The 1,061,487-nt window shown below is 38.8% G+C and overlaps 3 protein-coding genes, 8 non-coding genes and 5 pseudogenes across 17 annotated transcripts; 9 read left to right on the top strand and 7 right to left on the bottom strand.

The window, feature by feature from the left end:
* Positions 1–175,895: 175,895 nt before the first annotated feature.
* On the bottom strand, positions 175,896–175,971 carry TRNAA-AGC (transfer RNA alanine (anticodon AGC)). Its single transcript has one exon. It is a non-coding gene; the product is annotated as a tRNA-Ala (tRNA).
* Positions 175,972–244,418: 68,447 nt separating this feature from the next.
* GPR158 (G protein-coupled receptor 158) lies at positions 244,419–753,756 on the bottom strand. Its single transcript, XM_066385278.1, has 11 exons — positions 752,747–753,756; positions 663,720–663,825; positions 478,665–478,767; positions 445,931–446,154; positions 399,514–399,582; positions 310,960–311,069; positions 282,103–282,341; positions 264,131–264,269; positions 253,132–253,237; positions 249,564–249,710; positions 244,419–248,744 (listed from the first exon to the last, which is right to left on the bottom strand). Exons 1-11 carry the CDS (start codon positions 753,646–753,648, stop codon positions 247,296–247,298), a joined length of 3,594 nt encoding a protein of 1,197 aa, XP_066241375.1. The 5' UTR covers positions 753,649–753,756; the 3' UTR covers positions 244,419–247,295.
* On the top strand, positions 255,114–255,189 carry TRNAA-AGC (transfer RNA alanine (anticodon AGC)). Its single transcript has one exon. It is a non-coding gene; the product is annotated as a tRNA-Ala (tRNA).
* Positions 257,562–257,667, top strand: LOC136407297 (U6 spliceosomal RNA). The gene has a single exon (XR_010751852.1). It is a non-coding gene; the product is annotated as a U6 spliceosomal RNA (small nuclear RNA).
* Positions 303,364–304,272, top strand: LOC136405989 (armadillo repeat-containing protein 10 pseudogene; annotated as a pseudogene).
* LOC136407262 (U6 spliceosomal RNA) lies at positions 518,095–518,201 on the bottom strand. The gene has a single exon (XR_010751819.1). It is a non-coding gene; the product is annotated as a U6 spliceosomal RNA (small nuclear RNA).
* LOC136405614 (G2/mitotic-specific cyclin-B1 pseudogene) lies at positions 553,077–554,103 on the top strand (annotated as a pseudogene).
* Positions 585,902–586,032, bottom strand: LOC136407399 (small nucleolar RNA SNORA51). Its single transcript, XR_010751939.1, has one exon. It is a non-coding gene; the product is annotated as a small nucleolar RNA SNORA51 (small nucleolar RNA).
* LOC136407258 (U6 spliceosomal RNA) lies at positions 593,472–593,578 on the top strand. Its single transcript, XR_010751815.1, has one exon. It is a non-coding gene; the product is annotated as a U6 spliceosomal RNA (small nuclear RNA).
* Positions 753,757–787,631: 33,875 nt separating the features above from the next.
* On the bottom strand, positions 787,632–789,832 carry LOC136406248 (17S U2 SnRNP complex component HTATSF1 pseudogene; annotated as a pseudogene).
* A 77,156-nt stretch (positions 789,833–866,988) lies between these two features.
* On the top strand, positions 866,989–884,575 carry LOC136406554 (tubulin alpha chain-like; annotated as a pseudogene).
* Positions 884,576–898,770: 14,195 nt separating this feature from the next.
* Positions 898,771–898,886, top strand: LOC136407367 (small nucleolar RNA SNORA24). The gene has a single exon (XR_010751910.1). It is a non-coding gene; the product is annotated as a small nucleolar RNA SNORA24 (small nucleolar RNA).
* Positions 898,887–926,967: 28,081 nt separating this feature from the next.
* Positions 926,968–927,289, top strand: LOC136406663 (cyclin-dependent kinase 2-associated protein 1 pseudogene; annotated as a pseudogene).
* Positions 927,290–956,434: 29,145 nt separating this feature from the next.
* On the bottom strand, positions 956,435–956,510 carry TRNAP-GGG (transfer RNA proline (anticodon GGG)). Its single transcript has one exon. It is a non-coding gene; the product is annotated as a tRNA-Pro (tRNA).
* A 24,663-nt stretch (positions 956,511–981,173) lies between these two features.
* Positions 981,174–990,451, bottom strand: THNSL1 (threonine synthase like 1). Of its 7 annotated transcripts, none has more exons than XM_066384931.1 (4): positions 990,105–990,304; positions 988,017–988,093; positions 985,493–985,554; positions 981,174–984,146 (listed from the first exon to the last, which is right to left on the bottom strand). In XM_066384931.1, the coding sequence occupies exon 4, from the start codon at positions 984,096–984,098 to the stop codon at positions 981,867–981,869; it is 2,232 nt and encodes a 743-aa protein (XP_066241028.1). In that variant the 5' UTR covers positions 984,099–984,146; positions 985,493–985,554; positions 988,017–988,093; positions 990,105–990,304; the 3' UTR covers positions 981,174–981,866. The 7 variants fall into 7 exon arrangements, with proteins under 7 accessions (XP_066241028.1, XP_066241026.1, XP_066241027.1 ...); XM_066384929.1 differs by having other exon boundaries at positions 989,436–990,304; XM_066384930.1 differs by having other exon boundaries at positions 985,385–985,554; positions 989,436–990,304.
* A 313-nt stretch (positions 990,452–990,764) lies between these two features.
* ENKUR (enkurin, TRPC channel interacting protein) lies at positions 990,765–1,046,382 on the top strand. Its single transcript, XM_066384837.1, has 6 exons — positions 990,765–991,041; positions 1,004,073–1,004,218; positions 1,005,479–1,005,702; positions 1,009,776–1,009,922; positions 1,018,116–1,018,285; positions 1,046,155–1,046,382. The coding sequence occupies exons 1-6, from the start codon at positions 990,965–990,967 to the stop codon at positions 1,046,288–1,046,290; spliced, it is 900 nt and encodes a 299-aa protein (XP_066240934.1). The 5' UTR covers positions 990,765–990,964; the 3' UTR covers positions 1,046,291–1,046,382.
* Positions 1,046,383–1,061,487: the final 15,105 nt, after the last annotated feature.

Consider the following 1,061,487-nt stretch of genomic DNA (forward strand, 5'->3'; position numbering starts at 1 on the left):
GTTTCAATTGTAAGCAGGTATCTAACTTTTATGGTGAAACTGTTTAGAGTAAGAGCTGCTTAGTCAAAGTTTTATGTTTCCAAGAACTGTCTATTTATTCTTTATTTACTTTTTTTCTTTGAATATATATATGTATGTATACAATTACATTTCATCAAGCTAAAACCACATAAGAAATACCTTGAGACCCAAGGTATCTCAATTTCAGTCCCTTCTCCACTTCCCACTTCAAACCTGGATAACTACTACCTTGAATTTGGAATTTATCAAGGCTTTATTACTTTATTGGATTTGTATGAAGCCCAATTTTCCAAATTTTAAAAAACTGTTCTTTAAGTTGGTAAAGAATCATATAGAATTCATTTTGAGGTTGTTTCACAGCATTATATTTATGAAATTGATTGGTGTTGATGTATGCAGCTGATGTTGTTTTCACTGCAGTGCAGTATTTTATTGATCATTATGCCAAATTGCAAATAATACTCGACAAACATTATTTTACATACTTCTTAGTGTGTCCAGGCCAGGAAAAATACTTCTGGGTCTTTAGTCTTAAGTTTCTTCATAAGAATATGCTAAATTGTTTTCCAAAATGGTTGTGCCAATGTACAATCTACCAGCCGGGTAGAAGTATGAAGAATTCTCTTGTGTTCTCTCTCTCTCTCCCTCTTTCTTTCTCTCCCTTCTCCTACCTCCATTCTTAATCATCACAAATACCTCATATCATCAGATTAAAATTTTTTTGCCAAATTAATGATATAAAATATCTCATTGCAGTCTTAACATGCACTGCTGTTATTACTAGTAAGGTTGAATGGATTTTTATAAATCATGATATAATTCTGTCAAATGTCTATTTGTTTCTTTTGTACATTTTCCCATAGGATTGTTTGTCATTTTTCTTCTGAATTTTCAGCAAATTTTTATATGTTTTGGATAATACACATTGTGACACAATTCTGTCAAAAGTCTGTTTGTGTCCTTTCCCACTTTTCTGTGTTTCCTTGTTAACTTATTGTCTTATAACAATTCTTTGTTTTTTAGATATAATTTTTGTGTTACTTACATGTGTTGAAATATCTTCTTTCACATTGTGTATTTTTCCTACTTCCCTTATAAAGCCATTATATAAATTGGAAATTAAAATTAAAATTTTGCCAATAATGGGTCACTATTTTTGAATCTTTTTAAGAAGTCCTTGCCCAGATCATAGTCATAAAGATAATCTTTCACATGTTCTAAAAATTATATTAATTTTACAATTCACATTTAGAATTGATTATTATATGTGATTTGGAAAGAGTCCAATTTCATCTTTTTTTTATAGTGATGGAATATTTGCCCCAACCTTATATAATGGTCCATTCTTTTCCTATTGATTTAAAATGTCATAAATAACGTTTTTATATATATGAATTGTGGTTAGTTATTATGTTCCATTGGTTTATTTTTTACTCATGTATCAATGCCCTTATATAACTGTGAGGGAGCCAAATGAATATAAATCTTGGTTCCCCTATTTACTGTTTGTATAACCGTGGTTACTTAACCTCAGTTTATACTTTAGTTTGTTGATCTATAAAATTGTGATGATACTCCATTCACCTGAAAATCATTGCCTAGTTGTTCCTTATTTCTACCTTTAAGGTTTCAGGTCTTTCTTGTCTTTGACTAACTCCTGGGCCCCTCTTGGGTTCTGTTTTATTTTGCTGCCTCTCCAGACCCTGGGGCATAGGGAAATTCTGAGCAGCTGTCAAGTAGCCATTGCTACTCTGAGAACTCACTGCTTTCTCTGACCCTATCCAAAATAGGGCTATAAGCCTGCTTGACCAGTCAAGTCTATGTGGGATTCCTGTTACTCTCCTTTGTCTGAACAGCCTCCTCATTTTTTCTTGTTTGTTAATGAGCATTAAACACCTATAATCAATGCCTTAGTTAGGTAAAAAAAAATTCTAGGAATAAGTATATTTTCAAATATAATTTCAAATAAATAATACTGCTGATTAATTAATAACATGTTCAGAAAGATCCTATTAAAATTCAAAGCTATTCTTCTACTATGTCAGTTAACATTTATATATAAACAGCCAAGATGACTGATTTTCCAAGTATTCTGAACAAACAGGAATCTGTACTTCTCAATTTGGCTATTAATAAAAACAGTTTCCAAATATCCTATAAAAGTTCTTTCCAGCCTGACCTGTGGTGGCACAGTGGATAAAGCATCGACCTGGAAATGCTGAGGTCGCCAGTTCGAAACCCTGGGCTTGCCTGGTCAAGGCGCATATGGGAGTTGATGCTTCCAGCTCCTCCCCCTTCTCTCTCTCTGTCTCTCCTCTCTCTCTCTCTCTCTCTCTCTTTCTCTCTGTGTGTCTCTCCCTCTCCTCTCTAAAATGAATAAATAAAAAAATTAAAAAAAAAGTTCTTTCCACATATAATCTTCCCAAATATTAACTTAAACCTTTAAATGAGGAGAGCACTGTTATTATTAGTCAAAAGTCTTCCATCTTATAAGTCCTGATTAATTATTCTATCTAAATTATTTATTGTTATAGCTACTTGATGAGCTGGTAGAGCACTTAGATCTTAGGTATAAATTGTAACTGAATTTGATATTCACTAATTCCTGAGGAGAGGTCCTTATTCATTAAGACTTATGGAATTATACATAACAAAGACATACCCCAAGAAGAGATGAGTCTGTGTCTCTTGCATAACTATGAGAAAAAACTTTCCCCTGCTGGTTCCTTAGTGACCTTTTAGTTCTGAGGTATAATAGACACTTAGTTATACCGTCTACTGAGGATTTTTTAAAATTGTTGCTAGTTTCAAGTTGATTTTACATAGCAGACCCTTCTTTTGTTAACTGTAAAGTAGTTGTACAATACCTTTTAATGCTTAAAAACTTGACGAATTATTTCTTTCCAAGATTCTCAGCTATTTGGGTAGGACCCATTTAGCTATTGGCCAGTCTTCACTGTAGTCAGAACATACTACTGATGGCAATAGATCTTTCTAGGTAGTTTGAATCCCTGTAATACTGAAGTTGTTGACCACGACAATAATTTAAGTTTACATGTTCATGAGTATTGCTTAGTTGGGTCAGATCCTAGTTCTGCACTCATTTTCTGGAGAGTGGTTTTAACATCAGTTCCATTTTCACCTTTGCTTTGCTGATTAGATCTGCCTGGTGCATGTGACACGTGAGAGTTAGTATAGGATTTGGCCAGTGGTTTATATCACAGTTGAGTTCTTGAAGCCTTTGCTCATTAATTTGTTCAGCACATGCTCAGCTCGAGAGTAAGTCTAGGACTTACTGAGTTCGTACAATGAGTAGATCACCTCCCCTAGAGCTGTTTTCTCCAGGGGTACCCACACCACTCTAGCTCCTAGGAGCTCTTTTCCCTTCTTCTTCTGGACAGAGTGAAGTTTTCTCTCTTCTTTCTGGGTTTTAAACGTCAGAGTTGCTGCTATAGCAAAGCAGTTTCCACTGGGGTTGGCTGTAGGACAGGGCTGGGAAGGAAAGGAGAAAAACAAATCTGGGATTGCTGCCACACTGACTGGCTCTCAGGGGTCCCTTCTCCCAGCCCTCTGGCTAGAATGAGGGGTTTCTCTGGGAGATTTTGTGGCCCAGTTCTCACATTAGGCCCACCTGCAGCTTGAAGCGGGAATATAAAAGAGGGAAAACAAACGGGGAATTCAGCGTAGTTACCTGTTCAAGTTTTACCTGCAGTCCTCCAAAAGTTGGCTACACCGTTTAGTCTACCACCAGAAGTTTAGGATCTTCAACAAGACATATGGGGATTAACCAGATGGAATAGGAGGCTAGACTAGGACTCAGCTGGGTGCTCCCCACGCAGGCGCTCTGGTTATGGCACGTCTTCTCAATGCTAATTATATTAAAATGGAAAAAAACATGTGAAAGGAAATAAGTCACTGTGAGCAGAGCTGTGTGTAGTCTATTTCCATCTTAAGGGGAAACTGAGGAGGAATTGGGGACACATTTGTGACATAGACAAAGACTGAGGTCACGCGGGGAAGAATTTGAGGGAGCTTCTAGGAATCAATTTTTGAGTGTTGCTTGTCCCAGTGGTCCGTGGATCATGCCATTGTAAGCAACGAATCAGGGGCATGCGTTCCTATGCTACTCTATTGTCCGCAGTGCTGCTAGAGGGAGCGCTGGAATGGGAAAGTTGGACGCCCCTCTGCAGCCTGGGCGAGTTTGTCTTGGATACAAGTCCCAGGAGATGTGCTGCTTATAGCCCCTTCCCGCCCCAGGTGTGGGGCCATGCACGGAGGGAATGGGAACAGGAACTTGCTAGCAATTACAGTCTAAGTCTGATTATAAAATAAGAGTACTTGAAAATTTTTATTTTTATATTCAAGATAGACTTCCAAGTACAGTTCTATTTGTTTATTGTTTAATACCTTGTTTTTATTGTGTACCATGAATTGGTTCTAATTTTAAGTGAATTAAACAAGAAAGATTTTTTTTTCCTGAATACCAGTTATCATCAATAGGGTCTTCAGTAATTACCATATACCAAGCTCTATCCTAGGTATTTTACATTAATTATCTCCACATCTCAAACAGTATTTAAAGCTCAGAGAGATTTTGCAATTTGCAAACAGCTGAGCTGAGATTCAAACCCAGACAATATGTTTAACCATTGTTCCAGGTCTCCTCTCAATGTCATACGTAACAGACCATTGTTCTCTTGTACTTATGTGTCTTTTACAATCTCTGGTGTTTAAACACATTTACATCTTATTATAATGTTAGTTTTTGTCCTAAAAAGAAAATTGAGCAATTAAGTTTGGAAAACATTCTGCCATTGTTTGAAATGTCTGGACCACAAGCCAGACTTAAATTCCTTTGGTATGAGGACTTGCTGTTGAAAGCTGCCACCACCAAACCCTGTCATTTATCAAAGGTCACCATGACCTTTGACAACTAGCTAGTAACCTGAATATCTAGCTCATAACTGGGCTGATGGTCTAGCTCAGCCTGGCCTTGCAGCCTTCCCAGGAAAGGAGAGAGGGTCCCCTCTCCCATTGTAACTAGCTCCTCTGCTGGGAAAAATCTCACGGGTGCTACCACAACATTGACCCTTTTCTGAACCTGCGTAGCTGCCTGGGATGGAAAGACATGGTAGTTGAAATGATGTAACTTTGTCGGATAAATGAGAGGGTAGATTATGTGGACAAAGATATAGGACATAGTAAATCTAAATAAAGCAGTAATTGACACAGGCTACTGAAATTCCAATATATTTGTGTAATTTAGTTTTAAAGTGCCCTGGCAATAAGCATTATGAGCATGTAAAGGAGAATTAAAAGCAAATTATGCATGTTTAGAAGAATAGCAGATTTTGGATGTTCACAATTTACTTGAATTATTTGGGATTTTTCCCTGTTGATTTTATTGTTATCAGCTACCAGTGTGTTTATTTGCACTTATGAGTGAAGACATAGTTGTGGTATTTCTTGAGTGTAGATTTTAAAACCATTAAGTGGGGTTTTGCAGGATGCTTTCTCAGGATGGCATTTCCCCACATCCTCTGGCTCTGTTTTTGGCTCTGGTGTTTAACTTTGATCCCACACAGCTATGAATACTCATGGGTGTTAGTACATGGTAGAGAAAATAGCTCTCAAAGAAACCCAGACCATTGCATGCCTTGGGCAGCTGCCCCAACTTGGTCCCCTGAGCAATTTCCTGCACCAGGTCACGTGCTCCTCTCTGTGGGATAAAGGCACAATGGAGATGTCAAGGGTCATTGCACCTATATCAGTAAAAGAATTAACTCTTTTCTACCTATCCTCTTGCTTTCCATTTTTCCCAAGTCTTAATGGAAACTAATCCACATATCTTTCCCATATGGAAAAAATAGCCAACCAGCAAGCAAAAAGCCCTACCACACCTAGTTTTAACCTCTTATCTTAATAACAGTAACACTTCAGATTTATATACAAGTAAAAAGAGAAAATGTTTTTTATTTTAAGGAAAATTTTATTTCTGGCCAGCAGATGACCCAAGTAACATATTTGAAGGACTCTGTGATAACAAATCCTTAACCCCTTACAAGGTCATTCTGTCTCCAGTCTAAAATACGTAGAATGTCATCTTACACATCATATTTTTATTCAGTTAACTTTTGTGACAAAGCAATGTGAAGTTTTTAAGCTAACACATTCAAGAGTGCTCACTTTTCATTTGAGAGCTAAGCCGGAGAGACTGTTGTCACTGAGAAATCTCTACCTCCTCCTTCCATGGTCAGATGCACCGAGGGGATTCAGGAACAGAACAGAACCACACTGGTTTCTTCAAGGAAGGCTCGGCTCACAGGCAGTTTAAGGCATGGGCACTTAGGTGACAGAACTGGGAAGTATCATGGACATTCTCTCTAAACAAGAAGAGGCAATAGACTCATCTATTTAATAATAATAATGTGAAAGTCAGGTGTCCTGTCTTCGATCAGACAACAGGCACAAGAGCATCAAACACTATGCAGAGAGCACACAGCCATAGTTTCAGCTTCTTCCCAGAGTAGCAATGGAATTGTCCATCCTGTGCATCACTCTACGTGGGCATACGGGAGGGGGCTGTGGGTAAATGTGCTAGAGACAGGGAGCCCACGCGTGTCCTGAAGCAGATGTCTTCTGTCAGGCATGCTCCGAGAGCCAGCAGGATGGCTGATGAGAAGTCTCTGTGTGAGGGACTGAGAAGGGAACTAAGAGAGAGCTACGCCCGAAGGGAAAAAGGAGTCGTGACAAACTTGACCCAGAAAAAAAGCCTTAGTCATCAGAGGAGAGCACAGAGCAGAAGCTGCCACTCAACTACATCCCTGGACCTTGACTAAATCAAGGGCAAGGATGGAAGCTGTAGAGGAAGCAACTAACAGCTGTTACAGCAGAGCTGAGGTTTCCATGTGGGCAGCACAGATCTGATGCTCAGTAAGTATGATTCCTGCGGGGTGACTGAAGGGTCCCTTCAGCCATAGACCATCACCCCATCCAGGCCCCTCAGGGCTCCTGATCATCTGTGGTGGTCCGATGTGAGACAATAAGAGATGATAGTGCCAGGAAGCTATCATCTGAGATGATTTGGTTATCAGAACGCTCAGGAAGACTGGGTGGAGGCTCTCAACTGTCACGTGAAGGGCTCGCTGGGACACCAGAAATTGTCGCTTACAATGATGTTCTCTGAAATATATTTTCATTAATTATTTTCTTCCTTAATTAAATATTTTTGATAGATTACAGTTAAATACCTTACATCTAGTAAGCACCCGGCTGCCCACAGATTGTTTTCTAAATTTCTAGGCAGGGAGTTAGGATAAAATCAATGTGGTTAACCCTCCGCTGGTAACTTGGGCCCTCGGAGCGATGGGCGGCTCTTTCAGAAAAGGCCACACAATGAGATACCACCTCACACCTGTTCGATTAGCTGTTATTAGCAAGTCAGGTAACAGCAAATGTTGGAGAGGCTGTGGAGAAAAAGGAACCCTCATACACTGTTGGTGGGAATGTAAAGTAGTACAACCATTATGGAAGAAAGTATGGTGGTTCCTCAAAAAACTGAAAATAGAACTACCTTATGACCCAGCAATCCCTCTACTGGGTATATATCCCAAAAACTCAGAAACATTGATACGTAAAGACACATGCAGCCCCATGTTTATTGCAGCATTGTTCACAGTGGCCAGGACATGGAAACAACCAAAAAGCCCATCAATAGATGACTGGATAAAGAAGATGTGGCACATATACACTATGGAATACTACTCAGCCATAAGAAATGATGACATCGGATCATTTACAGCAAAATGGTGGGATCTTGATAACATGATACGAAGCGAAATAAGTAAATCAGAAAAAACCAGGAACTGTATTATTCCATACGTAGGTGGGACATAATAGTGAAACTAAGAGACATTTATAAGAGTGTGGTGGTTACGGGGGGGAGGGGGGAATGGGAGAGGGATAGGGGGTGGGGAGGGGCACAAAGAAAACAAGATAGAAGGTGACAGAGGACAATCTGACTTTGGGTGGTGGGTATGCAACATAATTGAACGACAAGATAACCTGGACTTGTTATCTTTGAATATATGTATCCTGATTTATTGATGTCACCCCATTAAAAAAATAAAATTATATATTAAAAAAAAAAAAAAAAGAAAAAAAAGAAAAGGCCACAGTAGTGGAAAGCTGGCCAAGACAGCTTCCTGGGGCCAGGGGTTCAGGGTACAGGATAGGGGACCAGCCAAACAGCCTCAAAACAAAAGAACATGTATACTGAAGTGCAAGACCCAGGCTGGGGAAATATTCGAAAACCACGTGGTTATTATCATGTACCCACATCAAGCAGAAATAGAGACGTGGAAACAGACAGGGGGCTGAGAAACAGAACCAGGGCAGGTAGAGCACGGACACGGAGAGTGCACAGTCCAGAGACACCGGGCAGCCCTCCTGCGGGCGTGCCGCTGCCTTCTTAGGGGTGCCCAGTGCATTTCAGGGGCATAGGACAACATCCGCAGGCTTTCTGATTGCATGTTGTGCTAATTTGCTAGGGCTACAGTAACGTAAAAATCACCACACAACAGCAATTTATTTTCTCACAGTTCTGGAAGTTAGAAGTTTGAGCTCAAGGTGTCAGCGGGTTGGTCTGCTCTGGGACCTCTGTCCTTGGCTGTCCTCTCCCTGTGTGTCTGCATGGTGTTTCTGCTGTGCACGCCTGCACTTCATCTCTCCTCATACAGGCACCAGTCACAGCGGGTCAGGGCACACCTGAGTGGCCTCATTTAACCATGGTGGTCTCTTTAAAGATTCTATTTCCAGATAAAGTCACATCTTGAGATACTAGGGGGTTAGAAATTTAACATGATTTGGGGGGGCACAATTCAGTCCATAACATATGTTTTTAGAAAATAATATCAGAGCATGTACTCATGGTAAATTTCTTACTAATTAATTAGTGAGGAAGTGGTCTCTATTACATTTTTCTCTGCACTGAAAAGACACTGTGGAGTCAGGAAAGGAGACAGGTGGTGGTTTAGGTTTGGGGATGGACACCAACAGTTTGTGTCATCACTTCCGAGCCTGCCATCTGACCCTGCCATCAAGTACTTCTGTTCCTGCCATCAGTGGTAGCTGGGCCACAGACCCTGCCTGCTCACCTTCGCTGGGGAGGAGTTCTTTCAGGCCAAGGGAAAGGGGACTGGTGAGAAATAGTGGCAGAAAATCTGCTTGGTCAGTGTCTTGAGATGGAGACGCGATCTCCATGTGGAGTTGGAGATTTGGGTGCAGGAAGCTTCCTGGAGCGTACTCTCAGGATCAGCACCTGTGCAGAAGTAAAGACAGTAGTACTGGGCGTAAGGAAAGCCTGACTCACCACAGTCGGTGCGATCGCAGCAAAGGTTTCAGTTGGTCCCACAGGGCTTTGCAACGCAAACGGGCCCTCTGAGCTGTGTTCCTGTTAGGCAGGAGGGATGACTCTGAATCTCCCCTTAAACACACACATACACACACACACACACGCACACGCACGCACGCACACACACACACACGTACAGACATACTGACACAGCCAGGGCCAGTTACTACATGAGGACTATCCTTGGGATGGGGTGTGACCCTACACAAGGCAGTTTCTTCAACAACATTCCTAACAGCTAGAGGATGAGGGCCTGAGTCCCAAAGGGAGAATCCAGGTGACATGCCAGAGCACCCACTAAAGTCTTTCTAAATATTGGCTAAATTACAGAAACCAATCAGCTGGGGGCCCATGAGAAGATGACAAGCCCCCAAATGATAACTATCCACTTAAAAAAATAATCTTTGATTTCTGACCAAAAAGGGTAAATCCTATGAAACGTGCTTGGACTGTTGATTTCAAACCAAGGTATCCTCTGAAATTAGAGATTTTAGAAAATGGGCTTATGCAATCAGTGGCCCTGAAAATGTCAATTAAGTAAATGCAGTGAGCAAGCTTCCTGAATTTACATATGCCTCTTCAACATGACCTCTTTCCAGGCAGCAGAGAATTCTGAAGTAATTGTTCTCTACAGAGTGAGATATTTCTAACCTGTTTAGGATACATGTAAACATATATAAAACACATGTAAACACATAAACATACAAACATGTAAACATATAAAGACTGAAAATAAACTACTATACATTTAAGACATTTTAATCGTGGACATTTTCAAGATTGAATTATTCATCATGTTTTTCAACAAACATTTACTGAACCATTACTGACCTGAGCACTGATAGTGCTTTTAAAATGAAACAGACAAGTATGACCCCAGCCTTCAAGATATTTATAGTCTTTGGGAGACACAGACAAGAAAAAAGTAAAAAAGGAAATAATTACAAATACAGGCTACTAAGAAGACAGCATGGCAATGGAGAGAAATCTGAGGTGAAGAGGTCAGCTCCTTTAGCTGGGGTATTAGGAAGTCCCTCCCAGAAAGATGACCTTGGATCTCTGGCTTGAAGGTGAGGAAGAGACCAGGCAGATAGTCCTGCAAAAAAGAAAGTGTTCCAGGCAGACAGAACAATGCGTGAAAGAGCTGTGAAGTGGGAAGGAGGAAGGAGCTTGGCTTGTCACTTGACTGAATGGAGTGTTGAGAGTGAGGGGAGGTAGCAGTAGGGGATTTTTAGGGTGCCAATCATCCAGGGTCAGGGAGGTGTTTTGATGTTATTTGAAGTACAGTGGGAAGTTGTTGGAAGGATTTTCAGCTGGGAAGAGAGATCTAGTTTATATTTTAAAAAGATAGCTGGTTTCTATGTGGAGAATAAAGTAGAGGGCTCTGTAGGTAAAAGTAAGAAGAGTTAGGAAGCTAACTCTTTCTAAAAAGTAGGAAGAGATGATGGGATGAGAATCCTGGGATTGTGTGGAGGGTGAGTGGGACCAAGCAACAAGGGAAAGGGGCACACTAAGGCTGATTCCCAAATACTTGGTTTGAGTAGCTTTGGACAGATGATAATTCAATTAACTGTGATGGGAAGGATTAGGAACACCAAAAGAATAAAACAAACAAACAAACAAACAAAAATAAACAAAAAAACTCCACACTTGAGTGTTAGGGATTGGAGAGTAAATTAGCCCTTATTTTCTGATTTTTTTCTCTTCTTTTTTTCACCTTCTCCATCTGCATGCCTACAGATACCATCACAGCATGTAGATGTTAATTACATGTAATACAGTAAATGTATTAATAATATAAAGACAATAATGAGGGTAATAATAACTTCTATCATGCTTTCCATATAGACCTGAGACTATGCTAGGTACTATATATACATTTTATTTAATCCTCACTACAATCACAAGAGGCTGTCTCTGTTCATTACATGAGGAAACCAAAGCTCATAGAGTGTAAGTCACTTACTCAAAGTCACATTATGTGTTATCTGGCTATTACCCACCTACTAGGACTCAAGTCTAAGCTCCATGACTCCAAAGCTTATACAGTTTATCTACAGACTGAATTTAAGCTTTCTGAGATGTTGATTTTTTTGACTGTTTTAATGAAATATTCAAATATTTCTTTGCACAGAACCTTATTTTCTTCATATTGTCATGTGGTAGTTTCAGTTAGTACTTTGTCACCATCTGTTCTATGACCAGTTTAGCATCAGGAGTCTGCAAATATCTTGTATCAACAGAAGCCTCCTAGCTAAATTCAAATATGCTAAGCTGACCCTAGAATAGAGAGCATGATGAATTGTCAAATTCGTAATATCTGTTGTTTCTCTAGAGGCTTTCTGCCCATTCTTTTTATTAATGTTAAAGGCAGTGAGATGTATTCATTTTCTCTGATAGTTAACAGACCCTTTTGATTTGAGAATAAGAATGAATCTATGTCTGATGGGAAACTGGATATTTGGAGTTTCTAGATTACTGACATCTATTGTTCCTTCTTTACCATTGTAGGCTAAGCCCTGCCATACACTCTGAGCCATCAGGGTATGCATAATTAAGGGGATCTTTTGTGTGCATGAATGCAGATAATGGTGACAAGCTCTGGTAGAGCTGCTTGGTGTACCTGGGATGCCTGGGGTCCTTCACTGAGATGGGGGGAGCCCCAGCAGAGCCTGAGTCAGGAAGTGCCGAGACCAGTTGTTGCCAGATAATGTGCTGCAGGCTTTGCATACAGTGTCTTCAACCTTCATACCACATCAACGAGGAGGAAACCCATGCTCACAGCCAGTCTCCATCCTTATTGACCGCATCAGTCTTCTGGTCGTCACCTTTACGTTACATAAGTATTAAAGCTGTTTTTTTAGCAAAGACACAGAGATCAGTTGCGGAATCACAACGGAAGGTCCCTTTTTTGGGCAGAATGGTTCGTCTCTGGTCTTACCCTAATTCCTTCCTTACCACTGTAACTTCTATAAGATACCCAAAGGGTTTCCCTTCCTCAGACTTCCTCCTTAATCAACTACTCTTGTTCTTCTCCACATCACTTTATATTAATCACTATTATGCCTTCACTTTTTATTATTAAAAATGAATGGTCAGTGTAGAAAATTGAGACACTATATCAGAATAAAAATAAGTTGCTCATATTCACACTATCCAGAAAGAACCACAGTTGCAATGTTTTAATTCCTCAAAGTCATAAACGTATACACAGAATCAGATAAATTTGTTATGCACTACTTTGATCTTATTTTAAAATAGTATATCATGACAATTTTCCCATGTTGTTATCTACTTGTCAAAACAAAAGCATTTAAAAATATCTATAATGTTTTACATCACTAATCATTAGAGAAATGCAAATTAAAACCACAATGGGATTTCACCTCACACCAGTCAGAATGGCGCTCATCAACAAAACAACACAGAATAAATGCTGGCGAGGATGTGGAGAAAAGGGAACCCTCCTGCACTGCTGGTGGGAATGCAGACTAGTGTAGCCACTGTGGAAAACAGTATGGAGATTCCTGAAAAAATTAAAAATCAAACTGCCTTTTGAGCCAGCCATCCCACTTTTAGGAATATACCCCAAGAATACCATAGCACAGTTTGAAAAGGAGAAATGCACCCCCATGTTTATGGCAGCATTATTCACAATAGCAAAGATCTGGAAGCAGCCCAAGTGTCCATCAGTGGACAAGTGGATTAAAAAGCTTTGGTACTTATATATTATGGAATACTACTCAGCCATAAGAAATGATGACATCGGATCATTTACAATAACATGGATGGAACTTGATAACATTATACTGAGTGAAAGAAATAAATCAGAAAAAACTAAGAACTATATAATTCCATACATAGATGGAACATAAAAATGAGACTCAGAGACATGGACAAGAGTATGATGGTTACGGGGTGGGGAGGGGGTGGAAGGAAGGAGAGGGAAGGGGTGGGGGAGGGGAGGGGCACAAAGAAAACCAGATAGAAGGTGATGGAAGACAATTTGACTTTGGGTGATGGGACTGCAACATAATCAAATGTCAAAATAACCTGGAGATGTTTTCTCTGAACATATGTACCCTGATTTATCAATGTCACCCCATTAAAACTAATAAAAAAATAAGATAGGTTTACTCTAAAAAATAAAATAAAAATATCTATAATGTTTTAGAATATAGCTATATCTTAATAATTCCATGTTGGATTTTTAAAGTTGTGCAAGACAAAATTAAAGTGCTATACTGATCCATCAACAATAAATAATAATACTAACACAACACAATATGTAGATGTAGCCAACTAGCAGACAGCAAAGATAATTTGGAAGAGGTACACTTGGGGATTTTTTGTTGTTATTAAATTTGTTTTTGTTTTTTGAAACAATCTTAAAGCCATAAAAAAAGTTGCAAGATTTTTGTTTGTTTATTTATAAGCCATTTGAGACTGAGTTACTTACATGATTCCTCATGAACCTAGTATGCTTTAGTGTGTATTTCCTACAAGCAAACATACTTTGCTACATCTGTATAACATGACCATTGAAATCAGGAAATTAAAACTGAAACACGACTACCACCTTATCTGCGGCCCCAGTTTCAACGATTGTCGCAATGATGTCCTTTCCATAAAAGGCTCTAAGCCAGAATCACCTTGTATTGGGTTGCCATTACTGCAGTCTCCTTCGATCTAGAACAGTACTTCCGTGATTTTCACAGCTCTGGCATTTTTTAAGGCTGCAGGTCAGTTATGTTGTAGGATATCCTCCATGAGTTTGATGGTTCCTAGTGATTAGATTCGGGTTAATGCAGCTTTGTCAGGACTATCACACAGGTTATGCTTTGTACTTATTACCTTCTATCAGGTGAAACACTACTTGGATTTGTCCCATTATTAGTGATGTTCACTTATACAATTAGATGATGTCTATCATCATCCTTTATTGTAAAGTTACTCTTTCCTCCTTGGTCATTAATAAGCATTTTGAGAGGAACAATTTTTTTTCATTAAAATTTAGTTTGATTCATTATTAAGTTACTGTAGACTTGTGGATTCCTTTTTATTCAATGGGTTATAATCAGTTACTATCAGTTATTTTGATGCTCAAATCACCCCATCTTTGGCCAATGGGAGCTCCTTTGTCCTTCTGATTTATATTCAATAACATTTGGGTACTTTCTTATTTTCTGACACAATAAAATCTTCTAGGCCCTTCTTAGACCCAGGCAACTCAGTCCTGGAATCAGCTATTTCTCCAAAAAGTCCTAGTTTCTTTCAGTGGAAGCTGGTATTTAGAAATAGGTCTGGGTATGAGGCATGCTCATTGCTTTTGATTGATATCATTGCTTCCCGGCCTTCTCAGTAAACAGAACTAGAGAGGGAATTATACATATACATACAGGCACATCCAAATTTATTTGTATAACTATTTATAGTGAAACTGTCAGTTTTTATATACTTATACAGCCTATCACTGTTTTAAAATGTATAGTGTTTACTATTATTTTTATATCATAAAGTCCTTGCCCATCAAACTATTTATACATTTACCTCTTCCTCTAGCCTTCTAATGGGCTTCTTTATTATGTTTAGTTCCTCATCTGGAATTTGAGTATATTGTAAACTGAAACTCTTTGCTTATTTATTATTTCAAATAGTTTGTCAAACTTTAGTATAATTTATGGACTAATACATCCCTCCTTTGTTTATAATATTCTGTTTCTAAATATGTTCTCACATATATGTATTAGATTTTAAAGGATGTCCATTCTGTTGGTTTGTTTGCATCAAATGTTCAGTTTTCACTATTGTAGCCTTATATATGTACTATATTTTAATATCTGTTAGGATAATTTTCCCTACACTAGAGATCTTGCATGCCAACGAACTACTAATAATTTGTTACTCTCAGAACATTTGGAACACTATCAAATGACAGAGGAAACTTCTTGTAGTTCAGGGACTTGGTGGCACTTCTTGAACTTTGTTACATGTGCAAGCTATTCCTTTGCCTGCACTGGATCATTGAGAGGGGAGAACAGGTGCCATCTACAAGGTGCTGGCAGAATACAGGCTTAGTGGTGGCTCCTTCCAAACTGATGGTTCGCCACAACATCTGCAGAAATATGAATAACTATTGGGAGAGGTGGATTTTGATCCTTCCATACAAAAAGGAAAACTAAGTTTGCTCAGTTGTAATATTATTCCACAACATTCTATCCCCACGCCCTTTTGTTCCCTAATCCTTTGGTATCAGTTGGGCAGACAATATGCACTTCAAAGCAAACCCAGGGAACAACCACAGATAGCCTGGAAGTTAAAATCTAAATTCACCTAAGATTAAAAAAAATACACACATGAAAATCAAGCGTTCAAAACAGGTCTGTACTTTCGTATTATGAAATCTAGAAAATGTATTTCATCATATCCTGATCTAATTATGACTATGCCTCATTTATTCCTCTTGGTGATTAAGATAATTAGGCTTATTTGGAAGAGCAGTATTTTAGTTGGATGTACAGTAGGCAGCAGGAAGGCAGCAAGGCAACTATAACTTCATTGTTATTGGCACTCCCCAGGCAGGGCTGCCAGTGTGTCTTTAATTTCTTGCTCCACTGATTTACACATGGTAACTGTATAGCTGGGAATCAACACAGTGGTAGACCAAGAGAAAAAAGCCCCTAATCTCTTAAATGGCCAACAGGCAAGTGTCCAGAAAGCATTGTTATCTGAAACAGCAGAGTGACAATGGAAACATTGATGTTGGAAGATAACACGTCACAAAGCTAGATGAGAATACTAGGTCGTTGGTGCTTAAATGTTTCATATTGTTTTCAAAGGTGCAATTACTCAGTTATTACTCAGTTCCATAAAGGTACCTCTGCCCAGAAAATACCAAATGGTTTTTAGATAATATTATGGTAAACATGACAAACAAGAAGACCCTTAAAGAGAAAGAGTAATATCAATATTTCAGCTTGAAATGGATCTAAGTAGATGGCTACATACTGAGTCCATTTTCCTTTCTCTGTATCTAAAAAAGAGTCACCTTTATATGTACATTGGGCTTATAAAAGTTTTTTTTATATGTATTACCTCTTTTTTTTTTTTTAAGGAAACCTTTATTAAGGCCTCGTTCAGTTTCATGCTGTGCTGTGTGGCTAAAATATCAGCATTGCCTCATTAAATCCCAAGGGCAGACAGGGCAACTTTCAGATGAACCCTATGAAATAGATGAGGTAACAGGTTAAAGAGGTCAGAGAGTTTTCCCATGGTTATACTCCATTTCCAGCATGTGCTAAGAAAAGAAACCATTCTTCCTTCTGTCTTTCCTCCTGGCCCCACTTCCCATAGACTTCAGAGTCTACTTTGGCAGTTCCTTGGTAAGTCCATTTTCCAGTGTTAGATACCCTCTGATGTCTCTTTTGGTCTCCTAACCTCTTTTCGCCCCATCCTCAAAGCTTTTCTGGAAGCAGCCTCAAAGGGGAGTTTAGGATGAACCCACAGATGGAGCACCAGTAGCCTTGATCAGTTGGAAGGATCAGGTATTGCAGATGAGACAAGTTCAGAATTATTGGTCTGACAAAATGTATCTAAAATACTTGGGACTCAGAGGTGCAGACTAATATCAGTTCCCCTCCAAGAGCATTGGGGTATAAAGTTATTTATATCTTTTGTCTTTGCGAGATAAACAAAGGAACTTCATTCTTTCCCTTTACACCAGATGTGAAGGAAGAAACTGTCCTTCTGTTCATTTTCTCCTTGATCTGTCATTGTGGTTACAGCTTGGCCATTCCCATGTCCAATGCCACTTTCCCTCATGAAACTATTAATTCTTTTCACTTGGACATTTGAATGACCCTTCTGTGAGGATGTCTGGAACATCAGGCATAGAGGAGTTTAAATCCAGGTTCCTGAGCTTTTTAATCCCGGGGGAACTTTCTGAGCCTCTGTCTTTTTATTTCTTAATGGTAAATGATAAAACATACCCATACAGTTGGAAGATTAAATGAAATAATATATTTAAAGGACCTTGGAAGTACCTGACATATAGTGATTCTCAATGCCTAGGGGAAGTGCAAATGAGGGGCATAAAAAACAAATTTCCCCCTAATTTACAATATGTGTAAGATTATCCACCCTGAAACATTATTTCCCTCAATTGTCCTTTAAATCTAATATCTAAATTTTATTCCCTCAGGACAATACTCCCCATGTTTGAAAGTAACAGTTACTCTGGTAAATTAATATATGCTAATATCTAGTGTCTCAGGGGCTTAAAGTGTTTCATTTTTAGTATTTTTTTTTATCTTAACAGATCTTTTAAAAGATCTCCAGAAAGTCAATCTGAAGATGAGACACGTAAGCACATGCTGGTGGTTCCGGCCCTGCCCAGGGTCCCCCCCCCCCCCCGTGTTGCCCCCTATGGCTTTCCCCTTCACTCCCTCCAGCTCAGCTTCATAAAAAGTTGTGAAGATCAACCTATCCACAGGACCAAATGGATTGGCGTCAGGTAGGACATTTGGCCCCGCCCAAAATGTCTATGCTTAAGAAAATATTCCTGGGTTCAAACATCGCATCATATTTATTTATACTTTTGGTTTACAGGATTAATTCATAAAAAGTCTTTATTTTAAGTCCAATAATTAAGTTGTGGCTGTATTGACAATAATAACCCTTCTTGCTTTGGTAGCCTAGCTAGTAACTGCACATAGGGTTGGATAGATGGGTTGGTGTGGACTAAACGTCTTCATGGACATTTTGTATAGGGTCGAATATCAAGGACGTTTTGGTATGGACCAGATGTCTCTGTGGATGTTTTGGTCAGGACCAAATGTCTGCTAATTGACTGGAAGGTTCTTGCCTGACACTTCGAAACACTGAATGGGTTCTTTGTGGTCAGTTCAACTCATACATTAGGTTTTCTGTCTTGCCCCTGTCCTAATACCATTGTCTTTCTAGAAATAAGGCCTACAATTCTCTTTCTAGTCCTGCTCCAAGAGACTAGCACCATTGTCCCATATTCTGCTAGGTTCCTACTGTGCTCTGATAGATTTTTTTGTCAGTGCTAATTCTCTCTGCTTGCCTGATTCTAAATGCCATTCACTCGGATACATCTGTCCCTTTTTTTCTTCTTGCTTTTCTTCTTCTTGTCAGGGAGAATCCCTCTCCCCTGACACCATAGCAACTGCACAGAGTACCTACATTCTGGTCCCATAGGCTCTGGACACTGAACTCTTTCTGTTTGACTAACCTCCTTTCTAGAATCTGTTTTTATAGTGCTTGGCCAATCTAAGAAATCATGTCTAGAAACTACACCTTCCAGTCTTCCTTCACCCAATGGAGTTAATTGGACTTTCTTAGCTGTGCTCCCATGAGAAGACAAATGGAGGAGTGATGTTGTGCAGGCCTGCCTTTATTGCTACCCATCTAATCATACTATGCAGAGAGTTATTTCCTCTACACAGGACTAACACCTTCAATTCCTTGAGTTAGGCATAACTAGAGAGATGTTTAAAAGCACTTGGAATAATAAACAAAACACAAATAAAACCAGAAACATAACAGCTAAATGTCCACTTGATTTATAATTCATCCTAAATTTCCATATTTATGTTATTATATTAATACATTATATTATACTTTTAATATAATTATAAAAGTTTATCTGGCATGAAATAGCTTTGATAAAGATGGAATTGGTGAATCTTAGTCACATGGTATCTATCTCAAGGCCTATTATAAAATCATTTATAAATTTCCCAAAAATGGCCTGAGCAGGTAGGTGGTGGTGCAGTGGATAGAGCAGGGGTCGGGAAACTATGGCTCGCGAGCTCAATGTGGCTCTTTTGATGGCTGCATCTGGCTCGCAGACAAATCTTTAATAAAAAAAATTAATAATGTTAAAAATATAAAACATTCTCATGTATTACAATCCATTCATTTCTTACCGCTCATGTTCATGGTTGCGGGTGGCTGGAGTCAATCACAGCTGATCTCCGGGACAACACCAAATTTTTATTGGATAATGCATAATGTACACGGATCGTTGTATGGCTCTCATGGAATTACATTTTAAAATATGTGGCATTCATAGCTCTCTCAGCCAAAAAGTTTCCTGACCCCTGGGACAGACCATCAGACTGGGACACAGAAGACCCAGGTTTGAAACCCCAAGGTCGCTGGCTTGAGTGCAGGCTCATCTAGTTTGAGCGAGGCTCACCAGCTTGAACTCAAGGTCTCTGGCTTAAGCAAGGGGTCACTCGGTCTGCTGTAGCCCCTCCCCCCTCCCCGTCAGGGCACATATGAGAAAGCAATCAATGAACAACTAAGGTGCCACAACAAAGAATTGATGCTTCTTATCTCTCTCCCTTCCTGTCTGTCCCTATCTGTCCCTCTTTCTGTCTCTTTATCTATCTCTGTCACACATACAAAAAAAATTTCCCAAAAATGGCAACCTAAATTTTCCTTAATGTTGAAAACAAATACGCAATAGCATATTTAGCCTGAGATGTGACAGATATATGCAATCATAATTTCTGAAAGATTTGGAATAATAGAGGTCTAATTTGGAAGCAAGGCCTCTGTTGTACCAGAGCATTAATGGCATATCGATCACTAGTCACATTTTGGAGTTATTTATAATTCTTCCAGCATTTTCCTACCAATTCAGTATCATAAACTGTGGTTAAAATTGTAGGCTGTGGAACCCGCATCTCTGGTAAATTTGCAAATGTTTAATGAGCTTCTATAAAAAAATACATTTTATTTTCTAAGCAGCTGATTAATAAAGGAAGAGTTATATACAACTCACAAGAGAAATATTTCTTCTTCTTCTTTTTTTTTAGTGTCACTTGGCATTACATAAACAGGACAATCTGAGAGCACTCCTGCTTTTTTTTTTTTTGGTGCAACTGGCACTAGACCTGTCCTCTTTTGAAAAAATTTGGAAAACTGAGCCAAATGTTTCTAGATATTGGTTGACAGATAGCACAGGGCTGGGATATCTGAGAGGAGGAAGGTATATGAAAAAATTTCTCTTTAGGGTGAAACCCCGTGAGGCAGAGCAAAGAACTACCAGGAAGTTGTAAAATGACCATCTCCAAACAGCTGTCTCCTGAGTGAGAAAGCTCATTGTACATCCAGGGTCTACCAAGGGCACCCTAAACTATGCCTCAGCATGAGGCTAACCTGGCTCTGGAGTGAAGGCTCTTCTAGATCTGCCCCAATATCACTTTCTTATGATTAAAATCCTGATTTTGACCATGGTGGCAATGTATCTAGTCTAACTTACTTTTTAAAACATTTTAAATCAGCCTTCCTTATAGTTAGATTTGATCATGTGATAGATCTAGCTAATTATAATATAAGTGAAAAATCACTATTAGAGGTTTCTGAAAAAGTTCTTTAAAGGAGACCAACTCTTCCAGCTTATGTCTTTTTGTCTCATGTTCATCCCCTTCTTGTTCACTGTATTCCAAAAGTCATGTGGAGTAGAGAGAAGCCATCTTGTAGCCATGAAGGAATGAGCTTGAGGTGAAGGCACTCACTGAGCATGACTAAGAAGAGACTTACATGCAGTTTGTTTACTCTTGAATGAAACACTACAGGGTCCCCAGGGTTTCTGGTTAAAAAAAAAATGGTTGAGCTCTGGTCAGGTTGCTCAGTTGGTTAGAGTATCATCCCAACACTCTAGGGTTGTGGTTTCAATCCCCAGTCAGGGCACATACAAGAGTCAACCAATGAATACATAGATAAGTGGAACAACAAATCAATGTTTCTCTCTCTAAAATCAATAAATAAAAAATTTGAAAACTGAAAAAAATAAAACCTGTAATTTTTAAAACTACTTTTTAAACTAGTTTCTGGTTGTTTTTTTATACTTTAAATATCTGTTAAATTTCTCTTTTTGGAAATTTTCATAGCTACTCTCAGGTACTATTTTCTTCAGATAAAATTGACACTAAAAATTTTCTGAAGAAGTCATCTTATTTGGGTTTTGATTGTAATATCTTTAATTTAGAGAGCTGCAGGCAGTCTAACTTAAATTGTGAAACCAGACTTCCTGAGTTTGAATCCTGACCACGCCACTTAGTAGTTGTATAACCTTGCCCAAATTAGTCATCTCTCTGGGTATCAGTTTCTCATTGGTAAAATGAGGGATGTTATAGCATTGACTTCTTAAGGTTGTTATACGGATTAAATGAGTCAATAAGTCTAAAATATTTAGAACAGAATTAGGCATAGAAGAAGTGCTTAGTGAGCATTAATTATTATTATTTTAAATAAGTATATTTACAAAGTATTGATTCTGTGATATTGAATCTTATTATCCAGAACAAGTATGATCTTTATTGTATCCAAATATCCTTTTACAAAACTCTTGAGTTTTCAATATTTTATTAAAAACATAAGCTTTTCTATTTTAGACAATCTCCAATTTAGATGCAAATGACCCTATTTTAATAAAAACACATTTGTTTTTTTCATCCTCTAATCAAATATTCTCTGGATATCAAAACAGTAGAAATGTATGATAACAAATTGAATAATTCTATTATCCTTTGTCAATAAAAACTCTAAATGTAATTATATTTTGAGGAAAATAGAATATTATAAAATAATCAATAATTGGGTTTTCTGTTCTGTTAGTTGAAGATATTTTTAGCAGTGTCAGTGACTTGTATTTTACAATGATTTTCTTACACTCTTATAAAGGAAAGTATTATTTTCTGGAAAGAGATGTAATGAAGAAACAAAAATGAATTTCATAAAATTGATTACAATGGCTGCTTTTATTTCCAATAAACAAATATAATTCCAAATTGAAAAATATATGTACACCAAGGAAAAATACTATTAATAAAGAGTGTTTTCAAATGTCAAAACCATGCGGAATGTGTAGTATTGGAAATAAACTCTAAAATCCAAATGTCATAAACACTCAAGTGACCTTTGTGTTCCAAACAGAGACCAAATGGCCAATCTGGCTTGTGTTACCATGGAGACATACTTTGATGGAAGGACCTCCAATGAGATTGAGCAGCATGAATGATTAGGGGCAATGTTGTAATAAATAATATTATGTGTCAGTGTGGCACCCTCTGCAAGAGATTAAGAGTATGGGCTGAGTAGATAGCATTGTTTAGGAAACTATCATATCAGCTAGTATCTGTAAGTAATGAGAAAATCAGAAAAAAATTTAATATCTCTTTACAGTTCTTAACATACAAACACGGCAGGTGAGAAAGACAATTCAATTTTAAGGACAAAAGTTAATCACAAGCATACTTATTTTTGTGCTTCTCAAAAATATCATTTGATGTCTAGCCCAAGCACAGTAGAAAGATAAATTTTCTCATATTGATGGGAACTAGCCACAATTTTAAATTCATTCTTCTATAGTCAGAGATGTTTGTTCCTACTAAGTGAAAAGCACTGTTATGTTCAATGGGAATACTAAGATAAGAAAGGCACCCTGCTTGCTGTGAATGAACAATAAGTTCACAGATAATAAATTCTGCTTTTATACAACTTAGTCATAACAGAGATTCAATTAAGGACCATAAGGATTCACTGGAGGAGAATATTAACCCTTTAATTTGGAAATCAGAGAGGTTTTCAAGGAACAGAAAGTCCTTGAAATAGGCAAAGAGATGTGTACAGTGAGTCTTACTAGAACATTCAAGGCTTGAAAGAAGGGAAGCACAAGACAGGTACCTAGAAGGATCATTAAATGAATGTGCCTGGTATACAGGGTGTGAAAGGGGCATAGTTAGAGTGAAATGGCATTGGGTCAAAATGGCAGACTGAGCACATACACTTCCCCTCACTCCCCATACTTGTCCTACGAAAACATGTTAAAAAGAAGAAAAAAAATCCATAGTAGCATGGGAAAACAAGAACTATCTCATAAACACACCAGAAAATTTGAAGAATCTTTGATATAAATTGGTCAGGATCAGTTCTATGGAGAAATGTAGGTAGGAAAAATCTCAGCTTATCACATATACTGTCCAGGTGGGATAGGTGCAGAGGGGCTACAAGCCTAGATGCAAAAAGCTGAGAAACCGGAAGGGGCTCAGGGAAGTCTTCAGGTAATTATTGGAGAAATGCATCTTGGGCTATAAGAAAAATGGATCCTCTCTCCTTCTATAACACCATGGACAGCAGAGCCATCTGCCCACAACTGAAAGCATCAGGGTGGGTGCTGACTGAGCTCATGGTACAGGCAAGACCTCAGAAAGATACCAACATTTGGTAGTGACATGAAACCTGAACTCTCAGAAACACAGGCTGTACTTGCTGGAGGGACTTAAAAGTGCACAAATGCTCTTGCCATGTTCGTGGAGATGACAAGAATGTTCTCAATTGAGAAAATAAAATACATTTAGAAAAACATGTCAGTAAAAAATGAAAATATTTAGGATGAACAACTATCCAACAAAAGGGGGGGAAGTGGAACAAATAATGACCCATAAATCTTACAAAAAACAAAAAGAAACAGAAAGTATAGAAAAAGAAAACAATAAAATGTTATTAGTAAGTCTGAGCATATCACTAATAACAACATTTTCTAATAAAAGACAGAGGGTTTCAGGTATGTAATCAGAGATTAAGTAAAAGTTGTTTTAAAGAAATATACCTGAAAATATGATCAAAAAGTTATAAAACAAAGGGATAGATAATATATATCAGATAAATATTTATAAAAGTAAAAGGCAAGAGAAGCAAGAATAAAAACAAGATAAAGTATAATAGAAAATATATGGAATAAAAATTGGGCCCTGGCTGGTTGGCTCAGTGGTAGTACGTCGGCCCAGCATGTGAACTTCTTAGTTTTGATAACCAGTCAGGGTACGCATGAGAAGGGCAACCATCTGATTCTCTTCCCTTCCCTCTCCCTCTTCTTTTTCTTCTCCTCTGGCAGCCAGTGGCTCAATTGGTTTGAGCATTAACCCTGGGTGCAAAGGATAGCTCAGTTGGTCTGAGCATCAGCCTCAGGTGCTAAATATAGTTTGGTTGATTTGAAACAGGGGTTTTTGGGTGGATCCCAGTCAGGGTACATGCACAGGTCTGTCTCTCTATCTCCCCTCCTCTCACTTAAAAAAAAAAAACACCACAAAAAAATACAAAGAATAAATAATATTATGGAAAACCTAATAAGTGAATTGTGTCTGACATATTTGATTTTAAAAAAGAGGTAGTTTTGATAGACAACCCATAGAGTTCTCACCATACAAAAATATGGAAGCTTTCTCAACTAGAGAACATAGATATTAAAATTGATAAATAACATCAAAATTCATTAAAAAGAAGGAACAGAAAAATATAGTTGATTTAAACTATCACATCACATATAAAATAATCATAGATAAACCAGCAATATATTAAAAGAATCATGCCAAGTAGGATATATATCAGAAGTGAATATAGGTTATAGATTCAATGCAACCCCTATGAAAATTTCTGCAGCCTATTTTTTTTTTACAGAAATTGACAGTCTTAAATTAACATTAATGTGAAAGAACTCCTAGAGCTGCTATAACAACTTTGAAAATAAAGAATAAAATTGGAAAACTTTCTCTTTTCTGATTTTAAAACTTACTTCAAAGCTGTAGTTACCAAGAACTTATGGCCCAGTGGTCCCATCTATCACGGGGCTAGGTTCCAGAACCCCCCAATAGGTGAAAATCCGCCAAGGAGCTACCTTATATTTAATTTATTATTTATATATATTTAAAGTTTTATATATTTTTATATTGTTTTCAGCTTTTTAGGCTAGAAAATGCTTATTTTACCACAAAAATAATTAAAATAATAAATATATAAAAATACCCATATACTGCAAAATTCCGCAATATAGTGAAAAATCTGCGATACAAAATTAGATGTATACAACTTTAAAATCTGCGATACAGTGAGACTGCAAAAAATGAACCGCAATATGGCGAGGGATGTCTGCTGACATAAGGACTCATATAGACCTGTAGAGCAATGGAATTAACCCTTATATTTTAGTCAACTGACATTTAGAAAGCTTCCAAGGCAATTTACTAAAGAGTACATATAGTCTGTTCAACAAATGGTGCTAGGACAATTGCATAGCCACATGCAAAAAGATAAATTAGATACTCATCTCACAACCACACAAAAGGCTGTGTCACCCTGGGGGCTTCAGTACAGAAATAAATTCTGAGCCCTCAAGGCTTGTCATCCTGATCAGAAGTCAAAGGAGTCCCACTGGCATTCCAACAGCAAGTGGGACCTGGCCACCATGAAATGGAAGATTTGGGAGTGGGACCAGACCCAGAATAACCTTCAGCTTTGTGAGGGTTTCAGTGAGGTGCTGAAGCAGGGCAAGTTTGCAGATGGATTAACCCAGGGGTCCCCAAACTTTTTACACAGGGGGCCAGTTCACTGACCCTCAGACCATTGGAGGACCAGACTATAAAAAAAAACTATGGGCCCTGGCTGGTTGGCTCAGTGGTAGAGAGTTGGCCTGGCGTGCAGGAGTCCCGGGTTCAATTCCCAGCCAGGGCACACAGGAGAAGCGCCCATCTGCTTCTCCACCCATCCCCCTCTCCTTCCTCTCTGTCTCTCTCTTCCCCTCCCGCAGCCGAGGCTCCATTGGAGCAAAGATGGCCGGGGCGCTGAGGATGGTTCTGTGGCCTCTGCCTCAGGCGCTAGAATGGCTCTGGATGCAGCAGAGCGACGCCCCAGAGGGGCAGAGCATCGCTCCCTGGTGGGCATGCCGGGTGGATCCCGGTCGGGCGCATGCGGGAGTCTGTCTGACTGCCTCCCCGTTTCCAGCTTCGGAAAAATGCAATAAATAAATAAATAAAATAAAACTATGAACAAATCCCTATGCACACTGCACATATCTTATTTTAAAGTAAAAAAAACAAAAAGGGAACAAATAAAATATTTAAAATAAAGAACAAGTAAATTTAAATCAACAAACTGACCAGTATTTCAATGGGAACTATGTTCCTCTCACTGACCACCAATGACAGAGGTGCCCCTTCCGGAATTGCAGCGGGGCTGGATAAATGGCCTCAGGGGGCCACATGCAGCCCACGGGGACATAGTTTGGGGACACCTGGATTAACCTAATAAAGCAGTTTAAATCAAAGAAATGGAAAATGGGCTTTTAGCATAAAGCTATAATTGATAGTGAAAAGGTAGATTGTAAAACGAATTAAACCTGTCCTCCATCTTAATAACTTCTTTATTCAGATTCACATGGTCAAGGATGTTCTTACTGTGGAGGAGTTCATTGAGATGGTGTGGAGTTTGGGGCTGGACAAATGTTTGTGTGGTCTCCTTACGTGAGCTGCTATGATATAAATTATGAATTAATTAGAATAAAGTAAGTTTCTTTGGAACTTATTAAACAAAGTAAGTTGTGCGATTGACTAGAATAGAATCTCCTATCCAACATGAAGGACCAGATATTTTGCTACTTGAAGTAAAAAGAGAAGTAGAAACTCCCATAGAAACAGCTAGACCACATAGGAAACTACAATTTATTTAATATTACTTACCCCCCAAACTTTTGGCTTCTCTTTCACAGCCTTCTTGATATTGTTCTTGATTACAGTTGTCTTGGTTGTTCTTCTTAATATGGTTCTTTGGTTTGGTTCACCCCAAACCCTAACCTGTACACTGTGTCTGTGTTTTCAGTTCAGCGCCTGGGAATATGAGCAGCCTGCTCAGCCCTCTCTTCCTTCGGTCTTCATTTGAGGTTCGCTTTCCTTCTCCATTGTCCCAATGCACTTGTTTCCACCTGGTTGCTAAACTGACCCTTCTCCTGGCGTGTTCAAGACTTAATCCCCTTCTCCCTCCCTCACAGCTGTGTCTCCTTTCTCTAGGGCTCTTCCTCTTGTACCTTGCATTGTACAGTTTATCTATTTCCTTTGCTCAGAATAACTAAGGTTTTTATGCAATTTCTGCTAATCTTGAAGTTTAAAAGGAAAAGGAACAAAATATGCAGGAGGTGAGGCGTAGAGAAGATGGAGAGGGACAGAGTGCAGTGATAACTCAGAACAAGGTCCAAGGAGTTTGCCTGAAGAAGAGACTGGATAGCCCTCTGAAGCAGCTCCTTTTAACCTTATTTAATGTACATACATCATGCAAAATTATACAAGTCCACAAAAAAATAAAAGCTCAGGAAATTTAGCTATAAAACTTAACTAACTAAATCTGAAATGCACGAAATTGTATTTTACAGTGAAACCCAAGAGAGTTCACATTAATTGTTGTATTTTAATCAGTTTTGAGTACTGTCTCTGGTTTAAACAATGTCATAATAGGATGGAAATTAATACTTTGACCAGAGCTGTTTGTTTCTCTATGAATGAAGACAGTAATTCTTCTTCCCTCAGAATGATTTAGAAATTCAGGACAAAACCTCCAAAGAGAATATGTCACCCATTGCCCAATATAATCAGTACAGGCTCCAGGAAATTAATGAAAATATAAAAGATTTGTAGCTAAGAGCATCCAGGGTCAAGCCATGACCTGTAAAAATTAGATGTAGATAATCAAGGGTTTTCTAAAACTTCACATTTCCCTCTGTACTCACTCTGCAGAAAAGAGTGGGCTAGATTGTTATTAGAGTTGCTGACATTTCAGTAATCATTTTCTAGAATAATAATTTTTTAAAAGGTATATATAACTTACAGCAGACACTTACAATAGAAACTCTTTATCCTATATACATAAGTGCTTTTTATTGGTTCTGGCTACATAGTCTAATTGGTTAAAAAAATAACATCTTGAACTTAACTAATTATTTTGAAAATGACAGTTTATAATAATTGAATTTATTCAGGAATATAGATTTTTTGGCAGAAACTAAAACAATGTATGACATTTAAGAAAATTTCCCTAAACCTGAACAAGTCTTGAGTTAGTTATTCTGTTGAAAAGACTAATTTATGAAATAAAAATAACCTTTAGATCATATCCAAGCAAAACAAGTATATTAACTATATTGTCTATTCTAGTCTAAATTCTTATTTTTGTTTTTTATGTTGTGGACCCTAAGAAAGAAGATACCTACTAAGAAGGGCTTCTAGTGGCTAGCTGGACTCCAAAACAAAAGAATATAACAACAACAACAGAACCTAGAGCCATTTGTACACATGGCTCTAACTCATACTGCACTTCACAGAGGAGCTTCCACATTGAACTGCCTGTGTTTCTGCCACCTGAATTGGCCCATATAAAGTTGCTCCTGGATTCTTATTTCAATCAATAAGATTGAGACTTTCCTCATCCAATCAGAGCTGCACAGTTTCTACTAACCAGGACAGCACCTTTTGGACCAAACTGTGATGATTTGGAGTCTTTATTTGTACGAGGACAGATCAATCAGGGACCAGGGGTGATGACTTCTGTCTGTATAAGCCAGCTCCCTCTGGTTCTGGGAGTGCAGTTTCCCCTTCCACCACAGAATGGCAACTGCTTTTCCCTGGTTCATCTGAAAGCCCAAAGATGTCTCATGGGAGCAGAACAACCCAGACCAACACAGTGCAAAGCAGACCAGCAGGAGCAGAGCAGAGCTGTTTATCTGGAGGACATAGCCCTGGGAGCTGCCTCACAGCCATGCCATATCACAAGTGAGCTGTTCCACAACTGTGCTGTTTTGACAGTTGTGCTGTATCCCAATTGAGCTATTTTTCACCGAATAAACTTTCCTTCTTCACTTCACCCTAACCTGGGGATTCCTTTTGGTGTTGAATTGGCGCCAAGGACCAAACTATCAGTTAATAGTGTGGAATCATGTGGGTAATAACATGAAATTGAGGTAGAAATGAAGTCTTATGTAAGATCCAGCCAAAGTTTGTCTACTAACCCACTGCAACTGGGGGAGCAGAATACCAGGACTGTGCATAGTGGACAGCGGTGAGTGTTCGTTGGGTGGCTAGCACCAGACCCAGATCTGTCTACCAACCGTAGGCATCTCACCATTATTACTCTCCATCAGGAACTTCACTTCACAATATTAACTAGAAATTTTGTTTCAATTCTCTTATTAGCAATGTAATTTAAATAAATTAATCTTACATTCAAAAAAGACTTGATGGAAAAGATAAAGTTAACATTTTCTTCAGATATTCCAGGTACATTTAATAAAACTTCCCCTAAATCCTTGAGATATGTATTGATATCCCCATTTGAAGTTGAGAAACATAAAATTCAGGATAATGTAGCTTCGGTTTAAATTTGTATTTATTTGACTCTAAAATCTGTGTTTTTTCAGTTGTCCTATACTTTTCCTTGAAAGGAAGAAGGTTGAAGTTATTAACTGAAAAATGTTTGATCATAACATGCACTTTGACCCTGTATCCATTTCTGTAACTATTATCAAAGATTTAAACAACCAGAGAAACAGCTCAAAACATACCAAAACCCCAGACATATTATCCTCACAGTGGAGATCGGAATAACAATTTATCTATGACATATTTAATGGTACTCATCTTGCTATATGAGTATAAATTCTACTGGGAGCAGAACTGTTATCTTGGGTGATAGACAAACCTCTACAAATTTAGGCTCAACTTATGGGAAGTTGGTTATGATATTCACGCCTGGAAGCTCCTCTACCCTAAAGCAACTCCCACACTTGTTCTATAGTACCCTTTTGATTTTGGACTTAAAGCCAATTAAAAACATAATTCTATCTGGACAGGGAGATGTGGTTAGTTTTAACACACTTGCCATTTACCAGGCCTCTCTCAGGAAGTGAAAGCCCAGACTTGTTGGGCTTGAGGGAAGAGGTGACGAGAACTAAAGAACGTTGAGCAAGTTTGGGAAAGGAAATTCCTGTGACAACAGTCTCCATAAAACTCCAAGTAAGATGCCCTTCAATTCTGAATTTTATAGTAAAATGTTACAGATAGGCAAGCTTCAATTTTTTAATCATTTTGCCAAGGACTGACTTTGCATAAAAGAAAATTTAAGCAATACAGATTCTTTAAATTTCAAAGATGGAAAAACAGACAAGGACTCTCACCAAAATCTTTGGACAATATCCTTTATCAGGGCTCCCTACTGGCTATGCCATTACTGTACCTGAACTCCACCTGCCCTCTAGTGCGTCCCTCTAGAAACACAGCTGCGGGCTCTGCTTCTGTAAGTATGTTCTCTTATAAGAAGAGAATTTCCAGAGCAGCTGGTGAGCTGGTGCTTCAAGATCTCTTTATGCTGCATATCTAACTCATACCATTGTCTTTCTCCAGAACTCATACAAATCCATTAGTTTACCTTATTAATTTATTCCCCACCTGGTCTCACCTAGTCTCAAAAATGGCTCACAAGGCTTCAGAAAATATAACAAGATATATGTTAAACTGTATCGATTTTAAAAAGGGAGTGAGGAAAAATGATCAAAATATTAGACTAAAATACATAAAATAGCCATTGACCATCCCTTCATTGATGGGCTGTCAGTTAGGTTATTCTCTGTAAAAACCGTCCCAAAATCTCAGGAGCTGATAATCACTAAGTTTTAATTTCTCTTTCAGGTTGCAGACCCACTGCAGGTAAGCTGGAGGTCTGCTTCCCACTCTTCTAATTTCTATGCTAATGGAGCAGCTGCTGTCACTCATGCTGTCAGTCACTATGGCAGAGAGATAGATTGCTTTGAAGGATTCTGCACTAGCAATTAAATGCTTTGGTCACGTTGCTGCTACTCCCTCTCTCTCATTGGCCAGAACTAGTCTCATGACTCCATCCACAAGAGAACTGAGACTTGTAGTCTCCACGTGGAGGGGCAGAGCGGAATATAGGCTGGCCCTGCAAAGCCCACTACATTGTTCTAGAAGTCAGGGTAAAAATGGAAAGATCAGATTTATAAAGCTCAGGAGATAAAAATGAATATAACAGCTCAGGAAAATTACAACTCTTTTTGATTCTAAAACCTGACAGGGATTTCTGCAGGATTCTTCGTAAAAGGGACAGTGTATAACATAAATTATATCATCTTTACAATAAAATCAGGGCTGCCTTTGTATGGGTTTATGACATCACAACATTCTACAATTTATTTAAAGAGACTTGAGGGGTCAAATTATTATGGTTTAGGTATCTTCTTTTCTGCCAGACTCTCGATTCAGGGACATTCCAACTGTTGTGAGTGCTAGGTTGGGTTCTCTTAGGATGCTTCTGGGAGATAAAAGCTATTTTTTGTGATCAGGGAAGAACCAGTCCACCTTCCTAAACACCTGTCATCAATGAGTCAGTCAAAATCCAAATATGGAGACTAAGGATGCAACAAGGGCTCTTGCCTAGCAAGAGGTTCATGCTACTCTTCTGAGGTGTGCTGAGAAGGACCTGCTCTTTGGGCCAACACCCTCCTCAGACAGTTCTGAATTCTCCCCGTGCTGCAGATAAATGGTCAATCTGTAGATTCCCCAAATGTCATTGCCAGAGGAAAAATAATTTGAGCCTGAAGTTTTTTTTTTTCCTATTACTGAATTAAATGGACATGTAACATTATTTTCAGTGTACAACATAATGATTAGATGTTTGTATATATTGCAAAATGATCACCACAAGTCTCAATATTTCTTTTATTATGACAAGAACTACTCTCTTAGTAACTTTCAAATATGCAATACTGTATTATTAACTACAGTCTTCATGCTGTATGTTACATTCTCATGGCTTACTTATTTAATAACTGGAAGTTTATACCTTTTGACCACCTTCCCCCATTTTTTTCACCCCCAATCCTCACCTCTGACAACCACCTATCCATTTTCTGTATCGATGAGCACAGGTTTTTCCTTTTTCTTTAGATTCTACATGTAAGTAAGATCATTTGGTATTGGTCTTTCTCTGTCTGACCTATTTCACTTAACATAATGCCCTCAAGGTCCATCTAGTGTTGCAATGGCAAGATTTCCTTCATTTTTACAGCTGAATAATAATATCCCATATGTATACATACCATGCTAGATAGACTGGGAAATCAACTGACCATTTATCTGCATCATAGGGAAATCAGAACTGTCTGAGGAGGGTGTTAGCTCAGGTACTCCTTCAGCACATTCTCAGTCAAAGGCAGGAGGGAATAAACTTGCAACAGCAGGTAAAAGTTTTCTGAAAAGGAAAACATGGTTGTGCTGCACCCGCTCCATTTGTAAAATTCATTTTCTAGCCATCAGCCACTTACTGACTTTGGATGTGCTTGATATACCAAGAGCAGAAAGGCAAATTTCCTTGCATGTGTGACACCTCTCTCATTTTCACCATCATAAAGGCTGCTCAAAAGTCCTGTTGTCTGTAACTTGCTGGTTCTCTTTAAAGAGGTAATTTCTAATGCTGTGGGGTATAAGCTTCCTTTTGAAAGAGAAAACAATTCTGATAATCTTTTATAATAGTCATTTTGATTAACACTAATTCAGAAAATACATAATGGCAAGAAAAAAGCTACTACACATTTAGTCACACACTTACATTCATTTATATTATTCAACTAGTAATCATAACCTTACCTACATCAATTTGATGTATGATATATTGGTACATATGTATGCAGTATTATTTTTTCAGTCTATGAACAACTGTGTCCTATGTCATCCTTGCTATTATTTCTGAACTCTTCCATTTTTCTTTCTTTTCCAGTGTTGCAGCATTTCTAAATGCTTACTGAAACTTTCTCCTTGGTTATCAAAGCTAAATTCACCATCACCTTCCACCCACCAATCCACCCACTCAGAGTTCCCACTCACTCTTCCACCATCATTTTCTGGATTACTAAAGCTTAATTTTTTGAGTCATCAGTGACTCATTCTTTTCATCTTCTGATCTTATTTAGTCACCATGAAATTATATATAATTGCTTCACAAAATATCTTTTGGTTCCATTCATTTTCTCCTATTTTCATAACTTCACTGCTTTGTCCTTGTGTAGCTCAAATATTCCTTGTGTACTTGAGTCTATGAGCCCTCTCATTTTGGAGGAACAGCAGTCTGACCAAAAACTAAAATTGATGACAATTCAAGTCCTTATTTAGTCTCTCAAGAAATGTACAGTGTAATAGTTAAGAGTGAGGATCCAAAACCAGATAGCCTGAGTTCAGTTTCTTTGTCTCAAGTCCTACCAATTACTTCATCTCCTTCTGTTTCTTCATATGATAAATAATAAAGGGGTATAATGATAAGAAATTAAATGAGAATAACAATAGTACCTATATCAGAGGACTATTGTGAGAACAAATGACTCAACACTTGTAAAGCATTTACAACAATGTCTGGTACACCGTAAGTTATTATGTTTTATTGATTTTACTGTTACTAAAAATCCTTATTAGTCTTTGCTACTATCAAAGAGGATAGCAATTATTTTCCCTAAATTATCTCCAATTATCTCTTACTCTACTCTCAACTTTTGGCCCAAATCCTTTCCCAGAAGTAAGTCTACCTTGTTCATAATATCTCTGACCAGTTTTTGAACTTGCTGGACACTTTTCTCATCTTGTTTCAAAGTAAAATTCCCTAGTCAATCACTGATCCATTCAGATGTTTTAAACTTTCTCTCAAGGGAAGGATGGTTAAAGCAGTCTACTAGGTGCAGGTAATAAGAGGTCTTTTCACTGTAGAGAACTTAAAATCAATAACCAAACTAATGAAAAGTCAGTTTGATTTTTATTTTTCCCATATTCTGGCAATTTGTACAATATCAGTGATAAACTACTTCCCCCATGTCCCTCCTCTATTAATCTAGTTGTTATGGCTACTGTTGAGTTTTAATAACATATACATGTATAAATAAATATATATAATACATATATACATATAGGCATGTATTGTAAACTTAAGGTTACTGCCACCAATCAAATGCCAACAGGAGTTCCCAATCTAAGGTGCAGTGAAAGGAAAGCTTTATTTAAGTGAAGAGTTTGCAAACGGGGAAACATAGTCTCTGGAGAAAGGGAAGCCAGCTTACATAAAGAAAGTGCCTGTCTAGGGCCTTGACTGATCCATTTTTATACAAAGGAGGAATCCAACTTTGCACTATTTGATTCATCCAAATAGCACAGTCCTGATTGGTCAGAGTCCGAATTGGTTGTTATGAAGCCACTCTAGTGAATAAACATGCAAATGAAGATATAGCTGCAGCGCTCTGATGGGAGGGATAAGTCTCAACCCATTGGTCAAAATATAATTCCAAGACTTCCTGCAAAATGGATGATTCAGACAGCAGGAGGCTTGGCAGCCGAGTGTGTGGCTTTTTCCTGCATGTATTCTAAGCATTCATGAGAGGACCCCTGTAAACAATGGCTGTTAGATTCTGGTTATGAATTTGGGCCCAGGTAACCACAAGGAGTCCTTTTTGACAGATATATTCTTTCAGTATATTATTGTGTTTTTATTACATAGTCTTTACTCAACATTGGATTCTACCTCTTAAATAAATTCTGAAAATTCCTAGTCAAGCAGTTGACCCCTCTCTCAGCACATGTAGACTAAAACATATGTGTACTTTTGTACAATAACTTCATGAGAATTCTATCATTTCAGCCACTTTGGGAACAATTTCCATCTCCAACTGCATAGCATTGCATATTTCTGCATTCAACAATAGAATTAAAATAAACAATGATAGCACAGTAACTGTAAAGACAAAAACTGAATTTGAGTTACTTCAAATATAGCCTTCTACTATTATTACCTGAAATTTTGTGTTTAAAATTTAAAATAGTGAAACAGTATGAACTGCAATGTATATTTTACTGTATTTGAGTAACATCTTTAAAATAGAAATTTATTCATTTTAATTGATAATGAAAATATATTAAGAAAATAATAATTAATACTAATTATAATTACATGATTAGTACTGAAAACAATTTTGTCTTTTGGAGCAGGAGCTGTTAAAACTGATTTTGCTTTGGTATCAAATATTCTTCTTACAAGAGCTTTCTCTCTATATCCCTGATTTAATACATCCTAAACAGTGAAGGAAATTATCAACAAAATGGAAAGATTGCCCACTGAATAGGAAGAGATATTTGCTGACATGTCTGATAAGGGCTTAATATCTAAAATTTATAAGGAACCTATAAAACTCAACACCAAAAAAACCCCCCAAACCCCCAAACAATCCAATGAAGAAATGGACAAAGGAACTGAATAGACACTTCTCCAAAGAGAATATACACATGGCCAACAGACATATGAAAAGATGTTTAATATCACTAAGTATAAGAGAAATGTAAATTAAAACCACAATAAGATATCACCTCACACCTGTCAGAATGGCACTCATCAATAAATCAACAAACAAGTACTGGCAAGGGTGTGGAGAATAAGGAACCCTCCTGCACTGTTGGTGGGAATGCAGACTGGTGCAGCCACTGTGGAAAACAGTATGGAGTGATCTCAGAAAAATTGAAAATAGAATTGCCTTATGATCCAGCAATTCTACTTCTGAGAATATCCAATGAAACTTGAAACACTAATTCTAAAGAATATATGTACCCCTATGTTCATTGCAGCATTATTTATAATAAATAGCCAAGATTTGGAAGCAGCCTGAGTGTGCCCATCAGTAAATAAATGGATAAAAAGCTGTGGTACATTTACACAATGGAATGCTACTCAGATGTAAATAAAACAAAAACAAAACAAACTACAAAAAGAAATCTTATCTTTTGAGACAGCATGAATGGACATGGAGATTATTATGCTAAGTGAAATAAGCCAGTCAGAGAAAAACAAGTACCATATGATTTCACTTATATGTGCAATCTAATGAGCAAAATAAATTAACAAACAAAATAGAAACAGATACATAGATACAAAGAACAGTCTGACATCTGTCAGAGATGTACTATCACAACTCACTCCTTCATCTCTCCCCTCCCTGCCAAGTAAAATCCCCTTGCAGGGGTCCATCCTGCTTTAATCGAACCCACATCTTGAGTCTCCTGCCTGCTCTCCTAGGCTGGACTCACTGTTCATGTTCTAATGTCCTTCTGGCTGGTAGGATCATGGTTGAAAGATCTGGTGTATCTCACTGTTTCTTTTTTTCTCCTACCCCCTCTCCATCCTCTGTATCCATTTCCCTCATTCCCTTTCTTAAAAGCTGTTTAACACCTTTCCTTTAGTCCTAGCATGGAGAAACCTTGTAATTGCATTTCTAGGGCTGGGCATTCTCTCATTACTATGCTGAACACTCTGAATACTCTTTCAATCTAGATGCTCATGTCTTTCAACTTTGATGATGTAATCTTAATTTTTTTCTTCTCTCGTTGGAACACTTTATTAGAGACATGCTATGCTTCCTAGATTGAGCCTCTTTTATTTTCATCTTATATTATCCACTTGCCTTTTCTGTCATCTTTCTTTTATTAGAAAATTTGTATAACAATCTGATCTTGTATGATTACAATATCATCTCAAAAATTTATGAGCATCACCAAATAGAGATTTTTTAAAGTTCTAATCCTTTTTGCGTTCTCCCTGTCATTCTTTTCTTCCTCCTACTTCTTTAATTTCATTTTCCCTATGTTGAAAAATCTTTTAAAATATCTGGTGATTTCAAAGAACAAGGCTTGAAAAGCTGAATGAGAATTCTGCATGTTACTGATGGTGCAGCATTCGCTGCCTGATGAGGATCATTTCAGGTGGAGAGTCCCCTGAGCTCAAGAACCGCAGGAGCCTCTGATCTGCCTGGAGCAGGCATCCCCAAACTACGGCCTGCAGCCGCATGCAGCCCCCTGAGGCCATTTATCTGGCCCCCTGGGCCGCACTTCCAGAAGGGGCACCTCTTTCATTGGTGGCCAGTGAGAGGAGCACTGTATGTGGCGGCCCTCCAATGGTCTGAGGGACAGTGAACTGGCCCCCTTTGTAAAAAGTTTGGGGATCCCTGGAAGGCAGATGCTTCCTTTCCTGATTTCTGTTTACAGTGGTTGGGCAAACTCTTTCACACATAGGTTTTCAGTTGTTTCCCTGTTTCCTGACCTTTGTTTCATTTGCCTCCTTCACCACTCTGGGAGCCTTTAATGCCTTAACCCCCTCAGAGAGGGCAGAGAGCTTTGGTGTTTTCTATGTGGCCCAAGCGCACTCGCATGTAATAGTATCTATAAACAGGTCAAGGAGTTCATCGAGGAAGGTTGTTAATTCTCCTTTACATTTTTGGTAGAGCTCACCAGTGAAACCATCTGATCCTGGACTTTTCTTTGTTGGGAGATCTTTGATTATTAAATTAATCTCCTTGTTATATATCTCTTTGGATTTTCTATCTCTTCACGATTTAATTTTGTGAATCTCTGTGTTTCTAGAAACTTATCCATTTTATCTATGTTATCCTTATGCAAGAATTTTAAATCTTAAAATTTAAGAACAAAAAATAAATTAGTCATGAAAAAAGCAATTTTCTTTAGAGAGATGAAGTAAAAATTTTATAATATACTCTGTTGTTTGCAGTGTTAGTACACCTGAGAGAATATTGCCTATGAAATATAAAATGCTCTTAATCACTGATCCACCCATTAGAAGACATTCTATAAAATATACTAAGAGAAGTACACATTGTTACATGTACAGTAATGTAAATTGCACCTTGCTTTGTAAAAGCTAAAAAAAAATATTACATGCCATTGTCAGGAAAATAAGCTGAGATTCTGCATTTTTTTCCATTAAAGTATAGTTGATACACAATATTATATTAGTTTGAGTGACTCCACATTTACATTCCTTATGATGTGATCACTACAAAAAGCCTGGTAGCCATCTGTAACTATATACATTGATTACAATACTATTGACTATTTTCCCTTTGCTGTACATTATATCTCTGTACCTTATTTTTTTTATAACTAGAGGTTTGTACCTCTTATTCCCCTTCACCTTTTCACCCATCCCCTCTTTTTCTCTGGCAATCATCAGTTTAGTCTCTAAATCTATGAGTCTGTCTCTGTTTTGTTTTATTTGCTTATTTTTTTAAAAAATATTCCACATATAAATCATACAGTATTTGTCCCTCTCTTTTCTTACTTATTTCACTGAGAATAATACTCTCTAGGTCTATCTGTGTAGTCACAAATGGCAAAGTTTTTGATTGTTTTAAAATTATTTATTCTTCAATCACCATTTATTTTAATTGTATTATAGTTGATTGCTTTAAATTTTTTAAATCATATTTGGTGTAAGAATTCTCCCTAAATTTATATCTTTACCATATTTTTTCCTCACATTTATTAGTTTATTCAAGCATATATTCACCCTTTTATTTCAAAAATAAAGGTGCCCTCAACACCTTCTCTGGGGAAGTTACCTTGTATTGACTAGATAGAGAGTATCTCTCAGGAGATAAGCCATAAACACCATTTCTCAACCCTTTGATTAAGTCTTCCTTAAAGTCTTTTAATAAAGTTTTATCATTCCTCTTATTTATTTGCTTGTTAGTTTTTCAGTTTTTTTTCTTTTGCACTGGATTGAGAGAGGTATGTTCTCAAGTTATGACCCCTGGAATTTCATTCTTCATATTTACCAAAGACAGAAGTTATCTAGTATCTCTTCTCAAACTGTGCTGTTGTTTGAAAATATCATCTCCCATTTAGTTGGCTGTCTGTTTGTTTTGTTGTCAGTTACTTTTGCTGTGCAAAACTTCTTAGTCTGATGTAGTCTCATTCATTTATCCTTGCCTTCACTTCCCTTGCCTTTGGAGTCAAATTCATAAAGTGCTCTTTATAACCAAGGTCCATGAGTTAGTACCTATGTTTTCCTCTATGTAATTTATTGTTCCAGGTCTTATATTTAGGTCTTTGATCCATTTTAAATTAATATTAGTACAAGAGGGCAAACTGTAGTTGAGTTTCATTCTTTTGCATGTGGCTTTCCAGTTTTCCCAGCACCATTTGTTGAAGAAGCTTTCTTTACTCCATTGTGTGTTGTTGGCCCCTTTATCAAAAATTATTTGACCATATACATGTGGTTTCATTTCTGGGCTTTCTATTCTGTTCCATTGGTCTGAGTGTCTATTTTTCTGCCAACACCATGCTGTTTTGATTATCATGGCTCTATGATATAATTTGAAGTCAGGTATTGTAATGCCCCAAGCTTCACTCTTTTTCCTTAGTATTGCTTTGGCTATTCGGGGTTTTTTATAGTTCCATATAAACCTGATGATATTTTGTTCGATTTCCTTAAAAAATGATATTGGAATTTTGATGAGAATTGCATTAAATTTGTATATCGCTTTGGGTAATATAGTCATCTTGACTATATTTATTCTTCCTATCCACGAACAAGGAATATATTTTTATTTTATTATATCTTTTTCGATTTCCTTTAACAATACTTTGTAGTTTTCATTATATAGGTCCTTTACATTCTTTGTTATGTTTATTCCTAGGTATTTTTGTTGTTGTTGCAATCATGAAGGGGATTATTTTTTAGCTCATTTTCTGATATTTCATTGTGGCATATAGGAAGGCAATGGACTTTGATATATTAATTTTGTATCCTATAACCTTAATGTATTGGTTTATAGTTTCTAGTAGTCTTTTTGTGGAGTCTTTAGGGTTTTTGATGTACAGGATCATATCACCTGCAAAAAGTGAAACCTTTACTTCTTCTCTCCCAATATGAGTGTTTTTGATTTCTTTCTCTTCTCTGATTGCTCTGGCTAAAACTTCCAGCACTATGTTGAAGAAGAGTGAAGAGAGTGGACAACCTTGTCTTGTACCTGATTTTAGGGGAAAAGTCCTCAGTTTTATGCCATTTAATATAATGTTAGCTGATGGTTAATCATAAATGGCCTTTATTATGTTGAGAAATTATCCTTCTATACCCATTTTGTTAAGTGTTTTAAACATAAAATGATGTTGTATTTTATTGAATGACTTTTCTGCATCTATTGATAAGATCATATGGTTTTTGTTCTTTGTTTTGTTGATTTGGTGTATTACGTTAACCGTTTTACGTATGTTGAACCATCCTTGTGATTTGGCGGTGAATCCCACTTGATCATAATGAATTATTTTTTTAATGTGTTGTTGTATTCGATTTGCTAGAATTTTGTTTACTATTTTAACATCTGTATTCATTAGAGATATTGGTCTGTAGTTTTCTTTTATTGTGTTGTCCTTGCCAGGTTTTGGTATAAGGGTTATGTTGGCCTCATAAAATGTATTTGGCAGTATTGCTTCTTCTTCAATTTTTTGGAAGACTTTTAGTAGAATAGGAACCAAGTCTTCTTTGAATGTTTGATGGAATTTACTAGTATAACCGTCTGAGCTTGGACTTTTATTTTTAGGGAGATTTTTAATAGTTTTCTATATTTCTTCCCTACTAATTGGTCTGTTTAGGCTTTCTGCTTCTTCATGACTCAGTCTAGGAAGATTGTATTGTCCTAAGAATTTATCTAATTCTTCTGTATTGTTAATTTTGGTGGCATATAGTTTTTCATAGTATTCTACAATAATTCTTTGTATAGCTATGATATCTGTAGTGATTTCTCCTCTTTCATTTTTGGATTTTTCTTTTTTGTCTTAAGCAATAGAAATTTATTTTATTTTTTTTATTAATTTTACTAGGGTGACATCAGTAAATCAGGGTACATATGTTCAAAGAAAACATGTCCTGGTTATCTTGTTGATCAATTAGGTTGCATACCCATCACCCAAAGTCAGATTGCCCTCCGTCACCTTCTATCTAGTTTTATTTGTGCCCCTCCCCCTCTCCTTTTCCCTGTCTCTCCCCCCCCCCCCCGCATAACCACCACACTCTTGTCCGTGTCTCTTAGTCTCGTTTTTATGTCCCACCTACTTATGGAATAATGCAGTTCTTGGATTTTTCTGATTTACCTCTTTCACTTCATATAATGTTATCAAAATCCCACCATTTTGTTGTAAATGATCTGATGTCATCATTTTTTATGGCTGAGTAGTATTTCATAGTGTATATGTGCCACATCTTCTTTATCCAGTCTTCTATTGAAGGGCTTTTTGGTTGTTTCCATGTCTTGGACATTGTGAACAATGCTGCAATGAACATGGGGCTGCATGTATCTTTACATATCAATGTTTCTGAGTTTTTGGAGTATATACACAATAGAGGGATAGCTGGGTCATAAGGTAGTTCTATTTTCAGTTATTTTAATTTTTGCCACCATACCTTCTTCCATAATGGTTGCACTACTTTACATTCGCACCAACAGTGAATGAGAGTTCCTTTTTCTCACCAGCCTCTCCAACATTTGCTATTACCTGTCTTGTTGATAATAGCTAATCTAACAGTTGTGAGGTGGTATCTCATTGTAGTTTTGATTTGCATTTCTCTAATAACTAATGAAGATGAGCATCTTTTCATATATCTGTTGGCCATTTGCATTTCTTCCTGGGAGAAGTGTCTGTTCATGTCCTCTTCCCATTTTTTATTGGATTCTTTGTTTGTTTGTTGTTGAGTTTTATGAGTTCTTTGTATATTTTGGATATTAGGCCCTTATCTGAGCTGTTATTTGAAAATATCATTTCCCAGTTAGTTGGCAGTCTGTTTATTTTGTTGTCAGTTTCTCTTGCTGAGCAAAAACTTTTTAGTCTGATGTAGTCCCATTCATTAATTTTTGCCTTCACTTCCCTTGCCTTTGGAGTCAAATTCATTAAATGCTCTTTAAAACAAAGGTCAATGAGTTTAGAACTTATGTCTTCTTCTATGTACCTTATTGTTTCAGGTCATATATGTAGGTCTTTGATCCATTTTGAATTAATTTTAGTACAAGGGTACAAACTGTAGTCAAGTTTCATTCTTTTGCATGTAGCTTTCCAGTTTTCTCCTGACCATTTGTTGAAGAAGCTTTCTTTTCTCCATTGTGTGTTGTTGGCCCCTTTATCAAAAATTACTTGACCATATATATGTGGTTTTATTTCTGGATTTTCTATTCTGTTCCATTGGTCTGAGTGTCTATTTTTCTGCCAATACCATGCTGTTTGATTGTTGTGGCTCTATAATATAGTTTGAAGTCAGGTATGTAATGCCCCCAGCTTCATTCTTTTTCTTTAGGATTGCTTTGGCTATTTAGGGTTTTTTATAGTTCCATATAAATATGATGATTTTTTGTTCCATTTCTTTAAAAAAATGTCATTGGAATTTTGATGGGAATTGTATTAAACTCATATTTGATAAAACTGACTACAAGACAGCAAAAGTACTCAGAGACAAAAATGGTCATTTCATAATGATTAAGGGGACGCTGAATCAAGAAGACATAGCAATTCTTAATATATATGCACCAAACCAAGGAGCACCAAAATATATAAGACAGCTACTTATTGACCTTAAAACAAAAACTAGCCCTGGCCGGTTGGCTCAGCGGTAGAGCGTCGGCCTAGCGTGCGGAGGACCCGGGTTCGATTCCCAGCCAGGGCACACAGGAGAAGTGCTCATTTGCTTCTCCACCCCTCTGCTGCGCTTTCCTCCCTGTCTCTCTCTTCCCCTCCCACAGCCAAGGCTCCACTGGAGCAAAGATGGCCCGGGCGCTGGGGATGGCTCTGTGGCCTCTGCTTCAGGCACTAGAGTGGCTCTGGTTGCAACATGGCGACGCACCGGAGGGGCAGAGCATCGCCCCCTGGTGGGCAGAGCGTCGCCCCTGGTGGGCGTGCCGGGTGGATCCCGGTCGGGTGCATGCGGGAGTCTGTCTGACTGTCTCTCCCTGTTTTCAGCTTCAGAAAAATGCAAAAAAAAAATTAAAAAACAAACAAACAAACAAACAAAAAAACTAACAAGAATACAATCATAGGCCCTGGCTGGTGGGCTCAGTGGTAAAGCGTCGGCCTGGCGTGCAGAAGTCCTGGATTCGATTCCCAGCCAGGGCACACAGGAGAAGCGCCCATCTGCTTCTCCACCCCTCCCCCTCTCCTTCCTCTCTGTCTCTCTCTTACCCTCCTGCAGTGAGGCTCCATTGGAGCAAAGATGGCCCGGGCGCTGGGGATGGCTCCTTGGCTTCTGTCCCAGGCACTAGAGTGGCTCTGGTCACAACAGAGCAATGCCCCGGAGGGGCAGAGCATCGCCCCCTGGTGGGCAGAGCGTCGCCCCCTGGTGGGCGTGCTGGGTGGATCACGGTCGGGCGCATGCGGGAGTCTGTCTGACTGTCTCTCCCCGTTCCAAGCTTCAGAAAAATACAAAAAAAAAAAATACAATCATACTTGGAGACCTCAATACACCACTGACGGCTTTAGATCGGTCATCCAAACAGAGAATCAATGAAGATATATTGGCCTTAAATGAAACACTAGAGCACCTGGATATGATAGACACCTATAGGACATTTCATCACAAAGTGACAGAGTATACATTTTTCTCCAGTGTACATGGATCATTCTCAAGAATTGACCATTTGTTGGGCCACAAAAATAACATCAGCAAATTCAGAAAAATTGAAGTTGTACCGAGCATATTTCCTGAACATAAAGCCTTGAAACTAGAATTCAACTGCAAAAAAGAGGAAAAAAACACCACAAATATGTGGAAACTAAACAATATACTTTTAAAAAATGAATGGATCAAAGAAGAAATAAGCGCAGAGTTTAAAAGATATATACAGACAAATGAAAATGGCAATACAACATATCAGAATCTATGGGATGCAGCAAAAGCAGTGATAAGAGGGAAGTTCATATCACTTCAGGCCTATATGAACAAACAAGAGAGAGCCCAAGTGAACCACTTAACTTCACACCTTAAGGAACTGGAAAAAGAAGAACAATGACAACCCAAAACCAGCTGAAGAAAGGAGATAATAAAAATCAGAGCAGAAATAAATGAAATAGAGAACCGAAAAACTATAGAAAAAATTAATAAAACAAGGAGCTGGTTCTTTGAAAAGATCAACAAAATTGACAAACCCTTGGCAAGACTTACCAAAGAAAAAAGAGAAAGGACTCATATGAACAAAATCCAAAATGAAAGAGGAGAAATCACCATGGATATCATAGACATACAAAGAATTATTGTAGAATACTATGAAAAAATTTATGCCACTAAATTCAACAATCTAGAATAAGTGGATAAATTCCTAGAACAATACAACCTTCCTAGACTGAGTCAAGAAGAAGCAGAAAGCCTAAACAGACCCATTAGTAGGGAAGAAATAGAGAAAACTATTAAAAACCTCCCCAAAAATAAAAGTCCAGGCCCAGATGGTTATACTAGTGAATTCTATCAAACATTCAAAGAAGACTTGGTTCCTATTCTACTGAAAGTCTTCCAAAAAATTGAAGAAGAAGCAATACTTCCAAACACATTTTATGAGGCCAACATAACCCTCTTACTGAAACCGGGCAAGGACAGCACAAAAAAAAGAAAACTACATGGCCTGACCTGTGGTGGCGCATTGGATAAAGCGTCGACCTGGAAATGCTGAGGTCACCGGTTTGAAACCCTGGGCTTGCCTGGTCAAGGCACATATGGGAGTTGATGCTTCCAGATCCTCCCCCTTCTCTCTCTGTCCTCTCTCTCCCTCTCTCTCTTCTCTAAAAATGAATAAATAAAAAAAAAATTAAAAAAAAAAAGAAAACTACAGACCAATATCTCTAATGAATACAGATGCTAAAATACTAAACAAAATACTAGTAAATCGAATACAACAACATATTAAAAAAATAATACATCATGATTAAGTGGGATTCATCCCAGAATCTCAAGGATCGTTCAATATACATAAAATGGTTAACATAATACACCGTATCAACAAAACAAAGAACAAAAACCACATGATCTTATCAATAGATGCAGAAAAGGCATTTGATAAAATACAACACAATTTTATGTTTAAGACTCTCAACAAAATTGCTATAGAAGGAAAATATCTCAACATGACAAAGGCCATATATGATAAACCATCAGCTAACATCATATTAAATGGCACTAAACTGAAGGCTTTCCCCCTTAAATCAGGAACAAGACAGGGTTGTCCACTCTCTCCACTCTTATTTAATGTGGTGCTAGAGGTTCTAGCCAGAGCAATCAGACAAGACAAAGAAATAAAAAACCATTCATATCAGAAAAGAAGAAGTAAAGGTATCACTTTTTTTAGACAATATAATCCTGTACATTGAAAACCCCAAAGAATCTACAAAAAGACTATTAGAAACAATAAGCCAATGCGGTAAGGTCGCAGGATACAAAATTAACATACAAAAGTCCATAGCCTTTTTATATGCCAACTATGAAACATTTGAGAATGAACTAAAAAAAAATAATCCCCTTCACGATTGCAACAACAACAACAAAAATACCTAGGGATGATCATAACAAAGAATGTAAAGGACCTATATAATAAAAACTACAAAGCATTGTTAAGGGAAATCGAAAAAGATAAAATGAGATGGAAGAATATTCCTTGTTCTTGGATAGGATAAATAAATATAATAAAGATGGTCATATTACCCAAAGCAATATACAAATTAAATGCAATTCCAATCAAAATCCCAATGACATTTTTTAAAGAAATGGATTTTGTTTATTTGAATTTTTTCTCTTTTTTTCTTGGTGAATCTTGCCAAGGGTTTGTCAATTTTGTTGATCTTTTCAAAGAACCAGCTCCTTGTTTTATTAATTTTTTACATAATTTTTCTGTTCTCTATATTGTTTATTTCTGCTCTGATTTTTTTTTTTTTTGTATTTTTCTGAAGTTGGAAACGGGGAGGCAGTCTGACAGACTCCCGCATGCGCCTGACCAGGATCAACCTGGCATGCTTACCAGGGGGCGATGCTCTGCCCATCTGGGGCATCACTCTGTTGCAACCAGAGCCATTCTAGCTCCTGAGGCAGAGGCCACAGAACCATCCTCAGTGCCTGGGCCAAGTTTTGCTCTAATGGAGCCTTGGCTGCGGGAGGGGAAGAGAGAGACAGAGAGGAAGGAGAGGAGGAGGGGTGGAGAAGCAGATGGGCGCTTCTCCTGTGTGCCCTGGCCGGGAATCGAACCCAGGACTCCTGCATGCCAGGCCGACGCTCTACCACTGAACAAACCGGCCAGGGCTGTGCTCTGATTTTTATTATTTCCTTTCTTCTGCTGGCTTTGGGTTGTCTTTGTTCTTCTTTTTTTATTTCCTTAGGATGTGAAATTAAGTGGTTTACTTGGGCTCTCTCTTGTTTGTTCATATAGGCCTGAAGTGATATGAACTTCCCTCTTATTACTGCTTTTGCTGCATCCCAGAGATTCTGATATGTTATATTGTTATTTTTGTTTGTCTGTATCTTTTGATCTCTGTGCTTATTTTTTAAAAGTATGTTGTTTACTTTTCACATTTTTGTGGGTTTGTTTACCGCTTTTTTGCAGTTGAATTCTAGTTTTAAGGCTTTATGATCAGAAAATATGCTTGGTACAATTTCAATCTTTCTGAATTTGTTGATGTTATTTTTGTGGCTCAACATATGGTCAATTCTTAAGAATGTTCCATGTACACTAGAGAAAAATGTATACTCTGACACTTTGGGATGAAATGTTCTGTAGATGTTTATCATATCTAATTGTTCTAGTGTTTCATTTAAGGCCAATATTTCTTTATTGATTTTCTGTTTGGATGAACAATCTAGAGCCATCAGCGGTGTATTGAGGTCTCCAAGTATGATTTTATTTTTGTTGGTTTTTATTTTTAGGTCAGTCAGTAGCTGTCTTATATATTTTGGTGCTCCTTGGTTTGGTGCATATATATTAATAAGTGTTTTGTCTTCTGGATTCAATATCCCCTTTATCATTATAAAATGACCATTTTTGTCTCTGATTACGTTTGTTGTCTTGTAGTCAGCATTGTTAGATATGAGTATTGCTACACCTGCTTTTTTTTTGGGGGGGGGAGGATGTTATTTACTTGGAGTATTGTTTTCCAACCTTTCACTTTGAATTTGTTTTTATCCTTGTTGCTTAGATGTGTTTCTTGTAGGCAGCATACAGTTGTGTTTTCTTTTTTAATTCATTCTGCTTCTCTGTGTCTTTTTATTGGTGAGTTCAACCCATTTACATTTAGTGTAATTAATGACATTTGAGGGTTTCCTATTTCCATTTTATATATTGCTTTCTGATAGTTTTGTATCTTGTTTGGTTCTTCTCTTTTATTTTTCTATCATTTGTTTTTGTTTGGTTGTAATCCATACTTCTTTTCTCTGTTATTTCTTTTTTCATATACTTCTGTGTTGGTTTTTTCAGGGGTGGTTACCATTAAGTAATGAAAAGCATACATATTCTGTTCATTGTAGTACATTATCTCATGAGTGCTTCTGCACTCCATCCTCCTTTGCTACTGTTAATCTTTGTCCTTTCCCCTTTTTTGTTTCTTTGTCACCGATTAATCTTGTTTTTATTGCAATCTTGATGGAGCTGTTACTTGTAGTTTTGCTTTGTTTTGTTCTTTGTGTCTGGTCAGAAAACCCCCTTTAGTATTTCCTGAAGTGGGGGTTTTCTGGTGATAAATTTTCTCATCTTTTCTGTATCTGTGAATGTTTTTATTTCTCCTTTGTATTTGAAGGATAGCTTTGATGGGTATAGTATTCTTGGTTAGAAGTTCCTCTCTTTCAGAACTTTAAATATTGGAGTCCACTCTCTTCTAGCTTGTAGAGTTTCTGCTGAGAAATCTGATGATAATCTAATGGGCCTTCCTTTATATGTTGTATTCTTCTTTTCCCTGGCTGCCTTGAGAATTTTTTCTTTGTTATTGGTTTGTGCCAATTTCATTATGATGTACCTTGGAGTAGGTTTGTTAGGGTTAAGATAACTCAGTTTTCTGTTTGCTTCTTGAATTCGAGGCTTTAGTTCTTTCCACAGGCTTGGGAAGTTCTCTTCTATTATTTGTTTGAATATGTTCTCCATTTCATTTTCTCTCTCTTCTCCTTCTGATATACCCATTATTCTTATGTTCCTCTTTCTGATGGAGTCAGACAATTCCTGTTGGGCTATCTTATTTTTTTTTAATTTATGAGTCTCTCTCCTCTTCTCTCTGTAGTACCTCTAGGTGCCTGTCTTCTACATCACTAATTCTCTCCTCTATCTGGCCTGTTCTATTGGTTAAGCTTGTTACCTCGTTTTTCAGTTCATGAATTGAAATTTTCACCTCTGTTTGATTTGTTTTCATAGCTTCAATTTCTTTGGTGAAATATTCTTTATGTTCATTGAATTGTTTTTTGAGCTACCTAAGTTGCCTTTTTGTGTTTTCTTGTATATCCCTGTATATTTTTAGGACTTCAATTTTAAATTCTCTGTCATTTAACTCCAAGGTTTCTAAGCTATTGAAAATTTTATCTATAGATTTTTCCTCATCTATTTGAGCTACATCACTGTCTTTTGTATCCATGATATTTGATTTCTTTTTCTTTAATGGCATTTGAGAGTAGTATTTTTAATAACACTAATAAGAGTTGGTAAAAAAATTTTTTTGAGAAAATGCAGTGAAAAACTGAAAATTCTATTGTGCTATGTGGAAAAAAAATATGTAGAATGGAGGGCCTGGGTTGCAGGGGAATGACAATAAGGCAAAAAACGAGGCAAGAACCCACAAAATGCCACAAGGAAAAAATTTATATCATAAATAAAATAATTTGTTTGTAAATGATTGTCAAATGAGAGAAATTATGTAAGAGAAAAATAAAGAAGAAGAGAAAAAGGAAAAGGAAGCAGTGAATAATAAAAATTTTATTGTATTAAGTGGCACAAAAACCAGAGTTGAAGAACCAGAGTTGGGGGAAATGCTAAAGAGATAAAAAGCAAAGTAAAAAACACACAAAATGCCACAAAAAAATTGAATCCAAAATAAAAGAATTTGTTTGTGAGTGAGATTCAAGTGAGAGAAAAAGTGAAAGAGAAAAGAAGAAACAAAAAGAGAGAGAGAAAAAAATTGAGTTAAGTTTTTTAGAATGTAACATTCATAGAAAAAAAAGAATGGAAAATGTAACACCTATGGGTAATAACGTTCAAAATGAAAAGAAAAGAATAAAATGGAAAGAGGATAAAATAACCAAGGTGGAAGGAAAAAAAAGATAAAAAATACAAGGAAAAAATGGAAAAAGTTATAAAGACTGTGGATTTTTCCTGGTTTTGAGAAGTTATCTTCTTCCTTTTTCTTTCTTCTCTCTCTTTTTGGCCGGTGGTGCTGTACCCCAGGTTCTGCCCCTGTGACATTCTTAGGCAGAGATTTGCTGTTGTGTCATTATGGTGATGACATAAACTAGGCCTCAGTCCCAGTGGTAGGTGGGGCTTGTTAGTGTTTGCAGGCTCCGACAATGGGAGAGTTCGTTTTCCTGGAGCCTCTCCCCAAATCTCTCCTTCCTGAACCAGCAGCCTGGGATCCAGCTGTAAAGTTGCCCCAGCCACTGCTTGGAGAGCAAGAGGCTCTAAGAGCTGCCAAATCCCGCCTCTATCCCCCCTCAATGCAGGGTTCTGGGTAAGGCTTTGCCAGCCAGAGCCACCAGTGTAATCAGGCAGGGTTCGGAGCCGATTGCCTTTCAGGTGTCTTTCTATGAGCCTCCGGGCATGTCTAGTATGCCTCACCACTCCGCAGGTCTGTTCTCCAGAGGTTGTCTGCAAGCTGCCTGTGCTCCCTTCCCCCCACCACTTCTGCAGTTCTCTTTCCCAGAAGTGTGCTTTGTTAGCCTGTATGGCTGGCAGAGGTGTGGCGCCCAGACAGGTCTGGGTGTAGGGAAGCCAGCTTTCATGTACTTCCCATGCTCTGTTGTTTGGGAAGCTGGGATTATTCAGAAACTCTGGTCACAGCCCACAAAGAGGGTCACTACTGACAGTCTCTGACCCAGCCCCTCCATCCGGGAATGCAAGCACCCCCACCTGAAGCACCAGGTGGATCCACTCGCACACTGCCCGCACTCACCAACCGGGATACCAGGAGTAAACAAGGCAACTGCTCGCCCACCTCTGCTGGAGTCTGCTTCTGGCATTAGTTCTGCGTGGGCTGAGCTGTGGGCACACTCTCTCCTTGGCTTGAATGTCTCTGCCCTAGCCCAGCTTTTTCCGCGCCCCCAGCCCTTGCTTTCTCTCAGTTCCAAGTGAAAGCAGCCCTTGCTCAGGTCAGTGAGGAAAGTGGAATATTCCGTTATCCATCTTATTTCCTTCAGAGTGGATTATATTAATATATTCAGCCACCTTTTCACCCAATCGTACCTTTGTTTTATATATGTGTATTTCAGATGCTCTTGAGATTGTTTTTCTGTCTCTAGTTGTTGAATTTGTTGAAGTTTCAGGGAGACGTATCAGAAGAACTCCTCACAGCGCCATTTCTCTGACGTCACTCATATTTCATTTCTTAATAAGCTTCACTGAGTTAGAAGATATTGCTTTGCCCATTATAGTCTATGACTATACCAGAGTAAGATGCAGTCTATATGTTTTCTTTTTTTCTTTTTTTTTTCTTTCTGAAGCTAGAAACGGGGAGAGACAGTCAGACAGACTCCCGCATGCGCCCGACCGGGATACACCCGGCATGCCCACAAGGGGGCAACACTCTGCCCACCAGGGGGCAATGCTTTGCCCCTCTGGGGCCTTGCTCTGCCGCGACCAGAGCCACTCTAGCGCCCGGGGCAGAGGCCAAGGAGTCATCCCCAGCGCCCGGGCCATCTTTGCTCCAATGGAGCCTCGGCAGTGGGAGGGGAAGAGAGAGACAGAGAGGAAGGAGAGGGGGAGGGGTGGAGAAGCAGATGGGTGTCTCTCCTGTGTGCCCTGGCCGGGAATCAAACCCGGGACCCCTGCACGCCAGGCCCATGCTCTACCGCTGTGCCAACCGGCCACGGCTGCTATATGTTTTCTTGATTTCGATGTGTGCAAGGAGAGACTTTCCTCCTAAGTGACCCCACTGTCATGGCTGCTTCTATATCTGTGCTCCCCAACAATGTTTCCTTGTAAGTGACCATGCATTTCAGAGTAACCTGCTCTCCACAGAGAAGTTTCCAAAATGAATTGATGGGGTGACATTGAAGGAAGAAAGTAGAACTCAGAAAATACCCAGTTAACAAGGAAAAGACCAGTTTATAAAACGATCTTGTACAGTTGAGGATTGCTACTTCCACTGTGCCTCCTTCCATCCCTGTGTTAAGCTTAGCAAAGAGTAGGCGCCTTATCCTTTTTAATGCTTTTTGTTATGTTCTGCTTCTGAAGACAGAGTGCATGATGGTGAGGGGTGCATTTTGCTTTTATCCTCCAAAATTGCATTTAATGGGACTTTCTCCATGGCAGCTCCTTCTTATGTTTCAAATGGTGTGGTTGGTTTTTGTGGTTATATTCATGTGCTCCTTTTCATGTGAAATTAGAGGAAGTCTGTGCTAATATTTTGCACTGATAACCTGGAATTCTTTATTTGCATATTTCCCTGCATTGGCTTCCTCTATGATATTAAGGACTTTTTAAAAATGTATGTAACATTGACTATATCTCCTTAAGATTGCTGATTTTTTATTTCATAAAATTGATCTATCCATAAAAAAATATTTTCTTGATTTCCATTTCTATTCTTCCCTAGAAGACCTGTCATTTCATGAAATTGAATCAGCTAGACTAGAAGAGTCATCTAATTGGTTAAATAGCAGGCTGATGAGTAGATCGCCTACATCTCTCTTTCATGGGATTAGAAGGTTAAATATTTTACATCTACAGCAGCTAAATTGCTCACACTATGACTTCCTCAGTCACTCAGCTATTTTTCATCTGGATTTCTGAGTTCATGTAGATATTAAAGCTGCATATTTCCTTCCCAACTTTTTATTTTGAAAATTTAAAAACCTACAGAAAAGTTGAAAGACTATTGCAATGAACAGCAATTCATCCTTAACCTAGATTCACCAATTATTAATGCTTTACCAATATTTGGCCCCCTCTTTGTGCATGCGTGTACTTATTTTATATTTGCTGGACCATTTGAAAGAAGAAGAACCAATATAAATTGCAGACCTCCTGACACTTAACTTCTAAGCATTTTACTATATGTCTCCCAAAATAAGCTCATTCTCTATATAACAATCCCACTAGTATACTAAAATATTTAGTCACATTGATACAGTAATATCATCTGATATACAGTCCTTATTCAGTTTATCTAATTGTCCCCATAACAAATTTTATAGCTATTATTAAGTCCAAGACATAATCAAGAATCAAGTATTGCATTTAGTTCATTTTCTTAGTCCCTTTTAATCTAGAACATCTTGTTTTTCTATTTCAAAACCAGAAACTGTTGCAGCCGTTGATAGGATTATGTTTTAATCTTATCTAAAATTTAAATTTCTCTGATTTATAAAAATAATAAAATAATTTATGTTTGACTCTATTATGTTTATAAAAAGAAGTCTCTTTTGTGAATCTGAGAAGAATCTGTTAATGACTAACACTACGTCTTACTTTATTCTGTTAACGTAAATTGAACAAATTGCACTCGTTATAAACAGTGTAGCTTGTAAATTGTCCAAATTAGAAATACTCTAATGCATAAGCTTCATTTCACCCATCAGTACATGCATACATATAATGTTTTTAAATCACAACCATCTCCTCCTCCTGTCCATATTATTTCTTCTAATTGAATATTCACCATTTTTGGTATAGCTTATGTTTTCCCATTAGTTTCTCTATTCTTTATCCTTTCCCATTCTCCCACCTCCCCTAACTATTTTCTACAGCAGTAATCCCCCTTAGGAGCATGTTTATGGTATAAAATAAGCACCCAAACAATGAGTGAAAAGAACTGGGATTACTTCTTGGTTCTAGTATATTCTGGACATCTAGTATATTCTGGACATCTATATTCAGAATATACTAGATGATTTTTTAAGTCAATCTCATTTAGTCTCAGTCAAAGATAAATTAATAAAATGGGGGAAAGCAACCTAAGAATGTGGACACCATCTGAGGCACAGACAAGTCCAATATCTTGCGCACATTATACAACGGAGAAGCGGTAAAACTGCAATGCATACCCAAGTGGCTGAATTTAGAGCCTCTGATCCTAATGACTCTATTGCCTCCTTAAGGCCAGAAACCTAGAAGCATTTAAGTCTGAGATCCCAACTTTTGTGTCTCAGGACGCACCCTGTAGCCATTTCTCTCCCATTTGGTAGAAAGCTTGCCAATAGCTTTCCCTGGACCCACTCTCTGAGGTCTTTTTGTTTCCCTGCACTTCCTGGTTGGCCCCAGATTCTTATGTCCTTGGCAACATGGGTTGTGCCATTTAGTTCTGTTCAGTCTAGCCTCTATTTGGGGCTGAGGAAAGAAGGTATATCATGGGGATTGAAGATGGCAAAGAAAAGTAAGCCTTTTCTCTTCACGAATATCCATCTGCCTTCTACTATGAGCCTGCTTCTCTGGTTTCAGTTCCCTTTCTGAAAGGCCCCCACAATTCTCCCCAATTTAGCACCTGTCAGACTAATGGGTGAAATGGGAGAGAAAACATTATGATACACTGGTGCTCACTGTAATTGGGAGAGTTCCTATACTGCCCTAGGCCTGAGGCATCTCAAAAAAAAAAGGCTAACCTTTTTTTTAGATAGCAACGCCTATCTTACATTAGATAAAAATAAATCACATCAAATACTGAAGAGAGAAACTAATAAAAAACAAGCACTTAGAAAGTGGTAGCTCCTCTTACTTTTTCTAAAAAGTAATCTTATGTGTATCGAAGCAATGTGTTCTGAAACTCGGCCAGTATTTCTGTGTAGTTATTAGTATACCTGGGATCCTGGAATATACTTATCTCAACAAGATCTCAGGTATATCCATAATTATCAGAAATCATCCTGAATATACAGATATTAACTTTGAATTTTTTTTTGCTGGGTTGTTTTGTTATGTTGCTTTACAGAGGGAGTGGAATCCACTACACATCATGATTTTATAAGTAGAATAACATATTTTCTCATAAAATTACATGAGACAAGCAGCAATAAAAGTGTTGTGTGATTCCTGTTTAGGGAGCGATAATATTTTTCATACATTTGCAGGAAATAGCTATCACAGGTGTAGATGTAGTTACATGTGGCAGATTCTGTTCTTGTCTTGGGAGTCATTACAAATATGACTCACCTGGACACTTGAAAAATCATAAAAGAATTGACCTTAAACCAGGGTAGTTTTCAACCTCAGCACTATTGTCATTGGGGGCCACATAATTCTTTGTTGCAGGGACAGTCCTGTGTGTGGTTGGATGTTCAGCAGTATCTTGGCCTCTACCCCCCTACATGCTTGTAGCACCTCCTCAGTTGTGACAACCAAAAATGTCCCCAAACATTGCTAGGCATCCCCTGGGAGAGTGGTGATGATGCTATAAAATCACACCACACTATATTTTATTGGCCTGAAACAGGTCATCAAAGAATTGAGAAAAAGAAGATAAAAAGAAAAAGAGGCTTAGAACAATCCTATTGATTGTTCAAAATTCCTGTGGATTTTGTATTTGGGACTTTTTTGGTCAAGATATTTTTCTAAAAGTAAAAAGAATCCACCCACATTTTCACAAATACACTTAGAACACCTTTCTGCTTGACAGACCATTGCCAGGCAGAGCACAGTGCTCCAGAGGCTGCAGTTTCCTCCAAGGTCCAGCACACCAGTTTCTTCCTCACATCTTGAGCTATTGTTTTCATCTCAGTGTTCACATGGCAGCATTAACCCCCTACCACTTCACAGAGACTACCTTCTTCCAGACATTGTAAAGTTAAGGACTCAGCATTACACAATTTAATGGTCCATTTTAAGACTTCGCAAAGATCCACAGATTCAATTAAACAGTGACTCATCACATTATCCTTCTCAGAAGCAAAACCTACTTTCCATTCCCTCATTTATTGCTTTTCTACGTAGTGTGTTTTAGGTCTAACGTCTTAGGGGCCTGATAAAGCTCAATATAACTTTAAACTAGGATAGTGTGACATTTAAGGAATCACGAAGATGCCAGAACTTGTCAGATCTTTAGTGATGGCAAATTGACTTACTTTGTTTTACAAAGCAATTTCTTGCATTTCCTTTCTATATTATTCTAATAACCTTTAGCAGGATGCATCAAATAGTGACCCTACTTTGTGAAAGTCCCTGTCAATCTGATGGATAACTAAAACATGGAATTTTTCAGGTCATTAGGAAGCAATAGACTTAATCTCACAAGACAGTGGGGGGGAGGGGATAGAGGGATGATGGATGACTGGATTTCTTTCTCTTTTGTGTCTCTTTCCATCCCAACCTTTGATGTCTGTTCTCAAGACCAAGAGGATGGTGAGATTTGGGGTTTATTTGTTCCAAGGTGGTACCATGCCGAAGAGAATTCTAGAATGTGATGACCATTTATGGCTCTGCTGGGAACATAAAGACATTCAGGCAGCAGGAGTTTTGATGCAGTTTCTTTCCCATCCCCTGACTCCTGGTGTTCACCTGGGTGGGAGAAGGATAAGGTCAGCCTGGCAATCTACCTCTGCAGAGGCCAAGGTGCAGCATCTGAATTCTATACACTCTCATCTTTCCTGGCTCAAATGTTTCCTTTTTGGACAACTTCCCATGTTCCCCTGCTTAATAGTTATCAGTAACAGTCTATAGCCCTGTCTGTGGACACCCGGATATTTACCCTTTTACAAACCGAAGTTGCAGTAACTTACATGCAAGCCTTAGATCTCTTACTGTTCTGTGAGATCCCTCTGAGAAGGCTGTATGGTGGTCTCACTTCAAGGACCCAGCTCTGAGCTATGGCCTTCGGTCCCCAGAGCAAAGAGCATAGAGGAGACCTATGCCTGATGTCTGTTCCACTTGGCTTTTGCTTCAGACCAACCCTAAACTTGAGCCCCTAAACACAGAGACAGCAGTGGTAAAGACTCTCTTAGCTTCCCTTCACATACATTTCATCAACAAATGTTATTCAAGCAATAGTAGTGATTATACTTGTTGACACAAGAAATCTAAATCTGCTGATAGAATCTCCTTTCCCCCTCCCTCTAATATTAAGTATTTGAGTGTCTACTTTCTGTCAGGCACTCTTCAAGGCACTAGAATTCAGTAGTGAATATGGCAAAGTTCTTATCTTTGTTGATCTTACATCTTAGTGTACATCCCAGACTTATCCTGAGGATATCACAAATCATTTGGCCACCATCTTCCCCCCAGGCACTGTTTGCTGGGACCCTGACAACTGGAGATGGAGCTGGCCATCATATTCCCTGTGAATGTCCATCACACTGAGACGCCTTCCAACACTCCACCTGTGCCTTCTGTACAGGGTGGTACCCTGTTCCACATGACCTCAGGGAACTGGGGACAAGCAAATAGCCCCTCAGAAAGATGGAGTCACCTGGAATAGCTTGTTTTACAGAACAATTATTTGCATTTCCTCTTTTCATTATCCTAGTAACCATTAGGCTATGGGTTCAATTGCCACCGCTATTTGGAAAAAGCCCTTGTCCAACTGATGAGTGACTAAAACACAGAATTTTTCAGATAATAAGGAAACATTAGACTTGGCCCCACAAGACACTGTCTGATTTGTCATCTAATAAACTTTATTATTACCATTATTATTATTATTATTATTATTATTATTATTGAAAACATTCCTTTTAAGAAAAGATGCCCAGGAAGGTTAGTTATATCCAATGTAGAAATAAGGGCCTGTAGAACCCGTAAATGACAGGGAGGGTTTCTTTTTTAAGTATGTCCTAATATAAATTTTCTAGTCTATCAATAGAAATGTAAATTATTACATACGTAATGTCTTATAACTGGGACTCTGCACTAAGAGTGAAATTATTTCTATTTTTGCAAGTTGCAAAAATAGTAAACATTTTAAAACTAGCATCATGGTAGACGGTGGAAGAGAAACTTGGAAGGCAGACTGATTACATGTCAGGAAAGAAAGGCACATTTGACTTTCTGTTTGAGAAGCAAATTCTCACAAATAAGAAGGCGTTTTTTGAGATATTCAAAAGTGTATTCCAATGGGACACATCTTTATTTCCTGATGACAGCATGTGCTTTATAGTGATGGTATATGATAAGGCTCTGGTGACAGAATTGGTTTTCTGTGTCCCATTTGAACGTAGGTTTTCTTACCTTACACAGGAACCAGTACCACAAATCAAGGTGCTAAATACAGTCATGTCACCTGCCATATTTTCTTCATGTTTTTTTCCATTCGATTGTACATACTTTCTTTCTGGGGAAATTACTTAGTTTCAGATAGTGTATGTTTCTAAGGTTATCAAATTTGGAGAAACTGCCTCCAAAGAACCAAACAAAATCACTGTTTATATCTGTTATGTTTGTGCTGTCAAAACAAAGTACTTGGCCCTGGCCAGGTAGCCCAGATGGTTACACTACCTGAAATTAAATCATTTCCCCTGATAAAGCCATCCTGGCAGTACAGGTCACTTAGCATTCTCCTGCTAGGAAGTCTTTGTGGACCATTGGCTTCATTTTTCCCATTCACTAGACAAGCTCCTGGCACCAAGAGTAGGACCCACCATGCATGTGTATTCTGCAGGTGCACCCCTGCAGGACATTCTTCCGGGGAGCCAGCCCTGATCATTGCTCTTGTCTAGCTCACCTGGCACAGACCCTAGAGCTTTGCTGGTTGAGGGAACTTCAGTGAGGCAGCATGGTGTGAGGAAAAGGAAGGGCGTCAGAGCAAGCCAGCCTGGGCCAATGCTCAGAGGTATTTTCCAGCAGTTCTAGGTCCTCAGTCTAACCATTCATCTTCTAGAACTTTTGGAGAGTTGTGAGAACTGGAGGAAGTATCTATAACATTCCAATTGTATCTCACTGTCATCTCCTGACACTCTATCTCTTTTCTCTAGCAACACAGCCTCCTTTAGCTTGAACGCATGGCTCCTTTTCCTCACAGTGGCTCTGTACCTGCTGTAACCTCTTCGAGTCTTTCAGTCTTTAGAACATTGTTGGTTCTTATTCTTTAGGTCTCAGCTTAAATGTCACCTCCTCAGTGAGACTCTCCCTGGCCAATCTCCATGGGTAGCTCTATGCCCTACCCCTCTCTACTTGCTCCCCCTCCTCCTGGTTAGTTATTCTCTCTGATAGCAGCTTGCTCACTTCCTCCATAGCACTTACCACACATGTAATCATTATTGTTGGGTTCCTTATTCATTACTATTACACTAGACTAAGAGGTGCCGGCTATGTCTGTTTGTTCATGAGTGACGACTCTGACTGATGCACCTGAAATCAGACTACTAGTCTGATCCTTTGGAGAGATCCTCCACGTTGCTGGGTAGCAGCGAGAACTGCTCCATTGTATCATTTCTGAAACAGTACTCAAGCTTTCCTGCCACCAGTATTTCTGACAGAAAGAGTTCCAAAGAAGGACTCTTTCCCTGCATATGCCTTAGTTATATACTGCAGTAGCAATGATTCTCTGACCAAGAAGTTTTTTTTTTTAATTATTACTCATGTGTTGTGTTAGGTCCTGAATACATCTGCAGGAAAGCTAGATGTAACAAATGCTCAGCCGGGATTTGATCAGTAAAACCAAAGGCTGGAGTGGAGGTGAAAGGGTGAGGAGTATTTGTTAGGAAGAGAGCAGAAAGCACTGTGAGGGTAAGCCGACCGGCAGCTGGGCAGATGAAGACGGTTGTGGATGGCCAGGCGATGAACGACCAGTGATTTTTCCTCGGATAAGCCTGTCCTGGTGAAGGCCACGTGCATATAAAATATAAGGAATCAAAAAATAAGAAAAGCCAAAGGCAAGCTCATGTGGATCATTAATCACCGATAAAAAAGAAAGACAAGACCTCTTGAAGGCTCAAAGTAATGACTTTGAAGATTTTTTTTTTATCACAAAAGCCTGGGTGAATTGTAAATATAAGACAGAAAAAGAGCATGAGAGTCACCAGTGTCTGATTGAGAAAATCTGAGCACTGTCCCCACAGTCCTGCTTCCCGGGAACACAGACTGAGTTCCTGATGGAAAAGTCAAGAGACTTTCTTGGCATAGTTCGTGCCTACACCAAGTTCAGAATGAGTTGAATAAATTCAGATCAGTGTGCTGACGATTCTGCAAACCATAATTGCAGATGCCCAAGCTTTTCCAGTGACTTGTCATAGAGTGAGAATATACTTTAAACCTGCACTTAAAAATACTGCAATAGTTCAATGAGCGAGAAAGGGCGCAAGCCTTGCTCTCAGGAGACCCTGCTGCAGACTCAAGGCCTTTAGGACCTTCAACGTCCCCTTGAACAATCCACAAATCTTTTCTTGTCTCAATCTTGTTATCTGAAATGTGGGAACAAAAGTCATTCTTGTGGTACTGATTCACCAAGTTTTTGTGAGGATGAAATCAGATCACATGTGAGGCACAGCAAAGAGTAAAATGACTAAGATGTGTAAAATCTGAGAAATATATACAAGGATACACTTAACTACAATGTAACTTGGCCTTGATTCATTAAAGATGAAGGAGTAAATGAATTTAAAGCATTTATTTTCCAGATAGTTTTTAAGGGGCCTCTAAGGGCTCTGTTAATTTAGTTCATGTTAATGGCTTATGAGGTAGAATTTTCCTTCTCATAAGGTAAAACTGGAAGAACTTAAAAACCAAAAATTGGTGGCTTTTCATTGTATTGCTGTTGATGCTATTTTATTATTCCTATCCTCCTCTTCATCAAACATTTCTTACTAGAAGTAGACTAGAATAAACCACCCATCTGGATGTTACTCTATCTCTATCACATATCGTATGGTGTTCTCAAATCAGTCCCCTGTGGCTCAGGGCAGAGACCCACCCCAATGCCAGCATGGCTCTACTGCTTTGGGTTTATCTGGAGCGTATGATAGGGTTAAAGGGGGGCTGACTTCAGACTGTGGGATCCAGAACTCTGGTTTCATTCCTTGCAGCCCTCTTCCAACTCGGCAGACACTCAAGGGAGCTGTAAGAATAAGCCCAGCCACTGGGGATCCATGTCTCTGGCCCAGTATGCTGCCTAGCAGACGGTCTACTTTGTCCAAGCCTGCCTTATATGTAAATATCTGCAGCCAACCGCCGAGGAGCAGCTGCAAACTCTAAGTTCCTTGAATTGTTAGAGCCCTATTTCCATTAATGTGCTTTCCTTTGTCCCTGTCTCTCCATTAAGGCACATAAATTAGCCCAGTTAATTACATGAGAAACCCTGTAATGGTGTCCAGTGCATTTTAGCACTAAGGATTTCCACAATACCTTTGTTCACATTCTAGAAAGAGGCAATAGTCTCTGGGGAGCATTTCTCATTTCCCAGAGAAACAGCTGATCTAACTTTAAATAGATTGATACTGTTTTTCAATATTTAAAAGGAGGTGAGGGGGAATAAAAATTAAGTTGCTGAATTCCAAGCATTTTCAGATGAAAAGGCTAAATTCTAAACTTTGCTACTTAATCTCCACATTACTGTTGTAGGAGGTCAGCAGCCTCAAAAGTACTCATTGAGCTCAATGTCTGGACTCCGAGGACACACTGCCAAGTAGGCTGCAGCGTTCTGATATTCCTGTGTGGAAGCCTATCACCTTGATATGCTGGAGGGGCGGGAGGGTCCTGAAGTGTCCAAAGGAAATAAAAACTAAGTGTATTGCACAAGTGGGTTTTTAACTGCAATAGTGCCTAGAGCAGAAGAGGCATGGATATCTAATCACCCAGTTAAAATTTTGGAAAAGCAGAGATAATGTTTACAGCTTATAGTTTTTGTTTTATGGTTTTTCCATCACAATTGCATTCACTGTTAGATACAGACTCAGTACAAAAGTAAATGCTTAGCTAGAAAGAATATAATAACAGACAATTTCAGAAATATGACTATTGGCAGAGATTTGCCTATAGCATATAGCATTAAACAATATGTAATATAAACAATATATAATAATTCAATGATATGCAGGGTGTTATGATTACAGAGAAATTGATTTGTAACATTAAGAGCAAATAGCATAGGATGGGAGTGAGGGAGTTATATTGAGTGAAACACCTGAATCCATGTTTACACAATAAATTAAAATTAATAAAAAATTAAAAAAAAAGAGAAAATAGCTCTTCATTCTGAGAAATGCTATAAAGAGTCTCATATTTTCTAATAAGAGGCAGGCCCCTGAGGAAGACTATAGATATTTTTTAAATCCTAGTATACATTTCATAGATCTTTGGCAGAATTAATAAGATGAAAACAGCATAATCATGAATAAATTTAAAATTGAATAAATTCACTTGTCATTCCAGATCATGATTTGCACAAATTATGGTAAGCTCTTTGATTTCAGAACATGTACATACATAAAAATCCTCAAAATAAAATATGAATTTAGTATTCCTGGTGATGGTAGAAGTATACCATATCAGTTTTAAATGCCTTTTCCTATACCTGGCAGTGAGGAAGCACTGGGCCAAATGCATCTCTTCACCTTGGGGCAGAACAATGATCCACAGAGCCATTCTGCTGTAGCCCCGAGCTAGAGAGGGTTCACATTTTGGCCATTCTTCTGTTGTCTGGTTGTGGGAAGGGGAGCGAGAGAAACCTTATTGTGATTTGTTATTGCAATTGACATCTGTCAGTCCCTGGCACCAACTAAGTCTAGGAATGGGGGATGAACTCATTTGTGGAAGGTTTTGAGACACCTGATCCCCTCTGTACACCACAAAGTTTAGCTCATATGTAAAATGATGAAACATGCAAGTCCAGAGGGTAAAATCATGAATGTGAATAGTAACTTAGTAGGCAAGGCATTACCTCTGCCAAATTTACCATGCTGTATTTTACACTGCCAATGATTACATAGGAGTAGACAAGATTCTGAATTAGTAAGAACCACTAAATAGAAACGCTTGTCTTAATAACTTACTGTACTTGTTCAGATCTTAATTTGAAATGGAAAGGTTTAATGATATTGATATCTATTTCTTATTTATGAGTCAATGCTTTGAAGTCCTCCTGTCCTCAGTGCTGGACTGCGCTCTGTGGAGATGCACTTAGGTAAAATCTTTGTTCTTTCTGTGGTCATGTAGAACAAAGCCAAGTAGTTTTTCATGTGAAGACAGAAGAAGGCCTTTATGATCATATGTGTCCATGTATCCACAGAACAGTCAGGATTTGTTCATTTGAACCATTTCCTTCTTCACTGATTTGAAATGTCCCCTTCAACCATCTCCATACTTGTTATACACTCAGTTAAAATATTTTTTTTTTGCCAATACAAAGCTCAGAAAATGATTAAGGTGAAGACTTTCATCCTCAAATTTGTTGATCAAATATTTAGTTTGATATGTGCCAAACTAATCAGAGATTATAAAGATTAATGTTCAAAATTCAGTCCAAATGACTTTCTCCTTGGAGCTCTGGTCCCTGGTGCCTCCTCCACTCATGCACTGTCTGCTCTGGGTGAGAGGACTGAGGAGTGGGGGAGCAGCATCTTTCTTTTTTGCACCAGTGGGGTGATCAGAGTTAAACGGTTATCCTTCTCAATCTCTGCTATTATCACCCATCGTTAAAAGTCCTCCTTTCCCTTACAACTGCAGATATTTTACTTGGGGTGGGGAAAATCAAACCAATGAGAGGTCAAAGCAAAAACCTCACACTTTTCACCATGACTTGATCCCTTGCCATTGTTACATAATCTAGTTATTACATTTACCTTTTTCTACAGGAAGTGAATCCCTAAGTCCTTCTGCCTGCTCTATTGTATCCACTGTCTTCTCCTCATTCCTGCTGATTTTACCCTGGTGCAAACCTTTGTTGTCTAGATAATTTCCTTTTCTGAATTGTATGGTCTTTGGAAGAACAGATAATATGTTGTCCCTTTTTGTATCCCCTAGCTTGTACGATGGTATCTGATCATGGAATACCTGAAAAATGTTTGTTAGATGGTTTTTCTTTTGCATCACCATGGCACAAAAATAGCTTGACTCTCTCTCAAATTCAGATGTCTTCAAATGCCTTTAAAACTATCCATTTAAAATCTAGAATTAATTTTTCTCAGTTTGCTGAAAGATACATACATATTATAAATAACTTGTTTGAGTTATTTTGCTGTACATTTACTGATGTTGAAATGCACATACTAGAATACTAAGATGACACTTTAGAAAAACAGGAGCTCTTATTTTAAGCCAGGGAAAGAGAGTGGCTTGTTTCTGGTCTTGGTTAATGATGTCCCTAGGTTTATTCCTCAGCTGTTCATACGCCACAAGCTAGCACCAGTCAAGCATAACAGTGCCAGACGTATGTCTTTTCAGTCTGAAATGAGGGCATAAATGACTTGTGCAAGCCCTTTGGCTAGTTGACGTAGCATATCTGTGGGAATGTCAGCGACCCAGATTTATGCATGAGCAAACTACTTTTGTGCATTAGGGGGAAGTCACATCTGACCAGCTACCATGAAGGACCACTCTTCCTTTGGGGGTATTCTCTTTGGTTTCATATGATATTTGAACATTTCAAACTGCATGTTGTTAGCCAGGAGAGCTTAGAAACAGGGAAATGGATTTCAAATAATAGAATTTGCTAAAATTAAAAAATTAGAGGAAATAAAATAACAAAATGATCTTTAAGCCCTCTTCTATGAATCTTGACATTAGTTAATAGACACTAATGAAATTCTTTTCATATATGTATAAAATTTTCATTTTTAATAGACATTACAGGCACACACGCACACACACACAATATGTGGACATGCACACACATGTGCTCCACAAGCCTTCAGGCCCAGCTTTTAATGAGATAACCAGATTCTATTGAAAGGGATCCAAAACTAAATGGTTGATTTCATAATGAGTTTTGCTGCATGGTGAATGGTATTATATAAAAGGACAGGAGAGGAGCCGTTTGGGAATGTTCACAGACGGTAATATCTGAATGTTTTCTGAAGCATTGACCTGCTTTTAAATATCCAGTGTAAAGTAAATCAGGAGGAAAAAAATTCCTCTCTGATTTTTTTATTGATTTCTCTTCAAGCAAGAGTAATTGAGTTTACAAAGTTTTTTATTAAATACTTTCTAAATTACAAAGTTTTATTAAATGCTTTCTAATAAAATTAAAATAGTTTTAGTCACATGATTTATGATCAGCTTATATTTCATGTTTTACATAAGTCTGAAGAACTTATTTTTATCATGCCTGTACCTTTTCTTTAAAAAAAAAAAAAATGTTTGGCTTTTTCTTTTTTAAAAAACAGAGCGAGGCCCTGGCCGTTTGGCTCAGTGGTAGAGCGTCGGCCTGGCGTGCAGGAGTCCTGGGTTCGATTCCTGGCCAGGGCACACAGGAGAAGCGCCCATCTGCTTCTCCACCCCTCCCCCTCGCCTTCCTCTCTCTCTCTCTCTCTTCCCCTCCCGCAGCCAAGGCTCCATTGGAGCAAAGTTGGCCTGGGCGCTGAAGATGGCTCTATGGCCTCTGCCTCAGGCACTAGAATGGCTCTGGATGCAACAGAGCAACGCCCCAGATGGGCAGAGCATCGCCCCCTGGTGGGCATGTCAGGTGGATCCCGGTCGGGCACATGCAGGAGTCTGTCTGATTGCCTCCCCATTTCCAACTTCAGAAAAATACAAAAAAAAACCCCCAAAAACCCCCACAAAAAAAACAGAACAAAACAAAACAAAAAAACAAACAAAAAACCCCCCAGAGCGATAGAGAATGGGAGAGATGAGAAACTTTGATTTGCTATTACCTTATTTATGAATTCATTAGTTGATTGCTTGTGCCTTGACCAGAGATTGAACCCTCAACCTTATCATATTGGGACATTATAACTGAGCTACCCAATCAGAGCCTGTATATTTTTCTTTAAAGCTGGTGATTCCTACCTCTGTGGGTACGTGTCGCTGTAATCTGATAACCAGCAATTTAATAGCCCATTTTTTGCATGTTTTTCTCCCTACTTTGTATATTATAATTTTTTCTTGAGCTCATGCACAGAAATGCTAAGGTGTTTGTGAAAGTTAAGTGCTCTTGCTAGAATTGTATTCAATTAATAGATGTTGGTACTGTTAGGATCTGCCACATTCTGAGATGGACCTGCTAAAATTAAAGATAGCTCTTAGTGCACTTGTTAAGCAGTGAGATGTGGTATTTGTGATTCTTTAAGACTGGAGAATACTAATTTGAATCTTAATGCCAGAGTGGTACAAAAAAGTCAAGCTGAGTGCCTTGCTGTGATTGACTATGTTATCGTTCACCAGACTATTTTCATGATGAAACTGTTGGTGAGCTATAGTGACATGGATGGCACTGAATGTCTCCAGGTAGCCATAATTGCGCAGTATTTGCTAAAGGACAAATTTGTTGTGATGGAAAACATCCTTTTCTTTAAAAACTGAAAATATGCAATAATTCATTAATACAGAAAATGATATTGAACTTTCATTTAAGTTACAAAGATTAAAAATAAATGAACAATCATATATAGCCTCCACCCAGCTGGAGAAATAGAACATTACTACTCTCTTTGTATCCCCCATCTGCCTTTCCCCTACAGGTATTTCTTTTTCCTCTGCCTTCCAGAATTGTTCCAAATTTCGTCTTCATGACTCCCTTTCAATTCACTATGGTTTTATCATATATATGTATAAATCCTGAGGATTATATTGTTTTGCTTTGAATATTTTGAATGTAAAATATTGAATACATTCTCCTGCCATTTTCTGGCTCAAAAATTTTATGTTTCTGGGCTCATACATTTTGGTATACATGGCTGCACATTGTATTCATTTCCACAGATGTTTGCTTACTAGTCATGTACTATTGTTTTTATTTTCCTATCAGTGGGCTTTCAGTTGTTTCTAGTTGTATGCGATTACAAATGAAAATCTTCCAGATAGCATACATGAGAGTTTCTCTGTGCTGTGGACTAAATAATGCCAGGCACCTTAGCTAAACAGTCATTCTCATCTACTTTCTCCCCAGAAGTGTATTAACATTTCTTGTTCTAAACCCTCTCTGGTATTTTTATTGTCTGATTTTTATTCTCATCAATGACTATTTCACTGTGGTTTTAATTTGCACTGTTCTGAATTGATAAGGTTGGTAATCTTTTCATTTATTGATTGGCCAGCCTTATTTCCCCTTTTGGAAATTGTTTTTTATCTATTTTTTTCCCCTGTTTTTGTTGTTATTGAGGCATAGGAGTTCTCTAACATTCTGAATACGAGTCCCTTCTTGGATATATGTGTTTAACCTTCACTCAGTTTGTGGCTCATCTTTTCACATTCTTAATTTGTCATTTAATGAGCAGAAGTTTTAAATATTAAAATAGTTATATTTATTTTTTATTCTGTGTGCTTTTGTATCATTTAAGAAATTGTTTCCTACCCCAAATCTTGTATGTATAAGTGTGTGAGTGTGCATGTGCGTAAATTCTTAGTTTTAAATGTTTTGTGTTTCACATTTAAGTCTTAACATGAAATTATGTTTAGAGTATGGTGTGAGGAAAGGGCCCAATTTATTTATTTTTTTTCATGGATAACCAACTGTCCTCACATATTTTAAATTGTTTTTCTTTCTCCATTGATCAATAATCAAGGCCACTTCTATCATATATGAAGTGTTCATATATTTCTAGTTGTAGTCATGGGTGTATAACTGCTCGTTGTTCTTTAGACTTGTTTATTAGTCTTTCTAAAGAATTAATATTTGGCTTTGTGATAGTATTGTATCTCTGTCTGCTCTGTTATTAATCTCTGCCCCTATAGCTCTCACTTCCATCCTTTTATTTTGTTTATTCTGTTGTTTTTCTAATGTTTAAAATTGGTTACCAAGCTACATAATTTTCAATCATTTTGCTTTTCTATATATGCATTTTAAGATACATTTCTCTGTAATTATCATGTAGATACCACCTACAAATTAAATTAATTATTACTTTATTAGCATTTAATTAAGAATGTTTCTCCATATTTGTTATGATTTTTTTATTAACTTATTATTTAGAAATGCATAGGTTTTAAAATTTTCAAATATGTGGATGTTCTTTAGTTATCTTTAGTTACTAAATTCTAACTCAATTCCCTTGGGTCCATAAAACAAGACTGTATAGCATTAATTCTTAAAATTTATTGAAAATTGCTTAATGGCTTACCCATGAGAAATTTTAGCAGGTGGGCACTCCAAATATCTCATGCAAGGCTTTATTTATGTTCATTGCTTCAAGGTTGTTAATTATATGATCAAATATTCTATATATTTACTAAATTTTAGCTTAATCTATCAGTTACTGAAAAACGTATTAATAATCTCTTGTTATGTGAATTTTTATGCTTTACAAATGTTGCAGCTATTTTTATAAGCATATAAATCTAGAACTGTTAGTTTTCCTGGTGAATTTATCATTATAAGTGATCTTCCTTATTTGTTATAAAACTTTTAAGCCAAAGTCTATTTTATGTGATAAAAAGTGACAACCCCAGATCAGATTTTTTATAGTTTATTTGTTTTAGAGGTGTCTCCTATAAATAGCCTAGAGTTTGATTATTTTTATCCAGCATGGCAATTCTTTTAAATAGCAGAATTAATTATATTTATTGATTATATTTAATTAATTTGCATTAATTATATTTATTGATATATTTTGATGTATTTACCCATTTTTCTTTGTGTGTTTTATTTCTTCTGATTTTGTTTACTTTCTTTTCTTTTGTTCTTATCCCTCCCACTCTGCTTTTTCAATTATCTCTATTTTATTTTAAAATAAGAGAAATTAAGGAAAAAAATAATAGTCACATAACATCCATATTGTCTCTTGCAACTGTAAGTCCATTATTTCTCTTCTATATCTGATGGTGCACATTAAGGCTCTGAATTTCTCTTCACAAAAGCAGGAACACAGACTTTCTATAGAGAACTGTGTCTATCTGAATTAAAATGGGCCTCTTTCCAAATATGAAATAAAAACATATAGATTGAATTAAATATATCCTTTCAAATAACAACAGTCGAGAGTGATATGGCTCTGGCTGGTTGGCTCAGTGGTAGAGCATCAGCCTGACATGTGGCTGTCCCAGGTTCAATTCCTGGTCAGGACACACAGGAGAAGTGACCATCTGCTTCTTCACACCTCCCCCCCTCTCTCTTCTCTCTTTCTCTCTCTTTCCCTCTCATAGCCATGCCTTGATTGGTTTGAGCATACTGCCCCAGGTGCTGAGGTTGGATGGCTCCGTGGAGCCTCAGCCTCAGATGCTAAAAAAATAGCTCAGTTCTGAGAACGGCCCCTTGTGGGCAAAGCATTGGTCCCAGCTGGGGGTGGCCAAGTGGATCTTGGTCTGAGTGCATACGGGAGCCTGTCTCTCTCTCTCTCCTACTCTCACTGGAGAAAAAAGAAAAAAAAAAAGAAACAGTTGGGAGTGATGTGACTTGTTTATATGAGACCACAGAACCCTGGCTTTGATGCTTTTTGCAAAATTTAAAAAGGAAGTTGAACTTCACAATTCTACATTTTTCAATTAGAAAGATTTTCTCATCAGCGGTTCATATTTTCTACACGCAAAATCTAAGTTCTTTAAAGTATGAACCTTGCCTTCTTTCTTTGTACTTTCCGCTACTCGTGCCCTTTGCTGTTATTACAGCGCAGAATTTCTGGGCTGTGCGTGGACCCTGCGGTGACTTCCACGTGCTGTTCCCCCTCTCTGAGGTGAGAGCCAATGAAATGGACTCTGTATGAAGAAGGCCAAAGTGTATATCCTGTTGGTCCTCTTCCCAATGTCTTCTCCCCCAAATTTAAATTTATTAAACACACCAGCAAGCTCATGAGTGTGGCAACTTAGATTATACCCATTGGGACTAGTATGAAACGTAAATGCCAGTTCTGAAGCATTCAGCTTTCTGAAGGATTCCTAAGCCACTTGGGTGGTTTTGCTTGTGATGATTCTCTATTTCTCTGCTTCTTTTTTTTTTTTTTTTTTTTTTTTGTATTTTTCTGAAGCTGGAAACGGGGAGAGACAGTCAGACAGACTCCCGCATGTGCCCGACCGGGATCCACCCGGCACGCCCACCAGGGGCGACGCTCTGCCCACCAGGAAGCGATGCTCTGCCCCTCCGGGGCGTCGCTCTGCCGCGACCAGAGCCACTCTAGCGCCTGGGGCAGAGGCCAAGGAGCCATCCCCAGCGCCCAGGCCATCTTTGCTCCGATGGAGCCTTGGCTGCGAGAGAGAGACAGAGAGGAAGGAGCGGGGGGGGGGGGGGGGGGGGGGGGGGGGGTGTTGGAGACGCAAATGGGCGCTTCTCCTATGTGCCCTGGCCGGGAATCGAACCCGGGTCCCCCGCACGCCAGGCCGACGCTCTACCGCTGAGCCAACCGGCCAGGGCCTCTCTGCTTCTTTTCATAGGGTTCTTTCCCATATTTTGTTTGACACTGTCTGGAGTAGTGGCTTTTCCTTTTAATAATATTCAGTGAGCAAACTGTAAAAACCTGCAGCAGTAGAGCAGTATGAAGCCTTTAGGTAGAGCAATATGAAGCCCTCACTATGGCTGCTCGATGCCCAGACATCCTGCAGACGTAGTAAAAAAGTTCTCAGAATCTATGTGGGCAGGTGCTATTTTTTTCTCACATCCTACTGGGCGAGCATCCTAATAAAACAATATTCTAAGATCACACGTGGGAGAATAGCTTTTCTGGTGCTTCTCAAAAAGCTAGCATGGATTTAGAAATAACATCAATTTTCTCTCAACTTTCTTTTTCTGCTGTTCATTTAGAATAAAAACATGTCTTTTTTTTTAGCCAAAAAAAAAAAGGAAAAGAAAAGAAAAAAGAAAAATAACTGTCAGCAGTGACATTGTGCAAGACACTCCAGGCTTGTTCTTTTTTCTTGTGTTCTCTGAAGAGAAAATGATTACACTGTGGCTTGCCATTGATTAACTAAATCATCCAACTATAGAGAAAGGAAAAACTGTAGCACGGAAACCATGGCAACCTCCATGATAATGATTCCTGTAATGACACGCATTCAGAATGTCCAGGCTTCCAGGTGGCAACTGTTTATAATTTTCGCCTGTGGTACTGGATCATCCATGGTAGACTTGGCCAGAGTCCCCTTGTGAAAGGCCACTCTGATTATGGAAGGGGAAGCTCAGAGTGGATGCTATGAGACATAACAACAGAAAAATTAGCTTTTATGTATTGTATGATCAAGGAGGGATTGTCTATACTCACCCCACCACTTTAGGAACTGACATGTATCTCATCTTGGTTTGTTCAGGCTGCTTTAACAAAATAGCATGGATTGGGTGGATTAAACCATAAATATTTATTTCTTACAGTTCCCGAGACAGAGAAGTCCAAGGTCAAGGTGCCAGTTGATTCAGCAGAGGGACCAGGGAGCAATCTGGGGTCTCTGATCCCATTCGGGAGGGCTTCATCCTCATAACTTAATCACCTCCCAAATGCCCGTCCTCCAAATACTGTCACATTAGCAATTACATATGATTTGGGGGTGGGGGGAGACACACATTCAGCTTTTGGTGTATCTGTAGCCATTAATTGATCTTTTAATCTCATTTGATCACCTAAATTTTAGTCTCATGTCAGACTCAGAAGAGTCCCTTCCATTTGCGGGCACAGATAGCTCTCTAAGGAAGGACTACTCTTGTTATTCAAGAGTGAAACTATTAAGTTTACTAGTGGTATATCAACAATATATATATGTTATGAGGTCATCTACTTCATTGCCAACCATATATTCAAAAGACGAAAGCCTGCAACTCTGGCAATGAAAACTTTCATGCAGTGATATCACCTGGAAAACAGGGAGAAAGGCCAAAAGTAATAATCTTTCCTTCCTTCAATCAGAAGATTTTTTTTGACCAATTTTAATAATATTCCTCACTTTATTAGCAAAAAATTTTAATCTGCTTATTTATACATACAAAGTCAGAAGAATACTGAAGTCTTTCAACTTTATTGCTCTGGTATTTAACAATTTGTTAACGTATGGTGCAGCCAGCTATCGGAGGCAAACATTGAAAATATTTTATAAATTGCTTTCAATGTAGTCTTTTGCTTATTTAGAAGAATCATAAGATACTTTATCCAAATTTACATTGTGCTAACTAATCCTGTATTTTAATACTGCTCTAAAAAAAGACACATATTCGTTCATCTGTTTTTATAAATCAAGCAAGCAAAAAATATTTAATGACTGGGACGACCAAGATAAAAAATATCTTCCATTAAAGAGTCAACAGACTAGAGATCTTCAAGTTCCTTTGGTTAAGAAATCATCGGATACCTAAAGATTTTAGGTTGTTTATAGACAGAGATTTGCTATCAATTAAATGACTGTAGATACTTGTTTTCTCTGAAGCTCTTCTTTTTAATAGACTGCTTAAGGCTATGTGCTATGCGCTAATCTTTTATTAAAAGGAACCAAAGATAATGGTAGGTAAGCTCCCATTTGGTAAAGAAAACATGCCTCAATCTAAGGTTTCTATAGCCTGCAGTTAGATGGTAAAGAGCTAAGCTTTGGGCTGTGATCACAGGAGAGAACAAATAACTCAGCTATTGTAAGGTCATATCATAACTTTTGGAAACTATGAATTTTGAGTCATTTCCATATACTTTTTATTTATCTGTGATTGTTTCCATGTGTCTGAGTCTTTCTTCCTCAGAAAGATTTTACTTCCTGAGTAGACAAACTATAGCTTACCTTTTTTATATTCATAGTTTATTCAGGTTTTTAACAAGTATTTACAGACTTGAATCAAGACCACTCCCATTTATAATATAACCGTATAAAACAGTCAGAAACTATGCAACCTATATGTTGGTCAAAATAAGTTTTTAAATATGATATATGTTTGCTGGCTTATAGTTTGTATTGGGTGTGGGGGACAGGCTGTAAGCAGGCTGGGTCCTTATAGCCTAAGGCTTAGTTTTAAGACTAAGCTTTTGCCCACACCTTTGACTGATTGCATGATGTGGGGTGGTGCACTTTCATGAGGAATCCCATTATGCCTCAGATAAGTGACTTTATATCAGAGACTTCCTTGTTTGTATACTGGATTAAAGGTTTTGATTTCTGCACTCTAAAGTGGGGCAGACCGGGAGCTTGCTCACTGGTTCCTGAGACTACCATTAGAGCTGAGAGCAGAGAAGGCCACATGGAGGAGGCCAGGAGAGCAGCCAAGATGGCGGAGTGTTGAGTGAGAGGCCAGTTTGTGCAGAGTTTGTGCAGGGAGAAGGAAGGAGATGGGGAACAGAGGTGAATAAGTCTGGTGAGCTAGAAACCTTTGATCCTAGGAAAACTCGGATAAGTCAGCAGCTTTGTGAGCACTGAATGAGTGGGTTTTGGAGCCTAGTGTGTGTTTTTACTTGCCCACCAGGTTCAAGCTAGCATTAAAGCTAATGGCCCACCAGTTCTTAGCTCCGTTGTTTCATTACCAACTGTCCGAATCCAATGCGAAACTGCAGGGCCAGGCGGCTGTGATGGTGGCCCTGGCTACTGGCTTTACGCTATATGACACTGAAAATTATGACAGCATATTATTTTAAGAAATTTTATATCAGCTTCAAACCTGAAGTTGGGTTTTAGTTATCATTTAAATCTACTTTGGGGTTATGCAAGGCTGTTTCCTGAAAGCTAAATATAATGATGAATACATAAGTTTGCATTGCACATTCTCCTTTTAAAGAACCGATTTAGCTTATCTCCCAAGAACAGGTTTGATTAATTTAAAATATGCCCTTGGATATTGACTTTTCAGAATGAAAATCTACAGTCTGTTTGGTGCACCCGTACACTGTGTACCAATCAGGGAAAATAAAAAACAAATGAATTGTGGAGTCAGCAGAGTTGGTGCTTCTTTCCAAGGACTTGACCTCTAAGGTCATGGAGTGAATGTCTAACTCTTTACCATCACATTGCTTCCTGAGGAAGAAAGACTTAGACACATGGAAACAATCACAGATAAATGAAAAGTATATGGAAATGACTCATATTTGGTGATATGTGCAGGATGTTTATCAAGATGCATACCATTTATAATTTGTTATGTTATGTTATATAAAACAAACGTATCATGAAGCAAGAACTCATGTAACAAGTCCTGTGGCTAATCTTTTCCTTTGAAGTAAGTAGGACTGTGGGGGCAGAGAGAAATAAGATGTTTAGTTAACATTCACTGGGCTGGCAGATTATTACAGTTCAAGTCACAATAGAGATAATTCTGCTTATCTAAGTAAAATGTGTATTATCTGCTCTATTCAAAGCAGAAAAGCATTGAAAATATAAAAATGACTCACCTTATACTGAAATGCAACTGGATACGTAGACAGGATTTTGAAAGAGATGATGAGTCAGAAATGTTTTTATAAAGTCTGTTGCCTACATCCATTTTCGTGATGATGGAAAGTACCTTCTTTCCCTCTCCTACCCTGTGCACAATGTGCGAATAGCTGACTGGTAGTTGCTTTGCTCTAGACCTCATGGGTGTTGCAGAAGTCTGAATAACAGTTCCAAACTGTTTACAACAGAACCTTGAGTAATGTCATTTTGTTCAATGTCATTCTGTTATAACATTCTGTTATAACAATGTCATATCTGTTATAGTTTATAAAAATAAACTCCTGGCTGGGGTCACTGTCTGGGTGGAGTTGGAAAGTTCTCTCATGTCTGTGTGGATTTTCTCTGGGTTCTCTAGATCCTTCCACTTCCCAGAGATGGGGAAGTTAGGTTAATCAATGTGTTTCGATTTTCCCAGTGTGAGTGAGTGCGAGGGGTGTAAGTGGCGCTGTGATGGAAGGGTTTCCTGTCTAGGCTGGGTCCTACCCTGAACCCTGAGCCACAGGAAGCGAATCCAGCCACCTGTGACCCTATATTGCAATGAGTGCGGTGGGGAAGAATTATATTACTGTTTTCAGTCATCTTTCTTAAATTAAATGTATGTATAGTTCATATTTGTCTCATGTTTAATATTAGAAGTGTTTGGGATCTTTATTTAGAAATTTGGTGGTGGGGGGTGGTGGTGGTGTGTGTGTGTGTATCTGTGTGTGACCAGAAATATGTCATAGGAACTTAACTCTGTCTCTCTCAATTAGTCTATAGTAAAACTGGTTTCCATGTACGTTGTTTAGCTTAGTCGCAGTTTCCAAAAGCCTATCAAGGATGTTAAGTGAGAATTTTCTGTAGTCCACTGTATGAAGCATTTATGTTTATGTAACTAAACATTTCATCTTCAACTAGACATGCTATCCGGGGAGCCAGCTCTGGAGTGTGAATACAAGTCTGAGAAAGGCGTCCAAATATACTGGATTAAAGTGCTGATTAGAGTCAACCCCACTGGGGTTTGTCATCCTGACTCCATCATCTACTTCTTTGTGTCATTATTCAAGTTACTTAATCTTTATAAAGTCAAGAACAAGTGCTTAACAAATGGTAGTCATTGTATGATTTTATTAACTTGGTCAAAGCTGTTATTTCACAGGAATAATATAACAGTCAATAGACTATTATTTAATAAATTGTGTTGGAACAAATGATCATTTCATTTGGAAAAAAAGTTTGAGCCCTGTCTCATATTGTGTATTCCTGGAAAAACAGAAATAAAAACAAAGGTTAACTTGTAGGTGCCAGGTTCTATCCTAAGCATTTCATATATAGTAATAACTAATTTAATCCATGCAACAATTGACCAGGTAGGTACTGTAATTATCCCCATTCTACAGAGAAGGAAATAGAGACAGAGAAAGGTTTAGTAACTTGCCCAAGATCCCACAGCTATTAAATGGAAGAGTCAGCTTCACATGCAGATAGTCTGGTGCTAGAGTCAGGACTCGATCTCTGTGTTGAAATCCCTCTGTCCTATAGCACTATTCTTTTAGTTTATTGATAAATTTGATTTAGTATTATTTTATTTAACTTTTTCTCATTGATATTTATTCATAAGTGAGAACTATTTTTCTTCTTTGCACTACCTTTGTGTGATTTTGATATTATTGTTATTCTGGCTTCATGAAAAAGAATTTGAAAGTCACATAATCCATTGTTTTGTTCTAGAGCATTTTAAGTGGCAGAAAAGTATCTTGCTGAATATATTAAAGAACTCGCATAGTTTTCTTCTCTCATCTTTATATCCTAAGAGACATTTCTATGAGCATAATTCATGTCCCAAGGGGGATGGCATGTCTATGGGAATGGCCATGCAACATTCCCTTTCTGGTAGCTATGCTGTTGAAACACAATGTTGAACATGTCATCTGACTAGAGGGCAGAGAACTGAAAATCTGAGAAGTATGTCCACTGTGCAGCTTATGATCAAGCACACAGCTCCCTGGTGCCCCTTTCCTGCAGGAAGTGACTTCTCTGAAGTCCTGGGAGGGTTCTGTCAGGGTGCAGGCATGACCATACTTATATTTAGAAGGAGGTGTGGCTGACTAAACCCCTGCTCGTGACTCTTGGGCACTAATCAGAGGTCTATTGTGAGATACTCTGGCTGAGCCATCACTCTGAAACTCTGGCGTATGTGAAGAATGATGCCTGTCCTAGGAGGGTTCTTTATGAGAAATGATTCAGAGATTGTGCAAAAGAGTTCTCAAATGGGCACAGCTATTTTGTACCAGATGATGACAAAAAGCGTTGAAAGGGTAAACTAGTCCTACAATTTTAACCCTGGAGAATTTATTACTATTCCATCCATTTTACAAATGAGGAAAATTGAAGTCCAGAAAGTTGAAATAACTTTCTTAAGATTTCTCAGTTATGGATCACTAAATGAAGTTTTTGAGCCTTTCTTCTCTGTCATGTCTCCTGGTCTCCAGTAAGCAGAATTAACGTTCTAGACAAGGGCCTCTGTATCTGGCTGCACAGGCTGTGCACAGCACAGCGCCTGGCAGGGAGATTCACAAAGACTAAGATACAAAGAATGGGTCATGCTGCCCCTACCCAGGGCCTGGACTTGTTTCATGCAGGTGGCACCCTAGGTTAAGGTGGGAAGACATCTGTTCCTTGATTTTTGCTCTTAAGTACTTTTTTAAAGAATACAGCCCCCTCCTTAGAGCTCAGGTATTTATCAACAGGGATTGAGTTAAAGATGTTCACTGAGTGACAGAAAAATCACATTTTTCCTTAGATGAAAAGACAGTCTTCCTTGTTCTATTATGGGGTCTAACTCACCTCTCCTTAGGATGAGTTGGTTTGCAAATTCCGTATTTTTTTGTGCAAAGAGATCTTTGGCTGAATCACACTAGGCCTTTGGACATGGCCAATACAGAGTGGGAAAAAGTAGGTTTACAGTAGCTCATCTGTGAAACAGTTTATTCTTGTATTATTATTTATTATTGTATTATTTTCCATACAACAACTGTAAACCTACTTTTGCCAAGCTTGTAAGTCTGTATCTCGGCAGTGAGCATGGCTCAGGCTCAAGCTGAGAGCACCATCATGCATAATGATAAAGTTGAGTCTCTCCGAATAAGAGAACACACTAAAAGAAGCTGCCCAGAGAGTCAATGGGGAGAAATAGAACCAAGCGTTCAGGGAATCAGGTTATTACCTGACTCAGTACAGAGCCTGGCTAACTAGGAAAGTTATTTCATTTCAATCCTGAATTAATAAAACCAGATTCCCAGTTCATTATTTCCTTCTCACAGAAAATATTATATGACTTGTGTGTGTGTGTTTTTTCTTTTGTGGTATTTCATTCTCCGAAGAAATTTGAATCAACCAGAAGTGAGATCCCCCAAACACATAATTTTTGTGTCTCTTTGAATTAACAACTTTTGGAATGGTTGGATCTGCTGTTGTCCCTTAAATTTGTCATTTGTAGAGTGTCGGTACCTGGAGTCAATTTTATTGGGTCAGATTCCTGGGTAGTAAATGGAAGCAGAGGTCACTGGCATAGCTTTGAAGAACAAAGGGAAAACTTGTCTGGTGACAGACTACTTTGAAGCTCTGTTTATGGCTCTCGTTGTAGGACAAAGGGGTGCTAGCTTATCTGCAGTGACTTGAGAGGCACTGTTATAAAAGCCTCTTCATCTATAACATTCCTCCTCTTCCCTGTAGTGATACCAGGGGAGTTTAGGTCTACAAAAGTGATTCAGTCATTGAGAATGCCCTGAGGAGGGCCAGGGTGAGGGAGGCACATGAAACCCTTAGGACTATATTCTAAGTAGGGCTCAGTTCCAACAGAATAAGGAACTGCCCCTGCTATAAGTAGAGCAGCCATTGGATGGATGCAGGGCTCCTCAAAGGAGAAGAGAGAAAACTCCAAACCCCAGTTACTTAAATGTCACAACCTCACCCCCAGCCCACCCTGGACTGGGAAGACTTTCAGATGCCACAGGCTGAACGAGAAGAGCTGGCCCTGTTACCTCTTCTCACAGAGAAGCTCCCATACTATCTGCACGTGTTAAATTACAAATTTCAGGTTCACTTGTAATCTGAGGAGTCAGTTCCACCCCCACTCCCCCCAAGCCAAAGCAACAGCTGGAGGCACTCATTGCTTACTTGTGTGCCAGAGCCTAAGAGACGCATGTGGCATGACTTCTGTTTCTGTTATTATTTCTGCACACTCAGCTGTTCTGAGCTCATCAGGAACCAGAACTTTTCAGGGTCCATTGTACAGATCATGCTAGCTCAACTTCATTTTTCAGTTTCAATTTTCAGCCTTAATAATAAGAGTGTTTTCTCCCTTTTCTCCCTTCCCCACCATGACCTGAATGGCCACTTCTAACAAATTAGGTGAAGGATGAAAGATACAAAAGATAGGAGCAAATAGGGTTTTGTGAAAGGAAAAAAACCCAAAAATTAGACACCCCACAGATGAAAAAGCCAATGCTTGCTGGCTGCACATAATCTTTTTCCCCCGTCAGCTGTCCAAGTAAGAGAGGGCAGCGTAAAAGCCTTGTGATTTCACTAAGAGGCTATTCTGTAATGTGTCAAACCTGGGGGAGCAAAAAGAATATGTGACTCAAAGCCATTTGCTTCTGACTGCAATTTCCTCTCTATTAATCATATTGCTAAAGATGAGTTTATTTGACAGCTTTTTCCTCCTAAAACCATTTGCTAAAATTGGAAAACCCTAATAAGATCCCATTAGACTTCCTGACATCATTGTCTTCTTTTAAGATAAGCCCTGATGTGGTATGTTATATTGAGTTGTACACTTGAAACCTGTATGGTTTGACAAACTATATCAACCTAATAAATTTTAAAAATAAAATAAATAAGTTGAAGAAGGAAGAGGAAAGAGAAGAGAAGAAAGGCCCTGGTGCTAATTATGAAAAAAGGGGAAAAATAAACTAAATAAAACCCTCAAATCAGACTTTGCTTTGACCCAGGAGTTATGTCAGGGGCAGTCAACCTTTTTACACCTACCACCCACTTTTGTATCTGTTAGTAGTAAACTTTTCTAACCTCCCACCGGTTCCACAGTAATGGTGATTTATAAAGTAGGGAAGTAACTTTACTTTATAAAATTTATAAAGCAGAGTTATAGCAAGTTAAAGCATATAATAATAATTACTTACCAAGTACTTTATGTCGGATTTTCATTGTTTGGCAGAATAAATTTTTATAAAACAACTTACTATAGTTAAATCTATCTTTTTATTTATACTTTGGTTGCTCCATTACCACCCACTATGAAAGCTGGTACACCCACTAGTGGGCGGTAGGGACCAGGTTGACTATCACTGGGTTATGTGGAGTAAATTTTTCAGATAAATGTGAGACAGAAGCAGGAGGCAAGGCAAAATAGCTATTACTTCAAAGTAATTGGATATTAGGATTAATGCTTAGATTTGTACATCTCCCTAACATTTTCATGTGTTAAACATTAGGCTATGTAATAAATCTTTTGATGGCATTTCCCGTTGAATAATGTTGAATTAAGAGCTATAAATAATAAGCATAAACAATATCTAGCCATTACTCCTACTCACCTCACTAATAGTTCAAAGCTCTCTGTTTAAAGAAAGTTTCTCTCTTTTCAAAGAGGAATATCCAAGATATAAAACAGTCTATAATCAAATCAGAGGGATGTCGTGGGATATCTTTAAAAATGTGGAATTAATACTTTCCTTCTGTGGGAAGTAGTGGATTTAGTTTTCATCTCCCCATTGACGACAGAATGCCAGAACAGAATGAGAGTGGCTGTGGGCTAGACTTAGCCTTCATTGTTACCTAGCAGGCTTAGATGGTAGGCAGGTGCCAGCTAGAAGTCAGAAGACTGGAAGACTAAAATGATTACAGGGCTGGCTATGGGTCCTGTTCAGGGAACTGAACAAGACTTGAAGTCAGAAACCTAGGCATCATTTCTTTCATTTAACAATGATGTACTAAGTGGATGCTATGTACTGGGAGCTTATCCAGACAGTTGAGACATTTCAGTGGAATAACAACCCTAGTCTCTGTGGAGTATATATTCTAGTGGTAGGAGATCAGAAGTGCACAACCAACATGATAACCAAGTAATGCTGTAGTGTTGTAGTAATATGATGTTATAGTAATTAAATATATAGAAATATAAAAAATAGGGAAGATATCATATATAAAAGTAATTAAGATATAATATTAAAATTAATTAAGGAAATTGAAGTTATGCCATCTGGATACAAATTAATATAGTGGGTGCAGATGTGATAAACAGACTCTGACTTTCAAGCAGGGCCCAGCTAGTGTGTGTGTGAAGTTAAACATAGATAAGAAGTGGCTTGATGTCATAACTTTGCAAATTAACATAAATAAGCTTCCCTAGGAACATCTTAAAAAGTGGTTTGATGTAACAATTCAGTATATTAACATAAAAGGGGTTCCCTGCGAGGAACTCTCAGAAAGGTAGTTTGAGGTGATAATCCTGTAGATCAGGGGTCAGGAAGCTTTTTGGCTGAGAGAGCCATGAACGCCACATATTTTAAAATGTAATTTCATGAGAGCCATACAATGACCCATGTACATTTTGCATTATCCAATAAAAATTTGGTGTTGTCCCGGAGGACAGCTATGATTGGCTCCAGCCAACCACAACCATGAACATGAGTGGTAGGAAATGAATAGATTGTAACACATGAGAATGTTTTATATTTTTAACGTTATTATTTTTTTTATTAAAGATTTGTCTGTGAGCCAGATGCAGCCATCAAAAGAGCCACATCTGGCTCGCAAGCCATAGGTTCCTGACCCCTGCTGTAGATTGACACCTGTTGGAAGGCATTGGCCAGAAAAGTACTAAAGCTGAGGGGCCCCCTGCTGAGGTAGTTACCCAGATTCCAACGTGAACGTGAACATGGACTATCTCCACGCCACTCTGAGCACTGACCAAAGACAGCCAAGAGGAGCATGCAGATGGGGCCCCCTTAAACTGTACTCAAGCACGCCAAAAGGATTTGTGAGTAATAAACTGCCTGTGTGATTCTTGCAACTAACTTGTTTGTCAGTTGTGTTTTTCCTCCGGTGGCAGTTAGTGTTGGCACTGATCAGTAGCATCCTCATAGCCACCTCAAACGTAGTCTCAAAAAGGCTGCCAGGCCTGCTGACAAGCAGGAGTGTCTCACTACATGGGGAAGTTGAATCAGGGATGCCTGGTCGATGTAGAGCTTGTCTCTACTGGGACATATAGTATGTTGGAAGCTTGGAAATGCTATGGGAAAATATAGAGTGGGGCAGTAGGGACCAGAAGTACCATGGACTTGTGTGGGGTGTGGGCTTTGTGCCTTAAATAAAGGAGTCAGAGGAGTTCTCATCAGAAAGGTGTCACTTGAATGAAAGACTAGAAAGATATGAAGACTGTAGCCATGTGGATATTTCAGCAGAGCATTCCAAGAAGAGGGAAGAGTGAATTCAAAGGCCACAAAGTAGATAGAGTAAGGAGGTGAGTTGGCTAGAATAGAAACAGCAAGGCAGAGAGTAGGAGAGATGACATCAGAGACCTAAAGTAGAGCAGATGTATCCCCTATAGACCACTATGGTACCTTGGCTTTTACTCTGGGTGAGACAGGGCCTATGGAGGATTTGGAGTCCTTTATATATTTAATTAAGATTTATTATTTTGACTTCATCTTTTTTTCGTAAAAATTAGGTTCTGGCCCTAACACAATTGAGACAAAGCTGGAAATTAGATCTGTCACTCCCAACCTTTGTAGTGATTTTGAACACCCTGGAGAACTTTTGCAGCCTGCTAAAGTCAGAGATTCTGATTTAAGTAAAAGAGCCCAGGAATTAGTTTTACACACACACACACACACACACACACACACACACACACACACACGAACAAAAAAAAACAAACTTTCCAGGCGATTCTAACTTGCTACCAGGAATGAACAATTTTACATCAGATGTTTCAGAGGCAAAGATCTTTTGCTCATTGATCTTAAATCATAGCTTTAATTAAACCATGTTTTATTTATGATTGAAAGAATTAAATTTCAAGAATATGTGCAAAATCTTCAAATGATATCATCAGACATATGTCTAAAAAGAAATATGCATTTAGAGATTTTATGATATTTTTCCTCTATCTAAAAACCTCCATATTTAAAGCTTCATTTAAGGCTGTGGGAATTCTCTGAATTTTTTTATTTATAGTTTCTAAGAGTAATTTTTTTTGTATTTTTCCAAAGTTAGAAGCGAGGAGGCAGACTCCCACATGCACTCGACCAGGATCCACCCGGCATGCCCACCAGGGGGCGATGCTTTGCCCATTTAGGGCATTGCTTCCTTGTGACCAAAGCCATTCTAGTTCCTGAGGCAGAGGCCATGGAGCCATCCTCAGTGCCTGGGCCAACTTTGCTCCAATGGAGCCTTGGCTGCAGGAGGGGAAGAGAGAGATAGAGAGGAAGGAGAGGGGGAAGGGTGGAGAAGCAGATGGGTGCTTCTCTTGTGTGCCCTGGCTGGGAATCGAACCCCGGACTTCCACGTGCTGGGCCCACACTCTACTGCTGAGCCAACCGGCCATGGCCTCTAATTGTAATTTTTAAGAGTAGGGATCTGAAAATGCCTTCTTTTTGATAGTTATTGCTATGGACAAAATTGTGTCTTCCCTTCTCTCCTCAAATCCATATGTTGAAGCCCTGCGGTTAGGGCCTAACTGCACTGTGATGGCATTTTGAGATATATGGGCTCTTTGGAAGATAATCAAGGTGGTACAAGGTCATGAAGGGTGGACCCTAATCTGATAGGCCTGATGGCCATATAAGAAAAGAAAGAGAAAGAGAGCTCTGTGTTCATGCACCAAGGAAGGCTGTGTGAATATCGAGTGAGAGGGCAGTCATCTACAAGCCAGGAAAAGAACTCTCACCAGAAACTGAATTAGCTAGAATCTTTACTTTGGGCTTCCAGTCTCTAGAATGATAAGAAAATAGGTTTCTGTCATTTAATCTACCAAGTCTATGGTATTTTGCTATGGCAGCCCTAGCAGACTAATCTACAGTGACTGAGCCTGCAGACTGGTGGACTAGACAGGACCAATGAGCCCTTGTTTTCACTCTCCCCCTCTCAGAAGCGGATCCCTGCCCAGCTTTCAGCAGTGAGGCAGCACTCACCTTAGGAAGCATTTCAGTTAGCCACATTAAAAAACAAAACATTCGCCTGACCAGGCGGTGGCTCAGAGTATAGAGCATCAGCTTGGGACACTGAGGACTCAGGTTCAAAACCTGAGGTCGCTGGCTTGAGCATGGGGTCTCTGGCTTGAGCATAAAATCATAGACATGATCCCATGGTCGCTGGCTTGAGCCCAAGGTCACTGGCTTGATCAAGGGGTCACTGGCTCAGCTGGAGCCCCTTATCCCCTGGTCAAGGCACATGTGAGAAAGCAATCGATAAACAACTAAGGTGTCGCCACTATGAGTTGATACTTCGTATCTTTCTCCCTTCCTGCCTGTCTGTCCCTGTCTGTCTGTCTCTTGCTAAAAAAAATTTCCATATAGCTCTTTGCCTTCCTGTCTGCTAGGACAGGCAGGTAAGGGAGAACCATCCTTTTATCCCCAGAGGCGTTGCATCATAGTTAGTAAAGCCACTTTGGGTTATTTCAAGGTGGGTCTGGTGATTTAAAAATCATCGCTGTCATTATTCGTATCACCATTTTCATTATTATTGTCATAGCTATATATTATCACATGTTATCCTGACAACAATTCTGAAAACAAGATGCTATTTTCACCCCCTTTCCACAGATAAGGAAACCAAATTTGAGAAGATCTGAGAAACTCTCCTGCTTGCACACTGCAGTAGCTGGCTTTGACCCCGCCCTCAGCTCCCCTCTCCTGCCTACTCCACTACAAATAAACCCTGGATTCCACGCCTGAGGCAGTTCCGGTTAACTGCTTGAGCAGTAGAATATACGCTGTAGCCATTTTCATGCAATATTTTCTTAAAGTAAAATATTCTCAGAGTTTACAAGTCTATTAATACTGCTGAAAATGGGCATAGCCACTCTTTTTCCTCTTGGCCCTAAATGATATCCAAGTGCCCTATAACATCAAAAATAAAATATTTTACAAACAACACTGGGTAAACTTCATCTTCTCCCTAGCAAACTGCTGTCTGCTCACCTGCTTTAAATTGATTTAATCATTGCGCTCCAAATGTAGCAGTCAAAATTCTACTAACGTTGGGGTGAGGGGAAAGTTCATTGTGGGAAAACAGGGTTACCCAGACGGAACAGAGAAATCGGTCATTGGACTCCAAATAGCAATGGTGCATAATTAGCAGCTGCTAAAATAATAGAAGTCAATTGAACAAAAATATGGTAGGCTTGGCATTCATTTATTAAATATCTTATGTTTTCAAACTGTTTTCCTCAGTGGCTGAAAACCCTTGGAGAGGCGTTTCAGCATGCATCCCTGGGCACCAAATATAGAAAATTGACAGACTTTTTTTTGACAAACTTCTAAAAGAAGTTATTCTACAGACAACAAGAAGGCTCGGCCATGACTATTTTACATCAGCCTGATAAAAGAATTCATTTGTCAAAAGCAACCTGTAAGTGGGTTGCCATTATCAAAGCCGTCAACAGCCTGTCTCCCTGGGAGACAGCAAAAAACCCCATTTATCTAAATTATTTCTGTAAGATGACAGAGTGATTGCTCACTAATGGTCAGTAACAGTTTTCTTTGTCATTTTCCTAGTCATTACCTACACAGAATGAACTCCGGAATAAACTGCTTGCAGTCGTGACTAGACTGTTAATCGCCTCCTTCATGTTGGTGGCTGGTTCACTGAAACAGGAGGACTTGGCTGTTGCATTTCTGACATTTGCATTTTGTGATAAAGAATAGCTGCCTTAAAGCAGTGATCCCCAACCTTTTTTGGGCCACGGACTTTTTTAATGTCAGGAAATATTTTCACGGACCAGCCTTTAGGGTGGGACTGATAAATGTATCACATGACCGAGACAAGCATCAAGAGTGAGTCTTAGACGAATGTAACAGAGGGAATCTGGTCATCTTTTAAAAATAAAACATTGTTCGGACTTAAATATAAATACAACGGAAATAATGTAAGTTATTTATACTTTCTCTACGGACCAGTACCAAATGGCCCATGGACCGGTACCGGTCCGCAGCCGGGGCGTTGGGGACGACTGCCTTAGAGAGTGCAGTCTTAGACAAATGCAGAGATGCTGTACATGGCAAACAAAAAAACTGCTGTTTGCGTTTTTCCGGGTTGTGAATTCTGCCTTGCATGGGACAGGGCGTGTGGTGACTGCCGCTGAGACAGGGCTGGTGTGGGGGTCTGCTGGTGTGTGAGCTCATGCCTGTGGCTTTACCAAAAGCAGTGTCGCACATTTTCATGTTTCAGGCCATCTCCCTTTGAACATACCAATGATGCAGTAAAAACGACTGCTTTTGAGAGTGGATTCTGTGACTATTTTGCTGCCACAGCGTGAGTACCCCAAAGGCCTGGTCCTTTCTAAGGAGGACGGCGACTATTGTACATATTTTCCAATCCAATAAAAACTAGATCAGGCTTCCAAAAATTAAAAAGCCCAAGCCATAAGGAGAATAGAAAGAACACAAAACATTTTTTCTTCCAATAATTATAGCTGAATTCTTTAAAAAAAAATTTTTTTTATTTTAAAAATATAGAACTAACTGGCTGTATCAGAGAAAGTAGGTCATGGTAGTTTCAATGGCCAACTCACTGGGAAATTCAGTAGCAGAGGCCTAAACAATCAGCCAGGGCTGAAAACAGGAGCTGCAGGCGCCCCAGGCAGGCAAGGCGCCTTGTGAAAGATGACAGGAAGTGAGTGAAGATGCTGTGGAAACAAATGTGTAGGAAACTTGTCACCATGCATTTATGAGCAAAATCCTCTGTACGATGTTTGTTCTGCAGCTAGCCACTCCCCTCTCCCGGCAGTGAGCCAGGCCCCGCAAGGCTCCTTCCCAGGGACGATGCTAGGGGAGCTGTAAGGGTGTTAGCTTAGCATGAAACTGGACTAATTAAATGTTTTGATGGTGGTGAATGCAATAAACACATTGTGTGTGCGCTACAGTTTTGGTCTGGGAATGATCAAACTTTTTTTCATATAAATTAATGGCAATTGCTTCTTCCCATCGTTGGGGCATAGGAAAGGGTTCACAGGAACACTCACCTTCTGGAAGCAGGCTGTGAGGACGTGGTGGAGGAGTTGGAGAGGGGGTCACCTGTAGTCTCCTTCCCAGCCCAGGAGAGTCTCAGCCTCACTGCTTTCTGGTTGTTTTGACCATTTGTTTGTTCACTTAGAAACTACCATATGACCATAATTTGAAGTGGTTTCCTCCATCACACTTTCAAGAACACATATGCTTGTCCAAATAATTATCTTAATTCAGGCCTGGGAAACTATGGTCACTAAACTTACACTGGACCTACCTGTCATTCAAACGCAGGATCACAGCCTGTCATCCTGCTGTCGTCTTTCCCTATCCTACCTGGTCCATGCCGCCCATACTTACCCTCACTCCCCGGAGTTCGCAGATTTCCAACTGCCAATTAAAGCTGGCAGCCTGTGTGCTCCATGGCCATCCCAAAGGTAATTTACCCAGAACATCAAACTCGCCGTTTTCCCTCTCAGAAAACTAGCATTTATCCTAAAATTCACCTTCTCCTTCACCTCCACCCCAAACCCAGCCCGCCCTGTGTTTCCGCCTCTGTGGCCTGACACTCTGCACAGCGAACTCTCCAGGTCCCTTTTGGAAACTATTCCAAAAGATTTAATCAGTCTTTCCACCTCCAGTTTCTTCAACTCCAGACCATTTCCCACACTTCTTTCAATATTTTTTTAAAATTAAAAACCTAAAAATTACTTTGTTATTTTCCTAACATAAAATAAATACACTCACCCTGCAATTCTCCAAATTTCATAGCATGGTGTTTGATTTAACCCAAACTCAGTCTCTACACCCCACTGAGTGGTGAGATTCAGCAAGTTTGCAACAGTTGGGTACAAGTCATACCTAATTTTTTATTGAGTTTGGCGAACCAGTTGTTAAAATGGCACCTGTAATCAGGGTTCTCTCTAAGGTGGGTGCCTGGGCAGCTGCCCAATGTGGAAATCACAAATTTACATTCCTTACTCTTTTTTAATGTTCATCAGTGCAACAGCATATTCTAAGCTCCTGTAGTGATGTTTATTCCATCCATAGGTGAAAAAAAATTGACAGAACTATGCTTGTAATATTTATGTATTCATTTCATAAACTCATACCTTTGATAAAATACTACATTTTAATTCCCTCATGTTTGTTACTTCAGTAAACAAACATATAACGTAAAGAGAAAAAGTGTCAAACAACCAGGAGATGATAAACTGTCATTGGAAATATCTTAAATAACAGTTTTATTGGTTTTGTCAGGTATCATTTAATATTTTTTCATTAATATTTTAAAACTCTTATAATCTAGTTTTGTGTACCTCTTTTATTGTTCTTACTTAGGTATTAAATGCCTGAAATAATAAACTACCTTTTGGTATATCATTTTTCAATACTTAAAATGCTCATTAGGGCAGAGAACTGGTTGTTAAGTTATTTGAGTTCCACCACTGACCCCACTCAATACACCTTGTCACAGTTGTAGTGCAGAGACTCCAGGGGGCTTAGTTTCTGTTGTTGCTTTTGTCAAAATTGTTCTTTCTTCTCTTGTCCATTTTCACATATCATTTAAAAACAACCTTAGATCCCATCTCCCTTGTTTCAGCTCTACTCCATCCCTTTAGTAAGTTAACCTTACTTCATACTTTCCCCGTTTGGTATTTTTTGTTCTCCATGCTTTTCTAGCTGAATTTCCATGCCTATTACAGCCTGAGCACACTGACTTGTAGCTCTGAGCTCACGTGCTTGTTTCCCTCCCTTGTCTGCCAGCCCCTCAAGGACAGAGACTATCCTGGACTCCTCTGTGTCTCCGTCCCTGGCATACCACAGACCCTTAATGAATACATGTTGGACTGAGTGACTATAGATAGTACATTTGATATTATAATTTGATCTTATATTTTTCTTTTAAAAACAAGGCATAATTAATTTTTTTTAAATCACTACTTTTTCAACTCTGAAGACACTTCCTGTCTTAATGATAATAATGCATCTTTTGTCTAGTAGCCAGATGTTAGCTAGTTCAATCATTGAGACATCAGGAAACTTGAGCAGAGAATATCTTTTCAGTCGCAGAATCATGATGAAATACAGGGCACTAACCATGTGGTTTGTGGGGGCCAGCAAACCTGTGGTCTAGGACTAGTGTGAGGTGGGGAAGAAGCCTAGGGGCAGCAAGCCACCCACAGGCACTGCTCAGATTTCATGATGCCCTTTCAAACCATTTCCCTTAGCTACTATTTCCCCATGAAGCTAGAGCCCCTTGCAGTTAGTCTGAATGTGATATAAAATTTGTGGTGATTTGTGAAGGGCTTTTCATACAATCCCTCTCCCGCATTAAGGGAGTTCTCGGCATGCCAGCAGCCTTGCTCTGAGAAGGCACATGAAGCGACCTGACCTCAGAGAAGGGGGCTGAGATTATTGTACATTAAACTGCACTGAATCAATAAACTCAAGGGCATGAGAAAAAGCCAAAAGCTGAAACTATGAGGAGCATAGTCCCCAATATAACACAAACAGTTTTGCCTTCTCAGTGGATCCTGACAGCATGGCCACATAGTATGAGGACTGAAGTTTGAAATGTTGACAATGAGTCACCAACGAAAAGTTAAAATACTTCTTCAAAAAGTCAAGTGAGTATGGGATGTTTCTGGAAAAATTTTCCCCAAATGGTATAATTTTGAGAATCTTGTGCTTAAAGGAGTAAAGTGTTATTGCCTGGTGACTGACTTTTTCCTCAATCAGCTTGTTTCTTACCATGCAAAATCAACTGAGGTATTTATTGCATCATTAGACTAGCTTTAAGTGGGTAATATAACTGAAATTCATTTTTATATGTAAATAATTTTGAAGAACAGTTTGCTCATCCTTGTGAGGATAAATGGTAGACTTGGACTATTTATTATATATGCTCAAAAACAAAATGAAAAAATGCATAACATTAGAGATAATCACATACTGCAACTTTTGATTTTGCCTTATTATAAATGTGTGTTCTGTTGACTTCTTTGCCTTCCTCCAAGACTAGATGGTAAGTTATTTGAAGCCAGACTGTGTCTAACTCATCTTGTGTCTTGTGCAGCACCTAAAGACAATGGCTAACACTGTCAATGTTCTCGACATCAGTAGTAATAAGAAACCATGAGTAGGGAACTCTAGCCTGGCCATCTATATACAAATTCTAAATTCAAAACCATATAAGGTCTATCTCTGGAGCACCTAGTGCCACAAATATGTGAGCTCTTAATGCTTCATGAAATACAGGAATAGGAGGTGAACTATGCTTAAAACATGACTAAATATATGCAAATTATAATTTGTACTTAATAGAATATTCATAATTAATAGCCACTTTTGGATATAAATTTTATTGTAAACTTTTAAATATCTTGAAATAGCATCAACTAAAGAACTTGGAAACTGCAGCATTTGTAACAATTTTATCTGATGCATCAAATCAAATTGAAATTAAATTATATCCAATAATAGTAAGATATTTTAATGTTACCAAGGGCATTCAAGTAAAAATTTTAAATTTAGAATCCATTGAGGATGAAACTTCTGAAATTTTGTCAAGCCATCTATACAGAGTAATAAATGAAAACAATTGGAAATCCAAAGCTGTTGCACTAACAGCTGATAATACAAACACAAATTTTGGTGGGTGAAGACGCAAAGGGGTGAATAATGTGTATATAAAATTACAAGAGTTACTCATAAAGAAAATACTAGGAATAGATTGCAATGCACATATTTTGTCAAATGCAATCAACACAGCATCATGTGCCATGCCAATTGATGTAGAAGTATTATAGTAACAACTACAATTTATTTGCATTTTAGTCATTTTACTGTTCGTGTTGCTACTTTAAAACAATTTTGTGAAGAAGAAAATGTTGAATACAAAATACTTTTAGCATATTCAAAAGTTAGATGGCTTGCTCTAACATCTGCTATAGAGCATGTTTTACAATTAGTTGAGCCTCTCTGTTCATATTTTTTAAGTTTAGACAAATGTCCTAAAATCCTGGAATTGTATTACAATAATAAAATAGCTGAGATATTGATGTCTTTTGTACATAATCAAGCACCTATTTTTCACAAAATGATTCAAAAGATTGGAATTTAGTCTTATTTTGAATGACTTTGTCCTTCAATATAAATCTCATTTTGAAGAAAATTTTCTTCCTTTAATTATAAAAACAAAATTGTTAGACTTAGAGGAATCAAATCTCGGCATAACAGAAAAGTTTATCAAAGAAGTGCAGAATTTGTATTAGACATGTTTTTAATATATTGAAGAATAGTCTGAAACAAATATCACAGGAAATAACAGTTTTCAATGATGTTGTTTGATTTCATCACAAGTATATTGGACAGATATTGAATCTTGTCTTGAGTTTTTATCTAAAGAAATGCCAGACTTCAAAATAGATGACAATTGTCTCTTTGAAGAAATTAGAAGACTGAATGTATATTTAAATTCTGAAAAATTAATACAATGTGAAAATGAGCATGTTGGAATTGATAAAAGATGGGTGGAAATATCAGCCATTTCAAAAGTGAACACATTCCATGTAAAAATTTATTTATTCTTGTTCAATTTACATTGTGCTACCCTGGAACTAATGCAGCAGTTGAAAGAGTTTTTTCAATTGTTAATGATTTTTGGACAAGTGAGAAATCAAGATTGAATGTTGATACTCTAGCTGCAGCACTTGCCATAAAATTCAATATGGAGAATATTTCTTGTTCAGATATTTCCAATATATTGTTACAAGATGATACATTGACAAAAAATATTCATTCAATAGAAAAGTACTCATTTAGATAATATTATCTTACAATTATTAAAAAGTAATAGGCATGTAAGCATAATTATAATATAAAATATTACAAATGTTTTTATTATGCATTTATTATATTATAGTTTATTATTGTTGCAATGAATAAAATGTTTCCTTTATTTACAATATTGTTTTCTTCAATTTATTTTTGTCCTCCTTTTCATTGTAAAAAATTTGGTCACATTATTTACTGTTTGTCTTTTAAACTTTCTTTAGGTGTCACTCGTCTAACAGAAGTTGTAAATTGTAACATATCTTTTTACTTTGTGATTTTGTTTTTTTAAAAGCTAATAAATCTTATTTTAGTATAAAAGTAAAGTTATGTTTTTCTACATTTCTCCCATAAGTTCTAGAGATTTTCTTTTGATACTGTGCTTCATCACTAACCAGCTATGTGACCCTAGGCAAGTCACTTTGACTTCTTCACCTCAGTTTCTTTTTTTTTTTTTTTTTTAAATAAATTTTTATTAATGGTAATGGGATGACATTAATAAATCAGGGTACATATATTCAAAGAAAACATGTCTAGGTTATTTTGTCATTAAATTATGTTGCATACCCCTCGCCCAAAGTCAGATTGTCCTTCGCCACCCTCTATCTAGTTCTCTGTGCCCCTCCCCCTCCCCCTAACTCTCCCCCTGTCCACCCTCCCCCCACCCCTGGTAACCACCACACTCTTGTCCATGTCTCTTAGTCTCATTTTTATGTTCCACCAATGTATGGAATCATGTAGTTCTTGTTTTTTTCTGATTTACTTATTTCACTCCTTATAATGTTATCAAGATCCCACCATTTTGCTGTAAATGATCTGATGTCATCGTTTCTTATGGCTGAGTAGTATTCCATAGTGTATATGTGCCACATCTTCTTTATCCAGTCTTCTATTGAAGGGCTTTTTGGTTGTTTCCATGTCTTGGCCACTGTGAACAGTGCTGCAATAAACATGGGGCTACATGTGTCTTCACGTATCAATGTTTCTGAGGTTTTGGGGTATATACCCAGTAGAGGGATTGCTGGGTCATAAGGTAGTTCTATTTGCAGTTTTTTGAGGAACCACCATACTTTCCTCCATAATGGTTGTACTACTTTACAGTCCCACCAACAGTGAATGAGGGTTCCTTTTTCTCCACAGCCTCTCCAACATTTGCTATTACCCGTCTTGTTGATCATAGCTAATGTAACAGGGGTGAGGTGGTATCTCATTGTAGTTTTGATTTGCATTTCCCTAATAACTAATGAAGCTGAGCATCTTTTCATATATCTGTTGGCCATTTGTATCTCTTCCTGGGAGAAGTGTCTATTCATGTCCTCTTCCCATTTTTTTATTGGATTGTTTGTTTGTTTGTTGTTGAGTTTTATGAGTTCTTTGTAAATTTTGGAAATTAGGCCCTTATCTGAGCTGTTGTTTGAAAATATCATTTCCCATTTAGTTGGCTGTCTGTTTATTTTTATATCAGTTTCTCTTGCTGAGCAAAAACTTTTTATTCTGATGTAGTCCCATTCATTTATCTTTGCCTTCACTTCTCTTGCCTTTGGAGTCAAGTTCATAAAATGTTCTTTAAAACCCAGGTCCATGAGTTGAGTACCTATGTCTTCTTCTATGTACTTTATTGTTTCAGGTCTTATATTTAGGTCTTTGATCCATTTTGAATTAATTTTAGTACACGGGGACAGGCTGTAGTCGAGTTTCATTCTTTTGCATGTGGCTTTCCAGTTTTCCCAACACCATTTGTTGAAGAGGCTTTCTTTTCTCCATTGTGTGTTCTTGGGCCCTTTATCAAAGATTATTTGACCATATATATGTGGTTTTATTTCTGGGCTTTCTATTCTGTTCCATTGGTCTGAGTGTCTATTTTTCTGCCAATACCATGCTGTTTTGATTATTGTGGCCCTATAATATAGTTTAAAGTCAGGTATTGTAATGCCCCCAGCTTCATTCTTTTTCCTTAGGATTGTTTTGGCTATTCGGGGTTTTTTATAGTTCCATATAAATCTGATGATTTTTTGTTCCATTTCTTTAAAAAATCTCATAGGGATTTTGATGGGAATTGCATTAAATTTGTATATTGCTTTGGGTAATATGGCCATTTTGATTATATTTATTCTTCCTATCCAAGAACAAGGAATATTTTTCCATCTCATTGTATCTTTTTCGATTTCCCTTAACAATGCTTTGTAATTTTCATTATATAGGTCCTTTACATTCTTTGTTATGTTTATTCCAAGGTATTTTATTTTTTTTGTTGCAATCGTGAAGGGGATTATTTTTTTGAGTTCGTTTTCTAATATTTCATTGTTGGCATAGAGAAAGGCTATGGACTTCTGTATGTTAATTTTGTATCCTGCGACCTTACTGTATTGGTTTATTGTTTCTAATAATCTTTTTGTGGAGTCCTTCGGGTTTTCGATGTATAGGATCATATCATCAGCAAAAAGTGATACCTTTACTTCTTCTTTTCCAATATGGATGCCTTTTATTTCTTTGTCTTGTCTGATTGCTCTGGCCAGAACTTCTAGCACCACGTTAAATAAGAGTGGAGAGAGTGGAAAACCCTGTCTTGTTCCTGATTTAAGGTAGAAAGTCCTCAGTTTTATGCCATTTAAAATGATGTTGGCTGATGGTTTATCATATATGGCCTTTATCATGTTGAGATATTTTCCTTCTATACCCATTTTGTTGAGAGTCTTAAACATAAAATTGTGTTGTATTTTATCAAAAGCCTTTTCTGCATCTATTGATAAGATCATGTGGTTTTTGTTCTTTGTTTTGTTGATATGGTGTATTACGTTAACCGTTTTGCGTATGTTGAACCATCCTTGAGATTCTGGGATGAATCCCACTTAATCATGATGTATTATTTTTTTAATATGTTGTTGTATTCGGTTTGCCAGTATTTTGTTTAGAATTTTAGCATCTGTATTCATTAGAGATATTGGTCTGTAGTTTTCTTTCTTTGTGCCATCCTTGCCAGGTTTTGGTATGAGGGTTATGTTGGCCTCATAAAATGTGTTTGGAAGTATTGCTTCTTCTTCAATTTTTTGGAAGACTTTGAGTAGAATAGGAACCAAGTCTTCTTTGAATGTTTGATAGAATTCACTAGTATAACCGTCTGGGCCTGGACTTTTATTTTTGGGGAGGTTTTTAATAGTTTTTTCTATTTCCTCCCTGCTGATTGGTCTGTTTAGGCTTTCTGCTTCTTCATGACTCAGTCTAGGAAGGTTGTATTGTTCTAGGAATTTATCCATTTCTTCTAGATTGTTGTATTTGGTGGCATATAATTTTTCATAGTATTCTACAATAATTCTTTGTATATCTATGATGTCTGTGGTGATCTCTCCTCTTTCATTTTGGATTTTATTTATTTGAGTCCTGTGCCTTTTTTCCTTGGTGAGTCTTGCCAAGGGTTTGTCAATTTTGTTGATCTTTTCAAAGAACCAGCTTCTTGTTTTATTGATTTTTTCTATAGTTTTTCTGTTCTCTATTTCATTTATTTCTGCTCTGATTTTTATTATCTCCTTTCTTCGGCTGGTTTTGGGTTGTCTTTGTTCTTCTTTTTCTAGTTCCTTAAGGTGTGAAGTTAAGTGGTTTACTTCGGCTCTCTCTTGTTTGTTCATATAGGCCTGAAGTGATATGAACTTTCCTCTTATTACTGCTTTTGCTGCATCCCAGAGATTCTGATATGTCGTATTTTCATTTTCATTTGTCTGTATGTATCTTTTGATCTCTGCGCTTATTTCTTCTTTGACCCATTCATTTTTTAGAAGTATGTTGTTTAGTTTCCACATTTTTGTGGGTTTTTCCCCCTCTTTTTTGCAGTTGAATTCTAGTTTCAAGGCTTTATGATCAGAAAATATGCTTGGTACAATTTCAATTTTTCTAAATTTGCTGATATTGTCTTTGTGGCCCAACATATGGTCAATTCTTGAGAATGATCCATGTACACTAGAGAAAAATGTATACTCTGTCGCTTTGGGATGAAGTGTCCTGTAGATGTCTATCATATCCAGGTGTTCTAGTATTTCGTTCAAGGCCACTATATCTTTATTGATTCTCTGTTTGGATGACCGATCTAGAGCCTTCAGCGGAGTATTGAGGTCTCCAAGTATGATTGTATTTTTGTTAGTTTTTGTTTTAAGGTCAATAAGTAGCTGTCTTATATATTTTGGTGCTCCTTGGTTTGGTGCATATATATTAAGGATTGTTATGTCTTCTTGATTCAGTGTCCCCTTAATCATTATGAAATGACCATTTTTGTCTCTGAGTACTTTTTCTGTCTTGTAGTCAGCATTATTAGATATGAGTATTGCTACACCTGCTTTTTTTTGGGTGTTGTTTGCTTGGAGTATTGTTTTCCAGCCTTTCACTTTGAATTTGTTTTTATCCTTGTTGCTTAGATGTGTTTCTTGTAGGCAGCATATAGTTGGATTTTCTTTTTTAATCCATTCTGCTACTCTGTGTCTTTTTATTGGTAAGTTTAATCCATTTACATTTAGTGTAATTATTGACACTTGTGGGTTCCCTACTGCCATTTTATAAATTGCTTTCTGTTAGTTTTGTATCTAGTTTGATTCTTCTCTTTTGTTTTTCTATCATTTGTTTCTGTTTGTTTGTGTTCCATACTTCTTTCCTCTGTTGCTACCTTTTTTAAGTCATGTGTTTTTGTGGTGGTTTTTTCTAGGGTGGTTACCATTAAGTAATGAAAAGGGTACCTACCATGTTCATTGTAGTACACTATCTTATAAGTACTTCTGCACTTCATCGTCCTTTGCTACTGTTAATCTCCATTCTCTCCCCCCCTTTTTTTTTTTCCTTTGTTGTCACAGTTTAAGTTTGGTTTTATTGTGTTCTTGGTGGAGCTGTTACTTGTGGTGTTGTTTTCTTTTGTTCTTTGAATCTGGTTGGAAAACCCCCTTTAGTATTTCCTGGAGTGGGGGCTTTCTCGTGATAAATTCTCTCATCTTTTCTGTATTTGTGAATGTTTTTATATCTCCTTCATACTTGAAGGATAGCTTTGATGGGTATAGTATTCTTGGCTGAAAGTTCCTCTCTTTCAGGGCTTTAAATATTGGGGTCCACTCTCTTCTAGCTTGTAGAGTTTCTGCTGAGAAATCTGATGATAATCTAATAGGCCTTCCTTTATATGTTGTACTCTTCTTTTCCCTGGCTGCCTTGAGAATTTTTTCTTTGTCATTGGTTTGTGTCATCTTTATTATGATGTGCCTTGGAGTGGGTTTGTTGGGGTTAAGAAAACTCGGTGTTCTGTTTGCTTCTTGAATTTGAGGCTTTAGTTCTTTCCACAGGCTTGGGAAGTTCTCGTCTATTATTTGTTTGAGTATATTCTCCATTCCATTTTCTTTCTCTTCTCCCTCTGATATACCTATTATTCTTATGTTATTCTTTCTGATGGAGTCAGATAATTCCTGTAGGGCTTTCTCGTTTTTTATTATTTTTGAGTCTCTTTCTTCTTCTCTCTGTTGTGCCTCAAGTTGTTTGTCTTCTATTTCACTAATCCTATCTTCAATCTGGGTTGTTCTGCTGGCTAAGCTTGTTACCTCGTTTTTCAGCTCGTGAATTGAGTTTTTCATTTCTGTTTGATTTGTTTTTATAGTTTCAATTTCCTTGGTAATATATTCTTTGTGTTCATTGAGTTGTTTTCTGATCTCCCTATATTGCCTTTCCGTGTTTTCTTGTATATCTCTGAGTATTTTTAAGATTTCTATTTTAAATTCTCTGTCATTTAGCTCCAAGGCTTCCAATATGTTAAGTCTTTTCTCCATAGATTTTTCCACATCTATTTGTGTTACCTCTCTTTCTTTTGTATCCATAATATTCGATTTCCTCTTTCTTATTGGCATCTGAGGGTGGTCTTGTTGATAGCACACAGGCGCACTTCCTCGCGGCTTGAATGAACGTCCCTGCGGTAGCTTCCTCCACACCCTCGTCTCTCAGATTCGAGTGATAACAGTCCTTTTGCTTTCAGTTTGCTCCGAAGATAAATTTTCCTGTTTCTAGTTGATAAATTTGTTGTGATTTTGGGGAGATCTGTCGGACGCGCTGCTCACGGCGCCATTTCCGTGACGTCACTCCCACCTCAGTTTCTTTATCTGCGAAAGAGAATAATAATAGTACCTACCTCATAGTGTCATTGTAAGGATAAACTGAGTTAATATATACAAACAATTGAAACAGTACCTGGAACATAATAACAGCTACATAAGAGTTGGCTATTATTAATATTAGAAATAGTAGTATTTTAACAATAGTGAAAGTAGTTAAAGTATGCTAAGGTCTGTGTCATGCTCAAAATAAATACAGAAATATTGGGTGATTATAGACTATTAGAAATATTTATAGTATGACACATCGAAAAACAAGATAAAATAGTTGCAAATTTTTAAAGAAAATAGAACAAATTAGTCTTTGGAAAAAGGGTATAAAATTAGATATAAATGAATAAGGTAGATACAGACAAATGATGCAAAGATTAAAGCAAATTGATGGAGAAAGTAAACTATAAAAATGTTAACCTAAAGAAAAATACTAACCTGAAGAAACTTGCCCACCACTAGTTAAATCAAGCAAAATTCAATTAAATCAAGATGTATTAATAAGGATAAAAAAAGATAATATATACAGCTGTCCCTCACCATATCACGGTTCACTTTTCAGGGTCTCACTGTATCGTGGATTTTTAAATTGTTATCTAATTTTGTATCGCAGGTTTTTTGCTATATTGTGGGATTTTGCATATATTTTTATATATTATTTTAATTATTTTTGCGGTAAAATAAGCATTTTCTAGCTTAAAAAATTGAAAACAATATAAAAAACATTAATTAAAACATATTAAAAGAATATTAAATTGAAATAAATTAAGTAGCATACAACAGATGAGTAGACAAAGACTCACACGTATGAAAAATGCAGCTACGAAAAATAGGTCAGAGAAATGGCGCCGTGAGGAGCAATACCAATAAATCTCCCCAAAATTTCAACAAGTGCTTTAACCAGAGACAGAAAAATCTATCCTTGGAGTGTCTAGAAGTCCCACACACTGTACATGAAGGTATGATTGAGCAAAAAATTGACTAAATATATAATCAACCCCGAAGGAAATAAGACGGAAAAAGGAACACTCCGCCTTCCTCACTAACCTAAGCAAGGGCTGCTTTCACTTGGAACTGAGATAGAGGGCTAAGGGTGTGAAGGGATCAAGCCAGGCTGCGGCACAGACGTCTAAGCTGAGGAAAGAGTGTGCCTGCGGCGACTCAGCCAACGCGAGCTAACACACGTGCCAGACCCTGGCAAAGACGAGCAAGTGGCGGCCATCATTAGACCTGATATCCTGGTCTGCAAGTGCGGATAGTGTACGAGAGGTTCCTCCTAGTGCCCTGGGAGTGGGTGCCTGTTTTCCCGGACAGAGGGGCAGAGTCAGAGGCCTTTGTGTGGCCTGTGACCAGAGTCTTGGTGTGGTCCCTGCACCCTGAACAGCAGCATGTGGGGATGCGTGAAAGCAAACTTCCCTACCGCCAAACTTCTCCGGGTGGGCAGGGCACCTCACCCAGTCATTCAAGCTAACAGACCCAGGGGGCATGCAAGCAGCTTGCAGTCTGACTCAGGAGCAGATCTGCGGATCCAATCAATAAAGTTAGCTTAACCCAGAGTCTGCTCACCTCCCAACTGACCAATGCGGCTCTGACAAGATCTCTCTCAGTTCAGCAATCTAAGACAAGAGGTATAACATTTTTTAGTGTCTCTTGCTATGGATGTAGGGGTAGGGGCAACTTCTGATTGGCAGAGCTTTCATACTTAGGGTTATACGTTAAAAAGAGGGATTTGGCAGCTTTTAAGACCTCCTGTTTTGCAAATAGCGACTAGGCCAGCTTCTACCCAGCCAAAACAGGTTACAAAGTGCAAAAAGCCTGGGGAGAGTAGTCCCACAGAGTGCTGAGGCATATAGGACATGGCTGGAGGCATATAAAAAGGCACTTTGAGAGCAATTGGCTCCCAGCCCCACCTGATTATGCTGGTGGCTTTGACTGACAGAGCCTTACCCAGAGCCCTGAGCTGAGTGGGGATAGAGGGGGGATTTGCCAGCTCTTTGAGCCTCTTACTCTCCAGGAAGAGGCAGCAGCAACCCCATAGCTGGATCATCAGGCTGCTAATTCAGGAAGGAGAGGCTAGGAGAGAAGCTCTGGGAAAATGGACTCTCTCATTGTCGGAGTCTACAAATGCTAACAAGCCTTGACTGCCAACAAGACTGAAGCCTAATACAGGGGTCCCCGCCCAAACTTTTTACACAGGGGGCCAGTTCACTGTCCCTCAGACCATTGGAGGGCCGGACTATAAAAAAAAACTATGAACAAATCCCTATGCACACTGCACATATCTTATTTTAAAGTAAAAAAACAAAATGGGAACAAATACAATATTTAAAATAAAGAACAAGTAAATTTAAATCAACAAACTGACCAGTATTTCAATGGGAACTATGCTCCTCTCACTGACCACCAATGAAAGAGGTGCCCCTTCTGGAAGTGTGGTGGGGGCCGGATAAATGGCCTCAGGGGGCCGCATGTGGCCCACGGGCCATAGTTTGGGGACCCCTGGCCTAATATATAACATCGCCATAGAGACTTATCAACTGCAAATCTCTACCTAAGTGTGCCACAGGGGCAGAGCCTGGGGTACAGAGTCACTGACTAGGAAGAAGGAGAGGAAAGAAAAAGGAAAAAGGTAGCCTCTAAAAATCAAGAAAAATCCACAGACTATATAACCTTTTGCATTTTTTTTTGTGTTTCTTTCATCTCTTGCCTTGATTATTTTCTTTTTCTTTCCACCCTGGTCATTTTATTCTCTGCCTGCCTTATTCTTTCTGCTTCTTGAACTACACTACCCATAAGTGTTACATTTCCCATTTTCTTTCTTTTCTTCTTCCTTTCTCTCTATGAGGGTTGCACTCCAAAACCCTTAACTCTCTCTCTTTTTGTTATTTTTCTTTTTTCTTCTTTTTGTTTTTTCCTCTTTCTTTTTTTCTCCCTCTATATTAGTTTCTTCTTTTCTCCTTTAATTTTTCTCTCGTTCAATCCTCAATCATGAAAAAATTATTTTATTTGGGACTCACATTTATTCTTTGTGGCACTTTTGGTGCTTTTTATTTCTCTTTTTAATTCATAAGCATTCCTCACAACCCTGGCTCTCCATTGTATTTAGTTTTTGCTCCACTTAATACAATAGTAATTTTTAATTTTTTTTCCTTTTTCCTGTTTCCCTCTTATCTCTCTCATTATATCTCTTAGTTGACCATCACTTATAAGCAAATCATTTTGTTCTTGACCCAATTTTTTTTCTTTTTTGCATTTTGTGGGTCCCTACCTCCTTTTTCGCCCCTTTATCACTTTTCCCCAACTCAGGCCCTCTGTTATACATAGTTTTTGTTCCATTTAGCGCAATATAACTCACAGTTCATCACAATTTCTTCTCAAGGAGGAGGAGAGGAGAAAAGAAAAGGGGGAAATAATAAACTTTCTTTTTATTCCATTTTTTTCTTTTCTATTTTTTACTTTATATTCTTTATTAATTCTTATTAGTACTATCAACAAAACCACCCTCAGATGCCATTAAGGAAAAGGAAATTGAATATCATGGATACAAAAGACAGAGAGATAGCACAGATAGATGAGAAAAAATATATAGAGAAAAAAATTAATATATTAGAAACCTTGGAGCTAAATAACAGAGAATTTAAAATAGAAATCCTAAAAATAATCAGAAATATACAAGAAAACACAGAAAGGCAATATAGGGAGCTCAGAAAACAACTCAACAAACACAAAAAAACATAATACCAAGGAAATTGAAACTATAAAAACAAATCAAACAGAGATGAAAAACTCAATTCATGAACTAAAAAACGAGGTAACAAGCTTAGCTTATAGAACAGGCCAGATAGAAGAGAGGATTAGTAACATAGAAGACAAGCAACTTGAGGCACAACAGAGAGAAGAAGAAAGAGATTCAAAAATTAAAAAAAAAATGAGAAAGCCCTACAGGAATTGTTTGATTCCATCAAAAAGACTAACATAAGAATAACAGGTATATAAGAGGGAGAAGAGAGAGAAAATGAAATGGAGAACATTTAAACAAATAATAGATGAGACCTTCCCAAGCCTGTGGAAAGAACTAAAGCCTCAAATTCAAGAAGCAAACAGAACACTGAGTTTCCTTAACCCCAATAAACCTACTCCAAGGAACATCATAATAAAAGTGGCACAAACCAACAACAAAGAAAAAATTCTCAAGGAAGCCAGGGAAAAGAATACAACATATAAAGGAAGGCCTATTAAATTATCATCGGATTTCTCAGCAGAAATTCTACAAGCTAGAAGAGAGTGGACCCCAATATTTAAAATCCTGAAAGAGAGGAACTTTCAGCCAAAAATATTATACAAATCAAAGCTATCCTTCAAATACTACGGAGAAATAAAAACATTCACAGATACAGAAAAGATGAGGGAATTTATCATCAGATAATTCCCACTCTGGCAAATACTAAAGGGGATTTTCCAACCAGATACAAAGAACAAAACAAAACAAAACCACAAGTAAAAGTTCCACCAAGAACAAAAAAAACAAATTTAAAATGTGACAACAAAAACAAAAAAAAAGGGGGGGAGAGGATGGAGATTAACAGTAGCAAAGGATGATGAAGTGCAGAAGCACTCATAAGATAGTGTACTACAATGAACATGGTAGGTACCCTTTTCATTACTTAATGGTAACCACCCTTGAACAAACCACCACAGAAGCACATGACTTAAAAACGGTAGCAACAGAGGACAAAAGTATGAAATACAACCAAACAAAAACAAATAATAGAAAAACAAAAGAGAAGAATCAAACAAGATACAAAACTAAAAGAAAGCAATTTGTAAAATGGCAATAGGGAACCCAAAAGTGTCAATAATTACACTAAATGTAAATGGATTAAACTCACCAATAAAAAGACACAGAGTAGCAGAATGAATTTAAAAAAATCCAACTGTATGCTGCCTACAAGAAACACATCTAAGCAACAAGGATAAAAACAAATTCAAAGTGAAAGGCTGGAAAACAATACTCCAAGCAAATATCCAAAAAAAAGCAGGTGTAGCAATACTCATATCTAATAATGCTGACTACAAGACAGCAAAAGTACTCAGAGACAAAAATGGTCATTTTATAATGATTAAGGGGACACTGAATCAAGAAGACATAACAGTCCTTAATATATATGCACCAAACCAAGGAGCACCAAAATCTATAAGACAGCTACTTATTGACCTTAAAACAAAAACTGACAAAAATACAATCATACTTGAAAACCTCAATACATCGCTGACGGCTCTAAATTGTTCATCCAAACAGAAAATCAATAGATATATTGGCCTTAAACGAAACACTAGAGCATCTGGATATGATAGACATCTACAGGACATTTCATCCCAAAGTGACAAAGTATACATTTTTCTCTAGTGTACATGGAACATTCTTAAGAACTGACCATATGTTGGGCAACAAAAATAACATCAGCAAATTCAGAAAAATTGAAATTGTACCAAGCATATTTTCTGATCATAAAGCCTTGAAACTAGAATTCAACTGCAAAAAAGAGAAAAAATGTGGAAACTAAACAACATACTTTTAAAAAATGAATGGGTCAAAGAAGAAATAAGCACAGAGATCAAAAGATATATACAGACAAATGAAAATGACAATATGACATATCAGAATCTATGGGATGCAGCAAAAGCAGTAATAAGAGGGAAGTTTATATCACTTCAGGCCTATATAAACAAACAAGAGAGAACCCAAGTGAACCACTTAACTTCATACCTTAAGGAACTAGAAAAAGTAGAACAAAGACAACACAAAACCAGCCGAAGAAAGGAGATAATAAAAATCAGAGCAGAAGTAAATGAAATAGAGAATAGAAAAACTATAGAAAAATAATAAAACAAGGAGCTGGTTCTTTGAAAAGATCAACAAAATTGACAAACACTTGGCAACACTCATCAAGGAAAAAAGAGAAAGGATTCATATAAACAAAATCAAAAATGGAAGAAGAGAAATCACCACAGATATCATAGATATACAAAGAACTATTGTAGGATACTATGAAAAACTATATGCCTCTAAATTCAACAATCTAGAAGAAATCGATAAATTCCTAGAACAATACAACCTTCCTAGACAGAGTCAAGTAGAAGCAGAAAGCCTAAACACACCAATCAGCAGGGAAGAAATAGAAAAAACTATTAAAAACCTCCCCAAAAATAAAAGTCCAGGCCCAGACGGTTATACTAGTGAATTCTATCAAACATTCAAAGAAGACTTGGTTCCTATTCTACTGAAAGTCTTCCAAAAAATTGAAGAAGAAGCGATACTTCCAAACACATTTTATGAGGCCAACATAACTCTTATACCGAAACCTGGCAAGGAAAGCATACACACACACAAAAACTACCAGCCAATATTCTAATGAATACAGATGCTAAAATACTAAACAAAATACTAGCAAATCAAATACAACAACATATTAAAAAAATAATACATCATGATCAAGTGGGATTCATCCCAGAATCTCAAGGATGGTTCAACATACGTAAAACGATTAATGTAATACACCATATCAACAAAACAAGGAATAAAAACCACACAATCTTATCAATAGATGCAGAAAAGGCATTCAATAAAATACAACACAACTTTATGTTTAAAACACTCAACAAAATGGGTATAGAAGGAAAATATCTCAACATGATAAAGGCCATATATGATAAACCATCAGCCAACATCTTATTAAATGACATAAAACTGAGGAGTTTCCCACTTAAATCTGGAACAAGACAGGGTTGTCCACTCTCTCCACTCTTATTTAATGTGCTGCTAGAAATTCTGGCCAGAGCAATCAGACAAGAGAAAAAAAATAAGAGGCATCCATATCGGAAAAGAAGAAGTAAAGGTATCACTTTTTGCAGATGATATAATCCTATATATCGAAAACCCCAAAGACTCCACAAAAAGATTACTAGAAACAATTAACCAATACAGTAAGGTCACAGGATACAAAATTAACATACAAAAATCCATAGCCTTTCTATATGCCAACAATGAAATATTAGAAAACAAACTCAAAAAAATAATCCCCTTCACAATTGCAGCAACAACAACAAAAAATACCTAGGAATAAATATAACAAAGAATGTAAAGGACCTATATAGCAAATCTACAAAGCATTGTTAAAGGATATTAAAAAAGATACAATGAGATGGAAAAGTATTTCTTGTTCTTGGATAGGAAGAATAAATATAATCAAAATGGCCATATTACCCAAAGCAATATACACATTTAATAAAATTCCCATAAAAATTCCAATGACATTTTTTAAAGAAATGGAACAAAAAATCATCAGATTTATATGGAAATATAAAAAACCCTGAATAGCCAAAGCAATCCTAAAGAAAAAGAATGAAGCTGGGGGCATTACAATACCTGAATTCAAAATATATTATAGAGGCACAATAATCAAAACAGCATGGTATTGGCAGAAAAATAGACACTCAGACCAATAGAACAGAATAAAAAGTCCAGAAATAAAACCACATATATGTGGTCAAATAATTTTTGATAAAGGGGCCAACAACACACAATGGAGAAAAGAATGCCTCTTCAACAAATGGTGCTGGGAAAACTGGAAAACCACATGCAAAAGAATAAAACTCGACTACAGTTTGTCCCCTTGTACTAAAATTAATTCAAAATGGATCAAAGACCTAAATATATGACCTGAAACAATAAAGTACATAGAAGAAGACATAGGTACTAAACTCATGGACCTTTGTTTTAAAGAGCATTTTATGAATTTGACTCCAAAGGCAAGGGAAGTGAAGGCAAAGATAAATGAATGGGACTACATCAGACTAAAAGGTTTTTGCTCAGCAAGAGAAACTGACAACAAAATAAACAGACAGCCAACTAAGTGGGAAATGATATTTTCAAACAACAGCTCAGATAAGGGCCTAATAGCCAAAATATACAAAAATCTCATAAAACTCAACAACAAACAAACAATCCAATAAAAAATGGGAAGAGGACATGAACAGACAATTCTCCCAGGAAGAAATACAGATGGCCAACAGATACATGAAGAGATGCTCATCTTCATTAGTTATGAGAGAAATGCAAATCAAAACTACAATGAGATACTACTTCACACCTGTTAGATTAGCTATTATTAACAAGACAGGTAATAGCAAATGTTGGAGAGGCTGGTGAGAAAAAGGAACCCTCATCCACTATTGGTGGGAATGTAAAGTAGTACAACCATTATGGAAGAAAGTATGGTGGTTCCTCAAAAAACTGAAAACAGAACTACCTTATTACCCACCTATCCCTCTACTGCAGGGGTCTCAAACTCAACTCAGCAAGTGGGCCGCAGAGCAAGATCACAGCCATTCAGCTGGCCGCACTAGGTCTACAAAAGGCAACTGTTACGCAACACTTTTCAGTGTCACAAAACAACCAGAAACTGTAGTTAGTGGATTAGTCTGTGGGCCGCACAAAATTGTTTGGCGGGCCGCATGCGGCCCGCGGGCCGCAAGTTTGAGACCCCTGCTCTACTGGGTATATACTCCCAAAACTGAGAAACATTGATACATAAAGATACATGTAGCCCCATGTTTATTGCAGCGTTGTTCACAGTGGCCAAGACATGGAAACAACCAAAAAGCCCTTCAATAGAAGACTGGATAAAGAAGATGTGGCACATATACACTATGGAATACTACTCAGCTATAAGAAATGATGACATCGGATCATTTACAAAAATTGGTGGGATCTTGATAACATTATATGAAGTGAAATAAGTAAATCAGGAAAAAGTAAGAACTGCATTATTCCATAAGTAGGTGGGACATAAAAAGGAGACTAAGAGACATTGACAAGAGTGTGGTGGTTATGGGGGGGGGGGAGGGAGAGGGAATGGGGGAGGGGGAGGGGAAGGGACACAAAGAAAACTAGATAGAAGGTGATGGAGGACAATCTGACTTTGGGTGATGGGTATGGAACATAATTGAATGACAAGATAACCTGGACATGTTTTCTTTTCTTTGAACATATGTACCCTGATTTATTGATGTCACCCCATTAAAATTAATAAAAATTAAAAAAAAGAATTTAGAATAAAAAAAATTAAAAAAGAAAAATGCAGCTATGGTTGCTTCTGCTAAGCTAGTTTGCCCACGTGAGATCGTACACAGCACACTATTGGCTGATGGATGGGAGGCGACCCACCAGAGCACTGTGCTCTGTGTATATAAATAATCAAATAAATATAAGTTCACTACTTCACAGATTTTTGCCTATCCCAGGGGTTTCTGGAACCTAACTTCCATGATAGACGAAGGACCACTGTAAAAATAGAGGAAAATCCACCAATAAGATACATAATCATGAATTTAACTACCCTAACTACTTAGCTTTAAAATAAACAAAATAGGCCTGACCTGTGGTGGCGCAGTGGATATAGTGTCAACCTGGAAATGCTGAGGTCGCCGGTTCGAAACCCTGGGCTTGCCTGGTCAAGGCACATATGGGAGTTGATGCTTCCAGCTCCTCCCCCTGTCTCTGTCTCCTCTCTCTATCTCTCTCTCTCCCTCTCTCTTCTCTCTAAAATGAATAAATTAAAATATATATATATACAAAATAAACCCTGACAATATTATTAGGGGAGAATGACAAAACTATAATAACAGTGTAAAATATTAACATATTGTTACCAAAAACTGAGACAAAGCACAAAACCTCTAATAAGGCTTATAAAGCTTTTAGAAGGGTTAGACAACAAGTTAACCAGCCTATTTAATCCTATAGTTCTAGATAAACTAGATCAATAACTTTTAAATAGAGAATATTTTGGAGATGATGTTTTATTCAGTTGTACACTTGAAACCTGTCTGGTTTTGCACACCCATGTCACCCCAATAAATTCAATGAAAATAAATAAATAAATAAATAAATAAATAAATAAATAAAGGCTATTTATAGGTTTTGCATGTACAATGAATGTTTATAAAATTGGACCATGTATATATGTCACAGTTTCAATAAATTTCAGAAAATTGATATTACATAATTATATTCTCTGATCACAATTTGACACACTTTTTAAAAACACATATAGATATAGAAACCCAAAAAATATACTTCTAAGTAACTCATGCTTAAGAAGAAACCATATATATATATGAAGCACCACTAAAGTATTTTATTACCAAAAAAAAAAAAAAAATGAAGTGAGGTGCATTTATGTGAAGGTAAATTTATAGTCTTAAATGCTTTTGCTTAAAAAAAAAAAAAACAATTTAGCTAAACTGTCAATGCATAATATAGGGTTAGAACATTGTATACCTGAATAAACTACAAGGAAGAGAACAGTGAAGAAAGCAGAACTCCATTAATAAAAACAAAAGCACAGAGAAGAAACAAGCCAATCTAATTTCCCAGATCTTGTTTTAAATTAACTGGAAGATTTCATATGAGGTGAATCTATTCCCTTAATTCATCGTAATATTTGATTTTTGTAATTTTTCACTTTTCTGACTCTAGAAGCCTTTGCTTGCCCCAACCTTGCTCTCTCATACTGTCTGAAAAAATTCCCAGTCACTTCTGTACAAATCAAAGTTGCGTTCAGTGCATGATGGCTCTTTATCTGGTTGCAATAGTTACTACTAATCAAAATCAAAATCTGTCCTTACCACTTTAACTAGTGTCCAGAAGCAATTTTTTCACTTCTTGGTGCCAAAACCATACCAGATAAGCCCCAACACTTGCATCCTCCTGTTTCTATTGTTTCAGTGGACTGTGTTATCAACTCACCAGATGTACCCACATGGTACATCTCCCTTTGCGGGAGAGACACAGCAGCAGGCACTCTCTCCTGAGGTCCCCCACACTCAAAGTTGACGTCACTTCATAAAGACGATCCTATAAACCATGGATTAGAGTTACAGCTGTCTCCTAGGTTTGCCAAAGATTAAATTTATGTTTTTCACATTTCTCTGTGACCATGAATGCTTTAAAAAAGAGGGTGGTAACACCACTTTTAGTGTGCCATTTTAAAAGTAAAATTTAGGATTTATTTTTAAGTTAAAATTCACTAATGATACAGCATCAATATCAAATCTAAAAACTTAATAACCTTGGATTGATTGAAGTCAAAATATTGGCCAGTAATACCAAATCTTATAAGCATCAAATTGAACCAACTCACCTCCTTCAATGACCACAATGATCAGGTGGCACCACATATAAACAGCCTGATTGTTTGAATTTGTTTCACAGAAAATATCATTAAGGTGTGTAATGGGAGCTCCTTTTTCAGCTGGGATTACTTGCAGGACATTACTCTTCCAGCTGTTAACAGATTTTACCTGATTAGTGGAAAATGGATGAAACTAGAGAAGAATCAGCTTGTGCTTCTCTCCCTGTTGATAAGAAGTTTTCAAAACATGCTGGAAGAAAGCTAGGCTTGCTTATTAACTTCTCTTCTGGGATTGGTCAAGAGCAGTAAGAACAGTGATCCCAACTGGGTATATTTTACTAGAAAGGCTATGGGGCACACAGGTCAGGAGCAAGACTGAGAAAAACCAAGTAGACTCCAAATTTTCATGCTCCAGGTAAGTCCTGGGGGAGCAAACTATTATTTTGTCACACCAAGACTAGTTGCTGCACTTAGAGTACCGTGTTTCCCGTGTGAATTTTGTCTGTTTATAATCTTACTGGTTCACTTTTTCATCTATTTACTCACTTACTTAGCATATAGTATTTTTGCTAAGTGTGTATATTAATTATCATAGAATAGAGCACAGGAGGATTTTCGTTCAAATCAATTTCCCCTAGCAGAGTATGAATTTCTAGACTTAAAAGCAAACCAGCTTGTCATTCTCTGAGGAATGACATAATAGACCTCTGTTTTAGAAGAACATTTTATAAACTCAGTAACACTGGGGAACAAAATTTTTGTTGCATCCACAAAAACACTTGTTCTTACCTAATTCAAATGTGCTGATATCAAATCTGACATTAGTTTCTCTGTAAGCTATAGTTTTTTTTGAAATTCAAGATTTTATGTTTTCATCTTATTGTAAAATTTTCAACATTTAGTTTAACATAATTAAGTAGAATTTCTTCTTGGGCATCATCTTTGTGAAAATATAATAATTTATATAATGCAATAAATACACTAATACACTAAAAATATGATTGCATCAGAATTTGTCTACAATTTCAAAATAGAACATATTAAAACACTTATTTTCATCATAAAATTTGCACAAATCTTATTTAAATTCTATTCAGGCAAAAATTTGCGTTTGTAGCTCTTGCGTTTGTGTACTTGTTGAGGACAATCTCATTTGATGCTCTAACAGTAGTCTGCTCATCACTAACAGCTCCAAGATTTTTGGGAAACTTATCAAGGTGACTGTTCAGGAAGTGAATCTTAATGCTCATGTTCCATCCAATGTCGTGGAAAGCCAACAGCATCCTTTGAACCAGAAGTTCATAGTTTTCTGCTTTTTTGTTGGCAAGGAAGTTCTTTGTAACTGCCACAAAAGACTGCCTTGCTGCTTTCTCCTCCTTATTCATCTTCTGGGCAAATTCTTCATCATGTATGAGGGTTCGAATTTGAAGTCTATCAAATATACCTGCTTTTATCTTCTTGAAAGACAAGGCAGGAAAACCAGAAATGATATGTTGAAAGCATTCACTTTCTCTATTCAAAGCCTGAACAAACTGCTTCATTAAGCCAAGTTTGATGGGAAGTGGGGGAAAAATGATCCTGTCTCAATTAACTACAGGTTCATTCACAATATTTTGCATCCCTACTTCCAGAGCTTCACATTTTGGCCACTCCTTCTGTGTCCAGTGTTTCTCCCGAGCTCGGCTGTCCCACAAACACAGAAAGCAAGGATACTTCGTGAAACCTCTCTGTTATTCTAGCAGGAAATTTACCATTTTAAGATCCACACAGATGATCCAGTTATGCTCCTCATACTTCAGAAAGTTGAGGACAGTTTTTATGTCATTATAATCTTCTCACAGATGAGTTGAAAAACCAATTGGAACCGCTGCATAAACATTACCGTTGTGTAGGAGAACACATTTCAGACTCTGTTTAGAGCTGTCTAGAAATAGCCACCATTCTGTTGGACTGTAAGTGGTAACACCTAGCTGGCTAAGAAGACTACTGATATCATGATAGTAAACCAAGTGTTTGTCTTAGGAAAAAAAGTTCACAAAAATTTGTTCATGCTTCCTGAAATGGAATACTTTAGCTCAGGGGTCCCCAAACTTTTTACACAGGGGGCCAGTTTACTGTCCCCCAGACCATTGGAGGGCCACCACATACAGTGCTCCTCTCACTGACCACCAATGAAAGAGGTGCCCCTTCCGAAAGTGCCACATGGGGCCATAAATGGCCTCAGAGGGCCGCATGTGGCCCGTGGCCATAGTTTGGGGAGGTCTGCTTAGCTAACTGGTGAAGTACATTCTTTTCTTGAAGCCTAGAGGCTAATAACTGAGCTACTTTCTTTGATAGGCCTAAATCTCTTACTAAGTCATTCAATTCCAGTTGGCTAAACTGCTGAGGGGTTAATGACTGCTTGGCATCAGAAGACTCTTCAGATTCTACAACCATTTCCTCATGCATCTTAACAAAATACACTTGATCACCATGTCTACTTTCTTTGTTTTTAGAAGAAATAAAACCATTGAAAACTGGAACCAGGAGTGTCTCAGAGTGTGGGATAGGTCGTATCGCTGAAGGAATATTAGAATATGTGATCATATGCCATTTTTTCTTGCCGATACCCTTTGTATGGATCAGACAGAAATAACAGTCACTGCTGTGGTCCTAAGTTCACATCAAACCATGGGAATACCAAAAGGCATTCCTTTGCGTTTTTCTCTTGTCCAGTCACAAAGCATTTACTCACAATTATGACACACAATATGAGGAGCTCAATTCTTGTCTTGATTGCCAAGGGGAACTTGAAAATAGGCAATATATGCACGTGTCACAAATGATGAAATATTGCGCCTTTGACGCTGAAGTGTGTAACATCCACATATATAACAGAAGGTGTCAGGACTATTCTTACATTTACACCTACTTGAAGAAGCCATGATTCAATCTTAAAAAAAATAAGAGGGTGTTTTTTATCAGATAATTTTTTACATTTAAAAACAACTATAATTATGTAAAAGTGATGTTTGTAAAACATTAATTGCCTTGTGTTTATGTTCAATCCAAGAGTCATTGCCCTTTAACTCCAATTTAAAAACCAATGCATGCCACTAAGTGTAACAAAAAGAAATTAAAATTGCATAAAAACTGGAGCATGCACCCAAAAACAGATTTTAGATTTGGAATCAGTGATGCAGAAATATATAGAAACAGTTCTAAAACCTCATGCAACAGAAAGTGAAAATTGTTCCCCAGCCTGAATCAGCCTGTTATTAAATATAACATTAAGAGTAGGAAAGAATCAGCCTGTTATTAAATATAACATTAAGAGTAGGAAAGATGTCCTTGTGTCCCCTTTCCCCAACCAACACCTAGTGTCATCAGATACTTAGTACATCCATAATGAATATCTATTAAAAGAAAAAGGTGTATATATATATATATATATATATATATATATATATATATATATATACACTTTTTATTTATAGGTAAACTATAATGTTGCATATCAACTATATTGAAAAAGGAATTACTATGTAAGAAGTATTTCTATGATAAATCATAGTTGTAGTAGCATAAAAAACAAATAGTATATGCCTAGAAGGCTAAGGGAGGTACTTACTCATCCATATAGGTCAGAGTGATAATAAGGAAATTAGTTATTTGTTACATTCAAGGAAACCAAATATTTTCTTATTTTCCCAGAGATCAGATAGTAAACTTCCTTCCATAAATGCTTTGGCTGTAAAATTATTCATTACTTCAAGGTGCCAGAATTCTCTGGAAACCAATTTGAGTAGCTTGCCTATCGGCAATGTGATAGAATATGTTGACTTGCTCAGATGTTCTAGTTCCCAAAATCAGCTAGCACTGGCTCTGTGAAAGCCCCTGGCACAAAATTTCTAATTAAAAGAGTCCACCTAAAAATTAATGCATATCTTATTTTTCATACTGAACTTAATTCAGAATTTTGGGCTTTTAACTTTGGAATATGGTTTTCTAATAAAAAGTTTTCAGTTGGAAAACTAAACAAACAAAACTAAAACAACTAAAAAGGAGAGAAAAAACACAATAAGAAGGATTGTTGAAGTGATATAAGGAAGTCTGAAAGGAATGAAATAAATTTGGGTTTCAATAAAACCATACTCAAAATCTGGGAAGTCAGAAACCTATTCTCCCTCTCTGTCTCTCTCTCTACCCCGTACCCCACCAACCTTCGGGCAGTCAGGGCACAGCATCAGCCAGAACACAGCTGGGAACACAGAGTAGCTAGTGGACGAGGATAAAACCAATGGCACAGAATTTATGAACACTGGCCTTTCTCCTGGGTTTGATGAGAAAACTAGGCTGAATCTTTTTCACAGTGGGATGGACAAAGATGAGGCATTGGAAACCTGGTACAGCCTTCCACTTCAACCCCAATACATCTTACAACAAAGCCGCAATGACCCATCCATCATTATCCCAAAATGCTTTTCTCCGTTTTCACTGGCAACAAAAGTCAATAGTACAAAATATGGGCCTGTTTGCCTGGGTTGGGGCTGGCATGTCATAACAAGGAAGATGATATCAGGGGTAAAATAGACATGGTCAGCTCAACTTACCACATACAACAATGATCCAGACTCTTAGAAGTCAAACTCCCTTCCACCACAACAGTCTGTTACAGTAATATAATGTTATAGTAATTAAATATAATTTTATATATAGAAATAAAAAAATATAGAAGATATATAGAAATAAGTTAGGATATAATATTAAAAGCCATAAAAGCAAGTGAATAAGGCTATGGCCTCTGGGTGGGAACTAATCTCGTGTGTACAGGTATGATAGGTAGACTATGCCTTTCGTGCAGGGCCCAGTTAGTGTGTGTGTGAAGTTATATATAGATAAAAGGTGGAATGATGTGACAATTCTGTAGATTAACATAAGAAAGGGCTCCCTGCTAGAAACTCCCAAATAGGTGTTTTGATATGATAATCTTGTAGATTAACACCTGTTAGAAGGCATAGGCCAGAAAAGGTACTAAAGTTGAGGGGCACCCCTGCTGGAGTTAGTTGTCCAGATTCCAATGTTGAATGTGGACTGTCTCTATGCCACTCTAACCAAGGACAACTGAGAGGAGCATGCAGCGGGGCTCCATTAAGCTGTGCCCAGGAACGCCAAAAGGATTTGTGAGTAATAAACAGCCTGTGATCCTTGCAACTAATGTGTATCCATTGTGTCTTCCTCTGATGGCAATTGGTCTTGGTACTGATAAATAGAATCCTCATAGTTGCCTCAAGAGTAGTCTCAAAGAGGCCACCAGCCCTGCTGATAAGCAAGAGTGTCCCACTGCACAGGGAAGTCAAATCGGGTAAGCCTGATCGAAGTAGAGCTTGGGTTCTACTAGTACACAGTCCACATGTCTCAGAAAACAGAAACTGTATTCTGCCTTCCTGGCTCCTTCCCTGTGCCATGTTCTGCCCTGTGTATGATTCCCAAGCAATCATTTATTCCATAGTATGTATAGCATGCCAACTGGGACCACTCACTGTTGGACATTTATCAGTGCCAGCAGGTGAAGGGCAGTTTTAGGCCTGGTTTGAATTATATCAATGCATTGAGTCATGGCCTATGTCAAATACATGCTCTTATGAAGAGAAAAACAAAAGTCAAAAAGAAAGTTATAGCCCTGGCTGGTTGGCTCAGTGGTAGAGCGTTGGCCTGGCATGCAGGAGTCCTGGGTTTGATTCCTGGCCAGAGCACACAGGAGAAGAGCCCATCTGCTTCTCCACCCTTCCCCCTCTCCTTCCTCTCTGTCTCTCTCTTCCCCTCCCACAGCCAAGGCTCCATTGGAGCAAAGTTGGCCCAGGCGCTGAGGATGGCTCTATGGCCTCTGCCTCAGGTGCTAGAATGGCTCTGGTTGCAACAGAGCAATGCCCCAGAGGGGCAGAGTATCGCCCCCTGGTGGGCATGCTGGGTGGATCCCGGTCGGGTGCATGCGGAAGTCTGTCTGACTGCCTCCCCATTTCCAACTTCAGAAAAATACAAAAAGAAAAAGAAAGTTACAGTAGGTCACCTGAGAAAGAGTGCTATGAGGACAAACAAAGCAGGTAAGGGAAGAGAGAGAGGCTCCCAGGAGGCATTTTCTCTTTTATATTGGGTGGTCAGTGAAACCTCCTAATAAGATTAAATTTGAGCAAAGACTTGAAGCAGACAAGACAGGGGTGGGGCGGTCTTGCAAAGGGAAGAGCTAAGAAGAATGAAGGCAGCAGGATGTCTGCTGGGCTTGAGGAGGAGAAACGGGCAGAAGTGGGTGGGGCCTTGGGAAACAAATGGAAGAACAGGGTAGATAAGGTCAGTGAGGCAAGAAAGGCCAGGTAACACAGGACCTTGACCATTAGGAGGACTTTGCATTTTTGTTTTGAATGAGATGCAAAACCATAAGGCTTTGAGTGGGGAGTGTCATTGTCTGATTTGGGCTTTGTAAGGCCTGTAGCCACGCTGTCATGGCCATGCAGGTGCAGGTTCCCATTGGATTCGGACAGATGGTTAAGAAACAGTGGAGCCAAAAACTGGTGGGCCATTCCTTTATTCAAATCTCCTACCGCCGATGAGAAACAGGAAAAACACTTCCCTTTCACTCATTCAGAGCTCACAAAGCTAATGACACATTCTCTGGTTCCACAACCAGGAGAATTGTCTCCGGTTCCTCCTAGAATCAAAGGCTCTCAGTAGAGCTCACAAAAGCCCCTTGCCTCTGGCCATTGTGGCTTCTCACTCTGCAGCACTCTGCCTTCTCTCTGCTCTCACTCTGCAAAAATGGCTTCTTCTTCAGCAAGCATTAGTAAAGCAATGGCCCCCCTCCCAAGCAAGAATGCAATCCACAATTTGCAATCAACCACCCTTCTCTGAGGGCAAGCACACATGTGGCTGCCCACGCCATTTTCTAACAATAAAAGTGAGCAAACTCAAAAAATACAAATTTTACAAATTCATTTGCCCAACAGGCTTCAACTGGTTTATGTTGCTACCGTGTTGAGAATAGCCTTGCAGGCAGAATGTGGAGACCAGTTAGAGATGACAAACCTGAGATGTTCTGTCATGCCCAGGGGCTCTCCATTTCTCAGAGCAGCTTCCCTGTCTCTTTTGTACATGTTTTTCTCCAGCTCCTAGCACACAGCCCAGCACGGCATAGATATCCAGTTACTAGTTGTTAAATAAATGGATGTTTCTATGACACTGCAAATGAGTTTGTTCTACCTAGAATGCCCCTTCTGCCTGGTGGGCAGTTCAACCTTTTAAAGTAGCTCAGACATCACTCCTTTAGCAACCTAGTTAAGAATCTCCAGGTGGACACAGGGAACTAGTTGTTGGGCAGATAAAATATATTATGCTCACTTTGTTAAAGATGGTGCTGCCCATGTGGAAGCCCATTGCCTAGGTGATATTAGTTGCCCTTCCTGCTTGGAATGGGTGTGATTATATTAATGTGTGTTGGGGCGGATTGTGGGAAGGCAGGATCCTTGTAGCCTGGGGCTTGGTTTTAGGACTAAGCCTTTCCCACCCTTTTTGATGTGGGATGGTGCACTCTCATGAGGAAACCCATTATGCCTCAGATAAGTGACTTTGCATTAGAGACTTCCCTATTTTGTATATTGGATTAAAGGTTTTGGTTTCTACACTAAAAAGTGGGGCAGACCAAGAGCTTACTCTCTCTGGGTTCCTGAGATTAGCATTAGAGGAAACAGCAGAGTGCAGAGAAAGGCCACGTGGAGGAGGCCAGGAGAAGCAGCCAAGACGGTGGAGTGCTGAGGGAGAAGCCAGTTTGTGCAGAGTTTGTGCAGGGAGAAGAAAGGAGGTGGGGAACAGAGGTGAATAAGTCTGGTGAGCTAGAAAGAAACCTTTGATTCTAGGAAACTTGGATAAGTCAGTAGCTTTTTGAGCACTGAATGAGTGGGTTTTGGAGCCCAGTGTGTGTTTTTACTTGCCAGCTGGGTGCAAGCTAGGATTAAAGATAATGGCCCACCAGTTCTTCACTCCATTGTTTCATTGCCATCTGTCCAAATCTAATGCAAACCTGCATGGGCTAGGCAGCTGTGATGGTGGCCGTGGATACTGGCTTTACATTTGGCGTAGTCTGTGGCAGGATTCGGAGATTGGTATGAAGCCACCACCCTTGATGTGCATCAGGGGTTCCCAAACTTTTTACACAGGGGGCCAGTTAACTGTCCCTCAGACCATTGAAGGGCAGGACTATAAAAAAAAAAAAAAAAAAACTATGACCAAATCCCTATGAACACTGCACATACCTTATTTTAAAGTAAAAAAAAACAAAACAGGAACAAATACAATATTTAAAATAAAGAACAAGTAAATTTAAATCAACAAACTGACCAGTATTTCAATGGGAACTATGCTCCTCTCACTGATCACCAATGAAAGAGGTGCCCCTTCCAGAAGTGCAGCGGGGGCTGGATAAATGGCCTCAGGGGGCCGCATGCGGCCCGCGGGCCGTAGTTTAGGGACCCCTGATGTGCATGGTAGAGGACTGGTTGCTGTTATGGTTCCCCATGGCTGTCCTTTTGGGGACTGTAGGCTGGCTGACTTTTACAGCCATGTGTGAGGAAACCAAGAACTCTGTGGAAGAGGCTACCCAAGACCTGCAAACTGAGCAATGGAAGGAGCTGGAGCAAATGAGGGAGAAAGAGATGCTGACCCTGGAGCTGGAGGAAGCACTGGAGGAGGAGCCCAACAAGGTTTGTGAGATTCACCTGGAAATAGAGCAGCTATTGGAGGAGGAATCACAGGTTTGTGAGTTAGAGATTGCCCTGGATGTTGTGGAGAGCCAGCAGCTGCAGGAGGCTGGGGCTGAGACCAGAGCTGGGGCTGAGACCGGAGCTGGGGCTGAAAGACCTGCTGAACAGAAGGCGGCAGTGGTCTGGGGCTCAAGATCAGCAGCAGAAGCTGATGTTTTCAGTTCCTCTTTGGAGGATGAAGAGAATCGGGCTGCAGTTGTGATCTGCAGTCTCCAGAAGGTGAGAGCCCAGCAGCAAGGAGTATCTATTATACCCCTGGTGGGTCTGCGATCTTGGGACATAGGGTAGATGCCATCATGCTCTCTGGAGCAGAGATGGAAATGCTGACTTCCATTGCCACATGCTCCTCTTTGGGACAGTGTAAGACCTGCCAGGATGGCAGGGACGAGGGGGGTGGCTGAAGCCCCATGTGCATGGACTGACTCCTGGACTATGACCCGAGTGAGCACTGGCTCCTTTGTTGGATGGACTTACGGATTTTGGACAATGTGAAATACGCTGATGGGGGTGGGAGGCGGCTTTGCTGGAGGCCCTTTCCCTGACCCGGGAAGCTTTTCCCATGGCTAGAAAGAAGGCCGAGGACATTTTGTGCTTTTGGCAAAGTGCTCAGAGATTGGTAAAATGTACCTTTGTAATTGTTGACATTGTATGATTTGTCATATATTTGTAATTTGTGTAATGTGCCTAATTTCCTTGCACGGGGATGCCGATGATATAGATTGTGGGTAGTAAAGTGAGCATAGGGGTGGATTGTTGGGCAGATAAAATATATTATGCTCACTTTGTTAAAGATGGCACTGGCCATGTGGAAGCTGTCACCCAGGTGATATTAATGTGTGTTGGGACAGGCTGTGGGCAGGCAGGATCCTTGTAGCCTGGGGCTTGGTTTTAGGACTAAGCCTTTCCCACCCTTTTTGATGTGAAGTGGTGCAATCCCTTCATGCCCCAGATAAGTGACTTTGTATTAGAGATTTCCCTATTTTTTATATTGAATTAAAGGTTTGGGTTTCTACACTAAAAAGTGGGGCAGACCAGGAGCTTACTCTCAGTTCCTGGGATTAGCATTAGAGGAGACAGCAGAGAGCAGAGAGCAGAGTAAGGCCATGTGGGGGAGGCCAGGAGAAGCAGCCAAGATGGTGGAGTGCTGAATGAGAAGCCAGTTTGTACAGAGTTTGTGCAGGGAGAAGGAAGGAGATGGGGAACAGAGGTGAATAATTCTGGTGAGCTAGAAAGAAACCTTTGATTCTAGGAAACTCGGATAAAGTCAGTAGCTGTGTGAGCACTGAATGAGTGGGTTTTGGAGCCCAGTGTGTGTTTTTACTTGCCCGCCGGGTGCAAGGTAGGATTAAAGATGATGTCCTCCCCCCAAAAAAAAGATGATGGCTCACCAGTTCTTGGCTCTTGTTTCATTACCATCTGTCTGAATCTAATGCGAGCCTGCTTGGGCCAGGTGGCTGTGATGGTGGCCGTGGATACTGGCTTTACACTAGTCTTTTCTGAAAGCTCGCTAGGTGATTCTATTATGTAGCCAGGGATGCACAAGGAGCAACAAAGAGAAAATAGGAATAACAATTCTCAGAATGTATTTGTCTTGGAGCCCAGAGAAAGGCAGAATGGGAGCTATTCAGGTCAAGTTCAGAAATTTTTCCCCAGAGAGGGGCAGGGTAACATTATGTCAGGTTATTTCCGTTAACTTTGCAAATAGCCACTGCTTCTTTGCCAGAATAAGAATCTGTTAATGTCAGATGACTGGTGAGAGGGCCAAGTCCATTACCTCAAATCTCCCAGGGATAAGGTGGTAATTAATTTGGAGTAAAAAAGTGGGCTGGTGTAAGGCTGGTGGCCGAGGCCAGGCAGGTCCACATTGGATTCTGGCAGATGGTAGAGAAACTGCGGAGCTGGAAAGTGTCAAACCATACCCGTTTATTGGAGGCTCACAAAGACAGGTGAGCAAATAAACAACAAAAGAGAAAGAGCTGATAAACAAAGGAAAATCTGCTATTTGAAGTAAGGACAAGGGAGCAAGGAGAACCGCACCTCACAGTGGTGGGAGAATAATCTGGGAAAATCACTGCCCAGGAGAAGCACCTATAGCCTTATATAAACTATGCACGGCGCCTCTGCCATGTGCTCACGCACTAATCAAGCAGACTGCTTGCAGCTGGTAAACCTGAGACCAAGCCTAACACAGCTGCCGCACAGCTGAAAAAATATTTTTGTGAAGCAATGGAATTGAAGCAGGCGAATATATTTCTCCCTTATTTATGTTACTCGAATCTGCGATGTCTCTGCCTTGGTACAATTTAAGTAAATATTTCTCTCTTCTTAAAATGTAAGAGATGTTTCTGGAATGCCACAAATAAAAATTTAAGTTTTATTGTGTTTCTCAAAGAAAGGCTCAAAGACTGCCACCAGGCAGTTCATCAAATGCAGATACCTGAGCCTCATTGCGGGGTGGGGGGGGTGGGGTGGGGGGGTAGTGAATGAGAATCTCTGCGGGGGAGCCCGACAATCTCTATTTAACTCTTACTTATGCAGGTGGGCTCCCGGAGTGTTTTAAGAAGCTGTCCTCTTTCAATAAGTTGCCCTTTATCTGTTTATGTTTTTACAGCACTGGAGGTATCAGTGGTTCCTGAGGAGCGTGCTGGTCTTGTGCACCCAGTGGCCCAGTGTGGGCAGCAGCCCAGACAGTAGACTCAGCAATCAATATCTGAAATGAGGCACCTCCTGCCTTCACAAATTGCCGTTTTAACAGTTCACAGCCTTTTGTTCCAGAGAATGTTGCTATTTCACAGAGGAGCAAAAATCTGTGCTTTATGACTTAATGTCATGTAGAATCAAATGATTTTTGTATGATGTCTGGAGACAGGCAGGTGTTCCTTAGGAGTCTTCAAACATCAATAAAGCCAAAAGGCAGGAGCGTGTAATGTCACTTTAAGGGCAACTTGATAGAGAGGGGTATAGACAACAGCCTGGTGAAGTGATTCAAGGCCACAAAGCAAGTTCTCTCCTAACCAGGCCGAGGCCAGCCTTTAACTGCAAAGATTCTCCTTTTACTAAAATACCCCCGACTGGCCCATGTACATGCCCTGCTGTCCAGGAGCAAGGAGAAGCAGCAGAAGCCATGAGAAGGGGGGGACACTCCCCATCACTCCCTAGCAGAGACCCATTGGGGGGGGGGAGAGAGACAAAACCAGCCGTGTCTTTAAAACTACGAAAACAGGCATTTCTTGTCATATAAATCACACATGAATTTACATGGATCAGGTTTATAAGATTTTAGAATATCACCCATTTATAAAAGAATAAAGACCATTAATAATGACAAGCAATGAGTGTGAGGACTGGAAAAAGAACAGCTCATGCCCTGACAGAGGTCAGCTAAGGTCACCTCTTGAGTCTGGAATGACGGTGTAGGGCCAGCGGTCACCACCGTGGCAATGCAGTTTCTCATTGGATTCAGGCAGATGGTAAAGGAACTGTGGAGCCAAAAAATGGTAGGCTGTTTCGTTTATTAAAGTTTTGTAAAGGCGGAAGAGCAAACAGGCAGGGAAGATGGCTTATATTTCTTTCAGGGTTCCCAAACCCCTCAGCACTGCAGACTCAGCTGGGCTCTCCCACCAAACAGGCCAGGCCAAAATCTCAGAGGACACACTCTCTCTCTCTCTCTCTCTCTCTCTCTCTCTCTCTCTCTCTCCAGACTCTCCAGCAAAATGGCTGGGGGAAAACCTCCCTTCTCCAGAAAATAATAGCAAACAATCGCCCCTCCCCAAGGCAGAGGCAGTGGTCCGCAATTTGCAATCTGCTGCCCTGAGAGCAAGCACCTGCAGCCTTCCGTAGACTATACATACAGTGCTGCCCCAATACAAGCAGCAAATCTAAAAACAAACACTTGTTTACCCAATAGATGGGCAACTCCGCTATCCATAAAAACGGCAATGGTTGTGGACAAGGCTCACCGGGGGGTGAGGACTATGAAGACGCAGAGACCTGACTCCGGGGTCCAGGTTCAGTGATGCAGATCCACTTTATTCAGGAAGTAAACTAGCTTATATACATGGGTTCAGCCAATAGGATGTTATACTAAGGCAAATGGCCAAAAAAGGTCAGGAGGCTGCCTGGCTAGCGCTGAGTCATTTCCGTATAGTGGGCGAGCTCCCTCCTGGGTGTGCCGGGGAGGGTTTATCCTTGCTGGAGTGTTCTCACAGCATAGCATCAGCCACAGCTGCCAGGTAAATGCTCTGCACTCTACCTACATCTCCCCCTTCTCTTTTAATTAAGGCTAGTTGAACTTGCTTGATGGCTGCTTGTTGCTGTTGTAGCTTCTGAATGCTACACATTATGCAACAGAACCCTAGTAGAACTAAAACAACTATAATACCTATTATACTATATGCTAATAGATTAGCTGAATTAAACAATGAGGCAAGCTTCTGTAATGTTTGACTAGTTAGGAAATAGAGCGGGGGTCTTAAACAGGGGGTTCCTCCTAGGGGTCGGGATGTCATTTCCCTCCCATTGTGTTACAGAGACCTTCTAGGTGCCCTTAAACACATCCCATCCCCAAAGTGTATGTGGCAATTCAGTCATAAATAAAGGACTGAAAACTCCAGTCACCCCGTCAGGATCTGTCCAATGGAGTGGCCGGATGGCTTGTTGGGCCAATTGTATCCACTAACTCCTTGTACTAAAGGTCTGGGCCATGTGGCACAGCCTTTCTTTTAATCTTCCTCTCGCAGTGTTTCCCAACCTTTTTTGTGCCATGCCCCACCTTAACCTTTCTAAAATTTTTATGTCCCCCCCTATGGAACATACATAATTTTTAACATTAAAAAATTGATTTGTTCACTTAATAAACATAAATGATAGGTTCTAGGAAGAAATCACTATGAAATTGTTAACAAAACACAGTAAGTAAAATTTCAAAACATATAATGAAAAACAGAAATTTAAATTCCAAATAATTTTAATTCAGATTTTTCTATATTAATTTATTATTTTAATTTAGTGTGATCCTTGCACTTGATGCTTGCTGCACAGAGATTTTATCTTAGGTTCCAATTTGGTTAGCTTTAGTCTCAAGTCTCCACGTTGTGTTATATCCAGCCAATTTCTTTTTTTTACCAGTAAATCATTTACAGCACTAAATCCACATTCAGCTAAAAATGAAGATGGAAATGGTAGCAATAGTTTTCTTGCACATTTGGTTGAATTTGGGTATTTGATTTCTGTTTCCTCACAAAGCCATGCCATCGCTCCTTTGATATTAAATAAAGCTTTAACTGACTCATCATTTTGCAATTCTGCGAGTTCTTCTTGATACTGCATATTTGATATATCAGACAAATCCACTAACATTGGCTGCATCATCCATGTTGGGAAATCAATTTGTTTTAAATCAGAAAATCTTTCTTTTAAATCAGCCGATAGAATATTCAAATGATTGACAATAACAAGTAAAGCGGTATCAGTTACTTCACATTTTTGGAGCCAATGAAACTGTTTAAAGTTTTTGTTGTTAATGTGTTTCTGACATAACTCAATATTGGTAATGAAACCAAATATCTTTGCTTCTGCATCGACAAGAGTTTTATTTGTTCCTTAAAGTTGCTTATTTAATATATTTAGTTTTTCAAAGATATCGGCTAAATAACTCACAAATGCTTTACCATCTATTGTTAACAGATACTTCATTTCAGGTTTGTCGCTTAAAAAATCACTAAGAATATCAAACAGTTTCATAAATCTTATCAAACAGTTTCCTTTAGATAGCCATCTTATTTCAGTATGAAGTAAAAGTCTCACATGGTCTTCATTTTGTAATAGCATTAACACACTTTATTACTGTATGTAATACTTCATTCAGAACAGGCGAGATGTTTTTAGCTACCAAGTTTTTCCTATGAATAACACAATGCACAAGAATCATTTCTGGATTCGCATCTTTCATCAATTTTAAGCAGCCATTTTTCTTGCCCGTCATATTGGGAGCACCATCTGCAGCACAAGATGTTATATTTTTCATTGGTATATCATTGACATCTAAGTAGTTTTTTAGCTTATTATATATATCTTTGGAGGTAGTGGTGCTTTCTAATCTTTTACAGAACAACATTTCTTCAGCAAAATGTCCTTTATCAATATATCTTACGTAAGTTACCAATACTGCCTCACTGTCTCTCAAAGTTGATTCATCCATTTGCAAGGAGAATTTTCTTGTTTCCAGCTTTTCAATAAGTTGTTTTTCAATATCCTCACTCATTTCGTCTATTCTTCTGCTAACAGTATTGTCACTGAGTGGCATAGCTTTTACATCTTTGTTATCTTTTTCAAGAACCGTTTTAAGAAATGCTGATATTGATGGTTTTATTAAATTCTCTCCTATAGTGAGATTTTCTCCAGTTTTAGCGGTGAATAAAGAAATTTGATAACTAGCCTCAAGAACACGATTATTAGTTGAAGTATGAGCAGTAAATAGAGACTTTAATGTTGTTCTTTTTTCAAAATTTTTCTTTAAAGTTTTAAAGTAACTCAAATCTGAATTAATATGAGCACTATGTTTCGCCTTCAAATGCGCCTCAAGACAACCTCGTTTCATTGATTCGTTGGTCAAGCATTGCTGGCATAAAAGACAAAAAGGAATCCGCTCATCGTCAACAGCGGGTATGAACCCAAATTTTAAATATTCCTCCGAATATTGACGAGTTTTTTTCTTGCTTGCACCACTCATTTTACTATGGGCTATAAGAAATAAAAATAAGATCAATTAAAAACTAATATTAATATATGTGTTAAAATATATTCAGTGTGACATAGAGTAAACGTATACTAAAAATTCATATTTATTTAAATGTATATAACACATTTACTACACTACCACCATAAATCAAAAGGTATCTATATTTTTTCCACTTGACAAAATTTTCTGGAAAGTTATGCTTCTAAAATTAAAATTGTTGTGCATGCACTATTATAGCCCCAATAATATTTATAAAATATTAGTGCTTTCTAGCCCCGATGCAAGAAGTACTTAATAAAGAGTTTAATATTCATAAAAATAAAATCAAATACTTACCAATTATATCTATACAATATATATGTATATTTATTAAATCAACGAGCTTTTACAACAGTTTTGACTGACACTTATTTCAAATTAACACCAACTGAATGATGTGAAACACTACAGAAGTTGCGATGGGCCAATTAGGTGAGAATAACTGCATTGTTTAGTGAGTTTTTAAAATGTCTGGGGTTCCCCGCGGCAGACGGCACGCTCCGCGGTGAACCCAGGACGAAGTTTACTTGACGACACCAATCACCCAGTTGATATTTTGGTCTCATCAAATGAAATTATACTTAATAATTATTTACCGCAATTATTTAAGAATTGCATTTTTTGTTAAATTTGGCACCTATATCTAGCATTGCATTTAAATGGCCTGGGGCGAAAGAGTTAAAGTCGTGTCGAGTCCATTTTCAAATTGCCCCCCTTAACTATCGAATTGCCCCCCTGTGGGGCGTGGGCCCCACGTTGGGAAACACTGGATTATAGAAACATCAGCACCAGAATTTATGAACCCAAGGATGGGATGACCCTTGCAGGGTTAGAAAGGCCTTATTCTGGGTTAAGGGTGAGGTCCAATACTCCTGTGTGGAGTTGCTCTCTTATGGGAGGGGCTGAGAGCTGCCCCGCTTCCCGTTTAAAGGCTCTAGAGCAGGGGTCCCCAAACTACGGCCTGCGGGCCGCATGCGGTCCCCCGAGGCCATTTATCTGACCCCCGCTGCACTTCCGGAAGGGGCACCTCTTTCATTGGTGGTCAGTGAGAGGAGCATAGTTCCCACTGAAATACTAGTCAGTTTGTTGATTTAAATTTATTTGTTCTTTATTTTAAATATTGTATTTGTTCCCGTTTTGTTTTTTCACTTTAAAATAAGATATGTGCAGTGTGCATAGGGATTTGTTCATAGTATTTTTATAGTCCGGCCCTCCAATGGTCTGAGGGACAGTGAACTGGCCCCCTGTGTAAAAAGTTTGGGGACCCCTGCTCTAGAGGCTTTCTATCCACAGTGGTGGTTGAGCGACAATCTCACTTCCAGTGAAATCCCTTTCTACGACGGGGGCACACAGAAGGTGGTTTTTTTATCGTTCTTTCCTTTCCTGTTAGGGCACTGGTGTGCACAATGTCCTGTGCCCTTGCATTCAAAGCAGGCCCCTTGTGTCTGTTGCCCCCCCCCCCATGAAAAATGCTTAACTGGGCTGCAAGAGCGGTCGTGAGGGCTGCCACTGAGTTGCTGCCCACATCTCGGAAGGCAAGGACCCAATCATCTAGGGGCACAAATCTAGTTGATTTTATTGCCTGTCTACACTCTCCAATGGCACCTTCCCACACCAATTCTTTAGTTAGAGCATCTGCCGCATCAGCGTGCATAACTTTACGCTTTACAGCTTCTTGGACCCTTCCTAGAAAAGCTGAAAAAGGTTCATTGGGACCCTGAAGCAATTTGGAAAGCTTTAAGGACCTTCCATGAGCATTAGTTTGGGTAAAGGCTCTAGTGGCACATAGGTGCACTTGATCAAAATACTTGAGGGCAGGCGTCCCCAAACTACGGTCCGTGGGCTGCATGCCGCCCCCTGAGGTCATTTATCCGGCCCCTCGCCGCACTTCTGGAAGGGGCACCTCTTTCATCGGTGGTCAGTGAGAGGGGCACTGTATGTGGCGGCCCTCCAAACGGTCTGAGGGACAGTGAACTGGCCCCCTGTGTAAAAAGTTTGGGGACCCCTGCTTGAGGGGGTCCTGTACCTATACGGCGGGGGAGGCACATTGCCCTTCTCCTTTGAGGGCTTCCGGGGGGGGGGGGAGGTTAATACCAGCCCTTTGATTCCTTTCACCTATTATCTCACATTGCTCATTGTACAAAACTTTCCATTGAATTAAGTCTCCCATGGTGAGGACTGCTCGGGCTAATGTTTTCCAATCATGGGGACAATTTAAATCAATACTGATATTTTCAAGTAATTGCTGAACAAAGGGAGAATGAAGGCCATCTTCCTGGATAGCTTTTCTGAGAGTAATGACTATTTTTTTGGTCATGTGGATACCAAGCTTGCAGTCATGCAGTGGTAGGGTTAACATTGACTGGAAAAAGGTGAGGGGGCTCTAGTCCTAATGCTGCATGGGAAATATCTCTTTACTGACACATGGGGGCGTACAGGCTGGCCCCTGAGTCTGCAGCTGGAACACATGTTGGAGTTAAAGCTGGGGTAGAAAATGGTATCATAGAGGCTGGGGTGGAGCACTGAGCCCCGGCAGGGAATGCAGAAGTAGCGACTTCCACTCCTTCGGGCGGCGGAGCTGATGGCGCAGTTTCTAATGTATCTAGTTTTGTTTACACACACTTGGCTGCAAGTTCATCAAACTCGATGGCCCAACCCTTTTCTTCCTCTACAGCAGTGGTTCTCAACCTTTCTAATGCTGTGACCCTGCAATACAGTTTCTCATGTTGCGGTGACCCCAAACCAAAAAATAATTTTGGTGGCTACTTCATAACTGTAATTTTGCTACAGTTATGATTTGGAATGTAAATACCTGATATGCATTATGTATTCTCATTGCTACAAATCAAACATAATTTAAACATAGTGATTAATCACAAAAACAATATTTAATTATATATTGAGAAATATTTATTACTAATGGACCTCCTTACCTAGTGTATTGGGGCTACCATTCCGTAAATAGCTGCTTAACTAATGGATCTGTTTTTTCCAGATTAGTGGCAAGTTTTCTATATAGAGCAGTGTGAACTATGTCATAGGATACACTGCAGTTTCTGCACAGCATGGTATCTTTTAGGGCTCTTTCACACTATAAACCACTGCTTTATAGACTTCTATAGGAGGCAGATCTTTTACACTGCAGAATCCGCACAGCAGATTCCTCAGTGTGAGGCCTCTTTCAGTCTATTGGGGGTGGCGGATTCCACCTTTGGAATTTTTCTGCTCTAGGAAAAGTTCTAGTGTGGAAAAAATTAAGCAACATGCTCTATATTTGAGCGGAATCTGCTGCGGCCTCCCAATGACTTGAATAGGAGAGGAAGAAATGTGTTGGAAACTGTCATTTCTCCGCCTCTTATTGAAATCAAAAGGAGGCTGCGGCGGATTTTGTGGTAACCCGAGATTCTCAGGAGCTCTCTTCCACAAAATCTGCCGCACTCCCAATGAAATCAATAGGAGGTGGATTCAATGCCGGAAACCGCTGATTTTAGCAGTTTCCTCATTCAGAATATGGGAAAATAGTGGGAGATATGGGAGATAATTATACATTGGGGAACAGTGTGAACTACATCTTATAGTGGTCTCTTATAGTATAAGACCGATGCAGTTCACACTGTGTAAATGTATGGTGCTTTGTGTAAGTGTAAGCTGCTTTGTGTACTGTGTAATGATTACACACAAAGCACCTTACACTTACACAGTATTGTGTGTATGGTGTGTGTACTGTTTTACCTTATTAACCTTTTTTACACCAGCAGGCTGTCTCGCAGGCTTTCTTGGCTCTCCGCCTCTTGCCTCTCCGCCTCCTAGGCTTCTGTCCTCCGTCGCTTGCTGCACCCACCCACTGATGACGTCAGCAAGCGCCGTAATGCGCTGCTATGGACTGTGGAGCGTTCCCCCCATTTCCCCCACCCCTTAGGCCCCGGCCGGTGATGCAATCACGTCTGCGCATGACTGCAGGCATTCAGTTTGGAACGCACGTCCATAATGGCGTGCATTCAAGCTGAATAGCGCTGCTGCAGATGGTAGCACGGCTTCTCAGCGGCTAAAGCCATCAGAAATATGTGTATTTTCCAATGGCTTTAGGCGACCCCTGTGCTTTGGTCGTTCGACCCCCGCCGGGGTTGCGACCCACAGGTTGAGTACCGCTGCTCTACAGGGGGAGGCAAATATGGAGGTAAGGGCTCCTCTGAAAGAGGATAGTCTGTAGGACCTTAGGGACAGGCAGAGGGTCCCCAGCAGGAGTACCAGTCAAGCAGGTGTGTATTGCTAATAAGGCAGGAGTGAGGCTGAGAGGGAAGGTTTGTCCTTCATGTACCTCAGCCGAACGAACGCATCAGAGAGCTCGGGCCCAAGTCCAGGTCCCAGAGCGGCGCATCCTCAATCCAGGGATTGAGACCAGAGAGAATCTCCCAGTAAGTACAGAAATCCTTTTCAACTCGCCTACTCTGCAATAGGGCGTGCAGGGCTCGGGAGTGGGGGAGAAGGTTTTCCATTGCAGAGGGTCACTCACCTGTCCCTTGGGTGCCAGTTAGGTCCCTGTTCGAGGTGCCAGTTGTGGACAAGGCTCACCAGGGGTGAGGACGATGGAGACACAGAGACCTGACTCTGGGGACCAGGTTCAGAGACGCAGATCCACTTTATTCAGGAAGTAAACTAGCTTATATACATGGGTTCAGCCAATGGGATGTTATAGTAGGGAAAATGGCCAAAAAAGGTCAGGAGGATGCCTGGCTAGCACTGAGTCACTTCCTTACAGCAGGCTCCCTCCCTCCTGGGTGTGCTGGGGAGGGTTTATGCTTGCTGGAGTGTTCTCACAGCATTGCATCAGCCACAGCTGCCAGGTAAATGCTCTACACTCTACCTACAAATAGTAAGCGCAAGTATCACATTATACATGTTTCGAATTCCAAGCATCGAATAGGCACTTACTGAATACTTACTGATCTGACTGGTGTAGCAGTTGGCAGTGAGACAAAGCTCTCTTCTCAGTTGGTCAGCTGCTGTCTATTTTTCACAGATGGCTTGTCATGATCTGTTCTGTAATAGATACAACCTAACAATATCTGGTGCCAAGACTTGATTTGAAACCAAATGAGAAAGAATCAAACAGGTAGTAAATATCCAGGTGTTTCTGAGGTTACATTGATATTGCCCTTGTAATCATCAGAGAGAAGAAACTTGAGGTCAAACAGTAAGTGGCTCATAAAAAGGTCATATGCCAGACCAAAAAGCAGGAGGAAATAAAATTAATCCATTTTGGGTCATTTAAAAAGAATTTTAAAAATTACACGCAGAAGGTTTAAAGAGCTTGTGGGGATGTACCAGTGTAACTTTTACTGGTAGTTTAAATTGTTTAATTGGTACAAATCTTCTTTTAAGATGAAATGCATCAAAGGGTAAAGAGATGGCTGTCCAGTAAGTACATTCACTAAATTGGCATATGACTCTTTTAATGTTAGCCACACAAGCAACTTGCTTGCTTGTTTAATTAATGCAATTGTTTTTATTCACCACATAATAAATGGCAGTGATAACTGATTAAGAGTTGGTTCTGGAAATCATCAATTCACACAGTGCTACTGGCTTGTGATGACAAGGGTTATTGCTAACTCATGTTCTCTTACAGGCAAATATAATCATCTTTTATTACACAGATATTAAGTGTCTGGACCCACAAAATCAGCAATAGCTTCACTAAAAACACAGTATTCAAAATGCATATGCATAAGCTCAAATTGAAAATTTAAAACCAACAATTTCATCAAGGGTCAAAGCATTTAGGTTAGCAGTTATCTAAAATGAAATTGCAAAAGCATAAGAAGCTCTGAACTTTGTGGCAACTCTTTTCTCAGGCCAGTCACCTGATCTGTGGTACATTCCTCCCTCTCTTGTTCAGGAGCTGCCGGGACAGTGGCCAGTCTCAGCACATTGGGAAGAAGAAAGCACCCCGAGAGAGCAAGGCATCTGTGTGGTGGCGACAGAGAACGGGGGTGTCTAAAACAGGAGAGGTGAGGACTTCCAACCACAGTAACAACCACGATGGATCGTGGAACGTGGAACTGATGACTCACAGCATCACCAAAATGTACAGAGTACAGAGAAGATACTTTCCTAGAAATGAACTATCCAACTATAGAGAGTGTGAATGACTCTCCACAAAAGAGTTTTAAATATAAAACAAAATTTAGGGAAGACTAACAGGATTTTTCTTCTCCTGGAAGAGATGTGTAGACTAGAGGAGAATGTCTTTTCCAGTTCTGATTGTAGTGGAGTGAAAACAAATAATTATAAAATAAGGCATGAAAGTGAAAGAAATGGAATATCTTGACAAGCATAATAAAAAATTAGACAGAAAATAGAAGCAGGGGAAATGGCAACACTTACTTCATATAAATGGGGATTGTGTGTAGGGGAATTAATATTTACACAAAGAAAAAACTGCCAATAGAAAATATGTGATAAGTAAGCGGAGGTAAAAATGACAGAAAACATTTGGAAACTGTAAGTTAAACAAAGAAAGCAAGGGGGCCTCGGGGACCCCAGCTGACAGGGCTGTGGTGCCGGCCCAGGGACCGAGGTCGCCCTGCCGCACGCTGACCGGACTTCTGCGCACAGCTCTGGCTGCCTCGAGCACAGGGCGCACCGGGCAGAGGACTCCTCAGCCGCAGATGGCGCCAGCGGGCCTCAAGGCCCACGTGTACCGGGTTTGCAGGGCTGCCGAGGGGTTTGTCAGCCCGCCGCACCACATAGGTTAGCCACATCACCGTGGTAGGCTCCCAGGCTGGGGTAAAGCCACGCCAGCCGGACCGGTCGGTCCTCCTTGCGGTCCGTGGAACAGTGATGTTTGAAGGCAACAAACAAGACTTCAACCAGAGCTTCCTCCTGACGCCCAGGCCTCGCCCAGAGACACGGTGGGTAAGTTCCAGGGCTGGGACAGCGGGGCAGGCCACCAGCTGCAGGCCCCACTCTGGAAGAGACCTGGGTCTCAAAGGCAGGGTGGCAGGCTCCTGTCCGGCGTCAGGCTGCGCCGCCAGGGGCGCTCTGCACCTGCTGAGTCCAAGGAGCCCCTTTCTGAGTAAAACCTTGTTTGTCAGGGTTCCCTTTTCAAAATAGTAAAAATTTCCTAATTTTCTATTTTCCCAGTTGTAAAGCCAGCAGGCAGGGCCGGGGCCACTATCACAGCAGCCCGGCCCATGCAGGTTCGCATTGGATTCGGACAGTCGGTAAAGAAACAACGGAGCCACAAACTGGTGGGCCATAGTCTTTAATCCTAGCTTGCACCCGGCGGGCAAGTAAAAATACACACTGGGCTCCAAAACCCAGTCACATTCAGTGCTCACAAAGCTACTGATTTATCCGAGTTTCCTAGAATCAAAGGTTTCTAGCTCACCAGCCTTATTCTCCTCAGTTCCCCATCTCCTTCCTTATCCCAGATACAAACTCTACACAGACTGGCATCTCACTCAGCACTCCGCCATCTTGGCTGCTTCTCCTGGCCTCCTCCACGTGGCCTCCTCCTGCTGCTGGCTCTACTCTCTCTGCTCTCTCATGCTAATCTCAGGAACCAAGCGGCAAGTTCCCATTCTACCCCTATTTTATAGTGTAGCTTCACAACCTTTAATCCAATATACAAAATAGGGTAGTCTCTAATACAAAGTCACTTCTCTGAGGCATGATTGGATTGTACCGCCCTACAGCAAAAAGGGTGGGAAAGGCTTAATCCCAAAACCAAGCCCCAGGTTACAACGATCTCCAACACACATTAATATCACCTGGGCGATGGCCTCTTTAACAAAGTGAGCATAATACATTTTATCTGCCCAACACCAGTAGAGGCTATGTTTCTGGGAATGCTGACAAATAAAATAGGAATAGCAATGTCAGGAAGAAAGGAGGGGAAAGGGAGGGAGGGAGGGAGGGAAGGAAGGGAGAGAGGGAGGGAGGAAGGAAGAAAGAAAACAAGAAAAAAGAAAGAAAGAAAGAGAAAAAGAGAAAGAGCAAAAATGATACTGAAAACTACTTGATAATTTGAAATAAAAAATAAATACAAGGAATTACCTTGGTCTGCTTCCTTTCTTTGTTAAGTATACTTAAAAAAAAATATTGATTGATTTTAGAGAGACAAAGAGAAGAAAGGAGAGAGAGAGAAGCATTCATTTGTTGTTCCCCTTTGTTGCGCATTCATTGGTTGCTTCCTGTATGTGCCCTGACCAGGGATCGAACCCACAACCTTGGCAAGTCCATGCCCTAACCAACTGAGCTAACTGACCAGGGTAAGTAATTATACTTTTAAAAATTGAGTTCATTGTTACCATGGATTTATGGAATTTTGTGGCATAAATGAAATGAAAATAAATTGAAATGTTGACCTACCTCTTGTTCATAATAGATGGTGGCTTTTTTTCTATAACCTCACATGGTGAAAGGGGCAAGGGAGTTGGGGGGTCTCTTTTATAAGAGCACTGACACCAACTAGGAAGGAGTCCCCAAACCTAATCACTTCCCAAAGGCTCCACCTCTAAGTACCATCACATAGGATATTAGATGTCAACATTTGTATTTAGGGAGCACACAGGCATTCAGTTTAAAGCAATGTCCATCAGCTTCTTATGTCTGGCATATGTTTGTTGTGTTAGTGTCCTCTCTTTACAAGGCTGGTAATATAGTTTGCCGTGGGAATTTCTCAAAATTGGAATTTTTCATGGAGCCAGAAATTACCACTCATCTAGTGGCTACAAAGGTGGCAATCCACTGATTCTTTGAGATTCTTTTAGCAGATTTGCTGGGAATACAAAAAGGACCCACTAGATGATTCACTTATTTAAAAAAAAGAAAAGAAAAAAGAAGGTCCAAACGCACATGATAAAAATTATTGTTAGTCTCCACAGAAATACAAATTATAATTTTTTCTTATAAAGTTGATAGATGTTTTAAAAAATGATTTGAAGTCTTGTGAGCATTCAGTAAAGTAAATCCCTCCAATGACTTCTGGAGAGAAGGAAAATTATCCTTTGATCTAGTAATTCTATTGATGGTAAATTGTTCCAAGGAAGTAATCATAGGTGTGTGCCATAATTTATGTACAATGATGTATAGCATTGTTTTATTTATGAGAAAAAAATAGAAATAATCTAAATATTTAATAATAGAATGTTAGTTAAATTATGGTAAATTCATAGAATGGAACACTATGACACCATTCAAAAATATGCCTTTGTAATATTTAAGGAAATGCTATCTGTATATTTTATATGAAAAGAGGAAACGGTATGTCTGGTACAATTCCTATTTTGTTTTTAAAAAATACAATCATGTTTGCGCACACACATAGAAGAAACTAGCAAGCTGGGAGGAAAAATAGCACAGTATTAATGTTAGTTACCCCTGACTGATGAGATTACAGGTCTTTTAATACTTCTGATTACTTGTAAATAATTTTTCAAAGTTTCTACAAAGATTAGATATTACTTTTACATTTGAAAAGAAGAATATGATTTAAAATATCTATCTTAACAAAAATGACAGTCAACATTATTTCTTAAAGGAACTGAAGTAAGGAGCTGTCCCTTCAGTGTCTAAGTGAGCCTTGGATCCCACAGCAATGTCAGAGGAGTTCTTCCCCCTGGGGCTCACTGAATGTAGTTATCTACACCAGATAGGGCACTGTGCGAGCAAGGAGAGCCAGGCTTTGCAATTTGCATTGAATTGGTTGAGAAGTTTGCTTTTTGGTCCTTGAAACTTTTATCAAAGGTCAATGCCATTTAGGGATGTAAATAGGTAACGAATAAATAACTGAATAAATCTTTATCTCAGAATGCTAATGCAACATCACATCTGAAAAAATTGAAGCCTGTGGGACCAGGAAGCTAAACAGAATTCTCTTTTTTATATGATCTGCTAGGATGCAGAACCAGGAGATGAGCTTTGAAATAATCAATTTGAATTAAATAATGGAAAAAAATCACTTATTTTATGCTTGTTTACTCTAATTCATTCAATCTTGAATTCATAAAACTGTCTGCAGAAGGTTTTTGCTCATATCGATAAGTCGATTAGAGAAAGACGGAGTGATAAAAATAAACCCTGAGCGCATTGTCAACTAATCAAAGACCAGGTTGTCCTGCCTTCCCAGTTTCATTAAAGTGAGGTATCCCTGAGGCTGATGGTGCCAAACAGGCATAAACTGTAGAATCGCGGAACTAGAAAGGCTTTACAGACTGTCTCACTCAATCATCATCTTTTGTAGATGAAGGAACACCCCCAACAGAGGTGAAGAGCCTTGCACAGAGCACAGAATAATTTCACAGCAATCAATATCAGAATTCTGATCTTCTGCTTTCCTTCTCCTACAATGTATTGTTTTGCCGTGAGAAACGTCTCATTTGATCTGTTTCAGTTATGTATCTAGTCGTTGAATGTCTCCACTGACCATAGCAAATGAGCCTGGATGACAGAGTAAATATATTCTCTAAAGAAAACATCTTCTGTGCAAAGTATTTTTATGTACTCTGATAGGTCATTTTCACTTTGAGGATTACAAAACACCTTTTGAAGTTAACTCCAAAGGACTTCAAGATCATTTTCTAGCATGACTTGTGCCACCAAAATCCTGATATATTTTAAATCATATTTTACAGAAAGGAAGCGACATTTTCCGGCTAAAAGCCAAAGACTTTTCAGGTGGCAAATGTCAGTTAAATGGGATTTTTATAAGCTGCTTTGAGAGATAATAAATATATGCAAAGCTAAGATACATCCAGGTAGTAAACCAATAATATCTCAAACAATCGGCCTGACCTGTGGTGGCGCAGTGGGATAAAGCGTCGACCTGGAACACTGAGGTCGCCGGTTCCAAACCTTGGGCTTGCCTGGTCAAGGCACATATGGGAGTTGATGCTTCCTGCTCCTCCCCCTTCTCTCTCTCTGTCTCTCTCTCCCTCACACTCCTCTCTCTCTAAAAAAAAAAAAAAAAAAAAAAATCAAACAACCTAAAAATATTTTTACGGTGGGAGGGCAGATATGATAATGCAATGTGTCTAAGAATAGCTGATGTTTCTTGAGCACACTCACTGTGCTAGCACTTGATAACACACTGCTACATTAATCACCATAATAGCCAGATGAAGTAGATACAAGTACTTCACAAACTTCATAGACAAGGAAACTGAGACCCAGAAAGGTTAAGCTGAAAAGGGCAGAACCAGCATTTTAATCCGAGGCTACTCTTGGATTCTAAATAATCCGAGACAGCCTGGCTCTGTAGTCCATGCTTTTAACATTTGAAGAAATTAGGATTTATGAAGTGAGAGAGAAAAGCTGTAGCAGAGAATTTTAAGAATAAAGTCATGAATATAAATAGCTTCAAGTAGGATACTTTTTTTTTACCTATAAGTCAAAGTTAAATACACTTATAATAGATTCCTACATTTTAGTTTTGTTAAATTTTTCCTGAACAGTGTGAGACCATCTGCTTTGATGAAATCGTTAGTATAGTCGACTCACCATGGGTAGATCTATTTAATATAAGGGCTTATTGAGGGAACCACATGGGAAAGAATTAGGAGAAAAAAAACAGAAGAATCCTCACTTTTCTTCCAGGGTCTCATAACCCAATGAAGGCAATGGGCACGTATGTGTCTGATAATAGCAAGGACAATACAATCACTGCTGTTAATCAATAGTGTACAATGCTCAGAATGCTGTTTTAAGTGCCTTATTGTTTCTAATCTACATTTTGAAGATGAGAGAACGTCGTCAAGTCTCTACAAAGACACTAGCTCAGTTTTTTTGGAACTGTACTGGCTGAGCCTATGAAATTGAAGAGTGGTGAATCTAAATATTCATCACGATGATGACTAAGCCTTAATACACATAGTACATTCATTGTTTTTGTTTGTTTGTTTGTTTGTTTTGCTGAAGAACATAAATTGTAGCTATGTTTTCCCCACCCCCTCCTGTGCATATTGCCTGAAAGTTTCATCACGCTGGTGTGTTTCAGCAACATCTGTGTAAATGTGGTTGTGATGACGTGGTTGTAACCCCCTGAGTTCCTTCACAACTTCCCCGTGCAGATGGTGAGCACAGGGCAGATGAGAATTGTGATCTCCTGACCAAAGACAAAGACACAAGAGAAATACGAACTTCTTGAAACTTCAACTTGGAAGAAATCCTCATTTACTCAACAGAAAAGCTGAGTGCCTACTAAGCGCCGGCACTGGGGTATGGTGACACGCCGCACAGTTCCTGCCCGTGTTGTGTTGCAGCTGGTATGCTAAATTCCTGAGAATTTTACAAGCCAATAGCCAGTGTATTGGTAGCTTGGGAGTATTTAACCACAGAAATGGGTGGACTTGGAAAGCTGGTGGTTTCACATTTACTAGCACATTAGTGGTTCCTGTCTTTATAAGACTTACACTATGGTAGGGAAGAAACTTATAGCACAACTATTTCATAATATTACATAATAACATGTAATATTATGCTATAATTATAGAATAATTAAAAATGTGATGAGAAGTAGGAAAGTAGGGGAAGTACAGGACACTGTGGGAGTAGTGATGACAAGACTTAATCTGAGGGGTGCTCAGAAGTAAAAATCAGTATACCTTCTTCCTTAAAATCAGCTACATCCTATCCTAATATGTTTTAGCACTGATCTTTATCCCACCACTAAGCCCATTTTATCTCTTTTATGTGAAAATGATAATCCACTACCTGTGTTATAGGCAAGGTGCAATATGCAAGACATCAAATCCAGGGCAGCTCCCAGACTTGCCAGGTGGCTTAGCTTTGGAAATTCTCCTAACTTCGCTGAACTCAGTGTTTTATTTGTGAAAACAAAATACTGATTAATAATACTGGGGAATCATTTTTTTTTCATTTTCTGTTACATGAGGTTTTAGAACTGTTTTTATATATTTCTGCATCACTGATTCCAAATATGAAATCCATTTTTTGGTGCATACTCTAGTTTTTATGCAATTTTAATTTCTTTTTGTTCCAGATAATGGTATATAGTGGCTTTTAAATTGGAGTTAAAGGGCAACAACTCTTGAATTGAACATAACCACAAGGCAATTAATGTCTTACAAACATCACTTTAACGTAATTGTAGTTGTATCTAAATGTAAAAAATTATTATCTGACAAAAACACCTTCTTATTTTGTTTTAAGATTGAATCATGGCTTCTTCGAGTAGGCGTAAATGGAAGAATAGTCCTGACACCTTCTGTTATATATGTGGCTGTTACACACTTCAATGTCAAAGGTGCAATATTTCATCATTTGTGACACATGCATATATTGCCTATTTTCAAGTTCTCCTTGGTGACCAAGACAAGAATTGGACTCCTCATACTGTGTGTCATAATTGTGAGGAAGTGCTTCATGACTGGACAAGAGGAAAACACAAAGGAATGCCTTTTGGTATTCTCATGGTTTGGTGTGAACCTAAGGACCACAGCAGTGACTGTTATTTCTGTCTGATCCATACAAAGGGCATCAGCAAGCAAAAACGGCATATGATCGCATATCCTAATATTCCTTCAGCAATACGACCTATCCCACACTCTGAGACACTCCCGGTTCCAGTTTTCAATGGTTTTATTTCTTCTAAGGATGAAGAAAGTGAACATTGTGATCAAGTGTATTTTAATAAGATGCATGAGGAAATGGTTGTAGAATCTGAAGGGTCTTCTTCTGATACCAAGCAGTCATTAACCCCTCAGCAGTTTAGCCAACCGAATTGAATGACAGTAAGAATGGCATAAAAATTGTCCTCAACTTTCTGAAGTATGAGGAGCATAACTGGATCATCTGTGTGGATCTTAAAATGGTAAATTTCCTGCTAGAACAACAGAGAGGTTTCACAAAGTGTCCTTGCTTTCTGTGTTTGTGGGACAGCTGAGCTCGGGAGAAACACTGGACACAGAAGGAGTGGCCAAAATGTGAAGCTCTGGAAGTAGGGATGCAAAATATTGTGAATGAACCTGTAGTTAATTGAGACAGGATCATTTTTCCCCCACTTCCCATCAAACTTGGCTTAATGAAGCATTTTGTTCAGGCTTTGAATAGAGAAAGTGAATGCTTTCAACATATCATTTCTGGTTTTCCTGCCCTGTCTTTTGAGAAGATAAAAGCAGGTGTATTCGATGGACTTCAAATTCAAACCCTCATATGTGACGAAGAATTTGCCCGAAAGATGAATAAGGAGGAGAAAGCAGCATGGCAGTCTTTTGTGGCAGGTACAAAGAACTTCCTTGGCAACAAAAAAGCAGAAAACTATGAATTTCTGGTTCAAAGGATGCTGCTGGCTTTCTGTGACATTGGATGTAACATGAGCATTAAGATTCACTTCCTGAACAGTCACCTGGATAAGTTTCCCGAAAATCTTGGAGCTGTTAGTGATGAGCAGACTACTGCTGGAGCATAAAACGAATTGTCCTCAACAAGTACACAAATGCAAGAGCTACAAATGCAAATTTTTGCCTGAATAGAATTTAAATAAGTTTGGCACAAATTTTATGATTAAAATAAGTGTTTTAATATGTTCTATTTTGAAATTGTAGACAAATTCTGATGCAATCATATTTTTAGTGTATTAGTGTATTTATTGCATTATATAAATTATTATATTTTCACAAAGATGATGCCCAAGAAGACATTCTACTTCATTATGTTAAACTAAATGTTGAAAATTTTACAGTAAGATAAAAACCTAAAATCTTGAATTTCAAAATAACTGTAGTGTACAGAGAAAAACTAATGTCAGATTTGAGATCAGCACACTTGAATTAGGTAAGAACTAGTGTTTTTGTGGATGCAATAAAAATTTTGTTCCCCAGTGTAATATCAAAAATGAAAGATGGGACATCACTCAGATTCTGTGGATATAAAAGAATATTGAACAACTCTATGCCCACAAATTTGATAACTTAGATGAAATGGACAAATTCCTTGAGAGACACAATTTTCCAAAACTCACTCACACAAGAAGAAATAGACAAGTAAGGGCTACATCTGTTAAAGGAATGAGTGAATAACTAAACCTTCCAAAATAGAAAGCACTGAGCCTAGATGGGTTTGCTGATGAATTCTACCAACATTTAGGAAAGAAATTATGCCACCTTCTTACAATGTCTTTCAGAGGATAGAAGAGAAGCAGAGTCAATACTTCCTAACTTATTGTTCAAGCCAGCATTACCCTAATAACAAAAGCAAAGAAAGACATTACAAGAAAAAAAACTACAGAATGGTATCTCTCATGAACATACATGCAAAAATCTTCAATAAAATATTAGTATATCAAATCAAACAGTGTATAAAAAGAATTGTACATCATGACTGAGTGGGATTTATACCAGGGATATGAACCTGGTTCAACACTATAAAAAACAAAGTTGGAGGACTCACACTACCAAACTTCAAGATTTACTATAAAACTACAGGAAGGGGTTGGCGGGGGCTGAGCAAAGTATGACAAAAAAGAGAGAGAGAGAGTGGAAACTCATGGACACAGACAACGATGTGGTGATTGCTGGGGTAGGTGGAAGTGGAGGAAGGAACAGAGAAAATATTAATACATGGTGACAGACAAACACTTGACTTGGGAAGGGGTGAACACACAATACAGTGTACAGAAGATGTGTTATAGAATTGTGTACTTGAAATCTGTATAATTTTGTTAACCAGTATCACCCCAATAAATTCAATTAAAAACAAATAAAATAAAGGGGGATAAAGAAACAGTGCTGTAAACCAATGAACAAAATAGAGTACCCAGAAATAAGCTCACATAAATAGAGTCAACTGATCTTTGACAAAGAAAGAAAGGCAATGCAATAGAACAAAGTCTCTTCAACAAATGGTGCTGGAACAACTGGATTTCCTCATGTGAAAAAATGAATATATAAAGACTGTACACCCATCATAAAAGTTAACTCAAAATGGATCACACTCTTAAATGTAAAATACATAACTATAAAATTCATAGAAAATAACATAGAAGAAAACATTTATGACCTTGGGTATGGCGATGACTTTTTAGATATAAAAACAAAGGCATGATTTGTGAAAGACATAATTGATAAGCTGGACTTCATTAAAATTAAAAACTTCCAATCTGTGAAAGACAATGTCAAGATAATGAAAAGACAAGGCAGACTGGGAGAAAATATTTGCAAAAAACACAGCTGACAAAGAACTGTAATCCAAAATATACAAAGAACTTTTAAAACTCAATAATAAGAAAACAGCTTGATTAAAAAATATACTGAAGACTTTAACAGATACCTCACTAAAAAAGATACACAGATGGAGAATAAGTACATTGAAAGATGTTCCACATCATATGTCATCTCAGAAATGCTAATTAAAACAACAATGATATACCACTATACTTCTTTTAGAATGGCAAAAATCCACAACACTGACAACACCAAATGCTGGTGGGGATGTGGAACAACAGGAAGTCTCATTCCTTTCTGGGAGGAATGCAAACTAGTACAGCTACTTTGAAGACAGTCTGGCCATTACTTACAAAATTAAATATACTCTTCCCATATGATCCAGCATTTGCTCTCCTTGGTACAAGAGTTGAAAACTTACATCTACAGAAACACTTATACATGGATATTTGTAGAAACCTTATTCATAATTGCCAAAACTTTGAAGCACTCAAGAAGATGTCCTTTAGTAGGTGAATGGATTAATAATTTGTAGACAATAGGATCCAGAAAATGGAGTATTACTCAGTGCTAAAAAAGAATGAGCTATCAAGCCATGAACTGACATGGAGGAAACTTAGGTACATACTACTAAGTGAAAGAAGCTAATCTGAAAAGACTACATACTGTATGATTCCAATTAAATGACATTCTTGAAAAGGCAATCTGTAGTGACAGTAAAATTATCAGTGGTTATAGGGAGATGAATAGGCAGAGTACAGAGGATTTTTAGGATAGTGAAACTATCAATAGTCTACATGATGCTATTATGATGGACACAGGCCATAATATATTTGTCCAAACTTGTAGAAGGTACAACACTAAGAGCAAAACGCATTGCAAACTATTGGCTTTGGGTGATTATGATAAATCAATGTAGGCTGACCAATTGTAACCAACGTACCACTCTGATGGGGGATGATGATAAGGGTGAAGCTATGCATGTGTAGGGGCAGGTGGGGGCAGAAATGCAAAATCTCTGTACCTTCTGTTAGTTTTTCTGTGAACCTAAAACTATTCTAAAAAAATAAAGTCTTAAGAAAACTGCAAAAACTGGATAATAAGAATACTTTGCAACACTGTTTTGAAGATTGAATATATTAGATGTGTATCATGTGGCTAAGTGCATGTAAGTGCCCAGTAAGGGGTGTCTAGTATTATTTTACCATTATTTTTAATTGCTAAATTGTTTTTATTCAAATTACTAGATTTTAAATTCCTTGAGTAAAGGCATATTTATTTCCAGCATATGCTGAAAGTTGACACATAATTAATAAGTTTTTTTAAATAGTTTATTCTTAATTGAATTAAATTGCTCCTACTGCTTCTTTGCTGAGAAAAACTGGTACTTGAACTCATATAGAATATTGCTGCTTTCTTGTGCCAGGGACAAAGATACATTTGTTTTAAAACTAAAATAAAACAAAATATTGACAAATAAAAACTGTATTTAATTTTCCAATTAAGCAAACAGATCCTGAACTACTGCATCATAATTACTGAGACTATTGATGCTTTCTCACTGTGGCCCTAATTAATAATGATCTGTTGTTTCATTGGAGAAATGTCCAAAGAAAGAGGGCTGTGCTGGGCAATATCATACATAATCACCTCAGGTATTGGCAGTGGCACCAGGATGTCACCAGCAATTGGACCTCAGTTCAGCAACCTCAGTACTTGAGTCTGGCTAAGTAAGAATTCAGAGCTGTAAAGCCAGTAGCCATGGCTACTATCACAGCTGCCTGGCCCATGCAGGTTCACATTTGATTCGGACAGACAGTAATGAAACAACGGAGCCAAGAACTGGTGTGCTGTTACCTTTAATCCTAGCTTATACCTGGCGGGCAAGAAATACAGACAGTGAGAAAACACTTCCCTTTCCATTCAGGGCTCCCAAAGCCACTGACTTATTCAAGTTTCTTAGAATCAAAGGTTTGTACCTCACCAGCCTTATTCACCTCTGTTCCCCATCTCCTTCTCTTTGCACAAACTCTGCACAAACTGGCTTCTCCTTCAGCACTCCACCATCTTGGCTGCTTCTCCTCTCCTCCACATGGCCTTTCTCTGCTCTCCTACAGCATGGGCTCCTCTGCCCCATTTTATAGTGTAGAAATCTAAACCTTTAATCCAATATAGAAATAAGGAAGTCTCTGATACAAAGTCACTTATCTGAGGCATAAATGGGATTCCTCATAAGAGAGCACCACCCTACATCATGCAACAGTCAAGGGTGTGGAGAAAAGCCTTGTGTTGAGAAGATTTTAGGATTAAAAGGATAGGAAAGGCCTAGTCTTAAAACTAAGCCTTAGGACTCACCTGCTTACAACCTGTCCCCCACACCCAATGCAAACTGTAAGTGAGCAAACATATATATCATATTTACAAACCTATTTGACCAACAAGAGCCAAGACTCAAACTATAAGAGAAAGTTTATTTAGAAAATCAGAGATAGAAGAAGTGAGTTGTAGAAGAAATGGGCTCAGGAAACAAGTTACAGAGGCAGAAGAAGTGGGTACAAGGGCGGGCAATGCACCTGGAGTGGGGTGGAGGTGGGGTCAGGAAAGGGGGGTGTTGTTGGTGAGGGAGAGCATGCTGGGTTCTCCATCCTAAGGGCTTTGAAAGGTGGAAATCCTAGGGGAGGTCTCAGGGGAGGATCTCAGTAGAATATCCATCAGCTCTCTGGGTGTGTCCTTTTAGGGTTGTGGTCTCCACTGATTGGTTGGCATCAGGGCAGGGGGGGTCATTTTTCAGTGCAGCGGTCCTGGTGTCAGCTATGGCATCACTTGTCTGGTTTTGCTATTTTTCTGGGCCAAGAGCTGAAACACAGGTGAGGCCCAGATGTCACCCCAGGGGCAAATGCTGAAGAGAGTGGTCCTGCAGGGCCATGAGAGCCACCCTTTATCCTCTTGTTTCTTTTCCAGAGGGTTTATCCCCTGGTCATTATGAAAAACAAAACAAAAATACCAAACTACCCCTGCTAGTACTGAAATCTTAGAAGCACTAAAATATAAAAAACTGAAAAATATGACAAAAAACAGGGGGAGTGGATGAACCAACAAAAAAATGTGAAGACAATAACAAACTATAGAAAGAGGAGAGGAAAATTTTTTGTTTTTGTTTTTTTCCAGAACGCATGCAGACAACCCAATTTTGAAGCGATGGGTTTATGGCTTCTTTTACGTGGCCGTTTCTTCTTCCAGAACAATTCTAGTCAATCCTGCTGTCTTCCTTGTTTTCGAAAACCGAGTCAGACGTTGAACACCTTAGATAAGCCCATGTTGATCAGCTTCCCTCACAGAGCGCCAGCTTCCTCTTTCTCTCACTTAACATTTTTTCCTCTTAATCCTTCCCAATCTCAGCCTATCGATTGTATATTTCTAAGCAATTATTTTTTTGGCTGGGACAGCGAAGTCCACAGGTGTGGATGACTGACATCGCGCTGATAAATTCCATCTGTCCGCAGCTGATAGTGGCCTCCTGGGGCTCCCAGCTGCTGTCTTCTCATGCTCCAGAGCTAGCAGTCTAATCTATTCGCTGGCAGGCGGAAAAGGGCCCGCAGCTCACATTGCTATTCAACAGCAACAATTGGTTACAGACAGCACGTTTAGGGGCACAGTGGGGAGCCTTGGGGAGGGCGGCTGTTCCCACAGTGAGTCATAGCTCCTCCAACACCCACGGTAATTGTTCCTTTGGGTGGGGGGAGGATGGGAAGATGGAATTTTGTCACAGTTCCAGGGGGGGAAACTTGTAATTCCTGACTACCCTTGGCATCACACTTTATAAAAGAAAGATGAGGAAATGAGGTGGTTTCAAGAATAATAATTCAGCTGTGATGTAAAGAAATGAATACCAAAAGGGCAGGGCTGGAGGCAGAGCCCCTGGAAAGGCTTGGTTGAACTGGGTTCTTGAAATGTAAATACCAGATTTGGTGCGTGTAAAGCCAGTAGCCAGGGCCACCATCACAGCAGCCTGGCCCATGCAGGTTCGCATTGAATTCGGACAGTCGGTAAAGAAACAATGGAGCCAAAAACTGATAGGCCATTTTCTTTAATTCTAGCTTGCACCTGGCGGGCAAGTAAAAACACACACTGGGCTCCAAAACCCACTCACATTCAGTGCTCACAAAGCCACTGACTTATCCGAGTTTCCTAGAATCAAAGGTTTCTAGCTCACCAGCCTTATTCTCCTCAGTTCCCCATCTCCTTCCTTATCCCAGATACAAACTCTGCACAAACTGGCATCTCACTCAGCACTCCGCCATCTTGGCTGCTTCTCCTGGCCACATGGCCTCTTTCTGCTCTCTGCTCTGCTCCCTCTGCTCTCTCATGCTAATCATCCCAGGAACCAAGAGAGTAAGCTCTTGTTCTGCCCTCATTTTATAGTGTAGCCTCACAAACTTTAATCCAATATACAAAATAGGGAAGTCTCTAATACAAAGTCACTTCTCTGAGGCATGATTGGATTGTACCGCCCCACATCAAAAAGGGTGGGAAAGGCTTAATCCCAAAACCAAGCCCCATGCCCACAGAGACACACATTAATATCACCTGGGCAACGGCCTCCACATGGGCAGCGCCACTTTAACAAAGTGAGCATAATACATTTTATCTGCCCAACAGTGCGCTATCCAGTAAGAGAACCTAAGGGCAGGTGGCTCTCCCCTGTAACAGGAAGATGAGTGTGGCATGCATGTAGGGTAGGTGGGGTGGGGATAAAATTAAAAATCAATTTATTTGTAAAATAGACATTCCTAGCCTACAGAGGAGTGGGGCAAAGGTTTTCAATTCAAAAACAGTTTTTAAATTTTTTCTTAAATGATATGTAATGAGTAAATATTTAAGATTTAGGCCAATGGCTGAAGTGGCAATATCTGGGTGAAATATCTCAAGCATTAAAAGGCAGGAATTTCATGCCTTTCTTGTCGTTATTTTGTTCCTGCAGATATCATTTAGGGACCATTTACCGTCATCTGAAGGCACCACCCCGCCATCGCCAAAAGAAGCAATGGTATTAAAGGGTTTGATGTATAGACTTTGATGTATGAAGTTAGGTTTTTTTATAAAAGAATTCTTCAATGTATCAAAATACATTTACACCCTTTCCTTCCATTCCCTCCCACCTTCCTCCACCCCTTCTTTTTGAACCTCAGTAAATGTAAGTCCTCTCGCAATATACAGCAACGTCCTGAACCTTTTTCTTTTTAATTTATTGTGATAACATGGATTCAAGTGTCCCATTCAATATAATATCCTTGCCTCCCACCACTCTGTTCACCAATACACCCCCTTTGCTTCCCTCCCCCTAATTTCTTCCCCTCTACCCTTTGGGATTTGCTGTCCTGTTATCTGTATCTCTGTGTTATGTATATATAATTTCACTAATCCCTTCACCTTCTCTGATTCCATCCCCTCATCCCCCTTCCCTGTGACAGCTGTCCCTCTGCTCCCTGTGACCCTGCCTCTGCCTCTATTCTGTTCTTCAGTTCACTTTGTTCATTAGATTCCTCATATAAGTGAGATCATATGATATTTGTCTTTCTCTGCCTGGCTTATTTCACTTAGAATAATAGTCTCCATTGTGACAGCTCCTAACAGACTGAACTGGGGTTGGGTTGCATTTTTCAGGGATTTGGCATGGTGTTGGGGCCAACTGGACTTGGTGAACATGTTAAGGACACTACTCTTTATGGATTCTTGCTGTATTGGCCAAGAGTTTGCTTAAAGGCTTTAATCACTGTAAAAAAAATAATAGAAGACTGGATAAAGAAGATGTGGCACATATACATCATGGTATACTATTCAGCCATAAGAAATGATGACATCAGATCACTTACAACAAAATGGTGGGATCTTGATAACATTATACGGAGTGAAATAAGTAAATCAGAAAAAAACAAGAACTGCAGGATTCCATACATTGGTGGGACATAAAAACGAGACTAAGAGACATGGACAAGAGTGTGGTGGTTACGGGGGGCATGGGGAGGGAGACGGGGAGAGGGTGGGGGAGGGGCACAAAGAAAACTAGATAGAAGGTGATGGAGGACAATCTGACTTTGGGTGATGGGTATGCAACAGAATTGAATGACAAGATAACCTGGGCATGTTTTCTTTGAAAATATGTACCTGATTTATTGATGTCACCCCATTAAAATAAAAATTTATTTATATAAAAAAAGGAATAATAGTCTTCATGTGCATTCATGCAGTTGCAAAAGGTAAGATTTCCTTCTTTTTCACAGCTGCATAGTATTCCATTGTGTATATGTACCACTGCTTTTTAATCCACTCGTCCACTGATGGACACTTGGGCTGTTTCCAGATCTTGGCTATTGTAAACAATGCTGAAATAAACATGGAGTGCCTAATTTCTTTTGAATGAGTGACTTTGTATTCTTAGGATATATTTCTAAAAGTGGGATAGCTGGGTCAAAAGGCAGTTCCATTTTTAATTTTTTGAGGAAACGCCATACTGTTCTTCACAGTGGCTGCACAAGTCTGCATTCCTACCAGCAGTACAGGAGGGTTCCCTTTTCTCCACACCCTTGCCAGCACTTATTTTGTGTTGTTTTGTTGATGAGTGCCATTCTGACTGGTGTGAGGTGATATCTCATTGTGGTTTTAATTTGCATTTCTCTGATAATTAGTGACATTGAACATTTTTCCATATGCCTATTGGCCATCTGTATGTCCTCTTTGGAGAAGTGTCTATTCAGTTTTTTTGCCCATTTTTTATTTGGATTGTTTACCTTCCTGGTGTTGAGTTTTAGAAGTTCTTTATAAATTCTTGTTATTAACCCCCTATCAGACATATTCGTGAATATGTTCTCTCATTGTTTGGATTGTCTTTTTATTTTGTTCATGGTGTCATTTGCTGTGCAAAAGCTTTTTAGTTTGATATAGTCTCATTTGTTTATTTTGTCCTTTATTTCACTTGCCCGTAGAGATAAATCAGCAAAAATATTGCTACAAGAGATATTGGAGAGTTAACTGCCTAAGTTTTCTTTCAAGATGTTTATGGTTTTGTGACTTACATTTAAGTCTTTTATCAATTTGAATTTATTTTAGTGAATGGTGTAAGCTGGTGGTCTAGTTTCTTTTCTTTGCATGTACCTGTCCAATTTTCCCAATATCATTTGTTAAAGAAACTGTCTTTACTCCACTGTATGCTCTTACTTCCTTTGTCAAATATCAATTGATCATAAAGGCATGGGTTTATTTCTGGGTTCTCTGTTCTGTTCCATTGATCTATATGCCTGTCCTTATGCCAGTACCAAGCTGTTTTGAGTACAATGGCCTTGTAGTATAACTTGATATCAGGAAGTGTGATAACTCCCACTTTATTCTTCTTTTTCAGGATTGCTGAGGCTATTTGTGTTCTTTTTTGGTTCCATATAAATTTTTGGAATATTTGTTCTATATCTTTGAAGAATGTCATTGGTATTTTAATAAGAATTGCATTGAATTTATAGATTGTTTTGCATAATATACACATTTTAGTGATGTTTATCTTTCCTATCCATGAACACAGTATATGCTTCCACTTGTTTGTATCTTTTTTTATTTCTTTTTTCAATGTCTTATACTTTTCTGAGTACACATTTTTTACCTCCTTGGTTAAATTTACTCCTAGATACTTTGTTTGTTGTGTTGCAATAGTGAAAGGAATTGTTTCCTTAATTTCTGAATCAGATAGTTTATTGTTGGTGTATAAAAATGCCACTGATTTCTGAATATTGATTTTATATCCTGCCACCTTGCCTAATTCATTTATCAGGTCTAATAGTTTTTTGACTGAGAATTTAGGGTTTTCTATGTACAGTATAATGTCATCAGTGTATAATAATAGTTTTACTTTTCCAATTTGGGTGCATTTTATTTCTTCTTCTAGTCTGATTGCTGTGGCTAGGACTTCCAGAACTATGTTGAATAAGAGTGGTGAAAGGGGGTACCTCTGCCTTGTTCTTGATCTCAAGGTGTTTGCTTTTAATTTTTGCCCATTGATTATGATGTTGGCTGTGGGTTTGTCATAGATGGCCTTTATTATGTTGAGGTATACTCACTATATTTCCACTTTGCTGAGAGTTTCGATCATAAATGGGTGCTGGATTTTATCAAATGCTTTTTCTGCATCTGTTGATATAATCATGTGATTTTCATCATCCTTTTTGTTTATATGATTAAGCACCTTAATTGATTTGTGAATGTTCGTACCAGTTTTGCCTCCCCAGAATAAATCCCACTTCATCATGATGTATGATTTTTTTCATGTGTTGGATTCGGTTTGCTAATATTTCATTGAGAATTTTAGCATCTATGTCCATCAGGGATATTGGCCTAGTTTTCTTTTTTTGTAGTGTCTTAACCTGGTTTTGGAATAAAGATTATGCTTGCCTCATAAAAGGAACTTGGAAGTCTTCTCTCTTCTTGAATTTGTTGAAATAGCTTGAGAGGGATAGGTGTTAGTTCTTCTTGAATGTTTGGTAAAATTCGCCTGTGAAGCCATCTGATTCAGGACTTTTATTTTGGGGGAGTTTTTTGATAACTTTCAATATCATTTGTTATAATCAGTCTGTTTAGGTTTTCTGATTCTCCCAGATTGAGTTTTGGGAGATTTTATGTTTCTAGAAATTTATCCATTTTACCTAGGTTGGCCGATTTTTTGGCATATAGATCTTCATAATATTTTCTTACACTCCTTTGTATTTCTGTGGTGTCAGTTGTTACTTCTCCTTTTTCATTTCTAATTTTATTTATTTGAGTCCTCTCTTTTTTTCTTGATGAGTCTGATTAAAAGTTTGTCAACCTTGTTTACCTTTTCAAAGAACCAGCTGTCGGTTTCATTGTCTTTTGTATTTTTTTTAAGCCTATATGATATTTATTTCTGCTCTGATGTTTATTATTTTCTTCCTTCTACTTCCTCTGGACTTTATTTGTTGTTCTTTTTCTAGTTCTTCTAGATGCAAGGATAATTTGTTTATTTGAGCTTTTTCTTGCTTCTTAAGCCTATAGTCTATAAATTTCCCTCTCAGGACTGCTTTTGTTGAGTTGTTCTATGTTCATTTTCATTTGTTTCAAGGAAGTTTTTTTCTTCTTTGATCTTGTTGTTAACCTATTTGTTATTTAATAACATGCTATTTAGCCTCCAAGTGTTTGAATTCTTTTCAGTTTTTCTATTGTAGTTGATTTCTAGTTTCATGCCACTGTGATCAGAGAAGATGCTTGATATGATTTCAATCTTCTTAAATGTACTGAGACTTGTTTTGTGTCCTAAATGTGGTCTATCCTAAAGAATGTAACATGAGTACTTGAAAAGAATGTATATTCTGCTGCTTTGGGGTGAAAGGTTCTAAAGATATCTATTTAAATCCAGTTGATCTAGTGTGTCATTTAAGGCTGCTGTTTCTTTGTTAATTTTCTGTCTGGAGGATCTATTCACTGATGTTAGTGGGGTATTAAAATCTTGTACTATTATAGTATTGCTGTGATCTTTCCCTTTATGTCTATCAAAATCTGCTTTATATATTTAGGTGCTCCCATATTAGGTGTATAAATATTTACAATGGTTATATCCTGTAGGATTGCTTCATCATTATGTAGTGACCTTCTTTATCCCTTAGCGTAGCCTTTGTTTTAAAGTCTATTTTGTCAGATATAAGTATTAGTACCCCAGCTTTTTTTATTTCCATTTGCATGAAATACTTTTTTTCATCTCTTCACTTTCAGTCTATGTGTATATTTTGTTCTGAGGTGGGTCTCTTGTAGACAACATATGTATGGGTTCTGTTTTCTTATCCATGCAGCTACCATATGGCTTTTGATTGGAGCATTTAATCCATTTATATTTAAGACATGTACTTATTTATTGTCATTTTATTTTTTAAATCTACAATTCTCTTTTTCTAGATTTTTTCCCTTTTGTTCTTTTTATAGTAGGCCCTTTAACATTTCTTGCAGCATTGGTTTGGTTGTAATGAATTCCTTGAGGTTATTTTTGTCTGGGAAGCTTTTTATTTCTCCTATTTTAAACAATAGCCTTGCTGGATAAAGAAGTCTTGGTTGTAGATTCTTGTTTTGCATCACTTTGAATACTTCTTGCCTATCCCTTCTGGCCCCAAGTGTTTCTGCTGAGAAGTCAGATGCCATGCTTATGGGGGCTCCTCTGTAGGAATTAACTGCTTTTCTCTTGTGGCTTTTAGTATTCTTACTTTGGTACTTTAATTATGTGTCTTGGTGTAGGCCTCCTTGGGTTCCTCTTTAATGGAACTTTCTGTGCTTCTTGAACTTGTGTGACTTTTTCCTTCATCAATTTAGGAAAATTTTCAGTTGTGATTTCTTCAAACAGATTCTTTATCCCTTGATCATACTCTTCTCCTTTGGGTACTCTTATGATGCTGATGTTGTTTCTCTTCATGTTGTCACAGAGTTCTCTTAGAGTTTCCTCAGACTTTTTGAGCCTCTTTTCTTTTAGCTGTTCTGCTTCTGTGCTTTCGCTTATTGTGTCCTCTAAATTGCTCTAAATCTTCTGCTACATTCAGCCTGTTGATTATTTCTAATGCAGTCTTCATTTCTGATATCATATTTGTCATTTCTGACTGCTTCCTTTTTATGATTTCAATTTCCTTTTTGATGCTTGCTATCTATTTATTTAGGTGTTCATTATGTCCATCCATTGTTGCTCTAAGATCCTCGAGCATCCTAAAAATCATTATTTTAAACTGCATCTGGTAGTTTGGTTATTTTCATTTCATTTAGTTTTTTCTGGGGATTTCTCTTGTTGATTCATTTGGGTTGGATTTCTTTGCTCATTTTTTCTGTGTATTAGGTAGTACAGTCTTACTTTAAAATTTTTGTGGATCTTTAGGAGGAAGATGATGGTACTGACTTATAGACAACCGTTTTTCTTGTTCTGGGAATGCTTCTTGAGGGTATTATTTTCCCTCCTGTTGTATGTGAGTATTGAATGCAGTTGGTCAGTTATTCCTTCAGGCTGGCTGGCTCTAAAGATCCATCTTGATCATGTGTATTACACACTGTGCAATGTCTGTCCTGTTGGGCATATTTATTCTCCACAGTGTCTGGTGCCTGTTAGACTCCTCCTTTGGGCATGCTGCTTGTATAGGTATCTGAGTCTAGGGTTGGTGCTGTCTTCCACCCACTACCAATTATGTTGGTTCTAGATCTTCTTGGGTTGGCATCAGCTGTTGTTTGTAACTCATTGTGGGCAACCTGTCTGCAGCTACTGCTCTTTTCGTTGTTTGTGTCTGCATTTTCTGTTCTTGGATAGTGTGGGAGGAGCTAACTTGTGTATAAGGATCAGCTTCCTTCTGCTTAGAGATGACAGCAGCTTCGTAAAAGCCCCAAGCTCCATAAGATTTGCCTCCACTTTTCAGTTGCTCCACCTCCTCTGGCAACAACCTGGTCTTCCCACAGATTCTTCTGTAGAAAGACTGTAGTGTGGGCTCAGACTGGCCTCACTCAACCCACCCCCCTCTACAGGTTGCAAGCTTGTTGGGTTAGGGCAGCTGAGGTTGGTAATACAATGTTAGTGGGACCCCCTATTTCAGGGGTCTCTTGGTCAAGAGCTCAGTATGGGTAATGTGGACCCTACTCCAGAGCCTAATCCCTCAGTCACTGCTGGATACTCAAATTTTATTTCTCTCCAACAAGGTGAGCAGCAGGTTCAGATCAAGTGTGGCCGACAGTCCCCTCTGCAGAAGTTCTTGCAACTGGTGAGACCTGGTCTCAGGGAGGAAGACTGAGAGAGTCCTCTCCTGGGGCTGATTATGCCCCCCAGAAAGTGGCTAAGCCCCTTGACCAGATCCAACAATGGACTCACAGGGACCCACACTTTAAATGTCCATGCTCCAAGTCTCCCTTCCTTCCCCCTGTGGAATCTAGCCTAGCGGGGTATGATATCCAGCACCCATGCCAGCTGACTATGAAGCTTCACCTGAGCCACTGTACCAGTGCTGATCATAGAGAGTGGAACTTGCCTCAGCTGGGCCAGGTGTGAGGAGCCCTTCCTTTGGGAGGCTCTAGCAAGGGTTGTTAGGTCCTGAACTGATGCTGTCCCCAGCTCCCCCAGCTAGCCACTGGATGTGCCAGCCCTAAGCCTCCCTGTCAGGAACCCGGTGCTGACCAGTGAGAGACATTGCCTATGACTGTCCCTCAGCAACCTTCTTGGAGCTACAAGCAATCTAGAGTTTGTGGCTGCCTCTGCTAGGCCCAGGTGCTCATGGAAATACCAAGTTGCATACCTAGGCTGAATTTTACCCACACTAGGGCCTGGGTGAAGGTCCGCTTAAAAGGTCAAGGTTCCTGCTTGACCGGGCAGTGGCGCAGTGGATAGAGTGTTGGACTGGGATGTGGAAGACCCAGGTTTGAGACCTTAAGGTCACCAGCTTGAGCGAGCGCTCATCTGGTGTGAGCAAAAGCTCACCAGCTTGAGCCCAAGGTCGCTAGCTTGAGCCCAAGGTTGCTGGCTCAAGCAAGCAGTTACTTGGTCTGCTGAAGGCCCGCGGTCAAGGCACATATGAGAAATCAATCAATGAACAATTAAGGTGTTGCAATATGCAACAAAAAACTAATGATTGATGCTTCTCATCTCTTCGTTTCTGTCTGTCTGTCCCTGTCTATCCCTCTCTCTGACTCTCTCTCTGTCTCTGAAAAAAAAAAAAGGTCAAGGTTCCCTGAGTCTCACCTCCTGCAGCCTCTGTCTGTTGGCTTCTTGTTGGGCTTGGCCACTGAATAAACCTCTGCTAGGGTCTAGAGCAGTGGTTCTCAACCTGTGGGTCGCAACCCCAGTGGGAAAATACATATTTATTATACAATACATTTTTAAGTAAAATATGTATTTCTGATGGCTTTAGGTGACCCCTGTGTTTTGGTCGTTCGACCCCCGCCAGGGTCGCGACCCACAGGTTGAGAATCGCTGGTCTAGAGCCTGTGGCAATTTAGAGATTAGGAAGGGTGGTGGGTGTGGCTCTGCCCCTTGGCCCCAAGTTTTAGTCTGTTCAGACTTTTTTCACAGACCTCAGTAGGGTGTGGCGCCAGGATTCCAGTGGGTGTGGCCTCTGAGACCCAGAAGTGTGGTCTTCCCACAGTCTAGTCTGTTTCTACTGAGTCTCCCATGAGGCAGAATTACCAGTCTTAGACTCTGGAGCATGTAGGGGAAAGCTCTGGCCTCAACACCAGAAAACGGAGTCACTGTTGTGCCCCCTGCTTCCTGGCTTCTTGGAACAACCCCATCTCCATGATTGGGGCAGGAGAGACTCCTGAGAGTGAAGTAGTTGCTTTTCCCAGGCTGATGTCACTCAGAGGGGACTGTTCCATCCAAGAAAGATGGCGACTGCAGTATTGGAGAATGACTTAGCACAGGGGTTCCAGTGGCCATCTCCCACAGTGTCTTTCCCTGGGCATCCAACTTTATAACCCCCTCATGCAACTCTAGTACTCTCAGCCCTCCCTCCACCAGAGCTCTGGGTAAGCAGCTGTGAACAAGATTTTCTGTGTGGGCCCTTTAATTCAGAGCCTGCATTGCCTATAGCTCCATGTCTTTCTTGCAGATGGAAACCCAGCTCTTTTCACCTCCAAATGCTATGTGAGCACCTTTTCTAGGCTCTGGGGCTCTAGGCTGGAGCTCCAGGCCTGAGTCTGAGGACCCATATCTTTCAAGGTGAACCTCCCCTCAGTGAGAAAACCTTCAGACCTTTATCTTCTACTCATTCCTGGGAGCTGGGCAGCCCTTTTCGAGTCTCTGACCTTCCTACCAGTTTTGGTGTGGCTTATTTTGTGATCCTTGATTGTAGACTTCTCTTTCTTTAGTCCAAAGTTGATTTTTCAAGATGATTGTTTTTAAATTAAGTTGTAATCAATTTGGTCCTGGGTGGTGGCAGTTGGAACGTTGCCTACTTCATTGCCATCTTGGAATCTATGCTGTCTTGGACCTTTTTGAAGCTATGCTTGTTGTGAGTTACACCTCAGACCCCCTGTGTGGCACTCCAGACCCACTGACATGCATCCAACCTTCTCCCTGGGTGCTTTCATCTACTTCAGAAGACAATCTATATGGAGATTTGACAATCCCTAATGGCTAAGGAATTTAAATGCATATCTACTAATCGTATAAAATGAGCCGTTAAACCATTTCACAGCTGATGGTTAGAAGATTACTATATTTTGATGAGCCTTTTCTACTTTTAGACTTAGAACTAACATCCTCTACTGGAAAGAATCAGAAGTGATATAAACAGAAAAGAACTAAGCCTGTATTGGAACAGCACCAACACCTCTAGACTTGAAGTGATCAAGATTCAGTGACATTCACACTAGATATGTGTTATAGTGGGTGTAGGATGGTGGGGGGTAGGTATTTTGGGTGATATGGCACGAAATAACTAATTTACATTTACAATGGATTATTTGCATGATAGACATACATTTTCAAGGTCATGATAATTGATGACTCAGGTGTCTAGACATACTGCTTTTAAAAATCTTTATGACTAAATTTGATTTTTGATTCCCAGTGTCCAATTCTGTTCTTGGTAGAATATAATTTAGCTACTTCTGAGATGTTTCTTCTCTCAGATTCCCCAATTTTTCTGTCAGTCCATATCAATACATCTTATTTTGTTCTTTATTTTATATTCTAATTCAAACACAGTCAGGTGAAAGTTCTGCCTCTCCCCCACCTTTTCCCAGATGGAGAGAGGGAGAAATATATGCACCAGTGCTTAGGCACTGACCATAGCTCATGTCTTTCACTTGACCTTGACCTCGACCTCAGCTCTGAGGTTCTTGAGGAATCCCAAGGTTGTCAAGAGTCATAACACAGCCCCATAATCCCTTCACCAATATCTCTGTGAGATGACCACTACCAGAGAAGGAACTGAAGAGATAATAGAGTTTCCTTAACTTAAACAGTTGCCCTCTTGTTTCCTGTCCCCACAACAATTTGAGAGGGTTGGATGGCCGACAAAAATTTTTTTTTCTTCCACAAAATCTTGTTCTGTTGTTTCAGGTTTTATTGTCTCATGCCCAAAGTGTCTTCTTGTAAAGCTAAAGAGTATGAACAGTCTCTACAATCATGGGTGTTCTTTGGTTTAGCTTCTAGTTTGGGGAGGGTCTACACACACTAGGCCAGCCAAAAAAAACACACTTTCCCATGTCAATCAAAATATGTAGTGTTAATATATACTGGTAAGGATTAAAAACATGAAGCCCCATATTATAATAAAATGTATTAATATGTATTTCACACAATATATGAGCTTTACAATCTAAACTCAAAAAGTGGAATAAAAAATACAAAGACACTGAGAAATCAGGCAGATCTGTGTACAGATAATTTAAATGTGGGTTTTTAAATATAGTTATGATAGAAACTAAGCATATGAGTTGTTTCATAGCTTTAAACACTGCTGTTATTTTTTTTCATATTTGGAGGAAAATCAGCCTGCTTAGGACTACTACCACACTTTTTACCTGGGACACTCAAAAACTCCCCACATTAAAGCAACACTGTGGGAAAGTTACTGAAAGAACAGGTCTGATGTGGTCCCCAGATAGATAATACCGTAAACAACAACAACAACAAAAAAAAACAACCAAAAAATAAAACAATTACCCTGAAGCAGGCAAGAACCTGGGAGGAGTCAGGAAAGGAAATACATGAAGGATTTTTTTCCTGGTCTTCAATAAATTTCTAAGTCCAAGCATGATGTTTGAGAACTTCTGGGAACTACAGTATGTCTTCCCCACTGACTCTAGTTGAGATGGTGACGACTATCAAGTGTGTCACCAAAGAATTTCTCCTGGGAAAAGTCAATGGCTACTTCTCATGGGTGCCAAGTACCCCAGCTTTGGGTTGGAATCACAAACCAGACTGAGGCTCAGATGTCTCCTGTGCTTCTGCTACAGTGCCAGAGTTGGAGTCTGAGAATAGATAGAATAGGGCATTAATATTTCTACAATTTTTTGATGAATAATTATATTAAACTATTTCTCTTTTCTACATTATTTGAGACCCTCTTCTAAATACCTAAGTTTGTGGACTCACAGAAAAGGCTTCTCAATATATATTCATTGTCTTAGCTTAGGCTGCTGTAACAAATTACCATAGACTTGGTGGCTTAAATAACAAACATTTATTTCTCACTGTTCTGGAGGTTGGGATTCAAGATGAGGGCAGATTTGGATCTGGTGAGAATTTAACATCTCTGGACTTCACTTTTTTTTCAAATGAGATCTATGCTCTCTGAGATTACACTCTGAGTTATACTTTTGTTTAGCTATAAAAAGAATCATAGATTCCAAGTCTAACAAAGATTGCAATTATTTATAGGTGTGAGTGTATGTGTTTATTTCTCCTGTGAACCCTAAGAAAAGATCCTGGTGGCTAACTGAGCTCAAATTTTAAAAAACAGAACCTAGCAGCCATTTCTACACAGGGTCCTCTCAGGCCAACTGCACTTCAGGGAGAAGCCTGCTCTGAATGCCCACCTCTGCACTGAACTCCCTGCCTACACTGCATTTTTGTCATTTGAGCAGCCCTGATAAAGGAGTTCCTAGAATCCGATTTCGACCAGCAGGACTGAGGTTTTCTCCATCCAGTCAGAGCTGTACTACTCCAACCAACCAGAGTGGCTCTATTCTGACCAATCAAGACAGTGCCTTTGGGACAAACCAAACTGTGAAGATTTAGAGTCCTCATTTGCATGAGAACAGGCCAATCAGGGATCCAGGGTGGGGACTTCTGTCCCTATAAGCCAGCTCCCCTTTGCCTCTTGGAGTTAAGGTGACCAACTTTTTTAAAATGAAAAGGAGGACAAAAATAAATTGAAGAAAACAATATCATAAGTAAAAGAAACATTTTATTCATTGCAACAATAATATACTATAATATGATAAATGCATAATAAAAACATTTGTAATATTTTATATTTTAATTATGCTTACATGTCTATTAATTTTTAATAATAATTATAAGAAAAAAGTATTCTTTTAGATACAAATATGTCATATCACCTGCAATGGATCAACTCTGCATCGATCGAATATGAACATTTATAGATTAGTCTTCCAATATCAAAAAGGAGGACATGTAGGAGAACACTTTTCAAGGGAGGATGGAACTTACAAAAGAAGGACTGTCCTCCTTAAAGGAGGATGATTGGTCACCTTACTGGGAGTGCACTTTCCTTTTATACAGAGGATTGAAGACTGTTTCCTTGGTTGAGCTGAAACATTGACGATGTCTTGAGGAAGCAGAGTAGACTGGAGCAGGCCAGAGCAGGCTGGCATGGAGTAGAGCCCACAGAGCTCAGTGGAGCACACCAGCACTCCACTCCACTCCAGCACAAAGTTAAAAAACAGTTGAGCAGACCGACAGAGCTGCCAGAGAGAGGCCTGGCCCCAGGGCTGCCTCACAGCCGTGCTGTGTCACAACTGAGCTGTTCCACATCCATGCTGTTTCATGCTGAGTCACAACTGAGCTGTTTGCACTAAATAAAGTTTACTTCTCCATGGCACCTCAAATTGGGGATTCCCGTTGGCGCTCAGTGGGTGCCAAGGACTATAGGTTGACACTCCTAGACTATGAACTTCTTAAAACAGTAAGTGTATCTTCCCATTACTAAACACAAACTGGATGTTCAGTGAATGTTTGTTGACTAAGTGAAAAATAAATTCCTCTATATTAATCAGGGAATAGGTATAACAAATTAGTTTGTGGGTTTATGAAAAAACTGGCGTGTCCTATTGCAATTTTACTTTTGGTTTTCATGAAACTATTGGTATAAAAATGTATGCTATTTCCTCAGATTCTAGTGAAGAATAGGAACAGGGCCAAGTTACTTAGCAAAAGTGTTCCTCTGTGAGCTTCCTTTACCCTTCTATCAATATATATTTACATATATATATATATATATATATATATATATATATATATATAATGCCTGAATCTACTTTGTTTTATCAAAGAATTAGCAAACTGGTTTTGACTGGTAATAATCTTGCAATACCCAGGGGCAAAAATCTTGAGCATGAACAAAGCATCTACGATCTTTGCAGTGATGTGACTAGAGCTGACAAAGTCTGTACTGGCTGAGACATTTTAAGAAGCTGCTTGGCTAAATAAACCTGCTGTAAATTTCTTGTAAGGTATCTCCACTTTCTTCCTCTTCAGTGTTTGGTTGCAGAGCAAAAACTTAGCTAATGGAGCATTTTGTCTCAATGTTTCATTGAAATGATTCATTTGATCCCAATTCCTAAGGTAGTATTTAATTAGAGAGGGATATGTGCCTTCCCACATCATAAATGTATGCTAAATTTGTTGTCCTTTATGATGTAGTATGCATATTTGCTCAATTTTGCTGTGAGAATAAATGGTTAAATGTCTTCTAGTTTGCTTTGCCACCCAGGGTTAGAAAGAAAACAAGTCATTTATCCTTAAAAACTCCCATGAGGCCTGATGGAGGCTGTGCTGCTTTTAAATAGATTTCTGTAGCAAGTGAACAGTAGTTTTAAAAGCCAGTGATGTATTTTGAGAATTAGTTATTTCCTATTTGTCAGCTCCTACCTTTAGATTTTGTATTTCCTAGTTCACAACACTGATAGACAAGCTGACTCAATGCTGCCCCCAAGTGTTATGTCAAAATATGGGCACAAAAGGGAAAAAGCAAAACAAAGCCACTCAGCCTAAAAAAGAAACACGTTATTAAAATCCAAGGTATCTCTTAAATTGTTTTTCTTGTTGCTATTTAAAAAGAATACCTTATGAAATGAAGTCAACTCAACAAATCTCTTTGGCAAACCTGCTCTATGCTTTGTGTAGCAGATACAAAGAAATAGAATATGATCCAAACCTTTAGAGGCTTTTAAATAAGTTAAAGAGACAAGAATGGGTTAAAGGTTAAATAAAAGACTAACAGAGGTCACCAGAATGTATGAGATGAACTGTTAAAATAAAGATAAAAGAAATCTATGTGATTTAAACAAAGTACAATTGACAATACCATTTCCCCCCAGGGATTGTGCTACATAAATTTGTTGCATTCATTATCTCATCCAATGTGCACAAGACCCTGTGAAGAAGGTAATAGTTTAGCTTTTCATTTCTTTTCCTGAATGAAGCTGAAGCTTCTTGTTGAGAGCAAGGTCACTCAGCAATGACAAAACAGAGCAGGGATTTGCCTCAGGTCTCCCTGACCAGAAAGCCTTTGTTCTTACCTGAGATGCTTTAAGGCCACAGGATTCTAGGGAAGGGAGCCATCACTCTAAGAGAGGGAGTGAGAGAAGAACTGGCTTTTCAATGAAGCCAGAGCACTGCTTGGTTTGGTTGAGGAAGCAAGAGGTTTTCAGTCAGTCAGACCTGTTAGCCTGGATTTAAATCCAAGCTCAGCCACTTACTCAATTTGTGACTTTGACAAACTTCTTAAGGCCAGTTTACTTCCTTCAAGTGAAGATGTAATACTGTAAATCCAGTAGCCGTGGCCATAACAGCAGCCTAGCCCATGCGGGTTCGCATCAGATTCGGACAGACAGTAATGAAACAATGGAGCCAAGAACTGGTGGGCCATCATCTTTAATCCTAGCTTGCACCCGGTGGGCAAGTAAAACACACCACTGGGCTCCAAAACCCACTCATTCAGTGCTCACAAAGCCACTGACTTATCCAAGAATCAAAGTTTTCTTTCTAGCTCACCAGCTTTATTCACCTCTGTTTCCCATCTCCTTCTCTCTGCACCAACTCTGCACAAACTGGCTTCTCTCTTAGCAATCCACCATCTTAGCTGCTTCTCCTGGCCTCCACGTGGCCTTTCTCTGCTCTCCTACAGCATGGGCTCCTCTTAGAACGCAATCACTCTTCCCCCGGAACAACCTGATCTCTCTTCCTTTTAAAACCTTTTGGTGCGAAAGCCCTCCCCCAACACATATTAACATAATCACGCCCATTCCAAGCAAGAAGGGCAACTAATATTATCACCTGGGTGACAGGCTTCACGTGGGCAGCACCATCTTTAACAAAGTGAGCATAATATATTTTATCTGCCCAACAAATACCCATCTCTATTACACAGCAGACATGCATGGAAAGGGTCTGGTCCATGGTGGCTAGCTTATCAACTCAGTTCCCTTCAGCATGGAAGACAAGTAGGAGTTGTGAACCCAGTGGGTCAAGGCTGTGAAGGTCAAAGAAGAATGTGATTTCAGAACATGGAATTTCTCTGGGGAATTTTTATAATACATTCAGGCTACTGGGGTGCCACAATTTTCTAGATTGTGTAATATTCACTCTCAAACACCAGCCTAGAATGTATGTTTCCTTCCACAAATGTCTGCCCTAATCTCTACACTCTTGGGGATGTAGCTGAGAAAAACACAGATAAAAAAAAAAAATGTAAATAAAAAATACAAAAGAAACATTACCAGGGCCTTTCTAGATCAGATTTATAGTTTCCATCTCTAAGCCATTTATTACCATATGTAAAATCAGGTCGTATCTGGGGAAACTCAAATTATTACTTTGTTAAAGAGAAAAAGATAGGCCCCAAGTGGCGACACTTATGCTAAAGCCCATAATACCAAACCTAGATTTAATACCTGACCTAATTGCTGTTTCAACCTCTCCCAGAAACATAATCTTAATCAACTAGTTGGAATTTTCTGGTCAACACCATGTGGGAGCCTTCTCCATCCCCCATAGAAAGAAGATATAGTCTGTATGGTAAAAAAATCTCTGCTGTTTCATTGCCCCCAAAAGAAGTCCTGGTCTAAAAATAATACTTTCTTATCTTTTGTTAATAGCTGCCTTGCCCCACCCTTCTTCTTATAAAACCTTTCCTTCTGTACAACCCCCTCTGAGCAGCCTTCTAGTTGCTAGATGGGATGTTGCCTGACTCATGAGCTGCTTAATGAAGCCAATTATATCTTCAAACCTACTTGGTTAATTTTTTTCTTTAATTTTGTTTTGCTTTGCTCAAATAAAGTCTAAGATGCTGTTGACTTAGCAGGATGCTGCAGGCCACTGGGTCCTCTTCTACGTCATGGCAAAGTCTTTTTTTTTTTTTTTTTTAGAAAGCCTATTGTCAGTTCTATCCAATTTAGCACTTTTAAAATTACTGTTGTTATATGTGCAATTTCCCTGCTGACTTGAAACAGTTAATTTGCTTCTCTAAGACTTCAAGTTAGGACTGAACTGTGACTCAGGCTGTGCCTGCGTTGGGAGATGGAGACGGACCTGAGCAGCTTGGTCATCTGCTTGTGACTACATGGGCTCTTTCTGCCCCAGTGAAACTTCCCTTTGGCTGAAAATTTCAGAAACCAATAGGCCCAATATCATCCTGGTGTAATGTGTTTGAACTTTTACTTCCCATTTTAAAATAATTAAAAAAAACTATTTTGAAGATAACCCAATTAACACTTTTCCACATTCTGGGAGAGTAGATATTTGTGTCCTTATCAGAGATGTTGGATTGATAGGGTTCCTGCTTCTTTGTCAGTCAATAGGTTATTCACAGAATACTTTTTAATTATATAAAATTCCTAAAGAAGAAGAAGATGGAGGAAGAGGAAATAAAAGAAATTTCTCTGCTATGATACGCTGAGCCCAGAGTAAGATGCAGCTTTGACACACCCTCCGGCATTTAGAGTTCTCTTTGTAACTGGGAAATTCCAATAGGAGATTTCTTTTTTTTTTTTTTTTTTTTTGTATTTTTCTGAAGTTGGAAATGGGGAGGCAGTCAGACAGACTCCTGCATGCACCCAACCGAGATCCACCCGGCATGCCCACCAGGGGGCAATGCTCTGCCCATCTGGGGCATTGCTCTGTTGCAACCAGAGCCATTCTAGTGCCTGAGGCAGAGGCCACAGAGCCATCCTCAGCGCCCGGGCCATCTTTGCTCCAATGGAGCCTCGGCTGTGGGAGGGGAAGAGAGAGACAGAGAGGAAGGAGAGGGGAGGGGTGGAGAAGCAGATGGGCACTTCTTCTGTGTGCCCTGGCTGGGAATTGAACCCGGGACTCCTGCACGCCAGGCCAACGCTCTACCACTGAGCCAACCGGCCAAGGCCTCCAATAGGAGATTTCTAATGCACTTGCCCTGCCCTTCCACAGCTTTGATCTTCCTCCAGTGTTCATTTCTTTGTTGGGAGCCTATCCAGCCTTGCTGTCTGACACAGTCGCAGCAGAAAAGAAGCATTTGCACAGCATATATTTTTTGGATTGTATCTGCACATTTCCTCTGACAATTCTTCCTTATTAGGGTTATGCGCATTCACTATTGGGGCAAGTGCACGGTATCTTCCAACAATACTGTACTTTCCCAGGCTACTTGAGATCCTGAGGTCAACCTGTCTGAGAATGTCTCTCCAGAATTACTCCAAAAGGAATCACACAAATCCCTTTGACCACTCAAGCCCCCTGTGTTCCTTTTAAGAAAATTTACCAGCAACTCCAAAAACAAGAGCTAGAGGCAATTATCAAGGCAACTGTACTTCCCACTGTCAAAGCTGTTCTCCTCAGCAGTTCCCTGAAGAAACCCCAACTAAAGAATATAACCCCCTTGCCTAAACCCATAGACATAGGAGCTAGCTATGGTATCCCCCGAAAAGGGCTAGCTAGGTCTGTAGGGAAACTCCCTCCTAAAAATAGTATTATGAGAAAATAGGTTGTGACTTACACATTACTGATGACGAATAGGTGGGAAACAGAGGCTAAACACAAAAGCACCTTTCAGCCTTTACCTAACCCATTGCTTAAGTCCCCTAGCCTTTTTATACTATAGAAAAACTTTCTGTTCCTCTTACATACCTGACCTTCAGGTAGTGGAACGCTCTGAGAAAAATTAAGTTAGAACTTAACTAGTAGATGAAAATAGTAGACAAACAATTTTACTAGACAATAGACCATTAGGTAAAGCAGAGTTATTAATCAATAGTGACCTTTCAGAAGCGTGCGAATTGCTGATGCCAATATTGTTGTTGCTGCTCAAGGTATTGTGTAACTGTACTTAGAATGGCTTACCACCTGATTTATAGCTTAAAGAAATGTACTAACCTCTTCCTAGATAATTCATCCATATTAGAGCAAAAATAACTATTAATCAATGTATTCTGCATAACAATTGATTATAACTTGGTGTATAAAAATAAAGCTATACTAGCAATTGGCAGAGATGCCTGGCAGATGAACTGGAGTTTGGTTCTCTCACTCATTTCTCGCCAATGCTGTCCATTTCTTTGGGGATCTCTGGACCAGCTGGAGCTGGACTCCAGCACTTCTCCTCTTACTCGGAACCGGGTTCATAGCCCATCAATCAATACAACTCCCCTGTGTGTGTTACAAAACCTCCCACCCCTCTTCCCCTTTACTATTCTCACCTGGCCAACATTCTATGTGGAATCAACCCACTTCTCTGCCTATGTCACTCTTGTATCTAAGGTGTTGAATCCAGTTGGAGAGGAGCAAAGACACACTGGCTACATTGTTGTGAATGTATGGACCCAAACCTCAGGGGCCCTCTGTGTTGCCTGCTGGCCCTGGGTCCTGGCCACTTAACTCCTCTCCACTCTTGGAGGACTGTTCGTGCGGGCTCTCTTCAAAACCTCTTTATTCTCACTCTCAGCTGATTCCTTCTTACTATTTACCTGACATGATGGAAATAATCAGAAAAGAACTTTTACTTCTTCCGATCTTAAAATTACTAATCTAACTGCATCTACATCCATAATTCTGCCCCTTATGACAATGGATAACTGCCCACAGCTTTATCTAAAGTCAGCACCCTCAGGCACCGAGTCCCATCTCCTCTCACCTCTTCACCAGGCTGTTCTCACAAAGAAACAGACGACTCTCCCTTCCCTCCTTTCCTTCGAGCTACTGTCCCATTTCTTTGTGGCTTTTTCTAGAAGAGTTACCTAAAAGGTTTGTCTTTGCTTGCTCTCAACTTCATGTCCCACGCTGTCTTGAATACAGCCTAGCATTTCCTCCCCCATCTTGACAAGAAACCATTCCCATCCAGTTCTCACAGGCCTGCTATGAAAAGCCACCTGTTGGTCCTCGGTCCTGCCTTTTCCTCAGTTCCCCAACCCATTTGACAGAGTGACCTCCCTCTCCTGCTGGAATCATGTCTTCCCTTGGCTTCTGAAACACAGGACTGTCTTGTTCACCTGCTATTTCACTGCTTGTTTTGTCACAGACTTTTCTATTGAATCCTCCCTCTTTTCCTTAATTATAAATTTTGGAATGCTCCAGGGCTCAGATCTAAGGCTTCTCCTACACTCAACCCACAGATATTCCAGTCCCATTACTATAAATATCATCTATACATAGATGATTTGCAAATTTCAATCCCAGCTCAGACCTCTCTAGCATTCCTTTATCACACATATTGTACTGTCTGCTTAGCACCTGCTCATACAGAAATTGTGACGTTCCTCACTCCAAATTCGCTCTATTCCCTTGAGTGTCACCTGTCTCAAACAGGAAACCCACACTTAATCAGTCTCATTGGGGAGTCATTTTAGAATTGTCTTAAATCCCACATCCAATGCATCAACAAACCCTAGTGGCTCCAACCTCAAAATATGTGGGGAAAAAACACCACTCCTCACCTTCTCTCCTGCTCCCTTCTCAGTCCAGGGCTCTCTCTCATGAAGACTGTTCACAACAGCCTCCTCACTGGCTGCTCTGCCTCCTGACTTGCCACCTACAGTACAGTGTCAGTGCTGCAGGGAGGGTGATCCTTCAAAGCATCAATGGGGTAATGTCATGCCCTGCTCTCAATGCCCCAGAGCTAATGGTATCTGGTTCATTCAGGGGGAAGCCCAAGTCCTTCCCATTGTCTAGGTCTCACCCTTCACACCACTGGCTACTTCCCCCTCATGCATTCTGCTTCACCACACTAACTCTCCCAGTTGTCTCCTGTGGTGGTGACTAAAACATTGCTATCTCAGGGCACCCACACCTGTTCTTCCTGCTCAAGACACAATCTCCCTCTCAAACATTCACATGGCTTGCACACTCACTTCATTCAGATGTCAGTTCACATGAAGTCTTCTTTAACTCCCTTGTCTGAAGTAGCACCTCTGTCCCCTTAGCCCTTAGCCTACTTTACTTTCTTCACCACACTTCTCATCACCTGATGGCCCTTGTCTTTGGGTCATTCATGAAGTACCGGCTCAGAAAGTGGAAGTAATACAGAAGTGCTGACCTGCTTCAGCACTATTAGTCGTGGAGAGGAAAATCAACACAAGAATGGGAGAAAATGATTCATGAAAAAGTTTCCTGGTACGAGATTTGGCCAGCTAGCCCGCCCTCGCCTGACCCAGGAATTGTGTGCCTAAGTTCACATATGAATTAATGCCTAGAATTCAAACACCTTTTCCACAAAAGTACTGTTATTTATGGTCCCAGGTGAGAGAACAACTATTTACTCCATAACAATGTTGGTGAGTCAATGTCAAAACTCAAAGGTTGACATGAAAAGACAAGGTATGAGAAAGGGAAGAAAAGAGAGAGGAGAATTTCTTGTTTTCCTGAGTACAGGACCAGTCTAAATAAAATTTGGCGTGTGGGACTAGTCTTCCCATCTGCATTGCTGACCCCTTGTTCGTGCTCCCTTGAGCACCTTGTTGTTGCTTCTATCCTTTCTCTCAAAGGGACTCAGACTCCAACATTATTTCCTACCCTCCCCCTTGTCAGTGATCGTTTCCTTGGCACATTTGGCCTCCATTAAGCATTAGGAGGCTTTCAAATTGAATCAACTTATTAACTTTACTGTAATAGCTCCTCAACATCCCGGAAGGAGCCCATTTTCCCCCTAGATGTGTTTTCAAATTGTTGGAATATCAGTTTCTCAAGGTAGAATGAGAAAAATGTTTTGCAGATTTATTTTGCTCATGTTATTTCTGCGTGTTTTAATTTTGGATTTAAATTTAGAAATCTATCAAATAATCAGTCATCTTCACAACTTGGCCACAGTATTAGGGAGTGAGACAGGGACGGGGGAGGGGAGACATAGCAGCACTTTCTCTGAAGGAATGTTCAACTAGATGCTGCCTAAACCCTTCAGGCTCTGTCTGCCTACCTGTACTGACACAACTTTCCTAAGTGAAATGATGTGTTCACGTTACTCTTCAAATCCTTGCTGCAGCTTCCCTAGATAACTACTGTCAGAAGGAGTGAAGGGAACACGGGAAAACTGGTTTACTTAGGGATTTATGGGGACTGGTCCATATTTAATCACAGCTCCTCAACTCAGACTTGAAAACTTCACTAATAGTCTTCTTGACTTGTCAGCCACTCTCCAGGCTCTCTGTGAATTCAGAGCCCAGCTTATCTTTGGCATTAAGCAGGCAGTATTAGCCTCAGGTCTTCAGTTTTCTGTGAGTCACTCAGTGGCTAAATCAAAGATGCGTCAGGAGCGAAATTGGTTTTCCTGGACCTAGTCACTGATAATCATGAGTCAGACAACTCCACTTTAAGTTCTTTGGGATAATTCCCAGTACCTTGACATGCTAATTTCCATAAGTACATTGGGAGCCAAAGTACACAAATCACTTGGGGTATTACAACAGATGTTGTGCATGATATGTAAAACTTTTTTTAAAAGAATAAATATGTAACCAAAAGGTAATAATAATTCAGATGGCCTTCCTTCTGTCAAGTGTTCATGCCATACTTATCCATGTTTGTTAGCATAGTCAGAATGGCAATTTTATATCAAAATTACAATGTCCCCAATTACATTTTCATCTTGAAGATCTGCCTTTAGCTCTTCATCTGAGAATGAGGTTACCCATTTAAAAAGAAGTTATATTGTTTAATATTAACAGGGAGGCAAGTCACCAAATTCTGACAGATTTCTTAAGAAAATATAAATAGCATTTACCTATTCAGACAGTTCAAATCAAATTTAGATGTAAAGCATGGACTAGAGGTCCTGAAATAGGGCTTTAGAGCCTAACACATTTTCTGAGAAATCCTAATTCTAATGTTCATAAAGTATAAAGCCAATATTATCTGTAGTAACAAGAATGACTTGAAATTAAATTACTTTTCATAACTCAATATCAGGCTCATCCATAAAAATAAGAACACTTGGATTTTTATTACTTCTTTTACAACCTGACTTTAACATCATTCTCTCAATTCTATGTTGGGATTAACTAAAAAACAGAACTCCAGACTGAATATTATTTTATAAACTACTAAAATATCAATTCACTACTTGAGCATGAGGGGTGGGGAGGGAGGAAATTAGACAATTCCGCCTATCATGGTGCCTTGCATTATGAACCAGCGTTGAATAATTATTAATCATAATAATGAAAATAATTAAATCAGTTATCAACCATTCTCAACAGTGCCACTGTTATTAAAATATAAACAGAGAGGTGAAAGAATTTAAGTGATCCTAAGAAGAAATGTCAGGAGGAAAGTAGCTTCCAGGTTTAGCTTGAGTTTAAACACTGGCAAGTAGTGCATCGGACTTGGTGGAACTCCCAGGGACTCACACTGAACAAACCAGTGGCTTCGTATACTTACTTATATATGCTTACTTACAACGTCTCGCCTCGGAACTTTTTTCTCCTATCTTTCCTGTTCCGCTAGCAGAACAATGAAATTCCCACTGTCTGTACTTACAAACCAGATTGCACAGCAGTTTCCAGTCCAGAAATGTAGAAAGTCGTCGTGGGGAAGAATAATGAGAGCATTGCGTGTGATCTCATTCTCACAGATTTGTCCTTGCTCAAAATAAGGTCCAGGATCCAGCACCAGTTGTCCCAATATTTTTCTAGAGGGAAACTTTTGAGATGATTCCCACTTATAACTCTCCAACCTGCAATTTCTACATGTCATGTTTGTTTTCACCTCTTGATAACAATTGCATCTCAACTGCTGTGAAGTGTTAGCTCCAAATTTTAAATCCACCATTTACAAACTCCAGCAAAGCCATGGCATCTTCCGAGGGGTTCCCCACCATCTCACATTTCAATCAAATCAGCTGTATGGAAAATCAGCCAGTCTGGCAACCTGGCCACAGTGCATGGTCTCTGCTCCATATGCTTTATTTTAAAATTAAAATTTTTATTTTAAAATAATTTTAGATTTATAGTAAAACTATGAAGGTTGTATAGAGTTCCCATGTGCCCCAGACTCAGTTTCTCCTATTATTAACATTTTATATTCCTATGGTACATTTTTCTGAATTAATGAGCCAATATTGGTACATTATTATTATTATCTAAATGCCATCCTTTATTCAGATTCCCACAGTGTTTACCTAATGTCCTTTCTCTGTTCTAGGGATCCCATCCAAAATGTCATGTTACACTTAGTCATAATGTTTCCTTAGACTCTTTTGACTGTGATAGTTTTTCAGACATTCCTAGCTTTTGTTGGCTCTGACAAAAGATGTTAAGCCCCTTTTCATGTGCTTAATCTGACATCTGTATATCTCCTTTGGAGAGGTATCTATTCAAACCTTTTGGTCATTTTTTTAAAGTAAAAGCTTTATTGAGAGAGAATAAGTGTGTCATAAACTCACCCTTTTAAAGCATACAACTCAGTAGTTTTTAAGTGTATTCGGAGTTATGCAAACACGGTCTCATTATCCCCCAGAGACCCCACACCTGTTAGCAGTCACTCCCCATTCTTCCCCAACCCCAGGACCTGGCAGCCACCAATCTACTTTGCATTGTTAGATTTGCTTATTCTGAACTTTCCAGATAAATGCAATTTTACAATGTGTGGTCCTTTTAAGTTTATTTTCTTTTACTTAGAATGATGTTTCCAACGTTTATAGATGCAGCATGTATCAGTATTTCATTCCTTTCTATGGCCAAGTCATACTTTATTTTATGGGTATATCATATTTTGTTTATCCAGTCCTCAATCTTTGGACTTCTTTCCTACTTTTGGCTATTATGAATAATGGTAGTATAAACATTCGTTTGGATGTTTCTGTATAGATACAGAGTTACAATTCTCTTAGTAGAGACCTAGGAATAAAATTGCTGGGTCATGTGATAACTCTATGTTTAAATCTTTCAGAAATTGCCAAACTGTTTCTCACTGTGGCTGTACCATTTTATATACCCATCAGTAGTCTATAAGACTTTCAATTTCTCCCCATTCTTGCCAATACTTGTCATTTTCTTCTTCTTTTTAAAATTATAGCTGTAAAGTGTTATTTAATGTGGTTTTTATCTGAATTTTCCAAATGACTAACGGTGTTGAGCATCTTTTCATGTGCTTATGAGCAATAGGTTTATCTTCTTTGGAGAAATGTCTATTCAAATTCTTTGCCCATTTGAACATGTGTTACGTGGCTTCTCATTGTTGAGTTGGAAGAGTTCTTCATACAGCCTGCATGAGAGTTCTGTATCAGGCACATGACTACAATACAGTCCCTCATTCTGTGGGTTGTCTTTACATCCTTTTTCATAATGTCTTTTGAAGCACAAAACTTTTTCATTTTGATGAAGCCCAATTTAGCTCTTTTTTGTTTTATTACTTGTGCTTTTTGTGTTATACCTAAGAAACCATTGTCTAACTCAAAGTTATGATGAGTAATCTTTATATTTCATATTTCTTTCTTAGAGTTTTATGGTTTTGATGCTTTTGTGTAGATCTATGATTCATTTTAGGATAATTTTTACAGATGGTGTTGACTAGGGGTCAGACTGCACTTTCGCATGTGGACATCCCAGTATCGTTTGTTGAAAAGGCTGTCATTTTCCTCTTAAACTTTCTTGACACCATAAAATGCTCAATTGAGGGAACACTAGAAGATGTGGCTTCATAACAGTTAAAACGAGAAGTTGTAAAGCAGGCGTCTCATCCTGTCGAAATCTTCAGACAGGTTGTGTGAGTTCAGGCATGAGCATTCTGCATTGGATTTAAAAATAAGAAAGTGGTTGCAAATCTTGTGAGAACAGTTAAATGTCCCCGGGCTTCAGAAATAAAGCAGGATATTTTATGCAAATTTAAGCCTGTGATTTCTGAAAATCTGACAAGAAAGCCTTAAAGCAAGGAAACTAATTATCAGAAATAATATGGTGTGACTGCCTAGAATATTAGTTTTGATTTCTGACCGTGGTTTCTCATGTAGTGACAACAGCCCAAGCTCATCCCCTTCTTTGTTTGGGTATTTCCACATTTTACGAGAAATTTCTCATAAGAAATGTTATTTAAGAAGCCTTATGTATGTATAATCACAGTTTATGACAAGGTATGGTGCCATGTCCTTAAAATGTTTTAAGTGTACCTTTTTCTTTTTTTCTTCTGAAAATGTAAACATAAGGCCAATTCCAAGACATGGCTGTGATTTTTTCACTTGCTAGAACTCCCCTGCCAGGAGAGAATAGTCATCTCTCCCTGACGTGTAGGATGTTATTCCAGGACAAAATGTTCTTGAGTTCTAAGACAATTACATACCATCTGGAGGCAGGGCAGCAGGGTCCTGACTGTTCTGGATTGTGACATCTTGAAGTAAAGAGAGGGTGAATGCTGCTCCGCTCTCCCTGCTGAACCTCTGCTAAAGTCAGAACTTTTTCTCCAGAGCAGAGTTTAATTTGGGGGAAGACTCTGTTATTGTTATAAGACCACAAAGCCCTCAACACGGAAATATTAGGGTGCATGTTGCCCTCTCCCCCTCATCCCTTACCCCCACACACAGCGTAAGGAAGCTTCCTGAAAGGATTTAAAGTGCCTGGTACCTGCTTCTACTCCCTCCTTTACCCTGGGAAGCAGGCCTTTTGACTGAGGGAAAGACTCTTTTCCTCAGTTCACAGAGACTCCATGACAAAGCCTCAAGATAAAGAACAACAAACAGTAAATCATCTCATCTGCTCCTTGATAATCTTGACTCTCTTCTACCTTTCTGTGTGGTTGTGTTAATAAAAGGAATCATTAGTATTAACAGTGCTAACATTTATTGACCATATGCTATGTCTAAGGTATGGTTCTAAGTGCTTTACAAAAAGCAGATGAAGTAGGTAAAGTGATCTTCTTTGTATAGGTAAAGAAACCAGGACACGCAGAGCCAGTGGGAGATCCCAGGAAAGAGGCGATGGGAGCACGCAGTTTAGATGCCCCCTGGCCAAACCACACCTCACCCCTGACTTTTTTAAGCATAAGTAAAAAGGGAGCAATCATTTCACCTCTTAGACAATATCAAAGAACATGAGGTCAGGAAGCAGCGAAGGATCAGCTGTTGTTTCTGCAGGCACTGTAAAACCAAGCCACATGAAGAAGACTGCTAGAGCTCCCAGAACAGAAACTGCATGGCAGAGTCATGTCCCCATCAGAGGGCAGGCCTTGAACAGCTTTACCTGTCTGCACCCTGGAGCAGAAACTCACAGTGCCAGGGAGACAGAAAACTAAAAATATTAAGTTTGGGCAGAAGAAAAGAAAGGGAAGGGGAGGGAAGGGGAGGGGAGGGGAGGGGAGGGGAGGGGAAGGAAGGAAGGAAGGAAGGAAGGAAGGAAGGAAGGAAGGAAGGAAGGAAGGAAGGAAGGAAGGAAGGAAGGGAAGGAAGGGAAGGAAGGGAAGGAAGGAAGGGAAGGAAGGAAAAGGAAAGGAAAAGAAGGAAGGAAAAGAAGGAAAGGAAAAAGAAGGAAGGCAAGAAGAGAGGGAGGGAGGGAAGAAGGGAGGGAGGGAGGATTGCACCTCTCCCTGAATCCATGGCTAGCTGTGCCCCATCTTTGCCTGCCCCAGTACAGTGTTCCTGTAGTAACATTTGTTCCCTTTGTTTTAATATAAATGTTTTGTTCAAGAATTTAGGCACTCAGGATTACTTTTGTTTTTAGCAAACACATAAAGAGGAAAACTCAAAACATGTATTTTGGAAGGGAGAGGAAAGGTCAGATACAAATGTGATAATTGACCATTGTGGAAGGAAAAAGGAACAAAGCCTGTACGTATTTTTGAGTAGAGACCCATCTAGTGGCCATGAATAAATATATGTAAAAGCAATTGCCTAGGAATTACAAGTAAAAACAAATGAGATGAAGAAGCAATGATTCGAGAGGCTTGGCAACTTCCATTTCAGTTTTCTCTCAGTACATTTTCTGGGACCTATTTTACAATATAGCTGTACAGTTTAATCAGTCAAAATGCAAAATATTTTTTAAATGCCAAATTTAGAAATTATTTGTTTTCTTTTGGTAAGGGTTTTCATAGAACATTTTTTTCCATGCTTTATACTTATAAAATTTATAGGTACTTAAAAAAACCTCTTGTAAGAAACATATATTTTTTGTTTTTTAGATTACTTTATCAGCTTTATTGAGGAATGATTGATGTGCAATAAGCTGCCTCCACTTCAAGCACACAGTTAGTGAGTTTTGACAGATGTGCACACACATGAAAATACAACCTCAACCAAGATAAACATTTTCGCGGCTTCACACGGTCTGCGTGCTACCTCGCCGCCCGAGGCTCTTCCATCCTGGCCCCACGTGGCCACTGCTCTGCTTTCTGGCACCCCAGATTAACTTGCATTGAACAGAACTTTGTGTAAAGTTCTATCATGATGTGATGAGCCATTTCAGTAGAATAATAATTTTGAAACTCATTTTTGTTTTGTATAAACCAGTATTTCTCTCCTTTTTGTTGGTGAGTAGTATTCCATTGTATGGGTATACCACAAATTATCAATCCATGTGGATGTCTAGGTTGTTTCTAGTATGAGTTGTAATAAAAAAAAAACTTGCTATGAACTCTCGTGAATAAATACTTGTGTAAAAATGTTTGTGTGTGTTTTTTAATCGATTTAGTTAGTCCTGGGAGCGGGGTGGCTGGATCCTATGATGAGAGTATGTGTAACTGTCTAAGAAACTGTCAGTGCATTAAAGTGGTAATGCCATGCTATAGTACCACCAACCAGCTAGAGGGGTTCCAGTGGCTCCATATCCTCACCAACGCTTGATAATGGTCTTTTTAATTTTACTCCTTCTAATAAGTCATCTCATTGTGGTTCACATTTTCCCCTAATTGTCAGTAATATTGAGCACCTTATCATGCATTTATTTATAAGCATGTAGACAGAAAGGAAAATAGACAAATAGTACCTTTCACCCAGTCTCCCATCTCTGGCACCAGATATTCATGGATTTGGGTATTTTTCCTATCAGAATGAAAATTGAATCCTGAGGCAAACAATCTCCCTGCTTTAATCTTAAACATGAGTCAGGCTCTGGCATTTAGATTTTCCAGGAGAAATAAAACCATCTGAATATACCCAATTTATCTTTATATTATCTTAAATACAATTAGATAATTGCAGACTAAACTTTAAAAAAATCCTCTGTGATTTTAAGGCAATATTCTGACAGTTGTTAAAGAAAGTGTGAAAAATTGCCGCATTGTTCATAGCCACAAAGATCGCAAACGTGAAATATTCAGTGTTCAATAAATGACAATTGAGTGTATAAATTATGCCCTTATAACATGGGAACTGTGTAACATTTATTTATATGGAAAGATTTTATAATGTATTCAACCAGACAAGCTAAGTTTTAGAATTATATTTAAATATATTGTTATATATTTGTGTATATGTTAATGTATTTATATATAAATATACAGATATATCTGTAAAGTTTTAAAGAGTTTTCCATTAGTTTGTTGTTATTCATTCTCTCTTGCTCTTTTCTTATCTTTTGAATTAATTCAGTCACTTCTGTTGCAGGATTAACACTTTTTCCTGAACACTCCGCAGTAGGCCAGGTGCTCCAGTCATGTGGTCAGACCTCAACGCTCTTCACTTCCTGCTCTGCTTTCCTTGGGGCTCCTTCATTTCCAGGTGTGCTCTCCCCACATTATGATAGCTGTTAGCCGCAGCTTTAGGCTGACAAGCAAATGGCCGAAAGAGATTGTCTTTCCCCCATAGATCAGAGAAAAGTTCACTCCTGGAGGTGAAGTCCCTTGACCTTGTTTGGATCCTGCGCTCCTAATAGCACAGTAAGACTAGAGAGGCCCAGACCCAGAGGGGTTGACCAGCAGTCCCATGGATGATGATGATGATGATGATGATGATGAGTGAGCATGGGGGGGCCTCCAAAGTAAAACTGAGCTGAGGTGCTGAGAAATGTGGGATGTCTGGAGGATAGGCAAAAACACAGATGGTCATTACATCTGTACTTTTAGATGTTTTTTAAAAAAATGCTTGGATTTCTTGTGTCTAAATAAGGAAAGGCCAAGCCATTTTAAAATGCTCAGTTTCTTTCCATTCTTAACAGCTTTTTCCAAACACAGCTTATGTTAAGGTGATCAACATTTTTACATGAAAAAGAGGACAAATATAAATTAAAAAAACAAAATCGTAAATAAAAGAAACATTTTATTCATTGCAACAATAATACACTGTAATATGATAAATGCATAATAAAACCATTTGTAATATTTTATATTGTAATTATGCTTACATGCCTATTACTTTTTAATAATAACTGTAAGATAATATTATCTAAATGAGTACTTATTCATTGAATGAATATTTTTGTCAATGTATCATCTTGTAACAATATATTGGAAATATCTAAACAAGAAATATCCTTCATATTGAATTTTACGGCAAGTGCTGCAGCTAAAGTATCAACATTCAATCTCGATTTCTCACTTGTCCAAAAATCATTAGCAATTGAAAACCCTCTTTCAATTGCTGCATTAGTTCCAGGACAGCATAACGTAAATTGAACAAGAATAAATAAATTTTTACATGGAATGTGTTCACTTTTGAAATGGCTGAATATTTCCACCCATCTTATATCAATTCCGATGTGTTCATTTTCCCATTGTATTAATTATTCAGAATTCAAATATATATTCAGTCTTCTAATTTTTTCAAAGAAACAATTGTCATCTATTTTGATGTCTGGCATTTCTTTAGATAAAAACTCAAGACAAGATTCAATATCTGTCCAAAATATTTGTGATGAAATAAAAAAAAATCATTGAAAACTGTTATTTCCTGTGATGTTTGTTTCAGAACATTCTTTGATATATTGAAAACATGTCTGGTAAAAATTCTGCACTTCTTTGATAAACTTTTCTGTTATGCAGAGATTTGATTCCTCTAAGTCTGACAATTTTGTTTTTATGATTAAAGGAAGAAATTTTTCTTCAAAATGAGATTTATATTGAAGAATAAAGTCATTCAAAATAAGACTTCCAATCTTTTGAATCACTTTGTGAAAAACAGATGCTTGATTATGTACAAAAGACATCAATATCTCAGCTATTTTATTATTGTAATACAATTCCAGGATTTTAGGACACTTGTCAAAACTTAAAAAATATGAACAGAGAGGCTCAACTAATTGTAGAACACGCTCTATAGCAGGTGTTAGAGCAAGCCATCTAACTTTTCAATATGCTGAAAGTATTCTGTATTCAACATTTGATTCTTCACAGAATTGTTTTAAAGTAGCAACACGAACAGTAAAATGACTAAAATGCAAATAAATGGTAGTTATTATTACTTCTACATCAATTGGCATGGCACATGATGCTGTGTTGATTGCATTTGACAAAATATGTGCATTGAAGCCTATTCCTAGGATTTTCTTTTGGAGTAACTCTTGTAATTTTACATACACATTATTCACCCCTTTGCGTCTTCACCCACCAAAATTTGTATTTGTATTATCAGCCATTAGTGCAACAGCTTTGGATTTCAAATTGTTTTCATTTATTACTCTGTATAAATGGTTTGACAAAATTTCAGAAGTTTCATCCTCAATGGATTCTTTTTTTTTTTTTTTTTTCTTTCATTTTTCTGAAGCTGGAAACAGGGAGAGACAGTCAGACAGACTCCTGCATGCGCCCGACCGGGATCCACCCGGCACGCCCACCAGGGGCGACGCTCTACCCACCAGGGGGCGATGCTCTGCCCATCCTGGGCTACGCCATGTTGCGACCAGAGCCACTCTAGCGCCCGAGGCAGAGGCCACAGAGCCATCCCCAGCGCCCGGGCCATCTTTGAGCCTTGGCTGCGGGAGGGGAAGAGAGAGACAGAGAGGAAAGCGCGGCGGAGGGGTGGAGAAGCAAATGGGCGCTTTTCCTGTGTGCCCTGGCCGGGAATCGAACCCGGGTCTTCCGCACGCTAGGCCGACGCTCTACCGCTGAGCCAACCGGCCAGGGCCCTCAATGGATTCTAAATTTAAAATTTTTACTTGAATGCCCTTGGTAACATTAAAATATTTTACTATTATTGAGTATAATTTAATTTTGTTATAATTTGATACATGAGATAAAATTGTTATAAATGCTTACAGTTTCCAAGTCCTCTATAAGTATTTTGTCACAGTAATTTTTATTTTTTATTTATTTTTATTTTTTATAAATTTTTATTAATGTTAATAGGGTGACATCAATAAATCAGGTACATATATTCAAAGAAAACATGTCCAGATTATCTTGTCATTCACTTACGTTGCATACCCATCACCCAAAGTCAGATTGCCCTCCGTCACCTTTTATCTAGTTTTCTTTGTGCCCCTCCCTCTCCCCCTCCCCCTTTCCTCCTTCTCTCCCACACCCTCCCACCCCCCCCTAACCACCACACTCTTGTCCATGTCTCTTAGTCTCATTTTTATGTCCCACCAATGTACGGAATCATGTAGTTCTTGGTTTTTTCTGATTTACTAATTTCACTCCGTATAATGTTATCAAGACCCCACCATTTTGTTGTAAATGATCCGATGTCATCATTTCTTATGGCTGAGTAGTATTCCATAGTGTATATGTGCCACATCTTCTTTATCCAGTCTTCTATTGAAGGGCTTTTTGGTTGTTTCCATGTTTTGGCCACTGTGAAAAATGCTGCAATGAACATGGGGCTACATGTGTCTTTACGTATCAATGTTTCTGAGTTTTTGGGGTATATACCCAGTAGAGGGATTGCTGGGTCATAAGGTAGTTCTATTTTCAGTTTTTTGAGGAACCACCATACTTTCTTCCATAATGGTTGCACTACTTTACAGTCCCACCAACAGTGAATGAGGGTTCCTTTTTCTCCACAGCCTCTTCAGCATTTGCTATTACCTGTCTTGTTGATAATAGCTAATCTAACAGGTGTGAGGTGGTATCACATTGTAGTTTTGATTTGCATTTCTCTAATAACTAATGAAGATGAGCATCTCTTCATATATCTGTTGGCCATCTGTATTTCTTCCTGGGAGAAGTGTCTGTTCATGTCCTCTTGCCATTTTTTTATTGGATTGTTTGTTTGTTTATTGTTGAGTTTTATAAGTTCTTTGTAAATTTTGGATATTAGGCCCTTATCTGAGCTGTTGTTTGAAAATATCATTTCCCATTTAGTTGGCTGTCTGTTTATTTTGTTGTCAGTTTCTCTTGCTGAGCAAAACTTTTTAGTCTGATGTAGTCCCATTCATTTCTCTTTGCCTTCACTTCTCTTGACTTTGGAGTCAAATTCATAAAATGCTCTTTAAAACCCAGGTCCATGAGTTTAGTACCTATGTCTTCTTCTATGTACTTTATTGTTTCAGGTCTTATATTTAGGTCTTTGATCCATTTTGAATTAATTTTCGTACAAGGGGACAAGCTGTAGTCAAGTTTCATTCTTTTGCATGTGGCTTTCCAGTTTTCCCAGCACCATTTGTTGAAGAGGCTTTCTTTTATCCATTGTGTGTTGTTGGCCCCTTTATCAAAAATTATTTGACCATATATATGTGGTTTTATTTCTGGACTTTCTATTCTGTTCCATTGGTCTGCATGTCTATTTTTCTGCCAATACCATGCTGTTTTGATTATCGTGGCCCTATAATAGAGTTTGAAGTCAGGTATTGTAATGCCCCCAGCTTCGTTATTTTTCCTTAGGATTGCTTTGACTAATCGGGGTTTTTTATAGTTCCATATAAATATGATGATTTTTTGTTCCATTTCTTTAAAGAATGTCATAGGAATTTTGATGGGAATTGCATTAAATTTATATATTGCTTTGGGTAATATGGCCATTTTAATTATATTTATTCTTCCTACCCACGAACAAGGAATATTTTTCCATCTCATTTTTTTTTTTTGATTTCCCTTAACAATGCTTTGTAGTTTTTGTTATATAGGTCCTTTACATTCTTTGTTATGTTTATTCCTAGGTATTTTATTTTTTTTATTGCAATCGTGAAGGGGATTATTTTTTTGAGTTTGTTTTGTAATATTTCATTGTTGGCATAGAGAAAGGCTATGGACTTTTGTATGTTAATTTTGTATCCTGCGACCTTATTGTATTGGTTTATTGTTTCTAGTAATCTTTTTGTGGAGTCTTTGGGGTTTTTGATGTATAGGATCATATCATCTGCAAAAAGTGATACCTTTACTTCTTCTTTTCTGATATGGATGCCTTTTATTTCTTTCTCTTGTCTGATTACTCTGGCCAGAACTTCTAGTACAACGTTAAATAAGAGTGGAGAGAGTGGACAACTGTCGGGAGCCGACCCACAACTGCTGGCTGACAAGGTCACAGCAGAAGAAGACCCACAACTGCTGGCTGACAAGGTCACAGCAGAAGAAGACCAAAAACTGCTGATTGACAAAGTCACAGCAGAGAAGACCAATGGCTGCGGGGTGACAAAGTCACTGCAGTGAAGACCAATGGCTGTGGGGTGACAAAGTCACCACAAAGGATAGGCACAACGATACTCTCCCCTTTGACTTTTTAAATTAATCTGGCCTTATATCCCCCCTTTTCTGGGTGTGTGCTATTATTTGTGGCACAGGGATAATAGTACCGTGCTTTCCCTGTAGATTCGTAGTGATTTCTTTGGAAATGAGACAGAGGGTGTGAGTTCCACAGAAAAGCCTGTAAGCCCCTTGAACTGGGCTCATAGACATAAGAGGCTGGCTATGATATCCCTCGTAAAGGGTTAAGTTTTTAGGAGAATTCCTTCTTAATCATGTTAAAAAGAATAAATTGTGACTTAGAAGACAGTGGCTGTGCACAGAGCACCCTTTGGCCTTCACTTAACATTTTTTCCTCCCTAGCCTTTTCATGTGATAAGTAGAGAAACATTCCTTTCTTCCTGCTTATTTAATCTGCAAATAGTGGTATATTCTGAGAAGAATAGAGTCAGAACTTAACTAGTGTTTAAATAAAATGTAGGAAGTAATAACAGTTAATGTCTTGTGTTGCTGCTGGGCTATCTTGCAAGTGCACTCTGCATATCTTTGGGTGAAAGCTATCCTTAATGTTATGTTAATTTCTTTAAAGGCAAGCCTTTCAGAATCTTGAAGGACACTGCATAAACTCAAGGCCATTTACCTGAGCAAGCGGTGGTCCATTGTTAGTCGTCTGATAAATCTCTCTCTGCCCCTTAACTCACAACAGACTAATACTTTAAAAGCTTTTACTGATGTTGTTATTCAAGTTATTTTGAATGATTTGCTACCTGATTTGTGACTCATAGGTGTAAATTAACTGTTATCCGGAAACATGAAAACATAGTGAAACAAAAGCAATAATTAACACCATGTGATTGTAACTCAGTGTGCATGTATAAAAAGGGAGATATACTAGCATTGAGCAGAGATGCCTGGCAGTAAATGCTAACCAGAGAATAAAGAGAAAGAAAAGAATTCGGCTCTCTCACTCCATTTTCACCGACGCTGTCTCCTCCTGTGGGACCCCTGGATTCCCCGCCGGGGCTGGACCCCGGCAGACAACCCTGTCTGGTTCCTGATTTAAGGTGGAAAGTCCTCAGTTTTATGCCATTTAATATGATGTTGGCTGATGGTTTATCATATATGGCCTTTATCATGTTGAGATATTTTCCTTCTATACCCACTTTGTTGAGTGTCTTAAACATAAAGTTGTGTTGTATTTTATCGAATGCCTTTCTGCATCTATTGATAAGATCATGTAGTTTTTGTTTTTTGTTTTGTTGATGTGGTGTATTACGTTAACCATTTTACGTATGTTGAACCATCCTTGAGATTCTGGGATGAATCCCACTTGATCATGATGTATTATTTTTTCAATATGTTGTTGTATTCGATTTGCCAGTATTTTGTTTAGTATTTTAGCATCTGTATTCATTAAAGATATTGGTCTGTAGTTTTCTTTTTTTGTGCCATCCTTGGCAGGTTTTGGTATGAGGGTTATGTTGGCCTCATAAAATGTGTTTGGAAGTATTGCTTCTTCTTCAATTTTTTGGAAGAAAGACCTTCTGTAGAATAGGGACCAAGTCTTTTTTGAATATTTGTTAGAATTCACTGGTATAGCCGTCTGGGCCTGGACTTTTATTTTTGGGGAGGTTCTTAGTGGTTTTTTTCTATTTCTTCTCTACTAATAGGTCTGTTTAGGCTTTCTGCTTCTTCATGACTCAGTCTAGGAAGGTTGTATTGTTCTAGGAATTTATCCATTTCTTCTAGGTTGTTGAATTTAGTGGCATAAAGGTTTTCATAGTAATGTACAATAATTCTTTGTATATCTACGATGTCCATGGTGATTTCTCCTCTTTCATTTTGGATTTTGTTTATATGAGTTCTTTCTCTTTTTTCCTTGGTAAGTCTTGCCAGGGGTTTGTCAATTTTGTTGATCTTTTCAAAGAACCAGCTCCTTGTTTTATTAATTTTTTCTATAGTTTTTCTGTTCTCTATTTCATTTATTTGTGCTCTGATTTTTATTATCTCCTTTCTTCAGCTGGTTTTGGTTTTTTTTTTGTTCTTCTTTTTCCAGTTCCTTAAGGTATGAAGTTAAGTGGTTCACTTGGGCTCTCTCTTGTTTGTTCATATAGGCCTGAAGTGATATGAACTTCCCTCTTATCACTGCTTTTGCTGCATCCCATAGATTCTGATATGTCATATTGTCATTTTCATTTGTCTGTATATATCTTTTGATCTCTGCGCTTATTTTTTCTTCGACCCATTCATTTTTTAAAAGTATGTTGCTTAGTTTCCACATTTTTGTGGGGTTTTTTTCCTCTTTTTTGCAGTTGAATTCTAGTTTTAAGGCTTTATGATCAGAAAATATGCATGGTACAATTTCAATTTTTCTGAATTTGCTGATATTATTTTTATGGCCCAACATATGGTCAATTCTTGAAAAAGTTCCATGTACACTAGAGAAAAATGTATACTCTGTCGCTTTGGGATGAAGTGTCCTATAGATGTCTATCATATCCAGGTTCTCTAGTGTTTCATTTAAGGCCACTATATCTTTATTGATTCTCTGTTTGGATGACCGATCTAGAGTCGTCAGCGATGTATTGAGGTCTCCAAGTATGATTGTATTTTTGTCAGTTTTTGTTTTTGTTCAATAAGTAGCTGTCGTATATATTTTGATGCTCCTTGGTTTGGTGCATATATATTAAGAATTGTTATGTCTTCTTGATTCAGCATCCCCTCAATCATTATGAAATGACCATTTTTGTCTCAGTACTTTTGCTGTCTTGTAGTCAACATTATTAGATACGAGTATTGCTACGCCTGCTTTTTTTTGGATGTTATTTGCTTGGAGTATTATTTTCCAGCCTTTCACTTTGAATTTGTTTTTATCCTTGTTGCTTAGATGTGTTTCTTGTAGGCAGCATACAGTTGGATTTTCTTTTTTAATTCATTCTGCTACTCTGTCTCTTTTTATTTGTGAGTTTAATCCATTTACATTTAGTGTAATTATTGACACTTGTGGATTCCCTATTGCCATTTTATAAATTGCTTTCTGTTAGTTTTGTATCCTGTTTGATTCTTCTCTTTTGTTTTTCTATCATTTGTTTTTGTTTCTTTGTATTCCATACTTCTTTCCTCTGTTGCTACCTTTTTTAAGTAATGTGTTTTTGTGGTGTTTTCTTCAAGGGTGGTTACCATTAAGTAATGAAAAGGATACCTATCATATTCATTGTAGAACCCTATCTTCTGAGTGATTCTGCACTTTATCATCTTTTGCTACTGTTAATCTCTGTCCTCTCCCCCTTTTTTTTTGCTTTTGTTGTCACAGTTTAAATTTGGTTTTATTGTGTTCTTGGTAGAGTTTCTACTTGTGGTTTTGTTTTGTTTTGTTCTTTGGATCTGGTTGGAAAACCCCATTTAGTATTTCCTGGAGTGGGGGTTTTCTGATGATAAATTCCCTCATCTTTTCTGTATTTGTGAATGTTTTTATTTCTCCTTCGTACTTGAAGGATAACTTTGATGGGTATAGTATTCTTGTCTGAAAGTTTCTCTCTTTCAGGACTTTAAATATTGGGGTCCACTCTCTTATAGCTTGTAGAGTTTCTACTGAAAAATCTGATAATAATCTAATAGGCCTTCCTTTATATGTTGTATTCTTCTTTTCCCTGTCTGCCTTGAGAATTTTTTCTTTGTCGTTGGTTTGTGTACCATTTTCATTACGATGTGCCTTGGAGTGGGTTTGCAGTGGTTAAGAAAACTCGGTGTTCTGTTTGCTTCTTGAATTTGAGGTTTTAGTTCTTTCCACAGGCTTGGGAAGTTCTTGTCTATTATTTGTTTGAATAAATTCTTTATTCCATTTTCTCTCTCTTCTCCCTCTGATATACCTATTATTCTTATGTTATTCTTTTTGATGGAGTCAGGCAATTTTTGTAGGGCTTTCTCATTTTTTTTAATTTTTGAGTCTCTCTCTTCTTCTCTCTGTTGTGCCTCAAGTTGCTTGTCCTCTATGTCAGTAATCCTATCTTCTATCTGTACTGTTCTATTAGCTAAGCTTGTTACCTCATTTTTCAGTTCATGAATTGAGTTTTTCATTTCTGTTTGATTTGTTTTTATAGTTTTAATTTCCTTGCTAATATATTCTTTGTGTTCATTGTGTTGTTTTCTGAGCTCCCTAAATTGCCTTTCGGTGTTTTTTTGTATATCTCTGAATCTGTTTAGGATTTCTATTTTAAATTCTCTGTCATTTAGCTCCAAGGTTTCCAATATATTAAATTTTTTCTCCATAGATTTTTCCACATCTATCTGTGTTACTTCTCTTTCTTTTGTATCCATGATATTTGATTTCCTTTTTCTTAATGGCATCTAAGGGTGGTCTTGTTGATAGCACTTCGCCTTCAGGGTGTGAAACTCTTGGATGCCCCAAGAATAGGTTCTTCTGTCTCTGGTTGTTGAACTTGTTGAAATTTTGGGGAGATTTTTCGGTTCGTGTCCTCACAGAGTTATTTCTATAATGTCACTCGTCACAGTAATTTTTAAATAGTGATTTCAAAATAGCCTCATGTTTTGTCCTAGCACATGAAAATTTTGAATTGTGAAACTTTTTCAATAATTTAGTTGCTCAATCTATACTATGAAAACTTTGTGAATTATGGTATGAAATGCAAATGTTCCCTCCATTGTAGCCAACTGTTTTTCATCTTCAGAATAATTTGAAATTTTAAAAAACTAGTTACTTTACAACTGGAAACTGATGCATCTAATGATTGCTTATGTTTGTTGGTGAAGTGTTTCATTATCGCTACTGTGCCCCCAACTGCAATACAAAATTCTCTGCTGCAAATATTGCAGAAAACAATGATATCTTTCTTGGATATAAGGAATGAAAATTCCTTTTTCAATTTATTGTTGAAATGGCATTTTCTCTTTTTTGATTTTTCCATTCCTTAAGTGAAATTTAAAATTAAAAATAAAATATAGAGCTACACAAATGATGCAAGCATATTAAGAACTGAAAACATAACATCATGGTAGGCAAATTTTCTAGAAGTTAAATTAACAAAACTAAATATCAAACAAAACCACTACTTTGAAGTGATAGTCAGGTATATTTATCATTTTCTAATTAAAAAACATCTGTTTTATGCAACTAATCAAAATGCATTATTAGATATGGTTTGAGGTTAGATTTCTACTTTAAAACTCAAATTTTGGAAAAATACTTGTAAATAAAATTACACGTATTTGAAAATTATTAAAAAGATAATGAATTAATAAAATGTGAATTGTGCGTACCTGTCTATAATTGAATAATCACTGAGAAAGAAATAATCGTGAGTCTACAATGTTTATGTGCATGTCATGTTTTAGTAAGAAGTACACAAAGCCATTTGCACAAGGTATATCCCGCGCTCTCTCAAGGTCTCCCGTGCGGAGAGTGCATACGTCTCATAATCGTGTCTTGCCACACTGTACTGATCATTGATTTATCATCATGTCAAATACAAATACGTCATATCACACCAATGGATCGACTCTGCATCATTTGAATACAGACATTTATAGATGAGTCTTTCAATATCGAAAAGGAGGACATGTAGGAGTGCCGCAGACCAGCGCGGCTCCAAATAACTGTGCGGAATTAAGGAAACACACTTTGTCAGAACAAAACCGATGGGACCGGGAGGACTCCTCAAACTGCCTGGCAGTATCTGAGTGCCTCACAGCCCCAGTTCCCTTTATTATATAGACCTATGCAAATCAAGGACCCTGATACAAAGTTGCACATCAAAGGCTAAGACAGGAATTCTCCCAAGGCAAAAACAGGATACATTAGTGAAATTTACAAACATCTGAAACAAACAAAGAGTCAGAGGAAGGGCATGTATATTGCTTCCTGCAACCCAAGGAAGGAAGTGGAGTGGGTGCAGATACTCAGCATCAAAGCCAAATATGGAGATGGAGGGGGTAGAACTTAGCCCCCTGCCAAGCCTCGAATCTATAATGGCTTTTTTGCCATTAACGGTCCACAACATATCCCCCTTTTCTTTTTAATTTGTGCTGAGATTTGCACTCATCTGATTTTCTAATTTGGAGGCAGACGGAGAAAATACAGAACAAACACAAAATTAGTATAGCCAATGCTAACAGATACCCAAAACAAGTATACTAATACATCACAGTGATTAAAGCCTTTAAGCAAACTCTTTAAGCTAATACAATAAGAATCTATAAAAGAGTAATATCCTTAAAAGTGTTCACCAAGTCCAAGTTGGCACCAACACCATTCCAAATCTCTGCAAATGCAACCCAACCCCAGTTCAGTCCATCAAAAATTGTCACAGGAGCAGGAGTCCAGGAAAAGTCCACTTTCAGGAGAAGTCCTCATGGCACTGGAATTGCCGTCACACTTCCACACTCTGCAGTTAGCGTCAAAGTCCCAATGACCGCTGCTCCCAGCTGCCAATGACTCAGGTAGACTGGAAAAGCCATCTGCAGCATGCATGAAGATGGAGCTTCCGTTTTCTTTAAACTGGAAAGATGAACCCAGGGGTCCTATACTGGAGCTTTACAGCCATGGGGTGGTGAGGAGAACCTTGGGATACACTAAGCTGGGTGGCAGAGGTAAATTTGTAAGTTGGCAAAAAAAGAAAAAAGGAGCTCTGAATTAGGAGTATGTCCTAGCCTAAACTATGAGTGGGGCATTGAGGCAGGAGGAATAAAGGAAAGACTATATATTAATCAAAGCAGCAGAAAACAGGACTATCAATACCCACAACAGAGATCTTTGAGGGAAGAATAAAAAAACCTGAATATTTAGGCAAGACATAGTTAAGTGGCCCTTGTGTAAATGAGACCAGTCTACCTGCTACTTGGAAGAAATACCACAGGCTCGTCCACAGTGTCATAGATGGGGCCGACGGCCCTGGGCACCTTTTAGCCTTCAGTGGCAAATCCCAGTATTCTGGGCAAGGTTAGGTCACAGGTGGCTGGAGCAGGGCTGGAAGAGACTGAACCCTCCCTTAGAGGAGTGAGGGGGAAGCCTACCTTCCAGTGTGTCCCTTCTTCCTCACAGCAAAAGCATGTAAGCCTGGCAGGCTTTGGCTCAAATGACCATCCTTTCCACTATTGAAGCAGGGCCCTGATGAAGTTCCAGTTGGAGCGTTGGAGCCTCTGAGGGCATATGCCAAGAGCTAGTATTTTACCTGATCTCCTTTGGGCTTTTTCTGCCTCTTGGTACCTTAAAAGCCATGCTCAAAAGATCTCACTGAGGGGCTTGAGGGTCCCTATCTGCCTATATATCTGGAGCTATTTGGAAAAAGACAAAACTGTTATTAGCTGGAATAAAATAAAAATAAAAAAAAGGGTAGTAGTTTGCAGGACAAAAAATTTGGCATCTCTTGTACATCAGCATTCAAAAGAAACTTTGAAGTAAAAAGCGTAACAGGGTAGACCTGAAGGAGCTCCAGGACATGACTCCCCCCCCTTTCTTATTATTTACAATTGAATCTTCAAGCAAATGTTAAGCATACTTTACAATATTTTGACTTCAAAGATTGCAAGAAATTCTTGACTTTGTTAACTTTTAACAAAAATAGAGTAAATGCATCTTCAAGCAACATTCCCACACTTATCAAAACACCCCTTAATATTAATTAACAGGTACCTTAAAGAGTACATATCAAAACTAAAAAATCCCAGTGTGATCTTCATTATTCTTTTATAGTAAAAAAAATCTTTACACTTTTATTATGTAAATTTGTGCTGCCCCAAGCCTTCCACTTGCGGCCTGGAGCAGCCTGGCCAAACCAGCAAGTCTTTTGGATCCAAAATGAGCGCGCTTTACTTGTTCCAAACCAAATTATATTTATATAGGGAAATGAAATTATCCCCATTTTGTTTTTTCAATACTAGAGCCGGCACTTCCAAAACTATTATCATCATTACTTTTCATGTAAGGACTTAATTCAGGCCTTATAAACAAAAACACTTAGACATTATACAAAGACTTCACATACAATCACACAAATCAAGAGTAAAACCCGGGGTTTTAGAGATTAAACTATGGCCTGCTTGATCTTAAGTAGGCCTACCTTAATAGGAATGTAATAAGGATATATATTAAACAGAGATCTCTCTCAAAAAATCTCAAGACGGCCGTATGAGATTTCTGTTCAGCAATACCCAAATCAGACCCCCCTTCTGCCCTCTTTTCAAGCAATGGAGCAGAAAAGAAATAAATTGATTTAAAACATTAAAAAAATTAGATAATAATTGAGAAAGGGAAGAGAGTATAGTAAAATAAGTCTTATGAAATTGCTCTTGTGAAGTGAGTCTCTCATCTAGAATCATGGTGTCTCACCAGTCGTTCAGGGATCCACCGAGGAGCTTCAGCAGACCTAGGAAAAACACACACATATCCTCGGCCCCATAAGAGAACAGGGTCTGGCCCTTGCCAGATTCCTGTGACCGGGTCCCTCCATCGCACTTCAGGGAAGGCTTTCCTTGCAGGGTTCCAGAGTCTCTCTGCTGCTGAATGACCCTGTACGTCAGTATTCAAAAAACTTAAAGTAAAAAAAGCATGACAAAGAAGATTTGCGGGAGTTTCCTAATACTTAAGTTGCTATTTGACTCCTAACTCTGAACACACCTCACAATGCACTATCCAAATCAGTAAGTCTTAAGGATCTACATTCTATTATTTTTAAATTTAAATGAGTGCTCCTTAGAAGTTCTAAAAACACCCCATTTTTTCTAAATATTAGAGCCAGCATTTCCAATTTTTGCATGCAAAAAAATCTTAATTCAGGCCTTAAAAACAGACACATTTTAGACAACATTAAACAAAGACTAAACAGAAACAAGAATTAGATGAACCAGACAAACCAGAGAGAAACCCGGGATTTCAGAGCACATCCAGATTAGAAAGATGCCTGCCTGATATTAGTCAGGGCATTTTCTGACAGAGACTGAAGGATGTGACTAAATAAAATCTCCCCGAGAAAATTTGCTCTCGGCAGCTGCTGGGATATTTCCTATAGTCAAATCCAACACAGGTCCCCCACCTCAACCTCCAGGCAAAGAATAAGAAAGAAATGAAATGATAGTTCAGAAGATTGTAGCCAAAACATTAAAGAAAATCAGACCATGACAGGAAAAACTGTAACTTTCCTAGTACCTGAATCTCCTATCCATTCTCAAATTCTATAGTTGCTGTAACCGGTGGCTCAGGTTGACTATGCTGAGATTTTTCTCCTACCTCAACAGCCCCTTCATGAAAGTCCAACTTCCACAGCAAATAATTACCACCGGAGAGACAAGCACAAGCAATCACCTTCCAGTCATTTGGGGGAAGAGTCTTTGCCCTAATAGAATCTAATAAACCAAGTGAAAAAGGGGCAGTAGGCCCATACTGAACACAAGCAAGTTTAAGCTCTTTCAGAGTTCTAAAAGGTACAGGTTCATGTTCTCGCACTAGTCTCCCTGTATCATCCTGTATTTCTACAACAGGAAAATGGGTAAAGCCATCATTTATTGTTTCCCCTACATTTCGAGCCTGGTAACCAGCCTGATAAGGGTACGAAGGAGCAGAGGGTTGAATGTAGGAAGGAGCTGAGGGCAGCGGAGGCCCCGCAGCTAAGGCAGCCATAGCCATGGATTTTTCATCCCCCCTGTCATCCTCAGACTCCAAGTTATCCTCGTTTTCACATCCCTCTGTTTCCAGCTCACCCTGATACTCTTCAGACAACGATTTGTCTTCATACGGAAACATTTCTACATAAAGGTCCCTTATTTTTTACCCTATCTGTCCCATAATCTTTTACTCCTAACTACATTTTCCCCAAAAACTTTCTTTACTCACTGTGCGCACTTCACTTTGGGGAGTTCCGTCACCTTCCTTCAGTTTTAGTTTCCTCGTACTCATACTCAAGTCTTCTGTTCAGGCGCCACTTGCCGCGGACCAGCGCAGCTCCAAATAACGGTGCGGAATTAAGGAAACACACTTTGTCAGAACAAAACCGATGGGACCGGGAGGACTCCTCAAACTGCCTGGCAGCATCTGAGTGCCTCACAGCCCCAGTTCCCTTTATTATATAGACCTATGCAAATCAAGGACCCTGATACAAAGTTGCACATCAAAGGCTAAGACAGGAATTCTCCCAAGGCAAAAACAGGATACGTTAGTGAAATTTACAAACATCTGAAACAAACAAAGAGTCAGAGGAAGGGCATGTATATTGCTTCCTGCAACCCAAGGAAGGAAGTGGAGTGGGTGCAGATACTCAGCATCAAAGCCAAATATGGAGATGGAGGGGGTAGAACTTAGCCCCCTGCCAAGCCTCGAATCTATAATGGCTTTTTTGCCATTAACGGTCCACAACATAGGAGGACACTTTTTGAGGGAGGATGGTACTCACAAAAGAAGGACTGTCCTCCTTAAAGGAGGATGATTGGTCACCTTACTTATGTTTTATTTATCTTTTTAATCCCTGTGTAGAGTCCAGTCATTAACACATTGGAACTGCTTAGTTTATTTGTTGAGCCCAAGGATATTTTAAAAAGTCTTGTCTATAATTGGCCACAAGATGTCCCCAAAGCTCTTGAAGATGCTTTTTATGTCCCTAGACAGGATTTTTTCATTTCAATTGACTTACTTGGAGGCTGCTAGCCAGGTGATGTTTAATAAAATTTTTGTTCTAAATCTGGTTTTGTAATGTTATGCCCCTAAGAAATCAAATATTAAACGTTTAGAAGAATAGACATCTTCAAAGCAGAGTTAAAGGGACATTTCCAAGTGCCAACTGTACATTTGTCTTTTAAAGGTCCATATTAAACTATGGTTTTCTTAAATGGTTTTCTTAAAAGACTCCTTGTGGCTACCTTCGATTCTTAAGTTACCAGAAAATATAACCACTGTGATATGACCTTTATAGCAATATTCTTCTCTGTAAAAGCTAACCAGAAGAATTAAAGTATGTACTATCAACATTAACTATGAGACAGAAGGAATGCGAATGTGTATTTGTTTATTTATAAACATGTGCTCTGGGAAAGTGATGAATGAGTGTAGACTAAAATTAGGGAGCTTCTTAGTTTTATCAAACGCATCTAAATCATCATTGTTTTAAGCTGTAGTGAGAAGAAATTCGCTTCCTTACAGGTGCCTCATGGACAACTGGTCTAAAATAGACCTTTGCTGCCTCAAGGATTCCTTAAGAGGAGTATGTTCTGAAAATAACTTCTAAACCTAAAGCTCACACAAACGGGAGAGGAAAAACAGATATGCTACAAGGACCAGGACAGTCCTAGAGGTAAACAGATTTTATGCACACATGAAACAGTGTCCATTTTATAATCAGGATTTGTTTTTTAACAGAATTAGATGTTTTATTTGTTTTCATTGCTTTTGATTTCATTATGGATTTAATAAGGTCACTACAGAAAATATAGGTACATATTGAGTAAGCCTGAACCTCTTTGAAATAGAAGACGTGGGGGAACAAAATGTTCTCACTATTTTTAAAATCTATTGATGGGCAGTGTTACAGGTTAAATTGTGTCTTCCCAAATCATATGTTCAAGTCCTGATCTCCAAAATCTCAGTAGAAGACCTTATTTGGAAATAGAGTGGTTGCAGATATACTTAGTTAAGACAAGATCACATTGGAGTAGGAACCCACCCCTACAGTAGGGGGTCCCTGTAGAAAGGAGCCATATGGACAGAGACGAACACACAAGGAGAATGCCAAGAGCAGATGAGTTATCCAGCCACAAGTGAAGAAACTCCAGAAGGAGAGTTTCTGGGATATATGCCTTCCTGGTGTCCTCAGAAGGAGTGAGCCCCGCTGACACTGACTGCAGGTGTCTGTCCATCAGAATTGCGGAACATAGATTTCCGTTTTTAAAGCCCAGTAATAGCCTAAAGGAAGTGATTAATGTTAATTAAAAATATAAACAGGGCCCTGGCCGGTTGGCTCAGTGGTAGAGTGTTAGCCTGGCGTGCAGGAGTTCCGGGTTTGATTCCTGGCCAGGGCACACAGGAGAAGCACCCATCTGCTTCTCCACCCCTCCCCCTCTCCTTCCTCTCTGTCTCTCTCTTTCCCTCCCGCAGCTGAGGCTCCATTGGAGCAAAGTTGGCCTGGGAGTTGAGGATGGCTCTGTGGCCTCTGCCTCAGGAGCTAGAATGGCTCTGGTTGCAACAGAGCAATGCCCTAGATGGGCAGAGCATTGCCCCTGGTGGGCATGCCAGGTGGATCCCGGTCGGGTGCATGCAGGAGTCTATCTGACTGCCTCCCCGTTTCCAACTTCAGAAAAATGCAAAAAAAAAAATTATATATATATACATACATACATATATATATGTATATGTATATATAAACAGTATACCAATTGATTATTTTGCTAATTGTTTTTTCTTTTTCTTGATACTAATTCTCATTTGGTATTTAGCTATTATGCAGCCATGATTTTAATTTAATATTTCCCTGGGAAACAAAAATTAAGTAGTTTTCTCTAGATTCATAAGTAAATTTGAGACCAACCCTACTAAATAATAAAATTTTAGAACCATTTGAAATATCTTCTGTTATTATAGATGAGGAAATTAAAGTACAGAGGTTTAGGGACTGAGCTAATGGACAGTATGGCTGTCTCCAAGGAGGCAAGGTAGGAAACTCTGCATATCTCTCACACTGGGGAACAACATTGTTGTTGCAGCCACAGAAACACTTGTTCTTACCTAATTCAAGTGCGCTGATCTCAGATCTGACATTAGTTTTTCTCTGTAAGCTACAGTTTTTTTGAAATTCAAGATTTTAAGTTTTCATCTTACTGTAAAATTTTCAACATTTAGTTTAACATAACAAAGTAGAATGTCTTCTTGGGCATCATGTTTTTGAAAATATAATAATTTATATAATGCAGTAAATACACTAATACACTAAAAGACATGATTGCATCAGAATTGTCTACAATTTTGAAATAGAACATATTAAAACACTTACTTTATTCATAAAATTTGATCAAATCTTATTTAAATTCTATTCAGGCAAAAATTTGTGTTTGTAGCTCTTGTGTTTGTGTACTTGTTCAGGACAATCTCATTTGATTCTCCAGCAGTAGTCTGTTCATCACTAACAGCTCCAAGAGTTTCGGGAAACTTATCAAGGTGACTGTTCAGGAAGTAAATCTTAATGCTCATGTTACATCCAATGTCGCAGAAAGCCAACAGCATCCTTTGAACCAGAAGTTCATAGTTTTCTGCTTTTTTGTTGCCAAGGAAGTTCTTTGTAACTGCCACAAGACTGCCTTGCTGCTTTCTCCTCCTTATTCATCTTCCTGGAAAATTCTTTGTCAGGTATGAGGGTTCAAATTTGAGGTCCATCGAATACAGCTGCTTCTATCTTCTCGAAAGACAAGGCAGGAAAAGCAGAAATACTATGTTGAAAGCATTCACTGTCTCTATTCAAAGCCTGAACAAACTGCTTCATTAAGCCAAGTTTGATGTAAAGTGGGGGTAATATGATCTTGAATAACTACAGATTCATTCACAATATTTTGCATCCCTACTTCCAGAGCTTCACATTTCGGCCACTCCTCTGTGTCCAGTGTTTCTCCTGAGCTCGGCTGTCCCACAAACACAGAAAGCAAGGATACTTCATGAAACTTCTCTATTGTCCTAGCAGGAAATTTACCATTTTAAGATCCACACAAATGATGCAGTTATGCTCCTCATACTTCAGAAAGCTGAGGACTATTTTTATGTCATTATAATCTTCTCGCAGATGAGTTGAGTAACCAATTGGTACCGCTGCATAAACATTACCGTTGTGTAGGAGAACACATTTCAGACTCTGTTTAGAGCTGTCAAGAAATAGCTGTCATTCTGTTGACTATAAGTGGTAACACCTAGCTGGCTGAGAAGACTACTGATATCATGACAGTAAACAAAGTATTTGTCTTAGGAAAAAAAGTCCACAAAAATTTGTTCATGCTTCCTGAAATGGGATACTTTAGCTGACTGGTGAAGTACATTCTTTTCTTGGAGCCTGGAGGCTAATAACTCAGCTGCTTTCTTTGATAGGCCCAAATCTCTTATTAAGTCATTCAATTCAGGTTGGTTAAACTGCTGAGGGGTTAATGACTGCTTGGCATCAGAAGAAGACCCTTCAGATTCTACAACCATTTCCTCATGCATCTTATCAAAATACACTTGATCACCATGTTCACTGTCTTCATCCTTAGAAGAAATAAAACCATTGAAAACTGGAACCGGGAGTGTCTCAGAGTGTGGGATAGGTTGTATTGCTGAAGGAATATTGGGATATGCAATCATATGCCTTTTTTTCTTGCCAGTGCCCTTTGTATGAATCAGACAGAAATAACAGTCACTGCTATGGTCCTTAGGTTCCCACCAAACCATGAGAATACCAAAAGGCATTCCTTTGCGTTTTCCTCTAGTCCAGTCAGAAAGCACTTCCTCACAATTATGACACACAACATGAGGAGCCCAATTCTTGTCTTGATCGCCAAGGGGGACTTGAAAATAGGCAATATATGCACGTGTCACAAATGATGATATATTGTGCCTTTGACGCTGAAGTGTGTAACAGCCACATATATAACAGAAAGTGTCAGGACTATTCTTCCATTTACGCCTACTCGAAAAAGCCATGATTCAATCTTGAAACAAAATAAGAGGGTGTTTCTATCAGATAGTAATTTTTTACATTTAGATACAACTACAATTATGTAAAAGTGATGTTTGTAAAACATTAATTGCCTGTGTTTATGTTCAATCCAAGAGTCGTTGCCCTTTAACTCCAATTTTTAAACCAATGCATGCCATTAACTGTAACAAAAAGAAATTAAAATTGCATAAAAACTAGAGCATGCACCATAAAATGGGTTTCATATTTGGAATCAGTGAGGCAGAAATATATAGAAACAGTTCTAAAACCTCATGCTACAGAAAATTAAAAAAAAATTTGTTCCCCAGTGTAATAGAAGGTTAAAGAGAGTACTCTAGCCATAGAGGGAAACAGGCGCACTGTGGGTGGGCTTGAAGTGCGGTGTACTGTAACGACTCTGACAAGCAGAACATGGATGAAAGAGGAATTAAAAACCTTGAAACTAAGCTTTTATTAATGAATCATCCAGGGACATATGGGAGCTCCTTCCTATCTAGCTTCCTTATATGGTTTCTTTGCTTATAGTTAAGGGAAAATTAAACCCTATTTCATCTCAAGAGAGTTCGTCTCCTGAGCTTTGCCTTCCACAGATATATATGTGTCTGCCCCATCCACTTCCTCCTCTTTGCTTTGCTGAGCCCCACATTTCTGTCATGGGCTGAATGGTGTCCGTCCAAAATTCACACATTGAAGTCCTAACCCCAGCACCTCAGAATGTGACCGTATTTGGAGATAGGAGTTTTTAAAAAGTTAAAGTTAAAAAGAGGTCACCAGGGTGGGCCCTGACCCAGTAGGACAAGAGGAGATAAGGACACAGACTCACATAAAAGATCATGTGAAGACAAGGGTTGGCCACCTGTGAGCCCAGGAGGGGGCCTCCAAAGGCACAACTCTGCTAGTACCTTGATCTCTCCTAGGTCTCTCACCTATGGAACTGTGAGGAAATACATTTATGTTGTTCAAGCCTTCCGGTCTCTGGCACTTAGTGATGGTGGTCCCAGCAAACCAATACAACTTCCTGGAAAACTCAGTCAACTTCTCACTTGGAAAATGGCATATTTGTAATTTTTTATTTTTACCTTCATGGACTTTATCTCAAGTTCCAAGCATAAGGCCTACTAAGTGCACTGTTGTTGGCAGAGATAAAATCATGAGAAAGATACAAGATTATGTATAAGTATACAACATACAAGTAGTCAGTCTAGCAGACTGTTATTGTACCCTATCTGCAAATAACATATTTTGTGGCAGAAGTGACTGTTACAAACTCAATTTGTTGTTGTTATTGTTTTGTCTTTTCTGAAGTTGGATTGGGACTGGAGTCCCAAGTACTGAGTATTATCAGCTGATCTCCTAACATGTAACTAATTATAGCACCTCTTAATCATAAGGTGCTTGAAAAACCAGCTCCTCATCTTTTAATAAGTGATGGGAGCTAACAGAAACATGCTATTTAACCTCCCAGATTATATGTATCTATGGTAGCAGGAGTTTTCTGGAAGCCAAGCCTCAATGCAGAGGGTTTACTTTAATTGTAAGAGCTTCAGCTGGTGTGGCCTTTCAGTGACCCTAAGCATAAAAGTTTCTGTAATAGTCATGACTTCTGATAATCTGGCAATCTTGTGGGAAGCACAATGAGGGCCCTCCAAAGATGTCCATGTCCCAATCCTGGAACCTGTACATATTACCTTACACGGCAAAAGGGACTTTGCAGAGGTGATTAAGTTGAAGATCTCCAGGTGAAAGACTATCTTGGATTATCTGGGTGGGCCCAATGTGATCACAAGGGTTCTTATAAGTGAAAGAGGTAGGTAGGAAGGTCAATTTGATCTCTGATCTCCAAAATGGCAAGATAGTAAATTTGTGTTGTTTTCAATCACTACAATAGTGACACTTTGTTACAGCAGGAATAAGAAACTGATATAGCTCTCCAGTAACATGGTTATTGAGCTTTGTGTATGAAACTGCAGACATCTAAGACCTGAGCAGGGATTGCGGCCGTCCCTCGCCACCAGCCCAGTGCTCCAGTGTATTCTGGGCTTCAGACATGGGGCCCTGGGAAGGCCCTGCACTCTGTCTGTGAGTGCTTCTGAAAAGCATTTGAGTAATCTGATGTAATCATCAGATATTTTCCATTTAATTGGCCAAATTGAGTGGCCTGCTATCGGCTTTACCTGATTATTCAACTGAATCAACTGATTAATCTGGTAAATTAATTCATAATGACACCTTAATGTCCGTCAATGTCTAAATGAATTACTTCATTTAGAAAATTTTTTTTCACATTTTTTAAAAACTTTTGGATAAAGGCTCAGGCACATGACCAGTAGGGGACTTGTGGGTGTTTGGTTCTTGGTTGCTGGGGAGGGGAAGGGTTTGTTTAGTGATCCCCACATCACACCAGCCGGTGGCAGAGACAGCATCAAATGGCAGGGGGTTGGGGGAAAGTAGAGGTTAAGGAAACAGCAAGCCCCCAACTCACCCATAAGACCACCACAGAAGAGACAACGAGGAGAGGGAACGATGTAGTCTCCAGATGACGATCCCTACGATCCCACTGCTTCAGTCAAGTTTTCAAATTCTTGTTAAGAGTCCGTCCACTCTTGGGCAGAGATGCACGTGAACTATGTATATATGATAGATGTTCTGTAGACATCAAGTGAGATCAGTACCCTGGCCTGCCCAACATGAGAGCAGAAGTGTGTGTGTGTGTGTGTGTGTGTGTGTTGTGTGTGTGTGTGCGCGTGCACGTGCATGTGATGGGAGGAAAGGAAAGCCAGCTCCAACTGCCGCTGGTGCCCGATACCAGCAGGACAGATGGGGCCTTGCGGAGCCCGTGGGGCTTGGTAGGCACCTGCATGATGGCACCGAGCTAAGAGGGTGACTGTGAGCTGGGCACCGACAGCCTCGGGAAGCTATGCAGCCCTCAGCTACCAGTATGTGACCTCCAAGCATGTTCAAATCACCTAACACAGTGCCTGGCACAGAGGTGGCATTCAGTAAATGGCAATGATGAAGGTGATGGTGACAATGTGGGTCGCAATACTGGTTATGAGGTAAAGTGCAAGCTTACCTTTCCTTTAGTTTGTCTTTTCTGCTCCCTCTTCTTTTGCCCGTACTTTCTTGTCTCTCTTCAAGCAAACCATTGCCTTTCAAAGTATTTCAGAATGATAGATCTCCACCACACCCACGGCCCTCAGGGAAAAATCCAAACTGAAAAGTCTTCCAGGTAAAGTCTCTGAACCAGTCAGGAGCCTGGATGGTCTAAAATAAACCCTGGGGCCTTGGCTCCATGTGTTAATGGTGAGTAAGTGAAAGTTCAAGAAAGGGCAGGCCCCTTTCGGCACATCTGCGGTGGGAGCTGAGGGACAGCAGTGATAAAAACACGCAGGCCCTAAGATCCTGGCTACAACATGTGTGCCCCTTGATCCCACCGATCCCTTGAAATCCACTCTAGTCAGACAATAAGATCAGTCTTGGACGTCTTGTTTCCCCGTGGCCCACTTCTGGTGGAGGTGGCAGATCAGATATGTTACAAAGCCTGAGCAATGCCTGTGTAGGAACAAAGCAGCCACAACTTGTGCAGTTTGCAGGCCAAGGACCAGACTCCTCACCTCTACCTGGATCCCAAAGTACTGTTTAACTTTCTCAACCAACCAAGACATAAACCCGGAAAAATGGTGACACCCTAGTTTTTGACTGAGATCAAGTTTTTGTAGTTGGGCAGAATATAGGCACCATATCAAAAGGAGGTGGAATTTTAGAAAAGTACGCCAGAGAGCCTGTATCCCCTAGTAGGGAAGGCTGTTGTCGAATTTGGTGTCCCAGCTCCACCTCCTACCACCTGTTTAGGGCTGGGCAAGCAACTTGACCTGCTTGTGCCTTAGTATTTTTCATCTGGAAAATGGGTCTGATAGTACAGTACTTGCCTTATAGCAGTGGTAGTCAACCTGCTCCCTACCGCCCACTAGTGGGCATTCCAGCTTTCATGGTGGGTGGTAGCAGAGCAACCAAAGTATAAATGAAAAGATAGATTTAACTATAGTAAATTGTTTTATAAAAATTTATTCTGCCAAACTTAACGAAAATCCGACATAACGTACTTGGTAAGTATTATTATTATATGCTTTAACTTGCTGTAACTCTGCTTTATAAATTTTATAAAGTAAAGTTACTTCCCTACTTTATAAATCACCATTACTGTGGAACTGGTGGGAGGTTAGAAAATTTTACTACTAACAGAGATACAAAAGTGGGCGGTAGGTATAAAAAGGTTGACTCCCTACCATAGACACAAGAGAACAAGCGTAGTTATGTTTGGTAGCAAAATTCCCCGAAAGCTAGCAGCTTGAAACAACAGATATTCATTATCTCACAAGTTTCTGTGCGCAGGACTTGGTGCGCAGCTAGTGGGGTTGCCTGGCTCAGGGCCCCGCAGGCGGCAGTGAGGCTGTGGACGGGGCCACCGTCTTCTCCAGGCTCACTGGGCCTAGCAGGCATCCCCAAACTACGGCCTGCGGGCCGCAATGCGGCCCCCTGAGGCCATTTATCCAGGCCCCACTGCACTTCTGGAAGGGGCACCTCTTTCATTGGTGGTCAGTGAGAGGACCACTGTATTTGGCAGCCCTCCAATGGTCTGAGAGACAGTGAACTGGCCCCCTGTGTAAAAAGTTTGGAGACCCCTGTCAGGCCTCAGTTCCTTGCCCTATGGGCCCTCCACAGGCTGTCTGTGTGTCCTCATGCTATGGCCGATAGTGGTCCCAGTGACAGAGAGCACCAAGGCAGACCCAGTCTCTTCACCCTCATTGTGGAAGTGATTTGTCATCATTTCTGTTGCTTTCTAATCAATAGAAGCTAATCATTAAGTCCAGACCACACGGAAGGGCACAGGATGACAGAGGCAGGAGCACCAGAGGTGGGGAGTGGGGAGTGGGGGGGGGGGGGTTCGCTGGGGGCACCTGCAGAGGCCGCAGCCACCGCAGGAGCCTTATGAAGCTGGGCACATCACTGGAGCTGCGCAGGTAAACAAGGTCATGGTCAGGGGCTTTCCCCACAGCTTTCAATGGGTCATGCAGTTTTTGTTTTGTTTTCCTTTTTCAGAAGTGCAGTCATCTTAAATTTATTATTTTTCTTAAAACAAAAACGTAGGGGAAGAATTCTATATTTCTGCATTTTCTGAAATGTCCCCAGCATTGGGGAGAATTTCTCCCGATTTGTGGTTGAGCTGCTCATGCCAGAAGATGAGGAGGTCACCCAGGATGCAACCTTCCCATCTCCCAGGAAGCAGCCGTCCCTTTCAATTCGGTCACAGCTCACGTCCCTGCCATTTCATTGTGTAGCATTAAAACTAGGTCAACCTGCTCTTTCATTAAAATTCCCCCAAATATAGCACTGTAGATTCCAGAATGGCTTTCAGGGCTTGGTCAGTCAGTGAGAGCGCGTGAGGAGCCTGGGGGGTTGCCATGGCAACCGCCAGAGAGGCCCGGAGACTAGGACATACAGATAAATGAGCTGTCTGCCTGGGGGGGCAGCCCCGGTCCTGGAGCCAGGAGCCAGACTGGGACGACAGCCGTATACAGAGCAGCGGGGAGGGGAGGAAGGGCGCGGCGGCCCCAGGTGAGAGCAGGTCGGGGTGGGACGTCCGCTGGCGCTGGCTCCCGCGCCTGGTCCTCCCAGGGCGCTGAGAGTGAGAGCAACGTTCTGCTCTCAGAGCCAGCCTCATCTCAGTCTGGCTTTCTCTGAGTCTCCCGATCTGTGAGTGCCATTAGTTCAACATCTCATGCGAAAAGACAGTATTCTGCAGCAGTCTGTTTCTCCACTTCTGGCTTTCTTTCTCCATCTCTTTCTCTTTTATTTTAACTCGGCCTAAATCATTTTATTTTCTTGTAAGATGTTCATTGCTGTCTGCTGACTAGATTCACTCACTGCAAAGACAATTGCAAACCTGATAGCCTGGCTCAGAGATACCTGTGTGTCCCTGTGTCTTAATGCTTCCGAATTAATTAAAACTACACTAGACGTCTCTACTTACATGTTATCGTTGTGGTCTTGGAATCAGAAAACAACCTAGGACAGCTGGGCTTGACGGGAGTTAGGAAAAATAGATGAGGAGGACACAAATGCCAAATCATGGAGTTAATAACAACGACATCCATCATCCTGCATTTTCAGATATGTTACAAAGCATGACTATAACAAACCCCAATATTTATTTATTAAGAATTAGTTGAGAATATCACCATTTCATGCTTTAAGAAGGAAATGACAAATTCCTGTCATTTATTTCAGATCAAATGACATCATGATCTGAAATAAAGGGAAAATAAATAAACACGGGAAATGAATAAACATGGGAGCTGTCAGACCTGATCCTAAGCAGGGTCGGCACTGGGTTAGTGACTGAGAGGGCCCAGATGACAGCAGCCTGCCCCTGACATGTACAAGTGGAGGACCACCTACCATCTAATATTTGAAATGGTAAGTCAATTACAACTGTTATAGAAAATATATCCCACCCTCCTACCTACCTTGACATGGAAAGTCGGGGCTAAGTTCAGAACTCAGATTCTCGAGGTTAAGTGCTAGAACGCCAGCCAGAGCCAGCCTTCGTGCCCGGTTCTCCACTTAGCCCGCCCCTTCCCTGCTCAGCCTCCACTCCCTCCCAGCTTCACATCCCAGGTCTATCCAACGGCCCACCCTACGGCCTCAGGGTGTGCTCACTGGGAGCCTGCTGGCCTCTAGGATGGAACTTGGAAAGAGGTGGCCAAGATGCTGGAACAGACTTCAGATGTTGTAGATAATTCCAGGGTCCCAGGCACCCAAACCGTGTGGTCTAGAAAGGGGTGCATGGCTTCCTGAGGACATAGCCTCTTGGGCTCCTGGTGTGGCGTTGAGCAGAGTGGCTAGGGAGGCACAGAGCAGCTCTTCTAAAGAAGGGTGCGGTGCGGCTGTGACCAGGTAAGAGGCAGGGAGGTCTGGCTGGGAGCCAGCCTGGGAACCCCTGGCTGCTCACTCTACACACACCCCTCCCCTGTTACTCATTGTTAATGGTGTTGTTTCTGTGTAGTAGACTCTTTTTAAAAAACTTTCTTTTTTCTGTATTTTTAGGCATTACTTAAAATTGTATGCGCAATTTTTTTCAAAACAATAATGGAGTCTATGAGAAGGAGGAGAAAGAGAAAAATAAGAAAAAGAGAAGGTGAGGCAGAGAAAGAGGGAAAGGAAATCAGAAGATGCTGGGACACACTTCTGTTCATATTTCATGGCCCACTTAGCACCGATTGGCACAACAAATCCAGCCTCGTCAGAAAAGGCTGCACATGGGCACAGCGGCTGCCTGGCCGTTCACCAGCTTGTGTCTGGCCCCTCGATTAACCGGGGTCCACACCGCTCAAAGTGAAGCAGACCATGGGGGAGGGGAGTGTCGATGGTATCTTTTGGTTTAAAAAACTCCACCCTGAATTAAAACAAAAACAAACAAACAAGCAAAAAATTAAATAAATTAAAACATTGTTTGCCCTGGCCTGACAGCTCAGTTGGTTAAAGCGTCCTCCTTAAGCACAGAGGTTGCCGGTTCGATTCCTCATCAGGGCACATACAGGAGCAGACCGATGTTCCTGTCTCTTTCTCCCTTCCTCTCTCACTGAAATCAACCAATAAATTAAAAAATAAAATAAAACATTGCTTTCGATGCTGCAAGTCCCCACTCAGTAGTCACGGATGTGTGTTCTGTACCTCTTACTTCCTTTATATTACGTTTTCCTTCCTTGACTGATTTCTGATCAGGAAACCAGAACATCTGTGGCTTTTGTGTGGCTTTTCTTAAGCAGATGGATCTTGCCACTGGCTCCCTGGCATTGATCTGCAGTCTCCTCACACAGATTCTCAATCCTTCTCAACATACCTTGTCACCTCTCTCTTCTGCTCCAATCCTCTTGGGGCTTCCTAGCTTGCTCAGAGTAAACCCCAAAGGCCTCCCTGCTGTCCACAGGCCTGTCATGAGCTGGTCCCTAAGACTGCTCTGATACGAGCTCCATCGCTGTCCTCCTGCCTCTGCCCCTCCAGCCACACTGGCTTCCTCATGTTCCGTCATTCCTTGAGTGACGCCCGGGGCCACGACACCTGCTTGTACCACTGGCTGCAGCCATCACCCTCCATGTGGCTCTCGGGCTTACTCCCTCATCCTGTCAGCTCTCTCACCAAAATGCCCATTTTCAGAAGGATCTTCCAATCACTTTACATCAACCTCCCAACAGTCAGGCTTTAGCTCCTGTAACTTATTTTATTTTTCTTTAAATAACTTACCCTCAACTATCATAATGTTTGTATCTTTATTCAGCTAGCTACTTATCTATCTGTGTTTACTTTATTTTTTATTAATTGTCTCTGTTCACAAGAAGGTAAGCTCTATGAGCTCAGGGACTTGTTTGTTTTGTTTTTCAACTGCTGTATCTTTTACTGCACAGACTAATTGCTCAATAAATATTTGGTGGATGAATTAATGTGTGAATAACTATAAAAATAATATCCTAGTTAAATAGCATCTATATATTTCTATGTGCTGATGGAAAACAGTTCTCCTAAACACAAGGACAAGAAGACATATATTTTGTCCCCCAGTGGGCTCTGACATCTGCATTTATTGTGAAGTTCTCAAGTGATCCCCTCACCAAAGCTCAAAATCTATTGGTCTGTCACTTCCTATGGAAGAATGGGTACAATGTGACTGAGTTCCTCCTAAGAATTGACTATCTCTTGAAGGACAAAAAACACATAACAGAGAATAATGTAAAAAAACCTCTAGAACCAAATAATATCATTCAAACATAATGTATCAGTGGTGACTGATACTACAATTAATGAAAGCCCTTTAATAAAATTTAAGAGGTTCCAAGTCTCTTGGGTTTATACCACCAATGTTATAACTAAGTAATAAGGTTCCTTGTCATCTCCCAGACTCACATTTAGATGATTTACGGAGCATCCACACACACATCCCGCAGCAAAAACCGCTGTTCTTCTACAAAGAGATGGATAAAACTAATGACATCTTTCTTCTGGAGGAGAATTTAGTATCTTTAGGTCTCACCTATTTCGCTGTATCTGGGGTTCTTTCAAACAGGCACAGAAAACTCTGAGGATCTTTACACAGACCTGAGGGGACACAGTCAGTTGGGCCTGGTGATGGCGGAATGGTCCTCAGAGCAGTCTAGGATATGGGACTCACCCGCTTTTCAAATCATTTAATGCTTCTGGGTAATTCATAATTTTTTCCTATTCATTCATTCATTCCAATATCTTTACCAAGACTATATAAGGTTATTATAATTACAATAAGCATTATCATCATAATTACTAGCTTTTGAAAACATTTCCTATGGGTCTGGTTCGATTCTCACCACCACATATATATCAACTCATTTCATCATCTGGGCCACCCACTGAGGCAGGAACTGTCATTATTATCCTCAATTTCTACCTGAATAAAATGGAGCACAAATACGTACTACACAGGTGCTGAGGTAATGAAACTAAGTCCAGGTGCTTACATAATAGAAAAAAAAGATTCCATAGTAGGTCATTTCAAGTTATTACACTTCCAAGGATGAAAATGTTTGAGACAGGAATTATGGAGAGATGAGAATGAGTTGGATATTAAATGTTTTTTAAAAATTACAGACTCAGAGATGGTATATGGAGAAAAATGAGCAAGGAGAAGGAGAGTGAAGGCATTCCAGGCAGAAAAATCCTCAACACTTTAGCCATGTAAAGGTTGGCATCTGGCCCCTTGTGTCAGAAGCGCCCGTGCCCATCAAGGTGGAGAGTTTCCAGGGTGTCACCCTTTGCTGGACTTGAAGCTTCATATTGAACTCTGAATTGCTCTCTTCACCAGTAGGCCCACCTGGTGGCACCAGTTCCCAAATTGCCAAGGCACTGACTGCAAAGTATGGGAATGAGATCTTAGCAAAGATTTTAGAAAACATACAACAAATATGGAAACCAAGCCCTAGGATGAGACCCAGCATTACTTATAAATCTTGAGTGAAAAGCACTTTCACTTGCTGGTCGTTGCCTTCTCTCAAGGTACCCTGGATGTCAGCAGGGGGGCTCAAATATACTTCCTTTGGGTCCAATGCCATAGCAATAAAGTGCACAAATGGGGAGGTTCATCCACATCTGTGCAGTGTCTCCGCACAGGCACCTGCCCTCCCTCTGCTTACCGCAGGAGCTATGGTCTCCCTGCACCTGCTCCTGGCTTCCCAGCCCAGCTCCTGCAAGTACACGCTGTGGACGATGGCTCCAGGTCTCCTCCATTACTCAGCGGAGGAGAGCGGAGTTCAGAAACCACTCTACAGCTGTGGAAATGCCACACTCTCCTGGCTAGAGTTTCATCCAACCTCAAGATGAAGAGGATTGAGAAGTACAAACCGATGGTTGTAAAAATAGTCACAGGGATGTAAACTATAGCATAGGGAACATAATAATATTGTAAAAACTATGTATAATATTAGATGGGTATTAGCTTTATCAAGGTGATCACTTTGTAAGGTATACAAACGTCTTATCACTACGTTGTACATCTGAAACTAACAAAACATTGTCTGTCAAGTGTAATGGAAACATACAATTTTTTAAAAAGAACCCCTTTATTGCTAATTGCATTGTTTTCTCTTCTCTCTTCATTTCATTTTCCACTTGAAGAAAAGCAACATCAGTTCCTTCCTATGCTAACCATCTCAAGCTGCTGCTCTGTCCCCTTATGTCCAGGAAGTGACAGAGAAATTCACTGACGACTGATTTAAATAATTTTCCATTTTTGACTCTTCCAAAAGACTATTAGAAATATTTGGGTTGAGAAAGATTTTGGTCCTTTTATCATAAAGAGCAGCTTCTTCACTTTAAACTTACTGGGAACAATTTTTCCCTGTAACTGAAATGATAACATTTTACACTGAAGAGGGGTAGGGAGTGAGGCAGAGGTGGGGGGAAGGGTGTTACAAGGTATAAAATATATGTGTTGGAAAGGGCACGTTTTGGATGAAATATTAAACATAAAGTTGGGATCCTAAGTCTCAGGGGAGAAGAAATTTGGCAAGTCTGAGTCCATCTGTGTTGGATTCCAAAACCTTGGACACACAGGCAAAGGGTCTTTGTTGGGTCTTCTCCACCCAGTTTGTCAATCTTGTTTACATGTGGGCTTTCTCCTGGTGATAATTTTCTCTTGCAGACTATTAAAGTCAAAACTGAAACATTTAGAATCTGTTGCTGTCTTTTTAGAGAGGTGTTGCATAGAGTAAACATATTAGCTTCTTCATTTAAATGACTTTCACCCTCTAGTACCATATAATTCAGGTCCCACAGGGAGGTTTGGCCAAATACACAGTGTAGTTCCCCATTGTCTTTCCCCCTCAATGCAGTGTAGACTGTTTATACCTAGAATCATTATAAGGTTTTTCTCTAGAACAAAGTAAGGGTAGGTGGACATGCCAAAATCAAGCTCAATCATATGTAAAAAAGTCACCCTATTATATTTGATGAAAGGGTGGATACAGGTTATGAACATCCAAGTTCAGAGACTTGATTATGGCTAAAGATGGGACTGGCCTGTAGAGGACGCTCAAAACTGAAGGCTGAGGGAGTAAGCCTGCAACATAACACAGGAAGTCCTGGGGAGGCCGCACCGATCTTTGGCAGAGATGTGGGGGACCATGCCAGTGCCCCACACCCATCCCTGCAAATCCCTTTCCATTTTTGTGCACCTGGCCTTCTGGTGCGCTTTCACTTCTTACAGCTGGTGCCTCATCTCTTTTTCTAAGTGCTGACCTTGAGCTTGGGGTGCCAGAGCCTGCTTTGCCTGCACACATGGGCTACTCTTACCCAATGAGGATGGGTGCAGCAGTACAAGTACTCCAACAACTTTAACCCTCATGGGAAAGATTTGATGTGGGAACTACATTATCTCCAGAGCTGTCCTGTGGGATTGAACCATATTTATCTTCCCGGGGACTTTGCTGGATAACACCCCTTGCTTAGCTCTCTGCCCATTCCTGTTTCACGTCCCTGCTCACCTACCAGTTTTAACTGGAAGCACAGTCTAAAAAATCACTTTTGTAAGAATTCTTGTCTTAGAACCTGTCTATCTCTGGGGAGTACCATCTAAGACAACAGGCCTCCCAGAGCACTTGGCAGGCATTCTCCAGTCAAGATGGGTGAGCCAGGTTATTGCTGCTCAGCAATATCAGCCAGTCAGGTCACTCCATTTCCTCCGGGTTATTGCTGCTCAGCGATATCAGCCAGTCAGGTCACTCCATTTCCTCCAGGTTATTGCTGCTCAGTGATATCAGCCAGTCAGGTCACTCCATTTCCTCCAGGTTATTGCTGCTCAGTGATATCAGCCAGTCAGGTCACTCCATTTCCTCCAGGTTATTGCTGCTCAGCGATATCAGCCAGTCAGGCCACTCCATTTCCTCCCCACCCCCATGGTTGGATTCCAAGATACCAAACCACTTTCCAATTATAGTTCATCTTCCCATGTGGTTTTTCTCTAAGAAGAGAGATGTTTATCAGCTAGAAAGAACATTTCAAGTTCATTTTGGCAGTTTTATCTCTCACTGTATATTTGGAGTTCTGCATTACAGATCAGTCTCTCAAGTGCCATTCATCCAACTGTGTCACCAAGAGTCAGACCACCCATGGGAAATTGACAAATTATATTTTGAAATCATGTCATATATATATGGAACCATGTCAGGTGCCACCTTAACAGCCCTTGGCCACTTGGTCTCTTAGTACCTTCTTTGTTGGGCTCTTTCTCCACCAGAAGATTCAACACTTCAATCTCCTGACTGGACACATGGTTATAAATGTTCCCTTCATCTCCTTGAAAGAAGAATCCTTTTCCTTATTCCTCTGAGAGGCAGACAGATTCTTTAGTTAGAATGTTTAGAAATAAAACCAGCTTTGGGGTCAAATCCCATGAGTTGCCCAACTTGTAAAATCCCTTCCATTCCCATCATTTGAATATTAGAGGAGAACTACAGTATAATTCTGTGGATGCATCAAAGGTATGAACTATAATATAAACATAGCTCATCTGGAACACTGTGACCTGTTGCTGCCACAACATGCGGAGTCACGATCACAATCCACTCTTTTGTTTCTGTTTGTTCGGGTTCTACACAGAAAGATTTGTTATTGTTTAAAGAAGAAGAAAGTCTGAATTTTGGTTAATGAGTTTACTCTAAGACCTTTAGAGGTGTTGATCATAATGATTAATAAGTATTTGCAGGTAGGGTCACACACTATGAGCACAAATTAATCACAGTATACCTTCCCAAATAAGCTTTGCTTTGCAAAACTCTTACCGGAGAAGAGGGTGGTATGATTTTAATTTAGCTTTTCTGTTTCTGGGCATAAGTTCCAAACTCATGCGCAGCGTTTAATTCCCTCACCTTCCTCCTTTCCATCTGTCACAAACCTGAGCTCAGGTGGGGCCACGCCCACGGGATGATGATCTGTGGACATGTACTCGTAGGGAGATGCGCAGCAGGAGGAAGCCGCGCTCAGCTCCCGGGTGCGGGTGCGGGCGCGAAAGGGCCGAACTGGCCAAATTGTGCACGCGCGTCAGCAGGAGTCCCTCTGACCTGGCCCTCGGCGCAAAGCTCCTGGCTGGCCGCCCCTGCAGTGCCGGCCGAGACCACCAGAGGACGATGCTGCACCGGCTTCCACCCCGACAACCCAAACTGAAAGTTGAGGAAATCAATGACGATGAGATCACTTCCTCCGTGTGTCTCTCCATTTCTGAGAATGTTTTTCAAGTGTCACTCCAGACGCAGGCAGCCATCGCTCAGGACCGCCCCTCCCCCCCCCCCCCCCCTGCATCCCGCCCCCTGCACCCCGCCCCGAGTTCGGGCGGAGGCCCGGCCGGCGGGAACGCGGATCTTTGTTCGGGGGAGCGCCTGCGCAGTAGAAAGAGAAGCCAGAAATAGACCTGAGAAAGAGAATGGGGATTTAGCAGATGCTCAGAGCTGTTTTTCTTTATAAATATATCTGTCCACTTCCCACTTTCTTCCGTGTCACTGCAGGCCATTAGCACTCTATTTCTGTCTGCACAGAGGCACGGCCTGGCCCACCCTGCCACCCCTCCTGGCAGATTATCCCCTAAGGGCTACACTCCTAGGCCCAGGGTTTGACATCGTGAGTTATTTTTATCCCAGTAGATTGCAATATCTTAACAGTATGCAGCTTGTGCCAAAGAATGGCCCCAAAGCTGACAAAGAGGAGAAATTACCTCAGAGGTAAGCTCCTTGATCTCAAAATGCCTCTCAAGTTGCACTATTTTAAGCGCAGCAAAATGAGTGACAAAAATATACACATTGGGAGTGTGGCCTGGAAAACAATGTTATAGCCTCCGGTTTCATAATCACTAAGAGAAGGCCTCGTGAAAAGGCTGTGGCATGTCTAGATAAGGGAGGCAGCCCCCTGGCTATGGTTAGAATTGGGGTCCACGAAAGATAGCCCCATCATTCTAGATCTATCCAGAGTTAGCCCCTCTGCCTCCCTGCTCTAACTAAAATTCTCCTTCACTGAATCCCTTTAGGTTGGGTTGTGATCTGGGGGATGGAAGCTAAAAATGCCTGAAGCTGCCACCTAAGTAGAGTACAGAGGATTTGGATGTGGGAAAAGTAAACATTCAGAGACAATGCAAAGTAGAGGATCCAGAGAGAATCCTTTCTTCCCACAAATGGGCCAGTAGAGAGGGTGTGTGTGGGGGGAGGGGGGGGTACCTGCAGCGTGCAGGGGACACCAAGACAAACTCGAGGCTGCAGAGTTTGGCATCGCAGTAAGCCATGTGAATGGCCTTTTCATTTGTCCTGAATCAAAAACCCACTCTGGAGACAAGCAAGCCTGAGTCCCAGTGGGTCTGCCCGTGCTAGAAAGCAGCCCTAGTCCAGCCCAGGACGCCAGCCCCTGACTCTTAGAGTGTCGTGCCTGCATTTGTCACTCCTCCCAGGTATCCTTGAACGGTTATAGTTCCTTGGAACTTGGTGGGTTTTAGTGTCAATTATCTTTAGTCTTTTTTCTCTTTAGCACCCAACAGATAACATCTCCATGGAGGACACCCACTTCAGTAACTGAGGATATGGGGCAGTTAGACAATTAAAAGCTGTGAGAGTTTAGGTACATTTGTTGGCACTCTTTGTTTTTTTTTTTTTTCTGCCTTTCTTGTTTCCCATAGTCCGGTGACTCTGTGGTGTGGACAGAGGCCACTGAACTGCTGGTCTATGAGGTCAAGAATGCAAGAGAATCTATAGGAACAGTTTTATCAGGAACCTTTACCAGCTTCCCTAGATCAATGAAAACTGCCATATAAAGTCTAATTGCATTGGGTTTAATTTGAGGGTCTCCAGAAGATGAAACCATAATATAGTCATTTGTGTGGAGATGGGTTAAAATAGGTCATCTGGATAAGGAACACGCAAAGAAGAGCCAACTCCTTTATCTGACACACACCCCTGGGTCAAATCCAAGACACCATGACAAGAGCTGCTGGTGAGGGGAGGCTATGAATTGTGCTCTCAGTGACGCAAAAGAGTAGAATGCTGCCATGTGGACTGAACTGAGGGATGTAAGATCCTGGAGGGAAAGGAGAGGGAGATGGGTCCCCCTTTTGTTTCTCAACTCTAGCTCCTATTAGCATGAGGGCTGGATAGAGCAGGCAGATGTGCTGCTGGCCCTATGCTGGGGTGCCACTTGGGCACTCCAGGCAGGAGAAACACCTTCACTCACAGAAGGCCCACCTGGGGCTGATAGGACAGGTTCATATGCACTTTTATTCTTTCCTATTCAAAATTTAGAGTGTTTTCAGAAAATGATATAGTAGAATGAAAGAATTTTCTTAGAAAACAGTATGGACTAGACACCAAATATTAAAATCCAATCACATTCATAATGATACTTATCATGCATTTTTATTTCAATCTTCTTTCTACTTAGTAGTAAATATTTACAACCACAATGTGCTTAATGAATGTGTAAACAACTAGGGGATTCAGCCTAAAGGTGTTTAGCTTCCTCTAAACTACGACAAAGTTGTTATAACTCTTGATATTTTCATCACTATTAAGATATATGGGACATACAGTGAATATAGTGCTGGCCTTTCATTCAACTACCTCAAGATAAACAGATTCATGAGTTATGAATACAAGACAATAAGGATTATTTTATAAACTCTTTCTCAGGGTAATGCCAACAGGGTTCCCACTACATGTTACCGACATTTTTCTCATCTTGGGAGTGAGGGTATAGGCTCCCGCAGAGATTATCTTGAAAAAAAAAATACATTTGTCTGGTTAAGCGATGGTCTTTGCATTCATATACCAATTTCATTTCTTTAAATTCACAAATTTCTGGACCTTAATAGGCATAGATCATTTTTGGAAAGCGAATAGATTTCATTTAAAAGACATTAAAAGGCCCTGGCCAGTGGCTCAGTGGATAGAACGTCGCCTGGCATGTGGACGTCCTGGGTTTGACTCCCAGTCAGGGCACACAGGAGAAGTGAGCATCTGCTTCTCCCCCTCCTCCCTCTCCCCCTTCCCCTTCCGCAGCCAGTGGCTCGACTGGCTCGAGTGTCGGCCCTGAGCTCTGAGGATAGCTCTGTTGGTCTGAGTGTTGGCCTCAGGTGCTGAGGGTAGCTTGGTACTCGAGCATTGTCCCCAGATGGGGTTGCCGGGTGGATCCCGGTCGGGGCGCATGCAGGAGTCTGCCTTACTATCTCCCCTCCTCTCACCTAAAAAAAAAAAAAAGAAAGAAAAAGACATTAAAAACTAGCATTTAGTTTCTTATTTATTTATTTTGAAATTAAATTTAATGGGGTGACATTGATCAATAAGAGTACATAAATTTCAGGTAAACATTTCTATAACATTTGAATTGCTGATTTTGTTTTGTGCCCATCACCCAAAGTCAAATCATTTTCTGTTACCATATATTGTCCCTCTCTACGCCTCTCCCCCACCCTTTCCCCCAGGTAACCACTGCACTTATCTGTTTCCATGAGTCTCAGTTTTATATCCCACCTATGTGTGTGAAACCGTATAGTTCTTAGTTTTTTCTGATTTGCTTATTTCACTTAGTGTAATGTCCTCTTAGCTTCTTTTTGCAGAGGTTTCTCACACAAATAAGTTCAACACATGAACATTTTAGCCCAATGTTTTGGAGGAAATACATTTATGAGGGTAATAAATGCAGGCATAACATTCAAAGAGCTTAGGAACTGGCTTTGGAGTGAGCAGCCCTGGCTTGGAGGAGCGCCGCCCAGCCGCGCTGGCAGGCCCCATCCGATGTCAGGGTGAGTTGACTCCAGAGCTGATTTTTACCACTTCTGGTTTCCAAAAACGACCATTCAATACAGTTCAACTCAATTTTAAGCTTTGTTGCCTTAGGCTTGAGCCTGTAATTATAACCAAGGACCGATGTTTAATTTTTACAGGCAGGTTACGATAGCATAGCGCACCAGAGAAGAAGATACAGAACATCTGTATAGTTCAGGAAGATGGCACATGTTTTTGCACTCTTAGTAAACATTATAAAATACAAACACCAAGGCTCAGATCCCGGGTAGACTATGTGCTCTCTGGGGCGCTGAGCAATGTAGTGCATGATACTTTCTCTACCATCAAAAACCTACACAGTTATTCTCTCTGATTCCTTTCCCAACACAGTGTTAAACTAGAGGATGAAGTTCCTTTGACAATGAGTGTTAAATTATGTTAAAAGATGACTCTGATGTAATTATACAGAGTAAACACAGCACAGGAAAGACTTCCAACAGTTCCACTTGGCCTGCAGTGAGGCATCATTCACAGCAGCATTTACCTATTTAGCTCCTCTGTACCTGACGTATTGTCTCCTGTAGAGCAGTGGTCCCCAAACTTTTTTGGGCCACGGACCGGTTTAATGTCAGAAAATATTTTCATGAACCGGCCTTTAGGGTGGGACAGATAAATGCCCAAAATAAAATTATGCGGCCGGCGTAAAAACTGTGATATTTTTAAATATAATTGTCAAACTTATGAGACAAGCGTCAAGAGTGAGTCTTAGATGGATGTAACAGAGGGAATCTAGTTATTATTTAAAAATAAAGCATTGTTCAGACAAATATAAATAAAACAGAAATAATGTAAGTTATTTATTCTTTCTCTGCGGACCGGTACCAAATGGCCCACGGACCGGTACCGGCCTGCAGCCCAGGGGTTGGGGACCACTGCTCTAGATGATTCTTGTGTACACATTAGGTTTAAAATCACTGATTTGCATGATTTTTCTGAACATCTTGAAATTGAATAAATATGAAGACAATTCTTAGATTGTTGTTCCTAGATCAAATTATTTGTAAGACCAACAAGGAATTTTCATGAATAATTTTTAAGCTCTGAATATAGATCAGTAAATTTTATGTACCATAATAATAAAAAAACAAGTATGCCAAAATATATGCAGTATTTGGTATTTTTGATAATTACCTTATATAGCCTGACCTGCAGTGGTGCAGTAGATAAAGCGTTGACCTGGAATGCTGAGGTCATCAGTTCAAAACCCTGGGCTGCTGGATCAAGGCACATACAGGAAGCAACTACTATGAGTTGATGCTTCCCGCTTAATTTTATTTTAGCTTCTTCCTCTGTCACAGCGACAATGAACTACCCGGAGACCAGATTACCTGCTCCAAGGGGCCCGAGGGGAGGCAACAGCCCTGGTCAGCAGACCAAAGTTCTAAAGCCCCGTCCCCAGCCTTACTCAGATATTTATTAGCCAGTACAAATAACTCAAGGAAGCAGATAGCAGAAGATTTCAGGGGGTGAAGTGAAGGACAAGGAACATGCTGACTCGTAATCGCTGTTTGAGAGCCTATCATGTTCTGTGTTGCTGAATCTTACCCGGCTGTTTTGCAGTTTCCAGCACGCACTGTTTCCAGTACAGGGTCAGAGAGGCCCCCCCCCCACTCTCGTCCCCTCAGGGCCTTCACCCTGGGGCCCCTCTCTGTCTCTTACTGTCATCTTAACTCCACATGTTTTCAGAGCATATTCCTACATACATACCTTCCCTTTTCTTTCTAAAAATCAATAAATAAAGTCTAAAAAAATGATAATTACCTTATATATAATGTCAATAAGTGTGAAAAAAAATTGCAGTTTATTTTTTCCCCTTTCAGGATTTTTAACAAAAAAGAGGTGACACTGCCATCTGAACCCACACGTCACTTCCCAGAAAAATAATTGAGAACAAATGATTTCGGAGCAGTGTCCCCAGATCAAACAAGCATCAGAAAGAAAAGCACAGCTCCATTAGGGGATGCTCTGCGCGGGTGCGGTCTAGTTTTAAATCTCTCCAACTACACATGGAAGGGGGACTCTACAAGGCAGCAGAACCTCTTGCCAGCACACAAAGACAAAGCAACTGGTTAAACACGGCTTGCAATCAGAGCACATAGCGCTTGTCCTTTGAGGTTCCCAAAGCACCCAGGCTTTCTGGTTGGCTCTCACCTTACGGGATGTATACTTGAGCTGGGTGTATGCGTCACATGCAGCCACTGATGTAGCTGCTCTCACATAACCTAATGCCTAGGCCAGCAGCCCTAAGGTGCCACAGCCTCACTGAAGGAGTGCTAAAACGCATATCTTTAGAACTCACTGCCAGGGATTCTGCTCAGTGGGATCCAAGAATTAGCAATTTATTAACAATTCAAGGGGGTTCTGATGCAGGTGAACTGATCACCATCCTTTTATGACAGCAGAGAATCAAGAAGACAGAGCCATTGGATTTCAGCCTGGTTTGGATGCCTTTGATAGCCAAAGAAGGAGACCAGCAATTTCAATGTACTTGAGAGTACAACTCTGGGTTCACATTTTATAATGTCACTCAGAGGTTGTACTCGGGAGTCAGAGTGAGCGACTAGGGGCCACAGGAGGTTGCTTCTGTAGAATCATGAGGGTTGTACCTTCTGGCTCCTGAAGACAGATGCGGTTAAACTCTGAATAATTTCATGGACTGGCAAAGAACTGGAACCGCCACTCAGGGATGAGCAGAAACTCCCCTCCATGGGGGTGTTGTTTGGTTAGAGGACCTTTATCCATGGGAGCAGGGCATGGAACGTGCCATTAGGCCACTCAAGGCCCTGCCCGTGTCAGATGTCAAAGCAGCCCATAATATTAATCTTCAGCTTTTCACCACAGGCCCATTGTTTCTTTGTTCAAGTTCTAAGAGCAAGGTTTGTTGAGAGAGGGAATGCCTGTCTATTCAGTTGAGAGTCTTGATGCGAAGCCTCCGTTTTCACAGAATGGCCATTATCAGAGGGCGTCACCTTTTAAGGCTGGCTGTCATACATGCCCGCATGCCAGGGGATGGCGACCTCACCCTGTCAGCACCGCGGCTCTTCAGCATAGGGTTTCAACCGGGATCTGATAACTATGCAAAATGAAGAAAATCTAATTCATCTAGAAAAACTAGAATTTTCCCTTCGATAAAGCTGGAACTAAGAGACTTACAGATTGAAACGACATTGTTTTAACATCCTGCGGACTTCTCATCTGGCAGCGGCCTCTAGCTGACTTTCGGGGACCCTGGAGAAAGCACCCTCCACATGTTGCCACTGCATTAACGGGAGGAAATGATTTAGATCATCCTCCATGTTTTCACTGTGTTCTGTATCTTAAGTTGCATGTAAGAAGTTTACTTCAAATGTAAGTATGGACAAAATGTTTTCCTTTGCTGATCAATTGGCATAACTTTTCTATATGCTCTAGATAGATATCTGTTCCTATCTCAAACCTGACTCTTTCTCTTTTATCCTTTTACTCTGATTAGCTTATCTTTTTCTATTTAACTGTGAATATTGTTTATATTACTCTCTGTTGCTTCAACACTTTTGTAAAATGAGATAGGTAAGTATGTAGCTAAATATATAGATAAGGAAAGAGATGAATAGAAGAACAGTTTTCAAATTTAAGAAAGATGGGTTCCTTTTTCTTACCATTTGCTCTATTTCTGAAAACTTCAGGCTGTGAAGTAAACTTCTGGCTTTGTGGATTTAGTTATCTATAGTGCTACCCTGTTATTATTTTGCAGTTTCTCTATGCCTGTTGATGTAACTCACATACATATTTTTACTGCTTACATGCATGCTCCATTATTTAAATTTTGGTTCAGTGGTGACCGTGAACAAAAGCTCCCATTCTTAGGTAAAAAAAGTGAAAACATTTCAAAAATAAGAAAGTATTATGTAAGTTTCTTTCCCATGGAAATTTGCAGTAGTAATCAACAGTTGTGCCTAAGTTCAAAATTCAAGCCTTGCAATACTGGACACATACTTCAGACAGTGAACTGCTTCTCCAGAAAGGAAATGTGTACTTTTTATTGGTTCCATAACATAGGTAAATGACAAACACACAGGGTTTCCATGTGGAGGGAGAGAGTAAACTGCAGATCAGTATCTCATAAGTAAACATTTCTTAACTGCTGAACATCCCATAGAAAGGAGAACAGTGAGAGAGGAAGAGAGAGGGAGAGCAAGGTATATACATTATGTACACACACACACAAGTCATCTCTTGTTCTCTCATTCTTTCACTACTCTCCTTTATATACACAGATGTAGCTAGCTATCAGTCTATCTATCTATCTGTCTATCTCTCCAGCTCTCTAATTTATTGGGCTCCAACTCTGAGTTCAGTCACTCTAGGATGTCTTTATTAATGTTACTTCATTTGATCATCTTCATAATTTGAAAGATATATATTGTTACTTTTATTTTAAAAAACTGAGGTTCAAAGAAGTTAGGTAACTTATTCAAAGTCACAAAGCTTGAAAGTGAAAAAAGAAAAAAGATTTGAAACTGGTCTGTTTGTCCCCCAAATCTATAGTAATGATGAGTGATAACACTACATATCTCTATTGGTATGAAATGTGCACTATATACAAACTGGACTGGAGAAGGTCTCATTAGTAGACCCAATGAACATGTGACTTTACATAAAAGAGTAACAAAAATCACCAAGCAAGAGTCAGCTTCACCAGCTTTTATTCAGACAGAAAGTTTATAAATGGACCCTTCCACTTTGAGCATATCCTCTTACTCATCTGATTAATAGAGCTGACTGCTCTGTTAGATCTGAACTTGCGGTTGAGTTCTGAGAGGGAACAATGAAATGAGACTGCTAACTACCCACCAGAATACACGCTCCCTTTCATATATGTTCACATAGCTACACCATGGCTACTTAGCTGGGATACATGTTCTAGTCTCCCTTGCGAGTAGAGATGGCCATGTGACTGAGTTCTTAGCAATGAAAAGTCTGAGTTTTGGACCTAAGTCATATGGATGTGCTCTCCCCACCATGTTTTCTCCCTTACAACTGGCTGTTTTGAACAGAAAGTGGCAGAAACCCAGCTGTGACCATGTGAGAGGTGCACTTGAAAGGTGAAAGCACAACGAGGAGAGGAACCGTAGGAGGCACTGCCCCGTTGAACCTGAACTTCTAACCTTAACACTGTCAGTGGAGAGAGCAGTTTCTATAGACCCTGATGCTCTGTACTATATGATTCTTTTCTGGCAGTTGTGTAGCTTTATCATAACTTAAACAGGAATGAAATAATTCAGTAAGACTCTTTGGAGCAATGGACATGAGTTTGACCTCAAAATACTCATTAAAGATTGGTTAAATAAAAATGAAAAAGACAAAGACAGAAATCTATTTTAAAACTGTATTTTAGTGATTAGACACTCCCCTATTATAAAATAGAATAATATAATCATGCCTTAGTGAGAGTATCACTTTATGACAGAATAGAATTGCTTAATACAGTAAAAATAAACTCTAAATGCAAATTTCCAATAAAAGTAAGCATCTTTAATTTTCATTAAGGTGTGTAGACCTGGTTCTACAATACACATTTTGGAGAATTTTTAATGGAAGAAGAGGCATTGCTATGGTTCTATTAGTGGTTACATAAAATTGTAAGACAAAAACCAACTTTAGTTCTATGGTGCACAAGCAATTATAATTAGACTATGTCGGTACTATCCTCAGTTATGTAACTCCATACAGTTTTACATTTTTATAAAAGGATGTTTTAACTGAAGCCATGATGGAGTAAGTGGCACTAGACTGGTTATCTTGCCGTAAACAACTAGAAAACTGTTTTGAGACATTAGTCAAAAAGCAGTGTAGGACTTGTCAGAAGAGAAACAAAGGAAGTGAGCCCAACCATCAGCCTGGCTTTGGCCTGGAATCACTTTCTGAGCAGCCATTCAGGCAGAGAAACTTGAGATCATGGTATCACTGAGTTGAGGAAGCAGAGATTAGAGTCTGGCACCGTTGAGAAGAACGAAATTTGCAGTGGGAGTTAGCAGAGAGGAGAAGACTTTGCAGAAAACAAGTTGCACAGATAGGCAGGAGATCACCTTAGTATTGTAGAATACTAAATTGTACACTCAAAGCATAAAAGAGAGATACAGGAAAAAAAATGGCAAGGAATTTGTATGCTAAACAACCCCATGGTTCCCAAAAAGCTGAGAGATATGCAACTTTCAATCTGTAAGAGTGGAGTTACTGAGTAGGGCATTCAGTAACCCTAATCCTAATCCTAACACTAACCCCAACCCTAACCCTAAACCCAACCCCAACCCTAACACTAACCCTAACCCTAAACCCAACCCCAACCCTAACACTAACCCTAACCCTAAACCCAACCCCAACCCTAACACTAACCCTAACCCTAAACCCAACCCCAACCCTAACACTAACCCTAACCCTAAACCCAACCCCAACCCTAACACTAACCCTAACCCTAAACTCAACCCCAACCCTAACACTAACCCTAACCCTAAACCCAACCCCAACCCTAACACTAACCCTAACCTTAACCTTAACCTTAACCCTAAGCTTGACCCTGGAGGTCATATTTAGTAGTAGTTGAAACTATCTCCAAAGTAAGATCAACACTATATTTGTCCTAATATAGTTTTAAATTAAGCTTCAAAAACATTAAGCTGATCCTCAAGTAAATGTAGTACCTTTGAGAACAAAGCCTAACACTCAATATCATACTAATCACAAAGCCTTGCTTCAAATAAAATATTACTAGACACAGTAAGAGCTAGTAAAATGTCATTTGTAATTTGGAGAAAAATATGTCAATGATCAAACAGCCCCATATCTATTAAAAAATTAAATTTGAAAGGAAAATGTTTGGTCTAGATGGTGAGTTCTATCATATACATATTTAAAGAAGCAATAATGATAATTGTTCTCACACTCTTAGAAAATAGAAGAGAGAAACACACCAAGTAGTGTCATAAGGTCAGCCTTTCCAAAAAAAAAGATTAAAATTATATAAGAAAAGTAAGTTATAGACTAATATCTCTCATTACATAGATACAAAATTTCTTACCAAAATATTAGCAAATTGAGTCTAGGAATATATAAAAAGGATAATAAAGAACTCTTACAAATCAATAATAATAAAAAAGACCTTAATTTTAAAAAATGAGCAATATATTTTATTTAAAACTGTACAAAAGAATTTAATGAATGGCCAATAAGTACATAAGAAATATTCAACATTACTAGTCATTAAGAAGGTGTAATTAAAGCTGTAATGAAATATATAAATTTATCCCCATTTCACTGACTCAGATTTGGAGCAATTATTACTGATGGGAATGTGACATGGTATAGCAAGCTTGGAAAACAGTTGGCAGCTTCTTAAAAAGCTAAGAATATACTTACTATATGACACAGTAATTCCATCTCTAGGTACTAACCCAAGAGAAATGTGAATATATGTCCACAAAAATACTTGGATGTTATTATTTATAGTAGCTCTATTTACAATAACCTAAAACAGAAAATAACTCAGAAGTTCCTGGATAAACTCCTGGGGATGTATTCATATAATAGAATACTATGTAGCAATGATAAGGAATAAAGTCTCACTATTCATACAACATGGACTGAATTCAAAACAATTAAGCTGAGTTTTTTTTTTATGTCATGATATAACTTCATTTATATGAAATGCTAGAAAAGGCAACAGTAACTCCATGCTGACAGAAGACAAGTCAATGGTTTTCTAAGACTGGGATTCTGGGGAAGGGCTACTGAAAATGCAAACAATGAAACTCTCTGGAGGAGTAATTGCTCCACATCTTACTGTGGTGGGGCTTATATGGGTGTAAACATCTGTCCAATTAATTAAACTGTAAAATAAAGAAAGTTGATTTTTTAAAAAGGGGAATGTTTCTTCTCTCTTCTCCCCACCCTACCCCAGCTTGCTTTTCAGAATAATATGCACCTAGAAGAGTTGCCTGGTTATTTAAAATCAGGAACTCCTTGAAGAGCATGTTGAGCGAGAAAGAATTACAATCAGATGATCTGAGAAGCTTGATTTGACATTTAAATGTAGAGGTTTCTAGGGGGGAAATCTCTGTTTGAACTGTTGCCATGTAAAGAACGTCTGGAGAAGATGTCGCCATGGCATCGTGGCTGTCTTGCTTCTTTCTAGGGAAGTGAGAGGGCACATGGCACTAAGAGCTGTCATTAACAAAGACTCTGGAATTTCATTATATTTTTATTAATAAATCGCCACTTGTGTGGTAGAAGAATCGCTGGTCTGGTTGGAAATTTTCCTGCACTGAGGAAACCGCACCAATTAACAATATTCATCTGCCAGTTCAGCTCTGCAGGTTAAGGCTCATTTAACCTGACAAAAATAGCTCCCTTTTCCTGAGTAGGGCAAATTTTTCTTTGCCTCCAGGCCTGAGGCTGGCAGCGATGCTGGAGAAATCTAATTGAGACAGAGTTGTAGGAAGTTAGGAAAATTCCTTGGCAAGTGGGATGGGGAAGCTGAGACAAATAGCTGAGTCCCACTTGCCCCATCCAGCTCCAGACTCACCTGCCTCCTCCTCCCTTACGTGGCCCTCCATTAAGCATTAATCCCTCAGGACAATGAGGTTCTGATTAGCAGCCTATCATCTTGGGGACAAAGCCTCAGGTCTGTTGACCACAGAGACAGAGTTTTGGTTAAATTAGAGATAATATAAAGGCCTCAGTTGTGTTTCAGCTCCAGGCCCAGAAAAGCAGCAAAACCAGATGAAGAGACGCCATGGCTGTTATCAGGACCAAGTGCAATGTGCAATGACCTCCTAACCTAGCACCACCAATCAGTAGCGGCCATGACACTGACCCTATATGGTCAGAGTAAAGAACACACCTAGAAACCTGATGACTATTCTATTGAGACTCTCCTCTGAGACTTCCCCTCAAATCCCTGCCTTTAGAACACAGATACAAAAATCTTAAGACAAAGCACCCAGTGCACACTAGAGCATGCTGGGGGCTTCTTTCTTCTGGTGTGTATCTTTGCTTTCTTTCTCCTATGCTAGGGTCTCCACAAGACTTGTAATCAGGGGAGCAGGGGCAGCACAGTTTCTCCTGGGCTAAGCCCCTGAACCTGTCTCCAAGGGTCTTTCTTCTGCCTTTGTAACTTGTTTCCTGGGTCCTCACAGCCCAGCCATCTCACGGCTCCTGCCTCTATGAGGTTCTTTCTAAAAGGCCAAGGTGGCTTTTTGAGTAGCCCACTCGAGTCTTCTCTTCCAGTGCACCTCACTTTGCATAATAAATAAGCTTTTTCTGCTGCTAGAGAGCTCTTGGCTCCTAATGCAGGGGTCCCCAAACTTTTTACACAGGGGGCCAGTTCACTGTCCCTCAGACTGTTGGAGGGCCAGACTATAAAAAAAAACTATGAACAAATCCCTATGCACACTGCACATATCTTATTTTAAAGTAAAAAAAAAACCAAAACAGAGAAAAATACAATATTTAAAATAAAGAACAAGTAAATTTAAATCAACAAACTGACCAGTATTTCAATGGGAACTATGCTCCTCCTCTCACTGACAACCAATGAAAGAGGTGCCCCTTCCGGAAGTGCGGAGGGGCCCGATAAATGGCCTCAGGGGTCTGCATGCAGCCCGCGGGCCGTAGTTTGGGGACCCCTGTCCTAATGCTTTCTTTGCCAAACTCAAGTACTGAAAGCCGACATTGTTAGAAACATTATTATAGCCAGAGTCACTTTCTGGTCTCTCATGCTCCTTTCTCAGCCAGAGCAATGCTCACTGTCCATCTATGATACTCTTTTCATGATCTTCTTTGGTTTCTTTACCACAGAAGTCACTTATCTTTGAGCCAAAAGGCCCACTGCAGTGTTCTCTATTTGTCTTTTTCCTCTCTGCTACTTTTAGTAGCTTCTTTCTCTCCTTTTCATTCTTTTCCTGTCTTCCTTCCTTTCTCTTCCTCTCCCTCCCCCACTTCATTCTTCATTTTCCCCCCTTTGGTTTAGGCCTTCACCAGTGCCTAGCATATTTTAAACCATTTGCCTCCGTATGGTATGCCAATGGACTGGCTCCTGCAATAGCATATCAGCTTTTTTTTTCTTTTTTCTATGCAGTTTCCTTACACACAAGTGGTACCGTCCCCTACACTGCACTGCTTCTCTCCATTTTGAAAGTTTTACTCCTGTACCAAGTGACTGGCTAAGTTGTCTTGTCATCCGAACCCAGCTGAAGTACATAAAGAGACTAATTCTTGTGTGGATCTCAAATTGTCTGCATAAAAGGAAGTCCCTTTTGTGACACCTATAAGAGTGATAGAAGCATCAAGCTCAATTTAAAAGCATAAATGATGTCTATCCACTGTGTCACAATGAACTTGATTCTTAAAAGTGAACTATTTGTTATGTAACGAAAACAGGCAGATTAAAAAAAGCCATGGTAATGAGTGATAGTGTGTGAGGAGGTAAGTGAGACTTGTAATGGTGATGAAAAGGTTCATTAACTTGACTGATAGCTTCACAGGAGTTTATTATGTCAAAACTCATCATATAGTATACTTTAAATATGGGCAGTTTATTTAAATCCATTATGCCTCAATAAAGTTATAAAGCAAAGCAAATATAGTAAGAAAAAAACATCTGTGACTTAGGTGTAACCAGCCAGGCCATTCTCACAAGCAGACTAATGTACATAGAATTGTAGCCTTATTGAGCCTTGTTAACCAGTCGCAACCTTATTAAAATTTTATTGGAGCTTAAAAAAATTAGGATGTGAGGACATAGATTGGTTCATGCTTCTCCTGCTGCTTGTTTCACTGTGAGCTGATAGATCGGCATGAAGGCAGCACAATTTCTTCTGTGATCAGAAGTAACCACATTCACTTCTGCAGATTAGGCCATTTTCACTCCCTGTCTCCATATCCTGAAGGGCACTGACTTCTGTGGAGATATATGAAGCAGAGCTGCTTTCTACCCTGAACCCCAGGAACTTTATTTATAGTCCTATGATGTCATATGCATTACCGGAACTAACATCCTGAAGATACTGGCTGTTGCTAGTGAGGGTGGATCTGTTGATGGAGGCTGTTGACCATATTGGGTTGCAAGAAACAAATTTCCTTACCCCATCGTCAAATAGAAAAACCTACAAGTAATTAAATCTAAGTGATGGATGGAAACTTATTGCCCTAAAGTTTCATTTATTTATGCATGCATGTATGTATTTATCTATTTATTTTCTCTTTTCAACAATTCATTGTGCTCAAAATCAGAAAATTTTCACAGGGATTCACACAGACTGTGTTAGTCATCTGCGTTCTATATGCTAACCTCTTTTAATGGTCTATAATTATGTTTTCTTCCAATTGTGGCATGTGAATTTCTGTTCAGCAAACTCATTGTTTGATAATACTAAAAAATGGCTAGAATATGAATATGTTTACTTGTCTTTTTTAAACACCTTTCTTGAGGCATAATTTATGTACAAAGAACTGCACATATTTAATATGTACAATTTGATAAATTTCTACATATGCAAACACCTGTGACACCTTCACTACAATCAAGGTAACAGACAAATGCAACACCTCTCAAAGTTCCCTTGTGTCCCCTTTCTGTTTGCTTCTTTGTGGTGCATGTGCATGCATGTATGTGTTAAGAACAGCTAACATGAGACCTACTCCCTAAACAAATTTTTAAGTGCACAATCTCATATTGTTAACTATTGGTTAACTCTATTGTTGTACAGCATGTTTCTAGCATTTACTCATCTAGCATAACTGAAACTTTAAACCCATTAAAAACGACTCCCTGTTTCCTCCTCCCCGGCCTTTGGCAACCAATATTTTACTCTCGACTCTGAGTTTGACTATTTCAGATTCCTCGCGTAAGTGAGATCATGCTATATTTAACCTTCTGTCACCAGCTTATTTCACTCAGCATAATGCCCTCCAGGTTTGTCCATGTTGTTGTACACAGTTTCTTCTCTCAAAAGGCTGAATAATATTACAATTTTTAATTTGGAAATTAAATTTAATGGGCGACATTGGTCTGTAAGAACACACAAGTTTCAGGTCAACGTCTGACGCACTGGGACTGTTGACTGTGCTGTGCATCCATCACTCAGTCAAAAATATTCTATTTTTTTATGCATTTATCTATCGACAGACACTTTTTAAAAACTTCCCCTGAGCAACTATAAAGAATAAACATTAGTGATAATAATCATTTGTCCATTTTTTGCCATGGAAATGGGGGAACTATGAATCAAATGTGCAGCTCAGGGTTTTAGGGTATTAAGCATATCGCGTGGGTGTTAGTCTTACCTTAACTATCACTTTGTTTTTATTCTGATTCTTTTGTTTTCCCTTTAACTTTGTTGTATTATAGCAGGCTTTCACCAATCCTTTTTCTAGTAAGTTAGGGTGGAAAAGGAATAATAAACTTCCTTTAGATGTGAGAAATGTGACTCTTAATTTCAAGGTGTTATTTTCAAAAGCCTCAAGGCAACACCCAGACAACAAAATAACATGAAAACTGTAGAAATAAATTGTGAATCTCTGCGAGCTCCCAGGGTGGCTTTCCTTATACATTGTGCTTAGTTCTCAGAGGACTAGACAGATATAAGCCAGAAACTCAGTGGCAGAGAGCTCTGAGGCCAAACTTCCCTTTTCCCACAAGCAGCATATTCACAGCAGCACTTAAGTTTAATACACTTAAGTTTATCTTTTAACAACTCCATTTAGCTGACTCCCAAGTTCCTTGATAGACAGGAAGAGTCTTCTTCCTAGACCCTCAAGGTAACATGCTATTTCTCCTTTTCTCCCCCAGGACCTCCAGTCTCTTTCAGTCTTGGTTCTCCCAGATGTACTCCGTACTCCACTCATTGGGTCTGAGTGGGTTGTCAGTTCCATGGGTTTTGTTGCTAGAAAGGTTAGGGTTGATTATCTGCAGGACAACCAAACTCACCCCAGTGCCAAGATTGATCTACTTTTAACAGTTACAACTCTTGAGATTGTAAGTGACAGAAAACCCAGTCGAAGGGACTTGGGTACACTTTGTCTTCAGGTGTTTGTGTATCCTTTATGGTGATAATTTGTCCTTGCTCTTCTCCAATCAGCAATTCCCCTCAATTGCTGACATGGTTACTTGATAGCGACTTCTTGTTCAACATCTGATATAGACATAGGGTGCCTTGCATAGACTCCTCCACCATCAGCCATGACTCTATAAAATCAAATCCCTGTAATAAATCCCTTATTCTCTCACTCCTAGTGGTTCTGTTTCCTTATCAAAACCTGACTGATAATGCCTTTAAGGCACCATGATCTTGGAGAAGTCAAAATCCATGCAGATCTAACCTGCCACTATCTCTTTGATTAAAAACCTTAATCCATTTCAGAGAGTTGGCCTTATGGATATGAGTATTTCTTTTTTATATTTTACTGTCATTATAAAGCTTGACTCATTATTTAATACTATATCACATGCATTATTCATGCTATTATGTAGTCTTTATAACCATTATTTTAAAAAGATTTTCTATTAGGTTGAGTAGGTGCTCCATGATTTAATCACTTCCCTATTGTTATATATACAAGTTTTTTTCCCATTTTTTTGTTATTATAAATAATGATCTAAAATACTTTGCACATACAATTTTTTTTACATTTTAAAATATTTTTAAATTTTACAAATTCACAAGCTGAAGATAAGGTTATAGGAAGGGTCAAATCTTTTTGTTGCTTTGATTCAATGTTGCTTAATTGCTTTCAAAAGGACTAGAACAAACACTAATGCAATTGATAATATCTTTCTAACTTTGAGTAGTATCATTTTTAATAGTCTTGCTTTATTTTACCGAGAAACAAGTACCTGTGCAATTTCAAAGGGATGCCATGTTCCTCACTTTGTACTGGAATCTATTTGCAATATCTAGATCCCAAGTGAATCGGAAATATTTTAAATACATCTTCCTTAGGCCACAGCTATTAATTTCTGACTTTTTTTTTCTTTTTTTTTTTTTTTTGTATTTTTCTGAAGCTGGAAACGGGGAGAGACAGTCAGACAGACTCCCGCATGCGCCCGACCGGGATCCACCCGGCACGCCCACCAGGGGCAATGCTCTGCCCACCAGGGGGCGATGCTCTGCCCCTCCAGGGCGTCGCTCTGCACTCTAGCGCCTGGGGCAGAGGCCAAGGAGCCATCCCCAGCGCCCGGGCCATCTTTGCTCCAATGGAGCCTTGGCTGCGGGAGGGGAAGAGAGAGACAGAGAGGAAGGAGGGGGGGGGGTGGAGAAGCAAATGGGCGCTTCTCCTATGTGCCCTGGTCGGGAATCGAACCCGGGTCCCCCGCACGCCAGGCCGATGCTCTACCGCTGAGCCAACCGGCCAGGGCCAATTTCTGACTTTTGAATGCAGCCTGCCCAAAATATAAGGGTTTGATCATACACTTTCTAACTAAACTAAGATCCTTATTTGGATCACTTTGTGACTGCAAAGGGTAAGAGAATCAACAGTGGAGATAGAGCAGAGGCATCGGCATCACTGCAATTAATGTTATCTTTTTTATTTTAGGTAATAGCACCTCCATTTTTCAGAATAACATCTTCAGGGCAAGCATATTGAATTCAATCTGTTGTGTGATATTTTCAGTTAGAGAAGGTACAGTATGTGTGTATAAATGAATGTGCAGACTGCTGATGGTTTATTTTGGTTCTATAGCAGCCTTGGAAATAGAACTTTTATATAGCTTCGTCAAGAATCAGGGTAGCCCTAAGCTCTTTCTGGAGCAGTAATTTTGGCTATGTCTAAATAAGGCTCATCATCCTTATAGTCAAAGAAGAAAAATTCAGATAATAATCCATTTCATTTTTCTATACAATACCACATCAATGGTTTGATTTGGGGCTTCCAAACCTGCATAGATGTTTTGGCTTTATAGATGTACATTTGGCAAGCCCAATGCCTTGTAAAAGTATTATGACTGTCTAGGACAGGGGTTCCCAAACTTTTTACACAGGGGGCCAGTTCACTGTGTCTCAGACCGTTGGAGGGCCAGACTATAAAAAACTATGAACAAATCCTTATGCACACTGCACATATCTTATTTTAAAGTAAAAAAACAAAACGGGAACAAATACAATATTTAAAATCAAGAACAAGTAAATTTAAATCAACAAACTGACCAGTATTTCAATGGGAACTATGAGCTTGCTTTTGGCTGATGAGATGGTCAATGTCCGGTTCCATATTTGTCATTGCTAGCCATAACAAGTGATATGACGCGCTTCTGGAGCCGTGACGTGTGCGTCCCATGTCACCGGAAGTAGTACTGTACGTGAGCGATGCCACACTTTGTGGCACCGCCACATCTCACTGACCACCAATGAAAGAGGTGCCCCTTCCGGAAGTGCGGTGGGGGCCGGATAAATGGCCTCAGGGGGCCACATGTGGCCTGTGGGCCGTAGTTTGGGGACCCCTGGTCTAGGATGTCCTAGATGACTCCTGGATAGGGGTTGGAAATGCTCCTCTTGGAAACCAGTTATGGGGTCAGTATAAAACTGACTTCAAGATGTTGCTGGTATTCAAGGACAGCTCTCTGTCTCAAAAGGGGCCACTGTTATCTATTCATGGTGGGGAAATTACAGCAGAAGTAATTGGAACAGTAATTATTGGTGGTGATTCTTTGGCCTGCCTACTGAACGGACCCACCAGAGTCCTTCAATTGCCTGGTGGGTAAATGTATATATGTAATTTTTCCTCCTTGTGTTCAAGAATAAATGTAGCAAGCATGTTTACCAGGTATAGCTTTTTATTATCTGAACCACACATTTTAGTCCTTGTTATGTTAATAACAATGCTTTGCATTTGTATACATATTCAGACTTTCTTAAACTGACTTATACTTCACTGGACTATCCATACAATAAGATCTCAGCCATTATTAGCTGCAAGTTTTGTCAGTTCCTACCTCTTACCTACATTTCAATCTGCCTTCCTAGTTGAAACTTTTATTATTCTCCCTTGTACGACTTTAGTTGCCACCAGTTGGTCTTCCTACTTATTGCAACCTATTCTCCATAGAACAGCTGGAGAAAGTTTTAAACATAATGATTCATGGCATGGCTCTGCCCCACTTATAATCCTTCCTTGTTTTTCAGAGTGCATGTAAAAAACCTAGCCGCCTTACAATGGCACTAAGGCTCTGCATGATCTGGCTCCTGGCCACCTTTCCAGCCACAGCATTGTCCCTCTTTCTCACAGACATACCAGCTTCCTATATGTCCCTCAGCACAAACCCAAACAGCTTTCCTTGAGAACCTTTGCACCTGCTGATGCGTATGCTTAAAACCTCTTTATCAGGGATGAATTTTCCTCATCCTCTAGGATGTAACTCAAATAGTCCATCACAAACTCCTTCCCTGCCAAATGTGGATTCCTGGAGAAAGTGATTCCCAGATGAGGAGGCAGAGCTAAGGAAGCACGGAGCCGTGGGAGAGGGGAGCCTTGTTCTTCTGAGTCCCTGTCCGCTCCTGCCTTAACTTAGGTCAACCTGTGATCGACACACATTTCTCTGTCCTTTATCTTAAGGAGATAGATCTGAAGTTACAGGGACACTGTCTTGAATTTTTGTTTGTTTGTATTAGGTTAACTGTGATGTTTTGGTAAATGGGGAGGATATTGCTGATGTGAATTAGTTTCCTAGTAGTGAAGACTGATCTGGTAGGAAGGACCCCGATTATTTGAGAACTGACCAAGGTGCATGCTTGGAGCCTTGCCTCCAGTGGCTCCTGTTCTACAGGGACAGAGGTTCCTTTTATTGGGAGAGAGCTCCCCTTGTTACATATTTGTTCGGAAGCACCCTAAAGACTTCCATTAAAAAATACTCAGAAATTATCTCATCTTGAGTTCTCTGATTTCAAATAAAAGTATATTTTAGGCCCAGTTTCTATCCTTATGTAAAATTTCCTCTAAACTAGGGTATCAGAATAAACCGGTCATTTTTTTCGTCTGGGATATTTTTTTCCTCCAGACATTGTCTGGCAAATACAGTATTTACATTCATTTGTGACTGACTCATTCTCACCTTTTTAACCCAGAGACCCCCACTGCCTGCTGTTCCCTGAGTTAGTCATCCAGGACTTTAGCATACTGAACACATGGTGTGTGTCACCTTGAACAGGCAAAACCAAGAGGAAGTAATAAGAAAAGAAATAGACTTCTCCTGACCATTAATAAGTTGTACACATTTGCATTTTGAATATTTTTATGGAGCTTTGGTTTAGAATAATTAACTCGTGAAATTCAAATAATTTTTAAAAGACTGTTTAGCCCTATATTCTTACAGAGGCATTAATCCCGTTGGCTGAGTCTCCCCCAGGCCTCACCTGCCTCTCTTTTATCTTCTCCAGCAGTGGGAAGTGACTTTCTCCTGGGGCTGCACTATCTTTGCTCAGAATTCATTGTTATAAAATTAGGTTAAGCCTAAATTTTTGGATGTTAACTTGATCAACAAGTAACATATGCTTTTATCCAGGTCATCAATTAAACTCTAAAGGGCCAAGACAGAGCACAGTGAACTTCTAGTGGACACTAGCTAGAACGATTAATCAAGACACACTGTGTCCTAAACATCTGGCCACAGGGCTTGCTGAAGAGATCATGAAAGTCTTGGCAATCGAGGTGTCTTCTATTAGCCACCTGGATTAACCACCACACATTCTATTAGCATTCCTGGATTACCTCCCCTCAGCTAGGAAGCTTTGGTGACTTCATGTTGTCTTCTGACAGCCTGGTAGTGGTCAATGTTATTTCAGCTTGGCCCAAGCTAGGAATCTGACAAAGGTTTTTATAGATGAAAACACCTTCTATTATTGCAAATTAAAAAAAAAACTCTCCAAATTCATCTACCTCTTACTTCCATAATAATAATTGTCATGGTATGCATATACCATGATAATTTGTGGGAGAGCCTGATATTTTGTTTTTATCACAAATGGAGAAGTATTTATTTCTGCATGGATCACCTGGTGATGATATCTTCCTTCCTTCTTGGGGCTTTTAGCATTTGGGGACACGTAGCATTTGACCAATAGCACTAGAAAAATCACCAGGTGGATCAAAGCACCCAATGTCTTTCCTCACTACTTTGGTGACATTGGAGATATTCTTTATTATATATGTCTTCTCCCCAATATTTTGTAGTCACAGACAAAACAAAGTCTACAATTATATAAATCTTACATCTTTAATTTATAGAAGGTAGAGGATCCCAGTTGTTCAAAGCTTTTACGAGAAGGATGGAAGATTCTCACTGTTGGGCTCCAGTTTTAAGTGGAGGTGGAGGATAGATTTCTGAAAAAAAAAAAGCATAGGCCAGGGATGCAAGGAGAGGAAAAAAATAAAGGCAAGGTAGGTTGGCCATGATCTTATGCTGGGTTGATGTAGGTCACCTTCATTCCATTGGCACATCCCCCCATTTCTGCATACAATAATTTGTTTATAACTATATCAGAAAGGAGTTGAAGCAAGCCTGGCATGACTGATTTGTTCTAACGAACCCATGCTGGCTGCTAATGATTATTTTTTAAATGCTTCCAAGCCATCTGTTTAATAATCTATTCTAGAATTTTTCCCAAAGAGAATCTCAATGCTAGAGCAGTGGAAAGATCGCCAGGCAAAGATCGGGAGAGTCAGGCTCCAGCCCCTCCCCTGCTTCGCACTCACTGCCTGAGCGCTGCCAGGCCAGCACCTGGCTCTGTCTCCTTTGGTTTCCTCTTTAAAATGAGGCGTCAGAATAGATGATCTCTGTGACTCCTAGCAGCTATGAATCCACAATTCCTCTACTACATTAGTCTGCAGTTCTTGGAATCTATGCTTGCCCCTTTTGAAAATCAGGACCTTAACCATTGATAGTCTTTGAATTATTTCTGCTATGTGGTCTAGATCCTTCTCTGTCACTGACTTGTTCATAGACTGGGACAAGCTCTTAAAATTCTGAGTCTTAGTTATTTCACTTTTAAAATGAAGAGTTTTGCCCTGGCCAGTTGGCTCAGTGGTAGAGCGTCGGCCTGGCGTGCAAAGTCCCGGGTTAGATTCCTGGCCAGGGCACACAGGAGAAGCGCCCATCTGCTTCTCCACCCCTCCCCCTCTCCGTCCTCTCTGTCTCTCTCTTCCCCTCCCACAGCCGAGGCTCCATTGGAGCAAAGATGGCCCGGGCGCTGGGGATGGCTCCTTGGCCACTGCTCCAGGCGCTAGAGTGGCTCTGGTCACAACAGAGCGACGCCCCAGAGGGGCAGAGCATCGCCCCCTGGTGGGCGTGCTGGGTGGATCCCGGTTGGGCGCATGCGGGAGTCTGTCTGACTGTCTCTCCTGGTTTCCAGCTTCAGAAAAATACAAAAAAATAAAAATAAAAATAAAAATGAAGAGTTTTAAATCGGGTGACATCCAGATTTCCTAGTATGCATCCATAATGCCAAGACAACATCAAACATTGCCCAGGTGGTTGCATTCTGTGCATTCTTGGAGTAACCAAGTAGTGTGTTTGATCCTGGATGGAGGTGGGCAGAAAGCTTAGACCTGATCACTCAAAGAACTTATGATGTAATATTTACAGTGGTCATTTGCTCTTCTCCTTGTTTTGCTTTTGGAGCACTGTTAATCTCTAACTCACACTGACTTTTTAAAGGCTCCTTCCTTCCTTCTCCAGTCAATCAGTAAGGTCCACTTGCACTGAGTTCGGGCAACATGGTCATCTCAGAGAACACCACAAAAACTCTAAAGAGAAGAATAGTTAAAGCTGCCTCTGTTACTTGATTTCACGAGTAATGAATGCTTTGGGTTATAGAGCTATTTTATTCTGGCCTGGTGGTGTTGAATGACTCAGACTAAATGATTTTCACAGTAAGGTCTGATTTTTATCCTTTGACTAAAAACTAAAAATAGAGCCTTCAACTCATTCTGGACTCTGAGCTGTCATATACCATAGAAACCTGAACACTCGGTGTGGCTGCTTGTAGCTTTAAAAGCATCACTGCATTCTTTCAGTTAAAATAAAGAACAACCAAATATAAGTATATGAATCTGGAATGTTTCTTCATTTCCTATTGTTTTTTTTTTTTTTCCTTCTGGGGGAATTATGCAGCTGAAGGCGGTTTTCTTTTCAAATTTATTTAAATACAATTCTTTTCAAAGGTGACTATAAATAGGCCTGGCCAAGAAAAGAGGGATTCTGACTAATAATGGAGTCTCATTAGTAAACCTTCCTTATAACAATAGTGCTAAAAGAACTTTGGGGTGCACATGGTTTCAATTTGGGTAAAATGTGTCTTATTTGTTATCACCTTACTTCAGGAATATGTAGACTGAAGCCTAGTGAGTGGTGGCCCCAAGTCACAGAACTAGTGAGTAGGTAACCTGGAATGGAAGCTAGGATTTACATGATTACCCATGGCTGTGGGTTCTGCTACTGCTACCCTATTCCCCTTTCCACCACAAAAGCAAATACAACAAGGGCAGGCAAACTCAGTGCTATCTTACTCATGAGTCTCATCCAAGTCATTCAAGCACATGCAAGCCATTCTCATATCCGAACATCTTTTGTAACTAATGTTTGTGCCATAAAGTTGAGGCCCTTCCTTAGTGCTTTACACTAGTTGAGTCCAGGACAAAGAGGCTTCCAGGCCAGAAAAGAAGGCCATCCTAGACCTGACATTAACACCAGCCTCCTCTAAAGGGCTGTTCTGGTCATGTGATTGCATTGCTGTGTACAACTACAATTAGGCACAGACTCACCACATTTGGGTTGTAGAAAGGGAAAGATGAGTTGTTATATCTAAATTAAGTCCTTCTGAGATTCTGGTTGGTAAAATTCTAATCTTAAATTATTTCTCTGGAACATATTTCCTAGTTTCTTCCCATGATTGTATGGTTAGAAAGTTAAATCAAATTGCAGTGGCAACTGATTTGACTATTTTGATTGCATTAGTTGGCGAATTCGGTCATATAATTTAGTGGTCCTCAACCTTTTTTTGGGCCATGGACTGGTTTAATGTTAGAAAATATTTTCACGGACCGGCCTTTAGGGTGGGACGGATAAATGTATCACATGACTGAGACAAGCATCAAGAGTGAGTCTTGGACGAATGTAACAGAGGGAATCTGGTCATTTTTTAAAAATAAAACATCGTTCAGACTTAAATATAAATAAAATGGAAATAATGTAAGTTATTTATTCTTTCTCTGTGGACCGGTACAAAATGGCCCACGGACCGGTACTGGTCCGCGGCCTGGGGGTTGGGGATCACTGATATAATTCATAGTAACAGTTAATTAAAATTTAAAATATTCAAATTGGATTTATACACTCCTATAGCTAATGTTTAACTGAACTGCCCTTGCTGAGCTTGGGTCGGTCTCTGGCTGTGTCCCCGCTAACCTCCCTCTGCCTCTATTTGACCAACTGCACTGTGGAAACTGGGTTTCTCCTGGGGCTGCAGCATTTTTTGCAAGAAAGCTAAGTTAATCCTAAAAATTTGGCATGGGACACTGCTCTTTGCTCCTGACACAGAGACCTCATCCTACATTGTGCCTTAAAATTCCTCCAGGTGCCATGAAATGTGTTAGGCAGGTCTCCTAGTTACCTGCAATACTGCCATGTCCATCTTCCCTGTCTCTTACCTCTACTTGATGAGGAAGAGTGAGGGGTCATGTCCCAAAGGCTCAATGATATGTTCTGCCTGCAAAGCTCTGTGACCTGCAGGAGCAGAAAGGATTGATTGACTCATCACTGCTGTCTGGAGCAAAGATATTGAAATGGCTCTTGGAATCACTCTGTTGCTGCTTTGGCAGATAGATGCCGTGAAGCTAACACACTCCTGGAAGAGGTCTGAGAGATAATGTTACAATAATCACCACCCCTGCTATCGTTTATTGAAGGCTTATTGTGTGGCAGGGACACAGTAAGTTATTAACACATGTATTTATTTCACTGAATTCTTACAGCAACCAATAATGTCAGAGCTATGAATACCCTCATTTTTATCAGTCATGGCTCTCTAGATAAACAGAACCAATAGGATATATGTGTATCTATCAAGAGAGAGACATGAGAGACATGTATTTTAAGGTATTGGCTCACGCAATCTTAGGGGCCGCAAGTTTGCCTCTAGGCAGACCAGCATGCTGGAAATGGATGCAGAACTGATATAGCCTGTAGTCTGAAATCCTCAGGGCAGGCTGCCAGGCTGGGATCTCTGGCTGGATCTATGCTACAGTTTCTACTTTGAAGGCCTTCAACTCACTGGATACATCTAATTAGTATTCATGAGAATAATCTCCTTTACTTAAAGTCAACTGATTGTAGATGTTCATCACATCCACAAAATACCTTCCTGTTGCCTGACCAGGCAGTGGAGCAGTGGATAGAGTGTCGGACTGGGATGCCACGGACCTGAGGTTGCCAGCTTGAGTGCAGGCTCATCTGGCTTGAGCAAAAAAAGAAAAAAGCTCACCAGCTTGGACCCAAGGTCGCTGGCTTGAGCAAGGGGTTACACTCTGTCTGCTGTAGACCCTGGTCAAAGCACATATGAGAAAGCAATCAATGAACAACTAAGGTGTCACAACAACAAAAAAAATACCTTCCTGGCAACACCTAGATTAGTGTTTGACCAAACAACTGGTCCCCAGAGTCTATCCAAGTTGACACATAAGCTGGCCTGATAGCTTGTTTGTTGGAGCATCATCCCGAAGTGCAGAGATCGCAGGTTCAATTCCTGGTTAGGGCATCAGTGTTCCTGTCTTTGTCTCTCTCTCCCTGCCTCTCTCTTAAAAATAAACAAACAAAAAACCAAGTAGACACGTAAGATTTAACTATAACTTTCCACCCTTTGTCAATTTGACAGCCATATATGTCACTCAAACCTCACTTAATCTCCAAATAAAGACAATGAGAAAGTCTTTCTTCTTCCTAACATAATACAATCACCCTGCATACAATCAAACACTCACTAAGCATTTCTTCAGAAGAGGAAGCAGAGTGCTTTGGTGATCTCTCTTCTCTTTCATACCTATAACTTAAATTTTACACTCCTGTAAAGTTAATAAAACTTGAATGTAGTGATATATTTTATGTTATGTATTATAAGGAGATATGAGTGGGAAGAAAGCAAACATATTTGCTTTATGCACACAAACACAAAGATATTTGTAACAAAAGAAGGAAGAAGTACTAGTAACAATTACAACCCTCATTTCTGCAACAGGTCACATGATTGTAGCTGACATTTACAACCTTTTTCAACTACCCATTCCATATTTCTTTTGCCCTCAGCAAACCTTTTATTCAGCAGTTGTGGATCTTTGCCTGGTGAGGTGACCCAAATCTTCATTCTTACATCTTGTGACATTAGTAGTCCTGCCTGAATTGGATTTTTGCAGTATTCTATTGACCTTAATCACAGGGCAGAGCTGTGCCAAGAAATGCCCTAAGGGAACTCCTGTGTTCCAGATACTCTTCCATACTTTCTTGTGTAATAGCAGTCCAGTCTCTCCTTGACATTCAAGATTAATCACTCCAGCCAGGACTGCAACTCCCTTGGTGCCTGTTAATTCAGAAAAACGAGATGCTCTAAGTGGCTCAGTGGCAGTGTTCACTTCTAGTTCAATGGAATCATTATGTCTCTTGGTGAAGGCATTTTCCTTTGGGAACTAAGACCTTTAGATCAGCAGTGCATAAGGTTATGGGTACAGGAAACACAATTTTGCTACTGGACCATTATGGGTAATAACAAGTGTGTCACCCTTTTCTACCCCCTGACTCCTGGCCCATGAGCCCTGGCACTGGCAGAAGCAGCACCATGTATTAGATGCTGATTCGGAACCTACTCAGCTGCCTGTAGACCCTTGCTGCAGCCCTGCAAGGTATTGCCACCTAGCTGGTGCTGTACCGAGTTTCTATTGATAGAAGGCCATTTCCCTGTTCTGTAAAGCCAACTGCTTCAAGATGGGGAATGTAGCAAGGTCTGTGATTCCAGGGCCTGCTGCTGCACTTCATTCACCGAGAAGGGGATTCTTTGATCAGAAGCAGTGTTGTGTGGAATGCCACACTGGTGAATAAGGTGTCATCACGAAGTCCACGAATGGCAGCTTGGCAGATTTCAGTCCAAGGAAGGCAAACTTGTACCAGATTCAAGGTCTACAGCAGGGAGAACAAATCATTGCACTTTCCATGAGGAAGGCAGCCTCGTATAATCAGCCTGCAACCAGGTAGCTGACTGATCACTCTAGGAAGCGATGCCCAGTTGAGGACTTGGCATTGGTCTCACATTGGCCACTCTGCAGTGGTTGGAGCCACACTGGCCTTGGTAAGAGGAAGTCCATGCTTTGAGCCCAGGCCTAGCCTCCATCCCTGCCCACTGGGCAAAGACAGGGGTTACTGGAAAAGAGACTGATTGGTACCCGCAGAGAAGGTCATCTATCCACTTGACCACTACAATCCTTCTCTGCTGAGTTCTCTCTTCAGTAAGAATTCCCATAGAACATGAATACTTTGACTTTCTTTGCTCATACAGAGAGGTTTCTCCATACCTCTTCCTTAGACCTTCTTGTCAGCATTTTTCCAATCATTCCTTTTAAGTCCTTGACCATCTCTTCAAGTCACTGGCCACAGCTGTGTTTTGGAATACAGTTGCAGCTCTGGCCATTTTTCCTTCCAAGCTAAAGGAAGCAACAGGTGCACTGCTTTAGGCCCGGTTCACTGGGAGGAGTGCCCGTCACCACTCCGCTCAGGTGTGGCCCAGAGAGGGGCTGCAGTGCTGCTGCTATCCACTTTGCTGGTGTCCTTGTCATACTACATGAAGTCATCTGTGAACCAGGCCTGAGTTTTCTCTTCTTCAGTCAGCTGATCGTAGAGAACCTCCATGTAGACATAGGTGTGGGCCAGGTAATGTACCAGCTGTGGACCACTGGGTGGTGCTTCCTTATGTAACTTGTGCCTTAAGGGCACAAGTCTGATCTTGTATATATCACTTCTATGTGATGATGGAGGCCTAGTGACCACACCTAACTTTGTGGCTAGGTGGTGGGTCAGACAGCACTCAATTCATGGGGGCTGCATCATAGTAAATCAGTGGCCTATGGTTTTGTGTTTAGTTTCTACTAAGATCCAGCAGCGTTAGTAGAGAAAAGCTGTTTTTTTGGAAGGATAGTAGTTATCTGCTGATGGCAGGGTTTTGTTCCAAAATCCCAATGTTTTGAGCTGTGATTCATTTACTGAGCCTGCCAAAGCCTCCAAATATTATCTGCCTATCACTGATGATCAGTCGCCATGGGATCTGATGGATATGCTGACCCAGCGGCACAGCAGCTTGCAAGCAGCCAGGACCTGTTGCAGGACCTTCTCTTGTTCTGAGCACCACTCAAAACTCGCAGCTTTTCTAGTGTGAAAGGAAAGCAGCAAAGTGCAGTTAATATTGTCAAGAGAGCAATCCAAAATGGAACTCAAGACCTCTGGGAAGGTGAGCTAACTCATCTCCTCTATGTGAAACTGAACATTTCAACTGGGTTAAACCTCAATGGCTACACATCCTGATACAGTTTCTGGAACTGACTCAACATTACTGAAGTCTTCTATTAAAAAATAAATGTTTAATCTAGCAACGGACATAAGCAATTAACCATGCATAGCATAGTGTAAATCCACTCGCCAACACCAATCACAACTTTTTCAAAGTGACTTATGCAATCCTTTTGAAAGCTCTTTATCTGTCTTTATAAACTGTCTTTCTTTACCCCTCAGAACACAGTTGTGTTTCTATCTAAATCTGAATCCAGAATTGCAATTCCTAAGACCCCCGAATAAATGTTTTGTTTGCCTTACATGTCAAAGTGACCTAGTCACTAAGAACATGGACTGAGTATTGCATCCAAATGAAGCATATGTTGCCTCCAAACTCCAGAGACTCCTGGCATTGTGCTTCATTTCTAGTTAGAGCAGGAACAAGGTCTAACAACTTATCCTTCACCTTAGAAAATATATCTTGACATACCCCACACCCAGAAACTTCACTGAGGTGGAAGGTTTCTGAATTCTTGTCAGACATGCAAATATGTTGCCAATAAGTCTGGAATTGTTGTTACTTCTTGCTTGTAGTTCCAATCAGCATAATGTCATCAAGGTAAAGGACCAGTGTGATGTCCAATGGAAAAGGGAGGCAATCAAGGCCCTCGCAGACTAAATTATGACATAGGGCTTGATAATTGATATACCCCTGAAGTCAGACAGTGAAGGTGTATTTCTGGCTTTGCCTGCTACAAGCAAATTGCTTCCAACGGTCTTTACTAACAGGTTTGGAGAAAAAAAAAACCCACAACTTTTTCCACCCATGCAATAGCTGCACACCAGATACTGGGAGATGTGTTAATTTGTTCAAACAAGGTGACCACATTTAAAACAGCAGCTGCAATTGAAATCAGCACCTGATTGTTTGTGATAGTCCATTGCTATTCTCTAAGATCTATCTGCTTTCATCACAGGCCAAATAAGTGAGTTGAATGAGGATGTGGTGGAAATCATTGTCTCTGCACCCTTCAAATCCTTGATGATGCCACTAATCTCTGCAACACTTACAGGAATGCAGCATTGATTTTGGTCCCTTTATAGAGGTAGTTCTAGTGGCTTCTGCTTGACCTTTCCTACCATGCCCCACAGATCTGAGAAACAATGTGAGATTCTGCTGGTTGCTGAATATTTCTATTCTAGTTATGCATTTCAGAACCAGGGAAATAATCATAGGATGAATGCAGGAACCCACTGAAAGACAAACTTGAGCTAAGGCTCAATTGATCATCTTACCTCCATAAGCTCTTCCTCTGCTGGGTCATAGTGACATTATGCGTCTCTTGGAATTAGTGTCAGTTCAAAACTAGTGTCCTGTCAGTGGAGCAATGGATAGAGCATAGGCCTGGGATGATGAGGACCCAGGTTCGAAATCCCCAGGATCATCCGCTTGAGCGTGGGCTCACTAGCTTGAGCACAGGGTTGCTGGCTTAAGTGTGGGATCATAGACATGACCCTATGGTCACCGGCTTGAAGCCCAAGGTCGCTGGCTTAATTCCGAGGTTGCTGGCTTGAGCAAGGGGTCACTGGCTTGGCTGCAGCCCCCAGGTCAAGGTACATATGAGAAAGCAATCAATGAGCAACTAAGGTGCCACAACTATGAGTTAATGCTTCTCATCTCTCTCCCTTCTTTTCTGTCTGTCTCTGTCTCTCTCTCAAAAAAACAAAACAAAACAAAAACCCAAACACAAACAAAAAGCTACTGTCCTGTCATCCCTGAAAAGTCTAAATGTTTCCTTTTCTCTAATGCACGACTGTCACCCTTGTAAAGGGCTGTAGGTCTCTTTGGGGTGTTGGAGACCGAAAAGCCAATAGAGTTTTTGCAGTTTAGATTTTGGGGGGACAGAGGTGTGGGGAACTGGCCGTAAGCTGGCAATCTGCCCAACCCCTCACCTCACTTGTTCTGTAAAGTCACAAAAGGCTGTGCAGCTGTGGTGCTGGATTGTTTACACTACCCCCCATGTTCCCCAGAAAGACTGGAGGCAAGTTTCTTCTATCCTTTGTTTTGTGTAAAGTTAAGATGATATGTATGGTGGGGGTTTTCTGCAGTTGGTAAAATTCTTGGCTTACCTTGGAAACATGATGAGAGATCTCATTGATTTGCTAATGGCCCACTTTGCTTTATAAACAAAACAAGAAGTGGTCATGGAGCATGCTCTGTTCTTGCCATCAGCAATTTCAAAGCCCTCTTGAGCCCATCCTTTTACTTTAAGCCTATTTTCTTAATTCCATGCTGTTCCCACTCAGGACCTGGAATTACTAGCTGCTCTGGTTTGTGCCATTGGGGAAGGCCAGGAGAAAAATTAACAGGATAGATTTTTTGATAATGTAGGGGGGTCCTTTTCCAGGGAACCCTGTCTCCTCTTCATTTAAGGGGTTCAGGGTCTGTACACAGCTCAAGAAAGGATCAAGTTAATAGAGAATATATAAAAATCCCTTCTCTCTATATAAAAGGGCATGCATAAGGTATAATTTTCTCAAGAAAGACTCCACAAAAGGATTAAGGTAACAGAGAATATATAATATAAAAGCTATGGGTATTGTGAATCTAGAAACAAACAATTCGAATAAAGGTCTCTTCAGTGAAGAACAGGTGCAAATTGTCTTGTGCAATAGATACATTTCTGGGAAATCAGGAAATTAGGGGAGCTGCCTATTTTCAAGAATCACTGTTTGAATTCTTTAGCAAAATGAGTAAGCAATTCCTGAATTATATTGCACAAATCTAGATTTCCATGAATTAAGTTTGCTTAAAGTAAGATCTCCCTGTGGTACCCTAATTTGTCCGATCTGGATCCTAAAGACAAGCATTTCCCTCCAGCCTCTGTGCTATCAGCAACCTTCATAACTCCTTTATAACTTGCACACTCTGAAAATGGTCTCTTTTTCATTTTATGATTTTGCTGGTATTTATATAAAATGTCAAACTAGTATTTCAGTTGGGAGAGAGCAGCATTTTTTCCCAACTGTTTAATACAGAGAGGTTAATTCCTGCAGTACATGGAAACTTGGGGTTGGAGACAAAGGAGAGAAATGGAAACATACCAAGAAACCACAGAACAAACTTTTAATTGTGACCCTCTTGTTATTACTTTTCACAGCATGAGCCCTCTAGACTACATTTTTATTTGCTTTGAAGTTTAATTTTAACTGATACCACTCTCCAGATGACTTGAGTTACCCAGAAACTTCTCTGTTTTTTCTTCTCTCTCTCTTTTTTCTGGAAGAGATATTGAAAGCCCTGTGTACTGAAGTGCACAAGAGAAAGTGAGTAGCGGGTGAACAAACTCCCGGAGAGTGCAAATCATCTCTTTTAACTGCCCTCCCTCAAGTTGGCTTGTGTTTCTACTTCAACACTCAGTTCCACAGCACATAAATACTGTCAGAACATCTCTTGGCATAATGTTCTTAAGTAATTTGGAATCAGCCAAGTTCCATACATGTCTGAGGTTGTTGGGGTGGCAAAGAAAGGGAAGGGAGAGAAAGCTTCTTGAGGGCCAGCCATGTGCTACACTCATTATTCTTATAGGTTCCCTAAATCTTCTATTGGCACGACACTATAAATAAAGCTTGTAAGCAAGGAATATATATAAATGCATTGGGGGGGGGGACCAACTGGCTTGTTAAGTCAATTAGGGTAGAGATTGAATCCAAATAGAGTTAGGGTTGGGATTAGGATTCAGTTTAGGACTAGGGTTTAGGGTCAGGATTATCTACATTTTCCAATAAGAAAACTGAATTTTAAAGGGATTAAATAATGTTTCCTTTGTCACTCAGTGTATTTTTTTTCCTGTAGCTGTTGTGACAAATAATTAAAATCTTAGTGGTTTAAAGCAATTTTAAGTGGCTTAAAACAAATTCACACAAATTTAGTGGCTTAAAACAATTTTACTCTGTTACAGTTCTGTAGGTTAGAAGTCCAACATGTGTCTCACTAGTTTAAAGTCAAGGTGTTTGTAGGGCTGAGTTCCTTTCTGGAGGCTCTAGGAGAAAATCTGTCTCCCTGTCTTTTCCAGATTTTGGAGGCTGCCGGTGTTCCCTGGCTCCTGCCAATGTCCAGAGCAAGCAATGACAGCTGGAGGCCTCGTACTGCACCTCCGAAGTTCTCTTCCACTTCCCTCCTCCACATTGAAGTGATTGCACTGGGCCTACCCCAATAATCCAAGAGGATCTGTCTATTTAACACCAGCTGATTAGCAACTTTAATTAACTACAATCTTAATTCTCCTTTGCTTTGCAAACTAACATGTTCACAGATTTTGAGGATTAGGATGTGGGCATCCTTGGTGGTCATTATTTTGTCTACCCCACACAACTTAGGAAAGGTTTAGAAGCCTAACGTTTGAGATATCACCTTTTCAGATAGATTTCAGACTGAGATTTCATTTTCCAGAGAAGAACACTAAAATTTGGCAAGGTTAGGACACTCTCTTTGTACCATCCAGTTGTGTGTGTGTGTGTGTGGGGGGGGGGGGGCGGGGGAGGAGTGTGTGGCAATTTGGTGGTTTTTTCTATTCTCTAGAAGGGTGAAAAGAGGAACAGAAATAACATTTAGCTGAAGACTAAAGCCAACTTAAGCTCTCTGGGCTTCAGGTTTCTCATGCGGGAAATGAAGAATATAAGTTTACCTAACCAAAGTCATTGTACATTTAAATGGGTTAATACATGTAAGGTGTTTGGCACAGTGGTCAGTATCATATAAATGTTTTCCAGTTCCATTACAATAATGAGGATCATGAAGAAGTCACATTAAATATGACATAGCAATTTTGTTGAACTGATTCCATCTCTGGTCTAGATTTGAATATCAAAGTTCATTAAGCAGGTGGGGAGGAAAAAGGACCCTTGGCAACATTTAAAATAGGATCCTGATTAAACTTTCTGACATCTGTCCCTGACCAAAGCTGTTGGTTTGAACATTTATGACACATTCCTTTGCATTTTCTTAATCAAAATACAATCTCAAAAGAAATAAAATGGCTAAGTACCCAACCTAGCCTTAGGGAAGAAAAGAAAAAACTGCTTTTTAATATTAAATGAGAAACTATTGAAAACTGAATTATTTTATACATAAATTATGATTGGTGAAATAGAGTGAAATTTATGGAGCATTGTCGGGAATTGACAAGTAAGTGTGTGTGTGAGCTAAGAAATGACTAAACTATGTCAAGGCAACACAAAAATTTATTGGGGGGGGATTATCACACCAAAGTATAAGGAGTAACTATAAATATGTAAAAGAAGAAAGCCATACAACAGAGAAGCATCAAGAAATAGCAATGTCATCTCTGAGAGAAATATTTATGGAAAATTTTGAAAAAGCCTGAATGTGTCAGTCAGAGTCCTCCCCCCAAGTAAACAGTATAGGGCTCTGTGTCAGGTAAAGGAGAGGCAGGCAGAGGACCCAGAACATGACACTGCGAAGAGCCTGGAATAAGGTGAATCAGACTGAACTGCCGGGAAATTTTCAAGCATTCCAGCTCAAGAACCTTTTCCCCTTCAGTGTTTCCCAAATGGTATTGTTCATTCCTAGTTCTGAATAGTGAACTGAAAACTTGTTAAGTTTTTTTAAACTTTTATTTTGGTAGTATGCTTTCAATATTTACATAACTGTTTTTCTTTCTTTTTTAGAGAGAGAGAGAAAGAGAGAGGGAAAGGCAGGGACAGACAGACAGGAAGGAAGAGACATGAGAAGCATCAACTCATAGTTGTGGCACTTTAATTGTTCACTGATTGCTCTCTCATATGTGCCTTGACTGGGTGGCTCCAGCCGAGCCAGTGATCCCCTGCTCAAGCCTGCGACCTTGGGCTTCAAGCCAGTGACCATGGGGTCATGTTTATGATCCCACGCTCAAGACAGTGATCCTGCCAAATGAGCTCCCATTCAAGCTGGTGACTTCAGCATTCCAGGTCGACTCTATCCACTGCACCACCACCTGGTCAGGCTCCAAAGCTTTTCCCAATAAGCAGGTAATATGAGGCCTTTTGATTCCCACTGAAGGCTTTTAAAACTTTGAAATTATCCATAATGTCCTCAAACTTAGGAGGAACATTTATATTCGACATAGTTATCTAACTGCTCTGATTGTTGTGGCTGCATATAACATAACAATAAACCTACTTGTAAGTGTTTTTTGATGAAATAATAATCTTTTCCTTTCCTTCTTAAGTCCTCACTTCCCCTTACCTTCACTCTTATACTAGTTTTCTAACTGATCTAGCTGCCCCTCGTCTCTTCCCACTTCAATCCAATTCTGGGCTGCTCTCAAAACAATCCTTCTAATATATGACTTGATTATACCCTGTTTAAAGCTTTCCATAGCCCCAGTACACCAAGATGAGGCTGTAGTTAATGTGAGGCATGGTATGCGAGGCTCACATACCAGGCTTACATTCTCTTCCCTTCACACCTGATGTCTCTGCAGAATTTCCGCCTGGTGGACTTGCCCTCTCCATCAAGCCTTCTGACTCACTCTATGACTCCACCAGAATCTCCTACATATTACCACGGCAGTGGCTGGATATCCTGATGGACCTGAATATTGCTTGATCTCTTGTTCATCTGAAGGTCATCATCATTGCTTAGCTGATTGCCTGATGTTGATAGGGGAGCTCAAAAGTGAGCAATTTGGCTTCAGTAATAGTAACTTTTTAGTGTAATGAATAGTAGATATGTAAGAGTTAGGAAATACCGCATTTCCCCATGTATAAGATGCACCCTAATTTGGGGGTCCGGAATTTGAAAAAAAAAAGTATTACATAAAGTTATTGAACGCCAGTTTTATTCATTATAAAATTTATACAACTCCTCATCACTGTCAAAATTGCCATCCATGAGCTTGTCCTCGTGTATGTCTGATGATGAATCATTGTGTTTAACAATGAGTGCAAAAACAAGCGCACAAAAGTGGGAAATGCAAGTAAAAATATCTATAACCACTGTATAAGATGCACCCAGTTTTTAGACCCCAAATTTTTCAAAGAAGTGTGCATCTTATCCAAGGGGAAATATGGAAGTTAATCTGCTTACTATTCTCTCTTAATGGCTCCCTGGCCTTTACTTTGAAATGAAGGCAAGTTTACCTTTGCAGGAATGTGGTGGTGGTAGGAAGGGGTAGAAGCTTACAGTGGGGAGGGACCTGACAATTAGGAGAGTTTAAATCACAATAGTTGTTTGTAACAGCCTAGTCACAGGATTTACTGGGAAAAGTTAAGGCCTATAAACAGCAGTTCTCAACCTGTGGGTCGTGACCCCCGCGGGGGTCGAACGACCAAAACACAGGGGTCGATTAAAGCCATCCGAAATACATATTTTATTTAAAAATGTATTGTATAATAAATATGTATTTCCAATGGCTTTAGGTGACCCATGTGTTTTGGTCATTCGACCCCTGCTGGGGTCGCGACCCACAGGTTGAGAACCACTGCCTATAAATCAAGTAAAAACTTAGTTCACTAATTTTAAACTTTTACTTTGTATCCTAAGAAAACAGGCAGTCTTTTCATAGATAATTCCCAGAGGCAGATGGTCCCAGAGGCACCAGGTCCTGACTGTTCCTGGGAGACACCTGACCCTGGCTGTCTTAAAGATTTACCAAGAACACCAGAAAGGACCATGCTGATTGGTCCTGTGTTACATCAGAAGACCTTGCAGAGAAGACATTACTGCAACTGAACCACCACCTCTTGCATATTGTTACATGAGTTACTGCCCTTTACACCATTACTAACAGCCCCTGAACCCTATAAAAACTTCTAGCACCAAGAGAGTTATTAAGGCATTTTGTGGACAACTGTCCCCTGCTTTCTCAGGCTGCCGGCTTCTCTGAGTAAAGATGCTGGTATATCTAATAGATTGCTTTCTCTCACAAAATTGGCAAAAAAAAAAAAAAAAAAAAAGGTGACAGACAACATAAATCTTGGCCTCTTCCCATCACAATGTGTGGGCTGAGTAAATTAAAAAAGGTAGCTGAATTAGTTCCTATTTGGTCAGAGCTTTCTTAAATCAAAACCATTGGTCCTAACAGGTTTATTGGCTATAAATGATTACCTGTCTGTTTGGGGCCACATTTGGCCAATGATATATTTCTATAGATAGGCAACATGAGGATCATGGGCACAGGTGTGCCCAAGCCAAAAGACACACAGGATTTCTTCTTAAGCTGGTTAGGGAAAATAAATTCAACTTTTGACAGATGAACACACAAATCACTTTCATATAAATACATTTTATTGCAGAGATGTTATAATTATTTACATGCTGCAACTTGTCACAACATAAATTTACCAAATATTTCATGGTAGGATGCTGTAGGTTTCAGATAATAGTTTCAGAAGAACCACAGATTAAGTGAAGAGACATTAGAGCTTTATTGACTCTACAACACTTGGTTGCAAAATGCAAGAAGTCAAAAGGCAGTGTTTTTGTTTTTTTTTTCAGTCCTACCTGTCTTCACTTGCATGCAGAAACCTAGGAAGCAAATACAAGGGAACTGTAGAGTTTCAAATCCATATCGCCACCAGCATTTACAGTGGGTCAAGTTATAGTTCATGTTGTAAAGCATTGAATTCTGGCACAAAATATACAGTTCTGTTAAACTGATATAAATCTAGTTATTTATAAACCCTGGCTTAACAACAAGGACAGCTGGCACATGCATGGAAAAAGACAACCTAGCACATATTTGTGACCTTATTCGTGTTTATTCACTTTCTTACTACCAATCTGGGAAGATAACCTCAAGAACTGTAGATTTCCAACTTGTCTTGGTGATACATGATGGCAATGGAACTCTAGGATGGGCCCTAGGCATTCGCTGACGGATGCTGGTGGAGAAGTCTGTGGACTATGGTGTAATTTGGCAAGTCTTCTTCAAGCCACCCCTCTAGCAGGAGTATCCTGAAGTGCAGTACAAAGTCATCAATGCTTGACTGTTGGTTTCTCAAAAAGTGAATAAAGTGCGAATGGATCTCAGACATAAAAGAAACAAGTAGGTGGGTCTGGGAACTACTACACAAATATACCTTAAAGTCATATTTCTAAGTTACCAAGTAGACAGGCCTTGGTTGAAAAGGAAGGGAAAAAGAAATAAATGAAGGGAACACACACAAAAATAGAATTTTTCTCTCTTCAGGCCCTACCCCACCAACCTGAGTAATGCACAGAGTGAGGAAATAGATATGGACAATGCGCGCACAGCTTTGAAAAACAGTGATGTGCTCACTTACTCCTGAATAAAAATCGTTGAGAAAATTCTGAGGATGAATAAGGAGAAGTCCTAGTGTTTACCATCTGCTGAGAATGGTATTCTCTGCGACAGCCCTGCATCCACTGTCTAATTCTCTCTCTCGTCTTTATCCTCCTGGCATGTCCTCCTTGCTGCTCATGAAATAAAAAAGTTACTGATGCTAGAAATGTTCTGGCTAAATAAGCTGTTGAGACCTCCGTGTTTAGCATGGGAGAAAGGGAAATGTGGGTTCTGTGTTTAAGTGAGTCATCTTTAAACACAACGAGACGAGCTTTGGCTGGATTCTCCTTGCCTGGTTGCCTGGTCGTATCAGTAGGGCTAAGTCAGCAGCTTAGGATTTTCACGCCAGTTGATCGGTGTGGAATGCAATAAATTTTACAAGACATGCTTTGGGGGCTGTTGAGCCTCAGAAACAAATCTCTGCTTTTAAATATTGAGCTAAGTGGCTCACAATGGCAATTTGCAGGACTTGGGAGTCACAATATTTCTAGTACTTGGGAGAAGGATGAGCCCATACCACCTTTATAGGCTTGGAATAAATCAGGTTATAAATCTCTTTGGGATTTGAGTCCAGCAAGTTCTACCCCTAGCTGAAGCAATGAATAAAAGTTTATGAGAATAAATAATTTAAGGTCATCTAAAATATTATATATTGAGTATGCACAATAAAAATACATTCATACAATGATCTTGATGCTATCATAATTTTTCTCTTTAAAAAAATAACCCCTTGAAAGTGCTATCAGGAGCTCCCTTTCTGTCTGTTTTAAAGGCAAATTTCTTGGCTCTACAGTACTGCTGTAATTTTCATGTGGTTCCTAGAGTCTTCCCTTTCCAATGGTAATAATAATGCACAAGTATATTTTTCTAACTCATCCTTGTGAAATGCTGCTGAGTATGAAATACTCAAAGAGTTAAAAGGGACAATTAACTGGAATGAAGGCATTATCTATCTCTGACTTTAAACAAGAGGTAAGTTGTCCTTAACTTATTGAGATATAAGACTAAATAGAACCACTTGATCTCCAATGTTAACAAAGCTTCTGAGTCCTAACAAGTAGTGTGGAACAAGTAACTCAACCTGTATTAAAAACCCTGATTAAGACAGTATGACACACCATGAGGTGAAGTAGTAGAGTTAATTCAAATTTTCAATATATAAATCACAGCCAAAACGAAAAGATTTTTATCATAACAATTATGACTTCCCAAGCCAGAGAAAGCTTACTGTACTTCAGGAATCAACTAAAGTTGATAGATAGCAGGTATTCTGTAAGTTGCAAGAACAATTGAGTAGCTGCAGATTGCATAAACATGTGTCACAAAATATCAAAGTTATTTGCAAAAATTATACAATCTGGAATGCTTGAATTTGAGACACAACAATGTACTGAAACATACATTTATAAGAAAATGAGAGCAACCATCAATATAAAAGGTATTTGGGATGCATTAAGTTAGCAGTGCTATCAGGTTATATAGGTAAGGTAAGTTCTTTTCAGTCAGCTACTTAGAATTTCAGTCATGTTTGTTTATATGTTCCTCTTTGCAAATCTTGCACCTCTTCTGTGTCTTCTGGTTTGCCTTGCTTAGGATCTTCAAAGTCCCAAGGGTAAATATTGATCAGGGGCACACAGTGAGGGCTACTTCCTCTAGACATGCTGAGATGCACGACTCTCCTAGTGTTGCCGGGGCAGAGGCTTTCTGGCCAGTCTCATTTCTCCACAACGACACTTCTCTACCCTTGGTCTTTTCCAGCCATGCCTGCCGCGCTTCTCCTGATTGACAAATACTCCTTGGGAATTTTTGATCCTATCTCTTCTGTCTTATGTTGTTAAATTTAGGGTTTTTTCCTTTTCTTTCTGGAGATGCTACACTTTGAAGGTATCCCAGCCCTCTTATTTCTGAGGACCTGCTATCTTATTTGCATTTAAAGCCAAAGAGGCAGGTAAAGCTAGACTACTTTCAGCATTTGGTTGGTCTGGGATCTCACACTCCCAAGGACACACCTCAGCTCGAGATGCTAAAGGCTGCTGAAAATTATTACTTGAATGATAGGAAGGTGTCTTTTTCTCCTGGTCTTCTGTTTGGTTGAGATTTGCATTCTCTCCTTTCAATGCTACCGCATGGGAAGGCAGTTCTTCATACTGCCCAGCACACACACTAGTCGCTTTCTGCTGACAGCCGTTCCCATCTTTTGCTCTTCCTGAGGACACCTGAGTCTTGAAAATCAAATGCTTCTCCTCTTCAAAAAGGGGCTGACCTTGGCTCTCCCGGGGGCAGACCTCAGCCTTGTCTATGCTCTTCTGATTGGAGTGCTGATGTAGTTCAGCTGCCTTAGGCTTGAGATGAGATTTCTCCTTTAAGGAAGAGGTTGGGTTTCTCTCCATTGAAGCTGCAATAGATACGTGCCTTTGAACTTTTGGTTCTGAAGGCACAGGACCAGGGGGCAGGTCATAAACCTCCCAAGGGCACACTTCCCCTATGTCAAAGCTGTCCTTCAGCTGGCTGGTGCTTAGGCTCATGTCAGAATTGGCAGTGGGGGGGTTGGACCTCTGTTGCTTCATAATCCCAGGTTTCTGAGGTTTTTTTGGCTCCTCCAAATGACTGGAGTTTTGGGGGACAGAATCTTTAGTCTCTGCGCTATCTGAATTTGAGTATTTTCTATTTGTCTCTTTATCTTTTGGCAGAGGTTTCTGGGACTTAGCACGCTCTTCCACAACCAATGTTTGGGTTTTTCCGGCTAATCCAAGAGTCTTCTCCTTGGCGCTGGCTATGACACTGAGAGACTTCTGTAGCATGGACGTTCGTGGGTGGCCTGGCTTCTTCTCGGAGCTGAGATTGTGAGCGCTGGCTGACTTACAAACCAAGGGCACAGACTCCGTGGATTCGGCCTCGCTGTTTTCCTTCAGCATCTGTGTCAGCTTCTTCCCTGACAGGGACTCCAGGGTGGAATTCTCCGTGGCCTCGTCGCCTGGGCTCTCAATGGGTAAGCTGCTGGACTCCTCTGACTGCTCTCTCACATGGTCGTAGGTGCTGTGAGACTTCTTCAGCGAGAAGACTCGGCTTTTCAGGGACTCCTCTTTGGGTTTCCCTGAGTTACCTGAAGGCTCTGGTGGGTTCCTCCTGGCGAGGGCAGCGCTCCTGGCTGCGCCATGTTCTGAAGCGTCCTTGTCCTCTTTGGAGCACTGTCTGCTGACCGTCTCCGGGATCTCGGTGATGCGCCTCATGATGGAGCGGCCCAGGCCCTTCTTGGAGCACCGCTTCTTCTGGAGGTGGGGGTTATTTGTGATCATCTTCTTCCTTTTATATATTTCCAGCTGGGCATAGAGTTTCTTCAGCTCATCCTGTTAGAACAAGAGGAAATTCACAGAGGTGCGGAACTTAGTGTGTCAGCCAGGGACCAGCACTGGCTGAAGGTCATTGGGTTCAATAAGCATGAGCTCTTTAAGGAAGTTGTTCTACAGCTCTTCCTCACATTTCTACTCATCAACTTTCTCCTCATTCTCACCTTCTGATTGCTTGCTGTTTTGTTTCACACAGAGTTGAAACTTTAAGACATGAGCCCATGCATTCTAGCCTTGGTTCATGGAGCAAGCACTTTGAGCTTGCAAGTTGTGTGGGCCAGACTGAGCCTGGGCCGTAATAAAACGCAGCATATTGTCTATTGATAAACCATATCCCTGGAGCAATACTGGAAGCGTCATGTAGCCACTGATAAAGTTATACCTAGTATTAGATTAGATTTAGGGCACAACAGACCATCACATACTAAAAGCATCCTCTTCCTCCAAGTGCTGACATATCATCACAGGTTAAATAATATAGGCTTTCTGTTCACAGACTGAGCCTATCTTTCCATCAGCAAAATGTCCTAATAAACCATATTATGGAACAGTTATAACAAGTTCATCGTCATGACTGCCAATAAGTCAGTCAAGACAATCAAGATTGGCCCGTGCATTCTAATTTACACCATGATCATGTTTTAGGACAGGATCAACTGCATTTGGTATCTTCAGTTCTCACATAGACACACATTCTCTTGTTTTCCTTCTTTCTAACGCATAGATGCACACATGTGAGCACACTTATACACCAAGTCATACATGCTTGCCTGTATAAATGGGACTAATTTGAAATAGAAAAGAAGTAACGGGCGTTACCCGGATGTCCTCTGGGTCCAAGCTGTGCTCACTCCACGCGGAGTTGATGCTGCTGTTCAGGTAGGACCCAGACCGGCCCATGTCCAGCTCATCCTCGTACGCTTCTGTGGCGATGTCGTCTCGTGGGTTATTGCTTGAATGTGAAAACTGCAACAAATATTCCATATGAGCTCTAGACATCACCCACTGTAAGATGCAGAATTGTAATAATCATTTTCTAAAGGTTCTACGGTTAATGTAATTTCTTCAGCGTTGACACACTCGTTCACTGAACTCTTTACAAAAGTTTGCTGCTACATTAGTGATTTGCTTTCCTTGTTACACCCCAATGGGGTACTTGGCTCCCTCTCTGACTATTCTCTAGGCCCCCAGTGGCAATTTACACTATTCATCTGCCACAATAGTTGCTCTTTGAAAATGAAAATAAGTATAAGACTCCAAAGAAAAGTTCTTTAAGAAAAGCAATTTAGACCCACTGGCAGATGGATGGGGATTTTTTTTCTGAACAGTGGGGTTCTTCACATGTTTATCATTTTGCTTCGCACAGGGGAGTCTGTATTCCATCTCTGGCACAGTTGGCTCTGATCACAGGAATGTGACTTTCAGTCTGCTACACAGAGCGTTAAAAAACTCTACTTGCAGAAGGTGAAGGAATTAAGGAGTACAAATTGGCAGTTATAAAAATAGTCACAGGGATGTAAAGTACAGCACAGGGAATATAGTCAGTAATATTATGATAACTATGCATGATGCCAAGTGGGTAGTAGACTTAACAGGGGGCATTGCTCCATAAGTTATATAAATGTCTAATCACACTGTTGTGCAACTAAAACTAATATCATATTGTATGTCATCTGTAATTGAAAAAATTATTAAAGTATTTTTAAAAAGTCTACTTTTAAGAGTGGGGGAACAGGAGATCCAAATCCCAGCCTGCACACTGTTGACAGTGAGATCTTGAATAACTCTCGGAACCTCTAAGCCTAAAAAGCTCTGGGCCAACCGTATTTAAGTTTAAAATGCAAAGATTCACTAAAAGGGCATCGTTTCTTTCCCAAGCTCATTATTCTCAAGTTTCTCCTTCATTACATTTTGACATATCTTTATTTTTTTCTGTGGTGTTTTGATAGTTTTCAGTTTCATGTCTTCTTACTATCTCTGTTCTTCAAAGGAAGTGAGGAAGAGTGGATTGGGTGAGTGAGGAAAAGCAGGGAGAAGCAACACAAACCAGCCACTCTTCACACAATAATAAACCAGGTAATTGTCCTATGAGGACTGAGAGAGCTGTTCTCTTCTCCGAGCTTGGCATCAGGCCAGATATTCCTTTACAAAATTAACAGATCACCCTTAGATGATAAAGTTATTTTAATGTCAACATTTATTAAAATATTCATGTGGGCAGGCGAACATAAATGTGGTATAGCATGTGAAATGGTAATTCTCTATTTAAGCAACAATGACTGCTTTGTAATTGGGATGGGCTGAGAGACCACAGAAACTGGCATATCTTTTTCCGCTGTTCTACTTATGTTCGTGACTCCAACATGTGACATTCACTTAAGGCCATAAAGATGAATAGAGTCCCTGTCCTCCAAAATCTCACACACTTTTAGCTAAACCACCTGGAGCTTATTTACAAGAATGGAGTTGTTTGTTTTTTTCTTGAGCAACGTCTTAGAGGCTGTAATGAGTTGAAGAAACAGTTATTTGTCAGACCTTGTCCATTTCCTGCTTTCTTATCTTCCTTTGTGCTCATCTCTGTCTAAAATACTATGTCAAATATCTCTTACTTATCTTTTGTTTCCCCATCCTATCTTCCGGGATATAAGTACCACAACAGCACAGACTTTTATCTGTTCATTACTCTTCCTCCAGGATCCAGAACAGTGCATAACAAAGCCCCTGGATAATTTTTAAAATTATGCTATTCAGATATAAATCACATACCATAAAATTTTCAATTTAAATTATACAGTTGCATGTTTTATGGCTTATTCCCAAGGCTAGATTACAGAATATTTTCATCACCCAAAAGACACACTTTGAACTTACTAAGCAGCCACTTCCATTTCCCCCCACCACCCCCCTCCCATGACAATCACTGAGCTGCTTTCTGTCTCTATAGAGCCACATATTCTGGACTTTTTAAATAAATGGAATCATTCAATCTGCCACCTTTTGTGTCTGGCTTCTTTTACTCAGTATAATGTTTTCAAGTTTTGTACAAGTTTGTAGCATGTATCAGTGCTTCCTTCCTTTTTATTGGTTAATAATATTCTACCTTATGGATATACCACATTTATTTATATAATTACCAGTTGGTGGAAATTTGTCTTATGTCCACTTTTTGGCCATTATAAATAGTGCTGCTATGGACATTCATGTACAGATTTTAGTATGAACCTGTTTTCAATTTTCCTTAGACTTCAATAACAATTTATTGAATTAAAGAATGAATAGTCTGAACATATATCCATCTGAAGTATGAAAATGATTAAGATAAGTTGCAGTAACAAACTCATCCATGAAAATGGTGGCTATCTGGTATAATTCAAATGAGGAAGAAAACTGGTATTTGCGTTATTTGTAATCATCTGGCCTTTTCAATCAGGCCATGTTTAAGGCAGGGCTAAGAGCTGGCATAAACCCTTGGGTGAAGGACAAGAAACCACAGCGCTTGGGTCCACCGTGCTCACATACTGCATGGCAGTGATAGGTCCCTTCACAGGTATGCAAATACATAATTACTGCACTGTACCCCTGAAACTAATATAAGACTTATAAGACTATATGTCAACCATTGCTGAAAAGTAAATTTAGAAAAGAAAAAAAGGATATAGTGTTCCAATATTCTGGTTTTCTATGTGTAAAAGAAGAAAATAGTGATAATGATATAATTTGTCTTATCTGGTTTTTCTCTGATATCATTTTCCTTTATCCCAGGGCAACCTTATTGCTATCGTGTCATAGATAAGGAAACTGGGACTCAGAGAGATGATAAGCCTTGACTAATGTCATATTATACAGCTGGTTTGGGGTGGTTCCTGGCCATTTCCCCTACTTCATTGTACTGTCTATGGAAGTCGTTGTCATAATCTATCATTATTAAGCAAGACTCTTCTATATCCAATATTATAATTATTTATTTCTATTTAAATAAAAATTAATTTTTAAAATATTTCTCTGAATATGAATACAGAACAAGAGAATTCTTACAACAGTATAATTCCTTTAAATATGATTTTAATATTATAGCTACAATAAAAGTTACCATGAACCCATGATAATTAAAGCATAACTGGATATTGAAATACTTGGAAAGAGTCTGAGACAGATGGTGAGTTTTGTACAAATTAAGTCATTTAACAATTATGTAAGATGCTTAATACATTTCAAAAGAAAACAGACACCTACTTTCTTGGGGAGGGAGCTTGAAAACATTTCAGATGTCAAACAAATCTTCACACCCCCTCCTTTGCCTACACTGCCAGATATTTTTAAAGGAGAAACAACCTGAGGCTTGTGTAAAGAATTGTCTTGCAAGAGAAAAGGGATGCTAGAGAAATACCTTTGGAATCAAAAGCAACCCGATGGTGACGGTCACAGTCAAATGAGTATGTGCAAAGTACAGCATCAGCGTCCAATCAGACTGGAGCTTCGACGCAAGAACAAACCTGCAACAACAGGTCACCAAGTCAGCAAGGGAACAAGAGCTCTACTTAAAACACTAGAAACTTGGAAACTCTTTACAGAAGAGTGAGGACCTTGGTACCCCTCATTGGATCTATAATATATGCATTCTTTATTACTTATTATTTTAAATTATCCATAGTCAGAAAGATAGCGTACACATATAGTGTACTAAACATTTCCTCAAATTATCATTTTGTATGTCAGTTGAATCTGCAAAGCAAAAGCAGCAAACATATGTTAAATTGATAAAAGAGTTGTTACAAACTGGTTGTTTCTGGCAAATTTGGGTTATAAGACATGTCCAAATAACTCTTGAGTTTAATATTCTTCATTTAAAAACATTAATTAGAATTAAGGGGAAAAAAAGAGTGGGTAATTATCTGTCTTTGTGAATCATCCCAGAGGTTTAAGTGGTAAACAATGTACTGAATAAAATAAATATACTGTACTAATGGTTTATAAATACATCTTCTAAAATCCCAATTTTAGTCACTATATAGCATTGAAATGTTTTAATATAATTTATCACATAATATTTAAGATATTATTTTATTGAGTAATTTATAAAGTTGTATTCCAAAATAGTCTTGCAGGGAAAATTTGTAGAAAAAATTTAGTATTGGTATCTATTCTGGTAATTTTTGAATATTTTCATAAATCAATAGGTACAGCACAGACTAAAACTTATGTTTAAGGATTCATCTTTATGCAAAAACCACTTTTTGCTTTTATTAAAGTCATTTTGCAATTCCATCCTATTTTTTGCATCAATTGTTATCCATGTAAGTTCAGTGAGATTTTGCTGCTTTTGAAGTTAGACAATTAGCGTTTTCTTTCAATGATATACATTATCAAATTTGAAAAGCTAACATCCTACAAAAAAGCTGATGATATGATCATAAAACAAACATATATGAATCTAAATGTAGTAGGAAATAATTTTTGTATTTGCATTATACATATTTGTGACAACTTCACTAAGTAAATCAATATTATAAATAAACAAAATTTTCCTTAAGGAATTTCTCCCTCACTTTTACCTCCATTTGGTCCCCAGTTATATGCCTCACTTAAAAAAACCCATCAAGTTAAAATGGAATGTAGAGATATTTTCCTTTGTGTTTGGAGACATAAAACAAAATAGACTCACAACATATGTAGAATTACAGAATACTCATGTTGTTCACACATAACCAAAATGGCATTTCTGAATTACCATATTCTTCAATTCCTATCTGAGAATAGTGGCCTTACACCTGCCTTGAACATGACTTGCATTCATTTTGTTCAGGGATAAGAGAGGCTGTGCTGGGTCAGGTGAGACCGCCCCCCCCATCCCGAAGTGAGAAGCTGGGAGGCAGTCAGACACCTGCATGCGCCCCACCGGGATCCACCCAGCATGCCCACCAGGGGGCGATGCTCTGCCCACCTGGGGCGTTGCTCTGGGGCAATCAGAGCCATTCTAACGCGTAAGGCAGAGGCCATGAAGCCATCCTCAGCGCTAGGGGCCAACTCTGCTCCCATGGAGCCTTGGCTGTAGGAGGGGAAGAGAGAGACAGAGAGGAAGGAGAGGGGGAGGGGTGGAGAAGCAGATGGGTGCTTCTCCTGTATGCTCTGACCTGGGATTGAACCCAGGACTCCGCACGCTGGGCCAACGCTCTACCGCTGAGCTAACCCACCAGGACTTAGGTGATAATTTGAGATTCCTCAAATTTTGTATGTCAGTTGAATCTGCAACTGACAGATTTTAAGCACTGAAATAGAATCATCACACTCCGTAGCAAGTTACATGTTTAAAGCATAGTACTGAGGCATAGAAGCTACGTCAACTGTGCCCCAGAAAAAGAATATAATCCTGCCCTGGCCGGTTGGCTCAGCGGTAGAGCGTCCGCCTAGCGTGCGGAGGACCCGGGTTCGATTCCCGGCCAGGGCACACAGGAGAAGCGCGCATTTGCTTCTCCACCCCTCCGCCGCGCTCTCCTCTCTGTCTCTCTCTTCCCCTCCCGCAGCCAAGGCTCCATTGGAGCAAAGATGGCCCGGGCGCTGGGGATGGCTCTGTGGCCTCTGCCTCAGGCGCTAGAGTGGCTCTGGTCGCAACATGGCAACCCCCAGGATGGGCAGAACATCGCCCCCTGGTGGGCAGAGCGTCGCCCCTGGTGGGCGTGCCCGGTGGATCCCGGTTGGGCGCATGCGGGAGTCTGTCTGACTGTCTCTCCCTGTTTCCAGCTTCAGAAAAATGAAAAAAAAAAAAAAAAAAAATATAATCCTGATCTGTTGGGACCATTGCCAGTACTGGAGCAGACAGTCACATCAAAGGAGATAGATTTGCAGCCCCAAAACCTCCTCATGTCCTAGAAGTTTCTACCTCAAATGTGAATATAAGTGAACTTGAACTAGCCTGACAATATCCAAAAGAAAGGATGAATGCATATGCTTTAAATTATAATGGTGAATCTCCCCCCCCAAATTTTTGACATATACTAACATCAATTATCTTTAAATTAATCAAATTTTAATCACTACCAGGGTTTTTGGGTTGCAGTTCTGACTAGAAATATATTTTAAAAAATTGGGGTTTGCAGTAGTTTTAATGCTTAATTAAAAAAAAGTATTTCAATTAAAAAATAGGTTTAAAAGTCAAAAGCATAGAAATATTTAAAAATCGAGCTGAATAATAAAAGCAAAAAAATATTTTTTAACTCTTGTACTTTCTCAAAGGTTTGCTTTATGCTTAGTACTAAAATAATTAAAGGATCAGAACAAACTGGACAAAATGCCCTCTTCCTTACTTACCCTCCTAGACTTAATCCTTGCTTATAACTTACTTTTGTCCAATCTGACAATTTGGCAAGAATGAGAGTACATGTGTATATAATAAAGAGTCATAATTTTTATTTATTTATATATGTATATATGTATACATATACATATACATATGTGCATATATAATTTTATATCTTAAGTAGGCAAGAAAGAGTATATATGCCCTTTTGATAAAGAATACCTTTGCTGAAGTCAGAAGTCCTGTTTAATATTTTATTCCAGGAGAAAATTACCAAAATGGATCTACATGATTTAAATTTTTATGTTAGTTTTTCTTATACTTGGACTCTATGGATATTGGAACCAAGCATATATGAATTCAGTTCATGTGTAAATAAGAAATTGTGCATACTTGATTTAATTATTAATGCCTATTTCTTATTCCTTATTCATTCCCCTACATTCAGGGTTCTATAGAGTTACTGTTTTAAACTATAATTAGATCCTTGTTTCTTTATGGCCATATAAATTAAATTTCCAAAAGAGAGTAGCTAATATATATGGTGGGGCAAAAGTAAATTTATAGTGTGAGTATGCAAAACACAGTTTTTTTTCTATTAATATTTATTAATTATTGTATTATTTTCCATATGAACAACTATAAACCTATATTTGCTTTCCTTGTAAATGATTCTTTGAAGCCAATAAGCAACAATGTAATCAAGTCTGGTTTTTATGGAAAAGTAAGGCAAATATGGAACTCTAAATGTTGGGCTCTCCATCAGGGTTGCTCAGGTTTGCCTAAGAAAATACCAAACCCTACTGAGCCTGGTCACTTTGCTATCATCGGATGTCCTCCCTGTTCAAAACTGATAGGGGATCACATAGTTGTTTGGAAGGAAATTGATCTTGTGAGAATGTTCCATCTAGTCAACACCAAATCTACTAGGTGCAGCAACATAAAGAATTCAATAAGAGTTTTGTATCCATAAACCCAGCTCATAGTTTATATGGTTCTTCTTCCTAAGCCATGGGTTGTTTGGGAATCTATAGGAAAGATTTAAGTCAAGCAAGGAAGTTATTTTCAATGAGTATTTAACATATGTTTCCTATCACCTTGGCTCAATATTAAAACAGTATTTTCTGATGTGTGGATAACAATCTGATAGCAATTGAGGGGTAGGGGATTCCATGGTAAACTAAGTTTGGAACTTGCTGGTTAAACAAAGTTAAATAAATATCCTATGTCAGAACGTCTCAGTATGCTTGTTTATATGTGACATTCCTAAAAGGGAGCTACCAAATGCAATGTATCATAAACATATACATGCACATAAGAACATCAGGAAGTGATATACTAGTATGTTAACAGTGTGTATCTTTGGGTGGGTGGATTATAAAGTTTCTTTTTTGTTAATCACTTTATAATGTTTATGTAATGACTATTGCCTTATTAAGAGATCTTAAAGTTTGTTAAAAAATAATTTATCTCACCTACTTCTGAAAGGATGTAGGCTACATGAGAGATTAAAATCCACTGATGTGCTTGTTTCAGCAGCACATATACTAAAATTGGAATAATACAGAGAATACTAGCATGACTCTATGAAAGGATGATATACAAATTCATGAATCATTCCATATTTTAACAGAGAGATGCTGACTTCAGGGATCCTTGGACTTTTATTGATCTGCCCTTAGTTCAGAGCTTCAAGAAGCTGATTCTGATACACAGCTTGGCCCCTCACACACACAACCAGAGCCAGTAGACAGAGCCACAGATTGTGAATAGTACGTTAGCTTCAGACAGGTAGCCCAAAGCTGGTTACACCCAACATCTGACTCTGACCTACAGGAGAGCCCTGGCTGAGGGGCCCAAAACCAACACAACCAGTGCTGGGCTTCAAACTATACCAGAACTTGACCCAACTAGCCACACAAACAGCACAGACTAAGGGGAACTCTGGCAGACATGAGACCCTGCTGGGAAAAACACTGCCTCAGGGGGCAGCCCCTTGAACAGCAACTCACACATGGTAAATAAGGTCTATCCTTATAGTCAGCCATCCTGACAGTTACCTCTACCCATGAATAGGCCAATAGCATTCAAAACTGAACTACAACAGGAGAGGGCACTTAACCAACACAAGAATTATTACTGGAGAACCTAGCTCAGGTGATATGGAAGACTGCATCACTGAAACCCACAGGGCAACTATATCAGAAAGCCTTCATAAAAAGCTTGGGAGTCACAGCAGATCTACCTAATATACAGAGACAATCACAAAATGGCAGACAAAATGGGGAAACCAAAAATATGCCCCTAATGGAAGAACAAAAGAAATACCCAGAAAAAGAATTAAATGAAAAAGAAGCAACCAAAATACCAGATGCAGAGTTTAAAACAATGGTTACCAGGATGCTCAAGGACCTTAGGGGAAGAACAGATGATTTCACTGAGAACTTAAACAACAGATAGTAAGCACTAAAAGGTATATAGAAACCATAAAAAAGAATCAGTCAGATATGAGGAATACAACATCTGAAATGAAGGATTACAAGGGGTAAACACATACATCTTGTAAACATATATGAACCAAACATAAAAGCACCTAAATATATAAATAAAATCTTGGTGGACATTAAGGGAGAGATTAACAGCAATATAGTTATAGTAGGGGATTTTAACACTCCACTGACATCAATGGGTAGATCTTCCAGACAGAAAATCAACAAGAAAACAGTGGCCTTATATGTCACACTAGATCGGATGCATTTAATTGATACTTCAGAACATTTTACCTCTAAGCACCAGAATGTACATTTTTTTCAAGTGCACATGGAACATTTTCTAGGATAGACCACATGATAGGACACAATACAAGTCTTAGTAAACTTAAGAAGATTGAAATCTTATAAGGTATCTTCTCTGACCACAATGCTGTGAAACTAAAAATCAATCACAAGAAAATACTGAAAAACACTAAACACATAGTAGCTAAATTGCATGTTATTAAACAATGAATGGATTAACAGTAAGATCAAGAAAGAAACCAAAAGGTACCTGGAATCAAATGAAAACAAACACACAACAACCAAACATCTATGGAACTCAGGGAAAGCAGTCCTGAGAGGGAAATTCATAGCATTACAGGCCTACTTCAAGAAGCAAAAAAAAAAAAAAAAAAAAATCTCAAATACACAATCTAACCCTACACCTAAAAGATTTAGAAAAAGAACAACAAACAAAGCCCAGAGTAAGTAGAAGAAAGAAAATAATAAAAATCAAAGCAGAAATAAATAAAATCAATTCTAAAAAAATATAAAAGATTAATAAAACCAAGAGCTGGTTCTTCAAAAAAATAAACAAGATTGATGAACCTTTAACTAGACTCATCAAGAAAGAGAGAGTGAGAGAGAGGGAGGGAGAGAGAGAGAGAGAGAGAGGACCCAAATAAAGAAAATCAGCAATGAAACAGAATTAACAACTGATACTATAGAAATACAAAGGATTGTAAGAAAACATTAAGAGCAACTACATGCCAAAAAATTATCCAACCTAGGTGAAATGAATAAATTTCTAAAAATATACACTCTTCCAAAACTGAATCAGGAGGAATAAAAAACCTGAATAGACCTGTTAACCAATAAAATCGAAGCAGTAATAAAAAAACTCCCAGCAAACAAAAGCCTGGAGTGCATGGATTGACAGGTAATTTTTACCAAACATTCAAAGAAGAACTAACACCTATATTTCTCAAACTATTTCAAAAACTTCTAGAGAGAAGACTTCCAAGCTCAATTTATGAGGCCAATATTATCCTAATTTCAAAACCAGATAGAGGCACTACAAAGAAAGAAAATTAAAGGCCAATATTTCTAATGAATATAGATGCTAAAATCCTCAACAAAATATTAGCAACCAGATCCAGCAAAACATTAAAAAGGTCATACACCATGATCCAATGGGATATATTCTAGGGAGGCAAGGTTAGTACAACATCCGCAAATCAATAAATGTGATATGTCCCATAAACAAACTGAAGGATAAAAATCACATGTACATATCAGTAGATGCAGAGAAAGCATTTAATAAAATCCAGCACCCATTTATGATAAAAACTCTCAGCAAAGTGGGAAGAGAGGGGTCAGACCTCAACATGATAAAGGTTATGTACTACTCATAGACAACATCATATTCAATGGGAAAAAACAAAGCATTTTTCTTAAGACAGGAATTTCTGTTTTCCCCACACTCATTTAACATAGTACTCGAAGTCCTAGCCAGCAGACAATCAGAAAAAGTAAAAAAGTATTCAAATTGGAAAGGAGGAAGTAAAACTGTCATCATTATTCACAAATGACATGATATTGTACATAGAAAATCCTAAAGATTTCATCAAAAACATACTAGATCTTATAAATGAATTCAGCAAAGTAGCAGGATACAAAATTAATACTCAGAAATCAGTGGCATTTTTATACAACAATAATGAACTATCAAAGAAATTAAGAAAACAATCCCATATACTATTGTAATACAACAAAAGATAAGGTACCAAGAAATAAGTTTAACTAAGGAGGTATAAGACCTATACTTGAAATATGATAGGATACTGAAGAAGGAAATTGAAGAAGATATAAATAAGTGGAGGCAATACTGTGTTAATGGATAGGAAAAATCAACATCATCAAAATGTCCATACCACCCAAAGCAATCTATAGACTCAACACAATTTCTATTAAAATACCAATGGCACACTTTACAGACCTAGAACACATATTCCAAAAATTTATATGAAACCAAAGAAGATCCCAAACAGCCTCAGCAATCTTGAGAAAGAAGAACAAAGTTGGAGTCATCATACTATCTGATATCAAACTACACTACAAGGCCATTGTAATCAAAACAGCCTGGTACTGGCATAAGAATAAGTATATAGATCAGTGGAACAGAACAGAAAGCCCAGAAATAAACCCATGCCTTTATGGTCAGTTAATATTTGACAAAGGAGGCAAAAACATACAATGGGGTAAAGACAGTCTATTCAAAAAGTGGTATTGAGAATGTTGGACAGGAACATGCAAAGAAAAATGAAACTAGGCCACCAACTTGCACCACACACAAGAATAAACTCAAAATGGATAAAAGACTTAAATGTAATTTGCAAAATCATAAAAATCCTAGAAGGATGCATAGGCAATAAAATTTTAGACATCTCTCATACCAATATTTTTGCCAATATATCTTCTCGGGCAAGGGAAACACAGGAAAATATAAACAAATGAGACTATATCAAACTAAAAAGTTTTTGCACAATAAAAGAAACCATCAACAAAATGAAAAAGGAACCCACTGAGTGGGGGAATATATTTGACAGTGATACATCTAATAAGGGGTTAATTTCAAAAATATATAAAGAAATACAACTCAACATCAGGAAGACAAATAATACAATTTGAAAATGGGCAAAGGACCTTAATAGACACTTCTCCAAAGAAGACATATTAGATGGCCAATAGGCATATAAAAGAATGCTCAATGTCACTAATCATCAGAGAAATGCAAATTAAAACCACAGTGAGATGTTATGTCACACCTTTCAGAATCCATAAATCATCAATAAATAAACAAACAATTGGCGAGAATGTGGAGAAATGGAAATCCTCATGCACTGTTGGTGGGAATGCAGACTGGTGCAGCCATGGTGGAAAACAGTATGGAGTTTCCTCACAATATTAAAAATGTATCTGTCTTTAGAGTTAGTGATCCCACTCTTGGGACTATATCCTAAGAAATTTGAAACATTGATTCTTTGCAGCATTACTTACAATAGCCAAGATCTGGAAACAGCCCATCAGTGGATGAGTATATAAAAAAGCTGTGGTATATTTACACAATAGGATACCACTTGGCTTTAAAAAAGAAAGAAATCTTACCTTTTGCGATGGCATGAATGGACTTGGAGATTATTATGCTAAGTGAAATAACCCAGTGAGAGAAAGACAAATACCATATGATCTACCATATATTCTCATGTGGAATCTAATGAACACAATAAACTGAAGAACAAAATAGAAACAGAGGCAGAGTCACAGGGAACAGAGGGACAGCTGTCAGAGGGGAGGGTGGTTGGGGACTAGATAAAAGAAGGTGAAGGGATTAAGCAAAAAATCTCATATATATATATATATAACACAGATACAAACAATAGTGTGTTGACAGCCAGAGTGAAAGGGGGTGGGGCAAGTGGAGGAGGGCAAAGGGGCTGGAAAGAGACTCTGCTTGGGGCAATGAGTGCAGGATGTGGTGTGCAGATGGTATTTTATTAAGTTGTACATTTGAAACCTGTATGGTTTTGCAAACCAGTATCACCCCAATATATTCAATTTAAAAAACATTAATAAAATAAAATAAATAAATAAAATCCATTGAAAGAAACATTTAACAATGAAAACCGAACAGGGTAAATCAAGGTAGAAAAGAATATAGTTCAATTAAGGTAACACATTAAACAGATTTAATTTTTTGGGCAATCAAGTTGGTAATTGTGGGAAACCCTTTGCATGGCAGTTACATTCTTACAGTAGAAAATATTTAAACTCATATGTATAAGCCTTCTTGAATCATTATAACTCTTTATTTGGTTTGTGAACATTACAGTTAGAGAAGTATGGTTCTTAGATCTTGAAACATATGTGCTGTGCATTCTGGAAACAAACCACCAAAATGCAGCTTTTCCTGGAAGACGGTCTGAGGGGAAAGCAAGATTACGGAGCTCAGGCATGCAGACCAGCATCCTCTGGTGCTCACTGCATTTTGGACTAAGGGCACCCACTCTTAGAGCTCCTTAGAGCCTTGACTCTAGTCTATGCAGAGTTGAGAGAGCATTCTTCTCCTTGTCTACTTATAATTTCATATTTTGCTTCTCATCTCTCCTCCCACTTCTATTCTTTCTTTCCATTCTCTCTTTTAGAGGGGAAAAGACGAAGCAAGGAGGCAAATTCCCTATTTCCTGGCCCTTTGATGGAATTTCCAGGGCTGTCTTCATGGACACCTCTTTTTCTTACTAAAGGTTTAGAAAGTATAGGTTATGTCTGTGGCCCAACTGCTCTCTGGCATCATCTATTCTTAGCAGTGTAAGATATCATGTTATGATTATTTACTAAGTGAAAATGATAGTTATCCTGCAAAACTGCCACAGATCCACAATCTGCCTCCCAACTCCCACTATTACTGTTTCCATTTTCCATTGAGGACAAAATCAAATATTCAAAGTTTCTAATTACATTGTTCAGCATTTCCTAATTTTAGTAATGTTGAGCAATTGATTTACATCTTTTTGTTTCTTTTCAAATTGTAGTGTTTCTTTCTTTTCTTTTCATTTTTCTTTTGTTCTCACTGAGGTTTTTATTTAATTTTCAAATATGAATCAGGGAAAAATTTCCAGAAGTCATACATATTTCATTTTATTCACTTTTCATAAGCCACCTTCTTCTTCCTTTGTACTCATTGGCTAGAGAAATACATATGACATCAGAAAACGGCAGGCCAGGTCACACAGTCTTACTACCAAATGTTCTTGCTAAAGTGTGACAATAGCAAAATCCCACCACACACAGAAATACAGCCATCAGTCCTTTTGGTTTTGAGTTCAGAGGAATTCAGACACATATGTTGTCTGACTATTACAATTTTGAAAGCATAAATCATCCCATTAAACATGAATAAAAACATAGACAATTTATATCTACTTTATAATGTGTGACATTATATCTCCAGAGCAAAGAGGATTACATATCATAAATGATATCCAATGACATCCCCATAAGTGTCTGAAGATAACACAGTAACAGTGAGTTAACCTTCAAAATAAACAAAGGCAATGAACAACCCATCAAATGGAACTAAGAACAGTAGAGTTAAGAAAAAACAAAAACAAAAAACTATATACTTATTTGATATTTCTGAGACAAAGATATTAATCACTTATAAAATGCCATTCTTCCTAAATCTTTTCATTATGCATCTTATCTAGTTTTGCTATTTAAATTAAACTGCAACACATCAATAAAATGAAAGAGTATGCACTACTCTACAGAGCACTTGCCTAATTGTATGGAATATGGCAGAGATGATCAGCTCATTGTGAACGGCAACAGCCATATAGCGTGGCTCGTGAAATGCTGATGGGACTGTCCTCACCGCATAGCAGAGGTAAACACCCCACAGGAGGAATAAAAATTCAGCTGTGAGAACAAAAACAAACAAACAAATTCTCATTAGTTTTGTAGGTAAAGAAAAGAAAAGAGTAAAATTTAAGTTCTTCAGCATGCAATCTGTTTCTATGATAGAAATATAAATTTAGAAATAGATGCATATAAAATATCACTCACATATACATTCCTCATGTCTACTTTAAAATTTTATTCAGGATATTGAAGATTTTTTTCAAAAGTATACTTTTATTATTATTTTTTAAAACAGCATTCAGTGTCTTAGAATTCTTTTTTATTTTGTTAATCCCTGGCTTTTTCCCTAAAAGAATTATAAAATAATTTTCCACGTTGCCAGCTGAAGTTTAAGATGTTCATAAAGCATCACAGTCAAAATAAAGTCATCAAGGCAACAAGTGACTTGTAATGTGTATATATGTAGCTTCTAGAAATTTAAGTTCTTACTGCATTGAATCTACTCTAGTCCAATACATAAAGATATCCATTGCCAGAAATGTGAAAAAAACCCCAGCTTTTTAAAAGTCAGTGGCATGCTTTATACAGGAATCATTATTTCTTCACAGATGACAGCTATCATATCTTCTGTGGGTGGAGTGTTGGTGGCTTTGTAAAATTCACAGCCACCTGTTTGCTGCCTCATGCCAGCAGAGACAAGCACATTGTAGCAACCAAGGAGAAGGGCTTTGGAATCTCACTAGACCTGAGTGGGAAGCCTAGCTCAATCCCTAATTAATTCTGCACAGTCTGAGGCAACTTAACCTCTATGGCCACAGTTTTCTTGTCTGGAAAATGAGGATAATAAAGGTACATGTTTCACGGAATTATATGCTAATGAGATCAAATAATTATATAAAGTACTTAACATAGTTTCTGACATAGTATGTTAGATAAGTAAGTGAATTAAAAACCATAAATGTTAAATAAATGGTTCTTATTGTTTCACATCTCATTTAACATTTTTTTTAAACCGAACATTGCTATTTTAACTCATTCTGACCATTAAGTGTTATAACCCATTTTATCTGTCTTACTGACATTACCTCATTAAAAGATATCTCTAATTAATAAGAAGAAAGCTCTAATTTGGAGAAAACATCTTATCAAATGCATTGTCTAGAGGTAACCTACTTATACACTGAAACACTGATTTCCATTCTCATGTGTATTACCTGCCCAAGTAAATAGGTTTTCTAAAAAAATCCCTTAAGACACAACTCTCAAGAGTTATTCTAAAATCTTGATGTGGTCAGAAGCCAAAGGGGAAAGACAAATCTCACTCAAAGATTTTCATGGAGGGTTTTTTTCTCATTTTGGGGGGTTTTTTGGGCAATGGTTTGGCCTCCAGAACACAGGTGTTGTAAAAACCACTGTTAAATCTAAGCCAAACTGGAACAGGAAAAAACTCCTATCAACAGCATCATCACTGGACACATAGATTCTGGCAAATGTACCACCACTGGCCATCTGATCTAAAATGTGGTGGGATAGACAAAGGAACCATAAAAAAATATGAGTAGCCTGTTGAGATTGGGGAGGGCTTCTTCAAGCATGCCTGAATCTTGGTTCACTGAGAGCTAAACATGAGTGTGGTATATCACCCCTGATGTCTCTGTGCAAACTTGAGACCAGTAAGTATTATGTGACCATTATTGATGCCCCGGGACACAGAAACTTTATCAAAATCATGATTACGGGCACATCTCAGGCTGACGGTGCTGTTCTGAGTGTTCCTGCTGGTGTTGGTGAGTTTGAGGCTGGCGTTTCCAAGAATGGGCAGACCCGCAAGCATGCCCTTCTCTCTCACACACTATTGGGTGTGTGATACAACTAATCATTGGCATTAACAAAATGGACTCCCCTGAGCCACCCAAGAGCCAGACGAGATATGAAGAAATCATTAAGGAAGTCAGAATCTACATTAAGAAAATTGGCTACAACCCTGACACAGTAGCATATATGCCAATTTTTGGTTGGAATAGTGACAACATGCTGGAGCCAATGGCTAACATGCTTTGGTTCAAGGGATAAAAGTCACCCGTAAAGAGGGCAATGCCACTGGAACCATGCTGCTTGAATCTCTGGATTACATCCTGCCACTAACTTGTCCACCTGACAAGCCCCTGCATCTGCCCCTATAGGCTGTCTACAAAATTGGTGGTATTGGTACTGTCCCTGTGGGCCAAGGGGAGACTGGTGGTCTCAAACTTAAAATGATGGTCACCTTTCTCCAGTCAATGTTACAAGTGAAATAGTTTGTTGAAATGCACCATTAAGCTTTGAATGAAGCTCTTTCTGAGGATAACATGGGTTTCAATGTCAAGAATACATCTGTCAAAGGTGTTCATCATGGCAATATGGCTGGTGATAGTCAAAATGACCAAACAATGGAAGCAGCTGGCTTCACAGCCCAGGTGATTATCCTGAACCATCCAGGCTAAATCAGTGCCAGATATACACCTGCATGGGACAGTATACAGCTCTCAGCATTGGCAAGTTTGCTGAGCTGAAGGAGAAGCTTAATCAGCATTCTGGAAAAAAGCTGGAAGATGGTCTGAAGTTTTTGAAGTCTCGTGAAGCTGCCATGAGTTGATATGAGTTCTGGCAAGCCCATGTGTGCTGAGACTTTCTCTGACAATATGCCTCTAGAACATTTTGCTGTTTGTGACATGAGACAGCTTCTGTGGGTGTCATCAAAACACCCTGGAGCTGGCAAAGTCACCAAGTCTGCCCAGGGAGCTCAGCAGGCTAAGTGAATATTAACCCCAACACCTGCCTCCCCAGTCTTAGTCAGGGGTGGACGACCACTCACAGAACTCTTTGTCTCAGTTGGCCATTTAAGTTTAATAGAAAAAGGCTTGGCTAATGATTACAATGCATCATAAAATCTTCAGAAGGTAAGGAGAATGTTTTGTGCCCCATTTGGTTGTGTGTGTGTGTGTGTGTGTGTGTGTGTGTAAGTTCTTAAGTTATTAGTTTTTCTAAACAGCTCGACTAAAAATCTGTCACAGAATTTTGAGACCCATTAAAACAAAGCTTAATGAGGAAAAAAAAAAGATCTCCATGGGACTTAGCGGAGGTCCCAATTATTCAGTATGTTAGCAACTGGCCAGCTGACCTCCACTGGGTCGGGAGATGCAAACCAAGAGGTGCCGAGCATTCATGTGCGTGTCCACTCCTATCTCTCACACTTCTGTCCATCTATGGTACTACACCTATACCTTTACCAGGGGTGGAACCTCAGAGCCACGTCTCCTGAGCACATTTCTACTTTGAGTTGGTTTTCATCTATATCATTCCTTTCACGACCATAATTACAATCCTTACCTAAGTCCCCATCGGTTCACTCATTTGTTACAACTATTTTTCAGTGGCTCTATCGAAACCTGGCTTCACCCTGTGTCAGTCCTTTCTTCCTAACAGTGATAGGTTTGTTTTTTCAAAACTCCTCTTTGATCATATCAGAATTTGTTCAAAGTCTGCAACTCCATTATGGAAAACTGATTCACATTTCTATTAGAATATTCACTCACACCCACTTAGGACCCTAGAAATAATTTCTGACCCCAAAGTAGGACTACAAGGGGGGTCTTTCCAGGGCAGGCACAGCCTCGCTGTCGAGACTTTCTCAATGCTCAGGCTTCACATTATTTGCCCACATTGCTTGGCCTTTTTCTTTTGTGCTTTATATTTCTTAGACTCTGACTTCTGGTCTAGTTTCTAACATTGGGGTCAGCCTTTTGTGAGCTATTGCAGGCATCTTCATTCAGAAATCTTTAGTGACTCACTATTATTTTGCAAATGCTTGGTTCTGCCCTTATAGGCCTCTCTGAATTTATGTTATGTAACCAGTATGCTCTCCCAGCGCCCCCAACACGAGCTCTGAGCTGCCGTGGAAAACTCATTGTTCACTGAAGACTCCAAAGGTCCTTCTTGCTTCTGAGTCTTTGTTCAAGCTATTACCCACAGTTTCAAATCTTAATTTTTCAATGTCCAGTTAAGGTGCCACTTTCATTATAAGGCCACCTGAAATGATTCTGACTTACATCAAATTTTCCTTACTCTAATCTCTTACAGTTTTTAACTATCTATACTACACAACACAGAGAAAAAGCCACACAGTATACAGTGTGTCCGTAAAGTCATGGTGCACTTTTGACCGGTCACAGGAAAGCAAAAAAAGACAATAGAAATGTGAAATCTGCACCAAATAAAAGGAAAACTCTCCCAGTTTCATACCTATTCAGTGCAGTTCAATGTGGGCTCCATTTGTTGCCGCAATTTGTACCCCATAAAACAGACATTTCTTTAACACCTTATGAACTGTAGTCTTGCTTAGGTGTAATTGTCAAGCACACGCACGCACAGATTTTTTAGAGCTCCTTAGGTAGCTATCCCGTATAGCCTCTACAGATTCATCACTGACTGATGGCCTACCAGAATGGGGTTTCTCCACCAAACTGCCGGCTTCCTTCAACTGCTTATCCCACCGAGTAATGTTATTCCTATGTGGTGGTGCTTCGTTATAAACACGCTGATATTCACATTGCACTTTGGTCACAGATTCAAATTTAGTGAGCCACAGAGCACATTGAACTTTCCTCTGTACTGTCCACATCTCGACTGCCATGGCCGTGGGCTGCTCCACTGTATACACGGTGTTACATCATCATCTGTGCATATGCACATGCTGCCACATCATCCTACAAAAACTGGGAAGGTTTTCTTTTTATTTGGTGCAGATTTCACATTTCTATCATTTTTTGTTGCTTTCCTGTGACCAGTCAAAAGTCCACCATGACTTTACGGACACACTGTATAATTGGGAGAATATTGTACATGGAGACAAAATCTCTTCCACTCCTCAGCTCCAAAGATTGATGACCTCCTGCAGGGCAAAAATTGAGTCTCTCAATTATTTTTCCTACCTTTACCCACACAGAAGAGAGCACCAGTACTGAGAACACATACATAAGATTTAACAAATATTTGTTGAATTGAATAACTAAAAATGTTATTGGTTTCACGATGTTGGAGATGTAGACTTTGTTATCTTGCTACTCTATCTCACATTGCAGGACTCATTCATAATCTGAAGATCATATTGGCATTATTATTAATAATGGCAACCCCTACTTATGGATGGACCACTAAGTGTGTGTATGAGGCCACGCTTGGCACTCAAGAATGGTGAACGCAAAAAGACTATGAAACAGCACTAGCACAAAAGTATGCTGTAATTGAAGGATTCGTATGTAGCTAAATTACTGCAGTGCTTTTATATAATGTTATGCTGAAGATTTAAGAAAAAGGAAGGTAGTTATCAGGTTAATTAGAGTGCTACAAAGGAGACTTATATTGAAAAGTATAAAACAAAATAAGATTCTTCATAATAGCTAAGCCAAACATTAAAATCATTTCATTAGCAATATTAAACAATACATTCTAGCTAAAAGGCAATTTATATTTCAAAGTACCAATTAAACTAAATGTGATATATAAAAGTTGTGTTTGGAGAAAAAAATCAGTTTCATATAATTAACCTCAGACTAGCATCGCAATTAGTAAAGAAAATATGCAGATGTTACCAAATTTTGCAGTGTTGTTATGTGGGAGGTGAAATATGTGTTGTGCTTCTGCTTTAGAAAATGATTTTTGGTGTTAAATTATTTTGATGGAAGGCATGAATATAGTTAGAAAAGGAATTGAGTTTATATTGAAAGAGCCAAATAGGACTCAGAACTCTGAGACATTTTATTTTTAATTTATAAGGGATAACACTCAGTTTAAAAGTTACCATAGCCTTTTAAAAATTAACATTCCATAATGAAAGTAATCTCAAGTTATCTTTCCAAAGGGCTGGGTCAAGCAGAGAAATGAGAATAAATATTAGACACTGAAGATGTCCCAGCTCTGCGATCATAAGACCACCCACGAGGGCTGAGAGGAAAACAACTTCGAGTGCAAATGTTTCTCAAGCTGTGCTACCCTGCTTTGCCATGTTGCAAAATCATCTTTTGTTAATAGCATTTTATCCTTGAAAATCACCTTTACATGGCATAAATCAATGCATAAAGAAGCTTTCAGTTGTCATTTTCTGTTTCTTCTATGTGCTTTTCTATTTTTCTCTAAATCCCATCAACTTAAAATTTTCAGTGTCAAAGTAAACTTAATATTGTGATAATATGGTGGGCAGTGCAAAGTTATCACTGAGTATTAAATCAAATAACTTTAATAATGCTTGCAAACAGCTCAAACTCCAGTGTTCTAGTATTCAACCTACATACAGAAGCCTTGGTATTCTGGAAGCTTTTTTGCCTTCTCTTTGGTTAAAATAAGGACAATTATGAGAGTTACAGTGATTAAAATGGTGAGACTGATACTTCTGAAAGGATTTTAACCTTGAAAGTGACTTTATTAGACCATGCAGTCTGGGGATATATTTCTGAGTGTGTATATGGCCACGAGTGGGGCGGAGGGTGGTGCTTGGTGAGTTACTCTTCCTCTGCTTGTTATAAAGTTGGTTTATTCAGCATGGGAGAGAGGAGCATGGAGGATAAGGGTTGCAGCATATTTCACCACCAGGACAATGGTGGCTGGAGTGTCTTGTTTCCTTCTTGGTGGCGGGAGTGTCTGTTTCCTTCTCAGTGGCGGGAGTGTCTGTTTCCTTCTCGGCTCTCTGGGAGCAGTGAGCCCAGGGATGGGCAGAGCTGGGCTCCAGGACATACGTGAAGAGAACCTCATCCCAACCCAGCTGGGCACACTGCACTGGCAGCAGAGCAGGGCTGGGACTCAGGGCTCCTTGGTTCCTGATTGCTGTTCTCTAAGTCACTTCCTTGGGCTCTGTTAAGGTGTGAACAAAACCCTACCAAGTATTTTTATCCTATTGAAAAAACAAATATTTTTCCAAGCAACAAGAGTTTGCATTTTAAATAATATGCAAATCACAGTCAGTGGTTCTTAAAGAAGTTCTATTTAGAAGTAGTTTCTGTCCTCTTAATCTGACTTGATAGATGGCATCTGTTAAACATGCCAGGCACTGTGCTAAATGCATTTTGCATATTATCTGCATTTATGAAGGATTTATTGTAGAATCTATGACTCCTTTAAAATATCTGGGAAAAATTCTGATTGCTGAAATTTCAAGCTTGTGTCAAAGATACTGTGTGGTAATATTAAGAAATAATACTGTTAATCACTAGAACTCTACTGGTCATCTAGCACCTTGGTGACTCTCTTCCCCGCTCCTGGCTGGGGCGTGTGTGGGGGAGAGTGACCACGCCCCCAGTGCTCACACACCTGCCAGCTGTCTTCTTTTTTATTGCTTCCTCTAAACTTGGGTTAAGTTCCTCATAATCCCCTCTGCATCTTAAGTGGGAAAGGTAGAGAAAGTATACTTTTTTCTCCATCTATGATATATATACTTAAGATTTTTAAAGTTTGATATGGGGTTAACAGAAATTTAGGGAAACCCAGACACTTCAGAGCTATGAACCCACCCAACTTAAAGATTATGAATGTGAGAAGGGTACACAAACAATAAGATGAGAGACCTCAGGGCATCTTGAGGTCAATGTCAGGGGAGCAGGCCGGTGTCTCCTAGTAACTTCCGTCCATTTCCTTCTTTCTGTTATTTGTATGTGTATTGTTTGGGGAAGGGGTTGGAATTGGGCTTATTAGTTAACATTTTAAAAATGTATTTTAAACTCCAACATTTTATGCAAGGCTGTCAGCATTGGCATGATGCACCTCAGCTTGGGCTACGTGACTAGAAACTCATTCTTTCTGAAAGGCTTTAGAAAAGATTGTAGTAGGGGTTATATTTTTGTTTAATTATATTTTACCTCCGTGGAAAAATAATTTCCTTCCTTGTGGCATAGTTATTTGTTTGATGGTAAAGGGCAAAGAGAAAGAATAAATTAATTTAGACCTTAAATGTATACTTATAGTACCATTTTCTCTTTTGGAAGGTTAAGAAATTCTAACTTCTTTGTTAAATTTCTAGCTTGTGAAATCTTTGAGACACTGTTGCTGAGTTAGGCTTGGCTTGGGACATTGCTTGACCCCTGAGTAAGGATTCATGTGGTCATGACAACTCTTCTGCTGCTCTGTTAGCCAAATGGTCTCTGTGAGAGTCCTTTTAATTTAAGAAAAAGATCTGCCCAGATCTTCTTGACAATTAAGTTGTTCAAGTAACCAAAGAGATCTTTGTTTCTTCTTAATGTTTTCCCCCTTTAAAATCCCAGGGTTCCATAGGGGACCTGAAACTCCATAGAAGAAAACAGTAGTCATCACAGGTACTTAATGTCTCTTGTAAGGACCAAGAGAAGATCAGAAAATAGGCAGGGCACTAATGGAACAGGGAACTTAAGGGTTACAGGCAGGTCCTGCTCCTGTTCTGTTAGGAACAACATGCCCAAGGTCATTCAAGAAGCAGAGACAGATAGGGACCATGTGAGGCTGAGGAAAAAAAAAAAAAAGACAAACGTTTGCATTCTATTGGTTAAAAGACCCTTATCAGAAGTTTATGTTTGGAATTCGCCAATGAGCTAGACCCCAGCCCCTGTTGCTATGCTATGTGCAGCCCCCTAGCAAATAGGTTACCGCTACATCTGCTTCTGTATTATACGTGCTTGCTTAGCGTATAAAAAGATTTAGCTGTAAGCACTAGGTGCGATTCCCATCTGCAGCTCCTTGTGAGCACACTGTCTCCGGACACCCCGGGAATTTGCCCCTGCGCAGGTAAAACTGGCCAATAAAGTTACATCTATACTCCTGAAAGTCTCTGACGTTTGTTCTTGTACCCGGTGGATGTTACATCTCTTACCCCATGTTCCTCACATACTGTCCCAAGCCAATCGCCATGTGTTTGGGGGTTTTTTTGTGGGTTTTTTTTTTTTTTTGACAATTTCACATTTATTGCCGAATTTCTTGAACGTCCAAAGGGGAAAAACTGCACTACAGTATAAAATTAAGATATACCATAATTTATCCTCTGCCTTTTAGCATCAAATAGATACTTTTTCAAATAAGCAAGCTGTTTTTCAGAAGTGGCAGGTTTATAAATAAACAGGAAAACAACCCCCACTTCAATCTTTCTGAAAACTGAAGCAAGACCTTCAAAAAGTGTGTGTGAGTTTCTAGCATTCCAGCCCAAGCCAAGGCAACTGAACTGTCAACAGGGTCAGTCTTTTACCCTTTGATTACAAATTAAAAATGCATGTATAAACTGTAACAAGTGATGCAGCATGGATGAAGGCACAGGACATATTAGCACAAAAGGAGATTGATGTAATGACCCTAAATAATGAACGTTAATCTAAGTCAGATGGAGCAGAAGTCTAACTCTATTCTATCCGATAGTCATTAAGTGGGGCTTCTGTCACATTTCAACTGTCATAACACAGCCTAATCTTCTGGGGTCATTAAGTATTTAAATCCTTAGAAACAATTGCTATTTTAGAATCTCCCTGCATAACTCACTGAGTTGCATTTTCTTCTCAGTTCCTTCTAAACATTGATATACTACTAATTAAGACACTGGCCCTGGCAGGTTGGCTCAGTGGTAGAGCGTCGGCCTGACATGCAGAAGTCCCAGGTTCGAATCCCGGCCAGGGCACACAGGAGAAGCGCCCATCTGCTTCTCCACCCCTCCCCCTCTCCTTCCTCTCTGTCTCTCTCTTCCCCTCCCGCAGCCGAGGCTCCATTGGAGCAAAGATGGCCCAGGCGCTGGGGATGCTCCTTGGCCTCTGCCCCAGAGTGGCTCTGGTCGCAACAGAGCCACGCCCTGGAGGGGCAGAGCATCGCCCCCTGGTGGGCAGAGCGTCGCCCCCTGGTGGGCGTGCCGGGTGGATCCGGTTGGGCGCATGCGGGAGTCTGTCTGACTGTCTCTCCCCGTTTCCGGCTTCAGAAAAATACAGGAAAAAAAAAAAAAAGACACTAAACACATTTTCTGTTTTGCATTTTTAAAATATTTTACCAGGAAGCAGAAGAACAAAGGAGGAGAGCATGTCAATGATATGAGAAATGTAAAGAGTTTACTTTCTGTAGTAAAAATATTTCATGTAAAATCCATGAAAATAAATGAGTACTTTTGAATAGTGGGGTGATCAATTTTGTCATATACTGAAAGGGATGAAATATTTTAAAATTCGAACCTAAGCCTACCATACCTGTGTAATCATTGCTTAGATTTTCTCTCTGTCTTTATTTCAAACTTGGTAAACACAATATATAGCAAGGGGTGTTGAGCCTTGAGGAGTTTCTAAAACCACAAAAACCTCATGTATTACTCAACTTCTCAACCATGAAGAGTTGAGGGGAGGTCTTAATTTATAAAAGAGCCCTTGTCGGGGAACAGTCATTCGATGATATACATGTCGTTGAGAAGAGCTAGGTAAAATCAGGGTTATAGGGAGATCTAGTGAATAAAGGAGATAAAGGAAATAACTGGAAACCTGGATAGAACTTTTTGTATAAATCCTTGTGCTAGTTTAGAGAAGGCAGCAAAATAGCTTTATTCTCAATTATATTCCTTTTCATTCATATTAGAATATCATCACCTATCTTCTGGAAACTGAGGAAACATTTCAGTGCTTGCCTACATCTTTACTGAAGTTTAATATGAAGATTTAGCCATGGAAGATTTAGAATGGAAGTCCTAAATGTCTTTGACATTACCACCTACCTATCACTTACTTTCTGCAGCCTTGATGTTGTTTCTTTTAAGCAAGTTAAGAATCTGTCCACTTATTCTAACTTATCTTGCTCACTGGTCAGTATATTCAGTTTATGTTCTGAATATGTATTCAGAAACTGGCTGCAACCAACTCCATTGTATTGCCTCATCTACTACTAAATTCCTGTATCACAAATGTGGAATCCTATACTCAAGGATCCTGCAGGCATCTCTAAATCTGGCTGTCAAGATCTGGTCTTCCTGAATCTAGGGGTAAAATTATAAAGGGTCTGACTGGTGACTGTACAATGGATAGAGCACCAACCTGGGACAATGAGTCCCAGGTTCAAAAGCCCAAAGATCACCAGCTTGAGCATGGGGTTGCCAATTTGAGTACAAGGTCACCAGCTTGAACACAAGACAATTGATTTTTTAAAAATTATTTATTTATTTATTCATTTTAGAGAGGAGAGACAGTTAGAATGAGAGAGAGAGAAAGGGGGGAAGAGCAGGAAGCATCAACTCCCATATATGCCTTGACCAGGCAAGCCCAGGGTTTTGAACCGGTGACCTCAGTGTTCCAGGTCAACGCTTTATCCACTGCGCCACCACAGGTCAGGCAAGACAATTAATTTGATTCTAAGGTCACTGGCTTGAGCCCAACGGTCACTGGCTTGAAGCCCAAGGTTGCTGGCTTGAGCAAGGGGTCACTAACTTGGCTGGAGCTCCCCGGTCAAGACACATATGAGAAAGCAATCAATGAACACCTAAAGTGATGCAACTGCAGGTAGATGGTTCTTATCTGTCTCTCTTTCTCTCTCTCAAAAAAAAAAAAAAAATTAGCAAGGTTAATTCAGACGTGAAAGCTTAATTCTACTCATTTATCCATTTGTATCAACCAATTGTTTTAACATTTTTAATATGATAAATTTTAATACTATTGTAAAATATCCTGAACTTGGACAACTGATTACCAACTTACCAACTAGGGTAACTCAGTTATAAAAAAACAACACAAAACCTGGCAATTCTAAAACTAATAATTTTCAAACTGAGTATGATTTGGGTTATTTGTTTTCTCTATTAGCATGTTTCCCTGCCCCAACCCCTTTATTCTTTATAAAGCTCGAATGGTGAAATAATAAACATATTTTATAAAAAGCAAATATGTTTTATTTTACTTCAATATTTATCAATGCACTACACAATATTTAAAAATTGATAATTCTGATCTGTCATGCCAAATTTGTACCAATCTCTTATTTTGACTATTGGATAAGTCAGAGACAAAATTTTATAAAAGGTATGGGGTTTGCCAATTCAGTTTATATAATTTTCTCAAAAACACTTCCCCAAATATGAACATACACTTTTCCCATTAAAATGAAACTGGGAATGGCTTGGTTGCTGAGCAATGGAGCACCAGCCCCAGATGGGCAGAACATCGCCCCATAGAGGGCTTGCCCAGTTGATCCCAGCTGGGGTGTATGTGGGAGTCTGTTTCTCTGTCTCTTCTCCTCTCATTTAATAAAAATAAAATTAAAAAATTAAATAAAATGAAACTGGGCACAAATGTGCAACTCCTGGATTTTTAGAGTTAAACATGTTTCCTTACACTGGTCTAATCCCAACCACAGAAAATATCACAACATAAAGGGAATTGAACTCATTCTTTACTCTCAACAAATACTTACCAAGAGCCTCTGACTGACAGACACTTAATTAGGTATCAGGAGCACAGTGTGAGCATATAGGCAATGTTGCTGAGGAGCACATAGCTACCAGACTGGGAGAAGAAAGAGGATTGAGCAGATATAAAAATACTTTCTTTTGTCTTCAGTGAGTGACAAATACTATACTAACTAAATATACTCAGAAAAATTCAAAGTGCTGAGTTACATGATGATGAATAGTATAAGGACAACAATTAAGTCTCTATAGGGATTGTAGTCTGATCTAGAAATCTGATCTAGAAATACTCTGATACACCCAAATTTTGAAATTCTCTTTTCATCAGATAAAAGAAAACCATTAAAACAAACAAAAAAACAAACAGAACTCCCAGAAAAATAGGCTATAAAACACTTCTCACATTGTCCAATATCCATCTGTCTTCCATGGTTGCAATGTTCATATGCGTATTTGTTTTCTATTAAAGCTTACCTCACATTTTTTAATACAGGACAAACAATGAATATTAAAAATTATAGATAGACACAAAAAACAATGGAATTCAGACAGATTTTTTATTTATTTTTTTTATGTTTTAAAATATTTCCTTAAAGAATAAACTGAGGTTCATAGAGGCTCAGAGATTTTTTTCCAAGCTGTTTTTTGTTTCTTCCATCTGTAAGAATTGTGGTAGAAAAAAAAGCACTGTTTGAGCAGTTTTGGAGCAGTAAGCAAAAATAGAATTAACCTATTCTTTAAAACTATTACCTGAAACTTATATACTCTAACTGATCAGTCATCTCATTTATTTTAACTCCTAAATTAAAAAAATTAATTATTACTCATATTTCTAAATAGAGTTCTACTTCAGTAGAAAAATCAGTACTGCATTCTTTCAAATGGCTCTTCATTTTGTATTTGAAAAAAGGAGCTGATCTAGAATGCACGATCTAGAATGCATGTTTATCGATAAGTTATTATTAACAATAGCTTTCTCTTTCATTCTAGACTGGCATCTGCCACCAATATAAGCATATGCAGCTTCCTGACAAAAATTCCCCACAATCTCACGGTACAACCCACTGCCTGCCTCTCTACAGCATCTCCCACAGGGAAATACTGCTGCTTAGGAAATGGAATAACTCAGCTTTCAGTGCAGATTGCTTTTTGAATGACTAAAGATGCATGAATTCACTATTGAATAAGAGCTAGAATATTAAAAAATCTAGTGGTAAACATGCTACTTAAAGAAATATATATAAAGCAAACTGCAAAGAGGCATATGCTGCACATTAGAAAACATTAAATTAAGCACAACTAAATACAGAATATCAAATAGTAACATGCTGAAAGATTAAGTAAATAAAATCTCTAGGGCTGTGTGAAAAAAATTACAGCAACCACATGTCTTTGATTTTTCAAGACAGTCCTCATTTCAAAAAGCTGTTACCACAGTTAAATCATGTGTCTTTTGATTTTTCTTTAGAAAATTTTGTCACTGTAGAAAAAGCATATTATTGAAACTAAGGCGTCCCTGTAGTTAGGACACAGACAATGACTGGGAGATAACAAAAAAACGCCACCCTCAACATTTAACTTCCTCTTATCCTTTGGTCTCTATCTTATCACTAGCCTTTTATTTTCTAGGAGACTCTAATGTTATCATTTAACGCCTTTAACTAATTCCTGTCTCTCAAGTCTGGCTACTTCTATCTTACTCCTAAAGCCATGACCTAGATCTTCTCCGCATACTCCGTCTCTGGCTTCTCTCTGCCTCCTTACTTTAATGGACCTTGGTATTGTCCAAGGAACTGTGTTCGCAGTGGCCCTCTTGGCCTACGGATCTCCGTCCTCTCTCGTCTAACCCATCTCAGGGTCTCTAGAAAAGTGGGCTCAGGGTCCTCCTTTCCCTTTATGTCCCCTTTCCTGGCATTATCCAGAAATATTAAAAAGTGCCTATTTTTTTTCCACATTTTTCTCCTGGCAGGTAGGAAAAAAACATTGCTACTTGGTAAGCTTTCTCTCTGGAGAAAGGCAGAATTTAGTGGCAGCAAAATACAATAAAAATAGCCCATGACACGAAAGATCTATTGTAGAAGGAGTAGTTAGATAAGGTAGGAGAGAAAGTTGTGGTCAGATGGAATTCTTCAATGACTAATTTGGGAGGTAGGGGAGTCTCAATTGACAGAAAAGTCATGAAAAATGAGAAAGGTTACTGTTATTGGATGAAATATTGGATGAAAATGGCACAGGAGTTAGCTCAGATAGTAAGAGGGAGAAAAAATAAGACTCAGTAAGAATATAGGAAGATTTTTAGATATGTAGTCAAGAATTGGGAGACACTCCCATCTGATGTCTCCTACTTGATTTTTCAAGGAGGGATCCTCTTGGAGAAAAGAGAAACATGGGTCATTTGGAGATATGAAGACAGGATACAAGACAACACTTGAAATAATCATTCTGAAGACTGTTCTAGTGGTTGATCAGCGATATGGAAAGTGTGTTCTGAAATACACAAAGCACAGCTGAAATAAGTGATCATTACATTCTATGAAGTTCACCTGATTACTTTTCTGAGTCAGTATTCTATACTTTAGTAACATCAGAATCACTGGGTGGGCTTGTCACACAGATTGCCAGGAGCCACTACCTCAGAATGAGGAAGTCTGGACACTGGCCCAAGGATTTGCATGTCCAGCCCATTTCCAGTGCTGCTGCTGCTCCTGGTTCTGAGACCATACTTTGAGAAACATTGCTCTAAGTCCTTTTCCATTCTAATAATTCCAACTCCAAAATCCCTAAATGTGGTATATTTCACTTAAAAATATATGTTTTAAAAGCAATCTGGACTGAACTCTCCTGGTTCTCTGAATTCTCATAGCAGGTTTTCTAAAACGCACAATAAACCTAACCGTTCATCATTATTCACAATGGATTCCAACATAATCCTCTTTTCTCACTAGGCATTTCCTTCATGTTTCACACAATTCTTACACACCTCCACCACTATTCCTATCAAAGGGAACGTTCTCTATACCTCTTTACAGGAATCTAAATCAGCGATTTTTAACTGGTTAAAATTTTTTTCAAACACGTAGTACCTGACTATTTATTCAGAGTCACTGACCTCTGTTCCCTTAGATTGTAAAAAAAAAAAAAAAAATGACAACAGTAGCTGTAATACCAGTACTGAAGCCAGGCAGGTTCACTTTGGATTCGGGCAGAGGGTAGAAAAACTGTGGAGCTGGAAAGGGTTGGGCGGACAAACACACGGCCAAGAAACCACCTCTCAGGCAAAAAAGAGCAAGCAAAATGGCCCCTCACAGTGCTGGGCATACAATCCACCATCGCAGTCCCCTTGAGCACGAGCCCCCCAGAGCCTTATATAGGCTACACACACGTGGCGCTGCCATGTGCTCATGCACTAATTAGGCAAAGGGCTTTGAGCCTGTAAACCAGCAAGCAAGCCTAGCACAGCTGCCCCACAATAGCCATCTGGTATAAATGAAAAAAAATTATACTGAATTTTTTGTGTCAAATCAGCAAAATATATATATATATAGTTTTGGTGTGCTGCAGAATTTTAGTAATTAGTTTATGTGTGTTATCAGATGAAAAGGGTTGAAATCTGCTGATCTAAATATCACCCATGGCTCAAAGAACTTCTCTTTTATGAAGATTCCTGGGTTCTGGTCCAAAGTGCTATTTTCCTTATTGAAATACTATTGAGCCTAGAGTCTTTACCACCTAATTTTGCTTTTTACTATTTTTTAACAATTCTCATTTATCTACATAAACCAATAAGCTAATTGATGAACACTAAGGCATTTATACATTTTACACTTCCTGCAAAGCAAAATAGTACAAAATAGTACTACAGACTCTACAGGCACTCAGTGGATCTTGTTCATTGTATAAGATTCTCACTTATATATATACAAGAGATTTTATATAAAATGAATTTCAGATTATCGTAAATTATATATCTTTATTTATTTCTACATATAAATCACAAATGTGATCTTCTACAGAGTACAAAATAAATTTTTAAAGGCCTTGCACACATCTCCAAACCAGTATGTACAAAAGTACAAGAATGCTAGGTAAACAGACAATGCTTCCTACTTATTTATCCTCTACCCAATGACGCCTCACCATGTATTGTGATTATTATATTCTTTGTTAAACAGAAAAGAATATAGTGAGTTTTCTTCATAGAAATACAGGCAAATGATTTTTCTTAGTTTGGCTAACTTGGATTGAAGAATGTAAAATACCATTAGAGGTTTCCATTGAGTGAAAATTTTATGTCTATATAATTTGTTTAATTTCAATATTCAAACTAAAGTCAGAATCAGAGTTGTTTCTTACCTTAGTTCTATGCTTTTCCTTCTGCTATAGATATCGATATCTAATGATATGGATCTTTTAACGTCTTCTTTGATATTGCTCAAAATAATGATTGGCTTTATATATTATCATTATAACTATTTCCTACCTTGCTTTATTATTATAAATATCAGGCCTACAAGATTCCTAAAACATCTAGCCCATAAAAATATTGTTCTGGTTAAATTGTAAACTAAATATATGTTATTAGGTTCTAGCAAAATACTAAATAGTCAACCAACAATTGCCAAATATAGGGAAGAGAGAAAATGGAAATTAAACCCGTGTTTATTCTTGATATATGCCAACTAATATAAGATTTGTCCCATGACTTATTGTGGGGAATGGAAACAACAAAATTATAAAGGTATGGTTTCTTTTATTTTGTATCTTTGGAGGCTTAGCTTAAAACAGCCTAATAGTAACAAAAGACCAGATTCCTATGGGATTTTCTTCTTTGTTTTTCAAAAAACTAAGGTGTCAGAAAAATAATGTATGGCTTTGGTCCAAGCTATTATGTGGTTCTTCCAAGTTCTCCAGTTTCTCAGTCACACAACTCTTACTATTCCCAACTAGCTTGGCTTTGCTATTGGGTCATACTAAGTCCTAATAAATAATCTTCATAGGAAAGACAGATTAATTAGAGATCTTGCAGAGAAAATCTCTACAAAAAGAATGCCCTTGATATCAAGTTTGATATATCATAGAACCAAACCTATGTAAAAAAATACCAGCATGTTTCCATTTTTCTCCCAAATAAAGAAATAACTCAAGAGAATAGCTACTGTTAATAAATGGAAACACATTGATAGGATGAAAAGAGAAAGTCTTTCTATACAAAGAAGTTGCCTTCATTAATTGCAAATCTTCTTCCTCATTTACTTGACATTTTTACAACAAAGCTCCATACCTTTGAAAAATAATGGAAACTTTCAGGAATAGTTTTCATTCCACATATAATTACTATCCTTTTCATAATAGTGTTTTACCAAAACCATATGAGGTGAAATTCCTTTAGGTTTCGTGAAAGGGTTGGACAAGTTTCTAAAGAAGTCTATTTTAATGTTACTGGAAAAGGGGCACAAACACACAAAACAAGTGACCACGTACCAACTGCTGTCATGTAATCCCAGCGCTCAATGAGGCACATGTTGAAGGTGAGGTGATCAGATGTTTTCCCTTGGCCAATGAGAGAAATCTTCCTCTCCAAATTCTGGCAAACAGATGAAGTCCAGCCAGCAAGAAACCAAAATACTACTAGGAGTATGACGGCCAGCATCCTCATAACCCGTCCACCAGTCATATACGGAATCCGTTGGGCTGTTCGTGAAAGGAACACTTTCAAAACCCTGGAAAAGCAAGACATCATTATGTTAAGGGAAACCTAAAAGTCAGTCAAATTGTGAAATATCATATTTTTCTAGGTGAAGTTTAAACCTACCAAAATCTATGTATGCAGAGTTTTAAAAGGAAGAAAAAACAGAAAGAGTAGGGCTTTTATTTTTACTTAGTCTCATTGTTTTATCTTCCAATGGCAGAAAAAAATACCCTACATTAGAGATTAAATAAATTTGCATAGAATAGAATTCTTTTGAAAATGTAGGAGGACGTCATAGAAATGGCGCAGTGAGGACATGGACTGACAAATCTCCCCAAAATTTCAACAAGTTCAACAACCAGAGACAGAAAAACCTATCCTTGGGAGCATCCGAGAGTTTCACACCCTGAAGGCAAAGGTACGATCGAGCAAAAAATTGGCTAAATATATGATCAACCCTGAGGGAAATAAGTCGGACAAAGAAACTCTCTGCCTTCCTCAAACCTGAGCAAAGGCTGCTTTCACTTGGAACTGAGAGTCGGGAGGACCTAGGGGTGTGAAGGTAGCTAGGCTGTGGCCCCGACATTAGTTCAAGCTGAGGAAAGAGTGTGCCTATGCGAGCAAACGCGAGCAAACGCCAGTGCGCCACACACCGAGTATCCCAGCCTCCGGCCTGTGCCGAAAGCGACCACCCAAGCCCCGGGCTGCGGGCAGCCCAGCCTCCCGCGCCCAGCTGCCATCAGCCCAGCAACCACCTGCGTGTGAGTAATCCCCGGCGCCACAAGCAGCAGCTGCCAGTTGCGCACGGGGAGTGCGCCAAAGAAAACTTCCCTACACCCGAACTTCTCTAGGTGGGAGGGGCACCTCACCCAGCCATTCAAGCTAACAATCAAGTGTTGGGGGAGGGGCGTGCGCAGCTTGCAGTTTGTTCTTGAGAAATTCCACGGATCTAATCCCTGAAATTAGCCTAACCCACAGGCTGCTCACCTCCCAACTGACCTACGTGGCTATAATTGACAAGATCTCTCTCAGTTCAGCTACCCAAGACAAGAGGAGTGATATTTTTTAGTGCCTCTTGCTAAAGGGGTGGGGGCAACTTCTTCTTCTTTTTTTTTTTTTTTGTATTTTTCTGAAGCTGGAAACGGGGAGAGACAGTCAGACAGACTCCCGCATGCGCCCGACCAGGATCCACCTGGCATGCCCACCAGGGGGCGACGCTCTGCCCACAAGGGGGCGATGCTCTTCCCCTCCGGGGCATCACTCTGTTGCGACCAGAGCGACTCTAGCGCCTGGGGCAGAGGCCAAGGAGCCATCCCCAGTGCCCGGGCCATCTTTGCTCCAATGGAGCCTCGGCTGCGGAAGGGGAAGAGAGAGACAGAGAGGAAGGAGAGGGGGAGGGGTGGAGAAGCAGATGGGCACTTCTCCTGTGTGCCCTGGCCGGGAATCGAACCCGGGACTTCTGCACACCAGACCAATGTTCTACCACTGAGCCAACCGGCCAGGGTGGGGGCAACTTCTGATTGGCAGAGCTTTCATACTCTGGGACATATGCTAAAAAGAGGGACTTGGCAGATGTTAAGACCTCCTGTACTGCAGGCAGCGACTAGGGCATCTTCCCAGTCAAAACAGCCTACAAAATGCGGAAAGCCTGGGGACAGTGGTCCCACAGAGTGCTGGGTGTGCTAAACAGGCCTAGAAGCTCAGAGAACGTCACCTTGAGAGCAATTGGCTCCCATCCCTGCCTGATTACGCTGGCTGCTCTGACTGCCAGAGCCTTACCCAGAGCCCTGCATTGAGTGGGGATAGAGTGGGGATTTGCCAGCTCTCTAAACCTCTTACTCCCCAGGCAGAGGCAGCGGCAGCCTCATAGCTGGATCATCAGGCTGCTAATTCAGGAAGGAGAGACTAGGAGAGAGGCTTCGGGAAAGCGGACTCTTTCATTGTTGGAGCCTGCAAACGCTAACAAGCCTTGACTACCAACGAGACTGAAGCCAAATATATGACATTGCCGTAGAGTCTCATCAACTGCAAATCCGTACCTAAGCGTGCCACAGGGGCAGAGCCTGGGGTACAGAGTCACTGACTAGGAAGAGGGAGAGGAAAGGAAAGGGAAGAAAAAGTTAACCTCTCAAATTCAAAAAAAATCCACAGACTTTATAATTTGTTCCACTACTTCTTTTGTTTGTTTGTTTCTTTCATCCTCTTGCCTTTATTAGTATTATTTCTATTTCCTCCACCTAGGTCCTTTTATTCTCTGCCCATCTTACTCTTTCCTTTTCTTGAACTACACTACCCATAAGTGTTTCATTTTATTTCTTTTCTTCTTCCTTACTCTCCATGAGGGTTACACTCCAAAACCCTTAACTCTTTCTCTCTCTCTCTTTTTTTATCTTCCTTTCCTTTTCCACTTATTATTGTTTCTCCCTTTCTATTAGTTTCTTCTTTTCTCCTTTTAATTTTCCTTTCATTCAATCCTCAATCACAAACAAATTATTTAATTTGGGACTCAAGTTTTTTTGTGGAATTTTGGGTGCATTTCACTTCGCTTTTTAACTCATTAGCATTCCTCCCAACCCAGGATCTCCATTCTATTCAGTCATTGCTCCACTTAATACAATAGTTTGTTTTTCCCCCCCTTTTTCTATTTTCTCTCTTATCCTTCTCATTATATCTCTTAGTCAACTATTACTTACAAGCAAATCATTTTATACTTGACCCAAATTTTTTCCTTTTTTGCATTTTCTGGGACCCTACTTCCTTTTTTTCCCCTTGAAGAGTTCCCCCCAACTCAGGTCCTTTGTTATACGCAGTTTTTATTTCATTTAGCATAATATAATTCACAGTTTATCACGATATTTTCCTAAGGAGGAGGAAAGAGGAGGGGAAGAGAAGAAAGAAAAGGGGAGGGAAATAATAAATTATTATTGGGTTTTTTCCACATTTTTTTTATTTTTTATTTTTTATTTTTTTTCTACTTTTTATTCTTTATTAATTTCATTAATGCTATCAACAAGACTACCCTCAGATGCCATTAGGAAAAAGGAAATCAAATATCATGGAAACAAAAGAAAGAGAATTAACACAGATAGATGTGGAAAAATCTATGGAGAAAAAATTTAATTTATTGGAAATCTTGGAGCTAAATGACAGAGAATTTAAAATAGAAATCCTAAAAATACTCAAAGATATACAAGAAAACACAGAAAGGCAATTTAGGGAGCTCAGAAAACAACTCAATGAATACAAAGAATATATTAGCAAGGAAATTGAAACTATAAAAACAAATCAAACAGAGATGAAAAACTCAATTCATGAACTGAAAAACGAGGTAACAAGCTTAGCTAATAGAACAGGCCAGACAGAAGGTAGGATTAGTGACATAGAAGACAAGCAACTTGAGGAACAACAGAGAGAAGAAGAGAGAGACTCAAAAATTAAAAAAAATGAGAAAGCCCTACAGGAATTGTCTGACTCCATCAAAAAGAATAACATAAGAATAATAGGTATATCAGAGGGAGAAGAGAGAGAAAATTGAATGGAGAATTTATTCAAACAAATAATAGACGAGAACTTCACAAGCCTGTGGAAAGAACTAAAGCCTCAAATTCAAGAAGCAAACAGAACACCGAGTTTTCTTAACCACAACAAACCTACTCCAAGGCACATCATAATGAAAATGGCACAAACCAACGAAAAAGAAAACATTCTCAAGGCAGCCAGGGAAAAGAAGAATACAACATGTAAAGGAAGGCCTATTAGATTAACATCAGGTTTTTCAGCAGAAACTCTACAAGCTAGAAGAGAGTGGACCCCAATATTTAAAGTCCTGAAAAAGAGAAACTTTCAGCCAAGAATACTATACCCATCAATGTTATCCTTCAAGTGCGAAGGAGAAATAAAAACATTCACAAATACAGAAAAGATGAGGGAATTTATCATCAGAAAACCCCCACTCCAGGAAATACTAAACGGGGTTTTCCAACCAGATCCAAAGAACAAAACAAAACAAAACCACAAGTAAAAGCTCCACCAAGAACACAATAAAACCGAATTTAAACTGTGACAACAAAAGCAAAAAAAAAGGGGAGAGGACAGAGATTAACAGTAGCAAAAGACGATGAAGTGCAGAAACACTCACAAGATAGGGTACTACAATGAATATGGTAGGTACTCTTTTTATTACTTAATGGTAACCACCCTTGAAAAATCCACCACAAAAGCACATGACTTAAAAAAGGTAGCAACAGAGGAAAGAAGTATGGAATACAAACAAACAAAAACAAATGATAGAAAAAAAAAAGAGAAGAATAAAACAAGATACAAAACTAACAGAAAGCAATTTATAAAATGGCAATAGGGAATCCACAAGTGTCAATAATTACACTAAATGTAAATGGATTAAACTCACCAATAAAAAGACACAGAGTAGCAAAATGGATTAAAAAAGAAAATCCAACTGTATGCTGCCTACAAGAAACACATCTAAGCAACAAGGATAAAAACAAATTCAAAGTGAAAGGCTGGAAAACAATACTGCAAGCAAATAACATCCAAAAAAAAATCAGGCGTAGCAATACTCATATATAATAATGCTGACAGCAAGACAGCAAAAGTACTCAGAGACAAAAATGGTCATTTCGTAATGATTAAGGGGATGCTGAATCAAAAAGACATAACAATCCTTAATATATATGCACCAAACCAAGGAGCACCAAAATATATAAGACAGCTACTGACTGGCCTAAAAATAAAAACCGACAAAAATACACTCATACTTGGAGACCTCAATACACCGCTGACGGCTCTAGATTGGTCATCCGAACAGAAAATCAATAAAGATATAGTGGCCTTAAACAAAACACTAGAGAACCTGGGTATGATAGACATCTACAGGACACTTCATTCCAAAGAAACAGAGTATACATTTTTCTCTAGTGTACATGGAACATTCTCAAGAATTGACCATATGTTGGGCCATAAAATAACATTAGCAAATTCAGAAAAATTGAAATTGTACCAAGCATATTTTCTGATCAGAAAGCCTTGAAACTAGAATTCAACTGCAAAAAAGAAAAAAAAAACCCACAAAAATGTGGAAACTAAACAACATACTTTTAAAAAATGAATGGGTCAAAGAAGAAATAAGTGCAGAGATCAAAAAATATATACAGGCAAATGAAAATGACAATACGACAGATCAGAATCCATGGGATGCAGCAAAAGCAGTGATAAGAGGGAAGTTCATATCACTTCAGGCCTATATGAACAAACAAGAGAGAGCCCAAGTGAACCACTTAACTTCACACCTTAAGGAACTAGAAAAAGAAGAACAAAGACAACCCAAAACCAGCCGAAGAAAGGAGATAATAAAAATCAGAGCAGAAATAAATGAAATAGAGAACAGTAAAACTATAGAAAAAATTAATAGAACAAAGAGCTGGTTCTTTGAAAAGATCAACAAAATTGACAAACCCCTGGCAAGACTTACCAAGGAAAAAAGAGAAAGAACTCATATAAACAAAATCCAAAATGAAAGAGGAGAAATCACCACAGACATTGTAGATATACAAAGAATTATTGTAGATTAATATGAAAAACTTTATGCCACTAAATTGAACAACCTAAAAGAAATGGATAAATTCCTAGAACAATACAACCTTCCTAGACTAAGTCATGAAGAAGCAGAAAGCCTAAACAGACCTATTAGTAGAGAAGAAATAGAAAAAACCATTAAAAACCTCCCCAAAAATAAAAGTCCAGGCCCAGACGGCTATACTAGTGAATTCTATCAAACATTCAAAGAAGACTTGGTCCCTATTCTACTGAAAGTCTTCCAAAAAATTGAAGAAGAAACAATACTTCCAAACACATTTTATGAAACCAGTATAACCCTCATACCGAAACCTGGCAAGGATGGCACAAAAAAAGCAAACTACAGACCAATATCTCTAATAAATGCAGACGATAAAATACTAAACAAAATACTGGCAAATCAAATACAACATATTAAAAAAATAATACATCATGATCAAGTGGGATTCATCCCAGAATCTCAAGGATGGTTCAACATACGTAATACTGTTAACATAATACAGCACATCAACAAAACAAAGAACAAAAACCACATGATCTTATCAATAGATGCAGAAAAGGCATTCAATAAAATACAACACAACTTTATGTTTAAGACTGTCAACAAAATGGGTATAGAAGGAAAATATGTCAACATGATAAAGGCCATATATGATAAACCATCAGCCAATATCATATTAAATGGCATAAAACTGAGGACTTTCCACCTTAAGTCAGGAACAAGACAGGGTTGTCCACTCTCTCCACTCTTATTTAACGTGGTGCTAGAAGTTCTGGCCAGAGCAATCAGACAAGACAAAGAAATAAAAGGCATCCATATCGGAAAAGAAGAAATAAAGGTATCACTTTTTGCAGATGATATGATCCTATACATCAAAAACCCGAAAGACTTCACAAAAAGATTATTAGAAACAATAAACCAATACAGTAAGGTCGCAGGATACAAAATTAACATACAAAAGTCCATAGCCTTTCTCTATGCCAACAATAAAATATTAGAAAAGGAACTCAAAAAAATAATCCCCTTCACAATTGCAACAAAAAAAATAAAATACCTAGGAATAAACATAACAAACAATGTAAAGGACCTATATAACGAAAACTACAAAGCATTGTTAAGGGAAATCGAAAAAGATAGAACGAGATGGAAAAATATTCCTTGTTTGTGGGTAGGAAAAATAAATATAATTAAAATGGCCATATTACCCAAAGGCATTTATAAATTTAATGCAATTCCCATCAAAATTCCTATGACATTCTTTAAAGAAATGGAACAAAAAATCATCAGATTTTTATGGAAGTATAAAAAACCCCGATTAGCCAAAGCAATCCTAAGGAAAAAAAATGAAGCTGGGGGCATTACAATACCTGACTTCAAACTATATTATAGGGCCACGACAATCAAAACAGCATGGTATTGGCAGAAAAATAGACACTCAGACCAATGGAATAGAATAGAAAGTCCAGAAATAAAACCACATATATATGGTCAAATAATTTTTTATAAAGGGGCCAACAACACACAATGGAGAAAAGAAAGCCTCTTCAACAAATGGTGCTGGGAAAACTGGAAAGCCACATGCAAAAGAATGAAACTCGACTACATCTTGTCCCCTTGTACGAAAATTAATTCAAAATGGATCAAAGACCTAAATATAAGACCTGAAACAATAAAGTACATAGAAGAAGACATAGGTACTAAACTCATGGACCTTTGTTTTAAAGAGCATTTTATGAAATTGACTCCAAAGGCAAGAGAAGTGAAGGCAAAAAGAAATGAATGGGACTACATCAGAATAAAATGTTTTGCTCAGCAAGAGAAACTGACAACAAAATAAACAAACAGCCAACTAAATGGGAAATGATATTTTCAAACAACAGCTCAGATAAGGGCCTAATATCCAAAATTTACAAAGAACTCATAAAACTCAACAACAAACAAACAAACAATCCAATAAAAAAATGGGAAGAGGACATGAACAGACACTTCTCCCAGGAAGAAATACAAATGGCAGCAGATATTTGAAGAGATGCTCATCTTCATTCGTTATTAGAGAAATGCAAATCAAAACTACAATGAGATACCACCTCACACCTGTTAGATTAGCTATTATCAACAAGACAGGTAATAGCAAATGCTGGAGAGGCTGTGGAGAAAAAGGAACCCTCATTCACTGTTGGTGGGACTGTAAAGTAGTGCAACCATTATGGAAGAAAGTATGGTGGTTCCTCAAAAAACTGAAAATAGAACTACCTTATGATCCAGCAATCCCTCTACTGGGTATATACCCCCAAAACTCAGAAACATTGATACATAAAGACACATGTAGCCCCATGTTCATTGCAGCATTGTTCACAGTGGCCAAGACATGGAAACAACCAAAAAGCCCTTCAATAGAAGACTGGATAAAGAAGATGTGGCACATATACACTATGGAATATTACTCAGCCATAAGAAATGATGACATCGGATCATTTACAACAAAATGGTGGGATCTTGATAACATTATACGGTGTGAAATTAGTAAATCAGAAAAAACCAAGAACTATATGATTCTATACATTGGTGGGACATAAAAACGAGACAAAGAGACATGGACAAGAGTCTGGTGGTTACCGGGGGTGGGAGGGAGGGGGGCACGGGAGGGAAGGAGGAGAGGGGGAGGGGGAGGGGCACAAAGAAAACTAGACAAAAGGTGACAGAGGACAATCTGACTTTGGGTGATGGGTATGCAACATAATTGAATGACAAGATAACCTGGACATGTTTTCTTTGAATATATGTACCCTGATTTATTAATATCACCCCAGTAACATTAATAAAAATTTATTAAAAAAATGTATTAATATTTTAAGAAAAATCCCCAGGACCATAGAAAGATCCATAGGCAATGGTGCTCAAACAGGGTTCATGAAGGATCAAAATATAGTCTTAAAAGTAGTAGTCAGATTTTATAACATTATACTAAGTATTTTGTTTTCACAGTAAAATGTTATAAAAGATTTTCTGAAAATAATTTTATCTGACTCCTTTAATAGACATTTGATCACATCACAAAAAATAAAAATGAAAGAAGTTTGAAAACAATTATGAGGTATTTAAAGATGAGGGTAATTGAATATGATCACTACATTAAGGAAGAAGATTGGCATGGCCTATTTTCATGTAAATATGATTCAAATGAATAGCTGGGGTTGAGATGAATTAGATAATATCTAAGAACTTTCCATATCTAAATATTACATGATGATGAAATCTAGCCTTATCATAGTGATCCATCCACCCACCCTCTCTTTAATTTCACCTCCAGAATATTCTTAGCTAATTTTAACTCCCACTCTCATTCTGATATTTTGTTTTACAAAATCGTCACTTAAATAAAGCACCATGAGTGACTTATAATACTATGAGGGCATCTATAATCAATTCACAAAAGACAAAAATAAATTCATTTCTCCAACTTTTCTATCTCCTACTGTATCTCATTCTTTTAACCTTATTAATGAAGTATTCATATGAATTCTTTATAAAAATTGTTATAAATCTAGGAATGAAAAAATACACCTGAAATAATCTGCAGGAATTATACTATATATTTTTCTCTCCCTGTAGATCTTGGGTAGCTCTTTCTATTGATTTTTTATTTTTTTTTATTTTTATTTTTTAGAGAGAGAGAGGAGTGAGAGAGAAAGAGGGGGGGGGGGGATGAGCAGGAAGCATCAACTCCCATATGTGCCTTGACCAGGCAAGCCCAAGGTTTTGAACCAGCAACCCCAGTGTTCCAGGTCGATGCTTTATCCCACTGCGCCACCACAGGTCAGGCGCTCTTTCTAAATTAACTCAAAAGATATAGTAAAATAAGTTATTTCCTGTCAGATTCTTATTTATCCCCCGCCCACTCCCATACCTTTAACTTCATTTTCCTTCAGCTAATACACAGGATTAAGTTATTTAATTCTAAATGAAACACATCCTTGATTGTTCTGTGGAATGATGTCAGAAAGATATTAGTATGAAATCAAACTTTACAAGAAGATCTCTTTATGCTCCATTTAATGAGTTCACTAGATGAGCAATTATCCTCCATTCTGCGGGCGGCCACAATGAATGCGCCAGGCCAGTCCTGCTGGCGTGAGTGCCACCTCTCTCTAGTGAGCTTCAAACACCTCTGCTCCGACCAGTGCAATTGCTAGTTCCTAAGAATCAGTTTTATTTGCCCCCATTTTGTGCTCATTGTTACCATCTTCTATAATTTAATTGAATCATAAATAAAATAATTACACAAGGCTGTGAAACAAAAGGAGACTTATTTGTATAAAATCTATCTTGATTACTTCAATAAGACTCCATGAAAGTAAGTCATTAGTATGAGCTGTTAACTCAGGAAAAAGTAAAGAAATTTTAATATATTGGGGTGGTCAATAAACATAAAAACTAGAAAGAGGCTACACTTCAAATGACTTAAAAAAAAACTCTTTAGAGTCTCACTACTATTTAAAGAACTAATGGCGTGAACAGTAAACAATGCACCGTGGTGATATATGCTAGAAAGAGAAGAGTGAGCTCCAAACATCAGACCCTCAGTCTAACAAAAGGCCTTATTTTGAAAATATTGGGGAATAATTATTTGTGTTTTCTAAATTACAGTATCTGCATACTTCTTTAATGTCTTTCTGCTTTAAATGTTATCAGTTAATTGATAACTGATCAATTATTAACTCCATAAAAAGGCTTCTGCTATCAGCAAATCAAAAGCTTCAAAGAACTCTGTCTTAGAAATGAGAAATTTCTTGGGAAATTAACATTTTGCCAGTGTCAATCTTATTTCATGTAGAAGAAACTTGCAGTCACTATACACACTATACACACATAATTGTTTCTGGTTGCACTTGGATGAATTCTAAATGTTGAGTGATTAGGATCTCAAAAGAGGGATTCTGAGCTGTTTTTCTTTGGTCTTCCATATTTTGGAGAGGGAGAAAAAGAGAGCATTGTTTCACATTCTAGCTTGACTCAACTTTGAATACATGAAGTGTAATTTTAACAAAAATGTAGTGAGAACCATATGCTAGTATCATGCTAGGCAACATGGGAGATATAAGTTGTGGTTCTTGTCTTCTAGAAGTTTACAATTTAAATAGAAATAAGTGTACAAATACATACTTAATAAAACAGCATAAGTTAGATGTTATATGTAGCTTGCAAGTCTAGTAAACTAACAGAATAGATGGTGTTTCTCTGGGTCTATGGGTATCAGTAGATGAAAATGGAAGAAAGTGAAGAAGACAAAAGGAGATATTCTAGTTGAAGGGAAGTGACATGAAGTAAAAAGCAGGGAAGTTTTAAGTTGTCATTGAAGGATAGTGGGTGACGCTGTTTGGCAAGAAAGGAAGCTGTTTTTCTCAGCTGCAGGAACTCCGAGCACCTTCTCAAGCTGCTGCGAGGGGTTTCTAGCAGGTTGAGAACCACCACTTCAGAGAAAATGATTTTTTTCCCATGGCCAAGGTGTGGAAAATCATTTGTTTTGTGATACTTGAAGATTTTTACTATCCACATTGGAACTCTAAACCTGAAACACTTACTAAGGCATTTTAAAAATAACTTAAAAGTATTTCTTAACTGGATGAGTTTGTCCTTTGCAGAGGAAATCTATATGATCCCACTTGGTGATCTTTTAATCAAGAAATTCCACTTCTAGTATCAGAAGTTTTTATGTCTTCAGATGACCCTTTGGATATTTATTGGAAAGTCTGAGAATTTAAGATTGTCGTAGATTCCACAATCTCAGTTTTAGAGAGGAAAAATCAAGGCAAAAGTCCTCATGAGTCTCCTGTTTTATACTATATTACTGGTGTTCAGATACTGGAATACACAATAACACAACTCTGCACTTTGATCTAAGTATCTCAGGATATTGGCTTTTGTGAAATGGAATAAGATGCATTTGCTCGTATTGCCTTAAAATATAATGAGAAAACTTTGCTATATCTTTTTTTAAAAAATGAGCTCTTGTTAGTTTATATTGGCTAATTCTTGAAAATGAAGTTCTAAAAATGAAATCTTTAGGCATGCATTTATATGAAATACAGCTATATAAAAGATATAATCATTAAACTTCTTATATAGGTTACTTTTTCTACTACTTTTTCATAGCTTTTTTAGGCTACCATCTGTTGATAAGGTTTCACTATTTCTGAAGGATAGCAGTAATGTATACAAGAAGACTGCAAGAAATTTCCATAATTTATTATAAAAAGACATATTTAAAACATATATTCAATTCTTATTATTAATAGTAGACAAATTCATAGAAATTATACTGAAATGGTGAAAAAAAAGGGCAGCCCAGGAATTGGCTGTCACTGTATGTCTGCCTCTATGTTTTCACTTCCTAAACACATCTGCTTTGAGTTTATAATACTCCCTGGCAAGAACTTTACTTAGTTATCGATTACTGTCTTCAAATACAGTTCCCAACTGATATTGATCCTTCTTATTTTACTTGATCCTCCTCTAGCTTTTGGCATGGTTTCTGCCATGTTCTTGATGTTATCACATTCTCATGATTTTCTTTCTACTGCTCTGACAGTTTTTGTCTCTGTCTGCAGACTCCTCTTTCTCAGTCTTCCCTTGAATGGCAGCACTCCTCCATGATCTCCTGAATGCAGCCATGTTCTACTCTTGCCCTACATACACACTGTTCCCAGGACACCTCACCTACTCTCCTCTCAGTCATCTACATGCTGGAGAGGCTCTTCAGGTTAGACCACTGTCCTACTGGAAACCAGAAGGTCCCCAGATAAAATCACCTTCCTCCCCTCCTACCTCCTTTAACCCATGTTGCTCTTGTGTTATCTGTCTCAATGACTAGGACCCCTTAATTGCACAAAGCAGAAAGCTGAGAATGAACTTTCATATTTCTCCCTCATCCATATTTTAGACATTGAAAGAATGAAGGAGAATTTAATTTCTCTCTCTTAAATATCTTTCAAATCCTCCTATTTTTCTTTATCTTCACTGCCAAGACCACAGATCCTAGCATCGACCTGCTCCTCCAGTGCTTCCTGCATAATCAGTCTCCTTATTGGTCTCCCCTACCTTCAATTCACACTCTACAGTGAAGCCACAATGATCTTTCTAAATTGTGATTCTGATTATGTTGCTCCCATTTACTGTCCTTCAGTGGCTCTCCACTCAAATCCTCAGTCCTTGGTAGGATAAAAGACCCTTACAGATTGGCTCCCCCTTGCGTTAACAGCCTCATCTCTAACCACTCTCCTCTTCCTAACGATCTGCTAGTCTCTTTGGATGATATGCAGGTGCCCTCTATTCAATCCTTTGCCCTCAGCTTTCCTCACCACCCTTCCCCCTACACACAACATCCAATTTAGATAATTCCTGCCTATTCCTTTATGGCTCAGTTTAGATCAGGGGTCCCCAAACATTTTACACAGGGGGCCAGTTCACTGTCCCTCAGACTGTTGGACGGCCAGACTATAAAAAAAAACTATGAACAAATCCCTATGCACACTGCACATATCTTATTTTAAAGTAAAAAAACAAAACGGGAACAAATACAATATTTAAAGAACAAGTAAACTTAAATCAACAAACTGACCAGTATTTCAATGGGAACTATGGGCCTGCTTTTGGCTAATGAGATGGTCAATGTCCGGTTCCATATTTGTCACTGCTAGCCATAACAAGTGATATGACACGCTTCCGGAGACATGACACATGCGTCTCGTGTCACCAGAAGTAGTACTGTACATGAGAGACACCGCGCTTTGCATCACTGACCACCAATGAAAGAGGTGCCCCTTCCGGAAGTGCGGTGGGGGCCAGATAAATGGCCTCAGGGGGCCGCATGCAGCCTGCGGGCCATAGTTTGGGGACCCCTGGTTTAGATGTTGCTTGCTCTAGGCCAGCAGTTCCCAAACCATTAGTATCAATATCACCCAGAAACTTGTTAGAAATGCAAATTCTTGGGTTTCATCCAAACCCACTGAGTCAGAAACTTGGGGGGAGGTTAGGGCCCAGAAATCTGTATTTTAACAAACCTGTTAGCTAAATTCAGATGAAGGCTACAGTTTGAGAACTGCTACTCTAAACAGTTTTTCACAACAGGACTAAGACTGGTGCAGGTGCCTTTCCCAAGGGCTGACTACTCTAGACTATCAGATAAATGTTTGAGTTTTTATTATGCTGACTTTAAAATTTAAAGCCTCTGGTCATAGAAAGTCTTGATATTCAGAATATTTGCATTTGTGATATCGCATCTCACAAAGCTGTTCAATTCTCCACAAAAGAGTCCTGAGGGTGAACTGCACACAAAACGCTGAGTCATTGTCTATCAATCTGCTTTCACAGCTCACAAGTCCTCCTGTTGATTAGCTTTTCATCAATTTCTCAGAATTTTATTTTCAGAAGTAAACTAAAGCTATTTCTTGGTTTACCTAGATATAAATAGATTCTAACATGTATCAGATATGAAGTTCAGCAAGATTATTGGGTATATGTGTATATTTGAGAGGAAGATTGATTTAAATGATAATACATCCATCAGATCAAATACTTGTATAACTTCTTAAAGAGTGATATAATAAATTGTGCACTAAGAGGCAAAAATGTTGAAGACAGTTTAAAAAGCAAAATTATTGTGAGTATATTAAGTTATTGCTATTATAAGAAAACTCACAAGAATTTTTGTCAATTTTAGTGGCTTGAGCTCTCATCTTTCACATTGATCTTCCTTTCTTTTCACCTGATTTTAGGTAGATAAAGAAGAATGACGAAAAAAGGAAGGAAGGAAGGAAGGAAGGAAGGAAGGAAGGAAGGAAGGAAGGAAGGAAGGAAGGAAGGAAGGAAGGAAGGAAAGAAGGAAAGAAGGAAGGAGTTGCAAGACTGATGTAAGTCAAGTATTCTATGGTCAGAGCTAGAAGAAACCCCCAGTGAGGGGAGTCATTTGTCCAATGTCACACAGTCAGTGAGTAGGAGAACCACTACAAAACTCATCTCTTTCTCTCACTTGAGTGCTTTTTCAGTTATATCTGACCAAAATAGAACATTCTATTAGCTAGTTCTTGGGGAGTGCCGTCAGCAAAAATGTTGGAGTAGAATCCTCTAAAAGTCCACTCGTCCATAAAAGCATGAATAAACTGGCAGAACCGATGAGAATCAACATTTTTTGGACCCTGAAAACTAAAAATAAAATGTTTATAGCTTTTATGCTTAACCCAGGGAGATGTTTAACCAAGAAAAAACAGCTGAACTTGAGTAACAGCTCAAGGGGGGCCTTGAAGACACCATCCCATATTCTCAGCACGGGTACCTAGTACTAGAAAACATAATGAACCTTATTCGCAAAGAACTGTGTTCATTCCTGTTGACCTCTCTGGTGGTTTCCTACAGGACTAATTCAAAGAGCCTGACTTTATTTTACCGAAGTGGAAATTCTCCCAGGGCTGAAGTAGCTACCAGGGGTGGGGGTTGGGGTGGGAGTGGGGGTCATTTGTCTAAAACACTTAAAGGAAATGAATTAGTTGATGCCACCTGGATCAGGGAGTAATGGTTGGGACAAATAGTAGACTGCACAAAAAACAGAAAGAATGGCTGGGGAATGAGATGCATTGGGGAATAAGGGCTTTGAAAAGCTACTATATATCCTAAATAATTAGACGTTTGAAAAATGTTCAGAAATGACCTGAGAAGGCACTCAGCTCCCATCTGTTCTTGACCTGAGACTCTGCACAAACAGGAAGTAGGGTGTAAACCAAAGTTGTAAAGTGTTTGGCTGAGTGTTGTAGGCATGTCCCAATACACACAGATACACACACACACACACACACACACACACACACACACACACACACAATCCTTATGCAAAAAATGTGACAAATTTAAGTAACTTTTTGTTCTAGGCTTTAAAGAAATCTCTATTAAATCACTAGCTAAGCAAAGCCAACAAAACTGAGACTTCAGTGACACAAAAATTGTATTTCCAAGTTATGTATCATAAAACAAGTAAAGTAGGACATCTAAAATAAGACAAAGTAAGTATATCTCTTTAGTTTCCTTAGTGAGCTACACTTCTGTTTTTATTTATGTCTAATAGGTAATAAAATACAATTAAAAATTAATTTTGCTTTTATTTTCATTCTATAAAAAGGTACTTGGTCATGTTAAAGGTTTTATCTGAAGACCTCTAGCTAATAACTCCTTCTTAAGAGTTAAATGATTTTGGATCTTTTCTGTCTCATTAAAAAAATTTTTTTAATAGTAAAATATCTCTAGGGAAATTGTTTAATTCTTAATCTCACAAAGCCCAGGTTGATACTTAATGAGATATTAAAAAAAAGAGAGAAAGTAAAGTTACTTACAAATCTATCTTTTTAAAATATCTTCAAGTGCCATCATTAGAGATAGATAATTCTGAAACACAAATTTTTTGTAGTGACAGAGCTGTTCTGAATCTTTTTTAAAATTTTTTATTAATTTTAATTTATTGTGTTAACATGGATTCAAGTGTTCCACTCAATATAACACCCTCACCCCCCACCCCCGTGTCCCTATTTACACCCCTTTTGCCCCCTCCCCCTAACTCCCTCCTCCTTTCCTCTGGGATTTGCTGTCCTGTTATCTGTATCTCTGTGTTATGTATATATAATTTCACTCATCCCTTCAGCTTCTCTGATCCCATCTCCTAATCCCCCTTCCCTCTGACAGCTGTCCCTCTGCTCCCTGTGACCCAGCCTCTGCCTCTATTCCATCCCTCAGTTCACTTTGTTCATTAGATTCCACATACAAGTGAGATCATATGATATTTGTCTTTCTCTTCCTGCCTTATTTCACTTAGCATAACAATCTCCAGGTCCATCCGTGCCATCGCAAAAGGTAAGATTTCCTTCTTTTTCACGGTCATGTAGTATTCCATTGTGTATATATACCACAGCTTTTTAATCCACTCGTCCACTGATGGATGCTTGGGCTGTTTCCAGATCTCAGCTATTGTAAACAATGCTGCAATAAACATGGAGGTGCATTTCTTCTTTTGAATCAATGATTTGGTATTCTTAGGATATATTCCTAAAAGTGGGATGGCTGGGTCAAAAGGCAGATCCATTTTTAATTTTTTGAGGAAACTCCATACTGTTCTTCACAGTGGCTGCACACGTCTGCATCCCCACCAGCAGTACAGGAAGATTCCTTTTTCTCCACATCCTTGCCAGCACTTATTGTGTGTTGTTTTGTTGATGAGCGCCATTCTGACTGGTGTGAGGTGATAATTCATTGTGGTTTTAATTTGCATTTCTCTGATGATTAGTGACGTTGAACATTTTTTCATATGCCTATTGGTCATTGTATGTCCTCTTTGGAGAAAGTGTCTATTCAGTTTTTTTGCCCATTTTTTGGTTGGATTGTTTACCTTCACGGTGTTGAGTTTTAGAAATTCTTTATAGAGTTTGGTTATTAACCCCTTATCAATCATGTTGGCGAATATGTTCTCCCATTGTGTGCTTTGTCTTTTTATTTTGTTAATGGTGTCTTTTGCTGTGCAAAAGCTTTTTAGTTGGTATAGTCCCATTTGTTTATTTTGTCCTTCATTTCACTTGCCTGTGAAGATAAATTGGCAAAAATATTGCTACGAGAGATATTGAAGAGTTTACTGCTTATGTTTTCTTCCAAGATGTTTATGGTTTTGTAACTTACATTTAAGTCTTTTATTCATTTTGAGTTTATTTTTGTGAACAGTGTAAGCTGGTGGTCTGGTTTCATTTTTTTGCATGTACCTGTCCAATTTTCCCAATACCACTTATTAAAGAGACTGTCTTTACTCCATTGTATGCTCTTATCTCCTTTGTCAAATATCAATTGATCATAAAGGCGTGGGTTTATTTCTGGGTTCTCTCTTCTGTTCCATTGATCTGTATACCTGTTCTTATGCCAGTACTAAGCTGTTTTGAATACAATGGCCTTGTAGTATAACTTTATATCAGGAAGTGTGATACCTCCCACTTTATTCTTCATTTTCAAGATTGCTGAGGCTATTCGTGTTCTTTTTTGGTTCCATATAAATTTTTGGAACATTTGTTCTATATCTTTGAAGTATGTCATTGGTATTTTAATAGTAATTGCATTGAATTTATAAATTGCTTTGGATAATATAGACATTTTAATGATGTTTATTCTTTCCATCCATGAACACGGTATATGCTTCACCTTGTTTGTATCTTCCTTGACTTCTTTTTTCAATGTCTTATCATTTTCTGAGTACAAGTCTTTAACCTCCTTAGTTAAATTTACTCCTAGGTACTTTATTTTTTTGTTGTTGTTACAATAGTGAAGAAGCTTGTTTCCTTAATTTCTCTTCCAGGCAGTTTATTGTTGGTGTATAAAAATGCCACTGATTTCTGAATATTAATTTTATATCCTGCCACCTCGCCATATTCATTTATCAGGTCTAGTAGTTTTTTTACTTAGACTTTAGGGTTTTATATGTATAGTATCATGTCATCAGCAAATAATGATAGTTTTACTTCTTCTTTTCCAAAATGGATGCCTTTTATTTCTTCTTCTTGTCTGACTGCTGTGACTAGGACTTCCAGGACTATGTTGAATAAGAGTGGTGAAAGGGGGCACCCCTGTCTTGTTCCTGATCTTAAGGGGATTGCTTTTAATTTTTGCCCATTGAGTATGATGTTGGCTGTCTGAAACATGAATTTGAAATCTTTATTCTCTACAATTTCATCTTAAGCATGTCATTTTTCTCTGGGGTACCTCATTATTTTCTAGTATACACAAGGCATGGGTGTATGACGTTAAGCTGAGATGCTGTCTAATTTACTCTGAAGCTAAGTAATATTCTTTGGCTTTCGAATGTACTTAGCTTCTTATTGACAAAGATTCTCTCCTTGAGCAGATTTGAGTCAGGCTTCTCTGAGCTTTCTTCTCAACTGGGCCCAACCTTTGTACTTCCCTGTCTTTGTAGTGCCCAAGTTTAACAATAATCTTGGAAAATAAGTCAGTTTAGTGAGCATCTCCCACCCCTGATATCTGAGATCACCCTGGCATGTCTTCAGCAAGAACTTGGTCAAGTTGGTTTAGCCCCAAATTTTCTTTTATACCAGATGTTTTCACTCAGTAATTTTCCATCCATGGAACTGCTCCTTGCTCCTTGACTAGAAATCCCCAGTTTTCCTTGTTGCATTCAGAGTTGAGCCCAATATTGCTCCCCTACTAGAAAACCCCATTATTTTTGTCCTTCTGAATTCCTTAAGAATTCTATAAGAAGTGTCTGAATGAATTTTCCTTTAATACTGTCCCAACAGTACACTTGTTGGCACACACAAAAAAGACCTTCCTCAGAAGATGAAGAATAAGACCCTTTTCTCTGGAACAATGTTATTCTTAAGAAATGTCATGATTAGTATTTCTCTACTTGCAAGTGAATATGAGAAATCCCAGAGAGTTCAACAGAGTACACCTGAAATGCACAACACTACCTGCATCCATATGGCAAGGACTTCTTATTTCTTGGTCAAAATGCAATGTACATTCTTAACGTATTATTTTGACAAAGGTGGGTAACTGACAGAAACAGTTTTAAAATTGTTCCATGTTAAAACCCTTTGGGTCATGATATGAGGCCTTAAACACTCTTCATCTGTGTGCTGGGATGAACGCAGAAGTCTTTCAGAAGAATCTTGTGTGTGCCCATACGCATGTGCTTAGCCACTAAAAGCAACAGTAATTCTTTTCTTGGCTATCATAAATAAGGGCTGACCAACGCCTTGATCAGTGGTTGGTCAGGGCAGATGGGTCTATATTTAATAGACAAAGCCTAATAACTATACTCCAGGCATTTTCCCCAGGCCCCATCTCAAATCCCCTGCCACCCAGAAGTCCTCACAAGTTAAGGTAAAGATAACAGTCTTCATTTTGTTAAGGGATTTTAGCTTTTCTATATAGTGGCATACTTGCTTTTCTTTATTCTGTTCCTTTAAAAATTTAGGATATCTTACTGCATTTTCTGTATTGTTAAAGAATACATTCAGTACATAATATAAATATCTTTCAGTCACTTTTCAATATTTATTAGAAAACACACACACACACATACACACACACACAAGCTTCCCACAAAGTGTGAAATATTTGGTGTTAAAAATAGTAGAGAAAGCTGCTACATATTGTGCTGTATGCAGAGTGCAATGCATAAAATAAAAATCCCTAGTTCAGCGCCAGAAGAAGGCTTGCTTGCAGCTTGCTTAAATATTTGTTTTAAATATAGTACAAAAAAGTCTTCTGTTTTTTTCCTTGATTAGCTTTAGAAAAGGAAAAGAGAATCTGTTTTCAAAAACCATATTAAAAAAATAGAAAAATGTATTTTAGCACTAAGTTTCTTAATCTCTTCCTTCACCCCCTTTCATTTAAAACATTTCCTCATTTTGCCTCCTGAAAATATATATGGCTTTTCTGAGCCTAGTGATATTGCCTTACCAAGTTTCTTAAAATAACTGACAACCAACCAACCAACCAATTAACCAGCCAGCTATCCAACCTACCCACCCACCAATCAACCAATGAACTGACCTAGCTGAGCACGTATTTTGTGATCCCATATATCCATGCAGGTGCTAAATATTCTTTCAGATCTGTCCTACATCATTTAGGTACTATCTCAGACATAACTATGGCAACTGAATGAAATTCCCTTTTATAATGAAACTTCTTCGTTTTTGCCTAATTTAGCTCTATTTTTCTTTATTATCCACATTGAGCTGCTAAAACCTATATCATTCTTCCTTCTTTTTTTTTTTCCATAGAAGAACAAACAGTTTAAGATTTGAAAATTGTTTTGCATTAATGGCCTGATAATTAGGTAGGCTAGTGGGGCTGATATGCCCTGAGTATAAGTAACAAAGTGGCCCATTTACCTGTAAAAAATTTAATGTAATAGGAAAGACAATTAAAAGTTGGTTTGTCAGCCATAAGAAATGATGACATAGACCAGGGGTAGTCAAACATTTTATACCTACCGCCCACTTTTGTATCTCTGTTAGTAGTAAAATTTTCTAACTGCCCACCGGTTCCATAGTAATGGTGATTTATAAAGTAGCGAAGTAACTTTACTTTATAAAATTTATAAAGCAGAGTTACAGCAAGTTAAAGCATATAATAATAATTACTTACCAAGTACTTTATGTCAGATTTTCACTAAGTTTGGCAGAATAAATCTTTATAAAACAATTTACTATAGTTAAATCTATCTTTTTGTTTATTCTTTGGTTGCTCCACTACCGCCTACCATGAAAGCTGGAACGCCCACTAGTGGGTGGTAGGGACCAGGTTGACCACCACTGACATAGACCCACTTGCTCTGCAACCCCTGCACCGGGCGCCCTAGATCCCAGATCCTCCCGCGCCAGGGTCTGCACTGCGTGTGGGCCCCAGCAATAGCATGAGCGGCGCACGTGGTGCAGGCTGGGTGGCGGCGTGCCTGGTCCTCCGCCAGCATCTGCTGTTGCGTTTAAAGGCTGACGTGGGGCCAGCGGCAAGCTGGCCGGGGGCTTTGGCTGCATCCCTCCTAGTCTGCAGAAGATTCAACCAATGGTTCATATGATGATGTGCTGGATGCTGAACAGCTTCAGAAACTCCTTTAGCTGCTGAAGTCAACTGAGGATCCTATCATTTTTGAAAAAGTTTTGGTCACTCTGGGTAACAATGCAGCCTTTTCCGTTAATCAAGTCATTATTTGTGAATTGGGTCATATTCCATTTGTTGGAAACAGTCCCAACTACAGTATTAAAGAGAAAGCTTTAAATGTTCTGATTAACCTGAGTGTGAATGTTGAAAATCAAATCAAGATAAAAGTATACATTGATCAGGTCTGTGAGGATGTCATCTCTGGTCCCCTGACTCCCGGAGCAGCCGGCAGGACTGAGATTGTTAATAAACATGACAGTTACCAATAACACCACTAGCACCTGCTTACCAATTACATTACAGACCTGTTCCAGGTGTTGCTTATGGGAAATAGAGGCACCAAGGTCCAAGTTTTGAAACTGATGTTGAATTTGTCTGAAAATCCAGCCATGACCGAAGGACTGTTTGATGCCCAAGTGGATTCATTGTTCCTTTCCTTTTAAGACAGCCATGTGGCAAAGGAGATTCTCCTTCAAGCTCTTATATTATTTCAGAATATAAATAATTGCCTCAAAAAGGAAGGCCATTCAGCTGTTCAGCCTACTTTCCCTAAGGCTCACTGTTTTTACTGTTATACAGGGAATAGTGTGCCCAGAAAATAAGAGCGTCAGTTAATCACCATGATGCAGACATTAGGGAAAAGGTAACAATACCCAAATTCTAACTGGCAGGTCATATTTTCCCAGAATAATACAGTCAGAAGTAATGCATGTAAACTTTCAAAGGGATTCAGCTGCTGAATTCAAACAGTTAACCCCAGGTTTCATCATTGATATAGCTATCACTTGCCATGGTCTTCTGGTTTACTATGGACCACTTTATTGGTACCAAATGAATGCAGTATAACAGGTTATTCTGAAATATTTATTTTTATGTTGCTATTTGCTGAACTACTTCAATTACGCCCTCGACATAGAATGACAGTGACCTTTTTGTGTAAGCTACTCTTCTACTCTTTGCTGAGATTTGTAGCTACTCATGGAGAGAGCATTAGCATGTCACTGTTACAGAACCTCCACAAGAATTACCTTGTTCTAATCATAGCAATGAGATCCTAGGCGATTGAGTCCACCTGCCAGCATAGTCATACTGCTTTCAAAAGTCTGTTCCAATCATTAAACTCTGTTCCAGTCAAAGCAAATTGTAAACTTTCAGAAGTGTTTCCTGTACTCACCCACCCCCATTCAGTGTGCCAGTATGAAGATGGTGTGTATAACATACTGGGATCAGTCCAAATGTCCAACTACAGACATTGGTTACATTATTAATCTACTCTTAAAAGAACTAACCAGGTCTGATTGTGCCAATGTGAAAAGACACCCATAAAGTATGGATGCATTTTTTAAATGAAAAATATTGATGCTTACATATGGTCAGCATGCTTCTAAAGCAACACCCAAACTCCAGGGAGTGGGCCTCTGGAGTGAGGAAATGACTTTTCTATGTACACCTTCTAATGTTTGAATATTTTACTATAGCATAAATTTTATAACAATTTTCTTTTTTTTTTTTTTTTTTTGTCTTTTTCTGAAGCTGGAAATGGGGAGAGACAGTCAGACAGACTCCCGCATGCACTCCACCGGGATCCACCCGGCACGCCCACCAGGGGCGACGCTCTGCCCACCAGGGAGCGATGCTCTGCCCCTCCGGGGCGTCACTCTGTTGCGACCAGAGCCACTCTAGCGCCTGGGGCAGAGGCCAAGGAGCCATCCCCAGCGCCTGGGCCATCTTTGCTCCAGTGGAGCCTCGGCTGCAGGAGGGGAAGAGAGAGACAGAGAGGAAGGAGAGGGGGAGGGGTGGAGAAGCAAATGGGCGCTTCTCCTGTGTGCCCTGGCCGGGAATCGAACCCGGGACTTCTGCACACCAGGCCGATGCTCTACCACTGAGCCAACCAGCCAGGGCCCAATTTTCTAAATAAAAAGGACAAATAACTCACACACAAAAAAGAAATGATGACATAGTGTCATTTATGACAACATGGATAGACCTTGAGAACATTATACTGAGTAAAATAAGTAAATCAGAAAAAGTTAAGAACTGTATAATTTCACACATAGGTTGGATATAAAATTGAGACTCATGGACAGAGATAAAAGTGCAGTGGTTACCAAGGGGAGGAGGACTTTGGGGAGGGGGTCATGGGAAGGGCGTGAAGAGGGACAGATATAAGGTGACGGAAAATTATTTAACCTTGGGTGATGGGTACACAACATAATCAACTGTTCAAATGCTATAGTAATGTTTACCTGGAACCTATATACTCTTATTGATAAATGTCACCCTGTTAAATTTAATTTAAAAAAAAAAAGTTGGTTTGTTTTTTATCATCACCATGCGATGGTGATTCTAAACATCAGTAATAAAATACCCCACCCTGAAGGGGAGGGCCACTCTCACCCCTCCCCCAACTTGTCATACTCCTGTACTGCACTAGCAATAAACAAGGGCCCCACTCGTCATACTCCTGTACTGCACTATCAATAAACAAGGGCCCACTCGTCATACTCCTGTACTGCACTATCAATAAACAAGGGCCCCACTCGTCATACTCCTGTACTGTACTATCAATAAACAAGGGGCCCTTTTGCATTTTTTCTTTAGCTATATAATTCTCAAATGTGAAAGATTTGGTAAAAGTGAATGAAACTTTTAAGTTCAGATGTCTAAAAGTATTATTTGTGTGGCAGAGAGAGGTTCTGTTCTTTTTTCATATTTGTTTGAAGGTTTTAGAACTACTGGAATTCTGTAAACACCACAGTCAGTCAGTGAGAGACCGGGCAATGAAGAAAGAAATGTTCCATAATTTTACCAAGGCTCAGTGAAGTGGCTAAAATGAAACAAAAATTCAAGTCTTTCTTGCCTATCCTATTCTCAAGGGAGTTTAACAGTCACTCATATATCAGTACTGATAATTTCCTTAGAATTTTATGCCCAGAGAGGTAGAATTCCCTTTTTAAAAAAATTTTGAAATGAAAAATGAAGTTTCTATGAAAACAAGTCTATGGAATTTAAGGAACATTATCCCTTAGTCCAGGCTACCTTGATCCCTCAATCTACCTTGGGTCAGGTCCTCTACAACCTGGCTCTTTAGCTTTCCTTTTAATTCTGTGACTTCCCCATATCCTTCCAATGAATTTGTTTTTTACTTGATTTAGCCACAGTCAGTACTTGTGGTTTGCAATAAAAAACCCCTACTTGATATAATTACATATATCCCAACCAGGTTTAACCTTTACAACAACTTTAGAGGTGAGGTGAAAAAAACACATTTCCAGATGTTAAAGTTATTGATTTTGGGTTGTATAAATAGTTAATGGCAGAATTAGAATACACATTTGAAAGTGTTAGAATTTTTGTCTTCCTATCATGTAGACAAAATCATAGAAGACCATTCTTCAGGGCCACAAGTTGTTTGACTCTAAGAGATAGCCCAACCAAGAACCTTCCTTGTAGTCCCACTCACTACAACCATCCACCCCTTCATTCACTTCACAAATACCCGAATACAACTGACGCTTGAACAACATGGGTTTGTACAGCACGGGTCTACTTATAGGTAGTTTTTTTTCAGTAAATACTATAAATGTATTTTCCTCTTATGATTTTCTAAATAACATTTTCTTTTCTCTAGCTTATTTTACTGTAAGAATATAGTACATAATAAATCTAATATACAAAGTATGCATTAATTGACTGTTTATGTTATTGGCAAGACTCCAGTCAACAGTAGCTTATCAGTAGTTAAGTTTCTTTGGAGTCAAAAATTATATATGAATATTTGACCTTCTGGGGAGTCAGCGGCCCTACCCCCAGCAATGTTCCAGGGTCACCTGTATGTAACAGGTGCGAGGTAAGCACTAAGAGAATAAAAGCTGGTTCAGCCAGTCACATCCCTCAAACTGCTCACATTGCTCTGAAAGCTGATCGTTCAGTTAATAGACTTAAACAATGCTGGAATCAGTTAAATTTAAGCAATATGGGGGAAAACCCCCCAGAATATAATATAAAGCCATATAGTTCAGACAGAATAAGAATAATTCAGCTCATTAAATTAGAAACAGTTTCTACTCAATTGAAACCTTCAGTAAGGTAATTCTTCACTGTAATGAGTTCTAGAAACACACAAAGAGAAAATAGTTATATTTCCAGTCTTTAAAATGAACAAAATAAGGATGAAATAATCTGGTTTTTTTTGTTGTTTTTTTTTTTGTTTTTTTTTTTGTTTTTTTTTGTATTTTTCTGAACTTGGAAACGGGGAGGCAGTCAGACTCCTGCATGCGCCTGACCAGGATCCACCTGGCACGCCCACCAGGGGGCAATGCTCTGCCCATCTAGGGCATCGCTCTGTTGCAACCAGAGCCATTCTAGTGCCTGAGGCAGAGGCCACAGAGCCATCCTCACTGCCCAGGTCAACTTTGCTCCAGTGGAGCCTTGGCTGTGGGAGGGGAAGAGAGAGAAAAAGAGGAAGGAGAGGGGGAGGGGTGGAGAAGCAAATGGGCGCTTCTCCTGTGTGCCCTGACTGGGGATCAAACCCAGGACTCCCGCACGCCAGGCTGACGCTCTACCACTGAGCAAACTGGCCAGGGCCTAATCTGGTTTCTTAATTCCAATCCTTGGCTCACCTCCCTCAAGAGTTCCTTCTATATCTGCATACCAAACAAATATATTCTTTAAATTAACTTTTATTTATTACTTTTAAATATTTTAAATATATTGCTACTTTCAGTGAAAAACTGGTTACCTATAAATAGAAAGTGCTATGAAAATAAACACAGTGATACAAAGTTTAATCAGAAAGTTGTGAGCCTGACTTGATCTGCTCCTTGTCACAAAGGAAGATAAGAACTACTCAGTAGGTGTTAAAGACCTACTAGTTCTGTGCTAGTTTTTTTCCTGGAAATAATCCAAAGGATGGAAGGAGAACCTGAATAGAAGTAGTTTTCTCATGACATGATTCAGTGCTATTTAACAATGTGTTGGTGTCCCACCAAACAGCCTCTTGCCAACCACAGTGTTTCAGAGACTGGAAGACACACAGTGAGCAGGGAAATATGAGTGTATTATACGTGGAAGCAGCTTCTAGGTCTGTATCTGCCATTTTTATTCATTCACTCATCAACTAATATGCACTAAGTACTTCCCATGTGTCAGTTACTGTGCAAAACTGGGGGATCCACTGGTAAGACCCTCACTTCAAAAAGATAGTAAACTAGGTAAAAATGAAGACGATCATTAAATAAGCAAACCTAATAAATGCTAAGTGTTAGACTCACAGGGAGAGAAGCCATTTTCTGGTCTGAAGAGGCCTTCCATTCATTCAGAATTTCTAGAAGTCTAATTGTCTACTTTGAGTTGCCAATGATTTTTCATTTCTCTTGCTGAGTGAGCATCAGTTGAAACATAGCTATCATGTAAGGAATGGCAATCAGTAGGGACTTGAAGAGCAGAGGACAGCAGAGCGAAGTGTGCTGGGACTTGGAAAGAACACAGGTGTCAGGAAGAATGCTGGGACCACTCCACTGCCTGGCTCTTTCAGAAAACCGAGGCCCAGGGTTCTTCAGAGTTAGAAGCTAACAGATTTAAACTGCACCCCCTGAAAGCCAGTCCAAGATTCTTTGTACTACTTGATATATTAAGAGTTAATGATATTTAGTTTTTCCAAAAAGATAATCTGAAGTATTCCAAAGTAAATAACTACCACTGCTCCCAAAAGAAAATGAAATGGAGATTATGGAGTAGACAGTACAATGATCACATTTTAATTTTTTTTAATTTATTCATTTTAGAGAGGAGAGGGAGAGACAGAGAGAGAGGAGAGACAGAGAGAGAGAAGGGGGGAGAAGCAGGAAGCATCAACTCCCATATGTGCCTTGACCAGGCAAGCTCAGGGTTTCGAACCAGTGACCTCAGCATTTCCAGGTCGACGCTTTATCCACTGCACCATCACAGGTCAGGCCAATGATCACATTTTAAGAAAGGTTGAAAGGGGATACATTTAAAGACCAATATAGCACATATGATGGCAATGGAGATAAATTGTTGGAAGAGCCATATTCAAATACTTTTAATAAGAAAAACTTATGGTCAGATTAGCATGAAAATATGAATGGCTTATTGTGATTCTCAAATCAGCTTTAAAGCTGATCAGCGTAGAGGGCTTCCACTATAGAACTATATTATGTGGCAGGAGAGACTTATATTTCTCTCTTAGGCTCTCTGGGACTACTACATTGAGAATTCTTGGTAAAGCCCTGAGAAAAGGGAAAGCCCTGGAATCATTTCCAGCCATTTCTAATCTTTATGGATAGTAATGTATTAAAGTGGCTCTTTTGTTCTAATATTGATCATATACATTTTAAAAAGTCAATGATGGCCCTGGCCGGTTGGCTCAGTGGTAGAGTGTCGGCCCGGCGTGTAGAAAGCCTGGCGTGTAGAAGTCCTGGGTTCGATTCCCAGCCAGGGCATACAGGAGAAGCGCCCATCTGCTTCTCCACCCCTCCCCCTCTGCTCCCTCTCTGTCTCTCTCTTCCCCTCCTGCAGCAGCCAAGGCTCCATTGGAGCAAAGTTGGCCCCGGGCACTGAGGATGGCTCCATGGCCTCCGCCTCAGGCGCTAGAATGCAACGGAGCAATGCCCCAGATGGGCAGAGCATTGTCTCCTGGTGGGCATGCCAGGTGGGTCACCGTTGGGCACATACGGGAGTTTGTTTGACTGCCTCCTCTCTTTTAACTTTGGAAAAATAAAAAATAAAATGTCAGTGGCTTTGAAACATTGTATAAAAGGTAATTTACAACATTCTCCAATTTGTAAAGTTGATAACTACTGGAGCACATTGGTTAAAGAGGAAATCCAGAAACATTGTTTGTTTGTTTGTTTATTTGTTTTCTTGTTTTAATTTCTCCCACAGAATATCATCAGGATTACCCTGGGTATGAAATTTGGGAATGGAGGACAGTGATTTTAGTCAAATAAGCATATGACTAAATTCTACTGTATAGGATTTTTTGGTAGCTCTGGACCTGGATTATTATTTAATTATACTGTCTTTGTATTTATTCCTGTTCTTGGCTGGTCAGTACTGTTTTGCATTCATTCTAAACTTACTGTTATTTAGAATTCACTTTTCAATAACAATGACACATTTTATTAAAGTATGACATTCAACTCAGTTGTATTAAAGATTTTCCTAGAGAATCCTAAAGATATTGTGTTGAAAGTAAAAATATAGGTCATCTTGCTATCTAGATTCTTGAAATGAAACCATTTAATTGGCTGACCCAGCTTGCAATGACATGCTAAACTAACCACGTTGATCCTTCCATGAGAATGAAAACTAATAAAATGTAACATACCTGTGAAGCTTGAGAGTGATAGTTCCATACACAGTAGCAAAACCAAGCAGACGGACCCATCGTAGGAGAACACAGCGGAATGTGCTCGGCTCAAAGTAAAGAATAACAACCTGTGGGACAAGAAGAGAGAGAACCCTTGAGCATCAACTGATGACTCACAGACTAAAATCAGTATTGCAGAATCTGATGTTCAATACACAAAAATTCTAACACAAGCACACATCCATTTGATTAAAACTTTAAAATATTATTTTGATCATTCATTGTTTGAATCAGAGAGCTATAGTGCCTCCCTATGGTTTTCAAATCAATTCTAAATTCTCAAATTCTAATTTTCAGGAATTTGTATCAACTGTCTCTAAATCTTGGGTATGCCCAAACTTAGTTCTCTTTATTCCCCAAGATGGGCCCACCAGGGAAGCTTTTGTGCCTTTCCATCTTCCTTGTTCCCACCTCCACACTTCTAGCAACACCTATGCCCTGCCCAAAGTAGCCCAGAGAGGATATCTTGTAATGCACACTCCCCAAACAATCTAACACTCTGTATTTATTCCTTTACTTAATACTGGTTCAATTACCTCACTAACTTCTTGCCTCTTACTCCAGAGCTTTCATCCAACAAACAATAATTAAGCATTTACCATGCGGCAGGCACTATCCCAGATGCTTTGGGCTCAAAAGCCAGTAAGAAGGGGAAGAAAGACACGTACACAGAAGCTGCGATAAAGTAGCACAGGTGCCGTGAGAAACTCCTGTGCAGGTTCAGTGGGACACAAAGGAGCAGCGGCCAGCTCCGGGGGAATGGTCAAAAAGGCATACGCGGGGTGGGGCAAAAGGAGGTTTATATTCCTATGGACAAATAATAAAATAGTAATGCAATTATCAATAAATGATAATCCAGGAATAGACTTGGTTTTATGTACTCACAACTGTAACCCTCCTCTGCCCCGCCCTGTGCATGCAGGGCACTGGATGTAGGACTTTTCAGAGCACGCTGTGTGGTTTGGAGCGAGCCCCCATGGACTAGGAATGGGCGGCCCTGCGCCAGGAACCTGAGACACTGCCAAAGGATGAACGCTCTGGAAAATGTACACTTAAGACTGTTCTGCTTGGAGCAGCTGGTCTGAACTGATTCTGCTGAAAGCAAGGGCATCATGACAGAAAAATACACCCACTCCCCAAACCCAGAGTGTTTGTTTGGTTTCACATCCCAACGTATTTGAATTTAAAAAATCTTTTTTTTCATTTTGAGAGAGAGAGAGAGAGAGAGAGAGAGAGAGAGAGATAAGGAGAGATAAAGAGAGAGAGAGAGAGAGAGAGAGAGAGAAAGTAAAAGGTGGGAGAAGTGGGAAACATCAACTCACAGTAGTTGCCTCCCGTACGTGCCTTGACCAGGCAAGCCCAGGGTTTCAAACCTGTGATCTGCGCATGCCAGGTCGATGCTTTATCCACTGCGTCATCACAGGTCAGGCCCAAAGATTTGAATATTGAGAAATATAAAGCACAAGTGGGGGACACGGGGTGGGTGCTGTAATTTCCCGCTGACACCTTACAAACAGTGCCCCGTCTCCAGCAGAAACAGGAATGGTATTACCTGAAACTCTGTGCTGGTGTGTCTCATATATATATGAAACTAAGTACTGTCAATATCATGAGCATTGAAGCCTCAAGGAGTGGGGACACTACTGGACAAAAGTGTCAAGAGAAATAAAAGAAAGGTAAAATATAAGAATGGATAGAAGATCATGTTGCTTTGTGTACATGTAGTATTTGTCCTTAATTTTCTAATTCGCTAGCTCTGTGCTTAACATACATATAAATATAAAAATTTAATCTACCAGAAAATTGTTTGGGTTTATCCCAAAATTGATATAAACTCCCGCTTTTTTTTTACTATTTTCACAAAACAAGTTTAAATTCTGCACCTCTGTGTTGTCTTAGCTCATATGTTTCTGACAGAGTTCCTTTTTACAAGAGCCCACTAGTAATGATGGGCTCTGCAAAGTAAGCTGTATTAATCACTAAGGAGTCTGGGCTGAAGGAAGAAGAGAAAACTTTGGGGGAAAGCAAACAGAAAAGCTGAAAGAATTGTAGGGGCTGAGGGAGCACAGGCACTCCTCAGCACAGCAGAGAGAAATGACAGAGTGTAACTAGGGAGACAGGGACCCACAGCCGAGAACGAGAAATGGCATTAGCACCATGGCTGCCCGGGGACTGTAATATCCTGGGACTTACTGTGAAGTTTTCTACTGCACACCAACCAGTGAATATGGGAAGGTGAGAACTACAATACAGAAATTGGCATATATATGTGTTTTATTTTGAAAGAAAGAATTGCTCTTAAACTGTTAGAACCACAATACAGCTTCCAAGTTTTATTTCACAGATGCTAGAATTAGAGGACTTCTTACTGTAGATGAAAGAGTGAGTTGGTCAGAAGTGAAATAATTGTTTTTTAGCATCCATGGATGAGATATACATTTAAAAAGTAAAAAATAAAAAAATAAAATTCTAGTGAGCTTAATAAAACAGCGTGAGAAACAGTTCAGCAAACAGTAGAGCAGAAACTCTGATTTTGCATTGTGGGGGTCAATGCCAGTTCTGGATGCAGTCTCCCTGGCTTCCAGTCCTGGCTCTCTTCTGTATTAGCTGCGTGACTTTGACAAATTGCCTGACCCCGCCTTGCTATGCCTCAGTTTTCCCACTTATAAAATGAACATAACAATACATGGAACAGTTTTAAAACTTAAATGCGGTAAACACAGTGTTTGGTGCAATGAGTATTCAATAAGTGTTGGCCAATATTATCAGGAGAGCTGATTTATGTATGCTTTGCTCTAAAAGCCCCATTCTCACTACAGTATAATTACATAGCAGCTCAATAAATTCTTTTCTGATCACTGAGGTCACTCCTTTTGTATTTCTATAATAATTTTTTGACTGCCTACTTTTTCAACCTTACCTTATAGTTGTTTGTATGAGTGTCTCCTTAAATCAAATGTAAAACCAAAGTAGGCATATTTCATATATTCTATGTGCTTTACACACAAAATTTAGATACATTAAATTTTGGGTCAATGATTTATTTTAACTGATTTAATAAAGTAAATGTTATCTTCAATATGAACTATTTCAAAAGTCCAGTCAGGGTTCACTAAGCACTGTGATTCTAACTCATACATTCACTATTCATTTACTCTATGAGAGCAGTTTCTAGACTTAGAAGCCATAAAAATAAAAAAGAAGTTATAATTTAAAAGAATCAATACTACATGTAAATGATAAAAAATAATGGCATGATCAGACCAAATATTTATACAGCACTGCTGCTTAGACACTAATCATTTTTTTAGCAATAATATTCACTTAACCCTCATAATCCCTTATGAGGTAGGGATTTTTATTTTACAGAAAAGCAAGAAAGCATGAAGAATTTAAGTGACGTGCTCAGGTCACACAGCTAAGTGTCACAGCTAAGATTTGAATCCAGGCAGTTTGGCCAGGACTTAATGCTCATGAAGAGCTCCACCGTTGTCCCTCTATGAAGAGTTCTACAAGGTAGGGGAGATGACAAAGGCTCTCATACTGTGAATCTGATCATATTGAGGATTCAGAAAGGAAACTACTCTCAGTGGGAAAAAAAGTTAACCTGGAAGGTTGGGGTATTTGGGCAAGAGCATGAAGGAAAGACAGATTTAAGTTTATAAGAAGGGGAAGGGAGCCCAAGACAAAAGTCTAGTTGTGAGAGAGCTTTAGCATGTGGAGTATGTATTTGTATAGAAAATAATACAATAATAAATAATAATATAAAAATAAACTGTGTTTCAGGTACTCACAACTGTAAACCTACTTTTCCCCACCTTGTCTTTAGGATCTAAATACTTTACTACACACATTTTAAATATTAAGAAACTAATGAGATTAACTAATTTGCCCATGGTTATGAAGATAGCAAATGTTTAAACCAGAACTCATAATATATTCGTATTTGCTGAAAGGGCTGCTTGAGGTTTATTTTCAAAATACATATTTCAAAGGGAATCTTCCCCCATTCTCTCCAATACTAGAGGTTAATAACAAATATAAAAATATTTTACCTAATGTATGAGAAGCAGGATATAAGGGTAGCACATCTGTCAGTAAGAAACCTAAGGACCTAAAGCATGCAGCATTGCAGAAATAATGAGCACAAGGTACACATTGTAGGTAGGTGGAGGGCGTAGGGAGTGAGAGAAAAAGAGACTGATTCAGGATCATCTGGAGAAAGTGTGTCATACCCAAACCACCAGGTTTCTTTTGTCTTTCACATCCCTGTTGGGAAGTCACCATACTTGGCCTGAAGGTTTGCTTCCCTTTCTCCTTGAGAGGAAGGCTCCAGTGTGGAGGTCCATGGTGGATGAACCCCTACATATGTTTTAAGGATTTGGTTCTTCAATTCTGGAAATCTTTTCAGATGCTTACAAAATACAATCAGCTGATCTTAGCAGTGGAGTTTGTCTTCTTAGTCTTTGCCTCACTGCAAACAAATTTGTACAGATTATCCATCTATTTCATCATGTGAAATTTTTAAAGCTAATTCTGAAGACAGCTTGATTGCCTGTGTTCTCTGGATACTGAATATAGCTCATGGGGCAGAAGAGAGAACCACAAGAGAAAAGAATATTAGGTTTTTAAATATACACAAAATGGAACATTATTTTTAATAGAAAAACTTTCTTTTGCAAATATATACACAACATCAACAGATAGAAAATTAACCTCTACTGTGGCTTCTCATTATACAAGGTCCAGTGATTTTAGAAGAGGAACGCTTTGAAAGTAAAATGGTTGAAAGCCAGCATAATCTGAAGCTGCTCCCAACCCTCGGAGGGTAAAAGGTCTGAGGCTCTTGTTTCTGGCCTGATACTGCTAGGATCTCAGCCACAGTTTGCAGTGGTTTTGAATACTGCTGTGCCACCTTCCTAACTGACTTGCCAAGAGTTATTTGTCTCAGGTCAGTGAAATTGGTTGTGAATTACACCACTTTTATAGGTGGATGAGGTAATGTCTGCTTTGGGGTTTCTATTAGTATGTGTGTGTGAACAGTTTTATTGACTAAAAAAAAGATTACTGGATAATGGGAGCACAGTGATGAGACTTTTAGTGATGAAGTGGTCCTTCTATAAGGATCTGAAGGACTTCTGGGACTTTACAAACTCTCTCTGCTACATCTACAATATTCTTCGGCCTTGTACAAGGAAAAGTCTCACTATTAAAGTATTATCCATACCACACATTCCTCTAAAGTTCATTGTGCTCCCATCAATTCTTAATTCAAAAATTATTTTTATATTTGTCACATTTAAATCAACAATTTGTTTAGTCCTCTTATACATGTGTCTTCAAATAACGACAGAAAACCAGTGTCTGAATATTGTTAAGTTGAAAACGGGGAATATAGAGAAAGGAAAAGAAAGAGACAAGGTGAACTGAGTGTCCTTAAAGCAGTAGAAGAGCTACTGTTACGATGGGTAACAGCAGGGGGAGCCTGCTAGATTAGGTGTCTATTGCTAGATAACAAATCACCAGATAACAACACACATCTATTGTCTCATGGGGTCAGCAACCTAGGTATTGCTGGTCTCATGGCCTCTCACAAGGCTCTAACCAAAGTATTGATCAGGGCCGGGGTCTCATCTGAAGGTTCAACTGGAAAAGAATAGTACATTTCCAAGCTCATGTGGTTGTTGATGGGATTTGGTTCCTTGAGGGCTGAGGACATTGAAGCCACTAGTCCTTCTTGGCTCTTGGTTGGAGGCCACTGAATAATGTTGTTCAGAGGGTAAAAATAATTTGAGTAAAAAGAAATGAAAAATATACCTAAAAATAAAGAATGCAGTTAATAAGTGGAAAAATGAATGCTAAAAAACAAAACTGTAATGATTCATGAAAATAGTAAAAGTAAAGTATGACATACAGGTACCAGAGATTGAAAAACTATGTCAGACAGAAGACACAGCCATAATTGTGGGGAAAATTAGAAGCCAGGACCCAGACCAGTGGTCTTCAACTCTGACTTAGCATCAGAATCACCTGGTGGGGAATTAAAACCTATGAAAGCTCAGGGGTTCCTATTGAAAACTGGTTCAGTAGTTTCAGGGCTCAGCCTGAATAATCTTCCTTTGCAAATGTTCTACTGGTGATTTTGATTTAACAAGATTTAAGAGCGGCGGATACTATACAGTTTACAGCCCAGAAGCAAGCCACCCACAGAGCTGTTACAGCCACAGCTCAGACCAAGGCAAGGTGAGGAGAGTATCTGAGAACTAGTTCAAATGCAGTAAGAATTCTATTTCCAGAAAAATGTTCTATATATCCATGCATACAAAATATGCAGATATATGTCCAAGAATATTTGCTATAGCATTCTTTGTCATAGCAAAACACTGGAGACACTCTCAGCCTGGAGGGGATGGCTTCAATAGCAATTCATGCTATATTTGTACAAAATGGAAAACCATGACATTTAAAATAATTAAGTGGATCTTATTCTGTTGCTGTAAAAAATGTCTTTAAGAGAAATTGTTAAATAAAAAGAAAGTTTTAAAACAGTAATAAAATGTCATTCTATTTGTATATGTGGAATAAAGGAATTGCTGGCTGAACACTCAATGGACCTTTAAGATATTTACCTCTGGGGTGGGTGGACTGGAGATAGAGGAGGCAGGGAGGGAGAGGGGCACTGTTACTGTTAACATGCATACTTTGGTGCTGTTGATTTTATTTTATTTTTTACAATAAAAATATATTTCTTTTATAATAAAGGAATGATAAACACATGAAAAGATTCTAACTCACTTATTATAATCAATATAAATGCCTTGCTCTTAAAAGGGTGTGTGGAGGGTTGTTGCTGATAAGTATTAGGGATAAGAGAGCAAAAATGTAGAAAGTGGCCTGACCTGTGGTGGCGCAGTGGATAAAGTGTCGACCTGGAAATGCTGAGGTCGCCAGTTCGAAACCCTGGGCTTGCCTGGTCAAGGCACATATGGGAGTTGATGCTTCTAGCTCCTCCCCCCTTCTCTCTCTCTGTCTCTTTCTCCTCTCTCTCTCTCCTCTCTAAAAATGAATTAAAAAAATGGAGAAAGTACTATAGCTAATATCTACAAAGTGACATTATATGGAGGTGACAAGATATAAAAGAAAAAAATGACAAGAAAGAAACTGGAGGATCTAAAAACCCAAGACCTCAATAAAGAAATAAAGGTGTGGTCCTGGCTGGTGGCTCAGTGGATAGAGCTTTGGTGTGGCATAAAGATGTCCTGGGCTCAATTCCTGGTGAGGGCACACAGGAGAAGGGAACCATCTGCTTCTCTTCCCCATTCTCTTCCCCCTTCTCTCCCTCTTCCCTTCCCACAGCCAGCGGCTCAATTGGTTGGAGGATGGTCTGGGTGCCAAGGACAGCTCAGGTGGTCTGAACATAGGCCTCAGGTGCTAAAAATAGCTTGGTACTTGAGCATCAGCCCAAGACAGGAGTTGCTGGGTGGGTCCTGGTCAGGGCACATGCAGGAGTCTATCTCACTATCTCCCCTCCTCTCACTTAAAAAGAAAGAAAGAAAAAATGAAACAAAGGTGCAACAGAGGTCACAAAGAGAGATTTGAAGTATAGCATTTTGAGAAGAAAGGAGAAAAAATGAAGAGGAGACATAATACACAGTATAAGATGATTGCAAGCAAGAGATTTTTTTTTAAAAAAGCCAAGAACAGAATACACAAAACACTTGATCAGTGTGCCATTTTCTGGTCCTGAGGTGTTCCTTGTCCCTTGGTAACAGCCCATCTGTTTATCTTAGCTTTTTGGACCATCCTTTTCACTAAAAGTCTTGCATAGACTATTCTTTGAAAAAAAAAATTGTCTTTCTATTTAGAACTCAAAGATTCTTCCCAAATTGTTGGGAGTTGGGAAGGACGTGTACAGAACATACAAAACAATAGGTTCTATAAACCATAACTTAAACTTCAAGTTTTAAAAAGTAGGCCCTGGCCGGTTGGCTCAGTGGTAGAGCGTTGGCCTGGCGTGCGGGAGTCCCGGGTTCGATTTCCGGCCAGGGCACACAGGAGAAGCGCCCATCTGCTTCTCCACCCCTCCCCCTCTCCTTCCTCTTTGTCTCTCTCTTCCCCTCCCACAGCCGAGGCTCCATTGGAGCAAGAATGGCCCGGGTGCTGGGGATGGCTCCTTGGCCTCTGACCCAGGCGCTAGAGTGGCTCTGGTCGCGACACAGCGACGCCCCGGAGGGGCAGAGCATCGCCCCCTAGTGGGTGTGCCGGGTGGATCCCAGTAGGGCGCATGCGGGAGTCTGTCTGACTGTCTCTCCCTGTTTCCAGCTTCAGAAAAATACAAAAAGAAAAAAAAAAAAAAAGTAGTTATTCCAGCTATAGTCATAACCCAGTTTCAGAATTGGCCTGTCAATCTTAAGCCTCCCTCTATAGAGTGACTACTCCAGGATCAGCCTTCAACACCCTGGTCAGACATGAGCATATTCTTCCTGAGAAGCAGAGGTGAATGGTGAAAGATTACAGAATTGGGAGACACGGTGACTGCTGCGCCCCTTCATAACTGCAGGGCCTTGAGAAGAGCATCCTGCCATCTCCTTCCATCCACAAAGCTAAGTTAGTGATTCCTACTCTCCCTCTCCCAGCAGCATGGAAAATGGGTTGAAAGAACGAAGTCAATTAAAATAGTCTAATCGTTTCTCTATAGTTATGTCTTATAGAGTGATGCAAAATCCTTTTTACTTGTTTTAGGTAAGCATTCTGTGATTCTCCCCAGCCTCTTTAAATGCCCTTTCAATGGCAAATGAACATAAATCACATCACACTCCTGAGGGAGTGCTTTGCCAGCCTGATTCAGTGTGAGTCAGTTGTCGTCTTGCCCCTTTGGAGAGGATGGCGTTCTCATTATTCAGTTTCCAATGATAGGGCTGAGAATATCTTAAAAACCCCTGGGATGTGTCAGTGAGCAATAACAGAGGGATTTTCTCACCATATTTTTAATCCTATTTCTACTCAATTTCTGCAATACTGTGTTGACCATATAATCATTACCAATAATACAATCAATCTGTCCATGGGAGTTTTACTGCTTATCACATGCTTAATTCTTTTCCTGAAGTGAAAAACTTAGGCAGTTAAGTCATTTCGCCAAGATGACACAGTTTAAATATGATAAAGGTGAAATTACTCTAAATTGTCAACATTTTCAAAGAATGTTTCCTCTTCTCTTTAATGAAAAATTGTATGGTCTTCAAAAGTTGCATTTCTTCTTAATTTTTCTTTTTAAAGATTTTATTTACTGATTTGAGAGAGAGGAGATAGAGAAGGAGAGTGGAGGAGTGGGAAGCATCAACTTGTAGTGATGTGAGAGCAAGCCCCCTCCTCCCTTGAGAGGGGAGACACCAGCAGAATACAAGGGAAAGGAGCCAGCAGGATAACTGAGTTGCCAGTTATAAATTTACTACATCCCATAGTTTCCTAAACGATTACTTGGAGCCACTTGCAACACCAAGCAAGAAAAGTAGGATCTGTATGTAGCTATGATCAGTGATCTGGAAACCCCTTACTCCTTGCTGACTCCACTGAAACTCCCCCTCCCTTCTCCTTTAGTCCTGGGAAACCTTAAACAAAGGAATCATGTGCCCATTGCTTGGATACTGTAAAGGTATATAACCTGTAAGAAAATCTAATTTGGGGAGCTTGTGCTTTGGTGCTGCTATTAGTCTCACATGCTCTCCGAATACTAATAAATTCTCCTTCCTCTATTAAGTTGGTTGAGCATCTACTGATATCCTCTGTCAGGTGTCGCTTCCTGCAACAGCAGTAGTTGCTTCTTGTATGTGCCTTGATCAGGCAAGCCTGGGGTTTCAAACTGGCGACCTCAGCATTCCAGGTTGATGCTTTATCCACTGTGCCACCACAGATCTGGCAAAAGTTTTTTTTTAATTTTTTTAAAAAAAATTTTTATTTAAAGAGGTGACATTGATCAATAAGAGCACATAGGTTTTAGGTAAACATTTCTATAGCATATGAACTGTTGTTTATGTTGTATACCCATCATCTAGTCATATCATTTTCCGTCACTATATGTTTGTTTCTCTTTACAGCTAGTGCTCGACTTACGACCACGATTGGTTCCGACAGACTGGTCATAACACGATTTGGTCGTAAGTTGAGTAGGCTATATGTACAGTACTGTGAAATGATGTTATAAAAATCTTTAAGTTATATTTTATCATAATTTTCTTTCATTATTGTTATATATCATAATTTTCTTTGTTCATTTTATGCCATTTGTATCATCTCTACACCATTTTGTTTCTTATTTTTACATTCGTCAGGTTTAAGTAAAACACTGCATTACCAGTACAACTGGTTTAATATTTGCAAAGACAATTTCCTCTTGGTAGACATTTTGGGAGGGGTTTGATGAAGAGTATCCAAGACACAAAACACAAATTGCTGTACCGAGTCTGGGATAACAGTTGAAATGGTGCACGTGGAGGTGGTGGTGCTGCTGGAAGCTGGTGTGCACTGTCGTTCGCCTAGCTGAGCAATGCTTGCACTGCCAGACGCGGAGCAGTCATGGCTAGTGATTAAGGTCGTAAAGTTGAATGGTTATAAGTTGCATAGGTCGTAAGTCGATCAATATTTGTCTTTCCTTTTCCCGACCCCTCTCCTATCCTTCCCCTCCCCCTAGTAACCACTTCACTTTTATCTATGTCTATAAGTCTCAGTTTTATATCCCACCTATCTGTGAGATCATATAGTTCTTAGCTTCTTCTGATTTACTTATTTCACTCAGTATAATGTTCTCAAGGTACATCCATGTTGTCATAAATGGCAATATACTACTCAATCATAAGAAAAGTTGCCTTTCTTTATTAGTAAAAGTCAAGTTACTAATTACCCCAAAATCTAAATATTTCAAGTTCAGTGTTTTTCATACAATTATTCTTCTATATGTAGAGACAGACCTTTTCCCTTTGAAATTCTTGCAATATACCCCCCACCTACCTATCTCTACAAGAACTGAGTTCTAAGGTATTTCACATGCACAGAACCTTCTTCTGTCAACTCTCGCTATCAACCTCTGCATTTCCATGCACTCTACTCTCACAATTCCTCCCCCTCCTATACTCCATTGTCTTACACCTCTAGTTTTGCTCAGACTAGAGCAAAGATATAGAACACATATTCCAAAAATTTATATGGAACCAAAAGAGAACATGAATAGCCTCAGCAATCTTGAAAAGGAAGAATAAAGCGGGAGGTATCACACTTCCGGATATCAAGTTATATTATAAGGCCATTGTACTCAAAACAGCCTGGTACTGGCATAGAGCAAATTTACATGGCATGTCTGAATCACCTGGAAAGTTGGTATCACCCAGAAAAGTCATCTTTTGGACTGTAATCCACAGGTTCAAGGCCATGGAAACTAAAAGGTTTTTTTTTATCTTAAGTGAGAAGTGGGGAGGCAGAGAGATAGACTCCCACATGTGCCCCACCGGGATCCACCCGGCAAGCCCCCTATGGGTGATGCTGCCCATCTGGGGCTATTGCTTCATTGCTTGGCAACCAAGCTATTTTGGCACCTGAGGTGAAGCCATGGAACCATCTTCAGCAGGGGCCAACTTACTTCAACCGAGCCATGGCTATGGGAGAGGAACAGAGAGACAGAGAGAGAGGGGAGAGGGGAAGGGTAAAGAAGCAGGTGGTCACTTTTCCTGTGTGCCCTGACTGGGAATAGAACCCAGGACATCCACACACCAGGCCAACACTCTACTACTGAGCCAACAGGCTAGGGCACAAAGAAGTTTCTAAGATTGCTATTTGCTTGCTACTTTAAGAACACCTTCATATCAGTGAATGCATGTTAGACTACATATTTTGCTAATGGTTTTCTATCAGAATACAAATATAGTATCTCATCTTGCTTAGACACCACTTTTGGCTTTCTGTTTTTTTATTAGACACTATTTACATTGCTCACAATGGCATACAAATTCCCCTTCTTATATGCCCTCACCATCCTTTAACCCTCTCTTCCAATACATTCTAATATGTATCCATGTTCTAGCCATGTGGAATTTAGTAGTCTTAAACAAGCACAAACTTCCCTAACTCCATGCTGGTGTTTGTGCCATTATCCTGGAATATTCTTCTCCTTTTTCGCCCAACCTCCCTACTAGTTATTCCTGAGAGCAAATATTTACTTCTTTCTGTAACCTTCTCTGAATTACAGGGTAGTAGTCCCTGTGCTTACAGAGCTTTTTGCTTATACTGTACCTTCACTATGGATTATGATAACATTTTTAGATACCTCTCTCCTCCTTTGGGCAGGATACTTGATTTATGCTTGTTGAATAAATGGAGTAAAAGTGTTTTCCATTTAGGAATCATCAACTCCAAATATAGATGCCTACTTAGGTTTAGAGAACCAAATGAACTAAGATAGACTCAAAATTCTAAGAATATGTCCAAGTCACAAAGGAAAGGAAGAGCTGTTGGAATAACCTTTGGTAAAAGTTGCTGCATAAGATTTGCCACTACATATTCATAAGGCAGATGAAACTAGGATGTTTTGCAAATACTACAGTTTAGTTTTAAAGGTGTCCTTAAAAAATACATTATTAAAAAATATTTTTCTTACTAATTGTCAAAATGCCTAAAATATCTACCATTAAAATAACTTTTTACAGCTTCTAAAGATTCCTACTAAAATTTCTATGAAAGGGTTAGAGTGATGACAAGGGACTGAAAGCCACTTAGGACAGGATAAGTTCTTGCAGGAACAGGGTGGGGTGGGGGTGCTTTGTTGGAAAGCAGAAGGGAAGAAAGAAATCACTCAGGCACAGTCTAGTGCTCACATGGGGAGAACACAGTGAGACAGGCTTCCTGATGCCGTGAAGAACTGGCACTGAGTGTGGAGAAGGTTTGGTACTGATGCAGGAAGAGGTGCTGGAATGAGCCTCGGAGAGAGACTGAGGAAGGGGAGGGGCAGAGCCTTGTCTGTTTCCTATAACGATGTCTCACCTTTTTAGGAGTGTTGTCACATCAACATTGCTTAATTTGATCAAGACCTCACACAGGCTTTAAATATGCATTTACTTCCTCTGAATATGTGCGTATTTATATGAATAACTCAGACACATAGTTTCTTCTATGTATGTTTTTACCTTTCCTGCATGTTGCTGTCTCCCTAACAATAAACAGAGTGTACTTGCTGCAGGGTCTGTCTGCGGGGAAGTGGGGCCAAAAGCTTCAAAGGCCTGTTAGATGGGCCTCCTACTTTCCACAGTGTCTAGTCACCTGCTAAATTCTGTGGATTCTACATTTGTAATAACATTTCATGACTGTATATTAATTTGTGCTGTTCTTGAACTTCATAGAAATGGCATCATTAAGTGTGCTGAGACGTGTGACTAAATGAACATCAACCCTTTGGTGTAGTAACCAGCTTCACATTGCATGATAATAATCCAAGGACTCGGGAAAGCCTTTCCAACTTTTCAAAAAATTTCCACATGTGTTATCTCATTTTAGAAGCTACACAGTTACCGTTCCACCATGGTTCAGAGAGGGAGATGGCCCAGAGGTGAGGAGAGAAGGCGTCACAGATCCACAGTTGCCACCCAGCCTCCTGACTCTCACCCTACAACCTAAAATGGAACTATGGAGATGCTAGAGCTGTCTCTAGGATAGCATCCTACGTGTGCTATCGCAGTAAGTGACTAAAGGCTTGATTGTTACTTACACTTCGGCTTGTTGCCTTAATCAGCTGTCCTGACAGCCAAAGGCTCTACTCTTTCCAGCTCAGCTCAATGTTTGGCAGGACTCTTTAGTACTATGTATCTCTTTATCTTGTGAATGGTATTTAAAACTACAGACATTGACTGAAAATAATAAAAACTTTGCCATTTGCACACCACACAAATTAATAAATGTGATAGCTTTAGCTTTCTTATCAACTTCCCTGGGTTTTAAATAAAACTTAAAACTTTACCCATATCAATAGAAGCTTCCTAACTCCCCTCCAGAGTCCCAGTGTCTCCGGCCTTCTCCAGAGGCAAGAGCTAAAATGAATCTGCTGTGTGCACATCCAGGACATGTTTTCCTACTTTGGTTCCACCTGTGTGTATTCATAAAGAATATAGAACCTTGTTGTGTATTTTATGTATTTGTAAAAACTCCATGTAAGTGCTAAATTGTATGCTAGCTTTTGCATTTCACAGGTATGCCTTTATAGTGAATTAAATTAAACTAGGCTAATTCCACCAAGGCAAAGTTAAACTCAGATCTCTTTTCTAATCATTCATTTTCCCTCAGCTGCTTTATCTCATTACTAAAGCCAAGGAGAACCTGAAAAAAGTTGGCATTATCCTCAACATGGCTACAAGAAATAAGGAGGCCTTATCTCTTTTGGACACTCTCTTTTAGTGAAAAAGTAAGTATATAATTTTCTTGAAAACAGTACCCATGTGGTACCCATGTGATTTTCAGAGCTCTTTAAAAGCCGGTAACCTGTTAGATACCTGGACCCTGCCAATTCTGGCCTCCAAGTTACAGAATAACAGGATTAACAAGAAATAGTTGTAAATGCTCATTTAAATATTTCAGGCATTTTCTTAAAACTGAAAAAGAGTTACAGAAGTGAGATACCCTTATACCAAATGTCTCAATTCACAAAGTATAAAACTGAGACTCAAAAAGATTAAGTGACTTGTATAAAGTCAAGCCGTTAGCCAAACCAGGACTATATTCAGGTCTTCTGGTTCCTAGTTCATGCTCTTTACACACTAGTTACTGGTTACTAAACTGGGCTCAGTGGAGGCATCCCAGGGGATACTGGAGAAGAGTGAATATGTTAGTCTCTGGGCCCCTTATCTCCTTTCACCCAGAGTGCCTCAACTTTCAGGAGTTGTTGCCATCTTCTCACAGCTGTTACTAGTCTATATATGTGGGAGACTACAAGTAGCAAAGCTCTTAGCAAGAGGCTAAGTTCTTTCCCCCACTCCTCCATATTGGCATTAAGCTGAGTATTTGCACTCATCCCATTCCCCCACTTCACTTGCTTGCTTAAGTTGCTAGAAGCAATTAACATGCTCTTCCTCTCACCCTTTGTTTGTTCTGATGTTGGTTGATTTCAGTTATGCAGGGTGGAGGGTTTCTGCACTTGGGAGAATTCTTGGGTTGCCTTGGAGATGTGTGACTTTGTATCTGAGACTTTCTTATTTGGATATGGCTATATAATAAAGCAAACTGGGGGCTGTTTTGCTCTGTTCTTGCCATCAGCTTGCAGAGGCCTCCTGATCTGATCCTATTTCTCTTTAAGTTTATTTTCTTCATTCTGAGTTGTTCTCTTTCAGGACCTGGAATTACTAGTTGAACTGGTTTGTGGCACATATAGGATACAATCACTCTTTAAATGCATGTTGGGAACAGTTTTCACATGAGCTATAATTAGTCTGATGGTTGCTGCCATTGCTTTCACATCATCAGCAAGACATCATTATTTTTGCTAAGCTCATTTGGTGGAGTCTCAAATATACATCTGAACACCTGAATTATACTGGGCCAAGTTACCAAGTAATGTTGTTATCACCTTTGTATTCATTTATGTATCATGCTACAACAAGTAAGGAGGAATTTATAACATGACTATTTTGGTCTAGTTAAAAATGTAAAGCCCTGGCTAGAGCACTGAGGTCATCAGTACGAGGCCAAGGTTGCCAGTTTGATCCCAGGGCACCAGTTCCTCCAGGAGGGCACCAGTTTGAGCCCTGTTCAAGGTTCAACCCTGGATATTCCCTGGTTCCAGCCCCGGTTAGGGCACATATAAGAAGCAATCAATAGCACAACCAGGTGGAGAAGCTGGTTGATGCTTCTCTCTTGCTCTCTCTCACTCACTTTCCCCCCTCCCTCTCTCCCATCTCAAAAAAAAAAAAAGTAAAGCTTCTATATAACATTATCTTTGGAAATAATTTACCTTTATTGAGCCCTGGCTGGTTGGCTTAGTGGTAGAGCATTGATCCAGCCTGTGGGTGTTCCGGGTTTGATTCCTGGTCAGGGAACTCAGGGGAAGCATCTATCTGCTTTTCCACTCTTCTCCCTCTTTCTTCTCTCTCTCTCCTTCCCTCCTGCAGCCATGGCTCAATTAGAATGAGTTAACCCTGGATGCTAAGGATGGCTCTGGTTGCAATGGGGCAAGGGACCCAGATGGGCAGAGAATTGTCCCCTGGTAGGCTTGCTGGAATTAGGGACACATGTGGGAGTCTGTCTCTGCCTGCCTCCTCTCACTAAAAAAAAATTTAAAATTTACCTTTATAGGATATACATTTTTTAAATTCTCCTTTGGACTATTTTATCAAATAATGGTACATTAGCGAACACTCTTCGTTGTCCTTCCAAACAAAACTCCATTCTCCATTACCAAAAGAACTCAGATGCTATTTAAGGGCCTGTGGCAAACTTCATTTTCCAAAGATGAGTACATTGATCTGTGTCCCATTCCACATACTCTTCTTACAATGTGATGTTTATATGTCTCCTCAAACTTTGTAACTACTTTGACCAATAGAATATGCTGGAAGTGATGTTATGGGACTTTAGAGATTAGGTCATAAAAAGCAATTCAGCGTACACTTGCCTCTCTCTTCCTTTGGATGTTTGCCTTTGGAACACCATCACCATTTTGTAAGGAAGCCAAGCATCCACTTGGAAAGTCCAAGTGTAAATGTTTCAACCACACCTCCAGCTATTATAGTCACCTAACCAATACTGAACATCAGTGCCAGACATACAAGTAAGAAACCTTCAAAAAATTTTCTCCAAAGCCTTTAGGTTTTCAGCAGAGGTTGCAGGCATTGTGGAATAGAAAGAAACCTTCCTGCTGAACCCTGTCAGAATTCTTGACCTATGGGTTCCATAAGCATAATACATGGTTGTTTTATGCCACTAAGTTTTGAGGTAATTTGTTATGCAGCCAAGCAACTGGAACAACACTACACAGTAAAGTCCATGATATTCAGGGGCACTGACTCTGTATTTACCACCAGTGATGGGCTGTAATTAAACCAAGCAAGGGGTTCTCAATCAGGGGCAATTATGCCCACATGTGATATTCAGAAATGTCTGGAGACATTTTTGTTGTCACAACTTGGGTGGCAGTGCTAATGGCATCCAGTGAGTAAAGGCCAAGAATGCTGCTAAAATGCATAGGACAGCCCCTCCCTTTCTCCAGCAAATAATTATCTACCCAAAATGTCAACATTGCCACAGCTAAATTAAGTCAACCAATAGCTTTGGGTATGTAGACCTTATCAATTGATAGTTACATGTAAAAAAATTCTTAAAAGACTTGTCAAAAGAAAAAAAAGATGCTAGTGTTTTATTAAAGGGGGTTAAATTATTAATATTGAATTCTAAACATTAAGATAAATTTGGAGACCAAAATTTTCAAAAAAATACCAATTCTACTCCCTTGTCTGACATGGGAATTTGGGTGAAAATTTGTAGCTGTGATAATACTGTTTTCTATTTCTTTAAAAAAAATTCTTAAAAATTTCTGTAATAAAGAAGATTAAAGAAACCTATACATCAGAAATTATGGCCACATTCTATGGATATACAAGTGGTACCTTGAGATAAGAGCAGATCAACATAAGAATTGTTTTTAAGATATGAACTGCGACTCGGTCCGTATTTTTGTTCGAGATACGAGCAAAATTCCGAGATACGAGTCATGATTTGCGAAGCTGCCGCTAGTTGGCGTGTTGGTGCACAGGTCCAGTATCAGCAGCACAACACCAGCATCTTGTTCTTTCTCACGTTACCTGCAGAATCAAGTCGAATCTCACGCACTGTACTCATTCTTCCATCATTTTTACATTTTTTACTAACTTTTTTTGTGTGCTATCATAGACCAAAGAAAGTAGGTATAAAGGGCAATGGTGAGAAGAAGAATAGAATGATGTCGATAGAAGTAAAGCAAGAAATAATAGAAAAACATGAGCATGGTGTATGAGTGATTGAACTGGCAAGGCTGTACAACCGCAATACATCTACAATTTGTACCATCCTTAAACAAAAGGATGCCATCAATAGCACAAATCCAGCGAAAGGAACTACAATTCTGTCCCAATTAAGGACAAATATTCATGAAGAAATGGAGAAGCATCTGCTGGTGTGGGTGAAAGAGAAAGAGCTGGCAGGAGATACAGTGACAGAGACTGTAATATGCGAAAAGGCACGTATTATTTACAGCGACTTGAAGAAGAAAGAACCATCAACCTCAAAAGAGGCAGCAGAAGATACATTTAAGGCAAGTCACTGCTGGTTTGAAGATTTCAAGAAGAGATCTGGCATCCACTCGGTTGTGAGGCATGGTGAAGCTGCGAGTGCTGATGTTAAGGCAGCTGAGGAGTACATCACACATTTTGCTGTGCTTATTGCAAAGGAAGGCTACATCTCCCAACAAGTGTTCAACTGTGATGAAATAGGATTGTTTCAGGGAAAAATGCCTCGGAGGACTTTCATCACCGCAGAGGAGAAGAAGCTGCCAGGCCATAAACCCATGAAGGACCATCTGTCGCTTGCATTGTGTGCAAATGCTAGTGGTGACTGTAAAGTAAAGCCACTGCAAGTGTATCATTCCGAAAATCCTCGAGCCTTTAAGACTCACAAGATTCTTAAAGAAAAACTGCAGATTATGGGGTGTGCCAATGCTAGGGCATGGGTTACGTGGCAGTTTTTTATTGATGAGTAAATCTCGTCTTTGGTCCTGCAGTGAAGAAATATCTTCAAGTAAATAAACTCACGAGGAAAGCATTACTAATCCTTGATAATGCTCCAGCCCACCCACCTGGTCTTGAAGATGACATTCTCGATGAGTTCAAATTTGTGAAAGGCCTCTACCTCCCACCCAACACAACTTCAATCTTGTAATGTATGAATCAGCAGGTCATTTTCAACTTTACACAAGGCACTTGTTCCGCCGCTGCTTTGAGTTGACCGAGAATACAATTCTAACCCTTCGAGAGTTTTGGAAAGATCACTACAACATTGTGATATGTTTATGCATTATTGACTTGGCATGGCAAGAGGTTACAAGAAGAACCTTGAACTTAGCATGGAAAAAGTTATGGCCTGATGTTGTTGCAGACAGGGACTTCGAAGGATTCTAACCAGAGACCGAGACCGAGGTAGAAACGTTGGAGGAGATTGTGTCTCTCGGAAAGTCGTTGGGTCTGGAGGTAGATGAGGGTGACGTAAATGAGCTCGTCGAGGAACATGAGGAGGAACTCTCAACTGAGGAGTTTAAGGAGCTACAGATGATGCAACATATGGAGCTTCTGCAAGAGATTAGTAGTGAGGAGGAGGTAGAGTCGGAGGAAGTGATTTCTACAAGTGAAATTAAAGACATGCTGGCAATGTGGGAGAAGCTTTCAAGTTTCATTAAAAAAAAACACCTAGAAAAAGTTTCAACTGGTCATGCTTGAGCACTTTTTAATGATACTTGTTTGTCACATTTCTGTAACATTTTAAAAGGCAGGCAAAAGCAAACCTCTTTGGATAGCTTTTTATTCAAAAGTCCTGCAAGTGAAAGTGCTGAAAGTGCAGCCAAAAAGGCAAAAACAGGTGATGATTAAATGAAAAGTACGTAATGTTAAGCTTAGGTTAAGTTTAAAGTTAAGAAAGTGCATTTTTTTACAATTAAGTTTCTGTGGTTTCATTTTAAGTAAATAAAGTGCAGTTTTAGTTTTGTTTAAAGAAAATGCAGTTTTAGTTTACATTTAGTGTTAAGAAAGTGCAGTTTTAGTTTACGTGTCTACAGTGCCTGCATCCCTTCCTCCCTCCCTCCTCCTCCACCATTCACCTTCGTTAGCTGCACTCGGCTGTCTCCAAGATAAACTAAATAACACGTTTTTCTTTTATTTCATATATTTTGTTATGCATTGGTAAAGTATACATGTGTGTTTCTTAATTAAAAACATGTCTTTTTTCATAATTTAGGATGGTTTGGGGATGTTTCACAGGGCTGGAATGGATTGAATATATTTCAGTTATTTTAAATGGGAGAAATTTGTTTGACATACAAGTTGACTGACTTACAAGCTCAGTTACAGAACGAATTAAACTCGTATCTCAAGGTACACTGTAATTTTAGTATTTTAGGTTCTTTTTCTCTGTGTATTTAAATCAACTGACCTAGGTAATAATGTTTAGATTGGAATTTGAGATTTCTGAAAGTAATATTTGAATAATTTTGTTAGACGAAAAGCTTTAAAATTTCCCTTTACCTTTTTGACATAACGAAATGACTCTAGTAGTTTTACCTTAAAAAATGTGTTTGGGTAATAACTATCATGTCAAAAATTGTTGCAATGTAGCATTTAAAAAGATTTCCCTTGATAGAGTATATCCTTTCCTCATTTGTGATATATATAACTTGCCTTAAAGAATGCTATAAACATTTTTAGTCAGATTTATGTTTCTATTTTTTTTGTTAGAATCTGTAAAGCATGTAATTGGTTTTCTTGAATTGAACAAAAACAGAACATGAAAATTATTGCTTTGTAGCATATGCATTTGGCCTCTCAATGACTCATATCTATAGAAGGTGTTAGACTCCACACAATTTTATAGAGAAATATTAGCTCTGAGTGTGTGTATTTCCTGGCTTCATCTTCACTCTGAAGGGAGGTGACTTTTTAACCAGGCTCCTCAGCTTAGTGCAGTAATCTTTAGCTCTGATCACACATTAGGCCTTTTTGTCCTTCATGCAATGGTCAGGTTACCCCTGCACTCTCTCATGATATTAGGAATGTCATGTGACATTTGGTCAGGAACTCTAAGAGCCAGGATGTGTGCTTTGCCACATTCTTGTCTCCATCTGTCCTTATGGCCAACAATGTTTCCTGTAGTTACCTGGGTCTCAGAATGGGGACATAAAACAAGCATGTGGGCCAGAGTCCCTGGCTGATGCACAACAGATGTAAAGCATTAAAATCAAAAGAGATCTTTTTGTTTTAAAGTATGGAGAGTTTGGGGTTGTTCATCACCACAGCATAGTCTAGTCTATCTCATGTGATACACTTTGATAAAATGGACATTAGCCAAACATCTTTGTGATAATCACATCTTCAAATGATAAAACATAGCATCTGTACTTTGAGGGTTAGAGTACAAATTCTTAAATTCTGTGGTAACCAATATGCAGAAAAAGCTAAATTGTAAGAAATAATAACAATGAGTAATAATAATAATAACTCTCCATGGCATTCTTAAGCATATGAATCAAATGATACTATCAGAATACTGCATACTCATGCTACACTGGTCGGGCCCTTACAGATTTTGCTGAGCTGCATTTTATGAGCATGGTATCTTCCCTGTCAGGCAAATATGAGCTGTATTTTAGTGTCATACTATCAGTCTCACTAATGACCTCTTAGGAAATACCTGTAACGAACTTGTTATTGCATTTGTCAGAGGAACATCAAAATACAACACGCTTTCTCTTTATGAGAATCTCTGAAACTCAGGATGCTAAAAGTGTGGTTTTATTTATTTATTTTTTAATCTCAGGGATGATATGTTTCCCGCTTTGTGTTACCTGTTAGCAAGTTTTCTTTTTCTTTTTTTGTTTGTTTGTTTGTTTTTTTAACAGAGACAGAGAGAGAGTCAGATAGAGGGATAGACAGGGACAGACAGGAATGGAGAGAGATGAGAAGCATCAATCATCAGTTTTTCATTGAGACACCTTAGTTGTTCACTGATTGCTTTCTCATATGTGCCTTGACTGCAGGCCTTCAGCAGACCGAGTGACCCCTTGCTCGAGCCAGTGACCTTGGGTCCAAGCCGGTGAGGCTTGCTCAAACCAGATGAGCCCGCACTCAAGCTGGTGAACTCTGGGTCTTGAACCTGGGTCCTCCACATCCCAGTCTGATGCTCTATCAACTGAGCCACCACCTGGTCAGGCTGTTAGCAAGTTTTAAGTCAGATTTGTGGTCCATTTCCAGTCAACCTATAAAACCACAAAACCTAATGAGTCTTAAGAGACAGGTGGGAATTATCCAGCTGGAGAAAAGAAAAGGAATATCTGCATGAGGCAAGTGCAAAGGCATGAAGGCATGGGATAGTATTAGGATTGCAGAACAGTGTAAGCACTCTCTTATTTGCTGAAGCACAAAGTGTGAAGTAGAGAAGCTAGATCTGGAGACAGGGCCAGGTCACTGAGAGTCTCACATACCACATCAAGGAACTGAACTTTCATCCTAAAATCGATCAAAAACCACTGATGAGTTTTACAGAGTAGAGTAATAGTTGGATTTAGGATTTTGAAAATTCTTCCTGGCTATTGTGTGGAAGATAGATGGAACTGAAGCAAGAGAAGCAAAATAAATCCAGAGATGAGAGAAACCAAAGGAACTTGGAGATGAAGACACTGAGGTAGACTATGAGACTTAGAACTTTGGTAGGCAGAGAGCAGAATACCTCTCTTAAGAGGAAACTGTCTTATTCAAAGCAAGAGGAAAGTGTAAAAATAGCTTGTTTACCAGAAAAATACTGTTTTGAATTTATCTTTAGTTCATGTTAAGAAGCTATCCTACAATTTAGAATTCTATGCTTAGAAAAAGAGCAGCATAGACTCTTGAATCTGGTTGGACCTCAAAAGACTTCAGAGCTTCTCATACAACTCCTTTACTTTAGAAATAAAAAAAAAAAACAGACTAGAAAATACATAGCAAGGCTGTATTTGTTACCATCACCATCAAAATGAAAGCTAGTGTTTATATAACGTCACTTACGTGTTAGACAATGCTTTAAGGTTTACACATATCATCTCATTTAATCTGCATTACAACCTTGTGAGGCCAATACTATTATTCCCATTTTACAGATGAGGAAACAGTCATATGAAGATTAAGTATTTTCCTAAATTTGCACAAGTAGTAAGTGGTAGAGGTAGAATTTCATTCCAGATAGTACTAATTTAGAGATTGTGTTCTCAATTCTATATTTAATTACATCTAAGCAACATAGCTAATGGTTTATCCAGAATATTCAGGTTGCTAATCCAGAGAAGATTACATGTAATAGAATAAAAACTATCTTATTAAAAGATAAAAACATTTTTATATGAATAGAGACATATCAACTCTTACTTGTAGGAATATGGCCTTTCTGTACTAAGCCAACCCTTTCTTATCACTTTGTATGTTATATAAATGTCTAGTCACTGGGTTGTACATATAAAACTAATATAATATTGTATATCAACTGTAAATAAAAAAGTAAATATTAAAAATAAATATAATAAAATAAATAAACAAATAAAGTTCATTAAAAAAGAGGCAGGTCCTCAATAACATCAATCACTCTGGGAAGAAGACCTTGCCACAAAAGGTCTTTTGAGAGCAAAACTCAGTAGGACGCCCTAGATAGACACAGAGTGACATCTGCCTTTGCTGGTCTTGACTCTGAAGGTATTAAGGCATTATAAGAATTTAAAAGCATCCTAAGATGGTGTTCACCATGTGGAAGCTGACCAGGGCTCAAGAGTAGGGAACTTGGCAAGGCTGAAATCTGGGTCCACTCTGGGGCCACAGGACTAAAGCAACAGATTTCTTGGAACTAATGAGGATCAAAGCAAGTTAAGTTGGGGATTCAACATATTTAGAAGGAGAAAGTACTTTGTCACATTAGCTCATTTATTCTGTCATTCATTCACTCATTTATTTAACAAATATGAGTTCATGTGACAGGCACTGTGTGAGGCAAAGGGTAACATATTAGTAAATAAGAATGTAGTCCCTGAACTCATGAAGTTGAAACCAAATGAAGGAGAGACCCGTAAATAAGTAAACAAAACAATGTCAATTATAAAAATATTGTAAATGTGACTGAGAAACAAACAGTATGCAAAGATCAGTGGTGGGATTTGGCCAGTTTGCACCTGTTCAGCAGAACCAATACCTAACTTTTTTATTGAGTTTAGTGAAATGATTGTTAAAATGACATTTTTAAACAGGGTTCTCTCTAAGGTGGGTGCGTGGGCAGCCACCTGACGTGGGAATCACAAATTTATGTTCCTTACTCTTTTTTAATGTTCATGTGCACAACAGCATATTCTAAGCGCCTGTAGTAATGTTCATTCCGTCCATAGGTGAAAAAAATTGCAAGTGAGGATGCCAATCAAGAAGCAATATGGAGGCCCTGGCCGGTTGGCTCAGTGGTAGAGCGTCGGCCTGGCGTGCAGAAGTCCCGGGTTCGATTCCTGGCCAGGGCACACAGGAGAAGCGCCCATCTGCTTCTCCACCCCTCCCCCTCTCCTTCCTCTCTGTCTCTCTCTTCCCCTCCCGCAGGGAGGCTCCATTGGAGCAAAGATGGCCCGGGCGCTGGGGATGGCCCCTTGGCCTCTGCCCCAGGCGCTGGAGTGGCTCTGGTCGCAACAGAGCGACGCCCCTGGTGAGCAGAGCATCGCCCCCTGGTGGGCGTGCTAGGTGGATCCCGGTCGGGCGCATGCGGGAGTCTGTCTATTTCTCCCCGTTTCCAGCTTCAGAAAAATACAAAAAAAACAAAAACAAAAACAAAACAAAACAAAAAAAAAGAAGCAATATGGAAATATTTTAAATAACAGTTTTATTGGTTTTTGTCATGTATTATTTAATATTTTTTCATTAATATTTTAAAACTCCTATAATCTTGTTTTGTGTACCTCTTTTATTGTTCTTATTTAAATATCAAATAGTTGAAATAATAAACTATCTTTCAGTATACTGTTTTTTAATACTTAAAATGGTCATTAGGGCAAGGAAGCGGTTGTTAAATTATTTGAATCCCACCACTGGCAAAGATAGATAACAACAGTGAAAGAGGTTCTTGGGAGAAAGTCGACCAGAAGGCTCTGCTGAAGTGACCTTAAGGCAGGTCAGGAAGTTGGTCCTCAGTCTTGTGATGAATAGTAAACAATGATTCCAGGCAGAGAACATAGTATGTCCATTTTTGCAGAGTTTAGTGTGTACTGAAACAATAAAAATGCCCACGTAGTTTCTTCCTACCACTAACATATTGGGGATTTTGCTCTAGTAAGGGAGCTAGATTCTTTTGCCCATGCTGACTACATGGATACGAACTCTACTTATAGATTTCTTCACTTTAATAATGTAGGAGTCATTATAAGGACAAAGTACCACATGTCCATAGATATTTAAATATCTGTGGTAAAGATTGGATTTCTGCGCTTTTGCAAATCAATGGACAACTTTATTCTGAAACAGTCAACTTAAAATCAGCTCAAAGACTAGAATTATATGCCATTATCATGGCTTTTCAGCATTTGCCATATTCCTCCTTTAATCTATATACAGATTAAAGATTCCTCCTTTAATCTTCGAAGACTTGTATGTCAACATAGAGCTCCATGTTTTATAGGACATACTCGAGCTCACTCCATGCTCCCTGGAGCTTTAGCACAAGGGAATGCCCTTGTTGATCAAGCTATCCAAAAGAAAATTACTTGGAGCAACCATGACAGATCGAGCAATTCAGTCTCATACTATTCATCACCAGAACGCTGCAGCCCTGTGTAAACAGTTTCAACTTTCTCGGGAAGCAGCACTGCAGATTGGTAAATCCTGTCCAAGGGGTCCTATACTACAATCTTTCCCTTCATTTGGAGTTAACCCTCAAGGACTCCTACCAGGACAACTTTGGCAAATGGATGTTACTCATATACCTTCATTTGGCAAACAGTCCTATGTTCACGTTACAGTGGATACCTATTCTGGATTTATAGTAACCTCTGTCAGAACAGGAGAGGCTGCTAAGCAGGTTATAGCTTATTGTCTGTATGCATTTTTCTATCATTGGATTTCCTAAACTGGTTAAACTGACAATGCTCCTGCATATGTAGCAAAAGCATTTACTGTATTTTGTCAAACCTTCGAATTATGGGTATTTCTTACAATTGTTAAAGTCAAGGTATTATTAAAGTGTACCCAGCAAATATTTTAAGATCAATTTAAAAAAAATTAAAAAGGGGGAGTCATATCCTGGAACTCCTATGGGTCTACCATATCATACTTTTTACTTAAAAAATTTTAAATTTCTTTTGAATGCTGATGAACAGGAGACGCCAAATCTTTTTCTCTGGCAAACTTCTACCTTCTTTTATTTGATCCAGCTAATAACACTGTTTTGTCTTTTTCCAAATAGCTCCAGATATATGGAAAAGGTTTATATAGGCAGATGGGGATCCTCAAACCCCTCAGCGAGATCTTCTGAGCATGGCTTTTAAGGTACCAAGAGGCAGAAAAAGCCCAGTAGAGATCAGGTGAACTACCAGCTTTTAGGATACACCCTTAAAGGCTCCAACACCCCAAAGGGGTCTCATAGAAATTCATCTGGGTCCTGCTTCAATAGTGGATAGGAAGGTCATTGAGCTAAAGCCTGCCAGGCTTACATGCCTTTGCTGAGAGGAAAAAGGGACACTGGAAGGTAGGCTTCCCCCTCGCTCCTCTAAGGGAGGGTTCAGTCTCTTCCAGCCCTGCTCCAGCCACCTATGACCTAACCTTGCCCAGAATGCTGGGGTTTGCCACTGAAAGCTGAAGGTGCCCAGGGTCGTTGGCCCCATCTACGACACGGTGGACGAGCCTAGGGTATTTCTTCCAAGAAGCAGGTAAACTGATCTCATTTGCACAAGGGCCACTTAAAGATGTCTTGCCTCAATAGTCAGGTTTTTTTATTCTTCCCTCAAAGATCTCTGTTGTGGGTGGTGACAGTCCTATTTTCTGCTGCTTTGTTTAATATATAGTGTTTCCTTTATTCCTCCTACCTCAATGCCCCACTCATATTTCAGGCTGAGACCTACTCCTAATTTAGAGCTCTCTTTCCCCTTTTTGCCAACTTCTATTATGAATCTTCCTTTGCCACCCAGCTTAGTGTATCCCAAGGTTCTCGTTACCATGCCACAGTTGCAGAGCTCCAGGGAAAGCAACCTGGTCTTATCTCTCCAGGCAGAGTAGAATAAAAGCTCCATCTCCACACATGCTGCAGATGGCTTTTCCAGTCTACCTGAATCATTACCAGCTAGAAGCAGCGGGTATTGGGACTTGGACGTGAGCTGCAAAGTATAGAATTGTGACAACAATTCCAGTACCATGCAGAGTTTTCCTGGATGTGGACTTTTCCTGGACTCCTGCTCCTTGTGACAGCTCCTAACGAACTGAACTGGGGTTGGGTTGCATTTGCAGGGATTTGGAATGGTGTTGGTGCCAACTTGGACTTAGTGAACATGTTAAGGACACTACTCTTTTATGGATTCTTGTTGTATTGGCCAAAAGTTTGCTTAAAGGCCTTAATCACTGTAAAAAAAAAATAGAAGACTGGATAAAGAAGATGTGGCACATATACACTATGGTATACTACTCAGCCATAAGAAATGATGACATTGGATCATTTACAACAAAATGGTGGGATCTTGATAACATTATACAGAGTGAACTGAGTAAATCAGAAAAAAAAAAAAAGAACTGCATGATTCCATACATTGATGGGACATAAAAACGAGACCAAGAGACATGGACAAGAGTGTGATGGTTACGGGGGGAGGGGGCAAAGGAGGGAGAGGAGCAGGGGGAGGGGGAGGGGCACAAAGAAAACTAGATAGAGGGTGATGGAGGACAATCTGACTTTGAGTGCTGGGTATGCAACATAATTGAATGACAAGATAACCTGGACATGTTTTCTTTGAATATATGTACCCTGATTTATTAAGGTCACCCCATTAAAATTAATAAAAATTTATTTATAAAAAAAATAGATTGGATTTCTGATTAATGTTAAAATAGGACTGAATTAAATTTGAACATCATATATACCTGCCTATAGACCATGTGCTTGGATGTTACCATCTCTTGGCCTTAGTTTGCACAGTATACTTTTTGCAGGCAAGACTCCTATACTGAAAACCTATGAACTAATAAGGCATCATGCTCAGCAGGTGCAGGGAAAACAAGCCAGGTTCTTTTCAGTGTCTGGAGGACTACCAGACTGCAGTGTGGTCCCCTCTATCCTCAGGCATGAAGCCAGTACAGAGCACTCTATAAATATGCTTCTAAATTAGAGCATCACTCAGAGTTTTGGTTGGATCCCACACGTACCTTGGTTCACCTTCTATGGGATTATCTATGTAAAGTGCCTTTCATGGGGCAGGTGCTCAGTACATGGTAGTGTTCTCCCCTGTGGAGAGTTCTAGGGAGGAGAGTTTACTGTGGAAACACCCTAGTTATATCGACTTTAATTTACTCTGCAGTTAGCTTTGAACATCATGACTGCTCTGCAGTTATATAAGCTATCTCTGTCTTAGGAGAAGCTTAAAATAGTCTTAGACTCAGGCATTCCTTCTTTGGGACTAGTCCTGGGCTCCACATCTCTTTGCAAGCAGCAGTAATCAGTGTTGGTCATCTTCCAGGGCAAAGGCTGTGGGAAACAGCAGTGCCTGGGGTGAGTCAGGAGATTGGCTTTAGAGCTGGAAGCTTTACAAAACTCAGGGACAAGTCCCTGGCACTCGGTGCAGAGAAAGATAGTAGTCTGCAGCTCTTCTGAGTGCCAAGAGTATGAAGAGCAGTGTCAGCAGATGAGGTGGAAGGGAATACAGGGCCCGGTCTTGGAGTTCAAGTTCTGATTCTGCTATTTATTAGCTATGCAAGTTGGGCAGCTTCTTTTACATTTGGTCTTGTTTTCTCAACGCTAAATCGGGAACTATGATATTTCCCTAGTTTATTTCACAGCATATTAGGAGGTCTTATGAGGTAGCCTCAGGCAATCTCACCGAGGGAACATTTGCAGGTTTAAGTCTGATCATCTCAGGCTATTGAATGTGGCGTTTCCATGCTCCTGCAGGTACCCTAACCAGAGCTGCCTTCCCGAGGCTGCTGCACAAGCGATGCAACCCAGCCCCAATGTTATCAGACTGTTTCCCTCCAGGCTCTGTACAGTCACCCAACAACCATGTCTTACCTGCCTACTGTCCACCAGGCTGAGTTAAGTGCTGAATTAATTGCTGGAAATACACAGACAGAGATAACATGACCCTGCCCTGGGGCAAATTATGGTTGATTTAGTCAGAGGGAGAGACAATAAATATATAAGCACATAAATAAACATATAATTTCTAATTATTATGAGGGAAATAAAAGCTAGTTTCGATAGTAGGAAATCATGAGAGGGTTTTTTGTTTGTTTTGTTTTAAGAAGTTTTTGGTGAGATGGTCCTTCTGAAGAAGTACCAGTTCTTCTGAAGAAGTGGGATTTAAGCTGAAACCTGGATGCTGTGCCCCTCAAGCAGGACAGTGCAGGGTCGTCTCCCTGTGAGGAACCTGTGTGTTGTCTGGTGTGAATCTCCCTTCTTCCCCATAGAGCGATTCGCTTCCCAAAGCTGCCCTTGACTTTCTCTGTTCTGAGCCATGGCCTGGAGGATTTCTCAAGCCCAGTTTTCTCAAGGCAGGTCTGTGTCCCTGCTCTTCCCTCTGACCCCTTCTGGCTCCTGCCTTCAACCAGAAATAATTTCCATAAAGTATCCATCAATTTACGCAAGTGACAGACTGTAACTGCTGTGTGCTGTGTAAGTTCAGGTCTTGGAGCTCATTCTCTTTCAGCGTGTATGTGGCATGATGCCAAACACAGCTGGAGACCTTCAAGCAAACTATTTTGGCGGAATAAAGTGTCCAAATGATTCCTGAATTAATTTGCTCTCACCCAGCAAGCTAATGTTTCTCCCATTTTTCTACCATGCAGCAGTTTAACTTATATGCCAGTAAGCTGCAATGTGCCATAACAGTAATTGTGAGCCCTGCTCAATGATCAGTCATTTCACTCTGTATACATTCACCCTCTCCCAGATTTTAGTGCCTGCATCTGCCTCAGTGTAAACCCAAATAGTTCTGTGTCCGCAAAGGAAACATCCAGAGAAAGTGTTTCATCAGCATGGATGCTTCCATTCCAAACAAATAAAAACTTGATTAGTCAATTAAGATGGATCATCTCAAATAAATCACTGTGTAAAGGTCATATATGTTGCATTGTAAAGTAACTTAATAAGGGTCCTATCTGACTTTCTTTTAGGATTTAAAAGTGATAGGAATCCAATCTGTGCTTTTAATTTTTTACTTTTTTTCTGCCAAAAGGTATGGAGTGATTCCTGGGTGTTTTGAAAAAGTCAAAGAGGACCATCAAATTAGAAGCAAATATAATTCTAAAATCTAATGAATGTCTCACACTAGCCCTTCCATATTTAATCAGCAGTATATAGAGAATGTAATTCTATAAAATACATGTTTTCAAGAAAACTTCAGGTTTCAGCAGACCCAGTTTGATTAAAGTCATAACTCTCACAGACCACAAGCTCAGTGGTTTCCAGGGTAAAGGAAAAGAATAGAAACACACGTCTCTCTCATGTCTTCCTTTGAGGTCATGGTACTAAGCCTCCTGAGGTTACCATGGGGCAGAAAAGAAAATTCATAAATATCTGATCTTCTGAAAAAAATGGTTATATGCTACATAAAAAAATAACAACTTGGTTAATTGTATGCTGAAATCACAGCCAGTGGAGGCAATCCACTTGGAGGTGCTGGCAGAGGCCATTGTTTCTTTGCCGAGGTCTCCCTTCACAAAGCCTGCAGGCGGGTGCCAGATATCAGTCTCCATTGACCTAGCTCACACTGTTAGTCCTACCCTGGTGATTCCCTGAGACCCCACCACATCCAACTTTCAGGCCGACCTAAGCAATGGCTTTTCCATACAAATGGCCTGTCTTGGCTCATGCTTTGGACTTTCCTAAAATCTCTCAAACAAGCAGCATCTGACCTTGGGGTGCCACATACCTCTTACTAAGTGGCCCTAGACCTTGCAATAGCAGAAGCCAGCTTTGGTTCACAGTTTGGCCTCTCCTGGGTACCTCTAAGCCCAGCACAAGTAGCAGCTTTATAGCTCATGCCAGGTGACCCCAAGATAGGGCACAGGTGGCAGCTGACCTTGGCCTGCTCTTCCCAGGAGACCACAGAGCCAGTGCACAGCTTCAGACGACATCTAAGTGCCACCCAATCTCCTCCACAAGGGACACTCTTAAGGGGTGGACTCAGTGGGCACCAGAGCCCTGCTGAAGTAAGCCCTGCTCCTGGGAGTGGGCCCTGCACAGCTGATCCTCCATGATGATTGCAGCTGGTTCATTCAGTCAATTACCATCGGGGTAAATTCCTCCCATTGATGTGCCAACACAATTAAGGCTCAACTACAACAGGTGGGTGTATATGGCCCTTACAGGTGTGGTGCACTTGGAATGACCAGTTTGGGTGATCAGGCAGTCTGTGCCACACGACCTTAAAGGATACTTACTACATAAGGCCACTACCAAGCCTAGGAGACGTAGTAGCTCTACCTAATACATAGAAATGAACACAGGGTGGCAGCCAAAATGACGAAACAAAGAAATGTATCCCAATGAAAGAACAGAACAAAATACTAGCAGACAGAATTCAACAATACATTAAAAAAATAATACATCACAATCAAGTGGGATTCATTCTAGGAGCACAAGAATGGCTCAACATATGTAAATCAATCAATGTAATACAGTACATCAACAAAATAAAGGACAAAAATCACATGATCCTATCAACAGATGCAGAAAAGGCATTTGATAAGATACATCCATTGATGTTTAAAACACTCAATAAAATGAGTATCAAAGGAAGTACCTCAACATAATAAAGGCCATATATGACAAACCATCAGCTAATATCTTATTAAAAGGTGAAAATATGGAGCCTTTTCCTGTAAAATCAGGAACAAGACAAGGATTCTCACCCTCCCCACTATTATTCAACCTAGTACTAGAAGTCTTAGCCAGAGCAATCAGGCAAGATAAAGAAATAAAGGGCATCCATATCAGGAAAGAAGATGTAAAGGTATCACTTTTTGCAGATGACATGATCCTGTAATATAGAAAACCCCAAAGACTCCACTGAAAACTATTAGAAACAATCAACTAATACAGTAAAGTCTCAGGCTACAAAATCAATATACAAAAATCTATAGCTTTTCTATATGCCAATGATGAGACTTCAGAAAACGAAAGCAAAAAAGCAATTCCTTTTATAATTGCTACAAAAATAACAAATACCTAGGAAAAAACTTAAAGTATGTGAAGGTCCTATGTACTGAAAACTATGAAGTGTTAATGAAAGGAATAGAAAAAGATGCAATGAAATAAAAAAAATAATCCATGTTCATGGATTGGAAGAATCAACATAGTAAAAATTGGCCAAAATACCCAAAGAAATATACAAATTTAATGCAATCCCCATTAAAATTTCAATGTCATTTTTTAAAGAAATAGAACAAAAAATCACCCGGTTTGTCTGGAACCATAAAAAAACCCAAATAGCCAAAACAATTCTATGAAAAAAAAAGTGAAGCTGGAGGTATCATACTACTTCACTTCAAACCATACTACAGAGCCATTATATCAAATTATACTACAGAGCCACTATAATCAAAACAGCATGGTACTGGCAGGAGAAAAGACACATAGACTAATGGAACAGAATCAAGAATCCATAAATAAAACCACATATATATGGATGAATAATCTTTGACAAAGGAGCCAAAAACACACAATGGGGAGAAAAGAATGCCCTTTGAATAAATGGTCCTGGAAAAATTGGAGAGCCACATGCAAAAGAATGAAATGACTACAGGTTGTTCTCATGCACCAACATTAATTTAAAATGGATCTAAGACCTAAATATAAGATCTGAAAGAATAAATTACATAGAAGAAAACGTAGGTACTAAACTTATGGACTTTGGCCTTAGAGAACATTTTATGAATCTGACTCCAAAGGCAAGGGAAGTAAAGGCAAAGATAAATGGATGGGACTATATCAGACTAAAAAGCTTCTGCACAGCAAAAGAAATCAACAACAAAACAAAAAGACAGCCAACCAAATGGTGATATTTGAAAACAATAGCTCTGATAAGGGTTAATATCCAAAATATATAAAGAAGACACAAAGCTCAGCAAGAAACAAGGAAACAATACAATTTAAAAATGGGAAGAGGACATGAACAGACACTTCTCCCAAGAGGACATACAAATGGACAACAGATATATGAAAAAAATGCTCATCTTCACTAGCTATTCAAGAAATGCAAATCAAAACTACAATGAGATACCACCTCACACCTGTTAGATTGGGTATTATCAACAAGAAGGTAATAACAAGCATTGGAGAGGCTGTGGAGAAAAAGGAACCTTCATCCACTGTTGGTGGGAATGTAAACTGGTACAGCCATAGAAGAAAGTATGGTGGTTTCTCACAAAATTAAGAATAGAACTACCATATGACCCAGCAAGCCTTTTACTGGGTATCTACCCCCCCAAAAAACTAAAAAAAACCACTGGTATGCAAAGACACATGCACCCCCATGTTCACTGCAGCATTATTTACAATGGCTAAGACATGGAAATAAACAAAGTGTCCTTTGATAGAGGATTGGATAAAGAAGATGTGGTACATATATACAATGGAATGCTACTTGGCCATAAGAAATGATAACATATTGCCATTTATGACAACATGGATGGACCTTGAGAACATTATATTGAATGAAATAAGTAAATCAGAAAAGCTAAGAACTGTATGATTTCACATAGGTGGGATATAAAAATGACTCATGGACACAGATAAAAGTGAAGTGGTTACCAGGTATAGATGGTTGTGGGGGAAGGGAGTAAAGAGGGACAAATATATGATAATGGAAAATGATTTGACTTTGAGTGATGGGCACATAACACAATCAGTCAGATCAAAAGTTATAGAAATATTTACCTGAAACCTATATACTCTTATTGACCAATATTACTCCATTAAACTAAACTATATATATATAAAAGAAAGCACACACACACACACACACAAAAAAAAAACTCCAGAGAAAGAACTAAACAAAATGGAGACACGTAATCTACTAGACACAGAGTTCAAAATGCTGGTTATAAGGATGGTCAATGAACTTAGGGAAAGAGTAGATGAACTGGGAGAGAACTTCAACAAAGAGGTAGGAAACATAAAAGCAGAGATAGAAAACATGAAAAAGAACCAGTCAGAAATGAAGAATATACTAACTAATAGGAAGAATACATTACAGGAAATCAACAGTGATATAAATTAAGTAGAGAGTCAAATCAAAGATTTGAATGATAAGGAAGCAGAAAACAACCAATCAGACCAGCAAAAAGAAAAAAAGAATAAAAAAATGAGGATAGCATAAAGAGCCTCTGGGACAACTTCAAGTGTACCAATATTCACATTATAGGAGTGCCAGAAGGAGAAGAGATAGAGCAAGATACTGAAAACTATGTAAAAAATGATAGAAAACTTCCCTAACCTGGTGGAAGAAATAGACATACAAGTCCAGGAAGCACATAGAATCTCAAACATCTTCAACCCAAAGAGAACCACAGTAAGACACATCATAATTAAAATGCCAAACATTAAAAACAAAGAGAGAATCTTAAAAAGAGGCAAGAGAAAAGCAGTTAGTTACCTAGAAAGAAGCTCCCATAAGACTGTCAGCTGATTTCTCAACAGAAAATTTGCAGGTCTGAAAGGACTGGCACAAAATTTCCAAAGTTATGGCAAGCAAGGACCTACAACCAAGATTACTCTACACAGCAAAGCTATCACTTAGATTCAAAGGATAAAGAGCTTCCCAGACAAGAAAAGTCTAAAGAAGCTCATTACCATCAAACCAGTATTACAAGAAATAATAAACACAGACACAGACAACAATGTAGTGATAGCCAGAGGGAAAGGGGGTGGGTGGAGGTGGGCAAAGGGGGAAAATAAGACAGAAAGACTTCACTTGGAGTGATAGGTACACAACACAGTGTGCAGGTGATGTTTTCTTAAACTGTACACTCAAAACTTGTATGACTTTTGTGAACCAAGGTCACCCAATAAAGTCAATAAAAATAAATAAAAATTTAAAATATAAATAAAATGGCAATAGACACATATCTATCAACAATTCCTTCAAATGCAAATGGATTAAATGCTCTAATTGAAAGACATATGGTGGCTGAATGGATAAGAAACCAAGACCTTTACATGTCCTGTGTATAAGAAACTCACTCTAGTTTGCAATACACAGAGACTGGAAGGACAATTTATCTTCCCTGAAAAACACTGGGATCTGCAGCTCCATAGACAGAGGCTCTGATTCATTTTAACAGTCTCCTAATGAATGCTTAGGGTTACATTTCTGTCAATGCACCGGGCCCTATATTGGTCTCTGGTAACCTCTTTTCATCCATATCCTGGGTGACGGCAAGAACTCAGAAAAGTCTTCTAATGCTGTTTCTTCTGTTTTGTATTTTCCAAAGCATCCATCAGTATCTCAAATCCTGAAGTGTCACTAGTTTACTCTATTTTCAGTCTCCTCAATTAGACCATAAGCTCCTTGAGCGCAGAGGTCTTATCTCTAATTAACTACTATATCCTCAAAAAGCAGAGATGACCAACTCAGACCAAAGGAAATACAGCAAGGCAAGGAACAAACAATGCATGATATTCAGAGAACAGGAAGGAACATCCTAGGCTCATGAGTGGCTGAGATTTGACATACCACTGCAGTCTAAAGACAGTCCAGGCTGGCACAGCACCAGCTCTGCTGAATGGTGAGGAAGCGCTCATTAGCTGACAGTGCATAATAAATTGGATCCTCTGGCTCTGGAACTGCAGGTCCCAATATATTTCAGGGAAGGTAAATTGTCCTTCCATGGAATCTTAATGAACCTCTTCCGGACTCCTGAAATTGCAACTTATCAATGTAAAATAAAACTCTTTTAAAATTTCACTAACATCAGAAAACGTTTGGGTAAAGATGAAGAAAAAGAAATAAAATAGAACCATTTTTATCAGCTTGCTGCTGAGTCAGTCTTTAGGCCAAAATAAAAATGTCCTAGAATTCAGATGCCTCTGCATTTCTGGTTTATGCAGATTCCTATGGACTCAATTCTGTATTCTTCCAAGTATGAAATATCTAAGTCACCCCTAAAAGCTTTCTTAGACCCCCCAATATTTCCAGTCCCCAGGGCCATCCCCAGGCCCTGTAGGCTTCCAGGGGCCCTTAAGCTCCCAAGCAAATAATTCACTGCTCTCTGGCCTCAATGCCTTTAGACAGAAATACAACAGTTCTACAATCTACTACGTAATGACATGCCGACATCTTAAAAGCAGAGGCTGTTCTAAAACAAGGCAACCCTATTTACCTCCCACACTGTCCCCAGATTAAAAAATGGTTTGCTGCCCAGGTGATAGTTTGTGGGAGGGTTATTAGTCACATTATCTACTTCTTCTGCCAAACTACAACCTAAAATCTAGACACAGAAAGCCCAGGTTTACAAATATTAGTCAAACAGTTGAGCATAAAACTAGCTCCAATATTATGTAAACATCTAAGGCTTTACTCTCAACAAATTACAGTCATGATTCTCAACCTTAGGTGCACATTAGAATTCTCTGGAGAGCTTTTAAAAAATGCTGTTGCCCAGACTCATACCAATTACATTTAAATATCTCTTTGGGTGGGACTTAGATGTGAGTAATTTTTTAAGCGCCTAGGTATTTCCAATGTGTGACCAAGTTTGAGAACCACTGAATTACAGAAAGATCTATATTTAGAAACAAATGTGCCTTCTTGGCTTCTTTTAAAACTCTCCATATAATGAATGATTGTGTTTCTACACCAACACACACATACACATACACCACAGGCACACTGAATCTGCTCTGAGACTGCTGGGACAGTGGTTACTCTGGTGGGCAGTGAGGTCATAACCGGAAGGGAACTGAGGGGTGCGTGAGGGGCTGGTAATACTGCTTTTGTTTTCGTTACATAGGTCTGCTCAGTTTGCAGAAATTAATCAAGCTGCAAATTTATCTAGCTGCATATATAATACATCAAACAAAAGTAAAAACAGAAAAAACTCCTCCTCTTTTTCTCCTTTCTATATCTCTCTCTCTCTCTCTTCCTGATCAATATTTTAAAATCATATTTCCAAAATTCTAAACTGGCTCAAAATTAAATAAAGCTACACGTAAATATCAAATATTTACAATGTTAAAAATTACTTTAACAAGGTTTAGTGATATTACTAATATTAAAATAGATATTTCTTGATGACATATTTAAGAGGAAATGAAAAGGCCCCTTCCAGCATTATTGTTCAATAAAACAGTAGGGCACTCTTTCCTTTTTCTTTCTTTCTTTTTTTGTAAACAGTGCTTCATTCATAAAAATTTAAATCTACATCTGTTCTCTTCTTTCAGATTTGAAACTCCATGACGGCAGGAACTACTTTTCTCTTCATCACTATTTTATTCACATTGCTTAGCATTCAGCATATAGTATTTACTTAATAAATGTTTGTATAGGAATGAAAGAATGAGAAAACCAATTAATGCATATCTGGAACAGAGCTCTCTCACATCCTGTTTCACAAACATGGTTAAAGCTTTCCTATTATCAAATTATAAACTCTAAGTTGTTCCACGGACTATTAATAGACACGTTTTTTCTTTTTCCTCATAACCTTCCCCCACACCTACCTTACTAGCAAATGCATTTGCAGATGCTGGCTTAAACAAAGCCAATCATGGCCTTTAAACACCAACGTGCATTTGAAGTCACCAAGTGCATCACACTTAGCATGTAGCACTTCATCATTTATTTAACCACAGACATATTAATCAAAGGGCATCTCCTTTGGGATTATTGTTCCACGGAACCCAGTTTGGGAAACATTAACTCCCACCATCTAATTAAAATACCTTAACCTGATATTCAAGAACCTTAAAGGTCTGGCTGAAGCCCCACCCTGGCTGAAGCCCCACCCTGGCTGGTTGGTTCAGTGGTAGAGTGTCGGCCTGGCGTGCAGGAGTCCCAGGTTCAATTCCCGGCCAGGGCACACAGGAGAGCACCCATCTGCTTCTCCACCCCTCCCCCTCTCCTTCCTCTCTGTCTCTCTCTTCCCCTCCCGCAGCTGAGGCTCTATTGGAACAAAGTTGGCCCGGACACTGAGGATGGCTCCATGGCCTCTGCCTCAGGCTCTAGAATGGCTCTGGTGCGACGGAGCAATGCCCCAGATGGGCAGAGCATGGCCCCCTGGTGGGCATGCCGAGTGGATCCTGGTCGGGCGCATGCGGGAGTCTGTCTGACTGCCTCCCTGTTTCCAACTTCAGAAAAACACACACACACACACAAAAAAAAAAAATTTTTTTTTAAATCTTAAAAAAAAAAAAATTTGTAAAAAAAAAAAAAAAAGGTCTGGCTGAATTTATCCTGTCATGGCTTTATTTTTCAGTTCTACACACCAAATAAGCTTTGCGCTCTCTTATCTCAGTCTCTCAACACCCGTCATTTTCCTTAACTGGGATTCTTTTCCTTACCTCCTTCGCCCATCTCTACTCCAAGCTCAGACCTATGCTTTTCCAATCCCACATTTTTTACCTCTCTCATCTTCAGAGTTCCTAACCTCCTGCTGTTACTGTCTGTATGACTCCTACTGTTACTGTCTGTACAACTCACTTGGCTACTGATGAAATACTGCCAATTGGTGAGATACTGTTTCTCATTGGTAGTAATGTTACCCAACTGTAAAAATGTTTGTGCACAATTTCCCCAGAGACTGAGCTCCATGAGAACCACTCTGCTCTCTTCTTCCTCTCCCCCCAAGTGGTTTGGCACAGTGTGTTTTGCACAGTGACTGTTGGACAAGGGTTAGTAATTGTTTCTAAGGTATGTATTCTCACTAGCTTCCCTTGGAAGAAAATCCTTATCTAACCCAGAATGATAATGAGGACATTAGTTCAGCTGTTCAAGTTCTTCCTCTCAGATGCCTCCTAATTATTTCAAGCATTCTTTCTCAGGGTGTTGGAAAAGCACCAATGATTTCTACTAACTTGAAAATTCCTCAGAGTCCTTTACCTTTAACCTCATTAAACATTTATAGATGTAGAAATAAGTCTGCTTCATTTGTTATGAATAAGATCTAGCAGAGAGCCATGTACAGTTAAATGCCTGCTATAAAGTTGTGAGGAGAACTGTGATTGTACCTGCAAAGCATCTCTATTTCCCATGGACCAAGAGAGTGGCATTCTAAAAGGTGCCCAAGCTCAGTCGATCTTCAGAAGTGATTGCGGTACCTATGGATAGAGGACAGCCAAGTCCTCTCAGAGTCTCCCTCACTAATTGAAAATCACAACAGGACAGAAAGGCCAGAGCCTAATAATCAAAAGAACACTCAAGTGACTGAGGGGGAGAAATGTGTATAAAGGAAGTACAGATAATGCAATGAACTCCTGGACTATCTTTAAGTCAGTAGTTCTCAACTAGAAGTAATTTTGCTGCCCAAAGTACATTTGGTACTATTGGGATAAATTTTTGATTGTCAGAACTGGGGCTGCGATGTTACTGGCATCTAGTGGGTTGAGGTCAGGATGCTGTTAAACATCCTACAGGGCACAGGACAGCTCCCCACAATGTGCCAGTGGTGTGGAAACAGAGAAGCCCTCTTCTCAGATAAATAATGGAAGCCAGCGAAACATGGAAATTCTTCAGCTGAAGAACAGAAACAAAAGTTATTGCTTAGTTTAAAACCATATAAGTAGTTTATAATGCAGGTTACTAATAATTTGAGGGAATCACCACTGTTTTCTCCACTGTGCCAGCACAGGCCAGAATCACCACTGTTTTCTGTAATAGAGATCAGAGCTGCAGAAACACTAAGAAATGGACTCACTTAACATCATCATTTGGCAATTCCTCCTTACTGTTAAATAACATAGCAGCACACAATATTTAAAACAAGTATTTTTTAAACATCAGGAAAAAAAATGATAGCTTAAAATAGGGGTCCCCAAACTTTTTACACAGGGGGCCAGTTCACTGTCCCTCAGACCATTGGAGGGCCGGACTATAAAAAAAAACTATGAACAAATCCCTATACACACTGCACATATCATATTTTAAAGTAAAAAAACAAAACGGGAACAAATACAATATTTAAAATAAAGAACAAGCACATTTAAATCAACAAACTGACCAGTACTTCAATGGGAACTATGGGCCTGCTTTTGGCTAATGAGATGGTCAGTGTGCTCTTCTCACTGACCACCAATGAAAGAGGTGCCCCTTCCGGAAGTGCGGTGGGGGCCGGATAAATAGCCTCAAGGGGCTGCATGCGGGGCCGGCCGTAGTTTAGGGACCCCTGGCTTAAAATAATCTCAAAAATAGCAAAAGCGGTAGTTACTCATAAAATCTTGCTGGCTAAGTCAACAAACCCAACTAAACTGAATCCGTTTCTCATATGTGATGTATCTAAAAATAGTATGTTATACAAATATCAAAATGGTAAGATAATTTCCTTCTCTTTGTTTATCTATACTCTCTATAAATTTTCTACAGTGAATCATCTCTAATCATCCGCCTCTGGCTCCAGGTAATCCCCACTTCCCGGGACGGCCTGTGAGAGCCCTCTCCCGGAGGGGTCCAGGTAATGGAATGTTATAGTGTACACTCTTCCTGGGACGGCCTGTGAGAGCTGTCTCGCTGAGGGTCCAGGTAAAGGAATGTTACAGTGTACACTCTTCCGGGGACGGCCTGTGAGAGCTGTCTCGCTGAGGGTCCAGGTAAAGGAATGTTACAGTGTACACTCTTCCTGGGACGGCCTGTGAGAGCCGTCTCGCGGAGGGGTCCAGGTAAAGGAATGTTACAGTGTACACTCTTTCGGGGACGGCCTGTGAGAGCTGTCTCGCTGAGGGTCCAGGTAAAGGAATGTTACAGTGTACACTCTTCCTGGGACGGCCTGTGAGAGCCGTCTCGCGGAGGGGTCCAGGTAAAGGAATGTTACAGTGTACACTCTTTCGGGGACAGCCTGTGAGAGCTGTCTCGCTGAGGGTCCAGGTAAAGGAATGTTACAGTGTACACTCTTTCGGGGACGGCCTGTGAGAGCCCTCTCCCGGAGGGGTCCAGGTAATGGAATGTTATAGTGTACACTCTTTCGGGGACGGCCTGTGAGAGCCGCCTCGCGGAGGGGTCCAGGTAAAGGAATGTTTCAGTGTACACTCTTTCGGGGACAGCCTGTGAGAGCCGCCTCGCTGAGGGTCCAGGTAATGGAATGTTACAGTGTACACTCTTTCGGGGACGGCCTGTGAGAGCCCTCTCCCGGAGGGGTCCAGGTAATGGAATGTTACAGTGTACACTTTCGGGTGGCAGTGTGCTCATACTGGTGAACACTTCAGTTTCCCATTTTCAGCTACTAGGAATGAATAAAAAAATAAACTTATTTTTATAATAAATAAATAAAACTTATTTGGAAATAGTAAATTAGTTTAAAAATATTTACTCTTTTTAATGTAAAAGAGTGCATATTCTTTAACCCACTCATACAGTAACATACTTTGCAGAAACAATTAGCAATACAGATAAGTAGTCACATACAAAGTACCTCACTGTGGAATGGTTTAAAATAGCCTCAAACATTAAAAATAAAAGAAAACAAAAGAAAAAGAAAGAAAGGAAAACTAAAGGTCTAGAAATACCTAAATAAGTTTGGTACAAGAGCTCATCCATTTGGTGTACTACTGTGCCACTGCTAAAATTATAATGTTGCAAGCACCTACCGATACAGGCAGATGAAAAACATAAGATAAAAGCATGGTCTAAAGCAGGATTCTAATTTTTCCACTTAGAGAAAAACACTCTTGACCAAAATGCACGATTATGCTAACAGTTACCTCTGAGTGAGGGGGTAAGGGGTGATCACTTTTTTCTTCATACAGCTTTACACTTAATAGATTTCTTAGCAAAGCATAAGAATTTATGATTAGAACAATTGAAACATTGACATTTTAGTGAACACATAATTGAATTCAAATAAATTCATGAGATTAGTGAGTTATTTTTTGTATATTGGTTTATACTACGTGACACAAATATTTAGCAATGCCATTACACACACAAAGATTTAAAATGATTTAAATATTATTTAAATTATTAACCCTAAAACAGTCACTTAGAGTTGATTTAAATATAATAAGCAGCCATGTAAAAATGTAACACAAAAGCAAATGTTATTTAAGTTACAGACTGTTTTAGGGTTCAAATTCATTCATAATAAAGACACAAAGTGTTGCACACTATAGAGGATGCTGGCTTCTGCATGGGGGGAGGGTCCTCAGCAGGCAGGGTGCTAATTTGAGGGATTGGGAAGCCAAGGATAAAAGCCATCAAGATATCCTAAGGTAGAGGGAGGAATTTTTGTACGTGTAATGGTATTGCTAAATACAATTGTCAATATAGCATAAATCAATATACAAAGATGACTCACCGATCCTATTACAAATTACTTAGAATAAATAAATAAAAATCATCTTGTTTTTTGTTCCTAAAAACAAAAGCCCTAAAAGATAGTTTCTTTTCTTTTTTTTTCAATTTTGGCTAAACAATCTAAATCTGACCATACTGTCACAAAATAGTTATTTTCACAGCTTTGAGATTCAAATTATGTCATATTATCAACATCTAATTCACTAGTCTAAATGGTTAACATTATTTGAGTGATTTCCCAATACAGATACTGATTAGCTGTGACAGAAAAGGGAACCCTCCTTCACCGCTGGTGGGAATGCAGACTGGTGCAGCCTCCTCAAAAAATTGAAAATCAAACTTCCTTTTGACCCAGTTATCCCACTTTTAGGAATATACCCCAAGGACACCATAGAACTGTTCCAAAAGGAGAAATGCACCCTCATGTTTATGGCAGCATTGTTCACAATAGCGAAGATCTGGAAACAGCCAAAGTGTCTGTCAGAGGACGAGTGGATTAAAAAGCTTTGGTACATATATACTATGGAATACTGCTCAGCCATAAGAAATGATGACATCGGATCATTTACAATAACATGGATGGACCTTGATAACATTATATGGAGTGAAATAAATCAGAAAAAACTAAGAACTATATAAACCCATACATAGATGGGACATAAAAATGAGACTCAGAGACATGGACAAGAATGTGATGGTAATGGAGGTGGGGTAGGGGGGTGGGGAGGGGGCAAGGAAGGAGAGAGAGGGGGTGGGGGAGGGGAAGGGCACAAAGAAAACCAGATAGAAGGTGACAGAAGACAATTTGACTTTGGGTGAGGGGTATGCAGCATAATCAAATGTCAAAATAATCTGGAGATGTTTTCTCGGAACATATGTACCCTGATTTATCAATGTCACTGCATTAAAATTAATAAAAATAAGATTAAAATGTGAAAAAAAAGAAAAACAAAAAACCCAAGTCTGCATCAGACGCTGCAGCTGCATCTCCTCATCTATTCTTTCACTGTTAGCCACCAAACAAGGTTAGAGGGCTGCCCGCTCTGTTCCAGATGCTGACCTGAAAGGTAAAATAAAACAACGCAAAAACAGCAACAAACCCTCCCCCACAAAGAACAAAAAAGCCCCCTACCTAAACTAGCCTTCAGAATGAATTCAGTCCGTATACCCTTTATAAAAAAAAGAATTCTTAAAGAAAACACCTTAAGACTATCTTCTTCTACGTGTGACATTTACCAAGAGCAGCATGGGGCTTATCTGAGTGGTGCAGAGTTAAACTTGGCTACAACAGAATGGCGCTGGGTTATATAAAAGGGAGAGCGGGATTGAGTGAGTAATGTTGAAGTCAGACCAGAGGAGACAAAGGCAGGACACAGGGCTTTGGCTGTAGTTGTGTTTTAGGTTACCCCATACTAGGGGACCTCTCAAAGTCCAGCTCTTCGACGATGCTTGAACAAAGGCAACTATGATTCAATAATAAACACACCTAGACCTCTCTTTTTGTGAAAAGGGCTCTATGTCAATATATATTTTTTTATCTATCAGGAAATATGATTTTCTCTTAAGTTGTAATTCTGTAAATGAAGGTTTTTATAGTCATTGTGACTTCACTCTTTGTAAATGATGATTTTTACTCAAATCCAATAAAGAATTTTAAATATAAAAACCAGAAAAAGAAATTTAGAAAGTCTTTTTATGTACAAATTTACTGTATTGAATAATATCATTAGTATCAAAATAGAAAAAAGTTCATGTTTCATGGATTGGATAGCTTGAATTGACTATCTTTTGTTGCAAGGCCAATAAAATGAGCTTATTATGATGTTTTCACTTTTATACTTTCATGTGAAATGTCTTTGTTTATTGCTCTAGCCTTTTCTTAAGTGTGGGCAGTCTTACCACTGAATGTGGAAAGAGCCTATGCCATAGGCAGATAAAGCAAAATCAAAAAGTTTATAATGTTTTGGTTTATACTATAAGGAAAGAGCTTAGAGTCCAAATATAAAAAACATTTTTCTTTCAAGCTAGTGTTTAATCTGAGATTAAAGGATGAAAAATGAGTGAACTAGGAACAAGTCTTCCGTTACTTACAATGCATTCACAGTAGGCATGTGGCACATTTAACAGTGATATCTTCTAAACAGCATGTGACAGAATTAAAAAAAAAATAGTGGTGAAGAAAAGTTGGTAAGCAAGGAGTAGTTTTTATAGAAGAAATCCACCATCCTCTTTTCTGTTTGAATAGTGGTTTTGACTGCCTGACCAGGCAGTGGCACAGTAGATAGAGCATCGGAATGGGACGCGGTCACCAGCTTGAGCATAGGGTTACTGGCTTGAGCATGGAAGCATAGACATGACCGCATGGTCGCTGACTCAAGCCCAAAGGTTGTGGCTTGAAGCCCAAGGTCACTGGCTTGAGCAAGGGGTCACTCACTCTGCTGTACCCCCCGTCCTCCCCATCAAGGCACATATGAGAAAGCAATCAATGAATAACTAAGGTGCTGCAATGAAGAATTGATGCTTCTCATCTCTCTCCCTTCCTGTCTGTCTATCTGTCCCTCTCTCTGACTCTCTCTCTCTGTCACAAAAAAAAAAAAAAAAAAAAAAAAAAAAAGGAAGGAATAGTGGTTTTGGTTCAAAGCTCTTTTTATAGCAGTAATTGCAATGAGAAATATATGAAACCACATAAAGTCCAACAATTGGAGATGTGTTAAACGCATTTTTGGTAAATCCATATAATGGATTTAAATAGTTATTAAATAGAATGTTTTTCAGTGACATGAAGAACATATATATATAGTATTTAGGAAGACAAAATAATAATGAGATTGTCAATAAGTTATCTCTATAGCAAAAGTATGGGTAATTTTATTATATTTACATGGATCTCAAATTCCTAACTTTTCTAAGGGTAAACATTTTTATTTAAAAAGCATTAAAATTGCATTAAAAATTAGAGAATAAAATGAAATACTTTTTGGGACATAGAAAAAACTCTCATGGATTACAGTGAGTGAGAAATGGTCATTTATCTCAAGAAATGTGTATTAATTTGGAGAGAGTTATTAGTCAATGTTTAATAAGGCAAGGCTACAGTAGTAAATAAACTCTGAAATCCCAGTGACTTAAAGCCTGTATTTCACTCTTAAAAGTCCAATGAGAAAGAGAGGAAAGGCACTGGCTCTGAATCAATTTTACAAACCATTGTGCACATTTCATTGTAACATCTACTCATGTGGCTCTTGCACCTACTGCAAGGCAGACTGGGAAATTTAAGGAAATACACAAGTGTTGGGTTAACAGTAAAGTTTCTGCTACAAGGGTTTATAGGAAACTAAGTAAAATCATTGAGTCATGGTAATTTTTGGTGAACACATTGTGCACATATTATACATACCTATTTTGAAACTCTATCTTGAATTCCACAAAGCTCAAATCTTTACATGTTTGCCTTTTTTTTTTTTTTGGTTTACAAATTTTCTAAAATGAACATATAGTTGTTTTCCAAATTGGTGGATATTTAGGACCTCCCCCACAAATTTTCATAGGAATATCTTTTTTTTGATAGAGACAGAGGGAGGGGCAGATAGGGAGAGACAGACAGGAAGGGAGAGAGATGAGAAGCATCAATTCTTCATTACAGCATCTTAGTTGTTCATTGACTGCTTTCTCATATGTGCCTTGACTGGGGGGCCACAGCAGACCAAGTGTCCCCTTGCTCAAGCCAGCGACCTTGGGCTCAAGCTGGTGAGCCTTGCTCAAACAAGATGAGCCAGCACTCAAGCTGGTGACCTCGGGGTTTCAAACCTGGGTCCTCCCCATCTCAGTCCGATGCTCTATCCACTGTATTAGGCTCACATAAATATCCTTAAACATGTCTACTGATAAACAAGTATGACTCTGTCTCTAAAGTATACATTTAGAAAAAGTATTCTGATGTTGTATGTTATATGTATAGTATTTTTACATATGTGAAAATATATTTATATGTATTTTTAATTTGTATAAACGCTGCCAATGTGCATTTCCAAGTGGCTGTTTATACACATACTAGAATTTTGTGTTTTGTTTTACACATATCCCCATAGTTTATGGATATGAACTATCTCCATTTTAATTTGCATTTCTGTAATTGCACTGAAGATTGAGCAGCTCTATATATAAGTATATTGCTCAATTGGGTTTATTTTTCCATACATTTCCCTTAGATATACTTTTCTTTGTCTATATGTTTCTTTACATAGAAGTTCTGAATTTTGATGACAAAAATCTGCCTTTGTGATTTTTGTGTTTTGTGTTCTAGTCAAGAAATCTTTCAATGCCACAAAGGTAGTCTTCCCTATTTTCTCCTAATAGTTTAATTTCTTAATTTTCATATTTGTATCTCTAATTTATCTAAAACTTCTCTGTGTGTGAATGTGGTGTGAGGCCACAATCTGATTTTATTTTCTCTATTAGCAGTCCTTATCTCAACAGCATTCACCGAAGACTCTCCTTTTCCCACTGTTTTTAAATGTCACCTTGTATATATTAAGTTCTCATTAGGTGTGTGTGTGTGGGGGGGAAGTGAAGAAAGAGGAGGTGCCTGAAGGGAAGGCAGCAGTTGAAGAGGGTCTTCCTCGGGAGCTGGAAGCTGAAGTTGAGAAAGTGAAGGAGGTGAAGAGGGTGGAGTGCAGAGAGGTGGGAGGTAGTGGGGAGGGGGAGGGAGGTACAAAGATGGCTTCAGAGAGCTACTGCAGTGCGGAGTCCTCGTATTCTCTGAAACCTTAGTGCTGTGGTGGGCAGTTAGACAGACGTGAGCAGAGCAAGGACTACAGGCCAGGCACAGAAGGTCACCGGGACAGAAAGCCCTGGTGCCCAGCAACTGGGAAGACAAGGATTTTGCCACGAGGGTGACTTTTCTTCCATTAACATATTGCTGGTTTAGACCTTCCGATGACCTTCCCTCCCCTGGCATGTTGCTAGTCATGCTGGTTAGACCTCCTTAGAGGGAAGTGAAAAAGGGGACCAGAGAGTAGCCCAGAAGCCCCCAGGACAATGAGGTTCTGACCCACATCAAATACATCTAGGCCTCAGTTGTGCTTCTGCTCCAGGCCCAGAAGAACAGCAAAACCAGACAAAGGACGCCATGCTGGCCTCGGGACCAGCTGCAGTGACTAATGACCCTGCCGTGGCACCGACTAGTCAGTGGAGCACATCTGGAGAGCTGATGAATATTCTATTGAAATCCTCTAAGATTTCCACACTTAAAAGACCTTAGTACAGAGGACTCAGTGTGTTCTCCCTCCTGGGAACACTCCCTGCTCCCTTTCCTTCTCCCTTCCCATCTTCTTCCCCCACATGCGTGCATCTCCACAACCCTGAGGGTCCCCAAGAGACCTGCAACCAGGGGAGCAGTGGGCGGTGCCAGTTCAGACTAACCCCCTGAACTTGTCTCTGTGGCCCCCTCTTCTCTGACTCCCCAGTGAGCCAAAGCAGCCCCACCCAGGCTCTCTGTTGCTTCTTCTATTCTAGGCCCTTCCTTGTTTCACTGACCTCACCTTTATTAAACCTACTTTCAAAATCACCTGACTCATGTTGTGACATTTTTCTAGCATGAATTTAAGAACCCACATATTACCTGCTGGCCCTAGGCAGACCCAAAAGGCCAGGTCCCCATATGATAATTGTTTCTAATTTGGTATTCCACAATATCTGAATTCAATTTGTCAATGGCTTCTCAGAATATGTCCTTTTCATACTTTTAAAATTTCTTTCTTTTTTTAAATTTTTTTAAAAATTTTTTATTTATTTATTCATCTTACAGAGGACAGGGAGAGAGAGAGAGACAGAGAGAGAGAGAGAGAGAGAGAGAGAAGAGAGACAGAGAGAGAGAAGGGAGAAGGAGCTGGAAGCATCAACTCCCATATGTGCCTTGACCAGGCAAGCCCAGGGTTTCGAACTGGCGACCTCAGCATTTCCAGGTCGACGCTTTATCCACTGCGCCACCACAGGTCAGGCTCATACTTTTAAAATTTCTATCATCACTTTATAAAGTATGAAACTTTTCTACTGCAAACTATTAGTGAATACAAAATAGAAGTCTGGGAGGTAAGTAGAAATAGAGGCAACGGCTAACTACATATGATAATAACCACCGCTTGTCTAAAGTTAGTTTTAGCCCTAGCTCATACCTAATTTCCAGTCAAATAAGAAACTTCCTTAAAAAACTTCTTTAGCAACTTTTTCCATTTCAGAGAGCACTTAATTTCTATATATGCAGAAATTTCAGTAGGTATTTATCTTGTTTTATTTTAGAAAAAGCACTTGGAAGAAATATTGGGTTCATCATTTCCTTTACACCTAGGATCTCAGGGACAACAAAAGTTTCGGTCTCCTTTTCTTTTCTGACTTCGAAGATATTCTAAACATTTTAGCAATTTGTATCAATATTGTTGTTGTTTTAAAAAGTACTCATAACAAAGGAATTAAGCTTAAAGTAAAACTATAGGGGTTTTTTTGCCCCAATTTTAACACACTATAATTAGTGTGCCTACACTATAGCTTAAAATAACTTCCAAATGTTTTTAAGCCACTGAAATTAGTACAACCGACAAAGAATTGAGCTGTCAGTAGAAAAACCCAGATAAGAAAATCCATCTTAGTTGAGTCCCTCTTTAATAGTTATCTAATAGCCCCTTCGATTAAGTCAGGACTTCTTTCCTGTTTGAATCACATCTATTACATAATTATTTTCCAAGCAAGTGAAAGGAATGAGAAGAGCTATATAACGATTCCAGTTAATAACTACAGGCAGTTTTCCATCAGATGGAGTCTGTAATGGGAGTCCCATAAGCAGTGCCCCAGCAACCTCTCTCTCTCCAAAAGCCCCAGCTAAGCAGAGACAGGGCTTCCTCCCTTTCTCCCTTCCTCTCTACCTTCTTTCTTTCCTTCCTTCCTTCTTTCCTTCCTCCTTTCCTTTCATCCTTTCATCCTTTCTCTCTCTCTCTCTCTCTCTCTCTTTCTTTCTTAAAATAAAGATAATAAACACACACTGAAGAAATGCAGAAAATATAAATCATCAACTAGATGAAAATATAAATCACATGCATGGCAGAGTTAAGATCTCACAATAAGCATAATTTCTGTCTCCCAGTTTTTTAGTTGGGCTCAGGGCCACCCAGACAAAATACTATTTCCCAGGCTCCTTTGAAGCTAGGAGTGATCATGGAATTAAATTCTGACTGATAAGGGTACATGGATAAAGAAGGAATGGTTAGAAAGGATGCAGGTACTGAATCATCCAGGATCCCTGTAACTGAGAAATACAATTTAGCTTTGAACTATTTACTTCCATACAACTTTTTATGGAAGAAAGAAAGTTTGGCACTTTAAAAAATATTTTTAATTGATTGATTTTAGCGAGAGGGGAAGGGTCAGAGAGAGAGAGAGAGAGAGAGAGAGAGAGGAACATAGATCTGTTCCTGTATGTGCCCTGACCAGGGATGAACTAGCAACCTCTGTGCTTCAGGACAACTCTCTAACCAACTGAGCTATCAAGTGAGGGCAGTTCAGCTTTTTTAAAGCTTCTATTTTTATGTTCTTCAGTTCTTACAGCTAACCCTGCTCCTGACACCTATCTACCCTAGCACCACCATGGTTTGGTTGCTACCTTTTGAGCTTTTAAACATTCAGACTTATGCATTATCTCTTTAAAATTTTTATTTTTAGTTTATTGATTTATTTTAGATTGGGAACTAACAGAGCATATGGGAGAGTTCCTTAATTTAAATATAGTTTTATTCTTTTGAATGGGGATTTTAAGTAGGTGTCAAAAGAAAAATGCTTTTTTCTCTTCTTGTCAAAATTTCCAATTTCAGGGCCATCAAACTCAACGCTCTACTGAAATAAAAGCCAGGCAGATGTTACTCCACATGGACAAAGCAGGCAGGACTGTGAGAAACACGGCACATCCTTAACTGAGATAGCTACTGTGGTTAGGAAATGAAGGCTCAGTTCTTTTTATGTGAGTATTGTCAATTTTTAAATGGTGTTAGCAAGTAATCATGGGCAAATATATTAATCTCTAGGCAGAAGAGCAAACTTCTCTGAGGGACCAATTCACAGTGCAAGCTCTGTTTTCTGTCCTGCAGGCTAATCTCATTTAAAAATCAAGCTTTGGATATTCGAGTGTCTCAAAGATTTGTGGTAGCTCTGGTTGGACTGGGGTTGCCTGAATGATACATTAAATTCAAATACACAGTGATGGAAAATGATTTGACTTTGGGTGATGGGCACACAACATAATCAACAGTTCAAATGCTATAGAGATGTTCATCTGAAACCTATGTCCTCTTAGTGATCAGTGCTACTCCATTAAATTTAATTTCTAAATAATTGTTAAAAAATTTTTTTAAATTCAAATTTTTAATAATTGGTGTGGTAGGCAGAATAACAAAGATACCCATGTCTTAATTCCAGGAACTTGTGAATCTGTTATGTCTTGGTCTCTGTTTAAAGAGTGTCAAAGAAAGGATTGCTAAAATGCCAGAAGGGACGAGCCTAACATGGAATATAAGGGTGTATATTCACTTTATTTGCTATATGAATTCTCTCCCTTATTGAAGGTATAAAGAGACAATTTCAACTTACCTAGAAACAAAATCAACTGAAAAACTAAAAGAATACCTTTTTTTTGTTTTCATTTCACGTTCTTGGTAATTCACATTTATTATATTTTACTAAAGAATTTGTCTATGACAGATTGGAATAAACAAAACAAACAAAGAAGAAAACAACCATTCCTTCACCACATGTAGTTTGAAAAGATCTGCTGTAGGCAGATGGCTTTCAAAGTGTAGTCCAAGGACCATGGATTGGCAGTATCAGCATCTCTATGGAACTTATTCAGAATGCAAATTCTCTGACCCTATCCAAGACTGACCCAATCAGAAGGGCAGGAATGAGGCTCAGCAATCTGGAACTTAACAAGTCATAGGCACTTCTGATGCTTGTAGTGTTAGAGAGCCACTGCTTTAGAACATGCTACTTTGTTAGCTAGCATACATCTCATAACATGTGTCAGGCTCTATTGTAAGTATTTTGCAGGTATACAATAATTCAATGATTCTTTATTACCCTCATTTTACAGATGAGGCTGTGGGGGCCCAGAGAGGTTAAATGATTAACCTTAGAACACACAACAAGTAAGTGTCAGTTACAGGAGCTCCACAGTCCATATTCTTAACCACCACACTGTGACAGATTGGTCAGACTAGTAAATAAGAGACTAAATGTTCACTAGCTAGTATATTAAGCTTTTCAGGGAACAACTGCCTTCACACAATTAAATCCTATATCTCTAGAGAGTTAAGAACAATTCTAATTTTGATAGCTTGTAAACCACAGAGATGCTTTCAGCAATATGGTTCTGATAGACCTTTTTATATTATATCATCATGTGGCAACTTTTTATCATGTTAAAGCTCTACATTGCTGATGTATTTAATTCCTTGTCTACAAATAACTAGAAAAATATTTATTAAATTCTTACTATATGCCAAGCACTATGCTACACTTTGGGCAAAGATGTATAAGACATAATAAAACACCCATAAAACACTTAGAGGATATAAATGTGGTATGGCAGTGGTCCCCAATCATTTTTGGGCCACGGACCGGTTTAATGCCAGAAAATATTTTCACGGACCAGCCTTGAGGGTGGGACAGATAAATGTATCATGTGACCAAGACAAGCGTCAAGAGTGAGTCTTAGATGGATGTAACAGAGGGAATCTGGTCATTTAAAAAAAATAAAACATCATTCAGACTTAAATATAAATAAAACGGAAATAATGTAAGTTATTTATTCTTTCTCTGTGGACCGGTACCAAATGGCCCACGGACTGGTACCGGTCTGTGGCCCCGGGGTTGGGGACCACTGTGGTATGGGATGAAAATCACACAATGAATCTCAGCTCTTGTTATCATTAATCTGATCCTTCTGGTTATGCTTATAATGGTGAAAGAAAGCAGTAATTCAACTATAATGCTCATAAAAATTAGGGTATATTTTATAGCTTCATATTCATTTTGAAACATCCCCTAATTTTTGTGAGCAGTATATAAAGCCAAAGAGAACACTGTAATACTATCGTAGAGGAGTGAGAGTTATAACACTAGTTATTCTGTAATAATAGCATCTTGCCTTAATTTTGTTAACAGTTTTAATAAGAGAAATAATCTTTTCACTCTCTTTCTCTTTTTCTCTTTCTTTCTTTTCTTCCCTAAGGTTCAGGATTCTGAATGCAGACTGTATCTCTTAATATTTTTAGGATGTCAACAGAAGATTTTTTTCTAGAACTGAATCATGGGCTCATTCCTCTCAAATACAAAGGTGCAGAAATAAAATATACCTTCCTAGAGAAGAACTGAGAAGGCACCCAGAGATAAATGAGCCACTTCGTCAAAGCCGAGATTTCCAAGGTGGAAATAATGTCATTTAAACATTGCCTAAAAATCATACTGTTTGCCAAATTTTAGCATTCAACTTTTACTTTAAATATTCTGTTTAAACAGAGAAGGACAAGACGGAGAAAAAAAATGGCAAAGGTTGACCAGGTGAAGGAAAATATTCCAGCACTATCAGTGTTGGCAAGAGCTTCCCCAAAGCCTAAGCTATTAAATGTTCAATCCATTTTTTAGCTTAAATTTTTTTTATTTAGACAATTAAGTTTAACAGGATGACATTGGTCAAGCAGAGTATATAGATTTAGAGAAAACATTTCCACATCATTTGGACAGTCGATTATGCTGTATACCCATCACCAAAAGTCAAATCATCTTCTGTCACCCTATATTTTGTTTCTCTTTATAACACCCTTCTCCCACCCCCTTTATCTCCCCCTCCCTTCCCCCTGGTAACCACTGCACTCTTATCTATGTCCATGAGTCTCAATTTTGTGTCCCACCTATGTATGGAATCCTACAGTTCTTAGCTTTTTCTGCTTTACTTATTTCTCTCAGTATAATGTTATCAAGGCCCATCCATGTTGTCGTAAATGACACTATGTCATCATTTCTTATGGCTGAGTAGTATTTTATTGTATATATGTACCACATCTTCTTTATCCAATCCTCTATGGAGGGACACTTTGATTGTTGTGACAACGCTGTGATGAACATGGGGGTGCGTGTGTCTTTAAGTACCAATGTTTCTGAGTTTTGGGGGTATATACCCAGTAGAGGGATTGCTGGGTCATATGGTAGTTCTATTCTTAAATTTTTGAGGAACACTATACTTTCTTCTATAATGGTTATACTAATTTACATTCTCACCAACAGTGAATGAGGGTTCATTTTTCTCTACAGCCTCTCCAACACTTGTTATTACCTGTCTTACTGATAATTTGTTTAAATTTTTTAATTAAAACTTTATCTGAACTGATATCACAGATCAATTCATTTTTAGTCTTGAAGATCTATAGTGTCTGTCCACATAGATCAGAATAACTAAGCAACTGTCAAATTTTCAATTTGCTTTATAAAAGCAGAAATAGCCTAACTAATAGAATGGCTGGTACAGCGACAGCCTGTGAAGACTGTGTCGATCCAGGCAGGTCTAAATCTAGACTGAATGGACTTGACAGACAGTTCCATCATCTGGAGTCACTATTCCATCAGACAGTCATTTTGCCATCGAATGCACAATTGTTTGGAGGACAGACACAAAGTCAAACCACTGTACACTATGGAATAGTTGTCACAAAGACTGAGAAGTAGTTTACTCATAAGAGCTCCCAATCTCAGCTGCACTGAGATACTGCCTGCTTCTAGTATGAAGTCCTAACAACAGGAAAATGAGAAAAACTGCCCAAATCACACTTTTTCAAAGATGTCCCAAGCTCTAATGTTTGCCCTGACCCCAGGTTTTCATCTGATGTGTGCGGAGGAGAAGTCCTGGTGCCTCCTTTCCTATCACAACAAATGAGCTGGGTGTGCTCCGGGCTCCGTCCAACCTCTCCACTTACTCACTGACCCTGTGCTTTTGTCTGTGTGAGGGCTTCCCTCCTGACAACATTCACTTGTCTCCTGCTCCATCATTTTCCATTTCTATGCGGCCCTTCCCCATGTAAACATGTAGTACTTCCCATTGAAACAGAAATCTCACTCGATCTATAACTTCCTCCAGTATTCCCAAGCTCTACTTCCCTTTACTGCAAAATTTGGGGAAAGAGTGATTTGTATTTGCTCTATTTCATCTCCTCCCATCTCTCTTTGGAAACACAGTGAGGCTTTTATCACCCACCACTGCCCCAAAACAGGGCGCAGCAATGTGTCCATTCAATGATCCTTCTCCCACGTTCCTGCTAGGTCATTGCCAGTCTCCTCTGCTGGATCTGCTTCACCTTCAGGACCTCTACCTGTTAGAGCATCTATGTGTGTGTGTGGTGTGCGTGTGTGTGTTCATGACAATTTTATACATAGAGGCAATAACTAGCCATACCCATTTACCCACCACTCAGTTTAAGTAAAAGAATATTACTATTACTAAAAAGTTCCCTTTATGCCCTTCTCCTCTTTGAGCCCATCCTCTTTCCTTCCATCTCAGAGGCAATCATGATCCTAAATTTTGTATTTGTTATTCTCCTGTTTTCTTACAGTCTACCTCATAGGCTGACATCACTCACACACACAAACATACACACACACACACACACACACACACACACAATTTCACTCCCTATAAAAGGAATAATGTTTCTGTGGTCTTATTGAATTTTTAGCATGTATTTTTTAAGGCAAACATTATGGGAATTGCATTATTAATTATAAATATTTCAATAGGTGTTATGTGCAAAGGATATAATAAAATCAAGGAGGTGGGGAAATGCTTGGTTTTAGATGCATCCCTTTGCTGCATATCTCAGAGCCATTAATAGGTAATGTTCACTATGACTCCCTGAGTCAAAGTATTTGCCAAGTATACTTGACCACTTGCTTTTTTAGAGTGCCTTATTTTAGAGCATCTAATGAGATGCTGTGTTTCATATCAAAAGGCAACATGTACAACTGTGCTGAGAAAAACCCATATGCGCAGGGAAGCCTCTCAGCTCCTCCTCCCTAAGAACAGAACTTGCATGGGGGCTGCGGTTTGGGTCACAGCCACACTCTCACGATAGGCTGTGGCAAGATAACAAGACCTCCAAGCATGACATGTATTATTTCCACATTCCTGTAAGCACGATGAAAGCAGAGAGTTGTTACAGAAATAAAATTATGAAGACTGAAAAAAGCCAAAGTTGAATTGAAAGTAAGGTTTAGATGAGAATGTCATCTGAACATGTCTATATTTGAATTAATCATATATATATATCCTTTATCATCTCCAAAGGATAGAGATTACATTCAAAATAAATCTTAATTTGGAATACTGGAGGATAGACAAATCAGAGAGATCATACACATCTAATCATACATAATATTTACTTTAGATAATTTATACTAAGTATTTCCAAAGTTCTATCACTAGTGATTATATTTCACAAAATACATCTATTTCCTTCACATCACAGAAATTATACAGTAATATTAGCTTTCAGGTAAACAAATGACTAAAATAGACATATTAACTGACATACTTCTCTGACATATTCTAGGAAAGCAATCTGTTCTTTCTCCTAAAAGTTCACATTGACCTATCTAATTTCAGCTACAGATTCAAATGCTTCCTTTAGTCACACTTTTATCAGGGTCTGGATATTCTTAAGTTGGGTTTTTATTAATATGATTACAGTAAGTATTATGCCTTTATAGTTTTCCTCTTTTGTTATTTTCTCTCTTTTTCCTTCCTTCCTTCCTTCCTTCCTTCCTTCCTTCCTTCCTTCCTTCCTTCCTTCCTTCCTTCCTTCCTTCCTTCCTTCCTTCCTTCTCTTCCTCCCTCCCTCCTTCCCTTCCTTTCTTTTGTTATTTTTCTCTCTCTCTCTTTGTTTTTAAAGTGAGAGGAGGGGAGATAGAGACACAGACTCCTGCATGTGCCCTGACTAGGATCCACCCAGCAACCCCTGTCTGGGGCCAACACTCAAATCACCTGAGCTATCCTCAGCACCTAAGGCTGATGCTCAGACCAACCAAACTATACTCAGCACTTGGGGCCATGTTTAAACTAATTGAGCCACTGGCTGCGGTAGGGGAAGAGGGAGAGAAGGGGGATAGAGAGAGGGAGAGAGGAAGATGGCTACTTCTCATGTGTGCCCTGACCAGAGATTGAACCTGAGATGTCCACATGCTAGGCCTATGCTCTAGCTACTGAGCCAACTGGCCAGGGTCTGCTATTTCTTTAAGTAATACATCTACTTTATTGAATTGTGGTTCTTTAGCAACATTGTGTAGCCTCTGACTTTTCAGGTATAATTGGATGAATCAAACCGTCATCTTTTTGTCATTTTAATAGAAATACTTGTTACCATTTTAAATAGTAAAAAGGTTGTTTCTGTGTTTTCCACAATGTTTTTCTTTTTCCAATAGATTTGCAGAGGAAACTATTTTTTAGGAGACATAGCTACTTCCTACTCTAAAAACTATTTTTCCATTTGTAACTATGTTCTTATTTATCTCTTTAACATCTCTAAGTGTCTTTGTATCTTAGGTGAAATTGTTCATGTACAAGGTCCCCGAGCCTACTGAAACTCTCTAAAATCACACATTTACATAAAATACATATAACCTAAAGCATATATTTGTTGGTCTTTTTTATTAACTATAACTAACTTACCAAACTTCAGTAATAGCAAATACTATGTGTGCTGGGCCTGGGCAGAATAAGTCAAGATATGTTTTTATAACTGGGGAGAAACAGAGCCATTGAAAAGGAGCTAGAGCTCCTGCCATGTTTTTCCCCTCAGCAGAGAATTAGCCCACGAACTCTAACAAGGGAACTAGGAATGAAATGATACTTGACCCGTTTCATATTTTTTCACTAGAGAGCTAAAACATGTTAGCTACAACATCGCCACACAAAAGTACAATTTCTTATCTTTCAATTCAAAGCACCTGTCCAATTCTCTGTCCCTGCCAGAGCCAGCATCTCCTTATTTGTTCCTGCAAAGGCCTTCTCAGGATAATTTATTATGTCCTTAGGCTACTGCCAAATTGTGACATTTCTGCCTCCCTGTCATCACTGAATCTGTCTCCATTTGGTCCCATTAGTAATTCTCTGCAACTGTAGTGGCTTCTTCTTACTTTAATGTCTTAATTTTTAAATTAACCTCTCTCTGTTTACTCCAAAATAATATGTTCTTTAGCTTTCTTTCATGGAAAAGTTGATATTGGAGCAAAGATTTAAAGGAAATGAGGGAGTTAGCATGGGTTAAGAGTGCTCCAGGAAGAACAACCAATGCCAGGTGTAGGGTGGGCATGCTCCAGGCTTGCTCAAGGGAGAGCAACAAAGCCAGCATTGTTGTGGTAGACAGAGGGGCAGAGGTCAATGGAGTCTGAGGTTAAAGAGGTAGATAGTAGCCAGGTCATGTAAGACTATGTAGGCTATTACTCAAGTCTCTTTATTTTTGGTCTAGATTCCTATCTCCCTACAGAAAAATTAGAGGTAAAACAGATCTAGAAACAGAGAGACAGGTATACAGCTATATGTTTATATAGCTGTATGAGCATGAGAGCAATTGCTTTAGTCAGAGTTATATTAAAATACAACACATTTTTAATATGCTGTGATGAGAATAGATACAACAGACACAGTCCAGTTCTTGAAAGAATTACAGTAAAAGTATGATTATAGCTAAAAACATAAAGAATTTTTTCTTTTTAAAAAGTTTTCCATTGATTTGAGAGAGAAAGAGGGAGAGAAAGGATGGGGAGGGGGGAAAGAGGGAGGGAGGGAAGGAAGGAAAGAGAGGGAAAGAGAGGGAGAGAGAGAAAGAGACAAGCACCAATTTGGTGTTCCACTTAGTTGTTCCATTTAGTTGTGCACTTATTTGTTGCTTCTTGTATGTGCCCTGACTGGGGATCAAACTCGTGACTTCAGCATGCAGGGATGACACTCTATTTTTTAAGCCACCAGGCCAGAGCCAGAAAAAAATTATTAAAAGGTATGACAATTCATCATTCATAATACAAGGGAAGAATCACTCTCTATATTAATGTAGGAAGAATGTCTAGATAGTATTCATTTATGCAAAAAAAAAATTTGTTTTATACGCACTAAGTGCCAGGCGCTGTTCCAGGTGCTGAAACACATATATGACCTTAAAATCTAGTTGGGAAGATAAAAAATAAAAATAATAAATTTGTATAAGAAATAAAAATAACAAAAGTCATATGGTATATGTCAAATAATAAATTCTATGCCCCCCAAAAAGTTACCAGGGTGAGAGCAATAACTACTAGGAAGAGGAGAGTAGGCAGTAATTTAAACAGGGGGAATTTCACTGAGAACATGATAAGCACAGACGTGAAGGAAGTGGGGAAGTTGTTACATAGATAATGGGAAGGGTGAGGTTCAGGCAAAGAAAACAGCCACTGTAAGCTTTTTAGGATGGGAGTGTGCCTGGCCTGTTTAAGAACAATAAAGAACCCTGTGTTATGTGTTACTGAAAAAGGAGTGAGCAAGGAGAAGAGATTAAGTGAGCAGTTTACATAGATCTTTTAATTATAAGTATTACTCTGAATGAAAGGAGGAGCCATTGTAGGTTTTGAGCAGGAGTAATATTGGCTAATTTAGGTTTAAAAAGAGTTTTCTGGCCCTGGCTGGTTGGCTCAGTGGTAGAGCGTCGGCCTGGCGTGCAGAAGTCCCGGGTTCGATTCCCGGCCAGGGCACACAGGAGAAGCGCCCATCTGCTTCTCCACCCCTCCCCCTTTCCTTCCTCTCTGTCTCTCTCTTCCCCTCCTGCAGCCGAGGCTCCATTGGAGCAAAGATGGCCCGGGCGCTGGGGATGGCTCTGCCCCAGGCGCTAGAGTGGCCCTGGTTGTGGCAGAGCGACGCCCCAGAGGGGCAGAGCATCGCCCCCTGGTGGGCAGAGCGTCGCTCCCTGGTGGGCGTGTGGGTGGATCCCGGTAGGGCGCATGCAGGAGTCTGTCTGACTGTCTCTCCCCATTTCTAGCTTCAGAAAAATACAAAAAAAAAAAATAAATAATAATAATAATAATAAAAAAAGAGTTTTCTGACTGCTGCATTGAGAATAGACTAGGAGGCCAAGAGTGAAAAACAGGGAGACTAGTTAGAAGTTTACTACAATAATTTTATGCTTAATGATGGTGACTCAGGCCAGGGTAGTAACAGTGGAAGTGCTATGAAATGGGTGAACCTGGAAACATTTTTAAGATAGACACTACAGAATTCCATGATGAGTTGAATATGAGATGTGAGAGACAGAGGGAAGTAAAGGATGACTCTAAGGTTTTTGTCTTGAGTAAATGGAAGAATAGAATTGCTACTAATTGGAAAGGGGCATTATTCTGGTGGTGCTGGTCTGGTGGTGGTGATTTTATTAAAAAGTTAAGTTTTGGTTTTATTAAGTTTGTGATGTCTATCACACATTCAAGTAGAGATGTTGAATAGAAAGATATAGAAGTCTGGCATTCATAAGTGCCAAAGTTTATGAGATAGAGACATAAACTTAGAGGTAGAGAGTAGTATATTAAAGTATGGGAATAATTTAGAATTACTAGTGAATAAAAGAGAAAAGAGAAGAATCAAGAACTGCAGTATAGTTGTACCAAATGAAGACACTGAGAGTGGTCACATTCCTATCTCAGAGCTCAGGCAGGAAGTCTTATTCCAGTTCTAAGGTAGCAATCTGTTAAATAGAAAATAAATTTTTGGACATAGGAAGGCCAAATGAGAACTAGAGAATTTTCTATAGAAAATTAGTGTCATCCATGTTGAAGAGAGATTAGGAAGCATGCCATCTTTCTTGATGTAACTACACATAACCCTAGCATAGAGAAAGAGCCAGAACTAAAGTATGGTGAAAGAGAAAGGCAGAGCCCAGATTATAAGAGCTTAAACATAGGGCTTTATGTAATCTTAAAACAAGGAGGTGGCTTGCCTTAAACTATTCCTCTTGCCCTGCACATGATTCTTCATAAAACAGCTACTTGAAAAATTACTTTATTTCTTCCTGCTGTATTGCCCCCTTTATTATGTCCATTGCAGCATTACTCACAATAGCCAAGTCATAGAAACAACCGAAGTGTCCTTCAGTGGATGACTGGATAAAGAAGATTTGATACATATATACAATGAAATGCTACTCAGCTAGAAGAAAAGATGCAATACTTCCATTTGTGACAACATGGGTGGGTCTTGAGAGTATCATGCTAAGTGCAATAAGTCAGAGGACAAAGGACAAGGCCCATATGATTTCACTTATATGTGGCAAATAAAACAGAAGGCAACAACTGAACAAACAAACTCATAGACACAGATAACAGTATAGTGGTTACCAGAGGGGAAGAGGGTGGGGAAGGTTGAAGAGAACAAAAGAATCAAATATATGGTTATGGGAGGAAACTAGAATTTGGTTGATGAACACACAGTGTAATATACAGAGTATGTATTATAGAATTGCATACTTGAAACATATAACCTTATTAATGAATATCATCCCAAAAAATTTAAATAAAAAATGAGAAGTAGCAAATTAAAATCACAAAGGAATACCACTTCACACCTATTAGGATGACTGTAAAATAAAATTAAAATAAAACAATAAGTGTTAGAAAGGAAGTAAAGACACTGAAACTATTTTACATTGTTAATGGGAGTATTGAAGTGTAGAAAAGAAACGCTTGTAATATAAATATGTATAATTTTTGGCAAACTTACTTTCTCTAAAACAAAGAGTCTTTCAGCAGAACTTACTTTTTTCTGAAAGTAAGTTACTCCCTATTGGCCTTGAAGCTGGTTTCACAGACTGTGGCCTTGGACTAGCTTTGCGAAGTAGCAGGTGTTCTCAGAATGTTTCTCCCTGAACTAACCCTATAGAAAAACATTGAAGAAAACCTGTTTCACTGCTCTGTTTTATCTATGCTTTCTCCTCTCCCCATTCCTTAATCAGTGTGTAATTCTCCCTATAAAAATCTAACTCCAAACTGTATTCACCACCATATTGATTTGAACAGCTTAGGTTTCCATGTGATCTGTGTAGCCGGCTAATTAAAGACTCCTAATTTCTTAATTTGGCTACAGACATCCATTATCTTGTTATCTCACTGTTCCATCATAACATATGGAGGCCCAGGTGAGATACAAGTGAGATGAGAGTCCTTTGGACTCATTTGTCTTTTTGTCTTTGGAAACCAAGCGGGGCGGCTGACTCCTTGGCTTGACTACCAGGAGCGAAAACCCAGCAGGGGAGGTGGCACCTGAGACGTTCCAGGGCCCCACTGGTCTTTCTGTCTGGCCAACAGTCAGCCGTGGACAATCAGCATGCCTTTCCATCCATTTGGAGTCATCAAAAAAGCCTCTGGAGGTAAGCAGAGCAGAATTGAAATCTGCTCAATCTGTGATCTGTCTGTCTGTGGCTAGCCATCTGTACTATTATGATCGAGGGTTGGACACAACCGAACTCACACAATAGGCTCTCCAGGGCCGAGACATTTGTAGAGGGTTATCTAGAAGGGGGATCTGTGTGTCCTTGGGAGGACAGTTGCTGGGACTGAGTCCCACCTCAAGCTTCCCAGGACACGTTTGGAGTCACTTCCATATGTCTGCCCTCTGTCTGTTTTGCCGCTTTTGTTTGTTTTTACAGGATATCCTAAGAGACATCTCCTGGTTTGATCCCTCTTTGAGATGTCCTTTCTGCATTCTTCTCTGGATAGAGGACCTTTATCTTAAAGGGTCTCTCTCTGATTTTACTCCTGCCGAGATCTCGTTCTTCACTTTTGTTTTGCTATTCTGTCTCTGTGTTGAAAACCTCTGAGTGAGTGTGTGAATAAGGAGCTCGGGCACCTGAGCCTGAGTTTCCAGTGTGTGGCTCTCCACGGCACCCCCCTTCCCTTTTGTCTGAGAGTTCTTTGTCCTTTGGTTCTCCAGGATATGATCCAATGGGGGACATTTAGAGAACTGGCACAAACCTCAGTTCATGATCCCTTTTGTGATCTTGGGAAGCTCATTTGTACTCATATTGTTTGTAACAATGGGGGAAGGAAGGGCAAAGTAAGAGTCAACTCCTCTTGAGTGTATGCTTAGGAATTTCAAAAGTAGGTTTTCTGATGATTATGGTGTAAAACTAAGTAAAGGGAGACTTTGAACTCTGTGAACTGGAATGGCCATCCTTTGGGGTAAAGTGACCAAAACAGGGCTCATTAGATCCTAGAGATGTCAGAGCTGTATGGAATGTAATAGCTAAGCCTCCGGGCCACCCAGACCAGTTCCCATCTATAGATAAATCAATGGAGGGCTCTAATAGAGAGCCGCACTCCCTGGCTGACAGGCTGTGCTGTCAGAGACAGTCATCATGTTTTGTTAGCCACAGCCCCAAAATCAGACAAGAAGGTCCCTGATTTACAAGCTGTTCAGGAAGGTCATGATTTCCCCCTCCATATCTTTCTCCACCATCAGCTCCATCCACCTCAGAGAAACCTCAGGCTCTAACACGACTATTGGAATCTGTGCTGTACACACATTGCCCCAATTGGTATGAGTGCCAGCAACTTTAAGTTACTTTGTTTACTACAGAAGAAAGAGAAAGAATAAAATCAGAGGCTAGAAAAGCTGTCTTGCTGGGGAGAAATGGCTCTAAGGAGAACAATCGGGACCACCTTGATAAGGTGATTCTCATTGTCCGGCCTAAATGGGACCCTAACACCACTGTGGGATGGGAAGCTTTGAACACTTTTCACCAGTTTCTGTTAGCGGGGATCAGGGGAGCTGCTAAGAAACCCATGAATTTGTCTAAGGTGTCAAAGGTTACCCAGGGCCCCCAGGAAACTCCCTCAGCTTTCTTAGAGAGACTGCAAGAAGCTTACAGGGTCTGCACACCTCTAGACCCTGAGGCACCAGAGAAAGCTAGGGCAGCTAATTTGGCTTTCGTGTCACACTCTGCTCCAGATATCAGGAGGCAGCTACAAAAATTAGAAGGCTTCCTGGGGATAGTAATTTACCAATTGTTAAAAATAGCTCAGAAAGTTTATAGTAACAGAGACACCTTTGAGGAGAAACAGACTAAGAAAATAACAAAAGTAGTTGTAGTTGTTTTATAACACCAGAATAAGAAGAAAAGGAAGCCTAAGTTAAGCAGAAATCAGTGTGCTTATTGTAAAGAAGAAGGACATTGGGAGAAAGGCTTTCAAAGCTGAAAGGAAAGTCACAGCAGACCCCAAGAATCCTTAATCTAAAGGAGGACTGATGGGGCCAGGGCTCCACACCTGTTAGCCTTTACAAGCAGGAGGCTACTCGGTAGACTTCCTCACTAGCACTAGAGCTTCTCACTCTGTTCTCACTGCCCTCCTCAGACTGCTCTCAGGGAAGCAAGTACTCATATTAAAATACTGTTAGAAGCTGGTATTCTTGTTCCTTGCCAATCCCAATAGAATGCTCCTTTACTGCCTGTCCAGAAGCCAGGCACCAAAGACTATCATCCAGTCCAGGACTTACGGGAGGTAAATAAATGGGTTGAGACAATATCCCGAACTGTGCTTAACCGCTATACACTTTTAAGTCTGTTGTCACCGGACTTGAAATTTTACCCAGTCTTAGATTTGAAAAATGCTTTCTTCAGTATTCCCCTGGCCCCTGTAAGTCAGACCATTTTGCCTTTGAGTGGAATGACCCAGAGGCAGGCATTTCAGGACAACTAACCTAGACCAGATTCCCACAGGTCTTCAAGAATTCACCGATCCTCTTCAATGAGGCATTATATCAGGACCTGCTCGCCTTCCGCCAGGAACATCTGGAATGCACGCTGCTACAGTATGCAGATGATTTGCTTCTAGCTGCGGAAACGGAGGTAAGCTGCTGCACAGCCACTGAGGGACTTCTACAAACACTGCAGACCCTGGGGGTCCGGGTGTCAGCTAAGAAGGCACAACTCGGCACCTCCAAGGTGACCTATCTAGGCTACCACATTGAGGTGGGAAAGCACACTCTCCTCCAGTTGTATAGAGGCAATCCTTCGAATCCCAACCCCCACTAGCAAGAGACAAGTTTGAGAATTTCTCAGGGCAGTTGGATACTGCAGGTTGTGGATCCCTAGGTTTGCAGAGATAGCCAAGCCTTTATATTCCTGTACAGCAGGAGCCCAAGAGTTAATTTGGACAGATAAAGAACAAGAAACTTTTGAAACCCTCAAGAAGGCCCTCACTGAGGCCCCTGCCCTGGCTTTGCCCAACATTACAAAGCCTTTTCAGCTCTTTGTTCATAAAAGCAAGGGAATAGCAAAAGGGGTTTTGACCCAAACTTTAGGGCCATGGCCATAGCACAGGCCTATTGCTTATCTCTCTAAGCGGCTAGATGGCCAAAATGTCTCTGAGCCATAGCAGCCACTACCATACTAGTAAAGGGGGCAGATAAACTATCCATGGGGCAAGAACTGCTCCTGACAGCGCCACATACAGTAAAGACTTTGCTTAAGTAGATGTCTAATGCTAGGATCACACAGTATCAAGCCCTGCTCATAGATCAGATCAGCCTTGCATTAAGTTTGTCCAGATGCAGGCTATCAATCCAGCAAGCCTGATGCCTACCAAAGAACTGAGCATCCCCTTGCATGACTGCTCTGAAGTGTTAGACTTTGTTCAGATTGCAAGACCAGACCGTACTGATGTACCTCTATTTAATGCAGAAGTTCAGCTATTCACTGATGGCAGCAGTTTTGTCCTAGATGGGGCTCAATATGCTGGAGCAGCTGTAGTAACTCCTGATGAGACCATATGGGCCCAAGCCTTGCCCCATGGGACCTCAGCTCAACAGGCAGAACCTATTGCTCTCACCCAGGCATTGAGGTGGGCCAAAAGAAAGAAGCTCAACATTTACACTGACAGTAGGTATGCTTTTGCTACTGCCCATGTTCACGCAGCAATCTATAAGGAGAGAGGATTCCTGACATCTACTGGTAAGGATATTAAAACAAAGAAGGGATTTTAGCTTTACTAGAAGCTATTTGGTTGCTGGAAACTGTAGCCCTTATTCATCACCCAGGACACCAGCAAGGGAACTCAATAGAGGAAAATGAAAGTCAGGCAGCAATAGGCAGCCAAAGAAGTTGCTTTAAAACCAGTAGGGTCTTTAGAAATTTTAGTGACTTTATCAGAACACTTACTGCCAGAGATGCCTCTTTATAACCAACTAGAGGAGCTTTCCCAGGAGAATGTTGGAAGATAGATTTCACTGAGATAAAGCCGCTAGCACAGGGATATAAGTACAGTATCTATTAGTTTTTACTGACACCTTTTTAGGAAGGTAGACACTTTTCCTGCTAGAAATAAGACTGCAATAACAGATGTTAAGAAATTGCTATATAAAATTATTCCCAGATTGATTTGCCCATTAATATTAGGTTTAATAATGGGCCTGCATTTGTATCTAAGGTCTCACAGCTAGTAGGAACGGTAAATTAACTAGAAATTACATTGTGCTTACAGGCCTCAGGGTTCGGCTCATTCTTTCAACCTGTCCCAAGCTCTGAAGTCCTAACTAAATTCATTTTAGAAACTAGTGAAAACTGGACTGACTTATCCCCCCTAGTTTGCTAGAAGCTAAATACACCCCCTATTGGGAAAAATTCACCCACATAGAATTGTGTTAGGCAGGGTGATCCCCCTTCCCCCTAGCTCCCTTGAAAACCCCCTCAGAGATGGAGACTGTGCAAATGGATCCCACCAACCCCTGTAAATTGGCCCTGAGAAGGATGACATGACCTGCTCCAGCCACAAACTGGAAGCTGGCCAGTCTATGCACGGCAAAAGCTTGAGGACCCTCGCCGAATGGGACTCCTTTATAATTAAACTCTGAGAAGGGGGAAGTTTGGGTCAGGGGAAGCCCAGAGCAAGTCATCTTAAGATTTGCTGTATGTGCTGCTGTGAGTCATAGAGAAGGAGGGTGTAGGTCCCTTCACTAAGAAAAAAAGCTACAAGGTAAATGAAAAATATATGTACTCATAGCTACCCCTGTAAAGTAACCTATAAATATTAATCATGTGTCCGACAAGCTACTAAGAGGGAGGATGCCACCAAAAAAAAAAAAAAAAGGCATATTTTAAAAGAAAATTGCTTATTGCTAACTTAAGTTGTCACTGAAGGTTAATATCTTTAAAATTAAGAGTTCTGATTAAAAAGGGATTGTATAGTTTTGATAATAGAAAGTATAAGGTATAAAGTACTTTTAAGAAAAGAGAAAAAGCAAGTTGTTATGAAAGCTAGTTATTTCTGAATAGATAAGAAAGTTCATGAAAGCTAAGGGTTTATGTAAGTTGCAGAAGATTTGTGCAGGTTGTAAGCAGTTTGTGCGAAGGAAAAAAAGGTTTAAGGAACAGAATAAGCCTCTATTATATATTCTAGCAAATGTTATGCCTCAAATTTATTTGTATAAAGAAAATAGTTTTACAAAATAGAAAAGGATTTACTTTTCCTTCAACAAGGTAGCTTATGATGAACCCAGCATTAAGGGAAACTTGTTGTTTCTGAATGCTAATAATTCTAGTATAATTACAGAAAGCCTATCTTTAGTTAGGGCAAACATAGAAAAGAAAAGAAAAGAAAAGAATTTGAGCAGTCAGAGAATTAGTTCCAAAGAATGTTTAATTAGTCACCATAGCTTTTGTCTAGAGCAGCGGTTCTCAACCTGTGGGTCGCAACCCCGGTGGGGGTTGAACAACCAAAACACAGGGGTCACCTAAAGCCATCGGAAATACATATTTTATTTAAAAATGTATTGTATAATAAATATGTATTTTCCAATGGCTTTAGGTGACCCCTGTGTTTTGGTCATTCGACCCCCGCCGGGGTCACGGCCCACAGGTTAAGAACCGCTGGTCTAGAGCAATTGGTCGTCTTACTTTGATTTTAACTTGTCTGATAGTAGGACCATGTTTAATCATTTCTATAACAAGGTTTGTTTGAGAAGGAATAAACTCTATCAAATTAATAGTAATCAGAAATCAATACACAACAATTCAAGAGGATAGCAATGAAAATGACAATTTATCAATGATATGATTAAAATTTAATTAAAACCAGTAGGGAATGAAGTGTAGAAAAGAAAGACTTGTAATATAAATAATTTTTGGCAAATTTACCTTCTCTAAAACAAAGAGACTTGTAGCAGAACTTACTTTTTCTGAAAGTAAGTTACTCTCTATTGGCCTTGAGGCTGGGTTCCCAGACTGTGGCCTTGGACTAGCTTTGCAAGGTTGCAGGTGTTCTCAGAATGTTTCTCCCTGAACTAACCCTATAGATAAACATTGTAAGAAAGCTTGTTTCACTGCTTTGTTTTACTGCTATGCTTTCTCCCCTCCCCATTCCTCAATCAGTGTGTAATTCTCTCTATAAAACCTAACTCCAAACTGCAGTCAGCACTGCTTTGATTTGAACCGCTAAGGTTCCCATGCAGTCTCCATAACCGGCTAATTAAAGACTCCTAATTTCTTAATTTGGCTAATTGATTGATTGTGTGGCAAGACATTTATTTCTTGCTGTTCCAATATAACTATAAATTGCTGAAGACACTGTGGAAAACAGTCTGGCAGTTTCTTAAAAGTTAAACACAAAATTACCATATGATCTATCCATTTCACTCCTATCTATATAGCCAAAAAACTGAAAGCAGGAACTCAAACAGATACTTGTACACTTCCATTCAAAGCAGCATTGTTTACAACAGCTAAAAGGTAAAACAACTCAAATGTCCATCCACAGATGAATGGTGACCAAAATGTGATATATACATAGAATAGAGTATTTTCAGCCATAAAAAAATAAAATTCTAACACATATCATAACCTGGATGAACCCTAGAAACATTATGCTAAGTGAAATAAACCAGGCACAAAAACACAAACACTGTATGATTTCACTCACTCTAAGCACCAGGAACAGGTAAATCCATAGAGACAGAAAGTAGAACAGAGGCCACCAAGGGCTGGTAGTGAGGAAGGAATGGGAAATTATTTTTTTAATAGACAGAGTTTTAGTTTGGGATGAGAAAGTTTTTGAAATGGACAATGGTCATGGTTGCACAACATTATGAATGTATTTAATGCCACTGACATGGACGTTTAATAATTATGTAAATTATAAGCTTATTTTACCACAATAAAAAAAATTATCACAAAAATAAATAAAAAAATAAGAAAAGTACCAACACATATTCTTTTTTTAAATACTAAAGTGAAAAGGAAGATGAGAACAGGACAAAAAAGTGATATTAACCAAGAAAACTGATAAAAGTTCAAATAAGTAATTTTCACAGCCTCAAAGAAATTACAGAAAATATGTTCCCACTGATAATGAAGGTTAAAGAAAAAGATAGTAGAGATAAATGAAAAGATAAGAAAAACAGAGAGGCCCTGGCTGGGTTGCTCAGTGGATAAAGATTTGTCCCATGCACCAGAGGTCATAGGTTCGACTCCCGGTCAGGGCATTCAGGAGAAGCAACCAATGAGTACACAACTAAATCGAACAACTAAGTGAAATTCTTTCTCTTTTTTTCTTCTCCTTGTCTTTCAAATCAATGAAAAAATAGAAAAAAAAATTTTAATTGCCCCAAGAAAGCTAGGGAAAGGGAAAGAAAAATAAAAAGAAAGGAAAAGCATTAGAGAGGTTAAAGGAATATTAGAATCAACTCAAGCAGAATAAACACAACTAAGAATAGTGTAAAACTCATGGAATAAAGACTTAGAATACACACACAAAACAAAATAGAAAAGGACCAATATACACAAATGACTAGAAATATAGAGGTACAAAAAGAAAAATCCAATGTATACATAATTCATGTTCCTGAAAAAAAAGACAAAAAATTAAATATACAGTACATATATAAAAAACATTCCAGGGATAAAAGAAGTATTACATCAATAGATTGATAAAAATACAATAATCTAAGAAAAAAATGATATCATATGACAAACTCAAAGGTAATCTGAGTTTAATTATTTACTTGCAAGACTAAAGAATGACACTATCATCTAGGCAGAAATATCAAGTCACCCATAGGAGAGAGAAATCAGGCTATTTCAAGAGCTGGAAATATTCAGACAATGAATAGGAAGCATGGAGCAATAGAAAGTGTGTTTTGAAATATTTATAGCCAGGGAAGTTGTTCTTCATACATTAGGACAATGGATAGAGATTCTCAAGCATATAAGAGCTCAAGAGCAATATTAAGACACCATGGTACAAACATTTGTGAAAACAATAAATCTATTAAATATAAAAAACTATGGTTGAATAACCATGTGAATTACAGTTTCAAAATTGCATGTTATATACATACTATAAACTTGAACAATTCCAAAATTCTTAACTAACAAAAATAAAAAAAATGGGAAGAGAAGGCAAAAGAAACTATATTTAGAGTTCGAGTTCTTAGCTAACATAGCTGAAGTCAAGTGTACTGTCTTAAGTTAAAAGGTATAGCTAAGTAAAAAAAAAAAAAACAACTTTGCAAACATTTTATAATCTTTTTTAATTTTAGAAAGATCTTTTAGAACTAATACAGCTTGTGAAAATTCATTTATCTAAAAAATAAGTGGTATCTTCATTTTCACTTCAGATTTTTGGTGAAAATAATATTTACAATTAATATTTATTACTAAAAATCTTACAGAATAATGCTATCTGTATTACATTTAAACCATCTATCTATTTTCTCTTTCAATAGATGGAGTGTAAATGATCAAACATATACAATGATTGTTTCTGGATGATAAAGATCAACCTTTGGTTGATCATCTGCCTTTTTCTTTGTGTTTTTCAATTTTGTTTTAGTTTATAAACATGTTATATTTCCCAAACATAACAAAGTATTTTTCAAGAGGCATATAGTCTAATTGATGTTTATTTTAGCAAACATAAAAACTCTGTTTCTTTTCAATGATGAACATTTCTCAAGTCTTCAATGTTCTTTCAATTTATCAAAACTATTCCAGCCATTAAATGTCCTCTTTGACAAAGTGTTTATCCAGGTCCTTTGCCCATTTTTTAATTAAATTTTTTTTGGTGTTGAGTTTTATAAGTTCTTTATAAATTTTGGATGTTAATTCCTTATCAGGTGTATCATTGGTGAATATGTTCTTCCATCCAGTGGGTTGTTTTTTCATTTGTTAATGGTTTTCTTTGTTACACAAAACTTCTTAGTTTAATGTAGTCTTATTTTTTCATTATTTTTCCCTTGTCTGAGCAATATGTCAGAAAAAATACTACCATGAGAAATGTCTGAGACTTTCTTGCCTATGCTTTCTTGTAGAATTTTTGTTTTTGAGTCTATTATTTAAGTCTTTAATCCATTTTAAATTTATTCTTGTGTATGGTGTAAGAAGGTGGTCTACTTTCATTTTTTGCATGTATCTGTCCAACTTTCCCAACACCATTTAATGAATAGACTATCTTTACCCAAATATATGTGCTTCTGCCTTTGTCAAATATATATATTTTGCAAGAGAGAGAGAGACGAGACAGAGAAAGAGAAAGAGACAGACAAGAAGGGAAAGAGATGAGAAGCATCACCTTGTAGTTGCGGCACTCTTATTCATTGATTGCTTTTCACATGTGCCTTGACCAGGGGGGCTCCAGCCAAGCCAGTGATCCCTTACTCAAGCCAGAGACCTTTGGACTAAAGCCAGTGACCTTGGGCTTCAAGCTAGTAACCTTTGAGCTCAAGCCAGCTACCATGGGGTCACGTCTATGATCCCATGCTCAAGCCAGCAACCTCGGGGTTTTGAACCTAGATCCTCAGCATCCCAAGTCAATGTTCTATCCACTGCACCACCGCCAGGTCAGGCCCTCTGTCAAATATTAATTGATCATAAAGGTGTTGGTTTATTTCTGGGCTCTCTATTCTGTTCCATTGATCTATATGTCTGTTTTTATGCCAGTACTATGCTGTTTTGATCACCATGGCCTTGTAGTATAATTGTACACTGAAACCTATATAATTTTATTAACCTATATCACCCAAATAAATTCAATAAAAATTTAGGAAAAAAACACTCAAACTTTTTAGCTAAAGGAAGATTAACAGTTAATTCCTCACATATCACTGATCCAAAACCCTTAACCAAATACCCTAGAATATGCACACTAGCTAGCCTCCATGCCGACTCCCACTCACAATCAGACTTTCTCTGGTTGGCTGACAGGAAAGGGAAGCATAGTAACAAGCGGATAAATGGAATTGCACAGACCTCTAGCATATTCACAACCATTTCTCTACTTCTCACACTCTTCAAACTTTCTTGAAGAAGTGGGTCTAGTTCTCTGACACCTTTTGATCTTAATATTTTAGCCAAAATTCCTGAAATCCTCTAGGAGTTTGGGGACTAAGTGTCTTTTATTCCTATACTCTCTGAGCTACCTTGGCATGAAATAACTACTATTATCTCGAGAGTACTGTGATGCACATGAGTATTAAAATGTCCTTCCAATTTTTTTTCTCTCTCTTTTGCTCTGATATCAATCCAAATTAACCTAATGACACCAAGAAAATCTTACTTTCACTTGAGGAAAAATCTCCTTACAAAGACTCTTAGATAACTGAGGTCTGAGAAACATTGGTCTAGTTGTAAATTGGGGACCTTTCTTTGTCACAATGGAAGTGACTCTGTCTCAGAACTGAATTGCTTTTATTTAACCCCTGAAAAAGAAACAGGGCTCTTTGGAGAAAAGGTTGTTCTAAGGTGGGAACAGAGAAAGTATACAGTACTCTATTGTACTAGAAGGTAGGGAAGTACTCAAAGAATAAATCATATAAAAAATGCAGGTGCTAGCTTGAAGGGGCTTCCTCTGGGTTAACTTGAGCATCAAAATCATTAACAGCAATGGATTAAAAACTTGGCTGCTTTAGTGATACTCTCACAGTTCCCCCCCATCCTGTCTGACTTTAAACTGTCTTTATTACTTCCCCTATATACCCTACACTTGGGAGCAATGTGCTTGTTTTTCCTTTGCTTCTGGATGATGCATGTATTCTACATTGAAGTAAAAAAAATCTTTTTTGGTTGAAAAAAATTTATTTGGTTGAAACATAAACTTTCCACTGTTGTAGGTAAAATCGTTCAACAACACGGTCCAGCCAAGCTCATAGCAGTTTCATGTTGGGTCTTAGAGCCAAACCTTGAGATATTTTACATTGTTTTCCTGTGTTATCCTCTGCATCTTTTATTTTCCTGGAGACTTGAAGAGTGACTGACCAAGGCACGGAACATGAGCCACCCTAACTACCCTGTATAATGCCATTTGAATCTCACATCCAAACCATCTGTTAGAAGTATTGTCAAAGAGTGAAGAGAGTGCTAGACCGGGAGCCAAGAGACTAGGTTTTATTCTCCATGCTTATTACCTAGTGGAGAAGGACTGACTGAGCTGAAACTTCCCTCAGTCTCTCCTCTTTCATTTGCAAAATAAAGGTTGAATAAAGACTAAGTTGTGGCTGGTGTTACTGCAAGCTCTAATATTTTACAGTTCTTTTTTGTAGGAGTGAAGAGCTAGGGGTTGGGACAAGCACTATAAGTACTTAAGTACTTAACTATATTTACACACGTACTGGTGTCCCTTATAGAAGGGACACATTAGCCAACAAACAGATAACTAACGTCTGAGGGAAAAATCTACCTTATTAGCCAAAACTCTTGGTTTAGTCAAGTCAAAAATAAAATTCTATACTTCATATTACTTAATATGTTTTACAAATCTATAAAATGGCATTTTTGTGTAATTTAATATGAAAAATATACTATAGTTGATTTTAAAGTTCTTTCTTTTTTTTATAAATCACTTGAAAGTTTTAAGTGATTATAAAGACTAATCATCTGTTCACAAATGTAGGAACTTCATTCAAATCATAAGTCTTTTGAGACTGTAAGAAAATGCTTTCAAAGCTTCAGCTCTGTGCTATTCAATTATGACAATGCAAATTTAGTCAGATTTTGGTTTGTCCTCATCTGCACAATGGTGATAATCTCTAAATTGGACTTTCCAATATAAGCATTGCTATAAAATTGTCTATAGCTTAAAATTGCTTAAAATGGAAAAAATAACCTTAATTCTTGCAAATCTGAGCAACAATATGCAGCCTAAATGATAGATATATGAATTTACCAGAACTCCAACTGCCCTTTTGTTGTCCCACCTGGCTGCCTGACCTCACCCTTACTTACTGGAAAATCACCCCTGGGGCAGAAAAGTTCCAGGAAGCTGGTCAACCTACCCCAAGAAGGAGCATTCCAGAAAGCTGAAATCGTAAAGCCATAAAAGGGAACATACCAGAACTTTTGACTCAGTACCCCCTCAGGCTCTGCCAAACCATATAAAATTTGCCTCATAATCTGTAACCAGTGCCCTTCTCCCTGGAGAAGTGCCCAGCAGGGTTCCTTTCTTCCTTTCAATAAAACCTGTTACTCTGGTCTTTTTGTACTCCCATGGATTCCAACATTTGGTGCTGAAACCCAGGACAGGGTACTAACTGCCTGGACGATCCCTCTTTGCCATCCAAACTTACAACCAGGGAAGCAATGGGCAGCAGCAGCTCGTCCCGGGCTTACTCCCTGATTCTGTTTGGACGTGTAATTGTCGGTTAATTGGCCAGCGATCTATCCCTGTCCCGAACCCCTGCCGGACCAGAGAAAGGTAAGGAGTTTCTCCCTCCCCTTCCCTGGTTGGCCTCCAAATTTCTCTCTAAAAATACCCTTTTCTGGTCAGACGGTTTTGACTTCAGACCCCATATCTACAAGTGCTCTGCCTCTACTCCTTTATGGACTTCTACGAAAGTCTAGGTGCGCCTAGCCAGGCCCCTCTCCTACATCCTGGGATCTCAGCCTTGGGGTGATGACCTCTTGTCTGAGACTCTCTTTCTATGGAGATTTTCTCCTCCTGGGACTGTGACTGAAGGCGGGGACGCCCCCTTCTCTCACCAGTCTCCTCTACTGTGGGCTCCTCCCAGTCCAAACCATCCAGCCAGACTCCCCTCGGAACATGGGCACCTCCCAATCTCAGGCCTCAAGAGACTACTCATTTAATCTTTCGAGACTTCTCCTTCGGGACTCACTCTACTCTCTGGGGTTCACAGTTTGGGAGGTTTCTACTCCAAGCAGCTAGCTTCTACAGACTTCCTTGAAAGTCTAGGTGCCTAGTCAGGTTGCGTTCTACTACCATTACAATATCCTAAGAGATCTTGACAATTTCTGCCACCAGACAGGGAGGGCATCAGAAATTTCTTACATGTAGGCTTTCTTCTCCCTTCACTCCTGTCCTTAATTTCTGTGCCACTTGTTCTACACACAGGCCGTTTTTGGCCAAAGAAACCTCACCTAAAACCTCCGCTCCTAATCTTTCCTTCACCTGACTCCCAACTCTCTCCACTTCCTACCTGACCCCTGGGGGCACCCCTCTCTCGGGACCCCTCTCTGGTCCCTCTGCAAATCTCTTCCACTTGATTCTCTTCCCTCCAGAAAGCCCCCTCCTTTCTCTTTGCTGAATCCTCTTTTTCATTCACCTGCAAATAACAGTCTCTCTTCCTCCTCCCCTGCTGGCCAGGGGCACCTCCCTTCTCCACTGTGTTCTTAAACCCCTCCTCCCTCCTTACAGATGGGCGGCTCTGTCTCTTTTTGTTCTTTGACCCATCCTTCCCCCTCTTCAGAGACTGACTGTGCTTTAAATCTTTTTGACTCCTCTAACCATGTGGCACCACCACCAGCACTTTAATCTCCTCCTACTTTTCCTGCAGATTCTGACCCTCCTTCTTTCCATCCAGCTGTTCACACTGTCCATCTGTCTGCTTTCTCTCTTCCTCCCCTCTATGCTGACAACTCCCTGCCATCTCAAAAAATTTTGAAAAGCATAATTGTCTATTAAGCTGTGTGAGTGAATAATCTGTTTGGTCTCTTTGTCAGAAAATATCTCTAGTATAATTTTAATCGAAACAAGTAAAGCATGCTCATTTAAATTCCTTAATTCATAATCTGTATGTGAAGTCTTTGTTTAATGTGCAACTATGTCTGTTTCTAAGGCCTTAAACCAATAATTACCCACCTCTTAAATCAAGGATTACTCATCCCCACGGACTCTCCCTGCAATGCACCCATCCTTCCTCTTCAAAAACCTTCAGGGACTTATTGCCTTGTACAAGACTTATGCCTAATTAATGAGGCAATAATTTCCCTCCATCCAGTAGTCCCTAATCTCTACAAGTTACTGTCACACATTCCCCCAAACACCACTCACTTCATGGTCCTAGACCCTAAGAATGCCTTCTTTACCATTCCTCTACATTCTGACTTACTTTCTGTTTACCTTTATTTAAACTGACCTGAAACTAATGCAGCCCAGCAACTTACATGGACTGTCTTACCCCAGGGGATCAAAAACAGGCCACACCTGCTTAGGCAGGCACTAAGTCAGGATTTAGCAACATGCAATCTCAAAACTAGTACTCTCTTACAATATGTAAATAACCTACTCCTCTGCAGCCCCTGCCTGCCTGCCTCAAAGAGACACACCTCCACACTTCTTAACTTCCTCACTATGAAGTGATATTGTGTCTTCTCTGCTAAGGGTCAATTTCACTCTCAATTTGTAGCCTATCTGGCATCACCTTAACCCCCACCACCTGAGGTCTCATCCTAGATCAAACTCAGACCCTCCGCAGTCTCCAACCACCTACCACCGCAAATCAAATCCTTTCTTTCCTTAGTCTAATAGGCTTCTTTAGACACTAGATTTCCAGTTTTGCTCTCTTAGTCAAGCCCCTCAGTGAGATCTTCTGAGCATGGCTTTTAAGGTCTATAATGGCCAAAGAAGTAACAGAAAAGGCAAATAAGGCCCAAAAGAAGTCAGGAAATACCAGCTTTTGGCATACACTCTTAAAGGCCCCAGCACCCTAAAGGGTTTCATAGGATTCCATCAGGGTCCTGCTTCAGAGTGGAAAGAAAGGTCATTGAACTGAAGCCTGCCAAGCTTCCTGGCCCCACCGGTTGACACATTTGTGCCATGGAAGAGGGACACAAGAAGGTAAGTTGTCCCCTTGCTCCACAGAGGGAGGGTTCAGTCTCTTCTAGCTCTGCTCCAGCTACCTGTGACCTGACCTGGGAATTGCCACTGAAGGCCCAAGGACATCATTCATGAACCTAAGGTATTTCTTCCAAGTAGCAGATAAACTGATCTCACTTCTTGTAAACACAAGGGTCATCAACTATGCCTTGCCTGAATATTTGAGTTTTATTTATCTCTCGAAGATCTCTACTGTGGGTATTGACAGTCTGATTTTGTTACTTTATTTAATGTATAGCATCTCCTTTATTCCTCTTGTCTCAATGCCCTATGCCTATTGTAGACTGGGACCTGCTGCTAATTCCAGCTAGAAGCAGTGGTCACTAGGATTTAAACTCTAGCTGCAAAGTGTAGAAATGTAACCACCCTTTCCATAAGTACTTGCAGGATTTACAGGTTACTCAGTAAACTGTTCAAAGACTGTCCAAAAGGCACTTCCAGCAGTACATCACCCAAGGACTGACTTTCATGTGTCCACACACCGTGATCCTGACAACTCCCACTGCTGCTAAAGTAGAAAAACGGCATAACACCTATGTGTCTCCCTACTAATTGGACAGAAACCTGTATTCTAAACTTTCTTACCCCAAATATCAACCTGGCATATTTAATAAATTTCTTCCTTTAAGAAAACTTTTCAAAAACTTATTTGGACTACGTGCCTCTACAAAACCTGCGGAATTATGGATTGGGTACTTTACAACAATATACACACCCTATTCCGCCGGACTTTCCTATCAATTTCCAAGATGTCATCTCCCATTCTCTCACCTAACATAAAATTACTTTGCTTTCCAGACTCAACCAATAGTGTATCTTAGCCTTCCTTCCCCCACTGTATCTTATGCTACATCTAATACTTCATTAAATAATTTGGCCCTTTTTGTCTTTAGATCATGAACATTAACTTATTTGAAACCACAATACATGGTAAGAACTTGATAGCCACACATTAATATTTCAAGCAGTTACAGAGAGAATTTGTATTGTGAAAATGAAATAGAAAGCTAGTTAAGCATAAGTCAACATGATGAGGTATCCTAATGTTTCTATTGGACAAAATTTATTTGTTGTCTCCTTTTCTGTTTTATTTATTTTTTCTCCAGGCATCTTACAATTATCAAGCAAAAGTGCTGTCTTTATATTACTTTTGTTTCCATTTTTCTCTGTATCTGACAGTATCTTAGGAACAGGTATATCCAATATATTTCAATACTGGATTCCAGTCACTAGAAGGGTGTCTAATAATTACTTTGAACATTTGTCAGTCTAATATTTACTATTTTTGTTAATGTGTTTCTTTCCTAGAGTACTTCTTCCATTTAAGAGGCTATAAAATTCATACACATATTTTAGGCACACACTCATTAATATGACCACTTGATTTGAATAATATAGATCAAAAATAAAAATAAACCAAACTTTAATTAACATCTCAAAATAACATTAAAAAGTGTTTCTATTGCCTACTTGTAAGCACTACATAAGTAATATAAATACGGGCCCTTATTCTTAGTCTTTCACAATCAAGCAGATTCTTTGGAGGCTAGTTTCACAAGGCAAAAGACACTAGCGGAGGCTGGAGTTCTAAGTTTGTGCGGTAGAGCCGCACTCACCAGCCTACCACATGTCTGATGTGCCTAGGCGATGGGACAGGCACTGGGCTGAGTACTCCAGATGCAGCTATGAGTGAAGTGGAAACTGGCCTTTCCTGTCACAGAGCTAGGGTTTGTGCGGGAGAATGACGTTAATCAAATTTTTTCACTTTTGAATATATATTTACAAACTGAGATAAGCATTGTCAAGAGAGAGAGTGACATTCCATGAGAAGTTATTATAAGAAATATGACCCAGATTGGGGGATCAACAGAAGCTTTTTTGAGAAAGTGATACTTAAGTAAAATCCTAAAGGATGACTAGATGTTAATTATGCAAAATAATTAGTGAGATGGGGCAGGAAAAAGTAAGAGAAAGACTTCAAAACTGAAGAGAAAGTATGTGAAAAGTTCCTATGACAAGAAGCATATTAGTTTCCTAATGGTGTTGTTGAATATTACTGCAAATTGAGTGTCTTACAACAACACAGATTTATTCTCACACAGTTCTGGAGATCACAAGTCTAAAATGGATCATGGAGCTAAAATCAAAGTGTTGCTTTTAAAGGCTTTGGGAAGAGTCCGTTTCAGCTTCTATAGCAAGGGTTGGGAACCTATGGCTCGCGAGCCAGATGTGGCTCTTTTGATGGCTGCATCTGGCTCGCAGACAAATCTTTAATAAAAAAAAAATAATAACATTAAAAATATAAAACATTATTATGTACTACAATCCATTCATTTCCTCCCGCTCATGTTCATGGTTGCAGGTGGCTGGAGCCAAACACAGCTGTCCTCCAGGACAACACCAAATTATTTTTTTTTAATAAATTTTTATTAATGATAATGGGATGACATTAATAAATCAGGGTACATATATTCAAAGAAAACATGTCTAGGTTATTTTGTCATTAAATTATGTTGCATACCCCTTGCCCAAAGTCAGATTGTCCTCCGCCTCCCTCTATCTAGTTCTCTGTGCCCCTCCCCCTCCCCCTAACTCTTTCCCTCCCTCCCTCCCATGTCTTCCCTCCCCCCATCCCTGGTAACCACCACACTCTTGTCCATGTCTCTTAGTCTCGTTTTTATATTCCACCAATGTATGGAATCATGTAGTTCTTGTTTTTTTCTGATTTACTTATTTCACTCCGTATAATGTTATCAAGATCCCACCATTTTGCTGTAAATGATCTGATGTCATCATTTCTTATGGCTGAGTAGTATTCCATAGTGTATATGTGCCACATCTTCTTTATCCAGTCTTCTATTGAAGGGCTTTTTGGTTGTTTCCATGTCTTGGCCACTGTGAACAGTGCTGCAATGAACATGGGGCTACATGTGTCTTTACGTATCAATGTTTCTGAGGTTTTGGGGTATATACCCAGTAGAGGGATTGCTGGGTCATAAGGTAGTTCTATTTGCAGTTTTTTGAGGAACCACCATACTTTCCTCCATAATGGTTGTACTACTTTACAGTCCCACCAACAGTGGATGAGAGTTCCCTTTTCTCCGCAGCCTCTCCAACATTTGCTATTACCCGTCTTGTTGATAATACCTAATCTAACAGGGGTGAGGTGGTATCTCATTTTAGTTTTGATTTGCATTTCTCTAATAACTGAAGAAGATGAGCATCTTTTCATATATCTGTTGGCCATTTGTATTTCTTCCTGGGAGAAGTGTCTGTTCATGTCCTCTTCCCATTTTTTTATTGGATTGTTTGTTTGTTTGTTGTTGAGTTTTATGAGTTCTTTGTAAATTTTGGATATTAGGCCCTTATCTGAGCTGTTGTTTGAAAATATCATTTCCCATTTAGTTGGCTGTCTGTTTATTTTGATATCAGTTTCTCTTGCTGAGCAAAAACCTTTTATTCTGATGTAGTCCCATTCATTTATCTTTGCCTTCACTTCTCTTGCAATTGGAGTCAAGTTCATAAAATGTTCTTTAAAACCCAGGTCCATGATTTTAGTACCTATGTCTTCTTCTATGTATTTTATTGTTTCAGGTCTTATATTTAGGTCTTTGATCCATTTTAAATTAATTTTAGTACACGAGGACAGGCTGTAGTCGATTTTCATTCTTTTGCATGTGGCTTTCCAGTTTTCCCAACACCATTTGTTGAAGAGGCTTTCTTTTCTCCATTGTGTGTTGTTGGCCCCTTTATCAAAGATTATTTGACCATATATATGTGGTTTTATTTCTGGGCTTTCTATTCTGTTCCATTGGTCTGAGTGTCTATTTTTCTGCCAATACCATGCTGTTTTGATTATAGTGGCCCTATAATATAGTTTAAAGTCAGGTATTGTAATGCCCCCAGCTTCATTCTTTTTCCTTAGGATTGTTTTGGCTATTCGGGGTTTTTTATAGTTCCATATAAATCTGATGATTTTTTGTTCCATTTCTTTAAAAAATCTCATAGGAATTTTGATGGGAATTGCATTAAATTTATATATTGCTTTGGGTAATATGGCCATTTTAATTATATTTATTCTTCCTATCCAAGAACAAGGAATATTTTTCCATCTCATTGTGTCTTTTTCTATTTCTCTTAGCAATGCCTTGTAGTTTTCGTTATATAGGTCCTTTACATTCTTTGTTATGTTTATTCCTAGGTATTTTATTTTTTTTGTTGCAATCGTGAAGGGGATTATTTTTTTGAGTTCGTTTTCTAATATTTCATTGTTGGCATATAGAAAGGCTATGGACTTTTGTAGGTTAATTTTGTATCCTGCGACCTTACTGTATTGGTTTATTGTTTCTAATAATCTTTTTGTGGAGTCCTTCGGGTTTTTGATATAGGATCATATCATCAGCAAAAAGTGATACCTTTACTTCTTCTTTTCCGATATGGATGCCTTTAATTTCTTTGTCTTGTCTGATTGCTCTGGCCAGAACTTCTAGCACCACGTTAAATAAGAGTGGAGAGAGTGGACAACCCTGTCTTGTTCCTGATTTAAGGTAGAAAGTCCTCAGTTTTATGCCGTTTAATATGATGTTGGCTGATGGTTTATCATATATGGCCTTTATCATGTTGAGATATTTTCCTCTATACCCATTTTGTTGAGAGTCTTAAACATAAAATTGTGTTGTATTTTATCCAAAGCCTTTTCTGCATCTATTGATAAGATCATGTGGTTTTTGTTCTTTGTTTTGTTGATATGGTGTATTACGTTAACCGTTTTGCGTATGTTGAACCATCCTTGAGATTCTGGGATGAATCCCACTTGATCATGATGTATTATTTTTTTAATATGTTGTTGTATTCGATTTGCCAGTATTTTGTTTAGTATTTTAGCATCTGTATTCATTAGAGATATTGGTCTGTAGTTTTCTTTCTTTGTGCCATCCTTGCCAGGTTTTGGCATGAGGGTTATGTTGGCCTCATAAAATGTGTTTGGAAGTATTGCTTCTTCTTCAATTTTTTGGAAGACTTTGAGTAGAATAGGAACCAAGTCTTCTTTGAATGTTTGATAGAATTCACTAGTATAACCGTCTGGGCCTGGACTTTTATTTTTGGGGAGGTTTTTAATAGTTTTTTCTATTTCCTCCCTGCTGATTGGTCTGTTTAGGCTTTCTGCTTCTTCATGACTCAGTCTAGGAAGGTTGTATTGTTCTAGGAATTTATCCATTTCTTCTAGATTGTTGTATTTGGTGGCACATAATTTTTCATAGTATTCTACAATAACTCTTTGTATATCTATGATGTCTGTGGTGATCTCTCCTCTTTCATTTTGGATTTTATTTATTTGAGTCCTGTGCCTTTTTTCCTTGGTGAGTCTTGCCAAGGGTTTGTCAATTTTGTTGATCTTTTCAAAGAACCAGCTCCTTGTTTTATTGATTTTTTCTATAGTTTTTCTGTTCTCTATTTCATTTATTTCTGCTCTGATTTTTATTATCTCCTTTCTTCGGCTGGTTTTGGGTTGTCTTTGTTCTTCTTTTTCTAGTTCCTTAAGGTGTGAAGTTAAGTGGTTTACTTCAGCTCTCTCTTGTTTGTTCATATAGGCCTGAAGTGATATGAACTTTCCTCTTATTACTGCTTTTGCTGCATCCCAGAGATTCTGATATGTCGTATTTTCATTTTCATTTGTCTGTATATATCTTTTGATCTCTGCGCTTATTTCTTCTTTGACCCATTCATTTTTTAGAAGTATGTTGTTTAGTTTCCATATTTTTGTAGGTTTTTCCCCCTTTTTTGCAGTTGAATTCTAGTTTCAAGGCTTTATGGTCAGAAAATATGCTTGGTACAATTTCAATTTTTCTAAATTTGCTGATATTGTCTTTGTGGCCCAACATATGGTCAATTCTTGAGAATGTTCCATGTACACTAGAGAAAAATGTATACTCTGTCACTTTGGGATGAAGTGTCCTGTAGATGTCTATCATATCCAGCTGTTCTAGTATTTCTTTTAAGGCCACTATATCTTTATTGATTCTCTGTTTGGATGACCGATCTAGAGCCGTCAGCGGTGTATTGAGGTCTCCAAGTATGATTGTATTTTTGTTAGTTTTTGTTTTAAGGTCAATAAGTAGCTGTCTTATATATTTAGGTGCTCCTTGGTTTGGTGCATATATATTAAGGATTGTTATGTCTTCTTGATTCAACTTCCCCTTAATCATTATGAAATGACCATTTTTGTCTCTGAGTACTTTTTCTGTCTTGTAGTCAGCATTATTAGATATGAGTATTGCTACACCTGCTTTTTTTTTGGGTGTTGTTTGCTTGGAGTATTGTTTTCCAGCCTTTCACTTTGAATTTGTTTTTAGCCTTGTTGCTTAGATGTGTTTCTTGTAGGCAGCATATAGTTGGATTTTCTTTTTTAATCCATTCTGCTACTCTGTGTCTTTTTATTGGTAAATTTAATCCATTTACATTTAGTGTAATTATTGACACTTGTGGGTTCCCTACTGCCATTTTATAAATTGCTTTCTGTTAGTTTTGTATCTTGTTTGATTCTTCTCTTTTGTTTTTCTATCATTTGTTTTTGTTTGTGTTCCATACTTCTTTCCTCTGTTGCTACCTTTTTTAAGTCAAGTGTTTTTGTGGTGGTTTTTTCAAGGGTGGTTACCATTAAGTAATGAAAAAGGTACCTACCATATTCATTGTAGTACCCTATCTTATGAGTATTTCTGCACTTCATCGTCCTTTGCTACTGTTAATCTCCATCCTCTCCCCCCTTTTTTTCCTTTGTTGTCACAGTTTAAGTTTGGTTTTATTGTGTTCTTGGTGGAGCTGTTACTTGTGGTGTTGTTTTCTTTTGTTCTTTGAATCTGGTTGGAAAACCCCCTTTAGTATTTCCTGGAGTGGGGGCTTTCTGCTGATAAATTCTCTCATCTTTTCTGTATTTGTGAATGTTTTTATATCTCCTTCGTACTTGAAGGATAGCTTTGATGGGTATAGTATTCTTGGCTGAAAGTTCCTCTCTTTCCGGGCTTTAAATATTGGGGTGCACTCTCTTCTAGCTTGTAGAGTTTCTGCTGAGAAATCTGATGATAATCTAATAGGCATTCCTTTATATGTTGTACTCTTCTTTTCCCTGGCTGCCTTGAGAATTTTTTCTTTGTCATTGGTTTTTGTCATCTTTATTATGCTGTGCCTTGGAGTGGGTTTGTTGGGGTTAAGAAAACTGGGTATTCTGTTTGCTTCTTGAATTTGAGGTTTTAGTTCTTTCCACAGGCTTGGGAAGTTCTCATCTATTATTTGTTTGAGTATATTCTCCATTCCATTTTCTTTCTCTTCTCCCTCTGATATACCTATTATTCTTATGTTATTCTTTCTGATGGAGTCAGACAATTCCTGTAGGGCTTTCTCGTTTTTTATTATTTTTGAGTCTCTTTCTTCTTCTCTCTGTTGTGCCTCAAGTTGTTTGTCTTCTATTTCACTAATCCTATTTTCTATCTGGGCTGTTCTGTTAGCTAAGCTTGTTACCTCGTTTTTCAGCTCGTGAATTGAGCTTTTCATTTCTGTTTGATTTGTTTTTATAGTTTCAATTTCCTTGGTAATATATTCTTTGTGTTCATTGAGTTGTTTTCTGATCTCCCTGAATTGCCTTTCTGTGTTTTCTTGTATATCTCTGAGTATTTTTAAGATTTCTATTTTAAATTCTCTGTCATTTAGCTCCAAGGCTTCCAATATGTTAAGTCTTTTCTCCATAGATTTTTCCACATCTATTTGTGTTACCTCTCTTTCTTTTGTATCCATAATATTCGATTTCCTCTTTCTTATTGGCATCTGAGGGTGGTCTTGTTGATAGCACTAATTAGAATTAATAAAGAGTAAAAAGGAAAACAAAAAAAGGTAAAACACCCCACAAAAAAAAAGTAATATTTATTATTTCCCCCTTTTTTCTTTCTTCTCTTTCCCTCCTCTCCCCTCCTCAGTGAAATAGCGTGATGACCTGTGAATTATATTATGCTAAATGGAACAAAAACTCCTTATAATGGAGGGCCTGATTTGGGGTGAAGAGTTCAAGGGGCAAAAAAAGGGAGTAGGGACCTACTAAATGCCAAAAAAAAAAAAAAAAAAAAAAAAGGAAGAAAATCTTAGACAAGCATAAGATGATTTGCTTGTAAGTGATGGTCCACTAAGAGATATAATGAGAGGGATAAGAGGGAACCAGAAAAAAGGAGAAAAAAAAGAATAATAAAGAAAAAAATAAAAATAATAAGTAAAAATCTGTTGTATTAAGTGGAGCGAAGACTAAATACGATGGAGACCTTGGGTTGGGAGGAATGCTAGTGAGTTAAAAAGCAACGTAAAAGGTACCCAAAATGCCACAAAAATAAACAAACAAACAAACAAAAAAACAAAAACAAAAGCAAAAAAGAAAAATAAAACCAAAAAAAACTTTGAGTCCCAAATTAACTAATTTGTTCGTGATTGAGGATTAAATGGGAGGAAAAGTAAAATGAGAAAAGAAAAAACGAATAGAAAGGAAAAAATAAGAAAAAGAGAAAAACGAAGGAAGAAAAAAAGAGGAAGAGAAAAAAACAAAATAAAGCAAAACGAAAAAAAACAAAAGAGGAGAGAGTGAGAGTTAAGTATTTTGGAGTATAACCTTAAAGGAGGGTGAGGATGAAGATAAGAAATAAAATGTAACACTCATGGGTAGTGTAGTTCAAGAAAAGGGAAGCATAAGATGGGCAGAGAATAGAAGGACCGAGGTGGAGGAAATAGAAATAATAATAATAAAGGCAATAAGATAGAAGAAACAAACAACAGCAAAAAAAAAAAAAAAATTAGTGGAACAAGTTGTAAAGTCTGTGGATTTTTCTTGATTTTGAGAGGTTAACTTCTTCCTTTTTCTTTTCTCTCCCTCTTCCTGGTCGGTGACTCTGTACCCCAGGCTCTGCCGCTGTGTCACACTTAGGTAGGGATTTGCAGTTGATGGGGTTCTATGGCAATGTCATATAATTGGCTTTAGTCTTGCTGGTAGTCAAGGCTTGTTGGCGTTTGCAGGGTCCAACTATGAGAGAGTTTGCTTTCCTGGAGTCTCTCTCCTAGTCCCCCCTTCCTGAATTAGCAGCCTGGTGATCCAGCTATAAGGCTGCTACTGCTTCTGCCTGGGGAGTAAGAGGCTCAAAGAGCTAGGAAATCCCCACTCTATCCCCACTCAGCGCAAGGCTTTGGGAAAGGCTCTGGCAGTCAGGGCCTCCAGTGTAATCAGGCGGGGGTGGGAGTCGATTGTTGTCAAGGTGTCTGTTCAGCGCCTAGCATTCAGTTGGACCACTCAACCCAGGCTTTCCACACTTTGTAGCCTGTTTTGGCTGGGAAGAAGAGGCACTAGTCTCTGCTTGCAACTAGTGTAGTAAAGATCTTATTATCTGCCAAGTCCCTCTTGTTAGCGTTTATCCCTGAATATGGAGGCTCTATCAGTCAGAAGTTGCCCCTGCCCCTTTAGCGAGAGGCACTAAGAAATATCACGCCTCTTATCTTGGATCGCTGAACTGAGAGAGATCTTATCAATTAGAGCCCGTGGGTGCGCAGATTTCATGGGTTAAGCTAATTTCAGTGATTGGGTCCGCAGCTGTGCTCCCGAAGGTATTTCAGGCTGCCTGCGCGCCCCTCCCCCAATGCTTTATTGTTAGCTTGAATGGCTGGGTGAGGTGCCCCGCCCATGGAGAGAATCTCCCAAGTAGGGAAGACCGCCCTGGCGCCTCTCCCGCTCGCCCCGCCGCTGGCGGCTGGAGCGCACCGGGCGCAGGATAATGGGGCACCCTGGGTGTGCGGGCCAGTAGGGAGCACCGGGCGCAGGATAATGGGGCACCCTGGGTGTGCGGGCCAGTAGGGCACGCGTGCGAATGGGGTGCTCCAGGCACCGGTGGCTGGGGACTCTCACTCGCAGTGCGCGGGCCGCTGGGAACGTTAGCGGACAACACCAAATTTTTATTGAATAATGTCTAACATACACGGGTCATTGTATGGCTCCCATGGAATTACATTTTAAAATATGTGGCATTCATGGCTCTCTCAGCCAAAAACTTTCCCGACTCCTGTTCTATAGGCTACCACATTCCTTGGCTTGTGGACCCTTCATCCATTTTCAAAGCCATCATTAGCCAGCCCAATCTTTTTCATGTAGCTATATCTTTAGTTTTCTTTCTTCCACTTTTCTTTTTCCACTGAGGACCATTGGGGCCATCCATATAATCCAGGATAATATCCATACCAAGAAATCCTTAATTAATCACATTTGTAAAGTCCTTCACAGCATGTAAATTACCATATTTACAGGATTAGAATTGTGGAGATCTTTAAGGAGCCATTACTATGCACACAATAAGGGAGATCATGTTTTATTTAATAACTGAAAGAAGATCAGGGTGCTGAATGCAGAAAAGTGGTATTGGATGAGGCAGAGAAGGTGGGCAAAGACCACTATATTTATAACTCATAAACTACATCAAGAGTTTTGATCTTTATTCAAAGAACACTGGGATGCTACAGAAAGGGTGACAGAACAGATGTGGTATTTTAAAATATCCCTCTGGCTACTAGGTAGAAAATGTATTTTAAAATAGCAGAGGTTCAGGGCAAAGATGATGGTGGCAGGCAACACCAGATATTCAGATCTTAATTAAGATTATTATTCAAATTACTGAAGTCATTTCAGATCTTTCACTCTTAACTGGGTGATTCTCTCTATGACTTGGTGAGATGCCCACCTGGGAGTGTATGGAGAAGACAAAATATTACCGTGCACCACGTGCCATTTATATAGAGACAGTACCAGGAATGCACGGTAAGCTGATTATACCTAAATAAACGTCTAGTTTAAGGAGAAATACAAAATGAAATCCAAAAAGAAGAAAACTCAAATAGATTAAGAATGCTTGTAAAGATTGAGAAAGGGAAGAGAATTTGAAAATGAGGTGACAGAGGGGGCAGGATCCAAACATGTTGGGCTTTTGAGACCATTTTAAACATTTTGGCTTTTACTGAAAATAAAACAAAAGATATGTTTTGATAGTTCTGAGAAGAGGAGCACCACAGTTTAACTTTGGTGTTAAAACTGGCAGGTTATTTTGGAAATGGACAGAGTGTAGGGGTGAGCATGGAAGAAGAGAATATTTAATCCCCAGATGTCCAAAGTGCCTCCACAGGGCCCTGCCCTGACTGCACTCTTAGCTTCTGCCACAGCTGATTATCATCGCCTGTCCTTATTTATCTTTTCCTCTGAATTATGAGTTTCTTGAGAGGAGACACCAACTTTATCTTCTTGCACTGCACTTTCCAGAAATTAGCATAGTGCTTGACACACAATAACTGCTGAATACAAACAAATTAAATTAGTAAAATTAGCACTTATCTTGTGGTTACAGACATGCCATTGGTGTGATAGGGAGAGTCTACTGTGGTTATTTATGCTACTAATACCACTCATACATTTATTTTATTGTGTTTATTTTTCTACGTAACCATTTGTTATTTTCTGACATTAACTGGTTGGTGTGTCTCATGGTTCTGATTCAAGGAGAGGGGGAAGAAGGACATGATATTCATATGTATATAGCCAAGCATACATCCCAGGCATGACTTCAAAATGGTAGTTCATTCTCCTCACAAATTTGAGAGAAAAGTACAATTACCTCCATTTTACAAGAGGAAACCAAAGTTTAGACATGTTAAGTAACTTATCTAAGGTTACCCACTAAGTAAGAGCCAGAGTTTAAATTAAATATCTGCAAAGTCCTTGTTTATCTCTCTACATTATATAGATAGATATAGATATACAAGCAAAACAAAATAGATGGGAACTTTTAAAAGACAAATATGTTACTTACCGGAAAGTATAGAAGCAGAGACCCAAAAAGGATCGTTTCCAACAGGATGAGGCCTGATGCCCTGATGCTCTAAAACACAAAATGAAAATGTCATCGTTAAACTTACATTTCTAGCTATGAAAGAATTGGTGCTATTGTGACAATGCATTGTGATCAGTGGGACAGCATTCTTTGCAAAAAAATAATTGAAAACTGGCTAATACATCAGACAGGGGAGAACTGAAACATGCAAAAAGATTGACTACAAAACTGATGATAGACTTTAATGATGCTGCCAGTGCCTTTGTGGAATTTAATTCCCTAAAATTTGGATCATTGAACAGTCTAAGCAACCAAGAACACTAGCTAGAAAATTCTTTCAACCCAACTAATTCACAGACACAGAAGGTCTTGTCTATATTTATGAAACATCAGCTACAAGAACATATTAAATTCTATCCCTAATCCATTTCACAAATACCTGCATGATGGTTTCCGCATATACACAAGGTCTTGGCTTCTCAGTAGTCAAATACAGTCCCCAAACTCAATAACAGAGTTCCACTATGTGAGTAATAGAAATCATATTAAATAACAGAGGAATCTCACCTGGTAAACATGCTTATTCTCAACTCAAAATTCACAATCATAAGTTGATATTCAAGTAAATTTTCTAAATATTTAAAGTTTGCTAAGATATTTGAGTCCATTACTTAAAAAGAAGTATCAGAAAATTCTAATTCTTCTTCTAAAACCATGGTAGGACATTTCAGACAAATAAGAAAAACTGTATGTAATCCCTAAGAAGAACTTAGAGCTTTCATTGATTTAAGAATTTGGGAACAGAGGCATGGAGACACGGGACAGATGGACAGCTTTCAGAGGGCTGGGGATGAGGGGAATGAATGAAAGACTGGTGAAAGGATTAGCCAAAAAAAACATATACACATAACACACAGATACGAACAGGGTGGAAATAGCCAGGGGGCAAAAGGGATGTAGGTAGGAGGAGAAGGGAAAAGGGGGGTGGTGAATGGGGATGGAAAGAAACTTTTTTGGGGTGGAGAGTGCATGATGTGGTGTGCAGATAGTGTTATATTGACTTATACACTTGAAACTTGTATAGTTTGGAGAACCATATTATCCCAATAAATTAAAAAAAATTTTTTTTAAAGAAAGCACATTAACATAAAAAAATAATTTGGGAATAAAGAAATAACTTTAGTCAGAGCACAGAGTCGATTATTCAAGTGGCTTCTCACTATTAGTCATTATTTTAGCTAGTAGATGCTTTTACTAAAAAGATCATTTCTATTAGCAAGCTTGAAATAAATTTTGTGTTGGCAGAATTTCCAAGATAGCAAATTATATTCCTACCTAATTATGAATAATTTATGTGTAAACTGAACTAGAAAATTCTACATTAGGTATGCAAGAAGTCTAAGCAAAGCCCTTCTTAATTAATATCTATTTAACACTTTTTATTCAATATTAACTGTATGTATAAAATTATTAAATGGTATATTTATTCTTATAGATGAATAGAAAACTGAGTTATCTTTCAGCCTCACTCTCTAGCTTAGAATCCATAAAGCCTAAAAAATATAATTCCAGAATTTACAATAGAGGTGAATAAATTCCACCTTCATCCCACATTCCCCATTCCTTAACATTTACAATAAAACAAACTTTTGAAGGTTTATAATAGTCAGATATTAAACCTGTGGACTAAAGAAAAGGCCTAAATTTATTACACAAATTTTATCAAATCATGTCCAAGTCCATTTCTATATTCTATACTCTTTGGCTGCAAAGTATAGACATAGGACGAAGCACATTTTGTCACGAGAAGATTTGATAGGATGGAAGCACCTGAGGAAGCTGTCGCCACAAGCAATAAAATGGTAACAATGCTGAAATCTGAATTTTTAAAAATAATTAAAATGGCCTGTCATTGTTTCCTTGATTCTACATGGACTAACGACTTCATTTATTTTTTAACGTGTTTAACCACTGGAGAAATGAATATATATCTTGCAGAGACAGTGTAGCTATTTTGGATCACAGTCAATTTCTTCAGCCTTGTAACAATTAAAATTCCTTTCTATTACAAAAGGAACCTCTAAGCATGGAGATATTTTACACAGTGGAACATCAGAACGTATGATGAAAATACAAGAAAGCAACAGAGTAAGATTCTGAAAGGAATGAACTGGCATGGGTTTGGATGATTAACCAAAACTCTATAAATCTTAATCATTTACAAAAAGAATTAGCTGCACTAGCAGGAGAACAGACTCATGAGCATTACTTTTTCTTTTAATCCTTCTATTTCTGCAGAGAAATCCATGGACAGGAAAATTACAAATGAAAGCTGACAAACACCTAATTAAACACTTATGCAATGATAAATTGGAAGCACGGTGTAGAAGTCAGTCCTGAGGAGAATCTTAACATTGAGCAGTAGGAGGACGTTATTTTTCAGTAATTTTACTTCTAGTTATATAAACAGATGAGTGCAGACTACATCCAATTTGACAGACTACATGCAATTAGTTTCTCTCAAATCTGTGGTGGAATATCAAAACACCAATTGGACTTAGAAAAATTTGTCAAGGAACAATTTCTCAAAATGTGTTTAGTTAAAACAAATATCAGTTTTGCAGAAGAATTCTCAGCAATAACAAAAGGTCCAAAAAAGCAGAGGATTATGGTCAGGACAGAGATTCCCCAACTTAAATATAAATCATCCAGAGAATATAAATTCATGGAATAAAACACAGGGGCTTTACACCCAGAGGGTTCAAAATCTCAATATTGGCTGCTTATTAGCTGTGTGACCTTGAGCAAACTGCTTGACTTTCTGCACTTCAGTCTTCATTTATAAAATGGATATAACAATGCACACCTTGCAGTACTGCTGCGGGGTGGCAATAACGCTGCCTGGCAAAGGCAGCTACTCAGTCAATGGTGATTCAGCATCAGCCCCTCATGGGTAGACAGAGGATGTGAGGTCAACAAGCTGTCTAAGCCACTCAGCCAGTGGATGACAGAACAAGGACCTGGCCTGCGTGCAGCTGATTCCCAAGTCAGTTTGATTTTTTTGTACATCCAACCTGATCCTCAGTTGTGTCCTCACCCAAACTAAAGGGGAAAGAACTGTAAGTTATAGTACAATAACAAAAACAATTAGTATTACTAGAGTATTTAAAAACAAACCACAAGTAGGGAGTTTGGTTCAGATGTTATAAAAATTTTACTAGTCAACTTAAAATTAACATTAAAAGATATTGTCACATTGCCTTAACTAGGAATTCTTTCTAATTTCTAAAACTTTACAAGAAAGCCCATTTTTCCCATGATATGGTCATTGGTAGCAGAGTTGTTTTTGACCTTTTGGAAAAATAAATTCATTCAAAAAGTAGTCCAGAGTAACTTATACATAGTTTCATATTCTTTAAAACAGTGCAGCACACTAAATTAAGGGAAAAATAGATAATATTTTATACATGTGAAATTAGAAATAACAAGTCACTCACTATTAATATCATTTACCACTTATTACTGGACAGAAATTTCTCCTGTTTGCTTTTGCAGGATTTCCATGACGTGCATGCCAGTTCACTCTGCTGTGTCTCGGATCATGAGAACACAAAGAGATGTTCCTCCTAGTGCCTCATCTTTCAAAAGTTCAGTGCCTGATTTTATGGTTCAAAGTTGATGACTATCACCACAGCTGCAGAGATGCAGAATAACTTAGATACGTAAGAGGGAAATCTCTGAACAACCTTTACTTAACCAAGCTTATCCCTTGTGCTTATGTCCAAAATAATTTAATACAGAAGCATTTCCTACCAGGCTTCTCCCCTTCTCTCAGCCCACTTCTGCTAAAAGGCAGCTAGAATGCGTTCCTGAAATGTGGACAATCATGTCCTTATTTGTCCTCATTTTCCCCCTGGCTTCTTTGCAAAAATACACAAAAATAGCGCTACTTTTCTGTAATCTATTTAAAACTTTCAGCTCCCTTTCTTTTTCAATACTTCTAAATATAGTAACTTTATTTCACTTAATGGAGTTAATTCTCTAAGAGTCAAAAAGTGTATAGAAGTAAATGGCACACACTAAGATATTACAAAAGAATCTTGCCTTGGGAAGAGTTACTGTACATCCTTAAATAAAGTGGCATGAAATTCCTGAAACAACGTATGTCATTTGCTTAGACTTCTATTATTGACTCAAAGCTATTGAGAGTAGTTGATATATTTTTCTTTTCTTTTTTTTCTTTTCTTTTTTTTTTTCATTTTTCTGAAACTGGAAACGGAGAGGCAGTCAGACAGACTCCCACACGCGCCCGACCGGGATCCACCCGGCAGCCCACCAGGGGGCGATGCTCTGCCCATCTGGGGCGTCGCTCTGTTGCATCCACAGCTATTCTAGCTCCTGAGGCAGAGGCCACAGAGCCATCCTCAGCGCCAGGGCCATCTTTGCTCCAATGGAACCTTGGCTGCGGGAGGGGAAGAGAGAGACAGAGAGGAAGGAGAGGGGGAGGGGTGGAGAAGCAGATGGGCGCTTCTCCTGTGTGCCCTGGCAGGGAATCGAGCCCAGGACTCCTGCATGCCAGGCCAACGCTCTACCGCTGAGCCAACCGGCCAGGGCCAGTTGATATATTTTTCAAACAAAAAGATCACTGAAATCACAATAAATTTCTCCTCATGAAAAAAATCCTCATAGAATGATGATTAAAATATAAAATATTAAGTATTATATTTTAAAATTTGATTTTAAAAAGGTAAAACACTGCATACATTTTCGAATATCACTCTTTATATTTGAGATAAATTCAAATATTATTTAGTCTTACATTAATAATTTTTTTAACATAAATATACTTTAGACTTGGAGAAATTCAAGAAACTTCATGAATCATTGCTTGGTTTTATCTGATTGCGGATCTTAGCAAACTTTATACACTGCTTACAAAAATTAGGGGATATTTCAAAATGAATATGAAGTGATAAAAAAAAGAAGCATATGATTTGTTTTATTAAACAAGAACATCAGAAAAGCAAACAACAAGTCAAAGAAAGTTGTTTGATTATGCAAATGAGATGTAAAATCAACTTTTACTTCATTGGTGAAAATGCACTATACTAAGGGCTGAAAGTACTGGAGTATCTGCATGTTCCCTGATCCTCTAATTTTTGTGAGCAGTATAGTTTGAACATTGTCTACTCTCAGATTTTTTTTCTTCTTAAATTTGGTATGTTAAAAACCCATCTGCAAAGTAACTGCTCTAAAATGCTACTGCTTGCTCATAGGCATAAACCCATCAACATCAGCTAGACATCATCATCTCCTCAGTCTTCTTAAACAGGAAAAAAAAGAACAGGAACAGAATTGCTCAGAATTGTAAAGCTTTTTTCACACATTTTCTGCATTCTGTAGAATGTTTGGAGGGGTACGAAATGGCTAGACAGTGTGGAAAACAGACATTTCATATTTCGATATGTGGAGATACTTGTCTATCTGCCTTATTTTATATTCCGTATTTTAACACAAAAGCTCCAACTCTGAAATATGATGATCATTTCAGTAAATAAACTATAGGTGATTCAATGAGGTATATGAGATACCCCTTATTTGAAAAGAGGAGCAAGCAGTGCAGACATGGAAAATAGCGGTGTCACACTTGACAAGTGGAAAAACAATGGTGGACTGTGAAGGGCTGGGGACACAACTGCCACTTAGTGCGAAGATGGTGATGACAGGGACTCAGACTTCTCTCTAAAATGGCATAAATGTTTCTAGATTTTCTGGAGTAGACAAAATTCTCATTTCCCTCAAACTTGGGAGCATCAGAAGAACCTATAAATGGGTTTCATATGGTTTTTATCATGGAATTTAGTCCACACAAAGTGGATTATTCTTAACATTATTTGCCAAAGACAAAGTGGGAAAAAGGAAGGGGCATATTAGCCTCCTGCTTACATTTTAATTGTTCATTTTAACCATTTCTTTCACTAATCTCTGTTATTTCAGTTAGTCTTAATGTTTATTAGCAAATCATAACATGTTAGCAATGAAATCACCTTGATATTTTACTTTTATACATTATTATTAACATTGTTCAGCAAAGGTTTTTCAAATAATAAATTTATTTTTTAATTGGATAATAAATGTTAACCCTTCCAAAATTCAAAAAGGTCAAATTAAGGGAGGTGTATATTAATGTATTTTTTTCTCTATGTTATAGGATCCTACTTTAGTTACTCTCTGTCTTAAATATATTATACAAATGCATTAGGATTAGATTATCAACTCAAAAAAATAAGAAAAATAAAGTACATACAGAATTTGACAGTACAGAATTACTGAAAAGTTGAAACAGTGTTATAAAAATTCTTTAAATAGAAATATTTTACAATGTAATGGGTTTTAAAAACCAATTGTATTTAACTCATCAAAACTAAACTATGGCTAAAGCAGTTTTCTAGAAGTAATCAATTTTTGAAACTTTTTTCAGTTAATAACCCCAAATCTACACAATCAGTCTAAACCTCTTTCTGAGCTCTAGACCCTGTTTCCACATTTGCTTATCAGAATTACCAACAGGCACTTGAAAAACTAAATTTTCCCAGTCTGCTTTTCTCTTTATATTTCCTGTCCTGGGTAATGGTAATCATTTGCCTATTTGTAGTCAAACTATCACTAAAATAAACATTTATAGGCTAGGGAAAAAAAGAAGTGGATTTTGTGACATATTTAGGGTTTTACTGTTAGTATTTTACAGAACTTCCTCCCCCCCAATTTTGTTGAATGACTAAATGAATGAGTAAATAACTGAATAAATGATTAAACTGTAAGGTAACATGCATGCTGACCCATGTTTATTCAAGTAGAGGAGATTTCTCTTTAATCCATGGGCTCCCCTATGATTTAGAAGAGGATAATTTAATAAGAAAAGGAGAAAAAAGAAGAGAAGGAAGAGTGGAATGAAGTGGAAGAAACCATCTGTTTCTTCTATTTGGTTTAACATACTACTAATTCTTTGTTTCACAGGAGTGAGAGGGCAGAGGCAGACCCAGACTCAAACATCAGGAGGTCACTGTCATCTCTGCTTTCTCATTCATGCCTTCCCTTCCATCACTGTACTCCCCTGGCCCCTCTTCCACTTAAGACAGCCGTGCCTTTATGCCACCTCTTCTGTCATCTCACCCAGGCCTGCCCTCATCAAGGATGGCAAATATTTCAAAGTGATTCCCTATTCTTCCTAATCCCCAACTTCTAATTTCTTCCATGCCTTAATTGTACCTACCAGTTATCAATATAAACAAAAGGGACAGAATAAATACCAATTAGAGTATTAGTTATTAATACTAATTTAATGGTGCTCCTCCAGGCAGGACTTTGAAGACAAAATAGATAACCAACATTAAAGTCTAAAGGCAAAGTTCTTGAACTCTGAAAGTTGAGAGAGCGAGGTTGTTAGCACAGTGAGCCTTCTGGTGTGCCCCCACCACACACACCAACACCACTGTTTATGACTGCCTCTTCTGTGACTGTTCCTGTAATAAACAGAAACCAAGGTATCTACACTCAATCCGAAACTGGGAGACCCACCATCCTCATCTCTTTTGAGGATTGTTTTAAGAAGCAAGTCATATTTCAAAAGACTCTTCTATTTCCAGTTTTTCACGTAGATGGTGAATACACAATACAATTTACAGATGATGTATTATAGAATTACACACCAGAAACATATATAATTTTATTAACCAATGTCACCTTAATAAATTCAATAAACAAATATTCTTAAAAAAAGAATAAGTCTATCTAACTACAACTACCACCCATGTGTGCCTCAGTAATCCCTATAAGCCTTTGCTGAGGGCAGGCTAACTGGGTAGGTTTGCTTCCTTTATTCATTTCTTTCTTTAAAGCCAATGTTTGTGTAATAAGGAAGTTGCCTTTGAAATCCAGCTTTCATTATGTGTTAGGTTTCATGATGTGCTGTGTAGGTGTGACTTCAATGTCCAGAACAGCAGCTGTTTTTCACTCCCATGAATAAAGTCCATTTACTGTGGTTTTCTCTTTGTTTCTTTCTTGGCTACATTTTTAATACTGTAAAAGAGATATAAATGAATAAATTCTGGGAATAAAAATGCCAACTTGCAGGAAAAGAGGGTATAAATCTAGAACCACTGTGTGGGTAAAATAAGGACTTAGAAGTGTATTTAGCATTGCCGGTCTGCTCATTCACCGCCATGTTTCCCGGTCAAAGATACTTCCTGACTCTAACAAACTGTTGACAATAAAAGTGGTAGTAAGTAAAAATGACAATAATAATAATAATAATAATAATAATACTGACAGTTGAATTTTTGTATCAGCCATTATTATAGGCATTTTATATTAATTAATCCTCACAAAACATTTAACTCTCACAACAAATATAGCTATTATTATTATTGCCACTTTATGAATGATGAAAGTGAGGTTAAGAGATGTTTAAAAAGTTGCCCAAGGAAATGGACAGAATTGCAATCACATGCTGAATGTAGCACCTATCACTTTCAAAATCCAACTCTGTAAACTATCATCTAAAATGGCATCTGGCTAATGGTTCCCAAAGCCTTTCCCGACCTTCCTCTGAAACAGAAGGACACCTGTGAGATGGAGAATCACAACGCTGCTGGGAACAGGGATTCAAAGCAGATGTACAAAGAGGAATAAAAATGCGAAAAAGTACTCATCCTCACAACTAACTGGGAACAGTAAATTGAAATTACATTCTTTCAGTTTTAACCCATTAGACTGAAAAAGTTAAAAAGACTGATCACATCAATCACCTATTTGAATGCTGGCCAATGGGTGCTTTCATAGTAATAGAAACACAAATTGATGAAGCCATTGTGTGAGCAGTTTTGATGTGTTTATCAAAGTGTCAATACTTGATTATACCAGAGACTTCACTTCTAGGGGGTTTATCCTTAAGGGTTACTTGTATGTCTGCACAAAATATATGCACAAGACTGTTTACCAAAGAACAATACCTGGTGAAAAAATTAAAACAATTGGAATATCCATTCATAGCAGAGAATAGAAATTATGGTTCATCCATACAATGTGATATTATGCAGCTATCGAAAAAAAATGAGAAAGACACATGCACAGGCAGGGAAAGAGCTCTGAGGATGTTTTAGAAAAAAATGTAATAAAAAAACCCTTTCTTAGCAACTGCACAGTGTGCCTATCAAACCCCGATGGTACAGATTCTCTGGGAAGGAAGCAGAAGCAAGAGGAAACAGGGGCTTTTATTTAGTACTTTATATTTTTCTTTACCTGTTAATTTTGCACAACTAAAAATTCTGAGTGTCAACAAAGGGAAAGAAGAAGAAAAATAAGGCAAAGAGACAGGCAGATACTTATAGTAGGTAAAAAATACAACAAAATAAAATCAAATTAGAGTCTATTGACAAGAGAGTTAATTGGCTCTGGCCAGTTTGCTCAGTGGATAGAGTGTTGGCCTGGCATGCAGAAGTCCCAAGTTTGGTTCCTGGTCAGGGCACACAGGAGAAGTGACCATCTGCTTCTCTTCCCGTCCCCCTCTCCCCCTTCCCTCCCTCTTCTCCTCCGGCAGCCAGTGGCTTGGTTGGCCTCAGGCACTAAGGATGGCTCAGTTGATTCAAGCATCAGTCCTAGATGAGGGTTGCCAGGTGGATCCTAGTCTGGCCCATGCGGGAGTCTGTCTCACTATCTCCCCTCCTCTCATTACAAAGAAAAGAGAGAGTGTGTTAATTATAAGCTACAAGAGGAGAGGTATTCAAAAATCATCTCTGGGGTCTGGCATGTAGTAAACACTTATACTTATGAGGGAAAAGATAAATAAAGGCTAAAAGGAAGGGAAGATGAAAAAAGTAAAGTCGAGAGAAAAAGGGATAAACACAAATTTATCATGTAAAGGAAAAATAAAACTCAAATTGCCAATATCTGTCAAAGTGAAATTTAAGGTAAAAAAAAGCATGAAAAGAAAAAAAAAAACCATTTCATATCTATCAAAGTTATCTTCATGGAACCGGTGACAGTCAGAAAGCCTGCACCTCACCCACCACTGCTCCTCTAGGCCCGCCTGGTGCTCTGACCCCTTAGCTCACTGCGCAGGAGCCTCAGCTGACCTGGCAACTCTCCCGTTCTACAGAGGCAGCTGTTCTGCACCTTGCAGCTGTCAGAGCTCATCTGATTCCCTCACCCTGGCCCATTTCCACCTCCCTCCCTCACCCTCCTCTGGCTCACTCCAACTCATTCCTCAAGTCTTAGTTTCCCTGACATTTTTAAATTGGATTTATTGGGGTGACACTGGTTAACAAAATTACAAAGGTTTCAGATGCCCAATTCTATAACACATCTTCTGGACAACATACTATGTGTGCACCCACCAAGTTCATTCTTTGTTCATCACTATTTATTCCCCCTAGAGCCTCTTCTACCCTCCCCCACAACTTCTAGCAATCACCACACTGTTGTCCGTGTGCATGAGTGTTTTCTTTTTCTTTTTGTCCTTCCTTGCTCAGTCCCTTTGCTTCCCTCACCCAGTTCCCCAACCCCAACAACAGCTGTCAACCTGCTCTCTATCTATGAGTATATTTCTGTTTTGCTTGTTAGTTCATTTTGCTCATTAGATTCCACATATGAGTGAAATCATATGGTACTTGCCTTTCTCTGACTGGCTTATTTCACTTAGCATAATGCTCACCTTCAAATAATAAAGATTTTTTTTTAGTACTTTCTGTATGAGGCAAGGTGGTAGACACAGGAGTTTCAAAAGATTTTTCTGAACCACCAAACTGAGTAAGTTTCTCTATGTTTTATGCTCCTTGCACACAGTACTCGCATGAGTGGCATACTTAACACACCTGAAATTAACACTGAAAGCAAAGTTCAAAAGCAGGGGTCCCCAAACTACGGCCCTCAGGCTGCATGTGGCCCCCTGAGGCCACTTATCTGGCCCCCGCTGCACTTCCAGATGGGGCACCTCTTTCACTAGTGGTCAGTGAGAGGAGCACATTGACCATCTCATTAGCTAAAAGCAGGCCCATAGTTCTCATTGAAATACAGGTCAATTTGTTGATTTAAATTTACTTGTTCTTTATTTTAAATATTGTATTTGTTCCCGTTTTGTTTTTTACTTTAAAATAAAATATGTGCAGTGTGCATAGGGATTTGTTCATAGTTTTTTTTATAGTCCGGCCCTCCAACGGTCTGAGGGACAGTGAACTGGCCCCATGACAAAAGTTTGGGGACTCCTGTTCAAAAGGATCACTTCCTAACAGAAAAACATCTACCACAAACAAACTGCCAAATCTTAGTGATGAGATAGGCATTCTTGTTTAAAACCAGGCATAAGATAAGAACATCTGATATTAATATAGGGATTTTACATTATTCTGCAATTTCTCTTAAATACAATAAGAAAAAGAAATAAGAGCTATAAAGACTGGAAGTGAGACCACATTATGATCTGACAGGAATTTCTGAGTCACTTATAAGATTTAATTGTAGGAATTTTTTAGGCACAGTATTATTCACATCTGGAGAAAATCAGTAACAATTCATATTTTGAAAAGTAGACAAACAGTAAAATGAATTATACAGTGTAATAATATGATATCATAAAATTCAAGATTTGGGGGTATATTTAATGACAAAAGAGTATATGATTATAATTATATATAAATATATTTATATTCATTATTTTAATACCAGATTGTTGACTTAAACAAGTGATTTTTACATTATTACTTAAAACATTTGATATTTTTCAAACTCTGTAAAAATTATTTGTATTGCTTTTACAATAGATCACCTTAAAACTTTAATCTCACAAAAGGTTTTAAAAGATTAAAGTGATAGCTACCTTCTAGAACTGTTAAAATTAAAGAGACTGACAGTAGCAAACACAGAGAGAATTTAGAGCAAGTAGAATTTCCATACATTGCTCATGGGAATATAAAATGGAATTTAAAACTGTACAAACACTTTGGCAAATAGTTTGGCAGGCTTTTATAAAGTCAATAATGCATGGCCCTGTGACCATGCATTTCTACTTTTAGGTATTTATCTAAAAGAATATCTGATCATAAAAGACTTGTAAAAGAATGTTCAAAGCAACTTAACTTATAATTTACCTAAAAGGGGAACAACCCAAATATCCTTTCAACAAGAAAACAGATAAACAAATCTTTATTATATGCGACTTAAGTGTCTGTTTGTCACTGATAGCTTATTGGTTGCTTGCGTAACTGTACTAGCCAATGGGGTGAAGTTGCCATGGCTGAACGGAAATTGAGTGGGTCAGGGAGAAGGTGAACATTTGTTTGCATTGGCAATCATCTGCTTTTGAAACAATTTAAGGCTGAACGCAAATTGAGCGTGTCAGTGGGAAGGTGAACATTTGTTTGTATTGTCAATCATCTGTTTTACATAAAAACTACGTCTTAACATAATTTCTTTTAAGAATGCCTCCTAGAAAATACAGCACTGAAGAGGAGAGAAAAGGAGCTAAAGCTGCACAAAAACGGCTTTCTCGACAAAAAGAAACCACTGAACAGAGAAAGACAAGGCTTGCTTCCATCGCAGAGCAAATGCGTCTTTCTCGGCAAAATGAGACTGATGAGCATAGAGAAACAAGGCTTGCCTCAGATGCAAGACAAAAAAGGCTGTCTCGACAAAATGAGTCCCTTGAACAGAGGCAGGAGAGAAATGCAAAAAAACGACAGAGTAATGCTGACCGAAACACAAAAAGGATTAAAAGAGTAGAGGTTCTCCAATTGAAAAATAATGTCATAATAGCTAAGTCTTTGACTGGCTCCTCTAAAGGTGAAATACATGTCATTCCAAGAATTGATTTGGCTCCATCTCAAACAGGGTTGCCGTTTCAATTGAGATGTAGACAATTTCCTGTAAAACTTGCCTTTGCTATGACCATCAATAAGTCTCAGGGCCAAACGCTTAAGTGTGTTGGCATTTTTTTACCTGAGCCTGCATTTGGACACGGTCAACTTTATGTTGCCTGTTCAAGAGTTCATGAAAGAATGGACGTAAAATTAAAAATAATTGATGGTCCTCTGCAAGGCGACCTTAAAAATGATGGAAAGATCTACACAAGAAATGTTGTGTACAAAGAGATCTTTGACATGTGAATTAACATTTTATTATTTAAATCATCTTTATTTATTGAGCTAGCAGTGGCTCTTGAGAAATGTTCCGCCAATGGTTTCCTTCATTGCACTCTACTTTAAGCAATTAAGCAAGTAGAAGGGGGAAACCCTGTAGGCCACTAAGCAAAGGGGCATCCTCACCGCCTGCCCTGGGTAATTCAGTTTGAATTAGAAGACACCTTTGCACAAATCATTTTAATTACAATTTATAATATCTAGAACAGCGGTCATTTCGTATGACCGCCGGGCTTTCTAGTTATGTAATATTCATACAATGAAATGCAACTCAGAAACAGGAGGAGGAAAAAGCTGATCTCCATGACCAAGATGAATTTCATAACTATATATACTGAGGAAGCCAGACACAATAGCAAATATATTGCATGATACCATTTATATGAAGTTCTAGAACAGGCAAAGCTAATTTATGGTTATAGGAATCTGAGCAGTGGTCATCTCTGTTTGGTGGTGGAGAGAGACGTGGGAATTGACTAGAAATGAACATTAGAGAAATTTCTGAGGCTAAGGGAAATTTCTACATCTTGATAGGGGTGTGGATTAAATGGGTGTCTGCATTGTTAAACTCATTGCACTATACAATTAAGGTCAATGTACATCACTATGTAAATTATACCTTCATAAAAAAATAAATAACAAAGAATTTGAAAATCACACTAAGGTGGTTAAAAACAAAAATCAATAGACCTTTAATTACTCCTCAAGTATTGTGAAGTTGGTGTCACCAGTTTGTAAGACTCACCACCACACAAGTGGTAAACTTGCAAAGGAACCTGTATTACTTAATTTTATGGTAGTTCTACCATTTGTATTCAATTTGCATATTCTCTTAACTTACATTTAAGCCAAAGACATTTCCATATTTCTGATTCATTTACATTTATCTGATCACTTTGCAGAGATAGAAGAAAGCCTACAAGAAAGGGGGTGAAGAATTGGCAGAAAAAAACTTAGAGTCTACCCACACTCAACAAAAGACTGGAAGCACCACACATAGGGTAATAATTAAATATATAAGCTCTGTGGTCTTTATGACTGAGTTTTGAATGCTGGTCTGCCTGCCACTTACTGACTCTGTGTCTTCAGGCAAACTTTATTATATTAGTATTAATTTTCATTTATTTTAAAAAGCTATCAAAAATTCAAGTTAAATTCAATTCTATAAGAATACACTATTTATAAAAATGTACCTTATTTATATAAAACATATCTGCCTGCTCATTTCTCAGAGAACATAAAAATTATTTTGAAAATAGTATCCAGAAATTTATTGCTAAATACTGGTTTTGTTCTTCTTTAGGTATAAACAATTCTGCCATTTAATGAGTTCTTAAATTCAATTCTGATATGAATGAGTTTCTGCTAATATAATTCAATTGGGTTTAAATTTGAAATAATATTTTTTATGACTTTTCAGCTGGTAAGTCACTCTTCTTTCAGACTTCAGATAATGCTGTTTCTAAAAGGGCACTTAAAGTACAATTAAAGAAACAAAAACCTCATTTGTCATTATTAAAACTGACAGAATATTTTGTTTGATTATCCTCTCTATCTTATCTATCAATTTAAAATATCACTATAATTAGAAAAAAGTTTCTGATTTGTTTTATGGCTAATATAGAAAAAAAGTATATCTATTTGCTTGTGAACATTCAAATTAATACATATCAGAGTGTTCTGATATTACTTAGTTGTTATAACTGGTTTTTGGCAGACAAAATTTTAAAATAGCCAAATATAGAGAAAACAGACGACAATACTGTATTATATACATCAAACTAGCTAAGAGACTAGAACTTAATTATACCAACCACTAAAAAGAAATAATACAATGTAATAGAGGTGCTAATTATCACACCAGTGGTGGTATATCACTACACATTATAATATGTAAATGTATCAAATTAAAATATTGTACACCTTTATTTACTTTTTTAAAGAGTTTATTCAATTTTTAGAGAGGAGAGAGAAGGGGGCAGGAGCAGAAAGCATCAATTCCCATATGTGCCTTGACCAGGCAAGCCCAGGGTTTCAAACTGGTGACTTCAGGGTTCCAGGTCGACGCTTTATCCCATGGCGCCACCACAGGTCAGGCAATATTGTATACCTTTAATATACACAATGTTATACATCAAATATATTTCAATAAAAATAGACTTGAACTTGATTTGAAAATGTCAATTTTGAAATAACTTAATAGATTGTTTTTGGTTTATGTGATTAAAATGACCATAATCACATGTCCAGCCATTCACACAAAAATATTAAAAGTTCTAGAATAACATCTATGAAAATGATAGACATTTTCTGTAATTTTCCTGTGGACAAAGTATGCTGTCGAGAGAATAAAGATAGACATTAAAACAAAATGGGTCCAGGCCCTGGCCGGTTGGCTCAGTGGTAGAGCATCGGCCTGGTGTGTGGAGGTCCCGGGTTCGATTCCCGGCCAGGGCACACAGGAGAGGCTCCCATCTGCCTCTCTACCCCTCCCCCTCTCCTTCCTCTCTGTCTCTCTCTTCCCCTCCCGCAGCTAGGCTCCATTGGAGCGGGGATGGCCGGGGCGCTGGGGATGGCTCCTTGGCCTCTGCCCCAGGCGCTGGAGTGGCTCTGGTCAAGGCAGAGCGGCGCCCCGGAGGGGCAGAATCTCGCCCCCTGGTGGGCAGAGCGTCGCCCCCTGGTGGGCGTGCCAGGTGGATCCCGGTCAGGCGCATGCGGGAGTCTGTCTGACTGTCTCTCCCCGTTTCCAGCTTCAGAAAAATGCAAAAAAAAACCCCAAAACAAAAAAACAAAATGGGTCCATTAATGCAAAATCAGTTAAAAATCTGTCTAAACTATATTCCAACTCTCCTATTTTTCAATCATTCCTTTTGAAAAGCAAGAGTCTCACCATATGCCTGTAGTCTGAAAACACATGTAGTGAAAGCTATTCTCAAAGACTTGCAAAATTTACAGATTATGTTACTTCCTGACTCATAGAGAGCTGTAGAAAAAGAGAAAACGTATTTTAAGGCATTTCAACACTAGTTCTCCTAATATGAGCAAAATAAATAAATCAATCCAAATGGACAGGAAGGTAATATGATTACTTTCTCTTCCTGAATCTAAAAATACAAAGCCTTAAGGTGATTTAAATTTTGGATTGAGATTAAGAACAGGATTTTCTTATCTAAACCATCCTTTGGTGATATATAACTGGAGTCTGCCCCTCTTCTTTATGCACTTTCTTGGGGGCACCCCTTCCATTCCCATAGCACCAGTTAGCACCCCATTGTGGTAAATCAAATCTATTTCTAGTTCTGACCTCTCTTCTTAGCACCAGTCCTGGCTATTCCAACTAGACGTTCGTGGATAACGATCTGGGCATGTCCATAACCAACCTCATCTTTGTCCATTTCAATCTGTCCTTTGAAAACCCCTTTCTTTGATGATGGCTCACAAAGTGAGGAAAAAATCAAATTAGAAACTTGAGAGTCATGCTGGACTCTTCCTCCCTCTCTCATCACCACTGCCAATATCATGTAATTTTTATTTCCTAATTGTCTTTGGAAATAATTCCCTTTCTCCCATCTCTAGTGTCACTGTCTTAAATCATATTTGTCTTGATTTCTCCTGCACACTATTATAACAGATCCTTAAATGGTCTCCATATTTCCAGTCTCACCATTTTAGGTTACCTTCCACATTCAGCCAGAGAGGTTTCTGTAAAATACAAATGTAACTATGTCATTTCCTTTCTTAAATCCTTGTGATGATCTGCTACATATAAATCCAAATTTCTTATCTCAGGATGTCAAGCTCTTCATGTTCAAGCCCCAGCCAGCCTTTCCAGCCTCATCTCAAATACCCCATAACCATATGCTCATTCTATCTTGCTCTTTTTAATCCCAAGACTTTGTAGAATTTGTTCATATGGAAAATTCCTATTCCTTTCAAAGCTCTTCAAACACTGCTCTTCTCTGAATGATGTCCTGATGTTTCCATTTAGAACGTGTCACACCCTCTATATATTGATGCTCATTGACTTATTCTCTTATTATTCATGTGTTGGTGTTTACCTTCTTCACCACCCACCTGGAGCTGCTAGAAAACACCTCACAGGAGGCAGAGCACACTCCTGTGGCATCTAAGAAAGGCTTTGTGCTCCGTCTCCATTTCAAGTTTAAATATGAACTATGTTGTAGGTATCATTTTCCCCCAGTTTGTAATAACCACAGAGCTACATGAAGAATGTGTATGATTTTTAAGATGCTTGTTTAGACATCAGGAAGTTGAGTCTCCTCTTCATGGAGCTGAGTGAGCTGGAGTTTCCAAGAGTGGGCCAGAAGCATAGATACTGTGACTAATGTTCTCTAGTGACACTACCTCAAGATCATGCTGATTTGAAATTTAATAATATTATGGATGGAGTTTTCTAATTTTCTTCTGGAAAAATAATAAAGAATGAATTTTGAAAATTAGAATCAAATAGAATCAATTTGAATCAAATTCCCCATAACATTTGGTGTTTCGATTTGTTTTGTTTTATCTTTTTGTTTTTCCCCAATAGTGACACTGTTCCCAATAATGTTTGGTATTTGGGTTTTTTTCCTAATAGTCACATTTCCCATAATATTTACTATTTTGTCTTTATTCCCCATTCTTCCATTCAATGCCCCCCCACACACACACACACACGAGTTTTTACTCTCATGGATTATTTGGTTTTTTAGGAAAGTCATTATCACAGATTGAGGTGGAAGGAGTTATTCCAAAGCAGTGATTCTCAAGAGATTAACTTTGCCCCCAGAAGATATATGACATTTTCTGGACACATTTTAAATTGTTATGACAAGTCATAACAATCTAGTGAGCAAAGTTTAGAGATGTTACTTAACAATGCATAGGACAGCTCCTCACAACAAAAATTATCTAGTCCAGAATGTCAATAGTGCCAAGGTTGAGGACCCTGTTCTTCAGAAAAACTACTCCAAACTGCAATAGGACAGAGAAAAGAAGTTTGATCAGAAATGAGAGTTTAGAAGAAGCTTTATTGGGAGTGAGGGATGAGTTGAAATCGGAAAGACTAGAGGGAGAAAAAATGTTGAGTAGGTGGGGTGTTAATGAAGGTATTCTTCCAAATAGGGGAGATCTTTAGGGTAAATGTTTTATCAAGTGACAGAAGAGTCTGACTGAAGTGCCAAAAAGAAGAGGAGAGAAGTTGATGTTTAAGCTGTAGAGAGACAAGTCAATCATGTTGGTACTTCTAAGGGTGGTTCAGGACTTTGGTCTCCATCCTAAAGCAGTGAAAAGTTATCACAGAGAAGAGTAAAGGGATGGGTTTTTAAATGATAAAACTGAATTTAGGAAAGATCTCGGCTGCAGGATAGAGAAGGTGAAGGAAAACTCAAATGTAGGAGGATACCATAAACATTTGGGGAAAAGATAATGGTATCTTAGACGAGGACGGTGGCAGTCCAGATGGAGAAAAGTGAAGCCATTTAGGGGAGGCAAACCTGACAGGAGTGTGTGACGGACTGGCTCAGAGAGAGGGACAGAGAAGGGTATGGAGGCAAACCTGACAGGAGTGTGTGATGGACTGGCTCAGAGAGAGGACAGAGAAGGGTCAGAGGAGGCTGCGGGCCCTGGTTACTCCCCACGAGGCTGGCGGCACTCCCCGAGACAGGAAGGAGTGAAAGAGGGGTAGGCTTGGGAGAGGAGTTGGTTTTAAACATGCCAATGTATTGAGACAGACAGAAATATCAATTAGGCAGTTGGGACTATGGGTCCGAGAGCAGAGGAAATGTCTGCGATTGTTTAGGCAGAAGTAAATAGGAAAAGAGAGGTCTGGGGTTCAACTGAACTCCAGTTGCCTCTGTTATTTACATGTGAAACCCATCTGCCGTCTATTCTGGTTACACCTGTTCCATGTAGTCATGTCTTTTTGCTATTTCCCATATTTATCTCACTGGTGAGCCACTGGTGTCTGCCTTCTGCATTGTAGCTTCATTTGTTGTTGTGCCTAACTGCACATTTACTTTCAGGCAAGCTTAAACTGTTTGCTTATTTGTGACAAAAAAAAGCACAAAAACCAAACCCAAAGCCTCCTTTCCACCAAGTGCAGCTTTTACTGTCTTCGTCAGTCATGTCATGCTGCTAACACCCAAAGTCCATTAATCCATGAAGGACTGCTTTCCTCCGTATTTGATTTTTTTCCCCTTTTTTAAGAATCAGCTTTTACATCTGTGCCCTCTCTATAATTCACAGACATTTTAAATTAAAATTTTCTTTTAGCTATTTCAGTATCTGGGGTAAAGAGCTGAGGCATGTAATTTCAATAAGTGAATCCTGGGCAGTTCACCTCCCATTGCACTCCGCGGCCTCTGAAATTCATGGCCCTCAGGGAATACACCAGCCTTTGGTTTTATTTCTCTGACTGAGGAAAGCTAAAACGAGTAACTATGATTTCTAAATGGTTGAGTGCCTCTTGGACAGTGAAAAGCACAAGATTAATAAACAAAAGTCTCATTTCTGCCTTCCTGAATGAGAAGAACTGTTTTTAGGTTTTATTAGAAGAGGACATAGGGATCATTTTTACTTTGTAAGTCAATGGTTTCCATCTTGAGAGGTTTATGAGAAACACCTGTGACAGTTTAAAAAATTATATATTCCTGGAGAACCCACTCCAAGAAACTCATTCATAAGATCTGAGAAGGGGTCTGCTCACTCAAATTTTACAAACTTGTGGAGGGGACTCTGAAATAGATTGCTTAATAGACGTAAGTGACACCCACCCAACCCAGCACATGAGGCTTCATGGAAAATAAGTCACCCACCAGCAATGAGTGTCTAATGATGGTGTCTAAATAGGCCAGACAGGGCCTAGCAGTCAGGAGGGTGAGAATCATGAAATGAATTCCAAAGCAGAGAAGGTAAACCCCCAAACCACAGAGCCAGCTGCAGGCAGAGTGGTTCCTGGCCCTCCTGGCCATGCTGTTCTCATTCCCAGTGGAATCAGGTGCAGAGGCACCTGTTCCCCAGAGAGGGGAGCAGGACAGGGCAGACCGGGGCCCCAGTGAAGCACTGTGACGCTGAGTTAAGGGGCTGGCGTTGAGGTGGAAGAAAATATTTGAGGGGTGAAAGAGTGTTGAAGCTTACAGACAGAAAGTAGGTAAGCAGCAAATATGCATAAAAATGGTTCCCATAATAATTATGTATTAAATTTGGACTGCTTTGGGCTGATAAATGCTATGATCTTTTTATTTATTTTAAGCTGCTCTATTATTATTCGCCTCGCTTCCCTAAACTTTTTTTTATTATAAGGAAAATGAGGGCAGATGTTTTAAAAATGAGACTGTGGGTGCTACCTCTAATCTATTTTAAATTTGGGTCCTGGAGCTAAAAATTACTGACTACATTACTGAAACGTCAAAAATGAACCTATCTGAATATTATATTCTGAAATAGAAAATAACATACACTCTTAAGAGTCCTCAGCAGTATTATAAAATGCATTAAACTTAAATTTAGTAATAGTTTATAGAGAAATGATGAAATAAACAGAGAAGTCATGAGCATGAGTAAACAAGCTTTACTCATTTTTGAGAAATTTGAATTTCTCAAAAATGCTGCACATTTCTAGGACTGTGAAAAATAAATTGCACCTTGCTAATTAGCATTATGAAGAAAATTCAAACCTCACAGACTTTGCAAAGCCAAAAAAGGGAGAGAAAAGGGGTCAATGAGAATCTATACTTCTCTTGAACTTGACTTTTTCTCAAGTCTACTCAGCTTGCTTCCAAGTGAAATAAATGTCTCCCTGTCAAGCGTATTTCTTAGGCAGTATTGGTAGGGTGCTATTACGGATAATTAAAAGGAAAAATGGAAACCCATGCTTTGCTTGATAAACACTAACTGGCAAGCAATTAAAATGGAGGTGTTGTTTGAGAGGCCTTGTTTTCTCTCTTACTGGCTATTACAATACAAAGGAACTCCCATTAGGGCATGGTCAATAGCACTTTTTTTTTCTTTCTTTTTTTTTTGGCAGAGACAGAGAATCAGAGAGAGGGACAGAAAGAGACAGACAGACAGGAAGGGAGGGAGAAAGATGAGAAACATCAATTCTTTGTTGCAGCTCCTTAGTTGTTCATTGATTGATTTCTCAAAATGCCTTGACTGGGGGCTACAGCAGACTGAGTGACCACTTGCTAGAGCCAGCGACCTTGGGCTCAAACTGGTGAGCCTTGCTCAAACCCGATGAGCCTGCTCTCAAGCTGGTGACCTCGGGGTCTCAAACCTGGGTCTTCCACATCCCAATCCGACGCTCTGTACACTGAGCCACTGCCTGGTCAGGCAATAGCGCTTTTTCTTAAAAGAGCCTAATGCCCCCTCTCTGGGTTAGCAGAAGTGGGTTCACAGCCTGAAAGTGCTAGCCATGGCTCACATGCTCACGCAGGACTCAGTCCGTTTCTCTTCTGTGACCTGAGGCACCAAGACAAGACAGGCACCTGGAGGGCTGAAGTGAAACCCCAGAGGAATTCGTCATTTTGAAACACTGCAGACAGGAAAACCTAACAAAAGCAGGTTTAGCCTGACCAGGCAGTGGCGCAGTGGCTAGAGCGTCGGACTGGGATGCGGAAGGAACCAGATTCGAGATCCCGGGTTTGCCAGCTTGAGCGCGGGCTCATCTGGCTTGAGCAAAAAGCTCACTAGCATGGACCCAAGGTCACTGGCTCAAGCAAGGGGTTACTCCGTCTGCTGAAGGCCCACAGTCAAGGCACACATGAGAAAGCAATCAATGAACAACTACGGTGTCCCAACGAAAAACTGATGATTGATGCTTCTCATCTCTCTCCGTTCCTGTCTGTCTGTCCCTGTCTATCCCTCAATCTGACTCTCTCTCTATCCCTGTAAAAAAAAAAAAAAAATTAAAAAAAAAAAAAGAGCAGGTTTACCTTTTGCCCTCAGGAAGCCTGGTTATATATTTGCAGGTGTGTGGAAGAGAGCATGATTTTTGTAGGTATGGAAGAGGAAGACGAGACAGAGCTTTGGCTTCATGAAAGCTGATCTAAAAAAATCTCCACCAGAAAGAAAAAATGCATAGCTCCTCGTCATGGTGCCCTTCCTGTGGCCGCAGAGCACTGTGATTCTGTGTGGGCGCAGAGAGCCACAGGACTGGGAGCAGAGAGCCTCAGGACTGGAAGTCCTGCGGACACAATGACAAGGGAGGGAGCTCCACAGCCCCTCCAGGGGTGCTGACTGACTTCCAGTAGCAGAAACGCTGATACAGGAAGTTATGAGGCTTTGAAATATTTAGGAGATACACTGCACTCAGCTGAGCAAGATCCACCCACTAAAGTCCTACAGAGCTAAACTGAATACAAATTAGGACCAACGGCTCATACCCAAATGAAATCTTGTTCTAGCAAAGTAAAAACTTGAATAAAATTTAAAATTCTGATCAAGGCAGCCAAACCAGGCTTCTCTAGGCCAGCAGAACTTCAAACCAGGCAATGGACTTCGGCTCCCAGGCTCTCTGTTTGAAATACAGATCAAGGGCTCGCTGCTATCCTGCCTCCTCGCTCACACCATTCTGCCTGTGAAAAAAAATTTTTTTTTGAAATTTTAAGCTCAGGATCTGACAGGCCTGGTATGGCACAAAGAGAACAGCAGGTCAAGAAACCAGCAAATGCTCCAAATTAGAATCTTTGTAGCTGAGAGAAGTGACTGCATGAGGGAGTACAGGATGCCAAGATGGCCTTTTAGCCAAAGTGTATCCAGGCATTCTGACTTGAATCTGAAATCACAATAATGTACATTCATTCATTCGAGTGTAGGCTTTTTAGTGTTTGAGAGTTCCTTATGAAAAGACAAATACCCCCAAAATATATAGGACCAATGAGCAAGGCACTGAGAGATGAGAGATGAGGACGGAAACTGGACCACACAATCTCTGCCCCAACTACTAAGTCCCACCACTATAGTGGGAAGTCAGCCAGAGATGTGTAGACAAGTGAGTGTGGCTAGTTTCCAATAAAACTTTATGAACTCTGGGATTGGAATTCCATATATTCCCAATGTCATAAAATATTCTTCATTTTGATTTATTTTTCTAAACAAGCAGCAGATTATATCAATAGTTTGCCAACTTCTGATGTATTAGGAAATAAAAGTCACAAAATGCATCCCCTTGATTTTAGTTTTAACAGGGATCGGCCTAACTGTAACTATCTGCTGAACTCCTATGAAAAATGGCACAAAATGCCTTGTGACTATAATATACCCACTAAAGTCTTAAAAAATATGTTCTTTTCATTGGATTTGAAGAATATTTAATTATGAGTAAGCAGTGGTTTGCATTATGATCTCAGGAGAATCATTAGGCATCATTTTCTCTCTATTTGTAAACTGAAGATGCTAATTACTGTTATTTCTCTCCCTCCTGGGATTTCTTTAAAATTAATTGTCACACATTAATACTGTAAATGAACTAAGAAACTTGGAGAGTGAAACTTTTGTACATCTATTTTAAGAAAAAACAAATGATCATAAACAAAACTGCCGCTTGCAAAATATTTGTAGTTCCTTGAATGATAACCACTCAGTAAACATAACTGCCTGTGCTAATACTTATCTTCAACTTTCTGCTTCTCTTCTTTTCAACAGAACTTCAGGGAAACATCTGTGCTTTCGAAGTCAAACTGTGCTCTCAGCAGTCCTTTTATGTGCACTTGGACTTGCCTCTTCCTTCCTCTGCAGTGGCTGTAACCAACTTCCAACAGTCTTCTCAAGTCTCTACCTCACCCTGCTCAAGAACACCAGAGGGAAAGGAGATTGGGGGCTGGGTGAAGAAGTACAAATTGGTAGTTACAGAATAGTCATGGGGATGTACAGTACAGCATAGGGGATATAGTCAATAATATTGTAATAACTACGCATGGGGCCCGGTGGATACTTAAAAGATAGGGAAATCACTTTTTTTTTTTTTTAGGTAAGAGACGGGGAGATAGTGAGGCAGACTACGGCATGCACCCAAACTGGGATCCACCTAGCAACCCCTTGAATGCTAGAATGCCAATGCTAGAATACTGAGCTATTTTTAGCACCTAAGGCTGATCTGCTCAGACCAATCGGGTTATCCTCTGTGCTTGGGGCCATGTTTGAACCTATCAAGCCACTGGCTGTGAGAGGGAAAGAGGCAGAGGAGGAGGAGAGGGAGAGTGAGAGAAGCAGATGGTTGCTTCCCCTGTGTGCCCCGACTGGGGATCAAACCCAGGACATCTACACGCTGGGTCCACAGTGTATCCACTGAGCCACTGGCCAGGGCCTGGATAACCACTTTGTAAAGTATGTGATTGTTTAACCACTATGCTATACATCTGACACTAGTACAGAATAATATTGAATGTAAATTGTAATTAAAATTTTTAAAAAGAACACTGAATAAATGACTTAATTCCAAATCTCAGGCAGAAAATCCAAGGTAGAATTTCCTCAACTTTGTTGCCTCAACCCAAAATGATTGATCTCTGCCTCATCAACATTGCCATTCATCTCGCTTCAGACACGTTTCAGACAGTGTCCTGGTCAAAGAGAAAACCTGCACTGCGCTCAGGACCCTACTCTCTTCTGTTGTTCCTGGGCCCCTCCCCCATCGATGATGTCATGCTGTCCTGTATTTGCAACCTGCTCTTCTCTCCTTTCTGGAACACTTTACAAACATGTTCCTATCTCTCAAGATAAGATTTCCTGCACCTCGAGGCAGCTCTCTGGCCTGTGGTCAGAGCCACTTTCTGCTTCCCATACACCAAGCTTCTTGACAGAGCTGTGTATTTGCTTCTTTATCTCTCACCCACTGCTAGCAAACTGCCATGCCTATCACTGCTCAGAAACTGTTTAGGCAGAAGTGCTCAACAACTTCTGAATCATAAAATCCATGGAGTCATTTTCATCTGGGATTTGTTGCAAATGGTTAGGGCATGATCTAATACTGAGTTTTCCATATGATTAGACAACTGTTCTTACACTACTAAATGAGATCCCAATCAAAATCCCAATAGAGTTTTGCATTGAATTTGACAAGCTTTTCCTAAATGCTAAAAATGGAAGAGTATAAACTAAAACTATCCAAAAGATTTTGAAAGTTAAGACTACCAGTTATAACCACTTAAGTCCTAATAAAACTATAATAATCAAAACAGTGTGATAAGGGAATAGCAATAAGCTATTTTAGGCCTCACTGTTTCTTCACTCTCTGCATTACCTGGAGTTGTACTTTTATCAGCTCTCTCTCTCTTGAATTCCTTTCCCTTTGTTGCTGTAAAATTCCTCTATTGGGGTTGGCTCATACCGCTTACTCTTCTGTCCCTTTTCCTCCTTTTTTTCTTTCTATTCCAAAGGTTTTGCTTCAAATTTCTCCTTCTTCTTCTTCCTCCTCTCCTTCTTCCTCTTCTTCCCCTTCCTCCTCCTCCTCCTCCTCCTCCTCCTTCTTCTCCTTCTTCTTCTTACTCTAAACACTCCCCTGGGAAAACTCAGAATTTGTCATGATTTTAATCTAGTCAACACCACTTCTCTACTCCCTTCCCAAATAAGATGCTTAGAGTTAGGGTACACATGCTTTCTCTACGTCTTCATCATTATATTAGAGCACACATCAGGCTGCCAGTGATCTCTGTGTTGTCAAACCTGCTGCATCATTTTCTCCCCTCTTTTATGCTGTTACTCTATAGTCTTCCCCACAGGTTACCCTGTCCTCTTTTCGATTCTGTACTGTGACACTGATCTGGCTTCCCTTTATTTTCTTTGGCTACCCCTCAATGATTCAAAAAGAGTTCTTGCAGTCTATCTTCAAAATGTTGAAGCATCAGTCCTAAGCATTCTTTATTTTTTTCTCTTTCTCCATTTCCTATGTGGGACCCTCATTCATTCTCACAGCATTAAATTTCTATGCCTTAATGCCCATACCCCCTCATTTATAGCTCTAGCCTAACTTATTGCACTCAGCTTCCAGCTCATATAACTAACTACTCTTCTGAGAGCTTCACTTCTATTTCTCACAGGTAGGTTAAACATTAGGATTGCCAGATAAAATAATGCACATAAACCACACACAGTTGTTTCAGTATTAATGTGCAACATTTATCACAGACTTATACTAAAACATTACTCATTGTTTATCTGAAATTCAAATTTAATTGGGCATCCTGTTTTTTTATGTGCTAAATTTGGCAACCTTATTTAAACTTACATCAGAATAAAACATGATTTTTCCTTCGCCCACCATTAAAATTGTTCTCTCTCTGGTGTTTCACACTTTCTTAATCTTAGTAAATAGCTCAACTTTTCCTTCATTAAGTTCCTCATGCTATAACCCTGCAGGAATCAAACTTCATTTTTCTCTTTTCCTCATTTCTCACATCAAATTCATCATCAAGTCCGATCAGGTCTATCTACAACTGTATCTTAGCCATGCCTCTCCATCCCCATGGCAACCACTATCTCTAACTTAACAATAGACTTCCTATCATTTTTCTCCACTTTTACACTTGCCCCTTACTAATCTATTCTTCACAGAACAGCTAAAGAAATTAGTTTAATACCTAAATGAGACCATTTATGATCTTGCTTCAAAACCTTCAATGGATTCTGATTTCATGTCAAATAAAATGAAACTTTTGCTATGGTCTATAGATGTCTGAATGATGGGGAACTGACTATTTCTCTAAATTTTTCTTTCTCCTCTCCCACCCTGCTGCTCCTTGCTCTCCATGCTGGCTTCCTCCTGTCCCTAACACACTCCAAGCTTCTGCACATGGTGACACATACAGGTGTTGTCTTCTTTCCTGGGAATTCTCTCCTGTCCCTATTCTCCACCCACCCGACCCCTGGTTATCCTTGAGACCTCAGATTAAATGACACTACCTCAGAGAAGTCTTCCTAAACACCCCCATCTCTCTTCCACTCTCACTTCACTTGTCTGCTTCCCTTCACAGAACTTACTAGTATTGGCATGCATTACTTTATTTACTTACTTATCTTTACTCCAAGATTATTAACTCCATTTGTAGGATCACAGACCATACCTGTTTCATTCATCATGCAAAACAATACCTGGAAACTTAGTGCAACCTCAAAAACCACTGAATGAATGAGTGAAAGGCTGACAAACCTATTTCTCAGGTGCCAGACCCATATATTTAACATCTTTAGTCTACTCAAAAAATGTCCTTGCCTGGCCTGTGCTGCTAAAGTGGATAAAGCGTTGATCTGGAATGCTGAGGTCCCCTGGTTTGAAACCCTGCACTTGCCCTGTCAAGGCACATACCAGAAGCAATGAGTTGATGCATACTGCTCCTACCCCTGCCTTTCTCTCTCTCTCTCCCTCTCTCTCTCCTTTTTCTAAAATAAATCAATAATTTTTTTTTAATTTTACCTCATCTCCCTATAGAATAAAGTCCAAATGCTCAGCCAGGTTTTTCAGGATCCAAATTGAAATAACAAATTCCCCTCTATGTGGAATGTGCATTCTAAAATCTTTGTATATATGCGTCTCAGAATAGCCAACCTTCTCACCTCCTTCTAGTCTGACCAATGAAGTTTATTTTTTTTAATTCTTCTCAAGTGTCACTTTTTTTTGAAGTGTTCCCAGACCACCCCTTAACCACTCTTAGTTTTGTGCTTTCATAGTCTGTACAGAGCCCTATTAATAGTTAACATTTACAGAGCACTTTCCTCAGATCATTCATTGTTATGTTTTAAAGATTCCACACATTGCTATCTTCACCATAGCCCCATGAGATTAGATTTTTCTCCCATATTACAGAAGAGGAAACTGAGATAAAGAGAGGTTGGCAACTTACCTAAAGTTTAAGAGCTCTTATGTGAAAAGCCAGGAGAAGCACCAAGATAAACATTAAGTTTGCAACTTGAATCACTATTCCCTGCTTCCTCACCAAGTACTCAACACGTAACATGTTTTTATATATCTTTTATTTCCTTTTATCCATTTCCCCATTAGACTGCAAGCCTCTCCTGGGCAAGCCAGTAATAAAATCATCTTTGTTAACCTAGCTAAATATTCATGAGTAAATTGTTTATGAAGGCATTAATTTATAACTGTGCAAAGTCTTTTGCTTACATAATATTGGAATGGGCTTTAAAGTGAAGATCTGAGAAATTTGGGGAAAACCATTTGGTCTCATAATATTTTTCAAATAGCAAGCAATACAGTATATGAGCACATTAATTTTTAAAAGTTATTTTTAGCATACTTAATACATAAATGGCTTTACCACTCAAATAAGCGTAAGTAAATGTGTGTGCCTCCAAAGAGGAACGGTGCTTTGGCATCATTAAGCATTTTATATCTCTTAAGGCGCATACAAATATAATCACTTTCGTTGGTCTTCATTAACTCATAATTAGTACCACCGCCACCAGCTGGAGCTGGAGGTTATTTAAATGATATTTTTCAAGAAACACAGAAAGAAAGAGACCCTTTAGTTAAACTATTTCTCTGTACTCTCCTGCTCCCCCCATAGTTACTCTTACTACCATCCTGACATTCATATACATTCACAAGCACACACACATGTACCCCTAAACCATTGTATTATATATGAGTTCCTTAGTGGGTTCAATCATTAAAGGATGCCATTTAAAAGCCAAAAAGTGTAGTAACACCAATGAGCAGAGCCAAGGACCATAAAAACCAATTCAAATGGTGCTACTATATACCTGTAACTTATATAATTTTTGTAACCATTCTCATCCAAAAGTTCAATACAAATTAATTTTTTTGAAAAATTGTGCCATGTATGCACTTAATTAATTCAGTTAACTAGCAGACACCTAGAAGGAATAAAGAAAGCACAGGACATGTATGTTTCGATGAGGCATAAGGGAATGAAGAAGTTAGAAGAATGCATGAAGACCTAGAACTTAGATTATTGGAAGTGACGTCACTGAAATGGCGCCGTGAGCAGCGCGTCCGACAGATCTCCCCAAAATCTCAACAAATTTATCAACTAGAAACAGAAAAATATATCCTCGGAGCATCCCTGAGTTCCACACACACACACAGAAAGCGAAAGGACTGTTGCCGAGAAGGGAATACGCCTGTGGTGAGTCAACCCACACGTGCAGCTACCCATGCCGCGGTCCGGAGTCCCGGCTACCGGCGTGCACTAAGAAGCCGCGCGTGCCCGTGCCGCGGTCCGGGAGTCCCGGCTACCGGCGTGCGCTGAGAAGCCGCATGCCCCTGTGCCGCAGTCCGGGAGGGGCGCCAAACCTGTCTTTCCTAGTCAGGAGATTCTCTCCGTGGGCTGGGCACCTCATCCAGCCATTCAAGCTAACAATCAAGCATTGGGGGAGGGGCGCGCAGGCAGTCTGAAATACTCTCTGGAGCACAGCTGCGGATCCAATCACTGAAATTAGCTTAACCCACGAAATCTGCGCACCCACGGGGTTCTAATTGATAAGATCTCTCCCAGTTCAGCGATCCAAGACAAGAGGCATAATATTTTTCAGTGCCGTACGCTAAAGGGGCGGGGGCAACTTCTGATTGACAGAGCCTCCATATTCAGGGATATACCTAACAAGAGGGACTTGGCAGATATTAAGATCTATACAGCAAGCAGCGAATAGTGCATCTTCTTCCCAGCCAAAACAGGCTACAAAGTGTGGAAAGCCTGGGTTGAGTGGTCCAACTGAATGGAAGGCACTGAACAGTCACCTTGACAACAATTGACTCCCAGCCCCACCTGATTACGCTGGAGGCTCTGACTGCCAGAGCCTTACCCAGAGCCTTGCGCTGAGTGAGGATAGAGTGGGGATTTCCCAGCTCTTTGAGCCTCTTACTCCCCAGACAGAAGCAGTGGCAGCCTCATAGCTGGATCACCAGGCTGCTAATTCAGGAAGGGGAGACTAGGGGAGAGACTCCAGGAAAGTAAACTCTCTCATTGTTGGACTCTGCAAACGCCAACAAGCCTTGACTACCAGCGAGACTAAAGTCAATTATATGACATTACCATAGAATCCCATCAACTGCAAATCCCTACCTAAGCGTGACACAGGGGCAGAACCTGGGGTACAGAGTCACCGACCAGGAAGAGGGAGAGAAAAGAAAAAGGAAGAAGTTAACCTTTCAAAATCAAGAAAAATCCACAGACTTTATAACTTGTTCCACTAATTCTTTGTTGTTGTTGTTTCTTTCTTCTTACTTATTGCCTTTAATATTTGTATTTCCTCCACCTTGGTCCTTTTATTCTCTGCCCATCTTATGCTACCCTTTTCTTGAACTACACTACCCATGAGTGTTACATTTTATTTCTTTTCTTCATCCTTACTATCCTTTAGGGTTTCCAAAACCCTTAACTTTCACTCTCTCCCCTTTTGTTTTCTTTATGTTTTTTTTTTTGTTTTTTTTTCCCTTTCCTTTTTTTCTTCCTTCGTTTCTCTCTTTTTCTTATTTTTTCCTTTCTATTCATTTCTTCTTTTCTCCTTTTACTTTTCCTCCTAGTTAATCCTCAATCACGAACAAATTATTTAATTTGGGACTCAAGGATTTTTTTTGTTTGTTTGTTTTTGTTGATGTTTGTTCTTTTTTTTTTTTCTTTTCTGCTTTTGTTCTTGGTTTTCCTTTATTTGTTTGTTTTTGTGGCATTTTGGGTACTTTTTACATTGCTTTTTAACTCACTAGCATTCCTCCCAACCCAAAGTCTCCATTGTATTTAGTCTTCGCTCCACTTAATACAACAGATTTTTACATATTATTTTTATTTTTTCTTCTTTAAATATTATTATTTTTTCTCTCCTTTTTTCTGTTTCCCTCTTATCCCTCTCATTATATCTCTTAGTCAACCATCACTTACAAGCAAATCATTTTATGCTTGTCTAAGATATTCTCCCTTTTTTTTTTTTTTTTTTTTTTTTTTTGCATTTAGTAGGTCCCTACTCCCTTTTTTGCTCCTTGAACTCTTCACCCCAAATCAGGCCCTCCGTTATAGGCAGTTTTTGTTCCATTTAGCATAATATAATTCACAGGTCATCACGATATTTCCCTAAAGAGGTGAGAGGAGGGGAGGAGAAGAAAGAAAGAAGGGGGAAATAATAAATTATTACTTTTTTTGTGTGTGGAGTGTTTTCCCTTTTTTTTTTCTTTTTTTTTCCCTTTTTATTATTTTTTAATTCTAATTAACACTATCAACGAGACCACCTTCAGATGCCAATAAGAAAAAGGAAATCGAATATTATGGATACAAAAGATAGAGAGGTAACACAAATAGATGTGGAAAAATCTATGGAGAAAAGATTTAACATATTGGAAGCCTTGGAGCCAAATGACAGAGAATTTAAAATAGAAATCTTAAAAATACTCAGAGATATACAAGAAAACACAGAAAGGCAATTTAGGGAGATCAGAAAACAACTGAATGATCACAAAGAATATATTACCAAGGAAATTGAAACTATAAAAACAAATCAAACAGAGATGAAAAACTCAATTCACGAACTGAAAAACGAAATAACAAGCTTAGCTAATAGAACAGCCCAGATAGAAGATATGATTAGTGAAATAGAAGAAAAGCAACTTGAGGCACAACAGAGAGAAGAAGAAAGAGACTCAAAAATAATAAAGAACGAGAAAGCCCTACAGGAATTGTCTGACTCCATCAGAAAGAATAACATAAGAATAATAGGTATATCAGAGGGAGAAGAGAAAGAAAATGGAATGGAGAATATACTCAAACAAATAATAGATGAGAACTTCCCAAGCCTGTGGAAAGAACTAAAGCCTCAAATTCAAGAAGCAAACAGAACACCGAGTTTTCTTAACCCCAACAAACCCACTCCAAGGCACATCATAATGAAGATGACACAAACCAATGACAAAGAAAAAATTCTCAAGGCAGCCATGGAAAAGAAGAATACAACATATAAAGGAAGACCTATTAGATTATCACCAGATTTCTCAGCAGAAACTCTACAAGCTAGAAGAGAGTGGACCCCAATATTCAAAGCCCTGAAAGAGAGAAACTTTCAGCCAAGAATACTATACCCATCAAAGCTATCCTTCAAGTATGAAGGAGATATAAAAACATTCACAAATACAGAAAAGATGAGAGAATTTATCATCAGAAAGCCCCCACTCCAGGAAATACTAAAGGGGGTTTTCCAACCAGATTCAAAGAACAAAAGAAAACAAAACCACAAGTAACAGCTCCACCAAGAAAACAATAAAACCAAACTTAAACTGTGACAACAAACGAAAAAAAAAAGGGGGGAGAAAAGATGAAGATTAACAGTAGCAAAGGATGATGAAGCATAGAAATACTCATAAGAAAGGGTATTACAATGAATATGGTACATACCCTTTTCATTACTTAATGGTAACCACCCTTGAAAAAACCACCACAAAAACACTTGACTTAAAAAAGGTAGCAACAGAAGAAAGAAGCATGGAATACAAACAAACAAAAACAAACAATAGAAAAACAAAAGAGAAGAATCAAACAAGATACAAAACTAACAGAAAGCAATTTATAAAATGGCAATAGGGAACCCACAAGTGTCAATAATTACACTAAATGTAAATGGATTAAACTTACCAATAAAAAGACACAGAGTAGCAGAATGGATTAAAAAAGAAAATCCAACTATATGCTGCCTACAAGAAACTTATCTAAGCATCAAGGATAAAAACAAATTCAAAGTGAAAGGCTGGAAAACAATACTCCAAGCAAACAACACGCAAAAAAAGCAGGTGTAGCAATACTCATATCTGATAATGCTGACTAGAAGACAGAAAAAGTACTCAGAGACAAAAATGGTCATTTCATAATGATTAAGGGGACACTGAATCAAGAAGACATAACAATCCTTAATATATATGCACCAAACCAAGGAGCACCAAAATATATAAGACAGCTACTTATTGACCTTAAAACAAAAACTGATAAAAATACAATCATACTTGGAGACCTCAATACACCGCTGATGGCTCTAGATCGGTCATCCAAACAGAGAATCAATAAAGATATAATGGCCTTAAACGAAATACTGGAACACCTGGATATGATAGACATCTACAGGACACTTCATCCCAAAGCGACAGAGTATACATTTTTCTCTAGTGTGCATGGAACATTCTCAAGAATTGACCATATGTTGAGCCACAAAGACAATATCAGCAAATTTAGAAAAATTGAAATTGTACCAAGTATATTCTCTGATCATAAAGCCTTGAAACTAGAATTCAACTGTAAAAAAGAGGGGGAAAAACCCACAAAATTGTGGAAACTAAACAACATAATTCTAAAAAATGAATGGGTCAAAGAAGAAATAAGCGCAGAGATCAAAAGATATATACAGACAAATGAAAATGAAAATACGACATATCAGAATCTCTGGGATGCAGCAAAAGCAGTAATAAGAGGATAGTTCATATCACTTCAGGCCTATATGAACAAACAAGAGAGAGCCGAAGTAAACCACTTAACTTCACACCTTAAGGAGCTAGAAAAAGAAGAACAAAGACAACCCAAAACCAGCCGAAGAAAGGAGATAATAAAAATCAGAGCAGAAATAAATGAAATAGAGAACAGAAAAACTATAGAAAAAATCAATAAAACAAGGAGCTGGTTCTTTGAAAAGATCAACAAAATCGACAAACCCTTGGCAAGACTCACCAAGGAAAAAAGACACAGGACTCAAATAAATAAAATCCAAAATGAAAGAGGAGAAATCACCACAGACATCATAGATATACAAAGAATTATTGTAGAATACTATGAAAAACTATATGCCACCAAATACAACAATCTAGAAGAAATGGATAAATTCCTAGAACAATACAACCTTCCTAAACTGAGTCATGAAGAAGCAGAAAGACTAAACAGACCAATCAGCAGGGAAGAAATAGAAAAAACTATTAAAAACCTCCCCAAAAATAAAAGTCCAGGCCCAGACGTTATACTAGTGAATTCTATCAAACATTCAAAGAAGACTTGGTTCCTATTCTACTCAAAGTCTTCCAAAAAATTGAAGAAGAAGCAATACTTCCAAACACAATTTATGAGGCCAACATAACCCTCATACCAAAACCAAGCAAGGATGGCACAAAGAAAGAAAACCACAGACCAATATCTCTAATGAATACAGATGCTAAAATACTAAACAAAATACTGGCAAACCGAATAGAACAACATATTAAAAAAATAATACATCATGATTAAGTGGGATTCATCCCAGAATCTCAAGGATGGTTCAACATACGTAAAACGGTTAACGTAATACACCATATCAACAAAACAAAGAACAAAAACCACATGATCTTATCAATAGACGCAGAAAAGTCTTTCGATAAAATACAACACAATTTTATGTTTAAGACTCTCAACAAAATGGGTATAGAAGGAAAATATCTCAACATGATAAAGGCCATATATGATAAACCATCAGCCAACATCATATTAAATGGCGTAAAACTGAGGACTTTCCACCTTAAATCAGGAACACGACAGGGTTGTCCACTCTCTCCACTCTTATTTAACGTGGTACTAGAAGTTCTGGCCAGAGCAATCAGACAAGACAAAGAAATAAAAGGCATCCATATTGGAAAAGAAGAAGTAAAGGTATCACTTTTTGCTGATGATATGATCCTATACATCAAAAACCCGAAGGACTCCACAAAAAGATTACTAGAAACAATAAACCAATACAGTAAGGTCGCAGGATACAAAATTAACATACAAAAGTCCATAGCCTTTCTATATGCCAACAATGAAATATTAGAAAACGAACTCACAAAAATAATCCCCTTCACGATTGCAACAAAAAAAATAAAATACCTAGGAATAAACATAACAAAGAATGTAAAGGACCTATATAACGAAAACTACAAGGCATTGCTAAGAGAAATAGAAAAAGACACAATGAGATGGAAAAATATTCCTTGTTCTTGGATAGGAAGAATAAATATAATTAAAATGGCCATATTACCCAAAGTAATATATAAACTTAATGCAATTCCCATCAAAATTCCTATGACATTTTTTAAAGAAATGGAACAAAAAATCATCAGATTTATATGGAACTATAAAAAACCCCGAATAGCCAAAGCAATTCTAAGGAAAAAGAATGAAGCTGGGGGCATTACAATACCTGACTTTAAACTATATTATAGGGCCACAATAATCAAAACTGTATGGTATTGGCAGAAAAATAGACACTCAGACCAATGGAACAGAATAGAAAGCCCAGAAATAAAACCACATATATATGGTCAAATAATCTTTGATAAAGGGGCCAGCAACACAAAATGGAGAAAAGAAAGCCTCTTCAACAAATAGTGTTGGGAAAACTGGAAAGCCACATGCAAAAGAATGAAACTCGACTACAGCCTGTCCCTGTGTACTAAAATTAATTCAAAATGGATCAAAGACCTAAATATAAGATCTGAAACAATAAAGACATAGGCACTAAACTCATGGACCTGGGTTTTAAAGAACATTTTATGAACTTGACCCCAATGGCAAGAGAAGTGAAGGCAAAGATAAATGAATGGGACTACATCAGAATAAAAAGTTTTTGCTCAGCAAGAGAAACTGATATCAAAATAAACAGACAGCCAACTAAATGGGAAATGATATTTTCAAACAACAGCTCAGATAAGGGCCTAATATCCAAAATTACAAAGAACTCATAAAACTCAACAACAAACAAACAAACAATCCAATAAAAAAATGGGAAGAGGACATGAACAGACACTTCTCCCAGGAAGAAATACAAATGGCCAACAGATATATGAAAAGATGCTCATCTTCTTCAGTTATTAGAGAAATGCAAATCAAAACTAAAATGAGATACCACCTCACCCCTGTTAGATTAGGTATTATCAACAAGACGGGTAATAGCAAATGTTGGAGAGGCTGCGGAGAAAAGGGAACTCTCATCCACTGTTGGTGGGACTGTAAAGTAGTACAACCATTATGGAGGAAAGTATGGTGGTTCCTCAAAAAACTGCAAATAGAACTACCTTATGACCCAGCAATCCCTCTACTGGGTATATACCCCAAAACCTCAGAATCATTGATACGTAAAGACACATGTAGCCCCATGTTCATTGCAGCACTGTTCACAGTGGCCAAGACATGGAAACAACCAAAAAACCCTTCCATAGAAGACTGGATAAAGAAGATGTGGTACATATACACTATGGAATACTACTCAGACATAAGAAATGATGACATCAGATCATTTACAGCAAAATGGTGGGATCTTGATAACATTATACGGAGTGAAATAAGTAAATCAGAAAAAAACAAGAACTACATGATTCCATACATTGGTGGAACATAAAAACGAGACTAAGAGACATGGACAAAAGAGTAGTGGTTACCAGGGGTGGGGGGAGGGAGGACGCAGGAGGGAGGGAGGGAGAGAGTTAGGGCGAGGGGGAGGGGCACAGAGAAAACTAGACAGAGGGTGACGGAGGACAATCTGACTCTGGGTGAGGGGTATGCAACATAATTTAATGACAAGATAACCTAGACATGTTTTCTTTGAATATATGTACCCTGAATTATTAATGTCATCCGATCAACATTAATAAAAATTTATAAAAAAAAAAAAAAAAAGAACTTAGATTATTAAAATGAGGCTGTCTTGGCCTGGTCTACTTTTTAGAATTTAAGATAAATTTTTGCCTTTAACCATGACAGATATTACAGCAAAGTCATTTAGAGCAACAATGAAATATAAAGTCAAAAAGATCTGAATGTTATTTCTAGCTTCCTCGAGTAACATTGGATTGGCTCCTTAAATTCTCTACACTTTGGCTTATTCAAGTATAAAATGAGGATAACACGAATTTACATGGTGGCTGGAACACTTCTGTAAGCCCATACCCTATTATATTACACTATTTTATTTTAATCATTGCATTTCCTACCACCTGATACATTCTTCTTTATTTTTTATTGCTTGCCTCCACCAGCCCCACAGCAGAATATTACCATATCTTGTTTGTACTGTCCATCATGGTATTACCAATATAGGAAATAGCTAAGAGCACTCAGTAGATGCTCAGTAGATGGATGATGGAAGAAAGGAAGCAATGGTTGAAGGTAAGCAGAGAGGGATGCACAAGAAGAAAAGGTGAGAGGATAGTATAAAAAATGAGAAAAGCTACATTAAATGTAAATGAATGGTGTAAATGTGGGAGTGAAGGTTATGATTTGTTACATTAAAACCATTTCTGAGCCCTGGCCAGTTGGCTCAGCAGTAGAGTGTCAGCCCCGTGTGTGGAAGTCCCGGGTTTGATTCCCGGTCAGGGCACACAGGAGAAGCGCTCATCTGCTTCTCCCCCTTCCCCCCTCTCCCTTCACTCTAACTCTCTCGTCCCCTCCCACAGCCAAGGATCCATTGGAGCAAAGTTGGCCAGAGCGCTGAGGGTGGCTTCATGGCCTTCGCCTCAGGCACTAGAATGGCTCTGATTACAGCAGAGCAACAAACAGCCCAGAGGGGCCAAGCATCGCCTCCTGGTGGGCATGCCAGGTGAATCCCAGTTGGGCGCATGAGGGAGTCTGTCTGTCTGCCTCCCCCTCAACTCTGCTTCTTACTTTGGAAAAATACAAAAAAAAAAAACTCCACAAAAAAACATTTCTCCCATTATTTAGTATTCTACAAGATCAATTTTGGGGCAACATATTTAAATGCATGGATGATAAACCCAATTTTGAATACTTAATTGCTTCCAGTCTGCACTATAACTAGTGCTATTATAAACACACATGAACATATCTGTAAGTCCTTGTGTACATATATGATTTTTTTCAGTACAGACTTTTAGAAGTAAAACTGCTGTGTATTTTTAAGTTTATTACACATAATTCCAAATTTCACCCAAAAGTTTCTACCAATTAACACAACCACCAGCAATAAAAGTGCCTAAGTCCTAGCATCTTCACCAACACAGAGAATTATTGTTATAAAAGTATATCTCATTGTTTTAATTTACATTTTGTAACTATTCTTGGATTATCGAGAATACTTTTTTATGTTTTTAAAATATATTTCTGGTGAATATTCTTTGCCTATTTTTAAAACTATTGGGTACTTTTCCATTTCTTATCGATTTTGAAGAGGGTCTGTTTGTTTTTAGGTTAAGAAAGTTAATCCTTCACTATCATATCATAACACCTTTTTCAACTTGCCTTTTAGTTTTATCTTAATTATTTAAATGTAATATTAGTTCTAAAGCTCACTCTTAATAATTTGGAAAGCCTTGTGACCAGAAAGATTAGATATTCCTAATTGCTAATAAAAATAGTTTTAAGAAAAAGTAACCTACAAATGAGTGAAATAATTTCCACAGTAACAACAGAAAGAAAAGACCTGGAACTCTAAATTTGAACTAGGGACTGAGCTCTACTCAGAGCTCATAAAATATTTTCTTATTGACAAAATACATTGGTGGGAGGTGCGTGTTGTATGCTAAAAAAGGAGGCCATAATTTTTAAGCTCAAATTTCTTCTGGCACTTTTATTAATATACATCACACATATTGTCAGAAGAAAAGCAAAGATTTGAAAAAGGTAAAAAATTCAAAGCATTACATTTTATTCAAAATACACTTACCTTCAACTATTTAGGGAAAAGCACTTGTCAAAATACATTTCCAATTGTGTCAAGTTCCAAATACTTGAGAACTGGCTAGTAAAATATGGAATGGGATAGTTCCTACTAAATCTATTATATCTTGGCTAGATACAGCTGTTTATCCTCCATAAAAACCTTGGCTTTGATATAATCCTTCAAGAAGAAGGCTATCTCTAGACTAACCAGTTTCATGGTCATGCTTAGCACCAAAGCCCTCTCACATCCTGTATTGGTTGTGTTTCTTCCCCCACTATTTCCCCTGAGACCAAAACTCCTAGAAAAAAAGAACAAGTCTCTGAGTCTCTTTTTTATGTCCCACCTATGTATAGAATCATATAGTTCTTAGTTTTTTCTGATTTACTTATTTCACTGAGTATAATGTTACCAAGGTCCATCCATGTTGTTGTAAATGATCCAATGTCATCATTTCTTATGGCTGAGTAGTATTCCATAGTATATATGTACCATATCTTCTTTATCCAATCATTTATTAAAGAGCTTTTTGGTTGTTTCCATGTCTTGGCCACTGTGAACAATGCTGCAATGCATATGGAGCTGCAAGTGTCTTTACATAGCAAAGTTTATGAGTTATGGGGGTATATACCCAGTAGAGGGATTGCTGGATCATATGGTAGCTCTATTTTTAATTTTTTGAGGAACCACCATACTTTCTTCCATAATGGTTGAACTACTTACATTCTCACCAACAGTGGATGAGTGTGGTGGTTACGGGGCGGGGGAGAAAAGAGAGGGCATAGGGGGAAGGGGAGGGGCACAAAGAAAACCAGATAGAAGGTGACAGAAAACAATTTGACTTTGGGTGATGGGAATGCAACATAATCAAATGTCAAAATAACCTGGAGATGTTTTCTCTGAACATATGTACCTTGACTTATCAATGTCACCCCATTAAAATTAATTTTAAAAAAAGAAAAAAAAAGCAAGTATGTATTAGGTATGTCCTTGGTTTCCCAGTTACTATATATGGCTGCTAAAGTTAGCCAATAGCAATTATTTTTCAGAATAAATCCACTCACTGCCTCAGAAACTTTCATTACACCGTGCTCCAATAACCGGACAGAAGGGAGCAATCACGTTTTAGCTAAAGTTCTACTTATCATTAGAATGACAACTGATTCTAAGCAAGAGGACTTGTGTTTTATATAGGAAGCCCTTAAAGGCTGGAAAGCTTTCAAGCCCCAAATATGTGAAGCCCTAACACTTCAGGGATGAGGGTATTGATGCTTGGAACAGGACAGCTTAGCTCACACTTCTTTGATCACACTGCCTTACACCAAATTGTAATACTGGAGCTGGCCCTATTTAGACTTCTTCCAGCCTTAGGAAGATCAGCTGAAAGTTAATTCAGAAAGCATGATTTTACTTCTACAACTGTCAAGCTTAGCATTTCATATTTTTTCCCATGCATATGTTTAAATATAGTTCATAGAAAGAAAAAAATTATACAGATATCAGGCATCATGATCAAAATCAAACATTATAGTTGATATAACTTTTACTTAGTTCTTATTTCCTTATCCCCTATAAGGACAAAAGTGTAGAATTAAAGTTGTGATAATTTCTCCTTTGTTAACGCTTGGAATAGTCCTGATGTCCCTTCAATGAATGAGTCTTTACATATAGGCAAGATATAAAAAACTCATCTCACATTAGCTAGTATGATATGATTCTTACTACATTAATCAGGCTTGAATTTAGAGTATAAATATGGTTATTATTATTGATGTTATTATCTTCCAAACTCTTTAACCCCTCTAAAATATTTCTCTGGATCCAATGATACTTAAGTCTACAATTCATTAGTCAGTGGAAAGAGTCTCAGCAGTGATAGCTATTCTTTCTATACAATTAATATATCAGATTAGGAATCTGAATCTCCCAGATTCAAAGAATTATAGGATCCTAGTGCTTGAAAGTTCTTAAGAAGTTACCTCATCACTGGACCAGGCGGTGGCACAGTGGATAGAGTATCGGACTGGGGTGCAGAGGACCCACGTTTGAAACCCTGAGGTCGCCAGCTTGAACGTGGGCTCACCAGCTGAAGTGCGGGGTCACTGGGTTGAGCGTGGGATCATAGACATTACCCCATGGTTGCTGGCTTGAGCCCAAGGTCTCTGGCTTGAAGCCAATGTCACTGGCTTGAGCAAGAGGTCACTTGCTCTGCTGTAGCCTCCCCAGTCAAGGCACATATGAGAAAGCAATCAATGAACAACTAAAGAAGACTAAGTAGCCACAACAAAAAATTGATGCTTCTCATCTCTCTTCCCTCCTGCCTGTCTGTCCCTATCTGTCCCTCTCTGTCTCTGTCACACACAAAAAAGAAGTTACCTCATCAAATCCATCATTTTAAAGAGAAAGGATAGTTAGAATACTTAGTCTCTTAGCTCATGGTCACTAACATAAGACATTGAGTAAGAAGATTTTGACTATAATAATAGGATGTGAAGAAACTGAAACCCTTATGAATTGTTGGTGAAGGTATCAAATGGTCTGACCTCTGTGGAAAACAGTTTGGAGGTTCCTCAAATAGTTAAACACAGAATGACCCTATGGATCAGCAATACCACACATCTAGGTTATATTCAAAGAATTGAAATCAGAGACTCAGACACTAACATTCAGATGCCCGTGGTAGTGTTATTTGCAATAGCAAAAAGGTGGAAATAACCCAAATATTTATGAGTAGATGAATTGATAAACAAAATGTGCTAAACACATACAATGGAATATTATTCAGCAATTGAAATAAATCAGATTGTTACATACTAAAACATGGACAAACTTTTAAAACATTATACTGAGTAAATAAGACAAACACAAAAGGACAAATAGTGTATAATTTTACTGATATGAGGTGCTCTGAAAAGACAAATTTGTAGAGACAGAAAGTAGAAGAGACGTTACCAGGGGCTGGAGGAATGGGGAGTTATTCAATAGGTACAGAGTTAGGTTTGGGAGATAAACAAGTTCAGAAATGAATAGTGGTGATGGTTGTACAATGATGTGAAAATACTAAATGCTCCTACCAAGGAATCTTTTCTCTTTGAAATTTTTATTTGAAAATAAATTGTACTAACACTTGAATATTACTGTATTAAGCTCTAAGAAACTACACTCACTCTTCAGAATAGTGAACCAAAAAATATGTTACTTGTCATAATATTTGGTAAAGAATGTAAAATAATTTCAAAATATTTAATGTTTAGGATCTTTAAGATACTATTTTAAAATTGTTGTTGTTTGAGAAGAACTCACTGGGTTCAAAATCTTTCACAGTTTATTGACAGATTTAATCTTTAACCAAGGGCACAAGGACAAATATATATAACTATATAGTTCCCTAAATGTCTACACAGCATAAAATTTAATCTTCTTTTTGGGGTATCATTCCACAAGTCTCACCTAAAAATATAACGGAATCTAGTTTGTGTTGTTTAAAATGGTAAACTATTAAAATAACCTTTAACCAATGATTGTTGGTACTTAACAACTACAAGTTGATGTTTTAGGCATTATTAATCCTCAAATAAAGGTACTCATAATTAGACTACCCTGGAAGATTAATAGTACAACTGAAAGACATAAATTTCTGTATCATCTATGTCTCTTGATATGATCACCTAATGTTCCATTTTAGAACAGACTCACCTATTACCATTACAGCATGTTTGCATGCAGTCTCAAATGCACAGGATCACTGGCTTTTCCTATTTTTGATTTGTCAACATGTTTACTTCCATTAATTCACAGAAAAAAAGTCTAATGTAAGTAAATAAAAGAGGCCTGTGTTTCCAAGTGGTCCATTTCTGATGGGCCCTAAATGAAATATAGTCCAACACTAAAAGTATTTAAGATGCCACAGACCATAAATTCTGGGGAAATTGGATTAAAGAGTATGGTTCACATGCTGGCTAAGAGAAAAGAGGGAACCAGTCACAGATTATAGCTCAAGCTCCTTCTCTAACCATGTGTTCTGGGGCCCTCCCTCAAGATACCTCCGTGTAGATGGGAAAGTGAGCAACTCTTCAAGCATGTATCTGAATAGATGCCTCAGCCTTATTAGCACGTCAGTTCTAGCCCCAGCTTGGTTCGCTATACACTGTGTTATATTTATCATATCACACAGCTAACACTTAACAGAAATATGGAAAAGCTGCCATCCAACTTTGACAGGGATTATAATCACAAATTTGGTATCACTCAGTGAATAGCTTTGGATAACTCAGTAAAGAGCAACTAGTTTATGTGAAACTTTTGCAGTCATCCCATTTTTCAGGTATAGGATAGTGTTGAGCAAATAAGTTTGTAAAATCTGTATTTTCTGGGTTTGCTCACTTTTGTTAAAAATGGCTGCTGCCCAGGTAAATTGTGCTGCCAGGTAAAACTGCTAATTACCTTCGTACTTGGGAAAGGGCTTTGTTATGCTAATGTTGCTGGAGGAGGGGTTTTCGTGCCAAGAAAAGTTTGTGCAGAAAGAGAAGAAGGAAGAAACCAAGATGGAGGGGAAGGAGAGAGAAGGCAGTTTGTGCAGAGAGTAAGAAGCCATGTTGGCAGATTGAGAACCAGAGGTGACTTAGACTGGTGGGGGCTTTTGATTCTAGGAAAACCCGGATGTGTCAGTAGCTTTGTGAGTGCTGAATGAGTGGGTTTTTGAGCTCTGTGTTTTTACTTGCCCGCCAGGTGCGAGGCTAGAATAATGGAATGGAACACCAGGTTTTGGCTTCGCTGTTTCATTACCATCTGTCCAAATTCATTGGGAACCTGCACCTATCTCCATGGCCGTGATGATGGCAGTGACTGATAGCCCTAAAGACAGCAAACAGAGCTCATATACAACCCATTCAGAGTTTTACTTGACAGACAGGTTGACTCTGGATGAAATGAGAAAGAGGACCATATGTGTCTATTGTAGTCTTTGTGGTAGCATGTGTGAACATACTGGCCAACTCTAATCCAGATAGCCTAAAAGTATCCCTGCATTAATACTAAGCAACAAAGACTGTGTATCAGGACCATCTTTGTGATACCCCACAGAAGTGATTTGCTTGAGTTATATTGAAGCATTACAACTTGAGCACACATTCAGGAAAATTAACAGAAACAAAGCTATGAAAATTATTATTCTATTTTTTATAAGAATGTTTATCATTTGCTACATTTAATAATATTGTCTGTATAAGAATCACAGGAGAAATTTCTTCAAGAATCAGTGCTAGGAATATTCAAGTTTCTCCTAAGGAATTAACCAATTTATCTCATGGACAATGACTCACTTTTTTCTCCTCTTTGCATTACTTCTAAAAAACACACAAACAAAAAGAAATCTCTTCTTTCCAGCACTGGCTAGAACAGTGCCTGCCCTCATGGAACCCATTTCACAGCTTAAGCCCACCCTTGATTTCAGTTACGTTCCCTGTCTTATTTTCACTTGACTTCAATCTCGTCACTTATACTTTCAGTATTCTAGCAGTGTTTATTTTGTGTGCTAGAATAGACTAAATATAACTATCCCAACCCTGCTGAGTTACACGGGCAACTTACAACCTCAGAGACTGGGCTTTCTTTCCTAAAAGACAAGAGATTGCTCCATTCTAGCTGAAATTTTGTCATATTTATTGGTAAAAATCAGAAAAATTGGGCATAAATTTATTTATATGTCCACTGACTTAAGAGTTACACGGGCAACTTACAACCTCAGAGACTGGGCTTTCTTTCCTAAAAGACAAGAGATTGCTCCATTCTAGCTGAAATTTTGTCATATTTCTTGGTAAAAATCAGAAAAATTGGGCATAAATTTATTTATATGTCCACTGACTTTATTAACTTATTTCTTAAAAATATCTCCCTTTATATTTTGTCACCATCAATGAAAACTCACTGATTTGTCAAAAGGTGACCATCTTAAACTAGATGTCTAATTTAGGTATTCCAACTAGTTTGTATTCATAGAAATTTCACCAAATGGCATGTAAAGATATCTATTCTCATGATAGCATTAAAAAGTAGCATTTCATGTGAAGGTCCAGAGAAATTCACAAGGTTGATAACTTGGGAAATGTTAAGTAACATTAACATAAATTAAGACATTCATCTGTTTAGAACAGTCTTTCTTTTCTTATTATGCAATGTAATATTCTACCCATCATCTATCACTAACTCCACTTAGGACAGCACTCATTAATGAGTAAAATCAATTAAAATGCACAAAGAATTACATGCTATATATTGTGTACATGAATTACACTACATAGGGAGATTGCAGAGCAGTTTATTAAATAGACCTTTCAATTCTACCTGCTCTGCCACTGGCGAGAGGCCTTTATAAAACCAATTAATTTTACTAGGTAACAGTGGTCAGCTATTTCCAACTCCACTTGCCAGCTACTTTATTATATGTACAATTTAGCACATATTTTACTGCAAAAGAAAGATGTGTATTTGGTAATGAAGAGCAATTTGCCTGTTTTCACTTTCTTGCTGACTAGAGTATGATTTTAACTTGTGTTGTATGTTTATGCTAAAACTATTTAAAATAATTAAGTCTATAACATTAATATAATGGGTATATCTTCCCTGAATCTCAACAGAGGTTTACTGGGATTCTTTTTAACATTAACTTGAAGTTTTATAATAGATATCATTCACAGAAAGTTGTTTTCTTTCTTTTATATTTCTAATTAGAATAATTTATACTTTTAATGAGCTGTGTAATGAGCTCTAAACCATCTGTACAACTCTGCTAACACAGGGGGTCATTTGAATTCAGTAAAGGTGAAACTTTAGGTTTTTGCTTTCCTTTCCAATGGCACAAATAAATTTCTGAAAGCAAAGACACCACAAATTCTGACATGACGCTGGCTACATATAATTAATTGGGTGACAACTCCCCAGAAAGCTTTGCCCTGAACATTGGGGCATTTGTTCACCTCTGACTGAGACACATACAAATGCTAATACTCCTCTTTGATTTCTCAGAACAGAACCAGGGGACAAGCTCTCTCAAAAGCCACATAAGCTTTTTGCAGTATCACTATTATTCTGGGATATTAATGCAAAATCAAATACAAGGTTATGAAAAAATTCATTCTTCGAAGTATAATGTGCTAAAAAATAGTTGAGTCTATTTACCATTTTTAAATATGTCTGAAAGAAATAAAAATGAAATTGATAAATGTCACAAAGCTTTCTAGATATGAAGAAATTAACCATATATTGGGTACTGGAAGAATAAGTCCTTTAAGAGGCCAAAGGGATGACTTAAAAGAGAGACCTTTAGAGTCTAAAGTTTAGACAATAAAGAACTGGAGCTCCAGGCCTAATAGAGGGAAACATTCTATAGAAGAAAATGTTACAATGACATTTCATATTTTTAATTCTTATTTCTCCTGGAGAGAAAACAATATAATTTTTATACTCTAATCCTGTTTTATAAATATCTCTTCTTAATAGAGAAGCTACTGGGATTTGGAACACTTCATTTGCTTAAAAAAAGAAAGAGGTTCCTTCATAACAAAAAGAAAAATCATAACCAAGGTACTTGGGTTTACCTTTGCTTTGCGAAAGTGGTAGACCACCAGCATGCTAACGAAGTCGAGCAGCATACATAAGGCTTGGAAGGAGATGATAGCAAGTCGCAAATACTCATCTTCCTGGACAAAGCAGGGCCTGTCATCAGCACAGAAGGGGCAGCCCTCCCTGCAGGGTTGGCAGACAAAAGGTTCTTCTGATCCATCATTTGCACTTTCCGCAAAATGGTGATCCGGACCTCTTCCTGAAAGTGTCAAATAAAACCACAGTGTCATTGCACCTCTGCAGTAGGTGAGATTGAGTACACAGTCGAAATACATCTTCACCTCTTCATTCCTTTTCCCTTTTATTAAAAATCTTTGTCAACCTTCTTGCTAGAGAAGAGAGTTATTTTATCTCTAGACTCAAACAAAATTCTTTATGTTCCTTTGATTTTTTAAAAAAATGTCACTCAGTGTAACTGAGGAAAATTAGCAAACATGGAAACAAAACTCCTCAAAGGCAGGAAATAGCTTTCTAAGGCTTTAATATCATTATTGACTACTCACTGACAGACTTTCCTTATTGCACAAGTCATATGCCATAAATATGTTTCCATAAATACTTGTTAAAGACTTAACCAGAAGACAGGATAAAAAAAGTTGTGTCTTTCTTGCACCAAATAAATATACAGAACACTTTTAGAACATCTTGACCTAGATGGTACAAAATCCAAAATGAGGCTTTGATTGCCCCTTAATTCAGCAGGAATCTCATCTACCAACTTCATTAGGTCTAAAGTAGATAAAATGGTACTTAACAGACAGTTATTCATGTGCAATTTGCATAATGATGGTGCATCCTTTGCCCAAAGTACAATCCATACTTACAGGCTGCCATGTAATTTCCCACTTTGCATACCCTTTGGACATTTTTGCACTGTTAATTAACTGCTGCTATTAATGTTAAAGTCTTCTATCTCAATTATCAAACTTACTGAGTTCTAAAGCCCACATTTAAAGATTCTCTTTAATTTCTGAGTATAGCATTGACAATTATCAAATTAACACCATAGACTAAAAACAAACAAACAAATAAAACCCATTTCCAACTCTGAACTCAACATAAAAGACATTAGTGAATATACTCCCAGTTTGCTATATAACACAACCACATAGTTCAGTATAGAACACAACTTTGATTGATTGAGGTATTTGGAAAAAAGGTTATTCTGATTAACAGCATTTTAATAACACACAATTTAACAGAAAGTCTTTATTACTTTCAACTTTGGTTAAAGGTTCATAATTCTTTTAAAATATATTTGTCTGTTTTACTTCAATAACTATAATAGCAAATACATAACTGAGCCCTTGCCAGATGTCTTGGTTGTTAGGGTGTTGTCCCAGTGCACCGAGTTGCTGGTTAGACCCCCAGTCAGGGCACATAAAGGAACAAATCGATGTTTCTCTCTTTCTGTCTCTCTCTCTTTCTCTCTTACCTTCTCTTTAAAATCAACAAATAAATTTAAAAAATAATTAACTATTTCTTTGATGATTCAGGATATATATATATATATATATATATATATATATATATATATATATATATTTTAAGAGCCATCATTCTGTTACACAGGGAAAAGTATATGAATCTGACTGTCCAGTGGACACGGTTCCCATCCTTAGAGAGCTGGCAACTCACTTGAATGCTTTGGGTCTTAGTTTACTAATGTATGAAATGTGAATTGCTGTGGGGTTTAAATGAGATAATGTATCTACAGGGTGGGGTAAAAGTAGGTTTATGGTTGTTTATATGTAAAATAAAATAATTGATAATACAAGAATAAACTCTGTGTTTCATGTACTCACAACTGTAAACCTACTTTTGCCCTGCCTTGTAAATCATAGCTTTCCCTTCCTCTCCAAATATGGGAGATGCAAAGAGGAACTAGGAATCCACCTATGCCTTGACCCTTTGAAGTAGTATGAACGTTCATGTACGTTCTCGTGTCTCCTGACCATCCAGAGTACAATCGATTTATTTTAAAAATGTGTAAGGCAACATTTAAAAAAGGCAAATGTATGTTCTTCTTTTTTCCATAAATTAGTTATCAAACAAACATGACTTTAAGTTAATAAAACTGGAACTGGAACTAATTTTATTTTTTGAAAAAAAGCTCACTCCTGAGGGTTAGCAAGCATGAAAAAACCTCACTACTCAAAGGGTTAAAGAAAAGCATTACTTGTTCAAAAACAAAGAAATTATCCACTTGTCTACTGATGATCACTTTGGCTGTTTTCCAGATTTTGGCTATTGCAAACAACACTGCAATGAACGTGAGGGTGCATTTCTTCTTTTGAATTAGTGTTTTGGAATTCTAGAAGTGGAACAGGTGGGTCATAAGGCAGTTTCATTTTTAATTTCTTGAGGATCTCCATACTGTTTTCCACAGTGTCTGCACCAGTCTGCATTCCCACCAGCAGTGCAGGAGGGTTCCCTTTTCTCCACACCATCACCAGCACTTAATGAGTGTTGATTTGTTAATGAGAGACATTGTGACAGGTGTGAGGTAGTATCTCATTGTGGTTTTAATTTGTATTTCTTTAATGATTAGTGAAGTTGAGCATTTTTTCATATATCTATTGGCCATCTGTATGTCCTCTTTGGAGACATGTCTATTCAGGTCAACACTTGAAACTATATCAACACAATAATTAAAAATAAAAATTTTTTTAAAAAAGAAAGACTGGCCACGGTAGCCTTTTTTAGCTTTCTTCCTACCCAGACCCACCCTCCTTACCATTTGGCTATCCCTCTGACTAGGCAAAAGCACTAGTCAAACATCTTGGATCATTTTGCTATATGAAACACTTCATTCCTGGGAACAAGACAACCTTCCCATGTCTAAGCTTTCTCCTACCAAGAGGAAGACTTGTTATTTAGCTCAAGGGCCTGTGGGCATAATGTAAGGATGTCTTAAATATGAGTCACTTAAGTTTATCATATCAGTCTGATGAGATTAAACATAGTTTAAGTCACACACAAACTAAAAAGTTAGACAAGCTGAAGTAGGGAGTGAGAAGGATAAACTTCATTTCAGACAAATTAAACTTGAGGCCCAACTCATTGTCTAAGAGAAATACATAATAAGAAGTGAGAAATAATATAAGACTGGAGTATGGGAGAAGGATCAGTGTCAGAGTAAGAATCTACAGAGAGTCCTGTCTGTGGGTGAGGAATTGATAAGGGGAGACAAAGAGGAAGAAGCCAGGCAGGCAGAGGTTTTTATGTCACAAAAGAAAATGTGGATTTACCGAACATGCAGGACTGTGGTCAAAGATGATAAGTAAGTAAAGGCTATGAGGTTTAATGATGATCTTATCTTTCATTGATCTTTTAAGACAGTAATTTCCAGAAAATGGTAGAATGAAATTAAGTTATCAGGGCTGAAGGAATAAATAGGTAAAAAAATATTTCAATTAATATTTCATTGAATGAGAAAAGCTAGAAAAGTTTGCAATTGACAGGAATAATGAGGGGTCAGCGAAAGGGTTTGAGGGTTTTTTTTTCTTGAACTATGGGTGATATTTGAATATAGCTTCAGTCAGCAAAAAGAGGCATTGGAAATTAAGGAAAGATATGGAGAGATTATTTAACAGAGGACTTGAGAGGTTAGGATTGGATGTAATCAAGAGCCTGGTTGAAGAAATTAACTCTAAGAATAACTGATAACTTTTCTTCTAACACTGGAGAGAAGTAGAAATGAATTTAAGATTGTTTTAAAGTAGGTTTTTTATAGTGAAGAGGAACCAGTTGAAAACCATTTTGAAGTAGAGGAGAAAGAAAACGTGGAAGCCAAACTTGTTCCATAAAATCTTCTCAACAATTCAGGTAAGAATACAGATTGAGAATGAAGAAGGCCATTTTTGGAATAAAGACATGAAAGAGTAAGGCAGAAATATAATACCTGACTAGTTGAATCACTTGGCAGAAAAATAATCCAGTTAATATAAAATAGTATGATTTACTAGAAGAACTAGTCAAGACAGTTTTCCTTTTATACAATTATTGGTAGCCTGGAAACAAATGGTGTAAAGCCAGTAGCCACGGCCACCATCACAGCCTCCTGGCCCATGCAGATTTGCATTTGATTTGGACGGATGGTAATGAAACAACGAAGCCAAAAACTGGTGGGCCATTAGCTTTAATCATAGCTTGCACCTGGCGGGCAAGAAATACACACAGTGGGAAAATACTTCCCTTTCCATTCAGGGCTCCCAAAGCCACTGACTCATCTGAGTTTCCTAGAATCAAAGGTTTGTACCTCACCAGCCTTATTCACCTCTGTTCCCCATCTCCTTCTCTCTGCACAAACTGGCTTCTCCTTCAGCACTCTGCCATTTTGGCTGCTTCTCCTCTCCTCCACGTGGCCTTTCTCTGCTCTCCCCTCTAATACTCATCTCAGGAACTGAGAGAGAGCAAGCTCCCAGTCTGTCTCATTTTATAGAGTAGAAATCAAAACCTTTAATCCAATATACAAACAAGGAAGTCTCTGATACAAAGTCACTTATATGAGGCATAATGGGATTCCTCATGAGAGTGCACCACCCCCTATCATGCAACAGTCAAGGGTGAAGGGAAATGCTTAGTCTTAAAACTAAGCCTTAGGCTATACGGACCCTGCCTGCTTACAGCCTGTCCCCCACACCCAATGCAAACTATAAGCGAGCAAACATATATTATATTTACAAACTTATTTGACCAACAAATGGGGAGGATGAATGTATGGCCAGGGGCTGCCATCTTGGCCATTCACATGCAGGTTCTCATTGGATTCAGGCAGATGGTAAAGAAATGGCAGAGTTGGAGGATGGTGGGCCATTCTGTTTATTGGTGTCTCAGCAAGACAGGCAAGCCACAAGAGAAGCCAAGAGAAAAGCAGAAAACCTGCTTTTCCCATAGAGGGTGAGGGATCAGGGAGGCCTCTGCAATGCTGATAACAGGAACTGAGAGAGAGAGAGAAAGAGAGAGAGAGAGAGAGGCCCTGGTCTGCCTCATTTTATAGTATAGAAAATTAAAGCCTTTAAGCCAGTGGTTCTCAAAGTGTGTGCCAGGGCACTCTGATGTGCCCTAGAAGATTTCCAGGTGCGCCCTATGGTATTCCAGAGAAATATGTGCCTGTTGGGGACCAAAAAACCAACAGGGTTTTTGGAGTTTAGATTTTTGAGGGACAGAGGTGTAGGGAATTGGCTGTAAGCTGACAGTCTGCCCAACCCCCCACCTCACTTGCCTGATTAGGTTGCAAAAGGCTGTTAACTGTGGTGCTGGATTGTTTACACTACCCCCATGTTCCTTGGAAAGATTGTAGGCAAGTTTCTTCTATCCTTTGTTTGGTGTAAAGTTAAGATGTTATATATAGTGGAGGTTTTCTGCACTTGGTAAAATTCTTGGGTTGCCTTGGAAACATGTTCAAGATCTCATTGATTTGCTAATGACCCACTCTGCCCTATAAATAAAGCAAGATGAGGTTTTTGGGTGTGCTTTGTTCTTGCCAGCAGCAATTACAGGGTCCTCCCAACTTGTATTTTCTTAATTCTGCGTATTTTCTTAATTCTTCACCATTCCCACTTGGGACCTGGAATTACTACCTGTGCTGGTTTGTGGCATGTGCCCAGATATAAAAATAAATATAGTTACTCTATTACGCCATTTCATTACGGAAATACCACTCTTTTGTTAACACATCATTATTATATTTATTATTAACATATTATATTATTTTTAGATAAATACACCCAAATAAAATGGACAGATTTCTCAAAATGAAGCATGATATTGAAGAATCTGATTCTGGAAGTGAGCAAAAGTTAAGTGTAAATAAAACAGGACTTGAAGGCTGACGGGCAGAATTTAATTTATAGCATTTTCCATCACTTAACACTGAACAATACAATTGGATTAGAAACCCATTCATGGAAGTTTCAAGTGATTTTGGTTTAACTTAACAGAAGAAGAAGAACTGGCAGCTATATCCACTGATCATGGATTGATGATTAAACCTAAGGAATTGTCTCTTGAAGCCTTTTGGATTTCTATAAAAGAAGAATATGTGGCAATATCTAGAAAAACTTTGAATATTTTACTACGATTTTCAACATTCTATTTATGTGAATTAGGATTTTCTATCCTCAATGCAATTAAGAGTAAAAAGAGAGAAATTCTTCAATGTATTGACAAGGAAATGAGAGTTTGCCTTTCAAATATATGCCCAAACATGGAAGAAATCACTAGGACACATCAGGCTCATGTTTCTCATAAACACAAGAATGAAAAAACTTAACACCTCTGCGCTAGGACCTGCTGAGTTTTATTTTTTAATACCACTTTTTTATGAAGTCTAAAAAACATAACTCAAAAAATGTAACATAAGAAAGTGTTTTAATGTCAGAATACATTTAATTTTGTTATATTTATTTCATTTAATTATCATAAAAACATGCTTGAACTTTTTTTTTCTTTAATATTTGACTTAATTATTATAACATATTTCTCAGAAATTTGTATATAATGCGCCTACAATTATTTGTAGAATTTTAAATGTGCCCCAACTTCAAAAAGTTTAAGAACCACTGCTTTAAGCCAGTATACAAATAAGGAAGTCTCTGATACAAAGCCACTTATCTGAGGCATAAATGAGATTCTGCACAAGAATGCACCATCCTCTATCACACAAAGGTGTGGGGAAAAACCTTAGTTTTGAGAAGACCTTAGTATTAGAAGGGAGGGAAAGGCTTAGTCTTAAAACTAAGCCTTAGGCTATAATGATTTTGCCAGCTTACAGCCTGTCTTCCACACCCAAAACAAGTAAACATATGCATCATATTTACAAACTTATTTGACCAATAATGAGCAGTTGAGAGAATCCACAAGTCACATATGAGAAGTAATCAATGAACAACTAAATAAAGCAACTATGAGTTGATGCTTCTATCTCTCTCCTTCCTTTCTCTCCCTTCCTCTCTCTTTCTCTCTCTGTCTCTGCTCTATCATCAACTAACTAACTAAATAAATAAATAAATAAGATTTTTCTTTTTTTAAAAAAAGGATCAATTATTTGTTCCTCTCCATAAAACATATCCATGGATGAAAAAAACCAAAAAATATTTTGCAATTAAAAACAAAGTACATTTTTGCCGAGACTGTGGTGGCCCAGTGGATAAAGTATTGATCTGGAATGCTCAGGTCACTGGTTTGAAACCCTGGGTTTGCCAGGTCAAGGGCACTACAACAAGCAATCAATAAAGAACTAAAGTGAAGCAGCACACCTGTCTCTCTCTCTCTCTTTTCTCTGTAAAGTCAATAAATGAAATCTTAAAAACAATTTCTATATACAAAATGGAGTACATTCTTTTTGAAATTTCTTTTGTGTATTAAATTTATATAATTAACAAAAATAGGCTATCTTTTTTCCTTTTTTCTCTTAATAGAAAAATCATTTTCCTAAAACAGACTTCTCCGTTACGATAGAAAGATGTACATTTCTTTCACTAATTCAATTTCGTTGCTCATCTGTATTTCTTAATTATGGCCCCCTCTACCTAGATATGTTTTGTTATTCATGTAAATCAAGGTTCTTTTGTATTGATTGTAATGCCCCCAAATTTTGACTTACTGCAGAACTAAATTACTTGTCCAGATTCAACCTGTTGACGCAGATATTGGGAGGTAGAATTCAGAAATACAAGAATTTCAGACAGTATAATTAAATAGTCTGTTGGGCAGATAAAATATATTATGCTCACTTTGTTAAAGATGGCGCTGCCCATGTGGAGGCCATCGCCCAGGTGATATTAATGTGTGTTGGGGGCAGGCTGTGGGCAGGCAGAATCCTTGTAGCCTGGGGCTTGGTTTTGGGATTAAGCCTTTCCCACCCTTTTTGATGTGGGGTGGTACAATCCAATCATGCCTCAGAGAAATCACTTTGTATTAGAGACTTCCCTATTTTGTATATTGGATTAAAGGTTTGGATTTCTACACTATAAAATAGGGGCAGAATAGGAGCTTCTTCTCTTGGTTCCTAAGATTATCATTAGAGGAGAGAGCAGAAAGAGGCCATGTGGCCAGGAGAAGCAGCCAAGATGGCAGAGTGCTGAGAGAGAAGCCAGTCTGGGCAGAGTTTGTGCAGGGAGAAGGAAGGAGATGGGGAACAGAGGTGAATAAGTCTGGTGAGCTAGAAACCTTTGATTCTAGGAAACTCGGATAAATCAGTAGCTTTGTGAGCACTGAATGTGAGTGGGTTTTGGAGCCCAGTGTGTGTTTTTTGCTTGCCTGCCGGGTGCAAGCTAGGATTAAAGACTATGGCCCACCAGTTTTTGGCTCTGTTGTTTCTTTACCGACTGTTCGAATCCAATGAGAACCTGCATGGGCCAGGCGGCTGTGATAGTGGCCGTCGCTACTGGCTTTACATAGTCCATTCCTTCTATGCAAAGCTGGACTTAAAGGTGCCTACCCTGGCCTATTTATTCTCTTCACCAACTTGTTATCCAGAGATTTACACCAATACCGAGATCTCATGATTGATCCCCACTGTCTGTTCACTTCTTTTCTTGATGCTCCAAGCCCTTATGACCATCTTTATTTGCCTGTGTTCTTCTACTCTGCTTACTGCTATAGTTCCACAAATCTATGTGCTATACACAAGTAAACTGTGTGCTCCCTATGAATAAAACAATGGTTTTAAATCTTTATTTTGCAACCTATATTAAAATTACAAAAGACCCAAAATACCAGGCCATAAAATAAAATCATGACTGCAGGACATAAAGTGAAAAAATAAAGTCCATACACTTCATTATCCTTCTCAGGTAGGACAGAAGTAATAGTTCATAGGCATTATGTCTACTGAAATAGCAGCAACTAGATATAATGTTGGAAACTGACATAATTCTAAACCATTCTGTATTTCCTGATATGGGTAATATCAAATTGTGTTGCTTAGATAAATGTTTTAATATTCATGGATAAAAGGCAATTTATTAGAAAATAAATTATGACCCCATTTTATTCTTTGTGCTTAAAATTATCATCATATCAACTCACAAATATAAAATAGTATCATGTTATAATGAGAAGCATCCTCTTTAATATTGCCGTAATGTTATCTGTGAGAAATCATGAAATTCTGTAAGGGACACAAAGAGGTAAAAAGGATTTGAGAAAACAAAACCAAGGTCAGAGACCTGATTTATAAAGCTCAAAAAAGCTAAATTTAAAGACAGAGCTTCTACACTCATTATTTCCTGTAGGACTCAAAGCATGAGTACATAATCTTCTAGTTACAAAAATATTTTATCAATGTATGCTGATAAAATATATCTCTATCTAGGACAAGAAATTACACTCAGCTAGTAAAAATCATACTATTATTAAATAATAATAATGGACTTTTTATTAATCTACTGAATTGTATGGCCAGGAGCCACTATTGTGGCCTTTCACATGCAGGTTCTCATTAGATTTGGGCAGACAATAAAGAAATGGCAGAGTGGAGGATGGTGGACCATTCTGTTTATTGGTGTCTCACCAAGACAGGCAAGCCATAAGAGAAGACAAGGGAAGAGCAGAAAACCTGCTTTTCCCATGAAGAGCAGGGGATCAGGGAGGCTCCTGCAATGGTGATAGCAGGAACAGAGAGAGCAAGCTCCAGGTCTGCCCCACTTTATAGTATTTAAATCAAAACCTTTATACAAACATAATCTTATACAAAAATCTAATATACAAACAAGGAAGTCTCTGATACAAAGTCACTTATCTGAGGCATGAGATTTCTCATAAGAGTGCACCACCCACATCATGCAATAGTCAAGGGTCTGGGGAAAAGCAGTCTTAAAACTAAGCCTCACGCTATAATGACCCAGCCTGCTTACAGCCTGTCCCCCACACCCAATGCAAACTATAAGCAAGCAAACATATATACAATTTACAAACTTATTTGACCAACATGAATGTTACCTTAAGTTTATTATGGTTTCAAATTTTAAGACCCTAGAGGACCAGGTCAATAATTTATATACCTGTGAAGCCAGTAGCCACGGCCACCATCACAGCCGCCTGGCCCATGCAGGTTTGCATTAGATTCGGACAGATGGTAATGAAACAACAGAGCCAAGAACTGGTGGGCCATTACCTTTAATCCTAGCTTGTACCTGGCAGGCGAGTAAAAACACACACTGGGCTCCAAAACCCACTCATTCAGTGCTCACAAAGCTACTGACTTTCCGAGTTTCCTAGAATCAAAGGTTTCTACCTCACCAGACTCATTGACCTCTGTTCCCCATCTCCTTCTCTCCTCACAAACTCTGCACTAACTGGCTTCTCCCTCAGCACTCCACCATCTTGGCTGCTTCTTCTGGCCTCCTCCAGGTGGCCTTTCTCTGCTCTCCTCTCTAATGCTAATCTCAGGAACCGAGAGAGCAAGCTCCCAGACTGCGCCACTTCATAGTGTAGAAATTAAAACTTTTAATCCAATATACAAACAAGGAAGTCCCTGATACAAAGTCACTTATCTGAGGCATAATGGGATTCCTCATGAGAGTGCACCACCCCACATCATGCAATCAGTCAAGGGTGTGGGGAAAAGCTTACTCTTAAAACTAAGCCTTAGGCTATAAGGACCCAGCCTGCTTACAGCCTGTCCTCCACACCCAATGCAAACTATAAGCAAGCAAACATATATCATATTTACAAACTTATTTGACCAACATACCCTCAACACCAAACACGGTATTTTATCCATATTAAATTCTCAGCAAATAATTGCTAATCATGAAAGTACTCTCCTAAAGGAATATATTAACTGATCTGTAATACAAATGTATAGGAGAACATAGCATTCAATTCAATAAATCTTTCTTCATGCTCTTAAACCACTTATGTTTAAAATGTATTCAAAATAATATTTTTTCAAGATCCTAGACCCAAACTGGAAAAATATGTTAAGAATATAAAATATGTTAAAAAAATGTTAAGAATATACATTACTAATATAAGTTATTACTTGTGTCTTGGTACCTATAAAAAAATCTGTTTAGAAATCATCTTGAAAGATATTAGGGGAGTGACGTCAGAGAAATGGCGCCATGAGGAGCATGACTGACAAATCTCCCAAAAATTTCAACAAGTTCATCAACCAGAGACAGAAAAATCTATCCTTGGAGTGTCTGGGAGTTCCACACACTGAAGGCGAAAGTAGAGTCGAGCGAAAAATTGACTAAATATATAATCAACCCTGAAGGAAATAAGTCGGACAAAGGAATACTCTGTCTTCCTCACTAACCTGAGCAAAGGCTGCTTTCACTTGAAACTGAGAGTCAGGGAGGGGGGGCTAAGGGTGTGGAGGAAGCTAGGCTGCGGCACAGATGTTCGTTCAAGCTGAGGAAGGTGTGTGCCTGTGGTGAATCAGCCCATGGGAGCGAACGCCCACGCCACGAGCAGCAGCTGCCAGCAGCGTGTGGCAAGTGTGCCAAAGCAAACTTCCCTATGCCTGAAGCTTCTCTGGGCGGGCAGGGTGCCTCACCCACCCATTCAAGCCAACAATCAAGTGTCGGGGGAGGGCGCGCGGGCAGCTTGCAGTCCTTTCTGGAGCAGATCAGCAGATCCAATCACTGAAATTAGCTTAACCCATAGTCTGTTCACCTCCCAACTGACCTACGCAGCTCTAATTGACAAGATCTCTCTCAGTTCAGCAATCTAAGACAAGAGGTGTGGTATTTTTTAGTGCCTCTTGCTAAAGGGGTGGGGGAAACTTCTGACTGGCAGAGCTTTCATACTCAGAGATATACGCTAAAAAGAGGGACTTGGCAGATGGTAAGATCTCCTGTACTGCAGGCAGTGACTAGGGCATCTTCTTCCCAGCCAAAATAGGTTACAAAGTGCGGAAAGCCTGGAGAGAGTGGTCCCACAGAGTGCTAAGCGTGCTGAACAGGCCTGGAGGCTCATAGAAAGTCGCCTTTAGAGCAACTGTCTACCAGCCCCTCCTGATTATGTTGGCGGCTCTGACTGCCAGAGCCTTACCCAGAGCCCTGCATTGAGTGGGGATAGAGTGGGGATTTGCCAGTTCTTTGAGCCTCTTATTCCCCAGGCAGAGGCAGCGGCAACCTCATAGCTGGATCATCAGGCTGCTAATTCAGGAAGGAGAGACTAGGAGAGAGGCTCTGGGAAAACAGACTCTCTCATTGTTGGAGCCTGCAAATGCTAACAAACCTTGACTACCAACGAGACTGAAGCCTAATATATGACATCACAGTAGAGTCTCATCAACTGAAAATCTCTAACTAAGCGTGCCACAGGGGCAGAACCTGGGGTACAGAGTCTCCGACCAGGAAGAGGGAGAGAAAGAAAAAGGAAGAAGAAGTTAACCTCTCAAAATCAAGAAAAATCCACAGACTTTATAACTTGTTCCACTATTTTTTTGTTTCTTTCATCTTGTTGCATTTATTATTATTATTTCTATTTCCTCCACCTTGGTCCTTTTATTCTCTGCCTGTCTTATTCTTTCCTCTTCTTGAAATACACGACCCATAAGTGTTACATTTTATTTCTTTTCTTCTTCCTTACTCTCCATGAGGATTACACTCCAAAACCCTTAATTCTCTCTCTCTTTTTGTTTTTTTTTCTTTTTTCTTTTTTTCCTTTTCCCCTTTTTCTTATTTCTCCCTCTCTATTAGTTTCTTCTTTTCTCCTTTTACTTTTCCTCTCATTCAATTCTCAATCATGAACAAATTATTTTATTTGGTACTCAAGGGGTTTTTTTCAGGCATTTTGGGTGCTTTTTACTTTGCTTTTTAACTAATTAGCATTCCTCCCAACACAGGATCTCCATTCTATTTAGTTTTTGTTCCACTTAATACAATAGTTATTCTTTTTCCTTATTCCTGTTTCCCTCTTATCCCTCTCATTATATCTCTTAGTCAACCATCACTTGCAAGCAAATCATTTTATACTTGACCCAAATTTTTTCCTTTTTTGCATTTTGTGGGTCCCTACTTCCTTTTTTGCCCTTTGAACACTTTCCCCCAACTCAGGCCCTCCGTTATACACAGTTTTTGTTCCATTTAGCATAAGATAATTCACAATTCATCATGATATTTTCCTAAGGAGGAAGGGAGAGGAACAGAATAGAAGAAAGAAAGGGGGGGGGGGAATAATAAATTATTATTGTTTTTTTGTGTGTTTTTGTTTTTCTAAATTTTTTTTCATTTTCTTACTTTTCTTAACTTTTTATTATTTATTAATTCTCATTAGTGCTATCAACAAGACCACTCTCAGATGCCATTAAGAAAAAGGAAATCAAATATCATGGATACAAAAGATAGAGAAGTAGCACAGATAGATGTGGAAAAATCTATGGAGAAAAAATTTAATATATTGAAAACCTTGGTGCTAAATGACAGAGAATTTAAAATAGAAATCCTAAAAATGGATGACGTCAGAGTAATGGCGGGGTAGGAAGCGATACCGATAAATCTCCCCCCAAAACTCAACAATATCTTCAACCAGAAATAGAAAAACCTATCCTTGGAGCTTCCAGATGTTTCGCAATACACCCAAAGGAATGATCGAGCGAAAAATTGGCTAAATATATAACCAAACCCCGAAGGAAATAGGGAGTAAGAAATGCTCTGCCTTCCTCACTAACCTAAACAGGGCAGCTTTCACTGGAAACTGAGAATATAGAAACTAAGGGGGCAAAGGGGGTGAATAGATCTAGGCCGCGGCACAAACAGCCAAACCAAGCTGTGGCACGGAGATCCAAGCCGAGGAAAAACTGTTCCTGTGACAACCCGGGCAATACAGCTAACACTCGTGCCAAACCCAGACAAAGAAAGACAAGCGGGGCAGCCATTTTACCCTATCTCCTGGTCGGCACACGCAGATAGTGGGCGAGAGATTCCTTCCAAAGCCCCGGGAGGGTGCGCCCGTGTTACCCCACAGAGAGGCAGAGTCAGAGGCCTTTGTGTGGGCCGAAAGCCTCCGGGCCGCCCCAGCGACCTGGGAGAGCCACACACGGGGAGGGAGTGAGAACTAATTCCAATGCTGGAACTTTTCTGTACGGGCGGGGGTTTCACTCAGAGGGTGAGGCCGCTGGTCTGAAATCCTGGTCTGCGCGTGCAGATAGTGAGCAAGAGATTCCTCTGAGTGCTCGGCAGTGCCAGCCCGTGTTATCCCACAGAGGGGCAGAGTCAGGGGCCTTTGTGTGGGCCAAAAAGCGGAATCTTGGGCCACCCCAGCGCCCTGAGGGAGCCGCGCACGGGAAGGGAGTGACAGCTAATTCCAATGCTGGAACTTTTCAGTGCGGGCGGGAGGTTTCACTCAGAGGGCGAGACTTCCGGCCTGACATCCTGGTCTGCGCGCACGGAGAGTGGGCAAGAAACTCCTCCCAGCACCTCAGGAGTGGGAGCCCGTGTTATCCCACAGAGGGGCAGAGTCAGGGGCCTTTGTGTGGGCTGAAAGTGGAATCTCAGGCCGCCCCAGCACCTTGAAAAAGCTGCACACGGGGACAGAGCGAGAGCCAATTCCAACGCTAGAACTTTTCAGTGCGGGCAGGGGGTTTCACTCAGAGGGCAAGACTTCCGGCCTGACATCCTGGTCTGCGCACAGATAGTGATCGAGAGTTTACTCCAAGCGCCCCGGGAGTGGGTGCCCGCCCGTGTTACCGGACAGAGTGGCAGAGCCAGAGGTCTTTGAGTGGGCGGAAGCCCCAGCTGATCATGCTAGCAGCTCTGACTGACTGAGCCTTACCCAGAGCCCTGCGCTGAGTGGGAATAGAGTGGGGAGTTGCCAGCTCTTTGAGCCTCTTACTATCCAGGCAGAGGCAGCAGCAACCCCATAGCTGGATTATCAGGCTACTAATTGAGGAAGGAAAGACTAGGAGAGAGGCTCCAGGAACACGGACTCTCTCACTGTCGGAGCCTATAAATGCTAATGAGCCTCGACTGCCAAAGAGACTGAAGCGCAATACATGACATCGCCATAGAGACTTATCAATTGCAAACCTCTACCTGAGCGTGCCAAAGGGGCAGAACCCGGGGTACAGAGTCACCGACCAGGAAGAGGGAGAGAAAAGAAAAAGCAAGAAGATAACCTCTCAAAATCAAGAATAATTCGCAGACTTTATAACCTATCCCATTTTATTATATTTGTTCGTTTGTTTCTCTTATCTTCATTCTTGATTTTTTTTTTTCCTCGTCCAATTTGGTCATTTAACTCTCTACCGGTCTTACTCTCTCCTCTCCTTGAACTACACTACCCATAAGTGTTACATCTCCCATTATCTTTTCTTTCCTCTTCCTTTCTCTCTATGAGGGTTGCACTCCAAAACCCTTAACTCTCTCTCTCTCCCCTCTTTTTTCTTTTTTCTTCTTTTAGTGGTTCCCTCTTTTTTTTTTCTCTCTCTCTCTTTCTTTTCTCCCTTTATATTAGTTTCTTCCTTTCTCCTTTCCGTCTCCTCTCATTCAAACCTCAATAACAAACAAATTATCTTATCTGGGACTCAAACTTATGTTTGTGGCATTTTGGGGGGTTCACCTTTTTAACTCACTAGCAGTGCTCCCATCCCTGGCTCGCCATTTTATCAAGCTCTTGTTCCACTAAATACAATAGTAATTTTTTAATTTGTCCCCCCATTTTCCTGTTTCCCTCTTATTCCTCTCATCATAACTCTTAGTGAACCAACACCTAAACGCAAATCATTTTATTCTTGATCCAAATTTTTTCATTATTTGCTTTTTGTGGGTCCATACCCCCCCTTTTTTTTATTTTTATTTTTTTTTAATTTTTTTTTCTTGCCCCTTTATTATTTTTCCCCAATTCAGGCCCTCCATTACATGCATTGTTTGTTCTATTACATACAATATAATTCACAGTTGACCACAAGATTTTCACAAGAAAGAGGGGAGAGGAGAGGAGAGGAAAAAAGGAGGGGGGAAAAATTTTCTTTTTTTTTTAATTTTTATTTTATTTTATTTTTCTTTATTTCATTATTAATTTTAAAAAAACACAACTTTTTTCAATTTTTTATTTTTTTAACTTTTTATTATTTATTAAATCTCATTAGTACTATCAACAAAACCACCCTCAGATGCCATTAAGGAAGAGAAAATCGAATATCATGGATACAAAAGAAAGAGAGGTAACACAGATAGATGAGGAAAAATCTATGGAGAAGACATTTAATATATTGGAAACCTTGGAGTTAAATGGCAGACAATTCAAGATAGAAATCCTAAAAATACTCAGAGATATACAAGAAAACACAGAAAGGCAATTTAGGGAGCTCAGAAAACAACTCAATGAACACAAAGAATATATGTCCAAGGAAATTGAAACTATAAAAACAAATCAAACAGAGATGAAAAACTCAATTCACGAGCTGAAAAATGAGGTAACAAGCTTAGCTAATAGAACAGGCCAGAGAGAAGAGAGGATTAGTGAAATAGAAGACAAGCAACTTGAGGCACAACAGAGAGAAGAAGAAAGAGACTCAAAAATTAAAAAAAATGAGATAGCCCTACAAGAATTATCTGACTCCATCAGAAAGAATAACATAAGAATAATAGGTATATCAGAGGGAGAAGAGAGAGAAAATGGAATGGAGAACATACTCAAACAAATAATAGATGAGAACTTCCCAAGCCTATGGAAAGAACTAAAGCCTCAAATTCATGAAGCAAACAGAACTCCGAGTTTTCTCAACCCAACCAAACCTACTCCAAGGCACATCATAATGAAATTGGCACAAACTAATGGCAAAGAAAAAATTCTCAAGGCAGCCAGGGAAAACAAGAATACAACATATAAAGGAAGGCCCATTAGATTATCATCAGATTTCTCAGCAGAAACTCTACAAGCTAGAAGAGAGTGCACCCCAATATTTAAAGTCCTGAAAGAGAGGAATTTTCAGCCACGAATACTATACCCATCAAAGCTATCCTTCAAATATGAAGGAGAAATAAAAACATTCACAGATACAGAAAAGATGAGGGAATTTATCAGAAAACCCCCACTCCAGGAATTACTAAAGGGGTTCTCCAATCAGATACAAAGAACAAAAAATAAATAAATAAATAAAGCCACAAGTAAAAGCTCCAAGAAGAACACAATAAAACCAAATTTAAACTGTGACAACAAAAAAAAGAAAGGGAGGAGAGGATGGAGATTAACAGTAGCAAAGGACGATGGAATGCAAAAGTACTCACAAAATAGTGCGCTACAATGAACAGGGTAGGAACCCTTATCATTACTTAAAGGTAACCACCATTGAAAAAACCACCACAGAAGCACATGACTTTAAAAAGATAGCAACAGAGGAAAGATGTATGGAATACAACCAAATAAAAACAAAAGATAGAAAAGCGAAAGAGAAAGATGAAACAAGACACAACACTAAAAGAAAGCAATCTATAAAATGGCAATAGGGAACTCACAAGTGTCAATAATTACACTAAATGTAAATGGATTAAACTCAACAATAAAAAGACACAGAGTAGCAGAATGGATTAAAAAAGAAAATCCAAGTGTATGCTGCCTACAGGAAAATCATCTAAGTAACAAGGATAAAAACAAATTCAAAGTGAAAGGCAGGAAAACAATACTCCACCAAATAACATCCAAAAAAAAGCAGGCGTAGCAATACTCATATCTGATAATGCTGACTACAAGACAACAAAAGTACTCAGAGACAAAAATGGCCATTTCATAATGACTAAGGGGACACTGAATCAAGAAGACATAACAATTCTTAATATATATGCACCAAACCAAGGAGCAACAAAATATATAAGACAGCTACTTATTGACCTTAAAACAAAAACTGACAAAAAATACAATCATACTTGGAGACCTCAATACACCGCTGACGGCTCTAGATCAGTCATCCAAACAGAGAATCAACAAAGACATAGTGGCCTTAAACAAAACACTAGAGCACCTGGATAAGATAGACATCTAAGGACATTTCATCCCAAACTGACTGAGTATACATTTTTCTCCAGTGTACATGGATCATTCTCAAGAATTGAGCATATGTTGGGCCACAAAAACAACATCAGCAAATTCAGAAAAATCGAAGTTGTACCAAGTATATTTTCTGATCAGAAAGCCTTGAAACTAGAATTCAACTGCAAAAAGGAGGAAAAAAAACGGACAAAAATGTGGAAACTAAACAACATACTTTTAAAAAATGAATGGGTCAAAGAAGAAATAAGTGCAGAGATCAAAAGATATATACAGACTAATGAAAATGACAATACGACATCTCAGAATCTACGGGATGCAGCAAAAGCAGTGATAAGAGGGAAGTTCATATCACTTCTGGCATATATGAACAAACAAGAGAGAGCCCAAGTGAACCACTTAACTTTACACCTTAAGGAACTAGAAAAAGAAGAACAAAGACAACCCAAAACCAGCCGAAGAAAGGAGATAATAAAAATCAGAGCAGAAATAAATGAAATAGAGAACAGTAAAACTATAGAAAAAATTAATAGAACAAGGAGCTGGTTCTTTGAAAAGATCAACAAAATTGACAAACCCTTGGCAAGACTCACCAAGAAAAAAAGAGAAAGAACTCATATAAACAAAATCCAAAATGAAAGAGGAAAAATCACCACGGACACCATAGATATACAAAGAATTATTGTAGAATACTATGAGAAACTTTATGCCACTAAATTCAACAACCTAGAAGAAATGGACAAATTCCTAGAAAAATACAACCTTCCTAGACTGAGTCAAGAAGAAGCAGAAAGCCTAAACAGACCTATCAGTAGAGAAGAAATAGAAAAAACCATTAAAAACCTCCCCAAAAATAAAAGTCCAGGACCTGACGGCTATATCAGCGAATTATATCAAACATTCAAAGAAGACTTGGTTCCTATTCTACTCAAAGTCTTCCAAAAAATTGAAGAAGAAGCAATACTTCCAAACACATTTTATGAGGCCAACAAAACCCTCATACCAAAACCAAGCAAGGATGGCACAAAAAAATAAAACTACAGACCAATATCTCTAATGAATACAGATGCTAAAATACTAAACAAAATACTAGCAAATCGAATACAACAACATATTAAAAAAATAATACATCATGATCAAGTGGGATTCATCCCAGAATCTCAAGGATAGTTCAACATACGTAAAACGGTTAACGTAATACACCATATCAACAAAACAAAGAACGAAAACCACATAATCTTATCAATAGACACAGAAAAGGCTTTTAATAATATACAACACAATTTTATGTTTAAGACTCTCAACAAAGTGGGTATAGAAGGAAAATATCTCAACATGATAAAGGCCATATATGATAAACCATCAGCTAACATCATATTAAATGGCACTAAACTGAAGGCTTTCCCCCTTAAATCAGGAACAAGACAGGGTTGTCCACTCTCTCCACTCTTATTTAATGTGGTACTAGAGGTTCTAGCCAGAGCAATCAGACAAGACAAAGAAATAAAAGGCATTCATATTGGAAAAGAAGAAGTAAAGGTATCACTTTTTGCAGATGATATGATCCTATACATCGAAAACCCCAAAGAATCCACAAAAAGACTACTAGAAACAATAAGCCAATACAGTAAGGTCGCAGGATACAAAATTAACATACAGAAGTCAATAGCCTTTCTATATGCCAACAATGAAACAACTGAGAGCGAACTCAAAAGAATAATCCCCTTCACAATTGCAACAAAAAAAATAAAATACTTAGGAATAAACATAACAAAGAATGTTAATGAATTATATAATGAAAACTATAAACCACTGTTAAGAGAAATCGAAAAAGATATAATGAGATGGAAGAATATACCTTGTTCTTGGCTAGGAAGAATAAATATAATTAAGATGGCTATATTACCCAAAGAAATATATAAATTTAATGCAATTCCCATCAAAATTCCAATGACATTTTTTAAAGACATAGAGCAAAAAATCATCAGATTTATATGGAACTATAAAAAACCCCAAATAGCCAAAGCAATCCTAAAGAAAAAGAATGAAGCTGGAGGCATTACAATACCTGACTTCAAACTATATTATAGGGCCATGACAATCAAAACAGCATGGTATTGGCAGAAAAGTAGACACTCAGACCAATGGAACAGAATAGAAAGTCCAGAAATAAAACCACATATATATGGTCAAATAATTTTCGATAAAGGGGCCAACAACACACAATGGAGAAAAGAAAGCCTCTTCAATAAGTGGTGTTGGGAAAACTGGAAAGCAACATGGAAAAGAATGAAACTGGACTACAGTTTGTCCCTCTGTACTAAAATTAACTCAAAATGGATCAAAGATCTAAACATAACACCTGAAACAATAAATTACATAGAAGAAGACATAAGTCCTAAACACATGGACCTGGGTTTTAAAGAGCATTTTATGAATTAGCAGGGAAGAAATAGAAAAAACTATTAAAAACCTCCCCAAAAGTCCAGGCCCAGACGGTTATACTAGTGAATTCTATCAAAAATTCAAAGAAGACTTGGTTCCTATTCTACTCCAAGTCTTCCAAAAAATTGAAGAAGAAGCAATACTTCCAAATATATTTTATGATGCCAACATAACCCTTATACCGAAACCAGGCAAGGACAGCATAAAAAAAGAAAACTACAGACCAATATCTCTAATGAATACAGATACTAAAATACTAAACAAAATACTAGCAAATTGAATACAAAATATTAAAAAAATAATACATCATGATCAAGTGGGATTCATCTCAGAATTTCAAGGATGGTGCAACATACGTAAAACAGTTAACGTAATACACCATATAAACAAAACAAAGAACAAAAACCACATAATCTTATCAATAGATGCAGAAAAGGCATTCGATAAAATACAACACAACTTTATGTTTAAGACTCTCAACAAAATGGGTATAGAAGGAAAATATCTCAACATGATAAAAGCCATATATGATAAACCATCAGCCAACATCATATTAAATGGCATAAAACTAAGGACTTTCCACCTTAAATCAGGAACCAGACAGGGTTGTCCACTCTCTCCACTCTTATTTAACATGGTGCTAGAAGTTCTGGCCAGAGCAATCAGACAAAAGAAAGAAATAAAAGACATCCATATCGGAAAAGAAGTAAAGGTATCACTTTTTGCAGATGATATGATCCTATACATCGAAAACCCCAAAGACTCCACAAAAAGATTACTAGAAACAATAAACAAATACAGTAAGGTCGCAGGATACAAAATTAACATACAAATCCATAGCCTTTCTATATGCCAACAATGAAATATTAGAAAACAAACAAAAAAATAATCCCCTTCATGATTGCAACAACAACAAAAATATCTAGGAATAAACATAACAAAGAATGTAAAGGACCTATATAACAAAAACTATAAAGCATTGGTAAAGGAAATAAAAAGAAGTACAATGAGATGGAAAAATTTTCCTTGTTCTTGGATAGGAAGAATAAATATAATCAAAATGACCATATTACCCAAAGCAATTTATAAATTTAATGCAATTCCCATCAAAATTCCTGTGACATTTTTTAAAGACATGGAACAAAAAGTCATCAGATTTATATGGAACTATAAAAAACCCTGAATAGCCAAAGCAATCCTAAGGAAAAAGAATGAAGCTGGGAGCATTACAATACCTGACTTCAAACTATATTATAGGGCCATGACAATCTAAACAGCATGGTATTGGCAGAAAAATAGACACTCAGACCAGTGGAACAGAATAGAAAATCCAGAAATAAAACCACATATATATGGTCAAATAATTTTGATAAAGGGGCCAACAACACACAATGGAGAAAAAAAAGCCTCTTTAACAAATGGTGCTGAGAAAACTTGGAAGCCACATGGAAAAGAATGAAACTCGACTACAGCTTGTCCCCTTGTACTAAAATTAATGCAAAATGGATCAAAGACCTAAATATAAGACCTGAAACAATAAAGTACATAGAAGAAGACATAGGTTCTAAACTCATGGACTTGGGTTTTAAAGAGCATTTTATGAATTTGATTCCAAAGGCAAGAGAAGTGAAGGAAAAGATAATGAATAAGAATACATCAGACTAAAAAGTTTTTGCTCAGCAAGAGAAACTGACAACAAAATAAACAGACAGCCAACTAAATGGGAAATGATATTTTCAAACGACAGCTCAGATAAGGGCCTAATATCCAAAATATATAAAGAACTCATAAAACTCAACAACAAACAAACAAACAATCCAATAAAAATATGGGAAGAGGACATGACAGACACTTCTCCCAGGAAGAAATACAAATGGCCAACAGATATATGAAAAGATGCTCATCTTCATTAGGTATTAGAGAAATGCAAATCAAAACCACAATAGGATACCACCTCACAGCTGTTAGATTGGCTATTGTCAACAAGACAGGTAATAGCAAATGTTGGAGAGGCTGTGGAGAAAAAGGAACCCTCATTCACTGTTGGTGGCAATGTAAAGTAGTACAACCATTATGGAAGAAAGTATGGTGGTTCCTCAAAAAACTGAAAATAGAACTACCTTATCACCGAGCAATCCCTCTACTGGGTATATACCCCCAAAACTCAGAAACATTGATACGTAAAGACACATGCAACCCCATGTTCATTGCAGCATTGTTCACAGTGGCCAAGACATGGAAACAACCAAAAAGCCCTTCAATAGAAGACTGGATAAAGAAGATGTGGCACATATACACTATGGAATACTACTCAGCCATAAGAAATGATGACATCGGATTATTTACAACAAAATGGTGGGATCTTGATAACATACGGATTGAAATAAGTAAATCAGAAAAAACTACATGATTGCATACATTGGTGGGACATAAAAACGAGACTAAGAGACATGGACAAGAGTGTGATGGTTAAAGGGGATGGAGGGGAGGTGAGGCCGCAGAAGGGTGGAGGGAGAGTGGAAAAGGGGGGGGAGGGGCACAAAGAAACTAGATAAAAGGTGACAGAGGACAATCTGACTTTGGGTGATGGGTATGCAACATAATTGAATGACAAGATAACCTGGACATGTTTTCTTTGAATATATATGTCCTGATTTATTGATGTCACCCCATTAACATTAATAAAAATTTATTAAAAAAAAAAGAACAATATTAGGTTTGGAAATTTTACTTCTGAGCCACTTGAAATATCCACCAGCCACAGAATCCCAATCTTCTTTTTTAAAGCTTGATAATGAAGGCGGTGTGTGGAACTTTCAGACTATAGAAATGCTTCCTCAAGATAAAGGGTAAGGCCCTGGCCGGTTGACTCAATGGTAGAGCGTCGGCCTGGCGTGCGGGGGACCCGGGTTCGATTCCCGGCCAGGGCACATAGGAGAGGCATCCATTTGCTTCTCCACCCCCCCTTTCCTCTCTGTCTCTCTCTTCCCCTCCTGCAGCCAAGGCTCCATTGGAGCAAAGATGGCCCGGGCGCTGGGGATGGCTCCTTGGCCTCTGCCCCAGGTGCTAGAGTGGCTCTCGTCGCGGCAGAGCGACGCCCCAGAGGGGCAGAGCATCGCCCTCTGGTGGGCAGAGCGTCGCCCCTGGTGGGTGTGCCGGGTGGGTCCCGGTCGGGCGCATGCGGGAGTCTGTCTGACTGTCTCTCCCCATTTCCAGCTTCAGAAAAATTCAAAAAAAAAAAAAAAAGATAAAGGGTAAATTTGAAGAGCTATTAGCTTTGGCTACAACAGCTTTTCAGTTCATTATATGGGCGATCAAGTATGCTGCCTGGAGCACAGATCGAAGAACGACTTTGGGAGAAGGGTGCAGTAGCAGCACAGGACATTTGACAAATTGAAAATAGTCACCTAGAGTCATGAGCCTGTTGAGATAAATCGTGACAATTTGTGTATGTTAACCTATCTGCTTACCTTAATTTTACTACATTGACATTAGAAAAACATAAAGTCTCTGAACATCTTTTACATAAGTATATAGGGTGTGGTAAAAGTAGGTTTACAGTTTTTTGCATGTAAAATAATGCAATAATAAATACTAATACAAGAACAAGTCCTGTTTTGTGTACTCACAACTGTAAACCTACTTTTGCCATATGCTGTAGCTTTATATTTATATAAATTAGTAAAATGGTAAACTTTAAAATGAATAAGTAAACTATACTATATTTACTCAATGGACTTCTATGTAACTATTAAAATTATGTTTAAAAAAACTAGGTATAGCCCTGGCTGGATAGCTTGGTTAGTTAGAGCATCATCTCGAAGCACAGAGGTTGCCGGTTTGATCCTCAATCAGGGCACATACAGGAGCAGACTGATGTTGCTATCTCTCTCTTTCTCCCTCTCTCTCTCCCTTTCCCTCTTCCTAAAATCAATAAATAAAAAATTTTTAAAAATGCAACTAGGTATAATATTTATAATAAATATAATATCAAGTTGTTATAAAGATCATATATACTGATATTTGTTAAAAAAAAAAACAAACAGAAGTGACCAATAAATTTTCAAATGACTCTTTAAATTCTACTGTTCTATACATTCCAAAGTTTCTTTAATAAGTGTGTAATATTTCTATAATAAAAACATAAACATTTTAAAACCATGACCCTATAGATGGCAATGAATAACAAAGTATATTTTTCTCCAAATCCCAAAGACCTAATTAACTCATCAATGCTACAGTTATTTAAAAAATTTCAGATCTCTAAATTTAGATAATACTTCAATATTATTCACAGATAAAATTAGGTGTCTGTAGCATTTAATTTTGATATAATTTGAAATGTACAGAAAAACTGCCAAACATTGCAAAATTTCCAAATAAATGAATAAAAAGATATAGATAGATAGATTGATAGAGATAGATAGATATAGATAGATATAGCTATAGACATAGATATATCACATATATATGGAATGTTATTCAGCTATGAAAAAAGATGTCCTGTCATCCTGATATCTGATGGCTTTAGGCGACCCCTGTGTTTTGGTCGTTCGACCCCCGCCGGGGTCGCGACCCACAGGTTGAGAACGGCTGATCTAGACATTTGAGTATCTGAATAGAAGTCAACCCTGTAAGACCAGTTATATTGTAAAGTTCTTACATTTGACCTAATTTACGAATATTGGACAGTGAGTTGTATTTTACTCAACACTGCCCTCATTTGTTGTTTGTGGGTATTGCAATGTATTTTGGGAAGATTCAGGTCTGTCCTGGAAGCTTAGAAATCTCACTTTTTTCAATAATTTCTTTTTTTCCAGTGGCTAAAAAAATATATATCTGGCATATAGTCAGTAATATTTTAAACAGATAAAATTTCAGACATAAATTAATGAACTAACCAGTAGCTCAGAGAGGTCCCTTCTTGGACCCTCAGTGATAAGAAATGGCTCTGACAGAGGAAGATATAGCCAAGACCCTTGCAGGACCAGCCCATGTGCTTATTATATCATGACTTCCACCTGTTTCCATTCCACAGGCATGCAGAAAAAAGATGAGTCACATACAATTAAAATAGCTCAGCTAGTAGTAATAAAGAATCGAGTCAGACATTGAGAATCCAGCATTAGCTCTAGGTACAAATAATACTCATCTCAAGTCATTATAAGGGTAAACATCTCTTTCCTTTCCTTAAGCATATTTTCTTTTTCATTAGAACTGGAGGGAACATATTCATCAATCAAAATTTGGAGTTAAAATGCTGCAATGAACTGACCATGGGAAGATTAATTGTTATTTGTTATTTCATCTGTTTAGGATGATGAAGTAATCTGCCTCCAGTCTTCAGACAGATAAAATCACCTTCAAAAATTAAGTAGAAAAAGGTACATGCACGTGAGTAGCTCGAACATATTCAGGAGATTTCTGTGCTTATTTGTTTCAATATTTATAATATCCACAAGGAGAGAACAGGTAGCAGACGGTGAATATACTTAGACTGCTATACAAAAAGATACTGTTGGGACATGAATATGTACTTGCATATATTAAAATCAAGATTAGTTAATATACTTTCATATACTTACATCATAAATGGCTAGCTGTGAAAACAGATTCAAAATGAAGATCAGTGAAAAATATTAGAATTTATACCTCTCACTATGAATATAGTTAAGAGCTCAATCTTCCCTGCACTTCTATATGCTTACCTATCTTACATTCATTTTTCTATTGACTCCTAGATTTTTATGTCTTACAAGTGAACTTCCAGGTATTTTTTAAACAAAAATGCCACTTAAGATAAATCTTGGAATGATTTTGTTATGAATTCTAAGTTATTAAATACATACAGATTTTTGCCTATAGACAATTTATTCATTCAATCACCACAACACCCAATACATAAACAAAAGGGCTAAATTCTCCATATTCACATTAAGATAATAATCATCATAATCTTAGGAATATCATGTCATCTCATTTACTACTCACAGCTACCAAGGGGATAGGTTTTACTATTTTTGCTTTATGAATAAGGGAAGAGAGTCTCAGAAGTTACAAAACACTTGCCCAAGTCTCCCACTAGTAACTAGAGACAAGATGCAAATCTATCCGTCTGACGCAAAGGCCAGCCTAACACACAAAACCCACCAGGGTATAATTTCTTCTAAGTCAATTATTTGGAGTTGTGAAGAATTTTCTCTAGAAGAAAACACTATGGCCTACTATAAACACTGGGATGAACATCGAATGGAAAACAAACTCACTGAGTTGTACCAGCATCCTGTTATTGCTGGAACAAATAACCAAAAACTTGGTGTCTTAAAACAATGCAAATTTATATCACCTTCTTACCTAAAATGTAATACATAATATATAATTGTATTTACTCTATCTTTCTGTAGCTCAGAAGTCTGAATTGGTCTTTGCTGGGCTAAAACCAAGATGTCAGCAGGGCTATATATTTTTTTCTGGAGGATCTAGGGGTGACTTCATTTCCATGCCTTTTTCAGCTTCTTGACACTACCTACATCCTTTGGTTCATGGACCCATTCCTTCATTTTTAAACAAGACATGCAGAATTCTCTGACCTTCCTTGTGTCCTCATTTCTGTCTCTGACCACAGTCGACAAAGTGCCCTTGCTTTTCAGGACTCTCATTATTAGACTGGGCCCACCTGGATAACCCAGGAAATCTCCCCAGTTCAAGGACCATAATAAAATCATATCTGCAAAGCCTCTTTTGACATGTGGGGTAACGTATTCACAGGTTGTGAAAATTTGGACATGCACATCTTTGGGGGGCCCACTATTAGGCCTACCACAATAAACTAATGCATCAGTGACTAATAGTCAGTTTCCCTGCTGGAAGTTTTTGAATATCTGGAGGAAGATGATTATTAGCATATGTGAATCTCTAATTAGCCGTCTAATAATGTAGCAAAATCATGTAAACAAATAAAAATAATTAAATAAGGAAAAATCTTAAAAAGTAAAATTTAATCTTGTAGGAAAAAAGAAAGATTTTTGGAGGATTGAATATTGTATCTCAGAGCAGGGCCTATTTTAAGGACAAACTGAACTGAAAAAAATTGGGACTTGGGCCCTGGCCAGTTGGTTCAACAGATAGAGTGTTGGCCCAGTGTGCAGACGTCCTGGGTTCAATCTCTGGTCAGGGCACACATGAGAAGCAACCATCTGCTTCTTTCCCCCTCCCTCTCCCTCTCCTCTCTCTCTCCCTCTTATAGTCAATGGCTTGATTGGTTAGAGTGTCAGCTCTGGGAACTGAGAATAGCTCAAGTGATTAGAGCATCAGCCCCAGATGGGAGTTGTTGGGTGGATCTTGGTTGGGGACCATATGGGAGTCTCCTCTCAAAAAGAAAAATGGGACTTGGAGATATGTTCCTCTGCTGGGAAGTTGATGAGACACTAGATGAAAATGATGAAAATGGGCAGCATATTTGAAAAAAGGGGTAAATAGAATAAATAGGTTCTAAATAATAATCACAAAAATAATATTATTTTTGAGCATATGATATGTAATAACTACCATGATTAGAACTTTACATTTAATACTTTATTTAATTTTTATAACAATTGTATAAAGTAAGTATTATATGCCAATTTTATATATGACATCAAGTTTAGGGAAAATAAATAATTTAGCACAGTGCAAGTAAAGAATAAAGTCAGGATTCGAACCTAAGTTAGACTTATTCCAAAGACCATGCTTTCAATTATTTTTTTAAGATATGACAGAAATTTAGCTCTGAGATTAGCAACTAGGGAAGTTCAATGTGGTATGGAGTATGTTTCAATAATTGAAAATAACATAGTCAAAGACAGAAGGCAAAAACAATAGTCAAAAATTGAAGAAGATTGGCAGCACTGGGCACTCTTCCACTGGCAATTAACCCCATCTGCAGTCACATTTACTAGCTAAACCCATATCCCTACAAATAGGACAAATCAAAGGAGTCATGAAAACTGACAAATAAGGAAATGACTGAGACAAAAACACAAGCCTGGTAGTTAGAAGAAGAATTTTGCTACTGCAACTAGAGTAAAACTGGTTAGGACTAGGTTTCTTCAGTATAGCAAAAGTGAATCAGATCATAAGGCTGAAGATGATTAGTAAAGTGATTACACCAATTATGAGAATGTTATGTTCAAGCTCTCTTCATATGAAGATAAAATATCTCAAGCTTTCCAGCCATGAAACAGGAGAGAGGGAGTATAAGACCCAAGCACAACAAAAAAGACACTCATTGCAGCTCTGCTGAACAGTGTGTTTAGAGCTCAGCATCGAGCTCAGCATCCTTGTATTGTACTTGCTTTCAAAGAGCTTTCCTTCTTTTTATTGAAAGACTGTACATTTTAAAAATCTCTACTTTTTGGTCTTTTTCCCCCACCAGAGTTGGTAAAGCAGGGATCATCATTTTTAGGTATGGGTCATTTACATGGAAATGTACCTGAGCTGAAGTCAATGTGGAAGACAAGAGGTAAGACCAAGAGGGTGGTAATGTGTTCACATAAAAGAAGTTTCACTGAAGATACAGTTCATACTTAGATGGATTTAAGAAAGATGAGCTTAGCATAAGCTTGTATTTCATCAACCAGGAAGTGAACAACCTGGATTTGGAGAGGCAGTTATACGTCAGCACTTGGTTATTCTGAAATCCCTCTACTATCCAGATGTCAGATCCTATTAGCTCTCAGACGACCATCAATTTCAAGAGAGATGCCAGGAAAACAGTCTCTGGACTGTCAGCACAGTTTTAAATCACATCATTTCAACACATCCCTATTGGTCTTTGCAAACCTTTGTTTACTGTGGGGCCTAGATCTAAATAAAGAATTTAAATCACTTCATATTTTAACAGAATTTTTGACAATCACATTTACATTTTCTCTAGCAGATCAGCACCACATCTTAGCTCTCTGTCTCAAAGTGATACAGGACTATAATAGATGTGGGAATTTCAGGTCTTTTTCTAGATTTACAACTACAAATTAGATAAATTTTATCTTTGAGGTGCATCTTTTTCTGTTTTCTATATCCCATTTTCCCTATCCGGCAACTAATTTCCCCCTTGTTGCTTCTCATCCCTAAGTGATCTTATCGTGATTCTCAATGCAGTGCTGGTTGTTACAGACCTTTGTTGCCCATTTTCCTTCTGATCCACATAGAAATCTCTCCAAAGGCTCGAGTTCTAAAATTGGTTATCCTGATGTGATAAACTATGTTTGACAAAGTGCTATTGACCAATGGTGCTTAAGGATGATCTCTTCACATATATTGCTGATGTTTATTTATACATGTGTACATATGTTTTTTGTTGTTGTTGTTACTTACTACTTATCTGTATCTATGGAAACTTATTATGTGCCATGTACTGTGCTAGCAGTGTTACATGTGTTATTTCATTTTGGGGGTCTTCAATGCTTCCTTTACCTTTGGCCATTCCTTTCTTCATGGATACCTCCTCAAACAATAAAAACAACTGCTCATATGAACTGCCTGGATACTATAATGAAAAGACTTAATATATTAAAACACAAAGTAAATATTCTAACAATAAACTGAAAATATAAATAATGTTAAAGTAGTCTTTGATAGATGACCCCGGTGAGCTATAGCTCATAATTCTAGTCAGATTTTTTATTTTCTCTCTAAGACAAGGAATGAATAATGTAGGACTTTCATGAACCCTCACAAGACCATCAGGAAAGATTTTTGGTCAAAGAGAGCTTCACTAATTTCAGATTATAATCTGTAGCTATCTTTCTGCTCTGTCATTGAGGAAGGTCAATTCTGGTTAAGGATGTGCTGAGGTTAAAGATGAATCACATCTATGCCCAAATATAGATCCTCCTTCTGAAAACTGTGGTCTCTTTTCCGCGGGTAACAGTGTGTATGACATGAGAGTTAGACTTATGCACACAAGCAGCCTTTTCTTAAAGAGGTCCAGTGAAAAACACTGGCTTTTAAAATAAGGAAGACAGTAGGAGTGTGCAAATTAAATAAAGATAAATTGTTAAAGGTTAACTAGTTACTTCTGGTGGTGTTATAAGCAAATGGTATAGTCATTCTCTGGTTCTGCAATATTTAGATTTTTTATTTCAGTCACATAGTGGGAACTGAGAACAAATGTGGGTAAACCAGATACAAAATACCTTCACAACACATAAGTTAAAACCTATTTCCTTAATCATTCAGTGTTGAATCATATGTTATGTCTGGACCATAAATGTGAAAAATGTCAAAGTAGCTCTGGCATTGCCATGGTTTGCTACACACACACACACACACACACACACACACACACACACACGCGCCAGGAAAAACATATTCATCCTAAAAGGGTGCTCTCATCATTGCTATTGTAGTAGTTTTCCATTGCTGTATATGATAAATCACTGGAGAGTTAAAGGCGTAAAATGCCTAGTTATTATTTCCCAGTTTCTGCTGATCAGAGGTCCAGGTCCAGTGAAACTGGGTTGTCTGCTCAGAGTCTCCCTAAACTGAATTCCACATTCTCATCTGGAGAGAGGGGTTCTTTTCCAAGTGTTCAGGCTACTGGAAGAATATCTTTGCTCGTAGTTGTAGAACTGAGATCCCTGTTTTCTTGGTGGCTGCCCTTAGCTCTTAATGGCCACCTTTAGGGTCCTAGCTGTGTCACCCTCTCATGACAAGATAGTTTACTTATTCAAAGCCAGCACTAGAATCTTTCTACACTCTGCTGCTTTGGAAAGGAGTCTTATTTAATGCAATGTAATCACCAGAGTGCCTATATCATTACCTTTGCTACCCAACATAGCCTAAATAAGGGAGTGAAACTGCCCACTGCATTCACAGACCCCACCCACACTTAAGGGGAGGGGATCGTACAGTGCACCATGGGAGCAGAACCTTGAAGCCATGTGAGAATCATGCCTGCAACAGCTATCACTCAGAGCATTGGCTGAACTCTATGAATAAGGTAGAACAAAATGTTACTCACCTCCAGAACCTAAAAATTAAATGTAAACAGTCTCAGTACCATGAATAGTGTTTTACAAACAAAACAAAACAAAAAAACAGCTATAAATGTCCACTAAAATAAGACATTCAGGTCTCAATCTCAATAGACCCTGTACTAAATCTAGTAGAGATGTAAATTCCTATACAGACCAATAAGAAGGCTGGCAAAGACTCATGGATGACTATCTAAAAAATACCTATGAAATGAAGTATATTTTCAGCAACCATAAGCCTTAACTTCCCATGAAACCATCCCCTTAACCATTATCTCCTTCTACTTAGTTATAGCTGGCTAGAAGCCCATATGGCAACATTATGTGCTCTAAAGATAGAGTAAAAAAAAAAAGCAATATTCACATTCTAACACTGATATTTTCTGGAGTAGAAATAAAATAACCAGAGGACCACATTTTGATTCTGGGGTATGCACCCTGTATAAGTACCTCCTCTTGAATGTAAATATTATAGGGCAGTCTCTCCTTTCATTAGGTTACACCATATGGCAAAATGATGGGATAATAACTCCCATGATTCCATGCTTATACAAGACTCCATCTGAATAGACTGAGGAGACTCTCTGGCTAACCTTGAAGAAGTAGGCTGTAGTGTTGTGAGGGGATCACATGGCTAGGACTTGAGACTTTCAGGAGCTGAGAGTAAGTCCAAGCTGACATCTAGGAAGAAAACAGAGACCTCAGGCATACAATTGCAATAAATTGGGTTCTGCCAATGACCTGAATGAGCCTAGAAGATCCTGAGCTTCACACCATATCATATCCCATTAATTAAGGCCAGGTGAGACCCCAAGCACAGGACCCAGCTAACAACATCTCACTGGAAGGCTGGCCAATGAAAACTGTGTGATAATATATTTGTGTTGCCTTAAGCTGTTAATTTTGTGGTAATTCTTTTTGCAGCACAGAACACTAATATAAACAAATTTATAAATAAAATAAACTAGCAAAATTAGTTTTAGAAACGTTGCATCAACAGCTCCCAATACAGAATTCCAGTTGGTCTTAGCAAATAGCTACAGAATTTGCAGACCCTTAGAATGTATTGAATGACATAATCACTGTGTGTTTATAAAATACCAAAAATAAACAGTATTTTTGTGGTACTCAGAGTATTGTAAATGACAAATCAAAGTAACAACTCCTTAAGTGATGAAAGAATGCCAAACCAGTGGGGTTTAACCATGTAACTTCAACAAGGTTAAAAAAATATCTGAATAATTAATAATGGAGATATTGTGTGTATTCAGATATATGCACAAAAGCAAAAAGCACTTACTCTGAAAATTGCTCACTGAGAAGACTTGAGGATGATAGAATCCTGCTTTGCAAATGCATCGAAAGGCTCCAAGCACAAATCCAAGGCCTTTAACTGGCAAACACTATAAAGAGGAAAAGACAGCAACAGAGTTGATCAGAGTTTCTTTCACAGTATAAGGGCCCACAGATATCCATCACTGTAAATGGTAACAAGAGCTAACACATATTCCAGAAATAAAATATCTCTTTTTTGAGTTTCCATTTTAGGTTTGTTAGGCAACATACATTTTTTTTAAGTAGCAAGTTAAATTTTCTTTCTAAATATATGTCATACAGCTGCAGTCACCACACATCTTAAACTCATGCAATCATCTTAAGGAGCAATTACTAGACATAGTTTTGTTTCTCAATGCTTCACATACCATCTTATTACTTTAAGAGATGTTTCCAAAGCCTATAAAAATATTTTTAAAGTGATTCTATGCTAATTTTATCAAAGCAAAGGTAGGTAGGTAAGTAGCCAAAGGGATATACAGAATTTGAAACATGAAATTGCTTTTATGTATTAAATACTCATCAAATCTCATCCTTGAAACAGACTTTCTTGAATATTTTATTTCATTAATATCCTCCCTTTTTCACCCAATACACACTTATATTCAATTATATCCTGCAATTGGTAACACAGTCTTTGACCCAGAGCAAACTATGAGGGCAGATAACTACTAGTCAATTCAAATGTGTTAGCTAGAACTTATGACATAATCACTGTGTGTTTATAAAATTCCTATAGAGCCAGGGGAAAGAACACCATGTGAAGATGGAAGCACAGATTGGAGTGATGTGTCTGTAAACCAAAGAGTGAAAGAATTGCCAGCAACACCAGAAACTGGAGAGAGGCATGGAGCACATCATGCCCTAGAGTCTTCAGAGAGAACACAGCCCTGCCAACACCTTAGTTTTGGAGTTCTAGCCTCTAGAACTGTAAGAGAATAAATTTCTTTTGTTTTAAGAAAAAAAAAGAAAGAAAGAAAAAGGAAAAAAGTAAAAGAAAATTCCTACAAAACCTAATTAAAATAACATGTACTATTCATAAATACCCAGTTATATAATAGGTTACATTGTATTTCTGAATGATATAAACAAAAATGCAAAGGCAATGATAACATTTACTTTGGAGATGCACCAGGACTATTCATAGAGCATATTATTTATGGTAAGCCAGAAAATATAGATTTGAATTCTGACTTCATCACTTACTAGCTATGTGAATTTGAGCTGTTCCCTTAACTTCTCTGAGCCTTTCAGTCAGATTCAGATACAGTTTGAAGAAGAGAGAACCACCAAGATGTCCTACAAAGTGGAATACGGGGCATAGGAGTAGGAGAAGAATAAAGGCTGAGTCCTCAGAGTTTTGGCCTGGGCAACCTTAAGCATGGAGTGGCCATCACTGAGCTGGGAAAGGCTGCAGGTAGAGGAGACTGAGGGAAAGAGCAGTTCAGCTTTTCAAATATTAACTGTGAATTGTCTATTTGAAATTTAAATTCTAGACCTAAAATAGGCAGTCCACTAAAAGTAGTATGTAGTTTAGGAGAAGTGTCCTCTCTGTATGATTTGGGATTTATTTACATAAATATGATAGACAAAGCCATGAGATCAGATAAGACTAGATCATTGAGGGAATGCCTGTAAGCACTGAAGGAAATAGGTTCGAAGTGGTAAGACTCAGGTTGCCAAGAGGAAGAAGCAAAGTTTACCAAGAGCAGCCATTCAGTGCCACAGCATTACATCATTAACTCGAATATGTTACTATGAGCATAACATATGGAATTTATCAGGAGTTGTGTTTATTAAACAGTAATCTAGCAAAGACTAATGCAGGTTAACTAAGTCTTAGATACTAAAAATACGGTGTGTGGAAGTCCCAGGTTCAATTCCTGGTCAGGGCACACAGGAGAAGCACCCATCTGCTTCTCCACCCCTCCCCTCTCCTTCCTCTCTGTCTCTCTCTTCCCCTCCCGCAGCCAAGGCTCCATTGGAGTAAACTTGGCCCGGGCGCTGAGGATGGCTCCATGGCCTCTGCCTCAGGCACTGAGGATGGCTCCAGTCGCAGGGGAACAACACCCCAGATAGGCAATGCATCGCCCCCTGGTGGGCATGCCAGGTGGATCCCATTGGGGTGCATGCAGGAGTCTGTCTGTCTGCCTCCCCGCTTCTAACTTTGGAATAATACAACAAAAAATTGTTTGTTAGAATTATACATTGAGGTTCTCTGGCCCTGGGCTTTTCTCTGTTGGTAGATTTTTGATTACTGATTTAGTCTCTTACTAATTATAGTTCTTTTATTTATTTTAGATTTTTAAATTTCTTCATGACTCAGACTTGGTGGGTTATATATTTATAAGGATCTATCCAATTTGTTCTAAATTCTTTGCTACTATCTCTTCCCATCTGAACCTGGATTACTCCTTAGGTCTGACTTTGTGGTTTCTCAAGAGCCCTCCTTAGTAAATCTTTGCTGATAGCTTGATAAGATTCATCAAAGAGGTCATCCAATCTTGTGAGCACTTGCTTTACTAAAATAAATAAATATGTCAAATATTTAAATATATACCTTAAATTTTTGTTAAATTTAAAAGTAAATTTTTGAAGAAATTTCTCCTGTATTAAGTGAGAATCTATATTCTAAATCCCTAAGGAAGAAAAATTATTTAAAAATTGGTTGGAAAGTGGCAGAATTAGAGTAGCTATGGAATGATGGCAGTCTGGGCCAAAGCAAGTGTATGTAGCAATAGCGTGTTTGGTGCCATGCGGGCCCCACAGTTTTGGAGTAAGGAAAGCAGGATGATATTCTTTTACTGAAGTTAACTGACTAACATTTTTTTCCTTTAATAATATAAAATAATTTAAGAGTAGAATAAAGAGTTTGAGGTATCTAATATTTTGTATCACTGTGTTTTCCATTATAAAATTAGGATGTACTCTTTTTTTTTAAGTTCAAGGGGCTTTATATTTGTCAATATTTGTCTAATCAACTCAATTTTTAAAAAACCTTTAAACTGTAGAGTTAGCTTATAGCAAAGAAATGTTATTCCAATAAACTTTCAGATGTGCCTTAAACATTTTAAATTCTCAACCGTCACTGATGCAGAGCAGAATTCTATTATCTCAGAATTAATGCTGTGTTAATAAACAGCATGAACCTCCAAATTATAGTGAGGCAAAATATTTAAAGTTAACTATTGTATTTTTGTCTGGCTTTGTTATCAGGGTAATGCTGGCTTCATAAAATGAGTTAGAAAGTGTTCTCCAATTTTTTGGAAGGGTTTGAGGAATAATAAGAATAATAGTATTAATTCTTTTTTAAATGTTTGATATTTTGGCCCTGGCCAGTTAGTTCAGTAGTTGAGCATCCTAACAAAGCCAGACAAAAATACAACAAAAAAAAAATAAACTATAGACAAATAATCTTGAATAATATTGATATGAAAATCTTCAACAAAGTACTCACAAACTAAATTTAACAGCATATTAAAGGAAATGTATACATCATGACTAAGTAGGACTTGTTTTTGGAATTCAAGGATGGTTCAACATATAAAGGCCAATCAATGTAGCACACCACATTGACAGAATGAAGGGCAAAACTGGGTGACCATTACAATTAATGCATAAAAGACATTTGACAAAATTCAACATACCTGTCATGCTAAAAAAAACCTTTAAAGAAAAAACTAGGAAGAAGGAAACTACTTCAACATAATGGCCAAATACAAAAAGCCTGTGGCTAACATCAGACTCAAAGGTGAAAGACTGAAAGTTTTCCTCTAAGACCAGACAAAGGCATGGGTTCCCACTGTCATCACTTCTATTCAACATAGCACTGGGATCCTAGCCATGGCAATTAGGTAAGAAAAAGATATAAAAGGTATCCACAAAAGAAAGGAAAAAGCACAATTATCTTTTGCCAATGACATAATTTTATATGTAGAAAAATACTAAACATTTCACACACACACACACACACCATATTTACCTAAGTTCTAAGATACTAATCTTGTTGAGTTGCTCTATACACTAGCAATAAGCAATCCAGCTGCTCTCTCTTGAGCATGCCCTCACTTTTCCCCACCCCCTCCTTTACCCAGCACATGCTTTCGCTAAAGTATGCCCAAGCCTTCCCCACTGCTTCCCCCCAGGCATGCATACCCCTGCTTTCCTTCTCCTAAGTTCCAAGAGCCTTTCTTTTGGCTCTGTAACTCATTTCCTGAGCACATGCAACCCAGCTAGTTCATTTTTTCTACCTCTGTGACTTTCTAAATAAATTACTGCTTGTAAAAATAAATAAATAAATAAATAAATAAATAAGCAATCCAGAAAATTAAGTTTTTAAATTTTATTTACAATAATTTCAAAAAGAAAAAAGTACTTATGAATAAACTTAGCCAAGGAGGTAAAAGACTTGTAAACTGACAATGAAACATTCCTGAAAGAAGTTACATAAAACATAAACAAATGAAATGACATCTGTGTTTATGAACTGAAATTTTATGAACTGGAATTAATATTGTTATATATCCATATTACCTAATGTAGTCCTTATCAAAATCTCTAAAAATTCCCAAAGGGCAATTCTTCCAAAAACAGAAAAATGCCATCTTATTATTCATATAGAATCTCAAGCACCCCAAATAGTCAAAATCATCTTAAAAAGAACAAAATTGGAGGTCTCACAGTTCCTAATTTCAAACATATTACAAAGCCATGGTAATCCAAACCCTGTGGTACTAGCATAAAGGCAGCCATGTGGCACAGACCAGTGGTACAGAATAGAGAGGCCGAAGATCAACTCTCATGTATAACGGTCAAATGATACCTGCAAGGACACCAGGACCATGCAATAGAGGCAGGAACGGCCTCTTCAACAAACGGTGCTGAGAAAACAGGGGATCCACATGCAAAAGAATGAAGTTTGACTGACTTTACACCATATACAAATTCAACTCAAAATGGGATAATAAAAACCTAAGCATAATGCCAAAAACCATAAAACTTAGAAGAAAACACAGGGGAAAGTGATCATACATTGGATCTGGGATTAAGTTCTCAGATATGGCACCAAAAGCACAGGCAACAAAAACAAAAAACGAGCAAATGATCGGGGTCAGGGGATGCAATCAGGGCAACACTAGAATCTGTGTAAACACAATAAATTAAATAAAATAAAAAAAACAGGCAAATGAGACTATATCAAACATGAAAAACTTTCAATTTAATGTTATGTATTTTTTTACCACGATTAAAAATATTTTTAAAAAGTTTAGAGCAAAATGGTTTTTATTCCCCAACGATGTGTATATATAAACACTATAGGTTATATCACAACACATAATTGACATGACATATATAATTCATCTCAACTCCTGGCAAACGTAATTGCAGAGCACAATCTGGCCAGCCTGACATTCATAAATATTTTGTATGGATACTACTAATGAGCAGTGGGATGGCTAAAATTAGATATGTAGAGGGGGAATCTTGTTTGGCATTTAATGGAAACAATGTGGCTAAGAATCACATTTTCATAAAGTTCTAAAAACAAAAATAAAAAAATACAAACAAAAAAGCTAATTTGGACTGAAAGAAGAAGGCAGGAAGAATGTAAATACAATAAAATTTATATAATTCAAAATAATACTCTAGAAATTGACATTTAAATACCTATTTTCTCCCCCCCCCCCCCCACACTTTAAATTCTGTTTTGACATTTTTCTAAAATGTAAAACACTTTCTGGCTTCTTTAATCTGAATACCATGAACAAAATTTAACATTCTCTTCATGAGTCAGAATTATTATTTTGAACAACAGGTACCTAACTGTGCTGAAATAAATATACTTGTGCCCTCTGGAGCTATCAAAAGTTTGTGGCTCTTTTCTCACACATTACATAGCACAGAGCACTGTACTTTTTGAGTTCTTATGCTTACTTTTTATGTTCTATTTTCTGTTTTCTTCTTTATTTTGAGCTACCAGTTGTCATATTTTAATTATAAAATAATGGACTTTTGTCTAGAAATGTCTTTTCCCATCTAAGTTATGGTTATAATTGCCTATATACATGGAAACTAGATCACCAAAAAGCAAGTCAAGAGTATATGAAGATTAGAATTAATAAAGAAAGAATAAGAAGGATAAAAACAGTTCATGTTTCCTGAGTCTTTACTCTATGCCCGGCACTGTTCTAAGAACTATACAAGTATTAACACATTTAGTCCTATATATAATCTATTATTAGTTCCACCTTAAGGATGATGAGAAAATTTAGGTACAGACTGCTAAAGTAATTTTCCCAAAGTCACACAGCTAGTAATTGGCAGAGCTAGGATTCAACTCTGGTGGTCTGGCTCCAGAGAGCGTAATGAGTGCTCTGTACAGAGTCTAGCCGTGGAGTAGAATTCCATATACAGGAGCAGATGCTACATTGGTCACTTTGGAGTCTATTTTTATTGTTCAAAGATCTTTATTTTTCCATTCTTGGTTTCAGTCAATATTTCAAATGGATCAGTTTGCTGGGTCATTAAGCTTTAAGTAAGTGAAAGTTATTAATTTTAAAATGTATATATAAAATATATTTTAAGAAACACAGTTGACTCTGACACCTGTTACAAATAAGCCTCTTCCTTCCCAACATAGAGATCTCAGCTCAAATTTTAAAAAAAGAAACATTCATTTCAGAACATACAAGTGGAGTATGTCTTCCATACCTGAATTCCTGAAAACAGAAATGCCTTTGTGTCTAAGGAGAATCATGAGGCCAGTCAACAGATGCTCAGTCCCAATTTAAACTCAGCAAGCATAACAATATAAACCAGGGGTCTTCATGACAGTCCAGGTTGTCACCTCTTACTCTTTGCAAAAACACAGTTCTGCTCTTCTTTGACAGAAGACATACCAAATTCCAGAAAGGATTTTTTGCTATGTTGAATTTGCTGAGCTTTATTCAAAAAGCAGATGGCAACACCACGCAGGCATATAGAAAAACGAAAAGCTTGTTTCTGACAAGATGAAAGAGTGACTGGGTCTACTAGAATATTTTAAAAATACGTCACCTTTTATCTTTCTTTACCCTTTCTATGTAAGTTGTGAAGAAATGCTGTGAAACTTTGAATCTGTTCATTTGGGAGTGGGTTTTGGTGGACTTGGTACTAAAATAGGGTAATTACACTAATATCCAATGGATTTTCTCCACATGTATTTGTGAGTTTATGAAAACAAGAGAAAAACACTCAAACAGAAGAAATCTAAAAGGCCTCCAGGCAATGAGGGTACACACCACCCACATATGTCATCAAACAATGTTCCAGAAAAACAAGAACTCATGAATAACAAATAATGCAGTATTTCACCAAGGAATAAAGAACTACACTGTGTCTCTATTATTCATTAGCTTCCAGAGCCTGGTTTAAAAAGCATGATAGACTAAAGAAAGGTGGGAGGTGAGGAGGTAGAGAAAGGGAATGAGGAGATTTTTTTATGATATAGTTAAGATTTAAAAAGAAACTGTTTTCTATTATTTTTGATATGTTTGTGTTATATTCGGTAGAACCAGTTGTCACAAAGCAGGGCTAAAAGATGACAACACAGCACATTACAATTCTATCAACTAAAGGGTGACAACACAGCACATTACAAGTCTATCAACTAAAGGGCGACAACACAGCACATTACAAGTCTATCAACTAAAGGGTGACAACACAGCACATTACAAGTCTATCAACTAAAGGGTGACAACACAGCACATTACAAGTCTATCAACTCCACACTGCTACAGAGCAAGATGCTTTGTGGGGGTTTGAAACTGACTAAGGAAATGTCTAGAGTATATCCCCTCAACTGAGCAGGACACCTTTCCTAGACCCTTCTACAGAAACAGTCCCAAAAGCTTGATAAACCTAAGTGCATACTATGCTAATACTTTTTAAAAATGAAACACTGTCTTTCACTATACCACAAACTCACTACAATGCATCTATGCTCTACTTTTGACACCCTGGGTTTTTTGCGGTCATAGTTCATGAACACTGGGGACTTCCCTTTCATTCTCTTCCTAATTAAGCTCCTGCTAACTGAACCCCATCTTATGCTATTTGCTGCAGCGACAAAGAGGAACAAAGCCTTGGTCTAGTTCTCAGAAAATTTAAACAAATAATAAAAAAAACAAAATCAGAGCTCTACCCTGATCATAGCTAAAGGGTTTCATCAATGTATGTTTGGTTTTGAGAAGTCCATCTTTTGACATTTTTCTAGAATCAATTGTTTGTTAAAACACAAACTGCTGTACTAAGAACAGACATTCATAGGATACATATAATATGACTTCAATTTTAAAATATTTAAAAACATAAAACTTTTATAAAGTACTGATTAAGGATATATACATATGTAAAACTATAATGAATAAAAGTGATAAACATAAAAGTCAGGATAAGGATCACCTGTTGGTAGGTCAGATGGGTATAGGGTGAAGGAAGAACATATAGGGGATTTTTTATGATACTGGTAACAATCTTTTTCAAGTTGGATAGTGGTACAATCTTCTTCACTGCAATATCCACAATACCTAGCACAGTGCCTGGCATATAGTAGGTACTCAATAAATATTACTGAAATGAGGAAAGAAAAGAGGGAAGGAAAATGTCTTTAGTTTCTGGCTATGATACATTACCTAATGCAGGTGAAGTTCCCACCTCAAACAATTAGAACATGTGAATAAAATGAATTAATGAAGGAAGGAAGGAAGGAAGGAAGGAAGGAAGGGAGGGAGGGAGGGAGGGAGGGAGGAAGGAAGGAAGCTTAACTGCTGAATTGAGTTTAGGACCTTCCAAGGATAAAGGGTCCCAATAAACATCTAAGATTCTCGGTGACCACCTAGAATACTATACCCTAAAAGTAAGAGTGAATAAGAAGTAGTTTGAGCCTTTCATAGACTACTGTCCATCTTTGGGACAGCTCAAGTACTGATTGGATGAATGTGATCTGTTTCTATCAGGTTACTCATCAGAGATAGGGTAAAACCTGTATGGAAGAAGGTAATGCATCCAGAATCACTATAACAACACCATGTCTGGCACACAATTATAAATTACCAAACACACGAAGAAAATAAAAAAACCTGACAGTATAAACTATCAACAAATGAGCAGGAATTCAAGTTACTGACACAGATTTTCTAACTATAACCAATATGTCATTCCTTGTGCTATACTTATGAATCTATACTTTTAGGTACTGTTTTTTATTTCAATAAAAATACAAAATTAAGATACCACATTTCTGCCTCCTTCCCCTCCCCCCCAAAAAATCTTTTAGCTCCCTTTTCTTTTACCTATCATAGAAATGTTATAATTTTTCTGATTTATTTGAAAGAATGATTCCATTTTTGCTGGTATAGAAGAGCTCCAGTACTAATTTTGAAGAAAAAGGGTCTAGACATCGAAAATAATTATATAAAAAATTATGTAAAACTCAGAATGTGTTTGCATGCACTCAGTACTTGGCTGCCTCTCAAGTATTTAGAATTGGAATGCACATTTGCATTTCCCCAGTGAAATTTTAGAGGGATTTTCAATTGTAATTAACAAATCAGCTAAAGAATAAAGGGCATAGGTCTAAACCAAAAGCCAAGGACTACCCTGCCTATTAAATGCTAACTCAGAACTAAGTGCTATATTCTCAAGTGGCACTGGGCTTTACTTTTATCATGAGGAAAAAAATAATTATCACAAAGAAAATTATTTTAATTGGTATAATTGTTATCATTTTAGGTTGAAGACTTTAAAAACAGTTTATCTTATTCTAAAAAGTTTCAAGATGCATAAATATCTTTAGTTCATTACTGTACCATAAAAAATATTTTTTCTTTTAGAATTAGGAAAAATTCTGAGTAAACAATAACATAAACATGTTTTAAATTACTTTAAGAATATATATATATTTTAATTTATTAAATTTAATGCAGTGACATTGAAAAATCAGGGTACATATGTTGAGAGAAAATATCTCTAGATTATTTTGACATTTGATTGTGCTGTATACCCCTCCCCCAAAGTTAAATTGTCTTCTGTCACCTTCTATCTGGTTTTCTTTGTGCCCCTCCCCTCCCCCAACCCCTCTCTCCTTCACCCCATCCCCCCTCCCCCCACCCTCCACCCCTGTTGCCATCACATTCTTGTTCATGTCTCTGAGTCTCATTTTTATGTCCCTTCTATGTATGGATTCATCTTAGTTTTTTTTCTGATTTACTTATTTCACTCCGTATAATGTTGTCAAGGTCCATCCATGTTATTGTAAATGATCCGATGTCATCATTTCTTATGGCTGAGTAGTATTCCATAGTATATATGTACCAAAGCTTTTTAATCCACTCGTCCTCTGACTGACACTTGGGCTGTTTCCAGAAGTTCGCTATTGTGAACAATGCTGCCACAAACATGGGGGTGCATTTCTCCTTTTGGAGCCGTTCTATGATGTCCTTGGGGTATATTCCTAAAAGTGGGATAGCTGGGTCAAAAGGCAGTTCGATTTTCAGTTTTTTGAGGAATCTCCATACTGTTTTCCACAGTGGCTGCACCAGTCTGCATTCCCACCAGCAGAGCAGGAGGGTTCCTTTTTCTCCACATCCTCGCCAGCACTTATTCTGTGTTGTTTTGTTGATAAGCGCCATTCTGAATGGTGTGAGGTGATATCTCATTGTGGTTTTAATTTGCATTTCTCTAATGATTAGTGATGTTGAGCATTTTTTCATATGCCTATTGGCCATCTGTATGTCCTCTTTGGAGAAGTGTCTATTCATCTCTTTTGCCCATTTTTGGATTGGGTTATTTGTCTTCCTGGTGTTGAGTTTTACAAGTTCTTTATAAATTTTGGTTATTAACCCCTTATCAGACGTATTGTCAAACATGTTCTCCCATTGTGTAGTTTGTCTTTTTATTCTGTTCTTGTTGTCTTTAGCTGTGCAAAAGCTTTTTAGTTTGATATAGTCCCATTTGTTTATCCTGTCTTTTATTTCACTTCCCTGTGGAGAAAAATCAGCAAATATATTGCTCCGAGAGATGTCCGAGAGCTTACGGCCTATGTTTTCTTCTAAGATGCTTATGGTTTCACGGCTTACATTTAAGTCTTTTATCCATTTTGAGTTTATTTTTGTGAATGGTGTAAGCTGGTGATCTAGTTTCATTTTTTTGCAGGTAGCTGTCCAATTTTCCCAACACCATTTGTTAAAGAGGCTGTCTTTACTCCATTGTATTTCCTTACCTCCTTTGTCAAATATCAGTTGTCCATAGAACTGTGGGTTTATTTCTGGGTTCTCTGTTCTGTTCCATTGATCTATATGCCTGTTCTTATGCCAGTACCAGGCTGTTTTGAGTACAATGGCCTTGTAGTATAACTTGATATTAGGAAGTGTGATACCTCCCACTTTATTCTTCTTTTTTAAGATTGCTGAGGCTATTCGTGTTACCTTTTGGTTTCATATAAATTTTTGGAATATGTGTTCTATATCTTTGAAGTATGTCATTGGTATTTTAATTGGTATTGCATTGAATTTATAGATTGCTTTGGGTAATATAGACATTTTAATGATGTTTATTCTTCCTAACCATGAGCATGGTATATGCTTCCACTTGTTTGTATCTTCCTTGATTTCTTTTATCAATGCTTTGTAATTTTCCAAGTACAAGTCTTTAGTCTCCTTGGTTAAGTTTATTCCTAGGTACTTTATTTTTTTGGTTGTAATTGTGAAGGGGATTGTTTCCTTAATTTCTCTTTCTGACTGTTCATTGTTGGTGTATAAAAATGCCTCTGATTTCTGAGTATTAATTTTATATCCTGCCACTTTGCTGAATTCATTTATCAGGTCCAGTAGCTTTTTGACTGAGACTTTAGGGTTTTCTATATACAATATCATATCATCTGCATATAATGATAGTTTTACTTCTTCTTTTCCAACTTGAATGCCTTTTATTTCTTCTTCTTGTCTGATTGCTGTGGCTAGGACTTCCAAGACCATGTTAAATAAGAGTGGTGAAAGGGGGCACCCCTGCCTTGTTCCTGATCTTAAGGGTATTGCTTTTAATTTTTGCCCATTGAGTATGATGTTGGCTGTGGGTTTCTCATAGATGGCTTTTATCATGTTGAGGTATGTTCCCTATATTCCTACTTTGCTGAGAGTTTTGTTCATGAATGGGTGCTGGATTTTATCAAATGCTTTTTCTGCATCTATTGAAATTATCATATAATTTTTTTCCTTCTTTTTGTTTATGTGATGAATCACATTGATTGATTTACGAATATTGTACCAGCCTTGCCTCCCTAGAATAAATCCCACTTGATCATGGTGTATGATTTTTTCCATATATTGTTGGATCCGGTTTGCTAATATTTTGTTGAGGATTTTAGCATCTATATTCATCAGAGATATTGGCCTATAATTTTCTTTCTTTGTGTTGTCTTTGCCTGGTTTTGGAATCAGAATTATGCTCACCTCATAAAAGGAGCTTGGAAGTCTTCCTTCCTCTTGAATTTTTTGAAATAGTTTGAGAAGGATAGGAGTTAGTTCTTCTTTGAATATTTGGTAGAATTCCGTTGTGAAGCCATTGGGCCCCGGACTTTTCTTTGTTGGGAGTTTTTTGATAACTGTTTCGATCTCATTTGTTGTAATCGGTCTGTTTAGGTTTTCTGATTCTTTCAGATTGATTTTTGGAAGATTGTATGTTTCAAGGAATTTGTCCATTTCATCTAGGTTGTCTAGTTTTTTGGCATACAGTTCTTCATAGCATTTTCTTACAATATTTTGTATTTCTGTTGTGTCAGTTGTTATTTCTCCTCTCTCATTTCTAATTTTATTTATTTGAGTCCTTCTCTCTTTTTCTTGGTGAGTCTACTTAAAGGTTCATCAATCTTGTTTACCTTTTCAAAGAACCAGCTCCTAGTTTCATTGATCCTCTGTATTGTTTCTTTAGCCTCTATGTCATTTATTTCTGCTCTGACCTTTATTATTTCCTTCCTTCTACTACATTTGGGCTTTACTTGCTGTTCTTTTTCTAATTCTTTTAGATGCAGGGTTAAGTTGTTTATTTGAGCTTTTTCTAGCTTCTGAAAGTGTGCCTGTAGTGCTATGAACTTCCCTCTCAGCACTGCTTTCTCTGTGTCCCATAAATTTTGAGTTGTTGTATGCTCATTGTCATTCGTTTCTAGGAATTTTTTTATTTCTTCTTTGATCTCATTCTTAATCCATTCATTATTTAACACCCTGCTATTTAGTTTCCATGTGTTTGTGAATTTTTGAGCTTTTCTGTTGTGGTTGATTTCTAGTTTCATGCCGTTGTGATCAGAGAAAGTGCTTGATATGATTTCAGTCTTCTTAAATTTGTTGAGAGCACTTTTGTGCCCTAACATGTGGTCTATCCTAGAGAATGTACCATGAGCACTTGAAAAGAATGTATATTCTGCTGCTTTAGGGTGAAAGGTTCTGAAGATATCTATTAAATCGAGTTGATCTAGTGTTTTCAATAAGTCTGCTGTTTCTTTGTTAATTTTCTTTCTTGAGGATCTATCTAGTGATGTTAGTGGGGTATTGAAATCCCCTACTATTATAGTATTGCTGTTGATCTCACCCTTTAAATCCATCAAAGTCTGTTTTATATATTTGGGTGCTCCTATATTGGGTGCATAGATATTTATAATAGTTATATCTTCCTGTTGGATTACTCCCTTTATCATTATGTAGTGGCCTTCTTTATCTCTTACTATATCCTTTGTTTTAAAGTCCAATTTGTCTGATATAAGTATTGCTACCCCTGCTTTTTTTTCATTTCCGTTTGCGTGAAATGTTTTTTTCCATCCTTTTACCTTCAATCTATGTGTGTCTTTTGTTCTAAGGTGTGTCTCTTGTAGACAACATATGTATGGGTCCTGTTTTCTTATCCATGCAGCTACCTTATGTCTTTTGATTGGATCATTTAATCCATTTACATTTAAGGTTATTATTGATATGTAGTTGTTTATTGCCATTTTCTTCTTTAAAGGTGTATTCCTTTTTTTGCTATATTCTTTTCCCACTTTGATCTGTTTACAACAGGCCCCTTTACATTTCCTGCAGCATTAGTTTGGTTGTAATGAATTCCTTGAGTTGTTTTTTTGTCTGGGAAGCTTTTTATTTCTCCTTCAATTTTAAATGATAGCCTTGTTGGATAAAGTAGTCTTGGTTGTAGGTTTTTGTTCTGCATTACTTTGAATATTTCTTGCCATTCCCTTCTGGCCTCAAGTGTTTCTGTTGAGAAGTCAGATGTCATCCTTATGGCGGCTCCTTTGTAGGTGATAACTTTTTTTTTCTCTTGCAGTTTTTAATATTTTCTCTTTATCACTTAGCTTTGGTATTTTAATTATGATGTGTCTTGGTGTAGGTTTCTTTGGGTTTCTCTTTAATGGAGTCCTCTGTGCTTCTTGGACTTGTGAGAGTTTCTCTTGCATTCATTTAGGGAAATTTTCAGCTATGATATGATTTAACAACATCTCTATTCCTTTTTCCTTTTCTTCTTCTTCAGGAACCCCTATGATGCGGATGTTATTTCTCTTCATGTTGTCACAGAGCTCTCTAAGAGTTTCCTCTGACTTTTTGAGTCTCTTTTCTCTTTTCTTCTCTGCTTTCATGCCTTCATTCCAGTTGTCCTCTAACTCGCTGATTCGATCCTCTGTTCTATCTATCCTGTTTTTAATTCCTTCCATTGTGGTCTTTATTTCTGATATTGTATTTGTCATCTCGGACTGATTCATTTTTATACTTGCTATTTCTTTATTTAGGTTTTCAAACTGCCCCTCCATTGTTGTTCTAAGATCCCTAAGCATCCTTACAATCATTATTTTGAACTCCGCATCTGGAAGTTTGATTATTTCCATATCAGTCAGTTCATCTCCTGAAGGTTTCATTTGGATTGCACTTTTTTGTCTTCTCTTTTTTGTTGTTTTGTCTGTAGAGTTGGTTGAGTCTAGGCTTGGTGTTGTCTGACTCCAGTTTTCAGTTGTGTTATTTCTAGGTCTTCTTGGGTTGGTATCAGCTATTATTTGTAATCCACTTTCGGATTTGGGCAGCTTTGAAGTCTTGATTTGTTTGTTTTCTTAACAGGTGATAGTCTTGTTAACTGATCTCAGCAGGGGGCTTCCTTGAAACTGTATCCAGGAATGTGATGGGTGTAACCTGAGACTCTGAAGGTCTCTTCCACCAACTAATCTCACTGGGGGCAGGGTTTTTTTCTCAGCTTCAGTAGGGGGAGGTGTATCTCAGATCTCCATGGAGACCTGAGTTACTGCCCCTCCTCCCCACTTCTTGTTTTCAGCTGTGTCTTGTTGCGCTGATTGGAGCTGGATAGATGTCCGAAGATCTCTGATCCGGAAGCACTTCAGCTCTGTTTTGTGAAAGGTTCAGTCCCTCCCCCAGCTATGGCCACCTCCAGCATGAATGAGTCAGCTTTTTTATTTCGTTTCCTACATTCCTTATCCCCTCACAGTCTGTCCCTCTCCCTGTCCTTTCCACTTGGGAGATAAGCTGGTCTTTTCAACCTACCTCGCTCCCTGGTCACCAGGTAAGTGGCTGTGAGCAGTGGTTTCTGTTCTTTTTCCTATGTGAGATCCCCTTTGGGCTCTCAGCCTCACCCCCCACCCCTCCGTTCCTGTAAGCAGAGGAGATTCAGGCACTCCTTACCAGGATTATTGTGTCTTCCTCTTTGCTCCTTGGTTTTTGAGAGCTGTTCTTGCAGTTCAGAGTTGGTTTTTCATGCTGATTTTTTCTAAATTGATTTGTATTCCAGTTTGGTGGTTAGAGCTGGGCATCTGTGCGTCCGCCTACTTGCTGCCATCTTGGACCTCCTCCAAGAATATATATTTTTATGCACAGTAAAATATTGGTTTTAAGCCTTCTTTACTTTATCATTAGAAGAGACTCTTCTAAATAATCTCTGTAGTATAACATTTGAAGTCCTATACATATTTTTTAAAGTCATAGACTTTTAACATACTTTCTCTTACCTGCTACAGTTCATCTATTTCTGATTGACAAAAATATTTGGATGAAAATATAAAGTAACTATGTCATATTAGCATTCTTGATATCTGTGAGTGGGAATGTCAACTACACTGCTCACAAAAATTAGGGGATATTTTATTGCTTCATATTCATTTTTAAATATCCCCTAAATTTTGTGAGCATTATATAATTAATATGCACCTTACACCTTAATCTACTTTAAAATGTAGATTTTTTAAAACAGAAAAAAGAAATGATTCAACAAAACACACACAGTTCAGAAAAGAAAGGTCTCCAGGAACACTGATGAGCTCTTTAGAGTACCATTTTGACTACAGATTCAGAAAAAAAAAATCCATTTGAGAGCACAAGGGGTGATGATTAGCACTAGGAGTTTAAAAAATTTAAAGTACCCTCATTTCCTTTTTGAGTCTCCTGCAGTGGCTAATCAAGGAATATATAGAAGCCATGAGTATGGACTTCACAATATAATTTTTTATGATTTTCATTAAAACTGAATTGATTATTTTATTTTATAAATCTTTATATAATGTATTATATGCTAGGCATTATTTTAAAATACTTTACTAATATTAATTCATTTAATCCTCAGCAAACCAGTGAGCTAAATATGATTGATTATCATTATCCTCATTTTATAGATGAGGAGACTGAGGTAGAGAGGTTAAATAATTTGTGTCAGATCAGATATCTAACAAGTGGAAGATGGAATTTTATTTGTTTTTTTAAAGACTTTATTCATTTTAGAGAAAAGAGAGAGAGTGAGGGACAAGGCGGGAGGAGCAGGAAGCATCAACTCCTATATTTGCCTTGAACTCTCAAAGCCACAGTTTTAAACTGGTGACCTCAGCATTCCAGGTTGATAGTTTGTCCACTGTGCCACCACAGGTTAGGCTGGAAGAGTAGAATTTTAGATTAGATAAACAGAATGCCCAGTCATACTCATTAAATGTTAGCACACATACTGGCCCTCGTCAGTTAGTTCAGTTGGTTGGAGTATTGTCCTGATATGCCAATGTTGTGGGTTTCATCCCCGGTCAGGGCACATGCAAGAACTAACCCATAAATGCATGAATAAGTGGAACAACAAAAGGATGTTTTGCTCTCCCCACCCTTCTTCCTTTTTAAAAATCATTAAAAAATAATTTAATGTTAGCACACATTGCAATCATCATCATTGAAGTGATAGTAAATATACCAGAAGATAAAAGCTGACATTGAAAAGATGATTGGTTAATTAAAAATAAAATAAAATATAGGGTACTAAATTCAATCACAAAAAATAGCCACATATGTTGCCTAATTAAAATAAAGCTGACCCCAAAATAATAAAACAACCTTTGACTGCATTAATCCTAATTAATTAATCTAGAATGAATAATCATACAGAAATTGATTATAAATTTCATATTTATAATCTCAGTTGCAAGATACTACCATCAAATTAAAGAGATATAAAAGGGAACAATGCTCCACCCCGTAAAAAGATCCCATGTTTCAGCTATATGTTGTATATATGAGGCACACTTTAGATTCAAACACAAACAGGTTGGATGCAGCAAGACAGAAAAAAATATACCATGAAAACAGTAAGCAAAAGAGAACTGGTGTTGCTAAACATTATCAGATATTGTATAATTTAAAACAAAGGTTGGTGTAGAGACAAATATGGACAATTTATAAGGATAAAAAGGTCAATCCATAGAGAAGATACAACAATTATCAACATGCATGCACCTAAAAACAGCTCCAGAATATATTAAGCGAAAACTGACAAAATTGAAGAAAGAAATAAAAAATTCAACAATAAGAGGCTGACTAGTGGTAGTGCAGTGGATAGAGCATCAACCCCAGAATCTGAGGTCCCCAGTTTGAAAACCTGAGATCACCCACAACAGTGCAGGCTCACTGGCTTGAGTCCAGGTTTGCCAGCTTGAGCATGGGGTCACCAGCTTGAGTGCAGGATCAATGACATGATCCCAAGGTTGCTGGCTTGAACAAAGGGTTACTGGCTTGCTTGAGCCCCTTGGGTCAAGGCACCTAGGAGAAACAATAAATAAACAAAGTGAAACAACTACGAGTTGATGCTTCTCATCTCTGTCCTCCCTGTCTCTCTTTCTCTTAAAAAAAATCAACAATAGAAGACTTCACCATTCCCCTTTCAATAATGATAAAAAAAATGAGATGGAAAATAAGACTTGAACAACATTATAAACCAAATAGATCTATCATCTAGAAAACATTCTATCCAACAACAGCAGAATACATATTCTTTTCAGGTGCACACAGGGAACATTGTTCAAGATAAAACATATGTTAGGCCATAAAACGAGTCACAATAAATTTAAAAGAATTAAAACTATAAAAATATCTTCTATGACCAAAATGGAATGAAATAAAAAAAATCAGTAAAGCAAAAATGTGAAAATTCAAAAATAAGTAGAAATTAAACAACACACTCAAAGAAAATATGAAGTAGGTATGTTGAGACGAATAAAAGTGAAAACACAACATACCCAAACTTAGAGGATATACTGAGCACAGCGTATTGTGGAACATTTATAGTTGTAAAATGGCTACATTAAAAATAAAGATTTCAATTTAATAACCTAAACTTGTAACTTAAGAAACTAGAAAAGCAGAGGAAATTAAACACAGAAAAAGCAAAAAGAAGGAAATAATAAATATTAGAGTAAAAATAAATCAAACAGAATTTTTTAAAAATAGAAAAAAATCAATGAAACTAAAAGTTGGTTCTTTGAAAAGATCAACAAAATGAACAAAACATTAGCTAGATTGAATCAAACCAAATAGAAGCAGACTCATAGATACAGAGAATAAACTGATGGTTGCCAGAAAGGAGGATAATTGAGGGGCTGAATAAAAAAGTGAAGGGATTAAGAAATACAAATTGGTAGTCACAAAAACAGTCATAGATGTGTAAAGTACATAGGGAATAGAGTCAATGATATTGTAATAACTATGCATAGTGCCAGGTGGGTGCTTGAAATAGTGGGGGGATGACTTTGTAAAATATATGAGTGTCTAACCACTATGCTGTATAATATTGAATGCAAACTGTAATTGAAAAATTAAAATCAAAGAGAAGACTGAAACTAGCAAAATAAAAAAATGAAAGAGGAAACATTACTACCAACTTTACAGAAATAAAAAAAATTATAAGGAAAACTATGAACAAGTGTACACTAACATAGAAAGCCTAAATAAAGTGGAAAAATTCCTAGGAAAAAGAAACTACCAAAACTGACACACACAAAAAAGAAAATCTAAGTAGACCTATAACAAGTAAAGAGATTAGATTAATAATCAAAAAAACTATACACAATGAAAAGCATAAACTGAGATGGCTTTAATCATAAATTATACCAAACCTTTAGAGAAAAATGAACACCAATCCTTGACAATCACCTTTAACTATTAGAAGATGAGAAAAATACTTCAAAACTTATTTTTCTAAAACTAGTATTAGCCTGAAACCAAAATCAGACAACACAAGAAAATAAAAACATATAACAATATCTCAGTATACAGATACCACAATCTCTCAGAATAGTACCAAATTAAATTCAGCAACATATAAAGAGGAGTTTATAATATGTGATTTCTTCCAGGAATGCAAAGTTGGCTTAAGTTACGAAAATCAATGTAATGCACTATATTAATAAAATAAAGATACAGATCATCTATTCTCATCAATAAATATAGAAAAACATTTGGCAAAATTAAATATCATGAAAAAAGCAAAAAAAAGAAAACAACCAAAAACTAGAAATATAAAGAAACTCTATCAATATGATAAAAGATATCTATTAAAAATCCACATCATTCTTAATGGTGAAAGACTGAAAGCTTTCTGCTTAGATCAGAAACACAGCACTTCCACTCATCATTTATTAGAAGTTCTAGCCAGGCTGATTAGGTGAGAATAAAATCAAATGAAATAAAATAAAATAGGCCCTGGCCGGTTGGCTCAGTGGTAGAGCTTTGGCCTGGCGTGCGGAGGACCCGGGTTCGATTCCCAGCCAGGGCACATAGGAGAAGCGCCCATTTGCTTCTCCACCCCCCCTCCTTCCTCTCTGTCTCTCTCTTCCCCTCCCGCAGCAAGGCTCCATTGGAGCAAAGATGGCCCGGGCGCTGGGGATGGCTCCTTGGCCTCTGCCCCAGGCGCTAGAGTGGCTCTGGTCACGGCAGAGCAATGCCCCGGAGGGGCAGAGCATCGCCCCCTAGTGGGCAGAGCGTCGCCCCTGGTGGGCATTCCGGGTGGATCCCGGTCGGGCACATGTGAGAGTCTGTCTGACTGTCTCTCCCCGTTTCCAGCTTCAGAAAAATACAAAATAAAATAATAATAAAAAAAATAAAATAAAATAAAATAAAAGGCATCCAGATTGAAAAGGAAAAAGTCAAACTATCTCTATTTGCAGTAGACATCATCTGTATTTAAAAAATCCTAAAGAAACAAACAAAAAATGCCTAGTAGAACTAATAAACAAATTCAGCAAAGATACAAATTTATTTTAAAAATCATTTATAATAGTTTCTAAAAGAATAAAATACTTAAAAATAAATATAATAAAAAAGTATAAAATTTGTATTCTGAAAACCAAAAAACATTGTTGAAAAAATATTAAAGACATTAATAAAAGGAACATTCCATATTTATGGTTTAGAATATTTAATACTGTTAAAATGGCAATACCACACAAACTGATCTACAATGCAAATCCTACCAAAATCAGGGCTATCTTTTTTTTTTTTTTTTAAGAATTGACAAGCTGATTGCTTAAAATTCATAGGAAAATTTGAGGGTCCCAAAATAGTCAAAACAATCTTGAAAAATAACAAAGTAAGAAGACCCATATTTCTTGACTTCAAACTTACTAGAAAGCTACTGTAATCAAGATAGTAGGGTAGTAAAAAAGAAAGAGAACATAAAAAAAGAAAACATAACAAAAAGGAAATAAAGAAAAAGATAGTGTGGTAGTGTATATTGATAAACATATAGTATCAATGAAATAAAACTGAAGAGTCAAAAATAAAGCATTACATTCATAGTCAACTGATTTTTTTTTAATAGGCTGCCAATATAATTCAAAGGGGAAAATAAAGTTTTTTCAATACATGGTGCTCTGGTAACTCAATATTCATGTGCAAAAGAATAAAGTTACATTTCTACCTCATACCATGCACAAAAAATTAACTCAAAAATGAATCTAAATGTAAGCTTAAAACTATAAAAATCTTAAAAGAAAATGTAGGAGTAAATCTTCAGGTCCTTGGATTTTGAAATGTATTATACCAAATCTTGGTATGATACCAAAAGGATAAAAAATAGAAGAAAATTAAATTGAATTTCATCAAAATTAAAATTTTTCATGCTTCAGAAAATATCAAGAAAGTAAAAATGGCCCTGGCTGGTTAGCTCAGTTGGTTACGAGTGTCATTCTGAAATGACAAGGTTGGGCAGGTTTGATCTCCAGTCAAGGCACACATGGGAAGCAACCAAAAAAAAAAAAAAAAAGAAGAAGAGGAAGAAAAGAAAAGTGTAAAAAGGAAAAGAAAGGAAGGAAGGAAAATGCATTATTCAGTGCAACAATGAATGCTTCCCTTCTTCCCCCTCTTCTCTCTCCCTGCCTCTCTCAAAAAAAAAAAAAAAAAAAAAAAGTAGAAACACAACTCGCAGAATAGGATAAAGCAATTGCAAATCATATACATATCTGATGAGGAAATTGTATCTAGAAGATATGAGAATTCTAGCAACTCAACAATAAAAGAAAATAACCCAATTAAAATATGGGAAATGAATATGAATCGACATTTCTCCAAAGAACATATACAAAAGGTCATTAAGCCCCAAAAAGATGCTCAACATTATTAGTCATGAAGAAAATGCAAACTGAAACCACAATGTGGTACCACTTCACACCTACTAGGATAACTATAATCTAAAAGACAGTAGCAAATGTTGGCAAAAGTGTGCAGAAATTGGAACCCTCATACCTTGCTGGTGAAAATGTAAAATGTGATCACTGTGGAGAAAACTTCGGGGTCCCTCAAAAAGTTAAAAATAGAGTTACTATCTGATCCAGCAATTCCACTCCTAGGTATATACCCAAGAGAAGTGATAAATCCACAGAGATGGAAAGTAGATTTCAAAGTCTGGGGAGAGAAGGGAATGAGGTATAACTGCTAACAGCTATAAGATTTCTTTTTGGAGTCACAAAAATGCTCCAGAATTAGATAGTAGTGATTGTTTTAAACTCTGTAAATATACCAAAAACCACTGATTACACATTTTTAGGAAAAAAAATAATTAAAAAAAAAGGAAATAAAAGAATGACCAGGATGACATTACAGAAGTTATATTTGGAGAAACCAGAAATATTTAGTCCAGAGAGAAGAAATGACTCACTGAAGATATAAATACTGTATAAAACATTTTAAAATCACATAAAATTATTAATATCTGCATTGTGCAGATATAGTGACATATTTTTCTAATTATCTCTAAATCAGCCAAAGATAGCTCCTGTATATTGGTTTTATGGTGCACTTCTTTACATCAGGCTCACTAATAGCTCAAAACCCACCATCACCAAACTCAAATTTTTATACAGCTAGTGCTCGACTTACGACCACGATTGGTACTGACAGACCAGTCATAACACAATTTGGTTGTAAGTTGAGTAGGCTATATGTACAGTACTGTGAAATGATGTTATAAAAATCTTTAAGTCATATTTTATCATAATTTTTTATTGTTATATATCATAATTTTCTTTGTTCATTTTATGCCATTTGTATCATCTCTACACCATTTTGTTTCTTATTTTTACATTTGTCAGATTTAAGTAAAACACTGCATTACCAGTACAACTGCTTTAATATTTGCAAAACATACAAAATTACAAAATACAGGTGCATACAAAAATACAAAATACAGGTGTAAAAAATACCATAGGAAACATTTTCCCAATTGCAAAACATATCAAAATATATAAACATGTACGAAACATTTTATTGGCCACTAGTGCTTGGCTGCAGATCGTTGATGTCATCATCTGAGGCAGCAGTTGGGGTTACTGGAGTTGTTTTTTTCATAAACATGGTGAGCTTTGTCTGAATTGTATGTTTCTTTTTTTCTTCATAAATTTCACGATACGGACAAAACACATTGTGTGCCATCCGTTCAATCCTTGCAAATCGTTCGATGTTTGGGTCCATTGCTTCAAAATGTGTAAGAAGTTTATTCAGTAAAGATAAACCTTCTGATAATCCCTTGGTGGTGAACTTTCTTTCTGGCTTCTCCTCTTCTTTCTCTGCTTCTCTTCTTTCTTTTCCATCACTCTTTCTTCTTCCAGTTCAATTAGCTCTTCATTTGTAAGTTCCCCAGATTCTTTGTCTAGCAACTCTTTGACATCTTCCATTTCACACTCCAAAGAAAGGTCTTTAGGGGTTTGATGAAAAATATCCAAGACACAAAACACAGATTGCTGTCCTGAGTCTGGGATAACAGTTGAAATCGTGCAGGCGGAGATGGTAGTGCTGTTGGAAGCTGGTCCGCACTGTTGTACGCCCAGCTGGGCAACGCTTGTGCTGCCAGACGTGGCACAGTTGTAGCTAGCGATTATGATCGTAAAGTCGAATGGTCATAAGTTGCATAGGTCATAAGTTGATCAACACCTGTACATCCAACCACTTTAAATATTGATCAAGTAAGCCATTTAGAACCTGCTTGCTTTGCATACCCTGCAACAATTGCTAGCCATAATGAAAGCAAATCCTGGGGCTATTAAAAAAAATCCCAAGCCTCTACTGCCCTTCAGCCACTGACCCAGAAACCCCTCATTTTGTACTGAGTGATATCACCTACACACATAAACCCCGTCTCCAATTCCCCTTTTCCAGGGGTTCTCTTGATTTCTTACCCTTGTGAGTGAGGATCCTGCCCCCATCAGACTCTAGAAGGTCAGTTGTGGGGGACTTCCCTTCTCATGCAACCTGCCCAAGAGCCACTCAAATAAAACACATTTGTGTTTTTTTTCTTTGATCTGTCCCCAAGTCCTCCAACTCACCACAAAGAGGTTACACCTTTTGATTGAAACCATGTTTTGGCTCAGTATAAGAGAATGTCCAATAGTAAAAGGTGCCTAAATACAAATATGCAGTGAGTTGTCTGTCCTAATAAGTATTCATGCTTTGGTGGACAACCTCTCATCAAAGATGATCTGAAAAAGAAACAGCAGCTAGATGAATGGTTTAGACTAGACGCATGTTTGTATAACTCCCAACCTGATTTTTCTAATTCTAGAAAATAATTCATGACCAAAATATTTTCCATTTTGGATTGGTATTTCACTAGTATATCCAAATAATTCAATTTAACTATAATCAACAGCTTGTTTTCAACTAGAAAATGAGGAAGATCCAATATTTGAAAAATGACAGAGTATAATTCACCAATTATTATTACGGGTTCCTATAAATAATGCTAAACTTCATAAGGAGAACATTCTGGTGATTTCTAACAATCTGTTAGCACAAAACGGTATTATAATTCCAACAATAATAGATAAAAACTACATTTGTTAAGTGTAAATAAATACTATGAGCCTATTAAAGAAATAATAATTAGTCATCAATATTAGTTAATTATACCATTTTCTTCTTATATAAATGAATTTATATTTGAGATTAAAAACATAAAATGAAGATGATTATAACTTTTAAATAAAATAATTGTTAAATGCTCACTATGTATTTTAACATGAGAATAACAAGGTAAGAAAATATTCAATTACTTACAATAAAATATATACTAATTTCCCAGATAGAGCCTAGGTCAATGTAGGAATCTGAAGCAAGATATTCAGGGGTTTTCAAAAACGTAAGCATTTTTGTATTGAAGTAAAATTTGCTATTTTGTAAGCCTGCAAAGATAAACTAGACATTGGAAAATCACCACTTTACCTGGACGTTGGTGAACCACCACTTCAACATATTTGAGCCTTCCTGTAGAGGAAAATTTCATCATTTAATAGTGAGGGAAGATCCTCACTATAAGATATGTAGAGGCAGATGTTCAAAGCTCTGAATGTTATATATTTAGTTTTAGCTATGGTACCAACTTCAATTATTAAAAATCAGTAATGAAAATCTTTAGTGATTTAAAACTGAAAACTTGGCCTCTGTTTTATGCGAGAGTTAACAGTTCTAATTAGGCTAAATCCAATATACAAAAGTGAGAAGTAGGGCAGAATTAATCACTGCAAAGCACCACTTTTTAAATACCAAGTGCTACAGAAATGTTAAATAACAGGCTTGAGTGCTACTTAACTAACTATTAGATAAGAACTGAATTTTCCTGGAGAACAAAGTACTCAACAGCAGAAATCTATTTCCTCTAAGTTGTAGATAGTTGTCGTCATTACTGCTTTTGCAGAATTTTAACAAGGTTGTTTACTTGTAGAAGTAATAGATATTATTACAACAACACTGTAATACTAAGAACAAAAAAATAGAAGCAAAACTGCAAAATATTAGCTTAGAAACAACCATTTCAGATGACCTCTTATCTTCTTTCTAGTCCTGTATATATAATATTGCATATCTTTATCTATTTCTTTGAGCCATGTTCAATAGTAAGAACACTTCAGGAAGAATCAGGAAAGTAATATAAAGTAGCTGTTCAATTGTTTCCTTAAATAACAAAAACATGGATCAGAGACATCAGATACCAATAACCAAATTCAGTGGCTTCTAACACAGTGTAAAATTACACTATTAGTCAGATTTATCCTCTTAGAAAAGAAAGAGATCTCTTGAACTTGTGCCCTTATGCTGCGACAAGCATCAGTAATGGCCAGGTAGGCTTATTAGGATGTATATAATTCAAGCTTTTGATATTCAGGTAGACTCTGATGATTGAAAAACAGAAGCAACTGATCAGCAAAGCCATAGTTGCCTCTTATTTTAATACTATAAGTGTATTAAAATAATAGCATAAACATATGAAAAAAAGTCTCCTTTACAAAAAAAGGTTCTAGAAATTGAGATGCCATTTTAAAACAAGAATGAGTGCCAAAAATATCCTAGGATTTTGTTCAGATTTCTTTGTCTGCTTATTTTGAATTGTTACCTCAAAGATTCACTTTGTCTGAAAGAAGGCAAAGATCACCTGGCTGAGGGTAGCACACTGCTGAGCGGGCTGAGAAGCTGGCACTGTTAGCTTTTCACTAACTAAACCAACAGCCTCAACTGTATCACTACGGGTTTCACTGGAGTAAGATTCAAAATATGTAATGACCACTATGTTGTCATTAAACAACACCAGACAATCAGAATAAACACTGCCCACAGGACCAGAGCCGTGGTCCTAGAGGCCCCCTACAGTTCCAGGAGTTCTTTTTTTATCTTGGGGAAAATTTCTTGACTCTGATGGAATGACCAGGACTGTAAGTGGGGTGAAGTAGGTATTGGAGAGGTTCTGGGCAGTGGTTAGCTATTTACCCACGATTAAAACACAAACAAGCAAGCCTGACCTGTCACGACTGACCCTGAGGCGGTGCAGTAGTAAGCGATGACCTGGAATGCTGAGGTCGCCGGTTCAGAACCCTGGGCTTGCCTGGTAGAGGCAAACAGAGGAAGCAACTCCTATGAATTGCTACTTCCGGCTCCTCCCCTCCTTTCTAAAATCAATAAATAAAATCTTTAAAAAACAAAGTCACCTCAGTGAGGTGGCTCCCTTTTTGAAAAACAAACAAACAAACAAAATAAACAAGCAAACAAAAAACACAAAGAAAAACCAATCAAATAAACAAAAAATATTGATATGTCATCTTTGATGTATATCAAGGTTGGGTGTCACCCTAAACAGAAGTCCCCACCTGATTCAAATGAAAAATAAAAATTCAAATACAAGGAGATAGTAGTTACCTTTACACCTTGACCCTTTGACCCATTTTTATATGACACCATTTGGTCCAACTCAGGGAGCCTGAAACCCCCTCACATCTTCATGATATCTTGCATTGTCTGATTTTGGTGCTTTATCGTTGTCCCAGGACAGACATCACCACCCTCAACCCCAGCTCCCCAGGACAGTTTAACATGAAAATAAAGTTGGTTACTTGCAACCCACTGCTGTAGGTTGCTGTCACACAGATTGGTTTAACCCTCTCTCTCTCAGTTTGTCTTGGTTGGAGACTTCTTAAAGGAGTCGTAATGTGGGAGACATAATCTTACAGCCTAGGGCTTAGTTTAAGACTAAACTCTTCTCCAGCCTCCTAATATTAAGAACTTCCACACACCCTTTTTAGACTAAGATCTTCTCAACACCCTTCTCAAAACTAAACTTTTCCCCAAACCCATGATGTGGGGTAGTACACTCTTATGAGAAATTCCCTTTATGCCTCAGATTAGTGGCTTTGTATCGGAGACTTCCTGATTTGTATATTGGCTTAAAGGCCTTAATTGTCTACAATATATGATAAAGCAAGACCAAGGTCTCTCGCTCTCTGATCCTGCTATCAGCATTGCAGAGGCCTCCCGATCCCATCCTCTTTTCCCGGTGAGTCTATTCCCTTAAATCCGTGCCATTCTCCCTCAGGACCTGGAATTACTAACTGCACTGGTTTGCAGCAGTCGCATTTTTATTCCAAATGTTAGATACTCTTCTTGAAAAAAAAAGACAAGGTTTTAAACAGAATTCCAAGAGTACCTTCTCGTCACAAGCACACCTTGTACTTAGGAAAGATTTAGAGTGAGAGCACATGTAGGAGGCCAGCCTATCCCTGTAAGACACCTGTTCAGTCTCATAGTCTCTGCACAGGTGGCACCTCTCCCATGAGATTCTCATCTCACCTGGCGAGAGGTAACTATTTTCTTTCAGTATTTTGGTAGCATTTCTACTATACATCTTATAATACTCATTTTAACTCATCTACAATCAATTGGACCAGGAGTACCTGGCAACCACATATTTGTTGAGTGAATTAGTAAATAAATAAATGCACATATTAATGAATGAAAGAAATTGAAATAAAAACATTATCATGAGCCTGTCACAGATAGGAAAATACAGAGCCTTGTTTTATACAGGAGGACAAGAAAGGCAGGCGAATGCTAGCCAAGGTGGAGGAGAGGTCACCAACGGACATTCCCTCTCCAACATTTGGGTCTAATACTGAAACAACTGTTCTGTCTCCATGGTAACAAATTCTCAGTAAATATTTAGAAAATAAATTTTCAATTCCCTGTCAACACACCCTTCCCTAAATTGTGAACATGGAGAAGCTTCCATTCTCTCACCTTCCCCACGATCGTCACTTCTAACCCTGGCCCTAATCCTTTCAAAATTAGTATATAAAATTGGCCAATTGGATAAGTCAAAAAATGTTGTAGCTCTACAAATAGCATCTTTAATGTTATGCTTACACATAAAGAGCAGATTAGAGAGAAGTGAAAAAAAAAAGAAAGAAAGCAATTCAAAGGAATCTCGAGTAAGATTTAGAGAAGGAACACTGTCAAGTATGTCAGCAAGGGAGAAGAGGCACTAGGGCCATTGTAACTCATTTATCCAATAACCCTCTTCTGACTGCAATCCTGCCTGCCAACAAAGTTTAATGACCATTTCTCCATTTTTTAAAAAATATTAAATTATATTAATAAGCATGAATTTCTGGATATTCATAATACATAGTCACTAATAGAAGAGATCACCCTTCCATGTCCCATTGATTTTTGCAAGTTAGGGTAAACCCAATTAAGATAAAGCCTATTCTAATTCATCCTTTTTATTTTTTTTTAACTTTTTAAAAACTTTTTATTTTTAAGACTTTATTCATTTTAGAGAGACAGAGAGAGAGAGAGAAGGTGGGGAGGAGCAGGAAGCATCAACTCCCTTATGTGCCTTGACCAGGCAAGCCCAGGGTTTTAAACTGGTGACCTCAGCATTCCAGGTTGATCCTTTATCCACTGAGACACCACAGGCCAGGCCAAAAATAAGTATTCTTAAAGTTATGAATTCTTTCAGACATACAAAAGAGAAAAGTTTGTTTATCAGAGATACTTGTAAACATATGTTTTATTTAAGCAAACCTTGTTAAATACATTTAGGCGTTTCCTAGGTCAGTAGCTCAGCTCCAGGCCTAAGACTTAGATGTGCTATATTTAAACTCCAGTTTCCTCATTCTGCTACTGCCCAGGATGCTGTAGAAGCAGCGCTGATTGCTCACAGGGATTGTAATCCAACAATTTTCTAGGTACCATATCACTAGCACCTTCCCTCAGGCTTCCCCCATTCAAATGTCTTGCTGCCCAAAGCCCTGGCATTGTTATAATGGATTATGACACCCTATACCTCCTTTGGGAGCTTTCTGGAATAGGATTTGAACTATCTCAGCCTTAGTTTCCCTGTCTGTAAAATAAGAAAAGCACTTATTAAGACATCTTATGTAGCTGAAGTACAACTATGGTGAAAATTATATAAGCCAGCAGATTTCAATTTTTACCAAAGTAATTTAGCTAATATTAATAACCTTATAAAACCAAACAGATTATCATTTGCAAATTTGCATTATTAACTCCATAATTATAAGGATTATATGAATAGAATTGATATCTCTCTATGTTTAATCAACAAATCTTTTACTTCTTTCCTTTGCAATATTTTAATCTGCCTTATGTTTAAATATTTGAGTCATAAAAATACAAATGGCAGCTTTATAGAATTACTAGAATTATGGACATTTTCTAGACTTAGGTTTAGAATTTATATGGGGGGGGGGCTCTTGTTGCCTGATTTCCTGAGAGATCAAAGTACTACAAAGATGCCTTTATCTTTTGTTCTATGTTAGAAGTCAGAAATATTGTCAAGAGCCTTGCCACACAGTAAGATGGGCAAGAGAAAGGCTTCCATCAGCAGAATTCCCACTGGTCAGCCGGCAGGAGGGTCCTTTTTGTCTCTGTTTGCAGAATATTGCCTGAGGGACCACTAAAGAGCAGGTTAGATGTTCTTCTGTGGCACAGAAGACAGAGAGAGTTTGTTCTTAGTTACATGGCAAATGGACACTGGCTTCTATTTCAAAACAGGGTGAAGTAGAGCAAACAACATGCATTCTGGAGAAAGAAATTGCATTATTTGAATATAATAACTATGAATGAAACTAGCATTTCTATGCTTAATGATGGTACAAATGCTTTATGTTTAGATATTTAATTTTTTATTACAAAGCATTTGGAATATTTTATCCAGGAATGAGTCAAACCAGAAAGCTGGAAGAATCTAAAAGTCTGCAAACTTTAAAAAACAAAAAACAAAAAAAAAAAACCACTTAATTTTAATTTGTCTCCAGCCCCAACCAAAATAATACAAAAAATGCCAGAGAATTCTCCACATCTTTAAATTTTGAGACATATTTCAGTTTAATACTGCAAAATTCGAAGAGTGTTTCCAGCCGCTAATCCTTTAAAGTGCTGAATCCTGATGAATGCTGCTCCTGAGGAGAATGCCAAGCACAGAGCACCAATGGAAAAACAGACCCAACTAAAGCAAATATGACCCAGTAGCTCCAGATTAATGTAGCAGGTCTGAGTTAGCCTCTAGTTATATCACTGATTTTCTTTAATATGTGCAATGATCTTAAGTAAAATACCTACTTTAAAATAAGGATATATTTTTTTTCTATTTCCTGAGAATATGCTGACAACTTTTAATGATTCAAAGTCCACAGTGTCTGTGTATCTTCTAACAAGGCAAATAATCACCTGCTAGGTGTTATATAAGTTAAACAATGGTTTTCACAAAAATGGCCTAGGAAACACCTGCCTCAGACTTGACAAGGGTACTTGTTAAGCTTTCTGGGACCCATTTAGATTTATTAATTAAAAATATTTTCAGAATTAAGTCCAGGAATCTTAATTCTTCAAAAGCACCTTAGATGATTTTTATTTTGTATTCTGAAGTTTAAAAACTACTAAACAAGATTTTGATAAATCAAGGAGGAGTTGTAAAATCACCAATTATAGGTTTTTATGGCCTAAATAGAAATAGAGCCATACATTAAATAAGTCATGTGATATTAATTAGTATTATTATCTTTGTAAGCAGAATAATTAAAATATGCTCATAGATTTAGGCAATTTAACACCCTCCTAATGACATACAGATAATAACAGATGAAGTCAAAACAGGTCTTTTACTCATGGACATCAATAAAAGTGAAGTGGTTACCAGGGGGAGGGGGCTGTGGGGGAACAGGATGAGAGAGGGGGAGGATGGGTGAATAAAGGGACAAATATAAGGTGACAGAAAATGATTTGACTGTGGGTGATGGGTACACAACATAATCAACAGTTCAAATGCCAAAGAAATGTTCACCTGAAACCTGTGTACTCTTATTTATCAATGTCACCCTGTTAAAGTTAATTTTCTAAAAAAAAAGAGGTCTTTCATATTCAGGGCTTTTTTGCAATTTAAAACTTATGAATTATCCCAGGTTCGATTCCCAGTCAGGGCACAAAGGAGAAGCCACCATCTGCTTCTCTACCCCTCCCCTCCTTCTCTTTCTCTCTCTCTCTTCTTCTCCCACAGCTATGGCTCGATTGGTTCAAGCACCGGCCTGGGCATTGAGGATGGCTCCGTGGAGCCTCTGCCTCAAGCACTAAAAATGTCTCATTTGTAAGCACGGCCCCAGGTGGGCAGAGCATCGGCCTCAGACAGGGGTTGCTGGGTGGACTTCAGTCGGGGTGCATGCGGGAGTCTATCTCCCCTCCTCTCACTTTGAAGAAAGAAAGAAAAAAAAAACTTATGAACTTGTTTATTCTTATATTCAGTTTTAAGCAGGTTGAGCAAAATAAAATGAATCTGGAAACTTATCAGGTTTTACTCATCAGCCTACTCTCTTCCTCTTCCAATTAAGACAAAATTTAGAAGCAAGGTCATGGTTTCCTTATCTCTAAAAAATGACTGAACATCAAAATTTAGAAATTCTGGATACCTAGTGATTGTTTATAGAGGCCAACAATATCCACTTCTAATACCTGGGATTAACAAGAGGCTACTGAGGCATCTTAAACTCAACTCCATTATTGGCAAGATACAAATTGCACTGTCCCAGAAAACAGGAGGCTTGCTATACATCTGAACAAAGTCTCATTCTGCTCAAAACAAAGACTTTCATTAACAGTTGATTGAATTTGATGAGTAGTTTGTGTATTGGAAGACCTGAGAAGAGCAAGCCCTTCCTTAGGTGCAGAAAACTGGAGACCGGCTCATGAGTCTGACACTGGGACTTCTCTTCACCAGAGGCCCTGGGCTTCTGTAAGTGTAGTACAACCAAGAAATATACAAAACCATGATCCCAGTGACAGGTAATATAAGGAATTTGAAAAATAAAAGAACTTAGTTCTCATTTCTAAACTGTAACTTACATACAACACACACCATGTCACTTTCCTAGGCACCTTCTTCTCCGCCAGGCTAAGAGTAAAAGGATACTAATCTCAGTTACTGTATCATATTTAGCAAAAAAGGAGAGATGTTGAAGGAAATACGGGGGAGGGGAGATGTATTTGGGGCAACACTAGAATCTATATAAATATAATACATTAAAATCAATAATAAGAAAAAAAAGGGAGCGATTCCAAAGACAGAATGATTCTCTGAAACAACAGAAAGAATTGTTTTTTTAAATCTCCAAGAATACACACTAAAATTTTAAGTTATTATCTTAGGATGGTAAGATAGAGACGCTTTTAATTTTCTTTATTGCATTTTTCTTTGCCATCTCAAATTTTATAAAAAAGCTAAATTACCTTTCTTATTTAAAAAAAAGAACCATATAAGAGTCATGGACATAGATCAAAGTGAAGTGATTACCAAGGGGAGGGGGTTGGGGAGTAGTGTAGTGAAGAGGGACAAATATATGGCGACGGAAAATGATTTGACTTTGGGTAATGAACACACAACACGATCAACAGTTCAAATGCTATAGAAATGTTTACCTGAAACCTATGTGCTCTTACTGACCAATGTTACCCCACTAGGTGACATTGAATATTAGGTATGTATCAGGATCCAAAAAAGACAGAGGACTACAGAGATGAAGAAACAATAAGGAACAGGAGAGGAAATGATGTAAGGATATGGGACTAATATAAAAGATGGAGGGTCATTGCTGGCATATAGGCTTTCTGATGCTCCTTTCAGCATTGCCAGGGACAAAGAATGGGCACACACTCCTCAGGGCTTACTGGTAAAAGTGAAGTGGAAGAAATAAAAACATTATGAGTAATTTAGCACACTATTCTTAAGGAACTATTATCTGAGGAATACAATAAATTATACTTGGACAGGTGTATATGCTAGAGTTTAGCATATTTCAAGATCTGTAAGTATGGTATGTTTGTGTCACAAAAGATGCTAGAAGAGAAGATAATTCAAGAGCACCAAGTACTAGGAAATCTTTCAATTACATCATAGCTGGGTATGGAGAGAAAACTGGAGGCATTTAACAGGACAGGGGTCAGAAAGTAAGTTCTTCATAGGCATAGATTTTCATTTGTTTGCAGGTTTGTTTGCTTTTTATCCCTAGAATACATTTTAAGGATGAACTGAACTTTGGATAAATGCTGCAAAATACTGACACATCTGTAAGATGGTGTCAGGATGAAATCTAGAATAAATAAGACCTGGGGAAAAAAGACTTAAAATAATGGTTTATGAAGGAGAGGGGGAAATTACTAGTTTGCTCATGCCAAAAACAGAGAACAAAGGAAGTTCCACTAACAATAATATGATGGTACAGATATTTTGATGACTACTATAGTACAAATAAATTCTTACTAAAATATACCCTTCTTCTTTCTCCTTTCCTTAATCCTCTTTTTTGGATTCATTTTTTAATTATTTAATTTTTTTTATATGTAGCTTCAGAGTTATTTATCCCTTTACTATTACTTTAGATGTTGCCCCAGACTTTATAATATCTTTCTTTGACTTATCCAAATCTAACATAAATTGTCCAGACAATTTACAGACATTAAAATACACAATTAACTTCCCTACCAATTTATATTCTATCACATTTTAACAGAACATCATTATTGTTTAGTAAATCAATATTCATTTACCCATGTTTAATGTTTCTACTTCTTGCATTTTTCCTGTATCTCCACACTTCCGCTTGTTACCATTATCCTTCTGCCTAAAGAAACTTGTTAATATTTTTTTTAGTGCTGCTCTGATACTGATGAATTTTCTGTCTTTCCTGATCTTCAAATGTGTTTATTTCATTTATGAAAGATACAACATTCAAAATCAGCACTTACTGTCTTTTGGCATATTGAAGATGTTATTATATGGTCTTTTGGCTTCTAGCCTATATGATAAAAAGTTAATTGTCAAGTCTTCCATAATTTCTTCAAATATTACTTTTGGTTCATCCTCTTCCCCCTGTTCCTCTAGAACTTCAGTTGCACCTGTGGTGCACATGCTCATGTGTTCTCTATGTTTCTAAGCTTCTCTACACAGTTCATCCTTTGTTCTACACACTTCATGCTGGGCAGCTTCTTTTACCTCTTTTAATTCATTAACTTTTTGTTTCAGTACTTAATCTGATGTTAGATCTAAATATGGGGCACTCAATAGTTAATTCAGTCATTGTACTTTTCTGTTCTAGATTTATCAACTTGATTCCTTTTTTCTAGTTTCCAGTTTTCTTCTGGAATTGTTAATCTTATTATTTAATTACTTGAACATACTAGGTAGACATAGTTATTTAAAGTCTTTCTCTGATTGTAATTTCCCTGTTTAACATATACATTTAACAGTCCAAATAATTTTTATAAGCCTTTTAAGCTTGTTGTGGAAATCCCACTTCTAGCCAACACATTACAGCTTATTTCAAACTAATCTTCTTGCTGAGACTAAAACATTTAGAAAACAAGAAAACAAACAAAAACTCTAATTGTTTCAAGGCTTTGGAGAGCCACCAAAGCAACCAGGACTTGAGAGGCTAAGATCCTGAGAAAAAGAATTTCATTGAGTGATTGTACTAATCACCACATTTTCCCCCTTCAAGACCTTTGCAAGTTTGTATCAGGGGAGATAGAGTTCAAACAAAATATATGTAACCTAGAGGCCAGATTGGACCTGTGGAGACAAACACAGTGCTTCTAAGGAAGGCAGACATGAGGGACTAAGGCAAAAAATCAGAACTAAAAAGAAGTAAACTAATATTCTGTAAGCATTTTCCCAAAAGTAATTCTAATTTCTAAATTATAAATGTAAAAGCAAAATGAATGAAGCAATGTATAAAATGATCATTTTTTAGAAAAAAATTGAATTTATTCCAGAAGTATAAAATAAGTTTAATATTAAAAAATAACCCATTCAATATAGTTCACCATATTAAAAAATATAGTATAAAAATTATATGATCATTCATGGTGGCCAAGATATTGAGGGACAAACCAAAGTGTCCCTCAATAGAGGATTGGATAAAGAAGATGTGGTACATATATACAATGGAGTACTACTCAGCCATAAGAAATGATGACATATTGCCACTTACAGCAACATGAATGGACCTTGAGAACATTATATTGAGTGAAATAAGTAAATCAGAAAAAGCTAAGAACTGTATGATTTCAAACATAGGTAGGATATAAAACTGAGACTCACAGACATAGACAAAAGTAAAGTGGTCACTAAGGGGAAGGAGAAGGGAGGAGGGGAGTAAACAGGGACAAATATATGGTGATGGAAAATAATTTAACTTTGGATGACAGGCACACTTCACAATCAACAGTTTCAATGTTATAAGAGATGTTCACCTGAAACCTATGTACTCTTTTTGATCAATGTCACCCATTATTTGCTAAATTTAAAAACATTTTATGATCATTCCAATAGTGCACAGAAAAAGTATTTGATAAAATTCAACTCCTTCATGACAAAAGCATAGCAAATAAGGAAAAGAAAACATCCTTAATATGATAAATTCATCTACATAAAGCTTTCAGAAAACATTATACTTCATGATAAAGTATTAAAGGCTTTCCCACTGAAATGGGAACAAGGGCATGTGCTGTCTTTGTATGAACACTTCTATTCAAATTGTAATGGAGGCCCTGGCTGGTTGGCTCAGTGGTAGAGCATCGGCCTGGTGTGCAGAAGTCCCGGGTTTGATTCCCGGTCAGGGCACACAGGAGAAGCGCCCATCTGCTTCTCCACCCCTCCCCCTCTCCTTCCTCTCTGTCTCTCTCTTCCCCTCCCGCAGCCAGGGCTCCACTGGAGCAAAGATGGCCCGGGTGCTGGGGATGGCTCTTTGGCCTCTGCCCCAGGCGCTAGAGTGGCTCTGGTCGCAACAGAGCGATGCCCCGGAGGGGCAGAGCATCGCCCCCTGGTGGGCAGAGCATCGCCCCCTGGTGGGCGTGCCAGGTGGATCCCGGTCGGGTGCATGCGGGAGTCTGTCTGACTGTCTCTCCCCATTTCCGGCTTCAGAAAAATACAGAAAAAAACCCCCCAAAACAAATTGTAATGGAATTCCTAACCAACGAAACAGGAGAAAGACAAACTGAGGTATGAGAATTCAAAAGGAAGAAATAAACATACTATTATTCAGAGATGACAACACTGTACATAGGAAGGCAAAAGGAAGCACAAAAAACTATTAGAATTAACAATCAACTTCATTTTCATATACTAACAATAAGCAGCTAGAAATAAGTTTTAAAGTATTTTTGGATAAAATTAATACTCAGAAATCAGATGCATTTTTATACACCAACAATGAACAGTCAGAAAGAGAAATTAAGGAAACAATCCCCTTCACTATTACAACCAAAAAATAAAGTACCTAGGAGTAAATTTAACCAAGGAGACTAAAGACTTGTACTCGGAAAATTATAAGACATTGATAAAAGAAATCAGGGAAGATACAAAAAAGTAGAAGCATATACCATGCTCATGGTTAGGAAAAATAAACATCATTAAAATGTCTATATTACCCAAAGCAATTTATAAATTCACTGCAATACCAATTAAAATACCAATGACATACTTTAAAGATTTAGATCACATATTCCAAAAATTTATATGGAACCAAAAGAGAACACGAATAGCCTCAGCAATCCTGAAAAGGAAGAATAAAGTGGGAGGTGTCATACTTCCAGATATCTATCAAGTTATATTATAAGGCCATTGTACTCAAAACAGCCTGGTACTGGCATAAGAACAGGCATATAGATCAATGGAACAGAACAGAGAACCCAGAAATAAACCCACAGCTCTATGGACAACTGATATTTGACAAAGGAGGTAAGGGCATACATTGGAGCAAAGACAGCCTCTTTAATAAATGGTGTTGGGAAAATTGGACAGCTACCTGCAAAAAAATGAAACTAGACCACCAACTTACACCATTCACAAAAATAAACTCAAAATGGATAAAAGACTTAAATGTAAGCCATGAAACCATAAGCATCTTAGAAGAAAACATAGGCAAGAAACATAGGCAAATATCTCTCGCAGCGATATATTTGCTGATTTATCTCCATGGGCAAGTGAAATAAAAGACAGGATATAACCAAATGAGACTACATCAAATTAAAAAGCTTTTGCACAGCCAAAGACAACAAGAACAGAATAAAAAGACAAACTACTCAATGGGAGAACATATTTGACAATACGTCTGATAAGGGGTTAATAACCAAAATTTATAAAGAACTTGTAAATCTCAACACCAGGAAGACAAACAATCCAATCAAAAAATAGGCAAAAGAAATGAATAGACACTTCTCCAAAGAGGACATACAGATGGCCAATAGGTATATGAAAAAATTATCAACATCATTAATCATTAGAGAAATGCAAATTCAAACCACAATGAGATATCACCTCACACCAGTCAGAATAGCACTCATCAACAAAACAACACAGAATAAGTGTTGGTGAGGATGGGAAGAAAAGGGAACCCTCCTGCACTGCTGGTGGGAATGCAGACTGGTGCAGCCTCTGTGGAAAACAGTATGGAGATTCCTCAAAAAATTAAAAATCGAACTGCCTTTTGACCCAGCTATCCCACTTTTAGGAATATACCATAGAACACCATAGAACTGTTCCAAAAGGAGAAATGCACCCCCATGTTTATGGCAGCATTATTCACAATAGCAAAGATCTGAAAACAGCCCAAGTGGTCGTCAGTGGATGAGTGGATTAAAAAACCTTGGTACATATATACTATGGAATACTACTCACCCATAAGAAATGATGACATCGGATCATTTACAATAACATGGATGAACCTTGATATCATTATACTGAGTGAAATAAGTAAATCAGAAAAAACTAAGAACTATATGAATCTATACATAGATGGGACATACAAATGAGACTCAGAGACATGGACAAGAATGTGATGGTAACGGGGGGTAGGGTAGGGGGTTGGGGAAGGGGCAAGGAAGGGGAGAGAAGGGGTGGGGGGAGGGGCACAAAGAAAACCAGATAGAAGGTGACAGAAGACAATTTGACTTTGGGTGAAGGGTATGCAATATAATCAAATGTCAAAATAATCTGGAGATGTTTTCTCTGAACAATGTACCCTGATTTATCAATGTCACCCCATTAAAATTAATAAAAATAAGATAAAAATAAAAAAATAAAAATAAAAACAATATTAATATATATAAAAAAGTATTTTTGGAATAGTATCAAAACATTGAAAACTTAGAAATAAATCTAACAAAATATGTGTAAGACCTCTAGGAGAAAATCATAGCACATCACTGAGAGAAAATAAGAATTAAATAAATGTTAGTGGGTTAGAAGACTTTATATTGTAAGGAAGTTAGTTCTCTGTATATTGATATATAGGTTAAACACCAATCAAATAGATTCACTACTCTATAAATTTAATGCAATCAAAATTTCAGCAGGGTTGTTTTTCTGGTATAAGTGATCAAGTTCTTTTAAAAATTTAAATAGAAATACAAACCTTTAATAATAATAAAAAACAATTTGAAGAAAGAACAAAGTTGGAGAATTTATAGCACATACTATTAAAAATATGATATATTGGTACACGGATAGAAACCAGACACATGAACAGATTAATAAATATGTTTTTATCTGATTATGTCAAAGCTGCCTTTGCAAAACACTGAGGTTAACTGAATACACATATGAAAATAATATGCCTCACACTTATACAAAAATCAATTCCAAATGGATCAAATAAACAATATACCTTCTAAAGATAACAGAGGAGAATATCTTCATACCCTTAGACTAGGCAAAAATTTCTTAGTAACAATACAAACACAGGCTATAAAAATATGGAACGCTTCACGAATTTGCGTGTCATCCTTGCGCAGGGGCCATGCTAATCTTTTCTGTATCGTTCCAATTTTAGTATATGTGCTGCCAAAGCGAGCACCAAAAACCTTATTTTTGCACAAAAATTTCATTAGCAGAGTGAGAAGACAAGCTGTGTAGGGGAAAAAAATATTTCAATACTTGTAATAATTGACCAAGGGTATATATCTAGCATATAAAACAAATTTCTATATATCACTAATAAAAAGAAACCTATTTGGGGAAAAAATATAAAAAGACTTAAATATAAACTTCAAAAAATAGTACTCCAAATGTTTCATGAACATATAAAAAGGTACCCACCTTCATTAGTTATCAGAGAAATGATAATTAATATAAAATGAGAGAGCACTACAGAATAGCAGATAGGCTAAAATTAAATTGAAAATATCTTATGTTGACAAGTATGTAGAGAAAATTGTACAATTATATATGTATGGAACAACTATATGTTGATACAGTTGCTTCAGAAAACTATTTGGCAATATTTACTATAGAGGAACATTTGCCCACCATTTCACCTAGCACTACCATACTTGTGTACTCAATAGATGTGTGTGAATACATATGCACGAAAAGATGTGTGTGAGAATGTTCATAGCTACATCATTCACAATAGACAAAAATCCAGCGTCCAGCTGGTAGAATGAATAAGGTGTGTTATATTCATGCACTGGAATACTAAGAAGGAATTAATATGAACTGCTATTGCTATGCATAACATGGGTGAATCTCACATTCCAAATTATTAAGCAAAAGAAGCCAGACACAAAAGGCTGCGTAGTGAATCAAATATATATCATTCAAAACAGGAGACTTTAGTTCTGGTGTTGGAAAAGTGGTTACCTTAGGCATAGGGGGATGGTGTTGATGGAGGGGGGTGGTTGAGGGGGGAGCACAACAAGGATCCTGAGAAGCTAATAATGTCCTGGATTTTAATCTGGGTGGTGGTTCACTTTGCAAAACCTACAAAAATTGATTGCCAAATAAGATTCAGGCAGTTTACTCTATATGGCATATATATGATACAATAAAATAATTTTAAAGGTTAAAAAACAAAATTTAAAAATTAAAAATTTTAACTTAAATTTCAAAAGTTAAACAATATCATCAAGTATGGGTAAGAAAGTGGTCCAACTTCCTTTTGAGAAAGAGATTTCAAGTACTGCTATATTTTCAGAAAATATTCTATATAAGAACTTAAGCACCTACAGAATTCCATATAGTCATGAATTATTTAGAGTTTTCATTTGCATAATTTTAACATGCTATTATATTAAAACAAATATATACAATGAGGAATATTTAGGATACTTTTAGCTAGTATTAATTAGGATGTTTTTAGCTGTATCAGAAAACCTTGACTCCACTAAATTACACCAATAAGGAATTCATTACTTTACAAAAGAACCCAAGAGGTTGGCAATTCCAATGTTGATTAATTCACTACTTTAACATCATCTTTAAGGACCCGATTTTTCTTCATTTTACTGTTTTTCCATATATATCCATGTATCAGTTTTGTCATGTAGCTTGTGACCTTATGATCAAAAATGGCTATATTTCCAAGCCTCATAGTGTCCAGAGGCAGAAAAGGAAACCTATTCTATTTTAGAACAAATAAAACATTTCTCAGAATCCCTTTAGCAGACATTTTTTCCATCTTGTCTCATTAGTTACAGCTTTATAATGGACAGCCCTGGCTTAAACCAGTTATTGACAAGGGAATAGGAGAGTGCACCAAGTTGGATAAGATCTATCAGGACCTAATCCTGACTCGTAAGGGAAAAGCAGATATCTGCATGGAATCAGATTTCCATTAACAAAGAAGAGCAAAGGGGAGGGAAGATGGTTGTGGAGGAGGCAAAAAGCATCCACTATTTAACAGCCCACTGAATCACAACAAAGTACAACATAAATGGTTTGTGGTTGTAAGGTCGGTGGATAATGGGGGATGGTCACGTGGGGAACTCAGACCCACGAACTTTGGCTAGGACCGCCCGCAACCAAGCGCGCCAAAGGAGGCTTCACAGGAACTGTTTGGAAGAAAGCGACCATCTGCCAGCCAGTGAGATTTCACCATGTTATGTTAGCTCGACTTCCCTAGAGGGACCCCTTTAAATATCTCCTGTGCGGTTTAATCCATGCAACTTCCCTGGCCTCCATCTTACCTCAGGGCCAGGGAAACTTGCCGGGGGGGATGCGTTGTACTCAATAAATCCTTTGCTATTCTACACTTGGTGGCTCCGAGCCCTGTTCCTTCCTTCTCAGCGGGGAAAAATACCTACATTTTGGTGCCGAAAACCCGGGAGGAGTAGAAGTCCGCAAGGACTGCTCCTCTTCCTCATCCCCTCTGAGAAAGAACCAGGAGAAAGAACCAGGATCTCTGACCTTCCACCCACTTCGGCGCACGGTGCAGTAAGTCCCCTGCCTCCCCCCGCCACAGTTCTTTCCTCCGAGAATCCCTGTCCGAAACCATAGCTACATCAGGGAAGTCTTTTCCGTCCATCCGAGTGCGTGTGCTTGTCCCCAAGCACATCCACTTTACCTTTTTTGTCCGTGGCCAGACCTTGAGTTTTTAGGATGCTGATACTCAATACTGACCACTCCGAGGACTGAGGGCAGCTGTGGGGGCACAGGAATCTCCCTCCTTAAAGAAGAAGAAACTGTTCTTCTTCTCCACTGTGGCCAGGCCACAGAACCCACTGAACTAGCCTCCTGAAGGGACTTTCGGTGTTAACACACTCACCAATTTAACTATCGCCAAAAAAGCTGGGAACTGATTGGAGATCTCTTACATTCATGGCTTCTAATTATTCACGCACCCGTCCTTAATCTCTGTGCTCCTGTTCCACTGCGCAGGTCTTTTTCTGGCCAGAGAAACCTCACCTAAAACCTCCACTCCTGATCTTTCCTTCTCCGTGGACTCCCAACTCTCTCTCCTTCCTGTCTGAGCCCCGAGGGCGCCCCTCTCTCGGGACTTTTCTCTGGTCCCTCTGTGGACCTCTTTTGTGCTTGGGTCTCTTCCCTCTGAGAGCCCCCTCCCTCCCTTTGCAAAAACCTGTTTCTTATTCACCACTACCATCTCTTTCTCCTCCCCTGCTGGCCAGGGGCCCCTCCCTTCACTGTGTTCTTAAGTCCGTCCTCCTTCAGGCCTTTCTCCACCTACTATTGGCTCTTACACCGGTTTGCAGGACCCCAACGTCCAATCCTAATTTTCTTGCAGGAAGTTCTGGCCTTGTCCTGCCTTTGGCTCCAGCGTTTCCTGTGGGATCTGGGTGCCGGGCTCCGCATGAGCCCTCCTTCTCTTATTCTCAACCCCCAAACCCCTATCCTGGACCTGTGAACATGGCATTTAAAGTTTTTAATGGTCCCAATTAGTAGAAACAGGCCAAGGCCATTTTCCAGGCCTGCATGCAGCAGAAGGTAATGCTCTAAACCCCAACTCTTGTGGCAACCCTGAGACCAACAGAGCCACCAGCAGCTTGCTTTCAGTGTGGCAAGCAGGACCACTGGTCCCGGCAGGGCCCCTGCTGGTGGCTGCCCACTGAGCCCTGCCTTGACTGCAAGCAGCCCAGTCACTGGCGGAGCAATTGCCCCTTTGGGCAACAGGCTTTTCCTCAGCGCCTCTACGTGCAGGACAAGCCGCCTGAATGGGAAGGCCAATCCAGCCAGGTGGGCGCATCGCTCAAACTCCTAGGACACAGCCTGGACACGAAGAACCCAGGGTATGCTGCAACAAGTGGGTAAGTCCATCTCATTTCTTGTGGACACAAGGGCTGCCCTCTCTGTTTTGCCATCACACTCTGAACCTCTAGTTCCCTCACAGGTCTCGGTTATGGGAATGGATGGGACCCCCTTTTTTTTCTCCCTTTTACACTACTCCTGACATGCAGTTTTGCCTCAAGTTTGCCTCCTTACAGGACCACTGGCAGTCGGAACCACTGGACTCCATTCATTTCCAGCTCACTAAAAGGCTGGACCCTACAAATCCCCCTATCACTCCTCTTTTTTAAAAATCCTTACAGGACCACATCCGCGAAGTTTCTCCAGTCACAGCCAAACAGATGTTCCTCCTGACGCCCCTCAAAGCCACCACCTTCTGATCTTCCCCTCCCCACGATGCCCCTAATCAGCAGGAAGTGGCCAGATGAATAAACGGCACCCCTTTTTCTATTTAACACAAAAGGTCAGAATGTAAGGTCAGTGGATAATGGGGGATGGTCACATGGGGAACTCAGACCCGCAAACTTTGGCTAGGATTGCCCACAACCAAGTGCACCAAAGGAGGCTTCACAGGAACCATTTGGAAAAAAGTGACCGTCTGCCAGCCAGTGAGATTTCACCATGTCATATTAGCTCAACTTCCCTAGAGGGATCCCTTTAAATATCTCCCATGCGGTTTAATCTGTGCAACTTCCCTGGCCTCCATCTTACCTCAGGGCCAGGGAACCTTGCCGGGGGGGATGCACTGTACTCAATAAAGCCTTTGCTATTCTACACTTGGTGGCTCCGAGCCCCGTTCCTTCCTTCTCGGCAGAGAAAAATACCTTACAGTGGTATTACTCAAAATATTTTTTTTTTCTGCATTTTTCTGAAGCCGGAAATGGGGAGAGACAGCCAGACAGACTCCCGCATGCACCCGACCGGGATCCACCCGGCATGCCCACCAGGGGGCGACGCTCTGCCCACCAGGGGGCGATGCTCTGCCCCTCCGGGGCGTCGTTCTGTTGTGACCAGAGCCACTCTAGCGCCTGGGGCAGAGGCCAAGGAGCCATCCCCAGCGCCAGGGCCATCTTTGCTCCAATGGAGCCTCGGCTGCAGGAGGGGAAGAGAGAGACAGAGAGGAAGGAGAGGGGGAGGGGTGGAGAAGCAGATGGGCGCTTCTCCTGTGTGCCCTGGCCGGGAATAGAACCCAGGACTTCTGCACGCCAGGCCGACGCTCTACCACTGAGCCAACCGGCCAGGGCCCAAAATATTTTAATGCTATTAATTTTTATACATTCCCTCTGGTTCTATTTTCTATGTATTTTTTTTTATCTTGCAAGAATTATACAGAATTCAAGAATAAAAATTCAAATAAAGAGATCAGCTTATCCACATATTGTATTTTATTTTTATAAATAGGTAGACAAGCTAAATACAGTGGTACCTTGAGATATAAACAAACCGACATACAATTTTTTTAAGATATGAGCTGTGAATTGGTCTGTATTTCTGTTCGAGATCCGAGCGAAATTCCGAGATACGAGTTGTGATTCTGGAAGCTGCCGCTAGTTGGCACGTTGGCACATGGGTCCAGTCTCAGCAGTTTGATATACAAGTTGACTGACTTACGAGCTTGGTTACAGAACAAATTAAATTTGTATCTCAAGGTACCACTGTACAAGGATTCATTTTATTTATTTTTTCTTGTGGGAGAGACAGAGAGAGTCAGAGAGAGGGACAGATAGGGAAAGGCAGACAGGAAGGGAGAGAGATGAGAAGCATCAATTCTTCATTGCAGTTTCTTAGTTGTTCATTGATTGATTTCTCATATATGCCTTGATGGGGGGGCTAGGGGGGAGCTACAGCAGACTGAGTGGCCCCTTGCTAGAGCCAGTGACCTTGGGCTCAAGCTGGTGAACCTTGCTCAAACCAGATGAGCTTGCGCTCAAGCTGGCGACCTTGAGATCTTGAACCTGGGTCCTCTACGTCCCAGTCCAATGCTCTATCCACTGAGCAACCACCTGGTCAGGCAAAGAATTCATTTTAAAAATAGATGCCCAGTCAAGCATTTGAGTAACTTCACAGATAGCTCCATCACCCATATAATTTTCTTTTCTTAAACTAAATTTATTGGGGTGACACTGATTAATAAAAGTATATTGGTTTCAAGTATATAATTCTATGATATATCATCTGTCTATTGCATTGTGTGGGCACCACCCAAAATCAAATCTTCTTCAATCACCAAGTATTTGACCCCGTTAGACTTTTGTACCTCCCACCTCCCTTCCCTCTGTTAACCACCATTGCTGTCTGTGTCCATGAGTTTTGTCTGTTTGTCTTGTTTGTTCATTTTTTACTTTCAGTTTTATATCACACATATTAGTGAAATCACATGGTTCTTGATATTTTCTATCTGATTTATTTTGCTTAGCATAATACACTCAAGATCCATCCATGTTGTCACAAATGGTGGCAGTACTTTATGATTTCTGATGGATGAGTGTATTCCATAGCATATAAGTATTGCCTCCTCTTTATCCAATCCTCTATTAATGGACACTTCAGTTGTTTACCTGTCTCAGAAACTATGAATGAAGCTGTAATGAACATAGGGATGCATATATCTTTGCAACAAATGTTTTTAAATTTGGGGAGTACTTACCCAGAGAGGGGTTGTTGGATCATAGGGTAACTTTATTCTTAATTTTTTGAGGAACTTCTGTACAGTTTTCCATAGTGGCTATACCAGTTTACATTCTCATCAGCAGTAAATGATGGTTTCTTTTTCTCCACAACCCCTCTAACACTTGTTATTATTTGTTTTGTTGATAATAGTCATTCGTGTGTGTGTGTGTGTGGCAGAGACAGGGAGAGGGACAAATAAGAAGAGGCAGACAGGAAGGGAGAGAGATGATAAGCATCAATTCATAGTTGTGGCACCGTAGTTGCTCACTGACTGCTTTCTCATATGTGCTTTGACCCAGGGGACTACAGCAGAGTAAGTGACCCCTTGCTCAAGCCTGTGACATTGGGTTTAAGCCAGTAACCTTTGGGCTCAAGCCAGTGACCATGGGGTCATGTCTATGATCCCACACTCAAGCAAGTGAGCCCATGCTCAAGCCAGTGACCTCAGGGCTTCAAACCTGGGTCCTCTGTGTACCAGTCTATCCCACTGTGCCACCTGGCATTTTCCTGATAGCTGATAAAGTTGAGCATCTTTTCATACATTTTTTGGCCATTTGTCTTCTTAGAAGAAGTGTTTGTTCAGGTCCTCTGCCCACTTTTTAATTGGATTCTTTTCTTTTCTTTTTTTTTTTAATTTTTTTTTTTCATTTTTCCGAAGCTGGAAACGGGGGAGGCAGTCAGACAGACTCCCGCATGTGCCCGACCGGGATCCACCGGCATGCCCACCAGGGGGCGATGCTCTGCCCCTCTGGGGCATCACTCTGTTGCATCCAGAGCCATTCTAGCACCTGAGGCAGAGGCCACAGAGCCATCCTCAGCGCCCGGGCCATCTTTGCTCCAATGGAGCCTCGGCTGCAGGAGGGGAAGAGAGAGACAGAGAGGAAGGAGAGGGGGAGGGGTGGAGAAGCAGATGGGCGCTTCTCCTGTGTGCCCTGGCCGGGAACCGAACCGGGGACTCCTACACGCCAGGCAGATGCTCTACCGCTGAGCCAACTGGCCAGGGCCAGATTCTTTTCTTGTTTGGTATTGAGTTGTATGAGTTCTTTAAATATTTTGGATATTAACCCCTTGTCAAAGCTGTTGTTTGAAATATCTTCTCCCATTTAGTTGATTGCCTATTTGTTTTGTTGTTGGTTTCTCTTGGTCTGCAGAAGCTTTTTAATTTGATATAGTCCCATTCATTTATTTTTGCCCTTATTTCCCTTGTCTTTGGGCTGAGTCATAAAGAGCTCTCAATGTCCATGGTTCACAAATTTAGTACTTATCTTTTCTTCTACGTAATTTATTGTTTCAGGTCTTATATGTAGATCTTGATTCATTTTGAATTAATTTTTGTATATGGGAAAAAACAGTAGCCTAGTTTCATTTTTTTTAATGTGGCTTGTCAATTTTCCCAGCACTATTTATTGAAGAGGTTTTCTTTTCTCCACTGTATATTATTTGCTCCTTTGTCCAATATTATTTTCCCATAAACATGCAGGTTTTTTCTGGGCTCTCAATTCTATTCCATTGGTCTGTGTGTCTATTTTTCTGCCATTATCATGGTGTTTTTATTTTTTTCCTTTTGCAAGTACAATTTGAAGTCAGGGAGTACGACACCTCTGGCTTCATTCTTTTTTCTCAGGATTACTCTGGCTATTCAGAGTCACTTTTGGCTCCCTACAAATGTGATGAATCTTGTTCTATCTTTTTTAATGCCATTGGGGTTATTTTTTGTGGGGTTTTTTTTTTTTTGGATAGCAGTGCCCTTTATTGTGATAAAGAAGCAGGCTTTGTTCAGAATGTGACCTCTCAGAGCCCACAATGCCATTGGGTTTTTGATGAGGATTGCATTAAACCTGTATATTGCTTTGAGTAATATGGCCACTAAACTATATTGATTCTTCTAATCCATGAATATGGAATATCTTTTCATTCCTGTGTCTTCTTCAATCTTTGCTAATAATGCTTTGTGGTTTTCAGTATATGGGTTCTTCACATCCTTTGTTAAGTTTATTCCTATGTATTTTATTCTTTTTGTTTTAACTGAAAAATGAGGAGTGACATCAGAGAAATGGTGGAATGAAAGATACTGCTCATTCTCCTCCTTGAAATTTCAATAAATTCTACAACTATATGCAGAGAAAAAAAAACCCAGATGAACCTGAAATATACACACACTAGATAGACAAAGGTACCATCATGCAAGAAGGCGGGCCAAAGCACAGAGGAAAAATAATACCAGAGGACTGAGTCTTTCTCCTTCCTCACGGACCTGCGGGAGGGAGGCGCTGTTTGTGCAGGCTTTGTGTCAGACCCAGAAGAGCTGGGGGAAGAGTCTGGGGTGAAGGAGCAGAGCAAGGGGCAACGACCAGGGAGCAGGGCCACTTCCAGGCATCTGCTGCACCCATGATTGCAGGGCTGAGCTATTACGAGGCACAAACAAAGGCAGTGACAAGCTCCCAAGAACTGCAGGTGAATAGCTTGTGAAGATCGGCCCACAGGACACTGGGGCATGCTTTTATCTGCCTGACTGACACACATAATTTAGCCTTGTGGTGCCAGACGTGCTAGATTTGGGATCTGGGATCTGGGATCTGCATACCACCGGCTCTGAAGCTCGGGCACCGGCTTGCTGGATGGAGTTTAGCATGTGTGGATGGGTCTGAGCCTCTGAGCTGCGATCTCTGCCACAGCTGCTCCTGAAACTCAGGGACACAGGCTTGTGGTGCGTGCACCCCCGGCCCAGCCCAGGGCTATGCCTGGAGAGTTTAGAGTGATATCAGAGGAAAGACTGGACTCTGTTACCACAGCCTCCCGGTTCTTCATTGCTCTCCTTGCTGCAACAACAGCAGTGGTGGCAGACCCTCCTCCACTAGGTCTCCTGACTGCTTTCTCCTGTGAGAGGTGGGGGCACCCGAAGACTAAATCCCCTGCTCTGTTGGGATGTAGGGGAAGGCCCTGTAGGACGCCTGGTCAGCCAGTGCCAGTATCATAAAGTTGCAAAGCACTAGCAATAAGCCCCTCCTACCCATGCCACAACACTGCCTTCATCATTACAGAAGTGACAGCTAGGCCTTAACAGAGCACATAAGAATCTTGCAGAAGCAAATCTTTGGTGCAGTGGCCCCTGCCAGAAAAAGGAATAATTATCTCTTATTGGGGTTATTAACAATAACCCCTTGCAAATGCCATCAAGGAAAAAAAATCAAATATGGATATACAAGACAGAGACATAGCTCAGCTAGATCATGAAAAATCCCCAGGAAAAAAAATCTCAATTACATGGAAATCTTAGAGCTTAATGACAGAGAATTCAAAATTGAAGCTCTAAAAATACTCAATAAGAGACAAGAAAACATGGAAAGGCAATTTATTGAGCTGAAAAAACAACTTAATGAATAAAAAGAGTACTTCACCAAGGCAACTGAAACTATAAAAAAGAATGAAACAGAGATGAAAAACTCAATACACAAACTGAAAAATGAGGTAACAAGTTTAGCCAATAGAACAGGCTAGAGAGAGAATCAGTGACATTGAAGACAGGCAACTAGAGATACTACAGAGAGAAGAAGAGAGAGACTCATGAATTTTAAGAAATAAGAAAACCCTACAAGAATTGTCTGACTCCATCAGGAAGAGCAATATAAAAATAATGGGTATATTAGAAGAGGAAGAGAGGGAAAGGGGAATGGAGAACATACTGAAACAAGTAATCAAGAACTTCCCAAGCCTGTGGAAAGAGTTAGAGACTCAAATCCAAGAAACAAACAGAATGCTGAGTTACCTCAACCCAAACAAACCTACTCCAAGGCACATTGTAATGAAATTATCACAAATCAATGACAAAGAAAGAATCCTCAAGGCAGCCAGGGAAAAGAAGGATGTAACATATAAAGGAAGGCCCATTAGGCTATCATCAGATTTCTCAGCAGAAACTCTAGAAGCCAGAAGAGAGTGGACCCCAACTTTTAAAGTACTGAAAGAGAGGAACTACCAGCCAAGAACACTATAGCCATCAAAGTTATCCTTCAAATATGAATGAGAAATGAAAACATTTACAGACATACAGAAGCTGAGGGAATTTATCACCAGAAAACCCCCACTACAGGAAATACTAAAGGGGGTTATCTGACCAGATACAAAGAACAAAACAAGACAAAATTACAAGTAAAATTTTTTTTAACAAAACAACAATAAAAACAAGGATGATCTGTGACAATAATAACACAAAAGAGGAGAGAATAAAGATCAGCAGTAACAAAGGAGGATGGAGTGCAGAAGCACTCAAGAGATAATGGGCTCTAATAAACATGATAATTTTTCTTCTAATAACCTAATGGTAACCACCCCTGAAAATGCCACTACTGAAACACATAGCTTATAAAAAGAAGAAACAGAAGACAGAAGTATAGAATATCACCAAATGAAAACAAATGACAGAAAAACAAAAAAGAAGAACCAAACAAAACACAAAGCTATCAGAAAACAGTATATAAAGTGGCAATAGGAAATCCTCAAGTGTCAATAATTACACTAAACGTAAATGGATTGAACTCACCAATAAAGAGGCAGAGAGTAGCAGATTGGATCAAGAAGCAAAACCCAACAGTATGCTGCCTTCAAGAGACACATCTAAGCTACAAGGATAAAAATAGATTTAAAGTGAAATGTTGGAAAACAATTCTCCAAGCAAATAATATTCAAAGAAAAGCAGGAGTAGCTATACTCATATCTGACAATGCTGACTACAAGACAACAAAGGTAACCAGAGACAAGGATGGACATTTCATAATGATAAAGGGGACAATGTATCAAGAAGACATAACATTCCTTAATATATATGCACCAAACCAAGGAGCACAAAATATATAAGACAGCTACTAACTGATCTAAAAGTACAAACCAAAAAAATATATAATCATACTTGGAGATCTCAATACACCATTGATTGCTTTAGATTGTTCATCCAAACAGAAAATCAATAAAGAAATATTGGCCTTAAATGAAACACTAAAACAAATGGACATAATAGACATCTACAGGACATTTCATCCCAAATGTCAGAGTATACATTTTTCTCCAGTGTACATGGAACATTCTCAAGAATAGACCATATATATGCTGGGCTACAAAATCAACACCAACAAATTCAGAAAGATTGAAATTATACCAAGCATATTCTCTGACCATAAAGCTTTGAAACTAGAATTCAACTGCAAAAAAGAAGTAAACACACCTGCCGCGGACCAGCACGGCTCCAAATAACAGTGCGGAATTGAGGAAACACACTTTGTCAGAACAAAACCGATGGGACAGGGAGGACTCCTCAAACTGCCTGGCAGTATCTGAGTGCCTCATAGCCCCAGTTCGCTTTATTATATAGACCTATGCAAACCAAGGACCCTGATACAAAGTTGCACATCAAAGGCTAAGACAGGAACTCTCCCAAGGCAAAAACAGGATACATTAGTGAAATTTACAAACATCTGAAACAAACAAAGAGTCAGAGGAAGGGCATGTATATTGCTTCCTACAACCCAAGGAAACAAGTGGAGTGGGTGCAAACACTCAGCATCAAAGCCAAATATGGAGATGGAGGGTGGAGAACTTAGCCCCCTGCTAAGCCTCAAATCTATAATGGCTTTTTGCCATTAACTGTTCACAACACACACCCACAAAAATGTGGAAATTAAACAACATACTTCTAAAAAATAAATGGGCCAAAGAAGAAATAAAAGAAGAGATCAAAAGAAAATGAAATGAAAATGACAACCCAACATATTAGAATCTCTGGGATGCAGCAAAATCAGTAATAAGAGTGAATTTCATATCATTACATGCTTATATGAAAAAGCAAGAGAGAGCCCAAGTAAACAACTTAACATCACATCTTAAGGAACTAGAAAAAGAAAAACAAAGGCAAACCAAACCCAGCAGAAGAAAGGAAATAATAAAAATTAGAGCAGAAATAAATAAAATAGAGAACAGAAAAACTATAGAAAAAATTAATACAACAAAGAGCTGGTTCTTTGAAAAGATTTAAAAAAACTGACAAACCCCTGGCAAGACTCATTAAGGAAAACAGAGAAAAAACTCATATAAACAAAATCCAAAATGAAAGAGGAGAAATTACCACAGATATCATAAATATACAAAGGATTATCACAGAATACTATAAAAATTATAAGCCATCCAATTCAACAATCTAGAAAAAAAAGGATAAACTTCTAGAACAATACAATCTTCCTAGACTGAATCATGAAGAAGTAGAAAGCCTAAATAGACTGATAAGCAGGGAGGAAATAGAAAAAACTATTAAAAACCTCCCCCAAAATAAAGGTTCAGGGCCAAATGGATATACTAGTGAATTCTATCAAACACTCAAAGAAGAATTGGTTCTTATCCTTCTCAAAGTCTTCCAAAGAATTGAAGAAGAAGCAATACTTTCAAACACATTTTATGAGGCCAACATAACCCTCACACAAGAACCTGGCAGGGACAACACAAAAAAAGAAAACTACAGACTAATATCTCTAATGAATACAGATGCAAATATCCTAAACAAAATACTAGAAAATAGAATACAAGAACAAATCAAAAAATAATTCATCATGATCAAGTGGGATTCATCTCAGAAACACAAGGATGGTTCAACATATGCAAAACAATTAACGTCGTAATACACCATATCGACAAAACAGAGAAAAAAAACCCATATGATCTTATCAATAGATGCAGAAAAGGCATTCAATAAAATACAACATCATTTTATGTTTAAAATACTCAACAAAATGGGTAAAAAAGGAAAATACCTCAACGTAATAAAGGCCATTTATGAAAAACCATCAGCTAACATCATACAAAATGGTAAAAAACTGAAAAATTTTCCTCTAAAATCAGGAACAAAACAAGGTTGCCCACTCTCTCCCCTCCTATTCAACATAGTGCTGGAAGTTCTAGCCAGAGCAATCAGACAAGAGAAAGAAATAAACAGCATTCATACTGGGAAAGAAGAAGTAAAAGTTTCACTTTTTGCAGATGATCTGATCCTGTATATAGAAAACCCCAAAGACTCCACAGAAAAGCTATTAGAAACAATAAACCAATACAGTAAAGTTGCAGGATACAGAATTAATATGCAGAAGCCTATTGCTTTCTTATATGCCAACAATGAAACTTCAGAAAAAGAACTAAAAAAATAACCCCTTTTACAGTAGCAACAACAATAACAAAAAATACCTAGGAATAAATATAACAAAGAATGTAAAGGATCTATATACTGAAAACTACAAAGCATTATTAAAGGAAATTGAAAAAGATACAATAAAATGGAAAAATATTCCTTGTTTGTGAATAGGAAAAATAAATATAGTTAACATGGCCATACTACCCAAAGCAATATATAAATTTAATGCAATTGCCATGAAAATTCCAATGTCATTTTTTTTAAAAGAAATGGAACAAAAAATTATCAGGTTTATATGGAACCATAAAAATACCTCAAATAACCAAAGTAATCCTAAGGAAAAAAAAAAAAATGAAGTTGGAGGCATTACAATACCTGATTTCAAACTATACTACAGAGCCATGATAATCAAAACAGCATGGTACTGGCAGAAAAATAGAAACAGAGACCAATGGAACAGAATAGAGAGCCCAGAAATAAAACCACATATATATGTTGAAATCATCTTTGATAAAGGAGCCAAAAACTCAGAATGAAGAAAAGAAAGCCTCTTCAATAAATAGTGCAGGGAAAATTGAAAAGCCACATGCAGGCCCTGGCTGGTTGGCTCAGTGATAGAGCGGTGGCCTGGCATGTGGGAGTCCTGGGTTCGATTCCCGGCCAGGGCACACAGGAGAAGCGTCCATCTGCTTCTCCACCCCTCCCCCTCTCCTTCCTCTCTGTCTCTCTCTTTCCCTCCCGCAGCCAAGGCTCCATTGGAGCAAAATTGGCCCAGGCGCTGAGGATGGCTCTGTGGCCTCTGCCTCAGGCCCTAGAATGGCTCTGGATGCAACAGAGCGATGCCCCAGAGGGGCAGAGCATTGCCCCCTGGTGGGCATGCCGGGTGGATCCCGATCGGGCACATGCAGGAATCTGTCTGACTGCCTCCCCGTTTCCAGCTTCAGAAAAATGAAAAAAAAAAAGAAAGAAAGAAAAAAGAAAAGCCACATGCAAAAGAAGGAAACTTGACTACAGTTTATCTCCTTGCACAAAAATTAGTTCAAAATGGATCAAAGAACTAAACAGAAGATCTGAAATAATAAATTAGATAAAAGAAAACATAGGTACTAAACTCATTAACCTTGGCTGTAGAGAACATTTTATGAATTTGACTCCAAAGGCAAGGGAAGTGAAGGCAAAGATAAATGAATGGAACTACAGCAAACTAAGAAGCTTCTGCACAGCAAAAGAAACTGTCAACAAAACAAATAGGCAACCAACTAAATGGGCGATGATATTTTCAAATGATAGCTCTGATAATGGACTAATATCCAAAATATATAAAGAACTCACAAAATTCAGCAACAAACAAACAAACAATCCAATAAAAAAGAATGGGAAGAAGACATGAACAGACACACTTCTCCCAAGAAGAAATACAAATGACCAACAGATATATAGAAAAATGCTCTTCACTAGCTATTAAAGAAATGCAAATCAAAACTACAATGAGATACTACCTCACACCTGTTAGATTAGCTATTATCAACACAACAGGTAATAACAGTGCTGGAGAGGATGTGGAGAAAAAGAAACCCTCATTCACTGTTTGAGGGAATGTAAATTAGTGCAATCATTATGGAAGAAAGTATGGTGGTTCCTCAAAAAATTAAAAATAGAACTACCATATGACCCAGCAATCCCTGTACTGAGTATATACCCATAAAACTTGAAAACATGGGTATGTAAAGACACATGCAGCCCCATGTTCATCACAGCATTATTCATGGTGGCCAAGACATGGAAACAGTGAAAATGCCCTTCAATAGAAGACTGGATAAAGAAGATCTGGTACATATATACTACATACCAGAATACTAATCAGCCATAAGAAATAATGACATTGGATCATTTACAACAACATGGATGGACCTTGATAACATTATACTGAGTGAAATAAGTAAATCAGAGAAAGCTAAGAACTATATGAATCCATACATAGGTGGCGCACAAAGTTGAGACTCATGGACATAGACAGGGGTACAGTGGTTACCAGGGGGAGGAAGGGGAGGGGCTTAAAGAGAAACAAAATATAGGGTGACAGAAGATGATTTGACTTTGGGTGATGGGTATACAGCATAATCGACTGTCCAAGTGATGTGGAGATGTTTTCTCTAAATCTATGTACTCTGATTGACCAATGTCACTCTGTTAAATTTAATTGTCTAAATTTTAAAAAAAATGTCATATTAGAGAGGTTAATTCTGAGTGGCAAGATAACAGATGGCTTCTGTTTTGTTTTAATTTTATTTTGTTCTGTGTTTCATTGTTTCTTTTTTTCCCCCTCTATGTGCTTTGCAAGTGTTCTGCAATAAAGACCTATGGCTTCCAGAAAAAAAAAAGAAAGAAAAATGAATTATTTTTCCACTTCTTTTTCTAAAATTTCATTATAGTGCATAGGAATATAATAAATTTTTATATATTGATTTGTATATTGCAACTTTACTGTGTTTGTTTATTGTTTCTAATAGTTTTTTTGGTGGCATAATCTTTTTCAACAATAGCATTCAACAATAGTTATCAATCTTCACATTTGATAATAATGACAACAAATTTTTCTCAGGTGCTTACTGTGTATGAGCACTATGTTCAGCACTTAAAATTTAAGGAACCCCTATTACATCTTCATAGGAAGTCTTTTAATTATTACTCTTATCTCCTTTTTTACCAAAGATAGAACAGAATCACCGAAAAGTTCTTTAAATTTTTCAAGGTCACACAACTAATAAATAGTGGAGACATTTAGCCATTTTTGTGATCGGCAATTTTAAAAGATTATTGAGTACCCAATATAATAAATTAATTCCTAGTGCAGAATCAAGATTTTTTTTTTTTTTTACTATTCAATAACTCTGTCTTGGAGAAGCAAACTTCATACAACCAAGGTTCTGGGTTAACAATAAATTATATACAAAATGATAACATTGTTTTAGAAGCTTTGAGAAAAGAACAGAAGACCTTATTAGAATAGCCTTCCTTCAGACTCTACAACTCCCTGGACAGGGAGAGGAAGTAATTATTTAGAGGAACAGTCTTATTTACTAGACAAAACACCAACAACAATACTGAACTTCTGTGTTTTAAAAAATTCCACAGGGCCATACACAATAGCAGTAGAATGCTTTATATTACATATAAGCCAGAAAATATTCCAGTTACCATTTGAGGTATTTTATTTCAGATTCATGAATAAAATTATAAAGTTAACAAGTTGTTTATAAAAACAAGATTCTATCATTTAATTCTATCATTTATAACATCAACAAAAGAAACTGTTATTACATCACCTCATAACACTAGAAATTTCTGTTCCTATGCAAAAAGCTATTAGTGTGTAATGAAATATTAATAGCAAGAATGTAGTTGCATCTTTGGCACCTAACCAAGTGTAAGCCACTAGTTAGCCATGTATTTATGCCAAAAAAAATCCAAGGATAGTACTCATCCATTTGCTCTTTCTCTGTACTGTATTAATTCAAAAATTTATGTTGGATTATTGTAGAAACATAATATTGCAAAAATATGTAGATTGTACTTATATCCTGAAAAGTTATCTGTAACATGTGGGGTCTCCCAGTATTTTAGAGGTTTGTGCAATATTCCTTCTATAAATAATGTGGAGAAAAATTATTTAAAATATAAAAAATGTACATTGACCTTTTCTATCTAGTCAACTGTTTACGAGATAGATCCTTTTGTCCTGACCTTTCCTTAACCTTAGATTGATTCCTGCCCAATCCCTGACTTGCATATCATTAATAAAGATACATTTGAAAGGATTTTGACTTTTTAATTTTTTTTAAATAATAAAAAGTTTAAAATGAGAAAGTCAATATATAGAAAGCAGTGAGTCAAAAATCTCTCATTTCATATCAGTCTGGTACTTTTTTTTTCACAGTATATATATTTTTTTCTAGTATCACATTTTATTCTCACAAGATCTTTATGCCATGGTAATGGAGGTAATATTGATACCGCTTTATAGAAGAACTGAGTCACATACAAGTTGAATGCCTGGGGTGACCCAGTTATTTGGAAACAAGCATAACTGGAATCCTGGCTCAAGGTCTTCCCATTCAGACCTTGCTTCCTTCAGATATCATACTTTTGGGCTCCAGTTGTATAGTATGAAAGACTGTATGCATATTTAAAACTGAACCTAACCTAGCAAAGGCTTCTGGATTTCTCAGGACTTCTGAGGTCAACTTTGTTGTCAGATGCACTGAAGTTTCACAATGACAGGTGACTGAAACAAATGGGCGGGGGGGATATGTTTCCAGTAAGATAAAATTAATAATTATAGAATTTGAGTAAATGACTCTAATAGAGTAAGTTGACAATTAAGTCCATTTTTGGTTCCTTTTTTTAAAAAATATTTCTGCCAAGTTCTACTCATAATATACTCCTTGTTTAAATTCATAAATAGTTTCACTAACCTCAAAGTAACTAGTTTAATACCTAAACTTTGGGATGATGGTCATGATGATCATGATGATCATGATGAATATTATTGTCAAAATTTGAAATAAATCTAATTTCACTTTTTGTTGTCATTTTATACAAATCACCTATTGTCTTTCAATAATTTTATTTTAGCTTTTTATAGATAAAATACTCCCTTTGGTTCTAGTAGGAAGCTACTCTCCTTTAAAAGTTTTATGGATGAAACTAATGTATTTCCTACACCGGAACTCTATTATATTTGAACTACAATGTAAAGGCTTAAAAAATAAAGCAACACCTGAGAAACTTTGTAAAAGCAAAGGAAGGAGGCTGTCTCTGGGCAATCTATACTTGGCCCAGGACACTTGAAATTAAATTCAAATAATATCATATAAGAATCTCAGTTATATTCTTTCTGTCAAATCCAAGAATTCACCCTGCAATTAGATGGTTGGTATGAGCTTCTCTTAACATAAAGAACAACCACCTGTTTTTTGAGAGTAAAGTATTTTAATATATAACTTCTGCTTACATGTTTAGGCAATAAGGATTTGGTCTCTTCCCATTCAGGAAGGAATTTAGAAACTAGTAAATAATTATTCTTGTCTTCTTGAATGAAAATCCATTTTCAGTCACTTAGTCTCCCTTCTCCATTGCATCGTGGCCAATCACTTAGTTACAGTGGGACAAAAATCTTACTATAACATTCACATCTTAGATTGGGGATGAGCTCCAAAGTCACCTGAAATCAAATATTAAATAATTAAAAATAAGAAAATATCTTAAATCTGCCTCAAAATAATATAAAACTCTGTATGGTAATTATTTTACATATTAAATTTGAGAACTGCTGGGATACCTAAAAAACCAACCAAGAGAAAGATTATATGCAGAAGTATGGGCATTCAAACCACTGTGCGTTTAAAACAACTACTAAATCCCTAGTTAATAGATAATGGGTAGAAACTTCTATTGTCTTCCTGCTTGCCTACAGTGTTTACTTCATTCTCTTTAGCTGTCAGACTTCCATAACCTTAAATAATTCAAAGAAAGATTTTTGTTGTTACAAGTATTAGAGAGAACGAAAAGCATCCTATGGGGAAGAGTTATGTTCTAAAGCTAAGTTATGTTAAAAAATAAAATCAACTGAACTCCACCACTCTTTGAGTACCTCTTGTCTGGAAGGTCCTATGACCCAATGGACACTAAGAAAGTGAAGTTCCTTTCTGTCATGTTTCTCTAAACTTTCTCTCAAATGCTCAGTTCATCCTTGAACTGGTTAATGTTAAGCAAGGATTAATAACTCAGATATACTATCTTTCCCCTCCTGCTCTAAACCATCTTTTTTCTTTACATGCTGATGCTGGGGGAACCCTAATGTGTATTGGAATGATTCTTTTTTTTTTTTAATTATATTTTTTAATGGGGTGGCATCAATAAATCAGGATACATATATTCAAAGATAACAAGTCCAGGTTATCTTGTCATTCAATTATGTTGCATACCCATCACCCAAAGTCAGATTGTCCTCTGTCACCTTCTATCTAGTTTTCTTTGTGCCCCTCCCCTCCCCCTTTCCCTCTCCCTTTCCCCCCTCCCCCCCCCCCCCCCCCCCCCCCCCCCGTAACCACCACACTCTTATCAATGTCTCTTAGTTTCACTTTTATGTCCCACCTACGTATGGAATAATGCAGTTCCTGGTTTTTTCTGATTTACTTATTTCGCTTTGTATCATGTTATCAAGATCCCACCATTTTGCTGTAAATGTTCCGATGTCATCATTTCTTATGGCTGAGTAGTATTTCATAGTGTATATGTGCCACATCTTCTTTATCCAGTCATCTATTGACAGGCTTTTTGGTTGTTTCCATGTCCTGGCCACTGTGAACAATGCTGCAATGGACATGGGGCTGCATGTGTCTTTACGTATCAATGTTTCTGAGTTTTTGGGGTATATACCCAGTAGAGGGATTGCTGGGTCATAAGGTAGTTCTATTTTCAGTTTTTTGAGGAACCACCATACTTTCTTCCATAATGGTTGTACTACTTTACATTTCCACCAACAGTGGATGAGGGTTCCTTTTTCTCCACAGCCTCTCCAACATTTGCTATTACCTGTCTTGCTAATAATAGCTAATCGAACAGGTGTGAGGTGGTATCTCATTGCAGTTTTGATTTGCATTTCTCTAATAGCTAAAGAAGATGAGCATCTTTTCATATATCTGTTGGCCATTTGTATTTCTTCCTGGGGGAAGTGTCTGTTCATATCCTCTTCCCATTTTTTTATTGGATTGTTTGTTTGTTTGTTGTTCAGTTTTATGAGTTCTTTGTATATTTTGGATATTAGGCCCTTATCTGAGCTGTTGTTTGAAAATATCATTTCCCATTTAGTTGCCTTTCTGTTTATTTTGTTATCAGTTTCTCTTGCTGAGCAAAAACTTCTTATCTGATGTAGTCCCATTCATTAATTTTTGCGTTCACTTCTCTTGCCTGTGGAGTCAAATTCATAAAATGCTCTTTAAAACCCAGGTCCATGATTTGAGTACCTATGTCTTCTTCTATGTACTTAATTGTTTCAGGTCTTATGTTTAGATCTTTGATACATTTTGAGTTAATTTTAGTACAGTGGGACAAACTGTAGTCCAGTTTCATTCTTTTGCATGTGGCTTTCCAGTTTTCCTCGCACCATTTATTGAAGAGGCTTTCTTTTCTCCATTGTGTGTTGTTGGCCCCTTTATCAAAAATTATTTGACTATATATATGTGGCTTTATTTCTGGACTTTCTATTCTGTTCCATTGGCCTGAGTGTCTATTTTTCTGCCAATACCATGCTGTTTTGATTGTCGTGGCCCTATAATAGAGTTTGAAGTCAGGTATTGTAATGCCCCAAACTTCATTCTTTTTCTTTAGGATTGCTTTGGCTATTTGGGGTTTTTTATAGTTCCATATAAATCTGATGATTTTTTACTCTATTTCTTTAAAAAATGTAATTGGAAGTTTGATGGGAATTGCATTAAATTTGTATATTGCTTTGGGTAATATAGCCATCTTGAATATATTTATTCTTCCTAACCAAGAACAAGGTATATTCTTCCATCTCATTATATCTTTTTCGATTTCCCTTAACAATGGTTTATAGTTTTCATTATATAAGTCCTTTACATTCTTTGTTATGTTTACTCCTAAGTATTTTATTTTATTTTTTTGTTGCAATCATGAAGGGGATTATTCTTTTGAGTTCGTTCTCAATTGTTTCATTGTTGGCATATAGAAAGGCTATTGATTTCTGTATGTTACTTTTGTATCCTGTGACCTTACTGTATTGGCTTATTGTTTCTAGAAGTCTTTTTGTGGATTCTTTGGGGTTTTCGATGTATAGGATCATATCATCTGCAAAAAGTGATACCTTTACTTCTTCTTTTCCAATATGAATGCCTCTTATTTCTTTGTCTTGTCTGATTGCTCTGGCTAGAACCTCTAGTACCACATTAAATAAGAGTGGAGAGAGTGGACAACCCTGTCTTGTTCCTGATTTAAGGGGGAAAGCCTTCAGTTTAGTGCCATTTAATATGATGTTAGCTGATGGTTTATCATATATGGCCTTTATCATGTTGAGATATTTTCCTTCTATACCCATTTTTTGAGAGTCTTAAACATAAAATTGTGTTGTATTTTATCGAAAGCCTTTTCTGCATCTATTGATAAGATCATATGGTTTTTGTTCTTTGTTTTGTTGATATGGTGTATTACGTTAACTGTTTTACGTATGTTGAACCATCCTTGAGATTCTGGGACGAATCCCACTTGATCATGATGTATTATTTTTTTAATATGTTGTTGTATTCGATTTGCTAGTATTTTGTTTAGTATTTTAGCATCTGTATTCATTAGAGATATTGGTCTGTAGTTTTCTTTTTTTGTGCCATCCTTGCCTGGTTTTGGTATGAGGGTTATGTTGGCCTCATAAAATGTGTTTGGAAGTATTGCTTCTTCTTCAATTTTTTGGAAGACTTTGAGTAGAATAGGAACCAAGTCTTCTTTGAATGTTTGATAAAATTCGCTGGTATAGCCGTCAGGGCCTGGACTTTTATTTTTGGGGAGGTTTTTAATGGTTTTTTCTATTTCTTCTCTACTAATAGGTCTGTTTAGGCTTTCTGCTTCTTCTTGACTCAGTCTAGGAATGTTGTATTGTTCTAGGAATTTATCCATTTCTTCTAGGTTGTTGAATTTAGTGGCATAAAGTTTTTCATAGTATTCTACAATAATTCTTTGTATATCTATGGTGTCCGTGGTGATTTCCCCTCTTTCATTTTGGATTTTGTTAATATGAGTTCTTTCTCTTTTTTCCTTGGTGAGTCTTGCCAAGGGTTTGTCAATTTTGTTGATCTTTTCAAAGAACCAGCTCCTTGTTCTATTAATTTTTTCTACAGTTTTACTGTTCTCCAATTCATTTATTTCTGCTCTGATTTTTATTATCTCCTTTCTTCGGCTGGTTTTGGGTTGTCTTTGTTCTTCTTTTTATAGTTCCTTAAGGTGTGAAGTTAAGTGGTTCACTTGGGCTCTCTCTTGTTTGTTCATATATGCCTGACGTGATATGAACTTCCTTCTTATCACTGCTTTTGCTGCATCCCATAGATTCTGATATGTCGTATTGTCATTTTCATTGGTCTGTATATATCTTTTGATCTCTGCACTTATTTCTTCTTTGACCCATTCAATTTTTAAAAGTATGTTGTTTAGTTTCCACATTTTTGTGGGATTTTTTTCCTCTTTTTTGCAGTTGAATTCTAGTTTCAAGGTTTTATGATCAGAAAATATGCTTGGTAGAACTTTGATTTTTCTAAATTTGCTGATGTTGTTTTTGTAGCCCAACATATGGTCAATTCTTGAGGATGATCCATGTACACTGGAGAAAAATGTATACTCAGTCACTTTGGGATGAAATGTCCTGCAGATGTCTATCATATCCAGGTGCTCTAGTGTTTTGTTTAAGGCCACTATGTCTTTGTTGATTCTCTGTTTAGATGACCGATCTAGAGCCATCAGTGGTGTATTGAGATCTCCAAGTATGATTGTATTTTTGTCAGTTTTTGTTTTAAGGTCAATAAGTAGCTGTCTTATATATTTTGTTGCTCCTTGGTTTGGTGCATATATATTAAGAATTGTTATGTCTTCTTGATTCAGTGTCCCCTTAGTCATTATGAAATGGCCATTTTTGTCTCTGAGTACTTTTGCTGTCTTGTAGTCAGCATTATCAGATATGAGTATTGCTACGCCTGCTTTTTTTTGGATGTTATTTGCTTGGAGTATTGTTTTCCAGCCTTTCACTTTGAATTTGTTTTTATCCTTGTTACTTAGATGACTTTCCTGTAGGCAGCATACAGTTGGATTTTCTTTTTTAATCCATTCTGCTACTCTGTGCCTTTTTATTGGTGAGTTTAATCCGTTTACATTTAGTGTAATTATTGACACTTGTTAGTTCCCTATTGCCATTTTATAGATTGCTTTCTTTTAGTGTTGTGTCTTGTTTCATCTTTCTCTTTCGCTTTTCTATCTTTTGTTTTTATTTGGTTGTATTCCATACATCTTTCTTCTGTTGCTATCTTTTTTATCTCATGTGCTTCTGTGGTGGTTTTTTCAATGGTGTTTACCTTTGAGTAATGAAAAGGGTTCCTACCCTGTTCATTGTATCGAACTAATTTGTGAGTAATTTTGCACTCCATCGTCCTTTGCTACTGTTAATCTTCATCTTCTCCGCCCTTTCTTTTTGTTGTTGTCACAGTTTAAATTTGGTTTTATTGTGTTCTTCTTGGAGCTTTTACTTGTGGCTCTGTTTTCTTTATTGTTGTTGTTCTTTGTATCTGATTGGAGAACCCCGTTTAGTAATTCCTGGAGTGGGGGTTTTCTGATGATAAATTCACTCATTTTTTCTTTATCTGTGAATGTTTTTATTTCTCCTTCATATTTGAAGGATAGCTTTGATTGGTATAGTATTCGTGGCTGAAAGTTCCTCTCTTTCAGGATTTTAAATATTGGGGTCCACTCTCTTCTAGCTTGTAGAGTTTCTGCTGAGAAATCTGATGATAATCTAATGGGCCTTCCTTTATATGTTGTAGTCTTCTTTTCCCTGGCTGCCTTGAGAATTTTTTCTTTGCTGTTGGTTTGTGCCAATTTCATTATGATATGCCTTGGAGTAGGTTTGTTGGGGTTAAGAAAACTCGGAGTTCTGTTTGCTTCTTGAACTTGAGGCTTTAGTTCTTTCCACAGGCTTGGGAAGTTCTCATCTATTATTTGTTTGAGTATGTTCTCCATTGGAATGATTCTTAACATGAAGAGTAACTATTCTTCCTTAGGGGTAAAGTATTATTTTTAGGATTAGCATTGATTTCTTTAAGTTAGAAGGAAAAATCTTAAATACTGTAAATTAATTTTAAATGTAAATGTTCTTTTTCAAGTTAAATAGACTTACATCAAGTTAGAAGAAAGATGAGAAAAGAGCAGCATGGTATGATAAAACAATGAAATGAAAGCAAGAAGATGTGGACAAGTTTTCCCAGGTCAGAAAATATAAGTTTTAGTAATTCTGAGATCCAAGACCCTAATTAAATGCAACATTTGGATCTTACAGCTTTTCAAAAAATATTTGTTAAACTTCGCTACTGAGTTTTGTGCAGTGTTCTCTCTAGGCCTCCATTTTTTTTTAATCTATAAAATTAAGGGGTTGGACAAGAGATGTCTAAGTAAAATTTTAGCTCTAATGTTCTATGAATTCTTGCTAGATCCCATTCCCAGGAAAGCAACATCACAGGCTGCAAACTATGAACAGAGTACCATAGTTTTACTTGGAGAACTTGACCAATTTTACCATTTTCTATCTTTTTTTCTATCTTCATCTGTTTTAGCCAAAATAGATTTCATAATATAATTCAGCCAGATGACAATGGCAGCAGTTCCTAAACCTGTCAGCACATTCAGAATCACTGCAAAGCTATTTCCAACCCCAGATTTACTGAACTGGAATCTCAGAGATGGGATCTCAGAAATCCTCAGAAACGTATTTGCCAAAAGCAGTCCCCATGTGATTCTGATAACACATTCCATGAATCACCAAGTTTAAAACCGTAGAACTATATATATACTGCTCACAAAAATTAGGGGATATTTAAAAATGAATATGAAGCAATAAAAAAAGAAGCATTTAATTTTTTTATTATTAAACAAGAACATCAGAAAAGCAAATGACAAGTCAAAGAAAGTTGTTTGATTATGCAAATGAGATGTAAAATCAACTTTTATTTTATTGGTGAAAATGCACTATACAAAAGGCTGAAAGTACTAGATGCTCATTCCTTGATCCCCTAATTTTTGTGAACAGTGTGTGTATGTGTGTGTATATGTAATATATTATATATATATATATCTACTCTTTCTCCTTGGATGCCACATGTTAACAAAGACTTTTGTCCTTTTTCATCACTTCTTGGACTCCATTTTTGTTTTCATATGGTTTTAACTATTTTTTAGAGAATATTTCAAATATACATAGAGTAGATCAAATAGTCAACCCCCATGTACCTCTCAACAATTATCAATTCATTGTCAGTCTTATTTTACCTATATTGCCATTCCCACATATTTTAAATCAAATCCCAGAGAGAGCCAAAGATCTTTTTTAAATCATAATAAAATGCGTTCTTCACAAAATAATATCACATTCTAACACTCTGGAGAAGGTGGCTTGCATGGCCCAAGTCTCTAACCTAAGTGCAGAACTTGGAATGAAACAGGCTACATACACTGATGACAGCCTCAGGCAGTGGTGGCCATTTCTCTTCAGAATCACTGCTTTTAGCCTTTCTTAAAGCTCATTTTCTTTCCTACACACTTTGATATGCTATTGCACTTCTTGGAGTAATGGATAAGTGAGTCTCTTTTTCTGCTATGGTTCATAGAAATCTCTTGTTCAACCTCACATCTAATCATGATAAGGCTTACATAAATATAAACCAGTAGCTCACATCAACACAACTGGTAGAAAAGTGTGGCATTTGTCAAACTACTGTATTTCCCCATGTATAAGACGCTCTCATGTATAAGACATACCTTAATTTGGGGGCCTGAAATTTGAAAAAAAATGTATTACATAAAGTTATTGAACTCAAGTTTTATTCATCATAAAATTCATATAACTCCTCATCACTGTCAAAACTCCCATCCATTAGCTTGTCCTCATCTGTGTCTGATGACGAATCGTCTTCAACAATGAGTGCAAAAACAAGCGTGAAAAAGCAGGAAATGCAAGTAAAATAATCTACAACCCTGTATAAGATGCACCCTGTTTGTAGACCCCAAATTTTTCAGAAAAGGGTGAGTCTTATACATGGAGAAATATGGTAATTTAAGAACTACAATTAAGTCAATAAAAAAAAGGAATATTTGAAATGCCATTAAATGTGTCATATCACATCATACAAAAAAGATGGCTTTCTTTTCCTTTCTTTCTCTATTCTGTGGCAAATCTGAAAGTAGTATCTATCTAGTAGAGAAAAAGTATCTTTTTAAAAATAAAAATATACATTTATTATTATATTACTATATTTGTTATAATTTGGGCATTCATATATGTCCAAACATGGAATGTTATTGTCATGATGTCCTTCCAATGAAGAGTAGATCGCTGCATTCCATTCTACTGGAATCTCCTGGTAGTTTAAAGAATGGTATTTTTCCAAAAGTTAAGTTAAAGCTATAACCACTCAGATGTCAATTAGTCAAAATTGCAACAACTTACCATTGAGTCAACTTGGTTTCATCTATGAAGGAAATAAAGCTTCCTTAATGAATGATGCGAAAAAATAAAATTCAACCCTAACATCACAGACCATAAATTGTTTCCTAAGCATTCCCAGGTTCTAACTTTTAAACATTATCATATCAGATATATAATAAAATCGATGCCACAAGACTAAAAATCTTATATAGTATTCCTGATATAACCTGGTATTCTTTGATTTTTGTCTATCTCTATTATACAGTTACTTATTAAACTTTCCAACGAGCAGAAAGAAATATTATTGAATTACCTCCCCAAATTTGAGTTCCCTTACACTAAATTTCAGTATATGTGCCTTTGATTCTATGCTTTTTTAGCAACCACAAAAATTCTAGTTCAATCAATGTGACTTACTACCGTAGAGGACAATTATAAAAAGAGGAGAAGTGTTTGGAATATAAATGAGAAGTAAAACGTAGCTTATCTGGAAGAGAATGGTTTAAAAAGTTCAAGGGAATGAACACAGATTATATACAATCCAACATCTGTTAGAAAAGATGGGCTAAATAGTAAATGTAAGAGGCAACTGGTCTTTGGGGCTGCATTTTGGGAGAGATACTGTGGGACCCAAAGGTTGGATTAATAATTCCAAATAATAAAATCTGAAAGCCATTGAATATTTATAGAACAGGCTGGGTATGGGAATAAACTTCATTTTAGTATGCACATTATCTACAACAAAACAAAACAAATTGAAAGCATTTCAATCAAATACCAGGCAGAATGCTCATAAAAGATTTTCACTGAGCTGGGGATAGTAAATGGAAAGTAATCATAGTATATATAGAATATTTACTAAATTAAGATATATAAAATGTTATCCCATTCATTCTTTAGTATATACTACATTAATTATTGTATTCCTGTGGACAAAAAGAACTATTAATAATAGCTTTTATTGAGTTACTAGATATATTGTCTTTGAAATCATTAAAGATTATATTATGTTATCAATATATTCTTCAGGGTTTTCAAAGGTTAAGGAAATAGTCCATCAAAACAAACATTAGAGCCTGACCAGGCAGTGGCACAGTGGATAGAGTATCGAACTAGGATGCGGCGGACCCAGGTTCGAGACCCCGAGGTTGCCAGCTTGAGCACGGGCTCATCTGGTTCGAGCAAAGCTCACCAGCTTGGACCCAAGGTCGCTGGCTCAAGCAAGGGATTACTCGGTCTGCTGAAGGCCCACAGTCAAGGCACATATGAGAAAGCAATCAATGAACAACTAAGATGTCGCAACGAAAAACTGATGATTGATGCTCCTCATCTCTCTCAGTTTCTGTCTGTCAGTCCCTATCTATCCCTCTTTCTGACTCTCTCTGTGTCTCTGTAAAAACAAAACAAACATTAGGTACCAAGTATTTGCATAGTGAAACATATTATTTAATAAGGTACTATTATTGACATTTTAAAATAATTTCCTGCTAAAATAAATAAAGTTTACCAGCAAGCCTCAGTCTTTCTGAATCTCTATGAGACCTCTACTCCAGTCACAGTTCCAAACGTTGTCACAGGAGGATTTTAGGATTAAAAATTATGAGGATTCCTTAGTATCTAATGCTAAGTCCTGTCTGCATTTCTCTTCTTTGGTTATCAAGACAGGAATTAGGGCCTTTTATTCAGGACCATTCCAAATGAATAAACTCTCAGACTCAATGCTCTAACTAAACTACAAGAACAAATTTTAAATGTGTTAGCATTAGCTATAGAACACATTGTTTCTACTGTCAGTTTTGAAATATCTGTCTTGAGTTTCAGAAAATGGCTTCCCTAGAAACCAAACTATTAGAAGATTAAATTTAACACAAAAGTCTACTAATAGATTTATTGCAATAACTTAACATATACAAACTTCTTTAAAAAGCAAAATTTTTAAAGATTCTGATCATCTTCCCAAATACAATAATGATAAAATTGTTTGGTATTCCCAGTCAAATTACTCTGAATGTCAATCTCTTCATTCTTTTCTTTTGTTCTCTTCTAACTTTTTTGTAATATTGTCAACTTTTCAAGTTCCAGTTAAGCCTCATAATTAAAAACAAGGTACACAGGCAATTAACTATCCCATCAATAATAGCAGTGATAAGAGCCAGAGTGACAATTTGCATTGGGTGAGTGCTTCATTGCTCCTGCCTTCAATCTCAAAGAATCCTAAATCCCCAGATCCCTTCAGAATGCAAGTCTAGCACAGATGGAAAGCGTTTCATTTCACTTGGGAACTGAGAAGGTGAAGTCATTCCAAAGTGGGAGAGACATTCACTCCAAAGCCAGTCCAGTGTGCACCATTTAATTCAATGGATCCCTTGTGAGGTACATCATTTGCTGATGCACTGCTGACAGCAGAAATGCTGCTTAGTGCAGTAAGACATTAGCCATTTGCGAGGCATTACGTTAGCAAATACTTAAGGCCATGGAAAAACTAAAGAAGTCAATGAAGTCAGGTTGCCTGGGTGACTATGAGTCAAGGCTTCAAGACGCAGGTTTTTAACACGTGCCCAGGTGCACAAGGTAAAATGGCCTTGCAGGTACTTTAGGCAGGTTTTCTTCATTCCATGCTTTTGAATGAATAAAACAAAAGTTAAATTTCAATCAGAGAATTATACCCTAATTCTCTCCCTTCTGCCCACCTCTTCCCTTTTTGCCTTTTCCTCTGTTTGTGCCAGCTTATCTATGAAAATTCTAGAGAATAATGGAAGAAAAAATCTAAAAATTAGCTCCATCCTCATGCCACACTTTCTCCTGCTTTCATTTCTCCATAGTGCTAACAACCACCTGCCATACTTTACTTACACTATCACCCACACATAGTGGGCATGCAACAAACTTGTTGATTCAACGAATCTGAAACAAATTAAATGCTGAAAGTGGCATTGTGATATAGGAGAAAAATTAAGATTCTAAGTGTGTAAAAATAAAAAAGAATGGCAAGTTAACGCCATAATTAACTCCAGGAAAGACTGTGAACCCTGTGAAATTTATCTCTAGGACTCTTCCTTCTTCCTTTTATCACCCACTACACCCCATTCAGCCATACTTCTTCTCTGCCTACAAACCCTTAGTTCCCAGTACCCTCACAATGAGGATGATAATGATGATTAATATTTAATAAGTGCTCAGTCTGTCCTATGTACTGCACAAGACTTTTATGTATTCTATCTAATTATCACAACAACCTTGTATGGTTAGAATTTTATATGGATAGCTCAGTTGGTCTGAGTATTGGCCCGAGACAGGGGTTGCCAGGTGGATCCCAGTCAGGGCACAGGCAGGAGTCTATCTATCTCCCCTCCTGTCACTTAAAAAAATAAAATTAAAATAAAAACTTGCCCTGGGCAACTAAGTGCTAAACGATGAGCTATATATTTCCCTTATAGGGTCACAAAGCTTTCTTGTGTTTTAACAGTTTTGAAAAGCTAGAAAAAAAAATCAATTTAACCCAGAGTTTTCTAATATATTTGACAAGATCCTTTAAAAAAATAAAGACCCATTACTACTCTTTAAAGGACAATTTAAGAAATGTTATCTTAACCCGATAGTATAGATCTACTACTGGGAATTTCAGACTACCAGGGAGACATTTTGTTGCTAAGGGTTTTATAATGAGAAAATCATACCAGAATCCACCAGTTATCTACAAGCCCCTAAGAGAGTATGAATTGTAATCTGCTGTCAAAAATCTGGAGAATACTTTAATCAAACTCTCATTTTTAGATGGGGACTATAGACCCAGAATGGTTAAGATATTTTCACACAAATTTAAGTTATAAAATACTTTAAGAAATTGGTTTGAAAATTAGAAAGCCAGTGTTTTACTTCTAGCTGTAACAATTAGTTGAAGAAAAAAATCAATCATGTTCCTTAGAATAATATCAAAATTAGCCAATTACAAGACTGAATCACAGTAGATTACAATTTTGATGCTTTTTGCATAGACTTCTTTTATTTAACATTTAACATTTTTTAAGTTAATCATAAAATTGCAAGGTCAAGACAAGAAACTTTTTTATCTTGAACCATTAAAAAAGTGTTGACGGGAGATTCCAAGATGGTGACGGAGTAGGCAGATGTTCCAATTGCCACCTCCCAAGACCAAACTGGAGTTATAACTAAATTTAAGAACAATCATCCTGAAAAATCAACTATGGACTAAATGAAGAGGAGTCTATAACCAAGGAGTCACAGAAGCCACTTAGAGACTGATAGGAAGGGAGAAGACATGAAAAAGGCTGCCCCACTCCCAGGAATGAGCGGAGGATGAGGGTTTGAAGGGACTCTCAGCTGTGGTTTTCCCTGAGAGGTGTGGGTCTTAAGCCCCAGACCAGGCACCCCAGCCTAGAACACCACAGCCTAAAAGAGGTGCCCAGGTAGCATTTGGTGGTGAAAAGAGACAAGATTTCTGTCTGCAAAAGAGATGGCAGATCTCAGAGATGCAGGCACCCTCTTAAAGGGCTAATACAGAAAGTTTCATTCACACCCACTTATCCTGGGCTCCGGCAGAGGGAGGGCTGAGAGGACTAGAGTTGCACAAGGAGAGTGTGAAATTAGTAGCCTTGAGGAGAGATGCAGGAGGGGACAGCCACTGGAACTTCTTTTTTGAATTATTCTCCAATACCACAGTTGCCATCTTACTTGGGTGGAAAGTCCCCTCCATGTGGCATCAAGCCTGGGGGAAAGCAACTGGTCCACCCTCAAAAAACCCTCTTGCCCCACCCTAGGGAGAGTGTGCCATGCTGAGAAGTAAGCAGCCTTGGCCAGAAAGCGGAGGTTGTGGCAGTGACTCAGTTGTCTTGCATTGAGGTTGGAGCTTTCCCCCCACTTTCCGGAGAATATGACTGGTGCTTCTGTCTCACAGAAAACTCAGTAGAAACTCTCCAGACTATGGGCAGAACAAAGCTCTAGGTTTCAGGGGCCACTCCTACCAGACTCTTAGTAGCCACACCCTACTGAGATTTGTGAAAAATTCAGGACAGACTGACACCTGGGGCCCAGGGAAGGAGCCTCACCCACCACCTGTCCTAATCCCTGAATTGCTCTAGCCTCTGTACCAAAAGTTTTCTCAAAGGACAGGCCCAATGAGCAGCCAGAAGACAGAGGCAGCAGGAGGTGAATCTTAAGGAAACCTGGGCCTTTTGCTGACGTACACCTAGTCCTGGTGCTGATGAAAGCCCGCTTGTGTGTGCAGTATGGTCCTTCCCATATGCACCTAAACCCAGGGGAAGCAGCCACAAACTCGGGTTTGTTTATAGTTCCAAAAAGGTTGCTGAGGGCCAGTCACAAGAACTCATCAGGTGCCAAACCAGTTGAAGCGAGTTCCGCTCTCTGTGAGCACAGCAGCTCACACACATTGGACAAGGTAGAGCTTCACTGTCAGCTGACACAAGTCCTGGATATCCTGCCTCACTAGGCTAAATTCCACAGGGGGAAGGGAAAGAGGCTGAGAGTACAGACATTTAAGTGTAAATTCCTTGAAGTATATTGTTTGGCCCAGTCAAGGGGCCTAGCCACCATCTGGGTGGAGGGATACCATCAGCCCCAGGAGAAGGCTCACTCAGTCTTCCTCCCTGAACCAGGGCACCCCAGCTGGAAGAGCTTCTGCAGAGGGGACTGTCGGCACCACCCAACCTAAACCTGCTGCTCATCTCGCTGGGAAAAAATTAAATTGTAGTATCCTGCAGTGGCTGAGGGGCCACTTTTCCTGTACTGAGCTCCTGACCAAGCAACACCCAAAGCAGGGGGTCCCATAACATTGTCATTCAACCTCAGCTCTTCACCCCCTAAGCTCACAACTTGTGGAGGGGATGGTGGGGTGAGGCCAGTCTGAGCCCACACTATAGTCTTTCTACAGAAGACTCCTAGACAGAGCAGGCAGCTGTAAGAGGAGGTGGAGCAGCTGAAAAGTGGAGGCAAATCTTGAAAAACTTGGGCCTTTTTATGTAGCTGCTGTTAATATGCATAAACTAAAACCTCCTTATGGTAAAGTTTCAGGGGTCTACAGCACTGTCTTACTTTGGGGGCCACTCACCTCCACTCAGAACCAGTGGGGGAAATGATAGCCAAAGGTATGGAAGCATTCCCTATTAAAAGGGTTCTTTGTGACAAGTCCATGATGACCTACCATCTCCATCTCCTCGCCAAATTACCCCAAATAATACAAAATAAATAAATTTAAGTTAAAGCAGTGTAATTTCTGTGTTTACATAATTGCAAGAGAAATTCTTGAATAACATTCCAAAGAATTTCCCTTCCTTAATTTCTTCTCTCTATATATATGTATATTGGGTCTAAAACTATTAGAGGTCTTTATGTTTATTCAAAAATACTGTATATTACTCTTTACTTGAAACCCTCAAGTATAAATGTTTATTAGTCATTAAAATTCTCTAGAAATACGAATCCCACCTGGTCTATCTGGAGATACTCTCCTGTTATGATGCTCAGCTCCCTGACAGAAACATGCAACCAGTGCTCTCCAGTTTCACACCAATGGAAATGCTTGCTTTAAGCTGTGTATCTGACTTAAAGAGCAGGAGAGTATCTATTGTCTACAGATTATCTACTGTAACTTTTTTATTTTACAGTGAAGGAAACTGATGTCTCCAGAGGTTAAGTATTCTGACCTGGTCCAAACAATTAGTAGCATGCCAGGACTAAGAAAAGCTTTACACATACTGTCCAAGGCCTTTCTATCGCACCATGTAAACTCTCAAGAAATCCACCCATGTACAAGACAGATAGATACCACTGTGTAAACTACACATGTATATTTATAATTCTCTTCCAAATTAGTTATATCAAAAAAAATTAGGTAAAATTCACTTACCTCCACCTGAGACCTTGAAAACATTACCTATACTTTTTTACACATGTTAGCTAATCAGAATGAAAAATCCTGCTAGTGTGACATTAGTTTTAGAATTTTTATTTTAATTTATTCCCCAAATGCTGATTCATGACAGGAATAATATCCAAATGAAATTTAAATATTAAAAATTATTGTGTAGATGCAAACAGCAAGAATTTTGTGACTTACATCTTTATAATTGTTTAGGCCATATTCACATACTAAGTACCCATAATAGTTTGCCAATTTATAAACCAATAGCTGTCTTCCTAATGAGTACAGCAATTGCCAAAACTACTATTACAACTAGAAAAGTCAGTCCACATGATTTCAGATGCCATTTTAACAAGTGAACAGCTCAGCTGTTCAACACCATGGTAGTATGAGGACCAGAATCACAGATGGTCCAAGTAGCTTCTCTTTCTTCCGTGTTTACAGTCTGTAAGTGCCTGGACTCTCTAATGAATAAGATTCAATATTGGGGGGGGGGGTTCTAACCTTAGCTGCTCTTCTGAGTCATAAAAAGCACTTCTATGTTTGTTTCCCTTGAATTCATATGTTAGAACCCTAGGGTGATAGAATCAGGAGGTGGGGCCTTGGGAAGTACTTAGATCTGGAGGGTGGAGCCCTCATAAATGGGATAGAGCTCTTATAAAGGAGACTGCACAGAGATCCCTTGGTCCTTTCTCCATGTGAGGACACAGCAGGAATCTGCTGGCTATGAACCAGAAAGAGGGTTCTCATTAAAACATGACCAGACTGGCACCTTGATTGTTGACTTCCCAGCCTCCAGAACAATGAGAAATAAATTTCTGCTGTGTTTAATGTACCTACTCCGTGGCATTTTGTTACCGCACCCCAGTGGACTATGACAACAAACACAAAGTACTGTATACATATAATGCTAAATGTTCATTAGTAAGGACTATAGAAGTAGAAAAGTGAGAATCCTTGTTAGACTACATGTAGAAGGTAAGAAATACCTTGTGGCTCGGCTATAACATGAAAGAATTGGCTTATACATGCCTGAGGACACCTGCACTGTGTGTACATACAGCCATACTTTATCATGCTCACTGTGCTTAAGAAATGTGTCTACAAGGTGCGCTGCAGAGAAACAGCTGTTGATCTGCATTGGATTCAGGTCCTTGGCTGGATGGGGGGCTCCTATTTTCTGCTTCTGCCCATGGAGCTGCTGCCTAGGGATGAGGAAGCCATGGTGCTCTGGGTAACTAAGAACATGAAAATAAATGCAGAAAATAAGGCAAAGATCAGTATGGCAAGTGCAAAGCATGTGCCTATGGCCACTGCTGCGCCTACAAACCTGAGCTGAGGCTAAGAACAGTTCTTGGAGACATCAGTAAAATCAGTAAACAGCCACAGGCCATACTGCCTCAGAAAAAAGAAGTAAAAATTTTAGCTGCTGAAAAGTTATTGCTAAAGAACTATTATAGCCTCCAGAAAAGGCACTCAAGCTTGTGCTTGAGCTTGTGCTAGGGTTGATGCCAGAGCCAGAACCAGAGCCTGTTTGAGAACAAAAACCTTCTCCTGAGCCTATTTGGGTTGCTACTCCCTCTCCAAGCCCAGTGAAAATGTCTGGCTGTGCCTCTGCAGAATATCTGTGTCAGGCTTTCTCTGATGCAATTCTTGCAGTAAACGACGTAGATGCAGAAGATGGAGCTGACCCAAACCATGGTAGTGAATATATAAAAAATATCTATGTTTCTCTGAGACAACCTGAGGAAGAGCAAGTAGTCAGACCAAAATACCTAGTGGGTCACAAAGTCATTGGAAAAAGGAGTGCCATCCTACCTGATTGGCTGATTCAGGTTCAAATAGAATTCAGGTTTCTGCAGAAGACCATGTACACGAGTGTTTCCATTATTGATTGGTCTGTGCAGAATAATTCTGTGCCCAAGAAGATGCTGCAGCTGGTGGGGGTCACTGTTATATTTACTGTGAGAAAATATGCGGAAATATACCATCCAGAAGTCAGTGACTTTGCCTTGGTCACTGACAATTCTTACATTAAGCTTCAAGTCAGACAGCTGGAAATGAAGATTCTAAGAGCTTTAAGTTTTGGTCTGGGTCACCCACTATCCCTGCATATCCTTCAGAAAGCATCTAAGATTGGAGAGGTTGACATTTACAAAATGTACCCAATGAGTGATAGAATGTTACAAAGACAGATTTACAACACAGAAAAATTTAGATATTCCCAACTACAAAGCTCTAGGCCCTGATGGTTTTACTGAAGAATTCTACCAAACCTTTAAAAACCAGAGCATCCCAATGCTACATAAATTATTCCAGACATAAAAAATAAATAAATTTTTCTAAATTATTTGTGTAAAGCAAATATAACATTAAAATCTACATCTGTAAATACAGTAGAAAAGAAACCTATACATCAATATTACTTATCATTACAAGGACAAAATACTAACAAACTAAATCCAATCATTCAAATCTACATTAAAATATGTATACAGCATGGTCAAGTGAGATTTATTGCAGTAACTTTTATTAATAGATTAGGGAGTCCATTAATGAAATACAACATAATAAAATATCTGAGAAAAGTGATAGTATTAGTATCGGTTACAAAACATACAAACAAAAACCCTTTGGCAAAATTAACATCTATTTCAAATTAAAAAGGAATTAAGAAAACAAGAATTTCTATGTACTTTTCAACCTAAAATACATACACCTTAGTCAGAAACATAAGATATTTCTCTTTAGATTGGGAAAAAGATAAAGATATCCACTTTCTCCTCCACTATCTAACACTGTATTGGGGCAACAGTAAATGCAATTAGAAAGGAAAAATCTATTAGATTGGTGGTTCTTAAAGTGTGGTCTGTAAACCTTAGGTGATTCCCAAGACTCTTTCAAGGGGTTCAAAATGTCAAAACTTTCCCCACAATAATTCTAATACTTGCTTTTTCTACAGCATTGATCCTTGCACTATGGTGCAGAAGCAGGGGGTTTAAATTCTGGCATCTTAGTATAGAGCAAGGCAATGGCACCAAATTTACCAGTATTTACTGTATACTTCACTGTCAGGCACAAAAGAAAAATAAAATTCCAATTTTATTTAATAATGCCCTAAATCAAGCAGTAAAAATTATTATTAAAGCTCAACCCTTGAGTACAGTTCTTTTTATTATTCATTGAGATGAAAGGGGAAGTATGCATAAAGGACTTATGCTGCACAGCACATTATAATGTTCATCTTAAGGAAAATACCTTGCATAATTCTTTCAGCTATGAGCTGAATTAGCACTTATTTTATGGAACACCATTTTCCTTAAAAGAAAAACTGACAGATAAATTATAGTTACTCAGATTGGATATCTGGCAAACATTTTCTAGAAAATGCACAAAGCAAACAGGAAGAAAAACAACTGGCAAGATTTGCTACCGATAACAAAATTCAAGTTTTAGAAATCTTATATCTACTACCATAAGCTTGACTGCTTTCCAATAATTAAAGTCTTTGCTAATAAGATCACTAGGAATTTTAACAAATGTGATTTTTAAGTATTTTTTAATGGAATGTGTTAATATCCAGAATATTTGCACAACTCAGTGAAACAATATTTCCAATATATATGTAACAAACTTATTCATGGGTAAAAAACCCACACCAACTGGAAGATACAGTAATAGGCTTTAATGTAACATAGTACAAAAATTATATATATACAGACAAACTTTCCAGTTAAAGAGTAGATATACCTAGATAACTTAGGAAAGTAGTATGGTCAACACAGAGAAAAATTATTTTATGTCAACAAGTTTTTTTTTAATTTTTAATTGATTTTTAGAGAGAGAGGAAGTGGGAGGAAGAAACATCAATTTGTTGTTCCACTTAGTTATGCACTCATTGGGTGATTCTTGTATGTGCCCTGAACAGGGATGGAACCCTCAACCTTGGCGTGTCCCGATAATGCTCTAACCCAGTGATCCCCAACCCCCGGGCCGCGGACCGATACCGGTCTGTGGGCTATTTCATACCGATCCGCAGAGAAAGAATAAATAACTTTCATTATTTCCATTTCATTTATATTTAAGTCTGAATGATACTTTATTATTTTTTTTTAATTTTATTTTTTTAATGGGGCGACATCAATAAATCAGGATACATATATTCAAAGATAACAAGACCAGGTTATCTTGTCATTCAATTATGTTGCATACCCATCACCCAAAGTCAGATTGTCCTCTGTCATCTTCTATCTAGTTTTCTTTGTGCCCCTCCCCCTCCCCCTTTCCCTCTCCCTTTCCTCCCTCCCCCCGTAACCACCACACTCTTATCAATGTCTCTTAGTTTCACTTTTATGTCCCACCTACGTATGGAATAATGCAGTTCCTGGTTTTTTCTGATTTATTTATTTTACTTCATATCGTGTTATCAAGATCCCACCATTTTGCTGTAAATGATCCGATGTCATCATTTCTTATGGCTGAGTAGTATTCCATAGTGTATATGTGCCACATCTTCTTTATCCAGTCATCTATTGACAGGCTTTTTGGTTGTTTCCATGTCCTGGCCACTGTGAACAATGCTGCAATGGACATGGGGCTGCATGTGTCTTTACGTATCAATGTTTCTGAGTTTTTGGGGTATATATCCAGTAGAGGGATTGCTGGGTCATAAGGTAGTTCTATTTTCAGTTTTTTGAGGAACCACCATACTTTCTTCCATAATGGTTGTACTACTTTACATTCCTACCAACAGTGTATGAGGGTTCCTTTTTCTCCACAGCCTCTCCAACATTTGCTATTACCTGTCTTGTTAATAATAGCTAATCTAACAGGTGTGAGGTGGTATCTCATTGCAGTTTTATTTTTAAAAAATGACCAGATTCTCTCTGTTACATCCGTCTAAGACTCACTCTTGATGCTTGTCTCGGTCACGTGATACATTTATCTGTCCCACCCTAAAGGCCAGTCCGTGAAAGTATTTTCTGATATTAAACTGGTCCGTGGCCCAAAAAAGGTTGGGGACCACTGCTCTAACCAACTGAGCTACCCAGCCAGGGCATATGTCAACAAGTTTTGTTAACAAAATAAATCTGTTTCTAGCTTTGAAGAAAAGGCATGTACTTTAGTTTGAAAAGGATTAGTATAGGAGGAATATCAACAACTGGAGGATACAAGAGTAAGTTTCAACTTGACTAAACTGAAATCCTAACAGCTTACCCCTGCCAAGCACTAGCCATGTGCCACGCTCTGCCCAAGTGTCACACGTGAGTTAACCATGTTAGCCCTCACAACAACCTTATGAGGCAAGTTCTATTATGACTCCCATTTTACAAATGCGAAAACTGGGGCACAGAGAGGTTAGGTAGCATGTTTGGGGTCATACAGATGCTAACAGTAGTAGATGAACTTGGTCCTTTTCTCCTAGAGCCAGCAATCTGAAACACTGTTCAGCAAAAGGTGAAACATCTTACCCCCTTCAGTTTTCCCAGATGGCTATGCCAGTTTTGTATAAAAAGAAATATTTCTCTCATTTAACCTTTCCCGTAATCTTGAGTATAGGTATCCATGAGGATAATACTATAAGATAGTCTCCAGTATTATTATAGTTACAGAAACTGAGACATAGAGGATAAGGACACTTGCTAAGGTAAATAACTTAAGTAAATTGTGAATTTAAATTTTTAAGCTGGATATTTTCAAATCTAAGCTCTCTCTGACTACAGTGACTTTTTTAAAAAAAATGTTTTTGCCACATTCTTTCTCTTCATGAAAACTCATAAATCCACTATAAGGAACAAATACAAAGCTGCTTAAAAGTGCCAACAGCATTCACAGTTGAATTAAGTAACACATTATCACCTCTTTGTGTACAGGCACCACACATACAGGTGGAGCTCAAGCTTCCTGCCAGGAGGGGAGAGAATTACAATATGGACTCCACTGACTCTGTAATTGGTTCAAGTCCCTAAGCCCTTTACATACATGCTGCTCACTTACTCCTGTATTTGTAGCAATTAATATAAAGACCCAAAGACAGTTTTTCTTCTTAGATTTTTCTTTTTAACTCTAATCCATCTTTCTAGGTTAATAAACAAAATTAAACATACTGACTTAATCTAAGATTTCTCAGAGCCTTTAATAAGTTGAGAAGCATTTTGACTCACAAAGAAAGAATTAGTTACCAATTTTTTCAGCCAAGAAAGAAATTTTTCATATAATAAGTATTAACATTTTGAGGTAATATTACTTCAAAGATGCTGTCAAAATCTTTTGAGAAGCTGATTTAGTCATTTTAATGTATTTATTTTCTTCCCAGCTCTGTCTATAAATCTAATTTCTCCATTTTGACATGAGGCTATTATGAAAGGCTTTAATGTTATGTATCAGTGATTATTACATTTTGTTTATCTACCAGACTAGGAACTGAGTCAAAGAAATAAATTATAGTAGCCTATATAATTTTTTTCCAAACTTATTTTGGTATAATACATATTTGTTTCCTCTTGAAGTTACACACAAATAGTTTTTAAAATCCATGCCCGACTTCTGTTCTCCATAACATCATGTGCCCAGTGGTGACCATAATAGCCAGCTGAGCTATAGATATCATCACAGGAAGTCCTATTGACAGCCTGAGAACAACATCCTATGTGGGGCCCATTTTTATATGGCTAGCAGCTAAGAATTGTTTAAAAAATAAAAGAATATGTGATAGAGACCATATGTGGTTCAAAGATCCCAAAAGATTTACTATCTGAAGACTTAAGAAAAAAGTTTGTCAACCTCTGTCCAAGAGTATGATGTATTTTAAACCCCACTTAGCAAAGCCTAAGACCAAGCTCCCAACAAGACCCACAGGAGAGACAAAGTTTTGAGGCTGATTGGAGCCGAGTTAGAATGGCTAAGGAAGTACTATGGGTTTTCCAATGGAACACTACTCAGCAATATCAAAGGACAAATTACTGATTGATATGATAAACAGACCAATCTCACAGACAGTACACTGAACAAAAGGCTTAGATACAAAATAATATGTAATATATCATTCCATTAATATAAACTTCTAGAAAAAATAAATCTGTTGTGATAAAATCAGATCAGTAATTGCCTGGCACAGGGGGTGGGAAGAAATCGATGGCAAAAAAATACTAGAAAATTTTTCCTGAGAGACAAAATTCTATATATTTTAGCGTGTGTGGTGGTTACACAGGTGTGTACTATTGTTGAAAGTAGATGATCTTAGCCTGACCAGGTGGTGGCACAGCAGATAGAGCATCAGACTGGAATGCAGAGGATCCAGGTTTGAAACCCCAAGGTCACCAGCTTGAGCACAAGCTCTTCCAGCTTGAGCATAGGCACACCAGCTTGAGCATGGGATCATAGACATGATATCATAATCACTGGCTTGAGTCCAAAGGTTGCTAGCTTGAAGCCCAAGGTCGCTGACTTGAAGCCCAAGGTCATTGGCTTAAACCCAAGGCCACTAGCTTAAGCAAAGGTCACTCACTCTGCTGTAGCCTCCCGGTCAAAGCACATAAGAGAAAGCAATCAATGAACAACTAAGGAGCCGTAATGAAGAATTGATGCTTCTCATCTCTCTCCTTTCCTGTCTGTCTGTCCCTATCTGTCCATCTCTCTGTCTCTGTCATAAAAAAGTAGAAAAAGAAAGTAGATGATCTTAAAAAATATTTTATGATCTCTTATTTATAAACATAAATTATACTTCAAAAATGTTAATTTTAAAAATCTTTTTCGAATCTCATCTAAAAAGTCAATGCCAAAGGTATCAATTTATAATACACAATACTGTATTCAATTACTTTCTGAAAATCAAGCAACATTTTCCCCCTTCAGTCTATCAATGTCTTTCCAATTTTTCACAAATCCCTCAAAATCCCAACACATAAGATTTGAATTATTTAGAACAAGAAGTAATTCAAAGCAATAATAATAATAATAATATCCACTTATTAAGTTTTTTCCTCGTTCCGGGTATTTTTTTTTTCTTACTAATATTCACCGTAACTTTCAGGTGAAGATCTTTATTTTGGGAAAGAATACTAATTTCAAATAAAATTTGAGGAATCTGACCAATTAAATCAATGTCTCTGGAGGAAGGACCCAGACATGGACACTATCTATTTCATTTCTGATGAACAGCCAGGACAAGAATTCTAAACTTAGAGCTATGATCTTAAAAGGTCTTCTAGTCAGACCATCTTATATTAGAAATGGAGAGATAAGTTCTGTGACATAGTTTTCATTAATTGGAAATTGTTACTGAGGAACACTACTTCTCTACAGTTCCTCCCCAATTCATAGATACACATATCTTTTTCTAAATTCTCATAATATATATAGAGGGATTGAAATGGAAGATAGAATTATATGTAGGTGTCATATAAGCTTATGTTGATAGCACACAAATGAGTGAAACTCAGAAAGAATAGCTGAAGGAGATAAACTGCGAGGTCACCACATCACATTAGTTTCAGCCTCCATCGGAAAAAGGCCAAACAATGAGGTAGTGATGTTTTTACTTTGTCCTAGCTGATAGTGCCTCATTTGGACAAAACTAAATGAATTCAATTGGTTTTACTTCTGCTATTTAATCTGCTTTTGTCTAATTCTCTCTCTCTCTCTCTCTCTCTCTCTCTCTGTCACACACACACACACATACTCTCTCTCTTTCTCTCTTTCACAGTCTGTCACACCATCTCTGTCTCTCCTGCCTCCCCAAAGTTTCTTTTATTTACATGTTTCTCTTTGGAGGAAAAAGGGTTACCTGGAGATTAAAACAATTTAAGAAAATAAACGGGCTACTTTCACCAAAAGGGTATATTTGCATATTAATTAAAATTATTCTTATCTATTCAGGAAAGTAAATTATGGTGAGGATCTCTAACAGGCAAAATTTTCTTAGCCTATTTATACTTAAAGGGAACAAAAGAAAATTTATTTAAGAATGTGTGGGAAACAGAAAAATACTTCCCTTCCAAATGCCCATGTCCTAATCTCTAGAACCTGTGGATGTCACTCCACGGTAAAGAAGAATACAGTTGCAGATGAAATTAACGTTGTTATGAAATAGCCAAAACTGTTTATCTTTAAATACAGAGGTTAGTTTGTATTATCCAGGAGGGTACAATATAATCACAAGTGTTCTTGAAAATGAAAGTGGGAGGCGGACGAGGATCAGAAGGAGATGTGGCTATGGAGAAAAGCTCAGAGACATCCAAAGTTATAAAGAGCTAAGATAGGCCACAAGCCAAGGAATGTATGTGGACTGTGGAAGCAGGAAAAAGCAAGAAAACAGATTCTTCTCGACAGCTTCCAGAAAAAAACACAGTCCTGCAGATTGATTTTAGCCCAGGAAGGCCTGTGTTAGACTTCTGAGCTATAGAAGCATAAAATATCTTTGTTGTTTTAAGCATTCAATGTGGGTAATTTGTTACAGAAGTAATAAAAACGAATACAGAATGCCTCTAATATGTAATAAACTTTCCACCCAAATTCTTTACTAAAAACACATTCGGCTATTCCAAGTATAGTTTTTACTATACAAATATGAAAGAAAACTTTTCAATTATGCTAACACAACTTTGAATCCTTGCTGACCAAACAGCCTAGGAAAAATAAAAGTATTGTATGTCCATGAAGTTACATTTAACACCAGCCAAAGAAAAATAAGTAGATGAATGGGTAAAGAAAACAGCTCCTAGCCCTGGCTGGTTGGCTCAGCGGTTGAGCATCTGCCCAGCGTGTGGATTCCCGGTCAGGCACACAGAAAAAGCAACCATCTGCTTCTCTGCCCCTCCCCCTCCCCTTCTCTCCCTTTTCTCTCTCTCTCTCTCTTTCTCTCTCTCTCTGATCCCCTCCCACAGCCATGGCTTGAATGGTTCAAGCAACTTGGCCCCAGGCACTGAGGATGGCTCCATGGCCTTGCCTCAGGTGCTAAAATAGCTCAATTGCCTAGCACCAAAGCAGTGACCCCAGATGGGCAAAGCATTGCCAGGTAGAGGGCTTACTGGGTGGATCCTTGTCTCTCTGTCTCCTACCTCTCACTTAATAATAATTAAAAAAAAAAAAAAAGAAAGAAAGAAAAAAAAAAGAAAACAGCTCCTTCTGATTGGAGATTTTATCTTCTTAGCAACCTTATTAAGGGCTCTAAGAGCAGAAAAATGAAAATAGGAAACTATCACATTTCTTATAAATAGTTCAATCATAGGTAGGAAAAGTAGATTAGTAACAGAAAATTTATTTAAGAAATAAAAAGAAACAAAACTCCTGAGAAATACACAGACCAAGATGTTTAAGATTATAATTCATCCAAAGAATTGGACAAGCCACCTTTTAATTCAAAGCCAGGAATCTGGCAGAGCTAATAAAGAAAAAATTTTTTAATGAATGAGATTAAAAAGTACTTTAATCTGTTTAAGAGAACAAACTTGTACCCTTCAGAAAATCAGAAGCGCCTGACCAGGCAGTGGCGCAGTGGACAGAGCATTGGACTGGGATGCGGAGGACCCAGGTTTGAGACCCTGAGGTTGCCACCTTAAGTGCGGGCTCATCTGGTTGGAGCAAAAACTCACCAGCTTGAACCCAAGGTCGCTGGCTCGAGCAAGGGGTTACTCAGTCTGCAGAAGGCCCGTGGTCAAGGCACATATGAGAGAGCAATCAATGAAAAACTAAGGTGTCGCAATGCGCAATGAAAAACTAATGATTGATGCTTCTCATCTCTCCGTTCCTGTCTGTCTGTCCCTGTCTATCCCTCTCTCTGTCTCTGAAAAAAAAAAAAAAGAAAATCAGAAGCTCCATTCCAGATTTAAAATATGTATTGATATATTAATTTAAATTATCTTTCAACAAATAAAATTTTCTAGACTACACTTTGCTAATTTGATAGCAAAATCTATTGTTCATAGAACACAGATGTCAGTTTAAATCAATGTTTTAAAAGCCTGTTTAAAGGACTGCTCTGAAAAATTTTTTGTCGAGTAACAATATTAAGGTAAAAATTTTGCTAAGTTAAAAACATACTTAGTAATAAAACAAGATAGAAAAGTAAGAATTAAAACTGCTAAATTCAAGCATAGATTCTAATATCTGGAGTTAATCCTTACCATGGACCATAAATTATAGGAATAGTGTCCATGAAGATGTAACCTATTAATATAACAGAACATAATCCAAATTATTATTGTTGTTGTTATTAGCTAGCACTTAATGATGTCTCAATAGACAACTCTGCTAGGCATAATAATTCTTCTAATATTCCCACATTTATTCAGTTTATACAGATATAACCTGCAGTTCAGAAATAAAGTGTCTTACCTAAAACCCTCGGGATAAGGATTTTAACCTAAATATAAGTGGCTCCCAGGTCTATGTAGGCTATTCCCAATATAAAACACAGCATGTTATATAAAAACTTCTGAGACATTTGTCGTGCAATACATACGCCAGCTCACTGAAAGGGATCTCAAATCAAAATTACACAGCTACTGACACAAATAGAAATTCAAATCTATGTCTCTTGCCCCAAAATCTAATTTTCTTTCTATAGATTATGTGCCTGGTCATTATATTAATTCACTCTAAATTTTTGTGTGTATGTGTGAGAGAGACAGACAGACAGGAAGGGAGAGAGATGAAAAGTATCAACTCACAGTTGTGGCACCTTAGTTGTTCATTGATTGTTTTCTCATATATGCCCTGACGGGGGGTTCCAGCTAAGCCAGTGAAACCTTGCTCAAGCCAGTGACCTTGGGCTCAAGCCAGCGACAATGGGGTCATGTCTATGATCCCACACTCAGCCAGCAAACTCATGCTCAAGCTGGTGAACCCATGCTCAAACCAGCAACTTCATGGGGTACCAGAAGGAAAAGAAAAAAGGTAAGATGTTGAAAACCTATTTGAAGAAATAATGAGGGCACCTGACCAGGCGGTGGCGCAGTGAATAGAGCATCGGACTGGTATGCGGAGGACCCAGATTCGAGACCCCGAGGTCACCAGCTTGAGCGCAGGCTCATCTGGTTTGAGCAAAGCTCACCAGCTTGGAGCCAAGGTCACTGGCTTGAGCAAGGGGTTACTTGGTCAACTGAAGGCCCACGGTCAAGGCACATATGAGAAAGCAATCAATGAACAACTAAGGAGTCGCAATGCACAACGAAAAAGTAATGATTGGTGCTTCTCATCTCTCCGTTCCTGTTTGTCTATCCCTGTTTATCCCTCTCTCTGACTTTCTCTGTCTCTGTAAAAAAAAAAAAAAAAAAAAAAAAAAAAATGAGGGAAAACTTCTCTGACCTAGTGAAGGAAATAAACATACAAGTCAAGGAAGCACAAAAGTCCCCCAAAAGATGAAACCAAAGAGGCCCACAATAATACACATCATAATTAAAACTCCAAATGTTAAAGACAAAATCAGCAAGAGAAAAACAATTAATTATCTACAAGGAAGCTCCCATAAGGCAGTCAGCTGATTTTCAACAGAAACTTTGCAGGCTAGAAGAGATTGGTATGAAATAACTCAAAGTGATGAAAAGCAAGGACCTATAACCAAGATTACTCTATGCAGCAAAGCTACCATTAGTATCAAAGGACAGATAAAGACCTTAACAGACCAAAAAAAGCTAAATCACCATCAAACCAGTATTACAAAAATTGTTAAAGGGACTTCTTTAAAAGAAAGAATAGCCTGACCTGTGGTGGCACAGTGGATAAAGCATCAACCTGGAATGCTGAGGTTGCCAGTTTGAAACCCTGGACTTGCCTGGTCAAGGCACATATGGGAGTTGATGCTTCCTGCCTTCCCCCTTATCTATCTCTATCTCTCTCTCTTCTCTAAAATGAATAAAGTCCTTAAAATAAATAAATAAACAAATAAATGAATAAAAATGATAAAAAATATTAATATAAAATGGTAATAACTACATTCATATATAATTAAATTAAACACATTAAATGCTCCAATCAAAAGACATAGGGTGTCTGGACAGTTAAGAAAACAAGATCCATATATATGCTGCTTACAAGAGACTCACTTTAGATTGACAGACACACACAGACTGAAAGTAAAGAGATGGCAAAAGTTATGTCATACAAATGAAAACAAACTAAAAAGCTGGGGTAGCAATAATATTAGACAAAACAGACTTTAAGACAAAGGTTAACAAGAAACAAAGAAGGACACAGCAATTCCACTTCTGAGTATTTATCCAAATAAATTCAAAACACTAATTCAAAAAGACATATGCATGTCTATGTTCACTGCAGCATTCTTTTCGATAGGCAGGATATGGAGGTAATCTAAGTGTGCATCTGTAGAGGAATGGTAAAGAGGTGGTGCACATATACAATGGAATATGACTCAGCCATAAAAAAAACAATAAAACTTTGCCATGTGTCAACATGGATGGACCTAGAGGGTATTTTGCAAAGTAAAATAAGTCAAACAGGGAAAGGTAAATACCATTTGATTTTACTTATGTATTGTACCTACAAAACAAAATAAATGAAGAAACAAAACAGAAACAAAGTCATAGACACACAGAACATTCTGATGGTTGCCAGATGGGAGGGGGTTTGGAAGGATGGGTGCAAAAGGGGAAGGGATTAAGATGTTCAAATTGCCAGTTATAAAAGCAGTCACGGGGATGTAAAGTACAGCAATATCATTGCAATAACTATGTTTGGTTTCAAATGACTACTAGACTTCTTGGGGTGATCACTTTGTAAATTATATAAACGTCTAATGTTGCACACCTGAAACTGATATAATATTATATGTCAAGTGTAACTAAAAAATAAAAACTATTTTTAAAGAAATAAAGAAAATGTAAAAAATAAAAACATTAAAAGACTCACTGACCCTGGGTAATTTGTAATAAATTTTTTTTTTTTGCTTCTATGTTGTTAGTCAGGAGGCAAAGAAGGAAGTTTTTGGCAATAATAGAACACCTACTAAAGTAGTATCTTTTTTACTACACAAATCAGTGGCCCTTTGACCGACAGATGAGATTAGACCCAAATAATAAAGGTTGGCTTTTATTTCCATATTCTTCTTGTTATCTGTTTTGTCACCTGCGATTGTGCACTTTCTTAGTCATTGAACAACCAAAGATAAAGTGATGATAGTCAGGTAGCCTTATTCTCAAAAATATGAGATGATTCACCATCATCAAAGCCAGGCCAGTGAGTCACAACACAACTCAGAAAATTCAGCAAAAAGATGCTTTTATGAACTGAAATTATCTTGCAAACTAAGTTGATTTAAAGAGGAATTTCTACTCCTTTTTATAATTACAACACCATATTAAGACATGATATTAATATTGATAAAAAATCCAGTTAAATGATGATGACCCACAGGTTTCTCTCAATGTCCTCCCACTAAAGATGTTTTGTTTCTTTAGTTTTAGCTGAAGGTTCCTTCCCTTAGTTCAAATAGTAGAATCTTGTGCATCATTTATTAATTGATTAACCAACAGCAATATAAATATAATTGATGCAACAATGGCAAGATAAAAGAAAATTAATTTATTTGAAAGTAAACTTACAACATATAAAATATGAGAATTTATAAATGTAAAGAATTTTATTAAAATTTTCAAACAGTCAAGAAGACAGAATGATCCAATTGAATCAGGAATACAGCTTGCTCTGAGGCAATAATTTCTAATATTTTCTCTGTGCAATACCAAACACTTATTTTAAAAAGTATGGAGCTTATAAGAACCTTGCAAGAAATTTGCTCAAATTTTTTGTCAATTTGCTTCATAATAATACAATCAGTAATGACTACCAATCTTTAAGAGAATAATATTTACATGTCACTACATTGGGTACATAATATTTTATCTTTTAAACAAGGATTAACCACATTGTGAAGATTACTCCCATTTATATAAAACCTACTGAGCCTTGGCAGACCACACCAACTAAATAAGAGGGAAAGTCAGAAACTAGTCTGTTTCATAGTCAGATATCTCCCCAGACTCCACACAGCAGCCATGTTATAACACAAGTTTTTCTTTATAATAGAAAAAAAAAGATAAAATGTAGAGAATAAATAACTGCAAACTCCTCTGTTCTCTATTAGAAATGGAACATTCAAGAAGCAACAGTTTATGAAAAAATGTATCTTGTACAGTTAATCCACAAAGAAAAAAAACTGCAAAATCTCAAGGGGTCATTTAGAAATCAATGTGCTTATATCCTTGGTTAGGAACAGTAGGACACAGATAATTCCTTACTAATAGTAAAAGATACATTTTGTACACTGTCTTTGTAATTGATCAAATCTATCATCCATTTCCGGATTGGAAATATCATATCCAACTTACTGGGATTGATTTCTCCTTCCACAGCTTATATTTTTATCATCTCATTATTTTTATCATCATCTATCATTGTTTACTTTCTTAATGAACCACATAATTCTGGACAAAAAGTGATTTCTCTAGCAAATAACATAGTAATTCTTTGAGAAAATAAATCAGTCTAACCAGGAAAATACTGAGCTTTGTCTCAGAAATAAATTCCTTTCTCTTTCTATACTTATGTGTGTGAGCATGCATGCACATGCAGGTGTGCACATATGTATAGAGAAATAAAAGCAACTCTACAGAAAATTTGTCTCAAATTTGTATAATTTAAGTTAATATCTTTAAAATCCATTTCATTTATTGGCCTCAAATTTTGTGCTCTATTCACAAGTCATTATACTAAACTTACTCTATTTCTGGTTGCCAAACCTTTCATTCCCTCATTAAATAATTCTGTGGAACAGAGCTAAGGAACTAGTGATCACAAGGCAGTACAGGAAGGTTGCCCTGAATATCATAACTAGATCTAAAGTCAATTAAATGTTTTAAATTGTCTGCTTATCATAGAAAAATTTACCCAAAAGAACAAATAGGAGAAAAACGAGTCCATTCAAAGTAACCTATCATGGTTTTTTCAAGACAAAAGGAATAATCAGCTCATTTAAATAGACTTTCTAAATTCTAAAGCAAACAGAATTATTAATTTAAATGTTTTCTTAAAATGCATTATGGTAATGGTAACTTTAGTTCTAGTATTTACCAACACTAAATGTATGTTATAAAAAGTAGCCTCATGTAACTCGTGCGTACATCTGATACCAGTATGATGTGGAAGCCATCATATTCTCTTTATGATGACAAACAAAAGAAATTTCTCTGTGGTTATAGGATTTAAAATATTTGTTGCTTCTCCTATACAACTGGTCTTTTAAATTCAACTAGACACAATCAATTAAGAATTGATCCCATTTCCCTCTTTGTGTGTCTATTTAAAGATCTGTGGCCTACATTTAGAATCTAATAGCATCCATTCTCATTATTATTACCTCATGTCTTATTTTCCCTACCATTCCTTCTTTCTCCTGAATTCTTTATTTGCCTACTAGTTTTTATTTAACATTACCTTATTCTATTGTGTATATCTCTGTAAACTGGTCTCTTTTTACAAGATGAAGAAAGGTAGCAATTTAAAATATGACTGCAATTATGTTGAAAATATGGCTGCATGCAGAAAGCAATATGCAAATATTGCCTGACCTGTGGTGGCTCAGGGGACAAAGCATCAACCTGGAATGCTAAGGTCACCAGTTTGAAACCCTGGGCTTGCCTGGTCAAAGCACATACAAGAAGCAACTATTATGAGTTAATGTCCCCATTCCTCTTCGATGCCTCTTTCTCTCTTTCTAAAATCAATAAATAAAATCTTTTTTTAAAAAATAGCAATGAGAAAATATTAAGATAATTGCATGAGGGCATTAGTATTATAAATGTTTTACTTTTTCTAATTAAATCATATTCTTTTCCTTAAATTTCTTAGTATTTTTCTTTTTTTGGTTCTTGATTAATTTCAATAGGGTGACATTGATAAATCAGGACACATATGTTCAGAGAAAACAAAATAACCAGCTCTAGGTTATTTTGACATTTGCTTATGCTGCATTCCCATCACCCAAAGTCCAATTGTCTTCTGTCACCTTCTAACTGGTTTTCTTTGTGCCCCTCCCCTCTCCCAACCCCCTCCTCTCCTCCCCCCCACCCCGTAACCCCCACGCTCTTATCCATGTCTCTGAGTCTCATTTTTATGTCCCACCTATGTATGGAATCATATAGTTCTTAGTTTTTTCTGATTTACTTATTTCACTCAGTATAATGTTATCAAGGTTAATCCCTGTTGTTGTAAATGATCCGATGTCATCATTTCTTATGGCTGAGTAGTATTCCATAGTATATATGTACCAAAGCTTTTTAATCCACTCGTCCTCTGACGGATACTTGGGCTGTTTCCAGATCTTCGCTATTATGAACAATGTTGCCATAAACATAGGGGTGCATTTCTTCTTTTAAAACAGTACTATGGTGTTCTTGGGATATATTCCTAACAGTGGTATAGCTGGGTCAAAAGGCAGTTCGATTTTTAATTTTTTGAGGAATCTCCATACTGTTTTCCACAGTGGCTGCACCAGTCTGCATTCCCACCAGCAGTGCAGGAGGGTTCCCTTTTCTCCACATCCTCGCCAGCACTTATTCTGTGTTGTTTTGTTGATGAGCGCCATTCTGACTGGTGTGAGGTGATATCTCATTGTGGTTTTAATTTGCATTTCTCTAATGATTAGTGATGTTGAGCATTTTTTCATATGCCTATTGCCCATCTGTATGTCCTCTTTGGAGAAGTGTCTATTCATTCCTTTTGCCCATTTTTGGATTGGATTATTTGTCTTCCTGGTATTGAGTTTTACATGTTCTTTATAAATTTTAGTTATTAACCCCTTATCAGAGGCATTCTCAAATATATTCTCCCATTGTGTAGTTTGTCTTTTTATTCTGTTTTTATTTTCTTTAGCTGTGCAGAAGCTTTTTAGTTTGATATACTCCCATTTGTTTATCCTGTCTTTTATTTCACTTGCCTGTGGAGACAAATCAGCAAATATATTGCTGTGAGAAATGTCAGAGAGCTTACTGCCTATGTTTTCTTCTAAGATGCTTATGGTTTCACGGCTTACATTTAAGTCTTTTATCCATTTTCAGTTGGTTTTTGTGAATGATGTAAGTTGGTGGTCTAGTTTCATTTTTTTGCAGGTAGCTGTCCAATTTTCCCAACAACATTTGTTGAAGAGGCTGTCTTTGCTCCAATGTATGACCTCCTATGTCAAATATCAGCAGTCCATAAAGGTGTGGGGTTTATTTCTGGGTTCTCAGTTCTGTTCCATTGTTCTTTATGCCTGTTCTTATGCCAGTACCAGGCTGTTTTGAGTACAATGGCCTTATAGTATAACTTGATATCCAGAAGTGTGATACCTCCCACTTTATTCTTCCTTTTCAAGATTGCTGAGGCTATTAGTGTTTTCCTTTGGTTACATATAAATTTTTGGCATATGTGTTCTATATCTTTGAAGTAAGTCATTGGTATTTTAATTGGTATTGCATTGAATTTATAAATTTCTTTGGGTAATATAGACATTTTAATGATGTTTATTCTTCCTAACCATGAGCACGGTATATGCTTTCACTTTTTTATATCTTCCCTGATTTCTTTTATCAATGTTTTATAATTTTCTGAGTACAAGTCTTTAATCTCCCTGGTTAAATTTATTCCTAGGTACTTTATTTTTTTGGTTGCAATGGTAAAGGGGATTGATTCTTTAATTTCTCTTTCTGACAGTACATTGTTAGTGTATAAAAATGCCTTTGATTTTTGAGTATTAATTTTATATCCTGTCACCTTGCCAAATTCATTTATCAAGTCTAGTAATTTTTTGACTGTGACTTTAGGGTTTTCTATATACAATATCATATCATCTGCAAATAATGATAGTTTTACTTCTTCTTTTCCAATTTGGATGCCTTTTATTTCTTTTTCTTGTCTGATTGCTGTGGCTAGGACTTCCAGAACTATGTTGAATAAAGAGTGGTGAAAGGGGGCACCCCTGCTTTGTTCCAGATCTTAAGGGGATTGCTTTTAATTTTTGCCCATTGAGTATGATGTTGGCTGTGGGTTTGTCATAGATGGCCTTTATCATGTTGAGGTATGTTCCCTGTATTCCCAATTTGCTGAGAGTTTTGATCATGAATGGGTGCTGGATTTTATCAAATGCTTTTTCCTGCATCTATTGAAATTATCATGTGGTTTTTCTCCTTCCTTTTGTTTATGTGATAAATCACATTGGTTGATTTGCAAATATTGTACCAGTCTTGCCTCCCATGATTAAATCCCATTTGATCCTGGTGTATGATTTTTTTCATATATTGCTGTATCCGGTTTGCTAATATTTTGTTGAAGATTTTAGCATCTAAATTCATCAGGAATATTGGCCTATATTTCTTTTTTTGTGTTGTCTTTGCCTGGTTTTGGAATCAGGATTATGCATGCCTTATAAAAGGAGTTTGGAAGTCTTCCTTCCTCTTGAGTTTTTTGAAATAGCTTGAAAAGGTTAGGAGTTAGTTCTTCTTTGAATATTTGGTAGAATTCATTTCTGAAGCCACCAGGCCCAGGACTTTTATTTTTGGGGGGTTCTTTGATAACTGTTTCAATCTCATTTGTTGTAATTGGTCTGTTTAGGTTTTCTGATTCTTCCAGATTAATTTTTGGAAGATTTAAGGTTTCAAGAAATTTGTCCATTTCATCTAGGTTGTCTAGTTTTTTGGTGTACAGTTCTTCATAGTATTTTCTTACAATATTTTGTATTTCTGTTGTGTCAGTTGTTATTTCTCCACTCTCGTTTCTAATTTTATTTATTTGAGTCCTCTCTCTTTTTTTCTTGGTGAGTCTGGTTAAAGGTTCATCGATCTTGTTTACCTTTTCAAAGAACCAGCTCCTGGTTTCATTGATCCTCTGTATTGTTTCTTTAGCCTCTATGTCATTTATTTCTGCTCTGATCTTTATTATTTCCTTCCTTCTACTACCTCTGGGCTTTACTTGCTGTTCTTTTTTAGTTCTTTTAGATGTAGCATCAAGGTCTTTATTTGAGCTTTTTCTAGCTTCTTGAGATATGCCTGTAATGCTATGAACTTCCCTCTCAAGACTGCTTTTGCTGTGTCCCATAAATTTTGTGTTGATGTATGCTCATTATTGTTCGTTTCTAGGAATTTTTTAATTTCTTCTTTAACTCATTTTTTACCCATTTGTTACTTAATAACGTGCTATTTAGTTTCCAAGTGTTTGAGTATTTTTCAGTTTTTCTGTTGTGGTTGATTTCTAGTTTCATGCCATTGTGATCAGAGAAAGTTGCTCGATATGATTTCAATCTTCTTAAATTTGTTGAGACCGCTTTTGTGCCCTAGGATGTGGTTAGTCTATTCTAGAGAATGTACCATGAGCACTTGAAAAGAATGTATATTCTGCTGCTTTAGGCTGAAAGTTTCTGAAGATATCTATTAAATCAATTTGATCTAGTGTGTCCTTTAAGTCTGTTGTTTCTTTGTTAATTTTCTTTCTTGATGATCTATCTAGTGATGTTAGTGGGGTATTGAAATTCCCTACTATTATAGTATTGCTGTTTATCTCTCCCTTTAAATCGATCAAAGTCTGCTTTATATATTTAGGAGCTCCTATATTAGGTGCATAGATATTTATAATGGTTATATCTTCCTGTTGGATTGCCCCCTTTATCATTATGTAGTGACCTTCTTTATCTCTTACTATAGTCTTTGTTTTAAAGTCCATTTTGTCTGATATAAGTATTGCTACCCCAGCTTTTTTCTCATTTCCAGTTGCATAAAATATTTTTTTTCTATCCTTTTATCTTCAGTCTATGTGCATCTTTTGTTTTAAGGTGTGTCCCTTGTAGACAGCATATGTATGGGTCCTGTTTTCTTATCCATGCAGCTACCCTATGTCGTTTGATCGTATCATTTTATCCATTTACATTTAAGGTTATTATTGATATGTAATTGCTTATTGACATTTTATTCTTTAAAATTGTATTCCTCTTTTGCTATAGTCTTTTTCTTTTTTTGATCATTTACAACAGGTCCCTTAGCATTTCTTGCAGCCTGGTTTGGTTGTAGTGAATTCCTTGAGGTATTTTTTGTCTGGAAAGCTTTCTATTTCTCCTTCAATTTTAAACAATAGCCTTGCTGGATACAATAGTCTTGGTTGTAGGCTCTTGTTCTGCATTACTTTGAATATGTCTTGCTATTCCCTTCTGGCCTCAAGTGTTTCTGTTGAGAAGTCAGAAGTCATCCTTATGGGGGCTTCTTTGTAGGTGATAGTCTTTTTTTCTCTAGCAGCTTTTAATATTTTCTCTTTATCACTTAGCTTTGGTATTTTAATTATGATGTGTCTTGGTGTTGATTTCTTTCGGTTTCTCTTTAATAGAGTTCTCTGTGCTTCCTGAACATGTGAGATGTTTTCCTACCTTAATTGAGGGAAGTTTTCAGCTATGATATGCTTGAACAAAGTCTCTGTCCTTTGTTCTTTCTCTTCTTCTTCAGGAACCCCTATGATGCGGATGTCATTTCTCTTCATGTTGTCACAGAGCTCTCTTAGAGTTTCCTCCGACTTTTTGAGTCTCTTTTCTTTTTTCTGCTCTGCTTCTGTGCCTTTATTTATTGTGTCCTCTAACTTGCTGACTCGATTCTCAGCTTCATCCATCCTGCTTTTAATTCCTTCCATTGTGGTCTTCATTTCTGATATTGTATTTGTCATTTCTGAGTGATTCTTTTTTATTATTTCAATGTCTTTTTTTATATTTGCTATCTCTTTATTTAGGTGTTCATAATGACCATCTATTGTTGTTCTAATATCTTTGAGCATCCTAACAATTGTTACTTTAAACTCTGCATCTGGTAATTTGGTTATATCTGATTCATTCAGGTCCTTTTCTGGGGATTTCTCTTGATTCATTTGTGTTGCATTTCATTGCCTTCTCATTTTCTCTGTGTAAAAGAAAGTCTTGGCCACTGGAGTCCACTGGGTGTGGCCTCTGTTCCCTAGGTATTGTCTGTCTGCAGGCCCACCACCCCCTCTGCTGTTGCTGCCTACGGCGTTTGGGTACGGGTGTTGCCGGTGCCTGCCCACTGTGGCTGTTGCTGTGGTTTCAACCTCTCCTTCACGGGAGTTGCTGTGATCACGTGCTCGGGTGCACAAGCCTTGGTGTCCTTGGCCTTTGCCCCACCCTCATGGGTGGAGTTATGTTCGGCCCTGAGGGCAGTGGCGAGCATCTTTGCTCAGCTGCAGGTCTCCGCCTGTTTCCAAGTTTCTGTCTTACCCTTGCAAGAGGACTTGGGACGTCCTTATACAACCAAGGAAATATAGTACATTTGGTTCACTTAAAATCGTGGGACGGCTGCAAGCCTTGGCTCCACAGGCCAGGCGGGACTGCATGCCCACACTCAGTGGCAGGACTCTGCCTGTTCTGGATTTTTGGCTCCACCCCCATGGGAGGAGCCAGCTCCCAAATCAGGCCACAAGCCTCGGTTCTGTGGGTGGGGCAAGGCTGTGCTCCTGCACCCTTGCTCAAGGGCTAGTCTCCACCCCTTCCAGGGTTCCTGTCCTTCTCCCGCAGGCTGGATTACAGATGGCCCACAGCTAGGCTTGACCACTATTGCACACCCCCTCCTCCCCTGCTGGGCAAGACTGAGCTCACACCTGGGCCTAGTGGTGGCCACCCGGCTTCCCCCCTTGCCGACAGAACTGCGCTTCCGCGTCCCGCAGCTGCCCGCCCTCAGGTGATCCCTCAGCCGTGAGGGTGGGGGCGCTGCAGCTCAGACCCTAAGACTCACTACTGTAGTCCTGAAAGCTCCCTTCTTCTAAGCAACTCTGCTCTGAGTGCCAGGGAAGAGCTTGTTTGGCTAGTGTCCTGCTTCCCTTTGCTGGTATTGCTGTTTCCAGGGGAAATATTCACTTCAGATTTGGGGAGTGACTCGTCCCAGGGGTTAGGGTGGCTGTCTCCCAAAATGTTTCTCCCTGTGCCTCCTAGATTACATTCTCTTCCTGTTACTCCAGTCCTCTCCTCTCTCCCTGTCCCCTTGAGCCCTGGGTGAGTGGTGTGAGAGAGGTGTTCTGTGCAGTCCCTTTAAGAAGAATCCTGGGTCTGAGAAATCAGTCTCTTTCTCACAAACAGTATCCTGTCTTGTTTCCAGCTAAATGCTGTCCATAAGCCTCTTCTAGGCTCTGGGGCTGCAGGCTGGGACTTTGTTCCTGGGACTCAGGACCCTCCCCTCTCTGCTAAACTCACTTTCCGCCATGCGAGTTTCTCCCGGCTGCCGTTCGCTCCGGGGAGCTGGACAACCCTCTCCGCATTTCCGCTTTTCCTACCAGTCTCTGTGTGGCTTCTTCAGTGTTCCTTGGTTGAAGAGTCCTCTTAGTTTAGTACAAAGTTGGTTTTTCCAGATGATAGTTCTTAAAATTAGTTTGTAATCCACTTTGGTTCTGGGAGGTGGGAGTTGGTACGTCTGCCTACTCCATTGCCATCTTGTCTTCCTCTGAATTTTTTTTAGTATTTTAATTAAATTTTTATTACAGTAAAATTTTATTTTTAATGTGCATTACTTTGGTGCCCTTATACAACCAAGGAAATATAGTACATTTGGTTCACTTAAAATTGGGCATTGTCTGACCAGGCAGTGGGGCAGTGGATAGTGCATTGAACTGGGACCCAGAGGGTTCAGGTTCAAAACCCCAAGGTCGCTGGCTTGAACAAGGGATCACTCAGTCTGCTGTATCCCCCTAGTCAAGGCATGTGATAAAGCAATCAATGAAGAACTAAGATGCCACAATGAAGAGTTGATGCTTCTCATCTCTCTTTGAGATACTTATGTGTATCTTACCTTCCTGTCTGTCCCTGACTGTCCCTCTCTCTGTCTCTGTCACACACATACACACACACACACAAAAATGGGCATTAAATAAACATTTCAAAAGGCAATATTATTTGCATAAAATATAGTTATCTAGAAGAATGAACATAAGTGAAAGTTCACAGTGAGACAAATACAAGAAAATACTCCAAGAAATGCCTTGCCTTATACATCTGAAAACCTCCCTGCTACAGAGTCACTTACCTGTTTACCTATTATATTTCTGTTGCTAATGACCAAAAAAATATATATTTTGTGACCATTATTTTTGAGTATTGATCTACTTCCCCCTTGGATGTTTCCTATTACCCTCGCCTTTCCTTTTGAAATTACATTTTCTTTTTCCATGCAATGATAAGGTATGTTAAGGTTTTATCATCATATACATTTTCTCTTTTGCTTTTAAGCTTTATAAATTGATTCTGTAGATACCTGGTCCATCTTTAAACATTAAAGTACATGTCATTAACTAACCTGTCTTATTTTTTTTTTCTTAAATTCTTACCTCTAACACCAAAATTTTCCCAGAGTATTCCAAATGACACAAGAGGCTAGAGTAGTAACAGGAATTTGGTCATTTTAGAGAGATAGTATATAGAATTCTCTTCTAAAAGTCAATGTTATAAAATGTTGTTGACATAATAGATAAAAAGAGCCAAACTGAATCTGAGTAAATTTCCCCATCTCTTTCTACATTGTATGGATTTTGACTATAATGCCAGCCAATCCTATATTTAATTAATTAACCTTGACATCCTAAGCAATGTTAATTTGTATTTGTTATGTTTTTGTGACCTTGTAGTGTGTGATGATTTTCTTGTCAAGGTAATTAATGAAAATGTTCATTAACATGGCTTATGATAATAAAGACTTGAAGAATCTAATTTCTGACATTTAATTACATACTAAATTTGTCATTCTATCTCCATATCTTATTTGTGAATTTAAACTAGCACTTCTCCAAGGTTATTATCAACAATTGTAACAGGATAGTTTTTAATTCAAGTTACATTTTTCATAATCCTTTGATTCTTAAAAATAATGAGAATCCCTCATATTTTCTAAGTGGGCCTGTACCAAGGGCACACTTGGAAAATATTTAAATGCTTTTCCCTTTGCCTGGAATGCTTTCTCTTCACCTGTTTGGTGGGCCTTTATTGCACATTATAAATCCTCCCACTGTGAATATTCTGACTCTCTCTCAACTGCCTCTCCTACCTCACTCATACATTTCACTGCATGTCATAATTATTTACACATCAATCCCCATACTAGAACATAAACTCACAGGAAGCAACAGCTATATCCTACTCAACTTTGTGTCCCCAGTATCCATCATTGTATATGACATATGACAGAAGTTCAACACATGTTTGTGGATCAATAATTGATCTAATTTGATCCTCATATTATCATGAGGTGAAGGTGAGAAAACAGAGGCCAAATTACTGGTGAGTCACAGAACATGAAGAATATGTTGTAGGACTCCTATCCTGCCACACTATCTTGTGCATATGTAACCATCATAGAAAAGTGAAGAAGAAAAAGAAAGAATATAAGAAGAAAACTTTGCCCTAAAATGATATAAGCACTGCATTAAGTAGAAGAGAAGAGTTAGGAATAGAGCTATGATAATGAATGAACTAGATTTATGACTCACTCACTAATAGAACTAAAAACCACTCTTAAGAAACAAGTGGTTTCCATAATCTAATATACTATTTAACAATTATCTAGAGCAGGGGTCGGGAACCTATGGCTCGTGCCAGCTGTGGCTCTTTTGATGGCTGCATCTGGCTCGCAGACAAATCTTTAATACAAAAATAATAATGTTAAAAATATAAAACACTCTCATGTATAGAATCCATTCATTTCCTACCACTCATGTTCATGGTTGTGGGTGGCCGGAGCCAATCACAGCTGTCCTCCAGGACAACACAAATTTTTATTGGACAATGCTTAACGTACACAGGTTGTTGTATGGTTCTCATGGAATTACATTTTAAAATATGTGGCGTTCATGGCTCTCTCAGCCAAAAAGGTTCCCGATCCCTGGATTAACTGAACAAAGATGTTTTGTTAAAATTAATCACAAGGTTGTTTTCTAAAATGTCAAGATTGTTTTCAAAATGGGTTGAAAGTCAATAATTTTAGGAACTTTTCTATTTTTAAAAATCTTGATGTCTGTTATAATGCAAAATGATTAAAAATCCTCTGAAATAATAGCTTAGTTTGACAGCTTACTGTCTTCATGACAAACTATGTTTCTCCTTGTAATTTCATGTGATACATATATATTTCAAGTTTTCATCATTATAATTTATTCACTTTTCATTGTTTCCCACCAAAAACAAAACAAAACAATAAATGGATAACCAAGCCCTTTAGAGACACATACAGCTAAAGCAAATATAGTCAGTGCTTTCTTGATAGAGTTCTGCTTCCCCAGAGACCTCAGAATACAATCAAGACATAAACAAATACAAGAGCCTGACCAGGAGGTGATGCGGTGGATAGAGCATTGGACTGGGACGCAGAGGACCCAGGTTCAAAACCCGAGGTTGCCAGCTTAAGCATGGGTTCATCTGGTTTGAGCAAGGCTTACCAGATTAAGCCCAAGGTCTCTGGCTTGAGCAAGGGGTCACTCAGTCTGCTGTAGCCACCTGGTCAAGGCACATATGAGAAAGCAATCAATGAACAACCAAGGTGTTGCAATGAAGAACTGATGCTTCTCATCTGTCTCTCTTCCTGTCTGTCTGTCCTTATCTGTCCCTCTCTCTGTCTCTCTCTGTCACTAAAAAAATGCAAGTTATAAATGAAATTATAAATGTAAAATTTTAAGAATGTACCTTTTTAGGCACCAAAATAGCAGCAGTAGTATTTATTTAGTTTAGGTTCTGGGATTTCTATCGTGACAAACAGAAATATATCCTCTAGGCATGCCCAGTTCATTGGAGTGACACTATTGGGAATACTACACACAGGTGTTGTATGTGTGTGTGTGTGTGCATGTGCCTGTGTGCTGGGAAGTCAAGCCATGGACCCTGGCCATTTATTTATTTTTGTTTTCCTTCAACCACTTTTCCTAAGCACCCTGTCCCTGTGAGGGACCGTGCCTCCCTATCTACATCCTCATAGTGTGCAACTGCTGCAGCCCCACTAATTGGTTGTGACATAGTGACTTGAATCCAAGTGGGCTGTTAGGCGTACACATCAATCTCTAAGAATTAGGTGACGAATCCCTTAGTCGACCTTTGTGAAATCTGTCTTGACCTTAAAACTCTTTAAGGTTAGATTTTAATTTAGACTTTAATTTTTACTTATTTTTCTATTATAGAACAATTTAAGAGAATAAAAATACTTCACCCAAAGCACTGATGTGAAGACTTGTTTGTATCAAGATTTTCATTTATTTATCACTGCTGCATGAGAAAAACCATATAGCAAGTAAATGGATCTTGCCTGACCTGACCTGTGCTGGTATAGTGGACAAAACATCAATCTGGAATGCTGAAGTCACTGGTTCAAAACCCTGGGCTTGCCAGGTCAACGCACAAAAAATGGAATTGAAGCTTCCTGCTCTTCCCTCCTTATCTCTCTCGCTGTCTCTCTCCTCTAAAATAAATAAATAAAATCTTTTAAAAAATAGACTAAAAAAAATAAAATGGATCTTAAATGACAACAGACATCCAAATGCCTTGTCTTAATAACTAACTCATTAACACAGTAGGAAAAGTATCCCGAATTGTTAAAACTGGGATTATATTAAATATGGTGATAAATTAAATATTTCAGGAAATGTGTTACAGGGGCAATTTTCATATTGAGGAAGCAAAATAAATTCATTTGTTTCTACACAAAGCATGATTTAAGAAGAAAAGTAAGTGTACTTTAAAATTAAGAAAAATTTGTATCACCGCAAACAAGCTCCTGGAGAGTAAACATGGACTAGATTCAAGATGCTGTCATCATTCGTATTTAATAGATGTGGCGAACAAGACCACAGATTGGGGAAACAATGTTTTTTTTGTCTTGAATTTGAAAACAGAGCTTGCATATAATTATAAGTATATTATCAAATTGTTTTTATAAATAACTTTAAAATCAGAAGTGTACTGAAGATGCTGCAAAATCTTTATTAAAGTAAAGAAATTCATACATAGTTCAATGCAAAGATAATGATAGTTTGTAATGACCAATGTAGTCTGATCAGGATTGAAAATTTAAGATCAAATATAGAACCAGAAGTACCTAATTAAATATATAGACTTACTTTAACTAGGAACTTATTTTATATGTATTTTACTATATATTTATACCTTTTTTGAACATATTTACAGATAATTTACTATGGCCGGAACTAAGGCATGGTGTTTTCCCGAGATAAACAACGGGCAAGGAACTGCCCACACCTTCACCTTGTATACACCTATCTTGGATTTTCTGACAATATCATCTCTAGGACTCTGTTATCTAAACTATAAGTATATTGGCATTGATACACATTACAGTATGATTTGGATTTAATAATTAACTAAATTTAAATTAAAAACAACTATTTTAAAGTTTAAAAGTTAGCATAGATATTCTGATATAACTAATAATTATAAGGAACACTTACTGAGTTTTATTCAATATGTATTGAGTTTTCCCCTTTTAATGCTTTTCACATCTTATTTTAAATAATCTTAAAGTCAGACTTGCAGAAAGGAACTGTCACTATCCCTGCTTTAGAAATAAGCAAACTGAGTGATGAAGACAATGAACTTCTAAAGTCACAGATGGAAGGATGATACGACACCAGGTGCCCATCCCAGTGAATGAATGCCAGCTGTCTACAAAATAAAACTGTCTGCAAAGGCAATGATATGGTCTCGTTTAGGAGAAATCATTCACCATATTCAGGCCACACTCATGCTGTCAGTAGAGTGAGAACACTGAGGTGGACAGTCTCGGAAGTCCTCCTCAGTCCTGATAGCCCATTGTAGCTGCCCAGTCCTTCAGTCTGAGCAGCATTTTCAAGGATGATGAGAAACTTCCCCTGTGGTACTTACTGCTGCTCTACACTAACCTAGCCCCAATGAACACATCACCATCCACTGTGAATTATTACATACAAATTATTAGACATTAATTGGTGTAGGTCATAAAACACATTCCAAATGAGCTATGCAAAAAACTAATTCTGATGGTTTTGAATGGGACATCATTCTGGAGTTAGATCTATTCCAAATATACTGTATCTATCAGATAGCTATCAGATACATTAAGGTAGATATATAGATATCTATAGATACAGGTATAAAGATATATATATATATATATATACAGATTATCTATTTGTCTACCTACCTGCTTATCTGTCTACCTACCTACTGACAATAGCCACGTAGGACTCAAGGAGAGAAAAAGAACCAGGCTGAAAGACCCAGTAAGTTATCCCTATTAAAAATGGCTTCTCACTTCTCTCTCCACGAGTTCTGTGTGGCTGCTTGTGTCCTGATCTAATTCTAGGCCTCAGTTTTGCATCCTGTCCTTAACCCAGGACAGAATTCCTGTGCCTAGAACAGGGGTCGGGAACCTATGGCTCGTGAGCCAGATATGGCTCTTTTGATGGCTGCATCTGGCTCGCAGACAAATCTTTAATACAAAAAATAATAATGTTAAAAATATAAAACATTCTCATGTATTACAATCCATTCATTTCCTACCGCTCATGTTCATGATTGCGGGTGGCTGGAACCAATCACAGCTGTCCTATGGGACAACACCAAACTTTTATTGGATAATGCATAATATACACGGGTCATTGTATGGCTCTCATGGAATTACATTTTAAAATATGTGTTCATGGCTCTCTCAGCCAAAAAGTTTTCTGACCCCTGATCTAGAGGGAAACAGCCTTTCACTAAAAAATTCTAATCTATGGGCATTTGTTTTATTCTCTGTCTGAATAAAGATGAATATTTTAACTGTGGTTGTATTCTGTACTTGGACATACATAAGTGGATGTGATATAATTAAATCTGAAAACTGCTCTCTTCTCCATCATTTGAGTTGAACATATAAATAAATTCTAGTATAAATAAGGAATCATTCAAAACTGGATTTCAGGGTCTAGACAATCTAGAAAAGTTCATTTCTATATTTGATCACATTTCCTCCCAGTAATATAAATTAAAGGAAAATCAAATAGATCAATTTAAATGAGTGTCAGAAGCACTAGAACTGTACTCCCACTTTTAATCAAGTGCTATTATTAAATTAAAAATGGTAATGGGAAGATCTTGATCCTGTATTAGATTAGATATGTCCTTTAATTCATCAGTCAAGATTTATCATTTGTAAAATAAGATAACAGGACTAGATGCTCTTCAGAATTCTAAATTTGCATATCTTAAACAAGAAACTTACCCTCACTGTGCTTCAATTTACCAGTAAAATGAAATTTGTTGTGAGGATTAAATGGGTTATTATATGGAACACATTTAAAATGGTTCGGCATGCAGTATGTATTATGTATATGTTCGCTGTTATTACTTTAACACTCCAACTTTCACCAGTAATGAAAAGATGAAAATAGAAATGTAAAGATTGTTATAATGCAATTCCTGCTTGAATTAATCCAAACCCAAGGCCTTGGTGATTTGTCAATATACTCCATGAATATAAATTCTACATTTCCATAGTATCCCATTAAAGCATAACAGATGGGCACTGCCAGGGACTAGATGAGATGTAGAGGCTAAAAACAGTATTGTTTTTCACATTTAATGAAATAAAAAATAACCAAGAAAATTCTGGACAATCTAAAAAGTCCCAACTTTTCTTGAACTCATTAGGAAGCTGAGGTGACACATCAACAAACTCTATTCTAAAATCTAAGGAAAGGCTCCTGTGAGGAGAAAGAGGATAAAAACACTTGTTTACCTGGCACAGATGTTGCCAGAAACCAGTAAAAATTAAGTTAAAAATTTTAATAAATTGGTAGAACTTAAATATGGGCTAGCAAAGAGTATAAAATATTAGGGAGCCACACATATAAGAGGAATTCACAGCACTTGAAGGATTGAGTTTGAGAAAGCATCCTTCAAGATGCAGGCATGAAAGAAGATAAGAGAAAAAAGACACAAGAGACCACCCAGATAAATCTTCCATTTTCCCCCATCGACAAATTCCCTCAGTCACTGGTAGAAGATTAACAAAGATGTTCACTCTTTCTTTCTTTTTTTCTTTTCTTCTTCTTTTTTTTTTTTTTTTTTTTGTATTTTTCTGAAGTTGGCAACAAGGAGGCAGTCAGACTCCTGCATGCGCCCGACCAGGATCCACCCGGCATACCCACCAGGGGGCGATGCTCTGCCCATCTGGGGCATTGCTCTGTTGCAACTAGAGCCATTCTAGCGCCTGAAGCAGAGGCCATAGAGTCATCCTCAGCGCCCAGGCCAACTCTGCTCCAATGGAGCCTTGGCTGCGGGAGGGGAAGGGAGAGACAGAGAGGAAGGAGAGGGGGCGGGGTGGAGAAGCAGATGGGCGCCTCTCCTGTGTGCCCTGGCCGGGAACCAAACCTGGGACTCCTGCATGCCAGGCCGATGCTCTACCACTGAGCCAACAGGCCAGGGCCAAAGATGTTACTCTTAAGGCACTAGTGAACACCTACTGAAGCTGGGGGAACAGAATAAAGGAGGTGAGGCACTCAAACCTAGGTATCTGGGGTTTGGGGGGATAGGAATACAAGCCAGCCCCAGACCTAAAACTGTGGCACACCAGTTGAAAATTGCTGGTATAGTCAGTGAAAATACTTTTAAGAATAAAGAAGAAACAAAAAATTTTCTCAGATGAAATACAAAATTTTTGCCAGCATAACAACACTAAAAATAAAGAAAATGTTAAGCATTCCTCAGGCAGAGATAATATGATACTAGACAGAAACTTTAATCTATACTACAAAAAAAAAAAATGAAGAGACCTTACAATAGGATAAGTAAAAAAAATATAATATATGAACAATATTCTGATATGTTGCATTTTTACTTTAATTTAATTCAAAATATATTCTAATTTCCCTTGAAACATTCCTTGACTTAAATGTAAAATTGATCAAGTTACCTGGAAGTGTTGTACAGGTCTTGTATAGCCTTACTGATGTTCTGTGTACTTAGTCTACAAATTACTGAGTGAGGAGTACTAAAGTCTCCAACTTGAATTGTGGATTTGTCTATTTCTACTCTGATTTGAACATTTTTTAAAATTTATTGACTTTAGAGAAAGAAGAAGGGGGAGAAAGAAAGAGAAAGAGAAAAAAATGATTTGTTGTTCCACTCATTTAGACATTCATTGGTGACTCTTACATGGGCCCTGATCAGGAATTGAACCCACAACCTTGGTATAGCCAGATGATGCTCTAACCGCCTGAGCTACCTGACCAGGGCTGATCAGTTTTTACTTAATGTATTTTGAAGGTCTGTTGTTAGTTGTGTACATATTTAGAATATGTGTTTTTGGAGAATAATTTCTTTAACACTAATTATATAGTTTTCCTTTCTAGGACTGTTAGTATTTCTAGTTCTGTAGTCTTTTTTCCCTGAATTAATGCAGCTATTTCAGCTGATAATATTAGAAAGAACAGTCTCAACTTGATAATCTTAACTTCTCAGATAAGAAACTAGAAACAAGGAGAAATAAGAAATAAAAACATAAGCAGAAATCAGTGGAGAGAAAGTTAATCTTTTTTAATGACTAATTTAACTGAATGGGCAAACATGGTGTGGTCAGTACACTAGCTCACTAAAAATGGTTAAAATGTGATTTATGGCTTCATAGCAAATTTTTGTAGATTACATTCTTTGTGATTGAGAAAAATATAAAGACCATAATTTGCGAGTACAGAGTTCAGTTTATGTACATTAAGTCAACATTCTCAACTGTGTGGTCAATCTATTTTCTTATTAACTGTCTCCTCAACTTGCCATTTTCTAGTATCTCCCACCCTTATGGTGGGTTTACAGTTTTTTCAAGCAGTTCTATCAGTATTTGCTATATCTAATTTAAAGCTTTTTCACTGGGTGCATACAACTTTAAAATTAACCTTTGCTTTTAATATAGTGACTGTCTTTATAACCAATAGTGCTCTTTGCCTGTAAATCTATTTTATCATATTTTAAGATGGACACCTCAGCTTTCTCTCACTATTTGCCTAGCATATCTTTTTTCATCTTTATTCTATCAAACTATCTGTGTTCTTGTATTTTGACTGTTTCATCTAAACAGAATAGTTAAATTTTCTATTTTTAATTCAATCTGTTAAACACAATTTAGCTAGATTTCCTATTTTAAGCCAATCTGTTGATCTTGTCTTTTAAAAAGCAATATTTATTCATTACTTTAATCTTTTTATTTATTTCTACTATCTTATTTTATTCTTTTTATTTGCTTTGATTTTTATATACTTCTGTGGAATTGCTAACATGTTCCCTTTTTATTTCGTTTCTCTTCTTAATGCATAGCTATTGTATACTACTTTCCTTTAAGTGGTTACCTTTTAAATTTTACATGCATAAGAACTGCAAATTAATTAGCAGTAATACAGCCTAGTGGTTAGTATCATGGACCCAAACCAGATCACCTGGATTCAAATCCTGTCTCACTTCTGTGGCTTCAGGTTGTCAGTTCTATCATCTGTAAAATGGAGATAATAATATCATTAAACTCATAGAGTTATTGTGGGCCCTAATGTAGGTTAATATACACATCACAGCAACATGATGGGTATATAACAAGGATGAAATTAATGTAAATAGTAGTAATAATGTTGTTAATGTTTACCCTCCTCAAGAACCATACAAGCTCAGACTTGATCAGTTTCCTCCTAGTTTACATATTTTGTCTAGTAATTTAATTACATCTTGTAATTTTTTCTAATGTCACAAATTACAGTGGTACCTTGAGATACGAGCAGACCAACATACAAATTTTTTTTTAAGACACGAGCTGCAACTCGGTCCGTATTTTTGTTGCAGATCAAAGCGAAATTCTGAGATATGAGTTGTGATTCGGGAAGCTACCACTAGTTGGCACATTGGCACATGGGTCCAGTATTGGCAGCACAACACCAGCATCTCATTCTTTCTCATGTGTTACCCGCAGAATCAAGTCAAAACTTATGCACTGTACTCGTTCTTGCATCATTTTTGCATTTTTTTTTACCCCATGTCCCCCCATTCACAATACAGACCAGGCAAAAAGCCAGGGCTGAAGGGTACATGGGTGGGTTTACTCTGCCTCCTCTTTCTGTACAGTCAGTGTAAGAACACAGCCTGCAGTAAGCACTGAGAGGCCATTTTTGCATTTTTTACTAACTTCTTTTGTGTGCTATCATGAGAGTGAAGAAAGTGCGTGAAAAGAAAAAGAGAATGATGTCAATAGAAGTAAAGCAAGAAATAATAGAAAAACATGAGCGTGGTGTACGAGTGATTGAACTGGCAAGGCTGTACAACTGCAATACATCTACAATTCGGACCATCCTTAAACAAAAGGATGCCATCAAAAGTGAAAATCCAGTGAAAGGAACTAAAATTCTGTCCCAATTAAGGACAAATATCCATGAAGAAATGGAGAAGCTTCTGCTGGCTGGCATGGGTGAAAGAGAAAGAGCTGGCAGGAGATACAGTGACGGAGACTGTAATGTGTGAAAAGGCACGTATTATTTATGGCAACTTGAAGAAGAAAGAACCATCAACCTCAAATGAGGCAGCAGAAAATACATTTAAGGCAAGTCATGGCTGGTTTGAAAATTTCAAGAGGAGATCTGGCATCCACTCTGTGGTGAGGCATGGTGAAGCTGCAAGTGTTCACATTAAGGCAGCTGAGGAGTACCTCACACGTTTTGCTGCACTTATTGCAAAAGAAGGCTACATCCCAACAAGTGTTCAACTGTGATGAAACAGGATTGTTTTGGGAAAAAATGCCCCGGAAGACTTTCATCACCACAGAGGAGAAGAAGCTGCCAGGCCATAAACCCATGAAAGACCGTCTGACCCTTGCATTGTGTGCAAATGCTAGCGGTGACTGTAAAGTAAAGCCACTGCTAGTGTATCATTCCGAAAATCCTTGAACCTTTAAGACTCACAAGATTCTTAAAGAAAAACCGCAGATTATGTGGCGCTCCAATGCTAGGGCATGGGTTATGAGGCAGTTTTTTATTGAATGGGTAAATCTCATTAAATTTGGTCCTGCAGTGAAGAAATATCTTCAAGAAAATATACTCCCGATGAAAGCATTGCTAATCCTTGAAAATGCTCCAGCCCACCCACCTGGTCTTGAAGATGACATTCTCAATGAGTTCAAATTCATGAAAGTCCTCTACCTCCCACCCAACACGACTTTAATCTTGCAACCTATGGATCAGCAGGTCATTTCCAACTTTAAAAAGCTTTACATAAAGCACTTGTTCCACCACTGCTTTGAGGTGACTGAGAATACAATTCTAACCCTTTGAGAGTTTTGAAAGGATCACTACAACATCATGATATGTTTACGCATTATTGACTTGGCATGGCAAGAGGTTACAAGAAGAACCTTGAACTCAGCATGGAAAAAGTTATGGCCTGATGTTGTTGCAGACAGGGACTTCGATGGATTCGAACCAGAGAGTGAGACTGAGGTAGAAGCGTTGGAGGAGATTGTGTCCCTCAGAAAGTCAATGGGTCTGGAGGTAGATGAGGTGATGTAAACAAGCTTGTTGAGGAACATGAGGAGGAACTCTCAACTGAGGAGTTTAAGGAGCTACAGATGATGCAACATACAGAGCTTCTGCAACAGATTAGTAGTGAGGAGGAGGCAGAGTCGGAGGAAGTGATTTCTAAACAAGTGAAATTAAAGACATGCTGGCAATGTGGGAGAAGCTTTCAAGTTTCATTAAAAAAAACACCTAGAAAAAGTTTCAACATGTCGGGCTTGAGCACTTTTTAATGGTACTTGTTCGTCACATTTCTGTAACATTTTAAAAGGCAGGCAAAATCAAACCTCTTTGGATAGATTTTTATTCAAAAGTCCTGCAAGTGAAAGTGCCGAAAGTACAGACAAAAAGGCAAAAATAGGTGATGATTAAATGAAAAATATGTAATGTTAAGCTTAGGTTAAGTTTAAAGTTAATTAAGAAAGTGCATTTTTTTACAATTAAGTTTTTGTGGTTTCACTTTAAGTAAAGAAAGGGCAGTTTTAGTATTGTTTAAAGTAAAGAAATGCAGTTTTAGTTTACAGTTAGTGTTAAGAAAGTGCAGTTTTAGTTTATGTGTCTACAGTCCCTTCCTCCCTCCCTCCTCCTCCACCATTCACCTCCGTTAGCCGCACTCATCTGTCTCCAAGGTAAGAATACAGTACTACATAACACGTTTTTCTTTTATTTCATATATTTTGTTATGCATTGGTAAAGTATACATGTGTGTTTCTTAATTAAAAACATGTCTTTTCATAATTTAGGATGGTTTGGGGATGTTTCACAGGGTTGGAACAGATTAAATCTATTTCAGTTATTTTAAATGGGAGAAATTTGTTTGATACATGGTTGACTGACTTACAAGCTCGGTTACAGAACAAATTGAACTGGTATCTCAAGGTACCACTGTATGCATTATTAAAGTTTTACACATAATGTTAAGTATTACACATAAAATAGTATTTTCTTTGCTCACTGTAATGCCAGTGGCCAAGGCCAGGTAGGTTCCCATTGGATTTGGGCAGATGGTAGAGAAACTGTGGAGCCAGAAAGCAGCAGGCCATTCTCATTTATTAAATTCTCCCAAAAGCAGGGGAGTAAACAGGGGAAAACCACTTCTCACGGCAGCAGGCAAACAAACAGCAAAAGAGGCCCTCACAGTGACAGGCAAGCAATCCGCAATCCGCCCTGAATGAAAGCACCTGTAGCCTTACATAGGCTACATACACATGGTTCTGCCATGTGCTCACGCACTAATCATGCAAAGCACAAGCGAGCAAGCCTGACACAGCTGTTTTCCCAACACTTGCCTTTTTTTTTTTTTTTTTAAATCTCAGATCATCATTCTGGGTCATTTTCTTTTTTTCTTAAGTATAGTCATCCCTCACATCTGCAGGGAACTTTTTCCCCACAACCTGCTGAAGATACCAAAATACACAAATTCTCAAGAACCTTATATAAAATGGCATAAAAATTGCATACAATCAGTCCTCTGTATCTATTCCCAACAGCTAATTGAAAATACTGTTTTGATCTGCAGTTCATTGAATCCATGGATGCAAAACTTGGGATACAAAGGACTGACTGTACATTCATTTTATAAAAAATGTACATGTAAGTGGGCTGCACAATTCAAACCTTCTGGAAACTAAATCTGTTCTCATTTTCATTATATTGCTCATGGTTTCCTACTGCTGCTGTTATTTTTTATCATACACTCTTGGGCTAACCACAGCCTCTGGGAGTACTGAGGTCTTGGATGATGGTGATTCTTCAGGGAAAAGTTGCACTAGCTTTTTCTAGGCATCTTGGGGGGGGGGGCTTCAAACAAGAATTGCTTTAAAATAATGTCTTGGCTTGGATCTGTCCTACTAAACAGATAATTTCAATTCAAGCTCCAGACCCAGATAAGGCAGGCATGAGGCTGGTAGTTGCAAATCCTCCTTAAAGCTTCCCCTCTGCTCCCCAAACTAGGGTCCCTGAAGTATCAGACAGGTTATTTTGTTCAATTTGCCAGCCAAGTGTATTTCGTCTAGATCACTTTCTCTGAAGAGTGTTATCCCTTTGAAAGTTTGGGTTTAGCCACTTTTGATAGCCTCAGGTCTAGGCTCCAGAGAAATCTCCACCAGAAAGCCATTAACCCCTGTAGAGGAAACAAGAGCGGGTAGGCTGCTCACTTGTTTGGCTGCAAGCACTTTGCATGATTAGTTCATGAGCACGTGGCAGAAAGCCATGTGTGTGTATACTCTGTAAAAAACTATGGGTGCTTTCCATCTGTGGCGATTTTCACAGATTGCTCTCCTGCCACCATGAGGGGCACTGTTCCTGGCCCCTTGCCCTCCACTGTGCAAAGCGGTTTTCCTTTGCTTATTGGCTCGCCTGTCTCTGCGAGCCTCCAATAAACAGGAATGACCCAGCGCTTTCCAGCTCCACATTTCCTCTACCGTCTGCCCAAATCAAAGTGAACCTGTGTGGCCTCGGCACTGGCAGTACAGCCTCCAAGATAAGTTTCCTCATACCTACATTTGTTCGCACAGCAACCCAAGAGCCCGAACTTGCCTATCTCCTGGTTTCAACTCTGTATTTGCTTCAGATTTGGATTTTCTTTTCTTTTTTTGTTTTTGGCATTTGGAAATTTTCCTTAGTTTTTTGTTTGTTTCTTTTTAACAAAGTCAGCTATTAAATTAAAATTATGTTTATTTTGTTTTATCCAGCTTTTCATAATAACATATCTATCATTCTGCCAGAAACAGAAGTCTTTTTGTCAACTACTTTTTCCCCTGGAGGAACTGATAGAGCTATCTTACTCATTATAACTCGGTCCCAAAAACTCCTGTTACTGTTTAATTTTCTTTGAAATGTTTCTATTAAAATTAAGGGGAGTCTTAAATTGGGGTGGTGAACACACAATGCAACATACAGGATGTATCATAGAATTGTACACCTGAAACCTAATTTTATTATCAATGTCACCCTAATAAATTTAATAAAAACAAATAAAGCAAAATAATAATAATTAAGTTAAATTAAAAATAGGTAGATGCTTTTAGCATTCTTGGTGTAGAGGGAAAAAAGTATCTAGGATATATGCTTCATTGTTCTTACTGCTTCTGTAACAAATCTGTTCAAAAATTGGCCCTGGCTGGTTGGCTCAGCGGTAGAGCGTCGGCCTGGTGTGCGGGGGACCCGGGTTCGATTCCCGGCCAGGGCACATAGGAGAAGTGCCCATTTGCTTCTCCACCCCCACCCCCCCTACTTCCTCTCTGTCTCTCTCTTCCCCTCCCGCAGCCAAGGCTCCATTGGAGCAAAGATGGCCCGGGCACTGGGGATGGCTCCTTGGCCTCTGCCCCAGGCGCTAGAGTGGCTCTGGTTGCGGCAGAGCGACACCCCCCCCCCAGGGGCAGAGCATTGCCCCCTGGTGGGCGCGCCGGGTGGATCCCGGTCGGGCGCATGCGGGAGTCTGTCTGACTGTCTCTCCCCGTTTCCAGCTTCAAAAGAAAAAAAAAAAAATCTGTTCAAAAATCATTCTACTTGCCTTCAATTTTCTTGATTCAAAATCTCTGAAATTAATTCAGGTGAGCTTCTTGCTTAGGTTTGTAATTAAAAAATTAAAAATTAAACATTTTTTCACGGTTCAAAATGGGTCTCTGTGCTCAGCAAATTCTCCGGGACTCCTGTTTTTCATGTGCCGAATATGACACTTCTCTCACTCATGTATTCTTGCCTTATCTCCATCCACATGAGATCTGATTACAATTATTTCTACTGATCTGCTTGGACTAATACTCTGTTTCTTAGCTTTCTGTCTAGCTTTTATCACAATAGTAAATTATATAAAATGACCTCTTTATTTAAATATAAATTTAAATAACTCCTGAATTTTGTTGTCTCATAATCAAGAAAAGCAAAAGTTCTCGTTATTGTTCACATTCCACTAGATGGTTTGTATATGTCCAACAACCGTCAATTACACATTCCAAAGGAAGAAGGAGAAAGCAGGTGTGTGGTGTGTGTGTGTGGTGTGTGGTGTGTGTGTGTGGTAATTTAAAAACTGACCAAGAGGAATAGGAGTTCAGTGAATATAACAGGATATGGGTGGATTCTGTTCAAAGTACAGTAATAGTACCATCCACCTTTTAATCAACAGAATTCACACTGCTCAGTTTTATTACAGAGAATACTAATTAAATGTACCATGCCTGACACCTAAAATAAAGCGTTACTGAATTCAATCTCAAGCAACAGGAATCCAATTCCTTTGACAGCGACAATTTGTACAAAAGCTCACTAAATAAGCAATGTGTTTTTAAGCTGTTCCTTACAACATCCAATATGTAGAAACAGACCTGAGAAAGCAGTGAGACTATTAAGAACAAGCACAATAGAGACCAACTTATAGCTAGAGAGTAGGCTGACAGCTAATGATAAGGGAGGGCTGATGGGAGAGTGAAGGAATAAGGCAAAAAAGAACAATAGAAAGAGAAAAAACTAATGGACACAGACAACAGTGCGGTGGCTTTTGCAGGGGAGGTAGAAGAGGGTGTAGGGAGGATAAATGGTGATAGACAAAGAAGGCTTGACTTGGGGGGGGAACACACAGTACAGTGGACAGAGATATGTTGTCAAATTGGGCAGCTGTAATTTTGTTAAATGTGTGTCACCTCAATAAATTCAATTTTTAAAAAATAACAAATTATGATGTTCTACCTATAAAACAATGTGCTCTTCAAAAACAAGTTGCAATATACAATATTTTTGTAATAATATGCCCTAAAAAAATCAATGGCTGAGTGTCAGGATACTCGAGTCTCTGTTCTAGCTGTGTCAACAATTAGGAGTGTAATTCTAAACAAGTCACCTTACCTCTTTAGGCATCATTTTCTTCACTTATAAAACGGCAGAATGAGCAAAATGATTTAGGTATCCTTCTAGGTACAAGTAATAAAAATTTTTTTAATGATTAAGTGTTTTTTAATAGCAGAGGACTATATGACTAAAGTCAATGTCATGACCATTTTGTTGCCCATGTTTGCAACGCAGCAATGAGAGACGGGTAAAGAGGCCTGGCAGCATTCAAGTATCAAGCATCCACTCCTCAGCTTTCTCTTTGAGAAGTTACCCAATCTCTCTCTTCCTAGCAGCATGTGAAAGAAAAAGTGATAAAAAGAAGACTGTTATTGGTATGAAAGTAATCTATCTCTTCTGCTATTGATGTAGTCATTAACGAAAAGCTAAGGCAGAGAACAAGGAGGGGTGTCAGGAGTGCAAGGAGAGCATGTCTGCACAGGTGTGCTTTGGTGATGCTGCCAGTGAGCTCCAGAGCACCCCTGCAAAGTGAGTACTGCAACAAAGTGAGACATAATCCTTGTGCTGGTGAAGGGCTTGCCTTCCATTTTTAAAAAATACATCTCTGAAGCACAGTAAACCAAAGTGCAACAGAATGAGGCATGCCTGTAAAGGAGGCTCAGTACTTACCGGAGCAATGGTTTGCAATGGTAGAGTGCATTAGAATGACCTGGAATTAAATCAAGACTTCTGTAGGTTTGGGAAAGTCTCACAATCTGGGTTTTTGGCAGGCACTCCAGATGATTCTGATGAAGGCACTCACGGACTATATTTTGGAAACTGTCTCTCAACAAAGCTCAAATTATAAAATTTGCTGTGGAACTGTAAAACAGTTCAACAGAACTGAACTTTATGGACATTTTTAACAATAATTTAAACAATATCCCAGCACACAATCCTGTAATACCAAGAAGCTATACACAGGACTGTAAAACTTACAAAATGTTAGTAAGTTAGCATAATTTAATGTAAATATTTTTCTAAACAATCAGCCCCAATCACTTCTTCAAACAAGGATAACTCCCTATAATTCTAGAAGTAATGTTTTCCTGACAATTTAACTCTTTTTAACTTTGTCACCATAACTCAGTTTTAATAAAGCTTTGTTTTGCATACATGAAAGCCAGAGTTTAGGATATGGAAGATAAAGAAGAATCTATATTACAACTGGAGATTTACTCAATTGATTATAATACATGAAAAAACACAATAAAGGGTGCTCGCTTCGGCAGCACATATACTAAAATTGTAACGATACAGAGAAGATTAGCATGGCCCCTGCGCAAGGATGACACGCAAATTCGTGAAGCGTTCCATATTTTTTATAAAGAACTTGTAAAACTCAACACCAGGAAGACAAACAACCCAATCCAAAAATGGGCAAAAGAGATGAATAGACACTTCTCCAAAGAGGACATACAGATGGCCAATAGGCATATGAAAAAAATACTCAACATCACTAATCATTAGAGAAATGCAAATTAAAACCACAAAGAGATATCACCTCACACCAGTCAGAATGGCGCTTATCAACAAAACAACACAGAATAAGTGCTGGCGAGGATGTGGAGAAAAGGGAACCCTCCTGCACTACTGGTGGGAATGCAGACTGGTGCAGCCACTGTGGAAAACAGTATGGAGATTCCTCAAAAATCTGAAAATCGAACTGCCTTTTGACCCAGCTATCCCACTTTTAGGAATATACCCCAAGGACACCATAGAATGGCTCGAAAAGGAGAAATGCACCCGCATGTTTGTGGCAGCATTGTTCACAATAGCGAAGATCTGGAAACAGCCCAAGTGTCCGTCAGAGGACGAGTGGATTAAAAAGCTTTGGTACATATATACTATGGAATACTACTCAGCCATAAGAAATGATGACATCGGATCATTTACAATAACATGGATGGACCTTGACAACATTATATGGAGTGAAATAAGTAAACCAGAAAAAAAAAAAGAAACTAAGATGAATCCATACATAGAAGGGACATAAAAATGAGACTCAGAGACATGAACAAGAATGTGATGGCAACAGGGGCGGGAGGTTGGGGGAGGAGGGAGGGAGTGAAGAAGGAGAGAGGGGTTAGGGGAGGGGAGGGGCACAAAGAAAACCAGATAGAAGGTAACAGAAGACAATTTAATTTTGGGGGAGGGGTATACAGCACAATCAAATGTCAAAATAATCTAGAGATATTTTCTCTCAACATATGTACCCTGATTTATCAATGTCACTGCATTAAATTTAATAAAAAATAATAATAATTAAAAAAAAGATCATGAAGCTAGTAAAAAAAAACACAATAAAGGTAGTTTAGTTCATTTCTGTAACACCTCGTGGAATTAAAATAAGGGTTTATAGTATCTTTTTAGTGCCTATCTACATAGTGATATGGCTTTGATGGTTTGGTGGCATCAGCAAAATCAACTTTTATAATATCTGCATTAGTGGGTTCTTAGATATATCCAAAGGGTGGGTACCATTCTGACTCCAGAAACATATACTCATCTACCTTGGAACTTGATCATTTGTTTTTCAGCTTATCACCAATTTCTTCATGATAATCTGTAGTGAACACTGAGGAACATGTTTTACAAAACAAACTCAATCACCCATATTGCTAACTAATACATAACAATTAGAGTGTATATAAGTTAATCTTCACATAAAACTATCTCTTTAATAAAGCTCTTTAATTCCCCTTTATATCATTACTATTTAAAAACATAGTGCATATATTATTTTAGAAGCAAACTTATGTTATTATTCACATGTCATATAGGATATGATCTGACCACATGAAGTGTGGGCATGTGCACGTTTTCTGAAGACATGATGAAATGGGTATCTCCTAAAGAAAAAAAAAGGTTTAGAAAGAGTTGAGCAACAGAATCAAAATAATCTTAAATATTGAGTACATAATTTTAAAATTAATGTTGACTTCAAAAACAGAATAAATGGGGTAAGTGGAGGGAAAAACATTCCAATTGGAAAAGAATAATCACAGAGGATGCAATAGTACCCCACCAACTTGCTTCTTTTTCTAAACCACATAAAGAAGAGAATAATCATGTTGAACAAAAAAACATTTTCTTCAATACATATAGAAGGTACAGAAGAGGTAGAGTAAACTGGGGAGCAAATAAATAGTGGACTAGTAATCAGACTTCTAAAAGTACTTTAGTTTTTAGTATTACTTATCTCATCTTTTTATTCCCAAATATGTTTAAAGTAAAGAGAATACTATTTTCTACACATAATGGGAAAACAGAACCCAAAACACTCACTTTATCTTATACATGCAAAAAAAAAAAATGTTAGATAATTCCCTTAAGAAAGACCTTTAATATCCTTAGGATAAATTTTCAACTGTAGCCCATTTGTCATATGAATTACTTATCCCTGGTTAAAGTGAGAATCATCTAGTTATACTGCATAAGCTACTATAAAACTGCTATCAACAATGAGGTTGCCAGTGTTTGAGGTAGGGCTGAGATGGTGCCTGATGATCATCACACACCACAGAGCCAACTAGAGAGGGTTGGGAAGGACATAGGTAATATAGGGAGATGTATCTTCAGGAACCAAAAAACAATTACAGTGCTTATAAGCAATGGCATTCAAAAATAGCTTGGGAATCGGAATATCTGAATTCTAGTTCTTGTTATGACATGCTGTATGACTTTGGGTAGAATACACATAGCCTTTCTTGTCTTAAGAATCTTCCCATTCTCATGTTCTAGAATCCCATAAAATTATGATGTTGACATTTGCATGGATCTTACCTATAATTCAAGGAACTCAGCCTTGGTTCATGGACATCCTGGATAAAATTTTAAAAGTCTAGTACATACCTGGATAACTTCCCTCTCATGTTGCAATTTGAAGGAACATTTTCTATTTAATTTCTTTGCTTCATAAGCAGACAACATGTTTCATTTAAATTAGGTTTCCCCACCCTATGAAATCACTGATTGCTGTGTTTATCTGAGTATATTTTGACTGTTCTATTTCCATTCCATTTTGTACAGGAGACCAACTTCTGTCTTGATGAATAAATTTCCTGAGAGAAGTAATCCTTTTTTTATAAGTATTCTGGGAAGGTAATTTCTGCTCAAAATAGAAAGCTGACATTTGTATGTATTTCTGTCTATATTTATGGACTGACTTAAGCATGAAAGCATGTAAATAAGAGATGGGGTCTTGAGACAGGATTTTAAAAGGGGCTAGAGAGAAACGAACAATGAAGAAGAGGAAAGCAAAGGAAAGAAAATGGAAAACATAAGAAATACAAAATAATTCACTGCTATAGTAGTGAAATATGCCATCTCTATTAACTAAAAATAAGCACCAAATCAAAAACCTCTCTGGTTAAGAAAATGCGACATGAGAATCAAAAAGTCAAATAAGCATACAATATAGCTCCTGGCCAGGTAGCTCAGTTGGTTAGACATCATCCTGACATGCCAGAGTTGCAGGTTTGACCCCCAATCAGGGCACATAAAATAATCCACCAATGAATACAGAAAACCAATGGACCAAGAAACCAATGTTTTTCTCTCTCTCTTTCCCTTGCTTTCTCTCTCTAAAATCAATACTAATATTTTAAAAAAGAGAAACTTAGCAAGAATTTAGAACACTCAAGCATAAATAATTTAACTGTTTGACAACATTACTAAATTATATTAAAGCATTGGACTAAGTGGTTATATTATACCATAGTTCAGAAATGTTTCTTTGCTCTCTGAGTACCAGATGCCCTTACTTACCACTGCTGGTCTGAATTTCTGACAGCACCCCTGAGTTATCTGATAGCAAGAAGTATGTGAGCTGGTATAAATTGATCCAAGAGTCATTCATTATCACCAAAGAGCCAATCTAGGGCATTACTGGGCTTTATATCTTTTTGGGGGGGCAGCACAAAGAAATTTATAATATGATATCATGTCTCTAACTTATATATTCTGGAATAGAAGTTTTTGTAGGCAGCATTCAAAAGTCCTTGGTTTTTATAGTCACATTATAAACCCTTAATTTTATCCTCTATATGACAAATTTGTGATCAGGATGAACTGAACAGAGAAAGTCCATCACCACTTCAAGGAATGCAACTTAAAACAGACAACTCTGAAAACCGGGCATTGCGTCAATAAGATAGCTTCCTGTAATGTCAATGTTTTCATTCATTCAGTGTTTGATAAGCTAACCATTATGCTAAGAATTAAAGATAAAATCAGGGGCAGAACAGCCAAATGTAACTTGGAGTTTAATAAAAAGAAAAACACAAGTAAGATCATCACATAAATAAATATATAATAAAAATCATTATAAAACTATGCAGAAATATTTGCCATGAGAGCAAACAGAGGGAGACCAAACCTACTCTGACACCAGAAGCTTCTCTAAGAAAATGCTGTTTGAGCACATCACCGATGGAGGCAATTAGCGAACCAGGTAAAAACAGGAGGTCGAGGAAATGCAAGCAGAGTTAAGTGGGCACATGGTGTCCTGAGATGTTACAGAGCACAGAATGTGGGGGGGGGGGGGGCGTCCAGAGAAAGCCCAGCTGTCTCTGTTCACAGTCCACTTTTCATTGTCTAGAACCAGCCATGTAGCCCAACCCAAATGTACAGGGTTTGGAGGGCACAGTCTTCTGCGGGCTTAGAAGAAAAGAACTAGATCTTGGAAATATCTGTAAAGCCGAATATACACTAAAAAAGGGGAGCCTTTTTATTCTCCTCACAAACATCTCATTACTTTAGGATATTTTATCAACAAAAACAAAAAAACAACATTTCATTTAAATACAACTCATTTTAATGAGATCTACTGAGAGGTTGATAAAAATTCAACTAAAAGCAAAGAAATATCTTATCCTAACTATGCAACATTACCTTGGGTAAATGTATGACTTTGGGTGGGCTTCTTGATATATTCAAAAAATGAGTCACAGTGTCAATTCTACTTTCATGCAAGTATGAACCTTATCTAAAAGAAAGGTACTCTTTTAGATATCATTGTGAAAAGTTTCAAGATCATCTCTGGCACAGGAATGATACTATCAGCAAAGGTAATCAAATGGAGAAACACTATGAGTCCAAGAGAGCAATCAGAGTCAGAGCTGTCACTGCCCCTTGTTTGGGCTCTCTGTGCTGTGTAACAAACCACTCCAAAATTTAGGGGCTTAAAACAGTATCTGTTTCTCACACATAGTTTGGTGAGTAAGCTAGGAAGCACTTGCATAGGTTCTTTTAGGAAGTTGCAATCAGATACCAGCTGGGCCTGGATTCCTGAAGGCTTGACTGGTCTGGACACCCAACGTGCTTTCACACTCACATGTCAGACATTTCAGCTTCGATGGCTGCAACAGCAGTGGACTGGCCAAACCAAATCTCTCTCTCTCTCTCTCTCTCTCTCTCTCTCTCTCTCTCCCCCTCCTCTCCCTTCTCTCTCCTCTCCTTTCTCCCTCTCTTCCTCCCTCTCTCACTTTTCCGTCTCTTTTTCTCCACTTGGCCCCTTCAAATTGTCTCTCTTGAACATTTCTGCAGTATGAAGTCTCAGGTTAGTTGAACTTCTTACACAGCAGCTGGCTTCCCCAGAGCAAGCAAGCACTCCGAGAAATCAGGGTGGAAACTGCAGGCTTCTCATTACCTGGTTCTGGAATATGTGCAGCATCAATGTGGTTACAAAGAGCCAGCCAAGATTCAATGTGTAAAAGATAAGAACATAGATAGCAGGAGAGAAGGATTTTTGGAAACTAATTTCTACACACCTGGTTTGGAAAATAAGAGACACAGTAAAAAACACCTGATATGTGAAAATTAGGAATGGCTTTCTTGAAATGTGCAATATATCCAATAAGGTAAAAATTCAGGTTTCTAATACCAAAAGATGGCATTAGCCAACAGATGACACTTATACAAAATTTATTGTGCCATGTATTAGAACTTATTGCTATTTCTAGGTACACACAATCCTCACAGAGCAGCAGAATTTTTAAAAAATAGTAAGAAGCCACATCTTTAAACATGAAATAAAATTATAATAGCATCATTGAAAAGAAACTGAGTTTATTAATAAAGTTGTCAGAAAATTATTTCACAAAATCTGGAAATAAAAAGCCTTTTCTTCATTTACCCAACTCATTTTCTTCTGATATGCAAATGTAAAATACTGAAAAGTTACTCAGAATGTCTTCCAAAGTACACTAAAATCATTAATTATTTATTTCACACAATGTTCCCCCAGGGAAAATAATGCTAATTACCCACTATTATGGAAAGCATTCAAAATTTGCCCAAGTGCATACCCAAAGAATGTGGATTTTTTCTAAAGCTTTTCAGACCTCAACTCTCACCATTAAATCATGAGAAGTCTGCCATTCTGGTTAAGCCATCTGTTTACTTGGGGAGACATCTTTTATCTTGTAGACACTAAAATTAATGAGTTAAACTAGTCATTTGCTAGCTAGATCTCTATTTGCTCTACTTGGTCCCAGGCCCTAAAAGATACATAATAAAGCTCTAGAAAGTGACAAAGTGGTTTTGCTTGCAGGAAATGTCATCATTACTCCCCAAAAGAAATAATTACCAACTTATCATTGTGCCAAATCAAGGTGGTTAACTCTTTCATGGACTAGCACAAAATTTCTGGGGGACCAGCACTGGTTTGCCGACCAGCAGTTACAGAATACCTCTCTAAGCATGACATAAAAGATAGCCATAAAATGCAGTATTTTAATAACATGTTATGGTCAGTTAACATCCTTTGACCCGGAAGGAACAAAGCGCGGTGACAACCCTCCCGTCGGGGTTGCTGTGTTTGGCCCAGCGGCTCTTGTCATTCATCTTCTCCTTTTCCAGGAGGTCCAAAGGTACTCATAACACCGGGGAACAATTTATTTTTTCATTTTCTCTTGCATGAGGTTTTAGAACTGTTTCTATATATCTCTGAATCAGTGATTCCAAATCTGAAATCCAGTTTATGATGCATGCTCTACTTTTTATGCAATTTTAATTTCTTTTTGTTACCGTTAATGGCATGCATTGGTTTTTAAATTGGCATTACAGGGCAAAGACTCTTGGATTGAACACAACCACAAGGCAATTAATGTTTACAAACATCACTTTTACATAATTGTAGTTGTTTTTAAATGTAAAAAATTATCTGATAAAAACACACTCTTATTTTGTTTTAAAATTGAATCATGGCTTCTTCGAGTATCCGTAAATGTAAGAATAGTCCTGACACCTTCTGTTATATCGTGTGGCTGTTACACACTTCAACGTCAAAGGCACAATATTTCATCGTTTGTGACACATGTATATATTGCCTATTTTCAATTTTCCCTTGGTGATCAAGACAAGAATTGGGCTCCTCATATTGTGTGTCATACTTGTGAGAAAATGCTTCATGACTAGACAAAAGAAAAATGCAAAGGAATGCTTTTTGGTATTGTCATGGTTTGGCGTGAACCTAAGGACCACAGCAGTGACTGTTATTTCTGTCTGATTCATACAAAGGGCGTCAGCAAGAAAAAATGGCATATGATCACATATCCTAATATTCCTTCAGCAATATGACCTATCCCACACTCGGATACACTCCCAGTTCCAGTTTTCAATGGTTTATTTCTTCTAAGGACAAAGAAAGTAAACATGGTGATCAAGTGTATTTTGATAAGATGCATGAGGAAATGATTGTAGAATCTGAAGGGTCTTCTTCTGATGCCAAGCAGTCATTAACCCCTCAGCAGTTTAGCTAACCCGAATTGAATGACTCAGTAAGATATTTGGGCCTACCAAAGAAAGCAGCTGAGTTATTAGCCTCCAGCCTTTAAGAAAAGAATGTACTTCACCAGTCAGCAAAAGTATCCCATTTCAGAAAGCATGAACAAATTTTTGTGATTTTTTTTCTGAAGACAAACACCTTGTTTACTGTCATGAAATCAGTAGTCTTCTCAGCCAGCTAGGTGTTACCACTTACAGTCCAACAGAATGGTGGCTATTTCTTGAGAGCTCTAAATGGAGTCTGAAATATGTTCTCCTACAAAACGGTAATGTTTATGCAGTGGTTCCAATCGGTTATTCAACTCATGTGCGAGAATATTATAATGACATAAAAATTGTCCTCGACTTTCTACAGTGTGAGGAGCATAACTGTATCATTTGTGTGGATCTTAAAATGGTAAATTTCCTGCTAGGACAACAGAGAGGTTTCACGAAGTATCTTTGCTTTCTGTGTTTGTGGGCCAGCCGAGCTTGGGAGAAACATGACACAGAAGGAGTGGCCGAAACGTGAAACTCTGAGAGTAGGGATACAAAATATTGTGAATGAACCTGTAGTTAATCGAGACAGAATCATTTTTCCTGCCCTTTCCATCAAACTTGGCTTAATGAAGCAGTTTGTTCAGGCTTTGAATAGAGAAAGTGAATGCTTTCAATATATTAATTATTTCTGCTTTTCCTGCCTTGTCTTTCAAGAAGATAAAAGCAGGTGTATTCAATGGACCTCAAATTCGAACCCTCATATGTGATGAAGAATTTGCCAGGAAGATGAATAAGGAGGAGAAAGCAGCATGGCAGTCTTTTGTGGCAGTTACAAAGAACTTCCTTGGCAACAAAATCAGAAAACTATAAACTCTGGTTCAAAGGATGCTGTTGACTTTCCGCGACATTGGATGTAACATGAACATTAAGATTCACTTCCTGAACAGTCACCTTGATAAGTTTCCCGAAAATCTTGGAGCGGTTAGTGATGATCAGACTACTGCTGGAGCATCAAACAAGACTGTCCTCAACAAGTACACAAACGCAAGAGCTACAAACGCAAAGTTTTGCCTGAATAGAATTTAAATAAGTTTTGCGCAAATTTTATGATTAAAATACGTGTTTTAATATTTCAAAATTGTAGACAAATTCTGATGCAATCATATCTTTTAGTGTATTAATGTATTTACTGCATTATATAAAGTATTATATTTTCACAAAGATGATGCCCAAGAAGACATTCTACTTCATTATGTTAAACTAAATGTTGAAAATTTTACAATAAGATATAAATCTAAAATCTTGAATCGCAAAAAAACTGTAGCTTATAGAGAAAAACTAATGTCAGATTTCAGATCAGCACACTCAAATTAGGTAAGAATGAGTGTTTTTGTGGATACAACAAAATTTTTTTTTCCTAAGTGTAATAGTTAAAAGCATAGGTCATTTTACAAATAAAACAGTGATTTTTCTGAACAACTCTGCATCATTCAAAAAGATAATAGATTCTGCCACATAAATTGAATCTAATTTATTCCATTGATATTACATCATTTCATGTGCTTAACTATTCATAATCTAAGCATATCACATACTGATTTGCTATAATTATGAAACTAGTCTATCAAAATTAATTAGCAATTACAGGTTCTGTACTAAAAATTTCTCAGCAAAGGAAAACAAAATTGCATCAGATTACTGTGAAAAATGTAAGAAAAAATGTTGTAAAGAAAATACAATAAGCTGAACATTTTTCTATTCAGTTGACCACAGATAGAGTAAATTTAGTTAAACAAAAAGTATATCAGTTTGAAGAAGGAGGTCGGTAGTATTAGAAACCTTGTGTTTATGTGAATGTGGTCCCCTGGCTTCTGAAGTAAACTATTTAGCTGGGAATAGTGAAAGGTGAAAGGCAAGTGAAAAGAAATAGACACAAATCAAAATGGGCAGCTGGACCTTAAGGGGTTGTTCTTAACCTTGACTACACAATGGAATCCTGTGGGAACTTCAAAAATACTGATGCTTCAGATATTCTAATCTCATTTATCTGGAGGATGACCTGGACATCAGGATTCTGTAAAACTTCCCAGTTGGTTTTAACCATACAGCCAAATTTAAAAGCCATTGTTTTAAATGTTAGCCAGGAAGGCTATATAGCTCAGGACAGGAGGCTGATATCATGGGTGGAGTAAAAGGGAAAATAGAAAATACTGGTTTGAACAATGTAAGATAGATGATCACAGAATCCCTTCTTGGTAGAGCACAATTAAAATGCTAGACAAAATATTCTTTAAAAAAGATTTTCTAATTCATTGCTCAGCTGACAATAAATTAAGAGAATTCCTCAGAAGCATAATGAAAATAGCAGAAATCCTCAAAAACAGTAGCTATGACAACTGGGAGTTTCTTTACAGTCTATGGCAATTCTTGCTTACCAGACCTGAATTTTAATCAGTTACATATGTAGATTAGAATACCAAGTCAAAAGCCCTTTTATTTTATATTTTTAAATTTTATTTAGCAAATTAAACTTAACAGGGTGACATTAATCAACAAGCATACATAGGTTTCAGGTGAATGTTTCTATAGCATTTGAACTGTTGATCATGTTGTGTGCCCATCACCCAAAGTCAAATTGTTTTTCATCACCGTATATTTTTGCCCCTCTTTACTCCCCTTTAAATGTAGAAGTTCAAATTAGAAATGTTTCCTTAAACTTGATGCTTTTTAATGGTGATATCCTCAGAACGTGCAAGATCGGGAAGGAAGGGACTAAAAAAATGTCTCACCAAAAGAAAATACAAGTCATTCTTAGCTTTAATACTGGATTCTTTAGAAGAAAAGAAAACATTTATCCCTTGTAGGAATTCATATTAGCTTTGTGACCTAAAAAGTCTCAAGCCAATATTACAAGGCGCCTGATGCAGTAGTGACCCACTAGCAGAAGCAAACACAATTCCTCTCTGGAAGAAGAAACTTTAATCCAGGCCTAAAAGATTTTGACAGATGACATTCTGGGAAATAGGTTCTCACAATACATAAAAAAAGTAAGCCACTCTAAGAGAGTTATAATAAAAAATAATAATAATATTTTTATTATTATAATAAGCCAAAAATTTTCACAGGTGAAAAATGGAAAACAAGGCAAATTCCTTAATCTAATAAAGTATGTCTTTCAAACAAATAAAGATCTACCACAAATATCATATACAGTAGTGAAATAGTTAACTCATTCTTTAAAAAGCAGGAAAAATAAAAGGATTTCTATTCTCATTATTTCTATTCAACATTGCACTACAGGTTATATTCAATGAAATAAGATAAATAAAAAATATGAGGAATAGAAAGGAAGAAGCAAAACATTGTACATAAACAATAGGATAAACCTTATAGAAAACTATTAGAATTATTAAGAGAGTTTATCCAGGTAAATGCATATAACATCAGCAAATAAGCTCTGATTGAAATTCTACACATCAACAATGAAGAGTTAGAAAATGCAATTTTTAGAAAGATACCATGTGTCACACAGTAACACAGAAGTAAGGTAGCTAGGGATAAATTTAAAAAGCGATGTGCAAGACCTTAGAGAATATTATAAACTTTAGTTTCAGATATTAAAGATGGCCCAATAAAAGGAGAGGTATAGTGTGCTCAAAATAGGAACACAATAGTCTAGTCTTAGCTATCCCCAAATGGTAGCAATACAATTCAATCAAATTCTAAATGGAGTTTCTGTGGAACTTGACAGGATGATTTTAAAGATTTATGTAGAAGAGGGATAGGCAAGAAAGGTCAGGACACATCTAAAGGAAGAATCAGGAAGGAGATTTAGCCTTGCAGCTATCAAATCTAATAATAAAGTTACAGTAATTAGGAAGTGGGATGCTAGACTAGAAATACAACTGAAATAATGGAAAAACAGCAACAACAACCCAGAGCCCAGAAAGAGATTCAAACATATACAGAAGCTTTATAAAACAGATCAGAGACTAGACATCAGTGAGAAAAGAAAGAAAATATTGTCTGAGACAATGTTATTTATATCAGTGTTGGAATGCTATAATCTACAAGCCAAATCCAGCAAGCCTCCTGTCTTTGAAAACAAAGCGTGACTGAAACACAGCTATGCCCATTCATTTACATTTTGTCATTGGCTGCTTTTGTGCTTCAATGGCAGAGTGGAGTATTACAGCAGGGACCATATGACCTGAAAAGCTTAAAATATTTACTACTGGTCCTTTACAGAAAGTTTGCTGACCTCAGATTTATATTAGAAGAAAAATTAAAAGGAATCTCTGTCTTCTGTCATGATAAAAACTAATCCCAAAGAAAAAAGAACTTAAATGGGAAAGGCAAACTTTAAAACTCATAGAAGAATTTTAAGAAACTATCACTATTATCTTAGGTTAAGAAAGGGTTTGTTAAAAGACAATACAAAAAGCATAAATAATAAGGAAAAAGTTTTTAAAATTCTAATAAATTAAAATTAACTTTAGTTCCACAAAGGATCTATAAAGAGATTTTAGAAAGACAGGCACAAAGGGAAGATATTTAATCATTTTATGCCACCAAAGGATTAATATAAACAATATATATTTAAATTCTACAAATCAGTAAGATAGCAATCTGAAAGAAAAACAGAAAAAAGAAAAGAATATAGGCATTTCACCCCATAGTAAAAACATGAATAATCAATTAACATAAAAATAAAAAGTCAATCTTATTAATAGGCCAGGAAATAAAATATTAAATCGCAATGACATGCCATTTCACAGCCTCCATAGAAACCAAAGTTAAAGAATTAAGACAATATCAAGGGTTGTGTATGTCGTAGAGCACAAGAGTTGTATGAACTCTCACACAAGGCCCGTAGGGTGCAAATTGGTATAGCCACTTGAGAAAACAACTTGGCACTACATGAAAAAGTAGGAAGTGTTTACAGTCTATGACTCAGCAATTCCATTTTATACAGGAATTCCTGCACAAATTTATACAGGAATTCCTGCACAATATACAGGAGCTGTGTCCAATAATGTGCAATGAAGCACTGTTCCTGATAGAAAAAAAAAAAAGAAAAAGCTAAAAACAATATAAATGTTCATTGACTGTAGAATTGATAAATTGTAGTATATCAATACAGTAGAATATTATGCAACCATAAAACAGAATTGATGAATATATGTATACACACCCATAAGGATAACTATCAAAACCTTTATATTAAGAAAAACAAGTATAAATTGTATTTATAAAATATTTCAAAAATCATAACTAAAACCCCTATTGTTTAGAAATGCATACATATATAGTAAAATGATGAAGAATAGCAAAGACATGATTTTAAAAGTTGTTTAAAATTCTTCTTAAGAGAGACGTGTTTTACTGGTATGTGATAGCAGAAAAATTCATTTTGGGAGAAACCCACAGGAGGTTTCAAAAATTTTTTTAGAAGCTGAATGATATTTACACAGGTCAATTATTATTACTATTATTACTTATTTACTCTAATAATATAGTTTATACATGCTACATTTTATGATAAAAAAATGTTAGAGAAAGATGGCGGGAGAAGGAGGAACTCAGAGAATCTAGCAGCCATGTTCAAAGGCTAAAAGAGGCCAGTGGTTCAATGGATATTGATTGTACTGAGCATTTTTATTTTTAAGCTAGAAAAAATAAGATATTGGAATCATTATAATGCAGTTCTATATGAAGATCTTCATAATATTTTCAGGTTATTATAGTAACTATAAAAGCTAATTAATATTTACTTTACTGCTAAAAATAATATATTTTAGCTATGTCCTATGCGGAGCAGGTGCAGACCTGGTACAGGATGCAGTCCCTGCAGGCAGGGCCTCCTAGCTGCCAGAGACATCTTCCCAAAGGGGCTATGCCTTGGCCCTTCACTCAGTGACTGCAGCCAGGTCAGAAATGAGAATGAAGACCCCACAACTCCTTTATGGAAAATAAACTTTATTGCCCCGATACTAGATCCAGAAGATGGCAATAAAGTAGGCAGATGTTCCAACTACCACCTCCCAGGATTACAACTTAATTTAACAACAATCATCCTGAAAAACCAACTTTGGACTAAACTAAGAGGGATCTTTAACCAAGGATCACTGAGGAAGCCACATTGAGACTGGAAGGAAGGGCAGAGATGCAGAAAGGGCTTCCCCCGTCTCAGGAGCAAGTAGCAGCCCAGAGGAACTCTCATGCTGTGGTGGGTTTCCCTGACAGGTGTGAGTCCCAAACCCCAGGACCAGAGCCCCAGCCTAGAGCCCCTAGAAGAGGCACCCGGGCAGTATTTAGCTGAGAAAAGAGCCAGGTTACTGTTTGTGAGAAAGGGACAAAACTCTCAGACCTAGACTTCGTTTTAAAGGGCTTGCACAGAAAACTTCCCTCACAGACACCTACCTGGGGCTCCAGTGGTGGGGAGAGCTTATAGGACTGCAGTTGCAAGAGAGGAGTGTAAACTCGGAGGCCCAGGGAGAGATACTGTGGGGGAAGGCCACCGTTGTGCTGAGTCATTCTCTAATACCAAAGTGTCTGTTTTTCCTGGGAGAAGCAACACCTTTAGGTGGCACCAGCAAAGAAAAGAAATTACCCTGCCCACCAGAATCTCTCTTGCTCCAATCAGGGCAAAGGTTCGCTCAGAAGCAGGGGCATGTCAGGGACACAGGTTTTGGATGCTGAGGCCTGAGCTACACTGCCCCCCCCCCCACATACTGCTGAGTACTTGCTGGAGAGCAAGCGGGCTGGTGGCAGGCCAGCTGGCAGACCTAACCTCTGGATATCAGAGGCCACACCCACCAGACTCCTGTGGCCACACCCTACTGAGGGCTGAAAAAAAAGGTCTGGATAGAATGACAATTGAGGCCAAGGGGCAAGCCACACCCACTACCCATCCTAATCCCTGAATTACTGTGCTGAGCCTAACAAGCAGCCAGCAGTAAGAGGTGGCAGAAAGCAGGACTCAGGGGAGCTTGAACTTTTAAGCAGACTCTCTCCAGGCCAAGAGTAGATAAAAGCCAGCCTAGGAGTGCAGCTGATATTTATAAGAGCACCTGGGCCCAGCAGAGACAGCCACAAACTCTGGATTGCTTGTGGCTCCAAGAAGGTGGCTAAGGGCCAGTCATAGGCAGTGACCCACACTGGTCTGCGCCAGTTCCTGACAGGGAGGTCCAGGGCTGGCACAACCAGCAGCCAGATGCAAAGAGCATCAGTTCAGGACCTAACACCCTTGTTAGAGTGGTATCTTAAGGAAGGGCTCCTCACACCTGACCCAGCAAAGGCACAGAAAACACCAACACAAACAGCAAAAAGAATAGTAGCTGCAGACAGGTAGCCCACAGCAGGTTACAAACAACAGCTGATGCTAACCCAAGAAGATCTAGAAACAACACAACTTAAAGCTGGAGGCAGACAACACAAACCCTAGACTCAGCTAGCTACACAAACAGCACACCCAAAGAAGGAGTCTAAACACAGAAAAAATGAGAAGACAGAGAAATGGAATCCAAATATATCAACAAGAAAAATACCCGGAAAAAAAACCTGAATGAGATGGAAGTAAACAAACTACCAGATGCGATGCAGAGTTTAAAACAAAGATTTTCAGGATGCTCAAGGATCTTAGAGCAACAATGGATGGACATAACAAGCACCTAAATAAAGAGATAGCAAGCATCAAAAAGTACATTGACATCATAAAAAAGAATCAATCATAAATGACAAATACAATATCAGAAATGAAGACTACACTAGAAGGAATTAACAGCAGGCTGGATGAAGCAGAGGACCAAATCAGCAATTTAGAGGACAAGATAAACAAAAGCACAGAAGCAGAGCAGCAAAAAGAAAACAGGTTCAAAAAGTCAGAGGAAACTCTAAGAGAGCTCTGTGACAACATGAAGAGAAATAACATCAGCATCATAGGGGTTCCTGAAGGAGAAGAGAAAGAACAAGGGATAGACAATCTGATTGAAGAAACCATAGCTGAAAACTTCCCTAAATTGATGAAGGAAAAAGTCACACAAGTTTAAGAAGCACAGAGTCCCATTAAAGAGGAACCCAAAGAGATCTACACCAAGATACATCATAATTAAAATACAAAAATTAAGAGATAAAATAGAATACTAAAAGCTGTAAAAGAAAAGCAATCTATTACCTACAGAGGATCCCCCATAAGAATGACATCTGAAATCTCAACAGAAACATTAGAGGCCATAAGGGAATGGCAAGAAATATTCAAAGTAATGCAGAACAAGAGCCTACAACCAAGACTTCTCTATCCAGCAAGGCTATCCTTTAAAATTGAAGGAGAAAAAAAAAGCTTCCCAGACAAAAAAACAAACAAACAAACAAAAAAAAACCTCAAGCAATTCATTACAACCAAACCAGTGCTACAAGAAATGTTAAGGGGCCTGCTGTAAACAGAACAAAGAGTGAAAAAAATCTAGTAAAAGAAGAATGTGGATTTAAAGAATAAAATGGCAATAAACAACTATATCTCAATAATAACTTTAAATGTAAATGGATTAAATGCTCCAATCAAAAGACTTAGGGAAGCTTCATGAATAAGAAAACAGGACCCGTACATATACTGTCTACAAGAGACACACCTCAAAACAAAAAATACACATAGACTGAAAGTAAAGGGATGGAAAAAAATATTTCATGCAAATGAAAATGAAAAAAAAACCTGGGATAGCAATACTTATGTCAGACAAAATAGACTTTAAAACAAAGGCTATATAGTAAGGAATAAAGAGGTCCCTACATAATGATAAAGGGAGAAATCAAACAGGAAGATAAAACTGTTATAAAAATCTATGCACCTAATATAGGAGCACCTAAATATATAAAGCAGAATTTAATGGGTATAAAGGGTGAGATCAATAGCAATACTATAATAGTAGGGGATTTTAATACCTCACTAACATCACTGGATAGATCCTCAAGAAAGAAAGTTAACAAAGAAACAGCAGACTTAAAGGACACACTAGATCAACCTGATTTAATAGATATCTTCAGAACCTTTCACCACAAAGTAGCAAAATATACATTCTTTTCAAGTGCTCATGGTACATTCTCCAGGATAGACCACATGTTAGGACACAAAACGAGTCTCAATTTAAGAAGATAGAAATCATATCAAGCACCTTCTCTGGTCATAATGGCATTAAACTAGAAATCAACTACAATAGAAAAACTGAAAAACATTCAAACACTTGGAGGCTAAATAGCATGTTATTAAATAATGAATGGGTTAACAATGAGATCAAGGAAGAAATAAAAAATTTCCTTGAAACAAATGAAAAAGAACATACAACAACTAAAAATCTATGGGACACAGCAAAAGCAGTCCTAAGAGGGAATTTCATAGCAGTACAGGCATACTTTAAGAAGCAAGGAAAAGCTCAAATAAACAACTTAATCCTGCATTTAAAGAACCAGAAAGAGAAGAGCAAGTAAAGCCTGGAGGAAGTAGAAGGAAAGATATAATAAAGATCAGAGCGGAAATAAATGACATAGAAGCAAAAAAGAAAATACAGAAGACAATGAAACCAAGAGCTGATTCTTTGTAAAGGTAAATAAGATTGATGAACCTTTAACCAGACTCACCAAGAAAAAAAGAGAGAGGACTCAAATAAATAAAATTAAAAATGAAAGTGGAGAAGTAACAACTGACACCACAGAAATACAAAGGATTATAAGAAAATAATACAAAGATCTGTATGCCAAAAAACTGGACAGCCTAGCTGAAATAGATTAATTCCTTGAAACATATAATTTTCCAAAAATTAATCTGGAAGAATCAGAAAACCTAAACAGACCAATAACAACAAAGGAAATTGAAACAGTCATCAAAAAATTCCCAACAAACAAAAGTCCTGGACCAGATGGTTTCACAGGTGAATTTTACCAAATATTCAAAGAAGTACTAACACCTATCCTTCTCAAGCTATTTCAAAATTTCAAGAGGAGGGAAGACTTCAAAACTTCTTTTATGAGGCAAGTGTAATCCTCATTCCAAAACCACATAAATACACTACAAAGAAAGAAAACTATAGGCCAATATCCCTGGTGAAACTAGATGCTAAAATTCTCAATAAAATGTTAGCAAACCAAATCCAGCCATACATGAAAAAAATCATACATCATGATCAAGTGGGTTTTATTCTGGGGAGGCAAGGCTGGTACGATATTTGCAAATCAATCAATGTGATTCATCACATAAACAAAAGGAAGGATAAAAATCACATAATAGTATCCATAGATGCTGAAAAGGCATTGATAAAATCCAGCACCCATTTATGATCAAATCTTTCAGCAAAGTGGGAATACAGGGAACATACATTAACATGATAAAGGCCATCTATGACAAACCCACAGCCAACATCATGCTCAAGGGCACAAATTAAAAGCAATCCCCTTAAGATTAGGAACAAGGTAGGGGTGCCTGCTTTCACCACTCTTATTCAACATAGTTCTGGAAGTCTTAGTCACAGCAATCAGACAAGAAGAAATAAAAGGCAACCTAATTGGAAAAGAAGAAGTAGAACTATCATTGTCTGCTGATGATAGACTGTACATAGAAAATCCTAAAGTCTCAGTCAAAAAATTACTAGACCTAACAAACAAATTCAGCAAGGTGGCAGGATATAAATTAATATTCAGAAATCAGTGGCATTTTTATATACCAACAATGATATGTCTGAAAGAGAAATTAAGGAAACAATCCCCTTCACTATTGCAACAACAAAAAAATAAAGTACCTAGGAGTAAATTTAACCAAGTAGGTAAAAGACTTGTTGTACTTGGAAAATTATAAAACATTGATAAAAGAAATCAAGGAAGATACAAAAATTGGAAGCATATACCATATTCATGGATAGGAAGAATAAACATCATTAAAATGTCTATATTACCCAAAGCAATCTATAAATTAAATATAATTCTTATTAAAATACCAATGGTATACTTTAAATATTTAGAACAAATATTCCAAAAATTTATATGGCACCAAAAAAGAACACAAATAACCTTAGCAATCTTGAAAAAGAAGAATAAAGGGGGAGGTATCACACTTCCTGGTATCAAGTTATACTACAAGGCCATTGTACTCAAAACAGCTTGGCAGTGATATAAGAACAGGCATATAGATCAAAGGAGCAGAACAGAGAACCCAGAAATAAACCCACACCTTTATGGACAATTGATATTTGACAAAGGAGGTAATAGCATACAATGGAGTAAACACAGTCCCTTTAATAAATGGTGTTAGAAAAATTGGACAGGTATATGCAAAAAAATGAAACTAGACCACCAACTTACACCATACACAAAAATAAACTCAAAATGGATAAAAGACTTAAATGTAAGCCATGAAACCATAAGCATCTTAGAAGAAAACATAGGCAGTAAGCTCTCCAACATCTCTCACAGCAATATATTTGTCGATTTATCTCCAAGGGCAAGTGAAATAAAAGACAGGATAAACAAATGAAACTATATCAAACTATAAAGCTTTTGCACAGCTAAAGACAATATAAACAAAATAAAAAGACAAACCACACAATTGGAGAACATATTCGCCAATACGTCTGATAAGGGGTTAATAACCAAAATTTATAAAGAACTTGTAAAACTTAATACCAGGAAGACAAACAATTCAATCAAAAAATGGGCAAAAGAAATGAATAGACACTTCTCCAAAGAGGACATACAGATGGCCAATAGGCATATGAAAAATGTTCAATATCACTAACCATTAGAGAAATGCAAATTAAAACCACAATGAGATACCACCTCACACCTGACAGAATGGTGCTTATTAACAAAACAACACAAAATAAGTGCTGGCGAGGATGTAGAGAAAAGGGAATGCAGACTTGTGCAGCCACTGTGGAGAAGTGTATGGGTTTTCTCAAAATATTAAAAATAGAACTGCCCTTTGACCCAGCCATCTCACTTTTAGGAATATATCCTAAGAACACCAAATCACTGATTCAAAAGAAGATATGTACCCCCCTGTTTACTGAAGCATTGTTTGCAATAGCCAAGATCTGGAAACAGCACAAGTGTCCGTCAGTGGACAAGTGGATTAAAAAGCTTTGGTACATATACACAATGGAATACTATGCGGCCATGAAAGAGAAGGAAACGTTACCTTTTGCGACAGCATGGATGGACCTGGAGAGTATTATGCTACGTGAAATAAGCCAGGCAGAGAAAGACAAATATATGATCTCACTTATATGTAGAATCTAATGAACAAAGTGAACTGAGGAACAGAATAGAGGCAGAGGTGCATCACAGGGACCAGAGGAACAGTGTTCAGAGTGAAGGGGTTTGAGGGGTGGGGTCAGAGAAGGTGAAGGGATTCGTGAAATTATATACACATAACACAGAGATATAGATAGCAGTACAGCAAATCCTAGAGGGAAGTGGGGATGGTGTTGAGGCGATGGGGTCAATGGGGGTGTAATGGGGGACACAGGGGTGGCGGTGAGGGTGTTATATTTGGTGGAACACTTGAATCCATGTAAACACAATAAATTATAATTAATAAATAAATAAATAAATAAAAATAATATATTTTAAAAAGCCTAAAGTATTCACTAATTGTATGGTAAGGACTATAGGGTAATGAATGCAAATAGCAACCACAGGGTTGTTGTAGCTGTGGACCCCCTCTAAGGCCTTGAGTCATGAAACTCACTCATACACCTTCAACTCAGCACTTTGATCCTGAGTCAATGCCAAAACTAGAACTCCATTCTGAAAAGACATTACATATGTAACAGGAAGAATACTAAGATGCCCCCAAGATTCCCACACCCTTTTGTATATACTTTTTATAATCCTCTTCCCTCGAATGTAGAGAGGTCTGTGAAGATGATGAATTTTACTTCTATGATTAAGTAACATTACATGAAAAAGAGGAAGGAAATTTGCAGACACAATCATAAAACACTTGAGTGAGTCTATAGGGAGATTATCCTGGTTAGGCTGGATTTAATTGGGTGACAGTTTGTGAAAGAAACCAAGGCTATAAAAGAGATTCTCTTGCTGGCTTCGCAGAATTACGTCATGAGAAGCTACATTGCTAGGACCTGAGACAGCCCCCCTAAGAGTTTACAGTGACCTCTGGCTGACAGCCAGCAAACAAACATACAAACAAAACACCAGGAACTTCAGTCGTACACCACCAAAGAAGTAAATTCTGCTAATGTCTGGAATAAGCTTAGAAAAACAGACAAATAACTCAGGCTCCTGATAAGACCACAGCCGCAGCTGATATCTTGAGACCTAGTAAGGCCTTCTAAGCAGAGGACCCAGATAAACTAAACCTACAGAAACTGTGAGATAACAAACATTTATTGTCTTAAGTTATTAACTTTATGGTAATCTGGCATGTAGCAAGACAAGATTAATACAGAAAATAAGAAATAAGACATCCATTCTGGACCTGCTGCCACACAATGTAGCTGGTGATTTGATGCACTGACATATTTTGAATACTGTAAGGGATACTGAGAGAAAAACAAAACTCAGCTATCATTATACAATTTTCTACATACTTGGAGTAGTATTGTAGTAGCCATGCCTTGCTCTCAGTAAAAGAACTATTTTCAGGGAGGTGGAAGAAAACTGAAAATGGGGGAAGGGAGAATGAAAATGAATCATTTATGTAACTAGAGAGGCTGATGAAATAACATCCATGAATAATAGCAGGGATTCTAGACCCGTCAAACATTTGATGTCATTACTAAACCTGCAGCAAAAATTTCCAGGAAGTAATATACTCAGCTGGACTACACCTAAGACTTCCTATGTTGATTTCAAGGACTCAGTATTAAAGTATTCTGCTCACAAAAATTAGGGGATATTTTATAGCTTCATATTCATTTGAAATATCCCCTAATATTTTGGGAGCAGTAAAGCTGAGCCTCCAAATTAGCTACTTCTCTTGAAAAAGTAGATTTAGAATTTAACTAGTGATTATTTTTTAAATAGAAAATGTTCCCTTCTGAAGTTTTAAAAATAAACACACACATTACACTAATATATTCAATACTTTCAAAAGCATTTTCTGTCTCCAAACAACCACATGCTCAACTGTTTTCTAACAGAAATAGCAAGGTACTGTGAACCTAAATCCTTAAAATTAGTTTCTGTTCCCACTGCCCTTCTTGAAATTCCTTGTTTTAGTGCATAGAATGTGATGTAATCATATCAATATATTGTAATAATATTATTAGAAGTATAATTTATTTTTTAATTTATAACTTAATTATTTTATAATTAATAATCTCTTATGAGCTGACATTTTTATGAGCCTTTGAGAATTTTCTGATTCAGTGACTATGCCAAAATATATAAAGAAAATGCAGGCTCTGGCCAGTTGGCTCAGTGGTAGAGCATTAGCCCGGCGTGTGGAAGTCCTGGGTTCGATCCCCAGTCAGAGCACATAGGAGAAGCAACCATCCGCTTCTCTACTTCTCACCTCTTCCCCTCCCGCAGTCATGGTACGAATGGTTCAAGTAAGTTGGCCCCAGGTGCTGAGGATGGTTCCATGGCCTCGCCTCAGGCACTGAAATAGCTCAGTTGCCGAGCAACAGAGCAGCGGCCTCAGATGGGCAGAGCATCACCTTGTAGAGGGCTTCCCAGGTGGATCCCTGTCAGGGCACATGTGGGAGTCTATCTCTCTGCCTCCCTGCCTCTCATTTAATAATAATAATTTTAAAAGTACACCAACCATTTTAAAACCATTAGCACATAGTAGGCAAAACTTTTGGATTCACGCACACATTATCCTTTCACTTGAAATAACAAGCTATATCCTAATTTAGACTTGAGACAACTATTTGAAAATATCAAGACTAGAACCTTTTTTATGGTTTCTATGACTTCACAAATCTGATTTATTTCTTTTATAATTACTGAATTGGCAAAGAGCTGTGGATCATATTCTGTTTGCTGATTTTGTCTCAAGGCAAATTTTATAACTTGCTTCCAGAAGGGAAACTTCTTTTTCAGATAGTTATCCCATCAACAAATCAGAAGCACTTTACACACCACAGATTAGCACTTGGAGCACAGCACAGATACTATCAAAGCAAACTATACAATACAGTAATATGGTTCCATCATGGCTCATCTGTCTATAGAGTATCATTCATTGGAAAAACTTATCAGATCTTACTAATATCTTCTCCATGGTAAGCTTGTGAAAATTAGCATATTTTCTATAGTTATATTCTTTCCTGTGTCAAGAAGATTCTGAGTAACATTGCTCATAATGATCAACTTCCTTCCAATCTCTTTAAAGTTAAGAGTGGAATCATAGATTTAGAATTCCCTTATTTAAGCTTTGCATGAAATTGAGGATTTTTCATAGCTCTTTGAAACAAGAATACAATATCTTATAGTGTTAGCTCTAATAAATAATCTGCTCACAGGCCTGACCTGTGGTGGTGCAGTGAATAAACCATCTACCTAAAACTCCTAGGTCACTGGTTCAAAACCCCAGGCTGGCCTGCTCAAAGGATATATGAGACACAACTATGAGTTGATGCTGTCTGATCCACCCACCCCCCTTCCTCTCTCTCTCTCTTTCTCTTTTCTCTCTAAAATGAATAAAGTCTTTTTAAAAATTAAAATAAATAAATAAATAATCTGCTCATACAGGGATACCTTCTCCCTTAATTCTAAAAAAGAAATTAAACTTTAAAATCATTATAGGTTGTTGAAGACATTATTTTGTATAAGATTAAGTTGAGAATTCAAGGGTATCTAAGGTAATAATTTGCTATTATAGTTGATGCAACAATTTTAAAATCAATAAATAACAGATTGTCGTCTAATGGAAAGAGTACAAATGACTTTCCAGAAAGAGGAGGATGGCGCAGCTAGTGCCAGAAAGGTGGAAAACCCAAGTCAGATCTGCGGCACCCTTTATGCTATATACATCTCCCAAAATTGCCGAGTTGATTAAGATAATGCTTAATTTAATGCAAAATAACTACTGTAAAACATTTCATAATTTTTATCTATATCTGATATGTAGCTCTTCAATGTTTTCAAGATTTAGAATTGACTTCACAATCAGCATCATTTCTCACCTTTGTCAGTATTCTTTAAAATTATTAGTCAGGCCTGTTATTTAAGTCTTAAATATAATTTCCAAAAATCTTAAGAGAGAGGACAGTCTAAGTAGGAAGAATTTAACTCGACCTTTGCCTTTCTTTTAAAAATTTCATGGTAGGGATTTAGTTAACAAATTTATTTAATTTATACGCTTTAAAAAATGTATTTAGCATAATCTTGAAGATTGTCAAAGTTGTCACAAACCAAAATTGAGAATCACAGCCCTACACCCATCCACCCCATGCAAACATTCACACTCACAATGGAATTAGAATCTAGTTTCATTTCAAGAATGGGTCATATTTCAAAAATAGACCAAAAGTTTCTAGGTTTCTATTTATGGGATTAAAAAAAAATAATTTCTGTCCGTTTGCTGAAAACTCTATCTTATGTGCACATAACAAAAGTAATAATCAAATCCCATGGTCCTATGACTCATTCACAGGATACACTGACAGGAACTTCGGCCTGAGCTGGGGCCACCCTTGAAGACCTAAAGCAGGATAGTCTTCTTTTGCTGGTGTTTGCTTGGGACAAGCTGTCTGACTGGCTGACAGTCTGCATGGATTCCCTTCTCATGCTCCTCCTTCACTCACCCTTCAGCTGATTCGGCATTCCTTATGGGTATCTTAGTGGACAAATGTGCTTTTAAAGATACTTCCATGTTCTTCTCTAGGAGCAACTGCAGTAGTTGAAAGTCAGTTTAGAAATACGAATTCTGAAGCAATGACTGATGTCAGTAATGCCCAAGGAGCCATTAAATGTCAAGTGTTATTTCACAGTTTGCCAAGAGCTACAGTTAATGAATCCAAGTGACTAAAGCAGGCCCAGCATCACCTGTACCTGCAAAAGAAACATGCACCTCTGGTATGGAAACCAGAAACCCAAGAGAAAAGAGGTTCAATACAGAGGTGCTGACTTCAAGAATAAAAAAACACCTAAGATGTAAAGAGGTAAGGACCCCAAGATGATGACTATCTCCATTGTGAAAAACATCAAGACTTTTTCATTGATAATTAGTGTCCATTGCCCTCCAATATGTATGCAGGATGGTGTTGGGGTCAAAGTATCCCTACTCCTGAAGCCTTTCACTGCATGTGGGCTGATGACAGGGCTGTCTGGCATGCCTGAGGCTGAGCTTCAGATGTGAAAAGAGAACTCAGATCTGCTTTTAGGGCTGTACTTCAGCCACTTTAAAGAGCAACTGACAAGAAACAAGGAAGCAAGCATTAGTAGACTCTTCTAGATTCCTCTGTAAGTCCACATACTTTGTTGGATGTTACCTTCAGCATTCTAAGACATTACTTAAATCCACACAGGTGGCACTCTAGAGCTTAAAGTTCTAACACATTTACTGTACTCCTATCATAGGAGCTGATAGACAAAAAAAATTTTTTTTTTCATGTAAAGAGGAAGGGGCAGCTTCTGCCCTGGGATATATCTGGTTTTACTTGGAAATGGGGCACAGAGTCCCAGGAAATGACTGAGTAATAACATAAGAAGAGATAAAGTGGCTGCCAAATACATGAAGGCTGAAGGAATAGTGATAATAGCAGAGTGGAGTAATACTGGAACTTTTGATTATGTGCTAAGAAGAGAAAGAGGGACATATTTATTTACTTCCTCAAACCCAGATAATAAGTAATAAAATATCTATAATTATGCAGCTAGAAAGGGTGACTCTTTTTCTAAGTGGATGGAGCAAGGTGAAAATTATTGGGACCCAGGACAGGGAAATTAGGCCTCCAAAAGCCTGAAAACATTTACTACCTATCAATGCTCCTCTAATGGTATTTAGCATTTCCTCTTTTCGGGCTTTCCTTAGCTAGTCCCATGAAAACAAGGGAATAAACAGTTAGACGTTAAACAATGTGAGGATTTAGGGCATTGACCCTTGCACAGTAGAAAATCCTTGTATAACTTTTGACTCCCCCCAAATTTAATTACAATCCTTTGTATCTGTGGGTTTCACTTCTGCAGCTTCAACCAAATGCAGATCAAAAACAGTATTTTCAATTCACAGTTGGAAATCCACAGATGTAGGCGGCCAAATGTACTAATACTGTTGACTAGAAGCCTTGCCAATAATATAAAGTCAATCAGGACACATTTGTCATGTTATATGTATTATGTACTGTATTCTTACAATCAAGTAAGCTAGAAAAAAGATAAAAATTATCAAGAAAATCATAAAAGATAGAAAATACATTTACTGTATTTTTCTTTAATCCATGTATAAGTGGACCCATGTGGTTCAAACCTCTGTGGTTCAAGGGATTTATATTATATCTTCCAAATATAACCTCTATGCTAAACATAAAGGACACAGAAAAGAAACCCTTAAGTAACTTTATCTTACTGGAGATGAAAGATTCATAGTTTCAAACACTCATTAAATAAGCAATGTATTGGTTATCCATTCTGTGTCAAGCCATATGTCCCTGGCTGTCACAGGAAACACATTAATAAACAACATAGCCCATCTAGAAAAGCATGACATTAATGAGGGATTACCAACAAATTAAATAAAGTTATATGTGCTATGAAAATATATTCAGTTACTATGGAAACATATTAAGGTAATCTCACTTTGGGATTAAAAGCAAATCCTTCCCAGAGTAGGTGATATTTTTCTAGTTTCAAACAATGAATAGACATTAGGTAGAGAATAACACAGGCTCATATGTATTCAACTGGCTTTAATTGATTCATTTTGCTAAAGAATGTCACGTCAGGGGTAGAAAATTTGGGAGAGGCCTTCCAAAAAAGATCCATTTTAAATGGACTTTGAAATATATGCAGTGATTTATAAGTAGAATGTTTGATTAAAGACCAAGTTGAGTAGTATAATGTAGAAAACTTTAAATTCTATGAAATATAGTCTATTTCAAATAAAATGAAGGAAAGCATTACCCAAACAGAGTGGGTGAGAGCTTACCCAAAAGCCAACCTCAAAGCTTTTGTTAACATTTAGTTCTAATAAATGATGCTTTTTCCCCCTAGCGTTAACTCTCCCACATACCTCACTCATTTATCTGTCAGTAGATCAAGAATTATATGGAGAAATCTTACTCTCAATACAGCTTTCCCCATGGAATTCAAACAACCAGAAAATACTGAGGATTTTGTTTGTATAACTGAATTTCTATTATTACATCTTCTTTAAAAGTCCCTAATTTTAATCCATAGTTATATATTCCACAAAATTCATGAGCAACTTTTCTACTGGATACATTTTGAAATTTCATTTTATTTCAAGACTTGGGACACTCTATCAAGTTTCTGATATATTTGAAATGAACATTCACCACATCTACTTTCAATATTTGTCTACAGCTGTGGATTGATTACGCTAAGTGTGGGCTAGGTTATTTTATGCTATCAACAGCTGCTGCCTCATCATTCGGGGTTCTATGCAAATTCCTCAAACCCTTATGGCAACTGAGAGGTCCTTTGAATTGGTAATTTTCTTGGAAAATTTCCATGTTTAGTTTATATAACATTTTATTCATTTAAGTCCTTCATTTACTCATTTAGCCAATATTTGTTAAGTACATACTGTGGATTAGTCTTTATTGATGCACTAGGTACAAAACACTTAAAAATGCCTCCAGTGAGATGTCTCACCTGGGCTTACATACAGAAAAATGTATTTGAATTATCTAGCCAATACCGAAGTGCTATAAGAATTCAATTGTACTAAATACAAAAATTAATTGCACATTTTAAGTTTACTGAACTGCAGAAAACCATATAACAAAAGAAGGAAGCAAAAAAGAGTTATTATTTTATTCAATATAAAAGTAAAAATTCAGCACTGGATAACTAAGTTAAAAGTTACATACAGAAACAACTCCAGAAATTTCTTTAGCATAAAAAAGCATATAAATTCAAATATTATTTTCATAATTCATCACTTTCCCTACCCACTTACTGAAAATAAGAGAAACTAATTTAAAAGAAGATATTTACCTAATTTCTTAACAATCAATGACAGATGAATAAACCAATGAGAATGTTAGTCAAAATCAGTTGAGTGTCATTTTTCTGGAAAGCATCCTGAGGTGATCTCTGATAATCACTTGACCCCCCAAAAACAACAAAATCATGCAAATCAAGAGGTTCAAGTGAGATCAAAGATGGTGGCAGAGTAGGTGAATGTCACAGTTAACACCTCCCAGAACCAAACTAGAGTTACAACTAACTTGAAGAACAATCATTCTAAATAACCAACTCCAGACTAAATGAAGATTATTCTTATAACTAAGGAGTTACAGAAGAAGACACATTGAGGCTGGTAGAAATGGCAGAGACGAGAAAAGGGCTGGCCCCACTCCCATGGGCAGCAGCTGAGATTTTAGAGGGTACCTCAGCTGTGATGAATTCCCCCTGAGAACTGTGGGGCCTAAACCCTGGGCCCCCCAGAGCTGGAAAGAGGCACCCACATAGCATTTGGCTGTGAAAAGCAGCAAGGGTTCTGTCTGCCAGAAAGAGGTGGGAGTCTGCAGAGACTCGGGCACTCTCTTAAAGAGCCAATGCAAAAATTCTCATTCACAGACACTTACCATTTTCTAGGATAAACAACGTATTAGGAAGCAAAACAAGTCTCAGTACACTTAAGAAGATTGAAATCATATCAAGCATCTTTTGCTATGAAACTAAAAATCAATCACACACAGAAAACATGAAAAACACACAAAGACATGGAGGCTAAATAACATGTTACTAAACAATGAATGGATTAACAATCAGATCAAGGAGAATATCAAAACAGTCCATGAAACAAATGAAAATGAGAACACAGCAACCCAAAATCTATGGGACACAGTGAAAGCTGCCCTAAGAGGAAAATCCGTAGCATTACAGGCCTACCCCAAAACACAAGGAAAATTTCAAATGAACAACTAACTTTACACTGAAGGAACTTGAAAAAGAACAAAGCCCAAAGTTAGTGGAATGAAGGTCAGAGCAGCAAGAAACAAAATAGGGTTTCAAAAAACAATACAAAAGGTCAACAAAACCAAGAGCTGGTTCTTTGAAAAGATAAACAAGATTGACAAACCCTTAAACAATATTTTTTCTAATATATCTCTTCAGGCAAGGGAAACAAAAGTAAAAATAAATAAATGAGACTACATCAAACTAAAAAGTTTTTGCACAACAAAGGGAAACATCAATAAAATGTAAAGACAACGCATTGAATGGGCAAATACATATGCCAATGATACATCTGATAAGGGATTAATGTCCAAAATTTATAAAGAAGTCATACAACTCAACACCAAAATATCCCAAACTATCCAATTAAAAAATAGGCAAAGAACCTGCATAGACACTTTTCTAAAGAGGACATACAGATGGCCAATAGGCATATAAAAAGATGCTCAATGTCACTAATCGTCAGAGAAATGCAAATTAAACCACGATGAGATATCATTCCACTGTCACAATGGCTGTTATTAAAAAATCAACAAGCAACAAGTGCTGTTGAAGATGCAGAAAAAAAGGAGACTCTTGTGCCCTGTTGGTGATAATGCAGATTGGTGCAGACACTGCAGAAAACATATGGAGTTTTCTTACAAAATTAAAAATGAGACTGCTGTATGACTCAGCAATTCCACTTCTGAGAACATATCCAAAAAAATCTGGCCCTGGCCAGGTGGCTGAGTAGTAGAGCATCAGACTGACGTGTAGAAGTCCTGGGTTCAGTGCCCAGTCAGGGCACACAGGAGAAGCAACCATCTAATTCTCCACCCTTCCCCTCCCCCTTTTCTCTCTCTCTCTCTCTCTCTCTCTCTCTCTCTCTCTTACCCTCCTGTAGCCATGGCTCAATTGGTTCGAGCACATCAGCCCTGGGCACTGAGGATGGCTCCATGGAGCCTCTGCCTTAGGTGCTAAAAATAGCTTGGTTGCAAGCATGACCCCAGATGGGCGGAGCATAGGCTCCAGATGGGGGCTTCCAGGTAGATCCCAGTTGGGGTACATGTGAAAATCTATCTATTTCCCCTCCTCTCACTTGGAAAAGAAGAAGAAGAAAAGAGAAGTAAGAAAAAACAAACCTGAAACACTAATTCAAAAGAACATATACACCCCTATGTTCTTTACAAAGTTATTTACAATAGCCAAGATTTGGAAGCAACCCAAGTGTCCATCAGTAGATAAGTGAATAAAATATATGTGGTACATTTACACAGTGGAATACTACTCAGCTAAAAACGAAAGAAACATGTGACAAGATGGATCAAACTGAAGAGTGTTATGCTAAGTGAACTAAGACAGAGAAAGACAAGTACCATATGATTTCACTCATATGTGGTATCTAATGAACAAAATAACTAATAAACAAAATAGTCTCATTGATACAGAGAACAGACTGACAGCTGTCAGAGGGGAAGAGGGTTGGGACCGGGGTGGAAAACATGAAGAGATTAAACAAAAATGCAGACCACAGTATGGTGACTACAAGAGGGAAAAGAAGAGGGAGAGATTGAAAAGGGTAGAGTGGGGAGAAATGGTGCTGAAAGGAGACCTGGCTTGGAGTGGTGAACACACAATACAATATACAAATGATGTGTTATAGAATTATAGCCATGAAACCTATATAATTTTCTTAACCTATGTCTCCCAAATAAATTCAATTTAAAAAATAAAGAAAAAAAGAAATCATTCAAGTTATTTTTTCCTTATTGATTCTGTCTGGACTGTAAAAGTAAGTTATTGAAGTCCCCTGCAATTAATGCATTGCTGTCTTTTTGCCTTCAGGTGTGTTAATAATTGTTTAACGTATTCAGTTGCTCCAATATTGGATATGTATATAGTTATAGTTATTACATCCTCTTAATGAACTGATCTCTTCATCATTATATAATGGCCTTCTTTGTTTCTTGTCACAGCTTTGGACTTAAAGTCTATTTTATCTGATCCAAGTACAGTTGTCCCTCAGTATCTGTGAGGGGTCTAGTCCAAGACATTCCCCTATGTGGATACTCAAATCCATGGATACTTAAGTCTCTTATGTATAACAGAATACAGTCAGTCCTTGGCATCTATGGATTACCAATCACAGATCAAAAAAACACTGCTTTCCCTGATATGAGTCATTTTTTTCTGCTGCTTTCAAATTTCTGTCTTTGATTTTTGTCTGCAAGTTTGATTATAAGTTGTCTCCCTGAAGATCTCTTTGCCCTGATCTGTTTAGGAATCTCTGAGCCTCATTTCTCTGGATGGCCATATTTCTCTCCAGATTTTAGATGTTTTCAGATATTATTTGTTTTTTCTGTTTGTTTTTTTGTTTTCAGAGACAGAGAGGGAGTCAGAGAGAGGGATAGATAGGGACAGACTGTCAGGAACAAAGAGAGATGAGAAGCATCAATCATCAGTTTTTCGTTGTGACACCTTAGTTGTTCATTGATTTCTTTCTCATATGTGCCTTGACCTGGGCTTTCAGCAGACTGAGTAACCCCTTGCTCAAGCCAGTGACCTTGGGTCCAAGCTGGTGAGCTTTGCTCAAACCAGATGAGCCTGTGCTCAAGCTGGCGACCGTGGGGTCTCGAACCTGGGTCCTCTGCATCCCAGTCCGATGCTCTATCCACTGCGCCACTGCCTGGTCAGACCAGACGTTATTTGCTTAAATGAGTTTTCTGTTCTTTTCTCTCTCTCCTCTCCTTCTGAGACTTCCTAATGCAAACACTGTTTTGCTTTATGGCACCCCAAAATTTACATAAGCTTTCTTTATTTTTTTCTCTTTTTCTCCTATCAAGAGATCTATCTTGTAATTTGCAGATTCTTAATTCTGCTTGATTGAGCCCAATGTTGAAGATCCTTAGTGCAGTTTCTATTTTATTCATTGTATTTTTCAGCACCAGAATTTTTGTTTGGTTATTTTGACAATTTCTATCTCTTTTTGAACTTCTCTTTATGCATTGTTTTTCTGAGTTCATTGAATTGTCTATCTGTGTTCTCTTGACTCACACCAAAATTCCTAAATATAACTATTTTGATTATTTTTCAGGTAACTTGCAGATCTCCATTTCTTTGGGATCATTTACTAAACTTTTATTGTAGTTCTGGTGGTGTCACGTTTCCTTGCTTTTTCATGTTTCTGGTGGCGTTGTGTTGATGTCTTTGCATTTGAGGGTGCAGTAACCTCTGCAGTAAAGAAAATGTTCATTTCTTTACTATAAAATAAATAATTACCAAGCACACATGATTATGAAGCACTTGAAATGAGCTAGTGTAACTAAGAAACTGAATTTTAATTTTATTTCATATGAATTAATTTAATTTTAAACTTAGACATTTATTGAAAAATAAATCATGTTTTTTTAACTGACTTTATTGGGGTGACACTGGTGAACATAATTTTATAGGTTTTCAGTGTCCAATTCTACAGCACATCTCTGTACACCATATTGTGTGTTCACATATAAATGCTTTTTTTAATAACTGTATGAAGTAGGTACTACTGTTATATATTTTTATACATAAAAAAATTAGAGGAAGAGAGAGTATATAATGCCTAAAGTTCCACTCTTAGTAAATGGTAAAACCAGGATTTGAAGCCAAGTACCTGCCCACAGACCACACACTCATGATTATTACTCAAAAATTTGTTCTATCAGATGATTTCAATACAATATTCCAGTTTTCAGACACTTATATAATGTTATAATGTAAAATAATACAACAGATTATGTGCCCAGTAAACAATAACTATTGTCTGTAAAAAGTTACATTGAAGCAGTGAATTAAATCTCAATCATTTATGAAATCATATGAAAATATTTCTTGTATAAAAACAATGAACATTTTTTGTTAGTGTGATGTGATCCCTGAAAGTCATAATAATCAGTGCTACTTATTTACTTAAAAATATAACTGTAATGCAACAAGTGGCAAAAAAACTTAGGGGGATCCTCCTCTTTCAAAATAACTAAACAGTAGAAAGTATATAAGTTTTGAAACATAACTGGTCTACAAAAGATCTCCAATGACTGCATTTTTATAAAACAGAAAGGAATCGGGTCTGAGGAAGTTTATCTATGAACCAAACCAGAATGACAACAATGGACAGCCTGAAGAGGCAAGACTTCATAAGGGTAGCTACCTAGCAATAAAACTAAGACTCGACCAACCACATGAAAATAATAATGACCCTAAGACTACTTTATTGATTAGACTCCCTAAGAAGCAGCTGCCATGGTTCCAAGTCAGTAGTATCAAAAAGCAGAAGCAAATCCTGTAAAATTTTCCTCATTAGGCCCACAGAACCCCCACTGACTAAGCTCAAGCAATGAGCTGATAAAAATATCAAACTAAAAAAAAAAAAAAGACAGTTTTATGATTGAGAACCAGAAAACAAACATTATATCTTGGCTCCTAAGAGCTGCTGATATAGAATCTACAGGAAAATACTATATGACAGCTATGCACTAACTATTTTAATAAATAAAAGATACACTCAATGAGGAAAAAATAAAAACTTTTTTTTAAGCTCAGTAAAAAGGCAGAGGAGGTCTACTTTTACCATTCTTATTCAACATAGTATTGGAAGTCCTTGTCACAGTAATCAGACAAAATAAAGACATAAAAGGCATCCAAGTTGGAAAAGAAAGAGTAAAAATGTCGTTACTTCCAGATGACATAATCCAGTATTTAGAAAACCCTAAAGATTCCACCAAAAGATTACTAGAACCAATAAAAAAATTAAGTAAAATAGGATAAAAAATTAATGTTCAGAAATTGGTTGCATTTTATACACTGTATAATAATGAACTATCAGAAAAGAAAACTAAGAAAATAATCCCATTTACAACTGCATCAAAAATAAAAAGATACCTGGGAATAAATTTAACCAAGGAGGTAAAATACCTGTTTGGAAAATTATAAGGCACTGAAGAAATAAAATGAAGATGATATAAATAAATGGAAGCATATAACATGTTCATGGATAGGAAGAATCAACAATGTTAAAATGTCCATATTACCCAAAGCAATCTACAGATTCAGTGCAATTTTTACCAAGATACCAATTATGTTTTTCACAGAACTCCAACAAATAATCCAAAATTTTATATGGATCACAAAAGACTCTGAATACCCACAACAATTCCGATAAAGAACAAAGAGGAATCACATTACCTGATATCACACTACACTACAAGGCCATACTAATCAAAACAGCATGGTACTGACATAAAAACAGACATGTAGATCAATGAAACAGAATAGATAGCCCACAGATAAACATACATCTATATGGTCAATTAATATTTGACAAAGGAAGCAAGAACAATGGGGTAAAAACAGTCTATTTACTAAATGGTGCTGGGGAAACTGTACAGATAAATGCAAATCAAAATAAAACTAGACCACTTTCTTATACCATATACAAAAATAAACCCAAATGAATTAAATACTTAAGTTTAAGACTTGAATCAATAAAATACTTAGAAGAAAACATCAGCAGTAAACACTTAGATTTTTTTTTTAGCAATTTTTTTTTTTATCTATCTCCTTGGGCTGAAACAAAAGACAAAACAAGCAAATGGGACTACATCAAACTAAAATTATTTTACACAGCAAAGAAAATCATCAGCAAAACAAACAGACAACCTACTTAATGTGGGGAGATATTTTCCAATGATAGATTTGATAAGGAGTTATTATCCAAAATTTATTTTTAAAAAACACTCATATGACTCAATACAATCAAAACCAACAATCTAATTAAAATGTGGGCCAAGGACCTGAACAAACACTTCTCCAAAGAGGCCAATACACAAATGAAAATATGCTCAAAGTTACTTATTATCAGAGAAATGTGAATTAAAACTATGATGAAAAACCACCTCATACCTGTCAGAATGGTTATCACCAATAAATCAAAAAACAGCAAGCATTGGTAAAGATGTAGAAAAAAGAAAACCCCATGCACTGTTGGTAGATGTGTGGATAAAAACTGTGATACAGAGACACAATGGAATCCTTTTCAGCCATGAAAAAGAAGGAAATCTTACTTTTGTGACAACATGGATGGACCAGGAGAGTATTACACTAAGTGAAAAAAGTTAGTAAAAGAAAGACAAATTTCTTATGATTTCACTAACACATGGAATCTAAAGAGCAAAGTAAATTAAAAAATAAAATTGGAACAGACTCACAGATACAGAGAACAAACTGATTGTTGCCAGAGAGGAGGAGAGGTTGGGGGACTGGGTGAAAAACTTGAAGGGATTAAGAAGTACAGATTGGCTTGACCAAGTGGTGGCACAGTGGATGGAGCATCAAAATGAGACATGGAGGACCCAGGTTTGATACCCCAAGGTTGCCAGCTTGAGCACAGGCTCATCTGGTTTGAGCAAGGCTCACCAGCTTGAGCCCAGGGTCACTGGCTTGAGCAAGGGGTTATTCAGTCTGCTGTAGCCCCCCCCCCCCCCAGTCAAGGCACATATGAGAAAGCAATCAATGAACAACTAAGGTGCCACAATGAAGAATTGATGCTTCTCATCTCTCTCCTTTCCTGTCTTTCTGTTCCTATCTGTCCCCCTCTCTCTGACTCTGTCTCTGTCAAAAAAAAAAGAAGGAAAGAAAGAAAAGAAGATGTATGGATTGGTAGTTACAAAATAGTCACAGGGATATAAAGTACAGCATAGAGAATATAATTAATAATATTGTAATGACTATATATGGAGCCAGCTGGTATTGGAAATATCAGGAGAAACACTTTGTAATATATATATAATTGTAATGTCTATCTACTATGCTGAACATTTTAAACTAATTCAAAATAATATTAAATGTAAACTATAGGCCCTAGCCAGTTGGCTCAATGGTAGAGCATCAGCCTGCCGTGCAGGAGTCCCCAGTTTGATTCCCAGCCAGGGCACACAGGAGAAGCGCCCATTTTCTTCTCCACCCCTCCCCCTCTCCTTCCTCTCTGTCTCTCTCTTTCCCTCCCGTAGCCAAGGCTCCACTGTAGCAAAGTTGGCCCGGGCACTGAGGATGGCTCCATGGCCTCTGCCTCAGGTGCCAGAATGGCTCTGGTTGCAACAGAGCTACGCCCCAGATGGGCGGAGCATTGCCCCCTGGTGGGCATGCCCAGTGGATCCCGGTCGGGTGCATGCGGGAGTCTGTCTGACTGCCTCCCCGTTTCCAACTTCAGAAAAATACCCCCCCAAAAAATGTAAACTATATTTGAAAAGTAAAATTCAAAGAAAAAGAAATAAGGACACAGTCACAAAATTGGCTAGTCAATATACCACTGTTAGAAACAAACAAACAAAAAAGATTTGGAGGGAGAAAAAATCACCTACCTATGGTAATTAAAATTGTTGAAAAGCTAAAAATAATAAGAAAGAAAACACTAAATCAATTGATTAAAAATCAAATAGAAACATTAGTTATATTTGAAAATAAGTCCAAAATGTATGTTCAATATAGCACAGGGAAAAAAGCAATTGAAATGTGAGAGGAATGTTATTAAGAGAAAAAAGAGAGCCTTGCCCAGTTGGCTCAATAGTAGAGGGTCTGCCCAGCATGCAGATGTCCTGGTTTTGATTCCCAGTCAGAGCACACAGAAGTGACCATCTTCTTCTCTACCACTTCCCCTCCCTCTTCTCTCTTTCTCTCTCTCTTCTCCTCCTGCAGCCATGGTTCAGTTGGTTTGGGCAAGTTGGCCCCGGGTGCTAAAATAGCTCAGTTGCTGAGCAATGGAGCAGCAGCCCCAGATGGGCAGAACATCACCCAGTAGGGGGCTTTCTGGGTTCATCCTGATCCAGGCACATGCAGGAGTCTGTCTCTCTGCCTCCCCATCTTTCACTTGATTAAAATAAAAAACAATAAAGAGAATGAAGGAAAGCTCTGACACACCTCTCATGGGCTGTCAAAGATTAAAAAGTGAATGAATGTGGAGAAAAATTGGTATCTAAAGAGATAATGGATAAAATTTTCCAGAATTAATGAAAAATGTGAATACATAAATTCAGGAAGCACATCATATCCTAGGTGGCATAAATTAAATGAGTCAGAATAAAATGAAAAGTCCAATGTTTACATTTATTATTTTTTAAAAAAACTGATAATAAAAGAAAATTAAATGCACCTAGAGAGACAGGCAGAGCACTAACAAAATCATGTCCATTAGAGAAATAGCAGACTTTCTCAACAGAAACAATGAAGTCAGGAGGCAGCAGAATAGTATCATTAAAAGATTAAGGTAAAAACCCAGAAATGGGTTTAAAAAGCTTAACATTAGTTTTTCTAGCAAAGGCATCTTTTAAGAATGATGATAAAATAAAACTGTTTACTAATAAAAAAAAAACAGCATTTACCAGCAAGAGACCTTAGTAAATGAACCTCAAAAGGATACACTTCAGGAAGAAGAAAAAGGGTCCCAGGAGGACAATCTAATGTGTAGCACAGGCAATGGTAAACATGATGTTAACGCAAACACTTTTTAAAAATATATTAATTATCATAATACTATCTAATTTGTAACATTTAAAGGGAAAAAAAGGGGGAGATTTCCTCTTCAAGCATGATGGAATAATACAGACCAGATTTACCTTACTGCCTTAAACAAATAAAACTACTAGAAAATAAATAAACATTTTGTCAAAATGGTAAAGTAGGAAGAATATTCCCAAGAAAAGGCAAAAAATGAGGTGATTCCTTGTGATTGCCCTGTTTACCGCCTGCAGAGACTTTTCAGATGGCATCACAGGGAGAAGCAAACCAGTGTCTCTGAACTGAAAAGACTGAGTTGAGAATTCAGGAAAGCCAAAGTATTGATAGCTAGAATTCCATGGAATTATATAGTTGATAGCATTTGTATAAAAGTTTGTTAAACATGCTCTGAACAAATAAAACTTCACATGGTTCAAGAAGATAAAAGATGATACAACAAAGTTCAAGGAAGCCTCCTGCAGTGAGGATGGGGTGTTGGGAAGGTGTCCCGGCTGCCTCTGAGTGCCCTTAACACTCACCAGACAGCACGCATGTGACTCTGTCTCCTGCAGGCCAGTGAATGCAATTCGCCCTCAAAGAAAGAATGAAAAAGCATGTTGGATTCAGGGGAAAAAAGCCCCTTCTTCAAGCAGTTTCTTCTCTAATACCATCTACTGAAAAGCTTTTCATTGAAAGGAAAATCTTACAGGGCTCAAGTCCAATATCAAAGCAGAGCAAAGAAGGATGAACTTGGAGTGAAGAAATAAACTGACAAATTGTACAGGAGTATACCAGACATTTAAATCTCTTGATTTCCACCGTTGACAGAGAAGATTCAATGTAGCAGTTCAATAAATAGTAGAGTTCTTTCAGCTTCAGATAAAAGGACAATAAAATGTACCAAATGAATGGAAGACAAATTCGCGTCAGATTCTACCAATAAATGTTACAAATCCATTCCTATGTTTTCCAGACTTAATTTATAAGCTTACAGATAAGATAACTGGGAACTTTTACTAAAATATATATTATTACTTAGTCCAAACTACTCTGATATTAAATAGTCTACTTAAAATATGTATTTCATCATATTCACACAATTGTTTATCTACCATTTTGTACACATATATATACACACTTAATTTTACTAATTATCAAAGAAATATGAATTAAAGCAACAATTAAGTTGATATTTTTACCCATCAAATTGACAAAAAATAGCATCTAGTACCAGCAGGAAAAAAGGGTAAAATTCAAGGTTGGAGAAAAGAGAAAATGTAGGGGATAATTTTTTCTTCTTTTTATACCTTTATATTGTTTTCAAGATATAATAAATGATTGTACTGATTTTAATTTTATAATCTTGGAAAAACTTTATAAAACAAAATTTTAAGGTATGCAACCAACTATGATTAACACCCTATTAGATTGATAAATTTATATTTGAATCATACCTGCCTCTCTGGACATTGACATTGGAATAATATAAAAATAGCTAGAAGAGAAAGACTAATTTAAATATGCTTTTCCAACTTAGAAATAAATTTAATTATGACTGATCATAACAGGCCCAGCTTTGAAAACTCCAGAAAGACATTTTAAAGTTTACTGGCAGAAACATTTAAACAATGTTAGCTTTATAATTTCTTTATTCTCTAGTAGAGAAGATTTAGGTTTCTCTGCACCAACCAGACAAAGGTGGTGACAACAATATTCCTGGAATTATAACTGGCCGATCCTGAGGAGAGTTGCTGCTGCTGGTTCTCTCACCCTTCTCTCTTCTATCACATTGAATTTGATAAATGGAAAAAAGAAACACCATGGTAGTTCACCTACCCTTTTCTCTCCTACCTAAAGAAAATCAGAGGCAGCCATTTATTAACAAGAGTTAAAGAAAGTGAAAATGAGTCCACTACAGAGGCAGGCTTTCTTTTCTAGTTTCCCTTTCATTTTCTTTACTCCATAAACATTCCACATACCCTCCCTCCACCACCTACTCTCAGGTCTCCAGCACACAGATGAATCTGCTCTCTCAGAGAACAATCTTTCCAGTTTTGAATTATGTAATTCATACATATCACTAGAACTCATAATATTTTTCTTGATTTCTTTTTTAGTTGTTAAGTACAGAAAGGATAAAAGTTCCTTGCTCTTCATGGTTATACCACCTGTAATATATGTAAAACTAAATATGTGAAGCAACTCAACAGAATATGTTCTAATTGTGGAGTCCTGAACAAAAAAACCTAAATGTGGTCCTGTTCTAGAGGTAAATTACTAGGCTGAAAAATAATCTTCTGCTGGACTGGTATCTAGTATGGCATGTATGGACCATAACCAAATCCTGTGTTCTAATCCATTCTAGTCTTGATTTGGTTGGGTTGAAGTCCTACATGCATTTTAAGCAGAACTAGATAAGCCAGAAAGAAAATTCCAAAGCTTTCTGTAAGTAGAATACAACCTACAGCTCATAAATTTCTGTGGAGTGATGGGCTTACCTCATTAAGCTCAAAATACTCAAAAAACCATACCAAGTCATCATTTCAGTTTAACTAAAATTATATCTTGATAATGTGTGTCTCATTTTTCAAATGTATAAAAAAGATATGATAAAAAGATGAATTCATTATGTTTTCTCAAATAATAGATATTAAAAGTACAATCATACTTTAAACAATATGCAACCACTGCTCTAGGAATGTTTGGGCTCCTAGAACCTTGGTCCAGAATGTGCCTATCTTAGTGCTTACTGGAAATTAGAGTGGCTAGCTTTCATTTCCTTACAGGGAGGCAGTAGGAAATACTGAAAAATAAAAAAAAGAAGAAAGAAAAGAAAGACCCTGGCCAGGTAGGCCAGTTGGTTAAAGGATCATCCCTATATTCTAAGTTGTTGATTCGATTCCCAGTCGAGAGATACATACAAGACTCAACCAATGAAGGCACAAATAAGTGGTAAAACAAACCGCTGTTTCTCTCTCTCTCTCTCTCTCTCTTCCTTCCTCTCTCTCTCTAAAAACAATAAAGAAAACTTTTTAAAATCAAAGAAAAGAACTAAAATAAAAAGATTTAGTAAGAGAATAGTAGAAAAGGAAAAAAATAGGAGAAAAAATAAGAAAGGAGGGGCAAAGGAAGAACGGTGTGAAGGGGGAGGTAAAAGGAGAAGGCTAAAATTTAATGGAGATAAGTTTCTGCACTTACACATTTGTATATACTGCAAAACTTGATGTCAAAGAAATAATCTAATTTTAGTTTAGTTGTTTGGTTGTAGAGGAGGATTTATGTAGTTAGCTGAAGAGTATTTGCAAAACTCTTTATTTTTATGTCAGAAAGAAAGAGATACAATTTTTAAAAGCATCATGTGTTCATTCTTTCAAATCTAGAGAAGTGACAAAAATACATGACAATAGTAAATTGAGAATAATCACTAGTCAATTCGTAAAGCCACCTACACAGATTTCTTTACACCCTGTTAACAAAATGCATCTATCACAAGCAAAAATCAATAGAAACTAAAGCACATAACTAAGTCATTGTGGGATATACAGAGTTTTTATTTTATTCTAAAAATAATAGTAGTTGATTATAGTGTTCATGATAATAGAAGTTTGTTAAGAATTAAAGCCATCTCCCATCCAAGTTTGTATGTTCAATCTGCAGTCAGGACACAAATAGGAAGCAACAGATGAATGCATATCTAGGTGGAACAACAGATGAATGCTTCTCTCTCTCACTCTCTGTCTCTGTCTCTTTCTCACCTCCTTCCTCTCTCTGTTATAAAACCAATCAAAAGTTTAAAACACCTAAAAAAAACTGTTCTGTACTCAAAGGTACTAAGCCTCCAGATTCCATGCTTTAAGTGGATCTTAACTTACACCACTGGCCTCAAGAAAATTCACATAGCACTATCTTTCATCTCTCTGGTGTTAACAATTTTTTTCCTAACTTGCACAATCCAACTTTTAACTGGAGTACAGTCAGAAGGACCTGCGAACTTCTGTCAAAATTTGTCTGAGCATATGATGCTGTCACAAAGTTTCCATTTTGCTCAAGACAGACAGACTGCCAAGGGATTATGTACTGTGCCCTCATCAATACTAGAGATCTCACTTTCCAGGTCAGTGGACCCGGAGATATGGCCCACAGAGCATGAAAAGGGTGAGGAACACTGACTCATGAATATTCTTGTTGACATTGGACACCAGCATGGGAAAAGCCATCACCTCTATCACTTGTGCAAAGCCCAGGGAAACACACCCTAAAAGTAATGTTGTATTCTGGTTTTCAATTGTATGTGGAAAGTTACCCAATCACCAAGAAATGTCTTATGCTTTCCAGTATTGTTATATAGGTATTGAAACTATGTATATATCAGCCAATGTTCTAATATGTATATATGTGTGTTTATAAATTAAGAGTTCAGTAATTAAAAACAAAACAAACAAAAAAAGAATTAAAGCCATCAATTTAATTAAACTTTTATTTATTTTTATTTAGAACTACTTGCAATGAGTAAATGAAATAAATGAAGTAAATTTTAAATAAAGTATAATATAAAATAAATTAAAAGTTGGAACTACAATCTAAATATCCACGGTTTTCAGATACTAGAAAGAGTATCATGAGCAACTAGGCTCTACCTGGAATCTTTCATTCCTGAAAGAAGATGGAGGACCTGGCAAACTATGGTAAAATTCATCTAAATCTGTCTCACGGGTATGATATAGTGATGAAACCAGTGGACACAAAAGATACTCTATTACATAATATAATATTACACATGAATTTAAACTACAACAGCAGCCTTACCAATAAGATGTATGAGTAGGTAACAGCCCTTGCCTTAAGGTAGTCTTGCATCAGTAACTGAACAATCCAAAAAAAAAATTTTTTTTAGCAAGATTGAGAGAGAGGGAGAGAGTTAGAGACAAAAAGGAAGGGATAGAGATGAGAAGCATCAACCTATATTTGCTTGTCACTTTAGTTATTTACTGACTGCTTCTCATTTGTGCCTTGACTGGGGGCTCAAGCTGAGTCAGTGACCTCTTATGCAAGCCAGTGACCTTGGGCTCAAGGCAATGACCTGGGTTTCAAGCCAGTGACCTTTGGGCTCACAGTGACCTTGGGACCATGTTGATGATCCTGCACTCAATCTGGTGAACCTGCACTCATGTTGGCAAACTTGGGGTTTTGAACCTGGGGCCTCAGCATCCGAAATTGATGTTCTATCCACTGTGCCACTACTGGTCAAGCCAAATGACTTTTTATTTACATTGAGAATTCTAGTTTGAAAGGTAAAATCCGGTATATTTTATCCTTTGATGTTCTGGTCAAATTTGTTTAAAAATGAAATCATAATAAAAATTTTTATTCAGGCCCTGGCCGGTTGGCTCAGTGGTAGAGCGTCGGCCTGGCGTGCAGAAGTCCCGGGTTCGATTCCAGGCCAGGGCACACAGGAGAGGCGCCCATCTGCTTCTCCACCCCTCCCCCTCTCCTTCCTCTCTGTCTCTCTCTTCCCTTCCCTCAGCGAGGCTCCAATGGAGCAAAGATGGCCCGGGTGCTGGGGATGGCTCCTTGGCCTCTGCCCCAGGCGCTAGAGTGGCTCTGGTCGCAGCAGAGCGACGCCCCCTGGTGGGCAGAGCGTCGCCCCTGGTGGGCATGCCAGGTGGATTCCGGTCGGGTGCATGCGGGAGTCTGTCTGTCTCTCCCCGTTTCCAGCTTCAGAAAAAAAAAAAAATTATTCAAATTATCTAATAAGTAAAATAGTACATGAAGATTTTTACCTGTATGCATTCACTATAGTTAGAAGTGTGTGTGTGTGTGTGTGTGTGTGTGTGAGTATCAAACTTAATATGGGAAATTTTAATTTAGACAGACCATTATTTTAACTAATGTTATTGTCTTTATGTCATCTAAAAATTTGGATAACAATGGGTTGAGAATTCAATGGAGTCTCAGGCTGAAATTATGAGGGGGAAAGATGGAGAAAAAAGGGGGTTATAGAAGTATGGTAGTAGAATCAACAAGTTAGGAAGAGAGGGAAGCACAGAAACCAAGAAATGGAATCAAGGTCAGAATCATGCAGTAGCTGAAGAGCATACTGGATTAGACCTCTCAACTTTTTTTGATTTTGGGACCTGTTTATACTCTTGAGAATTATTAGGAATCCCAAATATCTTTTATTAATATTGGTTATATCCCCTGAGATTTGCTATTTAATATACTGTATTAAAAGAGAAAGTTCAAAAATATTTATTAATAATTTAAAAATAACCTTAACCCCATAACATGTTAACATAGATAATATTTATGAAAAATAACTATATTTTTCAAAAGATAATAATAGCAAGAAAAGTGTCATTGTTTTATAGTTCCGCAGATCTCCTCAATGTCTGGCTTATTATAAGACAACAAAATTCTCATATTTCTTTCTGCATTGAATCTATTTCTATATTATATCTTGGGCAGCCTTTGGACACCTATTGAGAATGGAAAGTTCAAAGGAAAAATAATGTATTTGAATTGTTATGCAAATAGTTTTAACTCCATAGACTCTCTTGGCAGGGTCTTGAGGACCCCCAGGGGCTCCAGGACTATATTTTGAAAATAAATGCATTTAGACAAATGTATTTTTAAAAAGTGATACCTACACCAGCATGAAAACAAAGCCCATAAGCAGGGTGGCTCAGATTCTACATCTATGAACTCTGGACTTTAATAGAACTAGAATTTTAATGGGGACAAGCCTGTAGAGACAATTATAAATTATCCTATTTCTGGAAGTAAATATAGAATCAACTCTATAAAACTTCCTCCAGGTGACCATGGAATTGAAAGCGCCAGCAGGAACAACTGCTTTTGTATGCATAAAACAGAGATCATACCAACAAGCCAATGGTAAAACCTACTGAAATAATTACATAATCAAGATTAGGTCATGGCTTTACTTCATTACAGTAATTATGGTAAGATAATAAAAAGCATTGCTGAGGAACAGCTCTCTTTCCTGAGGAGCTATAAAAATAACGTGAATATCTACACATTTATAATAGTATTCAAGTACTCTTCTGGAGACAGAGCATGAACCAAAAGCTTCTTCGAGTCTCCTCCAGACTTCTGAGTCTTTGTGTATTTTTATCCCATTGAAATTAGCTCAGACAGAGCTCACATTTCCCCGTTTACACACTTTTCTATGTCGTGTACAATTGCTCTAAATCTTCTCCATTTATTGGTCTTCCTTGTTTTTTTCCTCAATCCTTCTATCGTCATTCTCTTGCTTCCAGCTCCAACCCCCTATTCATGTTCCTGTTTCACCATTTACATTCACTGTTCCCTGTACCTCTCCATACACCTTTGCCTGAATTTATATTTTGAAATACAAAAATATAATTAAATGTTACACATTCTTTTTCATTATAAAGATAATAGCAACCCAAACTGAATAAGCTGGAAGAGAGAAAAAAAGCACAATGATCTGAAATGACAAAAAATTTTGAAATGTATACTTGCATATTACTTTGAGAGCAAAGCATTTAAGTTATTCCAATATTTTATGTTCTACTTGTATCATCAACTACCCATTGTTCTCTCTCAATCTGTAAGACCTGGGGAGGGAAAAACAATGATAAATCGAAGCTTGTCCATACACATAAATGACTTAATGGAGGATACTAAATAAATAAATAAGAAGGTGATAAATGAGGTTTTTTCCCTGAAAATAAAAAAGAGATATCAAGGAATAGAGTTTAATTAACTCTTACATAATACAGTCAGTTAAAGCGTTTTAAATCAGCCAAGGGCTGTAACTAAGCAACATGATTCTTCACTGTGCTCAAAAGGGGGACTGCCAAGCTTCAGTAACCTCATTTCTCACTGAAAGCTTTGACAAGTTTCCACCATATTTTATATAATTGTAGCAGAGGGAGTGCCGGATTAGATCTGATTTGCTGTCATAATGGGATTTTTCCCCACATAAGCTAATGATGCAAAGCTATATTTAGCCCCCCAAAAGTCACCCTCAGGCACTTACTGTATATCCCGATTGCTTCTCATATCTAGAATTGGACAAGTAGCAATTTTGCTGCTACTGAATGTGGCAAAAGCAAAAAAGGTTTAATAGGTAGAGATTTTCTTTTCCTGATTGGGTTCATTATAAATTTAGCTACATATTCCAAATCTGTTCACTAACTGTATCTCATCAGATGTTCTCTCACTAAAGAGCAAAGATCAAGAAAGACTGATACTCTGAGTTCATACCCATTGGTGTATGTGAGTCAATCTTCTTGCCCCGTCTAGTTCAGCTGCTGTAGCTCTCCCACCTTTAAGCTCAGCCCCACTCTAACCCTACGCCACAGGGAAGTTTGACAGTATTTTAGGTGTGTTGTCTACAGCAATGATTAGAATCTAAATTTTATTTATATATTACCATAATCATAGAGGATGAATTGGCATCCCTGTTCCAAGTGAGCTGCAATCCTCCGTAATCGATTTGGATTCCTATATTCTTATTTGTATTCTAATTCCCTGCAGGGAGTTATTCCTTTTCCTTAACACCTATCCTCTTAGCTGATGTCTGGCCAGTGTATACAGCCCTCATCAACTTGCATCTAAAGAGATAAATCCTGTTTCAAACTGGACATTTTTAGCATTCCAAGTCAGTGCCATACATTAAACCAACAGTACCACCGTGAGCAAGAAACTTCTGCTGCTGCCACTCACACATCTGTAAGGTAGAACCTTTTGGACATTGATCTTAATCCAAATCTGTATGTGAGTTTGCCATGTCCTCTAGAAAATTTGTTTTGGACATCCAAGAGCTACATCAGTTCTTGTTTGGTCTACACCTGATTTCCCACATAAGTATGATTCCAGCATTCCTCTGACTGAGCTCCATTGGTAGAACCACAAGACTAACAAGATCACACCATGGGTCACTACCAATGATTTTCTTTCCAAACAACCATTTATCACCTATACAACCTTATTATAGTTTAAATTCCCAGACTACCGCTTGCTAGTTTTATGACCTTAGTCAAATTACTTAAAGTCATTCTAAGTCTTAGTTTCCTCATCTACAAAACAGAAATAACAATAGCACCTAATTCAAAGGGTAATTAAGTATTAAATCAATGTCTTCATTATTATCAAATAATATTATCATATACAGAAATTAAAAACCAAACTTGTATTGATGGGACACTTTACTTTTGGGGATTTCATAGAGTCTTCAGATTAGAGCTAAAGAAAACTTAACTTACTAGCACATATTATCAACATTTTTGTGACTTTACATATACCACTCATGAATAATAGCTTATAAGAGCTTTATGTGGGAAGAAGCCACACAGAGACTGGTAGGAAAAGCGGAAACGCGGAAACACGCGGAGAGGGCTCCCCAGCTCCTCGGAACGAACGGCAGCAGGGAGAGACTCGCGTGGTGGGAAGTGAGTTTAACAGAGGGGAAAGGGTCCTGAGCCCCAAGAACAAAGCCCCAGCCTGCATCCCCAGAGCCCAGAAGAGGCGTAAGGACAGTATTTAGCTGGAAACAAGTCAGGATACTGTTTGTGAGAGAGTCTGATTTCTCAGACCCAAGACACTTCTTAAAGGGACCGTGTAGAACATCTCTCTCAAAAACAATCACCTGGGGCTCCTGGGGATGGGGGAGAGAGGAGAGGACCACAGTAACAGGAAGAGAGTGCAATCTAGGAGGCATAGGGAGAAACATTTTGGGAGATAGCCACCCTAACCCCTGGGACGAGTCACTCCCCAAAGCTGAAGTGAATATTTCCCCCGGAAACAGCAATACCAGCAAAGGGAAGCAGGAGAGCAGCCAAACAAGCTCCCCCGCAGTATTCAGAGCAGAGTCGCATAGAAGGAGGGAGCTTTTGGGTCTACAGTAGTGAGTCTTAGGATCCAAGCTGCAACGCCCCCACCCACGCGGCTGAGGGCGCATCGGAGAGCGGGCGGCAGCGGGAGACAAAAGCGCGGTTCTGCTGGCAGGGGCAGAAGCCAGCTGGCCACCACTGGGCTCAGGTGTGAGCTCAATCTTGCCCGGCTGGGGAGAAGGGGGCGTGAAAAAGCGGTCAAGCTCAGCTGCCGGCAGCCTGTAATCCAGACTCCAGGAGAAGGGCGGGAACCCCGGAAAGGGTAGAAACCAGCCTTGGAGCAAGGGCAGAGGAGCAGAGCCCTGCCCCGCCTGTGAAACCCAGGCTTGCGGTCTGACTTGGTAGCCAGCTCCTCCCACAGGGGTGGAGCCAAAAGCGCAGAAGAGGCGGAGTTCCGCTACGGGGCTGAGCTTGGGCATGCAGCACTGCCCGGCGGCAGAGCCAAGGCTAGCAGCTGTTCCTTGAGTGGGATCATCCTGAAAACGCAGGGCGAAAGCTCGGAAACAGGCGGAGACCCGCAGCTGAGCAAAGGTGCTCGCCAGTGCCCTCAGGACCAAGCATAACGTCACACACGGGGGCGGGGCAAAGGCCAAGGCCACCAACCCTTGTGCACCCGAGCACGTGATCTCAGCCACTCCCATGAAGAGAAAATGTGGAGGCAGAGAAATACAACACAAATAAATCAAGAGAAATCCCCAGAAAAGGACCTAAGTGAATCAGATATAACCAAATTACCAGATGCAGAGTTTAAAATAACGATTGTTAGGATGCTCAAAGATATTAGAACAACCATAGATGGCCATTACGAAAACCTAAATAAAGAGATAACAAATATAAAAGAGGACATTGAAATAATAAAAAAGAATCAGACAGAAATGACAAATACAATATCTGAAATAAAGAATACAATGGAAGGAATTAAAAGCAGGATGGATGAAGCAGAGAATAGAATCAGTGAGTTAGAGGACACAATAAATAAAGGCACGGAAGCAGAGCAGAAAAAAGAAAAGAGACTCAAAAAGTCTGAGAAAACTCTAAGAGAGCTCTGTGACAACATGAAGAGAAATAACATCCGCATCATAGGGGTTCCTGAAGAAGAAGAGAAAGAACAAAGGATAGAGACATTGTTCAATCATATTATAGCGGAAAACTTCCATGAATTAAGGCAGGAAAACATTTCACATGTTCAGGAAGCACAGAAATCTCCATTAAGGAGAAACCCAAAGAAACGAACACCAAGACACATCATAATTAAATTACCAAAGCTAAATGATAAAGAGAAAATATTAAAAGCTGCTAGAGAAAAAAAGACTATCACCTACAAAGGAGCCCCCATAAGGATGACTTCTGACTTCTCAACAGAAACACTTGAGGCCAGAAGGGAATGGCAAGAAATATTCAAAGTAATGCAGAACAAAAACCTACAACCAAGACTACTTTATCCAGCAAAGCTATCATTTAAAATTGAAGGAGAAATAAAAAACTTTACAGACAAAAAAAAAAACTCAAAGATTTCACTGCAACCAAACCAAGGCTGCAAGAAATGCTAAGGGACCTGTTGTAAACAGATCAAAGGAAAAAAAGAATATAGCAAAAGAAAAAAACAGTTTAAAAAAATGGCAATAAACAATTACATATCAGTAATAACCTTAAATGTTAATGGATTAAATGATCCAATCAAGAGACATAGGGTAGTTGCGTGGATAAGAAAAGAGGACCCATACATATGCTGTCTACAAGAGACACACCTTAAATCAAAAGATGCACACAGGCTGAAGATAAAAGGATGGAAAAAAATATTTCATGCAAAATGGAAATGAAAAAAAAGCTGGGGTAGCAATATTTATATCAGACAAAATGGACTTTAAAACAAAGACCATAGTTAGAGGTAAAGAAGGTCACTACATAATGATAAAGGGAGCAATCCAAAAGGAAGATATAACCATTATAAATATCTACGCACCTAATATAGGAGCACCTAAATATATAAAGCAGACTTTGATGGACTTAAAGTGTGAGATCAACAGCAATACTATAATAGTAGGGGATTTCAATACCCCGTTAACATCATTAGATAGATCCTCAAGAAAGAAAATTAACAAAGAAACAGCAGACTTAAAGGACATATTAGATCAACTCAATTTAATAGATATCTTCAGAACCTTTCACCCTAAAACAGCAGAATATACATTCTTTTCAAGTGCTCATGGTACATTCTCTAGAATAGACCACATGTTAGGGCACAAAAGCGGTCTCAACAAATTTAAGAAGATTGAAATCATATCGAGCACTTTCTCTGATCACAATGGCATTAAACTAGAAATCAACCACAATAGAAAAATTGAAAAACATTCAAACACTTGGAAACTAAATAGCACATTATTAAACAATGAATGGGTTAACATTGAGATCAAAGAAGAAATTAAAAAATTCCTAGAAACAAACGATAATGAGCATACATCAACTCAAAATTTATGGGACACAGCAAAAGCAGTCCTGAGAGGGAAGTTTATAGCATTACAGGCATACCTCAAGAAGCTAGAAAAAGCTTAAATAAACAACTTAACCCTGCATCTAAAAGAACTAGAAAAAAAACAGCAAGTAAAGCCCAGAGCTAGTAGAAGGAAGGAAATAATAAAGATCAGAGCAGAAATAAATGACAAAATCCTAAAGAAACAATACAGAGGATCAATGAAACCAGGAGCTGGTTCTTTGAAAAGTTAAACAAGATAGATGAACCTTTAACAAGACTCACCAAGAAAAAAAGAGAGAGGACTCAAATAAATAAAATTAGAAACGAGAGTGGAGAAATAACAACTGACACAACAGAAATACAAAATATTGTAAGAAAATACTATGAAGAACTGTACACCAAAAAACTAGACAACCTAGATGAAATGGACAAATTCCTTGAATCATATAATCTTCCAAAACTCAATCTGGAAGAATCAGAAAACCTAAACAGATCAATTACAACAAATGAGATTGAAACAGCTATCAAAAAACTCGCAAAAAAGAAAAGTCCTGGGGCTGATGGCTTCACAAGTGAATTCTACCAAATATTCAAAGAACTAACTCCTATCCTTCTCAAGCTATTTCAAAAAAATTCAACAGGAAGGAAGACTTCCAAACTCCTTTTATGAGGCGAGCATAATTCTGATTTTAAAACCAGGCAAAGACAACACAAAAAAAGAAAATTATAGGCCAATATCCCTGATGAACTTAGATGCAAAAATCCTCAACAAAATATTAGCAAACCAGATCCAGCAATATATGGAAAAAATCATACACCATGATCAAGTAGGATTTATTCTTGGGAGGCAAGGCTGGTACAATATTCGCAAATCAATCAATGTGATTCATCGCATAAACAAAAGAAAGGAGAAAAACCACATGATAATTTCAATAGATGCAGAAAAAGCATTTGATGAAATCCAGCACCCATTCATGATCAAAACTCTCAGCAAATTGGGAATACAGGGAACATACCTCAACATGATAAAGGCCATCTATGACAAACCCACAGCCAACATCATACTCAATAGGCAAAAATTAAAAGCAATCCCCTTAAGATCAGGAACAAGGCAGAGGTGACCCCTTTCACCACTCTTATTCAACATAGTTCTGGATGTCATAGCCACAGCAATCAGACAAGAAAAAGAAATAAAAGGCATTCAAGTTGGAAAAGAAGAAGTAAAACTATCATTATTTGCAGATGACATGATATTGTATATAGAAAACCCTAAAGTCTCAGTCAAAAAACTACTAGACCTGATAAAAGAATTTGGCAGGGTGGCAGGATATAAAATCAATACTCAGAAATCAGAGGCATTTTTATACACTAACAATGAACTGTAAGAAAGAGAAATCAGGGAATCAATCCCCTTTACCATTGCAACCAAAAAAATAAAGTACCTAAGAATAAATCTAACCAAGGAGATTAAAGACTTGTACTCGGAAAATTATAAAACATTGATAAAAGAAATCAGGGAAGATACGAATAAGTGGAGGCATATACCGTGCTCATGGATAGGAAGAATAAACATCATTAAAATGTCTATATTGCCCAAAGCAATTTATAAATTCATTGCAATACCGATTAAAATACCAATGACTTACTTCAAAGACATAGAACACATATTCCAAAAATTTATATGGAACCAAAAAAGAACACGAATAGCCTCAGCAATCCTGAAAAGGAAGAAAAAAGCGGGAGGTATCACACTTCCAGATATCATGTTATATTATAAGGCCATTGTACTCAAAACAGCATGGTACTGGCATAAGAACAGGCACATAGATCAATGGAACAGAACAGAGAACTCAGAAATAAACCCACAGCTCTATGGACAACTGATATTTGACAAAGGAGGTAAGACAATACAATGGAGTAAAGACAGCCTCTTCAACAAATGGTGTTGGGAAAACTGGACAGCTACCTGCAAAAAAATGAAACTAGACCACCAACTTACACCACTCACAAAAATAAACTCAAAATGGATAAAAGACTTGAATGTAAGCCGTGAAACCATAAGCATCTTAGAAGAAAACATAGGCAGTAAGCTCTCTGACATCTCTTGCAGCAATATATTTGCTGATTTGTCTCCACAGGCTAGTGAAATAAAAGACAGGATAAACAAATGGGACTTTATCAAACTAAAAAGCTTCTGCATAGCTAAAGACAATAAGAATAGAATCAAAAGACAAACTACACAATGGGAGAATATATTTGACATAGCATCTGATAAGGGGTTAATAAGCAAAATTTATAAAGAACTTGTAAAACTTAATACCAGGAAGACAAACAATCCAATCCAAAAATGGGCAAAAGAAATGAATAGACACTTCTCCAAAGAGGACACACAGATGGCCAACAGGCATATGAAAAAATGTTCAACATCACTAATGATTAGAGAAATGCAAATTAAAACCACAATGAGATATCACTTCACACCAGTCAGAATGGCGCTCATCAATAAAACAACACAGAATAAGTGCTGGCGAGGATGTGGAGAAAAGGGAACCCTCCTGCACTGCTGGTGGGAATGCAGACTGGTGCAGCCACTGTGGAAAACAGTATGGAGATACCTCAAGAAATTAAAAATCGAACTGCCTTTTGACCCAGCTATACCACTGTTAGGAATATACCCCAAGAACACCATAGCACTGTTTGAAAAGAAGAAATGCACCCCCATGTTTATGGCAGCATTGTTCACAATAGCAAAGATTTGGAAACAGCCTGTGTCCATCAGAGGACGAGTGGATTAAAAAGCTTTGGTATATATATACTATGGAATACTACTCAGCCATAAGAAATGATGACATCGGATCATTTACAACAACATGGATGGGCCTTGATAACATTATACTGAGTGAAAGAAGTAAATCAGAAAAAACTAAGAACTATATGTTTCCATACATAGGTGGGACATAAAGATGAGACTCAGAGACATGAACAACAGTGTTGGGGTTACAGGGTGGAGGGAGGAGAGGGAGGGGGTTGGGGGAGGGGAGGGGCACAAAGATCATGGCTTTTCAGCATTTGCCATATTCCCCCCTTAATCTATAGACAGACAGCAAATATTTATGTATGGTGTTTCCACTATAAAGACTGCTGTCTTAGGGACAAATGCTGATAAACTATTTCAGCAGTTCCTCCTTCTTCAAAGACTTATATGTCAACATAGAGCTCCATGTTTCATAGGACATACTCAAGCTCACTCCATGCTCCCTGGAGCTTTAGCACAAGGGAATGCCCCCCCCTTTTTTTGATGGGGATGGGGAGGCAGTCAGACAGACTCCTGCATGCGCCTGACTGGGATCCACCTGGCATGCCTACCAGGGGGGAATGCTCTGCCCATCTGGGGTGTTGCTCTGTTACAACCAGAGCCATTCTAGCGACTGGGGCGGAGGCCATGGGGCCATCCTTAGTGCCCGGGGTGGCTTTGCTCCGGTGGAGCCTTGGCTGCGGGCGGGAGGAGAGAGACAAAGAGGAAGGAGAGGGGGAGGGGTGGAGAGGTAGATGGGCGCTTTTCCTGTGTGCTCTGGCCAGGAATCGAACCCGGGAATCCTGCACACCAGGCCAATGACTCTGACGGGTCTACCATATCATGCTTTTACTTAAAAAAAAAAAAAAAATTACATTTCTTTTGAATGCTGATGAACAGAAGACACCAAACATTTTTCGCCTGCAAACTACTACCTTCTTTATTAGATCTAGCTAATAACACTGTTCTGTCTTTTTTCCAAATAGCTCCAGATATATGGAAAAGATTTATATAGGTGGATGGGGATCCTCAAACCCCTCAGCGAGATCTTCTGAGAATGGCTTTTAAGATACCTAGAGGCAGAAAAAGCTCAATAGAGATCAGGGGAACTACCAGCTTTTAGGATACACCCTTAAAGGCTCCAACGCCCCAAAGGGGGTCTCATAGGATGCCATCTGGGTTCTGCTTCAATAGTGGAAAGGAAGGTCATTGAGCTAAAGCCTGCCAGGCTTACACGCCTCTGCTGTGAGGAAACAGGGACACTGGAAGGTGGGCTTCCCCTTCGCTCCTCTAAGGGAGGGTTCAGTCTCTTCCAGCCCTGCTCCAGCCACCTATGACCTAACCTTGCCCAGAAAGCTGGGGTTTGCCACTGAGGGCTGAAGGTGCCCAGGGCCATCGGCCCCATCTACAACACTGTGGACGAGCCTAGGGTATTTCTTCCAAGAAGCAGGTAAACTGATCTCATTCGCACAAGGGCCACTTAACTATGTTTTGCCTGAATAGTCAGGTTTTTTATTCTTCCCTCGAAGATCTCTGTTGTGGGTGTTGATAGTCCTATTTTCTGCTGCTTTGCTTAATATATAGTGTTTCCTTTATCCCTCCTACCTCAATGCCCCACTCATATTTCAGGCTGGGACCTACTCCTAATTTAGAGCTCTCTTTCCTCCTTTTGCCAACTTGTATTATGAATTTACCTTTGCCACCCAGCTTAGTGTATCCCAAGGTTCTCTTTACCAGGCCACAGTCACAGAGCTCCAGGGAAAAGCAACCTGGTCTCAACTCTCCAGGCAGAGGAGAACAGAAGCTCCATATCCACGCGTGCTGCAAATGGCTTTTTCCAGTCTACCTGAATCATTACCAGCTAGAAGCAGCGGTCATTGGGACTTGGACAAGAGCTCCAAAGTATAGAATGGTGACAACAATTCCAGTGCCATGCGGACTTTTCCTGTGGGGAACTTTCCTGGACTCCTGCTCCCTGTGACAGCTCCTAACAGACTGAACTGTGATTGGGTTGCATTTTTCAGGGATTTGGCATGGTGATGGGGCCAACTTGGACTTGGTGAACATGTTAAGGACACTACTCTTTTAGGGATTCTTGCTGTATTGGCCAAGAGTTTGCTTAAAGGCTTTTAATCACTGTAAAAAAAAATAGAGGACTGGATGAAGAAGAGGGGGCACATATACACCATGGTATACCATTCAGCTAGGAGAAATGATGACATCGGATCACTTACAGCGGAATGGTGGAGTCTTGGTAGCATTGTGCGGGGTTAAATAAGCGAATCAGAAAAAAGCAGGAACTGCAGGATTCCATACATTGGTGGGACATAAAAGCAAGACTAAGAGGCATGGACAGGAGTGTGGTGGTTACAGGGGGTGGGGGGAGGGAAGGAGGGAGAGGGGGAGGGGGAGGGGTACAGAGAGAACTGGATGGAGGGTGGTGGAGGACGATCTCTCTTCGGGTGATGGGTATGCAACAGAACTAAATGACAAGATAACCTGGAAATGTTTTCTTTGAATGTATGTACCCTGATTTATTGATGTCACCCCATTAAAATAAAAATTTATTTATAAAAAAAAGAGCTTTATGTGGTCCAGAAAGTTGATAAAGTAAAAGCTCTAAATCAAGACCAATGATTTTATATGATAAATAGATGATAAACTAGATAGATAGAGTTTATCTACCTTAAAGAGACATAGAGTACTCCTGTTTTACATTCTAATTCAAATATTTCAAAAGGCCCAACATTAGGTCAACAAGTTCAAGAAGATTGGTGATACAATCCAGTAACATAAAATATATACACAGGAGTCATTCTGTAGATACCAAATACCATTACTTTCTCATAGTTGAAAAATGGGCTTCTTTATTACTGTAAAGCATATAATTTCTTCAGAAGCAAAAGAAGCAAGTTAGATTTTAAAAATTAATGATACTTGGTTGACTCAGTGGTAGAGCACTAGCCTGTCATATGGAAGTCCTGGGTTCGATTCCCAGGCAGGGCACACAGAAGAAGCCTTCATTTGCTTCTCCACCCTTCCCCCTCTCCTTTCTCTCTCTCTATTTCTTTCCTCCCCTCCCACAGTCAAGGCTCCATTGGAGCAAAGTTGGCCCGATCACTGAGGATGGCTCCATGGCCTCCACCTCAGGTGTTAGAATGGCTCTGGTTGTGACAGAGCAACACCCCAGATGGGCAGAGCTTAGCCCCCTGGTGGGCATGCTGGGTGGATCCAGTCGGGCACATGCAGGAGTCTGTTCTCTGCCTCCCTGCTTCTCACTTTAGAAAAATACAAAATTTATTTAATAAATTAATAAATAAATAAAGCTACCCTTGTATTGCCTTTTCTGGTTCAGATTATCCAGATTTACAATCTAATGTTAACTAAACACTTGAGTTTTTCTTCTCATTTCCATAAAAATTAATTAGTCCTGCAACACTATCCTCAAACTACTTAATAAGTAAATGGAAATCAAATCCCAGAAGTTAGCTTGAAAGGAGGTAGCAATGAGAAATAATAGTTTATCTTTATCACAGAGAAAAATCCGAAAGTCTCAGGTTTGGCAGGCATACCCACAGGCAGCGTGAGAATTCAAGGTATTGCCAATGCAAGGACAATGAGTATTGGGTTTGGATGGAAACACCTTTTAATGGTTCCCTTTACAGTATAACTAGAAGTATAAAAATTAGGGTTGCAGAGACACTTACAGTCAATGTTGCATGAAGTTCTGATGAGCTCTGAAATATTCTGTCAAGAGGTACCTTACACTGTTGAAATACTAAAGTGTATAGCATACTCACCTGGTAATATGTGATTGAACAAATCTGACAGCTAAATTTATAATTTCCTATTTTAAAATACACATTCTCAATTTTTGAACAATTCTGATAGAATGTTCTACCTACATTGAGCTAGAGTCTCTTGTAGTTCCTGTTAGTTTACCAACAAATCATAGCCTAGCGACTGAATTCTTTCAGAAAAAGTATAAATATCCATATAATGGCTATTTTTATAAAGACGGTTGTCATATCATCCATGGATCTCCTCTTCCCTGGAAACTTGTGTCAATTCTTCAGTTCTTGAAAAAAACAAGGTTTCCAAGTTCTTAGTAATAGTTTTTTCTCTTCCAAATGGGATTTTGCTATTGTTTTTTGCAGCAGCCAAGTCACAGTGTTGAGTCAACTATTCTCTCAAATATTGCTCACAGGTTCTACAACTAAACCATATATATTCTGTGCTTTAAAAATAGGGGTTTTTTTTATTCACATTCAGGATCTTCCCATTATTCCAATTAAATTTCATCTTGATAGAGATGTTCATTTCACCAACTCAGCAATATCTTTTCAGTCTCTGAATTTTAACTTTTAAATGAATTTCTTATTACTAATTACTTGTCTCCTATATCATTATTCAAGGAACTGATGAACATTCTGATCAGCACAAGGCCCTAAATCAGGCGTCCCCAAACTACGGCCCGCGGGCCGCAATGTGGCCCCCTGAGGCCATTTATCCAGCCCCCACTGCACTTTTGGAAGGGGCACCTCTTTCATTGGTGGTCAGTGAGAGGACCACTGTATTTGGCAGCCCTCCAATGGTCTGAGGGACAGTCAACTGGCCCCCTGTGTAAAAAGTTTGGAGACCCCTGCAAATGCTATAACAAACTACTACAATCTTCACTGCAAGTTAATGCCAATTCATGCAATCACTTCTTATGTACAGCTGCAGATTTAAGCACAAATCTACAGCCTAAGAAAACTTCAATTCCTCTCTTCACTGATAGAGATGCTAGATTTTCCCAGAAATTACTTACTGTAATGCTTATGGACCATGTCTTAAGGGACACCCAATATAGGGTTATCCTATAATCTCTGCTTCCCAATTTCTAAAGTTAAATGTAGTTTTGTAATCTAAAACCCCTTCTACATTCTCACTTTTAATCCTAAATGAATTTATCTGGTTACATGTTTCCTAGAAAAGAACAAGTATAAGATAGTAGCATTAAAATATATGTGCTCTGCCAGTCTACCTGAATCATTACCAGCTAGAAGCAGCAGTCACTGGGACTTGGACATGAGCTGCAAAGTATAGAATGGTGACAACAATTCCAGTGCCATGTGGACTTTTTCTGTGGGGAACTTTCCTGGACTCCTGCTCCCTGTGACAGCTCCTAAAAGACTGAACTGTGGTTGGGTTGCACTTTTCAGGGATTTGGCATGGTGAGGGGGCCAACTTGGACTTGGTGAACATGTTAAGGACACTACTCTTTTATGGATTCTTGCTGTATTGGCCAAGAGTTTGCTTAAAGGCTTTTAATCACTGTAAAAAAAAATAGAGGACTGGATGAAGAAGAGGGGGCACATATACACCATGGTATACTATCCAGCAAAGAGAAATGATGACATCGGATCACTTACAGCGGAATGGTGGAGTCTTGGTAGCATTGTGCGGGGTGAAATAAGCGAATCAGAAAAAAACAGGAAGTGCAGGAGTCCATACATTGGTGGGACATAAAAGCGAGACTAAGAGGCATGGACAGGAGTGTGGTGGTTACAGGGGGTGGGGGGAGGGAAGGAGGGAGAGGGGGAGGGGGAGGGGTACAGAGAGAACTGGATGGAGGGTGGTGGAGGATGATCTCTCTTCGGGTGATGGGTATGCAACAGAACTAAATGACAAGATAACCTGGAAATGTTTTCTTTGAATGTATGTACCCTGATTTATTGATGTCACCCCATTAAAATAAAAATTTATTTATAAAAAAAAAATATGTGCTCTGGAATTAGACAGAATTGGATTCTAATTCCAGCTCTTCCAATTACTAAATGTGTAATTGTAGGGAGGTTATTTAACCACCTGGGCTTAACTTTCTTATCAGTAAAATGAAGACTATAGAAATCAGTAAAATCAGTAAAATCAGTAAAATCAGTAAAATGGAGACATATAAATCATGCAGAACAATTCTTGACCCAAAGTATGTGCTATGAAATAATTGCAGCTGTTGTAGTGCTAATATAAATAAGAAACTTTATTTATAAGATTCTGATAAAATCTTTTTAATTGAAACAACAGAAGTGAAACCCATCCATATTCTTTACTGTGAATTCACCCACTTCCTACTATAATCTGATTTTGGGTGTCTTGCTTGTTTGCATTGGCAGTCCTCAATGTGAGCCAGAATGGAAAAAGGAGTCTGAATACAGCAATGCATCTGCTGGATTCAGTATCACAAATACTCTCAAGAGACTTCAGACTGACCCTCTCTACCCTCTTCTTCAACAACTGCATCAAGTTCTAAATAGAGGTGCTGCAAACAATTAAAAGATAGACTTTTCTTTTGAGACATGTGCCCTCTTCCTTTTAGTATACCTACCATGTACAAACAGTGAGATAGCTTACACAGATCAATCTGCACGTAATTCCCACAGTTATAAATTTCACTTTTCAAAATTAAAAGGGCTAACTTTAAAAAAAAAGTTGGCAATTTCTCATCAGTTCTCTGCTTATCTACTAAAAAAATTACAAAAGACTCTGGTATAATATCACTTTTTTCTATATACCCAAATTTCTATCAATCCTTACACTACACTGGGGAACTGGCTTATTTCCTTTAATATATATCATGAATATCATTCCATGTCAGTGAATGAATGATATCATCATTTTAAATAGCCATGTAGTATTATATTTTTTGGCTGTAGTATAATTTAACTAATTCTTCATTGTTGTGCATTTAAGGTATTTCCAAATTTAACTACCACACGTAACACTATGATAGCCTAGTACATATATATTTATGCCAATTGCAATTTCTGAATACTTTTGTAGGTGAACCACTCAAAGCAGAAATAGAAAAAATAAACAGATGGAATAAAGAAATATATACTTCTTAATGGTGAAAGATTACCATATTACCAAAAAGTTTAATAATTTGCATCCATATCAAAAATGCAAGAGAATATCCATTTTGCAAAATCCTCATCAATATTGAACATATATTTTTTTTACAGTTTGCCAATCCAACAGACAATGCATTTCTGAATGATATGTGAAGATTTGGATTTTTTAATGATGGTGTTACTCATTCCTGGGTCTCAAAAATTAATGTATGTCATTTTAGTCCCTTATCACAGTTAGTGCATAAAAATAAAGTCAGTCTATATATTTTTGAAGTTGCAGTGTTTTTCTTCCTTTTCATCAACAATCACTTTATTATTATTAACATTGATTAAGGAAATTATACAGGTTTCAGGTGCACAATTCTATAACACATCATCTGTATAGTATATTGTGTGTTTACCACCTCAAGTCAAGTCTCCTTCCATCACATTTATCATCCAACACCCCCTTCTACCTCCTCTCACCTCCTTCCCCTCTGGTAATCACCATTCTGTTGTCTGTGTCTATTAACATTTTTTTTGCTAAATCCCTTCACCTTTTTCACCCAGCACTCCAAACCCCTTCAGCATCCCAACCCTCCACCTCTCTGACAGCTGTTAATGTTATCCATTTATGAGTCTGTTTCTATTTTGTTCATTGGATTCCACACATGAGTGAAATCATATGGAACTTGTCTTTTTCTGACTGACTTATTTCACTTAGTGTAATACTTTCTAGGTCCATCCATGCTGTCACAAAAGGTAAGATTTCCTTCTTTTTTACGTTCAAGTAGTATTCCACTGTGTAAATGTACCACTGCTTTTTTACCCACTCACCTACTGATGGGCACTTGGGCAGCTTCCAAATCTTGTTTATCATAAATAACAAGGCAATGAACATAGGGGTGCAAATATTCTTTTGAATTAGTGTTTCAGTTTTCTTTGAATATATTCCTAGAAGTGGAATTGCTGGGTCATAAGGCAGTCCAATTTTTAATTTTTTTTTTTTCACTTTTCTGAAGCTGGAAACGGGGAGAGACAGTCAGACAGACTCCCGCATGCGCCCGACCGGGATCCACCCGGCACGCCCACCATGGGGCGACGCTCTGCCCATCAGGGGGCGATGCTCTGCCCATCCTGGGCGTCGCCATATTGCGACCAGAGCCACTCTAGCGCCTGGGGCAGAGGCCACAGAGCCATCCCCAGCGCCCGGGCCATCTTTGCTCCAATGGAGCCTTGGCTGCGGGAGGGGAAGAGAGAGACAGAGAGGAAAGTGCGGCGGAGGGGTGGAGAAGCAAATGGGCGCCTCTCCTGTGTGCCCTGGCCAGGAATCGAACCCGGGTCCTCCGCACGCTAGGCCGACGCTCTACCGCTGAGCCAACCGGCCAGGGCCAATTTTTAATTTTTTGAGGTAACTTCATCCTGCTTTCCACAGTGGCCGCACCAGTCTTCATTCCCATAACAGTGCACAAGGGTACCTTTTCATCACACCTTCTCCAACACTGATTTATTGATGAGCGCCATTCTAACAGGTATGAGGTGATATCTCAGTGTGGTTTTAATTTGCATTTCTCTGATAATTAGTTATATTGAGCATCTTTTATATGTCTAATGGCCATTTCTATGTCCTCTTTGGAGAGGTATCTATTCAGGTTCTTTGCCCATTTTTTTTAATTGGATAGTTTTAATTTTGGTGTTGAAATGTACAAGTTCTTTATAAATTTTAGAAATCAGTTGCATTTTTATATACTAATAATGAACTACCAGAAAAGGAAAGTACAAAAACAATCCCATTCACAATTGCTTCACACAAAAAAAAATATCTAGGAGTAAATTTAACCAAGGATGTAAAAAACTTGTACTTTGAAAATTATAAGCACTGAAGAAATAAACTGAAGAAGCCACAAACAAGTGGAAGCACATATTGTGTTCATGGATAAGAAGAATTAACATCATTGAAATGTCCATACTACCTAAAACAATCTATGATTTCAATGCAATTACTATCAAGATACTAGTGGTATATTTCACAGAACTAGAACCTAATATTCCAAGAATTTTATGGAACCACAAAAGACCCCAAATAGTCACTGAAATCTTGAGAAAGAAGAACAAAGTTTGAGGAATCACAGTACCTGATATCAAACTACACCACAGAATAGAGAGCCCAAGAATAAATCCACGCCTTTATAGTCAATTAATATTTGACAAAGGAGGCAAAACATACACTGGGGTAAACACTACCTTTAAATGGTTTTGGGAAAATCGAACAGATATGTGGAAAGAAAGAAAGAAAGAAAGAAAGAAAGAAAGAAAGAAAGAAAGAAAGAAAGAAAGAAAGAAAAAGAAAGAAACTGAACCATCTTACACCATATACAGGAATAAATTCAAAGTGGATGAAAGACTTAAAATGTTAGACTCGCCTGACTAGGCAGTGGCACAGTGGATAGAGCATCAGACTAGGATGCCGGGGACCCAAGTTCAAGACCTTGAGGTCGCCAGCTTGAGCGCGGCTCACCAGCTTGGACCCAAGGTTACTGGCTTGAGCAAGGGGTTATTCAGTCTGCTGAAGGCCCGTGGTCAAGGCACATATGAGAAATCAATCAATGAACAACTAAGGTGTCACAATGCTCAACGAAAAATTAATGATTGATGCTTCTCATCTCTCCATTCCTGTCTGTCTGTCCCTGTCTATCCCTCTCTCTGACTCTCTCTGTCTCTGTAAAAAAAAAAGTGTTAGACTCAAAACCATAAAAATCCTAGAAGAAAACAGGCAATAAAATCATGGATGTTGCTCATAGCAATATTTTTTTCTGATATGTCTCCTCGGGCATGGGAAACAAAAGAAAAAATAAGCAAGTAATATTACATCAAACTAAAAAGTGTTTGCACAGCAGAAAAAAACCATCAACAAAAGGAAAAGACAACTCACTGAATGAGGGAACATATTCACCAATGATACATCTGATAAGGACTTAATATCCAAAATTTATTAAGAACTGAATTGATATATTTTTAAGTTATCTGGCTCCCTCTGGAATGAAATGATTTATTTTAAATTTTGGATAGCCTCTGTCTTGTACACCAGTGTATATGAGGCCCCAATGCTTAGCATATAACAGGTACTAATAAATACACATTGAATAAGTGAAAAAAATGAGTTTGAATTCTATTCATCTATTAGGAAAGGTGTCCCATGGAAAAGAAAGCATATATCTTGTTAATCATCATTATAATAATAAGAATTGCTTAGAATAATAGTTCAGAAAACGTTTAAAGTGGGTCTCAAACAGAGAAGCCTACCATACCTAATTAGAGATGAGCAGACTGAAGTCAGAATGGGGTAGCATGAAACACTGTTAGAAACAATGGTCTAGGATGTCACCAGAACCAACACACAAACCAGCTTTCAAGTGGACATAAGGAAAAACATATGGTATTCTAGCAGTGATCTTAGACTTCCCTACTGGAGACACCCCCTTCTCTTTCCCTCTCCCCTTCCTCCTCTTTCCCCAACCACAAGATGGCGACAGCCACTTGACTCAGCTGCTGGAAACACCTTTCAAATGAGCAAAGGTCGCCACTATTTCCTTACCTGACTTATAAGGTACTTCAGTACACTTACTTTGGAACAGTTATTCCTAACCCTGGTTTTGGAACAATTCCAGACTATCTAGTTCAAACGACTCTCAAAAGCATAGGGAAAAACTGAAAAATATAGTCAGTTACTAATTATTTTAATGAGAAGGACTGTGTAACAAAATCAAACAAGCTAGGGCTTCACTACTTCAAAAGCAAATGGACCCATACAGCAGTGGTATGACCTGTCTAGTAAAGCAGGGATATTTGACTGACCAGAGGATGTTTCACCTAGAAGAAAGCAGACTTAAAAGCTGACCAACAGCAGTCTTCAAATGTCTACTATGAAAACAAAAAGTTTATTTTGGCCAAGTCTATTGAGAAATCAAAAGCAATGGCTGTATATTACAGGGAGGCCATATTACAGATAGTGCATGGCTTCCACTAATTCAACCAATACGCCAAGCACTGTGGTAGGAAAGTGTGACTTCACGTCATCCACTTTTTGTATTAATAATGAGAGAAAAGAGAAGTTTTGCTATAAATACAATGTAAATTTAAATATCTGGAAGATTATTAGTATTTACTTTCTCTATTTTTCACAGTTTTCAGTGAAAAATAATGGCATGAAAGATAGTTTACAAGTTTCTCATGATTTACTTTCAATTGAGTTAAGATGGTAGATTATAACACTGTTTGCATATGCAAAAATTCATGTCAAGTGTGTCCTTAAACATCCCTTAGTGCTTGTAAGGGCAGTGTTACTGGTACAACTCTACAAGGAAATTCAAGAATTTGAAAGTTTTCAAGAATCTGTGTGGTCTGACTATGCTATAAACTAGACCATATAGAGCATAGCTGTCCACTACACTGTCTAATATGGTAGCCGCTAGTTATATGTGGTTATTGTACATTTGAAATCAGGTTACTGAGATCAAGGACCTAAGTTCTTAATTTTGATTAATTTTAATTAATTTACAATGTAATAGCCATATGTGGCTATCATATTAGGCAGCACAGTCCTAGAGACAGGTAAACAATGATTTAACTCCTGCTTTCTTTGGATTTTTGCACTCAGGTTTTTTTGTATTCTAAACGATATCCTTTTAGCCCTCTTACATTTTTAACTTTTTAAATACACCTTTGTAGAGTTAACATATCTAAAGGAGTAGTAAGAAATTACTAGTAAATTCTCAACTAATATCAATATATTCAATAGAAGGAAAATGAGAGATTGGAAAACTATCTTAGAGCTACATAAAACCATTGGCCAAGCTGATGACCTCACCATTCCAGTCATTCTGTATACAACAGAATCTGATAACGGCATGAAGTGATCTCCAAAGCAGAGGTTAACTGGCGGTGAGAAGAAAATACTGGAACTTCAACTTATATTGAAATGTTTTTATAAATAAATAAGAAATAAATTAAGTTGTACTTACATTTAAGACTTGAATTGCCAATAATGTACTCACTAAGTCCACATGTCATATGCCACAATATTGAGAAGGAAAAAGTATCCTGAAGTAAAAATGTGAGCTTCAAGACAAAAATACTTTGTCCACTTAGTGGTTACTTAGTTCCTTCATTTGCTTTCAAATTTCAATTTATTGCTATTTGCATTTGACCACCTGAGTGAATTTATAGAGTAATTACACTGCTCACAAAAATTAGGGGATATTTTATTGCTTCATATTCATTTTGAAATATCCTCTAATTTTTGTGAGCAGTATATTCTAAATGGTAAAAGATTTATAATTCTTCATAATGAGATGATATGTGACCTGGAAAATCTTTTCCCTACATAAAAGTTTTCTGATTATCTCAAAAAGAGCTACTTGTTTCTGAACTCAAAGATTAGTTATGCATTGTTCTTTACAAAAAAAAGAGAAATATTCCCAGTTTGCTGACCTGTTCTGTGATGACAAGTGGTTGTTAGCAGTGTTTATGTGGCAGGTATTTAAAAAAAAAAAACACACCTAAGCTATTCCTTCAAAGTAAAAGTGACATTTAAATAATCCACGAGTAAGCCTTTTGAAATGAACATTTTGAAAATGGATATTTGGAAATGCTTTCAATGCTATGTGGTTTTTCTTGCCAAAAGCTATAAATACTCACATAGTCATATAGTTTAAAATGTTCTAATCTGTTTGAAAATATTCCTTGTGAAAGTTTGAGTGAATTTTAAACCAACTCCATTAAAATGTTAAAATGTCTGGCTTTCCAATTAGTTTGCAGGGACCAGCTGATGTCAGGTGAGATGAGATACTGCCACACTTCTGCAAACACCTCTGCAGAACTAGTAGGTGGAACTGAAAAACTGAGCACTGTGACTGAGCAAGCAGTCAGCATTTATTCCTTCAATTTCAAATGACATATCCTCGTGAGGTTCATGTTCAACTATGACAGACATAAAAACTAACTAGAAAAATAAACTGAATGTAGAGATCTCTGCATTACTAAGTAGTAAAGTAAGATTTTTTAAATGATGATGTATAGCCAATCAACACACTCTCGCTAAATTTATTTTTAACTGTAATCAATTAAAAGTGGAGTGGTTGCTGGGGGAGGGAGGTGTGGGGTAGGGGGAAGAGAGAAAAGCAGAACAAATATACAGTGACAGAAAATGATTTGGCTTTGGGTGACAGGTATACAACATAATCGACAGTTCAAATGCTATAGAAATGTTTACCTAAAACCTATGTACTCTTATTGCTCAATGTCACCCCATTAAATTTAATTTTCTAAATAACTTTTTAAAAAACATTGTGATAAATTATATTGCTCACATTAAAAATATATTTATTCTTATAAAATACAATCTACATTAAAATATTATTTCATTTTATCTTCAACCTGATTGAGTTTTCTGATTAATAATATGCAGAATATGTAACAAAGATGCATGTACGATTTATAGGTTAAAAATATGCATATACTATGGGTAGAGGCATAAAGCATTTTTACTAAAAGAATATAATCAAAGAGGATCTGCCCTGGCCAGTTGGCTCAGCAGTAGAGCATCAGCCTGGCAGGTGAAAGTTCCAGGTTCAATTCCCAGTCAGGGCACACAGGAGAAGCAACCATCTGCTCCTCTCCCCCTCTCTTCCCCTCCCACAGCCATGGCTCAAATGGTTTGAACAAAAGTTGGCCCTGTGCACAGAGGATAGCTCCATGACCTCACCTCAAGCACTAAAATAGCTCAGTTGCCAAGCAACGGAGCAGTGGCCCAGACAAGCAGAGAGCATTGCCCTGTAGGGCACTTGAAGGAGTCAGTCTCCACCTCCCCGCTTCTCACTTAAAAAAAAAAAAAGGTGCAAGAAACACTGTCCTAATGTTTCCTACTTCCAACAAATGATTAAAATTTTTTTCTTATAATGGAAAAAAGAGCAAAAGAATACTTTTAAAATAAAATAAGTATTGACTTATTTTAATGTTTTAAATAAATCATTCTGTAAGAGAAGATTTTATGTACTCAAAGCAAACAATGATATGATATGAGACTAGGTAAAGAATTATTTAAATGAGTGTTGACTACATGATCAAGTCCATGTTGCAGTGATCTGAATCAGTTATAAAAACAGTAAGGCCTAACCAGGCAGTAGTGCAGTGGATAAAGCGTTGGATTGAGAGGCAGAGGACCCAGTTTTGAAACCCCAAGGTTGCTGGTTTGAGTGTGGGCTCATCTAGCTTGAGCAGTTCACTAGCTTGAGCATGGGGTTGCTGGCTTGAGCTCAAAGGTTGTTGGCTTGAGCCCAAGGTTGTTCACATGAGCCCAAGGTTGCTGGTGTGAGCCCAAGGTCACTGGCTTGAGCAAGGAGTCACTCACTTTGCTGTAGTGCCCCCCCCCCCCCATGAAAGCATATATGAGAAACCAATCAATGAAGAACTAAGAAGCGGAAACAAAGAATTGATGCTTCTCATTTCCCTCCCTTCCTGTCTGTCCCTATCTGTCCCTCTCTCTGTCTCTTTGTCTCTGTCAAAAAAAAATAGAATAACCTTGCAATCCATTCAGATCTTGTTTCACTATGTCCTTCAAAAAATACTTAGTGGCCTCATAGACCCTGCAATGACCCATTGAGCAATTATTTTCCTCACAAACTAATCCATGCCTTTAAAATGTTCCCAAGGCTTTTGTCATGGGTCACATACCACTTGTTTCCAACATCGGACTCACAATTCTGGTTTAAGATACCTTGGAGGCTGAAAAGTCAACACACTAGAAAATTTTGCCTCAATTATAAATTTGAAATTTGGAATGTCCTCTAGAATGTTAAATATTGGCAAGATAAGATTCACAGTAAACATGTGAGTGGCTCTGCTTCTGATGAGACAAAAATTCCTCAAGGCTGGCCTCTACACCCTACAGAGATGACTCGTTAACAACTTCCCAAGATTCTCGGGGTCCAGAACAGAAGATTCGTGACAGGCAACAAAGGAGAACCAGTGCAGATGCAAAATGCCCTGTGCAAAAGATTTTCCTGTTTTCCCAAGCAATCAAAACTTCAAGGGAAGCCAGTTCCTAATCTCCAGTGCACATCAATTCAGAGAAGGATTAAAAGCTGTTGCTAGTCACTAGACTTGAAGATGTGGTATGAAACTGTTGCAGGTGACCTGAGTGACCAGCATTAACCACAGAACCTTAGAGAAGCCCAACCAAAAGTGTGAAGAGTTCTGCGACAGCCCGGTGTGAATCAGACTGAGCACCAAGGACCTCTTGGGCTCAGGATAGGACACCAAGATCTCCTCCTCTCAACTCCAGTATCTGGGCAAGGAAAGGGCTTAAAGGGATCAACATGTATGTCCTATAGACCTCTCAGTGTTCAACAATGTTATATTTTGACCACTGAACCTATTTCTATAATATTTTAAAATGAGTTGTCTTGTAGGATACATTTTTCCAGTTTTTCCTAGAGAAACTGAAAAAGACATAATCATCTCATATATAAACCCCAAAGTTACACATTTCAACCTTTTCTTTCTTAACCAGAATAGAGGATAATATTTTAAATTGAAATATCTTCATTTATGTGAAAACATTAAAAAGAAACAATACCCAGAAAGTTAACAATACTGATACAATGAAAATAAATCTGTCTCCCAAAAGGAGAAAGAGGTTCTTCCAATAATGACCATCTAGTTCAGGGGTCAGGGACCTATAGCTCGCGAGCCAGATGTGGCTCTTTTGATGGCTGCATCTGGCTTGCAGACAAATCTTTAATACAAAAAATAATAACGTTAAAAATATAAAACATTCTCATGTATTACAATCCATTCATTTCCTACCGCTCATGTTCATGGTTGCGGGTGGCTGGAGCCAATTACAGCTGTCCTCCAGAACACCAAATTTTGATTGGATAATGCATAACGTACACGGGTCGTTGTATGGCTCTCACGGAATTACATTTTAAAATACAGTGTATCCGTAAAGTCATGGTGCACTCTTAACCGGTCACAGGAAAGCAACAAAAGATGATAGAAATGTGAAATCTGCACCAAATAAAAGGAAAACTCTCCCAGTTTCATACCTATTCAGTGCAGTTCGATGTGGGCTCACGCACAGATTTTTTAGGGTTCCTTAGGTAGCTATCCCGTATAGCCTCTACAGACTCGTCACTGACTGATGGTTTACCAGAAAGGGGTTTCTCCACCAAACTGCCGGCTTCCTTCAACTGCTTATCCCACCGAGTAATGTTATTCCTATGTGGTGGCGCTTTGTTATAAACATGCCAATATTCATGTTGCACTTTGGTCACGGATTCGAATTTAGTGAGCCACAGAACACACTGAACTTTCCTCTGTACCGTCCACATCTCAACTGGCATGGCCATGGGCTGCTCCACTGTATACACAGTATTACATCATTTGCGCATGCGCACATGCTGCCACCTCATCCTACAGAAACTGAGAGGGTTTTCCTTTTATTTGGTGCAGATTTCACATTTCTATTGTCTTTTATTGCTTTCCTGTGACCAGTCAAAAGTGCATCATGACTTTATGGACACACTGTATGTGGCGTTCATGGCTCTCTCAGCCAAAAAGTTTCCCAACCCCTGATCTAGTTAAATAAATAGGTGTACTATAACAAAACCAAAACTACACCAAGATTATTAGAAGCAAACAGCAACTGTAACAAACTGAAAAATAAACATCCCTTTGTTTTTCAAAAGGAGCACCACTGAATGAGCACACACAGAAATGAGCGCCTACTGGTGACACCATGCAGAAAGAACTCCCCTCTGGCTAACAGATGAAGCTAAATGGCTGTTTACCATTGACATGGAAATAATAATCAGGCTAATGGCATTCACCAGATCAGTAACTGAAATTTGTATCTTTAGAAATGGCAGATAAATTTGTATCTTTAGAAATCCACTTACCAAAGGTAAGTGGATCCGCAAGTGGTGGGGATATGCAAGTATGTGGATTGTGTGTGGCAGGACATGTAGTGGGACCCACAGGGAAACATGCAATGGGCATGTGTACATGCATATATATCTGTGCACACATCTGTGTATGTTTTACTTTTATACTGGCACAAATAAATACTCATTGTTCATTTTTCCTTGGATTTAATATCCTTCACCTTCCAATTACACTATGTATAACCATCTTTCACAGAGAGCAAAAAATAAAGATGTAGATTACTAAATTTATGGAAATAGCCCCCCTTTTTTCAATAAATCAAGATGACTTTCCTCACAAATCATGAACTCAAAGTTGGGACAGCCCAAGTTTTTAAGATCAGGAACTTTATTGTACATTTGTTCTTAACATTTTGGGACCTCACGAATGGATTACTGAAAATGAAATCAGAATGTCATCACACTTCCTGTCTGCAACTACAAAGGACTAGTGACAGTCTTGTTTCCAGATGTGTAAGCTCTATGCCTATCTCTAACCAACCACAATTCCATGAAATAAGGCATGGAGTGAAGCTGACATTAGAAATACGTACCCAAATCTGCACGTTTTTCTTGCAGGTCCCTGCATACACTTCCTCCTTTTTTCACTGTTTCCCTGCTATCCTCTCTCTACTGCTCTTCTAATGGATGGCATTGTGTTTGAATGAATAGATAGCATCAAGGTTTCAATAGGTAGGCATCATATACCATAAAAATATGCAAAATCTGGTTGACCCTTCCAGGACTGGCTTTTTACTGCATTGCTATTTTCATTTCTAGTCCCTTTTGAAGAAGAGGATCAGCCTTTGATTGATTAATGCCAAACTTCTGACATAATTTCAGTTTCAACCTTCTCTTAGTCTCCAAATGAAGAGTTTTCTGCACAAATTTAATTTCCTACTCCTTTTTCAGTTCATTTGGCAACATACAGACCAGCATAGGAGATTTTTTTTCCCAGAAAGAGGCCTCTCCTCTTGTTCATTACACACACACAACATATATATATATATTATAATATATATACCATAAATAATACATTTCTGAGATCCTGATTTCAGAGACCTTTATTTTCATTTTCTTACCTCTGAACTGTTAAGGTGACAATTGTGAGTTCCTGAAAACCAACCATCACTTGAACATTGGTCAATGTCCAGTTTCTGAAGATTTATGTCCACTTTCATGACACCCCTTAAAAACAGAGAAAGATGAAAAGAACAAATTAATCTGGGTCTTTACAATTTCTAACTCTGTACTCTATCTTAGAGATCAAATTAGCATAAATAGTGCACTAAAAATTTTCAAATTGCCCATTTATATTCAACTAAATTATACCAAGTGAAGAGTAAGACACAATAGAACAGTACCAACAGTAATGGTCTTATGTAAGTCCCAAAGGCAGAAATTCTTCATTGCTCACTGTCTTCACTTCTCCATAGAATGCCTGGCACATAGTCGGTGCTAATAAATATTTGCTGATTGAACCCCAGACAGTATTTTTTTGGATATGGTAGCAAAGTTGTCTCTGAAATAACACCTGCTCCCAACATCCTTTCTATAAAGTAAACCAAAACAAAGTCCTTATCTTACTGCTTTCTACTCCTGTTTCCCATTGCAGGACCAGGATGGAGAAACATGGTGGGGGGGGATCAGATATCAGGGAGGGAGGACAATATCAAAAGATCAGCATCTCTTTTCTCTGATTTTCTATAGCAATGACTTTAAAAAGTGCTTTAGGTCTCTCAGTGTTCCACACCAAACAGTTCTACATCACCTACAGACAGGCTGATCAACATTTTTCTTTTCACTTAGCCATTTGAGGAAAGTCACTAAGAAAGAGAACTCACAAATTCAGAGCCAAAAGCATAATGGCAAAGCAAGCTACAATTTTATCTAAAATTCCTCCCATTTTCTCTGACCAATCCTCCTCTATTTTCCTAAGGTCCCTCTCCTTTATTTTTCACCACTGCCAACACCACTAGCAGCAGAAGCAGCAGAAATACCTGCTCTGCCCTGAACTGTCCCACCTGGACTCCAATTAAATCAATATTTTGTGTCCTGGGCCCTTCAGCTAGACCTTCGCTGTTGCTTTTCACAAAATTGAGTAAAATATAAACACCCCACTAAAAGTAAAAATACAATTTTCAAGGTCCCACACCCTAAATAAACTATTTTCATTATGATATTATTAGATATTTATAAACAAAAAAGTATTATAAACAAACAATATAAATTCCTTATACTGTGGCTCTCATAACTACAATAAAACCCCACAAAATTGTAAAATAAATGCAAACAAAACTATAAAGCCAACAAAATTTAATTTAAAAATATTGATTTATAAGCACTGGTGATTATATTTTGTCAAACTAAATCACCTCTCAGAATGGCAAGCCTGTTTTATCGCACATTATAACTCATTTCTTTTCTCTCTTTTTGGCTTTAATTTTTTTTTTTTTTTGTATTTTTCTGAAGCTGGAAATGGGGAGAGACAGTCAGACAGACTCCCGCATGCGCCCGATTGGGATCCACCCTGCACACCCACCAGGGGCGATGCTCTGCCCACCAGGGGGCGATGCTCTGCCCCTCCGGGGCATCGCTCTGTTGCGACCAGAGCCACACTAGTGCCTGGGGCAGAGGCCAAGGAGCCATCCCCAGCACCCGGGCCATCTTTGCTCCAATGGAGCCTCGGCTGCGGGAGGGGAAGAGAGAGACAGAGAGGAAGGAGAGAGGGAGGGGTGGAGAAGCAGATGGGCGCCTCTCCTGTGTGCCCTGGCCGGGAATCAAACCCGGGACTTCTGCACGCCAGACCGACGCTCTACCACTGAGCCAACCGGCCAGGGCCTCTTTTTGGCTATTAAACTACTATGAAATCTTCCAAAAGAGTAGCGTAATGTCATTTGGGCTTCATTTCTGATGAATCAATCATTTGCTTTTTTAGGCGCCTCTGTTCTTTTCTTATTAATCTATGACAAAGGACTACACTATGTAGTACTAATGCTAAAAAGAGACAGAAAGCAAACAGGGGCACCACACACCTCTGTCAGTGTTTGGTGATCCAGATAACCCAATAGCAGTAAGACAATTTTTCAGGTGAACACTGAAATGAAAATCCAAAATGTATCATAGAAAATTTACAAATCCTTCAGAGAAATAGACCCCAGTCTGCAAAATATTACTATTATAGACCATTTTTTCACAAAACAAATGTTCAAAATAACTGGATTCCAAGGTAACCTAACACCTTAACCCAGTTAATTCCTTTCAACAAATGCTTATTGTCTGACGTACACGCATCACTGTAACAGGTGTAGGTGAAAAACAAAGGCCCTGCCCCCCAAGTAATACCAAAGGATATAATGTGTTTTATAAAGTGTCAATATGTTTAATGAACAGACACTAAATTCGGGGGATTTGTTGATTTGTTGACTGCCTTCACTACCAGAAATTCCATAAGAACTATGTTCCACATAGGTTATGACAATCATGCAAGCCGATTTGGGCTCTACTTTATGGTCTTTAGAAAATAACATATTCATTCTTTCAATAATTCAATAAATATTTATTAACTGCCTACTGTGAGCCAAAATTGTTTTTGGTCTTTGAAATATATTAAGAAGAGGACTGGTGACATCACAGAAAAGGCACCATGAGGGGTGCTCCCGATATCTCCCCTTGAAATTTCAACAAATTCAACAACTAAAGACAGAGAAAAAAATCTCAGGAGCACCTGAAATATACACACACCAGACAAAGGTATAATTGGGCGAAAAGGTGGCTGAATATATAACCCACCCTGAAGGAAATAAGACAGAGAATGGGGAATTTTGCTTTCCTCACTGATCTGAGGAAGGGCCACATTGTCTGAAACTGAGAGAAACAGAGGGTCTGGGGCAGAGAGAAGGAGCAGGGCTGGGGTGGATGATCAAGCAGAAGAAAGAACATGCCAGCTCTGCCTAAGATTGCAGACATGGGTGGCAGGTTCCAACTAAGGTTACTGGTGTGGGGTGCCCATGGGAGCTGTCACCAGCGACAGTGTCAGCAGCTTTGTGCGCTCCCGGCTCCACGATCACTGGCGGTGTGTGAGTGGCTCCACCTGGCACCACTGGCATGGGTGCATGTACCCGTGGCCAAGAGGGCTTAGCCCGAGATTATCAGCGATACACATCTGCTTGGGCTATTGAAAGCATCTTTGTGCATTCCCAACTCCACAAACCCCAGCACAGGCTGGGATCCTTGGACCTGGGACTTCTCAGGAGGGGTGCCTCCATAGAGCTGCTACAGGCTTCTGAGCGCATTCCTGCATTCCTGGCTCTGACTGAGATCACAGGCGCTGTACACCTAAGTGGGTGGGTGCAAGCCCCTGTGTGCACTGCTGAAGTCATGGAGGTTGGGCACGCATGTGGCTTGCTGTGGGCTACAAAACAGTGCACAAGGGAGAAGCCTGTGGAGATTAGACCCACAGAGCGCTGAGGAGTGCTAGACATGCCTGGGGACTCTTACAAAGGTGCCTGATCTGCAATCAGCTCCCAGCCCACAGTAGGCTGAGACGTGCTAAACCTGTCCAATGGCCCTTAGAAAGGTGATAGATCTGCAATCGGCTCCTAGCCCTGACTGCTCCACTGATGGCTCTGGTTGAAATGGCCTTATCCAGAACTGTGCTTTAAACAGTACTAGAGGGAGAACGTGGCTTCTCTTAGAGCCTCTTGCTCTGTAAGCAGTGGCTGGGGTGAACTTCACAGCTAAGTCCCCAGGCTGCTAGCTCAGGTAGGAGAAATGTGGGGAGAGGCACCTGGAAAACTGAGACTCTACTTGTCCGAGCCTCCAAGCCATAACAAGCGCCGCCTACCAATGGAACTGAGGCCCAGCCTACGTCATTGCCATAGTAACACAACAAAAAACATCTGCCCAAAAGTCTCACTGGGGCATACAGTGCCACCTGCTGAAAAAAAGGAAGAAGCTACCCCTCAAAACCAGGAAAAAAAATTACATTTTTATAACATTTTTTTCTTTTTTTTTCCATTTTGGAAATTTTATCTTCTTTCCTTTATATTTTTTCCCTTTCCTGTTGAACTTCATTATTCATAATTGTTACATTTTTAATTCTTATTTATTCTGAGGGTTTCATTTCAATAAACCTTTATTTTTTATTTTCTTTATTTTTTATTATTCTTTTTTTCTTTTTCAATCATCATTTATCAACAAATTATTATATTTTGAATTCATTTTTTGTGATATTAGGCATATTTTTTACTTCACTTTTTATCTCTTTTATCATTTTTCCTCAGTTCCTACTCCCTGTTCTCTGTAGTTTTTGTTCCACTTATCATTATAGAATTTTCATTTTTTCACTGTATCTTTCCAATTTTTATTTTATTTTTTAACTACCTCTTATTAGTGTTACTAACAATACCACTCTCAAATGCCATTAAGGAAAAAGAAATCAAATATCATGGATACAAAAGACAGAGATGTAGCTCAGATAGATAATAAAAAATCTCTAGAAAAAAAATTTTCAATTACTTGGAAACCTTGGATTTAAATGACAGAATTAAAAACTGAAGTCCTAAAAATACTCAGGGAAATACAAGAAAGTACAAAAAAGCAATTTAGAGAGCTCAAAAAACAATTTAATGAACAAAAAGAATACTTCACCAAGGAAATTGAAACTATGAAAAGGAACCAAACAGAGACAAAAAATGCAATACATGAACTGAAAATGAGGTAACAAGCTTAGCTAATAGAACAGGCCAGATAGAGAAGAGAATTAGTGACATAGAAAACAGGCAATTAGAGATACTACGAAAAGAAGAGGAGAGAGACCTATTAATTTAAAAAAATGAGAAAGCTTTACAGTAATTGTCTGACTTACAGTAAGAGCAACATAAGAATAATGGGTATATCTGAAGAAGAAGAGAGAGAAAATAGAATGGAGAACATATTCAAACAAATCATTGATGAGAAGTTCCCAAGCCTGTGGAAAGGATTAGAGCCTCAAATCCAAAAAGCAAATAGAACACCAAGTTACCTTAACCCAAAAGACCTACTCCAAGGCACATCATAATGAAATTGTCACAAAACAATGACAAAGAAAAAATCCTCAAGGCAGCCAGAGAAAAGAAGAATACAACATATAAAAGAAGGTCCATTGGGCTATCATCAGATTTCTCAGCAGAAACTCTACAAGCCAGAAGAGAGTGAACCCCAATATTTAAAATACTGAAAGAGAGGAGCTTTCAGTCAAGAATACTATATCCATCAAAGCTATCCTTTCAATACAAAGGGGAAATAAAAACATTTGCACATATAAAAAACATGAGGAAACTTATCAACATAAAACCCCCACTTCAGGAAATATTAAAGGAATATATCCAACCAGATACAAAGAACAAAACAAAACAAAACCACAAGAAAAGGCTCCATCAATATCACAATAAAAACAAGATTAATCTGTGCCAACAAAAACAAAAAACGGGAGAGGACACAGATTAAGAGTAACAAAGGAGTATGGAGTGCATAAGCACTCATGAGATAATGTAGTACAATGAATATTATATATATGTTTTTTATTACCTAATGGTAACCATCTCTGAAAAAACAACTACAGAAACATATGGCTTAAAAAAGAAGAAACAGAGGAAAGAAGTATGGAATACAACCAAACAAAAACAAATGACTGGAAAACAAAAGAGAAGAACCAAGCAAGAAAAAGAGCTATCAGAAAGCAATATATAAAATGATAATAGGAAACCCTCAACTGTCAATAATTACATTAAATGTAAATGGATTGAACTCACCAAAAAAAAGACACAGAGTAGCAAAGTAGATCAAAAAAGGAAATTCAACTATATGCTGCCTTCAAGAAACACATCTAAGCTATAAAGATACAAACAAATTCAAAGTAAAAGGTTGGAAAATGATTCTCAAAGCAAATAATATCCAAAGAAAAGCCGGTGTAGCCCTACCCATATCTAACAATGCTGATTACAAGACAGCAAAGGTAATCAGAGACAAAGATGGTCATTTTATAATGATAAAGGGGACATTGAATCAAGAAGACATAACACTTCTTAAAACAGTGTGTCCGGTGCACTTTTGACCAGTCACAGGAAAGCAACAAAAGATGATAGAAATGTGAAATTTGCACCAAATAAAAGGAAAACTCTCCCAGTTTCATACCTATTCAGTGCAGTTCAATGTGGGCTCCATTTGTTGCCGCAATTTGTACCCCATAAAACAGAGACGTTTCTTTAACACCTTATGAACTGTAGTCTTGCTTAGGTGTAATTGTCGAGCACACGCATGCACAGATTTTTTAGGGCTCCTTAGGTAGCTATTCCGTATAGCCTCTATAGACTCATCACTGACTGACAGCCTACTAGAATGGGGTTTCTCCACCAAACTGCTGGTTTCCTTCAGCTGCTTATCCCAACGAGTAATGTTAGTCCTATGTGGTGGCGCTTTGTTATAAATGCGCTGATATTCACGTTGCACTTTGGTCACAAATTTGAATTTAGCGAGCCACAGAACACACTGAACTTTCCTCTGTACTGTCCACATCTCGACTGGCATGGCCATGGGCTGCTCCACTGTATACACCGTGTTACATCATCATCTGTGCATGCGCACATGCTGCCACCTCATCCTATAGAAACTGGAGGGTTTTCCTTTTATTTGGTGCAGATATCACATTTTCATTGTCTTTTGTTGCTTTCCTGTGACCGGTCAAAAGTGCACCATAACTTTACGAACACACTGTATATATGCACCAAACCAAGGAGCACCAAAGTTTATAAGACATTTGCTAACTGGTCTAAAAATGAAAACCAACAAAAATATAATCATACTTGGAGATTTCAATACACCACTTATGGCTCTAGATCATTCATCCAAACAGAAAATCAATAAAGAAATATTGGCCTTAAAAAAAGACTAGAACACTTGGATGATAGACATCTATCTATAGGACATTTCATCCCAAAACGTCAGAGTATACATTTTTCTCCAGTGTACATGGAAAATTCTCAATAATTAGCCATATATTGGGACACAAAACTAACATCAACAAATTAGAAAGATTGAGATTATATCAAGCATATTCTCTGACCATAAAGCTTTGAAACTAGAATTCAACTGCAAAAAATAAATAAAAAACCCCACAAAAATGTGGAAACTAAAGCACATAATTCAAAAAAGTGAGTAGGTCAAAAAAAAAATAATAAAAGCAGAGATCAAAAGATATATACAGACAAACAAAAATGACAACACGACATATCAGAATCTCTGGGATGCAGCAAAAGCAGTAATAAAAGGAAAATTCATATCACTACAGGCTTATATAAACAAACAAGAGAGAGCCCAAGTAAAGAACTTAACATCACATCTTTTTTTTTTTTTTTAGATTTTTTTTTTTTTAATTTTTATTAATGTTAATGGAATGACATTAATAATTCAGGGTACATATATTCAAAGAAAACATGTCTAGGTTATCTTGTCATTAAATTATGTTGCATACCGCTCACCCAGAGTCAGATTGTCCTCCGTCACCCTCTATCTAGTTTTCTCTGTGCCCCTCCCCCTCCCCCTAACTCTCTCCCTCCTCCCCTCCTGCGTCCTCCCTCCCCCCACCCCTGGTAACCACAGCTCTCTTGTCCATGTCTCTTAGTCTTGTTTTTACTTAACATCACATCTTAAGGAACTAGAAAAAGAAGAACAAAAAAACCCCAAAACCAGCAGAAGAAAGGAAATAATAAAAGAGCAGAAATAAATGAAACAGAGAACAGAAAACTATAGAAAAAACAATAAAACAATGAGCTGGTTCTTTGATAAAATCAACAAAATTGACAAACCCTTGACAAGACTCACTAAGGAAAAAAGAGAAAGGACTCATATAAACAAAATCCAAAATGAAAGAGGAGAAATCACCACACATATCATAGACATACAAAGAATTATCAGAATAATATGAAAAAATATATGCCACCAAATTGAACAATCTAGAAGAAATGGATAAATTCCTAGAACAATACAATCTTCCTAGACTGAGTCATAAAGAAGCAGAAAGCTTAAACAGACCCATAGCAGGGAGTAAACAGAAACAACTATCTAAAACATCCCCAAATTAAAGGTTCAGGGCCAGACGGATATACTAGTGAATTCTATCAAACATTCAAAAAAGATTTGGTTCCTATTCTACTCAAAGTCTTACAAAAAATTTAAGAAAAAGCAATACTCTCAAATATATTTTATGAAGCCAACATAACCCTTGTACCAAAATCTACCAAGGACAACACAAAAAAAGAAAACTACAGACCAATATCTCTAATGAATACAGATGCTAAAATACTAAACAAAATACTTAGCAAATTGAATATAACAACACATTAAAAAAATAATTCATCATGATCAAGTGGGATTCATCCCAGAATCACAAGAATGGTTCAACAAACGTAAAACAGTTAACGTAATACACCATATCAACAAAACAAAAAACAAAACCCTTATGACCCTATCAATAGATGCAGAAAAGGCATTCAATAAAGTACAACATCATTTTATGTTTAAAACACTCAACAAATTGGGTATAGAAGAAAAATATCTCAACATAATAAAGGCCATTTATGACAAACCATCAGCTAACATAATATTAAATGTCAAAAAACTGAAAACTTTTCCTCTAAAATCAGGAACAAGATAAGGCTCCCCACTCTCTCCACTCTTATTCAGCATAGTGCTAAAAGTTCTAGCCAGAGCAATCAGACAAGAGAAAGAAATAAATGGCATTCATCTTGGAAAAGAAGAAGTAAAAGTTTCACTTTTTGCAGATGACATGATCCTGTATATAGAAAACCCCAAAGACTCCACAGAAAAGCTATTAGAAACAATAAACCAATACAGAAACAATAAACCAATACAGTAAAGTTGCAGGATACAAAATTAATATTCAGAAGCCTATTGCTTTCTTATATGCCAACAATGAAACCTCAGAAAATGAACTCAAAAAAATAATTCCTTAAGTGCTGTGTTGTCATTCCCCTGCTCAAAATAAAGTTGTTTCTTAACTATACCTGTCTGCTATACTCTTTAGTAGCCAGGTATGCTTGGTCTCATACATGTGAAAAAAATAATAATAATCCCTTTTATGATTGCAACAAAAATAAAATAAAATACCTAAAAATGAACATAACAAAGAATGTAAAGGACCTATATAATGAAAACTACAAAGCATTGTTAAGGGAAATTGAAAAAGATATAAAGAAATGAAAAAATATTCCTTGTTCATGGATAGGAAGAATAAATATAGTTAAAATGGCCATACTACCCAAAGCAATATACAAATTTAATGCAATTCCCATCAAAATTCCAATGTCATTTTCTAAAGAAATGGAACAAAAAATTATCAGGTTTATATGGAACCATATAAAATCTCAAATAACCAAAGTAATCCTAAGGAAAAAAAAACGAAGCTGGAGGCATTACAATACCTGACTTCAAACTATACTACAGAGCCACAATAATCAAAACAGCATGGTATTGGCAAAAAAATAGACACACAGACCAATGGAACAGAATAGAGAGCCCAGAAATAAAACCACATACATATGGTCAAATCATCTTTGATAAATGAGCCAAAAACATACAATGGAGAAAAGAAAGCCTCTTCAATAAATGGTGCTGGGAAAATTGGAGAGCCACATGCAAAAGAATGAAACTTAACTACAATTTGTCTTCTTGTACCAAAATTAATTCAAAACAGATCAAAGACCTAAATATAAGATATGAAACAATAAATTACATAGAAGAAAATATAGGTACTAAACTCATGGACCTTGGCCATAAAGAACATTTTATGAATTTGACTCTAAAGGCAAGGGAAGTAAAGGCAAAGATAAATGAATGGGACTATATCAGACTAAGAAGCTTCTGCACAGCAAAAGAAACTGACAACAAAACAGACAGCCAACTGAATGGGAAATGATATTTTCAAACAACAGCACAAATAAGGGCCTAATAACCAAAATATACAAAGATCTCACAAAACTCAACAACAAACAAGCAAACAATCCAATAAAAAAATGGGAAGAGGACATGAACAGACACTTCTCCCAGAAAGAAATAAAATATATGAAAAGAAGCTCATCTTCATTAGCTGTTAGAGAAATGCACATCAAAACTACAATGAGTTACCACCTCACACCTGTTAGATAAGCTATTATCAACAATAAGTAATAATAAGTGTTGGAGAGGCTGTGGAGAGAAAGGAACCCTCATCCACTGTTGGTGGAAATGTAAAGTAATACACCATTATGGAAGAAAGTATGTTGGTTCTTCAAAAAATTAAGAATAGAACTACCATATGACCCAGCAATCTACTGGGTATATACCCCAAAACTCAAAAACACTGGTACGTAAAGACACATGCAGCCCCATGTTCACTGCAACATTGTTCACAGTGGCCAAGACATGGAAACAACCAAAAAGCCCTTTAACAGAAGATTGGATAAGAAAAATGTTGTACATATATACTATGAAATACTACTCTGCCATAAGAAATTATGATATAGGATCATTTATGACAACATGATGGACCTAAGTGAAGTAAGTAAGTCAGAAAAAACTAAGAACTGTATGATTCCACACATAGGTGGGACACAAAATTGAGACTCATAGACATGGATAAGAGTGCAGTGTACCAAGTGGAGGGGAAGAGAGGAGAGGGAGGGGACTGGGAGGGGAGGGGCATAAAGAAAACCAAATAGAAGGTAACGGAAGACAAATTGACACTGGGTGATGGGTGCACAGCATAATCGAATGTCAAAATGATCTGGAGATGTTTTCTCTGAATCTATATACTCTAATTGACCAATATCACCCCATTAAAATTGTCTAAATAAAATAAAAATTAAAAAGACTAGTTACAGCTTTTATTACAGGAATTTCAGAAATCTCATAGAATAATAAAAAAAGCTCTGAGAAATATAAAAAAAAAAAAAAAAGAGGACAAAAAAATTTCTGCCTTCCTGGAGTTTAACTCTAGTGTAGGATAGACAAATAATAACTGATGACTATAATGACTGAGTAAATTATACCATGTATGACAAAGTAAAAAGTGCTACTAAGAAAAGAAATAAACTTGAAGCCAGTGATCAGAGAGGGTTGGGTTAAACTCTCTTTTAAAGGTGATCAGGATAAGACTCACTGAAGTGAGGTGTTTTTTTGTTTGTTTGTTTGTTTGCATTTTTCTGAAGCTGGAAACAGGGAGAGACAGTCAGACAGACTCCCGCATGCACCGGACCGGGATCCACCCGGCACACCCACCATGGGGCGACGCTCTGCCCACCAGGGGGTGATGCTCTGCCCATCCTGGGCATCGCCATGTTGCGACCAGAGCCACTCTAGCGCCTGAGGCAGAGGCCACAGAGCCATCCCCAGCGCCCGGGCCATCTTTGCTCCAATGGAGCCTTGGCTGCGGGAGGGGAAGAGAGACAGAGAGGAGAGCGCGGCGGAGGGGTGGAGAAGCAAATGGGCGCTTCTCCTGTGTGCCCTGGCCGGGAATCGAACCCGGGTCCTCCGCACGCTAGGCCGACGCTCTACCGCTGAGCCAACCGGCCAGGGCCTGAAGTGAGGTTTTTAACTCAATTAGCATTTCAGGCATAATTACAGCTGGTTGGTTAGTATTCACACATTCAAATTATCAGTCATCTTCAGTGTCATAAAACTGGTCTACTATTGTCCACAATATTTTGGTATTCTGTGAATCTCTTATGTAGAAGGCATTTGTAGGTAGTAAATTCAATAAAAATATGTATTTCTATTTGTTTTACAATTGTTAGTAATAATGAGGTCAAGTTTTCCTCAACTATCGTGCTTCACTGAAAGAGTCTGTTTGCAAGACAGTGGAAATCCTGAAATCAGATAGCTCAGAGACATGACTAATTTGGGATTTCAGGAGGCTGCATTTTCTGTACTCTGGTTTCTTGCCTGAACAAACTGGTTTAAGAAATTAGTAACTTAATCACTGAGAGTTTTCCCTCTTAATTCCTGGTTCATATATGGAAACCAGAAGTCACCACAGACCCTACACTCAGCACACGAAGCTTTCTGGTCTCTGTGCAAAGAGCCCCAAAGCAATGAGGCATGAGATCACAGGCTGGGGTGTCAGCACTGATTCATCCTCATTAGCGCCTCTGCTTGGCGGCCAGGAGGCCTACAAAGCCCTCGGGGAAGGCCCCGTTGACTTCCTGCGGGAACAGTGGAGGTTTGGGGGATTAAGTAGGTGACAACGTTCTCTTTGTGTGGAGGGGGCACTGCTAAAAAGCACCGCAGAGACTGGAACATGCACACGCCCCCACGTGTGGACTGAGGTTGGGCTGGGGGTGCCCAGCTCTTGCAGAGCCGGCACCTAGGAGGTGGAAGTGCTCCCACATAGGTGAGCAGGTACCGCTGGGAAGTTCAAAGGATGAGGAGAAGCTGCGATTTGGTGGACAGAACACAGGAAAGCGAGGGCCAAAAACAGCGTGGTATGTCGTTTCCAGAGAGTGGAAAATACAGCAAACAGTATCTCCTAAACACCTGGGGGGCTTAGGTGAACTACAGACCAGCCTTTCCTCTACTCATTTGCCATCTAAAATGCTCAAACTTACAATTCCCCTAACGCTTTCTTTCAGTGAATGGGCTTCCATCTTTCCAATTATCAAGTCAGTAAGCTGTTTTATTATGAAGATCAACACCCATCAAAACAATTGCCAAGTTACCTAGACAGTACTCCCAGCATGCTTTTCCACTACCACTGCCTTCCATTCAGACCTTCATCTCTCATGGGACTAATAGTTTTTAATAAGAGTTTACTAATCTGGTCCTGTCTAGGATTGCTCCAGGTAAAGATCCTAGTTTGTAGGCCCTGAAGTGCATATGGGTCCTTCTTTAATACACAAATACAAAATCTTGTTCACACACATATTTCAGTATGACCTTTGGGCCTACATCTTTGTGTTATAACTGCTGAGTGGGTAAGAGTAGTACCAGAATTTCTATACCAGGATGGCTGGCAATAACTTAGCTATGCAAAGAAGTGACTACAAAGCACTTTAGTATATATTACTTAAATGTAACTAAATAATACTGAACTTCCTTAACTGGTTTTCAAAAATGCCCACAGCATAGGCTAAACTATGATGGAGGTGAGTTGTAGTAGAAAGACACTGTTGCAGTTAAAATAGCTTCCTTTTGCAAATGTTAGTAGAAATAGTTGACCACAGAATTCATTGCTAGTTCATTCCAAGACTCAGTAACCCACTTCTAGGCACCAGATTCTGTTCTAGTTATCTACTCTTAGGAGTAAATGACTGATGGCAGTTGGTCTACCAGCACCTGTTTTTGTCAACTCTTTATTTCAACGTACAGTAACTTCTTATTATATGTGATGTTACTGACATTTTTTTTCTTTCTTTCTTTCTTTCTTTCTTTCTTTCTTTCTTTATTTATTTATTTATTTATTTATTTATTTATTTATTTTAGTGCTGAAATAGGAAATTTTTGTCCAAGGTAACCTGGGTAAGAAGCAAGAGCATAATTTCAAAACTTTCCATCAACCTATCCAAAAACCTAAAATGTGGACCGACTTGGGGACCAGGCAGAGGCAGAGGCTGGAAGGGCCTCAAAGAGATGGTTAAGAAAAGTGGGAATATGCTGGTGAGTCGTGAAGGCAATGAGGAAAATTGAGTTGGAGGCAGAAGAAAAAGGATCTTTGTTACATAGTAGGTAGAAAGTTTGCCAACACTGTCACCTGTAAACAAAAGAATTTGTGAGCCTGGTGTAGGAAGTTTCTAGGCAAAATACAGAGGGTGCTCCCTGGGTTTCCTAGCTGACTATGATAGAATACAAAAAGGGAGACATGGTAAGGAAGGATGTTCTTAGTTTGTTTTGTTCTGGGGTTTTAAATTTTTTAATTGTGGTAGAATACTGTATGCACAACAGAAAATTTACCATCTTAACCATTTTCAAGTGCACAGTTTAGTAGTGTTAAGTATATTCATATTTTTGTGCAGCGATCTCCAAAACTCTTTGCATCTTGCAGAACTACAACTCTAATCCTATTAAACAACAACTTCTCATTCCCTACGCTGCCCAGCTCTGGGATTAGACCACCATCCTAATTTTTATTTTGAAGAATTTGACTTCTTTAGGTAATACATATAAGTAGAATCATACAATATTTGTCTTTTTGTAGTTGGCTTATTTCATTTAATACAATGTCCTCAAGGTTCATTCATGTTGTAGCATGTGTCAGAATTTCCTTCTTTTTTAATGGGATAATATTACATTGTATGTACATATTATATTTTTTAATTCATTCATTGGTGGATATTGAGTGGCTTCTACCTTTTGGTTATTGTGAATAAGGCTGCTATGGAGCAGCTTAGGTTTTGAGTAAAATATAGAGGAATTATTAAAGAGACAGGATTTAAAAATAAAACTGTTGGCAGATCTCCAGTCTCTTCTAGTGAAAAATTCTTGTTATGTGAAATAGCTTCACAGCAAAGAGGCACCTCAGGGTGGATCTATAGAATCCGTTGTTGAGATCTCTGAAAGATCTAAGGCAGCATCTCATAGAAACTTTCAGCATGAGTTAAGAACCTCAAATGATCTATGCTTATGTGGCAGAGATGCTTAAACCTCGCTGTTAAACAATAAGGATTTTAAGATTCTCAAAGCTTCATTGCACAGTAGTCATAGGACCCAAAATAGGAAACTGCCTATCTTAAAGAGATTTGTAAATGTAGCTACTTAATAAAAAGAAATCAAGTAAGTTTCATAGAAAACCCATATTTTTAAATGAATAGCACAGCCCTGGCTGGTTGGCTCAGTGGTGGAGCGTCGGCCTGGCATGCAGGAGTCCCAGGTTCGATTCCTGGCCAGGGCACACAGGAGAAGCGCCCATCTGCTTCTCCACTCTTCCCCCTCTCCTTCCTCTCTGTCTCTCTCTTCCCCTCCCACAACTAGGGCTCCACTGGAGCAGCGATTGCCCAAGCGCTGAGGATGGCTCTGTGGCCTCTACCTCAGGCGCTGGAATGGCTCTGATTGCAGTAGTAGAGCGACGCCCCAAGATGGGCAGAGCATCGCCCCCGGTGGGCATGCCGGGTGGGTCCCAGTCGGGTGCATGCCTCCCCGTTTCCAACTTCAGAGAAATACAAAAAAAAAGAAAAAAAATGAATAGCACAAGTGGGAGCATTTCACATGGCAGGTAATTCACTTTCCGTTTTAACATACACAAAAAATATTTATCAAATATTTTCCAAAAGTAAACCAGAGGTTATATTTCAGAGGGATCCTCAAATGGCAAAGTATCAATGTCATACACTCTATGTCCTTTAGTCATGATAAGTTCAGTTTCTTAAAAGAATAGCTTTAGAAACATCTAATGTATTTGGAAAATGACAACAAATTCCTAAGTAACCTTTATGTTGAAAAGAAATTAATAATTAGTTAGAATTAAATAGCAGTGACAATATTACCAGTAAAAAACTATTTTGGAACAAAAATAAATAAAAATAGAAAATTTTGTTGCTTTAAATACTGTACATTTATCAAAAAACATGTTTTAAAATCCTAAATATTTAATTCAAGAAGTGGAAGTGAGGAGGCCCCAAAGAAAATAATAAAGTTTCAGCATAAGTGAATAAACAAAGGTAGAGGCAGAAGTCAGTGGAATGAAGAACAACAAAATTATGGAGGCAGAAAAACAAAACTAAAAATCAGTTCTTTGCCGGCACACCTAGCACCCATATCTTAGTTTCTACATACGATTCTCCAGTAAAATAAATAAGAGTTCCACAAAGAAAAGAATGATTCTAGGCCTACATCAGGGAAACTACAAGTTACAACTAAAGCATCATCATCAGTAACTAAGAACAAGGGTATATCAAAAACATGCACAAGCCAACTTAAGAGAGTTCCCCACTGCCAAAGCTGGAGCAGTTTAAGCAACAAAATAATGATAATTTTGGGACTCAACACCCCCCCCAAAATAAATACCCACAAGTCCATAGCCAAATAACTAAAAAGATAAGGACAACTATGTTTCAAAAAAATTCCAATTGATCAATTTGGAAGGAATGAAGAAATAGAAAATCATCATTATAGTATACCACGTTAGTAATTGGTACAGGAAACACCGGATGATAAATGCTAAAATTAGTAGGAAAAACTTTAGTAAGAAACAGGATATCTGAATAACCTCAAAGCATCTCCCTCAAAACATCTATTCATTACTATAGTAGATTTTCCATATGTCCAAATTTCTTTGCTACTCCTCCCTCCAAGAAATTACTTCACCTCCCCTTAAGTGTAGACTTAACTTAATGATTCACTTAAAGTATGGAAAGGGGGAAATAGTGACATTAGAATGAAGAAACCTAGAAAACACTACACTAACTAACTGATCAAGGTTCACATCAGTTATAAAACATTGGTACTGTGCACTCTGTGATATGATGCAATGAAAAGGGCAGTTCTCCTCTGTTGTATTCTTCTTAAGAGTCCATAACTTCAGTCTAACTATGAGAAATCATCAGACAAATCCATGTCGAGAGACACTTATGAAATAACCTGCCCTCACTCTTCAAAAGGGTCAATTAATAGTTGATAACATAACAGAATGTCTTTCAAAAATAAGGAGAGACTGAGAAACTGTCACAGATCTGAGGAGACTAAGGAAACAACAATCAAATGATATATTAATGTACTAGGGCTTCCATAACAAAGTTTCACAGACCAAGTTCAAACACAGAAATTTATATTCTTAGGCTCCTGGATATTCAAAGGCTAAGATTAAGGTGTCAGCAGCATTGGTTTCTTCTGTGGCCTCTCTCCTTTGTCTGTACATAGTCATCTTCTCTCTGTGTCTTCACATAGTCTTCCCTTTGTGCATGACTGTGCCCTAATTTCTTCTTCTTCTAAGGACACCAGACAGATTAGGTTAATTACCTAATGACTTAATTACCTCTTTACAGATCATCTCTCCAAACACAGTCACATTCTGAGCTATTGGGGGTTAGGACTTCAACATATGGTATTTTGTTTTGGGATATTAGTGGAAAAACTGAGGAAATCTGATTAAAATCTGTAGTTTAGTTAATAGTGTTGTATTAATATTAGTTTCTTTGTTTTGATTACTTTACCATGGTTCCATAAGTAGTTAATATTACAGGAAGCTGGGTAGAGCCTGCATGGGAACTTTCTGTACTATCTTAACTAAACTTCTGAAAGTCTAAAATTATTTCAAAAACAATTAGAAACATTAGTTATATAAAAAAACTAAAGTTCTTTAAAGAGATAAATAAGGGGGACTAAAAAGTTAAAGAGAACATAGGCAAATAAACAGAAAATGGGCAAATAATACACAGAATGAAAAGAAGAAAAGAATGTTATTAAATAGTATTGTGATTAATTATTATCTAACAAACTTTTTTTTTTCCTAACAAATTTCTAAGAACTAGAGGAACTGGGCCTTGGCCGATTGACTTAGTGGTAGATCATCTACCTAGTGTGTGGAAGTTCCAGGTTTGATTCCCAGTCAGAGCACACAGGATAAGTGACTATCTGCTTCTCCACCACTCTCCCTCCACCTTCCCCTTCCTTACTCTCTTTTCTCCTCCCACTTGCTTGATTGGGTCAGGCATAAAGGCCCTGGGCACTGAGGATGGCTTCATGGAGCCTCCACCTCAGGTACTAAAAATAGCTCAGTTGGAAGCACAGCACCAGATGGGCAGAGCATTGGCCCCAGATGGGGGTCATCAGTTGGATTCCAGATAGGGAAAATGCAGGAGTCTATCCCTTATCTCCCCTCCTCTCAGTTAGAAAAAAGAACTAGAAGAACTGGAATAAAAAGGATAAATTGATAAATATATAAAATGCCAAATTTTCCCCAAGAGGAAATAGAAAACCTGAATAGGACAATAGCATGAAAAATTTAAATCATTCAGTCCCAAGAAAGCTTTAGACCTACATAGTTTTATATATGAATTCTACCAAACTTTTAAGGTACAGTTAGCTCTTACATTTTTTAAAATCAAAAAAGAACAAGAACTGTCCAGTTTATTTTATGTGATTTTGATTCCAAAATGCAGGAGGACAATACACACACACACACACACACACACACACACACACACACACACAAAATGTAGCCCCACTTTATGCATGTAAATTCAAGAACCCTAAAAGAAATATTACCTAAGCAAATGTTAAAATATATTAAAATGATTATATATTATGACTACTAGAGTAGATTTCAGGAATAAAAGGATATTTTAACATCAGGAAATATAGCTATGAAATTCACAGCATTAACAGAAAAAGAATGAGAAAAACTATATGATTATTTTAATCAGTACAGAGGCATTTTACAAAGTTCAGACACCTAATTTTTATTAATAGTAAACTAGAAATTGAAGGAAACTTTCTTAATGTGCTAAAACTTGCCTTTATAAACAGTATACTTAAAGGAGAAACTATTTCATTAAAATATTCCCTTAAGTAAAAAATGCTTACTATTATTAATGTTGTTTAACATAGTACTAAAAGTTGTGACTAATTCTATGTATAAAAGAAAGATGTTTAAAAAAAGAGAGAGATAAAGATTAGAAGAGATTAAACTGTCATTATTTGTAGATAATTTATCTAGCAATAAAATCAACAAATATGAGAACAATTTAGAAAGTTCAGCAAGGTTGATGGATACCAACTCAATATGCAAAAATCAATAGCATATCTCTACACCAACAACTTCCAAATTATAATTAAGAGATGCCGACCTTTTGGCGTGGAGGAGCAGCAAGATGGTGATGAAGTAGGCGGACGTACCAACTTCTACCTCCCAAAACCAAAGTGGATTACAACTTAATTTTAAGAACTATCATCTGGAGAAAGCAACTTTGGACTAACCTAAGAGGACTCTTTAACCAAGGAACACTGAACAAGCCACACTGAGACTGGTAGAAAAAGCAGAAATGCAGAGAGGGCTGCCCAACTCCCAAGAGCGAATGGCAGCCCAGAGAGACTCGTGTGGCAGGAAGTGAGTTTAGCAAAGAGGGGAGGGTCCTGAGCCCCAGAAATAAAGCCTCAGCCTGCAGCCCCAGAGCCTAGAAGAGGTGTATGGACAAAATTTAACTGTGAAACAAGTCAGGATACTGTTTGTGAGAAAGAGATTTCTCAGACCCAAGATTGTTCTTAAAGGGACCATGCAGAAAACCTCTCTCACAACCACCCACCTGGAGCTCTGGGGGACAGAAGAGAGGAGAGGACCAGAGCAGCAGGAAGAGAGTATAATCTAGGAGGCACAGGGAGAAACACTTTGAGGAACAGCCACCCTAACCTCTGGGCTGAGTAACTACCCAAATATGAAGCAAATATTTCCTGTGGAAACAATAATACCAGCAAAGAGAAGCAGGACACCAGCCAAACAAGCTCTCCTGCGGCACTCAGAGCTGAGTCGCTTAGAAGGAGGGAGCTTTTGTGACTACAGTAGTGAGTGTTAGGGTCTGAGCTACAGCATCCCCACCCACAGAGCTGAGGGCTTTCCGGAGGCCTGGCGGCAGCGGGACGCAGAAACGTGGTTCTGTCAGCAAAGGAGGAAGCTGGCTGGCCACTACTGAGGCCCAGGTGTGAGCTCAGTCTCACCTGGCAACAGCAGAGGGGACCTGCAAAAGTGGTCAGACCCAGCTGCAGGCCCGCCGGCAATCTCAACTGTGGGGGAAGGGCGGGAGCCCCAGAAGGGCAGAGATCTGCCGCTGAGCAAAGGTGAGCAAGCATGTAGCCTTGCCGGCCCGGGGAACTGAGGATTACAAATGGATGTGCAAGCCGGCTCCTCCCACAGGGGTGGGGCAAAACCCCAGAACAGGCAGAGTCCCGCAACTGAGCATGGGCATGCAGCCCACCCGGCCTGCAGAGGCTTACAGCAGAAGGCAGAGGCTGCTAAGACTTGCAGACTCGGGCACATGATCACAGCCCCTCCCATGGAAGAGAGGCAAAAACCACAGTGACAGCCCCAGTGGGTCGGCGCTAGCAATGCCCATACCCAAAAGCCCGAGGGAGTGACAGAGGGGGTGGAAGGCCTGCAGACAGACCACACCTAGAGAACAGAGGTCACACCCATTGATATCCAGTGGCCAAAACCTTCATATACACAGACAAAATGAGAAGGCAGAGAAATGCAACACAAATGAATCAAGAAAAATTCCCAGAAAAGGACCTGAATGAGTCAGATATAACCAAATTACTGGATGCAGAGTTAAAAATAACGATTGTTAGGATGCTCAAAGATCTTAGAACAATAGATGGTCATTATGAACACCTAAATAAAGAAATAGCAAATATAAAAAAGGACATTGAAATAATAAAAAGAATCAGTCAGAAATGACAAATACAATATTAGAAATGAAGACCACAATGGAAGGAATTAAAAGCAGGATGGATGAAGCTGAGGATGGAATCAGAAAGTTAGATAACAAGATAAATGAAGGCACAGAAGCAGAGTAGAAAAAAGAAAAGAGACTCAAAAAGTCGGAGGAAACTCTAAGAGAGCTCTGTGACAACATGAAGAGAAATAACATCCGCATCATAGGGGTTCCTGAAGAAGAACAGAAAGAACAAGGGATAGAGACTTTATTCTATCATATCATAGCTGAAAACTTCCCTAAATTAAGCAGGAAAAAGTCTTATATGTTCAAGAATCACAGAGAACTCCATTAAAGAGAAACCAAAGAAATCTACACCAAGACACATCATAATTAAAATACCAAAGCTAAGTGATAAAGAGAAAATATTAAAAGCTGCTAGAAAAAAAAAAGGCTATCACCTACAAAGGAGCCCCCATAAGAATGACATCCAACTTCTCAAAAAAATCATTGGAGGCCAGAAGGGAATGGCAAGAAATATTCAAAGTAATGCAGAACAAGAACCTACAACCAAGATTACTTTAACCAGCAAGGCTATCATTTAAAATGGAAGAAAAAATAAAAAGCTTCCCAGACAAAAAAAACTTCAAGGAATTCACTACAACTAAACCAATGCTGCAAGAAATGCTAAGGGGCCTATTGTAAACAGATCAAAGGGGAAAAAGAATATAGCAAGAGAGGAATACAGCTTTAAAGAATAAAATGGCAGTAAACAACTACATATCAATAATAACCTTAAATGTAAAGGAATTAAATGATCTGATCAAAAGACATAGGGTAGTTGTACGGATAAGAAAACAGGACCCATACATATTCTGTCTACAAGAGACACACCTTAAAACAAAAGATAGATTGAAGGTAAAAAGACGAAAAAAGTATTTCATGCAAATGGAAATGAAAAAAAAGCTGGGGTAGCGATACTTATATCAGACAAAATAGACTTTAAAACAAAGGCTATAGTAAGAGATAAAGAAAGTCACTACATATGATAAAGGGGGCAATGCAACAGGAAGATATAACCATTATAAATATCTACACACCTAATATAGGAGCACCTAAATATTTATATATAAAGCAGACTTTGGAGATATAAAGGGCAAGATCAACAGCAATACTATAATAATAGGGGATTTCAATACCCCACTAACATAATTAGATAGATTCTCAAGAAAGAAAATTAACAAAGAAACAGAAACCTTAAAGGACACACTAGATCTACTGGATTTAATAGATATCTTCAGAACCTTGCACCCGAAAGCAGCAGCATATACATTCTTTTCAAGTGCTCATGGTACATTCTCTAGGATAGACCACATCCTAGAGATGTGGCACAAAAGCAGTCTCAACAAATTTGAGAAGATTGAAATCATATCAAGCACTTTCTCTGATCACAATGGCATGAAACTAGAAATCAACGACAACAGAAAAACTGAAAAATACTCAAACACTTGGAAACTAAATAGCATGTTATTAAATAACAAATGGGTAAACAATGAGATCAAAGAAGAAATTTAAAAATTCCTAGAAATGAACGATAATGAGCATACATCAACTCAAAATTTATGGGACACAGCAAAAGCAGTCCTGAGAGAAAAGTTCATAGCATTACAGGCATACCTCAAGAAGCTAGAAAAAGCTTAAATAAACAACTTAACCCTGCATCTAAAAGAACTAGAAAAAGAACATCAAGTAAAGCCCAGAGCTAGTGGAAGGAAGGAAATAATAAAGGTCAGAGCAGAAATAAATGACATAGAGGCTAAAGAAACAATACAGAGGATCAATGAAACCAGGAGCTGGTTCTTTGAAAAGGTAAACAAGATCGATGAACCTTTAACCAGACTCACCAAGAAAAAAAGAGAGAAGACTCAAATAAATAAAATTAGAAATGAGAGCAGAGAAATAACTGACACAACAGAGATATAAAATATTGTAAGAAAATTATATGAAGAATTGTATGCCAAAAATTAGACAACCTAGATGAAATGGACAAATTCCTTGAAACATATAATCTTCCAAAACATAATCTGGAAGAATCAGAAAACCTAATCAGACCAATTACAACAAATGAGATCGAAACAGTTATCAAAAATCTCCCAACACAGAAAAGTCCTGGCCCTGTTGGCTTCACAAGTGAATTCTACAAATATTCAAAGAAGAACTAACTCCTATCCTTCTCAAGCTATTTCAAAAAATTCAAGAGAAAGAAAGACTTCCAAGTTCCTTTAATGAGGCAAGCATAATTCTGATTCCAAAACCAGGCAAAGACAACACAAAGAAAAAAATTATAGGCCAATATTCCTGATGAATTTAGATGCTAAAATCCTCAACAAAATATTAGCAAACTGGGTCTAGCAATATATGAAAAAAATCATACATCATGATTAAGTGGGATCTATTCTGGGGAGGCAAGGCTGGTACAATATTTGCAAATCAATCAATTTGATTCATCACATAAACAAAAGGAAGGACAAAAACCACATGATAATTTCAATAGATGCAGAAAAAGCATTTGACAAAAGCCAGCACTGATTCATGATCAAAACTCTCAGCAAAGTGGGAATACAGGGAACATACCTCAACATGATAAAGGTCATCTATGAGAAACCCACAGCCAATATCATATTCAATGGGCAAAAATTCAAAGCAATCCCCTTAAGATCAGGAACAAGGCAGGGGTGCCCCCTTTCACCACTGTTATTCAACATAGTTCTGGAAGTCCTAGCCACAGCAATCAGACAAGAAAAAGAAATAAAAGGCACCCAAATTGGAAAAGAAGGAGTAAAACTATCATTATTTGCAGATGATATGATATTGTATATAAAAAACCCTAAAGTCTAAGTCAAAAAACTACTAGACCTGATAAATGAATTCGGCAAGGTGGCAGGATATAAAATTAATACTAAAAAATCAGAGGCATTTTTATACACCAACAATGAACTGTTAGAAAGAGAAATTAAGGATACAATCCCCTTCACTGTTTCAACCAAAAAAATAAAGTACCTATGAGTAAATTTAACAAAGAAGATTAAAGACTTGTACTCGGAAAATTATAAAACATTGATAAAAGAAATCGAGAAAGATACAAACAAGTGGAAGCATATACCATGCTCATGGTTAGGAAGAATAAACATCATTAAAATGTCTATATTACCCAAAGCAATTTATAAATTCAATGCAATACCAATTAAAAAACCAATGACATACTTCAAAGATATAGAACACATATTCCAAATATTTACATGGAACCAAAAAAAGAACACAAATAGCCTCAGCAATCTTGAAGAGGAAGAATAAAGTAAGAAGTATCACACTTCCTGATAATTAAGTTATACCACAAGGCCATTGTACTCAAAACAGCCTGGTACTGGCATAAGAACAGGCATATAGATCAATGGAACAGAACAGAGATCCCAGAAATAAACCCACACCTTTATGAACAACTGATATTTGACAAAGGAGGTTAAGAGCATACAATGGAATAAAGACAGCCTCCTTAACAAATGGTGTTGGGAAAATTGGACATCTACCTGCCAAAAAATGAAACTACACTACCAACTTACACCATTCACAAAAATCAACTCAAAATGGATAAAAGACTTAAATGTAGGCCATGAAACCATAAGCATCTTAGAAGAAAACATAGGCAATAAGCTCTCCAACATCTCTTGCAGCAATATATTTGCTGATTTATCTCCACGGGCAAGTGAAATAAAAGACAGGATAAACAAATGGGACTATATCAAACTAAAAAGCTTTTGCACAGCTAAAGACAATAAGAACAGAATAAAAAGACAAACTACACAATGGGAGAACATATTCAACAATACATCTGATAATGGGTTAATAACCAAAATTTATAAAGAACTTGTAAATCTCAACACCAGGAAGACAAACAATCCAATCCAAAAATGGGCAAAAGAAATGAATAGACACTTCTCCAAAGACGACATACAGATGGCCAATAGACATATGGAAAAATGCTCAACATCACTAATCATTAGAGAAATGCAAATTAAAACCACAATAAGATATCACCTCACACCAGTCAGAATGGCGCTCATCAACAAAACAACACAGAATAAGTGTTGGCAAGGATGTGGAGAAAAGGGAACCCTCCTGCACTGCTGGTGGGAATGCAGACTGGTGCAGCCACTCTGGAAAATAGTATGGCGATTCCTCAAAAAATTAAAAATAGAAATGCTGTTTGACCCAGCTATCCCACTTTAAGAATATACTTCAAGAACACCATAGAACTGTTCTAGAAGGAGAAATGCACCCCCATGTTTATGGCAGCATTGTTCACAGTAGTGAAGATCTGGAAACAGCCCAAGTATCCGTCAGTGGACGCATGGTTTAAAAGCTTTGATACATATATATTATGGAATACTACTCAGCCATAAGAAATGATGACATCAGATCATTTATAACACGGATGAACCTTGATAACATTATACAGAGTGAAATAAGTAAATCAGAAAAAAACTAAGAACTATATGATTCCATACATAGGTGGGACATAAAAATGAGACTCAGAGACATGGACAAGAACACAAAGAAAACCAGATAGAAGGTGACAGAAGACAATTGGACTTTGGGTGATGGGTATGCAACATAATCAAATGTCTAAATAATCTGGAGATGTTTTCTCTGAACATATGTACCCTGATTTATCAATGTCACCCCATTATAATTAATAATAATAAAAAGATGCCACTTTATATAGCAATAGAACTCAAAAATTCTCTAGTAGTTAATTGAGAATATATAAAACCTCTATGGAAAGGTTTTAAAACTCTAATAAAGAATGAAATAAATGATTTAAATAAGTAGAAAGATACCCCATGCTTTAAGAGAAAATAATTTACTGTATTTAAAATGTCAATTCTCATGAAATGAAGCTATAAATTTAATACAGAACCAATCAAAATTCTATGTTTTTTTTTAATTTTTAGGTATTAATTTTAGTGAGAGAGGGAAGGAGGGAGAGAGAGACAGAGCAACAGAGAGACAGAAAGAGAAACAGGAACATTGATCTCCTGTATGTGCCCTGAAAAAGGAATCAAACCAGCACCCGCTGCACTTTGGTATGATGCTCTAACCAACTGAGCTATCCAGCCAGTGTATATATGGATTTTTAAGAAACTTGACAGCTAACTTTAATAATAATAATAAAAGTCAGCTGTGACAAAGAAGAGAAAAGAAGTAGGCTTTGTCCAAGCAAATATTAAGACATACTAACTAACCATGGCAATGAAACATAATAGTAGTGACAGGAAAACAGACATGGGAAGCAGTGGAGCAAACAGAGACTCAGAGACATTCATATGCATATAATGCACTTATAGGTATGATAAAAGACAATAGTTTGGGGAACATGGCTCATTATATGAATAAAAATAATAACTGGATCTCTATCCAATACCATGTACAACTCCAGATCTTAAAGACCTGACTGTGAGAAGTAAAACTGTAAAGTTAGTAGTTTATAACTGTGGGGCAGCTGTGTTAGGCTTGCTCGTGGGATTACCAGTGGCAAGCACTTTACCTGATTAGTGCGTGAGCACGTGGCAGAGGCAGGTGTGCAGAGCCTTGTAAGGCTGTGTTTGCCTCCCCTGGGTGGTGATTCTCCCAGATCGCTCTCCTGCCACCAACAGGAGGTGCGGTTCTCCTTGCTCCCTTGTCCTTACTGCGAATAGCAGATTTTCCTTTGTTTATCAGCTCTTTCCCTTTTGTTGTTTATTTGCTTGCCTGTCTTTGTGAGCCTCCAATAAACGGGTATGGCCTGACACTTTCTGGCTCTGCAGTTTCTCTACCATCTGCCCAAATCCAATGTGAGCCTGCCTGGCCTCAGCCACCAGCATTACAATAACATAAGAATATTTTTGTACCAAGGTACTGAAAGACTTCTTAAATGAAACCCAGAAGTATAAGTAAACTGCAAGACAAAATTCTGATTAAGTAAATAAAATTCCCTTTTCAAAGGATAATAACTAATTAAAAGATGACATATTGGTTGATACTGCAATGTCTAAAATTGAGAACATACACCAGGATCTCTTTTAATACAACAGAAATATAGGAATCATAATAAGAATGGGCCCTGGCTGGTGGCTCAGCGGTAGAGCGTCAGTCGGATGTGTGGAAGTCCTGGGTTCAATTCCTGATCAGGGCACACAGGAGACGTGGCCATCTGCTTCTTTACCCCTCCCCTTCTCTCTCTCTCTTTCTTCCTCTCTTGCAGCCATAGCTTGAAGGGTTTGAGCAAGTCGGCCCCAGGCACTAGGATGGCTCCATGGCTTCACCTCAGGCACTAAAATAGCTTGGTTGCTAAGCAACAGAGCAGCAGCCCCAGATGGGCAAAACATCACCTTGTAGGGGGCTGGCCAGGTGGATCCTGGTCAGGGCACATACAGGAGCCTGTTTTTCTGCCTCCCTGGCTCTCACTTAATTAAAAAAAGAAAAAAGAAAAAGAAATGGACAAAGTATATAAACATGCAGTTTACAGAAAAGTAATCACAATAGACTTACAAGTACATAAATAAATGCTTAAACCCATTAGTAAACAGAGAAATGCAAAGTAAAACAATAGTGAGATATCACTGTAGAGTAGTCCCCCTTATCCACAGTTTCACTTTCTGTGGTTTCAGTTACTCATAGTCAACCATGGAAAATATTAAATGAGAAATTCCAGGAATAATATGTAAGTTTTATATTGTACATCACTCTGAGTAGTGTGATAATTTCTTGTGCTATCCGGCTCCCTCCCTCTCAAGAAGTGAATCATCTTTGTCCAGCATAGCTATGCTGTACCTGTTCTCCACCTATTGTCACTTAGTCATGATATCAGTTATCAGATTATCACAGTACTGCAGTGCCTGGATTCAAGTAACTATTATTTTACTTTATTATGTCTCACTCCATTTCATCACAGAGGCATTTTATCATTCCACATCATCACAATAGAAAGGGTGATTACAGTACAAGATATTTTGAGAGAGTATGACCAGGTTGCGGTGCAGTGGTTAGAGCACTGGACTAGGATGCGGAAGACCCAGGTACAAAACCCTGAGGTTGCTGGTTTGCGCATGGGCTCACCAGCTTGAGCATGGGGTCGCTGGCTTCAGCATGGGATCATCAATGTGAGCCCATGCTTGCTGGCTTTGTCCAAAAGTCACTGGCTCAAAGCTCAAGGTCGCTGGCTTGAGCCCAAGGTTGCTGGCTTGAGCAAGGGGTCACTTGCTGTGCTGTAGCCCCGGGTCAAGACACATATGAGAAAGCAATCAATGAACAACTAAGGTGCTGCAATGAAGAACTGATGCTTCTCATCTCTCTCCCTTCCTGTCTGCCTGTCCCTATCTGTCCCTCTCTCTGTCTCTGTCAAAAATAAAAAAGGTATTTTGAGAGAGAGAGACCATATTCATATAATTTTTATCACAGTATATTATTGTGATGTTCTATTTTATTATTAGTTAGTGTTGTTAATCTCTTACTGTGCCTTATTTATTTATTTATTTATTTATTTATTTATTTATTTTTATTAAGTAGAGGTAGGGAAGCAGAGACAGACTCCTGCATGCAACCCAACCAGGATCCACCTGGCAAGCCCCCTACCAGGATATGCTCTGCCCATCTGAACCACTGTTCCATTTCTCGGCAACCGAGCTATTTTAGTGCCAGAGGCGAGGCCATGGAGCCTTCCTCAGACCTAAAGCCAACTTTGCTTGAACCATTTGAGCCCTGGCTGCAGAATAGGAAGGGGGGGGGCTGGAGAAGCAGATGGTTTCTTCTCCTGTGTGCCTGACTGGGAATGGAACCTGGGACTTTCACGTATCCAGCCAACACTCTACCACTGAGCCAACCAGCCAGGGCTACCATGCCTAATTTATAAATTAAACTATCTTAAGGATGTATGGATAGGAAAAAACAGAATATATAGGGTTTGGCACTATCTGTGGTTTCAGGCATCCATTGGGGTCTTGGCATATAGTCCCCTAAGATAAGTGGAGACAAATATACATTCATTAAACTGGCAAAAAGTTTGAAAGCTGCATAATGGCAAGTGTTGGCAGGAGTATGAGCCTATGGCAACCCTTATGCCTTGCTAGTGGGTCTGCAGACTAATGCTGCCTATCTAGGGAACAATCTTTCAGTATTTCAGAAAATTATATTTAAGCCTCCCTATAATCCAGAAATCCTTCCCCTGGCATTATCTTTCAAAGAAGTGATCAGTCAAGGTTATAAAGGAGCATATAAGCTTACCCTAGTGTTATTGTAATGTCCTGGAATTGAAGACAGTCTGGGTGCCCATCCTTGACTGGACAGTTTCTACACCTCTGCAGCAGGAGAATACTTTGATCAATAGAGAAGTGGCCTCGTTGTGTATGTAGCACCATTAAAGAATTTTTAAAACAGACTTGTGCAAATAAAAAGAAGGCAAAATGATGAAATATATAGCCATTATATGATTAAAATTGTTTGTACACAGATAGCATATGAACATGGAGTGGGATCAAGGAAAAGAAAACTTTTTTTAAGGGGAAAAGGAGTGATTTCCTTTCTATGCCATCTAACTGTAGAAAAGAGTAGATTCATGTCTTAGTGACATAGTCTTTGGGTAACTTCCTCACTTGGGCCTCTCTGCCTCAGGAAACACATCACATTCTTCACAAAAAAATCCCCAGCATCTCTAATATTTAGCTCAAGACCATAATGAGAAGAAGTGCAAAAGAGCCAAGAATACAGTCTGATCCCCACCAGAACATCTAGAAGAATTTGACAACAGTGTGTCATAAAGCAAGAAAATGTTCTCTTTCCCCACTATTTTGCAGTGACATGTCCAGAGAAGCTTGACAAAATTTTACATAGTAACAAACATCTTCCATCTGGCTGGCTTCTTGTTCTTGGAAGGATTTATAGAAATCAAGTCACACCTTCCTTGAGAAGATTAGTATATTTTATGTGGAAAAAATAAATTGTTTGATTTTTTAAAAAAGAGATTCAATATATATAAATGGAGACTTCACAATGGTGACAAGGTAGGTAGAATCTACACTCACCTCCTTCCAGGACCAAACTGGAATTACAACTAAATTATGAAACAATCACCCTAACTGAAGACTAGCTAAAGAGAAGTCTCATAATTAGGAATTCACAGAAGCCACATCAAGACTGATAGGAAGGGCAGAGACATGAAAAGAGATGGCCCAGCTCCCACAGGCAGCAGCTGAGGTTCTGGAGAGACATCTCCACTGTGGGGCTGGAGGATTCCCCCTGAGAAGGACAGGATCTAGATCTCAAGCTGGGCTCCCCAGCCCAGAGTACCAGAGCTGGCAAGAGGGGCCCAAATATCTGGCTGTGAAAAACAGCAGGGTCTGTCTGCCAGGGACAGATAGGAGTCTGCAGAGATGCAAGCACCTTCTTAACAAGCCAATGCACAAAATCTCATTTGTAGCCACTCACCCTGGGCTTCAGTGGAGGAAGGGCAGAGCAGACTAGTCACATGAGAGTCTGGGGTTTGTGGCTCTGGGTAGAGAGCTGAAGTGACGGTGCCGGGATTCCTGTGCTGAGTGTAGGGCCAGTAGTTGCCGCTATCACAGCCGCTAGACACATGCAGGTTCACATTAGATTTGGGAAGATGGTAGAGAAACAGTGGAGTCAAAAACTGGTTGGCCATTTCTTTTATTCTAGCCTTGCACCCAGCAGGCGAGTAAAAACACACAGGGCACCAAAACCCACTCATTCAGCACTCACAAAGCTACTGACACATCTGAGTTTTCCTAGATCAAAGGCCCCCACCAGTTCGGCGGAGCTCACAAAGCCCCTCTCCTCTGTTCCTCATCTCCTTCTCTCTGCACAAACTGGCTTCTCCTTCAGCACCCTGCCATCTTGGCTGCTTCTCTGCAAAAACATGGCCGCCTCCTCTTAAAACTTTTTGGTGTGAAATCCCCTCCTCCAGCACACATTAGCGTAACCAAGCCCTTTCCCAAGCAGGAAGGTAATTAGCAGTATCACCTGGCGGTGGCCATTTTTAACAATAAAAGTGAGCAAAATCAAATTACACAAATTTTACAAACTTATTTGCCCAACACTGGGTCACTCTCCCACATCACAGATACCATTTTTCTGAAGTGGCTCATTCCCCTCTGTGTGGCATCAGCCTGGGTAAAAATAATAGCCCACCCTCTGGACTCCCATTTGCCCCACCCTGCAGAGCTTACACCCTGCTGAGGAGTCAGCTGCCTTGGTCAGGGTGTGGAGGTCTGGGAAGATTCAGGAAGAGTCAGTGACTAAGTTGAGTGGCTTTGGGGCAGGGGACATTCCCCACTTTTCCAAGAACCTTATTGGCACTTCCTGTTCACAGGGGATCCATTGGAGCCACCCTCTGGTCTTCCAGCAGACCTACATATCCAGCTCCAAAGGCCCCATGCACCCAACTCCTAGATACTCTTTCTTGTTGACTTTGGGACAGAATCTAGGACAAACTGCATAGTGTGCCATGGGATGGGGGCCACAGTCCTCACTGTTCCTAAAATCAGACTAGCACCTTCCCCTCATGGTACAAGCACTCACCCCTATCTGGTGACTCACTGTGAACCTACCTCATGCAACCTGAGTACCGTCAGAGGCTCTTTCAGTGACTAAGCCTAACAGGCAGCCAGAACATGGAGGTAGGCAGAGGTAGATCTAGGGGTGCTTTGGGCTTTCTGCTAATCTGCCCCAGGACCTGGTGCTGGTACAAGTCAGCCTTGGTGCACAACTTAGACTTTTCTGCATGCAGCCAGGCAAGAAGAAGGTGGCAACAAACTGTGGATCACTTGTAATTCTATACAGGTTGCCCAGGATCAGTCACAGTCAGCATCTAACATTGGCCTGCACTAGACACCCTCCCAAGAGACTGAGAACGACCACAACACACCCAGTGGCCAGATTCAGAAAATGTCAGAGCAGTATTCAGTAAGTTCCACAAACAGCTCCTGAAGGTGATACTTTTTCAAAGTTAAATGCATGCACATTTCTTAAAATAGTTAGGGTTTAGAGTTTGATAATAGAGTTTATTTTCCTGAAAAATATTTTTTGAGTCTGCTGCTTTTGCAGAGTTAGCTAACTTCATGTCTCATTTTGTTGTTTTTTACTTAAATTTTAAATAACAAGAGGATATTTTATCAAATACATCCCCACTGTTTTTTATATCACCTCTCTGAATATGACCATTTCAGAATAGGATGAGACGATCCCTTGTCAGGGAACCCAATACAAAGAAAGCACCTACATTGACTCATCTTATTCAAATAATAATCCTATAAAAGAGTAATACTTTCCTCATTTTGTACAGGAAGAAAATAAGGTTCAGAGAAGTTACATAATATGTACAAAGTCATAATTTTTTAAGGAAGAAAATATAACCTGTCAGACAAAATAAATGTCTAATGAGAACTCTGTAAATCTGTTTTAAAGTATATAATAACATCATACTTTGAGTTTCGTAGTGATTTAATTAAACATGCCAATTATGTTAGTATTTGGCTATAATATCTAAGTAAAAATATATCTTTTCTTAATTATTAAATTATTAATTTTCTCTTTTCTTTTTTCTGTTGGCCTATTTATATAGCTCTTCATGTCACATTACCCAGCTGATAATCAGCAGTTGTTTTTTTAATTCTAGAACCTAATATTTTATACAATAAAAACAAGTCAGCTATCCATAGAAACTTTTCAGAGAAAAATATATAATTTGTGCCAATGGACACTTCTGGTCCAAAAATAATAACAATAAATAAGGCCATAAAGTAAATTTTAAATGTTCCCAGCTGAAATTGAAAATAAGGAGCTTTGGTTAGCTGCCCAATATGTGAACTAAATTTAGAGTTTATTTGTATGCTCTGTTTTCAGTTACACTTATTAGGTACTCGTTATATGTCAAATATTATGCTAAATGCTCTTTAAAAATCCTCACTGAAACTGTATGTGACTTATATCATTCTCCTGAATTTATACTGCAACTATTTATGATCACTATTATTCTCCCTAAATAATAGTTAAGAAATTTGGGCCCTGGCCAATTGGCTTAGTGGTAGAGCATTGGCCTAGTGTGCAGGAGTCCCAGGTTCGATTCCCGACCAGGGCACACAGGAGAAGCACCCATCTGCTTCTACACCCCACCCCCTCCTTCCTCTCTGTCTCTCTCTTCGCCTCCCGCAGCCGAGGCTCCTTTGGAGCAAAGTTGGCCCCGGGCGCTAAGGATGGCTCTGTGGCCTCTGTCTCAGGTGCTAGAATGGCTCTGGTTGCAACAGAGCAATGCCCCAGATGGGCAGAGCATCGCCCCCTGGTGGGCATGCCGGGTGGATCCCAGTCAGGCACATGCGGGAGTCTGTCTGACTGCCTCCCCGTTTCCAACTTCGGAAAAATACAAAAAAAAGGGGGGGGGGGGAATTTGGCACACAAAGAAGTAAAATGGTTTGCCTAAGGACACACAGTAACTAGAAGAGCTAAATATAATGTTCGTATCATAAATGTAAGGGTAAGATGACTGGTCAAAAGACCCAACTTCGCGTTCTTATTTTAATTGGTGAATTAAGCAGATGTATCTATTGATATCTCTACCTTGTTGCTCCACGTTCACCACTACTGGCTGTAAATAAGTATTAGAGGAAATGAGAAAAAGTAGCTGACCAAAGATTTGACACAATTCTCTAGGCTCATACTGTTGATAAGCCAGGGCAGTAGCAGCTAAACCCAGGACACGCCCAAGAAGAGGTAGGGACAGAGGTGGAAATTAGTCCTTCAGTAGCATTTCCAGAAAGAGCTAAAGCTCAAAGCAATTTAGTTTCAAGAGTGGAAGTAAAAATAAAGTGATCATCGGGTGATGAATTGAAGGACTTCCTTCTACGCAGTTACACAAGTTGGCACATCTTCTCCTATGTGCAGGAATGACATTTATTCCCAACCTAAAAACCAAGAACTATTCTTATCTTTATTTTAAAATTTTATTTAGAAAATTGACTTTAACAGGGTGACATTGATCAATAAGAGTACATAAGTTTCAGGTGAACTGTTCTATAGCATTTGAACTGCTGATTATGTTATATACCCATCACCCAAAATCAAATCATTTTCTGTCACCTTATATTTGTCCCTTTTTATACCCTTCCCCCCACCCTCGCCTGCCTCCCCATTCACTCAAGTCTCCATCCCCCTCCCCCACGTTCCCTTCTCACTGGTAACCACTTCACTTTTATCTATGTCCGTAAATCTCACTTTTATATCCCACCAATGTGTGAAATCATACAATTCTTAGCTTTTTCTGATTTACTTATTTTACACAGTACAATGTTCTCAAGGTCCATCCTATTCTGTAAAGAGATAGGCATCTGCAACAGATGCCTGAGAAGAGCTAAAACTTCTAGAATGGTTATTAGTTCTCACAGAGTATAGGTCTAGGATGGGTCAGCAATTGCCAACTTTCTTCTCAGACATCCAAAAGTGAAAGAAGTCTAACAGTCAAAGGAGAGGTCAACTGGGGAACCAGGCCTACACATCTGTCGCAAGAATGCATGCCATTGAGCTATATAAATTAACCTAGTTCTTTAATCATAACTGATAAGTAAGGATCCCACTCGAGGTGAACTGCTAGTATAACAGAGAAGGATGTGTATGAACAAGCGAAATAACTGAACCTGGAACAAGCAGATTCAGGGATCAGATGATAATTCAATAGATATGTTAATATTTTCAAAGAGAGTTAAGAAAATGGACATAGAATTGTGAAAAAGAAAACTGGAGCAAGAAAGAGTTTGTGGAAATTAAAGGAAGACTAATTTAATTTTTATAAAGGAATAAATCACAAGAAAAATTGCCTAGAAGGTAAGTAAAGGAAAAGAGAGAGAGAGACAGAGAGAGAGAGAGAGAGAGAGATAAAAAATGCAAGAAAACTTCAGAAATATAGAGAACAGTCCAAAAGCTGAATGCCTAACTGTGGAAATTCTAGAAAGAGAAAACAGGAGGAAATAATTTTAAGTACTCACAAATGGAAATTTGAGTAGAGAAGAGAGGATTGGATAAAGAAGATGTGGTACATATATACAATGGAACACTATTCATCCATAAAGAAATGATGACATCAGATCATTTACAGCAACATGGATGGACCTTGATAATATATTCTGAGTGAAATAAGTAAAGCAGAAAAAGCTAAGAACTGTATGATTCCATACATAGGTGGGACACAACATTGAGATTCATGGACATAGATAAGAGTGCAGTGGGTACCAGGGGGAGGGGAAGGGAAAAGAGGCAGGTAGTGGGGGAGGGGAAGGGGCATAAAGAGAAACAAATATAAGGTGACAGAGGATGATTTGACTTTGGGTGATGGGTATACAACATAATCGACTGTCCAAATGATGTGCAGATGTTTTCTCTAAATCTATGTACTCTAGTTGACCAATGTCACCCTGTTAAATTTAATTGTCTAAATAAAAAAAATACATTTTTAAAAAAGGACAAACTAAGTGGTAATGTTGATGAATAAAAAGAACTGCATCTAAGCACATCATTATAAATATTCAGAACCCCAAGGAAAAAGAAAATATCTTATAAGTTTCCATGAATAGAAAAGATTACTTACAAGATGTAATAAATCAGGTTCACATCACATTTTTTTTATCAGCAATAACAAATGCTAAAAACAATAGAACATTTTTAACATTCCAAGGACAAAATCACTTTGAACCTATAATTCTATATTCTCACAAACAATCATGCATGAAGATAAAGACATTTTCAAACATGGGAAGACTTAGAAAGTTTACCTTCCACAGAACCTTTCCAAAACAAGTATTTTAACTTGTGCTCCATAAAGTAGAAAAAAAGAATTCTAGAAATAAGAGGGCCTGACTTGTGGTGGTGCAGTGGATAAAGCCGATTCAAAATCCTAGGCTTGCCTGGTCAAGGCACATATGAGAGTTGATGCTTCCTGCTACTTCCCCTCCCTTCTCTCTCTCTCTCTCTCTCTCTCTCTCTCTCTCTCCTCTCTAAAATGAACAAATAAAACAAAAAAAAAAAAAAGAAGAAGAAAAGAAATAAGAGGACCTGTGCTCTGGCTGGGTGCTTCAATGGATAAAGTGTTGCCCCAGTGCACTGAGGTTGCTGTTTCAATCCACAGTCAAGACAAGAAGCAATCAATTAGTGCACAACTAAATGGAACAACTAAGTGAAACAACAAGTTGATCTTCCTCTCTCTCTCTCTCTCTCCCTTCCTCCCTTTCTCTCTCAAATCAATGGGGAAAAATTTTTTTAAAAAAGAAGAGGACCTGTATCTAACACATAGTTGGATCTAAAATTTCAATAATTAAAAAGATTTCCATTATAAGTATTCTGCAGAAGACCTAAAGCAACTTGTATAAATTATGGGACTCCAAGAAGACTGTTGTCAACAAAACGTGACTAATCTTTAACACAGGGGTCGGGAACCTATGGCTCGCGAGCCAGATGTGGCTCTTTTGATGGCTGCATCTGGCTTGCAGACAAATCTTTAATAAAAAAAAAAAATAATATTAAAAATATAAAACACTCTCATGTATTACAATCCATTCATTTCCTACCGCTCATGTTCATGGTTGCAGGTGGCTGGAGCCCATCATGGTTGTCCTCCAGGACAACACCAAATTTTTATTATAATGTACACGGGTCACTGTATGGCTCTCATGGAATTACATTTTAAAATATGTGGCGTTCATGGCTCTTTCAGCCGAAAAGGTTCCCGACCCCTGCTTTAACAAATGGAATTATTAGACAATCCTAGAAATAAGCAAAACATATGGTTTCTTTTTGGTTCTTTAACATGAAAAAGAAAGGCAACTGGCAACTGCAAGGGGGGGGGAATATATGAAAAGTCTCAACAGAAACATGCACATCATGCAGGTAGTACAGATTTGAACAAATAAGTGATCTAAAAAGAGAGATAATCCATTGGACCTTGAAATTTGAAATGTTCTAAAAATGGCATGGGAATCAGTTAACCCATTCATATTCAAGAGAATGAAGAAACTAGAAATAGCTTATCCTTTGACTGAAATCTCATCAGAGAAACTGGAAAACGCAGTTCCCAGAGCTAAGGGAGGCCAGCGCAGGAAGGGTAGACTGAAAGGAGGGGAGAGAAATAGGCAGCCCAAATAAAACAAGAACTCTACAATAAAATCATCCAAAGGGGGGGGGGTGGAGAATGAAAATACATCCACAACTTACATATTACTACAGAGGTAGAAATTTGTAAAGCACTTAACATGTTTCTACCACAATGTTTTAACCATTTCTTGAACACCTCTGAACACCTTACTCTAACCTTCTGCCTCATTACCCACTCTCACTACATTCCTTTTCCTAACACTGTCTCCTGCTCTTAGAGCACATAAAGCTCATTCCTGTAACAAGGCCTTCGTTCTTTTCTGTTTGCTATCTGGAACATAATCATCTCAGTTTGTTCCATGGCTGTCTTCTTATTTTTTTTTCTTAATTTAGAGCCCCCTTTTCAGAGAGGTCTGCAGCCCACCCTACCTCTCAGTCATTCTTTACCACATTATCTTATTTATTTATTATAGCACTTTGTTTCTGTCAAAGTTTATTATATTTAGTTTGCTTATCTCCCTCCCACAGCACACAGACATCCATGAGGACACGGATTTTTGTCTGTCACTTTCAGTATTATGTCCTCAGCACCTGTAGCCCTAGTTAGGTACATACTATACAAGGATTGGTGCATTTCAGATATTATGCTAAGCTCTTTACATATAGAAGATTGCTTACTCTTTACAACAATGTACTCTGCACCATTTGCAGATGAGGAAATGGAGCCACAGGAGTTAAATAACTTGCCCAATGTCACACGGTAAGTGAAAGTGGAAGCTCATGGATTCAAATGTAGGTTTATAATCCCCAAACGCTTTCTCATAGACATTCTTTTATTTTACCTCCCTGAAATATGCAAGGTATTTTCAAGGCACTGAATATGAGATATCATAAAATGAGGTTCTTGCACTTGAAGGACATATAGAACTGGTTAGGGACATAGGATGCTTACATAAAGAGACAAGTAATAATAATAAGAGGCAGCTGCTCCAATAAACATCCCTATCTTTAAGGTGAGGAGACAAAGAAGAACTCAAAATAAAGTGAGAGAAAAACAGTATACAACTCAGTGGCTCCCCATGCCAACCAAGGCTCAGTACGTGTGATCTCCTTGCTCCAGAAAGCAGTAGTACCCAACCCCCAGGCCATGGACCCATACTGGTCCGTGGGCCCTTTGGTACCAGTCTGCAGAGAAAGAATAAATAACTTACATTATTTCCGTTTTATTTATATTTAAGTCTGAACAATGTTTTATTTTTAAAAAATGACCAGATGCCCTCTGTTACATCCATCTAAGACTCACTCTTGATGCTTGTCTCATAAGTTCGACAATTATATTTTAAAATACCACAGTTTTTATGCCAGTCGCATAATTTTATTTTGTGCATTTATCCATCCCACCCTAAAGGCCGGTCCATGAAAACATTTTCTGACATTAAACCGGTCCGTGGCCCAAAAAAGGTTGGGGACCACTGCCATAAAGAACCTACTAGTTGCCTGACCACGTAGTGGCGCAGTGGATAGAGCATCGACCTGGGATGCTGAGGACACAGGTTAAAAACCCGGAGGCCACTGGTTTGACAGTGGGATCATAGACTTATGTAACCCCATGGCCGTTGGCTTGAAGCCCAAGGTCGCTAGTTTGGCTTGAACCCACTGCTGAAGGCACATATGAAAAGCAATCAATGAACAACTGAAGTACAGTGTGTCCGTAAAGTCAGGGTGCACATTTGACTGGTCACAGGAAAGCAACAAAAGATGATAGAAATGTGAAATCTGCACCAAATAAAAGGAAAACCCTCCCAGTTTCTGTAAGATGATGTGGCAGCATGTGCGCATGCACAGATGATGACGTAACATCATGTATAAAACAGAGCAGCCCACAGCCATGCCAGTCGAGATGTGGACGATACAGAGGAAAGTTCATTGTCTTCTGTGGCTCGCTTAATTCGAATCTGTGACCAAAGTGCAATGTGAATATTGGCGCAGTTATAATGAAGCGCCACCACATAGGAATAACATTACTCGGTGGGATAAGCAGTTGAAGGAAACCAGCAGTTTAGTGGAGAAACCCCATTCTGGTAGGCCATCAGTCAGTGACGAGTCTGTAGAGGCTATACGGGATAGCTACCTAAGGAGCCCTAAAAACTCTGTGCATGAGCCCACATCTAACTGCACTGAATAGGTATGAAACTGGGAGAGTTTTCCTTTTATTTGGTGCAGATTTCACATTTCTATTGTCTTTTGTTGCTTTCCTGTGACCAGTCAAAAACGCACCATGACTTTACAGACACACTGTACTGTCACTACAAGTTGATGCTTCTCATCTCTCTCCCTTCCTGTCTCCTTTCTTTCTCTCTTTCTCTCTCTCTTTCTCTCTCAAAAAAGTGGCGGGGGGGAGTGACGTCACGGAAATGGCGCCGTGAGCAGCGTCTCCGACAGATCTCCTCAAAATCTCAATAAATTTATCAACTAGAAACAGAAAAATTTATCCTCGGAGCATTCCAGAGTTCCACACACACTGAAAGCGAAAGGACTGTTATCACTTGAATCTGAGAGACGGGTCGGAGCTGAGGGTGTGGAAGAAGCTAACTACCGCAGGGACATTCATTCAAGCCGAGGAGGGAGTACGCCTGTGGTGAGTCAACCCACGCGTGCAACTGCCCACCCACACTCTGCGAGCAGCCGCTGGCGTGCCATGACAAACCGCGCGTGCCCGCACCCCGTGCCACGGTCCAGTAGCAGAGCGAGCTCCCTTGCACCGCGAGCGTCCACAGCGGCCCGCGCACTGCGAGTGAGAGTCCCCAGCCACCGGCATGCCCAGAGCAACCCATTCGCTCGCATGCTCTGAACGTCCCACTTGCCCACACGCCCAGAGCACCCCACTCGCCCGCACACCCAGAGTGCCCCATTCTCCCGCGCGCCCAGTGCACCCCAGCCGCCAGCGGCAAGGCAAGCAGGAAGGGCGCCAAAGCTATCTTCCCTACTCCGGAGATTCTCTCTGTGGGCGGGGCACCTCACCCAGCCATTCAAGCTAACAATCAAGCCTTGGGGGAGGGGCGCGCAGGCAGCTTAAAATACTTTCTGGAGCACAGCTGCGGATCCAATCACTGAAATTAGCTTAACCCACGAAATCTGCACACCCACGGGGCTCTAATTGATAAGATCTCTCTCAGATCAGTGATCCAAGACAAGAGGCGTGATATTTTTTAGTGCCTCTCGCTAAAGGGGGGGGGCAACTTCTGATTGACAGAGCCTTCATATTCAGGGATATACGCTAACAAGAGGGACTTGGCAGATGTTAAGATCTATACAGCAAGCAGCGACTAGTGCCTTTTCTTCCCACCCAAAACAGGCTACAAAGTGTGGAAACCCTGGGTTGAGTGGTCCAACTGAATGCTAGGTGCTGAACAGTCACCTTGACAACAATTGACTCCCAGCCCCGCCTGATTACGCTGGAGGCTCTGACTTCCAGAGCCTTACCCAGAGCCTTGCGCTGAGTGGGGATAGAGTGGGGATTTCCCAGCTCTTTGAGCCTCTTACTCCCCAGGCAGAAGCAGTGGCAGCCTCATAGCTGGATCACCAGGCTGCTAATTCAGGAAGGGGAGACTAGGAGAGACACTCCGGGAAAGCAAACTCTCTCATAGTTGGACCCTGAAAACGCCAACAAGCCTTGACTACCAACGAGACTAAAGACAATTATATGACATTGCCATAGAATCCCATCAACTGCAAATCCCTACCTAAGCGTGACACAGGGGCAGAGCCTGGGGTACAGAGTCACCGACCAGGAAGAGGGAGAGCAAAGAAAAAGGAAGAAGTTAACCTCTCAAAATCAAGAAAAATCCACAGACTTTACAACTTGTTCCACTAATTTTTTTTGTTGTTGTTGTTTGTTTCTTCTATCTTATTGCCTTTATTATTATTATTTCTATTTCCTCCACCTCGGTCCTTTTATTCTCTGGCCATCTTATGCTTCCCTTTTCTTGAACTACACTACCCATGAGTGTTACATTTTATTTCTTTTCTTCATCCTTCCTCTCCTTTAGGGTTACACTCCAAAACCCTTAACTCTCACTCTCTTCCCTTTTGTTTTTTTTTCTTTTCCTTTTTTTCTTCCTTCGTTTTTCTCTTTTTCTTATTTTTTCCTTTCCATTCGTGTCTTCTTTTCTCCTTTTACTTTTCCTCCCATTCAATCTTCAATCACAAACAAATTATTTAATTTGGGACTCAAGTTTTTTTTGGTTTTTTTTTTTGCTTTTGTTTTTGGTTTTCTTTTGTTTGTTTGTTTTTGGCATTTTGGGTACTTTTTACTTTGCTTTTTAACTCATTAGCATTCCTCCCAACCCAAGGTTTCCATTGTATTTAGTCTTTGCTCCACTTAATACAACAGATTTTCACTTATTATTTTTATTTTTTTTCTTCTTTAATTATTACTTTTTTTCTCCTTTTTTCTGTTTCCCTCTTATCCCTCTCATTATATCTCTTAGTCAACCATCACTTACAAGCAAATCATTTTATACTTGTCTAAGATTTTCTCCTTTTTTTTTTGCATTTAGTAGGTCCCTACTCCCTTTTTTGCTCCTTGAACTCTTCACCCCAAATCAGGCCCTCCGTTATAGGCAGTTTTTGTTCCATTTAGCATAATATAATTCACAGGTCATCACGATATTTCCCTAAGGAGGGGAGAGGAGGGGAAGAGAAGAAAGAAAAAAGGGGGAAATAATAAATTATTACTGGTTTTTTTTGAGGGGTGTTTTTCTTTTTTTTTTTTTTTTAATTTTTATTCTTTATTAATTCTAATTAGTGTTATCAACAAGACCACCCTCAGATGCCAATAAGAAAAAGGAAATCGAATATTATGGATACAAAAGATAGAGAGGTAACACAAATAGATGTGGAAAAATCTATGGAGAAAAGATTTAACATATTGGAAACATTGGAGCTAAATGACAGAGAATTTAAAATAGAAATCCTAAAAATACTCAGAGATATACAAGAAAACACAGAAAGGCAATTTAGGGAGCTCAGAAAACAACTCAACGATCACAAAGAATATATTACCAAGGAAAGTGAAACTATAAAAACAAATCAAACAGAAATGAAAAACTCAATTCATGAGCTGAAAAACGAGGTAACAAGCTTAGCTAATAGAACAGCCTAGATAGAAGATAGGATTAGTGAAATAGAAGACAAACAACTTGAGGCACAACAGAGAGAAGAAGAAAGAGACTCAAAAATAGTAAAAAATGAGAAAGCCCTACAGGAATTGTATGACTCCATCAGAAAGAATAACATAAGAATAATAGGTATATCAGAGGGAGAAGAGAAAGAAAATGGAATGGAGAATATACTCAAACAAATAATAGACAAGAACTTCCAAGCCTTTGGAAAGAACTAAAGCCTCAAATTCAAGAAGCAAACAGAACACCGAGTTTTCTTAACCCCAACAAACCCACTCCAAGGCACATCATAATGAAGATGACACAAACCAATGACAAAGAAAAAATTCTCAAGGCAGCCAGGGAAAAGAAGAGTACAACATATAAAGGAAGGCCTACTAGATTATCACCAGGTTCCTCAGCAGAAACTCTACAAGCTAGAAGAGAGTGGACTCCAATATTTAAAGCCCGGAAAGAGAGGAACTTTCAGCCAAGAATACTATACCCATCAAAGCTATCCTTCAAGTACGAAGGATATATAAAAACATTCAGAAATACAGAAAAGATGAGAGAATTTATCAGAAAGCCCTCACTCCAGGAAATACTAAAGGGGGGTTTCCAACCAGATTCAAAGAACAAAACAAACCACAAGTAACAGCTCCACCAAGAACACAATGAAACCAAACTTAAACTGTGACAACAAAAAAAAAAGGGGGGAGAGAGGATGGAGATTAACAGTAGCAAAGGATGATGAAGCGCAGAAATACTCATAAGATAAGGTACTACAATGAATATTGTAGGTACCCTTTTCATTACTTAATGGTAACCACCCTTGAAAAAACCACCACAAAAACACTTGACTTAAAAAAGATAGCAACAGAGGAAAGAAGTATGGAATACAAACAAACAAAAACAAATGATAAAAAAACAAAAGAGAAGAATCAAACAAAATACAAAACTAACAGAAAGCAATTTATAAAATGGCAATAGGGAACCCACAAGTGTCAATAATTACACTAAATGTAAATGGATTAAACTTACCAATAAAAAGACACAGAGTAGCAGAATGAATTAAAAAAGAAAATCCAAATGTATGCTGCCTACAAGAAACACATCTAAACAACAAGGATAAAAACAAATTCTGAGTGAAAGGCTGGAAAACAATACTCCAAGCAAACAACACCCAAATAAAAGCAGGTGTAGCAATACTCATATCGAATAATGCTGCTTACAAGACAGAAAAAGTACTCAGAGACAAAAATGGCCATTTCCTAATGGCTAAGGGGACACTGAATCAAGAAGACATAACAATCCTTAATATATATGTACCAAACAAAGGAGCACCAAAATATATAAGACAGCTACTTATTGACCTTAAAACAAAAACTGACAAAAATACAATCATACTTGGAGACCTCAATACACCGCTGACAGCTCTAGATCGGTCATCCAAACAGGGAATCAATAAAGATATAGTGGCCTTAAACGAAATACTAGAACACCTGGATATGATAGACATCTACAGGACACTTCATCCCAAAGCGACAGAGTATACATTCTTCTCTAGTGTACATGGAACATTCTCAAGAATTGAACATATGTTGGGCCACGAAGACAATATCAGCAAATTTAGAAAAATTGAAATTGTACCAAGCATATCCTCTGATCATAAAGCCTTGAAACTAGAATTCAACTGCAAAAAAGAGGGGGAAAAACCCACAAAAATGTGGAAACTAAACAACATACTTCTAAAAAATGAAAGGGTCAAAGAAATAAGCGCAGAGATCAAAAGATATATACAGACAAATGAAAATGACAATACAACATATCAGAATCTATGGGATGCAGCAAAAGCTGTAATAAGAGGAAAGTTCATATCACTTCAGGCCTATATGAACAAACAAGAGAGAGCCCAAGTAAACCACTTAACTTCACACCTTAAGGAACTAGAAAAAGAAGAACAAAGACAACGCAAAACCAGCCGAAGAAAGGAGATAATAAAAATCAGAGAAGAAATAAACGAAATAGAGAACAGAAAAACTATAGAAAAAATCAATAAAACAAGGAGCTGGTTCTTTGAAAAGATCAACAAAATTGACAAACCCTTCGCAAGACTCACCAAGGAAAAAAGGCACAGGACTCAAATAAATAAAATCCAAAATGAAAGAGGAGAAATCACCACAGACATCATAGATATACAAAGAATTATTGTAGAATACTATGAAAAACTATATGCCACCAAATACAACAATCTAGAAGAAATGGATAAATTCCTAGAACAATACAACCTTCCTAGACAGAGTCATGAAGAAGCAGAAAGCATAAACAGACCAATCAGCAGGGAGGAAATAGAAAAAACTATTAAAAACCTCCCCAAAAATAAAAGTCCAGGCCCAGACGGTTATACTAGTGAATTCTATCAAACATTCAAAGAAGACTTGGTTCCTATTCTACTCAAAGTCTTCCAAAAAGTTGCAGAAGAAGCAATACTTCCAAACACATTTTATGAGGCCAACATAACCCTCATACCGAAACCTGGCAAGGATGGCACAAAAAAAGAAAACTACAGACCAATATCTCTAATGAATACAGATGCTAAAATACTAAACAAAATACTGGCAAATCGAATACAACAACATATTAAAAAAATAATACATCATGTTCAAGTGGATTCATCCCAGAATCTCAAGGATGGTTCAACATACGTAAAACGGTTAACATAATACACCATATCAACAAAACAAAGAACAAAAACCACATGACCTTATCAATAGATGCAGAAAAGGCTTTTGATAAAATACAACACAATTTTATGTTTAAGACTCTCAACAAAATGGGTATAGAGGAAAATATCTCAACATGATAAAGGCCATATATGATAAACCATCAGCCAACATCATATTAAACGGCATAAAACTGAGGACTTTCCACCTTAAATCAGGAACAAGACAGGGTTGTCCACTCTCTCCACTCTTATTTAACGTGGTGCTAGAAGTTCTGGCCAGAGCAATCAGACAAGACAAAGAAATAAAAGGCATCTATATCGGAAAAGAAGAAGTAAAGGTATCACTTTTTGCTGATGATATGATCCTATACATCAAAAACCCGAAAGACTCCACAAAAAGATTACTAGAAACAATAAACCAATACAGTAAGGTTGCAGGATACAAAATTAACATACAAAAGTCCATAGCCTTTCTATATGCCAACAATGAAATATAAGAAAATGAACTCAAAAAAATAATCCCCTTCATGATTGCAACAAAAAAAATAACATACCTAGGAATAAACATAACAAAGAATGTAAAGGACATATATAACGAAAACTACAAGGCATTGTTAAGAGAAATAGAAAAAGACACAATGAGATGGAAAAATATTCCTTGTTCTTGGATAGGAAGAATAAATATAATTAAAATGGCCATATTACCCAAAGCAATATATAAATTTAATGCAATTCCCATAAAAATTCCTATGACATTTTTTAAAGAAATGGAACAAAAAATCATCAGATTAAATGGAAGTATAAAAACCCTGAATAGCCAAAGCAATCCTAAGGAAAAAGAATGAAGCTGGGGGCATTACAATACCTGACTTTAAACTATTTTATAGGGCCACAATAATCAAAACAGCATGGTATTGGCAGAAAAATAGACACTCAGACCAATGGAACAGAATAGAAAGCCCAGAAATAAAACCACATATATATGGTCAAATAATCTTTGATAAAGGGACCAACAACACACAATGGAGAAAAGAAAGCCTCTTCAACAAATGGTGTTGGGAAAACTGGAAAGCCACATGCAAAAGAATGAAACTCAACTACAGCTTGTCTCCGTGTTCTAAAATTAATTCAAAATGGATCAAAGACCTAAATATAAGACCTGAAACAATAAAGTACATAGAAGAAGACATAGGTACTAAACTCATGGACCTAGGTTTTAAAGAACATTTTATGAACTTGACTCCAATGGCAAGAGAAGTGAAGGCAAAGATAAATGAATGGGACTACATCAGAATAAAAAGTTTTTGCTCAGCAAGAGAAACTGATATCAAAATAAACAGGCAGCCAACTAAATGGGAAATGTTATTTTCAATCAACAGATCAGATAAGGGCTTATATCCAAAATTTACAAAGAACTCATAAAACTCAACAACAAACAAACAAACAATCCAATAAAAAAATGGGAAGAGGACATGAACAGACACTTCTCCCAGGAAGAAATACAAATGGCCAACAGATATATGAAAAGATGCTCATCTTCTTCAGTTATTAGAGAAATGCAAAGCAAAACTACAATGAGATACCACCTCACCCCTGTTAGATTAGCTATTATCAACAAGACGGGTAATAGCAAATGTTGGAGAGGCTGTGGAGAAAAGGGAACTCTCATCCACTGTTGGTGGGATTGTAAAGTAGTACAACCATTATGGAAGAAAGTATGGTGGTTCCTCAAAAAACTGAAAATAGAACTACCTTATGACCCAGCAATCCCTCTACTGGGTATATACCCCAAAACCTCAGAAACATTGATACGTAAAGACACATGTAGCCCCATGTTCATTGCAGCACTGTTCACAGTGGCCAAGACATGGAAACAACCAAAAAGCCCTTCAATAGAAGACTGGATAAAGAAGATGTGGCACATATACACTATGGAATACTACTCAGACATAAGAAATGATGACATCAGATCATTTACAGCAAAATGGTGGGATCTTGATGACATTATACGGAGTTAAATAAATAAATCAGAAAAAATCAAGAACTACATGATTCCATACATTGGTGGAACATAAAAATGAGACTAAGAGACATGGACAAGAGTGTGGTGGTTACCAGGGGTGGGGGGAGGGAGGACGCAGGAGGGAAGGAAGGAGAGAGTTAGGGGGAGGGGGAGGGGCACAGAGAAAACTAGACAGAGGGTGACGGAGGACAATCTGACTTTGGGCGAGGGGTATGCAACATAATTTAATGACAAGATAACCTAGACATGTTTTCTTTGAATTTATGTACCCTGATTTATTAATGTCATCCCATTAACATTAATAAAAATTTATTAAAAAAAAAAAGTGGTGGGGCAGGGGGCTCTGCTAGTCATTTTACCCCTAATGACAAAATCCTTCATAACACTGGTGTGTTTTAGTTATCCAGAATGGCCTACAGCAAAAATTTTTGGATGACTAAATTAAAGTTGTTAAGCAATTACAATATTTAATTTTTATTCTTAAAATCTTGTTAAAATGAATTAAAAGTACTTTAAATACTATATAATTTTTCCTAAGTTTATGTTTAAGGACCAGCTGATTCTGAATTATAACGATTTCATTTTTGATATAAACTGCTGAGCCTATCCCCTACCAGGCGTCCCCAAACTACAGCCCCGCAGGCCACATGCGGCCCCCTGAGGCCATTTATCTGGCCCCCTGCCGCACTTCCGAAAGGGGCACCTCTTTCATTGGTGGTCAGTGAGAGGAGCACTGTATGTGGTGGCCCTCCAATGGTCTGAGGGACAGTGAACTGGCCCCCTGTGTAAAAAGTTTGGGGACCCCTACTAGACTATCTTATTCACAGGGTCTGTGGAGGGTCTACAAACATATTAGTGGGCTTCTCCGGTGATCTTGATGCCCAGCCAGGTTTGAGACCAGAAATGAACATAAATTTACCTTTAACTGATGACTTAGAGTCTTTTTATTTGTGCCTATTACTGAACTGTGAACTCATTACAGCCATAGCTAGTGTGAGTGATAGTCACCACATTCCTGGGTCTCGATTTCCTCACTTGTAAAAGCAAAAATTAATTGAATTAAATGATGTCTAAAATTCTTACTTCTAAAATTCTAATTCTTCAAAAAGGAGCTTCTCCAGGATCTGAACTAAAATATGACTTCTTTGAAGAATGGCCCACTTACACACACACATATACACACACAGTTTCTTTCCAAAATGAATACTCTGATGGGAAACCTGAAATACAAAACATTTAACCATAGAAGTAGTATTTTAGCAACAAATTCTGCAAATATTTTGGCCAGTTCTTTTTGAGCCTTGATGACATATAAATTTAAATTATTTAATATTCTGTTGATGGGTCAAAAATGTCTAGTTTTTGCTAGTGTTTTTCTTTTTTTATTTTGGTTTTGTATGTACAATAATCTTATGTTCCAAAATAATAAAAAGTAAATGAATAAATAGAAATGTGATTCAACAGACTTATATACATATGTACACACACTCATCGCAAACACATACACATACAAACAGAATACATGAAATAAAAATAGCACTGAATAGCATGATTACAAGTGTTTCCTCTGCACTAGCAGCTTTCAACCATAGCCATTTTTTCTCCTCTTCCCATTCCAGGAGTTATTTGGCGATGTTTGCAGACAGTTTTTATTATCACATTGGTCAGGGCGGTTGCTACTGGCATCTAGTGGGTAGAGGCCTGGGATGCCGCTATACACCCTACAATGAAAAAGCCTGCACAAAAAGAGATTATCTGGCCCAAATTCTCAGGGCTAAGGTTGAAAAACCCTACTCTATACAGTGGTGTAAGGCATCAAAATAAGAGGAAAACCAAACTCTTTATTCTGTCGCAGACAGCTGAAAAGAAAAGAGAAAAAATAAAACAATTACCTCCACAATTCTACATAAATCTCCATAACCAAGACTATTTCATGCCTACACTATAGAGTTTTTATTTCTACCCTATCAACACCTCTAAGTACTTTAGAAAGAAAAGACAAGCTATTCCCTTTTATGTTTGGTCTGTCAGTGGTCCTTTACTTTCTAGGCCTTTTCCCACAATGTGAGTGAAATGCCTTGCCACATGGTGTGGGAAAGATTTTAATAATGCTTACCTCACCTCCTCTGAAGATAAAGTTTCTGCAGTTTCTGGCCCAGTATTTTATGTATTTCACATACATAAAAAGGAAACATGGTACCATGTTTCAGTAATGCTTGTCTTTTTAAACAAGTTATGAAGACAAATAGCAATCTAATTCATATACAGCAGTGAGGTCTAGATTTTGTATATCTATATATGCATATTTGCTGCATCTTAATAATTTATAGGTGATAGAAGAACTTTACATTTGGAGATACCTTGGAATTTATTCCCCTATTTCCTAATATCATAGTTCATCAAATTTAAAATGCCATTAGTTGAAAGATACACTACACTATTTTATTGTGTACCACTGAAAGAAAATATACGTCAATTGAAAATGACATGCCTTCAATCACAAGACGTATCAATTTGAGAGACATCAAAATGTGGAAAAGGTGCATCTTAGAACTGATGAAATATATTATTCTATACTATAGTATCTTTTTGCCTTTCTAAGATAAAAGTCCTATGTTATGTTATACTATTAAAGTCCTTTCACAATCATGTAAGAAGGTATACACATCATACAAAACACATAAACGGTGAAAAAACTAGTTTAAAGAAACAAACCAAAATCTTATGTCATTCTAAATTTCCTTTTAAGTTATAGATGCACTAGGTACTTTGCTAACTGGACAGAATTTTTTTAAATCTAGTTATAGTTTTTCTATGGGAAAAAATATGGTTTTATGGGGGAAGTTGTAACAGATAACTAATTATCTAATTATAGTTTTTAAATGAGGGAAAGTTACAGCAGGTATTAAATTAACTGGATCTCAATTAATTAGAAGTATTAGTTAACTGTGATAGAAAGTGCCTTTGACAAAAAGGTAGATAACAGGACTTTTGTTTAGGGAAAATGATTTTGAGGTCAAATCACATTTAAGCTACTTTTGTGTTTTGCTTTATTTTAAAATAAATTCTACCTATAATGAAGGTAATAAAACTACAGTTGACCCTTGAACATCATGGGGTAGAGGTCCTGACAACTACCCCAACCCCTTGCAATGGAAAAATCTGCATATCACTTTCAACTCCCCCAAAACTTAACTAATAGTCATTGTTGACCAGAGGCCTTACCGATAACATAAATACTTAATTCATGTATTACACATGTTATATATATATTATATACTGTGTACAATAAAGTAAGGTAGAGCAAAGAAAATGTTAAGAACAGTCATAAAAAAGAAAATACATTTACAGTATTTATTGAAAAAAGTCTGCTTATAAGTGAATCCATGCCTTTCAAATCCATGTTGTTCAAGGGTCAACTGTTATTTGTCCTGTGATTGCTTTGAGGAACTATAAATCCTTTAAAAAAAAAAGTGAGTCTTGGTTTCTAGACTAAGTTTGGCATTGCGTCATAAGAAACGTGTGTGGAGGGGTGGGGGTGGAGCTGAGAAAGACTTTTAGCCAAGAGGATTAATTCTTTCCTAAGTTGAAAATGTATTTCACAGAACAGCCTATCCACCTAGATATTTTTATAGGTCAGGTTTTCCTGTAGGAAGAAAACCTTTGATGAGTAGTCTACTCATCCAAAGTAGAAATTACCCATAGAAATATTTGTTATTGTTTTTTGGTTTTGTTTTTTTTACAGTGACAGAGAGAGAGTCAGAGAGAGGGATAGATAGGGACAGACAGACAGGAACAAAGAGAGATGAGAAGCATCAATCATTAGTTATTTATTGCGACACCTTAGTTGTTCATTGATTGCTTTCTCATATGTGCCTTGACCATGGGGCTGCAGCAGACTGAGTAACCCCTTGCTCAAGCCAGCGACCTTGGGTCCAAGCTGGTGAGCTTTGCTCAAACCAGATGAGCCCGTGCTCAAGCTGGCGACCTCAGGGTTTTGAACTTGGGTCCTCCGCATCCCAGACCGTTCTATCCACTGCGCCACCGCCCGGTCAGGCTGTTTGTTGTTTTTTTTTTTTTTTGGGGGGGGGAGGGGTTGTTTTTTTTTTTTACTAGAAGCTAAAAAGTAAATAAGGCTAAAGTCCCAATACATATACCATAGCTGTTCTCGGCAAGATGCTTAATAATACCATTGGCTATACACTCTCCCCAGCACCAGTGAGCTGCCTATTGGACAGAGTGGCCATCAAGCTACCAAAATTGTCAAAATCCCAATGTACTGTTTGAGTAATTTTCCTTAAATAACCCTGTGAATACCAGTCTAAAAATGAAAATAGAAAACAAAGTCCCAAGGGTTCTGTGTCAACCACATGAGAATAACATCAACAACATACTTCTTGGCATCCTGGAGTGTTATAATATAATCATAAAGCACAGTGTATGTAGGACACACAGCTGCCTTCCTGAACTTAAAAGTAAATTTAACTTATCCAGCAGTTGAAGCTATACAATCAGTCTAGTGAAGTCACTGCTTCCCTCTTCAGACGGTAGGCTTGTATTCCTGTTATTTATTTAGCAGTCTTGGAAATTCTATTTCTACTTTCAGATGGCTTATTCTAGAAAATGGCAAGTAATGCCATACTACTGCTGCACCACAATAAATGGCCCTTTTTGAAATTTTAAGGCCAACTGCAGAGGGAAACTGAAACAGGTTGTTATTAAGAGTAAGGTACTTCAAATGCCTAAACACTGATTATCCTGAGGGAAATAACACAGGAACAGTAAGGCCCTTGCTTTAGAAAACTGCGAAACAGTTTCATGTTCACTTTAAGTAATTTAAGGGGATCTTTTATAATCTGAAAACTCAGACCATGCTTGTTCTTATTTTTGAAATGGAGTTCTCATTAAAGTGTGTGTGTGTGTGTGTGTGTGTGTGTGTGTGTGTGTATTTAACTCAGTGTACATTGAGAAGGCTTTCTGTAAATAGTCTATGAATGAATGACCATGAGAAAGTCAAACATTGAACATGTATAAGCATGATCTTCATTTAAATAAGCATATGTTAATAGATCTCAGCAGTATAATAAAGTAAAACTTCAAAATTAAAGTGACACATTTGATTGTGTGCATAATCATAGACTTTTAGGGTCATAAGGAGCCCTACAGGTCACCTAGTCCAACCCACTCAATTTTCAGATGAAGAAACTGAAGATAAGAAAGACAACTGCTACCCATAGTGTGTTAAGGATGTGGTCCAGGCTGGTGCCAACATCTGTCACTAAGGCATGTATCTCCACCAGGATCCACAGTCATTACAAGCCTTCACAATAATTTGGGATTTAATTTAATTATCATTTAAATTACAAGTTATTATACAAATACAGCTAAACTAAGAACACTTATGTTCAGCTGAGGACAGTATCTGGGAAGATAGATGATACAATAGAAAATACTTACTGCAGTTGCTGATGTCAAGAAAAACCTGGAACAGACTGTGACTTGTAGCTCTGGGTTGGGGGCCACAACCACCACCTTCCCTGAAGCCTGACTGGTACCTTCCACTTGGGGGAGATTCACTAGCTGAAACCGCCAGATTCCACCAGAAGCTTTCAGTGACCGAGCTTAACAAGGAGCCAGCAGGTGAAGGCAGCCAGAGGCAGACCTCAGGGAGCCTTGGGGCATTTTATGACCAGCCAACAGGCCTGTTTCTGTAAAGCCAGCTATGGTATGCAGCTACATCCTTCCTGCACACATCTAAGCCCAGCAGAGGCATCCACAAACTGTAGATCACTTGTAACTCCAAATAGGTTGCTGAGAGCCAGTCACAGGGAGCACCTTACATTGACCTGAATCAAGTTCCCTCCCAAGAAGCCCAAAACCAACACACCTCATGGCCAATTTGAGACAACATCAGAGCAGGATCCAATTAGCTTCACAAGCAGCATATCTGAAGGAAGATCTTAGCAGGCACCAAACCCAGCTGAAGTAAATTCTGCCTTGTGTGCTCAGCACCTGCAGAACAGCTCACAAACTTTGGTCAGGGTAGAGCCTCACCATCAGCCGGTCTGATGGTCAATCCCATACAGAATGACCCAATAGCACTCAAGACCATTACAACAGTAGGGCCTACATAACTCACATAAGGAACATTCTGGAACATCCAGCTCAGGTGATCTAGAAGATTGTACCACTACACCCAACAGAACACCAACTACATAAGGGCATCCCAAGAAAGCTGGGAATCATGGCAAACTATCTAATACATAGAAACAAACACAAAAAGGCAGCCAAAATGGGGAGAAAATAAAACAGACCCCAAATGACAGAACAGGAGACTCTCCAGAAAAAAAAGAGCTAAATGAAATAAAGATAAGCAATTTATCAGATATAAAGTTCAAAGTAGAGAGACAAGATGGCGCTGGAGTAGGCAGACGTACCAACATCTACCTCCCAGAACCAAAGGGGATTACAAACTAATTTTAAGAACTATCATCTGGAAAAACCAACTTTGGACTAAACTAAGAGGACTCTTCAACCAAGGAACACTGAAGAAGCCACACCGAGACTGGTAGGAAAAGCAGAAACGTGGAGAGGGCTGCCCAGCTCCCCAGAGCGAATGGCAGCAGGGAGAAACTCGCATGGCGGGAAGTGAGTTTAGCAGAGGGGGAAGGATCCTGAGCCCCAGGAATAAAGTCCCAGCCTGCAGCCCCAGAGCCCAGAAGAGGCGTAAGGACAGTATTTAGCTGGAAACAAGTCAGGATACTGTTTGTGAGAAAGAGTCTGATTTCTCAGACCCAGGATCCTTCTTAAAGGGACCGCGCAGAACATCTTTCTCACAACCACTCACCTGGGGCTCCTGGGGACGGGGAGAGAGGAGAGGACCAGAGTAACAGGAAGAGAGTGTAATCTAAGAGGCACAGGGAGAAACATTTTGGGAGACAGCCACCCTAACCCCGGGGACGAGTCACTCCCCAAAGCTAAAGTGAATATTTCCCCCAGAAACAGCAATACCAGCAAAGGGAAGCAGGAGAGCAGCCAAACAAGCTCCCCCGTGGCACTCAGAGCAGAGTCGCATAGAAGGAGGGAGCTTTTGGGTCTAGAGTAGTGAGTCTTAGGGTCCGAGCTGCAACGCCCCCACCCACGGGGCTGAGGGCTTGCCGGAGGGCGGGCGATTTGGCTGGCAGGGGCGGAAGCCAGCTGGCCACTGCTGGACTCAGGTGTGAGCTCAATCTTGCCCAGCTAAGGAGAAGGGGGTGTGCAAAAGCGGTCAAGCTCAGTTGCTGGCAGCCTGTAATCCAGCCTGCGGGAGAAGGGCGGGAACCCCAGAAAGGGTGGAGACCAGCCCCTGAGCAAGAGCACAGGAGCACAGCCTTGCCCCGCCCCTACAACCCAGGCTTGCAGTCTGACTTGGGAGCTGGCTCCTCCCGTGGGGGTGGAGCAAAAAGCCCAAAAGAGGCGGAGTTCCGCTACTGAGCTGAGCTTGGGCACGCAGTCCTGCCTGGCGATAGAGCCAAGGCTAGCAGCTGTTCCTCGATCGGGCTCCTCATTCAAGGGCAGGGCAAAAGCCCGGAAACAGGTAAAGACCCACAGCTGAGCAAAGGTGCTTGCCAGTGCCCTCAGGACTGAGCATAATGTCACACACGGGGGCAGAGAAAAGGCCAACGCCACCAACGCTTGTGCACCCAAGCGTGTAATCACAGCCACTCCGTGAAGAGAAAATGCGGACGCAGAGAAATACAAAACAAATAAACCAAGAGAAATCCCCAGAAAAGGACGTAAGTGAATCAGATATAACCAAATTACCAGATGCAGAGTTTAAAATAATGATTGTTAGGATGCTCAAAGATATTAGAACAACCATAGATGGCCATTACGAAAACCTAAATAAAGAGATAACAAATATAAAAAAGGACGTTGCAATAATAAAAAAGAATCAGTCAGAAATGACAAATACAATATCTGAAATAAAGAATACAATGGAAGGAATTAAAAGCAGGATGGATGAAGCAGAGAATCGAATCAGCAAGTTAGAGGACATGATAAATAAAGGCACAGAAGCAGAGCAGAAAAAAGAAAAGAGACTCAAAAAGTCTGAGGAAACTCTAAGAGAGCTTTGTGACAACATGAAGAGAAATAACATCTGTATCATAGGGGTTCCTGAAGAAGAAGAGAAAGAACAAGGGATAGAGACTTTGTTCAAACATATCATAGCAGAAAACTTCCCCCAATTAAGGCAGGAAAACATTTCACATGTTCAGAAAGCACAGAGAACTCCATTAAGGAGAAACCCAAAGAAACCAACACCAAGACACATCATAATTAAAATACCAAAGCTAAATGATAAAGAGAAAATATTAAAAGCTGCTAGAGAAAAAAAGACTATCACCTACAAAGGAGCCCCCATAAGGATGACTTCTGACTTCTCAATAGAAACACTTGAGGCCAGAAGGGAATGGCAAGAAATATTCAAAGTAATGGAGAACAAGAACCTACAACCAAGACTACTTTATCCAGCAAGGCTATCAGTTAAAATTGAAGGAGAAATAAAAAGCTTTACAGACAAAAAAAAAAAAAAACTCAAGGAATTCACTGCAACCAAACCAAGGCTGCAAGAAATGCTAAGGGACCTGTTGTAAACAGATCAAAGGAGAAAAAGAATATAGCAAAAGAGGAATACAGTTTTAAAGAAAAAAAAGGCAATAAACAATTACATATCAGTAATAACCTTAAATGTTAATGGATTAAATGATCCGATCAAGAGACATAGGGTAGTTGCGTGGATAAGAAAACAGGACCCATATATATGCTGTCTACAGGAGACACATCTTAAATTAAAAGATGCACACAGACTGAAGATAAAAGGATGGAAAAAAATATTTCATGCAAATGGAAATGAAAAAAAAGCTGGAGTAGCAATACTTATATCAGACAAAATGGACTTTAAAATAAAGACCATAGGTAGAGATAAAGAAGGTCATTACATAATGATAAATGGAGCAATCTAAAAGGAAGATATAACCATTATAAATATCTACACACCTAATATGGGAGCAGACTTTGATGGACTTAAAGGGTGAGATCAACAGCAATACTATAATAGTAGGGGATTTCAATACCCCATTAACATCATTAGATAGATCCTCAAGAAAGAAAATTAACAAAGAAATAGCAGACTTAAAGGACAAACTAGATCAACTTGATTTAATAGATATCTTCAGAACCTTTCACCCTAAAACAGCAGAATATACATTCTTTTCAAGCGCTCATGGTACATTCTCTAGAATAGACCACATGTTAGGGCACAAAAGCGGTCTCAACAAATTTAAAAAGATTGAAATCATATTGAGCACTTTCTCTGATCACAATGGCATTAAACTAGAAATCAACCACAATAGAAAAATTGAAAAACATTCAAACACTTGGAAACTAAATAGCATGTTATTAAATAACAAATGGGTTAACATTGAGATCAAAGAAGAAATTAAAAAATTCCTAGAAACAAATGATAATGAGCATACATCAACTCAAAATTTATGGGACACAGCAACAGCAGTCCTGAGAGGGAAGTTTATAGCATTACAGGCATACCTCAAGAAGCTAGAAAATGCTCAAATAAACAACTTAACCCTGCATCTAAAAGGACTAGAAAAAGAACACCAAGTAAAGCCCAGAGCTAGTAGAAGGAAGGAAATAATAAAGATCAGAGCAGAAATAAATGACATAAAGGCTAAAGAAACAAGACAGAGGATCAGTGAAACCAGGAGCTGGGTCTTTGAAAAGGTAAACAAGATCGATGAACCTTTAATGAGACTCACCAAGAAAAAAAGAGAGAGGACTCAAATAAATAAAATTAGAAATGAGAGTGGAGAAATAACAACTAACACAACAGAAATACAAAATATTGTAAGAAAATACTATGAAGAATTGTACGCCAAAAAACTAGACAACCTAGAAGAAATGGACAAATTCTTTGAATCATATAATCTTCCAAAAATCAATCTGGAAGAATCAGAAAACGTAAACAGACCAATTACAACAAATGAGATTGAAACAGTTATCAAAAAACTCCCAAAAAAGAAAAGTCCTGGGCCTGATGGCTTCACAAGTGAATTCTACCAAATATTCAAAGAAGAATTAACTCCTATCCTTCTCAAGCTATTTCAAAAAATTCAAGAGGAAGGAAGACTTCCAAACTCCTTTTATGAGGCGAGCATAATTCTGATTCCAAAACCAGGGAAAGACAACACAAAAAAAGAAAATTATAGGCCAATATCTCTGATGAACTTAGATGCAAAAATCCTCAACAAAATATTAGCAAACCGGATCCAGCAATATATGAAAAAAATCATACACCATCATCAAGTGGGATTTATTCTTGGGAGGCAAGGCTGGTACAATATTCACAAATCAATCAATGTGATTCATCACATAAACAAAAGAAAGGAGAAAAACCACATGATAATTTCAATAGATGCAGAAAAAGCATTTGATGAAATCCAGCACCCATTCATGATCAAAACTCTCAGCAAAGTGGGAATACAGGGAACATACCTCAACATGATAAAGGCCATCTATGACAAATGCACAGCCAACATCATACTCAATGGGCAAAAATTCAAAGCAATCCCCTAAAGATCAGGAACAAGGCAGTGGTGCCCCCTTTCACCACTCTTATTCAACATAGTTCTGGAGGTCCTAGCCACAGCAATCAGACAAGAAAAAAAAATAAAAGGCATCCGAATTGGTAAAGAAGAAGTAAAACTATCATTATTTGCAGATGATATGAGATAGTATATAGAAAACCCTAAAGTCTCAGTCAAAAAACTACTAGACCTGATAAAAGAATTTGGCAGGGTGGCAGGATATAAAATCAATACTCAGAAATCATAAGCATTTTTATACACTAATAATGAACTGTCAGAAAGAGAAATCAAAGAATCAACCCCCTTTACCATTGCAACCAAAAAAATAAAGTACCTAGGAATAAATCTAAGCAAGGAGACTAAAGACTTGTACTTGCAAAATTATAAAACATTGATAAAAGAAATCAGGGAAGATACAAATAAGTGGAGGCATATACCGTGCTCATGGTTAGGAAGAATAAACATCATTAAAATGTCTATATTGCCCAAAGCAATTTATAAATTCAATGCAATACCAATTAAAATACCAATATCTTACTTCAAAGATATAGAACACATATTCCAAATATTTATATGGAACCAAAAGAGAACACGAATAGCCTCAGCAATCTTGAAAAGGAAGAATAAAGCTGGAGGTATCACACTTCCGGATATCAAGTTGTATTATAAGGCCATTGTACTCAAAACAGCCTAGTACTGGCATAAGAACAGGCACATAGATCAATGGAACAGAACAGAGAACTCAGAAATAAACCCACAGCTCTATGGACAACTGATATTTGACAAAGGAGGTAAGTAAAGTACAATGGAGTAAAGACAGCCTCTTCAACAAATGGTGTTGGGAAAATTGGACAGCTACCTGCAAAAAAATGAAACTAGACCACCAACTTACACCACTCACAAAAATAAACTCAAAATGGATAAAAGACTTAAATGTAAGCCGTGAAACCATAAGCATCTTAGAAGAAAACATAGGCAGTAAGCTCTCTGACATCTCTCGCAGCAATATATTTGCTGATTTGTCTCCACAGGCAAGTGAAATAAAAGACAGGATAAACAAATGGGACTTTATCAAACTAAAAAGCTTCTGCACAGCTAAAGACAATAAGAACAGAATAAAAAGACAAACTACACAATGGGAGAATATAATAGACATTGCGTCTGATAAGCAGTTAATAACTAAAATTTATAAAGAACCTGTAAAACTTAATACCAGGAAGACAAACAATCCAATTCAAATATGGGCAAAAGAAATGAATAAACACTTCTCCAAAGAGGACACACAGATGGACAATAGGCATATGAAAAAATGTTCAACATCATTAATGATTAGAGAAATGCACATTAAAACCACAATGAGATATCACCTCACAGCAGTCAGAATGGCGCTCATCAATAAAACAACACAGAATAAGTGCTGGCGAGGATGTGGAGAAAAGGGAACCCTCCTGCACTGCTGGTGGGAATGCAGACTGGTGCAGCCACTGTGGAAAACAGTATGGAGATTCCTCAAGAAATTAAAAATCGAACTGCCTTTTGACCCAGCTATACCACTGTTAGGAATATACCCCAAGAACACCATAGCACTGTTTGAAAAGAAGAAATGTACCCCTATGTTTATGGCAGCATTGTTCACAATAGCAAAGATCTGGAAACAGCCCAAGTGTCCGTCAGAGGACGAGTGGATTAAAAAGCTGTGGTATATATATACTATGGAATACTACTCAGCCATAAGAAATGATGACATAGGATCTTTTACAACAATATTGGATGGGCCTTGATAACATTATAATGAGCAAAAAAGTAAATCAGAAAAAACTAAGAACTATATGATTCCATACATAGGTGGGACATAAAGATGAGACTCAGAGACATGGACAACAGTGTTGGGGGTACAGGGTGGGGGAGAGGAGAGGGAGAGGGTTGGAGGAGGGGAGGAGCACAAAGATCATGGCTTTTCAGCATTTGCCATATTCTCCCTTTAATCTATAGACAGACAGCAAATATTTACTTATGGTGTTTCCACTATGAAGACTGCTGTCGTAGGGACAAATGCTGATGAACTATTTCAGCAGTTCCTCCTTCTTCAAAGACTTATATGTCAACAAAGAGCTCCATGTTTCATAGGACATACTCAAGCTCACTCCATGCTCCCTGGAGCTTTAGCACAAGGGAATGCCCCCCCTTTTTTTTTTGGTTATATTTTTTCTTTTATTTACTTATTTTTTGTATTTTTCTGAAGATGGAAATGGGGAGGCAGTCAGACAGAATCCCGCATGCGCCTGACTGGGATCCACCTGGCATGCCTACCAGGGGGGAATGCTCTGCCCATCTGGGGTGTTGCTCTGTTGCAACCAGAGCCATTCTAGCACCTGAGGCAGAGGCCATGGGGCCATCCTTATTGCCCGGGGTGGCTTTGCTCTGGTGGAGCCTTGGCTGCGGGAGAGGAAGAGAGAGAAAGAGAGGAAGGAGAGGGGGAGAGGTGGAGAAGTAGATGGGCGCTTCTTCTGTGTGCTCTTACTGGGAATCAAACCCGGGAATCCTGCACACCAGGCCAATGCTCTACCACTGAGCCAACCGGCCAGGGCCTAGCCAACCGGCCATGCCCTTGTTGATCAAGCTACCCAAAAGAAAATTATATGGAGCAACCATGACAGACCAAGGAAGTCAGTCTCATACTATTCATCACCAGAACGCTGCAGCCCGGTGTAAACAGTTTCAACTTTCTTGGGAAGCACCACGGCAGATTGGGAAATCCTGTCCAAGGGGTCCTATACTGCCCCTTCATTTGGAGTTAACCCTCAAGGACCCCTACCAGGACAACTTTGGCAGATGAATGTTACTCATATACCTTCATTTGGTAAACAGTCATATGTCCACATTACAGTGGATACATATTCCAGATCTATAGTAACCTCTGTCAGAACAGGAGAGGCTGCTAAGCATGCTATAGCTCATTGTCTGTCTGCATTGTTCTATTATTGGATTTCCTAAACTGGCTAAACTGAAAATGCTCCTGCATATGGAGCAAAAGCATTTACTGTATTTTGTCATGCTTACAATCTTTAAAGTTAAGGTATTATTAAAGTGTACTCAGCAAACATTTTAAGGTCAATTTAAAAAAAAATTTAAGAGGGGGTAGTCATATCCTGGAACTCCTACGGGTCTACCATATCATGTTTTTTACTTAAAAAAAAATTTTTTTTTTACATTTCTTTGGAAGGCTGATGAACAGGAGACACCAAATCTTTTTCGCCTGCAAATTACTACCTTCTTTATTAGATCCAGCTAATTACACTGTTTTGTCTTTTTCCAAATAGCTCCAGATATATGGAAAAGATTTATATAGGCGGATGGAGATCCTCAAACCCCTCAGTGAGATCTTCTGAGCATGGCTTTTAAGATACCTAGAGGCAGAAAAAGCTCAATAGAGATCAGGGGAACTACCAGCTTTTAGGATACACCCTTAAAGGCTCCAATGCCCCAAAGGGGTCTCATAGGATGCCATCTGGATCCTGCTTCAATAGTGGAAAGGAAGGTCACTGAGCTAAAGCCTGCCAGGCTTACATGCCTTTGCTGTGAGGAAACAGGGACACTGGAAGTTAGGCTTCCCCCTCGCTCCTCTAAGGGAGGGCTCAGTCTCTTCCAGCCCTGCTCCAGCCACCTATGACCTAACCTTCCCCAGAAATCTGGGGTTTGCCACTGAAGGCTGAAGGTGCCCAGGGCCATCGGCCCCATCTACGACACTGTGGACGAGCCTAGGGTATTTCTTCCAAGAAGCAGGTAAACTGATCTCATTTGCACAAGGGCCACTTAACTATTTTTTTCCTGAATAGTCAGGTTTTTTATTCTTCCCTCAAAGATCTCTGTTGTGGGTGTTGATAGTCCTATTTTCTGCTGCTTTGCTTAATATATAGTGTTTCCTTTATCCCTCCTACCTCAATGCCCCACTCATATTTCAGGCTGGGACCTACTCCTAATTTAGAGCTCTCTTTCCCTCTTTTGCCAACTTCTATTATGAATCTACCTTTGCCACCCAGCTTAGTGTATCCCAAGGTTCTCTTTACCATGCCACAGTCTCAGAGCTCCAGGGAAAAGCAACTTGGTCTCATCTCTCTAGGCAGAGGAGAACAGAAACTCCATATCCACGCATGCTGCAAAGGCTTTTCCAGTCTACCTGAACCATTACCAGCTAGAAGCAGTGGTCATTGGAACTTGGACATGAGCTGCAAAGTATAGAATGGTGACAACAATTCCAGTGCCATGCGGACTTCTCCTGTGGGGAACTTTCCTGGACTCCTGCTCCCTGTGACAGCTCCTAACAGACTGAACTGTGGTTGGGTTGCATTTTTCAGGGATTTGGCATGGTGATGGGGCCAACTTGGACTTGGTGAACATGTTAAGGACACTACTCTTTTATGGATTCTTGCTGTATTGGCCAAGAGTTTGCTTAAAGGCTCTTAATCACTGTAAAAAAAAAATAGAAGACTGGATAAAGAAGATGGGACACATATACTCCATGGTATACTATTCAGCTGGAAGAAAGGATGACATTGGATCACTTACAGCAGAATGGTGGAATCTTGATAACATTATGCGGAGTGAAATAAGTGAATCAGAAAAAAACAAGAACTGCAGGATTTCATACATTGGTGGGACATAAAAGCGAGACTAAGAGACATGGACAGTAGTGTGGTGGTTACGGGGGGTGGGGGGAGAGAAGGAGGGAGAGGGGGAGGGGGAGGGGTACAAAGAAAACTGGATAGAGGGTGACGGAGGATGATCTCTCTTTGGGTGATGGGTATGCAACAGAACTAAATGACAAGATAACCTGGAAATGTTTTCTTTGAATATATGTACCCTGATTTATTGATGTCACCTCGTTAAAATAAAAATTTATTTATAAAAAAAAATTTCAAAGTAAAAGGTATATAGATGATCAAGGAACAAAGTGATACATTCAACAAAGAGATAGGAAGCATAAAAAAGAGCATAGATACCCGAAAAAGTAACCAGTCATAAATAAAAAATATAATATCTAAAATGAAGAATACACTGGAAGGAATAAAAAGTAAGCTTGATGAAGCAGAGGATCAAATCAGTGATTAGAAAGACAAGGGAAAAAAAACACAGAATCAGAGCACCAAAAATTTTTTAAAATAAGGATACCTAAGGGACCTCTGGGACAATGCAAAGCATAACATCCATATTATAAAAGTACCAGAAAAAGAAGAGAGAAACCAAGGGATCAGAACTTATTTGAAGAAATAATGACCAAAAATTTCCCTAACTTGGTAAATAAATAAAGAAATAAAATTTTTAAAAAAGACAGACATGTCCAAGAAGATGGACCTAAGAGGCCCACACCAAGACATATCATAATTAAAATGTCTAAGGTTAAAGACAACGAAATTATTTTAAAACCAGCAAGAGAAAAGCAGTTAGAAACCTATAAGGGAGCTCCCATAAAATTGTCATCTGATTTTTCAGTCAGCCAGAAGGGATTGACATGAAATATTTATACTGATGAACAGCAAGGAACTAAAACCAAGACTACTTTACCCAGCAAGGATACCATTTAAAATTGAAGGAGAAATAAAGAGCTCCCCAGACAAGGAAAAGTTAAAGGAGCTTAACCACTAAACAAGTATTAAAAGAAATGTGAGAGGTCCTGCTTTAAGAAGAAAAGGAAAAATAAGAAAAAGAAAAAAATTACAAGGGAAAATAGGTTAAAAGAACAAAATGTACCAAATATACCAAAAATGTACCAAATGTACCAATAAATATGCACCTCTTAAAAATCACTTTAAATGTAAATGGCTTAAATACTCCAATCAAAAGACACACAGGAGTGACGTCATGGAAATGGCGCTGTGAGCAGCGCGTCCGACAGATCTCCCCAAAATCACAACAAATTTATCAACTAGAAACAGAAAAATTTATCCTCGGAGCATTCCGGAGTTCCACACAAAGTGAAAGCGAAAGGACTGTTATCACTTGAATCTGAGAGACGAGGGTGTGGAGGAAACTAACTACCGCAGAGACCTTCATTCAAGCAGCGGAGGGATTGCGCCTGTGGTGAGTCGGCCCACAATCGGGAGCAGCGAGCAGCCCCCGGCGTGCGCCCGGTCCGCTTGCAGAGCGAGCACCGCTAACGTTCCCAGCGGCCGCGCACTGTGAGTGAGAGTCCCCAGCCACCGGTGCCCGGAGCACCCCATTCGCGCGCGTGCCCTGGGCATCCTACACGCCCAGAGTGCCCTACTGGCCCACACACCCAGGGTGCCCCATTATCCTGTGCCCGGTGCGCCCCAGCCGCCAGCAGCGGGGCGAGCGGGAGAGGCACCAGGGCGGTCTTCCCTACTTGGGAGATTCTCTCCGTGGGCGGGGCACCTCACCCAGCCATTCAAGCTAACAATCAAGTGTTGGGGGAGGGGCGCGCAGGCAGCCTGAAATACCTTCGGGAGCACAGCTGCGGACCCAATCACTGAAATTAGCTTAACCCATGAAATCTGTGCACCCACAGGTTCTAATTGATAAGATCTCTCTCAGTTCAGCGATCCAAGACAAGAGGCATGATATTTTTTAGTGCCTCTCGCTAAAGGGGCAGGGGCAACTTCTGATTGATAGAGCCTCCATATTCAGGGATAAACGCTAACAAGAGGGACTTGGCAGATAATAAGATCTATACTACACTAGTCGCAAGCAGAGACTAGTGCCTCTTCTTCCCAGCCAAAACAGGCTACAAAGTGTGGAAACCCTGGGTTGAGTGGTCCAACTGAATGCTAGGCGCTGAACAGTCACCTTGACAACAATTGACTCCCACCCCCGCCTGATTACGCTGGAGGCTCAGACTGCCAGAGCCTTTCCCAAAGCCTTGCGCTGAGTGGGGATAGAGTGGGGATTTCCCAGCTCTTTGAGCCTCTAACTCCCCAGGCAGAAGCAGTAGCAGCCTTATAGCTGGATCACCAGGCTGCTAATTCAGGAAGGGGGGACTAGGAGAGAGACTCCAGGAAAGCAAACTCTCTCATCGTTGGACCCTGCAAACGCCAACAAGCCTTGACTACCAGCAAGACTAAAGCCAATTATATGACATTGCCATAGAATCCCATCAACTGCAAATCCCTACCTAAGTGTGACACAGGGGTAGAGCCTGGGGTACAGAGTCACCGACCAGGAAGAGGGAGAGAAAAGAAAAAGGAAGAAGTTAACCTCTCAAAATCAAGAAAAATCCACAGACTTTACAACTTGTTCCACTAATTTTTTTGTTGTTGTTGTTTGTTTCTTCTATCTTATTGCCTTTATTATTATTATTTCTATTTCCTCCACCCTGGTCCTTCTATTCTCTGCCCATCTTATGCTTCCCTTTTCTTGAACTACACTACCCATGAATGTTACATTTTATTTCTTTTCTTCATCCTCACCCTCCTTTAAGGTTATACTCCAAAACACTTAACTCTCACTCTCTCCTCTTTTGTTTTGTTTTTTGTTTTGCTTTATTTTGTTTTTTTTCTCTTCCTTTTTTTTTTCTTCCTTCGTTTTTCTCTTTTTCTTATTTTTTCCTTTCTATTCATTTTTTCTTTTCTCGTTTTACTTTTCCTCCCATTTAATCCTCAATCATGAACAAATTAGTTAATTTGGGACTCAAGGGTTTTTTTTGGTTTTATTTTTCTTTTTCGCTTTTGTTTTTGTTTTTTGTTTGTTTATTTTTGTGGCATTTTGGGTACTTTTTACGTTGCTTTTTAACTCACTAGCATTCCTCCCAACCCAAGGTCTCAATTGTATTTAGTCTTCGCTCCACTTAATACAACAGATTTTTACTTATTATTTTTATTTTTTTCTTCTTTATTATTTTTTTTCTCCTTTTTTCTGGTTCCCTCTTATCCCTCTCATTATATCTCTTAGTCGACCATCACTTACAAGCAAATCATCTTATGCTTGTCTAAGATTTTCTTCCTTTTTTTTTTTTTTCATTTAGTAGGTCCCTACTCCCTTTTTTTGCCCCTTGAACTCTTCACCCCAAATCAGGCCCTCCATTATAGGCAGTTTTTGTTCCATTTAGCATAATATAATTCACAGGTCATCATGATATTTCCCTGAGGAGGGGAGAGGAGGGAAAGAGAAGAAAGAAAAAAGGGGGAAATAATAAATTATTACTGTTTTTTTTTTGTAGGGTGTTTTACCTTTTTTTTTTTTTTTTACTTTTTACTCTCTATTAATTCTAATTAGTGCTATCAACAAGACCACCCTCAGATGCCAATAAGAAAGAGGAAATTGAATATTATGGATACAAAAGAAAGAGAGGTAACACAAATAGATGTGGAAAAATCTATGGAGAAAAGACAACATATTGGAAGCCTTGGAGCTAAATGACAGAGAATTTAAAATAGAAATCTTAAAAAATACTCAGAGATATACAAGAAAACACAGAAAGGCAATTTAGGGAGCTCAGAAAACAACTCAATGAACACAAAGAATATATTACCAAGGAAATTGAAACTATAAAAACAAATCAAACAGAAATGAAAAACTCAATTCACGAGCTGAAAAATGAGGTAACAAGCTTAGCTAACAGAACAGCCCAGATAGAAGAAAGGATTAATGAAATAGAAGACAAACAACTTGAGGCACAACAGAGAGAAGAAGAAAGAGACTCAAAAATAATAAAAAACGAGAAAGCTCTACAGGAATTGTCTGACACCATCAGAAAGAATAACATAAGAATAATAGGTATATCAGAGGGAGAAGAGAAAGAAAATGGAATGGAGAATATACTCAAACAAATAATAGACAAGAACTTCCCAAGCCTTTGGAAAGAACTAAAGCCTCAAATTCAAGAAGCAAACAGAACACCGAGTTTTCTTAACCCCAACAAACCCACTCCAAGGTACATCATAATAAAGATGACACAAACCAATGACAAAGAAAAAATTCTCAAGGCAGCCAGGGAAAAGAAGAGTACAACATATAAAGGAAGGCCTACTAGATTATCATCAGATTTCTCAGCAGAAACTCTACAAGCTAGAAGAGAGTGGACCCCAATATTTAAAGCCCTGAAAGAGAGGAACTTTCAGCCAAGAATACTATACCCATCAAAGCTATCCTTCAAGTACGAAGGATATATAAAAACATTCACAAATACAGAAAAGATGAGAGAATTTATCAGCAGAAAGCCCCCACTCCAGGAAATACTAAAGGGGGTTTTCCAACCAGATTCAAAGAACAAAAGAAAACAACACCACAAGTAACAGCTCCACCAAGAACACAATAAAACCAAACTTAAACTGTGACAACAAAGGAATAAAAAGGGGGGAGAGGATGGAGATTAACAGTAGCAAAGGACGATGAAGTGCAGAAATACTCATTAGATAGGGTACTACAATAAATATGGTAGGTACCCTTTTAATTATTTAATGGTAACCACCCTTGAAAAAACCACCATAAAAACACTTGACTTAAAAAAGGTAGCAACAGAGGAAAGAAGTATGGAACACAAACAAACAAAAACAAATGATAGAAAAACAAAAGAGAAGAATCAAACAAGATACAAAACTAACAGAAAGCAATTTATAAAATGGCAGTAGAGAACCCACAAGTGTCAATAATTACACTAAATGTAAATGGATTAAACTTACCAATAAAAAGCCACAGAGTAGCAGAATGGATTAAAAAAGAAAATCCAACTATATGCTGCCTACACGAAACACATCTAAGCAACAAGGATAAAAACAAATTCAAAGTGAAAGGCTGGAAAACAATACTCCAAGCAAACAACACCCAAAAAAAAGAAGGTGTAGCAATACTCATATCTAATAATGCTGACTACAAGACAGAAAAAGTACTCAGAGACAAAAATGGTCATTTCATAATGATTAAGGGGAAGTTGAATCAAGAAGACATAACAATCCTTAATATATATGCACCAAACCAAGGAGCACCAAAATATATAAGACAGCTACTTATTGACCTTAAAACAAAAACTGACAAAAATACAATCATACTTGGAGACCTCAATACACCGCTGATGGCTCTAGATCGGTCATCCAAACAGAGAATCAATAAAGATATAGTGGCCTTAAATGAAATACTAGAACACCTGGATATGATAGACATCTATAGGACACTTCATCCCAAAGCGACAGAGTATACATTTTTCTCTAGTGTACATGGAACATTCTCAAGAATTGAACATATGTTGGGCCACAAAGACAATATCAGCAAATTTAGAAAAATTGAAATTGTACCAAGCATATTTTCTGATCATAAAGCCTTGAAACTAGAATTCAACTGCAAAAAAGAGGGGGAAAAACCCACAAAAATGTGGAAACTAAACAACATACTTCTAAAAAATGAATGGGTCAAAGAAGAAATAAGCGCAGAGATCAAAAGATATATACAGACAAATGAAAATGAAAATACTACATATCAGAATCTCTGGGATGCAGCAAAAGCTGTAATAAGAGGAAAGTTCATATCACTTCAGGCCTATATGAACAAACAAGAGAGAGCCCAAGTAAACCACTTAACTTCACACCTTAATGAACTAGAAAAAGAAGAACAAAGACAACGCAAAACCAGCCGAAGAAAGGAGATAATAAAAATCAGAGCAGAAATAAATGAAATAGAGAACAGAAAAACTATAGAAAAAATCAATAAAACAAGGAGCTGGTTCTTTGAAAAGATCAACAAAATTGACAAACCCTTGGCAAGACTCACCAAGGAAAAAAGGCACAGGACTCAAATAAATAAAATCCAAAATGAAAGAGGAGAGATCACCACAAACATCATAGATATACAAAGAATTATTGTAGAATACTATGAAAAATTATATGCCACCAAATACAACAATCTAGAAGAAATGGATAAATTCCTAGAACAATACAACCTTCCTAGACTGAGTCATGAAGAAGCGGAAAGCCTAAACAGACCAATCAGCAGGGAGGAAATAGAAAAAAACTATTAAAAACCTCCCCCAAAATAAAAGTCCAGGCCCAGACGGTTATACTAGTGAATTCTATCAAACATTCAAAGAAGACTTGGTTCCTATTCTACTCAAAGTCTTCCAAAAAATTGAAGAAGAAGCAATACTTCCAAACACATTTTATGAGGCCAATATAACCCTCATACCAAAACCTGGCAAGGATGGCACAAAGAAAGAAAACTACAGACCAATATCTCTAATGAATATAGATGCTAAAATACTAAACAAAATACTGGCAAACCGAATACAACAACATATTAAAAAAATAATACATCATGATCAAGTGGGATTCATCCCAGAATCTCAAGGATGGTGCAACATACGTAAAACAGTTAACGTAATACACCATATCAACAAAACAAAGAACAAAAACCACATGACCTTATCAATAGATGCAGAAAAGGCTTTTGATAAAATACAACACAATTTTATGTTTAAGACTCTCAACAAAATGGGTATAGAAGGAAAATATCTCAACATGATAAAGGCCATATATGATAAACCATCAGCCAACATCATATTAAACGGCATAAAACTGAGGACTTTCTACCTTAAATCAGGAACAAGACAGGGTTGTCCACTCTCTCCACTCTTATTTAACGTGGTGCTAGAAGTTCTGGCCAGAGCAATCAGACAAGACAAAGAATTAAAAGGCATCCATATCGGAAAAGAAGAAGTAAAAGTATCACTTTTTGCTGATGATATGATCCTATACATCGAAAACCCGAAGGACTCCACAAAAAGATTATTAGAAACAATAAACCAATACAGTAAGGTCGCAGGATACAAAATTAACCTACAAAAGTCCATAGCCTTTCTATATGCCAACAATGAAATATTAGAAAACGAACTCAAAAAAATTATCCCCTTCACGATTGCAACAAAAAAATAAAATACCTAGGAATAAACATAACAAAGAATGTAAAGGACCTATATAACGAAAACTACAAGGCATTATTAAAAGAAATAGAAAAAGACACAATGAGATGGAAAAATATTCCTTGTTCTTGGATAGGAAGAATAAATATAATTATAATGGCCATATTACCCAAAGCAATATATAAATTTAATGCAATTCCCATCAAAATTCCTATGACATTTTTTAAAGAAATGGAACAAAAAATCATCAGATTTATATGGAACTATAAAAAACCCCGAATAGCCAAAACAATCCTAAGGAAAAAGAATGAAGCTGGGGGCATTACAATACCTGACTTTAAACTATATTATAGGGCCACGATAATCAAAACAGCATGGTATTGGCAGAAAAATAGACACTCAGACCAATGGAACAGAATAGAAAGCCCAGAAATAAAACCACATATATATGGTCAAATAATCTTTGATAAAGGGGCCAACAACACACAATGGAGAAAAGAAAGCCTCTTCAACAAATGGTGTTGGGAAAACTGGAAAGCCACATGCAAAAGAATGAAACTTGACTACAGCCTGTCCCCGTGTACTAAAATTAATTCAAAATGGATCAAAGACCTAAATATAAGACCTGAAACAATAAAGTACATAGAAGAAGACATAGGTACTAAACTCATGGACCTGGGTTTTAAAGAACATTTTATGAACTTGACTCCAATGGCAAGAGAAGTGAAGGCAAAGATAAATGAATGGGACTACATCAGAATAAAAAGTTTTTGCTCAGCAAGAGAAACTGATATCAAAATAAACAGACAGCCAACTAAATGGGAAATGATATTTTCAAACTTCAGCTCAGATAAGGGCTTAATATCCAAAATTTACAAAGAACTCATAAAACTCAACAACAAACAAACAAACAATCCAATAAAAAAATGGGAAGAGGACATGAACAGACACTTCTCCCAGGAAGAGATACAAATGGCCAACAGATATATGAAAAGATGCTCAGCTTCATTAGTTATTAGAGAAATGCAAATCAAAACTACAATGAGATACCATCTCACCCCTGTTAGATTAGCTATTATCAACAAGACGGGTAATAGCAAATGTTGGAGAGGCTGTGGAGAAAAGGGAACTCTCATCCACTGTTGGTGGGATTGTAAAGTAGTACAACCATTATGGAGGAAAGTATGGTGGTTCCTCAAAAAACTGAAAATAGAACTACCTTATGACTCAGCAATCCCTCTACTGGGTATATACCCCAAAACCTCAGAAACATTGATACGTAAAGACACATGTAGCCCCATGTTCATTGCAGCACTGTTCACAGTGACCAAGACATGGAAACAACCAAAAAGCCCTTCAATAGAAGACTGGATAAAGAAGATGTGGCACATATACACTATGGAATACTACTCAGACATAAGAAATGATGACATCAGATCATTTACAGCAAAATGGTGGGATCTTGATAACATTATACGGAGTGAAATAAGTAAATCAGAAAAAAACAAGAACTACATGATTCCATACATTGGTGGAACATAAAAACGAGACTAAGAGACATGGACAAGAGTGTGGTGGTTACCAGGGGTGGGTGGAGGGAGGACATGGGAGGGAGGGAGGGAGAGAGTTAGGGGGAGGGGGAGGGGCACAGAGAACTAGATAGAGGGTGGCGGAGGACAATCTGACTTTGGGCGAGGGGTATGCAACATAATTTAATGACAAAATAACCTAGACATGTTTTCTTTGAATATATGTACCCTGATTTATTAATGTCATCCCATTACCATTAATAAAAATTTATTAAAAAAAAAATACAAAAGACACACAGGAGCTGAATGGATAAGAATGCAAGACACATGTATATCTATGTATATATGTATGTATGTATGTATTTATGTATGTATGTAGACATACCTTACAAGAGACCCACCTCACAATGAAAGATAAACACAGACTAAAAGTAAAGGGATAGAAGTTATTTCATACAAATGGAAATGAAAAAAATCTGGGGTAGCAATACTTATATCTGACAAAATAGACTTTAAAACAAAGACTTTTAGTAAGAGATAAAGAAGAACACTACATAATGAATGAGCAATACAACAACAGGATATAATCCTTGTACACATTTATTTACCCAATATAGGAGCACCTATATATGTAAAGCCAATATTGATGGAGATAAAGTGAAAGATCAATAGCAATACAGTCATACTGGAGAAATTTAACACCCCAATAACATTAATTGATAGGTCTGCCAGATATAAAACCAACAAGAAAACAGCAGCTTAAAATGACACATTATATCAGCTGGATTTAATTGATAACTTCAGAGCAATGTACATGGAACATTTTCTAGGAGAGACCACATGCTAGGACCCAAAAATAAGTGTCAATAAATTTAAGAATTAAATCATATTAAGCATCTTCTCTGATCATAATAGTATAAAACTGGAAATCAATCACAAGAAAAAAAACTGGAAAACACACAAAGACATGGACACTAACTAATGTTACTAAACAATGAATGGGTTAACAATGAGATCAAGGAACAAATCAAAAGATACCTTGAAGCAAATAAAAATATCAAAACAACCCAAATTCTATAGGACACATGAAAGCAGTCCTGAGAGCAAAATCCATATGTATTACAGGTATACCTAAAGAAACAAGAAATATCTCACCTGACAGGTAATGGCACAGTGGCATCAGCCTACCCAGAGGACCCAAGTTTGAAACCTCAAGGTCACCAACCTGAGTGCGGGCTCATCTAGCTTGAGCACAGACTCACCAGCTTGAGCATGGGGTTGCTGGCTTGAGCATGGGATCATAGACGTGACCCCATGGCCAGTGGCTTGAGCCCAAAGGTCACTAGCTTGAAGCCCAAGGTCACTGGATTGAGCCCAAGGTTACTGGCTAAAGCAAGGGGTCACTCCATCTGCTGTAGCCCCCCAGTCAAGGCACATATGAGAAAGCAATCAATGAACAACTAAGGTGCCGCAATGAAGAATTGATGCTTCTTATCTCTCTCCCTTCCTACCTATCTGTCCCTATCCATCCCTCTCTGTTTCTTTCTATCACAAAAAAGAAGAAAGAAGAAATATCTCAAATTTTAAAAATCTAACTTTACACTTAAAGGAACTTGAAAAACAACAAACAAAGCCTAATGTGAGTAAAAGAAAAGAAACAATAAAGATCAGAGTAGAAATAAATGAAAAAGTTTTAAACCCACAGCTATTTCTTTGAAAAGATAAAAAAATTGATAAACCTTTAACTAGACTTATAAAGAAAAAAGAGAGAAGACCCAAATAAATAAAATCAGAGATGAAAGAAGAGAAGTAACAACAAACACCAAAGAAATATAAAGGATTGTAAGAAAATATTATGAACTATATGCCAACATATTGGACAATCTGGAAAAGGTGGACAAATTCCTAGACACATACAATCTTCTAAAACTGAATCAGAAAGAATCAGAGAAATTGAATAGACAGATTACAGCTAGTTAAAGCAGTTATCAAAAAACTTTGAACAAACATAACCCTGGACCAGATGGCTTCACTAGAAAATTTTACCAAACATTTAAAGAAGAATTAATATCTATCCGTCTCAAACTATTCCAAAAAATTCAAGAGCAGGCAAGACTCCCAAGCTCGTTTTACAATGCCAGCATTGTCCTAATTTCAAAACCAGGTAATAACACTACAAAAAAAGAAAAATATAGACCAATATCCCAGGTGAACATAGATGCTGAAATCATCAACAAAATTATAGCAAACCTGACCCAGCAATACTCTGAAAGGGTCATACACCATGATCATGTGAGATATATTCCAGAGATGCTAGGTTGGTACAACATTCACAAATAAACATGACACACCACATAAACAAAATGAAGGACAAAAATCACTTGATCATACTTGATCATAGCAACAGATACAGAAAAAAACATTTCTTATAGATGTTTGCCTGAAACCTACATACTCTTATTGATCAATGTCACCATTAAATTTAATTTCTAAGTGTTGGGCAAATGAGTTTGTGAAATCTGTATTTTGGGGGTTTTCTCACTTTTATTTTTAAAAATGGCTTCTGCCCACATGATGGTGCTGCCAGGTGAAACTGCTAATTACCTTCCTGCTTGGGAAAAGGCTTTGTTATGCTAATGTGTGCTGGAGGGTGGGTTTTTGTGCCAAAAAGTTTTAAGGAGAAAGGAGGAGCCTATATTGCAGAGAAAGCAGCCAAGATGGAAGGGTGCTGAAGGAGAAGCCAGTTTGCGCAGAGAAAAGGAGAAGGGGAACTAGAGGTGACTAAGCTAGTGGAGGCCTTTGATTCTAGGAAAATGCGGATGTGTCAGTAGCTTTGTGAGCACTGAATGAATGGGTTTTCTGTGTATTTGTGTTTACTCACCAGACAGGTGCGAGGCTAGAATAAAAGGTATGCCCCACCAGTTTTCGGCTCCACAGTTTTATTACCATCTGTCCAAATCTAATGGGGACCTGCATGAGCCTGGCTGTGGCTGTGACAGCCACAGCTGCTGGCCTTACACTAAATTAAAAAAATTTACCAAGAATGTAAAAGACTTGCACTCAGAAAACCATAAAACATAGAAGAAATTGAAGACACAAATATAGAAGTATATACATGTTCATAGATAGGAAGAATTAATCTCATTACAATGTCAATATTACCCAAAGCAATTTATGAATTCAAAGCAATCCTAACAATATACCAATGGTATATTTTACAGAACTAGAAAAAATATTCCAAAATTTTATATGGAAACACAAAAGACCCCAAATAGCCACATAAATCTTGAAAAAGAAGAACAAAGTTCAAGAAATCATGCAACCTAATATCAAACCATACTACAAAGCCATAGTAATCAAAATAGTATGGTATAAAAACAGACATATAGACTATAGAAACAGAATAGAGAGCCTAGAAATTGACCCACCCTATATAGTCAATTAATATTTGACAAAGAAGGCAAGAATATATAATGGGATAAATATAATCTATTCAAGAAATAGTGGTAAGAACACTAGAGATAAATGCAAAAATAAATAAATAAAACTAGATCACCTTATTACACCATACAGAAGAATAAACTCAAAATTAATTAAAGACAAATATTAGACTCAAAACCATAAAAAGCCTAGCCTGACCAGGTGGTGGCACAATGGATAGAGTGTTGACCTCGAACACTGAGGACCCATTTCAAAACCTCAGGGTCATTGGCTTGAGCATAGGCTCATTTGGCTTGCACATGGTTCACCAGCTTGAGCACAAGGTCACCAACTTGAGCGCAGGGTGACCAGCATAAGCATGGGATTATATACACGATCCCATGGTCACTGGTTTGAGACCAAAGTTTGCTGGTTTGAAGCCTAAGGTTGCTGTCTTGAGTCCAAGGTTGCTGGCTTGCACAAGGGGTCACTGGCTCAGCTAGAGCCCCCCAGTCAAATCACGTACAAGAAAGCAATCAATAAACAACTAACGTGCCATAACTACAAGTTGATGCTTCTCATCTCCTTCCCTTTCTGTCTGCCTCTCTCACTCTCTCTCAAAAAACACACACATTAAAAAAATCATAAAAGTCCTAGAAGAAAACATAGGCAGTAAAATCTCAGACATTTCTCACAGCAACATTTTTTCTGAGATAATTTCCTTGGGCAATGAAACAAAAGAATCAAATGGGACCACATCAAACTAAAAAGTGTTTGCACAGCAAAGGAAGCCATCACCAGAATGGAAAGACAACCTACTGACCGGGAGAACACATTCACCAATATATCTGATAAGGAATTAATCTACAAAATTTATAAAGAACACAACACACACACACACACAAATAACCCAATCCAATCAGAAAATAGAAAAAGTACCTAAATAGACACTTTTTTGAAGAGGACATACAGATGGCCTATAGACATATGAAAAGATGCTCAACACTACTAATATCAAAGAGATGCAAATTAAAATCAGAGTGAGATATCATCTCATACCTGTCAGAGTGACTATGATAAAAATATCAACAAACAGGTGTTGGCAAGGGTGTAGAGAAAAGGAAACCTTTGTGCCTTGTTGATGGAAATGCAGATAGGTACAACCACTATAGACAACAGCATGCAGTTACCACCAAAAATTAAAAGTGGAATTGCCTTTGGACCCAGCAACTTCACTTCTGTGAATGTATGCTAAGAATCCCAAAACACTAATTAAAAAAAAAAATCAAACTGCCTTTTGACCCAGCTATCCCACTTTTAGGAATATACCCTAAGAACACCATAGCATTGTTTCAAAAGGAGAAATGCACCCCCATGTTTGTGGCAGCATTGTTCACAATAGCGAAGATCTGGAAACAGCCCAAGTGTCCATCAGAGGACGAGTGGATTAAAAAGCTTTGGTACATATATACTATGGAATACTACTCAGCCATAAGAAATGATGATATCGGATCATTTACAACAACATGTATAAACCTTGATAACATTATACTGAGTGAGATAAGTAAATCAGAAAAAACTAAGAACTATATGATTCCATACATAGATAGGACATAAAAATGAGACTCAGAGACATGGACAAGAATGTGATGGTAATGGGGGGGGAGGGGAGGGGAGGGGCACAAAGAAAACTGGATAGAAGGTGATGGAAGACAATTTGACTTTGGGTGAGGGGTATGCAGCATAATCAAGTGTCAAAATAAGCTGGAGATGTTTTCTCTGAACATATGTACCCTGATTTATCAATGTCACCCAATTAAAATTAATTAAATGTGAAAAAAATAAATATATGCAACCCTACATTCATTGTAGCATTCTTTACAATAGTCAAGATCTTAAAACAGCCCAAGTGCCCATGAGTAGATGAGTGGATAAAAAAGCTGTGGTACTTTTACACAGTGGAATACTGTACTGCCATAAAAAAAAAAAAAAAGGAAATCTTACCTTTTGCAACAGTGTGATGGACCTGGAGAGTATTATGTTAAATGAAATAAGCCAGTGAGAAAAAGACAAGTACCATATGATTTCACTCATACGTGAAATCTAGTGAACAAATGAACTAACAAGCAATACAGAGACAGATTCATACATAGAAAGCAGGCTGACAGTTGTCAAGGCAGGGAGCTAGGTGAGAGAGGTGGAGGATTTGAGCAAAAAAGAACAAAAAAAGAAAAAACTTATTGCCACATACAGCAGTGTGGCTACTGGGGGGGGGGGGGTGAAGGTGGGAGAGGGAATAAATGGTGATGATTGAGGATTTGACTTGGTGTGGGGGGTGAATACACAATATGCTTCACAGAAACATGTTATAGAATTGGGCATCTGAAACCTGTATAATTATGTTAATCAGTGTCACCCCAATAAATTTAATTTAAAAAATTAAGAATTCACAGGACAGAGTTATAAAGGTGTTTGAATATCAAGTTCATTCTCACATTTTAAGAATGCAGAAACTGTTTTCTAGACAAGTAATACAGGCAGTCAGAGACAAAACTAGGACTTGAGACAAAATTTCTTTTTTTTTTTTTTTTTTTTTGTATTTTTCTGAAGCTAGAAACGGGGAGAGACAGTCAGACAGACTCCCGCATGCGCCCTACTGGGATCCACCTGGCGCGCCCACCAGGGGGCGACGCTCTGCCCACCAGGGGGCAATGCTCTACCCCTCCGGGGCATCGCTCTGCCATGACCAGAGCCACTTTAGCGCCTGGGGCAGAGGCCAAGGAGCCATCCCCAGCGCCCGGGCCATCTTTGCTCCAATGGAGCCTCGCTGCGGGAGGGGAAGAGAGAGACAGGGAGGAAGGAGAGGGGGAGGGGTGGAGAAGCAGATGGGCGCTTCCCCTGTGTGCCCTGGCCGGGAATCGAACCCGGGACTTCTGCACGCCAGGCCGACGCTCTACCACTGAGCCAACCAGCCAGGGCCTGAGACAAAATTTCTGACTTGTCTATTTTTCTTAATACACAACATACTTGATTTAATGATTGGCCTAAAAAGAATAAGTGTATATCACTTATATTTTTTAATAACAAGATAGAAACAACATTGCTAAGATATAGCCACATAGAGTAGTAGAAGGAAAATACAATCTTCATAACTAAATAGATCTAAATTTTATTTACGTTTCCTAATTTACTAGCTGTGTTACCTTGGTCAGGTTGCTCAACTCTTCTGAAGTTATAACTACTTGAGAGTCCTAAGAATTCAATGCAATGGTATATATATATAAACCATCTAACATATAGTAGGTGCTCAGTATAAAATGATTTCCATTGTTTCTAACCTACCACTGAAGAATTGTGCCCCTCTAGTAAATTCCTTTAGCCTTTTGGATCCCATTTCTTCCACTCTGAAATGAGAAGATTGGGGAAAAAAGTGAATTCTAAAGTCCCTACAGTTCATCAAGAAATAAATAATTCCCAAAGGCTCCTTCATGTTAATTTAAATTGAACCAACACTTAAGTACCTTATTATATCCATCCTAGGAACTGAACAGTTCCAACTACTACCAGAAAAGGTATCTATTATTTCAGTAGACTGGGACTAATGCATAGCACTTTAAGTTTCACAAAGAAAAATTACTGTATACAAGCAAAGTACTTGACTTTAAGAAAAAGTCTACAAGAGCATCACAAACCTAAGGTAATATATAAAAATAATTTAGGATATACTTTAAATTATTATTTTGTTTTTTTGCTAGGATTGAAGATGAGAATTAAAATGCCTATGTAATAAGACTGTAACAAAAGACTTGAGACATTTATTACAACAACTAATAGCATTTTTAAAAGAACTGAACAATAAACTGCTCTTCCCATGGGAGTCTTATGCTTAACTTTAAAATAACAATACTTGTATTATTCTGAAACAGACAGAATAAAATTTCTGAGAAGTGTTTTACAGTGACAAACAATATAAGGTAGTTGACCATGTTCTCACATTACTTTTGAATTTTGTGTTTTGTATTTACACTCTCTAAAATTAAAATATAATATAATTTAAAGGACTGAATCTTATAAGCAAGATTTTGAGGAATATTAGCTGATCTCAAATGAAAATTTTAACTATAGGAGAGTGTCATCAGAAAATGGTGGAGTGATAGGTCCCCTTGATATCTCTTCTTGAAATTTCAACAATTTGAACAGCTATAACTCAGACAAGAAACCCCAGCTGGGTGCACAGGCACACCTGAAAGATCTGTGCATTGAGGCAACTAGAGGTGTTCAGGGAGAGGTCTGGGGGGTGGGAAGTGAAGGATAAGGATGCAGCCACAGCTGGGAGCTCATGGCAGCTCTCCAGAGAGGAGAGAAACCCAATTGTGTCCGGGTTTCCTCCTGCTGGGAGAAGTGTAGAGACTTGGGGGGCACCAACTGGATTGAAAAACTAAAGCAGGGACCAGGGCAGTGGACACAGCTCTGGGACATTGCCAGGTCATCTGCAGCTCACACTTTAGACAGAGAAATGGAGATGCAAAGCCCCACAACCCTCCAGCTTCTAGAACACACCTCCCTTTGACCTTGTTGTCAGGGTGCAGGATACATCAGTGGCATAACCTGAACTAACTCTGCATAACCAGTTTCCCCTCTCTATCTGGTGCCCCATCTATCAGGGCACAGGTAAAAACATGTAGAGGACTGAGAGCACCATTGTCAGGAAGAACAAAGGAGACCAGGTTCCCCCAGCCCACCCTATTTCCAACATCATGGCTAAACTGACAACAGCCAGCCTCATTTCACAGAGCTAAAACTTGAGCTCTAGTGCTACCTACAGGGAAATAATAGAATAACGGTAGTAAGCTATTAAAGAGCCACTCACAAATGCATAGAGTTTATCTAATGCCATGAATAACCAAGAAAGAGATGCAGTTCAGAAAGAAAATTAAAAATCTCCAGAAAGCAATCTTAAACACATGGAAACAAGATACAAATGACAAAAAATTCAAAATTGAAGTTATAAAAATACTCAATGAGATGCAGAAAACACTGACAGGCAATTTAATGCACTCAGAAAAATAAATTAATGAACAAAATGAGTACTTTACCAAAGAGATTGAAACTTTGAAAAAGAACCAAACAGAAATTCTGGAGAAAAACTTAATAAACCAGATCAAGATTGAACTAGCAATTATAGCTAATAGAGCCAACCAGCTAGAGGAGGAAAGAATTAGCAATATCAGAGGGATCTAGAGATGATGCAGAGGGAAGGAGAGAGAGAGATTCAAGAATAAAAAAGAAAAAAAAAGAGCTTTACAAAAAATATCCAACTCCATCAAAAAGGTCAATATAAGAATAATAGGCCAGACAGGTGGTGGCACAATGGGTAGAGCATTGACCCAGAAAACTGAGGGCAACAATTCAAAACCCTGAGGTTGCAGGCTTGAGTATGGGCTCACCAGTTTAAGTTTGGGGTAGATGGCTTGATTGTAGGGACATTGACATGACCACAAGGTCATTGGCTTGAGCCCAAAGGTTGCTTTCTTAAAGCACAAGGTAGCTGGCTTGAGCCCAAGGACACTAGCTTGAGCAAGAGGTTGCTGGCTCATCTTGAGCTCACCCCCCCCCCCAACAAGACACATATGAGAAGCAGTCAGCACACAATTAAAGTGAAGCATCTACAAGTTAATGCTTCTCACTCTCTTCCTCTCTCTCTAATAAATAATAATAATAATAATAATAATAACAATAGCCACACCAGAAAAAGAGAGGGAGGAGAGAGAAAGGAACAGAGAGCCTATTCAAACAAATAATTGATGAGAACTTCCCAACTCTATGGAAAGAGCTAGATCCTTGAATGCAAGAAGCAAACACCTAGTTACCTCAACCAAAAAGGCCTTCTCCAAGGCACATTATATTAAAATTGTCAAAAATTAATGGCAAAGAAAAAATCCTCAATGCAGCCAGGGAAAAGAAGAAAGTAAAATATAAAGGAAAGCCCATCAGTTATCACTGGACTTCCCAGCAGAAACTCTACAAGCCAGAAGAGAATGGACCCAAACATTCAAAGTACTGAAAGAGAGGAATTACCAGGCAAGTATACTATATCCATCAAAGTTACCCTTTAAATATGAAGGAAAAATAAAGACTTTCCCAGATATACAGAAGCTGAAAGAATTTATCAGAAAAAAACCTCTACTTCGGTAAATACCTATGTAAAGAAGTTATTCAACCATATACAAAGGTCAAAACACTACAAAACTATGAGTAAGATCTCCAACAAACTTATAGCATAAATGGTGATAATTTGTGACAATAGCATGAAAGGGGGGAGAGTAGAGATCTGAATTAGCAAAAAAAGGATGGAGGCCAAGAGCATTCATAAGACAAAGGACTATTATCAGTGGTGGGATTCAGCCCACTGATTTGGCAGAACTGATATCAAACTTTTTGTTGAGTTCCGTGAACCAGTTGTTAAAATGGCACTTGTAATCAGAGTTCTCTCTAAGGTGGGCACCTGGGCAGCCACCCAATGTGGGAATCACAAATTTACATAAAGGAATGAAATCCTACTCCTACAGTAAAAAGATGATGAAGGATAAATCACACAGCCAGTGCTTGGATGCTCAGATAAAAGTGAAGAAAATTGCAAGTTTCAATAAGAAAGCAATATGGAAATATCTTAAATAACAGTTTTATTGGTTTTTGTCAGAAATTATTTAATATTTTTTCATTAATATTTTAAAACTTTCTTATAGTGTACTTTTATGTACCTCTTTTATTATTCTTTTTCAGTATTAAATGCATAAAATAATAAACCACCTTTTGGTATATCATTTTTTTATACTTAAAGTAGTCATCAGGGCCTGACTGGGCAGTGATAGTGTCAGACTGGGACGTGGAGGACCCAGGTTCAAAACCCAGAGTTTTCTGGCCTGAGCAACTGGCTCACCAGCTTGAGCATGGGGTTGCTGGCTTGAAGCCCAAGGTTGCTGGCTTGAGCCCAAGGTTGCTGGCTTGAGCAAGGAGTCACTCACTCTACTGTACCCTACAGGTCAAGTCACATATGAGAAAGCAATCAATGAACAACTAAGGTGCTGCACCAAAGAATTGATGCTTCTCATCTCTCTTCCTTCCTGTCTGTCCGTCCCTATCTGTCCCTCTCTCTGTCTCTGTCACACACACACACACACACACACACACGTGTGTGTGTGTGTGTGTGTGTGTGTGTGTGTGTATATATATATATATATATATATATATATATATATATATATATATATCATTAGGGCAGAAAACTGGTTGTTATATTATTTGAACCCCACCACTGACTATTATATATCTGAAACTTTCTTTTTCAATAACCTAATAGTAACCACCCACAAAAGAAGAAAACAAACTGAGATACATAGCTTTAAAAAAAAAAGAGGAAACAGAGGAAAGAAGTATAAAATACCACAAAACAAAAACAACTGGCAGAAACACAATGGAAAAGAACCAATGGAGGCAGAGAGCTAGCAAAAAAACAAAAAATAAAATGGCTATGGGAAATTCTCATGTATCAATAAATGCCCTAAATGTAAATGAACTGAACTCACCAATAAAGAGGCACAGAGTAGCAGATTGGTTCAAAAAACAAAACCTAATCATATGTTACCTTCAGGAGACACACCTAAACTGTCAAGACAAAATTAGACTCAAAATAAAAGGATGGGAAATGATTCTTCAAGCAAATAACATCCAAAGAAAAATAGATGTAGCCATACTTATATCTGAAAATACTAATTTCAAAACAATAAGAATAAAAAGAGACAAAGATGGATATCTCATAATGATAAAAGGAGCACTACATCAACAAAACATAACACTTCTATAGATATATCCACCAAATCAGGAAGTACCAAAATATATAAAACAACTACTAAGAGAACTAAAGGGAGAAACAGACAAAATCACAATCATGATTGGGGATCTTAATATTCCATTGACATGTCTAGATAGGTCATCCAAAAAGAAAATCAATAAAGAAATATCAGAATATCAGCCTTACATGACACACTAGACCAAATGGACATAATTGACATTTACAGAAACTTTCATCCCAGAATATCAGCTTATACATTTTTCTCTAGTGTCCATGGAACATTCTCAAGGATGGACTATATATTGGGTCACAAAACTAGACTCAAAAGGTTCAAGGAAATTGGAATTATACCACACATATTTTCTAACCATAAAATGCTCTAAAATTAGAATTCTATTGCAAAAAGGAAGCAAAGAAAGCCACAAAAATTTGGAAATTGAACAACACACCACTAAAAAATGATTGGGTCAAAGAAGAAATAAAAGCAAAGATCAAAAGCTACATAGAAGCCTGACCTATGGTGGCACAATGATAAAGTGTCGACCTGGAACACTGAGATCACCAGTTTAAAACCCTGGGTTCACCTGGTCAAGGTACATATGGAAGTTGATGCTTCCTGTTCCTCCCTTCTCTCTCTCTCTGTCTCTCTCTCTCTCTTTCTCTCTCCTCTCTTTAAAATGAATAAATAAAAAGAATCAAAAAGGGGAGGCTATTATAAAATTCTTTAAAAAGCTACATAGAGACAAATGAGAATAACAACATGACATATAAAAACTTCTGGGATACAGAAAAAGCAGTAATAAGAGAGAAGTTTATATCATTATAAGCCCATCTCAAGAACCAAGAGAGATCTCAAGTAAACAGCCTAATATTTCATCTTGAAGAACTAGAAAAATAAGAACAAAGGCAACCCAAAGTCAGCAGAAGAATAAAAATAATAAAAATTAGAGCAGAACTGAATGAAATAGAGAATTAAAAACTGTACAAAAAATACAACAAAGAACTGGTTCTTTGAAAAGATTAATAAAATTGACAAACCCCTGGCTAGACTAACTGGAAAAAAGGAGAAATGACTCATGCAGACAAAATCAGAAATGAAAGATGTGAAGTTACCACAGAGATAAATAAAGGATCATATTAGGATACTACAATATAAAAGACTACATGCCACCAAATTCAATAACCTAGAAGAAATTAATAACATCCTAGAGCTATATAATCTTCCTAGACTAAATCATGAGGAAGTAGAAAACTTAAATAAACTAGTATATAGTGAGAAAATTAAAACAACTATCAAAATCCTCCCAAATAATAAAAGTCCAGGACCAGATGGCTTCACTAATGAATTCTACCAAACATTCAAAGAAGATTTGGTACCCATTGTTCTCAAAATCTTCCAAATAATTGAAGAGGTAATGCTTCCTAACACATTTTATGAGACCAACATCACCCTGATACCAAAAACTGGCAAGGACACCACAAAAGAAGAAAACTACAGACAAATATCTCTGATGAATACAGATGCAAAAATTCTAAACAAAATAATAGCAAATTCAATACAATACATTCCAAAAAATAATACACCGTGATCAAGTGGGGTTTATTATACTAGAAGTACAAGGAAGCTTTAACATATGCAAATCAATTACTGTAATATACCACAACAAAACAAAGTATAAAAATCATATGATATTATCAATAGATGCAGAAAAGCATTTAATAAGATACAACATCCGATTATAATTAAAACCTTCAATGAAATGGGTATAGAAGAAAAGTACTTCAACATAATAAAGGTTGTATATGACAAACCATCAGCCAATATTATATTCAATGATGACAAACTAAAAGCCTTTTTTCTAAAATCAAGAACAAGACAAGGATGCCCACTCTTACTACTTATTTTCAACATAGTTCCGGAAGTCCTAATCAGAACAATCAGGCAAAAGGAAGAAACAAAAGGCATTCAAATTGGGAAAGAAAAAGTAAAAGTATCACTTTCTTCAGATGACATGGTTCTGTATGTAGAAAACCCCTAAGATGCCACCCCAAAACTGTTAGAAACAATAAACAAATACAGTAATGTCATATAATACAAAGCCAATATACAGGAATCTACTGTTTTCCTGTATGCCAACAATGAAACATCAGAAAATGAAATGAAAAAAAAATTCTTTTATGATAGCAACAGAAAAAAAAATAAATAAATAAAATGCCAGGAATAAACAAAGTATGAAAAGGGCCTATATATGGAAAACTACAAAGCATTATTAAAATAGGTTGAAAAGACACAATGAAATGGAAAGATACTCAGTGTTATGGAAAGATATTCCGTGTTCATGGATTAAAAGAATAAACATAGTTAAAATGGCCATATTACCCAAAGCAATATACAGATTTAATGCAATGTTCATTAAAATCCCAATGTACTTTTTTAAATAAATAGAATAGAAATATCATCAATATCTGATAGAACCACAAAAATCCAAAGAAATTCTGAGAAATAAAGAACAAAGCTAGAGGTATGACACTACCTGACTTGAAATTATACTAAAGAGCCATGATAATCAAAACAGCATGGTACTGGAAGGAAAAGTAGACATACAGACCAATGGAACAGAATCAAGAGCCCAGAAATAAAGCACATGTATATGGGCACATAATTTTAGACAAAAGACCAAAAACACACAATGGAGAAAGAAAGCCTCTTCAATAAATGGTGCTGGGAAAATTGGAAAGCCAAATGCAAAAAAAAAAAAAATGGAACTAGACTACAGTTTGTCCTCATGTACCAAAAAAAGTCAAAATGGACCCAAATATAAGATTTAAAACCATAAATTACAAAGAAGAGAACATAGGTACTGTACTTAAGGACCCTGGCCATAGAGATCATTTTATGAATTTGACCCCAAAGGCAAGGGAAGTAAAGGCAAAACAAATGAATGGAACTATATTAAACTAAAAAGATAGTTTAAAAGAAACTAGCAACAAAACAAAAAGGCAGCCAATTGAATGGGAGATGATATTCACAAACAATAGCTCTGACAAGGGGTTACTATCCAAAATATATAACAAACTCATAAAACTCAACAACTAAAAATCCAGTTAAAAATGGGGAGAGGACCTAACTGACACTTCTGCCATTAAGATATACAAACAGCAAACAGATACTAAAAGATACTCATTTTCACTAGCTATTAGAGAAATGCAAATCAAAATTACGTTGAGATACCACTTCACACCCGTTCACTTGGCTATTATCAATAAGACAGGTAATAACAAGTGTTGGAGAAGCTGTGGAGATAAAGGAATGCTGGTGGGAATGTAAACTGGTACAGCCACTATAAAAAATAGTATATAGGTTCTTCAAGAAATTAAGAATAAAGTTACCATATGACCCAGCAATCTTTCTGCTGTGTATCTACCCAGAAAACCCTAAAACATCTGTTTGCAAAGACATATGCACCCCCCTTGTTCATCGCAGCATTATTCACTGTGGCCAAAACTTGAAAACAACCAAAGTGTCTCTTGATAGAGGACTAGATAAAGACGATGTGGTACATATATATAATGGAATATTAATCAATCATAAGAAAACATGAAATACTGTCATTTCTGACAACATGGATGGACCTTGAGAATATTATACTGAGAAATAAGTCATTCAGAAAAAGCTAAGAACTATATGATTTCACTCATATGTGGGAAATAAAACTGAGACTCCTAGACACAGACAAAATTGAGGTGGTTACCAGAGGAGGGGGGTGGGGGTCGTAGAAGGGGGGCAAGTAAACAGTGACAGAAGGTGGTTTGACTTTGGCTGCTGGGCACACATGCAATGTATAGATCAAGTGCAAAGAAGATGCATACCTGAAACTTGTGTGTTGCTATGGACCAATGTCACTCATTAAATTTAATTTCTAAATTAAAAAAAATTAATTATAAAGTTTTTTCTCTTGTCTTCCATAAGGGAGTCAATATCAACAGATTTTTTTCATTATAGATAAGACTTTTTACAAATAACACTCTACAGGTTCAAAGTATATTTACAGTTATGATTGTAGTCCCTAATCAAAGTTTCCCAAAAATTCATTTGAGGTTGACTCTGTTGCTATACCTGTACAATGTTATTTTCCTGTATTTTAGAATATTAGCATATACATCTTAGATGATAAATGTTATCAACAGAAATACTTTTGCCTTTTGTGAATAAGAAAAGTAAAAAAAAATGGACCATTTAAATATAACTCAATTGTGTGAAATTATATAATCTTTTTCTTAAAACTCAACAGCTATGTTAGATGGGTTAATTATTTTGTCCTAAAAGATGATAAAGAGTAAACTATGTTCCTCATCATACATTATGTGCAAAGGTCCGGAGAGCCCCAGAAATAAGGCTTAGGAACATGCATACCGATCTCAGTGTGAACCAGAGGCAACAGGCCTGGATCCTGTTTCTTTTGTTACTATGTGAATTTTGGACCAGTCACTTCAACTTTCTGGTTCTGTTTCTTTATCTATGAAACAACAGGAGGAGGAACCACTTGATGATCTCTTTAAGGTTTCTCCAGTTCCTATATATAACTTCTGTGTGTATCCTCCATACAACATTTGAGGGGCACAGGACATGGGACAGAAGCACTCACATGAGAGCCCTTATTCTGCTATTTATGCATGCTGCCAGCACAAGCCAGATTCTGTAGAAAGCCTGACATTAAATGGCCTGGCTTCATGCCTTGCCTAAAGAACACCATCGATTACTATGAAAGCACTTAAAGAGGCTCAGCAAGAGGAGACTATTTTCTGAATGCAGTCCAAAAAATAGGTGGGGAGTGTGGGAGCCCTCACAACCTCAGACTGTGTCCTCAGCCTTTCATCTTGGCTGGCAGAGGCACTGAGTTCATTTAGGTAACCTGTGCTTTCTGATCCTTAAGAGAAATCACTCTGAAAATGAATTGCCCTCATTCTGAGTTCCATGTCTGATGCTTGAAAATACACATTTTTTTTATGTAGTAAATACATCCATGCAGAATCCTAGGACACCTTTATGAAGAGTTTAGCACAGTGGTTAAAGTATGAAATGGGCTCAAATCCTGGCTCTACTACTTAACTGCTGTGTGATCTTGGAAAACAAGTTTAATCTCCCTTTGCTTCAGGTTCCTTTTCTGTAAAATAGGGAAATTAACAAACCCTAACTCATAGAATTGCTGTGAGGTTTGATTAAGATAATATATGCGAAGCAGGTAGCACAGAGCTTGACATAAAGTAAATGTTGGAGGAAGAGTTGACTGATCCTGGGACCTAGGACCCCCTTCTCAGGTTTATTTGAAGGTCACAATTTGCTGTCAGTGAATGGCATCTGCTGAGCTTCCCTCCTCTGAGCAAACAAAATGGCAAAGACTCAAAGTTGGAATGAGCTCTTATTAATAGGATCCTACAGAAGTCAGGAAGAAATGAGCTAATTCTGAAAGTAGGAAAGAGTTACTCTGGTTTAAGACAAGATCTTTAAAAGAGATAGAACACACACACACACACACACACACACACACACACACACAGTATGGTCATACAGAATCAGAGAAGATGGGTTGTTTTTCGATTAATGCCTTCTTAAGTGTTGCCAGAATTAAAAGCTACAGAATTTTATAACTGGATTGCTCCCTAGAAATCATCTAGTTCCAACTCCCTGAGTACATAGATAAGTAGCTATAGATAAGTAGCTGAGGGCCAGAAAGGTTAAGCAACTTACTTGAAGTCATTCAGCAGTAAATGGCAGTACCAAGATAAAGAAGCTTTCTGACTCCCCCATTTGCCCACGCAGTACTCAGCCTAGTATCTTTCATCTGGTCTCCATCCTGCCCTTGTTGTGCCAAACAAAGCATTGAGACACAAGATTCTCACTTTTGCCCTGGTTCTCAAAAGTGAAGAAGGAACCTCAACCCTCTCCCTGTCCCCAGACCTTCCCAGAGCCTCACAACCTGGAAGTTCTGGAAGATCCTGGTCAATATGTGGCCCTCTTTGGAGTTTCCGCTCTCTCTGTCAATTCTTATGGGCTACTTCTAGAGCAGGGATAGTCAACCTTTTTATACCTACCGCCCACTTTTGTATCTCTGTTAGTAGTAAAATTTTCTAACTGCCCACCAGTTCCACAGTAATGGTGATTTATAAAGTAGGGAAGTAACTTTACTTTATAAAATTTATAAAGCAGAGTTACAGCAAGTTAAAGCATATAATAATAATTACTTACCAAGTACTTTATGTCGGATTTTTGCTACGTTTGGCAGAATAAATCTTCATAAAACAACTTACTATAGTTAAATCTATCTTTTTATTTATACTTTGGTTGCTCTGCTACCGCCCACCATGAAAATGGAACGCCCACTAGTGGGCAGTAGGGACCAGGTTGACTACCACTGTTCTAGAGGTTTCTCTTTTCAAAGGTCAGGCACTTTCCAGGGGAGAAGTTACCACCTATTAATTTGCAAATTTTCATCTTCCTACAAATGCTATGCTCTGAGACAGGAAATACAAAATTAGTTTCCTCCAAGCTCCCTGAGTGAGTTCAGTCGGAAGGAGTCCCTCCCTCCCTAAAATAACTCAACCAGGTTCATTTATAAAATGCTTGAGAATATGAAGAGTTGGAGGACTTTTAGGTATGCCTGACACAGAGAGCAGGAGAAAGAAAGGCCCAAGGAAGGGGATCTGCACTGGGAGGAGGCAGGAAATGGGTAGAAGGAGCTGGGCAAATTGCAAAGTCTGAATCCTGAGACAGCTGTGCTGTCGCGCCTGACTCACTGCTGAGGGAACAGAAGTGCCAAGGGGTTGCGCTGCTTTAATTACAACAGACTGGTGCCCCAAACTACACACAAGGGAAGCAGGCAAAAGCTACCCTGAAGTGGCAGAAACAAGGAACTCTCTTCCTCTGACTTCCCTTTCCTTCTAATCCGGTGCTGACCATTCCGTGCCGGTTAGGCACTGCCCTGAGCCCTCCAGGCGGGCAGCGCCACCCCTGCTCCCCCAGGGACTGAAGAGAAGCCTAGGGGAGCAGAGGTTTTTCTCAGATCTCCCAAATGCTCTCCCGACTCCCCAGCCCCTAGCAGGGAAACTGATCTGACAGAAGCTTTCCTGAGTGTCTGAAGCTAACAAATGCGGGGCGCTTCTTGTCCGAAGCACATGAGCCCGCATGGGGTGTTCCTCAGCTTCAATCTCTGCTGTGAGGGTGGGAGGCGTAAGTGTCACATCCAAGTGTTCCTTCCCCACAGGCGCACCCACCCACGAAACTGGAAGGAAGGCTTTGTTTTTGCCTTCCCACCCCCCTCCCTACCTGAATTCCGGGACCAGGTTAGGCTGCAGCCCATAGAAAGCAGCGGAGAGAGTGGCCAGCCACCCGGGCTTGTAACTCCCGTTCTCGCACTCCAGGTAGGGCGGAGACCACCTGACGTGGCTTTTGTCGCCGCTAAACCAGTCTCTGCGCCGCCAGCCATAGCCCATGCCCCAGGGCCCCTGATGGGGGCCGCGGCGGTGTACAGGAGCCCGCCACTTGCGCCGGACGCCGTGGAACCACTCGGTCTCCACTGTGGCGTTGGCCAGGTGGTGTGCCGAGGAGGACAGGTCCTGAAACAGAATGCGACTCTCCTCGCGCGTGGCCTGGAGGAAGAGCTGCGGGGCAGACGCGGACAGCGACTGGGTGCTGAAGGTGATGGCCGCCCGGGAGATGCTGGGATCTCCCTCCAGGAGACTCCGCACCAATGCCTGGATCCACGCCACGTTGTCTTGCAAGTTCTGCTCCTGCGACTTATTGCTCTCCAGCATCATGTTGAGGAAGTTGATGGCGTGTGTCAGCGTGTCCAATGCCCCGTACAAAGAGGGATGGGAGTTGGCTAGGGTTGTGGACTTCCCTGGCAGGCCCGCCAACTCATAGCGGCCGGAGCAGTTGGTTCGCTTCAGCTGCTGGGAGTCTCCGGTGTAGAGGTAAGAGGCCACGTCCACGGGCACCTCCTCGGCGAGTTTCTGTGCCAAGATGGTGCTGCCGGTGGAGCGGCCCCAGGGAGCAGAGAGATCCGAGGCAGAGGCTAGAGCCGGCTGCTGGGCGTGCTGCTTGGCCCTCGGGGTCCTGTCTCGAGGAGAACCTGGCCGTCCCGCAGGGTTGCGGCTGGCGCCAACGGCCCCCAATTCCAGATGAGCAAGCAGGAGACAGAGGAGTAAGGGATAAGCCATGGCTCCCATCTGCCTCTCGGAGAAAAGAGGAGGTAACGGGAGGAGTCACTTTTTAAATTCTGGTCGTCAGCTGATCAACAATAAGACTCTTACGAGGAGTCTCTCCCCCCCACCCCACACACACACACACTTACCCAGATGGCACCCAGTGGGAAAGGACTTTAAAATAAGAATGTCTCGAAATTGGCCCGCTGGCTATCTTCACAGGAAATCGAATCACCTGTGGCAACGCCGGCTGCAGCCGCTCCACGCTGGGTCTGCTCGCGATTACGCACCTCCCGGTTTAGAGGCGAACAGGTCTCCTCCCCTCCGGCTCCCGGCAGCTGTAGTTAGCCTGCTCACGTCTTTCTGCTCGCAGCTTCCTCCGCCGCTCTCACTGAGGTGTGTGCAAGAGCTGCTGCCGCCGCCGCCGCCGCCGCTGCTACCGCCGCGACCGCCGCGGACGCTGCTCCCTCATCTCACCCGCGGCTGCCGTTCCCGCCTCCCGGCTCTGGCTCCTCCTCCTCCCCGCTCCGCGGCGGGCGCGGGCCGCGCGCGCACACGCCGGCCCCGGGAGCGCACGAGACGCCCCGCCGCGCGAAGATGTCTTTTAAGACGATTGTCTTTCTGGGGTCCGGAGGGGCCCTGCAGCTGGTTAATAGGAGAGTTAGGTTTGGACACAAACCACACCCCTGCCTCTCCCTGCCCTCGGGAGGAAAGCAGGTTTAAAGAGGCAGCTTGGCCGCAACCAAACCCATGTAGGGTGGCTTTGAGTCGTTTCGTTGCCTGTTTGGTCGGCTCGTCTGTCAATCAACCGACTGCCATTTGTTGGGAATGGGGCGGGAGCTGTCCAGTGCTGAACCCGAGGCGGTACCGCGGAGGCGCAGGAGGCAGTGTTGGCCCGAGATGCAGCAGCTCCGAGTCCTTTCACCCACTCGCGTTCCCCGATGACTCCGAAACCTGAGGGGGTGGGATGAGGTGGGCAGGAATATGGGGAGAAACAGAGCATCTGTGGCTCAGAGCGAAGGAAACTTGGACGTACTGAGAAGGAGGGTGTTGGCTTCTTGTAGTCTTAACTCAATCAGCCTTTCCTTTTGCCTGAAAAAGAGGAAGAAAGGAGTTTTCATTTCTGACTTAAATCAGAGGGGAGGGACGTAGGATGAAAACATGTCCTCCCAAGCATCTGCTCATTTTTTTGGCAAATTATCAAATTCTCTTCCTTGTCAGTTAAAGAAATGATTAAAACCTACTTGCAGAGGTCTTAGCTTTGAGGAAGTAATGGAGACATCTACTGGCTGAGCTTTAAGAAAAAAACGCCATATTTAAAGAACCTGTGCTTGAAAGGCGGCCAGGATGAAGGGGGAACCGGTGAAAGTATGCAAGCGAAGATGTAGAAGGCTGAGAACTTGTACAAGGGGCAGGACTCAGACTCAGAGAGAATAAGAACGTGTGAATCTGTGTGGAGTGAGAGGGAAGTTATCCCTAGAAATTGGGATATCTCTGCAGAAGAAAGAAGAGTTCAATAAGTATGCTAAGCTCCCTCCCCAGTTTTTGGGAAGTCGCTTAACAATGTCTAATAGTTTTATTCGAAGTTTTAAGAATGTCTTCTGACATTCTGAAAATATGAATTAGTACTGGGTATGTAGTGTTTCAATGCACTTCCACTTTCTATATGCACCTCTATTTTCAAATTTTATAATTCTGCAAAAAGACAAATAAAAATCCCAAATTTACTTCAAACCCCAGCTATTAAAAAAATATCACCTGTAGCATTTTAAAATTGTACTGCTTGGGTTTACTTTATCATTTTATTTCATTCTTCCCATTGAAAAAATACCTAAGCACTAAAATGTAAGCTCCAAAGAACAAGTTTGTCTGCATCAATCACTGTAGTATCTTGAGCACCAAGAACACACAAAAACTTCTGGCACATAGTCTATTCTCACTAAATATTTGCTAAGTTAATGAGTACACCAGAAGATTGTGATGATTAAGTTAATTATTTAAAAATTCATCTCCACTCCTAAGATGAGAAGTCTACCTCATGTCAATGATAAGAGCTTTTGGAAGATGACGTAGCAAACAGGTTTTCAAACTGCAGTTCATGGTCTCCAAGTGAGTTTCTATAACTATGCAAAGAGTTGTTATTAGATTTGTATTTCCTTACAAGTAGATTTCATGTTTATATCTGACTTTTTGTTTAAATTTTGCTTTGTACTGTATGTGCCTTTGCCAAATAAAGGTCATCTTGGTTAGATACTCTATTACAGCACATGTGGTCATAATAATAGAAGAGAATTTCTGTTTGTTTAATTTATCAGAGTATATAATATGATTTTTCATCTATTCAACCATCTAAAGACTGAAATGTAATTTTGTCATTAATTGAACTTTTTAAAAAAAACCTACATAACTTATTAACAATTTTTTAGTTTTCTAGTATTGTACTGAAAAAGGAAGATATAGTTTTATTAGTAGGTCCTTCTCTGAGTAATTCATACAAGATGACACAGCATAATTGAAAGACCAGGGATCTAAATGCTGGGTTCGGCATTTTTAAAAATTTTTTATTGATTTTAATTTATTGTGTTTATGTAGATTCAATTGTCCCATCAAATATCTCTCCCTCCCATCCACCTCGTGTTCCCCTTGATACCCCTTTTCCCCCCTCCTGCCAATGCCTTCCCTCTTCCCTGCAGGATTTGCTGTCCTCTCTTTATCTCTGTATTATGTGTAAATAATTTCACTAATCCCTTTCTCTTCTCTGATCCCATCCTCTCATCCCCCTTCCCTCTGATGACTTTCCCTCTGGTTCCTTTGACCCCGCCTCTTCCTCTGTTCTGTTCCTTAGTTCACATTGTTCATTAGATTCCTCATTTGAGTGAGGTCATATGATATTTATCTTTCTCTGCCTGGCTTATTTCACTTAGTATAACAGTTTCTAAGTCCATCCATGTTGTCACAAAAGGTAAGATTTTCTTCTTTTTCATGGCTGCATAGTATTCCATTGTGTATATGTACCACTGCTTTTTAATCCATTCATCCATTGATGGACACTTCGGCTGTGTCCAGATCTTGGCTATTATAAACAATACTGCAATAAACATGGAGGTGCATGTCTATTTTTGAATCAATGATTTGGTATTCTTAGGATATATCCCTAAAAGTAGGATAGCTGGGTCAAACAGCAGTTCCATTTTTAATTTTTTGAGGAATCTCCATACTGTTTTCCACAGTGGCTGCACCAGTCTGCATTCCCACTGGCAGCACAAGAGGATTCCCTTTTCTCCACACCCTTGCCAGCACTTTTTTTTAATTTAATTAATTGTGTTTACATAGATTCTAGGATCACCCCAAATGCATCCCACCTCCCCCATATTCAACTCAAAATCTCCCTTGCTCCCCTCCACACAGTACCCTCCCCCATTCCCTTCAGGTTTATCCCATCCTATCATCCCCTTTCCCTCTCTCCTCTATTCCTCTGGTTCCTTTGGTCCCTCCTCTGTCTCAATTCCGTTCCTCAGTTCTCACTGTTCCTTAGATTCCTCAAATGAATGAGGTCATATGCCATTTTTCTTTCTCTGCCTGGCTTATTTCACTCAACATAATAGTTTCCAGGTCCATCCATGTTGTTGCAAAAGGTAAGATTTCCTTCCTTTTCATGGCCTCATAGTATTCCATTGTATATATGTACCACTGCTTTTTAATCCACTCGTCCACTGACAAACACTTGTGTTTGTTAATGAGCACCATTCTGACAGGTGTGAGGTGCTATCTCACTATGGCTTTAATTTGCATTTCTCTAATGATTAGTGATGTTGAGCATTTTTTCATCTGCCTATTGGCCATCTGTATGTTCTCTTTGGAGAAGTGTCTATTCGTTTCTTTTGCCCATTTTTTGATTGGATTGTTTGTCTTCCTGGTGTTGAGTTGTAAAAGTTCTTTATGAATTTTGGTTATTAACCCCTTATCAGATGTATTGGCGAATATGTTCTCCAATTGCGTGGGTTGTCTCTTTATTTTGGTCATATTGTTTTTAGCTGTGCAAAAGCTTTTTACTTTGATACAGTCTCATTTATTCATCCTGTTCTTTATTTCACTTGCCCATGGAGTTAAATCAGCAAATATATTGCTGCAAGAGAAATCAGAGAGCTTACTGTCTATGTTTTCTTCTAAGATGCTTATGGTATCATGGCTTACATTTAAGTTTTTTATCCATTTGAGTTTATTTTTCTGAATGGTATAAGTTGGTGATCTAGTTTCACTTTTTTGCATGTACCTGTCCAATTTTCCCAACACCATTTGTTAAAGAGAATGTCTTTACTCCATTGTATGCTTTTACCTCTTTTGTCAAATATCAACTAACCATAAAGGTGTGAATTTATTTCTGGGTTCTCTGTCCTGTTCCATTGATCTGTATGCCTGTTCTTATGCCAGTACCAAGCTGTTTTGAGAACAATGGCCTTGTAGTATAATTGATATAAGGAAGTGTGATAACTCCCACTTTATTTTTCTTTTTCAAGATTGCTGAGGCTCTTCATGTTCGTTTTTGGATCCATATAAAGTTTTGGAATATTTGTTCTATATCTTTGAAGTATGGCATTGGTATTTTAATAGGAATTGTATTGAATGTATAGATTGCTTTGGGTAGTATAGACATTTTGATGATGTTTATTCTTTTTATCCATTAACATGGTATATGCTTCCACTTGTTTATATCTTCCTTGATTTCTTTCATCAATGTTTTATAATTTTTTTAAAGAATATTTTTCTTTTTTTAAAATTATTTTTTTAATTTATTCATTTCAGAGGAGAGAGAGAGAGAGACAGAGAGAGAGAGAGAGAGAAAGAGAGAGAGAGAGAAGGGGGGAGGAGCAGGAAGCATCAACTCCCATATGTGCCTTGACCAGGCAAGCCCAGGGTTTTGAACCGGCAACCTCAGTGTTTCAGGTCGACGCTTGATCCACTGCGCCACCACAGGTCAGACAATGTTTTATAATTTTCCAAGTAAAAGTCTTTAACCTCCTTGGTTAAATTTACTCCTAGATACTTTTTTGTTGTTATTGCAATACTGAAGGGGGCTGTTTTTTTTTTTTAATTTCTCTATCAGACAGTTCTTTATTGGTGTATAAAAATGCCACTGAGCCTGACTGGGAGGTGGCACAGTGGATAGAGCACCGGACTGGGATGTGGAAGACCCAGGTTCGAGACCCTGAGGTCGCCAGCTTGAGAACAGGCTCACCTGGTTTGAGCAAAAGCTCACCAGCTTGAGCCCAAGGTCATTGGCTCCAGCAGGGGTTACTCATTCTGCTGAAGGCCCGTGGCCAAGGCATATATGAGAAAGCAATCAATGAACAATTAAGGTGTTGCAATGCACAACAAAAAACTAATGATTGATGCTCCTCATCTCTCCATTCCTGTCTGTCTGTCCCTGTCTATCCCTCTCTCTGACTCTCTCTCTGTCTCTGTAAGAAAAATGCCATTGATTTCTTAATATTGATTTTATATCCTGCCACCTCGCTGAATTTATTAATCAGGTTCAGTAGTTTTTTGACTGAGACCTTAGGGTTTTCTATGTACAGTATCATATCATCTGAAAATAATGATACTTTTACTTCTTTTCCAATTTGGATGCCTTTTATTTCTTCTTCTTGTCTGATTGCTATGGCTAGGTCTTCCAGAACTATGTTGAATAAGAGTGGTGAAAGGGGGCACCCCTGCCTTGTTCCTGATCTTAAAAGGATTGCTTTTCATTTTTGCTCCTTGAGTATGCTGTTTGCTGTGGATTTGTCATAGATGGCCTTTCTCATGTTGAGGTATGTTCCCTGTATTTTTACTTTGCTGAGAGTTTTGATAAATGGGTGCTGGATTTTATCTAATGCTTTTTCTGCACCTATTGATATTATCAGGTGATTTTTTTCTCTTTCTTTTGTTTATGTGATGAATCAAATTGATTGATTTGCAAATATTGTACCAGCCTTGTCTCCCCAGAATAAAACCCACTTGATCATGATGTATGATTTTTTTTCATGTATTGCTCATTTGATGTATTGTTCAATATTGATCATTTCATGATCTGGTTTGCTAATATTTTGTAGAGAATTTTAGCATCTAAGTTCATCAGGGATATTGGCCTTAAGTTTTCTTTCTTTGTAATATCTTGGCCTGTTTTAGAATGAGGATTATGCTTGCCTCATAAAAAAGGCTTGGAAGTCTTCCCTCCTCATGAATTTTTTGTAATAGCTTGAAAAGGATAGGAGTTAGTTCTTCTTTGAATATTTGGTAAAATTCGCCTGTGAAACCATCTGGCCTAGGACTTTGTTGGGAGTTTTTTGATAACTGTTTCAATCTCATTTGTTGTAATCAGTTTGTTTAGATTTTCTGATTCTTCCAGATAGATTTTTGAAAGATTATATGTTTCAAGGAATTTGTCCATTTCATCTAGGTTGTCTAACTTTTTGGCATACAGTTCTTAGTATTATTTTCTTACAATCCTTTGTATTTCTGCAGTGTCAGTTGTTATTTTTCCACTCTCATTTCTAATTTTATTTATTTGACTCTTCTCTCTCTTTTTTTTTTTTTTTTTTTTTTTTTTTTGGTGAGTCTGGTTAAATGTTCATCAATCTTCTTTACCTTTTCAAAGAACCAGCTCTTGGTTTCATTCATCTTCTGTATTATTTTTTTAGCCTCTATGTCATTTATTTTCCCTCCTATCTTTATTCTTCCTCCTACTTCCTCTGGACTTTACTTGCTGTTCTTTTTCTAGTTCTATTTGATGCAGGGTTAAGCTGTTTATCTGAGCTTTCTCTGGCTTCTTAAGGTATGCCTGTAATGCTATGAACTTTCCTCTCAGGACTGCTTTTGCTGAGCCACATAAATTTTGAATTGTATGTTCATTTTCATTTGTTTCAAGAAAATTTTTTATTTCTTCCTTGATCTTATTGTTAACCCATTTTTTATTTAATAACATGCTATTTACTTTCCAAGTGTTTGTATGTTTTTTAGTTTTTCTATTGTAGTTGATTTCTAGTTTCATGCCATTGTGATCAGAGAAGATTCTTGATATGATTTCAATCTTCTTAAATTTATTGAGACTTGTTTTGTGTCCTAATATGTGGTTTATCCTAGAGAATGCACCATGAGCACTTGAAAAGAATATTCATTATGATACTTTTGGGCAAAAGGTTCTGAAAATATTTATTAAATCCTGTTGATCTAATGTGTCCTTTAAGGATGCTGTTTCTTTGTTAATTTTTTGTCTTGAGGAGCTATCCATTGATGTTAGTGGAATGTTAAAATCCCCTGCTATTATAGTATTACTATTAATCTTGCCCTTTATGTCCATCAAAATCTACTTTATATATTTAGGTGCTCCTATATTAGGCACATAGATATTTATAATGGTTATATCTTCCTGTTGGATTGCTCCCTTTATCATTATGTAGTGACCTTCTTTATCCCTTACTATATATAGCCTCTGTTTTAAAGTCTATTTTTTAAGATATAAGTATTGCTACCCAGCTTTTCTTTCCTTTCCATTTGCGTAAAATACTTTTTCCCATTTCTTCACTCTCAGTCCATGTGTATCTTTTGTTCTGAGGTGAGTCTCTTTTAGGCAGCATATGAATGGGTCCTGTTTTCTTATCCATGCAGCTACCCTATGTCTTTTTATTGGAGCATTTAATCCATTTACATTTAAGGTTACTATTGATATGTAGTTGTTTATTGCCATTTTATTTTTAAATCTACATTCTTCTTTTTCTAGATGTTTTTCCTTTACTCTGTTTCCTTTAGCATTGGTTTGGTTATAATAAATTCCTTGAGTTTTATTTTGGGGTTTTTTTATTGTTTTTTTCTGGGGATCTTTTTATTTCTCCTTCAATTTTAAGTGATAACCTTGCTGGATGAACAAGTCTTGGTTGTAGGTTCTTGTTTTGCATTACTTTGAATATTTCTTGTCATTCTCTTCTGGTCTCAAGTGTTTCTGTTGAAAAGTTGGATGTCATCCTTATGGAGGCTCCTCTGTAGGTAATTGACTGCTTTTCTCTTGCAACTTTTAGTATTCTTTTTTTTATCTCTTAACTTTGGTATTTTAATTATGATATGTCTTGGTGTAGGTCTCTTTGGGTTCCTCTTTAATGGGACTCTCTGTGCTTCTTGAACTTGTGTGACTTTTTCCTTCATCAATCTAGGGAAGTTTTCAGCTATGATTTCTTCAATCAGGTTCTCTATCCTTTGTTCTTTCTCTTCTCCTTCAGGAACCCCTATGATGTAGATGTTGTTTCTCTTCATGCTGTCACAGAGCTCTTTAAGAGTTTTTCAGACTTTTTGAGTCACTTGTCTTTTTGCTGCTCTGCTCCCATGCTTTTGTTTATATTGTCCTCTAAATCACTGATTTGGTCCTCTGCTTCATCCAGCCTGCTGTTAATTCTTTCTAGTGTAATCATCATATCTGATATTGTTTTTGTCATTTCTGACTGATTCTTTTTCATGATGTCAATGTCCTTTTTGATGCTTGCTGTCTCTTTATTTAGGTGCTCATTATGTCCATCTGTTGTTGCTCTGAGATCCTTGAGTATCCTAACAATCATTATTTTAAACTCTGCCTCTGGTAATTTGGCTACTTCCATCTCATTCAGTTCTTTTTCTTGGGATTTTTCTTGTTGATTCATTTGGATTGCATTTATTTGTCTTCCCATTTTTTTTCTGTGTATTGACTCCTCCTTTGAGTGTGCTGTTTGAATAGCTAGCTTAGTCTATGGTTTAAGTTTTCTGCTTCCAGCTGTCAGTTGTGTTGGTTCTAGATCTCCTTGGGTTGGCATTATGTGTTGTTTGTAATCCACTGTGGGCTACTTATCAGCAGCTACTGCTCTTTTTGCTGTTTGTATCAGTGGTTTCTGTGCCTGGGTAGTGTAAGAAGGGCCAACCTGTCTAAAAGGATCAGCTTCCTCCTGCTTAGAGCTGTCAGCAGATCTGTACAAGCTGCAAACTCTGTAAAATTTGCCTCCACTTTTCAGCTGTTTTACCTCCTCTTGCAGCTGCCTCATCTTTCCAGAGTCCTCTGTTGAAAGACTGTAGGGTGGGCCTGACTGGGCGCACCTAACCTACCCCAGTACAGATTGCAAGCTTGTTGGGTTAGGAGAGCTGAGGTTCAGAATACAACATTACTAGGACCCCCTACTTGAAGGGTTTCTTGGGCAGTAGCTCATACAGGGATTGTGGCCCCTACTACAGGGCCTAATCCCTCAGCCTCTGCTGTATACTCGAATTTTATTTCTTTCCAAAAAAGTGAGCCAAAGAAGTCTGAATTTCTCTAAGTTCCTCTTTCTGCTGCCTCTGAGAGCTGGCTCCTCGCTGGGCCCAGCAGGGCACTCCAGGAATTAGGAAAGGTAGTGGGGGTGGCTTGCTCCTTGGCCCAGTTGTCACTCTATCCAGACTCTTCTTTTTTTCTTTTTTTTTTTTAGAAATATTAGTAGGGTGTTGCTGCAGGACTGTGGTGGATGTGGCCTCTGAGATGCAGAGGTGTAGCCTGCCTGCTGGCTGTCCTGGGGCAGGGCACATTCTCAGATGTGGAGGGGGGTGGTAATGTTTGGGTATCAACAGAAACCTGAGTCCCTGACCCGCCCCCTGCTACCTTGCCTTTCCCAGCGACCCTTTACTCTGGTTGGATCTGGAGAGATTTCTGGAGATGGGGCAGCAGCTTTTCCCCAGACTGGTAAAGGACAATGGGATTGCTCCTCCCATAAAAATGGCCACTTTAGCACTGGAGAATGACTCAGAGCAGGTGTTCCAGTCACCATCATCGTGTATCTCCCTGTGCTTCCAACTTTACACTCTCCTCACTCAACTGCTGTCCTCTCAGCTTTTCCACACCTGAAGCCCCAGCTAAGTGGCTGTGAGCAAGATCTTCTGTGTGTGCCCTTTAAGACTGAATCTGCAGACCTGAATATGGCAGCAGAGTAGGCAGATGCACAGACACCAAACTCTCACCACCAAACTGGAATACAAATCAATCTAGGAACAATCAGCATGAAAAACCAACTCTGGACTACAAAAACAGCTCTCAAAAACCAAGGAACAAAGAAGAAGCCACAACAAACCTGGTAGGGAGCACCTGAATCTCCCCTGCTTACTGGAACGGAGGGAAGGTGAGGCTAAGAGCCCAGAGGGGCTCTCACTCCAGAAAAAAAGAGCAGAAAATACTGCTCACAGCCACTTGCCTGGTGATCAGGGAGTGAGGTGTGTTGAAAGGACCAGCTTATCTTCCAAGGGAAAAGGGGAGAGAGAGGGACAGGGGGCAAAGGAATGCAGGGGATGACCTAAAAGGCTGACTCATCCAGTTCTGGAGGCAACCATAGCTGGGGGAGGGACTGATCCTTCCACAAAACAAGACTAAATTGCTTCCAGATCAAAGATCTCCAGATATCTCTCCACTTCCAATCAGCACAACAAGACACAGCTGGAAACAAGAAGTGGGGAGGAGGGGAAGTAACTCAGGTCTCCATGGAAATATGAGATACACCTCCCCCTACTGAAGCTGAGAAAACACCCTGCCCCCAGAGAGATTAATTAATAGAAGAGGCGTTCAGAGTCTCGGGTTACAACCACCGCATTCCTGGATACAGTTTCAAGGAAGCCCCCTGCTGAGATCAGTAAACAAGACCATCACCTGTTAATAAAACAAAAAAATCAAGACTCCAAATCCGAAATTAGATTACAAATAATAGCTGATGCCAAACCAAAAAGACCTAGAAATAATGTAATTAAAAACTGGAAGCAGACAACACCAAGCCTAGACTCAACCAGCTCTACAAACAATACACCTAAACACAGACATAATGAGAAGACAAGGTAGTGCAATCCAAATAAAACCACAAGAGAAATCTTCAGGAGATAAATTGAGTGATATGGAAATAATCAAACTTCAGCATGCAGAGTTCAAAATAATGATTGTAACAGTGCTTAGGGATCTTAGAACAACAATGGATGGTCTTTAAAAACACCTAAATAAAGAAATAGCAAGTATAAAAAAGGATATTGAAATATTAAAAAAGAATCCGTCAGAGATGACAAATACAATATCAGAAATGAAGACCACAATGGAAAGAATTAAAAACAGGATGGATAGAGCTGAGGATCAAATCAGTGAGTTGGACGACTTCAATGAAGGCAAGAAAGCAGAGAAGAAATAATAAAAGAGACTCAAAAAGTCTGAGAAAACTCTTAGAGAGCTCTGTGACAATATGAAGAGAAGTAACGTCTACATCATAGGGGTTCCTAAAGAAGAAGAGAAAGAACAAGGGATAGAGACTTTGTTCAATCATATCATAGCTGAAAACTTCCCTAAATTAATGCAGGAGAAACTCTCACAAGTTCAAGAAGCACAGAGAACTCCATTAAAGAGAAACCCAAAGAAACCTACATCAAGACACATCATAATTAAAATACCAAAGCTAAGTGATAAAGAGAAAAAATTAAAAGCTGCAAGAGCTAAAAAAAGCTATCACCTACAAAGGAGCCTCCATAAGAATGACATTCGACTTCTCAACAGAAACACTTGAGGACAGAAGGGAATGGCAAGAAATATTCAAAGTAATGCAGAACAAGAACCTACAACCAAGACTACTTTATCCAACAAGGCTAACTCTTAATATCGAAGAAGAAATAAAAAGCTTCTCAGACAAAAGAAAAACTCAAGGAATTTATTGCAATCAAACCAATGCTTCAGGAAAAGTTAAGGGGCCTGTTGTAAACAGATCAAAGTGGGAAAAGAATATAGCAAAATAGGAATACAGCTTTAAAAAATAAAATGGCAATAAACAACTACATATCAATAATAACCTTAAATGTAAATGGATTAAATGATCCAATCAAAAGACATAGGGTAGCTTCATGGATAAGAAAATAGGACCCGTACATATGCTGTCTACAAGAGACACACCTTAAAACAAAATATGCACATAGATTGAAGGTAAAAGGATGGAAAAAACATTTCATACAAATGGAAATAAAAAAAAAGCTGAGATAACAATACTTCTATCAGACAAGATGGACTTTAAAACAAAGGATATAGTAAGAGATAAAGAAGGCCACTACATAATGATAAAGGGAGTAATCCAACAGGAAGATATAACTATTATAAATATCTATGCACCTAATATAAGAGCACCTAAATATATAAAGCAGACTTAGATGGATATAAAGGGTGAGATCCACAGCAATACTATAATAGTAGGGGATTTCAATACTCCACTAACATCACTAGAAAGATCCTCAAGAAAGAAAATTAACAAAGAAACAGCAGACTTAAAGGACACACTAGATCAACTCGATATAATAGATATCTTCAGAACCTTTCATCCTAAAGCAGCAGGACATATATTCTTTTCAAGTGCTCATGGTACATTCTCTAGGATAGACCACATCTTAGGGCACAATAGAGGTCTTGAAAAATTTAAGAAGATTGAAATCATATCAAGCACTTTCTCTGATCACAAATAAAAAAATTTTCTAGAAATGAATGACAATGAGCATACAAAAACTCAAAATTTATGGGACAGAGCAAAAGCAGTACTGAGAGGGAAGTTCATAGCATTACAGGCACACTTAAAGAAACTAGAAAAAGCTCAAATAAAGTACTTAACCCTTCATCTAAAAGAACTAGAAAAAGAACAGCAAGTAAAGCCAAATGAAGTAGAAGAAAGGAAATAATAAAGATCAGAGCAGACATAAATGACATAGAGGCTAAAGAAACAATACAGAGGATTAATGAAACTAGGAGCTGGTTCTTTGAAAAAGTAAACAAGATCGATGAACCTTTAACTAGACTCACCAAGAAAAGAAAGGAGAAGACTCAAATAAATAATATTAGAAATGAGGGTGGAGAAATAACAACTGACACAACAGAAATACAAAATATTCTAAGAAAATATTATGAAGAACTGTATGCCAAAAAACGAGACAACCTAGATGAAATGGAGAAATTCCTTGAAACATACAATATTCCAAAAATCATTCTGAAAGAATCAGAAAATCTAAACAGACTGATTACACCAAATGAGATTGAAACAGTTATCAAAAAACTCCCATCAAAGAAAAGTCTGGGGCCTGATGGCTTCACAAATGAATTCTACCAACTATTCAAAGAAGAAGTAACTCCTACCCTTCTCAAGCTATTTCAAAAAATTTGAGAGGAAGGAAGATTTCCAAGCTCCTTTTATGAGGCGAGCATAATTCTGATTCCAAAACCAGGCAAAGACAACACAAAGAAAGAAAATTATAGGCCAATACCCCTGATGAATATAGATGCTAAAATCCTCAACAAAATATTAGCAAACCGGATCCAACAATATATGGAAAAAATCATACACCATGATCAAGTGGGTTTTATCTGGGGACGCAAGGCTGGTACAATATTCGCAAATCTATCAATGTTATTCATCACATAAACAAAAGGAAGGACAAAAACCACATGATAATTTCAATAGATGCAGAAAAAGCATTTGACAAAAGCCAGCACTGATTCATGATCAAAACTCTCAGCAAAGTGGGAATACAGGGAACATACCTCAACATGATAAAGGTCATCTATGACAAACCCACAGCCAACATCATACTCAATGGGCATAAATTAAAAGCAATCCCCTTAAGATCAGGAACAAGGCAGAGGTGCCCCCTTTCACCACTCTTATTCAACATAGTCCTGGAGGTCCTAGCCATAGCAATCAGACAAGAAAAATAAATAAAAGGCATTCAAGTTGGAAAAGAAGAAGTAAAACTATCATTATTTGCAGATGATATGATATTGTATATAGAAAACCCTAAAGTCTCAGACAAAACACTACTGGACCAGATAAATGAATTCAGCAAAGTGGGCAGGATATAAAATTAGTACTCAGAAATCAGAGGCATTTTTATATGCCAATAATGAGCAGTCAGAAAGAGAAATTAAGGAAACAATCACCTTCACTATTACAACCAAAAAAAAATAAAGTACATAGGAGTAAATTTAACCAAGGAGACTAGAGACTTGTACTCGGACAATTATAAACCATTGATAAAAGAAATCAAGGAAGATACAAACAAGTGGACGCATATACCATGCTCATGGTTAGGAAGAATACACATCATTAAAATGTCTATATTGCCCAAAGCAATCTATAAATTCAATGTAATACCAATTAAAATACCCATGACATACTTCAAAGATATAGATCACATATTCCAAAACTTTATATGGAACCAAAAAACAACACGAATAGCCTCAGCAATCTTAAAAAAGAAGAATAAAGTAGGAGGTATCACACATACTGATATCAAGTTATACTACAAGGCCATTGTACTCAAAACAGCCTGGTACTGGCATAAGAACAGGCATATAGATCAATGGAACAGAACAGAGAACCCAGAAATAAACCCACAGCTCTATAGACAACTGATATTTGACAAAGGAGATAAGAGCATACAATGGAGTAAAGACAGCCTCTTTAATAAATGGTGTTGGAGATATTGGACAGCTTCTTGCAAAAAAATGAAACCAGACCACCAACTTATACCATTCAGAAAAATAAACTCAAAATGGATAAAAGACTTAAATGTAAGCCGTGAAACCATAAGCATATTAGAAGAAAACATAGGCAGTAAGCTCTCTGACATTTCTCAGAGCAATATATTTGCTGATTTATCTCCACAGGGAAGTGAAATAAAAGACAGGATAAACAAATGGGACTATATCAAACTAAAAAGCTTTTAAAAGACAATAAGAACAGAATAAAAAGACAAACTACAAAATGGGAGAACATATTTGAAAATACATTTGATAAGGGGTTAATAATCAAAATTTATAAAGAACTTGTAAATCTCAACACCAAGAAGACAAACAATCCAATCCAAAAATGGGCAAAAGAAATGAATAGACACTTCTCCAAAGGAGACATACAGATGGCCAATAGGCATATGAAAAAATTCTCATCATTAATCATTAGAGAAATGAAAATTAAAACCACAATGAGATATCACCTCACACCAGTCAGAATGGTGCTCATCAACAAAACAACACAGAATAAGTGCTGGCGAGGATGTGGAGAAAAGAGAACCCTCCTGCACTGCTGGTAGGAATGCAGACTGGAGCAGCCTCTGTGGAAAACAGTATGGAGATTTCTCAAAAAATTGAAAATCAAACTGCCTTTTGACCCAGCTATCCCACTTTTAGAAATATATCCCAAGAACACCATAGACCTGCTCCAAAAGGAGAAATGCACCGCTGTGTTTGTGGTAACACTGTTCACAATAGCAAAGATCTGGAAACAGCCCAAGTGTCCGTCAGTGGACGAGTGGATTAAAAAGCTTTGGTAGAACAGGGTAGAAACCCCTTTCATTACTTAAAGGTAACCACCATTGAAAAAACCACCACAGAAGCACATGATTTAAAAAAGATAACAACAGAGGAAAGATGTATGGAATACAACCAAATAAAAACAAAAGATAGAAAGATGAAAGAGAAGGATAAAACAAGACACAAAACTAACAGAAAGCAATCTATAAAATGACAATAGGGAACTCACAAGTGTCAATAATTACACTAAATGTAAACAGATTAAACTCACCAATAAAAAGGCACAGAGTAGCAGAATGGATTAAAAAAGAAAATCCAAATGTATGCTGCCTACAAGAAACTCATCTAAGTAACAAGGATAAAAACAAACTTAAAGTGAAAGGCTGGAAAACAATACTCCAAGCAAATAACATCCAAAAAAAAGAAGGCATAGCAATACTCATATCTGATAATGCTGATTACAAGACAGCAAAAGTACACAGAGAAAAAAATGGCCATTTCATAATGGCCAAGGGGACACTGAATCAAGAAGACATAACAATTCTTAATATATAAGCACCAAACCAAGGAGCAACAAAATATATAAGACAGCTACTTATTGACCTTAAAACAAAAACTGACAAAAATACAATCATACTTGGAGACCTCAATACACCGCTGATGGCTCTAGATCGGTCATCTAAACAGAGAATCAACAAAGATATAGTGGCCTTAAACAAAACACTAGAGCACCTGGATATGATAGACATCTACAGGACATTTCATCCCAAAATGACTGAGTATACTTTTTTCTCCAGTGTACATGGATCATTCTCAAGAAGTGACCATATGTTGGGCCACAAAAACAACATCAGCAAATTCAGAAAAATCAAAGTTGTACCAAGCATATTTTCTGATCATAAAGACTTGAAACTAGAATTCAACTGCAAAAAAGAAGGAAAAAATCCCACAAAAATGTGGAAACTAAACAACATACTTTTAAAAAATGAATGGGTCAAAGAAGAAAGAAGTGCAGAGGTCAAAAGATATATACAGACAAATGAAAATGACAATACGACATATCAGAATCTATTGGATGCAGCAAAAGCAGTGATAAGAGGGAAGTTCATATCACTTCAGGCATATATGAACAAACAAGAGAGAGCCCAAGTGAACCACTTAACTTCACACCTTAATGAACTAGAAAAAGAAATACAAAGACAACCCAAAACCAGACGAAGAAAGGAGATAATAAAAATCAGAGCAGAAATAAATGAAATAGAGAACAGAAAAACTATAGAAAAAATTAATAAAACAAGGAGCTAGTTCTTTGAAAAGATCAACAAAATTGACAAACCCTTGGCAAGACTTACCAAGGAAAAAAGAGAAAGAACTCATATAAACAAAATCCAAAATGAAAGAGGAGAAATCACCACGGACACCGTAGATATACAAAGAATTATTGTAGAATACTATGAAAAACTTTATGCCACTAAATTCGACAACCTAGAAGAAATGGATAAATTCCTAGAACAATACAACCTTCCTAGACTGAGTCAAGAAGAAGCAGAAAGCCTAAACAGACCTATTAGTAGAGAAGAAATAGAAAAAAACATTAAAAACCTCCCCAAAAATAAAAGTCCAGGCCCAGACGGCTATACCAGCGAATTTTATCAAACATTCAAAGAAGACTTGGTTCCTATTCTACTCAAAGTCTTCCAAAAAATTGAAGAAGAAGCAGTACTGCTAAACACATTTTATGAGGCCAACATAACCCTCATACCAAATCCAGGCAAGGATGCCACAAAAAAAGAAAACTACAGACCAATATCGGTAATGAATACAGATGCTAAAATACTAGACAAAATACTAGCAAATCGAATCCAACAACATATTAAAAAAATAATACATCATGATCAAGTGGGATTCATCCCAGAATCTCAAGGATGGTTCAACATACGTAAAACGGTTAACGTAATACACCATATCAACAAAACAAATAACAAAAACCACATGATCTTATCAATAGACGCAGAAAAGGCTTTCGATAAAATACAACACAATTTTATGTTTAAGACTCTCAACAAAATGGGTATAGAAGGTAAATATCTCAACATGATAAAGGCTATATATGATAAACCATCAGCTAACATCATATTAAATGGCACAAAACTGAAGGCTCTCCCCCTTAAATCAGGAACAAGACAGGGTTGTCCACTCTCTCCAGTCTTATTTAATGTGGTACTAGAGGTTCTAGCCAGAGCAGTCAGACAAGACAAAGAAATAAAAGGCATCCATATCGGAAAAGAAGAAGTAAAGGTATCACTTTTTGCAGATGATATGATCCTATACATCGAAAACCCCAAAGAATCCACAAAAAGACTTCTAGAAACAATAAGCCAATACAGTAAGGTTGCAGGATACAAAATTAACATACAGAAGTCAATATCCTTTCTATATGCCAACAGTGAAACATTTGAGAACGACTGAAAAGAATAATCCCCTTCACGATTGCAACAAAAAAAATAAAATACCTAGGAATAAACATAACAAAGAATGTAAAGGACTTATATAATGAAAACTATAAACCATTGTTAAGGGAAATCGAAAAAGATATAATGAGATGGGACAATATTCCTTGTTCTTGGTTAGGAAGAATAAATATAATCAAGATGGCCATATTACCCAAAGCAATATACAAATTTAATGCAATTCCCATCAAAATTCCTATGACATTTTTTAAAGAAATGGAACAAAAAATCATCAGATTTATATGGAACTATAAAAAAACCCAAATAGCCAAAGCAATCCTAAAGAAAAAGAATGAAGCTGGGGGCATTACAATACCTGACTTCAAACTCTATTATAGGGCCACGACAATCAAAACAGCATGGTATTGGCAGAAAAATAGACACTCAGAACAATGGAACAGAATAGAAAGTCCAGAAATAAAACCACATATATATGGTCTAATAATTTTTGATAAAGGGGCCAACAACACACAATGGAGAAAAGAAAGCCTCTTCAATAAATGGTGCTGGGAAAACTGGAAAGCCACATGCAAAAGAATGAAACTGGACTACAGTTTGTCCCCCTGTACTAAAAGTAACTCAAAATGGATCAAAGACCTAAATATAAGACCTGAAACAATTAAGTACATAGAAGAAGACATAGGCACTAAACTCATGGACCTGGGTTTTAAAGAGCATTTTATGAATTTGACTCCAAAGGCAAGAGAAGTGAAAGCAAAAATTAATGAATGGGACTACATCAGACTAAGAAGTTTTTGCTCAACAAGAGAAACTGATAACAAAATAGACAGCCAACTAAATGGGAAATGCTATTTTCAAACAACAGCTCAGATAAGGGCCTAATATCCAAAATATACAAAGAACTCATAAAACTCAACAACAAACAAACAATCCAATAAAAAATTGGAAGAGGACATGAACAGGCACTTCTCCCAGGAAGAAATACAAATGGCCAACAGATATGTGAAAAGATGCTCATCTTCTTCAGTTATTAGAGAAATGCAAATCAAAACTGCAATGAGATACCGCCTCACCCCTGTTAGATTAGCTATTATTAACAAGACAGGTAATAGCAAATGTTGGAGAGGCGGTGGAGAAAAAGGAACCCTCATCCACTGTTGGTGGGAATGTAAAGTATCACAACCATTATGGAGGAAAGTATGGTGGTTCCTCAAAAAACTGAAAATAGAACTACCTTATGACCCAGCAATCCCTCTACTAGGTATATACCCCCCAAACTCAGAAACATTGATACGCAAAGACACATGTAGCCCCATGTTTATTGCAGCATTGTTCACAGTGGCCAGGACATGGAAACAACCAAAAAGCCCATCAATAGATGACTGGATAAAGAAGATGTGGCACATATACACTATGTAATACTACTCATTCATAAGAAATGATGACATCGGATCATTTACAGCAAAATGGTGGGATCTTGATAACATGATACGAAGTGAAATAAGTAAATCAGAAAAAACCAGGAACTGCATTATTCCATACGTAGGTGGGACATAAAAGTGAGACTAAGAGACATTGATAAGAGTGTGGTGGTTACGGGGGGAGGGGGGAGAGGGAAAGGGAAAGGGGGAGGGGGAGGGGCACAAAGAAAACTAGATAGAAGGTGACAGAGGACAATCTGACTTTGGGTGATGGGTATGCAACATAATTGAATGACAAGATAAGCTGGTCATGTTATCTTTGAATATATGTATCCTGATTTATTGATGTCATCCCATTAAAAAAATAAAATTATAATAATAAAAAAAAGCTTTGGTACATATATACTATGGAATACTACTCAGCCATAAGAAATGATGACATCGGATCATTTACAATAACATGGATGGACCTTGATAACATTATATGGAGTGAAATAATAAATCAGAAAAAACTAAGAACCATATGAATCCATACATAGATGGTACATAAAAATGAGACTCAGAGACATGGACAAGAATGTGATGGTAACGGGAGGTGGGGGTGGGGGGGATGGGGCGAGGAAGGAGAGAGAAGGGTGGTGGGAGGGAAGAGGCACAAAGAAAACCAGATAGAAGGTGACGAAAGACAATTTGACTTTGGGTAAGGGGTATACAGCATAATCAAATGTCAAAATAATCTGGAGATGTTTTCTTGGAACATATGTACCCTGATTTATGAATGTCACTGCATTAAATTTAATAATAAAAAAATAATAATTAAAAAAAAAGACTTAATCTGCATCTCCAAAAGCTGACTTTTTCTTGCAGACAGAAACACTGCTCTTTTCACTACTCATTGCTGTCTGGTTGCCTCTTCTATGAATTGGCTCTAGGTTGGGGCTCTGGGCCTGGCGCTGGGGCTGAGGACCCCCACCTCTCAGGGTCTCTCTCTTTGCAGTGAGAGTCTCTCTGGACACTCTGCCAACTCTCGCTCCTAGGAGTGGATCAGTCCCCTCCGCATCTCCACACTTCCTACCAGACTCGTGTGACTTCTTCTATGATCCTTAGTTATAGAGTCCACTTGGTTTTTCATGATGATTGTTCTCAAATTAATTTGTATTCCAATTTGATCCTAGGAGGTCGCTATTGGAATGTCTGCCTACTCCATTACCATCTTGGAATCTCGGGTTTTGTCATTTTTTGAGTAAGTTATATGATCAGGACATTTAAATTTTCTGTGTCTTGGGACACAAATTGTATCTGGGCCTCATGATTTGGCATTACGGGAGTATGGAAATGGCACCTGAGCCACTCTGCAGGAGTGCCCATCCTTCCCCTAGTGCAAATCTAATAAGAAAAGGGCAATCTATGAGAACTTATTACAAGTTTAGCATTCCCTTCAGTGGGTCACCTTCAGTCCACATTGCCAAACTGGAGTGAACTGGTTGGGTCTAGAACAGCACTGCCCAATAGAAGTATAATGAGAGCCACAAATGTAATCTATACATATAACCCTAATTGTTCCAGTCACATTTAAAAAAAATTTTTTAAGTGAAATTAATTTAAATAATGTTATTTAGTTCAATATATCCAAAATATTATCTCAATAAGAAAGCAATATAATAATTATTAATGAGATATTTTACATTTTTAATACTAAATCTTTAAAGTCTAATGTGTTTTATACTGATAGCACATGGTATTTCACACATTTCAAGTGCTCAATAAACATCTGTGGCCTGAGGCTACCATAAAGGCCAAGCTCAAGAGGATAATGCATTATGGTCTAGAATGCTCCAGAAAGCTTAGGGCAACTCAAGATAAGACACCATGTCTCAGGTGCTCTAGGAGACCTGGTACATTTAATAGGTCTGGAGTCAAGGTAACTGAGTAGGTAGACCACTCTGTGTATATTAGTGTGCATTATCAGTAAAGGATATAATTCAAAAAAGATTTTTATAAAGGGTCAAGATTTAACACAGATTCACACACTTCTAAGCAGACTATGAAATTCCATTCCCAACTCACAAAGATAAATTACTCACTCAATAAATGTTGATTGAGCCTGTGGGCACAGGGAGCTTTTATATAGAGATAAAAGATAGAAAGATTTTTATGATGAAGTAAGAACAGAGCTGAGAGCTACAGAATGAAGAGTTGATAGATAGTAAGTAGTAGTGAACAAATTAAAGGTATGTTGGAGAGAAACTTACACTAAGTAAAGAAACCTTCCTAAGTAGACAGTCATATGTAAGTGTGATCAGACTACCAATATTCCATTCTTAGCAGGAAAGGGGACTGGAAGAAGATAACTGCAATAAGCTAAAGTTTATGTATAATATGAAAAGTATAAACAATTGAGACCAAAAGAAAATCATTTTATAAAATAATCAAGTGACCCTAGCATAAATAGTACCCCACTGCCACCAAGTACAGGAACCTAATTAGTGGATGTAGATAAATATCCCTGTGTGATGTCAAAATTAAGAAAAAAGTTATCTAAATGCATGTTGATACTGTGTAAAAGTTTGGCTATCATATATAGAATAATATATACAAGATCTGAAGTCTTGTGTGAAAAGGTCCAAAGATTTTTTTATCACAGTCTTAAAAGTCAATCTAATTGCTTTAGAACAGTCAAATTTGCAGTGATGAAAAAGCAATATGCAATGGAGTTAGGAGTTATTAGTTGTCATTAAATAATTGATCTATCACTATTATAAAGAGGAAGGTGTGATGTTAGCATATCTTTAAGTAAAACAAATTAAAGGAGATCAAAAACTGCTGAAATCAGATTTTATGTGAGCAGTCTAGGTATAGTTATTTTAACATTTTAAGTGCCTCTTTAAATCATTTAAATAAGCAAGAATTAGGACAGTAGGATGTGGTAAGAGAACACAAGATTCACAGTTGGGAGTCTCAGCTCTACTCTTGGCTCTGCTATTATCTAGTCATGTGACTTGGTAACATTCTCTACCTCTCTGAGCCCTTTCACTTCATTTGTAACATAAGAACAATGTATTAGATACATCACAACTGAAACAATTGCAGCTGAGTGATGGTATATTTTTCAGAAACCTGAATTTTAAAAAGGATTTTATTTATTCCTTTTCAGAGAGGGGGGAGAGAGAGACAGAGAGAAGGAGGGAGGAGCAGGAAGCAACAACTCCTATATGTGCCTTGTCCAGGCAATCCCGGGCTTTTGAACCCACAGAACCGGTGACCTCAGCATTCTAGGTAGACACTTGATCCACTGTGCCACCACAGGTCAGGCAGGAACTCATTCTTGATAGTCTTAGAGTTACAAAGTAAAAAAAAAAATTAGAATAATTAATGCTAGATCTCGGTAAACAAAGTGGCACAACTCCAATCAAATTCCTGATGAAGCAAACAAAACTATTACAAATAGCATACTCTGTCAATATAATACAAAATGAGAAACCCAGCTCATACTAAGATTCTAAATTTCCCTAAATGTATACTATCCTTGTGCCTCATGTGCTCATTTGCAAAATGAAGGTCAGAGTCTGTAATCCAAGAGCAGTAGTTTTGAAATTTCTACATTCAGAATTATCATTAGAAAATTCTGATTATCCCTGTGGGTCTGGGTGAAACTTGAGAATCTGCATTTTAATAAGCACCACAGGTGATTTTTGATGCAAATAGGACACATGCTGATAAATACTGGCTTGAGCCATGGAAAATAACTAAAATAACAAGAGAGATATCCTGGTAAACAAAACCTTCTTATAAATTGTGAATGTAGCCTGTGGGGGCAGGGGAGAATAACAACCATCAAGTACTACCATCATCATCATCAAAAGATTTCTCTAGCACTTATACTGGCCAGACATTGTTCTAAGGAATTTATACACTTGAACACATTTAGTCTTCACCACACCATGAGTTTGGTACTGTTACCATTTTACAGATCAAACAAATAAATTGCCCTTAGTAATACAGACATCTGGCTCCAGATGTCACACTCTTAACCACTGTACCAGTGATTCTCAAACTTTCATTCACATGAAATTTACCTGCAGAGCTTTTGTCAAAGCACAAATTAGTGACCTTACTCCTCAAATTGCTGACTCAGTAGGTCTGAAATAGGGCCTGAGAATTGGCATTCATAACAAATTCCTAGGAGATACTGATATTGGTGGTGCAGGGACCACACTTTGAGAACCACTCCTCAGTGCTGTGCTTCCTTTTTAATTGACTTTATTGGGGTGACACTGATAAATAAAATGACATAGGTTTCAGGTGTACCATTCCATAACATATCATCTGCACACTGCACTGTGCATTCACCACCCCAAATCATCTGCCATTACCATTTATCCGCCTTTACCCTCTCCCACCTCCCCATTCCCTTTTCCCTCACTAATCACCACGCTGTTGTCAGTGTCTTCTTTTTATTTCTTTGTTTAACCCCTTCACCTTTTTTGCACAAGCTGTAGGAGAGCAGAGAAAGGCCACGTGGAAGAGAGGAGAAGCAGCCAAGATGGCGGAGTGCTGAAGGAGAAGCCAGTTTGTGCAGAATTTGTCCAGAGAGAAGGAGATGGGGAACAGAGGTGAATAAGGCTGGTGAGGTAAAAACTTTGATTCTAGGAAACTCAGATGAGTCAGTGGCTTTGGGAGCCCTGAATGGAAAGAGAAGTGTTTTCCCACTGTGTGTATTTCTTGCCCGCTGGGTGCAAGCTAGGATTAAAGCTAATGGCCCACCAGTTTTCAGCTCCATCATTTCATTACCATCTGTCTGAATCAAATGCGAACCTGCATGGGCCAGGCGGCTGTGATGGTGGCCGCGGCTACTGGCTTTACATTTGGCATAGTCTATGGCAGGATTTGATACAGATCAGTATGAAGTCACCACCACCTTTGAGCGGTGGAGTAGAGGACTGGGTGCTGTTATGGTTCCCCATGGCTGTCCTTTTAGAGGCTGTAGGCTGGCTGACTTTTACAGCCTTGCGTGAGGAAACTGAGAGCTCTGTGGAAGAGGCTGTCCCAGCCCTGCAAACCAAAAGTGGAAGGAGCTGGAGCAAACTTGGGAGAAAGAAATGCCGACCCTGGAGCTAAAGCAAGCACTGGAGGAGGCCGACCAGGTTCATGAGATTTGCTTGGAAATGGAGCAGCCACTGGAGAAGGAATCACAGGTTCATGAGTTGCAGATTGCCCTGGACATTGTGGAGAGCCGGCTGTGGCAGGAGGCCGGGGCTGAGGCTGGAGCCAGGGCTGCAAGGCCCATGGAGCAGAAGGCGGAAGCAATGGCCTGGGGCTCAATCCCTGCAGCAGAAGCTGGTGCTTTCAGTTCCTCTTTGGGGGATGAGGAGAATCAGGCTGGAGTTGCGATCTGCAGTCTCCAGAAGATGAGAGCCCAGCAGCAAGGAGTACCTACTTACCTACTACGCCCCTAGTAGGCCTGCAGTTTTTGGGACATAGGGGTGAATGCCATCATACTCTCTGGAGCAGAGATGGAAATGCTGACTCCCATTGCCACGTGCTCCTCTTTGGGACAGTGTAAGACCTGCCAGGACAGCAGGGATGAGGGGGGTGGCTGAGGCCCCATGTGTGTGGACTGATTCCTGGACTATGACCAGAGTGGGCACTGGCTCCTTTGTTGGATGGACTTATGGATTTTGGACAATGTGAAATACCCTGTTGGGGGTGGGGGGCGGTTTTGCTGGAGGCCCTTCCCCTGTCCTGGGAAGCTTTTCCCATGGCTAGAGAGAAGGCTGAGGACACTTTGCACTTTTGGCAAAGTGCTTAGAGACTGGTAAAATGTACCTTTGTAATTGTTGACATTGTATGATTTGTCATATTGTTGTAATTTGTGTAATGTGCCTAATTTCCTTGCACAGGGATGCCGGTGGTGTAGATTGTGGGTAGTAAAGTGAGCATACAGGTGGATTGTTGGGCAGATAAAATATATTATGCTCACGTTGTTAAAGATGGTGCTGCCCACGTGGAAGCCTGTCACCCAGGTGATAATATTAGTTGCCTTTCTTGCTTGGGATGGGCGTGATTATGTTAATATGTGTTGGGGGAGGGCTTTCATGCCAAAAGGTTTTAAAAGGAAGAGAGATCACGTTGTTCTGGGTGAAGAGTGATTATGTTCTAGGAGAAGCCTAGGCTGTAGGAGAGCAGAGAAAGGCCATGTGGAAGAGAGGAGAAGCAGCCAAGATGGCAGAATGCTAAAGGAGAACCCAGTTAGTGCAGAGTTTGTGCAGAAAGAAGGAGATGGGAAACAGAGGTGAATAAGGCTGGTGAGGTAGAAACTTTGATTCTAGGAAACTCGGATGAGTCAGTGGCTTTGGGAGCCCTGAATGGAAAGAGAAGTGTTTTCCCACTGTGTGTATTTCTTGCCCGCCGGGTGCAAGCTAAGATTAAAAGTAATGGCCCACCAGTTCTTGGTTCCATTGTTTCATTACCATCTATCCGAATCAAATGTGAACCTGCACGGGCCAGGCAGCTGTGATGGAGCCGCTGCTACTGGCTTTACACCAGCCCTCCACCCTCTTTCTTCTCTGACAACTGTCAGTCTGTTCTCTGTATCTATGTGTTTGTTTCTATTTTTTTTTTGTTGTTGTTGTTGTTAGTTCATTTTGTTCATTAGAGATTACTTGTCTTTCTCTGACTGGCTATTTTTCAGTTAGTATGGTCTCCAGGTGCTGTGCTTTTTCACCATTATAATCTGTCACTGCTGTATGCTTACACTTTCTTTACAGAGCAAGAGCAGAGCAGACTTTTTGGACATCTTTAATACTCCAATATGGAGTCACTGTCAGCCATGACAGTCCTGTCAAGTGCTATGTTGACACTCAGGTAACGGGGTGTATGGTAATGCTCTTAGGAGGGGCCCGAAACTCCCAAAACCACAAGTGTGAACACTTGGATAAGGACTCCACCTGGACACCAATATGAGTGTGACCTCCACCCAGGTGGGCTCTAAGAACCCAGAGCTCCGACCACTCAACACTGAGCCTGGCTGTACCATGGTCAGGCTCAGAGCCCAGCCAGACTTCACTCCACCAGACAAATGCTGGCACTGTGGCCACCTGGCTTGAGACCAAGAGCCACCTCCCCACCTGCTGCTGCTGCCAGTGACCGATGCTCACTCTGCTCACTCTGTCATGTAAGTTCCCCTCTCTGTGTGTCACCTGTGTGTGACTCTGAGTCTATTGGCTTATTGGGGAGGTCTCCTCTAATAAACTTGGCATGCAGAAAGACGCAAACGTGCGTGACTTCTTTCAAGGACTCTGCCTTGCTCACGACACTTTCCCATGTAAAATACATGGAAAAAGGAGAATGTCAACATTAATGGATGAAATGATGCCTGAAATCTTCTAAGAAAAAGAAAACTCTATTTTGCTATTTTCAACTTAGCAAGCTTACCCAAGATGTTTATGGTTTTTACTTAGCAGATTATTCTCATCTGCCTCCAGTTTACCCTTAAAACTCTTACTCTCTGTCAGCATCATTCAGTCTCTTTCTAGAGTTATCTTCTCTGCTTTTCACTGCACACTAATGACTTGGGGTTGTTCTTGCATTCCAAATGAAATGCATTTTTAAATACTTCTAAACACGGAATCACTAGGGCTTTGCCCCAAATTGCTAGTTTTCCCTAAACCCTCCCATGTCTGTTAACAGAGACACCTGAAGAGGTTCCTGACCACGGGCAAGAAAACACCAGGAAGTGGCATTTACATAAAAAAAATCATGACTGTGCCAACACAGAATGCTTTCCTGAACCACTTTCCATGCAGCCCTGACCTTCAGCAGTGCAGGAAAGGACCAATGTGACATTTATAAAAAAAAAATCACACCAAATTAGAAAGCCCATCTCCATTCAGTACAAGGATTGACTCCTTTCTCATTAAGAATTAAGAAATACAGAAAAAATTTTGAAACACAATTTACTGCAAAAGAGTCTTTGTGTCTAGGAAGAAAGGTGAAATGGGAATTTTGTCTGGTTCCAAGGAAACGCCCCACACCATATGTACCTATATGTTGTTTGATAGTTGGTGATGTTGTTTTCATCAGCACAGCACCTTAGGCATAATGGGAGTTAACTTCATGGCCAGGTTAGGATTTGCTCTTCATCTCAACAGGAATTTTTGAGAGTTGGAAACGATAAGTGCCAGGGACCACGGCTGCAGTGCACATGTGCACTTAGAAGAGACAGTGATTAAGGACAGTCCCTTGCTGATAAAGAACAGAAACTTGTACATTCAAACAAATTAATAAGGAACATGTCAAGATTGCATGGAAAAATAAAGCAAAAAACAACCAGAAATATATTTCAACAAAATGTAATGAAAGAAGAAAATAACTGCACATGTTCTGATGGAAATATTTTCAGGAAAGAAAATGATGAAACTAAGTATAAGTTCAGGTACAAAACAGTTTTACAAATCTGTGACCTTGTTTTACTAGTAATATTATATATGCCTAGTTTTTTATATATTTTTTTAAGTTTTTCCTTCAGACCTCTGATCTCCCTAAAAGGGAAAATAATGGAGGCAAAGGAATTTAAGATTTTCTGTTCAACTTCTGATCAGTTAGTCTCTCCTCCTCTCCCTCCTTCTCCTTTGACAAGTAAGTGCTCAGTGACAAGTTAGCTGTAAGTCTGAATTGTCCCCAAAGAAAAGGAAGTGAGATCTTCCACACCTATGAGATAGTTATTGAAGTTTACTTAAAAGTAAACTTCTTTTGATTGCTTTTGGTGCTAGTATTTAAGTATGCCTGATGCAGAAGCCCAAACCCTGTGACATATATAAATCATTCCTATTTGTTATTTTGATGTTCCTTTTGGAATGAATAATTTCAGGGGAAATTTTGCCTGATCCTTACCAACAGCTCCCTGTTCAAACAAAGGAGAATTTTAGAGAAGTTTTGGCACAAGAAGCTTTCGGCTCTTTTTGTTTACTGTTTCAATGGATGTTCTTCAATAATGGAACTGACTTCAAGGCCACATGGCCTTCACTTATCACAGTAGCTGGGCAGGAACAGGTTCATCGTGAGCTCTCTACAGAAATAACAAGTTCTTATATATTGCATAGAAAAAGCGGACTACAGAACAGAAAGCTAAAAGAGAAATAATTTACAAGAATCTGCAGTTTTTTAAGTATCAAATGTGATGAAAAGTAGCTGTTTCAACTGTTTGCTTTTATGTCTAAAATTAGATATTTTAGAGTAAAAAATTAAAATTTAATTAAAACTCAAAAAAGAAATTAAAAATAAGAAAACTTTTATAAATGTCAAGGTTGTTTTTTTTTTCAAGGTTTTTTGTGTGTGTGTGACAGAGACAGAGAGAGGGACAGATAGGGGCAGGCAGGCAAGAAGGGAGAGAGATGAGAAGCATCAACTCTTCGTTGCGGTGCCTTAGTTGTTCATTGATTGCTTTCTCATATGTGCCTTGACCAGGGGGAGGGGAGGTTACAGCAGAGGGAGTGACCCCTTGCTCAAGCCAGTGACCTTGTGCTCAAGCTGGTGAGCATTGTTCAAACCAGATGAGCCTGCACTCAAGCCAGCGACCTCGGGGTTTTAAACCTGGGTCTTCTGCGTCCCAGTCCGACGCTCTATCCACTGTGCCACCACCTGGTCAGGCTCAAGGTTGTTGTTTTTTTTTTAATGGAAACGAATTGACCAAGAACTGAAGAGAATCTGTTTACTTGAAGAATAATTTGTGATCTCCAGTAGAAATTATATCTATGTATCAGAAATGAGTTATATTTAATTCTGCCTGGACAAACAGATGGACCAAATAGTTATTAGAATCTGTTCCCTTCCTAAACAGTTCTGTGATAGACTGAAGAATATATCCTATTATATCTCCATAAACAGGAACTCTAGTACATACATATTTAACCCAAATACTTCTTTTGGCCATCCAAATTTAGGCCCTTTGTGCTGCCACTCCTTTCATGCTGCATTGCTCATCCTGGCACTCAAGATCACTTACTAACTTTCTTGCCCATCTCCCATCCTCCACTGCCTGTGCAGAGCTTCCATTCTAACAAAGCTGTACTGTTTACACTCTTTCTCTATAAGGAATTTACACACTCTAGTCTGTCTTTGTAGAAATTAATTTTGTTTATTGAGAAATTTTCCAAAAGCACATATTTCCTCTCCTTTAAAACCTTTAAAAAGTACCAGCCTTCTGAATATACATTTCTTCAAAGAAGGTATATAAATGGCTACCGAGTGCATGAAAAGATGCTCAGTATCATTAATCTTTAGAAAAATGAAAACAAGAACCACAAAATACTATTACCTACCCACTAGAAGGACATAATAAATAAGACAATAACAAACATTGGGGAGGATGTGGAAAACAGGAACCTTTATACACTGGTTGGAATGAAAAAGTGGCACAGTCACTTTGGAAAACAGAGTAACAGTTTCTCAAAAAATTCAGTATAAACTACCATTATGACCCCATAATTCTGCTTATAGGTATTTACACAAGAGCAATAAGAACATATGTCCAACACAAAGATGTGCACATGAATGTTCACAGGAACATTATTCATAATAACCGAAATCTAGAGACAACTTAAAGGTCTATCAACTGGTGACTAGATAGACACAATACGGTACAGCTGTTTAATAAAATACTATTCAGCCATAACAATGAACAAACTGCTGACACATGCTATGTTATAAACAAAGCCCAAAAACATAATGTTAAATGAAACTAAACCTATAAGACCACATTTTGTGATTGTGTAAAATGTTCAGAAGATGCAAATCAATAAACACAAAAGGTAGATTAGTGGTTACCTGAGTCTGGAAATGGGAACAACACTTGTATGATTTTTTAAACCAATGTCACCCCAATAAATTCAATTAAAAAATAAAAATTTAGCCTGAATAGGTGGTGGCACAGTGGATACAGCATCGAACTGGGACACTGAGGACCCAGGTTCAAAACCCTGAGGTCACTGGTTTGAGCGCAGGCACATCTGGTTTGAGCAAGGCTCTCCAGCTTGAGCCCAAGGTCACTGGCTTGAGCAAGTGATCACTCCATCTGCTGTTGGCCCCCCACCCCTGGTCAAGGCACATATGAGAAAGCAATCAATGAACAACTAAGGTGCCGCAACAAAGAATTGACGCTTCTCATCTCCCCCTTCCTGTCTGTCTGTTCCTATCTGTCTCTCTTTCTGTCTCTGTCTCTGTCACAAAAAAATAAAATAAAATAAAAATTTAGAAAATATATTGCTAGAGACACATCCAAATGCAGTATAGCCATAAAGTAAGCAAGGGAATAAAAAATGCTAAACAAGAATATTCTTTTCCATAAACTAGTTCATAAATATACAGATATTCTTTTTATTATTGCTTAAGCCATTCATATACATTATAGAATGTCTTATATGTATATTTTAACATTAAAAAAGTCTCCACAGTTTAACAAAAAAGAATCAACTGTGAAGGATTCTTCACAGAGGGATTTTACTGGTAGGATGGACATGTTCCAAAACTGATGATGATAGCTATAGCATTTAGTAAATTTCCTTAATATCATTGAATTGTATACTTAAAATAGATGATATGAAAAATATTGTTTAATGAAGTTTATATATTTTAAAACACCAACTCTACATATTTTCCACAATTCACTTGATCTTCTAAAGATCCTTTGATTTTATCTAGAATCATCTTAGTTCTTTGAACCCATTTTGTAATGATATATGTTTGCTGATTTAATGCTATCTATAAACATCTATGTGGATAATTGAAGAAGTTTTAGATAACCTCCTCATCTATATTATTCATTATTTTATTTTATTTAACAAATAGCTACTGGGGGTCTACTATGTGCCAGACACTGTTCTAGATAAAAGTGATATAGCAGCCAAGTTTCTGCCATCATGGTGCTTACATTCCACAGAGAAGACATGGAAGAAAATCAATCCTAGTCTTACCTAGAAACAGCATAAATGACTGTGTGCTTAAAGACCAAGGAAAGAGAGATGGAAAGAGAAGGCAAGGATCAAACTGTGGTAGTAAGTTTCAGTTTTATTACAAGGACAATTGGAAGTCATGGGAGGATTTTGACAGGAGTGAAAAATCATGGGAGCTGTTTTATAGACTGGGGAGGGCAAGAATAGAAGCAGAGAGAGAGAGTTAAGAATCTGTTGCAGTCATCAAAGCAAGAAATGATGGTGGTCTGAACTGGAAGTGGATGGGAAAGCAAATGATAATGGTCAAAATGGTTGAAAATTGTTCAATCAGAATCATCATTTTCCAAAGATCAGGAACATTGCCCATTAATACTCTCTGTATATTAGATGCAAATAAGAATATCCTAGTGTAGGAATAATATCAATATATAAAATAATTTGTGCAAAGTGCATTTGGGAATAGAATCCTAAGTTTAGACTAAAAGTTACTTTTATTTTTAGAAAGAAAATCAGTTCTTACATATCAGTGTAAAAGTGCTATGTCTTAATTGGAAAATGAGCAGAAGAATGAACAGAAATTTCGAAACAGAAAAAACCTATGTGGCTATATGAAAAAACCTCAATAGTGACTGTGGAGATGCAAGTTAAAACATGAGATATAATTGGCAAAACAATTTAAATTTCAATGCCAAGTTATTAGCACTGGATGTGGAAAGGATGGGAAAGACATGTAAGTCCACAAGATTTCTTATGCACTATTGGTGAAAATGTAAATCAGTATGATCATTTTGGAAATTAACTTAGCATTATCTTATAATGTGAAACATTCACCTCCTCTATGATCCAGCTATACCACTCTTAATATAAAAACAAACAAACAAACAAAACTCTGATACATGTATACTCTGTGATAGGTACAAGACTGTAAAAAATATTAATATTTAAATAGCAAGATCCTAGAAAAACCTAAGTGATCATCTCTAGGAGAACAGGTGAATACTCACACATATAAAAATGAAAGCAAGGAAATTATAAACACAGGATTCAGGGAAGTGGTTGAGCTCTTTAGGTTGGGTGAGTTCTGAGAATTAAATAGGGTACTAAGTGGAAGGCTTAAGAGTGCTTCTTTTAAATAATTAAGTAAGTAAATCAGATCATGCATTGACCAATCACATAAATGTACTGAACAAAGAATAATGTACTGTATAGCCAAGATCCTAAGCTTTATTAAAGAAGCTGAAGGAAAGGGAAAGAAACAGAAAAGAAGGGAAAAATAACTATCAATTTTTATCATATCTATGGCTTGTCCCCAAATGAATGATTCTCATGAGTTACATATATGACTCTCTCACTCTTTGCAATTTACTGAGCTGACAAATCTGACAAAGCAATGGTATAAATGTTTCAATAGGTGCCAACATATTACTCAGTAACACGGTAATCTTTTCTGACATTCCCTAATGGTCAACAATCCATTTTTGGAAAGTTTCAGTGATTGGACAGGCCTCTGGAGGAGGTATTTGAGATTGGGAAGGGTTTTCAGTGCCTACCTTAACCAAGTCTATTCAAGCTAAAGTTTGATTGCACTGTAGGAGGGGTCAAGTCCTTTCTTCCCCTTCCTATCTGTCTCTAAACTTATGAGTCCTAGAAATATTCTAGGTCACCTCAAAGACTAGCTGACCCACTTTGCAGATGGTGCAAACATCATCTTCTCTCTGATACATAGATCATGAACAGAAGGCTCAGGAAATGAGAAGCTGTGTACCCCCTAGGAAAGGAGTGAAGCTTCCAGCATGGGGTGCACAGCAAGATCACAGAGGCACAACATAATTCTCCAGAAAGCCAGCTCTGATCAGTGACAGAGCAGCCTGGTTCCAGGTGAAATTATCCTGGATTTTAAACACAAGAGTAATATTGAAATTATAAGACTTGCCACAAATTTAATTTGACAGATTTGATGATGTGTATTATGATAATTATGGCACCTGAAGATTAGATATAAACAATAAATAAACCATTCACATATTTGACAATAATAGCTTTGTCTGGGATTCCCTCGGACAAGATGGGAAGGAGAAAAAATAAAGTTTATGGGCCTCTCTCCTGCCAGAGGGCACAGGGCACTGCTTCAGTTCTCCTTCCCTTAATAGAATTTAAGGTGTGAACCCAGAAAGAAAGCTGACCTTCCACAGTACCTGGGTTAGAGAACCTTCTTTTAGTCCTCTTAGAAGAAGAAAATAGCTAGATACCCCAGACAGGCTGATACCAGTGTTCATTCATAAGTCAAAAGTATCAGGTCCAGTCTCTCTGACAATAAGATAAGCAGACAGAAGCACTGCCTGGGGGCTTCTTTAAACAGCCAGAGACACTGAAAACAAGCTGCTGTTAGTAACAGATAGTGGGAAAAACAGCCAGATATATTAAGCAAGAAGAAAAATAGCCATATTTTCAGTACAACATAAAGTTTAGGTATTTTTAATAAGCTTTTTACTACTTAACCTATTCCAAGTAAATTGAAAATTCTTTTTTCAGTTTTTGCATATTAACCACCTATTTTTATTTTTGAATTTCACAAACTTCAATCAAAATAGTTAAAAAAGTATTCTGTATGCATTTAACAAATCTGACAAAAGATGACTATCCCAATTACTTGCATTATACTATAAAGTTTTAATTGAACAGCCAATTAGCATATATTTAAAATCAATGAAAACATCAGTGCACTAGTCTGATGGCATCCTAACACTATGCACATGTTCAGGTAATACTACTATTAATTACCCTGGAGCCTAGGCAAATTGTAGATGGAGAAACTTCTCCCGAAAGCCAGTTTAAGGAATTAAATATCATCATTATCATCATCATTATCATCACTAATGAGGATAAAGCTGCTACCTGTGGACTGGGCCCCTTCTTTCTGTACATTCCCCAAATCACCCAAAATCCCTTTCTTGTCAGAATCATTAAATAACCCCTTGATGGAATCAACATCTTCAAACATGTTTTCATCAATTCCATCTTCATCCTCCTTTTCATCTACTTCACTTTTTTGGCTGAATATTTAAACATTTTTTTATCTCCATCATCTTCAATCTCCTTTTCTTCAGCATCTTCAAACCTCTTTTCTTATGCATCTTCTTGGTCCTCTTTTTCATCATATTCATCATCAAAAACTTTTTCATATGTATCTTCCTCTCCTTCCTTCTCATCTGATTCTTCTTCAAACTCTCTCTCAGAGCCTTCCTCATAGAACAGTTTTTCAGAGCTGTCATCTTCAAATTCTGATTTTTCAGAGTCTTTTTCTTCTAACTCTTTTTTTAGATCATTTTCATTAAGCTCCTTGTCAGAGCCATTCTCATCAAACTCTTTTTTGAGGCCATTTTCTTCTAGTTCTTTTTCAGAACCATCTTCAAACAGCTTTTCAGAGCAGTGTTCTTCAGGTTCTCTTTCTAACTTATCTTCTTCAGAGCCTTTCTGGGGGCCATTCTCTTCTTCAGACTCTTGTTCAAGGCCATTCTCTTCAGAATCATTTTTGAGTCGCTTCTCTCTGGATTCTTTTCCAGGGTCATTCACTTTAAACTCCTTTTTAGGACTATCCTTTTCACACTCCCTTCTGGGGCAACCTTCATCAGACTTGCTTTCAAGGCAACCGTCTTCAGCTTCTTCCTGAGGGAAGCCATCTTCAGCCTCTTCTGGGGGGTTACTTTCTGTAGCATCTTTTTCAAATTCTCCCCCATCTTCTGTTTTTTCAAATTTCTTTTCAACTATATGTTCTTTAAATTTCATTTCAGTTGCAGCTTCTTGATAATTCATTTTAGAGGTGCTACGGTGCTCTAAAAAAGGCTTTACTCTAGAAGGCCCTGTCCTTTCTGAAGCATAGACAGAATTTGAACCCCAAAGACCATTACCGGCCTCAGAATCGTTGAGAAAAGCCTCCCATCCTTTCAGCCTTTCCTCCCTTTCTCTTGTGGACTCTTCCACCTGATAATCTGTAGTTCCATCCCATGCTTCGGCAGTGACTTGACGACCACGAAACCATTGTCCATTGAGGGTTTTAATACAATAATAAGCTTCCTCTGGATCCCTGAAGGACACAGAGGCCACACCATCTGGATGTCTATCAAAGAGAAGGAGCTTCTTAATTTGTCCAAATTTTGAACACTCTACTCGAAGATCTTCTCTGATCTCATTCAGCAGCAATGGATCATCATCAAAATCCATAGAATGAAACATATTTTTGATGACGACTCGCTTCTGCCACATTCGGGATGGACCATCCCTTCTCTCAGGTCTCCAATCCAACTGCTTTTGTTGCAGAGACAGCTTTTTCTTGTAATCCTTACATTTCTTTTTCTTCTTAGAAGTATCATATTCACCCTTCAGTTGAAATTTTGCCATCTCAACATGTAATTTGTAGCCTCTAATTTCATCTTCATCCAAAAGTTTTAATGCAAGATTCACAGATTCCCTCTTCAAATAACAGCAAAGTCCATCTCCTTTAAGATTTCCTTGATTATCTTTGTAAAGCTTGACCTTAACTTCTTCTGTTTGAGGATCTCTCATAATAATGCCAAACTTGGACATGAGCTGTATAAATTCATCCACTGTGATGTCTGGAGGCAAACCAGACACATATACATTTGAATTTCTGTCTTCATCAATCTGAAACCACCCTGATTCAGGCTTTCTCTTTTCTCCCTTCTTTTTGAGATCAGGAGATCTGGGGGGGTTTCCTTGTAGAGGTTGCTCTACAGGCCTAGCACCAACATCTTCTACATTTGTAGTAGAGCTAGACATACCATCATTAGAAAAGCCATAATTGGCCTGATATGTAGCAATAAAATCTTCAGTGATCTTTGGAAACCAAGCCTTTTTGTCCAGGTCCCACTCATAGGGGGTGTCATCCGGCTGCTGCCCAAAAGAAGCGGTTTCCATACTGGAATCTTTCTGGGTGTTTCTGTCCTTGGTGTCCCCGTACAATTCTTGCATTCTTAACTGCTCATCAAAGCCGTGGTTCCCACCCAAGTTGTCACAGCTCATGTTGCCAACTTCACACAGGAACACTGTCCAGGCGACCTGAAAGGCCAAGATGAGCGGCTCTGAGGGCCTCGTCGCCCACAGCTCGAGTTAGGGCTCAACGAGAGTGCGCAGGCGCACCGCTGCCCTACCAGGTCTGAGCCAACTGCAGCTCCCGAGGCGATGTCAGCAACGACCGACGCAAACGCAGGCGCCAGCACGTGCAGAAGACGCAGTAAGCTAGGAATTGAAGTGAGGAAGGGCAGATTTCTTAAATATAGCAGAGAGTTTTGGACTTTCTACATTGATCATCAATAAATTTGTCTCTAAACTTGTCTTGCAAGTCATGGAAAAAGTTCTCAGAAAAGTTGCCCAGGAATAGTCTCTAGCCAAATAACTTATGAATTTGTGGGGTCTTCAATTCAGGACAGAGTTTTCTGCAAATGATGATATTGTTTCTGCCTGCAGTTTACTGGCTTTTACAATGTCTATGGAGAAGATGGGTTTTTTCCCTTCTCACACGCACTCCTTCCTAAGATGAAGGCAGATGTGGGACAAGGACCAGGAGAGAACTGAGCCACAGTGTTAAAAGGTATATTTTGAAGTGTGAAGACAATTAAAAAGAAAAAATTCTGCCTCTGCACAATGTACCACCTACATTTACTTTTTTGGATTCTTTTTCTGTATTTAAACTTGTCATTTCAGCAGCTAAAGTGATCATATGAGCCCAGGATCTCCTTCTCAGTCAGAAACACACCTCTTCCCATACAACACCCTCTCCAAACAGGTCAGTTACAACAGCCCTCAATGAAAAGTCCGGAAGAGAGCAGATGTGGGGTGGGGGTGGGGGAGAATAGCAGCTTTGAGTCGGTTTATCAGCCTGGCCGCTCTAGATCTATGACCTCTAAGTTATCTCTCACAAGCTACATTTTCTTGGTTGGGTTTCACTTTTGCAGTTTTTTTTTTTTTGGTGGGGGGGTTGTTTGTTTGTTTGTGGGTTTTTTATTTATTTATTTTTTATCTCACTACAGGAATGATAAGGCATCAAGTTTAGGATGTGATTCAAGAAGAAAATGGCCTAGAAAACAATCTAGCATCCTTTTGGCTAGATTTCTAAGTTATTGAGACAAAAGAAGTCCTCACAACAGCTTGTGGTCCAGCTGCACTCACCAGGATCAGAAGAGCAAAATGCATGTTGGAGAGAAAGCTTTGTAGTAATAAACACTATGTATGACTGGAGGTTGGTTTGGTTTTCACCTCCTACATGGATGGTTCCCTGGGCAACTTCATTCAGTTGGGCAAAATTAGCAGATCCTGATCATGGCCACATTCTATACGGCCAAGACTGACTAATATCCCTTACTGCTGCCAGTGAAAATAGGTTCTTATGGTGTCGCAAGAAAGGAATTTCAAAGAGCACATGTGTGGGAGAAATGTAAATGTAGTGTAAGATTTGTTAGGGTGAAGAGTGATAGAGCTGCAGGTGGGAGCCATGACCCTCTCCTCCCTTAAGTAGACGAAGGGACATTAAAAAACTGGACATTCCAGATCACCTCCCCCACTACATCCAGATTGACTCACCTGGGTGTGGAAGGTCCCCTAGCTTAATTGTGGTTAATCCTTTTTTTCCATAATGACTACCAGTCCCCACCCTCGAATCCCCTATTTAATCCTCCCTACCTGCTAAAGAACCGGTTGCTGATCTCCACCTTAAGAGTCAGCCCGGCAGGTGACCCCCTAATAAACTTTCCTTACCTGAACTCGGGTGTCCTCCTTTAGCTAACATTACAAAAAGGAAGTATGCACCCTCAAGGATGTTGAGGGTGGGCAGATGATAGCAGCAACTGCTCTGAGACCTTTGAGAATCATCTATAGATTTTCTTGGTTTTCAGAAACTAGAAGGATTGCTGTCCAACCTATTTTCTGGGTTTTTCCCATGCTTGTGCTGGGACCTCCCCAGAACCAGACTCTTTCCTGGACCTTCAGGGATTCTGATTCTTTTCTCAAATTTCCTCATACTAGACTCCACCCTTGTATGTCTCCATTTTGGCTCCTACTGCTCATGTGCCCCAACAGAAGAATTTCCCCCCTGCTAACCTCTGAATTTTCCAAGTACCAGGCCAGTTCTTCCCTGGAGATGTGGAGTTCTCCTGGGGAGGCTGTGAATGCTGCAACTTCCTAGTGGAGCAGGCTTAATGTCCAATTCAGCCCACTGGTTTATTAGGCCTAATTTCTGATTCCATTTGCTCCCTCCCTTAACTAGCTACCTATGCTAACACTACTGCCATCATACAGCTCCGAGGTGGCAGGCAAGAGTGCTACTGTGACTAAGCAAAGTCAGCCAGGTACGTGCCCTGTGTGTCTGAACTGAGCAGATCTCTCCCTCTTACCATGTACTCTGTAGCTCAGAAGCACCTCAGGGAAAAACCTCAGGTTCTCAGATGAGCCATATGAGGACATATTCAGATGCAGTAATAAGCAGCTGTCACCGTGCCTCCATCCTGAATCCTTAGTTTTGTTCCTGTTCTATATAAATAGCCTTTACTGGAGATCGGACCATGGAGCAATAGCAGTCAAGAAGCTAATCACTCAGATTTTGAAATTCCAAACCTTTTTTGTTTTTTGTATCATCACAAAGAAAGAATATCAATTTATATACTCAGATATAAATGTAATATGGTTTTTAAATATGCCAGAAAACTAACTTTTGCTTTAATAGTTTACCTCATGAGCAAATCAGAGATTCAGCCTCAGACATTCTGGAGAGATCTTCCTCTCCCACGTCAGACTGGATTCAAGTAGCAAGGCATCTCACGGTGACAAGGTATAGGGGCTTAGTCCTCAGTCATCTATTTATTCTACTTACCACCAAAATTTCTACTGTTCCTGATTGTGGAGACCTAGACTCAGTGGCTCTCTGATACCTGCCAGGCCATTCATGGACCACAAGAACTGTGACCCACGCAAAGCTGAGCACTGAGGTGCCTGTGATCTAGAGTTCTCAGATATAGCCAACACAAACACACAAAATCCAGTTAAATTTGAATTTCAGATAAACAACAAATAATTTTTTTTAGTGTAAACATGCTCTGTGCAATATTTGGGACACATACCAAAAAATTATTCATTGTCTGTGTGAATTTCAGAATTAACTGGATGTCTTATATTTTAAAATCTTACAACTTTGCTGCAATCCCCGTGCCAATGTATCTCTCCAAGATTTTGCTGCCTATGTGGGGCATCTCCAATAAACAGGACCAGGGTCAAGTTTGCTCTGGGATTATATTACACCAGGGGAAATTTTTTCTGGGGAATTATTGTTCTCACTGGGGTTAAATTTTTTTTTTTAACTAAGCCAGGCATGTTCTGCAGATGATACCTGCCACATACCTGCCCTGAAGCGATGAATTTAGTCTACTACTTTGAAATGGTAGGGGAGATGGGATTAAGGTCTCAAATTGTTTATCTACATTTCTTTTTTCCTATTTATTTCTTTCTATCTCTATTTCTCTCCCTTCCCTTTTTGCTTTCTTTTTGCAATATCAAGAAAAAATGTTGAAAAAATGTTTTTATTTGGCTCAAGAGATCAGACAATTCTTATACTATGAAAGAGATTTTTTAAAATACAATAAAGCTGTTAGACTCCCAGGAAGTCAGTCTTTTAGAGCAGAAATACAAAGGAGGCCTGACCTGTGGTGACGCAGTGGATAAAGTGTCAACCTGGAAACACTGAGGTTGCCGGTTCAAAACCCTGGGCTTGCCTAGTCAAGGCACATATGGGAGTTGATGCTTCCTGCTCCTCCCCCTTCTCTCTCTCTCTCTCTCTCTCTCTCTCTCTCTCTCTCTCTCCTCTCTATAATGAATAAAAACTTAAAAAAAAAAAAAAGAAATACAAAGGAGTAAATATGACCACATCTTTTTACTAAATTTATCTTTCAAAACCCTAAACTTTGTTCCATAAAAATGAGATCTCATTGTAACTCAAAACGGAAGTTCTTAAGAAAATGCATTGTTGTCTGACAACTACATATACTTGTTTAAAAAATATTTTTAATTTACTCTTTATGCATTTAATTGTTGACTAGATTATTTCAAGAAATCTAGGAATACATTCTAAGAAATGAATGACTGCAAAAAAAGGTATGAAAAAAGATCCTCATCTGACTGGTAATAGCACAGTGGATAGAGCAATGATCTGGAATGCTGAGGTCCTAGGTTCAAAATCCTAAGGTTGCTGGTTTGAGCACAACTCATCTGGCTGAAACACAGGCTCACCAGCTTGAGCACAGGATAATTAACATGATCCTTTGGTCACTGATTTGAGGTTAAAGGTCCCTGGCTTGAGCAAGGGGCCACTGGCTTGGCTGGAGCTTGCCTCCTCTCTTGTCAAGGCACATATGAGAAGTAATAATGAACAACTAAAGTGCTGCAACTACAGGTTGATGCTTCTCATCTCCCTTCCCCTTTCTCTCTCTCTTTCTCTCTCTCACTACAAAAAAAAGAAAAAGAAAAAGAGAAAAGATACTCATTGCAGCATGATTTATAAAAAAGAGTACCAAGTAAAGTGTTTTTATTTTTTTTATTTATTTTTTTATAATAATTTTATTTTTTTAATGGGGCAACATCAATAAATCAGGATACATATATTCAAAGATAACATGTCCAGGTTATCTTGTCGTTCAACTATGTTGCATACCCATCACCCAAAGTCAGATTGTCCTCTGTCACCTTCTATCTAGTTTTCTTTGTGCCCCTCCCCCTCCCCCTATCCCTCTCCCTCTCCCCCCTCCCCCCTGTAACCACCACACTCTTATCAATGTCTCTTAGTCTCACTTTTATGTCCCACCTACGTATGGAATAATGCAGTTCCTGGTTTTTTCTGATTTATTTATTTCACTTCGTATAATGTTATCAAGATCCCACCATTTTGCTGTAAATGTTCCGATGTCATCATTTCTTATGGCTGAGTAGTATTCCATAGTGTATATGTGCCACATCTTCTTTATCCAGTCATCTATTGATGGACTTTTTGGTTGTTTCCATGTCCTAGCCACTGTGAACAATGCTGCAATAAACATGGGGCTGCATGTGTCTTTACATATCAATGTTTCTGAGTTTTGGGGGTATATATCCAGTAGAGGGATTGCTGGGTCATAAGGTAGTTCTATTTTCAGTTTTTTGAGGAACCACCATACTTTCTTCCAAAATGGTTGTACTACTTTACATTCCCACCAACAGTGTATGAGGGTTCCTTTTTCTCCACAGCCTCTCCAACATTTGCTATTACCTGTCTTGTTAATAATAGCTAATCTAACAGGTGTGAGGTGGTATCTCATTGCAGTTTTGATTTGCATTTCTCTAATAACTGAAGAAGATGAGCATCTTTTCATATATCTGTTGGCCATTTGTATTTCTTCCTGGGAGAAGTATCTGTTCATGTCCTCTTCCCATTTTTTTATTGGATTGTTTGTCTGTTTGTTGTTGAGTTTTATGAGTTCTTTGTATATTTTGGATATTAGGCCTTTATCTGAGCTGTTGTTTGAAAATATTATTTCCCATTTAGTTGGCTGTCTGTTTATTTTGTTGTCAGTTTCTCTTGCTGAGCAAAAACTTCTTAGTCTGATGTAGTCCCATTCATTAATTTTTGCCTTCACTTCCCTTGCCTTTGGAGTCAAATTCATAAAATGCTCTTTAAAACCCAGGTCCATGAGTTTAGTACCTATGTATTCTTCTATGTACTTAATTGTTTCAGGTCTTATGTTTAGATCTTTGATCCATTTTGAGTTACTTTTAGTACAGGGGGACAAACTGTAGTCCAGTTTCATTCTTTTGCATGTGGCTTTCCAGTTTTCCCAGCACCATTTATTGAAGAGGCTTTCTTTTCTCTATTGTGTGTTGTTGCCCCTTTATCAAAAATTATTTGACCATATATATGTGGTTTTATTTCTGGACTTTCTATTCTGTTCCATTGGTCTGAGTGTCTATTTTTTTGCCAATACCATGCTTTTTTTTTTTTAATCTTTTTTTTTCTTTTTTTCTTTATTCATTTTTAGAGAGGAGAGAGAGAGGAAGAGAGAGAGAAACAGAGAGAGAGAAGGGAGGAGGAGCTGGAAGCATCAACTCCCATATGTGCCTTGACCAGGCAAGCCCAGGGTTTCGAACCGGTGACCTCAGCATTTCCAGGTCAACGCATTTTCCACTGCGCCACCACAGGTCAGGCAATACCATGCTGTTTTGATTGTCGTGGCCCTATAATATAGTTTGAAGTCAGGTATTGTAATGACCCCAGCTTCATTCTTTTTCTTTAGGATTGCTTTGGCTATTCAGAGTTTTTTATATTTCCATATAAATCTGATGATTTTTTGCTCCATTACTTTAAAAAATGTCATTGGAATTTTGATGGGAATTGCATTAAATTTGTATATTGCTTTGGGTAATATGGCCATCTTGATTTTATTTATTCTTCCTAACCAAGAACAAGGAATATTCTTCCATCTCATTATATCTTTTTTGATTTCCCTTAACCATGGTTTATAGTTTTCATTATATAAGTCCTTTACATTCTTTGTTATGTTTATTCCTAGGTATTTTATTTTTTTGTTGCAATCGTGAAGGGGATTATTCTTTTGAGTTTGTTCTCAAATGTTTCATTGTTGGCATATAGAAAGGCTATTGACTTCTGTATGTTAATTTTGTATCCTGTGACCTTACTGTATTGGCTTATTGTTTCCAGTAGTCTTTTTGTGGATTCTTTGGAGTTTTCGATGCAGGCTTCCCCAAACTACGGCCCGCGGGCCACCTGTGGCCCCCTGAGGCCATTTATCCAGCCCCCCACCACACTTCCAGAAGGGGCACCTCTTTCATTGGTGGTCAGTGAGAGGAGCACTGTATGTGGCAGCCCTCCAATGGTCTGAGGGACAGTGAACTGGTCCCCTGTGTAAAAAGTTTGGGGACCCCTGAATTTATTGTATAGGATCATATCATCTGCAAAAAGTGATACCTTTACTTCTTTTTCGATATGGATGCCTTTTATTTCTTTATCTTGTCTGATTGCTCTGGCTAGAACCTCTAGTACCACATTAAATAAGAGAGGAGATAGTGGACAACTCTGTCTTGTTCCTGATTTAAGGAGGAAAGCCTTCAGTTTTGTGCCATTTAATATGATGTTAGCTGATGGTTTATCATATATGGCCTTTATCATACTGAGATATTTTTCTTCTATACCCATTTTGTTGAGAGTCTTAAACATAAAATTGTGTTGTATTTTATCGAAAGCCTTTTCTGCGTCTATTGATAAGATCATGTGGTTTTTGTTCTTTGTTTTGTTGATATGGTGTATTACATTAACCATTTTACATATATTGAACCATCCTTGAGATTCTGGGATGAATCCCACTTGATCATGATGTATTATTTTTTTAATATGTTGTTGGATTCGATTTGCTAGTATTTTGTTTAGTATTTTAGCATCTGTATTGATCAGAGATATTGGTCTGTAGTTTTCTTTTTTGTGCTGTCCTTACCCGGTTTCAGTATGAGGGTTATGTTGGTCTCAAAAAATGTATTTGGAAGTATTGCTTCTTCTTCAATTTTTTGGAAGACTTTCAGTAGAATAGGCACCAAGTCTTCTTTGAATGTTTGATAAAATTTGCTGTTATAGCCGTCTGGACCTGGAATTTTATTTTTGGGGAGGTTTTTAATGGTTTTTTCTATTTCTTCTCTACTAATAGGTCTGTTTAGGCTTTCTGCTTCTTCATGACTCAGTCTAGGAAGGTTGTATTGTTCTAGGAATTTATCCATTTCTTCTAGGTTGTTGAATTTAGTGGCATAAAGTTTCTCATAGTATTCTACAATAATTCTTTGTATATCTACGGTGTCCGTGGTGATTTCTCCTCTTTCATTTTGGATTTTGTTTATATGAGTTCTTTCTCTTTTTTCCTTGGTAAGTCTTGCCAAGGGTGTGTCAATTTTGTTGATCTTTTCAAAGAACCAGCTCCTTGTTTTATTAATTTTTTCTATAGTTTTTCTGTTCTCTATTTCATTTATTTCTGCTCTGATTTTTATTATCTCCTTTCTTCGTCTGGTTTTGGGTTGTCTTTGTTTTTCTTTTTCTAGTTCCTTAAGGTGTGAAGTTAAGTGGTTCATTTGGGCTCTCTCTTGTTTGTTCATATATGCCTGAAGTGATATGAACTTCCCTCTTATCACTGCTTTTGCTGCATCCAATAGATTCTGATATGTCGTATTGTCATTTTCATTTGTCTGTATATATCTTTTGACCTCTGCACTTCTTTCCTCTTTGACCCATTCATTTTTTAAAAGTATGTTGTTTAGTTTCCACATTTTTGTGGGATTTTTTCCTTCTTTTTTGCAGTTGAATTCTAGTTTCAAGGCTTTATGATCAGAAAATATGCTTGGTACAACTTTGATTTTTCTGAATTTGCTGATGTTGTTTTTGTGGCCCAACATATGGTCACTTCTTGAGAATGATCCATGTACACTGGAGAAAAAAGTATACTCAGTCACTTTGGGATGAAATGTCCTGTAGATGTCTATCATATCCAGGTGCTCTAGTGTTTTGTTTAAGGTCACTATATCTTTGTTGATTCTCTGTTTGGATGACCAATCTAGAGCCGTCAGCGGTGTATTGAGGTCTCCAAGTATGATTGTATTTTTGCCAGTTTTTGTTTTAAGGTCAATAAGTAGCTGTCTTATAGATTTTGGTGCTCCTTGGTTTGGTGCATATATATTAAGAATTGTTATGTCTTCTTGATTCAGTGTCCCCTTAGTCATTAGGAAATGGCCATTTTTGTCTCTGCGTACTTTTGCTGTCTTGTAATCAGCATTATCAGATATGAGTATTGCTACGCCTGCTTTTTTTTTGGATGTTATTTACTTGGAGTATTGTTTTCCAGCCTTTCACTTTGAATTTGTTTTTATCCTTGTTACTTAGATGAGTTTCTTGTAGGCAGCATACATTTGGATTTTCTTTTTTAATCCATTCTGCTACTCTGTGCCTTTTTATTGGTGAGTTTAATCTGTTTACATTTAGTGTAATTATTGACATTTGTGAGTTCCCTATTGCCATTTTATAGATTGCTTTCTGTTAGTTTTGTGTCTTGTTTGATCCTTCTCTTTCATTTTTCTATCTTTTGTTTTTATTTGGTTGTATTCCATACATCTTTCCTCTGTTGCTATCTTTTTTATCTCATGTGCTTCTGTGGTGGTTTTTTCAATGGTGGTTACCTTTAAGTAATGAAAAGGGTTCCTACCCTGTTCATTGTAGTGCACTATTTTGTGAGTACTTTTGTACTCCATCGTCCTTTGCTACTGTTAATCTCCATCCTCTCCTCCCCCCCTTTCTTTTTGTTGTTGTCACAGTTTAAATTTGGTTTTATTGTGTTCTTCTTGGAGCTTTTACTTGTGGCTTTGTTTTTTTGTTTTTGTTTTTTTGTTTGTTCTTTGTATCTGATTGGAGAACCCCTTTAGTAATTCCTGGAGTGGGGGTTTTCTGATGATAAATTTGCTCATCTTTTCTGTATCTGTGAATGTTTTTATTTCTCCTTCATATTTGAAGGATAGCTTTGATGGGTATAGTATTTGTGGCTGAAAGTTCCTCTCTTTCAGGACTTTAAATATTGGGGTCCACTCTCTTCTAGCTTGTAGAGTTTCTGTTGAGAAATCTGATGATAATCTAATGGGCCTTCCTTTATATGTTGTATTCTTCTTTTCCCTGGCTGCCTTGAGAATTTTTTCTTTGCCGTTGGTTTGTGCCAATTTCATTATAATGTGCCTTGGAGTAGGTTTGTTGGGGTTAAGAAAACTCAGAGTTCTGTTTGCTTCTTGAATTTGAGGCTTTAGTTCTTTCCACAGGCTTGAGAAGTTCTCATCTATTATTTGTTTGAGTATTTCTCCATTCCATTTTCTCTCTCCTCTCCCTCTGATATACGTATTATTCTTATGTTATTCTTTTTGATGAAGTCAGATAATTTCTGTAGGGCTATCTCATTTTTTTAAATTTTTGAGTGTCCTTCTTCTTCTCTCTGTTGTGCCTCAAGTTGCTTGTCTTCTATTTCACTAATCCTACCTTCTATCTGGCCTGTTCTATTAGCTAAGCTTGTTACCTCATTTTTCAGCTCGTGAATTGAGTTTTTCATTTCTGTTTGATTTGTTTTTATAGTTTCAATTTCCTTGGAAATATATTCTTTGTGTTCATTGAGTTGTTTTCTGAGCTCCCTAAATTGCCTTTTTGTGTTTTCTTGTATATCTCTGAGTATTTTTAGTATTTCTATTCTCTGTTGTTTAACTCCCAGGTTTCCAATATATTAAATTTTTTCTCCATAGATTTGTCCTCATCTATCTGTGTTACCTCTCTTTCTTTTGTATCCATGATATTCGATATTCTCTTCCTTAATGGCATCTGAGGGTGGTTTTGTTGATAGTATTAATGAGATTTAATAAAGAATAAAATGTTAAAAAAATAAAAATAAAAAAATCAAAGAGTTTTTTTTTTAATTAATAATTAAATAAAGAAAGATAAAATAAAATTAAAATTAAAAAAAAAGAAAATATTCTTCCTCCTCCTTTTTTTCTCTTCTCTCCTCTTCCCTCTTTCTTGAGAAAATCTTGTGGTGAACTGTGAATTATATTGTACTAAATAGAACAAACAATGCCTGTACAGGAGGGCCTGAATTTGGGAGAAGTAATAAAGGGGCAAAAATAAATAAATAAATAACAAACCAAAAAAAGGGGGTGTGGACCCACAAAAAGCAAATAAGGAAAAAATTTGGGTCAAGAATAAAATAATTTGCTTTTAGGTGTTGGTTGACTAAGAGTTATGATGAGAGGAATAAGAGGGAAACAAGAAAATGAGGGGACAAATTAAAAAATTAATATTGTATTTAGTGGAACAAGAACTAGATAAAATGAAGAGCCAGGGATGGGAGCACTGCTAGTGAGTTAAAAAGGTGAAGTAAAAACCTCCCAAAATGCCACAAACATAAGTTTGAGTCCCAGATAAGGTAATTTGTTCATTGTTGAGGTTTGAATGAGAGGGGATGTAAAGGAGAAAGGAAGAAACTAATATAGAGGGAGAAAAGAAGAGAGAGAATAAAAAGAGGGAACCACTAAAAGAAGAAAAAAGAAAAAAGAAGAGAGAGAGAGTTAAGGGTTTTGGAGTGCAACCCTCATAGAGAGAAAGGAAGAGGAAAGAAAAGATAATGGGAGATGTAACACTTATGGGTAGTGTAGTTTAAGGAGAGGAGAGAGTAAGACTGACAGAGAGTTCAACGACCAAATTGGAGGAGGAAAAAAAAAATCAAGAATGAAGATAAGCCCTGGCCGGTTGGCTCAGCGGTAGAGCGTCGGCCTAGCGTGCGGAGGACCCGTGTTCGATTCCCGGCCAGGGCACACAGGAGAAGCGCCCATTTGCTTCTCCACCCCTCCGCCGCGCCTTCCTCTCTGTCTCTCTCTTCCCCTCCCGCAGACAAGGCTCCATTGGAGCAAAGATGGCCCGGGCGCTGGGGATGGCTCTGTGGCCTCTGCCTCAGGCGCTAATGTGGCTCTGGTCGCAACATGGCGACACCCAGGATGGGCAGAGCATCGCCCCCTGGTGGGCAGAGCATCGCCCCATGGTGGGCGTGCCGGGTGGATCCCGGTCGGGCGCATGCGGGAGTCTGTCAGACTGTCTCTCCCCGTTTCCAGCTTCAGAAAAAAAAAAAAAAAAAAAAAAAGAATGAAGATAAGAGAAACAAACGAACAAATATAATAAAATGGGATAGGTTATAAAGTCTGTGGATTATTCTTGATTTTGAGAGGTTATCTTCTTGCTTTTTCTTTTCTCTCCCTCTTCCTGGTCGGTGACTCTGTACCCCGGGTTCTGCCCCTTTGGCACGCTCAGGTAGAGGTTTACAGTTCATAAGTCTCTATGGCAATGTCATGTATTGTGCTTCAGTCTCGTTGGCAGTCTAGGCTCATTAGCATTTATAGGCTCTGACAGTGAGAGAGTCCATGTTCCTGGAGCCTCTCTCCTAGTCTTTCCTTCCTCATTTAGTAGCCTGATAATCCAGCTATGGGGTTGCTGCTGCCTCTGCCTGGATAGTAAGAGGCTCAAAGAGCTGGCAACTCCCCACTCTAGTCCCACTCAGCACAGGGCTCTGGGTAAGGCTCAGTCAGTCAGAGCTGCTAGCATAATCAGACGGGGCTTCTACCCACTCAAAGACCTCTGGCTCTGCCACTCTGTCTGGTAACACGGGTGGGCGCCCACTCCTGGGGCGCTTGGAGGAAACTCTCACTCAATATCTGCGTGCACAGACCAGGATATCAGGCCGGAAGTCTCACACTCTGAGTGAAACCCCCACCCGCACGGAAAAGTTCCAGCGTTGGAATTGGCTCTCACTCCCTCCCCATGTGCGGCTCTTTCAGGGCACTGGTGCGGCCTGGAGATTCCACTTTTGGCCCATACTAAGGCCCCTGACTCTGCCCCTCTGTGGGATAACACGGGCGCCCACTCCTGAGGCACTCGGAGGAATCTCTCGCCCACTATCTGCGCGCGCCGACCAGGAGATCGGGGAAAATGGCTGCCAAACTTGTCTTTCTTTTTCTGGGTTTGGCACGAGTGTTAGCTTGTATTGCCCGGGTCACCATAGGCACAGTTTTTCCTCGGCCTGAATCTCCGTGCCACAGCCTGGTTCGGCCCTTTGTGCCGCGGCCTGGATCTATTCACCCCCTTTGCCCGCCTCAGTTTCTATATTCTCAGTTTCCAGGGAAAGCAGCCCTATTTAGGTTAGTAAGGAAGGCGGAGCATTTCTTACTCCCTATTTCCTTCAGGGTTTGATTATATATTTAGCCAATTTTTTGCTCGACCATACCTTCGGGTGTATTGTGAAACATCTGGAGGCTCCAAGGATAGGTTTTTCTGTTTCTGGTTGAAGATCTTGTTGAGTTTTGGGGGAGATTTATCAGTATCGCTTCCTACTGCACCATTACTCTGACGTCATCCAAGTGTTTTTAATCAATTATTGATTAAATAAATTGTGCTGTAATTGCTTACTATGGTTATTAAACCTGAGTGTAATCATGATAGAATTTCTAAAATAAGGAAAAGTTAAAAGATATAGGGAGTGCAAAAGAAATTATAGAACTGTCATTTTCAATGACAAAATAATTATGTATGTATAAAATCCAAAATTATCCAGATTAATTATTTGAATTATAATAAATAAATTTAACAAGTTTGCCAGATGTGAGGGCAATAAAAATCGAGTATATATATATATATATATATATATATATATATACATATATATATATAATTTTTTTTATTGTGACAAAGACAGAGAAAGAGATAGAAAGAGGGATAGACAGGAAGGGAGAGAGATGAAAAACATCAATTCTTCGTTGTGGCACCTCACTTGTTCATTGATTGCTTTCTCGTATGTGCCTTGACTGGGGAGGTGCAGCAGAGCCAGTGACCCCTTGATTGAGCCAGGATCCTTGGGCTCAAGTCAGCAACCTTGGGCTTCAAGCCAGTGGCCTTTGGACTCAAGCCAGCGACCATGGGGTCATGTTTATGAACCCACGTTCAAGCTAGCGACCCGATGCTCAAGCTGGTGAGCCCACACTCAAGCCAGATGAGCCCAGGCTCAAGTCAGCAACCTTGGAGTTTTGAACCTGGGTCCTCTGTGTTCCAGTCCAATGCTCTATCTGCTGTGCCACAGCCTGGTCAAGCAAAAAAAATTAGTTATGTTTTATACCAACATAAAGAGTTTGCAAATGAATTTCAATTTACAGCAACATTCCCCAAAAATGGAGGAAAAAGATTTTCAAGGACTCTATATAGAAAACTATCAAGTATTATTTAGTGAAATTAATGGAGACCAAATAGAGGAAGGGATATATCAAATTCCTGAATTACAAGATTCATTATTTTTTTAAATGTCACGTCTTCTCTAATTGAATCTATGGATTCAATGTTGGCCAGTCAAAAATCCAGCAAACATTTTGCAATGTGTGATAATTGATAAACTGATTTTAGGGCTTAAATAGCAATGCAAAGGGCAAGAAAATCCAATATTATCTTGAAAAAGAATATGTCCCCAGATATCAAAATCTATGATTAAGCTGCAGTTGTTTACACTGTGGTATGGGTTCAAGGATTGACAAAGAAACCAATGAAACAGAATAGAGTTTAAAATCAGACCCATACATATGGTCACTTGATGTATGACAAAGGTGGCATTGCAGATACAATGAAAAAAGGATGAACTTTTCAACAAATTGTGTCAGCTGGTTTACTCAGGTCCTGGCTTCCTGAGGTCCTGACTCTCCCAGCTTATGGCAAAGTTAGCTATGATGATTTACTGCTGCATCTCTCTCAGGAATTTCACTTAACCAAGAAAAGCTGCTTCGTTTAAGATTAGGCTCTCTCCCTGAGGATATCCCACACCCAGAGAGTGATTTACACAAGGGTCTAAACTCCCGACTCTAGCCTAGACTGGTATCTGAAGGACCATTCCAGCTTAAGATGCCCCTTGGGAATAGATTAGGTCACTAATACAACTGTTTTATTAAAGTTTAGTATTTTCCTCCATCCAACTCTGCTTTCTCTGGTCCTTCTCGGGTTTTACCCCAGCAAAACTGCATACAAATCTCAATGCCCCAAATTCTGTGCCCTGGGGAACTCAACCTGGAGCACATTGGAAAGAATTAAACTTGACTCCACCTCATACCTTACATACAATCATCTCTAGGTGAGAGTATGTCTAAATGTGAGTGGTAAAACATAACATTTCTAAGAGAGTTTCTAATATAACAAAGCCTTCACTATTTGGGAGTTGAAAAAGATATTTTTAAACAGGACACAAAAGCACCAACCATTAAGAAAAGGACTGAAAAATTGGACTACATTAAATATTAAGACTTCTGTTTATCAAAAGATACCATTAAGAGTAAAATGGCAGGAATACAGTAAGAAAAGATATGCATGATACCTATAATCCACAAAGACCTTACCTTCAAAAGATATAAAGAAAGACAAAAGATTAATAATAAAATAGACAACCCAAAAGAAAAAAAATAAAGCAAGATACTAGAACAGGCTCTTCTCCTCCCAAAAAAGATATCAAAATGGCTTGCAAGCACATTAAAGGGAATTCAAACTTGCTGGTATTCAGAGAAATGCAAACAAAAACCACAATGAAATATTCACCTTAATTCCATTGGCATGGCAAGACTGATAGTACCAGTGTTGATAAGAATGTAAAGCAACTGGAATTCTCAGACACAACGTGAGGAAATGTGTATAAGATAGTCTAATAAAACTGAGCATGTGCATATACATCACATTTAGGAATATACCTGACAGACATATATGTACACATATTGAAAAAAGAAAACTTGTATTTAAATACTCACAGCAGTATTATTCATAATAACCACAAATTAGAATAGTCCAAATGCCTGTTAACTTTTATAGACAATAAATAGAGAAACATGGCAGGAAAAATAGAGTCAAAATAGATTTAAATTAATCAGGAAATGCCTGAAAAGCCATAAGACTGTAGTGAAGGAGAGAATTTAGAAATTAAACAGCCTTAAGTGAGAAAATAGTAAGGGGAAATAAATTTAACATTTTAGATATAATGTCTTAGACCAGTGGTAGTCAACCTGGTCCCTACCGCCCACTAGTGGGCATTCCAGCTTTCATGGTGGGCAGTAGAGGAGCAACCAAAGTATAAATAAAAAGATAGATTTAACTATAGTAAGTTGTTTTATAAAGATTTATTCTGTCAAACAGCAAAAATCCGACATAAAGTACTTGGTAAGTAATTATTATTATATGCTTTAACTTGCTGTAACTCTACTTTATAAATTTTATAAAGTTACTTCCCTACTTTATAAATCACCATTACTGTGGAACCGGTAGGCAGTTAGAAAATTTTAGTACTAACAGATACACAAAAGTGGGCAGTAGGTATAAAAAGGTTGACTAGCCCTGTCTTAGATGATTAAGAAGTAATTAGTCTTTATTGTAGAAATTCATATAATTTATCCCTTTTCTCTAAACTATTATATGGCTTATAATTAGAAATGAACAAAACACAAATAAAGCAGTCTACCTCTTTAGTGAGGAGCTCTCTGGCCGATCTCTGCTCCTCTCAGTCGTCCTATGTGGGAGTAGCATCCCCACCACGGTCACCACTATTACCAACCTGGCATCAGGCAGCTTTCTTGGGTGCAGGCCTGTGACAGTTAATTTTATATGTCAACTTTGCTGGGCCAGGTTGCCCAGATATTTAGTTAAATACCCTGGATATTTCTGTGAGGGTATTTTTGGGATGAGATTAACATTTAAGTTGGTAGACTTTGAGTAAAGCAGATCGCGCGCCATAATGTGGGAGAGCCTCATCCAAACAGCAGAAGGCCCACAATAGAACAAAGACTGACCTCTCTTGAACAAGAAAGAATGCTGCCAGCAGATAGCCTTTGAACTCCAACTGCAACTTTACAACTCTTCCCTGAGTCTTCCATCTGCCAGCCCCCTCCATTAGATTTGGGACTTGCCAAGCCTCTACAATCATGTGAGCCAATTTCTTACAATAAATCTCACTTGCTCGTTCTTTTTTTCTACACACACACACTGTTGGTTCTATTTCTGTGGAGAAGCCTGACTAATGCAAGGCCTAATATCTAAGAAAAGTCAATTACCCTACTTAGGCATGTGAGTGAACCTAGCATGAATATTACTGGCTTTGTCCCATTTCTAGTCCTAGATAAAGCCTGCCCTGTTCCTCTATTCTCTCTTGAAATTCATATTTCTCGTCTCCCAGTCTTTCCAACTCCATTTTTTCTGTGTCTTTACAGGGACCATATTGAAGGCTATCTGCATTTTTGTAAGAATTTTGTATCTGTGCCAAGTGCTGGTCCTGTTGTGCTTTCTTGTCAGCTATGACATCTGTCTCTCCTCTGAGAAGGCTTGTCTCGCCTTGAGTGTGCCCTGACACTCTAATTCCTTCATATTCTTCTTATTATTGATATTTGAGTTTCTATTCAGCAAATTGAAACTCTCTATAAACTAAATCTTTCTCTAACATCAAAAGCATCTCAGATTTCATTTTTTTTTCTTTAATAGAATCACATTCCCCAGGGTCAGTCTTGCTCAGTTCTCCTACTGAACAAGACATATCCTAATGTTACAGTATCTTCCCTCTGGCTAGCTCCAAGAAATCTTATCCAGCCCTAAGGTTGGTTCATTGGTCATTCTCTAGCTGAGAATCATGCAAGGGATTTATAAAGCATAGATTTCTGAGCCCCTCTCCCAGACCTTTTGACTTAGTAGGTCTGGGGTGGGGCCTGATAATTTGCACTTCTAACACATTTTTAGGTGAGGTTGATGCAGTGGACCCAGATCCCACCCTTTAAGAACCACTTCTCTAGCTCTGATTCCTGAGTGGCTGAGTGCTGTCTCCCATGCCTATGCCTACATCAACTTCCTTTAGACCTAAAGCTTTTGTAGATGTTCTAATGGTTTAGGATGAAACTCAGAGTGGGGAAAGGGAATGGTAGATCTTATACAGCCTTCCATTATAGGGATAGGCAAGGATAGTGGGAATTTAATTCAACATGACAACATGTGTGTGCGTGTATGTGTGTGTGTGTGCATGAGTGTGTGTGTGTGTGTGTGTGTGTGTGTGTGTGTGTGTGTTGATCTTAGAAAACACTGGTGGGAAAGGGTTAAAAGTTTCTGCTCTCAAGAAACTTAGCATGTAATAAGGGGAAGCCCAGCACAATACTAACTGTAATATAAGACAGAATAGATTATATTATAACAAATATAAATGGACCATGGGATGATAGCAAACATTGTTGGTCTCCCAAGCATATTTCCTACGCTGACTTTATAGATCAAGGCCAGACTCATTCACAGGATCACTCAAGGGCAGCGTCAGCAAGCTCACAATTCTGAGTGAGTGTGGGGGCTTCACTGTCTCCTCTAGTCTTATCTCTGGCAGAGGTCACACCAAAGAATTCCAGTATCCCTGATGGACTGCAGTCTTTCTCTGCACAAAGGCATTCCCTGTATCAGAGGAGTCTACATGGCCTGCATGCTAGGCTGGCCCAAATCACACATACAATGCTCAACCGCACATAGAGCTGGCAATGGGACCAAAGGCTCATGAAATTGCAATGCAAAATGTATAGACTAAGAAGAGCAGAGGGCCTAAGGCTAATATTGGAAGAATACCAACACTTATGGGATGGAATTTAGAAAAAGAAGCTTACAGTTTATTGAGAAATGATTGAGTAGGAAGAAATCAATCTAGTTTGAGATCTGTTTTGATGCCTGAATGAAGTGTGCAAAAGAGGACTTGCCTTCAAGAAGCTTTGAGGCCAGTAGGGGAAATGGGTCCACTTGAAAAGATAAATATTCTGGTACCAATCACCAAATCAGTGTTGAGGATAAAATATGACAAACCAGAAGTGAAAACTTAACTTGAGCAATATATTTTCCATTTAAATGGTGAGACCACTATTGATTGCATAGAGTTTTTAATAAAAATTATATAAGATAATTAAAGTGCTAAGAACAGTTGCTGATTCACAGCTCCTTGTTCAGGCATCTTGCCCCAAAATGTAGGTGAATCCTGTTCTGGGGCAAGATGACTGGGCAAGGAGTGAGGTCAGCAATTGTAAAAGTAGGGGGTGAATCAAGAGACCAGTTTATTAGTATGTGCAGCTTGAGGAAGGAAGCATGAAGAGTAAATGTGACCGGACTGAAATCCTGAGGTAAGAAGCTGGGGCTTTTCCCAAGAGTATATCCAGAACTCTGAAGATTTATGGGAAAAGATATCAGAAATTAAAGCAATCTTTTGGTGAGATTAATTTATAAATCTAGAGTGGTAGTAGGAAAAATGATGCCAGGTAACTTAGTATCTCAAATATGAGATGATGTTAAGTTAATAGTGGAAATAATGGGAAAGGAGAAGAACCTTCAAGACATATGCAAAAGGGAAGATGAGTACAAAAGAGAAGAAGAAGGTGTAGTAGGTTTGTGGGTTAAGGCTGGATGGAAGTTGTATATCCCTTTTCTTCATTGGGTTTCTGAAAGAATGGTTGTACTGATCAACTTGGGCTTCCCTAATAGAATATCACAAACTGGGTGGTTTAAACAGTAGACATTTATTTTCTCACAGTTCTGGAAGCGAGAAATCCAAGGCCAAGCTGCCATCAGGGTTGATTTCTGGTAAGATGTTTATACCTGGCTTACCTATGACTGCCTTCTCACTAAGTCCTCTCATGGTCTCTCCCCTGAGCATGTGCTGGAAGAAGGAGATCAATGGTGTTTTTCTTTTTATAAGGGCATCAGCTCTATGTGATTAGGGCCCCACACTTATAACCTCATTTAACCTTAATTATTTCCTTAAAGTCCTTATCTTCAAATATAGTCACATTTCAGAGTTAGGGCTTCAACATAAAAATTTGGGAAGGAGACAAAATTCGGTCCATAACATTGGTGTTATGCTACTATGAGACATAGAAAGTGTGAAGTTTGAGTTAATTGAGAGGGAGACAATTTTGGCTTTAGACAGTTGGTAATCTACCAATATCTGTATATCCAATAAAATATTTAGTAATTATAAAAATATTTTATATCAACCTTGTTCATTAGGGTAGCCACCAGTCCCAAGTGGCAACTGAATATTTTAATGTGGCTAGTGTAACTGATGAAGTGAATTTTTTATTGTATATATTTTAATGGCTAAATTTCAACTGTATTAGAAAGCACAAATTTTAACTCCAGGAACCTCAAGCTGACTAAAGATGACCTGTCAATAATTAGATATCTAAGGCTCTTCCCAGGACTTAAAGTCTTGCACTATATATATATTGAACTTTAAACCACCTCTTGTTACTGAAGGAAAAACTGAAGCTTTGAAAAGATATATGACTGTTCCAGATTAACATAATGAGTTAGTTACAGATCCTCAATTAAGGCTTACATAATTTTATGAAAGCCATCATGCAATTAGGAATGTTTAACAGGCCGCTGAAGATGTGCAACTATTTGTACAAAACTAAGATCAATGCTTTGTAGTCATAAGTGGATGTAATCTAGAAGGAGAAGAGATTGGGACTCTTTTTCAAGCCTTGATACATGTTCACACTTAAATAGAGTATAAATAAAAACAAATCAGAAAAGGAACTGGATTTTCATCTGCCAAATTTATTCCAACAATTACATCGCCCCAGATTGCTACCACCTCAACACAATGATATAAAGTGGGCTCTCTTGCTCCTTTCACACCCCATCTCTACTGTATATTAGCTGGGTGATCAGAACAAGGCACTTAACCTCTCTGCTTCAGTTTCCTCCTGTGTAAAATGGGAAAATGACAAGACAAACTTCAGAAAGCTATTGAGAAGATTGAGTGAGGTGGCGTATCAAGTGCCATTAAAGTCCTGGCCCATAATACACATCCTTTAAATGTTACATTAAAAAAACAAAACTTACCTTCTTTCCAATCCGGTTTCTCTTGCTGTATCCCTGATCTGGGCCAATAGCATGACACTTCATCTAGTCAATTGTTCTACAAACCTGAGGCGCTTTGATTTCTTTTGCTTCCTCATTCCCAATACCCAGTAATTCCCCAAATGTTATTGATTCTAGCTCCACAGTGTCTTTCAAATATAGCCCCCCTCTCTGTGACCTCTGCTCTCATTCTCAGTCCAGTCCTCAGCACTTTCCCTTGGACCATGGTCATGCTGGACTTTCTATCAAAAGTGTTTGCACTTCCAGCGTGTTCACTCCACCCACCCATTCTCTACATTTTCTCCAAGTGGTGTTTGTAAAGCCAAGGTCATTTTGTAGCCTTCCTCTGGCAGTTTCTTTCTGCAGACAGGATTAAATTGTTATTCCTCAACCTGGCATTCAAGGACCTTCACAACCTGCCCCCATCCACCTCTCCATTAGGAGTAAAAATATTTCACCTTTCACTTTGAACCAGGAACACATCAGTATGGACCAGTGCATTTCAAAAATTCAAATGAATAATTGTCTTGTGACTGTGTATGGACCTGGAAGGAGGATGCAGTGTTTTTTTATTGGGCTCTTATAGAAAAATGCAAAATACCATATTAAACCTTGCAGAGAGATTCTTAACCAGTACCTCCTGAAACTAGGTTGATCATGTGTCCTCCTTTGCCCAGAACAATCCTTGTTTGCAGCTATTGATCCTGTACAATTTTTAAAAATTCTCTGCTTGAAGAGAGCCGAAGTAAACCACTTAACTTCACACCTTAAGGAACTAGAAAAAGAATAACAAAGACAACCCAAAACCAGCCAAAGAAAGGAGATAATAAAAATCAGAGCAGAAATAAATGAAATAGAGAACAGAAAAACTATAGAAAAAATCAATAAAACAAGGAGCTGGTTCTTTGAAAAGATCAACAAAATTGACAAACCCTTCGCAAGACTCACCAAGGAAAAAAGGCACAGGACTCAAATAAATAAAATCCAAAATGAAAGAGGAGAGATCACCACAGACATCATAGATATACAAAGAATTATTGTAGAATACTATGAAAAATTATATGCCATCAAATACAACAATCTAGAAGAAATGGATAAATTTCTAGAACAATACAACCTTCCTAGACTGAGTCATGAAGAAGCAGAAAGCCTAAACAGACCAATCAGCAGGGAGGAAATAGAAAAAACTATTAAAAACCTCCCCAAAAATAAAAGTCCAGGCCCAGACGGTTATACTAGTGAATTCTATCAAACATTCAAAGAAGACTTGGTTCCTATTCTACTCAAAGTCTTCCAAAAAATTGAAGAAGAAGCAATACTTCCAAACACATTTTATGAGGCCAACATAACCCTCATACCAAAACCTGGCAAGGATGGCACAAAGAAAGAAAACTACAGACCAATATCTCTAATGAATACAGATGCTAAAATTCTAAACAAAATACTGGCAAACCGAATACAACAACATATTAAAAAAATAATACATCATGATCAAGTGGGATTCATCCCAGAATCTCAAGGATGGTTCAACATACGCAAAATGGTTAACGTAATACACCATATCAACAAAACAAAGAACAAAAACCACATGATCTTATCAATAGATGCAGAAAAGGCTTTTGATAAAATACAACACAATTTTCTGTTTAAGACTCTCAACAAAATGGGTATAGAAGGAAAATATCTCAACATGATAAAGGCCGTATATGATAAACCATCAGCCAACATCATTTTAAACGGCATAAAACTGAGGACTTTCTACCTTAAATCAGGAACAAGACAGGGTTGTCCACTCTCTCCACTCTTATTTAACGTGGTGCTAGAAGTTCTGGCCAGAGCAATCAGACAAGACAAAGAAATAAAAGGCATCCATATCGGAAAAGAAGAAGTAAAAGTATCACTTTTTGCTGATGATATGATCCTATACATCGAAAACCCGAAGGACTCCACAAAAAGATTATTAGAAACAATAAACCAATACAGTAAGGTCGCAGGATACAAAATTAACATACAGAAGTCCATAGCCTTTCTCTATGCCAACAATGAAATATTAGAAAACGAACTCAAAAAAATAATCCCCTTCACGATTGCAACAACAACAAAAAAATACCTAGGAATAAACATAACAAAGAATGTAAAGGACCTATATAATAAAAATTACAAAGCATTGTTAAGGGAAATCGAAAAAGATACAATGAGATGGAAAAATATTCCTTGTTCTTGGATAGGAAGAATAAATATAATCAAAATGGCCATATTACCCAAAGCAATATACAAATTTAATGCAATTCCCATCAAAATCCCTATGAGACTTTTTAAAGAAATGGAACAAAAAATCATCAGATTTATATGGAACTATAAAAAAACCCCGAATAGCCAAAACAATCCTAAGAAAAAAGAATGAAGCTGGGGGCATTACAATACCTGACTTTAAACTATATTATAGGGCCACGATAATCAAAACAGCATGGTATTGGCAGAAAAATAGACACTCAGACCAATGGAACAGAATAGAAAGCCCAGAAATAAAACCACATATATATGGTCAAATAATTTTTGATAAAGGGGCCAACAACACACAATGGAGAAAAGAAAGCCTCTTCAACAAATGGTGTTGGGAAAACTGGAAAGCCACATGCAAAAGAATGAAACTTGACTACAGCCTGTCCCCGTGTACTAAAATTAATTCAAAATGGATCAAAGACCTAAATATAAGACCTGAAACAATAAAGTACATAGAAGAAGACATAGGTACTAAACTCATGGACCTGGGTTTTAAAGAACATTTTATGAACTTGACTCCAATGGCAAGAGAAGTGAAGGCAAAGATAAATGAATGGGACTACATCAGAATAAAAAGTTTTTGCTCAGCAAGAGAAACTGATATAAAAATAAACAGACAGCCAACTAAATGGGAAATGATATTTTCAAACAACAGCTCAGATAAGGGCCTAATATCCAAAATTTACAAAGAACTCATAAAACTCAACAACAAACAAACAAACAATCCAATAAAAAAATGGGAAGAGGACATGAATAGACACTTCTCCCAGGAAGAGATACAAATGGCCAACAGATATATGAAAAGATGCTCAGCTTCATTAGTTATTAGGGAAATGCAAATCAAAACTACAATGAGATACCACCTCACCCCTGTTAGATTAGCTATTATCAACAAGACGGGTAATAGCAAATGTTGGAGAGGCTGTGGAGAAAAAGGAACCCTCATTCACTGTTGGTGGGACTGTAAAGTAGTACAACCATTATGGAGGAAAGTATGGTGGTTCCTCAAAAAACTGCAAATAGAACTACCTTATGACCCAGCAATCCCTCTACTGGGTATATACCCCAAAACCTCAGAAACATTGATACGTGAAGACACATGTAGCCCCATGTTCATTGCAGCACTGTTCACAGTGGCCAAGACATGGAAACAACCAAAAAGCCCTTCAATAGAAGACTGGATAAAGAAGATGTGGCACATATACACTATGGAATACTACTCAGCCATAAGAAATGATGACATCAGATCATTTACAGCAAAATGGTGGGATCTTGATAACATTATAAGGAGTGAAATAAGTAAATCAGAAAAAAACAAGAACTACATGATTCCATACATTGGTGGAACATAAAAATGAGACTAAGAGACATGGACAAGAGTGTGGTGGTTACCAGGGGTGGGGGGAGGGAGGACAGGGGGAGAGTTAGGGGAAGGGGGAGGGGCACAGAGAACTAGATAGAGGGTGGCGAAGGACAATCTGACTTTGGGCGAGGGGTATGCAACATAATTTAATGACAAAATAACCTAGACATGTTTTCTATGAATATATGTACCCTGATTTATTAATGTCATCCCATTACCATTAATAAAAATTTATTTAAAAAAAAAAATTTCTCTGCTTGACCAGGAGGCAGTTGTGCAGTAGATGGAGCATTGGATTAGGATGCAGAGGACTCAGGTTTGAAACCTCGAGGTCGCCGGTGTGAGCAAGGGGTCACTTGCTCTGCTGTAACCCCCCAGTCAAGGAACATATGAGAAAGCAATCAATGAACAACTAAGGTGCCGCAATGAAGAATTGATGCTTCTCATTTCTTTCCCTTCCTGCCCATCTGTCCCTATCTGTCCCTCTCTCTGTCTCTGTCACAAAGGAAATAAAAGAGTTCTCTTGTTTTATTCTCAAAAATGTCCTAGTTTGGGGAGTAAGTTATGTGGTCACCTAAACCCACCTTACCTAAATCAGTCAGTATGACAGAGGAAGGGCAACAACAGAATAATAATCCCATATTTTTCTAATCGTTTTATTAGACAGTTAGCTTTGAAATCACTCTTCACCTCTGTCAGAATCTCCTACTTTCTTGTGGGACCACTTCAGGGCTGCTTAGTCTTTGTGGAAGCATCTCTTCCAAAGCATTGCTTCATACTTTCCCAAACCCTTTATTAAAAGTCACGTCATGGCCCTGTGCTCTGAACCTAGTTGATGAGAAAAACTAATAGCTAAAAAGTGGCTAAATGTACCACCTTCACAGAGAGCATTTATGAATTTTAAAAGGACCTTAAGAGCCCTGACCAAAGGAATGACTAATGTAGGGGTTTTAGGAGAATTGTGTAGGTGTCATCAATATCGTTAAAGTGATGCATCAGAGACCAGGGATGGCATGAGGGACCAGGGATGATGTGAGCCATTGCTCACACTCCAGGATGAGGGAGAACAAAATGGGAGGAGGGAGCAGGGAAGCACATAAGTCATGAGTGATCCTGGAAACCAAGAGAAATGTGAAAATTAAAGAAAGGAATGACTCAGGGAAATTATAGCTGGGGCCTCTCTGAGCATGTATTTGGAAATTGAACATGAGAAAAAAAGTTTTCAGAAAGAGAGAACACCCAAGCTATGGCAAAGAACCAGCAGATTTCAGCCAAGCCTTGTCAGTCAGGAAATGGGCAGGAGGCACAGGGTGACAAGAGCTCTGGCTCTGGGGGCCCCCAAGCTCCTCTATGTCTGCTCAGGGCCAGGGTGCTCTAGCCCCAGCCTCCCAAACAGTGCTGGTCAGGAGAAATGGCAGGTAGGAAAAGCTTTCTGAAATGAAAGTGAAGAGCTGACTTTAATCAGGAGAGTATCTAAAAGGTTCCAGAAAAGGAGATGAGAAGACATACTAGATCTTGTCTTGGGAAGTTAAGATAAGAGAACTCTGTGCAAGAAAAACTCAATCTCATTTGTAATCAAGGGAGCAAAACAAAACAGAAATAAAATGGAGTTTTGTGTGTGTGTTTACAAAAATTTTAAATCAAACAGAAAATAGCAAGGTTTGGAGGAAGGAGTAAAAGAATCATGTTCTATTTGTAGAATTATAATGCTTTGGGGAAGTCTGGGCTAGTTATCGAAGCTCACAAGTCAATATAAAGAAATCAATGATAAATACACCAAAATAGTTTTATATGAAGATATTTATTATAGTGAAAAAATAGGAAAAAAACCTAAATATTCAACATTAAAGGATTTGTATCTTATTTAAATATGTCAAGTTAACATATAATATTGTGTAAATTTAAGGTATACACATGTTACAATGATACATTTCTATATTGTAATGTGATTGCCACTGTAGCAATAATTAGCACATTCATGTTATATATAAAAAAATCAAAACCACAATGAGTTTTCAGCTCATAGCTATTAGAATGGCTACTACCAATAAGGCAGAAGATAAATGTTGGTGAGGATGTGAAGAAAAGGGAGCCCTTGTGCACTGTTGGTGGGAATGTAAGTTAGGTCAGACACTATGGAAAGCAGTATGGAAATTCTTTTAAAAAATTAAAATAGATCTACCATATGATCCAGCAATTCCACTTCTGGGTATATACTTAAAAGATTCATTAAATAAATTATGGGGAATATGTTAGAATATTCTATTAAAATTTAATAAATATGAATATGAAAAATGTTCATATTATATTTAATTTTAAAAAGCAGTTTATTGAACAACATGACAAGTAATTCCCATTTGTGTCATATATACATAGTAAAAAGTGAGATTATATATATATATATATATATATATATATATATATATATAATTCATAGTTAATTGTTTTAAGAGTGAGCTCACTCACTATGGCTAGAGTTCCTATACAGGTCCTGACAGGCCGAGTCCTGGCTCAGGACGTGGCACACACTGTGCCCTCTGACTGGTGGCCTAGAACACTTTCCCCGCCCTTCTACCCCCTTTCCCTTGGTAAAACCCTATTCATTCTTCATGATACAGGTAAAAGATGCCCTCTTCTTAGAAGTCTTCCTTGACACCTAGTCCTGGTCTGATTCCTCTGTTATATGCTTTCTAAGACTAATTTTATCTTTCTTCAAAGCAATGCCTCAATTTGTAGTAATTTACATGTTCATTAGTATAACTATTTTATCAATGTCTGTCTCTCCCACTTGAAGGTAAGCTATACCAGCACCCAGACCATATATCTTGTTGTTCACTATCATATCCTCATCCTAAGTGAGTGCCTGCCATGTGTTTTAATACTCAATAAGTAGTTGTTGAATAAATCAATTAATATTTGTATATTCATATTTAAATATAATTAAATGAATGAACATCAAGGTTTATCTTAACTTGATCTCCTGAAAATCTTCCAGATGAAATAATTCTCAAAATTGGTAAAAATCAATATGGATCCTCCAGGTTTGATGTGGTTGAAGTCAAATAGCCTTTATCAACAAAGGGTATACATATCTAACATTCAGCATACATTTATTTATCACCTACTATATGGTATAGAAGTTAAGATTCTAGGTTATAGTGTCAATGGCCTGTTCAAATATTTGCTATTTGACTATTGGGAAGTTAATTAAGTCACAATTCTGGGCTTTAATTTACTCATCCAATAACAGAAATTTCAACAGTATATTTCTCAAGAAGTTGTTGGGAAAATTAAGTTAATACAAACAAATCACAGAGTCAGGCACATAGCCACAGTATCTGGGATCAATAAATGTTAATTATTGTCATCTTTATTATTAAATTTTGTGTCTGAAAGCCCTGGTACTATAGGCTATGGAGAATGTAAATATAAATAAGGCAAAGTATTGCCTCATGAGAGATTGTAGTTCAGTAGACAAGATAAGGAATGTAACAGTGGAATGAGCGCAGATTAAAAACAAAAGTGCTAAGAGAAGTCAGAGGAAAATTCAGTGCTAAGGTTGCAAAGTGCATCAAAAGTGGATTCTTCTCTGGGCATTAGATCAAAGACAAAGTCTGATGTTGTTTAAACAGCAAGATATAACTTGTTTACATTTTTGTGATCTCAAATATATGTTCTTAATTAAATTACACAAAGTCTCCACCAGCCTAGTTAGTCACTCTAGCTCAGGGCTAGTCAACCCTTTTATACTTACCGCCCACTTTTGTATCTCTGTTAGTAGTGAAATTTTCTAACCGCCCACCGGTTCCACAGTAATGGTGATTTATAAAGTAGGGAAGTAACTTTACTTTATAAAATTTATAAAGTAGAGTTACAGCAGGTTAAAGCATATAATAATAATTACTTACCAAGTACTTTATGTTGGATTTCGCTAAGTTTGGCAGAATAAATCTTTATAAAACAACTTACTATAGTTAAATTTATCTTTTTTGTTGCTCCGCTACTGCCCACCATGAAAGCTGGAACACCCACTAGAGGGCGGTAGGGACCAGGCTGACTACGACTGAGTTTAGCTCATTCAAGATGGAGTCACAGCAAAGGGCACCCACAGCTTTATGCCCATTTTGAAAGGATTCATACAAAGACATCTCCACTCAGGTTCTCCAAAAGACCAGCTGGCCAATGGACATGAGCATCAGATTCAGAACACACTTCCAGCTGGCCAACCATGGTTCACTCTTCTATTGAAAATATTCTTGTTTTTGCTAAGATCCTTGAACAAGGAGCCTTTCCTGAACCCTTGTTATTCTGCCATTTGGCCTGATGCAATGAGATACCGTTCTTCCTCTTGCTTAGCAATGGCAGCTCTCCGACAATGTAAGGTCTCAGCAGAGAAGATGGTTATTACATAATGAAATTACCTAACTCAATATTAATTATAATTAAATTATTTTATACAAACTGTTTAGAGAACTATCAGCTCCCACAACCCAGCAGGAGTGCTATGTACATTTTCTCTTTCAGCACAACAGTCATCAACAATCAACAAAGGGCTGTTTCATGAGATATTGCTTGCAGGCAGATAGCCCCATCAGATTCTTTTCTGAATATTCCCTACTACCACTCTCACCTTACCCTCACCTTTTATACACTCTTCCTTCATTCTAAAAATCTACTTATTGGGCCCTCCATACATTTACGGTGCCTCAGTTTATAGAGTAAAAACACAGAACAGCACAGCTGGAGGACAGAAAGCAAAGCCAGTCAAATCCAAACATAGCACAATTTTGATTTTCAATAGACTTAATCCATAGTATCTCAAATAAGCGTAAAAGAAAAGAAGCAATCTTTGAAAGTGCCATTACTAGTGTAGACTGATTATATTAAAGTATAGACGTTTCCATAGTTCTGAGGCTAAGTAAGCAAAAGGCATATTTTTAATTTTTTCTAGATTTTTATTTATTCATTTTTAGAGAGAGGGGAGAGAGAGAGAGAAGGGGGGAGGAGCAGAAAGCATCTACTCCCATATGTGCCTTGACTGGGCAAGCCCCAGGTTCTGAACCGGTGACCTCAGCATTCCAAGTTGACGCTCTATCCACTGCGCCACCACAGGTCAAGCCAAAAGGCATTTTTTTAAAACACTGAGAATTCTTAATTCAGGGTGTCTATTGGCTAATTTCCTATTTATTCCATGATTTGTTCTTGTATGCAGTCACTCATTTATCAAAATTGTATCGAGGACCTACTGTGTGCAGGTAGCATTTAGACACAGAGGATATAGCTGTGATCCTGTCAGACGTGCTCCCTCATGAAAAAGGAGATGGACAAGAAGCAAGCCAACAAATAAACAAGACACTTACAGATTTTCTAAGTTCAATAAAGGAAATAAGTGGGATGGAGTAAAAAGAATAACCTAAAGGATAGGGAAGATAAATAGAAGGGGGAGCTAGAAAAGCGAACAGTGACACAAAGCCTCTATAAGCACATGATGCTGGAGCTGAAACCTGAAGTTGAGCATGAACCAACCAAACAGCGTCATCTAAGCAGGGGACAAGGAGAAAGCTGAGATATCAACAAGAGCTTTGGGTGTTAAAAATCTGTGATGGAATAATGGTCATGTTAGCTGATACTATGGTGGTAATCATTAGGCAATACATAAATATATCAAATCAACATGTTGTACACCTTAAATTTGAACAATGTTATGTCAATTATATCTTAATATAGCTAGAAAAAATATAGAAATGAGTAAAGTGGAGAGATTGGAGTACTGAGATAAATTTGGATAGGTATACTAGCTTCCATTTGGATTTGATTCTAATAGCTATTGGAGCACCATATATAAAAATGAACTCAACATGGATCTAAGGCCTAAGCATAATAACTAAAACAATATAACTCAGAAAGAAACTGAGTGAAACCCCATGACATTGGTTTTGGCAATAATTTCTTGTGTAGGTTGGGGAAAAAGTAGGTTTATGTGCTGTTTATATGAAAAATATTGATAATACAATGATTAATAAATGATTATATAAGAAAAAACTGTCCCATGTATTCACAATTGCAAACCTATCTTTGCCCCACAATGTATACAATGTATACAACACCAAAAGTACAGGCAACAAAAAAATAGATAAATGGACCTTTGTCAATATAAAAACTTTGTGCATCAAATGGCACTATCAAGAGAGTGAAAATACAACCTACAGAATGGGAATAATATTTACAAATCACATATCTGATAAGAGAGTAATATCTAGAGTATATAAGGAATTACAACTCAACAACAACAAGATAGACAACTCAATTCAAAAATGGTCAAAGAGCTTGAGAAAACACTTCTCCAGAGAAGATATACAAATAAGCACATGAGAAGATGCTCAAAATCAATGATTATTATGGAAATGCAGATGAAATCCACAACAAGATACCAGTTTACACTCACTAGGATGGTTATCATTTAAAAAGAAAAAGGAAAGAGAAGAATAGGTCTTGGCAAAGAAATGGAGAAATTGGAACCCTTATACATAATGGAATATCAAGTGGTATGATTATTATCAAAACCTGTATGGCAGTTCCTCAAAAAATTAAACATAGTATTACCATATAATTCAGCACTTTACTTCTAAGCATATACCCAAAAGAATAGAAAGCAGGGTCTCGATAGATATTTGTACACCAGTATTCTAACAACATTATTCATAATAACTAAAAGGTAGAAATAGCCCCAAATGTCCAACAGATAAATACTAAACAAAATATGCCACATATATAATATTATAATATATATATAATGGAATATTATTCAGTATTAAAAGGATAAAAGCCTGATATATACTACATGAATGAACCTGGAAACAGGATACTGAATGAAATAAACCAGATACAAATGCTGTATGATTCCACTTATGTAAAGTACCTAGAATAATCAAATTCCTAGATACAAAAAGTACAGTAGTGGTTACCAGGGGTTAGGGGAAGGAAGAAATTGGGAGTTACTGCTTAATCAGTACAGAGTTTTCATTTGGGAATATGAAAAAACTCTGAAAATGCATAGTGGTGATGGTTACACAATAATTTGATTGCACTTAATATCACTGAATTTTACACTTAAAAGTGGCTAAAATGGTAAATTTTATGTTGTATATCTTACAATTAAAAAACCATATTAGAAAGTATTGAAGAGCTTTCAACCAGAATTCTTGTGATCTCAATTACTATATTTTTTTAAAGATTATTTTATTTGTCTTGTGAAGGACCCATTTTTGAAGAGTGAGGAAACAAGATAGAAATAGATGTGATAAGTGAAGGGTTAGTGACAGTTGTGATGGAGTAAGATGGGCAGGTTTGAGATTTTGGAGAGAGAGCCACAAAGCTAGGTGATAGCCTGGATGTGGGGGTCAGGAAAAGGATGAATCAAGGCTGACACCCAAATTCTTGGCTGAGCAACTGAGTAGTGACATAAATAAAACACTAGAAATGTCAGAAAGTACACATTTGGAATGAGGAGAGATCAAGAGCATGCTTTGACATGTTCATTTCAAGGTGCTTATTGTGTCATCAAGATGGAGTTTTTGCTGTTAAGTAGAAAATTAAATGTATGAGTCTAAGGCTGAGAGAAGTCCAGGATGATCCATCTCTGTGACTCTCTTAAAGATATTTAAAACCATGATACTGGGTAAAATCAGAGAGAGGGAGAGGAAGAGAGAAAGGAAGAAGGGAGAGTAGGAGGGAAAAAGTGAAGGAGGAGGAGGAAGAGAAAGAAGACAAGGACAGGAGAAGATAAAGTAAAGAGAGAACAGGTCCAAAGAATGAGTTCTGATCCACTCTGACATTAGGAGGGCCAGTAAAAACAGAGGAATCAGTGAAGAAGACTGAGATGGAGTGGCCAGGGAGGCAGAGGGAGAGCAGGCAGCAGCTGGTGTCACACACACCAACAGAAGAGAATGCTTCACAAAGGAGGAAACTGTCCATGTTCTGGTGGAGGGAGAGCAGAGAGGGGTTGTCAGCCCTCTGGGACCATCTTCTTGATCTATCTGTGGACCTCACCTCAACCACCCCTCTCACACTGTACTCCAGTGTCTTTGCTCTTCCTACACATAACCACCTCTGTTCCACCTTGGCGTCCTTATATTTGCTGTTCCATCTGCCAGGATGTTCTTGTCACAAATCTTTCTATGGCTTTTCCTTATTCAGATTCCTGCTTAAATAGAACTTCTTTAAAGAGACTTTCCTTGACTACCTGAGATAATTACACACACACACACACACACACACACACACACACACACACACACACACTCTCCAGTCCCCTGTCTGGTCCCTACCCCAGTATATTTTCTTCATAGTCCATAATCACTATCTAAAAGTATACTTGTTGTTTGTTTCTTAAATTATTTGTATCCACTGTCCCCATTAGACTATACATGAAAGAGACTTGATCTGTCTTTTGTCTTTGAATCAACATGGCTTGGCTGTTATAAATGTTAATAAATACTTGTTACAAGGATGAATAAATGAGTGTAGATGGAAGGAAGTGTAAGGATTTGCTGATAGAAATATAAAGGGAGTTCAGTCCCTTTCTGGTCACTTTTGGCTCAAAGTTATTGGCTGAGAATTAGTTTGTAAGAAAGGTAAATTAAGAGAGAAAAGGATTAAAATGTAAAGTAGGATTTTGGAAAAATGGAAAAATAGAATTGTTCAAAATTGTTATGTGACCAGTTCAGTCTGTGGTTACCTAGTCAAAGTAAATTCATTCAACAAATATTTGACAGGTTGCTCTGGGCCAGACCTGGGGCCACTAGCTGGTAATTTAACAGGGGAGAAGTCAGCCAAGGGCAATTACTTTATATCCCAAGCTTGACAGTGTTGTGGGAATGGTTTTTCTCCCCAACTTCTAGAAGTTGTGCTAATGACAGCAACAGGAGTTAAATTTACCTGAGTTCAACTCTGATTTTCTGATCACTTCTATGATGCAAAACATTTTATCCAGTACCGTAGAATTACATTCAAGTCGCAAAATACATCGTCCCTGCCCTCACCGATACTGCAAACTACTTAGAAATGCTCAGTAATTAGAGAGGTCAATATACATGTTCTACAACTTGAGGCCTTGATCACCAAGTTATGTTGAGCCTCAACTATTGGGTAAAATCCACTGGTGGAGGCTCTTTGAACTTGCCGTTGGCCTCCTCTTGGCAAGAGTTTTATTTCACACTTAAAACTGCTCTTCCTTAGGAAGGCCCAGAGCAGGACTGCAGAGGAGAGGGGCCCGTGTAGAGGAATCAGGAGGTATACCAAATGACCTGTGTTGACTGCAAGAAACAGAAAACTCAACTCAAACTGAGTAGGTAATAAAGGGTGTGTGTGTGTGTGTGTGTGTGTGTGTGTGTGTGTGTGTGTGTGATTGAAAACTCCAGAGGGCAAGTGAAACTCAGTTACTGTTTATCAGGAGTCCTGCACAGTCCTGGTCATTGCTTCTACTCTGCCTTCCTCCTTGTGTTAGATTCATTCTCCGGCCTCCTTGGAAAGAGAGGGAACTTTTATTTCTCTGACCCCTAAAAGTCTTCCAGTCTAATTGACCCAACTCAGCTCTCATTCTCATTACCCTTGGAACTAATCACTGATGCTAGGGCAATGTCAGGGCCTGACTGACATGGGTTTAGAAATAAGAAGAAGGAAATCTCTGAACCAGTCACCATGGCAACGAGAATGAGCTTCTGCTGATTGGTTTAGGTCAGTCGGGACCTCCTCACACTTTGAGTAGTCAATCCCACTCATGAACATTGTTAGGGAGCTGGAAGAGGGGATTTTGTCAGAAAGGAAAGCAATAGCACAGGTGGACCCTCCCAGACCCAGACCGGAAAGGTTCTGACTCATTCACTGAAAAAGGCAGAGATGTGGTGAGTGATAGCCAGGGAAATTAACTGGCGCCTGCTCATTTTGTAAGGATGATCCACTAAACAAGGATGTCAGCACTGGAATGCTCTGCACACACACATTGACCCTGCGACTACCTGGGTGTGGGGCGGTGTCACCAACATCACGCTGGCCAGGATTGTCACTGTGGGGCCAGCTGAGCTGGTGAAGCCCAGAGGGTTCTTTAGCTCCTCATTGATCTCTGTGACATTTATTACCTATTTTATAACATAGTCCCCTTAGCATCAAGATGAAAAAAAAATGGTAGGAAGGGCAGCAACAATAGAATTAACATACCTCCTTGCAGCCCTGTCTCAGTACAAATATAAACACTTTTCCAGGAATGGGAAGAAAACATTGGTTCAGTATCTCTCATCACCCTGTTCTCTGAAGGGAGCAAGCCCACTGCCATGTCCCTCTCAGAGTGGCCACTCTGTGTGGATAAGGACCCTGGTTTGGGAGTCAGCCCAGCAGGGTTCCAGACCTGGCCAGACTGTGGTTGCTACTGGGTGGCCTCAGCCCTCTCATTTCTCTGGGTCTGGGTTCCTCCTCTGTCAGATAGCTAAATTGCCTGTCTGGTTTTAAGACCCTAGGTTTTATGATCCAAGATAAGCTTCCCTGGCAGAAAAGTCTCAATCCTATTTCAAAAACTTTTAAAATGTTTTATCTATGTTCAAGTGCTTCAGAAAATGGACTCCAACATGGAGCTCTGTGTCAGTAAGTGTGTGAAGAGTGCTCTTGGGAGCAACACTCATGATGGAGAAAAGGAAAGAGGTGGGTTGAATGGCAGGCTTCTGCCAGCCTCCCGCAGGGAGCAGCAGAGCTGAATGGCCCTCAGAGGCCAAAGTGGGGCCCCAGGGGCGGCCTTTCTATCAACACCTCCTCCCAGAGAAAGGACCTGGTTTGGGCAAAGCGGTTCTCTTGAGCTGTTGGCAATGTCCTGGGAAGGACTCTGTAGTGAACTTTTTTTTTTTTGTATTTTTCTGAAGCTAGAAACCGGGAGAGACAGTCAGACAGACTCCCGCATGCGCCCAACTGGGATCCACCCGGCACGCCCACCAGGGGGCGATGCTCTGCCCACCAGGGGGCGATGCGCTGCCCCTCCGGGGCGTCGCTCTGCCGCAACCAAAGCCACTCTAGTGCCTGGGGCAGAGGCCAAGGAGCCATCCCCAGCGCCCGGGCCATCTTTGCTCCCATGGAGCCTTGGCTGCGGGAGGGGAAGAGAGAGACAGAGAGGAAGGAGGGGGGTGGAGAAGCAGATGGGCGCTTCTCCTGTGTGCCCTGGCCGGGAATCGAACCCGGGACTTCTGCACGCCAGGCCGACGCTCTACCACCGAGCCAACCGGCCAGGGCTCTGTAGTGAACTTTTAATGGCCGACACTCCTGGAGCCCAGGGGACTGAATGCCTCAGTCCTGGGGAGATTGGGGATCTGGGCAGAGGATCATAGCATTTACTACTGTCTTACCACCACACGTTCAGTATATGGGAACCAGGGCAACTAGGGGCCATGTCTCCTCCTTTCCAAGTCGCTGTCCCCATGTGATCACCCAAGGTACCCAAATTTTCCCTAGTGATTTCCTGAAGGGGGTGTTAATCCTGCAATCCTCCTCACCTTGCTGTCCCCTGATGGTGCGACTGAGCACAACTCAATTATGCAAACAGCCCTTAGAAGAAAGCCAGTCTCTCTGGCATTACAAAAAAAAAATGTTACTTTGACCCTGATGAGCTAATGCACTGCCTTTTAAAAGACATTTTAATTTATCCCCAAGGGGAAAAAGAATCTGATGAGTTGAATATTTGAGAACAGCTCTGCCTTTATATAGCCTTGTGAGGGTTGATAGCACCTGTGTAATATTATTAACACTTCCTGAGCTTATGACCTGGGGACTAGAGGTCAGCAGCCTTTCTCTGGCAGCCCTGTGTCTGAGGGCGTTCTCCTTCCCAATGCTGAGTGAGGAACAAATGCTCTTTACAAACTGAGATGATCTAGCTAATTTTAACAAATCATTTTCTTTTACTTGCTATTTTTCTCTGATCTAACTATTTTAGAATACACTTTTCTTATATTTCTGACCTTTGGTTTTGAACAAAAGTCATTTCTTAAAAATATCTAATCAATAGGAAAGATGCAATTCCATTATGCATCACTTCCTTTAATAGGACCTATTTTAAACTTGGACTTCCTGGAACTAAGCTATCTAGTGGTTTATCAGAAATAATTAGACAGTTTGAATAAAGTATATTTGTAGGTCCATAACTGCCTCTGTGGATATAAATTTATAGAAAGCCATCATAAGAACTCCCTTAAAATGACATCCTCATTGAAGTAGAATCATCCTAGTGTGGTTGTTTAGGAAGAAGGATGTACAGACAAAATCCTCAAAATAGTTGTTTTTAGAATCAAGCAAGAGTTTAGGGGAATCCAATTTTTCCAATGTAACTCTATGTGTAAGAAGACATTTTATTAGCTGAGGAAATTCTCACCATTATAAATCAATTGTAATTTTTTTTTTTTTACCTAAAGTCTATGCCCAACACTGTTGGTAAGAGTAGGGCATATCAAGAAGCATATTTGTTATAGTAATATAATGTTATAGTAATTAAATATATAGAAATATAAAAAAATATGGAAGATATATAAAAGTAATTAAGATATAATATTAAAATTAATTAAGGAAATTAAATAAAGTTATGTTGTCTGGATAGGAATTAATATAGTGGGTGCAGATGTGATAAATAGACTCTGATTTTCCAGCAGGGTCCAGTTAGTGTGTGTGAAGTTATACAGAGATAAGAAGTGGCTTGATGTCATAACTCTGTAATTTAACATAAACAAGATGCTTACCTAGGAACATCTTAAGAATGGCTTGATGTAACATTTCAGTAGATTAACATATAAAGGGCTCCTGTGAGGAACTCCCAAAAAGGTGGTTTGAGGTGATAATCCTGTAGATTGACACCTGTTAGAAGGAGTTGGCCAAAAAAGGTACTAAAGCTGAGGGGTCCCCCTGCTCAGGTAGTCACCCAGACTCCAGCGTGAACATGGACTGTCTCCACACCACTCTGAGCTCTGACCAAAAACAGCCAAGAGGAGCATGCCGATAGGGCCCCCTTAAGCTGTACCCAGGCATGTCATAAGGATTTGTGAGTAATAAACTACCTGTGTGATTCTTGCAGCTAACTTGTGTGTCGGTTGTGTTTTTCCTCCGGTGGCAGTTAGTATCGGCACTGATAAGTAAAATCCTCATAGCTGCCTCAAGAGTCATCTCAAAAAGGCTGCCAGGCCTGCTGATAAACAGTAGGAGTGTCCCACTGCACAGGGAAGTCAAATCAGGGACTCCTGATCAATGTAGAGCTTGGGCTCTACTGGGACAATATTAAAAAAGTTCTGCCCTTAAAAAATATCACTGGGGAAAACAGACTAGCACATGAGATAATTAAAGCACAGTTAAATCTAAAAAGCTCTAAGTTTAGCAGTAATTCGGGGGGGGGGGGGAGTGCTCGATCACTGCAGGGTGATGTCAATATGAAAGCTTTTACAGAAGACTTAGGAGTGATGCCTTTGAAAGCCCCAGTTGAACAGCAAAATATATTTTCTGGGAGGGGCAATGTTTTGAGTGTTCATTACTCTTTAATGCCTTATTATAAATTATTGATTAGACTGCTATACATTGAGATATACTTGAAAGGACCAGCTGACAGGGGCCAGGTGAGCTTAGAGGAAAGGAGAACCCAGAGAAGGTCAAAGAGTTGGTGGTACCACTTGAGGGAGGCCAGGCCTGGGTGAGAATCTGGTGTTATTGACCCTGAGTCAGTGTGGACAGTAGGTCTTAAAGTAGGGTAGACGAGGAAACCAAGCAGAAGTTTTGCCAAAACAGTCTCTGCCTACTTCAAAATTCAGGTTCAAGAATAAAGAGGATTGAGAAGTATTATAGCCTCTCCGGTCATTTCTAATAGCCTCTGGCCCTGGGCATAGTCACTATCCACAGAGGGGAATTGAGGGCCCTTCACTTCTCTGCTGACCTTTAGAAGTGTTGAAGAGCAGTAAGAGGAAGACGAGAGTCACAGCAGCACAACTCAGGACTTCCAAGGAGAAACCTAGGAGAGTATACACTAGGCAATTGATAAAAATAATTACTATTACTTGAGCAGGTACTGTGCCTAGCAGTGTTATATATACATTTATAATCACACCTCATTTCATCTCCAAAGTCACACATTGAGACTGTGCTTATCTCATCGCACAGATGAGGAAAATCACCCTACTGGAGGTTGTGTAACCTATCTTAAAGGAAGTATTAGACTGAGCTCCCTCATTCATTCAGTGACGAATAATTGAATGAACCAACCAATTAAGAATATTTCATGAGAATGAAAATTACCAACATTATCAAGATTTATAAAGTGCCTGAGTACTGACAAAGTACTTTCACCCTTATTATCCCTCTGGATTCTCACAATTCTGCAAAGACGACTTTACATTTTCCTTCTGAAGGTAAGAAAATGGACACCCAGCAAGGGTACGTGACTTGTCTCTGATTTCTCAGCTAGTAGGAGTAGCTCGAAACAGGATTTAAACCCAGGTATTTAAACACCAAAGCTGTCTTTGTTCCCCACCAAAGGCTCCAAGTCCAGACATCAGAAATCATCTGAGGGCTGAAGGGAAAGGGTGCCCTCACATGGATGAATACAGTTACAACATACAGATTTGGTTCCACTTTCCCAGGATTATTTTTCTTAGTTTCCCTCTGTTCTCATTATCTTGCATACAATACCTGCCTTTTTTCCAAAGGGATATTTTTTTGTGTGCAGAATTCTGTAGACAGCAGGGAAGGTAAACATAGGCAAAGACAACATCCTACCCTGAAACCCGTCTTGAGCAGGGGAAAGGCATAATCACAGTGATCTCAAGAATTAAGAGAGCAGAAGCCAGCAGAATCGCTAGGGCTTGTCAAAATTAGAGGAAAGGGAGCAAGGAGGAGCAAGGACAGGCTGGAAAGGCTGCATTGGTGCTTAACTGGTAAGACACATTCTTGGGCCCGTGCCACTCGGGATGTTACCATGGCAGTGAGGCCTTGGAAAGAAAACTCTTCAGCCGAACTCCCTGCCCAACCCCCAGTAGCCACCCCATAAAGCCAATCTTCCTTTTGGAAAGACCGCCTTGAAATCAATAAAATAATACAGTTCCTTGATGAGTTTGCCATTGGGAGCACCAAGCTGATCCCTTGAGCCGGACTCTTCAAATGGAAGAAGTAGAGAAATTGTTGCCATGGCAACACAGTTCTGCTGCCCATTCATACCACCCATGAACTGGGGGAGATTCCTGGAGAAAATTCCCCACCTACTTCACCAAGGCAGGGAAGTCTTCAAGGACACACAGATGGAGAAGAGTCTTAGGAAATGTTCCCTCTAGCCTGAAACGGCTGCAGGAGGTTGCCATGGCAACCGGATTCCTTGCCCACCAAACCATGAAGGAAGGAGACAGACTGCAGGAGGGTTGCAGGAGCCAGCACAGCCCTGGGCTCCCACTCCAGCCCTGTTGGGATGGTCGGTCTGAAGCCAGAGGCATTCCTGGGGCCCAGCCCTTTCCTGTGGTATCTGTAAGGACTGAATGGGTAACAACAGTGTTAATGATGCAAGAAGACAAACAACATGAATAAAGAAATCAAATGGATGGTTGCTCTCTATCTCAACAGGGACTTTGTCATTGGGAAGCATTTGATTTGCATGTATCCTACATAAATTTCCTTATCATTGTCTCTCTTCTGGAGTTCCTTCCAGTAAATGCCTTAACTTCAAGTAAGGTAGCTAATACTCAAACAGGTATATTTTGCCTGTTGGGGACAAAATGAGTGGAAAGCAGAGTGGGGAGTGGTTATAGGAGAAAACAAGTTCAATCAATTCAAATTTGAATACTCAAGTTATGCATGTGTGCATGATTTATAGGATTGATATTTAGGCTAAACCATGAGAAGAATGGAAAATGAATAGAAACAGAACTGATTTAGTAGTCAAAAGGCATGAATTCAAGAGTCCCAACACTGTTGATAACAGGAAGTATGTGACTGAATTAAAGCACAGCCTTTGGAGTTAGAGACCTCTGGGTCTGTCTTCCTGCCCTTTATATCCACCAGTAAAATACAGAAACTAAGGTGAATAAAAGATGAATAGAGTAAGGTGAGGTGACGTCAGAGAAATGGTGCCGTAAAGAGCAATACCAATAAATCTTCCCCAAAATTCAACAATATCTTCAACCAGAGACAGAAAAATCTATCCTTGGAGCCTCTAGAAGTTCCACACTAAACGCGAAGGTATGATCAAGCAAAAAAATTGACTAAATATATAATTAAACACGAAGGAAATAAGACGGAGGAAGAAACACTCCGCCTTCCTCACTAACCTAAATAAGGGCTGCTTTCACTGGGAACTGAGAGTATAGGAACTAAGGCGAGCATAGGGTGTGAATAGTACCAGGTTGCAGCACAAACGTCTGAACCAGGCTGTGGCATGGACATCCAAGCCGAGGAAAAACTGTGCTTGTGGCAACCCAGTCAACACAAGCTAACACTCGTGCCAAATCCAGACAAAGGCAAGTGGAGCAGCCATTTGCCTCGATCTCCTGGTGGGCGAGCGTAGATAGCAGGTGAGTGATTCCTCCTAGAGCCCTGGGAGTGGGCGCCCGAGTTACCGGACAGAGGGGCAGAGTCAGAGGCCTTTGTGTGGGCTGAAACCGGAGTCTTGGGGTCGCCCCTGTGCCCTGAAGAGCAGCGAGCAAAAGCGAGATTCCCTACACTTGAACTTCTTTGGCCAGGTGGGGCACCTCACCCATCCATACAAGTTAACAGACACGTGAAGGATTAGCTTAACCCACAGTCTGCTTGCCTCCCAACTGACCTATGCGACCCTAACTGACAAGATCTCTCTCAGGCAGAGGCAGCAGCAACCCCATAGCTGGATCATCAGGCTGCTAATTCAGGAAGGAAAGACTATGAGAGAGGCTCCAGGAAAACTGACTCTCTCATTGTCAGAGCCTCGACTGCCAATGAGACTGAAGCCCAATATATGACATCGCCATAGAGACTTATCAACTGCAAATCTCTTCCTAAGCGTGCCACAGGGGCAGAACCCGGGGTACAGAGTCACCGACCAAGAAGAAGGAGAGAAAAGAAAAAGCAAGAAGATAACCTCTCAAAATCAAGAATAATCCACAGACTTTAAAACCTATCCCATTTTATTATATTTGTTCATTTGTATCTCTTCTTGTCTTGATTATTTTCTTCCTCTTCCAATTTGGTCGTTTAATTCTCTGCCAGTCTTACTCTCTCCTCTCCTTGAACTACACTACCCATAAGTATTACATCTCCCATTATCTTTCCTTTCTTCTTCCTTTTTCTCTATGAGGGTTGCACTCCAAAACCGTTAACTCTCTCTCTCTCTCTCTCCTTTTGTTCTTTGTTCTTTTTTCTTCTTTTTGTGTTTTCCTCTTTCTTTTTTTCTCCCTCTATATTAGTTTCTTCTTTTCTCCTTTACTTTTCCTCTCATTCAATCCTCAATCATGAACAAATTATTTTATTTGGGACTCAAATTTTTCTTTGTGGCACTTTTGGGGTTTTTTACTTCGCTTTTTTAACTCACTAGCAGTGCTCCCAACCCTGGCTCTCCATTTTATCTAGTTCTTACTCCACTAAATACAATAGTAACTTTTAAATTTTCCCCCTTTTTCCTGTTTCCCTCTTATTCCTCTCATTATATCTCTTAGTCAACCATCACCTAAAAGCAAATCATTTTATTCTTGACCCAAATTTTTCCTTTTTTACATTTTGTGGGTCCATACCCCCTTTGATTTGCCCCTTTGTCACTTCTCCCCAACTCAGGCCCTCCATTATAGGTAGTTTTTGTTCTATTTAACACAATATAATTCACAGTTCACCACAAGATTTTCTCAAGAAAAAGGGTAGAGGAGAGGAGAGGAAAAAAAAATTTTTTTATTTTTATTTATTTTTTATTTTTATTTTTTTAACTTTTTATTCTTTATTAATTCCCATTAGTACTATCAACAAAACCACCCTCAGATGCCATTAAAGAAAAAGAAATCGAATATCATAGATACAAAAGACAGAAAGGTAGCACAGATATATGAGGAAAAATCTATGGAGAAAAAATTTAATATATTGGAAAAATTGGAGCTAAATGACAGAGAATTTAAAATAGAAATCCTAAAAATACTCATAGATATACAAAAAAAAAAAACACAGAAAGGAAATTTAGGGAGCTCAGAAAACAACTCAACGAACACAAAGAATATCCTACCAAGGAAATTGAAAGTATAAAAACAAATCAAACAAGATGAAAAACTCAATTCACAAGCTGAAAAATGAAGGAACAAGCTTAGCTAATAGAACAGGCCAGATAGAAGTAGGATTAGTGAAATAGAAGACAAGCAACTTGAGGCACAACAGAGAGAAGAAGAAGGACGCTCAAAAATTTTAAAAAATGGGAAAGCTCTACAGGAATTGTCTGACTCCATCAAAAATAATAACATAAGAATAATAGGTATATCAGAGTGAAAAGAGAAAGAAAGCGGAATGGAGAACATATTCAAACAAATAATAGATGAGAACTTCCCAAGCCTGTGGAAAGAACTAAAGCCTCAAATTCAAGAAGCAAACAGAACTCCGAGTTTTCTTAACCCCAACAAACCTACTCCAAGGCACATCATAATGAAATTGGCACAAACAAATGACAAAGAAAAAATTCTCAAGGCAGCCAAGGAAAAGAAGAATACAACATATAAAGGAAGGCCCATTATTATCATCAGATTTCTCAACAGAAACTCTACAAGCTAGAAGAGAGTGGACCCCAATATTTAAAGTCCTGAAAGAGAGGAACTTTCAGCCACAAATACTATACCCATCAAAGCTATCCTTCAAATATGAAGGAGAAATAAAAACATTCACAGATACAGAAAAGATGAGGAAATTTATCATCAGAAAACCCCCACACCAGGAATTACTAAAGGGGGTTCTCCAACCAGATACAAAGAACAAAACAAAACAAAGCCACAAGTAAAAGCTCCAAGAAGAACACAATAAAACCAAATTTAAACTGCGATAACAACAAAAAAAAGGGGGGGGAGGATGGAGATTAATAGTAGCAAAGGACAATGGAGTGCAGAAGTACTCACAAGATAGTGCACTACAATGAACAGGGTAGGAGCCCTTTTCATTACTTAATGGTAACCACCCCTGAAAAAACCACCACAGAAGCACATGATTTAAAAAAGATAGCAACAGAGGAAAGATATATGGAATACAGCTAAACAAAAACAAAGGATAAAAAAATGAAAGAGAAGAATCAAACAAAACACAAAACTAACAGAAAGCAATGTATAAAATGACAATAGGGAACCCACAAGTGTCAATAATTACACTAAATGTAAACAGATTAAACTGACCAATAAAAAGGCACAGAGTAGCAGAATGGATTAAAAAAGAAAATCCAACTGTATGCTGCCTACAAGGAACTCATCTAAGCAACAAGGACAAAAACAAATTCAAAGTAAAAGGCTAGAAAACAATACTCCAAGCAAATAACATCCAAAAAAAAGCAGGCATAGCAATACTCATATATGATAATGCTGACTACAAGACAGCAAAAGTACTCAGAGACAAAAACAGTCATTTCATAATGATTAAGGGGACGCTGAATCAAGAGGACATAACAATTCTTAATATATATGCACCAAACCAAGGAGCACCAAAATATATAAGACAGCTACTTATTGACCTAAAAACAAAAACTGACAAAAATACAATCATACTTGGAGCCCTCAATACACCGCTACAGACCAATATCTCTAATGAATACAGATGCTAAAATACTAAACAAAATACTAGCAAATCGAATACAACAACATATTAAAAAAATAATACATCATGATCAAGTGGGATTCATCCCAGAATCTCAAGGATGGTTCAACATATGTAAAACGGTTAACGTAATACACCATATCAACAAAACAAAGAACAAAAACCACATGATCTTATCAATAGATGCAGAAAAGGCTTTCGATAAAATCTAACACAATTTTATGTTTAAGACTCTCAACAAAATGGGTATAGAAGAAAAATATCTCAACATGATAAAGGCCATATATGATAAACCATCAGCTAACATCATATTAAATGGCACAAAACTGAAGGCTTTCCCCCTTAAATCAGGAACAAGACAGGGTTGTCCACTCTCTCCACTCTTATTTAATGTGGTACTAGAGGTTCTAGCCAGAGCAATCAGACAAGACAAAAAAATAAATGGCATCCACATCGGGAAAAAAGAAGTATAGGTATCACTTTTTGCAGATGATATGATCCTCCTATACATCGAAAACCCCAAAGAATCCACAAAAACACTACTAGAAACAATAAGCCAATACAGTAAGGTCGCAGAATACAAAATTAACATACAAAAGTCCATAGCCTTTCTATATGCCAACAATGAAACATTTGAGAACAAACTCAAAAAAATAATCCCCTTCACAATTGCAACAAAAAAAATAAAATACCTAGGAATAAACATAACAAAGAATGTAAAGGACCTATATAATGAAAACTACAAAGCATTGTTAAAGGAAATAGAAAAAGATACAATGAGATGGAAGAATATTCCTTGTTCTTGGTTAGGAAGAATAAATATAATCAAGATGGCCATATTGTCCAAAGCAATATACAAATTTAATGCAATTCCCATCAAACTTCCAATGATATTTCTTAAAGAAATGGAACAAAAAATCATCAGGTTTATATGGAACTATAAAAAACCCCGAATAGCCAAAGCAATTCTAAAGAAAAAGAATGAAGCTGGGGGCATTACAATACCTGACTTCAAACTATATTATAGAGCCATGACAATCAAAACAGCATGGTATTGGCAGAAAAATAGACACTCAGACCAATGGAACATAATAGAAAGTCCAGAAATAAAACCACATATATATGGTCAAATAATTTTTGATAAAGGGGCCAACAACACACAATGGAGAAAAGAAAGCCTCTTCAACAAATGGTGCTGGGAAAACTGGAAAGCCACATGCAAAAGAATGAAACTCGACCACAGCTTGTCCCCTTGTACTAAAATTAATTCAAAATGGATCAAATACCTAAATATAAGACCTGAAACAATAAAGTACATAGAAGAAGACATAGGTACTAAACTCATGGACCTGGGTTTTAAAGAGCATTTTATGAATTTGACTCCAAAGGCAAGGGAAGTGAAGGCAAAAATTAATGAATGGGACTACATCAGACTAAGAAGTTTTTGCTCAGCAAGAGAAACTGATATAAAAATAAACAGACAGCCAACTAAATGGGAAATGATATTTTCAAACAACAGCTCAGATAAGGGCCTAATATCCAAAATATACAAAGAACTCATAAAACTCAACAACAAACAAACAACCCAATAAAAAAATGGGAAGAGGACATGAACAGACACTTCTCCCAGGAAGAAATACAAATGGCCAACAGATATATGAAAAGATGCTCATCTTCTTCAGTTATTAGAGAAATGCAAATCAAAACTGCAATGAGATACCACCTCACACCTGTTAGATTAGCTGTTATTAACAAGACAGGTAATAGCAAATGTTGGAGAGGCTGTGGAGAAAAAGTAACCCTCATTCACTGTTGGTGGGAATGTAAAGTAGTACAACAATTATGGAAGAAAGTATGGTGGTTCCTCAAAAAACTGAAAATAGAACTACCTTATGACCCAGCAATCCCTTTACTGGGTATATACCCCCAAAACTCAGAAACATTGATACGTAAAGACACATGAAGCCCCATGTTCACTGCAGCATTGTTCACAGTGGCCAAGACATGGAAACAACCAAAAAGCACTTCAATAGAAGACTGGATAAAGAAATGTGGCATATATACACTATGGAATACTACTCAGCCATAAGAAATGATGACATTGGATCATTTACAACAAAATGGTGGGATCTTGATAACATTATACAGAGTGAAATAAATAAATCAGAAAAAAACAAGAACTGCATTATCCCATACGTAGGTTGGACATAAAAACAAGACTAAGAGAACTTGACAAGAGTGTGGTGGTTACAGGGTGGAGGGTGAAGGGAGAGAGAGGAGAAGGGGGAGGGGGAGGGGCACAAAGAAAACTAGATAGAAGGTGACGGAGGACAATCTGACTTTGGGTGATGGATATGCAACATAATTGATTGACAAGATAACCTGGACATGTTTTCTTTGAACATATGTACCCTGATTTATTGATGTCACCCTAGTAAAAATTAATTAAAAAAAAAGATGAGTAAAAACACTCATATATAACTGGTTGGGCTTTTTTAGACAGCTTTATTGAGATATAATTGACAAACTGTACATAAAGCATTTTTAAAGTATATTATTCAATAAGCTATAACATACATACAGCTCCTGAAAACCACTAGTGCAATGAAGTGAATGTATCCATCACCCTCAGGTTTCCTCATGCCCCTTTGTAATTTCTCCCCCCATCTTTTCCTGCCCCTACACACCGAAGCAACTGCTGATCTATTTTCTGTCAGCATAGATTCATTTGTATTTTCTGAAGCTTTATATAAGTAGAATCAGACAGTATATTCTTTTGAGAGAGTCTGATTTTTTAAAACTCAGTGAAATTATCATGACATTTATCTGTGTTATTTTGTGTACTAGTACTTCCTTCCTTCTATTGGATGGTTGTACTGAAATTTGTTTATCCACTCATCTGTTGATGGGCATTTAGGTTGTATCTAGTTTATGCTATTACCAAGAAGTTACTATGAACATTTGTAAGTCTTTGTATGAATATATATTTCCTTTGCTCTTGAGTAAAATTCTAGATGTGGAATGGTTGGCTCATATGATAGATGTATGTTTAACTTTGTAGGTAACTGCTCAATTGTTTTCCAGAGTGAATCATTTCTCGATTGTGCCATCAGGAGATTCACCTTCTCCACATTCTTATCAATATTTGGTATGGTCAGGTTTTTTGTTTTGTTTTGTTTTTTGGGTTTTTTTTTTTCATTTTAGCCATTCTAATAGGTGTGTATGGTATCTGGATGGGTGAGTGGTCTTTTTTATTGCAATTCCTCCACTTGGGTCATTTCATTGTCTTCTGGGTTTAGAAAAACATCATCACTTGAAACATCATGGGGGTGGGTGGTGAATTAAACCAGCTAACAGACCACAGGTCTAATTGACATTAATGAAAAGAATGAATTAGGTTTTATTTCACCATCATTTTACTGTCCAGGAATGACACAGACATGCAGCACAGTGACCTTAGTACAAGAGTCTGCGGCAGATGATGCCACTAGCACCTTATACTAGGTAATGGAAGTTCCAGCTGATATTCACCAGCTTTCTACTATACGCTGGACATGGCTAAGAGTTTATGCAAATTCTTTCTTTCTCTCAGCACAACAACACAGTGAAGTAAGCATTATTATCTTCATACAGAAGTTAATGGAACTAAGGCTAAGAGAGGTTAAGCAATCTTTGTCCAAAGTCACTTGGGAATTAGTAACAAATGCCTGGCCCAAAGCCAACCCTGGGTACAAAGCCCGTGCTCTTAACTGCTGTGTTCTAAGCTTCCCAAGTTGTTGTGTATATAGAAACTGCCTGCCTCACAACGGCATCTGAATTCATTGGAATAAGACAACAAAAAGGAAATTGAGGGAATTATTATTAATTTCCTTATCACATTTGTCATTTAGTCTTTTTTTTTTATAAATAAATTTTTATTTTAATGGGGTGACATCAATAAATCAGGGTACATACATTCAAAGAAAACATTTCCAGGTTATCTTGTCATTTAGTTCTGTTGCATACCCATCACCCGAAGAGAGATCGTCCTCCACCACCCTCCATCCAGTTCTCTCTGTACCCCTCCCCCTCCCCCTCTCCCTCCTTCCCTCCCCCCACCCCCCGTAACCACCACACTCCTGTCCATGCCTCTTAGTCTCGCTTTTATGTCCCACCAATGTATGGAATCCTGCAGTTCCTGTTTTTTTCTGATTCACTTATTTCACCCCGCACAATGCTACCAAGACTCCACCATTCCGCTGTAAGTGATCCGATGTCATCATTTCTCCTAGCTGAATAGTGTACCATGGTGTATATGTGCCCCATCTTCTTCATCCAGTCCTCTATTATTTTTTTTTACAGTGATTAAAAGCCTTTAAGCAAACTCTTGGCCAATACAGCAAGAATCCATAAAAGAGTAGTGTCCTTAACATGTTCACCAAGTCCAAGTTGGCCCCATCACCATGCCAAATCCCTGAAAAATGCAACCCAACCACAGTTCAGTCTGTTAGGAGCTGTCACAGGGAGCAGGAGTCCAGGAAAGTTCCCCACAGGAGAAGTCCGCATGGCACTGGAATTGTTGTCACCATTCTATACTTTGCAGCTCATGTCCAAGTCCCAATGACTGCTGCTTCTAGCTGGCAATGATTCAGGTAGACTGGAAAAAGCCATCTGCAGCATGCGTGGATATGGAACTTCCATTCTCCTCTGCCTGGAGAGTTGAGACCAGGTTGCTTTTCCCTGGAGCTCTGTGACTGTGGCATGGTAAAGAGAACCTTGGGATACACTAAGCTGGGTGGCAAAGGTAAATTCATAATACAGGTTGGCAAAAGGAGGAAAGAGAGCTCTAAATTAGTAGTAGGTCCCAGCCTGAAATATGAGTGGGGCATTGAGGTAGGAGGGATAAAGGAAACACCATATATTAAGCAAAGCAGCAGAAAATAGGACTATCAACACCCACAACAGAGATCTTTGAGGGAAGAATAAAAAACCTGACTATTCAGGCAAAACATAGTTAAGTGGCCCTTGTGCAAATGAGATCAGTTTACCTGCTTCTCGGAAGAAACACCCCAGGCTCGTCCACAGTGTCGTAGATGGGGCCGACGGCCCTGGGCACCTTCAGCCCCCAGTGGCAAACCCCAGCTTTCTGGGCAAGGTTAGGTCATAGGTGGCTGGAGCAGGGCTGGAAGAGACTGAACCCTCCCTTAGAGGAGCGAGGGGTAAGCCCACCTTCCAGTGTCCCTGTTTCCTCACAGCAGAGGTATGTAAGCCTGGCAGGCTTTAGCTCAATGACCTTCCTTTCCACTATTGAAGCAGGACCCAGATGGCATCCTATGAGACCCCTTTGGGGAGTTGGAGCCTTTAAGGGTATATCCTAAAAGCTGGTAGTTCCCCTGATCTCTGTTGGGCTTTTTCTGCCTCTAAGGTATCTTAAAAGCCATTCTCAGAAGATCTCGCTGAGGGATTTGAGGATCCCCATTCGCCCATATAAACCTTTTCCATATATCTGGAGCCATTTGGAAAAAGACAAACCAGTGTTATTAGCTAGATCCACTAAAGAAGGTAGTAGTTTGCAGGTGAAAAAAATTTGGTGTCTCCTGTTCATCAGCATTCAGAAGAAATGTAAAAAAAAAATTTTTTTTTTAAGTAAAAAGCATGATATGGTACACCCGTCGGAGTCATTGGCCTGGTGTACAGGATTCCCGGGTTCAATTCCTGGCCAGATGGGCGCTTACAGGAGAAGCGCCCATCTACCTCTCCAACCCTCCCCCTCTCCTTCCTCTTTGTCTCTCTCCTCCCGCCCGCAGCCAAGGCTCCACCAGAGCAAAGCCACCCCGGGCACTAAGGATGGCCCCATGGCCTCTGCCCCAGTCGCTAGAATGGCTCTGGTTGTAACAGAGCAACACCCCAGATGGGCAGAGCATTCCCCCCTGGTAGGCATGCCAGGTGGATCCCAGTCAGACGCATGCAGGAGTCTGTCTGACTGCCTCCCCATCTCCATCCTCAGAGAAATACAAAAAATAAATATATAAAAGAAAAATCACTACCAAAAAAAAGGGGGGGGGGCATTCCCTTGTGCTAAAGCTCCAGGGAGCATGGAGTGAGCTCGAGTATGTCCCACGAATCATGGAGCTCTATGTTGACGTACAAGTCCCCGAAGAAGGAGGAACTGCTGAAACAGTTTACCAGCATTTGTCCCTAAGACAGCAGTTGGGAATACTATACGTAAATATTTGCTGTCTGTCCACAGATTAAGGGGGGAACATGGCAAATGCTGAAAAGCCATGATCTTTGTGCCCCTCCTCTCCCCCAACCCCCTCCATCTCCTCCCCCACCCTGTAACCCCAACACTGTTGTTCATATCTCTGAGTCTCATCTTTATGTCCCACCTATGTATGGAATCATATAGTTCTTAGTTTTTTCTGATTTACTTCTTTCACTCAGTATAATGTTATCAAGGCACATCCATGTTGTTGTAAAAGATCCTATGTCATCATTTCTTATGGCTGAGTAGTATTCCATAGTATATATATACCAAAGCTTTTTAATCCACTCGTCCTCTGATGGACACTTGGGCTGTTTCCAAATCTTTGCTATTGTGAACAATGCTGCCATAAACATGGGGGTGCATTTCTTCTTTTCAAACAGTGCTATGGTGTTCTTGGGGTATATTCCTAACAGTGGTATAGCTGGGTCAAAAGGCAGTTCGATTTTTACTTTCTTGAGAAATCTCCATATTGTTTTCCACAGTGGCTGCACCAGTCTGCATTCCCACCAGCAGTGCAGGAGGGTTCCCTTTTCTCCACATCCTCGCCAGCACTTATTCTGTGTAGTTTTATTGATGAGTGTGGTTTTAATTTGCATTTCTCTAATCATTAGTGATGTTGAACATTTTTTCATATGCCTGTTGGCCATCTGTGTGTCCTCCTTGGAGAAGTGTCTATTCATTTCTTTTGCCCATTTTTGGATTGGATTATTTGTCTTCCTGGTATTAAGTTTTACAAGTTCTTTATAAATTTTGCTTATTAACCCCTTATCAGATGCTAGGTCAAATATATTCTCCCATTGTGTAGTTTGTCTTTTGATTCTGTTCTTATTGTCTTTAGCTGTGCAGAAGCTTTTTAGTTTGATAAAGTCTCATTTGTTTATCCTGTCTTTTATTTCACTTGCCTGTGGAGACAAATCAGCAAATATATTGCTGCGAGAGATGTCAGAGAGCTTACTGCCTATGTTTTCTTTTAAGATGCTTATGTTTTCAGGGCTTACATTCAAGTCTTTTATCCATTTTGAGTTGATTTTTGTGAGTGGTGTAAGTTGGTGGTCCAGTTTCATTTTTTTGCAGGTAGTTGTCCAGTTTTCCCAACACCATTTGTTGAAGAGGCTGTCTTTACTCCATTGTATTGTCTTACCTCCTTTGTCAAATATCAGTTGTCCATAGAGCTGTGTGTTTATTTCTGGGTTCTCTGTTCTGTTCCATTGATCTATGTGCCTGTTCTTATGCCACTACCAGGCTGTTTTGAGTACAATGGCCTTATAATATAACTTGATATCTGGAAGTGTGATACCTCCCACTTTTTTCTTCCTTTTCAAGATTGCTGAGGCTATTCGTGTTCTCTTTTGGTTCCATATAAATTTTTGGAATATGTGTTCTATGTCTTTGAAGTAAGTCCTTGGTATTTTAATCGGTATTGCATTGAATTTATAAATTGCTTTGGGTAATATACACATTTTAATGATGTTTATTCTTCCTAACCATGAACACGGTATATGCCTCCACTTATTTGTATCTTCTCTGATTTCTTTTATCAATGTTTTATAATTTTCCGAGTACAAGTCTTTAATCTCCTTGGTTAGATTTATTCCTAGGTACTTTATTATTTTGGTTGCAATGGTAAAGGGGATTGATTCCTTGATTTCTCTTTCTGACAGTTCATTATTAGTGTATAAAAATGCCTCTGATTTCTGAGTATTGATTTTATATCCTGCCACCTTGCCAAATTCATTTATCAGGTCTAGTAGTTTTTTGACTGAGACTTTAGGGTTTTCTATATACAATATCATGTCATCTGCAAATAATGATAGTTTTACTTCTTCTTTTCCAATTTGGATGCCTTTTATTTTTTTCTCTTGTCTGATTGCTGTGGCTAGGACTTCCAGAACTATGTTGAATAAGAGTGGTGAAAGGGGGCACCACTGCCTTGTTCCTGATCTTAAGGGGATTGCTTTTAATTTTTGCCCATTGAGTATGATGTTGGCTGTGGGTTTGTCATAGATGGCCTTTATCATGTTGAGGTATGTTCCCTGTATTCCCACTTTGCTGAGAGTTTTGATCATGAATGGGTGCTGGACTTTATCAAATGCTTTTTCTGCATCTATTGAAATTATCATGTGGTTTTTCTCCTTTATTTTGTTTATGTGATGAATCACATTGATTGATTTGCGAATATTGTACCAGCCTTGCCTCCCAACAATAAATCCTACCTGGTCATGGTGTATGATTTTTTCCATATATTGCTGGATCTGGTTTGCTAATATTTTGTTGAGGATTTTTGCATCTAAGTTCATCAGGGATATTGGCCTATAATTTTCTTTTTTTGTGTTGTCTTTGCCTGGTTTTGGAATCAGAATTATGCTTGCCTCATAAAAGGAGTTTGGAAGTCTTCCTTCCTCTTGAATTTTTTGAAATAGCTTGAGAAGGATAGGAGTTAGTTCTTCTTTGAATATTTGGTAGAATTCACTTGTGAAGCCATCAGGCCCAGGACTTTTCTTTTTTAGGAGTTTTTTGATAGCTGTTTCAATCTCATTTGTTGTAATTGGTCTGTTTAGGTTTTCTGATTCTTCTAGATTGATTTTTGGAAGATTATATGATTCATGGAATTTGTCCATTTCATCTAGGTTGTCTAGTTTTTTGGCATACAGTTCTTCATAGTATTTTCTTATAATATTTTGTATTTCTGTTGTGTCAGTTGTTATTTCTCCACTCTCGTTTCTAATTTTATTTATTTGAGTCCTCTCTCTTTTTTTCTTGGTGAGTCTCGTTAAAGGTTCATCTATCTTGTTTACCTTTTCAAAGAACCAGCTCCTGGTTTCATTGATCCTCTGTATTGTTTCTTTAGCCTTTATGTCATTTATTTCTGCTCTAATCTTTATTATTTCCTTCCTTCTACTAGCTCTGGGCTTTACTTGCTGTTCTTTTTCTAGTTCTTTTAGATGCAGGGTTAAGTTGTTTATTTGAGCTTTTTTTAGCTTCTTGAGGTATGCCTGTACTGCTCTAAACTTCCCTCTCAGGACTGCTTTTGTAGTGTTCCATAAATTTTGAGTTGATGTATGCTCATTATTGTTTGTTTCTAGGAATTTTTTAATTTCTTCTTTGATCTCAATGTTAACCCATTCATTGTTTAATAATGTGCTATTTAGTTTCCAAGTGTTTGAATGTTTTTCAATTTTTCTATTGTGGTTGATTTCTAGTTTAATGCCATTGTGATAAGAGAAAGTGCTCGATATGATTTCAATCTTCTTAAATTTGTTGAGCCCACTTTTATGCCCTAATATGTGGTCTATTCTAGAAAATGTACCATGAGCACTTGAAAAGAAAGTATATTCTGCTGTTTTAGGGTGAAAGGTTCTGAAGATATCTATTAAATCGAGTTGATCTAATATGTCCTTTAAGTCTGCTGTTTCTTTGTTAATTTTCTCTCTTGAGGATCTATCTAATGATGTTAATGGGGTATTGAAATCCCCTACTATTATAGTATTGCTGTTGATCTCGCCCTTTAAGTCCATCAAAGTCTGCTTTATATATTTAGGTGCTCCTATATTAGGTGCGTAGATATTTATAATGGTTATATCTTCCTTTTGGATTGCTCCCTTTATCATTATGTAGTGACCTTCTTTATCTCTAACTATGGTCTTTGTTTTAAAGTCCATTTTGTCTGATATAAGTATTGCTACCCCAGCTTTTTTTTTCATTTCCATTTGCGTGAAATATTTTTTTCCATCCTTTTATCTTCAGTCTGTGTGTGTCTTTTGATTTAAGGTGTGTCTCTTGTAGACAGCATATGTACAGGTCCTGTTTTCTTATCCACGCAGCTACCCTATGTCTCTTGATCGGATCATTTAATCCATTAACATTTAAGGTTATTACTGATATGTAATTGTTTATTGCCATTTTTTTTTCTTTAAAACTGTATTTCTCTTTTGCTAAATTCTTTTTTTCCTTTGATCTGTTTACAACAGGTCCCTTAGCATTTCTTTCAGCCTTGGTTTGGTTGCAGTGAAATCTTTGAGGTTTTTTTTTGTCTGTAAAGCTTTTTATTTCTCCTTCAATTTTAAATGATAGCCTTGCTGGATAAAGTAGTCTTGGTTGTAGGTTCTTGTTCTGCATTACTTTGAATATTTCTTGCCATTCCCTTCTGGCCTCAAGTGTTTCTGTTGAGAAGTCAGAAGTCATCCTTATGGGGGCTCCTTTGTAGGTGATAGTCTTTTTTTCTCTAGCAGCTTTTAATATTTTCTCTTTATCATTTAGCTTTGGTATTTTAATTATGATGTGTCTTGGTGTTGATTTCTTTGGGTTTCTCCTTAATGGAGTTCTCTGTGCTTCCTGAACATGTGAAATGTTTTCCTGCCTTAATTGGGGGAAGTTTTCTGCTATAATATGTTTGAACAGAGTCTCTATCCCTTGTTCTTTCTCTTCTTCTTCAGGAACCCCTATGATGCAGATGTTATTTCTCTTCATGTTGTCACAGAGCTCTCTTAGAGTTTCCTCAGACTTTTTGAGTCTCTTTTCTTTTTTCTGCTCTGCTTCTGTGCCTTTATTTATTGTGTCCTCTAAATCACTGATTCGATTATCTGCTTCATCCATCCTGCTTTTAATTCCTTCCATTGTATTCTTTATTTCAGATATTGTATTTGTCATTTCTAACTGATTCTTTTTTATTATTTCAATGTCCTTTTTTAATTTGTTATCTCTTTATTTAGGTTTTCGTAATGGCCATCTATGGTTGTTCTAATATCTTTGAGCATCCTAACAATCGTTATTTTAAACTCTGCATCTGGTAATTTGGTTATATCTGATTCACTTAGGTCCTTTTCTGGGGATTTCTCTTGGTTTATTTGTGTTGTATTTCTCTGCCTCCGCATTTTCTCTTCACGGGAGGGGCTGTGATCACGTGCTTGGGTGCAAGAGCATTGGTGGCCTTGGCCTTTGCCCCTCCCCCGTGTGTGACGTTATGCTCGGTCCTGAGGGCACTGGCGAGCACCTTTGCTCAGCTGCGGGTCTCCGCCTGTTTCCGGGCTTTTGTCCTGCCCTTGCAGGAGGATCCCACTCAAAGAACAGCTGCTAGCCTTGGCTCTACCACTGGGCAGGGCTGCGTGCCCAAGCTCAGCTCCCTAGAGGAACTGGCCTCTTCTAGGCTTTTGGCTCCACCCCCACGGGAGGAGCTGGCTACCAAGTCAGACCTCAAGCCTGGGTTGCACGGGCGGGGCAGGGCTCTGCTCCTCTGCCCTTGCTCCAGGGCTGGTCTCCACCCTTTCTGGGGTTCCCGCCCTTCTCCCGGAGGCTGGATTACAGGCTGCCGGCAGCTGAGCTTGACCACTTTTGCACGCCCCCTTCTCCCCAGCCGGGCAAGATTGAGCTCACACCTGAGCCCAGTGGTGGCCAGCTGGCTTCCGCCCCTGCCAGCAGAACCGCGCTTTTGTCTCCCGCTGCCGCCTGCTCTCCGGTGCGCCCTCAGCCGCGTGGGTGGGGGCGTTGCAGCTCGGACCCTAAGACTCACTACTGTAGACCCGAAAGCTCCCTCCTTCTATGCGACTCTGCTCTGAATGCCGCGGGGGAGCTTGTTTGGCTGCTTTCCTGCTTCCCCCGTCCCCAGGAGCCCCAGGTGATTGTTTTTGAGAGAGATGTTCTGTGCAGTCCCTTTAAGAAGGATTCTGGGTCTGAGAAATCAGACTCTCTCACAAACAGTATCCTGACTTGTTTCCAGCTAAATACTGTCCTTATGCCTCTTCTGGGCTCTGGGGCTGCAGGCTAGGGCTTTGTTCCTGGGGCTCAGGACCCTTTCCCCTCTGCTAAACTCACTTCCCGCCACGCGAGTCTCTCCCTGCTGCCGTTCGCTCCGAGGAGCTGGGCAGCCCTCTCCGCGTTTCCGCTTTTCCTACCAGTCTCGGCATGGGTTCTTCAGTGTTCCTTGGTTGAAGAGTCATCTTAGTTTAGTCCAAAGTTGATTTTTCCAGATGATAGTTCATAAAATTAGTTTGTAATCCACTTTGGTTCTGGGAAGTAGATGCTGGTACGTCCGCCTACTCCAGCGCCATCTTGTCTCTACACCTTTCCTCCCCTTCTTCCCCCCAATATCTTCTTGATCAAGTCCACACTTGATCTTTTCTGTCTTTGGTTGCAAATAAGTGAAGAGAGAGAGCATGGAGAAAGGCAAAGGTTGTTCTCAGGGCCAGGTCTGGAAGAAGCACCCAACACCTCCATTCACATTCCACTGTCAGTGTCATTTAGTCTTGAGTGTTCCAACAATACCATTATTTTTCTTAAAAAATATTTTTTATTTTTATTTATTGATTTTAGCAAGAAAGGAACGGAGAGCGAGAAACAAGAACATTGATCTTTTCCTCTGTGTGCCTTGACATCGGATCAAACTGGCCACTTTTGTACTTCAGGACAATGCTCCAGCCACCAAAGTGTCCAGTCAGGGCACTACCACTATTCCTTTATCAGCTTAGGCCATCCCTCTCATGTTTCTCCTTCTGCTGCTATCTGCTTTGCTTGCAATGATCTGATTGGTTCTTAAATATCACAGTAATTCTGTGATTTATATTTCATTTCAGTATGCATGTAGAATACCTAATCCTGTCTATGCAAAGCTAGTTTTATATCAGCTGCTATAAGAGAAACTTAAAGACAAAAAATACATAAAATCTTGTTTTAACATCCTGATAAATCTACTGGGAAAGGAATAAAAATCAAGTCATTTGTTCTATCCAAATACCCATGTAAAAATACTCAACCTTACTACTTATAATATATGCAAGTTGATACCAGACACCATCAGTTTTGTCAATTATATCTCAATAAAGCTGGGGGGAATTTTTCTTAATTAAAAAATCAGAATTTTCTTAATTAAAAAATTTTTCTTAATTAAAAAATTCATTCTGTCTATTTGCAGAATTATGCTTTACATGCACATGTGCACAGTGAAACAGAACTATCATACAAACACACAGAAGAATTTTTAAATTGTAACCACCTCTGTCAAAAGAAATAGGTAAATATATGTACGTATATTTACATGTGTATGTATCCAGATGTGCTTCTATAATTTGGCCCAATAGTTATCCTTCTAAAAATTTAACTTAAGGAATGAAACTAAGAACATAAGATTTACCTAAATTTTATTAATCACTGATTTCTAATGCTAAAAACTATTAAAAAAACTGAAATATTGACCAATAAGAGACCAATTTAAAAAAATCCCGGCACAGTCATGTATCATGAACTATTTTACAACTATTAAAAATTATGTTTTTTTATCATATTTCAAGACTTCAGGTAATGCTAATTTATGTTAAGTGAAAACAAGCAGGGCACAAAATTCTATGTAGAATATGATTCCAATCTTATGATAGGAAATATACACATATACTGAAACTTTGTCCAATATTTGTATTTTTGTTTTCAGAAAATAAGATATGAAGCCTTGGCTGGTTGGCTCAATGGTAGTGTCCACCGGCATGTGGAAGTCCCAGGTTTGATTGCCAGTAAGGGCACACAGGAGAAGTGATCAACTGCTTCTCATCCTTCCCCCTTCTCTCTCTTCCCTTTCTGCAGCCATGGCTCGATTGATTCAAGCATCTTGACCCAGGTCAAGGATGGCTCTACCTTAGGCTTTAATAAAAGCTTCGGCTGTGAGCTGGCCCCAGACAAGAAGGACATTTGCCCTGATGGGGTTGCCAGGTGGGTCCCAGTCAGGGTGCAGGCGGGATTCTGTCTTTGTATCTCCGTTCCTCTCACTTAAGAAAGAAAGAAAAAAAGAAAAGAAAATATGGAGGCCCTGGCCAGTTGGCTCAGCGGTAGAGCATCGGCCTGGCGTGCAGGGGATCCGGGTTCGATTCCCGGCCAGGGCACATAGGAGAGGCACCCATTTGCTTCTCCACTCCCCCCCTCCTTCCTCTCTGTCTCTCTCTTCCCCTCCCGCAGCCAAGGCTCCATTGGAGCAAAGATGGCCTGGGCACTGGGGATGGCTCCTTGGCCTCTGCCCCAGGCGCTAGAGTGGCTCTGGTTGCGGCAGAGTGACACCCCGGTGGGGCAGAGCATCACCTCCTGGTGGGCAGAGCGTCGCCCCTGCTGGGCGTGCCGGGTGGATCCCGGTCGGGCGCATGCGGGAGTCTGTCTGACTGTCTCTCCCCGTTTCCAGCTTCAGAAAAATTAAAAAAAAAAAAAGAAAATATGGAAAGAAAGACACCAAACTTTAATTGCAATGATATTCTGTGGGATTTTAATTTTATTCTTTGTGTTTCACCTGTATATTTTTGACAGTCAGAATCATGATATTTATAGCCAGGGAAAAAATATGTATTCTTTTTTATAAAAAAAAACAACAATAAGTGATCCATGCTATGATGATTCACTGCCCAACATTCTAGCTCAGCTCACTCACATAAGTGGGGCTAACTGAGGCTTGGGAGAACCCTGCAAATGGGAAGTGCCTCATTCTACATTATTGTGGAGAATACAATGACTTCTGCCTGAGCTAGATGACATAGATTCTTTTGCCATCTAGAATCTGTAAAAGGAAGACCACTGGTAACTTGTATAGAAACAGTAAACTCAATAAAAGCTCTCTTGAATAAGGCTATTACCCTTTCAAAAGAGGAGGAAGGCTATTTCATACCGTGAAGCACCTATTTCTAGCACTGTCATTTGTGCAAGTGCAGCATGACTAGGTTATCAGCAAAAGAATCTTTTAAAAAGGCCCTTCCAATAAGGAGTCACAGTCATATGAAAGGGTCAGAGGAAGAAAGAGCAATGACTCTGTGTGTGGGCGTGACATCACCCACACAAGGAACAACAGATAAACAGGCACTCATTCATCAGCTGTGCTCCCCACCATCCAGGGAGCAACTCACATCCTGTGACATTGCTTTCTGTCCTTGATTATCTCAAATACATGAAAATATTATCAATCAGCCTTTCTGAAAAATACCAACTAATGAGCTGCATTTCCTTTTCCTTCATTTGTCTGTGTTAGCAGAGTCTATGTAAACACTCCTAAAATAGAAGCCAACAAATTTCTTAAAACATTTTCTTTTTGATGAGTGGCCTTCCACACTTTCCCTTTCTTATTTTTTATGTCTCTAAGGAAAAAAATAAATGAATTAATCAAAATTCTTTCCAATTGATTATGCTTTGGTTACTTGCTGTGTTCTTTTTTAAGATACCTTTCCTAATTGTAGTTATTTCCATAACAAGCTAAAAATAATTCTATTGTCAATATTAAGAACATGGATTAAAACATGCTCAATCCAGTTTGATAACCTATTCACAGGCATAAAGAAACATTCAGAGAGAGTCATCATTGTCATGAGAAGATGAGAAAGTATCATTTTCTTTTTTTATATATAAATAAATTTTTATTAATTTTAATGAGGTGACATCAATAAATCAGGGTACATATAGTCAAAGAAAACATGTCCAGGTTATCTTGTCAATCAATTATGTTGCATACCCATCACCCAAAGTCAGATTGTCCTCTGTCACCTTCTATCTAGTTTTCTTTGTGCCCCTCCCCCTCCCCCTTCCCCTCTCCCTCCTCCCCCCCCCCACCCATAACCACCACACTCTTGTCCATGTCTCTTAGTCTCATTTTTTATGTCCCACCAATGTATGGAATCATGCAGTTCTTGGTTTTTTCTGATTTACTTAGTTCACTCCTTATAATGTTATCAAGATCCCACCATTTTGTTGTAGATAATCCGATGTCATCATTTCTTATGGCTGAGTAGTATTCCATAGTGTAAATGTGCCAGATCTTCTTTATCCAGTCTTCTATTTTTTTTTTACAGTGATTAAAGCCTTTAAGCAAACTCTTGGCCAATACAACAACAATCCATAAAAGAGTAGTGTCCTTAACATGTTCACCAAGTCCAAGTTGACACCAACACCATTCCAGATCCCTGCAAATGCAACCCAACCCCAGTTTAGTCCATTAGGAGCTGTCACAAGGAGCAGGAGTCCAGGAAAAGTCCACATCCAGGAAAAGTCTGCATGGCACTGGAATTGTTGTCACAATTCTATACTTTGCAGCTCACGTCCAAGTCCCAATGACCGCTGCTTCTAGCTGGTAATGATTCAGGTAGACTGGAAAAGCCATCTACAGCATGTGTGGAGATGGAGCCTCTGTTCTCCTCTGCCTGGAGAGATGAGACCAGGGTGCTTTTCCCTGGAGCTCTGCAACTGTGGCATGGTAAAGAGAACCTTGGGATACACTAAGCTGGGTGGCAAAGGTAAATTCATAATAGAAGTTGGCAAAAGGGGGAAAGAGAGCTCTAAATTAGGAGTAGGTCTCAGCCTGAAATATGAGTGGGGCATTGAGGTAGGAGGAATAAAGGAAACACTATATATTAAACAAAGCAGCAGAAAATAGGACTATCAACACCCACAACAGAGATCTTCGAGGGAAGAATAAAAAACCTGACTATTCAGGCAAGACATAGTTAAGAGGGCCTTGTGCAAGTGAGATCAGTTTACCTGCTTCTTGGAAGAAATACCCTAGGCTCGTCCACAGTGTCGTAGATGGGGCCGACGGCCCTGGGCACCTTCAGCCTTCAGTGGCAAACACCAGCATTCTAAGCAAGTTTAGGTCATAGGTGGCTGGAGCAGGGCTGGAAGAGACTGAACCCTCCCTTAGAGGAGCGAGGGGGAAGCCTACCTTCCAGTGTCCCTTTTTCCTCACAGCAAAGGCATGTAAGCCTGTCAGGCTTTCGCTCAATGACCTTCCTTTTCACTATTGAAGCAGGACCCAGATGGTATCCTATGAGACCCCTTGGGGAGTTGGAGCCTTTAAGGGCATATCCTAAAAGCTGGTAGTTAGTAGTTCACCTGATCAGACTATCATTTTCAAATGCAGCATCTATTGAGTGCTCCTGTGTGTTTAACCCTCCCTCTGTTACCCATGTTGGCCAGATTTAATTTAGTCAGGAGGAGCATTTGTGGAGAACCACAGACAAAGCTTCTTAGAAACAGAGAGGCTGTAGAGGGAAGAAGCTAGCTTTGTAGGATAAGCCATCCTGGGTCTGCCGGTGAAAAGTCTGTAAAATGACATAGTGGGAGCTTCTTAGGTCCTGAAATCCCAGCACAGATAGTTTTCATAGGCTGCTGTGCAGGTGCGCAATGAGGCAGGTTCCATAGTAAAGCAAGGAAAGAATTTTGAGGCCCAAGACCCCAAAACTTGGTCTGGAAGAATGTGCCTTTACTAAGCAGCAAAACTGATGCCTTATGCAGTGGGGTGAAGTATTTCTGCACACTGATGGAGCCTTCTAAAGTGTAGATCAATGTCTGGGGTCCCTGTTGGGGAGCCTTTCACCCTGGGCAGGATGCTGCCCATCACAGCTGACCCGAACACAGCCATATGCAAAACGGAGGACTCCAGGAAATCTAGGCCTGTATCTTTAGAAAAAAAAAATCATGGCCCTGGCTGGTTTGCTCAGTGAACATAGCGTTGGCCTGGCATGTAGATGTTTCAGATTCGATCCCTGGTCAGGGCACACATGAGAAGTGACCATCTGCTTCTCTCTCCCTCCCTCTCCCCCTTTTCTCTCTCTTTCCCTCCTGCAGCCAGGGGCTCAGTTGGTCCAAGCATCAGGCTCAGGTGTTGAGGATAGTTCGGTTGATTGAGCATTGGCCCCAGACAGGAGTTGCCGGGTGGATCCCAGTCGGTGCACATGCAGGAGTCTGTCTCTCTATCTCCCTCTTCTCACTTAAAAAAAAACCATACACAGAGTCCGGGAAACCTTTGCTAAGCAACAGATTCACAGGTATCAATATAATCTAAAAGCCAAACTTCATTTAAAATCTAAAACTGTAGGAAACCTTAGATATGACTTGTTGACCCTCACAAATCCACTATTTCAGAAATGATTCTTAAAATATTCTAGTCCTTTGGAAGAAATCTGGAAAAGTCCTTGATGACATTTTTCAGTTTGCATGATGACAGGATGCTGAATAAAGGAAGACTCCGTGACAGTTAGAGTTGATTTGATGTGGCCCTTAGAGGAAGTGGTTTAGAAATTTGATTTTGAGTGTGTTGAAAATATATTGGCAGTTAGCGATGAAGACAGTACGGCAGCCTGTAGCCAGCATGGGCAGTGATGGCCAGCAGCCGGCAGGGCCACTGTATCCCAGGTCAGGAAGGGAGTGGTCCTGCCCAGAATCAGCCTGGTTACTGAAATCCCGGCTGCTCTGGGTCGGACGAGGGGCCCCGGGTTGTTCTGGATACAACTGACTTTCCTTCCCGGAACCGAGTCGGCCCCTTTCTAGGAACCTAAGGTCTCTCTCTCAGAGATAGCCCTTGTTTAGGAGAGACTATGGGTGCCTGGCTGGGGGTTAGAGCATTTGGCCAATGGGCCTCAATCTTTCAATTCCTATTTGGATGGGGATTCAGTTTGTCAAAAAGGTAGGAATCACAAGTTGAATAACAAAATAGATAATTTGCCTGTGGCAGAGAAAAGCATCTGAAATGACAGATAAAATAGATTAAAGTAGAATAATAGGATTCATTTTAATTTTTAAGTCAAAACCAAGCAATTAGAAATAATGAGTAGATATTATAGTCCTTTCTACTCATATACATTCATAAGAAACAAAGTAATCAAAAATGCTTTAGATCTCTGTTGCAATTATCAGATGGAACCAACACCTACACATTAAATCTAGATACTGCAGAAAAAATGCTGCCTCTCAGTACAGATGGGGAAGAAGACAAGAAGGTCAGGGGCAAGCAGGACAGGGCTGCCTGCTCATCCCAAAAGGACAGCTTCACCATGGTCCATAATTCAAGGTGGCTGATACAGACTGAAGGAGTTTAATTCTAATGGACCAACATTTAGTGAATGCCTACTAAGGACAAGGGCTGGAGGTGGGGAAATGCCAAGAGGAAGAAGATGAGATTCCTCCTTCCTTCAGTTCACAACTCTCTAGTGGGAACCAGATCAGACTCGGAATAAGATACAAGGAAACCCAGTCTTTAGGGTTGCAATAAACCAGTATTATAGATGCCATACCATTTGTTCCGGGAGACAGCAATCTGATCCTAAACTCAGCCCTGGCCAATCTATCTAGTAAGTATTGCTGGCAAATTTTGGGTTCCCAATTAAAAAACAAAACACCAAATCACAACCCCTCTTTGCCCTTTGTAAACCTTTTAGAAACCTTCAGCCCTCTGAAGGAGTATCTCTGAAGCTTTTAAGTGTCTCAAGCACAGTATAGTGCCTAAACTGTGACTCCATCATCTACTGACTGTGTGGCCTTGGCAAGTGTCTTCACCTCTCAGTGCCCCAGCTACCTCATCTGGAAAATAGACACCTTCATCATAATGCAGCTGAGAGGAGCTTGTGGGCCAGTCCTTGTGGGCCAGTCCTTGTGGGAGTACCTGGCACGTAGTGAGCACTGACTACAAGCTAGCTCCTCTTACCAAGAAAGCCCCTGATGAGGACGTCCTCACTAACCCTTCCTTATCAGCATAATGAGAATGAGCAAAAAGAGATACAGGTTTAGGAAGGTGGAGGTGAAAAGAAGTACAGTGAAGGGTGTCAATGGTCCTGGGTACCTTCCTCATGGGTAATTCTGGGCTGGGCTAGGGGCAGGAAGACAGTTGCCTGGGGCCCAAAGTGACAGGAGGCATTCGCTTGCTCTTGGGCTGTGCAAAGGGCTGCCTCACCTTAGTTCTGGCTTCACTTAGTGTGTCTACTGGTTTCCTCATAGCGTCTGTTCCTTGAGTGTGCCTATCATTATCTCTGAAGGTACAGGAAAGGAAATGGACAAATATGTGAGACAAGTTAGAAAAAGTTAGCTAATGAGGTATTCACCAAACATTCTGTACAGCTACATCCAGTGAGAGGTGCCAAGAGTGATGTCCACTTCCAGCATCTCTGTCCCACCAGTGAGCTAGTCTACAACACCAGGGCCTGAGTCAGACCTCCCAACCCCACCCACCCACTCAGAACCAACCGGAGAGCTGCCCATACAAGGGTGAGTCTGAGGCAGGGGCTGAGGGACTGCTAGTGGGCAACAGCGCAAGGAAAAGTGTTGTTGAGTCTCTCGGAATGGTTCGAGCTGACCTCATTTAATCCTCCGGGATTTCCTTCACATTGATGCGCTTACAAGGGCTAGAACCATAACCTCAAGCTTATAACCAGGAGTCCATTCAGTCAACAAACACTGCTCATATACTGAAAGGGCCTCATGTTTGGGGGCTATCTGAGATGCCTGGGCACTCCTGGGGTAAAGTTTCACAACTTAGTTGCAGCAAGGGCTCACCACCTATCTGGAATGCAAGATCCAGGGAGGTAATGGGAGGATGTTCAGAAATATGCCTTCTCCTCTTCGCAGGACAAACGGACATGCCAGTGTTCACTGTACCAGAGGCCATGTTCCCATGTCTCTACCAGACAACATGGGAGAAGAAAGAGATGCTTGCCATGCAAAGAGACCACACTGACTTTTCTGCTTGTTTTCTCAAGTAAATCTCCTATCCCTTATCAAACCTTTTCCCTAAGCAGTTTCTGGGTCAGGGTGATAGTGCCAACCTCTGTAAATGCTAAGCTTTGGATTGCCTGCTTGTCTGGAAACAAACTGGAACCTCCCTGAAGACAAAGTGAGGCTTCCTTCCCTTCTCCTGGTCCACGGGCTCACAGGGGACTGGAGGCAAAGTCTCGGGGCTGGCTCAGAACTTTAGAATGAACCCCACAGGCTTCCTATAGATTGACACATGGCCCTTGGTTTCCAGGTTCAGAGTGAGGCATAGAGTTTACTCATATTTACACTTAATTGTAATTTCCTACTAGTTGTCATAGCAAATAGACTGACCATTTGAGGAAGTGCTGCATGATGGGCTGTGCTGCTGGACGGCCCAGAGTCAAATCCCATCTTTATCAGTTACCAGCTCTGTGACCCTGGGAAAGTTAGCTCCTCTCTCTGTACTTCTGTTTTCTTTCTTTTAAAAAAAAAAATTGACTTTAGAGAAAGAGAGGAAGAGAGAGAGAAACATCAATTTGTTATTCTACTTGTTTATGCATCCATTGGTTTATTCTTGTATGTGCCCTAACAGGATCGAACCCACAAACTTGATGTCTCGGAACAACACTCTAACCAACTGAGCTACCCAGCCATGGCTTCTGTGCTTGTTTTCTAAACTATAAACAACAACAATAATAATAATGCCTACTTAATAAGATTACCCAGAGGGCTAAATGAGTTAACATGTAAAGCACATAGAATAAAACATTTTAAGTGTTATGTTTGAATTATTACTATTGTTCTTATTCTTGTTGCATAGGCTAGGGATACAAATTATCTTCATCATTATTATTATTATACATCACCTTCTTTAATCTCCCCCACAATCCTGTTATTATCTCCATACTTTATGCAGATGAGGAAGCTGAGGTAGAAAAATGTCACACTCTAAGTGTCTTTATCAAGTAGGGGCCTAGCACTGGGGTCCCTGTGTATGCACACACAGGAGCTCAGTCACCTAACCCAGTTTATATAAGAAAGTGCTGTCAGTACTCAGGTAGAAATCTGAACAGGGTATTGGGTGGCTGATAAAAAAAGGAAGATTAGTGGGAAGAAAGTATCAGAAAATACTTTATTGAGAAGGAAAGGCTGGAGCTGGGGCATAGAAGATGGACAAAAAGGTGGAGAAAAGTACCAACAGAAGAAACATCTTGAGCAAAGGCAAAGATGGGTGAGACAGCAAAATATGTTCTGGAAGCACAGTGAGTGTGGGTGGGGACTGGGAGAGACAGATGGTGCAGGGCCTAGGGTCCCCGGCTGTGCTCCGGGACTAGCGGGCAGGGGGCAGTGCAGAACCAGCAGAGGCTCCGAATTAGGAAGTGACACAAAAGAACCAGGAAATAGCCACTTGCCTGGTTTTTCTTTTTACAATAACTTTTAAAAATCCTAATGTGGATGAGTAGTTTTGATTTTCTTTTTGGATTCCACTAGCTCCCTTTTAATCCTCTCCCTACCAGGCTGAATGAAAGCTACACAATGCACAGTTTTGTCTTAAATTTACTAAGGTTCTGGGTTTGCAATGGCTCATGGCTTCTGCTTGTTTTCTGCTCAACACTGACACCACCTAATTGTTCACTAGTACACATGGAGAGGACAATTCTAGGATCAGGGGATCTACTTTGAGGACTTTACAAGCTATCAGTCAGGATCAAAATTGAGAATAGAAGAGACTGGGACAACCATTGCTACACCGAAACTCAGCACGGCATTATCCTAAGAAAGAAAACTTTCCCCCAAGTTATCCTAAAAAGAGACCTGAGCATCCCTTAGAAGACTTCCCATAACTGCATCCAGTAGTCACCAGCAAACCAGAGGCGGTACAGATGTTGGAGGCGCTCAGGGTTCCAGATTGAGCCTGGCCGTACCACATCACCTTCCAAAGCTCAATGGCTGGCCGCAGAAGGTGACAGGTTTGAGCACCATTGCATTTCTCCACAAAATGAAGACCCACAGTGAGATAAGTACAAATGAGAAAGAATTGTGGTGAGTGTGCAGCCCAAGAAAAGAGCTAACCTTTTCCTTGACCTGCTCTTAATTGTGTGAGGATGGCTGATAGCAGCAGTGAGGACGGTAACGATGAGAGACACCCCAGGGACTCTGAGACCAGCTGGGCTTCCAGAACAGTCGTTGGCAATAAGGCTTCTCTTGTCTCTAATATCCACAGTGGCTCTCAACCCTAGCTGAACATTAGAATTACCTGGAGAACTTTTCAAAACGTTCCCTAGGTACCAGCCCTGACCTATTAAATCTAAATATCTATAGGAGGACCCTGGGCTTTAGTGTTTGTTGTTGTTACAAAACATTTCCTCTTTAAATTGATGGCAAATGTGTGATGACATATGTAGGCCATTCTGATAGTGACGATATCACACTCATCAGAACAGGAGTGTAATGTGATGGACAGAATAACCGCTAAGACCATGGGCTCTCCAGCCAGCTCTGTAAACCTATTCCCTGATCTATCACTTACCAGTAGCATGGAGAAGTTTCTTAACCTCATTGAGTTGTATCTCTTCCCTTTGCAAAATGAGAATGTGGACCTTTTTGAGGATTGTGGTGGTGACTACATGTATGTGTAGCACTAGGCACATAGTAAGTGCTCAACCCAAACTAGCAGTAATAGTACCATCACTAGAAATCAAAGAATGATGAAAAATCAAGGTGTGTGTAGAAACCCAGGCACTGCTACTAACCAGATAAGAGAACTGCAGCCTCACCAGGCAATTTGCTTAAACCCTCTGTTTCTAATTCCTTCTAAAATTTCTGCAAACTAGAAAATTTGAGCTGGCTATTCTCTGAGGTAACTGTCACCTCTAACAGAAATTCTGTTGTACTCAAAGGGCAGCAACAGGCTGAAAGGATCACCCTCTCATCAGGAACTTAGCAAATACTGCTGGGTGGTGACAGAGGAAAAGAAAGCACTGGGAAGATCACAGATGGCCCTGTGAGGTGTGGCTCCTGAGCCAAACTCCTTCCCTGACCACGCTGAAATCGGTGTCCACAGCCTTCCTCCAGCGCTGGCCAGGACTCCATCTATGGGGCAGCTGTGTTAGGCTTGCTCGCTTGTTACCGGCTGCATGCCTTTTGCCTGGTTGGCACTGCCACGTGTGTATGACCTATGCAGGGTTATCTGCGACTGCGCTCAGCGGGACTGAGGATGCGCCAATTGCCTGCCTGCCTGCCACTGTGCTGTGTGTGTGCCTGAGAGGTGGTTTCCCTGCCTGTGTGCTTGTCCCCGCTATGAAACTTGATTAAACGGAATGGCCCAACCCTTTCCTACTCTGCAGTTTTTCTACCATCTGCCCAAATCCAATGTGAAGCTGCCTGGCCTCAGTCCCCAGCATTACGCCTTTCATTTGCCCCACATTCACCTGTTAGTTAGGCATTTATCAGGTATCACCAAGTAGGGGGATTTAAACAGTACTTAATTAGAAATCAGAAAAGCAGATTCTACTTGTTGCTCCCAATACCAACTAGGTGGAGGTCATGACTTCTCTCTTCTCTGTTCCCCTCTACAAAATGGGAACAACAATATCTACAGTTAACAAAAAGTCAACGGAGCCCTGACCAGACAGTTGGGTTGGTTAGAACATCGTCCAGATACGCAATGGTTGCCAGTTCAATCCGCGATCACGGCACATACAGAACAGATCAATGTTTCTGTCTGTCTCCATTAATTTCTCTCTAAATCAGTTGATTAATTTTTTAAAAAATTTAACTGAGCAAACTTAAAGACCTAATTGGCTTTATTCACCAACACTTAAATAGGGCAGCACCCCTCTGGCAAATGGAAAGGAGCTATAAAGTGGAAGGCAGACGGAACAGGGACAAGGACAGAGTAGACCCTCTCATCTTCCTTTAGGGGGTGAACAAGGTGCCAGACAGATTACCTCACTAATCCTGACCAGGAAATTCCAGATTGACCAGGTAAAGGTCACATTTCTGGGAGAGCTGAAATTATAATTAGGTGACTGTACAGAGCAAGAGCTGAGTGGACATTCTGGACATCTTTGACAATTCAGTATGGAGTCACTGTCAGCATGACAGTCCTGTCAGGTGCTATGTTGTAACGCTGGTGGCCGAGGCCAGGCAGGTTCACATTGGATTCAGGCAGATGCTAGAGAAACTGTGGAGCCGAAAACTGTCAGGCCATACCCGTTTGTTGGAGGCTCTCAAAGACAGGTGAGCAAAAATACAACAAAAGGGAAAGAGCTGATAAACAAAGGAAAATCTGCTATTTGCAGTAAGGGCAAGGGAGAAGGAGAACCACACCTCATGGTGGTTGTGGGAGAGCGATCTGGGAAAATTTCTGCCCAGGGGAAGCACCCACAGCCTTATATAGGCTACGCCATGTGCTCACGCAGAGTGCTTGTAGCCGGTAAACCCACGAGCAAGCCTAACACAGCTGCCCCACATTCCACCCCCTTAGGGCTGCTCGCCTCACAATCTATGTGACAGGTTAATTCTGTGATGGTCCCTGTGTGAGGAGTGAGGTACATTACAGAAACAAGAGTACAGACTACAGCAACAGAATTACTAACACAGCTGTGGGTGAAATGATAGAGCTGTCAGCGGCACCAAGAGAGGCAAATCTTTCCCTTCTGCCAGAATACAGGCCCAAGTTCTGTCTGCAGACAGCAGAGCAGCAGGTACCAGAGGCCGTCCCGGGCGGGCATAGCAAACCTTACTGGCCTGCTCACCAGGGTCTGCTGGTTCAATGTGCAGCAAGATGGGAGAAGTCATTATGGGCCATAAAGAAGTTACAAAGGTGCTCTTCATAACGCTGCTCCCTGAGTATCAAGGGATAATACACTTCTACCTTAGGCGGCCAGGAGCTGGTTGCCCAGGGAGTTAACTGGAGGTCCACCTCTAGTCCCCTACCCCAAGGTGCCAACAAGGCCACCCATCATAGGTGGGGGCCTGTACAGTCCAGGGCTGTGTCCATTGAAGCCGTTGGCCTTTAAGGAGGGCTATTGGGGAAGGCAAAGGCACATTGCCCTGCCGTTCAAAGCCCAGCTTGAGCAAAGCGCCCTTGGTGTGTATCTGCAACTGGACGGGAGCAGCTGCCCAGTGCAAGAGGGCCTCCACTAGAGCTGGGCTCCCTCTGTCAAGGTCTTTCATTCCAAATCCTGTCCACAAGCGGCGTGTCCATCCATAAGGGAGCCGGTGCCCCCCTCCTGTCGCAGTCCCTGCTTTAAGAGTCCATTATACTGCTCAGTAATACCAGCAGCCTGGGGGTGGTGGGGGACATGGTACTTCCAGTCCATGCCTAGGTCTTGAGCCTATGTCTCACCATAGAACCCATGAAGTGGGTACCATTGTCACTTTCAAGGACCAGTGGCCACCCGTACGCAGCGCTCAGGTGGTCCAGAGCCTGTATGACTGCTCTTTGGTCTGGGTTACGAGCAGGGTAAGCAGCAAGCAGACTGGTGGCAGTATCTACACATGTGACTGCATACTGGTACCCTTCTGACTTTGGTTTAAGGGTCTGATGTCTATTTGCCACCTTGTCAGTAGAACATGATCTCTCTGGATCTGTCCAGGTGATGCCAATGGTCTCCGCGGGTGCTCCTTGGAACACACTGCACATTGCTCACAGGCTGCAAGTACCTCTCCATAGGATACAGGCAAGTTCCATGCCTTAACCGTAGCCTACATAGTTTTTTTTTGTTTTGTTTTTTGCACATGGACCAGACACCAGTGGAGCCACTGTGCCACGTCACCTGCAGGCGCAGTCTCCAACCATCGCACCCTCACCAAGGTGTTTGCCTCATCATTCCCAGGATGGGCTAGAGGTACATGCCCTGTGACATGGTATACTGTCACCTGCTTCTGGTGTCCTATTTCCCATAAGTCCTGCCACATGGCCTGACCCCATAGTGGACGGTGTATTACTATCCACTGGTTAATGTGCCAAGTAGCAATCCGAAGGGTCAGTCCACGATAGACAGCCCAGCTGTCAGTGCAGATCACCAGAGGTGAAGGTTCATTAAGAGCAACGAGCCATATGGCTCTTAAATCCATCCACTGGCTGCTTTGGCCTGTAGCTGTGTCCATCCAAATAGTCTCAGTGGCCAGATGGAAGGCTATAGCCATCCACTTGGCAGGTTGGCCCCTGCTGGAACCATCAGTATACCGGGCATCCTTAGGGATGGGCGCCCGCCCCTCCTGGTAGGGACTGACTTCAGGTTCTGTCTCTGAACCCCAGCTGCACCTGACTCTAAGGTCACATAGGTGACTGGAGCCAAGACTTTGCAGTTTTGCTCTCAATGGGCTGGTGCTAAGAGCACAGCATTGTTGCAAGCATGCAGCCCACTTGGCCAGGGTGGAGGTTTGATTGCCCCATATCTTACCCATCCTGCAAAAGGGTATGTGGTCTTGACCGTAACTGGTGTTGTGGTCCTAATACTCTCAGTGGCCAGGAGGGCAGCATACACAGCTGCCAACTGTTTCTCCACTAATGAGTAATGGACTTCAGCACTGTTGGGCAGATAAAATATATTATGCTCACTTTGTTAAAGTTGGCACTGCCCACGTGGAAGCCTGTTGCCCAGGTAATGTTATTGGTTGCCCGTCTTGCTTGGGATGGGAGTGATTATATTAATGTGTGTTGGGGGTGGGCTGCGGGCAGGCAGGATCCTTGTAGCCTGGGGCTTGGTTTTGAGACTAAGCCTTTTCCACCCTTTTTGATGTGAGGTGGTGCACTCTCATGAGGAATCCCATTATGCCTCAGATAAGTGACTTTGTATCAGAAACTTCCTTGTTTGTATATTGAATTAAAGGTTTTGGTTTCTACAATATAAAGTGGGGCAGACCAGGAACTTGCTCTCTCTCGGTTCCTGAGATTAGCATTAGAGGAGAGGAGAGCAGAAAAAGGAGAGCAGATAAAGGCCAAGTGGAGGGGAGGAGGAGAAGCAGCTAAGATGGCAGAATGCTAAAGGAGAACCCAGTTTGTGCAGAGTTTGTGCAGGGAGAAGGAAGGAGATGAGGAACAGAGGTGAATAAGGCTAGTGTGTTAAAAACCTTTGATTCTAGGAAACTCGGATAAGTCAGTAGCTTTGTGAGCACTGAATGAGTGGGTTTTGGAGCCCATGTGTGTATTTACTCTCCTGCTGGGTGCAAGCTAGGATTAATGGTAACGGCCCACCAGTTCTTGGCTCCGAGGTTTCATTACCATCTGTCCGAATCTAATGCGAACCTGCACAGGCCAGGCAGCTGTGATGGTGGCCATGGCTACTGGCTTTACAAGCACCTTTCCACAATTGGGACCAAAACCCAATAGGTTGCCGTAGGCACTCTGTCCGTTGCCACGAGCCCCATCCAAACCCCTCAGAGGTTACAAGGTCATCCAGCTCACAGGGCCTGGCAGGATCAAACACATTCAAGGCCTATGCCACCTTGACAGCTCTCTTAACTGCTGCAAATGCACCTTGTGCCTGCTCAGTCCAATCCCGCAAACCCCTTTCTGAATAAGGTGATATAAGGGGCACAGTAACTGAGCTAAATGGGGTATGGATGCTCGCCAACACCCTAACAGACCTAGGAATCCCTGTAACTACTTTACCATGGTGAGCACGGGGTATGCTTAGATCTTATCTATAACTGCCTCAGGGATAACTTTTGTCTTACCCGACCAGATAACCCCCAGGAATTTAGCAGATAACCCAGGTCCTTGTAATTTGCCCTCATTGACCACCCAGCCACATGCTTTCACGTGGGATAGCAGGGTAGGGACTGCTTGCTCCAATTCTGGAATAGTCGCTTGTTAGCATAATGTCATCAATATAATGATACATATGAACTGCCTGTGGCTGTTTCCATTTATCCAGGTCAGCAGCCACCAGCCCATGGCACAATGTGGGGCTCTGCAAATAGCCCTGTGGTAACACTGTAAAGGTCCATTGCCGCCCTTCCCAAGTGAAGGCAAATTGGACTTGACTCTCTGCAGCTGTATCAATAGGGGAAAAGGCGTTAGCCAAATGTGGGGCAGCTGTGTTAGGCTTGCTTGTGTTGTAAAGTACCTAAATCCACAATTCTGTGGGTTTTCGTAGAGGTACATAGTCCAATTAAGTTTTTGAAGTTTTATTAAAGGAGGAAATTTATTAAATATGCTGGCCACATAGATCTTACATGGGGCAGTTCCTAAGTCCCAAATCGTGTGTGTTATTAATATTCTAGGGGTTGGTTATATACCATTAATTATACCGCACTTACTGGCAGATGTAAGGCCAGTAAGTGCGGCCACCATCACAGCCGCCTGGCCTGTGCAGATTCACATTGGATTCGGACAGACTGTAATGAAACAACGGAGCCAAGAACTGGTGGGCCATCAGCTTTAATCCTAGCTTGCACCAGGCGGGCAAGTAAAAACACACACTGGGCTCCAAAACCCACTCACATTCAGTGCTCACAAAGCTACTGACTTTTCCTAGTTTCCTAGAATCAAAGGTTTCTAGCTCACTAGCCTTACTCACCTCTGCTTCCCATCTCCTTCTCTCTGCACAAACTGGGTTCTCCTTTAGCATTCTGCCATCTTAGCTGCTTCTCCTCCCCTCCACTTGGCCTTTATCTGCTCTCCTTTTTCTGCTCTCCTCTCCTCTAATGCTAATCTCAGGAACTGAGAGAGAGCAAGCTCCTGGTCTGCCCCACTTTATAGTGCAGAAATCAAAACCTTTAATCCAATATACAAACAAGGAAGTCTCTGATACAAAGTCACTTATCTGAGGCATAATGGGATTCCTCATGAGAGTGCAACACCCCACATCAATAAGGGTGGGAAAGGCTTAGTCCCAAAACCAAGCCCCAGGCTACAAGGATCCTGCCTACCCACAGCCTGCCTCCAGCACACATAAATATAATCACACCCATCCGAAGCAAGAACGACAACCATCACCTGGGAGATTGGCTTCCACGTGGGCAGCACCATCTTTAAGAAAGTGAGCATAATATATTTTATCTGCCCAACAGCAGGGAAATAACCTGACATCACGGTGTAAGCCTATACCTTTTGTTTTCTCCTATACAGGTTTGGGGAAAGGATGAAGGGGGCGGGGGGGGGGGGGCGGTGAGACACAATTCATTAGCAATAGCAAGTTTATAACATCTGTCTATAGGATTCATAAAAAGACGCTTCTACACATTAAAACTTACAAGGCAACACAATGGTAAAAATGTCACTTTACATACTAAAAGACATTCCTATAATTTCTAGTGTTCATTTGCTATTCCTTAGAGATACAGTCATCAACCATATGCCTTCAGGAGGGGAGAAGTAGTCTCCATGGGGACAAATGCCTATAAATGGTCCATTAGTACAAGAAAAGGTTTAATTTAATTTTTTTCTCTCCCTACACCTGGCTAGCTATTCACCCATTTCCCCACAGGTATGGGGGAAGGTCAGAGCATCCAAGTCTCCTTCCTCTTCTGCATTTACAACACAATGCCTTCAACCATCTTGGTTTTATGCTAATCACAAGTACAGAGATCATCTACAAAATCCCTCTGTAGGCCTAGTCCAAATTAACAAAATGTTCTTTAAGCTTCCTAAAATATTAATATTAATTCTGTAGCCTTTGACACAACATTCACAGGGTTACCAGCTGCAAGCCTTTGCCTGATTGGTACGTGAGTGCATGGCTGCACCACATGTGTATGGTTTATATAAGGCTATGGGTGATTGCGCTTAAGAGAGATGGGGGATTGTGGATGTGTGGATGGCCTGCCCACCACTGTGAGGGGCCACTTCGCTGTCTGTTTGTCTGAGGCGGTTTCCCCTGTCTGTGTGTTTGTCCCCATTGTGAGACTTTATTAAATGGAATAGCCCAACCCTTTCCAGCTCCACAGTTTCTCTACCTTCTGCCCAAATCTAATGTGAACCTGCCTGGCCTCAACCACTGTCATTACACCAAATCTGCCACAAAGTGGTATGTCCCCAACTCATGGCTTAACCGATTCATCAGGTTAGCTATTGAGGATACAGCAGCATGCAAAGGGAGAGCAACTTCATTAAATTCCCTGTAATCCACTGTCATTTTTCAGGTGTTGTCTGGTTCATACACAGGCCACATAGGGGAATTGTAAAGGCTGTGTGCTGGCCAGATGGTCCCACGTTTTCTAGTTTGAGGACTGTCCTAGTGATTTCTTCATAGCTGCCTGCCAGGCGGTACTGCTTCATGCTAGTCACACGCTGGGGAATGGGTAATTGCAAGGGGGAATGTGCTGTGTGTCCCCACAACACTGCCTTCACAACCCAGACTCACAGGTGGAACTCTCCGGCTGTAGTTTCCAACAACAGTCCTTGTAAGACATCTACCCCAAAATATAATCAGGAATAGGTGATACATATACCTTATGGCTTAGGAGGCAGTCTTTCTACCCCCAATGGAATAGTTATTGGCTTCACTTGAACAGTTTGGGCACCATAACCATCAATGGCCACTGGGGTCCTAGCAAACTGTTCTGGGTTCCCATAAGGAAGGGAATATTCTGCACCTGTATCCACCAAGGCCAATACCCATTGTACATTAGGAGGGGACAGCCTGACCAGGCAGTGGCGCAGTGAATAGAGTAGACTGGGATGCAGAGGACCCAGGTTCGAGACCCCGAGGTCGCCAGCTTGAGCATGGGCTCATCTGGTTTGAGCAAAGCTCACCAGCTTGGACCCAAGGTTGCTGGCTCAAGCAAGGGGTTACTCGGTCTGCTGAAGGCCCCTGGTCAAGGCACAAATGAGAAAGCAATCAATGAACAACTAAGGTGTTGCAACTCGCAATGAAAAACTAATGATTGATGCTTCTCATCTCTCCATTCCCGTCTGTCTGTCCCTAGCTACCCCTCTGACTCTGTCTCTGTAAAAAAAAAAAAAAAAAAAAAAAAAGGAAACAATGGATAGCCAGTTCCACATGTGACCTCCAGACCACGCGCATCCCTGTGAGATGGATCCCTCAGCCTTCCCCCTAATCAAACTGGAACAGTGGGTCTTGGGGGTCCTCCTCTCCTTCAGCGATCTCCATCATATTATCTTGTAACCTTGCCAAACGCACACCAACCATTTAATTGGTAGTTGCTGGGGCCGTTTGTCTCAGCGACGGGAATCTCTGTCCTGGTTTAAGCTGCTGCCAAAGCTCCAAAAAAACCTTAGTAGGCTTGCCATCCAATTTCTCCCTATCTGCCCCAGCCGCAATGAAATCTACCCACATCTGTGTTCGGGTAACTTCACAGGCCCGTTCCTCCTGCTGGTGGGAGGGGCAGCACAGGCAGCCGCCCTCACAGTTTAACCTCATTGATAGGCTGTCCCACATAGGGGCCCAGGATAGCCACTAGTGACCCCAAAAGGGCTGATGGGGCACTGCAGAGGATAAAATCCCACATCCCAGGCATAAACACTTCCTTGTCTGGTCCATGGAACCCCAAGTGGAAAGCAGTATTCTTCATATCTAGTTCCTGAAGGACCTTTACTAACTCACTGTAGCACTGCCACCAACTCACTGCCCCCAGCAAGTCCCCAGCATTCTGCCAGACCGTACGAATGACAGCCATCACCCACTCTAATAGGGTGTGTTTGCCTGGGTTGTTATGGCAGTTCTGAAGACCCTGCCTCAAGGAGGAGTGTGTGGTAATGGTGGCCAATTTCTCCATCTCTGTTCCAGAGAGCATGATGCCATCCACCCCTATGTCCCACAACCTCAGTAACCAGACTGCCAGTGGCTCCATGGGTTTCTGCCTGAATTGCGCCCCCAACTCCATCAGCTCTGCCTGGGTGTAGGGCTGGACCATAGAGCGCTCCACTAGCTGTGGAGGAGGCTGTGGTTGCTCCTGAGGAACTCTTTGCTGCTGGGATTTTACCTTCTTGGTGACCACCAGCCGGGCTCTGAGTCTGTGGATGGCAGTTGAAGCCCACACCTCCCCCTCAGAAGAAGAGGAGTCAGAAACACCGGCTCCCGCCAACTCAGAGCCACTCTGCCAGCAGGAATGCAGCTCCATCTTCACCTGCTTCAGCTCCTGTGGCTGCCAGCTCTTGGTCTAAACCTGACTCTTGAGCTCCTGAACCTGCAGTTGTTTCTCCAACAGCCATCACTGCCAACATTCAGCTTCCAGGGCAAACTGCAACTCTCGAACCTATAACTCTTTTTCCAGAGACGACTCCAGTTCCAGGCGCCGTTGGTGTTCAGCCTGCACCTCACAATGCAACTCTCAAACCTGGTTGGCTTCCTTCTCTACTGCTCACTCCAGTTCACACTGGCACTGGTTCCAACCTGCAGTCTGACTTGCAATTCTCAGATCTGCAGCTCTTTCTCCAGTGACTGTTCCAGCTCGTGCCGTTGTTGCCACTCAGTCCGCAGCTCATCCTGGAGCTTTCGACCTCAGGCCTCCCTTGCACAGAGCTCTAGGTTTGCTCTCACAGGGCTGTAAAAATCACCCAGCCTACAGCCCCCAAAACGACAGCCATGGGGAACCATAGGCTGGAGAACAGTGACCATTCCTCTACCCCACCCTTCAAGGGTATTGGCAGCTCCATAGCCATCTGCTCTGAACCCTGCCCACTACACCAGGTGTAATGTGGGTGGCCAAGGCCAGGCAGGTTCACATTGGATTTGGGCTGATGGTAGAGAAACTGTGGAGCCCGAACGAGTTGGGCTATACCCGTTTATTGGAGGCTCACAAAGACAGGAGAGCAAATAAACAACAAAAGGAAAAGAGCTGATAAACAAAGGAAAATCTGCTATTTGCAGTAAGGGCAAGGGAGCAAGGAAAACCACACTTCACGGTGGCAGGAGAGTGATCTGGGAGAATCATCACCCGGGGAGGCACCCATAGCCTTATATAGGCCCTGCACACCTGCCTCTGCCACGTGCTCATGCACTAATCAAGCAAAGTGCTTGCTGCTGGTAACCCTGAAAGCAAGCCTAACACAGCTGCCCCACATATGTCAATGCTCAGGTAACGGGGTGTATGGTAACGCTCGTAGGAGGGGCCCAAAACTCTCAAAACCACAAGTGTGAACACTTGGATAAGGACTCCACCTGGACACCGATATGAGTGCAACCTCCACCCAGGTGGGCTCTAAGAACCCAGAGCTCCGACCACTCAACACTGAGCCTGGCTGTACCATGGTCAGGCTCAGAGCCCAGCCAGACTTCACTCCACCAGACAAGTGCTGGCACTGTGGCCACCTGGCTTGAGACCAAGAGCCGCCTCCCCACCTGCTGCTGCTGCCAGTGACCGATGCTCACTCTGCTCACTTCTGTCATGTAAGTTCCCCTCTCTGTGTGTCGCCTGTGTGTGACTCTATTGGCTTATTGGGGAGGTCTCCTCTAATAAACTTGGCATGCAGAAAGACGCAAACGTGCGTGACTCCTTTCAAGGACATTCCTTTGCTAACAACAGTTACATATTAAGTGTTGGTTTGCTGATGAGGAGCTGAGCATCAGTGACTCCATTTGGGGCCAGTTGTCTTTTCTTTTCTTTTTTTCCGGTAACACTACCTTTACCATACTTCCCAGCAATCTTGAAGAAATAAATGATTTTAATTTAATAAACAAACTTTAGGAACTTTGGAATCTGAGGGGGAAAAAATGGAAACACTGAATCAACTTCAGACAGACATTTAAAACCAGAAACGTACACAATTCCACTTAATGAGATCTTCAATTTTAAACATACCATTGTAAACTAACGTAGGCCCTGAAAGTTGAGAATTGTAATGCCAGTTAATAACACTGAAAGCTCAACAGACAATTTACAATAAAAAACTGTGTGAGCATCACTCCCAGTCTCCCCAGACTCCAGACCCCACCCCTGGCTTCGGCAAGCTCCCTTGCACTCATGGGCAGCCCTCTAATCGGGCAGCCAGAGCATTACTGGTAAATTTACATACATTGGTATTGTCGAGAATACAAAATGGTCCTATTATTATGTAAGCAGCCTCAGTTTAAACAGCCTGTCAGTCAGCTGCCTTCAGGCTTGGCAGCCTCTAGTTTGTTGGCAGATAGAACACTCCAATGTGCTTTTTCCTGTCCAGCTCTGGTAAACATTATCCTAAGCCAGGTGGCTTTCAGAGCTGTCACCTTGTCTCCTGCATCTGCCTTATCCATCAAGTGGAATACCCATTAGAAACTGGGGACATTGTTTCAGCAGCTAATTAACCAAACTAAATGAAATGTCAGTTCATTTTCAGTTTAATTTTCCATTACTTTTTCCAGCTACTAATAGGGGGAGCAGAATCAGTGATGTGTTATGAACGGACGATATGTGAAGCTGTCTTAATGAAAAACACATGTCCGTGCAGATTTTTTTCAGCAAACAATTATGAGAACTCCGACCATTTTAAAACATCCACATCATATCCCACAAAAGTGCTATCTTGTATCTAATAATTCTGAGATTGTTTATAAATATAAAACATTGTGTTCTTTAAAAGGGGATTTTTAAAATGCATCTACAATCCAAGCCAAATACACTGGAGAGTCGCAGGGTGCTTCCCCTAGCAGCCCCGTGCGAATCTTAGCACCTGACCGTGACCTCATCTCCCTTTGATGCCCGGAACCAGGACATTCTCCAGGAGGATGAACTGAGTGTTCTGTGTAAATACTTCTCAATATTCTTTATTTCAAAATGGATGAGAATGAGAACAGTGTTTATAAGTTTGGACTTACTAGATTTTTAAACAAAGAATTTTAGGCTTTCAGACTACTCAGTCATCCCCTTTACCCTAAATACAATCCCAATGAAAGCCACATGGACTACATATGTATGCTTAAGACAATGAGTTTTCACCCTGAGCAAAACAAGCTATGTGAAAGAACAACTCCTCAGAAAGGATGAGAGAGAGAAATCAAGAGGTGGTGGTAGGCAAAGAGACATGAGCAGAACAAGCACTATCTGCCAGGCCCAGAGGGTCAGCACAACAGGAAGCCCCAGGTGCCTAGCAACGAGCAAAACTGGGAAGACAAGATCTCATTCCCATGGTGACCTTTCCTCCACTAGCGTATTGCTGGTGGTGCACTTAAAACCCCTTGATTCCATAGCGTTGGTCATGTGGTTTATGCCCCTCTAAACTTTCCTCCCCGACATGTTGCTAGTCCTGTCAGTTAGATCCCCTTAGCAAGGGAAGGAAAAGGGGGACCGAAGAACAGCCCTTCAGCATTAACTCCTAGAGATAACATCTAGGCCTCAGTTGTTCAGCTCTAGGCCCAGAAAAGCAAGCAAAACCAGATATGCAATACCATGGCTGACCTCAGGACCAGCTGCATTGACTAATGACCCCACACTGGCGCTGACTAATCAGTGGAGCCCATGACCCTAAAAGGAAACACCTGGAGAGCTGATGAACATCCTATCCAGATCCTCCCTGGGACCTCCTCTAAGACCTCCACCCTTCAATTACGACAGAGGATACAGTGTGCTTTCCCTCCTAGGAACTTGCCCATGATTTTTTCTTCCCCCTTCCCTTCTTCTTCCCCCACAGGTGTGTATTTCCTAACCTCTAAGGGACCCCACAAGACCTGCAACCAGGGGAGCGGTGGGCAGCGGCAGCTCGTCCAGGGGTGACCCCGCTCCTGGCTCCGAGGCCCCTTCTCTCTAACCTCCCTGTGTAGACCCCATAGGTTTGGAGAGAGCCAAGGCAGCCCCACTCAGGCTCTCCCGTTTCTTCTTCCTTGGAGAGAGCCAAGGCAGCCCCACTCAGGCTCTCCCGTTTCTTCTTCCTTCTAGGCCCTTCCTTGTTTCTCTGTTCCTAGCTTTACTAAACTTACTCTCAAAATCATCTGGACTTGTTTTGTGAAATTTTTCCTGCACGAAATCAAGATCAAGAACCCACACATGACCTTGCAGGCCCTAGGCAGACCTGAGGGCAAGGTTCCCTGTCCCGTAACCGTATCGGGCTAGGCTGAGGTCAAACGTCAATGTCTACACCATTGTAATGATGAGATAGCTTTCTGTAAATGGAAACTCGAATGAACTTGGGTGGGGGTTTCTGTTAAATGGTTAGGGTTTAAGACTCTCATCCACAATGCTGGGGCTAAATGTGACAGGACTCTGCTTTAAAAGTTCATTCCTCCCTTTTATGACAAGCTCCTTATTAAGTACAGACTCATCCTGAAGATTGGGACAGGCTACCCTGTGATGTGGAAAGAAGAGCAAAGATGGAGAGATTCCTGTCCAAGCAGAAGCCAAGTGTCATTTCTTGGGCAGCACGGCTGAAGAGCCAGCACTCACACACAAAGTGACAGCAAGTAGGCACAGAGTGGGCGCTTGGCAGATGGTCCAAGGGCTCTGATTCTGCAGGTTCCTGCCAACTTATGTGCTCAGGAAAAATTGTGTTAATCAATAGGAGATCTGCATGAAGGAAAAGAATATCACACAGTAAATGCTACTCTGCTCTAAAGCCGGTAGAGTTTGGTCTTTTGCTGGCTAGGTGGGGGACAGAACCGTAGAAATAAAGCCCAATTTCATGTGACACTCTGTGCTGACTTTCTTGCCCCTTCATTGGCTGGATGACCTGAATTGACCATTCATTCACTGCCTCCATCTATAAAACATTATGTGATATCTAAAATGGTCCATATGTCATGTTCCAGGCCTAGTCCTAGATCCTAGGACTGCAGAAACAACTGTAGGGCCAGTTCTTGGCCTCAGATTCCCTGGAGAGGCCACTACTTGGCCTTTGAGTAATTGAAAAGATGAGACCTGCCCTGATGGCAACAGGAATGTGTAGAGGCTTCTTGGAGAAAAGGCTCTGTCTATACTCCCTTCTCCAAACACTGGCCATTCTCCACAGGCCCTGGGAATGGGATGGAATGTCTTCTGGCCACCAGGGATGGGATCCACACTAGATATGGGACCCACGATGAACTAAGAGATTCTTTGTCTTGAGAATTTGAATCACAATCCTGAGACATGATCCTGGACATTGTACTGGGAGATCCAAGACAGTGGAGCTGAGTAGCCTGTTCTGACCACATGCACCTGATAAGCAGGTAGAGCATGTCTGGCCATGGGAGAAGAGCAGAAAGAATCAAATACCCAGAAGGAGGAAGAGTTGAGACAACTTTAGTGTCCCCATAGACACAGGGGAGCAACTTCAGGTTCTGACTTGTTGGGCCCCACTGGAACCAGGAGGTACTTCTTATAATGAGGTCCTTGAACTTGGGCTAAATTGAGTGAGTCAAGGGGTCCCTGAGTGAGCCAAAGTTGACAGTGCTAGGTGTGTGGGGCTAGGAGGTTGGGCACTGATCTGTCAATCTTGCAGTTTCTCTTCATTCATCTCAGCAGTCCTGGAAGGCCTCCCACACTGGCCTCGGGTGTTCCCTCACATGCCCTGGGTACAGGGGCCCTCTTCACTGTCCAGCATAGACAGCTTGGTATGTGACTGAGGAACATTTTTTTTAAATCCTTGTTATTAGACATGGCTCTTATGCCCTTGGCCTCATTCATTCCAGTTTCCAGCTACCATCACTGTTATTTTCTCTAAATAGCCCTGGAAGTGTTACCTGGCGGAAGCTTCCTGAGCAGTGAGCCAGCACCCTGTAATCAGTCCCTCTGGGAATTCTGAGGAGCTGTTCTTCTGAACACTTCACTGGTGTTCCATCACTTCACTGGTGATGCCACTTCCTAATTGTGAATTTTTTTCATTTATATCTTGTTCTCACAGTTGCAAATCCTCAAGAGCACGGACAATATACTGTTCTGTTTTTAAAGCCTCAATATGTGATCACCTTGATGTGAGGCTATAAGTCCTTCATGAACAAATGACAACAGTCCCCTCAGTGCTCACCAGCTCGTCAGAACACAGAGGAAGGCAGCTGTAGACCAGCTGAACCAGTCTCCTCCCCACAAGCCCCGCCTGCTCTCTGCTCCAGAGCAGGGCTGGGCCTTAAGACCAGCTCCTCAGCACAGGAAGAAGGGACGTTAAGGATGGAAAAGACCAATTTGTATTTCAGAAGAGAAAATGAAGTCCCAGGAAATTCAGTCCTCTTCACCTCTTCCGTCCAGGGAGTGGTGTTGACCCCTTCTACTGGCTACCATGACCTTCACCAGACAGGTGGCTCCCTTTGCAGTATAATGAGCAGCTGGAAGCTAGTCTGATGGCTTCCTCCCTCTCCCTCTTTCTGGAAGCTGTGGGGAACCTGCTTTGATAGGTTTCCTGCCCTGCTTCCAGATACTAATTAGCGTGGCCCCCTCCGTCCTAGCCTAGATACTAATTAGCGTGGCCCCTCCGTCCTAGCCTAGCTCCTGGTCAGAGTCCACCCAGCCCAGCCCTGGCTGAGAACTAGACACAAGACTTCTCAAGACTCTTTGGACTTAAACCCCTTTCCCCCACGTCTCCCTTCATCACTCCCTCAAACAAAATAGCTCCAGGATTTGTAAAACCCAATGAGCTCGCCTCACACCAGCTTCTGGCCTTACCTTATAAGAGTTTGCCAGCTCCCTGACAGCACCTGTCCACATAACTCAGCTTCAGAGGCAGCTTATGGGGGACGGTGTCACAGAACCAGTTGCTCTACCCACGTCCAACATGGACTAGGCACATTATGAAAGCAGGTGCAAGATAGACAGTTTGGCAGTAGTTCAATGACTTCAGTTGACAGAGACTCTCACCAGCACCTACGCACAGGCACAGGAAGCAGTGTGTTAATTAACAGGGAATTCGTGTGAGAGAGGTTCGTGTCTCATTTCGTATCAAAGCTCCTCTCAGAAAGCGGCTCTGAAGAGAGTCACTGTCTGAGGCATCTTGGAAGTGTTTGTGAAGGAAGAGGTGGCCCTGCCAGAGAATCGCACAACCCCTCTGTCCTTCTCCCCACACTGTCAGACACTTTCCTCTTCACTGTCTCCCCCAGCAGTGGAAATAAGTCCTTTTCGGAGTATTGAGCTCCTGCAGCACCCACCTCTGCAGTGATGCCCACCAGCACTCACAATGCCTTTTGGCTGCAAACACAAACCCCTAGGACACTGATCAGGGCCTAGACTTCCCACCTCCCCCACACCATCCCCCCATGCCAGGGTGTTTCTCCTACATTAGCTTTCCCTCCACCGGCCCCTGACAGAGCTGTGCCTTCTCTGTGAGCCACCACTGAATGTCCCTTGCTGCTTCACATGTCTGTCTCTCCCACAAAGCTGTGCTTCCCTTGGGACACAGCCTGGCCACTTTTTTTTGTCTGTGTGTATGACAGAGACAGAGTGAGGGACAGATCAGGACAGACAGACAGGAAGGGAGATGAGAAGCATCAATTCTTTATTGCTCCACCTTAGTTGTTCATTGATTGCTTTCTCATATGTGCATTGCTGGGGACTACAGCAGACCGAGTAACCCCTTGCTCAAGCCAGTGACGTTGGGCTCAAGCTGGTGACGTTTGGTGACTTTTGCTCAAACCAGATGAGCCTGCACTCAAGCCGCTGACTTCGTGGTTTCGAACCTGGGTCTTCCACGTCCCAGTCGGGCACTCTATCCACTGCGCCACTGCCTGGTCAGGATGGCCTGGCCAGCTTCATTGGCGCATATTGTGAGATGGCTAAACATGTTGAAAAAAACTAATGGAAGAATGAATGACTGAACTCTCAGATAAGCTCTGATAAATTCAGATTAAAGTGAAAATTATCACTGGGCCAAGTGGTGCCACTTCAGCATGCTTGCATTCTAAAAACCTTTCACCAATCAAGTGACAGGAACCAGAAGGTTCTCAGCACCAGATAGATGGGAGGGAAAGGAGCTCGGCTACAATTCAGTGGCACGCCAGGAGCAGAGGAACGGGGAGCCCTCAACCAGCGTCGGGTGACACGCCGGGAGCAGAGGAACAGGGAGCCCTCAGGCCAGCGTCGGGTGACACGCCGGGAGCAGAGGAACGGGGAGCCCTCAACCAGCGTCGGGTGACACGCCGGGAGCAGAGGAACGGGGAGCCCTCAACCAGCGTCGGGTGACACGCCGGGAGCAGAGGAACGGGGAGCCCTCAACCAGCGTCGGGTGACACGCCGGGAGCAGAGGAACGGGGAGCCCTCAACCAGCGTCGGGTGACACGCCGGGAGCAGAGGAACGGGGAGCCCTCAACCAGCGTCGGGTGACACGCCGGGAGCAGAGGAACGGGGAGCCCTCAACCAGCGTCGGGTGAAATGCCAGGAGCAGAGGAACAGGGGGCCCTCAACCAGCGTCAGGTGAAATGCCAGGAGCAGAGGAACAGGGGGCCCTCAACCAGCGTCAGGTGAAATGCCAGGAGCAGAGGAACAGGGGGCCCTCAACCAGCGTCAGGTGAAATGCCAGGAGCAGAGGAACAGGGGGCCCTCAACCAGCGTCGGGTGACACGCCAGGAGCAGAGGAACGGGGAGCCCTCAACCAGCGTCGGGTGACACGCCGGGAGCAGAGGAATGGGGAGCCCTCAGGCCAGCGTCGGTGACACGCCAGGAGCAGAGGAACAGGGGGCCCTCAAGCCAGCGTGGGGTGATAAGGTGGCACATTATCTGTAGAGAATATGAAAACAATGAGAAATGTGACCAAAGTCAGTTTGCTTTCGTTTTCAAAATGACATTGGCAAAATACCCTTTCCCCCAAATAAAACTCTTTATTGGTCTAAGTTTTAAGCAATTGCTTAAATGTATTGCTGACATTAATAATACATGTGTCTGTATAACTTGGTTGGTTAGAGCTCCATCCAGAAGCACAGAGGTTGCAGGTTTGATCCCCAGTCAGGGCACCTACTGGAACAGATTTATGTTCTTCCCATTTGCTCTCTCTAAAATCAGTAAGTTTTTTTTTATTAAAAAAATAACAATGTGTGTCAAATGATATTTTTATAACTTATCCTTAATACTCATTGTATTCTATATAGCCACTGTAATGCAAACTCAGTTACTCGTGTCCTTTTAGAGAGTAAGTTTATCCCAGTTCAGAATCTCTCGTGCTTGCTTTGGCTGAAGTTTATGTCAGTAATCTTCATGGTACTACATGTTCTTGCATTTAAACAGTACTTATAAATAGTGATTGCACAGTAATTGCAAAGATGGATGTGAATTTTGATCCTGTCACTCCATGGTAGGCAGTTAGATAGACACAAACAGAGCAAGTACCATAGGAAAGCTGAGGTGTCTAGCAACAGCGCAAAACTGAGAAGACAAGGATCTTGTCCCCAGGGTAACCTTTCCTTCACTAGCATATTGCTGGTCACACACTTTAGAACCCCTGATTGCATATCTCTGGTCATGTGGTTCTGACCTTTCCTCCCCTGGCGTGTTGCTAGTCATGTGGATTAGAGCCCCTCGCAGGAGAGTGAACAAAGAGAACGGGCCGTAAGCATTAACCCCCTAGAGATAACATCAGGCTTCAGTGTGCTTCAGCTCCAGGCCCAGAAAAGCAGCAAAAGTAGACAAGAGACGCCACAGCTGACTCAGGACCAAATGCAAGGTCCTAATGACCCCCTGCCCTAGCATTGGCCAATCAGTGGAGACCACAACCCTAAAAGGACACATCTGGAGAGCTGATGGATATTGTATTAACATCCTCCCTGGGACCTCCCCTAAGATCTCCACCCTTAAAAGACCACAGGACAAAGGACCCAGCATGCTGTTTCTCCCACGAGCAAGCCCCACCCTTTTCCTTCCCCATTTCCTCTCCCCCACAGGGGTGTATCTCCTAGAGACTAAGGGTCCCGATGGGACTTACCACCAGGGAGCAATGGGCAGTGGCAGGGCAGCAGCCGCTCATCCCAGGCTAACCAGATCCTGTCTCCGCAGCCCCCTTTTCTCTTTCTGGTGAGCCAAAGCAGCCCGCCTAGGCTCTCCTGATGCTTCTTCATTGTAAGTCCCTCCTTGTTTCACTATCTCCAGCTTAAATAAATTTACTCTCAAAATTACCTGGACTCCAGCATGAAGTCAAGAATCCACACACCACTGGCTGGCCGTAGGTAGACCTGAGGGCCAGGTCCCTCTCTGGTGAAAACTTGGAGGAACCATTTTTGTATTTTGTATTTAATATTTAAAATTAAAACTGTGAAACAGTGAGAACTATGAGGTATAATTTTTTGTAGGTGCAAACTTTAATTCATACATGAAATATTTTACTGAACTTTCATAATGTCTTTTAATATATAATTTATTCATTTTTAATTGATCATTGTTTTGAAGCAAAACAATAAAGTCTGGAAAAACTTAATATTAGTAGTATTACTTCATAGTTGCTTAAATTATACTTTTTAGAGATCTTTCCACTTTGCCTTTTTTTTTGTACTGTAATATTTCTTTTGGGCCTTTGTTTATTTATTTATTTACTTGTTTATTTAATTGGCCTGGATATATAAACAAAGTTCAAGAGAGGAGAAATTTTGTGATGTTTCTTTTCTAAACATTATTGTTCTCCTTTTCACTCTGCAGATGTTGAAAATAGTTTCATTGTATAGAAGCGGCGGTTAAAATATGATCTAGTCCAGATATCAGGCGGACCAGTACCGTCACCAGGGAAGTCCCAGGCACTCAAACTGGCCCGTGCAGCCCTGTTCCCACTCCAGACTGCCTGCCTCTGCCATCTTGTTTTACCTCTCTACTTCCTTCATAACATTTCTCACCATCTGAAGTTCTTCTTCCCTTGTCCTCATCCTGGTCCTCTTTCTCTTCCTCCTCCTTCTTTCCTTTCTCTCTCTCTGTCTCTTGCTCTCCCTCCCTCCTCCAACTAAACTATGACCTCATGGGGAAAAAAACTGTTTGTATTGTATGTATAAGGTGCTTAAAGAATATTTTTTGATTGATTAATTAATTAAACAACCTAGAGTTAAGGCAGATTTCTATTCCAGTCTGGAAATGCTGACCCTTTTCATGGCACTTAGGATGAGCATGAGGGCCCTTGCCCTGCAGGCGGCCAGCATCCCACATCCTTTACTGGTCGCTATTTTTGTTCAGTGATGCTGTGATAGTTCAGGTCAAGTCACTAAGGGAAACACACCTTTGCTTTTCTGTCTTTATTGACTCCCCACAAAAAGAATGCTAAAGCGATATTTTAAAAGTTCAGGTGTGAAAAGTCCCCAGAGGAAGAAAAATGCCCCCAAGTGTATTCTTATACAATCCAGTTATAATTATAAAGCTCTCAGTTCAACAATGTGATCAATTTTTTTCAGATAACAAATTAGCAGGTTTTAAAGGTATTTTCTTCTTAATCATCTTCACAGTTTATTGGGGGGTTCTTAGGGGTGGGGGAAAGAATCTTCAAGACATGAAGACATGATAAGATAGATTTCCAGGCTCAGCCTGGCCTGTGGTGGTGGCACAGTGGATAAAGCACTGACCTAGAACACTGAGGTCGCCAGTTCAAAACCCTGGACTTGCCCAGTCAAGGCACATATGGGAGTTGATGTTTCCTGCTCCTCCCTTCCTTCTCTCTCTCTCTCTCTCTCTCTCTCTCTCTCTCTCTCTCCTCTCTAAAATAAATAAATTTTAAGAATCTTTTTAAAAAAATAAAAGATTTCCAAGCTCTGTGACTTACTATCCAAGCTATTTTGGAGAGTAAGAAGGACTAGGGTAGCTTATCACAGCACTCTTAAGGTGAGGCTGACAGGAGGACCTTACATTTAGTAATCATTGATTACTTCCTTTCCACTTTTAGTCTATCTCCAATTGTTACAGATTTTAACTTCAAGCTCTTTTTCAAATCTAACCCTTCCTACCTATTTATTAATCAACAGCCTTTTGGTTTCCCTGATTTCAATATTGTCCTCAATCCCTTCTACACAAGGCCACAATCAGACCATGCCATTCATTGTATAAAACACTCTAATAACTCCTCTTTGCTGAAGCTACTTAATGAGCCATAAAAGGCTCTCCAGGATAGCACTGCCTATTTCTTGTCCTTTCTTCTGCACTTAATGATCTAATAAACCCAGCTCTTATAGTTCTTTGAACAATTAGTGAGGCTTCTCACCTTTGTGTCTGTGTGTAGGTCAATTATGCTCATAATGCCTTAACCCAGGGGTCCCCAAACTACGGCCGGTGGGCCGCATGCGACCCCCTGAGGCCATTTATCCGGCCCCCGCCGCACTTCTGGAAGGGGCACCTCTTTCATTGGTGGTCAGTGAGAGGAGCATAGTTCCCATTGAAATACTGGTCGGTTTGTTGATTTAAATTTACTTGTTCTTTATTTTAAATATTGTATTTGTTCCTGTTTTGTTTTTTAATTTTAAAATAAGATATGTGCAGTGTGCATAGGGATTTGTTCATAGTTTTTTTTTTATAGTCCGGCCCTCCAACGGTCTGAGGGACAGTGAACTGGCCCCCTGTGTAAAAAGTTTGGGGACCCCTGCCTTAACCCAACCCTCTATTATCTGGCTGATTCCTTCATACCATTTAAAACTTAATTTAAGGTCCCATTCCTCCTTGGAAACACTCCTCACCCAATCAGAATTAGGTTCTGCCCTTTAATATTCCCAAAGACTCCTCTGCCATTTTCGGTATCGTCTCTAGTTATAATTATGTACATCGGGATTCATTAGCCTTATTAGGCTGTGGAATTCCTAAGGTCAGAAACTGTAGCTTATTCATGTTTATCTCAGTGCCTAGAACAGTGTCTGTCATATAGTTAGTATTTAATGAGTGCTTGTTGAGTAGATTAAGTAAATGAATATGTGAATGACAAAATAGTTTTTCAACTTAAGTATATATTCTTAGAAAAATCTAAAAGTCAAGTTGCATTTTATTATACATTTGAAGAAGTGCTTTCATGTAAAAACAAAGTCATGGGAGCATTGGATCACGCTGGTCGCTTGGGAGAAGCTGGCCCAACCGGCAGTGCGGCCGTCCAAGCCTGGCCTTCTCAAGTCCCAGACAGGGAGCTCCAGCTTGCGCACCAAGAGTGCTTCCTCCAGGGTTGCCTACTTGGCACTCCTCGTGGCACTGAACTGCCTTATCCCTGGAGCCACTTGCACCTAAGATCCAAGCAAAAACAGAGGCCAGTGAACTGGAGACAGGACACACCGGTTTGGGAACTGACTGAAATCCTAATCTTTTTTTTTTTTTTCCAGAGACAGAGAGAGAGTCAGAGAGAGAGATAGACAGGGACAGACAGACAGGAACGGAGAGATTGCATTAGTTTTTCGTTGCGCATTGCAACACCTTAGTTGTTCATTGATTGCTTTCTCATATGTGCCTTGACCGTGGGCCTTCAGCAGACCAAGTAACCCCTTGCTCAAGCCAGCGACCTTGGGTCCAAGCTGGTGAGCTTTCGCTCAAACCAGGTGAGCCCGCGCCCCGCTCTTGGGGTCTTGAACCTGGGTCCTTGGCATCCCAGTTCGACGCTCTATCCACTGCGCCACCGCCTGGTCAGGCAAATCATAGTGTTGGATCTGCAAGCTGCTAGGGCTATCTGTGTAGTTTCTTGGCATTACTGTTCCTGGGGGGAGCTTTTCAACCTACACACATTCCATGGCCTCCTCCAGTCCCATTTGCTGCCCACTCCCCACCTGTACACTTAATGGACTCTAAGTTTCTCCGAGTTAAGAACATATATTTTGACAAAGCTTCCAAGTCACTCCAGTGTGTCTCGGCCTTACCCCACTATAAACACACACCCATCCCCCAAAGTTCTAGGGTTGGAGCAATGGCAGTGAGGTTTCTCCAGGACTGGAACCTTGTCTTTCCTCTTGTCACAGTTCAGCCCCAATATTTCTGTAGTGCTTCCCTAAAAGAACAATAAGAATTAGGGAGAAATATCATCGTGCGTCATTGGAAAGGATACAATCAGATGCTGGAAGAAAATGTGAATTAGAGAATTCCAGAGCAATGAGAACAAACTGGTCTTCTGAGATTGTAACCCTAAAATAGGGTTTTTCCTGGCCACAACCATGCCAAGAATTTGTCTTGTAGCAGCAAGCCTGCAACCATATGGTGAGGGCACACTTTTAATCCTTAATAAAGGTCCCCCACAGGCAGAGAGGGAAAAATCAGAGAACAGTGATAGCAGCTGCCACCTGTGCTCCTTCAATAAAGTTAGGATTAGAAGAAAACTGTACTGACAGTGTAACAGAAGAACACTATTGAAGACAAGCATTGCCATCATAACACTCCTGCCTCTGAAGGTCCAGAAACTCCGCTAGCAAGATGGTTCAAGAATTTCCCAAATCTCTCATTTAAAAAAAATCACCTTTTATTTGTTAGTCATTCATTTACTTGACAAACATTTATTGAGTTCTTTTCATATGTCAAGCACCTGGCTAAAAGACTGTCTTCCTTTTGTTTACTGCTATATTCTCAACACTGGCATACAATAGATGCTCCATGGAATGTCCAAATTAATTTAAATGAAGACTGGCTTCCAGTATGACAATTTGAGTTCTCCAGACCTTTTTTCCAGTGAAATTTGTGCAAAAAAAAAAATTTTTTAAGGCAATCAAAGCCTCTGGGAATGGTCTTAAAGGTATACAGGAATGTCTATGCAAGAAAATCTGTCAGAATTCCATAAGAAGAGGAAGTTTGCAGTATTTGAGCCAAGGCCACTCTTTCCTGCCCCCTCCCAGCTCAGCGAGGCAGGGGTTCTACTCCACACTGGGAGGTCAAGAGCACAGGGCTTCCTCTGCCCAGCTCTAAGTTGGAGGGGTTTTTTCCTTGGAGGAGCAGGATATCAGCATATCTCCCTCTGCCTCAACTTTCTGTTGCAAGGCCAAGTTGTCAGCAGTGTGGTGGAGAGTTGGGAGCTCGCTTAAGTCCCTATTTGTAGAATGCAGGCTTTACAGTCGGTACAATACTTCAGAGAGTGCTGTGTCCTCCATTACTCCTAGCCTGGCTTGTAAAACAGTGGTTTCATGCTAGGAGAGGCACGGCTAAGCACACCTCAAGCTACTGCCCCCTCTACCCTACATCTACCAAGTGCTCAAATCCTAAAGTGGGGGGTCCCACTCCCGAAAAAGTGTGTCTTGTTCTCACTCCCAGCTCCAGAGCCCTGGATCAGAGATTTTGTCTGGGAGGACAAACAGATCATAAAACAGATAGCTCCTGATCTCCTCCCAAAGGAACTAGAGAAATTCAAGCCTAAGGGAGCTCTCAAGGACTGTGGATGTTGTGGTTGGGGGCAATTAGAGGGAGGTTTGGGGATTTGGTGAAAACAGAGGTTAAAAAGTAGGCTGACTAATTTTCTGAAGAGAACTGAGGAGCGAGATGGCTGGGTAGACTCCTCCTAAGGTCAAAACAAATATTAAACAGTAACCACAGGAACTTCTTCCTCAAAGGAACCTGAATGTAACTGGATTTTCCTATAGATATTGTGGAAAACAAAAGAGCAATTAATGAGCCAGCAATAGTGGAGTCTAATAGCTAGAAGTGGTCAGGGAAAGAGACAACTAAAGTCCTACTCAACTCAATGTCATCCCAGGGTGACTGTGGACATATCCAAAGCTATGCTTCCCTGAGGAGCAACATCAGAAACTTAACATTGGCCCTGGCCAGTGGCTCAGTGGATAGAGTCTTGGCCTAGCATATGGATGTCCTGGGTTCGATTCTCAGTCAGGGCACACAGGAGAAGTGACCATCTGCTTCTCTTTGCTTCCCTCTCCCCCTTCTCACCTTCTTCCTCTCCCACAGTCAGTGGCTCAATTGGCTTGAGCATAGCCCTGGGCACTAAGGATAGCTTGACTGGTTCAAGTGTCAGCTTCAGGTGCTAAAAATAGCTTGGTACTGGAGAATCAGCCCCAGACAGGGTTGCCTGGTGGATCTCATTCAGGGTATACGCAAGAGTCTGCCTCACTTAAATACAAAAGGAGGAAAGAAAGAAAGAAAGAAAGAAAGAAAGAAAGAAAGAAAGAAAGAAAGAAAGAAAGAAAGAAGAAAGAAAGAAAGATGGAGGGAGGGAGGAAAGAAAAGAAAGAGAAAGGAAGGAAGGAAGGAAGGAAGGAAGGAAGGAAGGAAGGAAAAAAGAAAGAAAGAAAGAAAGAAAGAAAGAAAGAAAGAAAGAAAGAAAGAGAAAGAAAGAAAGAAAGAGGAAGGAAGGAAGGAAGGAAGGAAGGAAGGAAGGAAGGAAGGAAGGAAGGAAGGAAGGAAGGAAGGAAAGAAAGAAAAAGGAAGAAAAAAAGAAAGAAAAAGAAAGAAAGAAAGAAAGAAAGAAAGAAAGAAAGAAAGAAAGAAAGAAAGAAAGAAAGAAAGAAAGAAAGTAAGAAAGGAAACACTGTGTTTATGTTTTGGGGGGTGAGGGTGTAGGGAGGTGAAGGTTGGAAGGAGGGGAGTAAAACTTCTAAAATAATCCAACCAGTCACTAAAAAAACTAAACAAACAAATAATGACAACAAGCCCTTGGGGAGAAGGGAAGTATGTCAAGGTACCAACCCAAAATCACAAGACTTGCAAAGAAATAGAAAAGTATGACCCATGTACTGGACAGACATTGGACTTAGCCTGTGAAGGCATTCAGATGGCAGAATTAATAAAAAAAGCCTTCAAAGTTGCAATAATAAATGTTCAAAGAATGAAAGAAAATAATGGTTAAAGAAGTAAAGAAATGTATACTGCTAATATTATTAAATAGAGAATACCAATAAAGAGTGAAACATCAAAAAATTAATATATGTATGAACATAAACTTTTTGCAGCAGGCCCACTCCTGGTTTTTGCAGAGACCAGGACAAAAGTTAAGATGGAGGCCTGTCTACCCTATGTCTATATATTTTTAAATTTTAAATTAGGTTCTCTTACATTGACTGCCTAAGAGTCATGCTATAAGAAGCAACAATTTTTCTTCCTCTCTGCCAGTCCCTTGGCAGCCACAAAACAGCAAGCATATGTGAGTGCATCTCCATCCAGGGTGGCTGGGCTGTGTCCACACTAGCAATGCCTGCTGTGAGCTGTGCTACCTGGAAGATGGCATCTAATCTGATGGCCAGATGCCAGCTGACGAGATCATTGTGCAGGTTGGGGGATGACTCCTTCAATACCTTCTTCAGTGAGATAGGCATGGGCAGGCATCTGCCCAGGGCAGTGTTTGTAGACCTGGAAGCCATAGTCATGGATGAAGTTCACATTGGTATCTACTGTGAGCTCTTCTACTCTCAACAGCTTATCATAGGCAAGGGAGATGTTGCCAATAACTACGTCCACGGTTGCAACATCATTGACCAATGGCGAGGAGATTATGGGTCTCCTCTTGGACCTCATTCAGAAACTGGCTGACCAGCACGCAGGTCTTCAGGGCTTCTTGGCTTTCCACAGCTCTGGTGGGGAACTGGTTCTGGGTTCACCTTCCTGCTGATGGGACATCTCTCTGTCAATCATAGCAAAAAGTTCAGCCTGGATTTTCCACTTACTCAGGCCCCCGGGTTTTCACTGCTATAGTTGAGCCCCCAACCCCATCGTCATACCACCCTGGAGCACTCTGGTGTGCCTTCATGGTTGACAGCGAGACCACCTGTGACACCTGTTTTAGAAATCTCGATATTGAGCACCCAAGCTACACCATCCTTCACTGCCTAATTAGCTCGAGTGTGGGCTCCACCACTGCTTCCCTCGGGTGTGATGGAGCCCTGAGTGTTGATCTGACCAAATTCCAGACCAGCCTGGCGCCCTGTTCCTGCACCCACTTCCCTCTGGCCACATATGCCCCCATCACCTCTGCTGAGAAAGCCTCCGATGAACAGTTTTCTGTAACACAGATCACCAGTGTGTGCTTTGAGTCGGCCAACCGGACGGTGAAATGCGAACCTCATCATGATACACACATGGCTTGATGCCTGTTGTCCTATGGTGACATGGTTCCCAAAGGTGTCAGTGCTGCCTTTGCCACCATCATGACCAAGTGTACCATCCCATTTGTGGACTGGCACCCCACTGGCTTCAACGCTGGCAGTAATTACCAGCCTCCCTCTGCGGTCCCTGGGAGACCTGGCCCAGGCACCGCAAGCTGAGTGCATGTGGACTGGCCTGGACCACAAGTTTGACCCAATGTTTGCCAAACGTACTTTTGTCCACTGTTGCACGGAGGAAGGGGAGTTTCCTGAGGCCCATGATGACATAACTGCCCTAGAGAAAGATTATGAGCAGGTTGGTGTGGATTCTGTTGAAGGAGAGGGTGAGGAAGGAGAGGAATACTAAAGTTAAAATGTCACAAAGGTGCTGCTTTTACAGGGAAGCTTATTCTGTTTTAAACATTGAAAATACATGCTCTGATCAGTTAATTTGTATGTAGAGTGTACACTTTTATATACTATTACTGGTCTATGCTTTAAAACATGACACTTAGTTACAGATCCAATCTGTCCATTTCTCTGATGAGTTACCGAACTGTTAGAAAATATTTTATCCTCACTCTTTGAAAAATGTACTTGATAATGACTTGAAGTAATTGTGAACAACCCAGCTAACCAATACCAAGCTTTATCTCCCAACCTCCCTCCAAGAGCTGCTTTTGGTCCCTGGAGGCACATCAGTCTTAAGACCCAGGAAACAGGCCTGCACAGGCCCTGGAGATGGGCTCTGGGCTGCTGGAGCAGGAGTCTCTGGGCTTCAGGCACCCTAAAGCATGAAGCATGGCCTGGTTGAGAAGAGCGCCCTCACCCTCGAGCAGGCCTCAGCATCATGAAGAGTGCCATTCAACACTGATTGCTGGTCACATCCCTTAGTTCTTGATTCAGTAGTTCCGAGTTCGGATCCAAGAATATGCATTTCTAACAAACTCCTCGGTGACGTGATGCTGATGTTTTGGAAACTGCAATGTGAGAACCACTTGTCTAGGCAGGAGAAGGACCATGGGCTCTGGACGGGCAGCTTCACTGCCCTGTGGGGAGGGTTTTAGCTGGAGGAAAGCCAGAGCAAGGTCTTCTCAGGCACAGGGCACTTTTGTCCAGGGCCACCTGGCCTCAGCAGAATGTATACTAGGCAGCAGGAGATAACGCATGAGGAGGTGCAGCATTCTCAATCATCTGATCAGGACACTTACTCCCTAGCAACAGACCAGCCCCTTCACGCACAGCCAAGGGCCGGGAGCACAGGTATGCTCTCATTGCTCCTCTCAGCAGTCATGGGATGGCACCGCCCCTTCACGCACAGCCAAGGGCCGGGAGCACAGGGATGCTCTCATTGCTCCTCTCAGCAGTCATGGGATGGCACCGCCCCTTCACGCACAGCCAAGGGCCGGGAGCACAGGGATGCTCTCATTCCTCCTCTCAGCAGTCATGGGATGGCACCGCAGCAGGGTCAGCTGAGGTTCCACAGAGAACAGAGATTATTTTGTTCACTCTGAAAAGTGCTAACTAAAGTCATTTGAGCACAGAACCTTTTTCTGGAGTGTTGTCTATTAACATCACATTCAGGTATTTTGAGAAGCACGGTACTGCCCTATTCTAACCGGAAGTTCAACCACCTCACTCAGCAAACTATGAAAAAGGTAACCAAGTGATCAAATAAAAGATTTATTTTCTGGCCCTGGCCAGTTGGCTCAGCGGTAGAGCGTCGGCCTGGCGTGCGGGGGACCCGGGTTCGATTCCCGGCCAGGGCACATAGGAGAAGCGCCCATTTGCTTCTCCCCCCCTCCCCCCCTCCTTCCTCTCTGTCTCTCTCTTACCCTCCCACAGCCAAGGCTCAGCATTGGAGCAAAGATGGCCCAGGCGCTGGGGATGGCTCCTTGGCCTCTGCCCCAGGCGCTAGAGTGGCTCTGGTCGCGGCAGAGTGACGCCCCGGAGGGGCAGAGCATCGCCCCCTGGTGGGCAGAGCGTAGCCCCTGGTGGGCGTGCCGGGTGGATCCCAGTTGGGCGCATGCGGGAGTCTGTCTAACTGTCTCTCCCCGTTTCCAGCTTCAGAAAAATACAAAAAAAAAAAAAGATTCATTTTCTTACATCTCTTAACACAGACTTAAGAGCTGTCAAAAGACTAAGCTGTGAACAGCAGAAGAAAAGATTTAAAACAAGAGGACATGGTTAGATCAGTGTCCGTTGTCTGTACCTAAGAAGGCAGAGTGGTTCTGCAGGCATTCAAATGAAGTCCACCTCTCTAATTGCACTTTTGTCCCACAAATTGATTTTTTTTTTTAAGTGAGAAAAGGGGGAGGGAAGATAGACAGACTCCCGCGCACACCCCTACGGAGATCCACCCGGCAATCCCCATCTGTGGCCAATTCTAGGGCCAGCTGAGCTAGCCACAGCACCCAGGGCTCACACTCGAAACAACTGAGCCACTGGATGAGAGAGAGGAAGAGTGAGAGAAGGGAGAGAGGGAAGGGGAGAGAAGCAGATGGTCACTTTTCCTGTGTGCCCTCACCAGGGATCGAACCGGAATGTCTGCATGCCAGGCCGACGCTCTATCCACGGAGCAAACCAGCCAGGGCCTCACAAATTGATTTTCATGATATACTACTATACAGCTATAGTCTTACTTTACATTGGGCACATCAGAGCAGGAGTAAGTTACTTAAAAAGAGAAACAAAAGTTCACACATTATTTCAACAGGATTGTCATGACTAATATCTGAAAACATCAAGTTGAACAAGCAGCAGATGAGCTGTCAGCATCAATGGGCCCTGAGTCGCCCGCAACAGACTTTCCCACCTCGAACTTCTTCTCCCCTGTGTGTCACGAGGTCACCATTAGCCTTCTTATTCTCCAGAGCAAGAGCCAGCACACTGAGGAAGTGACTTTCTCAAGGCCATAAAATGTGTCCCCACCTGGCCCCTGGATGACCATCTCTCCTAAGTGTGAGGGGTGGGGGTGGGAGCAGCATGGAGATAATGTGTACCAGCAGATGAAGGGTTAATGTAGGTTCTGACACTTGAAATCCCCCCACCCCCATTCAATCAAGGACATCCTCTAAATTCCTTTCCTCCAGCCCGGTTTGCAAGCCCATAAATAGCTCTTCTTCAAACGCATACTGAAAGCCCAACCTAATAAAAGAGGCAAAACCATTTCTGGGCTGGGCTGCTTATTGTATTTGCACAGGTCAGAGCTACACTGCTCACTCTGATCTCAGTTGAAATACAAGGCAAAGAATTAGAGTACAGCAGTCTCATTCTTGAGATTCCCACGAAATGGGACAATTAACTCTCCCCCTGCCACTGCACACCAAGTACTAGAAGGTTCCTGCAAGTACAGATTGTGATGCTCACATGTCCTAGTTGTAACAGCCACAGTACATTTAGGAGATACTTAAGCTAAAATTTAGAAAAAGGAAACCCTCTTGCTTTGTTGTTGGAATTTGCTTTAGATTGCTAGCAAACAGTGATGGCCCTGATTGAGGGAGGAAAGAAAAGCTTCTTTTAGGTTGCTCTCTAAGAAGAGGCTGAATGCTGGTTTTTTCATGCCAACTTAATACTGAAGAGCTGCTTACAAGTCATCTGATTCAATCCTCTAATATTACAAATAAGAAAATCTGCCTGACTAGGTGGTGGCGCTGTGGATAGAGCATCGGGCTGGGACGCAGAGGACCAAGGTTCAAAACCTTGAGGTCACTGGCTTGAGTGCAGGCTTATCTGGTTTGAGCAAGGCTCACCGGCTTGAGCCCAAGGTCGCTGGCTTGAGCAAGGGGTCACTCGGTCTGGTGTAGCCCCCCGGTCAGGGCACATATGAGAAAGCAGTCAATGAACAACTAAGATGTCACAACTAGGATTTGATCCTTCTCATCTCTCTCCCTTCTTGTCTGTCTGTCCCTCTCTCTGACTCTCTCTCTCTCTGACTCTCTCTCTCTCTATCTCCATCAAAAATAAAAGAAAAAGAAAATCTAGACCAGAGCGTTTGAGCAGCTTGCCTTAGGTTATTAGGTAAAAGACAGGGAAGTAGGTAGGTAGGTAGGTAGGTCGATAGGAGGCAGAGAAGTAAGAGGTAGAGAGGGAGGTAAGTAGCTGGTAGGAAGTAGGTAGGTAGGTAGTAGGTAGGTAGGTAGTAGGTAGGTGGGGACTCCACCAGGAACCTGACCACCTCATCTGGCTAGAGACTTCTTTATATGCACATAACAAGAGCAATAAAAGATTTTAGACAATTCCTGTATGAAAACATCTCAATTTATTTAAAAAAATAAACAGCAATTTGGCTATCTGAGGTGATCCTAAACTGCAGAAAAGAATACCAACAAGGTTTTGGAGCCCATCATACATGACTTGCCAGTAACTCTTTTGATATTTTCTTCTTTCCTTCCTCGATGTTTCTAAAATTTTACATTTTCAAAAGAGCAAAATAAAGTGATTTTATGACATTTTCCCAATAGATTGCATGAGTTTCTCAGTACTTGGCTGCTTCATTCTTGGCTATGCTTATATTCGCAACACCTCTTGCCTGTGACACAGCATTCAGTAAATGTGGACAAAACAAGTCACTAACACTGGTGGAAAAAAAACCCCACAATCCAGTGGATTACTGAATTAATTGAAAGAAAAAGAGGCTGGGACACTGCCTTGAAGGAAGAAAACATATCCCCTGATTCTTGTCTGTGGCCGCAGTAGACACAGATGGCCAGTTAGAGACCAAAACTTCTCTGCAGTGGGAAGAGCCTTCTTCAGAAACACAGCTTCCATTATTTCAGGAGGGCGTGTAAGGACACGGATTTTTTTTTTGGCTTGGGGACCTCGCCGGGCGGAATTAGCCTGTTCACCTACAGCTGATGTCCACTAGAGGGAGGCAGGGCCCTTCTTTGGACAGCTGCACGAAGGAAACGTGACGAACCGCAGTCTTAGATGCGCACAGGGAGCGACTCAAGCCGGGAGAGGAGGAACGTAGCAGCTCCGCCTTGGATACAGCTATCTTTGGAGAACGCGTGATTCATGCATTTAGCTCTTCCTGCAATACACAATAATCGAGGGACTATACCATGTATATCTAAAGCAGACAATGGGGACCCTAGACATACACACACACCTGCCAGCCTTACCTCCATTTTGGAATGATGTGTGGAAGTGGAAGGTAGGAACCTGTGACCTTGATTTACCAGTGGAAAACTGGTGAACTTTCACCTCACGTTCACCTGGTCTCTGTGATACCCGCAGCACGTGTAATAAGTCAACAACAGTTGCTTCATTTCTTTCTGACTTGGGGCGCACTCAGAGGTGTTAACCTTTCAGCAAGCAAATCAAAGAACAGCCCCTTTCCCTTAAACATATTAACTCCTTTCTGTAACCAGTTCCCACAATTTAGTGTTAAAGAGACATTTCTGGGGGTCTTTAAGGATCCCCTATTAAAACACCACAGATATGTGAAGGAAAGGTATCTTACCATATTATTTACAATAGTAGGTAAAAAAGAGATTTTAGCAAGGAAACAGACTAAATCATGCTGAAGCCACAGGACTCAGTATAACAACTCTTTAAAAATAATGCTTTAATAATAATTTTAATGACAGGAGAAATAGTTGCAAATTTGTGTTGAGTAGAATATAGCATATTGTAGATGTGACATACAAAATGATCTAAACTTTTTTAATTTTAAAAAAAGGCATCAAAATGCTAAGACCTATATCTCCAAATAAGAAAGTTACAAGTGGACTTATATTTTGTCTTATTTTCTTTGTATTTTTTAAAAAGCCTGTTTATATGAATACTTACTAATTTTATAATCAGAAAGAATTTACTGTATATGCCATTGTTCCTGAGAAAAAAGAAGGCTTACTTTTTGTAATTCTCAAAAGGGAGATTTAAGCTGCTAACCAAGAACAAGAGGTGGTTGACCAGAGAATGCAGGGCAGACATGGAGAGAGGGTGAGGAGCAAATTCATGAAAGGGAAGGCTGAGAGACAGGGCTGTTAGGATACTGAGGACTCAGTTCACTTGCCTCCCTGGTGGGAGGGCAGCACTGGGCCCAGCCAATCACCCTTCTCGGGATCAGAAAATAAGAAAGAAAAGAATGACAACATTATTAAAGATATTGTCTAAAGAAAACAGGCCCTTTCAATAGGGACAAATTAATATATAGACTTTGAGATCTTTGCTTGATGGCTTGCAAGGCAGAGAAGGCAGAAAAGGTAGTTACCATTTAAAGTTTTATTCTGCTTAGCTCAATTCATATTGATGGTTATGAATGGTCCAAATAATATTTAATAAGCTCTAAATGGGTCTCTGTATTTCACAGAATTTGTTTTGGTCATTCATAAATGTCTACTAATGGTTGTGTTTTATACATAGAAAGACATTTTTATTATATACCACGGAGTAACTATATCTGGCATGAAAGAAAGAGAAGATTACTTGGTAAAGTGATATTAGCAGGAAATTAGCACCCAGGTCAGGAGGGTGTTTCAAACATATGTTACCATTTGAAAGAAAGCTTAGCCCTGTCTCTTCCAGGTGCAGGAAATCCTTCTTTGAACTAATTTCTTTTCAAGACCTTGACTAGGCTATGGGCAATCCAGAGAAGCAGTGTCTGGATGGAGAAGTCTAGGAAAAAAGAGGCAAGAAAACTAGGACTGACTACGGATATCTGGAAGCATGCTTATGATACCTAAGATTTGCTATCGTGCCATGGTAGTGTAAATAACCACTGTACCAGCTACTTTAGAAGTCACGCGTATCTGGCTGTACAGAGTGAGAAAAGAGTATCGGTCTGAAGTAATGTGAATGGGAAAAGGAAGATTATGAAAATTTGGGGAGTAATTAAAGTTTTATCAAAGGACAGACCCATGAAGGTAAAGAGATGAAGTAATCAAAGATTATAAGTAAGAATAAAAAACAAACAAAAACAGAGAGAAACTAGAAGACAAAGAGTTCTATCCTAAATGTCAGAAGACTGAACAGCTCAGTAAGAATTTAGGGCTCTCCAAGGATGCATCCTGACACCATTCTCCCTGCTGTCCTCACATGGCTTTCAAGCCTCCGCCCACACTGGGAGAAATACAGAAACCATAAAGTTGATCATTTGGGCCAGGTAGAGTAATCTCCAAACTTTGAACTTGCAAATGTTCCTAGGTCGCTCTCCAACTTTTCTTATCTCTTTGTGGTGGATCTTGTTTATCTGCCTAGACTTGAAATTGTAAATGATTAACTGCTGGAAACTCAATGTCTAATCCTTTTCGCAGTTTCCCCAAACAGATACTTTCTCTCAACAGCCAATATCCTGCTGTTTTTGCAGAGACACTTTCTTTAAGATTGTAAAATTGGTCCCTTTGGAAAATGAGCATTTTATTTTACTTAAAATTTCTTTAGCTCAAAGAAGTGCTGTGTTGTTGCTTCAGGGTAGTTTGTATCACTGTAAAGCCAGTATCCACGGCCACCATCACAGCCGCCTGGCCCATGCAGGTTCGCTTTGGATTTGGACAGTCGGTAAAGAAACAATGGAGCCAAAAACTGATGAGCCATCTGTTGGTCAAATAAGTTTGTAAATATGATATATATGTTTGCTCGCTTGTGACTTATATTGGGTGTGGGGAACAGGCTATAAGCAGGCCAGGTCATTGTAGCCTAAGGTTTGGTTTTAGGACTAAGCTTTTCCCCACACCCTTGACTGATTGTATGATCTGGGTGGTGCACTCTCATGAGGAATCCAATTATGCCTTGGATAAGTGACTTTGTATCAGAGACTTCCTTGTTTGTATATTGGATTAAGGGATTTTGGTTTTCTACACTATAAAGTGGGACAGACCAGGAGCTTACTCAGTCAGTTCCTGCTATCACGATTGCAGGGGTTTCCCTGATCCCTTGCCCTTCATGGGAAAAGCTGGTTTTCTGCTTTTCCCTTGTCTTCTTTTGTGGTTTGCCTGTCTTGGTGAGACACCAATAAATAGGATGGCCCACCATCCTCCGACTCCGCCGTTTCTTTACCATCTGCCTGAATCCAATGGGAACTTGCATGGGCCAGGCGGCTGCTTTGATAGTGACAGCCATGGCTCCTGGCCTTACAACATCATCTTTAATCCTAGCTTGCACCCGGCAGGCAAGTAAAAACACACACTGGGCTCCAAAACCCACTCACATTCAGTGCTCACAAAGCTACTGACTTATCCGAGTTTCCTAGAATCAAAGGTTTCTAGCTCACCAGACTTTATTTACCTCTGTTCCCCATCTCCTTCCTTCTCCCTGCACAAACTCTGCACAAACTGGCTTCTCACTCAACACTCCACCATCTTGGCTGCTTCTCCTGGCCTCCTCCACGTGGCCTTTCTCTGCTCTCTCCTCTAATGTTAATCTCAGGAACCAAGATAGCAAGCTCCCGTTCTGCCCCCATTTTATAGTGTAGAAATCAAAACCTTTTTAATCCAATATACAAAATAGGGAAGTCTCTGATACAAAGTCCACCCCACATCAAAAAGGGTAGGAAAGGCTTAATCCTAAAACCAAGCCCCAGGCTACAAGGATCCTGCCTGCCCACAGCCCACCCCCAACACACTATAATATCCCCTGGGTGACGGCTTCCATCTGGGCAGCGCCATCTTTAACAAAGTAAGCATAATATATTTTATCTGTCCAACAATCACCCTCGTCATAGTTTCTCAGCACAATCATCAGCCACCTTGGAGCCTGACTCAGGAACCAGGATGCAGCCAAGGCAACGAGGAAGCCATAAGAAGATGCTTTCCCCGCGGATAGAAAGGAAACATTGCCGACACTGTGAGAGAGAAAAAGGCACTTATCCTTCATATGCTTGGCAACCCCAAGGAATATCAGAGCTCTAGCAATCACAGTACACCAAATAGTAACTGGATGGTAGGTTCTCTGAGAAGAGAGCTCAGTATTTTTGTAAATGATACCCAAATGATGGCATTAAGCCATTTTCTATGTCCATAGTTAGACAGCAGGAACAACCTCTTTCTTCCCTGCCACTCCTAGATGACAACAATGTTCCTGATAGCACACATGCAAACTAAGATGATCCAAAGGAAAAAAACGGGATTAATTCCAAATAACAAAATTAACGTAAATTAGCTCAGGATGGAACTGCATTTAAATGAAGGCTTCAGAGGCATGGAATTTTCTTTTTAATTTATTTGTTTTTAGACAGGGAGAGAGAAGTGGAGGTAGGAGCAGGAAGCATCAACTCCCATATATGCCTTGACCAGGCAAGCCCAGGGTTTCAAACTGGCAATCACAGCGTTCCACATCGATGCTTTATCCACTGCACCACTACAGGTCAGGCAAGGCATGGAATTCTTTTTTTTTTTTTTTTTTTTTTTTTTTGTATTTTTCTGAAGCTGGAAACGGGGAGAGACAGTCAGACAGACTCCCGCATGTGCCCGACCGGGATCCACCCGGCACGCCCACCAGGGGCGACGCTCTGCCCACCAGGGGGCGATGCTCTGCCCCTCTGGGGCATCACTCTGCCACGACCAGAGCCACTCTAGCGCCTGGGGCAGAGGCCAAGGAGCCATCCCCAGCGCCCAGGCCATCTTTGCTCCAATGGAGCCTTGGTTGCGGGAGGGGAAGAGAGAGACAGAGAGGAAGGGGGGGGGTGGAGAAGCAAATGGGCGCTTCTCCTCTGTGCCCTGGCCGGGAATCAAACCTGGGTCCCCCGCACGCCAGGCCGACGCTCTACCACTGAGCCAACCGGCCAGGGCCAAGGCATGGAATTCTTTAAATAAGAAGTAAGGACTATAACAAAAACTGAACAATGTCAAACTGTCTTAGTTCAAGTTTTCTAGAAGCAGAGCCAGAAATGAGGATTCTTGCTCTCATGGTTAATTGGCTTGTGCTCTTCAGACAGGGGAGTCGGGGAAAGAATAGGTCTGGAGGTGGCAAGAATCTAGTCTTAGCAGGAGACTAGCTTCATATGGCTCCCACTGGGATACCTTGGAGCACAAATTGCCCCACCATGAGCTGCAGAGTCTGGTCTGTGCCCACCCATCATTTGCCACGGTCTATGGGATGAGTAGGTAGGCTACATAAGAAGCTCAGTTTGGGAGATCAAGGGTGGGGGAGTCTTCAGAATGAGGGAGCTGTGTCATTAGCAGCTACAGGATGGGTGCACTGGCTGGTAAGATGATCTGGGCAGCGCATCAATGGCATCCACTGTACCAAGCAAGTGTCACAAGAACAGCATCAGATCCAGAGAGCAGGACCTTGACTGGGCAGAGCAGTGTCCAGACATGATAGGAGGCTACTGTGGACATTGACTAAAATCTATTCTCATCTCACCTGAATGAGTTTTTTTGTTGTTCTTTTTTTCTTTTTTTTAAATATAGAAGATAAAATTACAGCACTAGTAATGAATCAAACAAATGTGGACCAGATGCCTGCTAGCTCTTCCAGGCTTTATAATAATGAGGAAGTAAACTCATTTTCTCTAAAGCTCAGTTTCTTATTTATAAATTAATAATAGATGTAAATAAATTTATTTTAGAGATAAGAATACCACTTTAGTGTTGGAGTAAGTATTAACAAGATTTTGTATTTTATTTTTTTTTTTAACAAACTGACCAGTATTTCTTTTTTTTTTTTTTTTTTTTTTTTTAAATATTTTATTTATTGATTTTTTTTAGAGAGAGAGGAGTGAGAGAGAGAGACAGAGAGAGAGAGAAGGGGGAGGAGCAGGAAGCATCAACTCCCATATGTGCCTTGACCAGGCAAGCCCAGGGTTTCGAACCGGCGACCTCAGTGTTCCAGGTCGACGCTTTATCCCACTGCGCCACCACAGGTCAGGCAAGATTTTGTATTTTAATGAGTATAATCTAGTACCTGGCATATAGTAAAGGCTCTGTAATTAAGAGTTAATTATTAATTTGGAAAGCAATTCTCCAACAATATGTATTGGATTGGCTATCTAAAATCATGCCGCATCAATGGGAAGTCCCATACTTACACCAACACTTAGCACAGTGGAGAAACAACGACCCAGCTCCAGGAGTACATGAGGAGAGGCTCTGGAACCACTACCATTGACCACGGGGCTCCTATAACTCTCACTTTTGGTGCTCACAGCCTTCCACAGCTCCCACAGGGCAGATCTGGTGGCTCCTCCACAGAACTGGATGACATCCAAACCTTATGTTGGGAAGTACTCTTCGGTACTTTATCCATCCTGGAATGAGAGAATCATTGTGTCAGCAAGGTCACATCCATATTCATTGGCTTCCCAAAGGTTTACATGTTGAGTTGTCTGTGTTGCTTGCAGAGTCAGGCCCACTGCTGACCCTTATGCACGTGGGCTTAGCACAGGACTGGAGAGGTGCATACCTTTTAGTCTGAGAACCAGGATCCGTGAACCAAAAGCAGCAATAGGCAGCAGGAGACTCAACCCCATATCCTCTACTTAGTCTTCCAACTCAGAAATTGGCTAACAGGAGTGAAAAAACCTAAAATGTGAACACACATTGCTTTCCAATGTGCCAGTGATGTCACAGCACAGTCATTAGGGAAAAAAGGCCTGACCTGTGGTGGTGCAGTGGATAGCACATCGACCTGGATTGCTAAGGTCGCGGGTTTGAAACCCCAGGCTTGCCTGGTCAAGGCCCATACAGGAAGCAACTATTACTAGTAGATGCTTCCCACTCTTCCCCCTCTTTCTAACTCTCTCTCTCTTTCTCGCTCTCTCCCCCTCAACAAAAATCAATAAATAAAATCTAAAAAAAAAGAGGGACAAAGGGCAGTAGGCCCTAGTTTTCAAATAAGTAGTTCAAAAGTAAAAATAAATTTTTTTTTTACAGAGACAGAGAGAGAGTCAGAGAGAGGGAGAGACAGGGACAGAGAGATGAGAAGCATCAATCATTAGTTTTTCATTGTGACACTTTAGTTGTTCATTGATTGCTTTCTCATATGTGCCTTGACTGTGGGCCTTCAGCAGAATGAGGAACCCCTTGCTCGAGCCAGTGACCTTGGGTCCAAGCTGGTGAGCTTTTGCTTAAATCAGATGAGCCTGTGCTCGAACCTGGGTCTTCCGCATCCCAGTCCAACACTCTATCCACTGCGCCACTGCCTGATCAGGCAAAATATTTTTTATTTTTAAATTACATGATAGTAAAAAAACAATTTACCTGCTTTTCCCTCCTACTGAATATTTTTGATTATCATGTAGCCATTCCTTTAGCCAAAGCACAATTTAGTACACAGAGATGAAAATTTTTTTTTAAGTTGCAACTTTCCTTGATAATCTATTTCTAAGCATTATAATTTTTCCATCCAGGAATTTATTCCTCATATTGGACCTGAACAATTTGTCTCAAAATTGCCTCTGATTTTTCTTCAGAAAAATATTATTGTATCATTAGTTACAATTGAACAAGATATCTTTGCCTATGTGAAATATTGATCCACTTTCTCAATTTTTTTTCATGCCTTCAAATAATCACAAATTCCTAATGTCTTCCATTGCTCCTTATACATTATTATTGGTACAGAAGTGATATTCATTGTTTCCAACACTCTAAATAGTTCAGGGAGTGTGTGATCTGGGATTGGTGCTGTCTTTTCAAGTTCTTGGTCACTGGTCAAAAGATCCTCCACAGACAGTCAGATTCAGGGCCACCAGGATATTTGGAGGGCCCCAGTTAATCTGCTCATTATGGTTAAGACAGTGGGAGTGGAGGCAGACAGACCTGCGTTTGAATTCTAATGATGTCATTTACTAGTTGTTTATAATTGGGTAATAATTAATACTTCTGTACTTATGAAATGGATTAATAATTGTACCTATTTCATAAAATTTTATGAAGATGGAATGAGACAAAACTTTGAAATAACAGACATTCCAACAATAATATTAGTGATTGTTAGAATAAACATTTGTTCTTATTATCATTATATGCTCATCTGGCCACTTGCCTGAGTTCTAATATAAGATTTTAAATTCAGACATATTTTTTCATCATTATTAATTTTCCCTTTTGAATGTGTTGATATAATAAATGTCAGTGACATCTGTGGGCCAAAAAATATATCTTATCTCCCTTGAGTCAACATAGAAGCTTCTGGCTAGTGTACCTCATCTGGAGCACACTAGCCATCTGAGTAGCACACTCAAGGATTTAGGATATGCAAGAGAAAAAGTTAGTCTTCTAGAAAACCACTCTTTTAATAGCCATGTAATTTATATCTGGCCCAAGTTCTGAAAGAAATTAGTTCACAGGAAATTAAGCAGAGCAAGTATTATTTAGATTTAGAATAACAGAATCATCCAACATTATGGTGGGAAGAAATCTTAGAGGCCATCTCCACCATTATGGTGTGTACATAAATTCTCTTTACAGTATCTTTGAAAAGTAATCATTCAGTTGAATCAACTGTAGGCAACTTGACATTCCTTCCATATTTTGAGCTAAAAATATTCTTTACTATGATGACATCAGAGTGCCTTTAACATCCCTATATCCCTAAAGGTGAGTCAAATCTCTGCCACAGGACAGATCATTCTTATTGAAAATATCTATCTGGTTTCTCCTACATCCTTGATACCTTTCTTCAGATCTTCATTTTTTTTTTTAATAAATATCCACCACTCTTTCATTAAAATGAAAAAACAAACAAACATTACCTCACACTTAAAGTAATCACTGTGAGAACCATGGTAAGTAGAGAAAGGGTTATTTAAAATCTTATTACACACACACACATACAGAGTTTAACTCCACCCCAGCCACAATTTTGTAGCCAGTCGCCTATAATGATTTCCCCCATATTCCTTTTGCTTTTTTACCCAGAAAGACTGAGAGATAACTCAGATATTTGGGGCCAAAAAATATAAGAGAATGCACTGAATATTGCAATTCTATGGGTAACTTCATATTGTTTCATATAGAATAGTAGTTTGCTTGGGAATACCCATATTTCCCAGAATCAGTGCAAGTCACCAAACCATTTTCAAAGAGTCCCCATTCCAACCTTCTCTCTCTCAACCCTATTTGAAGAATATAACCACATAGGTGATTTAGGAGACCATTATGGTTTTCTGAAATTAACAGAGACTTCCTTAACTTGACAAATGTTTCTGGTTGTAGAGGAACTTATTCCATGGAAAGAATTAACTGAGCCTGACCAGGTAGTGGCATAGTGGATAGAGCATCAGTCTGGAATGCACAGAACCCAGGTCAAAACCTCAAGGTCGCAGGCTTGAGCACAGGCTCACTAGCTTGAGCATGGGGTTGCTGGCTTGAGCATGGAATCATAGACATGACCCCATGGTTGCTGGCTTGAGCCCAAAGGCCACTGACTTGAAGTTCAAGGTTGCGGCTTGAATCCAAAGTCACTGGCTTGAGCAAGGGGTCACTCGCTCTGCTGTAGCCTGCCAGGTCAAGGCATATATGAGAAAGCAATCAATGAAAACTAAGGAGACACAACCAAGTATTGATGCTTCTCATCACTCTCCCTTCCTGCTTGTCTGCTGTCTCTCTTTCTCTCTCTCTCTCTCTCTCTCTCTCTGTCTCTATTACACACACACACAAAAAAATTTACTGACTTGTCTATTTTAAATATCAGTACACTCCTTCCTAGCCATCGAAGAGCATATTTGTGTTTATTGGCAAAGCTGTCACCATTTAATTGGTACCAGATTCTGACTTGCACAAGTAACATTCTCCTGAAGAAAAAAATAATAATAAATAAATAAATATTAGTACACTAATAAGCATATTTAAGAAACAATTAAAAGTGAAGTGAATATTACTATAACCATTGTGGACATTGGCAGTAGGACATGAAGAATCACCACAGAGTAAAGTATTTCCAAGTAGTGGGATGAGTTTCCTTATCTAGTACTCAACTTAAAATATTTTTGAAGAACAGAAAAATAATCAGGAAGACTTACATGGCTTGTATAGTTACTATCCCAATGTCCTGAATGGGCAGAGCATGTAACTCATACCCTCTGGGATGGTGCCCAGGAGCAGAGCTGATTCATTTTGGATATGTCTCTGCTTAAAGATAAACTGGTGTATTTTTTCCCAAAATGTTGCGTTATGTAGAATATCTTCTTAAAGGTCAAGGCTATTTTTATTTCAGTATTTATGAGAGGTGACAATTCGGACACTTGACTTTTTCATAGCAACCAGTATTTTAGAATTCTCACAGGATTGCTTGATCTAAGAAAATTCTAACTAAATTACCCCAAGGTAATTTTTAAAAAAATGTAAATTCAAAGATGTAACTTTATTCCTTATATAGAATTATAGGATCTTAAGGGAAATTTTCAGCTAGACATTGACTAGGGATTCTTCTCATACTACTACTTTTATAAATAAGCAATCTTTTAGATAACAAATAAAGTTCTAAGTCTTCAATGCTGAAAAGGTAAAACTTGATAAAATACAGCTGTGGCTTCTTTTACAACCCATGCTATTTTTCTGCTTAAAAATATTGTGAACCCTTAGAATTCCTTAAAATTACTCCATTTAAAAAAATTATACAGAGAAGACAAGATGGTAATGGAGTAGGCGGATGTACCAATTCCCACCTCCCAGAACTAAAGTGGATTATAAAATAATTTTAAGAACTATCATCTGGAAAAACCAACTTTGGACTAAACTAAGAGGACTCTTCAACCAAAGAACACTGAGAAAGCCACACTGAGACTGGTAGGAAAAGCGGAAACACACAGAGGGCTGCCCAGCTCCCTGGAGCGAACGGCAGCTGGGAGAGACGCGCGTGGCGGGAAGTGAGTTTAGCAGAGAGAGGAGACTACTGAGTCCCAGGAACAAAGCCCCAGCCTGCAGCCCCAGAACCTAGAAGAGGCATAAGGACAGTATTTAGCTGGAAACAAGTCAAGATACTGTTTGTGAGAAAGAGACTGATTTCTCAGACCCAGGATTCTTCTTAAAGGGACCACACAGAAAACCTCTCTCACAACCACTCACCCAGGACTTCAGGAGATGGGGAGAGAGGAAAGAACTGGAGTAGCAGGAAGAGAGTGTAATCTAGGAGGCATAGGGAGAAACATTTTGGGAGATAGCCACCCTAACCCCTGGGACAAGTCACTCCCCAAATCTGAAGTGAATATTTCCCCTGGAAACAGCAATACCAGCAAAGGGAAACAGGACACCAGCCAAACAAGCTCTCCAATGGCACTCAGAGCAGAGTCGCTTAGAAGGAGGGAGCTTTTGGGGCTACAGTAGTAAGTCTTAGGGTCTGAGCTGCAGCGCCCCCACCCACATGGCTGAGTGCTCGCCAGAGGGCGGGCGGCAGTGAGACACGGAAGTGCGGTTCTGCGGCAAGGGCGGAAGCTGGGTGGCCACCACTGGGCCCAGGTGTGAGCTCAGTCTTGCCCGGCTGGGGAGGAGGGGACCAGTGAAAGTGGTCAAGCCCAACTGTGGGCCGCCTGTAATCCAGCCTGCGGGGGGAAGGGCAGGAACCCCAAAAGGGGCAGAGATCGGCCCTTGAGCAAGGGCGCAGGAGCTCAGCCTTGCCCCGCCCTTGAACCGAGGCTTGTGGCCTGACTTGGGAGCCAGCTCCTCCTGCGGGGGTGGAGCCAAAAGCCCAGAACAGGCGGAGACTCACTACTGAGCGTGGGCACGGTGTCCTGCCTGGCCTGTGGAGCCAAGGCTTGCAGCTGTCCCATGAGTGGGCTCCTCCTGCAAGGGCAAGGCGGAAATCCAGAAACAGGTGGAAACCCGCAACTGAGTTAAGGTGCTCACCAGTGCCCTCAGGACCGAGCATAATGCCACCCACAGGGGCGTGGTGAAGGCCAAGGCTACCAAGGCTTGTACTCCCTAGCACATGATCAAAGCCACCCTGTGAAGAAAAGACAGAAACCACAGCAACAGCCCCAGTGGGCAGGCACCGGCAACAGCCATACCCAAACGCCCTATGCAGCAACAGCAGAGGGGGTGGCGGGCCTGCAGACAGACCATACCTAGGGAACAGAGGCCACACCCAGTGAACTCCAGTGGCCAAGACCTTATTTTACACAGAGAAGATGAGAAGGCAGAGAAATGCAACACAAATGAGTCAAGAGAAATGACCAGAAATGACCTGCATGAAACACATATAACCAAATTACCAGATGCAGAGTTTAAAATAATGATTATTAGGATGCTCAAAGATATTAGAACAACAAATAGATGGTCATTATGGACACCTAAATAAAGAGATAGCAGATATAAAAATGAACATTGAAATAATAAAAAAGAATCAGTCAGAAATGACAAATACAATATCAGAAATGAAGAACACAATAGAAAAATTTAAAGCAAGATGGATGAAGATGAGAATCAAAACAGCGAGTCAGAGGACATGATAAATAAAGGCACAGAAGCAGAGCAGAAAAAAGAAAAGAGACTCAAAAAGTCAAAGGAAACTCTAAGAGAGCTCTGTGACAACATGAAGAGACATAACATCCGCATCATAGGGGTTCCTGAAGAAGAAGAGAAAAAACAAGGAATAGAGACTTTGTTCTAGCATATCATAGCTGAAAACTTCCCTCAATTAAGGCAGGAAAACATCTCACATGTTCAGGAAGCACAGAGAACTCCCTTAAGGAGAAACCCAAAGAAATCAACACCAAGATATCATAATTAAAATACTGAAGCTAGGTGATAAAGAGAAAATATTAAAAGCTGGTAGAGAAAAAAAGACTATCACCTACAAAGGAGCCCCCATTAGAATGACTTCTGACTTCTCAACAGAAACACTTGAGGCCAGAAGGGAATGGCAAGAAATATTCAAAGTAATGCAGAACAAGAGCCTACAACCAAGACTACTTTATTCAGCAAGGCTATTGTTTAAAATTGAAGAAAAAATAAAAAGTTTTACAGACAAAAAAAACCTCAAGAAATTCACTACAACCAAACCAAGGCTGCAAGAAATGCTAAGGGGCCTGTTGTAAACAGATCAAAGGAGAAAAAGAATATAGCAAAAGAAAAATACAGTTTTAAAGAATAAAATGACAATAAACAATTACATATCAATAATAACCTTAAATGTAAATAAATTAAATGATCCAATCAAAAGACATAGGGTAGCTGCATGGATAAGAAAACAGGACCCATACATATGCTGTCTACAAGAGACACACTTTAAAACAAAAGATGCACATAGACTGAAGATAAATGGATGAAAAAAATATTTCACACAAATGGAAATGAAAAAAAAGCTGGGGTAACAATACTTATATCAGACAAAGTGGACTTTAAAACAAAGACTATAGTTAGAGATAAAGAAGGTCACTATATAATGATAAAGGGAGCAATCCAACAGGAAGATATAACCGTTATAAATACCTATGCACCTAATATAGGAACACCTAAATATATAAAGCAGACTTTGATGGATTTAAAGGGCAAGATCAACAGCAATGCTATAATAGTAGGGGATTTCAATACCCCACTAATATCACTAGATAGATCCTCAAGAAAGAAAATTAAAAAAAAAACAAAAAAAAAAAAACGGCAGACGTAAAGGACATACTAGATCAACACAATTTAATAGATATCTTCAGAACCTTTCACCCTAAAGCAGCAGAATATACATTCTTTTCAAGTGCTCATGGTACATTCTCTAGAATAGACCACATGTTAGGGCACAAAAGCGGTCTCAACAAATTTAAGAAGATTGAAATCATATTGAGCACTTTCTCTGATCACAATGGCATAAAACTAGACATCAACCAAAACAGAAAAACTGAAAAACACTCAAACATTTGGAAATTAAATAGCACGTTATTAAATAATGAATGGGTAAACAATGAGATCAAAGAAGAAATTTAAAAATTCCCAGAAACGAATGATAATGAGCATACATCAACTCAAAATTTATGGAACACTACAAAAGCAGTCTTGAGAGGGAAGTTCATAGCATTACAGGGCATACCTCAAGAAGCTAGAAAGAGCTCAAATAAACAACTTGACCCTACATCAAAAAGAACAAGAAAAAGAACAGCAAGTAAAAAGCCCAGAGCTAATAGAAGGAAGGAAATAATAAAGATCAGAGCAGAAATAAATGACATAGAGACTAAAGAAACAATACAGAGGATCAATGTAACCAGGAGCTGGTTCTTTGAAAAGGTAAACAAGATCGATGAACCTTTAACCAGACTCACCAAGAAAAAAAGAGAGAGGACTCAAATAAATAAAACTAGAAATGAGAGTGGAGAAATAACAACTGACACAACAGAAATACAAAATATAAGAAAATACTATCAAGAACTGTATGCCAAAAAACTAAACAACCTAGATAAAATGGACAAATTCCTTGAAACATATAATCTTCCAAAAATTAATCTGGAAGAATTAGAAAACCTAAAGAGACCAATTACAGCAAATGAGATTGAAACAGTTATCAAAAACCTCCCAAATAAGAAAAGTCCTTGGCCTGATGGCTTCACAAGTGAATTCTACCAAATATTCAAAGAAGAAGTAACTCCTATCCTTCTCAAGCTATTTCAAAAAATTCAAGAGGAAGGCAGACTTCCAAGCTCCTTTTATGAGGCGAGCATAATTCTGATTCAAAAACCAGGCAAACACAACATAAAGAAAGAAATATATAGGCCAATATCCCTGATAAATATAGATGCTAAAATCCTCAACAAAATATTAGCAAACCACATCCAGCAATATATGAAAAAAATCATACACCACGATCAAGTGGGATTTATTCTTGGGAGGCAAGGCTGGTACAATATTCACAAATCAATCAATCTGATTCATCACATAAACTAAAGGAAGGAGAAAAACCACATGATAATTTCAATAGATGCAGAAAAAGCATTTGATGAAATCCAGCACCCATTTATGATCAAAACTCTCAGCAAAGTGGGAATACAGGGAACATACCTCAACATGATAAAAGCCATCTATGACAAACCCACAGCCAACATCATACTCAGTGGGCAAAAATTAAAAGCAATCTCCTTAAGATCAGGAACAATGCAGGAGTGCCCTGTTTCACCACTCTTATTCAACATAGTTCTGGAAGTCCTAGCCATAGCAATCAGACAAGAAAAAGAAATAAAAGGCATCCAAATTGGAAAAGAAGAAGTAAAACTATCATTATTTGCAAATGATATGGTATTGTATATAGAAAACCCTAAAGTCGCAGTCAAAAAACTACTAGACCTGATAAATAAATTCAGCAAGGTGGTGGGATATAAAATCAATACTCAGAAATCAGAGGCATTTTTATACACTAACAATGAACTGTCAGAAAGAGAAATTAAGGAATCAATCCCCTTTACCATTGCAACCAAAAATATAAAGTACCTAGGAATAAATTTAAAGCAGGGAGATTAAAGACTTGTACTTGGAAAATTATAAAACATTGATAAAAGAAATCAGGAAAGATACAAACAAGTGGAACATAGACCGTGCTCATGATTAGGAAGAATAAACATCATTAAAATGACTTATTACCCAAAGCAATTTATAAATTCAATGCAATACCGATTAAAATACCAAGGACTTACTTCAAAGATATAGAAGACATATTCCAAAAATTTATTTGGAACCAAAAGAGAACACGAATAGCCTCAGCAATCCTGAAAAGGAAGAATAAAGTGGGAGGTATCACACTTCCGGATATCAAATTATATTATAAGGCCATTGTACTCAAAGCAGCCTGGAACTGGCATAAGAACAGGCATATAGATCAATGAAACAGAACTGAGAACCCAGAAAAAAAACCACACCTTTAGGGACAACTCATATTTGACAAAGGAGGTAAGAGCATACATTGGAGTAAAGACAGCCTCTTCAACAAATGGTGTGGGAAAATTGGACAGCTACCTGCAAAAAGATGAAACTAGACCACCAACTTACACCATTCACAAAAATCAACTCAAAATGGATAAAAGACTTAAATCTAAGCCATGAAACCATAAGCATCTTAGAAGAAAACATAGGCAGTAAGCTCTCTGACATCTCTCGCAGAAATATATTTGCCGATTTGTCTCCACAGGCAAGTGAAATAAAAGACAGGATAAACAAATGGGACTTTATCAAACTAAAAAACTTCTGCACAGCTAAAGACAATAAGAACAGAATAAAAAGACAAACTACACAATGGGAGAATATATTTGACAATGCGTCTGATAAGGGGTTAATAACCAAAATATATAAAGAACTTGTAAAACTTAATACCAGGAAGACAAACAATCCAATCCAAAAATGGGCAAATTGAATAGACACTTCTCCAAAGAGGACATACAAATGGCCAATAGGCATATGAAAATATGCTCAACATCACTAATCATTAGAGAAATGCAAATTAAAACGTCAATGAGATATCACCTCACACCAGTCAGAATGGCGCTCATCAACAAAACAACACAGAATAAGTGCTGGCGAGGATGTGGAGAAAAGGGAACCCTCCTGCACTGCTGGTGGGAATGCAGACTGGTGCAGCCACTGTGGAAAACAGTATGGAGATTCCTCAAGAAATTAAAAATTGAACTGCCTTTTGACCCAGCTATCCCACTGTTAGGAATATACCCCAAGAACACCATAGCACTGTATGAAAAGAAGAAATGCACCCTCATATTTATGGCAGCATTATTCACAATAGAGAAGATCTGAAAACAGCCCAAGTGTCTGTCAGAGGTCGAGTGGATTAATAAACTTTGGTACATATATACTATGGAATACTACTCAGCCATAAGAAATGATGACATCGGATCATTTACAACAACATGGATGAATCTTGATAACATTATGCTGAGCAAAATAAGTAAATCAGAAAAAACTAAGAACTATATGATTGCATACATAGGTGGGACATAAAAATGAGACTCAGAGACATGGAAAAGAGTGTGGGGGTTATGGGGTGGAGGGGAGGAGAGGGAGGGAAATGGGGAAGGGGAGAAGCACAAAGAAAACCAGTTTGAAGGTGAGGAAAGACAATTGGACTTGGGGTGATGGGAATGCAGCATAAGCAAATGGCAAAATAACCTAGAGCTGTTTTCTCTGAGCATATGTACCCTGATTTATCAATGTCACCCAATTAAAATTAATAAAAAAATAATAATTTGTCTCAGGGCTAATTCAGGCAGTTAGAAGAATAGTATAAGGATGCTAATTCTGCTTCTCAGGCCACATCCTGCTAAAGGGGCCCCAAGAAAATTGGTGATTTGGCTCCTCTGATTTGTTAATTGGATTTTTTAAAAAAAATAGTTCAGGAACGCCCTGAAATGGAACTACCAATACATGAGCATAAATTTAAAGGACTTTTAGATACTGGAGCTGGTGTATCTGTTATTGCTAAGCTACACTGGCCTCCTTCCTGGCCCACTCATGCAGCAGCCACAGAATTACAAGGTATAGGGCAGAGTAAATCCCCTCAACAAAGTTCTAGTTTTCTACATTGGGAAGATTAAGAAGGTCATTCTGGATTTTTTAAGCCTTATGCACTCCCTGGATGGCCAGTTAATTTGTGGGGTAGAGATGTTTTGAAAAACACGGGAGCGTTGCTTGTCAGTCCTAATGGTTTAGTCCATACTCAGATGCTTGATCGGGGATTTTTGCCCACTAAGCGACTAGGGAAAGAACAGCGAGGAATTCTCACCCCCAAAGAAGTGGCAACCAATACCAATCCACACCAGATTGTTTGGATTAGGAAATCAAAATTTAGCATAGGGGCCTTGGTAGCTCCTGCTACCCCAATAATGCATTGTGCAAACCCAATTACTTGGAAATCAGATAATCCTGTATGGGTAGATGACTAGCCTCTTTCTCAGGAGAAACTTAGGGCAGCTGCTTGACTGGTACAAGAGCAGCTACAGCTTGGGCACATTGAACTCTCTAACAGCCCATGAAATACACTTCCATATTTTGATCTGGTCACCTCCTTGATTATCAAGGGGCATAGGCGACCCTTACAGCTTATAGATTTTGAGCCTCAAAATTATTGTTGTTCCTTTTTTCAAAGGATCAACAACAATGGCTCTGGGAAACTTCCACTGAATGGCAAATCACTTTTGCAAATCAATGGACAACATTATACTAAAACTGTCAACTTAAAATCAGCTCAAAGACTAGAATTATATGCCATTATCATCGCTTTTCAGCATTTGCCATATTCCTCCTTTAATCTGTATAAAAACAGCAAATATTTACTTATGGTTGTTTCCACGATAAAGACTGCTGTCTTAGGGACAACTGCAGATGAACTATTTCAACAGTTCCTCCTTCTTCGAAGACTTGTATGTCAACATAGAGCTCCATGTTTTATAGGACATACTTGAGCTCACTCCATGCTCCCTAAAGCTTTAGCACGAGGGAATGCCCTTGTTGATCAAGCTACCCAAATTATTTGGAGCAACCATGACAGATTGAGCAATTCAGTCTCATACTATTTCATCACCAGAACGCTGCGGCCCTGTGTAAACAGTTTCAACTTTCTTGGGAAGCAGCATCGCAGATTCATAAATCCTGTCCAAGGGGTCCTATACTACAATCTTTCCCTTCATTTGGAGTTAACCCTCAAGGACTCCTACCAGGACAACTTTGGCAAATGGATGTTACTCATATACCTTCATTTGGCAAACAGTCCTATGTCTACGTTACAGTGTATACCTATTCTGGATTATAGTAACCTCTGTCAGAACAGGAGAGGCTGCTAAGCATGTTATAGGTCATTGTCTGTATGCATTTTTCTATGATTGGATTTCCTAAACTGGTTAAACTGACAATGCTCCTGCATATGGAGCAAAAGCATTTACTGTATTTTGTCAAACCTTTCGAATTATGTGTATTTCTTACAATCTTTAAAGTCAAGGTATTATTAAAGTGTACCCAGCAAATATTTTAAGGTCAATTTTAAAAAAAATTTAAAAGGGGGAATCATATCCTGGAACTCCTATGGGTCTACCATATCATGCTTTTTACTTAAAAAGTTTTAAATTTCTTTTGAATGCTGATGAACAGGAGATGCCAAATCTTCTCCTGCAAACTTCTACCTTCTTTTATTTGATCCAACTAATAACACTGTTTTGTCTTTTTCCAAATAACTCCAGATATATGGAAAAGGATTATATAGGCGGATGGGGATCCTCAACCCCTTCAGCGAGATCTTCTGAGCATGGCCTTTAAGGTACCAAGAGGCAGAAAAAGCCCAATAGAGATCAGGTGAACTACCAGCTTTTAGGATATGCTCTTAAAGGCTCCAACACCCCAAAGATGTCTCATAGGAATCCATCTGGGTCCTGCTTCAATAGTGAAAAGGAAGGTCATTGAGCTAAAGCCTGCCAGGCTTACATGCCTTTGCTGTGAGGAAAAAGGGACACTGGAAGGTAGGCTTCCCCCTCGCTCCTCTAAGGGAGGGTTCAGTCTCTTCCAGCCCTGCTCCAGCCATCTATGACCTAACCTTGCCCAGAATGCTGGGGTTTGCCACTGAAGGCTGAAGGTGCCCAGGGCCATCGGCTCCATCTACGACACTGTGGACGAGCCTAGGGTATTTTTTCCAAGAAGCAGGTAAACTGATCTCATTTGCACAAGGGCCACTTCACTATGTCTTGCCTTAATAGTCAGGTTTTTTATTCTTCCCTCGAAGATCTCTGTTGTGCGTGTTGATAGTCCTATTTTCTGCTGCTTTGTTCAACATATAGTGTTTCCTTTATTCCTCCTACCTCAATGCCCCACTCATATTTCAGGCTGGGACCTACTCCTAATTTAGAGCTCTTTATCCCCTTTTTGCCAACTTTACCTTTGCCACCCAGCTGAGTGTATCCCAAGGTTCTCTTTACCACACCACAGTCGCAGAGCTCCAGGGAAAAGCACCCTGATCTCACCTCTCCAGGCAGAGGAGAACAGAGGCTCCATCTCCACAAATGCTGCAGATGGCTTTTCCAGTCTATCTGAATCATTACCAGCTAGAAGCAGCGGTCATTGGGACTTGAACGTGAGCTGCAAAGTATAGAATTGTGACAACAATTCCAGTGCCATGCGGACTTTTCCTGGATGTGGACTTTTTCTGGTCTCCTGCTCCTTGTGACAGCTCCTAACAGACTGAACTGGGGTTGGGTTGCATTCGCAGGGATCTGGAATGGTGTTGGTGCCATCTTGGACTTGGTGAACATGTTAAGGACACTACTCTTTTATGGATTCTTGCTGTATTGGCCAAGAGTTTGCTTAAAGGCTTTAATCACAGTAAAAAAAGAAAATATATATATATGACCGGATAAAGAAGATGTGGCACATATACACTATGGTACACTACTCAGCCATAAGAAATGATGACATCGGATCATCTACAACAAAATGGTGGGATCTTGATAACATTATACGAAGTGAAATAAGTAAATCAGAAAAAAAAAAAACAAGAACTGCATGATTTCATACATTGGTGGGACATAAAAGCAAGACTAAGAGACATGCACAAGAGTGTGGTGGTTATGGGGGGGAGGGAAGGAAGGAGAAGGGGGGAGGGGGAGGGGCACAAAGAAAACTAGATAGAAGGTGATGGAGGACAATCTGACTTTGGGTGATGGGTATGCAACGTAATTGAATGACAAGATAACCTGGACATGTTTTCTTTGAATATATGTACCCTGATTTATTGATGTCACCCCATTAAAATTAATAAAACTTATGTATTAAAAAATGATAATTACACATAGTTGTGAGTGAGGCACTTTTATATGATTAATTTCATTATCTAGATATTGAGATGCTTGAAGTCATTTTATTCACTCTATTCTTGGCATAACATAATTGAAAAGAAAAATAAAATCTCAGTAAAATTACTTTGAGAATGTTATTTTATCAATCTCATACAGCAGTTCCCTCTCCCTTATCCATGAGAAATATATTCAAAGACCCCAGAGGATGCCTGAAATTGTGGACGGTACCAAATCCTATATGGTGGTACCATGAGATACGAATTTAATTCATTCTGTAACCAAGCTCATAAGTCAGTCAACTCATATATCAAACTGCCCATACTGGACCCATGCACCAATGAGCCAACTAGCGGCAGCTTTCCAAATAACGACTTGTATCTTGAATTTTTGCTCAGATCTCAAACAAAAATACGAACCAAGTCACAGCTCATATCTTAAAAAAAATTCGTATGTTGGACTGTTTGTATCTCAAGGTACCACTGTAGTATATACGATACAGATATGTATATTTAATATAAAGTTTAATTGATAAATTAGGCAATTTCACAGTGTTGGTCAAATAAGTTTTTAAATATGACATATATGTTTGCTCGCTTATAGTTGCATTGTGTGTTGGGGGACAGGCTGTAAGCAGGCAGGATTCTTATAGCCTAAGGCTTGGTTTTAGGACTAAGCCTTTCCCACCCTTTTTGATGTAGGGTGGTGCACTCTCATGAGGAATCCCATTATGCCTCAGATAAGTGACTTTGTATCAGAGACTTCCTTGTTTGTATATTGGATTAAAGGTTTTGATTTCTACACTATAAAATGAGGGCAGACCTGGAGCTTGCTCTCTCAGTTCCTGAGATTAGCATTAGAGAAGAGAGCAGAAAAAGGCCACGTGGAGGAAGCCAGGAGAAGCAGCCAACATGGCAGAGTGCTGAAGGAAAAGTCAGTTTGTGCAGAGTTTGTGCAGGGAAAAGAAAGGAGTTGGGGAACAGAGGTAAATAAGGCTGGTGAGCTAGAAACCTTTGATTCTAGGACAGCGGTTCTCAACCTGTGGGTCGCGACCCCGGCAGGGGTCGAATGACCAAAACACAGGGGTCGCCTAAAGCCATTAAAAATGTATTGTATAATAAATATGTATTTTCCGCTGGGGTCACGACCCACAGGTTGAGAATCGCTGTTCTAGGAAAACTCAGATAAGTCAGTAGCTTTGTGAGCACTGAATGAGTGGGTTTTGGAGCCCAATGTGTATTTACTTGCCTGCTGGGTGCAAGCTAGGATTAAAGCTAATGGCCCACCAGTTTTTGGCTCCATTGTTTTATTACCATCTGTCCAAATCCAATGTGAACCTGCATGGGCCAGTCAGCTGTGATGGTGGCCGAGGATACTGGCTTCACAAAGACATAGCGCCCTTTTTGTATGGAACAAGCTTTTAGCCATTGTGGCAAATTCATTGTAAAATTTAGCCATTGATCAATGTATGGAAACTGATCTAGGTGGCCAGGATCCTCAGTTATAATGTTCCAAACTGCCCTTACTAGCCGGAGATTAAAAGTCCTGGCCGATGGCCATCCAACCCCGAAGGTATGCCATTCTGATTTACAGAGAGTGTGAAGCCTTCTCTTGGATCATTTAATTCCATACCCACAGTTGTCTCCATAAACTTCTTGAAAGTACTTTAGGAGAAAACCTAAAAGGGTCTTTTGTGTACTAGGCCCTCCTCCCATATTTAATAGCTAGGTCCACCAATTTACAAAATTGAAACTGTTCAGGAGAATGTAGGAATTTGCACACCAATAAAAGCAAGGGAGATAAAACAGATAATAACTAGCACCCAGAATAAAGGATGTTTGACTATAGAGATATTATTACACAAGACAAGGGGAAGGAGCCAACAGAAGAGGATAATTTCTTCAGGGGAGAAGTCTGACAGAGTGCCCTGAAGCCAGAGGTGCATGTAAAAACTTAATTCAGTCCTTAAAAACAGACACATTTAGGGCCCTGGCCGGTTGGCTCAGTGGTAGAGTGTCGGCCTGGCTTGCGGAAGTCCCGGGTTCGATTCCCGGCCAAGGAACACAGGAGAAGCGCCCATCTACTTCACCACCCCTCCCCCTCTCCTTCCTCTCTGCCTCTCTCTTCCCCTCCCACAGCCAAGGCTTCATTGGAGCAAAGATGGCCCGAGAGCTGGGGATGGCTCCATGGCCTTTGCCTCAGGTGCTAGAATGGCTCTGGTCGCTACAGAACAATGCCCCGGATGGGCAGAGCATCGCCCCCTGGTGGGCATGCCAGGTGGATCCCGATCAGGCGCATGCGGGAGTCTGTCTGACTGCCTCCCCATTTCCAACTTCAGAAAAATACAAAATAAACAAATAAATAACCAGACACATTTAAACATTAAACAAAGACGTCACATACACATATTATAAATCAAGAAATTTAAATGAGCGTGCTTTACTTATTCCAATTAAAATTATATTTTCCTGAAAAATAAAGAGACAAAACAGATTACTTCACCCAGCTCAATAGACAAAGGAACGAGTTTGTTGGTCAAATAAGTTTATAAGCCTGACCAGGTGGTGGCACAGTGGATAGAGTGTCAAACTGGGATGTGGAAGTTTATAAATATCATGTATATGTTTGCTCGCTTATAGTTTGCATTGGGTGTGGGGGACAGGCTGTAAGCAGGCAGGATCATTATAGCCTAAGGCTTAGTTTTAAAACTAAGCTTTTCCTCACACCCTTGACTGATTGCATGATGTGGGGTGGTGCACTCTTATGAGGAATCCCATTTATGCCTCAGATAAGTGACTTTGTGTCAGAGACTTCCTTGTTTGTATATTGGATTAAAGGTTTTGATTTCTACACTTTAAAATGGGGACAGACCAGGAGCTCTCTCTCTCGGTTGCTGCTATCACCATTGCAGGACCTCCCTGATCCCTTTATGGGAAAAGCAGGTTTTCTGCTTTTTCCTTGTCTTCTCTTGTGGCTTGCCTGTCTTGGTGAGACACCAATAAACAGAATGGCTCACCATCCTCTGACTCCACCTTTCTTTACCATCTGCCCAAATCCAATGGGAACCTGCATGTGAATGGCCACAGTGGCAGCTCCTGGCCATACAGAGTTTTAGACAGAAACATTAAAAGCAAAGAATGAGATCTGACAAACACAAAGATGTCTATGGAAGTCGAAGGTGAGAGCAATCAATCCTGGTTAACTTAGTCACCACCAATGCAGTGCTATGCAAGACCGATTAATCCTGGCTGATTTAGTTCCCCCTATGCCTTCCTAGAGCACGAACAAATGTCCCCACTAATGTCTTCCTCTGAGGGCACTACTAGATGTCTCTGGAAGTTCTAAGCAGAATGAAGTCCCCACTAATTATCTCCCTAGAGAAACAGATGTCTCTGGAGGTCCAAGGTAGAACTGACTAAGCCGGTTAGCTCAATTCCCACTAACGCCTGCCTAGAGTATGAGCAGATATCCCTGGGAGTTCAAGGCAGTACCTAATCCCCACTAATCATCATTCCAGAGTACAAACCAGACATCCACCAGAGGAGCCCAAGGCAGGACCAAAGACCTCCCCACTGATGTCTCAGTCTTGAAGAGCCTACTGCATGAGTATGATTGCGTCCAATCCTCATATGGTAGTTTAAATTGACTATTCCCAAACAACAGAAAAGCAAAAATTCAGAGGAAAGCTAGAATTCAGTAAAGCAAAAGAGTTGCTTTACCTACCTCCTTGATTTCTCTTCTGAATTGTCCAAATCATCAAATCTGGGAACCGAGAGGCATCTGCCGAAGAGCTGTCTGGACCCACAGGAAAACAGGGAGCCCTGAAAACATCTCAAGTGGTGTCTCTCCTCGAGATTCCAGTGGGGTCAGGCAGCCCCCCAGAGAGACCAGCCGAGTCGAGGTGTCTTTACCTGCTGACACGGAACACCGGATCCCGGACGAGCCCCCAAATGTTGTAAAGTACCGTACCTCACTTCCACAGGTTTACGTAGAGACACCAAGTCCAGATGAATTTTGAAGGAGTTTTATTAAAGGAGGAGGTTTATTAAATATGCCGGCCGCATATGACTAACACAGGGCATTGCAGACCCAAATCGTGTAGCCCCAAATATGATATATCTCAGAGGCTGGTTATATATACCCTTTGACCACACACAGGTTCGGGGGAGCATGACAGCATACACAATCATTAACAAGATTATAACATTTGTCTAGGAGATTTCAAAAACGTTAAAACTTTCAAGGTAACACAATGGTAATGTCATTTTACATATCAAAATACATTCATAAACCTTTCAGTGTCTAGCTCTCCTCCTTTGCTTAGAGGTACATATTAATCTCAGGATTCTAGAAAGGGAGGGAGAGCTAAAATCAGTGTTGGGTGGTATGTAAATTTTGCCTCTTATTTAAAGGGAAAGGAAGTTCTTTGGATAACCTTAATCCTTTCAGAGAATTATAGTTAAACTAAATGACCCAGTTGTCCTTGTAAGTCAGGAGACTTTCATATCCTTCTCCCTCCATTTTCCAAAGAAAGGACAGGACAGAAATCCTGACTTTTCCTCTTTAAAATGGTGTTGCCAATACTAAGTTTTACAGTTCTCTGGCACCTTACCACAACTTAAACATAAGCATTGTAATACTGGGACAGTTAATCTGATAACCAAGACAACTACTAAGTGACTGATGGTCAAGGAGTGTCTACTGTGTGAATATACTGGACAAAAGGATGATCTACATTCAGTGGGAGTGGGGTTGAATGGGGAAGAAGCAGGATTTTATTACGCTACTCAGAATGGCTTGCATTTAAAACTTATTAATTATTTATTTCTAAATTTTTTCATTTAATATTTTTAGTCCTTGGTTGACTATGGGTAACTGAAATCAGGGAAAACAAATAAGGAGAGACTACATATATAATATGATATTTTTTTAAAGATGCTTAGTAGAGTTTATAGTGAATCTGTCCTAAACACAATATGGTGCATATTTTCAAATAATAAAATACCTGCAGAAACCATATAATGGCTTATTTTGTCTGTGGCTATGAAGCCTCTTAGTTATTCATAGGCTTTTGCCAGGAATTTTAGTCTTCCTAATATCTACAAGGTGTGACGAGTTGTCACATTCATCACATATTTTCTTAAAGCCAAGGAAAATTCTTAGGAATGAATGTCAGTAAACCCTATCTACAGAACCCCACTGGAGTCAAAATACAGCCAATGTTCTGTTCAATTGAGGAAAACAGGGAGCCAAATTGGATAATTCTCTAACCTATTTCAAACTTATTTTACTGAAAGGGTCACATTTTGGTCTTCATTCTACTTGATGCTGAAAAGAGGCACCTTAAGACTTTTTATTTTATTTTAATTTTTTTTAATAAATAAATCTTTATTAATTTTAATGGGGTGACATCAATAAATCAGGGTACATATATTCAAAGAAAACATGTCCAGGTTATCTTGTCATTCAATTATGTTGTATACCCATCGCCAAAAGTCAGATTGTCCTCCTTCACCTTCTATCTAGTTTTCTTTGTGCCCCTCCCCCTCCCCCTCTCCCTCTCCCTCTCCCTCCTTTCCTCTCCCTGCCCCCATAATCACCACACTCTTGTCCATGTCTCTTAGTCTCGTTTTTTTTTTGTTTGTTTGTTTTTTGTTTGTTTGTTTATTTTTCTGAAGCTGGAAACGGGACGAGACAGTTAGACAGACTCCCGCATGCCCCCGACCGGGATCCACCCAGCACGCCCACCAGGGGCGACGCTCTGCCCACCAGGGGACGATGCTCTGCCCCTCCGGGGCGTCACTCTGCCGCGACCAGAGCCACTCTAGCGCCTGGGGCAGAGGCCAAAGAGCCATCCCCAGTGCCCGGGCCATCTTTGCTCCAATGGAGCCTTGGCTGCGGGAGGGGAAGAGAGAAACAAAGAGGAAGGGGGGGTGGAGAAGCAAATGGGCGCCTCTCTATGTGCCCTGGCCGGGAATCGAACCCGGGTCCCCTGCACGCCAGGCCGACACTCTACCACTGAGCCAACCGGCCAGGGCCCCTAGTCTCGTTTTTATGTCCCACCATTGTGTAGAATCCTGCTGTTCTTGTTTTTCTCTGATTTACTTATTTCACTCCGTATAATGTTATCAAGATCCAACCATTTTGATGTAAGTGATCCAATGTCATCATTTCTTATGGCTGAATAGTATACCATGGTGTATATGTGCCACATCTTCTTTATCCAGTCATCTATTTTATTTATTTATTTTTTTACAGTGATTAAAGCCTTTAAGCAAACTCTGGGCCAATACAGCAAGAATCCATAAAAGAGTAGTGTCCTTAACAAGTTCACCAAGTTCAATTTGGCCCCAACACCATGCCAAGTCCCTGATAAATGCAACCCAACCCCATTCAGTCTGTTAGGAGCTGTCCCAAGGAACAGGAGTCCAGAAAAAGTCCACATCCAGGAAAAGTCCGCATGGCACTGGAATTGTTGTCACAATTCTATACTTTGCAGCTCACGTCCAAGTCCCAATGACCGCTGCTTCTAGCTGGTAGTGATTCAGGTAGACTGGAAAAGCCATCTGCAGCATGTGTGGAGATGGAGCTTTTATTCTTCTCTGCCTGGAGAGTTGAGACCAGGTTGCTTTTCCCCAGAGCTCTGTGACTGTGGCTTGGTAAATAGAACCTTGCAATACACTAAGCTGGGTAGCAAAGGTAGATTCATAATAGAAGTTGGCAAAAAGGGGGAAAGAGAGCTCTAAATTAGGAGTAGGTCCCAGCCTGAAATGTGAGTGGGGCATTGAGGTAGGAGGAATAAAGGAAACACTATATGTTGAACAAAGCAGCAGAAAATAGGACTATCAACACCCACAACAGAGATCTTTGAGGGAAGGATAAAAGAACCTGACTATTCAGGCAAGACATAGTGAAGTGGCCCTTGTGCAAATGAGATCAGTTTACCTGCTTCTTGGAAGAAATACCCTAGGCTCATCCACAGTGTCGTAGATGGGACCGACGGCCCTGGGCACCTTCAGCCTTCAGTGGCAAACCCCAGTATTCTGGGCAGGGTAAGGTCATAGGTGGCTGAGAGGGCTGGAAGAGACTGAACCCTCCATTAGAGGAGCGAGGGGGAAGCCTACCTTCCAGTGTCCCTGTTTTCTCACAACAAAGGCATGTAAGCCTGGCAGGCTTTAGCTCAATGACCTTCCTTTTCACTATTGAAGCAGGACCCAGATGGCATCCTATGAGACATCTTTGGGGTGTTGGAGCCTTTAAGGGCATATCCTAAAAGCTGGTAGTTCACCTGATCTCTATTGGGCTTTTTCTGCGTCTTGGTACCTTAAAGGCCATGCTCAGAAGATTTTGCTGAGGGGTTTGAGGATCCCCATTCACCTATATAAATCTTTTCCATATATCTGGAGATATTTGGAAAAAGACAAAACAGTGTTATTAGCTGGATCAAATAAAGAAGGTAATAGTTTGCAGGAGAAAAAGATTTGGCATCTCCTGTTCATCAGCATTCAAAAGAAATTTAAAACTTTTTAAGTAAAAAGCATGATATGGTAGACCCATAGGAGTTCCAGGATATGACTCCCCCCTTTTAAATTTTTTTAAAATTGACCTTAAAATATTTGCTGGGTACACTTTAATAATACCTTGACTTTAAAGATTGTAAGAAATACACATAATTCGAAAGGTTTGACAAAATACAGTAAATGCTTTTGCTCCATATGCAGGAGCATTGTCAGTTTAACCAGTTTAGGAAATCCAATCATAGAAAAATGCATACAGACAATGACCTATAACATGCTTAGCAGCCTCTCCTGTTCTGACAGAGGTTACTATAATCCAGAATAGGTATACACTGTAACGTAGACATAGGACTGTTTGCCAAATGAAGGTATATGAGTAACATCCATTTGCCAAAGTTGTCCTGGTAGGAGTCCTTGAGGGTTAACTCCAAATGAAGGGAAAGATTGTAGTATAGGACCCCTTGGACAGGATTTATGAATCTGCGATGCTGCTTCCCAAGAAAGTTGAAACTGTTTACACAGGGCCGCAGTGTTCTGGTGATGAAATAGTATGAGACTGAATTGCTCAATCTGTCATGGTTGCTCCAAATAATTTGGGTAGCTTGATCAACAAGGGCATTCCCTCGTGCTAAAGCTTTAGGGAGCATGGAGTGAGCTCAAGTATGTCCTATAAAACATGCAGCTCTATGTTGACATACAAGTCTTTGAAGAAGGAGGAAGTGCTGAAATACTTCATCAGCATTTGTTCCTAAGACCGCAGTCTTTATAGTGGAGAAAACCATAAGTAAATATTTGCTGTCTGTATATAGATTAAAAGGGGAATATGGCGAATGCTGAAAAGCGATGATAATGGCATATAAGTCTAGTCTTTGAGCTGATTTTAAGTTTACAGTTTCAGTATAAAGTTGTCCATTGATTTGCAAGAGCGATTTGCCATTTAGTGGAAGTTTCCCAGAGCCATTGTTGTTGATCCTTTGAAAAAAGGATCAACAATAATTTTGAGGCTCAAAACCTATAAGCTGTAGCCTGACCAGGCAGTGGTGCAATGGATAGAGAGTCGGACTGGGATGCAGAGGACCCAGGTTCAAGACCCTGAGGTCGCCAGCTTGAGCGCGGGCTCATCTGGTTTGAGCAAAAGCCCACCAGCTTGAACCCAAGGTCGCTGGCTCCAGCAAGGGGTACTTGGTTTGCTGAAGGCCCACAGTCAAGGCACATATGAGAAAGCAATCAATGAACAACTAAGGTGTTGCAACACGCAATGAAAAAGTAATGATTGATGCTTCTCATCTCTCTCCGTTCCTGTCTGTCTGTCCCTGTCTATCCCTCTCTCTGACTCACTCTCTGTCTTGGTAAAAAATAAATAAATAAATAAAATTTAAAAAAAAAAAAAACCTATAAGCTGTAAAGGTCGCCTATTCCCCTTGATAATCCAGGAGGCAACAAGATCAAAATATGGAAGTGTATTCCATGGGCTATTAGATGGTTCAATGTGCCCAAGCTGTAGCTGCTCTTGTACCAATTGAGCTGCTGCCCTAAGTTTCTCCTAAGAAAGGGGCCATTGGTCTACCCATACAGAATTATCTGATCTCCAAGTAATTGGGTCTGCACAATGGATTATTGAGGTAGCAGGAGCTACTAAGGCTCCTATGCTAAATTTTGATTTCCTAATCCAAACCTTCTGGTATTGGTTGCCACTTCTATGGGGGCGAAAATTCCTCACTGTTCTTTCCCTAGTCCCTTAGTGGGCAAAAATCCCTGATCAAGCATCAGAGAACTGACTAAACCATTAGGAGTGACAAGCAATGCTCCCATATTTTTCAAAACATCTCTACCCCACAAATTAACTGGCCATCCAGGGAGCACATAAGGCTTAAAAAATCCAGAATGACCTTCTTAATCTTCCCAATGTAGAAAACTAGAACTTTGTTGAGGGGATTTACTCTGCCCTATACCTTGTAATTCTGTGGCTGCTGCATGAGTGGGCCAGGAAGGAGGCCAATGTCGCTTAGCAATAACAGATACATAAGCTCCAGTATCCAAAAGTCCTATAAATTTATGCCCTTGTATTGTTAGTTCCATTTCAGGGCATTCCTGACCTATTTTTTTAAATCAAATTGGCAAAATCAGAGGAGCCAAATCGCCAATTTTCTTGGGGCCCCTTTCGCAGGATGTGGCCTGAGAAGCAGAATTAGCATCCTTATACTATTTTTCTAACTGCCTGAATTAGCTGTGAGACAAATTCTTTTTTTTTTTTTTTGATTAATTTTAATGGGGTGACATTGATAAAATTGTTTTCCATCATTTTCTAACTGGTTTTCTTTGTGCCCCTCCCCTCCCCACCCCTCCCTCTCCTCTCCCCCACCTTGTAACCCCAACACTGTTGTCCATGTCTCTGAGTCTCATTTTTATGTCCCACCTATGTATGCAATCATGTAGTTCTTAGTTTTTTCCGATTTACTTATTTTGCTCAGTATAATGTTATCAAGGTCCATCCATATTGTTGTAAATGATCCGATGTCATCATTTCTTATGGCTGAGTAGTATTTCATAGTATATATATACAAAAGCTTTTTAATCCACTCGACCTCTGACGGACACTTGGGCTGTTTCCAAATTTTTGCTATTGTGAACAATGCTGCTATAAACATGGGGGTGCATTTCTTCTTTTCAAACAGTGCTATGGTGTTCTTGGGGTATATTCTTAACAGTGGGATAGCTGGGTCAAAAGGCAGTTCGATTTTTAATTTCTTGAGGAATCTCCATACTATTTTCCACAGTGGCTGCACCAGTCTGCATTCCCACCAGCAGTGCAGGAGGGTTCCCTTTTCTCCACATCCTCGCCAGCACTTATTCTGTGTTGTTTTGTTGATGAGCGCCATTCTGACTGGTGTGAGGTGATATCTCATTGACGTTTTAATTTGCATTTCTCTAATGATTAGTGATGTTGAGCATTTTTTCATATGCCTATTGGCCATCTGTATGTCCTCTTTGGAGAAGTGTCTATTCAATTCATTTCTTTTGCCCATTTTTGGATTGGATTGTCTTCCTGGTATTAAGTTTTACAAGTTCTTTATATATTTTGGTTATTAACCCTTATCAGACGCAATGTCAAATATATTCTCCCATTGTGTAGTTTGTCTTTTTATTCTGTTCTTATTGTCTTTAGCTATGCAGAAGCTTTTTAGTTTGATAAAGTCCCATTTGTTTATCCTGTCTTTTATTTCACTTGCCTGTGGAGACAAATCGGCAAATATATTGCTGCGACAGATGTCAGAGAGCTTACTGCCTATATTTTCTTCTAAGATGCTTATGGTTTTACAGCTTACTTTTAAGTCTTTTATTCACTTTGAGTTGATTTTTGTGAATGGTGTAAGTTGATGGTCTAGTTTCGTTTTTTTGCAGGTAGCTGTCCAATTTTCCAAACACCATTTGTTGAAGAGGCTGTCCTTACTCCAATGTATGCTCTTACCTCCTTTGTCAAATATCAGTTCCATATAAGTGTGGGTTTATTTCTGGGTTCTCAGTTCTGTTCCATTTATCTATATGCCTGTTCTTATGCCAGGATGAGGCTGAGTACAATGGCCTGATAATATAACTTGATATCCAGAAGTGTGATACCTCCAGCTTTATTCTTCCTTTTCAAGATTGCTGAGGCTATTCGTGTTCTCTTATGGTTCCATATAAATTTTTGGAATATGTGTTCTATATCTTTGAAGTAAGTCCTTGGTATTTTAATCAGTATTGCATTGAATTTATAAATTGCTCTGGGTAATACAGACATTTTAATGATGTTTATTCTTCCTAATCATGAGCACGGTCTATGCTTCCACTTGTTTGTATCTTCCCTAATTTCTTTTATCAATGTTTTATTATTTTCCGAGGACAAGTCTTTAATCTCCCTGCTTTAAATTTATTCCTAGGTACTTTATTTTTTTGGTTGCAATGGTAAAGGGGATTGATTCCTTAATTTCTCTTTCTGACAGTTCATTGTTAGTGTATAAAAATGCCTCTGATTTCTGAGTATTGATTTTATATCCTGCCACCTTGCTGAATTCATTTATCAGGTCTAGTAGTTTTTTGACTGCGACTTTAGGGATTTCTATATACAATATCATATCATCTGCAAATAATGGTAGTTTTACTTCTTCTTTTCCAATTTGAATGCCTTTTATTTCTTTTTCTTGTCTGATTGCTGTGGCTAGGACTTCCAGAACTATGTTGAGTAAGAGTGGTGAAAGGGGGCACCCCTGCCTTGTTCCTGATCTTAAGGGAATTGCTTTTAATTTTTGCCCATTGAGTATGATATTGTCTGTGGGTTTGTCATAGATGGCCTTTATCATGTTGAGGTATGTTCCCTGTATTTCCACTTTGCTGAGAGTTTTGATTATAAATGGGCGCTGGATTTCATCAAATGCTTTTTCTGCATCTATTGAAATTATCATGTGGTTTTTCTCCTTTTTTTTATGTGATGAATCACATTGATTGATGTGCAAATATTTACCAGTGTTGCCTCCCAGAAATAAATCCCACTTGATCATGGTGTATGATTTTTTTCATATATTGCTGGATGTGGCTTGCTAATATTTTGTTGAGGATTTTTGCATCTAAATTTATCAGGGATATTGGCCTATAATTTTCTTTCTTTGTGTTGTGTTTGCCTGGTTTCTGAATCAGAATTATGCTCACCTCATAAAAGGAGCTTGGAAGTCTGCCTTCCTCTTGAATTTTTTGAAATAGCTTGAGAAGGATAGGAGTTATTTCTTCTTTGAATATTTGGTAGAATTCACTTGTGAAGCCATCAGGCCCAGGACTTTTCTTTTTTGGGAGTTTTTTGATAACTGTTTCAATCTCATTTGTTGTAATTGGTCTGTTTAGGTTTTCTGATTCTTCCAGATTAATTTTTGGAAGATTATATGTTTCAAGGAATCTGTCTATTTCATCTAGGTTGTCTAGTTTTTTGGCTTACAGTTTTTCATAATATTTTCTTACACTATTTTGTATTTCTGTTGTGTCAGTAGTTATTTCTCCACTCTCATTTCGAGTTTTATTTATTTGAGTCCTCTCTCTTTTTTTCTTGGTGAGTCTGATTAAAGGTTCATCAATTTTGTTTATCTTTTCAAAGAACCAACTCCTGGTTACATTGATCCTCTGTATTGTTTCTTTAGCCTCTATGTCATTTATTTCTGCTCTGACCTTTATTATTTCCTTCCTTCTACTAGCTCTGGGCTTTACTTGCTGTTCTTTTTCTAGTTCTTTTAGATATAGGGTCAAGTTGTTTATTTGAGCTTTTTCTAGCTTCTTGAGGTATGACTGTAATGCTATAAACTTACCTCCCAGGACTGCTTTTGCTGTGTGCCATATATGTTGAGTTGATATATGCTCATTATTGTTTGTTTCTAGAAATTTTTTAATTTCTTCTTTGATCTCATTGTTTACCCATTCATTATTTAATAACGTGCTATTTAGTTTCCAAGTGTTTGAGTATTTTTCAGTTTTTCTGTTGTGGTTGATTTCTAGTTATTGCCATTGTAATCAAAGAAAGTGCTCGATATGATTTCAATCTTCTTAAATTTGTTAAGACTGCTTTTGTGCCCTAACATGTGGTCTATTCTAGAAAATGTACCATGAGCACTTGAAAAGAATGTATAATATATTCTGCTGCTTTAGGGTGAAAGGTTCTAAAGATATTTAATAAATCCAGTTGATCTAATAATATGTCCTTTAAGTCTGCTGTTTCTTTGTTAATTTTCTTTCTTGAGAATCTATCTAGTGATGTTAGTGGGGTATTGAAATCCCCTACTATTATAGCATTGCTGTTGATCTTGCCCTTTAAATTCATCAAAGTCTGCTTTATATATTTAGGTGCTCCTATATTAGGTGCATAGATATTTGTAACAGTTATATCTTCCTTTTCGATTGCTCCCTTTATCATTATGTAGTGACCTTCTTTATCTCTATCTATAGTCTTTGTTTTAAAATCCATTTTGTCTGATATAAGTATTGCTACCCCAGCTTTTTTTTCATTTCCATTTGTGTGAAATATGCTTTTCCATCCCTTTATCTTTAGTCTATGTGCATCTTTTGATTTAAGGTGTGTCTCTTGTAGACAGCAAATGTATGGGTCCTGCTTTCTTATCCACGCAGCTACCCTATGTCTTTTGAACGGATCATTTAATTTATTTACATTTAAGGTTATTATTGATATGTAATTGTTTATTGTCATTTTATTCTTTAAAACTGTATTCCTCTTTTGCTATATTCTTTTTCTCCTTAGATCTGTTTACAATAGGTCTCTTAGCATTTCTTGCAGCCTTGGTTTGGTTGTAGTAAATTGCTTGAGGTTTTTTTGGTGGTTTTTTTTTTTTTGGTTTTTTTTTTGTCTGTAAATCTTATTTCTCCTTCAATTTTAAATGATAGCCTTGCTGGATATAGTAGTCTTGGTTGTAGCCTCTTGTTCTGCATTACTTTGAATATTTCTTGCCATTCCCTTCTGGCCTCAAGTGTTTCTGTTGAGAAGTCAGAAGTCATCCTTATGGGGCTCCTTTGTAGGTGATAGTCTTTTTTTCTCTACCAGCTTTTAATATTTTCTCTTTATCACTTAGCTTCGGTATTTTAATTATGTTATCTTGGTGTTGATTTCTTTGGGTTTCTCCTTAAGGAAGTTCTCTGTGCTTCCTGAACATGTGAGATGTTTTCCTGCCTTAACTGAGGGAAGTTTTCAGCTATGATATGCTTGAACAAAGTCTCTATTCCTTGTTCTTTCTCTTCTTCTTCAGGAACCCCTATGATGCAGATGTTATTTCTCTTCGTGTTGTCACAGAGCTCTCTTAGAGTTTCCTCGGACTTTTTGTATCTCTTTTCTTTTTTCTGCTCTGCTTCTGTGCCTTTATTTATCATGTCCTCTAACTCGCTGATTTGATTCTCCACTTCATCCATCCTGCTTTTAATTCCTTCCATTGTGTTCTTTATTTCAGATACTGTATTTGTCATTTCTGACTGGTTCTTTTTTATTATTTCAATGTCCCTTTTTATATTTGCTATTTCTTTATTTACGTGTTCATAATGACCATCTATTATTGTTCTAATATCTTTAAGCATCCTAACCATCATTATTTTAAACTCTGCATCTGGTAATTTGGTTATATTTGATTCATTTAGGTCCTTTTCTGGGGATTTCTCTTGGTTCATTTGTGTTGCATTTCTTTGCCTTTGCATTTTCTCTGTGTAAAGGAAGGTTTTCGCCACTGGAGTCCACTGGGTATGGCCTCTGTTACCTATGTATTGTCTATCTGCAGGCCCGCCACCCCCTCTTCTGTTGCTGCCTAGGGTTTTTGGGTTTGGCCGTTGCCGGTGCCTGCCCACTGGGGCTGTTGCTGTGGTTTGCACTTCTCCTTCATGGGAGTGCTGTGATCTCATGCTCGGATGCACAAGCCTTGGTGGCCTTGGCCTTTTCCCTGCCCTCATGGGTGGCGTTATGCTCAGCCCTGAGGACAGTGGGGAGCACCTTTGCTCAGCTGCGGGTCTCTACCTATTTCTGGGCTTTCGCTGTGCCCTTGCTGGAGGAGTCCACTTGTGGAATGACTGCTAGCCTTGGCTCTACCAGCCGGGCAGGACTGCATGCCCACGCTCAGCTCAGTAGCAGAACTCCACCTGTTCTGGGCTTTTGGCTCCACCTCCGCGGTAGGAGCCGGCTCCCAAGTCAGGCCACAAGCCTCAGTTCCATGGGCAGGGCAAGGCTGTGATTCTGCACCCTTGCTCATGGGCTGGTCTCCACCCCTTCCAGGGTTCCTGCCCTTCTCCCACAGGCTGGATTACAGGCTGCCGGCAGCTGGGCTAGACCACTTTTGCACGCCTACTCCTCCCCAGCCGGGTAAGACTGAGCTCACACATGAGCCCAGTGGCAGCCAGCAGGCTTCTGCCCCTGCTGACAGAACCGTGCCTCCACGTCCCGCCGCCACCCACCCTCCAAAAGCTCTCAACCATGTGGGTGCAGGTGCTGCAGCTCAGACCCTAACACTCACTACTATAGACCTGAAAGCTCCCTCCTTCTAAGCATTTCTGCTCTGAGTGCCGCAGGAGAGCTTGTTTGGCTGGTGTCCTGCTTCCCTTTGCTGGTATTGCTGTTTCCAGGGGAAATATTCACTTCAGATTTGGGGAGTGACTTATCCCAGGGGTTAGGGTGGTTGTCTCCCAAAATGTTTCTCCCTGTGCTTCCTAGATTACACTCCCTTCTTGCTACTCCGGTCCTCTCCTCTCTCCCTGTTCCCCGGAGCCCCAAGTGAGTGGTTGTGAAAGAGGTTTTCTATGTGGTCCCTTTTAAAAGAATCCTGGGTCTGAGAAATCAGACTCTTTCTCACAAACAGTATCCTGACTTGTTTCCAGCTAAATACTGTCCTTATGCGTTTTCTAGGCTCTGGGGCTGCAGGCTGGGGCTTTGTTCCTGGGACTCAGGACCCTCCCCTCTCTGCTAAACTCACTTCCTGCCATGCGAGTCTCTCCCGGCTGCCGTTCGCTCCGGGGAGCTGGGCAGCCCTCTCCGCGTTTCCACTTTTCCTACCAGAGTCGGTGTGGCTTCTTCAGTGTTCCTTGGTTGAAGAGTCCTCTTATTTTAGTCCAAAGTTGGTTTTGCCAGATGATAGTTCTTCAAATTATTTTATAATCCACTTTGGTTCTGGGAGGTGGATGTTGGTATGTCCGCCTACTCTAGCGCCATCTTGTCTCCCGCCACCTTAGTCTTAAGGCATAGATTTTATCCTATGTTAGACAGTGGCCCAACTGATGCAGAGAAATATCCATAAAGTAATAAAGAAAAAATTCTGATAGGATATAAATACATGGAGTGATCTGGTTCTTTCCTAAGGTAAGATGAGTTTCTCTGGTTTTTGGAAGAAGCCTCAGACACATACAAAAAATAACTAAATGTTCAATCTAGTATTGCTGACTAATACAAAAGACAAGATTATTCTTGATGAGTAGGTTAGATCTATTTTTTTACCTATTCACAAAATATCTATTTAGTGGAAAGCCCCCTTCTGTGTTTCTCAGTGAGTTGAAAGACCTGGCCAGAGGCAACATCGGAATTTCCTGGTTCCATGAAGTTTGTGCAGAAGCTATAGCTGAGAATGGTCTATGATTAATTTGCTACTGCAGATTGGAAAAAGTAGCTTGGTTATTGGATTTTCGGTTTGGATATTCTCTGAAGGTTTTTCTACTTTTTTTAGCACTCAGTGACACTGGGTGAATCTAGAAGTTTAATTCACTCAAGATTTACCTGATTTTTTTTTAAAGTCATTTTTGTTAAAGGTCATTATGGTTTAAGCTAAAATGACCTCCTCAGCCATTCCTGTGCTTTCAGTAAATGAACTTTAAACTGTATAATTTAATATAAATAATTTGAAATCATTTGTAAATGATTTCCCAACAGCTAAGCAAAACTCTCACAGACTATATCATTTTATCAATAAAACTGCTCAATATTAGCTACATATAAGATTTGTAGAGAGCCATATTTGCGAGTGAGGCCCCCGCTTTCAACAACCAAAGTGCGCAGGAGCCAGGTGGCTGCAACACCCGGGGCTTCGCAGGTCTTATGACCTGAACTTGACCGTGCACCTGCCAGCCCCTCCTTCAAAGCTGCTAGGAGAACCCTCCCACCTTCCACTCACATGGCCACATCCTCACAGTACTGCCAGTGCTGAATGACATGGGCCACCATCTCTAGGCTACACCCAGGGAACCAGGAACAGGCATATGCCCCAGAATCGAAACACAGAACTGCTGGCCATCATGGAAGAGTTGGGGAAAGAGATCCGACCCCCTATGTGGGCAGCAGGATTGAATGAAGAGACTAAACCGAGGCATCATCCACGCTCGAGAGCTGGTTCTGGACTCTTTGGCTGGAAGGGAAGGGAACGCCAAGTCTTAGCTGCCTTGTCAGCATGGAAGGCTTTCCATCTTCTAAAAAGTTACAGTTCATCCCACCTGTTCAGATGAAATTTGTTTTCCAAATGCTAATTTCCAAATGGAGGTTTCTCCTCCCCATGTGCCTCCTGTGTGGTTCATTAGGCTCTGAACCTACAGTAGCTGAGCTGGAGAAGAGATTTTGCCATTAGTTAATTAGGTAGTTAGCAGCTACCTAGAGTGTTTCTTTTTAGGTGTTGATTTAATAGACACATGTCAGTTACCTAACTCACAACAAACTTTAGATTGCCTTCAAGATACCAGTGTTTTTCTTTTGAATACATTTATGTTACTCAAATTGTTTTTCGTTTCTCTTCATAAGCTAACACAACTCTAAGGGTTTTGTTTTTTCTATACACTGACTGCAGCACACTTTACTAGTAGCCATCCCCATTGGCTATACAATATAGAACCTGATTAACTCCTTTTTTTGCTTAAGTATTTGCACAACTACTAGTGCTTTGAAGTCAATTGTAAAATGCACAATTTATGAATACAGTAAAAAGAGCAACTTAACCAATCTCACTTAACAAAGACCCCTGAAATTTTTCCTAAGAACTGTGTATAGATTTCAGTTCTGCCTTTCTTGTAAGTTGATCTGAAAAAAATGACTAACAATGTTTGCATCTTTGTGTGTATTTATTATTTGATGTAATAAAGCTAATTTTCATTAACAAATAAAAAATTAGCACATATATATGCAATATAACTGATTAAAAAGGGATACAGATGATTGAAAAACTAAAAAAATGTACTTAGGAGAAGAATTAAGGCTATTAAGATATAGAACCAACATGCAACAATGACTAAATATTCACAAAGCTTTACTTCTCATATGGAATTGGCATTGAATATCACAGAATGTTAGATTGCACCTTATAGGCAAATCTCTTATCCCATGGGTAAATCTGATTTACCATGTTGCTAACCTTTGCTGAAATCACTTTGAAGAAAGAAATACCACTGAGGCAACACATTCCATTTTTGGACAGTTACATTAGTGTTTCCATATATTGAAGCTGAATTCTGTCTGTAATTTTCAAACTGTAAAGCCAGTAGCTGTGGCCACCATCACAGCTGCTGACCCATGCAGGTTTGCATTTGATTCAGACAAATGGTAATGAAACAATGGAGCCAAGAACTGGTGGGCCATTACCTTTTAATCCTAGCTTGCACCAGGCAGGCAAGAAATACACACAGTGGGAAAACACTTCCCTTTCGATTCAGGTCTCCCAAAGCCACTGAGTTATCCGAGTTTCCTAGAATCAAAGGTTGCTACCTCACCAGCCTTATTCACCTCTGTTCCCCATCTCCTTCTCTCTGCACAAACTGGCTTCTCTTTCAGCACTCCTCCATCTTGGCTGCTTCTCCTCTCCTCCATGTGGCCTTTCTCTGCTTTCCTGTCTAATGCTAATCTCAGGAACCAAGAGAGAGCAAGCTCCATTTTGTAGTGTAGAAATCAAAACCTTTAATCCAATATACAAACAAGGAAGTCTCTGATACAAAGTCACTTATCTGAAGTATAATGGGATTCCTCATGAGAGCGCACCACCCCCTATCATGCAACAGTCAAGGTTGTGGGGGAAAGCTTAGGTTTAAAACTAAACCTTAGGCTATAAGGACCCTGTCTGCTTACAGCCTGTCCCCCACATCCAATGCAAACTATAAGCAAGCAAACATATATATCATATTTGCAAACTTATTTGACCCACAAGGAGCTAATGATTTTGGGATTGTGGATGAAGAAGGGGTCACATGCTGAACCTGACAAGCTCGTGGAAAGCCTGCATGGTCACCTTGCAGACTCAGACCTAAAGTAACCACACACGATGGTCTGAAATTAAAACTTCCTAACTAAAAGCAGTTCTTGGTGGGTAGTCATGTCCTAGGGAGGTATTTTTCTCCAGCAAAGGTCAATGCTTACTTTAACTGAGCCTGTCTGTCATCTTTTGCATCTTCAATAACATACCTAATAACATGCAAGTAATCTTTTCCTGACCCTCACAGGGTAAGCATCCCACCAGAGCAGGAACCAACAAACCTCCTCATTGTTGTTATTATCATGTTAACTATTAGCTATCTTATACAGTACCTGCCTATGTAGCAGAAGTCTCCATATAAACATTTTCACTTTTTATCCAATCCCAGAGACATCCTCAGTTTGCTTTCTCCTGCCTCCCTAATCTATCACTAATCTGTGGGAGACTGCAAACTGGCAAAGCCCTAGCAGTTTAAGGCTTGGCCAAAGGCTGAATTCTTCCCCCACACCTCCATATTGGCTATGAAGCTGAGTATTTATACTCATCTCATCCCCCCACTTCACTTGCTTGCTTAAATTGCTAGAAGCAATTTACATGCCCTTTCTCTCCTCTCTCCCTTTGTTTGTTCTGATGCTGTTGATTTCAGTTATGGGGAGTGGAGAGTTTTCTGCACTTGGGAGAATTCTTGGGTTGCCTTGGAGATGTGTGACTTTGTATCAGAGATATCTTTGATTTGCTAATGACTTTACTCTGTCCTATAAATAAAGCAGTTTAGGGGTGGAGACTGTTGGGCAGGTAAAATATATTATGCTCACTTTGTTAAAGATGGCGCTGCTCACGTGGAGGCCATTGCCGCGGTGATATTAATGTGTGTCTCTGCGGGCTGTGGGCAGGCAAAATCCTTGTAGCCTGGGGCTTGGTTTTGGGATTAAGACACACTCTTTTTGATGTGGGGTGGTACAATCCCATCATGCCCCAGATAAGTGACTTTGTATTAGAAACTTTCCTATTTTGTATATTGGATTAGAGGTTTTGATTTCTACACTATAAAATGGGGGCAGAACAGGAGCTTGCTCTCTCTTGGTTCCTGAGATTAGCATTAGAGAGCAGAGCAGAGCAAGGCCATGTGGAGAAGCAGCCAATATGGTGGAGTGTTGAGTGAAAAGTCAGTTTGTGCAGAGTTTGTGCAGGGAGAAGGAAAGAGATGGCGAACAGAGGTGAATAAGGCTGGTGAGGTATAAACCTTTGATTCTAGGAAACTCAGATAAGTCAGTAGCTTTGTGAGCACTGAATGTGAGTGGGTTTTGGAGCCCAGTGTGTGTTTTACTTGCCTGCCAGGTGCAAGCTAGGATTAAAGAAGATGGCTCATCAGTTTTTGGCTCCTTTGTTTCTTTACCGACTGTCCGAATCCAATGCGAACCTGCATGGGCTGGGCTGCTGTGATGGTGGCCCTGGCTACTGGCTCTACAGAGACTCACTCTTGCAAGCTGTCTTGGCATTGCAAAGAGTCCTCCTGATCCCATCCTTTTTCCTCTCTAAGTTTATTTCTTCATTCCAAACAGTTCTCACTCAGGACTTGGATAATTACTAGCTGCACTGGTCTTCAGCACCAATCAATTTCATGTAATTCCCTTATGTCATTCCTATTGATTCTGATGTATAAAAGAAGTGGTGAAACTCATTTTCTGGAGCACTTTCTCAATCTGTTGAGACTTTGCTTCCCGGCAATTTTCAACAGTTTGGCTCAAATAAACTAATAAAAATTCTTACAGGTTTGGAAATTTCTTACGTTGACAGGGTGGAGATAAACACATAAAAAGAACTTTAGTGTAGAATATGAATTTCCATGGAGCTTGTCCAGGCTTTGTGAGAGCTTAGTGCAGGAAAATATTGTCTTGGTTTGGGGGTAGGATGGTGACCAGAGAAATCCCCCGGAAAAGAAGACACTTGAGATGAATTTTGAGATCCAGTTGGAGTTAGAGATGTATAAAAGCAATGATTGCATTTTCCTTCATGTTTTATTTATTGATCTTAGAGATGGGAGGAGGGAGAGGGAGGGGGTGGTGGGGAAGAGAGAGAAAGAGAAAGAGCAACAATGATTGCGTTTTCCATATGCCAGACACCAAGCTAAATTTCTCACAGGCATAATCCTATTAATACTTAGTAAAATAATGGAGAGTGATTTTTCCCTCATTTTGTAGATGAGAAAATAGAGGCTTAGAAATGGTGAGTACCTTACGCAAGTTCACATAGCAAGTAGCAAAGCTCTACCTAAGAGAGTTGCCAGGCAAGGAAACAGTATAGAAAGGTCTTAGGAAGGGAAATAGCTAGACCTACCGTATTTCCCCATGTATAAGACACACCCTTTTTCAAAAAATTTGGAGTCTAAAAACTGGGTGCATCTAATACAGTGATTGTAGGTTTTTCTACTTGCATTTCCCGCTTTTTTGCGCTTGTCTTTGCACTCATTGTTTTGCACTTGTTACCAGTATATATTACAGTAGGTTATGTTTTGCCACCTTCTGCCCAAAAATGGCTCAGAAAAGACTTTCGTACAGTGCTGATTTAAGTTAAAAGTGATCCAATTTGCAAAAGTGAATGGAAATCATGCTGTTGAATGTAAGTTTGGTCCTCCTCCAACTGAGAGATCAATCCGAGACTGGCTACGGGAAGAAGAAACCCTACTGAAAACGCCACAGCAGAAGAAGGCCATGAGAGGCAAGTCAGCAAAATGGCCTTATTTAGAGAAGGAATTGAAGATATGGATTGAAGAGCAAAGGGCAATTGGAGTTCCTGTGTCCACAAAGATGGTTCAGCATGAGGCAAGAGGAATTGCTGATGAAGAAGAAGTTACTGATTTCAAATGAGGACACAGTTGCAGTTGGTGCTTCAGGTTCATAAAATGGAATGAAATAAGCATGCATACAGGCACCAGACTTGCCCAAAAGATGCCTGAAAGCTATGAGCAGAAGGTTCTTGAATTCCATCATTTTGTCATTCAATGTCGGAAGACACATCAGTTTGAGTTGGTACAGATTGCAAATATGGACAAAGTCCCCCATCAATTTGATGTCCCAAGTAACAGAACTGTTGATAAGAAGGGGTGAAAACTGTAACTGTGAAGACAAGCGGACATGAAAAGAGCCATTATACAGTTGTTCTAGCTTGTTGTGCTGATGGAACCAAGCTGCCTCCTTTGCTGTTTTTCAAATGCAAAACAATGCCAAAAGAAGACATTCCTCAAGGAGTATTGTCCACGTTCATGACAAGGGTTGGATGGATCAGGATGGGATGAAGATCTGGTTTGAGAAAGTTTGGAGAAGGAGATCAGGTGGGCTCTTACACAAACCTGCCCTATTGGTGTTTGATCAGTTTAAGGCACACATAACAAAAAACGCAAAGATTCCTGCAGAGAAAAAAAACCAAACTTGCCATCATGCCTGGAGGCTTGACATCCCAGCACATCCCAGCTCCAACCACTTGATGTCAGCATTAACAAACCCTTCAAAACTGCTATGAGAGACTAATAGAACCAATGGATGAAGTCTTCTGGGGACAATTTGGCACCAGCAGAAAGAGTGAAGAAACCAACTATAGGAGAAGTTTGTAGCTGGGTGTAAAGATCCTGGGATAATATCAAGATTGAGATTGTTGTCAAGTCATTTAAGAAGTGTGGCATTTCAAAGGCCATAAATGAAACTGAGGACAAGGCAATATATGAAGACAGTGATTCATCATCAGACACAGATGAGGACAAGCTAATGGATGAGAGTTTTAATGGTGATGAGGAGTTGTACAAATTTTATGATGAATAAAACTTGAGTTCAATAACTTTATGTAATACAATTTTTTTTTTAATTTCAGGCCCCCAAATTAAGATGCATCTTATACATGGGAGCGTCTTACACATAGGGAAATATGGTACTTAAGCCATGCAGGTGGGACTGTGTACCTGAAGCCAAACCAGATGAGCAGAAGTGAGAGTTGCTGATGTACCTAAGTGACAACAGCCAAGTGATGCCAAATTGCCAAATTAAATATTTTGGATTTAACTCTATAGCTATGAAAATTCTTGAAGGATCTTACACAGGACGGGGGTGGGGGGGAGAGTGGAACTTGAGTATACTCATATGTATAAGTTTTAGTTTATGTTTTATTAGATTTGAAACCTGGTCTTGCTAAGTTCAATGACTTAAATATCTCCAGTGAAAAGTTTACTTCTAACATCCCTTATGCTGATGAACACACCCTTTGTGGTGCAGTTTTCAGTAATAGTATATGAGGCAGTAAATAACCCCCTCTGAATTGTTGATTTTTAAAAAAAATTTTATTTATTGATTTTAGCTAGAGAGAAAGGGGAGAGAGAGACAGGAACATCAATCTGTTCCTATATGTGCCATGACTGGGTATCAAACTGGCAACTTCTGTGCTTCAGAATGATGCTCTAACCAACTGAGCTATCCAGCCAGTGCTGTTGATCTTTAATTGGTGAACTTCAAGTGCCAACTAACCACTTTTGGAATGTGGATGCCTGACGAGGAGTCTTCAAATGCCTCCTCCCTACTCTTAGGATATAGATGATACCAAAATATTTTAAAGTAAATCAACACAGATATAATGTAACTCTTAGAAAGGGCTTGCTACTAAAAACAAGAGAGAGAAGTGTCCTTTTCTGTGTGTGTGTGTGCGGTAACCATCACAAGGACAAATGGAGACACTGAGTGGTATGGCCTGGTCATTTCCTTTTCCTGACCAGGTGTGCAGATGATTAGTGAGGAATGCGTGAGCCTCTGCACACTTTTGTCTGGAAACCCTCGTGACATACTCTGGTGCTACAAACAGGACCATTGTGCCTCATGCCTTTTCCACAGCCAGGCAGTGCTGACGTAGAAAAATCGAGGCACAGTTAGGCTGACACATCTGAGAAATGGGAGTATATCTGAAACAAAGGCCCAAATGACATCATATTTCCACAGGGCTGGCCTTGAGACAGACTCATCATCACTGGGCTTTGCCTGGAAACAATGGACTTATTCCAGGCTGAAGACAAAGCCCTGGCACCCCTATGACAAGCTGACCAGGCAGGGATGTGAGTGTGCCTACCAGTGAGCAGGATCTGAACAAGACCTGGTCTATCTTCCTTGTGTGACACTCTGACTGGACACAGCACTTCAGGGTGACACAGAGCTGCATGGAGCCCATGGACGTACAGAATCCCACAAAACTCTGCCCTCAGTCCCAGAAAATACAAAAAATAAAGAGTACATAGGCACAGACTCACATGATTTTGTACATAGTTTGGGGAGCTCATGAACTTTCCCTTTTCTAAAATACTAGTATCTTTCAGTGCAGTCTAAAACAGACTTTCCTTTGAGGGCAAAGATATCACAATAAAGTAAATAAATTTTTCATCAGTCCACTTCATATCAAATCAGATTTTTAGCTGAAAATAAAGACAGAAATGTCTGGCATTTGGTTTCCAGCAGCAACATAAGCAGTCTTGGTTTTCGTTTTCCTGGTCATGACTGGCCCAGGTGGATTGTCACCTGGCAGTGACACTGGGGCTGGGGTGCCTATACTGAATGGGTGATTGAGCACTGACAAGGAGAAAACTCTGAGATGTCCTAAATTAAATTACAGCTGACAAACGTTAAAACACTGATAACAATCCCTGAGTGTATGTTGGAACTTTGAATTAACATCCAGGTGATTATGTCCACAATTACCTAGAGAGAAGAGCTGAAAAGACTACCAGGCACCACCACATCTTGCTTCCCCATGAACTTTCTGGAATGTTGCCCACAATCAATCCAAAAGAGCCAACACTTCTTCCCTGCAGACTATGCCCCTGTCCCAGAACCAGCCTCCTCTTCTCCCACCCCCTTTATCTACAGCCAGTACAAACTCTTTCAAAGCAGCTGCGTCTTTCTTCCCCCTTCGTGATGCATGAAGGAGCAATGGACAGATGACAGTGTGCTCTTCCCCATCCAGCCCTGCTGCTGCTGCTGCTGGTGGTTTAGATTTGGCACATGGCTCAATAAACCTGTCTTTTAGAAAGGCTTTCAGCCCTGACAGATTTTCTAACAGCATGATGCCGTACACATGGGCCTTTCATCTCTTAAGAGTCTGTGAGCTTCCATTTTTGAGGCAGCTTTGTGACCCCAGGAAAGGGGAGTACTGAAGAATCTCCAGGAGTCACAGAGAATTCATCTCCTCATGGGTGTATCACAGGTTATCTGATTTGAGGTCTCTACACAAGATCAATTCTGACACCTCCAAGTTCAGCAGCCCCTTCCTACCAAGTCTACTCAACCCCAACGCTCCCTTACATTGTCAGATTAGGGACTGAAGGTTGGGAGCCAGGGACAGGAAAAGCAGGAAACAGGAAGCAGGCATAAGGATCCAATTTCCTCCAGGACTATGTAGGCATTATTTGAGGTCTAGAGCTCTAATCTAGAAAGTAGAAGTTTAGTTTTCTAGTGGATCCAGGGATGTTATGTTTCCTCCTTGCCCCCTCCCACACATGCCCCCAACCCCTTGCAAAGACAGTCAGGGTTGAAAAAAAACCATATATATATATTAAAAAACATTAAGACAACACTAAAAGGGACAATAAAATGTTAATAGTAATTACTTTTGGGTTGTGAATTTATAGGTAATTTTGGTGTATGTGTTTATATGTATCTTTACACAGATTGCCTGTGTTTTCTGCAATGAACATTATAGCTATTATAAACAAAAAGTAATAACAATATTCTTAGGTACAAATTCCTATTTAGAAATACAGTTCATCATTGTTGTTAGATTCAGGCTGGGTAAGATAACTCCAGACCACATTAAATAATTCTGGGAAATGGGCTCTCGGTTTCTCTGGATGCCTTGAGATAATTACCAAGGCCACAAAGCATAAGCAATAATACATCAGTGCAAATTAGCATTCAACAAATTAAATTTTGCCAGCAAGAGTCTAAACACAATCTGAACACATTATATATACATTCTATACAATAGCAGCTTCAGTGGTAGAAATCACTATTTTGCTTGGGGCTCCATTTCTTTGGATTCCCTCTCTTTATCCCTGCACAGTTCTAGTCTTCCCTCCTCCTTTAGGAGAGGTTGGAAACAGCCAGGTTGGCTGCCTCTTCTATTTTATTCTTGCTGCAACATTCTTGTCTGATTGCTATGATCTCCTGCCTCAACTACTCCAAAAATCTCAACCGTTCTCTAATTCAGTATCATCCTCCCCGTGCTGTCAACACCGGTTTCTGTCATGTAATTCCACCTTGCCTAGGGAATCAACACCTCGATCTGAAATTCAAGAGTAGGTGCTCTTGCCTGACCTGTGGTGGCGCAGTGGATAAAGCATTGACGTAGAATGCTGAGATTGCTGGTTTGAAACCCTGGGCTTGCCAGGTCAAAGCACAGATGACAAGCAGCAAGCAAGCAATGAACAACTAAAGTGATACAACTATGAGTTGATACTTCTTGCTCTCCCTCCTCCTGTCTCTGTAAAATTAGTAAATAAAATCTTAAGCAAGCGCGCGCGCACACACACGCACACACACACACACACACACACACACACACACACACACACACACACGAGAGCAGGTGCTCTTAAGTGCAAGCATTGATTTTCAGTCAGGCTGTTTCTAACATGAGTAACTTTATATAGAAAGATCCTGGGAACTTAGAAGCAGAAATTTTTCACTGGAGAATATTACTGATTCTCCCAAGCAGCTGTAGGTAGGCCAGTGCTGATTTATATGTCCTCACTTCAGCCATGCTGCCCCTGGGAGAGCTTTATGGTCCATGAGAGTGAGCAGAGATGACACTTCTCTTTGAATCCTCCACTTCATTTATTATAAAGCTGAATATTCAGTAGATACTTTGTAGATTTTTGTTTGAGAGAGAGAGAGAGAGAGAGAGAGAGAGAGAGGAAGGAAGAGAAGCACCAACTTGTAGTTGCTTCACTTTAGTTGGCATCGATTGTTTCTCAGATGTGCCTTGACTGGGGATTGGACCGGTGAGTGCTCAAGCTGAGCCAGTGACCCCTTGCTTAAGCTGGCAACTTTGGGCTCAAGCCAGCAAGCTTAGGGCTCAAGCCAGTGACCTTGGGATCTTGTCGATGATCCCATGCTCAAGTCAATGACCTCGGGCTCAAGCTGGTGACTCTAGTTTCAAACTGGTGACCTCAGCGTTCTGGGTGAATGTTCTATCCACTGCTCTACCACTGGTCAGGCACTTTGTAAATTCTTACTGACACAGTGCAGGAATGGTGGCTGAGGACATCTGCTGCTCTGTTAATAGCATACCCTCCAGACAACATACGAGCTTGGAAGAGTGAATAGATCTGGAAGGCCTCTGAATTACAGACTTTGGACTCAAATCAACTGCATGCATGCATCCACCTATTGAACTAAGAGGCCATTTGTCCCTTGCATAGTATTCTGCTTCCCTCCACAATTGGCTCATGGACACCTAGTGAGTCTATTATGTGCCAGCCCTTAGTTAGGTAAAGTGGGTCCAAAGATGAATAAGAGACAGTCTTCTCTTCGAGTATTACAAGTCTACTGGAACTTGAAATGCACAAGAGCAACTGTGATACAATATAGTAAGTGCTGTACAGAGTGAATTTGCACAAAAGGCTTCCTAGGTGCAAAGAGGAGCTGGGAAAGGTTCAGAGGAGAGAGAACATTTGAACTGGGCTTTGAAACCTAAGTAAGGCCAAACCAATACAGTCCTGAGGAAAGAGCATTGGAGGCATAGGGAATGACATACAAAGGCACAGAGGAGAGAGAAGCAAGTTACATATAGAGAAAGACACATTTCTCACGAGGCTGGAGCATATGGTGAGGTGGGAGGAGGGGAGCCGGCTTCCAGGAGAGTGGGCACGGCAGGAGGTGGGCCCTAGGGCAGACTGGGTAGGGTGGAGGGTGCAGGTGGTGGCTGTTGGAGGGATGGGAGAGAGGATGCTTCCTCCTCTGGCTCCTTGCTTCCTGCCATTTTCCTGCAGCCTAGGTGGCTGGGCTCTCTCTCGCTGTGGTGTGAGTCGCTGCCTGTCTCCTCTATCCAGGCCTGACACTGGTCTGATGGAGGTGAGGGCTGTTACTAACACATCCCTTCGTACACTCACACAAGTGTGAACAATTAGTAACGGCCAGGCCCACTGGGTCCCGAGCTGCCAGAAAGCCAGCTCCAGAGGTGCCATTGCTCCCCAAACCTGCTCGCAGATAGGTCCCGGCCTCAGGAAACAGGACAACACACTCAGAAGGGACACACCAAGAAGGAAAACAGAAGCGAAAAGAACTGCAAGAGGCTGACCCAGACTTTCCAGACAGGGAGTGGCTGTGGAAAGCCTAAGGTTTTCCTCAAACATTCCCAAATGGTCTTAAAAAAAAAACAACACCAAAAAACAAAAAGAAAAACAGGGTTAGCTACTTTTCCTGTCCCTTCATTCAGGAACCTCAATGGGAATGTGAGGAAGGAGCATAAAGGCCCATTCGCTCAGTGATGAGATTTGCAGGAATAAGCTCATTTGTAAATGGGAAAGGAGCACCTCAGAGTGCTATCATTCAGGATGTTCCTTCATGCAAAAAATACATCAACTGTGAGACCTCTGAATTGTTGGAAACGCGGAGATCCTATCCTTTGAGCCTGGGAAAGTGACTGATAAGCAGCAGGTAAATGGTGGTAGTTCCCATGTTAACTCGTGGGGGTTATTGTGAGTCCTCTGTGCAAACAGCCCAGAGAGAGTGGGCAGATCTCCTGGTATGTCTCACTTTTGCAGTCTTTTACTCAGCAAGTATTTATGGAATGGTTGTCATGTGACAAACACTATTCTAGATATTGGAGACATAGCGGTGAGCAGCTAGTTTATAACCCAGGGAGATAAACTGATTCAACTTGGCCTTATAATAACTTTCTCACCCTGCAGAGATAGGAAGGAAGAGGAGACTGTTGGCAGTCAGCAGTCACTGGCTACCTGGATGTCAGGTGAATGAAAGGCTGCAGGTAGGAGAGAGAGGAAAAGAGTGGTTGGAGAATCTGAAGAGAAGTTTGTTACTACCATTTGGTTTGAGACTCATCTAAGACAACAAAGTCAGGACTTGGAAAAGACCTTCGCTACTTGTGTCCTCCTTTGGGTTCAAAGGAAAGTTCACCCAAAGCTCATAGCTCACCAAAGCTTTTTCCTGGGGGAAATGTGGGAGGGAACATGAGACTCAGACTGACAATGAGGAGCCGAGGAGGAACAGAATGCTGATGCCAGGGAGGGTGCTATCTTGCTCTCTGCAGCCCTCTTCCTTCTCCCTCCAGAGCTCAGGCATGGAGAAAGCAAAAAGGGACAGAAGCCCCGCCCCTAGCAGGGCAGGAGGCTGCAGGAGAGGGGCAGGATGAGGAGCCCTGACATTGCTGTTGGGGCGGCCCCTAGCATAGGTTGACTTTCCTCCCCTGAATGTGTCAAGCAGCCGTCAGTACACAGCTGCAGACAAGGGCTGGTCTCAGAGCTCAGGGCCTGGCTGCGCATTCTGGCACTGGGAGCTCCCCATGGTGCTCTGTTGCCCAGGAACGTGGAGACAGAGCAGGTGGCTGAAGTGGCTCCCCAGGTAATACTGACATTCTTGAGCTCAAATACTTTGCATCTGAGCAGCCAGCCAACCAGGGAACCTGAGAGACATTCTTGTCTCACTGAAAGAAACATAAGTTTGACATCACTCTAGTACACCTTTTGCAATGCTGTCCTCTTTGCCAACAGAGTGAATTACCCACCATCAGTGCAAGTTCAACCACCACTCATGCTTGATGAGTTAAGGCCACAAACTTTGGAAAAATTCCTCTAAGAGAATGGCATCCTTTTTTTTTTTTTTTTTTTTTTTTTGTATTTTTCTGAAATGGGAAGCGGGGAGGCAGACAGACAGACTCCTGCATGCGCCCAACTGGGATTCACCTGGCATGCCCACTAAGAGACGATGCTCAGCCCATCTGGGGTGCTGGGCGTTGCAACTGGAGCCATTCTAGCACCTGAGAAGGAGGTCATGGAGCCATCCTCAGTGCCTGGGCCAACTTTGCTCCAATGGAGCCTTGGCTGTGGGAGGGAAAGAGAGAGATAGAGAGGAAGGAGAGGGGGAGGGGTAGAGAAGCAGATGGCCGCTTCTCCTGTGTGCCCTGGCCGGGAATCGAACCCAGGACTTCCACCTGTGGGGAGCTGACGCTCTATCACTGAGCCAAACGGTCAGGGCCTGGCATCCTATTTTTGGAGTGCTGAGCACAAGGGAAAAAGGGCAATGGCTTTTTCAGTTCATTGAGTTCTCATGAGTCTTTTTCCCCCCCCATCACTCGACTTTAGTTGTTGAGGATGAGAATTGTGTTCCTGTTGATGATCTGCTTTTAGAAACTGAACAGTCTGTATCATTTTCTGGTTGGGGCAGACTTGACTGCTATTGGAGTGTGTATTGAGAATGGAGACCAGCATTCCTCACTCAGAGCCTTTTCCAGCCCAGTCCAATTGCTCAAAGACTGGCACCCAGGCTGTTTGCACAATGCATATTTAGATTCCCAGTCACCTTGGGTTCTCTTCTTGGTATCACTTTGGATTCATCTCGACAGCATCCTAGCCATTGGCTTCTCCTTGTACACACAGGTTGGCTTTACAAGCTTCCCAGGCACCCCACCTTCAGCGAGCAGGGAGGCCCCGGCAGATGAAAGGGTTGCATATAGTAAACATCTACTATCCTAGGATAGCCAGATATTGATGATGGGGTTTTATCAGTTTCAGCCCTATAAAACTCACACAATGCAAAATGATAAATCAGGCCCAGTTCATCCAGGTATTTTTCTGCCTCCTGTTATGTCAACACTAGCTAGCATATCCTTCCATTCCATTTCACTAAAATATAGCTTTATGCAGCCAGCATTCATTGACACTTATCTTGCCAAGTGGTATGTGCCAGGCACTGGTCTCGGCTCTGGAGATGCAGCTGTGAACAAAATAGGCAAAGCACCTCCCTCATTGAGGGGTTGAAAGCTATTGTACATGTTCTATAAACCAATGTGAAGCATGGCCATGAGGAGACAGGTGGGCACTGGCTTCTCAGAGCACCTGGTTTGTCTGTGAGTCTCTGGGATCCCTGCCACCTCCCCAGCCCCCAACTTGTCAGCCTCAGCTTTCTCTCATGCCCACTGCCTTCTGTGTCATTAGGCAGCTCTCTTGCTTCTAATTAGGACAGGATTATATCAAAGATAAGATCCAAACCTTGCTCTGTTTAAAATTTAATGACAGAGGACAGGTAAAGAGGCTGGCAAGAGCCTACTTAACATTTATCTAAACACCAACAGCACTCTCCCTACTCTAGACTTGCATTTATATTGTTCTTTATAGGATCTACTCCACAGTGATACTTGATGAAGTTCTAGATTGTGAAAGTCCTCTTCAAATCCCTAATTAGCTCCTAAATATGACATAATCTTCCCCCAAGCTCATAGGACATGCCACTAGTCCTGCTTTATAGGAACTCACACAGCTGGCTCTCCACTGGAATTGTTGCTGGGCATCTTTTTATTCTCACTGAACTGCGAGCTCCTGGAATCTAAGGCAGGTCTGTTGTCATCTCTGCATAGCTTATGGCACCAAAGTAAAAAATAAAAAATAACACTATTTTAGAAATGTGTATGTTGCTGATGAGTGTATGCTTACCAGCCACCAGGCATTTTAGAGTGAGTAACAGAAACAATTTGGAGGATCACCAGGTTTTAAGAAGAAAGGTGAGTTGGATTTGTCCTCAACACCTTGAGACCCCTGCTTCTGCCCTGTTTGTTTCAACAGCTTGATGATCTTTCCCAAACTTTTAGGAAAGGATCCAACAGAGCTTTGTGGGAACATAAATATAGATACTCCTTCTCCCAGGAGTATTTGCTTTCAAATTGTCTGTGAAAATGCTGAAATGTTTATTCTCTGTTAATAATCCAGAAGCAAAAGAAGGCTATATATTTCAAAGGTTGGAAGAATTATAAAATCTTTAAATCATTCATCCTTCAGGCAAGACTTGCAACTATGTTCAGTTTTATACTTTCGTTTATGTAGTTTTAATATAATGTTGTAGTGTAGAAGCTTGTAAAATCAGTTTATAAAAAAATGCCTGGTTTTCAAAGTCTGCATCTATAGGGCATATCAAGGACTACATAAATCATTAGTAAAAGGTAAGTAAAATTTTTTATTTAATTTGAAATGACTATTATATCACAATTCACCACTTATCTTAATTTTAAGAAGATATCCCCCCTTTTATCACAAAATATCCTTTAGCCATCATGTGCTTATGTTTAAGTCCCCATTAATTAACTTAATAATGACCCCAAAGTGCAAAAGAAGTAATGCTGGCAATTTGGACATGCCAAAGAGAAGCTGTAATGTACTTCCTTTAATTAAAAGGTGATTATAGTACAAGAAGATATTTTGAGAGAGACAGACTATATATTCTAATAACTTTTTCATATTGTCATCGTTGTTCTATCTTATTATGAGTTATTGTTGTTAATCTCTTACTGTGCCTAATTTATAAATTAAACTTTATTATAGGTATGTAAGATAAAAACATAGTATATAGAGGGTTATGTACTATATGCGGTTTCAAGCACTCACTGTTGGTCTTGGAACACATCCCCTGTGAATAAGGAGGAAACAGTTGTACCATAACAAGGCTCTCATAATGACACAGCTCTCTCCAAGATATTCTTCTTTTTTTATTTTTAGTGGGGGATGGGAGAGACAGACAGGGACAAACAGGATGGGAGAGAGATAAGAAGCATCAACTCATTGATTACTTTTTTATATGTGCCTTGACTGGGGGACTTCAGCCAAGCCAGTGACCTTGAGCTTGGCAGCATCTTAGTTGTTTGTTGATTGCTTTCTCATATGCGCCTTGACTGGAGGGGGGGGGGGGCTACAGCAGAGTGAATGATGCCTTGCTCAAGCCAGTGACCTTTGGGCTCAAGCCAGCAACCATGGGGTCATGTCTATGATCCCACGCTCAAGCCAGTGACCCCACACTCAGGCCCGATGAGCCTGCACTCAAGCCCACGAACTCAGATTTTGAACGTGGGTCCTCAGTGTCCCAGGCCAATGCTCTATCCACTGCACCACTGCTTGGTCAGGCATACTCTTCCTTTTTTCTGTTTCCACAACTTAACTAGTAGAAGAAAATTATATTCTGACATTTTGTGTCACATAGATCAACATTTTTTACTTTCCATAATTTTTAATTTATACACTTTTACTTACCATTTTCCAAATTCTCATTTTTTAACTCCTGACACCATGAAAATTATGTGCATTTTGTTTACCAGTTTTCCTAGCACCTAGCAAAGTGCCTAGCACATTGTGAATGATTAGTAACTATCTGTTAAGAATATATCTGAAGAACAAAATAACAGCCACAATGTATTAAGCACCTATTCTGTGCAAGGTACTCTTCTAAGCAATTTCCAATTAATCCTCCCAACAACCTTCTAAGGAAGGATACTAAATTATCCTCATTTCACAGAAGGGACCTAGAGAGGTTCAATAACTTGTCCTGGTTTTTACTAGTTAGGATCCAACTTCAACTAGCAAATGGTTAAGCTAAGATTTAAACATAAGTACTGTAACAACTCCAAAGACAGCCTTCTCTTCTTCTTCCCTGTTTATTTTTTTTTAATTGATTTCAGCAAGAGAAGAAGGGAGGGAGAGAAACAGAGACAGAAACATCAATCTGCTCCTGTATGTGCCCTGACCAGGGATTGAACCTGCAACCTCTGCACTTTGTGATGATGCTCCAACCAATAGAGCCATCTGGCCAGGGATCCTACCCATTTTTCTGAGTTATTAATACATAACATTGTATAAGTTTTCAATGTACAACGTAATGATGTGATTTATGTACATATTGCAAAATGATCACCTCAGTAAGTTTAGTTAACACTTCTATCACCTCAGGAAGCCAGACTTCTTAATGACCTCTTAGAAAGGATTGAGTGTCTTCACCTCCTCCCTTCCTATTTCCGTTCCATTTCCTCCCACAACACTGGACATTTTCAAGTGATTCTATAGCTGCCTTTAAAATAACAACATGAAGTCTTACCCTTACCCAAACCACTGGTGCCAGCCGAGACCATACGAGGTCCTGCAACTGAGAATGACTTTGCCCGGATCCTTTGTCTCTCCTGGGTTCCCACCATGCCCTGCAACCCTGACCTGCTCTTGCCCTTGAGATGTTGTAAAGGCGGGGCTGAGGAAAGTGATCTCAGACCAGGGCTCATGGGTCTCACTTGGTTCTGCTTCTGGTTTGAGCCTTTCCTTGTGCAGGAGTCTGCTTCTCATCAGCATCTTCTGGTTGCTGTGAACCCTCTGTCTAGGGCCTTGCTTAGTTTTCCTTCTCTTGATTGTTCTTCCTCATGTAGACCTTGGCCTGGTCACCTGTTGCTTGTCCCTTCATACCTTGGAATGCTCAGATTCAGAATTTGGCCTTGCTTTCTATAGCTAAGACTATGTACCCTTTTAATGTTTGTGGACATACTGGCTTTGAACATGTATATTCTCTCCAAAACACATGGAGAAGTTAGATTCCCAGTTCTTATCATTTAACACGCCTCTTGAGCTGTCCCTATAACCCATGGCAGACATTTTTGCCCTAGGAGTTTCTCATTTTCACACTTATCAATGAAAAGCCTTCAGTGTTTTCCCTCAACTCATTCCTATCTTCCTCTTCCTGCTGATATACCTTGGCTTACTTCCACCCTAGACCTCTGGTTTCATGGGAGAACCAGATGCAGATGTGGGGAACTTCCCTAGTGTTTTCCACAGAATCTCTGCAGAGTTGCTGTGGTGAAGCCATTTATGTTAACAATATGTTATGTTTTTCTCTGCAGTGAAGTGGGGATAAGAAGGACACAGGGTGTTGGCCTTGAAGACTGCTTCAGAAACTATATATAAAGGGACCCCAGAGATAAAAGGCAGAAAAACAAAACAAAAAATTGTGGCCAGGAGAATATTCTGAGGGAAAGAAAATTAATTAAAATAAGATGTAATCGACTCCATTAGATATGCTTTCCTTTTGCACTATGTGTGTCTGTCAGGGAAGCTGCTGGGACCATCTGTTAAATGTTTATTTCCACTGTTACTTTTGAGGTGCCAAAATAGCCTGTAATGGTGAGAAAGAGGAAAATAGCCTTTAAGATTGTTGGAGAATGCTCAAGAAAAGAAAAGGTCAGAAGCCAAATTCAGGCTCAAGTTCTGTTTTCCTTTTCACAACCAGAAAATTCTAGAATAGGCAAATCTACCTTTTCAAGGAATTATTACTAGATCTCTGCTTCCCCTCTACCTCTTTATTGATGCAACTTCATGATAGAAGGAATGGAGACTTGGATGGAGACATTTTGTCATTTGTCAATACTTTTTTGAAAATACAAGGGAAATAGAGCAAAGATAGCAAACTAACCACTCTACTTGTTAGCGCTTTTAGAAAAAAGGTCTGAGAAGAAGAGTGAAGTCTTCAACGAAAATAAGGTACAAGAGCTTGTCTGTATGATTTAATTATTCATGCTTCCCCTGCCCACAATTAGTCTGGATAATCAAATACTGAGTGACCCAGAAAGCCTGGAAAACAATAAAGCATTTTCCAGTGGCCTCACATGTCCTGAGATTTAATCCTGCTTGCTGATATCCAAGAATAGCTTCATCATGGAAAAATTGAAGAAGAAAGTAATTAGCATCCCTGAACAAACTGTGAAAGTCTGTGTTCACCATGGATTAAGTTTATAAGAGGAAAATTGGGGTTTTCTGTCTCTAAACTCTAAGATTTGAGTAGACAATACCTAAACTGCCAACAACTTCAGAGTCAATTACCCTGAATCTTGTTGCCAAAAATTAATTTTATTTGGTGAAAAGCAAAGCGATTCTACTTGTTTGGCCCAACCTCAAGTTAGCCTGCAAATAACAAATTCTCATTTTTCTCCACCTAAATAAAAAATCCTTTACTTACACACTGTGATTTTTGGAGATTAAAACTAACCTATGAGACTCACTTTCAGGTAATGTAACCATTCAACAAAGACCTTTGGACACATCAGTTAATAAACCTTTAGGCTGGACTACAACAGAGAAAATTTTGGTCAAATTCAATTTGTTTAAAGAAACATTGTAAGATTTCAGTATTTTATGGAATTAGTTATTTTTGGCTCATCCAATGGAAGGGTCATGTTTTGGTGAAAGTGAAGGATTATAGTGCTTAATATGTACTATATCTTCTGTGTTCCTCATGTGCCAACAAGGCAGGTATTTTCATCCATATGTTTTTATCTCTAACTATCTTTTTCTGTAGCATTTCAGAGTAAAATTTTTTTGAAACATTTAAGAGTAAATTGCAGATGTAATGCCTCTCTACTTCTAAAAAAATCAGTGTGAATTTTTCTATTAAAAAAGGCTTTTCTTGGCCCTGGCCGGTTGGCTCGGTGGTAGAGCGTTGGCCTGGCGTGCAGAAGTCCCGGGTTCGATTCCCGGCCAGGGCACACAGGAGAAGCGCCCATCTGCTTCTCCGCCCCTCCCCCTCTCCTTCCTCTCTGTCTCTCTCTTCCCCTCCTGCAGCCGAGGCTCCATTGGAGCAGGGATGGCCTGGGCGCTGGGGATGGCTCCTTGGCCTCTATCCCAGGCGCTAGAGTGGCTCTGGTTGCACAGAGCGACGCCCCGGAGGGGCAGAGCATCGCCCCCTGGTGGGCAGAGCGTCGCCCCCTGGTGGGCGTGCTGGGTGGATCCCGGTCGGGTGCATGCGGGAGTCTGTCTGACTGTCTCCCCGTTTCTAGCTTCAGAAAAAAAAAATACAAAAAAAAAAAAAAAAAAAAAAAAGGCTTTTCTTGCCTGACCAGGCGGTGGCACAGTGTATAGAGCATTGAACTGGGATGCGGAGGACCCAGGTTCAAAACCCCGAGGTTGTCAGCTTGAGTGCTGGCTCATCTGGCTTGAGCATGGGGTCTCTGGCTTGAGTGTGGGATCATAGACATGACCCCATGGTCGCTGTCCTTAGCCCAAAGGTCACTGGCTTGAAGCCCAAGGTTGCTGGCTTGAGCCCAAGGTCACTGGCTTGAGCAAGGCATCATTCACTCTGCTGTAGCCCCCCCCCCTCCAGTCAAGGCGCATATGAGAAAGCAATCAACAAACAACTAAGATGCTGCAATGAAGAATTGATGCTTCTCATCTCTTTTCCTTCTTGTCTGTCCCTATCTGTCCCTTGCTCTGACTCTCTCTGTCTCTGTCAAAAAAAAAAAAAAAAAAAAAGACTTTTCTTATATGAACACAGCACAATGATCAAACTCAGAAAATTAACTTGGATATAATATTCTTATATAACCAACAGACATTCAAATTTTGTCAGCTCACTAAAGCTTTTTTTCTTTTCTTTTCCCTCTTTTTTTAATCAAAAGAAAAATAATGTCTGGTTCAGAATCCAGTCTGTGATCATAGGTTGCATTCAGTTGTTATATTTTTTTAGTGTACTTTTGAAGTGTGGAAAAGAAAGGCTCTTAAACATGAATAATTTTTGGCAAACTTACTTTCTCTAGAACAAAGAGATTTTTAGCAGAACTTACTTTTTCTGAAAGTAAGTTACTCCCTATTGGCCTTGAGGCTGATTTCCCATTCTGTGGCCTTGGACTAGCTTTGCAAAGTACCAGGTGTTCTCAGAATGTTTCTCCCTGAACTAACCCTATAGAAAAACATTGTAAGAAAACTTGTTTCACTGCTTTGTTTACTCTATGCTTTCTCCTCTCCCCATTCCTCAATCAGTATGTAATTCTCCCTAGAAAACCTAACTCCAAATTGTAGTCGGTGCCACATTGATTTGAACGATTTAGGTTTCCATGTGGTCTGCGTAGCCAGCTAATTAAAGACTCCTAATTTCTTAATTTGGCTAATTGATTGATTGTGTGGCAAGACGTTTGTTTCTTGCTGTTCCAATAAAACACTTTAACCTGGAGCAGTCTACAGTTTTTTGTGTCTTTTGTGATGTTTGTATTTTTGAATAGTACAGGACAGTTATCTCATAGACCAAGGGTATTCAACCTTTTCATACCTACCGCCCACTTTTGGATCTCTGTTAGTAGTAAAATTTTCTAACCGCCCACCGGTTCCACAGTAATGGGGACTTATAAAGTAGGGAAGTAACTTTACTTTATAAAATTTATAAAGCAGAGTTACAGCAAGTTAAAGCATATAATAATAATTACTAAGTACTTTATGTGAGATTTTTGCTAAGTCTGGCAAAATAAATCTTTATAAAACAACTTACTATAGTTAAATCTATCTTTTTATTTATACTTTAGTTGTTCCACTACCGCCCACCATGAAAGCTGGAACGCCCACTAGTGGGCGGTAGGGACCAGGTTGACCACTACTGTTATAGACTGTCTCTCAAAAAATGGGAGATCTAGCAGAGAAATAAAGAGAGGGTTTAGAATTGAAAAATACCATAACGGATATAAGAAAAATCACTGGATGAGCTAATAAGAAAAATAGAGGTGACAGAGAAAAATGTTAGTAAACTTGACTGTAGAATGATAAAAATTATCTAATGTAAAGAATAGAAGTTTAGTTTACTATAATGTAATAGTGTTGATTCCTCAGTTGTGACAAAATACCATAGTAGTGTAATATATTCACAGTATGGGAAACTTTTCTGTGAATCTAAAAACTTCTAAAATAAAAATATTCTTAAATTAAAAAAAAAAAGAATAGAGAGTAAAAATGTTATAAAAACAAACAAGCAAGCAAACAAAAAACCCAGAGCCTAAGAAACCTATGTGACATCATGAAAATGTCTAGGATACATGCAATTAGAATACTAGAAGGAGAATAGGGAGATTGGGACAGAAAAAAAGTATGTATTTGAAGAAGTGATGGCCAATAGCATTCTATATTTGGTCAAAGACATACATAGATTTACAGATTCAAGAAGTTTAACATACTCTAAACAGAATAAATTCAAAGAAAGCCTTGGATGGACACATCATAATCTGTTGGAAATAAATAATAGAGAAAATTTAAAAAAATTGGAAACAGCTAGAAGGGCAAAAAAGACACATTACATACAGGGAAACAATGATCTGAATGACTGTAACTTCTCATCAATACCATGAAAACCAGAAGATAGTGGAACAATTTTTTTGAAAGATAGCATCAAATTTTTAAATGTTTATACCCTTTATCTTAGAATTATATTACTAGGAGTTTGTTGTTAATAAATGTACCTAAAAAATGCTCATCACAGTGTTGCTTAAAACAGCAAAACCTATATAAATTGATATTTACTGGTATGTGAGGGATTAAATAAATATATTATTGAATATCCATCTACATTACCATGCAGACATTTAAATTCTTGGTCACATATTTATTAACAGTCTTGTTAAATTTTTTGAAGCAACTATGATTTATTTTTGGAACTTATACACAGCAAGTTCTCACTCCAGTAAGAAAGAAACTTTGTCTAAGGGAGAAAGACCAAATGGCCAAACTACCATTAGGCTCAGATATCATTATTTTCAACATTATTTCATCTTAGTGTTAAAATGTTAAAATCATGACCAAGAAGCCATGTCTTCTTGTTTTAGCAATTTCCTTTTGAAAAAAGTCCATTTAACATAATGATAGTAGATTGTTTCACATGGTCCCCAACAAATCATGCCTCCCTGGGTCCCCATCCCTTTCCTCTATAATTTTGCCACTCCTTCGATCAAAAGGTGGGATGTATTTCCCTTGAATCTAACTGGCCTGTGGCTTGTTTTGACTAACAGAATGTAGTGGAAATGATATTCTGGGATTTTTGAGCCTATACCTTCAGTAGCCTTGCAGCTTCTGCTTCTGCTTTTTGGAACCCAGCAGCTCAACTAAGTAAAGATTATCCTACAAGAGAAAGAAATCACATGAAGAGTAAGGCCCAGGAGGGTGGGAGACCATGTAAAGAGAGGACACACAGACAAGAATGGAAGCACCACAGCTAACAGCCAGCACCAAGACTCAGACTTGGGAGTGAGGCTATTTTGAATTTTCCAGCTCAGTCACATTGTCCCAGCTGACACCCAGTGGCACAAAGATGAGTCTCCTCCACTGAATTCTGCCTAAATTTCTGAGCTGCAGGTTCAACAGCAAATAGTGGCTGCTTTAAGCCATTAAGTTTTGTGGTAGTTGTTATTTAGCAATAGGTGGCTGAAACAAAATCATTCAATTAAATACTTTGACATAAACTTATATACTGTTTATAGCTAGAGAATAAAAAAATATCAAAAATATAATATAGTGACCATTTGAATAAAGGTAAAAGAGCAAAATAGTCCCTCCTAAAAAGACTATATTTGGGTATTTAAGCAAAACTTGATGAATTTTCTTTCCAAGCAGGCATCAATCACCAATATTCTAAGAAAAAAATGTTTAAGCTTTATGATTCTGGCACTTAAGAATTGTTATAGAGCATTAAATTCATTTCACAAAGGTATATTTAAAAATCCACAATGTTCTGCTAAAATGACTATTATAATTCACGGCAGTGAAAATTTTGAGTTCATTGTAGACACAGTGATCTCAATGATTCTCAGTGTACACATCTTTATTTAAATAACTCACATTACATTGGACAACTACTGAATCTTTCTCATCTCAAGTCCCGAACAAGCAATGTAGGCCCAGTTCTTTATACATAGTTGATATTATGAGAAACAGATACCCTTTGGCAGCTATAAAAATAAGCAAACAAACAAAAAACATAGCTTGAAACAAAAGTGTGCATTTAAAATCATATTCTCCCAATTCTATTCCAGTGTCAATAACTGGCATTCATTATTATTCATAAACACATTAAAATAATTCTCCAAAAAGGAAGGTACTACTAAAGAGCTCACATTCTTCTAAAATAAGTTCTCTCAAAATGTAAGACAATAAAAGTGACAGCACCTATAAGTATAATATGATGAATTCTTTTAAAAGTCACTTAAACACATTATTTTATTTGATCCTCATAACAGTTATATATCAGTTTTATCGGTTGAAAAACAAAAGGCCTGTGTAGATGAGAAAGGTGCTCACTGTAACTATAATAAAGTAACTTTCATTGTAAACCCAAGTTTTTAAAGAGCTAATAAATATCTAAAGCCTGCTTCATGTATTATTTTTTAATTTTTAAATATTTATTTGTTAATTTTAGAGAGAAAGAGGAGAGAGAGAGAGAGAGAGAGAGAGAGAGAGAGAGAGAGAGAGAAACACTGACCTATTGTTCCATCTATTTATGCATTCATTGGTTGATTCTTGTATGTATTCTGACAAAGGATTGAATTCACAGCCTTGGTGTATTAAGATAACACTCCACCCTGGCCAAGGCTTGTGTAGTAGTATAAATGGAGATTACAACCTGTAGGCACAATCAGCACTATAAAACAGGGGAGTGGGGACACAACACTGTTCCGTGTCTATTAAAACATAAATTTCATGGGAATCTTTCAGAAAACTGTCAAATTTTTTAAATCTTTTTTGATAACCAAAACAGTAAAACAGCAGCTCCTTTGTAAAAGGAAACCATTATTTCCTACAATACCTTACCCTGTAAAAACAACTGGAGTAGCTATTGAACAAAAATGGTACAAGAATCTAAAATATCTTAGATAGACTTCCAGTCATAATGGCAGTGTAGGTAAATGCAGTATTCAAACCCTCCCACAGCCACATCAAAATTACAACTAAGTTACAGAAAAACCATCATTTAGAACCACTTGAAATCTAGATGAATAAAAGTACTACAAATAGGAATTTAAAGAAGAAGCCACATCCAGACTGGTAGGAGGGGTGGAGACACAGAATGTGATGGTCACACATCCACATATGGCAGATAAAAATTAGGAGAAAAATATCAGCTATGGAGGTTCTCCCTGAGGAGTGAGGGGTCCCAGCCCCATATGATTCCAGTGCCAGAAAGAGAAGTCCCAAAACTTCTGGCTGTAAAACCCATCAGGAATTGTGGCTGAGTGAGAAGGAAGGCTGCTGGAATCCCAGGCTTTTTTTTTTTTTAAAGGTCCATAAATGGACTCCTTTGAGCTCCAGTGCTGGGGAAGCAGCTTGAAAGGAACCAGGGACATTCAGGGAAGAAATGAATCATTTGGCATCAGGATGAGAGCTGGGGGCATCTTTCTGCCAGACAAAAGTGCTTGCAGAGGCCATTATTCCTTTTCTGTGACCTCCCCTCCCATACAGAGCCAGCAGGTGGGTGCCATATCTGAGTCTCCATCAATTTGGCTCACACTGTTGACCTCACCTTGGTGATTCCCTGAGACCTCACCACACCCAATTTTCAGGCCAACCCATGCTGTTTCCAGTGGCTTTTCCATACAAATGTCCTGTCTTGGCTCATGCTTTAGACTTTCCTAAAATCTCTGAAACAAGGAGCATCTGCCCTTAGCAGGCCCTATACCTCTTGCTAAATGACCCCAACCCCAGCACTAGCAGCACCCAGCCATGGTTTGCAGCTTGGCCTCACCTGGGCACCTCTAAACCCAGTACAAGTAGCAGCCATCTGCAGATTGCTTTGTAGCCCATGCCAGGTGGCCCCTGGCAAAACACAGGCAGTAGCTGAGCTTGGCCTGCACCTCCCAGGAGGCCACAGGGCCAGTGCACCCAGTAAATAGCTTCAGACCATGTAAACAGCTTCACCAACGAACTTCACAAGCGAGATACTCAAGGTGGGGACTCAGCAGGCACTAAGCCCTGCTGAAGTAAAGCCTGTTCTGTTAGGTCAGCCTCTGCACAGCTGATCCTTCACAGTGGTCACAACCAGTCTTTGCAACTAATCTTAGCCTAGAGGTAAACACCTCCCATTGATGTGCCAACACCAATCAAGCCTCAACTACAACAGAAAGGTGTACACAGCTCGTGGGGCAGGAAGGGAAAGAAATGCACCTAGAGCACCCAGGTTGGGTGACTGAGGAGGCTGTGCCACTGAGCCCTATAGGTCACCTACTACATAAAGCTACTATATCAAGCCCAGTAGACATAGCAGCTCCACTTAATAGGTAGAACCAATACAAGAATACTGCCAAAATGAGGAGACAAACAAGCACCAAATGAAAAAACAACAAAACTCCAGAAAAAGAACTAAACAAAATGGATACAATCTATCAGATATAGAGTTCAAAACACTGGTTATAAAGATCCTTAATGATTTCACTGAGAACATCAACAAAGAGATAGGAAACATAAAAATGGAACTAGAACATATAAAAAAGAACCAGTCAGAAATGAAGCATACACTAACTGAAATGAAAAATATATTATAGGGAATCAACAATGGAGTAGATGAGGCAAAAGATCAAGTCAAATTTGAAAGATAAGAAAGCATAAAAGAGCCAGACCAGAAATTTTAAAAATCCCCCAAAAATGAACATATTGTAAGGAGCCTCTGGGAGAACTTCAAACATACCACCATTCACATCATGAGTGTGCCAGAAGGAGAAGAGCGAGAGCAAGGTATTGAAAACTTATTTGAAAATATGACAGAAAACTAACCCACTGAAGAAAATAGACATACAAGTTCAGGAAAGGCTGCAAGTCCCAAATAAGATGAATCCAAAGAGGTCCACACTGAAACACATCATAATTAAAATAGCAAATGTTCAAGACAGAGAGTCTTAAAAGCAGCAAGGAAAAAAATGATTAGTTACCTACAAAGAAGCTCCCATAAGACTGTCAACTGGTTTCTCAACAGAAACTTTCCAGGCCAGAAGGGAATGGCAAGAAATATTCAAGGTAATAAAAAGCAAAGACCTACAACCAAGATTACTTTACCCAGCAAAACAATCATTTAGAATCAAAGAGCATACATATAAAGAGATTCCCAAACAAGAAAATGCTAGAAGAGTCTATCACCACCAATCCAATATTATAAGAAATTTTAAAGGGTCTTCTTTAAGAAGAAGGGAAAAAAGATTTAAAAAGTATGAACAAAATGGCAATAAATATATACCTATCAACAATTGAATCTAAACAAGAAAATAAACAAACAAATAGAACAGATACAGACTCAGATACAGAGAACATTTTGATGGTTGCCAGATGGGAGGTGGGTGGAGGACGGGTGAAAAAAGTGAAGGGATTAAGAAGTACAAATTGGTTGTTACAGAACAGTCATGAGGATGTAAACTACAGTATAGGGAATATATTTGATAATATTCTAATAACTATGTATGGTGTCAGATGGGTATGAGATTTATCACGATGATCACTTAGTAAGAAATATAAATGTCTAATCCCTGGGGTATACACCTGAAACTAATATAACATTGTATGTCAACTTTAATTTAAAAATAAATAATTTTAAAAGTTAAATACCATAAATCACATTAAAAAATAAAAAGAATATTCTTTAATATTTTGTACCTTATAAAGTGACTAAGTTAAAATGTTCCATCACATAAAAAAGACTACCCCGCCTGACCTGTGGTGGCGCAGTGGATAAAGGGTCGACCTGGAAATGCTGAGGTCACTGGTTCAAAACCCTGGGCTTGCCTGGTCAAGGCACATATGGGAGTTGATGCTTCCAGCTCTTCCCCACCTTCTCTCTCTGTCTCTCACTCCTCTCTCTCTCTCTCCCCCTTTCTCTCTCCTCTCTAAAATGAATTAAAAAATAAAAATTAAAAAAATACCTAAAAAAAAAAAAAAAAGACTACCCCAAATGCTTAAAATTCAATCATTTATTGTGGGATCCATTTTATTGCCAATTTTCAGAATGAAGTATACCAAAAATCAATTAATTAATAATTTATCCTTTAGACAATTAAATACTAATGCCTTGGCAGGCATCCAAGAATTTAAACTTCTAAGAAAATTTATAATTCAGTTTTAAAAATGATAAATATTTGTAAAAAAAAGTCAGGATTTCAGCCAGTTAACTATAGAAGGGTTATAAAGAGTATATAATTGGTAAAGTTAAAGTGAATAGGAAAAGTGTTTATTCAGGGAACAATTATACAGAATAAATTCTGATTGAAACTTGATAATGTTGACAAATAGAAGGGAGTATTGAGGAAGTTATTTTTCATAGAACATGATAAGGAAAGGAAAGAGGAAAGAAGAGCAAGTCAGGAAATTAGGGAAATAATAGAAATGCATTTGTTTAGGGGTAAAAGCTCTCCAAAATCCGAGATGCCTTAATTAGTAATTGAGTCATTTTACTTTCTCTTTTTTTGGAGAGGATTTTGAGACTATTTAAGATGTGATGGAAAATTAAAGTGAAAATTACATGTTCAAAGAATTAGGCATACAAAACAATCACCATTTCCTTTCCATTTTATTTATCACCAAATTTGTACATCCTTCTATATTCTTGATCTTTGTGAATGGTAAAACCATCCCATCTAGCTTCTAAACCAGAATCTCCCTCTCCACACCCTTCTCATCTAATCTGTCATGAAATCTTATAAAGCAACTTTCTAAATATTTCTTGAAACTATCCACAATTCTGGTTGCACCCCTTCAGTTCATGTTGTGGCCTCCTAAATGTCTTGAGGGAATGAGTCTAATACCTCCACTGCCACCCAGTTGCCACCATGATCTTTCCAAGAGAAACTGTTGATTATGGTATTGTATTTAAAATTCCTCAATGGCACCTCATAGCTTTCAGAAAAGTTTGAAATCATGGATCCTGCTTGATTTTCTAGCTTCACCCTGACAACGCCATACATACACATTTTGTTCCAGGCAAACTGAGCAATACATACCACACTCCAAGCCATTTTATTCCCTCTGCCAACCAACTTATGTATACAACTGTTCTTTGACTTTTAAACTTTGGTTCACATGTAATCATGTCCTCTAGAATGCCTTCTTTAATCCCTCAGCCTGATTTCTATGCTTCGTTTCTTGGCTCCCATCCTATAGCTTCAGGTCTAAAACACAATCATGACCTGAAGTGGATTTAGGGAAGAGCCAGCCAGACAACTACCCAGGACACTAGGGGTTTTTTTTGTTTTTGTTTTTTTGTATTTTTTCTGAAGCTGGAAACGGGGAGAGACAGTCAGACAGATTCTCGCATGCGCCTGACCAGGATCCACCCGGCACGCCCACCAGGTGGCGACACTCTGCCCACCAGGGGGCGATGCTCTGCCCCTCCGGGGCATCGCTCTGCCGCGACCAGAGCCAATCTAGCGCCTGGGGCAGAGGCCAAGGAGCCATCCCCAGCGTCCGGGCCATCTTTGCTCCAATGGAGCCTCGCTGCGGGAGGGGAAGAGAGAGACAGAGAGGAAGGAGCGGGGGAGGAGGGGTGGAGAGGCAGATGGGCGCCTCTCCTGTGTGCCCTGGCCGGGAATCGAACCCGGGACTTCTGCACCCCAGGCTGACGCTCTACCACTGAGCCAACCGGCCAGGGCCAGGACACTAGTTTTTAAGAAGACATATCATTAGAAACATTGCAGAGAGAAAAAAACTGTGTTTATCAATATTATATATGATTAGAAGGACTACTTTGACAAGCTTCTAGCAATCAGGTGAGAAGACCCAAGAATATACTTGAATAGCAATAAATGATTTCTAAACCACCTTTCAAAGAGGGTGAGTTTGGTTAGCTTCTGGGTTTTTGTTTTGTTAGTTAGGGCAGTGGTCCCCAACCCCCGGGCTGCGGACCAGTACCAGTCTGTCGGCCATTTGGTACTGGTCCGCAGAGAAAGAATAAATAACTTACATTATTTCCGTTTTATTTATATTTAAGTCTGAACGATGTTTTATTTTTAAAAATGACCGTCTAAGACTCACTCTCGACCCTTGTCTTGGTCATGTGATACATTTATCCGTCCCACCCTAAAGGCCGGTCCATGAAAATATTTTCTGACATTAAACCAGTCCATGGCCCAAAAAAGGTTGGGGACCACTGAGTTAGGGTATGCAAGTTTGGAGTCAGAGCTGAGCTGCTTTGGACAACATACGACCAGGTATCTTTTACCAACAGAGGTCCTTCCATACCCTTCCCTGTGCTGTGCTGGTAAGGTGGTCTTTGCAAAACTGATCTCCTCTTGCCCTCCGCAAAAAAAATAAAAAAGAACAAACACTTAAAGAACATCAGTTTGAAGGGGAATCAAATATCTAATTATCTTTGTCAAAGGCACACCATGTTTCTCTTTGGTCCTGATTATTATACCTATCGCATGATCTTGTAGGAAGTCAAATTACGCATCTAAATTTTCCATAAGCTCCCAAAGAACTGAAACTATGATCTTTTTCTTCTGTAACAAATCTGAAAAAGGGACACTTTTATCCAAACTGTGATTTTGAAGCAATACAAACTGACAACCCAAAGTTCAAGATATAGCAATGTCTATTAGCACTGTCCACACAAGAACAACTTAAATCAAACAGATAAGAATATTTTGTTCGCTAAAGAGGCATTTGTTATTGTGGAATAAGTACAGATAATTGTGAGTGAAACATCCTTTAACCCTTTGAGTAGTACAAATGTTTGTGTATGTCCTCGTGCTCCTGACCATCCAGAGTATGATGGTGTATGGAAGTCTTTAAACTTTGAGCTGGAGGTACACAAGAATTTCATGAGATAACAAAAATTTTTATTTTAAAAATGTGTAAGGCAACATTAAAAAAAGACAAATGTATGTTCTTCTTGTTTCCATAAATTGGTTATCAAACAAACATGATTTTAAGTTAATAAAATTGGAACTGAAAACAAAACAAAACAAAAAAACAAACAAACAAACAAAAAAAAAACTGGAGCTGGAACTAATTTCATTTTTTGAAAAAAAAACTCACTCCTGGGGGTCAGCGAGTATGGAAAAAACTCACTACTCAAAGGGTTAAAACTATCCTTCTCTCTTTGGTTTGACTTCATGTTTATCAAGTATACTACTGATTGGTTATTTCTTAGATATCTTTATATAAGGAATAAAGAGCCCTAGATGGAAAAGACCAAATCTGTAGACACTGAAAAAATATATCAACCATTGTAAGTCAATAACTTTATATTATAGTTTATATATTACTATTTTATAAGTGTGATTAGTAGGAGATAGGATCTCTAAAGCTGATCAAATTTGTGTACATGAACAAAATTTAATATCTGAACCTCTCACTCTGCTGACTACATCAAGACACTACCATTATTTCTGAGGTCTTGGAAAAACAATATCTATGCTGTCATTTTCAAAATTATAAAACTCTTACACTTATTTTTTTCCTTTTGACAAGAATGACCGCATATTTCAAAGGATGTTGTAGCTTTGATTTTCTCTCTAAAATTTCATTTCACTTTGGTACTACTTTTGGTCAGTAGAAATTTTATAGTCTTGACCTGATTTAAACTAATAGTTTCCTGCTTTCTGTTGCCAGTAAAATATTGTTATGCTCAACTTTTCCCAAGAGAAAGATGTTCTGTATTTCTTCATAGTAAGCTACAACACTGAAGGGGAAAGGGGGCACCTTTGACCTGATGACTATTTTTCCAGAAAATATACAAAATACTGTGAAAAAATGCTATGATCTTTTAGGATTAAGTTACATTACTTTAACAGAGAAGAACCCTACACAGATGTGGCATTTACAAGAAATGATGTATTTTCTGAAAATGACCCATGTAGATTTGGCAGTTGTTATAATATTACATCAACCAATTATATTTAAAGCCTCAAGCAGATTGGAAAGATCAGAAAAAAGGTACCATCAGAGCAAATAAAATTATTTTCTGAAAACTTCTGCTACTCGACTTGAGCCTTATAAAATTCAAGACAAATATAAACAATCTTAAATTTTGTTAAGCTGGGATATTGAATCATGACACTAAACCTATGGGGTAAGTGTGTTTTAGAATTCAAAATCTTCAGATTTTAGAAAGGTAGTATCATGTATTATTATACATTCAGTACAGTAGTAGTAAATAGCTCTCTAAAAAAATTATGTGTATACATAAGTTTATTATGACTTTTGCTAACTAAACAATGTATAACAAAATTATAAATAACAAAAATACAATTCTCTTTTCTGTAATTCTTTATAACCAATTTTCACAGAATGCATTAATTTTGGCCTCTAACATTCATAGGCAACCAATGGTTGACTGATGAGGAATGTAATTTAGTTCTGAATATTTGTTGATATTTTCCTTCATTTTAAAATTTTTTGGGGGGGTGATTATATTGGGGGGGTGCTTTTCCTACCTTTATTAATTCTTTTTTTTTCATATGTATGATATATACATTCATATATATATATATATATATATATATATATACACACACACACACATATTAATTGCATTTCAGGTCGTGTGTGTGTGTGTGTGTGTGTGTGTGTGTGTGTGTGTGTGACAGAGAGAGGGACAGATAGGGACAGAGAGACCGGAAGAAAAAGAGATGAAAAGTATCAGTTCTTTGTTGTGGCTCCTTAGTTGTTCATTGATTGCTTACTCAAATGTGCCTTGACTGGGGGGCTACAGCAGAGCCAGTGATTTCTTGTTTGAGCCAGTGACCTTGGGCTCAAGCCAGTGACCTTGGGCTTCAAACCATTCTCAACCTTTGGGCTCAAGCCAGTGACCCGGGGGTCATGTCTATGATCCCACACTCAAGCCAGCGACCCTGTGCTCAAGCTGGTGAGCCTGTGCTCAAGCCAGATGAGCCTGCGCTCAAGCCAGGGACCTCAGGGTTTTGAACCTGGGTCCTCTGCATCCCAGTTTGATGCTCTATCCACTGCACTACAGTCTGGTCAGGCTGTATTTCAGGTCTTACATTTCTAAGTTTCACTGTAGATGCATATATACAAATTTTTTGTTGTACTCTCATTATTGGTTAGTTTTTAAATGACTCTCAAATAGGTTGGATTAAATTGTTTCTTGATTTTTAGAAAAAATGGTGTAAAGGCACTACTCTTGGACCCATTAAACTTCTCCAAATTTCCCAAAATTTATTTACGTGTTCCAAAATTTTTGAAGTGTGTCCAGCAAAATATTTACCAGTTTTATTTCAATTGACAAATAAGTCTAGAAAGAAATGGTTAAGCAAAGTTGAACAAATTTCCTTAAAGCAGAATTAATATGCTAAATGCATTGTAAATCTATAAAAAGGAGACATATAATGTGACATTTCCTAAAAATAACACTTTTTTTTTTTTTTTGCTAAAATACTTAGGTCTCATAGAATAATTTATTTCTTAGTTATTTACAGAACAATTTAGATATTAACTACTCTATATATAATACTTGGTGTCAACATCACAAATTCTACCAGTAATTATCATTTAGTACTGTACTTTATTAGGCAGGATTGTTAATTATAAATAATAGACATTTAAGTTTAAATTTATTAAAAGTTGATCAAAGAATTTTTTGGAAAGCTAGAGAATCAACTGTAGAGGCTAATACCAGAAACAACACCCAGGTCACATCAGTGGATTAATTTTTAGGACCACTAAAATGACAGTTGTCATTAAAAAAAATCACAAACTGACAAAACAGTAGGTCACAAGACCCACAACAGCAACACAGTTTGGAAGCCAGAAAGCAAGAGAATGACTGCTAGAGAGACAAGATGGTGATGGAGTAGGCAGACGTACCAACTTCCACCTCTCAGAACCAAAGTGGATTACAAATTAATTTTAAGAACCATCATCAGGAAAAACCAACTTTGGACTAAAGTAGAGGACTCTTCAACCAAGGAACACTGAAGAAGCCATGCTGAGACTGGTAGGAAAAGTGAAAATGTGGAGAGGGCTGCCCAGCTCCCCAGATTGAATGGCAGCCGGGAGAGGATCACGTGGTGGGAAGTGAGTTTAGCAGAGAGGGGAAGGTCCTGAGTCCCAGACACAAAGCCCCAGCCTGCAGCCCCAGAGCCTAGAAGAGGTGTATGGTCAGTATTTATCTGGAAACAAGACAGGATACTGTTTGTGAGAAAGAGACTAATTTCTCAGACCCAGGATTCTTCTTAAAGGGACCGTGCAGAGCACCTCTCTCACAACCATGCCCCTGGGGCTCCGGGAATGGGGAGAGAGGAAAGGACCAGAGTAACAGGAAGAGAGTGTAATCTAGGAGGCACAGGGAGAAACATTTTGAGAGACAGCCACCCTAACTTCTGGGACAAGTCACTCCCCAAATCTGAAGTGAATATTTCCCCTGGAAACAGCAATACCAGCAAAGGGAAGCAGGACACCAGACAAACAAGCTCTCCCCTAGCACTCAGAGCAGTCGCTTAGAAGGAGGGAGATTTCGGGGCTACAGTAGTGAGTCTTAGGGTCTGAGCTGCAGTGCCCCCACCCACACGGCTGAGGGCTCGCCCGAGGGAGGGCGGTAGAGGACGTGGAAGTGCGGTTCTGTCAGCAAGGGCGGAAGCCGGATGGCCACCACTGAGGCCCAGGTGTGAGCTCAGTCTTGCCCGCTGGGGAGAGGGGGCGTGCAAAAGTGGTCAAGCCCAGCTCCGGGCCACCTGCAATACAGCCTGTGAGGGGAAGGGCGGGAACCCCGGAAAGGGTGGAGACCTGCCCTTGAGCAAGGGTGCAGGAGCGTAGCCTGGCCCCGCCCGGCGGAACAGAGGCTTGTGGCCTAACTTGGGTGCTGGCTCCTCCCACGGGGTTGAAGCCAAAAGCCCAGAACAGGTGGAGTCCCACTATTGAGCATCGGTAGGCAGTCTAGCCTGGCCTGTGGAGCCAAGGCTTGCAGCCATCCCATGAGTGGGCTCCTTCGGCAAGAGTGGGGCGAAAGCCTGGAATCAGGAGGAGACCTGCAGCTGAGCAAAGGTGCTCACCCATGCTCTCAGGGCCGAGCACAATGCCAACCGCAGGGGCGGGGTGAAGGCCAAGGCCACCAGGGCTTATACACCAGAGCACGTGATCACAGCCACTCCCATAAAGGAGAGGAGAAAACCACAGCAACAGCCCCAGGGGGCAGGCACCGGCAATGCCCATACCCAAATGTACTGGCAGCAGCAGCAGATGGAGTGGCGAGCCTGCAGACAGACCACACCTAGGGAACACAGAGGCCACTCCTAGTGGACCCCAGTGGCCAAAACCTTCTTTTACACATACAGAATGAGAAGGCAGAGAAACGCAACACAAATGAATCAAGAGGAATCCCCAGAAAATGATCTGAATGAGTCAGATATAACCAAATTACCAGATGCAGAGTTTAAAATAACAATTGTTAGGATGCTTAAAGATATTAAAACAACAATAGATGGTCATTACAAACACCTAAACAAAGAGATAGCAAATATAAAAAAGGACATTGAAATAATAAAAAAGAATCAGTCAGAAATGACAAATACAATATCCGAAATCAAGAACACAGTGGAAGGAATTAAAAGCAGGATGGATGAAGCTGAGAATCGAATTAGTGAGTTAGAGGACAAGATAAATGAAGGCACGGAAGCAGAGCAGAAAAAAGAAAAGAGACCTAAAAAGTCTAAGGAGCCTAGCGTGCAGAAGACCCGGGTTCAATTCCCGGCCAGGGCACACAGGAGAAGCGCCCATTTGCTTCTCCACCCCTCCGCCGTGCTTTCCTCTCTGTCTCTCTCTTCCCCTCCCGCAGCCAAGGCTCCATTGGAGCAAAGATGGCCCGGGCGCTGGGGATGGCTCTGTGGCCTCTGCCTCAGGTGGTAGAGTGGCTCTGGTCGCAACATGGCGACGCCCAGAATGGGCAGAACATCAACCCCTGGTGGGCAGAGCATTGCCCCATGGTGGGCGTGCCGGGTGGATCCCGGTCGGGCGCATGCGGGAGTCTGTCTGACTGTCTCTCCCTGTTTCCAGCTTCAGAAAAAAAAAAAAAAGTCTAAGGAAACTTTGAGAGCTCTGTGACAACATGAAGAGACATAACATCCGCATCATACGGGTTCCTGAAGAAGAAGAGAAAAAACAAGGGATAGAGTCTTTGGTCAATCATATTATAGCTGAAAACTTCCCTCAATTAAGGCAGGAAAACATCTCACAAGTTCAAGAAGCACAGAGAACTCCATTAAAGAGAAACCCAAAGAAATCTACACCAAGACACATCATAATTAAAATACCAAAGCTAAGTGATAAAGAGAAAATATTAAAAGCTGCTAGACAAAAAAAGGCTATCACCTACAAAGGAGCCCCCATAAGGATGACTTCCGACTTCTCAACAGAAACACTTGAGGCCAGAAGGAAATGGCAAGAAATATTCAAAGTAATACAGAACAAGAGCCTACAACCAAGACTACTTTATCCAGCAAGGCTATCATTTAAAACTGAAGGAGAAATAAAAATCTTTCCAGACAAAAAAAAAAAAAAAATCAAGGAATTCACTATAACCAAACCAAGGCTGCAAGAAATGCTAAGGGGCCTGTTGTAAACAAATCAAAAGAAAAAAAGAATATAGCAAAAGAAAAATACAGTTTTAAAGAATAAAATGGCAATAAACAATTACATATCAATAATAACCTTAAATGTAAATGGATTAAATGATCCAATGGAAGGAAATAATAAAGATCAGAGCAGAAATAAATGACATAGAGGCTAAAGAAACAATATAGAGGATCAATGAAACCAGGAGCTAGTTATTTGAAAAGGTAAACAAGATTGATGACCCTTTAACCAGACTCACCAAGAAAAAAAGAGAGAGGACTCAAATAAATAAAATTAGAAATAAGAATGGAGAAATAACAACTGACACAACAGAAATACAAAATATTGTAAGAAAACACTATGAACTGTACATCAAAAAACTAGACAATGTAGATGAAATAGACAAATTCCTTGAAACATATAATCTTCCAAAAATTAATCTGAAAGAATCAGAAAATCTAAACAGACCGATTACAACAAATGAGATTGAAACAGTTATCAAAAACTCCCAAAAAAGAAAAGTCCTGGGTCTGATGGCTTCTCAAGTAAATTCTACCAAATAATCAAAGAAGAAATAACTTCTATCCTTCTCAAGCTATTTCAAAAAATTCAAGAAGGAAGACTTCCAAGCTTCTTTTATGAAGCGAGTATAATTCTGAATCCAAAACCAGGCAAAGACAACACAAAGAAAGAAAATTATAGGCCAATATCCGTGATGAATTTAGATGCTAAAATCCTCAACAAAGTATCCAGCAATATATGAAAAAAATCATACACCATGATCAAGTGGGATTTATTCTTGGGAGGCAAGGCTGGTATAATATTCACAAATCAATCAATGTGATTCTTCACATAAACAAAAGGAAGGACAAAAACCACATGATAATTTCAAGAGATGCAAAAAAAGCATTTGATAAAATCCAGCACCCATTCATGATCAAAACTCTCAGCAAAGTGGGAATACAGGGAACATACCTCAACATGATAAAGGCCATCTATGACAAACCCACAGCCAACATCATACTCAATGAGCAAAAATTAAAAACAATCCCCTTATGATCAGGAACAAGGCAGGGTTGTCCCGTTTCACCACTCTTATTCAACATAGTTCTGGAAGTCCTAGCCATAGCAATCAGACAAGAAAAAGAAATAAAAGGCATCCAAATTGGAAAAGAAGAAGTAAAACTATCATTATTTGCAGATGATATGATATTGTATATAGAAAACCCTAAAGTTGCAGTAAAAAAACTACCAGACCTGATAAATGAATTCAGCAAGGTGGCAGGACATAAAATCAATACTCAGAAATCAGAGGCATTTTTATACACTAACAATGAACTGTCAGAAAGAGAAATTAAGGAATCAATCCCCTTTACCATTGCAACCAAAAATATAAAGTACCTAGGAATAAATTTAACTAAGGAGATTAAAGACTTGTACTCGGAAAATTATAAAACATTGATAAAAGAAATCAGAGAAGATACAAACAAGTGGAGGCATATACCGTGCTCATGGTTAGGAAAAATAAACATCATTAAAATGTCTATATTACCCAAAGCAATTTATAAATTCAATGCAATACCGATTAAAATACCAATGTCTTACTTCAAAGACATAGAAGACATATTCCAAAAATTTATATGGAACCAAAATAGAACACGAATAGCCTCAGCAATCTTGAAAAAGAAAAATAAAGTGGGAGATATCACACTTCCAGATATCAAGTTATACTACAAGGCCATTATACTCAAAACAGCCTGGTACAGGCATATAGATCAATGGAACAGAACTGAGAACCCAGAAATAAACCCACACTTTTATGGACAACTGATATTTGACAAAGGAAGTAAGAGCATACATTGGAGTAAAGACAGCCTCTTCAACAAATGGTGTGGGAAAATTGAACAGCTACCTGCAAAAAAATGAAACTAGACCACCAGCTTACACCATTCACAAAAATCAACTCAAAATGAATAAAAGACTTAAATGTAAGGTGTGAAACCATAAGCATCTTAGAAGAAAACATAGGCAGTAAGCTCTCTGACATCTCTCACAGAAATATATTTGCCAATTTATCTCCACGGGCAAGTGAAATAAAAGACAGGATAAACAAATGGGACTTTATCAAACTAAAAAGCTTCTGCACAGCTAAAGACAATAAGAACAGAATCAAAAGACAAACTACACAATGGGAGAATATATTTGACAATGCATCTGATAAGGGGTTAATAATCAAAATTTATAATGAACTTGTAAAACTCAATACCAGGAAGACAAACAATCCAATCAAAAAATGGGCAAAAGAAATGAATAGACACTTCTCCAAAGAGGACACACAGATGGCCAATAGGCATATGAAAAAATGCTCAACATCACTAATCATTAGAGAAATGCAAATTAAAACCACAATGAGATATCACCTCACACCAGTCAGAATGGCGCTCATCAACAAAACAACACAGAATAAGTGCTGGCAAGGATGTGGAGAAATGGGAACCCTCCAACACTGCTGGTGGGAATGCAGATTGGTGCAGCCACTGTGGAAAACAGTATGGAGATTCCTCAAAAAAATTAAAAATCGAACTGCCAATTGACCCAGCTATACCACTTTTAGGAATATACCCCAAGAACACCATAGTTCTGTTTCAAAAGAAGAAATGCATCCCCATGTTTATGGCAGCATTGTTCACAATAGCAAAGATCTGGAAACAGCCCAAGTGTCCATCAGTGGACGAGTGGATTAAAAAGCTTTGGTACATATATACTATGAAATACTACTCAGTCATAAGAAATGATGACATCGGATCCTTTATAACAACATGGATGGACCTTGATATCATTATACTGAGCAAAATAAGTAAATCAGAAAAAACTAAGAACTATATGATTCCATACATAGGTGGGAAATAAAAATGAGACTCAGAGACATGGACCAGAGTGTAGGGGTTATGGGGGGGGAGGAGAGGGAGAGGGTTGGGGGAGGGGAAGGCACAAAGAAAACCAGTTAGAAGGTGATGGAAGACAATTGGACTTGGGGTGATGGGAATGCAGCATAATCAAATGTCAAAATAACCTAGAGATGTTTTCTCTGAACATATGTACCCTGATTTATCAATGTCACCCCATTAAAATTAATTTTAAAAAAAGAGAACGACTGCTTACTACTTTAACAGATTAGGGAATGTTAAATATTTCTAATATGAGAATTTTCAAAACAGGCTGACTAGCAAATAAGGATCCCCAAAAAGTTCAAGACTTAGAAGCATCATTTATCTCTGAAATTGGGAGTAGGTTTGGAGTGGAGGAATGCGGAGTTAAAACAAGATAATTCATTGAAAATCTGGGTAAAAAGCAATTCGATCCTAAAAACTGTCCCCCACATCATGTAGCAGGGTGATTGCTGATTAAGACTGTAGATTTATTCTAGGAAGACACTTAAAATGCTGGCATACCAGGTATTGGTGAGGTCAGAAATACAATACTAAAAATAGGGAGAATTTCCATAATGTAAAATCTACATTTTGAACAACCCATTGCCTCTCTCTTTTTACTTCCCTCTAGGATTATATTTCCCTCTAAGATTCCTTTCCAGGAAAACTAACCAGGTCAAAAGAAAATCCCTATAGATAGAGTTGAGAATATCCACTAAAATGACCCAGTCAGATTATTTTAGAGTGTGTTAAAATAATTGTCAAGTTTCATCAAGGAGATAGTTTCTAATCAGCTTCTTACTGCTTGAAAATTAAACTTGAATGAGAGAAAAGGATCACCAAACACTTAAGAAATGTATCAGTAGAAAGGACAGAAACCAAAACAAACAATAATAAAGTGTACTTCAGGAGAAACAAAAACAGATTTCAAAAATTTTTTTAACTGTAATTAAATTTCTTAAAAATATAAAAGATGCTTACATCCTTGAAGCTATTAAATTTATATTAAATTATAGAAAGCTATTAAATTTTTCCAGAGGATAAAAAAGTGATGTTAAATTTTAACAATATGATAATGTATCAACATGATAATGTAAACTTTTGATGAGTTAAAAGAGAAATAAAACCAGAAAGTGGAATCCTCCTAAAAAAGTGTGAATGACTTCAAACAATAGAAAAATAATGGGAAATAAAAAAGATGGTATTAGAGAATTAGAGGGTGTATGTTATTTTTCCATAACAAATCATCTTCAAACTTACTGAATTAAAATTATTTTTCATAAATTGGTTGGTTGTCAGGGCTCCGCAAAGCAGGTCATCTCCTCTTCTGCTTAGGGCTGTCCCATAGCTATATTCTGACTGAAAACTGCCTTGGGCTCTATAGCCTAAGATGCCCTCTCACTCTCTAAGCCCTCTCTCCACATCACCTTTCACTATTGAGTAATCTACTCCAAGATTCTTTACAGAACAAAAAGGGAGTGGAAGTGTCCAGTTCCCTTATGGTCTGGGACTAGATGTCTCAGATATCATTTCTGCCACTTTTCACTGGTAAAGCAGATCTTAATACCAATACAGATTCCATGAGAAAAATAATTAAACTTCACCTGATAATGTGAGGATAAGCATGTAGATAAAGGGTTGGGAGGGTTTGTTGGCCACTGTCTTTATGGTCCATCTTCCATGCCACATAAAATAACTTCAGTATTTCCAACATCCCCAAAATAGGAGTTTCAGGAAAAAAGAACTGAAGTGATAAGAAAATTAGAAAATAAATATACTTTTAAGTTATCAGAACTGAAGGACATAAATTTCTAGATTGAAAAGGCCTACGAAAGTGTTCCAACAGTGAAACACGCAGAAAATACTAGTAAACAATGTCATAAAATGTTAGGTGATAAAGAGAGTATACTAAGTTTCTTTAAAAAGAGGCTACATTTCAAAAATTAAGAATCAGAATAACAGTAGACTTATCAAAAAAAAAAAAAAGAACACTGAGATGACGTCAGAGTAATGGCGGGAAAGGAAGCGATTCCGATAAATCTCCCCCAAAACTCAACAAGATCTTCAACCAGAAACAGAAAAACCTATACTTGGAGCCTCCAGATGCTTCACAATACACCCAAAGGTATGGTCGAGTGAAAAATTGGCTAAATATATAACCAAACCCCGAAGGAAATAGGGAGTAAAAAATGCTCCGCCTTCCTCACTAACCTAAACAGGGCGGCTTTCTCTGGTAACTGTGAATATAGAAACTGAGGCGGGCAAAGGGGGTGAATAGATCCAGGCCGCGGCACAAACGGCTGAACCAGGCTGTGGCACGGAGATCCAAGCCGAGGAAAAACTGATCCTGTGGCAACCTGGGCAATACAAGCTAACACTTGCGCCAAACCCAAACAAAGAAAGACAAGCGGGGCGGCCATTTTACCCGGTCTCCTGGTCAGTGCACAGTTAGTGGGCGAGAGATTTCTTCCTAGGCCCCGAGAGTGGGTGCCCGTGTTGCCCCACAGAGAGGCAGGGTCAGAGGCCTTTCTGTGGGCCGAGGGCAGAGTCTCTGGGCAGCCCCAGCGCCCTGGGAAAGCCACGCATGGGAGGGAGTGAGAACTAATTCCAACGGTGGAGATTTTCCGAGCTGGAGGGGGTTTCACTCAGAGGAAAACGCGGCCGGCCTCATATCCTGGTTTGCGCGCGCAGATAGTGAATGAGAGATTCCTCTGAGTGCCTCGGCAGTGTGCGCCCGTGTTATCGCACAGAGGGGCAGAGTCAGGGGCCTTTGTGTGGGCCAAAGCGGAATCTCGGGCCGCCCCAGCGCCTTGCAAAAGCCGCGCACGGGGACGGAGCGAGACTCAATTCCAACGCTGCAACTTTTCCCTGCGGTTGGGGGTTTCACTCAGAGCGTGAGACTGCTAGCCGGATATCCTGGTCTGCGCGCGCAGCCAGTGAGTGAGTTTCCTCCAAGCGCGACGGAAGTGGGCGCCCGCCTGTGTTACCGAACAGAGTGGCAGAGCCAGAGGTCTTTGAGTGGGCGGAAAGCCCGCCTGATTATGCTAGCAGCTCTGACTGACTGAGCCTTACCCAGAGCCCTGTGCTGAGTGGAAATAGAGTGGGGAGTTGCCAGCTCTTTGAGCCTCTTACTATCCAGGCAGAGGCAGCAGCAACCCCATAGCTGGATTATCAGGCTACTAATTGAGGAAGGAAAGACTAGGAGAAAGGCTCCAGGAACACGGACTCTCTCACTGTCAGAGCCTATAAATGCTAATGAGCCTCGACTGCCAACGAGACTAAAGCACAATACATGACATTGCCATAGAGACTTATCAACTGCAAACCTCTACCTGAGCGTGCCAAAGGGGCAGAACCCGGGGTACAGAGTCACCGACCAGGAAGAGGGAGAAAAAGAAAAAGCAAGAAGATAACCTCTCAAAATCAAGAATAATCTGCAGACTTTATAACCTATCCCATTTTATTATATTTGTTCGTTTGTTTCTCTTATCTTCATTCTTGATACTTTTTTTCCTCCTCCAATTTGGCCGATTAACTCTCTGCCGGTCTTACTCTCTCCTCTCCTTGAACTACACTACCCATAAGTGTTACATCTCCCATTATCTTTTCTCTTCTCTTCCTTTCTCTCTATGAGGGTTGCACTCCAAAACCCTTAACTCTCTCTCTCTCTCTCTCCTTTCTTTTTTCTTCTTTTAGTGGTTCCCTCTTTTTTTCTCTCTCTTTCTTTTCTCCCTCTATATTAGTTTCTTCCTTTCTCCTTTACATCTCCTCTCATTCAAACCTCAATAACAAACAAATTATCTTATCTGGGACTCAAACTTATGTTTGTGGCATTTTGGGGGGTTTTTACTTCACCTTTTTAACTCACTAGCAGTGCTCCCAACCCTGGCTCTCCATTTTATCTAGTTCTTGTTCCACTAAATACAATAGTAATTTTTTAAGTTGTCCCCCCATTTTTCCGTTTTCCTCTTATTCCTCTCATCATAACTCTTAGACAACCAACACCTAAAAGCAAATCATTTTATTCTTGACCCAAATTTTTTCCTTATTTGCTTTTTGTGGGTCCATACGTTTTTGTTTTGGTTTTTTTTTTTTGCCCCTTTATTACTTTTCCCCAATTCAGGCCCTCCATCACAGGCATTGTTTGTTATAATTCACAGTTCACCACAAGATTTTCTCAAGAAAGAAGGGAGAGGAGAGGAGAGGAAAAAAGGAGGGAGGGAATAATTTCTTTTTTTAAAAATTTTTATTTTATTTTATTTTTCTTTATTTCATTATTAATTCTTTTTAAAAAAAACAACTCTTTTCGATTTTTTATTTTTTTATTATTTTTTTAACTTTTTATTCTTTATTAAATCTCATTAATACTATCAACAAAACCACCCTCAGATGCCATTAAGGAAGAGAAAATCGAATATCATGGATAGAAAAGAAAGAGAGGTAACACAGCTAGATGAGGAAAAATCTATGGAGAAAAAATTTAATATATTGGAAACCTTGGAGCTAAATGACAGAGAAATCAAGATAGAAATTCTAAAAATCCTCCGAGATATACAAGAAAACACAGAAAGGCAATTTAGGGAGCTCAGAAAACAACTCAATGAACACAAAGAATATATGTCCAAGGAAATTGAAACTATAAAAACAAATCAAACAGAGATGAAAAACTCAATTCACGAGCTGAAAAACGAAGTAACAAGCTTAGCTAATAGAACAGGTCAGATAGAAGAGAGGATTAGTGAAATAGAAGACAAGCAACTTGAGGCACAACAGAGAGAAGAAGAAAGAGACTCAAAAATTAAAAAAAATGAGATAGCCCTACAAGAATAATCTAACTTCATCAAAAAGAATAACATAAGAATAATAGGTATATCAGAGGCAGAAGAGAGAGAAAATGGAATGGAGAACATACTCAAACAAATAATAGATGAGAACTTCCCAAGCCTGTGGAAAGAACTAAAGCCTCAAGTTCAAGAAGCAAACAGAACTCTGAGTTTTCTTAACCCCAACAAACCTACTCCAAGGCATATCATAATGAAACTGACACAAACCAACAGCAAAGAAAAAATTCTCAAGGCAGCCAGGGAAAAGAAGAATACAACATATAAAGGAAGGCCCATTAGATTATCATCAGATTTCTCAGCAGAAACTCTACAAGCTAGAAGAGAGTGGACCCCAATATTTAAAGTCCTGAAAGAGAGGAACTTTCAGCCACGAATACTATACCCATCAAAGCTATCCTTCAAATATGAAGGAGAAATAAAAACATTCACAGATACAGAAAAGATGAGGGAATTTATCATCAGAAAACCCCCACTCCAGGAATTACTAAAGGGGGTTCTCCAATCAGATACACAGAACAAAAAAAAAAAACAGAGCCACAAGTAAAAGCTCCAAGAAGAACACAATAAACCAAATTTAAACTGTGACAACAACAAAAAGAAAGAGGGGGAGAAGATGGAGATTAACAGTAGCAAAGGACGATGGAGTGCAAAAGTACTCACAAAATAGTTCGCTACAATGAACAGGGTAGGGACCCTTTTCATTACTCAAAGGTAACCACCATTGAAAAAACCACCACAGAAGCACGTGAGATAAAAAAGATAGCAACAGAGGAAAGATGTATGGAATACAACCAAATAAAAACAAAAGATAGAAAAATGAAAGAGAAGGATCAAACAAGACACAAAACTAACAGAAAGCAAGATATAAAATGGCAATAGGGAACTCACAAGTATCAATAATTACACTAAATGTAAACGGATTAAACTCACCAATAAAAAGGCACAGAGTAGCAGAATGGATTAAAAAAGAAAATCCAACTGTATGCTGCCTACAGGAAACTCATCTAAGTAACAAGGATAAAAACAAATTCAAAGTGAAAGGCTGGAAAACAATACTCCAAGCAAATAACATCCAAAAAAAAGCAGGTGTAGCAATACTCATATCGGATAATGCTGACTACAAGACAGGAAAAGTACTCAGAGACAAAAATGGCCATTTCATAATGGCTAAGGGGACACTGAATCAAGAAGACATAACAATTCTTAATATATATGCACCAAACCAAGGAGCACCAAAATATATAAGACAGCTACTTATTGATCTTAAAACAAAAACTGACAAAAACACAATCATACTTGGAGACCTCAATACACCGCTGACGGCTCTAGATCGGTCATCCAAACAGAGAATCAACAAAGACATAGTGGCCTTAAACAAAAGACTAGAGCACCTGGATATGATAGACATCTACAGGACATTTCATCCCAAAGTGACTGAGTATACATTTTTCTCCAGTGTACATGGATCATTCTCAAGAATTGACCATATGTTGGGCCACAAAAACATCAGCAAATTCAGAAAAATTGAAGTTGTACCAAGCATATTTTCTGATCATAAAGCCTTGAAACTAGAATTCAACTGCAAAAAAGAGGGAAAAAATCCCACAAAAATGTGGAAACTAAACAACATACTTTTAAAAAATGAATGGGTCAAAGAAGAAATAAGTGCAGAGATCAAAAGATATATACAGACTAATGAAAATGACAATACGACATATCAGAATCTATGGGATACAGCAAAAGCAGTAATAAGAGGGAAGTTCATATCACTTCAGGCATATATGAACAAACAAGAGAGAGCCCAAGTGAACCACTTAACTTCCCACCTTAAGGAACTAGAAAAAGAAGAACAAAGAAAACCCAAAACCAGCTGAAGAAAGGAGATAATAAAAATCAGAGCAGAAATAAATGAATTAGAGAACAGAAAAAACTATAGAAAAAATTAATAGAACAAGGAGCTGGTTCTTTGAAAAGATCAACAAAATTGACAAACCCTTGGCAAGACTTACCAAGGAAAAAAGAGAAAGAACTCATATAAACAAAATCCAAAATGAAAGAGGAGAAATCACCACAGACACCGTAGATATACAAAGAATTATTGTAGAATACTATGAAAAACTTTATGCCACTAAATTCAACAACCTAGAATGGATAAATTCCTAGAACAATACAACTTTCCTAGACGGAGTCAAGAAGAAGCAGAAAGCCTAAACAGACCTATCAGTAGAGAAGAATAGAAAAAAGCATTAAAAACCTCCCCAAAAATAAAAGTCCAGGCCCTGACGGCTATACAAGCGAATTTTATTAAACATTCAAAGAAGACTTGGTTCCTATTCTACTCAAAGTCTTCCAAAAAATTGAAGAAGAAGCAATACTTCCAAATACATTTTATGAGGCCAACATAACCCTCATACCAAAACCAGGCAAAGAGGGCACAAAAAAAAAAAAACCACAGACCAATATCTCTAATGAATACAGATGCTAAAATACTAAACAAAATACTAGCAAATCGAATACAACAACATATTAAAAAAATAATACATCATGATCAAGTGAGATTCATCCCAGAATCTCAAGGATGGTTCAACATACGCAAAACGGTTAACGTAATACACCATATCAACAAAACAAAGAACAAAAACCACATGATCTTATCAATAGATGCAGAAAAGGCTTTCGATAAAATCTAACACAATTTTATGTTTAAGACTCTCAACAAAATGGGTATAGAAGGAAAATATCTCAACATGATAAAGGCCATATATGATAAACCATCAGCTAACATCATATTAAATGGCACTAAACTGAAGGCTTTCCCCCTTAAATCAGGAACAAGACAGGGTTGTCCACTCTCTCCACTCTTATTTAATGTGGTACTAGAGGTTCTAGCCAGAGCAATCAGACAAGACAAAGAAATAGAAGGCATCCATATCGGAAAAGAAGAAGTAAAGGTATCACTTTTTGCAGATGATATGATCCTATACATCGAAAACCCCAAAGAATCCACAAAAAGATTACTAGAAACAATAAGCCAATACAGTAAGGTCGCAGGATACAAAATTAACATACAAAAGTCAATAGCCTTTCTATATGCCAACAATGAAACAACTGAGAAGGAACTCAAAAGAATAATCCCCTTCACGATTGCAACAAAAAAAATAAAATACTTAGGAATAAACATAACAAAGAATGTAAAGGACTTATATAATGAAAACTATAAACCATTGTTAAGGGAAATCAAAAAAGATATAATGAGATGGAAGAATATACCTTGTTCTTGGCTAGGAAGAATAAATATAATCAAGATGGCTATATTACCCAAAGCAATATACAAATTTAATGCAATTCCCATCAAACTTCCAATGACATTTTTTAAAGAAATAGAGCAAAAAATCATCAGATTTATATGGAACTATAAAAAACCCCGAATAGCCAAAGCAATCCTAAAGAAAAAGAATGAAGCTGGGGGCATTTCAATACCTGACTTCAAACTCTATTATAGGGCCACGATAATCAAAATAGCATGGTATTGGCAGAAAAATAGACACTCAGAACAATGGAACAGAATAGAAAATCCAGAAATAAAACCACATATATATAGTCAAATAATTTTTGATAAAGGGGCCAACAACACACAATGGAGAAAAGAAAGCCTCTTCAATAAATGGTGCTGGGAAAACTGGAAAGCCACATGCAAAAGAATGAAACTGGACTACAGTCTTTCCCCCTGTACAAAAATTAACTCAAAATGGATCAAAGATCTAAACATAAGACCTGAAACAATTAAGTACATAGAAGAAGACATAGGTACTCAACTCATGGACCTGGGTTTTAAAGACCATTTTATGAATTTGACTCCACAGGCAAGAGAAGTGAAGACAAAAATTAATGAATGGGACTACATCAGACTAAGAAGTTTTTGCTCAGCAAGAGAAACTGATAACAAAATAAACAGAAATCCAACTAAATGGGTAATGATATTTTCAAACAACAGCTCAGATAAGGGCCTAATATCCAAAATATACAAAGAATTCATAAAACTCAACAACAAACAAACAAACAATCCAATAAAAAAATGGGAAGAGGATATGAATAGACACTTCTCCCAGGAAGAAATACAAATGGCCAACAGATATATGAAAAGATGCTCATCTTCTTTAGCTATTAGAGAAATGCAAATCAAAACGGCAATGAGATACCACCTCACACCTGTTCGATTAGCTGTTATTAGCAAGACAGGTAATAGCAAATGTTGGAGAGGCTGTGGAGAAAAAGGAACCCTCATACACTGTTGGTGGGAATGTAAAGTAGTACAACCATTATGGAAGAAAGTATGGTGGTTCCTCAAAAAACTGAAAATAGAACTACCATATGACCCAGCAATCCCTCTACTGGGTATATATCCCAAAAACTCAGAAACATTGATACGTAAAGATACATGCAGCCCCATGTTTATTGCAGCATTGTTCACAGTGGCCAGGACATGGAAACAACCAAAAAGCCCATCAATAGATGACTGGATAAAGAAGATGTGGCACATATACACTATGGAATACTACTCAGCCATAAGAAATGATGACATCGGAACATTTACAGCAAAATGGTGGGATCTTGATAACATGATACGAAGCGAAATAAGTAAATCAGAAAAAAACAGGAACTGTATTATTCCATACGTAGGTGGGACATAATAGTGAAACTAAGAGACATTGATAAGAGTGTGGGGGTTACGGGGGGGAGGGGGGAATGGGAGAGGGAAAGGGGGTGGGGAGGGGCACAAAGAAAACAATATAGAAGGTGACAGAGGACAATCTGACTTTGGGTGGTGGGTATGCAACATAATTGAACAACAAGATAACCTGGACTTGTTATCTTTGAATATATGTATCCTGATTTATTGATGTCACCCCATTAAAAAAATAAAATTATTAAAAAAAAAAAAAAAGCCTGACCTGTGGTGGCGCAGTGGATGGGGCGTCGACATGGAAATGCTGAGGTCGCCGGTTCGAAACCCTGGGCTTGCCTGGTCAAGGCACATATGGGAGTTGATGCTTCCAGCTCCTCCCCCCCTTCTCTCTCTCTGTCTCTCCTCTCTCTCTCTCTCTCTGTCTCTCCCTCTCCTCTCTAAAATGAATAAATAAATTAAAAAAATTAAAAAATCACTGATTTAAAAAAAAAAAAAAAAAAAAAAACACTGCCTGACCAGTGGTGACTGAGTAGATAGTGTCAAGATGGGATGCTGAGGTCTGAGGTTTGAAATCTTGAGGTTGCCAGCTTGAGAGCAGGCTCACCAGCTTGAGCGTGGGGTCACTGGCTTGAGTGTAGAATCATAGACATGATCCCATGGTTGCTGGCTTGAACCCAAAGGTCACTGGCTTGAAGCCCAAGGTCATTGGTTTGAGCAAGGGGTCAGTTGCTTAGCTGGACACCCCTGGTCAAGGCACATATGAAAAGCAATCAATGAACAACTAAAGTGCCACTACTACAAGTTGATTTTTCACATCACTCTCCCTTATTCCTCTCTAAAACAACAGCAACAAAAACATAGAAAATGGTGAAATAATAGCTTCAAATTTCTGAGGGGGAAAATGACTTCTCACCTAGACTTCTAGTTTGAAGACAAATAATTATTAGACAAGCAATTTCTCAAATAATTAAAATCCCATGCATACTATTTCAGGGAACTACTGGAGAAGAGTCTACCAAAATTAGTAAATAAACTAAGAAAGGGGAAGGGATTGAATCCAAATCAGAAGAAAGATGAAAGGACAATGTGATTAGAAAGGAGATGATCAATGGTTATGCAGTAGTTCTAGAGATCAACCAGCTTACACTTCAATAAGCAAACAGATGGCTCCAAAATGGTTATCTTCAAGAAGCTAAATGAAAAGCATAAATACAATTACAAATATCAAAAAGAAAACAAAAACTAAAACATATATGTAACTCAGCTGTGGATAATATTTATGGTTATATTGCAAACACTAATGTTGATGTATTCAAAATGATAACATATCCATATTGAGAGGACAGAAGGTGTGGAAATGAATGGGTAGTGAGACAGGACAGTGGAGGTAGGAGAAATAAATGTCTTTCATACAAGAATGTAAATAGATAATATCTAAAGCAAAATTCAGATTAGCAGTTAAGGATGCTATCAAGAAATAAGAAGGAAACATTCCAGAGCAAACAGCTGATTTGAAAGTAGTTACCTCTGGGAAGTGGGAATGAGGAATACACACAAGGGACCACTGATTTGCTTTAGCTTTTTAAAACAGTTTCACTTTTAAAACTAGGTATATGTATAACTGTGTTTTTAAAAAAAAAAATTTTAAATAAAAGTTTCCATTGGTGAGAATAAAAAAATGATGCAGCTAAGAAAAATAGTATAAGAGTTCTTCAAAAAGTTATGACAGAATTATAAGATCCAGCAACTCCACTTCTGGGTATATAGTCAAGAGAATTGAGTAGGGTCTTAAGGAGATATTTGTACCCCCATGTTCATAGCAACGTTGTCTACAACAGCCAACATGTACAAACAACCCAAATTAATATCAATGGGTGAATGGATAAACAAAATGTAGTACAATATGATGGGACACTTGAGGACAATGTATTAGTGAGATGAATACTGTATAATTCCATTAATATAAGGCATCAATATAAGTCAAACTCATAGGAACAGTAATAAAGCATTTGTTTAAAAGAACCTACAAAGATGCTATTAAATTTATTATATGGTATCAACTAATTTTATAACTCACCAAATATGAGAATTTATCTGAAACAATTGTGAATTAATTTAATTATAAATTCCCTTAATATTTATAAATGAAATTTAACCTGCCAATAGCAATTTTGTATTTTATAGGCCACTAAAAATCTCAATGAAGTCTATGATGATAGCTGAAAAAGTAGTGCTACATCTGTACAGTAATTTCAGTGCAGTGACATAGCAAGACAATTTTTATTACCAGTTAAGAAAGTCACAAAACCTCAGAGTTTTAAAACAAAGATAGCTAAGTTGACCAATGCTCCATTCTATAAGAAACAAATTTAAAATGTCTTTGTAGGGCTTCAGTTAAAATATTGCCAATTGTTCTGCCTTTGACAGGTACCTTTCCCGAAACACTGGCAACTTTCTTGGCTTTGCTTTTTGGAAAGAGGAGCTTATTCTAACTTTGACTTTAAAAGAGGCTGTTTTCAGAGTTCCAGAGATAAAAATAATGGTTTAGTGGTTGTAGAGTACACAGATGGGGCCCACACAACTAACTATTTCACAAATTCTATTCATATTGTTGATTAGGACAAAACCGCTTTGTTTCTATGGGTTGCGATTCACATAAAAATGGCTTTTTAATGTAGTCTGAATTTTAAAATGATTATAAATGATTTAATGGATTGGACCGATTTTTGCCAAAATGACTGTTTCAAAGTGAATTGCTATTAAAATCTAACAAAAACCTCGATTGACTACCTTCAAAACTCTGTATTTTGATGGAAATAGTTTACAATTTCCATCAATATGTCATTTTAAAATCCACTATATTTGACATTTGACATCATAAAAAAATGACTGATAATGAAAGCCAGAAATTATCATTATAGCATGCAAGTTGATAATTTTCATTTCATAAACCGTTTTTATTTTTAATAATGCCAAGACATGAAAATTATGTTTACATGTCATTATAAAGAACCACAAATATTTGGAAGTCCATATTCATTAGCCTTCAACACAAATTTTACAAAACAGTATCTCTATTAGATATAAGAATAAAAAATCAGACAATTTAAATGTCCATTAACTGGTAAATGAATAGACTGTGCTACTCATACAATAGGGCAGGGGTCAGGAACCTTTTTGGCTGAGAGAGCCATGAACGCCACTTACTTTAAAATGTAATTTCATGAGAGCCATACAACCGATGTACGTTACTCATTATCCAATAAAAATTTGGTGTTGTCCCGGAAGACAGCTGTGATTGGCTCCAGCCAACTGCAACCATGAACATGAGTGGTAGGAAATGAATGGATTGTAAGACATGGAATGTTTTATATTTTTAACGTTATTATTATTTTTTTTTTAAAGATTTATCTGCGAGCCAGATGCAGCCATCAAAAGAACCACATCTGGCTCGCAAGCCATAGGCTCTCGACCCCTGCAATAGGGTATTATAAAATAATAAAAATTAATGAACTGTGACATTACTCATGTGCATGGATGAATTTGTTTTTAGCAAAAGAAAGTGATAGAAGCATACACACAATGATTCCATAAACATAAAATTCAAAATAAGGCAAAACTAAGCAGTGCAAAACTATAAATATAAAGGGAATGACAAACAGAAAACCTAGGATGATGGTACCTCTGGGAAAGAGAAGTGAATGTGATGAAAGAGAGCCACAGCGGATATCAGTTACAGGTAACATTCTAGTCTTAAAGACAGGCATTGCCTACAGGGGTATGTATTACTCATCCTTAAACATATACTTTGTATACACTTGGGAGAAAATGACAGAAAAGAAGGTAGAGACCTGCATGTAGGCAATTCTTTTTGAAGACGCTTGACCTTGATTGGAACATTAATAAATAAAATAGTAGGTGGAAAAAATACGTTGTTTAGAGAAATTTTGTTTTGCTTTTATGCTTTTTAAGATAGAAAGGAAGAGCATATGAATGGTATAGGGAGAAGGTGAAGAAACAGGAAAGGAGATGACTGTTGACCAAGTAAGTTACTTGAGTACTCTGAAGGACAGAGTCCAAAGAATACCTGAAGAGATCAGCTTTTGTAAGGAGGCAAGTTCAACCTAATTTCAATCAAAGTGGAGTAAGAAAGCATAGAAACAGGTGCAGCAAATATATACATTTGGTGACGAGCAACCAAGGAATATTATCACATCTGATGGCTTGTCCCCCTCTGAAATGAGGCAAGATCATTAGCTGAGAGAGGACCAGAGTGGGTTTTAAGAAAAAGTGAAAGTATGTAGAAGACAAAACTGACCATGGATAAATGCAGGTGCTTTCTTGGACTTTTCACCTTCCCTATTTCCCTTGTCTCTGCCTAGAATGTATTTCTACTTCCCTTTCTCCCAGAAAGTCTTTTTATCCTTCATGACTTAACTCATGTACTATGTCTTCTGAAGCCTTTTCTGACTATTCCATGGTAATCCTTTTCTTAAATCTTACATTTGACTGTTACCACTCAGGCTTCACTTACTCATGGACAGTTTTGCAGTAACTCTTTTGTGCTGTACATGATTTAATTTTTATGTATTGTCTCCTTAACTACAGTTCTTCAGGGCAGAAACTGTCTGTTAAACAGTCCCTCCTTCAGAAAGTGTGTTCTCATACACACAGTGAACATTTAGAGATATTTTCACAATATGTCATCTACTAAAACAAATATGCTTAAAAGCAAATGATAAAATAACTGAGAAAACTTTGAAACCTCCATGATTTTCTTATAACTGCTCCTGATTTTCAATTTTTTATTTTAGAACTTAAGTTTTTAGGAGTTAAGCCAGAGAGCCGAGGTTAACACATAATTGGTTTGCATTTTTTAAATTTTTAAACAAATTATTCATCCTAATTTTTTTCTTTATAACTTTTAATGTTATTTCAGAGGTAGTTCTCCCAGAAATGAGGTAAAATGTTATCAGCAAAGACAAATTATGTTAGGAATGCCATCTTGTGGTTGAGAGTAGTTCACTATACTTAGAGGTACTTTTGGTGACAATCTTTAACTCAGAATAAAACACCCAATAATTCACAAATGTATGGTTAAAATGTGTTATGACAAAGAAAGAAAAATTAAATATGTACATCACTGTGTGTGATTTTAGTTGTCAAAAAAGACAATGTTTATTGAAAGACACAATAGACTATAGAAGAATGGACTCCAAATATTAGAAACTGCTACCTATAACAATAAACACACTTCTATTAAAACTACTCAGATACACTTAATTTTGGAAAGTTTTTCTCTTGAAATAGGTAATTTTATTTCTAAATCCATCACTAAGTAGTTCTGTTGATTATTACATCCTGGATTTACACTGTGTGTCTTGATTTTCAAACTATATCACTCTATAACCATCCAGAGGAGTGAAGAACAGGGCACTTACCTAATTTGGATGATGTAGCATGCACATAACTATTTATAGCCCCTATGGATTCTGAATAGAGTTAAAAACACTGGCTCTACCTTACTAGATAAGCTTACTACTTCCTTCAAACAAGTTAGCCATTTGAGTGATAAATTATCTTTCTCATCAACAAAGAACTAGTAATGGTTACAGATGTAGTAGTGAACTACTGTGCTTAAATATTTTAATTGCCAAATTGATTACCAGACATTTTGGTCCACCTAAAAATGGGAGAAGAAAGTGGAAACCAATGCCTCAGGAGTACAAAGCACAGCACAACAGCACAAGGGTCCATGCACTATGCTACCTTTGTGTCACTTCTAGATTAAGGATCCAAGGAGCATGTGCAGGTACAAAGGTCAGTGCTAGAGATTAGGCTATTGGAATGCTAAAAGATAATAATACATATTTAGATATTTGTTTTAAAAATGTTATTGTACTCCAAATCAACTTTTGTGGTTTATTACTGCATGCTTATTACCAGAAAAAAAAAGGTATTTTACTCGGTAAACTTTTATATGAATTGCTTTTGTATTAGTTTTTCCACATGACTCTTCAGGACATTCACATCAGCTGCACAGACCTGGTACTCCATCTTCTCTTGCTGTTTTGTTCTCTCCAATAAAGCTTCATGTGGTGGAGGTAATGCATTGTATGAACTCAATAAATAAAGCTGACTTGATGAAGTTTGGTTGATTTCTTGAATCTTTAAAGCCTGCATGATAGCAGGTGCAAACTTTGAGTAATGAGCTGTAGATGAGACAATCACTGGGCAAGATTTGTCTTGCATTCTGTCTGCAACCACTTTTGCAACAGCAGTGTGTGGATCCAAAATATACCCTGAAGTATTATAGGTGGAGTGAATAGCTGCTAGGCACTCTCTCTCAGTACACCAGTCAGCTACGAAATCCTGCTGAAGTTTCTCAACCAGAATCTTTTCTATCTGGAAGTGATGCTGCTCTTCTAATTGGTTAAATAATTTTGTCACTAATTGTCCATCTTTATTAGCCATCATGTGTAAATGTCGTTCCAGATTTGAAGATTTGAGAATATCTATTGCTGGTGAAAAGGTCTGTGCTAATTTTCTTCCCCTTAGATCATAATGTCCTGTTTTTATAAAATCAGTCAAAACATGGTTCTGATTAGAGGCACAAATAAATTTTCGAATAGGGATTCCCATCATTTTGGCGTACACTGCAGCTAAAATGTTACCAAAGTTTCCTGTAGGAATACAGACATCCACTGGGCTTCCAAAAGAAATAAAGCCTTGGCTAACGAGATCAAGATATGCAGAAGCATGATAAACTATTTGGGGAAGCAGTCGGCCCCAGTTTATGGAATTAGCTGAACTTAAAATTGTTCCATATTCCACAGTAAGAAAGCCAGTAAAATCCGAATCTTTAAAAATTCTTTTTATAGCTGTCTGGCAAAAATCAAAATCTGACTTGACACCCATTGTCCATCCATTTTCTCTCTGACTGCCAATTATTTGTGCTTTCTGAAAATCACTTACTCCGTTCTCAGGAAAAAATGTGGCCACAGCTATTCTTTGCTTCTCAGTCTTATTGAGATGACTAAAACCATTTAAGACAGCACTCCCTGTGTCTCCTGAAGTTGCTACAAGGATCATATAATTACAGCTTGGTGGAATACAGTGTGCAAAAAGATGAGGCATAAGCTGTAAAGACAAATCTTTAAATGATCCTGTTGGTCCATGAAACAATTCCAGGATGAACTGGTTGCCTGAGAGGTGCCGGACAGGGGCAATCTTGGAGCAGGCAAAATTTTCCCCATATGCAGTTTCAATCATTTCTCCTAGCCTGGAAGCAGGTATGTCAGCAGGATGTATACACTTTTCCAATAGTATTTGTGCTCTTTCTACATAGGATGCTCCTACTAGGCTTTTCCACTCCCCACAGTTTAATTTTGGAAATTCCTTCTCAGGAACAAAGAGTCCACCATCAGAAGCTAACCCCTCAATCACAGCTTCACTAAAGAATTTTGCTGAAACCTTCTGTTCACAGTCTTTTGGCCAAACGTGTCTTGTCGAAATAAATGTTTCTGAGTCCACATCTTGGTATCTTTTAACTGCATTAAGCACTTTGGCAGCTACCTCCTCTGGGGAAGCGCCACTTTCACAAAAAACACGGGTATCATACCACTTCTTATAATACTGTCTTCTAAATTTAAGTAAGTCTTTCATAGATGTTCCAGAATTCTGACCTACAATCCTATCTATTTTCATTAATTTTAGACGACTAACTATATCCATTAGTGGTACATCCAGGTATACAATTATTCCATTTTTCTTCAGATGCCACATGCTAGCATCATGCATTGGATTGGACCCAGTAAGGGAAATCACACTTCCAGAGGCAGAGAAGCTTAACACAGCTTTTCCTTCCTCTTCTAAAAACTGTTCATTACCAACATCCTGTAATTTTTCAGACACACTCATATTCCAGGTTTTTTCAAGGATATCGTCATCCACATCTATGACACAACAACTTAGTTTCTGACCTATTATTCTGCCTACTGTTGTTTTCCCAGCTCCAGGCAGTCCCATCAGGATAATATTTTTGTCTCCAACAAGAGAGTGGGTTGAGTGCCATGACTTCCTTAATTCTGCAAGTGCAAAGGTTCTTGAAAGAAATAGCTGTGTGTGTTTATCCGTTTTAACATGTACAACAGAAAAACATGTCTGGGTTATTTGTTTCAGACGCTGATATCGATTAAAGTGGAGCATTCTCTTCTCACTTTTCTGCCCAAGCCAACCTAAAATTTGGCTTTAACCCTTTTCAAAACATAAAAACAAACAAACAAAAAAGACATTTCGTTACTGATTTCAACAGACTTAAAGTCCTGACAGGAGTGAATTTAACTATGCCCACAGTACATAAACCATTTTAAAATCTTCCAAATTTATGGGACATTTAAAAAGATATTTGAACACAAATTCCCAATATTGCATATTATATTTTTAAAATCTTTTCAAATCTCAAGACAGAGTAATCAAAACTTTAATAATTTGTAATTATTAAACAACAGAAACTTTATTCAGAAAATGCCATACCACAGAATCTTCAAAAAATATTAAATCAAATTAGTATTTCTTTTCCTGTAATAAAAATTGTCTTATGTTTTATAACCCATATAATAAGGATTATTTGGAGTTGAAATTCTATTTACTTGGAATTCACAAAAGCTGATTAATATGCTTTATTTAATTTCTCTTTAGTTATATGAACCTGTTGATAGATTATCATGTTACCCATAAATTTCTTAGATACAGTAGGCACAAGAAACCAGAATAAAATATTTGCTTATAAATACTCAAATAACTTTCTAAACTATAGGGCAAAGGTATGATACTTTCTTATGTGCCTTCTCTCATGCATACTGTAAAGAATCATTCTTCATTGTTTTCATATTGAGGACCTTTTTAAAAAGCTAAAATGAAAGGTATATTATTGCACAAATAGTTAAGAAAACGTTATGATCAGAAGTAGGTCAAAGGCTACATATCTATAACCTTATCTGCATGGGACCATCACTTTCATGTCTGTCCTATAAATATCATCAGTGGAGAGACTTAATTCAAGTTCCAGACTCCAGGGTAATAAAAACAAAACTCAAGATATTACCGATGATATGAGGGGAAAAAATATTCTGGCATCCAAAGCAGCTGTCCAATTCCCCATACTGGTCAAATCCCTGTTTTTGGAAATATTCTTACCATTAAAACACAAATGTTTGCCAGACAAGTCAAAATTTTAGTCATATGTAAAGTGCAAGTTCGTAAGTTCTGCCACACTCATTTAAATGGACTAAGATAACTTGACAGCCCACAGTGAGGCTTTTCACATGTTCAGTAGAGCCAAAATGCAACTAAGCCAAGTTCAATGTTAGATGGTACATTTAAGTATGTTCTGAAAACTTTCCATCCTTTACTACTCAGTATCAATTCTACTTAAACTGTGTTCTGTAGTTAACCATTTAAACCATTTTAAGCTAATAATGAATTTAACTTACAAGTTAAATTACAACTGTCAAGAGAAGTACATTTCCTTATTTGGCTTTTCCATTTGTATGTGCTGTGCTTTATTCCCCAAGATTTGTAAATATATGATATACACGCACCAATCTGAGATGAAGAGTTTGCTGATGATGAAGCAAAGTCAATCTTTGCAAAGAAAAGGAGTCTATAATGAAAAAAATTTCAGTTAATCATAACTGCATACAGTATCATAAAATTCCACACATATTCTTAAAACGTCCATCTGAAATATTTATATTGCAGAAAAATATGAATTGACCCTTTTCATGTTTCCCCAATTGTGTTAGTAAAAGATTAAGATACTGCTTTTTTCAACATGTGTCTCATCATAGAAAATAATTTTACTAAACAGTACTGATAAAATTCCTGCCGTCTAGCAATATAAAATATAACCAAATAATAAAAAATATAACATCTCACAATGACACCTAAAGTTTTAATGATTTAACTGTATGTTCAGTAATCAGAGAAAAATCTATCAGTGGAATAAAAATAGGAAATGAGTGTTTGAGTTACTCTTTTAGGTTGTTTTGTCCATCTGAATCACTACATGATTTTTATGTATACTGTAAAAAGAACAAATGAAGCATCTGCCCCACACAGGTACCTCTTAGCTATTTAAATGCGTTTATAATAAATTCAAACCCTGTATCATAGTATCTGGCACATAAGAATATTCTTAAATATAGTAACATTAATAATTGTCACTCAATGACAATAGTCTAAAAGAATTAAATCAGACTATCTGGGCATAAGGCTAGGCTTTTTTTTTATGGTTTGGTTTATTTATAAACCTTCACAGAAAACAGTGCTACTCATCTGTAAATCAAGTGTTTTGACATACACAGTCTAATCCTTTCCCTGGAGTAAACAAGGATCAGAGAACTGTATGCTTGAATCATATCAACAATTTATTTTATTAAACTGTTTTCTGATATTGTACACCAACTAATTTTGAGGGACTGCATATAATAAAACAGCCTGATTAACCTCCTATTCAGGAGGCTTTTGCTTATAAAATCAGTGTCTTCTTTTATAGTTTCCAATGCATAACTTTCTGATTAGTGTAATAGTATTAGTAATAATTGCATATTACCTGAGTAGCTGGTTTATTTTAATGGATACTAAATCTTTGTGTGTGTGTGTGTGTGTGTGTGTGAGAGAGAGAGAGAGAGAGAGAGAGAGAGAGAGAGAGAGAGAGAGAGAGAGACAGGGACAGATAAGACAGGAAGGGAGAGAAATGAGAAGTATCAATTCTTCCTTGCAGCACTTTAATTGTTCATTGATTGCTTTCTCATATATGCCTTGACCAGGAGGCTACAGCAGACCAAGTGACCCCTTGGTCAGGCCAGCGACCTTGGGCTCAAGCTGGTGAGCCTTGCTTGAACCAGATGAGCCCACGCTCAAGCCAGCAACTTTGGGGTTTTGAATCTGGGTCCTCCGCGTCCCAGTCTGACACTATCCACTGAGCCACTGCCTGGTCAGGCGGACACTAAATCTTTTAACTGATCTTTTCTTTTACTCTGTTGGTTGCTACAATACTTAATATTAACTCCATTAAAAATAGAAGATTAACACAAACATGCATGTTAACTTCACCTTATCTTTTATAACCTTTGTTTTATATGAATTTAAAATAGAAAATTATGATAGTTCAATTTACTAATTCTGTATCCAGATTATTTCACCATAAAAATCTCCGACTCTAGAAAAATGCAGTTAAGTGCTATAACATATAAAATTATTATTTTTAGAAAAAAATAAAGATGAACTCTATTTTAAGCTATATACTAAATTATTTTGTTTTGTAACATTTAAAGTTTTTTTCATTATTGATTTTTGGAGATAGAAAGATAGAGATAGAGAAAAAACATCAATATGCTGTTCTGCCTGTTCATGCTGTCACTGGTTGATTCTTGAATGTGCCTTGACCAGGGACTGAACCTGCAAACTCGGCATGCCCGGACTATGCCCTAATCAATTGAGCTCCCTGGCCAGGGCCTGTTTTGTAATATTTAACCACAAATTAATGTTAGGGCTTCAATATCCACTGTAAACAGATGACAAGAAAAGATGGAATAAAGCCCATAGCATGTAACTTTTATCTGGAAACTGAATTTTGCTTATTTAATATAGTCAATTCTTGTTATTCATACAGTTGTGTTCTATAAAGTTAGCATGAATACTGAATTAGTGAATATTGAACCACTGTTCCCAGAAGAAATACAGGGTTAGGTTCCTGTGAGCCTCTGGTCACAACATTTTTGCCAATTGATCAATACATAACTTCGTTTTATGTGTGTTTCTGTTTAAAGACATCTTATTTAACATATACAGTTGATACACTACCAATGAGTCACAACCAAAAGCACTCTTAATTCATGCCTAAATGAGGCTAATCTAACACACACTTTTCTCTGGAAGGCACATGACAGCACTGCTGCCTCAGGAGCAGTAGGCACAACTTCAGCACTCTGCTTGGGGCCATTTTAAATAGCAAAATCACCAACTAGATGCACAAAAATGTGAAAAATGTGGCAATAAATAGAATGCGAAAAGGACACTTGTCTACACTGTGAAAGCTGAAACAAGAAGGCAGAGGATCACCTTGTTTGACCTCAGCTTGGAACACGCAACTCAATATTTTCACCACTGTATGCATATCCATGAATGCCTCCAACATGCTACAAGTATTAATTTGGGGTTATAAATAAATTTTAGCCAGAATTCACAAATATGCAACCTGTGAAGTGAGGATCAAATGCATATCATTTTCCTTGATGACTCAAAACCATGTTATTAGACAGTTTTCATTTATTTATTAGTATATTTTTCGGTATAATAATCACAAATAGGCCATTTTTCTTTAGCCAAAGGGCAAACTATTTTAAATTCAATTAAAGTCAATCACATAGGAGTAAAAATAGTACTTAAAAGACCAAATATCTTGGCCATAAAGTACTCAGGTTTTACTATATCATTAATGTTCTCAAAAAAATTTTAGAGGGCCAAATTAATCACAAAAATATTTTAGTTATACTCTCAATCCTCAGAGTTTATATCAGGGGACTGTGCCAACTAAAACCCACAAGCAAAATCTGAGCCCCCATCCATTAGTAAATTTAAATTAAGTGTCATGGAAACACAACTTTGCTTTCACTTGTTCATTTGATTAGTACTCTCTCTGGCTGCTGGTGAGCTACAATGGTAGAGGACTGTAGTTGCAACAGAAACAAAGCCTAAATATTATCTAGCTCTTTACAGAAAAAGTTCATGATTTCTGGTGATATACCAATACTAATTCCCTGTGGATATACTGGACATAGGCATTTCCTTGAACACTACTGCCATTCACAGGGAATGACAGAATTATTTGTAAACATGCATTCAAAAATCAAACATAATTACAGACCAAGCACCTAAGAAAAAGTTTTCTTCCAAATGATTTAACAACTTTCATCATAACTGCAAACTAAATATATTATAGTGAGATCTTAAGTTGTTTAATATCTGTAAAACCACTATACATATACTGACTTCAGTGAAAAGACTGTATTCAGGAGCACAGTAAGTCAAGATTAGCTAAGGCTAGTTGGTGGTACCAACTGGAGAAATACTTTTCTTTGCCTTTCTGGATCCTAAAGAAACTGATTAACATAAATAGTCCCAAAGTGTTACTTCTAATTAGAAAATCTATAAGCTTTGGTCAATGACTATCCATTTGGCAAATAGTATTATTATTCTGAGTCTTTAGTTCAAATCTTAGAATGTATAGAGAACAGAATTTTTCTCTATGCAGGCTAAGCAAAGCAAAACAAAGCACCTCAAAGGGGAACAAAAAGGGCACAGTAGTATATATCCATGTTTTGGATAGGAGAATATCTGATGTGAATAGAAGAATCATCCCCACGGAGTTACTGACCTTAAACACCTGGGATAAAAATTAATATTTCATCAACTAAGAAAAAACTAAATTTATGCTTATCTAATGAAATTCACTCTGACCCCCAAATGATAAGGACCTACACATTCAGTAAAGCCTTTTCAAGTAGGAATAAAAAGTTCATCCCTCCACTGAGCAGCCTGGCGGCGGGACGACCAAAGCTGGTGCTCTCTCCCACCTTCCAAGGCCTTGCTCCTCTTTGGACCGAGTGGCCACTGTCAGGTTGGTTCAGAACCATCCATCCATCTTCCTTCCCAAATCACATTGCCAATATTTCTTTGAGAGACTCAGATAGCAAAAGGCTTTTAAATGAGTTTTACTGAGTCTTTAGTTCAAATCTTAGTTAAGAATGGCATAAAACCGCTCTCACAAAGACAATTTTCAGAAAGGAACACCCCAAAAAAGGGGAGGGGGCGAAAATGATCTATCCATAAGGCTTCCACTGGTTTAGGCTGCTGGCTCATAAAAGCAAGTCCACACGCCCGTGGAGACAGCGCTCCGAAGAGGGGCCGGCCCGGGGGGAGGCGGCGGAAGGAGACGCCCGCGGGCTAGGGCCACGGGGCGGCCCAGGCGACGGGCGGGTGCGAACGCGGGCCGCGGGCGCGGCGAGCCTGCCAGCCCGGGCGGGAGCGGCCGCGAAGTGAGGCCGCCGACTCCGCGGAGCGGAAGGGGAAGGCACCAGCGGGGACAGGCGTGCGACGGGGACGGCCGCGTGCCTAGAGACTCCCGACCCCTCTTCTCAGGGAACTCACCAAGAAGCCACCCTGAGAAGACAGGGGAAAGGGAAAGACATGGGAGAGAGTGCCCAGGAGCCGCCAGTGTCCACTCGGGATGGACCCGGCTTCTGGCGCTTGCCCGCAGCCCGGGCCCAAGGCCTCACTCCGCCCAGCCCGGCGACCGGTTCGCCGCCGTGCCGCGGCCTCTGCGACTGCGCCGGGCGGACCTGCGCGGCCGCGCGCCACAGCCACGCCCGGAGCCGCCGGAGCCGGGCACGTGACCCTCGGGGCGCTCCCCGCCCCCCGCCCTGCCCCCACCTTGTCCGCTCCCCACGTCGGCCGCGAGTCGGCGTGTCCTCAGCCGTTTGCGCCGCTTCACCTTCCCCCGCCCTCCGTGACTGGAACCTGCGCGCCACAGCCTTATTGTGTGACGTCAGCACACCGTCTTTGCTGTTGTGTGTCTGAGTCTTTCTTTTTCGCCAAATACAGTTAGGAAAGAGCGGCATCTTTAAGGGGACTCCATTTTTCACCCCCATTACTCCTAAAGGCACACTGAAACAGTGGTCTCCATGTTGAACTTTCTAGTCAGAAGAATGGGTTACCGTGATGGAGGAAAGAAAACCTAGTTTGCAGTGCCACCTCCCACTTCCCCGTCGCCTAGTGACCGTTCCCAGGGCAAGCGCGCGGTCAACGACGCTAAGCAACCCCAAGAGGAATAGAAAGAGTATCTTCCAAGAGAGGACCGCTAAGAGGTCAAAGGGGAAAGAGAGAACCCCTGGTTCCTTGATGAGGCAAGAAAGTAGGGAAGCAAAGGGAAAGCAGTGAAGAAAGGGACGTAGATTTTAGTATTATGAGGAAAAGAAGTTAAGTAATTTTCAAGAGTCATTTGGGTGGCCATGGATCCAACCTACGCTCCTGAGAGCATTTATAACCTCATACCCAGTGACTGGAAGGAGCCTCCCCAGCCTCCTAGGTATGTGGGTAATACAAGATTATCACTTAAAACAAAAATAGGAATAATTATTTCAGGATTAACAAGGCATCTTATGACTTTTAAAAAATAAAAATATATTTTTGTCTGGATAAAGTAGCCTTGAATGATAGATTTCTAAAGAAAAGTTTGCAAACATCTAGGTATTTAGCATCTCAAAATTCAGAGGCAGATCCAGTGCTATTAGAGAGCCATTTTATGTTAGTCCCCTGTGTTATGGTGTGTAATGTTGTAATTTACCTGATTGTTCGCATATGATGTGAATATAACATTGCACAAAATTTCTTATAGAAAAGAGAAAAATCACAATTTTATTATCCACTGTTAGAATACTTGTTATTTTGTTTCAAAGATTTATTGTTTTATTTTTGACTGCTCTTTTTCTAAGGGGATAGTACTTATTTTTTTCCCTAAGATTATCATCCAATATAAATTTGTTTGTGAGGCTCAATTTCTTGATCAGTGAAATAAAATAGACAGATTAAATAATTACTAAGATCTGTTACTGGTCTAATAGATGGAAGGAAGAGTAGATGGATAAAGAACCAAAAACATTTAATCGAGTTAAAATTTTTGGCATAGATGATAGGACCTCCTAAATTCTCCAATTTTTTTTTTCCAAGCTCACAATGATTTTTTTATTGATTTTAATTTATTGTGTTTACATAGATTCTAGTGTTGCTCCGAATGCATCCCCCTCCCCCATATTGCCCTCAACGTCTCCCTTGCCCCCCTCCCCATAGCGACCTCTCCCCTTCCCTCAGGTTTATCCCATCCTATCATCCCCTTTTCCTCTGTTCTTTTTTTCCTCTGGTCCCTTTGATCTCTCCTCTGTCTCAATTCAGTTCCTCAGTTCACATTGTTCATTGGATTCCTCAAATGAGTGAGGTCATGTAATATTTTTCTTTCTCTGTCTGGCATATTTCACTTAACATAATAGTTCTCATGTCCATCCATGTTGTCGCAAAAGGTAAGATTTCCTTCTTTTTCATGGCCCCATAGTGTTCTATTGTGTATATGTACCAAAGCTTTTTAATCCACTTGTCCACTGACGGACAATGGGCTGTTTCCAGATCTTCGCTATTGTGAACAATGCTGCAGTAAACATGGGGGTGCATTTCTCCTTTTGAAACAGTGCTATGGTGTTCTTGGGGTATATTCCTAAAAGCAGGATAGCTGGGTCAAAAGGCAGTTTGATTTTTAATTTTTGAGGAATCTCCATACTGTTTTCCACAGTGGCTGTACCAGTCTGCATTCTCACCAGCAGTGCAGGAGGGTTCCCTTTTCTCCACATCCTCGCCAGCACTTATTCTGTGTTGTTTTATTGATGAGCACCATTTTGACTGGTGTGAGGTGATATCTCATTGTGGTTTTAATTTGCATTTCTCTAATCATTAGTGATGTTGAGCATTTTTTCATATGCCTATTGGCCATTTGTATGTCCTCTTTGGACAAGTGTCTATTCATTTCTTTCACCCATTTTTTGATTGGATTGTTTGTCTTTCTGGTGTGGAGTTTTACAAGTTCTTTATAAATTTTGGTTGTTAACCTCTTATCAGACGTATTGATGAATATGTTCTCCCGTTGTGTAGTTTGTCTTTTTATTCTGTTCTTATTGTCTTTAGCTGTGCAAAAGCTTTTTAGTTTGATAGAGTCCTGTTTGTTTATCCTGTCCTTTATTTCACTTGCCCGTGGAGATAAATCAGCAAATATTTATATATTGCTGCGAGAGATGTCGGAGAGCTTCCTGCCTATGTTTTCTTCTAAGATGCTTATGGTTTCATGGAATACATTTAAGTCTTTTATCCATTTGAAATTATTTTTGTGAATGTCATAAGTTGGTGGTCTAGTTTCCTTTTTTTGCAGGTAGCTGTCCAATTTTTCCAACACCATTTGTTGAAGAGGCTGTCTTTATTCCACTGTATGCTCTTACCTCCTTTGTCAAATATCAGTTGTCCATAAAGATGTGGGTTTATTTCTGGGTTCTCTGTTCTGTTTCATTGATCTAGATGCCCGTTCTTATGCCAGTACCAGGCTGTTTTGAGTACAATAGCCTTGTAGTATAACTTGATATCAGGAAGTGTGATACTTCCCACTTTATTCTTCCTTTTCAAGATTGCTGAGGCTTTTCGTGTTCTTTTTTAGTTCCATATAAATTTTTGGAATATGTGTTCTATATCTTTGAAGTAAGTCATTGGTATATTAATTGGTATTGCATTGAATTTATAAATTGCTTTAAGTAATATAGACATTTTAATGATATTTATTCTTCCTAACCATGAACACAGTATATGCTTCCACTTTGTTCTATCTTCCTTGATTTCTTTTTATCAATGTTTTATAATTTTCCAAGTACAAGTCTTTAAACTCCGTGGTTAAATTTACTCCTATGTACTTTATTTTTTTGGTTGTAATAGTGAAGAAGATTGTTTCCTTAATTTCTCCTTCTGACAGTTCATTGTTGGTGTACAAAAATGCTTCTGATTTCTGAGTATTAATTTTATATTCTGCCACCCTGCTGAATTCATTTATCAGGTCCATTAGTTTTTTGACTGAGACTTTAGGGTTTTCTATATACAATATCATATCATCTGCAAATAATGATAGTTTTACTTCTTCTTTTCCAATTAGGTTACCTTTAATTTCTTCATCTTATCTGATTGCTGTAACTAGGACTTCCAGGACTATGCTGAATAAGAGTAGTGAAAGGGGACAACCCTGCCTTGTTCCTGATCTTAAGGAGATTGCTTTTAATTTTTGCTCATTGAGTATGATGTTGGCTGTGGGTTTGTCATAGATGGCCTTTATCATGTTGAGGTATGTTCCCTGTATTCCCACTTTGCTGAGAGTTTTGATCATGAATGGGTGCTGGATTTTATCAAATGCTTTTTCTGCATCTATTGAAATTATCATGTGATTTTTCTTCTTCCTTTTGTTTATGTGAAGAATCACATTGATTGATTTGCGAATATTGTACCAGCCTTACTTCCCAAGCGTAAATCCCACTTGATCATGGTGTATGATTTTTTTCATATGTATCTGGATCTGGTTGGCTAATATTTTGTTGAGGATTTTAGCATCTAGATTCATCAGGGATATTGGCCTATAATTTTCTTTCTCTGTGTTGTCTTTGCCTGGTTTTAGAATCACAATTATGCGCGCCTCATAAAAGGAGCTTGGAAGTCTTCCTTCCTCTTGAATTTTTTGAAATAGCTTGAGAAGGATAGGAGTTATTTCTTCTTTGAATATTTGGTAGAATTCACTTGTGAAACCATCTGGCCCCGGGCTTTTGTTTGTTGGGAGTGTTTTGATAAATGTTTCTATCACATTTGTTGTAATTGGTCTGTTTAGGTTTTCTGATTCTTCCATATTGATTATTAAAATATATGTTTCAAGGAATATGTCCATTTTATCTAGGTTGTCTAGTTTTTTGGCATACAGTTCTTTATAGTGTTTTCTTACAATATTTTGTATTTCTGTTGTGTCAGTTGTTATTTCTCCACTCTCATTTCTACTTTTATTTATTTGAGTCCTCTCTCTTTTTTTCTTGGTGAGTCTCTTTAAAGGTTCATCAATCTTTACCTTTTCAAAGAACCAGCTTCTTGTTTCATTGATTCTCTGTATTGTATCTTTAGCCTCTATGTCATTTATTTCTGCTCTGATCTTTATTATTTCCTTCTTTCCACAACCTCTGGGCTTAACTTGCTATTCTTTTTCTAGTTGTTTTAGATGCACGGTTACGTTGTTTATTTGAGCTTTTTCTAGCTTCTTTAGATATGCCTGTAATGCTATGAACTTCCCTCTCAGGACTGCTTTTGCTGTGTTCCATAAATTTTGAGTTGTTGTATGCTCATTATTTTTCATTTCTAGGAATTTTTTTATATCTTCTTTGATCTCATTATTAACCCATTCATTATTTAATAACATGCTATTTAGTTTCCAAGTGTTTGAGTATTTTTCAGTTTTTCTGTTGTGGTTGATTTTTAGTTCTATGCCATTGTGATCAGAGAAAATGCTTGATATGATTTCAGTCTTCTTAAATTTGTTGAGACCTCTTTTGTGCCCTAACATGTGGTCTATCCTAGAGAATGTAACATGAGCACTTGAAAAGAGTGTATATTCTGCTGCTTTAGGGTGAAAGGGTCTGAAGATATCTATTAAATCCAGTTGATCTAGTGTGTCCTTTAAGTCTGCTGTTTCTTTGTTAATTTTCTTTCTTGAGGATCTATCTAGTGATGTTAGTGGGGTATTGAAATGTCCTACTATTATAGTATTACTGTTGATCTTGCCCTTTATATCCATCAAAGTCTGCTTTCTAAATTTAGGTGCTCCTATATTAGGTGCATATATATTTATAGTGGTTATATCTTCCTGTTGGATTGCTCCTTTTATCATTATGTAGTGCCCTTCTTTATCTCTTACTATAGTCTTTGTTTTAAAGTCCATTTTTTCAGATATAAGTATTGCTACCCCAGCTTTTTTTTATTTCCATTTGCATAAAATATTTTTTCCATCCTTTTTCCTTCAGTCTATATGAATCTTTTGTTTTAAGGTGTGTCTCTTGTAGACAGCATATGTATGGGTCTTGTTTTCTTATCCACGCAGCTACCTTATGTCTTTTGATCAGATCATTTAATTCACTTACATTTAAGGTTCTTATTGATATATAGTTGTTTATTGCCATTTTATTCTTTAAAGCTGCATTCCTCTTTTGCTATATTTTTCCCCCTTCAATATGTTTACAACAGGCCCCTTAAATTTTTTTGCAGCATCGGTTTCGTTGTAATGAATTCCTTGAATTATTTTTTGTCTGGGAAGCTTTTTATTTCTTCTTCAATTTTAAACTATAGCCTTGCTGGTTAAAAAGTCTTAGTTGTAGGCTCTTGTTCTGCATTACTTTGAATATTTCTTGCCATTCCCTTTGGGCCTCAGGTGTTTCTGTTGAGAAGTCGGATATCATTCTTATGGGGGCTCCTTTGTAGGTGATAGCCTTTTTTTGTCTAGCAGCTTTTAATATTTTCTCTTTATCACTTAGCTTTGGTATTTTAATTATGATGTGTCTTGGTGTAGATTTCTTTGGGTTTTTCTTTAATGAAATTCTCTGTGCTGCTTGAACTTGTATGACTTTTTCCTGCATCAGTTTAGGGAAGTTTTCAGCTATGATTTGATTGAAGAAAGTCTCTATCCCTTGTTCTTTCTCTTCTTCAGGGACCCCTATGATGTGGATATTATTTCTCTTCATGTTGTCACAGAGCTCTCAGAGTTTCCTCAGACTTTTTGAGTCTCTTTTCTTTTTGCTGCTCTTCTTTTGTGCCTTCGTTTATCTTGTCCTCTAACTTGCTGATTCGGCCCTCAGCTTCATCCATTCTGCTTTTAATTCCTTCCATTGTGGTCTTCGTTTCTGATATTGTACATATCATTTCTGACTGATCCTTTTTTTATTCCAATATCCTTTTTTATACTTGCTATCTCTTTATTTAGTTGTTTGTTCTGACCATCTATTGTTGTTCTAAGATCCTTGAGCATCCTAACAATCATTATTTTAAACTCTGCATCCAGTAATTTGGTTATATCTGACTCATTCAAGTCCTTTTCTGGGGATTTCTCTTGATTCAATTGGGTTGCATTTCTCTGCCTTCCCATTTTACTGTGTATAAGAAGGGTGTGGCCACTGGATTCCAATTGGTCTGGCCTCTGTGTTCCCTAGGTATGGTCAGTCTTCAGGCCCACCACCCCCTCTGTGGTTGCCTCGGGCATTCGTGTATGGGTATTGCCAGCACTGACCGACTGCAGGTATTGCTGCTGTTTCTGCCTCTCCTCCACAGGAGGGGCTGTGTTGACGTGCCTGGGTCTAGAAGCCTCGGCCTTTGCCATGCCCCCACGGGTGGGCTGTGTGCCATGCCTGGTGCTGCAAACCGTGACACCTCAGGCAGGCGTGAGCACCTGCGCTCAGCTGCGGCTCTCTACCTTTTCCCGGGCTTTCGCCTAGCCCCCATGGTTGGAGCTGTGCTCGCAAATTGGGCCACAAGCCCCAGCTCTGTGGGCCAGATAGGGTGCTGCGTGCCCACGCTCAGCTGCTGGTCTCTGCATTTCCCAAGCTTTCGCCTTTCCCCTGCGGGAGAGGTTGCAGGCAGGCCCACAGCTAACTGGGCCGCTTTCGTGCGCCCCTTTCACCCCCACCAGGCGAGACTGAGCTCACGCTGGGCCTCATTCATGGCCAGTCTGGCATTGCCCCCACCAGAGGGACTGCGCTTCCGCATCCTGCCTCCACCCGCCCTCCAGTGAGCCCTCAGACGCGTGGGTGGGGGCACTGCAGCTCAGACCCTAACACTTTATACTGTAGTCCTGAAAGCTCCCTCCTTCTATGTGACTCTGCTCTGAGTGCCATGGGAGAGCTTGTTTTGCTGGTGTCCTGCTTCCCTTTGCTGGTTCCAGGGGACATATTTGCTTCAGATTTGGGAAGTGACTCATCCCAGGAGTTAGGGTGGCTGTCTCTCAAAGTGTTTCTCCCTGTGCCTCCTAGATTACACTCTCTTCCTGCTACTCTGGTCTTCTCCTCACTCCCATCTCCCAGAGCCCCAGGTGAGTGGTTGTGAGAGAGGTGTTCTGAGTAGTCCCTTTAAGAATAATCCTGAGTCTGAGAAATCTGTCTCTTTCTTACAAACAGTATCCTGACTTGTTTCACAGCTAAATACTATCCATACGCCTCTTCTAGGCTCTGGAGCTGCAGGCTGGGGCTTTGTTCCTGGGGCTCAGGACCCTCCCCTCTCCACTTCCTGCCACACAAGTCTCTCCGGGCTGCTGTCACTCCCGGGAGCTGGGCAACCCTCTCCGCATTTCCACTTTTCCTACCAGTCTCAGTGTGGCTTGTTCAATGTTCCTTGGTTAAAGAGTCCTGTTAGTTTAGTCCAAAGTTGGTTTTTCCAGATGATGGTTCTTAAAATTAAGTTGTAATCCACTTTGGTTCTGGGAGGTGGAAGTTGGTACGTCTGCCTACTCCATCACCATCTTGCCACCCCTACCACAATCTAAATTCCCCAAATTTTAAAAAGGTCATCACAAAGTAAACATCCTATTTATTCTCCTGTGTAGAGACTTACCACTTATTTAAATCCGTAAGGAGAAAATAAGGTAAGTAGGGGTAAAATCTTACTCCTCCTAGGTCTTTGTTGTCTTTTACCTTTCTCCTTTTCCTGATTTAAGTCTAAACCACATGGAAAGAGCACTGGACCAGGAATAAAAAAAACAAAACAGGAGCTGCAACTAATTGGTTTTGGGATCATAAATATATTTTCATTTCTGATGTGTAAAACTAATCATTATGGCCTCTTTCAGATCTAATGGTCAATTATTTTTACTGATAATTACTTGGGGTGCATACCATTGTCAGCAAGTGGACACATCCTGCCATTTTAAGCCTGAGTATCTTTGTTTTTTAACCAGAGCAGTAACTACATTGTTTTCCATTAGCTTCTCAAAAATCCAGTAGAGATTGGAATGGGAAATGTACAGTAAGAAGATACAATACAGTTGCAGAGTCTGTGAGGAGTGTTCAAGTTAACTATTGCTGAATGGACTTTTGGTCCAAAATTCCTGTATAGTATACAAAATAAAGCTCCTCCTCTCTGTAACCCACTGGTAGATTGTATTTTTTATAGGGTGCTGAATTTGAATGGTAAGATTTTTTATTAGATAGGTGTTCTGTTTATTGGGAAAGCTTTACTATGCATCTTGGTGATTTTTTTTTCAAGAAATTTTGATAAGACCTGGCTGGTTGACTCAGTGGTAGAGTATCAGCCTGGTGATTGGTTGTCTGGGTTCCATTCCCAGTCAGGGCACACAGGAGAAGCACCCATCTGCTTCTTCACCCTTATTCCTCTCACTTTTGTCTCCCTCTTTCTCTTTCCCTCCTGCAGCTATGGTTCCATTGGAGTTAGTTGGCCCTGGCATTGAGGATGGCACCATGGCCTCTGCCTCAGGCACTAAGAATAGCTTGTTTTCTGAGCCGTGGAGCAACGCCCCAGATGGGCAGAGCATCACTGTAGGGGGCTTGCTGGGTCAATCCCATTTAGGTCATGTACGGGAGTCTGTCTCTGCCTCCCCTCCTCTCACTTAATTAAAAAAAAGAGAGAGAAATTTTATAGGAACAACCTTTATTCATTTAACAAGTATTAACTGAGCCCCTACTCTGTGTGTAATATTGCCTTTTGGGGAATATTGGAGTGACAGCGCAAACTCATTGGTTTACTCTGATGGAATGTGTAGGAAAAAGGAATTTATGGTTAAGGGAATAGAAAGTATCCCAATGTGGAGCCACCGAACACTATTATTAAGTTAGCCTACACTATCAGCAACAACCATGGGGAGTTTTTAATTTGACAAGATGTCATGCATATGAACACTCATTTATAAAAATGGAGTACAAGAAAACATTTAACTCTTTCTCACTACACTAACACAACTTGTCCTGATTCAGTCCCCTTACTAATAGTAAGAACTAATCATAAGAAATGTATCAATCTCCAAGGCTTATTTTGTATCACCGAGTTATAAACCCAGCTTTAAGAAAGCTTTCTGCAGCTCTTTGCAAACCTGGCAAGATATTTATCCAGCATTCGTAAAGTGTTGGATTTCTTGGAGAAATCAACAATGGATAGTACTGTGATCTCCCATGCCTCAGAGGTTAATTTCCTTGGTGAACAAAAATATGAACATAAAATATTAATAATAAAACCATATATTATTGAAAACCCTAATGAGAGATGCAGATACTAAATGAAATAGATGTATGTTACTGAACAGATATATGTAACCAAAGTGGGGTGAAAGGCAACCTTTTCCAAATGAAGTAAAAACTGGGATTTAAGATATAAAAGTGTTAAATTCAATGGGAAGCCATGAATCAGTTTTCAAAATTTCAGTAGCTCATGATGCCTGAGATGGTTTCCAAGATCACCAAATTTATGACCCTTATATTGATAATTCCAGTTGCTTAATATCTCTAGTCATTTCATTTTTGTTTAAGATAATATTCCAGATATGCTCCAAATAGCCATAGGACTGTGATCCACTTTCCTTGATACACAATACTGTCACTGATGAATCCATTAGCATGTTGTCAGTCATGTCCTGCTGTTGTCTCACATGAATTAGGATTAAATTTGGTTCCTTCCATTCTACAGTTTTGTAGGCAATTCTTTTTTACTTAAACTCAGCATTAGTCTACGGGGGTAGTTTGGAATTTCAAATCTTTCAAACACTCTCCTAACCCTCCCTCCAAGTTTTGTGCATTTTCAGATCTTATGTCTTTGATATCTCCACCAACCATCGAGCAAGGCAAGTAAGTACTTTGCACTTTAGTAGGCTGCTAGATATTTCTTTCTAGGCTGACAGCAAAAATGTTTTTGAGGATTCAGTCAGTCATCAAATGCATCCATTAGTCAGTTTATATTTCTCTACATTATCAGTAAGGATTTAATAAGAGGACTTACTAACATTAAGATGTATATTATTAAATCTAAGGTATTTTCCTGATTTATATTATTATGTCTAAGATATTTTCCAATCATCTTCATTTCAGTAACCTGAAACTCCAGATAGCTCATGCAATCCTTGCTGCTCTACAGATTTTTAGATGCTCTTTCGCATCAGGCTCACCAGTATGGACTTTCTGGATGCATGCTTTTTGAAACTGGGAATATTTAATGTCATAAGCACCCAGTAGTTATTTCTTTTTTATGCCTTCCTGGTTTTTTTTTAGTGAGAGTAGGAGAGATACAGAGACAGACTCCCACACGTGCCTATTAAAAACTGAGATATAATTGACATTATATTAGTTTCATTTATTTTTTGTTTTTATAATTTAGAAAAATAAGTTTTTATATAGAATAGAATACTTTGTTTTCTATAATAGATGGGTAAGCTTTGAGCTCCCACAAAATAATTATTGAATCACAAGATTGCAAATTAAAAAGTAGTAAAAGTATACACACTTCTTTTGACCCCAGAGGAATATTTTATTAATCAAAAGATCATACCTGCCATTTCCAACTTCCATGGCACTTTTAAGGCAGATTCAATTGAACCTTATACTCTGAAGTATCTAATGAGTTTGTTCAATGTGGACCATAATTGATTCCTAGCTATTGAGTTGAAGATTGACAAAAGGCCCCTAAAAGCAAGAAATGATTTCATATTTTTTCAAAGTTATCCACATTAAGTACAAAGAGAATAAATGTTGTTAAAAGTGATTTAGCCTGACCTGTGGTGGCGCAGTGGATAAAGCGTTGACCTGGAAATGCTGAGGTCACCGGTTCGAAACCCTGGGCTTGCCTGATCAAGGCACATATGGGAGTTGATGCTTCCAGCTCCTCCCCCCCTTCTCTCTCTCTCTATCTCTCCTCTCTCTCTCTCTCTCTCTCTCTCTCTCCCTCTCCTCTCTAAAAATGAATAAATAAAAAAATAAAAATTAAAAAAGTGATTTAGCTAAACTTCTGTTTCCAATTAAGGTGAAATGTAGCCTCTCATCATGAACAGCTAAAACATTAGAAAAATAAAATAAAACAAGGTTTTCAGACACTGGACAATAGACAGCATAGAGCAGTCATTCCTAAGAGAGGGAAACAAGCCCTGCAATTGCCTCGACATATTCTCTGGAGAGAATTTATAGGCCAAAACCCTGGGAAGAGGAATCTAAAGAAAACCTAGCAGTTTTCCTGAGTTAAAGAGACAGTGTTTAGAGTTCTGGAAGGTCAAGATAAGGCATGTAGAATTCACAGCCCAGAGTATAGTAGAGGTGAGAACTGCAGAGAAAGAGAGGGAGAAAGAGAGAGGGAGAGAGAGAGAGAGAGAGAGAGAGAGACATGCAGGAGAATTTCCCTGAAGTCTTTGGTTGACAGTACATGTATGTGATGAAATATCAGCAGAATTTGATCAAACACATGTACTGTCAACTAAAGACTTCAGGGAAATTTGGATTTACACAATGATATAAATATATATATATATATTATTTAAAGAAATTTTTAAAATATATACTTTGAATCAGCTTCTTAAAGGAGAAATAATAACAAAAATTTGAGGTTTTATAACACATATAGAAGTTAAATGGCCCAGGCTGGTTGGCTCAGCTGTAGAGCATCAGCCCGGCCTGTGCAAGTCCTGGGTTCAATTCCTGTCAGGACACACAAGAGAAGTGACCATCTGTTTCTCCACCCCTCCCCCTCCTATTTCTCTCTCTCTCTCTCTCTCTCTTTCTCTTCCCTTCCTGTAGCCATGGTTTGAATGGCTCAAGCAAGTTGGCCCTCATCACTGAGGATGGCTTCATGGCCTCAGTTCAGGCACTAAAATAGCTTGGTTGCCAAGCAACGGAGCAAGCCCCAGATGGCCAGAGCATCACCCCATTGAGGGCTTGCTGGGGGATTCTGGTCAGGGCACTAGTGGCAGTCTGTTTCTCTGTCTCCCTGCCTTTTACACAATAAAAAAGTTAAATATCTTAAACATTAGGGCAAAGATTGGGGGAGGAATACAAGTATTCTTTTGTAAGGTTCTTATACCATAGATGAGGAGGTATATTATTTGAATGTAGGCTGTGATATTAAACATGTATATTGTAAACCTTAGAATGTTCACAAAATAAAAACAAAATCCAAACAAAAATAAAACAGTATTAAAAAAAAGAAAGAATGAACAGTGAGATATGTAGAAAACAAACAGCAATGAGGAAAATTGAAATGTGAACATTTTAAAAATCATTTAAATGTGAAAATGTGAATGGTCTAAACATGCCAAGTAAAAGAGAGTGTTAGGAAGGATAAAAATTCTTTGTTCTCCATGAAAAAAAATTCCTTTAGAAATAAATATACAAGTAAATAAAAAGGTGAAGAATGGAAAAATACTATATTACCACAAAGTGAATGTTGAAGTGGTTATATTCATATCAGACAGAGGAAATTTTAGAATACAGAATGTCTGCATGTTTGAAAGTGTTATTTTATAATGATGAAGTGGTCAGTTTTTTAAGAAGAGATGGTAAGCCTAAATACTCTGTACCCACTAACTGTGTCAAAAATATATAAAGCAAAAACTGATAGAACTAAAAGAAGAAACAAATACACAGTTGTAGTCACAGATTTCAATAATTAATAGAACATTTAAAAACACTACCAAATTGTCACTTATGACCACTCCAGCCAACAACAGCAAAGTACACTATTTTTTTGAGGGTACATAGAACACTTACCAACATAGACCATACTTTTTGCCATAAAACAAGTTTGAGAAAATTTAAAAGGATTGAAATAATATCAGAAAGGTATCTGAGAAATATTCAAATATGTGAAAACCACACAAAACATCTAAATAAGCTCTTGAGTCAAAGAAGATACCAGAAGGGAATTAAAAAGGTATTTAGAGCTTAATAAAAATAAAAGCATTGCATATCAAAATTTGTGGGATACAGCTATAATTCATTGTATAGAGGGAATTCTATCATTTTAAATACTTCTAATTGGATAGTATAAAGGTTTCAAGTAAGATATCTTAACTTGCACCTTAAAAAACTTGAAAAAGAAAATAAAATTAAACCCCAAATAAGGAGAAATAGTAAAGATCAGTGCAGAAATCATTGAAATGAAAAACATGTAAACATTAGAGAAAATCAAGAGCTGGGTCTTTGAGAAGAGCCATAAAATTAGTAAACCCCTAGTCAGACTGATCAGCAAAAAGGGATTAGGGGAGCAAGACAGAGAGAGTGGGGGGGGGGGAGATCACTACTGGTGCTTCAGTTGTTCAGAGAATAGTAAGGAAATACTGTGAACATCTTTAACCTGGCACCTCTTTCTTAGGCAACTCTTCCCTCTAGCTTACCCACGCCTGAAGACAAGGCTCAGTTTATGCTTTATGGCTGTCTCCAAATGAATGTAGACTTATGTAAATTAGCAATGTATGTCCTATTTTAAACTTTAAAGAACTTTTACTGCAAATATAAATTCTGAAACTTCTTTTAATTTTAGGTACAAATCAATTTTTAGGACAGCTGTAAAGGAGGACATGCAAAAATGTAAAGCTGCAATGAAAACTATGGGACCACCGAAAGTTGAAGTTCCTTCTCCAAAGGAGTTCCTGAAAAAACACTCAAAGGAAAAAACTCTGCCACCCAGTAAGTTTTAACTCTTTTTTAAATATTAACAATGTTAACAGGTAATTTAACTAAAATTATTTTATTGTCTATGAATATTAAATGTAAACAAATAATAGCAACTTTATCTTATAGTAAATAGAATTTGAGATGATAAAGTAAAGTAAAAGTAGAGATTGTACAGAAAAAGAGAGTAGAGAATGCTAAGGTGTCCCCAAAATACTCTCCTTTTGGTGGTGCAAGCACCTTAAACTATATCTTAGAATGTCCAATAAAACCTCAACTCCAGCACCAGATGCCAGCCCTATGAATTCAATAACAAGCATAAGAAGAGTTCTAGCCAGACCAAGTGGTGGCACAGTAGATAGAGTATCAACCTGGGATGCTGAAAACCCAGATTCGAAGCCCTGAGATTGCCAGCTTGAGCATGGGCTCATCTAGCTTGAGCCCAAAGTTCACTGCCTTGAAGCCTAGGGTCGCTGGCTTGAGCCCAAGGTCACTAGCTTGAGCAAGGGGTCACTGGCTTGGCTGGGGCCCCCCCGGTCAAGGCACATATTAGAAAGCAATCAATGAACAACTAAGGTGTCGCAACTATGAGTTGATGCTTCTCTTCTCTGTCCTTTCCCGTCTGTCTGTCCCTCTCTCCCTCTCAAAAAAAAAAAGAGGTGAGATATAATCAGGAGCCAATAGGAAACTTCAGTTATATTAGTAATGTTTTATTTGTTATGATGCATGTTGGGTACATAGCTATTACATGATGTATATACCTTATAATAACAGTAGTTTTCATGGAAAAAAAATAAACACAGATTCTTGGATTTTTTAATATATCAAGTTTTTTTGTTGTTTGTTTTTGTTCTTTTACTTACATGGTGATTTTATGGTAACTTTCTTCTGAAGAAACAATTATTAGTAATCATGAGTACTCAGAAAAGTTTTGTTGTTTCTTTGAACTTTATTCAGTGGAAAAGCTGAACTTTTGTTGTTGAAATCTTTATAAGAAAATATTGTCACAATAGCTAGTTAAAAGTATGAGTTAGCTAACATTTGATTTAGGGTAGTTATCTTCCCTTACATTTTTATACTGTTCTTTAAGATATTAATTGATTATGGTGCACTTAATTTTTTGAATTTATGATTACTGATTTTAATCTTAAATATTTGAATATATTGTAAATAAAACTTCAATAGGCTAGTGGTAAAATATTTGGATGTTATAAAATAGCACTTAGTAGCAATGTTTATAGTTTAATATTAACAAAGAAATGTTATGTTTAACAGAAAAAAAGTTTGAACGGGATAAGTCCAAAAAACCTCCTGTGCCATCAAGGACTGATCATCCAGTCATGGGAGTACAGAGTGAAAAAAACTTTATCAGTACAAATGCAGCCGATGCCATTATGGGAGTGGCTAAAAAGCCTAAGCCAATTTATGTTGACAAAAGAACTGGAGACAGGCATGATCTTGAAACTTCTGGACTAGTTCCAAAGTACATCAATAAAAAGGTAACCTTGTGATATATTCATTTTAGACCTGAGATTCTAATAATTTAAGTACAGTGTTCATAATAACTGTCTATATTGTCATTAATAGCACTCTCACTGGAAAAATTATCTAAATTGTCCATTCTTACTCCCCTGAAGTCTTGTGTCTGGTGCAAATAGAATGTGATGAAATTACAGAAAATTTGGAATGAATACCATATAGTTTAGTAAAGGAAAACTGTAATTCTTTTTCTTTAATTTTAATTATTATTTATTTAATTATTTATCTGTGACAGAGACAGAGAGAGGGACAGACAGGAAGGGAGAGAGATGAGAAGCATCAATTCTTTGTTGTGGCACCTTAGTTGTTCATTGATTGCTTTCTCATATGTGCCTTGACCAGGGGGCTACAGCAGACCAAGTGACCCCTTGCTCAAACCAGAGAACTTGGGTCCAAGCTGGTGAGCTGTGCTCAAACCAGATGAGCCTGAGCTCAAGCTGGCAACCTTGGGGTTTCGAACCTGGGTCTTCCACATCCCAGTCTGATGCCCTATCCACTTCGTCACTGCCTGGTCAAGCTCATTTTAATTTTTAATATAATAATTATAACAAACATTCTCTAAAAGAAATTAAGTTTAGATGAGGTAAACATGTCATTAAAAGCACATTCATTACTTTAAATCTAGAAGGTATAACCTTTCAGAAGATTCTAAGATTTAGTCTTTATTTTAGTGTCTTGGTAGCAGAATGAGAGACATGAAGACTAAAACAACTTTAGAGCCATCTATCCTTTCAGTGTAGTGTAACCAATTCCCATTGCTATTGCAACTTGAATATGTTTGTTTGTTTTTAGTTTGAAGTAAAGCAGACTTTGAAACCAATGTGCAGTAGTCTAGTCCTTTGGAGACCTCCATTTCTATTTGAAAAGGCACTAGTCAGATAAACATATAATTTTATTGGTAAAAATTATAGAAGCTTGAGTTTAATTGTTTAAATATATAAAATCTTTAAAATTAATAAAGCTTACCAAAAGTACCTTATATAAAACCTATTTTACTTTGTATGCTTATAGAGCATAAAAGTGCTTGAACCACACATTGTAAAATATGAGTACCAAACACTGAAGAAGAAGAATACATAATAGTAAGGTGTGGCAAAGAAGAAAGAAAAGAAAGAAAGGAAGGAAGAGGGGGAAAAAATGAAATTGTATTAGTGATCCATGAGGGGCTTATGTTGAAGTAGTCCAGTGATCTACTATGAGAACTCCAGCGTCTGTTCAAAATCAGAACAGAAGCCTCAAGGCTGTTGTCAGAGAACACTGCTTGTTCCCTGAGAGACGGTCACTCTGTAGGCTAAGACGCCTTTGGAAGATGTTAGCATGAAGCTAGGAGTTATTTCAGTCTTCTCTGGATATGTCCTCCTTCTGTGGCTCCTGTAGGCTGCTCATAGACCTTGTCCCATATGATGTGGAAAGCAGAAATTTTATTCTCTTGGCTCTTTAAAGCTATTTCCAGTCTATTATTTTTCCATCATTACGTAAAACCCTTCTCCTTTGATGGTTATACCACCAATTGCCACCCAGTCTGCCTTCTGGCTGCCTTCTCTCTAAGTTGTCCACTTCAGTGTATTTTCTGCCTTGAACAGAAAGTTGAACTAAAAATACATTATAGAGGCAGAAAAATATTGAGTATGTCTACCTGTGCCTGTTTACCAAGCCCTACAAACACTATACTATTATTGTCTCCTTGGTGTTGCTGGCTAAGCAATCAGGTCTCATGAAGGACTTAACTTACTTTCCACTTATCAGAGTTAAGTTTTAAGTTTTTTCATTTGTTTGTTTGTTTGTTTAAAAAACGTATTATTGGTGAGTGACATAGTAAGTCCTTTAAAGGGCAATAGCTTTTTTAAAAAGTGAGTATAAGCCCTGGCCGGTTGGCTCAGTGGTAGAGCGTCGGCCTGGCGCGCAGAAGTCCCAGGTTCGATTCCTGGCCAGGGCACACAGGAGAAGCACCCATCTGCTTCTCCACCCCTCCCCCTCTCCTTCCTCTCTGTCTCTCTCTTCCCCTCCCGCAGCCGAGGCTCCATTGGAGCAAAGATGGCCTGGGCGCTGGGGATGGCTCCTTGGCCTCTGCCCCAGGCACTAGAGTGGCTCTGGTCGCAGCAGAGCGTCGCCCCCTGGTGGGCGTGCCAGGTGGATCCCGGTCAGGCGCATGCGGGAGTCTGTCTGACTGTCTCTCCCCGTTTCTAGCTTCAGAAAAATACAAAAAAAAAAAAAAAAAAAAAGTGAGTATACCTCATGTTTTAGTTCCAAATAAAATACTATATTCCCATTTGTGCCATAAGAAACAATTTGTGGAAAGAAACTGAAACATAGATGAATGTCTGAAGTGTATAGCAATAGTAGTAAAACATCATTTCATATTCTAACTCTGTCACTTAGTTAACTCTGTAATCTCTAACAAGTTACTAGATTTATCACATGGTTGGTGTGAGGCTTAAGTGATACAAAATACATTAAGCACTTAACATAATACCTGGTACCTAATAAAAATTCAGTAAAGAGTATTTTAGATCATTGAAGAATATTTCAGATCACTGAAGCTTTTAGCCATTTGTGAGATTGTTCTTTATCCTAAAATGTATCATGTCATTCCCTTTATTATAAACAGAGTATACCAAATTAATTTTTTTTGTGTGATGACACAAAATTATTATTATGAACATCAGTAATTGTACTGAGCTGTGATGAGGTGTTGCCCTCAGTTTTCTGGAATGGATTGGTCTGTCTACCACTGTGCTAACTTACCAGAATACTGTACTCATAGAGTTTATTTGTAGAGTGCTTTGCAACTTTCCAGAACATATTTACAGCTATGATTTCTATTTCCTGTTCAGGCAGGATGGGTCAGGTTATGCTGTGGTAACAAATAACTTCCACATTTCAGTAACTAAAAGTAACTAAATTTAATTGTTTGCTTGTGCCACATGTCCATTGAGGGTTATTGGAAGCTCTGCTTCTTGTCCGCATTTCACGACCCAGGCACTCCAAAACATCTCCCATCACTGTACCTGACAGAAAAAGAACATGTCAGATCATCTATTAATTTTTAAGGATTCTACCCAAAATGTACAGAGGTCACTTCCACTCACACTGGGCAAGTTAGGTAACATGGCTACATCTTACCTCAAGGGGAACAGGGAAAGTGTTATTCTACCAAATGCCCAAAGGGAGAAGAACCAGAATATTTTTAACGACTACTATCTCTCTCAACAGCTGCTTCCTGAGAGAGGTCTTCCCTGACCTTGTTATTTCTCTAAAATAGCTCCTATAACTTTCTTTTCCCTTACTGACTTTTATTTTACCTTGGAGCATATATATATATATAAACTTTATACCTTTCTTTTATCTAACCTTAGAATGCACATTCCATGATGGCAGAAACTTTGCCTTTCTTATTCACAAATATATCTAACAGTAAGTACAACTAATTTTGGGGAGAACAAATAAGTCGTTCTGCTCCTCAACACAGGGCTATCTATTGCGCACAGTCACTAATCTGAAGGAATCACAACTGATACTTCACTGTTAGTCCTTGGAAGCAACCTTAGGATTTTGCAGTTCCCCAAATACCTTAGCGTCCCAAATCAATTTTCTCTTAAAGCAGATGTGCTTTGTATCTTTTTAGTTTGTTTTTATAATGCCTTGGAAGTCTATATCTTTATTTATTTAACAATACCTTGCAAAAGAAACCTCAAGACCTTTAAAGATATTTCAAGGTAAAAGCTGAAGCACTACAAGAAATAAAGAAAAGCCAGCTCTGAGGGGTAAAGTGAGGGTTGAGCCATCAGCCAAAAGCAGGCACTGGAAACATTCAGAAGAGAAAAAAGCCGCTGCAAATAACAGCTCAAATGGTTGTAAAAGACCAGAATCAACTGGTTCCCAATGGGGATAAAAAGTCACTGAATTTTGTCAGTGTGCAATGTTTTAAGTAAAGGCTTTAAGTCTGTACCATTCCGTTTTTTCCTATCATTAGTTGGTATGTACAAATGTATAAGAATATTGATTTTTTTTTTCCCTGAAAAATCCTTGTAAGGATTACGGTGTCACACCTGAATATATATGTAAACGAAATGAGGAAGTAAGAAACACCCAGGAAGAATATGATAACTATATCCGGGAAAAACTCAGAAAAGCAGCTATGAAAAAGCTATCTGATGAAGAAAGGGAGGGTGTGTTGCAGGTAAGTGTTCTCTAATTTCTATTTCTATGTGACTCTTTGAAACATCTCTGAGAGAAATGTCTGCTATCAATGATTAGTAAAGCCAGCACTTTGACTTTGAAATTCAATGACTCTCTGGTGTTTATGGTTCAACTACATGCAGCAAAGATGACTTTTATTTTCATTCTCATAGCCCTGAATTTTTAAAAAATAAAACACATAAAACAGATATTTTTCACTAGATGGAGCTCTAGAATAATTGAAACTGTCCCTAGGCCAAGTCTTTTTTTCTTTCCTATAAGCCAAATGTTCAAATTTTAAAGTAACCAGGTGTTAACATTTCTTTTCCTTATTTTGAATAAAATAAACTTTAAAACAGTATTTACATTGGAGTGTTTAATGCAAGATTTATCAGTAGCATTTAAAATATTGGGGGTGTGAGTAGGGTTGTATATTAAGTGCCTACTTATACTCTTCTATAGTCATACCAGTGCTTACAGAAGTAAAAATAGTACTTTACCTATTGTTTTTTTTAAAGCTTTCTACAAAGCCATTTCTAGTGACCCCTTTTTTTTCTCCAGTGTGACCTTTTTAAAACAGAAAAAAAATTTTTTCTCTTATCACATTAATTTCTGTTGAAAAATAGATTCATATGCATTATAAATGCTTAACATTTTAATGGCTAAATAAAAATCAATAAAACATTTTATTTTTAATTTTTATTTGTTTTTGTGTTTTAAAAAACAAATTCAATCACTTCTCAGCTTTTTGGCTAAAATTAAGTATAAAAACAAATCCAAAAATTTATTTTGGTGAAATGGAATCTCAAAGAAACATTACATCCTTATAATACTGTAAATAAGAACACCACTAAATTAGGTAGATATGTAGAAAAGTTGAAACATACTTTTATTTTGTTTATTTGTTTGTTTATTAGAGCATTGATCATTTAAAAAATTTTTCTATTATAGTTGATACACATTTTTATATTAGTTTCAGGTGCACACCCCAGTGATTAGACATCATATAACTTACTAAATGATCATCCCAATATATCTTGTACCCATCTGACAGCATACATAATTATTAGAATATTGTTGACTATATTCCCTGTGCTGTACTTTACATCCCCATGACTGTTCTGTGACTACCAGTGTGTACTTCTTCATCCCTTCACCTTTTTTATCCATCCTTCCAACCCCTCTCCCATCTGGCAACCATCAAAATTCTCTTTGTATCTATGAGCTTATTTCTGTTCTGTTTGCTCATTTATTTTGTTTTTTTTAGAATCAATTGTTGATAAATATGTATTTATTGCCATTTTAGTCTTATTTTTTATCGTTTTTCCCTTTCATCTTAAAGAGGACACTTTAACAGTTCATGTAATACTGGTTTGGTGATGATGAACTCCTTGAGCTTTTTCTTATCTTGGAAGTTCATTTTCTGCCTTCAATTCTAAATGATAGTTTTGCTAGGTAGAGTGATCTTGGCTATAGGTGCTTGCCTTTCTTCACTTTGAATATTTCTTACAAACCCCTTCTGACCTATAAAGTTTCCATTGAGAAATCAGCTGACAGCCTTATGGGAGCTCCCTTGTAGGTAATCAACTGCTCTTCTCTTGCTTCTTTTAAAATTCTCTCTTTGTCTTTAATCTATCATTTTAATTATATCTTGGTATGGTCCTCTTTGAGTTCATCTTGTTTGGGACACTGTGCTTTCTGGACTTGTATATCTATTTCCTTTATCAGATTAAGGAAATTTACTGTCATTATTTTTTCAAGTTGTTTTCTAGTATCTTGCTCTCATTCTTCTCCTTCTGGCAACCCCATAATGTTACTTGAAGTTGACCCAGAGGCTCTTTACACTACAGGGGTTCTTTGGGCTATGACACAGTTCCATTCCTACAACAGTGACATAACCCTAATTTTGGTGTAAGTCGAAACTCACCTTAGCCTAACACAAATGGAACACTTGCACTTTTAACAGTCCAAAATGGTTTAGGCAAGCATACAGGGGAATGCCAACTCCCTCGCTTGTATTCTGTGTTACTGCATATTCTTCCGCCATTACAACCAAACTACTTCACCCATGTAGTCTGTAAGTATGATGCTGACGCATCAGCCGAATCATTCCCATCTCAAATTTTTAAAATTTTTATAGGAGTGAGCATCATAAACTCAAAACTGTTGTAACCTGAGGACCCCCTGTATCTTCATTTTTTTAAAGATTTTTTCTTTTTGCTGTTGTGATTGGATGTTTTTTGCTTTTTTTATCTTTCAATTGCTGATTTGATTCTCAGCTTCATCTACTGTACTGTTGATTCCCTGTAAATCAGTCTTCATTTCAGTTAGTGTAGCCTTAATTTCTGACTGGTCCTGTTTTATGCTGTTGAGGTTCTCACTAAGTTCATTGAGCATCCTTATAATCAGTGTTTTGAACTTAGCTTTTAGTAGATTCCTCGTTTCCATTTTCTTTAGTTCTTTTACTGAAGTTTTGTTCTGTTCTTTCATGTGGGACATGTGTCCTTGTCTCCTCATTTTGGCAGCCCCGCTGTGTTTGTTTCTATGTTTAGGTAGAGCTGCTACGTCTCCCAGGTCTAATAGAATGCCCTAATGTATTAGGTGTTCTGTACAGTATAGTAGCACAGCCTCCCTCTTCACCCACGATGGGCACTTCAGGTGTGTCCTCCAGTCTGTGTGGACTGTGTACACCCTCCTCTCATAGTTGAACCTTGATTGTTTTGGGCATATCAATGGGATGAGTTTACCCTCAGGCCACTCTGCTGTAAGGAATGCTGCAACAATCAACCACTAACCACTCTAAAGGATCAGCTGTGCAGGGCCTCATCCCACAAAGCAGGACTTACTTACTTAGCTCTGGTGCCAGCTGAGTCTGCCCCTTCAGTATGCCACTTGTGGAGGTGGTTGGGTGATGGTGTTTTTACATGGTCTGAAGCTGTCCACTGGGTACACTGGCTCTGGGGCCTTGTAGGGGTTGCAGGCCAGATCAGCCCTGCCCTGTGTTCTGTCTGGGCCACCAAGCCTGAGCTACAGAGCAATCTGCAGATGGCTGCTACTTGTGCTGTACTTCAAGGTGCCCAGGTGAGGCCAAGCTATGAAACAAGGCTGGCTGCTGCTAGTGCAAAGCTGGGGCCACTTAGTAAGAAGTATGGGGCATTTAGAGGCCAAATGTTGCTTGTTTGAAAGAGAACCTGAAGCATGAGCCAAGACAACCCATTCATATGGAAAAGCCACTGAAAATAGCTTGGCTGGGCCTGAAAATTGAATGGAGCTGGGCCTCAGGGAATCACCAGAGCAGGGCAAACAGTGTGAGCCAGGTTTATGGAGACTCAGATATGACATCCACCTGTCTGCTCTGTGGAGGAAGGGCTCATCAAAGGAACAATGGCCTCTGCTAGCACTTCTGTTTGGAAAAGAGTGGCCCTCCCAGCTCTTGTTGATGCCAGACAATTCATTCCCTCCCATATGTCTATTTCTTTTCAAGCTGCTGCCATAGTGCTAGAGCTCAGAGGGGTGAGTCCAAGTTATTCCATAAACAGGCCTATAAAGAGAAACTGCCTGGAGCTCCAGTAGCCTTCTAGTTCCCTCAGCCTCAATCCCCACTGGTTTTTACCAGAAAATATGTTTTTCTGGTAAAACCTTCTCTCTAGCCCTGGAACCCTGAACTGGGATGCCTGGTGTGGAGCTGGGACCCCTAGCTCCACAGCTGAGGTATCTCTCCTCATTTTTATCCACCAGCATGAGTGTGGGACCAGCCGGTTCTGTGTCTCTGCCCCTCCTTCCAGTCTCAGTGTGGCTGCTGCTTTAATGTTCTAGTTGTAGGACTTCCATTCAGCCACAATGCAGGCAGTTCTGAATAATGGTTGTTCTGTAATTTAGCTATAATTTTGATGTAATAACATTTTTTAAAATCTCTGTTTTACATAGATCTTTATACTAAGCCCTGAGAATATTAAGAAGGGTATAAGAAAATTTCTGCTGTAGGAATATTGTAATTTAATTGATGGTTAAATTAAATTGTGTGTGTGTGTGTGTGTGTGTGTAGATCCTAAGTTAGATAAGGTTGCAAGGCACACACACCCTCTGAAAGATATGGGTAGGTCATTTGCTAGGCCTTCAACTAGAGAGTAAGAAGGGATCTAAGGAGTAGCCTAAGGGCAGAGACTGTACTGTGTGTCTTTGTCAACAGCAGTCTCCCCAGTGCCTAACACGCTGCCCCCTATAAACACGGTGTTTCATGAGGGCGTCCTGGAAAGGTGCAAGGAGGACAGGCTGTCTGGGTGTCTTTGTCAACAGCAGTCTCCCCAGTGCCTAACAGACTGCCCCTATAAACACGGTGTTTCATGAGGGCGTCCTGGAAAGGTGCAAGGAGGACAGGCTGTCTGGAGCTGGTGGACCCGGAGGTGGGACTCTCAGGGCACTTTCAGGAAGAGTGCTGGTCTTTGGCTCCTCTCTTGATCTATCTCTCTCATTTGGATCCTACCATTTTTAGAAATTACTTGCTTTTGTGAAAGTGATATTTTTGTATGTAAATTATGTTGAAAAATAAGGAAATAGAAAAAGAACTTCCCTCAGAAGGAAAAGGCTTTTGCCTCCTGAACCATTTTTGCTGTAGTGGATAAAGTGCCCTCATTTTACCAATCTAGTCACTTCAGAGTTTCTTCACATACCCTTCGATGTGACAATAGCAGGTCCTCTATGGGATGCTGCATTAGCCAGGTAGTGCACTGTAATAGTGTAACCACATGGTAACAAACGTCTCAGCTATGCTCCTGTCAAGCCCTGAATGACACTTCCCTCTCTGATGAAAAGTTGCATATAGGTTTATGACAATACAGTAGTATATTCTGGAGCAGGCTACATTTTTATGCTCATTCTTTATAAAATAAGTCTTATTATACCTGGAAGGGTTCATCTGGTCTAATGATTCCAAACCTTTTGTTTTCAGAGAAGAATATAAAATGCAATCTGTTAATTGGGCTCATCTGCTCCTTTACCTATGGGTTCATTTACTGAGTACTGTGTTCCAGGCACTGTACCCAGCCTGGAGGATACTGTAGTGAGCAAAACAAATGCAGTCCTTTGCTGAGGAGGGACTAAAGCCCACATCAACCAGTTCCCAGGCCAGCATTTTCCCATTGCTGCATTATATACTCGTGCATGGGAAGTAACCAGAGGAAGCTTTGTCAGGGCTGCAGCAGGAAATAGAAGGCACACTCAGCTGGGGCTCTAAAGAGAGTTTTAAAGGAACTTGTTACAGATGTGAAGTAGGGCCAAGGGAACCCACAAGGAACCCCAGGACACCCAGGACTGCGGACAGTGGGAATCTACCACCACCTGAGGCTTGAAGGGCAGGGCAAAAAACTGTGTTACTAGAGCCCAGCAAGAACTGGAGCCTGGAAGACAGGCCACCTGACAGACATTTTCACAGATAATGTCAAGAGAGAAGGGAAGGAAAGGCCCCAACCTCTCTCCCCCTACCCCATGGCCAACTTTAGCTGAACTCAGGCAGAGATTGGAGGACAGAAGAGCTGGGGTGAGGGGGAGCCCACAGAAATCACCCCACCCCACATCACAGTGCAAGACAAGAAGGTGAAGGATGGATGGAAGGGATGGGTACCAAAGGGGCAGGAGCCTGAATGAAGGCACTATTTTAAGACTGCTTCTCCCTATTTGAAGTTTTCCCAAAGTTAATCTTATTTCAGCATAAGAATAGAAGACAGAAAAATAAAAAAATAAAAATAAGGGCAAATTACTATTGCTACAATGGATAAAAGAGTTTTTTAGATGAGATAACTAAAGTCTTAAAAACCAGCAAAGAGGTTATTTCAATATAATATGAAATATTAGTTGCATTTAAATGCCATTCCTGGCTATTGATTTTATTTTTTTTAAGTGAGAGGAGGAGACATAGACTCCTGCACGAGCCCTGACTGGGATCCACCTGATACCCCCTGTCTGGGGCTGATGCTCAATCAACTGAGCTATCCTTGGCACCTGACGCTGACGCTCAAACCAACTGAGCCACTGACTGTGAGAGGGGAAGAGAAAGAAGGGGGAGACGGAGGGTAAAAGAAGCAGATGGTGCCTGACCGGGCGGTGGCACAGTGGATAGAGTGTCAGACTGGGATGCAGAGGACCCAGGTTCGAGACCCCGAGGTCGCCAGCTTGAGTGCAGGCTCATCTGGTTTGAGCAAAATCCCACCAGCTTGAACCCAAGGTCGCTGGCTCAAGCAAGGAGTTACTCGGTCTGCTGAAGGCCCGCGGTTAAGACACATATGAGAAAGCAATCAATGAACAACTAAGGTGTTGCAAGACTCAATGAAAAACTGATGATTGATGCTTCTCATCTCTCTCCATTCCTGTCTATCTGTCCCTGTCTATCCCTCTCTCTGACTCACTCTCTGTCTCTGTAAAAAATAAATTAATTAATTAATTAAAAAAAAAAAAGAAGCAGATGGTCTCTTCTTATGTGTGACCTGACCAGGGATCGAACCAGCGATGTCCACACACTGGGCTGATGCTCTATCCACTGAGCAAAGTGGCCAGGGCTGGCTATTGACTTTGATCCAAATATTACTGTGCACACTGGAAAAGAAATCAAACTCTTCTTTAAAAGGAAATACAGAGAAAAAGTATAACTGCTGTGACCACAAGTAATATAGAAGTATTACCCAAATAAAAAATTAATAAAATATAAACTTTAAAAAAAAATATGCAACTGGAAACAAGAAACCCTTGATATTTGAAGTGCATAAATTTCTTCTCTGCAAAAGACATCCCTGTGGAACAGTGTGGAAACATATTCCCCATTCCATAGTGAAAGATGATGGAATAATAGAATTTCTATGCGGAGTTTTTTTGTAATATATGTCATGTTATATTAAGTATTAAGAACTGTGTTAAACCATCCCCCTCTTAAAATTTTAACCTGGATTTTCTCCTTTCTCAAAAGCCTTGATATAATCTCACTCAGGGGTTCAAAATTTGTAATCCTTTTTTTTTCAACCAACTTATTCTATATAATATGCCCTAGCCTATCCTATCATTATTTTTTAACCTACGCAAGGAAATAAGTCATTGAAATTTTATTGTCCTTAGAAAGTTTCTACAAGATTTATTTTTTACTATAAGTGTTTATTATGAAGGCATTATTATATAAGACACTTCTAATCATCTCATAAACCTAAATGTATAGCCATGATTTTCAAGGACCATATATGGTCATGGCCATATTTTCATTGTATTTTTAATTTTACTTAAAAAAACGATTTGTGTATCCATAGTAAATAAAAGGAAGTGTTAATTTACAAATTTTCATTGCATGATTTCAATTAGTAGTTTAATACCATTTTGTCAGTGGGGTCTCTAGTGAGCTGTGATAAGAAATTGTAACTGGAAAAGATGAAAAAATGGAAATCACTTTTACTGCTCCTCAGAGATCCTTAATTTTGAATTTGTTGGTTACTGAGAATATAAAAATTAGCTACATATTAAGTTAGCATGTGTATTACATTTAATGACATTTTAGTCATTTCTAGAACACAGTAATGGGAAGTATAGATCCCTTGACTCTATTCTATGGGGGAAGAATTTTAATATATTGAAAAAGACATAAAAGATAATCTCTTGTGAAATTGAATTTTGGCATTTTGTATAATTCCCTTTAGTCAGGTGCAAGAAAATATAGCCATACAAGTCAGAAACAAGAGTTTTCATGTGATTTCTCTGCTGAAAAAATGGGGATGATGGTTTGAAAAGGATATACTAAAGAAAATAAATAAATTTTTATAAGAAATAATTTTCTGTTCAAAAATGTCTTTTGTCTGAGGATATAAATTCTGTTGTTTCTACCAAAGCATTTCCTGTGAGCTTAGTTTCATACTACTCATAACTCTGCATTTGTGTACTTGATGGTGAAAACAAGTACAGTAACATTAAAAACAGAGCAAATAAATATTCCCGATGGGAACTGAGAACAGAATCAGGATAAGCTTTGGCCTCTGTATACTATTTGTTGTTACTGTGGCCAAAGTACTTGAATAATACATATCCTTATGAGTCATTTTTGTCATTTGTTAGTTTTACCTATTTACATTTTCCTCACCAGTACACTTTTCTTTACCACTTAATTTACAATTTACTTGACTTTTGCAATTTATTTTTGTAGTTACAGTTTTTTTTACATTTGCAGGGGCTGAAAAAGAACTGGGAAGAGGTACACAAAGAGTTTCAGTCCCTCTCGGTCTTCATAGACTCCCTCCCCAAGAAGATCCGCAAGCAGAGGCTGGAAGAAGAGATGAGGCAGCTGGAACACGACATCAGTGTCCTGGAAAAGCACAAGATCATTTACATTGCCAATAAGTAATTTCCACATAGGAAAAACATGCAGAAGCCTACAAATGGAACCAAACTGCTCAGAGAGGAAAATACTAGGAAGAAAATGAAAATAGTCTTTACCAATAGTCTTCCAGTACTATGTTGAATAGAAGCTTAGGCAATGCTTGAAGAATATTTGCATTTTTACCTTACACAAGGGGATTTCTTTTACACCAGTGTTAGGTTTTTCACATATAAACTAATTAAAGTATGATGCTATTTGTTCCAGTTCTGTAGTGTAAGCATTATTATTATTATGTATTTGTTTCACATAAAAATTAATTTCTTAGCCCTGAAAAATAAAGTTAGCACTTAGAATTTTAGTTTTTTTCTATACTACATGATTTAAGGAACACAGCATTAAAAACTTTTAAGTATTTTGAATTGGAAACAGTGGCATAAGCTTTCTTTCTACACTAAAGTGTTTTCCACATATTGTTTCAGAGCTCCACAGACTGAATAGCATGTTTTCTCTGGTAGTTCCTGTCTTATAGCTATTCCCAACTATAAATATTTTCAATATCCATAATGCTATATATGCAGGAATACTTATATTTGAAGGAAGAAATATTAAAAAGATAACAAAATCAAGGAGACAACTTATACAATGCATAATTAAAGAGAATAACCCCCTTCCTGGCATCCAACTTTAAACTACTTTGCTACTCTAGGTGCTTCATTCTATAATTCACTATATGTATTTCACTAAAATGGGCTGTTGCTTTTTCATTTTGGTCCTTCCAATTTCTGAACATGGGATGTATTTCTATTTATTTTTGTCTTTAATTTTTTTCAGCAGTGTTTTGCAATTTTTATTATATAAGTCATTCACCTCCTTGGTTAAGTTAATTTCTAAGTATTTTTGATGCTATTCTAAATAGAATTGTTTTGTAGTTTTTCAAATTGTTCAATGTCAGTGTTTAGAAATGCACCTGATTTTTGTGTGTTGACTTGTATTCTGCTACTTTGATGAATTCATGCACTATTATTTCTAATAGACATTTTTGGTGGGGGTGGAATCTTTAGAGTTTTCTACGTATAAACTCATATCATCTGCAAACACACAATTTTACTTCTACCTTTCTCATTTGGATGCCTTTTATTTCTTTTTCTTGACTAATTGCTCTGGCTAGGACTTCCAGTACTATGTTGAATAGAAGTGGTGAAAGCAGGCATTCTTGTCTTGTTCCTGATCTTAAAGGAAGAGCTGTCAGTCCTTCACCACTGAGTATAATGTTTGCTGTGGGTTTTCAATATGTGGATTTTATTATGTTAAGATAATTTCCATCTAGTTTGTCTGTATATGTATGTTTTATTAAGAAATAGTGTTGTAAACATCAATTTTTAAACTAAGAAATACCTTTTACCTGAATGATCAATGCCTTCTCTCTTAGTTATCAAGCTATGTGGGATGACAAGTCATAACCAAAAGGATACCTTGGATAGATTAGAGTAATGAAAGGAAATTTAGGGTAGATTATAAAAGTTTCTTCAGCTAACAGAACTCATTCATTGTTATTCAACAAATACTCTGCTACTTGCCAGGAACTGTTCTGATTGCTGGACACAAAAGTGAAATAGCTATGTTGGAAAACAGAAATAGTCACACAAATGCATTTATATATATTTGTATCTTTCCAAAGTGAGAAGCTGGGGGAGGCAGACAGACAGAGTCCCACATGCATCTGACTAGGATCCACTTGGCATGCCCACCAGGGGACGATGCTATGCCCATCTGGGGCATTGCTCCATTGCTACTGGAGCCATTCTAGTGCCTGAGGCAGAGGCCATGGAGCCATCCTCAGCACGTGGGCCAACTTTTCTCCAATGGAGCCTTGACTGCGGGAGGGAAAGAGAGAGATAGAGAGGAAGGAGAGGGGGAAGGGTGGAGAAGCAAGTGAGCGTTTCTCCTATGTGCCCTCACTGGGAATTAAACCCAGGACTTCCATACGATAGGCTGATGCTCTACCGCTGAGCCAACCAGCCAGGGTCCAATGCATTTATAATTTTAAATTGAAAATAGTGATTTGAAAGAAAAAATAGAAAGCTATACAAGAGATTATCAAAAGATTCTTAACTCAGATTTTATAGTTAAGAAGATACTTTTCTGAGGATGCCTTTCTCAGACCTGATATTTAAAAACAGACTAAAGAATTAGTAGATAAGTTGGGAGAGATGGGGAAGAGAAGGGTTGTGGAGGGAAAAGAATTCTAAGCAGAAAGAATAAAATGTCTGAAGGACCTGGGGCTGGAAACCTTCTATCCATAGGAGGAAGGCAGCCATTGGGGCTGGATTGTACTTGGAGAAGAGACAAAGATACAGCTGAAGATGAAGAGGGAAGCAAGGAGCACTGACGTGTTTTAAGCAGGGAGGTGGCATGATGCAATCAACATTTTTAACTGCTCACTTGCTATGTAGTTTGAAGTGAAAGACTGAACGCATGGGGGTGACTAATTAGGAGACCACCATAATCTTCCAAGGAAAGAGATAGTGGCCTAAACCAAGGCTGTGGTCATGAGGACAAAGAGAAGCTGTTGGATTCAAGAAATATTTAGGAAATAAAGATGTAATTTGGTGATGGATTGAAAGGAGAATAAGAAAGTGGTTTCAAGGATGACAACCGAATTTCTGATGTGAGTAATAGAGATGCCATTTTCTGAATTGGAGAAATCTAAAGAAGGAGCAGATTAGGAAAAGGTTACAGTGAAGAGATCAAGAACACAATTTTAGATATGTTGTATTTATGACAATCTTATGACATCTAGTTGGAAATTTAGATGCATAAATAGGTAATTAGATAAATGATTGATGATAGATAGATAGATGATAGATAGATGATAGATAGATAGATAGATAGATAGATAGATAGATAGATAGATAGATAGATGATAGATAATTTCAGTCAGGAAAGAGATCTTGGGTAGTCCAGTGAATCTGGAAATTCTACAGCATGAATGAGATCATCTTGGGACATGTATTGAGTGAGAAGACAAAGAATGAGGCCCTGGCCCAATACCTTAGTTGGTTAGAACATCATCGCAATATGCCAGTGTTTAGGTTCAATCCCCTGTCAGGGCTCATACAAGAGTCAACCAACAAATTCATAAATAAGTGGAACAACAAATTGATGTTTCTCTCCCTTCCTCTCCTTTTCTCTCTAAAATTTATAAATTAAAAATTTTTTAAAAAGAAAACAATGAATGGAGTTGCAGCAAATCTTTCATTTGGAAGTTAGTTGGGCAAGTAGGAAGAAAGAGCGAATGTCCTGAGTTGTCAGAAGAAAACCAGGAAGCCAAGGAAATTCAAGAAAGATGCACCCTTTCCTTAAGGTAGAACCTTGACAATGGGAATGAAATTCTGAACATCCTGGTTAAGCCTCCCACACCCTCTCTGAGCAAGCTTACAGGTCAACTTCTACATTGACTCCCGTTCCTGCTTTTATTTGCCGTCCAAACTCTTCTGTTGAAATCCTTTTGTCTCTCTAGATATGTTGATGTCATTGGTCAATGTCACAACATTAGCATGTGACTTAACGTGCCTATTAATACAGGCCACATGAACACAATTTGACCACCAATTTGGAGGAAGGAAACAGCTCAAGGAAAATTTTCAGCAGTTCAGGAGGCTGATGCTGGTTATTATCATAATTAACTCTTAAGAGGGCAATTTCATTTCATTTCCAAGTTCTTAGTAACCTGCAGGATGTTTATTCATAAATACTGGTTACTATAAGTGGGAGACAAATCTAGATAAGGGACAAAAAGTGCATGATCATTTTTCTGGTGGGCTTATTTCTTCCTGCTGAAATGTGCTATGGTGAGAAAAAAATCTGATTTGACTCTGACAGTAAGTTATGTGACCTTTGGGAAATCACTTAGTATTCTTCAACCTTAATTTCATCTCTAAAACAAAGAAACTGACCTATATTTTGTCCAACTCTTCTTTCAATACTAATGGTCCATCACTATAAAACTATATGACTATTTTCAACTTAGTTTAAGCAAAAGTTTCGTCTCCAAAGTGATCAGAATGCAGATAAGGAGCCAGAGCCAATGATTTACACCAACCCTCGTCAGCCCAACCTACCATTTGACATACTGGAAAAAAAAATCTTAAGTAGAACAAAAACCATCACTAGTTTTCAGATCTTTTTAGATGAAAAATTTCTTTTTTAATTAATTTTAATGGGGTGACAATCAAGGTACATAGGTTCAGAGAAAACATCTCCGGGTTATTTTGACATTTGATTATGTTGCATACCCATCAGCCAAAGTCATATAGTCTTCCATCACCTTCTATCTGGTTTTCTTTGTGCCCCTCCCTCACCTCCCTCTCTTTCTTCCCCCCACCCCCCATAACCACCACACTCTTGTCCATGTCCCTGAGTCTCATTTTTATGTCCCACCTATGTATGGAATCATAGAGTTCTTAGTTTTTTCTGATTTCCTTATTTCACTCAGTATAATGTTATCAAGGTCCATCCATGTTGTTGTAAATGATCCAATGTCATCATTTCTTATGGCTGAGTAGTATTCCATAGTGTATATGTGCCACATCTTTTTTATCCAATCAGCTATTGAAGGGCTTTTTCATTGTTTCCATGTCTTGGCCACTCTGAACAATGCTGCGATGAACATGGGGCTGCATGTGTCTTTACATACCAGTGTTTTTGAGTTTTGGGGGTATATACCCAATAGAGGAATTGCTGGGTCATATGGTAGTTCTATTTTTAATTTTTGGGGGAACCACCATACTTTCTTCCATAGTGATTGTACTACATTACATTGCCACCAACAGTGGATGAGGGTTTCTTTTTCTCCACAGCCTCTCCAACACTTGTTATTACCTGTCTTGTTGATAATAGCTAATCTAACAGGGGTGAGGTGGTATCTCATTGTAGTTTTGATTTGCATTTCTCTAATAGCTAATGAAGATGAACATCTTTTCATATATCTGTTGGCCATTTGTATTTCTTCCTGGGAGAAGTGTCTGTCCATTTCCTCTTCCCATTTTTTATTGGATTGTTTGCTTGTTGTTGAGTTTCATGAGTTCTTTGTATATTTTAGATATTTGGCCCTTATCTGTGCCGTTGTTTGAAAATATCATCTCCCATTTAGTTGGCTGTCTGTTTGTTTTGTTGTCAGTTTCTCTTGCTGTGCAAAAGCTTCTTAGTCCGATGTAGTCCCATTCATTTATCTTTGCCTCCACTTTCTTTGCCTTTGGAGTCAAATTCATAAAGTGCTCTTTGTAACCAAGGTCCATGAGTTTAGTACCTATGTTTCCTTCTATGTAATTTATTGTTTCAGGTCTTATATTTAGGCCTTTGATCCATTTTGAATTAATTTTAGTACAAGGGACAAACTGTAGTTGAGTTTCATTCTTTTGCATGTGGTTTTTCAGTTTTCCCAGCACCATTTGTTGAAGAGGCTTTCTTTTATCCATTCTGTGTTGTTGGCCCCTTTATCAAAGATTATTTGACCATATACATGTGGTTTTATTTCTGGGCTTTCTATTCTGTTCCATTGGTCTGAGTGTCTATTTTTCTGCCAATACCATGCTGTTTTGATTATCGTGGCTCTATAATATAATTTGAAGTCAGGTATTGTAATGCTCGCAGCTTCGTTCTTTTTCCTTAGGATTGCTCTGGCTATTTGAGGTTTTTTATAGTTCCATATAAACCTGATGATTTTTTGTTCCATTTCTTTAAAAAATAAAATTGGAAGTTTGATGGGAATTTCATTAAATTTGTATATCGTTTTGGGTAATATAGTCATTTTGACTATATTTATTCTTCCTATCCAAAAATAAGGAATATTTTTCCATTTCATTATATCTTTTTTGATTTCCCTTAACAATGCTTTGTAGTTTTCATTATATAGGTCCTTTACATTCTTTGTTATGTTTATTCCTAGGTATTTTATTTTTTTTGTTGCAACCATGAAGGGGATTATTTTTTTGAGCTCATTTTCTGATGTTTCATTGTTGTCATATAGGAAGGCAATGGACTTTTGTATATTAATTTTGTATCCTGCAACCTTACTGTATTGTTTCTAGTAATCTTTTTGTGGAGTCTTTGGGGTTTTTGATGTACAGGATCATATCATCTGCAAAAAGTGAAACCTTTACTTCTTCTTTCCCAATATGAATGCCTTTTATTTCTTTCTCTTGTCTGATTGCTCTGCTACAGCTTCCAGCACTACGTTGAATAAGAGTGGAGAGAGTGGACAACCCTGGCTTGTTCCTGATTTTAGGGGCAAAGTCCTCAGTTTTATGCCATTTAATATGATGGTAGTTGCCTGACCAGATGGTGGCACAGTGGATAGAGCATCGGACTGGGATGCAGAGGACCCAGGTTCGAGACCCCAAGGTCGCCAGCTTGAGCATGGGCTCATCTGGTTTGAGCAAAAGCTCACTAGCTTGGACCCAAGGTCGCTGGTTCAAGCAAGGGGTTATTTGGTCTGCTGAAGTCCCACAGTCAAGGCACATATGAGAAAGCAACCAATGAACAACTAAGGTGTTGCAACGAAAAACTGAAAATTGATGCTTCTCATCTCTCTCTGTTCCTGTCTGTCTGTCTCTATCTATCCCTCTCTCTGACTCTCTCTTTGTCCCTATAATATATATATATGATGGGGTTTTTTTTAGTGAGAGAGAGACAGAGAGAGGGACAGATTGCGTATATATTAGGTCTCTTGAAGTTGTTCCATAGCAAAATGATGCTGGTGTTTGTGTTAGTTTTATTTTTCTCTCTAATGTTTCATATTTGGATAGTATCTGTTATCAAATACTCTAGTTTCATTTTTTCATCTGCTCTGTCTATATATGTGTGTGTATATATATATATATATATATATATATATATATATATGATGTTAGTTGATGGTTTATCACAGATGGCCTTTATTATGTTGAGATATTTTCCTTCTGTACCCATTTTGTTAAGTGTTTTAAACATAAAATGATGTTGTATTTTACTGAATGCCTTTTCTACATCTATTGATAAGATCATATATATTTTTTTTTAAGCTGGAAATGGGGAGAGACAGTCAGACAGACTCCCGCAAGCGCCCGACCGGGATCCACCCGGCACACCCACCAGGGGCAACGCTCTGCCCACCAGGGGGCGATGCTCTGCCCCTCTGGGGCGTCGCTCTGCCGCGACCAGAGCCACTCTAGCGCCTGGGGCAGAGGCCAAGGAGCCATCCCCAGCGCCCGGGCCATCTTTGCTCCAATGGAGCCTTCGCTGCGGGAGGGGAAGAGAGAGACAGGAAGGAAGGAGGGGGGGTGGAGAAGCAAATGGGCGCTTCTCCTATGTGCCCTGGCCGGGAATCAAACCCAGGTCCCCCGCACACCAGGCCGACGCTCTACCGCTGAGCCAACCGGCCAGGGCCAAGATCATATGGTTTTTGTTCTTTGTTTTGTTGATATGATATATTATGTAAACCGTTTTACGTATGTTGAACCATCCTTGTGATTCTGGGATGAATCCCACTTGATCATGATGAATTATTTTTTTAATGTGTTGTTGTATTTGATTTGCTAGTATTTTGTTTAGTATTTTAGCATCTGTATTCATTAGAGATATTGGTCTGTAGTTTTCTTTTTTGTGTGTTGTCCTTGCTAGGTTTTGGTATGAGGGTTATATTGGCCTCATAAAATGTGTTTGGCAGTATTGCTTCTTCTTCCATTTTTTGGAAGCCTTTGAGTAGAATAGGAACCAAGTCTTCTTTGAATGTTTGATAGAATTCACTAGTATAGCTGTCTGGCCCTGGAGTTTTATTTTGGGGGAGGTTTTAATAGTTGTTTCTATTTCCTCCCTGCTTATGGGTCTGTTTAGGCTTTCTACTTCTTCATGACTCAGTCTAGGAAGATTGTATTGTTCTAGAAATTTATCCATTTCTTCTATCTTGTTAAATTTGGTGGCATATAGTTTTTCATAGTATTCTACAATAATTCTTTGTATATCTGTGATATCTGTGGTGATTTTCCTCTTTCATTTTGGATTTTGTTTATATGAGTCCTTTCTCTTTTTTTCTTGGTGAGTGTTGCCAAGGATTTGTCAATTTTTTTGATCTTCTCAAAGAACCAGCTCCTTGTTTTATTAATTTTTTCTATAGTTTTACGGTTTTCTATTTCATTTATTTCTGCTCTGATTTTTATTATCTCTTTTCTACTGCTGGTTTTGGGATGTTTTTGTTCTTTTTCTAGTTCCTTAAGATGTGAAGTAATATGGTTTACTTGGGCTCTCTCTTGTTTCTTCATATAGGCCTGTAGTGATATGAACTTCCCTCTTATTACTGCTTTTGCTGCATCCCAGAGATTCTGATACGTTGTATTGTTATTTTTGTTTGCCTGTATGTATCTTGATCTCAGCACTTATTTCTTCTTTGACCCACTCAGTTTTTAAAAGTATATTTTTTAGTTTCCACATTTTTGTGGGTTTGTTTACTTCTTTTTTGCAGTTGAATTCTAGTTTCAAGGTTTTATGATCAGAAAATATGCTTGGTATAAGTTTAATCTTTCTGAATTTGTAGATGTTATTTTTGTGGCCCAATATATGGTCAATTCTTGAGAATGTTCTATGTACACTAGAGAAAAATGTATACTTTGGCATTTTGGGATGAAATGTCCTGTAGATGTCTATCATATCCAATTGTTCTAGTGTTTCACTTAAGGCCAATATTTCTTTATTGATTTTCTGTTTGGATGAGTATTGAGGTCTCAAGTATGATTGTATTTTTGTTGGTTTTTGTTTTTAGGTCAGTCAGTAGCTTGTCTTATATATTTTGGTGCTCCCTGGTTTGGTACATATATATTAAGAAGTGTTATGTCTTCTTGATTCAATGTCCCCTTTATCATTATGAAATAACCGTTTTGTCTCTGATTACCTTTGCTGTCTTTTTTTTTAATCTTATTTTTATTAATTTTAATGCAGTGACATTGATAAATCAGGGTACATATGTTCCGAGAAAACATCTCCAGATTATTTTGACCTTTGATTATGCTGCATACCCCTCACTCAAAGTCAAATCGTCCTCCGTCACCTTCTATCTGGTTTTCTTTGTGCCCCTACCCTCCCCCCACTCCCTCCCTCTCCTTCCTCGCCCCTTCCCCACCCCTCCACCCCATGCCCTGTTACCATCACATTCTTGTCCATGTCACTAAGTCTCATTTTTATGTCCCATCTATGCATTTGTTCATATAGTTCTTAGTTTTTTTCTAATTTACTTATTTCACTCCATATAATGTTATCAACGTCCATCCATGTTATTGTAAATGATCCGATGTCATCATTTCTTATGGCTGAGTAGTATTCCATAGTATTTATGTACCAAAGCTTTTTAATCCAGTCGTCCTCTGATGGACACTTGGGCTATTTCCAGATCTTCGCTATTGTGAACAATGCTGCTATAAACATGGGGGTGCATTTCTCCTTCTGGAACCCTTCTATGGTGTCCTTGGGGTATATTCCTAAAAGTGGGATGGCTGGATCAAAAGGCAGTTCAATTTTCAATTTTTTGAGGAATCTCCATACTGTTTTCCACAGAGGCTGCACCAGTCTGCATTCCCACCCACAATGCAGGAGGGTTCCCTTTTCTCCACATCCTCGCCAGCACTTATTCTGTGTTGTTTTGTTGATGAGCGCCATTCTAACCGGTGTGAGGTGATATCTCATTGTGGTTTTAATTTGCATTTCTCTAATGATTAATGATGTTGAGCATTTTTTCATATGCCTATTGGCCATCTGTATATCCTCTTTGGAGAAGTGTCTATTCATTTCTTTTGCCCATTTTTGGATTGGATTGTTTGTCTTTCTAGTGTTGAGATTTACAAGTTCTTTATAAATTTTGGTTATTAACCCCTTATCAGACATACTGTCAAATATGTTCTCCCATTGTGTAGTTTGTCTTTTTATTCTGTTCTTATTGTCTTTGGCCGTGCAAAAGCTTTTTAATTTGATATAATCCCATTTGTTTATCCTGTCTTTTATTTCACTTGCCCGTGGAGATAAATCAGCAAATATATCGCTGCGAGAGATGTCAGAGAGCTTACTGCCTATGTTTTCTTCTAAGATACTTATGGTTTCACACCTTACATTTAAGTCTTTTATCCATTTTGAGTTTATTTTTGTGAATGGTGTAAGTTGGTGGTCTAGTTTCATTTTTTTGCAGGTTGTTGTCCAATTTTCCCAACACCATTTATTAAAGAAGATGTCTTTACTCCATTGTATTTCCTTACCTCCTTTGTCAAATATCAGTTGTCCATAGAGCTGTGGGTTTATTTCTGGGTTCTCTGTTCTGTTCCATTGATCTATATGCCTGTTCTTATGCCAGTACCAGGCTGTTTTGAGTACAATGGCCTTGTAGTATAGCTTGATATCAGGAAGTGTGATACCTCCCCCTTTATTCTTCTTTTTTAAGATTGCTGAGGCTATTCGTGTTCTCTTTTGGTTCCATATAAATTTTTGGAATATGTGATCTATTTCTTTAAATTATGTCACGGGTATTTTAATTGGTATTGCATTGAATTTATAAATTACTTTGGGTAATATAGACATTTTAATGATGTTTATTCTTCCCAACCATGAGCATGGTATATTCTTCCACTTGTTTGTATCTTCCTTGATTTCTTTTATGAGTGTTTTATAATTTTCCGAGTACAAGTCTTTAGTCTCCTTGGTTAAATGGACTCCTAGGTACTTTATTTTTTTGGTTGCAATAGTGAAGGGGATTGTTTCCTTAATTTCTCTTTCTGACTGTTCATTGTTGGTGTATAAAAATGCCTCTGATTTCTGAGTATTAATTTTATATCCTGCCACCTTGCTGAATTCATTTATCAGGTCCAGTAGTTTTTTGACTGAGACTTTAAGATTTTCTATATACAATATCATATCATCTGCAAATAATGATAGCTTTACTTCTTCTTTTCCAACTTGAATGCCTTGTATTTCTTCTTCTTGTCTGATTGCTGTGGCTAGGACTTCCAGGACTATGTTGAATAAGAGCAGTGAAAGGGGGCACCCCTGCCTTGTTCCTGATCTTAAGGGGATTGCTTTTAATTTTTGCCCATTGGGTATGATGTTGGCTGTGGGTTTTTCATAGATGGCTTTTATCATGTTGAGGTATGTTCCCTGTATTCCCACTTTGCTGAGAGTTTTGATCATGAATGGATGCTGGATTTTATCAAATGCTTTTTCTGCATCTATTGAAATTATCATGTGGTTTTTCTCCTTCCTTTCATTTATGTGATGAATAACATTGATAGATTTGCGAATATTGTACCAGCCTTGCCTCCCCAGAATAAATCCCACTTGATCATGGTGTATGATATTTTCCATATATTGTTGGATCCGGTTTGCTAATATTTTGTTGAGGATTTTAGCATCTATATTCATCAGAGATATTGGCCTATAATTTTCTTTCTTTGTGCTGTCTTTGCCTGGTTTTGGAATCAGAATTATGCTCGCCTCATAAAAGGAGCTTGGAAGTCTTCCTTCCTCTTGAATTTTTTGAAATAGCTTGAGAAGGATAGGAGTTAGTTCTTCTTTGAATAGTTGATAGAATTCACTGTGAAGCCATCTGGCCCAGGACTTTCCTTTGTTGGGAGTTTTTTGATAACTGTTTTGATCTCATTTGGTGTAATCGGTCTGTTTAGGTTTTCTGATTCTTCCAGACTGATTTTTGGAAGATTGTATGTTTCAAGGAATTTGTCCATTTCATCTAGGTTGTCTAGTTTTTTGGTATACAGTTCTTCATAGTATTTTCTTACAATATTTTGTATTTCTGTTGTGTCAGTTGTTATTTCTCCCCTCTCATTTCTAATTTTATTTATTTTTGTCCTCTCTCTTTTTTCTTGGCGAGTCTAGTTAAAGGTTCTTCAATCTTGTTTACCTTTTCAAAAAACCAGCTCCTAGTTTCATTGATCCTCTGTATTGTTTCTTTAGTCTCTATGTCATTTATTTCTGCTCTGATTTTTATTATTTCCTTTCTTCTACATTTAGGCTTTACTTGCTGTTCTTTTTCTAGTTCTTTTAGATGCAGGGTTAAGTTGTTTATTTGAGCTTTTTCTAGCTTCTTAAAGTGTGCCTGTAGTGCTATGAACTTCCCTCTCAGTACTGCTTTTGCTGTGTTCCATAAATTTTGAGTTGTTGTATGCTCGTTATTATTCGTTTCTAGAAATTTTTTTATTTCTTCTTTGATCTCATTCTTAATCCATTTGTTATTTAACAACCTGCTATTTAGTTTCCATGTGTTTGTGAATTTTTGAGCTTTTCTGTTGTGGTTGATTACTAGTTTCATGCCATTGTGATCAGAGAAAGTGTTTGATATGATTTCAATCTTCTTAAATTTGTTGAGACCACTTTTGTGCCCTAACATGTGGTCTATCCTAGAGAATGTACCATGAGCACTTGAAAAGAATGTATATTCTACTGTTTTAGGGTGAAAGGTTCTGTAGATATCTATTAAATCGAGTTGATCTAGTGTGTCCTTTAAGTCTGCTGTTTCTTTGTTAATTTTCTTTCTTGAGGATCGGTCTAGTGATGTTAGTGGGGTATTAAAATCCCCTACTATTATAGTGTTTCTGTTGATCTAGCTCTTTATATCCATCAAAGTCTGCTTTATATATTTAGGTGCTCCTATATTAGGTGTATAGATATTTATAATAGTTATATCTTCCTGTAGGATTGCTCCCTTTATCATTATGTAGTGGCCTTCTTTATCTCTTACTATGTTCTTTGTTTTAAGGTCCATTTTGTCTGATATAATTATTGCTACCCCCGCTTTTTTTTCACTTCCATTTGCATGAAATGTTTTTTTCCATCCTTTTACCTTCAACCTATGTGCAGCTTTTGTTTTAAGGTGTGTCTCTTGTAGACAGCATATGTACGCGTCCTGTTTTCTTATCCATGCAGCTACCCTATGTCTTTTGATTGGATCATTTAATCCTTTTACATTTAGGGTTATTATTGACACGTAATTGTTTATTGCCATTTTATTCTTTAAAGCTGTATTTCTCTTTTGCTATGTTCTTTTCCCACTTTGGTCTGTTTACACCATGCCCCTTAACATTTCCTGCAGCATTGGTTTGGTTGTAATGAATTCCTTGAGTTTTTTTTGTCTGGGAAACTTTTTATTTCTCCTTCAATTTTAAATGATAGCCTTGCTGGATAAAGTAGTCTTGGTTGTAGGTTCTTGTTCTGCATTACTTTGAATATTTCTTGCCATTCCCTTCTGGCCTCAAGTGTTTCTGTTGAGAAGTCGGATGTCATCCTTATGGGGGCTCCTTTGTAGGTGATAACTTTTTTTTCTCTTGCAGCTTTTAATATTTTCTCTTTATCACTTAGCTTTGGTATTTTAATTATGATGTGTCTTGGTGTAGGTTTCTTTGGGTTTCTCTTTAATGGAGTCCTCTGTGCTTCTTGGACTTGTGAGAGTTTCTCTTGCATTAATTTAGGGAAGTTTTCAGCTATGATATGATTGAACAAAGTCTCTATCCCTTGTTCTTTTTCTTCTTCTTCAGGAACCCCTATGATGCAGATGTTATTTCTCTTCATGTTGTCACAGAGCTCTCTAAGAGTTTCCTCTGACTTTTTGAGTCTCTTTTCTCTTTTCTTCTCTGCTTTCATGCCTTCATTCCAGTTGTCCTCCAACTCACTGATTCGATCCTCAGCTGTATCCATCCTGTTTTTAATTTCTTCCGTTGTGGTCTTCATTTCTGATATTGTATTTGTCATCTCCAACTGATTCTTTTTAATATTTCAGTATCCTTTTTTATACTTGCTATTTCTTTATTTAGGTGTTCATGATGACCATCCATTGTTGTTCTAAGTTCCCTAAGCATCCTTACAATCATTATTTTAAACTCCGCATCCGGAAGTTTGATTATTTCCATATCACTCAGTTCATCTCCTGAAGGTCTCTTGTGGTTTCATTTGGATTGCACTTCTTTGTTTTCTCATTATGCCTGGGTATCTGGGTGTTTTCTTTGTAGAGCTGGTTGAGTCTAGGCTTGGTGTTGTCTGTCTCTAGTTTTTACTTGTGTTGTTTCTAAGTCTTCTTGGGTTGGCTTCAGCTATTATTTGTAATCCACTTTAGGATTTGGGCTGCTTTGAAGTCTTGATTTGTTTGTTTTCTTAACAGGTGATTGTCTTGTTTGCTGATCTCAGCAGGGGGCTTATTTGAAACTGTATCCAGGAATGCGGTGGGTGTGACCTGAGGCTTTGAAATCCTCTTCTGCCCGTTAATCCCTCTGGGGGCGGGTTGCTTTCTCAGCTTCAGTAGGGGGAGGTGTATCTCAGATCTCCAGGGAGACCTGAGTTACTGCCCCTCCTCCCCACTTCTTGTTTTCAGCTGTGTCTTGTTGCGCTGATTGGAGCTGGAGAGATGTCTGTATCTCTGTGACCTGGAAGTACTTTTGTATTTTGCTTTGTGAAAGGATCAGCCCCTCCCCCAGTTATGACCACCTCCAGCACTGAATGAGTCAGCTTTTTATGTCACCACTTATATTCCTCTCCCCCTCACCATCCGTCTCTCTCTTTCTCCTTTCTTTTTGGAAGAGAAGCGGGCCCTTTCAACACTCCTTGTTCCCTGGTCGCCAGGTAAGTGGCTGTGAGCAATATTTACTGCTCTTTATCTTTGGAGTTGAGAGCCCAGCCTCACCGCCCCCCACCCTGGCACTCCCTACCAGGTTTATTGTGGCTTCTTCTTTGCTCCTTGATTTTTGAAAGCTGTTCTTGTAGTCCAGATTTGGTTTTTCACACTGATTGTTCATAAATTAGTTTATAATCCAGTTTGGTGGTGTGAGCTGGGAGCCTGTGCGTCTGCCTACTCCGCTGCCATCTTCAGGTCTCCCTCACCTTTGCTGTCTTGTAGTCAGCATTGTTAGATATGAGTATTGCTACACCTGCTTTTTTTTTTTTTTTTTTTTTTTGTGGATGTTATTTGCTTGGAGTATTGTTTTCCAACCTTTCACTTTGATTTTGTTTTTATCCTTGTAGCTTAGATGTGTTTCTTGTAGGCAGCATACAGTTGGATTTTTCTTTTTTAATCCATTCTGCTACTCTGTGTATTTTTATTGGTGAGTTCAATCCATTTATGTTTAGTGTAATTATTGACATTTGAGGGTTTCCTAATGCCATTTTATTATTGCTTTCTGATAGTTTTGTATCTTGTTTGGTTCTTCTATTTTTCTATCATTTGTTTTTGTTTGGTTGTAATCCATACTTCTTTTCTCTGTTACTTTTTTTTTCAAGCCATGTAACTTCTGTGTTGGTTTTTTCAGAGGTGGTTACCATTAAGTTATGGAAAGCATATATATCATGTTCATTGTAGTAGATTATCTCATGAGTGCTTGTGCACTCCATCCTGCTTTGCTACTGTTAATCTTTGTCCTTTCCCCTTTTTTGTTTCTTTGTCACAGATTAATCTTGCTTTTATTGCAATCTTGATGGAGCTTTTACTTGTAGTTTTGTTTTGTTTTGTTCTTTGTGTCTGGTCTGAAATCCCCTTTAGTATTTCCTGAAATGGGGGTTTTCTGGTGATAAATTCCCTCATCTTTTCTGTATCTGTGAGTGTTTTTATTTCTCCTTCATATTTGAAGGATAGCTTTGATGTGTATAGTATTCTTGGCTGGAAGTTTGTCTCTTTCAGAATTTTAAATATTGGGGTCCACTCTCTTTTAGCTTGTGGAGTTTCTGCTGACAAATCTGTTTATAATCTAATGGGCCTTCCTTTATATGTTGTATTCTTCTTTTCCCTGGCTGCCTTGAGAATTTATTCTTTGTCATTTGTGCCAATTTCATTATGATGTGCCTTGGAGTAGGTTTGTTATGGTTAAGATAACTCGGTGTTCTGTTTGCTTCTTGAATTTGAGGCTTTAGTTCTTTCCACAAGCTTGGGAAGTTCTCGTCTATTATTTGTTTGAATATGTTCTCCACTCCATTTTCTCTCTCTTCTCCTTCTCATTTTTTTTTTTCTTTCCTGAAGCTGGAAACAGGGAGAGACAGTCAGACAGACTCCTGCATGCGCCCGACTGGGATCCACCCGGCACACCCACCAGGGGCGAAGCTCTGCCCACCAGGGGGCGATGCTCTGCCCATCCTGGGCGTCACCATGTTGTGACCAGAGCCACTCTAGCGCCTGAGGCAGAGGCCACAGAGCCATCCCCAGCGCCCGGTCCATCTTTGCTCCAATGGAGCCTTGGCTGTGGGAGGGGAAGAGAGAGACAGAGAGGAAAGCGCGGCGGAGGGGTGGAGAAGCAAATGGGCGCTTCTCCTGTGTGTCCTGGCCAGGAATCGAACCCGGGTCCTCCGCACGCTAGGCCGACGCTCTACCGCTGAGCCAACTGGCCAGGGCTCTTCTCCTTCTGATATACCCATTATTCTTATGTTGCTCTTTCTGATGGAGTCAGACAATTCCTGTAGGGCTATCTCATTTTTTTAAATTTGTGAGTCTCTCTCCACTTCTCTCTGTAGTACCTCTAGTTGCATCTTCTATGTCACTAATTCTCTACTCTGTTCTTTTGGCTAAGCTTGTTACCTCGTTTTTCAGTTCATGAATTGAGTTTTTCATCTCTGTTTGATGCATTTTCATAGTTTCAATTTCCTTGGTGAAGTATTCTTCTTGTTCATTGAATTGTTTTTTGAGCTCCCTAAATTGCCTTTTTGTGTTTTCTTGTATATCCCTGAGTATTTTAAGAACTTCAATTTTAAATTCTCTGTCATTTAACTCCAAGGTTTCTAAGCTATTGAAGGTTTTTTATATGGATTTTTCCTCATCTATCTGAGCTACATCACTTTCTTTTGTATCCATGATATTTGATTTCTTTTTCTGTAATATCATTTGAGAGTGGTATTGTTAATAACACTAATAAGAGTTGATAAAAAAAAATTTTGAGAAAATGCAGTGAAAAATGGAAAATTTTACTGTGCTAAGTGGAACAAAAATACATAGAACAGAGGGCCTGGGTTGGGGGGAGTGACAAAGAGGCAAAAAACGAGGCAAGAACCCACAAAATGCCACAAGGAAGAAATTTTGATCAAGAATAAAAGAATTTGTTATAAATGATGGTTGAATGAGAGAAATAGTGTAAGAGAAAAGAAAATAAAGAAAAAGAGAAACAAGAAAAAAATACAGTAAAATGAAAATTCTATTTTATTAAGTGGCACAAAGACTATAGAATGGAGAGCCGGAGTTGGGGAAAATGCTAAAGAGATAAAAAGCAAAGTAAAAAGCACACAAAATGTCACAAAGAAAAATTTGAATCCAGAATAAAATAATTTGTTTGTGGGTGAGATTCAAATGAGAGAAAAAGAGAAAGAGAAAAGAAGAAACAAAAAGAGAGAGAAAAATTGAGTTAATTTTTTGCAATGTAACACTCATAGAAAAAAAAAGTGGGAAATGTAACACCTATGGGTAATAACTTTCAAAATGAAAAGAAAAGAATAAAACAGAAAGAGGATAAAATGACCAAGGTGGAAGGAAAAAGAAAAAGATAAAAAATACAAGAAAAAAATGGAAAAAGTTATAAAGACTGTGGATATTTCCTGGTTTTAAGAAGTTATCTTTTTTCTTTCTTTTCTCTCTTTTTGGCCTGTGATGCTATACCCCAGGTTCTGCCCCTGTGGCATTCTTAGGCAGAGATTTACTGTTGTGTTGTTATGGTGATGACATAAACTAGGCCTCAGTCCCATTGGTAGACAGGGCTTATTAGCATTTGCAGGCTCCAACAATGGGAGAGTCTGTTTTCCCGGAGCCTCTCCCCAAATCTCTCCTTCCTGAACCAGCAGCCTGTGACCCAGCTGTGAAGTTGCCCCAGCCACTTCCTGGAGAGCAAGAGGCTCTAAGAGCTGCCAACACTCCTTCTTCTAATCCCACTCAATGCAGAGTTCTGGGTAAAGCTTTGCCAGCCAGAGCCACCAGCATAATCAGGCAGGGTTGGGAGCCGATTGCCTTTCAGGTGTCTTTCTATGATCCTCCGGGCATGTCTAGTATGCCTCAGCACTTCGCAGGTCTGCTCTCCAGAGGCTGTCTGGAAGCTGCCTGCGCGCCCTTCCCCCCACCACTTCCGCAGTTCTCTTCTCCAGGAGCATGCTTTGTTAGCCTGTATGGCTGGTGGAGGTGCCCGCCCAGACAGGTTCAGGTGTAGGGAAGCCGGCTTTTGTGCACTACCCACATACTATTGTTTGGGAAGCCAGGATTATTCAGAAACTCTGGTCACAGCCCACACAGAGGGTCACTACTGACAGTCTCCAACCCAGCCCCTCTGTCCAGGAACAGGCACCCATGCTCTAAGTGCCAGGTGGGTCCACTCGCACGCACACTGCCCACGCTCACCTACCGGGATACCGGGAGTAAACAAGGCAACTGCTCGCTCACCTCTGCCTGGGTCTGCTGCTGGCATTATCTCCATGTGGGCTGAGCCGTGGGCACACTCTCTCCTCGGCTTGAATGTCTCTGCCCTAGCCCAGCTTTTTTTGTGTCCCCAGCCCTCGCTTTCTCTTAGTTCCAAGTGAAAGCAGCCCTTGCTCAGGTCAGTGAGGAAAGCAGAATACTCCATTCTCCATCTTATTTCCTTCAGAGTGGATTATATATTCAGCCACCTTTTTGCCCAATCGTACCTTTGTTTGATGTATGCGTATTTCAGAGGCTCCTGAGATTGTTTTTCTGTCTCTAGTTGTTGAATTTGTTGAAGTTTCAGGGAGAGGTATTGGGAGCACTCCTCACAGTGCCATTACTCTGATGTCCAAAAACTTTCTTAATTATAGTCATTTAAGGTTTTTTTAATTATTTATTTATTTATTTATTTATTCATTTATTGTTTTGTATTTTTCTGAAGCTGGAAACAGGGAGAGACAGTCAGACAGACTCCCGCATGCGCCCGACCGGGATGCAACCGGCAGGCCCACCAGGGGCGACGCTCTGCCCACCAGGGGGCGATGCTCTGCCCCTCCGGGGCGTCGCTCTGCCGCGACCAGAGCCACTCTAGCGCCTGGGGCAGAGGCCAAGGAGCCATCCCCAGCGCCCTGGCCATCTTTGCTCCAATGGAGCCTTGGCTGTGGGAGGGGAAGAGAGAGACAGAGAGGAAGGAAGGGGGGTGGAGAAGCAAATGGGCGCTTCTCCTATGTGCCCTGGCTGGGAATTGAACCTGGGTCCCCCGCACGCCAGCCCAACGCTCTACCGCTGAGCCAACCGGCCAGGGCCATTTAAGGTTTTTGACCTTCACTCTAAGGGTGTCCTTCACTCTGAGGATTTTAAATAGATGGTCTCTTTAGGAAGCTAGTGCTAGAAGAAAAAAGGAAGTAGCAAGAACAGGAAAGAAGAAAGATGGGGAGAAGTACAAAAGGAGAAAATTTAAAAAAAAATGAGACTAAGAGACATGGACAAGAGTGTGGTGGTTACCGGGGGTGGGGGGGCGTGGGAGGGAAGGAGGAAGAGGGGAAGGGGGAGAGGGAGGGGCACAAAGAAAACTAGATAGAGGGTGACGGAGGACAATCTGACTTTGGGTGATGGGTATGCAACATAATTGAAAGACAAGATAACCTGGACATGTTTTCATTGAATATATGTACCCTGATTTATTGATGTCACTCCATTAACATTAATAAAAATTTATTTATAAAAAAATGGGTTGTAGGCCCTGGCCGGTTGGCTCAGCGGTAGAGCGTTGGCCTGGCGTGTGGGGGACCCGGGTTTGATTCCCGGCCAGGGCACACAGGAGAAGCGCCCATTTGCTTCTCCACCCCTCCGCCGCGCTTTCCTCTCTGTCTCTCTCTTCCCCTCCCGCAGCCAAGGCTCCATTGGAGCAAAGATGGCCCGGGCGCTGGGGATGGCTCCTTGGCCTCTGCCCCAGGCGCTAGAGTGGCTCTGGTCGTGGCAGAGCGACGCCCCAGAGGGGCAGAGCATCGCCCCCTGGTGGGCAGAGCGTTGCCCCTGGTGGGCATGCCGGGTGGATCCCGGTCGGGCGCATGCGGGAGTCTGTCTGACTGTCTCTGCTCTTTTCCAGCTTCAGAAACATACAAAAAAAAAATGGGTTGTGTTTTAGTTAGAAGAAATGATTGTAATTATAGAAGAACATTTTCTCTGGCCATGCTACAGCCTCTGTGCTCTTAGAAAATATCTGTGATAAAAATAAAAAGAAGAAAAGAAGGAGGAGGTGGAGAAAAAAGAGGAGGAGGAGGAGAAGAAGAAGAAGAAGAAGAAGAAGAAGAAGAAGAAGAAGAAGAAGAAGAAGAAGAAGAAGAAGAAGAAGAAGAAGAAAGGAAGAAAGGAAGAAGAAGAAAAAAAAGATTTGTTTTCATAATAAAAAATTGATTGCTTTATTTATAGCTGAATGAGGTCAGAGGTAGCAGCATTTTTCTTCATATATAATGTGCTTGATGAGAAAAAATTGAAAGCAGCAACAGACTAAATTAATACTAATTATCCCTGAATACTGAAGATACTGTTTCACTGGATTGGTGTAAAAAGGCTATGCACATATGATTTTTTAAACTACACATGCAGATATGGCTTTTAGATGCAGACTTTTTATTGTAAAGCATGCTGCTTCTGTAGGAAATAAGACTGGAGGGTGATACATATTTTTTGACAGCCTTAGGCACTCAAATGAGTGTTGTCTATGGAACAAGGATATACACTTATCTAAATGATGCTGCTGATATGGAAAATCTGTGGAATTCTTTTGGAATAAAAGTGTCCACGCCAACCTTGAACTTCTGCCACTAAGTTCTCCTTTTCTGGACTGCCAGTGTTATCAATTTTATGTATCTTTCAGAAATAGTTTATAAAAGCAATGAATATATAGTCTGCACAAACTACACATAATTATATATACCTATATTTTCTCACTTTTTATTTTTTTTTATTTTATTTTATTTTATTTTTTTTGTATTTTTCTGAAGCTGGAAACGGGGAGAGACAGTCAGACAGACTCCCGCATGCGCCCGACCGGGGTCCACCCGGCATGCCCACCAGGGGCACCGCTCTGCCCACCAGGGGGCGATGCTCTGCCCCTCCGGGGTGTCGATGTGCCGCAACCAGAGCCACTCTAGCGCCTGGGGCAGAGGCCAAGGAGCCATCCCCAGCGCCCGGGCCATCTTTGCTCCAATGGAGCCTCGGCTGCGGGAGAGGAAGAGAGAGACAGAGAGGAAGGAGGGGGGGTGGGGGGTGGAGAAGCACATGGGTGCTTCTCCTATGTGCCCTGGCCAGGAATCGAACCCGGGTCCCCCCGCACGCCAGGCTGACGCTCTACCGCTGAGCCAACCGGCCAGGGCTATTTTCTCACTTTTTAAAACTCAAATGAGAGCATGCAATAACACTTGTCTTTTTCAATTAATATTCTGGAGCTTATTTTTTTATCAATACATAATGGTCTTCATTTTTTGTGTGTGGATGCATAATAAATCATGCATATATTTCACCAGTGCCCTATTGACAGATATTTAAGCTACTTCATTTAAATTACTTTAAATATTTGCTATTAAAAGCAATGCCACAGAGATGCAGAACAGTCATCATTCCACACACTTGGTGATATTTGTAGGAAATAATTCTCAGGAGAAAAATAACTACTATAGATCAAAAAGTATGTGCACTTGTAATTTTATTTGATGCTATGTTTATTTTACTCTGTGTGTCTGTGTGTGTGTGTATAGGTGATGTACTGTATATGCATGGTTCAAATTTACAATGTGCTCAAAGGTGAGTAGGGGATAGTAAGTCTCCCTCATGCTCTTTTCCTGCAGCCCCTTCCTAGAAGCAACCATAATGACTGGCTCTTGTATACCTTTTCAAATAATACAACATGCATATGTGTATATATAATATAAATATAATGATATATGTAATACAGGAGAATTATTCCAATTTGAAAAATATCTGGTTTTCTTCTGTCACAGTCTATGGGGATCAGAAAACACTCTCCAAGAGAGGCATCATATATCAGTGTAAACATTCATGTAAAGAATACCTATATTTTCTCATCATTACCGCCCACATACCATCAATATTGTGGATTCCCCCAAGAAAGCAATAGTTTTATTGACTTTCACTATGCCTATGCCTATGTGTTGATTCTGGATGAAAGCAAGGCCATGGATATGGAACCCTGCCCTGTCCTTGGCCACACCATGTTGAATTTTCTAGTCTGGATTCATTGCAACAATCTGAGATCTGTCTCAACTTTCCTGGTGGTGGTGTCTGCATTGGGTCTACTGTTTCTGTGTGTTGTACCATTGAGTCAGCTTTGAATGAGTGATGTCCCTATGAATGAATGATGCTCCTATGAATGAATGATGTCCAGAGTGTTTAGTCCTCAACAGCCCTGCTCAGCTCTTGTAGACACATGCTTGTGGATTCTTTTATGGAATCAATCTACCTCATATTTGGTCTTTTTCTTACCTTATTGCCTTCTATGTTCCCCAGCATTATTTTCTTTCCAAAGAATCCTGCCTTCCCATGATGTGCCCAAAGTAGGACAGTTTCAGTTTTCTCATTTTTACCTCCAGTGATGTTGCAGACTTAATTTGCTTTAGAATCAACTTGTTTATCTTTCTGGTGGTTCAAGGTATCACTGGAGCTCTCCTCCAATATACATATTTCAAATGAATCAATATTTTTTCTATCAACCTTCTTCACTGTCCAACTTTTGCATTCATGCATAGTAATTGGGAACACAAGGGTGTGGATGAGCTTAGTTTTGTCTCTAATAACATATTTTTGTTCTTAGTGATCTTTTCTCATTCCTCCATTTCTGCCCTTCCCTTAACCTCCCTTACCACAACTCTCTGTGAAAACTATACACCCCTTGCCAGAGTTGTTCTCTCTGATAGTATTTTGCTAAAAGCAACAAAAAGAAGCCAACCCACCACAATATTCTGAGTTCTTCCAAGCAGTTCCCCCCACCCCTGAGGGTATAAACAGGTGTGTTTTTTTGTGACAGTACAAGTGACAATTTTATCAAAAATTTTGTCACAGAATAATAAGGGTCCACAGCTTTCTAGACTGCCCAAGAATCTTTTCTGTCACCTACATGCTACCCTGTTCAATGACTATTAAGAGGAATTGTATTTTTCCAAGGCCCAGAAAGCCCATTAAGTTTTAACTTTCATAAGATTCTGTCCCAACGATGTGGCCAGTGCATCACTTAAGTACCAATGTTTGCTATTATGTGCTCAAGGCCCCCTATTCACTAACAGACTTAATCAAGACCAAGTTAACTACCCAATCCAAAGTTTTTTTAAGCAAATAACATAACAGAACTGAGGGGCCCAGCAGAAGTCTATTCTCCTTTCTCCTCTCTGGCCTTCCTGAGGCCAATACAAAGGCTAGACCTTAATCTTGTGCAATTTCCACACATAAGCTGTGCTGTTTTGGACTAACATATGTTCCTTTTATCTTTATTGGCTTTCAGGAGACAGTAGAATTTTCTTCTGGATAAGCTCAGTTCCACACAGCCAGCAGGTTTAGGCTTCAGGCCCAGAGCACCCTGGAGGCCAGATGTGGTTTCATCTGGACAAACATTTTAAAATAAATTCCCTGGCTTTTCTTCAGAATTATTGAGATGACAGGCAGCTGCCACCCACATAGTAAGATGATGACTAGCACCAACACAAATGCCATATAGGATATGGGTGATATAAACAGTGAGATTGGTGAGTTAGGCCTCAAACTGGAACATTATCTTAGAATTTGGATCACCATCTTACCATAGCATTAAACTACCATTAGTTCTTTTGTAGTGCACCCAAAGATTTTTTTTTTAAAAACCCTTTGATACCCCCTTAGGGAATTAAAATACAGTAATAAAGTCTAAAAGACTCTGTTTCTTCTAAATATATTTTATAACATAAAAAGTAAAATTAAGAGTGTTCCAAGATTTTAAGTTTTCAAATTTTCTAATTATTTCAGCATGAGCCAAACAAGTGATGCTAACTGACCCTTGTGCTTTTTAAAATTAAAAAAAAGGAAAATTCTCAAAAAGGAAAAATCTAAACCAAAAGCTTTAATCAGAATAATACTCCTTATAAAAGATACATTATTCTATCATTGTTGAGTGTTATGTTTCTAGAATTATAAGTTTAAGTATATTTTATGTAATTATCTGCTATTAATTAATCATGATATTTGGGTGTTGTTTTTTGTGACAGAGACAGAGAGAGAGACAGACAGACAGGGAGAGAGATGAGAAGCATCAGTTCTTTGCTGTGGCACCTTAGTTGTTCATTGGTTGCTTTCTCATATGTGCCTTGATGGAGGGACATGCAGAGCGAGTGACCCCTTGCTCAAGTCAAAGACCTTGGGCTTCAAGCCAGTGACCTTTGGGCTCAAGCCAGAGACCATGTGGTCATGTCTATGATCCCACGCTCAAGCCAGTGACCCCGTGCTCAAGCTGGTGAGCCGGTGCTTAAGCCGGATGAGCCCACGTTCAAGCCAGCAACCTCAGGGTTTTGAACCTGGGTCCGCCGCATCCCAGTCTGACTCACTATCTACTGAGCCACCACCTGATCACTGACATTTGCTTTTTTTTTTTTTTAAGAACTCAAGTATTTTTCATGGAAATGGAATGAAATTATAGTGAGTGTTCAGATTGATATTATTATAATCCTGTTAAACACATTGAGGCTAATTTTCATAAAATACATTTTTTAAAATATTCAGATTCTTTTTAGTAGTTACATCAGAATTCACATGTTCCAGATTGTTTATTCAAATGTTTAGAAACTAGTCCTAAAATCATTATATTTGCTAATCAATATTTTTCAGGGAGTCTTACATAGTGTGAGTTTTGCCTCGCATTGAACTTGTGCTTTTCCTATTGCATGTTCTTAAGATCATATTTATCTTACTTTCCTCATATGCCCAAATCTCCTTAAGTCTAAGATGCAATCCTAGTAAAATGTATCATTACCTTTTGCTCATTACCAAAGAAAAACCTCTAAAAACTGTCAGTACTTTCTTATCACTAAGAGTTTTTATTTTAGACTTCTTGAAGGAGATTTTTTAAATTTAGATATATAAACTTTCTTATCCTATCTGATATAAAAAGATGAAGGTTAAGGTAATTCTAAAGTGTCTTTTACATTCAGAGCTGGATTCATGTTTATTACTTTTCTATGGAGAATTATTAATAGCCATATCTTACCAATTTCTGTGCCATTAGGAGTATGGGTGATACATTAGACAGAAGAGGTCTCCAATATTGTCTCTGACACTGTAGTCCTAGTTCTTGACTCCTTCCTCTTCTGCAAGTTTTGATGATATTGGTCTTTTATTTAATGGCAACTTATGTCCTTCAACTAAAATAATGTCAAACTGGCCACTCGAACCATTCCCATACCCTTCTGTATACACAAGAGCTTTCATTTCATGGATTAGTGATAGTAAAATCTTTCATAAGACATTTTAAATGTCTATTAAACTCAATATATGTAGAGCCAAACATATACAAAACTCAGTTGAAGTGATAATGACCAAATTTGCTCACATCTGTATGATCACATTAAAACTGCCACCTGATTGATGATGACTATGAGACACCATCAAATCTGAGGCAGCCTCACTTCAGAGATGTCTGAATGTGGAAAATGTAGATCTTAAGATAGATGAAATATGGTGGTAGCCCTTCTACCAAAACATCTTTCTGCTTCCTAATTTATGTTACCTTGTCTTTTAAAGCCTGGCTCAAATCCTGCTCCTGTGGCAGCCCCTGTGATTACTGACCGACTCAACACACTGCATTGTTCCCAGAGCCCCGCCATTAGCCTGGGCAGTGGCATGGCACTTTTGCTCTATTTTCAGAATAAATTCTGATGAACCAGGATGGAAGAATCCTCTTTAATATTGCTTAACTGAGAGGTGGGGTGATGATCTCTCAGGATATTAGAGCAGAATAAAAAGCAGTGGGCATCAAAGTACCCACACTTTGATGGGTTATTTAAAGCAAACTTATAGTTTGATTGTTGAGTGTGCAAACATTTTCTCTTATATTATAGCTTTTATCCTGCATCTCTAATATTTGCCTATTAAATCCATAGTCTAGCCTGACCTGTGGTGGTGCAGTGGATAAAGCATCTACCTAAAATGCTGAGGTCACCAGTTTGAACCCCTGGGCTTATCTGGTCAAGGCACAATGGAAGTTGGTGCTTGCTGCTCCTTCCCCCACTTCTCTCTCTCTCTCTCTCTCTCTCTCTCTCTCTCTCTCTCACTCTCCCCTCTCTAAAAATGAATAAATATAATCTTTAAAAAAAATCCATAGTCTGTTGGATTTGACTCCCCACTGATGCTTAATTTGTGTAGCTTATATATTTGTGTGGAAATTTACTACTGTAATTACCCTCCCATCTAATGGGGAAAAGTTTTGTTTCTATGGTAACTGTTTCAGAACAGTGCATACTTACTATACTTCTAAAATATGCAGTCCATCCTTATGGGAATACACGTCATCTTGAAGGGATTTTTCCCCTTTCAATAAACATTCACTTCTTTTTTCTTTTCACCTGATATCAGAATAAAATAAAACTTCGTTTGTGAGAATCGCTAAGAAAGAGCTTCAGAAAATGAGAACCACGGTGGGCCTGGTCGGTCACGGGGAGCAGCAACATGGTCCTCTAGTGCCTTCTGGGAACACACGACCTGCCTCTCAGTGGCCATGTTCTCCCAGACTTCCTATTTTCCATGCATCATAATCATGCTTGCTGTGTTTGGGATGTTGCTACGCAAAATGATAATAAAAGAACGGGCTTTTTTTTCCTAAGGCAATCAAGCTTAACAAATGCTACTTTAGAATGATGCAAAAGTTTCTTAGAAAATTTTTTAAAATCCTTGGAGAACAATCTAAGAATGTTCATGATAAGAAACAATAAATGTCAATAAGGACCTAACATGTTATTCCACATGATAAGCTCCCTTTATTTGAAGGGTTTTATAATTATTGATATCACATAAACTGCAGTTTTAAAAAGCATGATTACTTGTATTTTCGCAAATAAAAATCTTGTTCCATTTTCTTCTGCAAATTCATTGACCTCTATGAATTTTCCCTTTTAAAATTATATGACACAATCTTATTAAAGCAAATAAATAAATACACCAAAACTACAATCTTTAGTGTTTGTTAGAAACAGATCTATGGATTCTGTAGTCCTATGATAGACACATAGGACAGTAGTTATAAAACATGCTCATGATAAGCACATAATGTCCATCCTCAGCATACATGACTTATAGACCCTATACAATGAGTGTTTGTATCTGAAGGGGCAGCATGGGCTTACTTAAGGATTGGAAACACCCATCTGGCTACTTAAAAAGAAGCTGAAATGCAAGGGTTGGGAGAGTGAAGTGAGTGACAGACCTGATTGAATGTGTGTGCCTCCAAAAGCAGCAGTCCCTCTGTGCAGGGGAACCCTGAGAAGGCTTCCTAGGTGGTAGTAGGGGTTTCCAAACATCCTGCCTGACTCTCAACATGCTACAGTGTCTGAAATTCCACCACCAAGACTTATCGGGGACTACTGAGCTCGATCACCCAAATAGGTAGAAGGGCCCCAACTGCAGGAGTCAGAAGGCATGTGAGGGAGCAGCAGCAGCACAGGAGACTGGAAAAAGTCTTGGGTGTGCAGTAATCCGTTCAAGGTAGATCGGGGTATAGCACCACTGGGGAGCTTGAATAACAGGATATTATAAAGGGCATTAGCTGCTTGAGGAGCAAGGGGGTATGAGCATCTGTGAGGAGATTGATAAAGGGAGTAGCAGGCTTTTCATGCTTTCTAAGTTTGCCCTGTTGACTCTGCAGACCTCATGGGCAGGAACGCCTCAGAATGGCTAGGCTTACACTTTGTTCTACTTGTTTTTCAGCTCTGGAAAAGGATTCTTGTCAGAGAAAAATAAAATAGAGTTCTTCCTCTTGGAACTGAGAAAACCCCGCTCCCTATATCAGGATAAGAAGAAAGAAGGAATGGTAGCCCAACATCTTACATCCTTGTCCCAGTGATGGTGTAGCCTGACCTGTGGTGGTGCAGTGGATAGAGTGTCGGTCTGGATCGCTGAGGTGCGGGTTCGAAGCTCCAGGGCTTGCCTGGTCAAGGCACACATGAGAAGCAACTACGAACGGATGCTTCCTGCCCCTCCCCTGGTTTCTTTCTCTCTCTCTCTCTCTCTCTCTCTCTCTCTCTCTCTCTCTCACCCACCTTTAAAAAGCAATAAATAAAATCTATAAAGAGATATTTTTTCTGAAAATTATGTATAGCTTTCCTATATTTCCTTGTATACTTAGACTAAGGTTAATTTATTTTAGTCTTGGGTGTGTTGGCCCATAATTACTTGGTAAGCTGAAATATATATACATACATATATTGTACATATATAAATATATATACACACATACACACATATTGTGCATATATATATGTATATACATATATGGGTGTAATTACTATCCAAGTAAGGGAACAAAAGAGGGTCAGGATCATGGTGAAACTGTTAAAAAAGTCTTCTGGAAAATTTTTGTTCAAGGATCTATATACAGAATTAAGCAAAGAGTAATGCAATGAGAAATACTAGGGCTTAACTGAAAGGAAAAAAATAGAATTAATGACCTTTCATGTTTTACCTTCCCCATAAGTATTCAGCTCATTTGGAGGGGTGTTCTCATCTGTAAGAGCCGGAGGCTTCCGTCATTTCTAGGCACGACAGCCACTAAAGGCAGACCAGGTGGTGGCAGCTGCACACAATGAAAGAAATCACAGTTTCATTATGCAAGATAATGACAGAGGAACAGGCAGTCTAACCCAGCTGCTTCCATCTCCACCACCTTTCAGTGTGTGTGAGTGTGCATGCACGTGCACACACACACATTCAACACTCAATAGCTCTGAATCTGTGAAGGCAGAAATTGAATCTAAAACCTTCTTGGTCTGTTACTATGAGCAGAGCAGTGGGTCTTGCTCATAGTGGAGAGTAAATCTGCTTATTAAATTAGGTTTAAAAACCCACTTAAATTATTATATGACTTTTCAAATCCATGAATAGCCAGTAAAATGAGAAACATAACTATTACCACATTTGCTTTTCCATAATAATAATAGCAAACATATACAGTAGTTCTAGGGTATTTTTTTTTTATATTTTTCTAAAGTTAGAAGCAGGGAGGTAGTCAGACTCTTGCATGAGCCCGACAGGGATCCACCCAGCATGCCCACCAGGGGGCGATGCTCTGCCCGTCTGAGGCCTTGCTCTGTTGCCGCTGGAGCCATTCTAGCTCCTGAGGCAGAGGCCTTCAAGCCATCCTCAGCACCTGGGCCAACTGTGCTCCAATGGAGCCTTGGTTTCAGGAGAGGAAGATGAAGATAAAGAGAAAGGAGAGGTGGAAGAGTGGAGAAGCAGATGGGCACTCCTCCTGTGTGCCCTGACCAAGAATCGAACCCGAGACTTCCACACGCCAGGCCAACACTCTACCGCTGAGCCAACCAGCCAGGACCAACTTATAGGGTATTTTCTACATGCTTAACTTAAATAAACTCACTTAATCCTTATAATAACATTAAGATGTAAGTATGGTTATCATTCTCTTTTAGCAGTAGAAACATTGAGGCACAGAGAAGTTAGATGTTGTCTAAGATCTCATCTTATGTGATTGGCAGTGGAAGTGTTGATGAGAGGAGTATTTTTATTTACGCCCATGAAGGCACATGCCTAGGTACATGAAGGGTAGCTGACAAATACCTCACAAAGATTCCACTTAATCTCCAACATCTTTCTCGCACCATATTGTACCCCTTACTGCCTGGGTATGTGGGTTGCCCATTCTAACGGAGTGCAGCTGCATTATGGAGCAAGTAAGTATCCAGGGAACTGGCTGGCAGCCAGGCTGCTCAGTTAATGCTGGAAAATTTCTAAGAGGAAAGGCTTTTTTAAATAAATTTTTAAAAATTGATTTTAGAGAGAGGAAGGGGGAGAGAGAGAGAGAGTGAGGACATCGATTTGTTGATCCACTTATCCATACATTCATTGGTTGCTTCTTGTATGTGGCCTGACCTGAAACTGAACCCACAACCTTGGCATATCTGGATAATGCTCTAACCAACTGAGCTACCCGGTTAAGGCTGTAGAGTGTTTCTGATACCTAGAAAAAGCCCAGGGCACTGGGAGAAGGGATGGAGGGGTACCAGAGGGTGTCATCATCTATTAGAAAGTCCACACTGCTGTTTAAAGTTAATGAGAACACTGCACATGCCACAGGTGATGGGCTCCTTTCTTTATTACTCGCTTTAGCATTAAGGCTTTTGCACATATTTCATTTTTCTTTCCCAATAACAAAGGTGGTATAGAGGCCCAGATACCAATTACACGAGTCATGTTCAAGTTTCTTTTGCTAATTTCTGGGTATATTGTGGAGGTTCCAATTCACACTGCCCTTAGTGTGTTTGATACTGTTTCTTCTGGAGGAAGATTATGAGTCTGAATGTATTTGGGCAAAGGATTCTTACAGGCATCCTCTGCAGTCAGTATCCAAATACTATTGCAGGTGAAACCAAATGTAACTCATTTTTTCTGCTAGGTAGATACCTTATTCTAAAGGTTTTATGGCCATACTCATTGTAGACCTGAAGGTTCTGTAGTCCAAGTTATACAACCCCCACTAAATGCAAGAAATGAGACCAGGTAGTTGTGTGGCTATAGAGTGTTTTCTTATTTTGTATTTGACATTTCCACATATCAAGTCTGTAAATGCAGCAAATGTGTAGGCCCACAACCTGCCAATAGCTGTGTAGTTCATCAGTGAATGAGGAAGGAGAAGCAACCAGTTTGTAGGTTTTCCAGAAGAAAACCTAAAAGATATAGTTAGGACAATATCAGAACTTTCCAATAATTAAACTTCTCAAAAATGAAACGGGGTGCCTACATAGGACCAAGTGCTGATAAGTAAAAGTTTCCTGGCTGTACGTCAGGAGGACTATACTAGGACTCCTCGCTGGCTTCTAGTATTCCTCCTGTCCCAACTCTAAGATTTTAGTAATTATTTTCACAGAGAACCTATTTTTTTATATTCACAGATATCATCAAAGCACTAGAAAATTTAATGAAACTGATTCAAGTGCTAAGAAACTGAAAGACAGAGTTCTTGGTTAACTTTATGAGGCATGTGTACAGTTTTCTGCAACCCCAGGTAGGTAGGTATTGGTGAGCTCTGCAGTGCTGGGCTTCAGACAGGGAGCTGAGCAAGATCGCAGGACTGAGGACCCAGGGCCTGGGTGTGTGGGAGGATAGACACAGGTGGAGAGGAGAGCAACAAAGGGGAAGGATAAGTGGAATAATGTGCATGGCAGTGATTGTGATAGCAATGTATTAATAATCATCACAATAATTGCATCAATTCATCCTGGTTGTTCCCACTGCCACACAAACAAACTGATTCTCAGGGTCATGAGTCCCACAACCAAGTGGCAAGTGGCAGAGGCAGGGCACAGACATCAGTGCTGTGACTCCTGATTCCCGGTCTGCCCACGTCTTCTGGTGGCTCACCCATGCACTGGCTCGCCCAGGTTGGCAGGGACTGCTCTCTATAAAAGACAGGCTTACTAAGGGACACTCACTTTCAAATCCTACTTTAAGCCTGATGCATTTAAAATATCTCCACTTTGGGCAGTCTTAGCACATTGCTCAGCTTCCCCTGAGACTTACCTTTCTTTATATGAAATGGAAATAATATTTAAAAGCCTTAGCGATCTATTATTATAAACTCAAACTCCTATTTTGAAGGACTAGGAGGAAATGAAAAACAATCCATTGAATTCATATGAAAAAGAAAGTGCAGAAACCAAATATTAATTTTGCATTTGACCCAAATTTTGATTTCTGTTTCTCTATGTTTGAAACATTATCAATGTTTTTGTACGCTTGATTATGTCTGATTATTTCAGGAAGCATGAAAGAAAGAACACCCTCCCACAAACTCTTCTCACATCAGTCCATAGCCAAGGAGGCGGCATACTTACTCTCTATGGGTCTTTGGCTATTGAATGAACCTTTTCCTTTACATCTTCAAAACAGTTAGGAAATGATTGAGGCCAGTGTAAAAGCTCTTACACTAGGAAAGTGATTCTTAACTGGGGATGATTTTGTACCCTTTCCCCCACGGGGGATATTTGGCACTTTCCAGAGATATTTTTGATGACAAAAATTGGGACTGCTGCTGTCTTCTAATGGGTAAAAGTCAGGGATGCTGCTAAACATCCTGCATGTACAGAACAGCCGCCATAACAACGCTTACTCAGCTCCAAAGGTTGGTACAGCTAAGGTTGTGAAACCCTGGCCTAAGACCAGGTAAACGCCAGGGAGCTTGAAGACTAGGGCAACCCCACTGGCAAAATCTTCTAGGTCCCAGGCCTAGGGAATCTCAGCATGGTAGTATTGCCTGGAGTTTTTCATAGATGGGGAGGGAACATTTCCCCTGCATTCTCCATTAATTTTTACAAGTCCATAGTATGGGTTGTGTGAACTGGGGGAGTGTTTCTTAGAGAATTATTTCCACCATCTTCTTTCTCTATTTTTCTCATTACTCAAAGTAAACTGACTTTGGAGAATTTTTGCTTGTCTGCCGTTTTATATCATTTTCATTATTTGCTTTTAAAACCAGAGTTTTCCTTTTTCTTATTCTTTTACAAGAAAAAGAAAATGTGGAAGAAGATTTGAAAAAATCTTTTGAAAATGTCTAATCTCTCTAAAAAAAAAAGAAAAAGTATAGGAAATCCATGTTTCAGGTGTTCTAAATGAACACAAGAGGTTTCTGAATAACAACTACATGACAACTTTAATAACCAGTCGTAAGAGTTACCACTTTTTAAGTCTTCTATTTTAAAAAATTTAAGCCAGTTGATTAGACAACTGAACTGAACCCAGGAAGTATGTCTAAAGTAAGAAGTTAGAACCGCAAACTATCTTTAAGGCTTAGAAAAAATGTTGAAAAGGAATGCAGCAAGGTTATAGGTAACCAAAAAAGTCTTAATGTGATATAACTTGACTGTCAAGGTGAAAAGGTAATGAGTACAAAGTCCAGGTATGACATTTATCATTTCAAAGACAGTCTGTCCATATCACTTAAGCTTTGGCAAAATCCCCAGACCCACAGGGCAGCCTGAGTCACCCATCTCTCATTCCTTTATCTGCAAAAGGTGACCTGAGAATATATTCTGTGACTGACTGTGCTGAACATGCTGAGAAATTTGAGAATAAAAAAGCAATAACAGCAATCCTAAAGTCAGAAAGAAATGACATTTTGGTTAGCATTTGGACTAATCATACAAACTTTGATTAGTTCTCTTATTTCTCTGAATGACCTTAGTATAAAAATGTGTTGAAAATTTCTCACCTTTGTGAGTTTTAATATTGTTTTCTATTTCTGTGTTTGGTATGAACCAAAGAGACCCCGAAGGTTATTTCTTAAGCCAAGAGAAAAAGTCACATAATGACAATATTGGTATGAACTTCAAGTTCAAAACGATCATATTAGTTTTGCTGAGCTAAGAAATAGTGGAATATTTAAGGTAAAGTGAGTGCTAAAGCAAAAAAAAAAAAAAAAATCACACTAACTACAGTAACTAAATAGCATCTAAAATGGCCTATGGAAACATAATACTACTGCACCTGAATACCCAATGCAATGCCCATTTCTGCATAGAGCAGCGGTTCTCAACCCGTGGGTCGCGACCCCGGCGGGGGTCTAACGACCAAAACACAGGGGTCGCCTAAAGCCATCAGAAATACATAGTATCTAAAATGGCCTATGGAAACATAATACTACTTCACCTGAATACCCAATGCAATGCCCATTTCTGCATAGAGCAGCAATTCTCAACCTGTGGGTCGCGTATTATCCGATGGCTTTTTAGGTGACCCCTGTGTTTTGGTCGTTCGACCCCGCCAGGGTCGCGATCCACAGGTTGAGAACCGCCGGCATAGAGGGACCACTTTTCACTATAAGGCTTTTCTCGGTTGCTCCTTAGAGAAACACTTAGAAAAATGTAATGTTCTTTTAAAAATCGTTTGATCCATTTGTACTTGTTCCTTAGGTATAAAATGTAAATATTGAGGTTTTTTGGTGTATTTATGTTTGATATAAGCTTATTTGAAGTATATTCATTAATGTTAAAGCAAACTTTTATTGTTGTCCTTCATATTCCAAATATTAAGAGCATTAAATCTAGCTAATTTTTTCTTTCTAGTATAAAATTAAAAAAAAAATAAAGCAATAAACTAAAGTAGACCTCTTAATTAACTCAGAATCCATCATTATTTGTACTAACAGGCTTTTCTTATAACTTTTATTTTACACTCACACACACACACACACACACACACACTATATAGAGAACAGGTTTATAATACAACAGATATAATTTCAGAGAAAATGTTAACTCTACATGAAGAAACTTGTATAGATTGTAGGTTTATTTAAAAGTCTTCAACTGATCTCTTAATGCAGAAATTCTTATTAAATTCTGATTTCTAAATCTAAAAATTCTGAATTTTATTTTAAATTATTATTTTTAATAACAGATAAAATGTATTGAGCACTCTTTAGGTACTCCATACTCTGAACACACGAGTTTGTTTAAGTCTCAGATTAACCCTCAGAAATAGGAACTAACATTATCTCCATTAAATGAATGCATAAAATAAAGCAAAGAAATTAAGACAGTTGCCCAAGGCCAGGTGGTAGGTGGTGAAGTCTGAGTTTAGAGCTGAATCAGCCTGACTTGGAGCCAAAGCCTGTATCGGAGCACAAGAAACCTCTCCTTAGTCGAGGTATGACTTTAGGGACTATAATAATAAAAGCACATTGTTTAAAGTATTCCATACTTAAAGTTGAATCACAAATTCAAACTGACTCTCTTGATTAGTCCTAATTACTCAACTTTTAATATATGCTAACTAATACTCTTCTCTCTTAAACCTCGAAGTGGTTTTGCAATAACATTTTATTCATGTTCAGTTAAAAATTGCTTAAGATTTATTGTAATTTCCATTAAACACAGACATTATTATTGTAAGCTAAATATAGCAATACATATAAATCAAGAGCCTTAAAATATTTATACTCTCTTAGAAATTTCATTTCTGGAGTATTTATCCTACAAAAATTGTTTAAATGCATATAAATGTTTGTAAAACCATATATGTTTGTAAAATCAAAATTTGGAAGTAATAAAAATACATTGAGAAATGGCTTTACAATTTCAGGTAATGTTTAGTTAGAGTTTATTATACACTGGAAAATAACTTGTGTTATACATTTTTTTTTACTTAGAGTATGAAACAGAGGAGCAAAGTATAGAAATATATTGCAAACATTTAGTCACAACTATGCAACATAAACTTTCCAGAATCACAAACTTGGAGGACACCAAAACATGCTTAAAATGCCTTTAAATTTTATTTTTATTTTCCTATATTTTCTAATTAAGAAAAACACAAGTGGGGTTACATTAAATTAAAAACCCTGCACAGCAAAAGAAATAATCAACAAAATAAAAAAGCAACCTATAGAATGGGAGAAAATACTTACAAACCATTTATTGGATAAGGGGTTAATATAAAAATATATATATATAAAATTCATACAATTCAATAGTAAAAAACAAATAACCAAATTTTAAACATTTGGCAAAGAACCTAAATAGATGTTTTTCTAAAGAATTACATGTATATGGCCAATAGGTATATTAAAAGGTGCTCAATGTTACTAATCATCAGGGAATGCAAATCAAAACTACAATGAGATATTACCTCACACATGTTCAGATGACTGGTTTTTAAAAAAAAGAGAAAGAGAGAGGTAAATGCCAATGATGTGAAGAAAGGGGAATCCTTGTACCCTGTTGGTGAGAATGTAAATTGATGTCATTACAGAAATCAAGATGTAACCTCCATCCTCAAAACATTAAAAATAGAACCACCACATGATCCAGCAATCCCATTTCTGAGTATATATCCAAAGTAAACAAAAACAGTATCTCCAAAGATATCTGCACTCCTATTTTTATTCCAGCATTATTCACACAAAGCCAAGATATAGAAACAACCTGTGTTCATTGACAGATGAATAGATTTTTAAATGTGACATATATAATTCGTCCACAAAAAAGAAAATCTTGGTATTTGAGACAGCATCGATGAACCTGACGACAGCATGCTAAGTGAAATAAGACTGACAGAAAAACAAATACCGTATGATCTCACTTATCTGTAGAATCTAAAAAGTCAAACTCATGAAAGCAAAAAATAGAATAGTGATTTCCAAGGGCTTAGGGCTGGGGATGGACATGGAGATATGTTGGTAAAAAAATAGAAACTTTCAATTATAAAATAAGTTCTAGGCACCTAATGTATGGCATAGTGACTATAGTTAATAATATTGTGTAAACAAGGACCTACAACCAAGACTACTTTACCTAGCAAGTTTATCATTTAAAATTGAAGGAGAAATAAAGAGCTTCCCAGACAAGTAAAAGCTAAAGGAGTTCATTACCAACAAAACAGTATTACAAGAAATGTTAGCCCTGGCCAATTGGCTCAGTGGTAGAATGTCAGCCCAGCATGTGGAAGTTCTGGGTTCGATTCCTAGCCAGGGCACACAGGAGAAGCGTCCATCTGCTTCTCCACCCCTCCTCCTCTCCTTTCTCTCTATCTTTCTCTTCTCCTCCTGCAGCCAAGGCTCCACTGAAGCAAAGTTGGCCTGGGCGCTGAGGATGGCTCCAAGACCTCCACCGCAGGAGCTAGAATGGCTCTGGTTGCAATGGAGCAATACCCCAGATGGGCAGAGCATCGACCCCTTGTGGGCTTGTCGGGGGATCCTGGTCAGGTCCATGCGAGAGTCTGTCTCTCTGCCTCGCTGCTTCTCACTTCAGAAAAATACAAAAAAAGAAAAAAAAAGAAAGAAATGTTAAAGGGTCTTCTTTTAAGTAAGAGAAAAAAGCAAAGGAACATAATTACAAAGAATAAAATGGTAATCACATGACCAGTGGTGTTGCAGTGGATTGAGCATCAGTCAAGGATGCTGAGGGCTTCAGTTTGAAACTCCGAGGTCATTGGCTACAATGCAGGCTTGTAGGCTTGAGCAGGGGATCATCAACATGAGCCCAAAGGTTGCTGGCTTTAGCCCAAGGTCGCTGGCTTGAGTAAGGGATCACTGGCTCAGCTGGAACTCCCCATTATGGCACATATGAGAAGCAATCAATAAACAAGTAAAGTGATGCAACTAAGAGTTGATACTTCTCACCTCTCTTCCTTCCTGTCTCTCTGTTTGTCTCTGTCTCTCTCTTGTAAAAGAAAGGGGGGGAGGGAGGAAGGAAGGAAGGAAAGAAAGAAGGAAAAGAGGGGGTTAAAGAGAGAGAAAGAAAGGAAGGAAGGAAGGAAGGAAGGAAGGAAGGAAGGAAGGAAGGAAGGAAGGAAGGAAGGAAGGAAGGAAGGAAGGAAGGAAGAAGGAAGGGAGAGAGAGAAAAGAACAAAAGACCCATATATATGCTGTCTACCAGAAGCCCACCTTGGGACAAAGAATATACACAGACTATAAGTAAAAGAATGGGCCCTAGTTGATAGGTTGGTTGGTTAGAGCACTGCCCTGATACATAAAGGTTTCAAGTACAACCCAGGTCAGGGCACATAAAGGAACAGATCAATGTTTCTCTCTCTCTTCCTTCCTCTCTCAAATCAATAAATAAGTTTTTAAAAATAGATGTGAAGGGTTGGAAAAAGATATTCTGTGTAAATGGAATGAAATTAAAAAGTTGAAGTAGCAATATTTATATTAGACACAATAGACTTTAAAACAAAGGCTATAATAAGAGACAAAAAAAGGACACTACATAATGATAAAGGAATCAATTCAACAAGAGAATATAATACTTGTAAACATTTATGCACCCAACATAGGAACATCTAGTGTATAAAGCAAATTATGATTGACGAAAAGGGAGAGAGCTACAGTAATACAGTCATAGTAGGTAATTTTAACACCCCTTTTGCTTAAGTGGATAGATCTTCCAGACAGAAAATCAACAAGGAAACAGTGACCTTAACTGACACACTAGATCAGCTGGATTTAGTTGACACTTTAGAGCATTTCACCTCAAAACAGCAGAATATACATTCATTTCAAGTGCTGTTGGTGGGAATGCAGATTGGTGCAGCCACTGTGGAATCTGATCCCACTTCCAAATATATTCTGGGAAAATATCCAAAGAATCCTAAAACACTAATTCGAAAGAATATATGTGCCCCTATGTTCATTGCAGCATTACTTATAATAGCCAAGATTTGGAAGCAGTCCAAGTGCCTATCATTAGATGAGTAGATAAAAAAGCCGTGGTACATTTTCCAATGGAATACTGCTCAGCCATACAAAAGAAGGAAATCCTACCTTTTGTGACAGCATGGATGGACCTGAGAGGATTACGATAAGTGAAATAAGCCAATAAGAGAAAAACAAGTACCATATGATTTCATTCATATTTTTAATGAAGAAAATAAACAAGCAAAATAGAAACAGATGCATAGATACAGAAAACTGACAGTATTAGAGATGGGGGGTTGGGGGCTGGGTGAAAAAGGTTAAGGTATTAAACAACAAAACAAACAAAAAAATTCATGGACACACATAAGAGTGTGGTGATTACTAGCGGGAAAGGGGGTGAGAGAGGTAGAAGAGGGCAAGGGGGGTAAATGGTGACAGGAGGAGACGTAACTTGGGGTGGTGAACACACAGTACAGTATACAGATGATGTGTTATAGAATTGTACAATTGAAGGGTATATTCTTTTATTAACCAGTGTCACCTCAATAAATTCAATAAAAAATTGTTTTAAAAAAGAAATTTGCTAAAAGAGCAGATTTTAAGTGTTCTCACATATACACACAGAAAGATAACTGTGTAATACCTACGTGAGTATGTTAATTAGCAGGATGTGACAATTATTGTACAATGTATAGCTATATCAAGTTATCACATTATACACTGTAAATATATACAATTTCATCTGCCAGTTATACCTCAATAAAGCTGGAACAAAAACAAAAAATAAACAGACTTGCTGAAACTTAAACAATTGTATCCTCTGTAAGTTAGGCTTGACTTGCCACAATTCCCACAGGTACAGCTGAGGTAGTAAGTGTAGTTAGGAGATCCCTAGTTGGAAAACACAAAGAACTCAGTTCCTTCAATAACAAATAACAGGATTATTAATGCGGGTGCTGCAATATTAACCTGGAGAGCTTCTTAAAAATAACCAGGAGCCCAGTGTATCCACACCCTTATACGGCTTGCTGTATCCCATCCCAGCTTTGCTTCCTGGTTCACAGGGATACTCTATATGCTGGCAATGTCTAAAAACAATTGCCTTTGGAAGTCACCACGCTATCAATCAATGAGAGGGACAAAAGAGCATTGCCACAATGAGATGGCTTCCATCTTTCTTGTTCATACTTGGAGGAAAAGAAGAAAGTATAAAGGGGGGGGGGGGGGGAATAAGTTCCTGGTCTTCTAGGATAGTACTACATTGGCTTTAAGTCCTACAAGCATAGATGTGTGTTTAACTTTCCTTATCTCATTTTTTCTCAAACGCAATGAATTACAACACCATCTTTTTAAAACAAAGAAAAATGAATCAAAACACACTTTAGGAAGCGTTGCTCTAGATAGATTAGTGTGCAATCTCTTTTTCACACTCAGTCTCTTTCCTGGTGTGAGACAAGTCTAGACTTTAAGCCATATTTCCCCAACCTCTTCCCCAAGCTTTTCCAACCTCAACTCTAAAATAAACCAAGAGCCCAGCAATAACTACATCAGTTCCTGGGATATTGCCAGTGGAGTGTTGTATATTGACTCTGATCTGCAAAGAATCCATGTACGGATGAGAGAATAAACAGCTCAATTCCCATTCCAATTGGTCCTTAGTCCACCCACAACACCAGCCAGTCTTTGTCCACTACAAAGGACTCTTAAGGGGTTTTTTTGTTTGTTTGTGGTTGTTGGTTTTTTTTAAGTGAACATCTTTCCATTAGAATCTCAGCACTGGCTGAGGCACCAATTAATTTTGCATAAGCTGCCACAGCACCATTAGATACTAATTTCATTCATAACCACAAGGTATTATGTTAGGGTCATGTACAGAACTTCTGCCTCTAGCCCTGTGGGTTTACTTAGTGCCTAGCAGCTAGTTCCTGCAGCTGTGTCCTTTCAGTGACTGCTTTATGGTGGCCAAGAGAGTTGAGGTTGGCTGCCAGGACTCTGAGATCTGGAAGAAACACATGGACACATTATTCTTTTGCTCTGAAGCTATCCAATTCCTGTTCCGGTCAGATGGGGAGATAGTGAGGGGATATCTCTGAACCAGCCCAGCACTTACTGTGGATGATATTACTCACACCTGATATTATTGCAGAAGAACAGGTTTAAATATACCCTGCAGTGCATTCTTCAATGTAAGGTTAATTACTAATGAAAGTGTAATAATTGAAAATATAATTCCGAATGTAGCTTCCGGCTTTATTTGTAAGAACTACTATGGAGCCATTATTTTTTTTAAGACTACACATTGGATTCAATCTGCTTCAAACAAAAGGCCAGAAAAGAGGGCTTTCTATGCTAATTGAATACTAATAAGGCTTTTGCTAAAGTTGCTTTGTGTTACAATGATTTGAAACTAGATTTCTTCTGTATCTTATGTAGAGGGAAAAAAATACCTTAAAGATAGCAAGATTCTTACTTAGCCTAAACATTTGGAAGAAAGTATTTTGCCACTTTTTCTTTTGTAGTTGTAACATCTGTGAAGGGCTTTGTTCAGCACTAAAGAAAAGCAAAATATAATCATCATTATGACTGGTCTTTATCCACAGTGGATCTCATCCAGCCTAACCGGTGACTCTGTGACTAACAATCTGAGTCACTAAGTTTCATAAGTTTATGTATTTCAACACAATTCTCAGGCTGAGAATTCTTTTTTAATTTTATTTTCGTGTTTCAGGACTCAGAAAGAATGAAATGCCTGTCTGTATTTCGAATCTGGTGTCACGGAGTGACTGTCTCTGAGCAACTCAGTGCACAGACTGACTTGTGCCTTCAATGCTGGCTAACATCAAAGAATCACCAGCTGTCCTAAGATTAGTACCTACTTCCAGGACAAAAATCTTCAGCCCGGTGGAGAATTCAGGTAACTATAATTACTTGTGTTTTCTCCCTGGTGGTAGCATAAGATAATTTCAGAATTTAAAATGCTGGGAACCAACAACCAAAAAAAGGAGATAAAGGAAATGACAGAAAAATGCAAGTGTATTAACTTTGAAAAGATGTATGTCCTGATTCTTACAGCTTCTTCAAAAGAATATCATAAAATGGTTAAGCTAAAATATCTTTCCTATGGAAAATTTCATTAGTAATTTTCTCATTTAACTGTATCCATTCTTGTACTAGCCCCAACTTGTCCCTAGATTATAACTGTCCCCAATTAGTCACCCTACACCCATCTTTTAAAGGCAATTACTCTGTCATTTTCACATCGAATGGCTTTACAAACATTTGTTCATGCACTTATTTGCACAGCATCTCAGATTAATAACACCTTACAGTTTCATGACATTTTTGAAAAGACTTTTGCATGTTTCTCAGGTTGATCTCATCATCATATGTATTGACCCCTCTTACAGATGAGAAAATTGAGGTATATTATTATATTGATATAATTGGCTTCACCTCATTTTGGCTAAGGTTATATGGGTTGTTAGTAGAAAAATTGGAATCTTAGCCTAAGGTACTCCACTAGACATGTATCAGAAATTTGAGATTTAAAAAGAATTCTACCTCTAAGACCACATAATTGTAAGATTAAGAATAAAGTCTGTATTTATAAAAAAAAAAGAAAAGAAAAAAAAAGTCAATCAATGCTAGTGCTGTTTTGTTTTGTTTTGTTTTTAATAAAAATAAGAAAGCATCTCCAAAAAAAACAAACAAAAAACAAACAAACAAACAAAAAAAACAAACCACATCCATCTAGGAAGAAATCCCCAAGGTGCTATAATACTTTCCTTTGGTCAAAGGAGGGGAGGTAGGGTTGGAATAAATCCCTTTCAAATCCTGAAAAAAAAATAAAATAAATAAAATAAAAAAAAGAATAAAGTCTGGATAGATAAGTTGTTATTCTTGGATATTGGTTCTTGCAAATATTATGTGACATCAAGTACTATATTTTATTATATTAATGCTGTCCAAAATATAGAAGTGTAATTAAATCACAAATGGCTTATCAACATGTTTAAAAGATAATAAAATGAATTTAATTTTTAAAAATAATTTGTTCATCATTCTGTGGTTTTCAGAAGTCCTATATGGGTCTGTATAAGCGTTCTTTAGTGTGCATTCATAAGATTCCTGTTGTCATCCGAGCAAGTTACACATTTTTCATTGTGAACCTACTGGGTTTTACATTTAAAATAATGGTCTTTCTGAGGGCGCCTGGGTCACGTGCACAGTTGTCGCTATTTGACTTCTGCACAGCAGCTAAATCTGTAACTTATTTTGAAGTCCCTGCCCCTAATGTGGTCCCAACCACCCACATCAGCCTGTGGCGGTGAGTGTGATTTTGCAGGAACAAGATGATAAAGTGGGACCCCTGAAGGCATGGTTTGTCAACCACCTGAACCACACTCACCTGAGTATCTTAGCAGAGCAGCCCCCTGAATCTCACTAGCAGCTTCTCCGCCAAAGCCTTTAGGTACAGGGTAGGGTGGTGGCCGCTTCCCAAAAGAGTGAACCTTAAAGTTTGATTATCAGCACAGCGACAGCACTTTTCATTCTTGGAAATTTTAGTGACATTGGTTGTAAAGATGGTTTCCAGGTGTGGTCCGGGCATGGTCTTTGACAATGAAAAAACAGAAGATGGTCCTTTACCTTTGCGAAAAGAGGTGAAAGGAAGACTAATGTAAATGGCCCCAAACAAGGACCTTTGACAAGTTTCAGAGAAAATGTCTAGGAAACAGTATCACTCAGTTTAATGGGAGTCGGTGGGCTAGCGTGTTGCCTCGTCTGAGCGATCCGCGGAGCTGTCTTCCTGCCAGTGCGCTGGCTTTTAGAGGAGAGACTCAGACCAAACGGTGCGGAGCATTGCCTGGGACCAATCCGAAGGACTAAAAATTTTCCAA

This window comes from Saccopteryx leptura, chromosome 5 (assembly GCF_036850995.1).
Source record: "Saccopteryx leptura isolate mSacLep1 chromosome 5, mSacLep1_pri_phased_curated, whole genome shotgun sequence".
Taxonomy (NCBI): Eukaryota; Metazoa; Chordata; class Mammalia; order Chiroptera; family Emballonuridae; genus Saccopteryx; species Saccopteryx leptura.

What these genes read in the sequence shown, in the direction of transcription:
- GPR158 (XM_066385278.1), bottom strand. Translation starts at nt 753,648, where the DNA reads ATGGGAGCCATGGCTTATCCCTTACTCCTCTGTCTCCTGCTTGCTCAT. An exon ending in GTCACCTTAACAGTTCAGAG is followed by an intron (nt 478,768 to 663,719) that starts GTAAGAAAATGA and finishes TCCTCTTTATAG; the next exon opens with TGTTTGCCAGTTAAAGGCCT. An exon ending in ACCACTTTCGCAAAGCAAAG is followed by an intron (nt 399,583 to 445,930) that starts GTAAACCCAAGT and finishes TTTGTGTTTTAG; the next exon opens with AGCATCAGGGCATCAGGCCT.
- ENKUR (XM_066384837.1), top strand. Translation starts at nt 990,965, where the DNA reads ATGGATCCAACCTACGCTCCTGAGAGCATTTATAACCTCATACCCAGT. An exon ending in GGAAAAAACTCTGCCACCCA is followed by an intron (nt 1,004,219 to 1,005,478) that starts GTAAGTTTTAAC and finishes TATGTTTAACAG; the next exon opens with AAAAAAAGTTTGAACGGGAT. An exon ending in CAAAGTACATCAATAAAAAG is followed by an intron (nt 1,005,703 to 1,009,775) that starts GTAACCTTGTGA and finishes AATCCTTGTAAG; the next exon opens with GATTACGGTGTCACACCTGA.
- THNSL1 (XM_066384936.1), bottom strand. Translation starts at nt 984,098, where the DNA reads ATGCTCCACTTTAATCGATATCAGCGTCTGAAACAAATAACCCAGACA.